The following is a 1,045,379-nucleotide window of genomic DNA, read 5'->3' on the forward strand; positions in this document are numbered from 1 at the left end:
GGGCACTCCGGATCCCCACCACCCACAAAAAGAAAGAGGAAGAGTGCTTGTCCAGTACAGGCTGATGACCCCGACACGGCTACACGGTCCGGCACGCCAAGGAAGCCTAGCTTCAATGATGCCGAACTGGATGCACTTGTGCAGTATGTGTCCGAACATGAGGCCGAAATGTTGGTCACTTCAGGGTGTAGGATCACACCTGCTCGACGTCAGACACACTGGCAGTCCATCGCGGACAGCATAAGTGCCCTTGGGTTTGTGAGGCCCACAGCTGTTGAGTGCTACAAGCGCTGGAACGACCTTAAGCGCAGGGCAAAGAAAAAGCTGGCCTCAAGTCATGCCGCAACTCTGGTGACTGGAGGTGGGTCTCCACAAGAGGACATTGAACTCACTCTACATGAGCATGTTGCTGGGACCTACGTCACAGAGGAGCAGATCCAAGGTGGGGGAGAACTGCCAGATTACGAGGCATTGTCCGGTGAGTGCACATGCATGCGTGTGTGATCCATGTGTATGTTGTTTGTGGGAGGGGTTCTGGTTGAGTGCCAGGTCAGGGTGTGTGTGCCTGAGTGTTTTGGGCCACCCATGTGCTTCATCCAATGCATTCGGCGCCCCGGGATTTGGGTATTACAGTATCCCTTCTGCCCACAGTAGGCATTTTGCACTACATCGCGCCAGTTGCCCTTGAAGTGGCATCTTGCAACAACATTGTTCCGTATTTAGCTGTGTTCATTCAGGCTGATTGTTGAAATTCACCCGGTTCTACTGCGCATCACTCTGCCCTATTGTCACATATATGACATGCCTATGGTACATGCCATCTGTGTGATGGCATGTGTCATATATGTGTATTTGACATGCCACTCCCAGGCCAATGTGTGATGGCACTGCTAGCCAGGATGCAGCTAATGTGTTGCTCTTCCATCTTGGTGTCATCAGTGTCTGACATTTTCCTCCCCTTCCAACTCATGGACAGTGCATACATGGGAGGGTTATAGTCATGTGGGACATGTGTAAATCAAGTACTGGTACTGTAGCTTGTCTGGCCTAATTGCGTGCCATGGTGCTAATGCCTGTTTCCATTTTTTGTCTTTCATGTTTTTGCAGAGGATGACGCACTTGATGCTGTTGAGGGTGAGGAGATGGTGCAGGCCCAGGAGGGATCTGAAGCATGACCAGGCACCAGTGGGGGATGTGGTTTGGTGGTGGGGGAGAACCCTCTCTTGCTGCAGGCCATACTGTCCAGGGGTGTCCCTGGCTGCACCTCCCCAGAACTCTTTTCAGGTGTTGATTCGGATGAGACCTATGTGGATTCGCAGGTATGTGTTCATGGAAGGGATACTGTTCTGTCCGACCCACCTGCACCAGGGGTAGAGCCCACTATGGGGATGTCAGTGTTGGTAGGTGCGCCTGTGGTGGTTACGGATGCAGGGCCACACTCGGCAACATCTGATCCTGTTCCTGGGCCAGCAGATCAGAGGGGAAATGCAGTCCTGCAGCCTCAGGCAGTGCTGACACAGCAAGGCGCAGTTCGCCTTGCCCCAGACAGGTGTGGTGCCCGCCAACGCGGTGGCCATCCGCCACCGGGCAATACCGCATGGGAGCAATCGATATACGGTATGGCCAACCAACAGGCAGCATCATCAGAAATGATTGCTCAAGCCATGGAGAGGATGGCCACTTCCATTGTCCCCCCAGAAAGGCAGATGGAGCTACTACAGCAGGCAACAGACTCCATTTGCCAATCAGTCAGGGAGGACATGTTGGCGTCCAACAGGGACAGACAGGCGGCCCTGGACAATCTGAGGGAATCAATTTCTCTAGATGCCCAGGGACAGAGGGAAGCCCTGAGGGGAGAGGTCCGGCACCCCAGGCAGACTCTTGTGGACCTTGAGGCTTCCACTGTCACCAGGACGGAACAGCTGCTGGAGCGCGTCACCCGTACGCTCTCAGCAGAGATGCAGGCAACTCGGGCGGAGGCCCGGGCAACTCGGGCGGAGGTCCGGGCAACACGTCGGGTGTTGCATGGGGATCTCCGCACCATATCCCTCCAGAACGAGGCCTTCCACACCCGCATGCTTGCTGCCATGGAGGACCAAACTAGGGTTTTGCGTGGGCTGCCTCCCATAGCACCACCACCTCCTGTGGCAGCAGCAGCAGAGGTTGAGGAGAGCGAATCCAGCAGTGAATCTCCCACGATTTAGTAGCCGTGCAGGCCATGAGCCCATGGAGGTGTTTTTTTTCCAACATTCACACAGGTGGCTGTTGGTGGGCACCCTGTCCTCGGACCTCCTGGGTGGCCTCCCCCACCCCCCGTGGCCCACACATAGCCATTTTTGATTTTTGATTTCTGATTTTTTGTTGCAGTGTGTTGCCTTGTGTGGCTCCCGTGGGCATCCACTGTATTCCGGCTGGGCACATGCAGGCTTGTCCTGAGTATGGGTTAGATGCTTGGGTTTGTGAGACACACACCCCTCCTGCTTCCCGTTTCCATGGGCTTGCAAAGGGTGTGCCCAAGTGACAGTGGGCCTCATTACGACCCAGGCGGTAAGTTACCGCCTGGGCCGTGACTTTACCACCATGGCGTAAACTACGTTTACGCCATGGTGGTTGGCGGACTTACCGCCCCATTCCGAGGTTGGCGGGGGCGGTAAGTCCCCAATCCCCATTTACCCTTCCCCATTCCCATTTTTGCCCCATAGGGCATAATGGGAGTGGGGAAGGCGTTAATTACGCCACCGTAAATTACGGTGGCGTAATTAACTCCATGGTCCCTTAGCGCCATGGATTTTAACACCTGCTAAAAGCAGGTGTTAAAAGCGCCATGGCGCTAAGGGACCTCGTAATTGGCGGTAAGGGGTCGGCGCAGCTAACGCTGGCGTAAACCCCTTACCGCCAGGGTCGTAATGAGGCCCAGTGACTTACACAGTGACGTTGGACTCCCACGACATGTGTGGGCAGTCTGTAGTGAATGCTGTGTATACATTCCTAGTGCATATTGTTGTTGTATTGTGCACTGCATGGTGTATTGATGTGTGCTTGTGCATCCATGTCTCCCTCCTAATTTGCAGGTTCATTCCTCATGTCTTCACAAGGCCGTCCACTTTGGAGATGGAGCTCATGTTTTGAGCAGTGGACTTCCAGATGTGCGTGGCAACAACACTGTACAGTTGGAGGTGGTGGATGTGCTGGAATTCTCATGTTGTAAGACTATGTATCCTTTACCTTAGTACTGTCATGTTTATGCTATGTCGATTGTATTGTGGTAAGTATTTGGTCATGTGTGTTGTTATTTCTAAATTTATGTGGGCATATTGTGTGTGGCCAGTTTCGATTAGGGACACTGTACTTTGTGACACATGTCATGTTTGGGGGATGACTTTGTTTGCTCTCACATGGCATGTCATGCCATGGTGTGTTGGGTGGCGGTGCTGGGGAGGGGTTGGGTGACATGGCACTGTTGTCATGTTGTATCTTGCAAGGGGGTAATGATTTTAGCAGCATAGAAGTGTGTCTTTTGAACACAGCATTGGTGGTGTTTGTGTAGGTAGGGAAGCACACAAGGGAACACTTCCAGATGTACAATCTCAGGCTGGTATGGTTGTGACAGTTGACTGTCCATTGACACATCATAATTGTCAGTTACAATCATCATTGATTGTCAGCTGGTATGTGCCAGGGCTGTGTGCACTCCACAGGGGTGTGATTTTATGTGAAGTAATTAGCCACGAGCTGCGTACGGGCTGCCTCACCCCGTGCCCTTTGCCCTCCCATGCGCAGCGGGCATGTATGTGGTTGGGGATGTGGGGGCACCACCATGTCCACGGCCAGGCTCCGGCGTGTTGCAACGTTGTGCAGGACACATGCTGCCACTATGATCCTGCACACTACTGGTGGAGCGTATAACAGCTGCCGGCCAGAACGGTCAAGGGAGCGGAAGCGTGAGTTGAGCACTCCGAATGTGCGCTCCACGATGCCCCGGGTTGCAATGTGGGCTGTGTTGTATCTTACCTGGGTGGCGTGGTGGGGTTCCGAGTTGGCGTCATCATGTGGGTGCTGAGAGGGTAGGCACTGTCCCTGGGGAGGTGGTGATGGGTATCATTAGTGGGGTCGTGACATTACTCAGTATCTGACATGCATGCATGCGCAGTGGCATTTATACTCACCGAGCAGCCATGTATCGCCATGCCGCCCAGCTTCTATGTCCCGGTTTAGGGTAGACATTCTGTAGATGAAACTGTCGTGGGTGGAGCCTGGATAGTTGGCATATACTGAGGTGATGATTCCCTTGGCATCACATACTACCTGTGTCAGGAACGGAGAATGGAAGGTTTGGAAGCGCTGGAAGCATTGACTTGCGAGCGCTCTAGTCCTCATTCAATATGGTGGCCGTGCCTTTAAATTCTGGCTCCTCCCCCAAACCAGTGCGTTGTATCTGTACACATCGCTCCGGTTCGTGTGGAACTTCGTTCTTGGAAATGTCCTCCTTGCCGATCTTCTTTGCAGCTACCTTTTGCCTTCCCTGTGCCTACCTTCTGTGCTCAACTTAATTTCCTCCCGGGTTACCTGTCTCCTGGTCGTGCTACTTCTGCTAGTGTTTCTTTGCCTCTCCTTGTCTGTTCTACGGCTCTGCCTCGCCTGAGCTTCTGCACCTAGGCCTCTTGTTTTTTCCGCCGAAGCATCTTAAGTTTATTTGTTCGGCGTTTTCTGCCTTTCGTCTTCTCTGCACTCTCATTTCTTGTTTGCAAACTTACTGCGCTCTGCAGGCATATTTCTACTTTCTGCTTATGGTTTACGTGCACACTGTTTCTATACTTACTCCTTTCGACAATCTTATCACTGTTATTTACGGGCATTTCTATCTGTTCTGTTTTTCCCTTAAGATTTATTTATTGGTTTATTTGGGTTCCTGTATCTTTCCTCTGTGTGCCTCTTCCTACTGTCACCGCAGAGCTTAACAGGCTCTCTCCACCGGAGTTGGAGGTCAACTTCCTTATCCATCAGCTGCAGCCAGACTTCTATTACTTGTGAAAGGAATTCACAACTCCTTATTAGAACCCATCTGGAAACAGGGTTTTTTCTGCCTTAGTGCTTTTTCCCTGAACTAGGTCTGGCCCCCTGGGTGTCCCAGCAGACAGGGTTCCATCTCTGCCACGGTGGCCTCCGGAGGGGCCCGACCCTATTTACACGAAAAGAAAGCCAAGACACCAAAGAACAAGACTCCTATAAGGAGGAAGGACCGTAAGAAAGCGGAGTCGACTCTAAAGGAATCCGCCACAAAATATTCAGGTGAGGAGGAAGGGGATAAGGCCTCCAATCTTGACAGTATACAACTATGGAGGTCCAGGCTTTGAGAACAGAGAACATAGCCCTCCGACAACAGGTTGTGTTGCATCGTGATGACAGGGGAGACCTGCCTACAATGCCACTCTCCTTTGGCAAATATGATGGTCACCCGGGAGGACTGAAGGACTTTCTTGACGCATCTAAGGTGTATTTCGCCTTTCGACCTCATGCTTATGAGACTGCTAGATCCAAGGTTGGGTTTATCATTGCCAACCTAATGGGTAATGCTCTCTCATGGGCTACACCGTTTGTCACCGGAAACGACCCGATTTTGGGTGACTATGATCGTTTTACGGAGGTGTTTAAAGAACGTTTCGACCGACCAGAAGTCTTCTATTCATCTCTAGAAGCTATCCTAGATGTCAGCCAGGGAAACACTGATGTACAAACCTATCTATCTCGTTTCCAGAGGCTGGCAGCCAAAGCAGATTGGCCTGATTCCGCTCAGCAAACCATCTACAGACGATGAAATCAAGGATGAGCTGGCCCGAGTGGCTAGACCTGCATCTTTTCAAGATCTGGTTACATTATCTCTTCAGATTGAGTTCCGTCTACAAGAGAGACGATTAGAAAGAAGACGAACCAGAGGCATGCCACAGCCAACCGGCCTCCCCTCTCCTGTTCCTCCCACCAGAACTACCCATCCTCCTGAAGAACCTATGCAGATAGGGGCGGCCTGAGGACCTCTAACTCAAGAAGAAAGAAGAAGAAGAAGAAAGGCTGGATTGTGTATGTATTGTGGCTCCTCGAAGCACTTATTGAGAGACTGTCCTGAGGTGCCACCTCGAAGACAGGGAAACTTCCACCCCGATCTACAGCAAGGGAGGTTTCCGGGGAAGTAACAAGCACCCTTGCAACTACACAAGATCAGTAAGCACTCCGGATGATAACAGTCTAATGGTGTTTCGAGTTGACTTGTGGCTGTCTGATTGTCATGAGCACTGTTTCCAAGGAGTCAGGACAAGCCCAACATCCCCGGAAGCAGGCTCACAACCCCCGCCCCTGGTCCCAACCGACCCCTATCGGGGCCCTCTGGACCATGTCCTGGCGCCGTTGGCGCCAGGCTCATAAGAATCACTGGTCCCGGCGCCAGAGGTGCCGGGCTCATACTTTGGGTAAAGGTGCTTGGGTGGACTTACCTGTAGCAGACCATGCTGCATACTCACCTTCACAAGTCCTGGCAAAATGAAGCTCCAGCCTTCTGCTGGGTGGGACTATTTTTCCAATCTGGAACTACTTTCTTACCTGGGTGGGGCTGGCATCACTCCTTGACTCTGGAACACAGGAACTCTTTTTCTCTTGGGCGAGGCTGAGGAGGAAGACACCTAATCACCTCAACACTATTTAAACCACACCCGATTGGAAGAATGTGCTTCGCGTTATTCTGCATCTGCAGCAGGACGCTGACCGAGTCAGCTCCTGTCTTCTGGTGATATCTTCGGTTGCAGCCTGTGAAAACAAGTCAGATCTTCACTTACCATCCAGGGACCCAGTCTCCGGCCGCACCTGTCAGCAAACGAACATCAGGTTAGCAAAGGGCAACGTTTTTGCAGCCGCGCTTACTTACCTGAATCCACGGCATCTCCCGAATCCTGCGGCCTCTACCTGCAAGACAAAGAACTCCGGTTAGTTCAAAAAAAGGGGAAATTGGACACAATTATATTTTCACTTACCGGAGCTGTGCGCTCCTCGCCATCTCCTCTTCTGCTGCATCTCCGCACCTGCAAATCAAGAAAAAGACATTAAGAGGTGCGAATAAACCTGTCAGCAAGCATATTACTTACGTGCTCCTCCACGTGCACGGACCTTCATACTTACGTGCATCCGTATGCTCAGCATATAGCATTTCGGCACCTAAGAAACAAAGGCAAAGACTTCATTAAAAGGTGCTCTCGAACTTTACAAACCGACCAGCATCCGCTCGTGCAGAAAACGACAGCATCGCTTCTTCAGCAGCTTTAAACCCTCTGAGGCTACAAGAGACTTAAAGCAATCCCAGTGAAGTAACTGGAACCCATCGCCCCTGCATCAGTCGCAGGATGGAGAGCCCAGCATTTACATATCTAAGGTGAGAGCTCATTCAGACTTTGGGCGGCCTCAGGGAAAAAACGAATAAGGAGGAGAAGCCCAACCAACAACCAGCCATTAATCCCTTTTTCTTCCGCCTGCAGACACCTTACTCTACAAGTCAGACATTCCATAAGAGGAGGTCCGGTCCAGAGAACCATCCGAGTCCTGCGCTTCTCAATTGAAGACACGGTAACTGTCCAGCCAGGATCTGCGCCTCCGTGGGAACCAGGTGAGCGTTACAGAACGCGAAGCCATCCAATAACTTCCTACCCAGGCGCAATGGAAACCTCAGACACTGACCAACTAGCCCAGCTATTAGGGGAATTAAGAGCAGAGGTACATGCAGCCCGCCAGGAAACGAATGCCCTGAGGAGAGAATTGATTGTATCAAAAGAACGAACTGATGATCTTGCCAGACAGTTGTTACAATCACAAGCGGGGCAAACCCCTTTGCCTACAGGAGGGAGCTACATTCCTGCAGCCTCGGCCAGTCCGGTACAAATCAATCTACCCGGAAACGTGCCTTTGGCTCCGCCCGAATGCTTCTCCGGTGATCCTAAAAGGTTTGCGGTTTTCATCAACCAGTGCCGATTGCACTTTCTGTGTAGACCAGCTGCTTTTCCGACGGACCAGACTAAGGTAGCCTTTGTGCTTTCGTATCTTAGCGGCAGTGCTGCTGATTGGTCGTTCCCTCTAGTAGCACAGGATGATCCGATTCTTCACGATTTCCAAGCCTTCCAGACCATCATGGAAAGACTGTTTGCAAGACATTCCCAGGGCCAGACCTTGGATAACGAACTCCTTTCCCTACGGCAAGGCAATCAGGATCTCCTGACTTATATTGCGTCATTTAATAGGCTAGTAGTTGAAACCAGATGGCCCGAGGACAAGAGGATCACGCTGTTCCACAGAGGTCTGCGGGGAGAACTCAAAGATGTTCTAGCCCAGGTAGTGAATCCTCCTCAGGATTGCTCTGAATACATCGATTTAGTGGTCCAATTGGATCACAGATTGCAAAACAGGAAGGCAGACCGCTCCAGGTTCGAAACTCGAGTGTTCTCCAAACCATAGATTTCCACCAAGGGAGCTGAAGCCGTAGAACCTATGCAAATAGGGGTCATGAAGGGCCCTTTAACCCAGAAAGAACGCGACAGGAGAAGACAGTTGCAGTTATGCCTCTATTGTGGAAATTCAGGACATTTCCTTCGAGAATGCCCAGTGAAACCTACAAAGAAGACAGTGGAAGCTTCTGATAAAAATACTGAAAGGCCCGAGCCGGGAAACGACCTCACCCGACAAGTGTAGAGGTCCGCTTGCCGAGCGTTAAAACCAGTTCTTTGACCTCGCATTTCATAGTCTCAATGGTCCTCATGAATCCAGAGCAACCTGATCGTTTGCATGCTATTAAAGCATACATTGATAGCGGAGCAATCGGTAATTATGTAGACCACGAAATGGCTTCCAGGATGAACCTACCCCTCTGTACTAAGGCAATTAAAGACGTTATTACCACAGTGGATGGTACGGAAATAGCTTCTGGACCAGTGACCCATACCACCACGGAAGTGACGTTATTAAGTCAAGATGGACATTGTGAGGTGATCATGTTCGATGTGATCAAGGCTCCTCAATTCCAAGTAATATTGGGGATTCCCTGGTTGGAAAAACACAATCCTCAAATTGATTGGCGAGCAAAGACAATACGGTTTCCAGAGTGTGCCCCCACTTGTTATCCTCGACCCAGTATTGGACTAGCAGCGACAACGCCCGGAAGTCCGCAACTGCCTATGGAGTATCAGGAATTCCAAGACGTCTTTCAGAAGGAGCAGGCCAATACTCTACCTCCCCACAGGTCGTACGACTGTCAGATAGACCTGATACCCGGATCCACTCCCCCCTGTAGTAGAATTTATGCCCTTACCGAGCCTGAGAATCTTCATTTGCGACAGTATCTGGACCAGTACCTAGCCAACGGATTCATCCGTCCTTCAAAGTCTCCAGTATCCTCAGCTCTGTTCTTCGTGCCGAAAAAAGAAGGTGACCTTAGGACCTGTATAGATTATCGTGCCCTGAACCAAATCACGGTAAAGAATAGGTATCCCTTACCTCTAATTCCGGAACTCCTTGACCAAGTTAAAAGCGCCTGTATATACACAAAGCTAGATCTCCGGGGAGCGTACCACTTGGTACGGATCAAAGAAGGCGACGAATGGAAGACGGCCTTTCGCACCAAGTATGGACTATTTGAATACCAAGTGATGCCCTTTGGTCTTTGCAATGCTCCGGCCGCCTTCCAGTACTTCATGAATGACGTTCTTAGAGAACTTATAGACGTTTGTGTAGTCGTCTACATTGATGACATCCTTGTGTACTCATCTTCTGAAGCAGATCATCAGAAACACGTCAGAGCTGTTCTTGAAAGGCTTCCCCAACATAAACTTTTTGCCAAGCTTGAAAAGTGTGTTTTTCATGTCACCGAGGTCGAATTTTTAGGTTTCATTTTGACACCCAACGGGGTCCACATGGACTCGAGGAAAGTTGACGCTATCATCAAGTGGCCATCACCAACTTCCGTGAAGGGAGTCCAAAGCATGTTAGGTTTCACCAACTTTTACCGCAGGTTTATCCCGGAATTTTCACGAATAGTTCAGCCCATTACGGCTCTTTTTAAAAAGAATAAACGTTTCGAGTGGACAGCAGAGGCAGAACAGGCCTTTCAGGAGTTAAAAGCCAAATTTATCTCAGCTCCTATATTAAAACACCCACGCCCGGACCTTCCTTATATCGTTGAGACCGACGCCTCCAGCTTGGCAATGGGGGCAGTTTTATCACAGAGGGATCCAGAAACTAACCAATTACACCCTGTGGCATTCTGGTCCCGCAAGTTCTCGGCGCCCAAAATCAACTACACATCACTGATAAAGAACTTCTAGCTATTAAGTGCGCCTTCAAGGCCTGGCGGCACAACCGACTTGGAGCCAAACACACAGTCACAGTAATCACCGATCATCGCAACTTACAGTATTTGAAGACCGCTAAAGCTCAATCCTCCAGACAACTTCGTTGGGCTCTGTTTTTTGCCGAATTTGACTTTGTAATCACTTATCGTCCAGGCAACAAGAATGGCAAAGCAGATGCCCTTTCCCGGATTGGAATGGAGGAACACATGGTCAATCCTGAACCCGTACCTATAATTCCGAAACAAAGAATCCTGGGCCTGGTCTCCTCGCAATCCATCGAAGATATCGAAGCAAAGGCCAAACAACTTGTGACTCCTTCAGATCTACAGAATTGGCAACAGAAAGGAAAGGACTTCACCGTGACTAGGGGTTTGCTTTATTTTCAAGGACGACTATACTTACCTGGTACTGATTTACCAAGACAGGTAATTTCTTGCTACCATGATTCTTTAATGGAGGGACATCCTGGCATTGCCAAACCCTCAGAGAAGATCAAGAGACACTTCTGGTGGCCGTCATGGAGAAAGGACATCAAGGACTTTGTAATGTCTTGTGGGGTGTGCGCCCAAAACAAAAGTCAGAAAGAAAAACCAGCAGGCCTCTTACACCCACTAGACATCCCGCCACACCCCTGGCATACCCTTTCCATGGACTTCATTACTGATTTACCCTCATGCTCCGGATACAACACCATTTTAGTAATCGTGGATTTGTTTTCTAAAATGGCCCACTTCATCCCACTGAAGGGCTTACCCTCAGCTTCAGTACTGGCCCGAGAATCCCTCAAAAACATTGTTCGGTTACATGGTTTCCCTTCAATTTTGATCTCAGATAGGGGAAGCCAGTTTATCTCGCACTTTTGGCGAAATTGCTGTCGTCTAGCTCAAATTGATGTGAGACTTTCAACCAGACATCACCCCCAGACCGACGGGCAAACCGAGAGGACAAATCAAACTCTGGAACAATATTTACGGTGCATGCTGCAACAGTCGGAAAGTAATTGGAAAGACATCCTTTGGATCGCCGAATATGCCTACAGCAATTCGATCCATTCAGGAACCGGAAAAAGTCCCTTTTACCTCTTATACGGGATTCACCCTCGAACCTCCAATCTTGATCCACCTCAGGATCTCGGAACACCTGCCGTAGATCATCTACACACTGCTATCACTCAAGCTTTCAAGGAAGCCACGACCCATCTTCAACTAGCCAAAGAACAGTATAAAAAGGGAGCAGACCGACATCGAAGGGAGGCCCCCCAATACCGGGTTGGAGATCTAGTTTGGTTATCCACTAAACATTTAACTCTTAAAGGACCTCGCACCTTCAATCCAAAATATCTGGGACCATATCCTGTCATCGCCATAATAAATCCAGTGGCTGTCAAGTTGGGCTTGCCGTCCCACATGAAAATACATCCAGTTTTCCACGTATCTCTACTAAAACCAATGCAGCCTGGAACCCGATTGACTAAAGCTCCAGAACCTATTCAAGTTAGTGGAGAACTCGAATTTGAGGTTAAAAACATCCTGGACTCCAAGATCATCAAGTCCAAGCTATACTATCTGATTGACTGGAAGGGCTACGGGCCCCAAGAACGATCATGGGAACCCTCTGAATACGTCCACGCACCTCGCCTAATCAAAAGATTCCACCGAACTTTTCCCGACAAACCAAAACCCCCGGGGGAGACAATTTTGTGAGGGGCCTTGAGGGGGGGTGCTGTCATGAGCACTGTTTCCAAGGAGTCAGGACAAGCCCAACATCCCCGGAAGCAGGCTCACAACCCCCGCCCCTGGTCCCAACCGACCCCTATCGGGGCCCTCTGGACCATGTCCTGGTGCCGTTGGCGCCAGGCTCATAAGAATCACTGGTCCCGGCGCCAGAGGTGCCGGGCTCATACTTTGGGTAAAGGTGCTTGGGTGGACTTACCTGTAGCAGACCATGCTGCATACTCACCTTCACAAGTCCTGGCAAAATGAAGCTCCAGCCTTCTGCTGGGTGGGACTATTTTTCCAATCTGGAACTACTTTCTTACCTGGGTGGGGCTGGCATCACTCCTTGACTCTGGAACACAGGAACTCTTTTTCTCTTGGGCGAGGCTGAGGAGGAAGACACCTAATCACCTCAACACTATTTAAACCGCACCCGATTGGAAGAATGTGCTTCGCGTTATTCTGCATCTGCAGCAGGACGCTCACCGAGTCAGCTCCAGTCTTCTGGTGATATCTTCGGCTCCAGCCTGTGAAAACAAGTCAGATCTTCACTTACCATCCAGGGATCCAGTCTCCGGCCGCACCTGTCAGCAAAGGAACATCAGGTTAGCAAAGGGCAACGTTTTAGCAGCCGCGCTTACTTACCTGAATCCACGGCATCTCCCGAATCCCGCGGCCTCTACCTGCAAGACAAAGAACTCCGGTTAGTTCAAAAAAAGGGGAAATTGGACACAATTATATTTTCACTTACCGGAGCTGTGCGCTCCTCGCCATCTCCTCTTCTGCTGCATCTCCGCACCTGCAAATCAAGAAAAAGACATTAAGAGGTGCGAATAAACCTGTCAGCAAGCATATTACTTACGTGCTCCTCCACGTGCACGGACCTTCATACTTACGTGCATCCGTATGCTCAGCATATAGCATTTCGGCACCTAAGAAACAAAGGCAAAGACTTCATTAAAAGGTGCTCTCGAACTTTACAAACCGACCAGCATCCGCTCGTGCAGAAAACGACAGCATCGCTTCTTCAGCAGCTTTAAACCCTCTGAGGCTACAAGAGACTTAAAGCAATCCCAGTGAAGTAACTGGAACCCATCGCCCCTGCATCAGTCGCAGGATGGAGAGCCCAGCATTTACATATCTAAGGTGAGAGCTCATTCAGACTTTGGGCGGCCTCAGGGAAAAAACGAATAAGGAGGAGAAGCCCAACCAACAACCAGCCATTAATCCCTTTTTCTTCCGCCTGCAGACACCTTACTCTACAAGTCAGACATTCCATAAGAGGAGGTCCGGTCCAGAGAACCATCCGAGTCCTGCGCTTCTCAATTGAAGACACGGTAACTGTCCAGCCAGGATCTGCGCCTCCGTGGGAACCAGGTGAGCGTTACAGAACGCGAAGCCATCCAATAACTTCCTACCCAGGCGCAATGGAAACCTCAGACACTGACCAACTAGCCCAGCTATTAGGGGAATTAAGAGCAGAGGTACATGCAGCCCGCCAGGAAACGAATGCCCTGAGGAGAGAATTGATTGTATCAAAAGAACGAACTGATGATCTTGCCAGACAGTTGTTACAATCACAAGCGGGGCAAACCCCTTTGCCTACAGGAGGGAGCTACATTCCTGCAGCCTCGGCCAGTCCGGTACAAATCAATCTACCCGGAAACGTGCCTTTGGCTCCGCCCGAATGCTTCTCCGGTGATCCTAAAAGGTTTGCGGTTTTCATCAACCAGTGCCGATTGCACTTTCTGTGTAGACCAGCTGCTTTTCCGACGGACCAGACTAAGGTAGCCTTTGTGCTTTCGTATCTTAGCGGCAGTGCTGCTGATTGGTCGTTCCCTCTAGTAGCACAGGATGATCCGATTCTTCACGATTTCCAAGCCTTCCAGACCATCATGGAAAGACTGTTTGCAAGACATTCCCAGGGCCAGACCTTGGATAACGAACTCCTTTCCCTACGGCAAGGCAATCAGGATCTCCTGACTTATATTGCGTCATTTAATAGGCTAGTAGTTGAAACCAGATGGCCCGAGGACAAGAGGATCACGCTGTTCCACAGAGGTCTGCGGGGAGAACTCAAAGATGTTCTAGCCCAGGTAGTGAATCCTCCTCAGGATTGCTCTGAATACATCGATTTAGTGGTCCAATTGGATCACAGATTGCAAAACAGGAAGGCAGACCGCTCCAGGTTCGAAACTCGAGTGTTCTCCAAACCATAGATTTCCACCAAGGGAGCTGAAGCCGTAGAACCTATGCAAATAGGGGTCATGAAGGGCCCTTTAACCCAGAAAGAACGCGACAGGAGAAGACAGTTGCAGTTATGCCTCTATTGTGGAAATTCAGGACATTTCCTTCGAGAATGCCCAGTGAAACCTACAAAGAAGACAGTGGAAGCTTCTGATAAAAATACTGAAAGGCCCGAGCCGGGAAACGACCTCACCCGACAAGTGTAGAGGTCCGCTTGCCGAGCGTTAAAACCAGTTCTTTGACCTCGCATTTCATAGTCTCAATGGTCCTCATGAATCCAGAGCAACCTGATCGTTTGCATGCTATTAAAGCATACATTGATAGCGGAGCAATCGGTAATTATGTAGACCACGAAATGGCTTCCAGGATGAACCTACCCCTCTGTACTAAGGCAATTAAAGACGTTATTACCACAGTGGATGGTACGGAAATAGCTTCTGGACCAGTGACCCATACCACCACGGAAGTGACGTTATTAAGTCAAGATGGACATTGTGAGGTGATCATGTTCGATGTGATCAAGGCTCCTCAATTCCAAGTAATATTGGGGATTCCCTGGTTGGAAAAACACAATCCTCAAATTGATTGGCGAGCAAAGACAATACGGTTTCCAGAGTGTGCCCCCACTTGTTATCCTCGACCCAGTATTGGACTAGCAGCGACAACGCCCGGAAGTCCGCAACTGCCTATGGAGTATCAGGAATTCCAAGACGTCTTTCAGAAGGAGCAGGCCAATACTCTACCTCCCCACAGGTCGTACGACTGTCAGATAGACCTGATACCCGGATCCACTCCCCCCTGTAGTAGAATTTATGCCCTTACCGAGCCTGAGAATCTTCATTTGCGACAGTATCTGGACCAGTACCTAGCCAACGGATTCATCCGTCCTTCAAAGTCTCCAGTATCCTCAGCTCTGTTCTTCGTGCCGAAAAAAGAAGGTGACCTTAGGACCTGTATAGATTATCGTGCCCTGAACCAAATCACGGTAAAGAATAGGTATCCCTTACCTCTAATTCCGGAACTCCTTGACCAAGTTAAAAGCGCCTGTATATACACAAAGCTAGATCTCCGGGGAGCGTACCACTTGGTACGGATCAAAGAAGGCGACGAATGGAAGACGGCCTTTCGCACCAAGTATGGACTATTTGAATACCAAGTGATGCCCTTTGGTCTTTGCAATGCTCCGGCCGCCTTCCAGTACTTCATGAATGACGTTCTTAGAGAACTTATAGACGTTTGTGTAGTCGTCTACATTGATGACATCCTTGTGTACTCATCTTCTGAAGCAGATCATCAGAAACACGTCAGAGCTGTTCTTGAAAGGCTTCCCCAACATAAACTTTTTGCCAAGCTTGAAAAGTGTGTTTTTCATGTCACCGAGGTCGAATTTTTAGGTTTCATTTTGACACCCAACGGGGTCCACATGGACTCGAGGAAAGTTGACGCTATCATCAAGTGGCCATCACCAACTTCCGTGAAGGGAGTCCAAAGCATGTTAGGTTTCACCAACTTTTACCGCAGGTTTATCCCGGAATTTTCACGAATAGTTCAGCCCATTACGGCTCTTTTTAAAAAGAATAAACGTTTCGAGTGGACAGCAGAGGCAGAACAGGCCTTTCAGGAGTTAAAAGCCAAATTTATCTCAGCTCCTATATTAAAACACCCACGCCCGGACCTTCCTTATATCGTTGAGACCGACGCCTCCAGCTTGGCAATGGGGGCAGTTTTATCACAGAGGGATCCAGAAACTAACCAATTACACCCTGTGGCATTCTGGTCCCGCAAGTTCTCGGCGCCCAAAATCAACTACACATCACTGATAAAGAACTTCTAGCTATTAAGTGCGCCTTCAAGGCCTGGCGGCACAACCGACTTGGAGCCAAACACACAGTCACAGTAATCACCGATCATCGCAACTTACAGTATTTGAAGACCGCTAAAGCTCAATCCTCCAGACAACTTCGTTGGGCTCTGTTTTTTGCCGAATTTGACTTTGTAATCACTTATCGTCCAGGCAACAAGAATGGCAAAGCAGATGCCCTTTCCCGGATTGGAATGGAGGAACACATGGTCAATCCTGAACCCGTACCTATAATTCCGAAACAAAGAATCCTGGGCCTGGTCTCCTCGCAATCCATCGAAGATATCGAAGCAAAGGCCAAACAACTTGTGACTCCTTCAGATCTACAGAATTGGCAACAGAAAGGAAAGGACTTCACCGTGACTAGGGGTTTGCTTTATTTTCAAGGACGACTATACTTACCTGGTACTGATTTACCAAGACAGGTAATTTCTTGCTACCATGATTCTTTAATGGAGGGACATCCTGGCATTGCCAAACCCTCAGAGAAGATCAAGAGACACTTCTGGTGGCCGTCATGGAGAAAGGACATCAAGGACTTTGTAATGTCTTGTGGGGTGTGCGCCCAAAACAAAAGTCAGAAAGAAAAACCAGCAGGCCTCTTACACCCACTAGACATCCCGCCACACCCCTGGCATACCCTTTCCATGGACTTCATTACTGATTTACCCTCATGCTCCGGATACAACACCATTTTAGTAATCGTGGATTTGTTTTCTAAAATGGCCCACTTCATCCCACTGAAGGGCTTACCCTCAGCTTCAGTACTGGCCCGAGAATCCCTCAAAAACATTGTTCGGTTACATGGTTTCCCTTCAATTTTGATCTCAGATAGGGGAAGCCAGTTTATCTCGCACTTTTGGCGAAATTGCTGTCGTCTAGCTCAAATTGATGTGAGACTTTCAACCAGACATCACCCCCAGACCGACGGGCAAACCGAGAGGACAAATCAAACTCTGGAACAATATTTACGGTGCATGCTGCAACAGTCGGAAAGTAATTGGAAAGACATCCTTTGGATCGCCGAATATGCCTACAGCAATTCGATCCATTCAGGAACCGGAAAAAGTCCCTTTTACCTCTTATACGGGATTCACCCTCGAACCTCCAATCTTGATCCACCTCAGGATCTCGGAACACCTGCCGTAGATCATCTACACACTGCTATCACTCAAGCTTTCAAGGAAGCCACGACCCATCTTCAACTAGCCAAAGAACAGTATAAAAAGGGAGCAGACCGACATCGAAGGGAGGCCCCCCAATACCGGGTTGGAGATCTAGTTTGGTTATCCACTAAACATTTAACTCTTAAAGGACCTCGCACCTTCAATCCAAAATATCTGGGACCATATCCTGTCATCGCCATAATAAATCCAGTGGCTGTCAAGTTGGGCTTGCCGTCCCACATGAAAATACATCCAGTTTTCCACGTATCTCTACTAAAACCAATGCAGCCTGGAACCCGATTGACTAAAGCTCCAGAACCTATTCAAGTTAGTGGAGAACTCGAATTTGAGGTTAAAAACATCCTGGACTCCAAGATCATCAAGTCCAAGCTATACTATCTGATTGACTGGAAGGGCTACGGGCCCCAAGAACGATCATGGGAACCCTCTGAATACGTCCACGCACCTCGCCTAATCAAAAGATTCCACCGAACTTTTCCCGACAAACCAAAACCCCCGGGGGAGACAATTTTGTGAGGGGCCTTGAGGGGGGGTGCTGTCATGAGCACTGTTTCCAAGGAGTCAGGACAAGCCCAACATCCCCGGAAGCAGGCTCACAACCCCCGCCCCTGGTCCCAACCGACCCCTATCGGGGCCCTCTGGACCATGTCCTGGTGCCGTTGGCGCCAGGCTCATAAGAATCACTGGTCCCGGCGCCAGAGGTGCCGGGCTCATACTTTGGGTAAAGGTGCTTGGGTGGACTTACCTGTAGCAGACCATGCTGCATACTCACCTTCACAAGTCCTGGCAAAATGAAGCTCCAGCCTTCTGCTGGGTGGGACTATTTTTCCAATCTGGAACTACTTTCTTACCTGGGTGGGGCTGGCATCACTCCTTGACTCTGGAACACAGGAACTCTTTTTCTCTTGGGCGAGGCTGAGGAGGAAGACACCTAATCACCTCAACACTATTTAAACCGCACCCGATTGGAAGAATGTGCTTCGCGTTATTCTGCATCTGCAGCAGGACGCTCACCGAGTCAGCTCCAGTCTTCTGGTGATATCTTCGGCTCCAGCCTGTGAAAACAAGTCAGATCTTCACTTACCATCCAGGGATCCAGTCTCCGGCCGCACCTGTCAGCAAAGGAACATCAGGTTAGCAAAGGGCAACGTTTTAGCAGCCGCGCTTACTTACCTGAATCCACGGCATCTCCCGAATCCCGCGGCCTCTACCTGCAAGACAAAGAACTCCGGTTAGTTCAAAAAAAGGGGAAATTGGACACAATTATATTTTCACTTACCGGAGCTGTGCGCTCCTCGCCATCTCCTCTTCTGCTGCATCTCCGCACCTGCAAATCAAGAAAAAGACATTAAGAGGTGCGAATAAACCTGTCAGCAAGCATATTACTTACGTGCTCCTCCACATGCACGGACCTTCATACTTACGTGCATCCGTATGCTCAGCATATAGCATTTCGGCACCTAAGAAACAAAGGCAAAGACTTCATTAAAAGGTGCTCTCGAACTTTACAAACCGACCAGCATCCGCTCGTGCAGAAAACGACGGCATCGCTTCTTCAGCAGCTTTAAACCCTCTGAGGCTACAACAGACTTAAAGCAATCCCAGTTAAGTAACTGGAACCCAGCGCCCCTGCATCAGTCGCAGGATGGAGAGCCCAGCATTTACATATCTAAGGTGAGAGCTCATTCAGACTTTGGGCGGCCTCAGGGAAAAAACGAATAAGGAGGAGAAGCCCAACCAACAACCAGCCATTAATCCCTTTTTCTTCCGCCTGCAGACACCTTACTCTACAAGTCAGACATTCCATAAGAGGAGGTCCGGTCCAGAGAACCATCCGAGTCCTGCGCTTCTCAATTGAAGACACGGTAACTGTCCAGCCAGGATCTGCACCTCCGTGGGAACCAGGTGAGCGTTACACTGATGCAGGTCCCACAGAGGTACTCGCAATGCTTGACTGTGGAGCAGCAGGGAATTTCATCGACTCCAAGTGGGCTGCGGAACATCTTGTTCCCACAATATCGAAGGCCACTCCCATTACAGTGGAAGGGGTGGACGGAAAGCCCTTATCTTCTGGGCCTATTACCAAGGAGACCACTCCGTTGAGAATGAGGTTAGGTCATCACGAGGAGTTCCTGGTATTTGACCAGATTAGAGCAGCACATTTTCTGTTGGTCATTGGCATTCCTTGGTTAAAGAGGCACAACCCTCAAATTGATTGGACGGCTAACAAGGTAGTCTTCAATTCTACATTATGTAAATCACACTGCATGAGCTTGTCCTCGACGTCCAACACCCTAGCATATGACCAAAACAGTACTATAGATCCAATCACAGTGGCATCAGTTCCCATCCATTATCAAGAATTCTCAGAGGTGTTCCTGGATGCCGTTCCCCGTCAACTCCCGCCTCATAGAACAGAGGATTGCGGTATAGACCTGATACCTGAGGCGGTGGTTCATTTTGGGAGGATGTACCCTTTGTCTCTACCAGAGAGGAAGGCTCTGAGAGAATACCTCGACGCAAATCTTCAAAACGGACTCATCCAAGAGTCCAGATCTGCTTGTGGGGCTTCCTTGTTCTTCATTCCCAAAAAGGACTCAGCAGAGCTGCGCCCTTGTATAGACTACAGGGGGCTCAACAAGGTTACCATTCGGGATAGGTACCCTATGCCTTTGATCCGGGACATCTTGGAGGCAGTACATGGGGCGGTGTTCTTTACTAAGCTTGACTTGAGAGGGGCTTATCACCTCTTGAGAATCAGGCAAGGGGACGAGTGGAAGACAGCGTTCCGTACCCCTTTTGGACTCTTTGAATACCGAGTGATGCCATTTGGTCTTGTGAATGCACCGGCTATTTTCCAGAGGTATATGGACAAGGTTTTCGCAGATATGTTGTTTGTGTCGGTGGTAGTGTACCTGGACGACATCCTAATTTTTTCCAAGACTCTATCGGAGCACAGGTCACTGGTCAGACTAGTCTTACAGCGTCTGCAATCCCATCAACTACTGGTAAAGCCGGAGAAATGCTCATTTGAAGCTACGTCCGTGTCCTACCTAGGTTATATCTTATCTAAGGAAGGTATTGAGATGGACTCTAGTAAGGTGAGAGCTATCAGAGAATGGAGAAATCCTGTCAATGTCAAAGAACTCCAAAGCTTCCTAGGATTGGCCAATCTTTATCGAAGGTTCATTCCCAACTTTTATAGCAAGGTACTTCCGCTGACTTCTCTATTGAAGAAAGGGGTCAAGTTTGTATTTGATGAAGGGCCCCAAAGAGCCTTCTGTTTTCTAAAAGAATGTTTTTCCACAGCCCCCATCCTGGTCCAACCGGATCAGAACCGACCCTACATTCTGGAAGCAGACGCCTCTACAGGGGCGGTTGGAGCAGTTCTGCTTCAAAGGTCAGAAGACGACTATGAACATCCTATAGCTTATTACTCCAAAACCCTTACCTGTAGTGAACGCAACTACTCGGTTATAGAAAAGGAGCTATTGGCTATCAAGCTGGCCTGCCAAGAGTGGAGACATCTTTTACAGGGAGCTACTCATCCGTTTACTATTAGAACAGACCATCGTAACCTTTGGGTTTTACAACAGTTGGAATGCTCCAATGCCAGGCACGCCAGATGGGCATATTTTTTTTTACAATATGATTTTGTAATTACATACTTACCTGGTACAGAGAACATGAAGGCTGACGCCTTGTCAAGAAGTCTTGGGAATACTTCTGGCTCCTACACGGGACACAATTTGGTTTTCCCTAATCTCACGGTGTTGGCTTCAACTGTTTAATTTCTTCAAGACCTAATTCCACAGTATCAGATGGGCACCGAGCTTCCGTCAACTGTCATTCAGGATAAGGACGGATTGTATTATCATGAAGGAGCTCTCTATGTTCCCACTAAGAAGCTACAGAATCAAATACCTTTTCTTGGTATCACGACACCCCTTTAACTGGACATCCCGGAATCAGGAAGACATTGGATCTGCTCCGGAGGGGTTTCTGGTGGCCGACCTTAAGAAGAGACGTAAGCCAGTACGTTTCCACTTGTTCGGTTTGTGCTTCTACCAAACACCGAACGGGAAGACCTCTGGGGCTACTCCAGCAGGACTCCTTTCCGGACCATCCTTGGGAACACATCTCTACCGATTCTATTGTAGACCTCCCTCCGTCATATGGCATGACAACGATTATGGTGACAGTTGACTCATTTAGCAAGCTCGCCCATTTTTCGGCCTTTAAACAGGTTCCTTCAGCCTCCGAAATGGCCGCTACCTTTCTTCAGGATCTAGTCCGTCTACATGGTTTGCCCAGGACCATAGTGTCGGACAGAGGACCCCAATTCACCTCCAAGTTCTGGGCTTCTCTCTGCCAAGTCCTAGGGATTCACAAGGCACTCTCCTCTGGATACCACCCACAGAGCAATGGCCAAACTGAAAGATTAAACGCCAGCCTAGAACAGTACCTCAGGTGTTTTTGCAGTCCACAACAAGAAGAATGGTACCGTTTCCTCCCACAGGCAGAATTTGCCTACAATAACTCTCTACATACCTCGATCCAGATGAGTCCTTTCTATTGTACATACGGATATCATCCTCAACATTTACCCTGGCTCAATCCTCCTTCTACCAAAATTCCGGCGTTGGATGGGGTTCTACAGGACCTACAGGAGGTACACAGACTCGCTAAGGAAGCACACCAAACGAGTCAACTTACACACAAGAAATGGGCAGACAAGGGTCGTACTGCCAATCCGAGCTGGAGGATAGGGCAGCTTGTCTGGTTGTCCACCAGATTTCTACCCAGATGGGTTCATAAGGGGAAGTTCTCCTCTCGTTTCCTTGGGCCATTTCCCATTCTTCAACAGATCAACCCTGTTGCATATAAGATCAAGCTACCAGAGTATCTCAGAAAGGTACATCCAGTCTTCCATGTCTCCCTTCTCAAAGAACATAAGGAGGACCCTTTTAAGAGACCTGTGTTCAGAACAAGTGCTCAGGTGAGCCCTACGCCTGAAGAATATGAGGTATCTTATCTTGTCGATTCCAGATACCACAAGGGGCGGTTGCACTATTTGGTTCATTGGAAGGGTTATCCAGTGGAAGAGAGGACATGGGAACCTGTGAGCCATATACATGCCAAACGCCTAGTGCAGAGGTTCCATCGGCTTCATCCGGGCAAACCGGGGAGTCCCCCGAGAAGATGGGGGTATACTGTCAGGAACGGAGAATGGAAGGTTTGGAAGCGCTGGAAGCATTGACTTGCGAGCGCTCTAGTCCTCACTCAATATGGTGGCCTTGCCTTTAAATTCTGGCTCCTCCCCCAAACCGGTGCGTTGTATCTGTACACATCGCTCCGGTTCGTGTGGAACTTCGTTCTTGGAAATTTCCTCCTTGCCGATCTTCTTTGCAGCTACCTTTTGCCTTCCCTGTGCCTACCTTCTGTGCTCAACTTAATTTCCTCCCGGGTTACCTGTCTCCTGGTCGTGCTACTTCTGCTAGTGTTTCTTTGCCTCTCCTTGTCTGTTCTACGGCTCTGCCTCACCTGAGCTTCTGCACCTACGCCTCTGGTTTTTTCCGCCGAAGCATCTTAAGTTTATTTGTTCGGCGTTTTCTGCCTTTCGTCTTCTCTGCACTCTCATTTCTTGTTTGCAAACTTACTGCGCTCTGCAGGCATATTTCTACTTTCTGCTTATGGTTCACCTGCACACTGTTTCTATACTTACTCCTTTCGACAATCTTATCACTGTTATTTACGGGCATTTCTATCTGTTCTGTTTTTCCCTTAAGATTTATTTATTGGTTTTTTTTGGGCTCCTGTATCTTTCCTCTGTGTGCCTCTTCCTACTGTCACCGCAGAGCTTAACTGGGTCTCTCCACCGGAGTTGGAGGTCAACTTCCTTATCCATCAGCTGCAGCCAGACTTCTATTACTTGTGAAAGGAATTCACAACTCCTTATTAGAACCCATCTGGAAACAGGGTTTTTTCTGCCTTCGTGCTTTTTCCCTGAACTAGGTCTGGCCCCCTGGGTGTCCCCGCGGACAGGGTTCCATCTCTGCCACGGTGGCCTCCGGAGGGGCCCGACCCTATTTACACGAAAAGAAAGCCAAGACACCAAAGGACAAGACTCCTATAAGGAGGAAGGACCGTAAGAAGACGGAGTCGACTCTAAAGGAATCCGCCACAGAAGATTCAGGTGAGGATGAAGGGGATAAGGCCTCCAATCTTGACAACCTGGACGTTGATGGAATGCCAGTGCTTGCGGTTTTGATAGATGTGCTCAGTTGCTCTGGGGGGACGTAGAGCCACATGGGTGCAATCAATGGCACCTAGCACTTTGGGGAATTGTCCCACCCTGTAGAAATCCTGGGCGACAGCCTGCCTTTCTGCAGGTGTTCTGGGCAGGTATATGTGCCTGCGGACTGATGGGTGTGCAGTGATGATGGCCAAGACCTGGTGTAGGCAGCGTTACTGCGTGGCCTGTGACATCCCCCCCCCACTATGGCACTTGTCCGCTGAAATGATCCAGTGGCCAAGAAGTGCAGTACATTGAGGACCTTCTCCAGGGGGCTGAGTGCTTGGGAGCACAGGGTGGTTGATGTGAGGTCATCCTCCCACTCACTGACCAGGTCGAGTATTATGTGAGGTGGAATCCTGTACCTCCCATACACATGGTCATCAGGCATCCCAAAAAGGCTGGTTCTAGGTGTAAAAATTCTGGCCCTGACTATCCTCCTCCTCCTCCTGCGGTATCCCACAGCCACTGCTGCTAGGAACGGTATGTTCATCCTGGCGTCTGAGCTTGTTTGTTGTTTGCGTGCACTTTTATGCTGCGCGGGTGGACGTACGCCTACTTCCTGCTGGCGTATGTGTTTCCGGATTGGCCACGTTCGATTTCATGAATGCGTGTTGTAGGCGAGTGTGTAAAACTTCCTGCGCACCCCTGGAATACACGTACCCAGCCCAATCGCGTGTGAAACTTCCCGCGCACCCCTGAAATACCCGCACCCAGCCCAATCGCGTGTTAAACTTCCCGCGCACCCCTGAAATACACGTACCCAGCCCAATCGCGTGTGAAACTTCTTGCGCACCCCTGAAATACACGTACCCAGCCCAATCGCGTGTAAAACTTCCCACGCACCCCTGAAATACACGTACCCAGCCCAATTGCATGTAAAACTTCTCGCGTACCCCTGAAATACACGTACCCAGCCCAATCGCGTGTGAAACTTCTCGCGCACCCCTGAAATACCCGCACCCAGCCCAATCGCGTGTGAAACTTCTCGCGCACCCCTGAAATACCCGCACCCAGCCCAATCGCGTGTGAAACTTCTCGCGCACCCCTGAAATACACGTACACAGCCCAATCACGTGTAAAACTTCCCACGCACCCCTGAAATACACGTACCCAGCCCAATCGCGTGTAAAACTTCTCGCGCACCCCTGAAATACACGTACCCAGCCCAATCGCGTGTGAAACTTCTCACGCACCCCTGAAATACATGCACCCAGCCCAATCACGTGTGAAACTTCTCGCGCACCCCTGAAATACCCGCACCCATCCCAATCGCGTGTGAAACTTCTCGCGCACCCCTGAAATACCCGCACCCAGCCCAATCGCGTGTGAAACTTCCCGCGCACCCCTGAAATACAGGTACCCAGCCCAATCGCGTGTGAAACTTCTCGTGCTCCCCTGAAATACACATACCCAGCCCAATCGCGTGTAAAACTTCCCGCGCACCCCTGAAATACACGTACCCAGCTCAATCGCGTGTGAAACTTCTCACGCACCCCTGTAATACACGTACCCTGCCCAATCGCGTGTAAAACTTCTTGCGCACCCCTGAAATACACGTACCCAGCCCAATCGCGTGTGAAACTTCTCACGCACCCCTGGAATACACGCACACGCTCCCCCAGGCCCGATCGCGTGTGACTTCTCGCGCACCCCTGAAATACACGTACCCAGCCCATTTGCGTGTGTAACTTCTCACGCACCCCTGAAATACACGCACCCAGCCCAATCGCGTGTAAAACTTCTCGCGTACCCCTGAAATACACGCAGCCAGGCCATTTGCGTGTGAAACTTCTTGCGCACCCCTGGAATACACGCACCCAGGCCCAATCGCGCGTGAAACTTCTCGCGCACCCGTTAAATACCCGCACCCAGCCCAATCGCGTGTAAAACTTCCCGCGAACCCCTGAAATACACGCACCCAGCCCAATCGCATGTAAAACTTCTCACGCACCCCTGAAATACACGCACACTCTCCCCCAGGCCCGATCGCGAGTGAAACTTCTCGGGCACGCGTGTTCCCGAAACCCGTAATACACGTTCCCCGCTTTGCGTTTGCTGTTTGCCAGTCCGGGAAACTGGTCCAGGGTTGGCGCAGCCCTTTGCGATGGTTTTGCGATCTTGATGGCTTTTCCTTGTGCGAGGGCGTTCTTGGGGGTGTAACTGGCGCTGCTGCAGGGTCGCTGCGCCACTCTGCACCACGTCTGCTTTTGGAGGCGAGAATCCATGAATACGCTGTGCGCGGAAATTGATTTTATCGCACGCGGCTGGCGCAGACATTCGCACGGGCACGCTGTGCGCCAGCCGCGTGCGACACTTTTGTGCGAATTTCCATGAATTACCCTGTTTATCTTTTGATCAATTGAATGTAAAGTTTTATATTGAAAAGTTGATTTATTTCAACAACATCAATTAAAAAAAAAATAACACGCCAATACACATGTGTTTCAAGGCGCGACGAGGCAAGGGAGGGGGAACAAAAGGAAGACAGAGACAACGATCTTACTAGGCCACGTGACATTTAGATCGCGCAAGTGCAGGGAGGGGGGAGAGGAAAGGTGCGAGGGGAAAGAGGAGGGGGCAGTGCAGTACATGGGATCAAACAGTAAAACAATTAAAAAAATAGCGGCCAACTGGTGGCAAGTGCAAACGGTAAGTGCAGACATCAAATGTCCAAGTGCTGGTAGGAGGACTGTAGGGATACAGAAAACAGACCCCAAGTGCAAAGGTTGCCAGGGGGCAGAGCAGGTGTGCAACTGGCAGGGGCCTGGGCCCGAGATCAGGCACTTCATTGTAATTATTCACAGCTGACTTCCCTTGACTCTCCCAGGCAGCATAAACGCGGAGCAGGAAAGCACACTTTGAGCGATTTGGGGATGCTGGAAGGTGCAGGAAGCCAGAGGAAGACTAAAAGAGCTGCAGAGATCCGGGGAGATCTGGAGGAGGAGAAAACCGCCCTGACACTGGCCCTGTGAGTTCAGAGGAGACTGCAGGGTGGAGAGGGAGCTGTAACTCCAGAAGGCAAGACCAGGGGCAGCTGGGATTGCCAGGTGGTACCAACAGCAAGACTCCTTCTCTGGGCCAGGCAGGCGAACCAAGGTCTCTGAGTATGAGGTGGAGAGACCTTGACCTCAGATCATCATCCCGTTAGCTCCTGCAGCTCCCAATGCCAGAAAATGCTGTTTTGGGAAGCTGTGAAGTGGGAATGAAATTAGACCAGTGCATTCTGGGTCTAGGAGTCCCAAGACCTTTTTTTGTGAATTGAGAATTTCAAAGGGAGGCTCGAACCCAACTGAGGTAAACTTTCGATGTGAACTGTGCTGCATGAGAGAAGGCTCAAGCCCGGCTGAGGGAAGCCTTCACTGTGAACCTTGCCCAACAAAGCAGAACTAGTAAAGACAGGATAGCTGGAGAGTCAGAGTGACTGAACTTTGGGAGGACCAGAAGGATATTGTAGACAGAGTGGTCCAGCACCGCGTGGGTGCCCATTCAAAAGTCTCTGCTAGGTATCCAACTTGTGCTTTTTGTTGAAAAGGAAATCTTGCAAACAAAGTGGTCCTGCAAATGGTCCAGCTAAACCCTGTGCACATTTTAAAGTATTTGATAGTTTAAAGTAAATCAAAATTGGTCCGAACCCAACTGAGAGGGACTAATTGAACTTTGTACGAAAAGGATCTGAGCCCGGCAGAGGGGGACCCAACGTTGAACTTTCTTTTTGTTTATGAGAAGGGTCTGAGCCCGGCAGAGAGGGATCCAACCTTGTACTTTTACTTTGCATAAGAAAGGGATCTGAGCTCGGTTGAGGGGGATCTGAGGTGTAATGTGAGTCACCCAAGTAATAATTCTCTGACATTGGTATGAAAGGGATCTGAGCCTGGAAGAGGGGGATCCAACGTTGAACTTTGTTTGAAGGGGATCTGAGCCTAGCTGAGGGGGATCCAGAGCGAATACCCAAATTGAATATTGATAAAAGGAAAATAACATTTACGTGTTGTTATGTGTACATTAGGCCTTCTCAGCCGAGAGACTTGCAAGAAGCAAAGAGATTTGGACAAAGCAGGCCCTGAAATGTAAAAATAGAACTGTATCCTCGTGCCGTGGTAGCCAGAGTGTGTGCTTGGCTTGAGTGAACCTCCTTGCCCTGTGTTGAAAACGTGGAGAAGGCCGTGCTGAAAACTTGGGGAAGGGAGGCCAATGGCCCAATCATCCTGACTTATCATTTTGCGAACATGTCTTTGTTTTTCATGAACTTGTTCAAAATCTAGTCTAAAATCACTTGGACAAAGCCCAAGCACAACTAAAGTCCACCTATGACAAAAAGGTAAACTTAAGATCATTTTCAATAGGAGAAAAGGTATTAGTCCTCTTATCTACCTCGGAAAACAAACTTGTCTCAAAGTGGCATGGGCCGTATGAAATACTAGAACAAACAGGAACCTGTACTTATAAGGTAGACCAACCTGACAGGAAACAAAAGACCCATCTCTACCACGTAAATCTCTTAACAGAGTGGAAGGAAAATGCTTCTGCCGCCAATGCCACAATATTATCTTGTTTGGTACCCAAAGAAATAGATAACTTTGAATGAATTCCCCTAGAGCTGTCTAGTCAACAACAAGAAGATTTAAAATATTTGGGTACAACATTCCCTGATGTATTCTCTGAAAAACTAGGAAGAGTGCAAGGCACGTATCACTATATTAGAACTCTCAAGGGAAAAGGGGTCCATCTGAAACCATATAGACTCCAGGAAGCCTGTAGACAGATAGTGGTTGAGTGTCAAGACTTGATGGTCGTGTAGGCGATGATACCTCTGCCCCCAAGTTCCACTCGAACAAACAGTAATTATACTGTCCGAGCAGCCCTTGAGACCACAGGTGTTGAATGTCGTCAACCAGAACCAGGAAATGCCGGAAGATGTTTCCCCTGACCACTGTAAGGCAAACACGTGGGTTAGATAACAATTACACCCTGTGCACAATCCTAAATGTTTAACTATAAGGAGCTTACCCTGAGTGGTTGTCTGGAATGTGATGTAGGTGTCTGTCTGAGGGGCCGACAGGGTTGACGACAAGGTTGAAGCCTGGCAAACGTTTGATGGATGGAATCAACACCTGATGCGAAACCTGGTACTGTGAGGCAAACAAAGCACTTGATGCAAAGAGTTCAAACCAAAGGATAATCCAATTGCAGTCCAGGAGAAAAGCCAAGGTCGGGTCCAGGGGGAGCAGTTCAAGACAAGGTACCAAACAAGGGAAATCCAAGAGGCAGTCCGTGGGAATAGCCGAGGTCAAAAACCAGGAAGAAGCAGATCCATACGAGATTCAAGAGCAGCGTCCGTAGTCCAACCAAGATCAGCTGTGAAGCGTGGAGGGAAGTTCGTGCGTCACTTTTGAATGTTCGCTCCAGTGATCACGTGACACACACACGTGATTGGCGTACACGCGATTGGACGCGTGGAGGAAGAACGTCCAAGCGTCGGCAGCGGAGACGCGGAATGCTTATGGCGCGTCTCCACGGCAACCGCCAATGCAGGAATGGAGAGCGATGCATACCCCAGCGTCGCAGAGTTCGGCCAGCCCCCTGTCGGCAAACCTGAAGGCGAGAATGTGCAATGGTGCGTGTGATGCCTTGTGGTGTACAATGATTCTGCCGGGATGCAATAGGGGGGCTTGTGGATGTGGATGGGGGCGTGACATTGAGCAAATGAACAAAATGATGAGGGTGAATATCATTGAACCCTCTTCAATCCCATGGTCGTCCCCTATAGTATTCATCACAAAACCTGACCAGTCCTGGAGGTTTTGCATAGGCTTCCGACAAGTCAGTGCCCTCTCTGACTTCTATGCCTATCCCATGCTGCGCATCGACGAATTGATCGATAAACTTGGAAATGCCACCTTCCTATCAACAATAGACTTAACCAGGGGTTACTGGTAGGTCCCAGTGCACGGACCTGATAAGGAAAAGACTGTTTTATCGGCACCCCTGGGACTATTCCAGTTCAAAGTCCTCCCTTTTGGCTTACACCAGGTCCTGCCACTTTCCAACAACTTATGGACAAAATATTACAGCCCTACTTTGATTTCTGTGGGGTTTATATTGACGATATAGGGCTTCATTATAACTCAGGCGGTCCGGAAATAACGGTGGCGTAAACCCGCCGCCACCGTTGTTTCCGGACTGCCTGATCCCGACTCCTGCAGGCGGGAGGTGATGTTCCCGCCAGGCCTGACCTGGCGGGTTTAACACCGCCCGCCTGCAGGCGGCCGAGGAAACACCGGAAGCATTACGAGATGCTGCCGGTGTTTCCATTATCCCCATTCCCATCGAGTCCCATAGGACTCGATGGGAATGGGGATTAACACCATTCCGCCTCCGTGATTCCCGGAAAACCGGGGTTGTAATGCCCCGGCAATTACGGGAATCACGGAGGTGGAATGGTAATACGGGTCCGGCGGTAACCAGGCGGTTTTACCGCCGCGGTTACCGCCGGACTCGTAATGAGGCCCATAGTCATTTATAGTAAAACCTAGGAAGACCATCTTTTCCATTTCTTTACTGTTATGAGAGCCCTCAGAAAAGCCGGCCTAATTGCCAATAAATTCAAATGCAAGCTGGCTCAATCAGTCGTAAAATACCTCAGCTTCTTTGTAGGGAATGGTAGTGTCCAACCGCAACGGCAAAAAAATTAAAGCTGTCCTAGATACCCCCACGCCTAAAACTAAGAGAGATCTCAGAGCATTCTTAGGGTTAATCGGTTATTACTGTAGGTTTACCCCTAACTTCTCGGATAGGACAGCTAGGCTGACAGACAAATTAAAAAACACTGAACCCCAGAAAATTCATTGGACTGACGAGGACGATGTATGTTACAACAATCTAAAGCAGCCCCTGTGCGGGAACCCAATCCTAAAGGTAGTACTTTTCATAAAGGAATTTTTGCTACAAGCAGACACCTCCCTTACAGGGCTAGGAGCAGTCTTGTCACAAATTTCCAATGGATTGGAACAGCCTATCTTATTCACTAGTCGTAAAATCTTCCCACATTAATACAATTACTGTGTGCTGCAATTAGAGGCCCTTGCGATCAAGTGGGCTATCACATACCTTAGATACTACCTCTTAGGAAGGAGGTTCACACTCATCACAGATCATTCTCCATTAGTATGGATTAGCCTACAAAGGTATTCTAATCCTTGAGTCATGCAATGGTTCTCAGACCTGCAACCCTCTCTGTTTCACTGTGGAGCACCGAAAAGACAAAGACCAAGGAAACGTAGATTTCCTTTCTCTGCTTCCTTGTGAAACAGATGCGGCTACATCACATAGGGGAAGGGCATGTGAGAAACCTGAAGGTGTGTCACCTAATCGTCCATGGGGATCTGTCATCCAGGTGGCCAGGAGACAGCCATTGCTTTTGGATCCAGTTTCTGGGGGTGGACCAGTACGGGAAGATCACCTGGGTGAGGGGTCTTCGGGGAGTTGAAGTGGGACACCAGATGGAGAGATGTGGTATCCTATTCCCTGTAACACCTTTATCCCATCCCACCAGGTAGGATAATTCCGAACTCAATGTCATGATGCCTACCCCCAGGCATCCGGATCAAGCCCATCAGCCCCGGGAGCAGGCATCTAGACATTTAGTAAAACCTCAGCAGCCCCGGCTAGGGGCTATCTGGGTTCAGTCCTGGCACCTTAGGCACCAGGCTCATAGTAGGAATCAGTCCTGGCGCCTAAGGCGCCAGGCTCATAGTCATTACTTACCTCAGGCAGAGCATGCTGCAAATGACTCCAATCCAACATGAAGCCTGAAAGGGACTATTTTTCTACAGGGACTATTCTTTACTCGGGTGTGGTTCTAGGGACTTCTTACCTGGGACTACTTTTGAGGCTATTTAAACCACACCCGACCAGCAACACACGCTTCGCGTTATTCTGCATCCAGCAGCGTAACACTCGCCGTGCCTGCAGCCTGCATCCAGTCTTCTGCCACGCCCGCCTCGAATCCGGAGCTCCTAAAACAAAGAGGAAAGAAAGGGACAAGGTTAGAAAACAAACTTATTTCCATTCCACACCTGATTCTGGATCCATCTTGTCTCCGGACCTGTAAAGAACATAATTTCTGCACGCGCCGCACCTCCAGCTGCAGCGCCGCGCCATACTCACCAGTCTTCACAGCATCCTTCGAGTCGGCGCTGCCTCCATCATTTCTTCGCCGAACTTCGGCACCTAGGAGACAAAAGAAAAACACAAGGTGAGTCGAGGGAACCAACAAATATAATTCTTACCACCATAGACTTACCTGATTTACCACCGGAGGCATCCTTTTGTGACTCTCCATATTTTCACGTGCCGCATCTGTAAAGAGAGACAAAACAACACGTTTTCCTCGTGCAACATTTACCGGACAGCGCCGGGTAATACAGACTCTTACCTGAGTGCCACCAGCTGCCACAAGAGCATATTTTCACGAGCCAGCTGCAAGACAAGAAAGGAAGGGGGAAACAATAGTGAACATCGGTCATATTGAACTCTATGAACTTAATACTTACTGGTCCTCACCAGGAACCTCTGAGTCAATACTCTCCGGAACTCTCCCGAGCCTTCAAAGCAGTGAAGTAACTGGAATAGACGCGCCCCTGCAAATCCACGCAGGATGGAGAGCTCATCTTTCAAGATTATAAGGTGAGATTGCTGTGAGGGCAGAGGTGATTAGTTGGGGAGGACTGTGGGGGTGCATTCACTTGAATCCACAAGTGGCTAAATCCATCTCTCCACTTGCAGGAGAATATTTCTATGGGTTAGGCAGACAAGATTAGGAGGGAAGATCCAGTCAGTCATCGCTGCACTACACATCACGTGGGTGGAGACCGCAGCTATCCGGGTCCGACCGACGCCCCTGTGGGAGAAAGGTGAACATAACACTCAAACTCCCGGCCCCCTTCACAACACAAACACTTTCTCAAGGACAGCTTGCTATGAGAGAAAACGGACTAACACCTGAGCCATATACCTGACATGTACCAATACCATAGTCACCAGGGTAAAGCAATTACTGACCATCACACCCATCTGACTTCTGTTATATTTCCCCACATGGATGAAAGGCAAAGTACACAAGGAAGCAGCAGTACCAAGATGGCAGTTTAAAACAAGGTGAAACACAGCAACACAGAAGGGCATTGCAAGGATGGAAGTGCTCTTGACCTTTTCAACGAGGAACCGTTACTTTCATTAAACCTTGAGAATAGAAAGCATAAGACCAGGAAACCAGGCTGAAGAATCCTGCATTGTGTGTGGGAGGTAAACGGGATTCTCCCGCGTCAATAATCAAGTCGGGAAGAATCACCTGCCGCTGTGGTACTGTCCTTGGCTCCTACAACAAAGCAGCACCAGTGAAATCAAAACAGCCACTGAGTTGGGGAGGCTGATACCAGACTGTGTTGAAGCCAAGGTGTCAAGCAGCAACATTGTATGGTGAACACTGAAGCAAGCAGTGTATGAAGCGCATGCGATAACCAATGTGAGTAAAATTGGACAACAGATGAGTGATTGAACTTTGAAATGAAGATACGATACCTTAGACAGAGTGGTCCGGCACCACGTGCATGCTCATTCGAAGGTCTCTGTAAGGTATCCAACTGAGAGCTGGCAAAAGAGAAAGAGTGAGAAAGGATTGTGAGTCAAAGTGGTCCTGCAATGGGTCAAGCAAAATCCTGTGCACAATCAAAAGTCTTTGATGTTAATAGAATAAAGAAAGCTGATGACAAAGTAGATAAAGTTGGCCTGAGCCTGAACGAGGGAGATCAGCTGAGAGATTTGGAAAGCACGTTTGTGTTAAAGTAAATTACATTTGGTAGGAGTCCCAAGGCATTATTTTGTGAATTGATAGTTTTGAAAGGAGTCTTGAGTTCGGCTGAGGGAAGCCTTCATAGTGAATTGTGAATCGTGAAGGGAGGCTCGAATCTGACTGAGGTAAGCTTTCGATGTGAACTGTGCTGCATGAGAGAAGGCTCAAGCCCAGCTGGAGAAAGCCTTCATTGTGAACCTTACGGAACAAAGCAGCAACAGTAAAGACAGCAGAGCTGGTGAGTCAGAGTGACAGAACTTCGGGAGGCCCAGAAAGATAACGCAGACAGAGTGATCCGGCGTCACGTGGGTGCCCATTTCTGTTAGGTATCCAACACGTCCAGCTAAACCCTCTGCACATTCGAAAGTCTTTGATAGTTTAAAGGAAATCCAAATTGGTTTGAGCTCGGCTGAGGGAGACTAATTGAACGTTGTATGAAAAGGATGTGTGCTCGGCAGAGGGGGATGCAGAGTTTGGATACATTAATTGAACACATGAAAATCCTACAAGCATTTTGTTAAAGGGGATCTGTTCCCGGCTGAGAGGGATCCGAGGTGAATAGTGAATTACCTAACAAACTGAGTGCGTGTAAAATCCTGAGAGGAAAATAATGTATTGATTGTTTGTCACATTAGGCCCTCTGGAAGAGAAGACTTTGAAAGGCAAAGAGACGTGGGAACGGAAGTGTCAGATATCCGTTACACAACCAATGGGAAGAAGTGACCATCTCGACAGTTGAACCCGTTGTGTAGAAGACAAGTTCTTCCTGTCAATGTAACCTTTAGGTTTTCAAACTTAAATGACCTAAAGGACCTATTGACCAAAAGATGTGTTGGACCTTGTGGGACACCGCTGGCTGTAAGGGGGAAAGACACAATGTCAAACCAGTACAATCTCTCTCTATAGCTCTATAGAAGCCAAAGTGTGCTTCTGAGAACTAACCTGTTTGGGGGTAGTTGGCACAGAAGAACACTTGAACAAGCCAGATCCCCTTAAGACACCAGATGGCAGAACCCTGTAAACATATAGGGACTTTAAACAAGGAATAACTAACTAGAGTATGGTACGTAATGATCCAAGAACATTGATTTTCTTACCAACTCCGATGATGCGATTGCTCTGAAGAGAGGGACGGAGGGAGTAGCAAACGCTTGCATATGATGGCAAAAAGGCTGGTCCAGATGGCAGAAATCCCTTCAACCCGCCGGCACGAGGACGCCTAAACCTGACAAGAGAAGTGCTAAGTGGAAGTCTCTAGTCAAGGCACTGTCTCTTGCACTGCCGGCAAGAGGACGCCTAATTTCAGCAAAGCGTCTCTAGTCCTTGCACTGCGAGTCCATGCAGTGGCGATACGTGGGCAGCGATGAAGACAAAGCAATACCGATACCAAACCTAGACAGGAGCGTGATGAGGTCCAAAGGTAGGGCGGATCAGTATGTATAGGCAAAAATGACAAGAGTACTTAAATTCCAAGGAGTCCGTAGCGCATTCCGAGCTGGCATGGTGCAAGCAAAGACCAAAACAATCAGTGAGGCAAGACAATACGAGATAAGCGTTCCATGTCAAAATACCAGGTATGAAGTTATCCGAAACAAGGGGTAGACAAGATGAATCCAGATAAACAGGCTGAGGTAAAAAAGCAAGAGTTCATGGACAAGAAAAGCAATAGCACTACTGATTGAAGACAATTCAGAAGCACCGCTCCTACTGGGGGAGGTGGTTATATCAGATAACCTAATCAGTCAAACGCGGAACGGCTGTGATGACGGACCACATCTCACATGAATTGGATACCACCGTCGCCATGGCAACCCCCAGCGTATCCGAAACAGCAAGCCGTGCCAGAGAATCGTTCTGGGTTGGACATGATGCTGCCGTTTGCCAGCAGGTGTTGTCTTCGCTTCCGCAAGACTATACCTTGATTTATCTGGTGGCAAACGGAATGCATAACGAGATAAACAGTCGTTATTCTTTAGCATCTTAACAGCTGAGACATTGGTTTGCATCAGCTTGTTACTGCTTGTTGATGGTTTCCTGACAGGAAGGCCCTGATGCTAATGTTTGAACTGCACCCTCATGCTAGAGAAGATAGAGACTGTGCTAAGCTGGAGTGTGCCGCCTTGTCCCGTGCTGAAAACATGGGGAAGGGAGACCAACGGCCTGTATATCCTAACTTATCATTTCTTGGACACTTCTTTCTTTGACATAACACTGTTTCCTACACTATTTGTATTTAGAGGTAAAGATTGGCAATAGGTTTATTAGTATAAGCCCTTTTATTTTGGCAAGACACCACTAAGACTGTGTTATTATTGTTTGATGGTCGTAGCTTGCTCCCATCTTTAGATTTAGGATGAGATGGCATTTTTCAAACCTTTTTTAAAGTTTAATAAATGCCCTTGAACTGTGGTCACTTGTGTCTGTCTTGCTGTTGATACCATGCCTTCCTTACAGTATCCAGCTGCAAAGTGAAAGAGTTGTAGAGAATTGTGAATCAAAGTGGTCCTGTGACTGGTCAAGTAAAACCCTACGCACAATTGAATATCTTCAATGTTGATACAGTAAAGAACATTTGTGGCAAAGTTGATAAAGTTTGTCCGAGCCTGACGGAGGGAGATAATTTGAAAGCTTTGTGTTAAAGTGAGTCTGAGCCCGACGTAGGGGGAGCCGGGTTAAAGCAAATATCACCCGAGAAGGTTTTGTGTTGAAGTGGATCTGAGCCTGGCGCATGGGTACTCGGGGTGAACAGAAAATCACCAGAGAATTTGTACATGTGAAACCTTAAGGAGAAAGAACGTTGTTGTTTATCATATTGCATCAGGCATTCTCAAAAAGAGACTTTGGGCCTCATTCCGAGTATGGCGGTAAGGGATAGCGGCCACCGGTAACGAGACCGGTGGCGGTAATCCCTTACCGCCATACTCCGAGTTCCCTCTGCGCCCTAGCCCTTAACGCCTGCTTTGAGCAGGTGTTAAAGTCGAGGGCGCAAAGGGGCCTCCAAGCCAATAACAGTGATCGTAATGAACGGTCACCATTATTTGCATCTTCCCCATTCCCATTGAGCCCTGTGGGGGCTCATTTGGGAATGGGGAAGAGCCTTGGCGAATGGGGAATTACCGCCCCGCCAACCTTGGAATGGGGCGGTAATTCCGCCATCCACCAAGGCGCTGCCGGTCCGGGTACGGCGTCAACCAAGGCGTTAATAGCGCCATTGGTTAACACCGTACTCGGAATGAGGCCCTTTGAATGGTAAAGAGACTTTAGCACAGAAGGCCATGATGTTAAAGTTTTGAACTGCCCCCTTGTGCCAGAGAAGCCAGAGACTGTGCTAAGCTCGAGTGTGTAGCCTTGTCCCGTGCTGAAAATGTGGGGAAGGGAAACCAACGGCTTTAATAGGGTGACATATCATTTCTTGAACACTTTTCTTTTGCATAACATTGTTTCCCACACTATTTGTATTCAGAAGTAAGGATTGGCAATAGGTTGATTAGTATAGGCCCTTTTATTTTGACAAGACACCACTAGGACTGCGTTATTATTATTTGATGGTGGTGGCTTGCTCCCATCTTAGATGTAGGTTTAAATAGGCGTTTAACAAACCCAATTGAAGTTCAATAAACATCCTTGAACTGTGATCACTTGTGTCTGTCTCACTGTTTGATACCATGCCTTCCTTACATCCTCCATCTTGGTTTTCAGCAGTCCATTTGTTGTATCAGATTCATTTTTCTCCTTTTTTGCATCCTTTTTAATATCTGCAAAACCTCCTTCATGGCGCATCTCTGAAACATATCTCTAACAGACCGACTTCAATATTTGTAGCACTGGAGCGCTGATCCCCAATTATGACCTTTGCTTCTTTTATTCTGTTTCATAGTTTTTGTCTCTATATTTTGAACTGGTTCTTGTTGATTCCGACATAGCGTCAGACTCTTCTTTGTCACTGGAAAGGGCGTCTGTCAAAAGATCTTTTGCGGATTTCTGGCTGGTGCTCTCAAAATTACAAGCCCTTTTTAAAAAATATTTAGAAAGCTATTGAATCCAACTATTGAGGTCTTTTCGTCTACGGCCCTCCAAGAACCTTATACTAGGATCAGACAAATTTGCCACTCCTCCATCCTGCACATACATTGAATTTCATTATAACCACCTTCCCTGCTTTTTGACTATGTTCCAATGAACATAACCCTGCTATTTTGGCATGCTTCCAATAAACATCAAAGACTTCAGAGCACTGTGCCAATATGAGCATTGTAGCCCCCTGTCACGCTCACCTGGTCTCCACGTGGGCGTAGCTCATAGCCGAAGGATGATGTCTGCACTGGCGTTGCGCTGCTTAAATGATGGTGCTAGCCCGCGTCTTCCCTTCGTTCTCACCTCAGGAGGCGTTTGCCTGCAATGTCGAAACAAGATATTAGCCAACTGAATGGAGCCAGATTGGCTTCACCACCTTCCGATTCCCTTCTCTTCCTCCGGCTCACCTTGGGTTTTTAAAAGGTGGGCTCTCCGTCCTGCAATCTCTAGCAGGGGCGCGGTATGTACAGTCTTTCCCAAGATCAAGATACTTCACTGATCCTACGGAGGTTGCTGATTTTGGAAGAACTGGAGTAAGCAGGTAAGTCTCTATACCAATGGCTGCTTGGAATAGATGGTTAAAGTCTTTGTCGCCCAAGTTTTAACTAGTGTTTGTCCTTTTCTTTCAGGCGCGGTGTTGAGCGGTTTTCGGATGAAGGATTGACTCTCCTTATGATGTTGAGCAGGTTTCTTGCAGGTGAGTATGGCGCTATGCGAGGCGAGCTGAATGTTTGAATAGCTTTTCTTTTCTGTGCTCGACTAACCTGCTGTGTCTTTTCTATTCTGCAGGTGCGGTGCGATTCCAGGAAGATGATGGAAGAACCGCTCAATGAAGTTCCTGGAGGATGCCGACCCCGGGTGAGTGTAAGATGCCCGTGCGGGTACCTTCTTCTCTCCTTCTTCTCTGCAGATGCGGCAGTCCGGGAATAAGCTGAAGGCGAGGCCGGAATGTTAGACTGCAGGTAAGGCCTTTGTTGCTTTAATAAACCCCTGTTCTCCTCTTTTCCATTTACAGGTGCCGATGGATTGAAAACTCTGGACGGGCGTGGCTGAAGAAGTTCAAGAGCTGAGCAGACACCGTGAGCGTTACGCTGCAGGAGTGCAGAATAACACGAAGCGTGTTCTGTTTGCAGGGTGCCGTTTAAATAGCCTTGCAAGTAGTTCCAGTCAAGTAGTCCCTTAGCCGTACCCTGCCACTTCAGGTAAAATAGTCCCACAGCCACACCCTGTACAGAAAGGCTCAGCCTCACTAAGCTGAGAATGGAGGCCCATGAAGTTCAACACATACTATGAGCCTGGTGCCAACGGTGCCAGTACTGAGTCCAGGAGATTCTAGGGTACTCATTTGGGGCTTGATAAGCCCTTAAGGGTGCCAGTGTCCAGGATAGGCTCACCGGTTTCAGGGGTTTGGGAGCATGCACCATAACACCCCCCGAGGCATTTTACAAAGACGCATTACATTTTATATCAAATAATCAGTAAATTTTACATCAAACAATTAACAAGACACTTTTTGCAAGAAAACACATTACTATACAGACCAATCAAACCCTTACATAGACCGCTTACAATCTTATATGGACAACCTCTATTATTATATGGACCACTGGCATATTTTATGTTGCCCCGTGTTTACATAACGGAATCATTCAACGTGTGACGTCATCAGTGATAGCGGACGAGATGACATCATTACGTCATGACGATAACGCATTATAAATAAACTGCCATTTTGGCTGACCGCAAAACGATTGTGGAGACAGCATATGTGATTACATCTAAAGGAATACCTTTACAAGTAAGAACCTTGGACATCGAGATTAATACTGACACAACAGACAACATTTAGGAGACACCAGTATTTTTTAACTGAATCATGTTATTCTGTTGTCTTAATAAATCTAATAGTGATGTACTCCTCGTTACTCCAATATTAAATCATCACTTGAGATCATGAAATAATCATATTAAGAGAACTCCATTGAATTGATACCCATCATTGAGGTCTACCAACTATAAATCAGACCACTGACAGTCTGGGTGAGTCCCTGACTATGAGAATTACCCTGAGTGGAATGCTAGCATCTAAATATGATCCATTCTGATTTGACCCCATAAGGTGGAGATTAAAACTAGAATCAAGATTTCACCAGTGCTTATACCATAACATAGAAACTGGTAAGCATATTTATTTAGCTGTTTGTTGGTAAGAACCCCAGAATAATATTAACATGGATTGTGACTTAGATTGGGTGGTCACACAATTAATGAGAAGTCTTGTCTCTTGTTATTTGGGTATACCAGTGATTTAGTGAACCAGTGTCCAGAGAAACTCCGACCACAACTAGTATGTAAAGCCAAGTCAAATAGAATAGAACACAAGCGACACGCATAAGGACAGAATCAGTTTCCCCAGCCAATCCCAGCCAACACCCTCACTCACCCCATAATTGCTACCAGATACCACACTGTTATAAAGTTGTCTGAATGTTAGCAATCACCACACTAGAACTAAGTTGTGGACATTAGCATGTACACTGTCCATATGAGTGGTGGAGGAAGGCAGGTAAGGTTATGAAGGAAGTTGATGGAAGTGTAGGCCAGCTGTGAAAGTGACTGTGAGTACCGGACAAGCCCAGATCAGGACAGAGGTGCAGAAATGCTCCCACACCCCATCTTGGAGATTACGCAAACCCAGCGCCTCACTTCGAGACAGAAATGCCAACTAACCAATCCACTAACAATTTCCCCCTCTGCATACACCCTCAAACTCTAAACCAAACACAACTACAAACCTACAGCACAACAAACCGTACAAACTTCACTACACTGCAAAAACAAAACACACATAGACTCACACAACAGTACACTACGACTACCGGCCACAAACACCCCAGGCCCAGCCAACGTACCCACCGGGCTGAGGCTGCCAGCAGCACATCACTGCTCTCTTGCACTTTTCCAGCTTCCTCCCACTAACTCACCCTCCCTTTTTCCCCTCTTTCAGAGAGCGCCAGGGGATCACTCCGGTGGTGATAGTGCGCTGCACAAATATCCTTTAACATTAACATTAACATTTATTACACACTTAGAGCAAACACGTGTTTCGACCCGACATTGGCTTTTCCAAGGTGTGCGTGTTGAGTGTGAGGATGAATGGCTGGGCCTTCAGAAGAACTATCCTTGGATTCTGTGATGGTCTTCTTCCGAGTCTTCCCAACGTCTAGTGTCAATCTTTCCTTGGCTGGTTTCTTCTTCTTATCGTGCAAATAGGGTCTAGCTCCCTCAGATGCCACCTTGGCAGGAAGTGAGACCTGCTATAGGGGAACCCCGAGGAGCTAGACCCCAAAGAACAGGGAAAAAAGCCTTGGCCACAAAAATCCCTGTGAGTCTTCAAGATGACTATGTAGAAATGTTCCGTACTGAGGCAAGAATGCACTTGGTGGCGAATGAGTAAACCTCAGATGAAGTAGTCCGGTTCACAGCAGAGCAGTAGAAACACACTAGTGCAGGATCCGGCTGGGAATATCCAGAAACGTGGATAAAGAACAGAGCAACGGTAATCCGGATCCAGAAAGCTGAATACAGCTAGCACAGTGGGCGAACAGCACAAAACAAAGGATTTAGGGACTCATTACACGTTGTCCGGTAAGGGAATACAGTTACCGTTAAAGAATTACTGGTACCGGTAATTTCCCAAGCCAATCACGACCCTGACCCACCGCTATTAGCGGACCCGGTAAGTACGGTGCCACTAATAGTGGCAAGGCCGTGGGCGCGCGACCCCCATACCGGAAATAGCGCCATGGCGCTAATATCACGCCATCACAAGCCATGCGGACATGGCATTAGAGGCATGGAAAAGACCCCAAACTCCCTTAGCGGCATGGCACAAATAACCGCATCTAAAAGCACCCGTTAAGAGACCTGAGCAGTGTTCCCATATGTCACAGATGGACACAATCAGCACAGGTGGAGGCAATGGAGACATGCAGCACAAAAGAGCACACCACACCCCTTCCCACACCAAGATGGTCCCAATACCACCAACATGACATGGGCTTCAGTACATGAATGCAGTGCAGCACCAACAACAACAGGCCACACCAGAGGTGACCCGTAACAGGTACCCATTCCTCACACCATACAGAAGATGCCAGCTATCCTCTGAAGAGGTGGCTCCTAACCCCTGTACAGAACCCACAGAACAGCAGGAAGAGGACTTCAATATTGCACATACCCGTACCCGTGTTGAGAAAGAGCCGTCATTCGGCCTTCCAATGACATTGCGCTGGTGCCTAAGCGGCCTGGGTGAGGCTCTCCTGTACGGCCGTGACAAAGTGGCAAAGACAACCATGGCATGTGTAGAGCATCACAAAATGTGCATCTGATGGAATGTGCCTATGCCCCTTGACATTGACATGCAACCACCAGATGAGGATGATGTTGATGGGGCTGAGTATGGGTGAAATGCTCCGGCAGGACATGCAAGAGGCGATGTCAAGGAGGCACACGATGTGCGTCAGCATCTGAATCAGGAATTCCATTAGGTACAAAGGAGAAATTACATGGATGGAGATGTGTATTGTTGCCCTGGTGCATGTTATGAGGCCCACAAAGGACCCTATCCACAATAAATGACACATACACAATGATGGAGATGACGCCTGGTTTTTAACCTCAGAACAGTGTATTGTGAACATAATGTGATAAAAATGTGCATGACCCCAACTTTCCCAACACCCCTTCCACCCTTCCCCCACAACACCCCCAAGAACACCCTCTCCCCCATCCCCCACAACACCCCCAAGAACACCCTCTCCCCTCTCCCCCACAACACCCCCAAGAAAACCCTCTCCCCCCTTCCCCCACAACACCCCCAAGAACACCCTCTCCCCCCTCCCCCCACAACACCCCCAAGAACACCCTCTCCCCCCTTCCCCCACAACACCCCCATGTGAGCCTTATAGTGTCTATGTGTGCTGCTCAACATGTGCCACCTAGTCCTTGCTGGACCTAAGCCACAGGGCCTCCTCCACCATTGGGTGGTTGTGACGTGGTGCGCCTCAGGTTGCGCAGAGAGAGGCGCAGGGGGCTTGTCTGCAGGGAACCCGAGGAGGAGGAGGTGCCCGGTTGATCCCGTTTTGGTGGTTGGTATTGCCTCTCCATGATGTCCCCAATACGGTTAATGGCCTGGCGGAGTTGGCCCATTTCCTGGCAGATCCTGTCAGTGCAGGCTTCAATGGCCTCCCTTGTTTGGCCTGCATATCTGCTGAGGTCATCCCTCAGACGGCCTGTCTCGGCCACATGCTGGGCGACCATCGCAGTAATGTCTGCCTGCCTCCGGCTGATGGTTGCAAGGTCAGGTTGGGTGGCATGTGATGTTGGTCTGGCTGCTGCATCCTGGTCCGTTCCCCCGACGTCAGGTGAGGACACCTGAGGGCTCCATGCCCCTTCAACGGTGTGGGTGTCATGTTCTCCATGGCTACCTGATCTGGACCTTGCCCTTGGACTTTCTGCAATGGGATGTGTCGGGCTGGGGGAATGGCATTGTTCTAGAATGTCAATTGCGTCCTCCTCGTCAGTGAGCAGTGCAGTGGCTGCTGCTTCGCCAGTAGAACTGGTGGCAGCGGAGTGCGTGCCCTCAGTGCGCATTCCACCTATGATGGGGCACACTGGCGTGGGTTCAGCAATGACAGTAGCCGTGCCCTCAGGCTGTGTGCAACTGGTGCTCCTGCTACCTTTGGGCCTCTGCTGATGGAGACTCCTCCCAGTTCCCCTAGAGCTGGTGGCGGTGTCACCTTTCTCACTCATCCTGGCCTTTTTGGCTGCTGGGGGGGTATGTGTGGCAGTGCATGTGCCTTCAATTTCTGACGGTGATCCTGTTGAGGACAAAAATAGGGTATATCAAAGTTAATGATTCTAGGTGCCTTATGCAGAATGTTCACGTCATGCTGCTCTATGCATTGGGGCCTCTTTATCATTGTTTCTAGTAATGGGGATGTCGGGTTGGCCATGCATGGATGGGTCTCTGTTGCACGTGCATATGGTGATGCATGCATGTATGTGTGTGGCTGGATCAATGGCCTGGTCATAGACACATATTTGGGGGACCCTTCACCCTTCAATGTGCATTGTTTGATGTATACACTCATCTCCATCGAATGAAATGGCCACACCATGCTCCATATCTCCGACTCCCTCTATGGATTCGAGTCCAATTGTGGAGGCACATGTCTCCTCCCACTCCTTCAGCTTCAACGGGGAATCTGCGCCACCTCCTGTGGCCATTACCAGGTTACGGTTGGCCGTTAGTATATTCCGCACAAGGACCCGGAGGTCGTCCCACCTCTTGCGGCAGTCCTTGATACTGCGGGTGGTAGTGCCCACCGCACTGACTTTGCGGGCAACTTCGGCCCAGATGGCCTTTTTCTTGTTGATGGCCTCCCGCCGCATATCATTGGCGAAAACAACTTCAGCATTAGCTGCAAGTGTCCCGGTCAACATGATCAGCTCCTCATTTGAAAATTTTTCTTTGCGCTGCTGATCTTATTTTTTTATTAGCGCCTTGGGCATCTTCAGGCTTTCCTCAATGCTTTCTGGTCGGAGTTCTCTGGAAAGAGGTCCTGGATGCAGAGGATGGCAATGGATTGTGTTTTTAAAGATGGCCGCCGTGCTCTTTCCCGTTCCTGTGCGATGACGCTATTTCCGGTTCCGCTTTTTTACGGTGACCGCTAATAGCGGGGACCGCTATTTGAATGTAGCGTGGGGGCGGAGGTGCTATCAGCACTTTGGTCGAAGCCGGTAAGGGGCTGTCAAGATCCGAGTCTACCTCCCCTTTCTCCTCACCTGAGTCCCCAGAGGTATATCCTTGAAGGTCAGTCTCGGTCTTCTGAGGTCTCCGCTTCGTCCTTGAACCCTTGACTCCAGGTGCTCGTACCTTCTTTTCGTGTAGGTAAGGTCTGGCCCCTCCGGAGGCCCCCTTGGCAGAGGTTAAGACCTGTCCTAGGGGAACACCAGGGGGCCAGCCTCAGTACTAGGGAAAAAGCCCGAAGGCAGAAAAAACCCTAGATCGTAGATGGGTTCAGATGATGAGTTCAAGAGATGGCACAAATCTTCAGGTAATATGTCTTGGATAATAGTAGTTGAGGAATACCCAATCCGAAGAGAGGATAATAATAACAATGGAAAAAAAAGAAGAAGAGAGAGCTTGGAAGAAAAAAACTACAAAAGTAAGGATGGAGGAGTAACAGAGAAAGAGGTGAAAAATAACAAGGAATAAAGAAAGAAGCGAAGAGCAGAAAACAAGGAGGAAGTAAGCAACAGTAATACACACAAAAGAAGAAACAAAAGGGAACACCTATTAGGCTCCGCTGAATGCGGAGCAGCAAGGCGACGCCGAGACTGCCAGCAAGAAGGAGGCAGAAGCGAGCGAACAGGGAGGTAAACAAGAAGTATGGAAGGGTTCCGTAAAAGCCGATCCCAGAGAGTGGTAGGCGATTAGGTACCGCTGAATGCGGCGAGGAGAGGCGATGCCGAAGCCGCCCGCAGGAAGGAGGCAGAAGTCGAGAGGATAAGGAGGTAAGTAAGGAGTACGGAAGGGTTCCGTGAGAGAGGAGCCGAAGCCGACTACACAGAGCGGTAGGCGAGCTAGGATGGCCCGGAGGAGAGGAGGAAAACCTACAGCTGAGCAATAAGGTAAGCGGAGAATATAGACGTATGAAACCAAGGAAGACAGGTAGACAGCGAAGGATATGAATGTAGTACAGGCTACTACAGGAGGGCTATAGAGGAATCAGCAGTGCGGGAAGGAAGAAAGAGTACACAAGTCTCGGAGCGTTGGATGAAAACAAAACACAGATACAACGCGCCGAGCAGTAGGCGGGACCTAGATTTATAGACGCCGGCGCCATGTTGGGTGAGGACTAGAAAGTTCATCGAAGTCTGAACTTCCAGCGACTCCAGCATTTCCAATCCTGGTTCCTGACAGGGGCATTTTGGGGACTTTTGCGGCATGGCGGTACAGACTTTTACGGCATGGCGCTATGCTCGTGTCCGCAAACTCGTAATGGGACGCTTTTAGCGGACTCTTACAAGGTCGGTTACGCTAATAGCGCCATGCCGTAAAATTCCGATTTTTACCGGACAACGTGTAATGAGGCCCAAAGAGCCTAAGACAGGACTAGGAGGTATTATCAGAAAGGTAAGTAGAGCAGGGTTGCTAAACAGCACCTGAGAAAGTGAGGAAAGTCGTGCTACCTTAGAAAGGTAGGATATAAAGATAGGAAATACCGAACACCAGTCAGAAAGGAAAGAAGAAGAACCGTACCTGAACGATCCGTGGAATTGCTGGTGATACAGGTCAGTGCCCAAAGGAGTGCCGCGGAGGTGGCGAAGTAGTCTCCGTTCCGAATGGGGCGAAACGAGGCAGACTAAGAAAGCAAATAGAATAGAACAGGAAGGAAATCAACCGCAAGCGGAAGGAGGTAAGGACAAGGAGGGAGAAACAGAATAGGGAAGTAAAGGGTAAACAAACAGCCACGAGTGACCGGAATTGAGGAAACAATTACAAAAGCAGAACAAGGGTTGCAGAAGAGTGGCTCCGTACGAGGTACGGAACCGAGGAGGCAGAATACCCAACAAGGCAGGAATACTTAGACAGAGAATTACTCGGCGAGTAAAAAAAGCACTGACGAGTAGAGAAACAGATAAACGCGCCAAGCCGGTGGCGTGGCTAGCATTTATACTCTAAGCCGCCATGTTGGATGAGGACTAGAGGATGTGTCAAGTTCTCTGGGAACCATTAGAATCGCCAGGTATTCCATAACTTCCATGGGCGAATCCTGACAATGGTATGGAATGGAGCTCTTGATTAAGGGCTCATAGTGGGTAATCTGGCAGGCCTGGGGGCCCTGAGCGCAAAAATGAGGGTCGCAGCGATCTATCAATGATCGCTGTGACCGCTTATCTTTGCGCTGAGGCCCATGTCAGGTCGAAACACGTGTCGGCTCTAAGTGTGTATTAAATCACTGGTATACCCAAAAAAACATTATTCCAGCACCAGGGTGAACAGGGTTCTTACCAACAAACCGCTTTTAACTCACTGAGGTGGAAGAGCACAGTCCCACAAGAATCCTCCATCGGCAGCAGTACGCACTCGCAAACACCATGATCAATGCAGTGATCTGTGTATTCTACCTCTACTACACCTGTCCTGTATTTATTTAGCTAGTATCATCTGTACCACTTATACAGTGCTCATTAGTACTTGTCCTCTCTTTTAGAAAGAAGCGCATGAAAAGATGCTGTGAGACATTTGTACAAATAATCCAGTTTGAAAATTGATAAGGAGACCGCCAGGGGGCGCGGAGCATGACAGACGAGTGACGCTCGCACTCCGCCAGCACCGCAGGGCCTAGTGTGCCATTTCAATCCCCGGACGGGATTATGAAATCGAGCAGAAGAAGGCCCATGCCCGCGTAGTCTGCCCCACGAACTGAGCAGGCCCAGGGGCCCACCCCTGCGTGGATTCGGAGAGAAGCGTCCTGAGAGGGCTATCGGGAAGACACCCGCAACACACGTACTCCCGAGCAAAGGGCGCCGTGACACAGATCCAGCCGGGACGAGGTGCCGCATGGGCCCTGGTGCGGAGAGGAGCCCAGCCTGGGGCCCCATTACGAACAGCACGCCAGAGCAGGGGAGTGGAGGCGTGTACCCCACAGGACCTCATGAACCCCCCCCGAACTGTGATTGGGGCCCCCCAAATGGCCTCTACAGCTGGAAAGCCCGAACGGCGACCCGAACACGGCAGTGTCCACAGAGTGTCGGCTCCGCGGGCACGAAATATGCACACCAGGTCCCAGCAGTCACCCAGCGGGGCCTGACACGGAGGCGGGAACCAAGAAGAGGTGAGGAGACTGCAGGGAGGAAGGGGGACAGAGAGGGTGCGGCAGCGAGGGCCTTCCTCCCCCTCCGCTCGACCCCCACAGGGCTATATCACGGCGAACCACCCACCCAAGAAGAGGGACGACGCAGCCTTATCCCCGCTAAAAATTCCACGCTTCCTCCGGCCCTGACAGCAGAGGCCTATCTGAAAAGCAGGCCCCGGATACAAGTCTTGGAACCGTCACAGAGCTCTGGGCTAACATTAAGGCCTACAGACGGGATCACTGTACCCTTGAAACGAAGAGGGGACGGGGCTGCCAAGTGGAACATTGGGACCCTGCCAAGAGAGTCCCGACGGCGGCACCGCACCAAGGTGCTCCCAAAGAGCAAGATCCTGGAGCAGGCCCCATCCACCAGAGCGATCCTCTCACTCCAACGCTTTTGCAGGTTGTGGCCCCGTGCGAGACTCACAGAGCCACCATGCCCGCAGGTAGAGACCCCCCCTCCGCAGCGCTCACTAAGGACGACCTTAAGGACATTCTCCAGGACATCAAAGCAATCCGCACTGATATACAGGCCTCAATAGTGGACCTCAGAGAGAGAGTGGACACCCTGGAAGAAAAAATGGAAGGTATGGAAAACAACCACCTCCAGGCAGACCTGCTGGACATGAAATACGAGGCGCGGCTAACAGACTTGGAAATAAGGGAGGAGGACATAATCCTGAAGATGGATGACCTTGAAAATAGGGGACGCCGTAATAACCTGCACATTATGGCCGTGACCCAGCAAAGAGGGGAGACAGCGGCCGATGTGGGGAGGAAAGTCTAAGGTCTGATAAATCAACATTTTTCATTGGAGGGGGCAAGGAAGTGCAGCTGGAAAGAGGACATAGAGGTGGAGGTGGTGGAGGGGGAGGCCCAAGGACCATTGTGGTGCGGTTCCTTCGCTATAGAGAGAAAATGGAGGTCCTGGAAAAGGCAAAAAGGCTGGGGAGCTTCATCTTTGAAGGAGATACAATCAGGATCTACCAAGACCTGTCCACCCTCACTCTTACCCGCAGAAGAGAGTGCCGCCCGCTCACTAAGTGGCTCACCAGCCAGGACATAAGATACAGATGGTCGTTCCCATTTGCCCTTTCCTACGAACGAGCCGGTGCATCAAGTGCTCAAGGGAGACGCCCCGGAGGAAGGAAACGAGGCGGGCATGCAGGCTTTACCAGAAACCAGGAGAGAACCGGAGGGCCCCTGGTCCACAAAGAAGAAGACAAAGGGCAGGAGAAAATTCAAGAAACCAAACACCCCAATGAGGAATGAAGGAGAGGACTAGGTGAACCAAGACACACCCTCAGGGCGTGCATGGGCAATAGTCAAGCAATCCCGGCCGGGGACACGGAGTTCACCAGGGGAGCTGCGGTGGACGGACGTACATCCACCCTGCTGGCTTGCTCGTTGGCAAGCGTCGTGAACAGGTGAGAGAGGGGGGTGGGGCGGAGGGGAGGGAGTTCGGGGTAGGGGTTCTCGAGCTCAATATGGACCCAGCTTCAAAAGGGAACAGAGCAGCTCCCACAGGACCGGGAGGACGACGAACACAAGGCAAAGACCCAATGGGAGACAATGAGAGGAAGGGCCGGGTCGAGACACTCAGGATGGGCTCTCTCAATGTTAAGGGGCTTAACTCCCCAGCTAAGCGCTCCCTTCTGGGGAGGGAAATGAAGAATGCGGGAGTAGATGTTCTCTTCGTGCAAGAAACCAGAAGAGTGAAGGGGGAGGAGAGGGCCATCCCAGGACCTCATGTGGGCCAGACCTTCTCGGCGTCCGGCCACACGAAGAGAGGCGGAGTCGGAATCATACTACACAGGAACCATAAGCTCACAGAGGTAACTTGGTGGGGAAGGGCAGATGGTCAGGCCATGGTGGTCTCGTGCAAATTGCACAACTCCAGAGTCACCCTGGCGGCCATATACAGCCCCAATGTGGGTCAGATGGAATTCATTCAAGAAGCCCCGGGAGAGGTGATGGCCAAAGCGGAAGGGCTCCTTCTTCTGGGTGGGGATTTCAACATGTGGGCTGACCGGGAGTTGGACCACAGTGGGAAGACCATCCCGCTAGGCAGTAGAGGGTGACGACCACATGGGGGGTTCCGGGACCTAATGTAGGAGTATGGGTTGGTCGACATATGGAGGGAGCTACACCCAATCAGAAAAGGTTACACCTTCTACTCAGCAGTCCATGGTACTAGGACAAGAATAGATTATGTCTTCACGGAGCACCAGTATATGAGTAGAATAGACGCTTACGAGGTCCGCCCGGTCAGCTGGTCGGATCCCGACCTTGTCTGGTCAGACATTAGCATATCAGGCCTGAAACCCAGGGAATCCCTATGGAAATGCAATGATTTCCTACTTAGAGATGTGGTTTTTAAGGAGGAGATGACAACGGCAATCATTGATTATTTTGAGCTGAATGATACTGGAGAAGTTAACCGGGAGATAGTATGGGAGGCGGCGAAGGCAACCTGGAGGGATAGGTTGATTAGTGAAGGGGTATCCAAAAAGAGGGTTAGGACCCTCCTGGCTCACATGTTGAGGTCAGAGATTCTCTCACTGGAGAGGTCGAAAGAGAAAAGGGAGGAAGAGAAGGAGAGGGACCTGGGCATGGCAAGAGGGAAGAGACAAGAACTGAGGGAATTCGAGATGGGCAAAATTGTAGCGGGTCTCCAACACCTGCATCAAAGATATTACGAAAAAGGCGACAAAGCCGATGAGAGCGGACAGATGGGTGGCAAGAATTGTGAGTGGGGGAGAGGGGGAAGGATTGGATCCGGAAGGCATAGCAGAGACATTCGCCAGTTTCTATGAGACCTTATATGGAAGGGAAGCAGAGAAGGAAACACTGGAGACATATCTCAATAGGGTCACCTTTCCCGTTCTTGGAATCCCAGAGGCATCTGCCCTGGATGCCCCGATAACAGAGGAGGAGGTGCTTAAGGCAATATCGGATCTGAAGCTGGGTAGGGCCCCAGGAGAGGATGGGTTCACTGCAGGTTTTTACAAGGCGTTCTCGGGTCAACTGGTGGGGTTCCTAGCAGGTCTATTTTCTAATATAATTACAACGGGAAGGGCTCCCCCTTAATTTGGCAAAGCACTAATCACTGTGATCCCGAAGGAAGGGAGGGACCCAGCAGATTGCCGGTCCTACAGACCAATCTCTCTGAATGTGGATGCAAAGCTATTCACCAGGGTCATTGCCACAAGGCTGGACGGCCATATGCCGGGGCTTATCCACTCTGACCAGGTGGGCTTTATACAGGGGAGGCAGGGGACAGACACCCTTCGTAAAACTCTGCACCTTATGAGGGAGGCAGCACTGAGGGGGGATAACCCAGTCCTGGTGTCCATCGATCGGGTGGACTGGGGGTTCCTACATGGAGTACTCGAGAAACTGGGTTTCGGAGAAGGGATCTGGCAAGCTATTAAGGCCCTATACACAGCCCCATCAGCTAGAGTCACGGAGAATGGGCACTTGTCAAGCATTTTTAGCCTTAAAAGAGGGACTAGGCAGGGCTGCCCTCTCTCCCCGCTCTTGTTTGCCATCACCATGGAGATACTCGCAGAATACCTCAGAGGATCCCCGATGGTAAGGGGCATTGACGTGGGAGACCGTACCTTCAAACTCGGCCTCTACGCAGATGATATTCTGTTACATCTGAGGGAGCCCTCTAGGTCGGTCCCAGCCGCCTTGCAAGTTATTGAACAGTTAGGATGTTTCTCAGGCTTCAGGGTAAAGATAGGCAAGTCAATGATCTTTCCCTTTGCACCAGATATGGATAGAAATCTGGCTGAACTGACTCCCTTGGGCCTTCAAATCTGCACTGAGGGGATAAAATACCTGGGGATCAACATTGTTAGACCCAATGAGGATCTGAGCCTTGAAAGCAATCCCCACTGTTTGATAAATTATTCAGGGACATGGAGGGCTGGGGGAAGGGGCAAATATAGTGGATGGGAAGGATAAACGCCATAAAGATGAATCTTCTCCCCAGGGTGCTATATGTATTTCAGATGCTCCCACTGGAGGCCCCAGAAACCTACCTTAGAGAAGCCAAAAAGCACATAATGAAATTCATATGGCAAGGCCAAAGACCCAGAATAGGATACGAGACCCTCACCATCCCCAAAGAAAGAGGGGGGGGTCGCCCTCCCAGATCTGCAGACCTATCATAGAGCGGCCCAACTAAGGGCTCTGGCCCCCCACCTCAGAGAGGACCCCAACAAACAATGGGTCTACCTTGAAAACTTTCACCTGCGCCCTGTCACAGTAGGCAAACGGTTGTGGGTTCCATTGAAAAAGCTTCCAAAAAGAATCAGGGACCACTCAATACTGGGAACAATGTGGAAAGCATTAGCAGGGAGGGGAAATAAAGAAAAGGTGACCACATGGCCCTCGCCACTGAGCCACATTTGGTCCACGCCAGTGATAGAAGAAATCCCAGGCTATGAACATTACCAGTCCTGGTTCAACGCTGGACTCAGTGGGGTCGGTCAGCTGGTGAGGGAGAACAAATTCATAAGCATCCAGGAGCTCGGGGAGGCATTGGGAATCGGCAGGCTCTCGCCACTCCTATACCTACGGCTTAAGGGAGTCCTAATGAAGTCAAAACTAAAGCCATGCATACAAAGAAAGCTCACCCCGGTCGAAGAAATCCTAGACACACATGTAGAAATGAAAGGACTCATCTCCCTCCTTTATGGAGCGCTCATGATCCCGAGGGAGGGAACAACCAAATGCCTTTGAAGAAAATGGGAAAGAGACTTGGGCTGTGGGATCGGGGATGACCTCTGGGGGCGACTCTGTAGCAGAACTTTCAAGACATCGATCTCTTGCCAATATAAGATGCATGCTATCAAACTCCTCCACAGGTGGCAGTACAACCCGATCACACTCTCCAGGATGTTCCCGGATGTCGTCCCTGCGTGTTGGCACGGTTGTGGGGAAAAAGCCAATTATTGGCACATGTGGTGGTCATGCAAAAAAGTCTAAGCTTACTGGTCAGAAGTGCTCAGCTGGCTCAAGGAGGCGGGAGAGGGGGTTTACCCACGAGATCCAATCTTGTTCATATTTGGGTTACAGGAAAGGGATGAACACTGGGAAAAACTCCCGGCTTTGACACACTCCTTACTTTTGGCTGCCAGAGCTGCACGGGCTAGAACATGGAAGAGGGCCGCCCTTCGTACGAGGAGAGAATGGGTGGCAGTGGCCAAGGACATCTACTTTATGGAAAAACTTACAGCAGCAATACAGGGCTCAAGTGTACAGATAGAGACTGATTGGCTACAATTCATGGAGGCGTTTGTGAACACGGAGGACTCGCCCTGAGGACCACATGGGCCCTCGACCCGGCCCGAAACCCGCCTTACTACAGAACACTTTGCCCTTGATTTAGGTGAATCGGTCAGCCACTGACGGTCTTGAGCCCGGTTGGAGCTGCCCAAAGAGGTTTACTATGGTCAAGCGAAACCTGTGCCCCGAGACAATGGGTATGGGGGCTGGGGGGAGGGTGGGTGAATACATCAGGGAATTATGGCTTCCTTTTGGAGTTATTGAGGGCATGTGCCCAAAGTTGTTGATTTGAATATGCTCTCTGTTGTCCTTAAAAACCAATAAAATTGAATAAAAAAAATAATAAAATTGATAAGAAGGCACACGGCATAAACTAGCCAGGTGATTGATATTTAAAACGCTGTATAAGAGTAGATATATGCTTACATTTAAAATCTTGTAAAAATGCTGACTATTGTTCTTGAATCCACCTCCTATGGAATGTTCAAACATTGAAGATTTATTTTGCTGAAGAAGGCAACCTCCCGAAACACGTAGAGCCATTTTTAGGATTTTATTGTTGTATTCATTATATTGTAAACAAATGCTTCAATTTGACTTACTAAATGTCTATCTGTTAAACTACTTGATATTAAGTACCTACGAATGGCAGCTTATTCAAAACATTACATTTTGACTGTCTATTATAGATAGTACTAAAGGTGTGCAGGGGACGGGAGTGTCCACTACCTTAGGACACTATAATTTCTTAGTATAGATAATGCTAGGCCTGAGATTCATTGGACTGTTGAAAGCCAAAGTGCGCAAAAGAGGGGAGCAGGAGCTGAAGCTACGCCAACTGGAGGCAAAACTTATATGCAAGCTACGCACCACCTTAAATGGACTTAATACAGACCATGAGACAGTCTTTTTATGATTATCCAAGATACACTATGGCTTTGATATAATGTGTATAAACCAAGGAGGGGCAACTGATACTGATTGCTCATAAGAAGAATGAACTGGACTGATTCTAGAGTTAAATGTATGATATAGAACCATACATGGTGCCCAGAACACATTGTGGAATGCAATGAGTGTTCAGAACTTAAGATAGTAATTTTGGTGTCGGCACAACATGTTGCATTTTTAAGCATTGATCATGAGTCTAACTGTGGGCGCAAATGATACAGACCTGAGTTTTGTCTAAAATAATGAGAATGTATTTTGCTATCAGCGAGTGATAGGGCTAATATGCCTATAATGTGAAGAGATCACAATTGATTGTTCTTGTTACTTCAGATGACCTAGGAAGGAGGTTGACACATATATATGGACTATCTATGGCAGTACGCTTAAGTAATGATCACTAAAATTACCTTAAATAACGTTTTGTCAGTTCAAATATGCATCTTTCAAAAATTGAGAATGAGTAACAAGCATTTGATTCACCCTTAAAAAGAGGGTAAATTTGCTATATATCTAGTTAAACGCTTATTATTTAGCATATGATAATTTGATCCAATGAACATTGTTCGTTACGGTCTATGGGACATTTAAATAGGGTTGTAGAACATATCTGGGGTTTTATCTAAAAAAGCTTCTACATTATTGGTTTCTTGAGAGTGACAAAATGTATTTAGGACATGTATAAACTAAGAATTATAACGTTTCCATGGGGCATGTTAATTTGTAAACAATTGACGCTTCTTAGCACGCATACTGCGTGATGTCACTTTTGGTGGCTTGAGAGACTAATGACGGTGCACACTATATGCAAATGCGTGACCTCATACCCCAGATATAAATAAAAATACAAAATGGCAGCCACGGTTAGAGCACACAGACCACAGCATTGGAGGAGTGCCTGGAATAATGTGGCCAAACCTACTTTACAGTAATGGGTGAGTTTATTTAAACATAGCAATCTCATGATTATTACAGACTCTTTGGAGTTTGGCCTTTGTCCTAACAGAGTATGATTCATTAATTTGCAGTGAGGATATATAAATATAGGAACTTGCACATACTCTTTCCACAATTACAAGATAACATTAAATAAGAATGGTGAGTTCTTACATTATCATATCCACTTGTAGGCCATAGAAGGGCATTATAAATTAAATAAATCAGGAAATTATCTTTCTTTCATAGGCTTACTTTTGTAACCGCAATAACCTGGATACTTACACTCAGAGAGAGCTTTAGCTACCCTTACCAGGTGAGAACTAGTAATCAAATAATTACCAACGAGTCTTGTCAACAGATAATAAGGCCTAACTAGCCACCACTGTATAATAATGAAACAGCTATATAAGCAGTTTGTTATTTCATATTATTTAGTGTCCAAACCATAAATAATGGATCACTAAACACAGCAAAATAAGAGGGTTAAAACATTTACCATAATCAGGTGAGTGGGTTAATACATACAAACATGAATTATTAAGTCATGATGGAATTATTATTGACTCCAAGTTAATTAAGTAATTATATTTAATTAAAAAAGATAACTTAGCACTTTATTCAGTGGATGTAATTTAAGATGGGTAGTTTGGCAGGTTTTGCAATATGCAGCAAAACCATTAAACTAGGGATGAGATGCGTGGTAATCACAAGGACTAACAGCATGAAGGAACAAGACAGATTACCTGCTAAAGGTGATGGATTTATACTTTGAATGGCATGGATCTAGACACTGGATCACATTCAGGGAGGCGATGAATTATACTTCAAAGTTTTTTCCCGAAGTGTTATTTGGAACAATGTTTTTAACACACATGAACACTTTTTGGGGTCCACCTTTTTTCAGTGTGGAGGCTGGTTCTTGATCTGGTGCCAATTAATGGATGACCTCAAAGAGCGATATTCACAGAAGATTCCTCATACTATATGGGGGCTTCTGTCCTTAGGCGTGGGGTGTATGGGGCTGCTGCCCATTTCTGGATTGGCTGTTTTGTTTCAGAAGAACCTGGGGCCACATTTCAGAGAGGAACTATGTTTTCTTCTTTTATTGACCTTCATAGGAAGTGTGTGGTCCCCGAGTTACAAGTCACTCGTTGATGGTTCAAAAAAACAAACAAAGTGTTCGTAAAAAATAATTAAAAACAAGGAACTTCATTTGTATGGTCTAGTTCATGGGTAATCCCTGGTTGATTTCTGGGATATCCTTGGTTAAAAGGTGGTCGACCGGTTTCGATGATGGCTATTTATCATCTTCAGGACCGTGATTTTAGCTTGTCTCAGGGAGATCAAGGGTAGGTGAGGGGCGCGGGGGCCATCATCCCATCTACCTAAGAGAAAGAGAAAACCAAAGTGGGTTTTGAGTCTTGAGGTCACTGTAATTTCTTATGCTTAATCTAATAAGGGAGCGCTTTTTTAATTATTTAGAATAAATTAATTAAAGAACATTAGGGTTAACTGAACAGTCATTCATAGTCTTTCTGGCTATTTTTGATTCTTTTGATGGCATTAATTGCTGGTGGTTACCTTATAACAGCTCTGGCGTGTGCAGGCTGTTAGCCGGGTTTTTAAACAGCTGTGGTAGTGCGTGTCTCAAATCCTGTAAGACAGCAAAAACGGGGCGTATGTCACCTTGAAATTAAATAATTAAAACTAAAAACTATTCAGTTTGCCCCCAGCACAGCATCACTGACGACGGAAGAAGGCAGATACATGTGTATGAGACACAATCACTGATAATGTTATGTAACATGATAAGGGGGCCCACGAGCCATATCAAAAAGAAACACCGATTTGTATCACTGCTGTATAAATGTAAGGGACGAAATGACGCTGCACCCTTAGCAATCCTTTGGTGTTTAACATGACTATCCCATTATTAGCCCATAGCCCCAAGCCACTTCAAAATGGCTGACAGAATCGAGGACCAACAACAGCAACAACGGACTATTTATAAATGTCCCTGTTGCTGGGCAACCGTTGCCAAAACTGAGCAAGAACCACGGCGTCCTGAGGCCAGACACAAGCGGCTGCTCGAAGGCATACGGAGAGTGGCGCTCCTGCAATCTCCCCATGCGTTCTCAAACATAAAAAAGACGCTCCCAATTCACCCTCCACGCACGAACGCAAGCAATGGTTTGCCATCTCGGCTTCCATGCACGCGATCGCGAACAATGAGATCCATGTGCTTCTCAATAGAAGCTTTTCAAGCGAGTGTGATCACAAAAATGATCCATGCACTTTCAAAAGAGAACGAAGCTTCCCAAGTGAACGAAGATCTCCAGCGCTCGATCATGAGCTGCGCCATGCCACTTGGGCAGCCGCGCACACGATCGGCATTCCCACAGGGCGCCCATTGATCCGCAGTTTATAGGCCACCTGTCACCTCAAAAGATTGCGCTTGACCAAACAGGATGACACGTGCACTGTCAGGGTTCAGGCTGGAGCAGGGGCAAGGAGGGTAGTGGGCAGGACAACCAGGGTAGTAGCTGCCCCAGCAGAGTGCAGACAGCCTTCAACCAGTCTATTACAATATGCCTGAAGCTACTTTAACTTGAGATAGAACAATTAGTGGAGTTCACTAACCTGGGCAGCGGGCAGACTCCGCAAACAGCAACACCGCAGAATGTGAAGGCTTCCCGGGACACCCTGCTCCCTCCCAGCTGTTAGTAGTCTCAGCCGCGGAGGAAACACAGTCCCCAGGGAAAACCCTCCGGGGAAGAAAAACCCTGTGTAACAGTGACGGTCAGCAGTCGGCTTCCGGGAGGAATCTGCCAGGCTTCCTTCAAGGAGTTAGGTGCGGGCGAGACTGGTCCTGGACGAGAGAAATAAGAGGTGAGTCTTCGACCACAGAAGGTAGTCTGAAGCTTAGATCGAAAAGTTATGACCCAACTTACTCCGGGTACGGAGTTGAGTGCATTCGGTATGCTGTGTGAAGTCTTCCAAAAGGGAGTGAGTCCTAAAGGGATAGAAAGACCGTTTCCGGAAACCAGAAGCAGAGATCAGTGTAACCGCCAAGATTAGGGGAGAGATTAGATAAGGTTATCGATAATCCCCGGGAACTCACTTTTCGGGTCGGCATAGGGACCTATCGGAGGGGTGACGGGCAGACTGATGAAAGGAAAGACTCTAAGGGGTGAAAGGACAGAAGGAACAGAAATTATTATAGGTTCAGAATGTAAAGAATAGTAGAATGGGGATATGAGCAATATTCCCTAGGAACGAACTTACGAAGCGCCGTTCAGGAGAGTAGCGATGCACTTGCTGAATTTCCTGGTCGAACTATATGGAGGCACATGATCGTTGCGGCACGAACATAAAGAACGTGCAACCTCTGCACCGTTGCCCGCACAGACGGATTCAGAGGCGTCAGCCATCTTGGATGAGGAAGGTTGCACCACATTATAAACACGATGTTGTCGCCAGAACGACCATCGGTGCAAGGGTGTAACACAGGCATTCCAGGCGTGTTCTCCATCCCTTTCACATGGCTGAAGCCCTGGGACGGAGAACAGCCTGGATACTACATTTCCCAGCAGGCCGTGTACAACACGAGCCTGCTGGAAGGAAGATAGCCACGCCCACAGCCGCACCCGCACCAACGCGCATGTGCGAGCCACGCCCGAGGAACGGGGCTCGCAATTCCGACCAGCGTGGAGGAAGGACGTGTGGCAACAGAGCTCCAGTGGCATGCCTTCGCGTGGCTCACGCCCGCTGCAGTAGAAACCCCGGCCCCGTGTACAGATCAAGATAAGTGCCGCTTGCAGTTGCAGTTACGCGCGCAGCCCGCTGACATTACTTGAAGGGCCGGTGCTAGAAACCGACCCCCGGAAGCCATCTGCATTCCGGACCCAGGGAAAGCCTGACAGGGGTAGGCTAGGCTCTCCCGAATTAACGCCGCATGTGTGTGGAACCTTGGCGCATACTCGCTAACCCGCATGGGAGTGGAACTGACATCCGCCGTGTGTGATCTTTGAACGTGCTTGTTGCATGAATCCACAGTTAAAAAAAAACTAACCTAAGTCAGAGCCACCCAAGTGAACGTGCTCTTTTATTGACATTATTGTTCCTCCTTTCAGCAGAGCTTGACACCAGAGGTGCCATCGAGGGGAGTCAGTACCACAGGGACCTGAAAGGACGTTGGCTGGAACAGAAAACAAAGCTAAGTGTTTTAAGGATTGTGCACCTTGGGTATTGCATGGGGTAATGTGATATTCGTAGTATTACTGCATGAAGGCAATGCAGAGTTGTTGAGCAGTAGGAAGGGTCACGTTTGGAAACCTTGCATGAAGCAATGTAAGGTAGTGCATAGTACATAGCAGCTGTAGCACAGGATGTACAGTGTCCTGGTTTAGGGGCTCCAGCACAAAGGCCCCCTACAGACCCTGGGGCATATTGTGTGAATGAGAAGAGTGCAAGGGCGGAGTACCGCTGAACCAGGAGCAGGAGCCAAGGAGCATGTGAACCTAAACTCCCCAAGCCCATCCACTACACCTCCCCAAACCTCTTTCCCGTGTACCTAACTTCCTCTACCTATCCACTCCTCGGACCCTAACCCTCTTTCCCCAAAGGGTCAAGGTGGCCTGCGTTATTGTTACGCTCACCTGGCTCCCATAGGAACGTCGATCTGAACTGGACAGCTGCGGTCTCCACCAATGTGACGCGTAGTGCCGAGATGACAGACTGGACTGGCCCACCTAGCTTCGTTTGCTTGGCCCGTAGGAGTATTCTTCTGCAAATGGAGAAAGGGAATTAACCACCCGTGGAGTTGAGTGTTAACCCCCACCCCCGCTGTTCTCCCCACTGATCACCTTTAATGTCCCCTCTTATAGTCTCACCTGATAGTTTGGAAAGATGAGCTCTCCATCCTCCATTGAGCGCAGGGGCGCATAGATAACCAGTTGCTTCACTGGTTCGAAGGAATTGGTGAGTTCCAGAACAATATTGACTCTGAGATTTCCCGTGAGACGCTGTAAGTATATAGTTCGTAAAAGTTAAAATGTCTGACTTTCACTCTTGTTCGATTCTTTGCAGGTTGCAGCTTGACCCTAGCGAAGAGTTCCTCGTGGCAACCGGTAACATTCAGGTAAGGATTTGTATTATCCAACACAGTTCGATAAAATAATGTCAGTATGTAACCTGTTGCTTTCTCCCTTATTCAGGTGCTGAGAGAAATTATGAAGTCTCAAGGAATAATGCCTCCGGCGGTAAAATTAGGTAAGTCTATTGTGGTGAGAAGGATTCCCCTTGTTTATCCGTTTGTTTCACCTTTCTGTCCTTTTGTTCCCCTTAGGGGCTGGGGTGCGGCGAAGATGCGGTGGAGGCTGCGCCGACCGGTGAAGAGGAATAGTACCCCGGCGGTAAACTCAGGTAAGTCTATGGGGGGTAACTAATATTGCCTCTGTTTATTCCCTTGGCTCACCTTGCTATTCTTGTGTTCCCCTTAGGTGCCGGAGTGCGGCGGGAACATGCAGAAGGATGCGGTGGATAACGAAGATGCTGCGAAGGCCGGTGAGTCCAGCGTGGCGCTGCAGCAGGCGAGGCGACACGCATAAAAGAACTTCTTTCTTCCAGCTCGAAGGCGCGGTGGATCAGGAATTCAGGTAAGGATTAAAGGTATTGCTCTTGTTCTAACCTTTTCACCTTCTTTCTCCCTCTTTCTAGGAGCTCCAGACTCGAGGCGGGCGTGGCAGAAGACTGGATGCAGACATGTAGGCACGGTGAGCGTTACGCTGCTGGATGCAGAATAACGCGAAGCGTGGGCTGCTCTTCGGGCGTGGTTTAAATAGCTCCCAAAGTAGTCCCAGGTAAGTATTCCTCCTCGACCCCAACCGAGTAAAAAAAATAGTCCCTAGGTAAAGTAGTCCCTTCCAAGCCTCCTTTGGCTTGGAGCTCTTGCAGCATGGTCTGCATCAGGTAAGTTTTGCAGCATGGTCTGCATCAGGTAAGTTTTAATCTATGAGCCTGGCGCCTATGGCACCAGGACTGAGTCTCCATAGGAGCTTGGCGCCATAGGCGCCAGGACTGCACCCAAATAGCCCCTAGCAGGGGTTGTTGGGCTTGCTTGGAATAACTTGATGCCTGCTTCCGGGGTTGCTGGACTTGATCTGGATCCCCGGGGGTAGGCATCATGAGAGCACTCCCCCCCAAGGCCCCTCCTAAAGTCGTTCTTCCCCGTGGTTTTGGTTTGTCTGGGAAATTTTCGGTGGAATTTTTTCACTAATCGGGGTGCATGAACCTGGTCACTAGGTTCCCATGACCTTTCCTGTGGTCGGTAACCCTTCCAGTCGATTAAATAAAAAAGCTTTGACTTCACCAGCTTGGAGTCCAGGATGTTCTTAACCTCAAATTCGGGTTTCCCGTCTATAAGGATGGGGTCTGGTGGCTTGGTTAGTCTTGTCCCTGGTTGCACTGGATTCAAAAGTGACACATGAAAGATGGGATGAATTTGCATATTAGCAGGTAAGTCCAACTTGATGGCCACTGGGTTGATAATGGCCTTAATAGAGTAAGGTCCCAAATATCTGGGGTTAAAGGTCCATGTTCCCTTTAGAGGTATGTGTTTTGTGGCCAACCATACTTGGCCAACTATATGGTATTGTGGAATATCACTTCTATGCCGATCAGCATTTTTCTTGTATTTTTCTTTCGCTTGTATTAAATGTGCAGTTGCTTCCTTAAAGGCTTGTATAATCGTACTGTGCAGATGGTCCACTGCAGGCATTTCTAAGTGTTGGGGTGAGTCAAGGTCTGAGGTTCGAGGATGGTGCCCATATAAGTTATAAAAGGTTCTTTGTCCAGTTCCAGAATGTACTGAATTATTGTATGCATGTTCGGCGATCCAAAGAATGTCTTTCCAATTACTCTCAGTCTGATGTAACATACAATGCAGGTATTGGTCAAGAGTCTGGTTGGTCCTCTCCGTTTGACCATCGGTTTGGGGGTGGTGACTGGTCGATAACCTCACATCGATTTGCGCCAATTGACAACATTTCTTCCAAAAATGTGAAATGAATTGACTGCCCCGGTCAGAGACCAATACGGACGGAAATCCGTGTATGCGAACAATGTTTTCGAGGAACTCCTTGGCCAGGATTGAAGCTGAAGGTAATCCCTTTAAAGGAATAAAGTGGGCCATCTTGGAAAAAAGATCCACAATAACTAGAATGGTGTTAAATCCATTGCATGGAGGTAGATCAGTAATAAAGTCTAATGATAAGGTGTGCCATGGAGTAGGCGGAATGTCTAAAGGTTGTAAGAGTCCAGCTGGTTTTCTCTTCTGACTTTTGTTTTGTGCGCAAATGCCACAAGACATTACAAATGATTTAATATCCTTTCGCCATGTGGGCCACCAGAATTGTCTCTTCATTTTAGCTTCAGTCTTTGTGATACCTGGGTGCCCCTCCATTAGGGTGTCATGATAATGGGAAATGACTAGCTCTTGTAGTTCCTTGTGTGGCAGAAATAGCCGCCCTTGGTAATAAGGCAGGTCATTGGTGACAGAGTAGTCCAGGCCTTTCTTTACCCAGTCCTGCAGGGCTGTAGGATCAAAGAGTTGCTGGATCTTTACCTGAATGTCCTCTAGTGTCTGTAGAGTAGTCATGCCAAGAATCCTTTGTTTGGAAATTATAGGTACTGGTTCTGGGTTCACTTCTGCCTATCCCATCCCTATTCGGGATAAGGCGTCTGCTTTACCCTCTTGCAACCTGGTCGATAGGTTATCACGAAATCGAACACGGCAAAGAACAATGCCCATCGGAGTTGGCATGACGATTGGGCCTTGGCTGTCTTTAATTACTGCAAGTTCCTGTGATCGGTGATCACAGTAATGGTATGCCTGGCACCGAGAAGATAGTGCCGCCAAGCCTTGAAGGTGGATTTAATGGCTAATAACTCCTTGTCGGTAACCGCATAGTTTAACTCGGGTGCTGAGAATTTTCTGGCCCAAAATGCTACTGGGTGAAGCTGGCCAGTTTCAAGGTCCTTTTGGGACAGGACAGCTCCCATGGCTAAACTGGATGCATCAGTTTCCACTATGTATGGAAGTTCAGGGCGTGGGTGCTTTAGTACAGGTGCAGACGTGAATTTCGCTTTCAGGTCTTGGAAGGCATTTTCAGCTTCTTCAGTCCACATAAAGCGTTTGTTTTTTCGCAAGAGTGCTGTGATGGGATGTACAACATGTGAGAAATCCAGGATGAATCTGCGGTAGAAATTGGCAAAGCCGAGCATGCTTTGTACTCCTTTAACTGAACTTGGTGATGGCCACTTAAGAATTGCGTCCACCTTTCGTGAGCCCATTCGGACTCCTTTTGGACTCAGGATAAACCCAAGGAATTCAACTTCTGTGGCATGAAAAACGCATTTTTCCAGTTTTGCATATAGTTTGTGCTGGCGCAATTTCTCAAGGACGGCTCGGACGTGCTTCACATGGTCAGATTCTGAAGAGGAGTACACTAGAATATCATCGATATATACGACAACACAAACGTCAATGAGTTCACGAAGGCCATCGTTCATAAAGTATTGGAAGGCTGCTGGTGCATTGCACAACCCGAAGGGCATCACCTGGTATTCGAATAACCCATACTTAGTGCGAAAAGCAGTCTTCCATTCGTCGCCCTCTTTCACACGTACAAGATGGTATGCCCCCCGGAGATCCAACTTAGTGTATATGCAAGCGTCCTTTACTTGGTCTAGTAGTTCGGGGATCAGAGGCAATGGGTATCGGTTCTTAACAGTGATCTGGTTCAATGCACGGTAGTCTATGCATGTCCTGAGGTCACCTTCCTTTTTGGGCACAAAGAACAAAGCTGAAGATGCAGGGGACTTGGATGGGCGTATGAAGCCATTAGCAAGGTACTGGTCTAGGTATTGCTGTAGGTGAAGGTTCTCAGGTTCCGTAAGGGCGTAGATCCTGCTACAAGGGGGTTGTGTACCGGGTATGAGATCGATTTGACAATCGTACAATCTGTGAGGTGGTAAGGTGTTTGCCTGTTCTTTTTGGAAGACATCCTAGAATTCTTGATATTCTGGAGGTAATTTCACAACTGATGTGGTGACTGTGGCCAGGCCTGCGTTCAAGTTTTTCTTTGGGGAACAGGTTTGTGCACAATCCGGGAAGGTTATTCTCTTCTCTCGCCAATCAATACAAGGATTATGTGTTTCCAACCAAGGTATCCCCAGTATTATTTGGAACTGTGGGGATTTGATTAGATCAAACACAATAGTCTCTCAATGCCCATCCTGACCCAATAGTGTCATCTTTGCGGTGGAATGAGTTACAGGCCCAGAGGCAATTTCAGTTCCATCGACTGTGGTGATGACATCTGAGGTGGTCTTTCGACAGAGAGGTAGATTCATCCTGGAAGCTAATTCGTAGTCCACATAGTTTCCTCTGGCCCCGCTATCAATGTATGCCCTTACTGCGTGCATACGTGATGGCTGCCTTGGATCTACAAGGACCATTGGTATGATGAAATGCAAGGTCTGAGTATCCTTCTTCAAGATCGGCAAGCGGACCTCTACGCTTGTCGGGCGTGGTCGTTTCCCGAGTCTGACTCCATATGGCTTTTATCAGTAGCTCCTACCACCTTCTTGGGTGGTTTTACAGGGCAATCCCGTAGAAAATGCCCAGAAGTTCCGCAATATAGACACAATTGCATTTGCCGTCTCCTTTCTCTTTCTCTTTCCTTCTGGGTTAAGGGTCCTTAACCCCTCCGATTTGCATGGGTTCTGAAGCATCTGCTCCTTTAGGGTTAGGGTGGGTTTTGACCAACACCCGATTCTCAAACTTGGCTCGATCAGCCTTTCTGTTCTGAAGTCTGTGATCTAACTGGACTACTAAGTCTATATATTCAGCGCAGTCTTGAGGTGGGTTCACAACTTGAGCCAAGACATCCTTGAGTTCTCCTCGAAGCCCTCGATGAAATAACGTGATTCGTTTTACCTCGGGCCATCCAGTTTCCACTATCAACCTATTAAAGGACGCGATGTAGGATAGAAGGTCCTGGTTACCCTGTTGTAGGGACAAAAGTTCGTTATCCAGGGCCTGTCCTTGGGAGTGCCGGGCAACTAGTCTTTCCATGCTCATTTGAAAGCCCTGAAAATCCCGAAGAATTGGGTCATCCTGAATAACTAGTGGAATTGACCAATCAGCTGCACTGCCGCTGAGATATGACAATACAAAGGCTACCTTGGCTTGATCGTTTGGGAAGGCTCAAGGTCTGCATAAAAAGTGCATGCGGTATTGGTTCATAAACACGGCAAACCTTTTGGGGTCCCCGGCAAAGCGTTCGGGCGGAGCTAATGGAATAGTTCCTGTTAGGTTTATTTGCACAGGGTCACTCGATGATACAGGAGCTGGATTTCCCCCGATTCCTGGTAGGGGTGTTTGTCCAGCCTGACTTTGCAGTAGTTGCCTAGCAGGGTCATCAGTTTGCTCCTTTGACAAAATCAGTTCTCTCCTAAGAGCATTGGTTTCTTGACGGGCGGAATGCACTTCAGCCCTCAGTTCCCCTAGTAATTGGGCCAATTGGTCAGTTTCGGAGGTATCCATAACGCCCGGGTGGGAATTTGTGGGTAGGCTTCGCGTTCTGTTACGCTCACCTGGCTCCCACAGGGACGTCGATCTGAACTGGACAGCTGCGGTCTCCACCAATGTGACGCGTAGTGCCGAGATGACAGACTGGACTGGCCCACCTAGCTTCGTTTGCTTGGCCCGTAGGAGTATTCTTCTGCAAATGGAGAAAGGGAATTAACCACCCGTGGAGTTGAGTGTTAACCCCCACCCCCTCTGTTCTCCCCACTGATCACCTTTAATGTCCCCTCTTATAGTCTCACCTGATAGTTTGGAAAGATGAGCTCTCCATCCTGCATTGAGCGCAGGGGCGCATAGATTACCAGTTGCTTCACTGGTTCGAAGGAATTGGTGAGTTCCAGAACAATATTGACTCTGAGATTTCCCGCGAGACGCCTTAAGTATATAGTTCGTAAGAGTTCAAATGTCTGACTTTCACTCTTGTCCGATTCCTTGCAGGTTGCAGCTTGACCCTAGCGAAGAGTTCCTCGTAGCAACTGGTAACATTCAGGTAAGGATTTGTATTATCCAACACAGTTCGATAAAATAATGTCAGTATGTAACCTGTTGCTTTCTCCCTTATTCAGGTGCTGAGAGAAATTATGAAGTCTCGGGGAATAATGCCTCCGGCGGTAAAATTAGGTAAGTCTATTGTGGTGAGAAGGATTCCCCTTGTTTGTCCCTTTGTTTCACCTTGCTGTCCTTTTGTTCCCCTTAGGGGCCGTGGTGCGGCGAAGATGCGGTGGAGGCTGCGCCGACCCGTGAAGAGGAATAGTACCCCCGGCGGTAAACTCAGGTAAGTCTATGGGGGGTAACTAATATTGCCTCTGTTTATTCCCTTCGCTCACCTTGCTGTTCTTGTGTTCCCCTTAGGTGCCGGAGTGCGGCGGGAACATGCAGAAGGATGCTGTGGATAGGGAAGATGCTGCGAAGGCCGGTGAGTCCAGCGTGGTGCTGCAGCAGTCGAGGCGATGCGCATAAAATAACTTCTTTCTTCCAGCTTGAAGGCACGGTGGATCAGGAATTCAGGTAAGGATTAAAGGTATTGCTCTTGTTCTAACCTTTTCACCTTCTTTCTCCCTCTTTCTAGGAGCTCCAGACTCGAGGCGGGCGTGGCAGAAGACTGGATGCAGACATGTAGGCACGGTGAGCGTTACGCTGCTGGATGCAGAATAACGCAAAGCGTGTGCTGCTCTTCGGGCGTGGTTTAAATAGCTTCCAAAGTAATCCCAGGTAAGTATTCCTCCTTGACCCCACCCGAGTAAAAAGAATAGTCCCTAGGTAAAGTAGTCCCTTCCAAGCCTCCTTTGGCTTGGAGCTCTTGCAGCATGGTCTGCATCAGGTAAGTTTTGCAGCATGATCTGCATCAGGTAAGTTTTAATCTATGAGCCTGGCACCTATGGTGCCAGGACTGACTCTCCATATGAGCCTGGCGCCATAGACGCCAGGACTGTACCCAAATAGCCCCTAGCAGGGGTTGTTGGGCTTGCTTGGAATAACTTGATGCCTGCTTCCGGGGTTGCTGGACTTGATCTGGATCCCCGGGGGTAGGCATCATGACAGTTATCCTCTCCCAGGTGCCGAGACCTAACGGGGAGGGAGGCGTTTGTGCTACCTCTGCGCCAGGAAGAACCAGGATCTGACAGAATTGTGAGTCCAAGTGTTTACTAGGCGCCCAGATAGCACAACCAGTGGTTACTCTCCTCCAAGAATTAAAGGCTCAATTGGCAGCGGCAAGGCAAGACTACAAACCTTGGCAGGCCAGGTCCACACCCTAACCATTCAAAATCAGGCCCAGGCAACCCCTTTACCCAGAGCACCCCCGCCAGTCCCAGTTCAGGTGCAAGTGGCCACAGAACCACCACTACCCTTGGCGGCACCAGAAAGGTACCATGGAGACCCCCATCACTTCAACCAGTTTATCATGCAATGCCAGCTGCATTTCCCCACAAAGCCAGTGGTGTTTCGGACAGCTAAGGCCCGTACGGCATTTGTGATCTCTTATCTCTCAGGAGATGCTGCATCCTGAGCCACCCCCTTAGTCCGCAAGGACGACGCCTTGCTCTATAGTTGGGACACGTTTTTAGAAGAATTCGGTAAGATATTCAATCGTAGGGCAGCAACATTGCTCAAGGGCAAGGAGTTGCTGACACTGAAACAGCGAAGCAGAGACTTGGTTTCCTATGTTATGGCGTTCAATCGGCTAGCCATGGAAACGGATTGGCCGCAAGAGAAAAGAATGGCCTTGTTCTATCAAGGATTAAGGGAAGATCTAAAAGACTTGATGGCTTAGGTAGATCCACAGCCGGAGGATTGTTCAACTATGATTGACCTTGTACTTAGGATGGATCAGAGACAGAGTGAGCGTCGTTAGGACCAGCAGCGCTGGGATAACAAACTGATTGTACGGCTGGATCAACAAAAGCCCCCAAGGGCTTCGGAGAAAGGGACAGACGAACTGATGCAGATAGGTACGGTTCGGGGGCCTTTAACCAAGGACGAGAAAGAGAAAAGGCGAAGAGACAAGTTATGTCTTTACTGTGGAAAAGCTGGACACTTTGTGCGGGAATGTCCCAACTAACCAGCAAAAGGAGGGCCTTCGGGAAACGAGAAAGCTCACCCGTGAGGGTGGCAGGAGCGAGGGGAGCAGGAAACACCCCACTGATGTTGGCAAACGTGCATTCTACTCAGGGTACACATGTGACCTTGTCTGGTTACGTACATTGGCAGAAACACCGTGTTCCAGTGACATTGATGGTAGATTCGGGCGCCACGGGTAATTTCGTGGACCTTCAAATGGCCCGGAAGCTGGGGCTCCCGCTGGATACTAAGCCACTTCCCGAAGAAGTAAAGTCTGTAGACGGATCGCCATTGGTCTCGAGACCTGTGACCCAGCAAACAATACCCCTATGTTTGGAATGTGGAACAGCACATCGAGAGATTATCAGTTTTGATGTAATCGCAGCCCCCCAGTTCGGGTTCATCTTGGGGTTAACTTGTTTAAGACTTCACAATCCAATGGTGGATTGGAACACTGGGTCCATTAAGTTCAACTCGAACCATTGCCAAACACATTGCCAAGGATCGGTGTCACACCCTGTTTCTCACCTCATAGGAGGGAATACGGGCTTGGAGTTGCCCGATGAGTACAAAGACTACCAGGACATTTTTAGTAAAGCGGCAGCCGAAACCTTGACCCCACACCGGCCGTTCGACAATCGGATTGACCTAGAAGCAGGTGCTGTGCTTCCCTGCAGACGAGTTCCTCGTAGCAACTGGTAACATTCAGGTAAGGATTTGTATTATCCAACACAGTTCGATAAAATAATGTCAGTATGTAACCTGTTGCTTTCTCCCTTATTCAGGTGCTGAGAGAAATTATGAAGTCTCGGGGAATAATGCCTCCGGCGGTAAAATTAGGTAAGTCTATTGTGGTGAGAAGGATTCCCCTTGTTTGTCCCTTTGTTTCACCTTGCTGTCCTTTTGTTCCCCTTAGGGGCCGTGGTGCGGCGAAGATGCGGTGGAGGCTGCGCCGACCCGTGAAGAGGAATAGTACCCCCGGCGGTAAACTCAGGTAAGTCTATGGGGGGTAACTAATATTGCCTCTGTTTATTCCCTTCGCTCACCTTGCTGTTCTTGTGTTCCCCTTAGGTGCCGGAGTGCGGCGGGAACATGCAGAAGGATGCTGTGGATAGGGAAGATGCTGCGAAGGCCGGTGAGTCCAGCGTGGTGCTGCAGCAGTCGAGGCGATGCGCATAAAATAACTTCTTTCTTCCAGCTCGAAGGCACGGTGGATCAGGAATTCAGGTAAGGATTAAAGGTATTGCTCTTGTTCTAACCTTTTCACCTTCTTTCTCCCTCTTTCTAGGAGCTCCAGACTCGAGGCGGGCGTGGCAGAAGACTGGATGCAGACATGTAGGCACGGTGAGCGTTACGCTGCTGGATGCAGAATAACGCAAAGCGTGTGCTGCTCTTCGGGCGTGGTTTAAATAGCTTCCAAAGTAATCCCAGGTAAGTATTCCTCCTCGACCCCACCCGAGTAAAAAGAATAGTCCCTAGGTAAAGTAGTCCCTTCCAAGCCTCCTTTGGCTTGGAGCTCTTGCAGCATGGTCTGCATCAGGTAAGTTTTGCAGCATGATCTGCATCAGGTAAGTTTTAATCTATGAGCCTGGCACCTATGGTGCCAGGACTGACTCTCCATATGAGCCTGGCGCCATAGACGCCAGGACTGTACCCAAATAGCCCCTAGCAGGGGTTGTTGGGCTTGCTTGGAATAACTTGATGCCTGCTTCCGGGGTTGCTGGACTTGATCTGGATCCCCGGGGGTAGGCATCATGACAGTTATCCTCTCCCAGGTGCCGAGACCTAACGGGGAGGGAGGCGTTTGTGCTACCTCTGCGCCAGGAAGAACCAGGATCTGACAGAATTGTGAGTCCAAGTGTTTACTAGGCGCCCAGATAGCACAACCAGTGGTTACTCTCCTCCAAGAATTAAAGGCTCAATTGGCAGCGGCAAGGCAAGACTACAAACCTTGGCAGGCCAGGTCCACACCCTAACCATTCAAAATCAGGCCCAGGCAACCCCTTTACCCAGAGCACCCCCGCCAGTCCCAGTTCAGGTGCAAGTGGCCACAGAACCACCACTACCCTTGGCGGCACCAGAAAGGTACCATGGAGACCCCCATCACTTCAACCAGTTTATCATGCAATGCCAGCTGCATTTCCCCACAAAGCCAGTGGTGTTTCGGACAGCTCAGGCCCGTACGGCATTTGTGATCTCTTATCTCTCAGGAGATGCTGCATCCTGAGCCACCCCCTTAGTCCGCAAGGACGACGCCTTGCTTTATAGTTGGGACACGTTTTTAGAAGAATTCGGTAAGATATTCAATCGTAGGGCAGCAACATTGCTCAAGGACAAGGAGTTGCTGACACTGAAACAGCGAAGCAGAGACTTGGTTTCCTATGTTATGGCGTTCAATCGGCTAGCCATGGAAACGGATTGGCCGCAAGAGAAAAGAATGGCCTTGTTCTATCAAGGATTAAGGGAAGATCTAAAAGACTTGATGGCTTAGGTAGATCCACAGCCGGAGGATTGTTCAACTATGATTGACCTTGTACTTAGGATGGATCAGAGACAGAGTGAGCGTCGTTAGGACCAGCAGCGCTGGGATAACAAACTGATTGTACGGCTGGATCAACAAAAGCCCCCAAGGGCTTCGGAGAAAGGGACAGACGAACTGATGCAGATAGGTACGGTTCGGGGGCCTTTAACCAAGGACGAGAAAGAGAAAAGGCGAAGAGACAAGTTATGTCTTTACTGTGGAAAAGCTGGACACTTTGTGCGGGAATGTCCCAACTAACCAGCAAAAGGAGGGCCTTCGGGAAATGAGAAAGCTCACCCGTGAGGGTGGCAGGAGCGAGCGGAGCAGGAAACACCCCACTGATGTTGGCAAACGTGCATTCTACTCAGGGTACACATGTGACCTTGTCCGGTTACGTACATTGGCAGAAACACCGTGTTCCAGTGACATTGATGGTAGATTCGGGCGCCACGGGTAATTTCGTGGACCTTCAAATGGCCCGGAAGCTGGGGCTCCCGCTGGATACTAAGCCACTTCCCGAAGAAGTAAAGTCTGTAGACGGATCGCCATTGGTCTCGAGACCTGTGACCCAGCAAACAATACCCCTATGTTTGGAATGTGGAACAGCACATGGAGAGATTATCAGTTTTGATGTAATCGCAGCCCCCCAGTTCGGGTTCATCTTGGGGTTAACTTGTTTAAGACTTCACAATCCAATGGTGGATTGGAACACTGGGTCCATTAAGTTCAACTCGAACCATTGCCAAACACATTGCCAAGGATCGGTGTCACACCCTGTTTCTCACCTCATAGGAGGGAATACGGGCTTGGAGTTGCCCAATGAGTACAAAGACTACCAGGACATTTTTAGTAAAGCGGCAGCCGAAACCTTGACCCCACACCGGCCGTTCGACAATCGGATTGACCTAGAAGCAGGTGCTGTGCTTCCCTGCAGACGCATATATGCTCTTACCGAGGCAGAAAACAGGTATCTCAAGGATTACATTGACACCAACCTGGCGAATGGCTTTATTCGCCATTCCACGTCTCCCGTCTCCTCTCCCCTGTTCTTCGTCCTGAAGAAAACCGGGGACCTTAGAACATGCATAGACTACAGGGCAATTAACAAAATAACTATCAAGAACCGTTATCCTCTGCCCTTGATCCTGGTACTGCTGGACCAGGTACGTGGGTCAACGATCTACACAAGCTGGACCTCCGAGGGGCCTATCACCTGGTAAGGGTACGCAACGGGGACGAGTGGAAGACAACCTTCCGGACCAAATTCGGCCTGTATGAATATCAGGTCATGCCGTTCGGGCTCTGTAATGCCCCAGCCGCATTCCAGCATTTCCTGGACGAAGTACTTCATGGGTACCTGGACGTATTTGCGGTTGCCTACATCAACGACATCCTGATTTATTCTCAGAGCCTAGAAGAACATCGAAAGCATGTCCGAGCCGTTCTACAGAGGCTACGGGAGCACCACTTGTACGCAAAACTAGAAAAATGTGCGTTCCACCAAACTACCGTTGAATTTCTTGGATTCATTTTGTCCCCCCAAGGAGTTACACTGGCGGATCTGCTTTTGCAACATGGAATTCGCCTGCATGGGTTACCTTACTGTATTATTTCAGACCGAGGACCGCAATTTACTTCCAGGTTCTGGCAGGCATTCCGCAAATCAGTGGGTATGGACATTCGACTCTCCACAAGCTACCAACCAGAAACCGATGGGCAAACTGAGAGACTGAATCAGACATTAGAACAGTATCTCAGATGCCTCACTCACGGCCAGGAAGGAGATTGAGCAGACGTCATTTGGTTAGCCGAACTGGCGTACAACAACACTGTGCATTAATCCACCAAGATGACACCCTTCTACAGAGTTTATGGGTACCACCCCTGTTTTCAACCAGTCCCACAAGGGAATATACCAGAAGTACCTGCGGCAGTAAAAAAAAAGGAACACCTAGAGGAAGTTTGGCGAGTTCTCCAGAACAACTTAGATACCGCTAAAAAGGCTTACAAATAGCAGGCAGACAAGAAGAGACGACCTAGTCGTCAGCATCATGTTGGGGATAAAGTGTGGCTTTCAACGCGGCATCTCCGCCTCCAGGGGTCGCGTAAATTAATTCCCCGCTTCATAGGACCATTTCCGATAGAAGCAATAATTGGTCCAGTTGCTGTAAGGTTGAGTTTACCCTCACACATGAAAGTGCGTCCAGTTTCCAGTTTCACATCGCCTTGCTAAAACCAGCCCCAGACTCTCTTCCCAGTAGGAAGCCTCCACCAATCCAGGTGGGCGAGCATCCTGAATTCGAGGTCCGGGCCATCTTAGACTCCCCTATTTGTTGTAAGAAATAATGTTACCCAATAGACTGGGAAGGGTATGGCCCCAGGATAGGTCCTGGGAACCCGCGGAATATATCCATGCTCCTCGGCTCCTCCGACAATTTCACTTGAAAAACCCCACCAAACCCGGGCCTGCTGGAGGGAGGGGAGGTACTGTCAGGGTTCAGGCTGGAGCAGGGGCAAGGAGGGTAGCGGGCAGGACAACCAGGGTAGTTGCTGCCCTAGCAGAGTGCAGACAGACTTCAACCAGGCATTCCAGGTGTGCTCTCCATCCCTTTCACAGGTCTGAAGCCCTGGGACGGAGAACAGCCTGGATACTACATTTCCCAGCAGGCTGTATGCAACACGAGCCTGCTGGAAGGAAAATAGCCACGCCCCCAGCCAAACCCGCACCAACATGCATGCGCGAGCCACGCCCAAGTAACGGGGCTTGCAATTCCGACCAGCGTGGAGGAAAGACGTGTGGCAACAGAGCTCCAGTGGCACGCCTTCGCGGGGCTCCCACCCGCCACAGTAGAAACCCCGGCTCCCTGTACAGATCAAGATAAGTGCCTCTTGCAGTTGCAGTGACGCGCGCAGCCCGCTGACATTACTTGAAGGGCCGGTGCTAGAAACTGACCCCCGGAAGCCATCTGCATTCCGGACCCACGGAAAGCATGACACGGGGAAGCTAGGCTCTCCCGAATTAACCCTGCATGTGTGTGGAACCTTGGCGCATACTCGTTAACCCACATGGGAATGGAACTGACATCCACCGCGTGTGATCTTTGAACGTGCTCGTTGCATGAATCCACAGTTCAGAAAAAACTAACCTAAGTCAGAGCCACCCAAGTGACCGTGCTCTTTTATTGACATTATTGTTCCTCCTTTCAGCGGAGCTTGACACCGGAGGTGCCATCGAGGGGAGTCAGTACCACAGGGACCTGAAAGGACGTTGGCTGGAACAGAAAACAAAGCTAAGTGTTTTAAGGATTGTGCACCTTGGGCATTGAATGGGGTAATGGGATATTCGTAGTTTTACTGCATGAAGGCAATGCAGAGTTGTTGAGCAGTAGGAAGGGTCACGTTTGGAAACCTTGCATGAAGCAATGTAAGGTAGTGCATAGTACATAGCAGCTGTAGCACAGGATGTACAGTGTCCTGGTTTAGGGGCTCCAGCAGAAAACCCCCCTACAGACCCTGTGGCATATTGTGTGAATGAGAAGAGTGCAAGGGCGGAGTACCGCTGAACCAGGAGCAGGAGCCAAGGAGCATGTGAACTTAAACTCCCCAAACCCATCCACTACACCTCCCTAAACCTCTTTCCGGTTGTAGTGATACACAAAATTGCAACTTTACCAATCAGGGCTTTAGATGACAGCATTAGCCGCTGAAAGCCAATAGTGTATTCAAAGTATGTGCCAAAAATGCTGACAGTAGTCTGTTGTAGCACTTCCATTATGCAGTAGTGAGCTACAAGGAATATGCAGGCCTAGTAGGAGTGATAGGTCACATTATGCAGGCAGGGCGAGGGCCCCGAGCTCTCTAGCTAATAGACAATATTGGAGTGTTTGGAACATTATGGCACCTGTATAGCGCTTAGATAGCCAGTCTTAAGCGCTATGAACACTAAACTATGAGTGCATGCCTTTTAGAGCTTGCTCTAATAGGGTTAATACATCTCGGCTTCCCTTAGAATATTCTGCCTCTCTAACGGTAACCCTGTAAACTAATCTCCCTTTCTCTGGGAAGGCCCTGATAAGACATTCCTGAGCTTTCGCGCAGATGGGCTCCAGGGAGGGGCTCAGAAGAAGGAGCACAGTGGAAATTTACAGAGCTGGGTTTTTCCATGAGCCAGCCTATATTTTGCACAGGGAAAGTTCTGGAACTGTGCGTCATGGACAGACAGCACGAGATTATAAAATATGCATGCTCACATGACTCAGGTGGGAGATCGTCCTGTGGACTTGGTTCGAGCAAGATCAAGTGCCCGGAATTGGAGCTCTGACGGCACCCAGCAGCGCTGTCCTCTGAGCAGGGCTTGTTACAGCTAGCTTATGAGGGCCAGGGTCTCCCAGTGCTGATTGAAGGGGCGTAAAACTGTGTTTCTCTATGTTTCTCTATGTTTCTCTATGTTTCTCTATGTTTATATTTTGCATTTCTCTAAGTTTTGTGCTTTGTAATCTTCTCTAACTTGAATCCCAAAATGTATATTCACTCACTGTTTAGAATAAATACTAAATCTTATTGAAGGTGTCATTTGTCACTAGCATGAGTTCACTGCTCAGCACAATAGAACCTGTATTTTGGGCTGAATTGGGTATTTTTTGCTCTCAAAGGGCTGGCCCCGAGGAAGATTTTGCCCATATCAAGACATTTGGTGGCAGCTTTGTGGGATTTGTGAAGAGCAGTGCCTTGCTGTGAAATGACACATTGTGTGAGAGAACACAGTGCAGAGTGAGGAGCAGGCTGTCGCATTTCCTTGGTGGTCTCACTGCAGCTCTGAGACTTCAAAAGACAGCAACGTTGTGTCGGCTTGCCGTGGCCGATAGCTTGTGTGGTTAAGACTCCCTTCAGTAAATCAGTCGTGACTGACTTATTGCTTGGGAATGGAGCCAGGGAGTACAAGGCGATAAACAAGCGGGAAATGGCTTTGTTTAAAGCGCTCCGATGAATGGTCAAGAAAGATGTATGTTCAATTAGGAAAGAATTTTATCATGCGGTTTCCCCAGTTTAAAGTTGTAATTTGAAATGCAAAGTGAGACGGAGTTCTCAACTCTATTCTGTCATGAGGGCAGGGAAAATAGTTGCAATGATTTGACATGCAAATTGTGAATAGTAATCTAACCATTGACTCAGCCCCAGTGTGCTAGCGAGTGGGGGGCTGTAATGTACGGAGGCGAAGGTTCGCTTTTTTAATGTATGCTTTTGAAGTGTTGACATTCCTGAAGATAACGTGGGGAATGAGCCGTGCTTAGGAGAAAGAGTAACATCTGTGCTGAGAGCCTAAAGGGTTTGTTTTTCTTTTGGCAACTGTAAATTCCATGTGCTGGTGGCGAATTCTGTTTAAAGGAAACACACTAAAATGGGTATATTGCATTTTAAGCTGTGCCATGCTTATAATGGGTGAGAGACTCACTTAAAAAAGAAAGTGAGTGAATGTTATTTGGATTTTCGATTTTTGTGTATTGATTTGAAATTGCAGAATCAGTTTACAATGGTTTGGGGGGAAAAAACAATTTATATTTTTCTAAATTGCCTCTAAATTGCCCCTGGAGTATTTTTGACTGTTCCCACGCTATGCCATGGATTTGTACTGTTGCCTTATAAGTGATGCATGTTTTGGAAATAGTGACCTGTTGACTGTGATACATGGTGAAAAATGTTGTTGACACATTTAACAGCCCACAAGCAATATAGAGTGTGGGTTGCTCTTGCAGAGAAAGAAGAAATACGTGCAGGGAGCTGCACTAAAGATGGCATTTTTTAAATGCACTGAAATAAGTGGTTATATTCTGGCAATGGTACAACAGAATGAAAAATCTGTGTGTGATAAGACAGCACAAAGATTTAGTGGGTTGTGGGTTCTTTTGAAAGATCGCACATTGCATTGGAGTGAGCTCGTGAAGCCAAACTACAAGGTTACGAGGAAGAAAAAACAAAACGTATGCTTTTAAATGGGACATTAATCAGTTCAAAACAGGCTAAAAGACGCTTTGACATTTTGCAAAATTACATGGAGTAGAATCTGATGACAAGAAAAAGTGCCTCTTTTGAAAATAAGAGTCTTGCTGTGTGTGCAGAGCTTGTGCCTTGAAGATAACTTGCACTGTCTTGGGCGAGGTGCGCGAAGAAAAAAAAAACTGTTGGAGGAAGGCAGACAAAAGCAGAATACTGCGCTCCTGTTTAGTGAAATGGTGTTTCAGATATGGGAGCTTTTCTGAGTTGCTGGAGAAGAGCAGTGCAAGAAAGAGTTAATCTGGATGAACTGTCTGAAACGAGTGCCTTCCATTGAAGCCGCCACAGTTTAAGAGTTATAGAGCAAAGAGATAAGCTTGCTGCGCGAAAGATAAACAATGACATTCCTGCATTCCATCCCCTGTGAGAGACACCGTCAGTGTGAGCAAAAAACTGAGGGGGGGGTGCAAAGACAGAAATGCTGAAACAGAACTGAAGGCAATAATTGCTGTGAGTGAGAAAATAAAAAGAGCACAATCTACCGTATACATGCTGATGTACGCATGCTTTCTAACAGCATGCAATAACAGAGCTTGCAGAAGTAAAGAATTTGCCCAGTATCAACACTGGAAGGAAAACAAACACTGCACGCAGAATGGCAGATGGGCACATCACATCTGAACATTTGGGGAACCTGTGCATCTGTGAATGGGCTAAGAAAAGACAGCTGCCCATTTCAAGAGACATTGCCGTGCAAGCTGCATTCCCATGCACCATGTGATGTGATGTGAAGTGAAGCGACATTGCTGTGCAAGCTGCATTCCAGTGCTCCATGTGATGTGAACTGAAGTAAAGCGCTGTGCACTGGAGAAGAAACCTCTAGGCGCTTTGAGAAGTGAAAATACACAGCTGTTTAAAAATGCAAGCTACATTGCCAGGGCTGGAGTAACTGACAAAGACATTATGGCATTCCAGATGGAAGCAAAACTGACAAAAGCGCTTAGCCGTTTTGCAAGAGACAACATGCAGAGCGGGGCTTTGGAGTACAACATGAACACTACACATTAGCCATGATCCAGAAGCCTCACGGCTTAGTGCAAGAATGAATGATTTGTTGAAGCAACAAAAGAAACTGACTTAGACTATCGCGCTCAAAGGGGTGGTCCAAGAAATCAGCAAACACCCTTTGAGAAAATGATAAGTGAAAAACCAGAGGCTTGAAAGACACTAGCTGTATGGAGAAAAATAAACAAAGCTGCGTGTACAACTGCAGGCGGTATTGGACTGAAAGACTTTACCTTTGAAATATGGAGTGATGCCAGCAGGGCAAACTAACTCAAGATCATGAGACACTGGAAGGAAGTTGGCGCCTGGCATTCGTGATCGCTCTGGTGACAAAGAAAAGCATTGTGCGACCTGGGTACTTATTATATGGCTTTTGTAAAAGCACAGATCAGTCTGAGGTACCATTGACCAACTATGATCGCATTGCACAAATGAGTTTGTGATTAGGTAGTTACACCCCGTATGGTTGAGTGTAAATAAGCCCCCAATAACATGCAGAAGAGTGACAAATAATTGTGGTAGCAATGATAAAGTGTGTAGTTACCTGATGAGACTTCTGAAGATGGGGGTGGTGTTAAGGGAAGGGGTGGATAACGCTGACATTGTACTTTTGATGAAATCCTAACATTTCTGTTTGTATTTTGCCTACGCAAAAAAAAGCAAGACAGTTGCGTGCCATTATTGAAGTAGATGTGTGCAATTTGCGGGTGACACTGATCAGTCAAGCAGACGCATTCTCAGAGAAAGCGAGTCACTGCGTGATGAAATATGCGAACATTGAACGTGTCCTGCACCGCACTCAATGCTGCTAACATGCATGACGTATGAGGACATTTGTTCTGCAACCTGCGAAAGGTGTCCAACAGAGTAGTAACTTTTGCTGAACTGGCACGGTGCAGACTTGGCTAGTTATCAAATATTTGATGCTGCACATTCAAATGATTCAGTTGCTGGAAATAACTTAATTGACATGTCTTGCCTTTCTTGTTTAAAGGACTGTGGACAATGAGTTGTGGACTGTAACATCATGCACCACAAACAGCTGTGTGACACAGCACTTGAATGCTAACACATTGAGAAAATGGTTTTTAAATGCACTTTTTGAGATGAATCTGAAAAAACGAAATGGTTTTGCTCTTCCAACTGAATTGCTTTAACAAGAGATGTTTTGCTTTTTGAAAAAAAAAAAAATTTCTACGTTGCACGTAGGCAGGAAAATGATTTATGAATTGTTGGGGCAGCAGGATTATGCAAGCAGGAGCGTAATTTATTTTGAGATGAAATGAGTGCGCACATCAAAATCAACTGTGCATAGGTTAAGATCCTTAATTTGAAGTAATGCTGCCAAGTGTGTGAGCTCCAATTTGAAATGGTAATCTTTGAAACACTGGATACTTTTACAGCCAGCTTAAGGCAGGTAAATGAAACCATGACTGACTTGATGTTTGATTTTATGACACAGTGTGTGACACGGTTTTTGTTAAACCAACCAGTTTCATGTTTTTGTGGGGACAGCTGTCTCCAGCACACTAATGCAAAGAGTCACCTTTTGATTGTAGACATTTGGAATAATTCTTTGGAAAAGCGCTACAAATGAGTATCCACATGGAATTGTTAGCGTACTGGCCTGGCACATTGTCAGACATCTTTTGTCACTGACTCATATGACTGGTGTCTATGAAGTCCTAGGCCCAAATGTTTCAGTGAATGGATACAACGATTTGTTTAATGTGATGTTTTTTCTGACCAAGAAATGCAGCGAGTGTTCTCGCCAAGATTTTATGGACTATAATTTGACTAAATGCATTTTACACAATGGTGTGATGAAACAGCCACTGCCGGATGGTAGTATGGTGTTTGTAGCTAAAACTAATATTGTATATGGTAGATATCCCACTTGAAGAAGGGTATTCTCCAAATCATATAAGGTTGATACTGTGAACATGTTAGATTTTCCAGTAGTAAGGCAACATTTAAATTGTAGGCTGGTAATGCACACCTCCATTATTACAATGATACACTTAGACATAGATTTATCACGAGGCAATGTTTCCTTAGTACTACCAAGCTGCTACAAATGGAGTCCATTTCTATGGCCCATCACTAAAGTGCGCCTAGCTAGGGAGCTAGATTCATTAATTGCAGGAGCAGCGGGGAGTAACAGGAGCTTTATATGCTTGTGACATAGAAACTGTGCACAATAAGATAGCCACTATGGGTTCTGATGCCAGCTCTGCTATAGAACTTCTGGCCTAGTGGGGCCCATTGATACGCCCAACACTGCTACAAGTATTGGCAACCACTGGAGATGGCAGAATTTTAGGTATGAAGACATTTTTTCTGCCATAGGACAGGTCAACAAGACTGCTAAATACACACAATGCATTTTATGGCAAACATTGTTTAATCAGCAGGTGTTGGCTTTTTACTGGGTGGGGGCGACCATCCTCAACACACTGGCACGCAGAGCTACAGTTACCAGCATACATATGGATCAAATTGCTTGATTTTGATTGCATGAATAACACATGCCATGCTTGATGTAAATTAGTAGAATTGTTTTTATTTAGATAACCTGGTGCCCATGGGTTCACCTTGTTCACGAAATTAGATGGTTTCTGGTTGGGTTCCACATATATGGGGAAGTGTCTAATCACACAGCCCATAGTCACGTTTGAATGCCCTGGGATCAGGGGGAGGGTAGGCCCTTAGAGTGAAAGGCTGCCAGGTTTTAGAATTGGTAACCATACATAAATGCAATAGTGCATTGTAGATTAGACTACACTGGATTGCCTTGACATTCTAACTGCATGCTGCTTTTTAACTGACAATCAGTTATACAATAATTATTTAGGTATTGTTGTGTAGGCCAGGTTTTGGCTAGAGTAAATGTCCATGTTCACTTTGTGCAGGTATTTTTGTGTAGGCCAGGTTTTGGCAAGGGTATATGTCACTGTTCACTTTGTGTACATTTTTGTTTAGGTAGTGTTTTACCTTGCATGCCACGCTGGCTAACCGCTAGAAGATAGTTTGCTTAAACCTCTTGCAAAGCCCCAAGGTCTTTATCACTGCACTAAATACTATATTGATGAGTATTAGTCAGCATTGTCGCACACACTTTGAATAGGGGTGGAATGTAGTGATACACAAAATTGCAACTTTGCCAATCAGGGCTTTAGATGACAGCATTAGCCGCTGAAAGCCAATAGTGTATTCAAAGTATGTGCCAAAATGCTGACAGTAGTCTGTTGTAGCACTTCCATTATGCAGTAGTGAGCTACAAGGAATATGCAGGCCTAGTAGGAGTGATAGGTCACATTATGCAGGCAGGGCGAGGGCCCCGAGCTCTGTAGCTAATAGACAATATTGGAGTGTTTGGAACATTATGGCACCTATATAGCGCTTAGATAGCCAGTCTTAAGCGCTATGAACACTAAACTATGAGTGCATGCCTTTTAGAGCTTGCTCTAATAGGGTTAATACATCTCGGCTTCCCTTAGAATATTCTGCCTCTCTAACGGTAGCCCTGTAAACTAATCTCCCTTTCTCTGGGAAGGCCCTGATAAGACATTCCTGAGCTTTCGCGCAGATGGGCTCCAGGGAGGGGCTCAGAAGAAGGAGCACAGTGGAAATTTACAGAGCTGGGTTTTTCCATGAGCCAGCCTATATTTTGCACAGGGAAAGTTCTGGAACTGTGCGTCATGGACAGACAGCACGAGATTATCAAATATGCATGCTCACATGACTCAGGTGGGAGATCGTCCTGTGGACTTGGTTCGAGCAAGATCAAGTGCCCGGAATTGGAGCTCTGACAGCACCCAGCAGCGCTGTCCTCTGAGCGGGGCTTGTTACAGCTAGCTTATGAGGGCCAGGGTCTCCCAGTGCTGATTGAAGGGGCGTAAGACTGTGTTTCTCTATGTTTCTCTATGTTTCTCTATGTTTCTCTATGTTTATATTTTGCATTTCTCTAAGTTTTGTGCTTTGTAATCTTCTCTAACTTGAATCCCAAAATGTATATTCACTCACTGTTTAGAATAAATACTAAAACTTATTGAAGGTGTCATTTGTCACTAGCATGAGTTCACTGCTCAGCACAATAGAACCTGTATTTTGGGCTGAATTGGGTATTTTTTGCTCTCAAAGGGCTGGCCCCGAGGAAGATTTTGCCCATATCAAGACACCAGTGTACCTAACTTCCTCTACATATCCACTCCTTGGACCCTAACCCTCTTTCCCCAAAGGGTCAAGGTGGCCTGCGTTATCCTCTCCCAGGTGTCGAGACCTAACGGGGAGGGAGGCATTTGTGCTGCCTCTGTGCCAGGAAGAACCAGGATCTAACACGCACAGAGTCCAATGAATCCACCCTTATGGTATTTTGAACACAGGACAGAGGGGCTTGTGGTATAAAACTCCTGACATACGCCCCATTTTTGCTGTCTTACAGGATTCGAGAGACGCACTACCACAGCTGATTAAAAACCCGGCTAACAGCCTGCACACGCCGGAGCTGTTATAAGGTAACCACCAGCAATTAATGCCATCAAAAGTATCAAAAATAGCCAGAATGACCATAAATGACTGTTCAGTTAATCCTAATGTTCTTTAATCAATGTATTCTAAATAATTAAAAAAGCACTCCCTTATTAGATTAAGGATAAGAAATTACAGTGACCTCAAGACTTAAAACCCACTTTGGTTTTCTCTTTCTCTTAGGTAGATGGGATGATTGCCCCCGCGCCCCTCACCTACCCTTGATCTCCCTGAGACAAGCTAAAATCACGGTCCTGAAGAAGATGATAAATAGCCATCATCGAAACCGGTCGACCACCTTTTAACCAAGGATATCCCAGAAATCAACCAGGGATACCCCGTGAACTAGACCATACAAACACTGTACTATGGATGAAGTTCCTTGTTTTTAATTATTTTTTACGAACACTTTGTTTGTTGTTTTGAACCATCAACGAGTGACTTGTAACTCGAGGTCCACACACTTCCTATGAAGGTCAATAAAAGAAGAAAAAATTGTTCCTCTCTGAAATGTGGCCCCAAGTTCTTCTGAAATAAAACAGCCAACCCAAAAATTGGCGGCAGTCCCATACACCCCACGCCTAAGGACAGAAGCCCCCATATAGCATGAGGAATCTTCTGTGAATCACTCTTTGAGGTCATCCATTAATTGGCACCAGAGCAGGAACCAGCCTCCACACTGAAAAAAGGTGGACCCCAAAAAGTGTTCATGTGTGTTAAAAACATGGATCTAGACACCCCAAACCACTATGGATGAGCACCAGCACTAACGAAACAAGTGGTGATGGAATAATTCTGGTTAATATTGACTCTGTTACCTTCCTAGTCTGAATCCATTATTTGACATTTAAAATGATATTTTCTTTCCTATCTGCAGGCAAATTTGTCCTCGACAATTGATATAGAACATACTAGCAAGATAATCTTGCTAGTATACAATTCATAAAGAAAAGCCCAGCCTTGAGAAAGACCTAAAGGAAGGTCGAAACACATGTTGGCGCAAGGGCAATGTTAGGATGATAGTGTGACATATCCTAAGCACATTTTGGTCCGTGAGGCGTTGTTGGTCGCACAGACATATTTCGTCCATATTGTCTTCCAAGATGGCGGCACGGGTCTGCTGCTACGGTGCAGTCTTTCCTTTCCCTGAAGACAGGAAGTCTCCTCCCCATCTGCTGTGCACAGAATATCAACCCTCCTTAGCAATGCGCGGGCGCGTTGCTACTCTGCTTTACCAACGCTTCACCATTCCAAACCCCGGACCAACCTCGCATGATCAGGCTCACTTTCCCTCCAACTCTGCTTCCTTCGATCTACAGCCACAAAACCGCGAGTTCCGCTCGCAAATAGACTTTCCTTTGCGACGGCAGCTAACTGATCGTACAGATAGGGATGAAGCGAACAGGCACTCTCAGGCTTTCATTAACACCGAACTCTTCACACAGAAAAGCTCTCATCGTCTTTCCTCCCAGCGCTGTTGCGCGAAACAACTTCCACCCGAATACCGACACCATTTCTAGATTACATTCCACTCCAAATGGTATATTACCTCAGTTCTCCTACTTCTTTTGTCACTTTCTACTCCACTTCATTAAGTAATTCTTATCCTTCTTTTCATTGTTGCCCAGCCAGAACATTCTCCGAAGACTTCTGAAGGAATTCTCATCAAGGACCACCACTTCTGAGTAGACGGCATTCTGGATTCAACAGGGTTTTATTCCCCGGAGGGTTTCCCTGAGTCTACTCTCCCCTTTTTGACTGTTTAGTCGTTGAAGGGGAAGAAGGGGTTCAGGGGGGTCCTCTATATCCTCCTCATTCACCGACCCATTCACTGACCCATTCACTGACCCAGATCCACACAGGATAGACCTACTATTGGTGAGTACTCTGTAATGGTATGCTAGAGAATCTTGCAGTTTAAATAATTGTTATAGCTAGGGTACAACAACTGTGATTATTAGGTATTAGGCTTTGTGTTTAGAACAAGGAGCAACAAAGAATGTATATTATTTATGATGGACAATATATTAGTTTGTGTGTATTACTGAGACTGTAAATAAATAATGGGAACCTTGTGACTCAAACAAAAGTCATCTTATAAAATGCTACAACATATGGCAGCCAGGTTGGCCTTGAATGCCCCTAGACTTGCTCACTCCCAAGACCTCCTGTGGCACTTTCATTGGCTCCCAGTCAAGTCTCAGGTAGAATTAAAAAAATGTTGTATTACTCATCGGGCCATTCATGCTACAGGGGCCTTGTTCCTTCAGTCAAGGCTGGCTCTCTATCAACCTAACAGAAACCTTTGCTCGGCTGATCAGATTCTGCTGTCTGTCCCTCGCTTTCGGCATTCCTGGCTGGGTGGTACATCCTTTACAGTGCTGGCACCTACGTTGTGGAATGCAGTCTCACTGTACGTTAGGAGTATTCAGGCGCTATCCACTTTTCATAGGCAGCTGAAAACATGTATGTTCTGAGCCTTTCTCTTTACCTCCCTCTCTGGCAGTCCACTGCTTCAGCGACTTTATGCCTTCGGGTCTTTGCTGCGCTTTATAAATTAATATACAATACAATACAATCTTAGAATTTTTTATCTGACTATGTGATGATTAAGAGGGAATCATTGAAACAGTGAATGTTTCATGAGTACCCTATAGTGTGATAATTCAGATTTTCAACACATTTGTTCCAGAAAGTCATAATTCTATTAAAGACACAGGGACTCGGATTATGCTTCTCTTTCCATTTTACTACTTCAGCAGCAAATGTACAAACCAATAAAACATGATAACAAAATTCGATAAAACTACAATAACCATTGTTTTAGAGTCTTTGGTAGTTCTGTTCTTATTGGTCCTGACCACGTGGTAATTTCAACAAATCAGCATAGTCCTTCTCCATAACTACACTGTCCCTCTTCTTCACTTCCTCTTTCTTTGCTCTGTCTAGAATGCGTCCAGTAAACTTTGCAATCCCGTCCAGTACATGAAAAACAAGTCCTCAATTTCCCGATTGTTTGGTATCCGCCACCAAACCTAATAGAAAACACAAATATAACCGGTGACGGTGGCCAAGCAGCCATGGAGTAGGCTGTGATTCCTTGGAGCTCCGTGATCCGAATTATTGATCCGAAGCAAGCGCATGTATTGACGGATGATTCCTGCAGGAAAAAGATACTGTATCTACGTGAATACCTCAGGCAGCAGATGAGCCTATCGACGGGAGAAGGTGGACACAGCAGCGGGAGTTAAGCTACTTTGTGTCCTGATCCGGGAGCGGCGTAATTGATACCAAGATGGCGGCGCGCCAACACAAAGAGACCCTCGGCGGCACTTGAAATCGGGTGCTAGGCGGGTAGTGAATGGGCTGCAGGCGTGCAGCAGCTGATGGAACAGTGTGCGGCCGACTACCTGAGAGAAGCTCAAGAATAGCCCGGGCTGACGAGGGGACATATGCAGTGTCGGGCCACCTGGCCATGAGATAGGCGGCACGTCCTCGGCGCTCCCACTGAACCGGGACGATGTACACACAGAACGGACGAGAGGAATGACAACGTACCCACAATAGGTTTTAAGCAACGGGCACGCAGAGATTACATCCCGAAGCCACACCGAGGAGTGGAAGAGCAACTACGGACAAAACAAGCAACACCGTCACCGTCCAAAACAAAATGGCGACCGATCCTGAACAAAGGATTACACTGATGGACCGTGAAGCGGCCTCGTAAGGATTGGGACGCACATGCTGCTTAGACCAACCATTGCGGCCTGCAGACGTAGCAAGTGGGTATACGCACCCTGCATGTACCACCAGCCTCGGATAGGCACAGAGCCCAGAAAGAAGCATCAGTGATGTAGAAGCCAGCACCCTGCTGATAATAGGCACGGACACTGAGAGGAAATTATGACGTGGGAAGTTGCAATCCACCCGAATAACAATTTCATGTGCCACAATAGGTGTAGGTTGGTATACAGAGACCCCAACGAATCAAATAACAACTAAACAGCACCGAGCCGGAGCCAGACACGTGGGCAAAGTGGCATTATGTCGTGAAAAGTCTGAGAGCCAAGACCAAACAACCCACAATGGAGGTCTTCGCGAAAACGCAGAGGACCCCTACAACATCGGAGCGGAGCACGGCTGCGACTACTGTGGAAGAAGCCCCAGAAGGAGATAAGCACCAGATCCTGGCGTCTATAGCGGAGCTGAGCACTAAATGGGACACAGCAATGGCAGACTTGCGGACAGCCCTGGAGAGCAAAATTGATGCGGTAGGAATTGAACTTACCCTGTTACGGCAAGATGTCAGGGGGCTGGCAGAGAGAACAAGTGAGCTGGAAAGTGCTGTAAAGACCAATACTGATGTCAGCACAAATAATGCAAAAGAAGTTCATGTGCTCAAACAGCAGGTTGCCAACCTTGAAAATCGGGTGGAAGAGCGGAAGGAAGAGCGAGAAGAAATAACATACGGGTGGTCGGCCTGCCGGAGGGGGAAGAGGGCCAAGACCCTACCAACTACGTGGAAAACATGATCCTACAAGAAATAGGAGCAGACAAGCTTTCGCAGGGATTCACGGTGGAGCGGGCGCACCGCGCCTTAATGAGGAAACCACGACCTGGGGCTCCGCCGAGACCCACCATCGCGAGAATCTTGAACTATAGAGACAGGGAGAAGATCCTGGAATATTTTCGTAAAGGTGGAACAATACAGAAAGCATCTGCCAACATTACAGCATACCCGGATTACACAATGCTGGTACAGAGACAGAGATACAGCTACGTGGCCGTCAAGAGGAGGCTGCGAGCAGCAGGCATCAAGTACATGCTTCTGTATCCGGCAAAGCTGAAGGTGCTACACAAGAGCAGGGCGCTTTTTTTTACACTCCTGAGGAGGTGGTAACGTGGCTGGATCTGCAAGCCTGCCCGGAGCAAGATGTGGACCGTGACCGGCAGGAACAGGACGACTGAAGAACTGGTGCCACGGACATTGAGGGTGTAAGTGGGAGGGGGTACTAGATTATACTGGGAAGCGAGACCGGTGAAACACTGGATAACATTCAGGCCTTGTGCTCGGCGTGGACTTGAATATAGTGGGCAAAATGTAATTGGAAACTGCATAGGGTTAACACAATGGGTACTAAATTTGGAAATAGGAGCGACAGGATGGAAGCAACCCACCCCCGAAATACTAATAGTTAAGTGGCCATTAGGGCGACTTCACCCTACTGAACCCTGAGCATAAGCTTGTGCTGGACAGGGCAAGATGTGGGGGTGCCTGAGATCCAGGGATGGAGCTGGGCAACAGTTGGGGGGGGGTGTTGTTAGGGAAGGGATGGGTGGGGGGAGGGAAGGTAGGTGGGAATTTTGGGTGTACATAGTTATGGGGAGTTTAAGTTCAAACATGAGCCTACATGGAAGAGCTGAAGGGTTGTATCTGCACAGCATGACCGGGAGGGTTCGGTTGGAAATGGGGGAGGAAGATATCAATGCGCTATGGGAGATCTCAAGATATTAACGTGGAATGTCAGGGGACTTAACAGTTATATGAAGAGGAATAAGGTCATGCTGTATTTGAAAAGACAAAAGATAGATATTGCACTGTTACAGGAGATGCATCTGACGCGGGAGAAGCTGGAGCTAGTTGGGAAAAAATGGAAAGGGGTTGTGGTGGGTTCGTCATACTCTGCTTACGCTAGGGGAGTGCTTGTCTGGGTGGCGCCGCACGTCCCGTTTCAGCTACTACAGGAAGTGGCGGAAACTGACGGAAGGACGGTTATATTGAGAGGGCTGGTGGAGAATAAAGAGGTATGGATCGTAAATACGTACGCCCCCAACCAAAACTCGGCGGCATACTTCAGAACTCTGTGCACCAACCTTAGTATGTGTGTGGGAAACGCGGTTATTTGGGGCGGGGATTTCAATTGTGTAATGAACCCCAGGGTGGACAGATCTGATAGCAGGATTGACAGGCCCAACCCAGCGGCCAAAGCATTACAGGTGTTACTAGATGATTTTGGCTTCGTAGATGTGTGGAGAACAAAACATCCTAATGGTAGGCAATATTCGCACTACTCAGCCCCGCAACAGCTACACACGAGATTGGATTATGTCTTTGCCACGCCGGATGTAATGGCAGAGAGCACTCAAATAGAATAGAAGGTGAGGGTCCTCTCAGATCACTCGCCCCTGGTCCTCGGGTGGCAATACTGCCCCCCGAGGGTGCAGATCCCGACATGGAGCCTCCGAGCGGAGGCACTCAAAGATCCAGTCTTTCGAGAGGACATAAGAGATGAGATCATTAACTATTTTGAAACGAATACTGGTAGTGTTGACTCGGCGGGTACACTATGGGAAGCTTTTAAGGTGGTGATGCGGGGGGTGGCCATAGCTAAGTCAAAGGGCCTGCAAGGTGGGGTTCTGGCTGACCTACAAAGAGTAGAAGATGAACTAGAAAGAACATTAGAAAACGGCAGTGTGGACACGGAGCTAGTACTCAAACTACAGCAGCAGTGTGCGGAACACTGGGAAAGGCTCTGTAACCTCAATTATAAAAAATATGTAGAAAGACAACACACGGGAGGGGATAAAACGGGTAGGCTTTTAGCGTGGCTGTACAAGAGCGAAACCCCTAGACCCCCGATTAGGACAATAACTAGAGAAGATGGCGAGGTAGTAGACACTCAAGAAGGAGTCAACAAGGAATTTGAAGATTATTATAAGGTGCTATACGGGGACAAGGAGGGGGGCAGTCGGTAGGAGATAACCGAAACACTAGAAGATATAGGACTGCCCAAGATAATTGATGAGGAAAGAGAAGAGCTTGATGCACCAATTACCTTGGAGGAGTTGGAGGAGGTTGTGAGGCAGTTGCCCACCAGTAAGACCCCAGGAGCAGATGGGTTCCCTAGCGAATTTTATAAAGTATATAGAGAAGAAGTGCTCCCCCCAATGCTAGAAATGCTTAATGAAGCGTTTGAGATGGGGAGGTTGCCTGAGTCATTCAGAGAAGCGATTATAATACTGCTCCCTAAACCCAACCAACCGGGGTATAGCTGTAACTCCTACAGGCCTTTGTCGATGCTGAACCAGGACAGCAAGATATTGACGGCTGTCCTGGCAAACAGATTGCAAAGAGTAATTAGCAAATTAATCCACCCAGACCAAACAGGCTATGTCCCGAATAGGAATATAACCCACAACCCTAGGCGACTCCACCGGGTGATCGAATGGGCGGGTAGGAATGAAGGCGAAATGGCGATTGTATCCCTAGACGCAGTAAAGGCTTTTGACTCTGTTAAGTGGCCATGGCTGCTGGCGGCCCTGGAAGGATACGGAGTAGGGTCATGTTATGTCAGGTGAGCGAAAATGCTATACAGCAAGCCGCTAGCCAGAGTTCGAACGGGATCAGTGATATCCGAGAGATGGTAGCTTAGTAGAGGCACCAGCCAGGGGTGCCCCTGGTCCCCGATGCTTTACATTCTAGCCCTGGAGCCCCTAGCGAAATACCTCAGGCAATAATATGATACGATAGGTATTGAGGTTGGGGGGAGAGGTACCTAATATCCTTATATGCGGATGATTTGTTACTATACTTGAAATACCCGTAAGAAAACCTTCAATATATCCTGGATGTGATGGAGAAGTATGCAGGGTTGCCCGGCATAGCGGTGAATCCTCAAAAATCTAGTATATTCCCGCTAGGTAGCTATAAGGGAACCCCCGAGGAAAGGTTGCTGGTATTACAGATACCATGAGTGACTAGTTCTTTCCATTACATTGGTATAGATGTGTATCACACGGCAGAAGAGGAACATAAGCACAACACTGAGGTTGCTGTTGAGAAGATCCGGAAATGCATGAGGTTTTGGGAGAAGTTGCCCCTAGCAATGATGGGACCCGGAATAGAGTAGCGCTATGGACGTTGCAGAACTTCTATGAAAGGGGGGGTATTAAACTGCCCAATTTTGAGGTCTACTATGTAGCGAGTCAACTACAATATGTGGCCAATTGGCTTTCCGACGAAGTGACCCCTGAATTTAGGTTGTTTGGGCAGGATTATACCCCATTTTACTTAAGGGAAATGATATGGTTGCCTGAAATATATGACATATCGGAAGGGGGCCATGAGATTTCTAGATTGTATGAGATGGTGATGACCAAGGTTGGGAAGGAATTGATACATTTGAGACTGGATTGGGAAGAGGAGGTGGGGCCCCAGTGGGAGATGGGATGTGGGAACGCGCCCTGGGATATCACAAGAAAGTGTCAAGAAACGCCAGACTTAAGCAAATACAGCTGTATATAACGCATAGAGCATACATGACCCCTCTGAGGATATCCAAGTTCGGAAACGCTGGGCGACAGGCATGCCCCAAGTGCGACATGGAAAACGCTGACATGACACACATGTTTTGGTCATGCCCAGTAATCGAATACTTCTGGGGTGAAGTGGCACAAAAATTAGCGACAAAGGGGGTCACGCTCGTCATAGATACGGTCTGGGCTTGCTTGCTGGGAGGGTTCCCCAGACCACGGAAACTTAAACATGTTGAGAAACTGAGAGACTTGGCATACGTGCTAGCAAAACGGAGGATTGCCATGGGATGGAAGAAGTGTCACAAGCCACGGGTGGAGGTATGGTGGAAGGAGTTACAGAAATGGGCGGAGGCTGAAACGATAGTATGGCAGGAGGCGAGCAACATGAGTGGGGAGGAAGAAGTGGGTACCCTGATGGCGTGGAAATTATTAATAGTGGAATTGTTCGGATCTATATCGGACCCGACGGAATCTGAGGTTAGTGAGACCTGGCCACATGTAGCAGACACTGAATGCGAAGTACAAATAGGCTCATAATGGAGGGTGGGACTATGGGAGCAGTGGCAAAAATGGAAATATAAATGGTGTTTAACGGAATTGTTGTAAACTGCACTGCATGTTGGGTTTGTTTGTATTGTTGTTTGGTTTGAATAAAATTAATAAAACATTTTCAAAAAAATATATATAACTGGTGACTGTAAGTCGAAATAGGGTGGGACAATCCTAAAATCAACCACAATTTCTGTCTATTATCATATTGTGCATATAACACTATAAGACATGTAACACTTTAATCTATTCATCATAAACAATTTAAATAATTGCAGAAAAACATCTAAAACAGTTAATTACGTTTTCATTCCATTTGTTGTTATTACGATTGATAGGGTGGGATAATCCTTCGCCTCTGTGTCTTAGAATTATGACTTTCTGGAACAAATGTGTTGAAAATATGAATTCTATGTCAAGACTGGAGGCTCGGATTATGCTTGTTCAAAGCTTATTCACCACTAACGATGCCACACTTTCCGTTGGTTTAAAAAAGAATGTTTATTTTTTTCAAATTTGATTTTAGTGATTTTATGCAAAAATAACAAATAAGATATTCTTGGTATCAGGTTACAACCATTATGCAAAAAAAACAGGATTGTGTCTGTTTCACAGGATACTACACCAGCAAACTTAACTTGTCATCCCCCTTTCCCTATCCCCTGCCCCCAAGACAGGTTATCGGCACAATTAAACCTTTTTGTCATATATGCATATTCACATCGCGTGGGGACACATTTCAGGTGTGTTGACGTTTATTACTGAGCTGAAGGTCTCAAATATTTTGACAGGATCTTCCTCAGATGTCCGGGCTAACCGATACAGTTCTGTTATACGGTGTTACTGGTTTTGTGGTCTACCATTATCAGTGTTAAGTATGATTCCTTTCCGGGTTAGGGGCGTACAGCTCTGAGAAGGCGCTCCAGAGTACTTCATGTTGGGAAGATCTCTCGTGGAGGGCAACAGTGATTCTCTCCATTGTACATATATTTATGGCCACTCCGGTCCATTCTTTTTTGAGGGGGGATGCTGTGCGTTCCACCTGATCACCAGGCAAGCAAGGGGGCCACAATTCCACCTACTCTGCACACTCAATCTTCATCCTCCTCCAGGCCAAACAGTACTAGAAGAGGAGCTGCCTCTCGGGAGATTCTGTCAACCTGCTAACCCCAATAGATACGCACCTTGGGACATTCCCACCACATGTGCCAATAATTGGCACTCATCCTGCATCCCCGCCAGCACATTGGGCTAGTAGCTTGGAACATTTTGGATAATCTGTGGGGATCGTATTTCCATCTATGTAATAACTTAATGGTGTGTAGCTTATATTGTGCATCAATTGATACCTGTGAGGGCATTTTACATATCGTGTCCCATGTGTGTTGATCAAATTCTCTATTGAAGTCTTGCTCCCATCTATGTTTGAGTTTCGAGATTTACTTTAGGCCTTTATCTAGTAGTGCTCGGTACATGTGAATGATTAGTCCCTTAGTTGTAGTCATTGTGTCGAGGAGTTTTTCGAACTGTATGAGTTGCCCACGTTTTTGCATGCCAGTCTTGCTTTGTTAGCACACCTTTGAGTTGCAGGTAAAGGAAGACCGGGATCAGGTTCAGCTGAAGGGCTTCCTCAAGTTCGGGATCGTCAGGAATGTTCCTCCCCTCCACAACTGTCCAACCCTCTCCAGTCCTGCTTCGAACCAGGATTGGTATCTCAAGTGTTATGGGATCTCTTCACGAATCCCCAGAGCTCATAAGTGGCTTAGGGGGATGGCCAGGTTGTAACGCCTACCATATCCTTCCTTTCCTTCCATATTTCCCATATCGTACCTAGTATGGGGTGCTCAGGAAGTCTTCGTATGAGTCTGGATCTCGGGACCCATAACCTTTCTGAGATGTGACCGGGGCTAGGTTATCGTTGTCTAGTTTAACCCATTGTAGATCCTTCCTATCTCTTAAGTGGGGGATTAGTACTCGCATTTGGACTGCTTGGTAATATAATTTGAGCTCCGGGAGGCCAACACTGCCCTTCTATTTAGGGAATATGAGGATATCATATGATATTCTCGATTTCTTTCCGTCCCATAGGAATTACAGTATGGCTCTTTTTACCTCTCTGAAGAATTCTTCTGGGATCTTCAAGGGGAGGACCTGGAATGGGTATAAAAAGCGAGGGAGGCTAACCATTTTGATGGCGTTTAACCACCCCATCCATGAAATCGTGAGGGGGCGCCATCTCGCTATGTCTGCGTGGAACCCGGAAATGAGCTGTGGGAAGTTTGCCTCATATGTATGCTCGATAATCCTTGTCCGGTTAATCCCCAAGTAGCGAAGCGTTGCACCCCCCATCATCAAGCCTAGCTGGGAGAGTTCCGTGAGTGATTCTGGGGTAGGTTTGTGTAGGGGGAAGAGATTGGACAGTTGATTTTGAACCTCGATAGTGAACCATATGCCTCAATGAGTTGTATGGCCCAGGGCACAGAGGTCAGGAGGTTCTGTATATGCAGTAAAATGTCATTGGCATATAGGTCCAGTTTGTATTCCCTTCCGTGTACCTGTAAACCTTCTACATGTATGTCTGCTCTGAGCATTTGGGTGAGGGGTTCTAAAGAAAGAGCAAACAATATTGCCGAGAGGGGGCATCCCTGTCTTGTGCCCTTCCCAAGGGAGAACCACCGTGAGTATTCTGAATTCACCATGAACGATACCCGGGGTGAAGCGTATACCGAGCCCTATCTTGTATAACATTGTGTCTAAGAAGCTCCATTCAACTCTATCAAATGCCTTCTCAGCGTCAATGGACAGTAATGAAGGGTGTTGGTCATTTTTGTGGCTTCATGTATAAGATGGAGAGTTCTACGGGTAGTGTCGGCACCCTGTCGACCTAGGATGAATCCAACCTGGTCGGGTGTATTAGAGAAGGCATATGGGTTTCAAGTCTGGCTGCCAACACTAGCATGTAAATTTTAGCATCAATGTTAAGGAGGGAGATGGGGCGGTAAAACACGCACTGTTAAGGGTCCTTACCTTCCTTGGGAATTACTGAGATTACTACCTCCGAGAATGATTCGGGATCCAATCCCGTCTGCAGAATATGGTTGAATAGTTCGACCATGAAGGGGTGATGGGGTCCCAGGAAGGTCTTATAAAACCCTGCGGTGTAACCATCATTTCCTGGCGCCTTTCCTTGTCAGTAGTCTTTTTATGGCGTCTTCCACTTCATCGGGGGTTATGGGAAATTCTAGTTTGTCTGCCTTGTCCCGGGAAAGCTTTGGCATGGTGATCTATTTTATCTACTGATTTATTTTCTCCTCTCCCTGTGTGGTTTCAGACATTTAGAGATTTTCATAAAAATCAGCAAAAGCCTCAGGGATAGTATTGGATTCCATTGTTTGGGAGTTATTTACACTTTTCATGGCCGAGACCCATCTCTCAGCCCATTGCCCTCATGATCTGGCAGCCAGTAGAGCATCAGCTTTATCTTCTTTTTCATAATGTTTTTGCTTCAGAAATTGGAGTTTGCAGACGACTAGCCCTTCCTCCAGCCGACAAAGTTTTCCCTTTTTTGGACTGCCTCGCTATCCTAACTCTTCTCTCATAATCGCTGGATTGCGCCAGGAAGTCTAACTGTGTAATCTAGTTCCTAAGTTTATTTTCTATTAGGGCCCTCTCTCTTTTCTTAGCTGACCCCTCCTTCATCAGTATTTCCCTCCATGTCGCCTTCCCCGCTTCCCGCACCATATTTTTGGACACTTCCTCTGTGTCATTTAGTTCAAAGTACTCCTTGATTTCTTTCGCTAGTTGTTCACAGAATACAGGGTCCTTCCAGAGTGATTCGTTGCAACGCCATTTCGAGTTTTTATGAGGTGGAGCTAAAAGACTAAGAGTGACAGTGACCATATTGTGGTCCGACCAAGGGATCAGGGAAATCACTGATGCGGACGTAGCGTCAGTTAAGCCTGGGGTTAGATATATGTAGTCTATTCTTGTATGTGTAGTGCAGGGCTGAATAGAATGTGTATCCAGCCTGGAAGGGGTGTAAGTGACACCCCACATCATGTAGGCTGTATACGCCCATCATTTTGATCACTTCAGTACAGCCGCCATCAGGCGGTTCATTCGCTTGTGGGTTGCCAGCTTGTCTATCCAGTGCGGGGTCCGCCCACATATTAACATCGCCTCCAAGAATAACTTCCCCCTCGGCCTCGAGCATCATCTTTGGAACCATGTGCTGAAGAAAGCGGGATTGTCCTGTGTTGGATGCTTAGAGGGATGCTAGAGTGAGGGTTATGTTGTGCAGTCTGCCTACCAGTACGATTGCTCTACCTCCCACATCTGACCAAGTCTTTCTAACTTTGAATTTGAGCCCCTTTCTAATCAGGATGCCCACTCCCGCCTTCTGTAGGGGGCCTGAGCCCAAGTATTCAAGCCTCAACTTGGCATAGAGAACCCTGTGTTCCTCCCCACATATGTATCTGGTCTCTTGAAGGAAGAGTATGTCAAGGTTGGCCCTTCTAAATTCTCGGGACACTAATGACCTTTTGGTGGGAGAATTAAGTTCCTTAACATTCAAAGTGCCAGCCCTGAGGAATCTGGACCTGTCAGCTATATTATCAGTTATCTGAGACATAGTTGCATTTTAGACGTCTGATCACTGGTCCCCACCAGTTGTTATTCAATATCAGCGTTCTGAGACTGCATCTACCAATATGTTCGCCTCTCGTGAACATTTCTTCTTCCCTTCTTTCCCCCTGAACGCTTTGTCCTTTTGCGGCATCCGATCCAACTGGGTTGTCTTCACCCGATCAGTTTCGGACCACCAGCAAAGATCTTACAAGATTTGGTCCTCAAACATAACACTTCTATTGTAAATGAGCCCCCATGGTTCCCCCCTTTCCATTTTGTTTCAAGAATATTAAACACTTCTAATGAAAATGAGTCCCTCGTGATATCCACCCCTCCCCCTCGCATTCGCAACACTTGTTTTCCCATTGAAATATTACTTTCTGTTGGCCTTGTCAATCTTGCCCATAAGTTAATTGTGCCTGACCCCAAGAGCGGAGTACTTTATCCGAAGAAAAACAGTGAATTTTCCTCTCGGGTCGATTTTCCATCAGCATCGTCAATTTGATACCAAGAGATCAGTGTTCCATGTCTGAGGACGCGTTCATCCTCCTGAACTTTCTGTCATGATCCATAGAACGTGTCCCTTTTGGACTTCCTGGTCTCTGTCACAACGGGGCTTGCACTCCTCGGTACTTCCAACATGGCCATCTAACGTGGTATGCACTCCACCAGCCTCCACATCAGAAGTAGCTCATTCTACAAAGAGACCACGCCCCAGCAGCCCTGCGCGTCTCAACGCTACCGCTTGCAGTGGCTAGATGTGTGCTCTGTAGTTCTCTGTAACTAATCTCTTGTTTCCTGGTTCCCGGACCCTTGATTTCTCCCTCTTCCCTTCCTCCCTCCTTACTCTGCCTTGATTCACGGATCTTGTGTACCACCTCCGAGTACACCACCCTCGTTTCCTGGACTTCCCGGAGACTCCGAGTACCCCTGGACACTGATCGCTGAACGCATGCTGGAACCAGAAGAGGCTCGCGCAGGCGTGTATAAAACCCGATCTGTACGCAAGAAGGCTCCTTCCAAGAATTCCTGCAAGGATCGAACTCAGGTGAGAAAGGGGGAAATCTGTGACGGATTGAGACGCCAATCAACCAAAGTTGAATCGGACATGGAGGCGGCCATTCAGGATCTCATGCGTCGCATGCAAGAATTAACGACCGAGGTGCAGAATCTGAAAGCGGAAAATGCCGCATTAAAACAATTAGTTTTGTCCCGTGATTCTGCTACAAAGGAAAGCGTACTACTGGGCAGCATTGTAGATAAATACGATGGGTCTGCAAAAACCCTTTGTGGATTCCTTGACTCCTGTTTAGTCCACTTTACCTTTAAGCCCTACTACTTTTCTACCCCCAAGGCTTAGGTGGGCTTTATAATTTCGCACCTCTCTGGAAATACACTAACCTGGGCCACACCGCTAGTCAATTCTGGAGATGCCCTCCTGGATGATTACAACGGATTTATACAGGCCTTTAAGACCATGCTTGACCGCCCAGAACAGGTCTTTAGCGCCCAGACACGTTAACTTGATTTCCAGCAAGGTTCCCAGGACATGCTTACGTATGTAACACGGTTTAAACAATTGGCTAAAGAAGCGATTGGTCCTCAGAAGCATGCTTTACTCTTTTTTCCGAAGAGGGCTAAATGAAGACATCAAAGATGAACTAGCGAGAGTGGCTCGCCCAAGTTCATTCCAGGCCCTTATGGATCTTGCTATGCAGACAGACTTTCGTATCCAGGAAAGGAAGGCAGAGAAGAAGAAAATCAAGATGCCCTTCCAGAAAGTTTCCATTGAGACTTCCTCGAAGTCTGAACCTACACCTGCCTCTGTTAACGATCCAGAATCCATGCAATTAGGGGCTTTTCGTGGACCCGTATCCCAGCAAGAAAGGATATGAAGGATCCACACGGGGTTATGTATGTATTGTGCCTCGGATAAACATCTAGTTAGAGAGTGTCCTCTAGCCCCTCCACGGCATTCGGGAAACGCCAGCTCCCGATCCTAGATGGAGCAAGGCTTCGAGAGAGAGATGTTTGCTCCACATCTATTCCAGCCTTGAACTCTCCTAGACAGAGGACCTAGTGATTCTACAGGCCTTTCTATCGCCATCCAAGAATGAGACCTACCCCATTTTGGCCTTGGTGGATTGTGGGGCCATGGGGATATTCATAGATCAAGATTGGATCTTTAGCCTCCACATTCCACATGAAACTCGAGGCATCATGCAACCTGTGGAGGCGATCGACGGAAGACCTCTTTCTTCAGGACCCATAACTTTACAGACCAAAGAGATCCAACTCTCGATAAACCATCATCAAGAGGTGATCAAATTTGACATCATAAAGTCAGCTCATTACCCAATGGTACTGGGTATGCCCTGGTTACAGAAGCACAACCCATATATCAACTGGGCAGCAGGATCCTTGTTTCTTGGTTCTGAGCATTGCATGTCTCACTGTCTATTCCTGGATTGCTCCTCAACATCTTCTGAATGCACGCCAAAAGACCAGCAAGGCCCATTCATGGTTTCAAATATCATACAGGTTCCTAAGGCCTATCAGGAATACGCTGACGTCTTTTCAACTGCTATAGTCCAGGACCTAGCCCCTCACAGACCTGAAGACTGCGCTATTGATACAGAACCTTCAGCAGTGATTCCCTTTGGAAGGATGTTCATTTTATCCAAACCAGTAAAAAGGGCCCTCAGAGAACACTTGGATGCCAACCTTGAAAATGGCACCATAACACCATCCAAATCTCCAGCTGGAGCTTCATTGTTTTTTGTTCCCAAGAAAGACTCTAAACCTTGTCTTGATTATCGTGGATTAAATCAATGCACCCTCAAGGACCACTACCCATTGCCCTTAATCTCAGATATCCTGGAAGCGATGAGAGGAGCTGTAGTATTCACGAAATTGGATCTCAGGGGTGCCTACCATCTGATCCGTATCAGGGAAGGAGACGAATGGAAAACAGTCTTTAGAACACCCTTTGTTCACTTTGAATACCTGGTCATGCCCTTCGGACTCGCTAATGCCCCAGTGGTCTTCCAACGTTTCATGGATCGGGTGTTTTCTGACATGCTGTTCCTCTTCGTCATAGTTTACCTGGACGATATCCTGATTTACTCCAAGGACCATCTAAAGCATGAAGAACATGTTAAGGCAGTCTTACAACGGCTACGTGAACACAAACTCCTAGCTAAACCCGAGAAATGCCTTTTTCATGTCTCTACTGTTCACTATCTAGGATTTGTCCTTAGTTCCGAAGGAATTGGAATGGACCACTCAACGGTAAAAGCCATACTATCTTGGCCTGTTCCCACTACCGTGAAACAGATTCAATCCTTCCTGGGGCTTGCCAACTTTTACCAGAAATTCATACCGTCCTTTTCTGAGATAGTTCAACCGATCATTGCATTATTGAAGAAAGATACTCCCTTTCTCTGGACATCAACTCAAGATAAGGCATTCCAACGATTAAAAGCAGAGTTTACTCAAGCCCCCATCCTAGCTCAACCTGATATTAATAGACCATTTCTAGTGGAGACGGATGCCTCTAACTATGCCATAGGAGCAGTGCTAAAACAGGAATTCGAGGACAAATTAGAACATCCCATTGCTTACATTTCACGACTCTGACTCCCAGCGAGACTCATTATTCAGTCTTGGAAAAGGAGCTGTTAGCCATCCGCCAAGGCTTCACAGAATGGCGTCATCTACTTCTGGGAGCTAAACATCCTGTTCAGGTCCGTACGGACCATCGAAATCTTCAAGTTCCACAATCTTTGGAATGTAGGAATAGTCGTCAAGCCCGTTGGGCCTTCTTCTTTGCCCAGTACCAGTTCCACATCCATCATGTCCCCGGATCACAGTACATAATTGCTGACGCCTTATCCCGACGTCCCGACTACGAAACTCATGAAGATCGGTCCTTCCCAAAGATGTTTCCCCATACAATTTTTGTAGCCCAAGCAATCAGTCTCCTTGAAGACATTCAGATGCAAACCCAGTCCTCTGAGATCTGGAAGGAATTTACAGGGAAGAATTGGTGGAATCTTAAAACAAGAGACGGGTACCTGTTTAAGGATAATGGCCTGGTCATTCCCACACAGAGACTACAACAGATTATTAACCTCTGTCACGATACCCTTCACTCAGGACATTGTGGTGTCACCAACACCCTCAGTCTCATACAAAGACAATTTTGGTGGCCTAAAATGAAAATTGACGTTCAACGGTACATTCAAGCCTGTGCAGTCTGCAATCAAAACAAGCATGATAACAAGAAACCGGCAGGTCTCCTACTTCAACCTACGCTACCGTCTAGGCCCTGGGAATTCATCGCTACAGACTTTATTGTGGAATTGCCACCATCCAGAGGTTACACGACTATCATGGTCACCATTGATTTATTCACCCAAACGGCTCATTTTACACCATTGTACAAATTGCCATCTTCCTCAGAACTAACTGGCATCTTCCTGGAACACATATTTTGACTTCATGGACTCCCTTCCAAGATCATATCAGACAGGGGACCTCAATACATCTCTCAATTCTGGAAACACTTATGCCGTATTCTAGGAATCACATGTGCCCTCTCTTCAGGTTATCATCCACAGACTAATGGAGCTACTGAACGTGTGAACCAGACCCTGGTGCAATACCTTTGTTGTTTTGCCACCAAGGTACAGGACGACTGGTCACTCTTAATACCTGTGGCTGAATTCGCCTACAACAATTCTGATCACTCGGCAGTCAAGACCAGCCCTTTTTTTTGCAGCCAAGGATTCCACCCTTCGGTTCTACCTTCCATTCTCCCACATCCCACACCAGTACCAACAGTCGACTCCTGGATTGAAACTCTCATCAACGTACACAAGGAAGCCAATGAACACTTAGAAAAGGCACAAACTCACACCAAGCGTTATGCGGAATCCAAAAGAACACCAGGACCTTCTTATGCAGTCTGTGATAAGGTCTGGCTGTCCTCGAAACTACTGCCTCGACATTTACGACCAAACAAACTGGCTCCCCGGCACTATGGCCCTTTTTTTTTATAAAGGGAATCATAAACCCAGTGACATTCCGGCTCAAATTGCCAGACTCCTGGAAGAAGATTCATCCAGTTTTTCACACTTCTTTATTAAAACCTTACGTCCAGTCCTCCCGGAAGTCCTTCAGACCCAACCCCGCTGGTTGTGGACAGCCAGCTGGAATATGAAGTATCCAGAATATGCGACTCCAGGTATAAACGGGGTCAACTTCAATACCTGGTTGAGTGGAAAGGATATCCTCCTAGTGAAAGGACATGGGAACCATTTTCAAATCTGAATACCCCTTGATTGCTCAGAAGATATCATCTCATACACCCGGGCAAACCTGGTGGGACAGGTTTTCGGAGGAGGCATGCTGTCATGATCCATAGAACGCATCTCTTTTGGACTTCCTGGTCTCTGTCACAACGGGGCTTGCACTCCTTGGTACTTCCAACATGGCCGTCTAACGTGGTACGCTCTCCACCAGCCTCCACGTCAGACGTAGCTCATTCTACAAAGAGGCCATGCCCCCGCAGCCCCGCGCATCTCAACGCTACCGTTTGCAGTGGCTAGACGTGTGCTCTGTAGTTCGCTGTAACTAATCTCTTGTTTCCTGGTTCCCGGACGCTCGATTTCCCCCTCTTCCCTTCCTCCCTCCTTACTCTGCCTTGATTCACGGATCTCGTGTACCGCCTCCGAGTACATTTCCCTCGTTTCCTGGACTTCCCGGAGACTCCGAGTACCCCTGGAGGCTGAACGCTGAACGCACTCTGGAACCAGAAGAGGCTTGCGCGGGCTTGTACAAAACCTGGTCCGTATGCAAGAAGGCTCCTTCCAAGAATTCCTGCAAGGATCGAACTCAGGTGAGAAAAGGGGAAATCCGTGACACTTTCGTGCACCCGGGATGTTTCTTCTCCTCGGTCCTTTGATTCTCGACTGTCTGTCTCTGTTTCTTCCATCGTCGGGGGCCGACCCTCCCTCCTTCCCTCCAACCAAATCTTCTATGCACATGCCAATGTCCTTTCGGTTTTCAGTTTTATCGTGTTCCCCTCCCATTCAAAAGTCAGTGAGAAGGGGTAACCCCAACGGTATCGTTCTGCCTTGTCTTTTAGGAATTTGGTGAGTGGGGGGCATTTTCTTCTCATGTTCAAGGTAAGAGAAGAGAGGTTTTGGTAGATGGATACACTTGCCCCTTCCATGAGGATCTGTGCACCATGCCTGACCTTTTCGAGAACTCGAGCTTTGTCTGCATAATTGTGGAATCTGGCCAGTATCGTTCTCGGGCCCCCAGCTGATCCGCCTGCGCGATGGATGCGATCGAGTTTTGACTCATCTACGGAGTCATCTTCGAAGAGTAGTTTAATCAGCGTGTGCAATGCTCTTTTTAAATCAAGCTCTGTTTCCCCCTCTCTTTCAGGAACACCAAAAACGCATATATTATTGCGTCACTCGCGGTTCTCGAGATCATCGACTTTCAGGCGAAACTCTTTCTCCCTCAGTTTGATTTCTGCAATCCTGACGTCCATTTGTGTTTCCAGTGCAGACAGGGAGGTCTGATTGTGTTCCACTTCCTCCAACCTCTCCTCCATTTTGTCAATCCTATGGGTTATTTTGTCTATCTTCCCACTGATATCAGCTCTCATGATCTTCATTCCAGATAATAGATCGGCAACGTCGGCCTTGGTGGCAGCAGCTTCTGGTCGAGAGAATGCCATCATCAGAATGATGGGAAGGGGGACGTTGTCTGTATGCTGTGGGGAGAATATATAGTGTACAAGCTTTTCTTTGATGTTCATGCGCACAGAGTTCAGAGTGCTTGGGAGGGTGGTATTATAAGAGACATGCAAAACCACTTCAGGACTTGATCAGTTGTCCTCCTTTTGCATGGGATGAGACGGGTTCACAACCCTACAGAGTGGGGGCCCTACTGTCAAGGATGGCACTCTGTCAAGAGTGGCACCGGGCACCCAGGTAGGTTTTGGGTGGCTTTGCTGATGTAAGGTGACAGATAAGCACACACAGCAGGAAGCTCAACAAGAAAGAAGAATAGGCTACAGTAGATGTGAACAAAAAGGGGCAGGGAATACAAAGATACAAACAAACTGGATTCCCTCTTGGGGTGTATGCAGAAATGGGAAAGAGTGTTCCACCGACCTTTGGAAACTCCAGCCTTCTGCACAGATTGCTATTACAGGGGCCCACTCTGTATGCTCATGGCTGGGAAAAACAGCAGTGGGTGTCTGTACCTGAACCCTAAGACACAAACAAGGTAACAGTAGTTCACAAGACTGAAGCCTGTACAGGTCCAGCAGGAACCAAACAATGACGCAAAGTACAACACTGAAAACGCGACAAGGGAAGGGGCAGAGGTTGCCTGCCGGAAACCAACAGTCAAGCTCTGTACAAAGGATTTACATAAGACACAAGTGAAGACAAGAACAGAAATATCCAGGGAAAAGGAAGTCAAAGAGAATAAGGTTAACAACAGAATACGGAAGAAAGGAAGGGCAGAAACCTAGTATCTAACTGTAGGGAATGGTGACTGGAAACTGTACACGGAATAGTGGAACAGTAACACAGGCCTGGAAAGACAAGAGAAAGCTAGCAGAAGGAAATGAATGAAACAGTATAACTGAAATGGATACCTAAGGGGAGGACAGAAGACTCAAGGAAGAGAAGGACAGAGATCAAGAACAGGGGGTTGCAAACAAGGAAGAGAGCAAGGGAACAGTAGCCAGGAAACAGGGGGGCTGCAAACAAGGAAGCAGGGCTGCAGTAACGGATGGCACAAGGTGCAGACAGACTGTTGTGGACTGCAGAGCACTGTAGTAGGCTGCAAGGCAGGGAGTCCAGAGGAGCAGGTCAGCAAGGAGCGAGCCCACAGGAGCAGGGCAGCGAGGCAGAGGACCAGGGCTGAAGGCAGAGGAGTGTAGCAGGCTGCAAGGCAGGGAGCCCAGAGGAGCAGGGCAGCAAGGAGCGCTGGAATCAGAAGCAGGATAATACGGCAACAGGAACAGCATACAAATTGTGGCTCAAGGCAAAAGGGGGCTGGGAGAACTCTTGATGCAAGAGACTGAGCTCCTGCAGGCAGCTGCTTAAATACAGCCCTGCCCTGTACTGAGGCAGGCTAATTGGCAGCACCTGGAGCAGCACACCTGAAGGTAATCTGCCTCCTCCCTCTATGGTCCTCAGAAGGTGGAAGCAGCACTGATCGCTAGGGCTTCTAGGGATTGTGGTTCCAATACTGATGAATGGGAATAGCCAGGAATTGATAACTGTAGCAAGGTGCATTATGGTACATGTAGTTAGCTGAATTAAATAAGAAAGTACCAAAGTCGTGCAAATGGAAATTAAGGACCAAAGTGTGAATAGGGGTTGTTCAAAGAGTATTATGAAGATAAATGAGTTCCAAATAGTCCATGATGGTTGCCAATGTGTGCGCCAGTGGCACAGGCATGACACCTACCATCTCTGGGATCGAGGGCGGTAAAGGAGATCAGTACTCTTCCTTTGGTCACTGCGGCTGAGGAGAGGGACAATAGGTCTTTGTGAGGATTTATTATGCCTCAGTGGGCGTATGCAAGTTCTGGGTAGTGGGTGAGATTGATTAGAGCCACTGAAGGCCTTCAGGAGCCATGAGAGGGATAGTCTGTGGTCTGTGTTGTCTTTGTGTGAGAGCGCCCGCACTCTGGGGTTGGGACGTAATCCTTCTCTTAGTGGTTCTGTGGAGCTGTATCTAGTGATGTCCCAATTGTCAGATAGCTATGTACATTCTCTGGGCGTTCCTGTGTTCTCTTTTTTCCTCGTTGTCTACCACGCAGGGTTCCTGAGGTGGTTTGGGGATGTCTCCATGACATGGTGTGGTGCTGGACTCCTGCGCACTGCCCTTATTTCTCGTTGCTTGTGGTGTGTGCAGGGTTGATCTCAGTACCTCACTTAAGAAGCTATGTCTACCCGTGGGACCTTGTCTCCAATGAGTTGAGGGTGGATGCTTTCAGACTGATTCCAGGATTGGGTTGCTGGGAAGATACATTTATCGAGCTTGTAATGTATTCGCCAAGACTGGGAGACTTCAGTACTTTGTCCGGGTTTCTCGTTAAGGTAAGTGCAGTTGGGAGGGAAGGGGGCGTCACCTCACGTTGTTTAGGAAGGGTCTCTCTTTCACCTGCGTACAAGGCTGTCTAGGGGGAGGGTCACAGTAGGTATGAGTCTTTGTTCCTCAGCCTGGACGGTGTGGTATCAGCTTCGGACGGAGAGCCGATGTGATGTCGTTAGACCACAATGATTGAGGTTCCTCGTTCTTTATTGCCTCTTTTCCCCTCTCTCGTGTGGCTGAGCGGAGGTCTGCGCGTACACGGGACAGTGTGTTCTGTGGGGGTATCAGACTTGCTCATTTCCAGCCAGCCAAAGTTTATATGATTTTATGGTGCGCCCAGGGGTGTGTTGCTGGCTCTGTCTTCCTTTGTCTTGCGCACATGTAGTGCATATTGTAGAGTGTTCTGTGCTGGGTTATACGTAGGAATAGCTAGGGGCTCCCCTTTATTGTTCCGGCTGGCCTTATGTATCCCCAAGGCATATGTGTCAGGCAGGTCTGTAGCCTTAACTATTTTAGTGGCTCCAGAGTGGCGCAGGGAGTTCTGTTAACTTGTGGGTGTGGGTGGTGATCACTCACCGTGCCTTCAGTTGCTGTGCAGCGGTGACCAAGGGGTTCCACGGAGCTCTCGGTCGCAGAGCCTAGGCTCTCATAATTCCCCCTTCTCTCCGCTCGCCAAAATCTCCTCTGTCGATTATCTCTTCATTCGAGGATTATGCAGGGTGGCTTGTGTGACTGACACTTATGCAGTGTTGTGAAATAGTTCCTCAGCTTGGCAGATGCCGTCACTTGCACACAGTGATTTCAACAGAAATTCTTCACTGATTTTCGCCGGGTTTTCTTCTGCTGTGGGGGCACTCATACAGCCGTGGCTCACTTTCCGTCCACAGCGGGAGTCCAGAAGTGGGGGCTCAGACCGCTTCACGGACCATGGAGGCAGAGCTCACACGGAGAGAGTGATCATCCGTGCGCTCCCTGGTGGCCAGAAAATATAATGTTTTAAAAGTCAATTCATTTGACCAATCTCACACCTCATAATGTCTTCCACTCTGACTCTTATGTTGAATGCCTTGGTAGCTATCGCTCCCCTTACTGAGCAAGCTCCATATTTTACGTCAAAGCCTGCCTGTTTCATCACCCATCTAAGCCACCTTACCTATGGTAGCCGGTGTTATGGCCTTAAAAGGTTTACAAATTGCTATTAGTAACTGTGATACTCCTGGAGGCCTCACTTCCCGTCATGTCCTCATATGCTGATAAGCACCTGACCAGACATAATTTTGGTTGTCCCGGAAAAGATTCATAAAATATGGATCTCAAACCTGTCTTAGTCCTTCTCGCTATGAGGAAGGTCACTCCGTTCGGTGACCCACTCTTCCTGTTGATCTCCAGTGCTCTAATGTCTGATGACCTTTTACAAGCCAATAGACATAGTAGCATGGCTAGCTTGCCTGAAATGGCCTTCCTGGATAGTTCCTGGTTGTCTGGCCGTGATAGAAATAATTTCAAAACTGCGTCCACATCCCACAATAGCGTATATTTTTCACTAGGGGGTCTAGTCATCTTTACTCCCCTTGCTAGTCTAAAAATAAGCCGGTGCTCCTCTATCGCGATGCCTTTGATCCTGTGATGCCCTGCCGATATCGCTGACCTGGTTGTATTGATTGTTCTATATGCCTTCCCTTGGGCTGCCATCTGTGCTAAGAAATTGGCTATATGTACTACATCTGTTCCATCAGGATGAATACCCCTCTCCAAACACCAGCTACTTAATCTAGCCCATGCAGACTTGTAAGCTCTGTGTGTTCCTGGGGACCAGGATTAGTTAAAGATGATTTCAGCATCATTCGATAGTCCTGGCCTAACCCAAGATATCCTGAAATCGCCCAAGCGATTGGATTGAGTCTACCTGACCTCCTTAGCAGATGGTTGAGGTCCCTGGGGCCTCGTACAATGAACTTGTACCTGGGTAGAGCTACCGAGTTGTGGTGTGATAATTCCAACAGACTGGGGAACCCAACCTGGCCCCTCCAGTCTGGCGTAACTACAACCAGAGATGCTTTCTGCCGCCTCACCTGGGCCAGCGTCCTCGCTATCATGGAGAAAGGAGGAAACGCGTAGTTTGTCAGTTGATATGGAGAGAAATCTCCTGGTCCGACCACATGACCCCTGTCGACAGGTTCCTGCATCAGGCTCCCCAGCCCCATCTGCTGGCGTCTGATTCGATGATCAGGTCCGGGGATGAACCAAATATGGCCCTCCTGTTGCATGCATCCATGTGGTGTAGTCACCATTCAAATTGTTCCCTCACTTCTTGGGAGATGATAATGTTTGTTTCGTATAATTCGCCCTTCCTGAGGCATCTGATCTTTAATCTCTGGAGTGCCCTGTAATGTAGGGGTCTTGGGAATATCGCTTGGATCAATGACGCTAGTCAACCAACTAACCTTGCAATGCCCCTTAGTGACATTTCCCTTCTTGCCAGGGTGTGTCTTAACTGTTTTTTGATATCGTTCACCTTGGTAATGGGTAGACTGAGGGATCCCTGAATAGAGTCCACTATGAACCCCAGAAATTCCATTGACTGTTCCGGCACTATCTTGGATTTCTCCCAATTTATTAGAAAACCCAGGTCCTCTAATCATTTTATCGTCATCTGCACCTGTGCTTGAAGTGTCTCTCTCTCCTGACACATCAGACATATATCGTCTACGTATATTATAAGTCTTATTCCCTGACTCCTGAGGTGCGTCACCACTGGCTTCATTATCTTGGTGAAGCACCATGGTGCGGATGCAAGGCATCGAAATTTCCATGTTGACTCGCCCCATATGAATCTTAGGAATCTGCAATGTTCCTTTGCTGTGGGTATAGTTAGATATGCGTCCTTAAGATCTATTCTGGCAAGCCAATCTCCTTGAATTAATGTATGTCTTAACAGGTGTATCCCTTCCATTTTGAAGTGTCTGTACACTACGAATTTGTTTAAACCCTTCAAATTTATAATTGGTTTTACCTTGTGTTTCCCTTTCACAAGGAACATGTTGCTTATGTAACCTCTTGAGGAATCTGTTACCTGTTTTATGGCATGTTTGCTTTCTAGCACTCTCAGTTCTTCCTATAGTAATAATGTGTCTTCTTTATTTAGTTCTAAACCCCTTGGAGGATTCCTCTGTTGAGGTAGAGGTAGCTCGAGAAAATCTATGTGAAAGCCTTGTACAGTTTCTATTATCCAAGTATCCTCCGACATAGTGTGCCAATTTTTTTATAAAATCTGCTATTCCCCCCAATACCGCTGGGGTAATTAATCGTGGGCTGTTCACTCTAACCTGAGGTGTCTTGTTGACGCTCTCCATGCCACCAGCTTCTTCTCCTTCCTCAGCCCCTTGATGGGAAGAAAGGAGTCTGCCTTCGATCCCCTTGGTCTCGCCACTGCGTTCTGTCATTGTAGGATCTATTAAAAGGGATCCGGCCAGCTGAGCAAAACCTGCCTCTGCTGGCCCTCTAGAAAATCTGCCTTCCGAACACTCTCTTGAGTGATGCCTGCGCTTTATCCAGCACTGCATAGGAGTTTGCGAACTTTGTTAGCTCCTTAAGAAAGGAATCTCTGAAGAGCTTCCCCTTCGCGGTCAATGCTGACTCCGATGATGCTAGTTCACTTAACTTCGGATCTATCTTCACTAGAAGAGATCTTCTCCTCTGTGTAGTAATCGCGTGGTTTACGTTTCCTAACATACATATTGCCCTCTGGGCCCACCCGATCAGAATCGTCGGTTCCACTGGTTTTCCCTTTTCTCTGGCTTCTTCGCCAATATGCAGTATCTTTGTGAGGGGCCCTGTCATGTCCAGCATCTTGTCCTGTCATGATCGCCAGGACCTATCTAGTCCTTTCTTCACATCCTTGGTATACTTGCTCATGAACGTGATCATTTTCTCATCGATCTCGGGTGTCTCCGCTGCACCCTCGGGGAGGTGAGGTCTCAGGCATTCTGCTCTCATCTTACTCCTAGCCTCTTTAGCTAGGGGCGCCCTCAGGCGCTTTCTCATGTAGGCCGCTATTTTCTTTGGCGACACCCATTCGGAAGAACGTGGGTGGATCAGTGCTTCTGGGTCAAAATCGCCCCTTGCACTGTCCTCCTCTGTCTCCTCCTCCTTTTTCTTTGGTGCTTTATGGCCTACTTCTTCTGAGGAAGATATTGTCATGCCCTCTCACACAACCCATCTCTCACTTCCCCCCTCACACCTGTCTCCCTCATCAGGCGCTTCTCGCCGTCGTATTCTCCATTCACATCAGCGGGGGAAGCATGGCAGGTGGAATACCATGTTGGGCGGACCCGCCTCTTTTCGCCCTTTTCCGTGTTGGCGGTTGCCATGGCGCCTCCTGCACAGCCGGCGACGCCAGGATACCAGGAGGTACCGGCAGCCCCAATCGCTGGCCGTGTGGCGCTCCACGTAACGTGCACGAGCGGTCACGTGATGCGTCACGTGAGACCGCTCGCCGCTTCAAAAGAAGCCGGCAAACAAGACTCTTTGCTTCACAGCTACTTCTACGGAGGACTGCCAGGCGTTACCTTTTGCTTCTTGTTTCTCTCCTTGCCTCGACCTTGGAACGCTTCACTTGGACCTGCTCTTGGATTACCCTTGGACTCTGGCGTGCTCTCTGATTTCCTGGACATCTGACACCTATTTGTACTCTGGACTTGCTTTTTGGATTGCCCTTCTGTTTTTGCAACCCTCGGATTGCTTCAAGTTTTGCCACGGATCCAATCTTGCTCCACCAGGTGCTTTCAGGAGTTCCAACTACATCATCTCAGCCTGCTGTGGGTTCCCCTGCTGTCTGCATAGGTTTCTTACCTATACTCCACCCCTTTTAGGTAAGCTGGTGTCACTGCATCTTGTTTGCTTCTTCTGCCAATTGCCAATTGCCTTTTGGGTGTTTCCTTGATTATAACCCTTTGCCTTACAGCACTCAGGGGTCCGTCCTTCCGGCGTTCCCGGTACCAGGCTGACGAAGACACTCCCACCTGTGGCCTCAAAGATTGCTAGGGCAGTATTTTACATTCTGCTCGAGCGGTACTTGGGGATGGAGGCATTACATAACTGCACGACCATCAAGTCGGACCCATCAAGTTAGAACAGACTGTGAAGCCTTATGGTCGTCCAGTTATGGATGTTTCAGCCGGGGACCCTGTGGCTGCCTTAATGCAAGCAGTGACATCGCTTAGGACAGATATGGCAGCTGCTACCACTGCCCTCTGCACTGACCTGGCCACTGCCACCACTGCTCCGGTGTTACAACACCCTGACCCTGAACTCCCGTTTGTCCTCGCGGCAGACGCATCCTCCTATGCACTAGGCGCTGTACTGTCCCAACCATGGTCCTGCCACTGGTCGTTTGCATCCGGTTGCATTTCACTCTCGTAAGTTCACGGCAAGCGAATTGCACTACACAGTCACAGAAAAAGAACTATTGGCCATTAAGGACGCTCTACAGACCTGGAGACACCACTTCCTGGGCGCAAAACACCAGACGGTGGTGTTCTCCGATCATAAGAATCTCCAAGACCTTGCCTCTCTGAAATGTACAAACAGCCGACAAGTACGTTGGCATCTCTTCTTTGCCGCGTTCGACTTTGTGGTCAAACATAGACCTGGTGTTGGGCATGGGAAAGCAGACTCTCTGTCTCGTTCCCCTGGGGGGAGGTTCTCCCATCCTTCCCTGAAACCTTGTTGAGTGAGACTCATGTAGTTTGTGTCTGCACATCGTCACCTTCGTTACAGTCCACCATACGGCAGTGGGTCTCCCGCTATCCACAATCACTAACAGAATGGGATCCGGTTATGCAGGATGGGCTGCCCTTTGTACACGGGAAACTCTTTCTTCCCACAAGTGAAACCAGGAACCTGGCGTTGGAGTGGTCTCATGATGCTGCCATTAATGGTCACCCCAGGCAGCATCGTACTCTGGAACTACTCAAACGCTGTTGTTGGTGGCCGACTATGAAACGCGACGTACAGAACTACGTCAATACCTGCTCAGTCTGTGCCCAGGGCAAGTCACGCAGGGGCCGACCTTTGGGTCTTCTTCTTCCTCTCCCGGTTCCTCCACGACCCTGGCACACGGTCTCAATGGACCTGATTACCGACCTGCCACGTACACAGGGTTTCGATACTATTTGGGTCGTTGTCGACTCCTATACCAAACTGGCCCGTTTCATACCATGCAAGGGGGTACTCTCAGCCCCGGTCTTAGCCAAGCATTTCTTTAGGTCTGTATTCTGTCTCTTTGGCCTGCCCCAGGTTTTGGTGTCCGATCGAGGCACACAGTTCACCTCCCGTTTCTGGCGGGCCCTCACCTCTCTGTTGGGTATTGATGCTCATTATTCCTCTGCTTACCATCCAGAGAGCGACGGGCAAACCGAGAGGGTCAATCAGACATTGGAGCAGTATCTACGCTGCCTAACGTTACAGTATCAGGACACTTGGCTTAACCTCTTGCATCTCGCCGAGTTTGCTTATAACAATACACTGCACTCTGCTACTGGGTTCTCACCTTTCTTTGCCCTCTATGGCCAACACCCTTGTACTCTTCCCATTCCGGACTTCTCCTCTTCTGATACCCCCGTCGCTTCGGCCTGCGCTCGGGATTTGGTCTCAGTCCATGCCCAAACATTGGACCACCTGCGTGAGGCCCAAACCTCCATGAAAACCGCTGCTGACAGGAGGAGGGCGGATGCGCCTGCATACAAGGTGGGGGACCGGGTTTGGCTCTCTACCTGCCATTTGCACATCCCTGGCTGTCGCAAACTTCTCCCTCGCTTTGTGGGCCCATATGAGGTGGTCAAAGTCCTGAACCCGGTGGCTATGCGCCTGGTGGAGGCCCCCGCCTGGCGGATCCACCCGGTATTTCACGTCTCCCTGCTTAAGCCATGCCCTGGCCCTACCCGGTTGGCTGCCCCTCCTGCCCCGGTCTCTGTCTCATCCCCCGATGTATTTGAGGTGCGGGCTATTCTGGGTTCCCGTATACACTGGGGCGGGTTGCAATATCTAGTAGACTGGCTGGGGTACGGCCCTGAGGACCGCTCCTGGATTGCTTCCCGGGATGTTCACGCTCCTCGCCTGGTGGCCCGGTTTCATCGGGAGCATCCATCCAGCCCACGCGGTCGTGGGCCTTTGAGGGGGGGCTCTGTCACGCCCTCTCACACAACTCATCTCTCACTTCCCTCCTCACACCTGTCTCCCTCATCAGGCGCTTCTCGCCGTCGTATTCTCCATTCACATCAGCGGGGGAAGCACGGCAGGCGGAATACCATGTTGGGCGGACCCGCCTCTTTTCGCCCTTTTCCGCGTTGGCGGTTGCCATGGCGCCTCCTGCACAGCCGGCGACGCCAGGATACCAGGAGGTACCGGCAGCCCCAATCGCTGGCCGCGTTGCGCTCCACGTAACGTGCGCGAGCGGTCACGTGATGCGTCACGTGAGACCGCCCGCTGCTTCAAAAGAAGCCGGCAAACAAGACTCTTTGCTTCGCAGCTACTTCTACGGAGGACTGCCAGGCGTTACCTTTTGCTTCTTGTTTCTCTCCTTGCCTCGACCTTGGAACGCTTCACTTGGACCTGCTCTTGGATTACCCTTGGACTCTGGCGTGCTCTCTGATTTCCCGGACATCTGACACCTATTTGTACTTTGGACTTGCTTTTTGGATTGCCCTTCTGTTTTTGCAACCCTCGGATTGCTTCAAGTTTTGCCACGGATCCGGTCTTGCTCCACCAGGTGCTTTCAGGAGTGCCAACTACATCATCTCAGCCGGCTGTGGGTTCCCCTGCTGTCTGCATAGGTTTCTTACCTATACTCCTCCCCTTTTAGGTAAGCTGGTGTCACTGCATCTTGTTTGCTTCTTCTGCCAATTTCCAATTGCCTTTTGGGTGTTTCCTTGATTATAACCCTTTGCCTTTCAGCACTCAGGGGTCCTTCCGGCGTTCCCGGTACCAGGCTGACGACGACACTCCCACCTGTGGCCTCAAAGATTGCTAGGGCAGTATTTTACATTCTGCTCGAGCGGTACAAGGGGACGGAGGCATTACATAACTGCACGACCATCAAGTCGGACCCATCAAGTTAGAACAGATATAGACTATACCTCCTCCTCTGAATACTCATCCTCCCAATCCTCATCTCCTTCATCAGAAGAGTCTGAGGATTTATCTTGCCACCTGCTAGGCCTCGCCTTGCATCTCACTCTTCTTCTCTTACCACCCTTCATCCTCTGTGGTGTGCCCGGGGGGGGTGGCCTTCTTCTGCCCTGCGGGTTGCCTTTCTGCCCCCTTTCATTTTCCCCTGTGCTTTTAGCCCTCTAATCTCCTCAAGGCTCTGTGAGAATGTGTTTTATGTCATATTTTGTAGATGTATTTTCATAATGATGAGATTTAGCTGATGAACAAAATAATAAAAAATTAACTTTAACAAACACACTGCCCTTTGTTTAGAATGCATATCCTTTAAATAGGGCTAAGTGGTCTCTTAGAGATTGAAATATAAATATATAATGTAATGATCACCTGGCTTGTTTAAGACAAACGCTCCCCCTTCCTTGACCGTAGTGCCCTCTGTGGTTCCCTTCTGAGGTTGGGGTCGCCAGAGCACCAGCCCCTTTGCAACCGCAACTTCAAAACACTCAGAAACAGATGCGGATATGCTCCACCAATTTCCTAAGTTGTGCGCGCGCGTACGTGCAAGTTTGCCTTTCTACACACAAATGTTACATCAACACACATTCAGAATAAGAATAAGGAAAGGGGCACTTTACTCTATGCCGAGCAGTAAAGAAAGTGGAAGTGAAGAAGAGGGACAGTGTAGTTATGGACAAGGACTATGCTGATTTCTTGAATTTATCACATGGTCAGTTTGAGGACCAATAAGAACAGAACTACCAAAGACTTTAAGACAATAGTTACTGTAGTTTTATCGAGTTTTGTTATCATGTTTTATTGGTTTGTACATTTGCTGCTGAAGTAGTAAAATGGAAAGAGAAGCATAATCTCAGCCTCCGGTCTTGACATAGAATAACTATAAATTATGAGCTTTGTGAAACAGAGGGCTTCATCACGAGTTGGGCGGTAATGCCGGCGCTAATAGCGCTGGGGTTATTAGCCCTACCGCCAAACCCACCGGCGCTATTATCGCCGGATCACAGGTTTGGCGGAACGGGTATTGCCCATTCCCCATTGAGCCCATTCGGGAATTCCCCATTCCCCATTGGGCTCAATAGGGAAATTTTGCGCTTTTACCGCCGGCGGATTTCCCGCCAGTGGTAAACGTGCCGAAAATCGGCAAAATCTCAGCGGATTTTCCCCCAGCTCAGAGCTGGGGGAAATCAGCCGAAGCCGTGATTTAGCGGACCCTTAAATCCAGCGGTAACAGTGCTACCGCCGGATTTAAGGGCTACCCCCAAACTCTTGATGAGGCCCAGAGTGTAATACAGTACCTCTATTCTTCTGGTCTTATTAGGCTAATCTAAATGTGACATTACCTAGACAGTGGGTGTTGTACAATTTTGAGGCTATTTGTATAATATAGACACGTTTCCGATTGCTACAGGCTGTAGGCTAGCCGCGGTGCACCATTCCAAGCAGCACCTACATTCAATACTGGTTAATCCATGCGCAGTATATGTTGAATTTAGCCTGAAACTTGGTCCCTTTTCGAAAGCTTAGTTTACAACTATATCTGTTAGTTTGATATGCAAAAAAGATAGTATCATTTTTATAGATATTCAAACTTTCTTAACACAATGCATAACAACAAACTGGAAGTTTGAGTTAAAGGATCTCCGATACAACTGTTTAGCAAAGGGTGTGCTGCTTGGCACATAATTTAATCTCACTGGGCATTGCCTGCAACCAACAGGGTGGCCTAAAAGGAACCTGTGCCCAAAGTGCTACTTCGTGTGTTTACTCCAATGCAATCGTTTGGACCGATAAGTAGCGTGGGCAAACAGTGGAGAGATACGGGCAGAAGAAGAGAACAGAAAAATGTAGAGGGAGAGACTTGTCTGGAGCGCCGTGTGCACAACATAAAAGAAGGACAACAAATACGAGGTCATCAGAGCCCATGGAAACGTATAAAGTAACTGACAAATCGTTAAGGGTGCTGCGAGTAAGAGGGATCGCCATTTTAGAAGGTGAATGTTGAGTATTATCATTTGCAAGAAACTCTGAAAGCAACGGGAGAGATTGCCCCTTAAAACTGTTAACTCACATGATTCATACAGCTATTTCAAAAAATGATGGCTGCTCAACAAATATAAATATTTTATTCGTATGCATGTTCTGTCCTTAAATAATAGCAAAGTAACACAGATTATTTGTAATTGATCCTTAATATTTTAATGTTTACGATTGTATTCATTTAACCAGTCGATTTTCTACGTAATTACAAATTGACATCTACTCTTCCGAACAACCCGTGCGGCTTTGCAGCCGGTCCGTTATTGGTGTCGATGGCGTTGACCTTTGGCCCCTCAGAGTCCAGCGTGCCGCCATATTGGCTGTTGTCTGTGCTGGTTCGAGAATTGGGATCGGTAGAGATACCACCATGACCCGGAGGAGGAGCAAGCAGGGGGGAGCCGCGGGTGGGCGCCGGGGTTCGGAGCGAAGCACTGAGGTTACGAGCAGGGTGGGCGTGATGGACGGAGAGCCCGGGAGCCGGCTGCAGGAGGCGGAGACTGGCGAAGAGCAGGTGAGGGGTGGAGGGGGGCGTGAGGAGGGCAGAAGTAGGTGTGAATGAGCAGGGTGCAGGACCAGGATAAGGTGCAGATAGCTGGAAGAGATCAGAGCTGCAGATGTGTCCTAGGATGAGGAGGGGAAGGCAAAACGGGTAGGTGTCTTGATGAAAGTGTCCAGGACATGGGCTTGGTATCGGTGAGAAGGGACTTTAGCAAGTTAGTCTTTGACAGGAATGAACAGTGCAGTGATGGTGAATGTGTAGGAGAACAGGTAGTAATGAGTTCGCACTACAAACGTTCCATTTAACTGTCCTCTGCGGCAGTCTCATAGGGGTCTGCTCTTTCGCCTTTCTGCTAGTTGTGTCTGTTAAGCAGCAGGGTTGATTTAAGCTGGAGGCCTGTGCTGTCTGCATGCTGTTTCACTACGATCGTGGGTTTATTTCAAAGAATCTATGACATTGCCTTCGGTTCCTTGTTAGTTACCTGGATGCTAGACTGGCTGATTAGAAATTACAAGAATTAACTTATGTTTTTCTATTAAGTGCATTTAGTTGAAGAAAATCAACCCTTTACACTAAGCATGTTTAAAATCCACATTATACAAACCGAGCATTTTATAGCGCATACAAATCATACAATTACAATATTATAACTCCTCTTAAAATAAATCAACCATCCAAATGAATTTCATCATTAGCCATTAGTAAAGGTGAGGAAGGAAAAATATGATCACGTTCTCTAATTATTTAAAGGGAAGGTGCGTCTAACATAACTTTTGCTCGCAGCATATATGGTAAGCAGCAGAGGTTACTACCAATGATTCCGCTCTGTATACCATACTCTACAACTGTTCAGATTGGTATGTATGAAATTGGGAGTAACCTCTCTCGTAGTTAAATCTGACGACCTTACATTGCGTAGGTACATGGTGGGATGTTTCCACTTGTAATTTACATAGATGCTCCTCCCAAGGACCTGTACTCTCTTAAACTGGTAAATATCAAAGTGTAAGTATAGTATAAAACGTATTAATGCAGGAGTGCGCAGTTTTGTTAGAGAGCAGGGATTTCTCTAAACCTACCCTGCTGTGTAGAAGATGTCATACTTTCTCATTTTTGTCAAGTGGGTAAGAGACTGTACACAATCATAATCCTTTGATTTTGCTCTTAAGTTATACAAAAAGAGAGCCGACTCCAACGAGCAAGGCAAGTCAAACAGAAGCTTTCAACCAAGTGCTAGGCGAGCACTGCATACCAAGTGCTAGGTGAGCACTGCATACTGTGACCAAGTGTCAAAGTCAAGAGCTAGTCACGGGCAACCCTAGCCGTATACATTTGAACCCACAGCTTAGATACTGATATTTTCCAAAGAGGCATTAATGACTGTAGCCCCAGTTCGAGTCTAATAACCTCCACTGGTACTGCCCCAAGGAGTCCAAATAATGAGCGCAAGATTTTGCCCGCTAGCTTGTGGAGCCACGTATGACTTCTCTGGGAGTACGTCGAGAGCATACAGAATGCCAGGGATAATATAGGTCTTGGAGGCGTTAACCTTGGCCCCGATGGAACGCCCACCTGTTATCAATGACTCTTTAAATGGCAAGCTATTTCAACCACTCTTTTGAAGGTATAACGTCAGTAAGGTAAGAAAAAGAAGGGGTAACCTTAATTAGTATGCCCAAATACTTCTATTCCGTTATTTGCTCCATATACCTCCCAGTTTCCTTTTGAGGCTCCACAATAAGCCCTTTTAAATGCTCATAATTTTGGTTGAGTTGACACACAGTCCATTTTTGTCAACATACGATTTTAACTAATTGAACGAATGCTGTAGTCCTATGACTGTGTCGTCTGCAAACGTTGGGCATAGAATGTTCACTCCCAAAATGAGGCGGTACATTGTGTGCAGTCGCTGGAGCAAGGTCTGGAGTCCAATATTTGTGGAGATGGACCTAGGCATTGTACCTTCCTGTGACAACCTTACCATAACCCTTTTTTTATGTATACATTTATAGGGTGACGAAAGCCCGCAGGCATTGGGGCACCAAAACAAAAACGCAAGACAATAAAAATATGGACAAGCCGAATTTAGAGCAGTGAATGGAAGATCGGAAATCTCAGTGTTAGTCAGGTTTTCAGTTGTCTGCGGAAAGACTGGTGTTCCTTCAATAGTATCCGCTCTAATGGAAGGGAGTTCCATATCTTTGTAGCCAGAACAGGGAATTATCTTTTTGGGCCATTGGCAAGCCTGAAATTTGTTTTTTTTTAACCAATGCTAATGCAGAAGACAGTAGCTTTCTTGGGGGCTTGTAGGGATGACCACGTTTATAATGTAGATTGTGGAGAGGTGCTGTATAAAGATATATGGACAAGTATTGCTGCCTTAAAATGTAGACCAACAGTAATAGGGGGCCAGTGTAAGCCCTGCTGATTATGGGTTATGTGCTCTCTCCTGGACTTCCCCTTAACAATGTGAAGTGTCATTCTGTATAGCTTGCAAAGTTGTAAGCTTTCTTTGCGAGCCCCAATCAGGAGGGCGTTACCATAGTCTAATCTAGACAGAATGAATTACATTCTGTTTTTTAAAAAAAAAAGCAGATTCCTCAGAAGGCTTAGATGGTAGCAGCAGCTTTTTACCATCTAGTTTACATGGGTTTCACAGCTGTGGAGGGAATCGAAAGCCTAAGGTTTTAGCTCTTGGAAACTGGGATACAACAGTCATGGATGGAGAAAGACTGGTATCTGGGGTTCAGTTTAATTCTGGCACAAGCGGAGCAGGCATGCAGGTTCTTTTTTCTTTTTACCTGAATGCTTCTGACTAAATGCCTTTTTGTTCACGAGGCCAATAGGTGTCCATCATCATCTTCAGGTCCCTTTTACTTGCCTTCATTAGTTTACCACAGGTCAACCCACTATGTGTACGTGTAATATTTAAATTATTTATGTTTGCTGTGGGCACACAGTAGACGATTTCCCTGAATGTTCACCATAGGATTACAACACAGTTTTTCTCGAACTTTCAGAGGGGTGGGGGGATGCCTGGGGGCTCCTGTGAGGTGTCTTGGGGAGGGGGTGGGGTGGTGGGGTTTATGTTGTTCTCATTTGCCATGGATAGTAGAGACTTTACACTGGTTTCCAGCTCACCCTGATAACTCGTAGAGTTTATTTTGTGATCATATTGCCTACCTGAGTTAGAATTTTCTTCAGTATTGTCTCTTTCTGCGCAATCGAGGAGCATAGTCCAAATACAGCATTGATTGTGGCAGCAATTGAACAGAGGCTGGGGTCGAAGGCAGAAGCCTCTTCAACTGAATAGAGGCCGATGACAAGCTTAGTAAATTGAGCTGGCTTCTGATCTTACAGACCAGTTAGAATGAAGCCCTTCAATACCGTCATTGGCAGAGAGATTAGTACAGTGAATAGAGTCCACTAAAAGTTCCTGTGACAGGCCAGCTACAGGGCTAATATGCTTGTCGTTGGGTATTTGCAAATTCATGCATACATTTAAATGGGAATGATTGGATCAAAACCCACAGGAATCATAGACAAACTGGCCATGCCTGATGTCTTCTCAGGCAGTTGGTCATTAGCCACAGAGGGCTGCACAGCCGGGCGGGGGCGTAATGGCCTGTGTTTTTTCCTTTCCCAGAAGTGCCTATGTCAGAGGTGCTATTTTACTTTTCGGCTTTTTTGAAATACCCCCCCAGTTTAGGTTGCCCCACTTTAGACACTATTCACGAGCAGGAGTGATTTCTTAAGACATAGCTACGTGGGAGTGGCGGCTTCACCACTTTCTAGTAGGGCGAACCATTTCGTTTGTCCTCGAGTTCAATAATACGAGGCAGGGCCTGCGCACTGCACCGCTCTCAAGCTGTGTGCAGGCAAAGGTGACCTGCGTCCCTCCTCAAGTGCCTCGTTCTTAACAAAAAAGTGGTTATAAAAAGAGCTGTGCTTCTTGTTTTGAGAGAAGGACGTTGTTAGTCAGCAGTCAAAATCTGTTAGCAGTAATCTTAAAATATATTGTTCACAGCAAGGTAAATGACAAACGTTGGCAGGCATGTTAATGTTAAAGGATATTTGTACCACGCACTATTGCCACAGGAGTGGTCCCCTGGCGCCTAGGGAAAAGGGGGGGGGGGGGGAAGTGAGTTGGTGGGAATGAGCTGTAGAAGTGCAAGATGGCAGTCATGTGCTGTTGGCAGCCTCAGCCCGGTGGGTCCGTTGACTGGGCTTGGGGTGTTTTACAGTCGGTAGTCATTGTGTGCTGTTGTGCAAGTCTATGTGCAGTTTGTTTTGTTGTTGCAGTATAGTGAAGTTTGTGCGGTTTCTCTGCGTTAAGGCTTGTGGCTGTTTGGTTTGAGTTTGAGAGGTGTATGCAGAGGAGTGGAGTTGTTAGTGGGTTGGTTATTGATTCATGATTGCACGCCAAGTACAGGCTAGGCAGGAGAGTAATAGATCAGTCATTGAATTGCCTCTGTGTGCACATGCTAACATTTACAATTCTATCCAGATGCAACGCAGGTTAGGTTGAGGATTTCAACTCAAAGGAAGTTGTCGTCCTTGAAGGGGCTTCTCTGTCAAGATGAACTTGGCAATTCGGACCTGCAGCAGGGTTTCACCGGGAATTGTAGTAGCCGTCCTCTTCCAGCTCTTCTTTGGTACTTTCGTTCCAGTGGTCGACTCTGCTTTCCAGTCCAAGAGACTCACCTTTTAAACAGTTCTCTCCCTTTCGTTCCAGCCTACCTGCCACTCACCCAGCAGGGTGGCTGTCCTTGCCGGACAGTCAGCCAGCCAGTCGCGCCATAGTGATTTGGGTCTCCTAGGAGACTAGGCACAGGGCGTTTGGGCACCTCACTTCCTGTCCACCCCAGACACTCAGACACCAGAGGCGGTCTTCAGTCCTGAAGCCCGCCAAGGGCATACGAACAAAGGGACCAAACCTGCTTTGGCGTGCAGACACACTAGAATGACCTTTCCAAAAAGAAACAGCGAAAAAAGAAGACTGGGGCCTGTTTAAACAAAGGGGCTGAAGGCGCCATCTTGAAAAACATGGCTCCCATGATTTTTAGCTACCAGTGTTCGTGGTCGGGAAAAATCATGGTAGTTTGTTGTAAAACCACTGCAACCAGCCTTTTCAATAGGAAAGGGTAGCATTTGATTGCTACATAAGTATTTAGACACCATTGTAAGATGGTGTGTGCTGGGTCTTGGAATTTGGAAAGACTAGTAAAGTCAATTTCACTTTACATTCTCTGGGAAACAGTCATTTATCCCAGAGAAGGTATTTAAACCTTTGGGAAGTCTAAAAGACATCACTGTGTCACTGCACTGAGGGTGCTGTGTAACATACATGAAAAGAGGATGCCTATGGAGTTATCTAAAACTCCATAATCAAAGAAAACAAGTGTAAAACGCATCAAAATACATGAGGGGGGAAAAAGGCTCACACTCTTTCCATGTAAGAAAAAAAAAATCAATTCTCAAAATCCAGCAAAGTTGCTGGGGGTCTCTAAGTTGAAGGGAATTAGCACATTTTTGACAATTCTCCCTAACAGAGGCAGCTTTGGAACATGATTTTGTAGTTGTCATCCAGCCATGTTTCTGTGATGAATAGGATGTCAATGTCGTTGTCATCGAGAAGGTGAAAGATCTGAGTGTTTTGACACGGATCTTGCGTTTATTAGATTGCAGTGGAGTTTAGAGGTGTGGCTTGGTTTGTGCTTTATTGTTGGGGTCGCCTTCTGATCGGTGTTGGGGTTTCCTTTCAGGTTGATCTCTAGTTGAGGTGTTGGTACAAGTGAGTCTGTGTCGTCGAAAAGTTCTTCTAGGTTCAGTCTTGGATTTTTGTTTTCATCAGGTTCTTCTTCCAAGGACTGTGGGTGTCGAGTGGAAGTTAGTCTTGATTTGGTGATGTAGGGTATTATTGCGTCGAGTGTGATTTGTTATTTCTAGCGTTGTCTGTTCTTCTGCGTGGTTGTGTTTGGTTGTCTGCTGTTGCTGATTCTCGCGTTGGATTGGTTCGTTCTGGTGACTGGTTGTTTGCGAGGTATGGGTTTAAGTAGATGGATTTGTCTATTCTCTCAGCGTTGGTTAGGTTGTCGTTCCCGTCTGTGGGAGTGTGTTCTGCAGTTGCAAGTCTTTGTTGATCCGGTGTGTTTTTTTTTTTTTCTTTCTGCTCTTTTTCTTTCCCTCTGTACATGCATTTTGAGGTTGCATGTTGTTTTGGTCTTTATTTGCATTGGTCCGGTTGTCTTGTGGTGTAGTACTTGGGTGTAGGGAATTGTCCGCTACAGGTTTGGGGTCAGCTGGTATTGCCGACTTGTTCAGTCACTGTTTGCGTAAGGTAGGGGAGGTTTGTTAGGATTATATTGTTGGGTTAATGTTGGCTGTCCTTAATGAGTCTCCCTGGACAAGGTTCACTGCGGTGAGCCAACTACGTGGGGTTAGGAAGTATAGCTAGTAACTACAGAGTTGTCCTAATGGGCATAACTAACAATCACTGGCATCTATATGAGGCGTGCACCCCTCATCACAGTATCCCTTTTTACAATAATCAGCCAATGATTGCTGTCTCACTCCACAGTGACACTCTAGGTGCGAGTTGGTCGTCGCATATGAGCGTCCTGTGGTGGGGGAGAGACCTGCAATCAACAATGCAATTTGAAATAGGGCACCACTAGATTTGGGCGTCCCGTATAGTGGCAGAGAGGCCTATGCACGACAGATCAAGCGGTTACAGCGCTAGATGCAGCTAGGTCTGAGACGCAAGTGAACCAATGAGTAAAAAGCCAAACCGTCAGATACAAGAGTCCTGCCCAGTGGGAGAGGGGCCCACGCCCACCAGGTTCAGTGGGTGGGTGTGTGTGGTAGACGCAGCTAAATTGGTGACCAAATGATCACATTCCCAGACGCAGCCAGATTTGGGAGTCCTGTATAGTGGGAGAGAGGCCTACGTCTAACTGGTCAATGGGTGTTGTAGTAAACTATGATTGATGGTGTGAGGTTGAGGAAGGGAGAAGAGATGTTATGTATTACTGAGAGGTTTTAGATAGATTTGATAAGTGGTTAGGTTTCCAGTGTAGAGTTATTGCTCTACTCCTCAGCTGGGCCACTCTTATTTTACTGGTCCTTTGGTCGTTGCTGTTTGACCCCTGGCTACCCCTGCTGACACCATCTGGAGCCGCCCTTTGCCTTGAGGCCCTTAGCCGAAGGGGCTGCCGGGCAGAGGGCTGCCCTGGAAGGGTCAGTTAAGATCAGCAGCCCCACCATCAGTGGAGGACGGTGGGTATACCAACCAGGAAATGGATGCGGGGAGGGAGAGCAGCAAACAGCGCTGCACTAAAATTAAATTCAGGTGGAAAAAGCACAATAGGCCCCAGGAGGGACGGGTATAGCGAGATAGCAATATTTCACTGTCCAAGCCTAATCCATCATAAGAAACCGAATCTTGTGCCGGGGGAAGACGAGGGAACACTGTATTGACAACTACAGCCTGCAGCAAATCCTTTTTGCTCCTCTGGAGCCAGCCTTCTGCTTGGGAATACTGAAAACGTGAATCTTTCTTATACAAGGTCTCTGCGCCGCTCCTGTACTGGTGTCATTGCAAGAGCCCATGGTTGTCACTGAACAGCAACCACTACTGGGCTGGTCTAAAAGCAATTGGCTATGCACCTCGCAGATCAAAAAAGTCTTGCGTTGTCATAGTATCCGTATACATTCACTGCAGGGGCATTCAGCAGATACAATGTAATGTCTGAAGTATCCAATTTGCAGCAAAGTAAGTGGCGACAAGTCATGCCGTCAGTTGCATATACTGAGTTAATGCACAGAGCATGGCTGCTCGTCAAATGCTGCTTGCCCTTCCTGCTCGATTGCAATCCGCTTCCAACGATGTTATAGTAATAAAGTGCACAAACAGTTGCTGATACTCACTCAATTACATCCACCTGGTCCCACCAAAGACCACTTCGCTCACAAATTTATGTTAAATGATTTTTGTGGACCCTCTGTCACGGCTCGCTCCCTTCGCTCCCGTTCCCGCCACTTGGGGGCATGTTTTGGGGTTTCTTCCCTACTGGATATTTCCTCCGAACCTTATGCTACAGTGTCCTGATGAATTGGGAGCGCTAAAACCTTATTTCCCAAATTACTTCCCTTCCGGATCCATTCCAGGTTTTTGGCAGCCAGCATGCTACTGCTACTTTAATCAAATGACTATGCTTCCCAGAATGCCTGGCTCACTGCCTCACCTCCTCCCTTGCAGGACAAGGCTGGGTGGAGGATAGGCAACACCTGTGGCTGCAGGTGCAGTAGGCGACAAGCCTGAGGGGTGTGCTCGTTAAGCAGCTTTAAAAGCCTCAGTTTGCTTCAGTCCAGCGCTGGTCATTGTTGCAGCGTTCCTGTCGTGACTGGTCCCTTGTTCCTAGTTTTTGTGCCCAGTTTCTAGTTAGTGTTTCTTGTAGCTTGTCCTGGAATTCGTATTTGTATGCCTAATTGATTTCTGCCTTTTGGAAATCCCTTTCTCCCTTTCTCTGTCTGCAGGCAGCCTTTCTCTGAGCTTTCCTTTTGCTGTAGCCCAATTGCCTGTGTTCACTGTTTCCTAGAAATTGTCCTTTGCTACTGAAAGACTTGTTGCATTAATCTTTCCTTTACAGGTTTAGTTTCCTGCCTTCTCACCTTGGATGGGTGGGAACGTTTCCCTTTTGATATCGTTTTCACTGCTCCTGATCCTTGCCTTCTATTGGGATCCATGCCATGTTTTCCTTTACACTTTTACATTTATTTCCTATTTTATTATTAGGTGTGGGAAGCTGTTGTAACTAGCTCCTGTGTGATTATCTTTTGTTTTCCACACTGTACTATTCCTTCTTGCGTCTTGACTTGGGTTTAGGTATTTAGTCATCCTCACTCTTTGCCTTTACTGCTTTCTGGGTTCTTGTTTGATTTACAGGGTTGTGGGTTAGTACTGACTTTTGAGTGGTCTTTCCGGGCCTCGTGAATACGGACATCCAAGTGGTCTTTCCGGTCTTCGTGAGTACTGGCATTCATGTGGTCATTCCGGTCCTTGTGAGTACTGTTTCCAAATTCTTTATTCAGTACCGTCTAGAGTGTCAGTTTACAGATTCTGTCCCTGCTTGCCCTCTACGTGGGCTTAGCGCTGTCAGTATCTTTAATAGCATAGTGGGTAAGGAGTTTGCCGACTTTCCTTTCAGTCATAAGGAGGTTCTAAGTGCTTACCCTACATTCCTTTTCATATAGTGGTATACACGAGTCTTGGGTATTGAATGCACATTTCCCCTGCCATATCCATCGCCTTCTTCCTTTCCTAACACCCTCTTGGGTCGGGATGGTGTGTTAAGCAGGTAGTTTGACAGGTGCACTATCTTGCTGTTTCTTTTCCAATGCCGCAGTACAAACGTGGATACTATGGCAGTTTCTGTTGTTTGGTCTATTAAAGAAGTGTCTGCTTCTTAATGTATTTATGCTCCAGATCAAGAATCGTTTATGCCTTTTTAAATGTCAGTTGATTCGATGACAGTAATTACCAATGCGGCCATCTCTCTTGTAGGAGGCACCAACTAGTAATGAAACATTAGATAGTGCCAATATGTATGTTTACTAATGTACTACAGTGAATTGTCTGTGATGTACACTTGGTATTCTACTAAATATTGGATTACACAATAATGGTGGGTCTGCTTGGAATAATATACAGCAGCATTTCCCATAATCTTGCTAGAAACAAATTGAATGTCTCGCTATTGAGCATTTGTAAACATGATCTTTTATAAAATTAACTGTGTAGACCTTGCTAAGAGTAAAGCTCATGTGAATTGTAATGAGTTTTTGATTGCACAAGACATTCCAATAATAAAACATTTCAATGTGCTCATGGTTTAAGCTATGGAAATGGGAGTAAAGCATCTTTTGCAAGTAATAATCAGGACTTGATATCCTGCTTTGTGTGTGCCTCCGTTTATGGCTCCTGTTTTATGCTGGTACATTGTTGACTGGCGAAATAGGAGAAACTCTGGGCGTGTAATTTTTGGGGCGTCTGAAATGTTTTTTTTTTTTTCCAGCTGGTTGTCTTCAATTTGCTTGGTACATGTATATTTTGGCATACATCTTGGTGTTTTTTTAAACTACTTAATGGTAGAATTAAAAACTTGTTTTGGGCCATTGTGTGTCAACTTTAGCTCATTAAAAATTGATTGTTGATGTTTGGGCAATTGATTTTGCCTCGGACTGACATTTTTTTTTAAATGTATGCAAGACCGTATACCGCATTGCTTTATTAATTCCTGGCCAAATTGTGATATACCTTGGGAGGTAATACAGATTTTCAATACATTCATTCTAGAAAGCCATTCTTCTATTAAAGACTCGGAGGCGAAGGATTATGCTAAACTCTTTACTTCTCGAGCAGCCAAACAATTACTCTCACTTAAAAACAAACTGACAAATGAACTACCGGTTCCATGAATATATGCAAAATTTGTAGATTGTGTTCCATTGGTTCAACAATCCACGTGATCACCAGTCCATAATAAATAAAAACAGCCCAGTCTTCCTTCATCCTCTTTCTGAAGCTGGTTGACAACTGACACTTGCGTCTCAACCGGTAAACACTTGAACTCTCCTATCACCATTGTTCGATCCTCACGACCCCACAGGCTTAGACTCTGCACCTGTCAACATATATAAAAGTAATGAAACCACCATTCCAGGGTGGGTGGGCAATCGCAAATATAACCGACAGCAGAATTAGCATAAAGCATTACATGGATAAATATCATGTTATCAGTCATATCACTACCAAGCGATTGAAAAGGTGGAATAATCCTTCGTTTCTTGAGTCTTTAATGGAATCATTACTTTCTAGAACTAATGTATTGAAAATCTCTATTCCATGTCAAGACTCGGAGGCTCAGATTATGCTTGTTTAAAGCTTACTTACCACCAGAATAGCCACCTGATTTACTGGTTTAAAATGTTTTTAAAAGTAGCTCCGTTGGACCAGTCTGCCGCCTTCGAAATGTCCTCCAGGCGTGCTCCCAATTTAAAGGCAGTTGATGCCATGGCTCTCCTCGTCGAGAGTGCCAAACTGACCCACACCAATGCCCGCTTGGCTCATGCACCATTTTAGCCATCTTGCTAATTTGGCCGACGCCACCATCTTAAATGGCTTCTTCACCGCTATCAACAGTTGGTGATCCTCCTATGAGTCTGAACTGTTCAGCCATGGTCTCGTAATCCTTGAGGCATCTGACTGGGCATACCCTGGGTCAGTGTGGAAAGGCAGCATAATCTACTGTCCTAATACCTGTTTTAGTTCTCTTTCTATGTAAAATTAACACCCGTAGGTGAAAGATGTTATGTCTACTTCCAATCGTTGACCTCCTGAAACCCTCTTACAGGAAAAAACAGCAATGTGGTTGGTTTCGCCCAAAGAGCTTTTCTGGATAGCTCCTTGTTGTATGGCCATGACTCGAACGTTCTCAAGACTTGCTCACATCCCAGAGCCGCAAATATTTCCGCGTCTGAGGTCTCATGCACCTAATCCCTTTCAGTAACTTGCAAATCAAGGGATGTTCTCCCCCCCCCCCCCCCCATGGGTCTACCCTCAACATATTCATGTGTGGCTAAGATTGCAGACCGGTAGGCCTTCGTTCTGTAAGCCTTGGCCTGTGCTGCTTGCCTGGCCAGAAAGTTCACCACATGAATTCCATCCGCTGGGACAGGATCTACCTCCCTCTCCATTCACCAATTACTCCACTCACCAATTACTCCACTTATGCCATGCGACTTCGTAAGCCTACGTGGTCCCCCGGGCCCAGGATTATATAAATTCCTGAGCTTCTCCTGAAAAGACTGGCTTGGTCCAGATTGCCCAGGCTATCAGGCTCAGACCACCTACTTGAACCAGAGGGTGACGCTCCCCTGTCGGGGCCCAGCACGATGTCTGTGTGGAAGCAAAATTGGAGTGCCGTAAGACCTTTCCAGCAGGTCTGGAAACCAAGCCTGACTTCTCCAATCGGGGATCACCAGGATCACTCTTGCTTCCTGATTTCTGACCTGTGCTAACGATCGGACTATCATGGTGAACGGCGGGAACGCGTATTCTGTCGCTGGTCCCCAGACCTGGAGAAAGGCGTCTGCCCCTAAAGCTTAAGGGTCTGGTCTCCAGCTGAAAAACCTGGACAGTTTCCTGTTAAGTCTCAAGGCGAAGTCAAAGTCTATCTGGCATGGACCTCTCCATCTCATGATCTGGAAAACTGTCTCCATCAGGATCGCTGGAGTCCCTCGGGTGTCTCGAATTCTAGTCCGCTACCTGGTACTGTACCCCTGGTAGATGATCTACCGTTATGCTGACTCTCTCTGAAGGCATACATGCCAAAAGTCCTTGGCTACATCTACCAGCATTCTGGACCTTGCCCCCCCCCCCCTCTGATTCCCCCCCCCCCTAGTCTGTTGATGTACCTGATTGCAGAGACCTTGTCCATTTTGAGAAAGATGCACACCTTTCTGAGTCCAGCAGCAAACTGCGAAGGATCCTGCTAGCAGCTCGAGGCAGTTGATGTAGGGGGGTAATTCCTCCTCTGACCACCTCCTGCCGGTTGACAATTCCCCAGCGGCTGCCGTCCGACTCTTATCACGAGGTCCAGGGAGGAGCCAACTATCGCCCTGCCATTCCAAGCTTTCATCTGGTGGTACCACCACTCTAGCTCCATCCTTGCTTCCTGAGAAATGGGGACTTTCTGCTTGTACGACAGAGCATGTCAGACGGGTTATTTTTAGTCTCTGTAATGCCCGGTAACAGAGGCCCCAGGAAAATGGACTGTATTTAAGATGACCGGTGTCCTACCAGTCTGGCTATCCCCCTCAAGGAAATAACCGCTTTTGTCATCCTGTTCTTTTATCTCTTTCTTGATGGAGTTCACCTTCTCTAACGGTAAGCAGAGGGTCCCCCAGCACTTTCTGTAGAATGAACCCTAGGAATTCCATTAACTGGGATGGGATCAACTCCGATTTTATCAGGAACCCCAGCTGTTGTAACAAGTCTGTTGTGGTCTTGACTTGTTTTGAGATCAGCTCCCTGTCCTGGCACATGATGCATTTATATTGTCCGGGTAAATAATCAATCTGACCCCCCCTGCTCTCGTAAGTGTCCCACCACCGGTTTCATTAGTTTGGTAAAGCACCAAGGGGCTGAGGCAAGTCCGAACGGGAGACTTGCCCATCTCTGACCTCTCCAGACAAATTGCAATAGCCGCCATTGACTCTGACTGGGTATCGTCAGGTAGGCATCCCTGAGGTCTATTCGAGCCAGCCAGTCTTCCTTCTGGAGTATGTCCCTCAGCAGATACGTTCCCTCCATCTTGAAGTGTCTGTACACTAGGAATGAATTCAGTGCTCTGAGGTTGATCACTGGCCTGACTTTGCGTCTGCTCCTCACAAAAAAACACATTGCTTAAGAAGCCTCCTTGACTTCAGACCGCCGGTCTGATGGCCTTTTTTAGCCGCAGTTTCTCTAACTGAGTCTAGCACCAATTCGTCTTCACTGCTTAACCTGATTAGCCTCGGAAGGTACTGGTTCCTGCCAGAATCCTAAGATGAAAACCTGCACTGTTTGTAAAACCCAGACATCTGGGGATAACTTCCATCTTTGCATATGCTGTGCCATTCTTCTCTCACCCCACCGGAGGGATGCCTGTCTAGCGCCGCTGCTAGCGCAGCGCCTTCGCTCACCTTTGTAGGTGCCTGCTGTTGCCTCTCCAGCCTCTGCCCCTTCCCCTGGATGGAAAGAATGGGTTGGCTTGCCGGTCTTCCTGTTCTCTCCACTCAGCTCTGTGACCTGGGGTCCTGTAGTAGGGGTACCGGCTGGCCGAGCGGCCCTTGCCTCTGCTAGCCCTCTGCCAAAGATCTTCTTTAGAGAGGCCTGTGCTTTGTCAAGTTTTGCCTATGTGCTAGCAAACTTTACCATATCCTTAATGAATGTCTGTTTGCCCTTTGCAGCTTCCGCTGCTTCTGAAGGCATTGGTTCTCTCAACTTGTCTATCTTCATGAGGATAGAGTGCCTCCTCTCGGTTGCAATGGCACTATTTGCGTTGCCCGAAAGACATATTGCCCTTTGAGCTCATCCTGAGAGGGCCTCTGGGTCGATGGCTTCCTTTCTCTGCTTAGCCGCCTCCTGCCAGTTGCCACTTTTGTAATTGGTCCAACTACATCGAGTAGTTTGTCCTGGCACGCGCTCCAGGAGCGATCAATGCCTTTTTTTTACGTCCGCATGCGGTCATCAATTTCGGGTTGTCTTGGCTACCCCTTCCGGCGCTCTGACCTTGGGTGCACTAGAGCATCTGGTTCGACTTTGTCACCACGAGGCTCTTCGGCCATAGGCCTGCTCCCTGCTCCCTGTGCCCTCTGGCGTCACTGGATGAAGAGTCCTCAGACTCTTGAGAGCTCCGATAGTCTGTTTCTTCGTTGCTTATGCAGTCCTCCACTGAGGTATCTTCCGAGCCATCTCGGCCGTATTTGGCCCCTGACCTTGCCTTACTCTTGCCACACCTTCTCTTATGTGGCAAACCTGGGGGGGTGGTGGTGGTGAACAGCTCTAGGCGCTACATACCCTGTATGTCCTCTTTCACCCCCCCCCCCCTTTTCTTCTGCAAGCTTATCTCCTCAACTCTGCTGTGCCCTGAGAGAAAGCTATGAGGTCCTCCATAATGCCCCTGCCTTAATGCATGGGGCCCCTGCCGGCACTTATGACTTTGTACGACCTGACTCATTCTGATGCCACTTGCGTGCGGGCTGTCTGAGTCTTCCTTGGAGTACTCTCCACTCATGATAATGACTTTTCCGGGTTAGACAAAAATTCAATTTACCTCGGCAGCCCCTGTCAATCATTGATTGTATTGTGTAGCTAGGCAGGTCAGGCCTTGAATCAGTATTCCCTTGGGACTGTGCCCATCAAAAGTAGGAGCTGCTGTCGTGCCTAGGGCCTCTTGGAGGTTTGTACAGTTTTCCCTGGGACTGTGCCTGTCCACGCACCTGTTTCTCCCCAGCAGGCTGCTTAATTGCCTGCGGTGTGCCCTCGCCACCAGCAGATGGCGTGTAGTGAATAAGGCTTCAGTGCATTGCACTCACCTGTTATAGCGCAGTCAACTGTTCTATTATTCCCATATCATTTTTTTTTTTCTTTTCTGGTCGACTCCCCTGACGGGGACTTGGCACTGCCACACTTGATCCGCCTCACGGAAGCTTCGCTAGGGCGCTGGAACTTCAATGTGGATACCGCCTCTTGCTGAGCTATGAATGCCAGAGCTGCAGCCCCATCACACTCCATCTGCGGATACACTCCGCTAAACCTCACGTTACGCACGCCAACATACACACCAATAAACAATACGATCACAATAAGTCATAAATCCCTTACCTCAGCTGCTCAAGCAGCAAAGAAAGAGGATGAAGGAAGGCGGGGTTTTTATTATGGTCTTTGGGTTGTGATTGGACTTCGGTGATCACGTGGATTGTTGAACCAATGGAACACTAATGTTGCATACGTTCATGGATATGGTAGTTCATTTGTCAGTTTGTTTTTAAGTGAGAGTAATTCTTTAGCTGCTCGAGAAGCGAGTTGAGTTTAGCATAATCCGAGCCTTGAGATAGAATTTGTCTATTTTCTGCAGTGTACAATAACCTGAAGCCCGAAATGCATTATTTTATTTATTTTTGCATCAATAGTTTCTGTAAGACTCTTGGTGTTGGGCGTGCATGTTTGAAATCTTTCAGCAGACCTCAAAATCGACACTAGCGATTGTCGAGGAAAAAAGTGGGCTGTGTGCATGTGCAGAACTGAAGGTGGGAGTGATTTCGTTGAATAGTAGTTGGTACCTTTTGAACTTTTTGCCATCTTTCAGTGGCTTAGCTGTTGATGAAATATATCCACCCTGCATTGGCTGCTTAGGACACAAGTTCTGAAATCCAGACAATTATTGTTATGATTCCTTTTTTTCTAGCTCGGCATGTATACCTCGCTCGGCATGTATACACAATCCATCCCTTCGCCATATAGCCCCTTCATTACTGACCATTCTTTTGTCGTTCTCTTCCGTGTTTTTCACTTGCATTTTAAAATCAAGGATTTAAACTTTTTTTTTTTTTTTAATGGCAGTCTTTCCATTAACATTTTTGCCCCAGGTTGATCCATCTCAAATTGCAGCCCCTTTGCTTAGGCTTAGAATCTACGTTTGAAGACTGCCATTTTGCAAAGATTTGTACAATTTTAGATCTATGGTATACGCTTAGATTTTTGAATACATTGATTTCTCAATGTCGCATGTGGGTCCTGGTAACATGTTTTTAGACTTTCATCTTGGGGGGCGCTAGAATGCCACACGGTTTGGGGTGAGATTTCAGTGCATTAGCTTTCCTTTGTGGGGCTGTAGTTGCTGCGAAAACTGGGCATACCCTTCTCTGGTTTGTTGGAATACTTTCTTTTGATTGCACTAATTAGATTCCTCCACCTCAGGAAATTCAGCATTTAAGAGCCTGTAATATTTTCACTTTTGACATTGCCCGAATCAAAAAATGGTGGTCTGGGGGAGCATTACATTTTTCCTATTATTGATATCTGCATGACATCCATCCATCATTAGTATGACCTTGTAGTGGGGCCCGTCTAGAAAGTGAATTGGCATACCTTTTTGGGTTTTGGTGCAGAGCAAAATCTGGTTTTGTGTGCTGTTAAATGCAATTTATAATGTTTGGCATGTAGTGAAGTAAGGCACATCTGCTGTGTGCTTTCGTGATCTGTATTTCTTTGCCACCACTTTGAAGTCTCAAAGTTCATTGAGTTGGGAGGGCCTCTTGCCGTCATGTTCATGTAGTGTAGAGATGCCCCTTTCCTTTCAAAAACTTGTATTGCTAACTCTCGTGTATCCGAGATGGGGCACTGTATGAAGCAAGGAGGTTGTGACATTAATTATTTTCGTTAGGGCTTGGTGTTTCCAACTTGTTGAAGCTGTTATTGGCATTATGATGGGATGGGAGTGGTCTTGGACAGATGTTCTTAACTGCCAGTTCTGCATTTCCCCCCCTGATTTCATAATGAAAGATTCCTCACAGGTGCAAATAGTCTGTACTATCATACTTCATACACATTCTGGTGACGAAGCCCTTCAAGACATTGCTCCAGGTATTGGACTGCTACACATTTTTTGTAAAGTATACTCTAATCGGTAAAACGCCTTCAGAAAATGCTAACGCCATCTAGAGAAACTCATTACAGCAATATGCAATCACCAACGTAACTCATCAATGCAAAACATGCAATTGTGGAACCCTCTTTTTTGTTTTGCATTCAGTTCCGATTTTTCTTAAGCGAATAGTCTCGCGTATTTTGTCTAAATTGGTAATCATAGACTCATTAACAATGTATTTGTGGGTAAATTAATGATTTAATTGGTTAAGGGCATCAGAAGGGGGGACCTGGCGCATCTCTGACATTTTTGTTTATATGAAATTAACAATGCTAAACATGTATGTTCACATTTGGAATATCGGAAGGAAATCTGGTGAGGGTGGAATTGATGCATGTATTCCTATATAGAAAAATCTTGTGTGGGTTTTTATTTTATATATTTTTTTTTGGGACTAATTTTGGGGACAAAACTGAGTTAAGTTTTATTTTGCTGTACTTGACCCGGTGATGGGGTGTATGTTACCAGAGTAGGGATGAGAAAATAATTTTAGATCGCAGTTTGTCAATATCTTTGATACATTGCATTGGTAAGGAGATGAAGAACCTGTCATCCCGAGGAGATACTCTGAGGAGGAAATGACTAGTCGTTTGGCTACTGAGAACCATATCTGCCAATATTGTTTGTTTATGACAAGGTGAAAATGGAAGAGAATTAACATGGGCTTGCCTGGAGAAATGAGTTCAATGAAAGGGTTGATGAGACAGGTCAGCATACTTTAAAACTTTGGTGTAATTTGTATCCGTAGTTGCTGGTCTATCATCACACCCTCCAACCCCCGCCCCCCCACCCCGCTCCCCCCGCCCTCCTTGGTAGCTTCTGAATGAGGTGGGGCTGTTAGGGTTGTGGGGAGAGGTGGGAGGTGTGTATGATGGCTTTTTTGTTGTGTACAGTTTGGAATTTCCTGGTAACTGTGTTCAGGCCTCTTTCTGGCATTTTGTGTCCAAAGAGAGCCCTGTAGTCTTGTGGTGCTAGGATGCCATGGCCAGGACTGTAAAATGCAAGTTGGTTGGAGAGTTGTAGCATTTTGACTTTTGTCTGAGAGGTGTTTAATTGCTCTGTGATATAGTTGGTATGTATATAGGGTCTATGATATGATAGGTTATTTATAACGAGCTTAATACCCAGAGGTTTCTAAGCGCGGCATCTATGAATGGAGCAGTTGAGCATGTTGGTGAAGATTGTGATCAGTGACTTGGCGCATCCATCTGGTGCCATGGTACTGTCTCGGTAGTGGTGCCAACTGGGTACGGTAATTGCGAGGCATTATCAGTGCTGTGATTGGGCCGGATCTAGAATCTGGAAAATGAAAGCCTCCTCAGATCCAGCTCCCTTATCCTGGGGAATACGCATGCACTTTACATTTATTTTCGAATGCTGCAAGTGAGTTTCGTGCATTTGTGGTGGGGGTCGGGGGGCGTGGGGAATTAGAACTTTGGTAGCTAGGTTGAGAGGCAAGACACTTACCCACAAGACCCCTTCAGGGTTTGAGCAGGAGTGCTCTGAAATCCAATGTCAATGTTACACTGTACAGGAAATATTGATTTGCTTTTTTGGGCGTTTAAAGGTTATACACGTTTGTACTTTGCTGACAACATCAGAAAAAAATGTGTATTTTTCCAGGTGTTCATGATTCATTTTGAGAGGCAAATGTTTATGGGGGTGACTAAATTAGCCCCCGCTCCATACTGGACCCCCCTCCTCCCCTCTAGGCTTCTGGTGGTGTGCTGGCCTCTGGAAATTGTTAGTTTCTCACCCATGTACTTTTGGTTATGATGGCTTTGTAGGTGCAGGCTGCCTTGAACATGTAGGGGACTGCCAGAGGCAAATCGGATAACGGCCTTCGTGGGGTCCCTTGCAGAAGCTAACAGTCGACAAGGTCACAGTATGAGTTGCAGGAGCGAGTCCCAGTTTGACACCCGAGAGACAAGTGTGGTCCTGAATCGCTCTGGGATACCGAGAGACATCTTGTTTTGAGTAGACTTACTATAGTACCCCTCTTGCACTTGGACCTATTGGTAACCCCTGCTCCTTTGCTTGTGAGGTTTTAGCACTAGGTTTGCTGTTGAAATATTGACACCTTGGTATACAAGGCAGCTAATGCTTGACTCCATAAAGTGAGAATGCGTGTGTGCAGTTATTGATGGCTTGGTGTTCATTCAAGCTCTGTCAAGTGCACAGCGATAATCGCGGCTAATGAGCAGTGCGGTCCAGTCACTTGTTGTGTCCAGCTTCTTTTTGTGACTCCAATATGGTGGCACCTTGAGCTGTAGTCCAGCAAATGTGTCTCCTTGGTATGCAGTCGAGAGTGTGTGGTAGTGCCAAAAGTGGAGGGTGTGGTCTGCTTTGAGGACCCGTAATGGTTAGTTAGGGCCAGCATCTTATTGTACTCTGGTAATGGCTGTGCCCTAGTGTGCAGGCCAGTTGGAACTTACTTTGCCTTTTGGTTAATGAGTTTAAAAAACAGTTCTCTAGTGTTTTCCTGAATATGAGTTAATCACCGATCTCAGCGAATAGTGTGAGGTAGTCTAGTGGCTACTTTCCAGATGCATCCTACTTTCTTTATAAGGGGATTCAGCATGCAAAGAGATTCTGGGAGGCATAATACATTCTTGATTCAAAAGAATCAAGCGGGTATCGCCCAGTATGCGGGAGCTAGTTAATAGTTTGCAACTCGTTTGGACATGAAATTACTGAATTACTGCAAGGTGCTCGTTTTTGTCCATTGGATGTGTGACTCATTATGCCTTCAATTTGATATAGTGGTGTCCTAAAGCTCCTTTTGTACACGTTCCCAAGTATCGTTATTGGCAGTAAACATTTCAAATTGGTGTAGCCATGCCGTAAGTCATTTGCCCCCTCGGTTCTACACGTGCACATTTTGAGGCCTGTAGTTATTGTGACATAAGTATATTGTAGGACACTGGTTGACCTGAAAGTGGAGTTGATGTGCTTTGTCCTTGTGGTACTCTTGTTACAAAGGTCCTCTGAAAATATTTAAACCATAACGGATTCATGTTACCCAGCCAGTACTATGCACTGCAGTAAGTAAATTCAGTGTGGTGTAGCTTTTGTGCAAGAAAACAATACTATATAATCTGATTAATGAAAGGAAGAATATTAGCAACAATTGGCTTGAAGAGAATGATCCATACTGGAAGGTGTGTTGGCTAGCCGTTAAATGCCTGTTAAATATTTAAACATATATTACCGATTGAATTTCCGATGGGTGGGGGAGGGGGGGCTGTGCTATGGTGGCATCCATGCGCTGGAAGAGTTTGTTGCACATTCATTGCGTATACATTTAACAAAAGTACTCTGCTTAATTGGCTCGGAGAGGATGTGCAATGGTAATCTTGAGGGGGGTGTTGGGGTGATCACATCTGGCAGTGAGGGCTCAATGGGTTGGTGCCAGCTTAACTCCATTTTAGGGAAGGAGAGAGGTCCTTAATCTTTTGGTTGCACCTGCCTGCAAATACCCCCTTGACCATTTTAAGTCCTTAAGCCAGCTCTTGCGCCTGTTGAATACATTTAATTCTGGTTGGTGCTGGACCACTTGCAGCCCGAGTTTTCCATCATGATGGTCCTGTTGCACAGCTAGCAGGCCGAGCTAGAGCCAAAATGATTGTGGGAGGAGAGTACTGTCGGTGGTCTTATGCTTCTGGTGTACATCGTGGGATCAGAAAGCCAGGTGCAAGCTGTGATATATTAACATTAGAAACCAGGCCGGCTATGCATGTCGTATTACCCAAAATGGGATGACCTGGAGAACGCACACCTCTACAGAAAGGGGAAGAACAATACTAGTGGTGCCCACCAAGAGAACAAACCAACTAATGTATTATTTGACTGCGCCAACAGCACATTCCTTGGAATGCCGATCTACCTCACCAAAGAAATACAATGTTTGGGGAATACAGCAGCAAGACTATTCTAGCATGCTAAGAGAGAACACCTCACACCAGCAACCAGTCAAAAAAAAAGGATTTACTTCAAAGGATTTTGCCATGAATTGCTCTGTGGGTTAGGCAAAGGGATGGAATTTCTGCAAGGAAAAAATCTACAGAATGAAACCCAGCGATTGACGTACCTTGAATCAAACTAACATTTGAAATTAAAATAGTGGTTCTGCCTTAATGTGTATCTCTACAAAACATTGGAACTCGTTCACCAAGGAGCTGCTCACAACAGAACATTGAACTTTTAGGAACCTACTAAAAACGTGACTCTTTAATTTGCCATCATAAAAATAGAGCGCAGTCTAAGAGAAACACTGAGACATCTCAAACTACAGGGCCACCATAACCAACTAAACAATACCTTTTGGCACAACAAAAGGAAATGCCCTATTGCTAATCCGCATATAAGGAATTTCAGCCTAAACCAAACAAATGTCAAACCAGAGCCTATGAACCTACTAAAACCCTCGCATCTTTCTACAAACACAATGTAAAACAACCAAATATAACACACACAAGTCTACCACAGCACCAACTTGAACTCACACAACACTACACACCACCTCCAACATCTCTCAACCTTGACACTCCCAACACTACGCTACAGACACAAAAAAAATCCTATATCGACTTGCACCAAACCCATGCCACCAAACTGTCAGTTTTCCTAACTGAAACTACAAACAGAACAGCAAAAGTTTGCATGTGCTCTTCCCACCAACCTAACCCTGTCCTACCCCCCCCTCCCCACCCCTGCTTTTCTTTCAGATCCGCCTGATCACCTGGAGAGCATGAAAATGGCATCAGTGCATGGTATAATTCTCATTAACATATAACATTTCAGGAGCCGGTCCTTGAAAATGTCTCGACCGAGGTTACAGTCGGCAAAGTATAACACAAGCTCCTGAATGGTGCTTTCCATTATGCAAACGTCTCCGGTGAAAAGGAGACTGGGCACATTTGACAGGGAAGCATGTATCCCTGCAAAAATGTTAGGGAAGATGATTGCGGGGGGAAAGAGTTGGAGGTCTGTATGGAGAACATAAACTGCTCAATGTTTCCTCCTTCCCCCTTTCTATTATGAAGAGCAAATAACCGTTGATTATGGTACCTTTTTTATTGGGCTAACCTAAAATATTATGCAGAGATGGAACAGTGCATTAGCTTTTGACCTCCTACAGATTTGATTAGATTGTGCGTATATTTTCATTGACATGGTAACGATATTTTTGTTTTGAGTTACTTTCAAGGAGTGTCTTGTTGCATACCAAATTAATGATGACAGTTATTTTTCCTCTTTCTAGAAGCTGGCTGTTTTGATGGTTGCAGTTAACACTGTTAAGGATTTCCTTTTTCATGAAATTTGGGTCATAGCATAGGTTAGCAGGGGGGTGTTTTTATATAACCCCAAAAGCCATATACTGGGAAATATTTATTTTGCAGCATCAAGAATTTGAAGCCAGATTTTAACGGATTCTTGAGGAACATGCACTCTTGTTGCTTGTGTAGGAATGTGCGTACTTAACTAGTGAATTTCAAGTTCTGTGGCATGCGCCTCGCCATTCTCAAACATTCAAAGGTTGAGCGAACTGTAATTGTTGAATGTGACGCCTCAAATGTTTGAGGCAGCATAAAGATGTGTAACTATTATTCCATAGTCTGTCAACTATGTCCATTGTTCTAGCCGTTCACCAGGATCTACTACATAGCAAGGTGCACATCTAAATTCCACATGAGATGCACACTGTAACGTTTGGTCCTTTTCCATAAGCAGTCTGAGGTTTTGAAAGGGGGGTTTAATGAGCTGGTTTGAAAATCTCCTTCTGGGTACCAGGCCTCAGCCACTAAGCAGACGTACCTCTATGGGGAAACGAGGAGCTAGTTCTTGCCCAGTTTCAGATGTACCTTTACATTAAATATTAAAAGCTGTTGTCCTATATATATATATATATATATATCACAATGCTAATGCTTTGAATGTATTTTGAAGTCTGATAATGCTTCTTATACCCGTACCCAAAGCTACAGAGTTAATGTCGGGTATGTTTATATGGCACCAGTTGGCCTTGGGAGTCCAAACAAGTAGTTGGTTTCCAGCTTATCAGGCTCTTCTATGTCAGAAGGAGGTGCTAAATGGTTCCCAGCTATTATTTTTTTCAAAACTTTTTTTTATTGGTTTTATACATGCACGCTTCCAAGCCACACACGGATAGAAAGGCATTACTTAAAGCTTGCGTTACAACCTTAAGAGAACAAGACAAGAAAACATAGTACACCGAGGGGGAACAGGGAAGAACAGTGTCCTTCACATTTAGCGCAGTTCGAGGGGATAGAGTACGTTGGTGTGCTTGGTTGCAGAGATGTCGCGGGATTGGATCCAGCGCGGGTAGTAAGCTTCAGAGTCTGGCCATTGATAACTTTGCTGCTGTTAAAGGTGCGAGCACAGGTAGGCCACACGGCCAGTCAGTGGGAATTGACCCTCCCCTGTCACGCCCAATAGGACAGTTCGCGGATCCCACAGGATCGTGAGGCCTGTTATCAGTTTGATTTGATCCAGGACGTACTTCCAGAATTGGGAGGCCTTGGGACAGGTCCAAAGGAGATTGAAAAACGTCCCTACGTCAGAGCATCCTCTCCAGCATTGTGGGGGGGGTGGCCGGGTTACATTTGTTCAGAATCTCAGGGGTTTGATGCCATCTGAAGCAAACTTTAAATGCTCTTTCTTTATTTGTTATACATTTGGAGCTTTTGTGCGCCCGAGCCCAGATGTGACCCCATTCCTCCGGGTCGATGGCTCTGCCGATGTCCTTTTCCCATTTCAGCATATAGAGCTCTTTTTTCGGTAGGATCAGTTCTGTCCAGCAGTTTATCTAGGGTGGAAATCTTCCTGTTAGTTCTCTGCCTCCTTGCTTCTTTGCCGATTCGCTCGATAGCCAGTGTAGGAGCAGTTTATACCGGAACCTCTCTATCTCTGGGACCTGGAACTTGACTTTGCAACCCTCAAAGTTCATCAGGCTTCCATTCTCAAAAATCTGCCATGACACTCGGCCCTCTATCCTTCCATTTGCCAAAGTTATTTGGTGTGACTCCTGGGGAGAAGTCTGGGTTATCCCAAATAGGTGAAAGTGTTCCCATCGTGCTCCTAGGCGTGCTGCCCTTCTCTAGCTCATCACTGTTTGTTGTTGCTGGCAGGGGTCCTATGTCCCCTGCACTGCTACATTCTTTGGTGTGGTAGTGCTTCTTTTGGGGTCCAGCACCAGTCCTCTTCCAGTTTTAGCCATCGGGGACGGTTGGAGATTAGCTTCCATGCGAAGGCTTGCGAGAGCTGTGCTGCGAGGCAGTACCCGGACACATCTGGGACCCCTAGGCCGCCCGTCGCTGAGCTACGGAGCATAATGTGCTTCGGAATTTGCAATTTCTTTCCTTCCCAGATGTATTTCAGGATATCTGCCTGCAGTTTTTTTGGAGCGATTTCTTCCGATGGTTATTGGGAGGGCCAGGCCAAAGTATAGCAGTCTTGGGGTTAAGTTCATCGTTGGCGCTGTGATTCTGCCGAACCATGATTTCTTGCTTCTGCCAACGTGCCAGGTCGCTTCTTAATTCTTTGAGCAACAGAGGGAAGTTCGCTTGACATATTCTTTGTCTTGTTGGGTATCTGGACCCCCAAGTAATTGGTCTGCGACTTTGCCCATGGGATCGGATACTTGGCTAGAAACTTCTTTGAGCTTGCCCAATACGTTAATGCTCATTGCTATTGACTTTGTGAGATTTACTGTGAACCCCTGAGGCTTCTCGGAATGCTTCCTATTCTCGCCATAGAGCTCTCATGGATTCTTTCGCTTGGGTTATTGTCAATAGCACGTTGTCGGCGTAAATGGCTGCTTTATAGGATTCTCCCTTGACTTCAAGGCAGTGTATTGTCTGATTATGACGAATCCTATTGGTGAATGGCTCCATAGAGAACACAAATATGAGAGGGGACACCCTTGCCTGGTGCCTCTGTTTTATGTTGATTTTTTTCCTGATCTTGCTCTGTTGAGTCTGTCTCGTGGAGGGGTGCTGATGGTTGACTAATGTCCATTTTACAAAATTTGGGCCAAATCCAAAGTGGTGCAGGTTTTCGCTTATGTAGCCACATGCGTCTAGCAAAAGGATGACCAGTTCCTGACCCGTCCTTTTTGCCGAATCAGTGAGGATTATGGTTCTTCGGATGTTGTCTTGGGTACAACGGCCTGGGATGAAACCTGTCTGATCAGAGTGGATTATGTCTGGAAGAATTGGGTCCAATCTGTTTGCCAGAGTTTTTGCGAAAATGTTGGTGTCCTTATATAGTATTGTAATGGGTCTATATGATGCACATTGTACGCAGTCTTTCCCTGGTTTTGGGATGAGGACCATCAATGACGCCTCCATAGACTGGGTGGTTGATCCCGTAGACAGAAAACAAATAAATAGGCTTGCTAGCTGAGGCGCCATGATGTAGGCAAAGTTCTTATAAAATTGGGTTGTAAACCCATCTGGCCCCGGGGAACGTATGGTGTCACCCACTGCCTGTGCAGTGATTGGGCGCTCCAGGGCTTCCAGGGGGGGGGGTGAGGTTGGATTTTTGGGACGGAAGACAGGCATTGCTGTTGGACCGACTAAGCTGTTGGGGACACATTCATGATTTCCTTGTGGTGTTGGGTCATCAGGCCGAGTTTATCCCCTTCTGTATGGCGCAGGATACCATCCCTGTCGGTTAGGCATTGGATGTTATTCCTTAGTTGTAGCTTCTTTTAATTTGTGCTTCAACAGGCGATTTGCTTTATTGCTGTTGAGATAGTATAATTTGTACGAGTCAGGGCTCCGGCTGCACAGTCCGCCAAGTGCATCTCCAGCGCTGCTTTAGCTTTTTTGAGATCTCGTCCTGTTTGGACAGGCACCTTTTGAAGCTGCTCTCCAATTCTATCGCCTTCTCCTGCAATCTGACTTGTTGCAGATGGTTTTGCCTTCTGAGTGAGCTTTGCTTCAGCGTCCATCGGCACCCCCCCCCCCCTCCCCCCAACCCGGATATCTGGTTTCATTGCGTCCCAGATAATTAATTGCAATTGAGGTATCTCCGGTAGTGTTCTCTTTAAAGCAATTTGTAAGCGATTCTGCTACTTCTGAGCCTGCCGCTATGTCTGTGAGGATCTGATCTTGTATTTTCCATTGTTACGGGATTAGCTTCGGGAAGCCCTGGGCCCTTACCCTCATGGTTACCGGGGCGTGGTCTTATATGGCGATGTGAAAATTTGTATATCCTCTACACAGGGGGCGAGCATGCTCGAGGCTAGCAGCAGGTCAATCCTGGAATGGCCTTTGTGGACGTGTGAGAAAAATGTAGTCTTTCGCCCCACTATTGAGTAGCCTCCATATGTCAATGGTTTGTTTCCCTTAGAAATTCGGCCATGGCCAGGGCTTTAATGAAGTCTTCCTCGACGGGGGAAGAGTTTTGTCTAGATTTGGATCTGGGGGAAGGTTGAAGACTCCGTAATCCCCCCCCCCCCCCCCACCCTTTAGCAGGTGACCCTTGGCAAACGCTGCCATTACTGGAAAGAGTGCGGAGGAAGTGGCCATGCTCACTGTTTGGGCTGTAGATTGCTATTGAGGTAATGGGAAGTTCGACCAGGTGGCCTTTCATTAGTAGATATCACCCCTCCGGATCTCTTTTGCCTGTAATCCGGTTTAGCGGAACGTCGTGGCTGAGTAGAATGGCCACCCCTCTTTTCTTCTGGCTTGCTGAGGCGAAGTAGCGTTTTCGGCAGTGTCGGAAATTGATCAGTTTTTCGTCGCTTGCTATCGAGTGAGTCTCTCGAAGGTAGACTGTCTGCCGCTAGTTGAGCAAGTCTGCCCTCCACTGATTTCCTCTTCTGTGGAGCATTGAGACCTTGCACATTCGAGGTCGTTATGGTTGGCACCTTATCCTGGGAGGCTATTTGGACAGAGTGTAGTTATTCGGCTTGCTGTATCCCCTGGAGTTAGTATAGCCTCACATTGTGGGTTCGCCTCTTAATTGTTCACTCCCTTCCTATGGTATATTCCCCCACACCCTCCGCCTACACCCCCCCCCCCCACCCCAACAAACTCCTGGTTTTCCGGGCCAGCCTTCAACCAATAGGGCAGACGGCCGGGCAAACACGCCAACTCGCCTGGAGGCAACCGCGCCTCTCAATCGACTAGTGTGGCTAAAAGGTTTTGCTACTTGTGATTCACGAGACTTGTGCCAGCTTAGTTTCCTAAGAGAACTCCGTCCCCAGGCTCTGGGGGGGTGGGAGAGGGCTTGTTTTGTTCGGTGCAGTTCACTCGTGGAACCTACCATTTCTGGTAGATTGTTGGATTGGTGGGCACTGGGGGCCTCCAAGAGACCATGGATCATTGGAGGAGGAACGTCCCTCTCGGTGGTTTTTGGATTTTTTGTTTGTTTTTGACAGGGGGTCCGCGTATTCTGTGGCGGCCCTCCATGCTGGTCCAAGATTTCAGGGGTTCCTGTTGTGCACCCTCCAAATTAGCTGAAGCTTTGGTGGGTTCATCTACATTGGCATCCGGGTTCATAAGGCCGCCTGTTTCTCTGAGGGAGAGGATGTGCAGAGTCTTGCCTTTCCATGTGAAGGAGAGGGCCGTGGGGAAGCTCCAGCGATATATGATCTTCCTTTCGCGAAGCCATTCAGTCAATGGGTTTAAGGGCCTTCCTCTTTGCTAGTGTGACTGCTGCCAAATCTTGATACAAGGATATTGCGGCATCTCTGAACTGTATGCGCTCCAAGCTCCCGGCCTCTTGCATAATCTCCTCTTGATTCTGTAGTGCACCGATACCAGGACATCGGGTGGGGAGGCCGAATTTTGCTTTGACCTTGTCTTGTGCACTCTGTCCAGTTAGAGCGGGGCTTAGTCCGGGAAGGTTAAGAGGAAGCGGAGCAGGTCATTGACATAAACGGCTAGTTCCTCGTCGGAGATGGTTATGGGGATTGCCCTCAGGTGGATGTTATTCCTAGATCGGTTTTCTGCATCCTCCTGTTTGGATTCAAGGGAGTGTCACCTGGCCTCCAGCGCTGCGAGCGTGTCCGCCCTCTCCCCAATTTCGAAATTTTGTTTGTAGGGCGTAGTTTCTATTTTCCCCCACTCGCCTGTCCAATGTTGAGATTTTGCTTTTCAATTGTTCAGTCCCCTTTTGGTATTCCTTAGTGATAGCAGAGAGGAGTTCTTGTAGATCCCCCACCCGCTCTTTTTGTAACTCTGTGTGATGACTGCTTGGGCCAGCTTCTAGGAGGGTGCCTGGGCATGTGCCTTCACCACGCTCCCCTTTCTCCGCCATGGGCATCGATGGTAGGGATGCAATATCTGTCTGCTTGGGGTTCCTAGACGTTTTGATAAGTGTGTCCTGATTCAGATGGGAAAAGCCCCCGTCTTGCTGGTGTTCAGTGCTCTGTTTCTTGCATACGGGACTCAGTGACTCTTATGGGTGTCGATTGCTCGCCACCGGGCTAAGAGTTCCTGGTAGCCGGCTGCACTCCTGCCACGCCCCACTCCCGCCACACCCCAGGCTATTTGTGAGGGGTACCTGAGGTTCAAAGTCTCACTAGAGTTCACAGGCAGTTTTAGAGTCCCAGGAGAGTCGGAGCGCCGGCAGTGCTGGAATACACTTTACGGAAGCTAGAGCGAGGAAGGAGGTTCATAGTAGGTGAAGCTGGGTGCCCTATTCAGCTTTGGAGGAGCATTCGAGGACTTAGCGTGCTGCTTGCAAGCTTTCTGTGCAGCCGCCCCTCAGGATCTGGTCCCAAGGAAGCCCCTGTGCTCCAAGGGCCCCCGAGTTCCGGCGGTAAATGTGGGGGTTTGGGGGTCGTGAGATGCCTCCTTGTTGCCCCTTCAGAAGTTAAATGGGTTGTAGCCCCTCTGTTTAGGCAGCTCTGCCCGGTCAGTGTTCACGCTCCTCCTCTCCTCCTGGGCTGCAGTGCTTGTGCTGTTCACTCACTCTGGGAGTTTCAGGGCCTACTGGCCCATCCGCTATGGCGAGGTGGGTTGATATGGTTCCCTGGCTATTGCGGCTTGTTGCATGCGCTGCAGTCTGATAGTCGATCTGCAGGGCCATGGGTGTGGGGGGAGAGGGGACCACCCCGTCGTAAGCTCATGCAGCAGCCGCTATGTGGTGCGGCATGTTCCGCCTTACCTTGCGCTGGAGCCCCGGGACTGTGCAAAAACTGGGCACCAGCCGACCCGCTCCCTCCAGAGATCGCTGCAGGGCAGGCTATCTTCACCGCTGTGCTCTTTCGGAGCCTCCAGGCTCAGTTGAGGTACGACGCTGTTATTTGGAGCGGTCAGTAGCCGCAGGTAGGAACCATGTGTGTGGGTACTGCGGCTCCAACCGCGGGCGGGCTCAGATCGTCACCCAGGAGGGTGTTGGTGGTGCTGCCCTACCCTTTGTGGCTACTCTGGGCATGCAGTCCATCTGGTAGGGCAGAGAAATGTTACCAGGTCCTGCAGAGTCGTTTTGAACTTTCGTGGGCCGTGGTAGAGAAAGGCAAGCGGGCTCATGGGTTGGGAGATGCTTTGGTTCACTGCTCACTGCAGTGGGGATTTGTTGGGGCTTTCGGATTGTCTTCGCCCCGGGCCATTGACTGTTCAGATTGCTAGGCTTCACCTTGGATTCATGCGGGCAGGCCTCTGGAAAGCTACATGGGAGATGGGGGGGTGGGGGGGGGCGAAGTACTTCAAAAGTTGTGGAACTCTCAGATTTCCTGTCTCGGCTGCCGCAGAAACTCAACGCCGCAGGACCGATGCAATTCCGTCCGAACTTAGGGTGGCACAGGTGTGGGCTTCACTGGCTCGGTGGGAGCCGCTGCCGGCAATGGACTGTCTAGCCAGCGGGGGAGAAGAGGCTTCAGAGGCTGGCCACAGGGGACCCAGTGGGCCCAGGTCCCCGAGGGCCCTGCTGGAGTGAACGCCTCCGATGTCGGGCTGCCTGAGGTTGATCACAGCACCACGCCCTCTCCCCTGATCACCGTCAATAATTCGCTTGGGCGCCACCATTATTGGCTCTTCCCACCGCCACACTTTCTGCCATTTTGGGAGCTCCTTGTTTGTTGCTGTCCGCTCCGATGTAGGCCTGAGGCAAACCCTGGGTTCCAAGCCACGCAGGCTGATGAGAGTTGGCAGTTGGGTGCTACAGCCTTTCCGCAGCTCAGATCACCGCAAATCTGTGCAAAAGATACGGTCTCACTAAGGCATTGTCGTTGGGCATGTGGTACTGGCCGGGAGATCTTGCAAAGCCAGACCGACTGCCATGGTGCCAAGCCACGCCCCCACCCCCCTCCCAGCAATTTTGAACCCTGCTGGAATCTTGATTCAGTGACGTGACGTTTTAAAATGCTGTCTGTGCAAAGGGTGGCAAACTTGAGAATGCTATGATGTAGTGGAAGAAGTCAGCCATTTGAACACTGTAAAAGTCCATCAGTGGAGGGGCTCTCACAACGTGCAAAAACCCAATCAGTATAGGTTGCTCACATTTTTGTCAAATGTGGGAATGCTTGGGGGTTTCAACTTAAGTTAGTAAGGGTAATAGATGTGGACCCCTTGCTTTCTGTGCCTCAAGAGACAGAGTACCATGTCACATGGCTGTGCCAAACAACCCAGAACTCATCACTGCTGGCACTCCTGTTTAGAGGTGAGTTGCCTAGCATTTGTGTGCTAGACTGTGGGTTGGATCCGATTGGTACACAAATTGATATTTCTTTATCTGTTATGGAATGGTAGGCTAAAATGTGATTGTAGACCCTCTTGACTGGGCACCTTCCCATAGAATAGGGCACTTTCCTATAGCATAGGCTATTTTGCATTGCTCTCGTTAGAGGGGCTGCTGTATTTCTGTCACTACAAAAAATAAAACATTGTTTTAGATAAACGTGGGTGCAATCTAATTACTCCAGATTACATCCAAACTATGGGTCCAGTGAAGACCACAATAGAGACCAACATATTGGATGTCATTGGATCTTTCAACTTTTAAAGTTCAAGAGACTTTTCTCGTACTGTGTACCAACGGCAACCCCTACCTCTTTGTTCCACTCGACCTCTCTACTACCTTCAACACAGTAGACCACCAGGCATTTAAGGACACCCTACATTGGCGCATGGGGATCAGCAACCTTGTCCTACGCTGGTTCAAGTCCTACTTGACCATCCGCCAGCAGTTTGTTCAAATTGACTCCTCTACTAGATTGCCAATGTTACCCATCACCCGTGGCGTCCCGCAGGGTTCCATCTTCTCCCCAGTGTTCTTTAATCTAAACATTGAGCAACTGGGAGCCCTCCTAGCCACACACCACATCCACCAATATGCTGACACAGTTGTACATCAAGATCGACTCCAAGAACATTAATGGGCTCAAAATCTGCCTCTCAGTGATCCCGTCTTGGATGTCCAATGCATACTTGAAGGCCCCCCACCCCCCAAGACCGAATTCCTACTCCTCACCAACCACACTGAACACCCAGACCTGTTTATCAACCTTGAACCTGGAGGTCTTCACATCCAAGCTCACCACCTGTGCCAAGTCCCGCGGGTTCCACATCGGCAAACGCCTCTCCTCAGACACACATACCTAAGAAAATAGGGATGGGCTCTCCCACCTGCGGAAAGTCTAGCCCTTCCTCCCTCCAGACCACTTTTAGATGCATTCACTATTCAAGCACTGGTCCTATCCCACCTGGATGGGATAATGCACTCTTCAATGGCTCTGGATCATCCTCCCTTGTGCCCCTGGGAAGTGTCCTACACGTGGCCGTACACCTCATCAAGGGTCTACGCAGATACGACTACATCACTTCAGCCCTCATCGACCTTTACTGGCTCCCACTACACGCACAAATCATCTTCAAGTCTTGCTGCATTATCTAGAAGGCAGTCATCCTCACGGTTACCCAGCTACCTCTCTGAGAAACTCAACATTTCCAGCAGACAGCACACCACCAGAAGCTAGGACATGTGCAACTTGAAATCTGCCTCTTCAAAAAGAGAACGACCAGAAAAACAGTCTTCTCTGCCTACGCCTCAAGACTATGCAACCTCCTCTCCGTCAGCATCAGAACAAATACTGTTAGTTTTACTGGCCTCAAATATTCTCCCCAGTTGGGAACTATTACCAGACATGACATCTGCCTGAAGGCTAGTAATAAGGCCATACCCAAACCACCCTCTGCAGTAATCCTCCGCTTTGAGCACATAGCAGTATATATTTTTGGACTACTAGATCCTCTAAAAGCTATTTGGCATCCAGATTTTTTTAGATGATGAAAGTAAGTTACGTTGACTTTTTAAAAATAACAATGTGTTCTCTGCAGTCCGCACACCTCTACTGCCTTTCCACCGTTCGAGCTAGTCCATGGACAAAATCTGTGGTATGTTTGGGGCATGGTTAGTTTGTAACTCCTGGAGAAGATCAGCTGTGAGAGTGGCCTCGATACTAGCATGTAAAGATGTACACTTAGTGAGACACTAACCAGGTGACTCACCGTAGTGACCACCTTACTCCTAGTCCATAGTCCCCTTTCCTCCATACTTATGGGACATCTCTCTGTCCTATGGGACGGAACCGGAGCACTTTGTAAAAAGCATCCAAACATTTTTTCAAAAATGTGTCCTTCCTATCTTTCTTGCGCTGGGCCGTAACCCTGCCCACCTTGGCTCCACCCCGCACATCGCCCATCAGTCCTTTGCTATCGCCAGGTCAGAGACCTATTAGCAATAACAGAGGAACCTTATTGGTGGGGACGGTGGGCGGGCGTATGGAGGAAAGGGGACTATGGACTAGGAGTAAGGTGGTCACTACGGTGAGTACCCTGGTTATACTCCTACGTCCTGTACCCTTTCCTCCATACTTATGGGAGATTCCCAAGCACTCCTAACAGGAACTACGGGTGGATGGAAATGCCCCTTACTGAAAAAGCTTCTTCAGCACAGCCTGACTTTGGTCAGGCTGTGCTGACGAACCTTCAGCACCAGCTCAAGAGCTGATGCTCTTGAGATCATGTCAAGACAATAATGCTTACAAAAAGCAGATGGGCAGGCCCAAGTGGCTGCCCTAGCGATGGACTCCCAGGGGACATATTTCTGAAAAGCAACCGCACATGCCTTAGCCCGCACCAGGTGTGCATGAATACCCCTAGAAGGCTTCCGCCCTTGGACGGTGAAAGACACCGTAATGCAGGCGGCGATCCACCGGGAAATCGTCGCATTAGATGCCTGCTTACCCTGAGGGATACCAAAAGTCACAAATAGTTGAGAAGAACTCCTAAGCTCGGATGTTCTGTCCAGATAGAACTTAAGAGCCCTCCTGACATCGAGACAATGCAGAACCCTTTCTGCCTCTGAGGCAGGGTTCGGAAAAAAGACCGGCAGAGAGATCAACTGATTCAGATGGAACTCTGATACTACCTTCGGCAGGAAAGCAGGATTTGTCCTTAGGACTACTTTATCCTTGTGACTGACCAAAAAGGGGTGCTCTACCGACAAGGCCTGGAGGTCACTCGCCCGCCTCGCTGACGTAACGGCGACCAAAAAGGACACTTCCCAGAATAGGTACTTGAGGTCCACTGTGGCCATTGGTTCAAAAGGCTTATGGCACAACGCAGTCAGGACTACATTTAGATCCCACGGCGGGTGCGGACTACAAATTGGAGGGTAGAGGCGTGTCAAGCCTGCACAATGCCTTTTAACCACTGGATTACACAGAGTAAGAGCAGTGGTCCGTAGAAAGGTAAGCAGAGACAGCTGAACAGTATTTTCTGCATGACAGAAAATGAACACCCGACTCTTAAGAAGGATATGAAGGACAGCACCGTGTCAATCGCAGACCCCCTTGGGTCCAACTGTTTTTCCAAACACCAATGACAGAACCTGAGCCATTTACTTCTGTATTGGGATCTAGTTGAGGGTTTCCTGGCTGCCTGGATAATACGCATGTTATCCGCAGACACGTTAAGGTGTTCTAAAGACTTGAACTCGGGCACCATGCCGCCAAGCTGAGCGATTGTGGCGAGGGGGTAACACAGCTGCTGTTCCCCCCTGGTGAAGATCTGGAGTCACTGGCAACCTGATCGGCGGAAACACAGACAGGTGTTGAAGTTCTGAGAACCAAAACCTGGTCGGCCACCACAGGGCTATGAGTAGAAGGGAACAGTTAAGAGTCCTTCAGCTTGCAAATTGCTCGGTGAACTAGAGGCAGAGGCGTGAAGGCGCGTAAGCTCTCATGTTGTGCCATGGGATCTCGAGATCATCCCCCCAGAGGAGGCTCGCAGCCCCCCTCTGGAGGAATACTGAGGAAGCTTCTTGTTTACCGCCGTAGCAAAGAGGTCCACCTCTGGTGTGCCCCAACGCAAGAAAATCCATGAGGCCCTCCGTCTTCAACTCCCACTCGTAGCTGACTACTGTTCGCCGGCTGAGGGCATCCACTGTGACATTCAGCTGGCCTAGGATGTGCACTGCAAGCAGCCAAACACCATGAAGCACAGCCCACTCCCAGATCTGGATGGACAGATCCACTAGAGGCGGAGACTTGGGTTCCCCCTTGCTTGTTGATGTAATACATCAACACCACATTGTCCGTGCGTATGTGGACCACCTTGTTGGCTATGATCGGTCTGAGCGCTAGGAAGATCGCCAGAAGCGCTAAATGATTTGTGTGGAGGAGCCTGTCCTGAGGTGACCAGAGATCTGAAGAGGATCTATCGTCGTACCCCACTCCAGGAGGGAGTCTGTCGTGATCGTCACAGTAGGGGCTGGGTCCTGAAACCCCACACCCACCGACAGGTTGCTGAGAGATGACCACCATTCCAGGTCCACTCTCATGGAAGCTGGAATCATTATTAGCTTGGAGTCTGGGTCCACAGCCTGACGCCAAGAGCTCCGAAGAGCCATCTGAGTCTTCCTCATCTTGAGGCAAGGAAGAACTAACACGTACGAGGCCTTGAGGCCCAGAAGCCTCTGGAACCACCAGAGCGACATGCTGTCAGACTGCACAAACATCTGACACGTGGATAACAGATCCGCCATTCTGTCACCAGTTAGGTACACTCTGCAGTTGATCGTGTTCCAGCAAAAGCCCAGGAAAATCAAGTCCTGCAAGATCATCATGGGCTGTCGGTGAACTGGCAGAAATCTTCCAAGATGGAACAGGAGTTGAAGGAGAGACTGAAGATTGCCCGCTGCTTTCAACAGGCACGGACTGCCTAAGAGCCAGTCGTCCAAATATGGATACACATGGATAGCCTGCAGATGAAGATAGGCCGCAATCACCGACATCATCTTCGTGAAGACACGAGGCGCAGTGCTGAGGCCAAAAGGAAGCACTCGAAACTGGAAGTGCTCCTCTCCCAAAGAGAAACGGAGATATCTCCTGTGTGGATTCCAAATCAGAATTTGCATGTACGCATCCTGAAGATCCACCACACTGAGCCAATCGCCCCTCTGTAAGGAGGACTGTATCTGGCTGGGCGTGATCATCTTGAATTTCTCTTGGGGTAGGAAAAATTGAACTGGGAAAGGCCTAGGATGGTGCGCAGGCCAGCCTGGTTGGGTTTGGGCACCGTAAGCAGCCGGGACTAGAAGCCTTCCCCGAGGGGTAACGGGTTCCACAGCTCTGAGGTCCAGAAGTTTCTGAACCTCAGCTTTGATGGAGGGCGAGCCCGACGGCTGAAAAGGAGGGTTGAAGGGTGGGGTAGGGGTAAGCGGAAGCCTGCCCGGGCGACTGACAAGACCCATCTGTCTTCGGTGATGGTCTGCCTCGCCTCCCAATGAGACGCAATGCGTCCTCCCACCGGGGTCTCGTGCGAGCAGGGAGAACCCTCATTTTGTAGGTTTTTCGGTGGTGTTGCCGCCTGAGGAGGAGACGGAGGGGGAGAAAAACAGAGTCTGTTGCCTACAGCGGTTATTCCCCCTAAGGGGTATCCACTCTGCAAGATTTCCGGTCCAGGAAGCCCCTAAAGCCAGAGGAGGGTCGGCTTTGCGACAAGTCTCTGGGTTTTGAAAGGGGTCTTAACAAGGACCTATAAGGACTTGGCTGTCTGAGTGCTATCCTTTGTCTTGGTGAGCTCTACATCTGTTGTAGAATGAAAGAGCTCCTTACCATTGAACGGAAGGTCCAACACCTTGTCCTGCACTTCTTTTGAGAATTTAATGGCATGCAGCCACGCCTGTCGTGAGGTATCAACCCCCAGCATAAGGACCCGAGCCGAGGTGTCTACGTGATGAGCTGCAGCCTCCAGGAGATCTTGGGGCCAAGACCCTGGTGTCGGATAATCCCGCTTTAAAGTCTTCCAGCTTCTCGCCTCAAACTCCGGCAGACCTTTCCACATCCGCATATTAGCCCCCGCTAACACCAGTTCGGCATTGGCCTGCCGGAGCTGCAAGGCCGAGTTGGTGAAAAATGTTCTGCTAAGGGAGTCTAGGAGCTTATCCTCCTTTCCCAGAACCCGAGTAGTCGTCTTGGAAGAGGATGCTGCAGGCCTGGACTGCAGTGGCCTCAGCCACCACTGTGGAGGAAGGGGGGCAGACAAGACAGGTCCACCTCTCCCGAAGAATGCAGCCTGTATTGCGCGTCAATTTTCTTATTGACAACGTCCGGGTTGTGGCTTTTCCCAGACCCTGCAGACCTCGGCCAGAATGTCCTTCTGCAAGAACAGGCCGGTACGCTCCAAAGGAGACAGGGTGAATCCCCCCCCCCCCTGAAAGCACGCCCTCCTGCGGAGCTGGAGCTTCGGGCACCGGAACATCTAAGAAGCACATCATGTCCAGTACCTGGTAATGAAAAGAGGGGCAGGTCCTCGTTGTCCTGATCACCTTGCGCGTCATCCGACGGGTCAGGATCCTGCTGAGCCGTGTTGGGCGCTGCCTTGTCCACGGGGGACAATGGGGCAAAGGCAGAAGAGTCGGGGAAGGCACCGTAGGCAAGGGAGGTGCTGGCGGAACCACCAGAGGAACGGGTGGAGCCGGAGGCGCCGGCAGATATACCTCCCTAAAAAGCCCTTTGAAATATTCCCTCATGGGGTCGGTACACATGAGCGTTTGAAATTTACTGAAAAAGGTGTCCTCCGGGGACTGTTTTGGAACTAGAGGAGGCCTCTCGTGAGGAGGATAATTCCAGGGGTGTAACGGAAGGGTGCCACACCGGCCTCTCCACCGACGTATCCACATAAATCAAAGGTGCTGACCCCGCAGGCAACGAAACATTGTGCGTAAGGGGCATCATAAACTGGCCGATAAGGATGCGCACAAGGAACTTTGTTAACCCACGGAACCAAGCCCTACACCTGAGGCCGATGGTGTAGTTGTAGGGGTAGCATCCAAAATGGCTGCTGCAGTCGTGGCGGGAATGGGCGCCATTTTGTCATCGCCTGAGGGGAACTGCGGCACGTGAGAAAGTGAGGCAGGGGACCCCATTGATGGATCAGGGGGGTCTTAACTTTAGCCTTGACATAAAGAACCTCGGCAGAGCCGGTACTATGAGGCCTGGAATGTTTCTGCGACATACCAACCGCCAATTTAGCCTTCCCAGGAAGGACCTCCGCACTGCTGGTAAAAGAACTTTCCTTCTTTGCCCCATCAACAGATCTGGTGTCGCTGCAAGAGCAGGAACGGTGATAAACAACCTTCACCGATGAGGCCTTGTCAGGCCTCTCAGAAATGTTGGCAGCTTTAGCCTCTGTACGAGGGACCTCGGACCCTGGTCCGGTAACAGCCTTATTCACGCGGGCCTCGAACATCCGTTCGGTGACACAAGGCCTTGGGGCGCACCCTGATCTTATTCTTGAGGGAAGCTGATAGAGAGGCCTCAGAGCGAGCTCCGGTACCCCACAACTTTGTAGAACTGGGTCTACAAACAGCCCCCACAGGAGGGGCCTCGGAGCGTGCTCTGGTATCCACAGGCCCCTTACGGAGACCTTCGGAGAAAACTCGGGTACAATTATTAGGCCCAACAGGCACCTCAGGGCAATGCCCGGTGACAGAGCGATCAACGCTCCTCCCGGCTTGGGAGGAACCGGGAAAGGTATCCCTCGACCGGAGTGCTGTGAGAAGTGAAGAACTTACTTGGCGTTTCTTCTTTTTGTCGAACGCCTGAAAACGCGGAGGAGTTCGGAACTCCTCCTCCCTCCGCTCCAACCGACTTTGAAGTGCCCGGACCCAAGGGAGTCGCAGTAAAAACAGAGTCCCAACGGTGATCCGGACCCAAACACTCTAAACAAAGAGGATGGGGATCCGCCCTCGCGAAGCGTCGGTGACACGATGAACAATCTGGAAAGTCTAGTTTGAACGACATACAGACTAGTACACGATCGCTAGCAAGAGCCAGAGAGGAAAAAGGGGAAGAAAATCTTCAGTGGATGCAAGTGCGCCCAGTCCCGAACGAGCAGAGAAAAGGACTGATGGGCCATGCGTGGGGCGGAGCCAAGGTGGGCGGGGATACGGCCGCGTGCCGGGCTTCGTGCAAGAAGGAGAGGAAGGACACATTTTTGAGAAAAATGTTCGGATGCTTTTTACAAAGTGCTGCGGTCCCGTCCCACAGGACGGAGAGATGTCCCATAAGTATGGAGGAAAGGAGACGGGACGTAGGAGTATTACAAACGGGGAAAAAATTAACTTCCTGACAGAGCTAATTAATCAACACAAAAGACTGGCGCCCTGTGTTTTTAATTCAACCAGTCATGATTGCACCAAATGGAGATTCATGAAACCTTTTTCCCTGTGACGCATCATGTGCTTCAAAGTGGTGTTGTCTGTTAAAGGCTCCTGTGCCTTACGCAGTTTTGTGCTAATGTAATCTCAACCACATTCTACCTAAAGGTCAGATGCCCTAATGGAGGTAAACTGGAGCAAACACTCCTTCCTGCTCATGACGTTTAATGCTGCATCCTCAAAACACCCCCACTCGTGACTTGTGAAGGCCCCAGAGCGCGCTTCTACGCATTTACTCAAGTGTCACCACACACATGTGGCGAACGCCACTCAAGCAGTGCATAACATACATTTTCTTCCTCCATAAAATGTGTTTCAGCAGTAATGAAAGCGGTTGACGCAGTAATCTTAACATTTTGTATTTTTATTTCATTGTACAAATAGATCGTAGATCATTAGACGCCTGCCAGCGCAATAAAATCACATTGATTTTTACTAATGCTTTTCTTTTGGAAGCCATGCTTGTATTCAAATTAGACATTTTTCTATGCATTTGCTCCAGAGTTTTCAATTTCATAGGACATTTTGAGATGACATCCAAATTCTGTAAATAACAAAGCGTACTGACTTTTTTGTCTTTGGATCTGCAAGATATAGATGGCCCCTGACAAAGAATCCTTAGCAAGAGAGACCCCTGGCCGGAGGGTTACAATAGTGTCTGCCATTGCCAGGACCTGGATTAAACAGGGAAAATTCTCATTCTACCCAGAGAGAGGTGAATGTGGAGTGGAAGAAGTAAAAGCATCCAACAATTAAATCCAAGGCAGGGCAATATGGAAGTAATATCTCCTGATGAGCACATTGTCAGGCTGTGGAGCAGCTTGAATTTTCCCTATAGGGCTTCCCACAGAGAAACCTCTTTTGTATTGGGTTCGGCGTTATTGTATGTTTTATGGAACTTTGTGTTGGCCAAGAATTGCTCCTTTTCTGGGTGGATGAAGGACTGGTCAGCAGTAGGTTTGGGTTTTTCTGTTGGACATCGCCTTTGCACTTTGTTTCTAGAATAGTCCGTTGCTGGAGGGACAAGAATCAAGATTAGGTTTACGACTCTTGCATTCAGCTGAACCAACACTCCAAAGTGCAGGAAGCAGCTGATAAAACTTTGTGGTCGTCTATTCTTGACACTTTTAGTCTTGGGTTATTGGCCTAGTTCCTGTAGGACTCTCATCCAACCTCTGCCTTAAAGCACAACTTTCTAATAAAGACTTTAGATCAAAACAATTATCACTTGTGTCATTGCTCATTGTCCTCGTAGGGAGGAAACCTTTCTTTTTGGAGCCCTGTGCCTATTTATGGGAGAGGAAATATATTCTGGAGGATAGCTGGGCATATCCAGGCCCTTTGTCTGAGGGTGAGAGCAAAGGGTGTACTGAGCATTTGTATTTTGATTGGGGATTCTTGACTGCCTCCTGCAGACTCTGAACCAGACTACTTCCCCTCTAAAGAGTTCCACTTTGACACGCTCAATCAGAGTCCCTTGTTTATTCTGGTCTCTGGATACAGCTAGTTCAGGGTACATTCATCCACTGGCTCCAATGTTTGCGTCCACTGATTAGATGCATAAAACTGTAGCCCCATCATTCAGCAGATACAATCTGCAAATTGCCTCTGAGTGGTCCTGCCTTTATCTCATAGTTCAGACCACAGTATGTACCTATTAGGGCTGTTCGGTTCTGAACACTGTTTATTTAAATTTTTTTTTTTTTTTTTTTTTTTTGGTAGTGTCGGATTCTGTGTCCGGCTAGAGGATAGTCTGGTGCCTAAGCATGTACAGCAGTATTTGAGGCTATGGGTATTTAGTTCCAAAAGGCCCCCCATCCGCTATTGCAAAACTGTTTTTAGAACCTTCTAAAAATTAAAAGCTCTGCAGAGGCATTGGTGACCCACTTAGTACATACACCAAGATGTACCTACAATTGCTGCAGCCATTTGTCTCTTTGTACTTTAGATCAGGGACTTTAATAAAACCAACCACTTGCTGGCAGATGTTATGTCTGGGGTCCAGACAGCTAGCACCTTGGTGGACCACCGTAGATTATGCTCGTAGAATGGTTGCAAAGTCCATTGCAATCCACAAGAGTTCACCATACTTTCCAAGCACTTCATGTGTCCTCACACTCTGTTCATTGTTGTCCTGGACGTTTGTTGTGACCGCTGGGATTTTAAAGCTTCTTGAAAGCACACATGGCTGGCCATTGTGAATCTAGTCGGTTGCAGTTATGTAGACCTATTTAAAGGATGGACCCAATTAAATTAAGCTTCACCATGCTATCATTTTTGCGCAGAGTAATCTTTCTAATTTATCACCACTAACATGTTTTGTGGTGAATACCAGCAATGTTCGGGTAGGTTTATGAAGGTTTTCTTTTTGGATATCAATCTTTACATCGGAAAATCAACCAATGATTCTAAACCACCAACTTGCATGTGTATTCTACAGGTGGCATAGCATCCCTTAAGATATCATTACAGCAGTTTGTCATTCAAATCATATTATACAATACATGAGACCTGTCCAATATTTTAGAAATTAGCATTACTGCTACTTTATTTTTCTCCTCTTCCCCTCTCCTCTTAAAACACTGCTAGGCTGCTAGTGCACATCCTATGACCTTGTACTGTGTTATGGGCTCATGTTTTCTTCACACCAGTTGAGTCTTACAAAATAGCAAAAATGATCAAATGGATATCTTCTTACTATGAGCAGCTCTTCTGACGCAATCACTCTTACGCAATCACTCTTAATTCATCTATTGTTTCTCAACCTACTGATTGATAGTTGTTACACACTTATACGTTGCATCGGTAGGGCAAAACCTAATGGTGCATGTCAGATATTTTCAGGAGAAAAATTAATGTCTGGCAGTAAATTATTAAATGTGGTATGGCAACGTGCCATCACCAGTGAAGACGTAATGTCTGCTGAAAACATTTGTATTTTGCAGTCTGGTGTCAATCACCTCTGCTCACGTATCGGCGCCAGGGTGCCTCTGGGCATTTGTGCTCTCAATACATTTGCATAACATAACATCTGTTGTCCCAGTCCTGATCAACTGATCAGGTCTTTGGATTGTAGAGTGGAGAAAAGTGGGTGGATCAGAAACTGAAATGTATCCTGGAGCTTGGACTAGCTGAGGGATGGTATTGAGGAGAATGTTCTGCCTGGAGGAGCTGAGCTTAGCATAGCACTCTTCAGTTGCTGAGTCAATGCCTCAGGCAACCAGCTGCTCTGTTAAAGTTGTGTCAAAGCTTAGTTTAAGGCAGGGTCAAAGCTGCCAGTCCCAGGAACTCTCGAATGTGGGACAAAAGCTGAAGGGGTGAACAAAAAGTGCCCATAGAAGGAAGATATGGATATGGTGGTGCTATTTGAGGCGGAAGAGGAGGCCCCATCAACGATGAGTACTTTGGAGACTGAAGGGTAGCCTAGAGGAATTGCATGCTACTAGTACGTACTATCACACTGCACTGGAGTTCGGAGACACTGAAAACAAGGCAAGAAGAATAGTATGTTGGGAGCTCCCTTTCTCCCCCACACCACCCTCCGTGGTGATGGAAAGGCATGGTGAGATGTGTATGTTTTTTAAGTATTTCATCGTACAGGGACACGCAGTCTAGACTAGTCATTCATGGCTAAGGGACTGAGTAATGCAGACATGAACTTGCAGGGATCGACATTGGGATTTGTTGACCAGGAACAAAAAGCAGCTCCTTGATATCCGGCATAACCAGTTAGACAGGAGCTATATCTGGGGAACCAGGAGCAAGTACAGACTGTGCAGCAAAGCTAACTTTGCTCAAGATACAAACTCTTCTCCATTTCATGTTGGCCAATATGCTTTAAACGTTACATCCCCAAACATGCATAGTTAATATCATATAGCTAGGTTTGTATGGCACCACATGCCCCAAGTGTCAAAATTAGCTTCTGGTAGCTGTTGGTTTCAAGCTAACCAAGCTCCCCTTGGCTACGATCAAGAGCTTAATGGCTCCCAGCAAGTTCGGACCCTGCCTTATGGTCTCTAGCACCCGAGGGTGCCTGCTGAGATGAAGAAGGTATACCATAGACAATACAATTTTGTTTGTAGCACAACAATCTTTTTTTCCCCCTCTCTATATTAAATTGTGTTGTATTTGCTCAAGGAATCCGCTACGGATTGGTTTTTATGATGGGTTTGTTCAAAAGGGAATGTGTTGCCCACCTGGTTTAAATTTGTTCTAGTCCTGTTATTTGTGCTATTTCCCACTGTTTAAATTCCTATAATGCCACGGAAGAGTAGTGTGGCTTACATATGTTAAAACCGATTTTAAAAGGCCATCGAATAACATTGTTGTGAAGTAAGTAGGAGGAGGGGCGAGTTTTGGGCTGTAATAATTTCTGTATATCATTGTTGTGTGCGGTCATATACATTAAATGCATTATGCAGTTTGATTTTGGGTGAACTTTTTTACTCTTTGATATTTAGGTATGCATTTTAGTAATGGATATTGTCAAAGAATGCTTACTTGAAACTACTCCGAAGAGATTGTGAGTCTTCAGGACTATCCTTCTGACAAGGTTTAGAAACATTGCTGCTGCCAACTGTCCTACCCATGATTTGTGCTTTTTGTGCACCGTTTCAAGACTCTAAACCAGGGGTCTGCAACATGTGGCTCTCGGTGTTTTGGAATAAAACTCCCATGGTCACTCCTAATTGACTAGGTCTGATGGGTGTTGTAGTGCAAAACATTGGGAGACCAAGGTTGCAGACCCCCTACCCTATAGTAAATCTATTCAAGTTATGTCAATGTCCTTTTTGGGAACTTTGTACACTTAAGCTGTTTCCCAGAGTTCTCCTGAGATCAGCCTTTGCAATTTCTTTGAACACTGCTTCCAGTAGCAGGGCACCTGCATACCCTTATTTGGCGTCTGAGAATTGTAAATTCTAGTTTTCTGTTTCAATTTTTGAGGACTAGGGGTGGCTCTCTGGCATTTTCTGAAATGCATCAGATGCACAAATTAAGAGAAATTGTCATTTTGTGCGATAACTTAAGTCGTCAGCAAGGGTTTCTGGGCAAATGACTGCTGTAGTGCTGGACTCAAAGAATGACTTTTAATTGACTATTGTAATTTCTGTCTTTGACGTTTTTTGGCTTTTTCCGCCCCACCTAGGGCCTTTGTTTGTGGAACTACTGGGTGAGTTGAAGTGTGTTATGAGGCCGAAGTATTTTACTTTGATGTGAAATGTAATTTGTACAGGCAAATTAATGTATAGGATGCTGAAATGATTTTACAAATGAACTTGCATATGACTGAGTTTGTAACCTGTTATTTGTAATGATTTGTTGGGTATTTTATCCACAATAGGTGATGCATGCTCTCTTGTCACTCTTATGGTATGAAATCGAGTCTTGCCATCTTTGAGCCATGCCTGACAGATCCTGCAGGTTGTAATGCTCACCTATGCCATCATGTTTTGTGAGAGGGAAGGTGCTGTATGCCCGCCCTGGTTCAGTTGGCCATAGCCATCCTATCCTGTTGAGCTTGCTGACAATTGCTCACGAGAATAAATCTATGGAAATACGCACACCTATCAATATATATCAACAAAGAGGTTTTATCTTTAGATGAAACAACTTTGGGGGCAGAGGAGGAATACAGGCCATGCACAAAGCCTTATCTATCAAACCGTGTGTACCACAAGACACTCCCGTCCCCCTACAACACCAATATAACTGAATATACAGTTAAAGATTCAAAAATAATTCATACATTTTCATAAATTTTAACAGTATCCAAATCAATCAACAGAGGTTACAATTTCAATGGTGATTAAGCATGTCTAGTGCTTATACGTTCATAAATGTTCATTAAAAAAAATGTATTAAAAAAAAATGTATCACAAACCCATACATTTCTCATTTGAAATACTTCATGTCCAACGCGTTCCGGGGTGTGAACCCCCTTTAGGGGCAACATTTCTGAAAACACATACACGATATACAACTCAAAATCTGCATATATGTCCATAAGGTCATGTCAACCATCCCAGAGATATTATCACCCCACTCGTGTAACACTGTTGCATTGATCATAGCTTTGACTATATTAAGGTACATGCACCCCTTTTGGAATTTTTTTGAATCTTAGTGTATATTCGATTACTCAAGATAGTTAGTATTTACAACCAGCACCGATGCATTGCTCAAACCTTAATCTCGCACAAGTGCTTTAATTTTGATTTAAGGATCTCATTGACACTTGGGTTTCAACCAATTAAGTCACAAAGAAAAGCTATGGCAAATAGTTTTTTAATTTTTGAATCCAGACTGAGGTTTCCTTGATGCGCCAAAATACTCAAGACCACCAGCACAACCTAGAAGGGCACATCAAAGAATACCTAGGACTCGACTCTGCCTTGTTGGTTGTATGTTGTTGGTCTATGTAGGATTTCAGATCATCCCCATTATATTATCTGGAAGCCTTAAATAAAGTAGTGGTGTCACATTGAGCATATCCACTTAAAAATGCTACTTTACATTTTTGCACATATAAACCTAATACTGCTTTCTTAATGTGAGCAAATTCCTTTGACTATACAAACCTTGGCTCTGATTTTAAACCATGAAGGTTGTGCTCTTAGGTGTCGAGACCCTGTTTCCAAAATTAGGCAACAGAGCCTTAAATCGTGCTTATCTGCAGCCCCACAGACCCACTCTGCCATACTGAAATTGCCAGTGAAGCGCTTCACCCCCCCACCCCCTCCACACCCTCTTCACCCTTATCTCGCCACCACCTTTACACAGCCTTTTGCGCATCGGTGCTGGACCGAACCAGGCATGGCCACTGCCACACAAGATGTTAATCAATCGGTGCTGCAGTTCAATTATTTTGGTTTGGTGCCATAGAGATAATCTCCCTTAGTCCAGAACCTACACCTGTCTGGTACAAAACACTGAGGGAGGGGATGGCTCAATGCTGCCTTCCACCTGGCACTCTCCTTCTGGTACTTAATGGTGTATAGCTGGCAACCGGGCAAGTCTAGCCTTGGTCTTGTTTTGGTGCTGGGGCTTTTAGTCTTCGCACTGCGACGCGCCTATAGCTAGGCCGAATGTTGGTTTTACAGATTTAGCTTTTTTTAAAATTATTTTTAAAATTGTTCTCCTGGTCTGTTTTTAGGATTTGATTGGTGTTGTCTCTGACCTTGGCTCTATCTTCCCCTGAGCTTTATTCTTACTCCTGTGTGGGTTTTTTTTTCTTCAGTGGTTGGGCCTAAATGTTTAGTCTTGGCTTTGGCCCACTTCTTTGCTCTTCGTGAGCTGTACTAGCCTTGACTCCTTGCCTTTTCTGTTCTCAGGGTTAATTGTTTTGGACATTTTATATTGCCTCTGCCTTTTTATATATTTTTTTTTTTTTTATTTTTTTTTTTAATACCTGCTCTTGTGTCCTCACTATTCCTTAAATTTTAGCCTTGGCTCTTGCCTGTCAGTGCGTCTGACGTTTAGTAGTCGTGGCACCAGATATTATTCTTCAGAATGTGTATAATTATATCCTGATTCAGTTCCTAGCATGTGGCATGCCACTTGGCACTGTGATTGGCTTTGAGATCTTCGTGCTCTTAGTCTTTCATATGATTTTGGCCTCCAGTTTTTGGGTCTTTGCCCCCCTGGTCTTTGTCTATGAACGGGTTGCTTGTTGATGTGTTAATTGTCCTCCTTTGAGCATTTCATGTACATTTAAATCTTGTATAATGCACTGCGAAGATCATATAATCCCCCTTTTCATATGGGCTTTTGCGTGTGCTGTATTGTTTGTTCCATAATGCTTTTTTACAAGATGTCAGTTATTCTAAGTGGATGTGAGACCAACTGGGAACAAAACAAATATGTACTGAGGGTTGTAAGCTTTGATCTGGGACCTACCTATGGTCAACTGACTGATTTGGCGTTAAGACTCCTTATGCTGTGAGCTATGGGTGAGTGAGCTGGAGAGGTTGGGGCTCTCTTGTGCGCCAAAGAAACACGTGCAGACCTTCACTTAGCTGGTGCTGGAAGGAAGGAACCTGAAGACAGACTTTCTGTGCACGCCACAAGATTCTGGAACCACCTCCCTGTCAACATCCAACATGCCCCATGCTTCTACAGTTTCGGAAGGAGCTTAAGACCCTCTTCAACGAATAGTGCCTCAACACCTAGGCCCAGACACCCTCCACTTCCCACCCCACCCGACCTGAGGCTGATGGATCTGCCCCCCTTTTTTTTCCCCCCCTGATTTCTTGTAGATCTTGCTACCCAACTGCCCACCATCCCCTGTTGGCTTCTTGGCCACTTCTTCTCTGCTTCCCTCAGTGTTCTCCCCCCCCCCCCCCCCCTTCCCCACTATGATTTGTTAAGCGCTCGGTTGCTTCCCGTCACTAGGTGCGCACTTAATGAATACCCTAATAAGTGTATATCTCTATACTTGTATTCTGTCCTCTCAGATAATCAGATTGGAATGATGTTCTCCAGTTTAAAATGTTTACTTTCCTGCAGGTGCTGCCCAATGCTCACCAGTCGATGCAGACCTGCTGCCTTCTGTGTCACCGGGAGCGCACAGACTGTGCTGGGGTGCCTCTCAGTGGGCTGGTTTCTCCTGGTGAGAATGTCCCTCCAGATTTTGTACCCTCGCTTGCCCAGAACCTGTTGGGGGAGATGCCACTGTGGATATGTCGGAGCTGTAGAAAGAGTGTGGAGGAGGAGGAAAGGCGGGCGATGCAGGAACAGGCGCTTGCAGTGAGTATATTTTTTTAAAAAATATTTTTTTATTTTTTTTGAGAGCATGGAGACCTGGAGAACATGGGGTTGTTTTGGAAGCTTTTATAAACTGAAATTGCCAGTAATCCCTTGGACTGCGACATTAAGTTGCATCCTGATGTCTGACATCTATCTGCATGGCAACACTGGTTGTTCACACACAGGATTTGCCTGTGTACACAGCAATATATATAATAGTTTCACCCATCGCCTAAAATACCAGAGTACTCGGACCCAAAGCGGTTTAGGTTTTGTTGTGGACAGTGCTACAGTAGTTGAACCCTGCAAGATGGCACCGTGAATTTAAGCGTTACCCTTTGACATCAAACCAGTTTTCAGGTTGCATGTTCAAATCTCGGTACCCCATCCCATTATACTTCTGATGGTGATGACTTGATTACCATTAATTTGGTTAGCACTACTGCCTACAGTTATTAGAAGTAGGGCAATTTAAACCTGTATCTGGGGGCCATTCTCTATTGGGTGACTGGTTGGAATTTACACACGACTTTCAATAACTTCACTTCAGATCCACACAGTGCCTGACTCACTGCAGGTGTACACCAGCCTCCTGAAAGGCTTGATTGGGGGGGGTGGGGGGAAAGAGAACATCCTCTACTTACAAAAACACCCACTAGCGCATTCAATGTCACTTCATCCCCAGCCAACGGCAGCAGATGGTCTCCTCATGAACTGCAACCCAAAGTTAAACCCATAGAAAGAAATGCTTTCAACTTTGATCATGCATACCTTACATGGCCATGTAGAATTAAGTCTTGTCATTGCCTTGGTACTTGTTTAAGCTACAGTTCAATGCTGGAAAAATTAGAAACGATCACCCTGGATCTCCGAAGACTTCTGTCAAATGCAGCAACCAATTCAAATCCCTCTGAATTTCCCACTTAGTTTCCAATGGTAGGGGCCCCAGAACCTTCCAAGTAGAAATTCATCCCCAGTTTGCCCGTCAAAGCTTTGATTAAGCAATGCAGACCTATAATCATTTATTTGTTTCTGGTAGAAATGCTGAGGAGCCTTGTTAAATTTCCTAGTCAGTCTTTTGAAAGACATGCCCAGGCACCTCATCAGCGGGAAAAAAAAAAGGTAAAATCCTAGATGTTTGCTAGACTACTGCAGACAAATGATGCTCAGGTGTGCACCTTACTGCACCATTCTGTTTCTTACTGAGCACTAGCCATCATGGACTGGTATTCAAGGACCCACCGGAGTGCTAAACTGGCAAACCAAGCCCTCCAGTTGAGAATAAATTGGTCAGTCAAACCCATGAGTGCACAAGGGTCAAATTAAGAATACTCTTTATGACAATGGAAAACACTAATTAAAACCATTTGTTGGGACTGTGAGGCAATGGTATGGCAGGCAAGTAGTATAGGTGTGGTGAGTCAGGAGGACACTGACTCGCTGAGGACATGGTGTCAAATTATTAAAGGATAACGTTTTTATTTCCCTGTCATTATGGGTGGTCCCTGCCTATGTTATTACCTAAGCTGCTTGTCAGTCATGAATGTTAAAATGGAATACTTCCGCTCTCCAAAACTACCTTTTTTCTGACCCTATTGATATGAAAACTAACTTGGGTCTGGAGAATGACTCCCTTCTCCTGAGTGTATGTACTTGCCAGTCTTTTTGGTACGTAATCTGCAAATGGTCTCGTGTGACTTTGTGGATCCAACTTTCAGTTCCTCAATTGGGTTATTGGACTTTCTCCTCTTTGGATATCCCTCTTGGGGTTCTTAGTTCTCCTTTCTTGTCTGTGGTTCTCAGTGTATCTTTGAAAGTTAACTGAGCTTTTAGTTTTATTTGGTATGTTGTTCAGTTGCCTACTTTAAGCTCTTTTCCATATCTTGCTTCCTCTTCAAGCTTATATTGCTTTTCTACAGGATCTAGTTAACTTTCCCATTTTGTTTGTACTCCATTCTTCTCACATTTAGCTGCTCAACGTTACTTTCTCTTAAGTTATAACACATTTACTTACTTTGTTTCAAATTTAACTCCATTTCAGACTTCTACTGGGACGAGTTAACTATATTGTATAACATGCCCTATAACATGCCCTATGCCTAGATTTGGTACCTTCTGATCCCATGGCTAAAGATGAACCCTCACTAACCCCTTTTGAAGCTGTGGACTCTACGAGTTTGGGACTGTCAGGCCTACAACCTTGGGGGGGTGGAAATGAGTGGAGAAAATAAGGACTTCACTTCTTATGCTCCTCAAGCTCATCCTTGATTCTCCAATCTGATACTGAATACCTGGAAGTCAAATACATATGGTTAATGCTCAGATCCTTATTTTTTATTTATAAAGCGGCAAAAGCTCACAAGCATCAGGGCGCTACAAATACATAGATAAGAAGAGACCAAACATAAAGGATATCCTAAACATAGGGGAAAAGCAACAGAGTGGAAGTCGGTCAAATAAATGCATTTTTAGATGCTTATGAAACGCCAGTTAGCAATTCTCCAGGCAGAGAGCAGCGGCAGGGTGTTCAGTTATGAGCTTTCAGGACAGGATAAGATTGCCTCTGGCTTTATTGTACTTGGGGGGGGGGGGGGGGGGGGGGGGACGGCCAGTAGGCCACCTGAAATGAAGCTAAGTAGTCTGGAGGGAACATAACTTAAAGGTGGGCCAATATACAAGTCCACCGAATAGTCAAGGGAACATACGTGGAGGCAACAGCTTGGGTGGTGCATGTTTTCAGAACTATTTAAGTACAGATTGTATGGTGGATGATAGGAACTCCAGATCTTTGCTGCCCTGTACGTTAAAGGAGGTTATTGGGGCCATCAACAAAAACGGGCTGTAACCGGGCCCCAGGCCCCTATGCTATTCCAGCAGATTTGTTCCAAGATCACCCCGAATTGTGGGCACCGCTGTTGACTTTAGCGTTTAACGCGTGCTTAGGGTCAAGACTTAATCCTCTGTCTTTGGAAATCTGCATCATTTTTCCAGTATTTAAAAGGGGAATCCTTCTAGCCCTTTGTCATGTATACCAATATCCCTGTTGGATACCACATTCAAAATTTTTGGGAAGGTGTTACTGGGATACATTTAAGTATGGTTACGAGATTGTTTGGTTCCGTCGGATATAGAGCGCGGTTTCCAATCCGGGGTGGGCACAATGGAGCAGGATCCTAACCTGTACCTATTGTCTAACTCGGTGTACTGTAGAGGGGAGGCATTCATGGACCTGAGCACATCCCTTGACAAGGTCAATAGGGCGAAGTTGTGGGACGGTTTTTGGGCTGCCCAGTTGAGATACTAGCGAGTGTCTGATGTGGACCAGGAGGACAATGCGCTACATGTGTTAACGTGGACTGGGCGTCCGTCAGGGCTGTGTTTTGGCCACAATTTTGTTTACATTGTGTATCTGTTAGCTCCAGGATGCCCTGGTGGAGACCAAGGTGGATTATCCATGTCTGTGTGGCAGGCAGGGCATTACCCATTCTAGCCAATGCTGATGACATGGTTTTGATTGCAAGAACCCCCATGGGCCTCCAGGGTTTGATTAAAATGTATGCAGCATTTATGAGTAACCTAAATGTATGCAGCATTTATGAATAACCTGGAGTTGAAGATCAATACCTCTAAAGCAACAGTGATGGGGTGTGCTTGGTGTAGGGAGTAAGCGGGTGAAAATGTGCCCAATGGTCTAGGATTTTGACTATCTAGGAGTATGCTTCTCTTGAGACAGTCACAGGCTGTGCACACCTGGGAAAGCAATTGTTGAAGATGATGCAACTTTTTTTACTTTTTATTTGTAATTTTTATCAGTTGCCAGGGGCAACTGCTGGATTTGACTTTAGAGGTGTATGTGAGACGAAAGCAGCAACGCTGTATGGAGCACCTCTATGGGGTTAAATGAAAGCGCCTGAGTTGCAGGTGTTGGGGAGGCAGCGGGGGGTGGGATTGGAAGTTTCTCAGATGTTTACTGTTACTTCCTAGATCTGCATCGAGTGTAGCAGTGAATAGGGAACTGGATGTGGGCTTCCTGGAGGATCAGTGGGAGCTGGCTCTTATTTTTTTTCTGGCTCCACCTTTGGTCCAATGAACATGCTAGTTTAAGTCACTTTATTAAGTCTTTGATAGGTCGGGCTAATTGGTATAACATTCCCTGGCTCAACTTTATCAAATACTGCTTAAGTAAGAGTAATGCTTTGGTCCTTTTTCTGCCTGGCAGCTTGTTGTCCTTGGGGCAAAAGCAGTATAAGTGTATTTTGACGTCAGCGGTTCTGGAAAAGAGGGAAAGCCGGGCACGTGTTACTAATGATGGAGCATGCGCGTTTATCGGTAGGGTAGATGGCATACCGCCTTACGAGCTCTAAAAAGGGAGCTTGTTGGCCGGTTAACCGTGCTAGAATGGATTGCCTACAGTTGAGGGGAAATGGATAACTGGAAGGGTTATCTGGATACTGTTAGCTGTCCGTGGCGTTCGGGGAGGATCTAAAGCATTTCATTATTTTCTGCCCCGCATACAGGGACATAAGTCCCCATTACCTGAAAATAATCACAAGTCTTCCACTTCTGCGCTCCAAAAATAAATTTTATATGTTGCACAAATTGTTCAATACATTATTTCATGTGGATTTTTTGAACGTACATGACAAAAAAAATATTAGAAAAGAATAAATCATAGTTTCCACTTTTGACAAAAGGAGTTTATGATTGTAATTGCAAATTCCTCTTTGCTGTTCAATTTTTAATGGCTCCTCTTTTCTATAAGTAAGTGGTTTGGTAGGATTGTATCGATCTTCTCGATTGTTATGAGGGTTATAAGGTTCACCCTCTTCCTTCTAAATAAGGTTCACCCTCTACACGGGTTTCACCCTGCTTGTGTTGGCAAGGATCTTCAGGAGGGATTTGTAACATACAATTGCGCTAGTTGAACATGTCTTGGGATTCCTTGTTTGAGCTGTCCTCTAGTGTTGGATAAAGTTTCCTATAGCCGTCCCGTTTTTTGGACAAGTTGGCTGCATGTGCCCAAAGTTTTGTTAACAGTCTGAATTCTTACCTGGTCTGGAGTCTTCTTCACGGTTGCTTTCGAGGGTGTGCATCGGATCCGATTGTCCGATCTTACTACCTGTCCTTAAACTGTTCAATTTGCTCTTATCGTCCTGCCTTGCTCTTTGTCTTATCTGCGGATTCAGTATATGTTGCTAGTGCCTTGTTAAAAAGCTATGTATAAAAGAAAGGGTGTTTTGGCAGTTATGAAGGTCTTTATTTTATTCTTGTTGAATGTGTATTGTTTTTATCATGTATTGTTGTGTTTTTGTGTGTTTTGGATGTTCACATCTTGCACTGATGAAAAATGGAAGGGGGCTTTAGCGTGATCGATTATAAATGTCCACATTTTTACAGGCTATTTGTGTCAGAATGGGACAGGTGCCCCTGGATGGGCATATTTGGATGCTTATTCTAAATATCTATTGGAATACAAAGGGAATCGACTCTCCTAAACTATTGCAGTCCGTTAAAGATCTTATTGATGAATTTCGGGACAAATTTTGGATTTACTTTGTCTGTGTGGGTGGTGATCTTAATGTGCTTCATCTGGTGCAAGGGGGAGGGAGGCTGGAGGAAATGGCAGGCAAACAGGGAACTGGAATTAAGAGGGCAGTGGATTGGTTGGAGCTAATGGAAGCATGTGACCTGCAAATGATCAAGGGCTTTGATGGAGTGACTACCCAGCAACAACTGGACAAATGGGGTTCACTCCTTCATGTTGGATTACGTGTTTGTCTGCTCCAACATGAATCAATGGGTAATCTCCTTAGGAGTCCACCCTAAAAAAACACAGCAACCACTTCCTCTGGGGCGTGGCTACTGAGCCATGGGATAGGACTAGTATCCCGCAGAGCTCCTGCTGATCCTGGAAAGGTCTGTGTAAAAGCTATATTAACTGAAGCCTACAATCATGGAAAATAAGCGCATTGACCCATGAAGCTGTACTGCTAGCCTGAGGCGCGAGCGGAGTGGACTGCCACTGGGAATCGAGCATAATTTGCCTCCAAAAGACTGAAGCCACTCTCGGATGAAGGAGTAAAGATGGCGGCCCGTGACAAACAAAGGGATTGAGCACAGAGATGAGCAGCCGCGGAGGGGCTGCTACATGCAAATCGTCTGAAAGCGCCCCAAGTGCAGGAAACAATTAAAAAGGAGGAGCACTGATCCCCTGATGCGGCGCAGCTCAGCTGTAGCATTAGCCTGAGCCTGGTGCCGGAGCCGGCGAAGTGACGGCCCACATACCAACAGGGAAACGCACACAGGGAGACATGTGTATGCAGTCCCTTGTATCGGGAGATCAGCTGGGAATGGGGAGAAACGCGGCGCGGGCCTCTTTCTCCCCCCCCCCCCCACCCCCCCAGGTTGAAGTGAACCAATACACACAAAGTGACGGGGGGGGGGGCTTGGCGGAAATATACTTGAGCCAGCCGCTGCAACAGGCATGAACTACGCTGAGAAGATGGCACTGATAGTGTGGCTATGCCGGCAATTCGACAGTGCAGCACGAGAGATGCTCTGCGGGAACGAAAAGCCTGCAACGCCTTCAGGACAATGGCAACGTGAGGACTGGCAGTGTGTAACATATACGCCGGCACCGAGGACCACAGGCAGGGTGGACGAACGTGGACTAGGGCAGCGCAAGGCAGCACAACGAATAGTCAGGGCACCTGCATTGCACCGGAGAACGACAAGGCACGCCCATTAATAAACCAGATAAGGAAAAAAGCTGAATCGGTGCAAGGAGAGTCCGCTCACAACGGGGGAGGGGGAGAAAATAATTAAACAGACGGAAATAACGCCATAAAGGCAAACGGTGGCTAAAACCTGTAGGAATCGCTGACCAGGGAGAAAGGTGAAGAGAAGCAGCAGACTGCTCTGCACCGCACTACAACAAGAAGCCCCTTCATGAAGACGTAGCTTAGCCACCTCAGGAACATTCAGTCAAGTGCAGGCTCGGCTTGCACAGTGGTTCGGACTGGGCAGGGGAATGCAAGCAGTGCGGTCTAAACCGAATGGAAGAGGGTCTGTCTGGCCACCCTGCAGACCGCCAGACGAAAATGTAGGGCATATAAAGGATCTTGAAACGTCACAGAGGGTCCTCTGCCCGCAAGACAGGGTAGTCTCTTGCATGAGAAAAGAAAATAGGTGTGGGAAGTAAAGGATAGATAAACCACCTTTTTATAATACAGCTTTCAATGCAGGCTGCTCAGGCGCAAGAGGCCAACGTGTGCTGAAAGACCTAGCATATGGGCCACGAAGATACAAGTGTAACCACAGAGTGCAGCCTGCGCCCCCACCGAGATCTGCCCCAATAAAACCACTCAGGTGAAGAAACTCAGCCCAGAGGATGCAGTAAGATTGGCAGAAGCCAGGAGACGTGGGAGAGCACAATCCACTCGCTGGACAGTATAAACAGCACATGCGAACCTAGATCAAAGCCTTCCTCATGTAACACTGCTAATATACAACAGAACTGGGGTACCGGAGGCAGCACCCTCGACCACCTGAACTAAGGCACACGACAGTGATGGCGAACAAGCAGACCAAGACGAGAGGGAAACCACCCACGTTGGAGGAATACGCAAGAACACCGCAGCAGACAGAAGAGGCAAGGAGTAAGGAGAAGACCCCACCCTACGGACATTACCCCAGCACGTAAGGATCAGCAGATCCTGGAAGATAGATAACAGAACACACAGGTGAACTGAAAAAAGTGACCTCAAACACAGCCGCAGGTGTGTCCCATACATCGAAGATCCACGTCCTGAAACAACACGTCAGCAAACTGGAAAATGGAGCGGAAGAAGGGCAGGACGCGCTTGGAGAAATATTATCGTGGGGACTACCGGAAGGTGAAGAGGGATCAAACCCAACAGACTACGTCGAGACGATGTTGCTGCAAGAAATAAGGGAGGGGCCCTCACCCAAGGATTTGCGGTGGAAAGAGCACATGGAGCCCCAACAAGGCCACTGCTGGGATATATGATGTACCCGGCGAAACAAAGTGTACCACAAAACGGGGCCCTGTTCTTTGATACCCCTGAGGATGCAACAGAGTGGTTAGATGCCCAGAACTGCCCGACGGAAGCAGACCACCCAAGAGCAGACGGACCGGATAAGTAAGACAGCGACTGCTGTAACCGAGGTGCGGTATAAACTGGGACATTGGGACTTGCATATAAGCTAGGGCGGTGCCAGCCGGGATAGACATGTGGTGGGTTGAATAAGTAGATCTGAAAGGGCATGGCGCAATGGTCCAAAAATGCGGGAGACTCTGTGGACTCGCTCTCAAACCCCTATAGTTAGTTAGGTTACCGATAGTTCGGTAACTCCCTGCTAGGTTCCTAATATCTGCACCACTGAGAAGGGGCCAAATGCGGGGTAGCCCGAGATCCAGGGATGGAGCTGGGCAACAGTTGGGAACGGGAAGGGTGGGGGCGAGATAGAGAAGGGAGTTCGGAGGTGTGAAGTGAATTTAGTTGGGGAGACAAGGGGGTAGGGAGCCAGTTGGGGGGGGGGGGGGTGTTTATGTTGAAATTGAACAAGAAACAAGCTCACATCCACGCAAAGTAGACTCGGAGGAAGACCAGGAGGGAGGGGAAATGGATAAGACAAGGAGGTAAATGGGAGATCTTAGAATAGTAACCTGGAATGTGAGGCCTCAATAGCTACCTGAAGAGAAATAAGGTAATGATGTACCTGAGAAGGCAAATGGTGGATATAGCTTTATTGCAAGAAACCCACCTCACCAAAAAGAAACTAGAGGTGGTAAAGAAAAAGTGGAGAGGGACTACCATAGGAGCAACGTACTCGGCATACGCCAGAGGGGTAATCATTTGGGTGGTGCCACGTGTGCCCTTCCAGATGCTGCCACAGTGGAGCCGGATGGGAGGATGGTAGTGATCTGGGGGATGTTAGAGGGCAGAGAACTGTGCATCATAAACACATACGCCCCTAACCAAGACACTGTGGCCTACTTTAAGACACACTATAGCAAAATCAGTCCCCACATAGGAGGCACGGTTGTATGGGGTGGGGACTTCAATTGCACGCTGAACCCCAAAATGGTCAGATTAGATACAAACTTAGATAAGCCCACCCCAGCAGCGAAAATGCTACAACCCCTGCTGAGTGACTTTGTCCTGGAAGACGCATGGAGGCAGCAACACCCGAATGATGGGCACTATTCACTTTGCCACCTCACACAACCTGTACACGAGATTGGACTACATGTTCGCCACTCCGGAACTTGTCGAGGAAGTGACGGGTTCAGAATATAAGGCTAGAATATTATCGGACCACTCCCCTCTGGTCCCGATGTGGCGACACCAGCCCCCTAGAACCAGGATCCTGACTTGGCGCTTAGCGCTGAGGCATTGAAGGATACTGCATTCCGTGAGGACTTAAGGGAGGAGATAATTGGGTATTTTGAAAATACAGGAAGGGTGGAGTCGGAGGGAACCCTATGTGATGCCTTTAAGGTGTTAGTGAGAGGGGTGGCCATATCTAAGTCTAGAGGGCTCCAAGGGGGAATAGAGCGAGAGTTGCAGGAGATGGAAAAGAAACTAGAAACAATTATGAAAGAAGGGGGCACCTCACAGGAAGATGCTGAACAGGTGAGCGAATTACAGCAGGCTTGTGGTGGGCTCTGGGAGAGGCTATGCAATCTGAATTACAAAAGGTATATCGAAAGGCAACATGCAGGGGGAGATAAACCGGGGAGGCTGCTCGCATGGGTATACAAGAATGAGACACCAAGATCAACAATCGGGGATATAACGGGAGAGGAGGGACAGGCCTGGAACACCCAGGAGAGTGTGAACGAAGGATTCCTTAGGTTCTATAAACGCCTCTATGAAGATGCAGGGGAACTTGCAGAGCAGGATACTCGAGACGCTAGAAGAAATAGGACTACCTAAATTGAATGAGGAAGACGGGGAGAACCTAGATGCCCCAATCGCAATAGAAGAATTGGAGACGGTGGTAATGCATTTGCCTACGAGCAAAGCTGCGGGGACAGACTGGCTCTCTAGTGAATTCTATTGGCAATGCTAAACGAGGCCTTTGAGAAAGGTAGACTGCTAGAATCTCTGAGGGAGGCGGTAATCCTTCCGCTTCTCAAACCTGACCAGCCAAGCACAGAATGTGGGTCGTATAGACCCCTATCTATGCTAAACCAAGACGGCAAAATTCTTGCGGCCGTGCTGGCGAACAGACTGAAGAAATTAATAAACTTATACACCCCAATCAAACCAGATGGGCCCCAGGCAGTAGCATATCCGATAACCACAGGAGGCTCCACCATATCATGGAACAGGCTGAGGATGACCAAAGTGAAATTGCTTTAGTTTCATTAGACACAGTGAAAGCCTTCGACCTCTGTAAGGTGGTCTTGGATGATGTCGGCCTTGAAAGAATACGGGATGGGACCTGGGTACGGTGGGTAAAAATGGTGTATAGCTCCCCAACTGCCGGGGTCAAAACGGGAGCGATATCAGACAAATGGCAACTTAGCAGAAGCACGAGACAGGGCTGTCCATGATCCCCGATGCTGTACATCCTGGCACTAGAACCACTAGCGATCTATTTGAGGCAGCAGTACGGAGAAATAGGAGTCTACACTAATGAGGACCGCACTTGATATCACTGTATGCGGATGATATGCTGCTATCCCTGCGGCACCCAGAGGAAAACTTGCAATATATCTTGGAGGTGATGGAGCGCTACGCGACTCTTTCAGACATGGCGGTGAACCCCAAAGAAAATCATGCATGTTTCCCCCTTCCCCCCCCCCCCGCCCCCCCCCACATACCCCTGGCAAGATAGAGGAGTCCCCCAGGATAACCTGCCTATCCTGCAGATAGCCAGGCAGACCAGAACATTCAGATACCTGGGGATTAACATATATCACACAATCGAAGACGAGCACAAACCCAACACTGAGGGGGCAGTGGAAGGTATCCAGAATAGCATGGGGTTCTGGGCAAAGCTCCCCCTAGCCATGGTGGGAAGGGCGGCCTTACTCAAGATGGTGGCCCTGCCTAGGCTATTACACTTCTTCGCCAATATACCATACATGGTACCTTACAACTCACCCCCTACGTACTGCTCACCATTTTGGCCATATCTGGGTCACAGCTCAACCCCACTATTGCCCAACACCACACACCGACCTCTCCTGCAATGGGTACAAATCCACCTCCTGCATCACCTCACTCATGCAACATGACAGCTCTCAATCCATATCTGAATGCGCCAGCCCTCTGATTACAACAGATCACCACCAAACCGACCCCCTAACCAACCATGCCCTACTCGCATCAGGAATGCTAGGCTTGGCTCTTGCCTGTACCACCCACCAGGCCTCCAAACTACATCACTCAACATCATAACTTCACCCTCCTGTCGCCACACTATGTATGACATAGGCACACTGAATCCTCCTGCGAATAAACCCCCACTGTCTCTCCGGACTAGATTGACATCTCCTAACCTACCCAGTCACCCATGTGTCACATCAGTCAGAAACCAAAGATTGGCATCCGGATGTCTCCACTGGTCCTATCACATGAACAAACCCAGTATGGAGAAAATCACCAACCCTAATAAGAAAAACACCATTGCCCCTGCGGTGCCGATTGACGAGGCCCCCACAGTTAATAACTCCAACATCATTACCAAACTCAAAGGTGCGCTTATTAATGCACGATCTGTCCCTGCACATGCTTTAGACATTGCAGATTTCATCGTTACAGAAAACCTTGACTTTCTTGCAATCACAGAAACTTGGCTACATGCGTCATCCGATGCAACAGGGACACTAATCAAAACAAGGGGTGGTGGATTACCCTTCATATTTAAGAGCTTGCTTAATCTTCGAGCTGCCAACACCCTACAGCTGCCATTAGCTGAATTACTTTCTATTAAACTGCCGATCTCACCCAATCCCACCGCCTCAGTGCATCTCATCTACGGGCCACCTGGCCCTACCTCCTCATTTGTGGAGGATATGTCATCCATCCTAGCCTCCAGCGCCAAGCGCAAATCTCAAATCGTACTTGGCGACCTCAACCTGGGATACCAGGACACAAATGATACCAAAGCTAGTGACTTAGCCAGTGTTCTGGCTGACTTCGGCCTCACCCAACACGTTAGAGAACCTACCCATATCAAGGGTCGTACCCTTGACTGGTCTCAGACATGAACTGTGGACTAAATGTAACCTCTGTGTCCCCATGTGCGTGGTCTGATCATCATAAAATAATATTCTCCATTAACTCTAGTCCACCCACAGACAAACCCAACCTTGCCCCGCCCACTTATACACGCAACAAGAAGTATGTTATAGCTGAGAAACTACTCCCACTTATCCTCCCTTTACTGAACACAGCCTCCCCCACTTGCTCGGACCTTACTGTCCTAGTTGATACTTGCAACCGTACCATGTTAAAAGCTCTCAACACCATTGCCCCGCTCAAACTGCGCAAACAAAAACCTTGCAACCACCTTAATTCTTGGTTCACCCCACACTTAACGTGAACTTCATAAAGGAAAAAGAAAAGCTGAGTCCCATTGGAAAAGCTCACTGACACTAGTCAACAGAAATAACCTTCTCTTACTTACAAAGAAGCTATCCTAGCAGCCAAAAAAGAAGTGTACAACAAAAGGATCACGCCAGCACAATCAAACACCAAGGAACTCTTTAAGATCCTTAAGGAACTAGAGTCTCCAGTCGCCCCACTTTATTCCTGCACCCCTGACGCTGAATGGTGTTCCAATATACAAAAATTGCCTTGCTCCAAGCCAAAATCAATATAAAAAAAAGTAATCTCTCGGACTCAGCAGGTAACCCCCCAGTCCTACAATACCCCCTCTCCTAAGCACTCCTTCAAACCTTTCCGCTTCTCACCCCTTACCATTAAGGAAGTTGAAAACATCATCATGAAGTTTAAGCCTTCCAATTGCCAAGGTGACGCCTGCCCAGCGCCGGTCATAAAGGAAGCGGCGCATGATCTCGCCCCATTCATTACCTCCTCTATCAATTTCTCATTCAAATCGGGCACAGTACCCAACAACCTTAAGGATGCGTGGGTCATCCCTCTAATTAAAAAACCTAATCTCGACCCCAGCAATCCCACTAACTACAGGCCCATCACCACGGTGCCTTACCTACTAAAAATTCTGAATCGTGCAGCTTATCTCCAAATCCAGGATTACCTTGATACTAACAACATATTCGCGCTCAGACAATCTGGCTTCCGCCCAAGACACAGCACGGAGACAGCCCGGATCGTTCTGAAACCCCAAAACGAGGACCTCAAAGATGAGTGCAAATGAGCGCTCCTGCTCCTCCTCGACCTTTTAGCTGCATTCGATTTGGTCGATCATCATCCTCTGCCATCACCTTTCAGATTGCTGCTCACTTCTCTGACGCAGCTACTTCCTGGATCAGCTGTTTCTTGGCAAATAGATCCATGATCCATCTCTCCCTTAGCCGCTGCTGACCCAGCTCATGTCCCCTGCGGAGTCCCACAAGGCTCCTGTGTATCGCCCACGCTATACAACGTGTTTACTAAACCGCTCTTTGATATTCTTGAATATCTAGGTGTCTCCTACACTAATTATGCAGACGACACCCAGCTACTCATCCCCATCACTGGCGACTATGTAACCGATGTCAAAGCTCCCAATGCAGTCTACACTGTCATCCAGGCCTGGATGGCACACCATGGGCTCTGCCTTAATGATGAGAAAACAGTTACTCATCCTAGGCTCTCAGTCCAAACTCACGAAACTTGACCCCAAATATTATTGATGAAAACATTATCAAAGTCACTAACGTCACCAAAACACTTGGAATTTACCTGGATTCCACTCTCTTCCCTCAATAGACAAACCAATTCAGTAGTTTTAGTTTCAGCATATACGTGTAAACTTAGTTTGCTGTCCCTTCTTGACATCGGACAGCTGCCTGATCCTTGCCAGAACCCTCATGTCCAAAATTGACTATTGCAACGCCCTTTACTTGGGGACTAGTCAAAGAAACCTTGATAAACTTCAGGTCTACCAGAACAATGCTATTAGGGCTGCTCTCAACGTTCCTCGGCGCTCCCACATCTCCTCTACCAGGTGCAACCTACATTGGCTACACATTAAACTTCACATCTCCCTCAAAGCACTTGTTCTAACCCACAAGTCACAGAACAATGCCGCACCTGGCTACTTGTCCACCCGCTTCATACAGCATCCAGACCCCTGAGATCTGCACAGGCGCACACACTAACCATTCCAAGCTTCAAGCTTCAGACAGCCAGAGGTTCGACCTTCCCAGTCCTCGCGGCTAAGCTCTGGAACTCCCTACCCAATGCTCTTATGAATGTTCCATCCAATCCTTCAAAAATAAAACCAAACGATGGCTTCACGATTAGGATGCCCTGGCCACTTCACTGTAATTCATGCAGCTGTTACACGCCAACAGGCTACTCATTGTATATACTGTATATGTAGGCCTCTAGGCCATTCCGTGTAATGTTCTTATCCTTGTTGTTGTTCATGCTGTAAATATGTATATATATGTATATATTATGTAACATGTACCTATCTATGTATCTGTAACTGCCTTTTCAAATATGCGCCCTGATGCCCCTGGGCAAGGTGCGCAATACAAATAAACAAAATACACACTTTTTTTAAATTCAACTCCAAAGTCTGTGTAGAGGTTTCCTGTGGCACAACTCCAGAAATAGAGTAGCCCTATGTAAATTACAAAATACGTTTGACACAGGGGGCATAAACCTGCCGAACTTTGAGATATACCACCTGGTAGGGCAGCTACAATATGCTGCTAGATGGCTGTCGGAAGACGAGACAGCAGAATCTAGATTGCTAGGGAGCGAATGTGACCCTTATTTCCTAAAAGAACTGATATGGCTACCCAAATCGGAGCTGCAAGGGCGATCAAGATTACTGCACCTGGGCTGGAAACATGGTGTAAAGCGTGCCAAGCTGTGGGAAACCCGACCCCATGCTCCCCGCAGGCGCCACTCGTGGCGGTATTCGGGGAGGAGGGGGGATGAGCAACTCAGCAAAGGGATCTGCAAATACTGGGAGCTGGTAGGCCTAGCAACCTTGGGAGATATATGGCAATCGGGAAAGGTACTGGACTTCCAAACGATAGCGGATGGAACTGGGGCACATACAGGGCATTACATCGCATATAATAGAATAATTAAAAGGGTGAAGGAAACGTGGTCCGAAGTAGCACTAGCAGAGCAACCTGACACTGCCATAGAAACGAGATCTCAGAGGGAGGGCACGAAATATTCCGGATCTATGAACTGGTGATGTCTAGAGTGGGTAAGGAGTTGCTCCAACTGAGACGGGATTTGGAGGAGGGAGCGGGAGAACCAATGCAAGATGACCAGTGGGAAAGAGCCCAGAGATATCATAAAAAGGTGTCTAGGAATGTGAGGCTGCAGCAGATTCAGATATGTCACCCATATGGCATACATGACCCCTCCCCCCCTGCCCCTCCTCCCCAAGGATTGCCAGATTTGGGAGAACAGAAGTACAAAAATGCCCCAGTGCGTGGAGGTGGACGCCGGGGTGATCCATATTTTCTGCCCATGCCTGGAGGTGGGCTAATTCTGGGAGGAAGTCAAGCTAAGACTATCTGAAAAGGAAGGGAATTAAGCTGGATGTGGAATCCGTATGGGCATGCATGGTGGGGAGGGGGGTGCGGGGGGGGGGGGTGGTTTCCAGACCATGCAAACGGAAGGACCTGGCCTACATTCTGGCCAAAAGGAGAATGGCCATGGGCTGAAAAGCAGCTCACAGACCCAGACTAGAGGTATGGTGGAACGATCTCCTGAAATGGGCAGATGCCGAGACAGTAGCATGGTACGAGGCAGCCAGCGGAGGGGAGGAGAGGAGAGGAGAGGAGAGGAGACCTCTGATAGCATGGAGACGAATGGTAGCCACATTGTTGTGACCCTCCCATGCCAACTCTGACACATCCGAGAATGGTGAAGGGGATGAAATCCAAGGAATTGAAGTGGAAGCTCGGGTTAAAGTGGGGGGGGGGGAAACAGTAATAAATATCTAAATTTATGGAAAGAAGCTTGTAAGGAGGTTCCCCTGGAGGTGTCCAATGGAGGCAACCGGTTTAGATTCGGGAGGGATGACGTTGGGGGCCTTGCATCCCAATTTTTAAAAATTGGAAATGGGCATTGAGGGAGTAATTATGTCCCCTTCTTGCACACATTTAGAGTAATAAGCAACTTCTCAAAGCCGGGGAACGGCACATGTACATATTTATGATGCACAAATGGCAAGGGAGTAGAGTAGGGTGAGAAGTGATATTCGAGCCTTAACACAAATGAAGGGGGCGGCACCAAATAATTTAAAGCTAGAAAGCAAAAACTCTGAAACTGGGCAGCAATCCCAAGTGCTAAATTATTAGAGGTGGTCTCGGAGGCCATATTCTCAGCGATATTGAAAAGGGATACGCAAGCGACCTGGGATTTGCTCAATCGCTTGGGAGCAGGAAAATTGATTCCAGCCTCTTAATGTGGTACCTAAGGACAAATGGTTGGCCAATTACTGAAAAACCTTTGGTAAAAAGGAGAGGGGAGTGGGGGGGCTCTGCGGCTAAATGCAAACTGAAGTGGGGAGGATGGTCCTTAAGGGTGACTTGCTTATACTTATTAACAAGGCAAGTAGATCTAGGGGCCCAGGCCAGATGGCATCACAAGCGTGATGCTAAGAGGCGCCTTCGTTTAAAAAAATAAATAAATAAAAAAATAATCATGAGGTTGGAGACTATTCATTCAACAATCATGGAAATCCGCAGACCTCGTCGCCATCTACAAGGGTGGCGAAAGGGCGGATCTGGAAAACTACTGCCCAATTGCACTTGACGTGGTGGGCAAGATTTTTGGGTGTATCCCGCTATCTCACTTGCAAAAATGTATAGCAATCGCTGGAAAAGCCGATCTTGGACAAACAGGGTTTGTCAAGGGTATGGGGACTGATCTAAATTTGTTCCTACTAAATATCTTGAAGGGCAAATTAATGGCTAAAGGAACCTTAATATATAGCCTTTGTGGACGTTAACAAGGCGGTTGACAGCATAGACAAGGAAAGGCTCTGGAAAAGAAATGGAGGAGTGGAGACGCCCTGAGGACCTGCTAGCAGCCATTAGATCGCTGTATTCAGACAACGTCCGCATCAAGTTAAACCTGCAAGGGCTTTTGTCTGATCCAATTCCTACGACAAGAGGGTTAAAACGGGGTTGCCCCTTGGCCTGACCCTTTTAACCTATTTTTATCTATCAATTTGGATGGGGTGTAGACTCTCCCCACGCTGAAATTAGGAACAAAGAAGATCTCCAGACTACTTCTTGCCGACTATCTGGTACTTCTGGACCAGTCTCAATTGGGCTCAAGGGATCCTTGAACATATTGCAGGAGTACATGAGGAGTAACAGTCTAGAAATTAACCCAGCGAAAACTAGGATCTTGACATTTGGGCGCCACAAAAAAAGGGATTTTCAGGTTATAAATGGCTCTTGGAGGGAGCTCCTCGCCTGGAAATTCAGTCATTGACCTATCTGGACACCTTGGTTAACAGGAAGGATGATGGTCCAAGGTGCTTGGCCCTAAAAAATAAAAATTCTATGTTGTCGCAAGCCATCTTGCTCCTAAGAGGTTTGGCAAATTCTCCTTGGAACCGGCTATCGCTTTTTTTGAAGCCAAGGTTTCTCCGGTGTAGACTTTTGGGGCAGAAGGGTTCCTTTTTTTATTTCTTTCTAAACTGTGGGCCTCTTTAAGGAACATTTTGGAGAAGGCTCCTAAAATTGGCAGCAACATCAGTGATGAGGTATGATTTCTTTATATGCCAAAACAGCCTGGAACGCTTGAGTCTACTTGAGCCTGTGACACTCCCATTTGAAATTCTTGCTCAGCAAGCATGTGGATGGAACCCGGCATACTGGCCCAATGGAGGACCATTGTAGAGTCCGACTTGAGTCAGAAGGCACCAATACCGAACGTGTAGACGTTCGACTAATCCAGGAAAAGTCCAGGGGAATTTATGGGCACAGGATTGGATAAAAACTCTCGGAGAGCAGTTGCCATAGGTGGCAACTGGCTCTGAGGTGAAGTACAAGGACCCGATACCCAAGTCCCATTGCTATAGAACGCATATACTGGGATTCAATCTGCTCCCTACCAATGAAATATTGAAGTGGTATGGTAAATCGGATGAAGGCAGATGCAGAATTTGCCAAGATAAAGGCCAGGTGGAAACACTGAGGCACATACTGGTGGACTGTCGGTTTCTGACTGAACTTGGGTGAGTGCTTTGGCAATGCCTGGAGGCAGATGTCTTTTGGACACAGCTTTTGGGTGGCGAAGACTTTGGTCAAATTTTTGCCTCTACAGTTTTTAAAAAGTGCTCCAAATTTAAAAAGGGGAGGATTCATTTAAATGGAGAACATGTGTGTGGATTTGGGTGGTTTTGTTTTAGGACGATACTGTTGTGATAATTTTAAAGGAATTGATAAGTTTGTAAAACTATGTAATTAAAACAGGTTTTAAAAAATAATATCCAATGACTGACACAAGGTTTTAATTGTTCCTTTAGATAGACTGGAGCCTTTCCATGAAAACATCTACAGGCCAACGAGAGAGTTTTGAAGTATATGCTAGCTGTAAGATTCAGCCAGTGACAATTCCTCCTAGCTTGAGACCTGCTCTTTCCTAGGAATTTCAAGGATGATATGCATTGCTTCATTCTGAAGTACCTGCAATCTCTTGATGCAATTACAGCTAGCACTGACCAATAGGGCATTACAGTAATCTATGCGAGGCATGATAATTGCTCTAACCAGAGTTAATTTTTGAAAGCCAGCAAAGCTTGTCTTGGTACTTTCAAATGATATTGTGAAGTGCCTACTACTCCGTCGACATGTAAATTGGTGTAGAGGGGCATTCATATAGATTCCCCCCACCCCCCAAGAGTTTTCACTTTCTGTGACTTTGATGTTATTCTGTTCAATATTCATATGGGAATATTCAATGTAAACTTAGATCTGGCGCAGATGGAGCCAAATATAATCAATTCTGTTTTAGTGGTATTTAAACACATCGCGGTTAGAGACATCCAGTTTCTCAAGGCTGTAGATGTAGTCTATTCTGGCAGAATCAATCGGTCTCCACTCCATGAGTATTTGCGTGTCGTCTGCATAGTTTGTTAAACAAATGTCCAAGGATGTCAGAAGATAGTAGACCTGGTCTAATGTATAGGTTGAACAATGTTGGGGCGACACACAACCTGCGCGACACCGCAGGTGAATGACACAATATTTGAATATTTCCCCAGCACACCCATGATTTCCTATTGTTCAAAAAGGAGCATATCCAGCTGGTGCATATCCGGTTGTCTTCATTTGAGTAGTCTCCAAAGGTCGATAGTGAATTTCGTAGGTGCTGGCCAGCCAATCTAAAGCCGCAGATAGATCCAAGAGAATTAGGAAACCAGTTTTACTTTGGTCAATGATATTGAGCATCTGTGTGAAGGTCCAACAAGGCACTTTCAGTTCTGTGCTGCACTCGGAAACCAGATTGTTTTGGATGGGGTTTACTAATACATGTTAGTCAGACTTTCAAAAATGGGACAACAATATCAGGGTGCCTTTAGAATACATTTGGGTGGAATAATCTCACTGTGACAGGGTGTCGGACGGATGAGTTTGTGGATTTTTAGCATTTTATCTCATGATACAACGGAAAAGGCAGAGTTGGAAGCCAGTTCAGTCGTGATAAGACAATGATTCACCTTGGGTAACGAGGTGGAGATGTTCATACTGGCAGCTATGACGGTCTACAAGGGCTTGCTGTACCTTGACACACTTGACACAATCCTCCTTTTATATGCTGAAACCATTGGGTTTGCATTTCTAAATTTCTGTAAATTTCAAATACTTTTTTTGAGTCCTTTTCTGCAGACTCACTTTCACTTTTAATGGAAGATTTTTTGGCCTCGAATTTGATTGGTAGGTTTTTGCTAGTGATTTCTATCACAGGTTTGTATTCATTTTTATTTTGTTCCCCCCCGCCCCCCATGCCCGTTCTGCCAGTCTTTTTTTGAATTTTACATTTTTTGAGTGCAGGAGAGAACCAAGAATGTTGACTGGTTCTCTCTCCAATCCACCTAGATGTATCCGGGTCAACTTTATCCCGGTAACACTTTAGTTGGGAATTGTAGATGGAGACTAATATTCTTTTGGGCACTGATTGGGCTTTTTGCTTTTTGAAGTTTGTTGGGCAAGTGGATGCAACATTCCACACGTGCAATTTTTTTTTTTCCTCCCAAAAAGCTTTAGCTTGGTGGAGGGGCTACATTAATTTGTGGTCCAGGATTCCTTCAGCTAGTTTTCTGTTACACCCATTATGCCCAAGTTGTCATGAACATAATTGTGTACATCTATAGTGTGCTGTTTAAGTGAGCGGGGGTGAAGTGATACTTTGATGGCAGCGCCATCTGAAGAGTTTGCAGTAAACCTATTTTGTTGCATGGCCTGTTTATTTATTTTGCCCATACAGGCATTGGCCTGTGGTAGAGATTAAAGATTTTTGGATCTTCTAAGACCTCGTAGGCCGTACTGTGAAGTGATGGGCTACATATAGACTAGCCGGATGAGCAACGATTTGTAAACTGTGAAATGAACAGTATTCACCGAGATAGTCTACGTACTTAGGCAGGGCGATGCAGTTACTGACGCATTTACTGTGGTTTTCGCTTTAGGGGGTTGCAAAGTCCTTGAACGTCTCGGCCAGGTATTTTTCCACAAACCTTTCACAACACAATTTCTTAGCTGCTAGAAGCAGTTCAAGCTCAGGGAGGTGTCCCATAATAACACAAGGGGAGAGAAGTATCTGGTGTTGCGTTGCAGTTTACAGCTGGCAGCAGCATTTCTGGTTTGTCCTGGTACGCCTGTTCACAAGACAAATTGGGTACTGGGGCTGATTGGGAACTGTAGTTGTCCCACCCTGAAGCCGCCTGGTGGTGCAGAAAGGCAGCAAACATGGAAGTAAGCAATGCCGAGCCTCAAACGGCGTGGTTCTAGCAAACTTCATATACATTATTTTGAATTGCACAAACTCGCAATCACTGTTTTTAGCAGACTAATAGAATACAAATCTAGGTGAGATTTCCTATCTACGATGCAATTCGAATATAGGTGACGGTACAATTTGCGTCTAGTTGAGCAGAACTCCTTACCTCTTTCTCTCCCTTCTCTTCCTGTTGAGCTACTTACCTCTGGTTACCGGGCTGCCTCATCTTCTGGCTCAAAGGCATGCCAGCGTCTTTATCTTCATTGGCTGCTCTGTGGTTCCGTTTTCTGGGACTTCTTCGCTTGAAGTAGTTGGGGAGACTCCCTGGATGTCTTATATTTTCCTATTGTCTTTTGGGTTAATACGATAAGCTCTACTGTGCTTCTTTTGATCTCCTAAATACTTTTAAAATGTTGCTTCTAGCTGAGTATTTATGGCTCTAGTTTCAGTTCTGGAAACAATTCTGAACCTCGGTTTGTTTCAGCTCATTTAGTGGACTAGAAAGCTGGATTCCTGAACTAACATTTTATTGCAGTTAAAGTCCTTCAGCACTGCTGCTCTTGCATGCTACTTCTGTTTTCATTGCACAGCTGCGCTCACTTGAAATTTTCCACTTCTGCTCGATTCGTCAATTCTATTATGCTGCGCTCCAATACTCTGCGTGCTCCCTTTTCTTGTATAACTTGCCCATTCTGCAGTGCCTCCTTTTTATTTTTTTTTTCACTAACGAGGCCTAGTTCCCTACAGTCCGGCCTTGTTACCTGGAAACTGGCAAAGCCTCTCAAAAGGGTCCTTTGCTAAAACTATGGGCCTCATTGCTTGCGTATTTTGGTACGCGATTGAAAAGCAGGTTTTGTCCAGGTTAGTAGAGATGCCAGCAGCACAGTCAACAGACGTGAAGCCCTGCAGCTGCGCTGACCCCGTTTTCATCTTGACATGGAAGCTTGGTCAAGGATGACTTCCTTTCTTGGACTGGTGGGACCAACTAGCCTCAATCAATTTGGGCCATCCTGTGACTTTCCTGGGCTGCAGAAGACCAATACCTAGGCTACCTGGACCATTCGCGAGTGCATCGTTTTGTGAACATCAAACCTCGCTGAAACTTTGCAGGCATCTGTGTGGACCTCCAGAGGCAGACTACCTTCACCACAAGTCCCCTCACCAGAGTTCAAGATAGAGTAATTGAAGAGAATCCAACCAACGATATTTGTTTCTTCTTGGCGCTGGAGTGGACTGAATCCTTTGCTGCTGACCCCTTCTCTGGAATGCTGCCGCAGAAGCCCACAAAAGGTTCCACCCCTCGTCACTACGACCAAGGAGCACGAATCGGGGTCTTCACTGTTGGACCCAGAAGGCGATCCGCTAAATCTTCAACTTCACTCTAGGTACTGTGCTCCTTTTGCTTTTTGGGAGTGCTGCTTCCTTCAATTGAGTTGACCTCCACTTCACTGTGTAGGTCTTGCAACCTGTGTGCTAATGGCTATCAAGAAGCTTGTGTTGTGCAAAGATCTTGTTGTGATATTCAAGTCAAGTGTTTTAAAAGCTGGAAGATTTGAAATTGGGGAAGGGGAGCTGATCAGAAGCCAAAGAGCTAGAAGACACTCTGAACTTTACTTTGACCACTGTTACTTTATGAGCTGACATTGTGTGATCTGTTATTTTGGACTGCCTGTCACAAACTATCCTTAGTTTTCTTTAGGTAGGAAAATACCACCTGTTGGGTAAGATTTTTTTATATTAATCATACATCTTCCTGACCTGTCAACCCCAGAGCATTTTGCTTTTACTGGCAGATTTTTCCTTATACCTCTGTGTGGGAGCCTTTTTCCACACTCGCAGAATCTTTTACTTTTTTAATGGGTGTTAGTTTTAAGACGCTCCATAGTATCTTTTCAAAGTTATCCTAGTTGACAACATTTTGGCTATGATATATTATTTATATCACGCTCATAAGTGTTTCAGAGCACGATCAGACAAAGGGAGAGAAACAAGGGAGAACAAAATCAACAATTTTACTAGGCCCAGTGACATTGTGAAGGGGAATGTGCATGGAAGGGGGGGGTGGGGGGAGTGGAAAGTGCGGTACAGAGGAGAGAACAGAATAAATAATAAGAAAAATAAATAAAGGCGATAAGCAGTGGTAGTGCAGCCAGAAAGTGGCAAGTGATTCATTAGTCAGGGTAGATCTAATAGTGCAGAATAAAAGTGGGAGGGGGACTGAATGGGTACAGATACAGACCCCAGTGCAAGGGGTGGCCCCAAGGCAGTGCAGGAGGGTGGCAGGGTGAGAAGGTACCTGCGCCCGAATGACAAAGGGTGGCCAGGTGCACAGTGACGAGAGAGAAAACGAATCAGCAGGGGAGAAGAGGGGCAAAGGCGGAAGTGAAGAGGAAGGTCTTGAGGTGCTTCTGGAACCAGAGATGGTTATCCTCAAGTTTCACAGTGGCTGACAGGCTGTTCCAAATGGAGGCCGCAGCCGAAGACTGAGATCTATCCCCCAGCTTGTTTCTTTGAAAAACAACTGACCCTGAGGGAGTTGGAAGTAGAGGAGCAAAGTGCTCGAGAGGGGAGGTATAGTTGAATGTATTTTGTACCCAGGCCTCAGAGCCTTGTGGACAAAGCACAGGGTTCTAAATGTAATCCTCGCATCCACTGGGAACCAGTGAAGGGATTTCAGGGCTGGAGAGATACGATCCCAGGGCTTGAGGCCAACGACAAATCTCGCTGTCCTGTTCTGGATTAGTTGTAAAGGGCAGAGGGTGGGGGTCAGGTAGATTTAGAAAGAGGCTGTTACAATAGTTCAACCTAGCGAGAACCAGAGCTGGGGGGTGGGGGGGTGAGAGGAAAGGCAGAGTACCTCTAAGGAGTTGCAGTAAAATACTTTTTTGAGATGTCAGATGTGTGAGGAGAAGGAAAGTGTGGAGTTGAAGATGACCCTGAGGTTCATAGCCCCGCAGGTATGGGCAGGAAGAGGGCCAAGGGAGTCTGGCCAGAGTGTGAGGGGAAAGCATGGTGAAGGTGTACCAATGAGGAGGATCTCAGTCTTGTTGGCATTTAGACCAAGATCGTTGGCGGCACACCAATTTTGAATGGCGATTGGGCAATCTGAGATGAGGGAAGGAGAGGAGGTGGCTTAAGGAAGCCTGAAAAGGAGTTTGGTGTCATCAGCATAGCACTGGAAGTTAGAGCAGAAAATGGAAATGCAGTAGGCAAGAGTTGCTAGGTATTGGTTGAAAAGCCAGGGTGAGAGGTTAGACCCCTCAGGAACACCACAGGTAGAGAGGGAGATGAAGATGGGGAAGGACTCGAGTTGTACCTGGGAGGATTGATCAGAAAGGAAAGGGGTTAGCCAGACCAGAGCCTGATTGGTGATATCCAGGTTGTCGAAGAGACGATGGTTGACTGTCAAAAGCAGAGGAGAGATCCAGTAGGATGAGGAGAGAGGGAATGTTGGAGCCAAGGTTGGAGAGGTCTTCAATACGTGCCTTTTGTTGCTGTAGGGGCTCCCCTTTTAATTTTCTCTCTGGCTAACCTTGTGAGAACTACAGCTCCCAAGGGTAGAAAGGATATTTGGATCCCTTTTACATTTTATTAAGTGAGACCAGCACCCCCCCTTTATTTGGAGTGCTGGGGAGATACTGAGTATCTCCTTTTTCATTTTAAATGTAACATTTGTTACAAGAACAAACTTACCTTTTAATGGCTGACGGCAGTGAACCTTTTAATTTGGTGCACATTTACCGCGGGCTGTTTGCACAACCCCATCAGTACCCATTTTGCCAAAAAGGCCCCTGTCTTCTTTTTTTGCTATTTGTGTTCTTCGTCCTTTCCCTGACCTCCAGGGCGGTAAATTCCTTTGTGTGATTTCTATCTTTGGCAGTAGTCCTGTGGACTCACTGCCCAGGCTCCAGAGTGTCTGTGAAGGCAGGAAGCGAGGGAGGTATCCAAAACTACGCAGTCCTTCAGTCCTTTGTTTTCCAGCCTGAGTGGGAGAGTGTTGGAGGCTGGCTATCCTGCATGAAAGTCAGAACCTGGAAGCTGAAGATGTAGTCGACCAATGGAACCAACACCGAAGAGGATAACATTGCTGAGATTTTCAGTGACCCTAGAGCCTGCTGTGTAACCAGAGCCTGCTGTTCTCGACCTGGGGACTCTGAAAACGACGGCGCTGACCTGGTGAGACCCACTAGACTCAAGAAGACCTGCATTCTGACCCATCCCACGTTGTTCAGGGATCTTGCTGGACCTCAAGCCATTGTGCAGTGCATGTTCTTCTGAATTCCGAATCTCGCTGAAATTTCATGGGCATCCTGCTGGACCTGCAGAGATGTGAATAGAGTCTGAAAAGTCCCCTCACAGGGTGCTTGACCTTGTAAACAATGAGAATCCGACTCTTCTGTGCTCCTGAAAAGGCACTAAATCCATGTTCTGCCTTGAGGAAACCCTTGCCTGAAGCATTCTATGTCGATCCCTGCTGAAAAAGCCCATCCAGGGTCCTGTCTTGTGTCCTCCTAGCAAGGACTGCAGTCCCTGGGGGTTTGGCTGCAGATCCTGAAGTCCTCCTGCTGCAAACTCTTCTGTGCTGGCTTGGGTATTTACTTACCTTAATTCTCTTGTGATTCCTGTCTAGTTTTGGGTTGTTTTCTGTGATTGGGCAGTCTCTCGTCCAGTTCACCCAGGACCACTGCTGGAATCCTGCTAGGGTGTCTTCTCTGAAGTGCCTGGACCCTCAACTAACTCTAAAGTAGAATATTTACTGGTATGGACCGTCTTCTTGTGGAACTCTGCCTGCTACTGAGCCCTTTCTCACCCTGCCTACAACTGGCTTCTAGACCATTTAAAGGTCCCTCTTCTGCATTTGAGAGAACTTGTGTACTAGAATTGGGTAGGGCTGGATACTTTAAGGGGTCTACCTTGAAAAGTAAACCAGTGTTAAATGAGTCAGTTGGTAACTTTAAACTGAGTGAATAGTTTAAAGTTAATAGTTTAAAGCCTGCCACTCGGAGAAGTGTGTATATATAGGATTTACTTACCTTGAATAAGCTGTGCGACTTCTTAACTAAGTATTCTGGATGTCTTACTTTCTTTAGAAACGGTCTCCCCATTATAACAGAACGTAGATGGGTTAACTTACTCACCTGCGAATTGGGTCTCCCCTTTCCCCAAATGTAATGCTGCTGGTTTCACTTTATTATTCCTGTTAGGCTAATTGTAAGTGTTCCCAATTGGGTCTTGCTGTTTAAGGCTGTCCACAATAAGTCTTCTTAGGTAATACTTCCCTTTTTAGGTTGCTGGTAACTCCTTACACAAATACATTGGTTTTACTTACCTGGAGTGTAACTGTTATCCTAAAATAAGTTAGTTATTGCAATTTTATAGTTTGATTTACAAACTTTTAAAAATATTTTTCATTACAAATTCTAGATTTTGATTTCTCAGGGAACAGTTTCAGTGTGGTCCTTCAGAATTTCGTCTAAATAGTCAATGATTCGACAAGTCAACATCACATTTTTCCCTCCGAGAATTCAAAACCACCAGTCTTCCATATTCGAGTTTTCTGGGGCATATTTCCCTATGTGCAATGTTCTTTGGTTCTTTAGTTCCACACATTAATTATAAGATACTTGCTAAATTCTACTTCGCCCTTGCAGAATCTGCATAAATTGTCGATCGTATCATTGGCATGTATCCTGAATAGCAGATCTTTTGTCCTCAAGGCATTTAGACGCAGTTTCATGAATGAGTCACGGTGGTGTCTCGACAGAAATTGTTTTAGGTACGTGGGGAGCAAGTCAAGGCAATTTGCAACTGGGCCCAAGTACAATGCAGAATCCAAGTTGTTGTATCGTTCTTAATTTAGGATCCATTGCCATTGTTTTATTTTCTTTTTTGCATTTTGCAGACAGTTTGTTAGCATGTCCATTGTAATGTCTGCATGAGACAATATCGCAATGAGTTTTGCTTTCCAGTCGTTTATCAGAGTTCGAGTGTTCTTTGTCACAATTTCCAAAAAATTGCATACGCCGGTTCCGGGGAACTTAAATTCATTTTCCTAAAGAGGGACATTGATTTCCATAGGACAGTTCCTTGGAGAGAGTCTAATGCGAGTTCATTTCGGTTCTTGATAACTGTGTTTGGATAGCCTTAGAACCTTTCTCCAAAATTGACCTTGTAGATACGGCCATATTCTATGGTGTAAGTTCCAGGCGGCTTCAACACCGTAGGTTAATGCTGGTGTAACCTTCAGTTGGTAGAATTCACGCAGAGGTTGCATCGTAAATTTGCCATAGAGACTATGCAGCTTTGCGGCCTGTAGGGCAAATATCATTGTCCGATGAATTAAGTCCTTGGACCACTTCCATTCTCTTATGGAAGTATTGAAAAGGATTCCCAGGTATCGTATTTCTTTTGTTTCTAACTTTCCGCTCCAATTGACCACAACGTTTTTGTTCTTTTTTCCTGGTGCCGACCCAATTGACATGACTTTGGTCTTTGCGACGTTGATAAACAGTTTGTTTTTGGTCATGTACTTATCTAGAGCTGTTAGAAGTCTTTGAAGGCCTATCTGGGTTTGGTCTTATTTGATAGCCGTTAACTTTCGGAGGAAAGCAGTTGACTTGATTTAGTGTAATTGGAATGTCTGCAATAAACGGCTTGAATAAGAGCGCGGCTAGAGGGAATCCTTGTTTCACGCCTGTGTTTGTCTCTATAGGAGTTGTTAAATCTCCTTGCTTGTTCAACCGTACTTTGATCGAGGTGTTTACGTGGAGGGGAATTATGGGCTGTAGGATTTCTTCCGGATAAGCCCAACTCCTTAATTTCTTCCATAATAGTTCTCGGTTGATGGAATCAAAAGCTTGACGCATATCTAGATGTAAGTTTCTTTTTTGTTTTAATGCTTCAAGCTTTAAGTTCAGGATTACAAGTTTACTTCTGTCCCCACACCTTTGGTGAATCCAGTTTGTCGCTGATCCAGACAGTTTGATTTTGCGGTCCAACTTGCTAGTTTCTGTTGCCGATCGTGTCTAGCAACGCAATTGGCTGATAGTTGTGGCCTTTTTTTATAAATGGGCACTATGATTGCCGTAGTCCATGATTGTAGCAATTTTCTTTCCTTTGATCTCCATGAAGCACCCCCATTCTTGTCTGTTCTTTTTTAGCATTATGTTACTAATGCCATCCGGGCCTGCTGCTCTGGAATTTTTTAGTTTTTAAATTTTTGTTTTTATGTCGTCGATTCAGTTGTATCCCACTCCGCTTGTACAACATGATTTCCAATTTGGATACTTTCGTCTTTGATGAAGAATAACTTGGCAAAATGTTTTAACCAAGTGGCCTCGGCTACCCCGTTTGATAGTATTGCGTTCTGAGATGGAGTTTTGTTGTTCAATATTGCCCAAGTTTCTCATGAATTTTGGGTCAAGATTAGTTTTAACATCAGAGCTCCTCGTTCTTGGTCTCTCATTGAGGCAAAGGTTTTTTCCAGTTTTGGTATTTTTGTTTCCTTTTTTTATCATTAAGGTTGTTGATGCATCAGGATTTTTGTTCAATTTCCTTATGTCTTTCCATAATAGCTTTTTTTCTGTGCTGATCATAGAACTCCACATGTGTTTATGTTGAGCATTGTTTCTTATTTGCCCACCTTGGGGAAATCGGAATTGCATCAACAAGGGAGTGTAATTTACATGCGGATCCATGTTGGCTTTGTTGGCTCGTATTGAGTTGGTCATGCTTATGATCTGTTTTCTGTTTATTCTCAGGCGGTTTCCAGCTTGGTTTGTTTCCAGGTTCCCTGCAGACATCCTTTCAGCATTATTTTGTTCGATTTGCCAGTGAAGCACTAAAGCATCATGGTCACTTCTTGTCATTGTGTTTATGCTTAAGTCCAGGTCTTGGTCCCAGAGATTCAAGGAAACCCAAATGTAGTCCAGTGTTTTGTGTGAGCCCGTGTTGTGCCATGTGGGATGAGGTGGAAAATCACCAATTACGTTACCATTCGTCATGGCACAATTGCGCATTTCCATTGCTCGAATCCAGCTTTTGCATCTAGTAGAGGCAGTTTGCCTCATAACAGAGCTTTCATTTGATTGAGATGGTGTATCAATTAGATCAGCGAGATTTAAGTCGCCACATATGAGCTTTAGGTCAGTATATTCTAACTGTCCTTGATCAATTAGAATTGTTATTGATTTAATGACATTTTTTGTAGAGATATTTGCTGGATTCCTGCATGTGGTGATGTCCAACAAGTATTTTGATTTTCCTGCTGCGTGGGACTTTAGTTGTAACAGTGTACCTTGTACAAAGGGGTTTGGATTTGTTGATTGGATCAACTCCCAGCCATTTCCTTGTTTGACCATGGTAATTAGCCCTGAATAGGGTCTCTCTAAGCTGTTTTTAACTGCATGGTTCGCAAGGATGAGGTAACATCTCTCGTGGGGGTCTCGCGCAGCCACGTTTCTTGTAGACATATAATCAAGTTTGTGGGCAGGTCAATGGAAAACTCGTTGAAAAGGTGTATAAAACCCCTTGTATTCCATGATATCACTGTTGAGAGGTCCTTAGTTTCAATTCATTGCTGAGCAGGGTTTCTTGCCGATCTATGAACAAAAATGCTCGCTTTTCTTGTAGAATCGGCTTTGCCACTAGGGTTGCTGGAATTCATAGTTTCATTGTTTCCCTGAGCTTCGATCTTGCAAGGTCTTTGGCCTTTTCATTCGATAAGGATGTATGAATGTCGTTTGTAGGACTTATTGATGCGGGCACCTCTGGTTTTACCTCAAAGCTGAAGAATAACAATTCCTCGGAAGCCGCAAATATAGCCTGGCGTACCGCATGGGATTTGATATGCAGCAGTACTATGTCAGTGTTGGTCTCAGACGCATATCATATTCGACTATCTTTGTCATCTGTGGTTATTGTCCGGAGAGCCGGTACACTCTGGAATAACTTCAAGATATTACTGTGGTTTAGGTTCATTGAGTCATTGTCTGCAAGCACATTCTCTACTCTGTTTGCCCAAGGAATCGTGTACCTCATTGATTGGGTTTATGATCCTGAGTTTGTTTGTTTTGGATTTTTGAGCTGCTGTGTATTTGGGATTTGGATTTGCGCCATTGTGTGCTAACGTAACGGCCTCTCCAGCCGTTGGTTTTTGATTCTTTCGCTGGCATATGACGTCGTTGCGGTTACATCTTAGAGAATTTGCAGGGTTGTTGTGCTTCTGACAGTCATGTACTGTTGAGCTGGGAGCCAGGTTCGAATTTGTGTGCTCATCTTGTTTTCTTTTCCGGTTCAGTTTTGAGTGTTGGTCAATTCGGTCAGGTGTGTCAGCGAATTTTCACACTTATTTTGATCATTACAAGACTACGTTTGGTTAAGATCATCAGCCGAACTGACCGAGTATGTTGACAGGTCTGCAAGGTCGATTGATGAGGCTACAGCGTGGGTTAAACTGCTTCCAGATTCTCGACAAGCACGTTTTTTAGGATTTCCTTTGTCAGGTACGGAAAACTCATTTATGTCTGTTTTTTGTTTTTTCTTTGCCTGCACCATGGAGTTACGGTGGTCTCGCTCAAACAAACCGTGCCTGGTGGGCGTAGTTAGGTTTCTTATACATTTTCTAGAACTGGTGGTTTGCTTTTTTGCATCAGCCTTTTTGTTATGTTTTCTTCTTTCCTATCTTTGCCTCTGTTTCTTTTGTTTCTTTGCTCGGCAAGAGTTGAATCGTCTTTGCCGGGCCTTTGAACATGTCAAATGTCAGGAGGGCGTTTTTGTTTTTGCCGGCCAGGTCGTTCGAGCCAGTGTGCGGGTCTGCTGAAGCCGCATTTGATGGAGTTTGTTGAGTCAATGTCGATGATTGGTGAGGTACTGAAGATGGGACATTGATCTCATACACTCGCTGCGGGACTTTCCCGTTTAACTCCTCTGCAGCTATTGTGGCACCTTATCACTAGCGCCTGTCACATCACAGCTCGAGTCGGGTGGCATTCTGTTTTCAGGTAATGTTTGGATGTATGCGTTTGCTGAGCTTTTTTTGTAAGTGCCTCGGATTTGGAACGGAGGCATAGTGCTGGTCGGCGGATCAGCTAGCTTTGTTCCTTTGGTGGCATGGTTGCCACTCTTCTCCCTGTGACGCAGCCATTTCATACATTCCATCACGGCCTCTATCAAAATTACCTTCTCATGATTGTCTCTTGTTGCGAGATCACATAGCCTTGATTGCCAATCAGTTTTGTTCCGCTTCCTTTTCAAAGCGTGTTAGTAGTTGTGTTTAGGGTTTCCATTTTGTTTAGTTTTTCATTTAAGTTGGTTTGGATGGAACCCTGTGTCGTGATGCCATCACTAAGCATTTCATATAGCTTGGTAAAGGGGATAAGAGCCAGGGAAGTGGCAGCTAGAACGTTGTTGTGTATTTGTATCGCTGCTGCCGTTGATATATTTGGTTTGTGGGCGTATTTTGTTTTTCCATCATGGGAGGCTGCGCCACATTGGTCATTCTTTTTTTCAGATGTCGGCGTCCAGTCTTCTCCAATGTGCTTGTGTTTAAATTTATTTTTGAAATGGAGTTTGTGACGTGCGGTGGCTCTCCCTTGTTTTTTGAGGAGAAAGACGATTAACTTTGTCGAGCTGAATGTATGAAAGCACTGTTATCCGAGTTTGCAGGAGTGTGTAGCTCCCAGTCATCGAGGCTAACAAATCTTTCCTTTTTTTTTTTTTTTACATTTAAGATGCGCTTCCGTTAGTTTATTCTTCATAAGTTCAAAGTCTTCTTTCAGCCTTTTCATTAGGCGCATATCACGCGCGGCTGCTTCATGAGGAGGTTCATACGCGCTTTCTTGTCTGGGGGCTTGACCTAGTTTTGATGCGCGAGAGCCCGAGACCTCCACTTGCAAGGGGCTCGGTTCTATTGAAAGCAGAACTATGGACTCGGGGTCTGTTTTATCGGTTGGAACAGAAGCGTTACTGAGTGTTGTTTGCCGGAGAGGCAAGCATGCTTTCATAATCGTGTTTCCATTTGGATTTTGCTAAGGACATCTTGGCTAGCCGTTCAATCGTGCTTGTGTTTGATGCCAATTTTGTCACTTGCTTTGTGATGTTCAATGGAGCAGTCGTTTCACCGTTTACTAAGTTCGGAGAGTCAAGTTGCTCCATGTGAGCTTTGTTATGGCCAGGGCAGTTTTGTCTTGAATTAAAGTCGCTCTCCAAAGCAACGAGATCAACTATTTTTCTGCGCCGTCGAGTAGCTTCCGTTTACAAGTCTCAAAGGAGACAAAGCAGCTGATGCTTCAAGCAAATCGCTGTCTGATTCATCTAGCGTAGGCTGCGGTGATGTACTTCGGTTGAGATCAGACTTTTCTTGGTTTGTTGACGGCACGCGGAGCACTGCAGTGAGCATCTTTGTTTTCCGTCGGTGCTGTTTGCCTAGATGAAGGCGGCGGCAGCTGCGTGGGCGGGCGGTTTCCGTCACAAGTTGTGTATGTGTGTGAGAACTTTGATCATTTGGGTCATTTTGTTTGGACGCCAGTTTGGCAAGCGCCCAATTGTTTATACATGCGATCACTAATGTCGAAAGGCACTGGATCTTGTCGTGGTTTTGTGGGCTGGCTCGCACACCCCTCCCCACTTGCGCCCCTAATGACTCAGCTAGTGACTCTGCTATCTGAGCAGCTGGTAGCTGTACTGCCTCACTGCTTGTAGATTGCACAACGAGAGCTTGGATAGGGGCTTGATTTAGAGTTTAAGTGGAGCACGGGTCAGGGGAACAATTGCTGTTTGATGTTTCAAAAGAGCCCAGTGTTTGGATTTTCATTTGCAAGGATTGGGAACCACTATAGTTGATTTGGGGGGGGGGTTAGGGGCACCACTGTCATAGAGAGGGATGTCACCAGGGTTTTACCCTGATTTGTTTTTGCTTTGAGACTGTCTGTGGACCAGAGTCTTGCATATCAACTCACCTCTTCGCGTCTCGTCTGCAGACTGAACTCTGCCGAATCTGCACGCGCTCTTCTGGAGTTTTTAAGGGTGCTTGGGCTTGTTTTTCTTAAAGCTGCACTAGCACCATTCTGATAACTGGAAACAAACACAGTAGCTGTAGCTCCTCTCTCTACCACAGCTTTCTGCAGAAGTTAGTTATTGCTTACCTTAGTCTGTGAACTTAAAAGCAACTGTAATGGAATATTACACCAAAGGTCCAACTCCCATAGAAAAACTTATCCTGAATCAGTTATAGGTTGTACTGTTCCTAGAATAAGTGTTCCACTATTTTGAAATGTATTGTCCTGTTGACTTGCTATGTGATTTCTTGCTGAGCATCATGGTACAACTGTTCTGCTACCCTTGCATTACTGTAAGTAATCCAAACGTTACTATTGGTTTTGACTTCCCTAGAACTACTGTTGGGTGTTACAAATAAAGTTATGCTTTGGTCTGTGCACATTTAAGCATAGTGTTGTCTTTATAATTGTGGTTATATATAATGTGATGGTACTTATGTCCTCCAAGATGTATCTGGGCCTACTTGTAAAAAATAAATGGTTCATTTAAATACAATACAAAGTGTTTCTTTGGACCATTTGTATTACTATTTCTTTGTACTGACTCCACAGCCCTCTCTCCCTCTAAGATCAGCCTGGCTGCTCTGTCTACGCTAACCTGAACTTAGTAAAACCATTCAACTGAGTGGGGTGTCGCGGTATTGGTTTTAACTAATCTTAACAAATATTTTCTTAAAGGTCATAAATTGTCAGCATTTTGAAACTTGTCTCTGCACATTTTTAGCTGATCCTCCAGGAATCTAAGGCGGCTGCAGATTTGCTCTTTAATGGCACTCACTCATTGATTACCTTGAATGAAAGAGTGACTAGTGGAAGTGTTAAAATGCACTTTTTGAGCAATGAGCTTGCTGCTCAACAAGTCATTGCTTTGAAAATCGGCCTTGACCTGCATTTATTATTTTTTTTGGAACCACATGGCATGGGCATCATGACCCCTCCCTGCGATCAGTCAAAAGTTTGTTTTGATAACGGTTTATCCCATTAAAGGGAGAACAGTCGCTCATGTGAGGTCTGAAAGCCCATGTCATTCATTCTTTTGTCAAAATGTCGTAGCCAACACTCACCGAAAGGTTGCATATTGATCAAATCACTATAGCATGTTTACCATCTGCATGGTGTATTATAAAGGTCTGATAGTCCCCACTGACTGTGTAATCCTAACAGGACAGCGTTCACTGGCCGCTGTTGATTTCTTTCTTGATTCTTGCAATACACGTTCATTTTACCTTCTTAAAGATAGTGACACAAACACTTTTTGAAAATGACAGTTCTAAAATGACGACATATCAAAAATAAAATGGTCTAGACCACCACCACCCACACCACCACAGCCCCATCATTACCATTTTCCCCAGGTCTGAGCGCATTCGGGCCCTTGTCATGTGTGTTGAGACGGAGGAATGCTTTCACTGGTGGTGTCACAAATCGTGGATAGACCTGAGAAATCTCACCCCCCCATTGCTCTGGATACTTCAAATTGAATGTAGAATCAGTCCTGCCTGCGTCCATCCAGTGCCATATGCAGAAGGCAGGTGAAGGATGAAGCGAAGCAACTACTCTAGTGCAAATCTACACTGAGGACCGGGGGCAGTTTATATACTAGCACAAAGCACTGATGGGCCCAGTGTTCATACAGTCTACAGCGCTAACTTGTTTTGTGGACATGCATCAGAAGGGCATCCAGTTCATTCCCCCCTTTGAATTCTGGGATGTGTAGTTCCCCATCGTTCAAATTGGTGGGAAAACTACAAATCGACTGATCTTTAACCGGACTGTACTGATCACAGAGAAAGAGTGGTGACCGCATCAAAGCTGCATTTACTAATGTGGCCTCACTTTCCTTCTGCTCTTCTCTGCCAAACAAGGCCCCCAGATGCCACATGTCACAGTGCAAGATCCAGACGGTGCAGCACTTGCTTACTGCAGCGTTTCCAAATCAGATTGAAAAGCTCTCTTAATAGCTGCGGGACCCTAATACCGTTCAATTAAGCTGTTCACGGTATCTCTAATGGTATACCGTTACACCCCTACAACTGAGGCAGTACAAGACTCCACTCTTAGTTTAAGCATGAACCACATAAGCGCATAGTTGTACTTACTTTGGAAAAACTGTCCTTACACCACTTAGCATAGGGCAAGTTGGGCTTTTATCCACCTACCTTTTTAAGTTAAAGTAGAACTTTGTTCAGAAACGTGAACCTGTTGTCTGTCTGATTTATGCCTTCACAGATAACTGCTTTTGATTAACTAACATTTCTGACAAAAACCGCATGGTGGCATCAAGCACTGACTTCACTGGTTCAAAAATATGTATTTGAAAATTCTTTAAAGAAAGGTTGGCCATTCGTGCCACTTGTATGGCCATTATGCACTCCCTAGCTATGCAAAAATAGGTCTTTTTAATCTGGGCAAATCTGGTAATGTGGTTTAATTTTGCCCACCAGGGTTTATTTGTCAAAAGTATCGGAAAATGGGAATTTATTCTCGAGGGCAATGCTAGGAGTATGGAACATTTCTAACCATTTGCATGCACATTTTGCATGTACAAAATCAATTTGAGCTTTTTAATCTTCAACAATTGGGCTTCAATATTATGGACTTTAACATATTTCAATTCAATGTTACTTATTTACCCCTAACTTACAGGCCGAATGTTTAGTGGACTTTAACATATTTTTAAAGAGAAGAATCTAGAAGACCAGAATAAAGTAACCCGGAATGTGGCATGCAGGAGGAGGATGTTGTGCTTTGAAAGGGAAAGGATTGGAGGATAAAGGAGGAGGCTGCAAGAGAGGGGGAAAGAACTGAGGCTGCTGTACGGAGTTACTTGCAAATAAAGAAACTTGTCATTTAACTTACCCGATCTGATTGCTTCTATACTAAGCGTCTGCGACTATACCCATTGCAACATACTTGAGAGCGACATGGGAGCACTTGGTTGGTAGCAACAGTTGCTGCACAAATGGTGCATGTTCCAACCAGCAGCTCGCTTCCTGAAATGAGGCTACTTCAGGTGGTGTAGCGACTGTAGAGTTGGTCTAGCCCAGTAAGAAGTGTATTCATTGGTAATGGTTCGTAATGCTGTCTACAGCTGCGGTTTATAATTAATATTTCAAATTCAATTATTTCAAATGCAATAATGTCAAACATTAAGTCAAAACCTTTTTCGAATGTTTCATTTTTTTATGGGGGGGTTCCCCCCAAACCCCTGTTTTCTTTGTACACTTTATTTTACTTACCAAACCTCCAAAAAACATATTAAATAAAAAAATTATACATTCTAAAAAAAAGTTCTCGACATGTTTTCGACATTTTTGCTTTCGAAAAAATGCGTTCGACATAATGACTGGACTCCTACAGCTGCAATAGCATGCAATAGCATGGTCTACACTGTTTTTTAATTTTTTTAAAGTTTTATTAAACAATAAAACCAAACAAACAGTGCATGTTCAACAGTTTCATTACACTTTTTAAATTCCCAAACCACTACTCCCACTACCCCACCCCCCTTGTGAGTCTATCACCTTGAGTCATCAGATTCCACACCCTGTGGTTCGGTCTCCTCCTCAACAGGTTCAGTCGGGTCTTCTAATGACCCAAACAATCTGGCTATCGGTGATTTCCAGGCCATCGGGGACTCATTCTCGTCTCCCCCCCCCCCCCCCCCCCTGTTGCTGCACACCTCTTGCCATGCTATGGTTTCGGCTTCTGTCCATTTCTGCAAGTCTTTCCACCACACCTCTATCCTCGGCACAAGGCAAGACTTCCATCCAATTGCAATACTTCTCTTTGCAAGCACATAAGCCAGGTCCCTTAGTTTGCTATTCAGTTTGGCAAAAAACCCTTTAGGAATCGGATACAGAATATTTCCGAAGTAATGTAGGAGCCTTGGCAGGACCACCATCTTTAGCATCGCTCCCCGCCCCATCATCGCCAAAGGCAGCTACGCCCAAAACCGCATGCATTTCTCAATTTTTTGGATTGCCACCTCAGTATTACACCTATGCTCCTCCCCCACGGTGTGATATATATCTATCCCCAGGTACCGAAAAGTGCTAACCGCCCACGGTACCTGTAAGACCGGTAACCTCTGCTGGAACCCCTGTATACCCCCCCAACGGGAACAGACTAGACTTCTGGGGGTTCACCGCTATGCCTGACAGCACAGCGTATCTCCCAAGCACTTACAAAATGTACTGGAGGTTCTCCTCCGGATACCGCACATACAGCAACATGTCGTCCGCATATAGGGAGACCAAATGCCGCTCCCCGTTCACCTCGATGCCTATGGTGTTATATTCCTGCCTCAAATAGATTGCGAGAGGCTCCAGGGCCAAAATGTAGCGCATAGGGGACCACGGGCATCCTTGTCTAGTACCCCTACTAAGCTGCCACCTCTCTGATATCACAGATCCCGTCTTTACTCTGGCCAGCGGTTCACTATACAAAATCTCCGCCCACCTTAGATAGCCAGGCCCTAACCCTTAGTGTTTCAGGGCCGCCAGCAGCCACGGCCACTTGACGGAGTCGAAGACCTTGATCGCATCCAGGGACACGATCGCCATTTCCTCCTCACTTCCGCTGCCAAACTCAATGATCCTCTGAAGTCGCCTATGATTGTTGGTGATGTTTCTATGGGGGACATAGCCCATTTGATCCGGATGTATTAACTTAGCAATGACCTTTTTCAGTCTGTTCGCCAAGACCGCAGTTAATATCTTGCCGTCCTGGTTCAACGTTGACACAGGTCTGAAGGAACCACAGCTGCGCCCTGGTTTATTTGGTTTAGGGAGAGGTACTATAACAGCCTCCCTCCGTGACTCCGGCAGGCGGCCCGTTTCGAACGCCTCATTTATCATCTGTAGCAGCGGGGGGAGGACCTCTTCTATATATACCTTTTTAAAATTTGCTTGGGAGCCCGTCTGTCCCCGGGGTCTTACTAGTAGGCAAACGGACTCACCACCTCCCCCAGTTCTTCCCGGGTAATCTGGGTCCAATTCCTCTTTCCTCCTCACTTATCTTGGGCAGCCCCATATCCTCAAGTGTTTCGTCTATCATTGCCCGGCTACTATCCCCGTCTTCCCCGTATAACTCTTTATAATGGTCCACAAACGCTTGATTAACCCCCTCCTGGGTCTACGCTACCATCTTCCCGCTCTATAGTTCTGATTGTGGCTCTGGGGGGGTCTCACTCTTCTACAACCACGCCAAGTCTCCCTGGTTTGTCACCTCCCGCATGCTGTCTCTCAATGTACCTTTTTATAGTTAAGGTTGCACAACCTCTCCCAGTAATCCGCACATTTTTGCTGCAGCTTAAGTATCAAATCTAGTTTTTCCGCTGTATCGTCGCCGGCTTTTAAGGCCTCTTCCAATTTTGCTTCCGTCTCCCTCAGTTCTGTTGAAACCCCACCCTGTAGGCCCTTGGATTTCGCCATGGCAGCCCCCTCATAACAACTTTAAAGGCCTCCCATAGTGTCCCCGCCGAGCCCACACTCATAGTATTGGTTTCAAAACTATCTCCTCCTGTAAATCTTCTCTAAAGAAGGGGTCTCAACGCCTCAGCTCGTAGGCGCCATGTCGGGATCCTCGCCCTCGCGGGGCAATATTGCCACGCAAGAATCGGGGGCGAGTGGTCCGAGAGGACCCTGGCCCTGTACTCTGTGCGCAATCTCCACTATCATTTCTGGTGATGCGAAGACCCAGTCCAGCCTTGTTGACTGCTGTGGGGCAGAATAATGCACATATTGCCTTTCCCCAGGGTGCCACACTCTCGATGCATCTTCCAACCCAAAGTCATCAAGCAGTGTCTGTAGCGCCCTGGCTGCAGGGGCCGGTCTATCCAATTTCCCGTCCAATCTATCCACCCTCGGGTTCAATACACAGTTGACTTCCCCCTCCCCAGATCACTGCGCTTCCCACACACACACACGCACACGCTCAGTGTCGCGCTCAGTGTCGTAATGTACGCCGCTGTGTTCTGGTTCGGGGCGTACTTGTTAACAATACTTACTCTCTATTCTCTACCAATCCCCTCAGCATAACCATCCTCCTGTCTGTCTCAGCCACCACTTGCAACCGCTGAAACGGGACATGTGGCACCACCCACATAAGTACTCCTCTTGTGTAGGCCGAGTACGAAGAGCCCACCAACACCCCCTTCCACTTTCCCGCAATCGTGTCCATCTTCTCGCGTGTAAGGTGGGTTTCCTGTAGCAATGCAATATCTATTTTCTGCCTGCGCAGATACAACCTAACCTTGTTCCTTTTTAAATAGGTATTAAGCCCCCGCACATTCCATGTGAGTATTTTAAGGTCCCCCATGGCCTGGTATGACCCCATTTCCCCCCCCCCCCCCGGTGCAGTGTAACCTTGAGTTCCAATCTATATAGGCTTGCATCCCCTTCTAAAACCCTGTTAACCAAAAACTAAAACCCTGTTAACCAAAAACACACCTAACTTCCCTCTCCCTCTCGCCCCCCCACCCCCGCCTCCCCACCCTTGATCCGGGCAGCCCTGCAGATCCAACCACGTTGTTGCATCTTCCGGAGTGTCAAAAAAGTGCATTTTGCCCTTATACACGACCTTCAATTTCGCAGGGTACAGCAGCATATATTTTATCCCAGCTGCCCGCAGCCTCCTTTTGATGGTTACATAGCTGTACCGCTGCCTCTGGACCAGCATAGTGTAATCCGGGTATGCCGTGATGGTGCTCGAGGCCCTCTCAATTGTTCCGCCTTTCCGAAAATACTCCAATATTTTTTCCTGGTCTTTATAGTTCAGTATCTTGGCAATTATCGCTCGTGGAGGGGCCACCGGTCTCGGCTTCCGCGTGAGGGCTCTATGTGCACGCTCAACCACAAATCCTTGAGTGTGTACCGGCCCCGATTCCTTGTAGGAGTAAGTTCTCGATACAATCAGTCGGGTCCTGGCCCTCCTCGCCTTCCGGTAGACCCACCACGCAAATGTTTCTCCTCGCTCTCCCTTCTGCTTCTTCTGCTCGAGACTCCAAGTTGGCCACCTGTTGCTTGAGGACATGGATCTCTTTTGTATTGTTGGCACCGGTTCAATTTTAGCCTCCAGGGAAGTGCATAGGTCCATCATCGCAACCCCCCCAAGATTCCTTCAGCTCCGTAATGGCTTCCAAAATCTGACGATTATCAGCTGTCGCGCCCTCAGCCTGTGCCATTGGGCCTTTGGTTGAGGTGGCCGCAGGAGACAGTTGTGCTTTTGCAAAAATGTCCGTCGTGGGTTGTTTGGGCTTATTCTTGCCCGCGGCCCCTCGCGCCACCATTGTCTGGTTACCGTTGGGTCTCCCTGTCAAGATTCAGCGACCAAGTGTCTCCCCAGCTGCAATTTCCGCTCTTTGCCGACTGTCGCGATGGTCTCCAGGCAGTCGCAACCTCCACCTCCTCTCGCCGCTGCTAGTTCAATGCCGAGCGAGCGCTTCTCGTGCTGGTCATGGTGCGGCCTGCATTTTCTCACCTCTGCTGTCCTGGGCCCCTGCATTTTCTCCTCTGCTGTCCTGGGCCCCTGCCGTCCGGACCAGCGCCCGAGCTTTCACGACTCAAGACCCACGGCCCCCAGGGGTTTTTGTATTCCGCCTTCACCTCGCCATTGTCGTTCTTTCCCCGTGGCCGCCGCCTCTATTCGTCCTGTTCGGGTACCCTGGATTAGTTTCTTTTGTTGTCCTCCATCTTGTGTGACAATGGACCTAGCCACCGCCGTCGTTCGTCGAGCAATTCCTCCAGACTCCCGCTTACGATTTTTCTCGATCTTTATACAATGAGCGAAGCATCCATTCCCATGCGTGTGATCGATTCTGGAACCAGTGGCGCACTTTTAAAGGTAGTTTGTACGGATCATCTGTCGGATCCTCCGGAGCTCCATGGGAAGCACGTCCTACTCCATGGCTGCTCAAGCCACGCCCCCGCATGGTCTTCACTGTTGTCGCAGAAAACTGACATGTAGCTTGAATCTCAGGTGCGGTTAGTTTGGTAAAGCTTCAATGGCAGCAGTGCATGATGACCACAGGAATGGACTGTCCAACCGGGAAATACCAGTGATTAAGACATCCAGTTCTTAATACTAGGAGATTAAGATCTAGATGGCCACAAACTGGTTATGTTTGAATGCAGCTAAAACCAAGGTAATGTTTTATGGCTCGAGATAAGCAAGGAAAAAGCTGTGCCAGGCCTATGAAAGATCCTTGATGGAAGAGAATTGGATAACCGTTGCGACTAAGGTCAAAACTCTGGGCGAGAGTTGCATTTAAGATACACTTGTAAGCAAGCGCGGTATTTTAGGGACTGCCCCCTTCTGTCTCAGAGAGGTTGGTATTATACCAACTTATGAGAAACCTACAGTCCACGAAAGCATCCCTTCTGAAAGTTGACCGTGTAAAAAGAGCCCAGGGAAGAGGTCACTCCTTTCCCGGTTTTAGCAGCCCAAGCATGAAATGAACTGCCAGAATCCATCCAAAAAGAAGATGGCCACTCTGTTTTTAGAAACCTAGGTTATTTTAGTAATTTTTTGGAAGGGCTCCCTATTCCTTTTGTAGTGATCAGCGCCTGGACGCCCTCGAGCTTTGGCGCCATATAAATGCTATAACAGCACAGAATTACCACCACCCTGTCGCCTTCTCAGCAGATTTTATACAATTCTTAACACTTCGTCTTCAGTGCAACAAATGGAAGATTCCATGACTTCACTTCCAATTAGTAGCTAGCTGATGTGACAAAACTTGCTTTGTAATGGCGTTGGCAGTAGGTTAACCAAGGTTGTAGTCTTAGATTGCTTGAGTTGGATATTTAGAAAAGTGACTCTTACCACATTGTACCCTTATTGAAGAAAATGAGTCAAGACCCATAGATCACAGGTATAGCAAAGTGTGCTAGTTTAGAGGTGAAACAAAAGCCAGCGTGTGTTTCGACTGCAGTCTTTATCAAGGCTGTGATGGGTGGTGTGGTGATAGCTGTGAAATGCATATCGACGCAGTAATTGATGGTCATGATTATTGTGGGTCACATATCCCATTGGGGTGGCGATGTGTGAATTATGGTGGTGGTGACAAGTTGATTGGCAATTTATATAGCGGCGCACGTGTGAATATCAGCAATTACATTTTCACATTGTGTCAAGGTACCAAGGAGAGAAGGGGAAGGTGGGGAAAAGCAAGCAGAGCGGGTTAGAATAAGGAGAAAATGTATGAGTTGGTTGATGTAGATAGAAGGGCTGGTGCTTACCAGTGGTTGGTCCTGTAGTAGGAGGGAAGCGCCTGAGGAAACTCCCAGTAGTAGTGGGCGATGGGCTGGTTAGCCAACCTGGGGGAAATAAATCACTGATGGAGCATGTGAGAAGCATGGGTTCCTATGTGTCTACCCCGTTAGGGTAGATATGCGGTGAGGAGCAAGGGTTCAAAGGAGTGTAAGTTAAGGTGACCCAGTTAGTGGGTTCCAAAGCAAGGAGGTAGCTGGCGAAGGACATTGATGAGAAGGTGGGGTGGGTGGCTGTGCACATGCGTGAAATCGGTGTGGTAGAGGGAGGACAATCACCCCACTTGTCGGATGTCAAGCATGCTGCGAGACCTTGTTGCGCGTTGTGGTATGACTTGGGTGTGGGGGCCAATAGCCGTCTGGATGGGGGGGTCGGGGAGAGTGCGGCTGCATGTGTCCGCGGGTTGATCCGTGCGACGAGGGTGAATTGTAAAATTGAGCCGGTTGAGAAAGAGGTACCGTGTCCTTGGTTGGGCCAGTGGCACGTGGCACTTGGTGTTCAACTGATCCCAGGCTAAGGTGAAAAGGCATGCTGGGCGGTGCTACGGGTTGCTGTTCCCCGAGTGAGGCTGGGTGGATGCGGGAGAAATTACTATTAATAGTATGTAATTGCAAAGCAAGTAACCAGTCGGGCTGTGAGGCGGCAGTATGTCACAGCTGGTTAGCTGGCGAGGGTGGTGAGGTAAACGTGCTGGTGTAGGTGGCTGGCCGAGCTAGGCACTGTGAGGCCGACTGTCATGAGCGTGGGGCGTTCTAATGCTGTTGCATGCGGTAGGGGGGGGGGGGGGGGAAATGTGCTGTGCCCGTGCTGGCAGCAAGCGAGTAGTGCTGGTTCCCAGTGGGAGCCAAGTGATTGGCGTGTACGCGGGATGCGAGCTGGGAGGTGCTGCCAACAGGGCACAATGTGCCAGCGTCTTACCTGAAGATGGAGAGGCTTTCCGTAGTTTGGGAGTCCGGGGACTAGCCGTGGAGTCTGGGTTAAATAACCTAAGCTTCCTGAATGCTGATACGGGTCTGGAATGCTGATACATTGCTATCAGCATGCTAGGAAGAGCTCAGCCAATGAGAGGGGTTGGTAGGTGCAGCGTTAAACCAATGGGGGCAAATGCTACCCAGCTAGGAAGGAACTGCGAGATATACCCATTGCATGAATAGAGAAGGGTAATGAGCAAGGGGTTGTATGTACGTAAGGGCTAGAGAATAAGGCCCATTCCAGCATAGAAGTATGTGTGAATGCAGACAGTCAGTGTAGGGGCGGATGCCTGAGAGCGGAGGTTGCCAAGCGTGGCATACCCAGTGCTGGTGTGGCAGGGAGAGTACCTGGCTGATGGGTGCCTGTGGTGTGGGGGAGATGAAAATGGCACGGCCTTGCCAGGGTGAGGGAGATGGCAGGTCGTGTGGGTGGGAGCCCACAGGGGGCAAGGTGGTCAGGTTCAAGGATGAGGGCGAAATTCAGGTTGATGCCTCGATGCAGCTGGGGGTATACGCTGGAACATGAGGGATTTGAGAAAACATGCCCCATGGGCATGAACCATGGGTGTCGGTGAGGAGGGTCTCCATGATATGGGACTCCGAGGTTTGCATGCATACTGGTGAGGCAGTAGGGAGCCCCTGAGGCAGTAGGAAGCCCCTGACTAGCATGGGGTGTGCTAGTGGTTGAGGGGATGGATAGCGGCATATAGGAGGCGCACATCTGCTTTAGTTGAGGCTTTGTGGTCTCCTCCTGGTATGAGTGCGATCTCCTGGGGTTGGGAGGTAGCCATGACGGTGCTTTATCTCTGGAATTTATGTAGCTTCAGGTCCCCTTCTCCTTGCATGAGCACTCGGCTGGCTTCAATCTTCGTTCCGGTTCCAAGTCAGCAGGCTGCCATCTCAATGCCCCGTGCGCTTTTCTCGGCCGGGGGGGGGGGGGGTTAGCGCTCTTCAGTCCTCTGCAGTGATCCTAGAGGGAAGAGGGGGGAGAAGGGGCGAGGCTGCCTTTAAAGGGGTCTCATTGATGAGCAGTTTAGCATTTTGGGGGAGGGCCTTCCTTCGGATGCTTGGGAAAGGTGACACCACTCTCCCAAGCACCTCTCTGATGTGGTTTCACAGTGCTGCTTGACCCTGTAATTATTGCTCACTTACGTCCTCTTGTGGTCACCCCTCTTTCTTCGGGAGTGGTGTGGTGGATCTCTGTCCTTGAGTGTGGTTGGTTGGCAGTGCCTTGCGATTTCGGCTGGGTTGCGGGAGGATTATGGGCTTCCCGGGCATCTATGGTGGAAGGAGTATTTGTCTGCCACTTCTGTTCTCGGGGGGGGGGGGGGGGCGGGGGGATTTGGGGAGGCAAAACCCTGGCTTCGCACCCTTGGGGATGTTGAGCAGGCTCTCTAGGGTCTGGCTGGATTAGTCTTTTAATGCTGCCGCCTGGCCCTCAATGCGTTATCAGGGGTATGTAGGCTGGGAGAATTATATGAGAGCACAGGTGAGTCGGCATGCAGTGCTCCGTTTCACTTGCCGTACAATCTGCGCCCTTTTGGAGCTGTTTGCCTTTGCTCCTCTTAGCCTGATCTGGACCGCTCGCTCTGATGGGGCTGTCTTCCCTCAGCGTCTGGAGTTGGGGGGGATTATGGGGGGCCAGGAGCACCCTGGGTTACGGAACCCTCCTTTGGTCCCACTCCTCCTTGGGTGGCTCACCGCTGGGGCTGATTGCTTACTTGATGTTGGGTTGCTGGGGCCCCACCTCAGAGCCTTTCTATGCTGCGATTTGCTTCTTTGGCCTGCGCCAGGCCTTTCTCCCAGCTTTTCGTGTCCCTGGGTCGCAGGGGCTATGCGGCTGACGACTTCTCTGTGATGCAGGTGGGAGGGGTGAGACTGGATGCCACTCTCGGCCAGGCCCAAGGGAGTTGCTGGAGTCTGGCAAGCAACAGCGGCACTCCGCTTTTCTGTTTGCCAGTGCCAGGTGGCCACAAGGAACCTGGGGGCTGATGCGCGGCTGGGATGTTGGATATTATTTTACTACATTTTTTGAAACTTTTTGCATTTACTGATAAAGCTCAGCCCTGACGAAGGAGCGATAGGCTGTGAAATGCATTGACATATGAGCCTATAATACAGAGGCCAATTTGAACCACCTCCTCTTCTACTACAAATTCATTTGTTTACTATAAATGACTCATTGTTTTCTTTGAAGGACAAATCCAGTCCCAACAGAACAAAGAAAACTGTCTAAATAGTTGTGACCCCCCTATGGGATACAGACAGTGAGCTACTGTCTGATTCTCCCCACTCAGTTTTTTCATTGTGACAACTGAGAGTAAACCTGCTTCATTTTTGCCAGGAATGGGGCGCATTTTTCCTTGTGTTCTCAACCCTCCCTAGAGCTTTTATAAGAGATGTTATAAGCTAAGTATCTCAGCCTCAACCCTCTCCCAGGGATTTTCTCCCACCTGCCAAATCATGGTCTTCAGCCGCCTCTTGTTGGAAAAGACTTTTGCCCGTTTTCCGTAAAGGTTGTTTTCAACAGTGTAGTTGTAGAAGAGGGTTAACTTCCTCTGCAACCCAGTTGGTGTCAAGTCAAACAGGACTCATCTGCAAAGGCGATCCAATCAAGGGTTACAGATCTCGGTTTGACTGAGTTTGTGGTACCTCCCTCCCAGACCTTTTTAAGGTCAGCCATATAGAGATTGAACAGGGTTGGTGCCACAAAGCAGCCCTGCTGGAAACCAACATAAGTAGCTATTGGGTCCGTCGTGGGCCCTTACCCCACTCAGCCTGACCCTTGGTGTGGTGTCGGTATTTAGTAATGCCAGGAGCTGTACTATCTGGTCAGCATATTCACCGCTAGAAGTTTCTTCCACAGCCTTGATCTACTTAGAGTATCAAATGCGTTTGACATACCTATCTATGCCCTATAGACTGTGCCAACGGTTCGCCTTTTTACAGCTGCTAGCAAGTGTCATGGTCAGGGCATTTAGGGAGGTCACCATACCTGCTCGAAACCCTATCTGGTATTGTAAAAGCAACTTTCGTTAAGTAATCTGTGCCTTGAGGTCCCTCAAAAGTGTTCCAAATATTTTACTAGAAGAGTCGAAGAGGGCTATGGGTCTGAAATGTTTAGGGTCCCTCGTCTCCCTGCTTAAAGATTGGAATGAGAGATTCTTCCTACGTTTGAGGGACTTCAAGTGATGTGTTTTAATAAGTCCCATAGGGGATTGACTCGGGCCTCTGGCTTGCTTTGAACACCAGCAGGATATGGTCCGAGCAGGGAACACTCGACGGTTGTACTTTACCAATGGCCCATAAGACGATTTCAATCTCCCAGCCAAGAGCAGTCTCTTCCCTCCCCCAGATTTGACTGGTCTGTCCTCTTTGGGGCAGAGTATTTTCTGGTAATATAGTTCACCAATTCTTGTGCCGTGATGTCGCACTCTATAAGATCCTGCAGCCCTTTGGTGACTCCACCCATCATTCTCCAGAAATTTGAATGAGTCCTAATAACGTCTTGGTTTTCTCTAATGTGTCTTTCACAGAGATTTTAGGGTATGTTTATATTCCAATAAGATCTGCCTCTTTGCCTGTTGATATGCAGGCGCACTGGATGTATTTTTAAGAGTGCCTTTAATTGCCTTTCTCTTGGCCTGCTTCGCCTCCCCGACCCTCGTGTCAAACATGATTGAGCTTTAGTTCCCAGCTTTTGATCTGATGGAGAGAAGTGTCATACATTCTAATAATCTTTGGTTATTATTAGCTTTTTATCGCCCACCATTTCCATCTTTATCTCATGTTCCCATATGGTCTTAAAGGTTCTTTAGCATTGCATTTTAGCGACAGTCCCCACCCACCGGTGTAATAAATGCTGCACCATATTCCAGATATGTGGAGTTTGGCAAACACATAGTCAGGATTAAAGGGAAGTAGTCCCTGCAAAGAGCATCCCCCCAACCAGGATGCCACATATGCAGCCCAAGTCAGTGGACACATACAGGTAATCAATCCAGGATCTCCTAGTTCCTCTACACCATATGTGGAACCCATTTTAAAGATTGCTCCCCTGGCAAGCAAACCCAAAGTTCCCATGTTGCTAGATATTGGTCCCATACAACCACCTGCTTTGTATGGTTTGAGTACTGATCTAATCAGTGGAGGGAGTCACTCCCTCAGGTCGTGATTGAACACAGTTTGCTTTTAGGTCCCCTGCCACAATGCCATACTAGTTTTTTTTTGCCCCTCCCTAGCCATTCTGTAAACAAGACCTAGAGTTCCAAATGTAAATCAGAGTTGGGTATATGCTTGATTCAGTATACACTCGCAATTAATAGGTTTGCTTTTAGACATGGTAGATAGATGTTTATGGCCATCAGATATTTCGACCTAACCTCTATCTCAAAGTGGGTACAGTCACAGTTCAGATTATTGGCAATTGAGAGGCCACCTGTAGGTCGACCCTTTGGGCCTGTGTCTGCTGGTTTGCAGCAAGTGTGGTAACCTTACAGTTCAAAGGTGGTTGGGGCCATGGTTTCTTGTAGTAGGATCACACTAGCCGCCTTCACATCCGTTCCAGAGTGGCCATTTAATTTTTGGAAGCTGCACATATTCCAGGATATTACTTTCAGGGGGTCTTCCTCAAAGACTAATCTACTTCGATTTTGTTTTCTTAAACCTCTCATCGTGGCTTCAAGGCAGGACCAACCTTCTAGATCCGTTCTTGCTGAAATCCCAGTTTGATGCGACAAATGCCAGATCTGGTACTGTTGGTGCCGGGGTCAGAAAAGCCTCAGCAGCCACGTGTTTGTAGTTGACCCAGCTGATGGCCAATGGTCTTGAGGGCTTCTCGGTTGTTCCACACAATTTGTGCCATCAGATAAGCAGCATAATAACATACTGACTTATCCACCTTTTTTCGGGAAGGCTACCCTTTGGATGTCCTCCGATCTCAGAGCTCGACGCTCAAGAATAGCCTGAAATCCTTTGAACATTTGACCCCTGTTGATATGCTGTCAGCCGCATAGTAATGGATCAATTTGCTAACTCGTTCCCTGAAGGTTTGCATGTTCTGGTTGTTGCAGGATGGAACCCAACTTCTGCAGCGGTTGGCATATTAATGCAGCAACCACCCGGTCAAGGTTGGGCTTGGCCGACTGGGTAGCAGCCAGACTCTTCGGCAAGGGTGGAGGATCAGGCTTGTTTTCTCTGCTCAATGTAGAGGTGTTCTGTGAGGACATGGAATCTGTGTACGTCGTGGTTCTCCAGTTATTTTGGATTACTTTCTGACAGTTGTCTTGGTAGCAACTCCCTTATTTCCTAAATTAGTCGCACAGAAGTTTTGAACTCAGTCACTTTTTTTCCTATCACCTCTTCCGATGGAGCATTAAAGAAATGTTTGGAGTTATGTTAATTGCCATGTTTGGCCTTTTTATTCTTTTGGAGTTTGCCTTTTCTTTTTTGTCTTTTCACTTATCCAACCCTCTCAACCACTTTCCTCTTCTACTGAGTCATTGATGGTGTGTACCTCCACTACTTCACAAAACTAGGAACATCCATCAGGGTTTCCTTTTCCTTGAGACACACTTCAACTAGCGTTGTAGGGCTGTCTGGATATCTTGTGGCTCCTTCTGACCATCCTATTTCCATCCATGCCACCTCTCGATGTTGGGCTTCCGCCCTGCTGGGGACCACTCCCTTACAGCACTCTGTGCGCTCTGAGACCTATGGGCATGCGGCGCTCTTTTAAAATAAGCACTTGTAGACAGTATCTCTCCCCAACTTGCAGTGGCATGGGGTTTCTGCCTTTGTGGTCAGCAGTTTGCCCATCCCCTGGTCCAAAGAATTTAACTTTAGGGAATTTTCTTGCACCACCTCTTTAACATTATCCTATAGCCTCAGCTGAGATTCCAGCTTTAGGTGGAGTGCCGAGATTAAGGCTGGGCCTAATGTGTCTATCTGCGGCATAATGTTAGAGTCCTCTGCAGCGTAATGTTCTTAGGGGTGAAATAGTGTCATTTAGTGGTAGATTCTGGGCTCATCTCATCCTCCGTGTGTTTGTGACCTTCATGTTTCTGGGTGTTAATGGAGAGTACCTTTTTGTTACAGGTTTGGTGAGCACACACCATAATATAATTGGTCCTGATTACAGAGGTACAGGAAACGGCAACACACAAAACCTCTACTTCAAATAACAAATTGAGTGTGCCGGACCAGTCCTTTGAGAGACTTTGTAATGACATGTCGGTGGGTGCCTGAACCCACCATTTTGCCCTTTTCAATGGGCATCGGCATCGGCATCGGCATGGGCATGGGATTGGGGTTTGCAAAAGTTAGATGAGCTTTTTACAAAGCTGCTACAGCTTTTTCTATCCCCTTATTCTGGGCCAGGACCTACACCCCACTCCAACCCCCCCACCCCCCAATTGAAGCATAGCTGTTCCTGAAGAGTACAGACTAGGAGTGCTGGTTGGTTCATAGACCGTGTCACTGTATGCTCCTCCTTTAGCTGCGTTGTCTGCTTCAAGTGCCATAGTGGATTTACTTGGGCCTCTGTTGACATTAGCTTCCACTTAAATTGGGGCAGCACTTAAGTCCAAGGAAGCTCTCCATTTTGGGGCTACAAACCTTTTTTCAGCCTTTGACTCCTCATGTTCTCCTAGCCCTGCGTGCCCTTAATTATCAATTTTCCATTTCGTAATTTAGACAAGTTTACAGGACCAGCTAGGTGGAGACGCCGCACGCATCCTAATGTCAAATGGACAGACGTTCTATGCCTGCTTTCTTTCAGCACTGTGAAATGGGCTCAAAGGAAAAATCAACCCTGCAGTCACCCAGTTCAGTTTTAATAAGCTGTCAGTTTGGTGGCGTGAAATTGTCCATAGACGGTCAGTTGAAGGGTCTCAGTTTGAAGAGCTAAAAAAGTTGAAGTCGGCATATCTTTAGCGAAGGGTTCCAGAGCAGGGCCTGCCTGTCTCCTACACTCGCCAAAGACCACAACTCTGCCATGACTCTGCGGACGCTCCGCGTTCTACCAGAGTCTTTGTTGTCGCTCCTAATCAGATTAAGGTGTAGACAGACTGCACTCTTCCACACAGACCGCCCCAGACCACGTCTCTGCCACGAGTCCCATGAAGTTACATTTCCTGGGAGAGACTGCTCTTGAAAGAAGCAAGTCACGATTGAACTATGCATCCACTCGTTTTGTTGCCTTTGTTTGCCATTGTAAGCCACAGTGCTCCGTGTCGCTCTTGAAACAGTAGTTAATTGGAATAATTCCAGGTCTATTGGTTTTAATATAAAGGATATGCTTCTTAAATGATCTGTGACGGAAGAGACCAGGTGTGATAAATGAGGATGTTTTCAGCATGAGCAAAGATGTTAAGATTTTATTTGATAAGTTTTCAAATTGGATACCTGTGTTTTTATTTTTTATTTATTTTTTTAAATTACTTAATGGTGAATAACCTGCTCAGTGGAGAGATGGAAAAGCAGCTTCGGTGGTTGCTCTCTTGTGAGCAGAGTAGATGGAGGCAGTGTTTATCCAGTTTGATGCAGTGGGATGATTGCATAGACTGGTTATTGTTGTGGGCTGAATCCAATCCATACCAACCAAGCATTTAAAATCAACCCAGAACCCTTTATCAGAGGCTTTCTCCGCATCTAGTGCTACAGCTGGAGCTCTGATATGGTTTGCAAGCTGAATCAAGTTTTCAAGAGTCGCCTCCCTTTCATGAACCCGTCTGGGATGGAGCTCTGAGAAACTCATGTTTGGGCCGGTCCATTATCAAGAGTCTTTGTAAATATTTAATAGCCTTGATCAAGTAATATGGGTCTGTAGTTTGCAGGCAATAACGAGACATATCGGGGGTTTGGGAAAACCATAGTGGTGAAACTTTAGTTCTTTCAGTTGTTGAATAGTGCATGATGTTTGGGAGTTAATGTTGACAGAATGGGGAATGAAACCCATGTGGTCCTAGGGATTTACCAAGTTCAGAATCATTTATGGGTTTGATAATTTCATTAATACTAATTGGTTGGTCTAATATCTGTCTAATTTTGGGCCCTGATAGTTGTGGAGAAAGTCTTTGTGGTTTAGACATGTGGGTTGGAGAAAAGTGTAGGTCTTTGTTTTTCATATCTGGGCAGAGGTCTTCTTTTACCATTCTTGATTTCTGCTTTGTGTTGATCATTTTTGTATTTAAGGCCAGGACTTTGGCACCATTTTCGGGATTCAAAAGTAAGATCAGATGAGCAGGAGCTAAAACCAGGTCCTGAGTGTTGGGCCTCACCCTGTAAGTAGGAGCTACCGCTGGGAAATCACAAGCAGGTACACTGCAAATCATCCACATGAGATGCAAAGTTCAACTTTTAGCCCATTCTGTGTGATCGATTCGATTTGGATGTCGTCTTAATTTGCATTCTAAAAAACTCAGTTAATGTTGCATATGTTTGTTTGTGTCATGATCCGACTATGGAGGGTCTGGGATCGATGGAGGATACACTGATCGTGCCACTACAGTATGACGATGGCGTTGGCGAGCGGTCTAGTTTATTTCAACATGGCCACCGCCAAACACTTTCCTCCAGTCGGGACTACGTATTGCAACCCTTCGTTTTGGGTAAGTGAACGCTAGTATGTTTCAGCTTGCTGTGCACGCCTTTCCTTCCGTGCTCCTGCGAGCACCTTTCGCTTCTCTTGTATTCCAGTTGCTCTTCTGCGTTCCATGCGGTTCCTCCCCCTCAGCTCTCTTCGGAGTTGGGTCTTGTCCCGGTGGTCTTTCACACTCCCTTGTATTTCTACTCTGTCTTCAGGTGCTTCCACTCTTGTGGTTTGCTGTTGCTTCCTTCCTCTCCTCTGTGTCTCTAGAGGATTGCAGAACGCTGTCCTCCAAGGTGCGTTCTGGGAGACGTAGTCCATGTTACTCAAGGAAACTCTAGAAGATGCCTTTCATTTGGATTGGAACTTTACTTCTGAGACACCTGGTCATCAACCCCTGCCGCCACAGATTCCTCTTGGTTTTTCTGCCTTAGCTTTTCCCTGAACTGGGGGCAGGCTCCCTGCTGCCTGGCAAGCTATTCCTTGAGGCAAAGTGGTCTTTGGGGGAGCCCGTCCCTACCTCTAACAAAAAGGGAGAAAGGGTAAGAAGGAAGCCGCCAGTCAAAGAAGGAAGAAAAAAGAACCTTCATCAGAAGAATCTTCTGAAAGTCGATCTGAAACCTCAGTTGAGGAGTGGGCAAACGAAACTGCTATTGCAATTGCAGACAGTCTGCCATTCATGAGTTAGCAATGCTGAGATACCATGACAAGCCTAGAGCAATATCAAGAACTAGTGAATGCCATTCAAGGCCTTACAGTTGATGTACAAACATTGAGAGCCGACAACAGCTACACCAAAGGGATGAACATGGAGGCGACTTGCCTCCTTTAACTTTACCGTGTGATAAGTATGACGGCAACCCACGGAAACTGAAGGAATTTGTGGACGCTTGTGTGATCGGTTATACCTTCCGCCCCAAAGCTTATGAATCTGGCCTGGCAAAGGTCGACTTCTCATTTTGAACCTGGTGGGAAATAACGTTGGCCTCGGCCACTCCGTTGGTCACTAACTCAGACCCTTCTCTCAATGACTATGGATCTTTCATCCAGCAGTTTCAGAACAGGTTTGAGAGGCCCGAAGTGCTGTATTCCACTTATGAAAACCTGCTTGATATACGCCAGGGAACGACCGACGTGTAGACTTGCGCGTCTTGCTTCCAGAAGGTAGCCTCTGAAGCAGGTTGGCCAAACTCGGCTCAAAGCACTATTCAGACGCGGTCTACAGGAAGAGATAAGGACGAACTCGCTACAGTAGTGAGACCTACATCCTTCCAGGAACTTGTATCCTTGTCAATACAAATCGATTTCAGAATATCAGAGAAAAGCCAAGCTACGGAGAGCTAAGTTCAGTCAATTTTTTACCCCTAGCCTGCCTTCAGCACCTGGGAAGTTGTCATCAGGAGAACCAATGCAAATCGGTTCAGCGAGAGGACGCTTTCTGCCACAGAACGTAAAAGGCGTAGAGATCTTGGTCTTTGCATGTACTGTGGGTCAGATAAACGCCTACTACGTGACTGTCCAGAGGTACCCCCAAGGAGAAAGGGAAACAACCCCTAACCCTGAACAGGGACAAGGGGTAGCTAACACCAGTCCTGTGATGTTACGCAGCCAAACGTTGCGGATCGCTCCTGCCATCTCATGGTCTGCAAGGTTTCGCTCGAATGGGAATGAGGTAACCCCCATAGACTGCTTGGCAATGCTGGATTGTGGAGCAGCAGGACAGTTTATTGACTATGTTTGGGCCAAGGACCCTCGCATCCCAAGACAAACTCAGACCTATTCCTGTCGAGGGGGTGGATGGTACACCATTGAAGTCAGGACCCATTACCCAAGAAACGGAAGACTTGAATGTATGCATGGCTTCCCGCCACGAGCGTCTATAGTTTGATTTGATATACGCAGCACACTTTCCGGTCTTACTTGGCATTCCATGGCTCAGAAGGCACAATCCAAATATCAACTGGGAGCTTCACTCTGTCCAATTCCAGTCTCAATATTGTTTCCAGCATTGCCTACCTTCAGAGGTACCAAGAGAAGAGAAAGGTTCTAAGATTGGTGTTAAAGTACCTGTACCCAGTCTCTTGGTCAACTCTATACCGACACAGTATCAGTCTTTCTCAGATGTCTTTGCAGATGTACAACCTAGGCAACTTCCTCCCCATCGCAAAGAAGATTGTACAATAAATCTCCTTCCCGATTCCCCCGTTCCTGGGGGAATGTTTCCTCTGTCGCTACCCAAGAAAGAAGCATTGAAGGCATACCTGGAGACTAACCTCCAAAATGGTCTAATACGGGAATCTACATTTTCTGCAGGAGTTTTGCCTATCTCCAATAAGAGGACCAGAGCTCAGGCCATGTATCGACTTTTGAGGACTAAACGGCCAAACTATTCAGGATAGGTATCCCATGCCCCTCATGAAAGACATAGAAGCTGTGCACGGGGCCTCCCTCTTTACCAAACTATCTCAGAGGTGCCTACCATCTCCTTTGGATTCGCAAAGGGGATGAATGGAAGACAGCCTTTAGAACTTCTCTAGGCCATTATTAATACAGGGTCATGCCATTCGGCTTGGTAAACGCCCCTGCACAGTTCCAGCGATTCATGGACAAGATCTTAGCTGACTTGCTGTACACGTCAGCAGTTGTCTATTTAGAGACATTTTGGTCTTTTCATCCACTCTTCAGAAACACTGAGACCATGTCCCAGAAGTACTCTGCAGACTTCTCTGATTTCACCAGTAGATGTTGGCTAAGTGTGTATTTGAAGCCTCCAAGGTACCCTACTTAGGCTTCATAGTCTCAGAGGATCAGATACAGATGGATCCAGGCAAGACCAAGGCCATCACACAATGGGCAGTACCCAGCTCGGTGAAGGAAGTACAATTTCTTGGACTTTCCAATTTGTACAGAAAATGTATCCCCAACTTCTCGGACATTGTGCTTCCAATCACCGCCCTACTCCAGAAAGGGGTGCAGTTTATTTGGGACCAAAAAGCAGAAGATTCCTTTACGTCTAAAAATGCTATTGTCTGCACCGATACTCTGGCAACCAGTCACTTCCTTTTGTGGTGGCGACGGACTCCTCCGGAGGAGCGATAGGAGCAGCTCATTTCAGAAGAAAGAAGTCTATCTTGAACACCCTATAGCCTAAAATTCCTGCACTCATTGACGGCAAAAGGAATGATTCAGTGTTGGAGAAGGAGCTCCTAGCGATCACACATGCATGTGAGAAATGGAGACATCTACTGCAAGGGGCCTCGTACCCATTTCAAGTTCGTACTGATCACCGGAGGTTTTACAACAAATGGAATGCAGGAATTCCAGACACACCAGGTGGGCCTACTTCTTTTCACAATTTGACTTTATTACAGATCAGCCAGGAAGAGACAACCAACTTGCGGACGCTTTATCCAGCAGTCTAGGAGAGGATACAGGAAGATATGTGGGAAGTGAGGTTACTGGCAGGGAAGAAATTAATCTGAGCGATCAATACCTTCCTCCAACAAGTACAAATGGCAAGTAAACCACTGCTTATGTAACGCTTACCTGACTCCGCGGGGACACCACTCTTAGAATGTAACTTTCTTCTCTGAGTGCGTTGTTCTAACCCTTAGTTTTATTTCTCAAAACCTTAAGCTCCAATAGACTAGAAATCTATGAGGAAACACAAGAACATAGATAAATGTAACCTTCCCAAAGGTAACTTGCACTAACTAATCTCCCAATCTATCTTCCTTTTTAATCTCTCTACTCTTACCTTTGATTAGTATATTGTGGGCTATCCATCCTGCTTCTGCGCAGGGGCGCTTGTCCTGAAGATGGAAGAGGTGGCTATTGGGATGGTACTGCAGAAGGGTGATTGGAGGAAAGGCAAAGGGCACGGGAAAGAACCAAATAGCCACAGTATAATACCACCTATCACACTGGAGTGACTCCCAAACCCTTGGACTGGATAGAAACAGGACCCTGAGGTAAATGAGCGCTAATGACAATAAAACCTGAGGAGCACTGTAAACAGGGTTTCAATATGGAATGCCACAGAATCCTAAATGACGTTGTCCAAATATAAACAATGACAAAATGAACGGAGAGAATTATTTTACTATTGCGAGTTCAATGAAGAGGCACAAGTTAAGGTACTTCACAGAGAAAACATAGCAACAGGAAAACCTGAGGCAAGCGTTTGCGTGTCACTAGTGACAGACTCCTCACACACGTTTCGAGTGCCGGAGCCCTGACCCTCGACACCTGACTGGAACTGTTCAAGCGCAATGCGTACTATCCACCATAATAAACATACCAGGAAAGATACTGGTGGAAGGCGCGAGCACAGCTGAGCGTTGCCGCTAACTTACTTCAATTAGAAAGATTAGCCCCCAAACGTGTAACGAACACCAAAGCCAAGGAGCGTAAGGGGGCAAGGGAAGAACGCTAGGAATGTCGGAAGCAGGGAACAGGAACTATGAAAGAACGGGGTTCTGAGGAGAATCTTGACAGGATCCGCGGTAAGCGTCCTCTGTAACAACAGACGCGAAGCGCGGAACGCTAAGGGGGAGGGGCTTAAATACTGAAGGCGTGACAACAACTAGACTGCACAGCCCCCATACCAGGAATTTCACCGGGGGCCATGTTTGCAGGATAAGGAAGTGTCAAAACTACGTAGCCAAAGTTCTACCTTCCCAGAGCCCAGGATCTATATGCAGTTCGCCAAGACATTTTAGTAGGTTTTGTGAGGGGAACCCCGGTGGTCATGACAGCTTACGCATACTAATCCATATCTGATCAACAAAGGGGTTCTCATCTTTAAAGAGAGGGTTATACCTACCCACCAAAGAACTAGAAGCGCAAACAATGGTGATATTGTCACAAGCTTCCCACAGCAGGGCATAAGGGCCAGTCTAATACTCTGGAATTGCTATTGCGTCACTTCTGGTGGCCCATGTCTAAGGACATCAAAGGATATGTATCCACCTGCCCTACATGTGCCCAGTGCAAATACTCCCTGCTTAACCACTAGGGCCGTTACAAAAACCACCCCCTGAGGGACCATTGTAACCCGTGTCAATGGACTTCATAGTGGACCTTCCCTTATCGCAGGGTCATTCTGCCATAATGGCATCTGTGGATTCCTTCAGTAAATTGGCACATTCCTCAACATTAAAGGGTCGACCTTGTGCATCTATTACTGCAGAAGTGTTTCTATGTGATGTGGTTTGGTTACATGGGTGTCCATATAATCATAGTTTCGGACAGGGGAACACAGTTCATCTCCATGTTCTGGACCATTCTTTGTAAATATCTAGACATCCAACGGGCGCTCTCCTCAGACTTTTATCCCGAAAGCAATGGACAAACTGAGTGCCTAAATGCTACTTTGGAGCAATACATCAGATGCTTCTGTAATCTCGAACAAAGCGATTGGTATGGTTTTATGCCCATGGCAGAATTCGCGTATAATAACACCAAACACTCTGCCATAGGAATGAGCCCTTTTTATTGTACCTATGGTTTCCACCCAAGACACATCCCGCTGTCCTTCCCACTCTCCACCAAGATGCCCACTGTGGATCTACTCCTGAACGGACAGAACTACAAGCATTGGGCAGATAAAGAGGAGACCAAACCCCAAGTGCGACACAGGAACTAAAGTATGGTTATCCACCAGGTTCCTACGCAGGTGGTTTCATCCCAGTAAATTCTCACCAAGATACCTTGTTCCTTTCATGATTGAGGAAAAGATCAATCCAGTTTTCGCCTACAGCTACCTTACCGTCTGAGAAGAATCCGTCCTGTTTTCCACACTTCCCTGCTCAAAACCTATCAACCAGAGCCACACTCTAGGCGAATCAGTGCACTCAGAATTCGTCAGACACTGCAGAGGAATATGAGGTATCTCGCCTGCTTGATTCCAGATACAAGAATGGCAGATTGCAGTATTTAGTGCTTTGGAAGAGGTATCCGTTTTGGGAAAGGTCCTGGGAACCGATTCTGAACATACAGACTCCTCGGTTGATCCATCAATTTCAGAGAACTCATCCCGGAAAGCCGGAGGAGGAGGGTGCCACTGAAAAGGGGTCATACTGTCACGATCCGACAATGGAGGGTCTGGGATCGATGGAGGATACTGATTGTGCGACCATGTTATCCCAATAGTGCAGGCGAGCGGTCTAGTTTATTTCAACATGGCCGCTGCCAAACGCAATTTCCTCCGGTCTGGACTACGCGTTGCAACCCTTTGTTTCAGGTAAGTGAATGCTAGTGTGTTTCAGCTTGCTGTGAACTCCTGTCTTTTCATGCTCCTGTGAGCACCTTTCGCTTCTTTTGTATTCCAGTTGCTTTTCCACGTTCCACACGGTTCCTTCCCATCAGCTATCTTCAGAGTCAGGTTTCATCCCATTCCCTTGTACTTCAAGTCTGTCTTCAGGTTCTTCCACTCTTGTGGATTGCTGTTGCTTCCTTCCTCTCCTAAGCATCTCTAGAGGATTCTGGAACGCTGTCATTCAAGGTGCATTCTGGGAGACGTCCATATTACTTAAGGAAACTAAGAAGATGCCTTTGGATTGGAACTTTACTTCAGAGACACCTGGTCCTCATCGCCTGCCGCCACAGACTCCTTTGGGTTTTTTGCCTCAGCTTTTCCCTGAACTGGGGGCGGGGTCCCCGCTGTCTGGCAAGCTGCTCATTGAGACAGTGGCCTCCGGGGGGGCCTGTCCCTACCTGTAACAAAAAGGGAGAAGGGTTAAGAAGGAAGCTGCCTGTCAAAGGAGGAAGAAAAAAAGAACCTTCATCAAAAATCTTCTGAAAGTATATCTGAAACCTCAGGTGAGGAGTGGGCAAACTAAACTGATATTGCAATTTCAGACAGTCCTGCTGCTCATGAGTTTGTAAACAATCAGTTGGACTGTGTAGCCAAAAGTAGCTCCTGGTAACAGTTTAATTTAGTCTAACCAAGCTCTCCTAGGTCCGAGCAGAAGCTAAATAGCTCCCAGCTACATTGAATCCAGATTGTTAAATCTTTGGCTTGTTTAGAACGATCCAATTGTTGGCTCTTTGACTAACCGTATTATCAAATTTGTGAAATTTTGAGTTTGGCTTGGTGCTGGCTGCACGAATGTGAAATGTCTCGATTGTGGTAATTTTTCTCTGAATGTATGACCTGGTCTCTCAAAGATGTGTTTGTCTGCGCCATAAACAGAATAAATCTTCTGGATCATTGCTTTTAAATGCTCTCATATATATATTCCAGATTTATCATTGTTTGAAATAAATTGATATACAGCGGGCTCCAGTTCACTTTTAGAGTCACTAAGAAGGGCATCATTAAATCTCCGGCCACTGTTCTGTGCAGTATCTTTGAAATGTAAAGGCTGCATGGTCGGAGATTGAAATTGTGCCAATTGTTAATGAAGCAACTGATGAGGGGCAGTTTTATGAGCACATCAAATAGTGCTGTTCTTTTTCACAGTTATGTATTTCTCTATGGGCATTGATGGTTTTGAGATGTGTTGATACATAGGGTCCATTTTTTAATTGGTGGTGGTTAGTAAAGAATAACTTAGCAGTGATCTGAAGAGGTCCAGTCATTGATTTGTATTGGAAAGTAGCTATAATCGATCTTCCTTGGCTATTTTGTCTAATGGAGAGAATGTTTCACTTGTATGTTCTTTGCTTTTAATATTCGCACCCCATTATTCTCATCTGGTCCCTCTCAGTGAACATTCAAGTCTCAATTGCAAGAAGGGCATGGGATTCCTGAAATGGAGCAAGGTCAGTGTTGAGTACCCAGATATTCCTAATTTTTGGTCTTGTAACTGATTGGTTAGACCGCTGATGTTCAGTGAGCAAATGTTTTGCCGACATTGCGAAAAGTGTTGTCTAGAATGGTAAGTGTATGGAATGTAATTTTGTACTTTCTGCAGTTGTGGAGTGTTGGGCTAAAGGAACTATGGGCGAAAAGTCATCTTTTCATGTGCATCTTTGAGGGCTGCTCACTACGCAAAGTATGTGCATACCAAGTAAGACATGGTCATGATCAGTATTCTGCCATTTAACGTATTTGTATTTTGTTTATTTGTAGTGCGCACCTTGCCCAAAGGCTTCTGGGCGCATAATTTGAAGGGATTGGTTACACAAGGTTACAGGCATTCAAAGCGACTTTCCAACTGGTGAAAGTGCAACATAAAGGTACAGAAACAGACAATAATACAAAGAGATGAGATGAAGGTTACTTTACTTTAATACATTTGTATAGCGCGGCCATGAACCCGAAGGCGTGAGGGCACTACAAAACACATAAAACAGAAAACAAGAGACCATGTCATGAAGCAGGGCCAGCAGGCAGGTTACAGAAGTACAATGGCAATGTGAGGAAAAATCGTTACAAAGGAGGATACTGAGAATTGGGTGTGCAGCATACAGTTGGTGTGGGGCTGGTTACATCATCCCCCGGGCAGCCCGAGTGGTTGGGGGCGGTGCGGCCGATGTATCAAGTTCATGCAACCAAAGTTTGGTTCTGTTTGTGAAGGAGTGAACCGAAGGCTCTATTCTGAGATGGTTAGGTAGGGAGTTCCATAGTTTAGTCGCAAGGACTGGGAAGCTGGATCCTCCGGCTGTCTGACGTTTGTAGTGAGGGATAGACAGTGTGTGACCCTGGGCAGACCTCGAGAGTCTGGTAGCAGTATGTCGCTGGAAGCAGGTGGAGAGGTAAGCAGGTGCCAGGTTGTTCTGGGCCTTGTGTGTTAGCACGAGTGTTTTGAGAGATATGCGAGATGCAACAGGTAGCCAGTGAAGGTTACGTCTTGTCAGAGATGTGTGATATCCTAGGTATGTTAAGTGCAGCCCCGATGGCATTGTTCTGAGTAACCTGAAGTTTGTTCAAGTTTCTTTGGCTCGTCCCTAAGTAGAGGGCATTACAGTAATCGATTTTGGATAAGATGAGAGTTCTGGCAAGAATCGTGCAGTTGTCGGTTGTCAGGAAGGGTCTGCAGGCGGTAATGAGTTTGCAGGTGTAGGATGAGACTGAGACCACAGCATTGGTTTGTCTGAAGGACAGTGTAGAGTCTAAGTAGATGCCAAGCGTTTTTGTGACGTTGCAAACTTTGATAATGTTCCCGTCAATAGTAAAGGATTTGTATTCAGGGTCAAGTTTGGTAAGTTTGATGGGGGAGCTTAGAATGAGTAGCTCTATTTTTTTCATCATTAAGGCAGAGCCCATGATGTGCCATCCAGGCCTGAATGACAGTGTAGACTGCATTGAGTGCTTTGGAATCGGTTACATAGTCGCCTGTGATGGGGATGAGTATCTGGGTGTCATCCGCATAGTTGGTGTAGGAGACGCCCAGATAGTCAAGTATAATCAAAGAGCGGTTTAGTGTAAACATTGTACAATGTGGGCGATACGCAGGATCCTTGGACTCCACAGGGGACATGTGCTGGTTCTGCTGCTGAAGTTGAAAAGACCCTCATGTATCTATTTGCCAAGAAGGAGCTGATCCTGGATTTAACTGCATCTGAAAAGTGGGCAGCTAACTTAAGGTGGTGGCAGAGGATTTGAATGACGAAATCGAAAGACGCTGAAAGATCGAGGAGAAGCAGAAGTGACTGCTTACCTTTTTATCTTTCAGATCCTCAATTTGTGTTTTTAAGTCTGTCCCATGTCTGGGTCGGAAACCAGATTATCTGAGACCTAGTAGGTTATTTTTTTTTTTTCGAGGCACTCCTGAATTTGAAGATAGGCCGCTCGGTCCAGGAAATTAGGTAAGGTACCGTAGTGATGGGCCTGTAATTGGATGTGTTGCTTGGGTCGAGAGTGGGTTTTTTGATAAGTGGTATGACCCACGCACCCTTGAGATTATTAGGGACAGTGCCAGATTTAAAAGAGGCATTTATGAAAGTGGTGATGAAGGGCGCAAGATCATGCGCAGCCTCCTTTATGATGTGGGTGGGGCAGGAGCCCCTTGGCAATTAGGCTTGAGCTTCTTAATAGTTTCAACCTCCTCGATGGAGAGGTACGAAGCTAAATGGCTTAAAGGAGTGTTTAGGCGTAGGAATGTTATACGACTGGGGGTTACCTGTCGCATCAGATAGGTGGTTTCTTTTGGCGTTGATTTTGGCTTGCAGTAAAGCAATAAAAAAACAAACTAATTTATTTAGCTTGGCAACACAAGAACATGTGAGTTACATACAATGCATATACAATCAGGGCAATGCAGGCAGTACAGATGTATAGAGCAAGTACAAAAACCAGTTCACACACATGAGGGGTACATCCGAGGTGGGTGCGGGGCTGGAATGGAGGCAATTCAGGAGGAAGAGGAATGGTGGGGGGAGAGAGCTGGAGATACAGGACCCAAAGCAGCGTCAGTAGGAGACATGAATGAATGAAACATTAACCAGATATCTCTAGGTCTTGAGTGGGCAGGCTGTTGTACAGCCCAGGATTCTTCGTTGTCCGACGCCCAAGTGACCGCCCTGAGCCACTGTGCATGGGTAGGTGTGGTAGCCCGGAGCCAGCAGAGTAAGATGGAGCGTACTAAGTAGCATGCAGATGTCAGCCAGTTTCTTGGAGTCTAAGCAGAGTTTGGGAAAGACATGGAAAAGACACCTCATTGGGGGTGGAGTGATAGGGTGTTCGAGGATTTCTGACATAGTAGAGCATACTGCACCCCAGAATTGGGGGAGGTGGGGGCAGGACCAGATCATGTGGATATAGCCAGCGTTATCACAGCCACACCTGGGGCACCTCAGGGAGAAGTCCTTTGAAATATGGTGAAGTCTGTTCGGAGTGTAGTGGTACCTGTGGAGTATCTCTTGAATTGGATCAGTTTGAAGCGGGAGTTGAAGGACACCCCATGAATGCGTGCACACATGTGGGCCCACCGTTCGTCAGTCATTTCCAGTCCAAGGTCGTCCTCCCAAGCGTGTCTTTGGAGAATACGGGGGCGATCTGGCCTGCACCAGTCTGGAGACTTTGCCCCTCATGGGAGTGGGAGAGGATAGTTCCGCAACTGCAGGCTCATCAGGCGGGAGCGCTGGGAAACTGAGGGATTTGTGTTTAAGGATTTTCCAGAGGGATGAGTATTGAAGCCAGACGGATGGTCTCCGCCGTCTCAGGGAGAGGGGGCGCCGGCAGTGAGCGGGAAAAGGGTGGATTTAGAACAGTTCACTTTGAGCCCAGAAATACGGCCAAAGAGTACAATATCTTCCAAAATCGGAGCCAAATTGGTGTCGGGGAGAATGGATGAAGAGAAGGGCATCATCGGCATATAGGGACAATATATCCGAGGAACCAGCGGTACGCAGGCCTCTGTGTGAATGACAATGGCGAAGCAGGTCTGCAAATGGCTCCATCGCTATAATGAAGACTAGGGGCGAGAAGGGGCAGCCCTGTCAAGTACCCCTAGCTATTTGGAAGAGGGGGGAAGCATCGGTCCTCTGTGGACCCTGGCTACAGGGTTGGAGTAGAGCAGCCTGACCCAGGAGAGGAAGCAAGGACCGAACTTGAATTTTTCGAGAACACGCCAGACACAAGACAGTTGAAAGCTTTTTGCATATCGAGTGTCGCTGCTTCCGCATGGACATTTGAGTTAACCCTGCTTTATAATGTTAAAGAGGCGCCTCAAGTTTAAGGAGGTAGAGCGTCCCGGGATAAATCCTGCTTGATCAGGGTGAATGTGTGGCATGTAGGGAGCAAGGCGCAGGGCTAGCAATTTGGCGTAGATCTGGACGACACCATTGATAAGTGAGAGTGGACGGTAAGAGCCACATTGAGTGGGGGGGGGGTTTACTGGGTTTTAGCAAGACGGTTATTGTGGCTTCTCGGAGCAAAGAAGTGAACTGACTTGTTTCCACTGATTCTTCCCAAAGGGCCATTAAAGGGATGGTCTAGTAAAAATTTGTATTTAAAAAATAGATAGGCCACATAAAAAAAAATACTAGCATCCTCCGTTTTAAAACTTCCTATGTAAAATTTTGAGCTATTCAAGCTCAAAATTCGAAAAAGCAAGCACAGGGGCGCAGCCATTTTGTGAAATGGAGGCCCTCCTGTGCTGGCTTTTGCGGCACTAATGAAGGAAAAGCCAGCCAGCTGTAGTAAACAGTCTACCGCTGGGTGGCTTTCCCTTCATTAGTGCCGGGACTCGGAGGATGCGGACCGGAGACCAGAGCAGGAAAGCTGCAGCTGAATCTCGGTAAGTGCTATTTATTTTTTTTTACAAAAAATAAGCACTAGCTGTGTTTTTTTTTCTAAGTTTTCCGGGCTGGAGGAGCCCGGAAAACTTAGAAATAAAACTGCAGCTTTAAAAACGTATTTGTTTGCGGTCGCTTTTGAAGCAACCGCAAACATAAATACAACATTATTGTGTTGGAAAACGCTGCGGTTTTTCGTTCTAAGTTTCTCAGGCTCCTCCGGCTCGGAGGAGCCTGAGAAACTTGGAAAGAAAAACCGCAGCGTTTTCCAACACAACCGCGTTGTCTGCCTGAATCTGCTTTACCATTTGGGGCTCTCGGGCTCCCCACGGGGAGCCCGAGAGCCCCAAATGGGAAATTGGTTGCAGGTAGAAACACTACGCGGCATGTAAACATAACCGCGTGTGTTTCTGCCTGCTGTGGCTTTCACTTTGGGTCTCCGGAGCTCCAGCACCGGAGACCCAAAGTGATAGCCACAGCAGGCAGAAACACACGCGGTTGTGTTGGAAAACGCTGCGGTTTTTCTTTCCAAGTTTCTCAGGCTTCTCCGAGTCGGAGGAACCTGAGAAACTTGGAACGAAAAACCGCAGCGTTTTCCAACACAATATCGTTGTATTTATGTTTGAGGTCGCTTCAAAAGACCGCCAACATAAATACGTTTTTAAAGCTGCAAGGCCCAGGCTGTCCAGAAACCTCAGTTCACGGTTTGCAAGGGAGTGTTCCATACCGATTGACGCTAGGATTTCACGGGGTTTGATGTAACGAGCATTGTGCTTCTAGTGCGGACAGCTTAGCCTCACTCTCGGAAATGTCTTTGCAAATTGTTTTAAGGATGCCATTTTCCTTGGACAGGGCGATACCTCTAATATAGGCTTTGAAGGACTCCCAGAGGGTGGCTTGTGAGGACAGTGTGTTTATTTCCGAAGAACTCCTCGACGAGCCGTCTCCAGCTCTGAGCTGATGACAGGGTCGAGGAGAGAGTGAGGTGTCCTTCTCCAGTGTCTGGTTCGGTTGCAGTCCAGGCCCCAACACAGGGTAATAGTCACTGGTGAATGATCAGAGTTCTGGGAAGGACGGTTAGGCGGGATATATTCCTTATGAGTATGTCAGACACTAGCCAGCTGTCAATTCGGGAATAGGAGTCGTGCACCGAAGAGTAGGAGCAGGAGTCTGGGTAGAGAAGCCTCCATGCATCCACCAGGGCGAGTCGGGGGAGAGCTGACAGTGTAGTGTAGGCAGCCTTGGAAAGTTGTCGGGGTCTGGAGCCGGATCTGTCCAGGTCCATGTCAAATATCGTGTCAAAATCACCTCCCCAGAGAATAGGTAACAACGGGAAAGTGTCAAGGAGGGACGTGAGGTGTAAATAGAACTCCGGATCGTCGATGTTGGGGCCATAGATACTTAACAGGGCCACCTCCTTATTTTGTAGGGTACCATGGAGTAGCACATATCTGCCCTGGGGGTCAATCTGTGTAGCTATGGGAATAAACTTAAGGCTCCTACTGATTAGGGTCATAACCCCACGGCTTTGGGTGGAGTAGTTAATATAGTACCTTTGAGGGCCCCACATTTTGGCACATGTTTCACAATACTCAGTGCAGGCGTGCATTTCTTGCAGAAACAGGATTTTGACCCTGTCCGACCTGAAGCTGTAGTTCTCATTTTCTTAGTTTCCTAGACATCGCATATTCCAGCTCATGAATGTCAAGGTGTCCTCAGTTAGCAGATCAGGGGTATTTATTAGAGGTTGCGGGTGAATAGAGTGGTAACCCCCATGGTCGGTTCATCGAATGACTAAACCTGCAACAACGTCGGAACAATATTGCCTTATGCACCACCTCTTCTGTGAATACCAAGCCTTTTTTAACATGAAACCCAACAGTGCCCACCCCTGCCCACGTCCCTCCCCCAAACAGAGGAATGATAACCCTGTACCCTAACGACCAAATCCAAACCAATTGCATCAACGCCGGGGGGGGGCGGGCCTGTGAACTGGCCTGGCGGCAATGCTCTGGACCTGAAGGCAATGCAAGGATGTTAGGCAGAATCCTGTGCAGTTCCCTTAGGGACCACTGCAAAAAGATTAAGACTACAGGAGTCAGCAGTAAACCCAATTCGTAGCAGTCTGCCCCACCCAGATTTACCTGGTAGCTGTGGCTGAGCAGTCAGACTTCTCTCAAGAAGGGTAGGGTAGTATAGAGAGCATACGCAATAGGGCTAACAATACAGTAGAACAAGCAAACACTGACCAGAGCTTTGGTATTAAAAGTATATCATTATTTATTTAAAACACACTTTATGAAAATACACTGGCACTAATATATCAAGCAAGTTTAAACAGTCACTATAAGTATATACACCTCCCTAATTAATTATTTGACAAGTCTAGGTTAAAACACCACTTATTAGCAAAACAGAGGAGCGTGTAACCTAGATGGCACTCCAATAATTCGTTAAAAAGGGAGAGAAAAGGCAGAGCATGGAAATAACACAGTACCAACACTTTTAAGAAACCACAGCAAGTCAGGAAAGGCAGGGTCTACTGTAGAGCCAAAGTTCATAGGCCAGGCCCACTCTTAGAGAGAGCAAGGCTGGATGTGCCCAAGATCACACAGTGTAATTGCACTCAAAGTCTTTGCAGAAAATGTCAGAGGTCGGACCAGTTCAGAAAGGCAAAGTTAGAAGGTCTGGGGCCAACCCAGTTGGAAAGTCCAGGATTTACGGGACACCTTGGACAGTCCGTTGCAAGGGGGCCAGGCGGGACACAGTACCTTAAATGGTGAGAAAGCTCCAGCGGTGGCAGTTGTTCCTGGCAGCGTGTGCAAGTCGTGGCTTCGACCAGAGGAAGAGATGATCTCGATGAGGAAGAAAGCTGGAAGTTGTTGCACTGCCAGGGATGAAACCAGTCGCGGAGTTCCCGATTAAAAGGTGCATCCCCTTTATTCGCGGTCAGTGGTGAAGCGTGGCTATCCGGCCGCCGGGGTGCTTGGCACGGGCGATTCGACCACGAGATGTCCTGCAAGGCGGAAAAGGCTCACTGGTTGGTCCCACCAGCTCAATGGGAAGAAGACTCCTAGAAGATCTCCTCTGTCGTTGGGGAAGTGGTGAGTTCGTTACAGCAGGGCTCCACCGGTGGTGTCGTCGTTGTAGATGGCTCAGCTTTTCCCCTCTACGGATTCTTTAGGTCCTGTGGCGACTTCTGAAGTTCCAGTCCCCAAAGCCCTGCTTTTATGCAGAAAACCCCCCATTCAACAGCCTAGCTGTCACTCAACCATGCTAAGTGGTGAGCCGGGCAGCTCACCACTGGGCCAGTCATACAAGAGTGCGCAACTCAGTCCAGGGTGCCTAATCCCCCTCCCACACATCCTGTAGACACCAGACAGAGTGGCACCATTTGGAGGGCTTCTGTGCAGAAGCCCGCCAAAAAGTGGAACAAAGGGCTTGACTTGTGTTAGACTTTCAGAGGCGAACACAAACGCCATTTTAAAACAGATTCCTGGCGAAAAGACCCAACCGGGGATTTAATATTAAATAAACTGGCGGTATCTTTAACATTGTACCAAAAAGTGGTGCATTTATAATGAATAGGAAAATCCCATAGGAAATATTCCGGTGGAATATTTCAAGTGATAACCACTGCCACCAGCCAGAAACTCGACAAGGGGGACTGGACAGTAGACGAGACCCGTTCTCATAATAGGAACAACAGTTTGGTCAAGATTGGGAGGAGTAGCCTCTCAACCAGATCGTGACAGTATCTGGGTTTAACAACACATATTAAAGGGGCATTGTAGAGGTGGATGAACGGTGGAGAGGGGAATTACGCTAGAGAAGCACCGAGAGGTCCACCCTCAGGTTGTGAGGCCACGCGTTAATTTGTTGATTGTGTTCTGCATGTGACACTCTCTGGCTCCAGAAACGTGCAATCAGCCAAGGGCCATTACAGCAGCAATAAGGACCCTGACGGAGGTGGCTGTTTTTAACAATGGTTTACAGAGCAATATACCAATGGTGAGTGAACGCTGCTGAGGGGGATCTAATTGGAGAAGCGTTCAACGATGAGTCCGAGGGGCTCCCTCGGGGCTTTGAGGCCAATCTAGGGACCAGAACGTGCATGTCGTGGGTGACCAGGACACATAGGCGGGGAGCGGCCCCTACCAACACTCATTCAACAACTAGGAATTACTGTAGTAAATCAAAGTCCCAGATCGTAAACCAACAGTTAAGGTACATAGCAGTAACTATGTTTCGAAGAGATTCAGCCAGGGAAGTGTTCATCGAGGAATCTGGAGGCCTCCTCTGGGATTGTAAAAAAGTACACCCGGTTAGAGTGTTCAATTCACAATTTAGCGGGGTATAGCATGGCGTATTTGACCTGCAGGTCTCGCAGCCTCCTCTTCACTGCCAAGAAGGTTTTGCGTTCCCGCTGGACCGCCACCGAGAAGTCTGGATATAGGTGGATCCTGGCTGCACCCAGAAGGAGTTCTCCCTTGGCTCTCGCCACTCTAAGGAGGGCGTCGGATCACATAAATTTAGGACTCTAGCTATAATGGGTCGTGGTGGTGTGCCCGGGCTGGGTTTTGCCATGAGGGCATGATGGGCTTGCTCGATTGCAAACTGAGGGGAGAGCTTTGGAGAATCCAGCAATTGTAATGGCATGCGCTTGACATAGTCCTCCATAGGTTCCTGTATGCCCTCTTCGGGTACTCCGATAATGCGGAGGTTGTTACGCCTTGAGCGAGATTTGTTGTTTTTCTCAACCTCGGTGACTCAGCCAGAGAGTGCAGAGACCTCTGCACTGAGGGAGCTCCAGTTATCCTCAGTGGTACTTGCGCGTGCCTCGATTTCAGCAACCCGGCCATCGGTCCTTTCCATATGGGCCTTGATCGAGGATATAGTGCCGTTCATGTCGTCGAGCTTGCTGTGGAGTGTGGTGAACCCCTCCTGAATGTATTCCATTATTTTTTGAGACTCAGCTGGGTCTGATGAGTTGGATGGTTCCTGTTTGGACGTCTCCCCCCCCCCCCACGGCCCCGCCAAGGTCTTTGTAAACATGTTGATCGAACATTGTTTCTTTCCAGTTCCCTTGGTCATGATGCCAGGAGAAGGGTAGGCCCAGGAGGGCAGTAGGGGAGTCGGGGCTGGTCACAAAGGAGTGTCAGATGGGCCATTCGAGGTGTTATGGGTGCACAGAAAGCCTCAGTGTCAGAGTGGAATGCAGGGCTGTAGCAGGTTGTGGGGTTCTGGTCACGTTGCTTGCTGGATCGAGGACCAGCGGGGCGGGGGGGGTCACAAAGTGGCCGGTGAGTGAATCCACCAGTGCAGGTCGCCTTAATAATCCTGGGCGAGGACCAAGGGCTGGGGATCAGTGTACCGTAGCCGAGGTGGAGGAAGTAGTGACAGTGGGCAATGTTGTAATTGAGTGAATTGGGGAGTCCACTCCTCTTGTCGGATGGTAGGGCGGCTAAGTCACCCTGCACAGTCAACGTGGGTCGCTGAGAGGCAAGCGGGGCGCCCGGTGCCTGACAGTGATAAAGCAGGCAGTGCGAGGGGTCCGCGAGTCCCAGGACACTCGGGTAACGGTGAGGAACGAGTCGGCGCACGCCACGGTAGAAGGGACCAACGTGGAGTACCTCCAACCACAGTTTGTTAGGGCCTGGGGGCCCGGGAGTCAGGTGGTGGATGTGGACGCAGGAAACGGCAGGCATAGCGCCACAGTGAAGTCCACGCGCTGGTGTTCATATGGAGGATAGCTGGGTCTGTGCCTGGAGGGGCCCCTGCCAGGAGCCATTAGTGGATGTTGGGGGGAGGGGGGCCTAGTGCCCGAGGAGACCGTGGTCCCCCCTCTCCCCCCCAGTAGTGTCCACCAGGCTGCATTGGGGGCTGCGGTCCATGTGTCTGGCAGGGTTTAGGGGCCGTGAATGCCGGTATAGAAGGGCCCAGATGCCATTCCTGCTCTCAGAAGGGGAGGCAGCGAGAGTCTGAGCCGGCCCCACTACAGGGCGGGTGGGCAGAGTGACCAGGGACTCCAATCGACTCACAGAAGCTGTGAAGAGAGGGGGCGTCCCTCGAGCAGGCCTCCGGACCTCCTGTCCCGGTCCTACAGGGGCACCAGGAGACAGCACGCCGCCCAGGGGGAGTGGCGGAGCAGACCGCTCTGAGTTCGGATGTGGCCCCCAGGTCCCAGTCAGGGGGCCGATGCCTCCAAACGGGCCGTTGCAGATCCACACGCGTGGGGTAAAGGGCAGCGCAGCAACCCCCCGCAAGCCCCCCTCTCTTCCCCCCACAGCAGACCACAGAGCCACAGGCACACAGCTCTGTAGCGAGGAGACCGGGCGGAGCAGCGCCAGATCCCGGCCCGATTTCAGAACGCAGGATCTCCGCAGCCGGGCTGATCTGGGAGGCAGCGTTCGGGTAGCACACGCCCGAGGTTTCCAGTAGTTGGATCAGGTAGCTGGGCCAGAGTTTAGAAGGGCACTGAGGTGAAATTTAATGCAGGAAGGTGCCTCACAGGACGGACCACACAATCAGGTGGCCATCTTCACTGAGCGCAACAGCACCCCCCCCCCCCCCCCCGTTAGCTACTGTTCTAGCATAGGTAAGGGTTGATAGACCAGAGTAAAGCAATTTTCCAGAGTAAAGCAATTTTGTCTAAGAGTGCTTTTTGGATGTTGGCACACCAGGCAGTGTCCGGGGTACATGTGTCAAGGGGGGCTACTGGAGACTTGTTCTTGAGGATCTTGAGGATTTCCTTTGTGTTTGATTGAGCTTGTATTATCGGTTTGTTGTACACGTCTCTTTTTTTTGCGGTTAATATGGCATCTTTGTAAGTGGAAGAGACAGTGGTTAGGTTGTTTATATTAACTATAGATGGTAAGTTTTTCCAATGTGCCTCAGCTTTTTACGCAGGTCACGTAGATGAGGGGTGAACAAGGTATTAAGGTGGAGGCAAGGTTTTTGTTTGCGTAGCTTGAGTGGCGCAATGGTGTTAAGGGCTTTCGCCATAGCATGATTATAGGTATCTACTCTGACTGTGGGGTCAGAGCAGGAGGTTGTAACCGTGTCCAGCAGAGGGAGGATAAGTGGGAGAAGTTTCTCTACCCCGATATCCTTCTTAAGTGTATGGATGGGTGGTGCAAGGTTAGGTTTGGCTGTGGGTGGGCTGGAGTTAATAGTGAAGATTATTTTATGATGATCCGACCAGGTGCAAGGGGTCAGATCATGTTGAGCGAGCAGTTCAAGTCTGCAACCCAGTCCAGGGTGCGACCTTTAGTGTGGGTAGGCACTCTGATGTGTTGGGTGAGGCCGAAATCAGTTAGTTTACTGGCTAAGTCAATGACTTTTGTGTCATTCACATCTTGGTAACCTAGATTGAGGTAGCCGAGTAGAAGGATTTGTGAGTTGGACTTGGTACTAGTGGCTAAGAGAGATGAGATGTCTTCATTGAATGAGGATATGGGACCTATAGATGAGATGCAGTGTGATTAGGTGAGATGGGTAATTTAATAGAGTAGTTCTCCAGCATGGGGTCTGGCATGGATTCACATGCTCATGAATATTCCCCGTCGTCAGGCTGGGAATCCTCGGTAAAGAAAAAACCAGTATCAGTTTCGTTTCTGATCTGTCTTTCGTAGTAATAACCAATCACTGGTCTCTGGGTCATACTGACCACAGCCAATGACTGCCCTCTACCTAAGCACCGCCTCTGGCAGCCATCTTCAGATTTTTACAGCACGTTCATGTGTTGGGATCCTTGTGCTATTGCTCTCGAGCGTTAGTGCTATTTTTTTCACGTTTTTTTCTCAAAAACTTCATTTTTTCGGTCAAAAGAGCCTCAAGCTCCACCGACTCTCCATCCGATCAACGGGGACCCGTGTCGGATTCGTCTGCGCCCCTCAAGGGTGAAGATTTCGTCGAGCTACGCTTTTGGAGGAATCCAGAAGTTTCTCAGGCCCGGTCATGGCCCAGGAGAAGGGAAGCTCGACGCCCGGAAAGCTGTTCAGGGTCTGCCCTGGATGCCAGCTGCAGAATGTCTTCAAGGAGGACGAACACTCTTTTTGTCTTTACTGCCTACATGAGGACAAGACGCACGTGGAGAAGGACTGTGCGTTTTGCGGCAACATGTCGGAGCGGACCATGAAGGACCGCCATCAACGTCTCGCCAACTGGCTGGAAGGGAAGAGCCCGTCCGGCGAGAAGAAGAGGAAGAAATCCGAGCGGTCTTCTAAGACCTTTGAGGACGCCCCGGTGACGGGGGTCCAACATAAGGCCAAGCACCGCGAGTCCGCTGGCACCGGGAGCGCCGAACGGTCGGGCTCTACGGGCGCCAGGCTGGGCGCACCCTCCCCGGCACCATCAACCACGAGCCAACGCTCTGGGTCGGGTAAGAGGAAGGCCGAGCACCCGGCGAGGCTCCTAGAGAGGCCCCGGTCGAGCTCGAAGGCGGAGGGGGAGCGAGGCACTGTTCCCCCACCTCAAGGATAAGGCGATGAGCGCACCTAAGGTGGTGAAGGCCTTAATCCATCCGGCCAAGCCCTCTATCGAGTGTCGCGGCGGCCCTGGCTCAGCCTGTGGAGGCTACGCCAGTGGTGGCGACCTCGGGGCTCAGAGTCTCCCTGCCCCCTCGGAGGGAGTCCTCTTTTGTGCCCATCGATAGGACCCCCGTGAAATCCCCCGTGGGGAAGAAAAAGGGGGGGGCAGGGCGTCGTAGATTCGGCCTCAACCTCGGAGGAGGAGCTGGTCGAAGTCTTAAGCCACGGCCTCGGCGTGGAAGAAGACCGGCCCGTCGGGATGGATCCTGACGCAGGTGACGACGACATCGTCGAGGGTACCGACGGGGCCCCCTGATCGCCCGTTGGATTCCCCTCTGCCAGCGCCGCGAGACAGCTCAGCGGCCATTTTGTTGGCTATACAGTCCTTATGCTCAGAGATAAGGACGAGACTACCGTTGCCGACGGAACCTCTCCCGTCGGGGGACCCAGAACCGGGACCTTCTGGGGTTCCCCCTACCAAGAAAAGAAGGATCCACCCTCCTCCTTTTCAGCCGTCGCGCCCCTTCCAGCCCTCCTCCCCGTCCACCCGAGGGGATGATACGGGGACTGACGCGGCAGCGACGGGTACGGACGACGAGGTATACGACGAGGATGTACCGTCGTCGCCTCCCACCAGGGCTTCTCCGCCCGAACAGATTAGATCGTTCCACTCCATGATCGCCAGGGCATCCGAGCTTTTCCAACTCTGCCCTGAGGAGAAGAAAGAAGGTTTCCTTTATCAGCGGCGCGAGGCCAAGAGGAAGACGGTCCTCGCAGTGCCTCTATTGGACGACATTTGGGATGAGGGCCTCACCCTCCTCAAGAACCCTTCCACGACGCCAGCTAGAAGAGACCGGTACGAGAAAAAGTACCGGGTCCCGGACACGGCCCCCCTGTGCCTCCGGGCGCAGCCTACCCCGGACTCGGTCGTCTCCGCGGCGGCCAGGAAAAAAGCGGGGGGGGGTGCGGCCTCCACATCGACTTCCCCACCGGACGGCGAGGGAAAGAAATTGGACGCTATGGGACGCAGAGTCATCTCGTCTGCAGCGACGACGATTAAAGCTGCCAACGCCTTGGCTATCGTGGCCCGATATGACAGGGAGCTCTGGTACAAACTGGCTCCCCTGCTGGACTTCTTGCCGGACGACAAGAGGGCAGAGGCCCTGGAGATCCTGCAGGAAGGTGAGGTGGCTTCGGACCACGCCATTACCGTTGCGACGGACATCGCCGACACTGGGTTCCGCCAGTTGGGCAACGGCGTTTGCCTTAGGCGGCGTGGATGGCTCAAGGCTACGGACTTCCGTCAAGACGTTCAGACCAGAGTCCTGGACATGCCCTTCGATGGGAACAACCTGTTTGGGAAAACAGTGGACGGTTCCCTTCAGGCCATTAAAGCAGACACCGAGACGGCCCGGGTCCTTGGAGTTCTGCAACAACGACGGATGCCCTTTCGGAGCAGCGGAGGCAAGGGCGCCTCCAAAGGTTCCGGCGGCGGTTTCTCCTCCTACCGTCAAGCGGCCCGCTCGTCGTCTCAGGAGGCCTACAGAGGACGAGGCAAGTCTGGCGGACCCCGCCGTCGCCGCCAAGGACAAGGCGGCAAAGCCTCGTCGAAGCAGGATTGAACCGGCCGGGGGGTCGGGCCCCCACCGAAGCACCCCGGTGGGAGGCCGGCTGGCGAGCTTCGTCAGCGTGTGGGAGTCCATCTCCACCGACCGTTGGGTGCTGGACGCCTTGGCCCGGGGCCACGCGCTCGAGTTTGAAAGAAAGTGTCCGCGCGTCCCCCCCCCGTGGCCAGGAAAGAACTTCACGTCCCTCAACGTCTCCTGGAGGTAAAGGCGATGCTCAGGAAGGGTGCCATCGAACTCGTCCCAAAGAGGCTTCGGGGCTCCGGAGTTTACTCGAGATACTTCCTCGTGAAGAAGACGACGGGGGGGATGGCGCCCCATCCTGGACCTGCGACGTCTGAACAAGTTCATCAAGGCGCAAAAGTTCCGGATGGTCACCCTCCAGCACGTCCTGGGTCAGCTGGAGGAAGGAGACTTCCTGTCGTCGTTGGATTTGGAGGATGCCTACTTCCATATTCCCATCCTGAAGGGGCACCGAAAATTCCTCAGGTTTGTGGTCCAAGGGCGTCATTACCAGTTCAAAGCCCTCCCCTTCGGACTACGGTCGGCACCCAGGGTGTTCACCAAGTGCCTCGCACCGGTGGCGGCGCAGCTGCGCCGCGAAGGGATCCACATCTACCCCTACCTGGACGACTGGCTCATCCGAGCCAAGACAAGGGAGCTCGCCGTGGTTCACACGGCAAGGACCGTCCAACTTCTCACGGACCTGGGATTCTCCGTGAACTACGCCAAATCCCACCTGGTACCCGCGCAAGACGCTCTGTTTCTGGGAGCGAGGCTCAACACAGTGTCCCTTCTGGCCTCCCGGTCGGAGGAGAGGACCCGGACCATCCTGGTCAAGGTGCAGCGGATGTTGGTGGCCGACGCGGCCAAGGTGAGGTCCATCAAGTCCCTCCTCGGAATGTCTTCCTGCATCTACCTCATTCCCATGTGCAGGCTCCGGATGCGCCCGTTGCAGGAGTTCCTGGACGCGCGCTGGATCCAAACGACGGGCAGCTTCGAGGAAAGGATCACACTCGACGAGAGTTTCCGACGAGCGATCCGGTGGTGGGGCACCCGCGCGCATCTGACGGCGGGCATGGACTTCCAGACCCCAGCCCACCAGGAGACAGTGACCACGGATGCCTCCCTGGAAGGGTGGGGAGCGCACACCGAAAATCTGCACGCAAGAGGCCTTTGGCTCCCGACGGAGAAATCCTTACATATCAACGTCCTGGAGCTCCGTGCAGTGCTTTGGGCCCTCAGGTCCTTACTTCCGTCCCTCAAGGGCAAGGTGGTGAGGATCTTCACCGACAACACCACCACCATGTTTTACATCAGGAAACAGGGCGGAACCAGGTCCCCAGCACTGTCCAAGGAGGCGCAGGACCTGTGGCATTGGGCAGTCGCCCAAGGGATGTTTCTGGTGCCGTTTCATCTGGCAGGGATAAAAAAACACCATCGCCGACTCACTCAGCAGGGAGCTGCGCTCGTGCCACGAGTGGGAACTACGGCAGGATCTAGTGGATCGCCTCTTCTGACGGTGGGGCACACCCCAGATCGACCTGTTCGCAACGGCGACGAACTCCAAGTGCCGGAGGTTCGCCAGCAGGTTTCCCCAGGCGAGGAGCATGGGCGATGCTTTCTCGTTCCCCTGGGAGGGCCTGTTCCTCTACGCGTTCCATCCTTTGCCACTGCTAATCCGGCTCGTCAACCAGCTCAAGAGGTCACGGTGCAGGATGATCCTCGTCGCACCTGCGTGGCCGAGGCAGATATGGTTCCCGGACCTTCTGGACTTGTCAGCGTCCCCGCCAATCAAGCTGCCGGTGGACGCGGATCTGCTCTCCAGGGAAGGAGGCGCCATCCTCCACCACAACCCGAAATCGCTGAACTTGCAGGCCTGGCTCCTGCAGCGCTAGAGTTTGGAGGATACGACATACCGGCTGACTGCAGAGAGGTTCTTGCAAAGGCCAGGGCGTCCTCGACTCTTAAATGCTACGGACACAAGTGGAAGAGGTTCTCTGTCTGGTGCCACGCACAGAAGATTAACCCTCTACGGATTACGGCTCCCCAAGTACTGCCGTACCTGCTGACGCTGGCCAAAGCTGGACTGGCACACGCGTCCATCAAGATTCATCTTGCTGCGATCTCCCGATACACCAGAACCACGGGGCGGACGTCCTTGTGGTCTCATCGTCTGGTGAAAGAGTTCATGAAGGGACTGTTCAGATCGTTCCCGCCGGTGAAGGCTCCGGCCCCGGCGTGGGAGCTCAACGTGGTGCTGACCAAGCTCATGGGACCTCTGTTCGAGCCTCTGCACTCGGCCCCGTTGAAGTTTCTGTCGTGGAAAACAGCGTTTCTTGTGGCCATCACCTCCGCACGACGGGTGGGAGAGATCCAGGCCCTTTCCTGCAAGGCCCCGTACTTGACTTTTCACGATTCATGCCCAAGGTACCGTCGGACTTCCACCTCAGCGAACCCTTGGTGTTGCCTGTATTCTTTCCGTCGCCTTCGTCGCCGGCTGAGAGGACTTTGCACTCGCTGGATATGGCTAGAGCGCTGAAGTTCTACGTGGACCGCACAAAGTGTTTTCGGAAGACGTCATAACTCTTTGTGAACTTTGGACCTGTCAATCAGGGGAAGGCTCTCTCGAAGGCTTCCATTTCCAGATGGCTCTCCGGCTGTATCATGTACTGTCATCGGTTGGCAAACCGACCGCTGCCTGGCCGTCCGAGAGCCCATTCCACCAGAGCGATCGCAGCTACCACGGCGTTCCTTTCTGGTGTGCCCCTGCTGGACATATGCAGGGCTGCTACGTGGAGGTCGACGCACACCTTCACGAAGTTCTACTGCGTCGATCGGGATTCCAGGGAGGAGTCCAGGGTCGGCCAAGCAGTGCTGCGCAACCTGTTCGCCTGAGGTGAGCCTGGTGGGGAGGTAAGATGCTTAATGTTGAGTTTGATGCAATGCTTAATGTTGAGCCTTTGCCACCTCCTGTGGTTGTGCATGTGTGTACTGCTATGTATTCTTTATTCATGAGCATGTGAATCCATGCCAGACCCCATGCTGGAGAAGGAACAAGTTACTTACCTGTAACTGTTGTTCTCCAGCATGGGTCTGGCATGGATTCACATGCGAACCCTCCCGCCTACCCCTCTGCGGCTCTTCACTTGGTCATACTGCCACTTCACGTGCTTCCAAATCTGAAGATGGCTGCCAGAGGCGGTGCTTAGGTAGAGGGCAGTCATTGGCTGTGGTCAGTATGACGCAGAGACCAGTGATCGGTTATTACTACGAAAGACAGATCAGAAACGAAACTGATACTGGTTTTTTCTTTACCGAGGATTCCCAGCCTGACGACGGGGAATATTCATGAGCATGTGAATCCATGCCAGACCCATGCTGGAGAACAGCAGTTACAGGTAAGTAACTTGTTCCTTCTGCTGAAGGGATCCGAGGGGAGGAGAAAGTTCGAAGTTCAAGTGAGCTCTTGAATTTGAAGGCTAAACCTCCACCCTTGGTTTGATTGGTGTCCCTATCGCACCTGATAATCGAGCAGTTGTCTGGGATAGCGAAGGTCAAAGCAGGGCCTGATGCTGCATGCAGCCAGGTTTCTTTGATGGCTAGAAAGTCTACGTTTTCAGTTAAGATGAAGTTGGCAATATCTAAGTCAGGGGCAGGCATGGAACGAGCATTGAGCGCTCCTTTGATCTTGGTTTATTTGACAATGCTGGGTACTGGTGGGGCTGTTGCAATTTTGTTAAAGGTTGGGGCAGTGGCTTTGTTATTGTTAGCCGCTGGTGGTGTTATGGGAGAAGTGGTTCTGGCTATGGGACACATGGTGACATCTAGAAGCTAATCTCTGGTTTCTGGCTAGGGTAGCGCAAGGCTGGCTGGTGAAAGTTAGTGTGGTCTGTTTTTGGCGGCAGATAGTGGTTAGGCAGTGTGAAGCAAGAAAGGACTGTTAGCGAAGGCGCTTGTTTGAGAGAGGGTAACAGTCTAGTCAATTGCTAATTAGGTAAGCGACAGAATGCTACCAGACCTGCATCAGATAGGTATAATTGACATGTGGTGGCTCGTAGAGCAGAGTGGGGGTGGGCTATCGTGTAGTCGATAGAGCAGGCTGGATAGGCCTAACCTGCAGTGGCAACAATAAGGCTTGACGAGCGTTTAGCCAGATCAACGAGCGCAGATGCATACAATACGAGCATGAATGCCACAATGAGGGATCAACAAAATGTACTATGCTAGCAGGCATTTAGAAAGCACATGTGCAGGCAATGAGTGGCAACGAGCAGGAGTGCCACAATGGGAGGGATCAACAGATAAGTACTATACTAGCAGGCATTTGCAAAAAACATATGCAAGCAGAATCATGGCATAAAGTGGTAACCAATATGAAAACAATGTGCAATGGACTTGACTCGGTGACACTAGGGAGGTATAACGTTATACAGGGCAGACAGTGGCGTTGAGGGTACACAGTTTAGAACACCATGGACAGAAAGGATCAACAGTGCAGTTAACATCGGGACACAGATGCGGTTACAGGCCGTAGTGGGGCGTAACGCAGGGAGTGTGCGCCATTGTCAATTTAGCATACGGCAATACTAACATGCAGGTAGTCGGCTACACACGGCTGGTTGTGCGTAACAGGGAAAAGACGCATGGAATATATTTAGGGTTTGCGTGTATTGCAAAGAGGAAAAGTATGCGACCGAAAATGTTATGAAGTACCTTGTGCGTGCCGCTGACAGAGGCGGAGGATGCCCCATGTCAAATGGGCAGGGGTCCTGGCTGACGGCTGGGAAGGCCTGGACAGGCTTAGGACAGGAAGCCTTGTTGGGTGGCCTTAGTGGGAGGGCCACTGTTCGCCTGCCTGCAATGGGATTGGCTAAAATAGGGACTGAGCACCAATCACAGCAGACGCAGCCAGAGGGAGGCAAAGGCTATAATTCAATCGGCCATGTTGGAATGGCGACTGCCTCGTGGAGCCTAATGGAGGCCATAGGATGAGATGCAAATATCTCAGCGTTGACTTGAATTTAAAAGACGCTGATTTATGGCTCCAGGAATCGCGATGACGGTTGTTCCGCAGATTTCTAATCTGTGTCGGGAAGCATCGTGGGTGGGTATGGTGGCCTGGTAAATGAGGGAGTATCCCTGGCCTCACCAGAGGTAGAGGGGGCACTGCTTCAGCTGTGGCAGGGGATACTGCTCCTCAAAGTATCCGGGTGCATGTAGCGTATGCTATACACTCCTTTATTTAGACTGTCTTACTTGCTCATCTAAAAGCTGTTAGTTGGAGCTATCTCCTTGATTATGGTACAAAGTTATTGTAATGAAGGGCTCATTGTTTTGTTACTATCCCTTATATCTTGCACCGCTGCAATCTTGAGTGGTTTCCAGGTGCTCTAGTCGATCTGACAGATGGGGGGGGGGGTGTGCCTTAGGTTAGCCGTAGAAGAGCTGGGAGAAAAGCAAGCTAGAGTTGCTGCTATTGATTCATGCAGGAGTGCTGTGCGAGTCAGTTTCCTGGTGGTGTTGAGGGCATAAAGGTCTGTGGCCAGATGGGTTCCTCGTGTGTTGTGGTGCTAGGGTGCATTGTCTGGGACTGTGAAATGCAAGTTAGTTGCAGAGGTTTCGAGATCTGTGTCTGCAGGGATGGATTTTTAAATTGCTGTGTGTGGCATAGTTGGATCTGTGTATAGTGTACTTGGTCATGATGATGATGATGATGTTGATGTTGGGGCAAACGGTTCATACCATGGTGGAACTATTGTGGCTTTGAAGGCACAACAATAAGTGTGCCAATACTTAATCTAGGGCAAACAGTTCATACATTAATAGTCTGCAGTGCTGTAGTTATTGCACCCCCCGCTCCACATAATTCCCCATCTGAATGCTGCTTGCCTGCTCCACTAAGGAGAACACACATCCGTGCTGCCCCATCACCAACGTACCCATACATTAAAATGAAGGCATATAGAACATGCTTCATAGGGATTACTTTAAATTTACAATCTTTGTTTCATGTATTGACCAGAAATTGTAAAGCGTTCAGCCCTTGTGAAGGAAAGCTTAGGAGCAGGCTCAACCATGCACGTCCCTTTACATTTGGTGGTAAATCTGTGATTTTCCTGGCCACCTTGTCTCTGACTGCTACAACATGAGAACATTGACCAAACTGAACAAAACAAACTCTAATTGAGCCTAGGCGCTACCTCAGTCCAATTCAGATGTGCTGTTTAATCCCTGTTCTGTGGGGTAGTTCACTGCTCTGATAATTGCTACTGCTCATCTATTCGACTGGGAAGCCCTGCGCATCCTGTCTAATTCCTTGCTTGGTCAGTGGCCCAACCGCAGATTTGACGTGTCCTACCAGGCATTCTAATTGTAATGAATTTTCTCCCACACTGTAATTTCTAGAGTAGAGCAATCCTCCTGGGGTTGTTAAAGGAGTCCTGCAGCATTGGATGAGCTATTGTGGTTCTAAGAAGAGTTCAGGGGCCTTTAGAATGAAGAGGCAATGAACGAAGTAAGTCTTAGCAATGGGTTGGGTCCGCTGGTAAAGGGTGGGGTGATGGAGTTGGGAATGATGGCAAAAGTGGTTGAGTCGTCACTGTTTGTCTGTACTGGTGTTGGAAGAAGAGGTGCTAGTTGTGGTTCAGTCAGATGTATGATCTCCTTTAAACAGGGTTAAAATGAATCAAGTTGCAACCTATTAGTTAGGCATAAAGTCACTTGACCCTCAGTTGTCTACATACATGCAGCACGCCATTTCCTACTTGCCAAGAGTCATTTATCACTAGCGAGTGGCAAGTGCCCATTTTGAGGAATGTCCCTTAAACTCCGCTTGCCTGCTGAAGTCAAGACAAATTGAAGTTGTTCAGTGAATTCTCTTCCTATTGGAGGATAGGATGGATACAACCTGTGGGAAAAAACTGCATATGGTAAACTTCTGGATAGGTTCCTCCTGTGCAATTTGAGCAGGACTGCTAAGGGCTTCTTCTTCCTAGCTAAGCGGGTATTTAAAATCCCAGACACAGGAGTGGCTCCTCATTTAGCCAATTTCAGCAAGTTAGCCATATCTCATATCTAGCCTAATCATGGTAGCTTTATTCTTCATTTAGTCCGACTGTTTAAAGTAACCATATTGGGCATCTAGCGATAGCCATATTCTGCTTTTAGACTGATTGGGTAATATAGCAATTTTTCTTCACTTGGCCCTTTTGAATTAGCCATTGTTTTTAGCTCAATTGTTTAAGATAGCCATTTCCTGGTTTAGCCCTCTTAGTTAGCCATATTTAGCATTTCGCCTGATTTTGTAAGGTAGCCGTTTTCTGCTTTTAGCCCACGTTGGCCTTTTTTGTGCTCCGAGCCCTTTTGTTAGCCATTTTCTTGCATTCAGCTTAATGGTGTTAGGTAGTCATAGCTTACCTTTTTAGCCTAAAGGTGTAGGACATCCCTAACTTACCTTTTTGGCCCAACTGCGTCATTCACCCGCATCTTGCATCTAGTCCGTTGGTGTAAGGTAGTCATATTCTGCTTTGAACCAAAGTGTGTTAACCAGCCATATTTGCTGCAGATTAATCTTGCAAGGTAGCCATGTTATCCTAAATGTTGTAGGGTAGCCTTTTCCTTTTAGGTGTTCTATTCACTCTACTCTCAATCTGCCTACACTCTTTAAGCCCTGCTCTCCTCTGTCTGAATCTAGGAAAGATCTTGGTCACATCTGCTCCTCCTCCCCCCTCCCACTTCCCACACCACCTTCTCTGTGCACTATCCCAACCCTGTCCAACCCCTCCCACCTGGTAACAACCCCTCCCTTCTTGCCCCGCACTTCTCCTGTCCAACACAACTTTAACTTCCCTCAGCACAGCCGCAAAGCCTTGGCCAAATCTTCCCCTTCAGTCGACCCTCACCCACAACCCCGCCCCCTTGCACCCGCCTGCTGGCCCAGGATCCTAAAACCTTCTGTCCGCTGTTGCGCCAACCCCGCTTTGTAATCTTCTGACATCCTACCCCCTCGACTCCACCTCCTACCTCTCCAGCACCCCATCTCCCACCCAACCCTGTCTCTATTCACTCCCTCTCCCCTGATAATCCCCTTTTCTCCCTTTTTACTCTCCACTGTCCCCCCTTTTTCTCCCTGTCCAGTCCCTTCCTAGGCAGTCAACCTTCGCTTCATTAAGCGCAGCCCGCAATCTGGACACTGCAGACCCTTTCACCCACTCACTTTTGGCATCCATGGTCCCCCAGCGGCCTCAAGCACAGAATCGCCACTCTGCTGCACTATGATCCCTCTGCCCCCATGCCCACCCATGCCTCCCCGTCCCAACCTGCAGCATCGCCCTCCATAATCCGCCCCTTTTCAGAACATTGCCCACTTACCCCTTCTCTTCCATCTTCAACTCCAGATCAGTCGACAGAAACCAACACACAATTTTTGACCTTATCTCAGATAATAACACAGATGATTTTCACCACTGATAACTTGTTCTGGCTTCCTCCCTCTGCACGTGCGGCCTTCCCCCCAGGCTGCTGCCTGTTAACCCTCAACAGAGCTAGGAGAGCAGGTGGAAAAGCCATCCTCCAAAAAACCTCACCTCGGGCACTTCTGAGACAACCCTGCAATGAAGACTGAATCGCTGCTAGTCAAAATTTATCTCCTTTCTCCCTCGGCTTCCTCGTCCTTTACAGAACCCCAGATTATAATAGAAACTTCAGACTGAGTGACTCTTTCAGCTGTCTTGATCGCTCATCTGATTGTTCTGGGTGACCTAAACCTCTGGTCGACTCCCCCCTCCAGCCCCAAGACCCTTTCTTTGTGACAACATGGAAGCCTTCAATTTGACCAAAATCATATCGGGGCTCCACACATTGCAGGTTGTACCTTAGATGTAGTGTTCAACTCGTCCAACCTGATCTCTTCCCCTTGTGGGAAATTATCCATTCATAATGCCCGCTTGTGGACACAAACACCAAGGATGAAATGCTGGCACAGCTCTAGTATAGTAGTCACAGGTTTATTCATTGAAAATGTACTTGGGCAGAGAGCAAACGACAGCAAAAGCTTTGTCCATACCTCCTGAGGTTATTCTGGAATCAAGCTAAACACAAACACAGCGTCAGGGTCTCGGGCTACTGTTGGTGCAGCTGCTCATCTGCTTTAGTTTTACTCATGGAGCCTATTTCAAGAATAAATGCATACGTGCAAAGCAAGAGGTGTTTTTACTGCAGAGCAAGCATACTATGGTCGTGTGCACACAATGACCCGATTAGAGAACTAATGTTCACTCATTTTGCTTTGTTCAGATTTTCCACAATCGGCCCTTTGAACTTAGATCTATGGCCACCATACATCTAATTGTATTCTGTTGCATAATAAAAGCATTTGTGGTGGATACTGAAGTTGTCTGCAGCCTGAGGCGAATATCTGGCACAAGGCAGGTATGCAGTTAATATTGGGGCATCTAATAATAAAAATGGTCAACAAAGATAATTGACAGTAGCTTTCACCTGAATGTTGTCATTGGGTACCATAAGGATCCACCAATATCTGTGCCCTTGGGGACATGAGCTTGGTCAGCGATGTTCTGACCAGTGTTCTCTGATACTTTCTCTGATACTGCTGGATCGGAGACAGGGTGGCATTGGAACACTTATTACTGTACCAAATGCAGATGACGCTGCATAATATTCCTGTAATAACCAACCACTTAAAACGCAATCCATCCGAACAGTACTGCATAAATGAACCACTTGGAACAATCCCATTTTCCATTTTTGTCTTTGATAGAAGAATTGGTGATGCACAGACCCTCTCTGGGGTGAAATGGCCATACACTCATGGTTTGGCATAGCTGGTGTAAGGAGCAAATCAAGACGGGGAAAAAGATTCCAACAAGACTGGTTTCACAGAGCTTAATTGCTCCTTGGAGTGTCTTTGTGCTAGTAGTCCATTAAAGTTGGTAGTCGTGACCACCTCGTATACAGTGGGTCAATCCCCCTTGTTTTTGTTGCTATGGGGGGAGGGGCCATAACTCTTGAGGGAGTCCAAAGTAACACAAGAAAAAGGAGCTCAGGCTACCCCACCCTTGAACGCATAGAAATGGACCAAGAACTTGGGTCAAAACACTGTAGGGCATTGCTCAAGAAGAAGTGTGGTCAGATCACGTTCAAATTATTTTATTCAAGGACATAAGTATCACATAAAACACAAATGGACATCTAGCAATCAAAGACTATAGAGACTGTTACAAAAAAAAAAAACTCCACGATGAATGGCAGAGCTGAAGTGCTTATGCAGTAACAGATGATGCAAGTATTAAAGTGATGTTAGTAACAATGTGAATGGCAATTCACAGTATTGAATGGCACACATATAGTGAAGTGCCATGCTTGCAGTTCAAAGCGCATTTGTCCGTAACAACCACTGGAGCCTTACAGGAAATGGTCGCAATTGTGACTAACATTTGGTTCTGATATTGGACTTTGAATAGGTTCGTTTGCAAATCCATTCCAGGAGAGGGGTATGGAAGACATTATTTTGTGGGATGTCTATGTGTTGGAGGCACCAGTGTGAAGCAGGAATTTAGCCTGCTGGCCGTGCAGCGTCAATTCAACGAGTGGTCGCTAGCTCTTCCCTTCCCCTTTCAGGTGCCCCACTATTTGTGCCGCTATCGGCCTTATAAATGCTCCAGTTGATGCCGCAACTCCATGTTTGGCCACTACCTCTTTTCCTTGGCTGACATTCTCGAATCCTAGTGGTGCACTTCCTCCTCTGTACATACCTCTTACTTTCTGCATGCATAAGTTTCCCCTACCTCTTTCGGGAAAAGCCTGAAGCATTAATGCTCTAGTCTTTAACTCTCATTTTCTTTTCCTTTTTCCACCTTGTCTTCAGCATGACTATTTGCATAATACCTAGCCATAGTCCACATTTGAGCAGCACTTTGGGTTGTCCAGGTGGACTCATGTCTGAAAGTTATTTTTTTAAGTGACTTTAACCCTTCAACAAAATGGGAACAGAACGCCTTTTGCCCCTCACGGGAAAACCTATCCATCCCACTAAACGAGGTAAAGGCTTCTTCCTTTCGTGCAAAATATTTTTCAACTGACTTCCCCTGCCTGCAAGCGGTCCGCTTTAACCCAATTAATTTGCTTCTCCAGCATGGGGCCTGGCATGGATTCACATGCTCATGAATATTCCCCGTCAGGCTGGGAATCCCCAGTAAAGAAAAAAAATCAGTTTCAGTTTTGTTTTTGAACTGTCTTTATACTAATCACCAATCACTGGTCTCTGGGTGATACTGCCCCCAGCCAATGGCTGGCCTCTAAGCCCCTACTCTGGCAGCTATCTACAGATTTTTAACTGCACGTTCAAGTGTTGGGAGTCCTCGTGGTTGGCTCTCAAGCTTTTACTGCGCGTTGCCTTTTTTTTCAGAGTTTACACTCATTTTTCGATCAATTAGAGCCTCAAGCTCCACCGATTCATCTTCCGATTAACAGGGACCTAAAGGGCGATTTTTTTTTTTTTTTTTTGTTGGTCAAATTTCACTTCTTGGAGGATTCCAAAGATCTTTGCGGCCTACCCTGTGTGGTCATGGCTCAAGACAAAGGTGACTTGACGCCCGTTGGATCCAAGCTGTTTAGCATCTGCCCAGGAAATGGACTACAGAACGTCTTCAAGGAAGATGAGCACTCCCAGTGTCTCTACTGCCTGCACTCCAAGTCACATGTGGAGGAGGACTGTGCGTTCTGCAAGAACATGTCCGTCTGGATCATGAAGGACCGCCGTAAACTACTCGCTGACTGGCTGCAGGCGAAGAGCCCGGCAGCAGGTGGGATGAAATCTGAGTGGTCTTCTAAGACCTTTGAGGGCGCTCTGGCGACGGGGGCCCAACAGAAGGCAAAGCACCGCGGGTACCGGGAGCGCCATTGGTTCAGGCTCCTTGGCTGCCAGGCCGGGCGCAATGTCACCAACGCAGTCAACCACGAGCCAATGGAGAAAAGGAAGTCGGATAACCCCAGTAAGCTTCGGGAGAAGCCCCGGCTGATCCCGACAGAAAGCCAAGGGGAGCGATGCGGTGACCCTCCCCCCACGGTCAAGGCCTCCAATGTGCCTAAGGTCATGAAGGCCCAGATGCACCCAGCTAAGGTCTCGCTTGAGGGAGTTGTGGCGTCCTTGGCGAAGCTTGCAGAGGTGACCCCAGTGGAGACGGCCTCCAGGCCTAGAGTTTCCCTGCCATCCCGGAGGGAATAGTCTTTCCAACGATCGAAAAGACCCCCAAGAAGCCATGGCCAAACCGTGCCCTCCCCCCCATGAGGGGGGGCGCGGTAGTCCTAGTGGACTCTGATCCCTCCTCCGAGGTTGAACTGTCTGTCATTAAGGCAGCCCTGGACAACAGGTTCGATGAGGTCAGGGCTTGTGGGAAGGATCCCGACGAGGCGGGCGTGGAGAGCAAAGGTGGAGCTGACGAACAGCAGGTTGACGAGGAACCGGAGGAGCCGCTGCCGACGCAACAGATGCCAACACCACCGCACAGTGATGAGGACAAGGTTGCACTTACCGCCGGCGGACGATCAGCAGCGCCTGGACCGTCGGGGAGCCCTCCAGCCAAGCGGAGGCTAGTCCATCCACCCCCACCTTTCCATTCTTCACCTCCATCCCCTCCGCCGAGGCATGAGATGGAGACTGAGACGGACAGCAGGGACGGCGGAACAGATCTCCCATCGCCCCCTCCCCGGGCTTCCCCTCTCGACGAAATTGGCTTGTTTCACACCATGATCGCCAGGGCCTCTGAGCTTTTCCAGCTAAACCCTGAAGAACAGAAGGACGAATTACTTTATCAACGACGAGAGGCCAAGAGGAAGACCGTACACTCAGTCCCGCTGTTGGACGACATCTGGGACAAGGGACTGTGAAGAACCCGTCCACGGCCCCTGCGAAGAGAGACCGGTACGAGTAGTATCGGGTCCCAGATTCCGCTCCTGGACTCGGTAGTCTCTGCGGCGGCCAAGAAGAAATTGGTAGGGCCGACGGCATCGACTTCCACTTCCCCGCCAGACAGCGAGGGGAAGAAGCTGGACGCCATGGGACGTCAGGTCATCTCTTCGGCAGCGACAACCATTAAGGCGGCCGACGCTCTTGCTATCGTGGCCCGCTACGTTGGGGAGCTGGGGTTTAAAATTGCCCCCTCCTGGACTTCCTCCCGGACGACAAGTGAGCAGAGGTCTTCGAAATCCTGCAGGAGGGCGAGGTGGCTTCTGACTACGCCATCACGGTAGCCACGGACATCGCCGACACTGGTTTTCGCCAAATGGGCAACAGAGTTTGCCTTTGCCGGCGCGGTTGGCTCAGGGCCACTGATTTACATCAGGACCTACAGACCAGGGTACTGGACATGCCCTTCGGGAACAACCAGTTCGGCAAGGCAGTGTACAAGTCACTGCAGGCCATCAAGGCGGACACTAAGACGGCCCGTGTCTTGGGCACACTCCATCAGCGACGGCCATCCTTTCGGACCTCCGGGGGCAAGTGTCAAGGTGCCTCCAAAGGCTTCAGCGGCAGCTCCTCATAGTACAGTCAGGCGGCCCGTTCTTCATCGCAGAAAGCCTACAGGGGCCGCAGTAAGGCCGGTGGACGTAGTCATCGCCAAGGGGTCCAAGGTGGCAAGGCCTCGGCGCAGGACTGAACCGGCCGGGTCCCCACCCGAGCACCCCGTGGGAGGCCAGCTGACAAACTTCATCGGCTTGTGGAAATCCATCTCCACCGACGGTTGGGTGCTAGATGCCCTAGCCCACGGACACATTCTGGACTTCCAACGGAAGTGTCCCCACTTTCCACTGGTGGCCAGGAAAGAAAACCACATTCCACAGCTACTTCTGGAGGAGCGAGCAATGCTGGAAAAGGGCGCTATAGAGCTCGTCCCGAAGAGACTCCAGGGCTCGAGTATACTCTCGGTACTTCCTCGTCCGAAAGAAGACCGGCGGCTGGCGGCCTATCCTGGACCTCCGCCTCAACAAATAAGATCCCAAAAATTCTGGATGGTCACCCTTCAGCACTTGCTGGGACAGCCTGAAGAAGGGGACCTGGAGGATGCATTCTTCCACATCCTCATACACAAAGGCCATCTCAAATTTCTGCGCTTCGTGGTCCAGGGGCAGCACTCTTAGTTCAAGGAACTGCCCGTCGGCACCAAGGGTATTCAAGTGCCTGGTGGCGGAGCGGCTGCGCCTGCAGGAGATCCACATCTACCCCTATCTGGACGATTGGCTCATCCGAGCAAAGTCAAAGGAACTCGCCGTCGACCACACAGCAAGGACCATCCGTCTGCTCACGGATCTGGGGTTCTCGATAAACTATGCAAAGTCCTGCTTGGTGCCATCACAGGATGCCCTGTTCCTGGGAGCCAGGCTCAACACGATGGCGCGGCTGTCTTCACCGTCGGAGGAGAGGCTAAAGGCCATCCTGGGCAAGGTACAAAGCCTGTTGACCATGGAAGTTGCCAGGGTGAGGTCCATCAAGTCCCTGCACGGCATGATGTCATGCATCTACCTTGTGCGACTGTGCAGGTTGTGGATGCAGCCACTGCAGGAGTTCCTCGACGCCCGGTGGATACAAGTGGCGTGAAGCTTCGAAGACAAGATCTCCCTCAACATGACTTTCTATCAAGCGATCCAGTGGTGGGGCACCCGTGCGCATCTCACGGCGGGCATCGACTTCCAGACCCCAGCGCATCAGGCGACCGTGATGACGGACGCCTCCCTGGAGTGATGGGGCACGCACACCGGAGATCTCCACGCAAGAGGCCTTTGGCTCCTGGAGGAGAGGTCCCTGCACATCAACGTCCTGGAGCTTCGGGCCGGGTTCTGGGCCCTCAGTTCCTTCCGTCCCTCAAGGGCAAAGTGGTAAGGGTCTTCACCGACACCACCACGATGTTCTACATCTGGAAGCAGGGGGGCACCAGATCCCCAGCTCTCCAAGGAAGCACAGGATCTATGGCACTGGGCTGTCGTCCAGGGGATGTTCCTGGTACCTTTTCACCTGGCAGGAGTAAAGAACACTGTTGCCGACTCACTCAGCAGGGAGCTGCGCTGCTGCCACATATGGGAGCTTTGGCAAGATCAAGTAGATCTCCTATTCTGATGGGGCAATCCCCAGATTGATCTGTTCGCAACAGCGACGAACCGCAAGTGCCGGAGGTTCGCCAGCAGGTTTCCCCAGCCGGGGAGCAGGGGGGATGCATTCTCCTTCCCCTGGGACGGCCTGTTCCTCTATGCGTTCCCGCCATTGCTCCTGCGACTCATTCCGTCAACTCGGACCGTCCCGGTGCAGGATGATCCTCGTTGCACCGGCATGGCCGAGGCAGATATGGTTCCCAGACCTTCTGGACATGTCGGCGTCCTCTCCAGTCAAGCTGCCGACGGAAGCGGTTCTTCTCGCCAGGGAAGGAGGTGCGATCCTGCATTACGGCCCAGGATCGCTAAACTTTCAGGCCTGGCTCCTGCAGCACTGGCTACGATATCCCGGCAGACTGCAAGGAGGTACTTGCCAAGGGCAGGGCTTCCTCGACTCTCAAGTGCTATGGAAGAAGCCATTTGAGCCTTTGCATTCGGCGTCGCTGAAATTTCTATCGTGGAAGACTGCATTTCTTGTGGCCATCGCCTCGGCACGACGAGTGGTAGAGATCCAGGCCCTCTCCTGTAAGCTGCCATACCTGACATTCCACGAGATAGGACGCACCCCTCCTTCATGCCCAAGGTGCCGTCGGACTTCCATCTCAACGAGCCCTTGGTGTTACTGGTTTTCTTCCCATTGCTGGCTGAGGGGACTTTGCACTTGCTGGATGTGGCTAGAGCGCTGAAGTTCTGCGTGGACCGCACAAGGAGTTTTTGGAAGACATCACAGCGGTTTGTGAACTTTGGCCCTGTGAACCAAGGGGGAAGCCTTGGAGAGGGTCCTCCCTTGGTTCACATCACCCATTGTCACCGGTTGGCAAACCGACCGTTGCCCGGCCGTCCGAGAGCCATTCGACCAGAGCTGTTGCTACAGCATTCCTGTCTGGTGTGCTGCTGCTGGACATCTGCAGGGCTGCTACGTGGAGGTCGACGCACACCTTCACGAAATTCTACTGCGTCGACCGGGATTCCAGGAGAGGAGTCCAGAGTCTGCCAAGCAGTGCTGCGCAACCTGTTCGCTTGAAGGGGAGCCTGGTGAGGAGGTAAGAGATGGCTAATGTTGAGTTGTTAAAATGCTTAATGTTGAGCCTTGCCACCTCCTGTGGTTGTGAATGTGTGTACTTTTATGTATTATTGTATTCGGGAGCATGTGAATCCATGCAAGACCCCATGCTGGAGAAGGAACAAGTTACTTACCTGTAACTGTTGTTCTCCAGCATCGGTTTGGCATGGATTCACATGCAAACACTTCCTCCAACCCCTCTGCTGCTCTTCCTTTGGTCCTACTGCCACTTTATGTGCTACCAAATCTGAAGATGGCTGCAAGAGGAGGGGTTTAGGTAGAGGGCAGTCATTGGCTGGGGGCAGTATTACCCAGAGACCAGTGATTGGTTATTAGTAGAAAGACAGTTCAGAAACGAAACTGAAAATGATTTTTTCTTTACCAAGGATTCCCAGCCTGACTGGGAATATTCATGAGCATGTGAATCCATGCCAGACCCATGCTGGAGAACATTTACAGGGAAGTAACTTGTTCCTTACGCTGAACCACTTGCTGTATATGCGTTATCAGCAGTGCTGGAAGCTATTATTTCTATGGACAATTGCCGAGTCTTCCCCTTTCGCTCGCTGCCAAGGTCAGCTCATCCCACTTTGACAGGATTTGAAATGTCTTGCATTCTTCATTGGCGCCATGTCTGCGGGAGTATACACGAGAACAGTATATTAATATCACCAAGCGTTAGGCAACCAGTCTATAAGATTCGGTCAGTATGGGTATACCACTGCTCAGGATTTTTCCTGATATCTAGGTAATCTTTAGTAAAGGACAATAACTCCATAGTGTGTGGAGCTGGTGTGTAGGATGATTAGTATGAAATCCAGGCATTTCTCTCATGGGAAACATTTGAGTTACCATCGACTTTGTTGGGGCATTTGTGATCCAAAGTAGGAATTTTCAACAACTTTTGGACATGAGTCTGAATCAAGCTTACATTCCTGGATTGCTTGCTCTGTCCTTATCGCTCGAGAGGGGGGGGTAGACATTTCGTCCTCATTCACTTTTTATGTAAAAGCCACATTCGCCTAGTTAGGCTTATACTCGCAATAGTGCTAGAACTATCTCATTGCTGGGGCATGTATACTTTGGCTTGACCTATTCCTGTTCCTGCTATCATTTTTTTGATCCATGACAACCTACCCTTTCTGCGGTTTCCGTGTCCTGGGCTGTAATCCTGTGGGCACAGGGTGGCGAGGAGAGCCCCTTATCACCCAAGTACCCGATAGAATGTTTAATGGTTAAAGGGCCTCCCTGACCGTCCTAACTGGTCTCTCATCCTCTAAGGTCACTCCTGATTCGGGTGTAGGGGCTGAAGGTCAAGCCATGGCTACATACACACCCTTAATTCTCATATCATGGTCTCCCTCTTCCCAATCCTTTTTCATCTCTTTATGACCATACGCGCGCGCTTTGTCTTTTTTGGATTGTGTTTTAAGTTTTTTAATCTATGCCAGACAAAAAAAATCTAGCAGAGAAGCACAATCTTCCTATATCTTAAGTTTCCCGCTGTAATGGCCTACTTTCTTTGTCACCTTTTGGAAGCTAATACTTTTCTCAACTATCCGACTTTGTTCAACTCAAAAGATCCATATACAGAAAACTGCAACTCTGGAGTTGGTGGTGTATTTATGACGTCTCGCAAAAAATATCACTACCCCAAGCCCCCCCCCCCTTTTTTTTTTCTTTTAAATTTTTTTTTTCACTTCTCACCTCGGTGTACTGTCCGGGGAGTTGTAACATGCTGCTCCAGAGCACTGGAACAAGCCTTAAAATATTTCATCCTACAACACATGGTTTCAACTCGTGTACACAAGGTGCATTTCTCTATGGCTCATTTAACACAATGCTCCCATAGAAAATATAACATTACATGTTCATTTCATGGTTCATCCATAATACATCATAGCATGCTCATCAAATCCTACACATACTGCACCCAGAAGGGTCTCACCCAATTCTGTTGTCTGTGCCGGCTTCCCTCTGTCCAACAAGTGGGGACCTCTGTCAGAGGATCAGCGTGTCGGTGAAAGAAGCTGGCGGGCGAAAGCCTTTCTGCAGGAAACCTCGGTACACCTTGTGCAGTGTCCACTGCTTGTTCCCCGACCATGGAACACTGTTCAACTGGATCCTATCCATCTGCGGTGCCATTTTGTGGGAAATCGGCTATCTGGGTTATTTTCACTCGTGGAGCCTGTTCCAAGAATAAATGTGCACGTGCGAAGCAAGGGGTGTTTGTATTGCAAGGCATGTGCACATAATAACTTGATTAGAGAATTAATGTTCACTCATTTCGCGGAGTACCTACAATTTCCCACACCCTCTAACCATCCTCTTGGACTGATCATTTTCGCAGTACTGACTCCTGCGCCTCTTCTAGGATCCGGCTCTGCAACAAGATAACAATCTGCCTGGATGTATCCTCCTCCCTTCCTAATCGCCCCATCCAAGGAGGAATCTCCCTTCCCCATAACTTTTCGACCAATGGCTCTCGGACACTCTGTCCCCCTTTAATCCCACTAACCCCTGTCCAGCCGCACAAGTCTTTCCCTTGGGTAGTTCAACCCTCACCTCAAACTCCTCAAAACCCTCAGCCTTTGCCTGGAATGACACTGGCGGACCAACCCTTCCACCCAAAACAAAGCCACATTGGCTAGACAGACGAGAGCCTAAGGATTCGAAATTATAAAAGCCAAAGATGCCTTCTACACCTCCCGCATCGCCAGTGCAAATGACCCATGTAAAGAACTCCGCAAGATTATCTGAGTTAAATACCCTACCTCCTTCTGCTCTTGTCCCCCATCTTCCAGGCTCTTTGACATCCTTTCTGACCATTACTTCAACATAGCCATTGAAACGAACCTTGACATGCACGCTAAACTACAACCATCTTCTGCCCCTCTACTGACAGCTCCCCCTTACGCTGCCCCTGACACGCAGCCTTTTCAGTTCCTTCTCTGCAAATCTCCCATCCTGTGTCCTCAAGGCTTCGCTCCAATAGCTGCCCCTCTGGTTCCCTGGGATACCCTTGTCCACCAGCCCTCCTCAAAAACATCCTCTCCTCCACCTGTGCAGGCAACCTCTCCAGATCTATAATCAACCACTCGCTAACAGCTGGGATCTTCCCACCAGCATACAAAACCTCTTGCGTCAAATTGCTACAAAAAAGCCCTCTTGACCCACCTCTCCGCAATTACTGATGCCTTTCTGACAATAGCTTCACAGTCAAATTACTAAATCACACAGCATACTCCCAGCTCAGTCTCTGGGACTTCCTGATTCCCTCCCCGTGACCAACCCACCACCCGCAAACAATTTTCATGCGGTCGTTTTCTGCCTCCCCTCCCCCCCCCTTGTCATGATCTCTGCTTCCAAAAGATCAGGACTTGCCCGACTCCCTTGGAATCAGACCCATAATCCCGGTTCCGAATGCCAGCCAGTCCCAATTGGGACCTTTTGGACCCTGTCCTGGCGCCAGTGGCACCAGGCTCATAAAGATGCCCAGTCCCAGCGCTGGAAGCGCCGGGCTCATAATGCTTGGGTGGACATACCTGCAGCAGACCATGCTGCTTACTTACCTGCCAGTTGAGCCCCTGATCCTCTTCTGTTTGGGACTACTTTTCCTGTTGGGTGGGGCAGGAGCCACTCCCTAGGTTCAGAACACTGGAACTCTTCTAGAAAGCAGGAACTCTTTTCTTACCTAGGCGTGGCTGTGGAAGGAGACACCTAAGCACTACAGGAGGCTATTTAAACCACACCCGATGGATGGATGGATCTTGCTTTGCGTTATTCTGCATCCTCTGCAGCAGAACGCTCATCGTGTCTTCTGCATCTGATCCTGGGCCTAAGGGAAAAAGGCTTACCATCCTGAATCCAGTCTTCAGCAACACCTATAAAGACAAGAAAGAACAGGTTAGCACTACGGTCTTCAGTGACAGCGCTTCTCTTACCTGGTCCATCGGCTGTCACCAACGCCTCGCGCTGCATTCCGGCATCTGAAAGACAAAGGCTTACCTACTCTTCGCGTGCTCCGGAGGTCTTCGCACTGCATTCCGGCATCTGAAAGACAAAAGCTTACCAGCTCTTCACACGCTCCGGAGGCCTTCGGCGCTGCATCCCCGCATCTGAAAGACAAAAGAAGGCGCGTTTAAAGACATTGGGTAACTTTATTACTCATGTGCCATTACTCCTTCCCACGCCGAACCCAGTGGGTATTCCGGCACCCTTCGGCAGCTCCGAACTTGTACCTGCAAGATAAAAGGGACAGTTAGTGCGCATCGTGAAGCAGGCAACAAGCGCTTACTTACGTGCTTCCAGGCGCTTCTATTCCTCACACGGGTTCCATCCTCAACTCACTTCAGCCCTTCATCCGCCATCGCCGGAACCTGCAAAACAAGAGACATCATTACAAACGACTTTTAAAGACATTTGAAATACTCGGAACTTACCGTTCGTGCAGTAAACGACGGACAGCAGTCCTCTGAGGTCAAGAGGCCTGCACCCTTATCCAGTGAAGAAACTGGTTACGGCACCCTGCCCCGAGGCAGATGGAGAGCTCGGCGTTCACTTACCTAAGGTGAGAGCGTTAACCTTTGGGGTTCTACAGGAGAAGAGAAAGGGAAGAAGAGAGAGACACTCAATAACCCCAGTTCATTAATCCCATATTTTCTATCTGCAGACATCTTACTCTTCGAGTCAGACATACAGTGCACAGAGGTCCAGCCCAAAGAGCCAACCGTGTGTTACACATCACCTTTGAAGATACGGTGTTCGCCCAGTCAAGACCGGCGCCTCTGCGGGAATCAGGTGAGCGTTACACCCCTGCCTGTCCCTCTATCAGCTTCTAGCCTTTCCTTCCATCCCCTTTGCTCTGCCACCTTCAACCCCACTTGGGTGCCACCAACCACAAATGGAGGACTCGCAAAGGTATTCCCGTAACTTGCGCTTGGAATTAATCCTGACAGTGGGCGGGGTATTGCACTGAAATGGGCTTGGAGGGTGGGCAATTGCATCGCACTAAAAAATGCAACTTCATAAAATCGGTGATCTGGGAGGACCACACTCTGGCACTTGGATCCCTTACGGTTGGCATGCAACTCTAAAGCACGGGGGGGGGGGGGGGGGGGATAAAGCATGCTGGCAAATGCAGACCTTGTTTTGCACTAGAAGGAACTAGGGATTTTCCACTCTTAAGATCCTCGGTCCAGGGTGCATTCATCTAGCACTTGGAAAGTCTATGAAATGTTGCAATGCTCCTTGTACATAGATGGAACCCAGGATGGAGACCATGTTTGTACTGCTAACACATTTCTCTCCTCACACAACGGACCTTCATAACTTGGCGGGAGGCACAGGCTAACTCCACACACTTTGCACTTGCACATTACACAAATCCAATTGCACAACACCTCTGCCTCTGAATGGAGCTACTTTTAACAACATTCGAACTGTAGCTTCCCACAACTCGATCTCCTTAAACATAATCTTCCCCCTTTAGTTCATAGTATACCTCTGCTGCGCCCATACATGCTTCATTTAGACATGGGTGACTAGCAGGATCTTGGCCACCCTCGCATAACTTTAATGGCTGAAATAAGCACACACATAATAGCACTTCGCAAAGTTTTGGACTCCCTCTGAGGTTGTTCAACTGTGTTGGGACCATAATTCTATGACAAGACTGGAGGCGAGCATTATGCTTCATCTTCATTTATTTCTACTCTTCAGCAGTTCAACAAAACACATAAAAACCATGAAAAAGTGTAAACGTCCCTTTTCTCTTTCTTTTTTTTTTTTTTTTTTTTTTTACTACAACATCCCTGAGTCTCGGTAGTCCATGCCCTTTCCACCAGTCACAACCCACTTCCTGTGCTCGGGCTCCTCCTCTTCTTTTACTGCTCTTCAAGCAGATAAGTACAATTTCTTCCCTCTCCGCATGTCAGTGAATGTATTGACCGGGTTTGAGTGGGAGACTAATAGTAAAGATAGTTAAGACACGGTATGTGTGGGAAAGAGAGGAGGCGCCGATATAGCGCATAATAAAAAAAAAAAAATAAATAAATAAATTTATATACAGAGTAACTGTATAGTACATAATGTATGCGCGTAATTTATAGAACGGGCGACGCGTTAACGTAGAAGCTTGGGGCGCTTATGACGGCGCGAGGATTACGCGGGAGTATTGCCGAAGGGTTTATCAGGCAGGAGTCTGTTCGTCAAGCGGACGGCCCCGTGTCGTAATTTCGGCACGCCGGGGGTTTAGTCAGCCTCGCGAACCACACAGCACAGGCCAAGCCGGCATCAGAGAGCAGGCCCCCACCCTCGCATAGGCGGAGCCAGCTCCCGCGAAGCACGTAGCGCGGCCAGAATGCTCTACAGGCAGCCCCCACCCGCGGGTGGGCGGAGCTACCACAGAGAGCACAACGATTTTGAGCGTTAGCCCCCACCCGTGGGTGGGAGGAGTTAGACGCGTAGGACACGAGTTTCAAAACGTCGCATTGAGGCGCCGTTCTCTGCAGAGCACAACCGGCATTAGTATGCTCGTGCGAGCAGGTCTTTATTAGTAACCGCAATTAGGAGACCTTTTGCATAATTAGCGGTCATAACGATCGCAAGCGCCGTGTTTCCTAAGGAGCACGTAGAGAGACAGCAGGCCTCTGGATAAGGAGCGCAGAGGTCAGGAGGCTGCTGGGCTCTTACACTGCTAATTAGCAGAAGATTGGCGCGACTGAGAAGAGGGCTTCACAGGAGCCACAAAGCGATTACGTCTAGGTGCAGCCACTGAGAAAAAAAGAGTGCTAAGAGTAAAACGACTTTACTGACTCCGAATCATCAAGAGGGACAGTGGGCGTGCTAAGACACCTGGCTCAGGTATTTTAAGCACAAGCACAAGAATGTCAGAATTTGAGTGGAGCGAGGAGGAGCAGTCCCATGACCTCGCGGCCAGCTTTAAGAAAGTGCTAGGAAGCTCCCTTGTTGATGCAGTGGCAGAGGGCGTCGGACCCCTACAGGAGATGCTGGAGACGCTGGAGGCTATGCTTTCACAGCCTAGTAGCAGCACCGGAGACTGGAAGCGCACGCCCGCGGAGCCCGTGAAAGAGGGACACAAGGGGAGTATACTAGCCCTCAAGAGGAAATCCTCTGACGACCCCCGGGGCTCTTTGGAAGGGGGAGAAGATAAGGCCCCAGAGGTGCTTGACGCGTTCGCGAAGCTGAAAGAAGCGTATCTGCAACGGCAGGCAGTGCCACACCTCATGACCCCCACTCCAGGGGATGAAAATATAGGAGATGACGCTGACTCGGAAGATGAGAAGGATGACTACCAGGCCTCGCAAGAAGACGAGGAGGTAGAGGACGAAGACTGGGCGAAACCCAGTGGGGGTAAGAGAGCTCGAAAGGAGAAGCACCTCCTGGAGCCGCAGGAGGACATGTTTGACCCAGATAGTATACGGAATCCGAGGTCCTCAGAGTGGCAACCGTCCCCCGAGTAGCACAATACATGGCAGCAAGATTACGCAAGCCTCTAGACAAGGAGGTGAGACAACGACTGCGAGCAGAGTGCCCGCGTCCGGATCTTCCGGGAAAAGTAGCGGAAGCTCCCAAGCTCGATCCGAAGATGCTGACATTCGTGTCGAAAACAAGTAAAGACCCACGCAAGGGTATCGACAGGTCCTGGAAAAGCTGCCAGGAAAAAGTACTCGACTTAGCAGGCCCTCTCGCAAAAATCATGGACCTAGCGGAGAGAGCAAGGGATATGGGGGAGGACGTTGACCCCGAGGCTCTCGCAGGATGGGCGCAGAGAGCAGTCTGCCTTCTGGGGAATGCGAATTGCGCCATTGCTTCGGAGAGAAGGAAGGGTCTCTTACTCAAAATTGATTCTAAGCTTGGCGATCTTTCATCATATGAAGCGGGAGAAGGAACCCAGGGCCTCCTGTTTGGGGAGACTTTCGGGAAGGAGATGGGCCGATTCGTAGGGACATATGCTTCTCTCGAAGGCCCAAGCATCGATCCGCAAAATATTCCCGAGTAGAGTTTTTGGAGGGACCGGCCGCTCCAGAGGCCGTGCAGCCGGTCGTACTCAAGGAAGAAGGCCTCAGAACCCCAGAGCTCAATACTGGGAAAACAGGAGCCAGGATACATTCTTCCCGTCCAGATGGAGAGGCCCGGGAGGCCGCAGGTCCAGAGGATCAGGACGAGGTCAAGGGTTTACACCAGGTGAGAGCGGTTCAGTATCCTCCTGTAGGGGGGAGGACGCGCATGTTTTTAGAGAATTGGCGCAAGCTTTCAAGCGATTCCTGGATATTGCAGACCGTCAGCGGTCTGAGACTAGATTTCATAGAGACCCCAGTGGAGCGGAGCAGGCCAGAGTCCGAGGCTAGCGCAAGCGGAACAAGCACTCCTAGACAGCGAGATAGCGCAATTAGTTCGCAAGCAGGCGATAGAGAGATGCGAGACCACACCCAAGTTCGTGAGCAATATGTTCCTGGTGCACAGGAAAGAGAAGGTACGCCCAGTTATAAACCTCAAAGAGCTGAACGGTTGGATCATATATCGCCACTTCAAGATGGAGGGCATACATCAGCTCAGAGACTCACTAAGAGAAGCAGACTGGCTGACGCGCCTAGATCTAAAGGACGCGTATTTCACAGTACCCGTACTCAAGGAGTACAGACCATATCTAGCTTTCCGCTGGCACGGACAGTTCTGGCAATTCAGGACAATGCCATTCGGACTTGCCTCGGCTCCCTGGGCTTTCACGAAGCTGATGAAACCAGTAGCGGCAGCGATCAGAGAGAAGGGCGTCAGGCTGATCATTTATCTGGACGACCTTTTACTCCTAGCAGAGGATCGAGAAGTGCTGGTATACCAAACGAGATGGGTACAAGACCTTCTAGTCGCTTTAGGATTTCTAGTGAATACAGAGAAATCGGACACCATACCAGCTCAGAGGTTAGACTTCCTGGGGTTTGTACTAGACACAAAGAAAGCAACCCTGGAGCTGCCAGCTCGAAAAATGAAAGACATAAAGAGGGAGATCAGATTATGCCTAGAGAAACAACGGATATCTCTCAGGGCATTGGCAAGGATAGTGGGGCTATTAGCAGCATCTATTCAGGCCATATTCCCAGGGCCACTGCACTACCGGGCGCTACAGAGGTTGAAGATAAAACATCTACAGCAGGGCCTGAAGTATCACCAACAAGTACCTCTAGATCAAGACTCCATTACAGAACTAGAATGGTGGTTGAAGAATATGGACGCCTGGAATGGGCGAGCCATATTCGGAGACAAGCCAGATCTGATAATAGAATCAGACGCCAGCCGGAAGGGCTGGGGGGCCAGATGTGGGACCCTACAGACTGGGGGCAAATGGAGCGAAGAGGAGCTCCGGCTACACATAAACTGCCTGGAGCTACTAGCAGGATCGTTCGCGATCAATGCCTTCACAAGAGGAAGAGTGAAATCTTGTGTGCTGCTGAAGATGGACAACATTTCTGCAGTAAGGTACATAAACCACCTAGGCGGTACGAGGTCCAAGTTACTAGCGGAGCTAGCGAAGGACTTCTGGCATTTCTGTCTACAGTCAGAGACGTCAGTGACAGCAGAGTACCTGCCAGGCTCACTGAATGTAGTAGCAGACTGGAACTCTCGTTACCTGATAGACTCCAGCGATTGTAGACTGGACCCAGCAGTGTTTCAGAGGCTGGACAGGAGATAGGGACCACTACGTATGGATCTTTTCGCCTCTCGGCTCAACGCACAGACGAGCCTCTATTACAGCTGGAGGCTGGATCCGGAAGCTCAAGGAACAGATGCGTTCCTGCAGGAGTGGACAGGAGGTCCACATTACGCTTTTCCCCCCTTCGCGATGTTGAACAGAGTTCTAGCGAAGTGTCGGAGGGAGAGAGCGGAACTGATGTTGGTTGCACCATTGTGGAAGTCACAAGTGTGGTTTCCAACGCTGATGGAGCTACTAGCGGACGTACCCAGAGTACTCCCCGAAGGAGAGCGATTGATCACGGACCCAGCTGGGTTGTGTCATCCTCTGAGAGCGAGAGGGACACTCCCGCTAGTCGCGTGCAGGATATCGGGAGACGCTGGGCCCTGCCAGGAATTTCGGCGCAGGCAGCTCAGCTTATCGCACAGTCCTGGGCTCCTTCCACTAGGAGGAGCTATGACGCAGCTTGGGCAAAATGGACAAGCTGGTGCAAGAACAGAGGTGTTCATCCCGTTTCAGCACCTGTAGTGGAAATTCAAAATTTCTTAGCGAACTTACTGCAGAACGGAAGAGCTTTCCGTACAATGGGAGTATACAGATCAGCCATATCGGCGGGACATATGCCAATAGGAGTGCCAGCAGGAGAGCACCCCGCAGTAGTTAGACTCGTTAGAGGGGCGAAATTCAGAGTGCCACCTATGTCCAGATATAACACAACATGGGACCTGTCGACAGTATTACGATTATTATCAGATTGGCCAACAGATAAATACCTTACCCTTAAACAACTATCTGGTGAACTAGCTATGCTATTATGTCTAATCTCATGCAAACGAGTGTCAGACGTTAGAGCTCTAGAGGTTAACAGGCGAGCTTTCGGACCGGAAGGAGTCACATTCTCTATAGCCAGGAGAACTAAGACAGGCACCTCCACAGTGCATTATCCGTATTTTCCGAAAAATTAGAAATGGTGCGTAGCACGATGTATTAAAGAATACGAGAGTAGAACAGCAGAGAATAGAGCAGCGAATATTACCCAGTTGTTAATAGCGCGCAGGAAACCCTATCACGCAGTAGCATCAGCTACCATAGCCAGATGGGTAAAGGAGATCATGCATGCAGCGGGGGTGAATGTGGACACGTATGGAGCTCATTCAGTGAGAGGTGCAATGGCATCATCAGCCGCGAGAGCGGGAGTGCCCTTGAGTGTAATAATGCTAGCAGCAGACTGGTCAAACGATCGTACATTTAAAGAGTTTTACTTTAAGCCAGCAGAGAGTCTGGCTAGTACAGTGTTGGGGAAGCTTTGAACAAGCATAATGCTCGCCTCCAGTCTTGTCATAGAATGTAGATTACCCCTGCTATCTGCGCAGGGAGTATGTATTCTATTAAAGACTAAGGAGGCGAGCATTAAATTCCCTCCCGAGTAATGTACTATACAAAATGTCGATGCATTATATGAGTGAGTACACTACAGGAGCGCCACCCTAAGATTTTCTATTTGTTTTCATAGGAGAAGATCAGAAGAATAGCTGAAGGCAGTGCCGTAGCTGGGAGTATTAGGAGACCGGGAGTGCACCGGCAGTGGAGTTTAAGAGTTCAGAAGAGCCTCCGCACCGTTGGCGAGGATTAGTTAATGGACTTGAGCGACTATCGGAGCGAGTAAAAGCAGAGGAGGAGCCCGAGCACAGGAAGTGGGTTGTGACTGGTGGAAAGGGCATGGACTACCGAGACTCAGGGATGTTGTAGTTCTTAAAAAAAAAAAAAAAAAAAAAAAATAAAAAGAGAAAAGGGACGTTTACACTTTCATGGTTTTTATGCGTTTTGTTGAACTGCTGAAGAGTAGAAATAAATGAAGATGAAGCATAATGCTCGCCTCCTTAGTCTTTAATAGAATTAATACTCCCTGCGCAGATAGCAGGGGTAATCTACATTATGGTGAAAGGCGCTCTACAAATGACGAAATTAATGATAATTACTGTTGTGATGTGCTTTCTATGTGCTCTGCCTTCCCTGCTGTATGCATGATGTTATGAGACTTATCTGTGGAATCGTGTTGAGTTTTTTGGATGACTGTTGCGAGAGGCTGGTTGACTGAGAAAGAGATGGGGTCTGTCTTGTGCTACTACTTACCTGTTGGGGCCTGTACCATTTTTCTGCAATCAGGAACTACAAGAATAAAGACCACAACAGATGGTGTCAGCAATATTTTCTAATTGTAAATAACTTGTGATGGAAAGAGCAAATGACTAAAAAGGAAAGACCAACACCTGCATGAGGTGAGGCACACTTCCTACTGAAACACTCAGGATAGACCTAGCTGCACCAAGATACTCGATCATATATTTGACGTTCAGGGTGATCATCAAGATTCCGCTCAAACGCTTGTGTACGAGCGCGTTACAAATAATATATTATATCCTAATCACCTGCATGTACAATCCCCACTCAAGACCAATATACACATGCAAATAAACACATGTTAATAAACACTCAGCAGGGACCCAAAGAAAAGAGATTGTATGGAAGAAAATCTGGAGAACTGACCCCTAGCACAATGCATACCTCTTGGGCATTCAGTCCAGCAGCAATTAAATGCCTCCATTAAAGCACCCAGAAATATGAACATGCAATGGTATTGTTTATTTGTAAAGCGCCGATAGACAAAGCAAGTGTCTTTAAAGGGCTCAAGGAGGGAGGGAATAAGGGGAATAAAACAGCCATTCAGTGCCCTTGAATTTCTGAACACAACAAGGCTGCTCAGGCAGAAGTGGATGCATGGAACAAGTGCATATAATACAATTAACGGTGTAGATAACGGCAAATGGGTCTGATAACGATTCTGCAGTTTCTCAAAGTACATTGAGGCACCACCATGCAAAGAGGGGAGATGATGGAAAAACAGAAGGTCTTCGAGGCATGGTGCATTCAGGTCATGCAATTGCGCAGACAGGTGCAGGAGAGGGAAGGGGGAAGGAAATAAATGTAAGCAGTCACCAAATGACCCACTGCTAGTGAGGGGACCATTTATATTTGTTGTAAGCATTGAGACCCCAACCACAGAGTTTGCTATTTGTAGAGGAAGAGTATTTCATATGGGCAAAAGAATGGAGACTTCAGTTGTGTCTCTGAATGGGTCTACCCTTATGGGCATGTATAGCTGATAACAGTGGAACGCCATGGAGGGGCTCCCCAAGACATGCTCAAAAGCATTTGGGCAAAGGTATAAATCATGATAAAGGAAGGGTGAACTTGCAACCTTTACAGTCATATAGCATGCTTTCGAGGGGGCAGAAACCTCTTGACACAAAGCTGTACTCTAGTATTTATGACTCTGGGTGATGTGTATTATGCTTGAAACACAGGCTCCTCATCAAACAGTAGAGAGACGGATGAATAAGTCATTCATGGCGACTGCCCCTCCCCCACCTCAATACCATAAAGATAAACTCTTTGCGGCCAAATCACTCTTATCCCAGGAATGATACAAGACGTAATGAACCCGATGTAAAAAAACATGACTAACGAGTGAAATCAATGCTAACTGACACATGTGAGTACAATATACATGAAGCAGATATGCATTCACCATGAAGAAACACGAACACTAGGTCAAACATGCATTTAGACACACAGAATATTGCTTTCACCCTATAGACACGAAGAATATAAGTGTTTCTGAGGCTTGTGGGTCTGTGTAGATCACATGCTCTGCATAGTCCAACATCTAGTGGTAGTCAGAGTATTACAAGATTTGTTTTCGTAACTTAACGGACGTCGACAGGGTGTGTTAGTAATGCTATCCATAGTGTGACGTGTACTGTACCCATGGTCCTTCACATGTCTAGGTCCCTCAGATTGTTTTTGTGCCATTGTGGTCCGTCACAGGTTGTGGAGTTCATTCCAGTCTGATGCCTTTGACTAGGTTATTCATAGACTTCTTTCTTTATTGTCCGCTTTTGCTGCAGCATCATCCAACTGCTCGACGGCCTTCGACTGACCACTCCTTCAACTTGACTGAAGTGACTGGACATGACCTTCACAGGCTGCTTCGGCCCTTACAGTAGGGGGAGGTCTGCCATACTGACGTCTTTCAGAGAATGCATATTCTGCCACTCATTTTCCTGTTTCCTCATTTAACTGCCCTTTCCACTTGTGGTCAAAACACCCTTTGAATTTTGTCCGAACTGCCATAGAAAATTCCTGTGTAAAGACATTCACTGAGTGTTCAATTACTGTCTCCTTAGGAATCACCCCGAAAGGCTTTGCAAGTCCTGCAAACCTTTTCACCCAAAAAATCTCAAAGATCGTTGCACAAAGTGCTTGGCCATTCAGGCCGAAGCCTTCATCGACGTGACTGAGGACTCAAGCGAGGTAAGTATCATGTCCTCAGTGATGCCGAAGGTGATTGGGGTTCGTCTGATTCCAATAAAAAGGCAGGCAGCTCTGTGACGGAGAAGACGCCCAGCAGCCATAGCGCACATGCACGTCCAACAAGATTAAGCACATATCCGACGGTCGACACTCGACGAAGGGTTGAGGCCCATACATTGTCCATGGAAAAAGCCTTGAAGTCTTCCCTATCCTATGGGTCATTGCTTATGCTTTCGTCTCACGACAGGCCTCTGCAACCGGTACTCATAGTCTGTTCGGACACTGCGCACAAAAAGGCCCCCCTTTTGTGTGCCGAAAAACAGGTGGCGAAAGGCTCATCAGCGTCCTTTAAATCAAACGCCAACAAAGCAGGAACTAATTAAACGCATCCCTGCTACACTCTTACAAACTAGGTCACTGAAAAAGTCAGTCCTCCGCGCCTTTGTCCACCAAAAGCACTGTGGTTACTGATTCTTCCTCCCCTGTAGACCAACTCTCAGGGGCTATGCATCTCAAGGACCAGGCACCCACCCAAGCCACCATTACCATGTCAGGATTCCCACCTTCAATTGACTATAGCCCTGAACAATTTAACAGAATAATTAACAGAATATCATGCTTTGACCTCATAGACCAGCATCCACAAGCACTAATCGCCCTTGGAGATGCCTCACAGCCAAGGGCTTCAGAACAGCAACACCCTGCCAGAAAACCTTGGCTAGACCCACAGCCTAGCACTTCTGCCCTAGGCCTCCTGGCCTACCAAGACCCCTCTCAGGACATGTATGGGGTGGATCTCTCGGGGTCTCAAGACCCCGGCTCTCAAGGGGATCTTAACAGTCAGGATCAATACTACATCTACTGGTCATCCAGTCGCCTGACCACCAAGTCAGCCGGTAGCAGATTCTCCCATAGACCAACTACAAAACAATGAACTACTGCTGAAGGCTGCCCAACACTTTAGTATTGACACCCAAGAGGCACAAGTAGTCAAGGACTTTGTGAACGACCTTCTGGGAGACAGTCCGCCACTCAGTTTATCACACTGTTACAGTATGTACAAAGATTTATACAGCCCTCCCTAGTTGTGCCTAACCTCACAAGGGCGGTTAACCCCAGAATCAAGAAATTATTGAGCCCATAGCCCACAGATTCCCTGTGTATTAGGGGTCAGCTAAAACCTGATTCACTAGTAGTCCCCACTACCAGAAAGAGGCCTGGCATTCCTCTGGCATCGGCTGAGGCCCTGCGAGACAAAGAGCAAGAAAACCTCTTTCTGAAGGAAAGTTGTCTCCTCAGCGGCATACCAAGCTGGAATCGCAAACACTACACTCCTGGCTAGTTATGGCTGCCATAAGTGGGCAGACTTGGAACATCAGGTTGAATCGGTTCCAGAAGCACTAAAATCACAACTGTAAGCACTATCGTCGAGGGAAAGCGGGTATCAAACTGCATCCTCAAATAATCTTGATGCAGCAGACAATGCAGGCTGCATCATCGCAGAAGGCATGCTCATCCTGCGTCACGCCTGGCTGTCTGGTTTTAAGCTAGAAACTCAGGCCAACATGCCAGGCCGGTGGAACCTAATGTACTTTTCGGTAAGGATGTCGATTTCACCTTCAAGCGCAAAGGAGTATGCTGCGCTTAAATCCCTTGGCCAGTTAACAAACGAGCCCTACGTACTAAAGGGCTCCTCAAACTCCAGAAGGCTTTGGGGTCAGGGTTCACACTTCCGGATACACTCAGGGCGGACAGTCTTCAACTTGGGGCCCATCGCAAGGTCTATCTTCCTCTTCTGGCTTTCAATGGAAATAAATGGAAGAGGCAGAACCTCACCTGGGGGAGGCTCCACCCCTCCCAAACAATGACTCACCGCTGCAGGTCCCCTCCCATGCCACTCCAGTAGGATGCCGAATTACACACTTCACTGGCGCATGGGAGGGGATAACGTCAGACAAGTGGGTGTTCTCCACCGTGGCAGGCAGATATTGCATCGAGCTGTTACAAAAGCTGCCTGCCAAGCCACAGGATAATTACGCCAGGACAACGATGCATACTGTTAGAAGAAGTGAAGGCACTTCTGTAAAATGACGCCGTGGAGCTCGTCCCAGCAAACCCAGGTAAACAGGGTGTTTTTTTTTTATTTTTTTTTTAAACATCTTTCCTTGTGCCAAAGAAAGACCTTTCAATGCGCCTGGTACTAGATCTGCGCCCGGCGAACAAATGTCAAGCCCCAAAGGTTTCGCATGACGACACTTCAAGAAGTAATTCCCCCCCCTCTTAAAACGGGGGACAACATGGCAACATTGGATATGAAAGATGCATACTTTCATATTTCAAGGTTCCCTGCACACACTGCCATTTCAAGGTACTCCTCTTCGGCATTGCCTCAGCGCCAAGAGTATTCTCAAAGGTGCTTGCGGTAGTAGCAGCACGCCTGCACAGTCATTCCCCAATAACCCTTATCTGGACCACTGGTTGATTACTGGGGAATCTCCTCAAATTTGCAAACAAAATAAACTAAAGACAATAGACCTTCTTTTCAATTTGGGCGTCTCAATCATCTAAAAGAAATATAGTCTAGTCCCCAACCAAATAAAACTATTTCTGGGAGCAATTCTAAAGCAAAGAGGATCTGGCTTTCCCATCAAACGAGAGTACGAAACATGCTGTTGCAAGTTCCTCACTAAAAGGCCGGACGCCAGATAACTCTACGCAAAGGAATGTGCTTGCTCGGTATGATGGCTTCATGCATTCACTTGGTTCCATAGTGCACCTGCGCCCAGTGCAGAAATGGTTAGTGAAACAAGAGTCTCGGGCAAGCAGTCAGTGGGACGGGATCTAGTGGTTGTTTTGCTAACCCTGGGACAGGCTCTTCGCTGGTGGTCCAGGGAAAACCTGCTGAAAGGCAGACCCTTCCGCACTCCACCATCACAAGCGATCCTAACTCCAGACTCCTCACTCGCCGGATTGGGGGCGGCGGCTCACTTCCTTCACTAAATAACCCACGGCCAGTGGACACATGTTACAGCCCAAAGACGCATCAACTTCCTGGAACTTTTGGCAGTCCTCAAGGCTCTTCAAGCCTTTCAGCAACATCCTTCAAGTCAAACAGGGCAAGTCCTTACAGACAGCACCACTGCCATGTTCTACATAAACCAGCAGGGAGGCACACACTGTCTGTCCAAGCTATCACAAAACATATGTGGAAGTGGGCACTCAAGCGGAACATGTTCCTAACCTCAACACATTCCAGAGGAACTCAATTCTCTGGCAGACCCTCTTAAGCAGATACCCTCTACCAGAAGAACACGAGTGGCCACTCAACAAGGATATCCTAGACGTAATATTCTCACAATGAGGTCACCTCCCATTAGACTAAACGTGCGATGCCCAGTGTTAGTGTCCAGGTTTCCTGAACCAGGGTCCAATAGGAACGCCCTGTGGATGAACTGGTCAGGGAAATTTGCTTGCGCTCGCCCGTCCCCTCCCCCCACCCCCCCAGAAGATATTTGTGAAATGGTGCATTTCACAAACCCTAACCCGAACAATGTCTCCCTCGCCCCCCCAGCTAACATTCTACTACATGCTTTACCTACTAGACTCCGGCCTAGTATTCAACTCCAAGGTACGCCTGGCGGCCGTGTTGGCTTACACCACATCACAAAACAAGGTGTCTTGGTGGAAAGTTCCTGTCATTAAAGCATTCATGGAAGGGGAAAAGAGGCTATAACCTCCCATATCTAAGCCTCCAGCGGGTTGGGATGTTAATGTTGTGCTTTCCAAGCTCATGGGTCCACCCCTTGGGCCTATCTACATAGCCAGCCTAAAACATCTGACTTACAAAACTGCAGTCCTAGTAGTCCTCACCTCTGACGAGTCGGTGAGCTACAAGCTTTATCCGTACAAGACCCTTTCTTCATAATCGACAAAGACCAGGTTGTCCCCAGAACACATCCTAGGTTTTCACCGAAGTTTCTTTCAAAGTTCCATGTTAATCCATAGAACTTCTACATGCTTTTTAAATCCATTCAACTCAGCTGAAAGAAGCTTCCTTACACTTGATGTACGGAGGGCAGTCTTATACTATGTGAACAAGACTAAACCCCTAAGGAAAACAGACCAGCTCTTTGTTTCCATAGCACCTGGAAGAGAGGGTGATCACATATCAAAGAACACCATCATCAAATGGATAGTCAAGTGCATATGGCTCTGCTACTCGCCATTCAAAAAGGTTTTTACTTTTCACTCCCAGGGCTACCTCTACCAGAGGTACCGGAGCTACCTTAGCCTTCATTGCAAATGTCTCTTTAGACACCATTTGCAAAGCTGCGTCTAGTTCCATTCATACTTTCACACAGCAGTTTTGCTTTGACACACACTCTAAAGCAGATTCACAGGTTGGACAAGTGGTTCTAAAACATTTATTTGTTGCTGTACATCCTTCACATACTGCTTGCTAATCCAATGCAGAGCATGCGATCTAAGCAGAGCCACAAGCCCCAGAACGGATACATTACTCACTGTAATCATGTTTCTGATGCTTGTATCTGCTTAGGTTCACATGCACCCATCCTTCCTTCCCTACTGGAGTGAAAGGCGCATAGATGTTATCTGGTTTATCGCTGTTTCTGCTTGATCACATCTGTAGTCGTGCTACACTTCATGCAACCTCATGTCAGAAACAAACTATCTGAGGGACCTTGACTTGTTAGTTAAGGACAATGGGTACAGTACACGTCATACTAGGGATAGTATTACTAACATACCCAGTTGATAGTCTGTTTTTCGAGTTTCGAAAACAAATCTTATAATACTCAGCGACTACCACTAGATGTTGGACTATGTCGAGTATATGAATCTAAGCAGATAAAAGCATCAGAAAAAAGATAACAGTGAGTAATGTATCCCATATACTGAAATGCAACATGAAAGATCTACACAACTCGCTAAACGTAGAATTACGACAGTAAAGAGTGGCCATCTTGTGTAAAATGGACGGCCAAGCCATATTAGAGTGAATAAGAAGCCTTGAGACTGCAGGGAAGTTAGACTTGCTGAAATCATTGAAATACAGAACCGTGCAGGACAGGCTGTGGCTGTGTGGCCCCTCTCCAAGGTTACTGCGAAATAAGGTACGTTTGGTTGTCTCCGAAGAGAGCATAAGATAATTCCCAAGTGTGAAACAATTTTTTAGATAAGTAAATAACAAATGGCCTTTGAATGTCGGGTGCTGATTAATTAGAAGCTCAATACTGAATAAGGAACGGATCGACTAACTCTGCAGTGGCCAGAGAGTGTAATAACACTTGGATTAATATTAGCTAAAATCACAGTAAAAGACAAGCAAACTAATTCAAAACTTGGTATTTTCACACATGACTTATACTTGGAAGACAGTCTATTCCTTAGCTCCAGGCACAGGTAGGAACCTGCATTCACTCCACTAATTCTCAGAACAGGTGCCCGGCAACGCCAAGTACAAAGCTAGATGCCCTGGCTCGTGGCCTCAAATAAGGGATGGTGTCTTATTTAATTGGAAAAAGCAGTTCCTGGGTTTCTTGCCCTCCTACTCCTGTTTTTGCTCATGCTGATGACCTTCCAAGTGCTCAAGGTTGGTAAGACTGATGCCAACAGATCAAAGCTCTCACTGTGATGCTGCTCAGTATATGTTGCAGTAGTAATTTTTTTTAAACCTTTTATCAACTTGGGGATGGTCTAAGGTGGAGCCATCAGATAGTTATATCCAATGAAAAGACTAATCCCTATACTTTTGTATATGTAGACCATTCCCGTAACCAATCATCTAACCACGTAGGTTTTTGCAACTAAGATTGTAGTAAGACGTCGGCATTGATGCGGTTTCCATTTATAAATAATATCTCCGTATTAAAGCCTTTGAGAGCTCTTGAGACGTGTGCTTACTGCTGTCCCTGCTTTATATGGATTTTTAATGAAGCGGGCTTTGCCGTTTACTTTGACTTTCCATTATTTGGGTGAGTCATTTCCCGGCATTTTTTGTTACATGTGCACTGTTGTTTTCTGGCACACCTGTATCAAATCACTTGATTGGGCGGGTTGGGGGTGGGGGGTGTTGGGCCATCTATTCAGTAAGGAAGGTAGATCAAACCTCAAATGTTAAAAAATGAGCAAGCCCTGCTAAAAGATTTTTGCCAATGGCCATCTGTAAGGAGGAGCAAGCCCCTCCAAAAGGGTCTACAGAACTCCAGTTGAGTTCTCAACAGCCCTACCAGGGTTTACAGTTTGCCCACAGCTCCTGTGGACAGTCCCGAAAGGTTGACTCAGCAGGAGACCCAATTACAGATCACTGTACTGGTATTCCTAACCGTACACAGAGCACTAGAAAGTGGTTAAGGACCATAGTATTCTAGTCCAGGCAAACATATAGAAGGGTTTTGGGGCTAGTGGATACCTTTTCCCCAACGCTAGCCCATGTGGTACAGCAAATGGGGCACTGTGGAATTTGCTAATGGCTTCAAACCAAACATGTCCCATGAGTGGGCAACTGTCTGGCAGACCACCTCAGCAGGTTTGTCCAGCAAGAACACCAGTTTGAACTGAATGCAGAAGTACAAAAGCAAAATGGACAATGCCAGGTACTCCGAAGTGGGGTTTGTAGGTAATGCACAATGAATGACCTGTTCAGGGATACTTTCATACCCCAACGCCCCGAACATGCTGATGCATGTTGTGTGGAAATTATTACAAGTAAAACTAATAACATCAACCTGGATGAAATTATAGAAATAGCAATTTAATGAACGGGTGCTAAAAGTAGCTGAGCATCACCTAGTAAACGAGCTACCTCTGGTGAATTAGATGGTACATAGCGAGCCGCAAATCTGCGCTATACACTTTTGTCATTTATGTAAGCTTTATTATGGTTTCAATGTCTTTTAGATGTTTTATGTTTCTTTAGACACATCCCTCAATACCCAGATTTAATGTCACATAGTTATGTCATCTTTTCTTTGTCCTGCAGCCAACCCTAGCTACTGGTAGTGGTTGGCATCAAGTTAACCACACTCTTCCAGGCTACAACCAGGAGCTCAATAGCTCTGCCCCTGTCAATTTATTTCCCTAGGCCTGTCTGGTTGTGGTACGGATGGCTGTGGAACACGCATTTAAAATCCAACCGCCTGCATTCTGCTCACACATCAGAGCATCACACACCCAAACCTCAAAACTACGAATTTGGACAGCTTGGCTCCGTAAGTCCTAGTTTGGCCATTTGAAACTTCCACAATGAAAATGCATTGGAGATGCCCAAGTCCAATGCAAAACTTCCCTAGTAGTGAAACCTAATAACTCCAGTGGATTATCCTGCAGATAATTGAGACCTAAATAGTCCTGCACAGGTGTAGTCCTGCTCAGTATATGCTTTCAACATTTGAAGCCATTCACAAATTCTGACCCCTAACATACACAATAGTCTTTCTAGCAGCCGTACATAACTACAAAGAGCGAATGAAATGGTGTTTATCTTTGATTAGTGACAGAAGTCTCGTCAACTGGCCCCCCACCCTCGCCCAACGGTCTCCTTAAATACATATACAAATTCCATGTAAATCATTCAATTGATCGCCCCGCGTTCTTCCAAGCACCCACACCTTGAGCTGAAAGATCACTATATACACTAAATCTAAGAAGGGATGTCATTTTCTAGATGGCAAGACATTTGATAATAAGTAAAGAGTCCAGATTTTAGTTTCCTTTGCCAACAGTATAAGGAGACTACTATATAACCAGGTCGAGCTTTGCAAGGTGGATCATGCACTGGATTCAAGAATACTACAACATGGTGCAAAACTCCAGGAGTATATTCTACTGGAGGGACAGGATCCCTGCTAGCATTTCTAGCTAATGTACCTATCCACCATCTGTGTTGCTGCTTCTTTGACATCCGTTTATCTGTTTACAAAATGTTATTGTATAGTTATTTTGGACGAGTGCAGATTCAAGTGATGCAGGCAATTCTAAGAAACCCTTTTTCTGTTATGTCACCTGTACATCCACCACCAGTAGCACACACTGCTCATTGATGCATAACCTGTGAAACTAAAGGACCCTAGGTCTGCCGGTGTGTAAAGTGACAAGGGAGCCTGTAGCCAAATGGCGCTTTGTGGACCTGGCTTGTTGCATCATTGCTTCCTTAGCTTCTGCTGAAGCTGCAGAGGGTTAACTTGTGAAATAGCCCTTCGAGGAGGTGCAAAGCAGCTTCCTTTTCTGGCTGCCTTGCACCAAATAGAAAGCAGACTGTTGAAAGAGCTTGGTGCCATTTTGGAGGGGATTGCTCAAGTCTTGGCAGTCTGTGTAGGCAACTGCCTCTTGTTTGGCTTATCGTCTGTGGAAGGATGGTATTGGTCCAGGCTGTCCAAGTAGAGTATTCTGTCTTAAAGGTCTTGCCAGAATCTGCTGGCATGCATTCAAGTCACAATCTGTATGTAGGTGCTGGTGTAGTGTACACTCCCCTTAAGGCAGTCTTGAGCAATGAGCTTGCCCTCCATGACAGATGTAAAGGTTTGCTGCTTGTCAGTTGGATTGAAAGCCTGCAAATCTCTATCTCACACCAAAGCTTCTGGTTTGCTGCAGCCATGCGTGCGCCTGCATTAACCTATCTAAAGTGTAGGGAGGCATTGGTGTATTCTTTGTGAAAAATAGGCCTTCAAAAGTGGCAACCTTAGCATAGAGTGAATTTACCACTGCATTGTGCGCTTGTGGGTGCATGGTAAGGCGCACACTTCTCTGAAGCAAGGCCCTGTAACACACCAAGATTCTCTGATGGGGCTCCCAGATGGAGGCATTTTGGGGGAGGTGGATGGTACTAGGATCACAAGTGGGGGTGGGGGTGGGGGTGGAAGTGGGGGTGGGGGTGGTGGAGGGGTCATGCTCAGTCTTGGAGACCAGATTACAGCAAGTGTCCCGCATGCAAGTGGGTCTTCATACAGAAACTGGGTTTCCTCTGATCACTCTTTCCAGTGTCCTGGAGAGCTTTTCCTCCAGCAAGGGTGCCACTCTCATTCTGATGGCCCCTCAGTGCCCGTTCTGGTTCTTTCCCCTGGTACAAGCCCAGGGGGTATGTCTGATTTCCCCGGCAACACCTGATCGCCTACATCGCAGCAGGGGAGATGCACTCCTGCCCTTGATTGCTTAGCAGGCTGGGCAGCTGACACTAGATCATCTTGAGTCATCTGCAGAGAATATAGAAATAAGCCATGCAGTCAGGAAGTAGTCTAACAGTGCCCAATACAAGAGTAATTGGACTAGATTCTTCTGCTGTGCTATTGATTAGAAACAACACAAAAAGGAGGTAGAAGGGGAAAGGAAAACCCATATTCAACCAACCCTCAGAAAGGTCAACAACCTTTAGTAAGCAACATTAGGGTCAGGCGGGCATCTCGATTCCATTGCTCAAAGGTAATAGGACCAAACAATGCTATTGGATGGTAGTCTGCCTCTTATGTCATTAAATTAACAGGCAGTGTCAACGGACTAAAAAAATAGTTTTTTATTAATGTACAAAAGTCAAACGCATGTAAAAACAGAGGAACACAATACACAATGTTGTACTGACAGGAAATAATTCTAGAAATAGATCTGGAAAAAAGCAGTGTGGTTTACTTCCACTGTACTCTGCCCCTCCTGTTCTTCAGCTCCAACAGTAAACAAAAAGCAGCGCAAAACATAGAGACAGTCCTGCAATTACATCCTTAAAAATGTAACTTGATACATAATGCATAATTACAGTACGGATACTGTAAAACACTGCATTGTCCCCACTCAGTGTTTTTCAGTAAAGTTTAGATTGTATATAATCTGTGTGAACTATATTTGATTTTGTTCTGGAAGATTAACCATATTGACGAGCAGACACTTTTCAAAATGTACATAATCACATGTCCAAATTAATGGTAAACCTAGTTCTAGGACTTGGTGGTTGCGTACCTCTGTGAAACTGGTGCTCCGTCCATGAGCTGATCCCCAAGCTGTGTGGCATTCTACCATATCACCCTGTTGCTTTATACCAGCTACCCTGAAAGTGATATGGGCGCAATCTACATACTCCTACGTCCTGTCCCCTTTCCTCCATACTTAAGGGACATTCCATCCTGTGGGACGGGACCGCAGCACTTTTGTGAAAAGCATTACATTTTTCAAAAATGTGTCGTCCTTCTCTATTTACACGGGGTCCCACACGTGGCCGTAACCCCACCCTCCTTAGCTCCGCCCAGCGCACCGCCCATCAGTCCTTTTCTCCGAGCGGTCGGGGCTGGACGCACTTGCATCTTCGGGAGATTTCTTTTCCTTCCAGTGTCCTCCTATCCTGCTCCGGTTTGGAGGTCACGTAGTAGTCCGTCCATGCCGGTGCATTTAGAATGTCCTTGTTCTTCCTGCGAGTGACGCTTTGCTAGGGCGGATCCCCATCCTCTTTGTTTAGAGTGTTTGGGTCCGGATCATCGGTGGGACTCGTGTTTTTACTGCGATTCCCTCTCGGCTAGGCACTTCAACATCTGGAGTGGTGGGAGGTGTTTCAGCGCGCTCCTCCTCCACATTTTCAGAGTTTCATAGACTAAAAGAAGAACCGCTTGGTAAGTTTTTAGTTTTTAGGGCCTGGTTGGGGTTTTCTCAGAGGGCTTCCGTAAGGGGCCTGCCAACACCGGATTACAATCTGAGGCCCCTCCTGTGGGTGCTAGTCGACGGCCCAGTTCTACTGAGGCGGTGGGTACCGGAGCTTGCTTCGAGGTCTCCTTGTCTGGAGCTTCTGTCATGGCCACAGGCCCCAGAACACAAAAACCACACCATCTAGTGATGGGGGGCAATGGGTCAGTTGACTCACTTATGTCCCTTTGGGACCCATAAACACAAGGGCCCTGGCTGGACTCACTCCAGACCGGCCTCCGCGTCTTCCACAGCGGCAGCCCAGGTTCTGGCCAAGGAGGGACAAGTTGCTTGACTCCTTGGGGAGGAAGATCTTCGCTAATTCGGCCCTGCAGTTGCGCCAGGTGAAAACAGAGCTCATTTTAGCAGCGGCAAATATGAAAATGTGGAAAGGCTTATCTGAATTTGAGGACTTCATTCCTGTGGACAAGCTGGATGATTTTAAGGGTGGCTTGTCGGATGCCAGAGTTCTGGCACAGGATATGCTCGAGGCCACGGCTCAGCATGTCAACACCTCGGCTTGGAGCATCATGCTTGGTGTTGACATCTCTCGTCAGGCTTGGCTTCATGCCACGAAGTTCTCCAAGGAGGTCCAGGATAAGGTTCTGGACCTGCCTTTTGACGGCAAAAGAACTCTTCCATTTTTTCAACGGATCTGGAGCGGAGTAAGATTAAGTGATTGCTCAACAAACCCCCTAGGGCAGCCCTCTGCCCATGGAGCCCAAGGACAAGGGCGGCTCCACCAGAAGCGGCTCCGGGAAGTGTCAGCCGGTGCCCCCTAGTGACCAGCAGTCAACCATCAACTACAAGGACCAGTAAGGTAGGAGTGGCCTGGTACCCAGAATCCTAGCCACTTAGCAAACCAACGTTACATAAGGTGATTAGGCCTTTCTCATTCTATACAGGTCTCTCGAGTTTAGCATGGGTTCGGTATCCTAATTGCATTGTGATGTTTGGATTGCATTGATAGGCCTCTCTCCCACTATACAGTTCTCTCAAATTCTATAGGGGCTCTGGGTTCATATTGCATTGTGATCTACAGATTGCATTAAGGGGCCTCCCTCCCACTTTGCAGGTTTCTCAAATTCAATGGTTCTGTCCCCAGATTTCAGAATGCATTAATAGGCCCCTCTCCCACTGATTGATTGATATTTTATTTCTATCGCGCTCGTACACAAGTGTTTCAGAGCGCGGCAAGGGAGGGGAACAGGGGAGAACAAAACAGCGATCTTACTAGGCCCAGTGACATTGATACCGCGCAAGTGCATGGGAGAGGGGGAGGGGAAAAGTGCATGGAAAGGGGGAGAGGTGGAAAGTGCAAAGCAGAGGAGAAACGGATAAATAACAATAAATAATAAAGGCAACAAACGGTGGTAATACAGCCAGCAATTTGCAAGTGCTAGGTTTAAGGCAGCAGACAGGGTAGGTCCGATAAGTGCAGGAAGAAAAGGGGGGGCTGTATGGGTACAGATACAGACCCCAGTGCAAGGGGTGGCCCGGAGGCAGTGCGGGAGGGTGACGGGATGAGCAGGTACCTGTACCCAAAAGACAGAGGGTGGCCAGGTGCACAGTGCCAAGAGAGAACAGATCAGCAGGGGAGAGGGGGGGGTGAAGGCAGAAGAAAAGGGGAAGGTCTTGAGGTGCTTCCGGAACTGGAGATGGTTCTCAAGTTTGAGTGGCAGGGAGGCTGTTCCAGAGGCCCCAGCCGAAGACGGAGATCTACCCCGAGCTTGTTTCTTAGAAAACCGACTGACCCGAAGTGAGTTGGAGGTAGAGGTGCGAAGAGCTCGTGAGGGGAGGTATTTGCGGAGGGATAGCTGAAGGTATTTTGGACCCAGGCCCCAGAAAGCCTTGTGAGGGTTTTGAATTTAATCCTTGCATCCACTGGGAGCCAGTGAAGAGATTCCAGAGATGGAGAGATACGATCCCAGGGCTTGAGGTCAAGGACAAGCCTCGCAGTCCTGTTATGGATTAGTTGCAGAGGGCGGAGAGTAGAGGCAGGTAGATTTAGAAAAGCTTTTACCATAGTCCAAGCTAGAGAGAACCAGAGCTTGAGATACCATGAGCTTCTGGGAGAAGGAGAGGAAAGGCAGAGTACCTCTGAGGAGGTGCAGTTGGAAATTTGACTTTTTAGAGACCTCAGAGATGTGGGTGGAGAAGGAAAGGGTGGAGTCAAAGATGACCCCGAGGTTCTTAGCCTCGCAGGTGGGGGTAGGAGGAGGGCCAAGTGAGGCCGGCCAGAGAGTGAGGGGAAAGGATGGTGAAGGTGTGCCGATGAGGAGGATCTCCGTCTTGCGGCATTCAGACAAAGATCATTGGCGGCACACCAATCTTGAATGGCAGTTAGGCAATCGAAGATGAGAGGGAGAGGAGGTGGCAGAGGGCAGCCTTAAAATGAGTTGTTGTCAGCGTAGCACTGGAAATTTCAGCAGAAAATGGCAATGCACTGGGCGAGAGTTGCCAGGTATTGGTTGAAAAGCCAGGGTGAGATGTTAGACCCTGGGGAACACCACAGGTAGAGAGGAAGATAGATGAAAGGAAGGACCCAAGTTGGACCTGGGAGGGTCGATCTGAGAGGAAAGAGGTCAGCCAGGCCAGAGCCTGATCAGTGATACCCAGGTTTTCACAGAGATGGTTGAGCAGGTCTCTCTAATTCTATAAGGGTTCTGGGTTCATATTGCATTGTGTGATATTGAGCCTGCTCTGATAGGCCTCTCTCCCACTACACAGGTCTCTAATCTTTATAGGGGTGCTAGGTTTGTGTTGCATTGTGTGATGTTATGATTGCATTGATCCCACTATACAGGTCTCTCAAATTAGGTAGGGGTTCTGTCCACATATTGCATCGTGTGAGATTTAAATCGCATTGATAGGCCTCTCTCCCACTATACAGGTCTCGAGTTTAGTAGGGGTTCTATTTCCGGGCTGCATAGTACGATATTCAGATCTCATAGATAGACCTCTAGACAGATCTCCCAAACCCTGCTAACCAACTCACTCCTGAAGTGAGACAGACCCCACCAGTGAATTACTGTGGAGTGACACCCCGATTAGGGACCCCCACCTCTTTAGGCTTAAGTTCTAGCTGCTCCCTCAAAATCACTCAACTAGTAGATATCCTTCTTAAATCCACACTACCTGTCCACTGCAGTGAATCGCGTATAGGGTGACTGACACCATATAGAGCCACCGATAAAACCCAACTATATAACTCCTAACCACTTCCCCTACCCTCTCAAGACAGCGACTGAGCGAGTCGGCTACATCAGCCAGAAATGCCACCCACAGACGGTACCCAACTGTTAGTGGACAGCCCTCCACTCCCTTACTACACCACAAGACAACCAGTCCAAAGCAGAACCAACTGGACATCAGTAGACCAATGACTAAACAACTCTATCTTATAATGCCGTGCAAACGACCCATTCCAAGGGAAAGAAAAACAGAAAGCACAAACACTCCAAAACAGCAACAAAGAACCACAACTACAGAACGCAACCCCGCAGTCGAGAACAAGAATCGACCAACACCGAGAGAAGAGACCCATCCCGCTACTTAACTCCTTAACTCGCTGCGTACTGGTCATCAGAACAAACCAACCCAACACTAGAAGCAGCAACATCAAACTACCCAACACAAACGCGCAGAAGGATGAACACAAACAACATACGACCGATGCGATAACACCTTACATCTTCAAAACAAGAAGAACTTCCAATTGTCAACCACAAGTCATGGAAGATGAACCTGATGAAAACCAGAACCCAACACAGAACCTAGAAGAACTCTCTGAAGACGCTGACGCCCCCCAAACCTACACCTCAATAAGGGATTCAACCTACTCGATGACAGCAGCATTGACATCATGTTCATCCCAGAAACATGGCTGGACGACAACTACAAAATCACACTCCAGGGCTGCCTTCCAAACGACTTCAAATGCTTTCAAATAAACAAGAAAAACAAAGGAGGAGGAATCGCAATAGCTTTCAAAGGACATCTGAAAATAAAAACAAACAAACCACTCAACATCCTCAACTGCGAAACCATGGTAATACACGTAACAGCAAGCCCAAAAACCAACGTCGCATTCATCCTAGTGTACAGACCACCGACATATGATGCAACCTTCGTCGACAACTTCATAGAAGCCATCACTGACATTGCCATCAACCACGAACACCTAATCATCCTGGGGGACTTCAACATCTGGTTTGAAGACGGTCACGCCAACTCCCAAAACTCACTGATTGAACAACTCAATACCATGAAACTACGACAACTAGTCAAAGGGGCAACACACTCGGCAGGACACACCCTTGATGCAATTTTCGAACCAAAAAAAACTCATCACCACGGCACCGCTGATGCAAAAACTGTGGAGCGACCTTCTCATCATCCCATTCGTGATCACTATGCCCACTCAAGTCTACATCCAACCTCCCAAACTCATAACCACCACAAAAAGAAACTGGAAACAAGTCAAAGAAAGCAACCTATTCGAACAAACCCTCAACTACAGAACTAGAGCAGGCGGTACTACTACACAAATGCATTGCAGACACAATTGACAAGATCGCCCCAAAAAAACCATTCTCCAGCATTGGATCTTTCATGGATTCACATGCTTAGAATATTCCCCGTTGTCAGGCTGGGAATCCTTGGTAAATTATATAGACCTTTTCCATAGGAAAAATTTCGGCACTTTTGTGTCCTATCTGTCGTTTTGGGCCGCGTACGCCTGCACCACTAGGATGTAGAGGTATAAGTAGCCACGCCCCCGCGGCTCCCTCAGATTTCAGCCGTCTTCCAAAGTAGTGGGATTACCTCGAGTATCTGCTATTTTTGCTAGGTTGTGCGTTCTTTTTCTTCAACTTCCTTTGAAAATGTCTGGAAAGGCCTTGTTTCGTCCGTGTGCTACATGCGGTCTTAAAGTGTATGAAGGTGATGGGCATATGGACTGTATTTACTGTCTTCACCCTCATCATTCGACCGACACGTGTGAGATCTGTCAAGGCTTCTCCCTGAAGGACCGAAAAAGACGCCTGGTGACTTGGCTCAGTGACGGGGCGGGTGCGTACCCTGCATCGGAGGTAGGCTCTACTGCCTCGAGATCTAAATCTCCGGTGCCCCCTCATCGCTCTGCGTCAGCAGAGCCCCCGACGAAGAAACCACGTTAATCGGAAAAACACCCCTCTGATAAACATCCTGCGAGGGACTCTTCGTCAAAGAAAACGTCCTTCTTCCTCCTCATCAAAAAAGAAGAAATTGAAATCCTTCTCGGGAGACTGCCATGTCTCTACCTCGAGTCGAGTGTCGTCGACCCACAAGCAGAGTTCAACACCGGCGAGTGCGCCACAAGGCTCTGCGCCAAAAACTTTGTTGACGACGGTCATATCGTCAATGTCGTTTTTGCCATCTGTGCCTGCTCTTCCCGCGATCACTTCGGCGTGTCAAACAGCGGTTATGGAGAAGATGTTGTCGAGGGTGGCACCTTCAGTGGGTTGGCTGCCGGAAGTTTTCGACCCGATCTTGCCTGAGGATTTGTTGCAGCCAGAAGCGGCCCTTTCCATCTCGTCGGCGGAGGATGACCGTGGTCCGATCGTACAGCCGACTGATCTGGGGTTGCGTGCATCAGTTCGGGGGAACTCCCGAGTGGGAGTGCCTTCCCAACCGCCTCTTCCTTGCTGAATCCCCATTCTCCATTGTCCCTGGAGGTGTTGAACACGTTACAGAAGCTGTTACAGCGTCTGGACACGCAGTTGCCTCACACTGGTGTCCCGATGGTACCGCAGGCTACGCCAGTCATCGCCGAACCAGGTCCGGCTCCGCGCTCGACGACCAGAATACCTACAACTTGCCCTGTGGAGGAGGATTGTTCTCGCCCACACTCGGGGGAGGGAGAACTGCCGGAGTCAGAGCGTGAAGGGTCCCTTTCAGACGTCTCATTATCCCCCCTCAAGGGACCCCACATCGGAGTCAGATGCGGAGATGGAAACTCAAGAGCCCGGCGCAACCATCACCGCCGGATGACATCGGTGCCCTCCATGCAATGATGGGAAAAGCGTGTGCGGAATTAGGCCTGGCGCCGGAAGAAGTGAAGAAAGATTGCTTTCTCTTCGATCATATGGACAAGAGAAGAAAATCGATGTTTGCTATCCCCATTTTGGAGCATATCTGGCAAGAGGGGTTGAGGACCATATGTCGACCTTTCTCAGAACCGGCGATAAAAGGACGGTTGGAAAAGAAATTCAAGGCTCCGGAGTCAACCCCCAAATGCTTGACGCCTCAACCTTTGCTAGATTCGGTGGTGTCCGCTGCTGCGGCCAGAAAAGCGAGGTCGCAACACAAATGCACGATCCCGCTGGACAACGATGCCAGGAGACCAGATGCGTTTGGGAAGTTGGTGCGACTACAGTGAAAGCAGCCAACTCCCTGGCCATTATGGCACGGTATGATGGAGAGATATGGCATCGTTTGGCTCCTATCTTAGAACATCTGCCAGAGGAACACAGGACGTCTGCTATGCTGCTAGTACGTGAAGGGGAAGAGGCTTCCAGTCACTCCATAAATATCGCTGTCAACCTGGCAGAGGCCGGTTTTAAACAAATCAATAACGGCGTAGTGTTAAGGAGGCAAGCCTGGCTTAAGTGCACAACTTTTAGACCAGAGGTGCAATACAAGGTGCAGGACATGCCGTGTGAAGGGGAACAACTGTTTGACGAGAAAGTGGATGAAGCCTTGAAGGGCATGAAAGAAGACTGACACTGCTCGGTCACTCGGAGCCCTCCAAAGTGGCAGAAATTTTCGTTCCTTTCGTCCTTTCAGAGGTGCTTCCTGAAACTCCCGGTTTGGATCACCTAGAGATCGTGGTTTCAGTCGGCCCTCCTACTCTTCCCAAGGCTACAGACGAGCAGCCCAAGCTACTCCTACTCGTAGAGGCAGAGATAACCAGTCATCAAGGAGGAGAGGCTTCTACTCATCGTCGGCGAAGGATCGACAGGCAATGACATGTTTCGAGCCGTCCTGGGGGGCAGTGTGTCTTGGCGTGTCTACGAGTGGGAACACATAACGGACCAATGGGTTTTGGACACAATACGTCTGGGTCACTCCCTACAGTTCAAGGACAAGCCACCACACATTCCGCCAGTGTTCTCGCCGCAATCCCATCTTCAGATACTGGTGCAGGAAGTGACGCTTATGCTGCAGAAAGGGGCTATAGAACTGGTCCCGGTGGCCGAAAGAGGAAAGGGAGTGTACTCCCGTTACTTCGTGGTCAAGAAACCCAATGGAAAATGGTGTCCCATTCTAGATCTACGGGCTCTCAAGCTGCTAAAGAATCTAAAGTTCAAAATGCTTACTCTGCAAGAGGTTATCCGATCGATACAACAGGGAGATTTTTTGTCGTCGCTAGACCTTCAAGACGCGTACTTTCATATCCCGATGCGAAAAGATTTCTGTGGTTCGTCGTCGGGTGAAACCACTATCAGTTCAAGGGCCTCCCATTCAGACTAAAATCATCTCCCAGGACGTTCACGAAATGTTTGGCACCAGTGGCAGCCTGGTTACGGAAGGGAGGTCATCATGTGTAACCATACCTGGACGATTGGTTAGTAAGGGGATTATCTCCGGAAAGGGCACGGGAAAGTCTGAATGCCATGTCCCCCCTACAGCGCTTGGGCTTCGCAATAAACTTCAAAAAGTCCTCCTTAACGCCATCAAGGACCTTGGTCTTTCTGGGGGCGGAGTTCCAGACGCAGTCAGGATTGGTAAAACCATCCGTCGAAAGAGTTCTGAAACTACGACACAAGGCATCGGAATGGAAAGTCAACACCAGAGTGTCGGTGAGAAGGTACATGTCCCTGCTGGGGACCATGGCATCCTGTATACCCTTGATCAACAATTGTCGTCTCTTCATGAGGCCCATTCAGGAATTCTTGACATATCGATGGGCAGAGTCGAGGTTGTTGGTCAGATAAATTGACCATCAACAGTAAGCTCGTGCAGGCACTTCAGTGGTGGAGAATCGGTTAGATTTTTGCAGGAGTGGTGCCCTTACTGGAACCTGTGTTCCAGATGACTGTGGTGACAGATGCTTCTCTGACTGGATGGGGGAGCTCATCTGGATTCCCTTCAGGTTCAAGGTCGGCGGTCATCGGAGGAGTCCAGCCTTCACATCAACGTACTGGAGTTAAGGGCAGTGCGTTGGGCCCTGAAGTCCTTTCTGCCACGCATAAAAGGATCCGTTGTACGGATAATGACAGACAACACGACAACAATGTTTTACCTGAGAAAACGGGGGTACTCGCTCCAGGACTCTGTCGACCGAAGCCTAGGTGATCTGGCATTGGGCCCTCCGCCACAGGATAGATCTATTGGCGTTCCACTTACCAGGAGTCAAAAATGTGCAAGCAGACTCTCTCAGCAGAGATGAATCGACTACACTAATGTGAATTGAACGACCAACAACTACAGTGTGTCTTTGAAAAGTGGGGTCGTCCGGCTCTAGATCTCTTCGACGAGAGAGAACGGAAGTGCTTACAATACTAGAGCAGGTGGCCACAGCAAGACTCACTGGGGGAAGCGTTCTCCTTCCCGTGGACGGACAAGTTTTTGTATGCGTTCCCCCCCCGTTTCCACTCATACGTCGGACGCTGCAATGGATTCAGATATCCATGTCGGGTGATCCTGGTGGCCCCGTACTGGGCGAGACAAGTGTGGTTCTCCGATCTACTCCATCTTTCAGCAGCTGAGCCCATTAGGTTCCAGAGGATCTGAACCTTCTGTCTCGGGACCAAGAGGTGGTTTGGCACCACGACCCGGACAGCCTCAGTCTGACAGCCTGGCTCCTGATTTCTCCGAGTTTGGTACGTTAGCAATTCCACCGGACTGTCGTCGCATTTTGCAAGCTGCAAGGGCACAGTCCTCTAACGCTTCGTATGCATACAAATGGAAGAGATTCTGTATTCGGTGCGGGGATCAGCCAGGTTTACGTCCACTTCACATCACACCGGAGCAGCTTGTACCATACTTGCTACTCCTGGCTCAAAAAGGTTTCTTTTTCATCGATAAAAGTGCATCTGGCGGCCATTTCGAGATTTACTCAGAAGAGACATTCAAATTATTTAGTGACCGGTTGATTAAACAAAAACTTTTCCTCCAACAAAGAAGTTTCCTCCGATCTGGAGTCTTAACCTGGTTCTAGCAGCACTAATGAAGGCTCCTTTTGAGCCGATGTCATTGAAATTCCTATCATGGAAACTGGGGTTTCTGGTGGCTATTGCTTCTGCTAGAAGTCTGTCAGAAATACAAGCGTTAGTGATCGATCCACCATATTTGAGTTTTTTCAAAAATAGTCGCGTTGGCTACTAATCCTCATTTCATTACTAAAGTCCCTACCATGTTCCATAAGCACTCTTCTATGGTGCTACCAATGTTTTTTTTCCAACTCCTTCGTCTGCTGCGGAGAGGACCCGCCATACGTTTGACGTGAGAAGGGCTCTGAAATTTTACCTCCATGGCACTCAAAATCTCAGGGGCACAAGACAGCTATTTGTGGCTTATGGCCCTTCGGCTAAAGGTAAAGCAATCTCAAAACAAGGACTGTCCCGCTGGGTGTCATCTACCATTTCTTTTTGCCACTCAAAAGCTGGGAAACCTCTGGAAAGACGTCCAAGAGCCCATTCGACGAGATCTGCGTCGTCGGCGGCATTGTGGTCTGGGATTCCGCTGGGAGATATGTCAGGCGGCTTCCTGGTCGGTACCACATACGTTTACCCGCCATTATTGCCTCGAACAACATGCTGAGGATACACAGATGGGTCGTGCAGTCCTACGGCACCTGTTTCAATAAGGTAGGCCCCAATAAAGGGGGTATATCCTTCGGCTAATGTACTTTAAAGTGTTGTTTTTTAGCTGTTCATGTACTATGATTTGAAGTTTAGCCATGGCGAATATGCATTCATGGTTATAGTGTTATTGGTTTGCATACACACCTCCAACTATTGGGGGATACTGCTGTACAATCTATTCTAAGCATGTGAATCCATGAAAGATCCAATGCTTTTTCTTACCTGTAACTCCATTTCACCAGCGTTAGTATCTTTCATGGATTCACATGCGCCCGCCGGCCTCCCCTGGTATGCAAACTAGATGTCCCCCCATACTACTTTGGGGGTCGAAATCTGAGGGAGCCGCGGGGGCGGGTGTTAGGTAGAAACCTGTGCAGTTCCCTCTGCGACCACTGCAAAAGATTTAAGACTACAGGTGTTTGGCAGTAAACCCACTTGGTAGCAGTCTGTACCACACAGATTCACTTGGTAGCTGTGGCTGAGCAGTCAGACCTCCCTCAAGAAGAGTTAGGCAGTATACAGAGTATTCACAATAGGTCAAAAGAACATAGTAGAACAAGTAAACACTGACCAGGGCTTGGTGTAAAAGAGATATAATTATTTAAAACCACATCTAGAAAAACACACAGGAACTAATAGTAAGCAATTCAAAAACACGGTCACTAAAAGATATACACTCCCTTAGAAGAATATTAGACAAGTCTTAAGTAAAGCCCCACTTATTTTCAGACAGCGGTGAGCGCTTAACGTAGATGGCACTCTAATAATTCGTTTTTAAAAGGGAGAGAAAAGCCGAGAATAAATTGAAACACATCCCAACACTTTTTTACAAGACCACAACAAGAGAGGAAGGCAAAGTAAAACTGTGAGTTTAGAGTTCAGTAGGCCGGATCCACTTTAAGGGGATCAAAACGAAATGTGTCCCAAGGTCACACGGTTGCAGTGCACAAAAGTCTTGTAACGGTTCAAAAAAAGGAGTTGGACCAAAGAAAGGGACCAGTTAGAAGGTCAAGGCGGCCAGCCCAGTCCAGAAGGTTAAGGGGTTATTATTACCTTGTAGCAATCTTTAGAAAGGGAGGCTTGGCGGACACAGTAACTTTAAAGTGGTGAGAATACTCCAGCGGGGGCAGTTGTTCCTGGCAGCGGATGCAAGGCTGTGCTTCGCCCGGGGGGAGAGGATCTCGTCGGGGAGGAAGACAGGAGTCCGTTGCACTGCCAGGGAATAAACCAGCCGCGGAGTTCTCAGTTAAAAGGAACAGTCCTTTAGTTTGCGGTCCAGTGGTAAGTGGCTATCGGTTGCCGGGGTGCTTGGCATGGGCAATTCGACCACAAGCCGGTCTGGGGTGCGAAGAGAAGGAGGTAACTGGTTGTGCTCACCAGTCAGGGGAAGAAGCCTCTCCATCCGGGAGATAGTCTGTCGTCGGGAAGTGGTGAGTCGGTTCCGGAGGGCTCCACCGGTGGTATCGTCGTCGTAGGTCGGCTCAGCTTCTCCCTCGTCGGATTCTCAGGTCCTGTGGCGACTTCTGAAGTTCCAGTCCCCAAAGCCCTGCTTTTATGCAGCACACCCCCATTCACTCAGCCTAGCTGTCAATCAAACATGCTAAGTGGTGAGCCAGCCGGCTCACCACTTGGGCCAATAACACAAGAGTGCGACTTGAGTTACCAAGGTAACTCAGTCCAGGGTGCCTAAACCCCCTCCCACACCACCTGTGGTACCCAGACAGAGTGGCACCACTTTTGGAGGCTTCTGTGGATAAGCCTGCCAAAAAGTGGAACAAAGGGCTCGACTTGGGTTGGAGTCACAGAATAGAACACAAACGCCATTTTAGAATTGAGTCCTGGCAAAAAATACCAACCGGCGAATTAATATTAAATAAATAAACTGGCGGTATGTTAGAGGCTATGAGAATTAAATAAAGTTGGTTGCCTCGAACAATGGGAAAATCCCATAGGAATATATTCGTGGTCGAATATAAAAAGTAGTATCCACTGCCACCAGCCAAAACTCGATCGGGGGGGGCGGAGACGTGCCCCCTCGACTAACAGACCCCGGGGCAATCGAATTGCCCCGACCAGTATGTCCACAATATGATGGTTTGTACTGGTTTCTGTTAATAATTTGGGACTAGTAAAGCCAATGGTGACTTTACATGCCCTGGGGGACAGTAGTCAGTCCCAGGGTATGGAGTCTATGGTGGGGTGTCACCATGACACCCCTGTGTTACTGCACGGAGGGTCCTGTGTAACACACATAGGAAAAAAACACATGAGACACTATGGAGTAAAGGACCCCATAGCCCATAAAATATTAGCAGTCAAAGGAACACCATAAATCATGTCCAAAAGTGGGAGAAAGTCTCACTCTTGGCAGGAGAAAAAAACAAACTGCAGAAATCCAGCAAAGCTGCCGGGGGACTCACCAGGTTAGGGAGAATTCTCTTCAGGCTGAATTTCCTAACAGCGGGCTACTTATACCTCTACGTCCTAGTGGCGCAGGCGTACGCGGCCCAAAACGACATAGATAGGACACAAAAGTGTCGATTTTTCCTATGGAAAAGGTCTATATAATTTACCGAGGATTCCCAGCCTGACGTGACGGGGAATATTCTAAGCATGTGAATCCATGAAAGATACCAATGCTGGAGAAATGGAGTTACAGGTAAGAAACTATTCCCTTCTGTGGGTAAGGCCCGCCATTCCTCTGCTTCTTCGAGGCACTCACGGAAGCGCCGTCACCGGTCACCTTCCTCGTCCGTCCGACTTGTCCCACCAAGCATTCCACTCCTGTGGAATGGGATTCATTCTGTAAGGAGATGATGGCGATTTTTCAGTCGCAGGGGTCTGGTCCGTCCGCGCCGTCGAAAGACAGCAGTGAACGTGCTAGACACACTGTTCGCATGCCTTCGGGCTCGAGCGGTCATCACGATCTCTGGAAACCTTAGAGGTCCCAGTCGGACAAGGTGGATAGCTCTAGCCATGCCCGCTCCAGGCCCTGGTCCTCGACACCTTTGAGACAGTCTAAGGACTCTCTCGAGGCTCTGCCTCTGAGTAAGCCATCGACGCCGAGGCTGTCTAAGGACACGCTCGGGGCTCCGCCCTCGAGGCCTGTGTCGAAGCCATCGGCGCCACGCTCGACGCGGATTCCGTCGACTCCTTTCGAGGAGGATTTCTCAGAGGTGCCCGGAGTCCAGTGGAAACAGAGGAAGGCGCTGGCCAAGTCCAAACACGTGCCCTCATCCAGGGGGTCTGATGATGATATGGTTCCTGAGGAGGTTCCTGATGACCTATTATCTGGTCATAGCCAGTCAGAAGACCTGCGTCAGTCTTTGCACGATGCCAGTGGTCTGGACACCTCCCGAGAGGTTGAGTTTGGCCAGCCTGAGCCGGGTACGCATGCTGAATCCTCGCACCAGCGCCTCATGTTGAGAGTCACAGAATACTTGGGGTGGTCTGTGCCACCAGGAGATTTTTTTTTTTTTAAATCAAATTTTTATTAGGTTTCATACATGTGTTACAACAATGCAGAGCATAATTAAACTTGAGTAAACAAGAGACCAGTTATAACCCACCACCCCTGTCCCCCCCCCCCCACCAGTTCAAGTTCTCAATAGTTGCATATTTGACGGGTTCCGAAAAAAGCAGAGCAATGTCTACACGATGTGCACTTAGCACGCCAAGGTCATGGGCCGAGCTTTGAGAGACTCAGTCGGGTTAGTGTGCACTGGTCTCTCGTCCCTGAGGGAGAGTTCTCTGGATCTGGTGTTTAACATTATGCTGGGTTGGCCGTATTTTTTGAAGAAAGGGAGCCATATTTCTTTGATATTGGATCTAGATTCGTCAAGTAGATGTGTGAGGAATTCCATGTCGTGAATGGCCCGCACCCTGGTTGCCCATGCTTTCCCCCCCTGGCATTCCGGGGTTCTTCCATTTTTGCGCCAGGCAGCACCTGGCCGCCACCAACATACCCTGGAGCATGTGGTCATGGGTATTTCCTTGATCATCTCCAGTGTCGATTCCGAAGAGAAGCCAGGGGCAGGAAGGCCGCTCCACCCCATCCACCCCCTTAATCCAGGCCAGTGCCGCCTCCCAGTATTTTTGAACCAGCTGGCGCCTCCACCACATGTGAATGTAATTCCCCCACTCGGTCTTGCACTTCCAACAATGTGTGTCGTACCCTGGACTCATTCTAGCAATCCTCTTTGGGGGGGTAATGCCAATGATGTAATACCTTGAGGGCCTGGTGGCGATACTGGTGTGAGGCTGTGGAGCGATTGGCCCGCCTGCACATTTCCGCCCACCTTTCGTCGTCAATTTCCTCGCCCAGGTCCCTTCCCCCATTGTATGCGTGCAGGCGGAGAGTCTCTTGGGACAGAAAGAAGGAAGAGCTTGTAGAGGCGAGATATTATTCCCTTAGCGCCCCTCACAGTGAGGAGTTTTTCAAAATCTGTGATCTCTCCTAAGGGTGTCCCCCCAGGATGTTTCGGTGAGGACTCCTTTAAGCTGGAGATAGTGGAAGGGGGACAGGGTACCTATTTCCAAGGACTCCAAGTCACTCAAGGGTAAGAACGAGACCCCCCCCCCACCCAAAGGTGACCAGTCCTGCTAAGGCCTGCCTCAAACCACTTTTGGTATGCCGTTGGCTCTGCTATCTTGGCACCAGCGGTAATAATCCCCTCCCTCCTTCCATAGGGACCACAACACTTTTAGGACTGGGTGATTCAGGACACTTCTGGGGATCTTTTTCCTTGGGACCCAGAGCTATTCCTCTATGGTGATTGGCGCAAGGGGCCAGTTGTCCATGGCCACCCATTGTTTTTTCTTACCAGGGGCGAAGTGATCGACCAGGACCCTCAGCTGGGAGGCCCTGTGGTATGTTTCTAAGTCAGGGTATCCCACCCCACCATCTTCTTTCGGCCTGGGTAACCCCTCGTAGGAGATTCTATGTTTTTTACCTGACCAGAGGAAGTTGAGAAAGACTCGCTTAGTTTCCTTGAAAAATGTTTTGGGGATCCGCATCGGGAGCATTTGAAAAAGGAATAGAAACTTGGGGAGGATTACCATTTTTATGAGATTGAGGCGTGCCATCCAGGAGAGCCCCGACCGTGTCCACCTCTCTATGTCCCTCCTAATTGCTGACCAAAGGGGGGGAAAATTGGCCGAGAATAAACCCTTGGGATCACGGGTGAACTGGACCCCGAGATACCGCAATCCGTCCTCACTTATCTTAAAGGGGAGCCCATCCACAAAGGCTGTCTCTGAATCTGATAAGTTTCCCCCCTATAAACTCCACAGATTTCTCAAGATTGATTTTGTGCCCCGATAGGTCCCCATAGCACGAAAGGCCCTGTAACATTTGAGGGACTGTCTGGGGTGGGTTGGTGATAGAGTAGTGCATCGTCTGCAAAGAGGCAGATTTTGCAAAGCATGTCTCCCACCTGTACTCACCTGATGGCTATGTCGTTGCGGACCGAGATTGCCCATGGTTCCATCACGAGTGCATAGATTAGTGGGGACAATGGGCATCCCTGCCGTGTACCACGCTCGAGGGGGAATGTTCTCGACTCGGTCCCATTTGCCACCACCTTAGCGGAGGGGGAGGAGTAGAGTGCAGACATCCAGCCTAGCCATCTTGGGCCCATCCCCAGAGTCGTAAAGACCTCCCTCATAAATGCCCAACTGACCCTGTCGAAGGCCTTCTCTGCGCCAAGGGCCAGTAGAAGCGCGCCTTCATGTACTTGCCTCGAAGGAGGTCCGTGACGAAGTGTCTTTCGCATGTTATCGGAGCCCTGCCAGTTAAAGACAAAACCCGCTTGGTTGGGGTGTATCGAGCGTGGAAGGCAGCCCTCTAGTCTGGAGGCCAGGATTCTAGCAAAAATCTTAGCATCCAGATTAAGGAGTGAGATAGGTCTGTAAGACCCACATTCCGTCTGGTCCTTACCGGGTTTGGGTATAACGGTGATGAGGGCCTGCAGAATTGTCAGTGGGATGGAGTCCCGATTCCTGATCGGATTAAACAGTTTGGCCAGGAGCTTCAGCAGGACAGATTGGGTCTGTTTGTAAAAATTGGCTGTGTAGCCGTCGTCTCACGGTGCCTTTCCCGCCTTTAGTCTCTTGATGGCGCCCTCCTCCTCCGATATCTCTCCCTGCAGGACCTCTAGCTCCATGTCGGACAGCCTGGGCAAGAGGGTGTTCTGCCAGGTATGTGCGGATGTCCTCCAGTGATTCGCCCGCCTGTCTAGAATAGTGTGCTGTAGTAATCTGCGAAACACTCCGCTATTTCCTTCCGGTCCCAGTGAATCCCGCCCTCTCTATCCCTGAGATGAGCGGCGACTCTCTCAACCCTACAACCCCGAGCCCTCTGTGCCAGTAGGGTCCCCACCTTGTCTCCCCATTCATAATACCTCTGCTTAGTGTATCGCATTTTCTTGATAACTTCCCCTATGAGGACCGTGTGGAGTTCTTGTCTTTTGCCCTGCATCTCCTCCAAGAGAGCCCCGCGATCAACCCCTGGGAGGCCCAATCTGGCTCGCAGAACGCCCAGTTCTGTACGGAGTTTACCCTCAATTAGGCCCCTTTCCCATTTACATCTCGAGCCCTCCGCTATGAGAAGGCCCCTGAAAGTGGCTTTTGCGGCCTCCCACACCATGGAGATGTCAGTCTCACCGTTGTCGTTTGTCTAAAAGTAGGCCAACATTTCCTGTCTCATGAAATCGCAAAATACCGGGTCCGTGAGAAGCGTATCATTAGAGCGCCATCGGGAAGATCTTGGGGATGGGCAGTGACCAGTTAGCTGTAAGTAATTCATCGTCCGACCATGTTATGGCTTCCACCTTCGGCTGTTGTGCCACCCCGTTCCCTTCTTCCGAGATTAACAAAAGGTCAATTCTGGTGTAGGTACAATGTGGGGGTGAAAAAAAGGTGTACCCACCCTGGCCTGGATGCGCTTTGCGCCAGATGTCTATCCATTAATGCTCTCTCAGGAGGGCCTGCAGGGCCAGATTATCCTTGGAAGTACCCTTGGGCGCCCCCCCCCCCCTCGCGGACCACCAGTCGAGCTGTGGGTCCATTATAAGGTTGAAGTACCCGCCCAGTATCATGGCTCCCTCTGCCCATTCATCCATGACCTGAAAGACCCGAGTGAGGAAATGTATTTGTTTTGAGTTGGGTGCATATAAAGTGGCCAGGGTAATGCGCTCTCCCTCAAAGGTTCCCTTGATAACCCAGGAATTGACCACCAAAACCCCTCTTGGTTTCCACATTCGTGAGACGGAACGCTCTGCTCAGGCGGATACCCACCCCTTCCTTCCTTCCTCCCTCCCTCCTTAGAACTCCAATGTGTGAGGCCCAGTAATTAAACCCAATGTCTTTCCTCTTGATTTTCAATTCCCTACCTTGCCTGTATTGCGTCTCCTGTAGGAAGAGAACTGTTAGGTGTTGCTTACAGAACATGTTGCTTGTGAGAGATCTCTTATTCTGGGAGTTAAGGCCCTTGACGTTCAACGTGCCCATCTTTCCTTCAATCATTATCCTCTTTCATTTTGTGCACTATAAACACCTCGAAGTGTCTGCTACTCGGATCCTGTTGCAAAAGAAGTGTCCATCGTTTGAGCTGGTTTTCCCACTCCCCTTGAACCCCGCTAAGAGCCCTCCCACTCCCCCTTCCCTCCCCTCCCTCCCTTACCCATGTTGTGGGGCGTTCGCCGCCGGATTCCCATGTGGGGATGTGACTGGCAACGAACCGCCAGAGTCGCTTCCCCAGCCCCGGGAACACTAATTCTTTGGTGTAGCGCTTTCCAACATGCCTTTCTCCATTAAATACTGGCACTTTCTGATCAGCGGAGGGGAGCTGGCTGCAGTGCCTCCTGGGTAAAGTGCCCCCCCCCCCACCCTTGGTACTCGATCGGTCCCCTTTGTCCCTCATGGGGCTTGCCTTGGCATGAGGCCCGGAGAGACACTGGGACTTTTCAGTGGGGAGTCGCCGTATAACTTTCTGTGAAACCATAAAACAGCCGCTGAATGGGCAAAACACTTCAACTCAGACCGAAGTCAATTGAACAAAGAATTCCCCACTAGTCGTGGGAACACACTATGAACGGATTCCTCCTGAGCAGGCGCTCTGATCTACCGTTGGAGCAGGGCATCGCAGAACTGTCCGGATGCAGAGCAGCCCCATTAAAGGTACGCTGCTGGCTGCCCTCACGCCAACGCCGTGTATTCCTTGGCTACTCTTAGCGCCTCACGTGCGGTAGCCGCCACATTCTACAAATTGTGTGCTCATATTTGTAAGGCAATAATGCTCCATCTGAGCTGTGCTGCCTTACCTCACGGCTTTACTATCAATTCGCCATTATATCACACAAGCCTCACAGGTAACTCCCATCTAGATGTTGCATATGCCATGCCTTGCCTCTGCTGCTCACTGTGACATATCCACCTTGGCATCCACATGGCTGCGCGCTGCACTGCCTAGCCTTCCCACTCGAACAACCTGACTACTGCCTGGTGCATGCTGCACTGTCCTACTCGATATGCCGGACACTCGAATCTTGCTACGCTGTATCTTGCACTGCATTCCCTGATGTGTCTGACATTTGAATCTAGCTGCACCGTATTTTGCACTGGATTTCCTGTAGGTGTATTGTAACCTATGTGCAATTTCGAATCTAGATGTGTTTTCAACTGTAGTTACTATAGTGCCTCAAGGCGTACTTTGACCAACTGTGCTGAATCTGGCTGATTTTTTAGCCAAATACATCATCTTGAAGCTAGAGGCTGCCCCCTCCGCTCTCTAGTTTAAACTATCACTCCCTGACCTCAACTCAAAACTACTGCACCTCAGCTCGAGGGCATCACTCTTAAACCAGCTACTGCCCCTCTAGACCACTCTACCCAGCACAAACTAGCCACGAACAATCGTAGTTTGGCCTGCTCCCCCACTAGTGCCACTAGCCTCCAGCATTACGCACCACTATTACCAGACCATGATCTTCTGGCTTGCCCTAATCATGTTCCCTTTCTGCATAATGCTGGACAACGTACCCTGTAGCAATAATAGCTACATAGCCTACCAGGACAGCCTGGCTAAACTAGGGTGCCCCAGACACCACCCCCTCCCCTGTCCCACACCGTTCCTACCCTCTGCATCCCCCCTTCCCACCCACTCAACACCACCTCACACCTCCCAGGTCAACCCAAGCCCCCCACCACTACACACAGCCACCCCAGTCCTATCGCTAAATCCAGCTAAACTGAATACTAAACTGCCTGCCTGCACCAAGCCTCCCGGCCTAACCCCCCTCCCCCACCCCTCCTCCTTTACTCCCAACCTCACAGCCCGAAACGACAGATTAGGCTCCAGGCTCCCCACTACAAATACTAGGCCCAATTCCAAACCTAACACCAAAATCATTACAAAGCACAATGCGCCAAATGAGCCCATACCTCCCCCACTAAAAGTTGCCCTACTCAATGTCATATCCTTGGCTGCCCACCCCACAGAAATTGCAGACATCATCCTTACCAATGACCTCGACTTCCTAGCCCTAACAGAAACCTCGCTTCATGAGGTGTCTGGACCTCATTTATCGCTAGCCATCCCAGACAAATACTCTGTCCTCAGAGCTGATAGACCTAACGCTAGAGGTGGAGGTGTTGCGATCTCCAAATCCTCCCTAGACCTCAGATCAGCCTCCAGTGTCACTCACATCCTGCGAGACACTAACAGCCAAACCGAAAACCTCCCCCACAACCACCCTCCACCTCATATAGACCCCCAGGTCCCCCCTGGGGTCTTTGAAGAAATCACATCCCTCATCGAATTCCAAACCATCAGCACAAATCATGATCCTTGGGGGACTTCAACCTCGGTTACCAGGATCCAAACGATGCACATGCTGCATCCCTAGCCAATGTCCTAACGGAACATGACTTCACTCAACTCATTGTACTCCCCACCCACCAAAAAGGCAGAACCCTTGACTGGGTAGCAACCTACAATTGCAATACAACCTGCAAAGACCCCCAACCTCTGGCATGGACTGATAATCACTTGATCCCTCTTGAGGTCAACACCAATCAGGTACTGCCCAATAAATACCCCCCAGCACCAGCCTGTCCCACCAGGAATAAACACAACATCACTGCTGAAGCCCTACTTCCATTGGTCCTACCCACCCTCAATCCTCTCCCAGCCAACGCTGACTTAAACCTGCTGATTGACCCCTTCAATGACTCCATGGCTAAGGCAATGGATACCGTTGCACCCCTGAAAATACACAAAGACAAACCTAAAGCTCATCTGAACTTGTGGTACAGCCCTGAGCTCAAATTACTCAGTAAAGAGAAAGCCAAGGCACAACACACTTGGAAAACTAACCCCTCCGCAGAAAACAAATCCAAACTCAAAAACTTATCCTCACTTTACAAAAGCAAGATAATTTGCACCAAAAAAGATGTATACAACACCAGGATTGTTCAGGCAGGCTCCTCCACCAAAGAATTATTTTAAATTCTGAAGGAACTAGGAAACCCTATTTCACCTCCAGACACCTGTCTGAAAGACAAATCCTGGTGCACCAGCATCCAAAACGCCCTCAATAAAATCTCAGGACTCCAAACCAAAATTGAGGACAAACGCCAACAACTCTCCAATAACAAGGTCACCAACCCTAGTCTACCCACGCCTAACAATACTAGTTCGGGCTTGTCGTTTAAGAAAGTCACCATTACGGAAGTCCAAAAAATCACCTCCTTGAAACCTTCAAACTGCAAAGGAGACGGCTGCCCCACCTAGATCATAAAAGATGCAGCTAGAGAGCTCTCCCCCTTCATCACCAAACTTATCAACCTATCCTTCACCAATAACTTGTTCGAGGGGATTGGGTCCTCCGACATATTCCATATCTATGACAGGTAATGTCCACAGCTGTGCTGCTTCGGAAAATCTTTGGCGTCTGCGCCGTCCCCGAGGACCTCCTCCGATGGCCGACGTCACCCGATGTGATAAGTAGGACGCACGACGCCCATAGCCTCAGTTCCATTTTTTCTGCGAACGTGTTCGCTTTGTGAATCTCATTATGCCTCGACTCGTTGGAGTTGCTGTTTTCTTTCTCGGTTCGTTGAACCTGGTCGGTTTGTTTGTGGCGATGTCTTTTTAATCTTCGACCCCGCGTCCGGGTTTCAAGAACTGCTGGGACTGTGGGTCCAAGATGTCTGTCACGGACTCGCACGACGCCTGCCTCTGGTGCCTCGGGGAGGCCCACGATACGGACGACTGTCGACTGCCAGTCGCTCACTGCGAAGGCCTTGCGAGAACGCAAGAAGAAACTGTCGGTAGGTTGGGTGTCTAAGCCCCGGAAGTCGAGGTCTGCGGGGCTTTCGACCGATGACTCAAGGGGTGACGCTCCGCGTCGTCGGAGTCCGATGGGTCTCCTTCCAGGAGTCGGTCTCGCCACTTCTCTGCCTCTTCTAGGCATTCCAGGAAGCACCGGCATAGGTCGCCTTCCCCGTCCTCTTCCGAGGACTCCGCCCGTCGGCGGGTCGCTTATCCCTCCATGCAAGTGACACCGGAGGAATGGGCTTCCTTCGGGAAGCAGATGCTAGCGATTCTGGAATCGCAGGGCACCGGTCCGTCTGTGCCTCCGAGTGGGTCGGTCGGCACCGGTCGAGAGACACCGCCCGTACGCCTTCGGGCTCGGGTGGTCGGCACGGCTCGCGGGAGAGGTCCGTGCGGACAGGGGTAGCCGTTCTCGCCATGCCCGTTCCAGGTCCCGGTCCTCGACGCGATCGAGACTTCGTGATCCTGTGCCGTCTTTGAAGAAGACATCGACGCCTGTGGCGCCAAGGTCGTCGACGATTACTCTCGAGGTTCCGTCTTCGAGGGGGTCGTCAGCACCCAGGCTATCGAGACACTCTCGGAGCTCCGGCTTCGAGGACTGTGTCGACGCCGACGATGCTGGAGGCGATGCAGCTGACGCCAACTCGCTCGGCGCCCTCGACGCCTTTTCTGTCGACGCCGACTCGCTCGGGGCCCTCGACGCCTTTCGGGGTGGTGTCGGAGGGGCCCCATGGCACGGGGTTTGCCCCTAAAAAGGCTATGGCTAAGGTCCGGCACTGCTTTGGTCCGCAGAGGTCTTCCTCTCCCCGCCTGGAGTACATTTCAGAGGGTGATGAAGGCTCTGATGGTGGTCTGGTTCCGGTTACGGTTCCGGATGAACTTCTCTCGGGCCATAGCCAGTTTGATGACCTGAGGCAGTCACTGCATGATGCCAGTGGATTGGACACCTCTCCGGAGGTGGAGTTTTGTTGGCCGGAGCCTGGCACTCATGCCGATTCGTCATATCGGCGCCTTATGTCTTGGGTTACCGAGTACTTAGGTTGGTCGGCTCCCCCAGGGGAGTTTGTTCAGGATGATCTCACGGACATCCTTGATCTCGGTCCACCCACTGACCCGGTTTTGCCGTTTCATATGGCTTTGCAGAGAAGAGTGGCGGCGGCTTGGACTGCTCCGGAGAGTCTCCCGGCAGTGGGCAAGTCTTTGTCGCGAAAAAAACGTCCAGCCAGTAGCGACCCCTGCTACTTGTCTAGGCACCCCACCCCGGAGAGTTTGGTGGTGCAGGCGGCTACGGCCCCGGCAAAGCTGGCGTCGTATCATACCATCTCACCGGATAGGGACGACCAACGTTTTGGCGGCTGCAGGTGGCTACGGCCCCGGCAAAGCAGGCGTCGTATCCTACCATCCCTCCGGATAGGGACGACAAACGTTTTGACGGCTGGGCGAAGAAAGTGTTTTCTTCTGTGGGTATGGTGCTTCAGGCGGCCAACTCCATATGTGCCTTGTCTCGTTTCACGCACACTGTGGAACTGTGTTGCATTAGCGGCTGATCATATTCCCGAAGGGGACGAACGGGATGGTTTCCTTACTATGGTTCAGGATGGCAAGGATGCCATGTGTGAGGCCGTTCAGTCGGGTTTGGCGGATTGTGTCAGCCGGTCCATGGCGGCAAGCACCGTAATGCGCAGGTTTGCGTAGTTGAGGAAGTCTGGGTTCTCTCCTGATGTGCAGTCCCGGCTCCTCAACATGCCTTTTGATGGTGAACACCTTTTTGGCAGCAAGGCTGACGAGAGCCTTGAGAGGTTGCAGCCCTCCAAAGCTGCAGCGAAGTCGTTGGGCGCTGCAGTTCGACAACCTCTGCCTTTTCGTCCTAGGGGACAGCAATGGAGGGGAGGTTCCTTTCGCTATTACTAGTCCTTCAGTAAAGCAAAAGGAGCTAGCAGTCAGAGGCCATCGTAAGAGTGCCAGAGGTGGAAACAAAGGTACTCGAGGTGCCAAGGCCGCTCGGGCAGTAGCCTCGTTGCCCTCGGGCAACGCTCCAGCCGCTACCACTCGGTCATGAGGCCAGGTACCATGGTTCGCCGGTTGGGGGAAGGCTGGCGCAGCATCTTGTAGAGTGGCAAGCCATTACTTCAGATGTGTGGGTTCTGGAGATCATAACCCACGGCTACTGTCTTCCTTTTCGGCAGAGGCCTCACAACAATCCACCAGGGAACCTCTTTGAAGAGTCCGGATCCGCTCCTTGCGCAGGAAATTCAAGCCCTGCTGGAGAAAGGCGCCATAGAACTGGTGCATGTAGCGGAGAGGAACAAGGCATGGTATTCCCCTTATTTTTTGATTTCAAAGAAAGACGGGGGATTGAGACCCATCATGGACTTGCGCGGTTTGAGCAAACTCCTCAGGAAAGACAGGTTCAAGATGGTGACTCTTTCTCAAGTCCTCCAGGCCCTTCAACTTCAGGACTGGTTGGTGTCTCTCGACCTCAAGGACGCTTACTTCCATGTGCCGATCCATCCCAAGCACAAGAAGTACCTGAGGTTCGCAGTTGGTGACTCGCACTTTCAGTTTCGGGTCCTGCCGTTCGGATTGACCTCCGCCTGAGGGTTTTCACCAAGCTCATGGTCGTGGTGGCAGCGCATCTCAGGAAAGGGGGGATTCACGTCTATCCCTACCTGGACGATTGGTTGTTCAGGGGGAGCTCACCCGAGCAAGTCCTGGATCATCTGTCCGTCACCTGCCACTCCCTTCACAGGCTGGGCTTCTCCCTCAACTTAAGTCCCATTTGATGCCAACGCAGCGGCTCCAGTACATCGAAGCAGTGCTCGACACGTCCCTGGGGCAGTGTTTTCCTCCTCAGGTGAGGGCTCTTCACATTCAGCAGATGGTGCACAAGTTCCAGTTTGCCCAGACTCTCCCAGCGTCCGAGTTCTTGAGACTGCTCTGCCTCATGGCGTCCTGCATTCTTCTGGTGCCAGAGGCTCGTCTGCGGATGAGATCTTTGCAGTGGGCGCTCAAGCTCCAGTGGTCTCAGTCCTCCGGCAGGCTGTCGGACCCTGTTCAGGTGCCGCCCTTGGTAGCCCGGGACCTTCTGTGGTGGGCCGTCGAAGGCAATCTGATGAAGGGTGCCCCATTTTGGCTCCCCTGGGGAGCTCATGCCAACGAGTTGACAGTCAGCGGTCGTTGGTCTCCGGAGACCAGAATCCATATCAATCTGTTGGAGCTGAGGGCCGTCAGGCTTGCCCTGAAGGCTTTTCTGCCAACTGTGCGAGGGAAGAATGTTCTGATTCTGACGGACAACAAAGTGGCCATGCACTAACAACACATGGGGGGGGGGGGGAGGGGAGCGGGCAGGTTCACTTCCTCTGTGCAGGGAGACGATGCAGCTCTGGTTCTGGGCCAGCCAGCAGGAAATTTGATCTCGGCAGTTTATCTGGCCGGAGACAAAAACGAAACGGTGGACGCTCTGAGCAGGCAGAGCGTGATCTCTCACGAGTGGGAGCTAGCTCAGGAAATTCCTCTGGAGATCTTCACCCTTTGGGGGACCCCACAAGTGGATCTCTTTACCTCCAATGTCAACTGGAAGTGCAAAACGTTTTGCTCGCGGGAATTTCCTCCAGGAGGAGCCTTTGGGGACGTGTTCGTGGTGGAGTGGTCCTTCTCACTGCTGTATGCGTTTCCTCCAGTCCCCGTCATCCTGCAAGTGCTGTGGAGATTAGGTTCCCGGATGATCCTCATTGCTCCGGCATGGGCCCGGAGAATGTGCTACCCGGACCTTCTCGACTTGTCCATCTGCCCTCCATGCCGTGTTCCCTACCGAGACGATCTGCTCTCATGGGAGGGAGTGGGGGGGTCTGGTTCTCCATCCAGAGGTCAGATAACTCGGCCTTCACACTTGGCTTCTGAAAGGTTGAGGTATAAGGATTGGGACCTCCCTGAAGACGTGATGGAGGTGTTGGTTTTGGCCAGTCGGCCTGCAACAAAGTCCCTGTACCGTTGCCGTTGGAGAAGGTTCTGCGACTGGTGCAGGGTTAAGAATGTGGATCCTTTTCCATGTGACATTCCTGTGGTTCTGTCTTTTTTGCTTTCGTTGGCCCACAAGGGCCTGCAAGTGGGTAACATTAAAGGTTACCTGGCGGCGCTGTCTATATTTAAGCGCTCGTCTGAGGAGTGTTCTTATTTCAAAATTCCATTTGATTTCTCAGTTTCTGAAAGGGCTCAAAATTCCATTTGATTTCTCAGTTTCTGAAAGGGCTCACTAATGTGTTTCCACGGTCACCTTTCCAGGTGCCCGTTTGGGATTTGAACCCTGTTCTAAAATTCCTAATGGGTGCTCCATTTGAGCCTTTACATTCTTGTCCTTTGAGACTGTTAACCCTTAAAACTGTATCTTTAGTTGCGGTTACTTCCGCTCGCAGAGTGAGTGAGTTACAGGCACTTACTGTTAATCCACCCTTCACGGTGTTTCATAAGGACAGGGTTGTCCTTAGGGTTCGTCAATCCTTTCTTCCGAAAGTGGTGTCGGAATTTCATTTAAGCCAGGTCATTCTTCCAGCATTTTATCCTCCTCCGCATCCTGGTAAGGAAGAGGAGAGGCTCCAGAGGTTGAATCATAGGAGAGCTTTAAGTTTCTACATTTCACGCATGTCTCGGGTCAGAGTGGACGATCAGCTCTTTGTTGGTTATGCTGGAAGGCGTTTGGGCCAAGCTGTTACTAAGCAGACTTTGTCTAGATGGATTATCTTGGCAATTTCTGAATGTTACCGCTTGACGGGGTAAGGACCCTCTGGTAGGGTTACGGGCCCATTCTACTAGGGGTATGGCTGCCTCTCCTGCCCTGCAGAGGGGTGTTACTATTCGTAACATCTGTGAAGCAGCCACATGTGCTTTGGTCCATACTTTTGTAAGACGCTACTCCATAGATTCTATCCATGGGCAAGATCTGGCCTTTGACAAGGCGGTCCTTTACTCTGCAATTTAATTGGGCATTCTAAATTTCTATATTCTAAATTCTTTTCCCTCCTCCATATGTTGGTACTGCTTTGGGAGTCTGTCATAGATATGGAATACGTCGGAGGACCCAATACGCTCGAAGAACAAGTTACTTTCTTACCTGGTAACGTTCTTTCGATGAGATGGTCCGTTGACTTATTCTATAATCTCTTGCGCCCTACCTGCCCCTCTAAAGAATTACTTATGAGATTGCAGCTTACGTTTCCGCAAGGCTTTCTGTGGTCATACTGGCAGAAGATTGGTGCCACGCGTTCTGAGACAAAACTGAGGCTACGGGCGTTGTGTCCTACTTATAACATCTGTTGACGTCGGCTCAACGAAGGCCCTCGAGGACAGCGTATCGACGTAGGACGCAGACGGCGAAAATTTTCCAAAGCATCACAGCTGTGCTGATTACCTGTCATAGATATGGAATAAGTAGTTGGACCATCCCATCGAAAGAACGTTACCAGGTAAGAAAGTAACTTGTTCTTTTCATTCATGGAACATCTCCTTACACAGCAAATGATGGGTCAGGCATACAGTTAACAGGTCACTTCCTTGTGCAACACCGACTGCACACAGCTGCAGACCATTGCACTGAAAAATGTTTTCATAGGATTATCACATGTATTTGCGTCCATGCATTTAACTTTTCCATTTTACTCATCTCATTAAGGTCTTCTTTCAACGTTAGAAAAAATGGCTGTATTGTTGCTCATTTTTTGTCTTGGATACAAATTTCTGGTGACATTACTCCTAGTAGTACAACATTGCTAATAAAATATGTTTGTTTGCTAACTAAGAACATGTTTGACAAACTCTGCTAATCAATTTTTGGAAACTAATGTATGCCTTGCACTATAAACAAGGGTTGCACTCATCTCCCATATTCCCCAGATACAGGGGACCAGGGGGGTGTTTGTGGAACTCTTGTGTTCCTTTGTACTCATTCTGCACACAGCCATTTCTTGCCTCTGACGCCTCAGAGGCTCTGCTATATCAGGGAGGAATCCAACACGTGGTTAGTAACCCACAAAACTCTATGTACTCTTGAGCATACCTCAAGGCATTGGTGCATTAATCTGGCTTAATGTAATACCACAAACTACATTTGTAATGGCCGCCATAAAAATACTTCCATACTAAATGCCCTTTTCATTGCATTTTCTTCTGGTCGAAACACTAAAACTATACATTCATACCAACTATCGGTGAAGCTCATTGTAAAAGTCTTGCCTGGAGTGTTAATCCCTTCCGAGAGTAATGCATTTAGTACCCTTTCGCATTGCTTTGAAGCAAGATGACCCCCTAATATGAAACACCACACTATAACCTGGTTTTAATGCATTGTTGTGCCCAGATCCCACTGCATGCACACATGGCTACCTCAAATTATCTGGCGTTTGAGGCGTTTGAATGTAAAATAGCTGTCTGGTCATTATCCAATATGACCTGATACTATGCATTAAATGCACCTGTTCAAAGGTGCATTTGATTACATTCACAGCACAAGCATGATTTAATAAATGGCAAAACATAACCTAACCCTCCACTATAGACCATATCTCTTGGGGAATGAGATTTATGCTAGCGCCCCTTCCACGGTTACCATTACGCTCCATAGGATATGGCCGAGTTCCACAAAATATTTGATCTGGCTGTCGCGCAGTCACTGACCTAGCATGTCACGCTTTCACACTCTTCAAAATATAAAAATAGTTTGTATTCTGCTCCTTCCTCCTCTCTGCCCTGGCTGTTTAGTTTTGACACATGCCGACTAGACCAAGCCTTCACTAGTCCTCTGGGATGGCAGTCCCAAAATTAAAGTTTCTGCAGTTTATCTCCCAGGAACATTACCGATTACATCCAGGGAAATTGTTCCTTCTTACTTTTACAGCATGCTTGATCACACTTTTGGATGCAGGCATGCACCGTTTCTCCTTAAATAGTTATACTCCTACGTCCCGGTCCTCCATACCTGTGGGACATTCCGTCCTTCATGACGGGACCAGAGCACTTTTGGTAAAACATTAAAAATGGAATTTTTGTCCTTTTATGTTTATGCAGTGCCACCGCCCGTGACCATAACCCCGCCTTCCTGAACTCCACCTGGCGCATCTCCCTCAGTCCTTTTTCTCCTCTGGGTCTGATGCACTTGCATCACTGGAAATATTTTCTTTTTGTTCCCTTGTCCTTCATTTCTGCTCTGGTTCCTGTGGGACGACCTCCCCCCCCCCCCCCCCCCCCCCCCCACTGCCTCCGCTTATCCCAGTAGAACAGACATTTGGTACTCTGCCAAACACTTTAGGACTTGAGGCGGCACCTGCAGCGGATTAGTCTTCTGCTCCCGCTTCACTGGACGAAGAACAGGCAGGACAGCAATGAACTGCCCGCTCTATCAGAGCCTTTTACGACCATTTGCTGAATATGATGGTTCTGCTAGACATCCAATTGCTGAGGCCCCAACTTTCACAGGAGGGGGTGCTTTTTGGAATCTTCACTCTGTTCACCCAGGAGTGCACCAGCCTTTTCCTTCAGAAGGAGTCTTGGTTGAGGCCCGTAAGGTCTGGGAAAAACCTCATTCCGGGCAGCAGCTCAACAAGAAGATTGCTCGCTAAAAGCTTCATGCTTCGCAGGACACATCTTTTTCCGGTTGCCTGCTCCCCTCTTCGACGGTGGTGCCAGCTGCTATGCTCCAGTCCAAGCCGGCCTCTACGTCCTCCACTGCAGCGTCCCAGATCCTTTCTAAAGAGGACAAGCTTCTTCACGCCATGGGGGGGGGAAAAGGTATTTTCCAATTCGGTTTCTCAGCTGCGTCAGGCTAACACTGAGCTTATCCTGGCGGCTGCCAACTGTGGAAGGAGCTAGCAGAGTTCCAGCAATGTATTCCTGCTGATAGGCTTGAGGACTTAAAGGGCGGCTTGTCCGATGCCAGAGTTCTGGGGCAGGATCTACTTGAGGTGTCGCCCCATCATGTAGACACTTCCGCTCAAGGCCTTATGGTTGGGGTTGACCTCTCCGCCAGGCATGGCTGCATGCTACGAAACTCTCGAAGGAAGTTCAGGCCAAGGTGCTTGATCTCCCCTTCGAGGGTAAAGAACGGTTTAGTTCCTCCACGGATGAGGAACTGACCAAGGCAAGCACTCAAACTGCCAAGTCATTGTCTTCTTGGCAAAGATTCCAGCAAAGGCATCTTGCACTACAGTTCGGGGTCCCAAACAAGGCCCATCTCTGGGTTCAGAGGCTTTCTGGGCCGCTTTGCGCGCCAAACAGATGCTCCAGCTAGTGGGCCCCGTGTGAATGGCAACAATTTTTCACTTGGCCAATAGCCTACTTGCCTGGAATTGGTGGTTTTCCCCACTGGTAAAACATCTAAATTGGATTTTCCATCGGTCGCATGAGACTCCAGTGGGAGGACGAAGTTTGTCTCATCTGGAGGCATGGCAGAGCATCACTGGATGTTTTTTTCTTTTTTTCAAGCCTCGGGTGAGCTTTCCCTTGCCCTCTACCCTGCCCTTCAATCCTCCCTTCTAGCAGTTTGGGCCGCACTCCCTCAGAGCCGTTGTACAGAACCTTCTAGACCTCAGAGCAGTGGAACCTGTTCCCCTCGAGGAGCAAGGGGAGGGCTACTACTCCCGTCTGTTTAGTGCCCAAACCCAACCAGGCTGCTCTGCGCACTGTTAGGCAGAAACCTGTGCAGTTCCCTTAGGGACCACTGCAAAAGGCTTAAGACTACAGGTGTTGGGAGTAAACCCAATTGGTAGCAGTCTGTACCACCCAGATTTACCTGGTAGCTGTGGCTGAGCAGCCAAACCTCTCTCAAGAAGAGTTAGACAGTATATAGAGTATACAAGATAGGTACCAAAATACAGTAGCACAAGCAAACGCTGACCAGAGCTTGGGTATAAAAGTATATAACTTATTTAAAAACACACTTTGAACTTGCTTTCCATATTAGTGTATTTTACAAACAGTCACTATTATATATACATCCCTGATCACTTATTGAACAAGTCTTAGTTAAAACACCACTTATTTTCAGACAGAGGTGAGCGCTTAACCTAAGAAGGCACTCCAATAAGTTAATAAAGAAAAGGGAGGGAAGAAGGCAGAATTTAGGAACATTCACAATGCCAACACTTTAGGAGAACCAGAGCAAGTCAGAAAAGGCAGAGTCTACTGAGGAGCAAGAAAGTCATAGGCCAGGCCCACTCTTGGAGAGAGCAAGGCGGAATGTGTCAAAGATCACACAGTTGAATAGTACTTTTAAAGAGTCTTTGCAGATAGTTCAAAAAGGGTTGGATCAAGTCAGGAAAAGTTAGTTGGTATGTCCCAAGTCACCCCAGGATAGAAAGTCAAGGATTTACGGGGACACCTTGAACAGTCTGTTGCAAGGGAGACCAGGCGGGACTCAGTACCTGAAATGGTGAGAAAGTTCCAGCGGGGGAAGTTGGTCCTGGCAGCGGGTGCAAGTCAGTGCTTCGTCCATGGGAAGAGATCACGACGTGGAGGAAAGCTGGAGGTCGTTGCGCTGCCAGGGAAGAAACCAGGCACAGAGTTTCCTGGTTAAAAGGTACTAACCTTTTATTCGCGGTAGTGGTGAAGCGTGGCTATCCGGCTGCCGGGGTGCTTGGCACGGGCGATTCGACCACGAGATGATCCAGGAAGGCGAAAAGAGGGCAAACTGGTTATCCCCACCAGTTCAGAGGAAGAAGACTCGCTGTGATGAAGATCTGTCGTTGGGAAGTGGTGAGACGGTTCAGCAGGGCTCCACTGGTGGTGTCGTTGCAGGTCGGCTCAGCTTCTCCCTCTTCAGATTCTTTGGTCCTGTGGCGACTTCTGAAGTTCCAGTCCCCAAAGCCCTGCTTTTATGCAGAAAACCCCCATTCATCAGTCCTAGCTGTCACTCAAACATGCTAAGTGGTGAGCCGGGCAGCTCACCACTTGGGCCAATCACACGAGTGCGACTTGAGTTGCCGAGGCAACTCAGTCCAGGGTGCCTAAACCCCCCCCCCCCTCCGCACATCCTGTAGACCCAGACAGAGTGGCACCACTTTTGGAGGTTTCTGTGGAGAAGCCCGCCAAAAAGTGGAACAAAGGGCTCGACTTGGGTTGGAGTTAGAGGCAAACGCAAACACTGTTTTAAAACCGAGTCCGGGCAAAAAGACCCAACCGGGGAATAAATATTAAATAACCCAGCGGTATCTTTAACATTGCACCAAAAAGTGGTGCGTTTAAAATGAATCGGAAAATCCCATAGGAAATATTCCGGTGGAATATTTTGCGTGGTAACCACTGCCACCAGCCAGAAACGACAAGGGGGGACTGCACTGTGGCCCCTCAAAAAACAGACCCAGGGGGCAATCTAATTACCCCTACCCGTACTTCTACAATATGATGGTTTTACTGGTTCTGTTCACAATTTTGGACTAGTGAAGTCAATGGTGACTTTACTTGCCGTGGGAGACAGTAGTCAGTCCCAGGGTATGGAGTCTATTTGGGGGTCACTATGACACCCCGGTGTTACTGCACTGAGGGTGCTGTGTAACACACTTACCAAAAACCACATGAAACCCTATGGAATAAAAGACCCCATAAAACAAATTACAAAGTCAAAGGATATCTTAAATCGTGTCTAAGAGTGGGAGAAAGAGTCTCACTTTTAGCAGGAGAGAAAAATAAACCCCCAAAAATCCAGCAAAGCTGCTGGGGGACTCACTAGGTTTGGGAAATTAGCCTTAACAGAGAATTCTCCCTAACACTATCCTCGACATTTCCAAGTTCAATCTTTTTCTCCTCCAAGAAAAATTCAAGATTACGCCTTGCCAGATAAGTCCTCTCTCCGGAAGGGCGATTGGCTCATCGTGGTAGAACTTCAGGACGCATACATGCACATTTTGATTTGGAGCCTGCATCGAAAATATATATACAGTTCTCCGTGGGAACGTAACACTTCCAGTATTGTGTGCTCCCGTTTGGTCTCAGATCGGCACTGCATGTCTTTATGAAGATGTTGGTCATCGCAGCATTCCTCAGACTGCATGGGGTCCATGTATATCCATACTTGGATGATTGGCTCCTGCGCTGTCCTTGCCCACAGACTACAACCAATCTCCAGTCACTACTTCTGCTCCTGTTTTATCTTGGGCTGTAAGTGAACTGGCGGAAATCATCCACGACTGTCTCTCGACCTGATCTTTCTGGGTTTCCGTTGGGATACCAGCAGTACGAGAGTTTTCCTGACGGAGCACAGGATTGCAGACCGGTCAACCACGTGCCAACTCTTCGTCCAATCCTCATCTGATGGCTTGGTGGTTCCAGAGACTCTTGGGCCTCATGGCTTCTTGCGTGTTGGCACTACCTCTTGCGCACCTGGAGATGAGACAGTCTCAGCTAGCTCTTTGGGGCAGCTGATCTCAGGCTACAGAACCGGATTCCAAGATGATTCCAGTCGCATCCTGCATGATGGCAGATCTTCAGTGGTGGTCGTCCGCCAGCGACCTTTCTGTGGGGACCGCCTTCCAGGAGCCCTGCCTAGAAGTAACTGTTACTAGACTCCTCCCTTCTGGGGTGGGGAGCGAGACTGCGTCCCCTCGAGGCGTACGATTTGTGGACGCCTCAAGACAGGCGGTTCCATGTCAATTACCTGGAGCTCCTGACAGTTTTTCTGGCGCTCAAGGCTTTTCAACCAACTATCACCAGCAGTGTGGTCTGTATTCGCACGGAAAATTCCATAGTGATGCTCTACATCCACAAACAGGGGGGCACCAAGTCTCTGCTCTTTGTGGACCTTGCTATACAAATTTGGAATTGTGCCATCCAGCACAATGTCTGGCTCCAAGTTGTACACATCCCGGGTGACATCAGTGTGGCTGCAGACTTCCTCAGACGCCAATCAGCAGCGATTTGCGAGTGGGAGATAAACTATTTCTTCAGACATTTTCAGCAGTGGGACACTCCAGAGGTGGACCTCTTTGCGACCTCATCAAATGGGAAACTTCCTCTTTATGCATCCAGGCACAGGCTCGGAGTGTCTTCCTGGGGGGACGCCCTCGAGATCCCGTGGGACAACATGAAAGCTCCAGTACCACTGTTTCATCGGTCACACTGCAAACTCGGGAGCACGTCAAACTGCACTTTCTCCAGCATGGGGTCTGGCATGGATTCACATGCTCATGAATATTCCCTGTCAGGCTGGGAATCCTCGGTAAAGAAAAATCAGTATCAGTTTCGTTTCTGATCTGTCTTTCGTAGTAGTAACCAATCACTGATCTCTGCGTCATACTGACCACAGCCAATGACTGCCATCTCCCTAAGCCCCGCCTCTGGCAGCCATCTTCAGATTTTTACCGCACGTTCAAGTGTTGGGATCCTCGTGCTATTGCGCTCGAACTTTAGTGCTTTTTTCGCGCTTTTTCTTAGGAAAATTTTCTTTTTTGGTCAAAAGAGACTCAAGCTCCACCGTTTCTTTATCCGATCAACGGGGACCCGTGTCGGATTCTTCTACGCCCCTCAAGGGTGAAGATTTCGTCGAGCCACGCTTTTGGAGGACTCCAGAAGTTTCTCAGGCCCATCCCGAGCATGGCCCAGGAGAAGGGAAGCTCGACGCCCGGAAAGCTGTTCAGGGTCTGCCCTGGATGCCAGCTTCAGAATGTCTTTAAGGAGGACGAACACTCCCTTTGCCTCTACTGCCTGCATGAGGACAAGACGCACGTTGAGAAGGACTGTGCGTTTTGTGGCAATATGTCGGAGCGGACCATGAAGGACCGCCATCTGCGTCTCGCCAACTGGCTGGAAGGGAAGAGCCCGTCAGGCGAGAAGAAGTCCGAGCGGTCTTCTAAGACCTTTGAGGGAGCCCCGGCGATGGGGGTCCAACAGAAGGCCAAGCACCGTGAGTCCGCTGGCACCCGGAGCGCCGAACGGTCGGGCTCTACGGGCGCCAGGCAGGGCGCATCCTCCCCGGCGCCATCAACCACGAGCCAACGCTCTGGCTCGGGTAAGAGGAAGGCCGGGCACCCGGCGAAGCTCCTGGAGAGACCCCAGTCGAGCTCGAAGGCCCCATCGGAGGGGGAGCGAGGCGGTGACCCTCCCCCCAAGGAGAAGGCGGTGAGCGCACCTAAGGTGGTGAAAGCCTTAATCCATCTGGCCAAGGCCTCTATCGAGACAGTCACAGCGGCCCTGGCTCAGCCTGTGGAGGCTACACCAGTGGTGGCGACCTCGGGTTCCAGAGTCTCCCTGCCTCCGCGGAGGGAGTCCTCTTTCATGCCCATCGACAGGACCCCCGTGAAACCTCCGACGGAGAAGAAAAAGGGGGGGCAGAAGGTCTTCGTGGATTCGGCCTCAACCTCTGAGGAAGAGCTGATCGAAGTCTTAAGCCACGGCATTGGCGTGGAAGAAGACCAGCCCGTCGGGAAGGACCCCGACGTAGGAGACGACGAGAACGTCGAGGGTGCTGACGGGGCTCCTGACCGCCCGTCGGACTCCCCTCAACCACTGCCGCAAGACAACTCGGCGGCCATTTTGTTGGCTATACAGTCCTTATGCTTGGCGATAAGGACGAGATTGCTGTTGCCACCAACGGAGGAACCTCTCCGGACGGGGGACCCGGAGCCAGGCCCTTCTGGGAGCCCTCCTCCTAAGAGAAGGATTCATCCTCCACCTCCTTTTCAACCATCGCACCCTGCTCAGCCCTCCTCCCCGTCCATGACCCAAGGGGATGATACGGGGACTGACACGGCCGCGACGGGCACAGACGACTAGGTTTACGGGGATCTCCCGTCGTCACCTCCTCCCCAGGCTTCCCCGCCCGACGAGATTGGAACGACAAGAGGGCGGAGACCCTAGAGATCTTGCAGGAAGAAGTGGCGTCGGACCACGCCATTACGATAGCGACGGACATCGCTGACACTGGATTTCGCCAGTTGGGCAACGGCGTTTGCCTTAGACGGCGTGGATGGCTCAAGGCAACTGACTTCCGTCAGGACGTGCAGACCAGAGTCTTGGACATGCTGTTCGACGGGAGCAACCTGTTTGGGGAAAACAGTGGACGATTCCCTACAAGCCATCAAGACGGACACGGAGACGGCCCGGGCTCTTGGTGTTCTCCAGCAATGACGGCCGCCCTTTCGGAGCGACGGAGGCAAGCAGGGTGCCTCCAAAGGTTCCGGCGGTGGATTTTCCACTTATCGTCAAGCGGCCCGTTCGTCATCACAGGAAGCCTACAGGGGACGAGGCAAGTCGGGCGGACCCCCGCTGTCGTCGCCAGGGAGGACAAGACTGCAAAGCCTCGTCGAAGCAGGACTGAACCGAAGCACCCCGGTGGGAGGCCGGCTGGCGAACTTTGTCAGCGTGTGGGAGTCCATCTCCACCGACCCTTGGGTGCTGGACGCCCTGGCCCAGGGTCACGCGCTAGAGTTTCTAAAGTGCCCGCGCGTCCCCCCCGTGGCAAGGAAGGAACATCACGTCCCTCAACTTCTCTTGGAGGTAAAGTCGATGCTCAAGAGCGCCATCGAGCTCGTCCCAAAGAGGCTTCGGGGCTCCGGAGTTTACTCAAGATACTTCCTTGTGAAGAAGACGGGAGGATGGCGTCCCATCCTGGACCTAGGATGACTGAACAAATTCATCAAGGCACAGAAGTTCCGGATGGTCACCCTCCAGCACGTCCTGGGTCAACTGGAGGAGGGCGATTTCCTGTCGTCGTTGGATTTGGAGGATGCCTACTTCCATATCCCCATCCTAAAGGGACACCGAAAGCTTCTCAGATTCGTGGTCCAAGGGCGTCACTACCAGTTCAGAGCCCTTCCCTTCGGATTGAGGTCGGCACCCAGGGTGTTCACCAAGTGCCTCGCAACGGTGGCGGCGCGGCTGCGCCTGGAGGGGATCCACGTCTACCCCTACTTGGACAACTGGCTCATCCGAGCAAAGACAAAGGAGCTCGCCGTGGAGCACACGGCGAGGACCATCCAACTACTCACGGACCTGGGATGCTCCATAAACTACGCCAAGTCCCACCTGGTGCCCGCGCAAGACGCGCTGTTTCTGGGAGCGAAACTCGACAGTGGCGCTTCTGGCCTCTCCGTCGGAGGAAAGGACGAGGGGCATCTTGGGCAAGGTGCAGCGGATGCTGGTTGCGGACGTGGCCAGGGTGAGGTCCATCGAATCCCTCCTCGGAATGATGTCTTCTTGCATTTATCTCATCCGCCTGTGCAGGCTTCGGATGCGCCCGTTGCAGGAGTTCCTGGACGCTCGCTGGATCCAGACGACTGGCAGCTTCGAGGACAGGATCACACTCGACCGCTTCCGACGAGCGATCCGGTGGTGGGGCACCCGTGCGCATCTGACGGCGGGCATGGACTTCCAGACCCCGGGCCACCAGAAGAGTGACCACGGATGCCTCCCTGGAAGGGTGGGGAGCGCACACCGAAAATCGGCACGCTAGGGGCCTTTGGCTGCCGACGAAGTCCCTCCATATCAACGTCCTGGAACTCGGTGCAGTGTTTTGGGCCCTCAGGTCCTTTCTTCCGTCCCTCAAGGGCAAGGTGGTGAGGATCTTCACAGACAACACCACCACCATGTTCTACATCAGGAAGCAGGGCGGTACCAGATCCCCAGCCCTGGCCAACGAGGCTCAGGATCTGTGGCATTGGGCCGTCGCCCAAGGGATGTTTCTGGTGCCGTTTCATCTGGCAGGGATAAAAACACCATCGCCCACTCGCTCAGCAGAGAGCTGCGCTCGTGCCACAAGTGGGAACTACGACAGGATCTAGTGGACCGCCTCTTCCGACGGTGGGGCACTCCCCAGATCGATCTGCTCGCAACGGCGAAGAAATCCAAATCCTGGAGGTTCGCCAGCCGGTTTCCCCAGCCGAGGAGCATGGGCGATGCTTTCTCGTTCCCCTGGAAGGGCCTGTTCCTATATGCGTTCCCTCCATTGCCGCTGCTGATCTGGCTCATCAACCAGCTCAAGAGGTCACGGTGCAGGATGATCCTCGTCGCACCTGCGTGGCCGAGGCAGATATGGTTCCCCGACCTTCTGGACTTGTCAGCGTCCCCGTCAATCAAGCTGCCAGTGGACGCGGATCTTCTCTCCAGGGAAGGAGGCGCCATCCTCCATCACGACCCGAAGTCGCTGAACTTGCAGGCCTGGCTCCGGCAGCGTTAGATTTGGAGGTTACGACATAGCGGCCGACTGCAGAGAGGTTCTTGCAAAGGCCAGGGCGTCCTCAACTCTTAAATGCTACGGACACAAATGGAAGAGGTTCTCTGTCTGGTGCCACGCACAGAAGATTAACCCTCTACGGATTACGGCTCCTCAAGTACTGCTGTACCTACTGACGCTGGCCAAGGCTGGACTGGCGCACGCTTCCATCAAGATTAATCTTGCTGCGATCTCCCGATACACCAGAACCACGGGACGGACGTCTTTGTGGTCTCATAGTCTGGTGAAAGAATTCATGAAGGGACTATTCAGATTGTTCCCGCCGGTGAAGGCACCGGCCCCGGCGCGGGTGCTCAACGCGGTGCTGACCAAGCTCATGGGACCTCCGCTCGAGCCTCTGCACTCAGCTCCGTTGAAGTTCTTGTCGTGGAAAACAGCGTTTCTTGTGGCCATCGCCTCCGCACGACGGGTGGGAGAGATCCAGGCCCTTTCCTGCAATCCCCCGTACTTGACTTTTCACTACACAAGGGTAGTGCTCAGGACGCACCCCTCCTTCATGCCCAAGGTGCCGTCGGACTTGCACCTCAACGAACCCTTGGTGTTTCCTGTTTTCTTCCCGTCGCCTTCGTCGCCGGCTGAAACGACTTTGCACTCGCTGGATGTGGCTAGAGCGCTGAAGTTCTACGTGTACCGCACAAAGAGTTTTCGGAAGACATCACAACTTTTTGTGAACTTTGGACCTGTCAATCAGGGGAAGGCTCTCTTCGAAGGCTTCCATTTCCAGATGGCTCTCCAGCTGTATCATGTACTGTCATCGGTTGGCAAACCGACCGCTGCCTGGCCGTCCAAGAGCCCATTCCACCAGAGCGATCGCAGCTACCACGGCGTTCCTATCTGGTGTGCCCTTGCTGGACATCTGCAGGGCTGCTACTTGGAGGTCGATGCACACCTTCACTAAATTCTACTGCGTCGATCGGGATTCCAGCGAGGAGTCCAGGGTCGGCCAAGCAGTGCTGCGCAACCTGTTCGCCTAAGGTGAGCCTGGTGAGGAGGTAAGAATTGTTTAATGTTGAGTTTTGGATGTAATGCTTAATGTTGAGCCTTTGCCTTCTCCCGTGGTTGTGCATGTGTGTACTGCTATGTATTCTTTTATTCATGAGCATATGAATCCATGCCAGACCCCATGCTGGAGAAGGAACGAGTTACTTACCTGTAACTGTTCTCCAGCATGGGTCTGGCATGGATTCACATGCGAACCCTCCCGCCTACTCCTCTGCGGCTCTTCACTTGGTCATACTGCCACTTCACGTGCTACCAAATCTGAAGATGGCTGCCAGAGGCAGGGCTTAGGGAGATGGCAGTCATTGGCTGTGGTCAGTATGACGCAGAGATCAGTGATTGGTTACTACTACGAAAGAGAGATCAGAAACGAAACTGATAATGATTTTTCTTTACCGAGGATTGCCAGCCTGACGACAGGGAATATTCATGAGTATGTGAATCCATGCCAGACCCATGCTGGAGAACAGTTACAGGTAAGTAACTTGTACCCTCCTCTTCATGGCTCCTTGGTGGCCATCCAGGTTCTGGTTTTCAGAACTGCAGCACCTGTTGGTCCCCCCCCCCCCCGTGTCCCCTCCCAATCAATCGTTCAGCTTGGCGGCCTGAGTTCTGTTCTTTAGCGCAGTTCAATCTGTTTGAGGACAGCATGCGCGTAATCCAAGCAGCCAGGAAGCCTTCCACAAGGGCTTAATATAGGAGCAAATTGCTCCATTTTTGCCATTGGTGTTTGGCCAAAGAGCTCGATCCGAGGCATGCTTCTATCGACACGGTTTACTTTATATCTGACCTGGAAGCCTCTGGCGCACATGTCCTATCATGCAGGATTTATTTGTCCGCCATTGCGGCCTACCTATCTACAGACAGCCGTTCCTTTTCATTGGCTAATCAAGTCATTAAAAGACACTTTGCTTATGGTCTGCATCTTTTTTCATCGGTTCTGGCCCCTCATCCCAAATGGGATCTGAATGTGGTCAACACTGCGTTATGTCATAAGCCTTTTCAACCCATGGCTACTACTGACCTTAAGTACCTATCCTGGAAGGTGTGTTTTTTTTTTTGATTGCGGTAACATCTGCAAGATGGATAAGTGAGTTTCAGGTTTTTCTGCGGAACATCCGTTCCTAACTTTCTATAATGATAAGGTGGTTCTTCGCACACACCCTTCTTTCCTTTCTAAAGTGGTTTCTAAATTCCACATAAAACAGTCTAGATCTCTGCTGATCTTCCCCAACTTGGTCTCTGATGCTGAGGGTTCTGCACAACCTAGACGTCGGAGGGGCTCTGAAGTTCTACCTCGATAGGACTAGCTAACTCAGAAGCTCTTCGCAACTGTTTGTGGCATTTGGTGATCCAAAAGGAAAACCTGCCTCAAAGGCATCCATCTTCTGCTGGGTTGATTCATGTGTTTCCGAGGCCTAAAAGGTTCAAGGCCTTCGACCACCTAAAGGCATTCATGCACAGCTGGTCTGGGGCAAAGCGGCTGCCGTTGCCTTCCAAAAGTATGTCCCTGGGTGTCAATTGCCAAGGCAGCTACGCCGGCCTCCCCATCAGCTTTTTGCAAGCATTATTGTCTAGACCGGAGCTCCCGGGCTGATGCCCAATTTGGCCTGGCAGTTCTCAAGAATGTTTTCCATTAAAGGGAAATTTCATCCACCGTTAATACCTATGGTCCGTGCTCCCGGCGTAAGAAAGACACATTTTTGTCATCCCGAAGGACGGGATGTCCCACAAGTATAGAGGGGACTATGGACTAGGAGTAAGGTAGTCACTACGGTGAGTAACTTTGTGAAAATCTGCATTCATGCTTGACCCTTAAAGCAGTTATTCTGCTCAAACATTTAAATAGGGTGTGCACGTAACAGAACCAACATGCTTTTTCAAACACAATACCCCCCCCCCCCCCCCAAAGCCCTCCCTCTAAATATCCTTTCTTTCATAGATCCGACCTGAAAACCCTGGCAGGGACACGATAAGCAAAGTCTAGGCTATCCGAGACCACAGTAGTGATTTGGACCAGTGTTAAAACTCTTAACATAATGTACTAATGAAACCGGAGTCCTGTGGTAAGGAACTTAGCTGTGCCACAGAGCTTCCTGGTCTTGGAGAGGGGCCTGGAGCACGCAGGTTCCAGCTGTATTAACCTTCCGATTAGTGTAGGATCTGCTCAAGTCTGCCAAGTCAGCTGCTTTGGGACAAGTCCACCCACTATTTATTTTAGTCTTTTGGAGCTGGCCGCACACCTAGTCTCCACTTGGACACACTGGTTCAATTGGCGACTGCCAAATTGGAGATGGACCGGAGATTCTAACCTGTCCCACTTCTTCCTGGGCAAACGCACAGGATGTCATGTAAGGAGGGAATCTGATACCTAGTAATGTTGGGGTCAGGTCTGGTCGTGGCTGCCAACCTAGAATCATAGGTTGCCCCTGCCCTTATAAGCCACACAGTTTACATGCTTATCAGATAAATGCACCCTCCTTGTGTTGTGAAGTCTCACTGGACTTCTAAATTCAAGTTACTGTTTAATGGGGACCTGCAAGGAACAAATCTATGCTCACTGTTGCTGTCATTTTGGGTTAAGGAAACAACTTAAAACATACCTCACTGGCTGATGACCACAGTGTGTATAGTTCACAATGTGCCTCACTGTGGGGAGTGGTCTGTGAATTAGGTCAAAATTGAATGGTACACCCTGTTTGTAAGGTAAGACCTTGATTCTAACACCTAGTCCAGGAGTGAACTAAGTGCGCACACCATGAATTGTGGCGAAGATTTCTGCATGTAATCCAGTGCAAAATGTCCTTTGCACAATACATCGAGACTGAAAGGGGGTTAAGGGCAATGGGAGCAGAGGGTGGGGGTACTTGGCAGGAGGAATGTGGTGTCGAAGTTTGGGGAGGGGCCAAGGTGAGCAATGGCGGTACTGGGGTGGCATGAATATGTTGACATGGGATGTAGGTGGGCTGAAAAAGGGTGGCGTTTCCCAGGGGTTCCCACAGAGGGGCAGGGATGTAAGTTGGGCTGGTGACATGGCATACATTTTGCAACTCCTTATGTGCAATAGTCCCGGTTCATTGAGAGTTGCTAAATTGATTCATTCTCCAGCATGGGGTCTGGCATGGACTCACATGCTCATGAATATTCCCCGTTGTCGGGCTGGGAATCCTCGGTAAAGAAAAAATCAGTATCAGTTTCGTTTCTGATCTGTCTTTCTTAGTAGTAACCAATCACTGGTCTCTGGGTCATACTGTCCCCAGCCAATGACTGCCCTCTCCCTAAGCCCCGCCCCTGGCAGCCACCCTCAAATTCTTACTGCACGTTCAAGTGCTGGGAGTCCTCGTGCTATACCTCTCGAGCTTTTACTGTGTTTTGTGCTTTTTCAAAGAGATTTATCTCCTTTTTCGGTTTAATCGAGCATCAAGCTCCACCGTTTCTTCTTCCGATCAACGGGGACCCGTTTTGGATTTATCTACGGCCCTCAAGGGTGAAGTTTGTCTAGTTACGCTTCTTGGTGGATTCCAGAAGTTTGAGGCCTACCTCGCGGACAAGAAGAACATGGTCCAGGAGGAGGGAATCTCGACTCCCGGCAAACTGTTCAGGATCTGCCCTGGATGCAACCTACAAAATGTGTTCAAGGAGGACGAGCATTCGAAATGCCTTTACTGCCTCCACGAGGACAAAACGCACGTGAAGGTCTGTGTGTTTTGCATGAACATGTCGGATCGGACTATGAGGGATCGTCAGACCCGTCTCTCTCTCACACATGGTTGTGCATGTGTGTACTGCTATGTATTCTTATATTCATGAGCATGTGAATCCATGCCAGACCCCATGCTGGAGAAGGAACAAGTTACTTACCTGTAACTGTTGTTCTCCAGCATGGGTCTGGCATGGATTCACATGCGAACCCTCCCTCCCTGCTTCCCCTCTGCGGCTCTTCACTTGCTCATACTGCCACTTTACATGCTACCAAATCTGAGGATGGCTGCCAGGGGCGGGGTTTTGGGGGAGGGCAGTCATTGGCTGAGGACCGTATGACCCAAAGACCAGTGATTGTTTACTACTAAGAAAGACAGATCAGAAACGAAACTGATTTTTTTTTTTTCTTTCTTTACCGAGGATTCCCAGCCTGACGGGGAATATTCATGAGCATGTGAATCCATGCCAGACACATGCTGGAGAACAACAGTTACAGGTAAGTAACTTGTTCCTTTTGCTAACTTAATTTAAATGTAGGACAAGCTAGTGGCAAGCAAGGATAGTGGTGTACCTCTCACTATATCTGAACCTGGAGTTTAACTTAACGTGCATATCATGCCTACCCCCGGGGACCCAGACAAAGTCCAGCAACCCCAGAAGCAGGCATCAAGTTACCCCAAGCAAGCCCAACAACCCCCGCTAGGGGCTATTTGGGTGCAGTCCTGGCGCCTATGGCACCAGGCTCATATGGAGTCAGTCCTGGCGCCATAGGCGCCAGGCTCATAGATTAAAACTTACCTGATGCAGACCATGCTGCAAGAGCTGCAAGCCAAACGAGGCTTGGAAGGGACTATTTTACCTAGGGACTATTTTTTTTTTTTTACTCGGGTGGGGCTGGGGAGGAATTCTTACCTGGGACTACTTTGGAGGCTATTTAAACCACGCCCGAAGAGCAGCACACGCTTTGCGTTATTCTGCATCCAGCAGCGTAACGCTCACCGTGCCTGCAAGTCTGCATCCAGTCTTCTGCCACGCCCGCCTCGAGTTTGGAGCTCCTAGAAAAAGGGAGAAAGAAGGAGAAAAGGTTAGAACAAGAGCAATACCTTTGATCCTTACCTGAATTCCCGATCCATCGCGCCTTTGAGCTGGAAGAAAGATATTTTGTGTGGCGCGTTGCCTCGCCTGCTGCGGCGTCGCGCTGAACTCACCGGCATTCGCAGCATCTTCACATTTCACCGCATCCTCCTGCATGTTACCGCCGCACTCTGGCACCTAAGGAGAAGACGAGAACAGCAAGGTGAGCCAAGGGAATACACAGATGAATACCCGCCAAAGACTTACCTGATTTTACCACCGGGGGTACTATTCTTCACGGGTCGGCGCAGCTTCCACTGCATCCTAGCCGAACCCCGGCCCCTAAGGGGAAACAAAAGGACAGCAAGGTGAAACAAGGGACTAACAAGGGGAACCCTCCTCACCACAAAAGACTTACCTGATTTTACCGCCGGAGGCATTATTCCCCGAGACTTCATACTTTCTCTCAGCGCCTGAATAAGGGAGAAAGCAACGGGTTACATATGGATATTATTTTATCGAACTGTGTTGGATAATACAAATCCTTACCAGAACATTACCGGTTACCACAAGGAACTCTTCAGTAGGGTCAAGCTGCAACCTGCAAGGAATCGGACAAGAGTGAAAGTCAGGCATTTGAACTCTTACGAACTACATACTTACGGCGTCTTGCCGGGAATATCGGAGTCAATATTGTCCTGGAACTCACCAATTCCTTCGAGCCAGTGAAGCAACTGGTTATCTACGCGCCCCTGCGCTCAATGCAGGATGGAGAGCTCATCTTTTCAAATCAGGTGAGACTATAAGAGGGAACATCCAAAGTGATCAGTGGGAAGAACAGCGGGGTGGGGGGGGATTTACACTCAACTCCATGGGTGGTCAATTCCCTTTCTCCACTTGCGGAAGAATATTCCTATGGGCCAAGCAAACAAAGCTAGGTGGGCCAGTCCAGTCTGTCATCTCGGCCCTATGCGTCATATTGGTGGAGACCGCAGCAGTTCAGTCCAGATCGCCTCTATGGGAGCCAGGTGAGCGTAACAGTGCATGGGTCATTTCAGAGGAAGATGCAGCTCTTTCAACCTAGTTCTGTGACAGTGAATGAGTGCCATTTTGTCAGGGAAAATCTCAATTGTTTCATCTAGATCTCAATTTCCTGAAAATTTCATACGATGCTCCTTTTTTCACGCAACCATGTAACTATTTCTGTATCAACCCTGTTTTCCATCACTTGTATCACCGTTAATGCTGAATCACCTTCAATGTACCAGATCCAAATATAGTTTTTCTTCATTGTTTTTTACTTTACTCTTGCAATTTTTCCGACATGGAAAAATCTTGGTCAGAGGAATGCTTGTGATTGGTTACTGCTATGCTATGTACACCACAATTCTCTGGCATGTTCTTCCTTGCTAGTCTGTTACCGCCAAAGTAACGTTAATGGGACATGGGCAATTGTACCAACACATGTGGTGGATTGAGTGTTGATTAGGTTAAACCTCATAATAAGACGGCAGAGTGAGTGTTCATGACTAATGAATGGCTCTGTGCTCTGTTTTTGTTGTGGTAGTTGGCATGACCAGTTTACAGGAAGCCAAGTGAAGCTTCACATTTTTAATGAAAAGGTCAGCTTGAAGATTCCTTGTGGGAAAGGTTAACACACAAATGGAACAAGTTTATCATATATTTCTCGTGTAATGCGCTGTTTGACTTTATAATATTCAGAGAGCGGTTTGCTGAACTGAGCACTTTAGGGGAATGACTGTTAATTGGTAATAACCTAGCCTCTGTTTATTTTTTACGATATAGTGCTAGTTTTCCTAGAGCTGTAATTGTGGTTGCTAATGGCTTAGATGGCAGAACTTATTTTACTTTTTTCAGCTACTTGTACTAAACAGGCGCAACCCTGCTTTTGACATTGTGTGAAGACTGCAACCACTAGCTGTTTTAGCAAGAATTTAGTCCCAATCCATGGGTTTGTGTCAATACACCAGTATGGTTTTCTCGGCTGTCCTTCCCAGCATGGGCCATTGACTTTCAAAAGTGCAGTGTTATCCTGGCATGTGTTCTTGGTCCCACCCATGTTGTGGTGTTTATCTTCAGCCTCTAACACATTGTGACCTGTTATCCCTTGTTCTCAGTGTTTTTCTTTTTAGGCTTCCTTACTTTACATTAGCACCTATGGTAGAATGGTGCCCCTAACCAGTGCCATTCTGTTTTTACTTTAAGATCAGTATTCTGTGTCCTGAGATGTGATGTTTCTTTTCGTTTAGGTCTCGCTTTCTCACACATCCTGCAAATCCCAAACCTGTGGTTCACACTCTTCTTCCTCATCATCCTCTTCGTCGTCCTCATCCTCTTGCCACGGGAACCCTGGGGACTGGGATCCCAGTTCTTTCCTTTCAGCCCACAAACTCTCTGGTCTCTGGAATTCTGAGCACCCCAACGGACACATGCATGACGGCTCATTTGAGGAGCTTCCAGACCCAATTGCAGGACATGGTGAGTGTTTAGTTTGTTAAAAATTGGATCCACAGGATCACTTTGATAACACCCTTGATTGTTTAGACTGTCCCTATGTTTCTGTATTAGAAACGCTGTATCAGCTGTCGTTGCAGGTTCGTGCATCCAATGACATTGCAATGAAAGTGTTGCTGCAGATTTAGACGCATGGTACAGAAAATACTTTTTTTTAAAGATGTGGGTTGATCTGAATACATTTTTTTATTGTATTCATTTATGAATGCTATTGAGGTTTAATTTAAATTGGTGTCCTTTTTGTGACCATTTCTATCGATGGAATTGTCACCTGAAATGCGGATTGCACAGATTAAAGTGCAGGCAACCTAAAGCTGTGCTGTGCCTTATGTTGTACCCATTTTATAGGCATTGTATGTAGATAAAAGCCTTGACTGCCATCCACAATAGGGAGAGATTTCAGGTTGCACTGGTTTTGGAGGCTTATTGCATTTCTTTACCTCTTGGGTGAATAACCTTAAACAGTAGCTATTGCTGATGGCCTGTTTAATTTCAGTACTAACATCACAGAGCAAATGTTCGGGTTGTACAGATGTTATGGATTGTGTTTTCCCAATTGTAGAGCTGTAGCTACATTTGTGCAACTTTGTGCTTTAGCAGTTTTCTTTGGATTTTTATTGGCTGAACTATTGCTGTTTGAGTATTCTGACTGTTTCTCTTCTGCGCCAGATGAGAAATGTCTGAACATGTCCCCAGAATGTAACAGCACAGACTTGGACACAGCCAGCCTGAAAATGTGTCCCTACAGCCCCCTGGCCTGCCAAGGGAGTGGTGTTTCCGTAGCAGGCTCCCCTGTGTCTACCTCACACGACTTCTGTAAAACCAGTACCAAACAGTTCAAAAGCATGTGCAGGAGGCCGACACCGCCAGGTGAGTCTGAAATTCAAGGGATGTCTTGACCTTGTGGAGGGGTGAGTGGGGTGTGGGTGGGATCAATGTATTGAAAGCTTTGCAGTGAGGGTTCATTGGGTTTTCTTAAGCAGTGTGACGGTCCCTTTTGGCAAGTAGAGCAGCTGGAAATTTTGAGTTAAGGCGCTTCACGAGCACGATTGAAGTGACTACAGTGGACAATGTGTAGTGTTTTTGTACAGACTGGAGAACTTGTGAGATGGATCAGAGTTTAGTTGGCTAGGCTGCACGGTCATGATGGCATTGGTGTCTCAGTGCACTGAGATGGCTATTTTGTTCAGGTGCACAAGGGAATCTGGGTGAAGAACTATTTTGGCTTTGAATGGTGGTTACACATCCTGCATCATGCCGGGAAGTGATTTGATGCGAACAGCACTAGTGGAGGGTGGGGGGAGGGGGGGGGGTCATTATGAGGTTGTGATTTCAAGGTGAAGGGTTAGGATGAGCAGTGTGGTCAGCAAAGGGCAGCAAGAGTACAGTGTGGCTGGTGTAGCACAGATGTACATTTCTAACACTGTTCCATGGCAGGCAATTCAGTTCTCCCTTTGCACTAATTTGACACCACGAACCCCTTGTCCGTGTACACTTTGCCCTATGTTTTCAACAACCCCTTCTAACAGTTTTGTTGCACCAGGAAACGAGTTGGGTAGATTCACTCGTAGCACAGCCTTGCCCCAACTAACTCAGCCAATGTTGCTTGATAGCTGGGTTTGTGATGTATAAATACCATATACTTTACTTACATAGGTTTGTGGAGACTGTTTAGTTTGACATTCCTACCAAACCTCCAACTTGAATCACAAATGGCAAACTTGGAACAATTTGCCCTCTGACAATTCGCAGAAGGTTCTCTGCAGACCACATACTAGATGACATTGACAGGACAGTTAACCTCATAAAAGGCATATCCCATTGCCCTCTGTTGAAGGTCTGGATCACCTAGCCATGCTATCCATAATCTCAAACCCACTGCACAGGGCAAACCCCTTGCCCCACCAGAATTGAGCAGATTAATTATTTACCCGAGAGAACCCTTTATAATTCTGTGTTATCTGTTTGATTTCTACGGTCCTTCGCTTATTCCCCCCTCCTTCATTGTCACTTTCAGCTGCCAATGTAGCGGACAGAACTGTCCAGATGTAGAACAGAAGCCACACTTAAATTCCCGGCCTTCTTAACGGCCATTTTAATCTTGTGTTCTGTATCCAATTTACTCTGCTTCCTTTTACATTTCTCATTCTTAGCTGGAACATCCTGATGAGTAAGGTTACAAATATCTTGGAGGTGTTCCTAGACCTTGAACTAGTTGGCTACAGTCCATTACTCTTCGTCTCGTATTATGAAAAAAATCTACTGTAGACCCTATGCAAATTGGCAGTGTCCTTGTTTCAGACACTTAATCAGCACTGTTCATTAACATTGACTGGTAAGGTGCCATGCTTCTTTCATGCGAGGTTGGGACCTGACCTTCACCTGAAATGCATCTTTTCTCACTAGTCACACGTTAACGCCATGTCAAACACCTGTTTTCTTTTTTAGCTGAAGATGCATTGCATGATCCTCCTTTTTTCTTCCCCCTCACATCAGATTACTGCAGTTACTGCCATCATTGCCTACCGGGGAACGTGCTCTACTGGGTTATTCCTCTTATCAACTGCCTTAACGTTGTAGAGAATGTGGCTGCTCCATTATCTACTGTACAGATCAGAGCATATTCCTCGTGTAGTGGAAACATTCGCCATCTTGCAAATGCAATGTAAAAGTAACAAACTGATGCCCACAGGACAGGAAACTGTGCAAAAGACTGCTATACTGCGACCAACGCCAAAAGGTACTCTTCCTTGAGCTCGCATAGCTTTTATGCATTTCCATACCAGGGTCGCCTATGTAAGGGAGCATACATTGCAACTTTCAATGGTCAAGGAATAAAATTTATCTGCACCTGTCCTCGCAATACAATGCATGGCCGTCAACTGTATTCTTATGCCTAAGCGGGTGAACTTTGCAACAGGCAGCAGACCTATTTGAATACAATGTTCAGGCAAGTCTGCTTTTCTCTAGTACAGCTACAGTCCTCACCGTACTCAGGCAGAGCCTGTTCTGCACATCGGTGCCAGGTCTACACACTACCACAGTCTGCCGATCAAGGCAGTGATCTTAAACCTGCTTCAAGCGAAACCGGAGACATCCAACAAGCGCACAGTCAAAGGATTTGGCTGCTTCTCTCCGCATATCTGGTGTATTTGGTCATGGCATGCGCATAACAGGTTTAGATGGGTTACAGGCAGTAAATCATAAATGAAGATGGCAAACCTGGATGAACCTTGGGTAAGCTAGCATGACAGAAGTAAATGGTAGCAAGTATGTGATTTCCACTACACTCCTATAAATCTGCCCTGTAATCAGTGCATACTTTGTGTTTCCCACTGTGCTTTATTGGTGACGGCCAAGCCACACAATTATAATCCCCTTCATTCTTTGTTCTTCTGTTGGATTGCTTTGGGTTTCCCTGTTGAAACCTAAGACTGGGTGAAAGTTTCTTTTCTGTTTTGGCCCCCGAGCTTTGGAACCCTCTAACGTCAGAATTTCACTTAATCAATTATCAGCTGGCCAGGCCTCATAATGTGGTTTTGCCACTCGCTGTTGGCTAGTAATGATTGACTTTTGACGAGTAAGAAATGGTCTGCTGCGTTTACATGCAGAACTGAAGAGGAAAGTTACTTTTTTGGACTGGCTATCTGCTTGCCACTGCTAATGTTTACCCTTGATCTAGTTATTTGGGAAGATAAAAAGGTGCCCTTTACTGCATAAATATCTTGCCACGCCAAAACTCCTTTCTGCATCTAAGCATACCTCACTAAACAAACTTGCTGCCAGGATGACCTGTTAGCACATAATTGACAGTGATGTGGGTATTCTCATCTACATTGAGCTGCTCGTATTCTATCCACAGCCCCACTTCGCTATGCCGCTTGAAAAACCTGGTAAATCTTGGGTGTGACACTTACCTTGGAACCTTCATTCCTCTGAGTAGCAAATCCTCCTCACCATCATCATCCGGAACATGGACTTAGCTTTCCATGAGATGCAGATAATATTTCAACTAAATTCCACCATTTCCACTTCAAAGTTCTTTGTGCAAACAATCTAGAACTAAGTCCGACCCAATATGCCATCACTTGAATTTAATACTGACACATTGATATACTCCTTTGCTGTAACCTTTTCTCTTTTGCCTTGCCTCTTACTGAATACAGGCAGCAATGGCCCTTCACTGTTAAAAACCTTGAAATAATCCTAGTGTGACTAGACACCTCCTCTCCACTCACATTTCAACCTCGTGTTGACATTGACTCCTTTACTATGTTAGATATATTTCTAGAATCTGGCCTGGTGGGCAGATTGTTAGTCCACTCCTAGTTATGAACGGGGAGCTCTGAGAGGTTAGCCAAAATCCAATCCATGTACATGGATGAGCAGTCAAGGATTGGTCTCATGAGTGTGAGTAGGGTTTTGGGCTCTCCACGAGTCCTCACATAATTGCGCACACAATAACAGTTGGTTATAAAATGTTTTTAAAACTGAAATTAGCAGGTAGTAATATCATAATAGTCTGTATATATTTGCATTCTGATCACCAATGTTTCACTTCCCGTACATTCTCAAATAGCACACCAAACAAATCGAGTAAGTAATGCAGTAATGTGATTGGAACCAGTCACAAGTGCAGTAACCTAACTTTTCAAAGTCCAAACACTTAAATGAGTGGACTCTTGTGTCACAGTTCAGAGTTCAACACAATGTTTCTCTTGGTTATGAGCTCTTTAATGACCACCACAAGCCAATTGCATCATTTTTAGTTTCAAACTAATAAGTTCTACAAAAATGTACCCAAGGATAGCTAAGTTCTCTCCTTTCTTTCAGATCAATTTTCCAGACAGATTTTCGTTTGTATGCTAGTCTCCTCACCTGTGAGACGCCTAGCACTTTTTTGCTGTACTTGTGGATTATTTTTCTATGTTCCTGAGTGAGTGGGTATGTGTACCCATTCACCTTTTCCTATATTACTCTTTTTAGGGGTGTGCCTTTTAGGACTCAATACTGTATTGGAATTATACTTTCCTATAACTTTGGACATCTGCATTTTCCTATCGCAGTACACGGCACTTTCTGTGCAGTGTTGCTGGGGTGTGCCTTGGTCTGCCCTTTATTTTCTCTTGGCTTCCTTGTGTGTACTTCTGTTTCTCAGGGTATTGCCATTTTATAATGGCACCTTTTTACCATTATTAGTCTCAATGCACTGGTGGTGTGAACACCCTCGAGGACAGAAGTCCAGAGTGTTGGATGTCCGAGAGTAAGATTAGAATGAGTTAGTGCATTTGGCCTGAATAAGGCTTAGCAGGGATGGCCTGGTGCTGGTAGAGAGCAACCCATGACGTCTGGCATTTGGATGGGTGCCGAGAGAAGTCGGGAGATGGTGAGAGTGCTAGAGACACGCTATGTGTTCAGCATGCCTGAATTAGTCAATGGTGTTTGCAGCATTCCTATGTCAGAAGTGTTGAGGCATGGTCTGGTGTAAGTAGGCAGAGAATTATGTGACCAGCACGACCAAATGTCAGGCCTTGCTGTATTCTGATGTGTGCGGGTGGTGTTATGTACCTAGCAGCATGTTCAATGGTGAATTGTTTTGTGTGCTGATTAGATATTGGCTTCTCTCAATTCCTGCGTTTGCAATGAAGCTGTTAGCGACGGTTTGTCAACTAATTGTAACTAAATGAGCACAGGCTATACTTGCAGGCTTTTTCTAGGTGGATAGCATGACCAATCTACCCAGATGTGCAGCCTATCTTGTAGTTCATTTATGTGCGATATTCCTCCATCCTTCCAGTGTGATTCCCGGGCTACTACTTTATTGCCTTCCCAGAGTAATGCACAGTGAAGCCTCTTCTGGCGCAAGACATAGCCATTGCACAGTTCCTCCCATTACAATTCTCGCAGTGCATCCCAGTCTCAGTGCCATGGTGGCGATTCCATCACAACTACTTTGAGTTTGATTTGCCTGTTTTTCCCTTACATGCCAGGTGCAGTGACTAATCAATCCTGTGAGATTTCATAGTGTGAAACAGTATGAAGGCTGTGTTTCGGCTGGTGGTGCTTGTGGGGGAACCAGGGTCCTGATTGGTGTTTTGATGGTGTGCATGCTTCGGGCTGCTGCCAGGTGAGGTCAGGGGTGGGGGTGCTGCAATTATAGCCAGTGCTGGTGTTGGATCTGCCGGTGCCACCTGGTAATGAGTGATCTTATGCTTCAATTGGGAATTAGGCTGGGGACGGGTTTCAGGATAATGTGCCAAATAGCCAGGCTTTGAACAGTTTCTTTTAAGGAAAGCTAGTTCTCTGTGAATGTGCAGAGGAAGAGTGTTCTAGATGGTGCTAGCTAGGATAAAGAAGACTGAGATGCCAACTCTGGTGCAGTGGTAAGGGGCAATAGCCAGGAGAGCTGAGCCTGTTCAGATGTTTCTGGGGTAGTGGATGATATTCTGTAGGAACTCTGGGCCTGTGTTATGGAGGGCTTGGTTTGGGTGCACATGGCTTTGAAGGTTGCACCTAAGCTAATGGGGAGCCAGTGTAGTACTGAGGGCGGGGTGATACGTTCACTGGACCAGAGGGCAAGGAGCAGTCTGCTGAGTTTTGGATTTTTTGGAGCTTCATGAGCTGGTCTGCGAGTTGGTGTATTCTAGGCGGGAGGTGATGGCCAGTATTGCAGAGACTCCAAGGATAGCGCTTTAGGATGCATAGATGAAGTGGCAGGTTCTGGGTGTGGAGTTGTGTTTGGAGAGGAATGTACCATGGACACAGACAAGATTTTGAACAGAGGTAGAGGTGGTAGGTGGGGGCTACCAGTGCTTGTGAACATGCTAATGGTTGGGGAATCGGAGCAGTTATGCCACATTAGGATTTCTGATTTGACCTGGTTGAGGATTAGGAGGTTTGTCGTCCGAAGTTCGATATCCAAGAGACGAGGTTGGGAAGTGAGGAGGCTGGAGTCTTAGGAATTTTAAAAATGACCTGGGTGTCTTTGTAATCGTAGCAACAGGCAAGTCTGTGAGAGGGGAGAAGAGCCTGCAGTGGGCTTGGGTAGATGTTGAAGAGGGGTGAAAGGGAGGCTCCTTGTGACAACCCTTTTGGGGCGGAGGAGAACAGTGGGAGAATAATTTGTGAGCTATTACAAATAAGATGATCCAATTAAGGGTGGTATCTTTGCCTAGGGTTAGGAGCCTGTTCCTGAGTACTGTGTGAGTGATGGTATCAAAGGCTGTAGATAAATCTGAGGATGAGTGCAACACATCTGAATCTTCATTTCTTTTAAAATCATCCCAATAGACCAGTGAGGGCTCCATTTCACAAGGGGGGGTCGGAACCCTGATTGGGCTGGGTGACAGTCTATAGGCTTCTGTGAAGAGGCCACGTTGCTTGTATTCCACACAGTGAAGTAGTTAAGAAGTGAAGCAGGTGTTGGTGATTGGGCAGTAGCTTGAAGGGTAGAGTGGGCAGTGGCTGTTTTTTTTAGTAGCGGTTTGCCATGAGGAGTTTTGAAAGCCTCTGGGAAGGTGCCAGCTGAGGATTTATTGATGTACCCTCTAGCACAGGTGGTGGTAAATAAATATATTTTTACCAGGGGTGGGGGAGAAGGGGCTGGTGGGTTGGGCAAGCATCTCCAGGTGAGCCAGAGGGTCGACTATGTGATAGTAGGCTGCAGAAATTGGCCTGGGAAAGTTTTGAGAATGAAGAGAACGTTGGTAGGGAGGGAAAGGATTGGGTTTGACTAAGGGCAAGATGTCTAGGGGCCTGGGAGGGTGGGGATCATAGCTATTTTTGTTGTGATGGTACAATGTCTTTCAAGCGCAACGTTATGAAAATGGTTGGAAAGTTAATCACAGAGAGCTTGTGAGTTTGGGAGCGGCGGGGGGGGTGTGCGCGTGTTAGGCAACTTGGGGAATGGAATTACCCCAAGGATTTTGTGAAGTTCTCTGCATGGATTGTGGAGTTGGAGATTCTGTTTCATTAATGGTCTTTTTGGCTTTCTTGATTTCGTGTAGATACGCCCTGTTCGATATTGCGAAGGCTGCTTTGTGTTGTGGTGCAGGTTTGGTTGTCCAAGTTCGCTATAGGTGATGCTTGAGAGTTTTGAGATCTTTGAGGGGAAGGGGTGTACCATGTTTGGTGTGGGCTTGATCGTTGAGAGGGGGCGACTGGGTGGTATGAGGGAGGATCATAGCTTTGGAGAGCCATTGGTCGAAGAGGTCATTGGAGGGGTGTCCTTCCTTGCGAGAGAGATCAGGGAGTGAGGGAAGTAGGGAATTGGCCAGGTCAGAGTTGATTTAATTCTAGAGCAGGAGGGTGGCCAGGGTGGTTGGTTGGTTGAGGAGATTGGAAGTGGTGTTGATGTAAGAAGGGTATAGCGTGATGATCAGCCCATATGAGTGGGTGAGATGGGAGTGTGGAGACTATTCCTTATGTGCGGAATAGTGTGTAGGGTTATGTCCTGCAATGTGGGTTGGGTGGGAAATTCGTTATTAGACTGAGAGCTCTCAGATTGTCAGTAAAGGAGCGGGTAATGACGTTGGCAGGAACATTAAAGCAGATGTTGAAATCTCCTAGCAAAGTGAGTGCAGGGTGCTGGTTCGTGTGGATGAAGGGAGCCAGCGAAATTTTGTTCGTAGCTGGGAGGCCTATATAGGAGAAGGCAATTGTGGGTGAGCGAAGGGCTGTGGTGATACTTGGCGAGAATAGATTAGCATTTAGTGCCTCAAGGTAGATTCACAGTTGATACCACTGAAAGGTGTTTGTGGAGGATGACTAGGACCCCCTCCTCCCCACCCCACTCCTGCACTACTTGGTCTGTTATGTACGAGCAGGGTGTAGCCGAAGGCCTTGTGTGCATTGGGGGTTGAAGTCATTGGTGAACCAGGTTTCAGTGATGAATAAGATGTCTGGGGTTTCAGTGGTTAGGAGGTCGAAGAGGTTTTTATTTTTGGTGACTGAACTGGTGTTGGTGAGTGCAAAGGATAGTTTGAGAGAATTCTGGTGTATTGACCGCTTTGGGAGTGGCAGGAAGTTGGGCGTGGGGTAGCAGGGATGTGGAGTGAAAGGTGGGGAAGTGCAGGAGGAGGGAGTTTTTTAGAGGGATGTTGTGTAGGGGAGGTGAAGGGGGCTAGGACGGGGTTGGGGATCGGTGGGTGGGGAAGCCTGGGGATGGGGAGAGAGCAGAGGGTTCCCTATGGAGGAAATGGGGAGAGCAATGTGTCTGTGGCAGTCTACGATGAGAACGGCCTGTGTGTTTTGTGGGGCATGTGTTGACTGGACTGAATGGGTCAGGTTAGCTTGTGCTGAGATGGGTAGGTGTCCAAGGGGGTCGGGTGAAGGGCAGAGAAGTGGAAACTGATGGGTGGTCAATGTCATGGATGTGGGTGGTTTATAGTGTGAGATATACACTGCAGTGCAAAGGAGGGGTTTGGGAGGGTTGCACGCCTTCAGGGCTTCCTTATTCCTGTGTGGAGTGGTCAGGAGGGGTTGGGGGTGAAAATGAACATGCAGGGTGAGTGGCTGGGGCTGGTGAGTACTGAAAGGGTTCTGGAGAGTGGTGCACCAGTGAGCTGGTAGTCTGCTTTTTAATGGTGAAGTGTTGGCTGCATGGGGGGCTGCTGAGAGAGGAGAGAATTGGGGATGGGCTCTCAAGGGGGTGTTGAGTGGGGGTAGAAGGAGGTACATCTGGGGCAAACATGGCAGAGCGAGGAGTGAAAACTAGAATCCCCTAGATTCAACTTTGGCACAGCAATGAAAAATCACCTAGAATCAACTTTGGTAGAGCAGTGAGAAACACTGAGATTTAACTTTGGCATAGAAATGGGGAACACACCTAGAATCCGTTGTGGCACAGCAATGGAAAGCCACCCAGATGCAACTTGGCATGGCAGCTGAAAACCACCTAGATGTAACTTGGGCACATCAATGGAATGGAAAACACCTTGGTTAACTTTGGCACATTTATGGAAAAAACACTTAGGAAAACGTTCAAGTTTGGCTGTATGATGAGTACCAGTTACATAATTATACTGTGTGCATATTGGTGTATGGTTTTAGCTACTAAGTGTGGTGGGGTTTTACTGGAGTATAGTAATGGCTGTACTCCCCGCTTAGACTACTCTTACCTTATCAGTCGCTGTAGGCTGGCTGCGTCCGGCGTCACTGGCAAGCACGGTGTGGAGCTGCTTAGCAGGAGCTGGCCTTTGTTGTATCCCTTTTTTCGAGGGCTGCCCGAGCAGAGCTGCACTAGCTTCACCAGTCAAAAAGCAATTCCTGATTGAAGAGACCAATCACCGGGAGGTTGGGAGTTGGGCTGAGCGGGAGGGCGGGAAAGGCTGCAGAGGGGCTCAGATTCCTAGACCAAGTGGTGAAAGTGCAAAATCTGGGTCACTGGCCTCACCTGATAAACCCCAGCTGTGCGTTCACACTCGACACAGCGAAAGGGTTGCTGGGGTGCTCCTTGGCCTCCCCTTTTTATTTTCTCTTGTGGTCCTTGTGTGAACTATTCTTCCCAAGGGTAGAAGGATAATTTCTATCCTTTCTACAATCCTGATGGTGAGATCAGCACAAACCCACTTTATGTGGAGTGATGAGGAGCTGCATAGTATCCTTTCTCACTGTTGCCTTAACTTTTGTTACCTTGCAGAACACATGTTCTCAAGGGTAGTGAGATATATTGTTATCCTCTACTTTTTAATATTAAGTCCAGCACACCCCACCTTATGTGGAGTTACTCTGCATCCCCTGTCTCACTGCTCCTATACTATTTCTGTTAGTGACAAGCTTACTATTATGGCTGGGTGCAGTGGATGTCGTGATTTTTACACTCACCTTGTCAAACCAGCCATGGTAATACACAGAAGGGTCAATGTTCATCTGGAATGGTGGCTTCTTGGCTTTTTTCGCCATTTTTAGCGTGCGTGTCCTGTCTGGGTCCTTCTGTCATCCTGAGGGGTGGGTGAGGGGGAGGGGAGGGGAGTGGAGGAGTCCTAGTTTGACTTTTGTCTTCAGTGGGAACCCTTTGTGTAGCCCGCTGAGGCTACAGAGTGTCTGTGAAGAAAGGAAATGAGGGAGAAGTCTGAACCTCTGCATTCCATTGTCTTTTGGCATGCTTGCCTGGAACCAGTCCTAACAGGGAGGCTGGTTGTCCTGAAAGGAAAGCCACTTCCCAAAGTTTGAGTGTAGCATGTGTGCTGTTAGTGTCATGATGCATACCCCCGGGCATCCAGACCACGTCCATCAGCCCCGGTAGCAGGCATCATGTCGCCTTGAGAAAACCCAGCAACCCCTGCTAGGGGCTGTCTGGGTTCAGTCCTGGCGCCTAAGGTGCCAGGCTCATATGGGACATCAGTCCCGGCGCCATAGGCGCCAGGCTCATAGGTGCACACTTACCTGATGCAGACCATGCTGCAAGAAGATCCAAGCCCATGTGAGGCCTAGAAGGGACTACTTTACCTTAGGGACTATTTTGTTACTTGGGTGTGGTCGGGGAGGAATAACTACTTTGGAGGCTATTTAAACAACGCCCGAAGAGCAGCACACGCTTCGCGTTATTCTGCATCCAGCAGCGTAACTCTCACCGTGCCAGCAGCAGCATCCAGCCTTCTGCCACGCCTGCCTCGAACCTGGAGCACCTAGAAAGAAGGAAAGAAGCAAAGGTTAGAACAAGAGTATTACCTAATTTCTTACCTGATTCCGGATTCATCGCATCTTCAAACCAGAGGAAAGACTTTGTTTTAAAAGCGTCGCTTCGCCAGCAGCAGCGCCGCGCCAAACTCGCCATTCCACGCAGCATCTCTTCGATCCGGCGCTGTCTCCATCTTTACATCGCCGAATCCCGGCACCTAAGGGGGACAAGAAACAACAAGGTGAGCAGAGAGAGCAATCTCTTTAGCCGCCATATGCTTACCTGATTTTACCACCAGAGGTATAATTCATCAGCACGCCACATCTTCTTATGCCGCACCTGTAAGATGAGGAGAAAGCAGCAAATTTAACCCTTGGCATTATTTACCGGACAGTGTTGGGTAACAGACTTTTACTGGAGCGCTTTCAGCTGTCAATCTTCTTATTGGGTCAAAGCTGCAAGATAAAAGAGGAATTGGACAGGAGTGGATTCCAGACATTTTGAACTCTTACGAACTATATACTTACGGCTCTTCGCCAGGATCTTTTGGAGTCAGGATTCGTCTAAAACACTTCCAATATCTTCAAGCCAGTGAAGTAACTGGTCATCAACGCGCCCCTGCGTGCTTCGCAGGATGGAGGGCTCATCCTTCAAGAATATAAGGTGAGATTGCTGAGAGGGCGCTTCAGAGGTGATTAGTGGGGAGGACAGTGGGGGTGCTATCACTTGAATCCACAAGCGGCTAAATCCATCTCTCCACTTGTAGGAGAATATTTCTACGGGCCAAGCAGACCAGATTAGGAGGGCAGATCCAGTCAGTCATCGCTGCACTACGCATCACATGGGTGGAGGTCGCAGCAGTCCGGGTCCGACCGACGCCCCTGTGGGAGCCAGGTGAGCTTAACAGTTAGGCTGGGTTCCTGGATAAACGCCCTGTATTTGGTAGCTGAAGATAAGTCGACCACTGTAGCTTAATCCGTTGAGTAAGAAGATGAGATGGCTGTAGCTGATTCCAGCTAGCTAGCAAGACACCTGCTGTGTAATGGCTGCCTGTGCTGACCCCTTCCATGCGACCTGGGAGTCCTGAAGGAGACTACTCTGACCCTTGGACTGGTGGGAGCAATGGGTCTCAAGAAAACCTGCATTTTGAGCGGTCCCACGACAAGCTGTGACCTTCCTGGGCTACAAACTGCCAGTACCTTGGGACCTCGAGACTGAGTGCTGTGCAAGGTCTTCCCAGGAACGAATTGTCATGATCACAGCAAAGGTTCCTACAATTGCGTCCAAAGAGAGTTGGTCTTCACTCTACCATTCGTGGAGTTTAAGAAAAAGCAACTCAGAGCAGTATTAGTCATGGGCGGTACTTCCCAACTCTCAACAGGGCTGCCTGGTTTATGCTGGTAGAATGCGCAGTGTAGGTCTAGTTGTTTTCTCTCTCAGCCTATTTAAGCCCCTCCCCTCGAGCATTCCCTGCTTCGCGTTCGGAAGAATCCAGTCAACGCTTGCCGCTGTCCCGCTTTAGGTCCTGTCACGTTTTAGCGCCACCTGTTACTCTTTCCCTTCAGTCATTCCGGTTCCCTTTTTGGCCCGTTCCAGTTTCCCTGAGCTCCCTGCAATTCCTACAATTTCCAGTCATAGTATTTTCCTCAGTCGGCGTTTTGGGAACTCCTGTCACTCCTTTCGCCCCGTCATTTTTTCCAGTCACGGAACGACTTCCATAATTTAAGAAGTTTCCTGTCAGAAAAGTTTTCGCAAGTATCTTTGCTCTATTCTGTGAAGCAGCATAAGTCTTTTCATGATTATAGTGAAAATTTACGTTGCATTGTAATTAGTTTCTGAACATTGTTGCGCGTAACTTATGGAGCTGAGTTGCGCTTCATAACTACTGAGTGTTCCTCAGTGAAGGATTTTAGCTTGGCTTGTGTTCTTTACATATGGTTGTGAGTGCGTTTCCTGAGGTAAATTCGTTTTTCTGGTTGAGGTGCCCATGAATGCGTGGGTGTAGAAATTCCTCACACACTCTAGGCACTCCTACATTTCCCAGTCCTAATTCCAGTCACTGTAGTCCGGTCCAGTTATCCTGGTTCCATCTCTTCAGAACTTGCGCCCCTGCACAGACGCAGGATGGAGAGCTAACAACATTAATTCCTAAGGTAATTAAAGAAGGGGCTGTGGTGTCATATGAGAGTGTAGAACTAGTCAAACTCCATAGAAGTGCTAATCAAAATCCTTCGAAATCTCTTGTGTTTGTCCTAGGAACTCACATTCGCATGGTTGAAGGGAGGGACTGGGAGCTACACCTATTGAGAAGAACAGAGTCACGTAGTTCCATCGTGAGTGTCCCCGCAGAGTCCAGGTAAGCGTTACACGAATCTTGCTGAAACTTCGATGGACTGCTGTTGGACCACCAGGAACAAGATTATACACCTTGAAGTCCTGGACCGAGATAGCGAGGCAAATCGATTAGATGACTGTTCCACATCTGGTACCTTGAAAAGGGCACCAAATCCACAAAGCTGCGAGAAGAAACAAAGAATCCTTTCAAAGTGTCCTTTCTGTCGTCACCACAATCAACAATTCAGAGACTAGGACCTGAACTGCTGCATTATTAAGGTGTCTGTCTGCAAGCTCTTCACTACTGTAGGGCAACTTCAGCGATCGGAGTAAGAAAATATAACCTGCGGTAAAAAGGCCTGGCGCACCCTTTTTCGAGAAAGACGAGAGCTTTATTTTGTATATAAAAGAAAAAGGCGACCAGGTATTTATGAATCCACTGCCAAAGGGCTCTACCGTCTTTTGTACTTTTTTTTTTTATTTGTATTTGGTTAAGTGAAAACCTTTTACAAAAAGTATACAAATTTCAATTTTAAAACAACCCAACAATAAAACAAAGACAATAACTTTTTTCCAAGAAACAGACGTCCTTTTGCAGGCACTAAGTGTAGCTATCCAGCGATATGCCTAAACAGCAAAATTAAGATAATAAACTCTTCATGGTTTATATTTTGTTCTGGAATCATATAAAAATAAAATCATAAAGAACAAGCTTGTTAAAGACAATGACTAATATGTATAGAAATGTATTAGTCCTTGATATTGTTCCACTGTCAGTGGTTTTCTTAGGGGTACCAATTTTCTTAGGAAGCCTTTAGGATCTTCTTTACCACAATGTCAAATTTCTCGAGGACTTTTACCACCACTGTTAGGGAGCTTGAATGTCCAGCAATTAGCCTGTTTTAGAACAGGTCTGCGATATGGTCCTCCCCACCGACTCCGAATCTTGCAAAGAATAGGAGTCTCGCGGGCCAGGTCCCTTCAGTCCAACAATAGGTGTTTCAATGACTGGTTGGGGGGTGTTTTGCAGATATTGCATAAAGCGATGGCCTCTTTCCCTTTACCCCGATTGAGAGAATCTCTCCTGTATGTGCTATATTAAGCCTTATTCTAAGGAAGTTCGTTCTGATCCTCCAATCTGGGAATTTTAGAAGATATTGAGCCAAAGTTCCCTGTTTTTTTTTTCTGCTTTTAGGAAAAGATTTTCTGGTGTGTGGGATCGCATTTTATCAATTGTCAGTATCCAGTCTGTTTCTTCTAAAAGCTTTTTTGCCTTTTAAAGGATTGGATATATGTGTCTCTAATCAGTTCCTGCTTTTTCCAAGCCATATAGGGTTCTTTCTTCCAGATTTGAGTTTTTTTTTTAAATTCAAGATGGGCTTTAATATCGAAATACAGGGTGTCCTTCTGAGCAGTAATTATTAGCCGTTAGAGGGAGATTAGCTTCCATTCAGCCTGGGCTTTGAGTGATCTTAAACCCAGTTCAAATCTAAGAGTGGACATTGGAAGGCTCGATGGAAGGCACAATACTCTTCCTGACTAGCCCCTCCAATCTTTGCCAATCTACGTTCCATAGAGATGTTTTTGCTTCTAACCCATAAAGGATTACTGGAACCGCTTTGGCAATGTTGAATTTGATTAGTGGCATGAGTGAGAACTTGAAGAATTTTAATCTTTTTCATTTGGGGAACAAGTTGTGAGATTTATAATTGCACATCCTGTTCAACCTTACCCTGTGATGGTGCAGCATAGACCTTGTAACCCAGATAGGTTAGCTTTTATACTCTTAGGATGCTCAGTCTCCCAAGTTTCCAGTCTGGAAAGTTTATCTTCTTGAGTGGATGTTTGAAGACTACAATCATAAATTTCTTTGGATTGTTTGCCAGATCATTGTCCTTTGCATAGGTATCCAATATATCCAAAAGGCGCTGCAGCCCTATCAGGGTTTTGTCTAGAAGTATTACGTCATCACTGTAGGCAAGCCAGTGGATCTTAAACCCAATAATTTTGGGGCTGGCTAGAGCTGATTCTTCAATGCTTCTCCCATGTCAGCAAGGTAGAAATTGAAGAATAAGGGGGCACCCAGACAGCCCTGACGTACTACTCTTTCTACCTTTTATTGGTTCTGACAAATGTCCTTCATTGTCTGGCAGGACTCTGGTGGTGCCCTTATGTAATTCTACCAGCATAGACAAAAGACCTTGCGGGACACCCCATTTCTTCAATTTTGCCCATAGGCGCGTTCCATTCACATGGTCGAACGCCTTTGAGAAGTCTACCCAGGCTCCATATAACTGTTGTTCACCTTTTGGCCATTGTCTTTTCACTTACGATGTTTAATATTAGACCATTTAATGCTGTCGCGTGTCCACCTCTGAAGCCTGTTTGATGTTTTCACAGAATTTATATTTTACCCAGTTTTGTAGCTCCTCCAATACAATCTTCATTGAGTTTATTCTCTATGTCCAGGAGGGAAATGTGCCAGTAGTTTGTAGGTTGCAACCGAACACCCCCTCCACCCCCTTGAATAGCGGGATGATAACCACCGATTTCCACGATCCGGGGAATTTTCGACTTTCCAAAATCACTCCAAATAGCCAAGATAATATTTTAGCCCAAAGTAGAGGTTGTTTTTTTCAGCACTTGGTAGGTTAGGCCATTTGGCCCTGCTGCTTTGGAGTAGGAGGATTTGGTAATCAGATCTACTATAGACTGTACCCCCAGCGGCACACTAATCTGGAGGAATTTATGATGCCACCAGTTTCTTAAAGCTTGCTGACAGATATACTATCCAGCTTCTTTCTGGCACCAGATTATAGTCCTGTGTCTGGGTACCCTTCTAGGCGATGCATCACTGACCAGAATTCACCGGTATCATTGCTTCCTGCTAGTTTTATCATTCGCTCACCTGAAGACGCCACATCCTCCTGTCTACCGACCACTGCTTGTACCTTTTGTGAGGCTCTCTTAGACTGCTTTTTTTAGCTGTCTCAATTTCTGGTTGAGTAGCTTTTTCTCCTGTCCGGTCACATCCTCATAGGAGTGTCGATGCACTAGTTTGCTTCCACTGCTCCTCCCCGTACTTGGTGGACAGATCTGCCAAATGTATGTCATAAATTCCTCAGGTTTACAAAATGCCTGTTGAATGTCATCTGGGATCTCTAGCAATCTTGCATTAAGAACATCCCTTTTTTTATATTTACACAGGCGCAACCTACCATTTCTCAGCGAGTAGGATTGGGCCTGCTTATCTTGGTGATCCAAAGTGATGTCTAAAAACACCAATTCCAATCTGGAGTGTCACTTCCACCCCCTTGCTCCATCTTCAGTGTGAAGTCTAGTGTAAAAAGATCCGCTGTCATAAATAGTCTATTATCGAGGCTGATCTCCCTCGTAACCAGGTTTGGGCTACTGAGATCTCCTGGCGAGCTTCCATTCACCATCTTGAGTCCCCATCCTACTAGAAATTCCACCCAAATGTTTCCGGTGCCTGTGGTCATTCGAGACCCATATTTACCAAGGTCTTTTTCCAATGCTACGCATTGGGCATTAAAATCTCCTGCTAATATTATTCGGGCACTCCCATTATTGATTTTAATTTTGTCCAGCGGTGAAGACAAAGTATCATGGAAGACCTGGAGGCTACAACAAGCGGGGTTCCAATAAATATTTACCAAGAACACCTAAGGTTTTGATGTATTCATGGATACTTTAATTGCTTGAATGCCAATTTTATTTTCAAAGATCAGTATTGAATCTTTTATTGAGGCATTTCTAAATGCCATCAGGAGACCTCCTGACAGTCTCCCCTTTTGCTTTTTGGAGAGCAGGTAGGCAGTAGAAAGTATATCCTTCAATTGCAATTGGATTTACCAACCATGTCTCGAAGGTCTATATTCTGAAAAATATGCTTTTTCATTTCCTGTGCGGGGAATGTGTTGGGGCCCCCTCGTGTTCCAACTCACCATTTATTAAAAAAAAAATATATATATTCAGGTTAAAAACGCACAAATAGTCACGCTTGAAGCATCTGATATACAGTGTTAATCCACCACCCTCATTGGCTGCCGCCTATATACATGCTAATAATTACATGTAGCCCATCTTCTAATTGACTCTGCTGCCATCTTGCTCCTCTTCACCACACATGAGTAACATCTTTGTCCATCATGGAATGGTGAAAAGCAATTGGTTAACATCAACTAGCACCACCCTACCTTCGATCTGAACCATGTGACATACTCCTGCTTATCGATGTGAACTCAGTGGGCAACTTTGAGATCAGCATGGTCCTTTTGAACATGGCAACCATTTTCTCATTCCAGACACGTTGGCGCTCCCATCATGTCTTCCCCACTGTATATCATTGTTGGCTCTCCTTGGCACAAACCTAGATCATGTCATTCTCTGCTTTCCCCTTTATCGGTTCTCCTCCCCAAGGGTGAACCTAGTGTCCCACTAATCAGTCCAGTTCACAAAGGATTTAGAACCCATTTCCCTGCACACCTGGTAGCTCAAATAGTGACCATCATTCTTGGGTGCGCTAGTGTCTTAAATGTTGGTTCATGTTTTAGCATCCCGAGGTCTCTTTCACGCCTAGGAATATGACCGTGGTAATAGGCTGCAGCCCTGCTTTCGATGCACACATTCCTACTTAATTAGTTTAAAGGCCTAACTGATGTGGGGGCATGTGTGTTCCTTTGCCTCAGCTGGGAATCGGGATGCAATGGTGAGGTGAGGGAAGGCCTTGCTCTTCGTTGCCGTGAATACATGGCCTGCGAGGATTCAGGCCTACTCGTTAGTTCAGGTTGTAACAGTTGTGTGTGTGTGTGTGTGTGTGTGTATATGTATACTACATTCTACGTAATTCAATTGAAACACTACTGAATAACTTTTCCCTGTATAATTTTCCACTCCTGCCAATTACCCCACTCATAACACAGACCCCTACACCTTCCTGTGCTCATGTCCATATGTTCTTTTCACAATCTAAATGGTCTAAGAGGGGCGGTGGTCTGGACGTGTATCCCAACATTCCCTCCTTTCGTTAATCCTTCATTAACTTATCATTGTCGGTCCACTTAATCCTTAAGGACCCATGCCCTACACGCGGGAAGCAAACTTACCCCATCTAGTGCATACTTTTCTGGGGTACATGTTGCATACATGCAATCCTAATCACCTGCTAAATCTGCTCGGTGAGCCCTCTGTTTTCTGGTGGGGGTGATTTGGGGTGGGGTGGCTGGCGATTGTAGGGTTGTAAAATTCTAACCATACATGGCTTATTCAAATTCTCAATTTGGGGCTGCTCCTCTTTAGTGCTCGGGAGAGCTGCCGTTGGCCCAATAATAACCATAATTTTTGGGCTTCTCTGGATAGTGTTGACACAGCACCGGAGCATCTGGCACCTACAAAGCACCACCAATAGGAGCACCATGATCAGAACCAGTATCTTCACCCGTGCCCCAAGCCAAGACGGCACCATGAGAACGTGTCAAACCAATCTTCAGATTGCACACCTGTTTTCCGTTCCGGTCTTCAGCTTATGCAAGGCCCCGATGATATGCGTCACGTACCAATTGTCATTTGGGGGTATGTACGTGCAACATGACAACCTACTCTTCTCGCACATGCCCCGCTCCATCGTCGTGCGGTCAAAAAAACAATATTTTTTGGAGTGTCAATAACCGGTTCAATCTCAGCTCACTTTTTATTGCATTGAGACCTTGTTCATTAACATTCGCCTGCTGAATCATCTCCCAACAATTTGCAACCACTTGGCATACACAGCAGCCTGAATTCCTAGGGTCCAAAGGGACGCGAAGAATACTTTAGGGTTGCTTTAAGCAACTTGGATGATTATTCTGACAAATAGTTGGACTGCTTCCTTCTCAACTTCAATGACCGCTTGTTCTCTTCACTTTGGGTGTGCGGGGAGTAGGATGGACTGTGAAACAGATTGTAACACCTCACATTCGGATGCAATTGTCAAATGTACTTCTGGCACCACCAGGATAGCGGAGTGCAGGTTTTTCCATGCACAGGTGCTTTGCAAAAAAGGTGGAAAAGGCATGTGCGATTGTTGACCGCATACCCAGTAAATGTCCATCAATGCCACTGTTCCTTTAGCAAGATCTCGAATGGAAAATGTCTTATTGCAATTAGTGCCTAATGGAACAGTTCCATGCCCTCAAACAAAACTGTATTCATCCCCTGATGGCACTTTTACCAGGGTTTCACATGCTTCCATCAGTGTTAGTTTAGATATGTGCGCAGACCATATTGCAAAACTGTTCTTATTAATGTTCCAGATGACTTCTTCTCCAAACCCTGCCTGCTCCACAGCTCACCACAGCCTTCTCCCATCTGTTTGATATGAACAATACTCCATTCAATTTCAACATAGGCTGGCGCTTGCATTGTGGGGCACTGTTGTCCTTTGCACACGTCTCTTCATCTTTGTCCATTAGTGCAACTCATACTTTGTGTCCCTGGAACATACTTTGAACCCAACATTGCGCTAAATGCACTAGACACTGAACCTCCAAGGACGATATCTTCTGGGGTACTAACATTTTAGGATCTCCCAATGCGTGGGGGATGAGGGAGCAGACCTTATTACCTGTTTTCTCACAGTTCATAGAACTATACCACATATTCAACTCTGGGTGGTGCACATTGGGCATTGTATCAAACGCTATTCCTTTTGTACTGGTCATACTCCTTTTCTTCCTCCAAATCCCTTCTCACTTGTATTTTCATATCCCATAATAAAGTATCCTGTACCTTCATTTGCTTAAAATTACCACTGCAGTTCAGTATTCATCATTTGATGCTGTAGCTTCATGATACTTGTAAAAAATAAAATAAAAAATCAAACATATGTACACTTCATTGTCACCCCTCCCTTATATGGCCTACCCATATAACTTGGGGGGGGGGGGGGGGGGGGGGGGGGGAGGAGATCTGTTTAGACCACATGCTCTGCATAGTCTGACATCTAGTGGTAGCCGCAGAGTATTACAAGAATTACAAGATTTGTTTTCGAAACTCAGACTTCGACAGGGCGTGTTAGTAATACTATCTCTAGTGTGACGTGTACTGTACCCACGGTCCTTCACGCGTCAAGGTCCCTCAGGTTTTTTCCATCTGCCATCGTAGTCCGCCACAAGATGCGGCGTTCCTTTCAGGCTGATGCCTTTTGATTAGTTATTTTATTTGCAGACTTCTCTATTCTTTCTTTACTTGCCGCATCATCTAACTGCTTGACGACACTCTGCAAACTGCTCCATCGTCGATGATGCCTGACACTCGACAACCTGACAAGGCCTTCACAGGCCTCGGCCCTTACAGTAGGAAGAGCCGGGGGGAGGTCTTGTATAGCTAATCAACTTAGAATGCGTATTCTCCAGCATGGGGTCTGGCATGGATTCACATGCTTATGAATATTCCCAGTCAGGCTGGGAATCCTCGGTAAAGAGAATCAGTTTGTTTCACTTAGGAACTGGCTTTCTCCTAACAGCCAATCACTGGTCTTTGGGGTCATACTGCCCCCAGCCAATGACTGCCCTCTACCTAAGCCCCTCATCTGGCAGCCATCTTCAGATTTTTACTGCACGGTCAAGTGTTGGGAGTCCTCATGCTACAGCTCTTAAGCTTTTATTCTGTTTGCGATTTTTTTTTGAAGAGTTTGCTCTTATTTTTTTTTTCGGTCAATCGAGCCTCAAGCTCTATCTATCCTTTATCCGACTAACTGGATCCGTTTTTTAACTTTATCCGCCCCTAAAGGGCTATTTCTTTTCTTCATGGAGGATTCCAGAAGATTCTTGGAGGCCTAGGACATGGCTGAATCTATTTTCCTGGATGATGGGCACTCCCTGTGCCGCTACTGCCTGCACACCGACCAGACGCACATGGATGAGTCCTGTGCGTTCTGCAAGGACATAGTTCCCTGCACCATGAAGGACCGTCGCGAACAGCTTACCAAGTGGCCCCAGAGAGATTGGCTTGTTTCAAGCCATGATATCACGGGCCTCGGAGTTGTTCCAGCTGACTCCAGAGGAAAAGGAGGGTTCCTGTACCAGCGCCGGGAGATTAAGAGGAAGACGTCGATCCCGCTGTTGGACGACATTTGGGACGAGGGACTGTCCATGACGAACCCGTCCTCGGCGAAGAGGGACCGGTACGAGAAAAAGTACAGGGTGCCGGACTCTGCACCCAAGTGCTTGAGATCACAGCCTTCCCAGGATTCGGTGGTCTTGGGGGCGGCTAGGAAGAAGTCTGCGGGTTCATCTGCGTTGACATCCTCCTCCCCCGGACAGCAAGGGAAAGAAGCTGGACGTCCTGGGAAGAGTCACCTCGTCGACTATAAAGGCTGCCAACGCCCTCACAGCTCGTTACGACAGGGAGCTCTGGTTCAAAATCACTCCCCTCTTGAACTTTCGGCCAGACGACAAGAGCAGAAGCGCTGGGGATTCTGCAGGAAGGCGAGGTGGCGTCGGACCATGCCATCACGGTAGCCACTGGCATCGCAGACTCTGGATTCCACCAGATGGGCAACAGCATTTGCCTTCGTCAGCGGGGCTGGTTGAAGGCCACCTACTTCCGCCAGGATGTCCAGTCCAAGGTGTTGAACATGTCCTTTGACGGAGATTACTTTTTGGCAAGACTGTGGATGAGTCTCTCCAGGGCATGCTTCAGCAGCGACTGCTGTCCTTTCGGACCTCCGGAGGAAAGTCCCAGTCTTCCAAAGGTTATGGTGGCTTCACGTTATCCAACCGTCCCGCTCTTCCACCCAGGAGGCCTACAGGGGCCGCAGCAAGCTCGGAGGAGGTCGCCGTTGTCGCCAAGGTTCCCAAGGCGGCGCCTCCACGGCGAAGCAGGACTGAACTGGCCGGGACGTCTGGACCCCATCTGCGCACCCCGGTGGGAGGCTGGCTGACTAACTTAGTCGGCGCGCGGAAGACCATCTCCACTGACTGTTGGGTGCTGGACGTGCTGGCGCACGGACACACTCTGGTATTCCTACGGAAGTATCTGTGTATACCACCCGTGGCTAGGCAGGAAAACCACATCCCCCAGCTTCGGCTGGAGGTGCGGGCCATGCTGAAAAAGGGCGCAATAGAACTTGTTCCAAAGAGGCTGCTGGGCTACCGAGTGTACTCTCGGTACTTCCTCGTCAAGAAGACGGGTGGGTGGCGGCCCATCCTGGACCTCCACCGCTTGAACAAGTACATCAGGTCCCAGAGGTTTTGGATGGTCACCCTTCAGCATCTGCTGGGACAGCTGGAAGAAGGGGACTTCTTGTCGACGCTGGACTTGGAGAACGCTTACTTTAACATCCCCATCCACAAGGGGCACCGCAAGTTCCTGCGCTTCGCGATCCAAGGGCAGCACTATCAGTTCAAGGCCTTTCCCTTCGGTTTAAAGTCAGCGCCAAGGGTGTTCAAGTGCCTGGCACCGGTGGCGACACGGCTGCGTCTCCAAGGGATCCACGTTTACCCCTAAATGGACGACTGGCTTATCCGAGTGAAATCGAGAGATCGCCGTCGCTCACATGGCGGAAACCGTCTGGCTGCTGACGGAATTGGGGTTCTCGGTGAACTATGCAAAGTCTTGCTTGGTGCCATCACAAGACTCGCTGTTCCCGGGGTCCCGACTCAACAGTGTTGTGCCTGGCATCTCCAGAGGAGAGGATAGCGGCCATCATGGGCAAGATGCAACGGCTGTTGACGCTGAAGATTGCAAGGGTGAGGTCCATCGAATCCTTTCTCGGCATGTCATGCATATACCTCATTCGGCTGTGCAGGCTGCAGATGCGGGCACTGCAACAGTACCCTAGGGACCACCCAGAAAAGCATTGCAAAGTGAACCTCTGTTGAGGTGGCAGCTTCAGTCCTGGCAGTGCTAGTCGACGACGGTTTGAAGACTTCCTGCAAGGAAGAGGCGTGCGGGGCACTTCGATGCCGCTAGTTCAGGACGGCAAAGAGCCTGTGAAGAACTGTGGCCCAGCATGGCCATTGAGTTGTCCAGCATCTCTACGATCTTTGGGTGGCAGGAAACCCACCGGCAGATGCGCCTTGGCGTGTCGATGGCCTGGCCTGCTCCGGCAGGATAAGGCAGTCGGCGGTCGAGCGCATCTGGGAATCAAATGTCTTAATCAATGGAGCGTGCGGCTCCGGTCGTCAATGGTATCAAGCAGTCCCCGTTTCTGGGCAACACTGCTTCGACTGGCCTCCAGCAGTAATAGCAAACCTGCTAACCCTGGTCAACGACAGTGGACGGAATGTCCAGTGCTTATCTTCGTTCTCTGCGGCGGTCCCAGTCTCCGGTCGGCAGCATGTTGAGGGTCTGACTACCAGGGAGCTTCGGCGAAGGTTGGTGGTGCTCCACCTAACCAGGTCCTCTCTTGGATCAGTCTTGACGGCTCGGCGGCTTTCTGATTTCGTCAAAGGGAGACAGCAGTCAACCTTCAGGCTCGCTTCGAGATTCAGCTTCAGTTTCAATGTCGGTTTCTAATTCAGCTTCTGAACGAATTGTAGCAGTGAGTGGCCCAAAGATCTACTAGTTGATCTCCCATTCATCCTGCTGGGTCACTCAGATAACCAATCACTCAGAAGGGCAGTCAGTCAGCCAATCGGGCATCCAGTGCATTCAGGCCATTCTCCTCCCTCTCAGACACTCACAACAAGGAATTTGTATGGGATAAGTAGCCAGCCATTCAGCACTACGCACTGCATTCATACCAGTTTCGGGCAGGGATGTCTCGGTCATTTGTATGTATTTCATACTAGAAACCAGACATCCAGAACAAGAAGTGCATATTGGTGTCACACTCCATTCACCCAGGTCCCACCCACTGGGTGTACCCACAACTTGGTCACTGGGAAGGCTCCAGCAAGTCTGGCCTGGACTTCACAACACCATATATGGAACTTCCACCCAACAGCCAGTCAGACGGAAGGGACAGATTTGGGGCTTCCCAGGTCTTTGGGAAAACAAGGTAACAGTCAATAGAAAGCACGAGGCCACAGGGGCCATCTTGTTTTCTATCAGGAATCCACTAATTCCAATGGCATGGATTGGGTATCCCAAAATGGAGGATACTCAGAGCACCTGTCAAATTCAGCATGGAGCTGCCACCAGCCCATACATACACTAGGGGAACAGGGTTGTACACCCACCCATGTGTACCATAAGGGTATCCCATGGGTCTGTACACCAAACCAAAAACAGTGTGAGTTGCACTGTCAGGAGTCCCACATGGACTCCTGGGCAGAAAACCATACAGGACACAAATGAAAAAGGACTACAGCACAAGGACAGGGTGGGCCTGTCCTTCCAATGCATTTCCAGCTTCACAACCACAATTTTCTACATCTGGAAGCAGGGGGGGCACCAGATCCCCAGCACTCTCCAGAGAGGCACAGGACCTACGGCACTGGGCCATGACCTAGGGGATTTTCCTTGTCCCGTTTCATCTGGCAGGCATGAAGAACATGATCGCCGACTCCCTCAGCAGGGAGCTGTGCTCATGCCATGAGTGGGAGCTTCGGCAGGATCAAGTGGGTCTTCTGTTCCGACGATGGGGCAATCTCTACATCGATCTGTTTGCGATGATGGCAAACACCAAGTGCCGCAGGTTCGTCAGCAGGTTTCCCCAGCCGGGGAGCATGGGGGATGCGTTCTTTCCCCTGGGAAGGCCTGTTTATGTATGCGTTCCCTCCGTTGCCATTGCTTCTGCGACTCATCAATCTACTTAGACGGTCCCGGGGCAGGATGATCCTAGTCGCACCGGCATGGCAGAGACAAATATGGTACCTGGACCTTCTGGACTTATCAGCGCCCCCTCCAGTCAAGCTTCTGACGGACGCAGATCTGCTCAACAGGGAAGGAGGTGCGATTGTGCACCATGACCCAGGGTCGCTGAACTTGCAGGCCTGGCTCCTGCAGCACTCAAGTTTCGAGGATACGAGATCCCGGTGGACTGCAAGGAGGTACTTGCCAAGGCCAGGGCTTCATCCACGCTGAAGTGCTACAGACATAAATGGAAGATGTTCACCGTCTAGTGCCGTGCACAGAAGATAAACCCTCTACAGATTACGGCCCCTCAGGTGCTGCTGTATTGCTGTTACTGGCCAAAGCAGGGCTGATGCATGCTTCCCTCAAGATTCATCTGGCGGCTATCTCCCGCTACACCAGAACTCCGGGGCGGTCGTCGCTGTGGTCGCACTGCCTGGTCAAGGGGTTCATGAAAGGACTTTTTCGCTTGTTCCCGCCAGTGAAAGCTCTGGCCCCGGCGTGGGAGCTCAATGTGGTGCAGACTAGGCTCATGGGCCCTCCGTTTGAGCCTATGCATTCGGCGCCGCTGAAATTCCTGTTGTGGAAGACAGTGTTTCTTGTGGCCATCATCTCCGCACGAGTGGGAGAGATCCAGGCCCTCTCCTGTAAACCTCCGTACTTAACTTTTCTCGAAACGAGGGTAGTACTCCGGACGCACCCCTCCTTCATGCCCCAACTGCCCTTTCCATTTATTATGGAAAACGCCCCCTTTTAAATGTTGCCCTTCCTGCCATAGGACATTCCTGTGGAAGGAAATGCACAGAGAGTGCAACTGTCTCCCTAGGGACCACCCAGAAAAGCATTGCAAGTGCTGCAAATTTTTCTGCCCAAACACTCTTAAAACCCGTCGGACCAAGTGCTGGGCTGTCCATGCAGGTCAGCGTGACGGGGGAATCCAGTGAGGGTATTATCGGTGCCCCTAGTGACTCCGAAGGCAACAGAGGTTTGTCGGTACCCCATGTGCGGGCCCCCGATGCCATTAAACAGGCCTGCGGTTCTGTGACGGAGACGACACCCGGCGGCCATAGCGCGCGCACACCTCCAAACGCACCAAGCACACAGCCCATGACTGACCTTCGATGAAATCGCTGACTGTCGAAGCCCATGTGGTGTCTGCGCAAAAAGCTAGATGTTCCCTGACCTCTGGGCCATCACTTCTTCGCCTAACGACAGGCCTCCGAAACTGGCCTCAAGTCTGGTCGGACACTGCGCATAAAAAGCCCTCCTTTTGCCTGTCCAAAAACAGACTGCGAAAGGCACACCAGTGTCTCCCAAACCTACGCCGAAAATGCAGGAACTTATTAAAAAAATGTCCCTGCTACCCTTTTAAAGGCAATCACCGAAAAAAGCAAAAACCTTGATGCCTTTGCCTCCTAAGACCTCTGGCTCCCAGGAATGGGTTCCTCCTCCCCTGCGGATAATAGGGGCTATGCAACACAAGGCACAGGCACCCTCCCACACCACCTTTACCCATTCAGGTTTTCCACCCTCCTATGAGTGGACACCTGAAGAATTTAACAAGTTTATAAAAAGGATGTCATGCTTTGTTGACCTCATGGACAGGCACCCAGAAGAACTTGCATCCCTTCGACTTCTCCCAGTCAGGTGCTGCAAAACAACCCCTGCCAAACAAACACATCTTGACACCACACAGCCCGGCACGTCTGCCCATGACACTCCACCCCTCTCTATCAACACCTCTCAAGACATGTATGCTATTGATCCCTCAGGATCTCAAGACCCCGGCTCTCGGAGAGACCATGGAGGTCAGGGCAAGATCGGCCAGTAGCAGACTCACCTGTAGATAATCAGCTTCAATACAACAAACTGTTGCTGAAGGTTGCCCAATATTTCAATATTGACACCCAAGAGCCACAAGGAGACAAAGACTTTATGGAGGACATTCTTGGCGACAGCACAGCGGTCCGGTCCGATAGCACAGCGAGTAGAACGCACTCTTTGACATCTGTGCAGAGCCTGCTGATGCAGGTTCGAATCCCGGCAGGGCCAAACTCAGCCTTTCATCCTTCCGAGGTAGATAAATGAGCACCACACACCGTGGGTAATAAGCAGCGCTCCGATACATGAGGGTTTGTAGCGCTATATGAAATGCTAAATTAAATCTGCCACTCAGTTTATTCCACAGTTACAATCTATACAAAGACGTATACAGACCTCACAAGGACGGTTAACCCTAGAATTATTAGTCAGGACATTGCCCAGACCCCCTGTACATTAGGGGTCAGCTCAAGCCTGACTCGCTTGTCCTCACCATTAGTAGGAAGAGGGCTGGCACTCCTGGCATCGGCTGAAGCCCCACCAGATGAAGAAAGTTAAAGAAATCTACTCTTTCGGAAGGATGGTTGCATCCTCAGCGACATACGAGGCTAGAATTGTGAAAATTCCCACCCTCTTAGCTTGTTGTTTTGGTCATAAGTGGGATGAGTTGGAACACAAGGTTGAGGCGGTTTCAGAACACCTAAAATCGCAACTAAGCACCGTCTCAGAAGGCAGGCCATTATCTAATTGCATCCTTAAGTACAACCTCGACACAGCAGACCATGCGGGTATTATTGCAGAGGGCCATTTATCAAGCGCCATGCCTGGCTTAGACAGTCTGGTTTTAAATTGGAGGCATAGGCCACCATGCCTAACATGTTGGTGGAACCTAATACCCTCTTCGGCAAGGCCATAGAAGATGCCTTCAAAAGTGCAAAGGAAGAGAATGATACTCGAAGTCCCTCGGGCAACTAACCAACAAACCTATGTCCAACGGGGTTCTTTTAACCCCAGCAGGTTTCGGGGACAGGGCACTCAACGCTCTTTTAGATACAATCGGGGCAGCCAGTCTTCGACGTGGGGCCCCTCAAGTACTATCTTCCTCTTCTAATTTTCAAAGAGGGCAAAAAAGATCCAGATGAAGAGGCAGAACCTCACCTGGCAGAGGCTCTACCCCTCCCAAGCAATGACTCACTGACATAGGGCCCCTCTCATGCCACTCCAGTATGAGGTTGCATCTCACACTTCACACGCATGGGAGAGGATAACGTCAGACAATTGGGTGTTGTCCACCGTAGCAGGTGGGTATTGCATTGAGCCTTTGCAAAAAAGACCCAACCGCCCACCAAGACACAGGAAGATGCCAGCAGAGCGGTGTATACTATTGGAGGAAGTAAAGACACTGCTGGGAAAAGATGCATACTTTCATATTTCAATGTTCTCTGCGCACAGAAAATACCTGGGGTTCAAAATAGCGAGAGTTCACTACCAGTTCAAGGTGCTCCCCTTCTGTATCACCTCAGCCCCAAGAGTATTCACAAAGGAGCTTGTAGTAGTAGCAGCACACTTCTGCAGAGAGTCTATCCCTGTGTTCCCTTATCTGGACTGGCTAATCACTGGGGAGTCTCCTCAAGTGTGCAGACGAAACACCCAAAGAAAATGAACCTTTTCCAATTTGGTTTCTCCCATCAATGAGAAGAAACTCTAGCTCCCAGCCAAAAAACAATTTCTGGGAGCCATTTTAAAGACAAAAGAGGAACTTGCTTGCTCATCAAACGAGAGAGTACAACACATGTTCCAAGTACCTCATTAGAAGGCCAGTCGCCAGATCACTACTCCAAGCAATGCGCTTGCTTGGGATGATAGCCTCATGCATTCTCTTGGTTCCACATGTTCGCCTGTGCCCAATGCAAGAGTGGTTAGTGAAACAATGGTCTCGGGCAAGAGGTCTGTGGGACGATCTAGTGGATATTTTGCTAACCCTAGTACAGGCTCTTCGCTGGTGGAGCAGGGACAACCTGCTAAAAGGAAAACCCTTTTGTGTTCCACCAGCACAGGCGATCCCAACTACAGACTCCACACTCGCTGGATAGTGGGGGTGGGGTCCCTCATTGCCTTCACCACGCAGCCCATGGCCAGTGGACTCGTGCTACTGCCCAAAGACTTAACAACATTCCTAGAACTCTTGGTAGTCCTCAAGGCTCTTCAGGCCTTTCAGCAACATCTCACAGGTCAAACAGTGCAAGTCCTCAGAGACGGCACCACTGCCATGTCCTACCTGAACAAGCAAGGAGGCACACACTGTCTGTCCAAGCTATCCCAAAAATATGGAAGTGGGCGCTTAATGTTAAGAGTGGTCCCATGGCGGATCTGAAAAGGAAAGTGGGTGGAGGGTGAGTTAGTGCGGGTGAGAGGGAAAAGTGCACGGGAGCAGTGATGTGATGTTGGCAGCTTCAGTTTGGTTAACACTGTACGCTGAGCTTGGGGGTGCTTTCCGGTCGTAGCCGTCATGTGCTGTTGTGTGGTTTGTATTGTTGCAGTGTAGTGAAGTTTGTGCAGTTTGTTGTACTTTAGGATTGTGGTTGTGTTTGGTTAGAGTTTGAGAGTTGTATGCAGAGGGGTGAAATAGTTAGTGGGTTGGTTAATGGCCTTGCTTATCTGGAAGTGATATGTGCTAAATGTCCACTTTCTTTCTAGATGTGGTGCGTGAATATCTTCATTTCTATCTAGATCCGGCAATGGCTAATAGTCATAATCCTGTCTATATATGACGCACACCAATATTCACAAATATATCCTAATGTGGCACTGGCCTAGCTTCAAATCCTGTCTAGATGCAAGGCAAGCTAGCATTCACAATTTTATCTTAATGTGGCGCTGGTAATATTCCCAATTCTATGTAGATGTGGCACTGGCCGACATTCACAATCCTGTCGATGTGAAGCATGCAAATGTTCACAATTGTAACTAAATGTGGCACTTGCTAACATTCACAATTCTATCCCAGTGTTGTAGTTACTAACGTTCGCAATTATATCCAAGAGTGGCACTTGCCAGCATTCATGATGCTATCTAGGTGTGTTATTTTCTAACATTTATAATCCTATCTAGATGCAACGCAGGCTAATGTTCACAATTCTAACTAAATGTGGTAATTGCTAGCATTCACAAGTGTGGCACGTGCTAACGTTCACTATCCTATCTAGAAGGTGCAATCTAATAATCGCAATGCTATTCTAGAGGGCACAAGATAGTAATCACAGTACTATCACAGTTGGAGTAGGTTTGTTATTTGGCAGGGCTTCTAGAGTAGTGATTGCTCGACTCTCCACCCTTGCCAGCCCTACCTTCTTTGTCGGTGCTAGTTGACAGCTGGCTTCACTGGCTTCCCCTGCTGACACCTGCAGACACAATTGTTGGGAGTTTGGAGGCTGCAAGGGACATGCTGGGGGTAGGGGTCCACATGATGGTGGAAAGTGGGGCAGGGGCACCCTTATTGCACACGCTTACCTGAGGCCAGGGTGGAAGCGGCTCAGGAAGCGAATATGCACTGGGTTAGGCCCTACATTGAATTAGCCAATAAGGGCCTGGGGGAGGTCGTGGGAGGCGGGACCGAGAAGGGGGAAACCACAACCGGAGTCGGGAGGCCTCGAGGGACATTCAATTATTACAGAACAAAGCCCTTTAGAGCGGCACTGGGTATAAAGAAATCCAAACACATATCCAGCATCAGAAGAGAAAATCACTGGCTGTCAATTGAAGCTAGAATCATTTTCATAACGCTCAGTATAGTCTATAAATGTATCATCAACAAAGCGCCTAGTTACCGCAACTCCATTAAGAAAAAAAATCTCCTGTAGGACACTGAGATCCAATAAACTTGCCCTCTTAGAAGTTCCTCAGTACAAATACAGCAGAGCAGGAGGTAGTAGCTTCAAAGTCCTAGCCCCATCGCATTGGAACGCACTACCCCTTAGCGTCAAAAATGAGGACACCCTACTAAAATTCAAAAAAGCACTGAAAACTTGGTTATTTAACAAATATTAACCTGAACTAGTCCCACTCCACCTCAGCTCTAGAAGGCACCTGGTTCACTTCCTGTCTTGGTCACTAACTGTATCTCCCATGACCAACATGTATCCCCAGGGGCCATTCCTTAAAACGGCATCTAGTGCTTAAACAAATTGTGTGTGGCTACCTGGACCAACTGTAACTTAGTAAAAGTATTTTGTTTACATGACTTTATTTTGGAACGTAGTAAAAAAATGCTTACATGACTGTATTTGCAACACTGTATAAAAATGTGATAACTCGCCTGTATTTTTGCCGTGATACCCTCGGGTCTGGGCGAGTAACAAATGTAATAAAATAAATAAAATGCTGGGGGTAGTGGTCCCCATGATGATGGAAACGGGGTTGGGGCGGTCCCCAAGATGATGGTAACTGGGCAGGGGCACCCTAATTGTGCACACTTTCCTGAGGCCGGGATGGAAGGTTAAAGCGGAACATGTTCCTAACGTATCAACATTTTCCAGGTGAACTCAATTCTCTGGCGCACTCTAAGCAGATACCCTGTACCAGAAGAACACGAGTGGCCACTCGACAGATCTTAGACAAAATATTCTCACAATGGGGCCACACCATTAGATTTGTTCGGCACAAGCCTGAACGCACAATACCAAGACTTTGTGTCCTGGTTTCCCCAACTAGGATCCAAGGGGTACGCCCTGTGGAGGAACTAGTCGGAGAAATTTGCTTACACTCGTCTCCGCCGCACTCCACCAACATCATTCCTGAGCAAAATAGTGCACAAGATGTACCAGGGACAGGTAATTCTAATCTTGGTTGCTCCTATGTGGGCGAGACAACCTTGGTTTCCACATCTGCTCAAACTGGCGATGTGCGACCCAATCAAGCTCCCTTGCCCGTACAACATGCTAACACAGCACAAGAGCATCTTTCAGTCCGCACCCTCAATCTATCAACTTGGCCGCTTGGCTCCTGAAGTCCTAGAATTTGGCAATCTGAATCTTCAAGAAAGGTGTATGGATATCCTAAAAGAGGCATGACAACCGAACACCAGACACTGCTATTTCAATAAGTGGAAGAGATTTGATATGGTGCACGTCACATACACTAAACCCAACAGAATGTTCCCCAGTTAACATTGTACATTAGATGCTTTACCTACTAGACTGCAGCCTAGTATTCAACTTCAAAGGGCATCTGGCGGCCCTGTCAGCTTACACCACTTAAGGGAACAAAGTGTTCTGGTGGACATTTCCTGTCATTAAGCCATTCAAGGAAGGGTAAAGAGGTTATACCCCATGCCCCCCAATTTCTAACCCTCATCCGGGTTGAGATCTTGATGTGGTGCTCTCCATGCACATGGGTGTCCTCCCTTTGAGCCTATGCACAAGGCCAGCCTAAAACATCTGAATTACAAGACTGCATTCCTAGTAGCTCTCACCTCGTATAAGACAAGTCAGTGAGCTACAGGCTTTGTCCGTATAAGACCCTTTCTTCATAATACACAAGGACAAGGTTGTCTTCAGAACACATCCTAAGTTCATTTCAAAGTGCCATGTTAATCAATCCATAGAATATCCTACCTTCTTTCAAAATACAGCATAAATAAGCCTCCATACACTCTTAAGGAAAACAGACCAACTCTGTTTCCATAGGACCTGGAAGAGAAGACAATTGTATTGAAGACCGCCATCTCCAGATGGATAGTCCAGTGCATACAGCTCTGCTATTCCTTATCCAAGAAAGTCTTACCTTTCACACCCAGGGCTCACTCTACCAGTGGTACAGGAGCCACCTTAGCATTATTGCAATGACGCACAGATTCAGAGTTGTGGGACAAGCTGTCCTAAAACCTCTTTGCCGCTGTACCTTCTCACTCCCCACCTCCTCAAGATACTGCTTGCTAATCTATGCAGAGCATGTGATCTAAGCAGATCCACAAGCTCCGGAAGGGATACATTACTCACCGTAATCCTATTTCTGGTGCTTGTATCAACTTAGATTCACATGCGCCCACCCTTCCTCCCCTTCAGGAGTAGAAGGTGCATAAATCTTTTCTGGGTTATCACGGTTTCTGCTTCATCACAGCTATACTCGCGCTACACTTCATGCAGCCTCATGTCAGAAACAATCTGAGGGCCCATGGGTTACAGGTCACACTAGGCATAGTATTACTAACACGTCCTGTCGATGTCCGTTTGTCAGTTCCGAAAACAAATCTTGGAATACTCCGCTATTACCACTAGATGTCGGACTATGCAAAGCATGTGCATCTAAGCCGATACAAGCACCAGAAATAAGATTACGTTGAGAAATGTATCCCATATATCCCACACACAATGGATACAGTATTGCACGTCAGTTACGCACACATCACATTTTTATATTGATCCATACTCATCATTTGAATAAACATGGTGCATCAAAAGCGTTTAAAATATTTAAATAAAACCCAGAAAATGTCTTCAAAAAGGATAGGGAAAAAGAACCGAAAAATAAAGGGGAAAACAAATACAACTGTGTATTAAAAAGAATTATCAAACAGTAATTTAGAAACTCTGTCAAAATGCTTATAGGTGGGGAATACGGTTTGTAGTGCTTTTCGAACAGAAAAATGTACCCAGTTATGCAATTTCTTTACTTTAACAAGGGGAGTAGCATATACTACAATTTAAGGACCACTGTAACAATGGTCACTCCACCTGCGTACACTTTTGTTTATATAACATTCTCATTGGGGAACAATTGCAATGGTGGGGAGCATGCAGATTCTGACATCTGACCGTCATGGAGCAATCTGTTGAGAAAAGTATTTAATAGACTGTAAACTGCATTAAATATGAATGGAATTCATCCCTAAGGAAAGCTGCAGCCCTGTGAGCATCTGAGGCACTCTGCACAGGAGTCAGTGGCGTGTGAATAAGTCTCCCCGCCACAATCTTATAAGGGGAGAGGTGATGGTCCCTACAGGGCTTCATCCTTAAACTGAACAAGGCCAAGGGGAGATAATGCACCCAGTTCCCTTTCAGTGTTGCACATAACTTGGACAGTTTTGTTTTAAGCAGACCAGTTATCCTCTTTACAACCCTTTTGGGTGATAAATGGGGCGCAGCTTGTGCTTCATCCGTGAAAGAGCTGCAATTTCTTTAAACCACTCATTAAAGAAGTGGGTATCATTGTCGTTCCTAAGGGTATCGCACTCTCCCCAATGGGCAAACCTTTATCTCACCAAGAACTTGGCATCAGCTTGTGCACACGGACCAGCCTCAATCCAACGCAAGATGCAACCACGATCAATTAACGAAAGGAATTGCACCGATCATGTCGGTGAAATGTCTAAATAACTGCACTAATTGGGCGTGTAAATTACTAAATGGACCAATTGGGAGCGCTAGAGTACCTTTTAATGTCTTCAAAGGTTTTCCCGTAATATAGGTCTGGCACACTACACAGTTGGACGGGAATTGGGATAATTACTGGATATTGGGCACATTCAAATCTTCCTGAATATCTGCGGCAATATGTTTAGATATATGGGTGGGGTAGTGGAGCTGGTGGAACGCCACCAAAGCCAATGCTTGAGGCATCACGACCTTCCCTGTACTCGTCTGTTCCTGTCGGGGACTGCGTACTGAAGGATATATTGACCCACTCAATGGCATTGACCTACATCACTAAGCTGCATTTGCGCAGAAACAACCACAAAAGGGTTGCACTGGCTCCTGTGAGTGCCATGGCTCAAAACTGTTGTGCAACAACAAAAATGGCTGCACCGTCCTGCCTAGTATACATCGGGCCAGATGGAACATAGGGGGGAACATTAAAGGAGATTGCCAGTGTGTGCCGACATAAACAAAAGGAAGAAAGTGGAAAAAGCAGCATTGCTTTGCTGCAAAAGCCAAAATCTCCATTGAAAAGAAACCTTTTTGCACCTTTAAAAAAATATGCTGCTGTGACGTTAATTCCCTCTGTTCCTTAAGACCACTGTGAGTAATAAGCCCTACCAAGCCCTGTGTCTCACTATGTCTCAGCAAAACCAGGCATGATTCTGAATTGACAAGCCCAGTCAAACCAACTCAGAAAACAGGAACCTTACTTTTACTCAAAAGGGAAACTCTTTATTTTCTTTGCGAAAGTATCCAAAACTCAGCTGTTCAGAGAGAGACTCTAACTAGCTGAGCTAAGCCTGCTTCAATGTATCTGTGCTTCAGACCAACTCCAGCATTTCAAGAGAATAACTATAGCTGCAGACAGTGTGTGAATGTGCTGGAGATGAAAAGTGGAATTTTAAAAGGCCAGCTGCACCACATGTGGAAAAAATGGACTTTGATAAGCTGTGAAGGACCGCTTGGATAGAGGAACGTTTGTTTTGCCTGCTATACACTTCTGCAGCACTGCGAGCCGTGCAGGCTCTTGCTGTATCTCGTACGCTTCCTGGAGGAGGCGGGCACTGTTGCGGTCACGTGACTGATCACGTGACCTTTCTCTGGATTTAACTCCCGGCACAACCACCCTTGCGGCGTTAAGCCCTGGAGGCGGTAAGGCCTGGAGTTTTCTGTTTCGCTGTTTGGCTGTGACCTGTCTGTGCCCGTGCAACGGCTCTTAAAGAAGTTCGGCACCAAGTTCCCAGTCTGCCCCAGTCTGATCCAGGTCGCATCCATGGCGGACAACATGAATAAGAAAACTTGCCCCCAGACCCGCCACAAAACACTGCAACAGCGCTGCATGCTGAATCCTTGGCCAGCCTTGAATAATGCTGCAACCACTGGCGGAAAGGTAAGCAAACAAATTGTTGCCTTGCCGGCGAACAATCCTGCAGGCCAGTTGCTGGCTACGGCAATTATGTCAAATGAGGCTGATGAGCCTGATGCAGCAACCAAGGCCGCGGTCAGACCAGCCTGTTACCCTTGCAGACCCGTCTGAAGCCACGACCAATGTTGACCCGCCTCCCTCTATTGAATACAGCCGCGGTCTCGCTGATCAGATGGAATTGACTGAGGCCGTGTACAACATTGACGTGCCTCCCTCTACTGTATGCAGCAGCGGCCTCGCTGATCTGACTGAAGCCGAGTAATAACTCACCACCTCACACAAAATGCAGCAATGATCACAGGTCCCTGATCGACCTTGAACAGCCAGTCTCACTATCTGCGTAAGCGCTACTACAAAAACCATTGCTATCGTTCAATAACTTAGTGCCTGTATCACAATCGATTTGTGAGTTACGAAAGAATATCCTCAGTCCTGTAACTCTGGAGGTGTTTTATTCTCCATTTGAGATTACGGATGCCGATCTGATGGCGGCTTCAAATGTTGCATCCACCTCTAACTAACCCGATCAAACCATATCGACAAGCTTGAAAAGTCCAAATGGTACACAGGCACTCATGCATGAGCATTCAGAACAGGACCAACCTCCAGCAAGCCGCCAAGTCGACTGTCCTTTAATGGAGTCAGAATTCACTCAGAAAATAGAGAGCCTGAGCGTCTCTCCAAGTAACGCTGAGATGACAACTAGTCAGTTGAGAAGTATGCCAGAGCCTCCAAGTGCTCTCACGAAAAAACTTCATCGGATTCAACTTCACGCTACTCATGAGGGTCCGGCACCTCAAGGGGATAAGGTCATACGTTACCATGCCACGTCCAGCAGAAACTGGCCTGATAAATCTGCAAGACAAACCTTTAATATGTCAGAGCTACCATCAGATGAAACAATTATGCATAGCAAACCTGCTGATACGCCACATGGAAAAAACAGCTGTGGCGGCATGCTGCCAGTTGCGAGCACCACATCGATGTAATCGGCAAATTCCATCTTGCATGCTGATGGTAATCCTCAAATCCGAGATTCTACATACAAACCTCGGATCAGACCAGTTAAGGAACAATATGGTAACTTTTCGCATCAACATATTTCCCCGAAAGTGCTGGGCTCATGTGCTTCACCATGGCTAGAAAAAGGCAATTCTAACTAGACGCATTCAGCATTAATGAATCCTTTAAAAACAACTCTGCCTCACCAAACTCGCGAGCTCGCCAACTCAAACACAAGTACGCCGCTGGCGCCCACGAGGAAAAGTAATAGTGCTAAAGGACTTGTGTCGGCATAGAAAATTAGCCATATAGTCGAAATCCACACACAAATCGATGACTCTTCGAGTCTCTCGGCAAGCGGTGCCGAAAACACTGGACATACACCATCTAAAGCCAGTCTTTCCTCAGCTGCCGCCATGCAAATCCATAACAATGTTTTGGCGGCTTCTTCCATGGCGATGATACCTTTTTGTGAAACTTTATGAAGCCCTAAGTGAACGGATTCAGGATCAAGGTGCAATGCTATTGAATCTAACCCAGAAAATGGATCAAACTGAAAGGTCCAATACGTTCCTAAAAGAGAAAATACTCGCAGAGGCCGAGCGCACTGCAGCATGGCAACAAAAGCAATGCGACGTGGCCACTCGAAACAGTTGCCAACATGAAAAATTGGTCGTCGGCTTGCTAGAAGCTTTTAAGCTTACGAGAAAGTGCCACTGCTCTGTCTCCAGTGGCTGCGACGGCATATGCACTCCGCAAATTGACACGACAGTTCATAATAAGAAGACTGCTCGGACCTCGTCGGATCAGATTCGCTCCTTGACGGATACTGCCAGTGGGACAAATGCGGATATGGTGGACCCACGACACAAAATAAAAAAAAACACCATAGTAGCAGGAGCAAATCCATCCCAAAACTCCCTGGAACACACCAACGAAAAGGCAAAATGCCCTGATGTCCCAGAAAAACCATTCTCATGATGATGGAATCACTGTGGTTAGTACTGAAAGCTCTCAGGATGACACCCAACCACAAATAGCTGTACCCGGAATCCAGTTTTCATCCTTCGGCATCTTTACTGGTACGGCAAAAACAACTTCAATCACCTTACACACGGATGCAACCAAAACTTCTGGAAATAATGCAAGTGGTAAATCATTAAAGAAACCCAAACTGGCTGGACCCTCAAAGACCAAGTCATTTATAAGAAATCTATCCACTCCGCCAAAACTAAGTTTATTTAAACGCAAGGACGGTCATAAAAAGAAACGGCCAGATCCTGTAGCAATCAAGACCACCCAGGTTCACTCTATTCAAGAGAATCAAAAACCAACCCAAAAACGAAGAAGAAGAATTTCTGATTCTGAGACAAGTACCAACACAACTGCATCCACTTCAATCAACCTTTGTGATCTATCCACATACTCGATCCAGGACGACCAAGATGCCTCTAGTGCCTCATCGCAATTTTTTGGATTCTATTCAAGCCCAGGCTCAGAAGCCAAACAATGGCTCAGCAAAAGCAATGAAACTCACGGCTGAGAATCACCAAACCACCAGTGCAGGCTTTGTAAAGGCAAACTTGGTGTCTGAGGCTGAAACACAGCTGAACCCGTAACTTACCTCAAACCAACGAAATCAGCACGTTCACTTCAAAGCGAGGGTGTATGAAAATAAACTCATTAAAGGAGCACATGGTCACCGTAAATTACGCTTACAAAACATCCAAAGTGACGACGCTGAAGTAAATTTCAACCGAGCGAACATGAAATTATGCAAATGTGTGCCATCACTACGAACAATTGAATCAGACATACGGATTGTCGAATATGCTACAGAAAAATCCTCGGATCAGGTGCTCTTGCATATTAATTCAGCTAGTGTACGTAGCACTCTCTTAAGGGCCTGCAATGAGCTGTTCTTTGGTTTTGAAATCTCGTCTGAACCTGAGCAGGATGAATCTTAAACAGAAAAACCAAAAGAAGGAAACAAGCGACATACGAAACCTGTCGATTATGCCGCATTAAGGCAGTCATTGAGTGTCACCAAGAAACCAAGACACGAACAAACTCTGCAGAAAAACATACCGGCCAAAAAATCTAATCAAAATCAATTTCGGAATCAGCATTAGCCATGACTGACCAATACTGAATATCCACTTCTATTCTTATCATGGAACACACGCGGTTTTAAACACTTATTCAATGCCTTTGAAATCCCTTTGAAAAGTGTTCATCATGTCTACAGGAAACATGGCTTTGCAAACTGCCTACATGTGATGGATTCACCATCTTTTTAAATCCTGCGGGGGAAAAAAATGCTATAGGTCGTCCAAGCTCAGGCCTAATAACAATGGTGAGAATAACACAAACATGGTCAATTCCTGTTAGTAAATCCTAGCCCTTATGTGCAAGGTACCCTCATGCACACAATGGAAAAAAGTCCATTAGCCAGGAAGCACTTATTGATCATAAACGGCTACTGGAACCCAGCAAGGATCAGCACAGATGTCTTCATAACTGCAATCACACAGCTAATAGACTATGCCATGCTAGCTCATAAAAACCTGTCAGTTATTTGCTGTGGAGACCTGAATTGCACCTGGTTCCAGTTTGACCATTTGTTGCAAACATATTAGCGACTGCCGAATGACATGATCGAAGAAAGAGGACAAAGATGGCAGACTGCCATGGGCTTGTGTGACTTATCCATGCTAAATGGTACAACAAAAGGAGATGTTCCCGCTAAGCCAACATGGCATCGTGATACAACACAAAGTATCCTTGATTACATATGGGTATCTAGCAACCTTGAAACAAAGATTGTTGATTTACAAATAAAGAAATATTGCGATCAAAATCTTTTACAACTTTGTTTCATGACGGACATGAACCCGCCTAATAGCCCTACTAAGGTCGCTTTGGAAACAAACTCTAGAGGAAATCCCCTTTGACTAAATGGGAACCAGATCCAAGGCATTGGGATGAAGCTAATGAACACGCCAGCCTCTTAAGGTACCAATTATATCCCACTGCTGACTGACTTCACCACGGTTGGAAATTCCTCAAGGCACCTTGGGCGATCCCACAGACACACATACAGCAATGTGTTAAATGAAGCTAAAAAGGCCCTGCGTAAAGATCTGAGAGAAATAAGAAAACGCCTCCCAAAAGAGTGGAAGTTCATGAAGCCGTAAAAGCAAGACGCACGACCTATCGAAACTGGGCAAGGTCTCATGCCATTATCGATCAAGATCGTGCTGCGCATATGCTACGCCTACTCATGACAAGGAATACATGTGATATTTGGAAGATCCTGAATATGGAACTCTTTAAATGTACTCTGAATATTATAAACACCATTCCAGGAGACGTATGGGACTCGCACTTTTCCTTGGTTTTTCAGAAATCTGAAACAACGGCTCTGTCAACGATCAGTGCCATTGACACTCAGTGGGACGTTCAGATGGCGCACAATGATATTATACAAGCTATTAACGCTTATAGATCTCGCGCGCAGCCGGTCCAGATCTGATTTCAAATGTAGATCTAAAAAAACATCCAAGTGAGTGGGCAGATTTCATCGAAAACTTGTTCATGAAAATTAGCATGTCTAAAAAAACTGCCTGAATCATGGAGGACCGCCATAGTAGTGCCAATTCACAAAAGGGGCAATTGGGACGATCCGAATAACTATCGCCCAATTGCCCTTTTGGACACGATTGGAAAAATCTTTGGGTCTAGTTTGCGTGTTAAACTTGCAAAGTGGGCAGCAACTTCTCAGATTATTGACATACGACAAACAGGCTTCACAAAGGGTGTTGGAGTCGATGTAAACCTGTTAATCTTGACAATCTTAAAACTAGAAACACTAAAGAAAAATGGAAAAATCCACTTTGCATTTGACATGAAACAGGCTTTCGATGGTGTGAACCGCAGCCTACTATGGGCTAAACTGTCAAAATGGTGTTGTCCGGCCTCCATCCTCCAACCGATCATTGCACTTCACGACCATACATCAATCAAAGTCCGATTAAACAGTGATCTGCTATCCAACACCATCTTGACACATAAAGGTGTCAAACAGATGCCCGCTTGCTGCAGAGCTATTCAAACTATTTCTGGCTGATCTCCCAAACCATCTCGATCAGGTTCCTTGCTTTTCACCCAAAATAAACCAAATCCCAATTAAATGTATCATCTATGCGGATGATTTGGTGCTGATGGACAGAACCCAAATCGGGCTTCAGCGCCTTCTAGTGGGTCTACAAAAATACATGGTCCTAAACGAATTGACAATAAACACTTCAAAAACAAAAATTGTGTCAATTGGAAATGTAAAATGCAAGAAAGACAAAGCGTTAGGTGGGAAATCGCTGATTCCAACATCTCTTCTGTTGCTTCCATAAGATATCTAGGGATCCAATTCAACAACTCCATCTGTGAACAGCAATGGGTTGACGAATTAACATCAAAATGATGAAGCTCGCTCTGCAAGGAGCAGAAATCAACAGGAACTATGGAATGTTTTCTCTGGAACCTGTCCTTAAATTCTATCTACAAAAAGTGGTACCAATAATAACCTTCGGGGCTGAGGCTGGGTGGAATATAAGTGAGCAAACATGGCATGTACTGGAAGGTCGCTTCTGGTGGAAAGTACTGAGGTTGCCACAATCAACATCGATGACCATCCTGAGACATGAACTAGCCATAAACTCACTGCACATCAGAGTGGTGTGGAATTCAATTGCCACAATGCGTAAAATGTCACTAAAATCACCGGCATACAAAATCTTTGCCAATGAATATTCTCCAAACAACCAAACCTTACTGAATACATGGTTCCGCAAGTTACTGGCATTCTTAACGGCTGCAGACATAAATAACCAAGATCTTCTAAATCGCCCGCAGCTTGCCAAAAAGAAATTTGAAAATTGGGCCTGGATTGTCAACAATGAATCACGACAAAAGCTGAAGTCAACAAAACTTGTGGGAGGTGATCACAGGAAACTAAATGAACCAGCACGCTACTTACTACATTGTCCATCTCGTCAGAGCAATTTCTTAGGTTTCGGACGAATATCCTAAAAACCAGAGAAATTCTTTGGCAAAGAAATGATAAATCTATAAAAGATGACCTTTGCCGCTTCTGTGGACTGGCTACTGAAACATCTAAACATCTGATAATCAAATGTAAACAGTCAGCCAACGCTCACTGCACCTTGGAAAGTTTGCCCCATTGGACGAAGATGTGGATGGGTGGTGGGCTAGGATCATCTCTGGACATAATATAAAACTTGTGTGCGCAATTGTGAACTATCTTGATGTGACTTTGAAAGCAGATACTTAATACCTCTGATTAGTCTTCGTGCTGGTCTTCTGGAGGGCTTGTGGAATTCTTTTCCTTTTTCTTTTTCTCTTGTTGTCTTTCTTTTTGAAACAAAAGTTTGAATCTTGTGTTCAAACTGTAGATTCTTTCAAATAAAAAATAGGCTTTTGCAAGCTAAAGAAAAACAAATGCCTGTGTTGGAACAGTACACTGGTGAATGAAAACCTGCCAGTCTTTAGAAATATGAAGGGGTTTGCTGCTGGTGAGATTATATAACGGGGGTTATTTTATGCAACCGGCTTGCTTTAATTCTGGATCTAAGATCAGAAATGAAAGGTTAAAACGATGGTGGCTGGTGTTGCAAGTTGAAAAACAGGTTTTCTGCTTGGAGGGGTGGCACCAAAAGGAGTGCGCACTCTCAGCAGATACTGACAGCCCCCTGATAATTACAGGGTTGAACAGACTTTCATCTTTGCTGGGACCCTGACAATGAAGCTCCCAGGGAAGGAAGCCTGAAGTGTGAAGGGGCAATATAACTTCAATCGAGGGAGAAACCCCCACCATGCTCTGAAGGAAATGGCAGTTGGCAACAGTTGAAGTTAAAGAAAAAAAATGACCCTGGGACAAAAGGAACTGCTATTTCTTCAGACTATTTCAGGAATACACTTTAAAGACTCCTATCTCTGCAGCAAGACTTTTAAACTGCCACATTTTTACAATTTTTCAAAGTGATATTTTTTTGTGTGCTTTCTTTTGAGACATGATAGAACTCACTGCCACCTTGGGGACAGAAAGGGCAAAGTATTGAGGAGAAATCAAAGTATCAATGTTGCAAACATAAAATTATGTACATACATTCCTTGGGATAATTCACATCTGTGTATAAAGTTGTGGATTTTTAGGCCGATCTTTCATGTTCAAAATCACCAATGTGTCGAAGGGTGACAAGGTCCCACAGACTAGAGGATTGGACGGATTTTTGCTGCACAAAATATGTAACCTGTGGGTATAATTTGCCTAGAGATTGCATTGGTGTAAATGTATGTTTTTGGCAAAATCGGATTTTAAGTAAAGTAATTGTGGGAGTTTTTAGACATTGTAAAACAACTCATAAATCTGACATTCCCTTGGAAATCTCAACCAGTTGAGAGCAAGGCAGAGATTAGCACCTCTGTCCAATCCAAGTAGTTTAGCGGCGTGCTTAGTTAACCCTGCCCAGCCTGTACTTTGATGTCGTCATGCACTATAAATAAGGGTCCCTGACAAGACTCCAGACACACACACTTCCTGATTTCTTGCGCTGCGTTCCTGTAGCCGTCATCTTCCAGATCCAAACTTCAAGGCCAAGCATTGCTGATCCTACTCTAGGGCCCACTGAAGCACCCAAGCAGTGCGGATCCCATTCCCAGCAAGGCCTACAATAAAAAAAACACTAAATTTCCCATTAATCAGGCGAAAACTGGTACTGCTGCCACTTGCTGCTGCAATCCTGCTACCCTGATGACCTATATTATCCAGTGACCAGAATTGCCAGTCCAGAAGTGCTACCCGGTAACCAGAACTGGCCAGCTGTTTGCCAGGCATCCTGCAGTGTTGTGACCAGAACGGTTGACTGTCGAAAATCCCAAAACTAAAGTGGACTATATCAATTGCCACCCCATCTTAACCCATAGCCTATCTTATCTTTGTCCTTATCCCACTCACTAAGTCCATCCCATCCTTATAACTTGTAAAACTGTCAATCATTCTTGCAACCCTGTGTTTGATTTCTAGTGCTAGCGCCATCCCTTTAGTAATTGTCTTGTGAAATCCTAAGCCATTAATCCTATTTCGAGTGATCAGACTGGTTCCGCCGGGGTGGGCGCATGGGCGAGGGGGTTGCGAATCAACCCTGGAGCTTACTGTGTCCCTCCTTGGTGGCCTAACCGGAATACTCTAGTGTAGAGTAAAACTCTTCTTCTCACAACCTGATTTCTTTTCCTTTTTTGCACCTTCATTTACTTAAAGTGCACCACCTTAGATCTTGCATAACTCATTCAATTTACCAGCTAGAGGCTTACTTTCACTTCTATAGTGTACCTGTGATCTATAGCTATTCCCCAACCAACAAAAAAAATTGCGATTTACAATATCTCACCGGTTTTTCAAAGAAACTGTTTTAGTAAATTTACACGGAAATATTTGTAAAGTTTCCAACGTGTCATTTTGATTGTAAACTGTTTTAAATCTTCCATTTATTTTTCGAACTGTATGCTCTTGCTAATCCATTGCTTGTGATTGTTAGTACCCTTACATTGTTTCTTTAGTGAAGAACTGTATTTGTTTCAAGGTTTTTGCACACATTTCTTATTTTATTCATCCATTTCCGAGCGTCCTTTTTAACATTGCAAGGGTTTCAGATCCGTTTTTCACTCTTCAGATCCGACCTTCCTTCCCCAAATAATTCAGTATTCAGCTTCTTATTCCTGATCACCTGCTGATTCCTTGTATCCATTTACAATTGATTTGTGGGTCGAGGGAACTTTGCAGGGGGAAATCCTAACTTGAGTGCTTTCTTTCTTAAAGTCAGTTTATTCTGCTGCGCTGTATATGCTCTACAAAAGTCAAACCCAGTGAATTGCGCACATTCTCCTTTGGAACTATCACTCCATTGGTGATTGCTGCCCTATATTAAAAGGGTGATTTCTTTTGAATTTTAACTAAATAAATAAATATTGCATTTGACCAACCAGCCTGGTTCATGGTGCATTGTGACCCGGTGTATTTGAAAAAGGGGGTGTGATATAAGTGGTGTATCATCCCAAAATTGAATCCACATAAATAAGGAGAAAAGCACCTCAGTTAGGCGCTACATACTAGGCCAAGACCACGGTGTGCGTGTCGTCTGATTGAAATCCTTAACAGTACACCCTTTCTTCTGTCACTCATTCTTTCACTTTGCAGGGCCTGACCTTGTATCCGTATTTCTATAAAAGGGAGGGCTGTGTATGGAACATGTAACTGCCTTTTCACAAACTGTGGATGCACTGGTGTAATCTGGTACTGGCAAATAAGCAGCCTGCTTTGCTGCAATTTCTGCTGCTTCATTCCTGAGGGAGACTGAAGGCTATGCCACTTGTGTGGGCAGTGCACTTTACTATTGTGGCAAGCGTAGGCTGCACCAGCGCACCAGTCTAACAAAGCTACATGCTGTATAGGGGATCCATCTGCTCTGCGAAACCCTCTTCTCCATCTCGTCGGCCCTGAATGAACAGTTGTTGTGATGTATGATGAGTCGGACTATATTGATACTCTGGATCCCCTGTCCTACCGCAAGTGCTTCCCTGAGGGCAATTAGTTCTGCTGCTTTTGCTGAATAATGTCCCGGAAGCCTCTGCTGCAAAACAACCTCATATTCGCCATCAACTAGACTCTCCACAGCCACCCCATGATGTCCGACCTGTTTCCTGGTCAATAATGGAAGACCTGTCAACTAAATTCACTTCTTCATCTAGAGCATAGTCACGTGCCTTGGGAATATCATCCCTTGGACCTTTTTTATGTTAGTCCTGCACCTCGTCATCAGTAATAGGTTGTCAAAAAGGTAGCTGGGTTCACGGTCTTAAAACAATCAATCTGAATAGACAGGCTTGAGAGTATTACTTCGTATGCAGAAGCCCTTTGCGTAGTCAGGGTGGATTTGGACTGCTCTAGTTTCGCGAAAACTACTTGCTCCGTACAGTTAATGAACATCCCATGACTGTAGTTGCAGACTTCTGAATAGCGATGGAAGCAGCAGCGAAAGCTTGTTCGCACAGAAACTTCCCTAGCATGACATAATCTAACATGCTACTGTAATAGGCCAAAGGTTTATGCCCCCTTGTGCTATGTTGTCAGCATGGCAGTCATCTGACCATCAGAATGTGAAACTCGATAAAACTCTTGCGTATAATCAGGAGTAGCCAATACTGGGGCAGTAGAAATTAGCTCTTTAAACTCCTGAAGCTTAGTAATCATTTCATCTGTCCAAATAAGATTTTTTGTCCTCTGAGCATGCCATGTAATCAAAAAGCCATGCTCTGTAGTAATTACATAACCAGAGACATTTCTGCACATACTTTCCTGTCACTGGCTGCGGTGTGACGCGCACTGCTGCTGCATGTTCTGAAGTTACTGTTACCATTCACTGAGAGCAACTGTCCTAAATACAACACCTCTTGTTGACAATATTGTAATTTTGTTCGATCCACCTTATACCCTTTGTCAGTCAATAATTGTAACAGTGCCATGGAGTCCTCTTTACATTGGTGTTCCATGCTTCTACATACCAGCAAGTCTCCGTTTTCTTGAGGAAGCCTAGTATGTTGAAATCTGCTCCCGGCAAACGGGATTCAAGGGTAATGTAAAGTGGGTGGTTTCAACAAGTATATTGCACATATTGTAGCAGGGTTCCGAACCACTGGGAATACAATGTCAATGGATCTTGAATCATCCTCCAACTAGCAACTTTCAATTTCTTCACTGGATAAATAGCCCTGTTACAGGATGACTTTGAGGGTTCTATGATGCCCTGATCTAAAAGGACCATAATAGTATTTTAATTGCCCTCCTCCGCTGCCTTCGACAAAGGATGTTTTACTCGCAGCATTACAGCACCGGGTTTCAGGGTGGTGCGTATTGGTGTGGCACTTGAGTTGAGTCCCACATCGTGTGGATTGCTCGTCCAAAATTTGTCAGGACTTTAGCCAAATCTGCAGATAAAAATGAAGCTGCAGTCCTTAGCAGCATGGGACAAACTACATGTCTATACTGTGTTTTCACCGGGGACACATTTCCAGTATTTCTTCCTCATTTTCTCTGTTCTCAAACAACTAGTCACCTGAGACATTTTCCATTGGTATCAATGCACAGAACCCTGCACCATTCCCCTTTGTTGGAATCAACTGCTATCAAATCTATCCAGTCTTCTGCCCCTAGAACTTCTTCAATATCTACAACTATAGTCTGAGGCTGGGCAGGCCTGAACATAAACTCAGAGGGTACTCTGCAGTACTGGTTTGCCACCGGTGGCACTGCACTGAATATTTGGTACTACCGTATAGAAATTTATCGGGGACCATTGGTATCCCTCTTGCCACGGACTCGACACCTTATACATGCAAGGCCAACATTACATTCACAGCACACATACTGGGTGTGGAACACACCACACCCCTTTCTGTGAACCAGATAGTCATGTTGAGCTTCCTCAAAATGTCCCTTCCCAACAGATTGGTGTCATGGTAGAGTATAACAAGGGGGCCCACACCGCACGGCTCCCTATTTTGATGGGTAATTTCTTTGTGAAAGGAACCAATTGAACTGCCCCAGAGAGGTCCTGCGTTTCCATAGCCTCGCCTGATAAAGGGAATCCTCCCTCATATGATTTGGTCACACCTGTATCTACCATAAAATAAATAGTTTGTTTGCCATCTCCACACCTTCCAAGGGTTCCTCTTCTGGGTCGGCAGTGACCCAAGGAACTGGACACACTAAGGCTCTCTGTGGGCTGTCCTAATCTGGGTATGTGTTCATCCTCGGGGGGGGGGGGGGGGAGGGACATGGGGGGTTTCCCCTCCAACCACAGTGACTCCCTGATAGTGTTATTGTTTGAGATGTGGGTGCCCTGTTACTGCCCCTGATGTACAGCATATGGTGGCACATTACTAGATTCTGGGTTGGATAACTGGGGGAAATGTTGGTGTGGGAGCAGGTGGGCCGTAGGCATTGATGCATCATAAGGGGCTATTGGGGCGGAGGGGGGGGGGGTTTCTGTCCATATGACTGAGGTTATGAAACCAGACTTCCCTGAGGATAAGGGTACATCCATTGGGGATATGCATATGCCTGTCTGCGCTTACATTCTCTTGAGAAAGTGGCCCATGCGTCCACATGCTTAACACAGGCCTGCTCCTCGTCGCAGTCCTATTTCTCCAAAACCCATTCACCCTCCCTGAGCACCTGTAAATCCCCCTCTTCCCCTTTTGGAGCCCCTTGGGAACCCTCCTTGATATTGGTACCAATCTGTCCACCTTTGTTCTCCTCCCCACGCAGGTGCTGCATGCACGTCCGCCTGGATTGCCCTCAAGTCTGTCGACCCTTCTGTCTGCACTGCTGTCGCAGCCCCCTCCAATGTAACTTTTGCTTACTACTTTAGAACCAATTTTGCTTCCTCTGCTTGCGCTCGCTGCACCTTTTTCTTCTCCTTTTCTATCAACCACTTACAGTGGTGAATAATAGACTGATTTTCCGCCCAGCCTTTTGCCTCAATCCTAACCATCTTATCGAGTGCCTTCTGCACCGCTTTCGGGAGACCTCTTTTCACCACAAAATAGAACAATTGAATCGCTCGATCCCATGAGACGCCTGTCTCTGCCTGCCACATCTCTTGTATGTGTAATATATATTGGGCAGGATCCTTCTCGCATTGTTGGTTGCATAATCGACTGAAGATCTGGTGTGTTTGAGTATGCATGCTGTAACACTGCCCATACTTGGGACCTAATGTCCTTAAAATGCGCTCAGTCGGGACCATCACCCAACTTAAAACCCGGATACCCTGCCTTAACCCATGCGTCAGCCTGATCTCCAAGTATTGTCGCAAACTTTTCAAACCCCCTACAACTAAAGTAGTCCCATGTTTGTGCTTCTCAAATGCGTATATCCACTTACCCTTCCCCTGCTGTGAGGGGCATGCCGACCACCCGCCAGGCCCTTTTGTAACAACGGGAACTGAGCTCTTCACAAATTCCTTCCCACTGTTGACCTCTTAGCTACTGCCATTCGTCCAAACCTATTGCGTAACCTATGTCCCCACAAACTTTTCTACTTGTGGCAATATTACAGGTGGCTGCTCTGCTCCTTCCAATTCATTTGCTGTATTGCACTCCTCTTCACCCTTGTGTATAATCCTATTCTTCCTCCCACCTGGCTGCTGTATAATTCACATCCACCCCAACGCCTCCTTTTTTTCTCTGTGCACATCTGATAGCTGTGCGATCTATACGGAATAACATGTCTCCCGCCCTCCATTCACCCCTATCTGTGTCTGCTGTCCTTCCCGTCATCCTAATTTCAGCTGCACCAACTCTCCCTCCAGCTTCTTTAATGCAGCCACCTGCTCTTTTGTGGTTTTTCGTCCTCCATCCTCAAGAGGATGGAAATGATGGGAGGATAGCTCTGGGGCAACACGTTTGCCCTGGAAGCAAGTCAACCTGGAGCATCATGGGTTCGAACCCCGGGTCTGCGCTTAGAAACCTCTGGGTATTAAGCGCGTTATAAATAACCAATTACAATCCGGGCCTTTACCCCTCCCAGCTAATGATGCTGTGGGGTTAGTAAGATTCTGGTAGTGTGCCGATGTGGGTGCTGTAGTGGGCAAAGGGGCATACATGGGATTAGTGTATCCTGACATGGCATGCATTGGGTTATAACCGACAATACCCATCGGTTTCCACTGGGGCCACAGAGCTGCTTGGGACGATAACCATAGTAGTAATACTGCATGCAGTGACCACATCAAATACTGCCTTGAGGAATCTGTGGAGCTATCGTCCAAATATTCCACCATTTTCCACAATTCCAATATTCATTTCTGTTTGTTTAGTTTTCTTCCCTTTTATTTAGCTGTTACAGTATACATGTGACTTATCTAACTATTTGTAACCTGGTCCGGCCATGGCTTAAACATCCCTCCCTTTGTTTCCGCACACCATTCCATATGGTATTTAAGAATCTTCTCCCAATCTTATTCCAATACAACGGAAGGGCCTTGCACATGTAATCCAACGGGGTTGTTGGCTCCATGATAGCTACCATTCCCCGTCAGTATTATTACAATATTACCAATACCCGTATCCCGCCCAAGCAACCCATATCCCTCCCTGTACCTTATTATAGCCCACACTCCCTGCTCTTTGCGCGTGCTCCCCGCTCCCCCTCACGGAGCATGCAGTCCCTTGCGCGCTCCCTCTCCCCTAAATTACACCTTAATCAATCCTAAATCACACGCTACTAACCACATCACAAAAATCACCAATAATAAAATTACAATAAATTCTACCTTTACATTCCAACACCCCCCACTATATCGGGTGAGGAGATCCCAGGCCACTAAGGACTTCTACGACAACTACCTTTTGCTTTTCACGCACACCTCACCCCCGCCCTCTCTGCTATACCAGATGGAGAGAACCCAGACTCACTAAATATACAGAGCCTCTTTTCTTCCATTATACAGCGCTGTCTTCTCACCTGTTACTCCACAAGCCATAATAAACATATATCCACCATCACGTGGTTCTTTGTTTTGTCAAACCAAACTCTCCTCGTCACATACTCTCTCCTTTTAACCTTCCCAACACTCGTACTTCCTCTCATACCTCACTTATTTTTCTCTGAAAGGGGGTTCACCCGAAGTCTGCTGTCGGGTGCTTCCGTCACCCCGCTCCAAAGAACAGAAAGGAATTCTGATCACACGTCTCCTGTAAACCTCTCAAAGGTTGTGCACAAGGGGGACTGGTCACTCTAGGTGGGCACGACCCCTCTGGATGTTTATTCATTTATATTGCGCGCCAGACCCGCAGGTATTAGGGCGCAGGAGCAGAATGGTTATTTTTAGCTTGGTTACAGTGCTGTAAAGTAATTTACAGTGTACATAGGTTGATAAAGTTGCGATGGATGCAGTAATATAGAGTTTGCAGGTATACATGGTTACACGATTAGTAAAGGCGAGGTCAGTTATTGGTCATTATTCTTTAACCACTGAATGTAGCTACGCCTAAAGTGGGGATAGGTTTGAGGTGTCCTAAGGAATCCTCTGTCTTCGCGGGAGTCTCTGGGATCATGTGAGGGGCCACCAAAAATGGGGTGACAACTCCCAGCGATCAGACCATGAAAATGCAATCCGCTAGGGGAAACGGCTCGGTGCACCCTTTTTCGAGACGAGAGCTTTCTTTTGTATACAAAAGAAAAAGGCGACCGGGTATTACAAATCCAGGGCTAGGATGACTTTCGTGCAAAATGTAGGTTCTAAACAGTCACTCATGACGCACTCTATACAGTGTTAATCTCCCACCCTCACTGGCTACCGCCTTTATACATGCTAATAATTACGTATAGCCCATCCTCCAATTGGCTCCGCTGTCTTCTCGCTCCTCTTCACCACACGTGAGTAACGTCCTTTCCATCATGGAATGCTAAAAAGCAATTGGTTAACATCAACTAGCACTGCCCTACCTTTGATCCTAACCACGTGACAGTTATCATTGTGAACTAGTGGTCCACTTCGAGGTAAGCCTGGTCCATGCGAACACAGTCTTTTTCTCAACCCAGACGCCTTGGTGCCCCATGATGCCCTCCCCAATGTATGGGCATCATTCTTGGCTCTCCTTGACGCAAAACCTAGATCATGTCATGCTCGGCTTTCCCCTTTATCAGTTCCCATCCTCAAGGGTGAACCTAGTGTCCCACTAACCAATCCCGTTCACAAAGGATTTAGAGTCCATTTTCCTGCACATTTGGTAGTTCAAATAGTGACATCGTTCTGGGGGGGAGGGGGATGGTTGCTAGCGTCTTTAATCTTGGTTCATGTTTTGGCATCCCGAGACTTCTGCCATCGCTCCTAGGAATTTGACCTTGGTACTAGGCCGCAGCCCTTCACTACTTCGGCTGTACACATTCCTACCTAATTAAAGGCCTAACTGATATGGGGGCATATGTGTTCCTTTGCCGCACCTGGGAATCTGGATGCAGTGGTGAGGCCAGGGATAAGGCCTCATTCTGAGTTGCTGTGAAAACACAACCTGCAAGGATTCAGGCCTACTCGTTTGTTCAGGTGATGACTGTTGTGTATAGATGTATACCTAATCCTATGTAATTCAATTGCAACACTACTGAATAACCCCCCCCCCTTCACCCCCACCCATAGGATTTCCCACTCCTGCTAATAATCCCCACCCATAACACACCCCTCTCCTCTACACTGTCCCATCCATTTGTGGGAGACTCAACAGTTAATTATTATGCCAGACTAGGACTTATGTGGGCTGAAAAGTGGAGGGGTTATGTTAGCAAGGTGATTGAGTGTGAGCAGTGCAGTATGTCAACCGAAGATTGAAAACCTGGAGTGAGGAGGAATTGGGCATTGTGAATAGAATAGAATGCTTAATCATGATAATGGTGCAACTCGAGCAATTAATTATGTCTTTGTATCTCATGGCAGGTGAAGTCTTTCACTCATCTAAACACCACCAGCATACTGACCTTACTGCCCCTCCAAACAGTCCTACAGACCTCTCGTCTCAGCCTGTGCCACTTAACCCAACACAACAAATGCCTGCCCATCCGGGACCACTTGGAAGTCCACCTGCTGCCCATCATCATCATCATCATACACCGCCTCCTTGCCAAACTCCACCTACTTTCTCCACTGTAGGACCCAACCCACACACTCCATTGCCCACAGCCCCATCTCCACCGCTTCAGCATAAGCCAGGTTCCTGTAAGAACCCACATCTTCCCGCAACTGCCCAAACTGCTGTGAAGATGACGCCGCCGCCACCGCCACCACCACCACCTCTTACCGGCTGCAACCATTCCTGCAACGGTCACTGCGGAGGCACAGGTGTGGCACAGACTGCTCCACATCCATCATCTGGCTCCAACAGGTGAGTAACATATCTTCGAATGGTGGTCTGAGGGAGGATTTGAAGTTATATGTTGCAACCAAACTCTTCGTGGTGATCTCTAGATATTGCTCTTTGGGCTAGCCAGAGGGAATGAAAAAGCTTTGTAATCTTACGTCCCACTCTCCCTCATTCCCATGTTATAGGTGCCGCAACACATCTTGAACCTGGGTATGCAAGAATTCCTTTGCTCTGTTGGTGATCCCACTTTCCTTTACAGATGTGTTGAATTGGGGATTTGTGGAAAAAGATAAATATTACTTTCAAGGAGCTGCTTATTCGAACAAAGAACTATCCTACTGCTCATATCTGTTAAATATATTTTATGTCCATTTTTAGGTTTTACCTTATAGGTGGAGCAAACACTATTGATGTGGATGTTTCTAAATGCCAAATATGTATGGCTACATGATGTGGCAGCGCATGAAAAAGGCTTTGATAACTAAGTGTGTTCAATTCTAAACTGCTGGTTAAAGAATGTTTTCGTAAGATTGATTTTAGATAGTAACGCCTTATGTCACAGTGAAGATAACAATGTTGTTGCAGTAAATAAGAAATGACTGGTGTTACCCTAGTAATAAATACCGGGCTACTGTTTTTAAAATTCCATAATATCTCAACCCGGCATAACTTGTTGAGCAAGTGTGCCGTGATGGTTTTCACCACAGCGCTCCATGAAAATAACTTGTATAATTTAAATTGAAACCATTTTTCAGCAAAATCAAACACACAAACAACCAACATCAAACTAAAGCGAAATAAAACAAACAAAAGGACACTAACCATACATACAACGATAACCAACACAGCACAGCATGAGGTAGTCCAATTCACATTTCACGCAAGTGGTCCATTATCGTAAGACGGAATTCCTGTTAACATTTCATTAGAAACTCAGAAAACATGTGAATATAGATGGCAATGGCTTATAGAGCCAGAACATCGCCAAACAAGGGTTCTAAGAAATGTCATTGCATACCCCCCAGACCTCCCTCTACCTGCCTTCTACCCCTTTCCCCCTCCATTATTCCCTCCTCTTCTACGATCTTCCTACTCACCTTCCTACTTAGTTCTCCCTCCTCTCAGCCTTCACCCTCCTAGCACTTACTCCTATCATCTGTTCCCTTGACTTTAGATAGCAGCTTGTCTGTCTCCCCTCCTTCCCCCTTGTTCTTCTCCCTCCTCCCCCCTCCTCCCCCCACCCCTGCTTTGCAAATTTGTCACTGACAAATTTGCTCAGTCGCGTGCCTTGTTCATCTCCTTCTCCCCACTCATATCCCCCGTCCCCCCTTCCACCCCTCCTCTTGTATACCTGCTGCACTACATCAATTGTCGTCAGACATAGTAATGTTACTGTTTGCTTTGTTCTCTTTCTTTTCCATTTCCTCTTTCCTTACTTGTTCTATGCACTTGCACTATCAGAAATGTCGACGGGCCTATTACGATAGTTATTTCTCACATTCTGTATTGTTTCAAGGCCTTTAACTGAATGTAACTGTATTTTCCTATGTTCCCTCCCTCCTTGAAGTGCTTTGAAACACATTGTGTATAGGCACTATTTAAATAAACAATCACATGGCTACTTTTTGTTCCCAGCAATCGATATTGACGAACATGCTTCCATGTCCTATTTTTGAAAGTCGTGAATAGATTATTAAAGATTCTCAGAGTTGATAACCCAGTGCTTCAGGGTCTGTATCTCAGCCTCATTCTTACAGAAATGACAGATGTTTGCACAAAGCCCGCGCGTAGCTTGTGCTTCATTCGTTGGCTGGAGATTGAGTCGGATACGCAGGAATTGTTCTTAGTCTTTTATCATTTTATTATTGTTTCAGATATTCGTAGATATCTATTCTGGGTGACTCCACTTATGTGTGCAACTGATTGATATCTTTCTGCTGACTTGATGGTGGTTATCCAGTCGAATTGCCTTAATTTGTTCTTGCATTGCTTAGGGTTGGTAATCGTGGAATGTTTCTGTTGTCCCAACATGTTCCAGGGGAACTCAATCTTCTGGCAGACTTGCTCAGCAGAGATTTCCCTCTGCCCATAGAATATGAATGGTGTCTGCTTCGTGGAATGGGGCTTCCCAGAGATTGACCTGTTCGTAACTCTGGAGAACGCCCAATGCCAAGTCTACGCCTCCAGGTACCCCCAGAACCACTCCAAGGGGATCGGTCTCTGGAATACCTGGTCAGGGAAATTTGTCTACACCCATCACCCCCACGCCCCCTCCACCCCGACTCCCCTTCTCAACGAGATAGTGCACATGATGCACCAGGAACCAGTTACCATGATACTGTTGGCCCCCATGAGGGCCCGCCAACCCTGGTTCGCTCATCTGATGGAAATGTCCCTCTTCCCCACCAGTAAAACTACCCTGCCCGTAAAACATGTGGTCTCAGGACCGGGGGGAGACCCTACACCCATGCCCACAAACTCTGAATTTAGCAGCCTGGCCCCTGAGGTCTTAAGTGTGGACATCTACAGCTCCCTCAGAGGTGCATGGACATACTCGGGGAAGCTCGTAACACCCGTTATTGCTATGCCAGCAAATGGAAACATTTTGTTATTTGGTGTAATACCAAGGGCGTCAATCCCATTGATTCCTCACCCACACACATTGTGCTATACCTAACCCATTTGTTAGACGCAGGGTTGGTCTTCAATTCCCTGAAGGTTCATCTGGCTGCTCTTTCAGCATACACCATGTCGCAATAAAAGGTGTTGTGGTGGAAGATATCAGTGATTAAGGCCTTTATGGAAGGGGTTAAAAGAATGTATCCTCCCCATTTCTCACCCAGCTCCTGGATGGGATCTAAATGTGGTTTTAACCAGGCTCATGGGGGGGTCTCCCTTTGAGCCAATGCATAAAGCAAGTCTAAAAGACCTTCCTTATAAAACGGCCTTCTTAGTGGCTATCACTTCTGTCAGAAGGGTTAGTGAATTACAGGCCCTTTCTGTTCTAGACCCCTTTGCTACAGTACACAGGGATAAGGAAGTTCTGCGCACGCATCCCAGATTTGTGCCTAAATTAATCTCAAAGTTCCATGTGAACCAATGGATTGAACTACCTACCTTTTTCCAGAATCCCACTAGCATGGCCGAAAAGAAGCCCACACACACAAGATGTGCGCAGGGCAATCATTTTCTACCTGGAAAGAACGAAACCACTGAGGAAAACAAACCATTTTTTCGTTTCAGTGGCAACTGGTAGAGAAGGGGATCCTGTCTCTAAATCGGCTATCTCAAGGTGGATTGTCAAATGCATCACACTGTTACGCTCTTGCTAAAAGAGAACTGCCCTTCAAGCCTAGAGCACTCTCTACTCGTGGCACTGGGGCTTCCATAGCATTCATTGCAAATGTTCCCCTTGAGTCCATTTGCAAAGCGGCAACCTGGCGGTCTGTACACACCTTTACAAAACACTATTGCCTAGACACTCATTCTAGGTCTGATTCTCAGGTGGGACAAGCAGTACTAAGACATCTTTTCTCTACTTTTCCTTCTCACAACCCACCTCCAACTCCGGGTACTCCTCGCTAGTTCATGCACAGCATGCGATTCTAAGCAGATTAACAAGAATCAGAAGACATGCATTACTTACCGTAATAGCATTTCTGATGATTGTATCTGCTTAGATTCACATGCGCCCTCCCTACCTCCCCGCTTGGGGTGGAAGGAACAGACGTCTTACTTTCTCTCCATGTACTCACTCACAAATAGCCTTGGGCTCTCTCATGGCAGAAGAAACACAATCGGAGGGGCCGCGGCGCGTGAGGGATTTTGGGTACACTACACGTCACGTTAGGGATAGTGTTACAGACAGGCCTATGCAGACGTCCCTTTTCGGTCCCCGAAAGACCAGATGCAGTACTCTGTGGTTACCACTGGATGTCAGACCATATGCACAGCATGTGAATCTAAGCAGATACAATTATCACAAATGCTATTACGGTAAGTAATGCATGCCATTTTTATACTTACTAAGTGTAATCATTGTTCATTTTGTGGACTCATAGTAGACCCCTTACCTCACTCAAGTCTCGTAAGACTAAGCTTTGACCACTCACCATGCTACCTTGATTGGTTTGGCTGAACTCCCAATTTCCCCCTGTTCACTATAACTAGTGTGGCCTCCTAAACTCTGTCCACCAGGCAACAGTGGAGAAATCCATCTAAACACTTCAGTTGTAAATTGTTTCCTTTTTAAGTAGACCTAGAGAAAAGGTTACATTTTGTGTATTCAATTGAATGGTGGCCATCTGTCGATTCAAACTGCATGGAGTGTGATGCAACTGGACATGTGGGGCTTGTATGTAATGGGGGATGTAGAGGTTTTGTGGCGCTGTGCAGCATTTTCTTCCTAAATTCACTAGGGTTAGTGAGGTGGTGAGCCGTGCACTGTATGGTTTGGTTAGGAGCCAAAGGAGTGTGCAGTGCCAGTGATTTGTTCCCCTCTTTCCAGTTTTAGGTGCAGTATTTCTGCAGGGCTTCGTATGCCTCATAAGACTGTGAAGGAGGCGTTCTGAAAATGTGTTGATGGATATTGTTGGAAGACATGTTTTCCAGTTCTGTGGAACTGAGGGATGGTCTGGGAATTTCGAGCTTCTCCTGGGATTGAGTTCCAGATAGTATGAGCATGGCAGGAGAAGGACTGCTTGATCTGTTCTTAGCAGGCTAGCTTGGATTCCAGCCTTTTGATCGTTTTGCTACGTGACCATGTGAGAGCCTCCAGAGTTTTGGAGTTCAGACACCAAGTTTGTTGGTGTTCTGTTTGACACTGCTTTGTAGGTAATGTATTCAATTTTGAGTTTAGTCCTGGCAGGGAAGGTGATCAAGTGAAACTTGCAGAGTTTCTTTTTTATAGGCATGTGCAGGCTGTTCAGAGTTTATATAGTCTGTAATCCTTATGAGTTTAGCATTTTAGCTATGGGAACTAGTGTACTCTCAATCAGATTTAGCCGCTCAGGTCCCGGACTTCTTTTGCTGCTCTACATTCGGGGAATGGGACTTGAAATATCTGGATCTCCCCCAAGCTCTGTCTCACTAGACACAAGCAAGGTTGCCCAGAGCAGGGTATCTTAGCCTTGATGTCTAAACATCTTGGAGCCAAAGAACAATCAATCTTCTGTTCCAATTGGAATTCTCTATCAATGAGAAATAATCAAGCCTCCTACACAGTCAGATAAAACAATTCCTGGGGGCAATCGTAAAAACAAGAGGAGCTAATCTTCCCCTCAAACGATTGGGAACTTGCTGTTGCAAGTACTTCACTATCTAGCCGGTCACCAGATAAACTGTACACAAGGCAATCCACCTGCTTGGGATGATGGCTTTGTGCATCTACCTGGTTCCACTTGTGCGGCTGCATATGCACCTAATGCAGTGGTCTTCACAATTCTTTGGCCTGGGCCCCCTGAGCAAAGTTTGGGCAGGCTTGGCCCCTCAAAAATGCCAAATGGACAATATAGGGAAATGGCTATGAACTATTGCGCGCCATCACCGCACTCTAGTCCCTGGGATCACCCACCCTGTTCCCAACACAGTTGGAGGGCCAGTGTCGAACCAATCAAGGGGAGTTCTGGGGGTAGAACCCTCCTTGCCCCCCTCCACCCCCACTCGCCAAAATCAGCTCAGACAAAAACACACACACTCACAGCAATCACTCTCATTCATGCAAGCATCCATCACCATACACTCATAACACAAGCATACATGCATCATACACATTTAAATAAAAAAATAAATGAACATAAATTTACCTTCTGCAGGGGCCTACGCGTGGATGCTGAAATGCCCCGTTCCAGGTTGCTCTGTCCATGTGTGCAAGGAGGCGCAGGAGCTCCTTCTCGCACATAGACATGCCCCAGCCAGCATGTCCAATGAGCTATGCAAGGCTGGCGAAGCAAAACGCCCCCAGCATTGCATGGCTCAGTGAGCATGTGCATTTGGGGAACTGAACTGTCAAAGGGAACAGTGTTTCCCTTTGACAGTTCAGCCAGCCCAGGAGCAATCCCTCAGATGGAAAAAGCAGCTGAGGGAGTGCTCAGTGTTTCACTGGGCTGGCTCCTCGGCTCCTCCATAATGGGTGAGGGGGCCACTGGGTGGATGCCCCTTCGCCTGTTATCGGTGAGCCGCCAGGCTATGCAGCTAGTAGTTTTGACCATTCTTGCTTAATGAATATTCTTTAAATATCACAATTTGCTTACATTTTAACCAAACACCCCCATGGGTACTTTTCAAACAGCCTGTGACTAAAGGGATGAATATCCATTTGCAACTGCAGGGCGCATTTTCATTGGTGCCTGAGGCAGTATTATGGTTCAGTCCAACCATGTGAGCCGCCACTGCCCATTTAATCTTTTTTTTACATTTCATGCTGGGCCCTAGGACAGTTTGAAGACCTCTGGCTTAATGTAAGAATGGTTAGCAAAACAATGGTCTGGACCAAGTAGTCAGTGGGACAATCTAGTTATTCTTTTGCTAACCCTGGTATAGGCTCTTCACTGGTGGTCCAAAGACCATCTATTCGAAGGAAAAACCTTTTGCAGTCCACCAATTCAAGCGATACTAACGCCAGACAATAACTCCAGACACCTCAAACTCTGGTTGGGGAGCCCACTACCTTCACCACACAGTTCATGGCCTGTGGCATCACACAACCTCCTAGAACTTCTTTTCAGCAGCAATTAGCAGGTTTCAAGCCCTAAATGCACAATGGCTGGGTTTCCCACACCAGAGAACTATCGCCCCATTACAAACATCCCTTTCCTTCTCAACATTCTGGATAGGGTGGCATATATTCAGATTCAGGGATTTCTGGAAACTCACAACCTTCTTGGTCATAAACAGTCAGGTTTCCAAAAATCTCATGGCACTGAGTCCACCCTATTGGATCTCAAATCTAATATCCTGCAGTACTTTGAGGAAGGCAGTACAGTTAAGCTCATGCTACTAGATCCGTCTTCCGCTTTTGATGTAGTGGACCATGACGTACTGATAGACTCGTTATACCGTGTTTTCGTCCTTTAACGCGGCTAAATGGGTCAAATCATTCCCCTTTGGCTATATGCCTAAAGTATTTTGTAACAAGGCCATGGCCGAAGGTTTCCTGGTGACATGCGGGGAGCCACTGGGGGCATGCATCTCCCTTACTGTTTAACATCTTTATTACTCCCCTCTTTAACATGCTGACTAGGGAGGGCACTCTGTATGCTAACTATGCTGACGACACTCGGTGTCTGATCCGCCTTACTGGGGACTACACCAAAGATGCCATTTCTGTTAACTATGTGTTGGTCTTATTGAATCCTGGATTAAGGATAATGTGTTAGCACAAAACGCCAAGAAGACGGAGCTGATAATTGCTGGCACTCCTGGCCAGACAAGGAAAGCTGGTGATGAATATCAAGCTTTTGACATCGCAGGCTATGAAATTAAGACTGTCAACAAAGTGAAGGCTCTGGGGGTGGTACTAGATTGGGAGCTTTCCATCCTTGCATCATCCTTTCCCTTCACTCTCTGGCCGGCCTCCCTTGGCTGCCCTCCTACCCCCACCTGTGAGGCTAATGACCTCAGGGTCATCTTTGACTTCACACTTTCCTTCTCCGCCCACATCTCTGTCTCTAAAAAAGTCAAACTTCCTACTGCACCTCCTCAGAGGTACTCTTCCTTTCCTCTCCTTCTCCCAGAAGCGCATGGTCTCCCAAGCTCTGGTTCTCTCTAGGTTGGACTTTTCGAACAGCCTCTTTCTAAATCTACCTGCCTCTGGTCTCCGCCCTCTGCAACTAATCCAGGACAGGACTGCAAGAATTGTCCTCGGCCTCAAGCCCTGGGATCGTACCCAGCTCTGAAATCTCTGTTGGCTCCTAGTGTATGCAAGGATTAAATTCAAAACCCTCTGCATTGTCCACAGTTTTCTGTGGCTTGGGTCCAAAATACCTTCAGCTAACATTCTGCAAATACCTCCCCTCTCGAGCTCTTCGCTCCTCTACCTCCATCTCCCTCAGGGTCAGTCGTTTTTCAAAGAAAGAAGCTGGGGGTAGATCTGTCTTCGGCTGGGGCCTCCTTCTGGAGTAGCCTCCCTGCCACTCTGAAATTTGAGGAGAACCATCTCCGGTTCCGGAAGCACCTCAAGTTCTTCCTTTTTGCTTCTGCCTTCGATACCCCTCACCCCTGCTGATCTGTTCTCTCTTGGCACCGTGCACCTTGACACCCTCTGTCCTCCGGGCCCAGGTACCTGCTCACCCTGCCACCCTCCCGCACTGCCTCCGTGCCACCCCTTGCACTGGGGTCTGTATCTGTACCCATACAGTCTCCCCGCTACCTCTTTTTCTTCCTGCACTTATCAGACCTACCCTGCCTGCTGCCTTAAGCCCAGCACTGGCCACTTGCTGGCTGCACTACCACTGTTTGTTGCCTTTATTTCTTTGTTTCTCCTTTACTCTGCACTTTCCACTTCTTCCCCTTCCATGTACTTTTCCCCACCCCTCTCCCATACACTTGCACGTTCTCAATGTCACTGGGCCCAGTAAGATCATTGTTTTGTTCTCCCCTGTTCCCCTCCCCTCCCTTGTTGCACTGTGAAACACTTGTGTACGAGCGCGATAGAAATAAAATATCTATCAGTAACCTGGTATCTAGTACAGGCTACTACTTGAAATTGTTGGGCCAAATTAGGACTTTCCTTAGTGGAATAAACCATGCGGCGTTCGCAAGAGCGATTATTGGGGCCCACATTGACTACTGCTCCAGCTGGAAAAGGGGAATTTCCAGGTCATTCAAAATAATGCAGTGAGAGTGGTGGAGGGTCTCAAATGATTGGACCATGTCTCCGCTGCCAGACAATTTCTCCACTGGCTCCCAGTGGAAAAGAGTGATTGTTCGGACACTCTGTATTACACACCAATGCCTCCACATAAATGTCCCTAGATATCTTGTTCAGAAATTGGTCTGGCTGCCAGAGAGAAGGGCCCCGAGATCAAACAACTCCAATCTTATATTTATTCCCAAAGCAAGACTGGCCATGATTGCACAGAACGGCTTTGCCCACACAGTCCCCAGGCTATGGAACGATCTTCACCTTGACCTGAGGAATTGTAGCAGCTTTCTGAAATTCAAACTGGTACTTAAGACGCTCCTTTTCTGCGACATACTTCTGCCCACACCTGCCCTGCCTTCTCCTCCTAATGTTTTGTCTTGTGTCCTTGCGCTATTATGCCTACGGGCCTTGTGGATGCGCACTACAAATAAAAAAAAAAAGAACCTGAATCCATGGGAACGCCATGTGGATGAGTTGGGCATGGGAATTTGCATATGCTTTTCCACCAACACCATTCCTCAGCAGGATAGTGCACAAGATGCACCAGGAACAAGTCACTCTAATCCTGGTCACTCCAATGTGGGCAAGACCACCATGGTTTTCACACCTACACAAACTAGCAACGTGCAAACCAATCAAACTTCTGTGCCCCTTCAACATGCTTTCCCAGCACCAGGCGACAACACTCCGTCCTCATTCTATGAACTTGGCTGCTTGGCTCCTGAAGTCATAGTTTGGGCACCTAAATATTCCTCAAAGGTGTATGTGCATCCTTAAGGAAGCGCGTAAATCCAACACCAGACACTAGAACTTAAACCAGTGGAAAAGGATTGTAATCTGTTGCAGAACACTATCCTTAAACCCAATTGAAAGCTCAGCTTCAAACATTCTATATTACATGCTTTATCTACTAGACTCTGGCTTAGTATTTACCTCTATTAAAGTACACCTTGCAGCACTGTCTTCATACACCACCTCACTAAAGTTATTTTGGTGGGAAGTCTGTTATCAAGGCTTTCATGGAAGGAGTAGATCGACTATACCCTTCCATCTCTAACCCTCCAGGCTGGGACCTTAATATTGTACTTTCAAAGCTCATGAGTCCTCCTTTGGAGCACATGCACAATTACAGCCTAAAACACTCAACCTACAACACTGCCTTTCTATTAGCTATCGCCTCCATAAGATGAGCAAGTGATCTACAAGCCTTCTCTGTACAGACCTATTCATTGTAATTCACAAGGACAATGTGGGCTTCGGGACACATCCTAGGCTTGCACCAAAATTCATATCCAAGTTCGATGTCAACCAGTCCATTGAACTTCCTACTTTTTTCCAACCTCCATCCAACGCCGCTGAAAAAAGCCTCCATGCCTTAGATATAAGGAGGGCAGTTTATATTACATAATGACAAAACCGCTAAAGAAAATACTCCAAATCTCTTTCCATAGCACCACGTAGGGACGGAGCCACATTTCTAAAAATCTGATCTCAATATGGATAGTCAAATCTATAAAACTCTAACTGTCTAAAAAGACTACCTTTTACACCTAGAGCTCACACTATAAGAAGTACAGGATATACTTTAGCATTTATTTCGAATGTTCCCCTAGACACAATTTGCAAAGCAGCTACTTGGATCTCAGTTCCTACCTTTACGCAGCATTCCTGCATCGATACTCTAATGCAGACTCGCAGGTGGGACAAGCAGTGCTGAAACATCTATTTGCTGCAGTACCTTCTCACAACCCGCCTTGTTCTTCAGATACTGCTCGCTAATGTATGCAAAGCATGTGATCCAAGCAGATCCACAAACCTCAGAAGGCATGCATTACTCACATAATCCTATTTCTGATGCTTGCTTGTATCTGCTTAGATTCACATGCACCCACCCTTCCTCTCTTGATAGATTTGAAGGTGCATCAATGTTTTTTGCTCCATGCATAGTCACTGCTTTATTACTTTTGTACTCGTGCTGCACTTCATGCAACCTCATGTCTGAAACAAAACATTCAAATGGATTGTGTCCTCCCACGTATTCCCCATCTTGTATATCTCCAGCTTCAGAATTCTTTTTGAACAGGGGGCTGGGCACTGTGTGCCGTCTCATCGATGTCCCTCGGACCGCAGTTCAACTGTCGACATACTCCGTATAAGTAGCATACACAGCGCCCGTGGCTTCAGTTCTGTTTTTGCAAGCTAACGCTTTGAGAGAATTACGGCGCACTTCGGTTCTTTTGTGAATTTCAATCGTATACTCGTCCAGAAATGTCGTCTTCGTCGGCTCCTCAGACTGGCTTCAAGAAGGGCCAAGACAGTGGATCAAAGATGTCGATCACGACCCACACTGCATATGTCTGTGGTGTCTTTGGTACCGGTAACTATCTCTTACTGTGGCTCTTGTCAGGTGATGACCGAATATTCTCTCAAAGAGTATAAAGGTAAATCGGTGTTGGAGAGGCTGCCTTCGAAGTCTGTAAGGAGTTCAAGAAAGACCATTGAGTCGAGGGATTTTTCGCGACATAAAAAATCTACACTCGATCGAGAAGTTGATCACAGGAAGAAGGGGGAGAAACTGCGTCATAGGTCACCTTCGGCCTTCAGTGATTCCTTGGCTGAGGTAATCAAGTGTCCAACTAGATCCAGACCCCACTCCCCAGAAAAGTGGGATGTGTTTCATAATGAGATGCTCAAGATCTTCAAGAATGTGGCCACGACCCCCTTGTGCAAAGAGCAGAAAGCCCATGCCTCTGTCGATCTGCAAAAAGACTACAAAGGGAAGTCTAAGACAAAATCTTCGAAACCGAGCCTTAAGCCGGTTCTACATTGAGAAAGATCTCGATCAGACCAGAAATGGTCAAAGCTTCGAGACAGGAGCCCACCCAGCCCATCGCGGGTTGCGTCGAAGAAACATAAGTCGACAACAGACACCTTCGCTGACAGTCGGAGCAGTCGACACCAATAACGAAGTAGACACAGACTAAGGTGATCTGACTTTGAAACAATTGTCGACAATTGCTTCTGCCTAAAAAGGATTTTTCAAGTCTATCAGCCATCTATGAAGACGAGCAACGTTCTGATGATAGCACTAGACCATTTGGGTTACAGTTTGTCACCACAAATTACAACTCGTATTGTATGGGACAAAAACAGAACCCTAAACTAGCCTGTCCTAAATGGGCAGGGAAACCTACCCTTTACTTGGAAAAGGTGTTTTTCAAGCTTTTCCTGAAAGTCATATAGTTGGATTACACTCTGAGGCATCATGTGCCAGAAGAAATGAGTCCTGTATGACAACCTTCAGTCAGCCAGTGGGTCAGATACCTTTGGCAAGCCAGATCCACCTGGACATGCGGACTCCTCGTATAGAAAACTGACATGACAGACCTCTTGGACCAGGGTCCCCAGAAAGATCTAATTTCACACTGCATTACAAAAAAGGGCCTCCACAAACTGTGAGGCACCAGAAACTGCAGCTGCAGTGAATACTCATTTTGCAAAAAAATACAGCCCATCCAGCAGTGACCCAAAGTATCTCCCTAAACATGGTACAGGCTGCTACATCTACCAAGCAGTCAGCATACCCATCCATCCATCCATCCCTCCTGATAAGGATAAGAGAATGGATGCCTGGGCGATAAAGATGTTGTACCTTGTCAAGGTTTGTTTACCCTGTGGGACTGCGTAGCTATGGCGGCTGACCACATCCCAGAAGGAGAGGAAAGATGGCTTCCTGGTGATCATCAAGGATGGTAAGGAGACAATTGGTGAATGTCTCCAGTCAGGTCTGGATACTGCGGACAGCATCAGCAGATCCATGGCAACTAGCAGTGTTACACAGATTTATGTGGTTGTGGAAGTCCGGGTTTGCACCAGATGTGCTAGCTAGACTACTCAACATGCCTTTTGATGGCTCAAGGTTGTTCGGCAGCAATGCGGATGAGAGTTTGGAAAAGCTGCAGACCTCAAAGGTGACGATCCCTTGGAGCCACCATTAGACGGCCTCAAGAGCCCTACTCTGGCTCATCTTCTGGAGGGGTAAGTCCTTTCGATTCTACTCAATTGGAAGAGGACAAGCCGGTCAAAGAGGTCAGAGAAGATTCCCTTGTGGTGGACGAGATGCTAAGCCAACCCAAGCAACTATGGTTTTGTCATCTGCCGCCGCTTCAGCCGCCTCAAAACCACTGAGGCCTTGACTTGCATGACCCCGGTGGGAGGCAGAATTACTCAGCATCTTAACTAATGGCTACTGCCTTCCTTTCCAAAAGAGACCTTGGTATCATCCACCGGGGAACAGCTCTTTCAAAATTCCAGATCTGCTACTTTTGCAGGAAATTTTGACCCTGCTAGCGAAAGGTGCAATAGAACATGTACCTGTAGCAGGAAAGGATTGGTATTCCCCATACTTTCTGATTCCCCAAAAAAGGACACGATTGAGACCCATCTTGGACTTGAGATACTTGAACAAGTTCCTCAGGAAGGACAATTTCAAGATGGTTACACTTTCCCAAATCCTTTAGGCTCTTCAACTCCAAGACTGGATGGTGTCATTGGACCTTCAGGATGCTTACTTTCATGTGCCTATCCAACCGAAGCACAGAGTACCTGAGGGTTCTGGTTGGCGGTTCTCATTATCCGTTTAGAGGTCTGCTATTTGGGCTGATTTCAGCCCCGAGAGTTTTCACCAACTTGATGGCAGTAGTGGGAGGGAGTCTATGGAGGGGGGGGAATTCACGTCTACCGCTACCTAGACGATTGGCTGATCAGGCCTCGTTCACCCAAACAAGCCCTGGAACATCTCAGCGTAACCTGCCTCTCGCTTCACAGACTGGGCTTCTCCCGCAATTACTGAAAGTCCCACATGATACCAGCTCAAAGACCCCAATTTATTGGAGTAGTCCTGGATGCTTCCTCGAGGAAAGCCTCGCTACCCGAATTGAGAGCTCAACACTTTCTGCATATGGTTTCCAGATTTCAGAGTGCCCAGCATCTTCTGGCCTTCATTTTTTTTTTTTTTGGTTGCTTGAAGATGAGCTGGTTGTTGAGCCTTGCCACCTCCTGTGGTTGTGCATGTGTACTGCTATGTATTCTTTATCCATGAGCATGTCAGTCCATGCCAGACCTCATGCTGGAGAAGGAACAAGTTACTTACCTGTAACTTGTTCTCCAGCATGGGTCTGGCATCGATTCAGATTACGTTCCCTCTCGCCTGCGGCTCTTCTGTTGGTCCTGCTGCCACTTTACATGCTGCCAAAGGGGCTTAGGTAGAGGGCAGTCATTGGCTGGGGGCAGTATGACCCAGATCTCAGTGATTGGTTATAGGAGAAAGACAGTTTGGAAACAAAGCTGAAAATGTTTTTTCTATTACTGAGGGTTCCCAGCCTGACCACGGCGAATATTCATGAGCATGTGAATCCATGCTGGAGAAAACAGTTACAGATAAGTAACCTGTTCCATATCCCATTTTGTACTGGATAGTCCTGCCACTACGATAGTCCTAGGGAAGGTTCCTTAATCCTGGTTCCCCCACCAAAGGTCTGGTGAGTGTGTTAGGGTCAGGACGTTGCACTCAGATAGGCTACGGCAGACAGCAAAAGTTATGTACACTTAACCCCCGGCTCAGAATGTACCAGATTCCACTTGTGTAGTGTGACAAATCAAGGGAATTAATCTCTTCTTCCTTAGGGGGAGCCCCTACCTGTGAGGCTAGGGAGGTGAGCCCGCTTTGCAACACCCTGCTTGGGGGTTGAGGCAAGTGGATCTCACTGGGAGAGACTCTCCCATAAGGTACAAGGACTCCCGTTACTGTCAGGAACTCGCCACAGTTGCATACACTGTGGCCTACATGACGAGCTCTATAGTACCAGAGGCCTTTGTATATCCTGACTGGGATGAAGAAACTCCTCGGAATCTGAGAAGGTCCGACCCCCTCATTAGGTCAGAATACTGTGTAGAGGAGAGGGACTGAGGCGCCTTCATCACCATGCTTCTTGCGATCATGCTCAGAAGCCTGAGAGGAGGTTGCCAAAGAACCAGCCTCCCAAGGACAGATCCCTTCATTATAGAAGGTAACTGGTAGTATGGAACCACAGAAGAGTGAAAAGAGCATTCAATCATTCCTACCTTTCGTCCCAGTAGAAGTTGACAGACTTATCCTGAAACCTATAAATCTACATTGTTATGATAGAAGAGAGAAATAACATTGTGAAAACAGAACCGGAAACCTATCACTGAACCAAGTAAATAAGCAAGAAGGACAAGGTCACCCGAGTTGTACTTTTCTCAGGAAGAAAGGCTGTCTGATTAATAGTATCTCCCTAGGATACCCTGCAATCGACAACCAAGACTTCAAAGCTTGGAAAAGACCCCATTAGGGAATCCTGGAGAGGGGAAAAGTACAGAGCAGTTGAAGAGTTGCAGAAATTAATCAAATCTGAAGACTATTGGCTAAATTCTACAGGTTGGTACTAAAGTACCCTCCAGGAGAAGGGAGTCATTCTCTGAATGTTAGTTTTTCTGGTGGTAGGGTCGCTTAGGATAGTGTTGGACTATTTATTTAGAAATCTAGTCTTGCACCACCCATAGAGAGAACGGATGGGGACATTAGGCTATATCCTTTACTTTAATAAAAGTTCATACATAATGTCCAAAAGGAATCCTTCTGACCTGCCACAGTAGGTTCCAGACTTCATTCTAGGCTGGTTATTCTGTTCTTGTTCCCACCGTCAAATTTGTCTAGACAGTAGATACTTTATTTCACAGGAATTTATTTTTGGTCTGCTGTGGTGCACAGGAACTATTTAAGGACAGCTTCCAGTTGAATAATAAAGGAGGACTCTGGTGGGACAGACTGCCATGGAACACTTTGGGGATACTAAGAAGACAATCTAAGCCCACTATGGCCAGGCTACGAACACTGGAGTAGCCCCAGCACAGCTTTCCTTGGAGTGAGATGGCTGGAAATACAGGAGCAAGCGACTTGTGGCACAAGCTGAATATCTGCAAATTTCCAAGGCTCTGCTCAGAACTGCTGCAGCGCCGTAGCCCAGGAGAAAGCTGGCCAGTCCACTAGTTGCTTCAGGGACACTTGGAAGGCTCGGCAGACACAGATCCTCAAGTGGGGGCCGGGGGGGGGGGGTCAAGACTGATAAGTCCAAGGGTCGAAGCACCAGCTGTCTTCTTGAAATACCCCACTCCACTAATAAGGTCTGTGCGGCTAGAAGTACAGGCCCCCACCAAAGCTGTGTGCGAAGTGGCCAAACTATAGCAGTCAGCAGACAGACTATCCCCAGTTTCAAATGTTAAGAAGTCGAGGTAGCAGACACCTGGGCAGCAAACCGCTGGCAGTTTTGAAATTTACAGCTGCATGCTCATCTGCAGGGATGTAGGCCCACACTCCGGTGCATACCATCCGCTTCTACGCTCCTGGGCCCTCGCTTAGAATTCGCTTCACCTCTATTCATGAAGCCCAGCCAGTCCACCAACAGTCGGCAGCACATCCCTGTGTGATAGGGGGAGGAGCGGACTCCCAACTCGGGGCCCTCGTTGCTTAGGTCCTCCGGTCCAGGGCTCACCCACATGGAAGTGGAGGGGGCTCCCGACTTTAAGCTGCTATTCTGGCTTTTGTCAGCTGCGTCCGGAGCTGCTGCTCCTCAAATGCTGCATGAAATGAGGGTTTCCAGAAAGGGACACCGCGTTTGTATTTGTGAGTCCTCCGGCATCAAAGGCGCCCCATCGCCTCCTTTCCTCCAGATAGCTCGACTTGTGCCTAAGGCACAGCAAGGCCAGGATGAAGCTCCGATTCTGACTTTGCTTATATTCCGAACACCTCCGGGCCCACAAAAAGCAGTCCTGCGGGCGGGTAGGGTGCGTGCACCTCGTTCCTTGATTCCAGAGCCTCACTATGGTTACAGCCTCTAACACGGCTCAGTGGCGTAGCGCTGCCTTTTTCGCTCCATGGCCGACTCCGCAGGGAAGAGGGTACGTCATCTATGGATTTAGCCAGCAAACGCCCCTCAATCTGCCTGAAACCTTCTCTCCGCACCAGGACATCCACCGCACCGGGGCAGTCAGCCTGCAAAGAATCGCGGCCTCGGAAACCCACAACTGCACGCACATCGGTTGGGCTGAGGAGCTTACAGAATTTATGACCAATCAGCCGCCTGCCAGGCCACACCCCTGTTTCCTGGCAATCTTAAGGTGTTAGCTGCTTTTGGTAGCCATCCATGTTAACAAGTACACTAGTAAAATAACACACAAGGTAAAAAAATCAGCTGCCACTAGGTTGTCTTGGGCACATTGTGAAGGTAACCCAAAAGCCATAAAGTATCCTAACTGCACTACACTCTCAGGATATGTGTGAAATTGTAAAAATGCAAGAATTTGTAGAGACCCCTCGTTTCCCTGTCTGACGTCTTAAGCATTAATCTGTTTTCCCATAAGAATGAGCAAAAAAGACCAGGAGTAAAGCCATGGCTTTACTTGCCCGCAAAACCGGTTCAAAACCAACAAAAAGAAAGTATTTCTCTATCTGTTGAGTGAGTTACAAGAAGAAAATCTTTCCTAATGGGACAGTTTCAATAGTCTAGTATGGCAGTTTTAAATCAGCCAGCAAAACATTTTCTTAAAATGTCTGTTGCTAGGGAATGTGTCCCAATACAAAATGGTCAACGTTGTCTAGAATGTCTAGACCACACTAAGTAGGAAAGATTTGTAGTTACTAAAAACGTTTTGGGGTGTAACGCCCAAGATGGCACTAAGCATTGTAGGCACAAAGCCCGCCTTTACATTAGGTGCAAATGTCTGTCGCTTTTCTGTAGTTTATAGTAACCACACCTGAAAGGTATAAGGGGAACACTTGTTAAGAATTGCATGCAAGCCTACAAATCTAAGGTGTGGGAGCCCACAAAATGCCTGAAAAGATGTTTTGCCAGCAACAAAGCCACATTTTGGTAGTGTTAAATAGCTAGAAGTGTTTTGAGACTTTCCTTTATGAAATTATATAGGTTTTGTTCCCATGATCTTTGAAAGTTTTTTTGCCTCTTCAGAGTTGGTATGCATTAAAATAGGGCAATGTAAAGTAGAAGATGCATGCATCATAAAGTAATAGCAGGTTAGATGTTGATCCTTTTGAAACAAAATTGCTTTTCTTCATTGGCTGTCAGATGTACATCTGGTCACCCTCCTCCCTTAACCTCCCTTCCCTTGCGCACATTTCTTTATTAAATAATAAGGCTGTGTATGAATGTTTATGGACCACTTTATGAATGTAAAGTTGCACATACAAAGGTTTTCAAGTAGACCTCTTTTGGCCTTTGAAAACCTCAATCTACTGGATGAGTTTCTAAAGAATGAGGGTTTCTTTGGCAAAGTCTAAATCTGTTTTAATGACTATGGACAATTTTACAACTGATAAGACTCCCATTACAAGGTGTTTCCTACAGTTCCTTTTTTTTCTTCTTTTTTTAAAGAACATTTATGTTCCACTTAAATCGCGCCCCACCCTAAAACCCAACATTTGAAACCCGAAACTGTAATACTGTTGACCAGAATGCAAGTTCTGCTTCCAAATTATCATTCCCTCAACCAATTTTTGATATGTAGGACTTGTTCTTGTTTCTCGTGTTTACACTTGGCCAATTTAGCCTCCTTGGTGAGTTAGTGTCTCTAAAGACATCCCTTTTCCACGAGTTTGTTTAAAAAGCATAGTAGTTTTTTTGATCTATTGCCTCTTTAAATTTTAAATGCCCCATCCTATGCAACCATAGGTGGCCCGATTCTTGAATGGGTGTAATTGCCGGTCACAAAATAACTAGCATTCTGTCTAGAACATCCCCACCTTCTCCACAGCATTACTGACATTTCGGTGGCAATTGCAACTCACTATTGCATCAGTTCAGGTAAACCGTCTTTTATGATTTGTGCGCGCACCATGCCTACTATGAAGCTCTAGTTTAATCCTATACTAGAGTAACTTTATTTTACATCTACCCACAGAGAATGGCATAAGAGCACATTGTCTTGTATATTACCAAGTAGTTTTTTTTTTTGGCTACCCACTCGCAATACATAACCTGGGGGCGTCCTTTAAGAATACCTTTCTCTTTTGGTGATTTTCAGATGGACTAGTTTGGATTCAAGAACCTAGTTGATCATCGTGAAATTTAATCCAGACATTCTCACTCATGCTTTTGTAGTTCTGGTGCATTGTGACTGCCAACTGGAACATATTTCTCAATGACCCATGGGTGAACATTTTTATTTAACATGTTGCTTGTTGATTTTCGCAATGGTGATCATGCTATGTTTAGATGGTAGTTATGCCAGCTGTAGGTAGCAATCTCTCAGATTATTCCTAGGGCATTTCCCTCCCCTGTTGGAGTAGTCCTCTCCTGGAAATGTCCATTTACTGTATTTCAAGAACACCTGTCAAATGCATAATTATAGAAAAAGGATGCTGTCAATGGCCTCAAATTGTGTTCATGGTTTCTGGTTTGTCATATTTTCTGTGGGTTTGGAGAGAAACATTCTATTCATATATCACAGGGACCCTTGAACGCCTATACTTTCAGGATTTGAAGTATCGAACACTTTTCTATTCTGTTAAGCTGGCATTCGAACTAATTGAGGGCATGATGGTTAAGTGATTCCTTTGCTGTCCACAAAGTACACTTTACTTCCACTAATTAGTCTATCAAATCTTTTGTTTTACCACCTGGGTGTCTAAGCACATAGTCCTAAATAGGATAAGGGAGTTGGTGGGTGTTTTGTGCAGCCAATCAAAGGCCAGCAACCAGATGGCAACCTTTTTCATTCTTTTATTTTGTATTAGCGTATGTTCTTAAGACTGTTTTCATTTCTGGGCATGCGTCTCTTTAACTATTTTGAATCTTTCAATTATTGTTTTGGATCTTGGCCCTGATTTTGTTGCAAGAGTAACTTTACTTGAGTCCTCCTGCCAATACAATGCAATCCTCTTTGACTTTCGGTGAATGTTGCATGTAAGTCCATAAGGCTCCTGGGACAGAGTTTTCTTAAAGCCCCCCCTATTTTGACCATGGGTGGGGAGGGGAAATTCTACACCACCCCACATAGGTTTTAGGGGATACTTTGGAGGCAGCTGTAATTTGGTTTTGGCCTCACTGGCCTGAAAGCCTATTGACCACATTGGTAGCCCAATGTACTGTTTTGTAAGCAATTGAGGTACTAATGTTTTTTCTATAGTCCTGCTCTTCCATTTTGTTTTAGTGTCTCCCTTTGTTCTTTGAAACCACGAGGTTGGCCTACATTGTCTGGTATGCACACATGTGCGCAGCCAAGCATCAATAGTGGTTTGGATTGGTCTAGAACAATTCCTGTCCAGGGTCTGGCTACTTCACCTTCTGCGGGGTGGTCTTGGGTGAATGGAACATTTAGGGACCAATCAAACTGGCTACCCAACTTTCCTTTTTTTTTTTTTTTGTCTTCATACCAGAGTGTGATTGGTTGGGGTAAGCCATTCTCTGTGAGAGGATAGATCTAGACCTTCAGCCTTCATTCAGTTAGGTTTTCTTGGAAGGCAGGTAGTTTACTTGGTGGAGGATTTCTGCCATTTTTGGGCCATTGCTAAATTTTAAGCACCAGATCTGGCCCTACTTATTAATTTAAATTTTTGTTGGCAGAAATTTACAACGTATATACATGTCAGAACCTAGTATACAATCAATACACTCATAGTTCACAAAACATCGACAAGAGGGAGGAGATATCCAGGATGAGGAAAAGAAATCAATAGCATAGTAATACAGCATCAGAAACTAATTCTGTGGTACCAGGGGAGAGTCATTTTCAGATGTATCGTAAGCCAAATTGATAAGTAACTGTTGAAGGCAGACCATATGTTCTTGGGACGAGAGCAGGTAGGGAGCATAGTAAGGTACTTCTTCACATGTCTGGGATTAGGTGAGTGAGCTGAGCATTTTCTGATAAGTTGGAGGGGAGGGACTCTTCCATGCTTGGAGCATACATTTCGAGTGGATTGTGTCCTACAACGTATTCCTCATCTTGGATGTATTCCATCCAGCTTTAGCTGCTTCGGAAAACAATTTCGGCTGAGGGCGCTGTGTGTCGATGTCGAGTCGATGGTCCCTCAAAGGCCTCTGTCGAGGGTGACGTTATCAGGTGTATAAGTAGCACATGCGGCGCCCGTTGGTCTCGGTTCCGTTTTTCTGCAGTATATGTTGCTTTGGAGATTTGGCATGTCTCCAGTTCTGTGAGAATAGTGAATATAACTAATATGTCCTCGTCATCGACACCGACTACGACCTCTATCGGGTTTCAAGAAGTTCAAATCGTGCGGTTCAAAAATGTCTATCACAGACCTGCACCCTGATTGTGTAGTGTCTCGGAAGGCCACGACATGGAGGCCTGTACGAAGTGTAAGGTGATGAAGGGGGAAGGCCTTTCAAGAGGGGTTAATTACAGGTAGGTCGCAAATCCGACCGTAAAGCTTCTAGTGTCGAGTCGAGGTCCTGTCCGAAGTCTCCTAGACGCGAAAGGCATTGGCCCAGGTCCCGAAGCGATTCCCATCGCTCGTCTTTGACAAAAAAATTGAAGAAACGATGCCACAGGTCCCCCTCCACCTCGGACGAATCCCAAAAAAGAATGAAATGTCCCACTAAACCTTCGTCATCAGAAGAATGGAAAGCATTCAGGGTCAAAATGATGGAGGTTTTCGAGAAAGCAAAGCCTTAGTCTTCTTCGGAAGCCGGCCGGGAGCGTCATCGCTCCAACACTCACGCGCCCTCAAGCCTGGGTGATCAAAAAGGGAAGGATCGAGAACCTTCTAGGACGCCGAGCGAGAAAAGCCACTCGAGTCGACCGCTCAAGGTCACCGACGCCATCCGAGACCGAACGCACCTCGAAGGGCAAGTCTTCGAAGAGCGCCTCGATGCCCTTTAAGCCGGCATCGACGACGGGTATTACGTCAACGCCTTTGTCGACCCCGAAGCCCTTGGTGCCAAAGGCTCCAATTGGCCCAATTCAGCCAGAAAAAAAGGAAAGATCAGGCTAGAAGATGCCCTCAGGACCCATTAATACTCCTCCTCCACCTCTCCCAGAAAAGGTTTTCAAACCTCTTCCTAGGAAGGAATTCTTCAAGTCCCTGACCTCAATCTTTGAGGAACAGGAGAAATCTGATGAGAATATACCCTTTGGACTGGAATATGGCACCCCAAATGTCCCATCTGATTTCAGAAGAAAGCAGGATGAGGGATCTGGTTGAATCTCTACCCAATGCAAGTGGCATTGATACATCTCCTGAAAATGACTTTGGTAGGCCAGAACCAGGAGAGCATGTAAGTCCTTCATACCGTCCGCTAATGACAAAGGTGGTAGATTACTTGGGATGGACCAGACCACCAGCCCAATTCATCCAAGATCTGACGGACATATTGGATCATGGTCCTACTGAAGACCCAATACTACACTTTCACGTAGCCTTGCAAAATAGGGTGGCCAAGAATTGGGGGACTCCGGATTCTATTCCGCCAGTGAATAAATCCCTCACTTCAAAATACCTCCCTGCCAGTAGCGACCCTGGCTATCTGTCTAAACATCCCACTCCCGAGAGTTTGGTCATACAGGCAGCCACAGCTTCTAACAAATTGGCGTACCCTTCTATCCCTCCGGACAGGGACGATAAGGGTGTGGATGGCTGGGCACGGAAGGTATTTTCAGCTGCAAGTATGGCGTTAAAATCAGCTAACTCCACATGTGCCTTAGAAAAGTTTTCGTACACTCTGTGGGAGTGCATTGCGATGGCGGCGGAGCACATACCAGAACGGGACAAAAGGGAAGGATTCCTAGCCATTGTTCGAGATGGGAAGGAGGCCATGCAGGAATCCCTTGAATCTGGATTGGACACTGTAGACAGTGTAAGCAGGTCCATGGGCACTAGCACGGTAATGCGCAGATTTGCGTGGTTACGAAGTCGGATTTCGCAACAGATGTACAGCACCGCCTTCTGAACATGTCCTTTGACGGGTCTCACCTTTTTGGCAGCAAGGCTGACGAGAGCCTTGAGAGTTTGCAGACCTCAAAAGCAGCTGCCAAGTCTTTGGGAGCTGCTATTAGGCAACCTCAGCCTTTTTGTGCGTCAGGTCAATCTTGGAGGGGACGATCCTATCGTTACTACTCCTCATATGGAAAGGGGAGAGGAATGGCCATGTCAAAGGGGCCAGGGAGAGGCCACTCGAGGTGGACGAGCAAAACGTGCAAAGCCAGCTACAGCCTCTCTGCCATCAGCGGCTGCAGCAACCGCCACAAAACCACTTTGAGGACTTGCATCACAAGACACCTGTAGGAGGCAGGCTGTCGCAGCATCTGCAAGAATGGCGAGCCATTACTTCAGATGTTTGGGCTCTTGAAATAATAGCCCACGGTTACTGCCTTCCTTTTCTAACACAACCTCAAAGCAAACCACCAGGGAGACAAATTTTGAAGTTTTCAGACCCGCTGCTACAGCAGGAAGTTCTAACCCTGCTGGAGAAAGGTGCTATAGAACCAGTTCCTGCAGCGGAGAGGAAAAAGGGATGGTACTCCCCGTATTTTTTGATCCCCAAAAAGGACGGAGGACTGAGACCCATCTTGGACTTAAGAAACTTGAACAAGTTCCACAGGAAGGACAAGTTCAAGATGGTTACCCTTTCTCAGATCCTTCAGGCCCTTGAACTTCAGGATTGGTTGGTGTCATTGGACCTCCAGGATGCTTATTTCCATGTGCTGGTTCATCTCGAGCACAGAAAATACCTGAGGTTCGTAGTTGGCGTCTCACACTATCAGTTTTGAGTCCTGCCATTCGGCTTGACCTCTGCCCCGAGGGTCTTCACCAAACTGATGGTAGTAGAGGTAGCGCACCTCAGGAGAGGGGGGATTCAAGTCTACCCTTATCTAGGCGATTGGTTGATCAGAGCACATTCTGCTGAACAAGCACTGGATCACCTGAAAGTCACCTGCCACTTCCTCCAGACTGGGCTTCTCCCTAAATTTCAAGAAGTCACAAATGACACCTCAACAGCTCCAATACATAGGAGCTGTATTAGACGCATCCCTGGGAAAGAGCTTGCCTCCCAGTTCGAGGGCTCAAGACATTCTTCAGATGGTTTCCAAATTCCAAAATGCCCAAAATCTCCAGGCCTACGACTTAAGGTTACTCGGCCTCATGGCATCCTGCATCTTCCTGGTGCCGGAGGCACGTCTGAGGATGAGATCCCTTCAATGGGCTCTAAAGACTCAATGGTCCTAGTTCTCAGGTCAAATGACGGATCTTCCCCAGATTCGGAACACGGTTCGACAAGATCTTCTATGGTGGACTTGTACAGAGAATATCCTGAAAGGAGAACTTTTTTGGCAACCATGGCCAGAGAGCAAAGTAGTGACGGACGCCTCACTTATGCCAACGATCTGACAATCAGCGTTCGTTGGTCTCCATCGGAGTCCAAACTACACCAACGTTTTAGAGCTGAGAGCAATCAGACTAGCGCTGAAAGCTTTCCTGCCATCTGTCAGGGGTAAACATTTTCTGATAATGACGGACAACACAGTGGCCATGCATTATCTAAACAAAAGGGGAGGTGTAGGGTCACTACCTATGCGCAGAGGCATCGCAGCTCTGGTATGGGGCGATTCAGGAAGGAATCTCTTTAACTGAACTTCATCTAGCCGGGGAGGAGACTGACGGCAGATGCTCTGAGCAGACAGAGCAGTGTCCCACAAATGGGAACTGGCTCGGGAAGTCATTCAAGAGATCTTCGCCCTTTGGGGAACCCCCTCAAGTAGACCTATTTGTGGCTGGAATTAACCGGAAGTGCGAAAGGTATTGCTCCAGGGAATTTACCCTGAGGAGCCCTGGGGGACGCGTTCGTGGTGGAGTGGAATTTCCCACTGTTGTATGCGTTCCCTCTGATTCCCGTCATTCCTCGGGTCATTAGGAGACTGAGACGGTTCGGGAACTGCATGATCCTAATTACCCCGGATTGGGCCAGGAGAACCTGCTAACCGGACCTTCTAGACATGTCCATCTGTCCCCATTACGTCTTCCTCACAGGGGGGACCTTGTCTCACAAATGGAGGGTCAGGTTCTCCATCCAGAGGTCAAAACTCTCAATCTTCATGCTTGGTATCTGACAGGCTGAGATACAAGGAATGATGATCCTTTTCTATGTTCTATTCCGGAGGTATTTCCTTCCTCCTGTCCCTAGCACATAGAGGTCTAAATGTTGTAAACATTAAAGGTTATCTTGCAGCGCTTTCCATCTTCAAGCGCTCGCCGGAAGAATGTACCTTTTTCAAAATTCATTTGATAGTGCAGTTCTTATAAGGACTCACTAATGTTTCCTCCTTACCCATTTCAAATGCCAATTTGGGATCTCAATCTGGTGCTAAAATTCTTAATGGGTGCTCCTTTTGAGCCTTTGCACACTTGTCCATTAAGATTACTGACATGGAAAAGTGCTTTCCTAGTTGCTTTAATATCTGCAAGAAGAGTGAGCGAATTGCAGGCACTGTCTTCTGGGCCACCCTATACTGTTCAATAAGGACGGAGTTGTTTTGAGGGTTAAACCCTCATTTTTACCTAAGTGGTGTCTTGATTTTCATTTAAGTCAATTGTTTTACCCGCATTCTATCCTCCACCTCATCCTAGTAAGGAGGAGGAATGATTTCCCAGGTTGGATCCAAGAAGAGCTTTAAGCTTTTACATCTCTAGGCTTTCCAAGGTTAGAGTGGACAATCAAGTGCTTATCGGCTACACAGGAAGGAAATTGGGTCAATCGGTGACAAAGCAAACAATTTCACGCTGGATTGTGCTTTGCATTTCATAATGCTACAGATTAGCACAAAAAGACCCACCAGAAGTTCTAAGGGCTCATTCCACCAGAGGCATTGCCTCTTCGATAGCCCTACAAAGAGGTGTTCCTATAACTTCCATTTGTGAAGCAGCAACTTGGTCTCACTGCATACCTTTTCAAAATGCTATAGTCTTGATGCTTCCCAGTCTAAGGAACTGAATTTTGGTAAAGCAGTACTATATTCAGCCATTTAACGGTATCAAAAAATCTAACCCCTCCTCCAGAGAAATTGTCCATACTGCTTTGGGAGTCTTATCTAAGATGAGGAATACGTTGAAGGACACAATCCACTCGAAGAACAAGTTACTTACCAACTGCTAACGTTCTTTCGATTGGATGTTCCTCCAACGTATTCCTCATCGCCCTCCCAACCTACCCCTATGTAGATTTTTCCGGGTTATTGCCACTTCAAATCTTGCAAGGCGAATACCTGTCTGCCGGCACAATCTACACAGTGCAAAATCTATAGTAAAGGGGGGGAAAACCGAACTGAGGCCAATGGGCCCTGCGTGTGCTACTTACACACCCGATGACGTCGCCCTCGACGGAGGCCTTCGAGGGACCATCGACGCACGGCACCCTCTGCCAAATTTTTTTTTTTCCGAAGCAGCTAAAGCTGGATGGAATACATCTAAGATGAGGAATACGTTGGAGGAACATCCAATCGAAAGAATGTTACCAGTTTGTAAGTAACTTGTTCTTGTTGGCATCATGCAGTTAATATTTAGAAATTTAGCAATCTGCCTAGTGTCGTCAGATTTCCACACCCCAAACAAGACTCTCAGCGGATCAGGGTCGATCACTGTGCCAGTGATATCAGTGAGGGCCCTCAAAATCCTGTGCCAGAACCCCCCCAGCATGTGGCACGCCCAGAACATGTGTAGGTGATCCACACCTTCAGCCTTGCAGCGAGCGCAGGCATGTGTGCCTGTGCGAGCAAACTTAGATATTTTAAGGGGGCTGTAGTATAACCTATTCAGTAATTTAAACTGCATGACTTGATGGTGGGAATTGAAGGATACCTTGTTGGTGTGTGAGCACGTTTTCCCCTCATAGGTGATCAGGGAGCTCGAGGCCCAGCTCATCCACCCATTCGGTACATGTTTTGGAAGGTGAGGAGGGGGGGGTCCTGCTAATAGCATTTTATATAGCGAGGAGACAACACAGCGGGAGCCACTCGAGTTAGCAAAGTAAGCGACTTCCGGGGTATCAGGGGTTCCTCAGGGAACGTGGGCAATCTGGCGCGTAAAGCAGCGCAAAGCATAGAATACTGCAGCATCTCAAGTGCAGACCCAGAGTGACCAGGCTTCCATGTCTGTGGATCAATGAACTTCCCATTGGGAAAGAAATCAGTCAATGCTCGCTAGCCCAGAGCGCCCCAGTGTCTGACCATGGCTATATCATGTGTAGGCTCCAGCCTGGGGAACTCCCAGATGGGGATCTATTTATAGTAGGGGCATGATTCCGTAGCTATGCGCAGAAGGTGGACCCAAGCAAGCAGGGTGGTCGCTACAGGATCAAAGGGAGAGTCTGGCACATACTGACGATGGAAAATCAAGGTCATAATGTTGACTGCCGTCGCCGCCAAGGTTTCCAGCTTGACACGAGGGCGATTGAGGGAACTCTGGTACCAATGAGTGGCGTATTGAGCCTGTGCAGACATCCAGTACAGTGTGAGGTCTGGAGCTGTGAACCCCCCCACACCCTCATATAGAAGCATCCTGTCTGACCATTTCTTGCGAACCGCCCCAGAATGCCATAAAAACTGTGCACATGCTTTTTGTAGTGTCACGAAGTATTGCTTCCCAGGCCAGATGGGCACATTACTAAAGACGTAGAGCCATTTGGGAACCAGAACCGTTTTGATGAGGGAGAGCTTCCCAGCGAGTGGTGATGGGAGAGAACTCCACCGCGCCATCTTTGACTCGACAAGTTGTGCTCCCGCCATGTAGTTATCGGCTAGCAGGGTGGACTTGGACAGGGACACACAGACTCCCAAGTATTGAATACCGCCAGAGGACCAGCGGAGCGGATACTCCGAGGTAGGTTGTGGGGTGGAATTGGTGAGTGGAAAAATCTCGGATTTGGAGTAGTTGATCGTAAACCCAGAGAAGGTGCCCACCCGCGTGATGTCCTGCAAGATAGGGTCGAGATGGGTGGCAGGGTCCCTGATGTATAATAGGAAATCATCGGCGTACAAGGATATCATCTCCGGGGTATCTTTCAAGCGTATCCCTCTATGGGTATGGCGTGCTCTGACGTAGTCAGCCATGGGCTCTGTCACCAGTGCAAACAGTATCGATGAGAACGGACAACCCTGTCGAGTACCTCTAAAGAGCGTAAATAGTGTAGATGTTAAGGAGTTGACCCGAACCCTTGCGACCGGGGCAGTGTATAGCAATTTATTGTACCCAATCATGTTTGGACCCATCCCATTGTCTCTAAAACCAGCCACATGTATTTCCATGAGACCATATCAAACGCCTTTTGAGCGTCCAGTGTGACTGCGACCGCGCTCACATCCTGGTCAATTCTGGCCATCACATTGAAAAGCTGCTGGATATTGTGAGAAGTGGATCTCCCGAGTACAAATCCCCCTTGGTCTTCATGAACAAGGTGTCATAAATGGGAGGAATCTGTCTGCGATCACCTTGGCAAAAATCTTGGTGTCAATATTCATGAGGGAGAGGGGCCTGTACGAGCCGCATTCATCGCCAGTTTTGTCGGGCTTAAGCAACACAGTGATGACAGCCTTGCGCAGGGAAGGAGGGAGGACAGAGCCACAGAGTGATTCATCCCAGAGCTCCAGTAGTTTGGGAGCAAGGATGGCGACATGCTCCTGGTAGAATTCAGGGGTGAGACTATCGGGGCCAGGTGCCCTACCCTTCGGAAGGTCCGATATGGCTCTGACCATTTCATCTAGGCGAATCGGGGAATCCAATTGGTCCCTAGTCAAGGAGGAGACACCTGTTGTGGGGATCTGATTTAAGAGGTCTCTCATATGATGTTCTGGGGGTGAAGCGTACAGATCCGTTTAAAACTCTGTAAAGATTTTCAATATTTGCTGGTCCGACCATTGTGGGACACCTTGTAGATCTTTGATGGACGTGATCTGGGCCTGGCCCCATTCTGCTCCGGTTAATTTTGCCAGTGTCTCTCCCCATATTTCTGCCTTCCCTATCAAGTCACTAGATGCCAGGAATAGATCAATTCTGGAGGAGCTATCGTGAACTGACGAGTAATAAGTATACTCTCAGAGCTGGGTATGGAGTCCTCCAAGCATCTCGAATTCCGAGTGCTGTGCAGTGCATGTGTAGTTTACGTTGCGCGCGTGACAGGGCCCTGGGGGCAGTCCTCGTTCTGTCCAAGCGGGTGTCTAGTATCAAATGCATATCCCCTCCCCAGATGATCCAGTAGTATAAAGGCAACAGCAGCAACAAAATCTGGGGCATCAACATTGGGGCCGTAAGTGTTCACAAGGAGGTATTCCCCTTTAACCATCGTGCAATGCAAGACGACATAGCTACCTTCGGGATCTATATGGCTTTTGTGGAGTGTAAAAGGGTGAGGTTTCTGCAGGTGAAATAATATGGGGATTAAAGGTCTGGGTTGTTGAATGTCCCTATCTCTCTCTCCTCCCAGCTTGTCTGTTGGACCCCCCTCCCAGGTCAACGTGCTCACCTTAGATAGGTGAATGCTGGGCTCTCCATCTGCGTCTAGTGCAGGGTGCCGTTGCCAGTTCCTTCACTGGTGAAACGTTGGCCTCTTGACTTCAGAGGCTGGGTACCGTCGTCTGCACGACCGGTAAGTTTCTGGACACCTTTAGTCTTTATAGTCTTTTTATGCGTGGCAGTGAAGCGCCTGGAATTGCGTAAGTATGGCAAGCGCTCTTACTGTCTCTTTCTTTGACTTTGCAGGCGACGATGCAGAATGAAGAAATCCGGAATTCGCCGCGTGCCGGTAAGTGTAACACTGCTGTTGTCTTTGCAGGTGAAGATGCAGCGTGAAGAATCCGGAATGCACAGCGTGCCGGTAAGTAGAATAATGCTGTTTATCTTCGCAGGTGAAGATGCAGCGTGAAGAATCCGGAAAGCACGGCGTGCCGGTAAGTAAAATAATGCTGTTTGTCTTTGCAGGCGAAGGTGCAGCGTGAGACACGGCCGCTGCCGAGGGATCAGGTAAGCAAACACTGCGTGTGAAAGTTCGTTCTGCTAACCTGTTGTTTCTGATCTTTTGCAGGTGCTGATGTTGCTTGGGTACAGGAATGGTGAGTATAATTCTTGCAGGTTCAGGATCCAAAGAAGAAAAGCTGGAGCAGACTCGGTGAGCGTTCTGCTGCAGATGCAGAATAACGCGAAGCACGTTTCATCAATCGGGTGTGGTTTAAATAGCCTTGGAGTGATGAGGCATCTCCTTCCACGGCCCCGCGTAGGCAAGAAAAGAGTTCCTGCTTCCAGAAGAGTTCCAGTGGAGTGGAGCTGCCCCACCCAGGTAAGAAAAGTAGTCCCAGTTCACCGAGGACTTTTAAGAGTCTGGCAAGTCAGCAGCATGGTCTGCCGCAGGTAAGTCCACCCAAGCATCTTCACACCTGGGTCATTTCACTGGTGCAGGCGATAATAGAGCGACCTTAATGTGTTAGAAACCGTGGCCCAACAATGACAGATGCCACCAATAACCCATGGTTAGCCACAAGTGGAATTAACAATTGGCGCGACAGCAAAACAGACACTCGCCAAGAGGCGATCGATCACAATTCAAGGTAGCAAAGTGCCCCACGACATGCCAGGCGAAGCAGACCTGAAGTGGGGGGGACTAGTGTGAAAGGCTTCTATTAACCGAAGGGCTGACAGATATCATTATTAAGACTTAGGCAATGAGGCCATGTATCATTGTCCATGAGGTCTTCAGCTGGGTTGTGGTGAGGTAATCTGCGACTCAATGAACTTCACTGCTTCATCAGGGACCGTAAAAAAGTACAGTTTCTGCCTGAAGGTGAACTTGAGTCTAGCTGGGAACAGTATGGCGTAGGGAATATTACGTGCTCTCAGCATTTTTTTCACTCCCAGAAATTGACGCCTCTTGCTGTACCCGAACGGAGAAGTCGGGAAAGATCCTGATGATGTGGGAGCCAAGGCGTAGCTCACCCTTTTCTCGTGACAGGCGAAGGATGAGATCCCTGTCTCTGTAGTTGAGGATCCTGGCGATGACGGGCCTGGGGGAAGTCTCCAGGTTTAGGACATGGTGAAAGGGCGCGATGGGCACGCTCAATGGTGAAAAGGGGGGACAGGTCTGGGCCATCCAGCAGCTCTTTAAGCAGATTTTCGACTGTCAATTCCATACGGCCTTTGAGGGCATTTTCTGGGACCTCTTTGATCCGAACGTTGTTTCTACGCGATCTGGACTCAAGTCATCACATTTTGCCCTGACGGTCTTCATGTAGCGAGTGAGTGATGCAACCGTGTCCTGAAGAGTGCGCAGGCCATCCTCCTTGGCGCCAATGCTGGACTCCACGTCAGTAATCTTGGTGCCAGCCTGGTCGATTTGAGACTTAAGTGACGCGACATTGGCCTAGATATCATCCAACTTTTCATGGAACGAGGCAAAGGTTTTAGCCATGGATTCCATCATTGCAGCAAGGTCTGGGGTCAGCGTGAATCAGGTTCTTGCTGGTTAGAGGATGTGTCCCGCCTCTGGACGAGATGCTACCTTGGCAAATTTGTCCATGGCCCCCACTTTGTTGGCACCACGAGATCTGTTCGACATCACTGTGGCCAGTGGGTCGTTATTGTCTGAATATATGGTGCCTGGTAGTTGGGGCCTAGGTCGACCGGCCGCCAGGTATCACAGCAGAGGATCAGGGGGGGCCAGGATAAAGACCCAGCTGGACAAGGGTCCCATGTCTTCTTGGGACAGTCAGTTGATGTGTCTGCAGGAGCTTTGATGTGGTAGTGTGGCCAAGACCGTGAGCAGATGTTAAGCCAGTGGAGATGGAAATGGTGCAGAACACCCGGTGCGAGTAGAACAGGTAGTGGTGGCACACACAGGGTGTGTGTTCGCGCTTTTAAGTTCAGAGAACTCACGGTGATCAGTCACTATGGCAGATGGGCCCCAGGCTGGGCCTTAATGAGGGCATGAAGGGTGATGTGCAGCGAGTCTGTAAGGCACAGGCAGTTCAGTACAATTGGTATGATGGGACAGAGATGTCGGCAAGGGGATAAATCCCACGCATGTGCCAAGCCACCTCGCAGGTATTTGTTGTGATAGGAGTGGTAGAGGCCGGCAATGGCACAGTGTGCAGCACCGGAGGGTGGGAGGGGGGGGTGTACGAGTAGGTAGGAAAGCGCTGGGGAAAGAAAGCAGGGGTCACCTCTGGCCCGGCACCACCTGATGTCTTTTGCCTGCATATGCAGGCTACCACCTGCTCCTCACCTGCGTCCGGAATCCAAGAGAACTTCAGCGGTCCACCGCAATCAGCTGGGGCCAGAAGGGTACGGTCGTGGCACCGCCGGTCGGGTAGTGCGGGCCACGGCAGTGTTCCGCACTGGGGGACATGGGCAGGGGCTCAGGGGGATCTTCGGGCCAATGCTGCAGAGCCTCCATTTGGAGGGCAGTAGTTGTACAGCACTGCACCGCCTCCTCACGGCGGTCGGGGCTCAGGCGGGCCTGGCACATCCCCGGCACCGGCCCGGGAGGAGCAGCCAGTGACGGCACCGGCGGCCGCCGCTGGTAGTAATAGCCGGGTGTTACGAGTGCTCACTATTGCAGGTGGTACATGGCTGCCTCAGACAGCGGTTCTGGTACAGACTCCACCCAGGAACAGACGACCAGCCGTCCTCTGCCACACGGCCTGCGGCCCGAATTGGCTGCCGACAAGGCGGCTGTATCTGAGCATCAGAGCTCCGATTTCCTTCACGGTTGAAGGCAAGTACACTTATATCAGCTGCAAGCGGCACCATGATTCGTAGCGGGATGTAGAAAGCAACCGATATCGGATTTCTTGTCGAGCATGCACGGAGCCCAAAAGCTAGGCAGCCATTTTCCAGGCTGCACAACAGCGCCCCCCCAGATCTGCCCATACTTGCTAGAACCCCACGCACCTGAAACCTGCTGTGTTGCATCTCACCTCCTTGGTTGCTGGTTCTCTGTCTGCCTTATGGGGCCAGTTCCAAGGCTCTCCTGTGCCATCCCCTGGGGTTGTTTACTGTTAAAACCGCATCTGTGGGGTACAATGGGGACTTAATTTATTTTCTTTATACAAGGGAATCTTTCTATTTATTTTTGTCCTAGTGATTCCTATGTGGAACATTTTAATCATTTGAAACTTTTAAAGTGACTTTGTGGGTAGTTAAAACAAGGTGCCCTCGCTCTTTCCTCGCTCATTGCCATAACTGGAAATCTTTCATTCATCCATCTTTGTTCCAATGAGCTTTAAGCCAAAGACTGGCACTGCTTATGTGATACTGATCAGAGTTTCATTATTTCTAGTCCTGCTATTTTTCCCAAGAAGTGCAATAACATGGTATTTTTGGACTAAATGTAACCTGCCTTTTGATGTCCAATGGCTGTTTTCATCCATCTAGGCCCTATGTAGATTGTGAAGTGTATGTGTACTTTCTTAATAGTGTCCTAGAGGTTTAGGGTTCAGGTAACTGTTCTGTGTGTATCTGGGGTACTGTAATAACTATTGAACATGTGGCTTAATGTCTGCGTCCCCTCTTGCCACCTTGTTTCTATCTGTAATGTGCTTATCACTAGATAAGTAGACCACCTACTCTATAGGAGTGGGGTTATATTTATGGGAGTTATTTGTATATAAAGTATCTGTCCCGTCTACTGAAGGTACTTTTGAACTTGGAGATCTCTAACTTAATAAAGGTGTTGATCGTTCAGTATACCAATTCTTTGGGTGACTGTTTGAACTAAATACCTGTTTCAGCCTCCCTCATTGCAGTGATAATTGGCTGCTCTGCCATTCTACCTACCAAGAGGTTTGGCTTTCCTTTTGTGGTTGGGTGCTGTGACGACATGGCGAACAGAAGGGGTCTCAGACGTTGGGTCTTTTCAAAGCAGTCTTTAAGCATGTGTAACACAACAGCATTTCAAGATACAGCGAAGTGTCCCAACAGAAATTACATAGAAGTCCACCCCTTTAAGAATAAGGCAAACTTGGTGAACTTCACCTTTGGAGTCAAAAACGTGCCCCAAAGTACTAAAAACCGTGACGTAAATACACCTGTCGTAATTAATCCTCAACTTAACATAGGTTTTCCTGAATCAAAATTTACTAAAATATGGAGTTGTCAGACTCGCTAAATGAAATAATGAAATGAGGAAAATAACGTAGTCCTTCCCGTAAGTGGAAATGTGTTTTGGGGAGTGTGGTGGTGGGGGGGCTTTGGGTTAACATCTGTAACTTAAAGTGCTTCCCTAAAGTAAACCACCTCCATCAATTCAGGGACGCCTTCTCTCTGGCCTCCTTGTGACACTAAACCGGGCCGCTTAAGCAAAAACTCAAACTGGGACCAGTAGCTGCCTTCCAGATGCAGTACCTCTTAAGTGAGGTGTTGGCGAGATTTATCATTTTTAGGCTTGCTCATTTATGCCCTCTCCTAGTGAGACCCCTAGCACTTCTTGCTGGGCTTCTTGACATGTTTCTGAAATCCTGAATGAGTGGAGCCTTTTTCCACTCATTCATTCCTATGGGTTTTTTTTTTTTTTGAAACTCTATTAATTTGCATTTTACCTGTACTATGGAGTATCCATAACTCTTAAAGGTATCTGTATTTTACTATTGCAGCATCTGCTCCTTAAGGGCAATGTTGCTGGGGACCTTTAGGGTCCTCCTTTGAGATTCTTTCTCCATAGGCATCCTGTACAGCAAGCACCTGGTAAGATGTTTCTAGCATGTTTGGGGTCTTTTGTGGAGGTTTTATCTTGTTTTAAGTGGAAATTGCAAATCATTTTTTTTCTGCCGGTGTGCCTGTCTATTGTCGGTAGTTTCCTTGGCTTGCCATTAGTAATCCATAGGCATCATGCACAGCAAGCACCTGGTCATGTTTCTAGCCTGTTTGGAGGGTTTTATCAGTAATTTGAGTGGATTTTACAAAGTTTTTTTCCTGCTGCTTCAACTTCTAGAGACGTATGCCTTGAGGGGGTGAGGGGTGTCTTTGTTTCTCCCTTTTTTCTGCTCCCCTCCCATGTTAGCAATTGGTTGAGGGAATCAGGGTTGCCTGTCCATGGTCTGTAGTGTCCCTTAGCTTGCAGTTAGTAATCCATAGGCATCCTGTACAGCAAGCACCTGGTAAGATATTTCCAGCTTGTTTGGGGTATTTTGGGGAGGTTATATCTCTTTTAAGTGGAAATTACAAATTGTTTTTTTCTGCTGGTGTGACCGTCTATTTTTGGTAGTTTCCCTGGCTTGCTGTTGGCAATCCATAGGCCGCAGCCTGCTTTCACTCCCTCAGATTGGCCCGTTTCCTCGGCCAAATGACCAGGAAACACCATACATCACCAGCCCTCCCAGGGCTGCCTTGACCGGACAACCCTCGGCTGAGGGCCAGAGGCAAAGGGCAGCTCCCGAAGAAGCAGCTCCACTCCGTGGTTGCCAGAATTCGACTGCGACACCTGACAACCTATCGTGACGGGTAAGCTAAGTGTGGCGTGGGAGAGGTGTACAGCCATTACTCTACTCCAGCAATCTCCAATTACTGGTTATCAAACCTAATAATGTAAGGTAGCCATTTTGGCACTCAGTCTATGTAAAATAGCTAGATGGAGTCTAACTGTTGGCATAGCTGTGTTATATGCCCCTGCTGCGCTCTGAGATATAACTGCCTTTCACCCCATAGTTAGCCATTATGTTCGGCACCATAGCTAATTTGTGTTGAATGTTGCCACACCCTGTAACTAGCCATCGTAAGGCAATATGCACGGGAAGTGCAACCATTACTTTACTCCAGAAACCCAGCCACTCTTACACTATTACTACTCTATAAACGGTGCTGACCTAGTTGCTCTCTTGAATTGTGCTGCCCTCCATAGTCTGCCATTGTGATATGCCACATAGTTGGCCATTGTGCCGAATTGTGGAAGGACATGTGTTGCACCTGCATGTATACGGAGGGGCAGACGTCATGGAGGATTTAAATGTATTTTGCAGGAAATTAAATGTGTTGCACCCCAAGGAGTATCAACTATGCTTGGGTAGGACTTGCTCTTTTTTTCTCTTGAAGATATGCATTATGCTCTCAATCAGATGAGCTCCCTAGCACTCTTAGCTCTTGGAAGGAACAATACGATATAGTTCAGCAATTCAAACCATAAGCTACGACTGAAATACCCATCCACCCACTATAAACAATTACCTGGGCCCCGAAAAATGGGCCCACTGGCACTTAAAACAGATCTTCAGCAATAGACTGACTCCGTTCCACCTCAGGGGAATACGCTCTGAATCAGGCGAGGAGTCTAGCAAGGCAAGCGCCTGCAAGTGACATTGAGGTGCTGTTGCCTGTCATCCATACTCTCAACGCACACCAGATCAGGAACACTCTTAACTCCTGCTGCATGTAACATTGCCAGTTCAGGCACACCACTTAGATTATGGTCTGATAAGTTATTTGACCTTCAGGCTCAGAGTACTGGTCTTCAAACCTAGGATGTACTTGTATGTCCGATAGAACAGAACTGGATGTAACTGTACAATGAGAAGCTATCTTCCAATAAACAATGGCAGACTCAACAAGACACTGGGACGTCCATAGACCTGCAATTCGCTTAACCCAATAAAGATTAGGAATAGGGCAACTCGCCACCGATGACACTGCCAAGCAGGGAAAGACAACTCCAACCTGGTGACCAGAACAAACTGTGCTAGACTGAGCAGCTCTCTCGGCAAATCAATGTGCCGAACATCTAGAATTGATATGGCCCGCTCAGTGGGCACTGAAAGGTAATATAAAATGGTGTTCTCCCACCAATCTGCACACACTCACACATACCGATATACTCAAACTCTCCTCCACCAACAAACAATAGAATGTAGCTATAACCCTCGATCAATTTGGCCTAGCTGCAGGTATACCTACACGCCCCCATGAACACCTCCAGTCTTTAGAATGCCGCTATCCCCCACATAAGAAATCAGCTTAGCTGCACGCATCTCACACACAGCTCCACCACTGCCAGAATTAAAACTCCAAGGTCAATGGCCTTGCTGCACACATTCTACTGACCTCGCACAACCACAGCACCACACCTAGCATTAGAATGCAGCTGCACACCACGTAAACCGCACTGGTGCATGCATACGGAGTCCACACAAGCCAAGCACTATTTACTACCCTACTCTCTCCACTGACATGGACTGTGATCCCCGAGGGCTTTCAACCCACAACGCTTTGAGATCATACCATTGGTATGAGACGCTATACAAATGCACAATAACATAACATTTATCCTAGAGTAACTACAGTTTTTAAGGATAGAGAGTTACTTCGCATCTCTCCTTAAACTGTATAGTCTAGGATTGCCATACATCACCTTATGTGGAGTGCCAAAGGGATACATGGTATCCCTTCTCTCTGCTCCTGTGACTTTTTAGTCACATACACAATCTCCTAGTAATGGCTGTTGGCACTGGACGTGATCTAACAACTGTTGTGTAATTATTCTGCTGCAAGCTATGTCATAGCCTCAGTAGTGCACAATAGGGGCACCCAAGTACCAACTTGCCTCCCTTCTTTTTACGCAATTATTAGCGTGGTTGTTCGTCAGCCCTTCTACAATTCTGGGAGGCCTGTGTGTTTTTTACCTGGCGGGAACCCTTGGGTGCCTGGGGAGGCAGTAAGTGGGGGACGAGTTTTCCACCCCCCCACACCCCTCCCCCTTTCCTTTGTCTGGAAGAGTACCTGAACGAGACCAGCTCACACTCACACTCATACTGTCCTGTTTGGATAGCCAAACACCACTTTCTGTAAACTGCTGCAGAAGATTGCCGCAGAGTGCATGCTGGAACTGTATAAAAGGTGAGGCTCCTGAAGTGAAATGCAAGTCGACCACTGGAAGCTCAAGTAACCGAAGGGGATGACCAGAGATGCCTGCAGACCCTTTGCAACACTGAGAAGCGACCACTGCTGTGGTGAACCTGTTTTCTATGCAACAGTGGAACTCTGAAGAGGACTCCTTCCCTTTGACTGGTGGGAACAACCAGTCCCAAGACAAACTTGCTTTTGAGTATCTCCCGCGGTTCTGAGTGTCCACAGTTGCGGAACCCCAGTACCACGAGACTTGCTGCCTATTTTGAGTGCATTGTCGTGGAAGGGTCGATTTTGTCCATGGCTTTGCTCAGCCTTCAATCCAATCCAACTCGTCCAGACCCCCTTATCAGTGTGAAGGACTGCAGAACCCGAAGATTGACTGGGCTGACCGCATCCTTTGATCCTGCAGAAAAGGATCCAAAACCGCAGTGTGACCAAAGAAGTTGATGAAAGCCATGCCAGAGGTCCTCCCTCAAGACTCCTGCTGAAAGATCCCATCCATTGCCTGCCTTCAGTCATCAGACCAAGGAATTCAGAGGTTGGTTTCAGAACGGCTAGATCGTGGAGCATCCACCACAAACGTTTTCTTCAAACCTAAGGTACTCTGGGGAGACGGGTATTGCTTAACTTATTCCAGAAAGTCACTCCAGAGCATTGGAGGTGCATGTAGAGGATTCCCCTCTTATCTCAGACTCAAGCCGCTGCTTGTGCCCATTTAGCAAGTCCTTTAACAGGGTCCCCAACATTGGTTAAGTCTTCTTTCCTAGAGACTTGAAAGTATCCACAGGAACACTTGACTTGTGCTGCTTTTCAAGACTTTAAGCATTCCTGAACTATCTTTTAGCTAGGGTAGCGTTTTGGACTTGAAAAGACTTGTTGTGCAGGCAAACTCTAGAACCTGACGCTCTGCTAGTATAACACTAAGCAACTGTTTTTCTTCCTAAAAATCACACTTTTATATGTATATGCTGACTTACTGCAATTGTCTCGGGAGGATAGCTCGGGGGCAACGTGCTCGCTTTGGAAGCAGGACGACATGGAGCAATACAGGTTCGATCCCGGGGTATGCGCTTAGAAACCTCTGGGTATTAAGGTCGTTATATATAACCTATCATATCATGTGGTCTTACTTTGTGGGTGCACGTTATTAATGATAGTACGGTAGACCTGTCAAACTCTTGTAACAATTGTACCCGTTCAGCAACTACCAACTAAGTGGCCTATTACAAAGTATACCGGTTCTTAGGTTTATTGTGTTAAGTATTTAACAGTGTCTCTTGTGTAAATACAATCTATATTTTAATATACATTCATGTGTAAGTGGTTTCTTTGATGTGCTGTACAGGCAAGTTTTAGTTTATTTGCGTACATCACACATCTTCCTCTTAAGATAAGCCTGACTGCTCTGCCACACTACCAAGGTTTCTGAGTAGTACAGACTGATACTAAGATTTGGGGGGGGGGGGAATCTACAAACCACTAGGATAGCTTACTAAAGTCTTACCTCCAAGTGGAACTTTAGGAAACCTCCCCTAACACAAGTGATCAGCGCGGTCCTGTGCTTTTTTTTCTTAATCCATTGGCTGATTCATCCCTCTCACAATCTTTCTGCTTTTTGGGTTGTATAATAGTTTCTGATGCTTGTTAATCTGCTTAGAATCACATGCTGTGCATATGGTCTGACGTCCAGTGGTAACCGCAGAGTATTGCATCTTGTCTTTCGGGGACTGAAATGGGACGTCGGCATAGGCGTGTCTGTAACACTATCACTATCGTGATGTGTAGTGTTCCCAAAATCCCTCACGCGCCAAGGTCTCATTGTTTTTTTCCACCCAGATAACTGGTCGCCCCATAGCTGACCTCTTAAGAGACATTTTTTATCGTTATCTTTGTCGGTTATTTCCCCATAAGTCACTTCAACAGCGATTCAAGCAACTTCGACGACTGCGGGAAGTTTCTACAGCAGTGGATTTCGCCACCTAAGATCTGGCGGCTGAGTCATCCACGTGGCCGGGCCCTCTGGCCGGCCTACACAGTAGGGAGAGTGGGGTCGGCGTGGCTATCTTTCTTTGTGTCTCCTCTTTGCCCTCTAGGTCTGGTTATCTTTGTCTATACCTTTTGCTATGGAAATGACACCATTTAGGTTCTGCCCTAAGTGTAGGGTCAGGTACCTGTGGAAAGACTAGCACAGGATGTGTAATTCTTGTTTACCCCTAGATCACGACGAAAAGAGATGTGCGGTTTGTTAGCTCCTTCAGCCTAAGACCCTTAAGGAGCGCTGTGTAAAGCGGTGGGCCATGTACGGTATGTTGCAGGCTGATCCCTCCCCCCCCCCCCCACCTCCACACCCGCAGAAAGTAACAGGGACACTGATGATGACCAGACATCCGTGTCGGATGTCATCGACCTTTAGGAGGACGCTTCTGGGTCTGCCACGCCTGTCCCGACCCCTCTAAGCCTGACGTCAGTCTCGCTTCGGGGACAACACCCAGCGACAAGGGCGTACAGAAACTACACACAAAGCACACAACACCACCACCGATTTCGACGGTTCCGTCGAAAAAGGTGAAAGCGCCAACAGGACCGCCGAATATTTTGACAGAATCCTCTGATGGGGTAGATCAGCAGTCTTCCCCGCAGCAGCATCTTGCGACTGGGCATTCCAAAACTAAGGGTGCTAACTCTAAATCAGGTTTGGATGCCGAAGCGCGATCATCCGGCGCCCCCTAAGGCCCCGGTAGGCCCATAACCGCCTCCTAGTCTTTCCGCAGGCAAAAAATCTACTGCTAGGCCCTCTGGCACTGCAGTAGGCAGTAGATCTACTGCTGATGCTGATTCGGCGGAGATTGAGGACAGTATTGCAAGGATTACTTCAGCGGTTGGCCTGACGCCTAAGACACTGTCAAAACGCATGGCGCGTGCCGCGGACAAGTCTAAAGACACACCATGGTGCCCCAGTACTCGCAAAACCTACGAGGAAGGTCGGGAGCCTCTGTCCAACACCCTTGGGGACAGATTTCAATGCCAAGGAGAAGGCGCAACGCTTTTCCACCTTTTTGCCCCTTCTGGTTCATCTAAGTGGACCAGGGAAAAGTTTGAATGATGCATGGACCGTCTAGAAAGGATTGTCTCGCGTTCAGAGCATCCTTACCCTAAGAGATCTCGTGACAACCCTCTTTTGGTGTCTGCTTCACTTTTCGTTGAAGATATTGACGCTCAAGACCATGAAGATGTGGTCCAAATGGACACTTACCAAGACATCTATGACGAGGAAGTATTTCCTTCCTGCAAGACTACACTGATGACCAGGCGGATGCCATGGGCAACTGGGAGGAGACCCTGCAAGTGGGGACGGAGCTATGGACTCGCCCTACGCAAGATCAGGATACTGATGTCCTATGCCTGGATTCCCCTCCCACCACTCCGGCCCGTCACGCCTCGCCTGTGGACGATCAAATGGCTTTCAATGCCATCTTAAGAGCAGCAGAGCACTTTAAGATCACCACACAGGAGGCGCTACCCGAAAAAGATTTCGTAGAGGACATTCTCAAAGAAACCCCCCCCCCTCATGCCAAGCCATTCCTCTCCCGAACTCTGTTAAAAGAAGGTTGGCCCCCTCCCTGGTCACGCCAGCACAGACCGGGCAGTGAATCAGTGGCAAAACTAGTTCAGCTATGTCCCACTGACACTCAATATATTAAAGGCCATGCCACCCCCGACTCATTGGTAGTCACTGCCACCTTTAAACTGGCAGGGGGTACCCCTTGCTATGGGGGAGGCACCTCCGGATAATGAATCTAAAAGGTTGTACGCCTTAGGTAATCGTGTTACCTCGGCTTCTGCATACATCACACGTATAGCGAATAACACTACGCTGCTTGCCAGTTATGCAGACACACAATGGAACCTTGTAAAAGGTTGTCTCCAGGAGGTTCCTGAACCCGCTAGGCCCAGACTACTCGCCATCGTGGCCGAGGGCAGGCAGGTAAATCAAAATATAATAAAAAATACTCTGGACACTGCTGAGAGGGCAGGCAGGTCCCTGGCCCAGGGAACACTACTCAAGTGGCACACTTGGCTCCGCAACTCGGAGTTCAAGCCTGAAGCACAGGCCGCTCTTATGAACAAACCCATAGAGACCTATCTCTTCGGTAAAGCGGTCAGCGATGCTCTGGAGACGGGCAAGAAAGAGCATGAGACTCTGAAGTTCTTACAAAAAAATAACTCTGAAGCCTTTGTCCCAGAGGGGAGGCGGTTCTTGTCTGTTCTATCAAGGCCAATCCCGTTCAAGTCAAAATAACTACAATACGGGAAACTGGAACTCTGGACAAGCATCCTGATGTCCCGCCAACTACACACTAGGGGTCAAGGACAAGGCAGACGCCCCAACCCCAGAGGAGCTAGAGCCTCTGGTCAGAAATGACTAACGGATCCAGGTCCCCTCCCATGTCACCCCTGTCAGGAGGGCGCTTAACATCTTTCCTTGCGGCATGGGAGGGGGCGAAGTTTAGACCAGTCAGTCATAAAGACGGTCGTCCATGGGCACTGCGTGGAATTCTCCCGACCACCACAGTTCCAACTACCACAATCACGACGCCTCACGCCGGACCATCTGCAGATCCTGATTCAAGAGGTGGAAGCGCTTCTGGGAAAGGACGCCATAGGAGCTGTCCCTATTCTTCAGGTAAATGAGGGTATTTATTAAGTGTACTTTCTTATACCCCAAAAAGGACCTCACCATGCGCCCTGTTTTAGACCTGCGCCCAGTGAACAAATTTATAAAACCTCGTTTTGTATGGTAACGCTACAGGAAGTGGTACCACTGTTGAAACAGGGGACCACATGGCAACACTGGACATGAAAGATGCATATTTTCATATTTCAATGTTGCTAGGGCACAGCAAATATCTAAGGTTCATGATGGAGGACAGGCACTACCAATTCAAGGTGATCCCCACGGTGTTTACAAAGGTCCTGGCAGTTGTGGCAGCACACCTGCGCAGACTATGCATCCCGGTTTCCCCTTACCTTGACGACTGGCTCATAACAGGGGACTCTTATGACTCATGCTTTTTGAACCACCAGAAGACCATAGACCTTCTGTTCAGTCTGGGATTCTCCATCAACGAGAAGAAGTGAAGTCTAGTCCCCAGTCAAGTAAAATTATTTCTGGGGGCTCTAATCCGGACGAAGGAAGGACTGCCTTGTCTTCCCCTCTGAGAGGGTTCTGAACATGCTTTTTCAGATCCCTCAATATGTAGCCACTCGGGAGGTGACTTCCCCACGTGCGCATGTGTCCCATGCAAGAGTGGTTAACAGCTAGTGGTCAGGCCAGCAGACAATGGGAAGATCTGGTAGTTGACTCCCCAGCCCTCGTTCTCTCTGCAGTGGTGGTTGAGGGAAAACCTCTTGAAGAGGAAGTCCTTCACCACCCCCGCAGTGGAAACCACTCTCACAACGGACTAATCTCTCGTGGGGGGGGCCTCACCTGCTTCAGCAGACGGCGCACGGAGAGTGGTCCCCACAAGTAACATCCAACCATATAAATCTGCTAGAGCTATTAGCAGTGTTCAAGGCACTAAAAGCCTTTCAGACTCCACTACAAGGGAAGACCGTTCTGGTTCGGACAGCCGGGCTTTAAAAATGTCGAGACTGCGGTTCGAAAATGTCCATCACGGACCCACAGTACATCTGCCTCTGGTGCCTCGGCGAAAGCCACGCCACAGACTACTGCGATGACTGCCAGTCCCCGACATCGAAGGCCTTGTGGGAACGGAAGAAATAATTAAAGGTAGGTAGGGTGTCTAAGCCCCATTAGTCGAAATCCGCTGGACTTTCGACTGACGACTCGAGGGGCGACTCTCTGCATCGGCGTAAGTCCACAGGGTCTCGGAGTGGTTCACGCCATTCCTCTGCCTCTTTGAGGCATTCCCGGAAGCGCCGTCACCCGTCGCCTTCCCTATCCTCGTCAGAGAACTCCGCCAGAAGGCGGGTCACTTGTTCCACCAAGTCTTCGTCGCCAGCCGAATGGGATGCATTCTGCCAGCAGATGGAGATTTTTGAATCGCAAGGCACTGTCTCGTCCGCGCCTTCGAGAGAAGCCAGCAAGGAACGGGCTCGGTCCACCACTCGCACGCCTTCGGGCTCGGGCGGTGGGCGCAATCATCGGGAGCCATAGAGGTCCCGATCGGACAAGGTTGATCGCCATCGCCATAGCCATGCCAGATCCAGGTCCTCGACACCATCGAGACAGTAGGAACCTATGAGGCCTTCCAAGAAGGTGTTGACGCCATCAGCGCTGTGTCCGTTGAGGGACTCACTTGAGGCTCCGGCTCCGAAGAAGTCGTCGGCGCCAAGGCAATTGGACACTCTTGGGGCACCCGCCTCGAAGCAGTTGTCGAAGTCATCAGCGCCTCTGACAGATTCCATCGGCGCCTTCTATGCCGTTTGTAGAGAATTTGCTGGAGATGCCCCAGAGGGCTGTGGAAACTCTGAGGAAGGCTCTCAGTAAGTCTGTGAGGCCTGTTTTTGAGCCCTTCTCTGCTCCTCCCCCTAGATTGGATTTATTCCAGCCTTTGGATTACATTTCGGAGGTGGAAGAAGGATCTGATGAGGAGGTGGTTGTGCCTCCTGATGTCCTGCTGTCTGGTCAGTCAGATGGAAGAACTCCGTCAGTCCTTGCTTGACGCCAGTGGGCTTGACACCTCTCGAGTTGGAGTTCGTCAGGCCTGAGCCTGGTACGCATGCCGAATCCTCATACAGGCGTCTCATGTCGAGGGTGACTGAATACTTGGGGTGGTCTGCTCCACCTGTTGATTTTCTGCAGGATGACCTGATTGATATCCTGGACCAAGGTCCATCCACTGACCCGGTGTTGCCATTTCATATGGCTTTGCAAAGAAGGGTGGCGGTGGCTTGGACTGCTCCGGAGAGTCTCCCGGCAGTGAAAAAGGTGCTTCCGAAAAAATACCGTCCAGCCATTGGTGACCCCTGCTACTTGTCGACGGACCCTATTCCGGAGAGCTTGGTGCAGGCGGCTACGGCCCCTGCAAAGCAGGCTCCGTACCCTACCATCCCTCCTGATAGGGACGATAAGCGCTTTGATGGTTGGGCGAAGAAGGTATTTTCATCTGGGGGTATGGCTTCGAAGGAAGCCAACTCCGTTTGTGCCTTGGCGAGATTCACTCACACTCTGTGGAATCGTGCATCTTTGGCGGCTGAGCATATTCCTGAAGTGGGAGGAGCGGGATGGTTTTCTAGCCCTCGTGCAAGACGGCAAGGATGCCATATGTGAAGCAGTTCAGTCGGGTTTGGATACGGCAGACTGTCAGTCGGTCCATGGCTGCGAGCACCGTGATACGCAGATTTGCGTGGTTGCGGAAGTCGGGGTTTGCTTGTGATGTGCAATCCCGGCTTCTCAACATGCCCTTTGATGGGGTCCATCTGTTTGGTAGCAAGCCTTGAGAGGTTGCAGACCTCCAAAGCTGCAGCGTAGGTTGTCTCAAAAGTTGCATCTAGAAGGAAGCGAGCTACAATGTCTTCACTTTCAAGGAACTGCAGAGCTCCGGTTGTAATTGCCTTGTGCCATTTTCAGCACTTGCTGGCTTGGGAAGTGCTCTTTTCTTCTTTTGAGTTGTCCTCCACTCCTCTGTGCAGGCCTTGCAGTCTGTGTACTTTCAGGTAGGCTCCCCTTGAGCTCATGTGTGTGTTCAAGAACCACTGACAGGTTAATTTTTTAGTTTTTAAAAAACATTTTATTGGGTTTTTAACAATACAACAATTCTCAATAATGCGCCGTTTAAGATATAGAGTGTCCCCCTTCCCTCCCAACTCTCCCAAGACCACAATTTGCTGTATTCAGTTCAGCCTTTGCCGGATGACTATCATGGGCTGCCTGTGTCGTCGGTGTAAGAAGCTTGTTCTCTTGGATGAAATAATGACACAATGAGCGCCACCCATTGATGTAGGTCTTCGCTAATGTCCAGTTTTTGTTCTCGTTGCGTGTTCTCCCATGCCCCAGTTTCTGCCGTAGACCTCTTTCGGAGGTTCTCCCACCACAGTGTTACGCTAGGGATTTTGGGGCTTTTCCACCCCATAGCAATGCTTCTCTTCGCTAGAATGTACATCAGGTCCATGAGCCTGTTCAGAGGTTTGTTCTTGTTTTTTTTTTTTTATATTTAGATCTGCCCAGGATGCACGCCCTCTGTGACGGTACATCCAAGGTGATGTCTGCTTCTGCCACCTTGACAGTGATTTGTGACCAAAAGGATTGTATCGTCTGGCATCCCCAAAACATGTGGGGCATCCCCACGCAGGGTTTGTTGCATTTTGGGCATTCTATGGTTCTCGCCCCCTTAAATTTGGAGAGAACCTCAGGTGTGAGGTATGCTTATAAAACTGCATAAGTTGCAGTCGGGCGTTTCTGGATACTTTTTTATGATGGTGTGTTATAGATTCCCATACCTTATCCTCTAATTGCAGGCCTAGCTCCTGTTCCCATTTCTCTTTGTTAGACAGCAGAACCAAGCAAGACCTTAAATGCAAAGTCTCGTAGAGCCTCGAGGTTGTGTCCTCCCTCAGCGGCGTTCAGCAGGTTCTATGGCTTCGTGCCCAGTTTCAAGGTTCTCTACCTCTGGCCATCGGTTTGTGAGCCTTCTTACCACCGCTACGTGGAGTAGGAACTGCCCTGTTGGTAGTCCCAAGGTCTCATGTAACTCCGCAAACGTTAGGATGCCCTGATAATCCACTAGGCCACCCAGGGTGGCGACTGCGCAGGGTTCCCATGTGTTTCTCATCTTTCAGGCCCCCGGGTCTGTTCGTCATGATAGCTATCGGGATCTGAGGGGAATATGGGTTGTTTGTCGTCTTGGCTTTGCAAGCTTGTTTCCAGATCTGGATCCCCAGTTTCATTAAGTATGGGTTGTGTTGAGTCACACTTGCTAGGGTCCAGAATAAGTCTCCGAGTAGCATGTGGGGTATAGCCGGCTGTAGGAGTTGGGTGTCCGTTGTGGTTTCGTCTGCCATCCATTGTATTACGTGTTTCAGTTGGCCTGCTAAAAAAATATAGTTCGAAGTTGGGGATTTTCAGGCCTCCCTTGTCGTAGGGTCTCTGAAGTATTTCTAGTGCTACTCTGCCTCCCTCCTTGCCATAAGAATATTCTGTAGAGTTTGTTTCAGTTCTTTGAAGAACTGCGGGGGGATGTTGAATATGACATTGGTGAATAAGTGTAGGAGTCGGGGCAACGCCGCCATCTTAAGAAGCCCTGCTCTTCCTGCCACTGAGAGCGGGAGTCTGCCCCAGAAGTCCATTGATTTTTCTAAACTCTCTTTAGCTCTCACCGTGTTCAAGGTATGTTCGATCTTGGGGTCCCGGTGAATAATTATGCCCAGATATTTGAAGGAGGTGGTCTCCCTCTTAAAGGCCATGGTTGGGAGACTTTCTTCTCTGGACTCGCTTAGAGCTGCTAGGGGAAAGAGGCATGACTTGTCATGATTACTTTGTATCGCTGTGTATCTGTGGAATAAGTCTAAAGTCTCAAGTATGTATGGCAATGTGTGTTCTGGGTTGTTTAGGTAAAGGAGAGTGTTGCCTGCATACATAGACCAGATGGGTCACTCCGCCGATCACTATGCCCCCGTCCCCATACCCCTGCCTTTGGTATGCTGCTACCGGTTATATCGCTATGATGTACAGCATGGGGGAAAGCAGACATCCCTGTCACGTGCCCCTGTAGAGGTGCCATTTATCCGAGTAAGTATTGTTTGAGCATACCCTTGCCGTTGGGTCAGTGTATGAGTTTGGTCCACTTTAAGAAGGCCGGCCCTATTCCCATCTTGGTCATGGTGGCGTGCATCCAGTTCCACCGGACTGAATCAAATGCCTTGCAGGCATCCAAGGATGCTACTCTGCATTTCCTGGCCTGCCATTGGTACTGTATATGACATGGTGTAATTTACATAGGTTCTCTGTAATGGTTCACCCTGGCACATAACCCGTCTGATCGTGGTGGATCAGTAGTGGGACCGCTTTCCGCAGCCTCCTCGCCAGTAGTGCTGTCAGGATCTTGTCTGCGTTTAGCTTGGATAGGGGCCTGTATGAGCTGCGCTCTTCTCCTTCCCGGTTTCAGTAGTGGAATAAATACGGCTTCTCTCATGGTGTCTGGGAGGGTGCCTTTCGTATGCTTCATTGAACACTTGGGTTAGCAGAGGTGGCAGTGCATCCTCATACATTTTATAAAACTCCCCTGGGAGCCCGTCAGTTCCCGGAGCCTTTCCGGACGGCAGGGATCTATTGGTGGACATAACCTTGTCTGGGGTGGTGGGCTCATCCAGAGCCTCGGCCATTTGCGCGTTTAGTTTGGGTAGCTTGATGTCTAAGACATCCTCTATTTCGGTATCTGTGGGCGACGGGGGATCGGTATAAAGGGCTTGGTAGAACCCAGTGAACGCCAAGTTTCTCGGCCTGCGTGTCTACTACTGTGCCGTCTGGTCTGCGAATTTGGCAGAAGGGCTTTCTGGGGGCTTCCCGTTTGTAGAGCCAGGCTACAAGCTTCCCTGGTATGTCCCCGAGGGCGTGACTCCTTTCAATGTGTTTTGTGTAGCTGAGTTTCCCTAGTTTTTCCCAGGCTTGTTTAAGCTCTACTGCTTTTTGTATGTGGACTGGGTCTGAGGAGACCTTGGCTTCTAATTCCTTCAGCCCTTCCTCGGTACGTGCTAGTGAGGTTACTATGGACTTCTGGGCACCGCCTATGGCTGCAATCATCTCCTCCCCATAACCACTTTGTACGCCTCCCATGCTGTGCCAATGCGTTGCACGCTATTTTCATTTATTTGCCAATAGTCTAGTGTGCTCTTCCTAATCTGTTCGCGCAAGGACTTGCCCAGCAGGGCTTTGCCTCTTAGCCTCCACGTGGGTGCATGGGGTTGGGGGGGGTCTGGGTGCGAGCACCGTCCAAGTGGTTGTTAATGGGGAGTGGTCTGACAACACTCTGACCAGGTATTGTGTCCCCAAACGAGGCCTGTTTCTCTTCGCTCACAAATGTATAGTCTATTCTAGTGTGTACAGCGTGTGGGGGTGAATAGCAGGAATGCTCTTGTTTCTCGGGGTGCTGCTCCCTCCATAAGTCTCTAAGCGCAATTTGTTGTGTTAGTGCTTTCAATAGTTTGGCAGGTGGGGGAGGACGGATGTTTTTACTATCTGATCTGTCTTTACGGGGGTCTATGGTGCAATTGTGGTCTCCACCCCCCTGCTATCCCTGTATGGGCCGAGCCAATTGTATAGTGAATGAAAGACTGTGGCATCGTGGTTGGGGGCGTAAGTGTTAATTAGGCAGACATTCTTTCCTTCTATAGTGCTGTGTACCAGGGCCATTCTGCCTTCGTCATCCGTTTTCGAGTGCATCAGTTTTATGGGGATGGTTGGGGCGATCAGAACTCCTTTCGTACGTGGAGTACGTAGAGCCTATCAATGTTCCTCTCCAAGATTTGGCTAGTGCTGCTAGCTTTTGTGTATGCAGGTGAGCCTCCTGCAGGAGGGCGATTCCGACCTTGCTTCGTTTTATGAATGTGTGGATTTGGCATTGCTTGACGTAGCTATTCATTCCTCTGAAATTCCATGTCATGATTCTGATTTTGTCAGCCATGGGTTTTGTGTGGCCAAAAGTTTGAGGGTGGAGTTCGTGGCGAATCCTTTCGCTTCCGGCAGCTTTAGGTGCTCTGTGTGGTTTTGGATTTTCTGTCTATAATTCCCCAATAGAGATGCCAATTACTGGGTTCCCTCCCCCCAAAACTTTAAACTCCCCTGTAACAAAACCTGTCCAGCGAGTTTACCCCCATTCTTACTACCCCTTTTCCGCTCCATTTGACCTCTTGGTGCCATACGGGTGCCTTAAATATACCCAACTACTTCTGGGGGCAGAAGTCTGCTTCGGCTGCTGTCGCGTTAAGAGCAGTCTGTCTTCAGTATGGCTCCTATTAGGATCTGTCTTGCTGCATCTGGGTGTGAGTGCTGCCTTTTTCTGTGCGACTTGCACAACTGCTGGCTTTACGATGATCTCTTAGGTTGTGGATTGCCGTGGTTTGCGCTCTTTCGCTTCGAGGTAAGGGAATTGCTCCCTGTCACCCACTCGCTGGCTTCCGCCGGCGTATCAAACAGGTGCGCTTTGTTATGCAGTATTTTCTGTCTTGCTGGATATAGGAGCATATAGCGCAGGCCTGCATTTTTCAATCTTGCTTTGGTGTAGATGAATTGGGCTCTTCATTTGGACTTAGAAAGTGTAGTGCGGATATATGGATATCTTCGCTGAGTCTTTGTATGCGGCTGCCTGATCTCGAGATGGCTAGGATTGTCTCCCTGTCTCTGTAGTTGAGCATCTTTGCAATTATTGTCCTGGGTGGGGTCCCCGGGGGCGGCCGTTTGGTGAGGGATCGATGGGCTCTCTCGATGGTGAAGCCTTGTGTTAGTTTCCTAGCCCGATTTGTTGCAGTAGGTCTTCTATATAGTTTGTGGGGTCGTTTCCTTCAATGCCCTCTGGCAGGCCTAGAATTCTAATGTTATTTCGGCGCAGCCACCCGTCGGCCTCATCAGCTCAGAGGACATGGAGGGCTTCTTGCTCATCCTCTGACAAACTGGCCTGTCGATAGCTGCAAAGGCAATACCGACTCTGTCCGCACTAAGAAGAGAGCCCTCATTCAAGCCTGTGTCTCTGCGGCATCTAACAACTCGGCCGAACTCTTTAAAATCTGCAAGGAGCTTGCCAACCCTGCAGCAGTCTCCACCCCTCCTCTTGCCTCCCAGGCTCTCTGCAATGCCCTTGCCTCACACTTTATCTAAAAAATCCCAGGACATCCTGTCCACCCTCTCCTCCCCTGCCCCTCCCATTCCCTCTGTCTGTACTTGCAGACCATCCCCATTAACCACCCCCCCACTGTCCTTCTCTTCCTTTCCTATTTTCTCCCCTGACGAGGTTGCTAGACAAGTCCGATCTATGAAAGCCTCGTCAAAACAGGTTCATCCCTGCTCCTCTTAAACCATCAAGGACCACATTGACGCCCTCGCCCCGGCCCTTGCTGTTTTTTGCAACCACTCGTTGCCTCAGGATCATTCCCCTCCCCTCTGAAGCACTCCCTTGTGCATTCTCTTCTCAAGAAACCCACAGCTGATCCTTCCTGTTCGACTAATTACGGCCCAATTTCCATTACCCCCTTTCTGGGCAAACTCCTGGAAAAGCTGGCCATCTCTCAGCGTAACCTTCACTCAGATTCTGTTGGCTGCCTTCATGACAACCAGTCTGGCTTCAGAGTGGCCAGAAGCACAGAAACTGCTCTCTTGAAAATCTGTGAAGATCTGCTCTCCAACCTGGACTCTAACATTCCCTCTGTCCTCATCTTTTTTGATCTCTCTGCCTTCGACACAGTGAACCACACCATCCTGCTCGACCGTCTCTGTGATAACCTGGGTATCACTGATCAGGCTCTGGCCTGGCTGACCGCTTTCCTCTCTGATCGGCCCTTCCAGGTCCAACTGGGGTCCTTCCTATCATCGATCTTCCTCTCCACCTGTTTGGTTCCCCAGGGGTCTAACCTCTCACCCTGACTCTTCAACCAATATCTGGCAACTCTAGCCCACTGCATTTCCTTTTTCTGCTCAAATTTCCAATGCTACACTGATGACACTCCACTCATTTTCCGACTGCCCTCGGCCACCTTCTCACCCTCTTATCTCTGACTGCCTAACTGCCATTCAAGATTGTTGTGCCGCAAATGACCTTTGTCTGAATGCCAGCAAGACTGAGATCCTCCTCATCGGCACACCATCTAAATCATTTTCCTTTACTCTCTGGCCGGCCCCCCTTGGCCCTCCTCCTACCCCTACCTGCGAGGCTAAGAACCTTGGGGTCATCTTCAACTCCACACTTTGCTTCGCTGCCCATATCTCTGAGGTCTCTAAAAAGTCAAACTGCCTACTGCACCTCCTCAGAGGTACTCTGCCTTTCCTCTCTTTCCCTCAGAAGCTCACTGTCTGCCAAGCCCTGGTTCTCTCTAAGCTGGACTATTGTAACAGCCTCTTTCTAAATTTACCGGCCTCTTCTCTCCACCCTCTACAACTTATCCAGAACAGGACTGCGAGACTTGTTCTTGGCCTCAAGCCCTCGGATCGTATCTCTCCAGCTCTGAAATCTCTCCATTGGCTCCCAGTGCATGCTAAGATTAAATTCAAAACCCTCTGCATCGTCCGCAAGGCTTTCTGGGGTCTGGGTCCAAAATACCTTCAGCGATCCCTCCGCAAATACCTTTCCTCTCAATCTCTTCTCTCCTCTACCTCCCTCCAGGACAATCGTTTTTCAAAGAAACTTGCGGGGGGTAGATCTCTATCTTCGGCTGGGGCCTCCCTCTGGAACAGCCTCCCTGCCACTCTAAAACTTGAGGAGAACCATCTCTGGTTCTGAAAGCACCTCAAGACCTTCCTCTTTGCTTCTGCCTTTGCTCCCCCTCTCCCCTGCTGATCTGCTCTTGGCACTGTGCACCACGCCACCCTCTGTCCCCTGGGCCCAGGTACCTGCTCACCCTGCCACCCTTCTGCACTGCCTCCCGGCCACCCCTTGCACTGGGGACTGTATCTGTACCCATACAGCCACCCCACATTTTCTTTCTTCTTTTTCTGCACTTATCAGACTACCCAGTCTGCTGCCTTAAACACAGCACTTGCCACTTGTTGGCTGCACTACCACTGTTTATTGCCTCAGTGTTCTATTTATTATATATTCTGCTCTCCTCTGCTACGCACTTTCCACTCTCCCCCTTCCATGCACTTTTTCCCTTTTTCCCTTTCCCATGCACTTGCGCGTTCTCAATGTCACTGGGCCTAGTAAGATCGTTTTTGTGTTCTCCCCTGTTCCCCTCCCTTGCCTAGTCTCGCTCTGAAACACTTGTGTACGAGCGCAATACAAATAAATTATCATATCTGGTCTCGTTGTTCTCTCGAACCTGGGTTTCGAGCGCTTCGGTTCTGCCCGCTCTGGAGCGGAATCTTGTCGTAGTAACTTCAGATCAATTGCCACTGCATCTATTTTGCTTTCCATTGTCGTCTGGAGCGTTTTGATGGCCTCCAGGAGCTGCGAGTTTGCTGGTTCTGCTGGCATTTCTGGAGGCTCAGTCCGCGTTGTCGTGGTGCTGGTGTCTGGTCTCGCTGATCCTCCAGCCGTGTAGGTCTCCATGGTGGTCTGTTTCTGTTTGCCTCACGCTCCTTTTGTGGACATTACACTGTGGGCAGGAGGGCCTGCCAGTTCCCTGAGCGGGCTGCACCGTTGCTGGAGGTGGTGTGCTGCCCAGGGGCGGTGCAGCTGCTGTGCACACACTGCGGGTCTCTCTCGGCACACTCCGTGGCTCCTGGGGGCTGTGCGTGTCACACGCGCTCCCCAGGATGTGGATTGGGTGGGTTCCTAGGCTGCTTGTGGCATTCAGTCGCCCGCACTTTATTGTTCAGTGTGTAGGGGGACCCCCACGGACGTATCCGGCTGATCGCCCATGTCTCTGTGATCCCGGCTATGTATGGAGCACCGGGGGGTCCTTGCTGCCGCCAAAGGCAGCCTGGTACCAATCAGGCATAGTGGGGCTGCCAGTAGTTATGAGGCTGCCTGTGCAATGTTGATTTCCGCGCCACCCGCCTGTACCCGTGGTGGTGGTGCACAGTGTGCAGTTCACGTCTATTGTGTGCAGTTCCAGGCCTTGCCCAGCCCGAGGCCCCGGCCTCTGTCTCCAGTGTGGGCGAGGGCCCGCGGGGGGAGGGTTAGCCGCTCGCCTCCCAGATGAAATGGACGTGGCTAACCTGACCGGGTCCCCCCTCCTGCTGGCTCCTCACCTTGGGTCCTCTGTTTGTTCTGCTGGGCGCTCCCTTGTGCCGGCTCCGGCCTCTTGTTTTGGTTCACCCCGCCGGTCTCCCACTGCCTGGGTCCTCCACGTCGGGTCTGTGTGCTCCTCATTTGCGCAGGAGGCCGTCTCCTTCAGGATGCTGCTGTTGCCTCTTCCAGGGTCCTTCACGTCGCTGCAGATGGTGCACGCAACGACTGGAATGCGGCGCTTCAGCAACCAGCCGGATTGCTCAAGGCCAGTCTTCATGTGGGGCTCGGGGGCGTCTTCAGGCGCAGACCTCTCCGCAGCTCGATCCCGGGTGCATGCGCCTCGTCCAGCTCCTGGATCGCCCTCAGGGTCTCCCCACTGCTCTCCGGACCCTCGGTGTACTCACGGTCCCAGCTTGATGGATCAGAGCCCTTTGCTCTACGCCGCTTCAGCCGTTCATGCAGCGGGAGCCATTTTCTTTCACGCAGTCTCTCCGCGACTCGGCACCCTGCCAAGGAGAAGGGTCGCAGCTGTGTCAAAATTTGGGCAAAGCTGCCCGTCGTGTCCAGCAGCGGTTGTGGCGGCTCTCCGTTGCTTGGGCTCCACAAAACCATGGTTTTTCAGCAATATTATGGGCACATCATGCGGAGCCTACTGGATAAGCGTCGTCCTTACATGGCGGTTAGCCACACCCTCCCACTGACTGGTTAATTAACTTTTCCTCTGAGGATCTTCATCAGAACTGGAACTGTCTATTTTGTCTTTGGCTTTCCTTGTTTACCAAAGGGTCATCTTCTTGTTCATATTGGCTTCGGCAATGCTGGTTCCTCCATAGGTTTTAATTGTGAGCATTTTTATTGCTAGGAAATGGACTGCCTATAATCCCTCTGGGAGAATCTAGTTTTCATTAACAGTTACTAGTTGTGTTCTGCCCAACTTTGAAACTTTGCCTCCCATCTCAATGTTGCAAAAAGGTGATTTTATATATGTATAAGGGTTGATACCAACCTTAATTGACATCACTCTGTGTGCTGGATATGTAAAGCACAGTTACTCGCCTGCATTATTGTTTCTTATATAAATTGATTCGATTTCACATTGCAGGAAGTGAGGGAGGGTCCCAATACCTCCCTGTCCTTTGTCTCTAGGTGTCGCTGAGTTAAACCAGTCCTGATTGGCCGGCTGGCTCTCCTGATAGGATGGCCACCATGCTGTGATTGACAGCATAGGCTGTGAATAAATGGGAAATCGCATGAAAGCGAGGTTTTTGGGACTATAGCCAGAGTTGACCACTGGGGACTAACATCCCTAGAAGACGTGACGCCAGCAGCACCCTCTTGTTCCGTGAAGTGCCTGGTGAAGCCCTGCAGCTGTGCTGACATTTTCATATCGATTGGGAAGAACTGTACGGGATGACTTCCTCCCTTGGGCTGGTGGGAAGCTTCCATTTGGCGCTGTTGGGCAACGTTTGTATGCAGTACCCTCTGGGAACACTACACACCAGTATGACTACAGGTGCAAGCAAACCAACCTTTGGTATAAGTCTGTACTACATTTTTACAAAAGAAATACATAAATACACAATCTAATGATTTAAAAATTCAATTTGTAATAAAACAATACAGTAGCTAATACATTAATATTGAATGGATAGTTGCACCGTTTCATTCTTGCGCCAACTTTGACAAAAGAGAAAAACTCCACTCAGTTGGAATATAGTTAGTTAAGACTTTGTATTAGTAAGAGCGGGTGCCCTTTGTGATGACGTGTTTCAACGGACTGTGCCGTCTTTCTAAAATCAGGGCTGATTTTTAATACAAATTCAAATCAAAATCAACAGTAAAATGCAAAGAAAGTGTGTCAAATGTAACACAGTAAGGGAGGGGGAAGGGGGAGGATTTGTTCGGTTAGACAGTGAACCATTAAGCATTAAAACAAATAGGAAAACATCTGCATCAATATCAAATGGAAATATGGTCAAAATAGGAGAAAAAGATGGGGGGAGGGGAAAAACAAAGAAAACCATCGTATACATATAAATTTGCAAACTGTGTAGCATTTGATGAGTAAACTAAAACATTAAACATCAGCTGATTTAATCTTACCTAGTGGTATTGATTTCAAATTTGGAAACGTGGCTTTTCAGCATAGCAAACCACATATCACGGGTTCAATCCCATCCTGCCTAACAAATTGAGTCTGATTTATTCTCTATTAATAGACCTGACTGCTCCTAAATGTATAGGTTGAAAGAATGTTTTTACGAATATGGTTTAACTGTGCACATATAAGTAGAACTAACAGGGTATAATATATTATATGTTCGATTATGTGTAATTAGTTAGTTCTATGTAAATCCACCAATTTTCAGAAAGGTGAGTGGGTTGGAATAAAATGTTTATGAATACAGTTTCTATGTGCCCATCAGATAAAAGGAAAGTTGAAGGTTTAAGGCATCTGATCTTTGTGCATGTGCCGTTAGGCTGATCAAAGAGCTGCGCGGAGCGTGCATCTCTTTATCTAATTCTCCCATAACATTACGTGGTAACTGTTAGACAAATGTATATAAATCAGTCTCTCCGCATGCCGTACGGGCTGCGGATGCAATCATCCTCATGTTGCTGTCTTACCTGTGCTATACAAAAACGAGCTCCGTACGATTCTGTCCGCGTTCGAGTCAAAAGCCAAAATGGTGGCTTTCATAGTTGTTACTCTGGTTGCCTAATCACCCGGGATGGTCCTTTTTCAGTTACTACTTTAAGCGCCATCTTTAGGGCTGCGAAAGCAAGAAGAGTGCTGCTTTTGGCTATTTGAGCCCATACATTAAAGTGAATACCAAGCATATGTAGTTAGTACTAGGTGTCATGATGTCTCAAGTGGAAAAAAGGAGATATAAAGCCTATTTAATTGTGTGTTTTATGTTGTTTCTTTGTGGTTGTGTCCTGTATCTTTTATAGCGTTCATATTGGTTATTTTGCAATTGATCTGGGGCTCCATGTTTGGCATTTGTTTATCTTCAGTTCTGCAGGTTTTTGAGTTTTACACGATTTGGACAATTTGTTATGATATGATGATTGTTGTGTTCAATCTTGTTTTTTCAAAATGTTAATAAGAGTTAAAGAAAAAAAAAGAAACGGAGTCGGGTTGAATGCACTCCTCAGTTCTAAATCGCTAATCACTGAGGCCCTGAGTAAAGAAACCAATTTGATATCTAGATGATATGCTCATTCTTTTTTCGAAAACATTCAGCACGTTGTGACAAATTATCTAATGTATCAATTGTACAATGAAACCTTAATTGCAATAAAGAAATGCAAAGTAAAGTATCTTCTCTCTAATGTACACATGACCGAAGGCCATGAGAGCCAATGGGATTTACCTAATCTTGAAAACAATATCTAGTCAGTACAAGGATGTAATCGAATTTGAATGGCAAATTGTCGCTTGTGCAATGATGAATAAAATAAAAAATGTATCTTTTCTCTAATATGCACGGGACCAAAGGCCATGATATTCGGTGAGATTAGTTATCCTTGAAGAAAATGTCTGGTCAATGTGTCTTAAATTTAAAATCTTGACATTTGGAGCTGTTAAGTGAACTGCAAGGTAAGTCAATTTTATGCTAAACTTGTAGTTGGTAACTAGCACATAATTCATAGCTTTACAAAAGTTAAGTGTTTCACAGAAAGGATGACATCTCATTGTTCGAGTTCAAGCCTCTTTCTACCGTCCGAAAGCGGCATATTAGTCTCGCCTCTTCTTGTCTCAATTTCTTCTCTTAATCTCCTCCTCTGTGTCCAAGGGTTTTTAAACGTAAATATTGGATGTATTTTTTATTGCTTAGTTGATGTTTTCTTTGCCACTGAGATGCCAGTGGTAAATTAGCGTTTTGACTTCCAATGCTGGACATATGTTCTCGGATTCCGATTCTCATTTCTCTAATAGTGCTTCCAATATACATCTTTTTACATTGACAGATTATTGCTTAAACCACAAATTTTGTTTTGCAGTTTATAAAATCAGTAATTTTGTACTTAGTGCCGAAAGAATCTTCAAAGACCTCTGTATTGCCCATTGCATATTGGCACATGGTGCATGAGCTGCATTTCCGAAAGCACACGGGTAGCTGTGGTAACCATAATGGCTTCTATACATTTTTCTTCCGGTAAAAGTGAGGGACTGAGGATATTTTTCAGCGTTCTTGCTCTTTTAAATGTCACTGAAGGACTGTCTTCAATGTAGTCGTGGATATGTGGATCCAATTTCAAGAGTTCCCAATTCTTTCTCAGGATCTTTCTTATTACAGAATTGTTGGCACAATATATCGTAATAAATCTAATTCGTTCTGGCTGTCTCTTGAGTTTGCTTCCCGGAAACCAATATATTCTGAGTTCCCTTGCTTGGGCACGTGCTTTAGCAATATTCTTCCTGGCATATCCCCTGGCTAGAAAGCGTGTTGAGAGCAGCTTACATTCTGCATCAAAGGCTGCTTTTGCCGAATAGTTCCTTCGAGCTCGTATAAACTCCCCTTTCGGGATATTTTTAATTACAGGATTGAAGTGACAACTTATCGCAAGCAAAGTTGAATTCGCCTCTGTTGGTTTCCTGTAGTTTTTAGTCATTAGTTTGTTGTTTTCTATATAAATTGTTAAATCTAAAGTTGACATCTGATGTGCTGGAGGTTCCAGTAAATTGTATTCCTAAATTGTTCCGATTTGCACGTTGTCTAAATACTTGCAGTTGGTCGTCATTCCCCTTCCAGATGAGAAAAACATAATCTATGTATCGATTCCATAGAACAACATTGTCTTCATAGTTAGTCTGAATAAATGTGTTGGTCTTCATACATGGCCATTACAAGGTTAGCCAGTGCTGGGGCATATTTAACTCCCATAGCTACGCCACAGGTCTGTCTATAGTACTCCTTATTGAACAGAAAGATGTTATTTTTCAAGGTCAGAAGCAGCATTTCCTTAAGCATCTGTATTGATTGGTAGCTTGACGCTGTGTCTTGAGAAAAAGCGTAATCTATAGCATCCAAAGCCATGTTGTGCTTGATCGATGTCTAAAGTGTTGTAACGTCCCATGTGGCTAGGATTTATCCAGGTTGCCAATCCACTCCTGTTAATTTGTTGATTAGTGTTGTGTCTTTAAGGAATTACTTTGTTGACTTTGGGTCTAAGAATGTTGTCGATGTATTCAGCGATGTTGATAGTAGCCCAACCTATTCCACCTAGGATAGGTCTCCCTTCTGGAATTCGCTCAAATGGTTTATGAACTTTGGGTAGAAACTAAATGGTCGGTAATGTTGGATATTTGATTTCTAGTGCTTGTTTTTCCTCATCCGTTAAGAGGCCTTGCCGGTGCCAGCATGTGATTGCGTCTGTAAGTTCCTTTATAATGTCCAATTTGGGATTTGATGCTAATTTGACATAACATGGTGGTGTTAAATTGTTGTAGGCCATTGTTATATAATCTTCATGGTTCATCACCACAATTTTTCCACCTTTGTCCGCTGGCTTGATCGTTAATGTGAAGTCTTGTTGTAATTCTAAAGTGCTTTCCTTTCCGTTCGTGACAGGTTGTCAAATTTAGGTGATCTATTAGATTTTGTTGTATCAAAGGCATCATTTAGATCCTTGGTCATTGTTTTATAAAACACATCTATTTGTCTGGCATGAGCTGAGGTGTAAACTTCGATTTATTTTTCATTTCTTTTGGTGCAAGGCTGCTTTGTTGTATCCGTAATTCATGTAGATTTCATGTATGGGCTGTTCTGTATTGTCTTCCAAAGATCTGAGTAGATGAATGTAATTAAGATCTTCTATTGTGAGTTCACTTTGGCTAATGGATACTTCTCTCTGTTGGTAAGTGTTGGTCACTTGAGTAGCAAACCATTTTTTAAGTTTAAGCTTTCTGACAAATTTGAACAAGTCTGTATGAAAATCCATGGTATTATAATCCATTGTCGGGGCAAAAGAAAAGCCTTTGTTCAGTAATGAAATTTCTTCTGTTTTAAGGGTCGATTTGGATAAGTTCAGAACAAGATTTACTTTGTCTTTTTCGCTGCCTCTCTCGCTGCAGCTCTTGTAAATCTTCTGAAATCTTCTAGTGCGTCGGGATTTCCTGAATCTACCACTCCGTTTCCCCCTGCATCTGTGACTGGTGGTTGTTGGTTTGTTTGTGGTGGTAGTAAAAAACGGACTTGTTTTTGGTACTTGGTACGGTTGCCTTATTTATATCTTCTAATTTGATTCAGAAAACCAAGTCCTGTGTTTGGTTGATTCCCTGTATCTATTGCCTTGTCAGTTTCCTTGTCTTGGTCGCCTTCTGAGTCTGCATCCTAGCTGCCTGGTGATGAGGTCGGAGTACTCTCGCTAGAAAGTGGTTTAGAAAGTTGTTTGTATTTATCTTGAAATGTATACACATTATCTTGGTAATCACGGTCGTCTCTGAAAAATGTCCTCATTTTCCTTCATTTAATTTCATCTTGATAATCCTTTAAGATTTCGAACATTTTTTGGTAATTTCTTTCCTTCATAACTTCTAAGGCTTTCACGTCATGGATCTCCTTTTTAATAGTATCCATTTGTTCAGTGATTAGTTTGTGTTCTACGGGAGCATGTTCTACCAACAGATCTGATATGTTCTTGGAACTAAGGTTCAAATTCTTTTCCCAAAGGTCTGACAAGTCTTTATCCTCATCTCGTGTAAAGTCAGGAAAAAATAAGAATTCGAAGTCCCCTTGGTATTTGCTCCTTACTAATGTAGTTCTTGAGGGAAATAATTTCCCAATATTTATCTATTTCACGTTGTGACGTGAATTTATAGCATATGTCTTCTCGTGGTTTAGGCAGATCCAATCTGCCCAAATCACAAGAAGACCTACGCTATAAATTTATCAAACTGGAGAGAGCGTTATGACGTGAAATAGATAAATATTGGGGAATTATTTCCCTCAAGAACTACATTAGAAAGGAGAAAATACCTGATAAGTGTCCATTGGGTAAAGGTTCCTCAACAGGATTTGCTTTTAGCTAATACATTACTATACATAAAATAACCATCCCTTAGAGGTTTAAGATTATCTAAATGGGACAAACGATGATCCAATACAAATCCAAAACAATGTGTATAAATACTCATATTTCCAATCCCTAGATTGTATTAAAGTTACATTTTTCCTATACTTAGTCTTTTTTAACATATTAACCAAATCAGTTCATACAGTTGGTCAAAATTGAACCTGCATTTTTTAATGTAACTTCATTTACGTTTATCCGTTGTTATAAGTACAATGCCAAATCACATTTAATGATGCTCAATAAGCGTCCTAGGGCAAAAGTTAATGGATTGTAATTATTACCAATCAGCCTCTCCCAAAGGAATTCTGTGCAATCCGCAAAGTGAGGGTCAACAAATGTAATCAGAAGATTAGTAAGAGCTATTTTAAAGTGAGGACATTCAAGTACCAAATGCTTGAGGGTTTCAGGTGGCTCTGTGCAAGAAGGAAATCTGCAGTTTGTAAGTTGCAGACTAAGTGGACAAGCAGCCCAATGTTTACAACGTTCCCTCGTTCGCAATTGAGTTTAAATCGCAATAAAACACATTTGGGTATACATGCAAGGAAAAATACGAATATACTGACAAGGCAGTCTTCTATGCGTAAATTTGGCATATTCTGAGTACGTATTATGTTTCAATTGGTCAAGTGTCGTAATCCAATCTCTCTTGAGCCATTTTTTTTCTTTATAAGGGCAGGACTGTAACAAAGATCATCGTTGGATACAAAGAGATCGTCAAGCACCCCTTGCATGCGTCTTTGGAATCGATTGAGTGATTCAAATTTGGACTAAAGTACTTCTTGCAAATCCTTATACAAGCAATTATTCGGAGGGTTTAACATTCTTGCATAATTAGAGCCCTGCATGACGGGGAAATTAAGCCTAATTCTTGGCGGATTACACAGTTGGGAACCGACAGTGCCAAATGCAATGCACCTTTGATCAGGCACCCCTGGAGGGAGTCCAAATGGGGACTTAAATCGAACAAGCACATGTCTAAGATGTAAATTAACACAGCCTGTACTTTTATTATTAGAAAGTCACGTAAGGGAATCAAGGAAAAGCGATAATATTTGGCAAAGATCAGCTTTAGTTGACTTAGAAGGCGAGCTTTCTGTGCCAACCTCACCTTCCACAGATTTACAGGAGTTACTGCTCAAATAATAACTTAAATAAGTTATTTCCGATAGTTTTGGGATAGGAATACCCCTCAGCTTCCATTTATACACCTTCAATTCCCGACTTGCATCAAGTACGATTATATTTGTTTTGGTGACATTAGGAGATAAATTCGGGGAATGAGCATATATCTTGAATACGTGAAGCTTCCCTTGAAGCCCCGCTGGGGTAGAATCAAGTATAATAAGATAATTGGCGAATGCAACCAGTGCATTCGCAGTTTGCCCATTCTCACAGGGTACATTCCCGTACAATTTCATATTCTCTCCATTTAACATAAATACATCCTTGCTTTAGTCCCATAAAAGTTCTAATGGAACCAGTGGTTGCTCCCTCCCTGGTGATTCAAACCTTATAATCATTAAAGTTATGGAGCATCGCAATCCAGAAAATTAAATGAGCAGGAAAACCTGCTTTTGGCATTTTAATCCATAATGGGTCTCTCGCAATAGTATCAAAAGCAGATGACCTATCAACACTCTCCAGATATACTGGATACGCTCCATTCTTTTTTGTACCTGCCAAAATGTGTGCCATTACGGTACCATTCAAGGGAGTCCCCATGTTTCTCCTGAATCCTATTTGGAATTTGGGCAGAATGTTATTTTGTGAAATTAATTTGTCCAAGTCATGAAAAATTGCAAATATTTTGGCAATAGTATCAATTAGCGAGATGGGTCAATAGTTGTTTGGATCATTTAAATTACCTTTTTTTGTATACAGGTACACTTATGGAGGTTCCCCAGAGTTCAGGGGTATTCCCTGACTGTAGGATGATGTCGCATTTATCTTTTTAAGAATGTAAGCCCTTACGATGGGTTCTGCTTTGTATACACGGGGAGGTATCCCATCCGGGCCAGGGGCTTTTGAATAAGAGTTTATGGCCCAAACAATATCCGGCTTGGACCACATAAAAATTCACAATTCGCTGTTGGGGCATGATGGTATTTAATGTCAAAGTGTGGTAGTAACATTTCTCCATGTATTTTTCCCAAACATGTGCACGTATAATGTTCTTATTTTTTTCAGGGTCAAGTATATGGATTAGGTATGACTGACCATATAGATAAAATATTGTGCTTGCAGATGTCTCTGATAAAATCAGTTAATTTTATTTAGCTTAGTAATTCAAAGGAATCGAAGTTTATTTTTGTAGGACTGAAGGAATGCGCTTTTTTAAATAGAGATACTGCTGATTATTCACTGTCGGTTTTAAGAGCGCGAAGATCCTTTTATTACGCTTTAGCAGTTTTGTCCATGTCACATTGTTTAGATTGTGAAGTACGTTTGAGGTGAGGGTTAACCTGAACAGTTCTTATAGCAAGTAAAACAATCTCACTGTTTTCCTTCCAATAACGGCAGAATCCCAGATGCAAAATCTTGTGAGGGGTGGTGTTGAGTCCACTCCTCACTCTTTCAGTTATTTTATGACAAATTGCGGGGCTCCATCTAAGGGAAATGTCAGGGCAATCAGTCTCTATATATGGGAGTGATTCATTCACATTAAGAGAAGAATAGGAAAATTGTATGGTCAATTGTATGGGAGCATGGTCTCCATAGGAAATCGAATGAACAATTACAGGGGCGACTCGATGGATCAGAGTATTGGATGTTGCAAAGAAATCAATCAGACTAAAAATCCACGACTCCAGGTGTAGTTTGGACATGACTCTGAACAAGTAACAAAGGAAATCTCCCAGTTGTCGAAATATGACACACATTTTGTGCCTCTGCACTTGGCTTTGTGCCTACCCTCGATTGTTCACCACACGATTCCTTATTGTTAACCAACCACATAGAATTAAAGTCACCCCCAATAATGATTTTATGCATGACCTTTTGAGTCAGTATCCGTTCAAAACATTGTTCCAGATCGTCAAACATAACATCCAAGGACACTTTCAATGGGTTCCAATATGTTAATAGCATAATGGGATCCTGTAACTTTGCACAACCATCTAGTTTAACAGCAAGGATTTTTGTAGAAGAATAAGTAATTCTTATTACATTTAATGTTTATTAATCGCTATTGCCAACCCACCGACCGAACAGCCCTCACTGCCCTTGATTGCAAAACAATAGGTACTGAAGCCTTCCAAAATTATTTCCCTGGTGCACATAGTTTCCTGCAGGAATAAAAGATTTACATTGTGTATGGTAGGGAAAGAAGCCATCCATTTCTGGAGGGACAGGTGTCCACATGAATTCCATGAGATAATATCCCATCCATGTTTTGTTGCTAGCTAGTTCGGTGGTTGGACAGTTTTGATGTTACAATTGACTGCAATAAATGTTCAACCCAAGCCACCTTGTTTTTACCTGCATCTATAGCGAGCAGCTGTATAATACATAGTTGTTCGGCAGAAGTGCCACCTGATCCTCCATGTAGGAGAGCGTCCTCCCTCTTGGACTGAGGACATCGTAAATCAAACTCTTTGGCTAATACTTCGTCATTGAAAGTGTGTAAACGAAAACCGATCTCCCAATAAATCAGATCTAAATCCCCAGGTGTATTTCAGAACATTAGCATTTGATGAATAGCAGATCATTTGGTGATAGTTTTCTTGTGCTAGAGCAATTCCGTCAAAGTCCATGCTAGTAAGAATACGGCTATGAGATCCATAAAGTACCTGCGATTAATTCTTGCTCCATGAAGAGTGTCACCCTCCAAACTAATAATGTTCTAGTCATGAGGAACTTTCTCAAAGATATTAGAGTTGCTCATTGGATTAACCGCTGAGTCAGGATTATCCTGATTAGTTGACAATACTAGGAGAAGCGGCCTTGGGTGGCAGGCAAACCCGAATAACTTCCCTTTTCTTTGGGCACAGTGTGCACCACCTGCAAACCATCCACATGTTCGACTAGAGGTAAATGCCCCATTGCCGCGCCATTTGTAACATTTGGACCATGGAGAACTCTAGGGTCGAAAGCCGTCCCTGACCCCGTCCCCCCCCGCCCTCCCAATTTAAATTGAGTTCCTTAACCAAAATTTCCAAGGAAAGTGCACCACATTCCACACCTGAATTCAATGATCGAATAATGGTTGCATAGGATAAAGGATTTGACGAGAAACAATGTGCATTCTCATTTAGATTTGAAGCAAAAGAAACCATCTCAGCACTACTAGAAGGTGGTAAATGATTATGCATGCTTACCATCGAGTTCAACATCTGTTCCTTTACATTAGGACTGATGCGTTATACCGCCGTCAGTGCTGTAGACTCTGTGAATTTAGGGAACCCATTATTCTCTGACGGGGTAATAGAAGGTATATCATGAGGGGATAAAGCTCTAAATTTTCACAGCCCACTAGTCAAGTAATCGTTTTGCATAAGTAAATGTTTTATTTCAGACATTTCGTGTAGCAGGCTGCATGCTTCCGCGTAAGTTAGTCCAGCATTTTCTCCCAGATGCTCTATATTCATATTAACCATTTTATTTACATTCAGCAGATTCCCATGATGGTAATCAAGACTGCCAGCTGGATTAACAGATGTATTCGAGCGTTTAATACCAACCTTGGGGAAATGGTTGATCATATTCTTCTGTATTTTAAGAGGGTCTAAAGAGAGCGGCTGAGGCACAGTAGGTACCCCAACAAGTGAAGCCTTACCCTTGCCATTTAACTGATTATCAGTGTTTAAGAGATGGATCTGCTTCTCCTTTTTAGATTTATTTTTAATATCCATACCAGACCGTGCATCACTAACTGGCCCCAATGTAACATGATTAGGTAGCAAGAGCGCCCGACTCTCTGCAGAGAGTTGGTCAACATCAATTATATAGTCTTCTACCATTGGTTGAGTAGGCTCATTCACTTCACCTTCCGAGCATGGATTCACATTCTGATCTGGTACTTTTTTGTTTGTTGCGATGGCTTGCTTATCGATCCCCTTTACAGAATTCACGGTTTCCCTTCTGCGTTTCTCCACTCGTTGAGATGCAGTTTTTTTAGAGCAGCGCGAAAGGAAACCTGTTTTTTCCTTTCAGTACTAAACCCACCACCTCATGTTCAATTATATTGGTGAGAGCAGAAGGACTATCCGAAGTTGCTTCGACATGCAACAGAGCGGAAGGCGTACAAGGGGCCTGGGATGCTACAATGTTCAGCTTGATTTCATTAAGATCATTTTTATTGAGGCTAATATTGAACAAGCATTCAAATTTAGTGCCAAGTGCAAAGGCGATTTAAAGCATGGGTGTCCAGATTCCCCTCTGCAACCTCATCTGATACAGCCAAGTCACAATCCTGTATGTGCTTAGCCACATGGTTTTTGATTGAATCTGGGGCAATTGTACGGGCATATCAAAAGACTGAGGGTTTCATGTGACAGTTCAAATCCCTACCCATCATAAATCCCTTTAAGATTTAGGTCATTAGCATATCGTTGGATGCTAGTTTTATTCACACATTACTAAATGCGTGAAATCATGTCCCTTATCAAGTAAGTCCAACATTCTAATGATGACTGGGAAGTAATATGGACTGGCAGAATAAGATTCAGGCGGTGTATTTTTGTTCACATCCTCTCGGTGCATTTCTATATCAAAACCTTTGTTTGAGGGAGACAGAATAACATCACGACTGGGCATAATGGGTTGATCAAATACCTCTTTTTTTTTTACAAATTTTTCCTTAAGCCTAAGATTGGCAGGTTGCAAAAGAAATAAAGGGTCGCTAGGAGATACTACATTGGGTTGTTCTAAGTGACCTTTATGGCCCTACGTTCACTGTAGCAGCGGGGTCAACACGCCTATGGAGTGACTAATATGTTTATTTAATACTTTAAAGGATAGTTCTGGGACTTTTTTTTTTATTGTCCCTACGGTTCGGCCATGTGTTTTTAAGCATAACTCGGTAGATCGTAGAAAACTTTCCTATGGACCTTACCTGACTTTTCGTCCATTAACGCACTCGAAATCAGCCGCCATTTTCTGATAATATCATTTCCCCCCATCGCCCTGGCTCACCTGCTTTTGCGGCACTAAATCAAATCCCCCGCCCCTGAGCCTGACATCAGCAGACGCGTACCGCCCATTTCCCAACGCCAAAGCACGTTTCGTGTCAACAATCGCTGCGCCTCAGCTAATGAAGTGTCGCCATGGAAATGGCAGGACGCCTCTTTCCTCAATAAGTATAAAGACACCGTTTCACAACACACAGCAGCAGATTTTCGATTCCATTACTCTCTCTGTGTTACTTTGAGTATTCTGTGACTCGTTTCTGTGCTCTGGTCAGCTACCTTCGCCGCTTCTAGGCCTTGTGAACACCCGTACCATCTCTGTAAATTATTTTACTTTCTTTACCACACAATGGCTACAATAATGCCGTATATGTACGAGCCCGAGTACACCGAGCAAGAACTACTGGAAAGGCAAGCACGCGAAAACGATGGGGATTCGGACAGCAGTTGGGAGGACCAGTCAACGGATGAAGAGCCTGGACCATGTCGCATGGACGGCGTCTCCACCTGGTGCACGTGCAATCGGTGCGAGCTTAATGCCAACTGAGGAGAACTGCTGCTGCCGTGAAAATTCCGGGTGCTTGGCCTACATTTCGGAAGGCGAGCCAAGTCCGCAATGCATCACCGAGCTGCCAGAGTTCAGGGAAGCCTGCCTCTCACGGACCGTGTTGAGGATGATGATGGTGCTTATGCACGAACTTCGCGGCACTGTTCGTCCGCGTAATCCGAGTAACGAGTAAGTATACTCTGGTTTTGATGTCAGTGATGCCACTACTATGTCATGGTCGTCTCCCACATATAAAATGACATCTACATATCATTCGAATGCATGTAAATTGGTTCCATATTGTGCATTTTCTAGATAGAATTTTTTTCAAAGCAGAATGACATTTTTTACCTGAATCGACAGTGATAAGAAAGTTTTGTCATTTTAATACAGTTTGCATCTTTCGTTTTCACAGGTGGTACAGGCTGGTGGCCTATCGTTGCTTCACTTGGTGGCTTCACGGGAGGCTCGGACACCGCGTTCGGAGAGTAATACCTGCCTGTGCGGTACTTGCCATTAGACATTTCCCCAGCGACAGTGGACAATACCGCGGATTTTCCCTGGATGTGCTGCAACCGGAACTTTACAATGTGTAATGTTTATTATTTATGTTCAATTGAAATTAAGATCTAAAATAAAACCCAACATATATTTTAACAATGGTTGTTTTGATTTTTTAAATGAATCTAGTGTGTCTCCATTGTATAGTCTTCCTGTGCCTAGTCTTGTCACACCACATGTCTCCGGCCAGCATCCTCCCTCACGCTGGCCGCCCACCTTCAATCCACATAACCGTTGAACCCATATGCAGCAGACATACATATGTTATTTTGCGGGTTGGCATCAAGCCTCCCGGCCTTGCCTCCTCCCCCAAAAATACTTACCACACCACTTTGTTCAAGCGTTGGCAATAAAAGGAAGGCCGTTGGATTTTATTGATACAAAACATGGTTATAGGTAAATAATCAATATGGTTGATCATAATAAATCATCCTTTTGGGCACCGGGTACAGAGATGACCCCCTCTGGCCCGTGCCGCCTTGACACCACAGGCCAGCCTGCTGCTGACTAACTGCCTAGGCATCCAGGGTCTCCAGGGTGAACTGCACCCATATATTCTCCTGGGAGGGTGAAGTATTTATAAACTCACCCCCCTGCCTTCCATGTACTAGATCCTGCAGCCTGCCTCTTACATGCAGTTAGATGGCCTCTCCTTGGTGAGGCCCTGCGGCAAACGAGTCTTGTCTGCACGACCACCGCCCTAATCCACACCCCCCCCCCGCCCTATCAAAGGCAGTTCGCACCGGGGTACTTGTGCTGCCAAGTGGAGCTGTCAGGGAGCGATAAAGGCCAAGAGGTGCCAAAGACCATGTACACTTCAAAGTGGTCTATAGAGCATGGGTTGTTGTTCCCATGTCTACCTCCAGACCCCGTGTCTCCTGCCAAGCATCCCCCCTCACGCTTGTCGGCCCCCTGCAATCCACATAAGTGTCTCCATTCACGAGTCTTCCTGTGTCTTGTCTGCACGACCACCGCCCCAATCCACCCCCCCCCCGCCCTATCAAAGGCAGTTCGCACCGGGGTACTTGTGCTGCCAAGTGGAGCTGTCAGGGAGCGATAAAGGCCAAGAGGTGCCAAAGACCATGTACACTTCAAAGTGGTCTATAGAGCATGGGTTGTTGTTCCCATGTCTACCTCCAGACCTCCTATGTGTCTTCTTTTTTCAATATTGTGTTCATTACTAATGAAAGTCCTATGTTTCAGGGAGTCGATGGAGCATTTAGTCCAAGAAGAAGGGGGAGCATGCAGTTACGGGTCGGCGCAACAGCTTGCAGAAGTGTGAACCGCAGTTACATCGTCCCTTGATGTTCTTATGCATTTCGAGGTATGGATACTGACAGTTCGATCAAGCGAAATCATATGACGTGATTACATCCGCTATACTTCCTTCTTTATTAACGCAAGTACTATGTTTCAGGGAGATGACGGAGCTTCTTCTACAAGAACATCACCCCTAGTAATTGATGCAGATCTCTGGGTGGTGACACTTCCAACGATCGAGCAAATCGAATCATATTTACATATCCATTATTTATTTTAGACAACTGATCATTTGTGCAGGTCTATTTAGATGAGCCGTTGACGCCTGCACAAAGTTTGTTCTTTTTAACAAAATAGAAAACCATACTAATGCAATTACTGTGTTTCAGGGAGTTACTGAAGCATCATCTTCAATAATATCATCAATGGAAGTCTGAGGAGCCCGAGGTATGGATCTTGACAGTTCCATCTAACTAGATCAACAATGCGTGAATAATTGTCGTTTGAATGTTCTACACAAAGCGTTCATTCGTGTTTTGCTATTGAGATGTAGTGGGTATTGGTTCCCAAGTACATTTTGTGTTTTCGATATTATTATGCATACTAATGAAAGTTCTATGTTTCAGGGAGTCGATGGAGCGTCAGTGCGTGATGGATGTGCTTATCATGAAAATATAGTCGTTCCAGCGCAAGAGGAAGTGGAGACATGCACACACGAGTCGGAGCAACAGCGTCCTGATGTTGAAGTTCGAGGCAAGAAAGTTTCAAAGAAAAGAAAGCAAAAGAAGGTTAGTGTCCTGGTCACTATATTATGTTGTTTTTCACTGTTAATAGTTCAATACTGTAAGTTGTGTTTAAACTGAACATCCCTTTTCCAATCTGTCCTCTAGTTGCGAGTGGGTGTACGAACTAGATCTACACAGACAGTGAAGCGAATGAGAGATGTTGCTTGTCAAACCTTTTGGCAGGGACTTGAGACTGGAGATGCATCGTGCCAATCGGAAGAATATGAAGTGATTGACAACGGAGCTATACCACATCCAGCCATTGATAGTGAATGTCCTCCTGGTAGTTCGGATGCAGTCGGAGATCAATTCACAGAATCCACACCCGCAAAAACTAAGACCGCGAGAAAGTTGAAGAAATTGTTTTATTCACTCATCGCCGGAGAAGGAACAGATGTTGCAATGGAAGAGAATGAAGTGGACAACAATGAAACGCCATCAATATCACTGAACATAGCGGAAGACGATATCAGAGATTCTACCTTTCATGTGAGTGACATGTCCTCAACGTTACAGGCCGAACCAGCTGGGATGCAGAGTGACAGTATAAGGAAAGAGGCCAAATTCATTGTATTCGATAGTTGTTTGATTGATATTATTATTCGGATGAAATGTGGGCATTCGGTTGGTGGGGAAGTATGTGGGGAGCCATTGATTAATGTGACTCGTGCAATTCGAGGCACTAACCTTAAAATACATGCCACCTGTACAAAATATCCTTTCTCATGGTCTGCACAACCCATGCTGGGGCAACTGCCAGCAGGCAATCTATTTTGTGCAGCGGCTGCACTTTTTAGTGGTTCAAGTTTTAAAAAGTTAGTCTTTCTTTCAGTTTATGGGAATCCATTTCATTGCGAAAACTCAGTTCTACAAATACCATACCGATTATCTATTTCCAGCCATTAGCGAAGCTTGGAGAATGGAAAAAATGTCTATTGATAGTACATTCGCGGGCAAACGGTTCAGGCTAGCCGGTGATGGACAGTGCGACAGCCCAGGATTTTCAGCCAAGTACTGCACCTACCACTTTCAGGACATGGAAAGTAAGAAAATTGTGAGTTCGGTGGTCATGCAGGTGTCACAAAGTGCATCCTCAGTGGCCATGGAGAAAGTTGGCTTTGTAGCATCATTGCAAGAACTACAATTGCGGGGAATGGTGATCGACCTGATAGCCACGGACAGACACGTTTCAATTGCCAAGACAATGAGAGAAGAGTACAAAAATATAAATCACCAATTTGACGTTTGGCATCTTGCAAAACAATCAATAAAAAAATGTCGGCTGCAGGTAAAAAAAGATATGCAAGGTATTTCACAGTGGTCCAAGTCAATCAGCAACCATCTTTGGTGGAGCTCAAAAACATGTGGAGGGTCGTTGGAAATTCTACTGGAAAAATGGCGGTCAGTAATGCTACACTGTAGCAACGTTCACCGCTGGAACACAAACCAACATTTCCACAATTGTGAACATGGCCATTTGTCCACAGAGGAGGCACGGAAGAAGAAGTGGTTGATTCCTTCACCCACTCATAAAGCCATTGAAAAGATTGTATTTGATAAAACTATAACAAGAGATTTGAGGGGACTCGCGGAATTCTGCCACACAGGAGATTTGGAGGTGTTCCCCAATATGTGCCTAAAGTACAGGCCAAAACGATTGCATTTTGGCATGGAGGGCATGATAAATCTAGACTCTTCTAGCGGTCTTGGCACATAACCGTAAAGTTGGCCTTCAACAAAGTAGGACGACCGGAACTTTAGGGACGCTTCGCTAGAATAAGGCCTTCACTAAAAGAAGTAAACAATGGGTGATCAAACCAGTGTTTCAGGATATGCAATATGAGTTTGAGAGACTTATTGTTGATGTCCTAGATAGGCACATACATGGAGTTGTGAACAAACCTGTGCAGGGGACAACTGCATTGCCACCCAACATTGCCTCTGTTCCATGTCCACCTAAAGAAGAGCTCATTGAGAAATACACATCACGGTTTAAATGATTGTAATTTGATTCTGTTCTCTCGAGTCTCCTCATGTCGCAGGCCCATTGAATATGTGTATCTATGTAATGTGTAAATAAAAGTGATTGCTCAGTGTACATGCAATGTGTCTCTCCACCGTTGCCCCTCCCTTCACCGTGCAGTTGTGCGAACCACCCGGGTGTCACCTGTGACTTTGCTCTGGAGTCTCCTCATGTTGCAGGCCCATTGAATATGTGTAACTATGTATTGTGTAAATAAAAGTGATTGCTCAATGTACATGCAATGTGTCTTTCCAACCTTGTTCATTTGCGCATTAAATTAAACCAAACAGTAATATAAATAATTTTTCAAAAAATATAGAATGTCTCCGTATTTATGGTTCTCTGGGGCTGCAAATGCACGCAGACAAAATGCAACGATGGAGTGTAAATTTCAAGTCCTGTGAGATGGCCTTACACTGAATGTAGCTAACTAGGAATGTGTGCTCGTTCAAAGTGAAGGTCAGCTGCTTTGATTTTTTGCTCGGGTGCCGGAATGGCCCACGACTCAGTATAAGGTTCTATTGTTATTTGACCTTGACAGGCCGGGACCATCCCGAAAGACTTCTTTTTGGGGGTGTGGTGCAATAACGTAAGAAACGATAATGAATATAATTTCAGAAACGAAAGCCATTTAATGTTCGTTCATTAGAAGAAATAACGTCGGCATAGGAGGAGTGGTATTTCGGGGCTGCCCTACGCACAGACACAATGGAAAATGCAAATATAATGTAAGTAACTCTTTAGATGAGTTTATACCGCAATTTAATTACTATACAGTAGCTTTAAAGACGGGTTAAGTTGTACTTGTTCGTTCTATGTGGCATATTGTTTTGTACCGCGCACTATCTTGAGGAGAACCATCTCCTTTTACGGTAGCACCTCAAAACCTTCCTCTTTGCTTCTGCTTTCTCTCTCCCTCTCCCCTGCTACAACTGGTCCACTGTCTGCGACCTCGGTCCTGGGCCCTTCCACTCTCCACCTGCACTGCCTCCCTGTCAACCCCTGCACTGGGGGACTGTCTCGGTATCCTACAGCCCCCCCTTGAAGTATAATACCCAGTTGCACTGTCCTAGCTATGAAATAATTTCCCGACCTAATATATAAAATGAATAATTTTAATAAAGATCTGATGGTGAGACTAATTTCATTTTTTATGTTTTTAAAACAGGTACATCCTTCATTATTGTATGTGTCACGAGTACCAGACACCGGCGGATGGCTTTTTCAACCGCCAGTTGCTTCTCCGCGTGAACGTTACCACCCTGACCATTTTATGGGACGATCGCCAAGTACAAGTATGCCCTTACGCGGTACTAACGGCTACATGCAACATACAGACCGTTGTGGTGGCCTAGTGCCTCGTTGTTGGAACAGCCATGCGATTATCAGTGCGACCGAAGAGCTTATTTTATCGTAAACCAACACCCTGTGTACTGCACACGAACATCGCTTGCCTCAAGACAAACTATTTTGGATCGAGAGCAAAGAAAAATGCAAATCGCTGAATATTCTCAAAACATTTGATGTCAAATAAATGTACTTTACCAAATTTACAATCTAGCGGTTTAATTTAAAAGTAGTTTCATATTCCCAATTGTGGCGCGCTGTGTTGTGTGAGCTCATCTGTGTTGATTTCCGGGTTCTGTGTGGAGTCGCGTAGAAGACGCCTGGGCGCGTTTGCCTACGCAGCTCAGTCACGTCACGGATAGAGGCGGGGAATATGAATGTTTTGATAGTCTGTTTCAGGGGCGGGGGATTTGATTTAGTGCCGCAAAAGCAGGTGAGCCAGGGCGATGGGGGGGAAAATGATAGGATTATCAGAAAATGGCGGCTGATTTTGAGTGCGTTAATGGACAAAAAGTCGGGTAAGGTCCATAGGAAAGTTTTCTACGATCTACCGAGTTATGCTTAAAAACACATGGCCGAACCGTAGGGACAATAAAAAAAAGTCCCGGAACTATCCTTTAATGACAGTAGAACCCATTCCGAGTATCATTGTCATTTCCACTGCCATCGAGGAAGAATTCTGTGAATTACAATCAGGGTGGGGGGCAGGGGGCAATCCCCACCTCCACAGGCTCGCCACAACCATAAGATTCTCTTTCTAAATTCCCATCCAATGTTACATCTTTGTAATTGTCAATATGCACCTGAACGCAATACATGCCACGATCGGACTTCAATGCAGTATTATCAGCCATGTCAGCTGGACTTAAAGCAGCCGGCGCTGGTAACTCACTTGCTTTGGTATTATTGATAAAATTATTTGGATTCGAATCAGTAACAGTGTCATTTGAGTCTGCATATGTTAAATTACCAGGGCACACTAGAGCATCAATATTCAGAGTGCTAGGAGTTCACAACTCAGTTAATCGACCACTATGAAGACCGTATGCCATTTTTCCAATAAAGAACTCGAAGGGAATGCCAGATAAAAAAATGTTAGCTCACCTGGTAGAGTTGGAAGTATTTGCACGTTAATGAGATTTTCAATGATCTTAATACAAAACACAAGCAAGAACCCCCACCCTAACAGCCAACACTTCCCAGCACTTCGGATGCGTATGCAGAGATGCGCGTGCACCGGAGCTAAGTAGTGGCTTGCTGGGAAGAGTGGGAGGGCTCTAACACAAGAGGAGGAGCTGCAAGCAACACAGTTTACGTTAGCGTGCTGAACTATTAAACACGCACAAGACCCGCGGTATGACCTGTGATCAGAATAAAGTTGCAAAGAAGGTACTTTGAACAAAAAGTCCAATTACTTATGTCTATTGTGTCCCAAACGTTGGAGACCGCAGCAGTTTCGGCAAGCTTCAGGCTTCCTCTTGAGGACGCGGAGCATACACAGCAGCAGTCCACGTTAAAGTCAGGGAAGCAGAGAAGAGTAACCAGCCCAACAGTCAACACTTCCCAGCACTTCTGGTGCACTCCAAGTATTTGCATCCAAAGAGTCAATTAAATTCAATAGGCTAGGCCAAAGTCAATGGGCTGAAGTCTTGGATAGGTTAAAGCGGTACTGGTACTTAAATGAAAAAGTCTCTGCACAAGTTCTTGGAAGTAGTTTGTAAAAAAGAGAATCATATGTTGGGTCACAAGCTGATTAGGCCTGCGAGATACAAAAGTTTCAAGCACTTTCACTATGAGAGGTAAGTTCTCTGTCTTGTTTTACAGTACCTTACAATGAAGAAAAAGAGGCAGCTGAAGACTTCTGTTTCTGGCAGATCCTGCAGATCTTGCTGTTCCCGGGCCTCAGTCATGGGAACAAGAGGGAGGACGTCGGGAGACTCGTGCACTCCACTGGGACGGTCAAAAGGTTGCATCTGGAAAACATCAATTTCAGTGGCTGTTTGGCGTTTCAGCTACCACACTGCTAACACTGGTCAAGGTGGACTGTCCTTGCTTCTGAGGTCCCACACTCGGCTGAGAGGGGCTAGAGGGGGGAAATCCGGCTTGGTCGGTCTGACGCTGTGGGAGTCCAGAGGATCTTCCAAACACTTTTGGCCAGCTTACAAGTAACGCACACAATCTGTTGTCCCTCTCCCTGCCTCTACGGTTTCCTGCAGAACTCTGAGGAAATGCAACCAGCTCTCAAATGGGTGTCCAGGTGGCTTACTTACCAACTCAAAGTGAGAAGTCGTCCTTTGCAGGGCTTCTCTGTTGATGCGAACTTGACGATTCAGACCTGCAGCAGGGCTTCACTGGGCAAACCAACAGTCCAGGAGTTGCAGCAGCCGTCCTCTTCAAGCTCTTATTCGGTTCCTTCGTCCAGTGGTCGACTCTGCCTTCCAAGCCGAAACTCTCCTTTTATTCAGTTCTCTCCCATTCATTCCAGCCTAGCTGCCACTCGCCCAGCAGGGTGGCTGTCCTTGTCGGACAGTCAGCCAGCCTATCATCACAGAGTGCATTTGGGTCTCCTAGGAGACTAAGCACAGGGAGGTTTGGGCACCTCCCACACTTCCTGCCTACTCCAGACACTCTGGAGCCAGAGGCAGGTTTCACTTCTGAAGCCCGCCAAAGGCGAATGAACAAAGGGACCAAACCTGGTTTGGCATGCAGAGAAAAACTCTAGAAGGACCTTTCCACAAAGACATGTCGAAAAAAGTCCAGGAACCATTTTAGCAACGAAGGCTGGGCATCTTGAAAAACATTGCTCCCGGCGATTTAACCTTACCGGAGCTAAAATAGTTTGCGGTCGGGAAAAATCATGGTAGATCGTTGTAAAACCACTGCCGCCAGCCATTCTGAGAGGAAAGGGTAACATTTGACCGTTACATGAATATCTAGACACAGGGGATACTAGGTAAGCCCTCAATCACTCTATAGGAAGATAGGTTGTGCAGGGTCTAGAAATGTACAGGACTAAGTGAAGTCAATTTCACTCCACTGTTCTTTGAAACAGTAGTTCATCCCAGATAAGGTAGTTAAACTTTGGGAAAGCCTGAAAGCCTTCCCTGTGTCACTGCACTGAGGGTGCTGTATGATACAAATGAAAAAGATGCCTATGGAGTTTGTTTGACTCCATATCACAAGGAGTGAGTTTGACTCCATATCACAAGGAAACACAAAGTACATGAGGGTGTGGGAAAAAGGTTCACTCTCTCCAGGTAAAACAATTAAGTCCTCAAAATCCAGCAAAGTTCCTGGGTGTCTATAAGGTAGAGGGATTAGCACATTTTTGAGAATTCTGTGCCTCAACAGAACTGCAGAATCCCAATGCCAGGGATCCTGTCCTGTGACAAGTGCGAAGTCCGAATCTGTACAAATCTTCGTGGGCACCCAGAGGACCCTGCAGAAGCAGGACATCTTGATACAGAGTCCAGGACAGAGGGAGCAATCTTCTTCCAACAGGAGGTTATGCTCATTTGCTGCTGAGGAAAAGACGCCAAAGCACTGAAGTGCTGCTGAAAGAAAGAAAATCCATTGCTGAGGAGTCCCTCTCCTGAGTACTGCCGCAGGAGCCCGCCAGACGTCCTCCCTTTCCTCACCACGACCAAGGTCCAGTAACAAGGGTTTGCCAATCTGTAGCAAGGAGGAATCCAGCTGGAACATTTTTCTTCGAATCCCAGGTTCTTTGTGGCTTGGGGTTTTCACCTTTTAGCCGTAAATTGTGCTTCCTGTCTTGCAAAGTAGTTTTTGGAGTTGATCTCCACTCACCTTCAGTGACCTAACAGCTTGTGCTCTCTACAAAGTAGCTCACTTGAGTTACTGTGATTTTCTTCTGAACTTACTAACTTTGTCAAGACTTTATCTAAGAAGTGCATCAGAACTATTGACTTTGTCCATTGACTTTGGCTGTCCTAGCCCCATAAAGGCACTCCTCTGAATCTGGTGACTTTAGCAGTCCTCTTTCCCACATAGGTTATAATTGTGGATACTATTATTGCTGGGATAAATTTACCTGCTTCACTTTAGGAGATTGTAATTATTTTACAAACTTTTGTATGTTTTAAGTCTTATTCTAACCTTTCTTTCCTTAATCGATTGAACTGGTAACTAAAATTAAGTGCAAAAATAACCTTTACTGAAGTCACTCAGTGTTCTGGAACATGTTGGCATAAGAAAAGTATTTACCAACTTTTATTGTCTTTAACAAACTGAATCCAAATTTTGATTGAATGTTACTGGTAGATACAGCTTTTTAAAGAGTGCCTATTTAAACCTTTTGTATATATGAAATATGTATACATCACTTTGTGTAACTGATTTCAATTGTACAGCTCTACTGCTCAAATTACCCCCTCTTAAGATAAGCCTGGCTGCTCAGTCACACTAACAACTTGTGTAGTATGGGCCTATATTAAAAGGTGGGTTACCTACTTAAGTCTTGTGTAGTCCTCACCAGTTGGACTGCACCATTTCTTAGCCAACACTTGTGGCAGGTGGTGGGATTGGTGCAGTCGTTATGTTGACGATTGGTTCTCCTTGTGCCCAAATAAACCAACTACAAGGCTACCTTCAACAAAGTATAAGAACTTGTAACAATGCCTAGTTTGGATAATTCTAATGAAGCAGCCCTTACTGCACTTAATTGATCAATTGAAAGATGTGTAGAAACGGGGCCGAGTTTAAAAGGAACAAAGAGTGAATTGATTACTAATTTGTTAAATCGCCAACAATTGGGAAGTAGGCCTGTAATCAGCTACTCCCCAAAATTTAGAGGATGTTAGTTTGGAGTTTAGCTCCAATCTGCCAGTCAGAATGTGAGGAGGCTTCTCAAAGGGTGAACAACCCTCCTCCCCTACTGCCTGCTGTACCTCTCGCGTCTTACAGTGACCCTACAAGGTCACAATCTAAGTCCTGAATATCTCTCTTGAAAAAATTAAATTAGAACGAGAATTTAAAAAACTGGCAGTACTCTAAAGACAGAGGTGAGACTAAGGGAAAAAGAAATGCATCATGAATATGAGATGTCCCTTGATTCTGCTACCTTTTCAGAGTGTTCTCGGTCTACTAGTTCCAAGAGATCTTGCTTACCAAATGAGGCTGCGACTATGTGATTCTAAACTTGTGTTGGATAAGCTGGGTACATTTTAATTCACCTATGGTGTGCAAAAGATAAGCGGGAATAATTTAGTTGCATGGTTGATGTCTAGGCTCCCCCAGAAAGGTTGTAATGCTATTATGGAGTTAGATGCCAGTTACAGGAAAGACTATGAGCTAGTCAAGCTGGCATTACTAGTCCAATTCTTGAAGACTCCTTCCCAGACTCTTAAAAGGTTTAGAAGCCTTACAAAGATTGATGTTACCCCTTGGGCTACCTCAGGGTGAGTGTTTGAAAAACGTAGATGGCTGGGTGAACACCTTTGAAGGAATGGGAAACCTGTTTTTTCTTGAATATTGTTGTCTGCTCTCCTGAGCTGAGACGGCACTTGACTGACTCTAAGGAACTTGATCCTAAAACTAGCACAAGCTGCTGACTTATGGGTAGCCAACAGGGCCACTTGTAATGATTCTGGGGCAAATCATAAAAAGGAAGACGGGAAGCAGCACAAGAAAAAGAAGTTTCAAATTCCAACCATCCAAAAGAGGGCCACAAACGCCATAAGGGTAAATCCTACGGGAAACCATACAGGACTAGTGAACCCTCTGGATCCCATCCAGAGGGAGGTCATCAGAAACCCGCATTCCAGAAAGCATTTGATAAATGTTTTGTGTGGATCTACTGACCATGTGAAAGGGGATCCTAGATGCAAGGGTGAACCTTTAGGGGTCCACACTGTCTCCTTAGCCTTCACCCCAGTAACTGAAGCACCAATGGCTTGTGCACACTTTCACTTACTGGCTGAAGACCTCATTGGAGTTCAGGCCAGTGTTTCTTTAGTGTCCGTGGGAACAGAATATAGAGGTCTATAAATACCATACCTTACAATACCAAAGAATATTACAAGGGCACTGTACTTGTAGATGGCCAGGTGACTCCTTCCATTAGACGCACTGGGGCCAGCATTACAGTGGTTAATGTAAGTTTCTTTAAATCTGAGGATGTAGCTAAGGCACCCAAAGGACCCAATAAATTTGCTGAAGGCCCTATGCAAATGGTTCTCATCTTACCAGCCTTCATTGCGTGCAACAATGACTGATGATCCCTGTCAGTGTACAAACTGAAGTACCTAGGAGAGTCCTGTTGGGTAATGACTTAAAAGCTCCTCGAGTGGTCTAGTACCCCAGGTCTCCCAGAAAAAATAAACGGTAACTGACCAGATTGGCCAGATAGGCAACCTTAAGAGACTCAGTTTGAAATCTGGGAGGAATCGAGCATCTCAAACCAGCAGACAGGCCAATTTTTCCACTTCTAAGAAGGACTCGAAGGAAAAATCTACAGTCTCTGGAAAGAAAAAGGGTCTCAAAAACAAACCTGTACTGAAAACCAGGACTTCCCCGATAGGAGTCCACAGTTGCATTTGTGACCCCCTCTGCAGCTGAGACTGAGTGGGAGGATCAACCAACTCCTGAAAACCCAGTGACTGGTGAGACAGAACTGGAGGAGGGCTTTCCCCGCATAGATCTGGATCCTAGAGACCATCCTGAGCTGCAAATTTACTTGCGGAAGGTGGATCCTCTAGGGCAGATTTCAGCAGAGGATGTGTGTCCCTCTCTAGAAGGTCTGGGACAACAGATTGCTTCCCAGCTGGAAGGGCAAGAGCCAGGAAAGCATAGACTCTACTGCGAAGATGGACTCCTCTACAGTGAGCCTACAGTCTCTACCCAGGGGGCCTTCAGGCGACTGGTAGAACCCCAGGGGTTTAGGCCAAAGTTCCTACAACTAGCACATGAGATTCGCTGGCTTGTCACTTGAGTTCCAAGAAGACCAACAGGAGGCTTTCTCTGTACTTTTAATGGGCCAAAATGGATGTTGACAAACATTGTAGGAGCTGCTAATGAAGGCTGTTCAAAGAATTCTTCCACAGCAATCCTGAATCGCAGATAATCTGGAATGAGTAAGGGAGGAGAGGATGCTGAGGTAAGCCTGAAAGAGAGCGGAGTGTCATCTGAATAACAAAGTTAGACATTGTGTGGGCCAAAGGGGGCAGATTGACATTGAAGAGCCAGGGTGAGAGGCTAGAGCCCTGTGGGACACTACACAGGTTGAGAGAGAGAGGTGGTGGAGAGAAAGGACCATACCTGCCTAACCTCCGGAATTTTTCCGAAGACTCCGGAATTTTAAGCATTTCTCCGGGTCTCCGGAAAAGTCCCGTGAATCTCAGGAATTTTGAGATTCTTTCCGGTCCCGTCATATTCTCCACCTGATTGGCTGCCACCGTTAGCCAATCGGGTGGAGAAGTGGCCGTGACCCGGAAACGGCTCTCAATGCGGCCCCTGAGCCCCGTAATAGTGCTTTCAATCCATATCATTGGATTCAAAGCAGTATTATTACGGCGGCGGTGCCACGTTCATTTTGCTTACCAAAATCATTAATTCAATGCAATAGTAAGCAAAATGAAGGGGGCGCCGCAGCAGAAATAATGCTGCTTTCAATCCAATTACATGGATTGAAAGCAGCATTATTTCGGCGCGGCGGCGTCTTCAGTTTGCTTACCATTGCATTGAATGAATGTTTTTCAGTGCTATAGTAAGAAAACTGAAGGCGCCGCCGCCGTAATTATAGTGCTTTCAATCCAATGGCATTGATTGAAAGTACTATTATGAAGGCTGCAGCGCCTTCAGCCTGCTTCAGTTTTGCTTACTATAGCATTGAATGAATTATTTTCAATGCTATAGTAAGGAAACTGAAGCCTACAACAACCGTGTTTACCTTTTGGGCGTGTGGGCGGAGCCTTGTGCAGATGGGCGGAGTCTTGTGTGGCTGTGGGTGGGGCATAAATCTCAGGAATTTTGATTTTTAAATGTAGGCAGGTATGGAAAGGACCCAAGTTGGACCTGGGAGGGTTGGTCCAGGAGGAAGGTGGTCTGCCACGCCAGGGCCTGATCTGTGATACCCAGGTGCTCCCAGGGACGATTGATCAGGGTGGCGTGATTGACTGTGTCAAAAGCAGAGGAAAGGTCAAGGAGAATGAGGACCGAGGGAGAGCTGGAGTCCAGATTACGTCTTCATGGGTGTTCAGGAGGGCAGTTTCCATGCCTCTGGCTGCTCTGAAGCCAGACCGATGATTATGTAGACAACCAACAGATTCAGCGTGGAAGAGCTGGGAGATTGCCAGCTTTTGGTTGCCCAGGAAAGGAGTGATAGAAATCTGGAAATAGTTAGCCCGACAGGTAGGCTGGTCAGGTTTTCTTAGGAGGGGGGTGCACAAGGGAGTGTTTGAGGAGAGGGGAAGATCCTGTGGCAAAAGAATCGTTGCAGAAAGTGGCCAACGCTGGAGCCAGGGTAGCAATGTTGTCCTTGATGGCTCCGGAAGAGCAGGGAGCACATGTTTGGATGACACTTTCATGGATCGGACTTATCTAGTCGGCTGATATCAGAGAGGAGGAGAGGGAGAAATGGCCAAAGGGGGGCCTGGGAGAGGGAGAGGGAGAGGGAGAGTAAGGGGAAAGGGGACAAGATGTTCTGAGCTTTAGTGGTGAAATGAGTGGCCTGAGCCGTACAGAGGGACTGGAGGGAACAGGAGAGGTGGAGACTGCAGTAGGATTGGCCAGCTTCTTGCAGAATTTAAGAGTTTGGCCATGTTAGAGGCCCCTCAGATGCGGGCTTGAATATGGACCCTCTTCCTGGAGAGGGCAGTCTGTATTGCCTTTGAAGCAGGCAGCAGGCCAGTTTGTCAGAGGATGCGCCCAAAGCCCCTAAACTTCCTCTGAGCCACCCTGCACTTGAGTTTAATTTTGCAGACCTTCAGATAGGTGGGCTGAGAATCACACCATCCAAGCATTATCTACATATTGGAAGGTTTAAAAACCATTCATTTAGCAAATCACTGAAACCTAAAACCAAAGCACCAAAAAGGATGCCAAGAATGCTGCTGCAACCACCATTGCCAAAGCCGCAACCAACATTGCCAAAGCGAACTCCTGTAAGACTAAACTCTGCCTCTTGACCAGAGAAAGCCTGGCCAGGTGGTGTCTTTCTCTTAGCGTGGGCAAATCTGCTCACCATCCAATATGGCCTTTGGCAATGTGACGCTTGGGGGACTGGCCTATTTTCTCCAACCTAGCAGGTCTGCAAATCCTGAGTTGGGGCTCCTCCTGTGACTGGACACAGTATGCATTCTGAGCCACTCCTTTACTAGCTATATTGTCATTGGACATCTTGGTTGTTTGCTTGGAACTAAAAGCATCAACAGCGAAGAGTGGACTTGCTGGTGAAGTCCCTTTATTCTCTAGTGCTGACTGCAGGTCCTTGCTGGGTCATCTCGGAGACTGCTCATCTCCAACTGCATCTTCTGCTTTCTTCAGCATTGTGGAAAAACAAAGCTAAAACAGCATACCTCTGCACTGCAACCCACTGGCCCTTCACTGTACCTTTTGAGGGAGGTAGACCACCAATTTTGACTTCCGTGAAGTAGCTAGCCTTCCACGGGTCATCCTTACATTGCATACATTTTGTGCATGCCTAACCCGGGACTGAGTCACACTTTAGAGGGCATGAAGTCTTTACTTGCAGCCACCATGTGCCTCAACTTTGGTGATGGGAGCTTTATGTAAGAAACTTGTACGGGACGCTTTGACTCTGCAGATATGTGGTGGTCATCTTTACAGGAGCAACCAAGTTCCAACTTTTAATAACTCCAAAGGCTAGTGGTTTCGCCCCACTTGAATCCCATGGAGAGTCCTACTTTTCCTAAAATCACTTAAGAAATTGACTATTTCACTCAGTGGGCAGGACTTGACTTCTTAAGCAATAACCATACCTCAAAGTTTGGGTGTTTTTTAAAAATATTTTTAGAACCTTTTAATATGTGAAACCACTTCTTTTATCTCCACTTTAAACTGCAACAGTATCTGTGGCAGGGACAAAAGTAACATTGTGTTTTGGTTTAAAATGTTCCTGGTGTCCACTTGGGCAATGGTCCTGACTTTTGTTTTGTACATCGCAAGCATTTCTTCCCAGAGTAATCGTTCTGTGTCTTGTATCTACTTAGACTCACTTGCTTTGCATAGGCATCCAGCTGGTGCTATTCCACTTAATTTTTCGAATTCAAAAAGTAGTAGACTGGGCAATTCCTGTCACTATCCCTGCCTGTTGTGTGCACTTACCCATGATCTCACACCTGTCCTCAAATTGTTTTCCTGTCAAAAAGATGCAAGCCACAGAGGGATTAATGGACAAGTAATGCTCGCTGTTTGAGGGTGGTGAATATGCTTATATTTGCATATTTTACAAGGACTAGCAAGTGCCCGCTGGCCTCGGTTCCTTTTTTTCCGCAAACTTGTTTGCTTCGGAGAATCGGCTTACCCCGTTAGTATTTACTTACTATGAAGTTCTTCAAAAATTTGTCGACATGTCTTCGCCATCGACCACCAACTACACCTGGTTCGGGTTTCAAAAAGTGCAGAGAATGCAATTGGAAAATGTCCATCAAGAATCCGCATTGCTCGTGCCTGTGGTGTTTGGGGGAAGCCCGTGGCACGGATTCCTGCTCGAAATGTCAGGCAATGAGTAAAACCCTGCGAGAAAGGAAGGGAAAATTGCAGGTAGGCTGCAAAACTAAAACTGATCGTTACTCGACCGTCGAGTCTGGAGATCAGGTTCTTGATCTTTTTGTCCTTTTCACCTCGAGGAGAATGTAGTGTCTCGAAGAGACTGCAACATCAGTCGCCATACTCTTCATCGTCTGACGAATCCCCCAGAAAGTGTAAGTGCCCCACAAAACTTTCTTCATCTGCAGAGTGGAAGGAATTTCGTATGAAAATGCTGAAACATTTTGAGAAGGGCAAGCATCCATCCGCGCCTTCTTCGGAAGCCGGACGAGCGTGGTCCCGTTCCGACACTCGCCCACCCTTGAGCCCGGGTGATCGAAGAAAGACCCGCCGAGAACCTTCAAGGTCTCCGATGAAAAAGTCACTTGAGTCGTGACGGGCGCTCGAGGTCATCGATTACATCGAAGACTCCACATACCTCGAAGAAGAGATGTTCGAGGACGACCGTTGAATCCTTGTCGGTGCCATTTCCATAGTTGCCATTGACGCTTTGTCGATGTCGACGTCAAGATCCGCGCCAAAAATTACTATGGCTTCAACTCAGCCTTCTGAGCATGTTAAAACAGGCATAGATGCTAAATCAAAGCCTCCACCTTTGGTGGTTCCTGAGAAAATTTATACTCCTTTGCCTAGAAAGGAGTACTTTAAATCCCCCCCCCCCCCCTCCACAACCCCCTGTTTAGATTTTTGAGGCAGAGGAGCGGTCCGAGGAAGAGGAGGTTCCCTTTGGCTTTGAGTTTGGAACTCCTAATGTCCCAGATTGTTTAATCTCAGAGGAGAGTCAGATGAGGGAACTTGTTGACACACTCCATAATGCTAGCGGTGTTGACGCATCACCTGAAACTGGGTTCGGTAGACCAGGGCTGGGGGAACACGCTGATTCCTCGTATCACCTGATGTCAAAGGTAGTCGAATACCTAGGTTGGGCTAAATCACCAGGTCAATTCATCCAGGATAACCTTACTGATATTTTGGACCAGGGTCCACCTACAGACCCAATCTTACCCTTTCATGTGGCCTTACAAAATAAGGTGGCCAAAAATGGGGGATCCCTGGATTCTATCCCAGCGGTGGATAAATCCCTCACAAGAAAATACCGCCCTTACAGTAGCGACCCCGGCTATCTGTCCAAACACCCTACTCCTGAAAGTCTGGTGCTCCAGGTACCCACAGCTACATCTAATAAAGCAGCCATCCCTCTGGATAGGGACGACAAGCGTGTGGATGGTTGGGCGTGCAAGTTATTTTCAGCTGGGAGTATGGTCCTTAAGTCGGCCAACTCTACATGTGCTTTAGCCAAATTTTCGTACACGCTGTGGGAGTGCATATCAATGGCGGTGGAGCATATTCCAGAACAGGAGGAAAGAGAAAGTTTCCCAACTATTGTTGGGGATGGCAAAGAAGCCATGCGGGAAACCCTTCAATCTGGATTAGACACTGCAGACAGCGACAGTAGGTCTATGGCTACAAGCAGTTATGCACAGATTTGTGTGGTTGCAGAAGTCTGGTTTTGCACCAGATGTGCAGGCCTGTCTTATAAACATGCTATTTGACGGGTCTCACCTTTTTGGTAACAAGGCTGACGAGAGCCTTGAGAGGTTGCATACCTGAAGGGCGGCTGCCAAATCTTTAGGGGCTGCTGTTAGGCAATCTCAGCCTTTTGGTTCTTCAGGACAACCATGGAGTCGACAATCCTATTGTTGCTGCTACTCATTTGGAAAGGTGAGGGGAATGGCCAGTCAGAGGCCAAAGAAACCACCCTTGTGGTGGATGAGGAACGTGCAAAGCCAGCTCCAGCTTCCTTGCCATCGGCAGCTGCAGCAACTGCTCCAAAACCATGTTGAGAGCTTGTGTCACGAATCACCGGTGGAGGGCAGACTGTCTCAGCATCTCAAAGAATGGCGACACATGACTTCAGATGATTGGGCTCTGGAGACCATAGCCCAACCTTACTGCCGTCCATTTATAACGCAGCCTCAACAACCCACCGGGGAAACACTCTGAGGATTCCAAATCCGTTCCTTATTCAGGCAATATTAACCCTGTTAGAGGTGCTATAGTACCTGTAGCGTAGAGGAAAAAGGGTTGGTATTCCCCATGTTTTTGATCCCCAAGAAAGACTGGCGACAGACATATCTTGGACTTGAGATACTTCAACAAGATCCTCCTGTCAGGACAAATTCAAGATGGTCACACTTCCTCAGGCCCTCCAGTTACAGGATTGGCTGGTGTCATTGGACCTTGGGATGCTTATTTTCATGTGCCAATCCATCTCAAGCACACAAAATACTGAAGTTAGCTGTTGGTGGATCGCACTATCAGTATCTAGTCCTGCCATTCGGGTTGACCTCTGCCCTGAGGGTCTTCACCAAACTGCTGATGATGGTGGCAGCGCATCTCAGGAGAGGGGGGGATTCATGTCTACCCCTACCTGGATGATTGGCTGATCAGGGCGTGTTCTCCCGTACAAGCCCTGGATCATCTGTCACCTGCCACTCGCTTCAGACTGGGCTTCTCCCTCAATTTCAAAAAGTCACATGACACCTTCTTAGCAGCTCCAGTACATCGGAGCTGTATTGGATACATTCTTGGGAAAGAGCTCACCACCCAAGGAGAGGGCTCAAGACCATCTTCAGATGGTTACCAGGAGATGGTTCATTTTCCTGAGGTTGCTCGGCCTCATGGCATCCTGCATTTTTCTGGTGCCAGAAGCCCGCCTGAGAATGAGATCCCTTCAATGGGCTCTAACAACTCAATGGTCACAGTTCTCTGGAAAGATGACAGACCGACTTCAGGTTCCAAGCAGGTATCGCACAGGATCTTCTGCGAGGGCAATGTTCTGAAGGAGAAAATTTTTGCCAGCAATGGCTGGAGATTACAGTAGTGACGGACGCCACACTTATGGGGTGGGGGCCCATGCCAACGATCTGTCAGTCGGTGGTCGTTGGTCTCCATCAGAGTCCAAACTACACATCAACTTTTTTGGAGCGGAGGGCAATCAGACTAGTGCTGAAGGCCTACCTACCCTTGGTCAGGGTTAAGAATGTCCTGATAATGACGGACAACACAGTGGCCATGCATTACCTCAACAAAAGATTTACGGACACTCGCACTGTGCAGAGAGGCAATGCAGCTGTGGTACTCAGTAATTTGAGAAATAATCTCCTTATCAGCAGTTCACCTATCCAGGGAGGAAAACACGACGGCGGTTGCTCTGAGCAGGCAGAGTGCAGTGTCCCACGAGTGGGAACTAGCTCATGAAGTCCTTCAAGAGATCTTCGCCCTTTGGGAAACACATCAAGTAGACATGTTTGCGACCGGGATCAACTGGAAGTAAGAAAGGTATTGGAGAATGTGGTACCCAGATATGTCCATCTCTCGTCTGATTCTTCTTGCGCAGAGAGGATCTCTCACAAAGGGAGGGACCAGTTCTCCATCCAGAGGTCAACACTTTCAACCTGCTTGGTTTCTGAAAGGCTGAGTCCCAAGGATTGGGACCTCCCGGATTACGACATGGAGGTGTTGCTTTCGGCAAGAAGGCCAGCAACAAAATCTCTGTACCGTTGCAACAAGTTTTGCGACTGGTGCAGGGAAAAGAATGTTGAACATAAAGGATCCAATCCAGAGGTGTCATTTTTCCTCTTTTCATTGGCGCACACATGTCTCAATGTTATGACCATTAAAGGTTGCCTGGCAGCGTTCTCCATTTTCAAGCATTCTTCTTCAGAAGAATGCTCCTGCTTTCAAATTCCCTTGGTGATTTAATTTGTAAAAGGGTTCACAAACGTGTTCCTACCTTCTTTTCAGGTCCCATTTTGGGATCTTAGTCTGGTTTTTAAGTTTTTAAAGTGTGCCCCATTTGATCCCTTGCACACCTGTCCATTGAGGTTGACCTTTAAAACCATATTGTTGATTACATTGAAATCCGCACGTAGAGCGAGCAAGTTGCAGGCTCTTTCCTCCAGGCCACCCTATACTGCATTCCTCAAAGACAGGGTTGTGTTAAGGGTTAAAACCCTCCTTCCTACCTAAGGTTGTATCCGATTTCCATTTAAATCAGATTGTTCTGCCGGCGTTCTAGCCTACCCCGCATCCCGGTAAAGAGGAAGAAAGGCTCCATAGGTTGGACCCTAGAAGAGCTTTAAGCTTTTATATTTCTAGGTTCTCCAAAGTCTGAGTGGATGACCAACTCTTAATTGGATACACCGGAAGGAAATTGGGTCAAGCTGTTTCAAAACCGACATCAAGGTGGATTATTCTTGGCATCTCAGAATGTTACAGATTGGCAGTCAAGGACCCTCCAGAAGGCTTGAGAGCTCATTCTACCAGAGGTATAGCCTCTTCTTCAAAGGGGTGTACCTATTAAATCGATCTGTGATGCAGCAACTTGGTCATCGATGCATACATTCACAAAGCATTACTGTTTAGATGCTTCCAGCTCTCAGGATCTTGCCTTTGGTAAGGCGGTACTGTGTTCGGCCTTATAAAAATGCTGACAATTTCATATTCTACTCCCTCCACCAAATTCTGCATGCTGCTTTGGGAGTCTATTAAAGGTGAGGAACACTATGGAGGACACAATCCATTCGAAGAACAAGTTACTTACTAACTGGTAACGTTCTTTCGACTGGATGTTCCTCCACCGTATTCCTCATTGCCTTCCCAGCCTAACCCTCTCTAGAATTTTCCATGCTGTTACAGCTTCCGCTCTCACAGGGCACACTACTGATTGCTTACACGACAGCCAACACAAACAGGCGGGGGTGGGGGAACCGAACTGAGGCAAGCGGGCACAGCGCGTGCTACTTGTACACCCAATGACACCCTCGACTGAGGCCTTTGAGGGACACCAACTCAGCGCCATCTGCCGAGAATTCTTTCCGAAAGCTGCCAAAGCTGGACGTGATATCAAAGATGAGGAATACATTGGAGGAAAATCCAGTCGAAAGAACGTTACAAGTTGGTAAGTAACTTGTTCTTCTGCTCTATCGTCTCTTTTTATTCTATGCCCTCCCTCTTTGTCCGGTTTCATCTACTGCTCATAATCTGGGACTTTACTTTGACACTGCTTTATCTTTTAAACCTCATTTCTAGATCTTCGCTCGCCTGTTGCTTTCACTTATATAACATTCGAAAAGTCTGTCTCCAGGCGTTCAATGCTGCTAAGCTACTGATCTCATCTTTTTTACTGTTCTACTGCACTCTTTGGTCTTCCCCCTAACTCTACCTGCTCCCCTGAAATCTGTTTTTAATGCCTCTATTTGTGTACCTTTCAGTTGGCACGGCGTGATTCCATTTCTTCTGCTCTTCTCATTCTTGGCTGGCTTTCTTTTCAAGCTCAACTCAAATTAAATTTTTCATGTCTTGCTTTCGAATCTCTACACGGTCTTGCTCCCGACTATCTCTCTTTAAGCAAGATTGTATGCAGTACCCTGTGGGAGACTGCACCAGCCTTGTCCCCTTGGCAATAGTTAACACAACTTTTGGTATAAGCATGTACTACACAAATTGGTAGAGTGACTGAGCCACCAGGTTTATCTCAAGAGGCGTCCCTGTGAGCTGTACGGTTGTAACATAGTTTCACAGTGACAATTATCCAAGTAAAGTCTTACACGCAAGGTTTCTTCATTTAACAATTATTTAAGTCCCTTGAATAAGCCTTCCTTAGAAGGTAGCTTATGTACCACAACAATATACTTCAATAAGTACACTGTTTCAGTAAATCAGTAGAGACCCATTTTGAAGGGGCCCCTAGGGGACCCTCGCGTAGTGTAAACAAGGCAAATCACCACACACGAACTGACACGTCAGACACGAGGTTGTATTCCCAAAAGCTAGGGTTTATTGCAAAGCAAAGAGTCTCAGTTGGCCAACTCGGTCTCGCGCCCTGCGGCGTGTGTCTCCAGACCTCGAGGGACGCTAGAGAGCAAATGGCGTACATGAACATCCTGAAATCAGTCATGACATGTTCATTATGCCCATTGTACAGTTTCTTTTAACTCGGTCTGATTGACAATTTCGACGAATATGACCCCTTCAAAAATTTATATTTTAGCAACAATATGCAACATTGCGAGTCTAGAGACATATTTCTTTGAACAGAACACAGTGCTTCTCTTCTTGCAGGCAAGCTGCGTACGGGGGGGGAAGAGTCGCATTCCAGGCCTTCCTATCTCCTATTTGCTATTCATCTCCTCGGAGTCAGCTCGCTCTGCTGGGCTTAGGAAAGGGGGGCCGTAAGAAAAGCATAATTCAAGCCTTTAGCTGTTTGTTTCTAGCATTTCTACCATATTAACGAGACTGGCTGGCATCAGTGAAATGATTAAATGCTGTGTTGCTCTCCTCCAAGGCTATATGCGGGAGGGGATTGGGCATTCCTCTCTGGGGCTGCCTACGTTATGTTTCAACGAATAACTCCCGGCCTCGCGGCCTTGCTCTTTTGCTTTGAACAACAAAGTAATCAGTGAAGCAGAATAAGCTTTCGGCTAAGCAGTTTTGAACAAAAAGCAATGAGCAAACGTTAGTGAAGAAAATGCTGATTCTAGCTACATCAAAATGACCGCACATTGGTCAAACTTATGAGTCTGTATTTCTGACGTTTAGTGCAGGAGACGGTTGGTCGTCGGCCAATATGATACATTGCCATTGGTCGTGAGAGGCATCTATTTTTCTAGACCAACAAAGTGGGCTGGTACAGAGACACTTCCTACACGCTGAGGTTACTTAAATATCTAGGACATTGATATTTCACTGGCACATTTAGAACAATACTCAGTTTGGTGTCAAAACGACAAGTTGAGGGAATAAAAAATGGTTAACAAATATTCTTAAGCAGGTAAGTACTTTTGAACCCACCCAATGCAATGTAGTTTAACACTTTCCCAGCTACACAAGTTATAGAATGTGCGACTCTTTGGAGGGATAGTTAAAGCACAAAGTAAGAGGTTGGAGGAAACCAGGACAGCCAATGTCAATTGAGCAAAAGTCTAGGGGAGCTGAAGCACTTCTTGAAAGTAAGTAAAAAGTCTTGCACAGTGTTTTAGAAATCTTGGTAGATAATGCAATCACTGTTGGGTCACAAGCTAGCTGGGAAGCTTGTCAGTGGTAAAGCTGCAAGGAACTCTGCAAAAGGCAACCAAGGCAAGTCTCAGCTGAGAGCTAGCACGGCTACACGACAAGAGATAAATACCCCTTCGTTTACAGTACCCTAAGTCTGAAGAAATAGGTTCCAGCTGGCTTCTGCAGATACTGTTGTTCCTGGGCCTCAGTCGTGGGGACAAGAGGGAGGACGTCTGGGGACTCATGCATGCACTACGAATGGAAGGTTGGCGGCAGCAATGCGCAAACCTCAGATCAGCGCCACTTAGCACTTTCAGCTTCTCACGAATAGCACCATTGTGGTTCTCGGATACCTTATGGGCTTTCCTCTCATCTGGCGTCAGCACTCTGAGGTGGCTCAGGTTTGGTCAGTCCTGCTTCATGGGAGTCGGGAGGATCTTCCTGGAGCTTGAGTCCTACTTAAAGACGACACACTCGATTTGGTGTTCCTCTCACTGACAATCTGTTCCTGCAGCAGCAGTGGAAGTACAGCCAGCTCCGAGAGGATTTCCAGATGAGTTTGTTTTGGGATCGATTGGTCCCACCAACCCAAGGGGAGTAGTTGTCCTTTGCAGGGCTTCTCTAGTCGAGGCGAATTTGGAGCTTCAGCAATGCAGCAGGGCTTCACCGGGTAAACCAAAGGTCCAGGAGTTGCAGCAAGTGTCTCTTCCAAGTAGTTCTTCGGATTCCTTTGTCCAGTGGTCGACCCTGCCTTCCAAGCAAAAGATCTCACCTTTTTATGCAGGATTCTCCCATTCATTCGCAGCCTAGCTGTCACTCACAACAAGGTTGCTGTCCTCCAAGTCGAGCCAGCCAATCACCTTTCGGTGCATTCCTGTAACCAAGGGGATTGAGCACAGTTTCGGGCACCTCCCTCGCTTCCTGTCCTGGCAGACATGCCGGAGCAAGAGGCGGGTCTCACCAGTGAATCCCGCCAAAGGCAGAACAAAGGGCCCACACCTGGTTTAGGGCGCAGAGAAAATGGCAAGATAGAATTTTCCAACAGGAAATGGTGAAAAAAGACGACCAGGGCCATTTTGAACAAATGGGCACCCATGGGTGTCCTACTGCAGCTGCAATTGTAGCCAGCCGTAAAAACACACAATGTTAGGAAAGAGTAAACCACTGCCACCAGCCATTAATTGTAGAAAGGGTAACATAAAAATGTTACATGAGAAACTAGACTAAGGGGATACTAAGTAACCCCTCCAGAACCCTATCTATTGTAAGATAGTGTGTGCTGGGTCTAAAAAGTTACAAATGTAAGTAAAGTCAATTTCACTTCACTGTTCTTGGAAACAGTAGTTTAACGCCTTAAGTGCAACGCTATGATGCAAGTCTATGCATAAAGGACGAGCATACTCGTCCTTGGCACTATTAACCAAGAGAAGGTATTTAAACATTGGGGGAAATCTGGAAGACTACCCTGTGTCACTGTACTGCAGGTGCTGTGTGTCGCCATGTAGAAAGAGGCCTATGGAGTTTGTCAGACTCCAAAGTCAATCGGTTTCAAATCAATGAAACCTGAGAGTGGGGAAAAAGGTCTTGCTCTCTCCAGGAAAAATATCAAGTCCTAAAGTCCAGCAAAAAGAGCTGGGGTTCTCTAAGGTAGAAGGGAATTGGCACATTTATGAGCATTCTCCCTAACATCTCTTCTCTGCTTTCGTTCTATACTCCCTGCGGTTCTCTCCTAGTTCTCAATTCCTCCTTGTAGTTTCTCGTTCTCCATGTGCGCAGTCACGCTTTCGTATAGTTTCTCTTCTTGCCCCTGTGCACTGGAATCCTCTTCCTCTTAAAATCTGTCTTGTGATTTTCGTAAATCGCTGAAGTCTCATAGACGTCAGCATGGTTGATGTAACAGATTGATTTTGCTAAAACTTCATATTATTGTACCATTCTGTTGCTATTTACAGCACTTTGGATTAAGGCACTATATACATTTCAATTGCTGCTTTGCAAATAGCTCAAAGAACGTTTGAAATTAACCTAGAGTTACTTCAGTCACTGTGTACAGAGGGTTTGCTTTGCGTTCTCCCCACTGCTCTGGATTCTGCAGGAAGACTGGCAATTCTATACACTGGTGAGGAGAGAATCGTGGATGTGTTCTAAAAACCACTGTGTGTGAATAGTGACAAATGGTTCATCTGGACGCCTGTAGCACCCTTACCCTCTAGATGGACAGCATGGAAAGACGACGGGCTACTTTGTATGGGAGCTCCTTGAGACCAGCTTTGTGCCTTGGCTCAAAAGAGGATACCATTAGTTTGTAAAGGACCATGTTTAGATCCCCAACCAAGTGGAAGGTACATAACTGGTAGTTGAGTCTGCTTTACACCTTCATAAAAGCCTCAACTGGCACTTTCCACCATGACACCATTTGTTGGGAGGTGGTGTATGCTGCTAATGAGGCCAAATGTACTTTAAGCGAGTTCTAAGCCTGAGTCGAGGAGTTTATTTATGAAACAAATGACAAACTGCTTCAACTTATTAAAGTAGCAGTGTCTTATATTGTGTTTTCATGCCTCGTGTAGTTTCGATACATTGTGTAAATGGCCAAACTTTGACCTCAGGGGCCAAGCTGCCAAGTGGATTTAGATTAGTTATCTGCCGATGTTGCGCAAGTAGGTTGTGAACTGGATGCAACTATCTCAGTGGGCACAGAAGGCACAGGAAATGGGGATACAAGGGCCGCCTTGCACACGGAGCAATGACAATCCTGGTTAAGATCTCCTGAAGTAACTTGTGAATTACACAAAGTAAAACAGTCAGGAGAAAAGCATATGCAAATATCCCTGACCAGTTGAACCATAGTCAACTTGATGCCATACCCTGTTGGTACCTTTAGGGGAAGCAGGGACATTTTGAGGTTGCTTTTGTTACAAGCAGGTATATTTGTGGATGACACCAAGCTGTGAAAATATGTTCTCTTTTGTGTCCTTGAACCAACACCTGGGTTAGGCTGTATGCAAGACAATCGTGCACTCCTAGCACGTGCTGCGCCTGAACAAAGATTTGTTTGCTTATGCACGAGCTCCAAAGAGCAAGAAGGGTGAGCAGGTGTGTTCGAAAATGTTTATGTATAACATTGCTATGGTGTTGTCTGTGGTGGGATTCTTTTCAATCCGCAACTTCAATGCATTTACCACCATTTGCAGCACCACCAATAGATCGTCCCATTTGCCCGATGCCTGCATCCCATGGCTTGCAAGCCACTATCCTAGGCGCATATTGAGGCATGCAAAGGGGATAATGAAGGCGCAGGACACAAATTCTAAGAATCTTATGGCCTTCCATACTGTTGTGGAGCACAAGGATTAATAAAGGAGTTGCTCCAACAGTACTTTCACACACTCTCATGGGGTTTGTTAGTGCCTCATTTGTATCGGCTGCTATAAGAAACTTTAGAATGCTTTGGGATGAGACTGTTGATTGACAAACCCAGCTGGTTTAGGAGATTATAGTTCTGAGCATTTTCTTTGCACAATTCCATCCTTTCCAAGTTAGCAACCAATTGTCTAGATAAGGGTAAACTGGGTTGTTTTGTCAGCGCAGATGAGGCCACCAATTTGCGAATCTCTGCACACATGGGTGTGCAGACAGTCCCAACAGGAAGCACTTTGAGGTGAATGTGATTACAACTATCCATGCTTCAAATTGGCAATGTCACAGGAACATTGAAATAAGAAGATATATATTTTTCATGTCCAGTGTAGCCATGTAATCTTTTTTTTTTTACATGGTCCTGGGGCTTACTTCTTGCAGTTTGTTTTTTAACTTTTGTGGTTTTCCAAACTCGTTTGCATGGTACAGATCTAGTAGTGGTGTTTTTTTGTTTTTGCCTTTCGAATACGAGAAAAATACAGTGAATAAATCCCTATGTTTACCTGGCATTTGAGGCTCTTTTTGTAGAACCGCCCATTATGAAAATCTTAAATATCAATGATGAATCTTCCTGACCTGAGTCAACCCCAGAACATTTTGCTTTGAGAGGTAAACTATTTTACCTTGGCCCTAGGTTAAGGTGAATCTTTTTCCCCCGCTCACCTAGTCTTTTGCTTTTTTTGGGTGACTTTTTAGGTTTCTCCATAGTGTATGATTGAAGTTAGTTTCCTGCAACTTTTGGGCTTAGGATGGGTTGCCCCTTTGGGCTCCCCTGTTAATTTCTTTCATGTACTTAAATGAGCTACAGTTAGAGATATTTTCATCTGCCTTTATATTTTATATAGTGAGCCAGCACACCCCACATTATGTGCAGTGCTGGGTGGGATGCAATGTATACCTTTTCTTACCTGGAAACATTTTGTTACAACTGAGTTTTACATGAATGGCTGGTGGCAGTGGTTTTACCTTTATGACTTAGAATGTATTACTTGCAGGCTGTTCAGCCTCAGTAATGCACACAAGGCCCACCATTGTTTTCACCATTTCTGTGCTTGCTGTTTCTGAGGTCTTCCCCTGCCATTCTAGGCAGGAGCAAACACGGTGGCTGTTTTCATAGGTGGGAATCCTTTAGATTCCCCTCCTAGGCTCCAATGTGTCTGGAAAGGCAGGAAGCGAGTAGAGAGTTCAGAACGCTGCAGCCCTTTGTCCTCCCCCCGCCCCCCTTTGCTGAAAGGAAGCAACTCCCAGTGGGAGGCTGGCTGTTCTGATTGTACAGCCAGGGTGCCATTTGCTGTAAAATGTGGTGAGAGAATGCAGAAGTTGTGCTGTAATTCCATATAACTCCGAGCCTGGAATCTGCTGACAAGTTGACCACTGGAGCTGAAACCGAAGAGGAAGAAACTACAGCCGTAGCGATTTCCAGCGACCGGAGAGCCTCCTGTAACCCTTCCTTCCAATTGACCCAGAGCCTGTTGAGATCCACTAGACTCAAGAAGACCTCCATTTTGAGCCATCCAACATCATGCTGCGACCTTGCAGGGCTGCAATAGCCTAATACCCTGGGACCTCCATCTAGTGTGCGGTGCACAGTTTTCCGAATTCAAAATCCAGCTGAAACTTTGACATCCTGCTGGACTTCTAGAGACTAGAATACAATCCGAAAAGTCCGCTCACCAGAGTGGTGGACCTTAGAAACGACAGGAATCAAATCGGCTATATTAGTTGTATTTGGGCTCCTGAAATGGGCGCCAAAACCAGAGCTCTTGCCTGAAGCCTCCTCCATTGATCCCTGATACAAAATCCCTTACAAAGTCTTCAGGCTCATGACAAAGGAATCCATCGACTGGGTTTTCGGCTGCAGATCCTGAAGTCTTCCTGCTGCAACTCTTCTGTCCTGAGGTACTCTGTTGACAGGGGCATTTACTTACCTTAAGCCTGTGTGATTTTTGTGGATCTTTTGGTGTTTTCTGTGATGCAGTCCTATCATCCAGTTCGACCAGGGCCACTGCTGGAAAGTGTTGGGGAGAATTCTCATTTCGAGGGGATTGGGTCCTCCAACGTATTCCATATCTGACATGTAATCACCACAGCTGTGCTGCTTCGGAAACTTTTTTCGGCGTCTGCGTCCTGCGTCGATGACGTTGATGCGCCGTCGTCGAGGACCTCCTCGGACGTCATCCGATGTGATAAGTAGGCCTCACGACGCCCGTAGCCTCAGTTCCGTTTTTTCCGCTAACGTGTTGCTTCGTGAATCTCGGTTAACGTCTCGACTCTTTGGAGTTCTGTTCTTCTCGGTTCTTCGAACTTGTTCGTTTTTGTGAAAATCCTTTGTGTGAAGATGTCTTCTACTTCGTCTTCGACTCCGCGCCCAGGTTTCAAGAAGTGCGGGGAGTGTGGGTCCAAGATGTCGGTGACGGACTTGCACGACGCCTGCCTCTGGTGCCTCAGGGAGGCCCACGACACGGATGACTGGATCGACTGCCAGTCGCTCACGTCCAAAGCCTTACGCGAACGTAAGAAGTTGCTGTCGGTAGGTTGGGTGTCCAAGCCCCGGAAGTCGAAGTCTGCGGGGCTTTCGACGGATGATTCGAGGGGTGACTCTCTGCGTCGTCATCGGAAGTCTCGTGGGTCTCCTTCTAGGAGTCGGTCTCGCCATTCCTCAGCCTCTTCGAGGCATTCTCGGAAGCGCCGACACCGGTCGTCTTCCAGGTCCTCTTTGGAGGACTCTGCTCGGCACGTCGCTTACCCCACCAGCCGTGCGACGCCGTAGGAATGGGCTTCCTTCGGGAAGAAAATGCTGGCGATTCATGAGTCGCAGGGTACTAAGCCGTCCGCGCCCCCGAGTGGGGTCGGTCGTGAGAGGTCAAGAGACGCCGCTCGCAAGAGTGGTCGGCACGAGTCACGGGAGAGGTCCCGTTCGGACAAGGAGACTCGTTCTCGACGTAACCGCTCCAGGTCCCGATCCTCGACGCTTTCGAGACTGTGTGCACCTGTGAGGTCGTCGAGGAAGACATCGATGTCTGAGGCGTCGACAGGCTTTCTCGAGGCTCCGGCTCCAAGGAAGTCGTCGAAGCCGTTGACGCTCAGGTCGTCTAAGGACACGCTCGGGGCTCCGGCTTCGAGGGCTGTGTCGCCGCCGATGCTGGCGGCGCTGCATCTGACATCGACTGCGATTTCCTCGACGCCGATCCCTGTTCTCTCAACGCCGGCTCCGATTCGCTTGATGCCTTTCATGTCAGAGGTACCCCGTGGCACGGGGGAACCCCCTAGGAAGGCTCTGGTTAAGAGCAAGCACTCTCGGGTGCCTTCTTTTCGCCACCTGGAATATATTTCAGAGGCGGATGAGGATTCTGATGGCCTGGTTCCTAGTCAGGTTCCAGATGAAATTGACTCGGACCATAGTCAGTTTGACGATTTGAGGCAGTCACTGCATGATGCCAGTGGACTGGACACCTCTCCGGAGGTGGAGTTTTGTAGGCCTGAGCCTGGCTCTCATGCCGATTCCTCGTACCGGCGCTTTATTGCTAGGGTTTCTGAGTACTTGGGATGGTCTGCTCCCCCAGGGAAGTTTGTGCAGGATGATCTAACGGACATCCTTGATGTTGGTCCCCCAACTGACCCGGTACTGCCGTTCCATATGGCTTTACAGAGAAGGGGGGCGGCGGCTTGGACTGCGCCGGAGAGTCTCCCGGCGGTGGGCAGATCTTTGTCGCGAAAATACCGTCCAGCCAGTAGCGACCCCTGCTACTTGACCAGGCACCCCACTCCAGAGAGTTTGGTGGTGCAGGCGGCCACGGCCCCGGCAAAGCAGGCGTCGTACCCTACCATCCCCCCTGATAGGGACGACAAACGTTTTGATGGCTGGGCGAAGAAAGTGTTTTCTTCTGGTGGTATGGCGCTTCAGGTGGCCTACTCCATTTGTGCCTTGTCTCGTTTCACACACACTCTGTGGAACTGTGTTGCGTTAGCGGCTGAACATATTCCCGAAGGGGACGGTTTCCTTGCTATGGTCCAGGATGGTAAGGATGCCATGTGTGAGTCCGTTCAGTCGGGTTTGGATTTAGCTGAATGTGTCAGTAGGTCCATGGCGGCAAGCACCGTGATACGCAGGTTTGCGTGGTTACGGAAGTCGGGGTTTGCTCCTGATGTGCAGTCCCGGCTCCTCAACATGCCCTTTGACGGTGAACACCTTTTTGGCAGCAAGGCTGACGAGAGCCTTGAGAGGTTGCAGACCTCAAAAGCTGCAGCAAAGTCGTTGGGCGCTGCAGTTCGCCAACCTCTGCCTTTTCGTCCTAGGGGAAAGCAGTGGAGGGGTGGTTCCTTTCGCTATTACTCGTCCTTCAGTAAAGCGAGAGGAGCTGGCAGTCAAAGAGGCCAACGCAGAGGTACCAGAGGTGGACGACAGGGTACCCGTGGTGCCAAGGCCGCTCGGGCAGTTGCCTCTTTGCCCTCAGGTAACGCCACAACCGCTCCCTCTGTCATGAGGCCATGTCCCGGTTGGGGGAAGGCTGGCGCAGCATCTTGTAGAGTGGCAAGCCATTACTTCAGATGTGTGGGTTCTGGAGATCATAACCCACGGCTACTGTCTTCCCTTTCGGCACAGGCCTCGCGACAATCCACCGGGGAACCTCTCTTTGCAGAGTCCGGATCCGCTCCTTGCGCAGGAAATTCAAGCCCTGCTGGAGAAAGGCGCCATAGAACTGGTGCCTGTAGCGGAGAGGAACAAGGGGATGGTATTCTCCTTATTTTTTGATTTCGAAGAAAGACTGGGGATTGAGACCCATCATGGACTTGCGCGGTTTGAACAAACTCCTCAGGAAGGACAAGTTCAAGATAGTACTCTCTCTCAAGTCCTTCAGGCCCTTCAGCTTCAGGACTGGTTGGTGTCACTCGACCTCAAGGATGCTTACTTCCATGTGCCGATCCATCCCAAGCACAAGAAGTACCTGAGGTTCGCGGTTGGCGACCTACTTATCACATCGGATGACGTCGGAGGAGGTCCTCGACGATGGTGCATCGACGCAGGACGCAGACGCCGAAAAAAGTTTCCGAAGCAGCACAGCTGTGGTGATTACATGTCATAGATATGGAATACGGCGTCGGACCATCCCATCGAAAGAACGTTACCAGGTAAGAAAGTAACTTGTTCTTCTCTAATTCCCTTCTACTTTCGAGTCCCCCAGCTCTTTTACTGGACTTTAGAACTTTACATTTTTATCCTGGAGTGAGACCTTTTTCTCACTCATGTATTTTTATCTGCTTTGGACTCCATTTCTTTTGGTTTTGGAGTCTGACAAACTCCATAGGCGGCATCTTTTTTATTGTGACACATAGCATCCTCAGTGCAGTGTCACAGAGAAGGCCTTTGGATTTCTCTTAAGGTTTAAATACCTTCTCTTGGGTAAACTACTGTTTCTAAGATAAGTAAAGTGACATTTACTTTACTTACCTTTTTCTCTTCGTAGACCCAGCACACATCTTATGTGGAGTGCTGGGGGGTTACTTAGTATCCCCTTTGTCTACCTTCTCAAGTAACAATTGTTGCCCTCACTACAATTAATGCCTGGTGGCAGTGTTCTAATTTTCCTACCATTGTGTATTTTTAGAGCAGGCTGAATCCTCGGCTGCAATATTGCACCCATGGGTGCCCATTTTGTCAAAATGGCCTGGTTGTTTTCACCATTTCTTGCTTGTTTTGTTTGTTTATTTTATTTATATAGCGCTCCAGACCTGGGAGTAAAAGGGCGCTTAAGGATAGGTTACAGGCACAATAATGGAGATTGCAGTAATACATTTGTCAGAATATGTACAATATATACAGTCGGAGGTGGTTAGATATACAGTTGTGGCATCTATGTAAGTACAATATATACAGTTTGTGGTGGGCTGAATCAAGCTATGGTAGGTGTTTTGTTTAGTAACCATCCAATGGCGAGTGTCCTGAATAGTTGTGAGGTCCTTAAGTTTTACCATGCGCGCCAAACCAGGCTTGGTCCCTTTGTTAGATTTGTCTGCGGGGATTCACTGGTGAAGCCCGACTTTGGCTACAGCGTGTCTGGCAGGGGAGGAAGCGAGGGTGGTTCCCAAAACTGTGCTTAGTCTCCTTGGTTACAGGAATGCACCCAAAGGTGATTGGCCGGCTGTCCTTGGAGGACAGCCACCCTGCAGTGCGAGTGACAGCTAGGCGGCAAATGAATGGGAGAAACCTGCATAAAAGGCGAGGTCTTTTGCAAGGAAGGAAGAGTCAACCACTGGACGAAGGAATCGAACAAGAAACTAAGAGAAGCTTGCTGCACCACCCTGGACTGTTGGTTTGCCCGTTGAAGCAGTGCTGAAGCTCCAATTTTCCTTTTGGCTAGAGAAGCCCAGAACGGACAACTTCTTCCCTTGTGTTAGTGGGACCAACTAACCCCAAGATGAACTTGACTGGAACCCCTCTCCCTGCTGGCTGCACTTTGCTGCTGGAAATGAATGCTAGGGGACAGGAATACCAGAAACGAGTGCATCGTCTATAAGCCATATCCAAGCTCCAGGAAGATCATATGAACTGGACGCCTGAAGCAGGGGGAGCCCACAAGGTGTCAAAGAACTGCAGTGGTGCTATTGACTGGTAGCTGAAACAGTGAAGTGCCGCTGATCTGGAGTGAGCCCATTGCTGCCGCTGACCTTCAAAATGTAGTGCAGAGGTCCCCGGACGCCCTCCCTCTTGTCCTCATGACTGAGGCCCAGGAACACAGGATCTGCAGGACTACACCAGGAACTGAAGCCCGCGGGACCCTTTTCTTCAGACTCAAGGTACTATGTCACTAGGGGTACTTAACCTCTTGTGTATAGCTTGCTCGCTCTCACTGGAGACTTTCATTTGCTGCCCTTTGCAGAGTTGCTTGAATCTTTGCTTTTCACAAGCCTCCCAGCTTGTGGCCCAACAGTGATTTTCTACGAACTCTCTATATAACATTGTGCAAGACGTTTGTGTTATGTTCAAGAAGTGCCTCAGCTCCCCTAGACCTGGCTACCCGCAGACTCTTCTTACCCTCTGACTTTGTGTGCATCTGTCCCTCTCAAAAGTCATACCTAAGTTAATTGTATAGCTGGGAAAGGGTTAACCTATACCTCATTGAGTGATTGTAAAGTACTTTCCTCTTCAGAGAACTTAACCTTTGTTTCCTTCCCTAAACTTTTCCTTTTTCCTTACACTCAGTATTGCATTAAGTGTTAAAATGATATATCAATGTCCAGTGAGCTAGCTATTGAAGTCACCTTCGGGTGTAGGAAGTGTGTGACATCCCAAAAGGGATCTACCTAAATGAAACTGAAGGAGTGTATTTAAGTGTATTTTATTGTTGCATATTGCCCTTTCTAAAGAAGGCTTATTTGAAAACACTGTTAAATAATTATTTTAATAAGAAACCGTGAGTAGAAGTGTTTTTTGAATACCTGGCACTGTGAATCTGTTGCACATCTACAGCTCACATTGACCCCTCTTGAGATAATTCTGTCTGTTCAGTCACTCTGCCAGCTTGTGTAGTACAGACCTATACCAAAGGTTGGGTTCCCTATTGCCAAGAGGACAAGGCTGGTGTAGTCGCCCACAGGGTTACTACATACAGTCTTGCCTAACAGAATCCTGCTAGGTTGTCTTGTCAGAAGTCTCTGGACCCCAACTAACTCTAAAGTGAACTACTTATTTGAACAGTCTTCCACAGGAACTCTGACGTTTGCTGCAACAGAACCTTATCTGCCCCTGCCTGCAGTTGCTCCGAGACCACTAGGGTCACTCTTCTGCCTCAGAGTGAACTCATGCAATAGACTAGGAAAGGACTGGATAAGTAAAGGATTCAATCTTAAAGTATTACGAGTGATAAAACATGCATACTTGTGAAAGTGTTAGTTGGTAACTGAGTGTGCAGTTACAAAGGTTCTTGAGTTGAATGTGTGTGGCGCCATGCTGAAAAGTACATTGGGTTGTTCAACACTCACCTGTGAATTGGTTGTGCCTCTTTACCAAAAGTAAGGATCTTGTCTTCACTAACTTTCTTTCAGAGAATAAATGCCTAAGTTCCCCACCTGGGTCTTGCTTCCCCTAAATTGCTGTATAAACCCTGTTTAGGGTAAATTGGCGTTAGGTTTACCTACCTAGAATAACATGGAGTTTTGCTTTCCCTGGTATGTTTTATACAGATGCTAAAACAGTCTTGGGTCTAGCTTTAAATTGCTGGTATCTCCTTTAAAAGGTAGGTAGGTCTTAACTTGAATAGCTGTGTGCCATCCTAAAATAAGTTATTGCTTACTTCAATCAGTGTTTCACTGATCCGAAAATTAACTTTAATAGTATATTACATTAGGTTTTATCCGATTAGCTGTGTGCCATTCTTAAAAAGTTAGTGTACCTGACCTTGGTGTGCCTGGTGCAATCCTAAATGAGTGTAAAGAGTTATTTCTCACCTTATTCTGTGTTCCACTGAGCTAGAAAACAACTAATTGAATATTGCATCAGTGGGTCTTACTCGCCTAATATAACGGTTATCATAAATGTAGTTATAGGTATAGACTGTTCCTTGAATTTTGTTCCATTATTCAGAAAATTATCCTAGTAACAGGGTTGGTTGCTTATGTGATTTCTTTGCCGAGTCTCACTGCGTAACTGACGGGGGTATACTACGCTTTTATTACTTAAAGGTATCCGAAAGTAACATCTGGTTTTACTCTGAATGAGTAGGTGTGGCCTATACTAAATGTGTATGATACGGTCTGACTTCCCCAGAATTACTGTTATGTTTTCTAAACACTGTATATGCTTTGGTCTGTGTACATTGAAGCATAGTGTTGTGTTTTTATAATTGTGATTAAATATAATGTGATGGTACTTATTTACCCAAGATTCAGCTTGGCCTACTTGTATGTAAATAAAAACTTGATTTTTACAATACATTGTTTCTTTGGACCATGTGAATGCTACAATTGTCTTTGTATCAAGCTACAGCCCCCTTGTACTGTCTCAGTTGAATGGTTTTACTAAGCCCTTAATTGGAATACAGAAAATCCATGTCCTAACGCCACCTGGACTACTGCTTGTAGAAGGATATGTTCCGGCAGCATTATTTTCGTGTGGCAGACCTATGGACTTCTTCTCTCTCCCCTTACTCTTCCATTAACGGTGACACCAATTGGAATGTCCTCTTGGCGGACTGCTTCTCATCTCACTGCTGCATTAATATCTACTTCACAGGCACCATCCTCATTCAAGGCCCTCAGGCCAACCTCTTTGACCGGATCATGCCGTCTCATCAACTTCCTTCTCTTGCCTCTCCCCCTACTCCGCCACCTCTGGTTAAAGTGCCACGCCCCTGTACTCCACCTAAAATAACTTTCAAAGGAAGTGATTGTCTCCACCTGGCGACCCTCAACACACACTTAGCCAACACACACTGCTGACATCTGCCTTCTCTTTAAAGACATTGACCTTGACATACTTGCACTCATTGAGACTTGCTTCATTGCCAGCTCAGTCACTTCCTTTGACTCTTAGCTGACAGTTTTAAGATCACCTCCAAGCCTCGACCTCACCGGGCTGGCCTTGGGGTTGCTTTAATCTTCCTTGAGTGGATTCCTTCTTCCATTTTAGCCACTCAGCTCTATTCGTCCTTTGAGAGCCTAGTATGCAAATTGGTAATCTCTCCCTCCTCCACCCTGACCGTTGCTACCATTTACCGGCATCCATGCGCTTCCTCTGTGTGGGCCGACTTCTGTTCTTCCTTATCAACCACCTCCAACCTGCTACTCTTGGGTGACTAACATCCAATTAGATGCCCTTGCACAGCATCCACCCTCTTCATTGACCTCCACCTCCCTAGCCCTCTCCATTCTTCCTTCTGGTCCAACCCTCTCTGCCAGACACACGCTGGACACCATCCTCCATTCCGACCTCCCTCGCTCCTCAGGTCACCCCTCTCTTGGTCTGACCACTCTTCTCTCCTCCCACCTGGGTCCCGATGGCCTTGTCACAACTCCTCCAAAGGCCCTGCCAACCTAGTTCACAAACATCCATCCGACGAAACGAGTGTCAGCTATTGCCTTCACTTACACCTTCATTCCCCCTTGCCCACCCAACTCACTCTACCTTTGCTCTCAGCAACCTCTATCTCCCCATCACCAACATTCTTGACATCTTTGCCCCAGTCATGAGGATACGCCTGAAACCGGCCTCCAAGCGTAACACCTGGTACGACTCTGAACTTGCGGACCCGAAAAGTAAGTGTAGGGCTGCAGGACTGAAGTGGCAAACCTCTGGTTCACCCTCTGCCAAAATGGCCTGCCGTCTGCTCCAAAGGCATTAGACTCGATCTGTGCCCAAAAAATGGCCCACATTCAGGCACGAGTATCTGGTGCGTCCAACAAAGCTGCTGAACTCTTCAAAAGGCATGAATTTGTTTTCAAAAATTGATTCGCATAGTTTGCTAATTAAAGTATTTTTGATTAGCAGATGGACCCACTTGAATAGCAGTTTTGTACTAATATTAATGTCACTAGAAGTTATTCATACCCAGGACATGAAATGGGCAACAATCCAACAGTTTTGCGTATCACTGAAATAAGAAATTAGTGAGAGGAGTCGGGCCTTGCACATTCGTTAAACTTAAACTAGACCTGCAGGTCAGGTAACTTAGTTTACCTATTCAACCTAAGAGAAATGCACTCGACACACAGCAATAGAGGACAGCACATTTCAAATGCCATTTCTGTAAAATGGTGCATGTCACTGCAAACCCACTTTATTTTGCACGCTGCTGCTACACAGAGGCCAGCCATGCACAGTGAAACTTTTATTTGACATTTACTGCAAACAATGTGTTAAATAAAAGTTTAAAACATCTCTTGTAAATGCTACTTGCCCTTCATAAAACATACTTGACTATGCAAGTCGGTTAAGGTACTTTTCGAGCCATAGGTGAATGTCTGTAAAACGGTACCTGTATGAAATGTAGACAAATTGATATGGTAAAAAGGCTCTCAGAACTGTTTGTCTAGTTATCTCCTGCAGGTGATATTGTAATACAATCCTAATCATAAATCAAAGGGTGCCCTGGAGGCTAACTACAGTGTTTAGTATTGCAGTAGATCTGTATATGTACAGACTGGATGGAATTATTGATCACTACTTCGCATAAACATCTAGTTTGCTTTGTGTATTCATTATGTAAGAGGAGAGAAATGGACTAAGCAGAGTGGATTGCAAAGCAGGCAGAGAACTGGGCAGACCTGGTGGAATATTGTAGTTTGTGGTCCTCTCACTTTCAGGGTGCCTTGTATAAAGCAACCAGATAATATAGAATGTCATGGAGTATGGGTTCGCTCATGGGTAGAGCACCAGTTGCAAGATGAATACAAGTTGCAGGTTACAGAACTAGGTTTGCCATCAAAAGCATTTGATCATGTACGTTTTCAAAAGTGTTAACTCGCCAATATGATGCATCTTACACAACAAAATGAAATAGTTGACGGTGTGAAATTTAGATGCACTAATCTAAACTTAACTGTAAAACATTCAGATAAGTGTTTTACAGCATCAATACTGTAATTATGCATTACGTAACTACTACATTTTAGGAATGGAATTGCATGACCATTTAAAAAAAAAATATATATAAAGTTGACACATACTGGTTTTTGCCAGACAGGATAATGAACACTTAAATTATCCTGATTACTTCTGGTTTGCAATTAATTGAAAAATAGTCTTGCCGTGCACTCCCACTCATGCCTTTGGCACTAAGAGTGGGGTAGATGATAACTGCTGCACTTTCTCACCATTAGCAGTTGAAGTGAACAGAGAAAAGAGGGTTAAGTGAGCATCAAGGGCAAGCTGTACTTGCATTGAAGAGGGCCACTTAAATAGCTGACTTTGCTACACAAGTGTCCATTTGATTATCAAATCTATAGAATTGCATAGCAAATTGCTATCTGACACTGCTTATTTTATTCCTTGCAGTGTACTCACCACTCCACCACCAAAACCCAGGACATACCGAATAGCTTTGTCACGCTCTTCCACACCCTTGCCCCCCTTGCTGCCCCCTAACCACTCTCCCTCTTTCTTGCTCCTTCACCTCTGTCTGGAAGAAGTCACTGTAGTTGTCAACTCCATGAAGGTCTCTTGCAGACAGGTTGCACCTTGCTCATCCAGAACCATAAAGGACATTTCCTCTCAACCCTGCTCTCGCTGATCTTTGTAACCACTCCTTTGCAGACCCTTTCTGCCCAGCAAACTATCGCCCCATCTCCATCACCCCTTTCCTGGGAAAGCTGGCCCCACCCCAACTTAACTCCCACACTGAACTTGTGGGCAGTCTCGACGACCATCCATCCGGATTCCGAATATCCAGAGGCACGGAAACTGCTTGTCTGAACACCCGTGAAGCCGGCCCACCTCACACAAGGCCCACTGAAACAAGGCCAGCATCTGTTCGATGCCTGGATCCATTCATCATCACAGCAAAGGAGCAGGAGCTCCCTGGACCAGGATCTGCCCCTGCAGGAGCAGCGGGCACCCTGCACCAAGCTCACCCCACCAATGCCAGAATTAAGGTAAGCGCTGAAATCGTAGCGCTTCTACCCAAAATTATCCCTCCTAAATATTGTATCCGCAATATTTGATGAATTGTTATTTCTGAAGGAAGTCTAGGCTATCGTGTAGCCTGAATACAGCTGAAACCGCACCAGAATCGCTATTAAGTACATACTTTAAAGCTCCAAAATGGCCGACCGCTATCCAATGCCTGCCTACAGAGCCTAACGAGGCCCCAGCAGAGTCTAATAGGCTGCCCTGCCTATTTGCCCTCCCATTGGTCGCCGGCAGGCAAAGCTGGCCCACCTCACACAAGGCACACTGAAACAAGGCCAGCACCTGTTTGTGTCTGCCGTCTGCCAGACCCCCTGCCTGCCACACGTTGGCTCCACGCAAGGTAACTTTCTCAAACTCACACAGCTCTACCACTGCCGCCAAACGTGCATTTGCACACTATTATTGTCTTTGTGTATGCTCATTCCACAGTAATGGAAAAGCTCTGCTTATATATAGAAAGCCAACCACCTTTATTAATTTTCAGTGCATCTTTGTCTGCATAATACATTTGACCTGCTAACCGCCAAACGCGCGCACAGCCCCCCATTACTTTGTTGTCATTTACCCAAGCGACCGCTTTACTTACAACAGGAACTAACCTACTGTAACCTGCATATGCGCTACTATAGCTATCAGAATACCTCAATGGGAAGGAAGCCTTTCTCCCGGAGCGCTGTATCTCTAGTCCTTCACCCCCACCTCTGCTCCTACACGCTATACCTGCTACTCACCCCCATTTTATACCTGCCCATAGTAGCACAGCTGTACTGAATACTGTTTGAGCACCTGCCTGACCTACAGTGACAAAGTTGTATCTAGACTGCCTAAGAACCCACCACACCCCAGCCTATATTAGCACAACTGCATGCATGTTGCCTGAAAACCGGCCTCACTTTGTCCACATCAGCAAAATTGTATCTAGATTGCCTGTTTTTCCTAGCAAATTGTATTTAGATTGCATGAAAACCTGCCTGATTACTGGCTACATTAGCAAAATCACATTGAGAGTTCCCAAGAACTTGCTACATTTTGGACTATTTTAGAAAATTATATCTAGATTGTCTGATTGTCTTAGCAAATTATATCTAGACTGCTTGGAAACTTGTTTGATTATTGGCTACCATAGCAAAACCGCACCTAGACTGTCTTAAGAACCTGCTATATTTCCATAGTGATAGCCTTGCATGATGGCACGACTACGCAGCATCTATTGTATAATAGCTATGTCTACATTCCTTGTCACTAGCAACCAGGACTGCCACATTGGAATCCCCCTATGTGAGTCAGCATTTATCCTACTATATATGTCAAATTTAAGTAACAACTCTGACCACGTCGGCTCAAAGCACCATGTTGTACCAGGAGCAGGAGCCTATGCCTCCCAGCCTAGCTCAACTAATGAGAGAAATAACAAATTATGTGCCAGACTCATCAAACTACACGAACTGCCCAGAAGACTTCTCCCTTTTACTAAACGTGAAATGAAATCCCAAAATAATAGGTAACGTAATGCTCCTATTCTCCCTCCTGCCCCCATTAGCCACATCGAATTCCCAAATCCTTAAATTTAAGCCTAAGCCTAGTACTAGAAGCTCACCAAACTCTGAACAAATCAAAGTGGAAACGGAAGCTCATTCCTACAAAGGAGCACTCCTCAATGCAAGATCACTAGTTGCCCATGACCTTGATATAGCTGACCTAATCACTGAAGCCAACTTGGACTTCATTGCTGTAACCGAGACCTGGCTACATAACGCGGCAGGGCCATCACTTATGCTGGCCATCCCCGACGGCTATACTATAACTAGGCAAGACCGAGAGGGCTCCTGTGGAGGTGTCATTGCCATCATATCCAAAACAAACTTATCGCTAAGGCTAGCCCTACCCAAACCTTGCAATCTTGCGAAGCCCTTAACGCTAAACTCCCTATGAACAACACCCAATCACTAACCATTCACTTAATTTACAGACCACCGGGCCCGCTTGGGACCTTTTGAGGAGGATCTGCACAGCTTATTATCCAATAATGTTAAATCTACCTCACAACTGCTGGTACTAGGACTTTAACCTAGGATTTAATGACCAAGCAGACGTGCACGCCTCGACCATTGCTAATACACTCAACTCACTAGGACTAACCCAAAAAGTTAACATTCCTACCCATTTGAAGGGCAGAATATTAGTTTGGGTCGCCGACTCCAACTGCACAGCTGCCATCTCTTCCATCTTGCCATTACCCTGGACTGACCACTTACTGGTGTCCTTTAATCTCCTAACCACCCGACCATCTACCCTAGCCTTACCCATGGCACCATCCTGCCCTACCAGAAATAAAAAACATGACAGTGGACAACCTCATTCCTGCTATCCTCCCAACTCTAAATGCACTGCCGGACAACTTAGACCCTAGTGCACTAGTTCATGAATACAATAAAATCATGCTTGACACTATGGACAAAATTGCCCCACTTAAAATGCGAACAAGCAAACCCAAGGCTCATTTAAATAAATGGTTCACGCCTGAACTTAAGGCACTACGCCTTACAAAGAGAAAGTGAATCGACCTGGAAACTATGCCCAACTGATGAGAATAAGGCTAACTTAACCTCTATCTCCCGCCACTATAAACATGAAGTCTGCCTGGCAAAGCGAAACTCCTACAATGATCGCAATGCCAACTCTAATTCAAGTTTGAAAGAACTTTTTTCCATACTGAAAGAACTTGAGTCACCTATTGCCACACCAGACACTTGTACCAAGGCTCGGACCTGGTGTGCAGATATCCAACACGCATTAGCAAATAAAATAAACGCTCTCCAAAATAAAATTAAACTAAAAAAAGACTTGCTAAACCTTCCCAATCAGCCTCAGTCACAGCCCAATGTTATCCTCAACGACCAAACTAACAAATTCTCCTTCACCAAAACCACCACAATAGAGACAGAGAAAATCATCTTATCCCTTAAACCCTCTAATTGTAAAGGTGATATCTGCCCAGCATAGATAATAGATGCTGCCAGAGATTCATCACCTTTAATTCCCAAACTCATTAATGCCTCATTCTCTACAGGTAATATCCCTGCCAACTTAAAACAATCCTGGGTGCTCCCGCTTCTCAAGAAGCAGACACTAGACCCTCTCATCCCTACCAATTACCACGGTACCATTTCTATTAAAGATACTGGACAAAGTGGCCTACACAAATTCAAAAACACCTTGAACTACATAAGTTACTGGGAGCTAGACAATCCGGCTTCCGTTCATTACATGGAACCGAAACAGCCCTCTTTGATTTAAAGACCCAAATAGATGAACTGAGAGATCAAGGAAAGATAGCACTCCTACTCTTACTTGAGCTCTCAGCTGCATTCGATCTTGTGGACCACAAGGTCCCCTGTAGACATTTGGACTCTGCTGCTCACTTCTCCACCCAGGCTATCAGATGGAGAGAATCCTTTCTGACCGAGCGGACTATGCAAGTTTTTTCCCCCTTCGGCAGCAGCAGACTCCTTACCGATCACACGTGGAGTCCCCCAGGGCTCTTGTGTCTCCCCAACCTTATACACTACATTCATCAAACCTTTTTTCGATGATTTGGACCATCTAGGTATCACCTAGACAAACTATGTAGATGATACAGATTTTCCTCCCGCTTTCTGGGGATCATGATATGGACAGGGAGTTGGTGAATAGTGTATCTCAACATTCAGGCGTGGATGGTATCTCATGGTCTATGCCTGAATGATAAGACAGAGCTGATCATTCTGGGCACAAAGGCCAATATCAACAAATTAGGCCCTGACTACTCCGCGTTCAGTATAGACGGCAATGTCATTAAGGTCTCTAGGGAAGTAAAAACTCTTGGTTTTTACCTTGATTCTACCATGTCTTTTACTAAACAGGTCCACTCCTTAGCATCAACCACAGCCTATACCTGTAAATTAATAAGAGCAGGTAAACCCTTCCTATCCAATGATAGTTGTATGATCCTAGGGAGAGCCTTAACTCTCCCGGCTCGACTACTGTAATGCCCTTTACAGTGGTGCCAACAAAGCCATTACCCAAAGGTTTCAAACTCTACAAAACAATGCCCTTAGAGCTGCACTTGGCATAAATAAAAGGGAGCATATCTCCTCTATCAGACGCCAACATAAATGGCTTTCTACTGTTGACAAAATCCATCTAAAAATGATCTCCCTGACCCACAAAGCTCTCAATGCGGCTCCTAGCTACTTGACGGATAAAATAAAGAGAAACATATCTAGCAGACCGACAAGAACTGTCAACTCCAACTGTCTGGCAGTACCAAGATTTAAACTTGCCAAAATTGGCGGCATCAGTTTCCCTGTGACAGCTGCCAAACTGTGGAATGCTTCGCGTATAACCTGAGTAGACCAACCATTCTCACATTTTAGATGGAACTTTATCAAACACATCAACACTAAAAAGGTGTAGTCGCCCCCTTAGATCCCTCTGTATCCTTAGCCTAACTGGACTGTATATATGTATTATTAGAAGTTGATCAATATTTGTATATAACCTAAACACAGATTGTAAACCTTTCTGCATCCTGTATAGTAATTGTTTTAACCATTTGCCTATACCGCATCAATGTAAATTGGACAATCACTGCACTATTGTAAAGTCTTTAACATTGTAAATTCCAGATTCTTGTAACATTGTAAGCTCTGCATATTCTCCTCCCCTACTTTTCCACCTGTGGTGTTCCCCAGGGCGCCATTCTTTTGCCTTGGCTCTTTAACATCTACCTTACTGTGCTGGTACACCCGATTACCTCCTTCCCCAATTTCCAGTGCTATGCTGACAAAACACAACTCTTCTTCAAACTTCCTACTGACGCCCTTGCACCCTCCATCATCCCTTCCTGCCTCTCAGCAATCCAGGCCTGGTCTACTTCTAATGATCTGCCTCAGTGCCAGCAAAACAGAGATCCTCCCTATTGGGACCCCGGCACCAGACTTCTTCCCTTCACTCTGTCCTCCTTCCATGGGCTCTTTCCCCTGCTCCCTCTTAGGAAGCCAGAAACCTCAGTCTTCTTGGACTCCTCTCACCTTCCTCCCTCATACTCAGGACATTGCCAAGAAGTCCCACTTTCAGCTTTTCCTTCTGAAAGGAATTCTACCTTTCTTCACCTTCCCCCAGAGACTGTTACCCAGGCTCTGCTGCTCTCTAGGCTTGACTATTGCAATAGACTCCTCCTTAATCTACCTACGTCCACTCTGCAACGCCTCCAGCTAATCCGGAATAGGACAGCAAGTCTTATCCTTGGCCTCAAGCCCAGGGACCACATCTCTCCTGCCCTGCAAAGTCTTCACTGGCTCCCGATCGCAGCACGGATTAAATTCAAATCTCTCTGCGTTATCCACAGGGCTCTGCTGGGGACCACTCTATCGGCAACTCATTCTGACTAAATACTCCCCTCTAGACACCTGCGTTCCTCTGGCAGCAACTCTTCAGGTGGTCGGTCGCTTTCCTCAGCGGGCCTCATTTGAAACTGCCTCACCTCCCTTTTCGTCTTGAGCAGGACCTCCTTAAGTTCCTCAAAAGCCTTAAGATCTTCCTCTTTACCTCTTTCTTCCTTCCCTCCGTTGCTAATCGCACAGCATCTTCATTGGTGTGCAGGGCCCTTATACATTCTCGGACCCTGACCTCCCACATCTCATCTTTTCCCTCCTACTGTCTATCCTCTGCACTTGCCTCGGCTCACCCTCCGCCACTGGAGGTTGCACTTACCTTTCTTCATAGCACTTACCTGCTGCTTGCCATGACCACCAGAGCACCTACCTGATACCCCTCTGCACTTGCACGTTCTGAACACTCGCAAGGCATAGTAGGTGTTGGGTAAGATTACCATAGTAATGATATGACCTGTGTCAACCCCAGAACGTTTTAATTTTACTGGTGGATTATTTTTCCTTATACCTCTGAGTGGGAACATTTTCCCACACTCACAGAAACTTTTACTCTTTATGGGTGTAATTTTTTAAGACTCTACATTTTGGCAATGTGTTTATTGTTGCTGGGTTGCTTTAGGTGCTCCCCTTTATTTTCGCTCTGGCTAACCTTCTGAGAACTACAGTTCGCAAGGGGTAGAAAGTATCTTTGGATCCCTTTTACATATTAGGTGAGACCAGCACCCCTCCCCCTCCTAATGTGGAGGGCTAGGGAGATGCTGATCTCATTTATAAATGCAACATTTATGTTAAAAGGACAAACTTAACTTTATGGCTAGAGTGTCTGTGAAGGCAGGAAGCAAGGGAAGAGTCCAAAACTCTGCAGCCCTTTGTCTTCCAGCCTGAGTGTGAGATTCCAGTTTACACTGAAAGGCTGGCTGTCCTGAAAGGATTGCCAACCCCCCTCCCGTCCCCAAGTTTGAATGTTGCAAGGCTGTTTGATTGGCTGGGTCGCTGCATGAAAGTCTGAACCTGGCAGCTGAATAGGTAGTCTACCACTGGAACCAAACCTGAAGAGGGTGATGAAAGAAAAGCGGCAGATACTATTTCCAGCGACCGGAGAGCCTGCTGTGTAACTGGAGCCTGCTCTATTCTTTCCTTTCAATCGACCTGGGAGGGACAAAACACAACCCTGACCAGTGCCTGGTCAGACCCACTAAACTCAAGAGAAACCTGCATTTTGAGCCATCCCGCGCCGTGCTGCGACCTTACAGGGCTGCAATACCCTGGGACCTAGAGCCATTGTGCAGTGCAGTCTTACGAATTCCAAATCTTGCTGAAACTTCGTGGGCATCCTGCTGGATCTCCAGAGACACGATTCAAGTCCGAAAAGTCCCCTCACCAGAGTGCTGGACCTTTGTAATGACGAGAATCCAACTGGCGATATGGTGTCCTCTGTGCTCCTAAAAAAGGTACCAAATCAACAGCGCAGTATCAGCCGCGAGGAAAACCTTTCTTAGAGCCTTCCCTGTTGATCCCTGCTGCAAAGTCCCTTCCAAGGTCCTGAAGTCTCCCCTGCTGCAACTCTTCTTCCCTGCTCAAGTACTTACCTATGCCTTTTGTGATTGCTGTGTAGCTTTGGGGTGTTTCTTGTGATTGGGGGGGTCCTATCCTCCAGTTCACCAAGGCCCACTGCTGGAATCCTCTTAGGGTGTCTTCTTAGAAGTCCCAGGACCATTTCACCCTCTCAAAGTGTAATACTTACCCTTTTGAACAGTCTTCCTTAGGAATTCTGACTTTTGCTTTGTCTGTGCCTTCCTGATCAGTCTGTTTGATACTAGAGACCTAGTGACCCCCCCTTCTGCCACTGAGAACACTCGTGCTCCAAGAATAAGACTTTCTAAGGATTGGGCCTGTGCCTAAAAAAGAGAACAAGTGTTTAAACATTTACTTACTTTTACATTGGATGGTTGGTAACTGTTACTGAGAGTGAGCAATTACAAAAGTTCTTACCTTGAATGTGTTTTGCAATTCTGAGAAGTATGTATGGTTATTATACTCGTATATGAATTGGTTGTGCCTCTTCCCAAAATTAATGCTGTGGCTTAACTAATCTATTTCTTCAAGAATATCCGTAACTTCTCCAACTGGGTCTTGCTTCCCCTGTAACTGTCTGCCTTGGGTTTTACCTACCTTGAATAACATTGATGATCCAAAGTGTAACATTGGGCTTTGCTTTCGCTAGTCTGTTTCATACAGATTCTAAAAGTCTTTGGTTCCTACCTACCTTTAAGTTGCCTATAGCTCCTTTAAAAAGTATATGGGCTTTACTTATCTTGGTCTGCCCTGGGCCATCCTAAAATAAGTTGGAAAGTTTTTGCTTACTTAAGTCTGTGTCCCATTGACCTGAAAAGCAACTGATAGAGCATATTACAGCCTTAGGTTTTACCTGCCTAGAATAGCTGTGTGCCATTCTTAGTGTCCAGTAGGTTTAGCTGACCTTGGTCTGCCTGGTGCAATCCTAAATTAGTGTAAAGAGTTGGTCTTGCTTACCTTAGTCTGTTTCACTGAGCTGAGAAGAGACTGTAATTGTATATTACTCCAAAAGGTCTTACTCGCCTAGTATAACTGTTATCCTGAAGATGTATTTTTTCTACTGTTCCTTGAATGAGAAGTGATTCCTTATGAGTGTCACTGCAATACTGCAGTGGTTTACTACCCTTGTATACTGAAAGTAATGAGAAAGTAACGTCCAATACGAAATGTGTTTGATATGGTCTCACTGGCCTAGAAATACTGTGTTTTCTGAACAAGGTTTATGCTTTGGTCAAAGTACCTTCAAGCAGTGTTGTGTTTTTATGTGCGTTTGATCCTATGATTAAGTACTTATTCCCCCACACAAGATTCATTTTGGCCTAACTTGGTTTTATAATAAACCTTTATTTTTTATATTCTCTCTGGTTGTCCGTGTTTCTGTTGAACCCTTGGTATACTACAGGTTTTTTGTACCTTCGTACAGTCCTCTTTCCCCCTCCTAAGATCATCCAGGCTGCTCTGTCTATGCTACTATATACTCTGGTGGTACAGCCTTATACTAAGAGTGTGTAGTCTTGTACTGCCTCAGATTAATGGTTTTAGTAAGCCCTTGGTTGGACTTTAGAAAATCTGTCCTAACAAGGTGTACAAGCTTGAGGAAGAAAATAGATTTTGATCTGCATAATCTGTTCTCTGTCGATCTAATATATTTTTTTTGCATGCTTCTCTACTCAGTGTCCAGCACAGCTGCTCCCTTTCTGTAATGCACTCACTTGATCATTCCAGGTTTGTGCTGCACTTTCCTTTTTGGCTCCAAACTTAACATACCATGTGCTGCACTCCCTGTATGATGGAACACGTTTTTGGTTTGCACATTTTGGTGAATCCACCTCCCGTTCTACTTTAGTACATGCGTACTTGTTAGGGTTGCATGTAATTGAACGATCACCCCTTGAGGCTTGTGTAACTTAAAAGTTTTATTTTTCTTCAGCTGCGCTTCAGACACCTAGATAGGGTTGCATCCTCTCAGTTTATACTTTTTTTTTCTCAGGGACCCTCCATGCAAGGCTCACAAGCTCAGCAACGGTACAAGCTGCCACCTTCCACAATCTGGAGAGGTGGATGAAGGCCTTGGAGAGGATGAAGACAGTAGCTCCGAGCGCAGTTCCTGCACCTCCTCTACAAATCAGAAAGATGGCAAATTCTGTGACTGCTGCTACTGCGAGTTTTTTGGTCACAATGCAGTGAGTGCTCTTTACTTTAACCTGTCCTTCCAATTACACATGTCTGAGCCTTAAAGGGATGGTCTAGTAAAATTTTTTATTTTTTTATTTAAAAAATAGATAGGCCACATAAAATAAATACTAGCATCCTCCGTTTTAAAACTTCCTATGTACAATTTTGAGCTATTCAAGCTCAATATTCGAAAAAGCAAGCACAGGGGCGCAGCCATTTTGTGAAATGGAGGCCCTCCTGTGCTGGCTTTTGCTTGTGCGGCACTAATGAAGGAAAAGCCAGCCAGCTGTAGTAAACAGTCTACCGCTGGGTGGCTTTCCCTTCATTAGTGCCGGGACTCAGAGGACGCGGACCGGAGACCAGAGCAGGAAAGCTGCAGCTGAATCTCGGTAAGCGCTATTTATTTTTTTTTACAAAAAATAAGCACTAGTTGCGTTTTTTTTCCTAAGTTTTCCGGGTTGGAGGAGCCCGGAAAACTTAGAAATAAAACTGCAGCTTTAAAAACGTTGTATTTATGTTTGCGGTCGCTTTTGAAGCGACCGCAAACATAAATAAGTTATTGTGAAAACGCTGCGGTTTTTCTTTCCAAGTTTCTCGGGCTCCTCTGGCTCGGAGGAGCCTGAGAAACTCGGAAAGAAAAACTGCAGCGTTTTCCAACACAACCGCGTTGTCTGCCTAAATCTGCTTTACCATTTGGGGCTCTCGGGAGCACCGGAGACCCAAAGTGATAGCCACAGCAGGCAGAAACACACGCGGTTGTGTTGGAAAACGCTGCGGTTTTCCAACACAATAACGTTGTATTTGTTTGTGGTCGCTTCAAAAGCGACCGCAAACATAAATACGTTTTTAAAGCTGCGGTTTTATTTCTAAGTTTTCCGGGCTCCACCAGCCCGGAAAACTTAGAAAAAAAAACGCAGCTAGTGCTTATTTTTTGTAAAAAAAATAAATAGCACTTACCGAGATTCAGCTGCAGCTTTCCTGCTCTGGTCTCCGGTCCGCGTCCTCCGAGTCCCGGCACTAATGAAGGGAAAGCCACCCAGCAGTAGACTTTGTTTACTACAGCTGGCTGGCTTTTCCTTCATTAGTGCCGCAAAAGCCAGCACAGGAGGGCCTCCATTTCACAAAATGGCTGCGCCCCTGTGCTTGCTTTTTCGAATTTTGAGCTTGAATAGCTCAAAGTTCTAAAACGGAGGATGCTAGTATTTTATTTTTTATGTGGCCTATCTATTTTTTAAATAAAAATCTTTACTAGACCATCCCTTTAAGGATGATTTTAGGCTTCCTTTAGGCTCTTCCTACTTAAGGATGGAAAGGGTGCCTCCCCAACTTGTACCTTGGAGGGCAGTCTTCTCCCACTATCTCACTTTCCTATGTGTAAGGCATGGTGTTCCGCTACCCTCTAACCGGCCTTCCTTTCCTCTCAACTTGGAAAAGTACTTGCTCTTCCAAGTAGCATTATCTCCCCATCCTTCCCTATGCAAGTTTGCATCCTTAATTGCCCCCACTTGAAAAAAGAATCCTCCCATGGGAGACAATGTTCCCCTGTAGAGAAGTCTCATCTTGATTTAACAATGGAAGGCACAATTGCTTTACACTTCCTACTAGTTTATTGATGGAATGCACACATTTATTTTCCCATTGTTGATCACACAATCTCGAAGAGCTCCCCATAGAAAGAGCCCTCTTACCCCATGAATGCAGTTATTTATACCATGCATTTATCCCATCCCTTTTCTACTCAGTATACTCTTATCTTAAAGCAAGTACTCCTTTTACTCTGCTCCTATTGCATTGCCCCTCCCCCCCGCTTATCTCCCTATGGAAAGCATGCACTCCCCTTCCCCTAACGCCCTCTTGTGTTGAATACCTGATATCTCTTCTTCCCACTGGAAGACTATGTTCCCTCTATGGGACCTCTCTCCAAAAGCCTTGCCCATTAAAAAGCTACCATCATACTCCTTGTGCAGCCATAGAAAATACCCAACTGTTCTGTACCTTTCCCCCTGCAGTACTCCTTCAGCTGCATACTAGAAGTACAGCTTGACCCATTGACAGTGTGAGGAGTGGGGTAGAAGATGTATCCTGTGTGTGTTGTCATTAAATCTGAGTTGTATCCACAGCCACCTGCAGCTCCTACTAGTCGTAATTATGCTGAAATCCGCGAAAAGCTACGCTCGCGGCTAACCAAGAGGAAAGAGGAGATTACTCCAAAGATGACGCGAGGCTCCTCAGGGGAACCCGCAGTCGACCATCGGGACGTGGACCAGCTGCTTGACTTCATCAACAGTGCAGAGCCTAAGCCCATCAACAGCGCCAAAGCTGCTAAAAGAGCCAGGCACAAGCAGAAGAGGAAGGTGAGAGGAGTGGAACTGATAAATGTATGTGCATGGCAGGGCTGTTTTTTTCATTTCAGGATGATTGCATATTAAGACTGGTGGTGAGAGCCATTTGTTGCTCGCTGAATTGTTTGAACTGTGCGCTAGACAAAATGGGGAATAGAGAAAAGTTGAGCTTACTTGGCCAAACGTTGTCCTGGAGAAAAAGGATGGTAGTGAGCTTTGGCTTCCGTTTCCTAAAGTCCCATTTGGAGGTAAGACTTCAACTATCCCAGTGGTTTGTAGATCCCCCAGCTCTTAGTGTCAGTCTGTACTATTGGGAGACAATGGTAGTGGCAGAGCAGTCAGGCTGATCTTGAGAGGAAGATGTGAGCTGTAGTTAAGTACACTGAACCCAATTAGTAATTCACATCAAAGCAACACTTGCACATACATTTATATTAAAATATAGATTCATTATATTTACATGAGTCACTGTTAAATACTTGGCACAATCAACAAACACACATGGGTATACTTTCCAATACTTTCAAAAGGCCACTTAGTAGTTGCTGAACACGCACAATTGTTATAGATGTTTTACAGGTCTACTGTACTATCGGTAGTAACGCGGACCCCCAAAGTAATACAGTAATTGCATTTAGTCAGTTTATACATAGAAGATAGTGATTTATGGGAAGGAAAACAGTTGGTTAGTGTTATCCTAGTAGAGCTTCAGGTTCTAGAGGCAGTTTATGCCAAAGTCTGTACTTTAAAGTCCAAAATGCAACCCTACCTAAAAGGCTGTTCTGAGAGGCTTAAAGTCTTGAAAAGCAGAAGTGAACATTTCCTGTGTATAGTTTCTAGTCTCTAGGAAGGAAGATAAAAGAAGGCTTAACCAATGTTGGAGAAACCTGTTAAAGGACTTGCTAAAGGGACACAAGCTGCAGCTTGAGTCGGAGGTAAGAGGGGGGGGGTTTCCCCTGGACACCTCTACGTCCACGCCAACGATCTGGAGCAGCTTTCTGGAATAAGGTAAGCAATTCCCTTTTCCCCACAGTACTTTGGATTTGAAGAAAACGTTTTGGTGGATGCTCCTATGTTGCAGCTCTGGACCCAGCCTCCGGATTCCTTTGTCTGATGACAAAAGGCACGGCAGTGGACGGGAGATCTCGGCAGCAGTTTTGAAGGAGGACCTCTGGCACGGCTTTCAGTTTCTTTGGTCACTGCGGTTTTGGCACCTTTTCTACAGCACCAACAAAGGATGCGATTTGCCTGGTCAATCATCTTCTGTTCCTGCAGTCCCACACTGAAGGGGTCTGATCGAGTTGGATGTGGTCTCTGGAATGTACTTGAGAGCTCAGCAAAGACTTGGATGGATTCAGCCTTTCCACGAAGGTGCACTCCATGGGCAGCAGGTATTGGGGTTCTGCAACTCTGGGACTAACAGGGCCTCGGGAGATGGCTCAGATCAAAGTTTGTCTTGGAACTGGTTGTTCCCACCAGCCAAATGGGAAGGAGTCTTCTTAGGAGTTCCTCTGTCACACAGAAAATTGGGTCAGGACAGCAGTGGTCGCTTCAATGTTGCAAAGGGTCTGCAGGCGTCTCTGGTCGTCTTTGGTTACTTCAGCCTCCAGTGGTCAACTTGCTTTTCACTCCCAGAGCCTTGACTTTTATCCAGTGTCAGCACTTTCCTCTTTAATCTTCTTAAAGGAAGGGCCGTAAGGCTTATGGCTGTCCAATCAGGACAGCCAGGCCCCCAGTGGGAACTGGTCCTATTCAGGCACTCTGGCAGACAAAGGACAGGGGGGGTGGATAACTCCCCCACTTCCTGCCTGCCCAGACACTCTGGAGCCTAGGCCGGGACACCCAAGGGGTCCCGCCAAAGGCAAAATACACACAGGCCTACCCTTACCAGAATGGTAGAAGGGCTGACAAAACGAGCACGCTAGTAATGGCGAAAAAGAAGGCAGGCCACAAGTTGGTACTTGGGTGCCCCAGTTGTGCACTATTGTGGCTATGGGCATAGCCTGCGGTAGAAAAATCACACAATAGTTGGTAGGACACGTACACTGCCACCAGCCATAAATAGGAGTTTGTCTGTGACTAAAAAGTCATAGGAGCAGAGGGAAAGCAGATACTAGCTATCACTTTTGCACTCAACATAAGGTGGTGTGTGCCAATGAATATAACCTTTTAGTAGAACTGTAGTTACTCTAGGCTAAAGAAAATAATCTCAAAGGAGGACCCTAAGGGTCCTCTGCAACAATGCCCATAAGGAGCTTTGTGCTGTAATAGTGAAATGCAGATGCCTTTAAGAGTTATGGAGCAAAGTAGACTGCATAGGGTTTGTAAAATATAAAGACAAAAGACGGAGCTCATAAGAATGAATTAATGTGTGCGTTAGGGAAAATTCTCAGAACTGTGCTAATTCCCTTCTACCTTATAGACCCCCAGCTCTTTTGCTGGAGTTTAGGACTTGACATTTTTATCCTGGAGAGAGCAAGACCTTTTCCCCACTCATGTATTTTTTGTTTGATTTGAACACTGTTCTTTTAACTTTGGAGTCTGACAAACTCCATAGACATCTTTTTACATTGTCACACAGCATCTTCAGTTCAGTGACACGGAAGTCTTCCAGATTTCCCAAAGTTTTAAATACCTTCTCTTGGTCCTGTTTCCAAGAGCAGTGAAGTGAAATTGACTTTCCTTACATTTTGTAACTTTCTAGACCCAGCACACACTAAGTTACAATAGGGTGCTGGAGGGGTTTCTTAGTATCCCCTTTGTCTAGTTGCTCATGTAACATTTTTGTTACCCTTTCTACAAATAATGGCTGGTGGCAGTGGTTGACTTTTTCCTACCATTGTGTGTTTCTACCGTGGGCTGCAATTGCAGCTGCAGTAAAACACCCATGGGTGCCTATTTTGCCATTTCTTGTTGGAAAGGTCCTTCTTGATACTGACTCTGCGCGCCAAACCATGTTTGGTCCCTTTGTTGGTTTTGTCTTTGGTGGGATTCACTGGTGAAGCCCGCCCCTGGCTCCAGCATGTCTGGCAGGGCAGGAAGTGAGGTGCCGAAACTCCCTGTGCTTAATACCATTGGTTACAGGAATGCACCCAAAGGAGATTGGCCGGCTGGCTGTCCTTGAAGGACAGCCACTCTGCTGTGTGATTAACGGCTAGACTGCGAATGAATGGTAGAAACGTGCATAAAAGGCACAAGGTATTTTGCTTGGAAGGCAAAGTTGACCACTGGACGAAGGAATCCGAAGAAGAACTTGGAAGATACGCTTGCTGCAACACCTGGACTGTTGGTTTGCCCGGTGAAGCCCTGCTGCATTGCTGAAGCTCCGAATTCTCCTCAACTAGAGAAGCCCTGCAAAGGATGACTTCTCACTTTGGGTTGGTGGGACCAATCCACCCTTAGGCAAACTCATCTGGAAATTCTCTCGGAGCTGGCTGTACTTCCATTGCTGCTACAGGAACCGATTGCCAGGGAGAGGAACACCAGAATAGAGTGTGTAGTCTTGCTAAATCTGACCTGAGCTCCAGGAAGATCGTCTGGACTCCCATGAAGCAGGACTGACCAAGTCTGAGCCACATCAACAGAGTGCTGGATTCCAGATGCAAGGAAAGTCCATAAGGTATCCGAGAACCGCAGTGGTGCTATTTGCGAGCAGCTGAAGCCGCAAAGTGCTGCTGATCTGAAGTTTGCCAATTGCTGCTGCTGGCCTTCAATCCACTTGAACAGAAGCCAGATGGAACCAATTTCTCCACACTTAAGGTACAGTGAAACTAAGGGTTTTCTTACCTCTTGTTGTGTAGCCTTGCAAGCTCTAAGTTGAGACTTGACTGGCTTGCTTTTGCAGAGTTGCTTGCAGCTTTGCCTCTCACAAGCCTCCCAGCTTGTGGCCCAACAGTGATATAATTTTCTACAAAGATTTCTAAAACATTGTGCGACTTTTTTTACTTTCAAGAAGTGCTTCAGCTCACCTAGACTTTTGCTCAATTGACATTGGCTTTCCTGGCTCTCTGAAAGACTTTTCTGTTCTCCAACTGTGTGCTTTAACTAGCCCTCAACAAAAGTCACAGATTCCATAACTTGTGTAGCTGGCAAAGGGTTAATTTACTTTGCTTTGGGGGTTTCAAAAATTACTTGCTTGCTTAAGACTATTTGTTAACCATTGTGTTATTCCCCTCATCTTTTCCTTTGGACCCTAACCTCAGAATTTCTCTAAATGTGCGAGTGATATATCAATGCCTACAGTGTCCTAGTAATTTAAGTCACCTCAGTGTAGGAAGTGGTGTGTGCGCGCCGTCCCAAATGGGTATCTACTGAAACTGTATTTTTGAAGTATAATATTGTTACATATATTTGCTCCCTTCTAAAGAAGGCTTATTCAACTGACTGTTTTACAATTGTTTAATCAAGAAACCTTGAGTGTGTTTATTTGGATACTTGTCACTGTGAATCTGTGTAATAACCCTACAGATCACATTGACCCCTCTTGAGATGAGGCTGGCTGCTCAGTCACTCTACCAACTTGTGTAGTACATACTTACACCAAAGGTTGGTTTAACTATTGCAAAGAGGACAAGGCTGGTGCAGTATCTCACAGGGTACTGCATACAATCTTGCTTAACACAGTCCAAATCGGATGAAAAAATACAAGTAAGAAAAAGGTGTCTCACTCCAGGATAGAAGTCCAGCAAAAGAGCTGGTGGGCTCGAAGGTTGAAGAAAATTTGCACAAATGAGAATTATCCCTACCAGGTTTTAATTGTGTTGCACTCTGTTAGGCAAGATTGGATGTTAACCCTGTGGGAGACTACACCAGCCTTGTCCTCTTGGCAATAGGTAACCCAACCTTTGGTATAGGCCTGTACTAGACACGTTGGTAGTGTGACTGAGTCCTCCTTTCCGGGCTTCTCTAGTCTGTCGAAATAGGAGCATCAGCACTGCAACAGGATTTCACCAGGGAAACCAACGGTCCAGGCGGTTAAGCAAGCTTCTCTTCCAGTTTCTATCTTCGGTTCCTTCGTCCAGTGGTAGACTCTGCCTTCTTTGCAAAAGACCTCGCCTTTTATGCAAGTCTATCCCATACCTTCGCAGCCTAGCTGCCACTCACCCAGCAGGGTGGCTGTCCTTCAAGGACAGCAGCCGGCCAATCACCTTTGGATGCATTCCTGTAACCAAGGAGACTAAGCACTGGGAGATCTCCCTTGATTCCTTCCATCCCAGACTCGCTAGAGCCAGAGGCGGGCTTCACCAGTGAATCCTGCCAAAGACCAAACAAAGGGACCAAACCTGGTTTGGCGTGCAGAGTAAGTCTCAAGAACGACCTTTCCAACAAGAAATGGCGACAAAAGACCAGGCCATTTTGACAAAATGGGCACCCATGCGTGCACTGCAGCTGCGAACGCAGCCCGCAGTAAAAACATACAAAGGTAGGAAAAGTAAACTGTCACCAGCTATTAATTGTTGAATGGGTAACCTAAAAATGTTACACGAGAAGTTGGCTAGAGGGGATACTAAGTAACGCCTCCAGCACTCTATTGCAAGATGGTGTGTGCTGGGTCTATAAAGAGAAAAATGTAAGTAAAGTCAATTTCACTTTATTACTTTTACTACTTTTGGAAACAGTAGTTATCCAAGAGAAGGTATCCAAAGGACTTCTCTGTGACACTGCACTGAGGGTGCTGTGTCACAATGTAAAAAGATGCCTATGGAGTTTTAGACTCCAAAACCAAAAGAAGCAGTGTTCAGATCAAATGTGAATGCATGAGTTAGTTTGAAAAGGGTCGCTCTTTGGGATAAAAATAAAGTCATTAAGTCCGGCAAAAGAGTTGGGTCTCTAAGGTAGAAGGGACTTGGCACATTTCGAGGGAAAAGACTTTGTACATCCGTAAGGGCGAACAGACTATTGTTAGATTGCTACAGTGTTCTAATTTAACACTTTTTCCCCTCCAAACGCAATATTGTATGGTGAACTTAAGTGCTACTACTGACCTTGATTTATGTCACTGAGTGTGCTGAAAATGTTTTAGTACAAAAATAATGTACTCGCCTGCATTATTTTTGATTGAATATCTAGATTATGAAATTCTACTTGATGTTACTAATAGTTGCTGCAAATCTAGTGTGATTATTTTGCTTGGTGTATACATAAATATATTTAATATTACTTTTAAGGGTGCAAGTGTTTACTTGAACACTTGTATTTACTGATTTCATTATACTGCTCTACAGCTCACAGTACCCCCTTTTAATATAAGCCTGGCTGCTCAGCCACTCTACGAATTATGTAGTACAGGCCTCTGTTAAAAGTTGGGGCACTACACAAAGCAGACAAGTCTTGTATAGTCCCACACCCGTTTGACTATATAAAATCTGATCTAACACATCTCCTACGGAGGCCCACAGGGATCCAGCCTCTCTCCCATGCTCTTTAACATCTACATGTGCCCCCTCAGGAAAATAATTTGAACCCACAGGCTAACTGCCTACAACTACCCAGATGTGACGCAATGGATTGTGAACTGCCTCAACAACTATCTCCGACCTCTACACCTGCATGACAATGTTGGGCAAGATTGTATGCAGTGCCCTTTGGGTGCACTACAACAACCCTGACCTCCTGGCAATAGGAACCCAACCTTTGGTATATAAGCGCTTGTACTACACAGGTTGGTAGCGTGTTGAGCAGCCAGGCTTTTTTCTAGAGGGGTCAATGGGAGCTGTAGGGGAGTTGCAAAGAGATTCACAGTGACCAGTATTCAATTAAACACACACGGTTTCTTGCATTAACAATTTGTACTTAATCAGTTAGGGTAAGCCTTCTTTAGAAGGGAGCATAATAACAGTAATAATGCAATATATTTCACAAAATACACTTAATATTTCTAAATCAGTAAGTACCCTTTTGGGATGGCCCCCAACAACCTACACCCTCGGGTGACTTCAATAGCTAGGGTGCTGGGGACATTATTATATCACTTTTGCATTTACAATCATTTAGAATTGCTGTGTGATTGACAGCTAGGCTGGAATGAATGGGAGACGCCTGCATAAAAGGCCAGGCTTTTTGGCTTGGAAGGCAGAGTCGACCACTGGATGAAGGAATTTGAAGAACTGCTGCAACTCCTGGACTGTTGGTTTGCCCGGTGATGCCCTGCTGCTGTGCTGAAGCTCAGAATTTGTTTCTACTACAGCAGCCCTGCAAGGACGACTTCTCCATTTAGGTTGGTGGGATCAATTGACCCCAAAATGAACTCTCCTGGGCATCCTCTTGAAGCTGGCTGTACTTCCACTGCTCCTGGAACCGAAGTGCCAGGGAGAGGAACACCAGACGGAGTGCATCACTTTTAAGGCGGACCCGAGCTTGTGGAAGATCCTCCGGACTCCCAGTAAGCAGGACTGACCAAGCCTGAGCCACTTCATCAGAGTGCTGGATACCAGATGCGAGGAGAGTCCAGAGTGGTATCCAAGCGTCTATGGTGGTGCGATTTGCTGAGACGAGAGGAGCTATAACCATGAAGTACTGCTGAATAGATGTTTCTCCAGCATGGGGTCTGGCACGGATTCACATGCTCATGAATATTCCCCGTCAGGCCGGGAATCCTCCGAAAGGAAAAAATTAGTATCAATTTTGTTTCTGATCTGTCTTAGTAGTAACCAATCACTGATCTCTGGGTCATACTGCCCCCAGCCAATGACTGCCCTCTCCCTAAGCCCCTCCCCTGTTAGCCCTCCTCAGATTTTTACTGCACGCTCAAGTGTTGGGAGTCCTCGTGTTTAGCTCTCAAGCTTTTTGTTGCGTTTTCATGCTTTTTCAAAGAGATTTTCTCATTTTTCGGTCAAATAGAGCCTCAAGCTCCACTGTGTCTACATCCGATCAACGGGGACCCGTTTCGGATTTTCTACACCCCCTCAAGGGTGAGGTTTTCGTCGAGTTACGCTTCTTGGAGGAGTCCAGAAGTTTCTGCGGCCTACCCGGACATGGCCCAGGAGAAAGGAAGCTCGATGCCCGGAAAGCTGTTCAGGGTTTGCCCTGGATGCCAGCCGCGGAATGTGTTCAAGGACAACCACTCAAAATGTCTCTACTGCCTTCATGAGGACAAAACGCACGTGGAGAAGGACTGTGCGTTTTGCGGGAACATGTCGGAATGAACCATCAGGGACCGACACCTTCGTCTCTCCAACTGGCTGGAAGGAAAGAGCCTGTCTGGTGAGAAGCAGTAGTCCGAGCGGTCTTCTAAGTCCTGTGAAGGCGCCCCGGCGACGGGGGCCCAACAGAAGGTAAAGCACCGCAAGTCTGCGGGCACCGGGAGTGCCGATTGGTCGGGCTCCTCGGCTGCCAGGCAGGGCGCATTCTCTGCAGCGCCATCAACCACGGAAGGCCAAGAACCCGGCGAAGCTTCTGGAGATGCCCCGGTCGATCTCAAAGGATCCAGCCGAGGGGAACCAAGGCGGTGACCCTCCCCCCAAGGTGAAGGCCACAGGCCCGCAGAAGGTGGTGAAGGCCTTGATTCACCCGGCCAAGGCCTCTATCGAGGAAGTCGCGGTGGCCCTGGCGCAGCCTGAGGAGGCTACACAGTGGAGGCGACCTCGGGGCCCAGAGTTTCCTTGCCACCGCGGAGGGAAGCCTCGTTCAGGCCCATCGAGAAGACCCCGGTGGAAAAAGAGGGGGGAGCCAGTGGCCATTGTGGACATGGACACAGCCTCCGAGGAGGAACTGGTTGAAGTCTTGGAGGGCCTCGACAAGGGCGTCGGAGGCCCAGTCTCACGGGAGGGATCCCGACGAAGGGGACGACGCGAGTGCCGGCGAGGTTCCTAGTCAACCGTTGCTTCCGGAGCCGCAGGACAACTCGGCGGCCATTTTGTTGGCAATACAATCCTTATGTTCGGAGATGAGGACGAGATTGCCCCTACCACAAATGGAGGAGTCAGAGCCAGGCCCGTCGGGAAGTCCCCCAAACAAGAGAAGACCGACCCATCCAGCCCCGCCTTTTTAGCCCTCGCGGCCTGCTCAGCCTTTGCCCACGTCCCCCATACCTGGGGATGACACGTGAACGGACACGGCCACGACGGGTACGGATGGCGGCGACGACGGGACGGAGCTCCCATCGCCTCCAGCCCGACGAGATTGGGTCTTGCCACGCTATGATCGCCAGGGCATCTGAGCTTTTTCAGCTCTGCCCCGAAGAGAAGGAAGGTTTCCTTTTCCTCTTGGCCTCATGCCGTTGGTAGACAGTCCTCGCCGTGCCTCTGCTGGATGACATCTGGGTCAAGGGTCTCACCCTTCTCAAGAACCCGTCTACGACACTTGCCAAGAGGGATCGGTACGAGAAGTAGTACCGGGGCCCCGACGCAGCACCTTTGTGCCTTAGAGCGCAACCGAACCCTGACTTGGTCGTCTCAGCGGCATCCAAGAAGAAAGCGGGGGGGGTGTGTATCGGCCGCAACGTCAACTTCCCCGCCGGACGGCGAAGGAAAGAAGCTGGATGCAATAGGACGACGAGTTTTCTCGTCGGCGGCTACAACGATTAAGATGGCCAACGCCCTCGCGATCGTGGCCCGCTACAACAGGGAGTTATGGTACAAGATCGCCCCCCTGTTGGATGTCCTACCGGACGACAAGAGGGCTGAGGCCCTAGAGATCTTGCAAGAAGGTGAGGTGGCGTCGGACCACGCCATAACGGTGGCAACGGACATTGCCGACACCGGTTTCTGCCAGCTAGGCAACACAGTTTGCCTCCGACAACAAGGGTGGCTCAAAGCGACGGATTTCCGCCAGGACGTACAAGCTAAGGTTTTGGACATGCTGTTCGACGGGAACAACCTGTTTGGGAAAACAGTGGATGAGTCCCTCCAAGCCATCAAGGCGGACACGGAGACAGCTAAGGCCCTGGGAGTTCTACAGCAACGAAGGCCGTTCTTTCGGAGCTCTGGAGGAAAGCAGGGTGCCTCCAAGGGATTCGGCGGTGGCTCCTCTACGTACCGCCAAGCGCCCCGCTCCACGTCGCTGGAAGCCTATAGAGGACGAGGCAAGTTGGGTGGATCCCGCCGTTGTCGCCAGGGAGGCCAAGGCGGCAAGGCGTCCTACAAGCAAGATTGAACTGACTGTGGCGTCGGGGCCCCCACTGAAGCACCCCGTTGGGAGGCCGGCTGGCGAAGTTCGTCAGCGTGTGGGAGTCCATCTCCACCGACAGTTGGGTGCTGGATGCCCTGGCCCAGGGGCACGCCCTCGAATTACTAAAGTGCCCCCGCATTCCTCCTGTGGCCAGGAAAGAAAACCACGTCCCTCAACTGCTGTTGGAGGTAAGGGCGATGCTCAAGAAAGGTGCCTTCGAGCTCGTCCCAAAGAAGCTCCGGGGCTCTGGAGTATACTCAAGGTACTTCCTCGTGAAAAAGAAGACAGGATGGTGGCGACCCATCCTAGACCTGCGACGACTGAACAAGTACATCAAGGCACAGAAGTTCCGGATGGTCACCCTCCAGCACGTGCTGGGACAGCTGGAGGAGGGCGATTTCCTGTCGTCGTTGGATTTTGAGGATGCATACTTTCACATTCCCATTCTAAAAGGGCACCAGAAGTTCCTCAGGTTCGTGGTCCAAGGGCGGCACTACCAGTTCAAGGCCCTCCCGTTCGGATTGAAGTCGGCACCCATGGTTTTCACCAAGTGCCTCGCTCGAGTGGCGGCGCGGCTGCGCCTGCAGGGGATCCACGTCTACCCCTACCTGGACGATTGGCTCATCCGCGCAAGGACAAGGGAGCTTGCCGTAGAACACACATCGAAGACCGTCCAGCTGCTCATGGACCTGGGGTTCTCCATCTTCCCCAAGTCCCACCTGGTCCCCTCTCAAGTCGCACTGTTTCTGGGAGCCAAGCTCGACACAGTGGCACGTCTGGCCTCGCCGTCGGAGGAAAGGAAAAAGGCCATCCTAGGCAAGGTGCAGCGTCTGCTGGCCACGGACGTGGCCAGAGTGAGGTCCATCAAGTCCCTCCTCGGGATGATGTCCTCTTGCACATGCTTCGGATGTGCCATCTACAGGAGTTCCTCGACGCCCGCTGGATTCAAGCGACTGGCAGCTTCGAGGACCGGATCCCTCTCAACGAGACCTTCCGACGAGCGATCCAGTGGTGGGCCCTCCACGCTCATCTACTGGCAGGGACAGACTTTCAGACCCCGTCCCACCAGGCGACGGTGACGGATGCCTCCCTGGAGGGGTGGGGAGCCCACACCGGAGATCTTCACACGAGAGGCCTTTGGCTCCCGAAGGAGAAGCCGCTCCACATCAACATCCTGGAGGTCCGGACAGTGTTCTGGGCCCTCCAGTCCTTTCTCCCGTCCCTCAAAGGCAAGGTGGTGAGGATCTTCACCGACAACACCACCACGATGTTCTACATCCGGGAGCAGGGTGGAACCAGATCCCCGGCTCTATCCAAGGAAGCCCAGGACCTGCGGCATTGGGCCGTTGCTCAAGGGATTTTTCTGGTGCCGTTTCATCTGGCAGGGATAAAAAACACCATCGCCAACTCACTCAGCAGAGAGCTGCGCTCGTGCCACGTGTGGGAACTACGCCAGGATCAAGTGGACCGACTTTCAGCGATGCTTTCTCGTTCCCTTGGACGGCCTGTTCGTATATGCGTTTCCTCTGTTGCTGCTCCATCTCATCAACCAGCTCAAGAGATCCCGGTGCAGAATGATCCTCGTTGCACCGGCGTGGCCGAGACCGATCTGGTTCCAGGACCTTCTGGACTTGTCAGCGTCCCCACCAGTCAAGCTGTCGACGGACGCAGATCTTCTCTCCAGAGTCGCTGAACTTGCAGGCCTGGCTCCTGCAGCACTAGTTTGGAGGGTATGATATCCCGGCTGACTGCAGAGAGGTTCTTGCAAAGGCCAGGGGGTCTTCAACTCTCAAGTGCTACGGACATAAGTGGAAGAGGTTCTCTGTCTGGTGCCGTGCACAGATTAACCCTCTGCGGATTACGGCCCCTCAAGTACTGCCGTACCTACTGTCGCTGGCCAAGGCTTCCATCAAGATACATCTGGCTGCGATCTACCGATACACCAGAACTACGGGAAGGATGTCCTTGTGGTCTCATCGCCTGGTGAAAGAATTTATGAAGGGACTGTTCCGATCGTTCCCGCCGGTGAAGGTTCCCGCCGGTGAAGGCTCCTGCCCTGGTTTGGGAACTCAATGTTGTGCTGTCTAGGCTCATGGGGGCGCCATTCGAGCCTCTGCATTCGGCGCTGTTGAAGTTCCTGTCGTGGAAGACAGCATTTCTTGTGGCCATCACCTCCGCACAACGAGTGGGAGAGATCTAGGCCCTATCCTGCAAGCCTCCATACTTGACTTTTCACGACACGTGGGTGGTGCTGAGGACGCACCCCTCCTTTATGCCCAAGGTGCTGTCTGACTTATACCTCAACGAGCCCTTGGTTGACTTGGTGTTACCAGTTTTCTTCCCGTTGCCTTCGTCGCCAGCCGAGAGGACTTTGCACTTGCTGGATGTGTCTAGAGCGCTGAAGTTCTACGTGGACCGCACGAAGAGTTTTCGGAAGATGTCGCAGCTATTTTTGAACTTTGGACCTGTGAACCAAGGGAAGGCTCTCTCGAAGGCTTCCATTTCCAGATGGCTCTACGGCTGCATCATGCACTGTCACCATTTGGCAAACCGACCCTTGCCCGGCCGTCGGAGCCCATTCGACCAGAGCGATCGCTGCTACCACGGCGTTCTTGTCTGGTGTGCCCCTGCTGGACATCTGCAGGGCTGCTACGTGGAGGTCGGCGCACACCTTCACGAGATTCTGAGTTGACCGGGATTCCAGGGAGGAGTCCAGGGGCGGCCAAGAAGACCTGCGCAACCTGTTCGCCTGAAGGTGGGCCTGGTGAGGAGGTAAGAGTGCTTAATGTTGAGTTTATGTAATGCTTAATGTTGAGCCTTTGCCACCTCCCGTGGTTATGTATGTGTGTACTGCTATGTATTATTCTATTCATGAGCATGTGAATCCATGCCAGACCCCATGCTGGAGAAGGAACAAGTTACTTACCTGTAACTGTTGTTCTCCAGCATGGGTCTGGCATGGATTCGCATGCGAACCCTCCCTCCTACCCCTCTGTGGCTCTTCACTTGGTCATACTGCCACTTTACGTGCTACCAAATCTGAGGATGGCTGCCAGGGGAGGGCTTTGGGAGAGGGCAGTCATTGGCTGGGGGGCGGTATGACCCAGAGGTCAGTGATTGGTTACTACTAAGAAAGACGGATCAGAAACAAAACTGATAAGATTTTTTTCTTTACTGAGGATTCCCGGCCTGACGGGAATATTCATGAGCATGTGAATCCATGCCAGACCCATGCTGGAGAACAGTTACAGGTAAGTAACTTGTTCCTTGTCCTTTTCTGCTGCTGACTGTCCCATTGCAGTGTAGGAGTCCCCAGAAGTCCTCCCTCTTGTCCCCATAACTGGTGCCCAGGAACAGGATCTACAGAGCTGCACGGGGACAGAAGCCAGCTGGAACCTTTTCTTCTAACCAAAGGTACTGTAAAGTTTGAGAGGACTTGGCACTTGTCGTTGTAGCCTTACTTGATCCAAGTTGAGACTTGTCTTGGTTGCTTCTGTAGAGTTGCTTGAATCTTCTACCTCTCACAAGCCTCCGAGTTCATGACCCTACTTTGATTCTACTTTTTCTACAAAGACGGGTAAAACATTGTGCAAGACTTTTAACTTGCCTGCAAGAAGTGCTTCAGCTCACCTAGACGTTTGCCCAATTGACATTGACTTACTTGGCTCCCTGAATGACTCTTCTCTCCTCTGCTTGTCTTGGCTTCCCTCCTTGAAAGGGTACATTTACTTTGGATTGGGGGGTTCAAAAGTACTTATCTGCTTCAGAATGTGTGATCTCTTGTTTTATTCTGTAATCTCTTTACTTTAACCTCATCTCAGTTTTGCTCTAAATGTACCGGTGATATATTAATGTCCAGTGTCCTAGTTATTTAAGTCTCCTGAGGGTGTAGGGAGTGTTGTGTGCCATCCCAAATGGGTATTTGCTGATTTAGAGAAAATGAGTGTATTTTGGAGTGCATTTGTGTGTTACTATTATATTGCTTATTTAAACTGACCGTTAACCCTTTAACTGCCATGGTACACAGGAGTTTTATGCTTACAGCCTGAACAGACCTACCTCGCATGTGTAAATCAGGAAAATCAATGTGGTGAGGAACTGCAAGCATATTTTTTTGAAAGAGCACAGGAAAACCTTTTCAAGGGTAGGTGACGTGTGCATGTTGCCTAAAGCAGCGACTAAATGTAGGGCACATTTGGGAAATTAAAGGGTTGTGTGACAAAGGGCAACAGCAAATGGTTCGAAACGTTATGCCAACCACGCGCACATGACAAATGTCATACCTTCCGATGTTCCCACAGGTGTCCTGATGAAAACGGTACCTCACGTGTGTGTAGCTACCCGGGTTCCAAGGGTAAAGCCGAAAACGCAGCTAACCCAAAGTCTTTTCGGACAGCAGACTTTGTGTAATTCTGTTCAAGTGCACATCATACATATATGGGCCTAGGGTGTCCAAGCAATCAAGAAAAACGGGGAACCCCATGCATTTCTGAAAAGAGGACACCCGTGGGAATCAGCAGAGGTCTGACTTGTGTAAATTGGCCCACAATGTATTACCCAGAACCCCTGGCAAAGTCCAAATTTGCGGGGGGGAAACACATTTCACTTGGCTCACCCACCGAAACACGCCGCCAACAACACATGGCCTACTGTCGCGCATTCCCACAGGTGTCCCGACAAACGATACGTCACATGTGTGGGTGCACCTACCTGGCGCAAAGACAAAAGCTGAAAACGCTGCTAACCCCAAGTCTTTTCAGGGGCAGAATGGCAAACTATTGTGCCAATCTGCGCCAAGGGGAGTCTGGTAAACAAAGGAAAACATTGAAAATGGCAGGCTGCACTTTAGGGGGGACGGAGGGGCACCCTAAACCGCCGTGGAATTTTGTAATGTAAAGGGGGGTGCACTTCTCCAACCCCCCACACCAAATGCAAGGTGGGGCATCACAATCAACCCTCCCTGCGGGCGGATAAGGAGGGGGCATCTAATGAAGCCCTCCCTGGGGTTAGATGCCCCTTCCAAGGAGCAAATAACTGACCCCAGGGAGGGCTGCATAACTTGACCCAGTCCATTTTGGGTGGGGGGGTTTTAAGGGACACCCCCTTTCCATAAAAACAATTCCCTGGTGGTCTAGTGGGGGGCACCCCCCCCCCGACCCTGGGCCCCCAACACATCCATGTGTTTCCCTTATTTTTTTCTTCTAAATCCCATTCCCTAGGGGCAGATGGGCACCTATCTGCCCCAGGGGGCCCTAAACTGCAGGCCCATCCTTTGGGGGGGCCTGCCCACACTTTTCTGGTGCCCCCTCCAATTGGATGGGGGGGCACCTTATGTACTCCTGCCTGGGGGCAGAAATCTACAAGGGGTGCCCCCCCCTTTTCCACTTGGGGTGGGAGGGAGAGTGCCACCACCCTTTCATATAAAAAAAGACCTGGTGGCTAGTGGGCCGCCCATCACCGTTTGTCTTATTTTTTTCCATTTGTTCCCTTCCTTGGGGGCAGATCACCCACTACCCCAGGGGCCTTCATACCCGTGGAGGGGGAGGGGGCCGCTTACCTAGTAAGAAGCGCCCCCCCCCCCCGCGCTTCTAAAAGGGATCCCTCAGGGTCTATTGGGCATTGCTGGCCACGGATTGAGCGCTCTGCACCCGATCTGTGACCAGCAATGCTGTCACACAAGGTGTCGTTGAAAAGGGGAGAATCACCCCTTTCCAATGACACCTGCCTTGATCTCCAGCTTGAAATACAGCCGGAGATCATGGCAGAGCAAGGTCGACACTCACCTTGTGTTTTTTGACCGCGAAAGCTGAAAATGGCTGTCGCTGTGAAAATACTTTTGTTTCATGGCGTGCATTACGCACGCCAACATGAAACTGGAGGTAATCTAGCCCCCGGGCAGTGAGGGCCCTCCCCCTCATACAGCCCAGTGGCTGTCTTAAAAAAACAATACCTTGTCCTTGGCACTTAAGGGGTTACATGCATTAATTGTTTAATCAAGAAACCTTGAGTGTGTTTATTTGGATACTTGTCACTGAATCTCTGTTTAACTCCCCTACTGCTCACATTGACCCCTCTTGAGATGAGCCTGGCTCCAGGTTGTTGTAGTGCACCCAAAGGGTACTGCTCCAAATTTTAACCACTGGAAGAAACATCTGAAGCAGAAATTGTGAAGAGAAGACTGCTGCAACATCCTGGACCTCCAAGAACCGGTGAAGCCCTGCTGCTGTGTTGACCTCCCTTGTTCAAATCGACAGAGAAGCTCCGGAAGGGGCAACTTCTTCCCTTGGGTTAGTGGGACCAACTAACCCCGAGACAAACTGCACTTTGGCAAAAATAAAAGGTTAAAATAGTGCTTAAAAAGGTTGAGGACAACTGAATCCTCCAATTAAGTCTAGGCAAGCCTTTCCCAGCAGTAACAGTATTTAACAAGCTACACTCATTGGAGGATTCAGTAGTCCTCGCCTTTTTAAAAAGCTGTTGTAAACATTTTATTTTCCTTAACACTTTCTTTCTGCAACCCAGAGTCTACAAATTATATTGGTGTGATATATAAATGAAAATACTATCATTGTAATTTAAGTCACTGCAGGTTGTAGAAGTGTATTGAGCATATCCAAAGAGTATTCAACAGCTTTATTGATTCCTTAATGTATTTTCCAAAGTTTACTATAAACTGTTAAAAAGAATTGCCTTTTTGAAGAATCCTCATTTAAAAATGTTAACTGAAACCTTGAGTGTAATTGTTACTTGGTCACTTGTATTGACTGACTTTATCTGTACAGCTCACATTTACTCCTCTTGAGATGGGCCTGGCTGCTCAGTAACACTACCAACTTGTGTAGTACAGACCTATACCAAAAGGTGGGTTACCGAATACCAAGCAGATGTCTTGTGTAGTCTGTGGGACTGCCCCAATTCTTACCTAATAATCCCTGCTAGAAACACACTAGGTAAAACCAACCTTCTGCCCTCAAATCTGTGGGGGGGGGGGGGGAAGGAGTCCTCCGCCTCCATGCTTGGAGAGGAGGCAGGGTTGGCCGACACACAGCAACCACGGACATTAGAAGGTACCATTTAGCGGCAACCGAAGACTCAAATCGGAGGCATTGCCAAACTAACCAATTACCAACCAATTCCCCCTTTCCTGCTCCTCCAACACCACTATACATTACTAGGGGCTAGCCACACTACACAGACACACCGGGAACTAATCTAATGCTTGCACCCAACCAACTCACTCTGGAAATAACCTTGGAGGGAACCTACCCTCGCACATATCCATAAATCCATCGACAATACACAAATGCACACAATACAATACTTAGTCACTTGTGACACTGGATCCCTATGGATACAAATAACCAGTGTGCAGACCGCAACCCTACCCTAACATCATACGACCCACACATCCAACACACACTAGCACAAATCCGAGGAACTAGAGTTCTACCCATACGTTGACAACAAGCGGGGCCTCTTGAACCAACTCCTGCATGCAAGACAACACTCAGACGCCAGTTCCTCCTGGTTCTGAACCTATCCTCACTAACACACTGTGCCCTCTTCTCTTGCAGAGCCACGTGAGCACCTGGGGACTGCCCTTGCTGCGTGGTATAAATAAATGTAAGATTTGTAACTGCAAAGGTAAAAGAGAAAATAAGATACAAAGTATTCTAACCACACATCACTGTAAGGTGATGTGTGCAGCTTTAGCAATGCAAGAAATCCCCTAAGAGACACTCTTAATACTGTTAGTCTTATGGACTGATTGGACAGTTTTTCTTAAGTCCACCTTAGGGCTTCATAAGGCTTCATAAGGCAGTTTATAAACTCCACCCTTAGTATAAGGCTGTACCACCTGAGAAGGAGGTACCATATGGTACAAAGAAACACAAACAATATGTAGTGTAAAAATAAATTGTTTATTTAAATACAGGTAGGCCAACATTAATTTTTGGGTAAGTAATCTTACATTATATATAAACGCAATAAAAAAACACTCCATACTAAAGGGCTACAACCCAAAGTATTACCTTATTAAGAATAGCAGTCAGCAGTTGAAGTTTAGTTAAAGGTTAATTAGACCTCTAATATTCAGAATGCAATCGGCTTTTCCTGGGAAGTAAAACCAAGTTACATATACTTTTTGTATACAGTCAGTATCACTGCACAGGGTCTACTACCCTTGAATTACTATGTTAAGAAATCACACAGTACACCAACCCTGTTACCAGGGTACTTTTCTGAATAGTGGAACACAAATTCATGGAACAATATAATCCTAGAACTACATTTAGGAAAACCCTTAGTTATGCTATGTGAGTAAAGCCTAATGGTGTATAAACGATTACAGTTGCTTTTGGGGTCAGTGTAACACAGAATAAGGTAACCAAGAACTATTTATACAATTTTAGGATTGCACCAGGTGGACCAAGGTCAGCTAAACCACAGTACACCTATTCAGAATGGAACACAGGGGAGTAACACCTATATTCTTTTTAAAGGTCACCCTTTGTGTCCGTTTCCACTGTTCGATAAGATTGTGTGCAGTACCCTTTGGGAGACTACAGCAACCTTGACCCCCTGGAAATAGGAACCCAACCTTCGAATGGATTGTCCTCCCCCGTATTCCTAATCTTTGATCTACGCTTCGCTGCTTCAGAAACATTTTGTTGGCAGAGGCCGCTGTGTACGATGTTGTGGCGTCTGTTCCTCGAGGGCCGCCATAGCGTTTCGACGACCCCAGTACTAGAAGTAGCTTGTGCCGTGCCCCTTGTCTTCAGTTCCGTTTTTCCGATAGCTTAGCTTTGAGTTAACGGCGCGCTTCGTTTTTTCTTCTGAAAACATGTCTTCTTCGACCCCCAAAGTCAGGGTTTTAAGAAATGTCATGACTGCGGGGCGAAAATGTCGATAACTGATCCTCACCGTAACTGCCTTTGGTGTTTGGGTTCCGTGTCTTGTCCGTCTGACTGAGAAAGCTCTGTGTGAACACAAAGGTAAATCAGCGGTGGGGAGGGAAGCTTTGAAGGTTTCTTCAAAGAAATATAAAAAGTCTGGGGAGTTCAAGGACTCTACATTCGAAGAGGTCCCGATTGAGGAGTCAATATCTTCTTCGAAGAAGGCTAAAAAGACACCACAAGTCTCCCTCTTCGTCATCGGGTACCTCCCCTGAGGTTCTACGATGTCCGACTAGGTCGGATTCTCCCAGTAAATGGAATGCCATTAGGCAAGGGATGATGCGTATCTTTGAGAATGTAGCCTTGACACCCTCAAAATAATCTCGCAAGAGCCAGACCCTGGGTGCTCCATTGGACGACGCAGGATGGTCAAACTAGTTCGAGCAAGAGTAAATTAGAGGCTTGACATGCTCGAACCGACAAAAAGGTGTCGAAGGCATCAACGCGTGAGTCGACACCACCTCAGATACCGGCGAAGAAACAAAAATAGTCAGCCTTTGACGATTTTGTCAACACCATTTGCGTCCGAAATCGAGAGATTTTTCAAAGACTGTCGACAGTGTCTTTTCAATTCCATCGAAGCATTTAACGGTACAAGAAAAAAATATTCAAACCTGTACCGAAGAAGGACTTTAAGTCAATGTCCTCCATTTATGAGGAGGATAGCGCTTAAAATGAGGATGTTTCTCCATTAGGCTAGAGACTAGGTTGAAAGATCTGTGACTCCCTCCACTCTGCCAGCTTTCTGGATACATTCCCAGAGTTGGAGTTTGGTAAAACTGACTCATCAGACCATGCTGATTCAAGTTATAGAAATCTGATGAACTGGGTCACTGAGTGCATGGGCTGGAGCAGGGCTTCACCAAATTTCGAACATGATGGCATGATGGACATTCTGGACCAAGGTCCCCAAAAGACCGTCTTGCCTTTTTACAAGGCCCTTCAAAGGAGTGTGGTAGCTAACTGGGAAGCCCCAGAGTCTGGTCCTGCCGTCAACAGGTGTTTCCCTAGGAAATATAAACATCATCCAGTGACCCGGACTATCTCAACAAACACCCCATGTCTGAGAGTCTGGTAGTCCAGGCTGCTACTTCCACCAGGCAGTCTGCCTACCCCTCTTTTCATACTCCCCCCCACCCCACCAGATAGAAATGATGAAAAAAGTGGACGCATGGGCGCGCAAAGTATTTACCTCAGGCATTATGGCCTTATAGTCCACTAATGTCACCTGTACCCTGGCCAGGTTTACTCATACCCTACGGGACTTTTAGTATGGCAGCTGAATATATTCCAGAAGGATTAAAGAGGGATGGCTTTCTGAATTTAGTTAAGGATGGAAAGGAGGCGATGGGAGTGTCTCCATCAGGACTGGATACTGCTGACCGGATTAGCAGATCCATTGCTGCAAGCACTGTGCTATGCAGATTTGCGTGGTTGAGAAAGTCTGGGCTTGCACCGGACGTGCAGGCCAGACTGCTCGACATGCCCTTTGACGGATAGAGGTTGTTCAGCAGCAAGGCAGATGAGTCTAGAGAAGCTGCAGAACTCCAAAGCGGTGGCTACGTCCCTTAGTGCCTCTATTCGGCAACCTCAACAACCTTATTCGGGCTCATCTTCCTGGAGAGGTTGTCCTTTTCGATAGTATTCCTCAGTTGGTAGAATAAGAGAATAGGCCGTGCAAAGAAGATTCCCTTGCGGTGGACAAGATAAGGGTGCAAAAGCAGCCTCAGCCGCATCTTTACCCTCAGCTCCCTCTAAGCCACTCTGAGGCCTTGACCCACAAGACCCCGGTGGAAGGCAGAATCTTCAGCATCTGAACGAATGGCGGGGCATTCCTGCCTCTGTACGAGGAAAATGTCCTGATAATGACAACTCAGTGGCCATGTACTATCATCAAGAGGAGGCGTAGGGTCACTACCACTGTGCCGAGAGGAAATGCAGCTCTGGTTCTGGCCAATTCAAGAAGTAATCTCTATTGGCAGTTCACCTAGCCGGAGAGCAGAACACAGCAGCGGATGTTCTGTGCAGGCAAAGCAGTCTCCCACGAGTGGGAGCTAGCTCAGGAAGTCGTTCAGATCATCTTCACCCTTTGGGGAACCCCTCAAGTGGCTCTGTTCGCGACTGCTACCAACCAGAAGTGCGATCAGTACTGCTGAAGGGAATTTCCCCCGAGAGGAGCTCTAGGAGACGTGTTCGTGGTGGACTGGAAATTTCCACTTCTGTACGAGTTTCCTCCAGTCCCTGTGATTCCTCATATAATCGGGAGGTTGTGAAGGTTCGGGAAGACCATGATCTTAATTGTTCCGGATTGGGCCTGGAGGACGTGGTACCCGGACCTTCTGGACATGTCCATCTGCCCTCCAATAAGTGTTCCATAAAGAGAGCATCTTCCCTCGCAGGAGGAAGGTCGGGTTCTCCATCCAGAGGTCGAGACACTCGGCCTTCACGCATGATTTCTGAGAGGCTGAGATATAAGGATTGGGACCTCCCAAATGACATGATGGACCTTTTGCTTTCAGCCAGGCGGCCAGCAACAAAATCCTTGTACCAGTGTCATTGGGATAAGAATGTGGATCCTTTCTTATGTGGCAAACTTATGGTGTTTTCTTTTTTACTACTTGTAGCCAATCTGGGGATCCAGATTGGTACAATTAAGGGATACCTGGTGGCGCTTTCCATCTTTAAGCGCTCCTCTGAGGAGAAAATACTGTTAATTGTCCTGTATCTGAATGGACTCACTAACGTTTACCCTCCAGTACCATTTCATGTCCCGGCTTGGGATTTAAACCTTGTGTTAAAGTTTCTAACATGTATACCCTTCGAGCCCTTACATACCTGCCCTTTCCAGCTATTAAGACTGAAAACTGCTCTTCTTGTGGCATTCACATCAGCCTGCAGGGTAAGTGAGATGCAGGCTCTTTCCTGCAAGCCTCCTCATACTGCGTTTCATAAGGATAAAGGTCCTTTATTCCTACCGAAAGTAGTCTGACTTCCATTTGTCGCAGAAGTTGACACTACTTCTGGGGGGGGGGGGGTGGGGGAGGAGGAGGAGGAGGAGGAGGAGGAGGAGGAGGAGGAGGAGGAGGAGGAGGAGGAGGAGGAGGAGGAGGAGGAGGAGGAGGAGGAGGAGGAGGAGGAGGAGGAGGAGGAGGAGGAGGAGGAGGAGGAGGAGGAGGAGGAGGAGGAGGAGGAGGAGGAGGAGGAGGAGGAGGAGGAGGAGGAGGAGGAGGAGGAGGAGGAGGAGGAGGAGGAGGAGGAGGAGGAGGAGGAGGAGGAGGAGGAGGAGGAGGAGGAGGAGGAGGAGGAGGAGGAGGAGGAGGAGGAGGAGGAGGAGGAGGAGGAGGAGGAGGAGGAGGAGGAGGAGGAGGAGGAGGAGGAGGAGGAGGAGGAGGAGGAGGAGGAGGAGGAGGAGGAGGAGGAGGAGGGCTCTAAGCTTTTATATTGCAAGAATGGCATAATTTCGCTATTAAGATTTGTACTATTTGTGGGATAAACCGGCCCTGAATTGGGCCTTGCAGTAACTAAACAAACCATATGCCAGTGGATTACACTGGCTATTGGCGGATGCTACAGATTAGCAGGCAAAGCCCCACCGCAAGGGCTTTGAGCTCATTCCACGAGGGGCATGGCAACTTCCGCGGCTCTCCAAAGGGGTGTCTCTATAGTTGACATCGGCTCTGCAGCGACACAATCCATTTGAAGAATAAGTTACTTATCCCTGGTAATGTTCTTTCGACAGGATGTTCCTCCCACGTATTCCTCATCGCCCCTCCCAGCCTACCCCATCGTACAATTTACGTGAATTACTCTGCGTTTCCTGAGAGTTTGCGGTCTGGTGTATGCCTGGTTAGTTCCTCGATCTGATGGAACGAAAAACAGAACTGAAGCCAACGGGCGCAGCACAAGCTATTTATACTGCTGGTGATGTTGACGCTCCACAGCGGCCCTCGAGGGACATCAATGCTACGACATCGTGCACTACACCCTCTGCCGAGAATTCTTTCCAAAGCAGCAATGGTGGTGAAATATAAATATCAGAGGAGGAATACGTCGGAGGAACATCCAGTCAAACGAACGTCGACAGGGATAAGTTCTTCTCCCCTCTTTCCACTTCGTCCAAGTCTTCCCTATCGTCCTACACCTTATACCATCAAACTGCAAGGCTGACCTCTGCCAATCCCATAATCAAGTATGCGCTGAGCTTGTGGCTCCCATCACTTCCAAATTCTTAAATGCCGTTTTTGACACCAGTTCTGTCCCCCTAGCCATTAAGAAAGCCTAGGTCACCCCCTTACTCAAACCTTCCCTTGGCCCACCCTCCCTTCCAACTAGCACCCACTCGCCACAGTACCTTACCTCCCCAAAATTCCGAACTGCACTGCATACACCCAATTTCAAGCACACCTAGAAAACGATTGCCTTCTTGGCTCTCGTCAATCTGGCTTCAGACTCAGTACGGAGGCTGCCCTCCTCGACATAGAGATCCTGCTTGATGTGATTCGTGACGTGGGAGAATTTGCCATCCTCCTCCTCCTCCTCCTTCTCGACCTCCCTGCTGCCTTTGGTTTTGCCCACCATGACGTTCTGTGCCAGCACCTCACTACTAAATTAAATTTCTCCAGTAGCCACTAGTTGGATAAAATCTTTTCTCAGAGTGTGCTCCTCTAGGAACTCCGCCGGCTCAGATGCTGCTGACCTCATTCTCCAGCCTTCGTGTTCCTCAAGGGTCCTGCATCTCGTCCATTCCGTACAACATGTACACTAAACCCCCTTATTGAACAGCTCAAACTTGGGATCCCTTACAGAAACTATGCAGATGACACTCAAATCTTGCTAAATCTCACTGGGTACCACGCCACTGACTCCACCAACATCATTTGCATCTACAGCATCCTTCAGGCCTGGATGGCTGAACACCATCTCTGCCTGAATGATGACAAAACAGAGCTCTTCATGGTAGGATCTCCACACCGACTCAAAACGCTTGGACCCAGCGTTTGTATCATTCTCCATTGACTAACTCTACCATCATTTTGAGCCATTTGAAAACCCTGGGCATCTACTTGGATGCAGAGCTAACTATGCGCAAACATGTTGAGGCCCTCTGCGTCCTCAGCAGCTCATACCTCCAAGCTCTTCAACCTCAGCAGAACACTTCTATCCACTGACCATTGCCAGGGCTATCATAGGCATCAAACTGGATTGTGACACCATTCTTTCAGGTCTCCTGGAGAGGGAGACCATGCCTCAACCAAAGTGGCAAACGCACTGGGCTGAACAGTGGCACCCGCGCCGAGGAAGAGGCAGACAAACCAAAAAGGACAGGTCCGACCCAGGAGCAACCTCCTCCCTCAACGCGTCCTTCAAGAACACAGGCTGCAGTAAGGAGAGGGAGGAGGCTGACTAAGATCCGTGAGATGTTAAGAGAACCTAAACGACTAAGCAAGCGGAATAAATGCAAAGGGGACTCGGTGGGCCTAAAAAACACACTGAAACCAAAAGAATAACCCAAAGGGAGGGGGAGAGAATGGAACGCCCAAGAGAGGGCTACTGGAAACCAAAGAGTAAGCAAACCGCCCTGAAGGGCTGGACTCAGTATATACCATAGGAAGAGTGACAAAAAACTAAAAGAACAAACAGGTGGTGTATCCAACAGATATATTCTGCCAGATGAGACTCCGGAGGGGGATATGGAACGATTGACCAGGTCTCAACACTTGTCCACGGGGTGAGCCTTTTCCTATGAGGTTAGTGTTAGGGGAGTTTTCCTAGAGTCCCAGCTGAAGGTAAGACTTTCGTAAACTATCCCAGTGGTTTGTAGATCCCACAGTTCTTAGAATGTCTACTATTGCTGCTTCGTAGAGTGGCAGAGCAGTCAGGCTTATCTTAAGAGGAAGATGGAAGCTCTGGTTAAGTACAGTTTCCCCAATTAGCAAAGTGCACCAAAGAAACACTTGCACTAAAATCTATATAAAAATAGACATTTATTATATTTACACCAAAATCACTTGATATACTTTCAAAGTTTACAATAGAACACTGAAATGCTTTCGGATACTTTTCTTAGGGCACTTCTTCGTTTGTGATTGTTCGCGGTTACCTTTGTTGCTACGTTAGAAAGTGTAAAGACAATGCTATTGTATGATCGGTAACCGCGTGCGGTGAGACATTTACTCTGCATAAACATAAAAAGAAAGTGACTTTGGGGAAGTAGAATGGTTGGTTAGTGTAATACTAGCAAGGTTCTAGGGAAGTTTTCTTTGCACAGCAAGTCCAAAAACACAACCCTTGCTTAAGGCAGTTCGGAGAGGGCTCAATCTTGACAAGCAGCCAAATACGAAGAGTTCCTGTGGATTTCTTAACGTCTCTACTCTTTTAAAGATGCAGCAAGTTAACTAACAATGGAGACCCTGTTATGGACTCAATAAGGGTCTGAGGTAAGAGGGGGGTTCCCTGGACACTTGAGTGCACTCCAATGCCCTGGAGTGGCTTCACAGATGAAGGTAAGCAATACTTTTTTTACCCACAGTACATTAGGTTTGAAGAAAAGGATCATGGCGGGATTCTCTTCGATGTGATGGTGCTGGACCTGGCATTCAGAGTCCTTGGTCTGATGAAAGGCAGGACAATAGAAGGGATCTCTCGGCAGCAGTCTCAAGGGAGGACCTCTAGCATGGCTTTCATCAACTTCTTTGCTCACACTGTGGATTTGGTGCCTTTTCTGCAGCACCAACAAAGGACGCAATTCACCAGGTCAATCTTCGCTTCTGAGTCCCATACTCTGCAGAGGGGGTCTGGGCGAGTTGGATCTGATCCATGGAGTGTCCTGGAGGGCTCAGCAAAGATTTGGACAAATTTGGCCTTTGCACGATGATGCACTCAATGGGCAGCAGGTCTCCTGGTATTGTTTTTTTCTCGGCTCTGGAAACTCACAGTACCTCGGGAGATGGCTCTAAACCAAGTTCATCTTGGGACTGGTTGTTCCCACCAGTCAAAGGGAAGGAGTCATCTGCTTAGTAGTTCCTCTGTCGCACAGAAAACTGGTTCAGGACAGCAGTGGTCGCTTCAGGGTGTTGCAAAGGGTCTGCAAGCGTGTCTGGTCATCTTCGGTTACTTCAGCTTCCAGTGGTCGACTAGCTTTGAAATCCAGAGGCCTCACCTTTTTATACAGTTCCAGCATTTGCTCCTCTGCAATCTTCCTCAGCAGTTTACAAAAAGGGGTGTTTGGCTGTCCACTCAGGACAGCCAGACCCCCGGTGACAGCAGACAGGGTGGTGGATAACACCTCCCCCACTTGCTGCCTGCCCAGACACACTGGGGCCTATGCGGGGGACACACAAGGGTTCCTGCCATAGGTAAAACACACACTGGCCTTGCTCTCCCAGAATAGTAGAAGGGCTAACCAAGAGTAACCATGCTAGAAATGGCAAAATAAAGGAGGCCCCCAAGTTGGTACTTGGGTGCCCCTATTGTGCACTACGGAGGCTTTGGACATAGCCTGTGGTACAAAGATGACACAATAGTTGGTAGAACATGTCCACTGCCACCAGCCATAAATAGATTGTCTGTGACTAAGCCTAAGGACCTCAAATGGAGGGACTCCCCTCCTGGGGAGAACCATGTCCACCTGGGGGAAAGCCTCCAATACACCACCACAGCACATAAACCCCTACCCTTGTCACCCTATTTATCCACTACTGATAATGAGACCTTGTTCTATTGTGAGACACTTTCAAATGTGAAGTATACTACTGGGACGAGGAAGTACACAAGAAGCACATGGAATGGATGTGTGGAAAATAACCAGCTCCTGTGATGAGGTGGCCCTCAGGAGGCATAAGGAACTCTTAATGATACGCAAGGGCGTAGTCAACATAACAAAACATTTTTGGAGCAGAAGCCGAGCAAGTCCTTGAGAAGGAAGAGGCGAGTCGAGGGTCACAAGTAATTGTTGAACGGAGCCGACACGCTGAGGTCAAAGAAGGAACTTAGTGGTGGAGTGACCTGTAGCGGGTGGACCTGATGGTCCTGGAATGACCCTGTGACTGTCAATAGTAATCTGCTGAGCTGTGCAAGAGAAAAGAAGCTAACAGCAGTAAGACCCACCTCCCCTTGAAAAACCAGTGAATTATTCCTGCAAAGCAGGTAACTGAGAAGACAGTCCATGTGGCAATCGGGTGAACGAAAAGCAATTCAGGAGTTATCTCCCTGGTTAGGTAACATTTTCATATAAATGATAAATCTTACTGACCTGTGACAACCCCACAACTTCTTGCTTTGACTGGGTAACTATTTTACCTTGTCCCTATCGAAGGGGAGTCTCTTTCCCCCGGTCACCTAGTCTATTTTTATGGGTGACCTTTTTATGTCTCTCCATAGTGTATGGTTGAAGCTAGTTTCCTACAACTTTTGGGCTTAGGCTGGGTTGCCTCTAGGGTCTCCCCCTGCTCATTTTCTTCATGTACTGACCTACTGTGAGACCCACAGTTCCCAAGTAGTAAAGAGGGTTCACCCCCTTTACTTTTTGTTTAAGTGAACCTGCACACCCCACCTTATGTGAAGTGCTGCTGGGGATACAATGTATGCATTTTCTTACCTGCTAAAATTTAGTTAGATTTGCGTGTTTTACACGAATGACTTGTGGCAGTGGTTTTACCTTTGACTTTTAGTCTTTATTACTCGCAGGCTGGTAATTCAGCCTCGGTAATACACAAAAGGGCCACCATTTTTCTAAAATGGTGGGCTCCTTTCTTCGCCATTTCTTGTGTGCCTGCTGTTTGAGGTCTTCCCCTGCCATTCTAGGCTGGAACGACCTTGGTGGCTGTTTTGTCTTCGATGGGAATCCTGTGGATTCCCCCACCCAGGCTCAGTGTGTCTGGAAAGACGGGCAACGAGGGAGGAGTTAAACTCTGCAGCCCTTTGTCTTCCACCTTTCCTGAAATGTAACAACTTCCAGTGGGAGGATGGCTGTCGTCATTGGACAGCCAGACCACCCCTTGCTGTAAAATTTGGGGGTTGAATGCAGAGGTGGTGCTGTAGTTCCTGATGATAAAAAAAATTACAACCTGGAAGCTGCTGACAGTCGACCACTGGAGCTGAAACTAAAGAAAAAGATTAAGAAAATATGGCCGTAGCGGTTCCCAGCGCCCGGACTGCCTGCTGTGTAACCAGAACCTGATGTAACCCTACCTTCCAGTCGACCTGGGGATTCCTAAATCTCTTCAAAGTCCTGACTTCAGACAGCTGCACTGGCTTTCGGTGGAGAAGCAAATTCTGTTTAAGTCTCTGTGCATCATCCAGTGGGCCTTCTATAAACAAGGAGCAGAATATCTTCAGGAACAGTTCACTGATATGTTCCTTCCCGTCCACTTCGTTCTCAGTCTACTCTCCTGCTACTAGTCCCTCGGGTCAGACTTTCCCCAGACAGGGGGACTTACTTTCTCTGTAGTGGTAGCGAGATCTTGGAACAAGCTACCAATCATTTTACGAGCTACTGCTGACCATCTCATTTTCCGTCGCTCGTTGAAAACATTGCTCTTTTAGGCTCCTTCTTTGGTGCTGACCCTCTGTTGCCTTCAGCGCCAAGATGCCCTCGGGCGATCGTGCGCTTTATAAATAAATGTAACATAACATGACAAAGGAATCCATCAACCAGTTTTTTGGCTGTAGATCCTGCAGTCTTCCTGCTGCAACTCTTCTGTGCTGAGGTACTGTGTTGGCTGGGGTCTTTACTTACCTTAGGCCTGTGTGATTTCTGTAAAGTTTTTGGGGTGTTTTCTGTGACAGTGCTCTCATCCAGTTCACCCAGGCACACTGCTGGAATCCTCCTACGGTGTTGGGCAGAATTCTCTTTTTGCCGGACTTGGGACTTTCTTTTGACTTTGGAGTCAAACTGCATAGGCATCATCTTTACATTGTGAAACAAAGAACATTCAGTGCAGTGGCACAGGGAAGTCTCTTGTAGTTCCCAAAAGTTTAAATACCTTCTCTTGGTGAAACTGTTTCTACGAGCAGTGAAGTGAAATTGACTTTACTTACATTTTGTAACGTTCTAGACCCAGCACACCCTATCTTCCAATAGGGTACCGAAGGGGTTACTAAGTATCCCCTTTGTCTAGTTTCTCATGTAACATTTTAGTTGGCCTTTCTACAATTAATGGCTGGTGGCAGTGGTTTACTTTCTACTACCATTGTGTGTTTTTACTGCAGGCTGTGTTCGCAGCTGCAGTAAGGCACCCATGTGGGCCCATTTTGTCAAAATGACCCTGGTTGTCTTTTTTTCCCCCGTTTCTTGTTGGAAAGGTCCTTCTTGAGATTTACTCTGCGTGCCAAACCAGGTTTGGTCCCTTTTGTTTTTGTCTTTGGCGGGGTTCACAAGTGAAGCCCGCCTCTGACACCAGCATGTCTGGCAGGGCACGAAGTGAGGGAGTTGCCTGAAACTCCCTGTGCTTAGTCTCCTTGGTTACAGGAATTAACCCAAAGGTGATTGGCTGGCTATCCTTGGAGGACAGCCACCTTGCTGTGTGAGTGACAGGCTGCAAATGAATGGGGTAAACCTGCATACGAGGTGAGGCTTTTTGGCTTGGAAGGCAGAGTCCACCACTGGACCAAGGAATCCGAAGAAGTACTTGGAAGAGATGCCTGCTGCAACTCCTGGACCGTTTGTTTGCCTGGTGAAGCATTGCTGCTCTGCTGAAGCTCCGAATTTGCCTCAACTAGAGAAGACCTGCAAAGGACTCCTCCTCCCCTTGGGTTGGTGGCACCAATCGACCCCAAGACTAGCTCATTTGGAAATACTCTCAGAGCTGGCTGTACCTCCATTGCTGCTGCAGGAACCGAAGTGCCAGGGAAAGGAACACCAGAATCGAGTGAGTGTCTTTAAGTCAGACCCAAGCTCCATGAAGATCCCCCGGACTCCCAGGAAGCAGGACTGACCAAGCCTGGGTCACCTCAACAGAGTGCTGGACCCCCAGATGTGAGGAAAGTCCATAGTGGTATCTGAGAACCGGAGTGTTGCTATTTGCGAGAGCCGCGAGGAGCTGAAGCCGCGAAGTGCAGCTGACCTTCAATTTGTAGTGTCGGAGTCCCCAACGTCCTCCCTCCTTTCCTCACGACTGAGGCCCAGGAACACAGGATCTGCAGACCTACACAGCAACAGAAGCCAGCGGGAACCAGTTTTTTCTAACCAAAGGTACTGTGAAACTGGGAGGATTTACCTCTTGTTGGGTAGCCTTGCCTGTTCTGAGTTGAGACTTGTCTTGATTGCTTTTGCAGAGTTGCTTGCAGCTTTGCCCCTCAAAAGCCTCCCAGCTTGTGGCCCTACAGTGATTCTATTTTTTCTATGAAGACTTCTAAAACATTGTGCAAGACTTTTACTCACAAGAAGTACCTCAGTTCACTTAAACTGGTGCTCAATTAACATTGGCTGGCTTGGCTCTCTGAAAGACTCTTCTTACCTCTGACTGTTTTACCTTTCCTCCAGGAAAGAGTTCATTTACTTTGCATTGGAGGGTTAAAAAAGTACTTGCCTGCTTCAGAGTATTTGTTTAACCTGTTTTATTCCCAAACCCCTTTCTTTGACACCAACTCTGTATTGCTCTAAATGTACCTGTGATATATTAATGTCTACAGTGTCCTATTTATTTGTCACCTCAGGGTGTAGGAACCATCTTTGTGCCATCCCAAATGGGTACCTGATGATTTAGAGAAAATAAGAGTGTGTATTTTGAAGTGTATTTGTGTTGCTTTTATATTGCCCCCTTTTGAAGGCTTATTGAACGGACTGTTACATTAATAATTGTTTAATCAAGGAACCTTGAGTGTAAGAGTTTATTTGGATGCTTGTGAATCTGTGTAAAAACCCTACTGCTCACATTGACCCCTCTTGAGATGAGCCTGGCTGCTCAGCCACACTACCAACCTGTGCATTACAGACCTATATCAAAGGTTGGATAGATGGCACCTAGATCACTAGGATCCCTCTTGGCTAAGTAAAGGATTCTGTCTTGAAAAGAATAAGTGTTTGAAAACTACTGAACTGTAACTCTGAGCAGTTAAAAAAGTTTGTACTTGCTGTCAGGTTTTCACATTTTGTACCTCACATTGGCAAGTGCTCTATGAGAATAGGCTGTTTCAAATATAATTTCAGTTAAGTTTGAAAAGGGGGTTAGTTAAGTATTGTAAAGCCCTGGGTAGAGAATTAAAAGATTTCATTTTCTTTTCGAAGATTACTCTATTTTCTTTAACTCACCTTCATTATAGAAAGATTAAAAGCTCCCAAGTCAAGGTGGTGGAACACCTTGCCAACAGTGATTGATTTAGTTCACAGCAGGCAGCAATGTGTTGTCATTTCGAATGTTCTAATTAGTTCTAAACTGCCTTTCCTTTAAGTATTCATTAGAGTAGATCATATTTCCCTTAGCTCTGAGAAAAATACAGTAAAGTTTTAATTAAGATTGTAGAATCTCTAGTTGTAAGTTTAGATCCAAGAACAAGGAAGCAGGAAATTACAGTGGAAGATTCCCAGCGTAAACCAGGATGCTGAGTTGCAGAGTTCCTTGCATATGTCTCAAGGACTGAGCTAAGTGAATCCTCTATTGTGAAATATTCTGTTGCCTGTTGAACTGGGCTCAATTGAAGTCCTAGGAAAAATCAGTTTGGAATGTATTATATTTAATTTTGAGTTTCGTATAATTATTTGAAGAGTAAACAAGTTCCTTAAGAAAATACACAAAATGACATTCAGCAATTAATTTTTGATGTAAATATTCTTATAATATTAACAAGGCGTGCGGATCGCTACCGTCGCGTTACTAATATGAATAACAATTCTAAACCAAAGAACTAACATTTAATAGTGGTTTTCCGTACGAATTTTCCCGGCGCGTATTGGATTTATCTACGTGCGAGCGCAGATATAGAAGGACCCTCTGACGGCGTGCCCATTTTGTTGACTTCTAACGTTCATCGTTCTCTTTTCAACGTTGCGCATTGTACGGATAAGAACTTATAAGCTGTACATTTTGTTTTTACTCAGCGTTTTGTGATATGAGCAGAATTAACTTCCCATAGTTATCGGCAGCTACAATATAAAAAAATAACTAGACATGCTTTAAGTTGCATACGCTGCGCGAACGAGAAGGTGTCCGTTTCAATTAGCTTTTCAGACGAGCGTTCGTTCACGCAGAAGGGCAAGTGATTGCCACTAGCCAGAATTTTACAAGAGACATTATTTGAAGAACACGCAGCAGTTTATTTGGAAAAAAAAAACTTCTAGCTGAATGTAAAAAGGGCTACAACGAAATTACAGCAGGTAATTTTGAATAAGTAGATTAAAAGTTATCATTTACACAAGAGTAAATGGGATGAGGTTGTCCTGTTCTTGGATGGCGTTGTGATAACTGCTCCCATGACACAATCAGAAGCATCTGCCTCTACAAAAAAAGGATGACTCACATCTGGATGTAACAGAATTGGCCCAGAAGTAAATTTTTCTTTGAGAAATTTAAAAGCTTTTTCCGCCTCTTCACTCCGTACAAACTTCTTTCCTTTTTTCAACAATTAATTGGAGAAACCACCTGAGAACATTTTTAAATAAATCGACGATAAAAATGTGCAAATCCAATAAAGCATTGAATATCTTTTACCGACCCTGCTTGTGGCCAATCCCTAACTGCTCTTATTGTACTTGAATCCATCTCAAGACCTTCCGGTGATAACACAAAGCCTAAAAACTCCACACTCTGTGTGAAACTGGCTTTTTTCCAGTTTTGCAAATAGATGATTTTCACGTAATTTCAGTAAAACCTTCTTTACATGTTCCAAATGTTGTTCTTCTTTAGAAAAAATCAATATGTCATCAATGTACACTACGACAAATATATCTAAATATTCATGAAGGACCTGATTTATAAAAAATTGAAAAGCCGCTGGAGCATTGCAAAGGCCAAATGGCATCACCTGGTACTCAAAAAGTCCATATCGTGTTCTAAATGTGGTTTTCACTCATCTCCTTCACCAACACGAACCAGGTGATAGGCCCCTCATAAATCCAATTTCGTGAAAATCTTAGCTCCCTGAATCCTATCTAACACTGGTATTAAGAGTAATGGATAACGTTTCTTGATTGTGATTTTATTCAGAGCTCGGTAATCTATACAAGTTCTCAGTTTTATCTTTCTTTGGGACAAAAAACAATGGAGAGGCTGCTGGTTATTGTGAATCTCTAATAAAGCCTTTAGCAAGATTTTCCTCTAAATATTCCTTTAAAAACTCACACTTTCTCTGTAAGAGCATATATTTTTCCACAAGGAATTGGTGCACCTACTTCAAGATCAACCTTGCAATCAAATTCTCTGAGGTGGTAATTCATTTGCTTCTTTCTTGTCAAATACATCTTGAAAATCTTTAACACTCTGGTAGGACTCTGACTGCTGCCCCCACTATATGTTCCCTAAGCAACCCAGTAGCTAAACATACACCAATAGATTGAGGAATTCCCTGCTGATCTTCCTCTGTAAACCTCACCAAACATTGTCTTTACAAAAATCCGATTTAAACTCTACAGTTCTTTTTCCCCAATCTATCAGTGGATTTTGTAATGCGAGCCAAGGCATGCCTAAAATAATCAATAACTGTGGTGCATCAATTTCCTCACTATGCTCATTCCCAATTTTCATCTCTAATTTAGCGGTCATTTGAGTTATCAATCCAGAGGTGAGTAGAGATCCATCTACAGCTCTTACTTGCTCAGGTATTCCCTTTTTAACCACTGGAATTCCCACTCTTCTCGCCAAACCAATATAAAAAAAAATCCTTTTGCCCCTGAATCAATTACACATGGTCCACCACACTTTGGCTTACCTTCCCAAGAAAAGGATACATTTAATGTGATGTAAGGAACAGCTGTCTGGACTGTATTTGCCACCTGTTAACCTTTTACGGAGAATGGTTGAATTTGTTTTGGGGTACAAGGACATCTCCCTACAAAATGAGTACTGTCACCACAATATAAACACAAATTTGCCTTCTGTCCTTTTCTTCCTTGGTCAAAGGAGGCCTAACTGAATTCACTACATCATTCCGCAAAGAACCCCTAACCTCTTTTACAACTTGTTCTGTTCTAGGACGTTCACTCCTGAACCAAACTCTATTTTCAGAAAAATGTCTTCGCTTTTCCAATCTCCGCTCACCCAATCTCATATCTAATTGCATTACCAGATTTATCACTTCTTCACATGAAATGGGTCTCTCCCTATATTTGATAAAGCACCCTTCAACTCATCGCGTAGGCCTCTATAAAAATTGAAGCTCTTTTTTCTTCGGGCCATCCACTTTCTAACAGTAGCCCCCTAAACTGAGTGATATAAGAAATTAACTCTCGATTTCCCTGACGTAACTCTAAAAGTTCCCCATCTACACTCTGGGAATGTGTTCTTCTATCAAACATTTTTCCGAATACCTTCTTAAACTCTAACCAACTATGTAACTCTTCAGCTCTCCGCTCTACATAAGGCACAGACCAAGCTGCCGCTTCTCCCATTAGATAAGAGATTCAAAAAGCTACTCTGGAAGTTTCTGTAGGGAATGCCTCTTGTCTGCACAAAATGTGTAGTTCACATTGCATTAAGAATGATTTGAATTTCCTAAAATCTCCTCCAAATCTTTCTGGGGGTGCCAAAGGGGTAGGTACTACTGCTCCTTCACAATGGGTATTTACTCCTCTTCCCTTTTCTGAAACTACTCTATCTACTTTTATGTCTCCTTCTGGATACAAAATGGGTGGTTCTTTATCAAAATCAAAACTTAAACCTGAGGATTTAGCTGCTGAGTCACCCTTTCTTAGTTGACTATTCAACTCCTTCATTTTAACTCCCAAGGACAATGTCTCCTTTCTAGTCTCCCTTAGTTCTGCCTTAACTTCTAATAAAAAAAATTCCAAGACTACCAAACTCAACCCTGACTCGGAGTCCATCTTCACTCATGCAGGATCAAATATGTGGGCCTTTCATTCTGTCAAGGAACTGAAGTAGTAGGATCCTGCAGGAGTGAAGCTGGCCCACCAAACCCCCTAAGCTTGCCTGCTCAACAATCCAACCTATATAAAACTATTGGCCAGGCAAACCCAAGGGGAATGGAGAAAACCACAAAAGAAAAGAACTCCCACTGCAGCTACTTCAGACTTTCCTCACTGGGAACATTCGACTCAGGGTTCCTAAAAGAAAAATACACTTTTGAACATAATGTTTTTCTATTCATCATCTGATGTTTTCTCACTAACTATTTTTTCTAATTACCTGTAGCCTAAGCTTGCATTGCCATTAGGCTGCTTCTAGGGATGCATGAAGATGGCTGTAGTACTCTCAATACTTTATCTTCAACTTGTCTATCTTCTCCCTTGATCTCATTACTTCTTGACTCCTTTAATTATTTTCCAAACAACATTGTGATTAATGGTGATAATTTACAGACTCTTGTGTAAATGATGACTTTTAATCTTCTTATTCAAAATTACCTGCTATAATTTCGTTGCAGCCCTTTTTACATTTAGCTAGGTTTTTTTTTTTCCAAATAAACTGCTGCGTGTTCTTCAAATAATGTCTCTTGTAAAATTCGGGCTAGTTGCACTCACTTGCCCTTCTGCGTGAACGAACGCTCGTCTGAAAAGCTAATTGAAACTGACACCACCTCGTTCGCGCAGCTTATGCAACTTAAAGCATGTCTCTAGTTATTTTTTTTTTTATATTGAAGCTGCCGATAACTATGGGAAGTTAAATCTGCTCATATCACAAATCGCTGAGTAAAAACATGTACAGTTTATAAGTTCTTATCCGTACAATGTGCAAAGTTGAGAACAGAACGATGAACGTTGGAAGTCCACAAAATGGCTGCGACGTCAGAGGGTCCTTTCTTCTGTATCCGCGCTCGCACGTAGATAAATACAATACGCGCCGGAAAAATTAGTACAGAGGACCACTATTAAGTGTTAGTTCTTTGGTTTACAATTGTTATTTACATTAGTAACGCGACAGTAGCGATCTGCACGCCTTGTTAATGTTATGAATATTTACATAAAAAATTAATTGCTGAATGTCTTTTCGTGTATTTTCTTAAGGAACTTGTTTACTCTTCAAATAATTATACGAAACTCAAAATTAAATATAATACATTCCAAACTGATTTTTCCTAAGACTTCAATTGAGCTCAGTTCAACAGTCCATACTTTGAATATTTCACAACAGAGGATTCACTTATCTCAGTCCTTGAGAGATATGCAAGGAACTCTGCAACTCAGCATCCTGGTTTACGCTGGGAATCCTCCACTGCAATTTCCTGCTTCCTTGTTCTTGGATCTAAACTTACAACTAGAGATTCTACAATCTTAATTAAAATTTTACTGTATTTTTCTCAGAGCTAAGGGCAAATATGACCTACTCTAATGAATACTTACATGAAAGGCAGTTTAGAACTAATTGGAACATTCCAAATGAAAACACAATGCTGCCTGCTGAGAACTAAACCAATCACTGTTGGCAAGGTGTTCCACCAACTTGACTTGGGAGCTTTTCATCTTTCTATAATGAAAGGGAGTTAAAGAAAATAGAGTAAACTTAGAAAAGAAAATGAAATCTTTTAATTCTCTACCTAGGGCTTGTACAATACTTAACCCCCTTTTCAAACTTACCTGAAATTATATTTGAAACAGCCTATTCTCATAGAGCCCTTGCCAATGTGAGGTACAACATGTGAAAACCTGACACTTACCTTGAATGTGTGTTGTGCCATTCTGAAAAGTATATGTAAGGTTGTACTCGCCTCTGAATTGGTTGTACCTCTTTCCCAAAAGTAATGCTGTTGGCTTCACCAGCTATTTTTTTCAGATAATAGGTGTACAAGTTTCCCAACTGGGTCGTGCTTACCCTAACTGTTACGGAGAATTCTCATTTCGAATGGATTGTGTCCTCCCACGTATTCCTCATTTTAAGATATTCGTATCCTGCCAGCTTCGCTGCTTCGGAAAAAATATTCTCGCCAGAAGGCGCTGTGCACGAGGTCGTGGCGTCAATGTCCCTTGACGGGCTCCGTACCGACATCAACAACAGTATAAATAGCTTGTGCTGCGCCCATTGGCTTCAGTTCAATTTTTCCGATTGCTTCGCTCTCGAATGGCACGCTTTGAAATTTTCTTCAGAAAATGTCTTCTTCCACCCCTTCTACTCCCAAGACGATGTTCAAAAAAATGTATCTACTGCGGATCGAAGACGTAGATTACAGATCCTCACTGCGTTTGTCTTTGGTGCCTACGTTCAGACCATCGAACCGGCGACTGGCTCCTGTCCGTCGATGACTGAGAAGGCCTTTTGTGAGAGGAAAGGTAAACTAGCGGTGGGGCGGGATGCTTCCAAGGCCTCCTCGAAGGCCTCATCAAAGACATAGGAAATCGAGTGATTCGAAAGAATCGGACCTTTGTTAACACTCTAAGAGAACGCGAACACGCAGTAGATCCAGATGCTCTTTATCTTCCTCTTCAATAAAGGTTAAGAGTAGACATTGATCTTCCTCTGATATATCTACCAAATTGGTACGATGCCCGACTAAGTCGGATTCCCTGTGTGTAATTTGCGATTCCGATCGAGCTGTTATCAACTACTCGAATAGCTCCTATATGCCAAACTGCGTTCACTTTACCGCTATTAAGTGTGCTCTGTGCAGTGCTCAATCTACCACTTGTCTGCATTATATCACCTATTTGATTTGCCATCCCGCCCGCCTAACTACTAGATTGTGCCTTTATCCCCACCATGCACTACCTTACTGTGCTGTGTGCATTTGTATGCATTTTGCCCCATGTACCTACGCCTTGTGCATTGTTTCCAGTTTGCTAACTAAATGAACATATATTACTTACATTGCACCGTGTTAACCTACCGGACTGTCTAATTTGCCTTGGTAATGTGTGCCTTGTACAATATTCTCTCTGGTCATATGATTGTGCATACAGCCTAGCTTAACTATCACCCTGTTTCCCCTGACATTCCCATTGAGCATCTCTCCACGGCACACTGAACGTGTGCACACTGCGTTTATGTACTTGTGCATTCATCATGTGCCTATTGCCTTCATGCACGAGTGCCTAACCTACTGCTCATGTTTATAATTTGCTTGCTCGTGCCCTAACCCCCCCATATCGCATTGGCCACACCTTCCTTTCTCTGTTCCCTGGAAATACGTATTTTTGTATTGCTTCCTATTCCACTACACCCACAGCCTAGCTGAATTCCCACATGAATCCTGAGTCTCATCCAACAATTGACAGTGTTTATTCTGTCTAGGTCATTTAATTGTGCTTACGGTATGCCTCTGACACCTCCTAGTACCGGCAGTTACCAGATAACACCGCCCGCTAAAGATGTTAAGCCAAATTATTACTTAATGTATAATGGCAGCCCCTATACTCCTTGCTATAAGTAGTCAGGAATATATCGGGCTCCCTCTACCTGAGATGGAACTAGTCTCACCTAGCCCACCAAACAAGGTAGTGAATAACTTTGGCTCCATCCACCCAAATACCTCTGTGCTACAGGTCCAGGAGCTTATGCTTCTCTCCCATGTACCACGATTGACAAACTCTAAATTCCGCTCCAGACTCAATAAATTGCATGAACCACTTACAAGATCCTTACCACCGGCAAACAAGAAAACAAACTGCCATCATAGTATGAAATTTAACCATGCTAACCGGCCTACCTCCCTATCAGCTTCCAACATTAATGCCCTCCAGACTATGATATACAATCCCTGTCCCGAACTCATCTACTCCCTTCCAGTTCAAAGCTAAAACGGAGGCACACTCCCTTAAAGGAGCACTCCTCAATGTGAGATCGCTCGTTGCCCATGCTCTAGACATCGCCAACCTAATTACAGAAGGCAATTTGGACTTAGTTGCTATGACAGGGACCTGGCTACATAATGCTGCAGGACCCTCGCTTATGGTAGCTATACCAGATGGATACACAATATCCAGGCAAGACAGATGGAGGAATCACCATTATATCCAGAGTGAGCCTATCGCTAAGACTAGCCCCCACCCAAATTTTGCAATCATGTGTAATACTCAGTGCCAAACTCCCGATAAATAACTCCCAATCACTTACCATTTATCTAATATACAGACCACCTGGTCCTCTTGGGACTTTTGAGGAGGACATGGACAGTATACTAACCAATAACTTCAAAACGACCACACAACTACTGCTACTAGGTGACTTTAATCTAGGCTTTAATGATCCAGCAGATAAGCATGCCTCGGATCTGGCTAGGACTGTCTCAAAAAGTTAACAATCCTACCCATATAAAGAGGAGAATATTGGACTGGGTAGCCGATTATAATTGCACAGCTACTATTACCTCCATTACGCCTAAACTTTGGACAGACCATTCACTTGTGTCTTTTAAACTATTAACCACCAGACCTCCTGCTATAGCCCCGCAAATGGCGCCACCATGCATAACCAGAAGTAAAAAGAATATTATAGTGGACAAAGTGATCCCTGCTATCCTCCCCACTCTAAATTCTCTGCCCGACAATCTAGACCCTAGCACACTGGTCCATGAAAACAACAAAATCCTGCTTGCCACAATGGACAACATTGCCCCACTTAAACTGAGAACAAGTAAACCTAAAGCCCATCTAAACAAGTGGTTTACTCCAAAATTAGAGGACCTATGCCTTATGAAAACAATATATGAAAGCGCCTGGAGACTATGCCCATTTAATGAGAATAAAGTAAAGTTAACTTCTATCTCTATGCATTACAAAAATGAAGTTTGCCTGGCGAAACGGAACTCCTATAACAAACGCGTTGCCAAATCCAATTCTAGCATGAAGGAACTTTTTTCCATACTGAAAGAACTAGTCTCCAATTCCCACACCTGATATATGCACTAAAAATACCTTGTGCGCAGATATCCAACACGCGTTAGCCAATAAAATAAACACACTCCAAAATAAAATGCAGCTAAAAAAAGACACTTTGAACTTGGCACCTGTCCAATATTCCGCCGCCAAGTGATGCACCTATTGTCCAGACTAACAAATTCTACTTTATTAAAACATCTATCTTCGAGGTAGAGAAAACTATCTTATCTCTTAAACCTTCTAATTGCAAAGGCGACATCTGCCCAGCACAGATTATAAAAGATGCTGCTAGAGACCTGTCACCATTCATTTCCAAATTGATCAATGCTTTTTTTTCCTCCTCGGGCACCATTCCTGCCAACTTAAAACGATCCTGGGTGCTCCCACTCCTCAAGAAGCATACATTAGATCCTTTTATCCCCACTAATTACCGTCCCATTACCACGTTACCATTCTTACTCAAAATACTTGACAAAGTCGCATATACCCAAATTCAAAGACACCTCGAATTGCATAAGTTCTTAGGAGCTAGACAATCTGGCTTCCGTCCACTACGTGGGACGGAAACTGCCTTGATTTAAAAACTCAAATTGATGAGCTGAGAGATAAAGGGAAGACAGCACTTCTCCTTTTACTTGATCTCTCGGCCGCATTTGACCTTGTGGATCATAAGGTCCAATGCAGACACTTGGACTCAGCAGCTCCTTTTTCCACTGAGGCTATCAGATGGATAGAATCTTTCCTGAGCAAGAGAACCATGAGTGTTTTCCCCTATGGCAGCGGCGAACCCTATCCTGTGCGGTGTACCTGAGGGATCCTGTGTCTCCTCGACCTTATACAACATTTTCACCAAACCTTTGTTCGATGATCTGGACCTTCTGGGTATCACCTACACTAATTATGCAGATGATACAGATTCTCCTCCAACTTTCTGGGGATCATGACAGGGACCTGGAGTTGGTGAATAGGGTTTATCTCCTCATCCAGGCATGGATGGCAGCCCATGGTCTATGCCTGAATGATGATAAAACAGTTGATAATCTTGGGTACACACTCTAACCTCAACAAACTAGGCCAGGAATATTCTTCATTCAGTATCGATGGAAACATCATTAAGGTATCTAAGGAGGTATGAACCTTTGGTTTTTACCACTCGATTCTACTATGTCCTTTGATAAACAAGTGAAATCTCTGGCCTCTACGACTGCCTACACTTGTAAGCTGATAAGATCTGGTAAGCCTTTCCTTTCAAATGACAGTTGCATGATTTTAGCTAGAGCTTTAATACTCTCCATGCTTGATTGCTGCAATGCCCTTTACAGCGGTGCTAACAAAGCCACCATCCAGAGGCTACATACCTTACAAAATAATGCCTTAATGCATAAATAAGAGTACACATCTCCATTAGATGCCAATACAAATGGCTCTCCACTGACCATAAAATCCAGCTAAAAATGATCTCCTTGACCCATAAAGCCTTAACTAATGCTGCCCCCTAGCTACCTTATGGATAGACTAAACCGAAGTACATTCATCAGACCGACGAGAGCTGGCAATGCTAACTGCCTTCTGATACCTAGATTCAGACTTACCAAGATTGGCGGTAACAGCTTTCATGTGAAGGCTGCCAAACTGTGGAGCTCCCTGCCCCATGAGTTGAGAGCAGACCAACCTTACCTACACCTTAGAAAGAACTACATTAACTACATCAACTCTACTGACCCCTAGTCACTCTGTTGCCCCTCCCTCATCAATGTTGCCTTAGCCCACCATTGCAATCTATTCTATTGTATATAACCCGCATACTTAGAATCTTATGTGAACAATGCTACATTGCCTTGTAATGTTATTTGTAATTCTGTGATTCTGTGTACTATTTTGTAACCTTGTAAGCCTTGCACCTTTGTACTGCTGCACCCTGTTACCTCCATGTTTGGTGTGCATTAGAAATAAATAAAGATGATGAAGGTCTTTGAGAATGCAGCCTCGGTCCCCTCAAAGAAGCCTCAAAAAAGCCAGACCCCAGTTGCTCTGACGGACGACACAGGGAAGTCGGGAACTACTGTGGAAAAATCCAGTAGTAAGGGTGAAACTCGATAGACTCGAGTCGATGTGAAATCGTCGAAGATTCCTCAAATAGAGTTTCCCCGACAGTCTAAAAAAGTCGTTGAAACCCTCGACGACTTCGTCAACGCTATCGGTGCTGACTGCTTCGACATCGAAGCAAAAAACGTTTTTGATGCCTTTGTCGAAGTCATCAGTGTCTTTGAAGACTCCTTCGATACCATTGAAGGTTCCTTCGATTCCTTTGACCCAAACTCATGTACAGGAAAGGAGATTTACTCTTTTACCTAAGTCAGACTTCTTTAAGTCTGTCTTCTATATTTGAAGACAGTGGCTCTGAAGTAGTAGTTTCTCCTTTTGGTGTTCAATATGGTACTAGAGAGGTCCCAGAAGAATTAATCGATCCAGAATCGAAAATGAGACCTGTGATACCCTTCACTCTGCTAGTGGCATTGATACGTCACCTGAGCTGGAGTTTGCAAAACCTGACCCTGCAGAACATGCAGATTCAGGCTATACGAGTCTAATGAATAGTGGTTGAATACTTGGGCTGTGCTAGAGCCTCACCCACTTTTGATCAGGATGATATGACTGATCTACTTGATCAGAGCCCCCAGAAGGATCCAGTTTTCACCTTCCAGAGGGCACTTCAAAGAATGGTAGAGAAAAAACTGGGAAGTTCCTGATACAATTGTTGCAGCCAAGTATAGAACTTCTAGTTCTGATCCTGATTATTTAAGTAGGCATCCCACTCCAGAAAGTCTGGTTATTCGGGCTGCAACTTCCTAAAGACAAACAGCATATCCATCTATCCCCCCTGGATAGAGAAGATAAGAAGGTGGATGCTTGGGCCCGTAAGGTCTTTACCACGGGTAGCATGGCTCTCAAGTCAACTAATGTCACCTGTACCCTGTCCACGTTCACCCATGCCCTGTGGGACTGCATTTCGGCGGCGGCTGAACAGATTCCGGAAGTCGAGGAAAGAAAGGGAAGGCTTCCTGAATATTGTCAAAGGAGGCAATGGGGGCATGTGTCCAGTCTGGACTGGTTACGGCTGATGGTATCAGCAGATCCATGGCTGCAAGCACAGTGCTACGCAGATTTGCGTGGTTAAGTAAGTCGGGGTTTGCACCAGATGTGGAGGCCAGACTTTTCAACATGCCTTTTGATGGCTTGAGGCTGTTTGGTAGTAAAGCTGATGAAAGCTTAGAAAAACTAGAGACCTCAAAAGCAGCTGCTAAATCTTAGCGCCTCCATGCGACAGCCTCAGAAACCTTATTTGTGCTCATCTTCCTGGAGAGGTCGTTCTTTTCGGTACTACTCTTTTGGTAGAGGAAGAGGACATGCCATTCAAAGAGGCAAGAGAAATGTCTCTCATGGTGGATGAGGAAAAAGTGCAAAACCAGTCACAGGAACAGCAACTTTGCCCTCAGCCGCCTCCAAATCACTCTGAGGCCTTCTCACACTCTGCCTCCCACCTGGGTTTAATCTCTCAGCATCTGAACGAATGGCGGGGCATTACTTCAGATGCTTTGGCACTGCAGACAGTAGCTCAAGGTTACTGCTTTCACTTCCTAAAAAGGCCTCGGGACCATTCACCGGGAACCAACTCTGTCAAAATTCCAGATCCGCTCATGTTAAAGGAAATTTTAACCCTGCTAGAGAAAGTTGCAATAGAACAGGTACCTGTAGCGTAGACGAACAAGGGTTGGTACGCCCCCTACTTTCTCATTCCAAGGAAGGACGGAGTAATGAGACCCATCTTGGATTTAAGAAACTTCCTCAGGAAGGACAAGTTCAAGATGGAAACCCTTTCTCAGATGCTTCAGGCTCTCCAACTCCAAGACTGGTGGTATCATTGGACCTTCAGGATACTTACTTTCATGTGCCAATCCATCCCAAGCACGGAAATTACCTGAGGTTCGCGGTTGGCGGCTCTCACTTTCAGTTTTGAGTTCTGCCATTCGGGCTGACCTCACCCTGAGGGTTTTCACCAAACGGATGGCGGTTGTGGCAGCAAGTCTCAGGAGAGGGGGATTTACCCCTACCTGGACGATTGGTTGATCAGAGCGCGTTCTCCCGAACAAGCTCAGGAACATCTGTCGATCACCTGTCACTTCCTTCACAAACTGGGCTTATCCCTCAATTTCAAGAAGTCTCACATGATACCATCCCAAAATCTCCAGTGAGAGAGCTCTCCACATCCAGCAGATGGTAACAAAATTCCAGAATGCCCAACATCTACCAGCCTTCGATTTTCTCAGGTTGCTCGGCCTCATGGCATCCTGCATTTTTCTAGTACCAGAGGCCAGATTGAGAATGAGATCCCTTCAATGGGCACTCAGAACTCAGTGGTCCCAGTTCTCAGGGAATATGTCGGATCTTCGGCAAGTCCCGAGCGCAGTTGCTCAGGATCTTCTATGGTGGGCTTGCAACGACAACATTCTCAAGGGAGAGTGTTTTTGGCAACCATGGCCGGAGATAACGGTAGTGACGGATGCCCCACTCACGGGGTGGGGAGCACACACCAACGATCTGACAATCAGCGGTCATTGGTCTCCATCGGAGTCCAAATTACACATCAACCTATTAGAGCTGAGGGCAATCGGACTAGCTCTGAAGGCCTTTCTGCCCTCTGTACAGGGAAAGAATGTTCTGATAATGACAGACAACACACTGGCCATGTACTATCTCAACAAGAGAGGTGGTGTAGGGTCACTGCCACTGTGCAGAGAGGCAATGCAGCTCTGGTTCTGGGCAATACGAGAAGGAATCTGTCGGCAATTCACCTAGCCGGAGAGAAGAACACGGAGGCAGGCGCTCTGAGCAGGCAGAGCACGGTCTCTCGAGTGGGAGCTGGCTCAGGAAGTCCTTCTGGAGATCTTCGCCCTTTGGGGAACCCCTCAAGTGGATCTGTTCGCCACCGCGATCAACCGGAAGTGCGATCAATACTGCTCAAGGGAATTTCCTCAAAGAGGAGCTCTGGGAGACGCATTCGTAGTGGAGTGGAAGTTTCCACTGCTGTACGCGTTTCCCCCCAGTCCCCGTGATTCCTCAAGTAATCAGGAGGTTGAGAAAGTTCAGGAAAACCATGATCCTAATTGCCCCGGATTGGGCCAGGAGGACGTGGTACCCGGACCTTCTAGACATGTCCATCTGCCCTCCAATACGTCTTCCGCAAAGAGAGGATCTTCTCTCCCAAGAGGAAGGTCGGGTTCTCCATCCAGAGGTCAAGACACTCAACCTTCACGCATGGTTTCTGAGAGGTTGAGATACAAGGATTGGGATCTTCCGGATGACGTAATGGAAATCTTGCTTTCGGCCAGAAGGCCAGCAACAAAATCTTTGTACCGATGTCGCTGGAATAGGTTTAGTAACTGGTGCAAATACAAGGATGTGGACCCTTTTCAGTGTGGCACCCCAATGGTGCTTTCCTTTCTGCTACATCTAGCTAATCTGGGGCTCCAGATAGGAACAATAAAAGGATACCTTGCTGCGCTGTCCATTTTCAAGCACTCCTCGGAAGAGGTTTCATATTTCAAAATACCGTTAATAATTCAATTCTTAAAGGGGCTCACTAATGTATAACCTCCAGTCCCTTTTCATGTACCAGCCTGGGACTTAAATTTAGTATTAAAATTCTTGACTTGCATACCTTTTGAGCCTCTGCACTCATGTCCATTGAGGCTTATAACTGTAAAAACGGTCCTCCTTGTGGCCCTATCAGCCCGCAGGGTTAGCGAACTTCAGGCTCTCTCATGCAAACCACCATATACTATTTTTTATAAAGATAAGGTAGTCCTTAAAGTTAAACTTTCATTTTTGCCAAAAGTAGTCTCGGACTTCCATTTGTCACAAAAAATACTTCCAACGTTTTATCCTCCTCCTCACCTGGGCAAAGCAGAGGAGAGATTACATAGATTAGATCCCAAGAGGGCTCTTAGTTTTTACATCTCTAGGATGGCTAAATTGAGACAAGATGACCAACTGTTTGTGGGTTACATTGGTCAAAAAGTAGGCTTATCTGTAACAAAACAGACCATTTCCCGCTGGATCATATTAGCCATAGTTGAATGCTACAGATTAGTGGGAAAAGAACCACCAGGTGGGCTTTGTGCCCATTCTACAAGGGGAATGGCTACTTCTGCGGCTCTAAAGAGGGGAGTCTCGGCAGCAGACATTTGTGCAGCTGCAACCTGGAAAACAATACATACCTTTGTTAAACATTATTGTTTGGACACTGCCTCGTCTAACGACGGTTTATTTGCAAAGGCAGTTCTGCATTCTGTCCACGAAAACTGAAATGGTACTCCCACCTCCAAAAATTGATACTGCTATGGGAGCCTATCACAAGATGAGGAATACGTGGGAGGACACAATCCATTCGAAGAACAAGTTACTTACCAACTAACGTTCTTTCGACTGGATGTTCCTCCCACATATTCCTCATCGACCCTCCCATCCAACCCCACAGTACAGTTTACGTGTTCTTACACTTTCCTCTCACGAAGAATGTATCGGTCATGGGACACGCCTGGGTGTTCCTCCTATATATATTTCATCGAAAAAACAGAACTGAAGCAACGGGCGTGGCTCGAGCTGCTTATACCATCGGTGAAGTCGACAGAGTACCGAGTACGTCGAGGGACAATCGACGCCACGACCTCGAGCACAGCGCCCTCTGCCGAGAATTTTTTTCCAAAGCAGCGAAGCTGGAGATAGCGATTTATCACAAGATGAGGAATACGTGGGAGGAACATCCAGTCGAAAGAACGTTACAGTTGGTAAGTAACTTGTTCTTCTTTCGCAAGAGGAAGGTCGGGTTCTCCATCCAGAGGTCAAGACACTCCACCTTCACGCATGGTTTCTGAGAGGTTCAGATACAAGGATTGGGATCTTCCGGATGATGTAATGGAGATTTTGCTTTCGGCCAAAAGGCCAGCAACAAAATCTTTGTACAGGTGTCGTTGGAACAAGTTCAGGAACTGGTGCAAAGATAAAGATGTGGACCCTTTTCAATGTGGCACCCCAATGGTGCTCTTTCCTATTGCATCTAGCCAATCTGGGGCTCCAGATCGGAACAATTAAAGGATACCTAGCTGCGCTGTCCATTTTCAAGCGCTCCTCGCAAGAGGTTTCTTGCTTCAAAATTCCATTCATTCAATTTCTGAAAGGGCTTACTAATGTATACCCTCCAGTCCCCTTTCATGTCCCAACTTGGGATTTCTTGTATACCTTTTTGAGCCTCTGAACTCCTGTCCCTTGAGGCTTCTGACATTAAAGACTGTCCTTCTTGTGGCCTTAACATCAGCCTGCAGGGTTGGTTAACTGCTCTCTCGTAAACCCCTCCATATACTACGTTTTACAAGGACAAAGTGATTCTTAAGGTTAAACCCTCTTTCTTACCAAAAGTAGTTTCCGACTTCCATTTGTCACAAAAATATATTACCACCATTCTAGCCTCCTCATTTGGGCAAAGAGGAGAGACTGCATAGACTGGACCCCAAAAGGGCTCTCCGTTTTTACATTTCAAGAATGTCAAATTACGTCAAGATGACCAACTTTTTGTAGGTTATACAGGTCATAAATTGGGATTAGCAGTGACAAAACAGACTATATCCCGTTGGATCATTCTGGCTATAATTGAGTGCTACAGATTGGTGGGAAAAGACCCACCGGATGGGCTTCGAGCCCATTCCACTAGGGGGGATGGCTACTTCTGCGGCTCTGAAGAGGGGAGTGCCGGCAGCAGATATTTGTTCAGCTGCAACATGGGCATCAATGCAGACCTTCATCAAGCATTATTGCTTAGATGTCTCTTCTTCCAATGAGGGTTTATTTGCCAAGGCGGTGCTTCATTCCGTCCATGAGAACAAAACTAGTACTCCCACCTCCAAAATTACCACTGCTATGGGAGTCTATCTTAAGATGAGGAATACGTGGGAGGACACAATCCATTCGAAAAACAAGTTACTTACCAACTGTAACGTTCTTTCGACTGGATGTTCCTCCCACGTATTCCTTATCGCCCCTCACATCCTACCCCGCAGTACAGTTTACGTTACTTAGACTCTTCGTGAGAGGAAAGTGTATCAATCATGAGGCACGCCTGGGTGTTCCTCGAATATTTCCTCTCAAAAACAGAACTGCAGCAAATGGGCGCGGCACAAGCTATTTATACTGATGGTGACGTTGACACGGTACGGAGCCTGTCGAGGGACATTGACGCCATGACCTTGTGCACAGCACACTCTGCCGAGAATTATTTCCGAAGCAGTGAAGCTGGCAGGATATTTCAAGATGAGGAATACATGGGAGGATAATTCAGTCGAAAGAACGTTACATTTGGTAAGTAACTTGTTCTTTTGTTTGAATTCCCTTCAACCTTGGAGACCCTGAGCTCTTTTGCTGGACTTTTAATTATCCTGGAGTCAATGAGACCTTTTTCTCACTCTCCTATTTTTGATCTGATTTAAATTCTCTATTCTTTGTATTTGGAGTGTGACAAACTCCGTAGGAATCTACTTGTGTATGCTGACACCCAACACCTTCAGTGGAGTGTCATAGAGAAGTCCTTTGGATTTCTCCTAGGGTTTAAGGACATCCTATCTTATGTGGAAGTACTGTGGGGTTACTTAGTAGCCCTGTTTCCTACTTACTCATGTAACATTCTTTGTTACCCTCACAACTTTTAATGGCTGGTGGCAGTGGTTACATTTGCCTACCATTGTTTTCTTTTTACCGCAGGCTGAATCCTCAGCTGCAGCAATGCACCCATGGGTGCACCTTTTGTCAAAATGGCCCAGTCTTTTTTTTTCCCATTTCCTGCTTGTGAGGTCTTTCTTGGGTTTACTCTGCACGCCAAACCAGGTTTAACTTTTGTTTTTTTGCCTTTGGCAGGCTTCAGTGCTGAAACCCACCTCTGTCTCCAGTGTCTCTGGCAGGGCAGGAAGCGGGGGAGATGCCCGAAACTCCATGTCCTTAGTCTCCTTGGTTACCTCAATGAACCCATTGGTGAGGCTGTGAGTGACAGCTAGCCTGTGCATGAATGGGAGACACATGCATAAAAGGCGATGTCTCTTGAACAGAAGGCAGTCGACCACTGGACAAAACATCAGACAGAACTGCAAGGGAAGCTTGCTGCACCCTCGTGGACTGTTGTACTGCCCGGTGAAGCCCTGCTGCAGTTCTAAAGCTCCAATTTCATAATGACTACAGAAGCCCAGAACAGACTTTCTTCCCTTGGGTTGGTGGGACAAACTAACCCCAAGACAAACTTTTGCTGGAAAACCTCTCCCTGCTGGCTGCGCTTCTTTGCTGCTGCTGGAATTGAGTGCCAGGGGTCAGGAAATCCAGAATAGAGTGCATTGTCTTTAAGCAGGACCTGAGCTCCAGGAAGATCCAGTGGACCCTCCCAAAACAGGACAACCCTAGCCTGACCAACCTCACCAAAGTACTGGACCCCCGGAGCCAGTGAAGCCCATCAAGTGTTAAAGAACCGCAGTGGTGCTATTGACGGGTAGCTGAAACCGCGAAGTGCTGCTGAATTGGAAAGCACCTGTAGCCGGCCTACAAACTGTAGTGCAGGAATCCTCCAGACGTCCTCTCTTGTCCCCATGATGGAGGCACAGGAACCCAGGATCTGCTAGACTCTAACCAGAAAAGAAGCCAGCTGGACCCTGTTCTTCCGACCTAAGGTACTGTCTTGACTAAGGGGTACTTGCCCATTGTGTCTGTTACTTGCTTGTTCTCACTGGTGACTTGCAGTAGCTGCTTTTTGCAGAGTTGTTTTCAGTTCTGCCCCTCACAAGCCTTGCAGTTTGTGGCCTAACAGTGATTCTTTTACTACAAATCCACACAAAACCTTGTGCAAGACTTGTGTTCTATCTAAAGAAGTGCCTCAGCTCCATAGACCTTGTTCAAATTGACTTTGGCTGTCCTGGCTCAGTCTACTCTCTTCTGACCCATTCAATTTGGTTCGAACTGTCCCTCATAGGTGGTACATAAGTTTAACTTGTATTGCTGGTAAATATGTAATCTAGACTTCATTGTAAGATTGTAAAGTATTCACATGCTCTGATAATCTGTAAACCTTTTCCTTCCCTAACCATTTCCTTTTCCACAACCTCAGTATTGCATGAAGTACAAAGTGATCTATCAATGCCAAACAATGTCCTAATAATTGAATTCAGCTCAGGGTGTAGGAAGTGTGTGTAAGGCATCCCAAAATGGTATCTACTTTATTTTAAATCTGAGGAAGTGTTATGAATTGTATTTTTTCTATTGCATATTGCCCTTTTTAAAGAAGGCTTACTTAAAACTGACTTAATTTTTACTCAAACCTTGAGTGTTGTTTGTATACTTGTAATTGTGAATCTGTTGCCTCTGTACAGCTCACATTTACCCCTCTTGAGATAAGTCTGACTGCTAAGACACTCTACTAACTTGTGTAGTACAGACCTATACCAATAGGTGAGTTACGCATTACCAAGAGGGCAAGGCATGTGTAGGTTCCCACAGGGTTACTGCCCCCCAACCTTGTCTAACACTAACTTTCTGTATAGCCTGTTTAGAATATGTTTGCCATAGGTTTTACCTACCTACAATGAATCATTCATGAAGTGTAACTTTGGGTTTTGGTTTCCCTAATATCTTTTATATAGATGCTAAAACAGCCTTGGGTTTATACCTACCTTTAAGTTGCTGATGGCTCCTTTTAAAATGTACAGAGGTTTTACATGCCTTGAAAAGCTGTGTGCCATCCTACAATACGTATTGCTTACCTCAGTGGCACACAGACTGATTTCAAAAGCAACTGTAAGAGTATATTACAATATTCCGTTTTACCTGCCTAGAATAGCTGTGCCATGCTGAGTGTTTTGTAGGTGTAGCTGACCTTGGACTGCCTTGTGCAATCCTAAATTAGTGTAAAGAGTTCTTGCTTACCTTAGTCTGTGCTACACAGAGCTAAAAAGCAACTTTAAATATTACACCAAAAGCATTAGTCACCTAGTATTACTGTTTTATCATAAATGTAGTTAGAGGTATACTGTTCCATGAAACTGGGTTCCACTATTGAGAAAAGTATCCTGGTTAACAGCGTTGGTTGATTGTGATTTCTTTGCTGAGTGTCACTGCATAACTGACAGGGTCTACTACCCTTTTATTATAGAAAGTAATCTAAAAGTAACATATGGTTTTACTCCCCATGAGTAGGTGTGGCCTATACTAAATGTGTAGGATAAGGTCTGAATTCCCTAGAATTACTGCTAGGTTTTCTGAACAAGTCCTATGCTTTGCTCTGTGTAGTATAAAGCACAGTGTTTTTAGAATTGTTCTTATATATATTGTGATGGTACTTATTTACCCAAAATTCATCTTGGCCTACTTGTATTTAAATAAACCCTTTTTCTCTAGCAATGGGTCTGGCATGGATTCACATGCTCATGAATATTCCCTGTCATACAGCCAGGAATCCTATGTAAAAGAAAAAACAGGTTCACTTTCACTTAGAAACGGTCTTTCTCCTATAAACCAATCACTGAGCTCTGGGTCATACTGCCCCCAGCCAATGACTGCCTTCTCCCTAAACCCCTCCTCTGACCCCCATCTTCATATTTTTACCGCCCATTCAAGTGTTGGAAGTACTTGGGTTTTGCTCCAAGCTTTTCTACGTTTTCATGCTTTTTCGTTAAAAAGTTCCTATTTTTGTCAAATAGAGCCGGTCTGCTCTTTCGTTCCTTTGACCGGCAAGCAGGTATCAGTTTGTCAGCGTCTCAACGCCTCTCAAGGGCAAGAATCATTGAGTTTCATCGAAGATTCCAGATGGCCATCGGGACTACACCGCACGCTGGGCCATGTCGGAGGAGAAGGAAGGAGGCTCCCTCTTCAAGCTCTGCTACAGCTGATGATTGAGGAACGTGTTTGTGGAGGACAAACGCTCACAGTGCCTGTCTCATCCGGACCACCGGGAAGCAGATTGTGAATCTGCTTTGGTTTCTCCACGCGCACCGTTAAGGATCGTCACAGTAGGTTGGCGGCATGGCTCAATGCCAACTCCGTCAGCTATACAGAGCGATTTGTCCTCTTTTTAGGGGCCGTGTGGTTGAGGACTCCAAAATTTGAATATGCAAAAGGGAAGTCCCACAAAGCGGCTTCCTACCTTTAAACTAGAAGGTTGGCATTAGTATCCACCTGGCACATGCACACAACCTATTCAACATAATTTAGGTGAGAACACATGGTTTTCAAAAATAACATTCATATTTTAATGTTCATACATTTATAAAACACAATTATAGTAAAAAAAGTTAAAAAAAAAAAAAAATTGACCTTGATGGTTCACAAATCTAAATCATTTCTCAAACACCATTTCATTATTGGTGTATATGCATCAAGACACAAATTGCAATATTATCAAATGGATCGAATATGCCAACAGTTATCCTTGTGACAACAAAAGAAACAGGTAATTAGATTACACTTTCATGCAGCTATTGCAGAAAATCTGCATCGCCTAAAAGAAACAAGAAAAAATGACAGAGGGTGGGAGACAAAGGTCTTAAAACAATCCGCTAGCTCATCCTTCACATGAGATGCGATACAATCCTTCTGACATAACCTACCCGCACTCACCTGTACTGGGCTTTGACCCAATACCATCGAAGCAAAGTCTAGAAAAACCCAAACAACCCAACTCATCATTACCGTTATTTCCACTGGAAGAGACCCTAGTGGATTTAAACCTTCAAGAACTACAGAATTTCCCGGTCTTGACAGAATCCTGAACTTGCTTGATAAGGGGCACGAATACACACATGGGGCTATTGGTGATCTGAGACTTGCAACGTCAGAGATCAACTCGAGACTGAGTAAAATAGAGGGTTTTTTGATGGCACAGGAAAAATGCCACACATTCTGGGCTGAGCAACATTTGAGTGATGAACGTAACCATGTCCAAATGCTGGCAGAAACAGCAACTGCAATAAATGCTGAAAAGATACATAAGGTAAACTCTAAAGCTTCTCAAACTGATAACGTAGAAAAAGTTGACCTTATGGAAATAAACACAATGAACGGCACTAAGGCCGAGAACTCAAATCGGATTCCACCATATGCGCAGATTGCTAAACTCCAACACGAAAGAATATTGGCCCTAGAAAAGATAATTTTCGTGGCAAACGTAATATCGGAAGAGAGGATGGTTGAGGTCTTCACCACAGACGAAGAGTCAAATCTCTTTCCATCAAAACTTACTCCTGATAGCCCATCTGCGCTTACAGATCTGATTGATCTAAATACAGATTTTCCCCAGAAGGGACATGCTTGTATTGACATCTTAGCTGAGGCAGGCAATGGAAATCAGAGTACCTTCATGTCTCGTAAAGCTAAAAAATGACATGCAAAAGCTTTGAAAAGGCAAAAAAAATGCTGTTTCGCAAAATTCTTCGACTCAATTAGTGTCTAACACAACACAAAGCAAAAAGGAAAAAAAATAAAAAGTCAATGTTGATGGTGAAACAGACAGAAAAAAAGCAACAACAAAAAAAATAACACATTAAAGGATGAAATTAACCTTGACATAACGCAACTTAACATTGAAAGTCAAGCTGTACTGGGAATAACTGAGGATACGCCAATAAATATTGTTCCATCAAGCGTAGAGAAGAATACAAAAAAAATTCTTGAAGATGGGGCTATGAAACAAAATGCGGAAACTGTAAAAGAGGATAATGTGTTATCGACCCCCCATTCTCATACAAACGCAGTTACAGCGCTTTTTTGAAAAAAATGGATAAAAAAATAACTTCTTTAGCCCAAAATCCACAAAATGTGGCGGACCCGCTCGCTAATCCATGTGTCCCGAACACATCCATGAATAGAAGTATTCCCAAACAAGCAAGCCAGGATGAGAACGATTTTGCATGTATTCAGGAGGCTGAGATTGTTAACTCGCAGGCTATGCAGGGGGTCTCAGAGGAACAGCAAAAATGGCAGTCTATGGCACCCACTTCGTCTTTGGATGGAGAGGGAGCTGATAGATGGACATATTACAATGCTTTGGGACCTGAAATGAAATTGGTAATGGGTTGGACTTTGGATCCAACGAAAGTAGACAAACCCAATCTAAATCGAGCATCGCTGATGAGTGTTCCATCAAATACCAGCATTGCGCAATTTAGTCTCTAACGACATTGACTGGATTCGCTTACCGTATGTGTCCAATGGTCGGATGCTATGTAAATATCAAAACACTATTATTGCTACTTTAATATGGCAACACGTAAAAGATTTTCAATTGCTCGGTTATGAATTATCTATGTAGAACTTGTTGGAAAATGCTACTCATTTTGTGGAATATCAGCCCTCAGTACCACAAAATAATAATGTCAGAAGATCGTGCTACTCAATTTGCATCTTTGCAAGAAAAAATCAGAATACAATCTGAAACAGTTGCGCAAATTGCCACAAGCCTGGCATGGCTTGAACCACTCATGAAAACACTAATTGGTGATACTCCAGCTAAAGAAAAACAATAAAATAATGTAGTGGTTATAAACTCTTGGAACTGCAGTGGATTTAACAACCTTGAGCAATGGTTTCAAAATACTTCACTTGCCCAATTACCAGCAATAATTATATTACAGGAAACCATGGCAACCCAAGATATTTATATAGAAGGCTATGTGGCCTTTTGTGCTTATGCGATAAGAAGTACACAAGGGCGTCCATCTGGTGGTCTTGCCATTTTTTGTGAGATTTTTATTTTGTTAAGGTGTGTCAAGTTTATTCTGCCTCAGATATATTAGTTGTAGAAGTGATAACAAAAGCTTGATTGCATTCTCACATGATATTAATTGCAATGTATTGGAATCCAATGATATCTGTAGAGATGATCATTGAAAAAGTGAACTCTGTATTCCTACATGTTGCAATAGACCCTCCAAATGCACAAATCATTATGGGTGGAGATTTTAATTCGAATCTGAACACAAAACTGGTGGGGACGGACACAGTGACCAACCTATACAAAATATCAGCCTTTGTAAGGTGGCAATTATGGATCACCATCTTTAATGAATGGGATATGCATGTAGTACTTTTCGTGCGAAAAGATCATACATACACTTGGTCTCGTGGGATGAAATTTTCAACGATTGACTATCTGGTGATCTCGGAGCCATTAGTTGCATCTACAACAAGCTGCAATATTATACAATCACACCTAAGTGATCACTGCATATTGGAGTGTCAGTTGTCTTGTACCTTACCGATGTATGAAGCCATGCCGGCATTGTCTTTGATGGAGATGGACCGAAAAGCACTTTCCATCAGGTGGAATACCAACTTATACAGGCAACTAAATTATTTGGTCAATAGATAAATGCAGAAATGATGTCTAGGGCCGCCCTTACTGCCTGGGAAAAGAAGAATGAGTGCATGATACGTGGTCATATTGATAACTTGGCAAAGCAACGTCTAATGGTTAAGCAGAATAACTATAAGACCAGTTATAATGTGGCAATTGCATTGAGGAAAAAACAAAAAAATAATGAAATTCGTAATCTGCTCAAATCATCTGAGACATGTGGTTATGCGATTCAGAAAAAAAAAATTCTTACAAGCTACAAAAATGATAAACAAATGAAGATTGGTAAATTTATCAAAACTAATCAAAAAATGATCCTGAATTTAATCCAAAAAAACTCCAGAGAAATTTGGTTAATACTGAAAGATCCTCTTTTAAAAGGAAAGCCGGCTTTATGCTCTGCAGTAAGCGCCGAAGCCTGGAGTGAATTTTATAAGAACAAGTATGCTTTGCCACAGAAATTCAGTGGATTACAAACCTTGGATATGGTTACTAGGCTTCCAGTGAAATGTCCCTGGGACTTGAGTGACATTCTCATAATAGCGAAATTAAAACCCTCTAAGGCTGCTGGGCCAGATGGCATTCCACTGTGTCATAAAAGATGACCCGTTGCTATGGGCAAAAATCATATTAAGGCGGTTGGAATGTGTATTCCATTCTAATTAAGTGCCCCAGTCGTGGGTAACCGCGATTGTAATACCATTACACAAAAAGGGTCCTCTGAACGACCACACCAACTTTAGACCCATAGCGTTAATTGATGTCTCAGCAAAGATTTTTGCTGGTTTAATATTAAAAGATCGAAATGCCTTCATCACAAAACACAATCATCTCACGGTATCAAACTGGCTTCCGTAAAGGAATGGGCACACAATTGAATGCAACCCTGTTGGCAAATCTATTAAAATCCACTAGGACGAAAGGACATGGACCTACATACATAGCTCTAGTGGACATATCTGGGGCATTTGATTCTGTAATCAGACAGTTACTATGGCAAAGGATGCAAGATCTTCTAATTCCACCGTATCTTATAGCAATGATTATAATGCTACATACCAACACAAATTATAGGATTAAGATCGACAAGGTAGGCTCTTTAACACCTCCTATTTCCACCTATGAGTAAAGCAAGGCTGTAATCTTGCAGCCACATTGTTTAACCTGTATTTATCTGAGATCGCTACACTTTAATCACAAAAGATTTACAAGTTGACCAAACTGGGCGATCTCCGACTGGACTGGGTGGCCTTCATGGATGATTTGATATTATTTGATCTTGCGCCTTTTGGGCTCCAAAATAAACTAGAACGCCTAGTAGAATTTTGTGAGAATCGCAATTTGCAGCTAAACCCAAAGAAATCACATATCTTGGTGTTCACAAATAAGAGAGAGGTTAGATATCAATGGATTGCCGATTCCACGTGCTTTGGGTATGATTTATTTGGGGTATAATTTGAATAACTCTGATTCGATCGATAAATGGCAGGTAGAAATCTCTACCATAGTTATGCCTCTGATTGCCCAAATGAAACTAATTACTCAAAAGTTTGCCATTTCTCTTTGATGCCTTTGACTTATACACTCAAAGTAGAAGCAATCATTATATATGGATTAGACCGGTGCTTCTTGGAAATAGGTCACATGCTTAATAAAATCCAAGGTAAAGTATGGAAGAAAGTACTACATTTACCTACATTGCTTCCTAATTCCGTCATCCTACATGAATTGGGACTTACATCCTTGGCCACTAAATATCTATGGCTTAAGCTCTCGTCCCATGCAAAAACGTCCGATCCAGTGCTAAATTCCATTTATGAAGATTTTGGAAACATGTTAAAGAAGGTGTTCCAACATCGGTGGTTGAGGCAGGAAAAAGTTGTGAAGAAAAGCTAGAATTGTTAGCAATAGACAGTGACAATCGTCCTCAAGTCGTCAAGTTGAAGTTAATGCAATATGACTGGGCAGTGAATTCGGAAAAAATTGGGTCATATACCTCATTAAAAGGGTATGCAAAATTTCGTCACAGATAGATACCCTTATTGCCATATATTACAGTGTCCCGGCTATAACATTTGCACCCTTTATGAGGTTTAAATTCAACCTCTTTCCAACACTAGAGCGCATCAAGAAATGGCCTAATAGTTTACCTTTAGCAGGAGATGGATGTAGATTCTGTAAAAATCTACAAAAAGAAACATTAAAACATCTTGTTATAGTGTGTTTTTTTCGCAAAAGAACGGCAAAGTAACTTGACGAAATACCTAAATGAAACAACTGTTATAAATGTGAATTGTTCTGGATACAATGTATGTGGGGGTTTAGAATTCCTTTGATCATTGATTTGGTCCATTTATTAGATGTCATTGAAACAAACCTAAGTTGTAAGAAAGTCTGCCTAGTGGGATCGGCGGATGAGATAATGTATTAAGCAAAAGAATGAAAGTATAAGAATTACTCCTTACCCAGATTGAGGAATTGAGTGTAATTCATTCATAGCATTCCATATCATATCGGAATAGGTGCTAATGTGCTGTGATGTGGCAAATCATGCTTCTGATAGTACTATGATTGCAAGGAGTGATGTGTAAATTATTACTGCTCTGGTAGTTTTCCTTTGCATGTATTAGTTTTTTATTTTAGTTGGTATGTTTTTAAAAGTAATTAATGTCACTGTATAAACATTTTTAAAGACTGTTGTAAAGATCTTTTGTATCGAAAAACAATAAAAAATTAAAGTGTCCGACCTGCCCCTGAAAGGCCAGGTGGTCTAGGTGAAGTCATCCTTGACGATCGAGCTGGTGGCGGCCGCCATCTTGAAGGCAAAAAGGGCTGCCCGGTCCAGGAAACCCAGACGGTGCTCAGAGTGGCCCTCCTAAGGTGGGAGGTCTCGGCCATGCTGGGGAGTAAACACCGGAGAAGAGGATGCCATCCCTAAGCCAGAGACTGACCCCCCGAAGGACGCTAAAAAGGGAGATTTGGGGAGGGGGGGCAGAGGACTGAACCATGCTCCAGGGCACGTATATTTCTTCCTCGGACGAGGAGGACCTGGTCTGTTCACACAGGCCCGGAGGACATGAGGAACGACTACTGGAACGCTGAGGACTACAGCGGAAAGGCAGGGGGTGGGGAGCGGGGGGGAGGGGCGAGAGGAAGACCATTCTAGCAGTTCCTTTCCTGGATGACGTTTGGCATGAGGGCCTGGTGTTGATGAGAAACATGGCCTCGGGCTGAAAAAGAAGTGCCGGAGTCTGCACCCAAGTGCAAACCGTCGCAGCCCTCCCCAGGCTTGGTGGTCTCGGCGACTGCAAGGAAGTCTTCTAATCCCTCATCTTCAACCTCCGTTCCCCTGGACAGCGTGGGTCAGAAAGTGTTCCGGGGCTCCGGAGTCTACTCCAGATACGTCTACGACTGGGGGCTGGTGGCCCATTCTAGCCCTGCAGTGCCTTAACAAATACCACAAGTCCCAAAAATTCAGGATAGTCACGTTGCAGCATGTGCTCGGCCAAGTGGAGGAATGAGACTTCTTGTCGTCGCTTTGTAAGTTCGCTGGTGAAGTTTGCTGTTGCCACTGCGAGGCAGTGCTTCATGCTGACCGTAGTGCGTTTGCTGACAATTGGACTGCAACTTTGCTAACAAGCCGTGCTGTGGCTAAGCCCTAAACTCCCAGGAACCTACTTACCAGCTATGCATGCGCTTTGTAAGTTCGCTGGTGAAGTTTGCTGTTACCGCTGCGAGACGCTCCTTCATGCTGACGGAGTGCATTTGCTGACGATTGGACTGCAACCTTGCTAACAAGTGAGAAACTTTGGAAAGCCTCTCTGATCTTAAGTGACTGGAAGGATTGTGCTTAAGCAACTACAGACTCGGCCATAGACTGTTTCTAATACGTGTTTTTGCCATTCTAAGCCCCACCCTAAACTCCCAGGAACCTACTTACCAGCTATACACGCACTTTGCGTGCCCGCTTTGTAAGTTCACTGGTGAAGTTTGCTGTTACCGCTGTTAGAGCGGTTACAGCGCTACAGTGTGAAAGGGCGCCTTTGCGTGTGTTACTCCCTTATTTGTAGAACATTGTGCGTAATGGAAGGCATAACTTACACGCTTAAATCCGGAATGCCGGCCAACATAGTTGTGACAAGAGCGTCTGTGCACCTTAAGGCCATAACACATAAATCCTCACCAAATAGCGCTCTAAAAAAAAAAAAACTAGGAGGGCAATCGATTCTGACACCTGAAAGACACAACTCCGCCGGGGACATACGAGGGTTTGGAATTCCAAGATGCGAACCGGACATGTTAACTTCTACATGTGTTGAAAACCATCCAGGGCTTTCTGACAACCTGAATTTGGAAAAGCCCAAACCATGTGTAATAGGTGAGGGTGTAAATATTTCTATTTCAGATACTATCATTGTTAATGAGATGTGTAACCCAACAGGGGACTGAAGGGGTTGACTTGGGCCCGCTAATCAATCTAACTATGCAAAATCCAACTCATGTGGGTACAATAGACCCAGAGCGGTTAATACACAAGGTGGGTGGCGGAATGGACAATAATAAGATGTTGGCGCCCTCAAACCTGAAAGATACGAATAAAGATAATTTCAATATCGGTGCCATTGCATTTGAAGATGGTTGGACAGTGATTTAATCACCAATCGCAAACGACAGAACCAAGGGTAATGATGGCAGTCTATATGGCTCACCAAGTTTGTTTGATCACCATACACAGGGTTCTAAAGACCTAACGTCTTTCTTTGCTTACCTGACACTGTGTGCACCTTACAAGAAAGTATCCATGAATTTAAAAAACTTGGATGGTAATGACATTGGTCATAGTATGCATGCATCTCTGGTAGAAATAACACTCGATGCCATAAATACATCGATTATGTATCCCTTTAAACTGTTTGAGTCCTTGGATGCAAAGATAACGCTCCAAGCCGAACAGTTGGTTAATTGCACAAAATCTGGACGAAATCACTAGATGTATAGGTAATCAGATGGGTGATAACGAAGCAACCAAACTCACGCGGGGGGTAAAATGCAGAGATCCACTTCAGGCGGCACTAGATGTAGGAGGGGAAGATGAGGTTGGAAATCCGATTCCTGTTTTGCCTGCGTTTGCCACTATTATATGTTCAGGCACATTTACAGACAAAGCTGACCATATTACTTCTAGTAACAGTTCAATAAAATACACTCCCATTCACGAAGGCTGATGAGGAAAAACCAGATACTAGTAAACGGGATACTGAGACTGTGGTTTACAATATGTTTGATGTACAGACTCGCACAAAAAAGTCTGTACCGATGACTTCCCGTATAACGCAGTCCCTGACTAAACCATTTGTAAAGCGCATCAAATTCCCTCAAAGTGGACCTAAGCTGGGGGCTGTCGATGAGCCAAATACAATAATCTAAGGTGGCACAGACAGCTAGTGAAACGGTGAATGCAGCACAACCTGAGGACCATTTCCTGTTAAATGATTTGGTTTCCCTGCTTGATAGAAAAGGGGCAGATGAACAATCACAAAGAGCGACAACTAATATTACAACCACAGAGATACGACTCACCCCAGTGTCCAGTATAGCTCCTTCTACCTGCACACCGAGTAATACATGGTTAGACATTGTTGACCCCAGTGGCGTTGCATCCAACGATCTCCCTCTAGACATGAGAAATCAGGGTGACAATACAGAGATCAGTAGATGAATATCTAAAATGGAAACGGGAGCAGGATTCCTTTACAAAAACACCTGCAGAGAAGAAAAAGGTGACATTTCATTGTAACACTACGACACATCAAGATAGGATTACACCAACGTATGAGTCGAGATCTGAACCAAACCAACGGTTGGGTGAATAACGGTCGAATGTTGGCTCACTGAAGAAACTAAAACATGCCCTAGATCCAAACTCCTTGTCGCTGGATCTGGATGACACATACTTCCATGTGACCATTCACAAGAAGCATCGGAAGTTATTGCGCTTTGTGGTACATGGAAGGCACTACCAGTTAAAGGCCCTTCCCTTCAGACTGAAGTCTGCACCCATGGTGTTCACGAAGTGCCTGGCGACAGTGGCGGCCCATCTGCATCTAAAAGGGATACTTGTGTACCCACCCGTACCTTGACGACTGGCTCATCCGCACCAAGTCTAGGGAAATAGCCTTCGAACACACAGAAAGGACCGTCCGGTTTCTGAAGGATCTGGGGTTCTCCTTCAACTATCCAAAATCCTGCTTGATACTGTCGCAGAATGCTCTATTCCTGGGGGCCAGGCTCAAGTCTCCTGCCTGGCGGCCCCCCTCTGAAGAGAGGATAGCAACCATGCTGGGCAAGGTTCAACTGTTGTTGGCACTGAAGGCGGTCATGGTGTTGACAAAGTTGCTGCTCTGCATGTCGTTGTGCATTTACATGAACCCACTCTGCAGGTTGTGGATGCGACCCCTTCAGGAATTCCTGGACGCTCGATGGATCCAAGTGTCGGAAGCTTCACAGACAAGATTGTTCTCAACAAGGAGTTCTGTTGAGCGATAAGGTGGCGGACGTGAGCTCCAACATTGCCGGGGGCATGCATTTCCAGAGCCCCTCCATACCAAGAGACGGTCACCATGGATGCTTCCGTGGGGGGCTGTGGAGCCCACACCGGACGTCTCCACGCCAGAGGCCTGTGGCTACCAGAGGAGAGGGATCTCCACATTAATGTCCTGGAGCTGCGGGCAGTGTTCTGGGCCCTCGGGTAGTTCCTTCTGTCCCTCAAGGGCAAGTTGGTGAGGGTCTTCACAGACAATACCACCACAATGCTCTACATCAGCAAGCAAGGGGGTACCAGATCCCCGGGGCTCTCCCGAGAGGTGCCCAAGAGATGTTCCTCATTCCTTTCACCTGGAGGGAGTCTAGAACACAATCGCCGACTCTCAGCAGGGAGCTGCGCTCTTGCCACAAGAGTGAATTCCGACAGGATCAAGTGGACAGCCCCTTCCTCAAATGGGGCAGACCCCATATCGATCTGTTTGCGACGGATTCCAAATGCCAGGAGCATGGGGGATGCATTTTCCTTCCTGTGGGAAGGCCTGTTTCTGTACACGTCCTTGCCCCCTCCCGGCAACGCTGCCTCTCCTGCTGCGAGTCGTCAGTCAACTGAAACAGTGCTGATGCAGGATGATCCCCAGTGTGGCCGAGGCAGATTTGGTACCTGGATCTTCTCAGCATGTTGCGTCACCCCATATCAAGCTGCCGGTGGTCTCGGATCTGCGCAATCCTACTAAATCACGCCCCAGGATCACTAAACCTGCAGGCTTGGCTCCTGCAGCCTTAGAGTTCGGAGGGTACGAGCTGCTGGAGCCAGAACGTCATCGACTCTACAAAGTGGAAGCATTTCGCAACGTGGTGCCAGATGGTAAATGTCAATTCTCAGAGGGTCTCTGCTCCACAGATTCTTCCGTACTTGTTGTCCTTGGCCAAGGCGGGGCTGGCGCACGCCTCTATCAGGGTGCATCTTGTAGCTATCTCCCGCTGCACCAACTCTCCAGGACGGTCTTCTCTTTGGTCTCACCGTCTAGTCAAGGAGTTTCTCAAAGAACTGTTTCGATAGTTCCTGCCGGTGAAGGCCTCTGTCCCAGCGTGGGAACTCAACGTGGTGCTGACGAAGCTCATGGGGGCTCCCTTCGAGCCTCTGCATCAGGCCTCTCAAGTTCCTTTTGTGGAAGACTGCTTTTCCTGTGGTCATCACTGCTGCCGGTGGCTCTCCGGATGCATCACACATGCCTTTTGGTTGGCGTACCGACCGCATCCTGAACGAGAGCCCATTCCACCAGAGTGATCGCTGCGACGACAGCGTTCTTGTCTGGTGTACCCCTGCTGGACATCCACACACACCTTTCACAAGATTCTACTGCATCAACGGGGATTCCATAGAGGAGTCCAGGGTCGGCCAAGCAGTGCTACACAACCTGTTCGCTTGAAGGGGAGCATGTTCAAGAGGTATTTGCTTCTATTGAGCCTTGCCACCTCCCACTGCTGTGTAATGTTCTACTGCTATGTATCCTTTATTCATGAGCATGTGAATCCATGCCAGACCGCACGCTGGAGAAGGAACAAGTTACTTGCCTGTAACTATTCTCCAGCATGGGTCTGGCATGGATTCACATGCAAGCCCGCCCTCCTGCACCTCTGCGGCTCTTCTTGGTCATACTGCAACTTTACATGCTACCAAATCTGAAGGTGGCTGCCAGAGGAGGGGCTTATGGAGAGGGCAGTCATTGGCCGGGGGCAGTCATTGGCCGGGGGCAGTATGACCCAGAGTGCAGTGATTGGATGAAAGGAGAAAGACAGTTTGTATGTGAAAGCGTTTTAAAAAAAAAAAAAAAATTTACCAAGGTTTCCTGGCCTGACGGGGAATATTCATGAGCATGTGAATCCCTGCCAGACCCATGCTGGGGAACAATAGTTACAGCTAAGTAACTTGTTCTTTGGTTGGGACTGTACAAGAAGGCTGAAACTTAATGGGCCAACAGGAGCATTCTTTTATTACGGATTTTGAAGGGAAACTACAAGAACACACTATTGTAGTTTCCACCGTTTCCCAAAGACGACAACTTTGAGTTCAGGTGAGACTTGGAGACACTTTTGGGGACGAAGGCACACACCAACCAGCAGAAGTCAATAAAGAAGGGGGAAACAACTTCAAGGCCAAGTTTGTCTTTCTGCTATTTAGTCATAGAGCCATTTAGATAAGGAGAGATTTGGACAAAAGGCTAGTTGTCTGTCTCAACCTGATGAGCACTATTTTAACTTTGTTTTGTAGAATGGGGACCTTCCACCATAGTGATGGGGCCAGGTGAGGATTTTTCTTTAAGTTTAATAAAACTGAGACTTAAACCTAATAGTCTAGTTTGCTTCCTATCTGACTTAACACACTACCCAGTCTCATTTCCAGTACTTCCTTGGGGAATTCTTTCACTATACCTTTCCCTGAGCGTGTTCCACGGTGCCTTGCTGCACCTTCATCTTTTTACCATTGCTAAGTGCTAGAGTGCTGGCATTTTAGTTGTTGGTTGTGTGAGGCAAGAGGATGTGTTTCCTGTAATCTTGCAATTTTCTGAGGCTAGCAGGAGAGCTCACAAAACTTTAACTATGTCACCAAAAATTATAGAAGCAGCATTTGAGTGTTTCCATAGAGGGGGGGGTCACTTATAATTGACCAATGTCTGTACTCCTGTCTGCATCTGTACTTCAAATATTGCCTTCTGCTTGCCCTGTACTCTGCATCCTTACACAGAGGTCCCTTCTGCTTTCTAATTTTCATTACAATGAATGGGTAGGGCTTTCACCGATTCTTTCATGTGTGGGGACGAAGATTTGATTTAATGGACCTCTAAAATACCCTTGAAGGAGTAGGAGAAAATGCCATCTCTGAATTATGTAGGGTCATTCAAGTACAGGTAAGATTAGTTTGGTGGCCCAATCTGTAGTCATCTGTATACTTAATTGTGCATTTAAAAGTCTGATTGGACATGCAAAGAAGAAAATGTGGTGTCCTCAAAAGCACTGACTGGGAAACTAGCTCTGCTCTTCATTTGTGCTGTAATGCGACTGTCCTCACATAAATATTTATGCAATGTGTTCATGGGCTTTTGTACAGAGGCGCTTAAGTAAAATCCCTTTCTCAGACGGAAGCTGGACTATGCATCTTGAAGTAGGTACTCAGTATTGGCTTGATATGAAGAGGTTCCTAATCAAATTATTGTTTCATGGACAATTTTGTCATGGTTCTGTGGGCCTTTAAGTTGTTGTGGAGGCTTAAGCAATTAACGTGTTGACTGTATTGCTCTTTAGGATGAGGTAATGATACCGTTTGATAGTCAGATTTTTATTTTATTTCCCCCCCCCCCCCCCCCCCCCCCTTCCGTACCTCCCTTGTGTAGGAGAAGGAGAAGGCTCAGCTGGAGGCAGATGCACAACGTCGGTCGGAGCGTAGCCCCCCAGTGGGACAGGACATGGAATCGCAGGATGAGGAGAAACTTCTTCAATGGCCCCAGCTGGAGCTGGACAGGGTTAACAGCTTCCTGACCAGCCGGCTTGAGGAGATCAAGAACACAATCAAGGATTCAATCAGGGCCAGCTTCAGTGTGTATGACCTGAACTTGGATGTGAATGACTTCCCCAAGAAGGCCGCTGTGCTGGAGCAGAAAAACATGTTGTCCCACATTAACGGCTGCTCCGACCTCTCTGAAATAGACCTAGACTTATCACCTCTAACACTTGGATCTTCTCAGAAGCATGTGGCACAAAAAGAGGAAGTGGTGCCAGAGCCTTGTGCAGAGCGCACTGGTGGCACATCCCTGCCAGAGACTGAGAACGGAATGGTTAAGAGACTGAGTGCAGTACCTAACCTTTCCAGGATGATCTGGGTGCAGTCCCAACAGGGTACAGACAGTGTCCAGTCACAGGAAGTCTCTTCTGTGCCAGCAGTGGTTCTAGATCCGCAAGAGCCTGCGCCACCAGTGCTGCGGCCCAAGAAGAACAAGAAGCAAAGCTGCTCATCTAGGAAGAATGAGACCAATAAACTACTTAATGAGGTGGCCCGAGCCGAGAATGCAATGCTTAGCAACAAGCAGTCCTCAAAGATTTTATCAGCCCAGTTGGTACACCTCGGACATGAACATGTAGAAAAAGTGGTAGAGACTAGGACCAGTGGGCGAGTGCAGACTTTGAGCGACTGCTCCAGGTGGGAAATGGAGAAGAGCATAGACTCTAAAACACCACACACTGAGCTTTCCAAGTCCGAGTCTCCCAATGAGAAGTTGTCTCAGAACACATGTGTAGCCCAAGCAGGATCCCCACAGCCCAGGGGCAAGAGTCGGAAGAGCAAGAACCGGGCTGGTAAAGGCCATGGCTCTGTCGGTGAGTGCAGAGGGATCTCCTAATGCTCTTTGGGGTTGAGTTGCTGTTTGCTATTATCAAATCAAGCTTTTTGATGTGATGGGAGCAGTGTGCTGTTATTGGCAGTGTGGGAGACACTTGAGTTTTGAACTAGTAGTTAAGTCATGTCACTAGATTACTGTTCTTTTTGTTTTTTGTGCACGTGGCTTATTTGTTTGCATAAATGTATTATGTAGTGCCTGGGGAAACTGATGCATTATGTCTTTATTCATTTGTATTCTTAATACAAGTGAAGTGCATCCCTTATTTAGTTCTTTGAGAGCAGCATTGGTACACCATTCAAGTTTTCAGCGTATTTGACAAACCTAGAATCCCATCCAGAGTTCTATTCTGTTTGTATTGCATTTACTCCTACGTCCCGTCCCCTTTCCTCCATACGTTTGGGACATTCTGTCCATCGGGACAGGACCGGAACACTTTTGAAGCATAACAAATAACTTTTGTCCTTTTATTTTTACGCTGTGCCACCGCATGTGACTGTAGCTACGTTTTCCTGAGCTACACCTTGCGCATCGCCCTTCAGTCCTTTTCTCCACACAGTCAGACACACTTGCATTGTAGTGAATTTTGTGGGGTTTCTTCCCCACTTGTCCATCTTCCTGCTCCGGTTCCATGGTTTTCTTTCCTCCTTCTATGCCAAAGAGTCTGGGATTTGTGTCCTGTTCTAAGTGCAAACAGCATTTTGCGAGGGCAGAACCCCATGCACTCTGTCTGGAATGCTTGGGGCCGGAACAGGAACATCGGTGGGTCGCTTGTTTCTACTGCGACTCACCCCGTCTGAGCACTCCAGCGTAGGCTCATCAGGTGGGAGGAGGTGTTCCACTGGCTACCACCTCCCCATTTAAAGCAGTTCATTGATGAAAAAAGGAAGCATCCCGGAAGTTTTTTTTAGGGCACCCCGGCCAGGGAACTCATTCCTGGGGTTTTATGGTTCCGGGAGGGTTCCAAGTGACTATGGTACCAGGGTTCTCCCTGAGGTGTCCCAAAAAATATTTAACCTGGATTCCAGAATTTTCTGAGTCCCCCTGTCAAGAGGCTGTCGAGATTAAATGCTCCTCTGAGGTTCCTCCTCTGGGGGCTAAGACTAAGCCCAACGTTTCTGGGGCTGTTTCGACTGGGTTTATTCCTGAGGTTTCCAAGTCTGGGACTAAACGTACCAAGCCTAGTCTCGAGGTTTCCTGTACAGTGACTAAAGATACCGTTGTTAATCCTGAGGATCCCCATACAGGGGCTATAATTCAAACCAGCAAGGTCGATGAGCCTCATTTAGGGGCTCTTGCTACAGCGTGTGACCCTAGGTTTTCCCACAAACAATCTTGTGGTTGTACTGACCCTGCTGAGGGGGCAAAGGAGGACAAAGATATGACAAGACACTTATAACACGCCTATAACCAAGTGTTTCAAGGCGCGACAATGCAAGGGAGGGGAACAGAGGGAAGACGGACGATGATCTTACTAGGCCAGGTGACATTGAGATCGTGCAGGGGGAGGGGAAACGTGTGAGGGGGAAGGAGGAGGGGAAGTGCAGTACTTAGGCTAAAGAGTAAATAAAAACAATAAGAAAAATAAAGTGCAGCCAGCTGGTGGCAGGTGCAAGGGTAAATGCAGACATCAAGTGTCAAGTGCTGGTAGGGGGCTGTAGGGATACAGAAAACAGCCCCAGAGTGCAAGGGTTGCCAGGGAGGCGGTGCAGGTGTGCAACTGGTGGGGAGGGGACCTGGGCAGGGTGACCAGTGCAGTTTCTGATACAGCCAGGAATTCTGCAGGGGAGAGGGGGCGAGAAAGCAGAAGCAAAGAGGAAGGCTTGAGCTGCTTCCGAAACATTAGAACAGTCGATGGTTCTCCTCAATTTACAGAGCGGCTGGGAGACTGTCAGCGGGAGCCCCCAGCCAAAGAAAGATATCTACCACCAACTGGTCGTTTGGAGAAACGATTGAACCCTGAGGGAGTTGGAGGCGGATGAGTGAAGAGCTCGAAGGAAGAAAGTTGAAGGTATTGAGGCACCAGGCCCCAGAAGGCATTGTGGACAATGCAGAGGGTTTTGAACTTAATCCTCACAGCCACTTGGAGCCAGTGAATAGATTTCAGTCCTGGAGAAATACGATCCCTGGGCTTGAGGCCAAGGACACGTCTCGCAGTCCTGTTCTGGATGGGTTGCAGAGGGCGGAGAGTAGAGGCAGGCAGATTTAGAAAGAGGATGTTGCTCTAGTCCAGCCTAGAGAGAACCAGAGTTCTGGAGACAGTGAGCTTCTGGGGGAAGGAGAGGATAGGAAGAATACCTCTGCGGAGGTGCAGCTGTTAGTGACTTCTTGGAGATGTTCAGAGATGTGAGGAGAGTGTGGGGTTGAAGATGACCCTGCGGTTTTTAGCTTCACAGGTGGTAGCAGGAAGAGGGCCAAGAGAGGCCGGCCAGAGAGTGACCGGAAAGGAGGGAGCGGGTGTGCCGATGAGGAGAATCTGTCTTACTGGCCTTAAGGCAGAGATTATTGTTGGCACACCACTCCTGGATAGCAGACAATCCGAGATGAGAGAACAGGTGACTGTCATCTGCATTTGAAAAAGAGGGTGGTGTCCCACCACATACAATTGGATTTTTACAAACATTTACTGTAAATACTTATTTTGTCATGCCTTTTATTTTTACAGGAACTACTCTGTACCAACAGTTCATAAATTGAGAGAGAGGAGCAAAAAACACTAATCTCAATTATCTTTGAATTATTTAGCTTGTGAAATGATGCAGTATTCATTCGAAGAATATATTTTTTTGAGGCTTTTTTCTCAATATATTTTTCTTATCTTTTTTTATATACAAAACCTCTTCAGTGCAGAAGTGTGCAAAACTAGTGAAAAGAACAAACGTATAAAAATGCATATAGAAAAGTGTAACCAATTTCAGTACACATGCTTATACCCAAAGCCGCATATACATTACATTCAATGTGACAATCATTACAATGGCAAGAAAATATTTTTAAAGCTTGCATTGATGTCTTTTTCTCTTTATGCCACTAAATGGTCAGGAAAGCCAGGCAACGGGGCGACCTGGTCAACGTCTCGATGTAAGTCAATTAAAGTTCCTTTTAACAGGGGACTGCTCAAACACCCAAGGTGTTCCGTCCTGTGACGTTTTGGCAAGTTGGTCTGTAAGCCTTTATCTTGAGCCAAGACCGGGTCTCCCTAGAGGAGGGAACATACCAAATGGACTCAATTAGTGTGCGGCTCTTCTAAAATGCTGCTAATTGTACATAAAAACATGTGAATATATACAAGTATAAAAATAGGAGATGCCTATTAAGCAGAGGCTGCCCAGCTGTGAACGGACCTGATCTAGTTCACTCTTAAACACGTCTTCTTGGAAAAGGGAAGCAGAGTGTCTTGTGTACTACGGTGCACCAGGCAGGGCTTCCTGGCCTAAGGTGCTGTGGATTAGGCGAAAAACAAACCGATAGAAGTCAAATGACTCTGAAAGGTATGTTGCCGTAAGCATAGGTATTGCTAAACTTGGTAAAAATATATATCATGGGTAGACACCTGCACCCACTGTAGTGTATTAATGTAGGCATTGTTCAACAAGGGAAAACAACTAAATGGCATTGTATTGCTTACTGGAGGTTACAGAATCACATAGAAGGGAGGGAAGGTACCTTGCATAGCTGGAGAGTTTCAAAGCCAGACAGGTCAGTGGAGCTGTGTTCACAGTTAAGTCAGCCTATTGTGGGCCCTTGTCGCTTTAAAAAAAATGTATTTGTAAATAACTGTTCAGGGAAACACTGTGCAGCTAGTTCGAGCAGATTGAAATCCCCCAGCAACGGATTGGGTGTTGGGGACTTAGCACCTACCTTGAAAGGTAGACAGGGCGTATGCGCTGCATGAATGCAGCGTGTTCTGCAGGTATGACGAAAAATGGATTTTTCTGTGGCATAGAAAGCACAGGCAGAATGGTGTGCTGTATAGTAGAACCGTGTTGCACATGCATGAGGCAACCGTGTCTCTTAATGGAGCGCGTGCGTACAATTCTCTGGACGGTTGCCAGTGGCAACTCGCGTGTCTGAAAATGATGCGTATGTTCGAAGGTAAAAATTTAACTCCGCAATGGGAGATGGCACCTAAAAGCTGGTTCGAATGGGGGGACAGGGGAGCCGAACCACGACTAGTCATACAGACAAAAGGAGAATGACTAAGCAGTAGCTCTACGTCTTTTGCGCTTAACTTGTGCTGGCATTGCCTGTGCTCGTGAAGCCAGGAGGCATTGGATAGTAGTACTTGAGGAGTTGAGCCCTGTATATGAGGACAATCCAAAAGAGGCCCCTGAAGTGAATGGCATGTACTGCCCAAAGATTGATAAGACAAGTGCTGCGTAACTGTAAGGCTGACAACGGCCACTATATGTCCTATTGGGGCACAGAGGTAAGGGTCATGGTAGTCGGAGGACTATTATAATTGGCGATCTATAAGCCCCTTCGTGGAATGGATAAGGCCAGTTGAAGTCGGCTATCGTCCTTATGTGTGCATGTCTAATCCATACATTAAAGTGATATGCTGATAACCTTAATCATCATGTTTTGCCAAAATGAAGAAGGCCGTTTTGAGCAAATGTGGAACATGGCAACATAAGTATATAATATACAATGTCAAACTATACAAACTAGGAAGAAGGAATTGCACAGAACTAGCGAACAATTAAAATAACATGCCAATGATTTACAAATTGAACTACAGACAATAGGGTATCCTAAAAAACTAGTCAAAAACACGAAAAAAATAGCACACTATACTCCGCGAGAATCCCTTCTTACACCCAAAACACAGAACATAGCAGAAAAACAACTATTGACCTGTGTGACTACATTTGGACCTACTATCACTAAACTGAAGGCCCTCATTAAAGAATTCTGGCCTCTTGGCCTACCGGAAGCGCCGATGCCAAGAAAGGAGTTGAAACGAGGAAAGAACTTTTTTTTTTACAACTTTATTTATATTTGCTCACAGGTTATGCACATACATTTGCAACTTTCGGTTATACAGACATACTACATATACAGTTCAATTGCCTTCTGTATTCAGGTTTTCTGGTTCGCTTAGATCAGCCAAGTATTGCTTGTATCGTGACCATTAGGGATGTAACGGTATGCCGTTAAAGATACCGTGAACCATTCGATTGAATAATAACCGTCACATTGTTTATACCGGTATACCGTTTATACCGTTAAGTGTGCTTTTCAATCTGATTTGGAAAGGCTGCAGTAAGCAAGTGCTGCATAGTCTTGGTCTTGCACTGGTGGATGTGCCATCTGCCAAGTAGTTTCAGTTGGAGCAGTTTTTAATGCCATTCCATAAACCACACGTGCCTGACACAAAATCAATATGTTAGCAATAGGAATAATAAATACAGTGCCAAGAAGGGAAAGGGTTTACTTTGGGTTGGCGGCTTTGGGGTTTATGTATTTATAATGGATAATGTTTGGTAAACATGACAATGGGGTATTTGCCTGGTTCTATCATTGAATTTACATATGTCACACTGCGAAATTCACTCATCTCTGTGGGTATTCCCTGCTGCCATACCAAAGGGTAACATGTCTGTGATTACATGAACACCTTTTGGCCTGCAAGTAAACTAAAGGCTGTAACGTAAAGAGTGTGTGTATGCGCAAAAGCTTATACGACCATCAGCCTCCATTGATCTGTGGAGTGCAGGTTATAAAGATGGGAACATGTTCATCTTCACCAGTAGCCAGTGGGGGAGCTAAAACCCAAAATGACCACTTAAGAAAAGCTATTCAGTTTGCTTTGCCAGTCGCAGCAGGGCTCCCCCCCCCTCCTCCTCTCCACACGTGTGTTTGTGTTTGGTGGAAGCAAGGGGTGGCATTTCAGTGGAAAGTATGTTGAAAAGCCCAGTTCTGACCCTGGGTGCCTGGTTTTGTTTGTGATGATAAATCTGACAATTTATGACCTTTTAGAAAATATTTGTTAAGATTGGTTAACTCCATCTGGTATGCCGCGATAACCATGATATACCATCATTTGGCAAGAAGGTTATCGTACCGTCATAAAACTAATACCGTGACACCCCTAGTGACCATATGTTTCTGGGTCTACTGTGTGGCGTGACCGAATCAATATATAGTTCTTCAGTGTCGTTAATCCACACCATATCTGTTCCATTCCTCGATTGTGGGGGGCTATACATTCTTCCATCTCATTAATATGACCCTTTTGGCTATGAACAGACTCGGGTTTAGTAGTTTCGCCACGTCGGATTCAGTTTCCCTTCTGCCCCAACATGCAAATCCGTGGTGTCCAAATACACCGGTTGGTCTGCCATCTTGTCAAGAGCCCCGCAAACTTCTAACCAATAGTGTCTCAATTTGATGCAGTCCCATAGCATATGAAATATATTAGCATTTTCAGAATTACATCTTGGACAGGCACCATTCGATGTGGGATATATTTGCTTAAGCCTTAATGGCGTGTAATGCGTCCTGTGCACTATTTTATAGTGTATCAATTTAAACCTCGAGTTGCAAGATCTCATTAGTCAGTGCACAGATCCGAGACCATTCTTGATCATCTATCATTTGCCCCAGGTCTTGTTCCCACCTCCCCTTAGCTGTGTGGGTTAACGCAGGGCGTGTTTGTATTAAAGTTTTGTACAGCGTAGAGGCAGTGGTGATCTGGGTTCCTCCTGTGAATATATAGCCTAGTGCCGGTTTTATTTCCGGTTCCTCTGGGTATGTTGGGTGGATTTGTTGTGTAAGGGCTGCAACCCTGTGATATTGCTGTTTATGCGTGTGCATATTACCCAACGTATCATTAATATCCTCCCATTGTATGACGTGTTGGTCCGGGAACAACTGACCCCACTGTGTAATACCTTTAGCACTCCAATGTCTTGCTATTTCACCTTCAATATTGAGTGACGTGTGGGGGTCTCCCCATATTAGCATACTCGGATGATATAGCTTACTGGCACCAAATATGTCAGTAATTCTGGACCATGCCATGATTGGTCGTATTGTATTTCGGGGTGGGTCTGGTCATCCTCTGTAGCACCCCTATTGCCTCTCTCTCTTGAGAAGACTGGGGTGTGTCGGTAGGGTTAAGAAAACATGTGGCCAACTGGCTGCTTGTTGTGCCTGTGCTGCCAAGTAATGGAGTTCTATGTCTGGCGAAATCAGTCCTCCCCTTGGATATGTCTGTCAAGACACTCCAGCTCAATCTAGGGTGTCCTCCCCAAACAAAAGCTATACAGGCGCTATTGATTTTGGAGAACAGGGCGCAGCCGGGCCACACTGGAACGGTACTAAAGAGGTAGAAAAGTTTTGGTAGCATCACCATTTTGATTAAGGCTATCCGCCCCACCATTGGTATTGCAAGTACATTCCATCGTTTCATTTTAGCGCAGAGTGTTTCCCCTAATGTCGTGTAGTTCAATGCTCTGGATAATTGGGCTGTTGAGGCTATGTGGGCACCTAGATACACTGTGTATTGGACTCCATAGAAGTCTGTGAAGGTTCCGGGGCTGTGGTGTGGCGTCCGTGAGCAGAAATATTTCCGATTTGTGGGGGTTGAGGCGCAATCCCGAGTATTCACTGAATTTCCCCACCTCCGCCAGGACTTTGCCGAGCGTACTGTCTGGGTTTTTTAGATATAGAAGTATATCATCCACATACAGCGTTATAATTTGCAGCTTGCCTTCGAGCCATATCCCAAAGGAGCTGTAACGAGATCTGAGAATGTCTGCTAATGGTTCTATAACTAAGGCAAAAAGCAAGGGGGAGAGCGGGCAGCCTTGTCTGGTACCTCCCAACAGTTCCAGTATGTCTGTGAGGGTTCCATTTACTCTGATCCTCGTGTGTGGTCGTGTATATAGTATCTGAATCCACGTTATGAATTTTGGACCAAACCCATAGTTTTGTAGCACTCCAAAAAGAAAGGACCATGAGACTGTCGAACGCTTTTCTCATGTCTAGGGAGACCGCTATCCCCTGAGTAGTAGCGGGTATAGAGTTCATTATCTGATGACATCGTCTAATATTTGTGGCTGTAGATCTACCCATTTTAAACCCGGCCTGATCTTCATGCACCATATATGGCATATATGGTGAGAGTCTTGTTGCTAGTATATTTGCCAGGATCTTGGCGTCAGTGTTTATTAATGATAACGGGCGATATGAACCACATTCTCCCGGGGGCTTACCTGGCTTAAGTAGAAGTGTGATTATTGGTTCCCTGGTGGTTTCGGGGAGTTCTATTTCCAGAGCTTCCCTCCAGACAGCATGTAGTCAGGGTGTTAGGATTTGACTAAACTCCTTATAGAATTCTGCTCCTAGCCCATCTGCCCCCGGAGCCTTTCCATTGGGAAGAGCTTTTATTGCTTCATATATTTCAGCCTCAGTAATGGGTGCCTCTAGTAATTCCCTAGTCGATTCTGCAATAAGCATTGTTGGTATCTTGGAGAGGTATTGTTCTATCTTGATGTCAGTGACTGTGCCCTGGGGGGGTAGGGGGAGGGAGTATAATTCCTTATAGAACTTGTAAAATGTGTCTTTCACTTCATTCTGGTTTGTGAACATTGTACTGTCTTCTATTTGTATACACATATACTAGTGGGTCCCCATTCTCCATGGCTCTGGCCAATAGTTTCCCAGGACGCTCCTCCCCGTATCTACGCACTGCTATGGGACTGTCAAAATAGGTTGTCTCTTGGTCTGCCGCTTCTCGATACTCCTCCAGTTTGGTCTTAATTTCAGTGGCCAATTGCGGGGTCTGGGTCGTGGCATACTGGGTTTGTAGTGATGGTAATTGCGTTTCAAGCCTCTCTAGTCTAGCCCTAATATCTTTGAGGATTCCCCCTTCGATGGATATCGATTGGCCCCTTATGCAAACTTTGAATGCTTGCCACAGTATAGTCTGGGTGGAGACCGAATGTTCATTGATCTCGAAGTAGTCGTGCGCATATTGCACCATTGAATTTGTATATACTATGTAACTTAGGGCTGCTGGTTTAAACCTCGATGGTGGCCTTGGACTGATCTTGTCTGGGGTTTGCAATGCTAAACGTATCGGGGAGTGGTAGGAGTATGTCCTGGGGTATATGCGAGATTCCGTCACCCAGGCCATGCTATCCGTGTCTATTAACCACAAATCAATCCTGGAATGCATATCATGGACTGTGGAGTAGTATGTGTATTCTCTCCCAACCGGGTTTAATGTTCTCCAGACATCCTTTTATTGTAGATCTGACATTTGTGCGAGTATTGTCTGTGCTGCTTTGGTTAGTGTCCTGGCTTGTGTCGATGTACGATCTAACTGCACATCCAGAATTGTTAAAATCCCGTCCACAACACCCGAGCAGTAGGATATCTTACTAGTTTTTCAAAAACTGTGGAATAGAACTCTGGTTGGTCAATATTTGGGCCATATAGGTTTAGAAAAACTATTTCTTTATTGTGGAGCATACCATGTACTATAGCATATCTCCCTTCAGGATCACATTTGGTCCCATTACAAACAAACGGAAGCGTTTTGTGTATTAGTGTCGCCGCCCCCTCGCTCTAGTGGAGTAAGTCGTGAAGTATTGATGAGTGCCCCAATTCGCAATCAATTGTTCACCCTGTCGGGGTCCTATGTGTCTCCTGGAGGAAAATTATCCTAGCTTTTGTCTATTGAGGTAGGCATGATCTTCCTTGTCTTGATCTTGGAGCCCAACCCCCTAACATTCCAGCTCAGTACATTGATAATTTATGTGTTAGATTTATCCATTATCTGAGGTATTTGCCATATTGTGTATCTCTGTGCGTCTGCATTGTTTGCCTAAAGGTTGCAGTGCCAGGAACCTGTGTGCGTTTTATGTTTACAACTCTGTTTTTAAAACAGTAACCAAACTCCCCCAAACGTGTGAAGCCCCCCTCCCTCAGTTCCGCAAACTTCAACCGTGCTTTGGTTTTCTCCCACCACCCCTCCCAACATCATCTCAAGCACCTGCTACCGGGGGGGGCTGCAGCCTTTCCTGTGCCCAAGCCTTCCTTAGTTATATGTATTGTCTCCAGTTCTGGCTTGTTACTCCTTTATTTTGGCATCTTCAAATCAGCATTTGCATTGTCTTTTTTCCCTTGAGCATGGTTTCTTGACAACTGTAGCATGTGGCTTCCAACTTGGAGCTAGTTTATTTGCCAGTCCTATTTTCTTCTTGAACATAATATCTGTGAAGCTATCTCAGGTTCCTCTTATTAGCTTTACTCTCATTTCAGGATTGTTCTTTATTCAGAGGTATGTGTGTCTATGAAGTTCGCGGCTTCTTCAGGGAATGTAAAAAAAGTAAGATTTATTTTGATGTTGGATCTTGAGTCTGGCAGCATAAAGCATTGCATATTGTACCGGTCGATCACGTAGCATCTTTTTGATTCCCGAGAAAAGCTTTCTCTCCTGCTGGACTGCTAGTGTGAAGTCTGGAAAGATGCGTATTGTGCTGGTTTCCCATTTTAGCTCTTGTTGCTCTCTCGCAGTCTTTAGGATCAGGTCTCTGTCCCTGTAATTAAGTATGCGAGCTATAATGGGCCTGGGGTATGCTTCGGGTTTCGGCTTCGGGGCCAATGATCTGTGCGCCCTTTCCACCATGAACACAGGCGTCCATCCTGGTTCTCCCAGCAGGGTTCGCAGAAGATCTTCCACTGCTTTTTCTATTGACCCTTTAATTGCCCCTTCCGGAACACCTATTATACGGACATTATTTCTCCGTGATCTCGCTTCTAAGTCTTCACACTTAGATTTCACTGTCCCTAGTTCAATGGCCATCGTGGATACTGTGTTCTTTAGTGTTTCCATATTGTCTTCCACTCCTGATATTCTGGTTTCTGCCTCCGTCATGCGAGCCGTTGTTTTGTCAAGCTTTGTTTTGATACTTGCAACACTTGCCGTGATTCCGTACAGCTTGTCTGTCAGTGCTGCAAATCCCTGTTGCATAGCCTGGAACACGGCTTGAGGGTCCATCATGGAAGCTGTGGGGGTCTGTTCAACCTGTTAGCATTGCCTCTTCTCCCTCAGGCTCGGAGCCTTTCTGCATTGCGGTTGTGTATTTCTCGATAGTTCCTTTGTTCCTTTTCGGGCCAAAGTTTTTGGGCATCGTTACTGGTCTGAGAAGTATGTTGGTGTCCTCTGCTGAAGGAGCGCTAATGCAATGAGAATGAGCCCGGGATATGTCTCCTTAATATGCCATGCTGTTATGTTACTTAGTGTGGGAATGGTCGGTATCTCGATACTTCATGTGTAGTTTTCTACTAGAGCCCGGGTGTTAAATGTCGACCGGGGGGATTTGTTTCATCACAGTTCAGTGTGGGTGTCCAGGCCCATCCCCCACAGTGGTTTGCACTAGCTTCACTCCGTGTTGTCCTTAGCCCTCCCGTTGGGTTGGCAAGGGTTGGGCTCTTTACAGTTCAGTGACCCCTCTGTGGTAGGGCAGGTAATGTTGTTGGTGCCTCAGATTAAATGTTTTTCCCTCGTCTGGCTACCTGTGCCCTTGCTTCCAGCAAGACTTTCTGCAGTCTGTGTTTACTGGTTCGGGCGGGGGGGTCCGCGAGCGAGCCGCTCTGCTCCGTTCCTCTATCACACTGATTTATTATATGGCCCAGGCCTGCGCCGCGGCTTCGTTATTGGCAGTTTCAAGTAAAAGACGGGGGGCGACCACCAGTCTCGCCCCGCACCGCCCCCCACTCAGCGATTTTCCCCAGGGCGAGCGCAGGCAGAGCGGTGATCACCCGCCCTCCCCGCCTTTCAGCTGTTCGGCGGCTCCGCCCGCGGGGATACGCGGCAACGGCTGTGCTGCCTACCTTCTCCGCCGAGGGCCAGGCGCTGCTCGGATGTTTCCTTCTTGCGGCAGGATGCCGCTGCTGTGTCGGTGGTGGGTGGTTGGGGGGGGGGGAATCGCGCTCTACGAGGATCGGTGCGCCTGCAACACTCCCAACCCCTCCCACCCCATCAAGGGAAATTTCAGTCTGATCGCCCGCCTCCGCTCCAGCAGCCCCAGTGCTGGGCTCCTCCTCTCACTCCCGGGTGAGCGCGCCTCGCCGTGCCCCGTTCAGCCACCCAGTCTAGATCTCGCAAACCGCTGCTCCTTTGCCCAAACTTCGTATGGGCAATCTCGGTTCAATGATGCATATGTTCCTCAAAAATCGTGCCGAACCGGAGTGGATAAATGTTATAAGCAGGCTTTGTGCCCCAGGACACAGCCGGAGCTTAAACGGAAGCCGCCATTTCGTCCGTGCGCAACAGCTCCCCCCGAAATGAGGAAAGAACTTGAAAGACGTACTTACCCATGCCAGAATAGGTAAGAAATCACAAAGGACCGAGCTATGGAGCATGAGAGGGATTGTAGGACACCATCCCTGCGGGACTTGGAATGTATGCAGACTAACCAAGAAAACCACTTCCTTTATGATTGAAGACAGAGAATGGAACATCAAACGCTTCTCGAACTGCAAACGAGCAATGTGGTCTACATAATCAAATGCCTGTGTGGGCTCAGATAGGTTGGTCAAACAAAAAGACAAGTAAATAAACGAATTGGGGAGCACAGATCGCGAATCAGATGCAGGGGACACACAGCCCCCATGGTGTCACACTACCTTGAACACCAACATAGCCTGGAGATATGCTATGGTGGTAGCAGACAAAGTCCTAAATGCCACGAATGCACTGAATTCCAAAGAATCTTGGTGGATTTTTAAATTAAAATCCACGACCAGAGGACTCAACAAAGCACTTCCCACCCCCTATTAACAAGCATGCTTCCGTTCATCTGCCGTCCAGTAGGGTAAAGGGGTCAACACACCTATTTGATCCTTAAAATAGGAGCCCCACATTAATGACCAGGCACCCTTTTCTATTAACATAGACAACAATATATCTACTAGCATTCCCCTTTCCAACTTCCGTGATGATTGGGGTCAACAGTGCATTTAAACCACAAGACAACTAGACTTGATGTATTAAAAAGTAGTTTGTATAGTTTGACATTGTGTTATATACTTGTTACCTTGTTCCACTGTTACTAAGAACTGCTCTATTCATTTTGGCAAAACATGATGATTAAGATTACCAGCATATTAATGTATGGATTAGACGTGTACACATCATAAGGACGATAGCCAACTTCAACTGGCCTTGTCCATTCCACAAAGGGGCTATAGATCGCCAATTATAATAGTCCTCTGACTACCACGACCAGTACCTCTGTGCCCCAATAGCACATATAGTGGCCCTTGTCAGCCTTACGGTTACCCGTACATTACATTGGACCACATACTAATATTTATTGGCCTCTGCAGCACTTGTCTCATCAATCTTTGGGCAGCACATGCCATTCACTTCAGGGACCTTTTTAAGATTGTCCTCATATATGTGGCTTAACTCCTCAAGTACTACTATCCAACGCCTCCTGGCTTCACGAGCACAGGTAATGCCGGCACAAGTGAAGCACAAAAGACTTGGAGCTACTACTTAGTCATTATCATTTTGTATGTATGACTATTCGTGTTTGGACTCCCCATTCGCACCAACTTTTAGGTGCCAACTCCCATTGCAGAGTTTAATATTTTACCTTAGCATGTACGCATCATTTTCAGACACATGAGTTGCCATTGGCAACCGTCCGCAAAGAATTGTACGCATGCGCTCCATTAAGGGACACGGTTGCCTCCATGCATGCGCAACACCGTTCTACTATACAGCACACCATTCTGCCTGTGCTTTCTATGCCGTGGAATCTGTTTTTCGCCATTCCTGCAGAACACGCTGCATTCATGCAGCACATACGCCCGGTCTTCCTTTCGAGGTAGGTGCTATGTCCCTAACGCCCAATCCGTTGCAGGGGGAATTCGATCTGCTCGAACTAGCTGCACAGTTTTTTGCTGGACAGTTATTCACAAATACATTGTTTTTTTTAGAGACCAGTGCCCACAAGAGGCTGACTTACCTGTGAATGCAGCTTCACTGACCTTTCTGGCTTTGAAATTCTCCAGCTATACAAGGTACCTTCCTTCCCTTCTATGTGATTCTGTAACCTCCAGTGAGCAATACAAAGCCATTTAGGCGTTTTCCCTTGTTGAACAATGCCTACATCTCTCCCTCTTTTTTTTCATAGGCTACCTCCAATTTTTCATAACTGCTGATCAGTACAGCTTGTGTTCCTGCGCCCATCAATAATACACTACAGTGAGAGCAGGTATCTACCCATGATATATATTTTTACCAAGTTTAGCAATACCTATGCTTACAGCAACATACCTTTCAGAGTCATTTGACTTCTATCTGTTTTTGTTTTTCGCCTAATCCACAGCGCCTTAGGACAGGAACCCCTGCCTGGTGCCCCGTAGTACACAAGACTCTCTGCTTCCCTTTTCCAGGAAGACGTGTTTAAGAGTGAACTAGATCAGGTCAGTTCACGGCTGGGTAGCCTCTGGCTAGTAGGAATCTCCTATTCTTCAGATTACGATTTTTATACTTGTATATAGTCACATGTTTTTATGTATAATTAACAGCATTTTCAAACAGCCGCACACTAATTGGGTCCATTTTGTTTGCTCCCTCCTCTAGGGAGACCCGGTCTTGGCCCAAGATGAAGGCTTACAGACCAACTTGCCAAAAGGTCACGGGGCAGAACACCTTGGGTGTTTGAGCAGTCCCCTGTTGGAACAAACTTTTTAGTTGATTTACATCGAGACGTTGACTAGGTCGCCCCTTAGCCTGGCTTTCCTGACCATTTAGTGGCATAAAGAGACACCTATCAATGCAAGCTTTCAAAATATTTTCTTGCCATGGTTGTAATTCTTGTCACATTGAATGTAATAATGTACATGCGGCTTTGGGTATAATCATACAAAGTGTACTGAAATTGGTTACATTTCTATGTGTTTTTGTATGTTCTTTCACTAGTTTTGCACTGAAGATGTTTTGTATATAAGAGTATAAGAAAAATACAGAATATATTGAGAGAAAAAGCCTAAAAAAAATATATTCTTCGAATGAATACTGCATCATTTCACAAGCTAAATAATTAAAAGCTACGTGAGATTAGTGTTTTTGCTCCTCTATCTCTCAATTTATGAACAGTTGGTACATAGTAGATCTTGTAAAAATAAAAAACGTGACAAAATAAGTATTTACATAAATGGTTGTAAATATCCAATTTATGTGGTAGGAAGACACCCCCTGTTTCATATGTAACTAGCTCATAAATCCTCCCACAAACTTGAGCTGTCCCTAAGGTTACCAAGTGTCATCCGCATAGCACTGAAAGTTGGGGCAGAGAGCAGTAATGTAGTGGGGAAGAAGTGCCAGGTATTGGTTGAACAGCCAGTGAGAGAGGTTAGACCCCTGGGAGTGTCGATCGGAGAGGCAAGAGGTCAGCCAAGCCAGGGCCTGATCGGTGCTACCCAGGTTATCACGGAGACAATTGAGCAGGATGGCATGGTTGACTGTGTCAAAGGCAGAAGAGAGATCAAGTAAGATGAGGACACGGGGGGGGGGGAGGGGGTATTGGATTCAAGGTTGGAGAGCAGGTCTTCAGAGGTGTTCAGGAGAGCAATTTCTGTGCTTCTTGCTGCTCTGAATCCAGACTGATGCTCATGGAGACCACCAACGGATTCAGTGTGAAGATTAATCTGGGAGATGGCTAGCTTTTCCAGCAGTATGCCCAGGAATGGAGTGATGGAGATTGGCCGATAGTTAGCCGGGCAGGACGGGTCGGCAGAGGGTTTCTTAAGAAGAGGGTGCACAAGGGAGTGCTTCAGGGGGGTAAGGGAAGACTCCAGTGGCGAAGGAGTGGTTGCAGGAGCCAGTGTGTCATTGTGGTCCTTGATGGTCGTTAGGCAAAGTTTGAAGTCTGTACTACACAGTTTTGGTAGAGGAGCTGAGTAGCCAGGCTTGGCTCAAGAGGGGAATCTGAGCAGTAATGTTACACAGAGGACTTCAATCACAGGTGTTCAAATAAACTTACACAAGGTTTCTTTGATACATACTTATTAATTTGTCAGTTATAAATCATTCATAAGGAGGCAATATAATCACACACAAATATACTACAATACCATTTCAGAATACTTTTCAAGAGGAGTAAAAAGGCAAAGATTATTAGAACATGAAAGGTTACAATTATTGTTACAGTGCAAATATGAGTTTAACAGAAGTAATTTCAATAGGCTTAGGCCAAAGTCAGTAGGCTAAAGTCTTGGATATGATAAAGCGGGTCTGGTAAGTAAACTGTAAAGTCTCTGCAAAAGGTCTCAGAAGTAGTTTGTAAAAAGAACCATATGTTGGGTCACAAGGTGATTAAACCTGCTAGTTGCAAAGGTTTCAAGCACTTTCACCGCGAGAGATAAGTACTCTGTCTTGTTTCACAGTACCTTACCATGAAGAAAAAGATGCAGCTGAAGACTTGTGTTCCTGGCAGTTCCTGCAGATCTTGCTGTTCCTGGACCTCAGTTGTGGAGACAAGAGGGAGGAAGTCGGGGAAGGGGGGACTGCCGCAAATAGCAACACTGTGGTTCCTGGCTGTTGAAATGGGCTTTCCTTGTTTCTGGCCCCCCCCCCCCCTCTGTCGGTCAGTCCTGCTTCCTGGGAGTCCAGAGGATTTTCCTGGAGCTCTACGCCAGCTTAAAAGCAAAGCACACAATCTGGTGTTCCTCTCCCTGGCTATACGGTTTCCAAAAGCAACTCTGTGAAAATTCAACTGGCTCTGAGATTGGTATCCAGGTGGCTTACTGTCGAGTTGATTGGTCCCATCAACTCAAAGGGAGAAATTGTCCTTGTAGGGGCTTCTCTGTCGAGGTGAACTTGGTGATTCAGATCTGCAGCAGGGCTTCACCGGGCAAACCAACAGTCCAGGAGTTGCAGCAGCCGTCCTCTTCAAGCTCGTCTTCGGTTCTTTTTGTTTCAGTGGTCGACTCTGCCTTCCAAGCCAAGAGACTTGCCTTTTATTCAGTTCTCTCCCATTCATTCCAGCCTAGCTGTCACTCACCCAGCAGGGTGACTGTTCTTGCCTGACAGCCAGCTAATCACCATAGAGTGCATTTGGGTCTCCTGGGAGACTAAGCACAGGGCGTTTTTGGCACCTCCCTCACTTCCTGCCCACCGCAGACACTCGGGCGCCAGAGGCGGTCTTCACTCCTGAAGCCCGCCAAAGGTGAATGAACAAAGGAACCAAACCTGGATTGGCATGCAGAGACAAACTCTAGAAGGACCTCTACACAAAGAAATTGCTAAAAAAATAAGACCGGGACCTGTTTTTTACAGAGGGGGCTCAGATGCCATCTTCAAAAACATGGCTCCTGCAAATTAACGCTACAGCACTCGTCCTCGGGGAAAAATCATGGTAGTTCGTTGTAAAACCATTGCCACCAGCCATTCTGAGAGGAAAGGGTAGCATTTGACTGCTTCATGAGTATCTAGACACCGGGGATACTAAGTAACCCCTCCAGCACTCTATTGTATGATGGGGTGTGCTGGGTCTCGGAATTTTAAAAGACCAGTAAAGTCAATGTCACTTTCCTTACTCTGGGAAACAGTAGTTTATCCTAGAGAAGGTATTTAAACCTTGGGAAAGCCTGAAAAGGTTTCCCTGTGCCACTGCACTGAGGCTGGTGTGTGACAAATGAAAAGATGATGCCTATGGAGTTTAGACTCCATAACAAAAAAGAAACAAACACAGAAAACACATTGATTTGAAAAGTTCAAAGTCCCAAGGTTTAGCAAAAGAGCTGGAGGGCTCCAAGGTGGGAGGAATTGGCACATTTTGAGAATTCTCATTAACAATGGTTTTGGAGGAACAGTTGTGAACCCGTTTTGTCAAAACTTTCACAGATCAGACTTGTCTAGAAACCTTGTCTGGGGAGAACGGGGAAAGGCAGAGAAGGAGGGTGGAGAGGTGGCCGAAGGAGGGCCAGAGGAAGAGCACAGAGTAGAGGGGGGGAGAGGGAGAAAGAGGACAGGATGTCCTGAGTTAAAGATGAAATGAGTTGCTAGAGCCGTGCAGAGTGCCTGGGAGGGGACAGGAGAGGTAGAGACTGCAGCTGGATTGGCCGGTTCCTTGCAGATTTTAGAGAGTTTGGCTCAGTTGTAAGATGCCGCAGGCTTGGATGTGAGCTCTCTTCTTGGTGCGGACATAGAAATGGTATTGCCTTTGAAGCAGGTGGCAGGCCAATTTGTCAGTATGTACTGGAAGCACGCCATTTCCTCTGTCACCGTCACTTGGGTTTGAGTGACGAGGTCTGAGTCATACCAGGAATTGCACTTGGCTTTTGGCTTCAAGCGAATCCTCATGACAGGGGCAAGAACATCAAGAGTATCAGATATAGCAGAGTGGAGCATGGAAAGGGCTGTCAGGGTGCGAGTCAGCCAAAGGGGGGAAGCGGGTGTGAGAAAGTGGCAGCGAAAGCCTCAACTGACACACTTCATTGGTCGGATAACCGAGAAGGTGGGTGGCAGTGCTGGAGGTGGCTTGGCCTGTGGGGAAGAGAGTTTGAGCTGGGAGGAAAGGAGAAAGTGATCACTCCAGGAGAGCGGAGTGGTGAAAGGAATAGAAAGGGTAAGGCCTGAAGAGATCGGAACATCCAGAGTGTGCCCTGCAGAGTGAGTCGGGCAAGAGTGGAGAATAGAGAGACGCAGAGGTCGCGTAAGGGTCCAGAGGAAGGACAGAAAGCATCCAGGTGGATGTTAAAGTCTCCAAGAAGGGGGAGTTGAGTGGTCGAGACCAGAAGAGGAGAGGTCTGCCCACTCAGACGAAGGAGGAGATCTGACCAGGTGGCCGATAGATGGTAGCCACAGTAAGGAAATGGCCAGGGGGGGGAAGAGAGAGCCTGCAGATGAGGCCTTTGAAATTGGAGTAGGCCTGCGTAGGAATGACGGAGGCAGGGATTCACTCAGGGAAGATCAGGGCTACACCCCCACCGGAGCGGTTGGATCTGGGCGCAGGCAGGATCTTGTAGCCATCCAGGAGGAGAGTGTCAAATCTCGTGGCAGATCTGGCCATGAACCATGTCTCAGTGAGACCAAGGACATCAAGGTCAAGTTCTACCAGGAGACCGATGTCAGAGGAGTGTTTGACAGCAGAGCGAGAGTTGCGAGTGGCAATATGGAGAATGTTGTCATCCTTGAAAGACTTCCGTGGAGGGGTACAAATCGGAGGTACGCCCCTCAGAGGTGTAGAAGAAGCCAGAGGGGGGGGGGTGGGGCAGAAGAGGGAGGAGAGGGCAAGGTAGCAAACTTCGTGGTCTGCGGCAGCCATTTTCACGAGTTCTTCCACACCAGCGTTCTCAACGGCAGTTACAGAGGGACCTCTTTGGTGCCGAGCAGCATTTTCCACAGAATGTCAATAATAGAAATCCTTTTCGCCCTCCAATGGACTGGCGTGCACGGTTTCCACTGCCAAACACAGTTGCACTTTCTCCTGCGTCCGCTCCCTTTAGTTTATGTGGATCCAGTTGGAGGAGGGCCATCTTGGCAACCAGCCTCCATTACAATTGTTGGGCAAGATTGTGTGCAGTACCCTTTGGGAGACTACAGCAACCTTGTTCTCCTGGCAATAGGTAACCTGACCTTTGGTATAAGGCTGTACTACACAGGTTGGTAGTGTGGCTGAGCAGCCAGGCTTATCTCAAGAGGGGTCAATGTGAACAGTATTTACAGAGATTCAGTCACAAGTATTCAAATACATTCTTACATTCAAGTTTTCTTGATTAAACATTTAATTTTAAGTCAGTTGAATAAGCCTTCAGAAGAGAGCAATGTATTAGGGATGGCACACAGATTCTTCCTACACCCTGAGTTGACTTAAATATCTAGGATACTGTGGACATTAATATATTACTGGTACATTTAGAGCAATACTGAGTTGGTGTCAAAGGAAAGGGTTTTAGATAAAAACAAAGGTTAAAAAATATTCTGAAGCACGCAAGTCCTTTTTTGCTTGGAAGGCAGTCGACCACTGGACGAAGGAATCTGAAGAACAACTTGGAAGAGACGCCTGCTGAAACTCCTGAACCGTTGGGTTTGCCCAGTGAAGCCCTGCGGTTGTGCTTTAGCTCCGAATTTGCCTCGACTAGAGAAGCCCTGCAAGGATTACTTCTCCCTTTGAGTTGGTGGGAGCAATCCACTCCAAAGTGAACTCGTTTGGACATCCTCTTGAAGCTGGTTGAATTTCCGCTGCTGCTGCTGGAAATGAAGTGCCAGGGAGAGGACACAGATTGTGTCGTTGCTTTGAAGTCTGACCCGAGCACTAGGAAGATCCTCCAGACTTCCTTGATGCTGGACTGACCAAGCCTGAGCCACCTCAACATAGTGCTGAGGAAAGTCTGAAGAGGTATACGAGAACTGCGGTGTTGTGATTTGCTTTCAGATGTGAGGGCTGAAACGCTGAAGAAACGCTGAATTGAAGTTTGCCCATTGCTGCCGCTGACCTTCCCATTGCAGAGCAGGAGTCCCCAGACATCCTCCCTCTTTTCCCCACAACTGAGGCTCAGGAACAGGATCTGCAGAGCTGCACAGGAACCTAAGCCAGCTGGAACCATTTCTTCTAACCAGAGGTACTGTAAATATTAAGAACTTACCTCTTGTTGTGTAGCCTTATTTGATCTCATTTGAGACCAGTCTTGGTTACCTTTGCAGAGTTGCTAAAGCTGTGCCCCTCAAGCCTCTCAGCTTGTGGCCCTTCAAGTGTTCTATTTTCTGCAAACATTTCCAAAAACATTGTGGAAGACTTTTTACCTACCTGCAAAAGGTATTCAGCTCCTGTTGATATTGTGCAATTAACATTGGCTGTCCTGACTCCCTGAGACTCGTCTTTACCTCTCACTTTGTGCTTTGGCCTTTCCCCAAGGAAAGGGTTAATTTACTCTGCTTTGAAAGGTGTTTAAATGTACTTAACTGTTTATGAATTGTTGAACCTTTCTTTTATTCCTCTATTCTATAGTGTTCACCAAACTCAGTATTGCTCTAAATGTACCAGTGATGAATCAATTTCCAGTGTCCTAGCTATTTGTCACCTGAGGGTTTAGGGAATGTCTGTGTGCCATCCTAATGGGTGTCATCCGATAGAGAAACTAAGTGTGTTTTGAAGTATATTTAAGTGTTGCATGTTTTGCTCCCTTTCTGACAAAGCCTTATAACTGACTGAAATAAATAATTGTTTTATCAAGAAAACTTGATTACACGTGTTTATTTGTATAACTGTATTGTGAAACTGTCACAACATTACTGCTCACATTGACCCCTCCCTTCAGAGGAGGGCTTGTTTAAAAGTGACTGTTGTAAATTGTTTTTACTAGAAAACCTTGCATGCGAGTGTTATTTGAATCCTTGTAACAAACTGTGGGCCTCTGTGTTGCACCTCTGCAGCTCACATTTACCCCCTTGTGATGTCTGGCTACTCGGTCACTCTGCCGGCTTGTGTGGTGCAGACCTGTACCCATAGTTGGGTTACTCTTGCTTGGGAGGGTGTGGGGGGGGGGGGTAATCGGGGCTGCTGTGGGCTCCCACGGGGTTTCTGCATACAATATTGCTTAACAATGTAGATGCTTGTGCGGGAGGGTGGAGGTGGATTAATTGTGAGTGTCTGAGTGCTGTCATGCGTTTTCCTCAACTAAAGATCTTCTGAGAACTAGGGGCAGTTGCAGCGGTGTTGCCCAGGAGAGTTGGTCAGTCCAGCAGGTGGTCCAGGGACTTATTTCCGAAGGCACAAATCCACAGGTGGGTTTTGGATCAAGTACTTCTTTTCCTACTAGTACAGTGGTCAGATGCCTTCTGGAGATCAAGAAAGGAGCAGAGCTTCCTTGGGAATTTGCTGGAGGCATTGCTGGCCAGCTGCAAAAGTCTTCCCCTGGACTTCAACAGGCTGCACTTCATATGGGTTTTGGCTCCAACAGTGATCTGTCAAATACCTGCAGGAGCCCTCCTTTTTATCTTTGATTTGGACTAGTGTCTCCACCGGGCCACCCCCAATGGTAGGGATCTGCACTATACAAGTTGGCAGGGGTTGCCCAATCATTAACCATCTCTGGCCAATATATCTACCCAGCAACACACTGGCTTCAATATGGTCTGGGTCCAGTGTGACTAATTGGATTCTGCTTCCCCAGACCCACCTTTGATCACTGTGTTCCTCTGCCCTTCCGCATCCACCTCCTGCCTCCCAGCCCGCCCCCTCCCCGATAGGCTGTTTCCACCTGGCCCTGCTGGCCTAATCGCAACACAGGCCCTGATTGCCTCGTTAGCTCAGGCATCATGAGGTGAGTGCATACCAGCTTTCCATACCCCTCCCTCCCCCCTTGGCCTGTGAATTAGCTTAAAAATATTTCTTTGAGCCCCGGTGTGCTTGTTGCAGCGAATAGCCCCTTGTGTGTTCCTCTCCCCTTCTGCGTCTGCCTCCCAGCCCACCTCCCTCCCCCGATAGGCTGTTTCCATCCGGCCCTGCTGGCCTAGTAGCAGCACATGCTCCTGATAGGTCAGTTTGCTGCTCTTAACCGACCTTCCCAGGGCAGCCCTCTGCCCGAGCAGCCTCTGCGGCTCCTACAATGGCGGCTCCTACAATGGCGGCGACAGGTGTCAGCAGTGGAAGCCAGCAACCAGCCATCAACCAGCACCAACCATCAAAGTAAGTGTGGCATGGTTGGGGAGTAGAGCAATTACTCTACTCCAGAAAACCCTCCCACTCTACATTACCCTACCTCGGAACTGTGATTACTAGCATGTGCCACATTTAGATAAGAATTGTGACTGTTGGCCCCTTATGTCGTACTATTGTGAACACTATCCTGCGTCGCATCGAGACAGGACCGTGAATGTTGGCAAGTCCCACACTTGAAACTGTGAGTATTGGTATGTGCCACACTTGGACGGAATTGTGACCTTTTGCCAGCATCGCATCCACTCTGCAGGACCCTCATATCTAGGTAGAGCCTCCCATCTCTTTCTACTGTGTGTTTAGCCTTGTACCCAAATTGCACTGTTAGGTGTAGGCTCTAGCTGTGTTTAGTCCTATACTCAAATTGCATTGTCAGGTGTAGGCCTTTCTCCCCCTATGCAGGACTCTCAAATGTAGCTGCTTTTAGTCTTGTACTCAAACTGCACTGTTAGGTGTAGGCTTCTCTCCCACTGTACAGGACTCTAGAGTCTAGGTGTAGCCTCCATCCCTGCTTAATATATGCAGATACCTCCTACATTATGAAAGCGAAGCCCATTGGTATAGGCCTCTCTATTCTAGACCTGGACATATATTGCCTCCGCCGAGCAAGCTCACAGACTGCGGTACGTATATCTCACACCACTAGCACGGACACAGGCCGCAGGCACGGCCAAGCATTCATGTACAATAGAATACGGCTACAGCTAAGTACATCCGTCCTAGTGCACACATAGCCGTCCAGACAAACACCTGACGTACCTAAACATCTCTGCCACTAGCATACTGCAACCAGCTGAAAGGAATTTGGTATAGATGGCCTCACATAAACTCTCTCAACAATAGCAATCTATCTCTAACCCCCAACAGCACCCACCCATGTGTCTGACCTATCTTGGGCTGCTTAAGTCGAGCCTTGCCAGCCACCCAAGTCATAGAACAGCAACATGCACACACACTAAGCTAAAACCCCTAGAATTTTATAACAATATTGACTACGATCACCAAGGGTGTTCAACCAAGGAAAAAGCGCATTGAGGCCACACAAGTGGGGAGAGAGACCGCTATATAAATAACCAAATACAATAAACCTGGCTGCTCAGTCACACTACCAACCTGCGTATTTCAGCCAGCTCCGAGAGGATTTCCAGATAAGCTAGTCTTAGGGTCGATTGGTACCACCAACCCAAGGGGAGAAGTCGTCGTTTGCAGGTCTTCTCTAGTTGAGGCGAATTCAAAGCATCAGCACTGCAGCAGGGCTTCACTGGGCAAACCAATGGTCCAGGATTTGCAGCAGGCATCTCTTCCAAGTTCTTCTTCGGATTCCTTTGTCTAGTGGTCGACTCTGCCTTCCAAGTAAAAGCCTCGCCTTTTAAGCAAGTTTCTCCCATTCATTCGCAACCTAGCTGTCAATCACACAGCAGGGTGGCCGTCCTCCGAGGACAGCCCTCCAGCCAATCACCCTTGAGTGCATTCCTGTAACCAAGGAGACTAAGCACAGGGAGTTTCGAGCGCTAGGCCCTGAAGACCCTTGCACATGGAAACGAGGCACAATCGCCATACGCAAACTGATACGGCAGACGCCAGGTTCAATTCCCAAAATCTAGGGTTTATTGCAAATAGTCTGTCGGCCGACTGGATCTCACGTCTCGCAACGTGTGTCACCCAGACCTTGTAAGACGCAAGAGAGCGAGCATTCTACAAGAGTGTCATACATACAAAAGGACAATCATACTATCAGTTTGTGACACATCAAAACCGCCCATAATGTATCTTCTTGAGCTAGGGTTCGATGATTGACAATTATTACGAATATGACCCCTTCTGGGACGTTTATATTACTCGATTTAGCAATAGTTGCAGTTTGCAAGACACAGACAGGATTCTTTGTTACAGAGAACATAATGCACTTTTTTAGTGAACAGACCGTGTTTGTAGGAGAGACAGTCCAACGCATGCTATCTTCTAGTTTCTATTTGTGAACTAGGTCAGTCTGATCTAAGAGGGCCCAAAAAAGGGGGGCCGTAAGGAGAGTATAATTCATGTCTTTAACGGCCTGTTTTTACAGCTTCAGCGAGACCAGCTGGCACCTGGCTTGGTGATTAAATGCCTCTAGGCTCGCCTTCAAGGACTTGAGGGAGGAAAACAATGTATTTCTGTACTGCTTGGGCATTTCTGCCTCGGCTGGTCTCTCAACATGTAACTTGTGGCCTTGCTTTGTGCAATAGCAGAACGAAATTAAATTCATTTTTTGCATAGCGTTTGAACAGAAAAGCAAGAGAAAGCAAATGGCGGACCCTGCGATGACAAAATGGACGCTCTATGGTTATGCTGACGATTCTGTAATTGGCGATGCTGGGCATATGATGCGATTGGTTTTCGGCCAACATAATATATATGGTAGGGTTTTTTCTAGACTCACACGGCACCCCCGCCCTCATTTCCTGCCAGACTCTGGAGCCAGAGGCAGGCTTCACGCGTGAATCCCGCCAAAGACCAAACTAACAAGGGGACCAAACCTGGTTTGTCGCGCATAGTAAATCTCAAGTAGGACCTTTCCAACAAGAAATGGCGAAAAAAGACAACCAGTGCCATTTTGACAAAATGGATCCCCATGGGTGTCTTACTGCAGCTGCAAATGCAACCCGTGGTAAAAACACACCATGATAGTAAAACTTAAACCACTGCCACCAGCCATTAATTGTAGAAAGGGCAACATAAAAATGTTACATGAGAAACTAGACAAAGGGGATACTAAGTAACCCCTCTAGCACCCTATTGTAAGATGGTGTGTGTCATGTCTAGAAAGTTACGAAATGGAATTAAAGTCAATGTCACTTTACTGCTCTTGGAAACAGTAGTTTCACCAAGAGAAGGTATTTAAACCTTTGGGAAATCTGAGACTTCCCTGTGCCACTGCACTGAAGGTGCTGTGTGTCGCAATGTAAAGATGATGCCTGTGGAATTTGTCAGACTCCAAAGTCAAAAGAAACAGAGTCCATATCACAGAAAAATACATGAGCGGGAAAACGTTTTCACTCTCTCCAGGTTAGAAATAAAGTCTTAAAGTCCAGCAAAAGGAGTTGGGGGTCTCTAAGGTATAAGGGAATTATCACATTTCTGAGAATTCTCCCCAACAATCCTGGGGATATACCCCTCCAGAGCAGCCTAGACCTTCATCTGAGGACGCATTATTTGGCAAATTCCAGGCCCTCATGCACTCTGACTGATTAAGTCTTACTTTAAGGATCAATTCAAAGAAATGTATCCTGAGCCTCAGCCTGCTCCTCCTCCTCAGCAGGTTTTGGTAGTGCCTTCTCTTCCAGTGGGACGCCCTCCTACACTGCCACCACAGCCTCCACTTTCACCAGTGCTTAAGGCGCCAGTTGCGCAATCAAATTTGCCCAGTGTCTGAAGCATCATGTGCTCCGGATCAGTTGCCAGTTCCTGCCACAACTGACAAGGACCAGGATAGCAAAGACCCGCCCCACCCCAGTCTGTCAGCTTTACATGACCGGGTCCTGGATATGATGGTGTTGCTGGATATTCCAATACCCGAGCTTCGGGCTCCACAAGGAGTACTTTCAGTAGTGTTAACTCTTAAAACACAAGTGCACAGGCCTCTTCCTTCAAAAGGTTGTTCTTGCTGAAGCCCGCAAGGTCTGAGAGAAACCTCATTCCTGGCAGCATGTACATAGGAAAATTGACGCTCGCTAGAAACTCTACACTCCTCCGAGAACATATCCTTGACTGCATATCAACTCCCTTGACGGTAGTGGCTGCAGCTACGCTCCAGTCTAAGCCGTCGTCAACATCCTCCACGGCTGGCTCTCTGGTCCTGTCCAAGGAAGACAAAATTCTTGACGCCATCAGGGAAAAAAGTGTTTATCAATTCAGGTCTTCAGCTGCAGTAAGCGAATACCGAAGTCCTCCTTCCAGCAGTGAATCTCAAGCTGTGGAAGGAGCTTCACGAATTTCAGGAATGTATCCCACAGGACAGGCTGGAAGGCTTTAAAGAGGGCCTATCCAATGCCAGAGGTGTGGCTCAGGAACTGCTAGAGGCCATGGCCCATCATGTAGATTCTGCTTGGGGCCGGCAGAAGGTTCCTCCGGTGCACCTCGATGCAAAGGCAAAGTGCCCAGTTTTTTCTCTCATCAGCCTCCTCATCAGCAAAAGGTGGTCTAGCCGCTGACCAACCATCCAAATGATGTTTTCCATCTGTCACACAAGACTTCAGTGGGAGGATGTCTGTCGTCTCATCTGGAGGCGTGGCAGGCCATCACAGAAAACCGATGGGTTTTGTCTATCGCCCGAGCAGGCTTCTGCTTGCCCCTTCCTCTCATTCTCCTCTTCAGCAGACTGGGTCTTCCTCCCTCAGAGCCGAGGTACAGAAACTTCTGTACCTCAGAGCGTTGGATGCCCTTGAGATTCCTCCCCTCCTTTTCCGTTGATTCATCGGTCGCTATGGAAGCTCAGGAGTGCCTCCAACCTAGCTCCTTGGTGGCCAGCCAGGTTCTGGTTTTCAGAAGTACAGCCCGGATCCATACGCAACACAATTGTTGCTGCAGATTCCCGACCTCCATCAGAGCAATGGCCAGATGTGGCACCCATGCCCACAATCCTTCAGCTTGGCGGCCTGGTACCAGAGTTCAAGTCCTTAGCGCAGTTTAACCTTTCAGAGAATAATATGTGCATAATCCAGGCGGCATGTAAGCCTTCTACAAGGACTCAGTACAAAAGTAAATGGCTTTGATTTTGTCATTGGTGTTTTGCTAAACAGCTTGATCCTCGACATGCTTCTGACTGTGTCTTGTCCTTTATATCAGACATTGTGGCCTCTGGCATCCACGTCTCATCGTGCAGAACATATCCGTCAGTCATTACAGCTTCTTCTGGTAAACACAGTAATCAAGAGGCATTTCGCATGTCTTCACTTTTTTCCGCCAGTCAGGCCTCCTCATCTGAAATGGTATCTGAACGTGGTCCTTACTGCTTTGTCACAAGCCATTTGAACCAATGGCCACTACTGAGCTCATGTTTCTCTCTTGGAAAGTGGCTTCATTACAGTAAAATTTGCGAGAAGTGAGCTTCAAGCTCTGTTGAAAACCTGTTCTTGACTTTCCACAAGGATAAGTTTGTGCTTCGCACTCATCCTTCTTTCCTTCCAAAAATGATCTGTTTCTCATAAATCAGTCCATATCCCTACCGGTTTCCTTTCCGAACATGGTCTCGTTTGCAGAAAAGGTTCTACATAACCTAGATGTCAGACGAGTTCTGAAGTTTTACCTTGACAGAACAAGCGAACTTAGAAGCTCCTCACAACTGTCCCTTTCAGGGACCCAAAAGGGAAACCAGCTTCAAAAGCCTCCATCTCTCGCTGGGTCGCTTCATGCATCTCAGAAGCTAATACGATTCAAGATGTTCAACCCCCAATGGGCTTTCATGCACATTTGGTCTGAGGCAAAGCGGCTGCTGTTGCCTTCCAGAAATGTCCCTTGGGAGTCCATAAACAGGGATGCTATGTGGGCTTCTCCCTTGGATTTTTGTAGACCGTGTCTTGACAGGAGCTCCAGGGGGTCAGTCAGTTCTTAAGAACTTGTTCCAGTAAGGGAAATGTCCATACTCCCGTTTCTTGGACAGTGCTTGTGACTCTCCCAAACGTATAGCGGAAAGGGCACAGGATGTAGGAGTATAACTAAATTACTCACTGTAGTGACTACTTTATTCCTAGTCCATATTACCCTTTCCGCCATACGCACGCCTGCTGTCCCCTCTAAAAAGTTTCCTCCATTTTCCTAATGGTCCTTGGACTTTACGATAGAAAAGGACTGAAGGACGATGCGCGGGGCAGAGCTCAGGAAGGCAGGGCTATGGTCGTGTGCAGTGACCCCGCATAAAAATAAAAGGACTGAAGTTATTTTTGATGCTGCAAAAATGCTCTGGTCCTGTCCCGATGGACGAAATGTCCCAAAGGTATGGCAGAAAGGGGACTGTGGACTTAGGAGTAAGGTAGTCACTACGGTGAGTAACTTTAATATAGTTCTGCAAAGTTCAATAATTTGGTTTTCTGTTGCAGAGAAAGACTAGAGCTATCGCCAGACTCTTGATGACTTTAGAGGGAGATAAAAGACGTATAATCTGATGAACATGGTACTTCTTGCTGATTCACGTTTTACTCTGATCATTGATCTGTTATGTTTGCCCTCTTTAATGCTGCAGCAATGGGCTACTTTCACAGCAGTCTCCTCATGCTAGCCACATGCCAACCTCTATCCACTTATCAAAATTAGATAATCTTGCTGTCTAAGCAATATTCCATTATTATTATTTATTAATATTGAAAGTGATTTCTGAGAATGTTCCACTGGTGTACATCCTGCTTCAATACCCTGGTGAATGGCCAGACGTTAGGACATGGACTCTAGGTTGCCACCAAAGCTCTGCAGCAGCAGGTTCGCCCCAAACGTGTTGCGATACATGGCTGCTGTTGCTCCCGAATAAAATTGCGAGAATCACCTTTGAGCCAGCAGGACACACTGCCCATAGTGCAATTACCCCACTGATTAAACTTGCATGTCATATTTGGTAGTACAGTCAGAGGGATGTTCCTAGACTTTTATCCTATTTCGCCTATCAAGTAAATTTTAAAAGATTTGGCATGAGGTTCATTTAGGTTGTGTTAAGGCATTTTTGGGTCGTTGTTGGAACAGTTTTTCTAATGTCCAAATAAGGGCTTCAAAAAACCACACGGCTGAGTCAGTCCATACGCTCCACTCTTAATATAAAGATGTACCACCTGAAAATGAGGTGGCATGGACAGAGCAGCCAGGCTCATTTTAGCGAGAGGAGGCTGTAGCTAGGTACAAAGAAATTTTAGCATACATGTGGTCCAAAGAAAAGCAGAAAAACTATGTATTGTACAAATCAAGGCGTTAGTACTTATTTACCCAAGATTCATCTATCACATAAACACAATTCTAAAACCAAATCAATACTTAAGAGATACAACCCAAAGTATTAACTTATTAAGAATAGTCAGCAATTCAAGGTTAGGTAAACCTATAACCCATTCAGAATGCAATCAGCTATTCTTCGAGAGTAAAACTGGGTTACATATACTTTTTGAATAGTCAGTAATTCAAGGGTAGTTGACCCTGTCAGTTATGCAGTGAGATTCAGTCAGGAAATCACTTAGTAAACCAACCCTGCTACCAGAATACTTTTCTAAATAGTGGAACCCAAATTCATGTAACAGTATGACCCTAGAACTACATTTATGATAACGTTTAGTTATACTAGGTGACTAAGTCCTAATGTTGTAATAACCTATTCGTTTCTTTTCAGATCACTAGAACACAGATTGAGTTTAGCAATACCTCTAATTTATTTTAGGATGGCAAAAGGCAGACCAAGGTTTTAAAACCCACAGCACACTTAAGAATTGCACACAGCTATTCAAGGTAAGTTGTTATGACCGTTTTTCTGAAGTCCAGCTCTAAGGGCTTAGTAAAACCATTTAACAGACGGTACAAGACTCCACTCTTAGTATACGGCTGTACCACCTGATTATATGGTTGCATAGACCAAGCAGCCAGGCGTTATCTTAAAAGGGAGACAGGGCTGTAGGGAAGTACACTGAACCTGTAGTATACCAAGGATTTAATAGAAACAATTACAACCAGAAGTATTATACAAATTAAAGGTTTAATATAAATAAAGGTTTAATATAAATACAAGTGGCCAAGTTAGGTCTTGGGTTAAGTACTGGTCATAGTCATAAACGCATTATAAAAATACACCATAGTGCTTGAAGGTACGCAGACCAAAGCAGTGGTCGAAGTGTACGAAAAGTAGTAGTGGAACTTTTCCCTGCTGACCTGCACCCACTCCACACAAACCCCATCACATCCCCTCCCACACACACACTACACACCCCAAACACTTGCACCTGCTATTTAAGGGAATGCTCAGTGCCGAGCACTGAAAGGGCAAGTTTCAACTTCTTCCTACACTTATATTTAAAAAAAATTAAATAAATTCCCGAACGGTCTCTTTTTAAAATAAAAGTATAGGATCTGTAAAAGGTAACTTAAAGTAGAGGAGCACCGCTCCCACTCACTTCCACTGGACCAAAGCATAGACCTTCAGTATACCCAACAGTAATTCTACGGATGTCGGACCTTATACACATTCTGTATAGGCCACACCTATTCATGGGGAGTAAAACCACAGGTTACTTTCTGATTAATTTCAGTAATAAAAGGGTAGTAGACTCTCTCCATTACTCAGTTAAGCAATCGCATAATCAACCAACCCTGTTACCAGGATACTTTTTTCAAGAATGGCACACAGCTATTCTAGGCAGTTAAAGCCTAATAATGCAATATACTATTAGAGTTGCTTTTCAGGTCAGTGGAACACAGACTGAGGTAACTTATTTTCGGATGGGGCACAGCTAACTCAAAGTAAGTAAAACCCATATACTTTTTAAAGGAGCTACCTACAACTTAAAGATGGGTATAAACCTAAAACTGTTTTAGCATCTGTCTAAAAAAAACATGTAAAGCAAAACCCAGTGTTACACTTTATGAATAACTCCATGTTCTAGTTCGGTAAAACCTAAGGCAGACTTATTTTAAACAGGCTATCAAAAAGTCAGGGTGAGCAAGACCCAATTGGGGAATTTATACACCTATTCTCTAAAAGAAATAGTGAAGCCAACATTATTTTGGGAAAGAGGCACAACCAATTCACAGGTGAGTAAAATAACCTTATTTCTGAGGCTTATAGATCTGCTTAGATCACATGCTATGCGTAGACGGACATCTAGTGGTAGCCGCTTACTATTATATTTTTTGTTTTAGAAACTCAAAGGGACGTCGACAGGGCGTGCCAGTAATACTATCCCTAGTGTGATGTCCACTGTACCCATGGTCTTTCACGCGTCAACGTCCCTCAGATTGTTTTTTCCAGCCATCATAGTCTGACGCATATTGCAGAGTTACTTCTTCTGGCTGACGCCATTTTCTTATAAAAAGTTTAAAGTTAGACTTTTTTTCCTTTTGATGACCGTACACTGCAAGATCTCCGGCGATGGCTTTCGAGGACAAGACCATCTGTTGACAATTACTCCTGTCTCGACAAACTTGGTCTGCGGCCTATTTAGGCCCCAACGGACCTCAGCCCTGTACAGTAGGGAGAGTCGGGAGGTCCTATTCCATCTCACTTAGAGAATGCATATTCCCCTATACTTCCTTGTATTCTGCCAGGCTCACATCTTTCCACACTATGGAAAATACTTTCAAATTCTGTCCTTCCTGTTGCAGGAAGTTTCTCTGGAAGGATTCACACTGATCTTGTAGCTTGTAACCTTTGCCTCCCTAGGGACCATGCCGGAAAACAGTGCAAGAGATGCAAACTGTTTAGGCCCAAAACTTTAGAGGACAAACTAAACGCTGGGCCCACCACGCCACGCAGGCCGAGGCCGCCATGGACATCGATGGCAGTGTTGGCGTCCTAAGCGAGGGTGATTGGTATCAATAACTTCCCGCACGCAAGCCACCGACTCCCAACAGGCAGGCCGTTGCTTCTGTTACAGAGACGACACGCGGCAGCTCAAGCAACTCCATGGCATGCCACACTAAGCACCTCCCTCATGGCAGACAGACTACGTCGTCGACCTATTAGCCACACGTGGTGTCGAAGGGAAGCTCCGAAAGTCCCTGTCCTCTGGACCGTCACGATCACCACATGACAGGCCCCGAAACAGATGCCAAAGTCGGTTTCTGACATTGCGACCAAATCGGGGACGCCGTCTGTTTTGCGGCAACCCGGTGTCGAATGGTGCATCAACAGCCCCTACAAACAATTTCAAAATGAGCAAATTATTGAACACCTCTGACACCCTGCTCATTGCAGACGTCAAAAAACTCGGTCCTCGTCGCCCCAAGCCTGAAAATCACAAGGTTCAAAGATTGGGGGTTATTCTACCCCTAAAGACACCCTGTCGCTAGCAATACACCACAAACAGCCCCCTGCCCCAGAGCCTCTGCCTACACCTGCTCCCTCCAGTATTGCCAAGCTCATCCCATTGGACCCCGGAACAGTTTCATAGGGTCATGAGGAGAATGTCTAGCTTTGTAAATTTCTTTGAGCAACACCTAGATCAACTTACCAGTCTACAGGAGTTCCCATTGGGGCAAAGCAGCTAACAAACAGCCTGATGCCAAAAGATCCCGCCTACAGGCAACACAAACTAATAGCGTCATATCAAGACGTGGGTCAGGACACATTGCTACAGTCACGGCTCCTAAAACCCTGGCTCCCAGAAGACCAAGGGGACATAGATCAATACTATAACGATGTATACATCATCTAATCCCCAGACCATAACGACCAACCAGTGGCTGATTCCCTGGTGGACAACCAGCTGCAGTACAGTGACCTGCTCTTAAAGGCTGCAGAACACTTTAAGATACCCAGGAAGCTCAAGTCTATAAAGATTTCGTAGAGGACATCCTTGGGGATCGGAGATCTGCAGCACAGTTCCCACTGCTTCAATCTGTCCAGAGGCGTATTCAGCCTTCTCTACTTACCCCCAACCTGTCGAGGGCAGTCAACCCACGCATTGAAACTTTTTTAGACCAGCCCCATCAGACCCTTTGTACATTAGGGGGCAGCTAAAGCCCGACTCTCTAGTGGTCGCCACCACAAGGATGAGAGCAGGAACACCTGTACCCTCTGCCAAATCTCCTCCTGACGAGGAGAGCAAGATGATCTACACCCTGGGCAGGAAAGTAAATTCCTCAGCTGCCTATCAAGTGAGGATAGCTAACACTATACTATTGTTCAGCCATAATTGCCACAAGTGGGACGAGATCCCACAGCAAATACTCAGTCCCAGAACCACTGAAGACGCAGCTCTTACAAACTATCGCTGAAGGGAGACAAGTGGCAAGCTGCATTCTTAAAAATAACTGACACAGCAGACAATGCAGGGCGTGTGGCAGAAGGTACCCTTATCAAAGACCATGCTTGGCTTCGTCAATCTGGTATCAAATTAGAGACACAGGCTATCCTTTTAATCATGCCCATCAAGCCCAATGCATGATTCGGCAAAGCGGTCAAGGAATCACTAAAACGTGCTAAGGCGGAATAGGATGCCCTCAAATCCCTGGGACAACTCAAGAACAAACCCTTTGTGCAGAGAGGAGGTTCAAATACATGCCTGTTTAGAGGACAAAACTCCCAGCAGTCCTCCAACTACAACCTGGCTGGGCAGAGTTTGTCCTGAGGTTCTTCTCAAGGGCAGTCCTCCCAACCCAACTTTCAAAGGGACCACAGAAGGTCCAGAAGTAGTCGGATCCTCCTCCTGAAGAGGGGGCTCCACCTCTCCTAAGCAGTGACTGCCCGCTACAGGACCCCTCCCATGCCTCTCCGGTAGGTCGTATTTCTCACTTTACCTGCCTATTCCAAAGACAATACCGACTCACTGTCCGCACCAAGAAGAGCGTCCACATTCAAGCTTGCGTCTCTGCGGCCTCTAACAACTCGGCTGAACTCTTTCAAATCTGCAAGGAGCTGGCCAACCCTCCTCTCACCTCCCCGGCTCTTTGCAATGCTCTTGCCTCTCAATATATTTCTAAAGCCCAGGACATCCTGTCCACCCTCTCCTCCGCTTCCCCCTCTCCTCCGCTCCCCCTCCTTCCTCTCCTTCTTGGCTTGCTGACCCTCCCTCAGCTACATCCCCTCCCACTTTCTCCCCCTTTCCACTTTTCTCCCCTGATGAGGTCGCTAGACAAGTCCGATCTATGAAAGCCTCATCAAAACGGGTCCATCCCTGTTCTTCTAAAATCATTAAGGACCACATTGATACCCTTGTTCCGGCTCTTGCTGATTTCTGCAACCTCTCCTTTGCCTCTGGATCTTCCCCTCCCCTCTGAAGTACTCCCTTGTGCATCCTCTCCTCAAGAAACCCACAGCTGATCCTCCTTGTCTGGCTAACTCTATAGCCCAATTTGCATTACTCCCTTTTTGGGTTAGCTCCTGGAAAAGCTTGCCATCTCTCAGCTTAGCCTTCATTCTGACTGTCTGCTCTCTCCATGACCACCAATCTGGTTTCAGAGCTGCCAGAAGCACTGAAACTGCTCTCCTGAACATCTGTGAAGACCTGCTCTCCAATCTTGACTCTAACATTCCCTCTGTCCTTATCCTACTTGATATCTCCTCTGCTTTTGACACGGTCAACCACACCACCCTGCTCAATCGTCTCCATGACAACCTGGGGATCACTGATCAGGCTCTGGCCTGGCTGACCTCTTTCCTTTCTGATCGACCTCCCAGGTACAACTTGGGTCCTTCCTCTCTTCTATCTCCCTCTCTACCTGTGGTGTACCCCAGGGGTCTAACCTCTTGCCCTGGCTTTTCAACCAATACCTGGCAACTCTTGCCTACTGCATTTCCATTACCTGCTCAAACTTCCAATGCTATGCAGATGACATCCAACTCATTTTCAGGCTTCCTCCAGCCACCTTCTCTCCTTCCCTCATCTCTGATTGCCTAACCGCCATTTAAAATTGGTGTGCTGCCAATGATCTTTGTCTAAATGCCAATAAGACTGAGATCCTCCTCATTGGTACACCTTCTCCACCTGTCATGATGCCTACCTCCAAGGGGCCAGACAGGGCCCGGCACCCTCGGAGGCAGGCAACATGTATACTAGGGAAGTCCCAGCCACCCCAGATAGGGGCTCTTTGAACTCAGTCCTGGCGCCGTTGACGTCAGGCTCATAAGGGATAACAGTCCTGGCACCATCGGCACCAGGCTCATACAAGATATGGAAGGAATAGTGTTTGGTGCAAACTTACATGGCAGACCATGCTGCAATTTCCTTACCTGGCAGATCATTCTACAACTTCCAGATGAAAAAGGAACTACTTAACCACACGGGAGTGGCTGGTGGCAGGATACATACCTTCAGTGGAAGGATACATACTTGGGACTACTTGAAAGGCTATTTTAGCCACGCCCAGACAGCAAACCACGCTTCGCGTTGTTCTGCTCATAGCAGCTGGACGCTCACCGTGCCTGCTCCTGCTCCAGTCCTCGACCACGCCTGCCAGCATCCTGGAAACACCTAAGGATAGAAAAGGGAAGAAGAAACAGGTGAAAACAAACCTTACCTGTTAAAGCTGCATTCCGGATTCAGCGCGCCAACGTTCCTGCAAAAAGACATCATTTTAAATACTCACTGCGTCGCATACATCTCGGCGCACTTCTCTTACCTGCACGTGGCGCCTTCGGCTCTGCGACGCCCATCCGGATCTCCTGCAGCATTCCAGCACCTACGGGGAGACGAAGAGAAGAAAGCAAGGTGAGAAGGGGAAAATAACTAAGAAGCACCCGCCAAGCTAATTCTTCTTACCTTCGGGTCGATGCCATTCCTTGGGCATTTCAGCACCCCGGCCCCTATGGGGAAAAAGCAAACATCACATTAGTGAATGCAAGAACCGTAGCAAACAAACTATTTTAAACTTGCCTGCTTACAGGTCGGACTCAGCTTCTGCTTCGTACCGGCTCCATTTCTTTGGCATTCTCGAACTCCGGCCCCTAAGGAAAAAGACAGGAAAAGACAGTATTGGGCCTACACCAAAACTCACCTGAAATCAGGTTTTCGACGGAAACCGCCCTCAGCCCGGAGTCTTCCATTACCTGCAAAAGAGACGAGGAACAGTTTAGACTCAAGCTTGCCATAAACATTTACGGTACTTACCGGAACAGACAAGCGAACTCGAACTTACTATCCAGTGACGTAACTGGATCCCAACGTGCCCCTGCATCAGAAGCAGGATGGAGAGCTCGCCTTTTCAATCCCTAAGGTGAGTCTTCACAGGGAATTACAGAAGGGTTGCAAGGAGGGTGAGAAGGGGAACGGGAGATCAACACAAAACCCGCACAGTATTAACCCTTCCTTTTCGCTCACAGAAGGGTATTCATCCGAGCCAGACAAGCCGGATTTGGGAACCCAGCCCACTCCATCTTCAGGGTGCTGAACATCTCCTTCAAAGAGGCCACTGCCGTCCAGACCACACCCGCGCCTCCGTGGGAACCAGGTGAGCGTTACACCACCCTTTTCCCCTCACTCTCTGGCCGGCCTCCCTTGGCCCTCTTCCTACCCCTACCTGTGAGGCTGAGAACCTCGGGGTCATCTGTGACTCCACACTTTCCTTCTCAGCACACATCTGATGTCTCTAAAAAGCCAAACTTCTTACTGCACCTCCTTAGAGGTACTCTGCCTTTCCTCTCCTTCCCTCAGAAGCTCACTGTCTCCAAGCTCTGGTTCTCTCTAGGTTGGACTACTGTAACAGCCTCTTTCGAAGGGATTGTCCTCTGGCGTATTCCTTATCTTGATAGATTACTTCCAGCTCGCTGGCCTCAATTTTTTTTCAGTAGAGGGTACTGCGCGTCGACGTCCCTCGAGTGTGTGTACCTGGAAAGCCTCCGTATCGGAGCCGACGTCGTCATGCGTATAAATAGACTCGCACAGCGTCCGTTGCTCAGTTCTGTTTTTCCACGCTTCGTGGGCCTCGGAATCGTGTTGCTCAGTTTGTTCAAGTAGATTCTACTTATTCCTCGAAGATATCTTAGTCTATTAGATGACTTCCTCATCTGAATCGTCGACCGCACGGTCCGGCTTCAAAAAGTGTTCATTGTGGAAAGAAAATGTTGACGGATCCTCACAGGATCTGTTTGTGGTGCCTGGGATCGGAGCACCATTGTTCAAAATGCGAGGACTGCATGTCCATGACAGCGAAAGCCTTGAAGGAGCATAAGGGGAAGCTCGAAAGAGGCAAGACTCTTAAAACTTCTACTCCTTCGAAAGTTTCCTCGGCAGAGTCGAGACATTCGTCTCCTCGCCGTCACAGGAAACATTCCCGTTCGATGTCTCGAAGCGGTTCCCGTCAGTCTTCGAGATCCAAACGCTCGTAAAAGAGGTGTCATAGATCACCCTCTTCTTCTGTTTCCCCGGAAAGGATCACCTGCCCCACGAAACGCAGCTCTCCAGCTAAGTGGGAGGAATTCCGTAAAAAGATGCTTAGTGTCTTCGAGAAGGCGGCCTCGACCCCCTCGGAGATGGCTAAAGCTGATACCCTAGGTGAAAGACCCGAAAAATCAAAACGCTGCGAGTCGTTGCATCCGGCGAAAGAAACTGCCAGAGAGCGTCATGGACCCTCGAGCAAAGGCAGTAAGACCGCGTCATCAACGCCATCGCCGAAAGTCTCTTCGACTCATAAATCTGCATCAACGCCATTATCGAAGGGCCCATCGACACACGGATCGGTCGAATCGACGCCGTCTTCGATGTTGACGCCGATAAAGGACAAGCCTACTGCTGTCACTACTTCGCAGTCAGTAGTCATACCGAGGGCTTCGACCATGACCTCGAGAATGTAGTCGATAACCTTGATGACTCCAAGTAGGATTCCGATCCTCTCGAGTTCTTCAAGGTCTCTTCGTGCCTTTTTTGGTTTCTTCGAACCCTTTGTCTTCCGCGTGGACAACTTCAACGTTTTCTCAACCTGTTACTACAAGCTTGGCCCCTTCTACTCTAGAAATGGGTTTTACGCCATTCCCAAGGTCAGATTATTTCAGAGCCTTGTCCTCCTATTGAGGAAGGGGAGGATTCTGATCATGAAAGACCTTTTGGGTTGCAGAGGACCAACACCTGTACCAGAGGAATTTATCTCTGAAGAGAATAGGTTGAAGGAACTTCAAGATTCCTTACATGATGCAAGTGGGTTAGTTACTTCCCCAGAAGTAGTATTTACTAAACCAGACCCAGGGGAACATGCTGAGACCCCTTACAGAACTTTAATGGCCAGAATAATAGAATTCATGGGTTGGTCTACACCTTCACCTTCTTTTCAACAAGATGATCTTACAGACATTTTAATTAAAGGCCCACAGGAAGATCCTGTGGTTCCATTTCATACTGCATTGCAGAGAAAAATATCGGCAAACTGGGAAACTCCTGAGGTTATCCCGGCAGTTAACAAAAAACTATCTGCCAAATATAGGGTATCTGCTTCTTACCCTGAATATTGGTCCAAACATCCAACTCCAGAGAGTCTGGTTGTTCAAGCAGCAACTTCATCGAACAGTAGATCTGCATACTCTACTGTTCCACAAGACAGGGATGATAAGAGATTTGATGCTATGTCAAAAAAGGTCATTTCTCCGTGTAGCATGGCGCTTAAATCTATTAATGCTACTTGTACGCTCGCAAGATTCAGCCATACACTTTGGGAGTGTGCTTCATCAGCGGCTGACTGCCTCCTGGAAGGAGAAGAAAGGGAAGCTTTTCTGAACATCATTAAAGATGGTAAAGACGCATTGTGCGAATCCCTTCAAACTGGCATTGATTCTGCTGACAGTATCAGCAGGGGCATGGCGGCAAGTACTACAATCTGCAGATTTGCGTGGTTGCGAAAGTCTGGTTTTGCTCCAGATGTACAGGCCAGACTTTTGAATATGCCCTTTGACGGCTCTTCTTTATTTGGTAAGAAGGCTGATGACAGCCTAGAGAAGTTACAAACATCCACGGCAGCAGCAAAATCCCTTGGAGCTGCAATCCGTCAAACTCCCTATCGTCCCTCAGGAACCTCCAGGAGAGGTAGGTCCTTGCGTTTTAATTCCGCATTCAGAAAAGGCAGAGGACGGCCGGCTCAAAGAGGCCAAAAACAATTCAACCGAGGTGGACGGGTTAATGGTACAAAAGCTACAGCAGCAGCAGGTGCCGCTTTACTCTCGGCATCTGCGTTAGCCGCCTCTAAACCACTCTGAGTACTCTAGTCACAAGACACCAGTAGGGGGCAGGTTAACTCAACATCTGACGGAATGGCAGGCTAGTATGTCAGATGCTTGGGCATTGGAGACAGTTGGCCAAGGTTACTGCCTGCCTTTTCTACGCCCCCCTCAGTCATCCACCGGGGAACAACTCTTTGAAGTTTCCTGATCCACTCCTTTTGCAGGAGATTCTAGACCTGCTAGAGAAAGGTGCCATAGAACCGGTACCTGTAGCGGAGAGGAACAAGGGTTGGTACTCCATTCCCCCCCCCCCCCTCCCTCCAAAATTTCTAATACCGAAGGACGGAGGACTGAGACCTATCTTGGACTTATGAGAATTGAACAAGTTCCTGAGGAAGGACAAGTTCAAGATGGTAACTCTCTCAGATCCTTCAGGCCCTCCAGCTTCAGGACTTGCTGGTATCTCGACCTTCAGGATGCTTAATTCCATGTGCCAATCCATCTCAAACACAGGAAATACCTGAGGTTCGCAATTGGCAACTCTCATTATCAATTTTGAGTTCTGCCATTTGGGCTGACCTCCGCCCGAGGGTCTTCAGCAAGCTAATGTCAGTAGTGGCTGCAAGTCTAAGGAGGGAAGGGATTCACGTCTACCCGTACCTAGACGATTGGTTGATCAGAGTTGTATCTTCGGAACAAGCGCCGATCCAACTAGATTGTCTGCCACTTCCTTCACAAACTGGGCTTCTCCCTCAATTTAAAGAAGTCACAGATGATACCATCACAGAGACTCCAGTTTATCGGAGCGGTCCTGGACACTTCCCTGGGGAAAGCCTCGCCACCAGAGGTGAGGGCTCAAGATATTCTGCAGATGGTCACCAAGATTCAAAATGCCCAACGTCTCCCAGCCTTCGACCTTTTGAGGTTGCTAGGCCTCATGGCATCCTGCATCTTCCTTGTGCCAGAGGCCCGCCTGAGAATGAGATCTCTCCAGTGGGCACTAAGAACTCAGTGGTCGCAATTCTCAGGAAGAATGACAGATCTCCTTCAGGTTCCGGGCAAAGTGGCTCAAGACCTTCAGTGGTGGGCGTGTCGGGAGAACATTTTGAAAGGAGAACTGTTTTGGCAACCATGGCCAGAGATAACAGTAGTCACGGATGCCTCACTCACGGGTTGAGGAGCCTATGCCAACGACTTGACCATCAGCGGTCGTTGGTTTCCATCGGAGTCCAGACTACATATCAACCTGTTAGAGCTGAGAGCTATCAGACTAGCGCTGAAGGCTTTTCTGCCATCTGTACAAGGGAAAAATGTCCTAATGACAGACAATACAGTGGCCAAGCACTAACTCAACAAAAGAGGAGGCGTAGGATCACTGCCACTGTGCAGAGAGGCAAGAAGGAATCTCTCTATCGGCAGTTCACTTAGCCGGAGAGAAGAACTCGACCGCGGATGCTCTGAGCAGGCAGAGCACAGTCTCTCAAGAGTGGGAGATAGCTCAGGAAGTCCTTCAAGAGATCTTCGCCCTTTGGGGAACCCCTCAAGTGGATCTGTTCGCCACCAGTATCAACAGGAAGTGCGATCAGTTTTGTTCAAGGGAATTTCCCCCGAGAGGAGCTCTAGGGGACGCGTTCGTGGTAGACTGGGAGTTTCCACTTCTGTACGTGTTTCCTCAGTCCCTGTCATTCCTCAGATGATCAGGTTGTTGAGAAGATCCCGGAAGACTATGATCCTAATTGCCCTAGACTGGGCCAGGAGAATGTGGTACCCGGACCTTCTGGACATGTCCATCTTCCCTCTGATTAGTCTTCCACACTGGGAGGATCTTCTCTCGCAGAAGGGCGGTCAGGTTCTCCATCCAGACATCAGAACCCTCAACCTTTGCGCTTGGTTTCTGAAAGGTTGAGATACAAGGATTGGGACCTCCCAGATGACGTCATGGAGGTGTTGCTTTCAGCCAGAAGGCCATCAACAAAGACTTTATACCGCTGCCGTTGGAACAAATTTTGCAGCTGGTGTAGAGAAAAGGATATTGAACCCTTTTCATGTGGTACACCAATGGTGTTATCTTTTCTACTCTATTTGGCGAATTCAGGTCTTCAAGTTGGTACGATCAAGGGCTACCTCGCAGCGCTATCGATCTTCAAGCGCACTGCGGAGGAGCCATCATATTTCATATTACCCCTAGTAATACAATTTCTGAAGGGGTTAACTAATGTCTATCCCCCGAGACCGTTCCAAGTTCCCTTATGGGACTTAAATTTAGTCTTAAATTTCCTGATGGGTACTCCTTTTGAACCACTCCACTCTTGTTCGTTAAGATTTCTCACCCTTAAAACTGTCTTATTAGTGGCTTTGACATCTGCCAGGAGGGTGAGCGAATTACAAGCTCTATCTTGTAAACCCCCTCATACAATTTTTCACAAAGACAAAGTTGTCCTACAAGTGAAGCCTAATTTCCTCCCAAAGGTAGTTTCTGAATTCCACATCACTCGGAAGATAACCTTACCTTCATTCTATCCTCCTCCCCATCCTGGGAAAGAGGAAGAGAGGCTACATAGGCTGGATCCAAGGCGAGCCTTGAGTTTTTATATCGGCAGACTTGCTAGGATTAGGCAAGCAGACCAACTGTTCATAGGTTACACAGGGCACAAATTAGGATTGCCAATCACAAAACAGACCATTTCCAGATGGATTATTTTTGCAATTCTAAAATGTTATAAATTGGCAGGGAAAGAGCCCCCTCAAAATCTTAGGGCTCATTCAACCAGGGGTATCGCAGCCTCTTCGGCCCTCCAAAGAGGGGTACTGATTCGAGACATGTGCGGCTGACACATGGTCGTCCGTTCATACCTTTACAAAATTCTACAATCTGGATTCCTCCTCTAGCCAAGAGACTAGATTTGGCAAAGCTGTGTTACTCTGTTCATTCTTAAAGGGGAATATGGCATTTTTACTCCCACCTCCATTTACACACCACTGCTATGGGAGTCTATCAAGATAAGGAATACGTCGGAGGACACAATCATTTCGAAGAACAAGTTACTTATTACCTTGTAACGTTCTTTCGATGGGATGTTCCTCTGACGTATTCCTTATCGCCCCTCCCATCCCATCAGTAAAACTTCACTTGTGGTTGCAGCTTATGCTCCTTCAAGGTCAAAAACCAATTCATGCACAACTACTCTTAAGCTTCAAAACGGAACTGAGCAACGGACGCTGCGCGAGTCTATTTATACGCATGATGACGTCGGCGCCGATACAGAGGCTGTCGAGGGACACCAACTCGAGGGATGTTGACGCGCAGCGCCCTCTACTGAAAAAAATATCCCAGGCCAGCAAGCCGGAAGTAAACTATCAAGATAAGGAATACGTCGGACATCCCATCGAAAGAACGTTACAAGGTAAGAAGTAACTTGTTCTTCTAAATCTACCTGCCTCCACTCTCCGCATTTTACAACTAATCCAGAACAGGACTGCGAGACTTGTCCTCGGCCTCACGCCCTGGGATCGTATCTCTCCAGCTCTGAAATACATTAATTGGCTACCTGTGGATGCAAGGATTAAATTTAAACCCCTCTGAATTGTCCACAAGGCTTTCTGAGGCCTGGGTCCAAAATACCTTTAAACTATCCCTCTGTAAATACCTCCCCTCTCGAGACCAGTGCTCCTCTACTTCTAACTCCCTCGGGGTCTAGCTGGGGCTAGATTTGTCTTCGGCTGGTACCTCCCTTTGGAACAGCCTCCCGGCCAATTTGAAACTTGAGAACCATCTTCAGTTCCGGAAGCACCATAAGACCTTACTATTCGCTTCCGTCTTTGCCCCTCATCTCCCCTGCTGATCTGTTCTCTCTCTGCACTGTGCACCTGGCCACCCTCTGCCCTTCGGGCCCAGGTACCTGCTCACCATTCCTCCTTCCTGCACTGCCTCCGGGCCACCCCTGCACTGGGGCCTGTATCTATACCCATACAGTCCCCCTCCCACTTTTCTTCTGCACTTATCAGATCTACCCTATCTAACTAATCTAGCACTTGCCACTTGCTGGCTGCACTTCCACTGTCCATCACCTTTATTTATTCTGTTTCTCGCCTCTGTTCCGCACTTTCCACTTCTCCCCCCCCCCCTTCATGCACTTCCCCCTTCTTCCCTTTTCCATGCACTTGCATGTTCTCAATGTCACTGGGCCTAGTAAGATTGTTGTTTTTGTTTCTCCCTTGTTCCCCTCCCTTTGCCTGGTCGTGCTCCGTAAAACCTGTGTTCGAGTGCGATACAAGTAAAATAGCATATATACCCACACATGGGAGGGGGATCATGTCGAACACGTGGGTACTTTTCACTGTGGCGGGTGGCTATTGCATAGAGCGAATATAAACACCGGCCAACCACCCGCCAAGACAAACTACACAGGAAGAACACATCCTGCTAGGAGAGAGGTCAAGGCACTGCTACTAAGGCACCATAGAAATCGTCCCGGCCAACCAGGTAAACAAGGGTATTTATTCAATGTACTTGTGCCAAAGAAAGACCTAACCATGCGCCCTGTCCTAGACCTGCGCCCTGCGAACACCTACGTCAAGTCACAAGTTCTGCATCACAACGCTACAGGAAGTAATCCCACTGATGAAACAGGGGGGACTACCTGGCAACCTTGGACATGAAAGATGCATACTTTCATATTTCAATGTTCCCAGCACACACTACATTTCTGCGCTTCAAAATAGCGAATCAACACTACGAGGAGTTCATGGTGCTACCGTTTGGCATAGTCTCCACTCCAAGGGTCTTCACCAAGGTACTAGTGGTAGAGGTAGTGGCAGCGCACTTGCGCAGAAAATCAATCCCGGTGTACCCATAGCTGGACAACTGTCTAATAACATGGCAATCCCCTAAAATTTGCAAGCAAAATACCCAAAGAGCAATAAATCTTCTGTTCCAATTGGGATGAGCTGTCATAAAAACAAGCGGGTCTAGTCTGCCCGTTAAACGAAAGAGTGCAAAACATACTCCTGCAAATACCTCGGTATCTGGTCGCCAAATAACCGTACGCAAAGCCAATGTGCTTGCTCGGGATGATGGCTTCATGTATTTACCTGGTTCCGCAAGCACGGTTGCACATGCGCCCAATACAAGACTGGTTAGCGAAACAGTGGTCTCAGGCAAGCAGTCAGTGGGATGATGTAGTGGTTGTTTCACTAACCCTAGTTCAAGCACTACGCTGGTGGACAAACGGAAACCTGTTCACAACCCTACCATGCAAGCGGTTATCACAACAGATGGATCTCTAACCGGGTGGGGGGGCCCATTACCTTCACCACACAGCGCAAGGCCCGTGGACCCATATCGCAACCCAAAATCACATAAACCTTTGCTAAAAGCCCTACAAGTGCATCTGTCAGTCCAAACAGTACACATCCTCACAGACGGCACCACTGCCATGTTTTACATCAACAAGCAGGGATGCACACTCTCCAAGTCTGTCCAGGTTAGCACAAAACATTTGGAAGTGGGAACTCGAGCATAACATGTTACTAGTGTCGCATCATGTTGCAGAGGAACTCAATTTCCTAGCAGATTCAAGCAGAGATGCTCTACCCGAGGAGCACGAGTGGCAGCTCAGCTGAAACATTGCCGACCATATTTTTTCCCCCCTCTGGGGCTATCCTCTGTTAGACTTGTTCGCCACAAGCCAAAACACAGTGCCCAGACTTCACATCCAGGTTTCTCCAACCTGGGTATGATACGATAGTTTATTTATATAGCGCCTTTACACAATGTTTTTCAAAGCACTTCAAGGCAAGGGAGGGAACAAGGGAAAATACAATGACATTCTTACAGGCCAAGAACAGTAAGAATGTGAAATTAACTAACATACTCGGCCTGACGACATTTCAGATAATGTCAGTGCTAAGACATAGATAAGTAAGGTAGGGGGAAGAGTGGGAAGGAAATGGAAACAGTAGACTACCGTACTAGGCCTGACAACACTTCTGGTAGAGGCGGAGAAAAACAAAGGTGAGGGAGAGGGGTGCAGAAAGGGAGGGGAGGAACAAAACAAGCGCCTATCTTACTTGGCCTAACGACATTTCAGATATTGCTGGGGGGGGGGCGGGGGCGGGAGGTGACAATTAAGGAGAGGAGGAGGAGACGGACTAGGTTGCCATCATACTAGCTCCAGGGACAAGTGCATAGAATAAAGTAAGGGGAGGAGAGAACAGGGAGAAAGCAGTCAAAAAGAGTGGAGAAGCAAAAGGGAGAGCGAATGCAATTGCAAGAGTCCGTAGCAACACATGTTGCAAGCCAGGATACAAGATGAAGATGGGAACAGCATGATTCAGGGCCACCATGAGTACAAGATGCAAAGTAAGTCTAGCATGAGAGTTGAGAAAGGGTGACGCACCATGAAACAATGAAGTCCGTAAAAGTCAAGTCCAGCATTGGCCACAAGACGGTGATGGTCAAACAAGAATGCATCAGGACAGACTCCTGCAGAAGTAGGCTGGAGGGGGCTTACGGAGGGGGGGGAACAGGGAGAAGAATCAAGCAAAATAGGCAACACTTGTGTGCGAGAAGGGTGGGGGGCACAAGGGAACATCACAGGGGACGAGGGAGTAAACACATGTTGGTGCATGCTTATCTGCAGTCTGAGCAGGGGTTTGGGCCCTGGGCCCAAGGGGAATGCCCGAAGGATGAGCTGGTCAGGGAAATGTGCTAACGCTTTTCTCCCAATACTGCTACTGAGCAGGATAGTGAACATGCACCAGGAGCAAGTGACTATAATCCTGGTTGTAGGCAAGACAACCTTAGTTTTTGCATCTGCACAAACTGGCAATGTGCAATCCAATCAAACTCCTGTGCCCCTCCAACATGCTCACCCAATACGGGGGGGAACAGTGTTACACCCACTTCCTCAATCTATGACCTTGGCAGCTTGGCTCCTGAAGTCCTAGTTTGGCCATTTAAAACTACCTCAAAGGTGTATGGAAATCCTCAAGGAGGCACGCAAACCAAACACCTGTCACTGTTACTTTCACAAATGGAAAAGATTTGTAAAATGGTGCCAGTCACAAAATGTAAACCTGATGGAATGTACTCCATCACGCATTCTTCATTACATGCTCCACTTACTAGATTCCGGTTTAGTGTTCAACTCCAAGGTTCACCTAGCGGCTCTATCCACGTGCACCACTTTTCAAAGCAAGGTGTCCTGGTGGAAAGTCCCTGTTATTGAGGAGTTCGTGGAAGGAGTAAAAAAAGCTTTACCCCCGATTTCAAACCTGCCTTCAGGGTAGGATCTAAATTGTGGTACTCTCAAAGCTCATTGCCCCCCCACCCCCTTTGAGTCTATGCACAAATCCAGCCTTAAACACCTAACACATAAAGCGGCTTTTCTGGTGGCCATCACCGCCATAAGAAGTCAGTGAACTACAAGCTTTTTCAGTGCAAGACCCTTTCTTTATCCACAAAGACAAGCTGGTACTAAAAACTTACCCTAATTTTTCACCTAAGTTCATATCCAAGTTCCATGTAAACCAGTTCATTGAACTACCCGCTTTCTTGCAAAACCCTTAAAGTTCAGCTGAGAAAAACCTCCATACACTGGACGTAAGGAAGGTGGTTCTTTACTATGCAAACAAAACCACTAGGAAAAAGACTTTCTCCATAGCGCCTGGCAGGGAAGGTGATAACGTTTCAAAGAACGGCATATCCCAGATGGTTCGTGAAATGCATACAGCTCTGCTACTCTATCAAACAAGATTCTGCCTTTCACACCAAGAGCTCACTCTACCAGGGGTACAGGAGCTACTTTGGCCTTTATTGAAAACGTCCCGTCCCGCTGGATGCCATTTCCAAAGCAGCTACATGATCATCTATACATACATTTGCTCAGTACTACTGCATTGACACACATTCCAAAGCAGATTCACAGGTGACGAGTGGTGCTAAAACATCTATTTGCCGCTGTACCTTCTCACAACCCACCACCTTCTCCAGACACCTCACTAATCTATGCATAGCATGTGATCCAAGCAGACCCACAAGCCTCAGAAGGGATACATTACTCACCGTAATAGTATTTCTGATGCTTGCATCTGTTTAGTTTCACAAGCGCCCACCCTTCCTCCCCTCTGGAGTAGGTGCTTAGATGTGTTCCGGTTTATGTACTCTATCTGCTTTATTACATATGTGCTCACGCTACACTTCATGCTACCTCATGTCAGAAACGAAACAATCGGAGGGACCTCGACACGTGAAAGACTATGGGTTCAGTGGACGTCACACTAGGGATATTATTACCGACACACCTTGTCGACGTCCCTCTTTGATTTTCCAAACAAAAAATGTAATACTCTGCAGCTACCACTAGATGTCGGCCTATGCATAGCATGTGAATCTAAGCCGATACAAGCATCGGAAATACGATTACAGTGAGTAATGTATCCCATATACTTTTCAGTATGGTGCAACACACGTTCAAGGTAAGAACTTTTGTAACTGTTCACCCTCAGTTAGTTAACTCTTTCACAGGTAAGTACTTTTCAAATACTTATTTTCTATTCACGACAGAATACTTTACTTTATCCAGTCCTTCCCTATTCTATTGCATGAGTTCTCTGAGGCTTTAGTGGTCTAGGAGCCAGCTGTAGGGCGGGTGAGATCGGCTTGTGTTGCAGGCAAAAGTCAGAGTTCCTGTGGAAGACTGTTCAAACACGCAAGTATTTCACTTTAAAGTTCTGAGAAGACACCCTAGGAGGATTCCAGCAGTGGGCCTGGGTGAAATGTCTGAGAGGACTCCCAATCACAGAAAACGCCCCAAAGCTACACAAAAATCGCAAAGGGCTAAGATGAGTAAATGCCCCAGCCAACACAGTAATTTAGCACGGAAGAAGAGTTGCAGCACAAAGACTTGAGGATCTGCAGCCAAAGACCTGGTTGTTGAATTCCTTTGTCATGAAGATTGAAGACCGGACACTGGAAGGGCTGTTGTAGCAAGGATCAACAGGGAGGAAGGCTCCAGGCAAGAGTTTGTTTGCAGCTGGATGCAGCTCTGGTTTTTGGGCTCCATTTCAGGAGATAGAAGAAGACTTAATATGGCTGTTGGGTAAGATGTTCATATCTACCTGATCTAGCCAACTCTTCTGCAGTCTCCTCTCCTCTTCCTTTCCCGGCCCTCTGCAATGTGCTGGCCACACTTCACCACTAAAACTCTGGACATCCTGAACACCCTTGATACCCACTCCCCTGCCTCCTTTGGCCACCCACCCTCCTTCCTCCTTCTCCCCTGTTAAACCTGATGAAGTCACCAGAGTTGTCCGCTCTATGAAATTCTCATCCAAACAAGTTTCCGCTTCTCCTCCAGGACCATCAAGGAAACCCCTTGCCCCTGCACTCGGTGATTTCTGCAACCACTCTTTTACTACTGGTTCTTTCCCCTCCTCTCTCAAACACTCACTTTTACGTCGTCCCTTCCTGCCCCTGACAACTGCTGGAGTAGCTGGCCCTTCCCCAACTCGCATCACACACTGAATTTGTCGGCGGTCTCCACGACAATCAATCTGGATTCCTAGCAGCCAGTGGCATGGAAACTGCTCTTCTGAACCACCTGTGAAGAACTGCTCCTATCACTAGACTATATCTCTCCATCTTCTACTTGATCGCTCCTCTGCCTTTGACATTCAACCACTCCATCCTCATGAAACAACTCCTTGATGCCCTGGAGATCCCTGGGGATCTCGGAGTGGGCACTGGACTGGCTCACCCCGTTCCTAACTGATGGTTCATCCCAGGTAATTCTGGGCACCTTCTTACCTACCTCCTTCTCCACCTGTGGTGTCCTCTAGGGCTCAAACCGATCGCCCTGACTCTTTAACACCTACCTTGCTCAGTTGGCACACCTCATTTCCTCCTTCTGCCCCAACTCCCAATGTTACACAGATGACACTCAACTTTTTCAAACTTCCTGCTGACCCGCTTGCATCTTCGATCATCATGGACTGTCTCTGCCATCCAGTCCTGCTGCACTTCGACTCCTCTTTCCTTCATCCCTCACACCCAGGCGGTTGCCAAGAAGTCCCACTTTAAACTCTTCCTTCTCAAAGGAATCCCGCCTTTTCTCACTCCCACCCTGCCCCTCCCCCCCCCAGAGGCCAATTTCACCTGATCCCTAGTTCTCTCTAGGCTTGTCTATTGCGATAGTCTTCTCCTGACTCTACCCTCTTCCAGTCTATGACCCCTCCAGCTAATCCAGAATAGGGCAGCAAGACTTATTCTTTCCTCAAGCCCAGGGACCACATCTCTCCTGCCCTAAATACTCATCATTGGCTCCTGGTTGCTGCACAGATATAATTCTAATCCCTCTGCATCATCGACTAGGCTTTCGGGGGTAGGGGTCGGGGGGGGGCTTAGACCACGCTATCTGCAACTTTGTTCACTAAATACACCCCCTCTGGACCTCTACGTTTCTCTGGCACCAACTCTGTGTAAGGCATTTTGCGAAACAGAGGGCCAGAGGCCAATATTTTTTCAGCTGGTTCCCTCTTTTGGAACAGCCTCCCCCTTCCTCTTCATCTTGACCAGGACCTCCTCAAATTCTGGGAGCTCCTCAAGACTCTTATTCATCTCCTCCTTCCCTTCCTCCCTCCTCTGCTAATCTTAGTCACTTTGATTGATGACAAGGCCCTTATATTGCCTCATGGTCCAGGCCTTCAACACCCAATCACCTTAGCGACAGCAACTCTTAACACTTGCCTCAGCACCCTCCTGTCTCGTCCTGTAGGCTTGCACTTGCCACCTAATGCGGCTCCAGGCCTCATAGCACTTACCCCACTAGGCACTTCATTCTGCTGCTCAACCATGAGTGTGGACACTTCAGCACCTACCCCTGCACTTGCATGTACTGAACACTCATAAGGCACAGTAGGTTTGTCTTTATCCTCCTCTGTATTTTTTGTTTCAATCCCAAATTTCCGCCCCCATTGTTGTAATCCCATGTTCCCTCCGTGTTGCACTGTGGGCTCTTTAAAACGGAATTGACGTACTGTATAACGCTTAACAAATGCACAATAAATAGTAAATCTTCTGACCTGTGTCAACCCCAGAACTTTTTGATTTTACTGGTGGATTATCTTTCCTTATCCATCTGAGTGGGAACCCTTTTCCACATTCAAATAATCTTTTACTCTTTTTATGGGTGTCTTTTAAAAGTTATCCTCTTTGACAACTTTTTATCAATAGGTGCCTATTGTTGCTGGGTTGTTGTGCCTGACCAGAGAAGGGAGCTGCAGCCTGTCCCGAGCCCGACCCTGTTATATACTTCACAGTTGTGGATAATTGGATTAAAATATTGATGCCGAGGATTAACCACTGCCCAGACTGGAGCTGACTAAGGCCTGGTCTTGATTGGACCCAGTGAAATTGAGCCCAGTGGATTGATAGAAATCAAGTGAACTAGCGAGCGAGTGTGCGGTTGTGCCACTGCGACGTGGGACTCAGGTGGCGTATGATGCCTCACGACAATGACCCGATCCAACTTATAAGGGGAGGGGTGAACGCTCTAAACAGTGATTGCCAGCGCACACAACACATCCATTGCGTAGCTCCAACCCACCATGCAAGCGAAGGGTGGAGGCAGGAGCACACCAGAGAGTGCAGCGCGAAGGGTTCGTTCTTTCGGGCCTATTGAACGCATGTGCCTGCACGGAAACGTTATGCGAAGCAGCAGAGCAGGTCCTGGGCACTGCGAACATCTCAGACGAAAGGACCTCTCTACGTTGAAAATGTGTGGCAGCCATCTTGGTTGCCATGACAACAAGATAAATAAAGGCCTCTCGCCAAATCGCTCACATAAGAGCGCAAGTAGTAAGGCACAATTGACACCAGCAACCTCAAGTGGCGCAGAGCTGCGGAATCCGAGCCATCTCTTGCAATTAGCACAGGCGCAAACTAAAAAAAGAGGAAAGGGAGAAGAGAATAAGACTAGGCTCAACCCCGTTTGACAGTCATCAACACTTTAACCAGCAATGGCAAACATACCAGGACAAGCAATATTTCTCCTTCAAGGTTGTGCTGAACCAAGGATCAAATGGAAAGAGTGGAAATATTTTTTTTAAATGTACTCTAGCATTGTATGGTCATAACTTTTCCATTGATGGGAAAGACACTTTGCTGTTTCACTGTCTAGGCCATGGTGGGCAAGTGCTAAAAAGGCTCCCTGAACTGCCAGTAGAGGAAGGAGGTGTTTCAAATATGTTTGACATCAGTAGGCTGAAACTTGACAACATTTCAAAATTAAAGAAAATAAAATATTGGCAAGGTATAGATTCGCCACAAGAGAACAGAGAAAAGGTGAAACCATAGGAGTTACTCAAACAGCATTGAGGGGTCTAGCTGTGAAATATCAATTCAAACCCTGCTGCAGAGAAGAGCATCTGAGAGACCAACTCATGATAAAATGCACAGAGGACAACATTCGAGAGGAGCTTTGGAAGGAGAAAGACCCAGACTTGGATAGAGCTGTTGAGATAGCAAAGAATATTGAACATACCACCATCTGCTTTAGCCAAAGAAGGGGAATTTACAGACTGTAAAAGGATGAGTCCAGGTAGGTCAGAGACTAGTGTTGTAAAAAGGGAGAAGTTGAACAATGTGATTCCAGGAGCATTTAACAAACTGGGACAATGAGTATAAAGCTCGAGGAGGAAGAGAAGACTTCAAGTACACAACAGTGGAGCATCTGGTGGCCGAATCCCTAGAGTAACCAGTGGATGCTACAGATGTGGCAATACCAACAAGAGACAGCGTACTGCCATATTTGTGAAATACAGGTAATGTGGAATGAGAGGCCTTATCTCTAGGTGTTGCAGATTTGGGAGTTTTGAAGTAGGAAGCATTGCGCTTGATTGTGAGGGTGACGTTGAAGTAGTTGAGGGATTCATCATTGTACAAGTAGTAGATGCAGTCAATGCGGTTGATGTGAAAGTTGAGAAACCCAAAATCAGTTATTAGAGAAAATGGACCTGACATTGAAATCATCAGTAAGGAGGCCATCAGATGGATTGAGTCATTCCTGAGTGAGAGAACCATGAGTCTTTTCTCCATCAGCAGCCACAGATCCTACCCCCCATCTCGTGCGGTGTTCCCCAAGGCTCCTGTGTCTCCGCAACTCTATATAACATCTTCACCAAGCCCCTGTATGATTTGGACCATCTGGGTATCACCTACACTATGCAGATGATACACAGATCCTCCTTCCGCTTTCTGGGGATCAAAGTAAGGACACGGTATTGGTGAATAGGGTATATCTTATCATCCAGGCATGGATGGCCACTCATGGCCTCTGCCTGAACGATGATGAGACTGAGTTGATAATTCTGGGCACCCACACTAACATTAACCTAGGCCAGGAATGTACCTCCTTTAACATTGATGGGACTATCATCCAAGTCTCTAAGGAAGTAAAAACCCTTGGTTTCTACCTTGATTCCACTTTCACTTGATAAACAGGTAAAAACCCTGGCCTCCACCACGGCCTACACTTGCAAGCTGATAAGAGCTGGTAAGCCATTCCTCTTCAATGACGGTTGCATGATCCTGACCAGAGCTTTAATACTCTCTAGAATTGACTACTGCAATGCACTTTACATTGGAGCTAATAAAACAACCATCCGGAGACTACAAACACTACAAGATAATGCCTTGAAAGCAGCACTTGGCATAAATAAAAGAACCCATATCTCTTCCATTAGATGCCAACATAATTGGCTGTCTACTGATAATAGATAATAAAATACAGCTAAAGATGCCATCTCTGACCCACAAAGCCCTCAACAACTCTGCCCTTAGTTACCTGATAGACAAACTAAACCGGAGAATTTCCCTCAGACCCACCAGAGCTGGCAACAATAACTGCCTGGCAATACCTAGATACAGGCTCACCACAATCTGGGGAAATAGCTTCCCAGTAAAGGCTGCCAAAATCTGGAACCTACTACCACAAGACCTGAGTAGACCAACCCTACCTAGACTTCAGAAAAAATGTAATTCAACATCTCATCGCCACCGACCCCTAGTCGCGCACCACCTGCTGTAATTACTTAGCGTAATACCTGGTAAATTGTACTTTGTATATTGTATATTCTGTATCTATGCGAGATCTATATATGTTCAGTGTATATTGGATACTGTGTTATGGAACTATGTAAGCCTTTTATCTTCTTACTGCTGCGCCCTGCTACCTACGGGTCTGGTGCGCATAAAAAGTGAATAAACAAGTGGTGGCAGGAATGCTTAAAATGTTCATTGAAGGAAGTGAAAGTTAAAGCAAATGCAAAGGATGACAATCCCATTGTTATAATAGGAGAACTCTATGCACAGATGACCTTTAAAGGGAAGACAGTAAATTCCAAAGCGTATGTATCAAATGTGGGCGGAAACTTAGTTTCATGGAGCTGTCAAGCCGGTCTGGGGATAAAATTGGGTCTCATTCGTGAGGAACAAGTTTACAATGAATGTGATGGATGAGGCCTTCAGACTGTACACGTGTTAATGGCAAAGAGTGTGATAAAAGTGAAATGGAGAAGTGGGCAGTGTGTTTGAGTGGGGTTGGATGCTTGGACCAATTTGTACATAACATGTGGTTAAAAAAGAATGCAGTACCATTTGCTGCAAAAGTCAGGCCACTACCCGTGGCATGTCGAAAAGAAGTTGAATCAGAAATTGAGAAAGTGTTGAAGGATGTTATAACTGAGAAGCAGAGTGGGTTAGCCCCATTGTCATTGTTAAGAAGGCCAATGGTACCATTCAATAGTGCATAGACCTCAGAAGTTAATACAAACGTGATCCGAGATTTCTCTTACTAAAGATAGGTGAGATGATACCGATCTCAATGGTTCCAAAATATACTCCTTGCTAGATTTACGCTATGCGTATCAAGTAAGAATGCATCTGATGATCGCCTCACGTTTATCTCTCACTTGTGTTTGTTTAGGTGTGTTAGAATATCTTTTGGTTTCATCTCAGCGGCCAGTGTGTTTCAGCGTGCCTTGCATAGTATTCTGGGAGGGATGAGTGGTGTAAAATTGGGTCAGGACGACATCTTGGTGTGAGGTGGAGATGTCCAAAAACATGATACTCAAGCAGGTGTTAAAGAAGTTAGAAGTTACAGGTTTGATTTTAGAGAAATGCAAGTTCAAAGAGGAACAAGTGGATTATCTAGATTGCAGTACTTGCGGTGATAGCACAGTGAAAGCAATCCTGGCTATGCCTGCTCCAACGAACAAGAATGAGGTCTTCCTTTCTTGGTTTGATAGAATATTATGGAACCTTTGTTGGAGGTTTAACAAACAAAGCCTTGAACATGAGAAAATTGACAAGAAAAGGTGACATTTGAGTGGAGTGAAGTGTAAGCGAGAGTTTCAGATGGTGGATATCACGAGCTCCAATTGTGCAAAGGTTTAGAGATGATACCAACACTATTGTTTACACAGATGCATCAAAGTTTGGTCTTGGTGGAGTTTTAATGCAAGACGTGGGGTTGGTGCAGCCACTCTTTCTCCTGAAGAGACTCTATTGTCAGTCGAGGTCTCTAAGAGATGTTGAAAACCGCTATTCAGTTATCCAACAAGAAGCCTTAGCCATTATGTGGGCGATCATGAAATTCAGAGCATATCCATATGGAAGGAAGTTTGTAGTGCGCATCGATCAGAAGCACCTAGTGGCAATATGTAACAAAGGCTTGGATGCTGTGTCTAGGCAGATTTTGAAATGGATCACAAGACTACAAGGTGTGGAGTTTTTTGTGGAACATGTGAATGGTAAAAAATGTGGAGGAGAAGCTAATGCAGGAAAACTTGACTGGCAACATAGTGCGCGCCTTGTCACTATTTCTTAAACATTGTTCCAGGAGTCCTGGGTGTTAGGCAGAAACCTGTGCAGTTCCCTTAGGGACCACTGCAAAAGATTTAGGACTACAGGTGGTTGGCAGTAAACCCAATTGGTAGCAGTCTGTACCACCCAGATTTACCTGGTAGCTGTGGCTGAGCAGTCAGACTTCTCTCAAGATGAGTTACAGTATATAGAGTATACACAATAGGTACAGAGACACAGTAGTACAAGCAAACACTGACCAGAGCTTTGGTGTAAAAGTATATAATTATTTAAGAACACACCTTACACTAGCACAAAAAGAGCTAAGTAAATTCAACACAGTCACTATTATATATAAATATATTACAACCCTAATTACTTATTAGACAAGTCTTAGTGAGAAACAGCACTTATTTTCAGACAGAGGTGAGCGCTTAACATAAGATGGCACTCTAATAAGTTATTAAAAAGGGAGGGAAAAGGCAGAGTTATGAAAGCACACAAATTTCAATACTTTTCAAAGAACCACATTGAGGCAGGTTAGGCAAAGTCTACTGGAGAGCAAGGAAGTTCAAATGCCAGGTCCACTCTTAGAGAGCAAGCGAAATGTGTCCAGGATATCACCTTGGGGTTATGCCCAAAGAGTCTTGGTAGATAGTTCACAAAAGATTGAGATCAAGTCAGGAAAAGTTGGTTAACAGGTCCCAGGCTAACCCAGGTTACAAAGTCGAGGATTTACTGTCACCCCGAACGATCTGTCGCAAGAGCAGCCAGGCGGGACACAGTACCTGAAAATGGGAAGAACACTCCAGCGGGGGCAGTTGTTCCTGGCAGCGGGTGCAAGTCGGTGTTTCGTCCAGAGGAAGAGGAGGTCTCGACGTGGAGGAAAGCTGGAGGTCGTTGCGCTGCCAGGGAAGAAACCAGCCGCGGAGTTTCCCGGTTACAAGGTACCACCCTTTTCTTTGCGGTAGTGGTACACCGTGGTATTCCGGTTGCCGGGGTGCTTGGCACGGGCAAGGCGGCCACGAGATGGTCCAGGAAGGTGAAAAGACGGGCAAACTGGTTATCCCCACCAGTCAAAGGAAGAAGACTCTCTGGGCTGGAGATCTCCTCTGTCGTCAGGAAAAGTGGTGAGACGGGTCAGCAGGGCTCCACCGGTGGTGTCGTCGTTGCAGGTCGGTTCGGCTTCTCCCTCCTCGGATTCTTTAAGTCCTGTGGCGACTTCTCAAGTTCCAGTCCCCAAAGCCCTGCTTTTATGCAGAAAACCCCCATTCATTCAGCCTAGCTGTCACTCAAACATGCTAAGTGGTGAGCCGGGCGGCTCACCACTTGGGCCAATCACACAAGAGTGTGACTTGAGTTGCCGAGGCAACTCAGTCCAGGGTGCCTAAACCCCCTCCCACACCCCCCTGTGGTACCCAGACAGAGTGGCACCACTTTTGGAGGCTTCTATGGAGAAGCCCGCCAAAAAGTGGAACAAAGGGCTCGACTTGGGTTGGAGTCACAGAAGCGAACACAAACGCCATTTTGGAACCAAGTTTCGGCAAAAAATACCAACCAGTGAATTTATATTAATTTAATAAACCGGCGCTATGTTCGAGGCCATTTTTTAAAAAGTGGTAGCCTCGAACAATGGGAAAATCCCATAGGGATATATTCGCGGTCGACTATAAAAAGTAGTATCCACTGCCACCAGCCAAAACTCGGTCGGGGGGGGGACTGGACAGTGCCCCCTCGAACAGACCCCGGGGCAATCGAATTGCCCAGACCAGTACTTCCACAATATGATGGTTTGTACTGGTTCTGTTCACAATTTGAAACTAGTAAAGCCAATGGTGACTTTACATGCCCTGGGAGACAGTAGTCAGTCCCAGGGTATGGAGTCTGTTTGGGGGTCGCTACAACACCCCTGGGTTACAGCACAGAGGGTGCTGTGTAATCCACATACCAAAAACACATGAAGCCCTATGGGGTAAAGGACCCCATAGCCCACAAAACACAAAGTCAAAGGAACACCTCAAATCATGTCTAAGAGTGAAAGGAAAAGAGTCTCACTCTTAGCAGGAGAAAAAATAAACCCCAAAAATCCAGCAAAGTTGCTGGGGGACTCACTAGGATTGGGAAATTAGCCTTTACAGAGAATTCTCCCCAACACCGTGTTCAAAAGGGTGCAACACGAGGGCCATCATGCCTTACAATGGAGAGCCGTAAACATGGCTTCCCCCTCCCCCCACCAAGGGAAAGGTCTGTGCTATGGAGGGAGTTGTTTCCAGCCACCTGTGCGAAAAATACAAGTACCAGAATCCTTAGACACTATAGTCAATTAACCTGCTACACCTGAAAAGGAAATGAAGACACGCCTGAAAAAGTAAAAACACAGCCTCCCTGAAGATTGGAGTCATGAAAACGTGCGTTTGGAGGAGATGCTAATGCAGGAAAACTTGACTGGCAACAGAGTGTGCGCCTTGTCACTAATTCTTGAACATGTGAATGGTAAAAACAATGTGGTAGTGGATGCCTTATCTAGGAGACCAGTGTTTGAGCGATGATGAAGAAAAAGATCAAAGATATTTTTGTTGAGTCTCTTCAGGAGAAAGTGGCTTGAGGCTTGTGAGGAGGATTTGGTGCATCAGGATGCAAAGGCAAATTCCCTCATGGGATGGAATTGTGGGGTTGATAGCAGCATAGAGAAGATTAGAGAGTTTAAGAGTCAAGGATCAACTGTTTGTAATGGATGGGATGTTGTGTAGGGGTCCACGCCTGGTAGTGCCAGAGGGCGTGTGTGAAAAAGTTGTGTATTTGGGGCACAAGTCCCAGGTGGGGATTAGTAGAACCAAAGCACTCGTTAGGATGGATTTCTTTTGGCCGGGAATGGACAAATCGATTGAGATGAAGATAAGACTGTAAACAATGTAAAGACAGTGACAAGGTTATGAGTACAACAGTGCCTCCCATGGTAATACCAGAGAGTCCAAGACGGTGTGGGATACAATAGCCATTGACTTTTTGGGACTGTTAAATTTTCGTGGCGCGCAAGATGCATATTTGATGGTGGGGATGGATTTACTCCCAAAGTGGCATAGTGAGACTTTACCTCAAAGAATGTTATTGTCTTTCTTGAAAACCTATTTTGGAGGGAGGGTTAGCCTGCTGTGGTTGTTGGATAATGGCCCTCAATTTGTCTCGTGCGAGTTTCAAAAGTGGATGGTCAGAAATGGTATCAAACACAAAAGGACAGCACTTTATCACCCGCAAATCAATGTTAGTGTAGAAGGGTTCAGTAGGACTCTTATGGATGGGATGCGCATGGCTGTACAATCTGGAGATGACTGTGGAAAAAGGTAATGAGCTGGAGAGTTTCAGTACAGGATTGCCCCTCTCCCAGTGAGTTGCGTCACTCCATTCGAGTTGATGCAGGTTCTTAAACCCAATACCATGCTAGTTTCTGGAAGGATGGGTCGAGCAAAAACTTTGTGAGTGAATCTCCAATTTGTGAAAGAAGTTGAGATTGAAGGGTGAGGAATGCAAAAGATGGTATGATAAGTAAACATGGATGTGGTCTTATGAGTGTCAAGAGGAGATGAGGTGAAGATAACATTTCTATGGTGGACTAGGAAGACTGATGAGAAATTATCTAGGGCCAGGAGAGTTGACATTGGTAAAGCCTTCAGGTTAGAGGGTGGAGAAATCTGGAACAAAGAGTGTTTGGTAAAGGTCTTAACTGCACAAACCCATCCTTCTATTGCCAAAGGGAAGAAGTTGTTATATTGTAAATAGTTCATCTTGTATAAAGTTAATGTTGGACCGAGGGGACTATGATGTAACACCATTCCAAATTGAACACTGCCATTGGATGCCGTACGAACCTGGAGGCCTGGGAATGTTTTAGAATGTGTTGTGAGTTATGTGCCTGACCAGAGAAGGGAGCTGCAGCCTATCCTGAGCTCTTAATAAAGACCCTGTTATGTACCCGACAGTTGAATCTTTGGATTATAATAGGTTGCCCTAGGGGCTCCACTTTAAACTTTCTCTGACCTTGAACTACAGTTTCCAAGGGTAGAAAGGATATTTGGATCCATTTTACATTTTATTAGGTGAGACCAGCACCCCCCACCTTATGTGGAGTGCTATGGGGATGGAGTATCCCCTTTCTCATTTTTTTTTAAAAATAAAACCTTTATTTCTTGCTTTATTGTTTGTTTATTCATTTGTTAAGCGCACCAGACTCGTAAGTAAAAGGGCGCAATGACAAGGAAATGCAAGGCTTACATGATTACGTATACACAGGTTACAGACAGGATATATACAATATGAACAATAGGACTGTGGCAAGTTTGCATGATTACGGGATATATACAATATGAACAATAGGACTGAAGCAATATTGCATGATTACAGGATATATACAATATGAACAATAGGGCTGGAGCAAGGGTGCACGCACTAGGATATAAAACTTATATGGCTACAAATGCATGGGCTGCATTTACATAAAGAAAGAGTATAGCAAGATATACTGTTTCTTGATTGCAGGATAGTGTCCTCAGGGAGAGGGTGATCGGGAGCTAAGGATTGGTGGCAGTGATATGCTTTATTAAGTTTTTCCTGAAAAGTGGATATGGTTGGTCAGCTCTCAACTCCTGGGGCAGTGAGTTCCAGCTTCTGGCTGCCTTAACAGTGAAGCTGTTGCCCCCGATGGTAGTAAGTTTGTATTTGGGGATATTTAGGCAGTTAGTGTTCCCCGTTCTAGTGGGTCTGAGAGAAGTTCTTCTCTGAAGTTTGTCTATAAGGTAACTGGGGGCCGCATTGTTCAAGGCTTTGTGTGTCAGAGAGAGTGTTTTTAGAAGTATTTTATTGGAAGTGGAGAGCCATTTGTGTTGATGTCTCAAGGCAGAGATGTGGGTTTTCTTATTTATGCCAAGGGCTACTCTTAAGGCATTATTCTGTAGCGTTTGGAGCTTATTAGTGGTGGATTTGTTAGCCCCAATGTAGAGGGCATTGCAATAGTCGATTCTAGAGAGTATAAGAGCTCTAGCCAGGATCAGACAGCTATAGTCAGAGAGGAACGGTTTACCAGCTCTAAGAAGTTTGCATGTGTAAGCCGTAGACGAGGTAAGGGATTTGACCTGTTTGTCAAAGGATAGTGTGGAGTCCAAGTAGAATCCCAAGGTTTTTACTTCCTTGGAGACTTTAATGGTGTTGCCGTCAATATTGAAAGATGAGTATTCTTGACCTAGTTTTTTAATATTGGCCTGCGAACCCAGTATTAGTTCAGTCTTATCGTTCAAGCATAGGCCGTGTGTGGCCATCCATGCTTGGATGATGAGGTAAACTTTGTTCACTAGGCCCGTGTCTGTACCGTAATCCCCAGAAAGTGGTAGGAGAATCGGAGTATCATCTGCATAGTTAGTGTAGGTGACACCCAGCTGGTCCAGATCGTCGAACAGTGGCTTAGTGAAGATGTTGGAGAGGGTGGGCGAGACGCAGGATCCTTGTGGAACGCCGCATAGGATGGGTGTAGGCTCGGCAGATGCTGAGGAGGAGAAGACTCTCATGGTCCTCTCACTCAAGAAGGACTCGATCCACTTGATAGCGTCCGTGGAGAAGTGAGCTGCAGAGTCAAGGTGCCGACATAGGACCTTGTGGTTGACCAGGTCAAATGCAACGGAGAGGTCGAGTAGGAGCAGGAGTACTGTCCTTCCTTTGTCTCTCAGCTCGTCTATCTGGGACTTAAGGTCAATTAAGGCAGTCTCAGTTCCGTGCAGTGGACGGAAGCCAGATTGTCTGTTGCCCAGGAGTTTGTGCAATTCTAAATGCTTCTGAATTTGAATGTAGGCGGCTTTATCCAGTATTTTTAGTAAAAATGGGACCGTGGTAATAGGTCGGTAGTTTGTAGGAATGAGGGGATCAAGTGTCTGTTTCTTGAGGAGTGGTAGCACCCAGGATTGCTTGAGGTTGGCAGGTATAGTACCTGTAGCAAAAGAGGCATTTATCAGTTTGGTTATAAATGGGGAGAGTTCTCTAGCAGCGTCTTTTATTAGCTGTGCAGGGCAGATATCCCCTTTACAGTTTGAGGGCTTTAACGATAGGATAATTTTTTCTACCTGTAGGATGGACATTTTAGAGAAGTGGAATGTGGAATTATGTGCCGGTGTTGGCTCATTGGGCAGGAGAGTATTAGGCGATTGCTGTAGGTTAGAGCCTTCTTTTTTAGTTGAAATTTATTCTGAAGTGTATCGATTTTATGCGCTAAGGCTTGTTGTAGGTCTGTGCACCAGGATTTGTCCTTGGTGCAGACGTCCGGGGTAGCAATAGGGGACTCTAGTTCTTTGAGTATGCAGAAGAGTTCTTTCATGCTTGAGTTTCAATGCGTTGGTCGTATGAGTCGCGTTTTGCTTGGCAGATTTCCTTTTTGTAAAGTGAGGAAAGTGCAGTTAATTTGGCTTTATTCTCGCTAGAGGGGCATAGTCTCCAGTTTGTTTCACTTTTGTTCTTTAAGGTGCGAAGGTCTTTGAGTTGTGAGGTGAACCACTTGTTTAGGTGGGCTATGGGTTTGCTCGGTCTGAGTTTGATAGGAGCAATTTTATCCAAAGTGGTAAGCATAATATTGTTAAATTCCTGAACTAGGCTGCTGGGGTCGAGATTATCAGACAGTGAGTTGAGAGTAGGCAGTATGGCGGGGATGATTTTTTTCTACCGTAATACTTTTATTACTTCTGGTTGGGCATGGTGGCGCTCGTGGTCGGGCCAGTGGAGTGGGTCTGACAGTGGATAAGAGAAAGGAGATCAGAGAATGGTCTGTCCATGATAAAGGCAGGATGGATGTGATAGTGGCAGAGCAGTTAAGGTCCGCTACCCAGTCCAATATTCTCCCTTTAAGGTGGGTGGGTGTAGAGACTTTTTGAGTAAGGCCTAGTGCTTTGATCGTATTAGCTATTTCTGTGGCATTTTTGTCTGTTTGGTCGTTGAATCCTAAGTTGAAATCACCTAATATAAGTAGTTGGGTGGAGGGTTTCAAGTTGTTCATAATTATATTATGCAAGTCTTCCTCGAAGGTACCAGGAGGGCCGGGTGGTCTGTATATAAGGTGTATGGTAATAGATTGTGACTCGTTTATCTGCATTTTGGCAGTGAGGGTTTCGCATGATTGTAGAGGCTGGGTGGGGGCTAGCCTGAGACCAAGAGCCGTTTTAGAGATGATAGCGATGCCGCCTCCTCGTGTATTATCAGTCTTGTCTGATAATGGTGTAGTCGTCAGGGACAGCTAACATGAGGGTAGGTCCTGCTGCATTATGGAGCCACGTTTCCGTGATTGCGAGAAAATCCAGGTTCCCTTCCGTGATTAAGTCGGCAATATCCGTAGCGTGAGCGATTAGTGATCTAGCATTAAGGCGCGCTCCCTTGAGAGGGGGGTCCTCGGGAGTTTTGTTAGCTCTGATGGGTTTGTCTATGGTGGTGCAAACTTTAGGATGGAGGTTATTAAGCTGGAGGGTGTTCACATTCAAGGTAGATGTTTGAGTAGGCCATTTGGACTGGCTAGGCATTCGTGAGCTAGGTTTGTCATTGGTTTTGAGGTTGGAGGCCGGAAGGGCTCTTCTCAATGGTTCATGTAATTTGGCTAGTCTTGCGCGGAGTCTGTTTCTATTGGACGTGGTACAAGGTAGGGAGGCATAAAGTATTGTTTCTTGGGCCTTGCAGAATGTGGAGAGCTTGGGTTGCATAGCGTTAGTAGTGAGTTGGCTTAAGTTTGAAGTAGGTATTGGTGACTGAATAATGTGGTTGTGACTGCTGAGGACCGATTGTGTGACTGTAGCCATAATACAGAAGGCTAATGCTAGGTGTGGCATCCTTCCAGTTCCAAAGGCAGGAGAGTGCTGTCTAATGGCGACCATAGGGCGCAACACAGGGCTCAGCATAGGTTAAATGTGGTCTAATGGCGACCATAGGGCACAACACAGGGCTCAGCGTAGGTTAAATGTGGTCTAATGGCAACCATAGGGCACAACACAGGGCTCAGCATGGGTCAGGTGAGGTCTAGTGGAGACCACAGGGCACAACGCGGGGCTCAGCGTAGGTTAAATGTGGTCTAATGGTGACCATAGGGCACAACACAGGGCTCAGCATAGGTTAAATGTGGTCTAATGGCGACCATAGGGCACAACACAGGGCTCAGCATGGGTCAGGTGAGGTCTAGTGGGGACCACAGGGCGCAATGCGGGGCTCAGCATAGGTTAAATGTGGTCTAATGGCGACCATAGGGCACAACACAGGGCTCCGCATAGGTTAAATGTTGTCTAGTGGGGACCAGAGGGCACAACGCGGGGCTCAGCATAGGTTAAATGTGGTCTAATGGCGACCATAGGGCACAACACAGGGCTCAGCATAGGTTAAATGTGGTCTAATGGCGACCATAGGGCACAACACAGGGCTCAGCATAGGTCACGTAGCAATTATAGGGCACAGCATAGGACAAATAGGTGTCTGAGCCAGACCATGGGGCACAGCACGTAATGCATTTGGATGAACAGTTCAATTTGAAGTGTCACGATAACAGAAATGCAGTTCGCATGCCCACGAGTGGTGGCGTACTAGAGAGATTGTGAGGTCAGTTTCAAACGGGGGTGCTTGGGCAAGTAGGCAGCTCATGCAAGGACACCATAGGAACTCGGATAAAAAGCTAAGTGAACTCAAATGCCACATATGGTGTCAGCTAGATTCGAAATCTGTCAGGGTAGCAGGAAAGGCACTGCTGCAACTTGCATAGCGTAGCAAATGAACAACCAGTGAATGTACTCACGTAGTTTACGGTCCAGTATACTGTCGATCACCCACGTACAGAGCATAAAAAAAAGTTCCCCTAGTGAGGCGATTGTGCAGCGCGACCTTTATGATGAAAATCAGGGGTCCATCAGTATGCTTCCGGAGCAAACAGGGCAAGCAGCCTTATGTTGGCCTTAGGTGGCCGCCGGCTTCCGCCTGCCGGCGGATGTTTAGGCTTAAATGCAGCCTACGCAACGTTGCTTAGCAACGTGGGATGCCCAGCCTCGCTTTCGGGCCGCATCGCGCCCGACATTTTGTTTTTGAAAAAGTCGGCGCGAGCGGACCTGGGGGTTGTAGAGGCTGCGAGGACTCCTTTGTTGAGGTGGGGTGCCCAGGGGTTGCAGATTGGCCAAATTCAGGGGCAGCTGGGATCTGCTTTAGATCCTGTGAGGGGATCAACGCCGCCGTGAGATCCGAGGGTTTCGGCCGAGTCGTCTTTGTTGAGGTCCAGGACGGTGGTGGGGGGCTCCTGCCCGCTCCACGACGATGGGGGTCTGTGGGGGCAAAAGCATTACCGGTGGTAGATTAGTTTCGGGGTTTCTGACATACAGCATTGTATCGTCTGCGTTAGAGTGAGATAATTGGGGAGGTCCTCTGACGCAAATACCTCTCCATGCATGTTCGTATCTAAGTTTGGCAGCCATGCCCTCTATGGTGAGAGCAAATATAAGGGGGGGGGATAGTCGGTAGCCTTGTCTAGAGCCTCTTTCGAGTACAAAGCTTGGGGATAATGATTTGTTTGTTCTGACCATTGCTCTGGGATCGGTGTATTAAACTTGAATATATTTGATGAATGCAGGGCCGAATCCCATCTTTAGTATAGAGTACATATAGTTCCAGGATACGGAGTCAAATGCTTTTTCAGCATCTAACGTGGCAGCTATTGTTTTGACTTTCGGGGTCAAGCTGGGAGGATATGGCGAAAAATCTACTGAGATTCAGTGCGGTGGATCTGGTAGGGATGAATCCCGATTGGGATGTACAAGTGCATTCATGCATTTTATGAGACGATTTACGATTGGTTTGGCAAATATCTTGGTGTCTGAATTGATAAGGGATAGTGGTCGGTAAGACATGGGATCTTGTGGCAGCTTGTGGGGTTTAAGGAGAACTGTTATGATGGCTTCATTCATGGTGTTTGGTAGTGCACCTTTACCTAGGGCCTCTTCCCAGACTTGCAGTAATATGGGGGCCAGTTCCTCTTTGAATGTTTTATACAGATCGACTGGGATTTCATCGGACCCGGGGGCTTTGCCCGCTCTTAAATCTGCTATGGCTAGTTCTAGCTCTTCGACAGTGGAAGGTCGAGGGTCGCTTTGTCATCTTCGTCCAATTGGGGCAGGGGGATTGAGTCTATATATTCTCGTAGTTTTATTTGGGAGACCTTGTCTCTGTTGGTATAGAGTTTGTTGTAGAACTTCTGGAACACCTCATTGATGTCAGCAGCTTTTGTTTGCACATTCCCATCCGCGTCCATTATGCTGGTGATGTGTCTCGTTCCTTGCTCGGCTTTGATGAGGTTAGCGAGTGTTCAGCCGGCTCTATTCCCTTTGCCTTAATTCCGGGCTCTTTTAGGTTGTGTCGTATAAGAGTTTTGCGTTCGGCATGTGATCTCAATTTTGCCAAATGTTCTGAGACGTTTTATAGGAGGGTGTCACTGTTGGTGGTAGCGTGTTTTCCAAGGCTCCCAGTTCTCGTTCGGTGTGGTCAAGTTCCCTCCTTGCGTCCCTCGGCACTCCGGGAGTCTGCGCCATTAATTGCCCACGCAGCCAGACCTTGAAGGTCTCCCAAATGATTGCCTTGGAATCGACTGAATTTGCATTTCGTTCGAAAAAGTCAGTTATTTCCGTTCTGAGGGGTTCTATCAGTGTTTGATCCCTCAGTAGTGAGGGGGGCATCCTCCATTTCCAGGCTTTGTATTCTGTGGTAGATGGTGTCAGTTCAAGAAGAACCGGGGAATGATCCGACATTGTACGTGGTTGTATCATACATGCAGTCACGTCTGGTATGAGGTCGGGTGTGCATAGCCAGTAGTCTATATGTGAATTGGATCCGTGTACGTAGGAGTAGAAGGTGTATTCCTTCTCCAGAGGATGTAGTTCTCTCCACGCATCTGCGAGGGGGAGTGTGTTCATGGCCTGAAGTATGGTCAAGGAGGATTTAGTGTGGTTCCTACACCCTCCAGAGGTTCGGTCCAGGTCTAGGATTGTATTTAGATCTCTACCCCAGAGCACTTTGGCGTGGCTTGTCGGGGTTACCAACGTGAGGATCTTTAAGTAGAAACTCGGGGAGTCGATGTTGGGTCCATACCTGTTGATTATAATAATTTCTTTGTTGCACAGTGTACCCCATATGATTACATAGCGGCCATTTTCGTCTATTTCAGACCTGGTGAGCTGAAAATTGGTTTGCTTGTGCACCACTGTGAACACGCCCCTGGCTTGTGTGGAGTAGTCTGTGGCTACTTTTGTGGGGCCCCATGTTCGGGCAAATGCATCGGTCACTTTCCTTGTTGGGTGGGGTCTCCTGTAGTAGGAGGATACTGCATTGCATCTACAAATGCCAAGCTACTTTGCCTTGCCACACAACCACGGATCGAAGCTGCTGCTCGCCGTCTGTGGAGCATACTAGTCTCTGCCCCCATTGCACACCACAAGGACCAACATAGCTCAAGATGGCGGCTCTATCCTCCTGAGAGACTCCCCTACATCTAGACACTCCTGCTGCCTGCACCCGGATGCCTGATTGGTCAATCTCGGCCATTTCAGAACCAACCAGACGCCGGCAGGCGGAGCCGGCCCCACGAACGAAGGCACTCAAACAAAGGTGCCTGTCCTCAAGCCTGTCTGCAGCCGGTACGCGCCTAGGACCAGACTCCCTGTCCCTTCCCTGCCCAGCTCATGGATCTTCGCATCGGTACTTGCAAGAGCACGGGGTAAGCTGTCCCCCGCCCCCCCTTTTTGTTATACCTGCCTGGTCCTCAACCGCTTCTATGCTCACGGCGCCTGCCGCGCTACCCCCCAACTAACCTTCCTGTGGCATCCCCTCTAGTGTTATGTACTTTGCTTGTCCTATGATCACACGCACCTCTGCCTCCAACGCTGAGGCGCATTTTCACTTGTTTGATGTACCCGACTCAATATCAGTCACCTATGACATGCCTCAACCGATATCCACAAGCTCAGATTCAATGTTAGATGCCTATCCAATGTACAAATCACTGCCCTACGTTCAGCCAAACTACCTGTTAACTATGTATTGATAACTGCCCTGAGATTTGCACTGCTAACTGCATTGATAACTGCCTTGAGATTTGCATTGCCAACTGCATGAGTAATTGCCCTGAGAGCTGTATTGATAACCCCCTATCTACCGTACTAGTATTGCTCTCCAGCTCGCCTAACTGCATGACTAACACTCATTTCCAGTAACTCAACCACGTATCCACAAGTGGCCTCTAAGCCCCAGTCTAAACATGGCCTCTCACAAACCTAGCAGCCTCCCCTGTTCGGATTCTGTCCCGCCCACCACGTTCCTGCCTGCCTTAAGCACACCTGAACGTCACACCTACCTCTCCCTAGCTCCACCACCCACTAAAGCCATCCTCGGGCCCAAACCCCGCCCCCCACCCCACCACCACCACCACCTCTTTCAAACATACACTGGGGACACCCCCCTCACCCACCACAATCACCCCCTCACAACAATCACCCCCGCCACAAAACCCCAATTGCTCATCACATCACAATAACACTACCAAATACAAACCTACACATGAGCCCTCCCATATCCAACTGGCCCTCATCAATGCCAGATCACTGCTTGCCCACGCCACAGACTTTCATGACCTCATTACCGACCTTCAGCTAGACGCACTAGCCATCACAGAAACCTGGCTACATGACGCTTCCGGCCCTGCCATATTCCAGTCTCTTCCTCCTGGGTACATCATCCTCCGACTAGGTAGACCAACACACAAAGGAGGAGGGGTAGCCCTGATAATAAAAGAAACTCTTAAAGCGAAGCAATTTAAAACCTCTTCCTCTGAGAGCTTTGACACCCTATCAGTAAAGATTGCCTTCACACCCAATGACACTATGACAATGCACCTCATCTACCGGCCCCCAGGCCCGCTTCTCGACTTCCAAGCTAACCTCCTACATCTCATAGATAACAACCTCAAACCAAACACTAAATCCATACTCCTAGGTGATTTTAACCTCGGATTCAATGACCCCAAAGACAAACACAGTAAAACTTTTGCCAAAGCCCTCCAGGACCTACAATTCATCCAGAAAGTTGACTCTGCCACTCATGAAAGGTTGTATACTAGACTGGCTAGCAGACCACAACTGTAGGGTAGACATGAGCTCTAACCCCACCCAACCGTGGACGGACTGCCACCTCATCCATTTCTACATCCCAACTAATACAGTAACTACACAAACCCTTCCCACGCCAGCGGCCCTAGCCAGACCCAAAAAACTACTCGCCAAAGAGAATTTGCCCACTCTTAGAAGATTCAGCACTATCATCACCCATGTCAAATAACCCTGAAGAACTGGTCGAACTCTATAACACAACCATCAAAGAAGTGATTAATACAATTGCTCCATTAGATAACAAAGCCAAAAAACTTTCACTCCAACTCATGGTTCAACCAAGAGCTACGCGACCTGAAAACTCTCAAAAGACACACTGTAAACAAATGGCAATCTTGCCCTTCCACTCCCTCACGTGACTCATACCAAGCTATCTCTAAATACAAAAATGCCATAACCATAGCTAAAGCTGCTGCCAACAACTAAAGAATTGACAATGCCCAATCACATTCTAAAGAACTATTCGCGATCTTCAATGAACTAGTCCTACCTCCCACATCCAAACGTTCAAAGACTAGAACTTGTGCAATGCCGTCCAGAAGGCCTTGCTAGACAAAATTGAGCTACTCCAAAAAAATTAAAACCACCTTTGACAACCAAACTAAGCCTTCCCACTTAAACCAAACCACGCCATCTTCCAAGACCGCCACCCAGTCTGACAGTAACCTAATATCGCCATAGTTCTACTCATTATGAAACAAACAAAACCTTCACTCTGTAAAGGTGACGTGTGTCCTGCAAATATAATCAAAGAATGTGCTGATTCCCTAGCGCCATTCATCGCAGCATTTATTAATGCATCATTTGCCACGGGTTCAGTACCCTCTTCTCTCAAGGAAGCATGGGTTCGGCCATTACTAAAAAAAAAAAAAACATACCCTTGACCCAGACTCACCCAACAACTATAGGCCTATAACAACTGTACCTTTCTTGCTGAAAATTCTGGATAAGGCCACGTATCTACAGATACAAGCCTACCTAGAATTACACCACATCCTGGGAAAAAGACAGTCCGGTTTTCGCGCAAGTCATGGCACAGAGTCTGCGCTGCTCGACCTAAAAAAACAACTCCTAAGAAATATGGACAAGGGCAAATGCGCCATACTCCTACTCCTCGACCTATCGGCCGCGTTCGATCTGGTCGACCATCAAATCCTAGAGACCCACCTCACCAACACGGCACATTTCTCCAGTGAGGCCACCACATGGATCTCATCTTTCCTGGAGGGCAGAGCCATGAAGGTACTCTCAGATCAAGCCTCAACCACCCCTTCCCAACTGCGGATTACCACAAGGTTCCTGCACCTCCCCCACACTATACAACCTATTTACTCCTCCCCTCTTTAACGACTTAGAACAATTTGGCATAACCTTCACCAATTATGCTGACAACACACACATTCTTCTCCCGTTATCCGGGGATTATGAGCAAGACCTCAAAACCCTACAAAGCACATATGCTATCATCCAGGCCTGGATGGCAGCTAATGGCCTTTGTCTCAATGGAGACAAGACTGGGATCCTTATAGTGGGCCCTAAAGAAACTCTTAACAAACTAGACAGTAAATATAGTAATTTAAAAATTAAAAGCTGTTATCCCAGTGTCATGATGCCTACCCCCGGAGTACCTGGCCAGGCCCAGCACCCCCGGGAGCAGGCATCACGCCCCCGGGTAAAAGCCCAGCGGCCCTTTATAGGGGCTCTTTGGACTCTGTCCTGGCGCCGTTGGCGCCAGGCTCATGTTGGACATCAGACCTGGCGCCAGGCTCATAAGGGGAAGTGTTTGGTGCACTTACCTGAAGCAGACCATGCTGCACACTCACCTGATGCAGACCATGCTGCACGAAGAACCAAGCCAAATGAGGCTTAGGAGGGACTATTTTTCTGAAGGAACTATTTTGTTACTTGGGTGGGGCTGTGGAAGAATACTCACCTGGAACTTCTTCCAAGGCTATTTAAGCCATGCCCGGACAGCCACACGTGCTTCGCGTTTTTCTGCATCCCAGCAGCTGAACGCTCACCGTGTCGGCTCCTGCACCTGGACTCCAGCCACGCCCGCCTCGAACCTGGAACACCTGTAAGGAAAGAAGAGAAGAGAAAAGTGAAAACCAAGAACTTATTCAACCTTCTTACCTGCATTCGGAATCTTCACGCCAGCATTCCTGAAGGAAGACTTCCATTTAAAAGCACCTCGTTGCCCGCTGCAGCGCCGCGCTTCACTCACCTGTTCCCGAGACGCCGCCCGGCACCATCGCGTCTCTCCGCACCAGTCGCCACATCTCTGCACCTAGGGGAGAGAAGAAGAGACAAAAGGTGAGCAAGGGAACACAAGAGGAAAGCCGAATTTTCAGCCATATTACTTACCGGCTTTTCTTGGTGAACCATTCCACATCTCGGGTCGGCACCGCATCTTTGGCAGGTACCGCACCCCGGCCCCTATGAGGAAAGGACAAGACACATTACTGGGGAATTATAAAGACATTTAGAGGGGTCGCCCTCATCACTAACTCACCTGATTTTACCACCGGCAATTTAACCCCTCAACGCATCGCCTTGGTTCTGCACCTGAAATAAAGGACAGATCACAGGTTAGGAGAAACCTAAAAGGAGGCTCACACTTGAACTTTTGCATCTTCATACTTACGGTGTATCGCTCAGAAAAGTCAAGTGGTTTTGCCAGCGCCATTCCGAAAACCAGTGAAGTAACTGGACGAACGCGCGCCCCTGCACCAGAAGCAGGATGGAGAGTTCATCCTTCCAAACCATAAGGTGAGCTTAAACCGGGGGGGTTTTTGGAGGACGTCTGAGGAGAACGAAAGGGGGCAGCAAGCACACTATTCAACAGACAGTTAATCCCCTTTCTCATCTGCAGAAGGATATTCCTAGGGGCCAGACAAGCAAGATTTGGGGGTCCTGTTCAATCGGTGGTCCGAATTCTGCGCATCACGCTTGAAGAGGCCACAGCAACCCAGACCAGCGCCTCTGTGGGAGCCAAGTGAGAGTTATACCCAGTCTCTGCAGCAGTAAAAACCTTGGGATTCTACTTACTCAACTCTGTCCATGGATAGACATGTCCGCTACATCTCCGCCTCAGCCGCACTGACAACCAAAATTATCAATGCAGTAAAACCTCACCTGTCCACCAAAACCTGCCTCAACATCGCCAGGGCTACCATAGGTGCCAAACTGGATTATTGTAACGTTCTCCTCCTAGGCACCTCTGCCAGAAACACAAAAAGACTGCAAACGACCCAAAACAACGCAGTGAGAGCTGCACTCAGCATACCCAGGAGGGAGCACATCTCCCTAGCTAGACAGAATGCCCACTGGCTCCCTGTCAAAGAGCGCATCCAGTTCAAGACCCTCACTATTACACATAGATGCATATCCCAGTCAGCCCCCAGCTATCTGTCTGAACGAATACTAAAAGTCCAGACACTCAGACCCAAAAGGGATCCGTACACTAACCAAACGCTCTGTCCCAAACTTCAACAGAGTCAGAGCTGGTGGCTCAAGTTTCGAAGTTCTAGCTCCTAAATCTTGGAACTCGCTTCCACCTAAACTGAGAGCGGAAACATCCATCACGTCCTTCAGAAAGGCACTGAAAACCATCCTATTCAAGTAAATCTGTACTAAAAAATGCTCATGGTAAACCTGACTGCTATGACTAACAACTATACCTATGCTTTTTGTTCCCATGTAACCCTGGAACATTAGCAATGACTGTAACCAAGCACCCACTGTTTTTCTATGCCAAGTAAGCTCGCTTGTAACAGCGCCACGATGCCCCAGGGCAGCTGTGCGCTTTATACATGCAAATAAATAAATGTCAATTTTGTGCCTATTTGCGTAGTTCAATAATTTCCTTGCCTTGATCGGGTGTGCCAAGACCCTTAATGTTCCACGTGAGTAATCTGACCCCCTGTGATTTTGCTGTTGCAGTCATTGGTATTGTGTTATCACTGTTTCTCTGTGTCTTTCAGAAGTTCTGGTGTCTCGTGATCCTTGCACTTGTTTTATTTTTTGTTCCCCCCTTTCCCTAACTGGGCAACGTGCCCTTATTCCCCCCCCCCCCCTCCCTCACTATCCCCACAACTGAACAATGTGTCCCCATTGGTAAAGTTCAACATTTGAAAAGGGTGGGCGGCTCTGTTGGGTTGCCGCTCCGTTATCTAACTTTATTGCCCCGAGGGCCCCAGCGCTGTTTCTTCACAGATCGGGGTAGTTGCGCAGTTTTCAGTGTTGTCTCTCCGTCACGCCTTTCATTTGGCCGTCGATTCTTTGTCTCGCGGGGATAGTGGAATGTTGTGTTTTATATAGGTCATAGCCTCTTCTGGGGACTCAAAGAAATGCTGCGTCCTGGCGTGCTGTATGCAGAGTTTCGCGGGAAACATTGCGTATGGCACTGCTTTTTGCCTAAGTGCTTTTTTCACCTGGTCAGAGGTACGGGGCACAGATTGCACCCCACTGGAAAAATCAGGATATACATGAATTCTGGGTGAATCGTACAACAAGGTCCCTTTTTCCCTTGACAGGCGAAGCATTTGGTCTCTGTCCCGGTAGTTTAACAAGCAGGCAAATACCGTATGTGGTGGTGCCCCTGGCTTTGGGGGAGGTGCTGACGTTCTGTGGGCCCTCTCGATTAGAAATTGCTGGGAGAACTGTGCCTCCGGTAGGGCTGTACGTATAACTTCCTCCAGGAGCACGTCCATAGGAACATTGATGGATTTCTCCCCCAGGCCCACCACGCGGATGTTATTTCGGCGAGATCGTGATTCTAAGTCCTCTCACACATTTTGTACCTGTCGTAGGCTCTTCTTGATGTCTCCTCTCTCTGCCATGTTTAATTGTGGCGTCTTCCACCTCGCCTATCCTATTTTTGGCTTCGGTAAACCGGGTGTGTTTGTAGCATGTCTGCTCTGATAGAGGCTATGGTGTTGCCAATATAATCTAATTTGGTGTCTTCCATTTATGGATCTGATGTGCTTCTGGTGGCTTGTGTTGCGGGGGGCGAGGGGGTAGCCTGCTCTTTGAGGGTCTGTCCCATCTGCCTCTGTGGTTGGACTGGTAAATGCATCCATGGGCTCTTTTTTGTTGGTCCTGTTGCCTCTGGGCATATTTGGGTGCACAATATTCAGTTGGTTGAGCCGCTTTATTGTTGAGACCCAGCTGTGGAACTGGTGGTGTTGACCGTGGCTCCGGAGGGGGTACCGGCGTGTTTACTTTAGCAGTCTTTGAGCCCATAAAGGTACTGGCTATCCCCCATCTACCTCAGCCGAGAGTTTTTTCTGGTGTTTACCATGGCTTGGGGGTCTGTTGCCACTGGGTTAGCAGTGGGTATTGACTTGGGCCCCCTGGGTCTAACTGTGTCTCGATGCGTTCGGGGCCGGGATGTTCAGCCGGATAGAAGTGTCAGGGCTATGCCGTGGGGGCCTCCCTCAACCCAGGCGTACCAGCCGCTCGCTCACAGCGCACACGTTGGTCTCCAGGGAGGGAGGTACTCTTTGTGCAGCCCGGATTGAGGCTGCGTAATGGGCAAGCATTCACTGAAGCTCCCTGCGGCCCCACACTTTGCTGTCAGGGTGGGCAGGCTGACGTACTTTGGGTTGCAGGTGATCTTCCTTCAGGGGTGATGGGGGCTCCCTCAACCCAGGCGTGCCAGTTGCTCACAGCGCACACAGTCGCCGGGGAGGGTGGTCCTCTTTATGTGGCCCGGATTGGGTCTTCGTTCACTGCAGCTCCTCGTGGCGCCTCACTTTGCCGTCTCAGCGGCGCTAGCACCCCAGAGGTGTCACTCAATGGCTCCTCGCGTTCCGAAGTCTGGCACGGAGCTTTCGTTGCCCCGCAGGGGATCTCGTGTGGCTGCGAGCCGGGTCCTCCACACTGGAGGGGGAGGGTAATCGTGGTCCGTATCCACGCCAGCCGTTGGCCTGTGTGTCTCAGGCCTGTCAATTCAGCGAGTCGTTGGCAGGTCCACACACACTCTAATGGTTCTGGAGTATGAATTCAAGCTTTTTTTTGCTTCTATTCCACCCCGATCTGCAGGATTTTGCAGCTTAACGCTCGCACAGCCATCTTGATCGGTGTCCAACAGCGCCCCCCCTTTCTCATTTTAAATGGGACATGTATGCTACAAGGACAAACTTGCATTTGATGGCTGATGGCTGGTGGCAGTGAACCTTTTTATTAATTTGGTGCACCTTTATCGCTTAGGCTGTTTGTACAGCCCCGGTAAAGACACCCATGGGTGCTCATTTTGCTAAAATGGCCCCTGTCTTTTTTCGCCATTTTAGTGTTGCTTCTCCTTCCTTGTTCCTTCCCCTGACATCCAGGGTGGGAAATTCCTTTGTGATTTTTATCTTCAGCGGGAGTCCTGCGGACACCCCACCCAGGCTTCAGAGTCAGTGAAGGCAGGAAGCGCGGGAGGAGTCCAAAACTCTGCAGTCCTTGGTCTTCCAGCCAGAGTGTGAATCCAGTTCAAACTGGGAGGCTGGCTGTCCTTAAAGGATTGCCAACCCCCGAAGTTTGAAAGTTGCAAGGCTGTTTGATTAGCTGGTTTCCTGCATAAGTCTGATCATCGAAGCTGAAGAGGTAGTCGACCACTGCAACCAAAACTGAAGAGGAAGATTAAGAATTTGCGGCTGAGACGATTTCCAGCGCCCGGAGAGCCTGCTGTGTAACTGGAGCCTGCTGTTAATCTTCCTTCCCATTCCCCTGGGGACTCCGAAAACGACGACCACGACCCAGTGCCTGGGGAGACCAATAGACTCAAGACCTGCATTTTGAGCCATCCCACATCGTGCTGCAATACCCTGGGACCTCGAACCATTGTGCAGGGCATAGTATCTTATTGAAACTGTGGGCATTCTGCTGGACCTCCAGAGACGTGAATAAGAGTCCGAAAAGTCCCCTCACCAAAGTGCTGAACCTTGCAAACGATGAGAATCCAACCAGCAATATTCTATTTTCTGTGCTCCTGAAAAAGGTGCTAAAACTAAAGCCGCACCCAGCCGCAAGGGAAACCTTGCCTAGAGCCTTACCCATGCTCCTTGCTGCAAAAGTCCTTCCAGTGTCCTCTCTTCTGTTTTCTTGATGAAGGAACTCCACTACTGGGTTTTTGGCTGCAGATCCCGAAGTAGTCCTGTTGCAAAATCTTTAAGTATTACTGTGCTGGCTTGGGTATTTACTTTAAGTCTCTTCCTATTTCCTGTGCAGTTTTGGGGTGTTTTCTGTGATTGGGAGTCCTCTCGTCCAGTGCACCCAGACTCACTGCTGGAATCTTTCTAGGGTGTCTTCTCTGAAGTCCCTGGACCCTCAACTAATTCTAAAGTAAAATACTTGGTTGAACAGTCTTCCTTTGGAACTCTGAACTTTTCCTGCAACTGATTCTCATCTCACTGTGCCTACTAGAGTCCCTCTTCTGCCTCTGAGTGAACCCATGCACTAGAATTGGGAAGGCTGGGTACTTTAAGGGATCTGCCCTGAAAAATAAAACAAGTGTTGAATAGTTTACTTGCATGTAAATTAGTCAGTTTGGAACTTTAAACTGAGTGAATCGTTACAAAGTTATTACTTAGAGATGTTTTGCCATTCTGATATGTATAGGATTTATGTACCTTGAATAAGCTGTGTGCCTTCTTAAATACTGTCTTACTTTCCTTAAACTGTTTCTCCATTCTAACAAAGTAGATAAAGGGTGTATTTACTCACCTGTGAATTGGGTTCCCCCACTTCGCAAAAGTAATGTTGGTTTCATTTGATTATTCTTGTTAGGATAAATGTACGAGTGTCCCCAATTGGGTCTTGCTTCCCCTGACTTGCTGTTAGCCTATCCAGAATAAGTCTGCCTAGGTCATACTTCCCTTTTAGGTTGCTGGTAGCTCATGACAGAAGTACATATGTTTTACTTAACTTAAGCATAACTGTTGTCCTAAACTAATTGCTTACTTTAGTCTTTTAGTTGAAAAGCAACTGTAATTGAATATTACACTCCATGGCCCAACTCCCCTAGAATAACTGTTCTCCTGAATCCGAGTTAAACGTGTTTTACTGTTCCTAGAATAAGTGTTCCACTATTCAGAAAAGTATATTGTCCAGTTAAATTACGAAGTGATTTCTTGCTCAGCGTCATGGTACAACTGATGGGGGGTGTACTACCTTGATATTACTGAAAGTAATCTCAAAGTAACTATTGGTTTTGACTTCCCTAGAACTACTGTTAGGTGTTCCAAATTAGATAGTATGTTTTGGTCTGTGCACCTTCAAACTGTGTTTTTCTATAATGGGTTTATATGATCCTTGATATGAGATGGTACTGATTTCCCCAAAATGTAACTGGGCCTTCTTGTATTTAAATAAACCATTTATTTTTTACAATACATAGTGTTTCAGTGTGTGTTTGGAACATAAGTATATTACAATTTCCTTGCATTGATTCTACAGCCCTCTACCTCCTAAGATGAGCCTGGCTGCTATGTTTTTGCTACCCTACACTCTGGTGGGTACAGCCCTGAACTAAGAGTGGAGTCTTGTACTGCCTCAGTTGAATGGTTTTACTAAGACCTTAGTTGGAATCAGAAAAAACGGTCCTAACACGCTGATTGGATTCTTGTTGTTTGTAAGGTCCAGCACTCAGGTGAGGGGAATTTTCAGGCTAGGTTCACATCTCAGGAGGTCAAGCAGGATGACACCAAAGTTTCATCTCAATTTGGAAGACCTTGCATGGCACAATGTCTCGAGGTCGCAGGGTTTTAGGGTATTGCAGCCCGCAAGGTCGCAGCATGACGTGGAATGGCTCAAACTGCACGTCTTTTAGTCTAATGGATTTCACCAGGCTCTGGGTCGTCGTTTTAGGAGTGCCCAGGTCGCTTGGAAGGAAGGGTAACCGCATGCTCCGGTTGCACAGCATGCTCTCCGGTCGCTGGAAATCGGTCTTAGCCGTGTTTTCTTCATCTTGGATTCAGGTCCAGTGGTGGACTTCTCAGAAGCTTACAGGTCCGGAGGATTTATCGGGAACTACAGCACAACTTCTGAATTCTCTCCCTGCATTTTACAGCAAGGGGTAGTCTGGCTGTCCAATCAGGACAGCCAGCCCCCCACTGGAAGTGTGTTCCTTTCAGACAAGGTGAAAGACAAAGGGGTGTAGAGTTTTGGACTCCTCCCTCACTTCCTGCATTTCCAGACACGCTGGAGCCTGGGTAGGGGATTGCAGGATTCCCGCCGAAGACAAAAGTCACTGATGTCGTTCCCACCTAGAATGGCAGGGGAAGACCTCAAACAGCAAGCACACAAGTAATGGCGAAAAAAGGAGACCACCATTTCAGCAAACCAGTGGCCCTTCTGTGCATTACAGAGGTTGAATTAGTATTTCACTTTTAAAGTTAGTTGGGGTCTAGGGACTTTAGAGAAGACAGCCTAGAGCAGAGGTCTTAAAAAAGTGGGGCTCCCCGCCCCCTGGAAGCACAGCCACATCCCAGGGGGGGGGGCGCAAAATCAGCATGAAACATTTTTTATTCAACTATTGGAGGAAATGGACAGGGGCAGCTCACATGGTCAGACTGGACCATAAAACTGTCTCGGGCACCAATAAAGTGGCCAGCAGTTGCAATTGGATATTCATTCCTTTAGTCACATACTGTTTGAATAGTACCCACTGGGGTGTTTTTGGTTAAAATGTAAGCAAATTGTGATATTTAAAGAATATTTATTCAGCAACCATGCTCAAAACGACTAGCTGCATAGTGAAGTAACTCATCAAACTGGCCTAAAGTGGCCCATTTTGATTGGCCTACACTAGCTTTTTGCATTTTTGGTATGGGCATTGCCCTATAGGCCAGTCCGAGCCTGGCAGCTCATCTAAAATGGGCGAGGGGGCATCCGCCCATTGGCCCCCTCACCCATTATGGAGGAGCCGAAGAGCCAGCTCAGTCAAACACTGAGCACTCCCTCAGCTGCTTTTTCCAGCTGAGGGAGTGCTCCTGGGCTGGCTGAACTGTCACAGGGAAACACTGTTTCCCTGCGGCAGTTTAGTTCCCCAGCCGCACATGCTCACTGAGCCATGCACAGCTGGAGGCATTTTGCTTCGCCAGCCTTGCATAGCTCATTTGAAATGCTGGCTGGGGCACTGCATGTCTATGTGCGAAGGGGAACTCCTGCGCCTCCTCACACAGACTGACAGAGCAACCTGGAGCATTTCTGCACCCACATGCAGGCACCTGCAGAAGGTAAGTCTGTAAATGTTTTATTTAAATGTGTATGGATGCGTCTATGCTTGTGTTATGAGTGTCAGTTGAACTAATTTTGGCGATTGGGGGTAGATGACGGAAGGAGGGTTGTACCATCACCCTACACACCTGCCAAAATCAGCTCTCATAAGGTGCTGTGGAGCACAGGGGACAGGGATGGTATTTGTTTTACTGGTTATCTATCATAAATGTACACCATGCTTTACCCCTTGGCCCCCAAGTGCCATGCAAACTGTTTGGCTTTTTAGCCATTTTTTTTTTTAAGTATGCTCTAAAATGGACCATTGTAACCCATTTTTTCGAATGGATTGTGTCCTCAAACATATTCCATATCTTTGACATGTAATGTCCACAACTGTGCACTTCGGAAACTTTTTCGGCAGAGGGCGTCCTCCGTCAATGACGTTGGGTTGATGTCCCTTGAAGACCTCCGTTGAGGGCGACGTCACCGGATGTTATGAGACGCACGGCGCCGGTAGCCTCGGTTCTGTTTTCTCCACAAACGTGTTTGCGTTGAGAACTCGGCGCGCTTCATGTGTTTCAATGTAGAGATGTCTTCGACTCCTCCGACTCCGCGGTCTGGCTACAAGACTTGCTGGGACTGCAAGTCTAAAATGTCGATCACCGACCCGCATCACATTTGTTTGTGGTGGTTGGGCGAGAGTCACGACACCAACGACTGTTCTAAATGCCAGCTGCTGTCTGCCAAGGCCTTGCAGGAGCGTAAGGGGAAGCTTCAGGTACGTAAGGGTTCTAAGCCCAGTAAGTCCTGGAAATCTAAATCCAAAGGGGTGTACACCGACGACTTGAGGAGCGACTGTGTCGGGTGGAGGCCTGCGGGTTCTGTCCCAGAGTGGGTTCCGACATTCTTCTTCCTCGTCGCGGCATTCTCTGAAGCGCCATCATTGGTCGCTTCCCCGTCCTCGGAGCAGGATGGAGCCACGAGGAAAGTGGCAAGCCAGACTCCGGAGGAATGAGCTGCCTCTAAGGAGCCGATGTTGGTTATTCAATCGCAGGGGACAGTTCCGGTTGCGCCTTCTGATGAAGCCGGCATGGAACGGTCTCGTACCGCAGCTCACACACCTTCAGGCTCATGTCCGCGACTCACATACGGAACTGCTGAGGTCCCGTTCGGATAGTTGCAAGAGACGTGCTTCCAGGTCTCGGTCCTCGTCCCCAGCAAGACCGCTGGAACTTCCGAAGGGCTCAAAGCCTGCGTCAACGCCTTCTGGGATTTTTGCCCGAAATTTACCATTGGAGTGCCCTGATCTGGTGGATCCTCCAAGGAAGGCTACTGCTAAGTCTGTGAAGCCAGTGGGGGACTCCAGGCCTTCTTCTGTCCCCAGGCCAGGTTTTCACCTCCCTCTGGATGACATATATATGAGGAGGAAGAAAGGTCTGATTTTGAGGACCCTATTGAGCAGGATATGGTTCATGTCTTTTCTGGAGAAAGTCAATTGGAGGAGTTAAGGCAAACTCTCCATGATGCCAGTGGGTTGGACACTTCTCCGGAAATGGAATTTGGCAGGCCTGGGGCTCATGCGTCGTCGTCATACAAGCGGCTCAGGGCTAGGGTCATAGAGTATCTGGGCTGGTCCAGTCCTCCTCCTAAAGATTTTGTACAAGATGATCTTAATGACATCTTGGACCAAGGTCCGTCCTCTGACCCGGTGTTACCTTTTCAACTCGTTTTACAGAAAAGGGTGGCGGCTGCTTGGCATTCACCGGAATCTTTCGATTGTTAATACATCTTTGACAAAAAAGTACTGCCCTTCCATTAGCAACCACAACTATTTGTCCACTCACCCCACTCCTGAGAGTTTGATGGTTGAGGTGGCTACGGCCCCTCTAGGCAGGCGGCATACCCTACCATCTTTCATGATGGGGACGACAAACTCTTCGGTTGGGCTTGCAAGGTATTTTCTGCTGGGAGTATGGCATTGAAATCGGCCAACTCCACTTGTGCCTTAGCAAGGTTTCCACACACTCTGTGGAACTGTTTAGCGGCTGAGCATATGCCCAAGGGGGAAGAAAGGGATGGGTTCCTTGCTCTTGTGCAAGCTGGCAAGGATGCCATGTGCGATTCCCTTCAGTCGGGTTTGGATACGGCCGACCTTGTTAGCCGGTCCATGGCTGTGAGCACAGTTATACACAGATTGGCGTGGTTGCGGAAGTCGGGTTTTGCCCTGGATGTGCAAGCCCGTCTTTTGAACATGCCCTTTGATGGCACACATTTGTTTGGCAACAAGGATGACTAGGGCCCTGAGAGGTTGCAGACTTCAAAAGCTGGGGCAAAATCTTTAAGCGCAGCAGTGCGTCAACCTCTGCCTTTTCGTGCTAGGGGACAGCAGTGGAATGGAGGTTCTTTTCATTACTACTCCTCCTTTTGTAGAAAAAGGGGGGCCGTCAGTCAAAGGGGGTCCGCGAAAAATTACCCGTCGTGGTTGGGGAAATGGAGGTGCCAAAGCCGCTCAGGCGGCTGCCTCTTTGCCTTCAGGCACTGCCGCAGCTGCTCAAAAAGTCATGAGGCCATGTCCCATGGTTCGCCGGTTGGGGGCAGGCTGTCTCGGCATCTAGAAGAGTGGCGACCCATTACTTTGGATGCGTGGGTTCTGGATACAATAGTCCACGGCTACTGCCTTCCCTTCCTAAAGCAGCCTCACGACAATCCACCGGGGAAACTCTTTGAAGCTGCCAGAACCGCTCCTTGTGCAGGAAATTTTGACCCTGCTGGAGAAAGGCGCTATAGAACTGGTGCCTGTAGCGGAGAGGAACAAGGGTTGGTATTCCCTTTATTTTTTTATCCCAAAGAAAGACGGGGAATTCATACCCATCCTGGACTTGTGTTGGTTACTTCTCAGGAAGGACAAGTTCAAGATGGTTACTCTTTCTCAAGTCCTCCAGGCCCTTCAACTTCCGGATTGGTTGGTGTCTCTGGACCTACAAGATACTTACTATCATGTGCAGATTCTTCCCAAGCACAGAGTACCTGAGGTTTGCGGCTGGTGACTCGCACTTTCTGTTTCGGGTCCTGCCATTCAGATTGACCTCTGCCCTCAGGCCATTCACCAAGCTAATGGTGGTGGTGGCAGCCTATCTGAGGTGAGGGGGATTCACGTCTACCCCTACCTGGACTGGCTGTTCCATGCACGCTCTCCTGAGCAAGCATTGGCTCACCTGCCGCTCCCTCCACAGGCTGGGCTTCTCCCTCAATTTCAAGAAGTCGCATCTGACACCTTCCCTACAGCTCCAGTACATAGGGGCTGTGTTGGACACTTCCTTGGGGGTTGGGGAAGGGGAGGTGGGGGGGGGGGGGGTGTTCTCCTCCAAAGTTGAGGGCTCATCACATTGTGCAACTGGTGGACAAGTTCCAACATGCCCAAAGTCTCCCGGCTTTTGAATTCTTTAGGTTGCTCAGCCTCATGGCATACATGCCAACGACTTGACTGCCAGCAGTCGTTGGTCTACGTCAGAGTCCAAACTCCACATCAATCAGTTAAAGGTGAGGGCCATAAGGCTAGCCCTGAACGCTTTTCTGCCGTCTGTGCGGGGGAAGAGTGTCCTGATCAAGACAGACTACACCGTGGCCATGCATTGCCTCAACAAAAAAGGGTGGGTAGGGTCACTCCCGTTGTGCAGAGAGGCAATGCAGCACTGGTTCTGGGCCATCCAGCAGGGAATTTCAATCTCGGCAGTTCATCTGGCTGGAGACGAAAATGCGGCGGACGCTTTGAGCAGGCAGAGCACGGTCTCTCACGAGTGGGAGTTGGCTCAGGAAGTCCTTCAGGAGATCTTCGCCCTTTGGGGAACCCCACAACTGGATCTCTTTGCCACCAGTGCCAACCGGAAGTGCGAGAGATCCTGCTCAAGGGAATTTCCTCCAAGAGGAGCCTTATGAGATGCGTTTGTGGTGGATTGGTCATACCCACTGCTGAATGCGTTTCCTCCAGTCCCCGTCACCCCCACATGATCCTCATTGCTCCATTGGGCCAGGAGAGCGTGGAACCTGGACCTTCTCAAAATGTCCATCTGCCCTGCATGCCGTCTTCCCTACCGAGAGGATCTGCTCTCATGAGAGGGGGGGGGGGGGTCAGGTTCTCCATGCAGAGGTCAAGACTCTCAACCTTCACGCTTGCTATCTGAAAGGTTGAGATATAAGGATTGGGACCTCGCGGAGGATGTGATGGAGGTGTTGCTTTCGGCCATAAGGCCAGCAACAAAACGCCTGTACCGTTGCCGTAAGTTTTGTGACTGGTGCAGATGACAAAATGTTGATCCTTTTCAGTGTTCCATTCCTATGGTTTTGTCTTTCTTGCTTTCTTTGGCCCACAGGGGCCTTCGTGTAGGTACCATTAAAGGTTACCTGGCTGCGCTGTCTATATTTAAGCAATCGTCTGACGAATGCTCTTACTTTAAGATTCCTTTGATTTCTCAAATGTATTCCCACCGTCCCCTTTCCAGGTGCCAGTTTGGGATTTGAACTTGGTTTTGAAATTTCTCATGGGTGTTCCGTTTCAACCTTTGCACCCCTGTCCTTTGAGATTTTTGTCCTTCAAGACAGTGTTATTGGTTGTGTTAAGTTCCGCTCGCAGAGTGAGTGAATTGCAGGCACTTTCATCTAAGCCGCCCTTTACTGTGTTCCACAAGGACAGGGTTGTACTATGGGTACGTCCTTCCTTTCTACCTAAGCTAGTGTCTGAATTTCATTTGAGTCAGAAAGTGGTTCTTCCTTCTTTCTATCCTCCTCATCCTGGTAAGGAAGAGGAGCGACTCCATAGGTTGGATCCTAGGAGAGCTCTGAGCTTTTATATTTCTAGGATGTCCAGGGTTAGAGTGGGCGGTAAACTCTTTGTGGGATATGCTGGACACGGTTTGGGCCAGGCTGTTGCCAAACAGACCTTGTCCAGGTGGATTATCCTCACCATTACTGAGAGTTACCGATTGGCGGGTAAGCACCCTCCTGAAGGGTTGCGAGCTCATGCCACTAGGGCTGTGGCTACTTCCACTGCCCTCCAACGGGGAGTTCCTGTTAGGAATATTTGTGAAGCAGCCACATGGGCTTCCAGCCACACTTTTGTTAAACATTACTCCCTGGATACGATCCATGGTAAAGATATGGTCTTTGGTAAGGCAGTTCTTTATTCCGCCATCTGATTGGGTACTCTACAAATGTTTCCCTCCTCCATCTTTATAGTACTGCTTTGAGAGTCTGTCAAAGATGTGGAATACATTCGAGGATACAATTCATTCGAAGAAAAAGTTACTTACCAACTGGTAACATTCTTTCAACTGGATGTTCCTCCAATGTATTCCACATCGTCCTCCCGACCTGCCCCTCTGGGGAATTTCCTATGCGATTGCAGCTTACGTTTCCGCAAGGCTATGTGCAGTCCAGCAGGCATTGGATTGGTGCCACACGTTCTGGGGGAAAAAACATAAACTGAGGCTACGGGCGCTGTGCATCCTATTAACATCCGGTGACGTCGACCTTGACAGAGGCCTTCGCAGGACATCGACCCAAAGTCATCGACACATGACGCCCTATGCCGAAAAAGTTTCCGAAGTGCACAGCTGTGGACATTACATGTCAAAGATGTGGAATACGTTGGAGGAACATCCAGTCGAAAGAACGTTACCAGTCGGTATGTAACTTGTTCTTCTCCTCCTCTGCCTTCTCCCTCTCCAAGCCCTCATTTACATTTTTCCATGCACTTACTCTATCAGAATTGTCCCTGGACCTAGTATGATAGCAACAAATGTTTGTCTCCTCTCCCCCCTCGCTTTACTTGTCCCCCCCAGACCCACCACCCTCCCGACCCCCAATCGAGCACTATCTGAAATTTCGTCAAGCCTAGTACGATAGTCACTTGTTTTGTTCCTCTCCCTCCTTTTTCCTCCCTCACTTCTTGTTAATCTCCGGCTCTACCAGAAATGTCGTCAGGCCGAGTACAATAGTTAATTTCACAATCCTGGTTTTGCATGGCCTGTAAGAATGTGTACTTTTCCTGTTCCCTCCCTTGCCGTGAGGCGCTTTGAAACACATTGTGTATAGGTGCTATATACACAAACTATCATTAAATAAATTCACATTGGTTCAGGCTCTCTCGCTGCGCTCAGTCGCTATGGCATTTTTGTGGGAAATATTTATGCCCCTCCACTTCAAGAATTCACCAGCTCTCACTGGTCCTCTGACTGTGTTGGGAGCAGGGTGGGGAGATCCCAGGGGACTGGGTTAGGAGTGGAATGTGGGAGCCCAGCGACTGTGATGGGAGCAGGTAGAGGAGACAGCGCGCAGTAGTTCATAGCCATTTGTACACACTACCCATTCGGTAGTTTTGGGGGGGCCTGGCCTGCCCACATTTTGCTCATGGTGTCTCAGGCCAAGAAAGCTTGAAGTCCACTTGCCTAGAGGGATTCCAGCATTGGGGCTGGGCGAACTGGATGAGGACTCCCAATCACGTGAATCGCCCCAAAGCTTTGCAGGCTTCACAAAAGGCATAAGGTGAGTAATGCCCCAGCCAACACAATACCTCAGCACATAATTAGTTTTGAGAACGTCTTTAGAATCTGCAGCCAATAAACCGGTCGATTAATTCCTTGTCATGTAGATTGAAGACTGGACACTGGAAAGGAATTTGGAGCAGGGTACAACAGGGAAGGCTCCAGGCAAGGGTTTCTTCATGGCTGGATGTGGCTCTGTGGTTTTGGCGCCCTTTTCAGCAGCCAGGTGAACGAATATCGCTGGTTGTGGCGTTCCTTCCTAGGGATGGGAGACGGAACCTTTTTCACCAGAAAAATCTTCTTCCCCTTTAAATTTAGAGTCGAGTGGGTGTGCGGCCCTGGGAGCATGCACTACCCTGACTGCGGCCTCAACTCAGCCCCCAGGGTATTCACCAGTCTGATGAATGCGGTGGCGGCTCTCCTCGGGGACTAGGGCCACCACATCTACCCATACCTCAAAGACCTCTCCGGATGCGGTTATTCACACCACCTCCGCACTTATGAGTACACTCCGCGACTTGGGGTTTACTATCAATCTCAAGAAGTCTCTGCTGCAACCCACGCAGAAACTAACCTTCCTGGGCCTCATTTGGGGCACATTCTCTGAGAGGGTGTTTCCCTCAGAGGACAAGATCACTGCCATCAAGAGCCACTACTCGCTTCCTCTCCAGGACTGTGACTTTGGCCTGGCGGTACCAACACCTACTGGGCATTATGGTGGCAGTCCTTCTGGCCGTCCCCCACACAAGACTCAAGATGAGGCTACAGCTGCACTTCGCAGCTTCCTCGAATCAGGAGAGGGGCACACAATCGGAGCCTGTGGACATTACCATGTCTCTCCACCCAGACCTCCTCTGGTGGTCCACAGACTTCAACCTATGGCGGGGCAAGCCCTTCCGGCAGCCTCTCTCTCAGGTCACTGTCACAACTGACTCTTCCCGTGAGAGTTGGGGAGTCACTCTGGACAACCACAGCGTCAATGGAGTCTGGACCCAGCTGGAACAGGAGTCCCACATCAAATGGCTACAATTGAAGGCCATATGGCTGGCCCTCAAAGCATTCCTACCTCACATAGAGGGCAAGACAGTACTTATCCTGATGGACAACTCCACCAGCATGTACTATGTGAACAAGCAGGGTGGTACCAGATCCCTCCACTTCGATCAGCATGTGGGAGTGGGCCCTGGAAAACATCTACCTCCCGGGGGAAGCCAACCTGGAGGCTGACAGACTTGGCAGGCTGGGGGCAGACAATTACGAGTGGCAATTCAACGACCTGGTTCTAGAGGAAGTGGATCTGTTTGCCTCCCACGTCAACAAGAAATGCCAGCAGTTCCCCTCCTGGCAGTGGCCGGGCCCCGGCTCCCTGGGTGATGCCTTCCAGCTACAGTGGAACTGCATGAGGGCTTGCGGCTTCCCGCCCACCCCCCTGGGTGGTCTTCAGGATAAAGCAATCGTGTCACCTCAGCATCGTTTTGATAGCTCCCTGGTGGCCGGCGAGACCATGGTTCTCCGAATTGCTCAGCCTATCAGACAGGCCTCCCATTCACCTACCGCTGGGCCCAGCTCTGCTACCGACACAGCAGGGGGCAGGGTCCTGCTCCTCACAAGCTAGCTCTCGCCACGTGGTTCCTGAACAGGTCACTCTGAAACACTTTCACCTATCGCAGGCTAACCTGGATATAGTACAGGGCGCCAGAAGCAAAGCTACCAGGAACCAATACAAGAGCAAATGGTCTAGCTTCTGTCATTGGGCCAGCTCGAAGGATATCGACCCTCTCAGGTGCTCTTTAGATGATGTCCTCTCCTTTTTGGCACACCTCGCACACTCTGGCGTGCATGACAACACATGCCGCACTTACCTGCCAGCCATAAGTGCCTACAGGAATTTAGAGGGTCTATGTTCCTCCTCTAACCCTGTGGTCAAGCGGCACCTGGCGGGCTTCCACAGACTCTACCCACCCATAAAAAGGCCTCACCCAGCCTGGGACCTCGACGTGGTATTGGGCGCTTTGGCCCACAAAACGTTTGAGCCAATGGCGTCCGCGGACATCAAGTGGGTAACCCTAAAGACTGCTCTGCTCATGGGCCTCCCCTCAGCTCAGCTCGCAGGGTCAGTGAGATCCAGGCCCTCATGGACTCAGAGCCCTACACCACTTTTCACAAGGACAAGGTGTTCCTCCGGACGCACCCTGCCTTCCTACCCAAGGTCTCATCCGCCTTCCACCTTAACAAGGAAATTTTTCTACCTACTTTCTTCTGCGATCCCGAGGATGAACCTCAGAGTGTTGCATCGCCTCTATCAGACGCGCTCTGAAGTATTACTTGGACAGGACCAAGGATTTCTGCAAGTCTGCCCTTTTTGTCACTTTTGGAGGTGCAAGGCCAAGGTATCAGGATTCCAAGGCCTTCATCTCTAGGTGGATTGTTGCAGCCATCAAGGAGGCCTATAAGGGGCCGCACAAGCAAGTTCCGGCTAATTTGCATGCTCATTCTATCAGGGCCAAGAGCACGGCTATTGCGTTCCAACGCCATGTTCCATGGCAGGTCATCAGTAGGGAGGCCACTTGACTTTTTGCAAGCACTACTGTCTGGATGTCGCCTCAAGTTCAGACACTGCTTTCGGTCAGGCACTTTTGAGAAACCTGTTTGCTTAAGGTGGGTCTCCTCTCCACCCTAGGGTTACACTCCGTTGTAATCGCCCATACAGTATGGAGAAAAGGGGACGGGACGTAAGAGTAATTAAGTTAGTCACCGTATTGACTAACGTACTTAGTCCATAGTCCCCTTTCCTCCAAACGTCCCACCATACACCTCTCTCCCCCCCCCCCCCCCCCCCCATAATCCTGGTGTCATTAGGCAATGTGTCATATTGTCAGTGGGTACTGAGTGGCACCAGTGGGCGGAGTCAGGCGAGTGCATGCTCCCAGGGCCACGCCCCTAAATTTAAAGGGAAGGATTTTTCTGGTGGAAAAGTTCTGTATCCTGTCCCGCGAGGGATGCCCATACAGTATGGAGGAAAGGGGACTATGGAAGAGTACATTAGTCACTACGGTGAGTAACTATTAATTTCCACCTGAAAGGCCTTCTGCAAATCTGGATGTTGTAAAATGGGTACCGTTGTGAATGCCCCTTTAAGTTTTTGGATATCGTCCTCATCCCATACAAAATGGGAATATTTGCATATCAACATTGTAATGGGAGCTATGATTTTGTGAGATTGCCAATTAATTTTTGATAAAAATTTGCAAATCCTAAAGATTGCACATCTTTGACCCGGTACAATGTCCTTTTGTTGCGGGATGTTTTTTTGTGGGTTTTTTTACCACATTTTTTTTTTAAGAAAATGGGGTGGTCGGGGGCGCAACCACCCCGAAAAATTAGATGGTTTATAAAAAAAAGAAAAATCACGGTAAAAAACCCAGCGAAAAAAACATCCCACGATGAAGTTACATGGAACCCTTTGACGCATTGAGGTGACAGCCATTTAGTGTCATCCATAACCACACCCGCAGGAGTCACGACAAATGCAAGGAATTCCGCTCTAGTTGTGTGAAGCACGCACTTCTCAAGTTTTGCAAACCATTTCTAATCCAGAGGCTGCTGCAAGACTGCCTTGACATGCTGCACGTGTTGCTCCTCTGTCTCATAGTATATAAGAATGTCATTGATGTATACACTGACAAACTGGTCTAAATATTCCCTCAGGGCCTCATGTATGAAATGCTGGAAGTCCGCTGGAGCATTACATTGGCAAAGTGGCATCATCAAATATTCGAATAACCCAAGCATAGTTCAGAATGCGGTCTTCCACTTGTCCCCCTCCTTAACTCTGATCAAGTGGTAAGCTTCCCTCAGGTCCAACTTGGTGTAGATCACAGCTGGCACGGGGGAACCCCCTAGGAAGGCTCTGGTTAAGAGCAAGCACTTTCGGGTGCCTTCTTTTCGCCACCTGGAATATATTTCAGAGGCGGATGAGGATTCTGATGGCCTGGTTCCTAGTCAGGTTCCAGATGAAATTGTCTCGGGCCATAGTCAGTTTGACGATTTGAGGCAGTCACTGCATGATTGCAGTGGACTGGACACCTCTCCGGAGGTGGAGTTTTGTAGGCCTGAGCCTGGCTCTCATGCCGATTCCTTATGGCTAGGGTTTCTAAGTACTTGGGATGGTCTGCTACCCCAGGGGAGTTTGTGCAGGATGATCTCAGACATCCTTGATGTTGGTCCCCCAACTGACCCAGTACTGCCGTTCCATATGGCTTTACAGAGAAGGGTGGCGGCAGGTTGGACTGCTCCGGAGAGTCTCCCGGTGGTGGGTAAGTCCTTGTCGCGAAAATACCGTCCAGCCAGTAGCGACCCCTGCTACTTGACCAGGCACCCCACTCCGGAGAGTTTGGTGGTGCAGGCGGCCACGGCCCCGGCAAAGCAGGCGTCGTACCCTACCATCCCTCCTGATAGCGACAACAAACCTTTTGATGGCTGGGCGAAGAAAGTGTTTTCTTCTGGTGGTATGGTGCTTCAGGCGGCCAACTCCACTTGTGCCTTGTCTCATTTCACACACTCTGTGGAACTGTGTAGCGTTAGCGGCTGAACATATTCCCGAATAGGACGAACGGGATGGTTTCCTTGCTATGGTCCAGGATGGTAAGGATGCCATGTGTGAGTCCGTTCAGTCGGGTTTGGACTTGGCTGAATGCGTCAGCAGGTCCATGGCGGCGAGCACCGTGATACGCAGGTTTGCGTGGTTGCGGAAGTCGGTGTTTGCTCCTGATGTGCAGTCAAGGCTCCTCAACATGCCCTTTGACGGTGAAAACCTTTTTGGCAGCAAGGATGACGTGAGCCTTGAGAGGTTGCAGACCTCAAAAGCTGCAGCGAAGTCGTTGGGCGCTGCAGTTCGCCAACCTCCACCTTTTCGTCCTAGGGGACAGCAATGGAGGGGTGGTTCCTTTCGCTATTACTCGTCCTTCAGTAAAGCGAGAGGAGCTGGCAGTCAAAGAGGCCAACGCAGGGGTACCAGAGGTGGACGACAGTGTACCAGTGGTGCCAAGGCCGCTCGGGCAGTGGCCTCTTTGCCCTCAGGTAACGCCGCAACCGCTACTACTCAGTCATGAGGTCATGCCCCATGGTTCGCCGGTTGGGGGAAGGCTGGCGCAGCATCTTGTAGAGTGGCGTGCCATTACTTCAGATGTGTGGGTTCTGGCGATCATAACCCACGGCTACTGTCTTCCCTTTCGGCACAGTCCTTGTGACAATCCACCGGGGAACCTCTTTGCAGAGTCCGGATCCGCTCCTTGCGCAGGAAATTCAAGCCCTGCTGGAGAAAGGCTATAGAACTGGTGCCTGTAGCGGAGAGGAACAAGGGATGGTATTCCCCTTATTTTTTGATTTCGAAGAAAGACGGGGGATTGAGACCCATCATGGACTTGCACGGTTTGAACAAACTCCTAAGGAAAGACAAGATCAAGATGGTTGCTCTCAAGTCCTCCAGGCCCTTCAGCTTCAGGACTGGTTGGTGTCTCTCGACTTTGTCTCGCTGGATTATTTTGGCCATCTCGGAGTGTTACCGCTTGGCGGGTAAGGACCCACCGGCTGGCTTGCGGGCCCATTCTACCAGGGATATGGCTGAATCTAATGCCCTGCAGAGGGGTGTTCCTATTGGCAACATCTGTGATGCAGCCACCTGGGCTTCAGTACATACATTTGTACGTCACTATTCCCTCGATTCCATCCGAGGACAGGATCTGGCCTTTGGCAAGGCGGTCCTTTGCTCTGCTATTTGATTGGCAATTCTAAATTTTGATTCTAAATTCTTTCCCTCCTCCTTGCTCTGGTACTGCTTTGGGAGTCTGTCATAGATATGGAATACGTCGGAGGAACCAATCCCCTCGAAGAACAAGTTACTTTCTTACCTGGTAACGTTCTTTCGATGGGATGGTCCGACGACGTATTCCATATCGCTCCCTCCTTGCCTTCCCCGCTGCAGAATTTCTTTTGCGATTGCAGCTTACGTTCCGCAAGGCTTTGTGTCTGACTGGCAGTTGACTAATGTCACACGTTCTGGGGGAAAAAACTACAACTGAGGCTACGGGCGTCGTGCGTCCTACTTATCACATCGGAGGACGTCGGAGGAGGTCCTCGACGATGGCGCATCAACGTCATCGACGCAGGACGCAGACGCCGAAAAAAAATTTCCGAAGCAGCACAGCTGTGGTGATTACATGTCATAGATATGGAATACGTCGTCGGACCATCCCATCGAAAGAACGTTACCAGGTAAGAAAGTAACTTGTTCTTTGCATTTTTCTTGTAATCTCATGTATTTTTTTCTTGTGAATTCTATTGTCGGAACTCATTGTGAAGTTTCTTGTAATGCAACATGGGTCACAGCTGTATGGTTCACGGTATATTGCACTTATACTGGGGTCCTCTATTCCTACAGCCCCTACTCACTGTACCCTACCATGTTGTCTCCTCTAAAAACTCAACCACCGCTGTACGCTATTTGGCGTACTCCACCGTTCAACTATCTTAATCGGGCTCACGGCGGCAGCTACACCCGCTGCAGTTGCAACGCTGAGTTTGGCTCGTTTAGTTCAATGGTTGCTCCCCTGTTTGGTTTGGGGGTTGGTCCAGCCCCGTTGGGCTTGGCACAAAAGCCATGAGACTTTGGGTGGGTTTTTGGGCACTGCCGAGTTGGAGGTGGCAATGAGGGAGGGGGGAGGTGTTATTGGGGGATGTTTTAACAACAAAAATGGTAAGACAGTGGTAGCTTTTGGTATGACACATCTGGTCACTGTACAAGTGGCCGGCACTTGTTCGACAAAATATGACACACATTACTCGGATCCCCCCTAAATTGCTACTGAATGGCTATTAGGCTAATGTCTTGGAATATCAGAGGGCTCAGCAACTTCACGAAGGCATGCAGGGTCACGGCCTACGTCCAGAGGCACGGGTCAAAATACTTTTCTTACAGGAAACTCATGCCCTCGCACAATTATCGTCCTCTCTTGCCCCGTCATGGAGCCCCAACAGATATTCCACTGTGCTCTCCTCACAATCCAGAGGTGTCCTCACCTTGATTCACAAGTCCTTGGAGTTCTCCCTTCGCACCAGCCATATAGATGTCCAGGGTAGATATGTGATCCTCCACCTTTTCCTCGCTAATGCGGAATGCCTCCTGGTCAACACATATGCCCCATGCATTGATGCTCCCGATTTTTTCAGCCACATCCCTGACATCCTCCTTGGCTATGTTGGGGTTCCCATCATATGGGGGGGGGGGGACATGAATCTCATCCTGGACTCCGACTTGGACAAATCGGGTGTTGCACCTAGAACACTGTCCAGGGCCGCTCGCCGCCTCCATGCACACATGCTCACTGCCGGTCTGGTGGATGCCTGGAGAGTACTCCACCCAATGTCGAAAGAATTTACATTTTACTCCTCCGCCCACAACAGTCATTCATGATTGATCTTTTCCTTCTCTCCGTGGGGCTCATGGGCAAAACACTCACCACACAGATTCTCCCTCGCACACTCTCCGATCACGTTGGACATTGCCTTGCACCTGGCCCTCCCTCAGCACTCTGACGGTTTAAGTCTGACACACTACATGATATAGTCTTCAAGGCTGACATCCTTGCAGATATCACCTTGTTTTTTGATAGCAACAAACCCCATGACACAACGGACGGGGTGAGATGGGAGGCCTTTAAGGTTTTCATCAGGGGCATGTGCATCTCCAGGGAGGCTGGGGTCCTGAAAGACATTAGAAACTCTCTGTGCCGTTTTGAGTCCAGACTTGGGGAGATAGAGCGCGAGTATGCGGCCACCCCCTCTCTGCCCAAACTGGCACAGATTAGAACTGAACTAGACACGTTCGAGTCCTTCGCTCACAGCAAGATAAGAAACCTTACCTGCCCTGTTGCGGCCCGAAAGTATGGTGAAGGAGAGAGGCCATACTCTTGCCCGCCTCGCCCGGGCCGCGTGAGGTCGAGCTCGAATTGATAGTATCATCAACAACGACAGAGTGCGACAGTGGTCCGACCGGCCCTTTCTTGAGACCTTTGCAGATTTCTATGCAACCCTTTATGCCCAGCAACCAGAGCACAGCCCACAGGATCTTGACGACCTCCTAGACCGCATTCCAATGTCCCTTATATCCCTAGCCACCAAAGAACAGTTAGATGCTCCATTCACCCTTGACGAGATCACCGCTGTCATTTCGGCCCCACCTAAGGGTAAAGCCCCCGGTCCAGATGGCCTGACCGCCGAGTTCTATCAGGAACATGTTGCCCTCCTTGCTCCGCGCCTTCACGAGGTTTGGGTGGAGTCGCTGCGCCTTACCACCCTCCCCCGGTCCCTGCGTGAGGCTGTCATTACCGTGCTCCCCAAATCGGGTAAGCCTCCGGATGAGTGTGGTTCTTATAGACCCCTATCCCTTATCAATACCGATACCAAAATCTTCGCCAAAATCATAGCTAACAGGTTCCTCACCATCATGAAATATCTGATTCACCCAGACCAGAGCGGTTTTGTCCCTGCCCATTCCACTGCCTTAAACATTCGGCGACTATTTAACGTCACCTCTAGAATTGACCCCCAAGCCAACGCGGTGGCCGTGACATTGGACGCCCAAAAAGCGTTAGACATGGTCTCGTGGCAATATCTGTGGGCGGTGTTGGAGAAGATGGGGATTGGCCCATACATGTCCTGCATTAAACTGCTATACACTAACGCTGTGGCCAAAGTCCTGGTTAACTCTCACCTGTCGGCTCCCTTCTCCCTCCACAGGGGGACACGACAGGGGTGCCCTTTCTCTCCCTTGTTGTTCGCGATGGCCATGGAGCCCATGGCTGATAGTGTACGAAATAACCATGTGCGCAAAGGGATTCGCAAAGGGATACTCCCGAAATTATATCACTGTACGCCGATGATGTGCTTTTATATATTAGAGACCCCTCAGTCCACCTCGACCCGATCATGCGTGAAATTATCAAAATTGGCACGTTCTCGGGCTTCACCATAAATTACTCTAAATCAGAAATCTTTCCCCTTACTCCTGCAACCTCCCAACCTGCATGCGAGTTCCCTCTCAAATGGGCACCTGAGGGCATCAAATACTTAGGGGTCCAGGTGTTCCTCTCAAAATCCTTTGTCTGATAATTATGGGGCTGCCGCACAATATGCTCATACCAAGATGGAAAGATGACGAAACCTCCCCCTTTCACTATCAGGGAGACTGTCCCCAATAAAAATGATAATCCTTCCAAAACTTCTGTACATATTCGCGAACATTCCACTTTGGCCCGGGAAACCATACTTTGCGGACTTGCACGTGGGGTGCGCCCGTTTTCTTTGGCATTCAGGGGCCGTGCGCAGAAAGTGGCAGCATATGACCCTACCTTACAAGAGGGGTGGCTTCAGTGCACCTGACCTCACCCTGTATTGGATAGCCGCCCAGACCCAGCATGCTACATACTGGTACCACCACCAGGAACCCTCCCCGCATGTTAAGCTTGAAATCCTGGCGACCTAGGAGGTGAATGTCATCTTGATCCTCTTTCACTCGTATCTATCGCAGGCCCCTGCTGACCCAGTGGCCTCCACTATAAGGGCGTGGCGGCAGATTCTGACACCTGGTTCCGGCTCCCCCCCGTACTACAAATGGCTTCCCCTCTGGTTTTTCCCTGGCCTCTCACCCACACAGGATAAGCTCCTCATACGCCACTGGTCGGACCTGGGATACAGATCATTCTCAGACCTGTTCCCTGATGGGAAATTCATCACCCCAGATACGTGGAGGCCGGGGCATTCCAGGTCCCCACTTGAGCTGCTGCAATACTTCCGACTCAGGGCGGCAGTCCAAGACATGTGGCCTTCGTACCCGGACAAACCCCCTGAGTCCCCCGAGGTCTGCTATATAGCCAATTCCGCTGGTGGTAGGGGCATCGTATCCTCCTTGTATAAAATGTTCATGGCGCGTGCTGTTGAACCCCCCCCCCCTCCCCCCCCCACACTGCTCGGGATGCCTGGAGCCGGGATCTGGGATTAGACATCGCAGATTATGTGGTCCAAAATGTGCATGCACACTCGCAAGGTTTCTCTTAATTCCAGAGTTAGATGTGTTCAATACAAGCTACTCAATCGCCTGTACTACGCCCCCTACGCAATTGGAAAATTTGCCCGAAATCAATCCCACCCCTGTCAAAGATGTAGTTCTAACGAAGCAGACCACGCACACATGTTCTGGTCTTGTAGGGCATTGACCCCGTTCTGGAATGCGGCGCTTTAAACCCTCTCTGAAATAGTGGGGTTCTGTGTAGATCCTGAACCTCTGTCTCTTCTGTTTGGGCTCTGGGAGGGGGCTGAAGCGAAACAGGAAGCTAAGTTTCTGAATGTGGCGGCGATTGTGGCCAAGAAATGCATTCTGCAATGCTGGAAGCGCAGATCCCCCCCCCCCTTCTCTGGAAATGTGGCTGAAGGCCCTCACCTGGACACAATCCTGCGAAGAAGACTATATTAACATGCTGCCTAGTAATGCTCGCCCTAAATACATATGGACAGAGTTTTGTAGTTACTTGAACCGCAAGGTGGACCTGGAGCTCTTATCCCCTCCTTCTCCTGATCGGGGGGCGGATCACTCTACATGATGCATGCCTCTATTGTAATTAACCTCTGTTGGATTGCAGATGACCTTCTGTAGAACTTGTACTTTATCATTCACGCTTCAACATGAAATGTGTCATTATTGTAAATTGTACTGTACCGGCTGCTACTTTTTGCCAATAAAGAAAACTTTAAAAAAAAAAATTCTGAGATCAGTGGAAGCGGGGACCAATTTTTGATCACATTGATTGCACAGCTCTAAATGATGTAGGTGTGCAATGTCCCTTCTTTTCAAGGCCCAGAAAACAAAGGAGAGGAAACCATTGACTGGTAATGTTCTTTCGATTGGATGTTCCTCCCACGTATTCCTCATCGCCCCTCTGATCCTGCCCCTCAAAGAATTTGTGTACTACACCTATTTCTTGTTTACAGTTTGGTCTTTTTGACCTTGCAATGCCTGTGCTTTTGAAGAGAGGGAAGAACTACAACTGAAGTAACGGGCGCAGTGCATGCTCTATACATAGTGGGTGACGTCCTGCTCGAGCGCAGACTGAGGCAGATATCAAAGATGAGGAATACGTGGGAGGAACATCCAATTGAAGAACATTACCAGCTGCGGTAATGCACAGAAGGGTCACCATTCATGTTTTGCCATTTTCTAGTGTGCTTGTTCTTTCTTGGTCAGTCTGCCATCCTGGGAGGGTAAGGTCCTGGCTTGATTAGTCTTCGGCCGGACCCCTTTTTGTAGCTCCTTGAGGGTCCTGAGTGTGAAAACAAGGAAATGAGGGAGGAGTCACAAACGCCTGTATAGAACCAGTCTTAACTGGGAGGCTGGCTGTCCTGAAATGAGAGCCCCCCAGTTTGAATTTAGCATGTGCAAATTGGCTGGATTGCTGGATAAGTGGCCTGGAAGCTGAAGACAAGTCTACCGCTGGAGCTGAATCCGATGAGGAAGTAGAGAAGACAGCTGTAGCTGATTCAAGCGACCAGAGATGCCGGCTGTGTAATTGCTGCCTGTGCTGACCCCTTCCATGCGACAGGAGTCCTGAAGAGGCTGGTGGGAGCAATCTGTCTAATGAAGACCTGCAATTCGAGCCATCCCACGATGAGCTGTGACTTTCCTGGGCGGAAAACCACCAATACACTGGGACCTTGAGGTGGAGTGCTGTGCAGCATCTTCCTGTGAACAAACCTCCCTGAAACTTCGGTGGACTCCTGTAGGACCTCCAGAAAAAGATTCCACTCCTTTTGTCGAATATTTTTTGCCCATAAAAAATCATCAAATTTGTTTTTTGGCTGGCGGGGGGGGGGGGGGTCTCCCAAACTCCCTCCCCTATTTCTTCCGTATACACCACCCTACTTCTTGTATGCCGCCCATATTTTTCGATGTTTTTTCGGGAAACTTTTTCAGCAAAAAGTGCAGAGAAAAATAAACGGGCAATGAATCAATGTCGTACCCCAGAATGCTCCTGCATGGTCTGTGACAGCAGGACTTGAATTGAGTGCCCAAGCCACGGCCCTGGCACACTGCAAACACTGAATTTCCGTCTGCAAGCCTGGTCGCACCGGTAACTCTGAGCCACAGCTCTTCCCGGATCCGTTCCTCTAATGGACCTCAGCATTTCCCTTGCCTTTTCCACTCCTCACATTACCACTGATCCAACTGCTCAGCAGTCCGTGACCTTTTGGAGGTTCCGTGGCACCTTCTGCCCAGTTCACCCACTCTGAATGTGGAACTTAACATTCTGTAGTGTGGTGAATCTGATGTCCCTTGTTTCCCTGGAATACCCTCTCCCCATGTGGCCAGGGAACGGCAGCTGCTACCTGATCCTGACCCAGGGGGTGGCTATATGAGGGAGGACCACCTAGGGAGAGGTGACCCTCGGGGGAGAGACATTACATCTTCGGGGAAAGGCACATATCCCCCATTACCCTTTAGGGATGTTACAGCCATTCCTCAGTCGTTAATGACTTATTGCATCACACATGAGGAATCATCCATCGACTACTGATGCGAGGAAGATATAAAGAACAGTAAAGATCACTTAGGCTGGGAACCTTATGCCACGGTCTAGTCTTCGAAAACTCTTCAATCAGGCCATGAAGTTTAAAACCTGCACAGCTGACCGCATTGAGAGAGAGCTGCAGACGCAGAGCGATTACCTGCACGAGCACCGGCCAGAATGTTGGTGGAGAAGACGCAGCGAGAAACGCTATCAAAGCTAATCCGCCCAGCTTGAGGGAATAGGAGTGCAGGGGATGTGCTGCCCGAGAGTGACAGGCAGCATAAACTGAGGATTGGCTTGGCAGAGGCGCTGCAGATAAGTGTCATGCTGACCCCACTATTGGTAGAGAACCGAAGCAAAGAGGCACGAGAATCACTTGGAGCACCCTAGCCCCAGGGAAGCGGAGAGGTTCACTGGGTTGCCTAAAAGTGAGCACTGCTTTGAAGTAACTATACATAAGCAATGTGAAGTATGGGTAGAAGCTAAAAGATCCCTAAGCTATTCCACACACAGGTCTTTGAACCCGTATCTTAAAGGGACAGAGAAAACAGAGTAAAGGTGAACGAATTTGAGAGCAGGGCTTAAGCCCAATATATGAAGGAGAACCATTCAAGAAATGATAATCCAACATTGCGCTGGTATTGTTTAATGGGTGAAAGAGAATTGTAATACATTTGACATGAAAGTCCTGGCAGGAGAGTACACTAGTTAAAGAGAAATATTGTATGGAAGTCCTGGTAGGAGAAAATACCAGGTGAAATATAAAATTGGTGAAAGGCTGTAAAGACGGCGTTAAGTTACAAGAGAATCTCTGGGAAGATTCATGCCCTTGATATTCTAAAGTAAAATGAGAGTGAAGAGGAGCCTGGCAGGGGAGTATACCAGGTGGGTTTGCGAGTCTGGGACCCACATCGAAATTGTAAAGTGAAAGGAAAACCCTTAGCAAGTCACATGCCCTAGGATCTTGAACTATTTGAAACGTGATTCTTTTTGTTTGGAAAATACCTGCAAAAGGGAACCTGGGGAAGAGAACTATTTCCCTGAGAACTGTCTGTGCGACAAGAGGGGAGAGACCATCGTCTTGGGCTACCAGAAACGTGCATATTGTTAACAGTAACCTGGGCAAGAGAGCCATTCTCTGGAACTGTGAACATTGTCCACTTGGAACATTTTGTTTGGAGTTAATCTTCGTTTTATTGGAACATTTGTGCACCTTGAGATCCATAGAGAATATACTTAGGCTCTTGGAGTTAATTTTTATAATGTTGGTTCCAGAATTGAATTTCGGACACAGGACACATTTTTATTTTGGACATCTTGGCCTCCTAGGATAGGGGATAGTAAGGCATTTCTCCAACCCTTTTTGATTTTGAACAAAAGTTTATAGTCCAAACTACGAGTCCTGTTCCCGCGTCTCATTCCTGGTTCCTCACAGTAGCCTCATATAAAACGGCAGGTTGCAGTAGCTCGATCTACTTGGCCATGACGTCCGGTCTCCTTTGTCACTTTTTGTTAACGATTTATTGAATCAGATGCCGCAGCAATTTCGTTACCAAAGCATTGGAACCAATACAGTTGAAAAGTTACAGAAAAGCTTATTCATCGATCAATTCACAGCCGACATCGGCTGTCAGGCAATATAGTGATGTACTGCACTTAACCGGTTCCAAACGAAATGCAAATAAAAGGGGCAGTAGACAAAACAAGAATGACAAATTATCAAATCAAAACCATTGTGTGGGCACTTTGCTTACTATTTGCGTATCCTCAGTACCAGAGCAGGGCAAGCAGTTTCACATTCTATAATAATTAAAAGGAGATCATCTCGTGAGGTTTGTGGTGATTGTCAGGTTTGTCTGATGCATTTACAAATGCGATAAGTGTGGCCCAGTCTGACAAAAACCTTGTCATTGTCCCCTGCATTGCTGCCTCATTTTTAGACATGGCCACATACCAAATGTTAGCCCACCATTCTTTTATTTCTGGCATGTTCTCGGATTTCCAGTGTTGTGCGATTATCAAACGCACTGCCACTAAAAAGGTGACTAATCTGGAGCTTCTAGCTGTCAGTTTATAGTGTCCCTGTGTATCCTTGTTTCCCAAGAGTAAAACGAGAGGGTCCATTGTCAGTTCGAACTCAGATTTCTTTAATCTTGTTGACTACAGTCCGCCAAAACAATTTTATTTGAGGACACTCCCACCACACAATAACCTTTGGGGGTGTTACACCGCCAGCAAGTGGGTGGGAGGATTGAGGTAATTCTATGTACATGTTCTGGGGCAAGATACCATTGGAATATTAATTTGAAGCTATTTTCTCTGATGTAGACTGCCTGCGAAGTCCGATTGGCCCTTGTCCAGATATTGTACCACATAAGATAGTCTATCGGCTTACATCCCTTTCCCATCTGACCAATATGTGTGTGGGGGGGCTTGAACCTGGTCCTATTGAGCACTTTGTAGAGGGTTGCTAAATTAGCCATAGGGGGATCCCCAGTGAACACATCCTCAAATATAGTAGTATCCCAGTGTTCCATTAAGCGCTATGCGTGGGCCGGTGATCCAATGATATATCTGCAAATACTCAAACCTATCTCTCTTCCACCATCTAGGCCTGCTTACTCTTCAAACGTGAGAGAGCGTTTATCCCTATATAACTGTCCCAGTGTGTGGAGGCCACCCTCTTTCCACCGGATAAGTCTTCCCCGATCTAGCCCGGGTGGAATTCCTTATCGTCCCGCAGCCCGGTTTTAGGCGATGGAAATGTTATCACCTTGTATTTATGTGCTGCTTTATAGCAGTATTGTAGAGTGGCTTTCAAGGTCTAGAGACTCTGTTCCCCTATCTTACGTACTTTAGGAGAGACCCAGCAAGCTTCATGAAGCAGTCCCCGCAACCTCCCATTCAATATTTACCCAGTGTTTGGTTCCCAGTGTTTGAGACACCAATTAACTCCAGTACCGGTGCCAGCTGCGCTACATATAAATAGCTTTCCACGTCCGGGACGCCCAGCCCCCCTGCCATTTTAGGTGGCATTAGCGTGTGTCTGGCAGCTCTCAGCCTTTTCTGGGCCCATAAAAAGCTAAATATCTGTGATTGCAGATCCTTTAGAAGTGTTTTCGGGGTCCAGATAGGTAATGCCTGAAAGACCTACAATAGTCGCGACAATAGTAATTTTAATTGCTGCCATCTTCCCAAACCAATACATTTCAGAACCCCCCCTAGCCCCCCAGCGTATTAAGTCTTGCTTGACTCTATTGAAAAGTGGGACGATATTAGCTGTGTAAAGATCAGTACATTTTGCAGTTGGGTGTATCCCTAAATACTTCAGGGTGTATGGGGCCCAAATGAGAGGGCGATCCCTTTTCAATTGTGTAATCATGTCCGGTATGAGTATGGTTGATTTTGTTGAATTAATTTTGGGTGTTTTGGGGTTTTTTGTATATTGTTTAAAAAAATAATATTTAATCCAAACAATGGCGATACAAAGTATGCATAACAATTATTTATTTCACCTCCTCAGAATTCAATTCCCACTCAATAAATCACAACAGTTTAGTATCAATTCCTAGAGCATTGCATAATCATGTACAAATTCATTTCTCAGTAATCAATTGGAGGGAAGAAAGCATTTGAACAGTACATTTCCAGAAACAGGGGGAAGAAGGAGAAAAGGAAAACAAAATTGAAATTGAGTCTGCAATAGGCCATGTCAGATATGTCAGGAGTTCATAAAGCGTCTCATTAAATTCGGTTGAAAGAAGATCTGCTCTCTGTCTGACACATACTTCAAAAAAGGGTTCCAAAGCCGTATGAATTTCGAGAGCTTCCCCTCAAGCATGGCAGTACGTTTCTCAAGACCCAGCAGTTCCCACACTTTCACCCACCAATACGCCACATGCGGTCCCTCCACAGATTTCCAGAAGCAAGCTCTTGTGATTTGTGCAGCAGTAAGCAGCTGAGCAATTAGGGCACCTCTGGAGCCCGACATTGGGAAGGACCCATTTTATGGCACGTCACCCAGAATTAATATACGTGGGTCCATGGGGAGCAGCGAGTCAGTGATGTCCTTGATCTTAGATCGCACTTCCAACCAGAACGTTTGGATAACCGAACAATGCCACCAAATGTGCCCTAAATCTCCCTGTTCACCACAACCGTGCCAGCATGTGTCTGGGTAGTCTGGATTCATTGCGTGCAACCTGCTAGGGGTTGAAGTAGCAACAAAAACATATCTTAATGGCATTCTCCTTTACCAACGTGCACCTAGAACTCTTATGGGCTCTATACCATATCCGTTGCCCGAACTCCTCTAGAACATCCAATCCCAATTCCCTTTCCCAGGCCAGCATGTAAGGAAGCTTCTTGCATTCCGGGACATTTTCCAGAAGTTCATAACAGGTAGCCAGCCTATGGGAGCGTTGCCCTTCGAGAATTTTGACTTCTATGCCCAGTGGGGTTCTCCCGGCAGCCTGGCGAGTGGCCCTATTAGTCAGCCAATGTCAGAGTTGTATGTACCTAAACCGCTCCATTTTCGACATCCCATATTTCTCCTTACACTCCTGAAATGTCAGTGGTTCCTGATCTACGTACAGGTCCCTAAGCCTTAAGGGCCTAACCGAATTCCAGCCCTCAAATGAGCTGGGATTCAGCCCCAGTGTGAACGCCGGGTTTTGGGCCAACGTTGGCTTCTCTCAGTAAAGCAGGTATGTTAGCTTTAAATAAGCCTGCAAAGGTCAGGGTCAATTTTATACCTAGATAAGAGATATTTGTGGAAGACCAGGGGATGGGGAAAGCCGCTTGTACCTCTGCCAAGCCCGCGGGAGATTCAGTTAGGTCCTTACCCACTGATTTAGTAGCATTTACTTCAAAGCCAGAAATTCTAGCAAATCGGTATAATAATTTCATTAGGGGCGGAATGGACTTGGGGGCATCATTCAAAAAACACAACAGGTCATCCACATATAAAGCTACTTTATGGCATAGTCCTGCAAATTCAAAGCCCAATATCTCTGGAGCCTTTAGCACAGCAAATTAGACTGAGCGCAATGCCAGGGTGAAAACTAAGGGTGACAGGTGGCAGCCCTGCCTGGTGCCCCTATATAGACGTATTAATGGGGTCCAATTTGCGTTCACTTTGACTTTAATCGAGGGGAACTGATAGTTTGAGAGGATCAATTTTGAAAAAGTGGGTCCAAAGACGAATTGCTCTAGTACCAGCTGCAAGTAGCTCCAGGACATACTATCAAAAGCCTGATGCACATCTAAAGATAACTATGACAAACTGCCTGGCAGCCTAGGGGGCCAGAGCTATCAGGTTTATCGCTCGACAGATGTGTGTCGAATGGTTGCGTATAAAACCAGTTTAGTCTTTCTCTACTAACGCTGGAAGAACCTCTCCCAAGCGCCCAGCTATTACCTTACTCAGTAGTTTCGCATCTGTGTTCAATAAAGTAATAGGTCGATATGACGCACAATCCACCGGATTCTTTCCAGGTTTCAAAATCAGAGTCGTGGTGGACTCTGCCATAGAATCCGAGACCGAGCCAGTTACCCAGATGGCATTAAAGGGTTTTGTTAAATAAGGGGAGAGCACAGATTTAAAGGTCTTAGAAAATGTACTTGTGAGCCCGTCTGGCCCTGGGGCCTTACCCAAGGGGAGGGATCGGATAGCATTCTCTACCTCTTCTGCTGTAATTGGCTCCTCTAAGAGCTCCCAAGCCTCTCAAGATAGTTGTGGCAAGTGTGCATCCCTTATAAACCTACCATCCATGTGCAAATCTGTATGATAGGGGGCGGGGGTGGGGGGAGGTGCCGAGTGGTCCCTAAAATACCCCTCAACTATGCAGAGTTTATCCGCCTCCAAAGTAACCGTTCTCCCTTCTCTATCTAGCAGCACTTCAATCCAATTACAACTAGCCTGCTTTTTTAGCTTGGCCGCCATAAGCTGATTGGCTTTATTTCCTTTAGAGTAATAGTATTGTTTAGTTCTCATCATACTATACACTGCTCTGCTCATATGATGAGCCTCGAGAGCCCTCTGAGCCACCCTAACATTGCGCCTCATCCTTTGAGAGGGGTCTGTGTCTATGGGACTCCTCCCTCTTCTGGAGTTCTAGCTCAAACTGGGACTGTATTTGTTTCCTAGCCTTCCCCCTTCTCTTCTGAGTAAGCTATAATCTGACCCCGAAGCACAGCCTTCGCAGCATCCCATATTGTGATATAGGCCAATTCACCCATATCATTCTCATTGAAGTAGTGGAATATAGCATCTGAAATACAGGATCAGAACTGGGGATCCTCCAGGAGGAGCTCATTCAACCTCCAAGCACGTATGGAATGTGGAGTGTCATTGAAAGAGGCCATCGTTAGCAGTACTGGGGCGTGATCTGATGAAGCTTTAGGGAGTATATCTACGCCAATTGTTTGGGCTATAAGCTTGTCAGAAACTAGGAACATATCCAACCTGGAGAATCCCCTATGTACCGCAGAATAAGTATATTCTCGCTCTTCTTGGTGGTAAAATCTCCACACCTCCTATAAGGGAGTGTTCTCGAAGAAGCGTAAGCGCTAAGTAGTTTTTTGTCAATGCTGGTTGGAGGAAGAGACTTGTCCATTAAAGGATTAATCAGTGTTGAAATCACCCCCTATCATGATTTCCCCTTCAGCATGTTCAAACAGAAGCTTAGAGAAAGATGCAAAGAACATGTCTTGTTGAGAGTCGGGCGCATATAAAGAAACCAAAGTTGCCTTCCTCCCTTGTAACCTTGCCACTGCAAGGACATATCTACATCCCGTGTCTCTCAGTCTTGCAAACCACCAACGGGGTCCCCCTGCGAATCAAAATGGCCACCCCGCCTCTCCTAGTCCCCGAAGAAGTGCAACATTTCATGGGATATCATTTATTATTAAGCCTGAATTCATCAGATGGGAGAAGATGAGTTTCCTGAAGGAATAGGAGCGAGGAGTCGAGGGTGGCCATTCGGTGCATCAAGGTCCTGCGTTTAATGGGGGAGTTTAAGCCTTGCACATTCAGGGAGAGGCAATGAAAATTCGGATTAGTCATAGTCATAATATTTCCTTCTCCAGGCAAGTATCTCCAACCATCTCTTCCTCAATATAGGCCAAAAACTAGAGTTACATTCCATCCACTTCACCCATCTGCATCGCCTGTTTCCCTGTTCATTGACCCCAAGCGAACCATGCATACAAAAGGACCGCTTCATTTCCACCGCCATCCCCGACATTAGCATTTCGTCACAGCACATTTCAGAGGGAAACATGAAAACCCTGGGCATAGCAGTCGAGAGTAAATCCTGCCATAAGCCTTGTAAAATAGACTCCTTAGAATAACATAAAAATACATAAAAAAACAGAAAATAGAAAAATGAAAAAACAAATTACTGATTGCTTGCAAAACTTTTAGTACAACTAATTTAAACAGCAACCCTTTCAGGGTAACAGTAACGGGCATATTCCATGGATCGGGCACCAAAATTACAAACACTTCATATTTGTCCCAACAATTCCCAAACTGTATTATCCACACGCAGGGGGGAAATGCGTGAAGAGAACCAACTAGGCATTATTACAACCCCATACACACTAGCAATCCAACCACAATACCTGGAGCAGGGCGTAAGGTAAACAGTTATTATACCCGTTTGGTAGTGTAGGTATCTTGACCGATCAACATGAGAATAAGTTCCGGCCAAGCTGCATCTGTCACCTTGTAGTCAAAAACCATTTTGCAAAGCGGAGGCCTGTCGCATAGGGGAGGTGGGAGGGGGGGGAACAAATCTCCATCAAATTAAATGAACTGCCGGCTTCCGCCCGGCAAGTTCCTTTCCAGTCTTATGCCAACTCATGTGAGCTGCTCAGGCCGATGGCAACCACCAGATCAAGGGGGAATAGTGTTTCCCAGCTCAGAAGCCTCCAATTCTTTGGACACTTTAAAGCCCAACCCCTGGGCTTTCGCCTCTTGTCTTTTGGCGTGGGGCTTGGAGCCGATCTCCTCATGACGGCAGCATTCATGTCATCACTCGCCCGCAGTGTCCCGTAGCCACTCATCTGCTTCTTCTTCGGAACCAATAGCATAAGGGCGGTTATGATATTCGAACAGTAGTTTACATGGGTAGCCCCAGCGATAGCGGACTTTTTTCGCCTGCAACCAAGTGGTGACCTTCTGGAGGCACCTGCGGTTTGCCAAGGTATATGGAGGAGCCACAGAATTCCACCTTCTCTACCCTTCTGGCTGCTGCCATTATTTCCTCTTTTTGTCGAAAGAAATGGACTCTGGACAGAACATCAGGGAGGAGATTATGCTTTTGCTGGACAGAGGAATAGACCCGGTGGGTCCTATCTAGGATCAGTTTGTCATAGTCTCCTAGGCTCAACAAGGATTTAAAGAGGGCCCGCACATATTCAGAAAGCTCCTGATCTTGAACCTGCCTTGGCACTCCTCATATCCTGATATTATTCCTTCTCGAGCGATTTTCCAAATCAGCTTGCTTAGCCGACATTTCCTCCAGCCTATCTTCCACATTCCGGATTCTCTTGGTGAGGTCATCATTGTCCTGTTCGCGCTCACATACTAGGTTCTCCAGTTCATTAACCCTGGTCTTGAGGCCTGTTTAATTGGAACTTATTGCAGCGATGGAACGGTTCCAAAGAGTCTTTTGAAGACTGAATCTCCAATTTTATTGCTTGTGTGATATGCTGCTTAAGAGACTTTAACATTCCCTCGAGATCCTGTCTAGATAAGGCCGGATCAGGGGTTACATCGGACCCCTGTGAAGCATGGATTTCCACCATAACAGATTGCATCTTCTGGGGTGCAGATGTCGCCGAGGTCAGGTAGGTTGTGATCTTACTCCCTTTATGCTTATGTCCTGTCTTGGGCATTGCCGGAGGAAGATTACTCACATCAATAGAGTACATGTAAGGGCTCCCTTAAGGGCTATGCCTGTAGGCCATGACATCTCGGAAGGCTGACATTTCGGTGAATTAGGGATTAGAAGTGCCAAAACAGCAGCCAGCACCTTGGCGCGTTTGCAGGCAAGGATGATACATAGCCCTCCAACTCAGGCTCCCATAGGCTGTTCACCCGGGGTCTCACCTCCCCAGCTAGGCGTCAATGAACCGCCTCCAGATCCAGCGACCCAATTATCTTCTTCTTTCCCCACTTCACTGAGGCGCTCACCGTCTCCAGCCCCCAGGTGCCCGCCAACACCGAGACGCGAAGGGCTCCAGACGGCGTGTTCTGCGCCGTCCTCGCGCTCACCTCCACTCGCGGGCAGCTCAAGGAAAGCAGGACACTCCCGAATCAGCCCGCACCCTGAGGAGCAGGCCCGCGGATCGCTGTGCGGCTCACCGTCTTCCCCTCCGAACATCCCCCAGGCTGCCCAATCCCCGTCTGTGTGGCGCTCTTTCTCGCCGCGTTTGCTTCAGGCAAAGCAGGGAAGCACCAGAGCTCTGTTGCCTCGCCAGTCGATCCGCTCTATGCCGGCAGGCTATGCTGCCCCCGGAGCCTCTTCCCTCCAGGTCAGCTCCTCTAAGCTCCGCAGCTGTCTCCCCGACTCTCAGCAGAGAATAAGAACAACATCGCCAGCGTGCCCGCCATCTTGCGCGCCTCAGGCTCTCTCTAGCAGGGCTCCGAAACTTCGCAAAAATCAGCTCCCAGATGTTCAGGACGTTACCAGCAGAGCCCCGCAATCTTCAAAGACGCTCCCCACGCCTTCCTTGTGTGAATTCGGGAAGTCAAGACAATTATTAACTTATAAATAAGTGCCCGTCCCACAGCCTACAGCAGGCACGTCCACATGGCGCCCTGCCTGGCCACTACCCCCCCCCCCCCCCCCTGTTGAATTAATTTTAAACCCTGAGACCTCCCGAAACGTTCGCGCAGTGTAATAATGGGTGGTAGTGGAATTATGCATATAAAAAAGGTAATCGTCAGCGTACAGGCACAGCTTATGATGGGAACCCGCTATCTCGAACACTTTATCAGCAGATGAGCGCACTAGGCAAGCCAGAGTTTCCATAGATAGGGCGAACAATAACGGAAATAAGGGACGTCCCTGGTGAGTAACTCTATGTAAGTGTACTGGGTTGGAGAGAAGCCATTTACTTTAATCCTAGTGAATGGTAGTACAAAGTTGGCTAGTATCCGCTTACAAAATCGCTGCCCCAGCCTGAATGCTTCTAGAACCCTAGATAGGTATGCCCAATCAACCCTCTGTCCTCATCCTTCTTGATCTCTCTTCTGCCTTCGACACGGTCAACCACACCATGCTGCTCAACTGTCTGTGATAACCTGGGTATCACTGATCAGGCTCTAGCCTGGCTGACGTCTTTCCTCTCGGATCAACCTTCCCAGGTCCAACTGGGGTCCTTCCTATCTATCTTCCTCTCTACCTGTGGGGTTTCCCAGGGGGTCTAACCTCTCACCCTGGCTCTTCAACCAATACCTGGCAACCCTCACCCACTGCACTGCCATTTTCTGCTCAAATTTCCAGTGCAACACTGATGGCACTACTCATTTTCCAGCTGCCCTCGGCCACCTCCTCTCCCTCTCTCATCTCTGAATGCCTAACTGCCATTCAAGATTGGTGTGCCGCCAATGATCCTTTACTCTCTGGCCGGCCTCCCTTGGCCCTCCTCCCACTCCTACCCGCGAGGCTAAGAACCTCGGGGTCATCTGACTCCACACTTACCTTCTCTGCCCATATCTCTGAGGTTTCTAAAAAATAAGTCTAACTTCCTACTGCACCTCCTCAGAGGTACTCTGCCTTTCCTCTCCTTCCCTCAGAAGTTCACTGTTTCCCAAGCTCTGCTTCTCTCTAGGTTGGACTATTGTAACAGCCTCTTTCTAAATCTACCTGCCTCTACTCTACGCCCTCTGCAACTAATCCAGAACTGCAAGACTTGTCCTTGGCCTCAAGCCCTGGGATTGTATCTCTCCATTGGCTCCTAGTGGGTGCACAGATTAAATTCATAACTCTCTGCATTGTCCACAAGTCTTTCTGGGGCCTGGGTCCAAAATACCTTCAGCTATCCCTCCGCAAATACCTCCCCTCACAAGCTCTTTGCTCCTCTACCTCGATCTACCTCCGGGTCAATCGTTTTTCAAAGAAACGAGCTGGGGGTAGACCTCTATCTTCGGCTGGGGCCTCCCTCTGGAACAGCCTCCCTGCCATGCTCAAACTTGAAGAGAACCATCTCCGGTTCCGGAATCTCCTCAAGACCTTCCTCTTTGCTTCTGCCTTTGCTCCCCCTATCCCCTTCTCCCCCGCTGATCTGTTTTCTCTCTCTGCACCGTGCACCTGGCCACCCTGTCATTCGGGCCCAGATACCTGCTCACCCTGCCACCCCCCTGCACTGCCTCCTGGCCACCCCTTGCACTGGGGACTATCTGTATCCATACATTCCCCCCCCCCACCCGTCCACCCCCCCGATTTTCTTCTTTTCTGCACTTATCAGACTTGCACAATCTGCTGCCTTAAACACAGCACTTGCCACTTGCTGGCTGCACTACCACTGTTTATTGCCTCCATTTTCTATTTATTTGTATTTATTATTTATCTGCTCTCCTCTGCTCCGCACTTTCCACTCCCCCCCCCCACCCACTCCATGCACTTTTTCTCTTTCCCATGCATTTGCGCTTTCTCAATGTCACTGGGCCTAGTAAGATCGCTGTTTGGTTGTGTTTTGCCCCATTCCCCCCCACCCCTTGCCTAGTCTCGCTCTGAAAGACTTGTGTACGAGCGCGATACAAATAAAATATCATATCTCAAATGCTTTCTCAGCGTCGATGGAGAGTAAAGCCATCTTCCGCTTATGTTTTTGTGCGCATGTCGAGATGTCTATTGTATGCCATATATTATCGTGCGATTGACGTATTAACCCTGTTTGGTCTCCTAACACCAATTCTGGTAGCACATCGGCCAATCTGGTGGCTAATATCTTTGCAGTACTTAATTAGGATTCTCAAAATTTATTCAATCGGCCAGTAGGATGAACGCATGGTGGGATCTTCATCCGGATTAGCTAACAGGGTCGGGTTCGATTTCGCCCCATAGTGGGTGTAATCACGCCCATTTCCGCAAAGGAGTTAGAGTACCATATGAGGGGCAAGGATTGTCGAGATTTATAAAAGGCATGCTTTATAGCTGTCTGGGCCAGGTGTTTTATTACCCGAAAGGGAGCGAATGGCTTGCGCTATTTCTTCCGCTGTTACTGGCGTATCTAAGACCTGCCTCTGATCATCAGTGATCCGGGTGAGCTAAGCCTCCTGGATAAAGGCTTCCTGTTGGGGTCCCGCGGATGGGTCAGCTGTGAACAACTCTGAATAATATTGTGACAGGATCTATATTTTCTCTTGTTCATGAGTCTAATTGCCCACTACTATCTTGTAAGGGCCTTATCATCCTGCTACCCCGCTGTGCTTGGAATTTATAAACTAGTATTCAGGACACTTTGTTAGAAGTGCTAAAGTAAAAATGCTTCGTACAGAGTAGTTTGTACGAAATGTCTCCCACCCACTGTGCTTTTAGTTCAGCCCTGGCCACTTGGAGCTGCTGATGGATTTTTCTAGCCCCATCACGCTTATATTGTGATTCCCATCTGGCCACCCTTTCTTCCACCTGATTTCTCTGAATTGGCAATAGTTTTTTACGGGCTATGCTGATCAATTCCTCTAATAATGTAGGTTTAAAGACCTCCCAAACCCCTGCGATGGGCACGTCCCCAGTGACATTTTCTTCAAAGTACTGTATCATCTGTTTCGAAATAGCAGAGCAAATGACTGGATCAGTGAGCAATGAATCATTCTTCCTCCAACCCATAAACTTCCCACCTCACATGCCATATCCGTCCAGATGTTTTGTGATAGGGGAGTGGTCTGATACCAGAGCCACCTCTATGGTGGCCACTGAGATCCTGGACATAAGTGAGACACCAGGAAATAATCAATTCTAGAATAGGTACGATAACACATGGGAGAAATCTCGATGTTGAGGATGAAGGTTCCGCCATGCATCTACCAGATTCAAGTCAGCCATTGCCTTTTTTTTGGCTATTTTTGTTGCGGACACTGGGCCAGACCTACCCACAGCCCCATCCAACACCAAGTTAAAATCACCGCCCAGTACTAGCTCCCCCTGCTGGAATTGTTATACGAGGAAATAAGTCTGCATAAAACTGGGTTGGGTGCTAATTAGAGCCATACGCTGGCATGATTGTAAGATCCTTTCCTGCTATGCGAAGAACAGCTCGCGCATCTGCCCATATTATCTTTTACCACTTTCATACGTTCAAAATGCAAAGATTTCACGATTAGGATAGCAACCCTGCCTTCTAAGTAGTTGAGGAGGCGAAGTATTGATGAGGGAACCAGCAGGATCTCATCCTAACCTCGCCACAGGCTAGCAAATGAGTTTCTTGGAGAAGAGCGATATCTGCCTTGAGCTCTATTAATTTTGAGAGCTCCTTTTCTCTTCCTCATGAGTTGAGCCCTTGGACAGCCATGGTCTATACCGGTATTGTGCGCATCAGCCATCTGTTCAAACATGTAGGAGCCCTTTTGTTAAACCAACCCAGATGCGCATTCAAGTCCCCACCCACTAGGGCAATGCCCTCCATTCCTGCTGAGGTAAGAAATATTTCCAGATACTTCTCTGGATGTATGGCCACACTTAAAAAAAAAAAAAAAAAAAAAAAAAAAAAAACTTAATAAAAAAAGGGGAAAAAATACTATATTGTAAAAAAAGTAAACAGTCCAAACACCCCCTTGCGGAGTCAACATAAAGTACTTTGCTTGATTAAGGGCATGTGTTCCTACTGCCCTTCCGAATATAATGCTTGCACAACAGTCAACTTGCTGCTGCTTTAGTGATTATGCTTCTCAGTAAGCGGCACTACATCAACTTGGATTCAGAGTTGTAGAACCCTTAAAGGACACTGTGCTGTTACCAGAATCGTTAAACTGCATTAGCTCTCGAAGCCCGCCTCTCATTCTAGTGCTGCTCAGTCTATGCTCCTTTCTCTTCTGTCCATTGATGGTCTCTGACAATCGCGGCACCTGCTTTTCCTCAACTTATTTTTTTGTTCATGGAGTTACCGAGGATGCTGATGCCTGTTCTTCCGGCACATTTATATCTACTTCCAGAATTTCCAGGTTATCCACTGCCGCTTTGAGTGATGAGAATTGATGGGTTCCATCCATAACACAATCCGGAATGGATAGCCCCATTTGAAGCGGATATCCTTTTCCGAGAGACATGTGGTCAATGGCTTCATTTGCCAGCGGCGTATCATTCCCCGAGAGATATCTTGAAACAGCTGTATAGTTGCTCCACAGAAATGTAGATCACCCATTGCTCTGGCTTGCTGAAAGAGAAGATCCTTTGTTTTGAAAATGAGATTGTCTCAACTGTAAGTTGGAAAACACTGTGGTACAGCGTAAGGTCTGCAGTTTCACTTCAGAGTATCTCTTTTAATCGATCCGGGACATATCCCTCTAGATCACGGTCAGGGATGTCCCTCGGCACGCCTCTCATTCGTACATTGTTCCTACGGGAAATATTTTCAGGATCTTCCAGTTTATCCTCAGCCGCCTGTCTAAGTTTCCAGTGCCGCCACCCTTTGCTCAAGTGGATCCTGGAGGTGTTTGCTCGCAGAAGGCCGTCTCCAGGTCATCCCGTTTAGATTCATTCTGTTGTACCGTGTGGGACAGCTCCTGGAAAGAGCTTTTGCTGTCGACGCCATTGCATTCTGTAGCGATTGAAAAAGGCACAGAATGTTCCCTTTAGTGGCGGGCTGGGCCTACTCATGTTGTGCTGAAGGTGGTCTGACACAGGCTTCCGGTGTTGGAGCATGTCCTTGATAGACGCTCCTGATTTTTCATTTGCCTTGCCTGACTTAATCTTGCTCATAAAAGACATAACTTAGGGCCTTGCTGCGACACCTGCTGACAAGACATATAAGGCAGGACAAGAGGTTTCCTTAATGCTAATGCCGTTGCTTTAGACGGGCTTCTAGCTTATTATCAGGGGGTCGGCAGGGGTTTGGGGGGGGGGAAGAGGCATGCAAGGCTAGCATTTAGCTCAGCTGGACATCTTCCTGGGGAGGCGAGGGATGGCATCCTCTATGCAGTGCAGTTTTGCAGGGAATGCTTTCCTGTTGCAATCACTATCGTTCCTGCACATGCATTCTGCCAACAGATGTTTAAAAGATTGAACCCCCAATGCTTCCTTAACGTGGCAATCCGTGAGCGGGAGAACGATGATCCCCCCCAAAACCTGACTACCCAATGCAATGTATGTCCAATCAGTCTCTGAAGTCGGGAGTAGCTACTGAACTAAAACCATGCATTGCTTTCCCCCCCTTGTATAAAGTTTTTATTTTGCTGAGCGCTTGTGTGCATTTGGCTAGCTCCTCCCCACTGGGCACTGAAACCTTGCTGGCAGTCCAGGATCAATCCATCCACCTCCAATCACCAAAACCTTCAAATACTTTAACTATGCTGCCTTCCCCCCTGCGCATGTAGATAGTGTCATATCTTCTGAAATGCACTCCTTGTTTCATCATTAAATTAGGTGCTGGGAACAACCTTGCTGTTAGTCGCACAACTAATTGTACCTGGTAATCCGGAGGGTTGCGGTGGGGGGGCGGTGTCCAGTTCAACACGGCTGCTGCTCATCCCTCAACCACGTAGTACGCTGTGTGAAAGGGAACGTGTCACCTGGAGCAGCAAGCATACAGGGTTTGGGCAGCACTGTCTCTTCAGAGTCCTCCGTCACGTTATCTAATGCATGGCGGGGGAGAAACAACCTCACTCCGAATGCACCATGCACTTGGCCAGGGTTCACCTCTGTCCCTCACGCTGGCGTCCCTCACTGCGGCTTCTCGCTTCAGTGCTGCGCTGAATCACAGCTGCCATTTTTCTTTCTTTGGTGCCGGCCCGCCTCCGACCAAGCAGTGCTGGCTGACATATTCCGCTGCGGGGATCTGCCAAAAGTGCAGCTCTGTCTGTGGTATTGCGGCGTGCAACAGTCTGAGTAGCTAGATGGGCTGCAGAGCCACAGAGATTGCAACGCCTTAAGGCTCCAGCCAGGCCACGCCCCCCCCTTATTTCACTTTTAAATAGTTTGGAAATGTTTGGAATCCCCACCACAAGCCCATTGCATCCTGTTAGAGTACTTTCCCTGGAGAAACCTGTATTCGAAGCTGAGACTTTTGGGCACTTGGCCTCCTATATTGAAGGGCTGGACTTAAGTGAAAGGAAGTTGTGATACTACGGTTTCTATTCTTTGTATCTGCATCTGATTACTTATCTGCTAAGTAATAGATTGATGCATTGTAAGCGATTCTACTAGTGAATGTATGTGATGTATGGTTTTGTGATACTACCTGGTAGTTTTATTAGTGTGTATTTAAAGGCCTAATAAATATTTTCATACGTACTGTTTAAGCTCAATTATTGTTATTCTGTGTGAATTCTGATGCCCTAGACCACTCTCACTCCTGAGACGAAGCCTTGACTCCTCTTCCATGTACCTTGATTGGGGTTTGGGTAAACTTTCTCCCTGTTCACCATAACTAGGGTGGCGTAAAATCTCCCCTCCTCAGGGTTGATTTAAGAAATCCATCTCAACACCATGTTATGAATTGCATCTTTCTACCGCATTTGGTTATTGCATTGAGCCATTCAATCATATGGGATTACTTTCATAACTTCATTACATTCTCTCTATGTACACATTTCATTATTGCCTGAAATCATTGAATGAGACTTATTCCTTCTTAAATCCATTTTCCAAGTGTTGGTGTGCATCAATTTTATACAGCTTTTTAAAACCTATTTTCCCCCACTTTAGCATATGTAACAGTATATTATGGGGATAACTGTTTTGACCCAAATTGTGGTAGGTGTCTGATTTGTGCGCCAATTAATGGTTTTAGTATTTATTACCTTGTAGTATCCTTAGCTTACTAAATCTGTGTGTGAATAACTAACTATATTTTTGTTTTCCCAGCATGGGATCTGGCATAGATTCACATGCTCATGAATCTTCCAGGTTGATAAACTTGGAATCCTTGGTAAAAAAGAAAGTCTTGTTTTAAAGCTTAAACTGCCTTTCTCCTACTAACCAATTACTGATGTCTGGGTCATACCGCACCCATCCATTGACTATCGTCTCCCTAAGCCCCACACCGAGTGGCCATCTTCAGATATTTACTGCACGCTTCAGTGCTGGGAGTCCTCTTTAGTTTCTCCACAAGCTAATTCTTTATTTTGGCTTTTTTTGGAGGGTGGGGGAGGGGGGACTATCCATTCAATTTTTGTACAAACGGTTCGTTTTTACCGACTGCTAATCCGTGCCGGTGACGTGGACCCATTTCCGGTGAAGATCGGTCCACTACACCGTTGGATCTTCGTGTCCAGTTGAAAGGGCCTAGTCGAGGCCTACTTTGCATCTACGCCATGTGAAGGCAAAAGGAGCCTGTTCAAGCTCTGCACCAGATCTGGTTTGAGGAATATCTACGTGGAAGACAGGTACACAAAGTACCTTTACTTTCGAGGGGATTGGGTCCTCCGACGTATTCCATATCTGACATGTAATCACCACAGCTGTGCTGCTTCGGAAACTTTTTTCTGCGTCGATGCGCCGTCGTCGAGGACCTCCTCCGACGTCATCCGATGTGATAAGTAGGACGCACGACGCCCGTAGCCTCAGTTCCGTTTTTTCCGCGAACGTGTTGCTTCGTGATTCTCGGTTCACGCCTCGACTCTTTGGAGTTCTGTTCTTCTCGGTTCTTCGAACCTGTTCGTTTTGTGACAATCCTTCGTGTGAAGATGTCTTCTACTTCGTCTTCGACCCCGCGTCCGGGTTTCAAGAAGTGCGGGGAGTGTGGGTCCAAGATGTCGGTGACGGACTCGCACGACGCCTGCCTCTGGTGCCTCGGGGAGGCCCACGACACAGATGACTATCGACTGCCAGTCGCTCACGTCCAAAGCCTTCCGTGAACGTAAGAAGTTGTCGGTAGGTCAGGTGTCCAAGTCCCGGAAGTCGAAATCTGCGGGGCTTTCGACGGATGATTCGAGGGTACGTCATCGTTGGAAGTCTCGTGGGTCTCCTTCTAGGAGTCGGTCTTGCCACTCCTCAGCCTCTTCGAGGCATTCTCGGAAGCGCCGACACCGGTCGTCTTCCAGGTCCTCTTCGGAGGACTCTGCCCAGCACGTCGCTTACCCCACCAGCCGTGCGACGTCGGAGGAATGGGCTTCCTTCGGGAAGAAAATGCTGGCGATTCTTGAGTCGCAGGGTACTTAGCCGTTCGCGCCCCCGAGTGAGATCGGTTGTGAGAGGTCGAGAGACACCGCTCGCAAGAGTGGTCGGCACGAGTCATGGGAGAGGTCCCGTTCGGACAAGGAGACTTGTTCTCGACGTACCCGTTCCAGGTCCCGGTCCTCGACGCGTTCGAGACCGTGTGCACCTGTGAGGTCTTCGAGGAAGACATCGACGTCTGAAGCGTTGAGGGCGTCGACAGGCTTTCTCGAGGCTCCGGCTCCAAGGAAGTCGTTGAAGCCGTCGACGCTCAGGTCGTCAAGGGACACGCTCAGGGCTCCGGCCTCGAGGGCTGTGTCGCCGCCGATGCTGGTGGCGCTGCATCTGATGTCGACGCCGATTTCCTCGACGCCGATCCTCTCAGCGCCGATGCCGGTTCTCTCGACGCTGGCGCCGATTCGCTCGACGCCTTTCGTGTCGGAGCTACCCTGTGGCACGGGTGAACCCCCTAGGAAGGCTCTGGTTAAGAGCAAGCACTCTCGGGTGCCTTCTTTTCGCCACCTGGACTATATTTCAGAGGCGGATGAGGATTCTGATGGCCTGGTTCCTAGTCAGGTTCCAGATGAAATTGTCTCGGGCCATAGTCAGTTTGACGATTTGAGATAGTCACTGCATGATGCCAGTGGACTGGACACCTCTCCGGAGGTGGAGTTTTGTAGGCCTGAGCCTGGCTCTCATGCCGATTCCTCGTATCGGCGCCTTATGGCTAGGGTTTCTGAGTACCTGGGATGGTCTGCTCCCCCAGGGGAGTTTGTGCAGGATGATCTGATGGACATCCTTGATGTTGGTCCCCCAACTGATCCGGTACTGCCGTTCCATATGGCTTTACAGAGAAGGGTGGCGGTGGCTTGGACTGCTCCGGAGAGTCTCCCGGCGGTGGGCAGATCCTTGTCGCGAAAATACCGTCCAGCCAGTAGCGACCCCTGCTACTTGACCAGGCACCCCACTCCGGAGAGTTTGGTGGTGCAGGCGGCCACGGCCCCGGCAAAGCAGGCGTCGTACCCTACCATCCCTCCTGATAGGGACAACAAACTTTTTGATGGCTGGGCGAAGAAAGTGTTTTCTTCTGGTGGTATGGCGCTTCAGGCGGCCAACTCCATTTGTGCCTTGTCTCGTTTCACACACACTCTGTGGAACTGTGTTGCGTTAGCGGCTGAACATATTCCCGAAGGGGACGAACAGGATGGTTTCCTTGGTATGGTCCAGGATGGTAAGGATGCCATGTGTGAGTCCGTTCAGTCGGGTTTGGACTTAGCTGAATGCGTCAGTAGGTCCATGGCGGCGAGCACCGTTAGACGCAGGTTTGCGTGGTTGCGGAAGTCGGGGTTTGCTCCTGATGTGCAGTGCCGGCTCCTCAACATGCCCTTTGACGGTGAACAGCTTTTTGGCAGCAAGGCTGACGAGAGCCTTGAGAGGTTGCAGACCTCGAAAGCTGCAGCGAAGTCGTTGGGCGCTGCAGTTCGCCAACCTCTGCCTTTTCGTCCTAGGGGACAGCAGTGGAGGGGTGGTTCTTTTCGCTATTACTCGTCCTTCAGTAAAGCGAGAGGAGCTGGCAGTCAAAGAGGCCAACGCAGGGGTACCAGAGGTGGACGACCGGGTACCCGTCGTGCCACGGCCGCTCGGGCAGTTGCCTCTTTGCCCTCAGGTAACGCCGCGGCCGCTCCCACTCAGTCATGAGGCCATGTCCCATGGTTCGCCGGTTGGGGGAAGGCTAGCGCAGCATCTTGTAGAGTGGCAAGCCATTACTTCAGATGTGTGGGTTATGGAGATCATAACCCACGGCTACTGTCTTCCCTTTCGGCACAGGCCTCGCGACAATCCACCGGGGAACCTCTCTTTGCAGAGTCCGGATCCGCTCCTTGCGCAGGAAATTCAAGCCCTGCTGGAGAAAGGCGCCATAGAACTGGTGCCTGTAGCGGAGAGGAACAAGGGATGGAATTCCCCTTATTTTTTTATTTCGAAGAAAGACGGGGGATTGAGACCCATCATGGACTTGAGCGGTTTGAACAAACTTCTCAGGAAGGACAAGTTCAAGATGGTTACTCTCTCTCTCTCAAGTCCTCCAGGCTATTCAGCTTCAGGACTGGTTGGTGTCACTCGACCTCAAGGATGCTTACTTCCATGTGCCGATCCATCCCAAGCACAAGAAGTACCTGAGGTTCGCGGTTGGCGACTCGCACTTTCAATTTCGGGTCCTGCCGTTCGGATTGACCTCCGCCCCGAGGGTTTTCACCAAGCTCATAGTGGTGGTGGCAGCGCATCTCAGGCAAGGGGGGATTCACTTCTACCCCTACCTGGACGATTGGGTGATCAGGGGGTGCTCTCCCGAGCAAGTCCTGGATCATCTGTCCGTCACCTGCCACTCCCTTCACAGGCTGAGCTTCTCCCTCAATTTAAAGAAGTCCCATTTGACGCCAACACAGCGGCTCCAGTACATCGGAGCAGTGCTCGACACGTCCCTGGGGCAGTGTTTTCCTCCCCAGGTGAGGGCTCTTCACATTCAGCAGATGGTGCACAAGTTTCACCATGCCCAGACGCTCCCAGCGTTCGAGTTCTTGAGGTTGCTCGGGCTCATGGCATCCTGCATTCTTCTGGTGCCAGAGGCTCGCCTGCGGATGAGATCTTTGCAGTGGGCACTCAAGACGCAATGGTCGCAGTCCTCCGGCAGGATGTCGGACCCGGTTCAGGTGCCGCCCTCTGTCGCCCGGGATCTTCTGTGGTGGGCCGTCGAAGGCACCTTGATGAAGGGGGCTCCATTTTTGGCTTCCCTGGCCGGAGTTGACGATCGTGACGGATGCATCCCTCACGGGATGGGGAGCTCATGCCAACGGGCTGACAGTCAGCGGTTGTTGGTCTCCGTCGGAGTCCAGACTCCATATCAATCTGTTGGAGCTGAGGGCCGTCAGGCTAGCCCTGAAGGCTTTTCTGCCGACTGCGAGGAAAGAGTGTCCTGATCCTGACGGACAACACAGTGGCCATGCACTACCTCAACAAAAAGGGGGGGGGGCAGGGTCACTTCCTCTGTGCAGGGAGGCGATGCAGCTCGAGTTCTGGGCCATCCAGCAGGAAGTTTCGATCTCGGCAGTTCATCTGGCCGGAGACGAAAACGTGACGGCGGACGCTCTGAGCAGGCAGAGCACAATCTCTCACGAGTGGGAGTTGGCTCAGGAGATTCTCCTGGAGATCTTCGCCCTTTGGGGGACCCCTCAAGTGGATCTCTTCACCTCCAGTGTCAACCGGAAGTGCGAAAGCTTTTGCTCGCGGGAATTTCCTCCAAAAGGAGCCTTAGGAGACGCGTTCATGGTGGAGTGGTCATTCCCGCTGCTGTACGCGTTTCCTCCAGTCCCTGTCATCCCGCAAGTGCTGCGGAGGTTACGGAAGTTCGGTTCCCGGATGATCCTCATTGCTCCGGCGTGGGCTCGGAGGACGTGGTACCTGGACCTTCTCGACTTATCCATCTGCCCTCCATGTCGTCTTCCCTACCGAGACGATCTGCTCTCACGGGAGGGGGGTCAGGTTCTCCATCCAGAGGTCAGATCCCTCAACCTTCACGCTTGGCTTCTGAAAGGTTGAGGTATAAGGATTGGGACCTCCCTGAAGACGTGATGGAGGTGTTGCTTTCGGCCCGAAGGCCAGCAACAAAGTCTCTGTACCTGTGCCGTTGGCGTAAGTTCTGCGACTGGTGCCGAGTTCAGAATGTGGATCCTTTTGCATGTGACATCCCCATGGTTCTGTCCTTTTTACTTTCTTTGGCCCACAGGGGCTTGCAAGTGGGTACCATTAAAGGTTTACCTGGCGGCCCTGTCCATCTTTAAGCACTCGTCTGAAGAGTGTTCTTACTTTAAAATCCCTTTAATTTCAGTTTCTGAAAGGGCTCACTAATGTGTTCCCTCCGTCACCTTTCCTGGTGCCCGGTTGGGATTTAAACCTTGTTCTTATGTTTCTTATGGGTGCTCCGTTTGAGCCTTTACATTCTTGCCCTTTGAGGCTGTTAACTCTGAAAACTGTGTTTTTAGTTGCGGTTACTTCCGCTCGCAGAGTGAGTGAGTTACAGGCACTTTCAGTTAAGCCACCCTTCGCTGTATTTCACAAGGACAGGGTTGTCCTTAGAGTTCGTCCTCCTTTTCTTCCGAAGGTAGTGACGGAATTCCATTTGGCCCAGAAGGTTGTTCTTCCGGCATTCTATCCTCCTCCGCATCCTGGTAAGGAAGAGGAGAGGCTCCATAGGCTTGATCCTAGGAGAGCTTTAAGCTTTTATGTTTCACACATGTCCCGGGTCAGAGTGGACGATCAACTCTTTATTGGTTACGCTGGAAAGCATTTAGGGCAAGCTGTGACGAAACAGACTGTCTCGCTGGATTATTTTGGCCATCTCGGAGTGCTACCGCTTGGCGGGTAAGGACCCACCGGCTGGCTTGCGGGCCCATTCTACCAGGGGTATGGCTGCATCTACTGCCCTGCAGAGGGGTGTTCCTATTCGCAACATCTGTGATGTAGCCACCGGGGCTTCAGTACATACATTTGTACGTCACTATTCCCTCGATTCCATCCGAGCACAGGATCTGGCCTTTGGCAAGGCGGTCCTTTGCTCTGCTATTTGATTGGCTATTCTAAATTTTGATTCTAAATTCTTTGCCTCCTCCTTGCTCTGGTACTGCTTTGGGAGTCTGTCATAGATATGGAATACGTCGGAGGACCCAATCCCCTCGAAGAACAAGTTACTTTCTTACCTGCTAACGTTCTTTCGATGGGATGGTCCGACGACTTATTCCATATCGCTCCCGCCCTGCCTTCCCCGCTGCAGAATTTCTTTGCGATTGCAGCTTACGTTCCGCAAGGCTGTGTCTGACTGGCAGTTGACTAGTGTCGCACGTTCTGGGGGAAAAAACTACAACTGAGGCTACGGGCGTCGTGCGTCCTACTTATCACATCGGATGACGTCGGACGTCGGAGGAGGTCCTCGACGTCGGAGGAGGTCCTCGACGACGGCGCATCGACGCAGGAAGCAGACGCCGAAAAAAGTTTCCGAAGCAGCACAGTTGTGGTGATTACATGTCATAGATATGGAATACGTTGTCGGACCATCCCATCGAAAGAACGTTACCAAGTAAAGTAACTTGTTCTTCTACATTCATAGCACGAGGACCAATGTGAAATCTGCCATGGTTTCCCTGCCAAGACAAACAAGACTGTTGCTGGAGCTTGGTGGCTTGGCTGAAGGAGGAAAGCCCCACAGGCATGACTCCCGGGGGTGCATAGGTTGCATTAAGGTTGGGACTACCCTTGGAACGTTCTCCCTCTTGGAAGAGGGCGAGATCTGCCAAGGATGCTCCCTCATACGAGATCCATAAAAAGGTAACGCACCACGCTGCCGATCTGACAAGGGCGCTGTGACAATGTGTCCCATTTCGGAGTACACACGCTCACCTTCACCGTCAGTCTGCCAGGGAGTGGTCTGTCGTTGGATAGGCTACCTTCCTCTTCAAAACATGGCGTTTCATCAAACATAGGCCAAGGAAGTAGACTTGCATGGAAGACTAATCGACCGATGATACCTGCATCCAGGCCTGTGTCATTGGCGGAGACGTCAACGAGTCAGACGAAGGTCCCAGTCTGCGAAACTGGCGTCTACCACTGCTTCCACGACAGTCCTCATCAATGCCTACTCTGTCCACGACTGCTCCATACAGCACCTCTGTCGATGGTCCAGTTTACAGTCTTTTCTGCATGTGGGGCCACCCCCGATCGACCTCTTTGCCACGGCAGCGAATTCAAAGTGCCAGACGTTTGCCAGCAGATTTTCCCAACCGGGTAGCCTGGGAGATGTGTTCTCATTCACATGGGGGAGGGCTTCTTCCTCTACATGTTTCTGCAGATACTGCTGCAGTTACATGTGATCAACACACTCAAACGTTGCCACAGCAAGATGATTTTCATCGTACTGGCGTGGCCTTGCCAGATCTGGTACCCTGAGATTCTCCGAATGGCGATCGCACCGGCCATCAGGATGCCTCTAACTCATTTCCTGATGAGGATGAACAATATTGCATCACGATCAAGCATCGCTGAACCTCATGACTTGGCTCCTGCACTCCTAGAATTTTGGACACCGACATTCCCCTGGAATGCAGAAAGGTCCTGGCCAAAGCTAGAGCATCCTCTACGCTTTCAAGTTACTGCCATATGTGTTAACCATTCACTGTGGTGCAGGAGTCAAGGGATCGCACCTCTACACGTCGCTGCCCCACAACTCCTGCCATACCTTTTGTCCTTGGCCAAGGCAAGCCTGGCCCACGCATCCATCAAAGTGCATCTTGTGCCATTTTCCTGTAACACAAGATCGTGCAGACCCTCTCTGAGGTCTGACGGTTCTGTCATTTCATCGTCTGCATTTTCATCCCCTGTCATTTTAACATGTACATTCTAACGAAAATGCTCATCGTTTTCTTTTTTTTTGTTGAGGGGGGAGGGACCCCAAACTCCCCACCCACAATTCTTTTTGGCTATTGCCTACCCCCCAAATCCTTTTCTGTCCTTTCCCACCCATCCCTAAATAATTCTATGAGCATATTCGTTTTAATGTAAACGTTAAAATACCAGGGGATGAAAATGCAGGCAATGAAAGGACGTCGTACCAGTCTGACTCGTCAAGGAATTGCTGAAAGGCCTCTTCAGGACTTTTCCGTCAGTCAAGGCTCCTGCTCCGTCTTCGTAGCTCAATGTTGTTCTTACCAAGCCGGAGCCTTGACTGGAGGAAAAGGCCTGAACTGGTGAAGCTCATGGAATCTCCATTCGAATATTTGCATCAGGCCTCTCTGAAGTTCCTGTCACAGAAGACTGCTTTCCTGGTGGCCATCACCTCGGCCAGACGTGTTGGGGAGATTCAGGCTCTATCCTGCAAGCGCCCATACTTTCTTTCCTTACATGCTACGAGGGTGGTATTATAGACTCACCCGTCCTTCATGCTGAAGGTTCCTTGGGAATTCCATCTCAACGAACCTTTGGTACTGCCAGTTTTTATTTCAGGCCCCTACTTCACCCACTGGAAGGTCATTGCATACGATGGACGTTACACGTGCCTTGAAGTTCTTGCGGCACACACAAAGGCTTTTTGGAAGATAGCTCAACTCCTTGAACATTTTGGCCCTTTGAACCATGGGAATTTTCTCTTGAAGGCTTCCATATCCTGGTGGCTCTCCAGCTGCATCATGCACTGTCATCAGCTGGCCAGCAGACCCCTTCCAGGCCAGCCAAGAGCCCATTGCACCAGAGCCATCGCTGCTACCATGGCTTACCTCTTTGGTGTTCGCCTGCTGGACATTTGCAGGGCTGCTACGTGGAGGTCGACACACACCTTCACTAAATTCTACTGTCGACAGGGACTCCAGGGAGTTGTTCAGTTGGCCAGGCAGTGCTGAACAACCTGTTTGAGGTGAGTGCGTTCCAGGGTTAAGTGTGTGTACTTTTGAGCCTTCTCACCGCCTGTGGTTTTCTGTACTGCTATGGATTTGTATTCATGAGCATGTGAACCATGCCAGACCCCATGCTGGAGAAGGAACAATTTACTTACCTGTAACTGTTGATCTCCAGCATGGGTCTGGCCTGGATTCACATGCAAACCCTCCCTCCTTATCCGCTGTGGCTCTTCTTTGTTCATACTGTCACTTCACGTGCTACCAAATCTGAAGATGGCCACCAGGGGTGGGGCTTAGGGAGACGATAGCAGTCTTTCTAAAGTGATCTGCCATGCCCCTGCCGCACACGAGTGCGCGCAGGGGCCTGCAGGCCTCTAACGTCTGCATGCGCGAGTTGCAGTCATTACACAGCTCCTCATCAGTATGTTTCACCGGACCAGAATGATTTAATACTTTTTTGAGCCCCCTGAAATCACCCAGTCACATAACTTTTTGCTTGATTAATCTCTCGCGTTGCACCCACCATTTTGACAGCTGGATTCAGGCTTGTGAATGGGTTGGATGAAATTGCACATGAAGGGGCACGGCCAGTCAAGACAAACTGGTATACACAATGCTTGTGAGCCATGCTTCATAAACGCAAGTTATGTATTTATTTAATTGTTAAACACATAGATTTAAGAAAACTTTATAACTTTGAAATAAATTTGAATTCATTGTTTATTTTGCAGGACAATGAAGAATGTTTTACTGGAGGGATGGGGAATATACAGTTTTTGAAAATGAGAATATGGTTTTCATATCTGAAGTGTAATGTTGTAAGCAACCCTTCTAAGGAATTCCACGCCATCTGTATCTGAATAGCTTCGCATTACGTCTCGCAGCCTTCTGGGCTCTTTGCATTCTGCCACACAATGTAAACGAACGCTGCCTTCAATTAGCCTCAGACACTGCTTTACAATGCTGGATGTGCTCCGTTTACATTTAACGAGCTAAAGAAATGCTGTCATTTTTAATATCAGTCTTTTTCTCTTGAGCTTTATGCTGAGGTCTTAACACATAGAATCATGCCAGACCCATGCTGGAGAACAACCGTTACAGGTAACTAACTTGTTCCTACTCTGTGTTGACCATCTGTTGCATGATAGTCTGTGGGACTGTTACCTGAACATAACGTCAATCTCCTGATCTCCTTGGTCTAAACCTTTGTGCTCAGTCATGTTACTAGCGAGAGCTTGGATTGACTTTGTAAATCTTTGCAGGTCCATTATGCTTGCTTTCTCAGAACCCTATTCCAGTGGAAGTTCTGAAGAACACTCCCAACAGAGGTTAACAGCTGGGCAGTGTTGATCTATAAGGAGAGTGCCCTTCACTTATTTCCTGCAAAAGGTCAACTCTGGAAGTGCCCATTTTATTTAGCCCCAGGTATCTTCCAGAGTTAGCGCAAAGATTAGTTATCACTAAGTGCTCCACCACTGCCCACCGGTAGGTGGCCCATCTTGACCTAGCTCATACTCGCTCTGGAATTTGTACAAATATTGTCAGTACTCCTCCATGTCCCAATCCTCTGCTCCGAGGTATTTCCCCCACTACAACTCCATAGTGATTCCCTTAATAGGGGTATCTCTGCATAATTTTCTACCTTTGTGTGGCTATTAATTTTGCTCCTTTTTGATTTGCCCCAGTGCTGGCTAATATAACATTTACCCACTTTTGTTTCACTGTTCCTTGATCCTCACATCTAACTGATCATAGATGTCTACCATTGTGATTTACAAAAAGATGCTGTACATAACTGATGCCTGCATGGCTACATCAAAAAAATGCGCCCGATGTCTATGCAATCTTCACTGGTTGTGCATTGTGCTGACATGATCAAATTCGGTTTCCACTGTATATTGCACATCCAAACTAAGTCACCAACCGCTGCAGTGGACCAACCTTTCCCAACTCACGTAATTTCAGAACTCTACATTTCTCCCGGCAACTTATAGAACAGTCCCAACTTGCACACCTCTGCAGTACGTGCACAGAAGTCGCTTTTCTGGATGGTCTGGATGGACATACCGTAGCTGCTCTTTACATAGACCACCTAGAATCTGACCTGCAAACCGTGCCACAGTCCTTTCTAACTACAAGCATCTGCAAAGCTCTAGTTTCCCTCTCCCCACTAACGAAACCCAGCACCTCCATTTAAAGTCTCCTTGCACCAAAAGTAATTTGCATTTTAGTAAACACCCTAAATCCCTTGCTCCCAGTTAAATGCCAAACTTTAATAATGATGTTCTATCCATATGCTGGGGAAGTTTATCATTTTTATGCTTCATCCCCTTTCCTATCGAGACCCCCAGCATTTTTTTCTGGACTTCTGGAGCTTTTTCTTGAAATCCTGAATGAGTGGAGCCTTTGTCCACTCATTCATTCTTGTGGGCTCTGTCTGTTGGAACACTTTGGTGTATTCTACCTATACTATGGAGTCAGTGTGCTCCATAGCTCTTAAAGGCATCTGTATTTTCATATTGCAGCACACAGCTGTTTATGGACAGTGTTGCTGTGAACCCATAGGGTCCTCCTTTGAGATTATTTTTCTGTATCCTTTGCTTAAGAATAGAGATACTGTATTTCTCCCCAGTCTTAAAGATTGGCACAACACCTTATGTCAAGTGCCAAAGGGATGCCTAGTATCGCCATTCTCTCTGCTGCTGTGACTTTTTTTTGACATCTCCTGGTTATGGCTAGTTGCAGCGGACAGGTTTCTACCAACTATTGTATAATTATTGTACTGCAGGCTATGTCCATAGCCTTGGTTATGCATAATAGGGGCACCCAAGTACCAACCATTACTAGCGTGGTTTTTCTTTGGTAGGCTTTATTCTATTTCGGGAGGGGGGGAGGTCAGTGTGTGTGTTTTGCCTTTGGTGGGAACCCTTGGGTATCCCCGCCTAGGCTCCAGGGTGTCTGGGCAGGTAAGAAGTGGGGAAGGAGATATCCACTCCCCTGTCCTTTGTCTGCCAGAGTGCCTGAATAGGACCAACTCCCACTGGTGGGCTGGCTGTCCTCATTGGAAAGCCAAACGCCCCTTTCTGTAAAATGCTGAGAGAGATTGCAGAGTAGTGTGCTGGAACTGTATGTATAAAAGGTGAGGCTTCTGGGGTGGAAGAACAAGTCGACCTCTGGAAGTTGAAGTAACCGAAGAAGACGACCAGAGATGCTGGCAGACCCTTTGCACCACTGTGAAACAGCCACTGCTGTCCTGACCCTTTTTTCTGTGAGACAGAGGAGCTCCAAAGAAGACTCCTCCTTCCCTTTGGCTGGTGGGAACAACCAGTTCCAATACGAACTTTGATTTAAGTCATCTCCCAAGGTCCTACGAGTTTCTAGAGCTGCGGAGCATCAATACCAGGAGGCCTACTGCCCATTTCAAGTGCATAGTTGTGGAAAGGCCAAATACGTCCAAATCTTTGCTGAGCCCTCAAGAACACTCCAGAGATCCGATCCAACTCACCCAGAATGCCTCATCAGAGTGCGGGACTGCAGGAAGCAAAGAAGATGGACCGGCTAAACGCGTCCTTTATTGGTGCTGCAGAAGTCGCCAAAACCCGCAGTGTGAACAAAGTTGTTGAAAGTCGTGCCACAAATCCTCCCTCGAGACTGCTGCTGAAAGATCTTGTCCATTGTCCTGCATCAGTCATCAGACCAAGGAATCTGGAGGTCGGGTCCAGAGCTGCAACATCACGGAGCATCCAGCACAAACATTTTCTTCTAACCTTGCTTCAAACTTGCTCAAAACATGCTCTCTCCCTCTGTTCCTTCTTTCATGCTGCGGCCGCCAGAGCGACTGTAGCTGCTTCTTATCCCTCCTCCACCTGATGCCCTCTTAGTGCACTGGGTGCACCTCCATTTTTTCATGGCATACCGCCCTTGGGCAGCAGCGAGCGACGCACGTTTGCACAAAACAACGCAATGAAGGTACATTATATTTCAAAAGGACGTGATAGTCATCCATGACTTTTGTACTTTATGGAGCTTACGATCCCTTCCGTTTCGCTGTCCTTGGTGTTGTGCGCTCATTATGATCCTTGCGAATATGCCATTCCAAGATGGTTGTGCCCTTTTGCTGTGCAGTGGAGTGCTGGGACTGGTGTGCACAGGGCCCAGGATTGGCCGTGGCCTGCTACATCTTGGCCAATCAGGAGGCCAACAGGTTTGGCAACCCCACCTCAAAAGGCCCGATCCTAAGGCCCCCTCTACCCCCGTCCACCTCGGTACGCCGTATTGTCACCCTGTGACTTTGTGCCCCCACCTTACCCCCGTGACTGTCTTTGTGCATGCCCCCTGTGACTGTCTTTGTGCCCCCGCCTACCCGATGCCCCCTGTGACTGTCATTGTGCCCCCATGCTTCGTTTGACTTTGTGCCCCCACCTACCCCAGTGACCATCTTTGTACCCCCCACCTACCCTCATGCCCCCGTGACTGTCCTCCCCCCGCTTGTATACTCATGCACTACATCAATTGTCATCGGGCATAGTAAAGTTACTGCTTGTTTTGTCTAATTTTTTCCCTTCTTTGTTCCTTGCACTATCTGAAATGGCGCCAGGCTGATTATGATGGTTATTCTTCACATTCTGTATTGTTTGAAGGACTTGTAAGAATGTAATTGTATTCTCCCATGTTCCCTCCTTCCTTGATGCGCTTTGAAACACATTGTGTATAAGCGCTATACAAATATTCAATGCAACCTAAGGTGGTACTCTGGGGGAGGGAAATGTATTGCTTACCTGATTCCAGGAACTTGCTCCAGAGCATTGGAATGCATGTAGAGGTGTCCAGGGCACCCCCTTCCCCTTACATCTGCCTCAAGCCGCCGCTTTGATCTGTTTTTACAGAGTCCTTTCTCAGGGTCTCCAACATTGGTTACGCCTTCTTGTATCTTCTTAGAGACTAGAAAGTATCCACAGGAACTTTTGATCTCATCTGCTTTGCAAGACTTTAAACCCGACACAAACTACCTAAATGACTTAATATGCTGAGAAACTGCCTCTGGAACATGAAGCTCTACTAGGATAATAGTTTTCCTCCCAAAAAATCACGGTTCTATGTCTATGCAGACTAAATACAATTAACGTATTTTGTGGGTGTGCGGTTTTTCCGATATATAACTGTCAAACTCCTACCCCTCATATTAACTCCGGTTTCTCATTAAAAAAAGTCACCATTCCTGAAGTCCACAAAATCATTGCATCTCTCAAACCATCTAATTGTAAGGGTGATAGTTGCCCAGCTCATAATATAAAAGATGCAGTGAGAGACCTTGCCCCATTCATTACCAAACTTGTTAACTCCTTCTCCATCAACTCCGTCCCTAGCAACCTCAAACAGTCTTGGGTTCTACCACTATTAAAAAAAAAAAGACCCTTGACCCGGCTATACCCACTAACTACAGACCTATTACGACAGTCCCCTTCCTATTGAAAATTTTGGACAGAATAGCCTACCTGTAAATACAAGATTATCCTGAAGCACACAAATTACTCGGTACCCGTCAATCTGGCTTCAGACCCCAGCACGGTAAAGAAACTGCACTTGTCGACCTCAAAAGTCAGATCGATGAATTAAAAGACAAAGGAAAGATGGCCATCCTACTTCTACTCGACCTCTCTGCGGCTTTTGATATGGTGGATCACTCCATACTATGTAACCACCTATCCTCAGCTGTCCACTTCTCCAGTTTCGCAGTTGCCTGGATCCAATCCTTCCTCGCTAACAGAATTATGTGCATGTTCTCATCCTCGGGAGCTGCCGACCCCATCACCTGTGGAGTCCCCCAAGGATCCTGCGTTTCGCCCACTTTGTACAACATCTTTACAAAGCCACTATTTGACAAACTGGACTGTCTGGGTGTCACCTACACAAATTATGCGGATGACACCCAGATACTCCTACCCCTCTCAGGAACCTATGATATAGACGTTGCGCAGATTAACAAAGTCTACATCATTCAGGCATGGATGGCCACACATGGCCTCTGCCTGAATGATAAGACAGAATTACTCCTAGTCGGATCATCTAATAACCTTCTCAAACTAAGTCCTCACTACACAAATATCCTCATCGATAGAAACAGGATACCCATCCCCAAACATGTAAAATCTTTAGGTTTCTACCTCGATGCCCAGTCCAACCTAATTAAGCAGATTAACGTGACCTCATCGGCCACAGCCTACACTGGCAAGTTGATCAGAGCCTGTAGACCTTTACTATCTCCCACTAGTTGCCTTACTCTAGCGAGAGCGCTCATAAAATCTAAATTGGATTATTGCAACACTCTTTACCTAAGAGCTAACAAAACCATCTTAAATAAACTCCAGGTCATGCAAAATAACGTGCTTAGAGCAGCGTTAAATATTCCCAAAAGAGAGCACATTTCAGAAACTAGAAAGCACTACAGATGGCTCTCTATACATGACAAAATTGACCTAAAACCGACCTGCCTCACGCACAAAGCACTTAACTACCAAGACCTCCCCCCCTATCTCACAGATAAGTTCACATGGAAGGTCTCCAACAGAATCACTAGATCATCCAACATACCATGTGTGGCGGTGCCTAGATATAATCTAGAACGAGCCAGAGGCTCTAGCTTCCCAGTATTACCCGCTAATCTCTGGAACACTCTCCCCTCAGAATATTCAGACTATTCAAGCATTCAACAAATTCAGAAGTCAGGTCATCACATGGATACTCAACAAAACATAATTAACTGCTCTTGATAACATTGACTGCCAGGTGGTCTACAGATAGTATGTACCATCCATCCTTTACTACTGTTACTACCTATGGATAATATGTAATTCTATCCTTGAATGTTCAAACTGTATTTAGGTAATCAAATTTTTATAATATGCCTGTAACCATTGTTATCCTTTAGCGCCCAATTATCTCTGGGTCAGGTGCGCGATATAAATAAACTCATGCAACATTTGTATGTATTCAGCAACTGCCAACCAAGTGCTTGTTAGGGAGAATTGTAATTTTAGTGCTAAATACTTCCCACATTAGAGACCCCCAGCTTTATGCTGGACTTAGTATATTTTAATTTTTAACTCCTGAATGAGTGGGACCTTTTTCTCACTCTCTCGTGTGTTTTTCCCTGATTTGGAGTTTTTCACTGTTTTTGGAGTCTGACAAACTCCATAGGCATCTGCTTTTTGTATGGTGACGGTTACCAAGAATAGTAAAGTGAAATTGACTTTACTTACCTTTTCTCTTTGTAGATCCAGCACACACCTTATGTGGAGTTCTGGGGGTGTTGCTTAGTAGTCCCATATCCTACTATCTCATGTAACATTTTTGTTAACCTCATTACTTTAAATGGCTGGTGGCAGTGGTTTAATTTTTCCTACCATTCTGCTTTTCTACCACAGGCTGAACCCTCTGCTGCAGTACAGCACCCATGGGTGACCATTTTGTTAAACTGGTCAGTCTTTTTTTTTGGCATTTTCTGTTTGTGAGGTCTTTCTTGGCATTTACTCTCTGGTTGAGGCAGTTTTGAGCCCTTTGTCTTGCCTTTGGCGTGCTTCAGTCCTGAAGGCCACCCCTGGCTCAAGTGTGTCTGGAAGGACAGGATGTGAAGGAGAGTCATGAAACTCCCCTGTTCTTAGTCTCCGGTTATGCCTGATCGAAACCAGTCCTGATTGACCGCTGGTGTCCTGAATGGACAGCCACCCTGCTGTGCATGAATGGGAATACTTGCTTAAAAGGTGAGTGTTTTGGGACTAGCCAAGTCGACCACTGGAAGAAACAACCGAAGAAGCCGTGAAGCGAAGCCAGCTGCAACCTCCTGGACCTTCAATTGCCCGGTGAAGCCCTGCTGCTGTGCTGATGGCCTTGTTCACCTCGACAGAGAAGCTCAGACGGAACGGCTTATTCCCTCGGGTTAGGGGGACCAACTAACCCGAGCCAAACTCCACTTTGGCGCAATCCCTGACTTGCTATGCCTCTGCGTTGCTGCAGTAGCGCAGTGCCACAGGTTGAGTGTCGATAACAGAGTGTAATGTCTGCCGCGGAATGAATCCGGCCAAAATCTCCAGGAGGCTCCTAAGGATACTCCAGAAGCAGGAAATCCCTCACCAGAGTACAGGACCGAGGGAGCAAGAAAAGTTCAACCGGTGTCCAGCATACTCTTATGTCCGTCCCCTTTCCTCCATACTGTATGGGCGTCCCTCACTAGGGACGAGAGCCGGAACCTTTTTCACCAGAAAAAACCTTCCCCTTTAAATTTAGAGTGGCGCGGCCCTGGGAGCATGGGCTCCCCTGACTCTGCCCACCTGCGCCACGTCTCGGTCCTCTTTTCCACATAGACGGGAACGGACCACTTTCACCAGCACTCTTGGGTTAGGCCTTGTAATTCCACACGCTCTTCCCCAGAGAAGTGTTTTCTTTGTCTTCTCGTCTTTAATCAGATAACTATGTCCACTGGCGCCGCGCTCCTCCAGGGGCACAGTTCAATGTCAGCAAGCTCCAGCAGGTGCTTAGCCTGCATGGGGCTCTTTCATATGTCTGACTGCCACGCTCTCCCCGTCTCTGCTGCCTTGGCCCTGACTACGGCTGGGAGTCCTGTGCAACGTGCTCACAACACACTCTGAAGAACAGGTTATCCCGGGGAGGGAGCTCTTCGGAAGTTTGCCTCCAGAGGACTCGAAAGAATTCGTCAGGACCAGTCCAGGCCCAAGGTAGGGGCACTATTTTCATCCGCACCTAGAGCGGGGAAGGACCTTTAAGGTTCTTGTACCAGTGCAGGTACTGAGGCTACTACAGCTACTGGCCGCCAGATCCTACCATTGGCTCCACTAAAGGGCCACAAGGCTCTATTACAGAGTCTACTCTCGAGGGGCGATGCCCTAGTACTCGACAGGGGCACAAGGGGGCGCCACTGTACAGCTTGGACAACCACACCCGGTCTCCCACCTCATACTTGGGTCCCTTCCGACGTTTTCTATCAGCAAATTTCTTATATATTAACTTACTCTTTTCCAGAGCCTGGACTGCCCTTTCCAAATTTTGACCCAAAGACTCTAATCTAGTCTCCACATCAGGGACTTCTACTTCATCCAAAACCACACCTCTCAAAAAACATGAATTAAACCCCTGATCAACAAAAAATGGAGACATTGAAGTAGATTCTTTAGTAGAGTTATTATAGCAGAACTCTGCCAACCAAAGTAATTCCAACCATCCCTGACCAGAACCAAGATAACATCTAATATACTTTTCTAATTCTTGATTGACCCTCTGTTTGGCCATTACCCTCGGGATGATAACTTGTTGTTAAATTAATATCTATCTTCAACTCTTTGCAAAAGGCTCGCCAAAATCTTGAGACAAATTGAGAACCTCGGTCTGAAATTACCTGACTAGACAATCCATGTAATTTCACTACATTTTGCAAAAATGTCTGAGCCAATAAAGTTGCTGTAGCTGCTCCTTTGATGAGAATAAAATGTGCTGCTTTAGAAAAAATAGCCACCACCACAAGGATAGTTGTACAACCTTTATCGGGTGGTAAATCCACAATATAGTCCACAGACACTGTATGCCAAGGGCGAGGTGGTGTTGGAAGTGGAATCAACAAACCTGCCGCCTTCTGATGATCAGACTTAAAACGAATACAAACATCACATGTTCTCACATACTTTTCAGAGTCTTCTCGCATTTCTTCCCACCAAAACTCTTTGTAGTAAATCAAATGTTTTCTTGATTCCAGGATGCCCAGCCAAAGGTGAATCATGACAATCTTTCAATGCTTTAATACTCAAATCCTCAGATGGAAAGTATAACTGTGTTCCTACAAAAGGTAATCCTTTAATTTGACGTTCCGGACCTTCCGATACCCGATCCAAAAGTTTTTTATCTGTCCAAAACCGTAAAATAGATTCACGAAAATCCTGAACCTTTTCAGATCCTGCAATAACAAAATTCTTCTCAGAAAGCAAAGACATTGGCGCACAAGAATCATTCTTCAAACTTCCAGGATTACAATCGGACAAAGCATCTGCTTTCCCATTTTGACATCCAGGCTTATATAAGATGACGAAATCATATTCCGCAAAAAACAATGACCAACGCAATTGTCTCGGCGTTGAAGTTCTTGCAGAACGAAGAAAGGTCAGATTCCTGTGATCCGTCAACACAGTGACTCGATGTCTGGCACCCAAAAGATAATTTCTCCACTCAATAAATGCTGCCTTGATCGCCAACAACTCCCGATCAAAAATTGTATAATTTCTTTCAGCAGGAGAAAAGCATTTAGAAAAGAATGCTACAGGATTAAGTTGTCCAGAGACCCAATGACGTTGTGAAAGAACAGTTCCCAGCGTACAGTCAGAAGCATCTGCTTCTAGAAAAAACGGTTGCTCCACATCAGGATGTAACAGGATTGGTCCCAAAATAAATTTAGCTTAGCCATTCAAATTTTACTCCTTTTTTTAACAACTTTGTTATGGGAGATACGATTTGCGAAACTTTTTGTATGAATCTACGATAAAAATTTGCAAATCCAATAAAGCTTTGTAAATCTTTCACTGTAGTTGGCTGAGGCCAATCTAACAGCTTTTACCTTGGTAAAGTCCATTTCCAACCCTTCTGGAGATGGAACAAATCCTAAAAATTCCACTCTTTCAGTGTGAAATTCACTTTTCTCTAACTTCGCAAACAAATGATTTTCCCTTAACTTCACCAACACTTTTCGAACATGTTCTTTGTGTTCCTTTAACTCCTTAGAAAATATCAAGATATCATCTATGTAGACTACAACAAATACATCTAAAAATTCTAGAAGAACTTGATTGATAAAGAATTGAAATGCAGCAGGAGCATTACACAGACCAAATGGCATGACCTGATACTCGAACAGCCCATATCTGGTTCGGAATGCTGTCTTCCATTCATCCCCTTCTCCAATTCGTACTAAATGATATGCCCCTCTCAAATCTAACTTAGTGAAAATTCTTGCTCCTTGAATTCTGTCCAACATCACGGAAATCAATGGTAAAGGGTATCTATTCTTAATGGTATTCTTATTTAATGCCCTATACTATAATCAATGCATGTTCTCAAGTTATCTTTTTTAGGCACAAAAAATAATGGTTAGGCTGCGGGAGACTGTGAATGTCTAATAAATCCTTTGGCTAAATTCTCATCTAAATACTCTTTTAAATACTCGTTTTCCTTTTCAGTCAATGAATTGGCGCACCATCTTCTAGATCTATTTTACAGTCAAATGAACGATTTGGTGGCAACTCCCTAGCAACTTCATCAAACACATCCTTGAATTCTTGATAACAATCAGGTAAAACACCAGACACAGCTCCTATAAAATGTTCCTTAACTACACCCGCAGCTAAACACACTCCTTGAATTTCTGATGTTTCTTCTTGAACCAGATCCTGAAATGCCAAGAAACATTGTTCTCTACAAAATTCAGACTTAAATTCAACTGTCCTTCTTCCCCAATCAATAGTGGGATTGTGTAATGTTAACCAGGGCATACCTAAAATGATTTCTAGTTGTGGTGCATCAATTAATTCAAACACTATCTCCTCATAATGTTCCTCACCAATTTTCATTCTTAAAATACTTGTCATTTGTGTAATTAATACAGATGTCAATTGAGTTGCATCCATCGCCCTCACATGTTCAGGAACCCCCTTAATAACAGGCACTCCCAATCTATGTGCTAAAGCCAAATCCGTGAAATTTCCAGTAGCTCCAGAATCAATCATACACGGACCTCCACACCTCAGCTTACCTTCCCAAAATAAGGATACATTAAGAGTGATATGTGGTACTGCTGTTTGAATGGTATTTGCCACAACTTGTCCTTTTCCAGGGATGGAAGGAAATCTTTTAGGAGCATGTGGACATGTTCCTACAAAATGTGTTCCATCCCCACAATACAAGCATAATTTTTCTCTACGCCTTCTCTCCTTCTCTTCTTTAGTTAAAGGACCTCTGTTCAGACTTTCCATAACCTGTCCTTTATTTTCTTTCCCAGACAACTGTTCTATCTTGGGACGCTCATTTCTACTCCAAACTCTACTCTCAGAAAAATGTCTCCTTTTTTCTGACCTTCTGTCCAACAACCTAGAGTCTAATTGTATCACTAAAGAAATTAAATCTTCACAAACTTTAGGTCTCTCTACTATTGTGGCCAACGCATCTTTTAATTCCTCCCGTAATCCTCTATTAAAAAATTGAAGCTCTCTTCTCTTCAGGCCATTCACTCTCTTGCAAAAGTGATCTAAATTGGCTTATATAAGACACCAATTCTGTTACCCTGCCGCAACTCCAGTAACTCACTATCAACACATACAGATGAAGTTCTTCTATCAAACATTTTACTGAATTCTTTTTTAAACTTTTTCCAGTCACCAAGTTCTCCTGCACCTCTTTGAACTAAAGGTACTGACCAAGCGGAAGCCTCCCCAGTTAAATAAGAAATTAAAAATGCCACTTTAGCTGTTTCTGTAGAAAAGGCTTCTGGTCTACACAAAAAATGTAACTCGCATTGCATCAGAAATGATTTAAACTTCCTATGATCTCCACCAAATCGTTCGTGGGGCGCTAAAGGAGTTGAAACCAAAGCTATTCATGGAGTTAAATGTATATTCTTTCTCTCTTCCAACTCAACTGTGTGCCGCTTTTTTTCACCTAACTCTAGATACAAGACAGGAGGTTCTTGATCTTCAACTTTACTACCCTTGGAAGTTCCTGGGGTTTCTGATCTATGTACAAAACTACTTAATTACTCCATTTTAACTCCCAAAGTTACGGTCTCACTCTTAGCTAACCTTAAATCTTCTTTAATTTCCATTAACATCTTTCCTAATGCTCCCAAACTAAACTCTGACTCTGGGTCCATCATCACTCAGGCAGGATTTAAATATGTGGGCCTTTCATTCTGTCAGGTCCAGTCTTGAATCTTCCTGCAGGAGTGATGCTGGCCCACCAGACCCCCTAAGTCTGCCTGCCTAAAAGTCCTTCAACAGATTAAACTACCAAGCTGGCAAACCCAAGGGGAAAGGGGAATGGAGGAGAAAATAACAAAAGACAGATCTTCACTGGCTGGCAATGATGTTCTCTGGAGCTGGATTATACGCCTCAGTGTCTGTGAAATCTAGGAGACAAATATATATATCATTCCACTCTTTTTTACTAAATTACTACCACTCTCCTAATTGTAGCTGTAGCCTATGCTCTGATGCTGATAGGCTTATTTAGTTTGTAGTTGAAGTATTGAATTTCTGTAATCATTGTTTTCTTTCTTCTTCTTTTACTGTGGTAATATAATATTTAGGAAATGTCTTGGTTTTTTATTTTTGCAGACTAAATATGAATTCTTGAAAATCTAACTCAGTTTAGTCTCTTGGGTCTTTCAAGAGTTTCACCTTCTTATTCACAAAAATATATATTACATATACATTTGCTTCTTACAAATACTCTTCCTGGTATAATTGTTTTAAAAGAAAGTCTGTTGCTTTAAATCGAGTTTGCACAACTTGCGCTATCATCCAATGCTTTTATATGTTAAACTCCTCAAAAAGATCAACTCTGATGCAACGAGTTCCGCGTGATGTTTTCTTCCTGTAAATACGTCGGACGTAACGACACTTCACGTACACCATTGTCGTGTAAACGATTGCTTCCTAAAAAGACGTTCCGACGCTTGACGTACGTAATTGTCCTGCAAACGATCGCTTCCTGAAAAGACGTCACGACGCTTGCACACGCGCACGTTCTTAGGGTTCCTTTTTCTAACTTCCTAGACGCGCGTATTTATTTTTAAAACAAACACGCAAGTCTCTATTGAAGGTTAACGCGCGTCTTGTTAGTATTACATGCGCAATAATTTACTGATTCAAAAATTGCGCGCGACGAGAAGTTCAAAATTAACACAGAACCTTTTTTCTTCAACCAAAAAATATTAACATTAGATTTCACTCAATTTTTTCTTAGGTTAAATTCAAACTGATATCCTTGACTTTTAAACTTTGAAGATTTAAATAAACTTGGCTTGTTTCATCTGTACGTATCTTCACAGCTTTCTGGATAACTTCACCTCAAATTCAAACCCATGGAAATTTTGAAATCATCTTGGATTACTAGAATTAAGTATACTAATAATTCACTAGAGCTAAAGAAACTGCAACCTGCCTCTAAGGCAACTAAAATGAAAGGCAGTTTAGAACTCTGATGAACATTCCAAACTACCTCATTATCTATTCCCTCCAATCACTGCTGTAGAAAGGACACTCCCTCTTGCTTTGGGGAAACAAATGATTCCTGTAAGTGTCATTAAGGAATATTTCAGTTAAAATTCTCAACTCTCACCAAACATAACCCAAACATCACTCTGTAAATATTAATCTACAAATACTGTGTTTACTAGTAAATGGGAGTTCTGGAAAGTAATTACAATATAAATTCGAAATTTAGTGTTCACTAAAGGTGTATGCCGAGGAAGGCTTAGAAACCCACCTTGGAATCCTAACACTTTTCCTTTTAAAATTATGTACCCTTGAAACTCTTGACATGTACCATGGAATCCTGACCGAGCGGGCTGGACCTTTCAGGTCCTGGTACCAGTGCAGGTACCAAGGCTGGGACAACTGCCGGCCGTCAGGCCGACGGTTTGCCAGATCCTACCGTACACTGCGCTGAGGGGCCGCAAGGATCTACTACCGGGTCTAACCGTGGGGCTATGTCCTAGTACCGGACAGATGTCCGAGCGGGTGCCTGTACGCACCTCGCAAAGGCGACTCCTTTCCCAGGAAGCACTGGAGTGGGAGGGACCTTGCAGGTACCAAGGCTGCTCCAGCTACCGGCCGTCAGGCCGAGGGGTTGCCAGATCCTACCGAACACTGCGCTGAGGGGCCGCAAGGTTCTATTATCGGGGCTATGCCCTAGTACCGGACAGATGTCTGAGGAGGTGCCTGTACCCACCACGTACCCTGCAAAAGCGACTCCTTCTCCAGGAAGTGAAGGAGCGGGAGGGACCTTTCAGGTCTTGATACCAGGGCATGTACTAATGCTGCTTCCTACCTGCCGTCAGGCCGATGGGTCACAAGATCCTACCAGGGGCCTGACTGCGCTGAGGAGCCGCAAGGTTCAATTACTGGGTCCACACCCGAGGGGCTATGCCCTTGTACCAAACAGAGAAGTCTGTGGAGGCGCCTGTATGCACCACGCACCCCACAGTTATCTTTGTCCAGGAGGCACAAGCGCTCGAGGGACCTTGCAGGTTCTTGTGCCAGTGCAGGTACCAAGGCTGCTACTACAGCTACCGGCCACCAGGCCGAGGGGGTCACCAGATCCTACCGGTGACTGAGAGGAGGGGCTGCAAGTTTCTATTACCGGGGTTAGGCCCAAAGGGCTACGCCCTAGTACCAGAGTTCTGAGGGGGCACCTGTACGCAGCACAACCAGCGGCATCGCCGAGGGCGATCCGCCTACCAAACCCCCTCCTGAGGTACAGGGTAGGCCTCAACCTCCACCGCCACGAGTCTTGGAAGAGACGGGGCCTAAAGAGGCAAGTATCGCGACACAGGCACACGGCATGCAGCCTGACAAAATGGATGCTGGGCCAGATAAAATGGCAGCTCGTCTGACACATCCCCCTTCGGGGAACAGTTAGGGGAACGAGTTTCCAGGTGGGACTGATCGTCACCAAGTACGTGGCCCACAGCATACCCTTCATCGTCGCAGGGCCGATACACCCTGCAGACAGTAAGGTAGAGTTGGTTCATGCTGCAGCATGCCTGCGCCTCCAAGTGCTCCACCGGCCTGTGAAGACTGGTTTTCTTGAAAAGCCATGACCCTCAGGGACATACTCCCTCCGGTTCTGTCACTAGCATCCACTGCCACTCCGCCCTTGGTTCCAGCGCCTCCCGCTCCTGTGCAGCCCCAGCTGCCCAAGCCAGTACCCACAACACTGGCTCCCACGCTGCCAACGGTCGTGGTAGCCCCACAACCTCCTTCCCAGCAGCTGGCTCGGGTCATCAGGTCACAGCTTCAACCCCATTCGGCACAGCCTACCAACAGAAGCCTCAATGCCAGGTTTAGACGGCTGAAGGGGACCCCTCCTGCAGTTGGCACTCACAGCCACACTCCTCAGCCACTTCCAGTGCAACGCCTAATACGCTTCAAGGTAGGCCTGGCGGAGGCCAAATATGGTTGCGCAAGACATAATGGAGTCCGCCGTGATGCACATAGACTTCTCAGGCGGTGCCATTTGCACCGCTGCTGGCAGGAGAAGGGACAACCCGGAGACCCAGGAACATGCGTTGCACTGGACCTTCCCTTTGGGGAACGGGGCGACCTGTTCTGTTCTACGACGGTTTAGGAGCTTAAGAGGAGGAACAGTCCCCAGACTGCTGAATCCTTATCCTTCTTTGCTAAGGCAATCCCTAAAGCATATAGCCAGAGGCACGCCCATGCTGGCGCACAGGGTTCGCGGACCCTTTGACCCTCCCTGCTGTGTCCTAGAGCTACCGCCTACCGAGCCTTCATTCACTTCTCTCCTCCGCTCCCACAGATTGGGACATTAACTCTGTGGGTGGAAATTGCCTTGCACGTAGAGAGGCAGCAGTGGAAGAATTCTCAACCTCCGAGCAGGGTCTGGGCTCCTATTCACGGTTTTTCGCCAGACAGTGGTTACCCCAGCCTATATTGCAGAGATATTGTGCACGGGAGACTGCATGTGCTCGTTGCATCTGAAGAAAGCTGACCTTCACTTACATATCTGCAGCTCCATCGGTCCTTTCCTAGGGTCAGCATCATGGGCTTCCATTTCCTATGCAAGTTTTTACCCTTTGGCCTTACTCCGGCCCCCAGGATCTGTACAGGATGGATGAACGCATGGTAGCCCTACTTGGGGCCCAGAGTCACCACACCTATCCATACCTAGACTGACTCATCAGGGAAAGGTCTCCAGAGGCAGTCCTCCACACCGCCTGCGCCCTTATGCTTCCACTACATGAGTTGGCATTTTTCATCAATCTCAAGAAGTCAACAGTTGAACCCAGGCAGACTCTAACGTACCTGGGCCTCATCGGGGATACAAGCTCCAGGAAAATGTTCCCCTCACATGGGGCATTTTCTCAGAACAGTGACTCAGCATGGTGGTGCTGATGCCTAAATTGCAGTTACACTGCGCAGCCGTCAGGAGAGGGGTTCCTGGGCAGAGCCGGGCAGCATTCTACTGCTCTACATCTCAACCTATTGTGGTGGAGCACGGACATCAACTTACGGATAGGCAGGCCCTTTCGTCAGCCAGCTCGCATGGTTACCATCCCCACGCAGGATGGGAAGCTACCTAGGACAGCCAGTGTCCACGGAGAGGGTTTTGTCGAGAGGCGGCCCTCATGAACTGGCTCAAGTTGATGGCCATCAGGCTCGCCCTAAAAGCCTATCTGGCGGCAATCCGAGCCTACCGGAACTCAGGGGAGGATGTTATTTCTCATCTGCCAATCCGGTGGTTAAAAAGACATTTGACAGGTCTCACCAGGCTTTACCTGCCCATCAAGAAGCCACACGTAGTGTGGGATCTCAACATAGTGTTGGACACCTTGCCGCATGAACCTTTTGGGCTAATGGCATCCGCGGACATCAGGCTAGTCACCATTAAGACAGCCCTTGTGATGGGTCTTATGCCTGCACGCTGTGTCAGCGAAATCTAAGCTCTGATGTCACCCGAGCCATGCACTATCTTTCACAGGGACAGGGTGGTCCTTGGAACGCATCCCGCGTACTTAGATGAGATAGTCTCTGCGTTTTGTCTAAATGAGATGGTACTCCCTACTTTCTTTGCTGAGCCCAAGGACCATGCTCAGAGGGTTCTGCACTGTCTCATGCTAGACGAGCCCCAAAGTTCTATCTGAACAGGACCAAGAGTATCCGCAAGTCTGAGGCTCTATTGCCCTGGATATCGGGCTTCCAAGGCCCCCATAGCAAGGTTGATGGTGGCCTTCTTAAGGAGGCCTAGGCTGGGCAACACAAACCACTTCCGGCAAACATGCATGGCCACCCATTCAGAGCCAAGGCCACGGCAGTCGTTTGCCAGAGACATGTACCGTGCCAGGTCATCAGCAGGGCGGCCTCTTATGCCACTCCCTTGGCTTTTTGCAAGCACTACTGTTGGGATTCCAGCTCCAGGTCAGACGTGGCATTCTGGCAGGCAGTATTAAGGAACTTGTTTTCTTAAGGAGAGGCACCTGTACACCCTGGGGCTACATTCAGTTGTAATCACCCATGCAGTATGGACGAATGGGGGTGGGACGTAAGAGTAATTACAAGTTACTCACTGTAGTGACTAAAATACTTAGTCCATAGTCCCCTTTCCTCCATATGTCCCACCATCCCCCCCAAATAAAACCGGTGTCACTCAGGCAATTGTAATATTGTCGACGCCTCAATGGGGACTGAGGAGTGGTGCTGGTGGGTGGAGTCAGGGGGGGGGCATGCTCCCAGGGCTGTGCCCCCCTCGAAATTTTAAGGGGAAGGTTTTTTCTGGTCCAAGGTTCCGTCTCCCGTCCCTAGTGAGGGATCCCTATGCAGTATGGAGGAAAGAGGACTATGGAAAAAGAGTACGGTAGTCACTATGGTGAGTAACGTGTAATTTCTGCATCAGTGCTGTTTGCGAAGCGCTGAAACCGCAAAATGCAGTTGAAACGAAGAATAACCGTAGCTGCCGACGACCTCCCTGAGTACCACCGCAGGAGCCCTCCAGACAGACATCCTCCTGTCCCCATGACTGAGGGTCAGGAACCAGGATCTGCTTGGCTGTAGCAAGTCTGAATCCTGATGGACCCTTTTCTAACCAAAGGTACTTTTTCTGGTGTGGGGTTACTTACCTTCTTGCCTTAAGTCGTGCTGTCTCACTTGAGACTTGCACCTGATCACTTTCAGAGTTGATTTCAACTCCCTTTGCACAGGCTTAACAGCTTGTATTCCTACAAGTGAGATTTCTAAACACTCTAACTTTGCAAGACTTTTATCCCAGAAGAGCATCAGAACTATAGACTGTTTCCAAATGACTTTGGCTGTCCTGGCTCCCAAAGGCACTCTTCTAAATCCATTGACTTTGGTATTGCTTATCCCCTGTTAGGCAGAGTTTGTATGCAGTACCCTTTGGGATGACTACACACAACTATGACTACAGGTGTAAGCAAAACAAGCCTTTGTTTTAAGTCTGTACTACACCGTTTTTGGTAGCAGAGCTGAGCAGCCAGGCTCATCTCAAGAGGGAATGTGAGCATTAATGGTGTTACACAGAGGTCGACAATCACAGGTGTTCAAATAAACTTGCACTCCAGGTTTCTTGGTTAAACACTTATTAATGTATTCAGTCAGTTATAAAACATTCATTAGAAGGAGGCAGTTAAATATCACACACAAATATACTTCAGTACTATACTCATTAAGTTTCTGAGGCATTCAGACTGCTTTGAAGGAGGAGCAAAATGGCTTTCAGAATACTCTGAAGGAGGAGCAAAAAGGAATAGGTTCAGAACATGAAAGGATTACAATTTCCTGGACAGTGCAGATACTTGGAGTTCACCAGAAGTCAATTCAATAGGCTAGGCCAAAGTCTTGGATAGGTAAAAACAGTTCTGGTAAATAAAAAGTAAAGTCTCTGTAGCAGTTCTCAGAAGTAGTTTGTAAAAATAATTATATGTTGGGTCACAAGCTGATTAGGCCTGCTAGTTACAAAAGTTTCAAGCACTTTAACTCCTAGAGGCAAGTACTGTCTTGTTTCACAGTACCTTACAAATGAAGAAAAAGATGCAGCTGAAGTCTTCTGTTCCTGGCAGTTCATGCAGATCTGTTATTTTGCCTCAGTCGTGGGGACAAGAGGGAGGACGTCAGCGGACTCCTGCACTGGGACTGGTCAAAAGGCTGGCAAATCTATTCCGGTAGCTGTAGTCCAGCACACAAACTGGTGTCCCTCTCTCTCTGGTTATTCGGTTTCCTGCAGCACTCTGAGGAAAATACAACCGGCTCTGAGAATGGTATCCAGGTGGCTTATTGTCGGATTGATTTGTCCCACCAACTCAAAGGTGAAGTCGTCCTTGCAGGGCTTCTCTGTTGAGATTAACATAGCGATTCGGACCTGCAGCAGGGCTTCACCGGGCAAACCAATGGTCCAGGAGTTGCAGCAGCCATCCTCTTCAAGCTTGTCTTCGGTACTTTCGCTCCAGTGGTCGACTCTGCCTTCCAAGCCAAGAGACTCCCCTTTTATCCAGTTTCCTCCCAGTCATTCCAGCCTAGCTGCCACTCACCCAGCAGGGTGGCTGTCCTTGCCGGGTAGTCAGCCAGCCAATCGCGCCAGAGTGCATTTGGGTCTCCTAGGAGACTAAGCACAGGGAGTTTCGGGCACCTCCCTCACTTCCTGCCCACCCCAGACACTCGGGCGCCAGGGGCGGTCTTCAGTCGAGAAGCCCGCCAGAGGCGTCGGACAAAGGGACCAAACCTGGCTTGGCGCGCAGAGCAAAACTCTAGAAGGACCTTTCCACAAAGAAATGGCTAAAAAAGACCGGGACCTGTTTAAACAAAGGGGTCTCAGACGCCATCTTGAAAGACATGGCTCCCGCGATTTAACACTACTGGTGTACATGGTAGTTTGTTGTAAAACCACTGCCACTAGCCATTTCGAGAGGAAAGGGTAGCATTTGACTGCTGCATGAGTTTCTAGACACAGATACTAGGTAACCCCTCCAGCACTCTATTGTAAGATAGGGTGTGCTGGGTCTAGGAATTTAAAGTGACTAGTAAAGTCAATTTCAAACAGTAGTTTATCCCAGAGAAGGTATTTAAACCTTGGGAAAGCCTGGAAAGGTTTCCTTCTGCCACTGCACTGAGGGTGCTGTGAGACACACATGAAAAGATGCCTATGGAGTTGTTCAGGCTCCATAATTCAAAAAGAAACAAACACAGAAAACACATTGATTTGAAAAGTTCAAAGTCACAAAGTTTAGCAAATGAGCTGGAGGGCTCTAAGTTGGGAGGAATTGGCACATTTTGAGAATTCTCCATAACATCCCCCCCATAGGGTTGTGGCTTGTTAAACACTGCTACTGCTGGGAAATGCTTATCTAGACTTCATTGGAGGATTCAGTTGTCCTCACATTTTCTGAAAAACAGTTTTAACCTTTTTACTTCCCTTAACCTTTCCTTCTGCAACTCAGAAATTACAAAGTACATTAGTGTGATATATAAATGCAAATGTATCCATGTCATTGAAGTCACCTCTGGGTGTAGGAGAATGTATTAAGCACATCCAAAGGTTTACTGGCTTTGATTCTGAAAAGTAATTTTCAATTGTTATTCGTATTGTTACAATCATTTGCCTTTCTAAAGAATGCCTATTTAAAACTGATGATAAATGACTATTAACTGAAAACGTGTAAGTGTTACTTGGCTACTTGTATTTACGAATTTCATTTGTACCGCTCATATTTACCAATCTTAACATATAGGCCTGGCTGCTCACACTACCAACTTGTGTAGTACAGACATATACCAAAAGGTGGGTTACCTTATAGCACGCAGACAAGTCTTGTGTAGTCTCATTGTGACTGCACCAATTCTTACCCAACAGTGCCGATTTGAAAGTACTGAAGTTTACCTAGGTGTGGTGATTTAATGTGCTAAGTATTTGACAGGGACTCTTGTGTAAATATAATATATATTTTAATTTACATTTAAGTGTTTTTGATGTACTGCATTTGCTGGGTTCAGTGTACTTGTCTATAGCTCACATCTTTCTCTTAAGGTAAGCCTGACTGCTTTGCCACTCTACCAAGGCCCTGAGTTAGTACAGACTGATACTAAGAGTTGGGGGATCTACAAACCACTGCAATAGTTTACTAATGTTTGCCTATCAGTTGGTTTTTAGGAAAACTCCCAAAACACCATATATAGCTGCACTTACACAATGACCTTCACTTCAACATTCTTTCCTATGTGAGGACCAGCTAGCCCTTTACGCCAGCCTGTTTCTTCTGTCTGTCTGCTTAATGTAATAGTGTGTTAAGATTTTAAAGAGGGTGGTCCACTGTAATCCGGACTGCCTTCTGCCCTATACTTTCTGTAGAGAGGCAGTGACTTTGCCAACTGGTTCAACATTGAGAGTTGCATAGATCCACCCAGTTGTGAAGAGGCAGTGATGGAAATTGACCCTTCCCATTCCCCACTTTCACTGTATAAAAGGATAGGTAAGCTCCCAGTTCTCTTCCTGACTGGCGGAAGGTCCATCCACCTGCATAAGTCACAAGCGGCATCCTGGCTAGAGTAGCAAGTGCCTGTAAAAGGTAACACCTCTGTAATGACACCACCATCGAAGTCCTCATCCTAGCGGGTTGAAACCATGCTTGTGCTTCTTGAACCTCCAACTCTGGAGAACCAGAATTCTGCATTCAATCCACACTAGCATAAAAAAGGCAGTCTGTGCACGCTCACAGCAGAACAGCCTTCAAATACAGGAGCGCCCCATCTGCCAAAAGGTTATTGACCCTGTTTTCTGTGTGGGATAGTTATTTGCTGTTTGATTGCTTCAAAGATTCAATGCATATTTCCTGAACTGTTCTCCTTGGGTTTTTGCTGCATGCTTTTTACAGGATTACAACCTTTACATTTTTGAAAGAATCATTAAATGTTATGTCATTAGATCAAACATTGAATTTATCCTATTGTATTTATTATACTGTTTCTTTGCACCGCTATCTACATAATTTCATCTGATCAAATCATAAATATTTTGGGTATGTGAGTTGACAAAGGGGGTGGGGCGCTTTGAGTGCCAACAACTGACTCATTTGACTATGACGATGGTCTCCAACCAAGTGAAGTAAAGGTAACTGTTAGGCAAGATTGTGTGCAGTACCCTTTGGGTGCACTACAATAACCTTGACCTCCTGGTAATGGGGACCCAACCTTTGGTATAAGTCTGAACTACACAGGTTGGTAGTGTGGCTGACCAGCCAGGCTCATCTTAAGAGGGGTCGATGTGGGCAGTAATGTTGTGACAGAGTTTCACAGTACAGTTAGTCAAACACTTACACTCAAGGTTTCTTGGTAAAACAATTTATTTCAGAAGGGAGCAATAGATATAACACTTATAGTACACTTGAAAACACACTCTGTTTCTCTAAATCAGATGATACCCATTGGGGATGGCACACAGACAATTCCTACATCCTCTGGTGACTTAAGTAGCTAGGACACTGTGGACATTGATTCATCACTGGTACATTTAGAGCAATAATGAGTTTGGTGCAAAAGATAGAATAGAGGAATAAAACAAAGGTTAACAAATAATTCATAAACGGCAAGTACTTTTGATACCTTCCAATGCAGAGTAAATGAACCCTTTCCTGGGGGAAAGGCCAAAGCGCAAAGTCTGAGGTAAAAAGGAGTCTCTCAGGGAGCCTTGACAGCCAATGTTTATTGCACAATGTCTGGGGGATCAGAAGATCTTCTTTGCAGGTAGGTAAAAAGTCTTGCAAAATGTTTGTAGAAAATAGAACACTTGAAGGGCCACCAGCTGGGGGGCTTGTGAGGGGCAAAGCTTTAGCAACTCTGCAAGGTAACCAAGACGGGTCTCAACAGTACCTCTAGTTAGAAGAAATGGTTCCAGCTGGCTTCTGTTCCTGTACAGCTCTGCAAATCCTGTTGTTCCTGAGCCTCAGTTGTGGCAACAAGAGGGAGGATGTCTGGGAACTCCTGCTCTGGAATGGGAAGGTCAGCAGCAGCAATGGGCAAACTTCAATTCAGCGGTCCATCAGTGTTTCAACTCCTCGTGTCTGACGGCAAATAGCAACACTGCGGTTCTCGGATACCACTTCATTCTTTCCTTGTTTCTGGGGTCCAGTACTCTGTTGAGGTGGCTCAGGCTTGGTCCGTCCTGCATCATGGAAGTCAAGAGGCTCTTCCTAGCGCTCATGTCGGACTTAAAAGCAACGCACACAATCTTGTGTTCCTCTCCCTGGCACTTCGATTCCAGCAGCAGTTGAAATACAGCCAGCTCCGAGAGGATGTCCAGGTGGGCTACACAATGGTAGTGAAAAAGTAAACAACTGCCGCCAGCCATTAATTGTAGAAAGGGTAACACAAAAATGTTACATGAGAAACTAGACAAAGGGGATACTAAGTAACCCCTCCAGCACCCTCGGGTAGTGTATGCTGGGTCTAGAAAGCTACAAAATGTAAGTAAAGTCCATTTCACTTTACTGCTCTTGGAAACAGTAGTTTCACCAAGAGAAGGTATTTAAACCTTTGGGAAATCTAAGACTTCCCTGTGTCACTGCATTGAAGGTACTGTGACACAATGTAAAGATGCCGCCTATGGAGTTAGTCAGACTCCAAAGTTAAAAAGAAACAGTCTAAATCACAATAAAAATACATGAGATAAAGTCCTAAAGTCCAGCGAAAGAGCCGACGGTCTCTAAGGTAGAATGGAATTAACACATTTCAAAGAATTCTCCCTAACAGTAACCAGAAGGGAATCTGAATTTTAGCCATAGCTGAAGAGATTTCAACTGCTTTAGGAATTGGAGCCAAGCTTCTGACTAATGCCAATGTAGAGGTTATGATATGGAAGCGCTCGTCCTCGATACCTTTTTTCTACTGCTACCACGTATTATCCCTAATGTTTGGCAAAACGTTCACTTTGAAAATGTGTAGGTTGTAACCTTGAAGGTGCAATTCACTGCTGGGTACCTGTCCTCTAGTGAAGGTGCAGAAGATGCTTGTTCAATCAGATTTCAATGTTGTCTTTCTAATGCTGTCTTGCATTGTTTCCTGCTGCACAGATGACGTGTTCCTTCCCAAGGATGTTAATGGTCTCGAGATGGATGAGACGGACCGAGAGGTGGAGTATTTCAAGAGGTGAGTGGCGTACACCTCTCCCCTACTGAGTCTGTTCCTTTGAGTGTTGAAGTAGACCAACAAGGCCTGATCTCCTCCTACCTTGTGTGTGTGTGTGTGTATATATTAACACCTTCGAGGGACAAAATGCATTTTCGTATTGGAGTTTTTCTCAGCCTGCCCTTGTTTAATTCAACTGTTTAACCCTCAATGATTTCCCTTTATGGGCATACTATGTAAACTAAATAAATCTACTGACACATGGTCGGTAGATGTACAGATGGGTGGTGCCAACAAACAAAAGCAAAGATATGCTTATGATGGTGGGAGACCATGCTTCATCAGCAATGGAGCTGCTTGCACACTACCAAGGGGAAGGGCAGGGAACAGTCATTGACAGGCCTCTTGCGACTGATCAGCATAATTCAAATTGCCTGAATGAATTCATTGAATTTTGTAGACCGTACACTCCCAGGTGCATTTACCATCCATGCCATTGCTGCACCATTTTCTGCTGGTGTGCTATTTGAATGTGTTGGTGATGAATAGAGTGGCTGATACTTTTCACTTACATTCCACTCCATTAGAAGTGCATGCACACTAGTAATTGATGGCAATCTTTGCAGCCTTCCATGCAGCATACTATAGGATCACCTGCAAATTATACGAGAGTTCCTTTTTTAAAACAAATGATGCACGTAAACAATGAAGAAAGAAATTAATGTCACACTGTGGCCTGTGCAGTATTTGCTATATTAAAGTATTATATAGAGTATAGGGTGGCCTTAATAAAGCCAAATCAACTAATTCATGCTAGCTTTGCTAAATCTGTGCAAATTTAGTGTAGCCCACAGCTATATTTTGACATTGATCATAATGTGATGGCCTATTGGGACTTACATTTTTCTAGAATTTGTTAATCTAAAAAAAAAATGTGGCAACATATTTTCTAGCGCCCCACCCAAAGTTGATGCCTATTGTGGAGGTTAATACTCTGCGTCCTGTCCCCGCCATACTTGAGGGATGTTTGCCTCAACAGGGATGAGACCAGTGATTTTTGCATGGCAAAAAGCTCAAGTGGAGAGGGCAAATGCACGATGCCCCCCACCCAGCAAACCCCAGCTTCATCTGTCAGTCCTTTTCTTCATGTAGACTGGACTCTCTTGCTTATCACGCAAACCTTGCTCACCTACCTTTATTTTTCTTGTTGTGGCACTCCTGTTTCTGCAGAGGAGCCCTCCATTTGCTGGTTGTAGAGGGTCCTATTTTGTTCACACATTCTGTCTAGAGTGCCTTTGACCAGGCATGGGGGGAGGTTAGGGGAATTCTCATTTCTGTGCTAATTGCCTTCTACCTTAGAGACCCCCAGCTCTTTTGCTGAACTTTAAATTTTCATCCTTGAGTGAGTGAGACCTTTTTCTCACTCTCAGGTGTTTTCATCTGATTTGGTCTGTTTCTTTTGGTTTTGGAGTCTGACAAACTGCATAGGAATCATCATTTTGTATTGTGACACACAGCACCTTCAGTGCAGTGACACAGAGAAGTCCTTTGTATTTCTGCTAAGGTTTAAATAACTTCTCTTGGATAAATTACTGTTTCCAATAGTAGTAAAGTGACATTTACTTTAGTATTTTCTTTGTAAACCCAGCACACACCATCTTATGTGGAGTCCTGGGGTTACTTAGTATCCCCTTTGTCTACCTCATGTAAGATTTTTTTTGTCACCCTTACTACATTTAATGGCTGGTGGCAGTGGTTGAATTTTCCTACCATTATGCGTTTTTATCGCAGGCTGAAACCTAGCTGCAGTATTGCACCCATGCGTGGGAATTTTGACAAAATGGCCCCGTCTTTTTTTTAATTTCTTTTTTTTCACCATTTCTTGATTGTAAGATCCTTCTTGAGATTTACTGTGCTCACCAAACCAGGTTTGGTCCCTTTGTTTTGTCTTTGGCAGGGTTCACGGGTGAAGTGGCCTCTGGCTCCAGCGTGTCTGGCAGGACAGGAAGCGAGGGAGGTTCGCAAATCTCCCTGTGCTTAGTCTCCTTACAGGAATGCGCCCTGTTATGCAAAGTTTGAATGCAGAACCCTCTGGGAAAACTACAAACAACTAGGAATACAGGTATAGGCAACCTAACCTTTCTTATAAGCTTGTACTACACAGTTTTGGTAGCGTGTTGAGCAGCCAGGCTTTTCTCAAGAGGGGAAATGTGAGCTGTAGTGGAGTTGCACAAAGATTCACAATTACAGGTATTCAAATAAACTCTTACACTGGTTTCTTGCCTAAACAATTAATAATTTCAGTCAGTTATAAAGCCTTCTTCAGAAGGGAGCAGTAGAATATTAACACACAAATATACTTCAGTACTGTACATTTTGAGTTTCTGAATCAGACAAGGCCCTTTTGGGATGGCCCACACACAACCTACACCCACAGGTGACTTCAGTAACAAGGGTGCTGGGGACATTAATACCTTACTTTTGGAATTCAGAATACTCTTTAAAAGTTGGTAAAAGGCAAAGGTTATTAGAACACAAGAGACCACAAATATTCCTAAGCAGTGCAGCTACTTTCAGAGTTCACTAGTAGTCCTTCAATTCAATAGACTAAGCCAAAGTCAATGGGCAAAAGTTTTGGATAGGATAAAGCACTTCTGGTAAGTAATGGAAAAGTCTTTGCACAAGTTCCTAGGAGTCTTTGATGAAAAGAAGAATCAAATGTAGGGCCACAAGCTGATTAGACTTGTGGAAGTGACGAGCACTTCTACAGTAAGAGGTAAATTCTCTTAGATTTCTTCTACAGTACCTTGGTAAAGAAGAAAAGATGCAGTGGAGGACTTCTGTTCCTGTGCAGCTCAGATCTCGCTGTTCCTAGGCTTCAGCCGTGGGAACAAGAGGGAGGACGTCGGGGGGAGGGGGGCACTCCTGCACTGCACTCGCACTGGCAACCGGCAAACTTTACTTTCAGTGGCTGTTTCAGCTCCTTATGGTACAGCAAATAGCAATAAGCACGGTTTCTGGCTGTCAAGGTGGACTGTCCTTGCTTCTGGGGTCCCACACTCAGCTGAGGGGGCTCAGGCTTGGTCAGTCCTGCTTCGTGTGAGTCCGGAGGATCTTTCAAAAGAGTTAGGCCAGCTTAAAAGTAACACACACAATCTGGTGTCCCTCTCCCATGCTATAAGGTTTCCTGCAGCAACTCTGAGGAAATTCGACCAGCTCCGAGATGGGTGTCCAGGTCACTTACTTGGGAGTTGATTGGTCCCACCAACTCAAAGGGAGAAGTAGTCCTTGAAGGGCTTGTCTGTCGATGCGAACTTGGCTATTCGGACCTGCAGCAGGGCTTCACCAGCAAACCAACTGTCCAGGAGTTGCAGCAGGCGTCCTCTTCAAGCTCTTCTTCTGTTCCTTCGTCCAGTGGTTGACTGTCTTCCAAGCCAAGAGACTCTCCTTTTATTCAGTTCTCTCCCATTCATTCCAGCGTAGCTGTCACTCACCCAGCAGGGTGGCTGTCCTTGCCGGACAGCCAGCCAGCCAATCACCACAGAGTGCATTTGGGTCTCATAGTAGCCTAGAAACAGGGAGTTTCGGGCACCTCCCTCACTTCCTGCCTACCCCAGACACTCTGGAGCCAGAGGCGGGTTTTACTCCAGAAACCCTGCCAAAGGCGAAATGAACAAAGAGACCAAAACAGGTTTGGTGCGCAGAGCAACTCTAGAAGGACCTTTCCACAAAGACCTGGCGAAAAAAGACTGGGCACCATTTTTGAAAAAGATGGCTCCCACGGTTACTTTACCAGAGCCGCGAACGGATGCATTAAATGCAAACCAAGGTAGTTCAAAACGAAACCACTGCCACCAGCCCGTCAATTGAGGAAAGGGTAACATAAAAAATGTTACATGAGCATTTAGACACAGGGGATACTAAGTAACCCCGGCAGCACTCTATTGTAAGATGGGGTGTGCTGGGTCTAGCAAGTACAATGCTAAGTAAAGTCAATTTCACTTTACTGCTCTGGGAAACCGTAATTGATCCCAGAGAAGATATTTAAACGTGGGGAAATCTGGAAGACTTCCCTGTGGCACTGCACTGAAGGTGCTATGTGACAAAATTGTAAAAGATGATGCCTATGGAGTTGGTTAGACTCCATAACCAAAAAGAAACTGTGTATAAAATCACATTAAAATACAGAGTGGGGAAAAAAGGGTCTCTCTCAGGTAAAAAAAGTCCTCAAAATCCAGCAAAGTTGCTGGGGGTCTCTAAGGTGGAGGGCATTAGCAAATTTTTTGAGAATTCTCCCTAACACACCCTGTGTGAGTGACTGGCTGCGAATGAATGGGAGAAACCTGCATAATAGCCGAGGTCTTTTGCAAGGAAGGCAGTCGACCACTAGACGAAGGAACTGAAGAGACGAAGGGAAGCTTGCTGCACCCTCCTGGACCGTTGGTTTGCCTCGTTGAAGCCCTGCTGCAGTGCTGATGCTCCAATTTTCGCATCGACTAGAGAAGCCCAGAACTGCCGTCTTCTCTTGGGTTGGTGGGACCAACTGACCCCCAAGAAGTTGACTGGAATCCCTCTCCCTGCTGGCTGTACTTCTTTGTTGCTGCTGGAATCAAGTGCCAGGGGACAGGAACACCAGAATCGAGTGCATCGTTTGCTTGGGAAGGCCCGTTTGAGAGGGGTGATATCTACATTATATAAGACTTGCATGGCAGCTAGGGTGGGGGAGGGGGGAGTGCTCATCTCAGGAAAAAATGGGAGAGCTCGCTAGGCAGCGAGATAGCTGATGAAATATGGAACTATGCTGCAGTGAGACGAGGAGAGTAGTTATAAACTCAAATGTTAACTGATTCACTTCAAATATTCACACCAATACTACAACACACCCGCCACACTACACAGGTTCTACCCAGACAAATCTGAGAGCTGCGTGAGATGCAGCAATGCCCCGACTGACTTTCACCTCCTAGCGTGGAACTGCCCAAGGGTTCTGATATTTTGGGAGAAGGTATTCAGTGTTAACTGAGGTGGTGGGAGAAGCTATAGACCCTGACCCACTGATGGCGTTGCTGGGATACACTGCCCGGGCCCCGAGAGGGACAAGGAGATTGGCTGGACTGATGCTGATACTAGCGAAGAGATGGGTGGTCTGGGGTGGGTCTCAATCACCAAAGATAAAACAATGGCGGCTGATAGTTTTTATTGCAATTAACTGGAGACAGAACTGGGTGCGGTGGCGTTCGCCCATTCAATACCCAGGAACATCTAGGGCCCGTATGTGCACTAATTTATGCCCTTCCCCCAGGTACGACAAGCGAACACCTGCCTCGCCACAGGGGAAAAATTAATAACTGACATTGATATGTTAATACAGGAGGGGAAGATGTTGGGTGTCGCAACCAGGGCCAATACCAAAATACAGATGCCTGACTCTCAAAAAACCGGGGGACACTGGGAACTTTCGGTGTGCTATAGCTGTGAAGTATGAAATGTCTGAGGAAGAGGAGATATGAAACCCACCAATGTAGTGAGCAGGTGTGTTATTAGTTATTGCACTGTGCTTAATTGTTGTTGTATGGCGCTGTTTGATGTGAAATGCTAATAAAAAGAATTCCCCAAAAAAGTATATTCCTTGCGACATTATACAGAGTTAGTAAGTCAACTCTTACACTTTCTGGAGGAGCCTTAAACTACTCAATGATTAAAATTCCATAACTATGTCTGAATATACTAAGGAATTCAAGGAAAGTAAAACCCAATTGCAATTTAAGAAAGACGCACGATATTTCAAGGTGAGTAATGGACCCTGACTATTCTGAAAAAGCTATAGGCAATTTCAGAGAGGCACAACTCGGGGTTACAAGTTTAGATGAGCAGCAGCTAATCAAGGGAATTAAGACCTATTTAACTTTTTTTTAAAGGAGCTACCAGCAATTTAAAGGTATGTATAAACCTAAGACTGTTTTAGAATCTGAATAAAGCAGACCAGGTAAAGCAAAACCCAATGTTACACTAATGGCACGATGTTGTTCAATGTAGGTAAAACCTAATGTAACAAACGATTGCAGCAGCAGTATTAACTTTATTTGCACTGAAGTAAAACATATACATAACACAAATAATTCCAGTAGCTCAATTTACCATTCAAACGTTTGTACTGTAGGGAAACAATAGCTACAATCACCTGGAATCAGTGGACCATACCTCAAGTGGGCTGCCACCCCACTTCCGTTCACTCCCCGCCCCCCAATCTTTTCCCTAATGGTACAACATTGGCTCTGGAGAGCAAAGGGTACTGGCAACTGGTTCCACTGGGGGAGTGGGTCTTTATTGGTTTGGGGGAAGGCACTGATTGCAATTGTGCTACGTGGTAATAATCGTCTCATAGCTATTCCCAATACTCCATTGGCCGCTTTTTGATCCCTCAATATAATGCAAATAGTCAGAGGAACACCCCCCATTGTGATGAGTTCTTATGCAGCTTATGATATTGTCACGGATTAGGGAACTGCATCCGCATACCATTCAAAGCAAGTAAATACATTTGCTAATTACCGAGTCCCTCAACTCCTACTGGCCACGGGGACTTTTAGGGACATTATACAAGATCTGCTCCCCCCCGTTTGCTGCCCCCCCCCCATTCCCCTTGCAAGTCCCTCATATTTTCACTCTCTTTGACTTGGCCTCGTCAATGTCTTAGGACTCTGCAGCTGATATTGTTAGGGGCCAATTTGGGCTCTATATAACCCTCCACCTTGATTGTCACCCCAGACGGTGATTCTCTGCCCCGGTTATCCTGCACAGCCTATGGTAGAGTTTGAGCAGCCTTATCCTGCCGTGGTAGGAATTTCAGCTTGAGTGCTGGGGTCAGTTTGCATCAAAGGTCCCTTCTCCGGCTGGGAAATGCTGGTGCTAGCAGTGACGGTCAAGATTGGGTCCGTTGTCTGGGTAGAATATGGCCTCTCGGGTGCTGGCTGGGGAACTCTTGGGTCCTCCAAGCGAAGTTGATGCGCTCCCCCATAGCGCCACTTCCCCTACTGTCTTCTAAGATCAACATAAGCAGCTTCTGTATTTCTGCCAATTCGTTTAGAATGAGGTTGCATTTGCATTCCGATGGAAGACCCTCGATTACTTGTTCTGAGGTGGAGCTGGCGAGCGTTCCAATGGTGGCAGATGTGCAGAAAAAAATGGTACTTGCCTGGTATCCTTTTCCAACACACAGGACCTGTGCCTGGTTTTGTGGCCCATTAGAATCTCTTGTAAGTGGGTTGGTCCTCGGTGACGGGACCATCCCCCTGCAGCATTTTTTAGGGGAGGCTGGGCACTTGGTTCTGGGTTGAAATATCCATGCCACCATCAGAACTAAATATAGAGTTTAGGACATTGCCTCCATCAGTGCTAGGGAATATATAGATGGATATCAGGCTGTAGTGATGGTGAAAGCTATGGATATAGTTGGCTTGTAATTCCCTAGGATGGCCTTTCGTGAATCCTATTTTTAGGATGGAGAGCGGTCTGTAGGAAGGTGCAGAGAACTTGTACTATACAAAAGGTTCAACAGAAACACTGACCAGCAGTATTCTAATAAAAATAAAAATGTATTATAAATATGAGTTAGGACTAGATGAGGGGTTGGGGGATAAGTACTTGGTCTGAGAACTGTAAAAACCCAACACAATGCTTGAAAGTACACAGACCAAAGCATAAACCTTGTTCGGAAAACGAATAGTATTTCTAGGCAAGTCAGACCTTATCAAGCACATTTACTATAGGACACACCTATTCATGGGCAGTAAAACCATAAGTTACTTTCTGATTACTTTCAGTAATACAAAGGTAGTAGACCCTAGCAGTTGTGCAGTGTCACTCCGTTAAGAAATCACTTAGTAAACCAACCTTGCAAGTATACATTTCTGAATAGTGGAACTCTCATTCAAGGAACAGTAGAAACATATAACCATCTTCAGCATAACAGTTATACTAGGTGAGTAAGCCTCTTGGTATACTATATAATTAGTTGCTTTTCGGCTCAGTGGAACAGACTAAGTTAAGCAAGAACTCTTAGCACTAATTTAGGATTGCACCTAAAACTTTTTAAGAATGGCACACAGCTATTCTAGGCAGGTAAAACATAATGTTGTAATATACTATTAGTTGCTTTTCAGGTCAATGGGACGCAGACTTAGGTAAGCAATAACTTTCTAACTTATTTTAGGATGGCCCAAGGCAGACCAAGTAAGTAAAACCAATTAATATTTAAAGGAGCCATCAGAAACTTAAATGTAGATATACACCTAAGACTGTTTTAGAATCTGTATAAAACAGACCAGGGAAAGCAAAACCCAATGTTACACTTTAAGGATGACTGTTATTCCAGGTAGGTAAAACCCAAGGCAGACTTGGTTTAGACAGGCTATACAGCAAGTCATGGGTAGCAAGACCTAGTTGGTGAACGTACACACTAATATTCTGGAAGAAATAGTGAAGTGAAGCCAACAGCATTACTTTTGGGAAGAGGCGCAACCAATTCACGGGTCAGTAAAATATCCTTACATACACTTTTCAGAATTGCACAACGCACATTCGAGGTAAGAACTTTTGTAACTGCTCTCTCTAAGTTACAGTTACCAACTAACTCATTTACAAGTTAGTACATTTCTCCAGCATGGGGTCTGGCATGGATTCACATGCTCATGAATATTCCCCGTTGTCAGGCTGGGAATCCTCGGTAAAGAAAATCAGTTTGTTTTGTTTCTGAACTGTCTTTCTCCTAATAACCAATCACTGGTCTCTGGGTCATACTGCCCCCAGCCAATGACTGCCCTCTACCTAACCCCCTTCTCTGGCAGCCATCTTCATATTTTTACCGCACGTTCAAGTGTTGTAAATCCTCGTGCTATAACTCTCGAGCTTTTACTGCTTTTTGCGAAATTTCAGTGTTTAGCCTCATTTGTTCGGTCAATCGAGTCTCAAGCTCCACCGTTTCTACTTCCATTCAAGGGGGACCCGTTTTGGAATTTTTCTACGCCCCTCAAGGGCGAAATTTTCATAGAGTTTCACTTCTTAGAGGATTCCGGAAGACCTTTTGAGGCCTACCCCGCGTGGACATGGCCCAGGACAAAGAAAACACGACACCCGGATCCAAGCTGTTCAGGAGCTGCCCTGGATGCGGATTACAGAAAGTTTTCAAGGAGGATGAGCATTCTCAATGCCTCTACTGCGTTCACGAACACAAAACGCACGTGGAAAAGGACTGTGCATTTTGCAAGAACATATCCGAACGGACTAAGAAGGATCATCGTATCCGCCTCACCAACTGGCTGGAAGGGAAGAGCCCAGCAGCAGTTGAGAAGAAGTCCGAGCGGTCTTCTAAGACCTTTGAGGCCGCCCCGGCGAAGGGGGCCCAACAGAAGGCAAAGCACTGCGGGCACCGGGAGTGCCGATCGGTCGGGCTCTGCAGCTGCCAGGCAGGGCGCATTATCACCAATGCCATCAACCATGAGCCAACGCTCTGGCTCAGGGAAGAGAAAGTCTGAGAACCCGGGAAAGCTTCGGGGGAAGTCCCGGTGGATCCCGGCGGAGACAACTGAGGGGGAGCGAGGCGGTGACCCCCCCCACACCCTCTGTGAAGGCCTTGGGCGCGCCCAAGGTCGTAAAGGCCCGGATTCATCCGGTTAATGCCTCAATCGAGGGAGTCGTGGTGGCCCTGGCGAAGCCTGCGGAGGCCACCCCAGTGACGGTGACCTCAGAGGCCTAGAGTTTCCCTGCCACCACAGAGGGAATCCTCTTTTCAGCCCATCGATGAGACCCCCGTGAAACCCCAGGCAGAAAAAGGGGGGTGGGGCCCGGTGGCCATTACGGACACAGATTCAGCCTCTGAAGAGGAGCTGGCAGGTGTTGCAAAGATCCCGAACAACAAGTTCAAGGAGGCCCGGTCATATGGGAGGGATCCGACAAGGCGGACAAAGAAAGCGACGGCGGTGCCGACGAGGAACCGAGAGCTGTGGAGGGGACTGAGCCTGCTCCCCAACCGTTGCTCCCATCGCAGCTGGTGCCTATGCCACAAGACAACTCGGGGGCGATCTTGATGGCGATTCAGGCCTTGTCTCTGGCGAGAAGGACACGGTTACCCTTACCCCCGACGGATGATCCAGCAGAGCCTGGACCATCGGAAAGTCCACCAAGCAAGCAGAGGAGAATACACCCCTCCCTCCCTCCCTTCCAGCCCTCGCGGCCTTCTCAGCCTTCATCTCCTTCCCCTGGTCTGAGGGAGACTGGAACGGAGACTGGAACGGAGACTAACTTCCTTCACCACCCCCTCGGGCCTCCCCACCCGACAAAATTGGCTCTTTCCACGCCATAATCGCCAGGGTATCCGAGCTTTTCCAGTTCTGCCCGAAGAGCAGAAGGAAGGGTTCCTCTACCAATGGCGTGAGACCAAGAGGAAGACGGTCCTTTCAGTTCCATTACTGGACGACATCTGGGACGAGGGGCTGACGCTCCTGAAGAACCTGTCCACGGCTCCTGCTAAGAGAGACAGGTATGAGAAGTAGTACCGGTCCCGGACTCCGCCCCCATGTGCCTTAGGGCTCAGCCGTCCCCGGATTCAGTTGTCTCTGCGGCGGCCAAGAAGAAAGCGGCGGGGACGACGGCTTCAACTTCGACTTCCCTGCCAGACGGCAAGGGGAAGAAACTGGATGCCATGGGATGGCGGGGCATGTCGGCGACGACGATTAAATCGGCCAACGCCCTTGTGATTGTGGTACGCTATGACAGGGAGCTGTGGTTTAAGATCGCTCCCCTGCTGGACTTCCACCCGGAAGACCAGAGGGTTGAGGCCCTGGAGATCCTACAGAAAGGCAAGGTGGTCTTGGACCACACCATCACGGTGGCCACGGACATTGCTACCGGTTTTCGCCAGATGGGCAACAGTGTTTGCCTTTGTTGGTGCGGCTGGTTCAAGGTGACCGATTTCTGCCCGGATGTCCAGACCAGGGTTCTGGACATGACCTTCGACGGGAACAACCTGTTCGGCAAGACAGTGGACGAGTCACTGCAGGCCATCAAGGCAGACACAGACGGCTCAGGCCTTGGGCGCTCTTCAACAGGGCCGGCCGTCCTTTCGGAACACCAGAGGCAAGCAAGGAGCCTCCAAAGGATTCGGCGGCGGCTCCTCGTACCGCCAGGCGGCCCGCTCCTCGTCGCAGGAGGCCTACAGAGGATGCGGCGAGACAGGAGGATCTCGTCGCCAAGGAGGCAAGACCGCGGCCAAGCAGGACTGAACCGGCTGTAGTGTTGGGTCCCCCCACCTTAGCACCCCGGTGGGAGGCCTGCTGGCAAAATTCATCAGCGTGTGGGAGTCCATCTCCACCGACCATTGGGTGCTGGATGCCCTGGCCCGCGGGCACACTCTGGAATTTCTAAGGAAGTGTCCCTGTATTCCACCTGTGGCCAGGTAGGAAAACCACGTCCCTCAATTTCTACTGGAGGTACGAGCGACAAAAAAAAAGGGAGCCATCGAACTCGCCCCAAAGAGGCTCCGGGGCTCCGAGTATACCCGTGATACTTCCTCGTAAGGAAGAAGACTGGTGGAGGGCGGCCCATTCTGGACCTTCGCCGTCTAAACAAGTACATCAAATCCCAGAAGTTCTGGATGGTCACCCTCCAGCACGTGCTGGGAAAGCTGGAGGAAGGCGACTTCCTATCGTCGCTGGACTTGGCGGATGCCCACTTTCACATCCCCATTCTAAAAGGGCATCGAAGGTTCCTGTGATTCGTGGTCCAAGGGCGACACTATCGGTCAAGGCCCTTCCCTTCGGATTGAAGTCAGCGCCCAGGGTGTTCACCAAGTGCCTAGCACCAGTGGCGGCGCGGCTGCGCCTGCAGGGGTTCCAAGTCTACCCCTACCTGGACGATTGGCTCATCTGAGCAAAGACAAGAGAACTCGCCGCCGTGCACACAGCGAAGACCATCCAACTGCTCGCGGATCTGGGTTTCTGGATAAATTTCACGAAATCTCACTTGGTATCTTTTATGAAGTGACTTCCGATCTTTCTTGTTACTTCTTAGGTTTATTACAGGAACTTAAGGACACAGTTACAGGAAGGATCAATACATGAGAGTATGGACTATATCAGCACTGGCCCCATCACCCAGGCAGGGGAGCTCTAACTGCCTCAGTATGGAACCTTCAGATAAACACTCCACCATCCACACAGTAACATTCCATGTGACATCACAGGCTCACAGCAATACAGCATTACACAGACAGCCACTACATAACACATCTCCTTTCCTTACCAGACACACACGCAGAAGGTCACTACACAACACATCTCCTTTCCTTACCAGACACACACACAGAAGGTCACTACACAACACATCTCCTTTCCTTACCAGACACACACACAGAAGGTCATTACACAACACATCTCCTTTCCTTACCAAACACACCCACACACAGAGGCAAAACAATAGAGTTCCAAATAGACGCAGCCTATCAGGTGTAACCAGATTAGTCAAAACGACCAAATACCACAGATCACCATGAGACACTGGCCAGACATCCCAAGTCCATCTGCGTACCAGGCATTTGACTACTGATGACCTAAAAAAACATTACCAGAGTACTATGCCAAACAGACTGTCTGGAGAAAACGCAGTCTTTGGCACAGCAAAATATAGGAATAATATCGCAAAAAAAAAAACCGAAGGCGCTACCTTCTTTAGATATCTGTGGAAACAATCCAACGCGACACTAATCTACTAAGTTTCTAGCCCTACTCCATACTGGCAGAGGCGCTACCTGTCGCACAACAGAATGTTCCACACGCTGGAGGCGCTACTTCCCTCGCGTACACTAGGGTCCATGCTCACCAGAGGCGCTACCTCTCTTCAATACAATTCTTCGCATACGCACCGGAGGCGCTACCTCCTTCAAACACCCTGGTGACACGCACATCAGAGGCGCTACCTCACTTCCGAACTTATTTTGCTACATTAACGGGAGGCGCTACCTCCCTCTAATACCAATTGAGCCACACTCACCAGAGGCGCTACCTCTCTCACTCGTGACCCACATACCAGAGGCGCTACCTCTAACTACTACTACCATGTCACTCAAGCCGGAGGCGCTACCTCATCTTCATACCAATCGTGACACACACATTAGAGGCGCTACCTCACTTCAGCACTTATTTCGCCACAATATCCGGAGGCGCTACCTCCCTGAAATACAAATTGAGCCACACTCACCAGAGGCGCTACCTCTCTCACTCGTGACCCAACATACCAGAGGCGCTACCTCTAGTTAATACCAATCGTGACACATTACACAAGAGAGGCACTACCTCATGATATAACTACAGCGTCACTCACACCATAGACGCTACCTCTGAGTGACAACCTGCCTCCTATTACCTTCATGCCTTTCTTTGTGCATCCATTACGCAGTCAATCTTAACTCAGGCACAAACCACTTTGCATTATCTAGCTATTAAATGCATTGTTGTGACTGTAGTATAATGTAAATGAAACTTATAACTGTAGAACAACATACATTTCAACAACTTTGTCCTAAAAGTCCATGGCCAGGTTATGACCCTAATCTGACTTGTGTAGTCCTACAAGTCCATGGCCATCTTATGACCCTAAGTAGGAACCCAACAAACCTATAAGTCCATATTGCTGTATAGCAAATAACATGCCTGAAAATCCTCAAAGAAAGGTTATACTAGCCCACTCTTCCACATGCAACTCCATTTGATACAACCCAAACTCAGACTTCACCTCTTCTTTAGGGCCTACTTCGATCTGCATGTTGACTTAATAAACATTATTAACTTTACTAAAAGTCTATGGGTGATCCACACCCTTAACCTGGAAATCCTCAAACACATTATAACTGGCTCACAATACCACTCACAACTTGACTTAACGGTAAAGGATACAGTGTATTTGCTTCTTCTTTTTGTACTGTGCGCTACACAACTTCAACTGTGCCGCTTCATATCTTCCTTGTGAATGGCCAATTTCAAAGTTCCGAATCTCCTTTCCTTACCGGAATTACAGAGGTCTGCGTCATCCTTTGATGCTCCTTCACAAGACCACTTGATTTCCATACAAATCTCTGTTCTTTGCTCTTTAACGGCATTGCGTGTCATACTTCCTGATTTTAGAACGGTCGCTTCTTATGACAAACGATCGCAGACGACGCCACCTCCCTCGCTCCACAACTTGTTCGTAACCCGATCGCACCAAAATGCCTGCATCCATTATCTGCCGCAAGCCTTGAGCCTTAAGCTGTGATCCTTGCAGCTACAGCCACCATCGCACTCCAGATTCCCCCGCAGTGAAGAGATACCACGTATGATTTGTCGCGCGTTATCAACTCCCACAGACCACAGCGGTGTATCAAGATACGTTTCCTCTTCACGCAGCGTCGTACGGCAGGTGCTTTCCTCAGAACGTCAGCTGACTGTGCTGGGATGTGCACCAACAGATGCTCCAATTCAATTTAGCAACGTTCTCTGTACGAACGCCAAAGTTACGTTCCAGCTGATCGCCAATACTCAAAGGCCCTCAATGACGTCATCATTGCTGAACAGAGGCCGGGGCTCGACAGAGCTCTCCGTTCCCAACGGCCGCTTATACACGGTGAGAGGCTGGTGGCCGTGTTCACGCACTCTTTCAACTTCTACACAATGTGCGCTGCGCGCAATATGCAGCAAAGCGTCCATAAACATGCCGGAGTGACAGGGCCTTTTCTGACTTATTCCCTATAATAAAACAGGACTTTGCAGAGTTGTGGGCTTCCGACTGCTTGTTCCCACTACCGGTATTAGGAGGCCCATTAAGACAGGCAGTGTCCACTTGCCCCCCCCCAGTTGCTTGACAGGACTGTCACTTTTACCACGACACTTTTGCTGAATGCTAGGAAGAGTGGGACCTCTTCACCTTAAGGGCTTAGCTCCACCTGAGCTTCCTTCAATGGCCCTTCTTCTTTCTTCAGCCCCTCTTGATCCACTTCTCCCTCTGGCTAGTGGACAGCTGATCCCTCAGGATATGGGGCTTTCTTCCTCCTCCACCCCCCCATTAGCCCTGGGTGATGGGTCTTACTTGTCATGTGGGGGCAATGCTGATCTCTGCTTTGTCCTCCTCTCTCCTGCACCCCCCGCAGCAGGCTCCTTCAAACTTCAGCTTCTTCTTGTGCGCAGATCCTCGTCGCCATTGTTATGAAGTGACTTCCGATCTTTCTTGTGTTACTTCTTAGGTTTATTACAGGAACTTAAGGACACAGTTACAGGAAGGATAAATACATGAGAGTATGGACTATATCAGCACTGGCCCCATCACCCAGGCAGGGGAGCTCTAACTGCCTCAGTATGGAACCTTCAGATAAACACTCCACCATCCACACAGTAACATTCCATGTGACATCACAGGCTCACAGCAATACAGCATTACACAGACAGCCACTACATAACAGTATCCTCGTAAGTCGCTCTGTTCCTGGGAGCCAGGCTCAACACAGTGGCGCGATTGGCTTCTCCGTCGGAGGAAAGGACGAAGGCCATCCTGGACAAGGTGCAACGGCTGTCAACCATGGACGCGGCCACGGTGAGGTCCATCAAGTCACTGCTCGGCATGATGTCCTCGTGCATCTACCTTGTGCGCCTGTGCAGGCTGCGGATGCGTCCACTGCAAGAGTTCCATGGCACCCGGTTGACGCAAGCGGCGGGCAGCTTCGAAGACAGGATCTCGCTCAACGAGACCTTCCGCCAAGCGATCTGGTGGTGGGGCTCCCAAGCGCATCTGGCGACGGGCATGGACTTCCAGACCCCGGCACATCAGGAGACGGTGACGACTGACGCCTCCCTGGAGGGATGGGGAGTGCACACTGGAGAACTCCACGCAAGAGGCCATTGGATCCCGGAGGAGAGGTCACTTCACATCAATGTCCTGGAGCTCCGAGCCGTATTCTGGGCCCTCGGGTCATTCCTTCCATCCCTCAAGGGCAAGGTGGTAAGGATCTTCACCGACAACACCACCATGATGTTCTGCATCCGGAAGCAGGGAGGCACCAGATCCCCAGCCCTATCCAAGGAAGCCCAGGGTCTGTGGCACTGGGCCGTCACCCAAGTGATGTTTCTGGTATCCTTCCATCTGGCAGGAATAAAGAACACCATTGCTGACTCACTCAGCAGGGAGCTGCGCTCGTGCCACGAGTGGCAACTGTGGCAGGATCAAGTGGATCTCCTATTCCGACCATGGGGCAATCCCCAGATCGACCTATTCGCGACGAGCGCCAAGTGCCGGAGGTTCGCCAGCAGGTTTCCCCAACCGGGGAGCATGGGCGATGCTTTTTCATTCCCCTGGGGCAGCCTGTTCCATTTATGCGTTCCCACCGTTGCGACTCATCAATCAACTCGGACGGTCCCCGTGCAGGATGATCCTCCTCGCACCGGCGTGGCCGGGACAGATCTGGTTCCCCGGACCTTGTGGACATGTCAGCGTCCCACACTCCCCAAACCCCCTGCCCCCCAGTCAAACTGCCGACGGATGCGGACCTTCTCGCCAGAGGAGGTGCCATCCTCCACCACGACCCAGGGTTGCTGAACCTGCAGGCCTGGCTCCTGCAGCACTAGAGTTTGGAGGCTACGCTATCCCGGCGGACTGCAAGGAGGTGCTTGCAAAGGCCAGGGTGTCCTCGACTCTCGTGCTATGGACACAAATGGAAGAGGTTCTCCGTCTGGTGCCGTGCACAGAAGATTAACCCTCTGCGGATTACGGCCCCTCAAGTGCCGTACCTATTGTTGCTGGCCAAGTCAGGGCTGGCACATGCCTCCATCAAGATCCATCTGGCGGCTATCTCCCGCTACACCAGAACTCCGGGACGCTCGTTGCTATGGTCCTCCTGGTGAAGAAGTTCATGAAAGGATTGTTCCTATCGTTCCCGCCGGTGAAGGCTCTGGCCCCGGCGTGGGAGCTCAACGTGGTGCTGACCATGCTCATGGGGCCACCATTCGAGCTGCTGCATTCTGCACCATTGAAGTTCCTGTCGTGGAAGACAGCCTTTCTTGTGGCCATCACCTCCACACGACGAGTGGGAGAGATCCAGGCCCTCTCCTGTAAACCTCCATACCTGACTTTCCATGAGACGTGGGTGGTGCTGAGGATGCACTCCTCCTTCATGCCCAAGGTGCCGTCGGACTTCCATCTCAACGAGGCCTTGGTGTTACCGGTTTTCTTCCCGTCACCTTCGTTGCCAGCTGAGCGAACTTTGCACTCGCTGGTTGTAGCTAGAGCGCTGAAGTTCTATGTGAACCGCACAAAGAGTCTTCGGAAGATATCACAAGTATTTGTGAACTTTGGACCTGTGAACCAAGGGAAGGCCCTCTCGAAGGCTTCCATTTCCAGATGGCTCTCCGGCTGCATCATGCACTGTCACCGGTTGGCAAACCGACCGTTGCCCGGCCGTCCGAGAGCCCATTCGACCAGAGCGATCGCTGCTACCACGGCGTTCTTGTCTGGTGTACCCCTGCTGGACATTTGCAGGGCTGCTACGTGGAGGTCGACGCACACCTTCACGAGATTCTACTGCATCGATCGGAATTCCAGGGTCGGCCAGGCAGTGCTGCGCAACCTGTTCGCCTGAAGGTGGACCTGGTGAGGAGGTAAGAGTTGCTTAATGTTGAGTTGATGAAATGCTTAAAGTTGAGCTTTGCCATATCCCGTGGTTGTGCATGTGTGTACTGCTATGTATTCTTATATTCATGAGCATGTGAATCCATGCCAGACCCATGCTGGAGTACAACAGTTACAGGTAAGTAACTTATTCCTTTTAAACACTTGTTCTCTTTTCTAGGCAACCGGCCCAATCCTTCGAACTCTTTCCCTTATTCTTGGAGCATGAGTATTCTCAGTGGCAGAAGAGGATTGGGGGGGGGTCACTAGGTCTCTGGTATCCTACAGGCAGTTTTAGAAGGCACAGAAGTAGCAAAAGTCAGAGTTCATAAGGAAGACTGTTCAAACAGGTAAGTATTACACTTGGAGGTTGAAAGGGTCCAGGGACTTTTGAGAAGACACCCTAGGAGGATTTCATCAGTGAGCCTGGGTGAACTGGATCAGAGGACTCCCAATAACAATAAACACCCCAAAGCTACACAGGAATCGCAAAGGCTTAAGGTAGGTAAATACCCCAGCCAACACAGTACTTACCGAAGAAGAGCTGCAGCAGGGGGGTATTCAGGATTTGCAGCCAAAAACCCAGTCAATGGATTCCTTTGTCATGAAGATGGAAGACTGGCCTTAAGAAGGGATGTTGCAGCAAGGATCAACAGGGAAGGCTCCAGGGAAGTTTGTACGCAGCTGGATGCGGCTCTGTTTTTGGGTGCCCTTTTCAGGAGCCAGAAGAAGACGACTGAATATCATTGATTGTATTCACGTCGCTAATCTGGTGAAGGTACTTGAAGGACCGGAATCTAGTCTCTGGAGGTCCAGCAGGATGCCACCAAAGTTTCAGCTTGATTCAGAGAACCATGCACTGCACAAAGGCTCGAGGTACCAGGGTATTGAAGCCCCGAGAAGGTTGCAGCATGTTGGGGAGAATTCTCAGAAATGTGTTAATTCTCGTCTACCTTTAAGACCGCAAGCTCTTTTGCTGGACTTTAGGAGTTTTAATCCTGGAGAGTGACATTTTTTCCACTCATGTATTTTTCTTTGATTTGAACACTTTCTTTTGGTTTTGGAGTCTGATGAACTCCATAGGCATACTCTTTTTACATTGTGACACACTGTTAGGCAAGATTCTATGCAGTACCTTTTGGGTGCACTACAATAACCTTGACCTCCTGGCAATAGGTACCCAACCTTTGGTAGAAGTCTGAACTGCACAGGTTGGTAGTGTGGTCGAGCAGCATGTCAGCAGGAATGTTGTGACCGAGTTTCACAATATGGTTTTCAAATAAACACTTATACTCGAGGCTTCTTGATAAAACAATTAATTTATTTCTGTTGTATAAGACTTCTTAAAGGGAGCAAAACATGTAACACTTATAATACACTTCAAAACACACTCTTAGGTTCTGTAAATCAGATGACACCCATTGTTGATGGCACACAGACATTTCCTAAACCCTCAGGTGACTTTAATAGCTAGTACACTGTGGACATTGATTTGTCACTGGTATATTTAGAGCAATACAGAGTTTGGTGAAAAGGATAGAACCGAGGGATAAAACAAAGTTTAACAAATAACTCCAACACAGGCAAGTACTTTTTTTAAATTTATTTTTTTTATTTACATTGCTTATAGCCAACTTGGGCTTTTACAAGAAATAAGGCGAAACTACTTGATTTTCGCACGTGTGAGAAAAAGAACAGTTCTCTTATCAATGTTCTCAGTATTACTTATACTTTACTAATCTGGTCCATTGCTACTTTTAAGATTTTTGCTGCGATTGTCCATAGTGTTGTCACCCGACATAAGACGCCCCCACCAGACGTCTTCCTCTCCCAGTACTTTTAAACACCTTCCAAAGCACAATGTCAGAGGTAAAGGGGAGTCTCTCGGGGAGCCAGGACAGCCAATGTTAATTGCACAATGTCAAGGGGGAACTGGAGGTCTTCTTTGCAGGTAGGTAAACAGTCTTGCACAAGGTTTGTAGAAATGTTTATAGAAAATAGAAACCTTGAAGGGCCACAAGCTAGGAGGCTTGTGAGGGGCAAAGCTGTAGCAACTTTGCAAGATAACCAAGAAGGTTATCAACTGAGAGCAAGTAAGGCTACGCAACAAGAGGTAAGTTCTTAGACTTTTCAGTACCTCTGGTTAGAAGAAATGATTCCAGGTGGATTATGTTCCTGTACAGCTCTGCAGATCCTGTTGTTCCTGAGCCTCCGTTGTGGGGGAAAGAGTGAGAACGTCTGGGGACTCCTGCTCTGCAATGGGACGGTCAGTGGCAGCAATGGGCAAACTTCAATTCAGTGGTCCTTCTGTGTTTCACCTCCTTGCGTCTACATCAAATCGCAACACTGCTGTTCTCGGGTACCACTTAAGACTTTCCTCGCTACTGGGGTCCAGCGCTCTGTTGAGGTGGCTCATGCTTTGTCAGTCTTACATCAGGGAAGTCCGGAGGATCTTCCTAGCGCTCGGGTCTGACTTAAAAGCAACACACACAATCTGGTGTTCCTCTCCCTGGCTCCTCAGTTCCAGCAGCAACTCCAATAGAAATGCAACCAGCTTTGAGAGGATGTCCAGAAGGGCTTACTTTGTGATTGGTCCCACCAACTCACTTGCAGGGCTTCTCTAGTCGAGGCGAATATGGAGCTTCAGCACAGCAGCAGGGCTTCACCGGGCAAACCAATGGTCCAGGAGCTGCAGCAGGCGTCTCTTCCAAGTTCTTCTTCGGATTCCTTCGTCCAGTGGTCGACTCTGCCTTCCAAGCCAAAAAGCCTCGCCTTTTATGCAGGTTTCTCCCATTCATTCCAGCCTAGCTGTCAGTCACCCAGCAGGGTGGCTGTCCTCCAAGGACAGCCAGCCGGTCAATCACCTTTTGGGTGCATCCCTGTAACCAAGGGGATTAAGTGCAGGGAGTTTCAGGCACCTCCCTCACTTCCTGCCCCTGCCAGACATACTGGTGCCAGAGGCAGGCTTCACTCATGAATCCCACCAAAGACAAAACGGTTTGTCGTGCAGAGTAAATCCCAAGAAGGACCTTTCCAACAGAAAATGGCAAAAAGACGACCGGGGCCATTTTGACAAAATGGGCACACATGGGCTCCTTACCGAGGCTGTGAATGCAGCCCGCGGTAAAAACACAATCGTAGTAAAAAGTAAACCACTGCCACCAGCCATTAATTGTAGAAAGGGTAACATAAAAATGTTACATGAGAAACTGGTCCAAGAGGATAGATACTAAGTAACCCCACCAGCACCCTTATTGTAAGATAAAGTATGGGTCTAGAAAGTTACAATTTGTAAGTAGTCAATTTCACGTCACTGCTCTTGGAAACAGTAGTTTAACCAAGAGAAGTTATTTAAACCTTGTGGAAATCTAAGACTTCCCTGTGCCACTGCACTGAAGGTGCTGTGTAACACAATGTAAAGATGATGCCTATGGAGTTTGTCAGACTCCAAAGTCAAAAAGAACACAATTTATATCACATTAAATTTACATGAGCTAAGTCCTAACGTCCAGCAAAAGAGTTGGGTCTCTAAGGTAGAACGGAATTAACACATTTTTGAGAATTCTCCGTAACACGCTTATTGCCCCCTTCTAAACAAGGCTTATTTTAAAACTGACAGTTAAACGAATAAATAATTTTATCAAACTTTGAGTATGTGTTATTTGAATACTTGTCACCTTGAAACTCTCTTGCATCCCTACAGCTCACATTGACCCCTCTTGAGTTGAGCCTGGCTGCTCAGTCACTCTACCAACTTGTGTAGTACAGGCCTATACCAAAGGCCACCAAAAAGAGCCAGGGGTCTCTATGGTAGAAGGGAATTAGCACATTTCCTAGAATTCGCCCTAACCCCCAAACATTTTGCTTATGTTTTTGACCCGGCCCTGACTTTTTACCAAGAAGTGAAGCTGAAGGCTTCACTTGCCTGGCCTTTTGCTAATTTGTTATGGGGAAATTGCCTAGTCCTTCAGACTTTTAGTACTGGGAAACCATGTTTTCCCTTTGTCTCGACTTTATCTTCTTTGGTAACTTTTTAACTTTGTACACCATCTTAAAATGAGTTCAAGGGGGATACTTTTGTGTCCCCCTAAACTCTTACCTATAGGGTTTTTGGTTACTTTGAAATGTTCCTAAAGACAAGCTGCTGGCAGCAGATACCTTTTTACTATTTTTGCTATATGTGTAGTATGCACCACATTCTCATTTGCCGCACTTGGCTACGAACAGTGGCTAGTGTCCAAGGATGGCCGTGAAACAAGTTCTTTGCTTAGTCTTTGGCCACTTTGTTTGGCCTTCTTCCTGCCTTCTCTGATTAGGAAATTCCTAATATGGTCATGCATTTGCCCGGTAAAGATTCTGCTTTCGCAGTTCATGTGATTTTTGTGTGGACCCAGGAAGTGGGTTGGGACTGTCTGGTCCCAGTGAGTCTGGTGTGCATGCATGTTAGGGAGAATTCTCAGAAATGTACTAATTCCCTCCACCTTAGAGACCCCCAGCAACTTTGCAGGATTTCGAGGACTTGATTTTCTTTAACCTGGAGAGAGTGAGACCCTTTTTCCCACTCTCTTATTGTAATGTGAATTCTGAGCTTTGTGTTTCTTTTGGTTATGCAGCCTGACAAACTCCATAGGCATCCTCTTTTACATTGTCACACTGCACCTTCAGTGCAGTGGCACAGGGAAGTCTTTCAGATTTCCCAAAGGTTTAAATACCTTCTCTTGGATAAACTACTGTTTCCCAGAGCAGTAAAGTGAAATTGACTTTACTTAAGGTTGTAATTTTCTAGACCCAGCCGCACACTATCTTACAATACTATCTTCTCATGTCCAGGAGGATAGCTCAACGGCAACGTGCTTGCCTTGGAAGCAAGACGCCACAAAGCAACACAGGTTCGATCCCCGGTTCCGTGCTTAGAACCCTCCTGGGTATTTAAGCTTGCTATAAATACGCAACGAAGACAAACAACTATGCAACTAAAGCAAACAATTCCTGATGCCCGCGGGCTGTGTGAGCGCTTTAAAAATGCAAAAAATAAAACCAATAACATTTTTGTTACCCTTTCCTCACTGAATGGCTGGTGCCAGTGGTTTCGGTTTACCTACCGTTGTGTGCATTTACCGCGGGCTGTGTTCGCAGCTGCAGTAAAGCACCCAAGGGTGCCATTTTTGTCAAAATGGCCCAGTCTTCTTTTTTTGCCATTTTCTTTGTGGAAAGGTCCTTCTTGAGATTTACTCTGCACGCCAAACCAGGTTTGGTCCCATTGTTCGCTTTGCCTTTGGCAGGATTCACGAGTGAAGCCTGCCTCTGGCTCCAGGGTGTCTGGGGTAGGCAGGAAGTGAGGGAGGTGCCTGTAAATCCCTGTGTTTAGTCTTCTAGGAGACACAAATGCTCTCTGTGGTGATTGGCCGGCTGACTGTCCGGCAAGGACAGCCACCCTGCTGGGTGACTGACAGCTAGGCGGGAATGAATGGGAGAAAACTGAATAAAAGGCGAGGCTTTTGGCTTGGAAGGCAGAGTCGACCACTGGACGAGGGAACCGAAGAACTGGCGCCTGCTGCAACCCCTGGACCGTTGGTTTGCCCAGTGAAGCCCTGCGGCTGTGCTGAAACTCCAAACTCGTATCATCTGAGAAGCCCCTGCAAGGGCGACTTCTCCTTTTGAGTTGGTGGGACCAATCAACTCCAAAGTAAGCCACCTGGACATCCTTCTCGGAGCTGGTTGAATTTCCAGAGTTGCTGCTGGAAACCGTATAGCAAGGTCGAGGAACACCAGATTTTTTGCATTGCTTTTAAGCTGGCCAAGAGCTGCAGAAGATCCTCCGGTCTCCCGGGAAGCAGGACTGACCGAGCCTGAGCCCCCTAAACAGAGTGTGGGACCCCAGAAGCAAGGAAAGCCCATTTCGACAGCCAGGAACCACAGTGTTGCTATTTGTGGTTGACGCAAGGAGCTGAAACTATGAACAGTCACTGATTTGAAGATTGCCGGTTGCTAGCTGTGACCGTCCCATTGCACTGCAGGAGTCCCCAGAAGTCCTCCCTCTTGTCCCCACGACTGAGGCCCAGGAACAATGAGTTCTGCAGAGATGCACAGGAACAGAAGTCATCTATTGAATTTTTTTCTTCAGTTCAAAGGTACTGTACAAAGTCTGAGAGAACTTGCCTCTTGCTGTAGAGTTGCTTGCATCTTCTACTACTCACAAGTCTAACGGCTTGTGGCCCTACATTTGATGCTTCGTTTCTTCAAAGACTTCTAAAACATTGTGCAAAAACTTTTCTACTTACCTACCAGAAGTACTTCATCCTATATAAGACTTTTGCCCATTGACTTTGGCCTAGCCTGTTATACTGAATGACTCTGTTCTGGGGATCCTGCTTAAGAGTATTTGTGGTCTCTTAGAATAATCTTTTCCTTTTACCAACTTATAACAGTACTCTAAATGCAAACAGTAAGATATTAATGTCCCCACACCCTAGTTATTGAAGTCACCTGAGGGTGTAGGTTGTGTCTGTGGGCCATCCCAAAAGGGTCTTTACTGATTTAGAAACTACGTGTGTACAGTATTAAAGTGTATTTGTTACTATTATATTGCTCCCTTCTAAAGAAGGCTTATTCTAACTGACAAACTCTTATCTCAAGGTTTCTTGATAAATAATTTATTTGAATTCTTGTCACTGTGAATCTCTATGTAACTCCCCTACAGCTCACATTGACCCCTCTTGAGTTAAGCCTGGCTGCTCAACGTGCTACCAAAACTGTGTAGTACAAGCTTATACCAAAGGTTGGGTTTCCTATACCTGTAGTCGGTTTGTAGTGTTCCCAGAGGGTACTGCTTACAAACTTTGCCCAACAATGCACGAAAGAAACCCACAGGGGTTTCTGATTGGACCACTGCTGGGAAAGTGAGTGGAGCGATCCTTGCTATTGGAGGGCTGAGTTTGATCACTCGCCTGATTTTACTATGGTCTCGGGAGGATAGCTCAGGGGCAACGTGCTAGTCTTGAATGCAAGATGAGGTGTAGCAACACAAGTTCGATCCCCGGGTCAGCGCTTACAAACCTGTGGGTATTAAGTGCGTTATAAATACCCCATTACAATGAGTTCTGAAGCCATTCCTGCAGATCAGAAATGGAGCAAAGTATCCTGTGTAGCTATGCAGCCGACTGAAGACCTGAGGAGGACTTCTGAAGAGGCCTGGCGACCTTTCCTGCAACTGTCCACATGAAGCCTTGCTGGAATACCTGATCTCATAAGTGCCTCGTCCCTTGGCCTGGTAGTGCCAACCAGTCAACGCCTTCTCCTGATCCTGCAACCTAGAGCCATTGGATTCCTACCTGGACCACCCGATGGACCGACGAATTCTGAATTGGGAATTACCCCACAATACTGAATACAAAAAAAACAAATGGACAAAAAAAGAATTTGTGCTGGACAAAAAATCCAAAATCCCAGAATGTCGAACAAGGGGAGCGTGAATTACGGGGGTGTCCCCCGCTCCCCTCCCCTTGTTCGACATAATGGTTTCAGGTGTTGCGGGGGAGGGGGAAAAAGAATGGGACCCTGCTGCGTCCTTTCCACCCATAATTGGAAGATGGAACTGATGTTGCAGGTAGAAGCTAGATGCGGGAAGGCGAAGGCAGGTAAGTGGTGGTATTTTGGGTTCATTTTAAGGGGTGGTAGGTAGAGGGGATAAGGGCATTCTAAATATTCTTAATACGGAAATTTCGGATTCGTTTTTTTACGCTACTGTAAAATCTGCCTCGATATTATAACGAATATCCTTGAATTGGGCTCTGTGCCAACGGCGTCGTTGCTCTATCGTCTGGCATTTTTGGTGGTTGCCAGCTCGTCCTAGAAGTCTTCTTCCTGACACGTTTCAGCTTTCCAGCGTCAAGGGATCGTGACTTGAGAAATGCCTGCTGTTGCCAGTATGTGGTGGCTGTTGCTCGAACCGGCCAACCCCCATCTGGTAGAGTGTTCTGAAGAGCCCTTCTTCTGAAAGTATCTCACTCTGCTCCTGGACCCGAATAGAATCTTCCTTGCTCCCACAGCTCCACGCCATCTTCTCTTGGGTCCCATGGTGGGAAAGTTTACCTCCAGCGACTCCCATTCATCTTGCTAGGTCACTTGAGAAAATCCGAGTAACGGAGGTGAGTAATTGCAAAATACTTACAGCTGCCCCATCTCCTGTGAAGGCATCATTAAGCAAGACAGACAACATTATCAACTTTAAGAATAAAGTCTTATTTATCTCAAAAGGCAGGATGGAGTAAAGCCTATCTTGCCCAATACTAAGGCGGGATTTCTCTACCTAAAGGGTAGTCTGTCAGGATGTTCAATTTAAGTCTGTCTGTGTCACGAAACTATACTAACCCAAACCCCCCCCCCCCCCCGTACCCCCCCAAGACAACTATGTAGGGATGTTGGGCTCAAAAGGTTAGTGTTGAAAAGGAAGTTCAGAGCTTATTTCAGCTCAGGATCAGCTTTCCCTTCCCCAAGTGTAAAAGTTCTCAAACGATTGGGGTTACCCTCCCCCCAAACCACCTTGCTTCCAAAATCTTTCGGACACCTCCCAAGTAGTGGTTCCTTCCGAAAGAGTTCAAAACTTTAAGATTTCAAAATTGACACAATTTCCTGGCACTATTCCCATTTCGGGACTTCTTTTCTCAAAGGTTCAAAGCACTCAAAGATGATGCATTTCTATTTCAGAACTTCAACTTCTACAACCAAGATGTAGCAGCACACATGTTTGACTTTAAATACGTTTTCATTGGCTTTTTTCCAAATTAGGGCACTTGGTCTAGGTGCAGTTGTCGGACCACACGATCCACCCATTACAGGTCACTGAACCAAAACCCTTTCTGACTGATTCTGTCAACAGTTAGCCACTGGTTCCATCTGTCATTGATGCTTAGTTGATTACTTATTGTCAAATTCTTCAGACACTCCCATGGCTGCTTTAGCCACCATGCACTTTATTATTCTTGTTTGTATTTCACTGGCTCTTGCCCACACAAGTCTGTTTGTCATGCCTTGGCCACTATGTAATTTTCCATCTTCGTACCTCCTTAGTACTCTCTTGACTTTGCCTTTACTTGTTTCACACACTGTACTCTTTAACTCTTGTTTCATGCATTACTTTGCTTTCGCTCCATTGATGAGGATTCAACTGGTGGTGTGGCCTTTCCAAGTGCTTTCAATACTTCTTATTCTGTAAGGTATTCCCAATTGCTTTCAATGCACTTTACTCTGTACGGAATTCTCAATTGCCTTAAATCCGTTATGGTTCCTTCGATCTCTCAATAATACTTATTTGGGTATTCAACAATACGTTCAATCTTGTTGCCTTTCACTCAGCAACTGCAAAGGACTTTGCTCAACATGAGCAGTGCGCCCCAGTCAGTGTGTGTATTGCTTCTACACTCACCGGTCGGACACAGCAGCGTTCTTCCTCCTGGCGTCCTTCGCAACGGGCTCCTCCAGTCTGCTGCTTCTCCTTCCTCCAGCATTATGCACCACACAGACCGCCTACTTTCCTGGCTTCCTCTGGCAGCGGCTGGGGTCACGGTGAACTCCACTGCTTCCACCCACTAGACCTGATTTGGCGGAGGGCAGAACCTCTGGACCCTCTGACAGCTGGCTACGGCTCCAACCTCCTGGGTCTCCAGCTTCCTTTCCTCAGCCTGTTTCCCTTTCCTCAGTCCTATGGGCATTTTTATATTGAGGTTTGTTAGGTGACCCCAGGTGTGGGTTGAGTTCTCGTACCAGACTATGGAGGACTCCATTAGGTAGACATGCCTGATTGTTCCTCTGTAATACCTCCAACTTTCTCGTCCTCATCTCAGTACTGTTAGGTGAGATTTTCATAGTAATGATAAATCTTCCTGACCTGTATTAACCCCAGAACATTTTGCTTTTACTAGTGGATTATTTTTCCTTATACTGCTGAGTTGGAACCTTACCCACACTTACAGAATCGTATGCCCTTTTTATGGGTGTCATTTGTAAGACTCTCCATAGTGTCTTTAAAATGTTATCCTCTTTAACAACTTTTGGGCAATAAGTGCCTATTGTTGCTGGGTTGACCTAGGGGCTCCCCTTTTAACTTTCTCTGGCTACCCTTGTGAGAACTACAGTTCCCAAGGATAGGGCATGACTTGAATGGTTGTAGGTGAAAGGATCTAAAACAAAATGATCAAATACCTTTTTTTCGACACCAAAAGTGCCGAAAAAAAAGTTTGAAATGCTTTTTTAAAAATGTATGGGTTTTTCTGCATACTAAACCAAAAAATATATAAATATAAAAATATTTGGGAAAAAAATTCGGCACTTTTGGTTTAGATAAAAAAGGGCATTTGATCCTTTGTTTTCGATCTTTGACTGGACACCGACTTGAACTACTAAAGGATAAGACCGGCCATACCTGAAGTATACGCATTGGCAACAATCCAACTCCTATTCAGGGCCCCTAACCAATGCACCACCATTGGTATCTAAGGTAAATTATTTGCCTACACCATAAAAGATTATGCAACCTCTTAGAGATACTCAATCACTGCATGGTGCTTCCTTCCTGCGCCCAAGCAGACTAGACTAACACCTCTCCTATCGTTGACTCCTCAGCACCACAGATGTTGTTTCACTCGGAAACAAGAATAAAGAGAATGTATCTTGTTAACCAAACTGCGAACAGAACATATGTATGTCATAACTATGAAATGTATGCATTTAAAACCTAATTGTGATTCAAATTGACACACAGAACTAAGTGAATAGTGCCTTGATAAATCTCAAGGAAGGGCCGAAACAATAGCATGTGCAAAGATATGTTGGCACAAAGGTTTTATTTTTTCTAAGAATAACGCATCTATCGCTGCATAAATGTACTTTGAAGAATGACCCATCACTCACCAAATAAGTCACCACAATGGTTAATAACGGAAGTGAATACATCAATTGAAATAACTGGGTTTATATGAGTGTGAGACAAATTGAGCAAACACTAACCTAAAAGCGCATAGGCTTGCATAGGAAACAAACTTGATCTTTGGGTCCCTTTTACATTTTGTTCGGTGAGACCCGCACCCCCCACCTTATGTGGAGTGCTGGGGGAGATACTGGTTGCACTTTTAAAATTAACATTTGTTACAAGGACAAACTTATCTTTTAATGGCTGGTGCACCTTTTCCTCAGGCTGTTTGCACCCGTGGGTACTCATTTTACCAAAATGCCCCAGGTCTTGTTTTTTCACCATTTCTGTTCCTTGTCCTTTCTTGTTCTTTCCCCTGACATCCAGGCCCGGAAATTCCTTTGTTTTATTTTTATCTTCAGCGGGAGTTCTGTGGACTCCACGCCCAGGCTCCGGAGTCTGTGAAGGCAGGAAGTGAGCCAAAACTCTGCAGTCTTTGTCGTCCAGCCTGAGTGTGAGGTTACATTTCAAACTAAGGCTGGCTATCCTGGAAGGATTGCCAACCGCCAAGTTTGAATGTTGCAGGCTGTTCGGCTGGATTGCTGCATAAAAGCCAGAACCTGGAAGCTGAAGAGCTAGTCGACCACTGGAACCAAAATCAAAGATTAAGAATTTGCGGCTTTCCAGCAACCAGAGAGCCTGCTGTATGACCAGAGCCTGCTGTAGCCCTTCCTTCCAATCGACCTAGGAACTCCGAAAACAATGACCCTGACCCTGACCCAGAGCCTGGTGAGACCCACTAGAGTCGAGAAGACCTGCATTTTGAGCCATCCCATGCTGTGCTGCTACCTTGCGGGGCTGCAATACTCTGAACCTCGAGCCATTGTGCGGTGCACGGTCTTCCGAATCTCGCTGAAACTTTGTGGCGATCCTGCTGGATCTGCAGAGGCAAGATTCCAGTCCGAAAAGTCCCCTCACCAGAATGCTGGACCTTGCAAACGACAAGAATCCAACTGCCGATCTTCTGTCTTCTGTTCTTCTGATAAAGGCGCCAAATACACAGAGCAGCATCCCGCCGCAAGCAAAACCTTGCCTAGAGCCTTCCCCATGATCCTTGCTACAAAGGTCCCTTCCGGTGTCCTGTCTATCTTCTTAATGAAGGAATTCACCGACGAGGTTTTTGATTGCAGATCCTGAAGTCTTCCTGCTGCAAAGTCTTCTGTGCTGGCTTGGGTATTTACTTTAATTCTCTTGTGATTCCTGTGTAGTTTGGGATGTTTTCTGTGACTGGGAGTCCTCTCGTCCAGTCCACCCAGGCCTTTGCTGGAATCCTCCGACTGTGTCTTCTGTGAGGCCTCTGGACCCTCAACTAACTCTAAAGTACCTACTTGTTCTAACAGTCTTCCTTAGGAAATCGGACGTTTGCTACTTAAGAACTTGTCCTGACCTGCCTGTTTGACACTAGTGCCTAGTGAGCACCTTCTGCCACTGAGAACACTCATGCTCCAAGAATGAGGGAGACTTCTAAGGATTGGGCCTTTTAAACACGCATTCTCTTTTCTAGTTACTTGCAAAAGCAGTTGGTTGGTAACTTTAACTCTGAGAGTGAACAGTTACAAAAGGTATTACTTACCTTACAAATGCTCTGCCATTCTGAAAAGTAGATATAAGGTTATTTTACTCGCCTGTGATTTGGTTGTGCCTCTTCCCAAAAGTAATGCTGTTTATTTCACTTCACTATTCCTGTTAGGATAAATGTATGACTTGCTTCCCCAGACTTCCTTTTAGCCCAGTGGTATTCAAACTGTGGGTCGCGACCCCCTAGGGGTCCGCGGGTGCATCCCAGGGGGGCCCTGAGAGCTCAGCATGAAAAAAGATTTTTTTTTTTTTTTAGATTGGAAGAAATGGGCAGGGGTGGCCCACATGGGCGGGCTGAAGCATGAAACTGTCTCAGGCAACAATGAAAAAGTGGCCCACAGTTGTAAATGGATATTCATTCCTTTAGTCACAGACTGGGCCTCATTACTACTATGGCGGACCAGTAACAACGGTGCTGGTAAGCTACCGGCACCGTTGCTACCGTTCCGCCATAGTAAGAGTTGTGCTCGTGGGTGCTTGACAGCCCCCGCCAGGTCTGACCTCAGCTCGTCGGATGCACCGGCACCGTTATCAACGGTGCCGGTGCATCTGAGCTCCCCATTCCCATTTGAGCCATATGGGGCTCAAATGGGAATGGGGATCTACCGGCACCTTCGAAAGGGCAATTATCATGTCCGCCTAACTAGGCATGACCTAGTAATTGCCCATTCGCGGGTGCCAGACCCGGATGCAACTCCAGTGGCAGCCGTGCCGGTTTTACCGGCACAGCTACCGCCAGAGTAGTTATGAAGCCCACTGTTTCAATAGTACCCAAAGGGGTGCTTTGTGTTAAAATGTAAGTAAATTGTGATATATTCAGCAACAATGGTCAACATTACTAACTGCATAGTTAAGTAACTCATCAAAATGGTCCACATTGGCCAAAATGGTGGCCCATTTTGATTGGCCCAAACTAGCATTTTACATTTTTGGTACAGGCATTGCCCTATAGGCCTGTCCGAGCCTGGCGGCTCATCCATAATGGCAAGAGGCGCCCACCCAGTGGCCCCTCACCCATTATGGAGGAGCTAAGGAGCCAGCCCAGTGAAACAGTGAGCACTCCCTCAGCTGCTTTATCCAGCTAATGGAGTGCTCCTGGGCTGGCTGAACTGTCAAAGGGAAACACTGTTTCCCTTTGACAGTTCAGTTTAGTTCCCCAGCCGCACATGCTCACTGAGCCATGCCAGTGCTGGGGCGTTTTGCTTCGCCAGCATTGCATAGCTCATTGGAAATGCTGGCTGGGGCACTGCATGTCTGTATGTCCGAGGGGGAGCTCCTGCGCCTCCTCGCACATACGGACAGAGCAGCTGGAGCAGGCCGTTTCAGCACCCACACACAGGCCAATGCAGAAGGTATGTTTATGTTCATTGTTTTAATTTAAACATGTGTATGGATGCGTTATGAGTGAGTGTATGGTGATGGATGCTCATGTGAATGATAGAGTGATTGCTGTATGAATGTGCAGCGCCTTGCATATACACATAATCATGTTCATTGTGTTAGGACCAGTGGGGCCCAGGGGACAGGGATGGTATCTTTTTACCGGACATCTATCATTCAAAACCCTCTGCCTTGTCCACAAGGCTTTCTGGGGCCTGGGTCCAAAATACCTTCAGCTATTCCTCCGCAAATACCTCCCCTCTCGAGCTCTTCACTCCTCTACCTCCAACTCCCTCAGGGTCAGTCGTTTATCAAAGAAACGAGCTGGGGGTAGATCTCCGTCTTCGGCTGGGGCCTCCCTCTGGAACAGCGCCCTGCCACTCTAAAACTTGAGGAGAACCATCTTTCTTCCTGCACTTATCAGACCTACCCTGTCTGCTGCCTTAAACGTAGCACTTGCAAATTGCTGGCTGCACTACCACTGTTTGTTGCCTTTATTATTTATTTATTGTTATTTATCTGTTTCTCCTCTGCTTCGCACTTTCCACTTCTCCCCCCTTCCATGCACTTTTCCCCTCACACTTGCGCGTTCTCAATGTCACTGGGCCTAATAAGATCGCTGTTTTATTCTCCTCTGTTCCCCTCCCTTGCCTTGTCACGCTCTGAAACACTTGTGTACGAGCGCGATAGAAATAAAATATCAATGCCTGCCCCCTGGACTCCCAGCAACAATTGCAAACTGTTTGGCTATTTACCCATTTTTTGTTAAAAGTATGCTCTACAATGCAACATTTTAACCTATTATTTAAAAAAAAATTCACAGGGGGAAACCCCCCCCCCCCGAACCTCCCCTTAATGCCCCTCCACTTAAAAAAGATTCACCAGCCGCCACTGGCCCTCAGACTGTGTTGGGAACGGGATGGGGGAACCGAGGGACTATGGTGGGAGCACAATGGGCGGGAACCATGGGATAGTGATGGGAGCAGAGTGGGGAGAGCCCTGGGTGTGTGATGGGGTGGGGAGAGACCAGCGACTGGGTAGGAGTGGGATGAGGGAGCCCAGCGACTTTGATGGGAGCAGGTGACGGCGCGCAATATATACTATCCATTTGGCATTTCTGGGGGGGTCCCGACCTGCCCAAATTTTGCTCAGGGGGGCCCTGGCCAAAAAAGTTTGAAGACCACTGTTTTAGCCTGTCCAGAATAAGTCTGCATTAGGTTTTACCTACCTAGAATAACTGTCATTCTTAAAGTGTAACACTGGGTTTTGCTTTGCTTGGTCTGTTGTAGGCAGACACAAAAACAGTCTTAGGTTTATACCTGCCTTTAAGTTGCTTATGGCTCCTGTAAAAAGTGTATAGTTTTTACTTAACTTGAGTATAAAATAGTTATTGCTTCCCTTAGTCTGTGAACTGAAAAGCAACTGTAATTGAATATTACTCCCCAAGATCCAACTCCCCTAGAATAACTGTTATCCTGCATTGGAGTTATAGGTTTATACTGTTCCTAGAATCTGTGTTTCACTATATCGGAAAAGTATATTGTCTACTTGATATTACTATGCGATGTCCTGTTAAGCATCACGGTACAATTGATGGGGTCTACTACCCTGTTATTACTGAAAGTAATCTAAAAGTAACTATTGGTTTTGACTGCCCTGCAACTTCTGTTGTTCAAAATAAGGTTGTATGCTTTGGTTTTTGTAACTTCAAGCATAGTATTGTGTTTTTTATAATTGTTATATATAATGTGATGGTGGTACTTATTTCCCCCCCAAGATTTGTCTAGGCCTACTTGTATTTAAATTAACAATTTGTTTTTTTACAATACATAGTGTTTCAGTGTTTCTTTGGACAATTTGTTTTACAATTTCATTTGTACTGATTCTACAGCCCTCTCTCCCTCCTAAAATAAGCCTGGCTGCTCTGTCTACGCTACCCTGGATTCAGGTGGTACAGCCTTGTACTGCCTCAGTTGAATGGACTTCAGAAAAACTGTCCTAACAAGTACCAGAGTAGTATTTGGAACCGTCTGGTTTAATAAAGTATTTTCAACTGTTTGGTCTCATATGTGTGTCAATGAAATGGCATGTCGTAGTTGGTCTCTTCCTTGTCCCAGTACTAAAACGTTTATGGTGAACAGATTGAAAGGAGAAGGGAAGGGGTTGGAAATATCCCACAAAGGCTTTAGGGATGGAGTGCTCATTCTGAAAGGGCAGGTACTGCGTTTCACCTAAGAACGTCTGTTAGGGAGCATTCTAATTCCTGTGTTAATTCCATTCTACATTAGAGACCCCCAGTTCTTTTGCCGGACTTTAGGAATTTAAATTTTTATCCTGAGTGAGACCGACCTTTTCATCACGCTCTCTCGTATTTTTATCTAATTTGGTTTCTTTTGGTTTTGGAGTCTGACAAACTCAATAGGCATCTTTTGTATAGTGAGACACAGCACCCTCAGTGCAGTGTGTCAGATAAGTCCTCTGGATTTCTCTTAAGGTTTAAATACCTTCTCTTGGATAAACTGTTTTCAAGAGTAGTAAAGTGAAATTGACTTTACTTTTTTCTATTTGTAGACCCAGCACACACCATTTTATGTGGTGTGCTGGGGGGTTACTTAGTATCCCCTGTGTCTACTTTCTCATGTACGGTTAATGGCTGGTGGCAGTGGTTTAATTTTCCTACCATTGTGCGATTTTTCCCGCAGGCTGAATCCTCCACTGCAATATTGCACCCATGGGTGCCCATTTTGTCAAAATGGGCCGGTCTTCTTTTTTCACCATTTCTTGTTTTTGAGGTCCTTATGTTTTACTCTGCGTGCCAAACCAGGTTTGGTCCCTTTGTTCGTTGTCTTTGGCGAGATTCACTGGTGAAGCCTGCCTCTGGCTCCAGTGTGTCTGGCATGGCAGGATATGAGGGAGGTTCCTGAAACTCACTGTGCTTAGTCTCCTTGGTTACAGGAATGCACCCAAAGGAGATTGGCTGGCTGTCCTTGCAGGACAGCCACCCTGCTGTATGAGTGACATCTGGGTTGCGAATGAATGGGAGAAACATGCATAAAAGTTGACTTCTTTTGTAAGGAAGGCAGAGTTGAACACTGGACGAAGGAACCGAAGATGAAACCTGAAATTAAGCTTGCTGCACCCTCCTAGTCTGTTGGTTTGCCAGGTGAAGCCCTGCTGCAGTGCTGAAGCTACAATTTTTGAATCGACTAGCTAAACCCAGAACGGACTACTTCTTCCTTTGAGTTGGTGAGATCAACTGACCCCACGACGAAATTGACTGGACCCCTCTCCCTGCTGGCTGTACTTCTTTGCTGATGCTGTAACCAAGTGCCACGGGACAGGAACACCAGGAATGAGCGCCTCGTCATTAAGAGGGACCCGAGCTCCAGGAAGATCCAAAGGACTCCTTCGAAGCAGGACGACCCAAGCCTGATCCCCCTTAGAGTGCTGGACCCCAGAAGCAAGGGGAGCTGATAAGGTGTCCAAGAACCGCAGTGGTGCTATTGACCAGCAGCTGAAACAGGGAAGTGCCGCTTATCTGGAGTAAGCCCATTGCTGCCGCCGACGTTTAAACCATAGTGCAGGAGTCCCCAGACGTCCTTCCTCTTGTACCCACGACTGAGGCCCAGGAACACAGGATCTGCAGGACTAAAACAGGAACAGAAGCCAACTGGAACCTTTTCTTCAGACCTTGGGTACTGTCTAACTAGTGGTACTTGCCTCTTGTTGTGTGTAGCTTGCTTGCTTGTTCACTGGAGACTTGCATTTGCTGCCCTTTGCAGAGTTGCTTGCATCTTTGCTTTTCACAAGCCTCCCTGCTTGTGGCCCAACAGTGATTCTATTTCAACAAACACTATTACATGGTGCAAAACCTCTGTGCTATCTTCAAGAAGTGCCTCAACTCCCCTAGACTTTGCTCAATTGACATTGGCTGTCCTTTGCTCCTTGCAGACTCTTCTTACCCTCTGACTATGTTTCTGTCCCTCCAAAAAGTCATACATAAGTTATTGTATCGCTGGGAAAGAGTTGACCTATATTTCATAGGGGGATTGTAAAGTACTTACCTGTTCAGAGAACTTTTTTTTATTTCCTTCCCTAACCTATCCCTTTTTCCACAATCGCCGTATTGCATTGTGTTCGTGATATATCCATGTCCACTGTGTCCCAACAATTGAAGTCACCTCAGGGTGTAGGAAGTGTGTGTGACATCCCAAAAGGGTATCTACTTAACTGAAACTAAAGGAGTGTAGTTTTGAAGTGTAATTTATTTACAGTTGCCCTTTCCAAAGAATGCTTGTTTTAAAACTGTTAAAATAATAAATTATCTTAATAAGAAACCTTGAGTATAAGTGTTTTCTGATGCTTGTTAATCTGCTTTGAATCACATGCTGTGCGTATGGTCCAACATCCAGTGGTAACCGCAGAGTATTGCATCTCGTCTTTCAGCGACCAAAGGGGGACATCACGCGCCAAGGTCCCTCAGATTGTTTTTATCGACACAGATAACTGGTCGCCCTATAGCGGAGCTCTTCATAAGAGACATTGTTTATCTTTATACCGACTTTGTCGGTTATTTCTCCATAAGTCACTTTGACAGCGATTCAAGCAACTTCGGCGAAGACTGCGGGAAGTTTCTACGGCAGTGAATATTGGCACCGAAGATCCAGCGGCTGAGCCATCCACGTGGCCAGGCCCCTGGCCGGCCTACACAGTAGGGAGAGTGGGGTCAGGGTGACCATATCTTTCGTTATGTCTCTCCTCCTTTCCCCCTCTTTGACCTCTAGGTCTGGTCATCTTTGTCTATACCTTTCACTATGTAAAGGACACCATTTAGGTTCTGACCTAAGCGTAGGGTTAGGTACCCGTGGAAAGACTTTCAGAATACGTGTAATTCTTGTCTACCCCTAGATCACGACTAGAAGCGGTGTAAAGCCCTGTGTAAAGCGGTGGGCCGCATACGGTATGTCGCGGGCTGAACCCTCTTCCCCCACTGCCAGACCTGCCGAAAGTGATGGGGGCACTGATGATGACCAGACATCCGTGTCGGATGTCATCGACGTTGAAGCGGACACTTCTAGGTTCGCCACGCCCGTCCCCGACCCCTCTAGGCCTGACGTAAGTCTTGCTTTGGGGACAACACCCGGCGACAAGGGCATACAGAATCTACACTAAGCACACAACCCCATCACCGTTTTCGACAGTTCGGTCGAAAAAGGTGAAAGCACCAACAGGACGACTGAATCCTCTGATCTGGTAGATCAGCCTTCCCCGCATCCGCGTCTTGCAACTGGGCACTCCAAAACTAAGGGCGCTACCTCTAAATCAGGTTTGGACGCCGAAGCGCCATCATCTGACGCTCCAGCGCCCCCTAAGGCCCTGGTATGCCCGAAACCTACTCCTAGGCCCCCTAGCCCTTCCCCAGGCAAATAATCTACCGCTAGGCCCTCTCGTGCCGCGGTAGGCAGTAAATCTACTGCTGACCTGCTGACTCACGCCTATTCGGCAGAGATTGAGGACAGTATCGCGAGAATTACTTAGGCGGTTGGGCTGACGCCTAAAACACTGCATGGAGCGTGCTGCAGACAGGTCTAAAGACACGCCATGGCGCCCCAGTACTTGCGCAAGCTACGAGGACAGTCGGGAGCCTCTGTCCAACACCCTTGGGTACAAACTTTGAGGCCAACGAGAAGGCTACGTTTTTTGCACCTTTTGTCCCTTCTGGTTCATCTAAGTGGACAGGAAAAGTTTGAAGGCTGAATGGACCATCTAGAAAGGATTGTCTTGCATTCAGAGCATCCTTACCCTAAGAGATCTCGTGAAGACCCTCTTTTGGTGTCGGCTTCACGTTTCCATGAAGATCTTGACTCCAGACCCTTCAGCTTCTGTCCACCATGAAGATGTGGTCGTGATGGACACTTACCAAGACATCTATGACGAGGAAGACCCTTCCTTCCTGCAAGACTATGCTGATGACCAGGAGGATGCCATGGGCAACTGGGAGACCCAGCAAGTGGAGACGGAGCCTAGGGCGCTCCCTATGCAAGATCAGGGCACTGATGTCCTATGCCTGGATTCCCCTCCCACGACTCCGGCCCGTCAGGCCTCGCCTGTGGGCGATCAAATGGCTTTCAATGTCATCTTAAGAAAGGCAGCAGAGCACTTAAAGATCACCACCCAGGAGGTGGTACCTGAACAAGATTTTGTGAAGGACATTCTCAAAGAAACCCCCCTCAAGCCAAGACTTTCTCTCCTAAACTCTTAAAAGAAGGTTGGCCCCCTTGCTGGTCACGCAAGCACAGACCCGGGCAGTGAATCCAAGAGTGGAGAATGGGCCATCTCCTACAGACCCTCAATATATTAAATGTCATGCCACCCCCGACTCTTTGGTAGTCACTACCACTTGGAAACGGGCAGGGGTACCCCTTGCTACGGGGGAGGCACCTCTGGATAAGGCATCTAAAAGGTTGTACGCCTTAGGTAAACGTGTTGCCTCGGCAGCTGCATACACCACACGCATAGCGAGTAACACAACGCTGCTTGCCAGTTATGCAGACGCACAATTGAACTTTGCACAAGGTCTCCAGGAGGTTCCTGAACCCGCTAGTTCCAGACTACTCGCCATCATGGCCAAGGGCAGGCAGGTGAATCAAAATATTAAAAACACTCTGGATACTGCTAAAACGGCAGGCAGGTCCCTGGCCCAGGGCACACTACTCAAGCGGCACGCTTGGCTCTGCAACTCTGGGTTCAAGCCTGAAACACAGGCCGCTTTTAACAAACCCATAGAGACCAATCACTACGGTAAAGCGGTCAACAATGCTCTGGAGACGGCCAAGAAAGATCATAAGACTGTTAAATCCTTACAACAAATAACTTGGAAGCCTTCCCCCCGGAGGGGAGGCGGTTCTCGTCGGTTCTTTCGAGGCCAATCCCGTTGAGGTCAAAATAACTACAATACGGAAAACGAACTCTGGACAAGCATCCAGAAGCCCTGCCAACTACCCACCTAGGGGTCAACGACATGGCAAAGGCAGAGACCCCAACCCCAAATGAGCTGCAGCCTCTGGTCAGAAATGACCAATGGATCCAGGTCCACTCCCATGTCACCCTGGTCGGGGGGCGCTTAACATCTTTTCTCACGGCATGGGAGGGGAAAACTTCAGACCAGGGGGTCATAAAGACGGTCGCCCACGGGTGCTGCATGGAATTCGCCCAACCACCACAGTTCAGACCGCCACGTTCACAACTCCTCACGCCGGACCATCCGCAGATCCTGATTGAAGAGTTGGAAGTGCTTCTGGCAAAGGATGCCATAGAAGCCATTCCTATTCTTCAGGTAAACTAGGGTGGGTATTCAGTGTACTTCCTTGTACCCAAAAATGACCTCACCATGCGCCCTGTTCTAGACCTGCGCCCAGCGAACAAATTAATAAAACCTCCAAAAGGTTTGTATTGTAACGCTACAGGAAGTGATGCCACTGTTGCAACATGGGGACCACATGGCAACATTGGACATGAAAGATGCATACTTTCATATTTCAATGTTGCCAGGGCACAGGAAGTATCTAAGGTTCATGATAGAGGACATGTACTAACAATTCAAGATGCTCCCATTCGGCATTGCCTCAGCGCCAAGGGTCTTTACAAAGGTCCTGACAGTAGTGGCAGCACAACTGCGCAGACGGTCTGTCCCGGTTTACCCTTACCTCGACGACTGGCTCATAACAGGGGACTGTTACGACACATGCTTTTTGAACACACAGAAGACCGTAGACGACCTGTTCAGTCTGGGATTCTCTATCAACGAGAAGAAGTCCAGTCTAGTCAACATTCAAGTAAAACAATTTCTGGGAGCTCTAATCCAGACGAAGGACGGCCTCGTCTTCCCCTCCAACGAGGGATTTCAGAAAATGCTTTTTCAGATCCCTCTATGTAGCCAGTCGGGAGGTGACGGTACGCAAGTCCATGCGGCTGCTAGGTATGATGGCGTCATGTATATACTTGGTGCCGCGCATGCGTCCCATGCAAGAGTGGCTCAACAGCCAGTGGTGTCAGGCCAGCGGACAATGGGAAGATCTGGTAGTTGTCTCGCCAGCCCTCATTCTCTCTCCGCAGTGGTGGTTGGGGGAAAACCATCTTGAAAGGGAAGTCCTTCACCACCCCCGCAGTGGAAGCCACTCTCACGACAGACACATCTCTCACAGGGTGTAGGGGTGTGGGGGGGGCGCTCACCTGCTTCAGCAGACGGCGCATGGAGTGTGGTCCCCACAAGTCGCATCCAACCATATAAATCTGCTAGAGCTGTTGGCAGAGTTCAGGACACTTAAAGCCTTTCAGACTCAACTACATTGAAGACAGTTCTGGTTCTGACAGAGCACCACAGCCATGTATTTCTCCAGCATGGGGTCTGGCATGGATTCACATGCTCATGAATATTCCCCATCGTCCGGCTGGGAATCCTCGGTAAAGAAAAATCAGTATCAGTTTCGTTTCTGATCTGTCTTTCGTAGTAGTAACCAATCACTGGTCTCTGCGTCATACTGACCACAGCCAATGACTGCCATCTCCCTAATCCCCGCCTCTGGCAGCCATCTTCAGATTTTTACCGCACGTTCAAGTTTTGGGATCCTCGTGCTATTGCTCTCGAACTTTAGTGCTTTTTTTTCGTGCTTTTTGTTAGGAAAATGTTCTTTCGGTCAAAAGAGCCTCAAGCTCCACCGTTTCTTTATCCAATCAACGGGGACCCGTGTCGGATTCTTCTGGAGAAGGGAAGCTTGACGCCCAGAAAGCTGTTCAGGGTCTGCCCTGGATGCCAGCTTCAGAATGTCTTTAAGGAGGAGGAACACTCCCTTTGCCTCTACTGCCTGCATGAGGACAAGACGCACGTGGAGAAGGACTGTGCGTTTTGCGGCAATATGTTGGAGCGGACCATGAAGGACCGCCATCTGCGTTTCGCCAACTGGCTGGAAGGGAAGAGCCCGTCAGGCGAGAAGAAATCTGAGCGGTCTTCTAAGACCTTTGAGGGCGCCCCGGCGACGGGGGTCCAACAGAAGGCCGAGCACCGCGAGTCCGCTGGCACCAGGAGCGCCGAACGGTTGGGCTCTATGGGCGCTAGGCAGGGCGCATCCTCTCCGGCGCCATCAACCACGAGCCAATGCTCTGGCTCGGGTAAGAGGAAGGCCGAGCACCCGGTGAAGCTCCTGGAGAGACCCTGGTCGAGCTCGAAGGCCCCATCGGAGGGGGAGCGAGGCGGTGACCCTCCCCCTAAGGAGAAGGCGGTGAGCGCACCTAAGGTGGTGAAAGCCTTAATCCATCCGGCCAAGGCCTCTATCGAGACAGTCGCGGCGGCCCTGGCTCAGCCTGTGGAGGCTACACCAGTGGTGGCGACCTCGGGGCCCAGAGTCTCCCTGCCACCGCGGCGGGAGTCCTCTTTCATGCCCATCGACAGGTCCCCCGTAAAACCTCCGACGGAGAAGAAAAAGGGGGGGGGGCAGGAGGTCGTCGTGGATTCGGCCTCAACCTCTGAGGAGCTGATCGAAGTCTTAAGCCACGCCGTTGGCGTGGAAGAAGACTAGCCCGTCGGGAGGGACCCCGACGTAGGAGACGACGAGAACGTCGAGGGTGCCGATGGAGCTCCTGACCGCCCGTCTGACTCCCCTCAACCAGTGCAGCAAGACAACTCGGCAGCCATTTTGTTGGCTATACAGTCCTTATGCTCGGAGATAAGGACGAGATTGCCGTTGCCACCAATGGAGGAACCTCTCCCGACAGGGGACCCGGAGCAAGGCCCTTCTGGGAGCCGCCCTCCTAAGAGAAGGATTCATCCTCCACCTCCTTTTCAAACATCGCGCCCTCCTCAGCCCTCCTCCCCGTCCACGACCAGTGGGGATGATACGGGGACTGACACGGCCGCGACGGGCACAGACGAGGTTTACGACGAGGATCTCCCGTCGTCACCTCCTCCCCAGGCTTCCCCGCCCGACGAGATTGGATCGTTTCATGCCTTGATCGCCAGGGCATCCAAGCTTTTCCAGCTCTGCCCGGAAGAGAAGGAAGGTTTCCTTTATCAACGGCGCGAGACCAAGAGGAAGACGGTCCTCGCTGTACCTCTACTGGACGATATCTGGGATGAGGGTCTCGCCCTCCTCAAGAACCCATCCACAACGCCTGCGAGAAGGGATCGGTACGAGAAGTACCGGGTCCCGGACGCGGCCCCCTTGTGCCTTCGGGCACAGCCGACCCCGGACTCGGTCGTCTCTGCGGCGGCCAGGAAGAAAGCGGGGGGGCCCTCGGCCTCTACATCAACCTCCCCGCCAGACGGCGAGGAAAAGAAGTTGGACACGATGGAACGCAGAGTCATCTCATCAGCAGCGACGACGATTAAGGCTGCTAACGGCTTGGCTATCGTAGCCCACTACGACAGGGAGTTGTGGTACAAAATCGCCCCCCCCTGCTGGATTTCCTACCAGACAAGAGGGTGGAGGCCCTAGAGATCTTGCAGGAAGGAGAAGTGGCGTCGGACCACGCCATTACGATAGTGACGGACATCGCTGACACTGGATTTCGCCAGTTGGGCAACGGCGCGTGCCTTAGACGGCGTGGATGGCTCAAGGCAACTGACTTCCATCCGGACGTGCAGACCAGAGTCTTGGACATGCCGTTTGACGGGAGCAACCTGTTTGGGAAAACAGTGGACGATTCCCTACAAGCCATCAAGATGGACACGGAAACGGCCTGGGCTCTTGGTGTTCCCCAGCAACGACAGCCGCCCTTTCGGAGCGGCGGAGGCAAGCAGGGTGCCTCCAAAGGTTCCGACGGCGGATTTTCCACCTATCGTCAAGCGGCCAGTTTGTCGTCACAGGAAGCCTACAGGGGACGAGGCAAGTCGGGCAGACCCTGCCGTCGTCGCCAAGGCGGCAAAGCCTCGTCGAGGCAGGACTGAACCGGCCGTGGGGTCAGGCCCCCACCGAAGCACCCCGGTGGGAGGCCGGCTGGCGAACTTCGTCAGTGTGTGGGAGTCCATCTCCACCGACCGTTGGGTGCTGGACGCCCTGGTCCAGGGTCACGCGCTCGAGTTTCTAAAGAAGTGCCCACGCGCCCCCCCCCCTGGGGCAAGGAAGGAACATCACGTCCCTCAACTTCTCTTGGAGGTAAAGGCGATGCTCAAGAAAGGCGCCATTGAGCTCGTCCCAAAGAGGCTTCGGGGCTCCGGAGTTTACTCAAGATACTTCCTCGTGAAGAAGACGGGAGGATGGCGTCCCATCCTGGACCTACGACGACTGAACAAATTCATCAAGGCACAGAAGTTCCGGATGGTCACCCTCCAGCATGTCCTGGGTCAACTGGAGGAGGGCGATTTCCTGTCGTCGTTGGATTTGGAGGATGCCTACTTCCATATCCCCATCCTAAAGGGACACCGAAAGTTTCTCAGATTCGTGGTCCAAGGGCATCACTACCAATTCAGAGCCCTTCCCTTCGGATTGAGGTCGGCACCCAGGGAATTCACCAAGTGCCTTGCACCGGTGGTGGCGCGGCTGCGCCTGGAGGGGATCCAAGTCTACCCCTACCTGGACGACTGGCTCATCCGAGCAAAGACAAAGGAGCTCGCCGCGGAGCACACGGCGAAGACCGTCCAACTACTCACGGACCTGGGATTCTCCATAAACTACGCCAAGTCCCACCTGGTGCCCGCGCAAGACGCGCTGTTTCTGGGAGCGAAACTCGACAGTGGCGCTTCTGGCCTCTCCGTCGGAGGAAAGAACGAGGGCCATTTTGGGCAAGGTGCAGCGGATGCTGGTTGCTGACGCGGCCAGGGTGAGGTCCATCAAATCCCTCCTCGGAATGTCTTCTTGCATTTATCTCATCCGCCTGTGCAGGCTTCGGATGCGCCCGTTGCAGGAGTTCCTGGACGCTCGCTGGATCCAGACGGGCAGCTTCGAGGACAGGATCACACTCGACGAGAGCTTCCGACGAGCAATCCGGTGGTGGGGCACCTGCGCGCATCTGACGGCGGGCATGGACTTCCAGACCCCGGGCCACCAGAAGACAGTGACCACGGATGCCTCCCTGGAAGGGTGGGGAGCGCACACCGAAAATCTGCACGCGAGAGGCCTTTGGCTGCCAACTGAGAAGTTCCTCCATATCAACGTCCTGGAACTCCTTGCAGTGTTTTGGGCCCTCAGATCCTTTCTTCCGTCCCTCAAGGGCAAGGTGGTGAGGATCTTCACCGACAACACCACCACCATGTTCTACATCAGGAAGCAGGGCGGTACCAGATCCCCAGCCCTGTCGAAGGAGGCTCAGGATCTGTGGCATTGGGCCGTCGCCCCAGGGATGGTTCTGGTGCCGTTTCATCTGGCAGGGATAAAAAACACCATCGCCGACTCGCTCAGCAGAGAGCTGCGCTCGTGCCACGAGTGGGAACTACGACAGGATCTAGTGGACCGCCTCTTCCGACGGTGGGGCAAACCCCAGATCGATCTGTTTGCGACGGCGACGAACTCCAAGTGCCGGAGGTTCGCCTGCAGGTTTCCCCAGCCGAGGAGCGTGGGCGATGCTTTCTCGTTCCCCTGGGAGGGCCTGTTCCTATATGCGTTCCTTCCATTGCCGCTGCTGATCCGGCTCATCAACCAGCTCAAGAGGTCACTGTGCAGGTTGATCCTCGTCGCACCTGCGTGGCCGAGGCAGATATGGTTCCCGGACCTTCTGGACTTGTCAGCGTCCCCGTCAATCAAGCTGCCAGTGGACGTGGATCTTCTCTCCAGGGAAGGAGGCGCCATCCTCCATCACGACCCGAAGTCGCTGAACTTGCAGGCCTGGCTCCTGCAGCGTTAGATTTGGAGGTTACGACATACAGGCCGACTGCAGAGAGGTTCTTGCAAAGGCCAGGGCGTCCTCAACTCTTAAACGCTACGGACACAAATGGAAGAGGGTCTCTGTCTGGTGCCACGTACAGAAGATTAACCCTCTACGGATTACGGCTCCTCAAGTACTGCCGTACCTGCTGACGCTGGCCAAGGCTGGACTGGCACACGCTTCCATCAAGATTCATCTTGCTGCGATCTCCCGATACACCAGAACCACGGGACGGACGTCTTTGTGGTCTCATCGTCTGGTGAAAGAATTCATGAAGGGACTATTCAGATCGTTCCCGCCGGTGAAGGCACCGGCCCCGGCATGGGAGCTCAACGTGGTGCTGACCAAGCTCATGGGACCTCCGTTCGAGCCTCTGCACTCAGCTCCGTTGAAGTTCTTGTCGTGTAAAACAGCGTTTCTTGTGGCCATCACCTCCGCACGACGGGTGGGAGAGATCCAGGCCCTTTCCTGCAAGCCCCCGTACTTGACTTTTCACGACACAAGGGTAGTGCTCAGGACGCACCCCTCCTTCATGCCCAAGGTGCCGTCGGACTTCCACCTCAATGAACCCTTGGTGTTGCCTGTTTTCTTCCCTTCGTCGCCGGCTGAAAGGACTTTGCACTCGCTGGATGTGGCAAGAACGCTGAAGTTCTACGTGGACCGCACAAAGAGTTTTCGGAAGACATCACAACTTTTTGTGAACTTTGGACCTGTCAATCAGGGGAAGGCTCTCTCGAAGGCTTCCATTTCCAGATGGCTTTCCGGCTGTATCATGTACTGTCATCGGTTGGCAAACCGACCGCTGCCAGGCCGTCCGAGAGCCCATTCCACCAGAGCGATCACAGCTACCACGGCGTTCCTATCTGGTGTGCCCTTGCTGGACATCTGCAGGGCTGCTACGTGGAGGTCGACGCACACCTTCACTAAATTCTACTGCGTCGTTCGGGATTCCAGGGAGGAGTCCAGGGTCGGCCAAGCAGTGCTGCGCAACCTGTTCGCCTAAGGTGAGCCTGGTGAGGAGGTAAGAATTGCTTAATGTTGAGTTTTTGATGTAATGCTTAATGTTGAGCCTTTGCCACCTCCCGTGGTTGTGCATGTGTGTACTTCTATGTATTCTTATCATAAGCATGTGAATCCATGCCAGACCCCATGGTGGAGAAGGAACAAGTTACTTACCTGTAACTGTTGTTCTCCAGCATGGGTCTGGCATGGATTCACATGCGAACCCTCCCACCTACCCCTCTGCGGCTCTTCACTTGGTCATACTGCCACTTCACATGCTACCAAATCTGAAGATGGCTGCCGGAGGCGGGGCTTAGGGAGATGGCAGTCATTGTCTGTGGTCAGTATGACGCAGAGATCAGGGATTGGTTACTACTACGAAAGACAGATCAGAAACTAAACGGATACTGATTTTTCTTTACCGAGGATTCCCAGCCTGACGGGGAATATTCATGAGCATGTGAATCCATGCCAGACCCATGCTGGAGAACAGTTACAGGTAAGTAACTTGTTCCTACCTAAACAAACAAGGGGCCACACACTCTCCAGGGCTATCCAAGCTGTGCCAAAACATTTGGATGTGGGCTCTCAAACACAAGATGTTTCTGTTGGCCCAACACATTCCAGGGGAACTCGGATTTTCTGGCAGATGTGCTCAGCAGAGATTTCCGATTGCCCGTAGAATACGAATGGCGTCTGCACGAAGACATAATCTCCAACGTCTTCGCAGAATGGGGCTTCCCAGAGATCGACCTGTTGGCAACTCAGGAGACCGCCCAATTCCAAGACTACACCTCCAAGTATCCCCAGAACCGCTCCAAGAGGAGCGGACTCTGCATAACATGGTCAGGGAAATTTGTCTACGCTCCCCCCCCCCCCCCCCCCCCCAGTCACCATGATATTGGTGGCCCCTATGTGGGCCCCCCAACCCCTTTTTCACTCATTTAATGGCAATGTCCCTCTCCCCACCAGTAAAACTACCCTGCCTGTACAACATGTCTCAGGACAGGGGGGGGGAGACCCTACACCCATGCCCACAAACTCTGAACTTAACAGCTTGGCTCCTGAGGTCATAGTTTGGACATCTACAGCTCCCTCATGCATGGACATGCTTTGGGAAGCTAGGAAACCTAAGAACCGATATTGCTATTCCAGTCAATGGAAACGCTTCGTCATTTGATGTAATACCAAGGGCGTCAATCCCATAGATTGCTCACCCACACACATTGTGCTGTGCCTAACCCATTTGTTAGACGCAGGACTGGTCTTCAATTCCCTAAAGGTTCATCTTGCTGCTCTCTCAGCCTATACCACGTCACAACAGAAAGTGTTAGGGTGGAAAATACTGGTTATGTCCTTTTGTGGAAGGGGTTAAGAGAATCCATCCCCCCTTTTCTCACCTAGCTCCTGGATGGGGATCTAAATGTGGTTTTAACCAGACTCATGGGATCTCCCTTTGAGCCAATGCATAAAGCAAGTCTAAAAGGCCTTACTTGCAAGACGGCCGCCTTAGTGGCTGTCACTTCTATTAGAAGGGTTAGCGAACTACAGGCCCTTTCGAAGGGATTGTGTCCTCCGACGTATTCCTTATCTTAGATATCTTTCCAGCTTTGCTGGCCTCGGAAACTTTTTCTCTAGAGGGCGCTGCGCGTCGATGTCCGCCGAGTCGATGTCCCTCGACAGCCGCCGTATCGACGTCATCCCGCCTATAAAGGCTGCGCGCAGCGTCCGTTGCTCAGTTCCGTTTTTCCGCGCTTACTCAGTCCTCGGAATATCGTTGATCAGTTTCGTAGAATATTCCATCCATACTCTATGGCTTCCTCGTCGGAACCGACGACCCCTCGGTCTGGCTTCAAAAAATGCAGAGACTGTGGGAAAAAGATGTCGCTGACTGACCCTCAGAGTTTGTCTGTGGTGTTTGGGAGCTGAACACCATTGTTCGGAGTGCGAGGACTGTATGTCCATGACAGCTAAGGCCCTGAAGGAGCGTAGGGGGAAGCTGGAAAAAAGCTAAGACTTCAAAAGCTTCTTCTTCCTCGACAAAGTCGAGACATTCGTCTCCTCATCACCATTCGCGCTCCATGTCTCAGAGTGGGTCCAATCACTCCTCGAGATCGAAGCACTCGAAGAGGAGACGTCGAAGATCCCCTTCTTCGTCCTCCTCTTTCTCTGTTTCTCCTAAGAGAATCCCTTGCCCCACGAAACATAGTTCCCGGGCTGAATGGGAGGAATTCCGCAAAAATATGAGCGTCTTCGAGAAAGCGGCCTCGACCCCCTCGAAGACTGCCGAGAGCGATGCTCTGGTCGAAAGCCCCGAAGGTCAAAAACGCCGCGAGTCGCAGTACCCGACGAAGGAAGCTTCTCGAGCGCGTCACGAACCTTCGAGTAAAGGTGTGACCTCGAAACCTTCTTCGAAGGTTCCGTCGACGAAGTTTCCGTCGACGCCGAGATCGGTGTCTTCGCCGTTGTCGAAGGGACCTTCGACACACGGGTCTGTCGACTCGACGCCATCTTCGACACCGGCGTCGACGCCAAGGAAAGTCACGGTTGCGGGGCACCCAGTGGCTATCCCCAGGTCCTCGATGGCGTTGAGATTGTCGACTTCCTCGAGCAGAATCCCAATTCTATCGAGAGTTCAGACCAATTGAGAACTATTTTCCTCAATTATGCAAGAAGGATCATTATCTGACCAAGAAGAGACATTTGATTTGCAGGGACCTGCAAACCCCAGTTCAAGAGGGGTTATCCTCAGAAGAACGCAGGTTAAAGCAACTCCATGATTCCTTACATGAGGCAAGTGAGTTAGACACTACCCCTGAGGTGGAGTTCTCTAGGCCAGACCCGGGAGAGCATGCTGAAACCCCCTATAGAGCTTTATTGGCCAGGATCACAGAATTTATGGGGTAGTCAACACCTTCACAGGCTTTCCAACAAGATGACCTCAGATATTCTTGATAAAGGCCCACTGGAGGATCCTGTAGTGCCTTTTCATAAAGCTCTTCAAAGGAAAATCATGACTAACTGGGAAACCCCAGATGTCGTCCCGGCAGTAAATAAAAAACTGTCTACTAAATACAGGGTATCTTCTGCAGACCCGGAGTTTTTGTCCAAACACCCATCCCCAGAAAGTCTGGTGGTACAGGCAGCATCTTCTACTGACATCAAGACTGCTTACCCTACCGTCCCACAGGACAGGGACGATAAGAAATATGATGCTATGGCAAAGAAAGTTTTTTTCGGCATGTAGCATGGTGTTAAAATCTATTAATGCTACTTGCACCCTTGCTAGGTTCAGCCATACACTTTGGGAGTGTGCTTCTACAGCGGCTGACTGCATCCCGGAGAGAGAAGAAAGGGAGGCGTTCCTAAATATCATACAAGACGGTAAAGACGCTATGTGTGAATCCCTCCAGACGGGCATTGATTCGGCTGACCGTATCAGCAGAGCAATGGCTGCAAGTACAACAACCAAGAGATTCGCTTGGTTGAGAGTCTGGTTTTGCCCCACATGTGCAAGCCAGGCTCTTGAACATGCCATTCGATGGCTCTTCTTTGTTTGGCAAAAAGGCGGATGACAGTTTAGAAAAACTGCAAACATCAAAGGCAGCAGCAAAATCCCTAGGCGCTGCAATCCGTCAGACACCTTTTCGTTCCACAGGATCCTCTGCGAGAGGCAAGTCCTTTCGCTTCTACTCCGCATTCGGAAGAGGTAGAGGACGACTGGCTCAAAGGGGACAAAGAAGAACTACCCGAGGTGGACGGGGTAGATATTCAAAAGCCGCAGCAACAGCAGGTGCCTCTTTACCATCGGCATCTGCATCAGCCGCCCCAAAACCACTCTGAAGACTTCCCTCACAAGACACCTGTAGGAGGCAGGTTAACTCAACATCTGGCGGAATGGCAGGCTATCACGTCAGATGCTTGGGCATTGGAAACAGTTGCCCAAGGTTACTGCCTGCCTCTCCTACGCATACCTCAGAGTCATCCACCGGAGATCAGCTCTCAAAAACCTCCTGATCCGCTCCTCTTGCAGGAAATTTTAGACCTGCTAGAGAAAGGTGCCATAGAACCGGTCCCTGTAGCGGAGAGGAACAAGGGCTGGTACTCCCCTTACTTTCTCGTTCCAAAGAAAGATGGAGGACTGAGACCCATCTTGGACTTGCGAGAATTGAACAAATTCCTCAGGAAAGACAAATTCAAGATGGTAACTCTTTCTCGGATCCTTCAGGCCCTTCAGTTCCAGGACTGGTTGGTATCTCTGGACCTTCAGGACGGCTATTTCCATGTGCCTATCCATCTCAAACACAGGAAATCGCAATTGGCAACGCTCATTATCAATTTCGAGTGCTGCCATTTGGGCTGACCTACGCCCTGAGGGTCTTCACCAAGTTAATGTCGGTAGTGGCTGCAAGTCTAAGGAGGGAAGGGATTCACGTCTACCCCTACCTGGACGATTGGTTGATCAGGGCTGTATCTTCGGAACAAGCTCAGATCCAGCTAAATCACGTTTGCCACTCCCTTCACAGACTGGGCTTCTCCCTCAATTCAAAGAAGTCACAAATGATACGATCGCAGAGACTCCAGTTCATCGGAGCGATCCTGGACACTTCTCTGGGAAAAGCCTCGCCTCCAGAGGTGAGGGCTCAAGATATTCTACAGATGGTTACCCAAGTTCCAAAATGCGCATCGTCTCCCAGCCTTTGACTTTTTGAGGTTGCTAGGCCTCATAGCATCCTGCATTTTCCTAGTGCCAGAGGCTCGCCTGAGAATGAGATCCCTCCAGTGGGCACTGAGAACTCAGTGGTCAAAATTCTCAGGAAGAATGACAGATCTTCTTCAGGTTCCCGACAGGGTGGCTCGAGACCTTCAGTGATGGGCCTGTCAGGAGAACATTCTGAAAGGAGAACAGTTTTGGCAACCATGGCCGGAGATAACAGTAGTCACGGATGCCTCACTCACGGGGTGGGGAGCCCACGCCAACGACTTCACCATCAGCGGTCGTTGGTCTCCATCGGAGTCCAGACTACATATCAACCTGTTAGAGCTGAGGGCCATCAGACTTGCGCTGAAGGCGTTCCTGCCATCTGTACAAGGGAAGAATGTCCTGATAATGACGGACAACACAGTGGCCATGCATTACCTCAACAAAGAGGAGGCGTAGGATCACTACCTCTGTGCAGAGAGGCGATGCAGCTCTGGTTTTGGGCAATCCAAGAAGGAATCTATCGGCAGTTCACCTAGCCGGAGAGAAGAACTTGACAGCGGACGCTCTGAGCAGGCAGAGCAGTGTCTCCCACGAGTGGGAACTAGCTCAGGAAGTCCTTCAAGAGATCTTCGCCCTTTGGGTAACCCCTCAGGTGGATCTGTTTGCCACCAGTGTCAACAGGAAGTGCGATCTGTTCTGTTCAAGGGAATTTCCCCCGAGAGGAGCTCTGCGAGACGCGATCATAGTGGACTGGGAGTTTACACTTCTGTACGTGTTCCCACCGGTCCCTGTCATTCCTCAAATGATCAGGAGGTTGAGAAGATTCCGGAAAACCATGATCCTAATTGCCCCGTATTGGGCCAGGAGAACGTGGTACCCGGACCTTTGAGACTTGTCCATCTGCCCTCCATTTCGACTTCCACTCAGAGAGAATCTACTTTCACAGAAGGGAGGTCAGGTTCTCCATCCAGACATCAAAACCGTCAACCTTCATGCTTGGCTTCTGAAAGGTTGAGGTACAAGGATTGGGACCTCCCTGATGATGTTATGGAGGTGTTGCTTTCGGCAAGGAGGTCTGCAACAAAGTCTTTATACCGCTGCCGTTGGAACAGATTTTGCAGCTGGTGTAGAGAAAAGAATATCCACCCCTTTTCATGTGGTACACCAATCATTTTGTCCTTCCTACACTATTTAGCGAATTCAGGCCTTCAAGTTGGCACCATTAAGGGCTGTCTCGCAGCGCTATCCATCTTTAAGCGCACTGCGGAAGAACCATCCTATTTCAAACTACCCTTGGTAATACAGTTTCTAAAGGGGTTAACTAACGTTTATCCCCCAAGACCATTCCAGGTTCCCCTATGGGATTTAAACTTAGTCCTAACTTTCCTGATGGGTACACCTTTCGAACCACTCCATTCTTGTTCGTTAAGATTTCTTACCCTTAAAACTGTTTTATTAATAGCACTTACATCTGCTAGAACGGTGAGCGAGTTACAAGCTCTTTCTTGTAAACCCCCTCATACAATCTTTCACAAAGACAAAGTTGTTCTGCAAGTGAAGCCTAATTTCCTCCCAAAGGTGGTTTCTGAATTCCATATCACTCAGAAGATTACCCTCCCATCTTTCTATCCTCCTCCTCATCCAGGGAAAGAGGAAGAGAGGTTACACAGGCTGGACCCAAGAAGGGGTTTAAGTTTTTACATCAGTAGACTGGCTAGGATAAGACAAGCAGACCAGCTGTTTGTAGGCTACGCAGGTCACAAGCTGGGGTTACCGATAACTAAGCAGACCATTTCCAGATGGATCATTCTAGCCATTTTGGAATGTTATAAACTGGCAGGAAAAGAGCCCCTTCAAAATCTTAGGGCTCATTCGACCAGACGTATCGCAGCTTCATCAGCCCTCAAAAGAGGAGTGCTGGTTAGAGACATATGTGCGGCTGCCACATGGTCGTCCGTCCATACCTTTACACGGTTTTACAACTTGGATTCCTCCTCCAGTCAAGAGACTAGGTTTGGAATGTCAGTATTGCACTCTATTCATCAATAAAAGGAAGCATGAAGTCAGTACTCCCACCTCCAATAACAGAATACTGCTATGGGAGCCTATCTCAGATAAGCAATACGTCGGAGGACACAATCCCTTCAAAGAACAAGTTACTTCTTACCTTGTAACGTTCTTTCGATGGGATGTTCCTCCGACGTATTCCTTATCGACCCTCGCATCCATCCCCGCAGTACTACTTCCCTTGTTGTTGCAGCTTACACTCCTTCAGGGTGATTAGTCTAGTCCAGAAAGAATCATTGTGGGCTACAAAACGGAACTGAGCAACGGACGCTGCGCGCGGCCTTTATAGGCGGGATGATGTCGACGTCGATACGGCGGCTGTTGAGGGACATCGACTCGGCGGACATCGACGCGCAGCGCCCTCTAGAGAAAAAATTTCCGAGGCCAGCAAAGCTGGAAAGAGATATCTAAGATAAGGAATACGTCGGAGGAACATCCCATCGAAAGAACGTTACAAGGTAAGAAGTAACTTGTTCTTCTGTCCTAGACCCTTTTGTTAGTCTACAGGGATAAGGTAGTTCTGCGCACTCATCCCAGATTTGCACCTAAATTCATCTCGAAGTTCCATGTGAACCAATCGATCGAACTACCCACTTTCTTCCAGAATCCAACGAGCATGGCTGAAAGAAGCCTGCACGCCCTAGGCGTGCACAAGGGCATTCATGTTCTACCTGGAAAGAACGAAACCACTGAGGAAAACAAACCAATTTTTCGTTTCGCTGACAGAGAAGGGATCCTGTCTCTAAATCGGCTATCTCAAGATGGATTGTCAAATGCATCACACTGTGTTTCACTCTTGCTAAGAGGGAACTGCCCTTCAAGCCTAGAGCACACTCTACTCGCCACTGCGGCTTCCATAGCAAATGTTCCCCTCGAGTCAATTTGCAAAACGGCAACCTGGAGTTCTCTACACACCTTTACAAAACACTCTTGCCTAGACACTCCTTCTAGATCTGACTCTCAGGTGGGACAAGCAGTAGTAAGACCTTTTTTCTCCAGCATGGGGTCTGGCATGGATTCACATGCTCATGAATATTCCCCGTCAGGCCGGGAATCCTCGGTATAGAAGAAAAATCAGTATTAGTTTCGTTTCTGTCTTTCTTAGTAGTAACCAATCACTGGTCTCTGGGTCATACTGCCCCCAGCCAATGACTGCCCTCTCCCTAAGCACCGCCACTAGCAGCCATCCTCAAATTTTTACTGCACGTTCAAGTGTTGGGAGTCCTCGTGCTGTAGCTCTCGAGCTTTTGCTGCGTTTTCACGCTTTTTCAGGAGATTTTTCTCATTTTTCGGTTAAATGGAGCCTCAAGCTCCACCGTTTCTACATCCGATCAACGGGGATCCGTTTCGGAGTTTTCTACGCCCCTCAAGGGTGAAGATTTCGTCGAGTTGTGCTTTTGGAGGATTCCAGAAGTTCCAAGGCCTACCCCGGACATGGCCCAGGAGAAAGGAAGCTCGACGCCCGGGAAGCTGTTCAGGACCTGCCCTGGATGCCAGCTTCAGAATGTTATGCCTCTACTGTCTCCATGAGGACAGGACGCACACGGAGAAGGACTGTGCGTTTTGTGGGAACATGTCGGAGCGGACCATGAAGGAACGCCACCTCCATCTCACCAACTGGCTGGAAGGGAAGAGCCGGTCGGGCGAGAAGAAAAAGTCAGAGCGGTCTTCTAAGTCCTGTGAGGGCACCCCGGCGATGGGGGCCAAAACAAAAGGCCAAGCACCGCGAGTCCGCGGGCACTGGGAGCGCCAAACGGTCGGGCTCCTTGGCTGCCAGGCAGGGCGCATCCCCCCCGGCGCCATCAACCACGAGCCAACGCTCTGGCTCGGGTAAGAGGAAGTCCGAGAACCCGGCGAAGCTTCTGGAGAGGCCCTGGTCGATCTCTAAGGTTCGGACCCTCCCCCCCAAGGTGAAGGCCCCAGGCGTACAAAAGGTGACGATGGCCTTAATTCACCATGCTAAGATCTCGATTGAGGATGTTGCAGCGGCCCTGGCTCAGCCTGTGGAGGCTACGCCAGTGGAGGCGACCTCAGGAGCCAGAGTCTTCCTGCCACCGCGGAGGGGGGAGTCTTTCAGGCCCATTGAGAAGACCCCCACGAAGTCCTCGTTGGAAAAGGTGGGGGAGGGGCAGGTGGCCATCGTGGATACGGACACGACCTCAGAAGAACTCGTCGAAGTCGTGGAGGAGGCCCAGCCCATCGGGAGGGATCCCGACGAGGGCGACGACGAGAGCGACGGTGTCGCTGACTAGGTTCCTCAAGAGCCCTCGCGCCCTTCGTTTCCGGCGCCGCAGGACACTAAGGCGGCCATTTTGTCAGCGATTCAGTCCTTATGCTCGGAGATAAGGACAAGGTTGCCCCTTCTCCCCCCCCCCCCTCCCGACGGAGGTACCTGAGCCAGACCCGACGGGGGAACCGGAGCCGGGACCTTCGGAAAGTCCACCGCATAAGAGGAGGACGACGCATCCTACGCCACCTCTGCGGCCTGCTCTGCCTTCCCCCCCGGTCCACTACCCATGGGGATGATACAGGCACGGACACGGCTACTACAGGTACAGATGACAACGGAGGCGACGACGGAGGCGATGACGGGACGTGTCCCCCGTCACTCCCTGCTCTGGCTTCCCCGCCCGACGAGATTGGATCCTTCGATGCCATGATTTCCAGGGCATCCATGCTCTTCCAGCTCTGCCCAGAAGAGAAGGAACGAAGGAAGGAAGGAAGGAAGGGTTCCTTTACCAACAGCGCAAAGCTAAGAGGAAGACAGTCCTCGCCGTACCACTTCTTGATGACATCTGGGATGAGGGGCTCGCCCTCCTCAAGAACCCTGCCACGGCGCCGGCAAAGAGGGACCGGTACGAGAAGAAGTACCGGGTCCCTGACGCTGCCCCCTTGTGCCTTCGGGCACAACCTACCCCGGATTCGGTCGTCTCGGCGGCAGCAAAGCAGAAAACTGGGGGGGCATCGGCCTCAACATCCACTTCCCCGCAGGACGGCGAAGGCAGGAAGCTGGACACGATGGGACGACGGGTCATCTCATCCGCAGCGACGACTATCAAGGCGGCCAATGCCCTGGCTATCATAGCCTGCTACGACGGAGTTGTAGTTCAAAATTGCCCCTCTGTTGGACTTCCTTCCGGACGTCAAAAGGGCTGAGGCCCTTGAAATCCTACAGGAAGGTGAGATTGCTTCAGACCACGCCATCACGGTGGCAATGGACATCGCCGACACCGGTTTCCGTCAGTTGGGCAACAGCGTTTGCCTGAGACGACGAGGATGGCTCAAGGCGACGGATTTCCGCCAAGACGTACAAACCAAGGTTTTGGACATGCCCTTTGACGGGAACAACCTGTTTGGGAAGGCGGTTGATGAGTCCCTTCAGGCCATCAAGACAGACGCAGAGACTGCCCGGGCACTGGGAGGGCCCCAACGATGACGGCCGTCCTTTCAGAGCTCCGGAGGCAGACGAGGTGCCTCCAAGGGATCCGGCAGTGGCTCCTCCACGTACCGCCAAGCGGCAAGATCTTCGTCCCAGGAAGCCTACACGGGACGCAGCAAGTCAGGTGGTGCCCGTCGTCAACAGGGAGGTCAAGGAGGCAAGGCGGCCTCCAAACACGATTGAACCGACCGTGGGGTCGGGCCCCCGCCGAAGCACCCCGGTGGGAGGCCGGCTGGCGAGGTTCGTCAGCGTGTGGGAGTCCATCTCCACCGACCGTTGGGTGCTGGACTCCCTGGCCCAAGGGCACGCCCTCGAGTTTCAGAAGAAGTGCCCTCGCGTTCCACCCGTGGCCAGGAAGGAAAATCACATCCCTCAACTACTGTTGGAAGTAAGGGCGATGCTCAAGAAGGGTGCCATCAAGCTCGTCCCAAAGAGGCTTCGGGGCTCCGGAGTTTACTCAAAGTACTTCCTCGTAAAGAAGACAGGAGGATGGCGCCCCATCCTGGACCTGCGACGACTGAACAAGTACATCAAGGCACAGAAGTTCTGGATGGTCACCCTCCAGCACGTGCTGGGACAGCTGGAGGAGGGCGATTTCCTGTCGTCGTTGGACTTGGAGGATGCATACTTCCACATCCCCATTCTAAAAAGACACCGAAAGTTCCTCAGGTTCGTGGTCCAAGGGCGGCACTACCAGTTCATGGCCCTCCCGTTCGGATTGAAGTCGGCACCCAGGGTGTTCACCAAGTGCCTCGCACCGGTGCGGCTGCGCCTACAGGGGATCCACGTCTACCCCTACCTGGACGACTGGCTCATCCGGGCAAGGACAAGGGAGCTTGCCGTGGAGCACACTGTGAAGACCGTCCAGCTGCTCACGGACCTGGGATTCTCCAACTTTCCAAAATCCCACCTGGTTCCATCGCAAGTCGCCCTGTTTCTGGAAGCCAAGCTCGACACAGTGGCGCGGCTGGCCTCGCCGTCGGAGGAAAGGACCAGGACCATTCTGGGCAAGGTCGTCTGCTGGCCACGGACATGGCCAGGGTAAGATCTATCAAGTCCCTCCTCGGGATGATGTCCTCCTGCATTTATCTGGTGCGCCTTTGCAGGCTTTGGATGCGCCCCTTACAAGAGTTCCTCGACGCCTGCTGGGTCAAGTCGATTGGCAGCTTCGAGGACAGGATCCCTCTCAACGAGGCGTTCCGTCAGGCTATCCGGTGGTGGGGTACCCGCTCTCATCTGTCGGCGGGCACGGACTTTCAGACCCCAGCTCACCAGGCGACGGTGACGACGGATGCCTGCCTGGAAGGTTGGGGAGCGCACTCCGGAGATCTTCACGCGAGAGGCCTTTGGCTCCCGGAGGAGAAGTCACTCCACATCAACATCTTGGCGCTCCGCGCAGTGTTCTGCGCCCTCCTGTCTTTTCTTCCGTCCCTCAAGGGCAAGGTGGTGAGGATCTTCACCGACAACACCACCACAGTGTTCTACATCCGGAAGCAGGACAGAACCAGATGCCCTGCCCTATCCAAGGAAGCCCAGGATCTGTGGCATTGGGCCGTCGGCCAAGGGATGTTTCTGGTGCCTTTTCATCTGGCAGGAATAAAAAACACGATCGCCGACTCACTCAGCAGAGAGCTGCGCTCGTGCCACGAGTGGGAACTACGCCAGGATCAAGTGGATCGACTCTTTTGACGATGGGGCGAACCCCAAATCGATCTCTTTGCGACAGCGACGAATTCCAAGTGCCGGAGGTTCGCCAGCAGCTTCCCCCAGCCGAGGAGCATGGGCGCTGCTTTCTCGTTCCCCTAGGGCGGCCTATTTCTTTATGCGTTCCCTCCGCTGCCGTTGCTGCTCCGGTTCATCAACCAGCTCAAGAGGTCCCGGTGCAGGATGATTCTCGTCGCACCAGCGTGGCCGAGACAGATCTGGTACCCGGACCTTCTGGACTTGTCAACGTCCACACCAGTCAAGCTGCCGACAGACACAGATCTTCTCTCCAGAGAAGGAAGCGCCATTCTTCACCACAACCCGGAGTCGCTGAACTTGCAGGCCTGGCTCCTGCAGCACTAGAGTTTGGAGGGTACGACATCCCGGCTGACTGCAGAGAGGTTCTTGCAAAGGCCAGGGCGTCCTTCACTCTCAAGTGCTACGGACATAAATGGAAGAGGTTCTCTGTCTGGTGCCGTGCACAGAAGATTAACCCTCTGCGAATTATGGCCCCTCAAGTATTGCCGTACCTACTGTCATTGGCCAAGGCTGGACTAGCTCATGCTTCCATCAAGATGCATCTGACCGCCATCTCACGATAGACCAGAACTACGGGACGGGCGTCCTTGTGGTCTCATCGACTGGTGAAGGAATTTATGAAAGGATTGTTCCGATCATTCCTGCCGGTGAAGGCCCCTGCCCCGGCGTGGGAGCTCAACGTGTTGCTGACCAGGCTCATGGGGTCCCCATTTGAGCCCATGCATTTGGCACGGTTGAAATTTCTGTCGTGGAAGACAGCGTGTCTCGTGGCCATCACCTCCGCACGACGAGTGGGAGAGATCCAGGCCCTATCTTGCAAGCCGCCATAGTTGACGTTTCACGACACGAGGGTGGTGCTGAGGACGCACCCCATCTTCATGCCCAAGGTGCCGTCGGACTTCCACCTCAACGAACCCTTGGTGTTGCCAGTTTTCTTCCCGACTCCTTCGTCGCCGGCTGAAAGGACTCTGCACTCGCTGGACGTAGCTAGAGCGCTGAAGTTCTACATGGACCACACAGAGTTTCCGGAAGACATCACAGCTGTTTGTGAACTTTGGGACTTTGAATCAAGTGAAGGCTCTCTCGAAGACTTCCATTTCCAGATGGCTCTCCGGCTGCATCATGCACTGTCACCGCTGCCCGGCCGTCCGAGAGCCCATTCGACCAGAGCGATCGCTGCTACCACGGCTTTCCTGTCTGGTGTGCCCCTGCTGGGTATTGCTCGCTCGTATATGCACAGCACGTGATTCTAAGCAGATTAACAAGCATCAGAAGACATGCATTACTCACCGTAATAGCATTTCTGATGATTGTATCTGCTTAGATACACATGCGCCGTCCCTGCCTCCCCGCTCGGGGTGGAAGGAACACAGTCGTCTTACTACTTTCTCTCTTTATGTACTCACTCACAATAGCCTCGGGCTCCCTCACAGCCGGAAAGATTCAATCGGAGGGACCTCTGCCCGTGAGGGATTTTGGGTAAACTACACGTCATGATGGGGATAGTGTTACAGACACGCTTATGCCGACGTCCCCTTTCGGTCCCCAAAAAAGACCAGATGCAATACTCTGCGGTTACCACTGGATGTCGGACCATATGCACAGCATGTGAATCTAGGCAGATGAATTACTCACTGTAATAGCATTTGTGATGATTGTATGTCATTTGAATACCTGTCACTGATGACCAGGCTGGTTAAGTCTCTCGTAGGGTTACTACATACAGTCTTGCCCAACAATGTCCTCTCCCCATTCCCCAAGTTCCCCCCACCCAGGTGATCCTCCCTCGCATATCCACCCCCAGGGTCAGGATCCAAGAGCGATGTCCTTTCCCTGGCAACCTGAGAGGAGTAGTCTGGCTGGGGAAAGAAGTGAGGACGCCTTCAGGTTCCTCGCTACTCCATTCTTAGTTTGTGAAGAACTTTGATTTATTCCAATCTTTTGGTATTGAATGGTTTGCTTTAAAAGCTGTTCTAAGCGGTAGAAAAACTATCCTGGCAGTAAAATGTTGTGAAATCTTTTGGAGCATTTCTTAGCACAACAAAAACTCTTCTAGACTTTGTCACCTCTCCTGAAGTAACTTTGTCTCTTTCGGGCACAGGGCCCCATTCAACATGGTGACTGCACTCATAAAGTAAGGGCTTCCATTCTTGTGAAAAGTTTTTTTGATTTCATTGCATAACTGCTTACCTTCCTTTCAGGAGTTTAGGTGAATTGTTTACATTTCTATAACCAAAGGTTACTAAATATAAAACCTATATACAGTGTTGTGAGATGATCTACTCGATTCATTTTTTAATAGTGTGTTTTTGGGCCTATAATATAGTATTTTTGTACTACCTGTCTAAGTAGAATCATTGTGTATTTCACTGTGGACTCATTGTGCACCTGACCACACTCGCCTCTCCTGAGACTAAGCCTTGGCACTCTTCACGCTTACTTTGAGTGGGTTTGGCTAACGTTTCAGAGTTCTCCTGTTTACTGTAACTAGACTGGCCTGAAATCTGTCAACCAGGCCAGATTTAGGAAATCCATCTGAACACTGGGCAAATGTTGAGACAAGTGACAAGCTATGGTTGGATAGCCATTGCCAGTTTGGATGGTGCTGATCCTTGCCATTGGGTGAGCTTCCAACCTAAATCTTGGAAGAAAAAAAGGAGGGCTCCTGCATCCAATCGACAGATCGTCATTGGAGCCAAGATCCCTATGAAGAAGTGCAGCATTCTGATGACCCAAGGATGACCCCAGCAGCTGAAAGACTCCTGTGAAGTCCACCATAAAGCCCTGCTGCTCTGTCCTGATCCCAAGGAATCCGTCCAAGGAATAGGTAAAAATAGGTGCAGGAGGGATGGATTGGGAGGGTGGGGGGTGTCCTGGGGGCAAAAAAATAATTTGATGAACTGTCAAACACGTTTAAAGTGCAGGCTTTGAAATGCCTGACGATGAAATGACACAGAACCGTACTACATTATTATAACAAATCAAATTACTTTGCGCCCCTCCCCAATGCGTCACTTCCCCGTTCACTTGTACCCCTACTACCTTATACCACCTTACCCTTAATTACATCTACACAATTACTTCCCCACAAAGTAATTTGGATTAATTACAATGAAGTAAAGCACCTCGAAATAATTTACTCCATTAAAACAATGGCATGCCCTTTTGGACACAGGGCACCAAACTATTTTAACGTTTCACTTTATCAGAGCTAGGGAGGCTGTTCTATGATTAACCCAAAGTCCCTTCTAATGCATCTTAGTACTTTCCTACAGTTTACTGGTTATTCAAATCAAATGTGTTATATCTCCGAAGGGTGTATGTATAGATCTGTTTTAGTGTTGGTGTGACAATATTTGACTAAAGTTTTGACTTGCTAAGTTTGTACTCTAATGACCTAACCATTGTATATTTTTGTACTTCTCCATCTAACTGGAATTATTGGTGGTGTGTGTACTCATTTTAGGCCTAGAGCACGCTCACAAGCCTCGAGTCCAAGCCTGGCCGCCCTGCTACCTTACCTTGACTGGGTTGGCTAAACATCAGTGTTTTCCAGTTAACCATAATAGGTCGGCCTTCCAAAAATCCACCCCCAGATTTTGGAAATCCATCTTAAAAAGTTACACATGGGTTAAAATGGTAGCCATTTTAAGGCGGCATGGAATTGCTGCCTCCTATCATGCTGCAGTTTTCAGCTATGTCGGGAGGATATGGAGAAACAAAAGTTGGTGTTTCTACAGTTTAGAAACGGCTTTTCTTTTTTTGCCTTTTTGTTTACCACAGCACCCCCTCTTGGCCCTACGGATGTCACGTTTTGACAAACGTGCCTCTTTTGGTAGCATGATGTCCCCCCAAAAATTACCCGTCTGTGTTCGATGCTTCCTTGACAGCCAAAGGTTCTCAATTTGTCAAAAAAATATACCAGAGGCACAGACTGGGAAGTGATCAGTCCCTGGGCACAGCTGGAAGACTCATGGCACAATAGAATTCTTGCACTGCAAGCACTCCTAAAATTAAAAGTTGCAATTTGGAGGGTTTCTGAGGCCTCTGATCAGTATTCCTCCACAAGGAACAAGCCGCATGAGGGCCCAGTTCTGGACTCTTATTCATAATGTTGCGCCTAATCGGCATCTCCAGACAGCGAAGGGTAGACTTCCCAGACAATCGTAGTGATGACCATCTTGTCTTCACTCTTTTGGCTCTCTTAAGCTCATATGACCAATCCCTATGGGATTCAGACAATGGTGGAATTCCTTCCAGCTGGCTGACATGCCATAAGGCCTATTGGAAATTAATGGCGACAGTGGCTGGCCAGGTGATTAGTGCATTGAAGGATGTTACCGAGATCTGTCCATGAACCATTCAGTACAAGATTGATTGAGTTAAAAATGTGTTCCGCAGTAAATTCTTAGCCTACCTTTTTCAGGACTTTCTGGAGTGCATGTGTAAAAAAGGTGATATGTGCAATGTGAAGGGTCAGAAGGACACGGACTAGATTTTTCCATTCTCAAGTGGGTTGTATTTAAATGTAAAAAAAACTACTTTCCCTAAACTATGGGTTTCTTTACCTGACAAGTGAAACTGGGATGTTGTGAAGTCCAAAAGGAATAGTCTGTCCTCTGTCCAAATCTTGGCTACTCTGACCCTAGCACTAAAACAACTTAAGTCCAGGAGAATGACTCATTTTGATTTTGAGTGATTTATTACGCGCACCAGACGGGGGATGGGGATGTTTTCTCGGCACGTTTCCATCAATATCGAATCTCCAGGTAGTTCTTGGCTCTCACTTGTATCAGTTTGTTGAATTCCTTTCGGAATTTCCAGTTCTCGTAGTCTCTTCCTTCGGGATTTCCAGTTCTCATGGTCTCTTCTCTTCAAACATTTCTTTAAAAGGCATTCTTTTTCCTTGAGGTTCTTTCACTCTGGCTTTATCACTTAAACTTGAAAGTCTCTTTGACATCCAACTTGTATCTTGATTATTATGAGCAATCGTATTCCTCTGAGTTCTTCTCATCACTTGGTTTTTCCCTGGGATGAATATGATTGACCCAGTGATACTTCTCAATCGTCTGGTTACTTTGTCTTACTGAGACGAGTATGGGTATAGTATTTGTTATGCTTGTTACCCTCCTGCTCTTAGTTACTTTTGTGGTATTGGAACAGCATCACTGTGTCGATAGTTCGCCTCTTGTAGTCTCTTCCATGGGTCAGGACAGCAACTTCAGCTTTGTCACCCTCCGCGGTGTCACTCTGTGTCTCTGTCTGGGAAGCATTTACCTGTACCCTCCCCAGGTCTGCAGGTCTCTTCCCAGAGACCTGCACACATTTGCTCGGCTCTCCAGAGCTTTGCTGTTTCCTGGTGCGTCTCAGGCACCTCACTGTCCAAGCTTCCTGCTCCAATGTTTATTTATTTATAATGCGCACCAAACCCAGAGGTAGCAGGGCGCAGCAGTAAGAATATGCAAAGCTTACAATGTTACAGAAATGTGCAGTTTACATAGTTACAGATTTATACAGGTAATAGAGATATACAATTAATGTACATGGGTGCAAAATAATTTACAAATAGCCTTAAATGGCATTTAACATTTGTTAGCAAGATTCTGAAAATACAGGTTATATACAATGCGGTTGGAAGGGGCTAAGGTGCACGGTATCTAGTGGGGGTCGACAGAGGGATTCAAAGAGAACTATATTCAGAGCTCAGCACAGGAGTGTTCATCAACTAGAACCCATCCTCTACTCTTTACCGCACTATAACAATACTTAAGACTCTGCGCTGGGACTTCCCCAGTGTAATGTTATAGTGCGGTAAAGAGTAGAGAATGTGTTCTAGTTGATGAACACTCATGTGCTGAGCTCTGAATATAGTTCTCTTTGAATTGTTCTGTTGGTTGCAAGGTCACAGGTTGGCAGAGGTAAACCAATACCTCTTACTGGGGAAATTTCAAAGAGAATGTCCTGGTTACCTTGCAGTATAAGTAGTCTGACCCTTATTAATGGAGGGATCTCAAGCATTAATGCTGTGGTTGTCGCATGAAAGTTTTTATTTGTATTGTCATAAGGTTTAGACAGGTTGTCTAGTTGGTGAAGGTCAGCTGACACGCGTTTCAGCCCCTGAGGGTCTTTATCAAGGCAGTTGGTAAAGTTAGTATGGCAAATCCATCTGGTTCGTAGAGCCAGTGGCTGCTGAACGTCTCATTAATAGGAAGTTGTGGGCTGATGCCTGCATTCTGCTCGCTCTGTTCGGTTTGCTGACACAGCAGCTTTGAACTTCCTGGGTTTCTCTCACTGGCATCTCTGCCACAAATACTTATGACTCTTTTCTGGGGCTTCCCCTGCGTAACGTTCTCGTCCATCTTTTGTTTTTGACTGTTCATTGTTGCATTGGTCTTCATCAAAATGCCAGACGGGTACTCTTTCTCAGGGGAAGTGTCCAATTAGTAAATGTATAGGGATTCATCCTGTTTTCTTCCAGCAGGTTTCACTGACTTTATTTTAGAGATTTGGACAGGAAGTTCCTCATCGGAACAGGAGTCCTTGTCCCCATGGGGGGTAGGGGAGTCTCTCCCGGTGAGGTCCCACTTGGCTCTACTCCTAGAGAGGGTATTGCATAGCTGGCTGGCCTCCCTAGCCTCACAGGAAAGGCTAGTGATTCATGACAACATATGCTGAGTCGGACTCTTAAATCTGTTGCATTAGAGCACAAAAAAGGATTTCAGATAAAAATAAATATTCCATTACCTTACTTAACCAAATGAATGGCTTGTGAAGTTGAATTCTCCCTTGAAATTCAGTCTAGATTTCCTGCCGACAACTGAAGTCTTAGCAAGTCTAAGTCTGCAGGGCAATATGAAAACTGACTCCCTTCCACTGAGCAGCATTGGATATGCAAATGCCAAGTGTTTTCTTCAGAAGCAAGCATGTTCTTTCAAATGTTCGACCCTGAGCAATGACGAGACACGCGTCTTGGCCACAGCACTCAAAGGGGCTATGGCAATGACTTCTTGCAATTTTATTTTTGCTCACATGACTATGTGAAACCTCAACGATGTGCAAAGGATCACTTTTGGAAGAAAACAAGTGATTAGGGTATTTTCACACTAAGTAATCTTTCTCATTATGGTGCAAGGGGGCGAGAAAGTTGGCTACCGATGCATCCCTGAAAGTTTGGGGGCTCATGTGGATCACTGAACTGCCCCAGTTATGTGGTCCTAGAAGGAAAGGACATACCAAGTAAGCATGTTGAAATTAGCAGTGCACATGGTTCTGAAAGTCATACTTCCATCAAATACACATTAATTTGTGATAGACCTAAATAATGCTGGTACAATATACAGGACCCTCTTGAGGAAACCTCAAACTATCTGAAACTGACTGCTGTTCAGGAATATGTCCATTACAGCAATACATCTGCCAGGGATCCTGAATGTAAAAGCAGATGCCTTGGCATTTCAGTTCAAGAGGACTAAACAATGAGCTCTTAGATTCAAGTCTTTCCTTTACTAGTTAAATCTGCAAAATGGCTAGAGTTGCCTTTTCGATATTCAAAGCCAGGGTCAGAGGGGGGAATCGATTGTTCAGATTTTATTTTTTTCTGTTTTCCTATCCCATTAGTCCACCACTGAAGTGAACAATTCAAGGAATCTGATCCTCATCCTTCTGGTGTGGCCTCAGCAACGATGGTGCTCAGACTTGAACCACCGGTCCATAGAATCATGGTGCACTCTGCTGTGCAGACAAGATCTTCTATGCAGGAAATGAACCTTTGCTTCTTCCAGCGCTGCCTTCTCAAAAGACATGGCTCTGGAGTTCCTACAGTCATTTGAATCTTCTAGAGCAAAGAATCTTTCAGCGAGGTGTGGGCCCTATATTCTGCTTAGATTTAATCTTTACCACCTTTATCTGGCTAAATCAGTTTTCCAATTTTCCTCCATTATTTCATTTCTGCCATCATGATTTACCAAAAAAAAACTTGACTCAATATTGTTGCTATTCCAGTGACATCCTACTTCTTCATGGGAGTTTAGCATTATTCTGACAAAATTGATGGTCTTCCTTTTGAACATTAAAATTGAGGCAGACATGCTGCATTTGACATGGAAAGTAGCATTCTTGGTAGCTATTAAATGTATAAAAGTTAGTAAGATACAGGCTTTATGCACAGGTGAATCATACATGGTCTTTCACAAACAAAGTTGGTTTAAAGACTTCCTCCCAATAGTGATTTCTGCTTTTTCTTTACAGCCCTTTGAGAAGTTAGCCAAAACCCAATCAAGGTAAATGTGGAGAGTAGACAAGGCTGTTCTCAGGCAAGTGTAAGTGGGGTTAGGGGTCTACAATGAGTCTACACAGTGAAGCACACACATTCACTTAGCATGTACAGAAATAGAAATATTTATTCTAGGCCTTAAACTCACACTAAAAAATGAAACAAGCAGGTGATAATATTGCAAAATATTCAATAATAAACATTCACTATAGGTTCTTAAAATGCATTCAATGACTTCAATCGGCTCGGGAGGTAAGTAAAGTAATGCAGTAAAGATGGAACCAAGTCACAAGTATTTTTTTCCTATCTTCAGCAGTCCACTCCCTAAGAAGAATGGGGTCTGGTGCCCAAAAGCCACAGGAGCCACAACGCTTCTCCCCAGAATGTATATGTAGCAGGCAAGTTACTTGTGTTGGTGATTGTTTAAAAGAAGAGATGCAGCAAAGTTACTAGGTAAGTAAAATGTGTTTCTCTTTCAGATGGTACTATCCAGGTATGACAACCAAAAGACAGTGGAATGTGAGAATGAAGAGACGTGTTCTCAATGTTATCCTGTGGAGGATAGGGGGAGACAAATCCTTGGCGTTTACTTACCGCCGTATTCTCCCGACTGAGATGTGCCCAGTAGCTGCGGGTTCAAGGATTCTTCTTCCTGGAGTAGACTGCTACCCTTGGTGATTCTGAAATACAGAATGCCCTGATGCGTCTTCTTCAGGACACTTAGCAGGACTGGGGAAGGCGGGTTCCAGTGACGGCCACTGTACATAGACAACGGCACATGTCCTTCAGGACAGGATCCGTAGAGGGTTGTGATGCTTAAATTCGACAGGAAGACAATGTATGCCACCCAAGTGCTGGGTGCAAACATGGGACAGCAACACATATGGCAAGGTAGCCCACGAGAGAGCTGGACAGTCCACTGGGTGCTCCATGGACACTTCTGAAGGCTCCGAACCACTGGATCCTTGAGGGCATCGAGACAAGTTAGTTCCACCACTACAAGTGTTGACGCACCACACAGGACCTTCGCAAATCAGGTAGTGCAACAGCACTTCACCAGGCCAGACGCAGGAAGGGAAGACTGGCCTCTTCAAGGGTTGTCTTCAGATCGTCAGTTAGCTGTTTGTCTAGAGGGGATTCTTGGCTCCAGCGCTGATCTGAAAAAATGACTGCAGGAGTCCTCTTAGCCAAATTCAAGCCTGGAAGCAAGTTCCAGTCCACCAATGGTAAGGCAGCAGTACCCCACGAAAGCAGCAGCCTTCCCGGACAAGTGCATGACCTTATGTCATTTCCTGAACTGGCAAGACAGGAAAAAGGCCAAAGCACAAGATGGCCAAAAACAAGCACAAGTCTCGTGGTGTGGCCGTTTTAGGGCACTAGACAAGTTTAGTACCCATATGCTTTAAACCCGAATTTGCACACAAATACAAAAAATTGAACAAATATATTTGCTGCCACCAGCTTGTCTTTCGGCACATATAAAAATAACCAGAAATCCCAAGTGAAGACAAGGGTGATACAAATTTATTCCCGTTGCACTGCATTGTAAGATGCTGTGTGCAATGTTAAAAAGTAAAACCAATCTAAATAATAAAATGGAAACGTAGTTTCCCAGTACTGATGGTCTGAATGAATGACCAGTTTCCCCATAACAAATGAGCAAAAGCAGGGTAAGTGAAGCTCAGGCTTTACTTGTCCTCCAAGTCAGAACAGGTTAAAAAAATAAACCAAAAGATTGGTGGTCCATAGAAACTACAGAGGGGAAGTTTCCAAAACATCTTTCCTAACGGCCTTAAAATGATAATCACTGCTTATGAATAACATGCTGGAGTAGGGATAGTTACTAGTTCTCTATCTTGGGAATCGTGAATTGAATTCATAGATACCAAACCGCCTTCCTTGTACAATCGGGAAGCATAAGTAACCTATTGAGTAGCAAAAATAACTGGCTTAAGCTGCCAGTGCAGTGCATGATCGGAGGCAGCAATTTTCTTTACCCGTAAAGTGATAATGTAGTTATTTTTCAGTGTCTGTTTCCTTGCTTTCTGTAGAACCTCAGTAGGAAACGGGACTGTCAATCTGCTTATTGAAAAGAAAGTTTTAAAAAAAGAAGCTGGATAAGCGGCATTGGCAGAAACTTTATTTGGAAATTATGTAATATTTAAGCGATTTCTTGCATATTTTCTTAAAGTATGTGTTGGGAAAGATTTGTCATAGACCATTTTTCCTCCCTATTCTATGGACCCCAAACGTTTTGCTATTGATTTTTGACCTGTCTTGACTTTTTACAGAGAAGTGCAACCTTCGGTTTCACTTCAGTGGCCTTTTTGCTAATTTGTTATGGGCAAACTAACTAGTCCTTCAGACTGTCAGTACTGGGAAACTGTTTCCCTTTATTCTTTTGGCATGTTACCTATTTGGGTAACGTTTTAACATTGTACACAGCATCTTCCAATGCAGTGCGCTGGGGATACTTTTGGTGACACCCTAGACCCATTTATGGACTTGAATTTGCGCAGGAAAGCAGTTGCTTTCGCAGGCTAGTGCCTGCCATTTGTATGTGGACCCAAGAAGTGAGCTGGGACTGCCTGGTATCAATCCACATACTGGTGCCAGTATGTCTAGTGTGCATGCATGAGTTGTGCCAGTGTTCCCTCATTGGACCACTGCTGGAGTGCATGAGTGGGGTAGATCCTTTCTATTGGAGGGCTGGGTTTGATCACTTACCTGAATTTAGGATCAGAAGAGGAGTCCTGCAGCCATTGCGGGCAGATCAGAAGAGGAGCAAAGTATCCTGTGTAGCTGTGCAGTAGACTGAAACCTGTATACGAATCCTGAAGAGGCCTGGCAACCTTTCCTGCTGCTAGACTACTGATCTCCGAAGACCCTTGTCGGTCTTTGACCCTTTGGACTGGTGCGACCAACCAGTTGCTTTGCCTTCTCACAATCCTGGAACCTTAGGAAGTCTCTCTGGACCACTTGGACTGACCAACTCCTTTTTGGGCGACTGTGCCTGAAGTGTTGCCATTTCGAGTTTTTGCCTGGAACTTCAATGATCGCGACTTGTAGGACGCTAGTCCTACAAGTCGCCTTCCTGCCAAGTTTGTGTATCAGCATCGACCGTTCCTATTCTGGAAGGCTTTCCTTATTTGGGACTGGTGAGACGCCTTTTGTCCGCTGTGTGTGGTGACTGTCACTGTAACCGGCTTCCTTCTGTCTGGTGTGTCCTCCAGAGCACTGCATCGGTGCCCACTGTATTTCTTCTTCGGAAAGGGTTGCACTCCGTTCCTGGACCCAACCAGAATCTTCCTTGTACCTGCAGCTCTTGTGCCTCCTTTACGGGACTCCAACGTTAGGGAAAACCTACCTACAGCGACACCTCCCCCACCCCCAAAACCTCCCTACGACCAGCCAAATCCTTTGGGAAAATAAAATACGGGTGGTGAGTAGTCATTATACTTAGTGGTGCCCCTATTTAGTCCATTATAAATTCTGTGGCGAACATTGATTTATATTCCATTCTATTGCTTTTTAATTGTTTACTTAAAAAGCTGTTCTAAAATGTTGTACATGGCTTTTACTGACCTGTAAAAGCCCTGACGTCTTCTGTAACCTTGTCCATCCCCTCTCCTAAAGGAACTTTGCCCTTTTGGGCACAAGGCCCCATTCAATTTAGAGCTGGGCAGCTTAAGTGAGAGTTTCTATTCCTGTGGACTGGTTATCTAAACTGATTATCAACTTAGCTTTCTTTTAGCTGTGTAACCAAACATTAATGTATATATGTTTTATATTGAGTGTTGCGATATATTGCTGGATGGGGTAGATCCATGGGATAGTGGCGGGAACAGGGTGGGGAGATCCCAGGGTCTTTGCTGAGGTGGAGAGAGCCCAGGGACTGGGGGGTAGAAGTGGGATGATGGAGCCCAGAGTCTCTGATGGGGGAGCCCAGGGACTTACTGGGAGTAGGGTGCAGTAAAAGCGCGTTATTGTTCACCTCCATTTGGACTTATGTCCATTGGAATTTTTCGGGTGGCCCAGTCTGCCCACATTTTGCTCAGGTGGGGGAAGGGGGAACCAGACCAACTAAGTTTTGAAGACCACTGGTCTAAAGTAATATTTGATGCCAAGGTTAAGCAGTTTACCAGTGTTCACTAAGAACTTAAAGCTGGCTAAGCCATTCTTGGATTTTAGCTTTATTTTTTGCATGAAACTTTTGTGAGCCAAAATACACTATCTTGGTAGCAGTTGGAGGCCAACTAACTAAACCCTTCTAGACTAACAGCAAGCGATAACTAACTCTGAGCAATGTCAATCCCGATCATACCCTACAACCTATAAATACAGATGTTGGTTGAGCTGTTGGATGGAAATCTGTACATTCCTCCTGTAAGCACCCTCATGTTGACTGACAAAAATGTCAACCTCTCAGGATCCAATCGCTAGCAGTACTATCTAAAACGCTAAGCTATGAATTATGAATCTGTGTGGCACTATCATTGTGTAAGTACCTTTCTTCTAGCGAACTGTTTACCCCATGTATTCGTCACCAAGGCTTGCTATTCTTGCATCGGGGTTGAAATCCTGAGGTCCAAATGTTCGAGGGAGAAAAGACTGAAGATTAGCTTTCCAAAATAACCTTTGGTCTTTACTCCGCTGAACATTTCCAACTTGGCCCCCTAATAAACACCCCCCAGACTTCCCCCACCCACACCACCACCCCCTACTTACCTTGTTTCCATGTCATTTCATTGCCCGCCTGTTCATCCCCAGGCTTTTTAACGTGCACATTTCATCGAAAGTGCTAATCATTTTTTTTTTTTTTTTTTTTTTTTTTTTTTTTTGGGGTGGGGGTACCCCACAAGCTCCCCTCCCACACTTGTTATTTGCTATTGCCCACCCCCCAAACCCTGATCTGCCCTTTCCCACTCCCCACCCGCTAAAAAAAATGTGATGAGCACATTCGATGGAATGTGCAAGTTAAAAAGAATGGGGATGAACAGGCAGGCGATGAAAGGACGTCGTACCCTTACCATGCGGCCGCTGACTCGCAGTGTCCCTGCGACGCCTATTCCCTTTCACTACCGTGATCGGGAACCAGCACTGCAGGGTCCTTTCCTTTTTTTTCAGGATGGCTGTGGGAGACACCCCTGCTCACAATACAGTGAGCAAGGGTGTGGGAGACACCCCCGCATCACCCAGCACGGAATGCCTGATCTGGTCGAACTTTTCAGCCATTCGAATTTTCAAAAAGCCAAAATTCGGCCAAATCATGCAAACCGGTCATTAGACGTTTCCCTATTCTTGGGCAGTGACCTGTCCCTTTCTGTAAATAAATCCAGTGTCTTATTGAGAAGAGGCATGTATTTCTACTGGAATATCCTAGTTGGTGAACTCTGTAGGCAGGACAGGTGACTCCAGCAGCCTAACTGGAGGACTCGCCTGGTTATGATCTTAACTGATTTAAGTTAGGTAAGAATTGATGTAGTAACACTATGTAAGAATACACAACACTGATCTGCTTGGTATTAGGTACCCACCTTTTGGTATAGGTCTGTACTACACAAGTTGGCGGTGTGACTGAGCAGCCAGGCTGATCCCAAGAGGTGTAAATGTGAGATGTAGCAATGAAATTCACATAAACAAGTAACACTTGCACTCAAGGTTTTAGTTATAAATATTTATTTAACATCAATTTTTAAATAATCGTTTTTTGAAAAGGGAAAGATATGTAACAATCAAATATACTATACCAACTTGTGCTGATTCTGGAGAAGTATTTTAGACTCTTTGGATGTGCTTTTTACACCTTCCTACACCTGGAGGGGACTTCATTCACAAGGACTTCTTTTATTTTTGTCTTATTTGTTCATGGTTTACAAAACATTGAATACATACAATTAGAAAAGACAATGCAAAAAGTTCAAACCTGGAGCATATATAGGTAAGAATTAACAATCAATATTGCGACTATGAAATTTCACACATTTCACACACAATTTTAGAATAAAGTAATTCGATTCAAAACAACTATGTGCAAGCGGACAGTGAAATTGCTCCTGACATTTTACATTTCATTTAAAACCCATTAGAACATTAAGCTAATTTAAAGACCAGAAATAACCCAACATAACCGCAACTGCTGTATAGCATTACAATACGAACTATGCAGATCACGCACAGCATGGCAAACTGCACAGATCTATCTGGTACACAATAAAGCGCAATTGCGCAAGAACAGGTGCAGTCTGATTAAATTTGTGAAAATTATACTTTACTTTGTGCAAATTACGCTAAAGTGCAATAAGCCACCAAAAACAGAAGCTAAAATGACTAAAATAAATTACATACCTTACAATAGACCTAAAACCTTAAGACATATAAAAGCATTTTAGACTTAAACAATTGAGAGAGATATAACTAAAGTGGAAGAGGATGTCGGAGAGACAGGCCCCAGAAAGTGCTTGTACCGTTACTGTAAATAACAGTATCCATCTTTCATACATAGTGCCACCTGACATTCATTGTACAGATAGTTCTACTTTGCGTGATAGTTCATTTCTGAATCAGCAGTTCAGCATCAATAACCTTCAATAGTTGTACCAATGCAAAAATAAGCGGTTTCTGATTCCCCGTCATCATCCTTATCCAGAGAAGGTCAAGGGAGTCTTCAAACTCAATATTAATACTTCGAGGGGATTGGGTCCTCCGATGTATTCCATATCTAACAGTAATCACCACAGCTGTGCTGCTTCGGAAAATCTTTCGGCGTCCTGCGTTGATATCGATACGCCGCCTTCGAGGACCTCCTCCGACGGCCGACGTCACTGGATGTTATAAGTAAGATGCACGACGCCTGTAGCCTCAGTTCAGTTTTTTCCGCGAACGTGTTCGCTTCGGAGATCTCGGCGCGCCTCAACTCTTTGGAGTTTTTTGTTCTTTCGGTTCTTCGAACCTGTTTGTTTGTGAAGTTTATCGGGATGTCTTCCTCTTCTTCCACCCCGCATCGGGCTTCAAGAAGTGTGGGGACTGCGGGTCCAAGATGTCGGTGACGGACTCGCACAACGCCTGCCTCTGGTGCCTCGGGGAGGCCCACGACATGGATGATTGTGTCGACTGCCAGTCGCTTACGTCCAAAGCCTTGCGGGAGCGTAAGAAGCTGTCGGTCGGTAAGGTGTCCAAGCCCTGGAAGTCGAGGTCCACTGGCCTTTCGACGGACGATTTGAGGGGGCAACTCTCTGCATCTTCGTCGTAGGTCTAAGGGGTCTCGACCCCAGCGTGGGTTCCGCCACTCCTCTGCCTCTTCGAGGCACTCCCGGAAGCGCCGTCATCGGTCGCCTTCCTCGTCCGAGGACTCCGCCCATCGGCGGGTTGCTTATCCCACCAAGCATGCAACTCCGGAGGAATGGGCTTCCTTCGGTAAGAAAATGTTGGCGATTCTTGAATCGCCGGGCACTGGTCCGTCCGGGCCTCCGAGTGGGGTTGGGCATGACCGTACTAGAGACGCCGCTCGTACGCCTTTGTGCTCGGGTGGTTAGCACGATTCGCGGGAAAGGTCCCTCTCGGACAAGGGGAATCGTTCTAGTCATGCCCGTCCCAGGTCCCGGTCCTCGACGCGCTCGAGCCGTGTGCGCCTGTGAAGTCTTCGAAGAAGACGTCGACGCCGGTGGCGCCGAGGTCGTCGACGGACTCTCTCGAGGCTCCACCTCCGAGGAAGTCGTCGACGCCATCGGCGCCCAGGTTGTCGAAGGGCACGCTCGGGTCTCCGCCCTTGAGGCCTGTGTTGAAGCCGTCGATGCCGGCGGCGCCGCGCTCGACGCAGTTTCGCTCGACGCCATTCGAGGCTGTTCGAAGGGGGTACCCCGGGGTATGGTGGAACCCCCTAGAAAGGCTCTGGCCATGGCCAAGTGTGGCTTTGTTCCCCATTCTGTGCCCACTTTCCACCATCTTGAGTAAATTTCGGAGGAGGATGAGGGCTCTGATGATGGCATGGTTCCTGATACGGTGCCAGATGAGATTCTTTCGGGACATAGTCAGATTGAGGACCTGTGTCAGTCACTGCACGACGCCAGTGGTCTGGACACCTCTCCGGAGGTGGAGTTTTGTAGGCCTGAGTCGGGCACCCATGCCGACTCCTCGTACCGGCGCCTTATGTCAAGGGTCACAGAGTACTTGGGGTGGTCTGCTCCCCCAAGGGATTTTCTTCAGGATGACCTCACGGATATTCTCGACCAAGGTCCACCAACTGACCCGGTACTGCCGTTCCATATGGCTCTACAGAGGAGGGTGGTGGTGGCTTGGACTGCTCCGGAGAGTCTCCCGGCAGTGGGCATGTCTTTGCAGCGAAAATACCGCTCAGCCAGTAGCGACCCCTGCTACTTGACCACGCACCCCACTCCGGAGAGTTTGGTGGTGCAGGCGGCTACTGCCCCAGCAAAGCAGGCGTTTTATACTAGCATCCCTCATGATGGGGACAAAAAGCGTTTTGATGGTTGGGCAAAGAAAGTTTTTTTCTTCAGCGGGTATGGCTCTTCAGGCTGCCAACTCCGTATGTGCCGTGTCACGTTTCACGCACACTCTGTGGAACTGTATTTGCTTAGCGGCTTAGCATATTCCCGAAGGGGACGAACGGGATGGTTTTCTTGCTATGGTCCAGGTTGGCAAGGATGCCATGTGTGAGGCCGTTCAGTCGGGTTTGGACATGGCAGATTGCGTCAGCCGGTCCATGGCGGCGAGCACCATAATATGCAGGTTTGGTGGTTGCGGAAGTCAGGGTTTGCTCCTGATGTGCAAGCCTAGCTCCTCAACATGCCCTTTGATGGTGTCCATCTTTTTGGCAGCAAGGCTGACGAGAGCCTTGAGAGGTTGCAGACCTCAAAAGTTGCAGCGAAGTCGTTGGCGTTGCAGTTCGCCAACCTCCACCTTTTCATTCTAGGGGACAGCAATGGAGGGGGGCGGTCCTTTTGTTACTCATCCTTTGGTAAAGCAAAATGAGCTGCTAGTCAAAGGGGCCACCGTAGGAGTGCCAGAGGTGAAAAACAAGGTGCAAGGCCACTCAGGCTGTTGCCTCTTTGCCCTAAGGCAATGCTGCAGCCGCTTCAGCTCAGTCATGAGGCCATGTCCCATGGTTCGCCGGTTGGGGGAAGGCTGGCGCAGCATCTTGTCGAATGGCGTGCCATTACTTCAGATGTGTGGGTTCTGGAGATCATAGCCCACTGCTACTGTCTTCCTTTCCGGCAGAGGCCTCACGACAATCCACCAGGGAACCTCTTTGAAGAGTCCGGATCCGCTCCTTGCGCATGAAATTCAATCCCTGCTGGAGAAAGGCGCCATAGAACTGGTGCCTGTAGCGGAGAGGAACAAGGGATGGTATTCCCCTTATTTTTTGATTTCAAAGAAAGACTGGGGATTGAGACCCATCATGGACTTGCGCGGTTTGAACAAACTCCTCAGGAAGGACAAGTTCAAGATGGTTACTCTTTCTCAATTCCTCCAGGCCCTTCAACTTCAGGACTGGTTGGTGGCTCTTGACCTCAAGGACGCTTATATTCATGTGTCGATCCATCCAAAGCACAAGGACCTGAGGTTCGCGGTTGGCGACTCACACTTTCAGTTTCAGGTCCTGCCGTTCGGATTGACCTACGCCCAAGGGTCTTCAAGCTCATGGTAGTGGTGGCAGTGCATCTCAGGAAAGGGGGATTCACGTCTACCCCTACCTGGACGATTGGTTGATCAGGGCGCGCTTTCCTGAGCAAGTTCTGGATCATCTGTCCGTCACCTGCCACTCCCTCCACAAGCTGGGCTTTTCCCTCAACTTGAAGTCCCACTTGACGCCAACTCAGAGGCTCCAGTACATCAGAGCAGTGCTCGACACTTCCCTGGGTCAGTATTTTCCTCCCCAGGTGAGGGCTCATCACATTCTGCAGATGGTGCAAAAGTTCCAACATGCCCAGTCTCCCTGCGTTCGGGTTCCTGAGATTGCTCGGCCTCATGGCCTCATGGCATCCTGCATTCTTCTGGTGCCAGAGGCCAGGTTGTGGATGAGATCTTTGCAATGGGCACTCAAGCTCCAGTGGTCTAAGTCCTCCGGCAGGATGTCGGACCCCATTCAGGTGCCGCCCTCGGTCGCCTGGGACCTTCTGTGGTGGGCCATTGAAGGCAATCTGATGAAGGGGGCTCCATTTTGGCTACCCTGGCCGGAGGTGACAATCGTGACTGACGTATCCCTCACGGGATGGGGAGCTCATGCCAACAAGTTGACAGTCAGCGGTCGTTGGTCTCCGTCGGGGTCCAGACTACATATCAATCTATTGGAGCAGAGGGCCGTCAGGCTTGCCCTGAAGGCTTTTCTGCCAACTGTGCAAGGAAAGAATGTCCTGACTCTGACGGACAACACAGTGACCACTCTGAGCAGGCAGAGCGCGATCTTTCACGAGTGGGAGTTGGCTCAGGAGATTCTCCTGGAGATCTTCGTCCTTTGGGGGACCCCTCAAGTGGATCTCTTCGCTCCAGTGTCAACCGGAAGTGCGAAAGGTTGTGCTCGCGGGAATTTCCTCCAAGAGGAGCCTTAGGAGACACGTTTGTGGTGGAGTTGTCATTCCCACTGCTGTATGCGTTTCCTCAAGTCCCCGTCATCCCGCAAGTGCTGCGGAGGTTACGGAGGTTCGGTTCCTGGATAGTCCTAATTGCTCCGGCATGGGCCAGGAGGCCCTGGTACCCGGACCTTCTCGACTTGTCCATCTGCCCTCCATGTCGTCTTCCCTACCGAGACGATCTGCTCTCACGGGAGGGGGGTCAGGTTCTCCATCCAGAAATCAGATCCCTCAACCTTCATGCTTGGCTGAAAGGTTAAGGTATAAGGATTGGGACCTCCCTGAAAATGTGATGGAGGTGTTGCTTTCGGCCAGACGGCCGGCAACAAAATCCCTGTAGCGTTGCCGTTGGAGAAAGTTCTGCGATTGGTGCAGGGTTAAGAATGTGGATCCTTTTTCATGTGACATTCCTGTGGTTCTGTCTTTTTTGCTTTCTTCAGCCCACAAGGGCCTGCAAGTGGGTACCGTTAAAGGTTACCTGGCGGCGCTGTCCATATTTAAACGCTCATCTGAATTGTTCTTATTTTAAAATCCATCCCATCGAAAGAACGTTACCAGGTAAGAGTAACTTGTTCATCTCATTAATAGATTAGTTCTCACTACTCGGAATTGTGGACATTCAAGTACTAATTGTTTAAGTGATTCCTTGGGTTCAGCACAATTCGAGAATCTACAATTCACCTTCTGGTCAAAGCATGCTTCACTTCTCCAATGACTAATCCTCTCTGGTGTGAAATTGATTAAATTTAAAATGCATATAATACATACAAGTAAAATTACAAGGGAAAATAGTTATGTAGGAACATCGCAATTCTCTTTTTAGAATGTTTTGCATACTCTTTATGGGTACCTTATTTGTTGAGTCCATCAATAGTAAGAATTCATGTAACTTATTTTTAACATAAACTGGACGAGGGCATAGCTCGCTATCCATAAGCCGAAGTACTGCCTGCATCCTCCTCTTGTATTGTTTAAAGGATCCGGGACTTCTACCTGATGGCGTTTCGTGAAAGTCTTGATAGAGTTCCTCGGAGGATCAAGAATTTTGCCATAATTGCACATGGCTCTCCATTCAAATCTGCACACCAATGATATTAGGCCAAACTCATGCTAGATAACACAATTAGGAATGGATAGAGCAAGATGCAGTGCAGTTGTGAGTAAGCGACCTTGCAGAGTATTAAGATGTGTGTTAAAATTGAACAGGCATATGTCAAGACTGTAAAGGAGGACAGATTCCACCTTCAAGGTGAAAAATTCCAACAGCGGAACCAAAGAGAATTTGCAATACTTGGAAAAGATCACCTTCATTTCACTCAACAAAGACTAAATTTCAGGTTAAGCCTGTCCGTCCATAATTTAACAGAAAAGGCATTACTCATGTAATAACCAAGATAAATGAGTTCTGACAGTTGGGCAATCAAGGCTCCCTCAATCACCCATCTATATTGCTTCAACATTTTACCTGCAGAAAAGACAATGAATTTGGCTTTTGTTAGGTCTAAGGTTGTGAAGATGGGCGAATTTTTCAAATATTTGCAACTTCCTTTGGAGACCAGAGGGTGTCGGGTCCAATAAAATGTAGTCTGCGAATGCTAGCCAGCGCAGATGCAGAGTACCCAATTTGACCGCAAAAATATTTGAGTCCTTCCACTGCTCGTCAAATCGCATAAGTACAAATTAAACAGCGTTGCCGCTAGGTTACACCACTGCTTTAAACCTAGGTAACTCCTAATGGATTCAGTAATCGCACCCTCCCGTGTAATTCTAATTTTATAAGCAGTGTTGGTGTGAAGCAATGAAAATTAACAACGGGGGTCCTGGGAGTCCCTCTGCCAGACATTAGTCCTAGTTACGAGAGACTTACCCAGAGTCTTTAGCTCGCTATCTTTCACAGAGAAGAAATATCCCAAACATATCAGTCTTTGTCCTGCCCTGGGGCAGTCCAGCACCGAAATGCTGGACTGCCAAGACTAATGTCTGGCAGAGAGACTCCCAGGACCCCCCCCTTGTTAATTTGCATATGCAAGTAACTTTGGGTCTCACCCTAAGTTACTAGGGGAATCCAGACGTGGACCCCTTGCTCACTATTCTTAGAGAGGCACAGCTCTTCCCTACTGATGAGGTCCAACCAGACCGAAACACGTGTCTGGGGATGCTGTTGGTACTCTTGTTCAGAGGAGAATTGCCTAGCATTTCGGTGCTGGACTGTCCCAGGGCAGGACAAAGACTGATATGTTTAGGATATTTCTTCTCTGTGAAAGATAGTGAGCTAAAGACTCTGGGTAAGTCTCTCGCAACCAGGACTAATGTCTGGCAGAGAGACTCCCAGGACCCCCCTTGTTAATTTGTGAAGCAATGACATCCAATACATCAATGCTACTGAAATACCTAAAGTGGCCATCTTGATCCATAAGATTCCTTACTACTGTGGCAAATGCGGAGGACATATCAATAAGAGCTATGTACACTGGGATAGAACCCTTCATTTTAGTGCCAGCCAAGATATGTGCCATTGTAGTTGCGTTTAGCACAGTGCGCGTGCCTTTGCGGAATCCTGTCTGATATTTGGAATATATGTTGTGTAGAGCAATGTGTTTTTCCAATTCATAGAAAATTAGAAAGCAAAATCATTTAGCAGCAGCATCCGTTAAAGAAATGGGACGATAATTATCTGGGGATGCAGGATCACCATTATATATCGGTACTATGATAGAGGTCACCCAAGTTTCCGGAAGAGAAAAGGTCGAAGATGTGATCAAATTTAGGCTTAAGAATAGAAGCCCACATTGATGGATCTGCCTTGTAAACACAAGGCGAAATACCGTCCGGACCAGCTGCTCTAGAATGGGTCAGCCTGCGTGTGGACCACTTGAGGGATTGCATCAGAGCCTCGAGGTAGCTGATAAGTGATGTCCTTGAAGCGTGTTGGGAGCTGGAACTTGCTTACAATGTGTGCTTTCCATGCCTCCACCAGAATCATATTAGTAGTTATCTCTACTTCGAGGGTCTGGCTGCTTAATTACCGACCAAACAAATCTAGTGTCATGTTGACAGACAAGCCTAATCATTTCACAGTTCACTTTATTATGACTCGGGATCCTCATACCTTTCACTTTGTTTTTATATGTTTGCAGTATACGTCTTCTGAGAAAATGATACTGGGACTTACATAAATGATCAGTCTTAAGAATTCTCAGCTCCCTGTTTTTTGATCATTTAAGCAGCTTTAGATTATGATTGTTAGGAAAGATTTCGTAATTGTAGGTAATTTTCCTTCCATGTGGCAACCCCTAAACTTTTTGCTGTTGTTTTTCACCTTGTTCTTGACTTTGCCAGAGAAGTGCAGCCTTCTGCCGCACTCCTCTGGGCTTTCGCTCCTTCTTACGGGGAAACTGACATGCCCTTAAGACAGTCAGTACCGGGGAACGCTGTTTCCCGTAGTTTCTTTTATCATGTTGCGGCTTTAGTGCAACATGACACAAGAGGGCACTGTAAGCTAAGTTACAGCTCTCTTGGGTCTCTAGCCTTCTACAGGCCCTAGATACTCGTTTAGGATTGTATTTGATCGGTGCAAGTGATTCAGGGACGGGAATGGTGGCAGCGATCGTTTCTTTGCATTTTGAGCTCCTTTTGGCGTTCTAAGCGCGTTTTCTGCGCTTCACCCAAAATGGTGGCCTGGCTCCCAAAATGGCCAGACCACGAGGCTCCTTTGTCCTGTCCGCTGACCGTCTTGCTCCCTTCACCTTCCCCAGGTCGAGCCTACCCGGGGCCTTCCTTATTTGGGCATGTACTTTCCCGCGAAACACGGATGCTTTTGCGGGCTTCTACATGTCTTTTGTGTGCCTCCAGGGTGTGGGCTGGGATGTCTGGTCCCAATACACATCCTGGGTGCCAGAGAGTCTAGGATGGTGTGAATGCCTGGGACCACCGTGGTCCGTGATTGGTCCACGAATGGTATGAGTGTTAATGAGCGGATCTCCCATTGGGTCCCCTCCGTTTTGGCGCGAAGGGAACCGTGGATAAGAGGGGGCTGGAAACACCACTACCATGTCGATCTCCTGAGTTCTCACGAACGAAGGACTACAGGAGCCAAGTATCCTGCAACCAAGAGGCTGGACCGAGGAATCGCTGGTGACCCGCTGAAGGACTCCTCCTCTGCACTGCTCTCGCCTTGTGAAACCCTTTTCACCTTTGATCGAACCAGAAGGCCTGTACTGGTACTTCGACCTTTGGAATAGCGGGAACAGCTATTCTCGGCATCTTCATCATCTCCTGCCAGTAAGCCTTCGGAAGCGTCTCTGGGCCATCCAGTTGACTGACCAGCTTACACGGGAGTCTTGCTCTGTAACCGCCGCCAGGTTGTGTTGTATTTCGAGTCCTGGTCACTCTCACACGCTTCGTACACTTGGCGTTCCCAGGTCAGAAGTGAGTAGTGTACATTTGGCTCAGATACACACGGCCTCTCCGTTGCCCTGCTGTGGTGACAAAACTGTGCAGGTTTCTTCGATTGGGACGTCTTTTTACTCAACACGACGAGGCGTTCCCTGCTCTTCTGAACCTGCCAGCTGCTGAAACTGGCGCGGAGAAGCCTGGGTCTGCTTGCATCGGGGACCGGTGAGTAGTTTAGCTAGGATCTGGTCGCCCTCCTGCAGGAGCCCATTGCTTTTCCCCGCTGTGTAAAACAGCACCCTTTTGCCGTACTCGCGCTCTGCTTCTGCCCACTGTGGAGGCTGCGCTTGAGTCGCGGAACTTGTTCTCCTTCATTTGTCCACTGAACTGAACTGCCTGATTTCCTTAGAAGAGACTCTCCTTTTGCCCGTTGGCACCAGCGTGTGCAGGTACTTTTGAGCACAAGGCTCCACTCTTCGCAGGGCTCGAACTTCCATCTAGTTAGGTGCCTCTGAAGGCGAACTGAGTCTAAAGCATTGTATCGCACTGCCGGTTTTCCTTCCCTTGCAGGTGGACTACACATTTCGTGCATATAACGCTTGCGACTGTCGTATTTGTATATATATTGTGTTGATATGGTATTTGGTGGCTTAATATTGTGATACTGTGATTTTCTCGCTACGGTCATTGTTTTAAAATAAATGTGTATATATTTTTGATATAACAACTGTATTGAGTAGTTTGTAAGTGATCTTGCTTTGTGTGCTCATTGCGGGCTTTCAGTCACCCTCACCCCTCTTGAGACCTAGTCTTGACCGCCGCGATCGCTACCTTGATTGATTGGTCTGGCTCGTCCAGAGGTTACCCTGTTCCAAGTAATTAGGTTGGCCTTCTGAACTTCTGCGCCACCAGGACAGAGTTCAGAAATCCGTCTTAACAATGATCAAATGGATGTTTGCCCAATTCATGGTGTGGTTTTTGCTTGGAGGTCAGGTAGGATAAAGTTTTTTGGAACAATATTAGAAACTATTATATCACAATGCTTGGGGGGAAAGGAACTGATAAAAATGCTCACTCATATTATTCAGATCGCAGAAAACCAAAGCTGTGAGTTGTTGGCATAAGCTTACGTTCCATCTAAGGGAGATAGGCAGGCGATCGATTTCCAGTAATTGTAATGCCTCAGCCACGGCATGTTTAGTGATAGGAATACCAATAGACAATGGTAAAGGCATGTGATCACTATGTTTGATGCCATGACCGATTACTGGATCCACTATGCTTCCAAGTGAATATGAAACACAGAAAAAAATCGATCATAGAGCACGCCAATCCGCGCCTCCTTGTGAAGTTGGGGCACAATCTTGCAGTTTTAACAAATTCCATGTCCCAGTCGTCAAAGTAAGCCGCCCATTTATTCCCCCTCAACCTAGACTTTGTTGGACCATCACTCTTAAAAGCCACTACCACCTCAAATTTTTCAAGACGAGAGTTAAAATCACCTCCAATGATCATTTCATAGTTGGGAGAGGCTCATCAATAGGTATGATTTCAAAGTCTTTTCTTTTAAAGTCATGTAAATGACTAATAAATGCTCAGATGTATAGATGAGCCTAGTATAACAGTCTGTTATTGATGGCTACAGCTAGTCCACAAGTAGGCCACCCCTCCTGGGCCTTCGTGGCAGGTGAGCAATAAGTTTTGAATTCTTGTAGAATCAGAGAATCAGTTTTCATTGTTTTCTGCAGAAACATTACATACGGAATTCGGGGGGGGAAGCACAGAAGCAAACCATTCAGAAAGGTTTTGGTAGCCACATGAATTCCATGAAAATATAACTAATTTATGATTGGGCTGGTGGTAGGTCAGAGTATTAGCTGTTTTAATCGTAAAGATGGATTTCATTAGGGGCTCTATCCATGACCAGTCCTTGATGTTGCCTCCAATGGACAAGAATTGGGAGAGATTACATATCTCATCTACTAGGCTACCTTCCCCTCCAGTAGTCTGATCCTCTACCATGCCCTGACTGATCGTCTGGAAATGCAAGAATTCTTGGACTACGTCTTCCTTGTTAAAGGAATGCAATGCAAATCCTAATTCCATACGTTCCGACCTGTGAGACCAAATACATTTTAGGATGGTTGCAGAAGGTAAGTAGCAAATCATTCTATAATTATTTTGGCGTGGTAATGCAATTCTTTCAAAGTCTTTTGTAGTTAATAATCTTCACAATGGAATACGAGAGATTAAATCAAGCCCGTAGGTGCGATTGATTCTTGCATTTCCCAGAATCTCAGCCTTTCCTTCCAGACCAATAATATTCAATGCGGGGAGAGGAGCCTCGCATGTGGTCAGGGCAGTGCCAGAGAGATCTGCTGCCGAGGCAGGACGCAAGGTATTCACAGGTAAGCATGATGGATACGTTACAGGGGGCACCACCTGAGCACTTTCAGTCATAATATCCCCCCCCCTTAAGGTTCCGATTCCCCTCAGCAGTGCCAGTTGAAGAACACGATACTCATCCATTTACCATCATTTGGATATCTGGGAATTGTACTGGGGACCCAGGTACGGTTAATGCTTTTATTAGAGACTGAGGTTAACACGCCATCTACCAGGGCTTTTTTCAGAGTATCTAAAATATGTGCATGGGATTCCAATTTGGGTTGGGTGGCTTCCAAGAGATCTGTTCACCTGTGAAGAAGTATGAGTGTGAAGCTGTGCTACTTCTCCAATCATCCCTTGCTCAATGATTGAAATTACAGGATTTGCTGCAGTGGGAAAAAATTGAAGAATTTCGAGACACCCCTGATATGGATGTATTCGAATGGTGGGGAACATTCCCCTGTGCAATATGATTCACAGACTGCGATGGCGATAGTCCCCTTGACTTTACAGAGCCTGTTATCACACGAGCACTAGCATCAAGCAGAGCAACCGCTGAGTTCCGCACCTTCGAAATACGGCAAACATCTGCATATGGAAGATGTGTTTTTGTCGTACTCACAACTGCTGCCACTAGAATGTGTATATCCAGCAGTACATTTTGCAGAGGAGCTACTATCCTCGTTGACCGGTATGGTTGTATGTGATTGCTTCCTACCTTCTGGTGGAAAATAGTGATTTTTGCATTTTTTACTTCTTTTCCATCTCCAACATTGGCTTAGAAGGAATGAATCCCTTCATTGCAATACTGCAAACAGTTTTTGGTAATTTGGCTGAGGGAATCCCCCCCTGTTTGAGAGAAGCCACCCATTTTCATCCCAGATCCCAAAGTACTATGTCCTTGATTCCTCAAGAGCTCATTTACCTCCTTTGGGAGGAGATGGGATTGACTTCAGTTAACTTTTTTAGATCTATTATTTTGTCGTCACTGTTAATGGGGCAAATACCTTTAATGTTGGAGTTATCCACATGAATTTTTGGTCTGCCCCTCAGCAATTTTTCTTCTAGTCAACCCTCGTTTAGATGCTCGAAGAGGCAGTCTTTTGGTACATCGAGACAGAAAAACGACTGAGCCATTAGAGTTCTCAGCAGAGCAATCGCCCTTGATGTCCTGTTCCATAATATTCGTAAGGGCAGAATGACTATCCAAAACCTCGACCACCTGGTGCGGTGGCGGAGGTATTGGATCAGCATAGATTTGAGGAGAATTGTGTTTTTGTTCGAGCATTGCAGATTTGAATTCCTTGAGATCATCTGCAATGCATGTGAATATGTGGGCAGAAACAGAGCTTTATAAGCTTGAATCTAGTTTAATCTCTGAGTCCTTTGCCCGTAGCAGATGTTCGACTGCAGAACTCTGAGAACCCCCTGTCATCTGACTTTATTCCTGCTGCGAGGAGCGCAAGGGCAACTTGCATCGGTAGTCCTGCATGGTTAATTTTCAGTCTTTCTACAGGACTCCCTTGCCATTGTAACACCTTACAAACGGTTAAGTTGGGTAAGAATATCGTTAATGGAGAATTTAATATCACGCGTCTCGAGGTGCGTGACCTCATGACCTAGATCCAGGAGGTCCAAGATATGAATAATAACAGGAAAGGTGTACAGACCCTGCAAATCAGTTGAGGAAGATAGATTAGGGGTAGGGCACTGGAAATTATCATATGGACATTGATCTCCTACTAGGGGAGAATTGCTCGAGTGTTCCATTTTCTGCCCTGAGTCGTAATTGTCATTCATGCTTTCATGATGAAGAGGAGCGACAGACTTTTTCTCTTGTTTGCCGCTGTTAGGGAGAATTTGCAAAAATGTTCCAATTCCCTCCAACTTAGAGACGCCCTTTGCAGAATTTTGAGGACTTGATTTTTTTTTTATTTTTTTTTTTTAATTCGTTTTTATTGGGTTTTCAACATTAACAATTCAAGGGGATTGGGTCCTCCGACGTATTCCATATCTGACATGTAATCACCACAGCTGTGCTGCTTCGGAAACTTTTTTCGGCTCCTGCGTCGATGACGTTGATGCGCCGTCGTCGAGGACCTCCTCCGACGTCTGACGTCATCCGATGTGAGAAGTAGGACGCACGACGCCCGTAGCCTCCGTTCTGTTTTTTCCGCGAACGTGTTGCTTCGTGATTCTCGGTTAACGCCTCGACTCTTTGGAGTTCTGTTCTTCGAACCTGTTCGTTTTGTGAAAATCCTTCGTGTGAAGATGTCTTCTACTTCGTCTTCGACCCCGCGTCCGGGTTTCAAGAAGTGCGGGGAGTGTGGGTCCAAGATGTTGGTGACGGACTCGCACAACGCCTGCCTCTGGTGCCTCGGGGAGGCCCACGACACGGATGACTATCGACTGCCAGTCGCTCACGTCAAAGCCTTACGCGAACGTAAGAAGAAGTTGTCGGTAGGTCGGGTGTCCAAGCCCCGGAAGTCGAAGTCTGCGGGGCTTTCGACGGATGATTCGAGGGGTGACTCTCCGCGTCATCGTCGGAAGTCTCCTGGGTCTCCTTCTAGGAGTCGGTCTCGCCACTCCTCAGCCTCTTCGAGGCATTCTCGGAAGCGCCGACACCGGTCGTCTTCCAGGTCCTCTTCGGAGGACTCTGCCCGGCACGTCGCTTACCCCACCAGCCGTGCGACGCCAGAGGAATGTGCTTCCTTCGGGAAGAAAATGCTGGCGATTCTTGAGTCGCAGGGTACTAAGCCGTCCGCGCCCCCGAGTGGGGTCGGTCATGAGAGGTCGAGAGACACCGCTCGCAAGAGTGGTCGGCACGAGTCACGGGAGAGGTCCCGTTCGGACAAAGTCTCGTTCTCGACGTACCCGTTCCAGGTCCCGGTCCTCGACGCGTTCGAGACTGTGCGCACCTGTGAGATCTTCGAGGAAGACATCGACGTCTGGGGCGTCGACAGGCTTTCTCAAGGCTCCGAGGAAGTCGTCGAAGCTGTCGACGCTCAGGTCGTCGAGGGACACGCTCGGGGCTCCGGCTTCGAGGGCTGTGTCGACGCCGCCGATGCTGGCGGCGCTGCATCTGACGTCGATGCCGATTTCCTTGATGCCGATCCTCTCGGCGCCGATGCCTGTTCTCTCGACGTCGGCGCCGATTCGCTCGAAGCCTTTCGTGTCGGAGGTACCCCGTGGCACGGGGGAACCCCCTAGGAAGGCTCTGGTTAAGAGCAAGCACTCTCGGGTGCCTTCTTTTCGCCACCTGGAATATATTTCAGAGGCGGATGAGGATTCTGATGGCCTGGTTCCTATTCAGGTTCCAGATGAAATTGTCTCGGGCCATAGTCATTTTGACGATTTGAGGCAGTCACTGCATGATGCCAGTGGACTGGACACCTCTCCGGAGGTGGAGTTTTGTAGGCCTGAGCCTGGCTCTCATGCCGATTCCTCGTACCGGCGCCTTATGGCTAGGGTTTCTGAGTACTTGGGATGGTCTGCTTCCCCAGGGGAGTTTGTGCAGGATGATCTGACGGACATCCTTGATGTTGGTCCCCCAACTGACCCGGTACTGCCGTTCCATATGGCTTTACAGAGAAGGGTGGCCGCGGCTTGGACTGCTCCAGAGAGTCTCCCGGCAGTGGGCAGATCCTTGTCGCGAAAATACCGTCCAGCCAGTAGCGACCCCTGCTACTTGACCAGGCACCCCACTCCGGAGAGTTTGGTGGTGCAGGCTGCCACGGCCCCGGCAAAGCAGGCGTCGTACCCTACCAACCCTCCTGATAGGGACGATAAACGTTTTGATGGCTGGGCGAAGAAAGTGTTTTCTTCTTGTGGTATGGCGCTTCAGGCGGCCAACTCCATTTGTGCCTTGTCTCGTTTCACACACACTCTGTGGAACTGTGTTGCGTTAGCGGCTGAACATATTCCCGAAGGGGACGAACGGGATGGTTTCCTTGCTATGGTCCAGGATGGTAAGGATGCCATGTGTGAGTCCGTTCAGTCGGGTTTGGACTTAGCTGAATGCGTCAGTAGGTCCATGGCGGCGAGCACCGTGATACGCAAGTTTGCGTGGTTGCGGAAGTCGGGGTTTTCTCCTGATGTGCAGTCCCGGCTCCTCAACATGCCCTTTGACGGTGAACATCTTTTTGGCAGCAAGGCTGACGAGAGCCTTGAGAGGTTGCAGACCTCAAAAGCTGCAGCAGAGTCGTTGGGCGCTGCAGTTCGCCAACCTCTGCCTTTTCGTCCTAGGGGACAGCAGTGGAGGGGTGGTTCCTTTCGCTATTACTCGTCCTTCAGTAAAGCGAGAGGAGCTGGCAGTCAAAGAGGCCAACGCAGGGGTACCAGAGGTGGACAACAGGGTACCCGTGGTGCCAAGGCCGCTCGGGCAGTTGCCTCTTTGCCCTCAGGTAACGCCGCAGCCGCTCCCACTCAGTCATGAGGCCATGTCCCATGGTTCGCCGGTTGGGGGAAGGCTGGCGCAGCATCTTGTAGAGTGGCAAGCCATTACTTCAGATGTGTGGGTTCTGGAGATCATAACCCACGGCTACTGTCTTCCCTTTCGGCACAGGCCTCGCGACAATCCACCGGGGAACCTCTTTGCAGAGTCCGGATCCGCTCCTTGCGCAGGAAATTCAAGCCCTGCTGGAGAAAGGCACCATAGAACTGGTGCCTGTAGCGGAGAGGAACAAGGGATGGTATTCCCCTTATTTTTTGATTTCGAAGAAAGACTGGGGATTGAGACCCATCATGGACTTGCGCGGTTTGAACAAACTCCTCAGGAAGGACAAGTTCAAGATGGTTACTCTCTCAAGTCCTCCAGGCCTTACAGCTTCAGGACTGGTTGGTGTCACTCGACCTCAAGGATGCTTTACTTCCATGTGCCGATCCATCCCAAGCACAAGAAGTACCTGAGGTTCGCGGTTGGCGACTCGCACTTTCAGTTTCGGGTCCTGCCGTTCGGATTGACCTCCGCCCTGAGGGTTTTCACCAAGCTCATGGTGGTGGTGGCAGCGCATCTCGGGCAAGGGGGGATTCACGTCTACCCCTACCTGGATGATTGGTTGATCAGGGGGAGCTCTCCCGAGCAAGTCCTGGATCATCTGTCCGTCACCTGCCACTCCCTTCACAGGCTGGGCTTCTCCCTCAACTTAAAGAAGTCCCATTTGACGCCAACACAGCGGCTCCAGTACATCGGAGCAGTGCTCGACGCTTCCCTGGGGCAGTGTTTTCCTCCCCAGGTGAGGGCTCTTCACATTCAGCAGATGGTGCACAAGTTTCACCATGCCCAGACGCTCCCAGCGTTCGAGTTCTTGAGGTTGCTCGGCCTCATGGCATCCTGCATTCTTCTGGTGCCAGAGGCTCGCCTGCGGATGAGGTCTTTGCAGTGGGCACTCAAGACGCAATGGTAGCAGTCCTCCGGCAAGATGTCTGACCTGGTTCAGGTGCCGCCCTCGGTCGCCCGGGACCTTCTGTGGTGGGCCGTCGAAGGCAACTTGATGAAGGGGGCTCCATTTTGGCTTCCCTGGCCGGAGGTGACGATCGTGACGGATGCATCCCTCACGAGATGGGGAGCTCATGCCAACGGGCTGACAGCGGTCGTTGGTCTCCGTCGGAGTCCAGACTCCATATCAATCTGTTGGAGCTGAGGGCCGTCAGGCTAGCCCTGAAGGCTTTTCTGCCGACTGTGCGAGGAAAGAGTGTCCTGATCCTGACGGACAACACAGTGGCCATGCACTACCTCAACAAAAAGGGGGGGCAGCGTCACTTCGTCTGTGCAGGGAGGTGATGCAGCTCGAGTTCTGGGCCATCCAGCAGGAAGTTTCGATCTCGGCAGTTCATCTGGCCGGAGACGAAAACGTGACGGCAGACGCTCTGAGCAGGCAGAGCGCGATCTCTCACGAGTGGGAGTTGGCTCGGAGATTCTCCTGTAGATCTTCGCCCTTTGGGGGACCCCTCAAGTGGATCTCTTCGCCTCCAGTGTCAACCGGAAGTGCGAAAGGTTTTGCTCGCGGGAATTTCCTCCAAAAGGAGCCTTAGGAGACGCGTTCGTGGTGGAGTGGTCATTCCCGCTGCTGTACGCGTTTCCTCCAGTCCCTGTCATCCCGCAAGTGCTGCAGAGGTTACGGAAGTTCGGTTCCCGGATGATCCTCATTGCTCCGGCGTGGGCTCGGAGGACGTGGTACCCGGACCTTCTCGAGTTGTCCATCTGCCCTCCACGTCGTCTTCCCTACCGAGACGATCTGCTCTCACGGGAGGGGCGTCGGGTTCTCCATCCAGAGGTCAGATCCCTCAACCTTCACGCTTGGCTTCTGAAAGGTTGAGGTATAAGGATTGGGACCTCCCTGAAGACGTGATGAAGGTGTTGCTTTCGGCCCGAAGGCCAGCAACAAAGTCTCTGTACCGTTGCCGTAAGTTCTGCGACTGGTGCCGAGTTCAGAATGTGGATCCTTTTGCATGTGACATCCCCATGGTTCTGTCCTTTTTACTTTCTTTGGCCCACAGGGGCTTGCAAGTGGGTACCATTAAAGGTTACCTGGCGGCGCTGTCCATCTTTAAGCGCTCGTCTGAAGTGTGTTCTTACTTTAAAATCCCTTTAATTTCACAGTTTCTGAAAGGGCTCACTAATGTGTTCCCTCCGTCACCTTTCCTGGTGCCCGGTTGGGATTTAAACCTTGTTCTTAAGTTTCTTATGGGTGCTCCGTTTGAGCCTTTACATTCTTGCCCTTTGAGGCTGTTAACTCTGAAAACTGTGTTTTTAGTTGTGGTTACTTCCGCTCGCTGAGTGAGTTACAGGCACTTTCAGTTAAGCCAGCCGTCACTGTATTTCACAAGGACATGGTTGTCCTTAGCGTTCGTCCTTCTTTTCTTCCGAAGGTAGTGACGGAATTTCATTTGGCCCAGAAGGTTGTTCTTCCGGCATTCTATCCTCCTCCGCATCCTGGTAATGAAGAGGAGAGGCTCCATAGGCTTGATCCTAGGAGAGCTTTAAGTTTTTATGTTTCACGCATGTCCCGGGTCAGAGTGGACGATCAACTCTTTATTGGTTACGCTGGAAAGCGTTTGGGGCAAGCTGTGACGAAACAGACTTTGTCTCGCTGGATTATTTTAGCCATCTCGGAGTGTTATCGCTTGGCGAGTAAGGACCCACCGGCTGGCTTGCGGGCCCATTCTACCAGGGGTGTGGCTGCATCTACTGCCCTGCAGAGGGGTGTTCCTATTCGCAACATCTGTGATGCAGCCACCTGGGCTTCAGTACATACATTTGTACGTCACTATTCCCTCGATTCCATCCGAGGACAGGATCTGGCCTTTGGCAAGGCGGTCCTTTGCTCTATTTGATTGGCTATTCTAAATTTTGATTCTAAATTCTTTCCCTCCTCCTTGCTCTAGTACTGCTTTGGGAGTCTGTCTTAGATATGGAATACGTCGGAGGACCCAATCCCCTCGAAGAACAAGTTACTTTCTTACCTGGTAACGTTCTTTCGATGGGATGGTCCGACAACGTATTCCATATCACTCCCACCCTGCCTTCCCCGCTGCAGAATTTCTTTTGCGATTGCAGCTTATGTTCCGCAAGGCTTTGTGTCTGACTGGCAGTTGACTAATGTCACACGTTCTGGGGGAAAAAACTACAACTGAGGCTACGGGCGTCGTGCGTCCTACTTATCACATCGGATGACGTCGGAGGAGGTCCTCGACGACGGCGCATCGACGCAGGACGCAGACGCCGAAAAAAGTTTCCGAAGCAGCACAGCTGTGGTGATTACATGTCATAGATATGGAATACGTCGTCGGACCATCCCATCGAAAGAACGTTACCAGGTAAGAAAGTAACTTGTTCTTCTCGCATCAAGGCAGAACAGAAAAAGGTTACATATGTGAGCACAAGAGATGCATATTAGCAACACGCTTTTTCACATCTCGTATTAACAGTAAATGGTGCTTACTACTAATAATGCTCTGACAGTAAGCGGAACCTTTCTCGTTCCTCACATATATAAACATCACTACCCCTTCCCCCACCCCCTCCCCGGGAATGAGTCATGTCGCGTAGGGATTGAGGGGTCATGGTAAAGCGTGTATCTTCAGGGGCTGAGATTTATGTAGAAGGATGCATTCAAGGGGTCGTCATGGGGGGGGACATATTTTGGTCCTGTGAGTGGCATCCCTGGCAAAGAAGCGGAAGAAGGTCTGAGCCAGGTGGAGGGAGACCATACACAGGAAACAGGGAGTCTGGTACGTCTCCATCAAGGTGGGGGCACTTCATCGTCCAGTGGTGTGTGTTTGTTAGATGTGTGTGTATTTAAGAATTCCGACCATAGGAGCTCACATTGTCGCCCTACCATGTAGGGATGCGGTGATTTTCTCCATGGTACATATGTTCAGTACCACATTAACCCACTGCTTCTTAGTCGGGGTCGTGGACGATTTCCAGTTAGTCGCAATTAGAGCTCGCGCTGCCAATAACAGATGGGGGGGGGGGGGGGGGGTTAGGCCCCGGACCCACATCCATTCATCGTCTATTCTGTCGGGGCTAAACAGGTCCTGATGTGGGTCAGCAGTTCTATGTATCCCGTCCATGTGTCTGATCCACCCCAGGACCTCGTCCCAGAAAATCTTAATCTTGGGGCATCCCCACCACATGTGCCAATAGTCAGCTACCTGCCCACAGTCACGCCAACAGGTAGGGGAGGAGGATTGGTACATCATGGATAATTTATACGGGTCATATTGCCAGCTGTGCAAAAGTTTAATGGAGTGGAGCTTATATTGACATGATATGGAGGTACGTGTAGCCATAACACACATTTTGTCCCACTCGTCATCCTCTATTTCTGTCCCCATATCGGTCTCCCATCGCTTTCTGAGTTTATGCGTGGACCCACTACCCCCCTCGAGAATGAGTTTATACATGAGGGAAATTAGGCCCTTCCTATCGGTCTTGGAGTCTAGCATTTTCTCAAAGGGGGTGAGCTCTCGACTCAATTTTTCAATCCATGCTACTTGTGTCAGTACCCCTTTGATTTGTAAGTAGTGGAAAGTGGACAGCACTCCGATGTTTAGAGCTTCAGTTAGTTCTGGGAGAGTAATGAGAGTCACTGCGGAGAAGCTGGCCCACCCTCTCCAGGCCCGCCTCATACCATGCCTGAAATCTGTCAACATTAGGGATGTGGTTGTTGATGCCCGGAGACCATAGGTGAATCAATGGGGACGGCCATGTTGTGATTCCCTTCATTCCTGGACCCTCCCTCCATATATCCCATATAGTGGCAAAGAGTGGGTGTTCCCTCGTTTTCCTTAACACCGTCTTCCTCGGAGCCCATATCCATTCCCCAAGTGTCGCTGGGTCTAAGTAGTGATTGTCCATTGCTATCCACTGTGGCTCTTTGTGGCTGCGTAGGTGAGGGACAAACACTTGCAGCTGGGCTGCGGCGTAGTATACTTTGATGTCAGGGAGGCCCACCCCACCTTTATCTTTGGGCAGAGTCAAGGTGGTATAGGCGATCCTGGCCTTTTTTCCTTGCCACAAGAATTTCAGGATCTCCCTCTTAACCTGTGTAAAGTATTGTTCGGGTATTTTGATAGGGAGCATCTGAAAGGGATAGAGAAACCTCGGGAGACAGGTCATTTTTATGGCATTCAGCCTGCCAAGTAATGAGATCGTTTATTCCATCTGGCCAGATCCGCACGAAGTTTGATAAGAAGCTGGGGGAAATTCGCTTCGTATAGGGAATCTAATCGTTTTGTGATATGTATCCCCAAATATTGCATTGTATTATGCTCGATCGTCAGTCCCAGAGAGGAGTATTTTGCAACATTTGCTTCTGCATCTCCCTGAAGGGGGAAGAGCGTGGATTTGGCGCGGTTGATCTTAAACCCCAATAGGCGACCGTAGTCTTCTAAGAGGGAGATGGCTCCGGGGACAGATCTCTCAGGGTTGACCACGTGTAAGAGTATGTTGTCGGCATACAAGGCCAGCTTGTATTCTGAGAGTCCTAGGTGGATCCCTTCTATGCCAATGTCCCTTCTGATATTGTGTGCCAATGGCTCAAGCGATAGGGCAAAGAGAATGGCTGACAGGGGGCATCCCTGTCTGGTGCCCCGCGCCAGTCGAAACCACCTTGAGTATTCCCTGTTCACAAATACTGAGGCTGTAGGTGACGAGTAAGTTGCCTGAATTCCTTTCCGAAGGTTTGGGCCCAATCCGAATTTCTGAAGAACCTCCAATAGGAAGTCTCACTCTACCCTGTCGAACGCTTTTTCTGTGTCGATGGAAAACAGTGCAGGGTCAGTGTTTAGGCTGTGAGAGGCATGCACTAAATGTAATGTCTTGCGCATGGTATCTGCGCCCTGACGGCCAAGTATAAAACCTACTTGGTCGGGGTGAATAAGGCGGGGCAAAAAGGATTCAATCCTAGCTGCTAGGACCCTAGAGTATATTTTGGCGTCTATGTTAATCAAAGAAATGGGACGGTACGATTCACATTTTTTAGGGTCTTTTCCCTCTTTCGGATAACCGCTATGAGTGCCTTGGCAAATGAGTCCGGGGGTTCCCCGTTTCTAGGATTTGATTGAATAGATCAACAAGAAAGGGCGTGAGTTGTGGGGCGAATGTCTTGTAGAAACCTGCTGTATACCCATCTTCTCCTGGGGATTTGCCTAACATGAGTCTCTTAATGGCTTCCTGAATCTCCTCCCCCGATATAGGGGCATCTATGGTTTCTGATTCAGTGCGTGTCAGTGTGGGCATGTCGATATCGTCGAGATAGGATTGAATACCAGATATTTCCGGGTCCTTCTCCGGAGTGTACAGAGCTTCATTATAGTCTGCAAAGACTTCCGGGATAGAGGATCGATTCATTTCCGAGCCGGGTCCTCCGTCGCATATTTCCTGCACCCTGCGTTCCACCTGTTGGGCACGTAATCTGGCCGCCAACAGCGCGTCCGCTTTGTCCCCCTTCTCGTAATATTTTTGCTTCAAGAGGAGGAGTTTATGGGCTACTTGTTCATGTTCTAAAAGGCGCAACTCTTCTCTCTTTTTCTTGGCTTCTACAACTTTTTCGGAGTCGATAACATCCCCCTCCCTCACGTCCCTCTCCAGTTGGGTAATTTCCTTGCAGAGTTTATCAAGGACCTCTTTTTTTTTTGTTGGCACCCTCTCTCATGAGAATTCCCCTCCACGTTGCCTTACCAGCTTCCCAGACTCCCTGTTTGGAAACCTCCCCAGTGTCATTTAATCGAAACTATTCCTCAATTTCAGTCTCCATCTCTAGCTTGAAAACGGGATCCTTCCATAACGTCTCATTACACCTCCATCGTCCGCATCTAATGGGCAGGGACCCCCAATCTAAGTCAACGATCACCATATTGTGGTCCGACCATGAGATCGTCATGATCTCAGAATGTGAGGCCGTGTCATATAGGTCTCTTGAGGAATAGAGGTAATCAATGCGAGTGAGCGTGTTGTGCGGCGCTGAGAAAAAGGTGTGCTCCCTCCCCATAGGGTGCATACATCGCCACACATCAACCAGGCCATACAATTCCATCAGTGTTTTGAATTGGGCGTGATCTCCACCAAATTTGTCCCGCGTTTCAGGGTTACCAGGATGCCAATCTACCTCAGGGTCAGCCCACAAGTTGAAATCTCAACCAAGGACGGCATGCCCTGTCGCCTCTAGCATGATTTTGGGGATCGTCTTGGAAAGGAACCTGAGCTCCCCCACATTGGTGGAGTAAATCGTGGCTATGGTGATAGACACCTTCCCAATGGTCCCTGCAACCAGGAGGGCTTGCCCCTCCGCATCTGACCAGACCTTCGTGGCCTTAGTCTATCCCCTTTTTGATGAGTATTCCCACCCCTCCCTTCTTCAGTGGCCCAGAGCCCCAGAACTCCAACCCGGATCGTCTTGCCAGGATTACTGTTTCCTCACCTCTCATGTACTTGGTCTCTTGTAAAAAAAAGTACATCCATTTTTGACCTTCGGAATTCTCTAAGGACAAGTGATCTTAGTGGGTGAATTAAGACCTTTAACATTCAGCGTTCCCACCCTCATGGCACCCCTGCAGCGTGAATCAGCGGTCATGACAAGAGCTGTCTGTGTGCCCGTATGAACTCATTGTCCATTTCAATCGCTCCCCTTGATATGCAAACAACCATGCAACCACTCTCCCTTGTAGGACTTTAAATTGTATCTTTAGTATGACACGTATCCCTATCTCTCCTCCCCGCCCACCCCGTCCCTCCCTGAGTTCGGTGGCGTCCGATTGGGTCCAGTTGGAAGCACTGGCCCGAAACGGAACCACCAGTGGAGACCGTTACCTCACGGTCCCCTTACACAATAAACATCAATGAATTACTAATGAGCCCCCTACAACCTCTCCCCCAGAGTGTGCATATTGATGCATTGTAAGCGGGAGAGATGAACACAATACCCCAACATTCTCCCTTAAATCCCTCATATTAGCGTTCAATTCAATTGGATTATACCATTTCCGTCCAGTGTCAACTGCCCCCTTCCGGGGAGCCATTTCCCCTACGATATTTTCTCGAGCCTTTCACCTTCCTTCTTTTCGGACCCTGTGTCTGCCATTCCCCCTCTTTCCTGGGGGGCTGGTCACGAGAACCCTCCTGGTCGTGCGGGCCTAGTAGATGTGCAATGCAAGCCTTTATGTCCTGTTCAGAGTTTAGTCTGATTCTCGTGCCCTCATGCTCAAAGGAAAGAGAGAAGGGGTATCCCCATCTGTAGCGCGTGTCGTGGGATTTGAGCCATGTGGTAAGTGGTTTGCACATCTTTCTCAAGGCCAAGGTCAGGGAGAAAATGTCCTGGTAAATGGTTATTTGAGCTCCACACAAAGTGATGGTGCCTCCGCTCCTCGCCTTTTCCAACACCCTCATCCTGTCCTGGTAACCGTGGAATCGCGCCAGGACAGATTGCGGGCCTCCAGGCGGCCCCCCCCCGCTCTGTGAATGCCTCTGTCTTGGGTTTGTCAATATTATCGTCGGCGACAAGGAGCTTGATAATGTCATGTAGGGTTGATTTCAGGTCATCTTCCGTTTCCCTCTTTCTCCGCAATCCCGAAAAAGCGCAAGTTATTCCTCCTTTCCTGATTTTCCAAATCGTCCATCTTGAGTTTACACTCCAGCTCTCTCCGTTCCAGCTCAGTTATTCTGAGATTCAGCTGCGTTTCGAGAACGTCCATGGAGGCCTGATTGTTCTCAACTCCCTCGACCCTGTCCTCTATACTATCGAGGGGCTGCGTGAGTTTGTCAATTTTCCCCCCAATGTTGGCCCCCATGTTCCTTATCTCTGCAAGCAATCCTGCAATGTCTCCTTTGGTAGCAGCTGTATCAGTGTCGGTGGCAGGAGTTGGTGGGGTCGCCATGTTGGGGTTATCGCCGGGTAGGGGTGGGGAACTGTAAGCGTAGACGGCCAGTTTCTGTTGGAGGTTCATCCACCTGTTACCTTCTGTACTAGGCCTTGGACGACGGAGATGTTAGGATATTCGTTGCCACAGAGGAGGCACACGCCCCTTCCCTTTATGATGCCTCTTATGTTTTCCAAGCGGGTGAAACCGCCTCAGGGGGCCTTTCCCTCTGTGGTGTAAGGCAATCTTTTAATGGAGCCTAGACGAGGTCGTCCAATCGTAATGGCAGCCTTTGCCCGTATCAGGGGCAGCTCCGGGCTATTACACGACCATCTCTTTGTGGTGGCTCGCAGTTTGTGCGGGGGAAGTCACTTTTAGTGTAGCCGGTGCCGTGAGATTGTCATAGGGGAGATCAGAGTCCCCGTGCACTCCGGGGGACCAGGGCAGGCTCTTCCAGATTGTTCGTGCAGCCCTCACGTGGAACCGCTGATACTAGCGGGGTAAATATCACTAAGCTTGTACGGTGGGGGGGGGGCGGCAGTCCCCACTTATCTGCCTTCCGCTGTTTGGGCCAGTAACGGGTGCAGCTGGGGTGGTGAGGGTCTTAGGACCACGTGAAACGGGGCTTGTGTTTTTCACGCGCTATACGCGACCAGTCCCGAGCGTGGTGCGATGGATCAGGCCATCGATCCCGTAGGGGCCCGGCTCAAGTCGCGGGCGAGGTCGCAGCCGAGGTCGCTGTAGTGTTCGGGGAAGACCGCCGTAAGAGTGCAGGTAGCGGGAAGAGGGTCAATGGGAGGCACTTACTTCTACTACTGTCTCTCGGGGGAGCGGCAGCGCCTCGCCCATCGGCCACCGGGCCGCGTCCCTCTCCAGAATCGAGCCGCCAAGTTCAAAAGGCGGGACTCTCCGAGGGCTCACACCGCTTCTTTCGTTGAAGGCTGCTGCCGTGTCACTCGGCGGACTCTCGCATCTCTCCTACGCAGGCAGTGGTGCGGGAACGTAGGGAAGGCAGCTTCCGGGCCACGCTCCACGGAGCACGGGCGCACTGCTGACTCCGTCGAAGTCTGGGCAGGGCCGAGGCCGGCTCAGAGTTTGCCGATGGATATCTAAGGGCAGCCGGGTCCGTTTTCCCTCGGGTTTTCTGCCGCAGGTGGGGCGACCTTCCCACGCCTCCTCCACAATTTCCAACTCCGGGGGGGGGGTCCGAAAGCGGGGGCTCATTTCGCCTTTGGGGACCTCGGGACGGGAGCTCACGCAGGAGAGGTCCTCATCTGCGCGCCCCCTGGTGGCCACCACCGACTTGATTTTTTTTTAACCTGAGTGTGAGCCTTTTTCCCCACTCATGTATTTTTGTGTGAAGTTTACCTCTGTGTATCTTTTTGGTTATGGAGTCAAACTCCATAGGCATCATCTTTTTCCATTGTGTCACACAGCACCTTCAATGCAGTGACACAGGGAAGTCTTTTAGATTTCCCAAGGTTTAAATACCTTCTCTGGGATCAACTACTGTTTCCCAGAGTGGTTGAGTGAAATTGATTCTAATTAGCATTGTACTTGCTAGACCCAGCACACCCTATCTTACAATAGACTGCTGGAGGGGTTACTTAGTATCCCCTGTGTCTAAATGCTCATGTAACATCTTTTATGTTAACCTTTCCTCAATTGACTGGCTGGTGGCAGTGGTTTCATTTACTGAAACCGTTCACCGACCCAGTAACGTTAACCGCGGGAGCCATCTTTTTCAAAATGGCGTCCAGCCATCCTTGTTAAAATGGTGCCCGGTCTTCTTTTTTCACCAGGTCTTTGTGGAAAGGTTTTTGTGTGTGCCAAACTAGGTGGGGTCTCTTTGTTCATTCGCCTTTGGCGGGTTTCAGGAGTAAAACCCGCCTCTGGCTCCAGGGTGTCTGGGGTAGGCAGGAAGTGAGGGAGGTGCCCGAAACTCCCTGTTCTTAGTCTCCTAGGAGACTCAAATGCACTCTGTGACGATTGGCTGGCTGGCTGGCTGGCTGACTGTCCGGCAAGGACAGCCACCCTGCTGGGTGAGTGGCAGCTAGGCTGGAATTAATGGGAGAGAACTGAATAAAAGGCATGTCTCTTGGCTTGGATGGCAGAGTCGACCAGTGGACGAAGGAACCGAAGAAGAGCTTGAAGAGGACGGCTGCTGCAACTCCCTCCTGGACAGTTGGTTTGCTGGTGAAGCCCTACTGCAGGTCCGAATAGCCAAGTTCGCATCGACAGACAAGCCCTGCAAGGACGACTTCTCCCTTTGAGTTGGTGGGACCAATTAACTCCCAAGTAAGTGACCTAGACACCCATCTCGGAGCTGGTCGAATTTCCTCAGAGTTGCTGCAGGAAACCGTAGAGCCAGGGAGAGGAACACCGAATGTGTACGTTGCTTGTAAGCTGGCCTAAAGCTTTTGGAAGATCCTCCGGGCTCCCATGAAGCAGGACTGACCAAGCTTGACACCCCTCAATTGAGTGCGGGACCTCCGATGTGAGGAAAGTCGACCTTGACAGCCAGGAACCGCGCTTATTGCTATTTGCTGTACCGCAAGGAGCTGAAACGCGAAACAGACACTGAAAGTAAAGTTTACCGGTTGCCAGCTTTGACGGTGCCAATACAGTGCAGGAGTCCCCCCGACGTGCTCCCTCTTGTCCCCACAACTGAGGCCCAGGAACAGTGAGATCTGCAGAGCTGTACAGGAACAGAAGTCTTCAGCTGCATCTTTTTCTTCTTTACTAAAGTACTGTAGCACTAGCCTAAGCGAACTTACCTCTTACTGTGGAAGTGCTTGTAACTTCTGCAACTCACAAGTCTAATCCGCTTGTGGCCCTACATTTGGTTCTTTTTACAAAGACTCCTAAGAACTTGTGCAAAGACTTGTCCATTCCTTACCTGAAGTGCTGCATCCTATACAAAGACTTTTGCCTATTGACTTTGGCTTAGCATATTGAGTTGAATGAATATTCTAAGTGCTATCTGAAAGGATTTGCCCTGCTTATGAATATTTGTAAATTCCTGTTCTAAATAACCTTTGCCTTTTACTTTTTAAAGAATACTCTGAATGCCACCAATAAGGTATTAATGTCTCCAGCATCCTTGTTAATGAAGTCACTTTGTCTGATTCAGAAAGGGCTTTGTCTGATTCAGAAACTCAAAGTGTACAGTATTGAAGTACATTTGTTACTATTCTACTGCTCCCTTCTGAAGAAGGCTTTATAACTGACTGAAATTATTAATTGTTTATGCAAGAAACCTTGAGTGTAAGAGTTTATTTGAATACCTGTAACTGTGAATCTTTGTAACTCCACTACAGCTCACACTTCCCCTCTTGAGATATGCCTGGCTGCTCAAGATGCTACCGAAACTGTTAGTACAAGCTTATAACAAAGGTTGGGTTGCCTATACCTATAGTCATAGTTGTTTGCCTAACACCCGCTTGTTAATATAGCTGTAGCAGCAGAGCTTCTAGAGGGAATGACAAATGGGATTTTCCCAGAAAATAGACTGATGTCCTCCATAGCTCAAGGGTGCGGGATCAGAGGGGTTAAAAGACCGATGGATAACCTTATTTGTTTATCCAATTCGGCCATCACACCTGGTCCTACCATTGATGTATCATTCAGACGTGTTATTCAAGCCCAATGTGTTTGGTGAACATGATTTTTGAAAGTGGGCAGGAGCATGTTCGTGAAATTCAAAACATTCAGATTTCTCTAGTTCTTGTATTTCCTGCAAGGAAAATGAAATTGCAACCGCATTGGATGACTCACCTGCATATAGATGAACCTGGGCAGTGTGAGAGGACTGAATATTTGAAATACTAGCTGACTGTTCCTCATCACTGTCATGGGTAGGGGTGGTGGGAGGGACATATTTCCCATTCTCGGTACCCGCACCCGGGAATGATTATCACCAACAATGCTTTTGCCCATCTTCAGAACGCATTTAGCTGGACTTGAATTAATGCCTAGATCCACTAAGGTATCAGTAATACTGCCATGGGTCAATGCCGGCTCAATACATCTCCCGCTTTGTAAGCCGCTTGCCATGGTTCTGAGTAAGGTAATTATTCCTCTGACCTAAAAGTCTAGCACCAATGCCCTTAATAATCAATATAAACACCGACAATGCAGTAGTAAAAAATAGATACAAAAATCGAATCAGATCACAATGCTACGTTGTAGGTTCAGAGACGAGAGTGAATTAGTTTTCCCACGACGGACTCGATGAGCCCAATGCAAAGTTGCGGCAAGAATAGAGGCTACAGCAATTGAGTCCCATGAAAAACATGTAATTAAATCAATCAATTAGGCATACCTCAATTCACAGCCTTCCCAGCCCAATAGCCACACTTGCAGCACACTTCCGATGCCAGGACATTTATGTATCACTAGTTACACTTTGCAGATTCTGAGGTTGCAGAAAGGAAAGGGTAAATTAGGGAAAAAGGTTAAACAGGTTCTTGGGGCATGTGAGTATACTTAAATCTTCAAATGACGTCTAGGCAAGCCTTTCCCAGCAATAAGTCTAAAACAAGTTACCACCTATGAGGGACGGAAATATAAGTCAATGGACTGGAAGAGTCTGCAGGGAGCCAGGACAGCCAAAGTCAATTGGAGCAGTCTATGGAGCTGAGGCACTTATTACATAATAAGTCTTGCACAAAGTTAGTTTTGTAGAAATCACTTGTAGGGTCTCAAGCTGTTAGGGCTTGGCTAGAGTTTAACTTACTAACACAAGGACTTGCAGTGGGGTTCTCTGTAGAGGGTCCCACAGGCTCAGAGGGGGTCTCTTAAGGTTGCCTCTCTAGCCAACTTGGTTTGTTCTGATTTCTTCCGACTGGGAGGCCTTGGGGTACTGGACACTACTCGTAGAATTTTTAAGTCATTCCCCCCACAGGACTCTCCCAGGAAACTCCTTCTGCACACTGATGGGGATCCTTACTATCATATGGTTGCACTGATGAAAGCTGGTAGTATTGGAACCATTTGGACAGGGACTGAAGCATATCTAGTGGGACCTTTTGGATGCCTTAGCCACATCATCAGGCTTGACAAAACGTTCAACTACTGTTCTGCTGGCCCCAGTGTCTCTCATGGCAGGAGTGCCCTGGCCATTCACAGGAACACTGTCCATGTAATACCCTTTGGTGTTATCTGGAATGGAGCTATAGACATCCATATTCCTGTTTTCACACAGATCCAGGGACACTACAGATACACTGGCTTGAACTCCAAGGGGTTTTCAGCCAGTAAGTGAAAGTGTGCAATAGCCATTTGAACATCTCCCTCTGGGATAAAGGCTAATGAGGCTGTGTTGACCCCTGTAAGTTTACCCTTACATCTGGGATCCCCTTTCACGTGGTCCAGACACATTTCCCAAATGCTCTATGGAATTGGGGTTTCTGGTGACCTCCCTCTAGTTGGGCACCAGAGGGTTCACTAGACCTACCAGGTTTCCCATGGGATCCACCCTTATGTTTTTGGACCTTTTCTGGGCAATTAGAATTGGACACTTTATCATCACTTCTGTGCTGCGTTCCCTCCTTTTTGTGAGTGGCCCCAGAATGAGTGACCTATTGGCTACCCATGAGTCAGCTGCTGTGCTAGCTTTATGGGATACATTTCCTTTGAGTCAGCCAAATTCTGTCTCGGCTCAGTAGCGCAGTCATCAAAAAGAAGTTCTCATTCCTTCAAAGGTGTGCACTCTATACCTCTTAACCCAACCATCTAAGTTCTTCAAACCGTCGCATACCTAGGTAGCCCAAGGGGTACCATCAGTCTTTTTGAGGGTCCTAAACCTCTTAAGGTACTGGGAAGTAGTTTTCCCAAATCTGGCTATTAATGCCAGCTTTACTGATTCATAATCATTTCTCTCACTGGTACCCAATTCCATCACAGCCATTCAGGGGGAGCCTAGACGTGAGTCATGGAATTAAATCATGCCCACTTATTCTTTGAAGGCCATAGGTCTATTCAAACGTACCCAGCCAATCCAACACATCAAGTTTAGGTTCATACATACTCACTGCTTCTTTAGGCAGGCAAGGCCTCCTGGACATAGCAGACCATGAAACGGAAGTAGAATCAAGGGACATCTTTCTCATATCCATTTCATGTTGCATCTCTTAGTTTCACCTCTTGATGTTTGGCTTCAGCTTGGACATTTAGTTTCTTGAATTCCAACTCCAACGTTAGTCTGAAGAGAAATATATTCTGGGCTTAGATTTGAAACTTGTGGGGTCCCAATGGGAAGTGGCTGAGGTACAAGGGCAGGCAGTGGCAGAGGAAATATCCCTTCTGGAGATGACTCAACCTCCTCTGGCTTCTCTTGCAGATTGGAGCTTGACTCTAAACTAGCATCCTCATCATCTTCCACATTACTTGGGTGAGTAGGAGTTACAGGCCTACTACCCACAATTTGGTGATTTAACAACCTTACAATCGGTTTACATTTTTTTACTTTTCAGAGTCCGATCCCTGGATTTACACATGTATTTTATTTGTACTATTAGGACAATCAGGGCTGCCTCATTAAAGTTATCCATATTTGGTATGTTACATTTGCTTAACTTTATTGTGGAGCTTCGCCTTGTGGCTTGTCTAGTTGGGCACAGGTACAGCAAATAGTCAATGTAACCACTCTACTCCAATCCCACTGCCTGCCACCAGTGCTAGGTAAGAATTGATGTAGTAACACTGTGAGATCGGGGGCGTGGCTTCGGCAGCCATGGAGTAGGACGTGCATCCTGAGCAGCTCCGTACGATCTGAGGAAAAACTACCTATAAAAACGTTCTACTGGGTCCAGGACTGCTAGCATATGCATGGGAACGTGTGCTCTGCACATCGTACAGAGATCAAGTGAATCGCGAGCTGAACTTGAAGAGGAAGCGCTCGGCGAAGGCGGCTGTTGCTGATACATTGATTCCCAAAATGGCCGACAAAGGAAACGAAACTGGAGTGCCTGGAGCAGCAGCATGAAGCTGGCAGCCGCTGAGAAGGAAGTAAGGAGGCATAGCGGGACCTCCGCGGCGGTAAGCCGTGTGCTTGCACTGTGCTACGTTGGCCCATGACACGGACCACAATAAAGGCGGGCCGACCCGGAGGACAAGTGCCCTGAAACAGCAGGGGGGTCAGAGGCGATGACGGGTGTGCAGGGCTGGGTAATCCCTGTCTGCACACGCCGGGAGCTCGAACAGCACACTGCGAGCGGTGCAATATCGGGTGGAATTAGACTGAGGGCACGAGACACGGCACTGGCGCGAGGTGCGCGCCCAAGCAGTACAAAGCAGAGCGTACTCTAAGCAGCGCCACTGGACCGAAGGGGCCGTGTTATGAAGCATCTAAGAAGTGCCCGCCCGGCACTGCTCAATGAGCACAGACCGCTGTGATGGAGACGGCAAAAGGTGCACGGCAGCCGCATACACAGCGCTCCAACAGCCCATGAGGGTGGAAAAGGACACACGGCAGCAATGCCCACTGGAACACACAGGGGACAAACTCTAAATCGGCTTTGTTGAAGGACTATTGGGCTCCTGACAAAAAGGTACAGCATGATACGAGGAGCTGCTGATATAATGGAGGGTCACAAGATGTAGCTGTCCCCTGAGATGCCAGTGGGTGAACGGGGGATGCCACCACATAGAAGCATGATATGGAAGGTGAGCTGAAGAGGATGAAGACACAGACAAAGATGCTCAGACTACCTAGGGCCTGTCAGTATGGTGGCCACAAAAATGGAAAGTGTGTTCTCTAAGACACGGTGAGACACTTTAAAACGTGGGAGGGCACAACCCACTCTGAATAAGGGCTCCTCCGGGGTAACCGCCCCACGGCTAGTAAGGCACAGTGGCGCAGAATCGATCCAGAGAAGCAAGACTGCCACACCTGAGTACCGGCAACCTTGGGTGCATGACGTAAGCCTTAGAATGGTGACACGAGGGGTTGTGAGCAAAAACAGGAATAAGTAAGCTACAATGGATATTTTCAGAAAACACAACAATCTCCTGCGGCCATAACGCCCAAAAGCTCGATAACAGCAGCGGAGAGCACCGCAGTAACTGAAAACCATCAGATATTAGCAGCCATCACGGAGCTGAAAGACTCATGGGGGATAGTAATGTCAGACCTACGTACTTCCCTGGAGGCTAAAATAGACGCAGTAGGCATAGAAGTCACCCTGCTGAGACAAGATGTCAGGGGACTGACAGAACGGACGAGCAGCCTGGAAATTGCAGTGAAAACCAACATGGACACCAGCGCCAGCAACGTAAAGGAGATCCACATACTCAAGCAGGTAGCCAATCTGGAGTCTCGGGCGGAGGAAGCGGAAGGGGGAGCGAGAAGGAACAATATCTGCGTGGTAGGCTTGCCGGAGGGAGAGGAAGGACGGGACCCGACAGACTACGTCGAGAACTTACTCTTATAAGGAATAGGGGCTGAAAAACTCTTGCAGCGATTCGCAGAGGAGCGTGCACATAGAGCCCTCATGAGAAAGCCGCGGCCAGGGCTCCCCCCCCCCCCCCGTGCGATAATCGCAATAATAATGAACTATAAAGATCGCGAGAAGATACTGGAGTACTTCCGAAAAGGTGGAACAATCGAAAGGGCTTCAGGCACAATCACGGCGTATCCGGATTACACAATGTTGGTCCAGAGGCAAGGGTACAGCTACGTGGCAATCAAAAGGAGGCTACGCGCTGCTGGGATAAAATATATGCTCCTGTACCCAGCGAAACTGAAGGTGGTGCACAAGAGCAAAATGTATTTTTTTGACACCCCGGAAGACGCAACGACATGGCTGCATCTGAAGGGTTGCCCAGAACGAGACACAGAGGAGGCCCAAGAGGAACACGATAAGTGACTGGGATATTGTATGCACAATGTCAAGGCGTAGGATGGACACCATAGGGGTGCCTAGATGAAAATTGAGATTAAAGGGTGTGGCTAAATGAGGCTGATATTTTGATAGGATGCTGCCGACTGTAACGAACTCGAAGGACTGGAATATAGTAGCACGTGTATATATACGCAAATTGTGTAGCAATGTGTAGTTAATCTGAAGCGAAATAGGAGCATCAGGGCGAAAGCACACTATTTCCCCCCCCTCCCCCCCGATTTATAGTTGTAGTATTAGTAGGTTAGCCACTAGGGCGACCTCGCCCTGCGGAGCTTCGAGTACAGGCGAGAGCCAGAAAGAGCTAGATGCGGGGGAGCCTGAGATCCAGGGATGGAGCTGGGCAACAGTTGAGGGGAGTGATGTTGGAAAAGGGATGGGAGGTGGGGGTGGGGGTGGCCGGGAAGTTTGGGGTGTTTTTGGTTATGGGGAGTTCAAAACGGGAAACAAGCCTATACAGATTGGATTGGAATCCAGAGCCAGACTGCACCTGTGGGAGGAGGAATGGAGCTTGCATAGGCCATGGGTGACCTTAAAATAGTTACATGGAACGTACGGGGGCTTAACAGTTATTTAAAGCGAAACAAAGTTATGTTGTACCTGCGCAGGCACAAAATAGATATTGCATTGCTGCAGGAAACCCACCTTACACGGGAGAAAATGGACAAAATTGCTGGGAAATGGAAGGGAGTGCTGGTGGGCTCAGCGTACTCTGCATATGCGAGGGGAGTGCTCATTTGGGTGGCGCCACACGTCCCTTTTCAGCGATTGCAAGTGGCGGCTGAGGCAGACGGGAGGATGGTTGTACTGAGGGGACTAGTGGAAAATAGGGAGATAAGCATAGTCAATACGTATGCCCCAAACCAGAACACAGCGGCGTACATTAAAACATTGTGTACTAATCTGAGCGCATGTGTAGGAAGCGCGGTGATCTGGGGAGGGGACTTCAATTGTGTACTGAACCCCAGGGTAGACAGGATGGAAAGATGGATAGACCGGCCCCTGCAGCCAAAGCGTTAGTTATTGCTGAGTGAGTTTGGCCTGGAAGACGTGTGGAGAATGAGACCCCCCCCCAGGAGAGGCAGTACTCGCATTATTCTGCCCCACAGCAGTTATCCACGAGGCTGGATTATATCTTCACATCACCAAAAATGGTAGCTGAGATTACACGAATAGAGTATAAAGCCAGGGTCCTTTCGGACCACTCGCCCCTGATTCTCGAATGGCAATACCATTATCCCCCCCCCACCCGAGAGCGAGGATCCCGACATGGCGCCTGCGAGCGGAAGCGTTGCGAGACCCCCTTTTTAGGGAGGGCCTGAGGGAGGCGATTGTAAATTATTTTGAAACGAACAACACTGGCAGTGTGGACTCGGCGGGAACATTATGGGAGGCTTTTAAAGTCGTGATGAGAGGGGGGTAGCTATAGCTAAATCTAAGGGGCTACAAGGTGGGATTTTGGCTGAACTGCAGAAGGCGGAGGAAGAACTTGAAGAGGTTTTAAGGGGTGGAGAAGATACAGCAGAAAACCTGGATTTGACACTCGGGCTACAGCAAAAATGTGCAGAATATTGGGATAGATTGTGCAACCTCAACTATAAAAAATACGTACAGACAGCATGCGGGAGGTGATAAACCAGGGAGGCTTTTGGCGTGGTTCTATAAAAGGGAGACCCCCATAGTCACAATCGGGACTATAGAGAGAAGACGGTAGCGTGGAAGACACCCAGGAGGGAGTTAACCAGGTGTTTGTGGATTATTATAAGGCATTATATGGCGACGATGGGGGAAGTAGCAGTGCTGAGATGGGTGAAACGCTGAAGGATATAGGGTTGCCCAAGATAAGTGAGGAAGAGAGAGAGAAGCTAGATGCCCCGATTACCTTAGAAGAATTAGGTGAGGTGGTGAGGCAGTTGCCTACTAGTAAAACCCCGCGGACAGATGGACTCCCAAGTGAGTTTTACAAGCCATACATGGAAGATGTCCCCCCCCCACCACTGTTGGAGATGTGTAACGAAGCGTTCGAGACGGGAAGCCTACCAGAGTCGCTAAGAGAGGCTATCATAATACCGTTCCCCAAACCTAATAAATCCGGGCACAGCTGCGGCTCCTATAGACCCTTATCGATGCTGAATCAAGGACAGTAAGATATTGACCGCTGTCTTAGCAAATAGACTGAAGAGGGTTATTGGTAAATTAATACACCCGGATCAAACGGGCTATGTTACAAACAGGAATATTACCAATAACCATAGACGACTCTATGTAATGGAATAAAGGATTATTGAGTGTGGCAGCGAGAAAGATGACGAAATGGCAATTGTGTCTTTGGACGCAATTATGGCCTTTGATTCACTCAAATGGCCATGGCTGCTTGCGGCCCTGAGAGCTATGGGCTGGAGCCTGGATACGTAAGGTGGGCGAAAATATTATATATCGAACCACTGGCTAGAGTGAAAACTGTATCTGTGATTTCGGGAAGGTGGCAGCTCAGCAGGGGTACCAGACAAGGATGTCCGTGGTCTCCAATGTTCTACATATTAGCCCTGGAACCCTTGGCAATATACCTTTGGCAACAATATGATACTATAGGCATTGAGGTGAAAGGGGAACAGCACCTGATTTCCCTATATGCAGATGACATGCTACTGTACTTGCGATTCCCAGAGGAAAATCTCCAGTACATTCTAAAAGTGATGGAGAGATACGCTGTGTTGTCAGGAATAGCAGTGAACCCCCGGAAGTCCAGCATGTTCCCACTAGGGGGGTATATGGGGATTCCATTGGAGCGATTACCTGTATTGCAGGGGCCAAGGGTAGTTAGCACATTTCGCTACCTGGGGATAAATATATACCACACCGTGGAAGATGAGCATAAGTGCAACACAGAAGTAGCCATTAAAAACATTGAGAAGTGCATGCAATTTTGGGCAAGACTACCCTTGCCAATGATGGGGAGGGGGGCAATGCTCAAGATGGTGGTCCTTCCAAGGCTCCTACACTTTTTTGGGAACATACTGTACCTGATTCCCCGGAAGTTCTTCACCAAATTGAATAGCATGTGTAGGGACTTTTTGTGGCATGGCACGCGAAACGGAAGCTACAGAACTTCCTTGACAAAGGAGGGATAAAACTGCCCAACTATGAGGTGTACCATGTGGCAAGCCAGCTACACTATGTCGCCAAATGGCTCTCTGACGAGGAGACCTCAGAACTTAGGCTGTTTGGGCGTAATTGTGCACCATTTTATTTGAAAGAGATGATGTGGGTACCCAGGGCGGAAATGATGGGGCGCCCTAAGATGTTACTGGGGTGGAAGATGTGGCGCAGGGCATGCCAGATGATGGAGAACCCAACCCCATGCTCTCCGCAGATACCATTGGTTGCATTAACGGGGACAGATGTGCAGCTACGTAGGATACTCAGGAAACACTGGGAACCGGCTGGGGTGGCAACAATGGGTGACATTTGGCGGGCGGGCTCTAGCATCACTTTCGAGGGGCTGCGAGAAGAAACTGGGTTGCATGAGGGCCAGTACATCACATATCGTAGAATGGTACAGTGCCTTAAGAGAACATGGCCTGAAACTGTGCTGGAAGAGGAAGCAGACACCATCATAGAGATGATATACAACATTGATGAGGGGGGCCATGTGATTTCTATACTTTATGAAATGCTGATGCATAAAGTGGGGAAGGAGGTCACGCAGTTGAGACTAGATTGGGAAACGGAAGTAGGAGCCCCGATGGAGGACGGAATGTGGGAACGGGTGCAGGGATATCATAAGAAGGTGTCTAGAAATGCGAGACTGAAACAGATTAAACTGTACATAACGCATAGGGCATATATGACGCCTTTGAGGATATTGCAGTTTGCAAATGCGGGACGGCAAGCATGCCCCAAGTACGATGAGAACGCGGGCATGGTGCACATGTTCTGGTCATGCCCGGCCATAGAACGCTTTTGGAGGGAAGTAAAAGGGAGACTGGAAAAAAGGGGGTCAAGATTGTAGTGGATACAGTGTGGGCCTATTTGCTGGGGGGGTTCCCAAGGTCACAGAAGCTCAAGCATGTGGGTAAATTGATGGACCTGGCTTATGTGCTTGCAAAAAGAATTGCCATGGGATGGAAGATGTGCCACATGCCAAATGTGGAGATGTGGTCGAGAGACTTGCAAAAATGGGCGGAAGCGGAAACCATGGTATGGCAAGATGCGAGTAGCACAGGGAGGGAGGAAGAGACTGAGTCCTGATGGCCTGGAAATTATTGATAGCCGAGCTGTTTGGGTCTATAGATGACCCGGTGGATCTTGTAAAAGAGGAGACCGTACCACAGGTTGCAGATACAGAATGTTTAAATCTATAAACTTGTACAGGGGCTGGGATGAGCGAAGCAGGGACTAGAAGTTGAGAAGTATAATGAAACTGTTGAAATGTGTGCTGCTTGATTGGTTTGTATTGTTTGGTTGTGTTTACAAATTAATAAAAATGTTTTTTTAAAAACACTGACTAAACCACACTTATCTGCTTATTGGGTAACCCACCTTTTGGTATAGGTCTGTACTACACAAGTTGGTAGTTTGACGGATCAGCCAGGCCCATCTCAAGAGGGGGGATGTGAGCTGTAGCAATGAAATTCGCAAATACAAGTAACCCTTACACTCAGGGTTTCAGTTATAGTTAGTTGTTTATTTAACATTACTTTTTAAATAAGCATTCTTTAAAAAGAGCAAGATATGTAACAATCAAATCTACTTTAAAATACTTTTCCAGAATCAGCACATGTTAGTAGATACTCTTAGGATATGCTTGTACACACAGCTAGAGGTGACTTCATTCACAAGGACAGTAATGGCATTTATAGGTTATGAGTTATACTTTGCAGATTCTGTGGTTGCAGAAAGGAAAGGTTAAAGGAAGGAAAAGGTTAAACAGGTTCTCGGGGCATGCGAGTATACTAAAATCTTCCAAAGAAGTCTAGACAAGCCTTTACCAGCAATAAGTCTAAAACTAGTTAACACCTATGAGGGACAGGAATATCAGTAAATGGACTAGAAGAGTCTGCAGGGAGCCAGGACAGCCAAAGTCAATTGGAGCAGTCTATGGAGCTGAGGCACTTCTTAGATAATAAAGGTCTTGCACAAAGTTAGAGTTTTGTAGAAATCATTTGTAGGGTCACAAGCTGATAGGCCTGTGAGAAGTAGAGTTGGTATCCACTCTAAGATAAGCCAATGCAAGCCTCAACCAAGAAGAGCACAGCTCAAAAGGACACTGAGGGAAGTACCCCAAGACTAAACAGTACCTTTGGTTTGCATAAGAGTGGTCCAGCTGGTTTCTGTCCTGTTGCAGCAATGTAGATCCTGGGTTCCTGAGCCTCAGTCGTGGGGACAAGGGGGAGGACCCCTGCAGCAGCAATTTGGTGGTCATTGGCAGCTACCGGCTCTTTTCGGATCCAGCAGCACTTTGCGGTTTCAGCACTTTTATAAACGGCACCACTGCGGATCTCGGATACTGGTTAGTCTTCCATCACTCCTTGAGTCTTGCGCTCGGGTGAAGGGACTCGAGCTCTGGTCGTCCGGCTTCTGGGGGGGGTCCTTGGACTCCTGGAGCTTCTGGCTGGATTGGAGCTGCTGCACTCGACTACAAGATTTTTCAAGCCCTGGCACTCAGTTCTTGCAGCAGCGAAGAAGTTCAGCCAATCAGGGAAGATTGTCCAGTGGAGTTTGTCTCTGGGTTAGTTGGTCCCACTTACCCAAGGGAAGAAGTCGTCCCTTCCAGAGTTTCTCTTGTCGATTACAAAAAGGAGTTTCAGCACAGCAGCAGGGCTTCACCAGGGAATTTCAAAGGTCCAGGAGGATGCAGCAAGCTTCCTTCACGGTTTCTTCGTCAGGTGTTTCTCCCATTGGTCGACTCTGCCTCTAGTCCCAAAAACTTTGGCTTTTTAAGTGGGTTTCTCACATCCATGCACAGCCTGGGCTGTCAATCACACAACTGGGTGCAGGACAGCCAGCCAGCCAGCCAATCGGGACTGGTTGCATTCAGGCATTCCTAGTGACAAAGGACAGTGGAGTTTCTGGAACCTCCCTCACATCCTGCCTTTCCAGACGCACTGGAGCCAGAGGTGGGTTTCAGGACTGAATCCCGCCAAAGGGAATATGAACAAAGGGATCAAACCTGGCTTGGTGCACAGAGTAAAACCCAAACAGAAAATGGCAAAAACACAACTAGGGCCGTTTTGACAAAATGGTCACCCCTGGGTGATATACCGCAGCTAAGGGTTCAGCCTGTAGTTGAAAAGCAAAGTGGTAGGAACATTAAAATGGCTGGTGGCAGTGGTTTAAAGTATGGAGGGTAACATAAAAATGTTACATGAGACTGTAGGATAAGGGGTGTGCACACATAAGATGTGCTGGATCTACAAAGAGAAAAGGTAAGTAAAGTCAATTTCACTTTACTATTCTTGGGAACAGTAGTTCATACAAGGTATTTAAACCTTAGGAGAAATCCAAAGGATTTCTCTGTGACACTGCACTGAAGGTGCTGTGTGTCACCATACAAAAAGTAAATGCCTATGGAGGTTTGTCAGACTGCAAAAACAGAGGAAACATATAATCCAAATCGGGTCAAAACACATGGGAGAGTGAGCAAAAGGTCTCACTCACTCCACTCACACAAGAGCTTGGGGTCTCCAAGGTGGGAGGAATTAAGCACTAAAATAAAAATTCTCCCAATCAAGTATCTAAACCAAGCTAGGCATTTCTCGAGAGGCTTAGACAAACTTTTTTAGTGTATGTGCAGGATTTTCAGCAATGTAGTCCAAACGTTCAGGGGTAAAAATGTCTGGAGCTTTCCCGTTAGGATGGGAGAGCATAGTATAAAGTACAGCTTGCACATACACCAGAACTCGAAGGATTGTCCACACAGTGTAATTACTCAAAATATGTGTATGGAAAGATTCCTCTTTTACTGCACCTTTCCTTCCATTTCTATGTACCCCCAAACGTGTTTTTGATTTTGTTCCTGACCTGGTCTTTTTACAGTGCATTGAAGCCTTAAGCTTCACTACCGTTTTTATTTTTTTTTTGTTGAAAATTTGGTTTTAAGTTTTTATAATCATGTCATGAATAAAACAGTGCTACATAATTTGAAATAAACAAAAGATTAATGTTCACAACTTTTCATCCCCCTCCCTCCCATCATTCCCATCCCCCTCCCTCCCATCATTCCCATCCCCCACCCTCTCCCACACCATGATGCATTAAATGGCGATATCAGCAGGGTTCAGCACCTCATTTCACGAAGATTAAACTCTCAAGTACAAGGTGGCCCCCCGTTAGGGGGGGGTAGCTCAAGCCGCCAGGGCCAGGCTGAAGGAGGAATGTCCCACATTTTAACAGGGCCCTATTGGGCATAGCGGAGGTGTCGAGAAGACAGTGTCCAGATCTAAAAGACTGTCCAGGGCTCCTTATAGTCTATCAGGCCGTTCTCCCAATGTCTGTCAAAGAATGGAAGCCACAGGCCTTCGATATTGGACTTGGATTTGTCTATTAAGTGGCTCAAGAATTCCATATCATAAATCGCCCGTACTTTAGAAATCCATTCCCCCTCCCCCGGAGCTCGAGGTGACTTCCATTTTTGGGCCCAACAACATCTGGCCGCCACTAGCATGACGTGTAGCATGTGGTCGTGTTTCACCTTTGGACCCCCCTCAACTTCAATGCCGAACAGTATTAGCCAGGGGGATAGGGTCCTATCCATTCCATCTACCTCTTTTATCCAAGAGAGGGCTTCTCTCCAATAGGTTTGTGCAGCTTGACATTTCCACCACATATGTACATAGTCCCCCATTTCTGTGTGGCATTTCCAACAATGAGGATCATAACCCGCTCTCATTCTGGCTATTCTTTGCGGGGGGTAATGCCATCTATGGATCCGCTTTAGAGCCTGGTGACGGTATTGGGGGGCGGCTGTGGAGCGCTTGGCCTGGCTACATATCTTGGTCCATCTTTTCTCCGTTATGGGAGTGCCTAGATCCTTCTCCCACTGTGTCTGGGAGGATGGGGGGGGTCTCGCGGGGTGGAGAACAGCAAAAAGCCGTAGAGCCGTGATATAACTCTCTTCGTCCCCTTGTGTGTAATAATACATTTCTCGAAGTCTGTTAGCTCCCTCCTTGGAGTGTCTCCCCATCTACCTTCGGTAAGGGCACCCTTTAGTTGTAGGTATCGAAAGGGGGAGAGATTGGGAAGGTCGAGGGCATCCTTCAGATCCCTCAAGGATATGAGCACCCTATCCGTCCAGAGCTGACCGGCTCTACAAAGACCTGCCTTGTACCACTGCTGGAAGGCCAGTGGCTCATTGATACCCTCCCAGAATGGGGGAGCCCAGATGCAACTCGGGGGCGAAGGCCATGTTGTGAGCCACCGAAGATGGCCCCCTTCCTTCCATATAGTCCATATCACCCGTAGGACTGGGTGTCTCAATACCCTTTTTGGAATCCTAACTTTCGGGACCCAGAGCCATTCGTATAGCGTGACCGGGGAAAAGAGCAGATTGTCCAGCTCTACCCACTGTTTCTTAGGGCCCGTTGTCAAGTGATCTACAAGGACTCGCAACTGGGAGGCCCTATAGTATGTGTCCAGGTCAGGGAAGTTAACTCTGCCCTCGTCTTTGGGCCTTATCAGAGTGTTGGATGCAATTCTGTGGGATTTTCCCACCCAAAGGTAGCAGAGGAGAGTACTCTTGATCTCTAGGAGGAACAGCTTCGGTATCTGAGTCGGCAGCATTTGGAATAAGTATAAAAATTTGGGGAGGATGACCATCTTGATGGAGTTAAGGCGCGCCATCCACGAGAGGCCAGATTTTGTCCAGCGTTCCAGATCTCGCTTGACCGCCAACCAGAGGGGAGGGTAGTGTGCATTAAAAAGGTCGGTCAGGTCCGAAGGTATTTGGATCCCCAGGTGGCAGAATCCCTCAGGTTGCCTACAGAACGGGAGGCCCTCAATATATTGTTTCTCTTCGTCGTTAAGTTGGCCCACTGGAAACGCCACTGATTTATCTAGGTTTATCTTGTAACCTGCGAGGGTCCCATATTGTTCTAAGCCATCTAGTACCTCGGGAACTGATTGGGATGGGTTGGAGAGATAGAGCAGGACATCGTCCGCGAAGAGGGTTATTTTACAGTTGGCTTTACCCATATTAACACCCTGGATTTTGTTGTTTCCCCTGATAGCTATGTCCCAAGGCTCCATTACTAGGGCGTATATAAGGGGGGAGAGTGGACACACCCGTCTTGTGCCCCTTTCCAATGGGATGGCTTCGGATTCACATCCGTTCACTGTGATTTTTGCTGAGGGGTGCGAGTAAAGGGCTCTCATCCATCCTAGCCATTTGGGTCCCATTCCCAGAGATGATGGGGCATTTTCCATGAAGGTCCAGCTTACCCTATCGAACGCCTTTTCTGCGTCTAGGGACAGAAGAAGTGCGCCCTTCACATTAACTTCCTTTGAACTTAATATGTGTAGGGTTTTGCGCATGCTATCGGCCCCCTGTCTATGCATCACAAAACCGACTTGATCTGGGTGGATCAATCGAGGAAGATATTTTTCTAAGCGGGTTGCCAGGATCCTAGTAAAGATCTTTGCGTCCGTATTTAGTAGCGAGATGGCCCTATACGAGCCGCACTCCGCTGGGTCCTTACCGGGCTTAGGGATCACCGTGATTATGGCCTTCAGGAATGTCGGCGGGATAGTGTCTGAAGATTTAATGTGGTTAAAGAGTTTGGTGAGCGGCTGTATCAAAACTGATTGGTACTGTTTGTAGAAATCAGCCGTGTAGCCATCACCCTCCCCCCCGGGGTTTTGCCTACCTTCAGTTTCTTAATGGCCTCTTCCACCTCTTCCCCGGTTATCTCTTTTTCCAGTGTTTCCCTCTCTAGATCCGTGAGTCTTGGGAGGGGGTGGTCCTTTAGGTAGCTTTTTATACTATCCAAAGATTCGCCTTCCTGTTTGGTGTAGAGTGCCTTATAGAAGTTCGCGAAGGCTTCGGCTATAGGACCTGTTTTTGTTTGGGTATAACCAGTATTGTCTCTGATCTTCTCTATTCTCCTACCAGCTCTGTTTCCCCTCAACCTGTGTGCCAAGAGGGTACCGACCCTATCCCCCTTTTCGTAGTACCTGTTTCATGTATCTCATTTTTTTGACCACCTCCCCAATTAGGATCGTATGCAGGGCTTGCCTCTTGTCCCTCATTTCACTCAGGAGGCTTTCGCGTTCTGTGTTGCCTTTCGTGAGCTGGGCCCTCAGGGCCCGCAGGTCATCACGGAGTTTGAACTCTTAGTGCTCTCGCTCGTTTTTTGGCCGAACTCTCAGCAATTAGGAGGCCCCTGAAGGTGGCCTTTGCCGCCTCTCAGACAGTGGCCATTGGGATTTCTCCGGTGTCATTTGTCGTGAAGTACTTTTCCATCTCTTTCCTTAGGAACTCTTTAAAGACCTGATACCTCCCCCCCCTCTCCTTCTTCTGAGATCAATATTAAGTAAATTCTGGTGTATGTTTGATGGGGAGGGGAGAAGAACGTGTAACCCCCCCAGGGCAGGATTACATTTCCGCCAAACATCAACCCAGTAATATTCCTGGAAGAGTTCCCTCAATGCTAGATTGTCCCTGGTGGGGGCTTTTGGCCCGACCCCTCTGACCGACCACCAATCAAGGTGTGGGTCTGAAATAAGGTTGAAGTCCCCACCCAAGATCATGGCTCCCTCCGCCCAATTATCCATGACTTTAAGGATTTTGTGGAGAAATTTGATTTGGCCAGTGTTTGGTGCATACAAGGTGGCTAACGTAACCCTCATGCCCTGGGACAGGCCCTTGATCCCCAGAATTCTACCCCCAAAGCCCCTTTTCGTCTCTAAATCGGTGAGATGGAATGATTTACCCAAGAGAATACCCACCCCCTCCTTCTTAGAATTGTGAGGCCCAGAAGTTCCTACCAATATCCTTCCCCTTTATCTCCGATTCAGCCCCCCTCCTATAGTGTGTTTCCTGCAGGAAGAGGACCAGCAGCTTCTGTTTACGAAACATGTTACTTGTAAGAGACCTCTTGTTTTGTGAGTTTAGTCCCTTGACGTTGAGCGTACCAATCCTTCCCTCAGCCATGATCGTCGCTGTCTTTGCCCTGTGTAGTTTCAGTGAGTTCCCCCTGCTTCATCAATTGGATTGAGTCCCCTTGCCATGGTGTCCCCGTATCCTATATCCCTCCCCCACCCCTTCCCTTCTACCCCATCTCCCTTACCCATTGTGGAAGGCGTTCGTCTCCCTTGCCCGACAAACATCAGGGTTGGTTAACGAACCACCAGGGCTGCTACCCAGACTCCGGGAGATTAGATGATACGGAACATGCCCTTCAACGTTTGTATTAAGAATATCCTTCCCGAACTTGGTCGGGATTATGATCCCCATATGGGGACCCACTCAGCTATCCACCCCCTTGCCCCCCCCCCGTGCCGCTCATGGGGTGTCACATGTGTCTCGCTTTGACTCAGAGCGGGTCCCGGGGAGCGGACACCAACATCAGAGGCCCCCGACCCGCCACCCCCACGAAAGGACGGTGAGCTGTCGACTCCCACATAGAGGTGCCTCCAATGTTCAAATACATCAGTTAAACATAAACCTTGCCAACAGTGGCATTAACCAAAAGACAACACTCGGCATTTGCCGGCACCGGAGGACCATCGAGAAGACCCTGCGTACTCGGATCCCCCACATCTCTTCTCACCCCCGGATTCCCCCCCAAACCGGGCCCAAACAGCAAGGTATGTCAATGAAGCAGACATTCCACCAACCCTGGCGACTTCAACAGATAGTGTGTGGTTCCCTCGGAACTGAGGAGACTCCCATCGACCGTGTTTGCCAATGCATTTATGCAGACAACCCTGTGACCCTCCTGGTGGGATCAAACGGGATCCCCGTGCTCGGCCGGCGGGGTGCCTCGTTTTCTGGAACTTCCTTGTGCCCTTCACCTTATGTTTCCCCTGCTTCGAGGGGGGACCCTGGGGAGCCCGGGCAGAGTCTCCGCCAGTCTCATTCCTGTCCCCAGAGGGGCCATGAGGGTCTCCCACCAGTTCATCTGCGGCTCTCTGGATATCCTCCTCGGTGATGAGGCGGTGTCAACCCCTTGCCATTCAAATTCCAGGTAGAACGGGTGGCCCCAGCGATATCGGACCCCCTTCTCCTGTAGCCACCTGGTGATTGCTGAGCATTTTCTCCTCATCTGCAACGTGAGGGCGCACAGGTCCTGGTAAATCACCACCCTGAAATTGTCGTATTGTAGGTCTCTCAAGGTCCTTGCCCTCGAGTATCCGCGCTTTGTCCCTGTAGTAGTAAAATTTGGCGAGGACAGGGTGTGGACCCCTTCCGCCTCCTCCAGCTCGGTGGACTCTGTCAATTAGGACGGACTCTCCCGAATCGGAACCCTTGATGATCCTAATGATGTCTTGAACCTTTGCCTCTAGGCCCGGCGGGGTCTCCCCCTTGGGCTCCGCTAGACCGAAAATCCTGAGATTATTCCTCCGTTCCCGATTTTCCATGTCATCCACCTTGCGACGGAGTTCCTCCTCTCGTTGCTGTAGTTCCTTAAATCTTACGTCCATTTGTGTTTCCAGGAGGGCGGTGGATACCTGATTGTTCTCAACCCCCTCTATTCTGTCCTCAAGGGTAGAGACTTTAGAAGTGAGGTCTGCCAGTTTAGCCCCCATGTCAGTTCTCATTCCTCTAATTTCCTCGAGGATTGTTTGGATGTTGTTTTGCATAACGTTCATGTCAGGGGCTTGGGCGGAGGGGGGTCTGGCCTCCATCGTTGGGCTCTCCGCTGAGAATTGATATTTCGCCAAGGTTTCCTTCCAGCTCATGGGTTGCTTCCCCCTTTAACGTCCCCGTGATCGTTCGGTGGCCTCAGTGGTCTTACTCCTGATCAAGAATTCACCTCCAGTCTTACTCCCGCCAGACTTGAAGTCTGATCCGGCCTGCAGGGACCTGAACTTGTTTGGACTTATTGGAGGATCAATCTGTCCCTTAGAGCGGGTTCCGCCACCCCTGCTATGGTTTACTCCTAGGTGCCCTAGGAGTAGGTTCCCAGGTGGTGTTCCAGTACTGGCAGTTGGGCTATTCAGGGGCTTGCCCACGGTCCACTGAACTCTCCCCCAGAATTGGAGCTCCGGGGCTCCCCCAGTCTCTATAGTATCCCAGCCGCAGTCCCCCGGCCAACCCCAAGAGGATCAGCTGCCCTATGGGGGGGGAATGCGTCTCGCCCGCTGTGAGTGGGGGGGGGGGTGTTTGTGTGTTGGTTTTACCTGGCCTTTAGGATAAGGCGACCCTTGCACCCACTTGGAGAGCTCCTAGAAGAAACCAAAGGAGCTAAGACTCCTGTCCCGCTACAAGACTTGGGAGGGGACTGTGGACCCGTCGGAAGAAGGCTTGGTGACCAGCCGCTGCCCTGGTAGAGCCCTATGCTGTGGAAGATTTACATCAGTCCTGTGAAGGAGCTTCAACCCTTGGAGTGTAGGGAACATCCATTCTCAATGTCAGCTCAGAGTCCTACGAAGAAGTGCCCCAGGACCGCCCTTTGGCTGACCAGCTTTGAGTTTTGGCTACCGCGCTGCAGAGCTCACCATTCCGAGTTGAGGCCTGGAACTTGGGGATCCTCAGCTTGTGCAGCTAGAATTACCCCAGTGACATTTCGTGATCCTACCTTCAAGGGAACCCGAGATAGGAGGGGGGAAGTGTAACCGCGGCAAGCGAGTACCTTTGCGTCTCCATGCTTCCGTGTCAATCGTTCGAAACTGGTACCTGCGTCCTTTCCTGTCCAGAGTTTTGCATTTCTTCACTGGAAGACATTGCACAAGCAATAGTCCACGACAGGAGAACTGCTCAAACCTGCAACTCCTGGGAATCCAAAGTTGCGGCTGGTGGCGGGAAAATTAACTTCGGACGTTCTTCAATCGACCTACCAAATCCTGTGAAGAATCGGATTATGGGGTTTGAGTTGCAGCAATACTTACCTGACCCTTAAACTATCTTTTTAAAAGTTTGATAACTTTTATAAAAATTTTCAGACACTTTGACTTTCCCATGATTGGTTCATACGAGCACACTGAAAGTTTGGAACACGTTAATTAGTTAGATTAGCTTGTCCCCTGACACTTGGAACTGTTCATTGGACCCCAGAGACCCTACCTTCATTTGTCCAACTTCATAAACTGTGTGGAACTTTGCTAAACGTTTTGGCACAAGGCCCCATACAATTTAGGGGTGGACTTCTGAAGTTAGGGATTATCATCTGTGGACTTGTAGTGCTAATATGTACCTTTCTTTTCAGGGGGTTCATAAATATTTTGCCCTACACCAGTTATTGTATTCATGTATCTAATGTTTAATATTGTCATATTACCTGTTAGTCATTTTTCCCTGTTATTTGGCCATAATTAAAAAGTATTTATATACCCGTTTGTCGAAGTGTGTTCCTTGACTGCTTCATTGTGTGTCCTCATTGTGGACCCCTTACAAGCTCACCATCTCTTGCATGCCTCACCCAGGACCGGCTGGTCTGAAGAGTGGGCTTCTAAGTTCTTTGAGGGTGCTCCATCCTTGAGGCCCAAGACAAGGCCGATTCCGCTTGTCGGGTTCCCCCCCCCCCCCCGACGGGCAGGGCGTGCTCATCTTCACCATCTGCCCCCATCTCCAGCCATCGCTTCAGCTTCTCAAAGAGGAAATCATCATCATCATCTTCTGGCTTTTCCAGCAGCATCGCTGGGTTAGTCGAAGGCGCAGGTAAAGGTAACCAACCTGCCCCTGAAGGCCCAGGCAAAATCCTCCTCGATGATCAAGCTAGTGGCAGCAGGCCTCTCGAAGTCCAAAGGGGCTGAGCCAGTTGAGGTAGCCCCGGCGGTGCTCAGACTATCCCTGCCCCCAAGGCGGGAAGCCTCGGCCAAGCCGTTGGAGAAGACACCACAGAAGAGGATGCCACCCCTAAGCCCAAAACCGACCCCTCAGGATGCAAAAAGGTGGGGAGAGGAGGCCTCAACTGTACTCCAGGGCACGGATATTTCTTCCACGGATGAGGACCAGGTGTCTGTTCACACGGTTCAGGATGACATGGGGAATGACGGAAACGGAAAGGGGGGCGACGACTTCGCTGGGAAACCTGAAGACTGCGCTGGGCCCAGTAGGCCTGACACCTCCGATGTCACTGGACATTCCTTCGACCCTGCACACCCTGGTATCAGAAATCCAGAAGTGGATGCCGCTGACCAGCCTCCTGCGAAAAAGGAGGCCGCTCCCTATGCTGCTGCATCAACCTCCATTGTGCCCCCTCCCTGCACTCACCCCATGGAGACTGGGATTGACGTAGCAACTACGGGCAGAGATGACATTATCACGGCGGGTGGTTTGCCGTTGCCAAGGGCTTCTCCCCCAGACAAAGTGGGGTTGATGGTCGCCAGGGCTTCCGAGCTCTTCCAACTGATGCCAGAACAAACCAAGAAGGAAGGTGTTTTATATCAATGGAGCAAAGCCAAAAGGAAGACCATTCTGGTGGTGCCCCTATTGGACGACGTTTGGGACGGAACAAGGGCCTGGCTTTGAGAAACTTAGCCACAGCCCCGGCCAAGACGGATAGGCTAGGGCCTGTGTTCGCAGCCTTCCCCGGTCTCTGTCTCGGTGGTGGCGAGAAAAGTCATCTTACCCCCTCGTCTTTATCCTCCGTTCTGCCGGATAGCGAAGGGAAGAAGTTAGATGCCATGGGAAGAAAGATGATCTACTCGGCGGTGTCAACTGTCCGGCTAATGCACTTGCAATCCTGGCCAAATACGGCAGGGAGCTGTGGTATAGGATGGCCCTGCTGCTGGATTTTCTATCCAACAAGCGGGTCGAGGTGATTTCCAACCTCCAGGAGGGGGAGGTGGCATCGAACCATGCCATCACGGTAACCATGGACGTCACGGACTCTGCGTTCCGGCAGATGGGGGAACAGTGTCTGCTTCCATGGTTGTTGCTGGCTCAAAGCCACCAACTTCTGTCAGGAGATCCAGACGAAGGTGCTGGACATGCCCTTCTCTGGGGGAAGACCTCTTTATAAGGCCGTCGACGAATCATTGCAAGCCATTATGACGGACACAGATGGTCCGTGCCCTCTTCAACACCAACCTTCCATTCATGCCTCTGGTGGGAAGATCGTCGAAAGGTTTTGGCAGAGGGTCCTCTTTGTACCGGCAACCCTCCCGGTCCACTATCCAGGAGGCCTACAAAGGCCATTCCAAGGCTTTCGGCGGAAGTGGCTGACATTGCTCGCAAGGTGGCAGTCAGGCAACAAAGCAAGATTGAACCGGCCAGGACGTCGGGCCCCCACCCATGGACCCCAATGGGAAGCCAGCTTGCACGCTTAATCAGCAAGTGGAAGATCTCCAGTGTCCAATGGGTGCTGGATGCTCTCGCCCATGGACACACTAGAGTTTCAGCAGTAGTGGATACCTCCGGTGGCTCTACAGCAGTAGTACATCCCTCAGCTCCTGCAGGAAGTACAGGCCATGATACGAAAGTGGGGGTGATACAACTGGTTCCAGAGCGACTCTGGGGCTCTTCAGTCTACTCCAAATACTTCTTGGCAAAGAAGACCGGGGGCTGGAGGCCCATTCTAGACTTGCAACATCTCAACAAATAGCTCAAGCCCCAAAAATTCAGGATGGTCCTATTACAGCATGTGCTTTGCCAACTGGAGGAAGGAGACTTGTTGTCATTGCTGGATCTGGATGACGCATACTGCCACGTCAACATTCGTAAAAAGCATCAGAAGGTTTTACGCTTCGTAGTACAAGGAACGCACTACCAATTCAGTGTTCTGGGCCTTCAAGTCGTTCCTTCTGTCCCTCAAGGGCAAAGTGGTGAGGGTCCTCACGGACAATACCACCATGATGTTCTACATCAGGATGCAGGGGGGCACCAGATCCACAGTACTCTCCAGAGATTCGCAGGACTTGTGGCACTGGGCCGTCGCCCAAGCGATGTTCCTCATCCAACTGTTTTCACCTGGCGGGAGTCGAGAACACCATTGCCGACTCCCTCAGCAGACAGCTGCACTCCTGCCGCGAGTGGGATCTCTGACAGGATCAAGTGGACTGTCTCTTCCTCAAATGGGGAAGACTCTTCCTGTACTTGTTGCCTCTCCTGCTGCGGGTCATCAGACGGTGCCGATGTAAGATGATCCTCATCGGCGTGGCCGAGGCAGATTTGGTACCCGGATCTTCTCGGCCTGTTAGCGTCACCTAACCCGCTCCCCCCCTTGGCCAAGCTGCCAGTGGTTGCAGATCTGCTCGCCAGGGAAGGAGGCGCAATCCTACATCACGACCTGGGGTCGCTGAACCTGAAGGCTTGGCTCCTGCAGCCTTTGTGTTTGGAGGCTGAGCTGCTGGCGGACTGCAGGGAGGGCCTTGCCAGGTCCAGAGCGTTGTTGGCTCTTCAGTGCTATGGGCACAAGTGGAAGTGTTTCACGACGTGGTGACGGACACAGAAGATCAATCTTGAGGGTCATGACCCCGCAGATTCTGCTGTACTTATTGTCCTTGGCCAAGGCGGGGCTGGCGCACACCTCTATCAAGGTGCATCTGGCGGCTCTTTCCCGCTGTTAGGCAAGATTTGGAGCAGTACCCTGTGTGTGCACTAAAACAACCTTGACTTCCTGGTAATAGGAAACCAACCTTTGATAGAGGTTTGTGCTACACAGGTTGGTAGTGTGGCTGAGCAGCCAGGCTTATCTCAAGAGGGGTCAATGTGAGCAGTAGGGGAGTTGCACAGAGATTCACAGTGACTAGTATCCAAATAAACACTTACACTCAAGGTTTCTTAAACAATTATTAATTTGTCAGTTTGAATAAGCCTTCTTCAGAAGGGGCAATATAATAGTAACGCACATACACTTCAAAATACACACTCTGAGGTTCTCTAAATCAGGAAGTACCCATTTGGGATGGCCCACAGACACTTCCTACACCCTTAGGTGACTTAAATAGCTAGGACACTCATTAATATATCACTAGTACATTTAGAGCAATACTGAGATGAGCGTTAAGTAAAGAGGTTTCACAATATAACAAGAGATCACAGAAATATTCAAAAGCAGGTAAGTACTTTTGAACCCCCAATGCAAAGTAAATTAACCCTTTCCTGGAGGGAAGGTAAAACACAAGCATAGGAGAGAAGTCATAAAGGGAGCCAGGCCAGCCAATGTCAATTGGGCAAGTCTAGGTGAGATGAAGCAGGTAAGTAAAAGTCTTGCACAATGATTTAGAAGTCTTTGTAGAAAAGTAGAATCACTGTAGGGTCACAAGCTGGGAGGCTTGTGGGAGATAGAAGATGTAAGCAACTCTACATAAGCAATAAAGACAGATCTCAACTGAGATCAAGGACGGTTACCACAACAAGAGTAAATTCTTAGACTGTACAGTACCTTTAGTTAGAAGAAATGGTTCCAACTGGCTTCTGTTCCTGTCCAGGAGTTGCAGCAAGCGTCTCTTCCAAGTTCTTCTTTGGAATCCTTCGTCCAGTGGTCGACTCTGCCCTCCTCCAAGCCAAAAATCCTCAACTTTTATGCAGGTTTCTCACATGAATGCCACCCTAACTGTCACTCAGCAGGGTGGCTGCCCTTGCCAGACAGCCAGCTGGACAATCACCTTTGGGTGCATTCCTCTAACCAAGGGGATTAAGCACAGGGAGTTTCGGGCACCTCCCTTACTTCCCTTCCTTACTGCCCCTGGCAGACATATTGGAGCTAGAGGCGGGCTTCACTCCTGAATCCCGCCAAAGACAAAACGAACAAAGGGACCAAACCTGGTTTGGCGTGCAGAGTATATCTCAAGAAGGACCTTTCCAGTAAGAAATGGCGAACAAAAGACCGGGGCAATTTTGACAAAATGGGTTTGATGGGTGCCTTACTGCAGCTGGGAACGCAGCCTGCAGTAAAAACGCACAATGGGTAGTAAAAAGTAAACCACTGCCACCACCCCTTAATTGTAGAAAGGGTAACATAAAAATGTTACATGAGCAACTAGACAAAGGGGATACTATAACCCCTTCAGCACCCTATGGTAAAATGCTGTGTGCTGGGTCTAGAAAGTTATACAATGTAAGTAAAGTCAGTTTCATTTCACTGCTCTTGGAAACAGTAGTTTCACCAAGAGATGGTATTTAAACCTTAGAGAACTGCACTGAAGGTGCTGTGTGTCGAAATGAAAAGATGATGCCGTTTGAGTTTGTTAGACTCCAAAAACCAAAAGAAAGTGTTAAATCACATAAAAATGCATGAGTGGAAAGTCTTGCTCTCTCCAGGTTAAAAATTGAAGTCCTAGAGTCCAGCAAAAGTGCTGGCAGTATCAAAGATGGAGAGAATTTGCATATTTCTGAGAATTCTCCCTAACACCTGTTACAACAGGTCTCCAGCATGGTCTTCTGTTTGGTCACCCCGTCTCAAGGAGTTCCTCAAAGGACTGTTTCGATTGTTCCCACTGATGAAAGCTCCTGCCCGGTGTGGGAACTCATCATGGTACTAACAAGGCTCATTGGGGGGGGGGGGGGGCTTTGAATCTATGCATCAGGCCACTCTCAGGTTCCTCTCGTGGAAAACTGCTTTCCTTGTAGCCATCACCACTGCCTTGAGGGTAGGTGAGATCCAGGCCCCATCTTGCAAACAGCCTTATCTGACTTTTCACGACACGAGGGTGGTGCTGCGGATGCACCCCTCCTTCATGCTGAAGGTTCTGTCAAGAGCCTTTCTCAAAACAAAACAGGGCTTGATAGGGTACACATCAAATTCCGTCTTAACAGTAATTACTGTTCGAGGCCGACGCAAGGAGATGGATTGTTACTAAGCAGAAGGGAATTACCCGGGACTTATGGAATAAGACGGAATTTGATGTGTACCCTATCAAGCCCTGTTTTGTTTTGAGAAAGGCTCTTGAGTAGCCGAAACACGTGTTCACAAGAATTAAAGGGCAAATAAGGAATAAAGGAGGTTTTTTTGAAATTTTTGAATTAACAATTGTGGCGCAATTCTTGAGTGGCAGATTATCTATTCATTCAAATTATTTTACCTCATGTTCTGTGTTGGGAGTCCTCAAACTCTCGTTCCATCTTTTGACGATTATATCTATGTGCTATTTATTCTTATCAATAATCAGTTGTTTTTTTGTTGTACCGGATTGTGTCATGGCATGCTTGTGTCGAATTACAGTCCATTATGTTGCCTTGGTGGTAGCTTTCCTGCTTCCTACCGTTGCAGACTTCAGAAGTCTGTCGACTATGGCAGATACATGGAAGAAAAGCCTATTCACCTCAAAAACGTAAGTAGATCTTCACAAGGAATGCCTGTATCCAGACCATGATCCGAATGGCTTTTCTATTTGCCAGATGTGTTCCTCAAAGTCTTGTAAAGATCGCAGAAAGTTAGTTGCATGGTTAGATGCCGGTGTCTGACTAACTCTGTCCGTAGTTATGCTTCTGTGAGACATAGGAGACCCCTTGAGCGTACTCCTTCAAAGAGGTTGAGGTCCCATGAGGTTTCTTCACACTGGAAGAGTACCAAGAAGGGACAGTCTACACTCTTGGGCTGCTCCTTCGTCAATGATTCAGTTGCTGGTCTTGTCTGTGACTCCGTCGGCTATGGCCACTGTTGGGTATGTTTTTCTAAAGTCCGACTGGGGTTGGACTTCATAAGACTTATCTCTTGTTATTAGAGACCCAACTCTTAAAATAGGCATGTACTACACAAGTCGGTAGAGTGGCTGAGCAGCCAGGCTTAGAGAAGAGACCTTGGCCGTGAGGCCAGCGGTGTGGGCTGCACACCCCGATTACCACGGTAAAGTGGTATAACTTTTTAGTTTTTTTGCTGGTGTAGTGGTATCTTGTTTCGTTCTGGAAAAGTCACTTCAAGAAACCTTATAATGTAATTCTTCCAATTCAATTTATTTTGAGTAATTTCTAAATTGGCAGATGTATCACATTGTTGGCCTATGCATTTCGGACAAAGATGTCCTTCCTCAGGGCCTGTGATAATATATATTCTTATACCGATCTTTGGCCACAAATCATAATAAATAATTGTATCCGTACGTCCATTCATATCATAACAAAGAAATAAATGCAATAATAATGTCCCATCATGGTTATGCAAATCAATGCCACATGTATCGTAGTATGGCAAAACAATACATATGGTCAATGTCACAATGCATCATTTTCATAAGCAAGCAATTTGAGATTCGCAATCAACATCCACAACAAGATTAATAAATATGCATGTAGGTACATGCAAATCATTCAATCACGTATTATGTAAATATACATTACCATCATACGTGTCCAGTTTGAGAAATGTAGTCGGATAACAAATTGCAAAAAAAGAACAGAACAAAGGAGAAAACATAGGAGAAAAAATGATAAAAATGGAAACCAAACCGAGTCTGTCAAACTCTTAAAAAGATTCCAAAGCATGCATTTTTACCTACCAATGTTTTTGTGTATTTCAACTCGTGTATCTCACTAACCTGTTATCAAAAATCACCACGATGGATTCTGCGAAAAAGGGTAGTGTATAGATTCATGAGAGGATTTTTCTCTACATCTATTTTGGGCATGTTTAACTAAAAGCCACAAAGATCTTACCTAGAACTTCCGATAATGTTTCCGCTTATTCAAATTTGTAAAGTCCCAGCTTCTGTTTACCCACGTGGTTGTCTAAAGAGATAAGCCGCGTATGAGAGTCCCTCAATGTACGATTAGAACAATATGGGTAAAAATAAACGCAGTGGATCGTGTCCCCTCATACCTGATCTGCAGCGTCAGGTTTGGCTGCTCAGAACGCCATCAAGCATATGCACGGCCGTTTCATTGCTTTTGTATATTTTGTTACTTTGGAAACCGCTACCGTTTTGCGGCTGCCATTTTGGAATGGTGAATGTAGATAGTAAGGAGTTCACTCCAATAGAAGCACTTTCTATTACTTGTAAAGGGAATCTCTCGTGTATCAAACCAAGAATGCTTGCCACATTCAGGGCGTATCGATCGCTAATTCCAGTACTCTAAATGTATTGCTTCTCACAGGTACATGGAACGGATGGAAGGTATATAGTGGTGTAGTGTTGTCCTGTCGGTGACGTGCCTCTTGACTCGACATTCAATTATCATCTTGTCATGATAGGGGATCAATAAGTAGAGCTAGAATATTAAGGATCCAACCAATATAAAAGATAAAACAAAACTATACTTCAAATTGAAAAATTAGATTGAAAAAACAAAAGCAAGATACGTGCCATAGAAGTAAAATAAAAATGATAGATTTATGAAAAATAAAAGGATGAAAAAGTATATATGTAACTGACATTCATCATGGATCGAGAATTAAAAATTAGAAAATAAAAATATGAAGAAAATAGCAGCCAGGCTCATCTTAGAAGGGAGTTATGTGAACTGTAGACCACTACAAAGAAATCAGTTCATACAGAGATCCAAGGAAACACGTAGTTATATTAAAAAATAATTCTTTATATGTACTCAAGGCACACCAGCAATTCTAAATTGTAGTAACTAGCAATAGCATTCAATAGGAAGTGGAATAAGATTAATAATGCAGGTGAGTAACTTTTCATATCCAGCACACAGTGACTTCAGTTAAGGTCAGTAAAAGCACATGTTCACCTTTGCAAAATTCAGTTTAAGGTGAAGGAATGGTTATACAGAATACAGCTAGCAACTGCTAAGTAACAATGTACCCTCTCCCAGAGGGGTTTGGGTAGTCTGTGGCTTTGCTGGTTTTCCCAAAGGTCCATCTTCTTGATCCTACTGGCTTTGGCAATGCTGGTTCCTCCATAAACTGATTGTGAACACTTGCTTAGTTAGGACACAGACAAATGGACAGCACCAGTTCTGATGAAAGTCTTAAGAGAAAAGTAGAGTTATAAACACAGGAGCTCAGTAGGAGCTTTCCTGTTACCACACAGGTTGCAAGACCTGCACAGTGGAGTTGAGGTCAACTTCCAGTTAAAGAAAATAGCACCCCCAAAGCAAAGGAGCCCCGGATTTGGCCTTGGGTAAGTGTAACCCAAGCCCCACAGTACCTGAAGAGTGAAGATGATGTCGCGGTTTGCCTTCTGGATGCAATGAAGACCCCGATTCCTGCTCCTTGGTTGTAGGGACGCAAGGGCGGACCTTTGGTGGGCTTCTACAGCAATACTCGAGAGAAGGGGTCGGCAGCAAAGTATTCAGCGCACTCCAGTGGCTCTTTGTGGTTTTGGTGCCTTTTTCTTAGCGCCAAGAAGAAACTAATATCGCTGGTTGGATTCTCTTTGATTACTCAGTCCTGAACTCTGGGACATTTGGTGAAGAATTCCTGGCTCTGGAGGTCCTAATGGGATGCCTGCAAAGTTTCAGCCTGAAAAGATCTTGGGAAGACAATGCACTCGATAATGGACCAGGTACCCCGGGTATTGGGAAATTGAAGGCCAGGAAGGTTGCAGCGGCACAGGGGTTGGCCCAGAAAGAAGCGGGTCTTGATGCTAGTTGGTCCCACCAACCTAAGGGAGGAAGTCGTCCTTGGCGGATCTTCCCTGTCTGTGAAAACTGGGTCAGGACATCTGCAAGGCTTGACCGGTGCTTCTGCTGTCCTTGTAGGTGCTGCTGGCTTCTCTTTGCTAGTCTTCTGCTTTGGGTTCCTTGATCCAGTGGTCAACTCTACCTGTGGTCCCAAGGTCCTCGACTTTTATGCTGGAACCCATTAATTCACACTAGTAGAGCTGTCAATCACCTGGGGGTTTGGCTCTCCTTCAGGACAGCCAGTTGCCCGGTTGGAACTGGGTTCAGCCAGGCACACCTACAGCCAAAGGACAGTGAAGCTCCTCCTTCAAGTCCTGCCTTCCTAGACACACTGGACCCTGGGTGCGCTACAGGGTTGAAGCCTGCCAAAGGCAAAAAATCACAAAGACAAAGCTCAAATCTACTCTAAAGGATAGAAGAAGAAAAGCCCAGAAGGAATTGACAAATGCAAAAAGGCAAAAAAAAGACTGGGGACAATTTTGGGACAAGTAACCTGCACAAAAGGTAGTAAAAGGTAACTGCTGCCACCAGCCATTTGTTAGTCAGTGTAACAACTAACTTACACGAGGTGTGGTTGAAGGATTTACACCACCTTATGTGGGGTGCTGAGGGTGGTTACATTGTGCGCTGGACCCACAAAAGAAACGGTAAGCAAGATAACTTATCATACTATTCTTATGAACTGTGGTGCTCACAAGAAAATGTATTCAAACATGAAGAGAAGTCCAAGGGACTTTTCAGTGAAGCTGCACGTAAGGTGCTGGGTGTCACAAAGCAAAAAGCAGATGCCTGTATTAAACAGTGTTTAGCAGACTCCATAAAACAGTACAAATAAAAATCCCAGGCAGAGAAAGAATGCAAAAGTGCTGGGGGTCTCTCCGGTTAAAGGGAATTGGCACATAAACTGAAATCTCCCTAACACTCTAGCATGGTACCTCCGGACAAGGAGGGAAAGCAGCTGGATACATTTGGAAAGTGTCATCTCCACTGCTGCTACCACTATCAAGGCGGCAAACTCTGACCATCCTCGCCTGTTATGACCAGAAGCTCTGGTATTAGTTGGGCCCGATCATTGACTTTCTGCCTGATACGTGAGTGGAAGCACTAACACTCTTGCATGAAGGTGGCTTCAGACCATGCTATTTCTGTTGCCGTGGATATCGTAGACACAAGGTTCATGCAGATAAGTAATGGAGCTTTATTGAGCATCGGGGCCCAAAGGTGCAGTTCAAGGTTATGGACATGCCGTTTGTCTGTATTGGCCAGTTGGTCCAGAAAATTGATGAATTTCTCCTGTTCATCAAGGCCGATGCAGACACTGCTTGTTCTCTGGGGACTTTCCAGCAGCGGCACAAGTCCTTTCGCTCCAACAAATCCTGCTTTCCCAGGCTTTCGCATTACTACAGGTACTCCCATTGATCCCGAACCAAGCACCACCCAGGAGGAATATAAAGGAAGATCCCAGGCCTATTGCGGGAAATCCGCATCGTTGAATATCTTCCCTCAGAAGCTAGTTTTCAAAATGGCCTGACCAGTCCCTGTTCTGCTTCCACACCCCAGTGGGAGGTTGACTTTCTAATTTCATCATGCAGTGGAACTCCATTGTCCCTCATACGGTATGGCCACAGTCTGGAGTTCATTTGCGCCTGCCCCCTTATGCGTGAGGTGCAGTCCTTCCCAAAAGAGCAATGTTAGGACTGATTTTCTATCCCCTGGCCTAGAGACAGATGTATAGAAGGCCAACCTATATTATGATGTGGACAACTCTGGGAGCTGTAGCCAAACCAATTCAAGGTAGCAGTGCCCACAGAGAATTCACCCTAGCTTTAAAAGTCCTTCCCTAAGTTGTCTGAGGCCTTATACCCAAATGTTCAGGAACAGTTTCTGCTGTAAAAACCGAAGGTAGGTACGATCCGAAGGGTTATAGGACAAGTTTTTCTACCAAGTGTCACCAACTTTTGGGAGGCTTGCACAAGCAAGCAATGGCAAAGCCAAAGTATTGTAAAAGGTTTAGAAAAGTTTGCATAACTTTTAAAGGGAGTTTAGGGGCAGGTAAGAACTGTAACTCAACCCCATCCCCTAATCCCTGGCCACCCCCCTCCCCCCGTACTCCGATTCTTCACAGGACTTGGCGGGAAAAGCAACCTCGAACAGTCTTCCATTGACCTGCCGTTAGACTTGGTCCTTGATTCGCAGGGGTTGCAGGTTAGAGCAGATCGCTAGTTGGTGTAAGGACTCTTGGTGGCAGAATGCAGCAAAACATGATGAAGCACCACTCTCAGGACTCGTGTCGGCTAAGCTGTTTTGGACGGTGGTGACTGCAGCACGGTAACGCAATGGGACTCACTGGCTGTAGTCAGACCTTTCACTCCTATCTCCGGTCCCCTTGATGTTAGGACTCAGAAATTTCGATGAGTATGTCTTGGACAAGCTGGGGATACCCCAAGTGCCAGGCCTCCATGCGGAACGGCGACATTGGCAGTGCGGTAGCCCGAACTCCGAGCTGGTCAGCCACAGGACAGTCCTGGGGTACTTCCACAGGGCACCGGGCAGACGTCCGGAATGGATGTTCCCTTGACTTTACGGGTCGCATTTCCCTTGCAGGACTGGTAAAGATCCGGCAGTAAGACATGGCTCTTCCAGGACAGCAGCAGAAGTTGGTTGCCAGGCCTCCTTCAGACGGGTCTACGGTCTCCTCATGGGTCTCGCAGCTGTACAGGAGTCTTGGCTCCTTCAGGATCTCTCATGAGTGGGTGCAGGGGTCCTCTTCCAATCCCAAAAGTGAGGTAAGCCCCAAAACTCCCAATAGCAGAACTAGCCCCACACACACTGCAGCAGTGGTCCATTCAGGACCACTACGGGAACACTCATGCATAACACTCTAGACACACTGAAACCAGTTTGGATTCGGACCAGACAGTCGCAGCCCCCATCCTGCCAGCAAAAGCACAGCCCTCCAGTAGCTCGCCAAAATCCTCTGATTTCCCTGGCACCTGGAGGTCCATATAAGGATTGTCCTGGCCTCACAGGCCAGGAAGAAGGCTAAAAGACAAGATGTCCAAAGGGCAAGTGAAAAACCAAGCACCAAAGCACCATAAAAATTGTAAAACATCACTGCCACCAGCTTGTCCATTTAGCACACCTAGAGTAACCAAAAATTCTCTGGGTGTTGGTCTAGGGCAAAAACAAAAATGTACCCCATTGTACTGCATTGGGAGATGCAGTCTACAATGATGACATTTACAACAAGTGATAAGGTACTAGAAGTAGCAACTAAGTAGCAAGACTAAGGGAAATAATGCTTCCCAATACTGACATCCTGAACAACATGTCATTTTCCCAATAACAGATGAGCAGAAGACAGTGTAGGTAAGCTTAAGGCTTCACTGCACTGTAAAAAGTACAGGTCAAGATCAAAAATAAAAGCAACAAGTTTGGGGGTCCATTAAAATGGAAGGAAAGGTGCCGTAAAGAGGAATCTTTCCCAATAACCAATAGAGCCCATTCCAACTGATCTGTAAGGCACTGGAGTATACGCCAGATACTTTCTGGTCAACCAAAAAAGAGGTTGGATGCCCATACTCGACCTTCAGATTCAACAAGTACCTCCGGTGCCAGAACCTTCCACATGGTAACGCTCCAGCACATCATGAGCCAGCTGCAAAAGGGACTTGCTTGCCTCACTGGATCTGGATGGCGCATACTTCCATATCCAATCCATCGGTGAGACAGGCGTTTCCTTCGCTTCCTAATAGCAGGAAAGCGCTACCAGTTCAAAGCATTGCCTCTTGGCCTAAAATCAGCACCTTGGTTATTCACCATGTCTCGCAGCAGATGTGTCCCACCTCTGTCGTTCAGGGATTCACATCTATCCTTTACAAGGGCTGCACCGCTTTCACTGGCGATTCGACATACAGAAGTGACACTCCTCTGCATAATTCAATGAGAATCCTAGCAACATCAAGCAAAGACTTGCTTGGCTCCATCTAGGAACACCCTGTTCTTAGGGTTGCATCTAAACATGCTGCCTTTTGTCTCGACAGCATCAGAGGACAGGATGAAGTCCATTCTAGCAAAGGTCTCCCTGTTGTTTGAGCGGTCTGTTGTTTGTCCACACTCGCAAATGATGTCCTCCTGCATCCCATTGATTCCGCAGTGCAGAATCCGACCGCTTCAGTAGTTCCTGGATGCCTGTTGGCAACGTCTATTTGGATCCTGGTAATGCCAGATTCATCTTGCGCATTGCTTTCCGGGCGCTGTCCATTAAGGGAGTCTTCATTTCCATCTTCAAGGAGCACCATTTTGCCTCACAATCCATCAAATCACAGTCAAGACGGATGCTTCGCTGGAGTGCTGTGAAGCTTGCACGGGTCATTTGAATGCCCCAGGTTGCCGATGAAAAGCTTCACATCCATGTCCTGGTGCTACGAGCGTTGTTCTGGGCCCTGACTTCCTTCAGGCCTCCACTGCAGAGCTGAGTGGTTCAGTTCTTCAGAAAACATGAACACATTTTTTTTTTATATTCACAAACAAGGTGGCACTTGCTCACCTGTTCCGTCAATGGAAGCCCTGGCGCTGTGGGCTTTGGCATACAATGTTCCTTATCCTGTTTTACCAACTGTTGGAGAGAAGTCTCAGAAATGTGCTAATTTCCTTCTACCTTAGACACCCCCAGCTCTTTTGCCGGACTTAAGAAATTGTTCATTTCTAACCAGGAGAGAGAGCGAGACCTTTTTCCCACTCATGTATTTTTCATTAATTTGGACTCTTTTTCTTTTGACTTTGGAGTCTGACAAACTTCATAGTCATCAGCTTTGCATTGTGACACACAGCACCTTCCACTGAAGGTGGCACAGGGAAGTCGCTCAGATTTCCCAAAGGTTTAAATATCTTCTCTTGGTGAAACTACGGTTTCCAAGAGCAGTGAAGTGAAATTGACTTTACTTACATTTTGTAACTTTCTAGACCCAGCACACCCTATTTTACCATAGGGTGCTGGAGGGCGGGGGGGTTACTTAGTAGGCCCTTTGTCTAGTTTCTCATGTAACATGTGTAGGATACCCTTTCTACAATTAATGGCTGGTGGCAATGGTTTACTTTACTACCATTGTGTGTTTTTACTGCGGGCTGTGTTCGCAGCTGCAGTAAGGCACCCATAAGTGCCTATTTTGTCAAAATGGCAAAGGTCGTCTTTTTTCGCCATTTCTTGTTGGAACTGGCCTGCTTGTGATTTACTGTGTGCCAAACCAGGTTTGGTCCCTTTGTTCGTTTTCTTTGGCAGGGTTCACGAGTAAAGCCTGTCTCTGGTTCCAGTATGGCTGGTAGGGGCAGGAAGTGAGAGAGGTGCCCACAACTCCCTGTGCTTAATCCCCTTGGTTACAGGAATGCACCCAAAGTTGATCGGCTGGCTGGCTGTCCTTGTAGGACAGCAACCCTGCTGTGTGATTGACAGCTAGGCTGGAATGAATGAGAGAAACCTGCATAAAAGGCAAGGCTTTTTGGCTTAGAAGGCAGAGTCGACAACTGGACGAAGGATTCTGAAGAAGAACTTGAAAGGGACGCCTGCTGCAAATCCTGGGCCGTTGGTTTGCCCGGTGAAGCCCTGCTGCTCTGCTGAAGCTCCAAATTTGTTTCCAAATGGAGAAGCCCTGCAACAACAACTTCTCCCCTTGGGTTGGTGGGACCATTCAACCCCAAAGTGAACTTGTTTGGACATCCTCTCGCAGCTGGCTGTACTTCTGCTGCTGCTGTTGGAACTGAAGTGCCAGGCAGAGGAACACTAAACTGAATGGATGACTTTTAAGTCGGACCCGAGCACCAGGAAGATCCTCCAGATTTCCCTGAAGCGGGACTGGCCAAGCCTGAGCCATCTCAACAGAGTGCTGGACCCCAGATGTGAGGAAAATCTGAAGTGGTATACAAGAACTGTTGTTGCTATTTGCTGTAGACGCGAGGAGCTGAAACCGCGAAGTGCTGCTGAATTGAAGTTTGCCCATTACTACCGCCCACCTTCCCATTGCAGTGCAGGAGTCCCCAGACTTCATCCCTCTTGTCCCCACGACTGGGGCCCAGTGACAGGATCTGCAGAGGTTTACAGGAACAGAAGTCAGCGGGAACAATTTCTTTTAACCAAAGGTACTGTAAACCTAAGAGGACTTACCTCTTGTTTTGTAGCCTTACTTGTTATCATTTGAGACCTGTCTTGGTTGCCCTTGAAGAGTTGCTTGCAGCTTTTCCCCTCACAAGCCTCCCAGCTTGTGACCCTTCAAGTGAATCTTATTTCTACAAACCTTTGTAAAAACATTGTGCAAGACTTTTACTTACCTGCAAAGAAGATCTTCAGCTCCCCTAGACTTTGCTCAGATAACATTGGCTGTCCTGGCTCCCCGAGAGACTCTTCTCCCTCTGACTCTGTGCCTTTACCTTTCCCCCAGGAAAGAGTTAAAATTAATTTGCATTTGAAAGTTTAAAAAGTACTTACCTGTTTATTAATTATTTGTTAACCTTTGTTTTATTCCCCAATCGAACCTTTGCACCAAACTCAGCGTTGCTCTCAATATACCAGTGATCTATTAATGTCCACAGTGTCGTAGCCATTTAAGTCACCTGAGGGTGTAGGAAGCTTCTGTGTGCCATCCCCAATGGGTATCATCGGATTAGAGAAACTAAGAGTATGTTTTGAAATATCTTATAATTGTTACATGTTTTGCTCCCTTCTAAGGAAGGCTTATATAATGGACTGTTAAATGTATAATTGTTTAATCAAACCTTGAGTGCAAGTGTTTATTTGAAGAACTGTCACTGTGAAACTGTTACAACCCTACTTGCTCACAATGACCCCTCTTGAGATAAGCCTGGCTGCTCAGCCACAATACCAGCCTGTGTAGTACAAACTTATACCAAGGGTTGGGGTCCTATTGCCAGGAGGTCAAGGTTGCTGTAGTCTTCCAAAGGATCCTGCATACAATCTTGCCTAACACCTACCAGTGATCCACAGTACAGTGGCAGATTCCCTCAGCAGGGAACTACGATCCTGCAACTGGATCTTCGGCTAGACCAGGGTTTCCACATCATCTCGAGGTGGGGGTTTCCAGACAACTAGCTCTTTGTGACTTCAACAAACAAGAAGTGCAACGCATTTGCAAGCAGATTTTATCAGAGTCTGGGAGATGTATTTCCATTCCCATGGGAGGTAATGCTCCTCTGTGCCTTTCCTCCAATCCCACTCATTCCTTGAGTGATTTGTATGTTCAAACGGAATCGGTGCAGAAACAGGCTGTGTGGAAATATGACCCAAAATGACTGTAATAGAGCCTTGAACTGACGAGCAGTTTAAAATGTAAAGGTAAACTGCTTTGTTACTGAGAATTCCCAGCCTTTCGACTGGGAATATTCAAACACCATGTGAATCTATTAAAGATACCAATGCAGGAGAACGGGCGTTACAGGTAAGCAACTTATTCCGTACTCACTGTCTAACCTGAATTATTGAGGTTGCTCTGTGTGGTCTTGTGGACCTAGACCACGCTTGCACCCTTCCCGAGACCAAGCCTTGACTGCTCTGCTACCTCATCTTGATTGGGTTTTGGATAGCCTCCTGAGCTTCCTTATTAATAGGGTGGCCTCCTAAAATCCTTCCTGCAGGGTTGGTCTAAGAAATCCATCTTAACAATGTGCTTTGGCTGGAATCGCAACGCAAGTGTTTCACGCTCTGAAACACTTGTGTACGAGCGCGATAGAAATAAAATATCAATATACTTCATTTCAGGTATGTTTGCACCATGTTTGACTAAGGCTTCTGCACTTTATTTTGGCATTGAACGTCCTTGTATATATTAATTGTACACCACTACTGTAGTACTGTTCTACTCGTACACTGCTTCTTTTAATGTGGCTGTTCAGTCATTCCTAAAGTGTCTGAGGGGATTTACATTTTTTTCACCCCCCCCCCTTCCCCTCCCACCCCAATAGGTTTTGCTTGGACTCCGCAAAGCAGACACGGCAGAAAGTGGCAGTGAACTGGACCAACTTCACCCTGAAGAGGCCTGCCTCCAGCCTGGCTCAATGACTCGTATTCAGGATGCTAGAGTGCAATGGGGGCAGAGGACTGACAGACTCCTTGTCTTCTCATTCCCAGACACCCCGGACTCTTGCACAGCCGTCATCTGCTTCACTGTAGACTGGAAAGCACCTACCCTGAACCTTTCTATACCTTTTCCCCTGCCCCTATATTTTATGTGGGGTTGCTTGCACAGAATTGCTTCCTGAAGGGTTAGCGTTAGTATGCAGCATCACTGAAAGCACTTGATTTGAGCTTCTCAGCTGCGCCCTAGAGGCACAGCTTCTCCCTTCCATCTCTTCCTGACAGAGCGGTAGGCACAGCAGTAAATATGGTCACACCCTCTGATCATATGGTCTGGCCACATGTTTTTAACGTTTTTCTTTTAAAGTGTTTGTTCTTGTTGTGGGTGATGTAAACAGATTTCCCTTTTCCACCAGTTTGAGTCTTTCTGTAAAATGCTCTTCTTCTTGGCCATCTATCGCTTGGTGTTGGGCCTTGCATTCATTGCTATGCATACAGTGCCTCTTGCACTGGGACTAGGGACTAAGCTTTATCTAGATGCTAATGAGTGCAGATGGTGGTGCTTTCTCCTGCACATTCATATTGAACATTACATCAGTTAATATGCCAAGTGAAATATGTGGGAGGAGTGGGTATTTGTTACCAACTATTAAGTAGTCCAGGAGTGGCCAACACATGGACTGTCTCTCATTGCCTAATTCCCTGCTGTCTTGTCCACCTGTCCTATCCTTGTGCCATATTTCCTCTCCCATTTCTTTCAGCCTGCTTTCCTGACAATCATTTGCCATGCCTCACACACAAACTGCCCTCTACCCTTCCTTGATGTCTATGTATTTTGTCCCATTCACTTTGCTTTTGAATCGTCCAGCCTCTGCCCCACTCACTGTTCTTGTCCCACCACCTCTTTGTTGCTTATTGCCCATCCCAGTTCTTACTGTTTCTTTTGCTGTTGCTGCCCTTTTGTCCTTCATGGCCTCTCTATTCCTTGTGCCCTTCCTGCTGAAATTTTCTTCTTTCTCCTTTATTTTTTTTATTTTTATTTTTTGGGAAGTCCTCACCCATTTTGACAGTTTTTAGCACTTGTTTGGTCAGTACACGGGCATTCAATGATATGCTTATGGCTGCCGCCGCCTCCTCAATGGAGTGAGTCTGATTGGAGCCTTTCCCTCAGATTTCAGGTGAGATTGGAACTCGCATCTGCTCTCTCCTACCACCACGTCTGCCTCCCCCATCTCCTGACATGCATAAATGTATTTACCATTTGCTATATCTTTTATGAACCAAAATAATGATTTGTATTGGGCTATGAAAACAGATGAAATAATGTTTTTTTTTAATATGATTGCTGGTGCTACCCAGGCTCTTAGGTCAGACATGGGCCTGACAAAGTTCTGCTGACCCTCTCGTACATGGAATGTAGGTTTTTATTGCCGTTCTGTGTTAGCCAAATGTATGTTGGCTTTGCTGTGTTTTTTATTTTTATTAATATTATTTACTTTTGATACTGTGAAAGTCTTTCCTTCTGAAAGATAAAATGACATTTGAAAACAGGTGATGAGGGTTTTATTCCACCTGCCCACTGTACTTTGACTTTCTCTGGCGGGTTAAATCAGAAAGCACAGACTTACACGACCAGCCCAGAAAACCATGGCAAGCAAGGCACCCAGGCAATGTGCGAATTGTACCGAAGTGCACTGGGTCAGGGATACCGCAAAGAACAGGGGTAAGGTAAGTGAAACGGTATGACGCAACATATTTAACCAGAGTTACAGACCACTCTTTGCAACCAAAAAAGTTTGGAGTTTAGTCCAGATTGTATTTGTACACTATGTCCCATTAGTCCTTTTGTGCACTTGTACACTTAGTGATGACAGTAGTAACAGCACTAGCGTAATCAATCATGTACTCCCTTTAAAACAAAGAAATTTCATATCTGCTTTTGGGATGCTGTGTATTTGGCATGAAATGTAGACATGACTAGATCAATTGTGTGGGGCAGGTAAACCTACTGATGTTATGTCTTTTAGTGGTTATTTGGTTGCATTCTTCCATGGGTTTGTTTGGTGCTTGTCCACCCCACCTCCCTTTTTACCCCTCCCTGTTGGGTAAGAATTGATGTAACACTGTGTGAGACTACACAACGTATCTGCTTGGTATTAGGTAACCCACCTTTTGTTATAGGTCTGTACTACATAAATTGGTAGTGTGAATGAGCAGGCGGGCCTATCCCAAAAGGGGTAAATGTGAGCTGTAGAGCCGTAGCAATGAAATTTGCAAATACAAGTAGCCAAGTAACACTTACACTCAAGGTTTCAGTTATAAATAGATTTTTTTAACATCATTTTTTTAATAAGCGTTCTTTAAAAAGGGCAAGATATGTATCAATCAAATATACTTTTCCAGAATCAGCACAAGTTCGTGGATACTCTTTGGATATGCTTTTTACACACTTCCTACACCCAGAGGTAACAACATTCACAAGGACAGTAATGGCATTTATATATCACTAGTTTATACTTTGCAGATTCTGAAGTTGCAGAAAGGAAAGGTTAGAGGAAGGAAAAGGTTAAACAGGTTCTCTGGGCATGCAAGTATACTTCATTCTTCGAATAAAGTCTAGATACGCCTTTTCCCGGCAATAATAGTCGTTACCACCTATGAGGGACAGAAATATCAGTCAATGGACTAGAAGGGTCTGCAGGGAGCCAGACAGCCAAAGTCAATTGGAGCATAGTCTATGGAGCTGAGGCACTTCTTAGATAATAAAGGTCTTGCACAAAGTTGAGTTTTGTAGAAAGCACTTTTTGGGTCACAAGCTGTTAAGCCTGTAAAAAGCAGAGTTGGAATCAACTCTAAAGTAAGCCGATGCAAGTCTCAACTGAGAAAAGCACAGCTCAAAAAGACTCTGAGATAAGTACCCCAAGTCTAAACCGTACCTCTGGTTTGAAGAAGAGTGGTCCAGCTGAATTCTGTACAGTTACAGCGGTACAGAAACTGGGTTCTTGAGCCTGTCGTGGGGACAAGAGGGAGGACGTCTTCAGGGCTCCTGCGGCAGCAATTTGAAGGTCGTCAGCAGCTACAGGCTCTTTTCGGATCAGCGGCACTTCGTGGTTTCAGCGCTTGATAAACAGCACCACTGTGGATCTTGGATACTGGTTGGGCTTCCTTCACTCGTTGGGTCTAATGAGAGGACTTGAGCTCTGGTCGCCCTGCTTCTGGAGGGTCCTTAGGGAGACTCCTGGAGCTTCTGGCTGGATTTCAGACGTTGCACTAGACTACGGCTTTCTCGACCCCTGGCACTCAGTTCTTGCAGCAGTGAAGAAGTACAGCCAAAGAGGTATCAGCCTGCAGATACATGTCACTAGGTAGTAAAAAGAAACCACTGCCACCAGCCATTCAAGTGAGTTAGTGTAACAATGTTACATGAGGAATGAGTTTAAGGAATTACTAGATAACCCCCCGTACCCCACAGCACTCCACCTACGCTGGTGTGTGATGGACCCATAAAGTAAAGGTAAGTAAGACCGGAGTCGTCTTACTATTCTTGGGAACAGTAGTTCGCCCAAGAAAATGTAGTTAAACGTTAAGAGAAGTCCAAGGGTCTTATTAGTGGCACTGCACAAAAGGTACTGTGTCACAATGCAAAAGCTCCGCTGCGAGGGGAACTCCAGCTGACTCCTGCAGAGCCCTAATATTGGTCCCTTGGCCCAGTCCGTCCCTCCCCTCCTGCCTTTTAATGGAGGGGAGGAGCACCGACAGGCAAAGCCACAGAGGAGCGAAGGCCATGAGAAAAGGCCAAACTCACTCTGCAGCTCTCCGCTGCTTGAATGCGCAGAAGGCCTCTAACCAATGGCCATTACTAGGTAAGCGCCACTCGAAAGCTCATGATGCTCGTATCCCCGACATAACCTTGAGACATGACTGACTGCGCGCACGCACGATCCGGTCCCCAGTTAGCACGTCCTGCCCGAGCAGTCTGCTAAGACTATCCCACCTCAGGGCAAGACTTGGTATGCATTCAGGCCCATGCCTGCCCCCCCAGTGCCTAATAAACACATGCCTGTACATTCCTGCATGTAGAGCACTCATTAAGGCCACCCACATTCACCCCTGGACTCCACCTCCCACCAAGCCATTCGAAGGCTACACCCCCACCCTCCCCCTCAGCTGTCCCCACCCCTCATGCACCATAACCTGCTCTGACCTACGGCTAAAGGCCGGAGCACAATGGGGTATGCCTCTGACCCGCTGCCGTCAATTCACTGATATGCAACAATGATGCTCCGCCCACTGGTGTAGATACAGCACTGCCGGAAAACCGGTTGCTTCAATATACGAACAATGACTTCCTGGAAAAGACAGAAGCACCCAATAGCCCCCAAGCAGAAATTAACGATTCTGCCAGTAATCATGTATCTCCCACTTGCAGCATGCCCACCCCAGTGGCTTGCGTTCCACACATCTTTGCGTCCTTTTACACTACCCTGACTACTTTTGTTAGGCCTTGTACCATTGCTGCCAACACTGCTTGCAATGTACCCCCACCTGTCTAATGCGCCCCACTGCTATGCAATGCTCATCACGCTACCCTGCCGAGGTGCCTGTACTGATCTGCCACCATGCACTGATTTGCCCTGTATTCACCTGATCTGCCAACATCTAGGGATGTGCCCTGTATTGATCTGCCACCATGTATTGATGTGCCCTGTATTGACCTGCCACCATGTACTAATGTGCCCTGTATTTATCTGCCACCATGTACTGCTGGGAAAACTGAATGCAATGTACCCACACCTGTTTCATACGCCACACCGTCATGCAACGGAAAGCTGGACCTCCTGCGTACTACTGCTCTGGCTTCTCCCAGCTCAACCTCCCCCTCCCCACACTCTGAAGCCAACCTTAAATGTGCCCTGATCAACTCTCTATACCTACCAGCTCATGCACTAGATATACATGACTTGGTCACCAGCAACAAGCTTGACCTCCTCTTCCTTAGCATAACTTGGCTAACAGAGACCTCCGGACCGGCCCTCACCCTGGCAGTACCCGAGGGGTACATTATTTACAGACAAGACCGCTCCTCCCATAGAGGGGGTGGTGTTGCCGTCATCGCCAAGGATTCCCTATCCATCAGGACCATTCAGAAGGACCTTGATCAGAATTCTGATTATCTCCTACTCAAGCTCTCAGAAAATTGCACCTATACCAACCACCTCATTTACTGTCCACCCGGCCCCTCCAATGACTTCCAATATGCTCTAACCCACTCCCTCTCAGACAACCTTAAACACATCCAAAAAATTTCTCTTTGGGGACTTACATTTAGGTCTTAATTACCCTAAAGACCCACAAGCCAAAAACCTCAACAAATCGCTGCGCACCTTGGGGTTCATGCAAGCCATCGCCAGCCCCACTCACATCAAAGGACGCACCCTAGACTGGGTTGTCCACCAGAACTGCTCGCTAAGCCATCCTGTGATCACCCCACAACCCTGGTCTGATCACCACTGTATTTTGTTCAACATCCTCACCTCCAGAGGTCCTCAAACCCCCACTATCCCTTATCCTGCATCCATCTCATAGTTCCAAACTGCTCACCCACGACAACCTATCTAAGCACCTCATATTACCTGCTCTGCTACCTCCCTTCACTGACTACCCTGATCGCCTTGCCAATGACTTAAAGAAAGTCATCACCCAGGCTGTCGACCTGGTGGCACCTCTCACCCTCAAAAAAGCTAAGAAATCCAAACACTCCAATGCCTGGTTCACACAGGATCTCCTAAAATTACGTGGCGAAAAAAGGACTGGTCTCACTACGTGGATCAACAACCCCACCAAGGACACCAGAATCTCCTTCAAATCCATCTCGAAACAATATAAAACTGCCATTACCAACGCTAAAACCTCATCATACAATACCAGGATAGCTAATGCTAAATCTGGAAGTAGAGTAGTATTTGCCATTTTCAGAGAACTTGAGACTCCCACCGCTCCCCCTTCACCGATTGTGAAGGACGAAACCTGGTGTAATGCCATTCAGTCTGCCATGCTAAACAAACTGGAAACCCTGCAAGCCAAAATCCTCACACACCATAAGAGCTCACCAAATTGATCTCCAGCACTCAAGGTGACCTCACGCCAGGAGATACGCCCACCCTCTTCCCCCATGTTCAACTTCAAGGATATGAGTTAGGAGGTCACCTCACTTCTCCAATCCATCAAACTCTCCAATTGCAAGGGTGATGCCTGCCCCGCACAAGTCATCAAGGACTGTGCCCCCTCCCTGGCACCTATAATCACAGCATTCATCAATGCCTCTTTCTGTTCTGGCTACGTCCCAGTGGGACTTAAGGAAGCATTGGTTTGTCCGCTCCTTAAGAAAAAAAAAGCCCTCCCTTGTCCCATCCAACCCAGGTAACTACAGGCCCATCACCACCGTCCCCTTCCTGTTGAAAATTCTGGACAAAGCAGCCTACCTGCAAATTCTGAAATTCCTAGAAGACAACCACCTCCTAGGACTCAGGCAGTCAGGATTCAGACCTCGTCATGGGACCGAAACAGCTCTCCTTGACCTGAAAAAGCAAATTGACTATCTCAGAGACGTAGGCAAACCTGCACTCCTCCTGCTGCTGGACCTTTCGGCAGCTTTCGATCTAGTCGACCACAAAACCCTTTGCCAGCACCTTTCGTCAGTAGCCAATTTCTCTGACAGGGCGTGCAAATGGATGGACTCATTTCTAAAGGACAGAGCAATGAAAGTCTTCTCTGACTCATCATGCGCTAACCCCAGCACCATCAAATGCGGGGTCCTGCAAGGCTTCTGCACGGCCCCCACCTTCTACAACCTCTTCATGAGGCCACTGTTCATAATCCTGGACTCCCTGGGCATCTCATACACAAACTATGCAGATGACACCCAGGTACTCATCCCCCTCTCAGGTGATTACCAGGCCGACCAGAACACCCTAAACTCCATCTACACAACAATCCAATCTTGGATGGCAGAAAACTGGCTACGTCTCAACAGTGAGAAAACCAAACACCTGATAGTTGGCTCCCCCTCCACCTTGAGCAAACTGGATAACCAATATTCCACCTCTCCATTGGCAACATCCCCATCACCGTGTCACCAACCATCAGAACACTAGGTGTCTACCTCGAACCCGACCTGACTATGGACAGGCAGGTCAACGCCATAGCCTCATCTGCCTATCATTCTAAACTCAACGCAGTCAGAGCCTTCCTGTCCCAGCAAAACTGCCTCACCATCGCCAGGGCCATAATTGGTTCCAGGCTTGACTACTGTAATGCACTACTCATCAGCACTTCTGCCAAAAATGTCGCCAAACGCCAAAAATAACGCCTTGAGCCGCCACCGGCCTCGCACATAGAGAACACATCTGGGAACTCGGAAGACGGGTCCACTTGCTCCCAGTCAAGGAGAGGATCACATTCAAAGCCCTCGCCTTCACTCAAAAGTACCTCCACGACCTGCCCCCCCGCCACTTGTCATGCAGAACCACCAAACCCGCCACCTTCTGACCTTCCAGATCCCCTTACTCCAACCTCCTTTCTGTTCCTAGAACCCATAAGGTCCGGGCAGGCAGTTCCAGCTTCCCCGCTGTGGCCCCTCTACTCTGGAACTCCCTACCGCCTTACATCAGGATCATTGAATCCCACTCAGCCTTTCGCAAAGCCATCAAAACTAACCTCTTTGTCTGATTGTTTCAACGTGTATTTTATGACAACACGCACTAGCATGTGTTCTGTGATACTATGTAAACACTCTCTGAACTGTAAACAAGCACTCCTGGGTGGATTCCTTTTAACCCCTAATGAAGCCTTCTTACACTCTCATATAGTGCCTCGATGCCTGTGGGCTGTAGTGCGCTCTATAAATTTAAATAAAAGCAGATGCCTATGGATTTTACCAGACTCCATAACACAGTAAGGAACATGGAAAATCATAGTTAGGAAAACATGAGTGAATGAAAAAAGGTCCCACTCTGGAGTAAAATTCGAAAAAGCCTGGAGTCCAGCAAAAGCGCTGTGGATCTCTAATGTTAAAGGAAATTGGCACAGAAATTAACCTTCTCCCTAATATAGACACACACTGTGCATAACAGTTATCTTCCATTGGACCACAGTGAAAGTATTTGTGAAGCCTGTACGATGTTTCCATGTAGGGAACAGAAGGAAAATGTGCAGGGCAGCCAACCTAATGCATGCTGGTAGGTGCAAAAGCCCATTGCAGCAAAAAACATCTGGGAGGTGGAAAGGGAGGCAGGAACACATTTCCTAGAATGTCTTTTATTCCTCTGAAAGCAGGGATGGATTTGAGACACCCATTCATTGATCATCAGGCACACACAAAATGCCTCCTGCAATGCTTCTCAAAGGAATATGCCACATGCCCGATTCACAAAATCTATGATGCATGGTATTAAACTGCAAAATAAGTGGGAGGAAAGTGAATGCACGATTGACTGAGGCTTGATCAAAGATGGTGACTTGGGCACCAAAACTGATCTTGGTACTACAGTGACTGAAATTAAACCTATTTATGAACATGTCCAAGTGGTCCGACTGAAATATCACCTCCAATCTCTAGCCCAAAGGTTCCACACAGAAAAAATATACAAGTGCTATGATGGTGCCAGAAAGCCTCATGGCATTGTAATGGAGGCCATCCATGAAAAGATCTACTTTTTCAAATGATGTGCTGGTGCCCGAAGTGCTTTAGTCGGAGGAGTAACTTCATAGGTCACCTACACATATGGACTCGGATTACAAGTAGTTTGTGGAGGTTAACGATGAGCAACAAACAACTTTGAAATGATAGGATCGACTTTTCAAAATGCTTTACATGTCCACAATACATAGAGTAGTGGGGGGGATTACGGGGCGGGGGGGTGGGGGGGAACACATACCGCATCTAAACTCTGCACAAGGCTACTTCTCAGAAGGGACGGACAATCAACAAGATGACTCACAAAATGGTGTGTGACGATTGTGGTGCACCCAATTGGTGGGAATGTACCTCCTGGGCCATTCCAATTAAATCATGAACAAATCAATTATCATATTATTTGGAGGCAAGCAAGTAGTTCAAAGGTCAATTGCAAGGAGAGCAAAACAGGCTAACTCTGCTTAGCCCCATCGGTCTCTTCCCCTTGCTGCGGTATCCAATTGAATGTTAAGGTACAGGGCATGGTATCCTTGCATTGAATAGAAGTAAAGGCATTTTGTTGTTCCCGGGGCCCTAATGAAAAGTTGGATTGTGCATAGCCCAGCAATAATTTGCAGGTTCCGGTTTGATTCCCAATCCAACCTCCTCCATCTTCCTTTGGTAAATTCTTCTTAATCTCCTTTGTGACGAGTCCCCGCGATTTGATACAGGTATGAAGTAGAAAGCACTGTTGTATGAGCTCTTGGGAGCTGGATTCAAATACAACATCCTATCTAGGATGGTCCCCACAGTCAAAGCTTCTAGAGTTTCTTCCTCCACCCCATAGCGCACCCCCTGCCCACATGTTCATGCACACTCAAATCAGTGCTTCCTAAAGCACTACTGCATTGGCGCACAGGTGATCATGTAGTTGTAAGACAGTACATCAATAACTCTGCCTCAAAGACTGTATTAAGATTCATTTTTTGGGAGGGTGTCAGGGGGGGCCTCATCCCTAACATCATCCTTGGGATGGCCTCCATAACCTAGGCGTCCGTAGCCTGTTCTATCTAATAGTAACCCCATACAGTCTAATGCCTACCGTCAGCTAGAGGTGTTGCCTTAAATGTTGGCTAGCTACACTCCTGCAGGGACTTTCTAATTCTCCAGCATGGGGTCTGGCATGGATTCACATGCTCATGAATATTCCCCGTCGTCCGGCTGGGAGTCCTCGGTAAAGAAAAAATCAGTATGTTTCGTTTTTGATCTGTCTTTCATAGTAGTAACCAATCACTGATCTCTGCGTCATACTGACCACAGCCTATGACTGCCATCTCGCTTATCCCCGCCTCTGGCAGCCATCTTCAGATTTTTACCGCACGTTCAAGTGTTGGGAGTCCTCGTGCTTGGCTCTCGAGCTTTTGCTGCGTGTTTCGCGCTTTTTCAGGTGAATTTTCACATTTTTTCAGTTAATCGAGCCTCAAGCTCCACCGTTTCTACTCCCGTTAACGGGTACCCGTTGCGGGATTTTTCTACGCCCCTCAAGGGTGAAGATTTCGTCGAATCAACCTCTTGGAGGATTCCAGAAGATTCGCAGCCTACTTCGAGATGGCCCAGGACGCGAGTTCATCACCCGGACCCAAGCTGTTTCGCAGCTGCCCTGTATGCGGGCTGCAGAATGTGTTTAAGGAGGACGAACATTCGCAATGCCTCTACTGTCTTCATGGGGACAAGACTCATGTAGAGAAGGACTGTCAGTTCTGCAAGAACTTGTCGGAGCGGACCATGAGGGACAGTTGATCCCGTCTCGCCAGCTGGTTGGAGAAGGGCTCAACGGGTGAGAAGAAGAAGAAAGGGTCCGAGTGGGCTTCTAAGTCCTGTGCGGGTGCCCTGGCGACGGGGGCCCAACACCAGGCCAAGTGCCGCGAGTCCGCTGGCTCCGGGAGCGCCGAAAGGTCGGGCTCTTCGGTCGCCAGGCAGGGCGCACCTTCCCCGGCACTGTCAACCACGAGCCAGCGCTCCGGTTTGGGGAAGAGGAAGTCCGAGACCCCGGGTAAGTTTCGGGAGAAGCCCCGTCTGATCTCGGGAGAGGGGAAGCGAGGCGTCGCCCCTCCCCCTAAGGAGAAGGCCCAGGACGCACCTAAGGTGGTGAAGGCCCCTACCCAGCAGGCAAAGGCCTCTATCGAGGCGATCGCGGCGACTCTGGCCAAGCCGGCAGAGACCCCGCCAGCGGAGACTGCCTCCGGGACTAGAGTTTCCCTGCCGCCAAAGAGGGAATCCTCTTTTCAGCCCATCGTCATGGCCCCCGTGATGGAAAGGGGGGGGGCACGGTAGCCTCCTCGAGCTCAGAGTCGGCCTCGGAGGGGGAACTGACCGAGGTCGCGAGGAATCTCGAAGTACAATTCGAGATGGTTCGGTCCCTCAAGGAAGATCCTCGGGAGATAACCGAGGAAGACGACGATGGCGAGGAAGAGCAGCCTTCCCTTCCGGCGCAGCCGGAACCTAGGCCTCAGGATAGCTCGGCGGCCATTTTGTTTGCGATCCAGTCCTTATGCTCTGAGATAAGGACGAGATTACCACGGCCCAGGCCAGAGGACTCGCAACCTGCCCGTCGGGAAGTCCTCAGAACAAACCCTCTCCTCCGCTCGCCCCCGTAAGGCCTGCAGTTCCCTCCTCATCCTCCCACAAGTCGGGAGATGACGGTGCGGTAGGCTCGACGACGGGTTCTGAGGGCGACAGCGATGACGACGGAACGGGTCTCCCGTCGCACGGGCATCTCCGCCCGACGAGATTGGCTCATTCCAAGCCATGATCGCCGGGGCGTCCGAAGTGTTCCAGCTCTGCCCGGAGGAGCAGAAAAAGGAAGGTTTCCTCTATCAGCGCCGGGAGGCCAAGAGGAAGACTGTCATTGCGGTGCCTCTAATCAATGACATCTGGGAGGAGGGCCTGTCGGTACTCAAGAACCCCTCCACGGCACCAGCCAAACGGGACCGGTACGAGAAGTCGTACTGGGTCCCCGAGACCGCTCCCCCGTGCCTCAGGGCCCAGCCAATGCCAGACTCGGTCATCTCGGCGGCGGCGAAGAAGAAGAAAGCGGCGGGGTCAGGAGCCTCAACGTCGAATTCCCCTCCGGACGGCGAGGGAAAGAAGTTGGACGCCATGGGGCGATGGGTCATTTCGTCGGTGGCGACGACGATCAAAGCGGCCAACACCCTGGCGATCGTGGCCCGTTACGACAGGGAGCTTTGGTTTAAGCTGGCCCCCATATCGGACTTCCTACCGGACGACAAGAGGTCAGAGGCCCTGGAAATACTTCAAGAAGGCGAGGTGGCGTCGGACCACGCCATAACGGTGGCAACCGATATTGCTGATACCGGGTTCCGCCAGCTGGGCAACGGAGTTTGCCTACGACGACGGGGTTTGCTCCGGGCGACCGACTTCCGTCAGGACGTTCAGACCAGGGTGTTGGACATGCCGTTCAACGGCAGCAACTTGTTCGGGAAGGCGGTGGACTAATCCCTCCAAGCCATAAAGACGGACACAGAGACGGCCCGCGCCCTAGGAGCCCTTAAGCAACGAAGCTGTTGGAAGTACGGGCGATGCTCAGGAAAGGCGCCATCGAGCCTGTCCCGAAGAGGCTCCGGGGTGTACTCGAGGTACTTCCTCATCAGGAAGAAGACAGGCGGCTGGCGCCCCATCCTGGACCTTCGTCGTTGAACAAATACATCAGGTCAAAAAAGTTCAGGATGGTCACCCTCCAGCATGTGCTGGGACAGCTGGAGGAAGGCGACTTTCTATCGTCGCTGGACCTGGAGGATGCATACTTCCACGTTCCCATCCTCAGAAGTCACCGAAAGTTCCTCAGGTTCGTCGTCCAGGGACGCCACTACCAATTCAGAGCACTGCCATTCGGATTGAAGTCGGCTCCCAGGGTCTTTACCAAGTGCCTAGCACCTGTGGCGGCGCGGCTGCGCCTGCGGGGGATTCACGTCTACCCCTACCTGGACGACTGGCTCATCCGCTCAAGGACGAGGGAACTCGCCGTCGAACACACTGCGAGGACCGTCCAGCTACTCACAGACCTGGGATTCCCCATAAATTACCCAAAGTCCCACCTGGTGCCGTCGCAGGTGGCCCTGTTTGTGGGAGCGAAGCTCGATGCAGTGAGGCGCCTGGCGGCACCGTCGGAAGAACGGACGAAGACCATTCTGGGCAAAGTGCAGCACCTGCTAGCCACGGACGTGGCCAGGGTGAGGTCCATCAAGTCCCTCCTGGGGATGATGTCCTCTTGCATCTACCTGGTGCGCCTATGCAGACTACGGATGCGCCCTCTTTAAGAATTTCTCGACGCCCGTTGGATGCAGGCGACGGGCACCTTCGAAGACAGGGTCCCCCTCAACGAGGTGTTCCGGCGGGCGATTGAGTGGTGGGGCGTTCGAGCGCACCTCACGGCGGGCAAGGACTTTCAGACGCCGGCGTACCAGGAGACGGTGACGACTGACGCTTCCCTGGAAGGTTGGGGCGCCCACACCGGAGATCTCCACGCAAGAGGCCTCTGGCTCCCAGAGGAGAAGCTCTGCACATCAACATCCTGGAACCTCCGAGCCATGTTCTGGGCTCTCAAATCGTTCCTCCCGTCGCTCAAGGGCAAGGTGGTGCGGATCTTCACAGACAACACCACGACAATGTTTTACATACGGAAGCAGGGAGGTACCAGATCCCAGCCCTATCCAAGGAGGCACAGGATCTGTGGCACTGGGCGATCGCCCAAGGGATGTTCCTGGTTCCCTTCCACCTGGCAGGAGAAAAAAACACCATCGCCGACTCGCTCAGCAGGGAGCTGCGCGCGAGTGGGAGCTGCGCCAGGATCAGGTGGATCAACTCTTCCGACGATGGGGCAAACCCCAAATTGACCTGTTCGCAACAGCGACAAACTCGAAGTGCCAGAGGTTCGCCAGCAGGTTTCCCCAGCCGAGAAGCATGGGCGATGCGGTCTCGTTCACCTGGGATGGCCTATACCTGTATGCGTTCCCTCCGTTGCCGCTTCGACTCATCAACCAGCTCAAGAGGTCCCGGTGCAGGATGATCCTCGTCTCTCCGGCGTGGCCGAGGCAGATCTGGTTCCCGAACCTTCTGGACTTGTCAACGTCCCCATCCATCAAGCTGTCGGCGGACGCGGATCTTCTCTCCAGAGAAGGAGGCGCCATCTTCCACCACGACCCGGTGTCGCTGAACCTGCAGGCTTGGCTCCTGCAGCGCTAGAGTTTGGAGGGTACGATATACCGGCCGACTGCAGAGAGGTTCTTGCAAAGGCCAGGGCGTCCTCGACTCTCAAATGCTGCAGTCACAAGTGGAAGAGGTTCTCTATCTGGTGCCGAGCACAGAAGATCAACCCCCTACGGATTACGGCCCCTCAAGTGCTGCCGTACCTGCTATCGCTGGCGAAGGCTGGGCTAGCCCATGCCTCCATTAAGATTCATCTGGCGGCGATCTCCAGATATACCAGAACCACAGGACGGACGTCCCTGTGGTCCCATCGACTGGTAAAAGAGTTTATGAAAGGCCTGTTCCGGTCGTTCCCGCCAGTGAAGGCCCCGGCCCCGGCTTGGGAACTTAACGTGGTGCTGACTAGGCTCATGGGGCCCCCATTCGAGCCGATGCACTCTGCACCGATGAAGTTTGTGTCGTGGAAGACTGCATTCCAGGTGGCCATTACCTCCGCACGACGAGTGGGAGAGATCCAGGCCCTATCCTGCAAAGCACCGTACTTGACCTTCCATGCCTCGAGGGTGGTGCTTAGGGCGCACCCCTCCTTTATGCCCAAGGTGCCGTCGGACTTCCATCTTAACGAGCCCCTGGTGTTACCTGTTTTCTTCCCGTCTCCTTCGTCGCTGGCCGAGAGGACTTTGCACTCGCTGGATGTGGCTAGAGCGCTGAAGTTCTACGTGGACCGCACGAAGAGTTTTCGGAGGACATCACAGCTGTTTGTGAACTTTTGACCTGTGAATCAAGGGAAGGCTCTCTCGAAGTCTTCTATTTCCAGATGGCTCTCCGGCTGCATCATGCACTGCCACCGGTTGGCTAACCGACCGCTGCCAGGCCGTCCGAGAGCCCATTCGACCAGAGCGATCGCTGCTACTACGGCGTTCCTATCTGGTGTGCCCCTGCTGGACATCTGCAGGGCTGCTACGTGGAGGTCGATGCACACCTTCACGAGATTCTACTGCGTCAATCGGGAGTCCAGGGTCGGCCAAGCAGTGCTGCGCAACCTGTTCGCTTAAGGTGAGCCTGGTGAGGAGGTAAGAGATGCTTAATGTTGAGTTGTTGTATTGCTTAATGTTGACCCTTTGCCTCCTCCCGTGATTGTGCATGTGTGTACTGCTATGTATTCTTATATTTATGAGCATGTGAATCCATGCCAGACCCCATTCTGGAGAAGGAACAAGTTACTTACCTTTAACTGTTGTTCTCCAGCATGGGTCTGGCATGGATTCACATGCGAACCCTCCCGCCTACCCCTCTGCGGCTCTTCACTTGGTCATACTGCCACTTCACGTGCTACCAAATCTGAAGATGGCTGCAAGAGGCGGGGCTTAGGGAGATGGCAGTCATTGGCTGTGGTCACTATGACGCAGAGATCAGTGATTGGTTACTACTACGAAAGACCGATCAGAAACGAAACTGATACTGATTTTTTCTTTACCGAGGATTCCCAGCCTGACGACGGGGAATATTCATGAGCATGTGAATCCATGCCAGACCCATGCTGGAGAACAGTTACAGGTAAGTAGCTTGTTCCCTATCACTGCTCTAACCAGTGATGAGTCTCCTATGCAAAGTTTGGGATAGTGCCTTGCGCGTACTCAGTTGGACTCGGGCGGGTTCACTCATGCCCACCTCTCCCCTTCTACTGTTTCACTCCTCGTAGCGATCAACACCCCTTTGATGCCCCTCCTGCTTCTCCCCACTACTATTTTTCCGTAACCCTTCTATCACCCTGTCCCAGTCTTGCATACCTTACGCTCTCTACATACCTGTCTCAGTGTATAACCATTATAACTCCTAAGTCAACACATCACCTGCTGCACAAATCTCCCTGACAAGTTGCCTCTCGTTCCTTCCTCCTGCTGGTCTCTTGGTCTGCCACCTTCACCTCCTGTGACCCGACCCAAACAACCCACACTTTGTACTTCCTTTGCTCCTCCCGCCCCTTCTTTGTTGGGAGTGGACAGCTCCCCCTGGCCAAGTCTTTTCCAACCCAGAAGGATCACTATTTACAAAAACTGAGCTGAGCGCCACTCACTTTTCACCGTCGGGCAGACTGTGAATCTGCAATGGCTACTTAGTCCGTTGACTGCCCCAATTCATTTCTGGTAGCCATGAAGTTTAATATCTTTGTCACATACCTCCACCTTTTTTCTTAAATTATCCTCCTCACACTGTGAACTATCTAACCTAGGATACTGTGATAAACAAACTCCACATTCGTTTTTGACCTGGTTTGATGTTTCTCTATAAAAGATAAAGGTTGGAAGGCCAAGAACCATGGGGGGTGAGGGGGTTGGGAGTGTGTGCACGTACGTGTTTATAGGTACACGTACGTGTCTGTAGGTACACACGCCAGTGTGCCAGCGCCAGATCTTTGATTGGCTAGTAGGAGTTTTGGCTCTTACCTGGCTTCTAGTTAAGAGGACTCCTGTTCCAGAGAGATCCTGGAAGAAACCTGAAGGAGCCAAGTATTTTGTCCAACTGTAAGACTGGACCCTTTGGAACAAGGCCTGGCGACCAACTTCTGCTGCTGCCCTGGAAGAGCCCTTGTATTGTATTTTATTTATATAGCGTGCCAAGCCCTGGGGCATCTGGGCACATTTCTTACAGGTACATGGAGAGAAAAACAGGTATTTAGTTACATAGTATATATTTGCAATTGCATATAACGATATTTACATATGACAGTATTTACATAGGATATTGGATGGATACAAATTACATAGGCATTGTGCAAAATGCGATTAGCAGTGCAGTCATTCTAGCAGGTATACAGTGGCTTTGCAAGATTTACAGCTTAAGGTAGCTAGTTGTTAGTCCACGTTCATAATGAGCCCATTTTTGAGATTATTTCTGATTTTGTGAAAGGAGGGTTCCGTTCTGAGGGTTGGGAGTAACATGTTCCAAGCTTTTGCTGCTAGGATGGGGAAACCTTTGCCTCCAGGCTTTTGGACTTAAATGTAGGGACGATAAGGCAGTTAGGTTGTGAAGATCTGGATGGTCGATCAGAGGCGTTTAGTTTGAAATTGTCGCATAGGTATAACTGAGCTAGGTTATTTAAGCATTTGAAGGTAAGTGATAATGTTTTAAGTCTAATTCTTTGATTGAGAGCCAGCCAGTGCTGCTTCTTGGCTCTGAGATGTGGGGTGATCTGGGAAAGTTAGTCGCTGCCCTAAGCGCGTTGTTCTGAAACGTTTGTAGTTTTGGTTGTATTGGCTAGTGCCTAGGTATAGGGCATTGCAGTAATCTAGTTTGGTTAAGATTAGTGCCCTAGCTAGGGTGATGCAGTTAATTGTGGTTAGGAATGGCCTGCAAGCTTGCAGGTGTAAGCTGTAGTAGCTGCAGCAGCGTTGATTTGTCTTGATAAGGACAGGGAAGAGTCAATGTATATACCCAATGTTCCTTCGATACCTTGATGTCATTACCATCAATAATAAATCTATTTGTCCAGTCTAAGTCTAGCTTGGGTTCCTACAAGGAGTAACTATCTTATCGTCATTAAGACAGAGTCCATGTTTAGCCATCCAAGCTTAAATGATTAGGTAGATGTCATTTAAGCGTTTGGAGTCTATATGGTAGTCACTTGTGATTGGAATCAGAATTTTAGTGTTGTCTGCATAACTCATGTATGAGAGACCCAAATGATCCAGGTCATCGAATAGAGGCTTTGTAAATATATTATAAAGCGTAGGGGAGATGAAGGAACCTCGGAGGACCCCACATGTGACAGGAGCAGGTATAGTGGATGACGTCGGGGCGAACACTCTAGTGGTTCTGTTACTGAGGAATGACTGAGTCCAGAAGATGGCATCGTTGGAGAAATGGGCCGCCAATGAGAGGTGGTTACAGAGTGTTTTGTGGTCTACCAAGTCAAAGGCAGCTGCTAGTTCAAGTAACAGATGGAAGGCAAGGTTTCCTTTGTCTTTTATAGTTTCTATTTGTGTTACTAGATCTCAGAGCAGTTTCCGTGCCATGCCATCGGAAACCTGATTGACGGAGCCCTAGCAGGTTTTTTCTTTCCGAGTGATGCTGAGTCTGTAGGTAGGCAGCTCTGTCCAGAATTTTTAGTAAGAACGGCACTGTGGTGATTGGTCTATAATTGGTTGGGGTATTTGGGTCAAGGGAGGATTTCTTTAAAAGTGGCAGGACCCAGGCGTCGTCCTGATTAGTGTGTACTATATTGGTTGAAAAGAGGCATTTATTAGCGAGTTGATAAAGGGTGCAAGATCCTTCGCTGTCTCTTTGACAATTGTTGCTGGGCAGACTTTGCCCAATCATCTGGATGGTTTTAAGCTTAGAATTATATCCTTGACTTGCTTAGTGCTAAGAGGGACGAATTTGAACAGGTCTTGTTGCTCAGGTAGCGGTATTGGAGTTGCGGGTTGGGGTAGGTTAGTGACAAGACTAGCTTTTTTGGTCTCAATTTTAGTTAGGAGCTCAATTCTGTTGGAAATAACTTTTTGAATATTATTGCAACATGTGAGGCCTTTGGTACAGGAGATGGGTGGTATGGTAGGAGATTCGAACTCTCTAAGTATGCTAAAGAGTTCTTTCATATTGGATTTGGCTTTAGTGATCCGGTCGTTGTAGGAATTGCATTTTGCTAGGAAGATGGCTGATTATTTGTAGGTGGAGGAGGCTACAGTAAAGTTATCTTTGTTGGATGTTGAAGGCAGGTTTTTCGAAGTGGTTTCGGCAGCTCTTTTGTTTTTACACATGATTCTTATGTGCAGGGTGAACCAAGTATTTAGGTGTGAACGAGGTTTAGCTTTTCACATTTTTTGTGGTGCAATCTTACTGATAGCATTGAGTATTGTGACATTGTAGGGATCCGCAAATGCAGTTGGGTCATCATTGAAGGTGGAGGAGTTAGTGAGGGGTTGAAGAAGTGGGAGTAGTTCATAAGCTGTTACGTTCTGAATGTTTCTGGCTAGTCTGTAAGGTGCCACCAGTTTGTCAGAGTTAAATTGAGTGCCATTTTGTATGGTAAAGAGAATAGCATGATGGTCAGTCCAGAGGCATGGCTGGTTGGAGAGAATGTTGATGTCATAGTTGATGTCTGTGATCCAGTCTAGTAGTCTGCCGTTATTGTGGGTGGGTTGGGAGACCCGCTGTGAAAAGCCTAGACCCGCAATGTTAACAATGGTTAATGCATTGGGGTCTTTTGGGTCATGAAGTCCTAATTTAGTCTCCCAGGAGCTTAATTTGTGAGCCTGGCTTGGAGTTAGCTGTTAGGAGTAGGGTTATGTCTTCCTCAAAGGAGGATAGAGTGCCAGGTGGTCTGTACATAAGGTGCACGGTTATGGTTTGCGTGGGTGACATGGGTAGCTTGATTGAAGAGTTCTCCGGAGGGGAATGTTTGGGTAGTGGTGGGTCTAATGCCTAAGGAGGTTTTTGCGATGAAGGCTACACCACTGCCTTTCGCCGATATTCTTTCCTGCCTGAAAATGGTGTACTTGTCTGGAATAGCCAATGAGAGCGTTGGTGCGAAGGTGGTATGGAGCCATGTTGCAGTAATCGCTAAGTCGTTGAGGCTGTTGGTAGTTATGAGGTTGATGTCTAGCGTATGGGCTATTAGAGATCTGGCATTGATGAGACCCCCTTTGATGGAGGGGGTTTTGTCTTCGGTAGCCACTTTGGTTGCTTGAAGGTATTTGTCTAAGTAGGTTGTTTTGTTAATTATACTGGCAGGTGTCTGTCCTGTTAGTATGAAAGTTTTGGTGCTGGTTTTATGAGAGTTTATAGTTCATGATTGGCAGTTTTTGGCGAATCTGTAACCTAGTCTATGGTTTCTAGTTACGGTCGGGCATGGTTGGTTGGGTGTAGGTTTAGAGGCATATAGTTTTATCCATTGGTCAGGAGTTGTAGTTTGGCAATGTTTGGCGTAGATGACGTCAGGTTCTTAGGTTTGGTAATAGTTTGGTCAAGTTGAGGTAGGAAAGTTGTAGGCTTGACACTATTTAATGGGGGCAGGTTAGTGGCCATTCAGAAGGCAAGGCTAATTCTTTTCTGTATAGTTTGATCATTCCAACGCGAGTCTTTGGAGTTTTTAGGTACAGTAGTGCCAAGGGCAAGAACTGCCATTTTGCAGAGGATTATATGTTGCTAAACTGATTAATGCACTCGTGGTAGCTAACCCCGATTGGTGCATGACTGGGTTATAGTTGTCCGAGAAGGTTAGGGTCTAGGCAGTTTTGCGGCAACCGCAGGTGGCATGGGCGCAACAATTCTAGGACTATGTCTATAGATGGTGCTATGCAGCATGCGGGCAAGCAGAAGCATACAGTCTACTGGTCAGAGGCGAACGGGGCTCGTGCTAGTCTAGTTGCAATTGGGCGTGCCGCCACATGCACATGTGAACAAGCAGATTTAACACTAACAGGATAATTGTGTCATTAACAGACGCACTATGAGATGCAGTGGGCTGCAAGGCACAACAGGCTAGGCACGTAGTAGGCTAGGGTACAGTACTATATTTGCTGCAATAGGCTGCAAGGCACAACAGGGAAGACATATAAGTACCCTATGAATAGCGCTATGGGGTATGTGTAGGGATGCTGATAGTGGTCAATACATCAGATTACTATATTAGTTGAGTATAGGTAACCAGGTGCTCGGGTATGAGTGCATTGGGACGGTTATAGTAACGTTATGTGGAGGCCGTGCACTATCAGAGAGTGGGTTGTAATATGTGCTCGGTAGGTTTACAAAGGTGATTGCATGCTAACGATTGCATTGTAACTACACCCCATCAGCAGTCTATTGGGTAGCAAGGTAACATGAGCAGGGAACGATACAAGAGGCACAGTACAGCGCAAGATGTAGAGTCACTTGTAGGTGGCGAGTGCTCCACCTGAAGGGATTAGGGAGCAGCGAGAAGAGATGAAAGAATGAGTCAGTGTGTCTTAGTACAACAGTGGACTCTAAGGCGGGTTTACAAGTAAATGGCGAACAGGTGCTTGGGGCAGACGGTTGTGTAAGACTTGTTTACCCCTTGTAGTTTAGGTGCACCAAGCCCCATCTTGTAGACAATCTGAAGTCCCGCAAAGGAGCATAGACCCTTGGAGTGGAGGGGACATCCATTCTTGACATCAGCTCGGAGTCCTGCAAACAAGATTCCTCGGAATTTCCCCTGGATCACCCAGTGGCTGCCCAGCTCAGAATTTGTCCTTACGTGCTGCAGACGTTGCTGTTCTGCTTTTAGGCCTGGAACTTTGGGTATTGACAGATTGTGCCACAGGACTCATGTCTGCCAAATTTTGTGAGTCCAGCATCCAGAGGATCCGAGATGGGAGGTGAAGTCTGACCTTGACAAGTGTCCCTGTGCATCGGTGGTAGTCCAAAACCGCTTTGCTGCATCCAGTCCTTTGCTGAGAGGGGCCCTGCATTGAGGAGTTCTTCTGCATTCTCCATCCTTAAGAGCTTGCACAAGCATTTATTGCCGGCTGGAGAAGTGCTCGAACCTGCATCTCCTGGGCATCAATGACTGGATCCGAAGGTGGCAAAAGTGACTTTGGACTCTGTTCAGAAGGCCTGCCAAGTCCTAAGAAGAATCGAAATACAAAGGGCTGGGGAAGAGAGTTGTAACAGTACTTACCTGTACCCCTAACTCCCTTTTAAAAGTTAACTTTTGAAAAGTTTTCTAACAGTTTGGTTTTGCCATTGCTTGCACGTGCAAACATTCCGAAAGTGGGTGGACGCTTTTATTGGCTAGGATTACTTGTCCTCTACCCTTTGGAATTCTTCATTGGACTCCAGAAACCCTACGCTAACCTTTTTCCATCTCATAAAACTGTGGAACTTTGGTGAACTTTTGGGCACAAGGCCCCATACATCTTCGGGATGGATTTCTAAAGTTAATGCATCTCTGTGGACCTGTAGTGCTGAATACTAATACTTGCTTTCCTTTGCAGGGGTTTGTGTTTTGCCCATCTCCAGGGATTGTCTATATATGTATCTTTTATTTAGTGTTGTGTGATATTACATTCTAGTAGTCCTCTTTCATAGTGTTATATGGCCATAAATAAGTATTTTTATAACTATTTGCTTAAGTGTGTGTGTTTGACTTTTCACTGTGTACTTATTGAGGACCCCTTGCCATGCTCGCTGCTCCTGAGACTCATCCTTGACCACTTGCTTTGCTACCTTGTACTGGGTTGGCTACAGCTCCCAGAGTTTTCCATGAACTAAGTTGGCCTTCTATACATCTGTCCACAGGCCAGAGTATAGAAAATCTGTTCTAACAATCTCTTGGGTTTGGCGGGCTCTGCTAATATAGATTGGCTTCTCTTCTCCTTTTTCCACTTGGAATAGAAATGACTCTAGGCCAACAGGGGTGGCATCGGTCTGCAGAATGAATACTTTTGTAAAGTGTAATGATATTGGGGCATTCCTTTTTTAGTTTATCAGTAAGAACTCCTGCAGTTTCAGAGAAGTTCGGGATGAACCGGTGGTAGTAGCGGACGAGGCCTAAAGCTTGAATTTTGTCCTTCATGACAGGTCTTGTCTGCTGGCTTCAACCATTGCTCTTGAGCTGCCCCTGCTCATTACTGACTTAAAAGCCCAGGTATTTGGCTGAAGCCTGGGCTAGATGGCATTTAGTGGAATTAGAAAGAAGTGAACCTTTCTCAGTTGGTTGCATAAGAGCTGTGTGCCACAATGTCCTCCAGATAAGCTATGAATCCAGCAAATTCACAATAGGGTGTAAATACCTGAACTGTTAGCTTCTGGAAGGTGGCTGGGGCTCCATTGTGATATCTCAATGACTCCTAGGTCGATCATTTTCTTTGGTTCCTCCCTTTTTGTTTTCTGGCAGCTTGTAGGATTTTAGACTAAGCACCCTACTGGGATGGTTAAAGATCTTGTGGATGAATTGTTGAAATCTTCTGGGTTTTGAGAATACATCCTTATAGCTTTTAATACACTGGGCCCACTCTTGGTGTTGAGAGATGGTTAGACGTGAGGAAATAGCTAATCTTCATGCCCCTGTCAGCAAAGGTTCCCTTTGGGTGGTGTTGGCATACAGAAGCGGTAACTGAGGATTGCCGTTTTCCCTCTAGGCTTTGTTTGTTAATTTGATAGAACTGCAAGGGATTTTGTTCTGCCTGTTGTACATTAATGAAGAGACCCTTTCAGTAACCAAAAGGATCTGTGCCACCTTGCCAACAGAATATTCTGAGTGGCTAATAGTAGGACCTTGACTCTGTCCTCCACTTGAAATTAATGTAGTCATGCCCCTTGGTTATAACATTTCTCCTGCTGGGTTTGAGCCTCTGCCAGCTGATTTCTTTTGCCAGTTCAAGTACATTGTCCATATATTCTCACATATTTTCGAATCATAGGATGGTTGTTGGCCGGTTGTTTGATGCTTCCCATTCTTTTTGTAAAATATCCAAGACTCCTGTGGTTTTGCCGTTATACTAGTTCTAATGGTCGGAATATGAGTGTTTTGCATTTTGCTTGAGTTATGAAATTTAGCATTTTTCCCCTCTCTCGGAAACTCAGATGTGGGTGTTTTGCTTTTGCTGTTGTATTTGAAGTTTAGGGTTTTTACCCTGGCGAGCTGCTAGACCGCCCGGTGTGTTTGTTGTGCATTTTGCAAGTTTCACCCACCCTTTCTCCCCCCCCCCCCGCTCGTCCCATCTCTCTCTCTCCCTCCATGGTGCTTTCTATCGCCTATCTCTCTTTTGAAGTCTGGAAGGAAAAAGTTCAAGAAACATCTCCTGATCTCCAATCCTGACCTGCCCATAGCTGACACCTGTCACTGCTTCTTCCAGGCAGACTGTGGCTGACATACTCTGTTGTTCCCTCTCCGGATCTTTGGATTCCCAATATGGTCTTGGGGCTCCCCCTTTTTTTTTTCTTTGCTCATTAATGGTGGAACCAGGTGGGAACATCTCTTGGCATGTTGCCCATCCTCTGGTAGACCTTTATTGTCTACCAAAATGGCACCGTCATGGTGCAGGGCTGTCAGCCCAACCTGCTTTTTGATAGGCGTCTTCTGTCTCTCATCAACCTCCTCCCTTTTCCTGCAACTTCCCCTTTGCCACCACCGATGGGTGTCCAACATTCGTGTGCCCCTCCTTGGAAGACCTTCAAAGGTGGCAACTAGCTCCACTTAACTACCCTCAACTCCTGCTCTGCCATTAAACACTCCTGACATTTTTCCACCTCCTTTAAGACTTCGACCTTGATGTCCTTGTTCTCTCAGAGACGTGGTTCACGGCCAGCTCCATTGCTACTTTTGGGCCACACGATCCTCTAAGCCCAGGCTTAACCGCTCTGGGAGCAGAGTGGCCCTCAACGTCCCTGAATGTGTCCCTGCTACTATCATACCCACTCAGTCCTACTCTTATTTCGAATGCCTCGTCTGCAGGCTTGGTGTCTCTCAATCCATCTACAGGAACCCCCTGGTCTGGTCTCCCTCTCAGGGTGGTGTAATCTCACCTCTCCTCTCCTGTCCTCCACCACCTCCAAGCTTCTCTTTCTCGGAAACGTCAATATTCACTTTGATTCCCCTGATGTGGCCTCTGGACGCTTCTGCAGCCTCTGACTCTTTCCCTCACTGTTCTTCCCTCTGGTCCAATGCACACAACTGTACACACCTTGGATGTTCTCTTCTCAGCAGACATTCCCATCTCCAACCCTCTCACTACACCTCTCTCCTGTCCTCCACCTTGATCTCTTTGGTTCCCTGGCTAAGCCTCCGCCCACACTGCCAGTCTCCTTTTCCGTCATTCGACTGAAGAAGCAAGTGTCAATTGCTGCTTTTGCCACCACTTTCATTGCCCTCCCCTCGACACTCCACCCCCAATCCGGCCACTGACTTACACTGAAACAGCCTTTGATAACCTTCACTTCTCCATCTCCAATACTCTGCACATACTTGCCCCTGTCATGAGGATCCATATGAAGCCTGCTCTAAGCGCAAAACCTGGTACAATTTTTACCTAGCCTTTCTGAAACGCAAGTGCAAAGCTGCTGAGCGGAAGTGTCAGGTTTCGAGCACATCCTCTGATAAACTGGCCTGCTGCCTGCTCCAGAGGCAATACAGACTCTCTGTTCGAAGAAGCCGGCTTATATCCAAACCCGCATATCTGGGGCCACTAACAGCATGGCTGAACTGTTCAAAATCTGCAAGGAATTTGCCAATCCTAAGGCAATCTCCACTTCTCCTCTTCCATACCTGACCCTCTGCACTGCAGTAGCCTCCCACTTCATAACCAAAACTCTGGACATCTTGTTGTCCCTCTCCTCTACACTCCTCCCTTCCACCTCATGTGATCTCGGGCCTCCCTTGGCTCCCCTTCCCTCCTACTCTTTCTTACCCAAATCACTGGATGACGTCTCTTGACAAGTTCTCTCTATGATAGTCTTGTCCAAACAGGTTGCCCCCTGCTCATCCAGAACTATCCAGGACAACCTTGCAGAAATCAGCCAAGGCTGGAACAAGGGAGGCAATCACTCCTTTTGCCTCTGGCTCCTTACCGTCACTCCTCAAGCACTCCCTTGTGCACCCACCCCTCCTGCCCAGCCGACTACTGCTCTATCTCCATTAGTACCTTCCTGGCTAACCTCTTTGAGAAGCTGGTCCTCTCCCAGCTGATCCATCACACTGAATCTGTTGGTTGTCTCCATGACGACCAGTCTGGCTTCAGAGCAGCCGGATGCAGGGAAACCTCACTTCTGAACATCTGTGAAGGCTTAGATTGCAACTCTCCCTCCGTTCTCATCCTTCTTGACCTTTCTTCTGACATGGTCAATCAAGCCATCCTTATAAAACTGGCTCTGTTATACTCTTGGCATCACAGACCTGGCACTGGACGTGTTGACCTCCTTCCACTCTGACCGACCATCCCAGGTTCAACTGGGCCCGTTTCTTGCCTCATCGCACTCTCCACCTGCATTGTCCATAAGGGCTGTATCCTCTCGCCGTTACTTTTCAGCATTTACCTTGCCCCTTTAGCCCATTTGATCTTCGCCTTCTCTCCTCACTTCCAGTGTTATGCAGATGACCTGCAGCTCTCCTTCAAGCTTCCCTCCACTGCCTCCTTTTCTCCCCCCTCATTCCCGACTGTCTGTCTGTTATTCAGGCATGATGTGCTGCTAATGATCTCTGCTTTAATGCCAGTAAGACACAGATCCTTCTCATTGGAACCCCATCCCCCTCCTATGTTCTGGCTGCCCTCCATGGGCCCACTCGCCTCACCCTCTTGTGATGCAAAAAACCTTGGTGTCATCTTTGACTCCTCTCTCGCATTTTCTCCTCGAATCACAGATCTTGACATGAAGGCCTACTTCCAGCTGCACCCCCTCAGAGGCATTCTCCTTTTCCTCACCTCCCGACACCCCCTCTCCCCCTCAGAAGCTCAATGTCTCCAAAGCTCTGGTCCTCTCTAAACTAGACTATTGCAACAGCCTTTTCCTCAATCTGCCTAAATCCTCACTTTGCCCGCTTCAACTAATCCAGAATAGGATATGTATTTCTAGTTACCTTTTAAATGTATTCATGTGCCAAAAAGACCGAAAAGAAAAACACAAGATTTCCGATTCTTAGTGGTCAATTATTTATTATTAAGTGGTCATTTGCCCTATGTGATGACAGGTGTATTGACGGTGCCTCCGTCTTTTTCAAATCAGGGCTAGTGTTTTACATCCATGATCCCAAAAGATATATATATTTTTTTTTAAATTGGATGGCAGAAGTAATGGTAATACAAACATAGATTACATAACATGAAAAAACATTAGACAATCAGCAGTTTGATTGAAAAAAGGTTAAGTTTGCAATTTTAACATTCATTGCGTTCCATAATCGAAGACAACGTATAAGTGTGCAACACCCAAAGGTTAAGTTGACATTTAGGGAGGGGTAAAGGGTAGGAAGGTTAAGGGTATAAGCAAAGAAAGACAAAAGGAAAAAAATGTTCATTAATACGTTTTTCAGCACCTTGTTATGTCTCCTTCAAATTTAGCAAATGCGTGTTATTTGAGTCTGATTTGATTGTAATCTTACCCAGTTGCTGTCACTTGTCCTTTAAATATTTTTACAGTTTGCATAACAAATCACGGGTTCAATCCCACCCTATAGTATAAGAAAAATTAATTTGTATCAGTTATCATCTGGCTTTCAATGCAGCCTGATTTCTCGCTTTGAAGTGCTGTTTGACCTACTCAGATTGACAATCGTTGGTGTATTCGGTTAATGCACAGATTGAGTAATCTTAAATTCCACTTTGCGCGGTATAATTGCAAATAAAGTGTTTCTTAATATAAATACATTGTTCTCCGGAGTAGGAGCGAGTAAAGATATTAATAAACTGGTGATCAATGCAACCTCTTGCGCACAAGTGCGCTAGTGTTTTCGATTGTAAATGCAGTTAATTTCCATTATTAGCAATGCATGTGCAATTTGAGAACAAAACGCGATTTGAAGGCATTTGCTCGCGTGTGAATGTGGAGACCCTCTAAGGGTTATCGCTGTGCACGTGATTACGCGTGCAGCTTCTGTCTTATGAGTTCTGTCTCAACATGACTAGGGTTTGGCTCAATAATCCTTACCTTCAGTTCAAAAGATCTGTATATTTTTCTGTCCGAGTTCAACTGAGTCATTGAGGCGGAGTCTATTTTGTTGTCCGTGTGGTTGCTGGGCAATGTAGTTCTACTGCCCTGTCTACTATAGCGGCCATCTTTTAGGCTGCAATATATACTTCCCAATCAATGGGACGTTCTTAAGAGTAGAAACCTAATTTTTGGTTCGTACCTAAGACAAAATTGTAATAAATACAATATTTTAACCTCCTAAACAAAACCGCATAATATGTATGACCTTCAATATTTACAAGGTTCTTAGCCTGAGAAATTACAACGCCTTGGTGCCAACTAGTAAGTGTTGAATTTTCCTCGTTATTAAACTGATTTCTATTACATAGTTCTCACCTTAGTAAAGAATTGTGAATATATCTTACTTAAAATGTCCTCAATGACAGATCGTATTATGTGTGTGCGGTGTTACTTATGACTAGGTCACGTGGTGTAGACAGATTTAGTGGTGAAACAGATACTGTTGCATTTATGCCACACTCTAATTCTCCACGGTAGTACAATTATGTGATTTGATTTAAACTTGGTTGTTGTGACTGGATATCCTTCATTGTGAACCGGAAGCTTAATTCAGAATAATCTAACAATGAATTATAAGAATGATGACATCTCATTATCCAAATTCAAACCTCTTTCTACTGAACTTGTCTTTAAATACTTCTGTATTATCTAGAGCATGTTCGCGCATTGAACACGAGCTGCATTTCCTGAAACCTTGTGATAGTTGTGGTAGCCATGTCCAGGAATTCGCGGTTTTGCGTTCTGGGAGCCAGGACAGGCTGTGGATGTTTTTAATTGTTCTTGCTTGCCTATACATGACGGATGGGCTTTCTTCAATGTACTCTTTTCACATGTGGATCCAAGTGTAAAAGACGCCGGTTCCTTTTCAGAATTTTTCTCAAATTGGCATTGTTGGCACAATATGTGGTAATGAAACATATTTTTTTCCGATTTTGTACCTCCTTTTCTTGGGGTCAAAGTGTTCGCTCCAGATTAGGACTGCAAGACTTATCCTTGGCCTCAAGCCCAGGGACCACATCTCTGCAGCCCTAAAATCTCTCCACTGACTCCCGGTTTCTGCAAGGATCAAGTTCAAGACCCCATGCATCGTCCACAAGTCTTTCTGGGGTCTAGGACCCTGCTACATCCAACTTGATCTCCCTAAATACTTGCCTGCTAGAGCCCTTCGGTCTTCTAGGTCCAACTCGCTGTAGATCTGACGCTTTTCCAAGCAGTGAGTGGGGGGGGGTTGATCTCTCTTCCGCATGTGATGCCCTCTGGCAAGGCCTCCCTGCCCAAGACCCTCCTTTTCTGTTCCTCCTTCCCTCGCCCCTGCAAATGTCCTCCATCTGCCTAATTTTGACTGGCTGCCAGGTTCCTTCTGATTGGCAGAGGAGGGCCTAGTGCCCTGCAGCAGTCTACCCCTGCACCTAGTCTCCTCTGACCTCCCCCTCCACCCTGCACTTGATGCACTAGCCTGGTAGAGCCAGCACCCCATTTGAGCCCATCCAACACTGTCCCTTACACTTAGCACGTGGCCCTTCATCCCCTGCACACTCTGCATTCCTATGGCACCTCCAGCTATTGTGCGCTCGTTACTCCGTCATGCCATTCCTTTCCCTTCTTAGCATAAGCGCATTCCACATTGACCAGCCCATCCCCCCCCTCTACATTTCATGTTACTGCACTTGCACGACTCAAATGACTCAACGCCTAGTTGGACAGTCTTTGTTTTTCTTCATCCCTGCCCCCTTGTGCCTTGTTGCGCTTTGAAACACCAATTCTGTATACTTGTAACTTTTTTTAAGCTTGGGGGTGTCACCGTAAGTAACCCAGGGTATTCCAAGAGTGGACCCCTTGCTCACTGTTTAGAGAGGCTCAGCGTCACCTCACTGATGAAGCGTGACTAGGCCGAAACACGTGTCTGGGGTTGCTCATGGTACTAGTGTACAGAGATTTGCTTAGCATTTGTAGGTGGCACAAAGACTGATATGCAAATTGATATTTTTCCAGCATTGGATCTTTCATAGATTCACATGCTGTGAATATTCCCAATCGTCATGCTGGGAAACCCCAGTAGCTTGAATGTAGTAGTTTTCCTATGGAAAAAAACGTTGACACCTTGAGTGTTCTATCAATGTTGTTGTTGGAGCTTTTGGCAGGACCAATGGGGCGTAGAGTTTATCGCTGTGCCCCTGCAGCTTCCCCTCATATTTCAACTGTCTTCCAAACCGTTGGGATTCCTTGCGCATCTCTCCGGAGAGCATTTCTACATCTACTTGATTAACACATTTTTTTTCAGTATTTGCTTTTTCCAGTCTTTTGACGCTGTAAAAGCTCAGTTCCAGCTCTAGTATGGAATCTTCGGGACCGAAAAGGTCCTTGTTCAGGCTATGTGACACCTGCGGCCTGAAGAATTTATATGTAGGGGACAGGCACTCTTGAGTGCCTCTATTGTCTGTACCCCAATCATTCGGCCAACTGATGTGACATCTCCTCAGGGTTCTCGCAAAAGACCCTTAGAGACTGAAATAGGTTGGCTCAATTAGGGAGCCTACCTGGCGTCGGAGGTTAGCTCATCCCGCAGTGGCAGGGCAGCCATTCCCTCGGACAAGAGACCGCCGTCACATTGGAGATCAAAATCTGAGGAACTGGTGATGAAAAAGCAGAGGACGGGTGATTCTAAATCATCTTCCAGGCCAAGATAAGGCCAAGAATTCATTGCCTCCTAGAAAACCTTGTTCAGGCAAAAAATCCCACACAGTCTCTAAGCACTCTTGTCAGGGTTCTATGTCAAAGTTGCTGTTGGGTGAGAGCCCCTTTTCTCTTGGCCCCTCCATCTTCGATATCTGCAGACTCGCCCCGAAGATCTCATCGACAGAGGAAAAAATTGAGGGCAACATCCTCCTCAGCCTCGTAGGCGAAAGTCTTTGACGAACACCAAGAAACACCACTTGTCATCGGGATCACACAGGTCTTCTTCCAGACATGAGTCTTCCTCAAAACACCACACAACGTCCAAATTGTTGGCCAAGCCGTCGTCTACTTCCCCATTGACGGCGTCAACCATGATGTCGACGACCGTCTTGACTCCTGTCGACTACTTCTTCGATGACAACTACCTCGTCGACTACATCGTTAACTACTACCTCGACGACAACCACTCCGTTGACGACCACGAACAAAAAATCAGAAAGCTCATAAGTGTGCCACTCCACCGGACAATGACCATCGCAAGTCGGATGCCTTTGGAAAGAAGGTACTTACCATAGGGGCCACAACGGTAAAAGCAGCAAACTCTTTAGCCAATGTTGCAAGATACAACTGGGAAATGTGGCATCGTTTAACCCCACTATTGACCACCTGCCAGAACAGCAAAGAAAGGAGGCTATGCTTTTGGTGCGAGAAGGGGGAGAGGCATCAAATCACAGCATAAATATAGCTGTAGACCTGGCCGAGACTTTGTTCAAACAGATTAATAATGGAGCTTGGCTTCACTGTACAGATTTCCACCAAGAGGTGCAGCACAAGGTTGTGGATATGCCTCGCAAGGGCGAAAATATTTTTTTGGTGAAAAGATTGATGAAGCCCATGAAAGCTGTTTCGGACACAGCTAGATCACTTACAACTCTGCAAAGCAAAAGATCCATTCGCCCCTTTCGTGGAGTATCCGGAAATGCAAGATTCTCGGGACAACAAAGTATACAATAGACTCACATATTATTCACAGGGTTACAAGCGAAACTTAATCTACCCAGCGCAGCAGAGAGTACCAGGGTCAAAGGAAGCGTGGCTCTTCCTCCTCCCAGGGAGGCTGTCAAAATAAAACGCAGCAATGACTGCCACAAGGACAGTCAAATAGGAGGAAATGTGGCGTTCCTCCTCAACTAATGGCATTCAATAACTATGGACAGATGGGTACTAGATGCTATCCAGTACAGCCACTTATTGGAGTTCAAACGTCCCCAATATCCCATTCCACCCACAAAGGCATCTCAAACTCACCTTCACATATTGTGGCGCGAGGTAAGTCTGATAACAAAAAGGGCCATTGAGAAAGTACTTCTGTCAGCAAGGGGAAAGGGCATGTATTCAAGATTCTTCATGGTCAAAAAACCAGATGGAAAATGGCGCACGATTTAAGACCTTCGGGTGCTAAACAAAAACATTCAAGATAATGTTGCGAGTGGTGATGAATTCGGTGCAGCCGCAAGAATTCTTGGTGTCCCTAGACCTCAAGGACGCATGTTTTCATATACCAACTCACATAAAGCACAGAAAACACCTCAGGTTTTTAGTGGGCAACAGCCATTTCCAATTTTGGGTTCTCCCCTTTTGCTTTAGATCAGCACCCAGGACATTCACCAAATGCCTGGCTCCAGTAGTAGCTTTCCTCCTGAGACAAGGCCATCCCGTTTACCCGTACGTCTGTTCGGGGAACAATTTACCAACAGTCGCTATCGTCTCTCAACAGGACAGAGATTCTACTCCAACAATTGGGCTTCGCCATCAACTACAGCAAATCCTGCTCAACTCTCAAAGAGCTTGGTCTTCCTGGGAGCACAATTCCTGACAAACCACAATCGGGTAAAATCCTTGGTGAAAAGGCTTCTATCTCTAGCGGGCTCATTCACACCGAACAATCCATCATGGCCCGCTCTTACATGGCTCTCCTGGGAACCATGTCATCTTGCATTCCTCAGATTCCCAACTGTCGCCTTGGCATGCGCACAGCACAGACATTCCTCTCAACCAGATGGTCGCAAATCCAGGGCTCCTGGTCGGACAGGGTAATCTCCTGGCCATTGGCCGACGTTCTGCAATGGTGGACTCCCCCCCCCCCCCCCCCCTTCAACATCACACAGGGCATGCCACTGGTGGAGCCAAACTTCCTATACACTGTTGTGACCAATGCCTCATAAATGGGATGTGGGTGGTCATTTAGACCAGCACCAGGGCAAGGGCCTCTGGTCACCCACGGAAACCTTACTGCATATCAATGTCCTAGAATTGCAGGTAGTACACTGGGCTCTCAAATACTTTCTTCACCTCACTGAGAGCTTGGTGGTGCTTGTTCCCACCGACAACACAACCACAGTGTTCTACCTGTGGAAGCAGGCGGTGGGGACACGCTCAGAAGTCTTAACCCAGGTGGCACAAACCATCTGGCACTGGGCCATCCAGCATAACATTCAGATCTTAGCCTTCCAGCTGCCAGGGATACAGAACAAACAGGCAGATACCCTCAGCAGGGATTCTTCCCAGACACACAAGTGGCAACTGAACAGCACCCAAGTGACAAAGATCTTTGCAAAATGGGGCCTTCCCTCTCTGGACCTTTTCGCCAGCGCCTAAAACAAGCAGTGCCAGCAGGATCCCACACTTCCGAACTCCTGTGGAGATGCATTCTCTTTCCCTTGGAACAGAATGTTTGCCTACGCGTTTCCCCCCCCCCCCCTTTCCTCTCATAAGGAAAACTATACAAATAATTGGCAAGCCTTGCTGCAAGATAATCCTGGTGGCCCCGTTCTGGCCCAGGCGGACCTGGTTTTCCGACACGATTCATCTGACAGTGGACGATCCGATTGACCTAGGATCCCTGCCGAATCTCCTGTCTCAGAACAAAGGGATGATATTCCATCACAACCCAGACTCCCTCAAATTGGCGGCATGGCTCCTGACCAATCTGAATTCGGAATTCTAAATATCCCTCAAGACTGTTGACGCATCTTGGTGGCTGCAAGAGCTCCATCCCCCAACATCTCATATAGCCACAAGTGGAAGAGATTGTGTGCTTGGTGTACACAACAACCTAATCTACTGCCATTAAACATAACCCCTCAACAATGCCTTCTTTAACTTTTGTCGTTAGCAAAAGGAGGTCTGGCGGTGGCAGCGATATCAAAATGTACACGTAAAAGAACATCTACCCCACTTTACAGTGACCGATTAATCAAGCATTTCTTGAAGGGCCTTTTTCGAATCTTTCCCTCAAGGAAAAGGATTCCTCCTGTTTGGAGTCCTAACCTAGTTCTAGCAGCCCTTCTGAAACCTCCTTTCGAGCCCATGTTAACAGCTGACATCAAGTTTCTCACTTGGAAGGTGTTTTTTCTGGTGGCCATTACATCTTTGAGACGAGTATCAGAACTCCAGGCTTTGGTCATTGATCCACCATATATGCGCTTCATGAGGGACCAGGTGGTTTGCTCAACGAACCCGCATTTCATTCCCAAGATTTCCATCAGAATTTCATAAAAATGCAACAATCACTCTTCTAACCTCTTTTTCCAAATGTGTCTACTCCGACTGAAAAGGCTCTGCATTATCTAGATGTTAAGATAGCATTGAAGTACTATTTGGACCGCACAAGATAGTTTAGATCCTCTAATCAACTCTTTGTGGCCTTTGGTCCTTCCAATAAAGGGAAGTCTATTTTGAAACAAGGTATCTCACGATGGGTGGCTTCTACTATGTCCTTCTGCCACACAAAGGCCAGCAGACCATTACACTCCGCTCCCTGAGCTCATTCCACGAGGTCCACGGCGGCCTCAGCGGCTCTATGGTCGGGGGTACCCATCAGAGACATTTGCCAGGCAGCAACATGGCAGTGCCCCACACTTTCACCAGGCACTACTGCCTACATCAACAACATGCTGAAGATGTTCCAGTAAGGTAAGCCCTGCAGCTGTTTTTTACGTTAAGGTTATATGCTTTTGCTTAATGTCATATTTTCTGAAGGTTTACTTACTGTTTGCTTGACATACACCTCCAAGCATTTCTACTGCTACAAAATCTATTCACAGTGCGTGAACCCATGAATGATCCAATGCCGGAGAAGGGAGTAGTTTCTTACCTGTAACTCAATTTCTCCAGCATTGCTATCTTTCATGGATTCACATGCGCCCTCCAGCCTCCCCCCTCAGGCAAACATCCTTTTAGGATATCCTCCTTTTGGAGAGGTTAAAATCTGAGGGGAAGCTGCAGGGGTGGAGCTATAAACTCGACTTCCCGTTGGTGCTGCCAAAAGCACCCATAATGACATTGGTCACACACTCGAAGTGTCTGTTTATTTCCATAGGAAAACTAATATATTAACGTTACCAAGGTTTCCCAGCCTGACGATGGGGAATATTCACAGCATGTGAATTCTTCAAAGATGCCAACGCTGGAGAAATGGAGTTACAGCTAAGAAACTACTCCCTTCTCCCTTGTGAAGGGTGCAGTGAACTAAAATTGGTTGTAGACCCTCCTGAGTGGAAGAAATTGCATAGACCAGGGTATTCGACCCATGTTTGTTCTCAGTAGAGTGGCTCCCACACTCCTTTGTAACCATTGCTGTAAAGGCGTGTTATAAATACCCAATAAAAATTAAATACTTTCTCATGGACTTACTAACTACTTGTTAGAATAGGGAAGGAATTTGGGATAGTGCCTTGCACTTACTCGGTTGAAATCAGGTTAGTTAACTCTTGCCCACGCTCGCATCTCCATTTCTACTTTAACACCCTCCTCCTTCACCACTCTGCTGTCCCTCTGATGTTTCACTCCCCCTACCTCTCGCTTCTACCCCTTTGATGTTACAGCTCCTCACACTGCATGTCACTTTCCTCCATGCTGCTACCCCCCTCTGCTCTTCCCTAGACTACTCTCCTCCAACACCAAACTAGTGCCTCTTTTCCCCCAGTGCCTGTCTTCTCTCACCATCCCCCTCTACACACCAGTCTCACATGCACACTGATGCTGCAGAACCACTATCTCTGCTAAGCCAACACTTCACCTGCTGCATACATCTCCACAACAAGCTGCCGCTCACTCCTTCCATCTGCTAGTCTCTTAGTCCCCAACCTTCATTTACTATGACCTCACCCGAACAACCCACACTTCCTGGCCCCTGCTCTTACCCTTCCTCCTATCTTGGGATTGGTCAGCTCTCCCTGGCTAATCTGGCATTGTCTTCCCAAACAAATAAGTAATTTAGAAAAATGCACTTGTCCCTGGCCACCTCTGCAGGTGGGCCTGCTGTGGATCTGCAACAGCAGAATAGGCTGCTGACTGCCCCAATTCATTTCAAGGGGCTATGGTTCTGACTCCCGCTGGTATGGTTCATTTCGAGGGGATTGGGTCCTCCGACGTATTCCTTATCTATGACAGGTAATCACCACAGCTGTGCTGCTTCTGAAAATTTCCTGCATCGATATGCTGTCCTCGAGGGCCTCCGTCGAGCCGACATCACCGGATGTTGGAACTGAGGCTACGGGTGTCGTGCATCCTACATATGTTTTTTTCGCGAACATGTTCGCTTCGGAGATCTCGGCGCGCCTCGGTTCTTCTGAGTTGTTCTATCGGTTCTTCGAACCAGTTTGCTTGTGAAGATTTCCATGATGTCTTCGTCTTCTACCCCGCGGCCGGGTTTCAAGAAGTGTCGGGACTGTGGTTCCATGATATCGCTGACGGACCCGCACAACGCCTGCCTCTGATGCCTCGGTGAGGACCACGCCACAGATGATTGTGACGATTGCCAGGTGTTAACTTCGAAGGCCTTGTGGGTGCGTAGGAAGAAGCTTTCTGTCGGTAAGGTGTCCAAGCCCCGCAAGTCGAAATCCACTGGGCTTTCGACTGACTATTCGAGGGGCGACTCTCCGGGAGCGGGTCCTGCCATTCCTCTGCCTCTTCGAGGTACTCACGGAAGCGCCGTCATCATTCGCCTTCCTCGTCCGAGGACTCCGCCCGTTGGCGGGTTGCTTGTCCCACCAAGCATTCCACTTCTGCGGAATGGGATTCATTCCGTAAGGAGATGATGGCGATTATTCAGTCGCAGGGCTCCGTTCCGTCTGCACTGTCAAAGGACGCCGGCAGGGAACGTGCTAGAGACACTGTTCGCACGCCTTCGGGCTTGAGCGGTCATTGCGATCACAGGGAACCTTCGAGGTCCCGGTCAGAAAAGGTGGATCGCTCTATCCATGCCCGATCCAGGTCCGGTCCTCGACGCCATTGAGACCGTCGGAGCCTGTGAGGTCTTCGAAGAAGATGTTGACGCCTTCGGCGTGGAGACCGTTGAAGGACAACACGCTCGGGGCTCTGCCCTCGAGACCTGTGTCGAAGCCATCTGCACCACTCTCAATGCCAATTCCGTCAATGCCTTTCGAGGAGGATTTCTTGGAGGTGCCCCGGGGACCGGTGGAAACCATGAGGAAGGTGCTGGCCAAGTCCAAACACGTGCCCTCATCCAGGGATTTATTCCAGCCTCTTGACTATATTTCTGAGGTGGATGAAGGGTCTGATGATGGTATGGTTCCTGAGGAGGTTCCTGATGACCCATTAAATGGTCATAGCCAGTTAGAAGACCTGTGTCAGTCTTTGCACGACGCCAGTGGTCTGGACACCTCCCCAGAGGTTGAGTTTGGCAGGCCTGAGCCGGGTACGCATGCTGAATCCTCGTACCGGCGCCTCATGTCGAGAGTCTCAGAATACTTGGGGTGGTCTGCGCCACCAGGAGATTTTCTGCAGGATGACCTGACGGACATCTTGGACCAAGGTCCACCACTGACCCCGTACTGCCATTCCATATGGCCTTGCAAAGAAGGGTGGCTGCGGCTTGGACTGCTCCGGAGAGTCTCCCGGCAGTGGGCAAGTCTTTGCTGAAAAAATACTGTCCTGCCAGTAGCGACCCCAGCTCCTTGACTACGGACCCCACTCCGGAGAGTTTGGTGGTGCAGGCAGCTGCGGCCCTGGCAAAACAGGCATCGTACCCTACCATCCCTCCTGATAGGGACAATGCACATTTTGATGGCTAGGCGAAGAAAGTGTTTTCTTCAGGGGGTATGGCTTTACAGGCTGCCAATTCTGTGTGTGCCTTAGCACGTTTCACTCATACTCTGTGAAGTTGTCTCTTTGGCGGCTGAACGTATTCCCGAAGGGGAGGAACGGAGTGGCTTTCTTGTTCAGGATAGCAAGGATGCCATGTGTGAATCCGTTCAGTCGGGTCTGGACGTGGCAGATTGTGTCAGCCGGTCCATGACGGCCAGCACCGTAATGCGCAGATTTGCGTGGTTGCAGAAGTCAGGTTTGCTCCTGATGTGCAAGCCCGGCTTCTCAACATGCCCTTTGATGGTGAACATCTTTTTGGCAGCAAGGCTGACGAGAGCCTTGAGAGGTTGCAGACCTCCAAAGCTGCAGCGAAGTCGTCGAGCGCTGCAGTTCGTCAACCTCTGCCTTTTCGTCCTAGGACACAGCAATGGAGGGGAGGTTCCTTTCGGTAGTACTCTTCCTTTGGTATATCGAGAGGGGCTGCAAGTCAAAGGGGCCACCGTAAGAGTGTCAGAGCTGGAAAACAAGGTACTAGAGGTGCCAGAGCCGCTCGGGCAGTTGCCTCTTTACCCTCAGGCACTGCCGTGGCCGCTTCAGCTCAGTGATGAGGCCATGCCCCATGGTTCGCCTGTTGTGGGAAGGCTGGCGCAGCATCTTGTAGAATGGCGTGCCATTACTTCAGATGTGTGGGTTCTGGAGATCATAGTCCACGGCTACTGTCTTCCTTTCCGGCAGAGGCCTCACGACAGTCCACCAGGGAATCTCTCTTTGAAGAGTCTGGATCTGCTCCTTGCGCAGGAAATCAAATCCCTGCTGGAGAAAGGCGTCATAGAACTGGTCCCTGTAGCGGAGAGGAACAAGGGATGGTATTCCCCTTATTTTTTGATTTCGAAGAAAGACTGGGGATTGAGACTCATCATGGACTTAACTGGTTTGGACAAGCTCCTCAGGAAGGACAAGTTCAAGATGGTTACTCTCAAGTCCACCAGGCCCTTCAACTTCAGGACTGGTTGGTGTCTCTCGACCTCAAGGACGCTTACTTTCATGTGCCGATCCATCCCAAGCACAAGAAGTACCTGAGGTTCGCGGTTGGCGACTCGCACTTTGTTTCGGCTCCTGCTGTTCGGATTGACCTCTGCCCCGAGGGTTTTTACCAAGCTCATGGTGGTGGCAGCGTATCTCACGAAAGGGGGGATTCACGTCTACCCCTACCTGGACGATCGGTTGATCAAGGTGCGCTCTCCTGAGCAAGTCCTGGATCATAGAGGCTGTCACTTGCCACTCCCTTCAAAAGCTGGGCTTCTCCTTCAACTTAAAGAAGTCCCACTTGACGCCAACCCAGCGGCTCCAGTACATCGGAGCAGTGCTCCACACGTCCCTGGGGCAGTATTTCCCTCCCCAGGTGAGGGCTCATCACATTCTCTAGATGGTGCACAAGTTTCAACATGCCCAGAGGGTCCCGGTGTTCGAGTTCTTGAGGTTGCTCGGCCTCATGGCATTCTGCATTCTTCTGGTGCCAGAGGCCAGGTTGCGTATGAGATCTCTGCTATGGGCCCTAAAGATGCAGTGGTCACAGTCCTGCAGCAGGATGTCGGACCCCTTTCAGGTGCCGCCTTCAGTCACCCAAGACCTTCTGTGGTGGGCCTTCGAAGGCAATCTGATGAAGGGGGTCTCCATTTTGGCTACCTTGGCTGGAGGTGGCGATCGTGACGGACGCATCTCTCACGGGATGGGGAGTTCATGCCAACAAGTTGACAGTCAGCGGTCGGTCTCCGTCGGAGTCCAGACTCCATATCAATCTGTTGGAGCTGAGGGCCGGCAGACTTGCCCTGAAGGCTTTTCTGCTGACTGTACGAGGGAAGAATGTCCTGATTCTGACGGACAACACAGTGGCCATGCACTACCTCAACAAAAAGGGTGGGTGGGGGACAGGATCACCTCCTCTGTGCAGGGATGCGATGCAGCTCTAATTCTGGGCCATCCAACAGGAAATTTCGATCTCGGCAGTTCATCTGGCCGGAGACGAAAACGAAACGGCGGACGCCCTGAGCAGGCAGAGCACGATCTCTCACGAGTGGGAGCTGGCTCAGGAGATTCTCCTTGAGATCTTCACCCTTTGGGGGACGCCACAAATTGATCTCTTTGCCTCCAGTGTCAACTGGAAGTGCGGAAGGTTTTGCTCGCGGGAATTTCCTCCAAGAGGAGCCTTGGGGGACGCGTTTGTGGTGGAGTGGTCCTTCCCACTGCTGTATGCGTTTCCTCCAGTCCCCGTCATCCTGCAAGTGCTGCAGAGGTTAAGGAGGTTCGGTTCCCGGATGATCCTCATTGCTCCGACATGGGCCCGGAGAATGTGGTACCCGGACCTTCTCGACTTGTCCATCTGCCCTCCACGCCGTCTTCCCTACCAAGACGATCTGCTTTCACGGGAGGGGGGGGATCTGGTTCTCCATCCAGAGGTCAGATCCCTCAACCTTCATAGTTGGCTTCTGAAAGGTTGAGGTATAAGGATTGGGACCTCCCTGAAGACATGATCAAGGTGTTGCTTTCGGCCAGACGGCCTGCAACAAAGTCCCTGTGCCGTTGGAGAAGGGTCTGCGACTGGTGCAGGTTTAAGAGTGTGGATCCTTTTTCATGTGGCATTCCTGTGGTTCTGTCTTTTTTGCTTTCTTTAGCCCACAAGGGCCTGCAAGTGGGTACCATTAAAGGTTACCTGGCAGTGCTCGTCTCAGGAGTGTTCTTATTTCAAAATTCCTTTTGATTTCTCAGTTTCTGAAAGGGCTCACTAATGTGTTTCCACCATCACCTTTCCAGGTGCCCGGTTGGGATTTGAACCTTGTTCTAAAATTCCTAATGGGTGTTCCGTTTGAGTCTTTACATTCTTGTCCTTTGAGACTGTTAACCCTCTAAAACTGTATTTTTAGTTGTGGTTACTTCTGCTTGCAGAGTGAGTTGCAGGCACTTTCTGTTAAGCCACCCTTCATGGTGTTTCATAAGGATAGGGTTGTCCTTGGGGTTCGTCCTTCCTTTCTTCCGAAAGTGGTGTCGGAATTTAATTTAAGCCAGGTCATTCTTCCGGCATTTTATCCTCCTCTGCCTCCTGGTAAGGAAGAGGAGAGGCTCCATAGATTGGATCCTAGGAGAGCTTTAAGTTTCTACATTTCACGCATGTCCCGGGTCAGAGTGGATGATCAGCTCTTTATAGGTTACGCTGGAAGGCGTTTGGGACAAGCTGTTACTAAGCAGACATTGTCTAGATGGATTATCTTGGCAATTTCTGAATGTTATGTTACCGCTTGGCGGGTAAGGACCCTCCGGTAGGATTACCGGCCCATTCTACTTGGGGGTATGGCTGCCTCCACTGCCCTGCAGAGGGGTGTTCCTATTCGTAACATCTGTGAAGCACCCACATGGGCTTCAGTCCATACTTTTGTAAGACACTACTCCCTAGATTCTATGCATGGGCAGGATCTGGCCTTTGGCAAGGCGGTCCTTTACTCTGCAATTTAATTGGGCATTCTAAATTTCTATATTCTTCTAAATTCTTTTCCCTCCTCCATACGTTGGTACTGCTTTGGGAGTCTGTCATAGATCTCGAATAACAAGTTACTTTCTTACCTGGTAACGTTCTTTCGATGGGATGGTCCGACGACCAGGGAAGACTGGGAGGTTAGCCGCAACCCAATCTATCACAGGTAAGAATTGACACACAAAACCTTATAAACATATTTCTGAGGCTTGTGGATCTGCTTAGAATCACATTCTTTGCATAGGGGACGACATCTAGCGGTTGGTACATGACTTTTTTTTAAAAAATCGAAGCGGGATGTCGACACAGCGCATGTAATACTATCCCTACTGCAATGTGTACTGTACCCCTGGTCCTTCACGCATTGAGATACTCTGATTTTCTTTTTGCTGCTGGAGGAATCGGAAGCCGAGCAAGACAGCACTGGTGCCATAAGTGATGCTGGAGAGATGTCTAAACCGGAGCAGAAAGACTCCCGGGTGCTCGTCCCCAGCTCCGGAAGCCAGGTATCCCGCGCTGCTATGGAGGGCTCCTCTGGTGACAAGAGCGCACACACTAAATGCACAGAGGGGTAGGTGTCCTACAAGGTGCTGAACACGCCTGCAACCCCTGTTCCCCTTAAATGGTATAATGGGGTACACCTTTACCGGCTCTAACCACAGCATTTTTGCCACGATTTTTTGTAAGGGTGACATTTTTGCCGTGATTTTATTACTACATACCCTCAAGACTCTAGGTCAAATTGTCAACCGGCCTTTTATGCAAAGAGGGACCTTTGCAACCGGTGTAGTTTTCATGCACAAGGATATACACAAGATCAACCCAGTCCAGCTATTCTCCAGGTGTGGGGCACCAGCACATGATATACCAGTCAAGGGAAAACGTCAACGTCACAATCCTCCTTTCAGAGGCATTTCATGCGAGGGTGTAGTAAGGGTAGAAATTGGTCCACTAGGGGTTTGGCTGCCACCTCTAAGCAATGACTCACGGAAGTCCCCACCCATGTTGCTCTGGGGGAGTGGGGGGAGGAGGGGGTCATATTTCTCTATTCACTCACACATCGGAGGGGACTCCCAACAGAGAAGTGGGTGCTAGTAACTGTTGGATGGATATAATATAGGGTATCTCAAAAGAACTGCAATCATCCTCCAAGACACAAGAACATGTCCCAGGAACACCAGCAGATCCTCCTGGCAGAAATAGAATATCTGCTACAAAAAGGAGTCCTAAAACTCACCCCTCCCAACCCCCCTCCCACAATCACAGGTTTGTTTAATTATTTGTATAGTGCTCCTGACCCAGGGGTATTTGGGCGCTTAAGCATCTGGTTACAGGCAAAGGTAAGGAACATTAGTATAGTTGTACATCGTATGTAAAATTGGCAAGAAAGCACTCCATACAGATATGGTGGCAAGCAGACATAGTAAAGGATACATTCATACATTCGGCATACATACATAGTTGGTTATTTACTGAGTAACCAAGTGATAACCTTAGTTCTGAATGGTTGGAAGGTGGGGGTGCATTTGATAGCCAGTGGAATGGAGTTCCACAGTTGAGAGGCTAGAACTGGGAAGCTGGATCCACCGGCTCTTTTGAGGGAATATTTGGGCACCGTCAGTTGTAACGTATTAGAGGATCTAGTGGTTCTAGTATTCTGTCTAAATGTGAATTTATTGGATAGATAAGGCGGTGCTAGGTGGTTGAGAGCTTTGTAGGTAAGGCAGATGGTTTTTAGGTCTATTGTTTGTTGGATGGCAAGCCATTTGCATGAAATTCCTGTGGCCGAGATATGTTCTCTTCTGGGAATATTTAGGGCGGCACGGAGTGCATTGTTTTGTAGAACTTGCAATTTATTGATTGCTGTTTTGTTGGCACCTACAGAAAGGCTGTTACAGTAATCCAGTTTGGATTGTATAAGTGCTCTCGCTAAGGTAAGGCCGTTGTTGGGGGAGATCAGAGGTCTGCAGGCCCCAATTAATTTGCCAGTGTAGGCAGTGGCTGAGGCGGTCATATTAATTTGTTTTGCGAGGTTGGTATTCATGTCTAGGTAGAAGCCAAGACACTTTTGGTGATGGGGGAATAGTATTCCCATCGATGATGAGGCTGGTGTAGTTGGGGCTGAGTTTCCGCATGGTATTAGGTGAACTGACATTGAGCAGTTCGGTCTGGTCATCATTCAGGCAGAGGCCGTGTGTGGCCATCCATGCCTGAATGATGGAGAAGACTTCATTGATCCTGTTGGTGTCCGAGTTGTAATTACCGGATAAGGTGAGGAGTATCTGGGGTGTCATCTGTGTAATTAGTGTAGGTGACACCCAGATGGTCCAGCCTGTCAAATAAAGGCTTTGTAAATATATTATACAAAGTAGGTGAGACACAAGATCCTTGTGGGACAGCTTAAGTAATGGGGATAGGGTCAGCCGCTGCTAAGGGTGAGAAGACCCGCATGGTCCTATTGTCCAGGAAAGATTGGATCCATGTGACCGCAGAGTGGGAGAAGTGTGCTGCTGATGACAAGTGGTTGCACAAGATTGTGTGGTCAACCAAGTCAAAGGCAGCAGATAGGTCGAGGAGGATAGCAGCCCTACCTTTGTCTTTTGAGTTCGTCTATCTGGCATTTGAGATCAACAAGGGCCGTTTCTGTCCCATGTTGCGGACGAAAGCCAGATTGGCGAGATCCTAGTAATTGGTTAGTCTCAAGGTAATCCTGAATTTGTAAATAAGCCACTCTGTCAAGTATTTTTAGTAAGAATGGGACAGTGGTAATGGGTCTATAATTCGTTGGTATATCTGGGTCAAGAGGTTTTTTTTTTTAAGCAGTGGTAGGACCCAGGAATGTTTCAAATTACTTGGGACCGTATTATTGGAGAATGACAGGTGTTAATAATTTGGTAATGAAGGGTGAAAGATCCCTGGCTGCATCCTTTATGATCTGTGCGGGGCAACTATCCCCCTTACAGTTTGAGGGTTTCAAAGATTCTATAATTTTTTGTACTTCAGGTATGGTTACTTTTTTGAAAGTGAAGCCTAAGCTAGTGGCGGTGGGTGAAGGAGGGGTGGAGCTGGAGCTAGGACCATGAGTGAGTTGTTGTTGTTTGTTTGGAGCCCTGAGATTTTATTAGCAAGGGCATTCTGGATCTCTGTGCACCATGGTTTATCCTTAGTTTGTTTGTTTATTTGTAGCGCGCCAGACCCAAGGGTATCCGGGCGCGTGTTCAAGAATACTTTAAGTTTACATGTTACAGTTACACATTTCAGGAGGGTTACAAGGTGCATTAGCAGTAAATTATGACAATGTATGTGTTACAGTTACACATTTCAGGAAGGTTACATGGTGTATCATTAGTAAGTGATGACAGTATGCGTGGGTACATGCGCAGGTGATTGTGCACAGGGATGTGTACACAGTAAGCATTGAGTGTCAGGAGCAAGGTGGGTTAAGCGGGTGATGAACGCGGTATGCGTTCGGCTGCGGATTAACAGGTGGGTCAGACGACAATAGTCCTAGTTTAGTAGGTTATAGGTCATTTTCTTTGAGCCATTTAATGCAATTGAGTCTGAAGTGTGGATAAGATTGGACAGATCTTAAGGATGATGGGAGGGAGTTCCATAGCTGGGCCGCTTTAACAGGGAAGCTGGTGCCTCCGGCTGTGCTCAGTTTAAATGGGGGCACGGCTAGTTGGTTGGTGTATGCTTCTCTGGTAGGTCTGCTAGAAGTTCTCCTTTTGAATCATTCTGTTAGGTACTTGGGGCTAGGTCATTAATACTTTTGAAAGTCAGTGATGCTGTTTTGAGTTTAATTTTGTCAGCTGTGGATAGCCAGTTAGATTGTCTTCTGACGTCTGAGATGTGCTCTCTTCTTGGGATTCCTAGGGCGGCTCGAAGGGTGTTGTTCTGCAGGGTTCGGATTTTTTGCAGTGTGTGTTTATTGGACCCTGTGTATAGTGCATTGCAGTAGTCCAATTTGAATAATGCCAGGGCTCTTGATAGGGTGAGGCAGCTGGCGGAGGATAGATATGGTTTAGCTGCTCTAATCAGCTTGCAGGTGTAAGCTGTGCTAGAGTCCATCGCATTCACCTGCTTTGTTAGGGAGAGGCAAGAGTCGAGGTAAAAACCTAGTGTGTTTACTTCTTTCGCTACTTTAATGGTGTTGCCATCTATGACAAATGATGAGTAGTTATCGTTCAGTTTTTTGATATTTTGTGTGTTCCCCAGTATGATGAGTTCCATTTTGTCATCATTCAGGCATAGACCATGACGAGCCATCCATGCCTGAATGATGAGGTATATTCTGTTCACCAAGGCCAAATCCTGTTCATAATCCCCCGAAAGTGGGATGAGAATCTGAGTGTCATCTGCATAGTTTGTGTAGGTGACACCAAGAAGGTCCAGATCATCGAACAGGGGCTTCGTGAAGATGTTATACATGGTTGGAGAGACACAGGATCCCTGGGAGACGCCACATGTGATGGGTACTGGGTCAGTCGCTGCGGAGGTGGAGAAAACCCTCATGGTTCTGCCGCTTAGGAACGACCTGATCCATGCAATGGCATGTGTGGAGAAGTGGGCCGCGGTTTCCAGATGGGTACAAAGCACATCATGATCCACCAGGTCAAATGCCGCTGAGAGGTCCAGCAAGAGGAGTAGGGCAGTTTTTCCAAGATCTCTCAGCTCATCGACCTGGGTTTTGAGATCGATAAGTGCAGTTTCGGTGCAATGTTGAGGCCTGAAGCTTGACTGTCTGGTACCTAATAGTTGGTGCATCTCCAGATATTTTTGGATTTGTAGGTAGGCCACTCTGTCTAGGATTTTTAGCAGAAATGGTACTGTGGTGATTGGCCTGTAGTTAGTCGGGATGGCGGGGTCCAGGGTTTGCTTTTTAAGGAGGGGGAGGACCCATGATTGCTTAAGATTGTCTGGTATAGTGCCTGATGCAAAAGAAGCATTAATAAGTTTGGTGATAAATGGGGAAAGGTCTCTGGCCGCGTCTTTTATCAGTTGGGCTGGGCATATGTCTCCTCGACAGTTAGTTGGTTTGAGCGAGAGTATTATTTTTTCAATCTCCAGGATTGTTACTTTGGTGAAGTTGAATTTGTGTTCTGGCTTGGTGGAGGTGGGTGGTTTACCGCTTGGATTGGTTGAGGTGGGTATAGTTTTTCTTTTTCTCAATTTTGGTTTGGAGTGTGGCAATTATATTGTTTAGAGCTTTTTGGATGTTGGAGCACCACGTTTTATTTTTATCGCAGTTGTCTGGAGCAGGGATAGGGTTTTCCAGTTCCTTTAGTATAAGAAATAGTTCTTTGGTTCCAGACTTAGCCTGTGATATTCTGTTGTTGAAGTTATCTTTTTTGGCCTTCCTTATTTCATTTTTGTAGATCTTAGTGGCACTGATGAGAGCTATTGTGTTAGTCTCTGATGGAGTTAGTCGCCAGGCGGATTCGCATTTGCTTTTTTCAATTCTTAGGGATTTGAGGTGAGGGGTGAACCAAGTATTTAAGTGTGCTCTGGGCTTGCTTTTTCTCATTTTCAACAGGGCGATAGTGTCCAAGGCTGTGGCCATGGTTGAGTTGAATGCGTTCATTAGGGCTGTTGGGTTTAGCGATTCAGATAAGGAATTTAGGGTTGGGAGGATAAGTGGTAGCAGTTTGTCTGTGGTTATGTTTTTTTTTATTTCTGGTCGCTAGGGAGGGGGGGGGGCCAGTACAATTTCCTTGGGTTGGGTGGTGTTTTCATTTATGAGGAAGGTTATTAGTGCATGGTCTGTCCAGATTTGTGGGCAGACATCGGTAATCGTTACATTACAGTTGTGGTTGGCTACCCAGTCGAGTGTTCGAAATTTTTCGTGGGTAGGTTGTGAGATTCTTTGGGTAAATCCCAGTCCTGTGATGACATTGGCGATGTTAGTCGCTTGCAAGTCTTTGTGGTCATTGAAACCTAAGTTCATGTCTCCCAGGAGGATGGCTTGCAATAAGTTTTTTAGATTGTTGGATCATAGAGATGTCCTCCTCAAAGGTTCCAATGGGACCTCGTGGCCTATAGATGAGGTGTATATTGATAGATTGGGAGGGTGATGTTGAGAGTTTGGCGGTTAAGGATTCACAAGATTTGGTGCTTGAAGGCATTTCTATTGTTATGGCGAGGTTGTTTTTAGCGATGATGGCTAGGCCGCCTCCTCGAGAGTTGGTTCTGTCCTCTCTGAGAATGTTGTAGTTAGGGGACAGGGCAAGCATCAAAGCAGGTCCTGCTGCTTGGTGAAGCCAGGTTTCCGTTATGGCTAGAAGGTCATAATTGCCTATTTTGATGAGATCGGCAATTTCGGTGGCATGTGCTATCAACGATCTAGCATTAATGAGGGCACCCTTCAGTTGTATGTTTGGTTTGGGTGTCGCAGGGGTGACATGGCTTTTCTTTTTGGTTGGTCTGTTGCTTGATTTGCGGTGGTTGTTAGTGGGACTGTCAGTCTGGGAATATTTTTTGGTGGGGGAAGTGTCTAGTTTGGGGGCATTGTGTTGGTGGTTTCTTGTATAGCTAGGTTTGGTGGCTAGTCTGGCTAGTGGTTCATAGATTTTGGGTAGTCTAGATTGTAATTTTACATTTCTACTTAAGGTATTGCATGGGATATTTGTTATGGGGTGGTGGGTGGTAGGTATCTTTATCTCTATAGTTTGTGGGTTAGTGTCTGGGGTGCTGGTCGGTCGGGGCTCGTCATCAGAGTTTGACGTTGCAGTAGGCATAGACTGTGGTGGGTGGTTTGCTGTTGTCATTGTAGGGCAAAGGGTGATCAGGAGGAAGAGGATGGGGATCATTCTATAGAGCGTACAATGGCTGTCAACACAGTGGCTAAGTATGGGCAGTGGTAACACAATGGCTCGGTAATGGCGGCTCATTGGCTAGGTGTGGGCAACACAGTGGCTGGATGTGGGCTGCACAATGGCTTGGTAAGGCAACACAACGGCTGCGCGAATGAGTCTAGGTACACAGGGTTCACTCAGATTCAGAAATCAGGAGTGAGGCTAAAATGCATGTGCAAGCAGGGTTCACTGAAATTCGGAGGGAGGGCCTGGGTGGCAGATACCTGTGCGGCACCTAGATTAGCAGTACAGTAGGCTAAAACACAAGGAGCAGGGCAACACCTAGATTTGAGACAGCACAGTAGGCTAAGGTGCAGTACCTAGATTAGCAGTACAGTAGGCTAAAAAACACAGAGCAGGGCATCACCTAGATTTGAGACAGCACAGTAGGCTAAAATGCAGTACCTATATTAGCAGTACAGTAGGCTAAAAGGACCAAGTGACTAGGCGTGGCAAGGCTAGGGTCAGAGTAGTTCTAAGGGTCTGACGTCCCGCCGGGCCGTGGGAGGTATTGACAATATCTTTCATGTGGGAGAAGTATGCAGTAGGGTTAAGCAGTACGTGGAAATGCTGGGCAGAGGATCGAGTCAGCAGGGTCAGGTGTGATAAGTTGTGGCCTCTACGGCGAATTTCACATGCATGATAAGAGTTATCTTGACAGGTTTGTGTTCGAGGTCCAGGGGGCCTTGCAGACGCAGAATCGGCAGTAAACAGGCAGAGAACAGGCATCAGCATAATGGCTTGGTAAGGCAACACAACGGCTGCGCGAATGAGTCTAGGTACACAGGGTTCATTCAGATCAGCATAGCCGGCCCGCCCCCATTGTTGGGGGCGGGCCGGCTATGCCTGCCGGCAGCCAATCCGGCTTAAGAGGGCAAGGCAGCCAATGGGCCGAGTGTATGGCCTGTAGTGGGCCTGGCTAGGCGAACTTCCAGGGTCGGGCGGCCATCTTGAAGTAGATGGGTACCTTGTGTACCTTAATGGCGCATATGGTGATCTGGCGAGTAAGGCTGGGATACCAAGGGCAGCGACATGGGGTATTCATCCGTGGCATCAAGGATGAATTATGGGATCTGTGTGGCGCTTCAGGGCGAAAGTGCGGATGCGGTCGCAACGCTTACCGCGCATCAGCGCAATCATCGGGGGTCAGCTGGGCTTTGTGTCGGCCGCCAGCTGCTCCTGCAGAGGCGGGATTCGATGAAGGAGCTCCTGCTCCTAGGCAGCTAATGCTGGGGGGAATCACAGTGCATGCGTCTGTGGGAGGAATAGGGTTTTCTAACTCCTTTAGGATGTTGAAGAGCTCCTTAGTGCTAGAGCCTACTTGAGAGATCCTGGAATTAAGAGATTCTTTCTTAGCGTGTATAATCTCATTTTTGTAGAGAGAGGAGATATTGGTGAGATTGGTTCTGTTAACTACTGAGGGCACTGATTTCCATAGCGATTCAAGTTTACTTTTTTGTTGTCGGAGAAGTTTGAGCTCTGGGGTGTACCATGTATTCAGGTGCGCTTTTGGTAAGCAAGGGTATTTATTCTCTGTTTTTCGTCTTTCCAGAGAAAGACCAGACCAAACACCCAGTGTTGGAGCAAAGAATTGCACATACATATGTCAAACCTCAGAAATTCTGAATAATGACTTTAACAGAGGTAATTCCTCTGCTAAAGAGGGGAGGGTACATGGCAACACTAGGTATGATTAGATCCCAAAGATAATTTTTAAGCATTCCATTCCACAAATGTGTTATTAGTTCCTTCACCTCGTGTCAAACCGTTCCAGGGGAACACAACTGCCTAGCAGACACACTAAGCAGAAATACAAACCTTGCCTCAGAACATGAGTCGGAGCTACACGCCGGCATTGTGAAAAGCATTTTTGTGCAATTGGGTCAGCCTGACATAGAGGTGTTTGCCACAGAAGAACACGCAAAATGCCACACCTACGCCTTCAGATTTCCCTTGAAGTTTAGAAGGAAACACACTGTGTATTAGCTGGTCAGGGATATTTTTCATGCGCTACACCACCTAACCCCCGCACCAACCCCCCCTCACCCCCGACCCCACTCCTCATCAACAGAGTAATCCACAAGATGCATTTTAAAAGAGGCACTTAAAACTAACACTAGACACTGCTAACAAATGGAAGAGATTTGTCATATGGTGTAGAAAGACTAATAATAATCTGATTGCTAGTGCACTATGTTAGAAAATGAACAATTTATTTCACTTGTTAGACTCTGGTCTAGTGTTCAGTTGTCTAAAAATCCATTTGCTGCTCTTTCTGCTTGCACTACATCACAAAGCAAAGTTTCATGGTGAAAGATTCCAGTTGTGAAATCCTTCATGGAAGAGGTGAAGAGGATGTATCCCCTGATTGCGTATCCACCCAATCTGGGGTTGCTGTTGGTACTTTGTCTTATTTTTATAATGCTATTTGTTTATTGGTTTTAACATTCAACAGCAACACTTGAGTGGCACAAGAGTAGGCAAGCAGTTAGGAAGCGTCATTAGCACAGTAACTAGTCATCATTGAGGCATCTCCCATCAGGGACCAGAGGGCCCTTCCCCGGTAACGACAGCAGATATTGCAAGTAATGATTTCATATATCCGGGGGTCCGGCATGCAGCAGCATAATGTGTACATTCGCAATGTCCATGTCATAACAGTATGCATGATCATCCAACCAGGTTGTCCCCATCGCTTTCTCGGTCCCTTCCACCACGCTATAGCTACCCTTCTGCGAGCTAAAACCAGAAAGAGCCCTGTTAACGTGTGCACACGGTTCGGGATACCATGGGTGAGCCCCAACAACACCAGTACCGGATCCATCTCCACCTGTTCCTTCACCATTAGAGACACAACCTCAAATGCTTCCTTCCAAAAATCTAATAACGGGGGACTGAACCATGCATACATTCATGTCGTGTCTCTGGAAAGTATTTATGTAGTTTGACTGGGGTGTAATACAGTTGGTGCATAAAGTTGAAATTAATCGGTTTATATCTCGCATTCAATGACACTTTACTGGTTTAACCCATTATATAAAACCAGTCTTCTTCAGGAATTACTACCTAAACTATCTTCCCACCGCCTTCTGGAGGATTTTTGTACATATGCTCCTCATAGATCCCCGAAACCAATCTTCGCTCTCCCTGAGCCATGAAGACTTGCTACAGTAATGTGAATGTGGGTGGTTGTGTTGGAAAGGAGGAAAAGCGAGCATTGAATTCATTCCTGACTTGGTGATACATGAACACATCCAACGTTTGTGTTACCTCCGTTCCCTTTAAAGGCCTCTAGTGTCAAAAAGGATCCTTCGAAGAAGAAATCCCCAAATGTTCCTAGAGGAAGTTTAGCCACAAGGCATATATGGACTTTTTTTTGTGTGCGTTATTCCCATCCCAGTCCCACATCTAGCTGGTATCAGGTGGGAATACAGAACATCACTCCTAATTTAGCTACTATCATGTACAAGGCATTGCACGTACAAGAAACTACATTAACCATTTTGCCCCTATGTTTAGTCACATTCAGTATCCCTGTCTGAAGGGCTGGTACTGCCATGCCCCTTTCTATCTGTACTTGTGGTCTAGATGGTCTCGTAGGGAACCAGAAGGATAAGAAATGAGCGTGGGCAGCCAGGTAATATCTTTTAAAATCTGGGAGTGCTAGGCCATCTTTAGCAGGAGTTTGTGACACTTTTTCCCCATTTAATTCTTGGTTGCCTACCTGCCCATAGAAATTTCCAAACCCCCTGAGTCGGTGAAAGAGTGTCGGGAGGAACAGGGGAATATAATGAGAAAAGGTACAAACATTGTGGCAAAATCACCATTTTAACTATTGAAATTTGCCTCCGCTATGATAGTGGAAGGTCTCTCCACTTATGTACCTGTCCCTTCAGTTTGTATACTGCCCTTCTGTAATTTTCCCGAAAAGGTATATCCGGGTCTCTTGATATTTCTGTTCCCAAATACCTTGTGTTGTCTTATTCCCATTTGAACCCATAGCCATCTTCATAAACTGTGCTGTTTGTACTCTTGTTCAGAGGTCAAATTGCATAGTATTTTGGTGCTGCTCTACGCAGGTGGGTGGGAACAGACTTGTATGCAAGTAGGAATTTCTCCTCTGAAAGGACCAGTGAGCTAAAACGTGGTTGTACACCCTCCTGAGTGGTCAGAAAAACAGTCCTCTCAGAAGGTGAAGTCCAAGTAAGGGCTTAGTAAAACCATTCAACTGAGACAGTACAAGACTCCACTCTTAGTGTATGGCTGTACCTCCTGAGTATATGGTAGCGTAGAGAGAGCAGCCAGGATTATCCTAGGAGGGAGAGAGGGCTGTAGGAAAGCACATAGAACTTGTGGTATACAAATGATTCAATAGAAACACTTACAACCAGAAGTATTATAAAAAATAAAGGTGTATTATAAATACAAGTAGGCCAAGTTAAGTCTTGGGGTAAGTACTGGTCATAGTCCTACAAACATTATAAAACACACCACTATGCTTGAAGGTACACAGACCAATGCATAAGCCTTGGTTAGAATATCTAACAGTTATTCTAGAGCAGTCAGACCTTACACACATTTAGTATAGGCCACACCTATTCATGAGGAGTAAAAACACAAGTTACTCTTAGATTACTTTGCAGTAAGTGAAGGGTAGTAGACCCTGTCAGTAGTGACACTCAGCAAAGAAATCCCATAATCAACCAACCCGGTTACCAGAATACCTTTCTGAATAGTGGAACACAGATTCAAGGAACAGTATATACATATAACTACATTTATGATAACACACAGTTATACTAGGTCAGTAAGACCTTTTGGTGTAATATTCAATTACAGTTGCTTTTCAGATCAGTGAAGTCCAGACTAAGGTCAGTTATAACTCTTTACACTAATTTAGGATTGCACCAAGCAGACCAAGGTCGGCTACACCTAAATAACACTTTTTAAAGAATGGCAGACAGCTATTCTAGGCAGGTAAAACCTAATATTTTAATATACTATTACAGTTGCGTTTCAGATCAGTGGAACAGTTTGAGGTAAGCAATAACTCTTTAACTTATTTTAGGATGGCACACAGCTAACGCAAGGTAAGTAAAATCCAAATACTCTTTAAAGGACCTACCAGCAATTTAAAGGTAAGTATAATCTTAGGCAGACTTATTCTAGACAGGTTAACAGCAAGTAAGGGGAAACCAGACCCAATTGGGCCACTCATACATGTATATCCTAGCAGGAATAGTAAAGTGAAACCAAACAGCATTACGTTTGGGGAAGAGGCACAACCAATTCACAGATGAGTAAATTAACCTTGTATATACTTTTCAGAATGGCACAACACACATTCAAGGTAAGTAAGAACATTTGTAACTGTTCACTCTGAGTTACAGTTACCAACCAACTCTTTCACAAGTAAGTACTTTTAAGCACTTGTTCTACTTTTCAAGACAGAATCCTTTACTGGTCCAGTCCTTCCCTATTCTATTGCATGAGTTCACTCGGGCAGAAGAGGGACCCTAGTGGTCTACGAGCCAGCTGTAGGCAGGGTGAGATGGGCATCTGTTGCCAGCAAACGTCAGCGTTCCTGGGAAAGACTGTTCAAGCAATTAGTATTAATAAGTTAATTAGGGTCCAGGGACTTCTGAGAAGATACCCTAGGAGGATTGGGTGAACTGGATGAGAGGACTCCCAATCACAACACCCCAAAGATTCACAGAAATCACACAGGCTTAAGGTAAGTAAATACCCCAGCCAACACAGTACCTTAGCATGGAAAAAGAGTTCCAGCAAGAAGACGTCAGGATCTGCAACCAAAAACCAAGTTGTTGAATTCCTTTAGCATGAAGATTGAAGACGGGACACTGGGAGGGTTTTTGCAGCAGGGATCACAAGAAAGTTCTAGGCAAGAGGCTATTTGCATGGTTTACTCGGCACAGAAGAAGAGGTTGCAACGTGTGAGACTTCGGGATCTGCAGTCAAAAACCTGGTCCCTGAATTCCTTGTCATGAAGACTGAAGAAAGGACACTGGAAGGGCTTCTGCAGCAGGGATTAACGGGGAAGACTCCAGGCAAGAGTTCCTTTATGGCTGGATGTGGCTCTGTTTTGTGTGGTTCTGTCGTTTTGGCACCCTTTTTAGGAGCCAGAAGGAAGATTTAATATCGCTGGTCGGATTCTACGAGGGCCGGCATTCTGGTGAGGGGACTTTTCAGACTCTTCATGTCCATGGAGGTCCAGCAGGATGCTACTAAAGTTTCATCTTGATTTTGAAGACCATGCACCACACAATGTCTCGAGTTCCCAGGTCATTGGGGTATTGCAGCCCTGCAAAATGCAGGCCTTCTTGTCTAGTGGATCTCACGAGGCTCTGGGTCGGGGGTGTCATTTTCAGAGTACCCAGGTCGCTTGGAAGGAAGGGTAACAGCAGGCTCCGCTTCCACAGCCGGCTCTCTGGAAATTGTCTTAGCCACGTTTTCTTCATCTTCCTCTTTGGATTCAGGTCCAGTGGTCAACTTGTCAGCAGCTTCCAGGAGTATTTATCAGGAACTACAGCACAACGTATGCATTCTCTCCCTGCATTTTACAGCAAGGGGTAGTCTGGCTGTCCAATCGGGACAACCGGCCCCCCACTGTGAGTTTGTTCCTTTCAGGCAAGGTGAAAGACAAAGGGGTGCAGTGTTTTGGACTCCTCCCACGCTTCCTGCCTTTCCAGACACTCTAGAGCCTGGGCGGGGAATACACAGGATTCCCACCAATGGCAAAACAGCCACTAAAGTTGTTCCCACCTAGAATGGCAGGGGAAGATGTCAGAAACAGGAAGCACACAAGAAATGGTGAAAAAAGGAGTCAACCATTTAACAAAATGGTGGCCCGTCTGCATTACTGAGGGGCAACATTTTTCCAGGTTAGTAGGAAAGGAGATATATTTTTCACCCCAGCACATATGGTGGGCTGTGCTGGCTCACTATAAAATGAAAAGGGGCAGAAAATCCCTCTTTACTACTTGGGAACTGTAGTACACCCAAGTACATGAAAGAGACATTAAGAGGTGAGCCCATAGGGGCAACCCAGCCTAAACCCAAAAGTTGTAGGAAATTATCACTTCAACCATACAGAGACATAAAAATGTCACCTATAAAAAGAGTGAAATACTATGTGAGAGGGGAAAAAGATTCCCCTTCACCTAGGGAAAAGGTAAAATAGTTAACCAGTCAAAGTGGGGTTCTGACCTAAAATATGAGCTAACAGCATTAATATATGCATTGATAATAAACCACACCAGGACTGCTTCTACTTTTGTGCTAAATAACGTCCTGAAAATAGAATGAAACCTTCAGGTCCACATGGGCAATTTTATGTAGAGCTATCCAGAGAAGGGGCCCATCCATTGACATAAGTAAGTTTAGAGGGAAATTTAATATACAGTTGGTATTTTTTTGGCACCCCTCTGTGGTAGCAATACGCCAAACAGTATGCCTTAGGACTTTTCCTTCCCTACCTGTTTGGAAGGTATTGACCAAAGGAATCCCCTCCCTGTAACATGGGACAGCAATTCCATGTTGCAGTCTAAGTGCTCCCCAGTAGGAGGAAGATTAACATCATATGCCCATGAATGAAAAGAAATCACTTTAGACAAGTGGGTGAGGCCTCTAATGTGTTTTATTTTCTTTCTTTAATTTCTGTTGTGTTAAAACTAGGCCTTTTTTCCCTCCTTTTAGGAAAGTCGAATCTGGGTGTTTTGCAGTGCCCCCCCCCCCAACTGTCCTCCTTCCACACTGCTCATCTGTTCCCCTGTGTTGTGTTGCCTTCTGTGTGAACCCTCCGCCTGTGGGGTAACTTCCTGGGGGCACGACTGTGGGCTGTGATTCTTTTCCTCCCTCACTCTTGCCTCCTTGCACCCCCTATGGTGCTCTCAATCTCCCATCTTCTCAAACTGCTATTCCATCTCCTATCCCATCTCTAAGTCTTCAAGGAAAAAGTTCAAGAGGGACATCCTGGTCTACAACCCAGGCCTCCCTATCGCTGATACCCACATCAGCGCTTCTGCCAGACAGGCTCTTCCCGGCCTCCTCTTTGTTGTTCCTTATACAGATCTATGTACCCCTCATATGGTATGTGTTCTCTTTTTCCCTCCTCTCCCATTAATGATGGCACTAGGTGGAAGGTCCTTGTGCCCCCTTCCAATCCTCCAAGACCGTCATCAATGTCTACCTAAATGGTACCATCATGGTCCAGGGCTCTCAGCCCAATCTCCTCCTTGATTTGGCGTCGCCCACGTCTCAACTTCCTCCCTTCTGACACCTAACTGGCTCCTCTGCCCCATACTTCCTTCCTCCACCACCACTCTGGCATATACCTCCTCCTCCACTCTGGCCCCTCTGTCTACTGCCTCTGTGCATTCTCAGCCTGTTCGACTGCCTTCACTGGGTGTACCTCACTCCTGCATCCCACCCCAAAAGTCTTTCAAATATGGCAACCTGCTCAACATAGCTAGCCTCAACTCTCGCTCTGCTGTCAAAAACTCCTCTGACATCTGCCACCTCCTCGAAGACCTCGACCTGGATGTCCTTGCTGTCACCGAGATATGGTTCACAGCCAGCTCTGTCACAAGTTTTGACACACTCCTCCCTGAGGGCTATAAGATCCTCTCTGAGCACAGACCCATCCAGCCCAGAGGTGGAGGGGCCCTGATTTTTCTGGAGTGGGTCCCTGCTTCTGTCATTCCTACGCATGCCTACTCCTCCTTTGTATGCCTAGTATGCAAGCTCTCTAGCTCTCCTGGCCTCTCACTGACTGTGGCCACCATTTACAGGCCACCTGGATAGGTCACCCTCTTCCGCTCAGAATGTGCCACCTGCTCTAGTGTTCGCCTTGCCTCAATCTCTCAACTTTTCCTGGGAGAGCTCAACCTGGATGCTTCTTATCCCTCCTCTGGACTCTTCCTCAACCTGATCGACTATCTCTCCCTTTCCATTCTACCCTCTGGTCTGACATACTCTGCTGGACACACATTGGATGTTCTCATCGCCTCAGACATCTTCTCTAACCCTCTCGCCACTCCTCTCTCTTGGACTGACCACTTTCTGCTTTCCTCTCACCTGAATCATCTTTCCCCTCAAGCAAAGCCTACCCCAGTAATGCCACCTTCCTTCTCTGTCATTCGGCCTATCAAACGAGTGTCAGTGGACGCCTTTGCCTCTACTTGCCCTTTCGAACCTGCATCTTTCTATCTCCAACACTCTGCACAGCCTTGCTCCTCTCATGAGAATCTGTCTGAAGTCTACCTCCAAGTGCAACTCTTGGTATGACTCCGGCCTTGCTGTCCTAAAACTAAAATGCAAGTGTGGGGTGCCTCTACCTCTCTCAAGCCCCCTTTGGCCACCTCCCCCCTCTTCCCTCCTTCACTCTGACACCTGACGATGTCTCTAGATTAGGCAGTTCTATTAAAGTGTCGTCCAAACAGATGCTCCCCTGCTCCTCCAAAACCATCAAGGACCACATTGCCACCCTCGGCTGATTTGTGCAATCACTCTTTTGCCACTGGATCTTTCCCCTCTCTCCCCAAGCACTCCCTTGCGCACCCCCTCCTAAAAAAGCCTTCTGCCGATCCTACATCTCTGGCAAAGTATCGCCCGATTTCTATCACTGCCCTTGGAAAATCTGCCCATCTACCAGCTGACCCTCCACACTGAATCTGTTGGTTGCCTCCATGACCATCAGTCTGGCTTCAGAGCAGCTAAAGGCATGGAAACTTCTCTCCTGAACACCCATGAAGAACTGAGCTCTAACCTTGACTCCAGCTCTTCCCTCTGTCCTCATCCTCCTTGAACTTTCCTCTGCTGTCAACACGTTCAATCACACCACCCTGATCAACCGACTCCGGGTGAACGTTGGCATCACGGATTTGGCCCTGGCATGGATGACATCCTTCCTCCTGGACGGTTCCAACATGGGTCCTTTCTCTCCACCACCTCTCTCCACATGTGGTGTTGCCCCAGGGCCCTATCCTCTCACCCTGGCTCTTTAATGTCTATCTACCCCCTTCGGGCCACCTTCTCTTCTAACTGTCAGTGTTATGTGTCAAGTTCAAGACCCTCTGCATCGTCCAAAAGGCTTTAATGAGGCTGGGGCCCGCACTACATCCAACTCTTTTCTGAAATACTTTCCTTCTAGAGCCCTGCGGTCAGCTAGCTTCAACTCTCTGGGGGTTAGTTGCTTGTCCAGGCAGAGGAGAGAGGGTGCAGGAGGGTGGGGGGTGGATCTCTCTTTTTCTCCTCTGCAGGTCCCTTCCTCTGGAGCGGCCTCCCTGTCCTTCAGATTTGAGGCAGACCACCTTAAGTTCTGGAAGCAGCTCAAGACCCTCCTTTTCTCCACTGTCTTCTCCCTCACTAACTTACCTGTCTGCCGCACTGATTGGTTGCTTGGTTCCCTCAGTTTCACTGGGTACCCGGCTCCTCCATGAGCAGTCTTGAATTGCACTGCCTCCTGCCCTACCACGCACCTAGGGGCTGTAACTGTTCACCCTACAGCCCCCCCCCCCGCCTCCTGCACCTACCCAGAGCTGCACTGCCCTGACTGCATTTACTCAGAGCCATTATGCCCTGATCGCACCCCCTTTCCTCCCTGCTCCTTCCCCTTGTACTCTATTGTCACACTTGCACAATCTGAATGACACAAGGCCTAGTAAGATATTTTGTCTTGTCCACCCTGTGTCTTCCCTCCCTTGTCTTGTGGCGCCTAGAAGCACTTGTGTACAGGTGCGTTATAAATGCCATATCATATCAAGGCCATTGAATGGAACTCTGCAAGAAACCTCACAACCTAACACAATAGTCTTACAGAACAAGCAAAGAACATCACCCTCTGTTGCAGAGCTGTCTTACAAAAGGTGCCATAAAGGAGGTGCCTTTTGGAGAAACATATAGCAAGCTGGGGAGGAAGAGACAGACAGACTCTCTCACTCTCACACTCACTCTCACACTTTAAAAGTCAAGATCAGCTGGGGGGAAAGTAAACACAAACCTATAGATGCAGAACATACCTGGTGTGGAATTGACAACTTAAACTGACCGATTCAGTATTGTCGCAGAAAAGTGATACACAGTTTACGGTGGGAGTTAGAAATGTAATACAGCTTTTAAAATCTAAATCACAAACATAAAAGTCATACTACTAGCTTATAAAGTCCAGTCCTAGTACCTCTTCAGATGTAAAAAGTTAGTAGTAACAGGTATCAAGTGCTTGGGGGAGCTTTAGCTGCAATACAAAAAGGTCCTCCTGTAGGATTTTATGTGGCAGTGTCAGTAGTTGGAAATTTAAGTGTTTGGGAGCTCAAGTATAGCTAAAGAGCAGCCACCTTTGTGGCAAGAAATAGGGAGCCCGTTTGAGGTTCCAATGTCCAGGTACCACAACCAAAGATGAGGAGGATGGTTGCATGCAGCGGTGCGAGTGGAGGAGTGAACTGGGCATGCAAACCTACCCAAGGGGAAGACGATGACTGCAGACAAGGTCAGGAACTGACACTGTTGTCTGCAGCTGATGTGGCCCTGGCGTACGTGATTCAAAGGTAGGTTTTCAGGTCGGTATTTGGTTTATCCCAGGCTGCTCTTGTAGACCCATAATACTGGAAGGTTAAAGGAGCTGAACCGCATGTTTCCCAATGATGAGAAACCTCTGTAATCCCAGGATGAAGAAAACAGCCAAATGATGCAGCAGACAGCGACCAGTCTTGGAGTGACCCAGCAAGGTTCTGAAGGCAACAATGGCGGGACAAAGTATTCAACGCCAATAGGCTAACTCTGCCCGCTGGCCAACATCGGCAGCTGTGCCACAAGCATTGTTGACCCCTGATTTAGTTGCACAACCAGACGAGCAACAATGAAAGCAGCTGGGTGCCCAAGCACATGAGGAGCCCCCTTTCTGGACACACATACCTTTGAGTGGAGGAGGCCTTGGAGTCCTATGAGAATAAGAGGGTGCCAAACAGGCATGCAGAGCGTTAAACCATTTGCTCTGGTTCAAAGGAGGGAATCCCCTGGACGTGCTTCGCCTAGTCTAGGGATGCAGAGCTTTGCCTTGTGTGTTAGCTTTAGCAACGAAGGTTTCAGCAGCAGAGCTCGCGGTGTCCCTCTTGGTGATTTGGATTCAGGTTCCTGTTGTCTACTAGAAAGTGGTTCCAAAACTTCGCCAAGTATACTAAATGCTGGGTTGCAGGTCACGCAAACCACTCTTTACAAGACTTAAATAATTAAACATTTTTGGTAGCCATCCAACCCTGAATGGCTGGCAAAACTCCACTCGTGATCTCTATCCTAGCCACAACCTGTTCCCGTCCATCCAGCTTCACCACTGTGGCCTCTGTACAGATCCTGCAAAAGGGGGTGACCATATATTGCCATTCCTAACATCAAATAGGTGGAAGAAAGCAAACAAAGCAAGTGCTTCATAAAAACTGGGATTCAAAATGCAAGGTAGCTATTTTGGCTACTACATACCCACTAATGGAAACCTGACAGTGGTGTATAGGTGCAAAGTGGTACCCAAAAAGTGGTAACACTGCCACCAGCCTGTCCTGCCAACTGGGTAAGAACCCACATAGGGAAAAGGTAATGTTTGAACTAGGGTTCACCATAAGTTTGTCGTTTTAGGGACTAGCCGTAGTACCCAAAACGGAGTATGGAGTACCCCGGCACTGACCGCTATAGAGATTGGTCTGTGTTTTCCAAAATAAATGAGTTTCAGTGTTGATTTAGGGTGCGTGAGGTACATCTTAATCTTCAAACAGCGTAGGAGCAGATAACAGCACATTTACTGTGGGTTTTATAGAATGAGGCCGAAAAGCAACAAAAGGATACTTTTCTAATATGTCTGCGTACAAGCAGTATATGTATACCTATAGCTAGACTGAATGGTGACAGGACCCCTAAGTGTAAACGGCACACACCAGAGTGCAATGAATGCAGCAATTAGGCTTAAGAATCAATATGGAGACGTACATGATTCCAATGCAGCCCCGAACCGGTCTGGCATTGGACTTTATCATAGGAGAATGCAGGCTTATCTGGTAATAGTTTGCATGTACTAGCTGTCAGTGTTTGACAGTAAGAACTGTCACATGCACAACTAAACCTGAGACCCATGCAAGAGTGGCTTGCTGGCCACACGTGCAGGGGAACTGGGAGTTGTAATGCACACGTTTGTTCTGTTGCTAAGATGGTGGAACAAGGTAAACCTATTAAAGGAAATATTTTTTTGCATGCCTCATGTTGCAAGTGATCATTGCTCCCTCAGAGCACAGGTTCACAAGGTAATTGTATGGAATGCTGCCAGTGCAAAATAAAGCTGCAGTGTTTTACATCAACGATGTGCAATGAGAGGGACACAGTCCCTAAAATGATCGGAGAGAAGATTGGGCATTGGTGCACAGAAAATGGTATCACACTATATAGCAATGTGCACAGGAGAACAGAATTTTCTAACAAATGTTCTCAACAGAGAAATGCTTGAAGATCATGAGTGGAAGATCAATGCATAGACAATATGGGGTTTCTTTTGCACGTGTGTCATGCCAGACATAGATCTGCTCAGCACACGAGATCATTCACAATGCCAAAGCCTTGCATCCAGATAACCAAAGACAGGGTTCAGTTGGTCAGGGCCACTTGCTTACACTTTTCCAGTACATCACTGATTGGGAATATGCAGGAATTGCAGATGTTGTGTGTGATGCTTATTGCACAATCGCGGGTGAACGGGAGATGGTATCCACGTCAGAATGTTGGTAGGCTATCCTGTCTTAAGATGGATTTCTGGTATACAGATTTCAGGAGGCCACTGTAGTTATAGATAGCAGGGAGCTCTGAGAGGTTAGCCAAAACCCAATCAAGGTGCGTGGATGAGGACTGAGGCTTGGCCTCAGGAGAGTGTGAGTGGGGAAAAGGGCATTCAATGAGTCCACATAGTATCAATGTTTCGAGAGGATTGGGTCCTCCGACGTATTCCATATCTATGACAAGTAATGTCCACACCTGTGCTGCTTCGGAAAATTTTCTGCGTCGATGCGCTGTCCCCGAGGACCTCCTCCGACGGCCACCGTCACCCGATGTGATAAGTAGGGCGCACGAGGCCCGTAGCCTCAGTTCTGTTTTTTCCGCGAACATTTTCGCTTCGTGAATCTCGGTACGTCTCAACTCTTTGGAGTTTGTTGTATTTTTCTCGGTTCCGTTGAACCTGTTCGGTTTTTTGTGAAAACCTGTTTGTGAAACGATGTCTACCTCGTCTTCCACCCCGCGTCCAGGCTTCAAGAAATGCAGGGACTGTGGGTCCAAGATGTTGGTCACGGACTTGCACGATGCCTGCCTCTGGTGCCTCAGGGAGGCCCACGATACAGACGACTGTGTCGACTACCAGTCGCTCACGGCAAAGGCCTTGCGGGAGCGCAAGAAGAAGTTGTCGCTAGGTCGGGTGTCTAAGCCCCAGAAGTCGAGGTCTACGGGGCTTTCGACGGATGACTCAAGAGGTGACTCTCCACGTCCTCGTCGGAGGTCCAGTGGGTCTCCTTCCAGGAGTCGGTCTCGCCACTCCTCTGCCTCTTTGAGGCATTCCCAGAAGCGCTGGCATCGGTCGCCTTCCCTGTCCTCCTGCTCTGACGACTCCGCCCGTCTGCGGGTCGCTTATCCCCCCATGCAAGCGACACCGGAGGAATGGGCTTCCTTCGGGAAGAAAATGTTGGCGATTCTCGAATTGCAGGGCACCGGTGCCTCCGAGTGGGGTTGGTCGGCACCGGTCGAGAGACACCGCCCGTACGCCTTCGGGCTCGGGTGGTCGGCACGGCTCGCGGGACAGGTCCCGCTCGGACAAGGGTAGCCGTTCTCGCCCTGCCCGTTCCAGGTCCCGGTCCTTGTCGCGCTCGAGACCGCGTGATCCTGTGCCGTCTTCGAGGAAGACGTCGACGTCTGTGGCGCTGAGGTCGTCGACGATCTCTCTCGAGGCTCCGCCTCCGAGCGGGTCGTCGACACTGTTGGCGCCTAGGTCGTCGAGAGACACGCTCGGAGCTCCGGCTTCGAGGCCTGTGTCAACGCCGTCGATGCTGGCGGCGCTGCAGCTGAGGTCGACACAGATTCTCTCGGCGCCGACTCGTTCGGCGCCCTCGATGCCTTTCGAGGCGGTGGTGTCGGAGGGGCCCCGTGGTACGGGGTTAGCGCCTAGAAAGGCTCTGGCTAAGGTCAGGCATAGCTTTGGTCCCCATGTGTCTTCCTCTCACTGCCTGGAGTATATTTCAGAGGGTGATGAAGGCTCTGATGAAGGCTTGGTTACGGTGCCAGATGAGCTTCTCTCGGGCCATAGCCAGTTTGATGACCTGAGGCAGTCACTGCATGATGCCAGTGGACTGGACACCTCTCCGGAGGTGGAGTTTTGTAGGCCGGAGCCTGGCACTCATGCCGATTCTTCGTACCAGCGCCTTATGTCTCGGGTCACCGAGTACTTGGGATGGTCGGCTCCCCCAGGGGAGTTTGTTCAGGATGATCTCACGGACATCCTTTATCTTGGTCCCCCCACTGACCCGGTACTGCCGTTTCATATTGCTCTGCAGAGAAGGGTGGCAGCGGCTTGGACTGCTCCGGAGAGTCTCCCGGCAGTGGCCAAGTCTTTGTCGCAAAAATACCATCCATTTTCTTCTGGGGGTATGGCGCGTCAGGCAGCCAACTATGTATGTGCCTTGTCTCTCTCTCTATATATATACATATATATATATACATATATATACATACATACATACATACATACACACACACACACATACACATACACATACACATACACACACACACTCACTCACTCACTCACTCACTCACTCTGTGTTGCATTAGCGGCTGAACATATTCCCGAACGGGATGGTTTCCTTGCTATGGTTCAGGATGGCAAGGATGCCATGTGTGAGGCCGTTCAGTCGGGTTTGGACATGGCAGATTATGTCAGCCGCTCCATGGCGGCGAGCACCGTAATACGCAGGTTTGCGTGCTTGCGGAAGTCTGGGTTCGCTCCTGATGTGCAGTCCCGGCTCCTCAACATATCCTTTGACGGTGAACATCTTTTTGGCAGGAAGGCTGACAAGAGCCTTGAGAGGTTGCAGACCTCCAAAGCTGCAGCAAAGTCGTTGGCGCTGCAGTTCAACAACCTCTGCATTTTCGTCCTAGGGGAGAACATTGGAGGGGAAGTTCCTTTCGCTGTTACTCGTCCTTCAGTAAAGCGAGAGGAGCTGTCAGTCAAAGAAGCCACCGTAAGAGTGCCAGAGGTGGAAAACAGGGTACCCGAGGTGCCAAGGCCACTCGGGCAGTTGCCTCTTTGCCCTCAGGCAAAGCCGCAGCCGCTACCACTCAGTCATGAGGCTAGGTCCCATGGATCGCCAGTTGGGGGAATGCTGGCGCAGCATCTTGTAGAGTGGCGTGCCATTACTTCAGATGTGTGGGTTCTGGAGATAATAACCCACGGTTACTGTCTTCCCTTTTGGCAGAGGCCTCACGACAATCCACCTGGGAACCTCTCTTTGAAGAGTCCGGATCTCCTCTTTGCGCAGGAAATTCAAGCCCTGCTGGAGAAAGGCGCCATAGAACTGGTGCCTGTAGCAGAGAGGAACAATAAGGGTATTCCCCTTATTTTTTGATTTTGAAGAAAGACGGGGGATTGAGACCCATCATGAACTTGCACGGTTTGAACAAACTCCTCAGGAAGGACAAGTTCAAGATGGTTACTCTCTCCCAAATCCTCCAGGCCCTTCAACTTCAGGACTGGTTGGTGTCTCTCGACCTCAAGGGCGCTTACTTCCATGTGCCGATCCATCCCAAGCACAGTACCTGAGGTTCGCGGTTGGCGACTCGCACTTTCAGTTTCGGGTCCTGCCGTTCGGATTGACCTCCGCCCCAAGGGTTTTCACCAAGCTCATGAAGGTGGTGGCAGCGCACCTCAGAAAAGGGGGGATTCACGTCTACCCCTACCTGGATGATTGGTTGATCAGGGGGAGCTCTCCCGAGCAAGTCCTGGATCATCGGTCCGTCACCTGCCACTCCCTTCACAGGCTGGGCCATCCAGCAGGAAGTTTCGATCTCGGCTGTTCATCTGGCCGGAGACGACGACGAGACGGCGAACGCTTTCAGCAGGCAGAGCACGATCTCTCACGAGTGGGAGCTGGCTCAGGAGATTCTCCTGGAGATCTTTGCCCTTTGGGGGACCCCTCAGTATCAACCGGAAGTGCGGAAGGTTTTGCTCGCGGGAATTTCCTCCAAGAGGAGCCTTGGGGGACGCGTTTGTGGTGGAGTGGTCCTTCCCACTGCTGTACGCGTTTCCTCCAGTCCCCGTCATCCCGCAAGTATTGCAGAGGTTCGGTTCCCGGATGATCCTCATTGCTCCGGCGTGGGCCCGGAGGACGTGGTACCCGGACCTTCTCAACTTGTCCATCTGCCCTCCACGTCGTCTTCCCTAACGAGACGATCTGCTCTCACGGGAGGGAGGGGGGGGGGGGGGTCAGGTTCTCCATCCAGAGGTCGGATCCCTCAACCTTCACGCTTGTCTTCTGAACGGTTGAGGTATAAGGATTGTGACCTCCCTGAAGACGTGATGGAGGTGTTGCTCTCGGCCAGGCGGCCGGCAACAAAGTCTCTGTACCGTTGCCGTTGGCGGAAGTTCTGCGACTGGTGCAGAGTTAAGAATGTGGATCCTTTTGAGTGTGACATTCCCATGGTTCTGGCTTTTTTGCTTTTCTTGGCCCACAGGGGCTTGCAAGTGGGGACCATTAAAGGTTACCTGGTTGCGCTGTCCATATTTAAGCGCTCGTCTGAAGAATGTTCCTATTTTAAGATTCCTTTAATTTCTCCATTTTTGAAAGGGCTCACTAATTTGTTCCCTCCATCACCTTTTCTGGTGCCCGGTTGGGATTTGAACCTTGTTCTTAAGTTTCTTATGGGTGCTCCATTTGAGCCCTTGCATTCTTGCCCTTTGAGACTGTTAACTCTGAAAACTGTGTTTTTGGTTGCGGTTACTTCCGCTCGCAGAGTGAGTTACAGGCACTTTCAGTTAAGCCACCCTTCACTGTGTTTTCATAAGGACAGGGTTGTCCGAGTTCGTCCTTCCTTTCTTCCGAAGGTGGTTTCGGAATTTCATTTGAGACAGAAGGTTGTTCTTCCGGCTTCTATCCTCCTCCACATCCTGGTAAGGAAGAGGAGAGGCTCCATAGGCTTGATCCTAGGAGACCGTTGAGCTTTTATATTTCACGCATGTCCTGGGTCAGAGTGGACAATCAACTTTTCATTGGTTACGCTGGAAAGCGTTTGGGACAAGCTGTGATGAAACGGACTTTGTCTCGTTGGATTATTTTAGCTATCTCTGAGTGTTACCGTTTGGCGGGTAAGGACCCTCCGGCTGGCTTGCGGGCCCATTCTACCAGGGGAGTGGCTGCGTCCACTGCCCTGCACAAGGGTGTTCCTATTCGTCACATCTGTGATGCAGCTCCCTGGGCTTCGGTACATACTTTTGTACATCACTACTCCCTCGATTCCAGTCGAGGGCAGGATCTGGCCTTTGGCAAGGCAGTCCTTTATTCCGCAATTTGATTGGGCATGCTAAATGTGTGTTCTAAATTCTTTTCCCACCTCCTTGCTTGGTATTGCTTTGGGAGTCTTTCATAGATATGGAATACGTCGGAGGACCCAATCCCCTCGAAGAACAAGTTACTCTCTTACCTGGTAACGATCTTTCGATGGGATGGTCCGACGACGTGTTCCATATTGCTCCCTCCCTACATTCCCCGCTGCAGAATTTCTTATGCGATTGCAGCTTGCTGTCTGCAAGGCCTTGTGTGTCTGACTGGCAGAAAACTGCTGTTACACGTTCTGGGGGAAAAAACTACAACTGAGGCTACGGGCGTTGTGCGCCCTACTCATCACATCGGGTGACGTTGGCCGTCGGAAGAGGTCCTCGGAGATGGCGCATCGACGTCATCAACGCAGAGGCCGAAAATTTTCTGAAGCAGCACAGCTGTGGTGATTACATGTCATAGATATGGAATACGTCGTCGGATCATCCCATCGAAAGAACGTTACCAGGTAAAAAAGTAACTTGTTCTTCTCACCAGTAAGAGTGTTCTTAGAAAGGATTCAATTGGCTGGCACAGCCATTTTAGGGCACTAGCCACGTTTATTAGCCATACGCAGTAAACGTAAATGTGCACAATAAAAATAATGTAAAAATGGGACTGCTGCCAAGAGCTTGTCTTTATACACATATAAAAGTATTCGCAAATAGTTTGTAAAAAGCTAGGGTGATACAAAAGCATCCCCATTGCACTGCATTGTAAGATTATGCGGGCAATGTTAAAATTCAAGAATTAATCTGTCTCAATATGCACAAACTTCAGACTGATTCAATTTAAGCTATTGAATCACTTACACATCACACTCAGCAAAATAACTAAGTGCCAGACCACGGCAGCAGACTCCTTTCACATGTACTGGGACTGCCCCCTGATAAAACGGTTCTGGACAGAGGTGGCCGAAATGGTGAGTGATATCAATGGCCTACAGATCCCAGCCACCCCTCTGCAATACCTATTGGGAGACCTAGGGAAAGTCCCAACAAAAACGCTGTGGCTCTATGCGGTGGCAATAATGGTTGCCAAGAGGAACATTTTCAGATCCTGGAAATCGAAAACACCCCCCACTCAAAGAGTGTGGCTGAAGGACCTTGTACATGTACAGGAGACATATGCCAGAAATGTTACGACCGCATGCCGACCAAAGGATATATGGGCCCCCCTGCAGAACTACCTGAGGCCAATCACAGACTCGTCCGACAATGAATCACTCAACTCAGAACCCGACCCGAAAATAACATCCCTGGGATAAACAATGCTACCAACCACGACAAGGAAAAAAACTGCCCACTTGCCCTCAAACACCCATCCAGTTACTCACCAAAAGAACTGTCCCCCCAGCCCCCAGTCTTAAAAATAAAGTACATCCTATGTCATGTGTAGTGTGTGTTTTTGTTATATGTCAGTAAAAAAAGAAAGATGTTAAAAAAAAAACAAATGCAAGAATTGAAAAGGGAAACCGCTCTGTTTCCCAAAACATGTGAGCAAAGGGCAAGAGAGGTGAAGGCTTTACCTCCCTTCAAAAAGTAAAAGACAGGATCAAAAACAGAGTAAAAAAGAATTGGGTTCCATAGGAAACTATGGAGGGAAGGTTGCAAAAAGGAAATCTTTCCTAACATTATGGGCCTCATTCCAAATATGGAGGTAATCATCATTACTACCTCCGATACCGGTACTGAGTCTGACCTGGTTCAATGGGGACTTAACGGTCGATTCCGACCTTGGAGGGACCAGTAAGTCCCCATTGAAAAAAACATTCCCCATTCCCATTTCAGCCCCCATTGGGCTCAATGGGAATGGGGAAGTAGCTAATAATGGTACCGCAATTTGCGGTACTGTTATTAGCTCTAAAGTCCCTTAACGGGTCCCGTCCTTAACACCTGGTCAGACCAGGTGTTAAGGAAGGGACCTGATAAGGGAACTCGGAATAGGGTGCAAAGGGATTACCAGCACCGGTGTCCTCACTGGTGCCGATAATCCCTTTGCGCCCAACTCGTAATGAGACCCTATGAGACTACATCCACATCAAAAATGAATTCCAATTAACACACTCTTCACTAAGCAGGTTGGGTCCTGAGTTCAAAGTTTAGTATCACATAAACGAAATGTAAGATTATTATTTTAACAAATGAAAGCAATACCTTTTTCGTGCACAAGTCAACAAATACACCATTGAAAATGTATACAAAATCCAGGGTGCAAAATTTGAACTCTCCATTAGCCATTGAATAGTGGTCTTTGGTGAGTAAGAAATTGTGAGCTGTCTGTGACTGTACCCTTGATCCCTCACGTGTTGACGTCCCTAAGATGATTTATTTCTGCCATCGTGGTTAGTCATGTTTCTCGCAGAGTCCTGTAGCTATTTTACTTTTGAGTTAGTATCTCTTTCATTACTACTTAAATGGTTACTGCTCGACACTACATCGTGACGGAAGACTGAAACAGACGATTGTTCCGGCAACAAGCTTCAGCCTACACCTGGTTTCGGCCTAGCAGTAGGAAGAGTGGGTACTGATATTTTCCATATAGAGAATGCCTACCTCCATTCCCTGTTTCTACTTCTCTTGATTTCTATTTCCACCATGGAGTGTACACCATTTAAATTCTGTCCAAAGTGTTAGAGAAAGTTTCTGTGGAAGGACACCCACGATGTGTGCAACAATTGCCTTGCCCGTGATTACCAGGAGACCCATTGCACATCCTGAACGCTGTTTAGTACCCAAACCCTTAAAGAGCGTCAAACAAAACGTGTGTGGCACATGCCATGATGGCAGTGTTGGAAACCACTGCCGGTCTCTTTGAGTCAAATCAGGAAGCCCAGGGCAGCGAAGGCTCCGGTTCGGAGCCCAAAGACACCAGGAGGGATCCATTAGGCTCCCACGTGTCAGTCCCTAGCCTTGAAAGGCGCTGCTATGGGGAACGCCTCTGGCAACGATGACACGCACTCCCACACCTAAACACATGCCCCAAGGTTGCTCCTCGACATAACCATTGAAGGAAGACTGCATGTATTGTGGCCTACCCAACCACAGCTAAAAATCCTGCTGTGGTTCTGCAACAGCCTTTACCACAAGATGATCAAGACAAACTACCAGCTCTAGGCGTGCATAAATCCCATTTGACAGATGAACCGGAGACGCCGAAACATCTATCGAAAAAACACAACACTCACTTTTTGACAGAAAAGCACCATAAAAAGGTTCATAGACATAAGACACACACTCTGTCTGCCTCTAAGGAGTATGAGGAGGCCCATTCTCATCCCTCACCATTGCCAGAGCTCTCATCGGGTCAAAACTCGATTATTGCAACGCGCTATTTGCAGCAACCTCGGCACACATCTGCAAGCTGCAGGTGATACAGAACAATGCCATCCACACTGCACAGAACATTCTGAAACAGTATCATATCTCAAGAGCCAGATGAGATGCTCACTTGTTGCCTGTCCGTGAAAGAATCGCGTTCAAAACATCCGTTACTTATAGATGCCTCTCCAACTCTGTGCCTCCATACCTGTCGTAGAAATTCACAAAAGCCCAGTCCTCCAGGCCTGTAAGACGGGTGTAAACCCACCTACTCACCCAACCAAGGTTCCACCGAGGGCAAGTGAGCGGCTCGAGCTTCCCAACGGTGGCATCCAGACAAATGAACACTTTACCACCCAGCTTAAGAGCTGAACAATCATACTGGGTCTTCAGTAAAGCACTAAAAACCTGGCTGTTCAACTAAACCTACCATTTGTATATCCTGACCTCTATGTGTGTGTAAGTGGATTGTAACAGCGCCTCGATGCCCAAGGGTTTTTGCGTGCTTTATAAATGTAAAAATAAATTACTCCCATCTCTTTCCTCTCCTTCGCTCACAAGAGCCATAGAGTTGAACAAATCTTCAAACCATCACCTTCCTATCGCTTATACATCAGGGGACATGTGAAACTTGACTCCCTTGTAGTCACCACAACCAGGAAGAGAGCGGGTGTTCCAATCTCTACCTCAGAAACACCCCCTAACAAGAAGTGCAAACGCCTTGTCACGATTCCCCGAAGCAAAGTCAACGCAAAGTGCATAAACCCTCGTTTTTGATTTTTTGCAAAGTTGGCAGTTGCCATGGTACCTACACAGATGCTGTGAAGAAACGCAAAATAGAGTCGTTTGTACATGTGCGTCGGGAAAAGACCAGGTCGCCTTGGTTACCCGACGTGAGACGCAGCGGAAACACAATGTCCACATCCCGTGATTCCCATAAAGCACTGTAACATCTGAACCCTGACGCTTCTAAACAAAAATCAGCGCTGCAGGTTTTTCTGCCTTCTTCCTTGCCGTTCTTCTGCTGATTCCTCTTGTGACCCCTAAAGTTGAATTGACAGCCTCTTGGATTTCGAATTCTGTACTTTTGACACTCTGCTCTTTTTGCTCTGGTCCTGGATTTGCCTTGTTTTCTCCCCTTTGCTGTGTCGATCCATATACTTCCTGGCTTCCGCTTGTTGTGGAACTTTGGTAACATGGGAGTTTAACTATACACAGTACTTTGGACACTATGCAGAAATTGTGCACAGACAAGAAATGTTGGCTGCGCCCTCATGCCAACCAGCATAGTACCCTACTAACCACACTCATTTTCCCTTCCTTTCCGCTCCTCGATTTTTCCTTGGATAATTTTTTTCTTGTTCTGAAATTTCCTTCATTTTTCCAGTGAGTGCCATAGATTTCTTTGCCATCAGACGACGATTCTTTAGAATAAAAAGCCTAGCGTCCACCTAATCAGGTTGATCTCTAACAAACGGAAGCATTTGAGACTATCTCCTCCTTCACCCTAAATCTGTCCCTTCTTATTTTACAGCCTGGTGCATACCTGGTGGTATTTTTTTGCATATTTTTTTTAATGTTATAACGGGCAGAGTGGTGCTTCAAGGGGCAGGTTGGCCTAAGATAGGACACCCCCATATCCTGATCTGGGGTTTCGTCTGTTCCAAAGAAGACTGACCTTCCGGCCTGTGATCCTGTGCGTGAATACCACTAACAGAATCAGAAGCCTACTAATTGAAGCCAAAGACACATTAGCAGCATTAACGCAGGTAGTGGTCGAACACCACAATGACATGATTGCAGCTCATGACGCCATTCATCATTGCATGAGTACCTTACAAGACATGGCACAAGCACCTCAGGGGACTGGTCAGGCAAGCGCCAAGGCCACCGGCCCACCTTCTTTAATCCTATACAAAACCCTGGGCATCATTACAACCATGCCGGTCCAGTAACAACGGTGCCGGTAAGCCTACCGTGACCATTGTTACTGACCCACATAGTACGACACTGTGGGCGGGTGCCGCTGTCCCGCCTGCCATAGTCAGACCTGGGGGGTGTAACGGCACCCGCCCACAGAGTTGCACGGAAGCACCGGCAGTTTTTAACGGTGCTGGTGCTTCCGTGTTCCCCACTCCCATAGATTCCTATCGGACTCTATGGGAACGGGGATTAACATTTTACCGGTGCCTGACTTCCCGGACCGCCAAAGCAGTAATACCCTGGTGTTTCCGGAAAGTCAGGCACCGGTCAAATTTGCAAGTCCGGCGGCAACCTACCGGTTTTACTGGTACGGTTACCGCCGGACTTGTAATGATCCCCCTGTGCCAGTGTTAACGTCTGCCCAGTTTCTGTCCTATAGAACCTTCATTAATCAGTGCAAATTGCATTTCTTGTGTCGCTCCTCATCATTTCCTGACTCTACTACAAAGGCAGCGTTCGTCTTTTTATATTTCGGGGAGTGGGGAGGGACTGCCGCTACATGAGCTAATCCATTACTTGAAAAGAACAGTGACATGTTGTATGATTCTGATGCCTTGATCTTGGCCATGAATGGTGTCTTTGACACTAGATGCAAGGCGTAAGCTACCGGCTTGGAATTCCTCAATAGCAAGCAAGGCGCTACTTCACTACTCTTATCTGGCCATTGTTAATCAGATGGCAGCCGAAAATGGATGGCCGGAAGACAAAAATGCTACTGTTTTCTATAAAGGCCTTTCTGAAGATGTAAAGGATACACTTGCTACGGTTCCACCGGTACCTGTAGGGTTTCCCGAATCATTGGACTTGGTGTTAAGACTACTGTGAGGGGGCATACGTTGTGCCACAAGCAGGCTCCCACCAGAACCCTGAGGGCCTTTGGCACCAGGCTCATATGTAGGAAAGAAGGGCTGTTCAAACTAGGTCCCATTTATGTACATGGGCCTTTAAATGCAACATGGAGGCACCCACACAGTCTAGTTCTAAGAACCAAGCCATGCAGGCTAGTGTTTTGGGTGTGGCAGGCCTGGAACTACTTTCCCTGGTACTACTTCACCTGGACTATATAAACCACACCCTGACTCCAGAACACGCTTCGTGTTATTCTGCAACCAGCAGTGTGATGCTCCCCGTGTCCAGCTCCTGGTCTTCAGCATCTTCCTGTAATCCTGCAAGAACAAGATTATTCTGTTTTACCTGAGAAAACACCATCCAGCACTCCACATCTCAAATGGTCTGCAGTCTGTGGAAACTGAGAGAAGAAGAAACATCACTCACCTGTGAGTACTAGCTTAAGGACTTCCGGCGAACCGCTACCACAGCTGCTGTTCGAACATTGCGACCTGCAATAACGAGAAAGGAAAAACAATATTAGAACGCGTGCTTCCAAAACATCGAATTCCATCAGTCTTACCTGAATTCCATTGCGCTACGCCACGCTTTCATCCGGAGCACCACAGCAACATCTGCAAAAGAAAAGGGACATTCAGGTTAGCTTTCAATATTAAACAACCGCACAGCGTTGTACTTACCTTAACGGATTTCATCACGCTCTCATCCACTTGCAGCACCACAGCGGCCTGTGAGGAGAAGAAGAAGAAAACAAAGGTTAGCTTTAAAAGACAATAAAGGCGCTACACTTCACGCTTTCTCCTACCTAGAAACGTGCCTCTCCATCGGGCACCCCAGCATCAAGATCTTCACACCTGAAAAGGAGATAAAGACATTGATGAATTCCCACCATAAACAGAACAAAGAATTACATTTAACAAACCTACCTGCCTACCAGCAGATTCGGGTTCACAGCAGGCCTGGGCCCAACGAAGGCGTACTGCACCAGTGAAGCAACACGGGCAGCTCACCAACAAACGTCAAGCGCCCCTGCACTAGAAACGCAAGACGGATAGCTCACACTACAAATAACTAACTTGAGAAAAGAACCCAGTGGGAAGGGAATCGGTCAGAGGGACGTGGGCGATTCACCCATTAGAGATAGTTATCACAAATCCTCCCTTCTGTAATTGCAGATTCATTATGCAGCACTGGGCAACTATGCATCCAGGGTTCCAGATCTTAGAGCCTTCCAGACGCCCCCGGGGATATCATGTGAGCATAACACTTGGTCCTCCAGATTGTTGCCAGACGAACCACAAGAAAGGGCGAACAAAGAACGCCACCAGCAGTAACCACAAGGACAGAACCATTGGTTGCAAACCTTACAGACACTGAGCCTATGCATATAGAGGCTGTTTGTCGTCCCCTCTCTAGCTCAGAACGAGGGAATAAACGCAAGGCAAATCTTTGTCTCTATTGCGGTTCTACAGACCATTTTTTACACAACTGTCCCAAAAGACCTGTTGGTAAGCAGGGAAACTACAAAACTCAGTCGTAGAAGGAGTCACTCAGCTTTACCTATCCTATCTCTGGAATATTTGACTATAGTGTTTCCTTACCCAATGTTCTTCCCTTTCATGACCATGCAGCCATAGATTCTGGGGCTACGTCGAACTACATGGATATACAACATACCCATCAGGCAAAGGTTCCATTCATCTCTAAGCAAAAACCTGAAGTATTCAGCACAATTGACAGAACAGCTCTTGTTTCAGGACTAGTGACGGAACAGACCAAACGTATACTGATGTCCTCTGAAACCAGATGATATAGCTGCACCCCAGTATGTAGTCATACTGGGATTGTCTTGTTTACAGGCACATAACCCACAAATTGACTGGGAAAAACCATGAAGTCTTGCCTTCAGACTATTGTGATGTTCATTGTTTCGATCTTGATACCTCTGTTCCTCAATCTCCCTGTGCAGCCTTATTCGAAAATACATCCACAGTACAGTCATCAGTAGGAGCTGTCACCAAACACTCTGACACCCTAATTCCCGAGGTGTATAGGTGTTATACCGATGTTTTTCACAAGAATGGAGCCGAACAACTACTGCCTCATGGCAGAGTGTATTCCCTCACTGTTAAAGAATACAAAGTCTTAAAAGATTATCTGGACACTTCACTAGCAAGCGGATTCATTTGTCCCTCCAAATCACTGGCTGCATCGCCATTGTTCTTTGTATCCAAAAAGGAAGGCGACTTAAGACCTTGTATATACTACAGGGCCTCAACGCCAACACCATAAGAAATCGATACCCTCGGATACTCATCTCCATTCTCTTGGATCAGTTGGGTTCTTCTGTAATGTTTACTAAACTTGAACTTAGGGGTGCCTACAACCTGGTCCGTATCCGAGAGAGGGATGAGTGGAAGATGGCGTTTAAGACCTGTTACGGATTGTATGAATATTTGGTGATGCCCTTTGGGCTTTGTAATGCCCCGGCTACTTTTCAGTTTTTTTTTATGAACAATGTTTTCCAGTACATGTTAGATCAATATGTCATCATCTACCTTGATGACATACTGATCTATTCAGATTCATTTGATCAACATCTACTGTATGTCTGCTCTGTTTTACAGAGAATGAGGAACAACATCCTGTTTGCGAAAGTCAAAATATTTGTTTTTAACACGACTGAAGTCGAGTTCCTGAGTTCGATCTCACCGACCGGGGAGTAAGAATGAACTAAGCTAAAGTAAAAACAGTTTTGGACTGGCCTGTTCCTATGTTAGTAAAGACATTGCAGTCCTTTGTTGGCTTTGCTAATTTTTATAGGAGAGTTGTGCACTCTTTTTCTTCTATTGCCTCACCTTTTAACTAATCTCAATAGTTCTAAAATACTGTTTAAATGGATCGTGGCTGCTCCGACTGCATTTAAGTCTCTTAAACATGCATTCACCTCTGCAGCGGTACTACAACACCTGGACCCCCAAAAACCTTTTATCGTAGAGGCTGATGCCTCTGGTATAGCGGTTGGGTCTGTTTTGTGCAAGAAATGCTCCGCCACGGGCAAGATCCAACCAGTAGCTTTCTACTCTCATAAATTGGCACCCTGTCAGAGAAATAACACTGTCATGGAATGCGAACTGTTGGCCATCAAGGATGCCTTCACTGAATGGAGACACTATCTGCTAAGGGCACACCGTATGGTCCCTGTGTATACCGACCATAGTATTCTCCTGGCACTTAAAACCGTTAAATGTGTTACTGCCCGGCAGGCGTATTGGCATTCCTTCTTTTCTCTGTTCAATTTCGTTATCAGTTACAGACTGGCCTTGCTGCACTCCAAAGCCAAATGCACTGTCCAGATTGGGAGATAATACCCATTTCCAGAATAAGGAGCCATATCTCCTGTTATCCAGACAAGTATCCTGGTTGTACTCTGCAAACAACCCTTCGAGAAAGAATTCAGGCATGTGTTCTAAAATCACCCGAAGACCTGCTCGAGTTAAATGCCACTGTTGTCAATGGTTTACCATACATCCAGGAGAAGATATGTATCCTCACCGAAGAAACACGTCTGAATGCCCTGCAGTGGTGTCATAATTCACTTATTGCAGTACATCCTGGGAGAAAGAAAACGTTAGTACTATTACAAAGATGGTGTTGGTGGCCGTTTATATCCCGAGATGTAGCGAAGTATATAACGACTTGCTTCGTTTGTGCTCAATGTAAAAACCGAAATTAAAAACCCTTGGGCCTGTTGATGCAACTGCCAATCCCTCATAAACCTTGGTATATGATCTCCATGGATTTTATTAGGGAGCTCCCTTTAATACAACAGTACGATACGATATGGGGTGTCATCAATTATTTCACGAAAATGGCAGTTTTTGTACCTAGTCATGGAATTCCGTCTGCACCAGCATTTGCGGATTTGTTTCTTAAACATGGTTTCAGCTTTTTTGGGTTGTCTTCAATCATAGTCTTCGATAGGGGATCTCAATTTACGTCCCATGTTTGGACCCCGCTGATCCCTTCATCCGATATCGAAGACTGGTATTCCAGTGCCTACCAACCACAGATGGAAGGGAAAAATGAAAGGTTGAATGCAACCCTAGAACAGTACCTATGTTGCCTATGTCTGCAACACCAAGACAATTGGCTGTCGGTATGATGTTCTGCCGAATTCACGTACAACAATTCAATACATTCATCAACCGGTTCTTCCCCTTTTTATGCACTGTATGGACAACATCCACAATCTATTCCTGTGGAGCCTTCTCTTCCAACCGAAAATCCGGCCACCCATAGCAGTTTGCAGAATCTAATGACAATACACACAGAGATAAAGGTACATCTGATCCGGACACAAAGTTGAACAAAGGAATTACACGCACAGGCATCGCTCCCCTGCTCCTAATTATCAGGTTGGAATGAAAGTATGGCTTTTGTCCAAAAACCTCGAAATACCTGGTAAGTTCAAAGTATTTTATATTTGTATTTTGTATTTATTATGTTTATATAGTGCTTTACTCCAAAACGCTGCACATTTTAACAAGATCCATATAACATTAACATTATAACAGTATAACAGTAGAAGCAATTTACAATTATGAATCAGTCCAACAAAACAGTAAGTAAAGCAATTAAACTGAAGGGAAGAGGGAAAGTAGTGCAGTAGAACTGGGAGGGAGGGTGGGGAGGAGAAGGAGGAGGGAAATGGATGGGGTAAAAGGGTGAGAATGGGATTGAGAGGGGAGGGAGATGATCATGGTGAAAGAAAAAGGGAGGGGAGGGGGAGCAAAAAGGGGGAAGGGTTTCAAGTCGGGGAATGGAGAAGGAGAGATTTAAGGCATGTGCGGAATGAGCAAAAGGTAGGAATAGAGTGGATTGAGAGAGGTAAGGAGTTCCAGTGCAGGGGGGGGGGGCTAGGAGCTGGAAGGAGCAGAAACGGGAGGTGGCACAAGTGGATGGAGGAACAGTGTGAAGGAAGTGGTCAGCAGACCGAAGGGAGTGGGAGGGAGTGTAGAAAGAGAGGAGAGATAAGGGGGAGCAAGACCATGGAGGGATTTAAAGACTAAGCAGAGAAAATGAAATTTAAGTTGGGAGTGAAAAGGAAGCCAGCCAAGGGAGGAAAGGGAAGCAGAGATGGAGTCACGGGAGGTGAGGAGACAGAGGGTACGGACGGCAGAGTGGTAGATAGAATTGAGGGGGGCGAGATGAGAAGTAGGTAGTCCAAAGAGTAAGGGGGAGCCGTAGAAGAGGCGAGAGAAGATAAGGGAGGAGATTAAATGTTTAGTAGCATGGAAAGTGAGAGAGGGGCGACTTTGCGAATATTAAAGAGGTGGTAGCGACAGGCACGAGAAGTGAGGGATATGATGGGGAAAAAGTGAGAGAGGAGTCAAAGTGAATGCCTAAGTTGTGAGCGTGGACAGAGATAGGGAGATTAGAAGGAGGAAAATGAATGAAAGGAGGAGAGGGAGGGGGAAGAGAGTTGGAGGGGAAGAAAACAACTTCAGTTTTATCAGTGTTGAGGGAAAGAAAGCAGGAAGACAGGAAGAGAGTTTAAGGTGGAGGTCGGTAGAGAAGGAAAGGAAGAGCTGAGTATCAGCAGCATAGAAATGGTGAGAAATGCCAAATGAGGAGATAACAGGGGCAAGGAGGGAGGCGTAGAGTGAGAAAAGGAAAGGGCCAAGCACCGAACCTTGGGGTACTCCATATTCCAGAGGCTGGGTAGGAGAGGAGCGCCCTCCCCAGGAAACAGTAAAAGAGCGGGAGGAGAGGTAAGAGGATAGCCAGTTAAGAACAGAGCCTTTGAATCCAAAGGAAGAAAGAGTGTTGAGAAGAAGGGGTGATCGACAGTGTCGAAGGCAGCAGAGAGGTCAAGAAGAATAAGGACAGAGGATTGCTTAGAGTGCCGAGCAGAGAGGAGGGAGTTGAGGATGTAGGTGAGGGCTGTTTCAGGAGAGTGTTTAGGACGGAAGCCAGATTGAGAGGGGGGTAGGAGAGCGAGATTAGTGACAAAGGTTGAGAGCTGCGAGTAGGCAAGGCACTCGAGAACCTTGGAGAGGAATGGGAGAAGTGAGATAGGACAGAAGTTAGAGGTGAGCAGGGGATCAGCAGAAGGTTTCTTCAGAATCGGAATGATAGTGGCATGCTTGAAAGCAGAGGGGAAGGTAGCTGAGGAAAGGCAGGTGTTGAAGAAGGAAGTTAAGTAGGGAATAAGAATAGGGTAGATTTTAGGGATAAGAAGGGAGGGGAGGGGGTCAGTTGGAGCAGACGAGGGGAGCTTTGGAGAGGAGGATGGAAACGTCATAAGGGGAGACGGGGAGAAGTCGTACATGCAGGTTGAGGGGGGAGAAGAGAGAAGGGGAAGGAGGGGAGTAAGAGGAGCAATTGATTTTTTGCTGAAGGGCAAGGATCTTGGAGGAGAAGTTTGCAAAGTCAGGGAGAAAGGGTGGAAGAGGTTGAGGGATCAGGGGTAGGAGGAGAGAGAAGACGAGAGAGAGAGTTTGGAAGATGCGGCGAGGGTGGGAGGCTTGGGATTGGAGAAGGTTAGAGTAGTAGGAGCGTTTTGCTGAGGAGAGGTAAGTCATAAAGAGAGTGGTAAGAGAAATATGAGGTTTGGTTGGAAAGCGAAGGACATTTAAGCCAGAGTATCTCAAGACGTCGGCGGAGACGCCGCATGGAGAGAAGTTGAGGAGAGGGCCACGGTTGAGAGGGTTTCCGGGTTGGACGGAAGAAGGAAAGGGGGTGAAGTAGATCAAGAGAGGAGGATATAGAAGAGGAGAGAGTAGAAAGTGCGTCATTGGCCGATAGTGAAGAGAAATCTTGGAGAGAGGGGAGAGAAGAAGAGCAAGTGTCAAGAAAGAGGGAGGGACCAAAGTTGCGAAGGTCACGTCGGGAAAAAGAAGGATGGGGAACGGGAGTAAGGGAGAAGGAGAGTAAAGCATGATTGGAGAGATAGATTGGTAGTGTGGAGACAGTAGAAGAGTTGAAGATAAGGTCAAGAGTGGAGCCAGAGGAGTGAGTAGGAGAGGAAGGATGAGGGGAAAGGAGGTAGGAGTCGAAGATGGAGAAAAGGGGAGAGGAATGAGGGGGAGAAGGCAGGTGAAGATTAAAGTCACTGAGTACAGTTAGAGGAGAGGGAGAGATGAGAGAAAGGAGGTGATCGAGGTCGTCGTAGAAGAAAGAAAGAGGGCCAGGGGGTCGATATATGATTAGAAAGGAGATGGGGTGAGGAGAGGAAATGGATTTGTAAAGAAATTCGAAGGAAGGGAAAGAAGGAAGAGATGGAGAGGAGGTAGAGGAAAGGTATTTGGGGTGGAAGAGGAGGCCAATACCTACTCCACGGCCAGTAGCACGAGAGATATGAGAGGAGGAGGAAGAAGAGGTGGTTAGAGAAGCGGAGACAGTAGTGTTGTGAGGGTGATCCAGGTTTCAGTTAGACAAAGGAAATGAAGGTTGAGATGAAAGAACATGTCGAAAACTGCTGTTGTCTTATTGCAGAGGGATCTTGTGCTCCAGCAAGCAATGTTCAGGAGGCTGGAGGGTTGAACAGCGGGGGGTCGAGAAGATTAGGACGGTGAGAGAGGGTAGGTGTAGAACGAGAAGAGTGGGGGATGGGATTAAAGAGGGCAATGGATATGAGGAGGAGGGAGTAGGAGAGGAAGGGGAAGGCAGGGAGAGGGAAGCAGGGGGGAAGGGTGAGGACGGTGAGAAAGTTTTGGCAGAACGCATAACAGAGGGAAAGAGAGTGGTATGGTGAGGGAGTAAAGTGGTGGGGAAGGGAAGGTGGGTGTAGAGGAAGGAGGAGAGGGAGAAGGTGTAATGGGGAGTCAAATAGGAAGGGGCGAAAGAAACTAGGAATAGCGCTGGAGGGAGTAGCAGAGCAAGAGGAGAAGTTAAAGGTAGTTGAGCGCTGAGAAGGGGTAGGTTGGCGAAGAGATCCTCAGAGAGAGCAATCGTGGAGGACCACTGCATTCGTGCAGTTGGAGAAGCTTGTGGTATCCAGGTCGACAGAGGCCGGGGAGGAGGCTGAAGATAGTCAGTGGAGGAGTCTGCCGTGGAGTTAAGCTGGGTAGCAAAGCAGGGGCAGGGAGCCAGCCAGGTCGTATCAGCAAAGTAGTTAGTAGTGACTTTATTGTCCGGGCCGTGTTCGATCAGGAGCAGTCAGCAGGTGGTAGGCAAGAAGCCAGGTAGGCACAATCAGGAGCCGTGAGCGTACTCCTGGCTGAAACCACGCTGATGAGGAAGCGGGAGGAGGCTCAGCAGCAGAGACTGTGCAGCAGGTGGTGAGTTTGGAGCCAGGCAGGGCACAATCAGGTGCCGTGAGCGTGTTCCTGGTTGATTCTGCGCTGGTGAGGAAGCGGGTGGAGGCCCAGCAGCAGACCCGACCCGGGACTGGGATGGTAGAACAGGTCGATGGACCCCAGCCCATGGTGTCAGCACTAGTTGGATTCGACCCTCCTTCCTGATCCAGCCCTTCCGCCCCCTCCTCACCTGGTATCTCAGTGTCCGTGGGTATTTGGAGTCTTTTCTTCCACAGGGCCTTTTTCTTCTGAGGCGGATAGGGTCTGCCTCGGTAGGAAACCACCCCGACTTAAATTAAAGAGGTCAAGGGGGGCCCCTCTACCGGAGCAAACTATCGGGTGGAAAAGCCTTCCGGTAAAAAAAAAAAACCCTCTGAGTGAAGTTCGTGGGAGCCTTGGAAATACAGCCTGGAGGTGAGCCTGGAGATGCCGCCTGGAGGGGAGCCTGGAGATGCCGCCTGGAGGAGAGCCTTGCGACGAGGTAAGTACAAGGGGGAAGCCACGGAAACAGAAAAGTAGCCCAGGGAAAGAGCAGGAGGCTCGTACGCTGAGGGGAGAAGAGCGAGCAAGAAAGGGAAGCAGAAAGAGGGAAGTGAAAAATAAAGGCCGGCAGGGCCAGGGTAACAAAAACTAGAACGAGAAAGCACGGAGGGAAACAGAACTGAGGAGCGTTTCACCCGGAAGCCTAGCGCGAAGGGTTGCAATGCGCAGGCTTCCGGGTGGAAGCGAAGAAAAAGGCGATTGGTGGTGGGAGCCGCCAAGACTAGAACGCTGCATAGAAGTGTGAGAAATAACGTGGCAGGGCGATTCAATGGCCGCTTAAGTGCCATTGAACCCACTTACGCCACAGACTTTGGAGTGTGACACATGGAGGCAGAGCATGGACAGGAGCCGCAAGTGTGATCCTGGCACGGCCCGCGCTGAAGGGAGTAGGTGGAGGCCCAACAGTAGTGCCCACCCGGGACCAGGATGGCAGACAGGTCGATGGCCGCCCCGGCCTGTGGAGGAGGGTGGGCAGTGTCACTGTGGTCCGGAGAGCCCACTGTAGAGGAGGGCTGGTAGGTACAGAGACCCAGGACCCGGATGGCGGAAAGATCGATGGACACCCCGGCCTGAGGAGGAGGGCGGGCAGCGTCACTGTGGTCTGGAGAGCCGGCTGTTGAGGAGGGTTGGTAGGCATAGAGGTCCAGAGTGCTCGCGCAGGAACAGCGGGACGAGGCTGCACTGGGGGGCCGAGCTGGGTTCAGCCAATGTGGGGCCCTTAGTGGTATGGACACCCCGGCACATGGAGGAGGGCGGCAGTGACACTGTGGTCTGGAGAGCCGGCCGTTGAGGAGGGCTGGTAGGCACAGAGGTCCGGAGTGCCCGCATTGGTAACTGAGCTGGAAGAGGCCGCACTGGGGGCTGAGCTGGGATCAGTCGATGTGGGGCCCTCTGTGGAATTGAAGCAGGCAGTGGCTCAGCTATAGAGCACAGACTGGGTTGGGGAGGAAAAAGCGACAACTCCCACCATAGGATACTGGAAGCCCTGAGCCGTGGTGGCGGGTGGGCTGACACAGAGAACTGAGACTGAAGAGGCCGCACTGGGGGGCCGAGCTGGGAACAGCCGATGTGGGCCCGCAATGGTATGGAAGCGGGCAGTGGCTCAGCCGTAGAGCCCAGACGGGTCAGGGAGCAAGAAGCAACGACTCCCGCCGAAGCACGCTGGAAGCCCCGGCCTGTGGTGGAGAGCGGGCTGACACAGAGGACCGGAGCACCTTCGCCGACAACAGAGCAGGAAGAGGCCGAACCGAGGAGCCGAGCCCGGACTGGATGAAGGAAAATCAGATACCGGGTGAAATCACTACCAGAGGAGCCCCCGGGCTCTAGGATCAGGAACGGAGACAAGTTTGATGAAAAATTGATGTAATTATTGAATTATTTAGTCTGATTCTACCTGAAGTGAGGAGGTGCCAGTGCAGGCGACCGAGCTTCTGCGCCCCCTGCTGGTATTGTACTGCTGGTATTTCCTTTATATGTTGGTCCATACAACTACTATAGCACGTGTCCTGAATCCGGCCACTGTTTGCTTGCAATTACCTTCACACTGGCATATCCACCCAGTGTTGCGCGTTTCTTTGTTGAAACAATACTCCCCTAATACCAGACCACTGGTACCTACGGTTTCTCTCATGGCTGAGGGTTCAGACTAATATGAGGTCAGTGCCATATTGGATACTAAACTATCGAATAGCAAGTGTCCATATTATATTGACTGGAAAGGCTACGGTCCTGATGACAGAATATGGAAACCAATTGAGTTTCATTGCTCCTTTGTTGATGGCTCAATTCCTTGCTTCACGTAGAGTGTCTCGTCCATTGGGGAAGGATACTGTCATGATTTGCAGGAAGCAAAGCCTACGCAAAGTACGTAAACCCTCGTTTTCGATATTGCAATGTTGGCGGTTCCCATTGCGCCTACACAGACGCAGTGAACAGATGCAATGTAGGGTTGTTTGTACATGCGTGCCAGATAAAGACCAGGTTGCCTTGGTTACCTGACACAAGACATAGCGGATACACATTGTCCGCATCCCATGATTCCCATAAAGCACTGTAACGTCTGAACGCTGGTGCTTCTGATCAAAAAAGTCAAGTTCTTCCTTGGCGTTCTTCTGCTGATTCCTGTTGTGACTTGGAGAGTTGAATTGACCACCTCTTGGATTTCAGATTCTGTACCTTTGACTTTTTTGGCTTCGGCCCTGGATTGGCCTTGTTTTCTCCCCTTTGCTGTGATGATTGATATACTTTCTGAATTCCGCTTGTTGTGGAAGTTGAGTACCATAGAGTTCTTTTCTGGGAGTTTAACTGTGCATGGTACTTTGGACGATATGCAGAAATTGTGCACAGGAAAGAAATGTTGGCTGTGCCCTTGTGCCGCCCGGGATAGTACTTTACTAACCACACTAATTTCCCCTTCCTTTCCGCTCCTAGATTTTTCCTTGGATTTTTTTTTCTTCTGAAATGTCCTTTCCAGTGAGTTCCCACAGAGTTCTTTTTGCCATCAGACGATTCTTTAGGATTAAAAGCGTAGCATCCACCTAATCAGGTTAGTTTAATATTCTTCTGTTTGTTAGCTATCTTCTCCTGGTCCTTGACATTAAATCTATCCCTTCTTATTTTACAGCCTGGCGCATACCTGGTGGTATTTGATTCGCAACTCTGCCCGTTAATGTTATAACGGACAGAGTGGTGGTTCAAGGGGAAGGTCACCCTGAGATAGGAGACCCCACATCTTGTTCCAGGGTTTCGTCTGTTCCAAAGAAGACTGACCTTCCGGCCTCCGATCCTGTTCGTGAGTACCACTAACACGCCTGTACACTTTAGGCAAGCGCATTACCACTTCAACTGACTACATGACCAGAATTGCAAACTACACTACACAATGCTGCTTGCTATATACCACCCAATGGGATGAAGTACTCAAGACTCTAGACTCTGTACCAGAACCTGCTAGGTCGCACCTGCTAAAGATCTCTACAGATGGCAAACAAGTTGCACAAAATATCCTTAAAAATGTCCTGGACTCAGCCGACACCTCAGGGAGACATCGCTGAAGGTACACTTCTCAAGAGACACTCGTGGCTCTGTGTCTCAGTGTTTAAACAGAAGACTCAGGTGGCATTACTCAATATGCCTATTGGAGACGCAGTCCTTTTCATGAAGGCTGTTGATGAACAGCTCAAAACAGCCAAGAAGGAGCATGAGATAATGAAAAAGCTGGTACAGATTACTAACAAGCCATATGTCCAGAAAGGAGTCTTTAACACACAGCATACTTTTCGTACCCAGGGCTTCAACAGATCCAATCAACCATGATCAGGAGCATCTGGATCCTCTTTTTATAGTCACCAGTCTCATTCTTCTGCCTATCAATCCTATCAGCACAGGGGGTTTCACTGTGGAAAAGGGTGAGGCTGGGTTGCAGCCTCTGCCAACAAATGACGGGCCGGTTCACATACTCTCCCATGTGTCCCCAGTCGGGGGTCACATAAGACTTTTCACCCAGCAGTGGGAGTTAATAACGTCAGATCGCTGGGTGCTCACAATAGTGTACTCCATAGAGTTCCTCGAAACAACACACCACCACCCGCTTTGTGCAAGAAAGATGTCTTCAGGGCCCAGACGGATTCACAACAAGATTTTATAAATTGTTTCACCCCCAACTAGTGGCCCTGTTGACAGCCCTCTTCAATTCATTTGGGGTTTCGGCATCCGTCACCAAGTCAATGCAGGTATCTATGACCATCCTCTTGCTTAAACCCGGCAAAGGCCCCAGAGACAATGGCTCGTATAGACCCATTTCTTTGCTAAACATCAATGCCAACAGCTACTCGAAAGCCCTAGCGAAGGTCCTATCCAAGCTGATAGGTCCACACCAAATGGGTTTCATAATGCATAGTTCAAATGGGGATAACATTCATAGGGCCCTGAATCTAGTGGTAATCGCAACCCAAGACTCGCATAAACTGGCGCTGCTGGCTTTGGACCCTTCCAAGGCCTTTGACAAAGTAGACTGGGCCTTTCTACAACTTACCGTGGAAGCCTTTTGCTTTGGCCCAACCTTTCGAAAATGTGTCCTGGCAAACTACCAGTCCCCTAAAACACTCCTCAGGGTCAACGGCAATCTATACGACCCAAACCCCTTAACCTGAGGGACTAGGCAGGGTTGTCCCTGTCCCCGCTCCTATTTGCACTAGTAATGGACCCCTTCGCCCATCGGATTCGACTGGACCCAGGCATCAAAGGCCTTATCACTGGCGCCTCCCAACATACGATTTCACTCTATGCAGATGATGTGCTGTTATCCATAACAGACATTCGCCCCTCACTAACATCAGCCCTTAAAGAGCTCCAGCGATTTGGGAGGTTGGCGGGCTTTGCCATCAATTTTGGTAAATCGTCTGCCTTAGGGATAGGACTGGGAAATGGGAGATCTTGGGACCCCTATGCCTGATCCAATTGAGTGAAAAATCTATTCCCTACCTGGGAGTCCAAATCCCTGCCTGCCCTAGAGACGTTGTATCTAGCAAACTTCCCCCCACTTTTTAAAAAGCTAGAGAGAGACTTTGAACGATGGACCTCGCAAGAGATCTCGCTCATCGGGCGTATCACCGCCTGCAAGATGAACCTCCTTCTAAGATTCCTATATGTCTGCTGCTCCCTGTCAAGGAGTTCCCCCCCTTCTCACCTGAGTTTGATCTTTGCTGGATTTCTTGATCGATGCCTTCTTGCGGACGGATCGAGTCTTGAATAAGGCTGCACGAGTCTCTTCCGACTCCAGCGTGCGTTCAAAGTTCCGGGACGCAAGGATCCAGGAATCCGGGAAATTTACAGAGTGCGCTGCTAGCACACGAGTCCAGGAATCAAGAAAGGAAGGAAAGGGACTAGGAATGGGGATGGCTGGAAGAAGCAAAGGAAACAATACTGCGAGCTACAGAGCACACGTCTGGTCGCTACTTCGCAATAGCATTGAGACGCGCGGAGCCGTGGGAGGCGTGGTCTATAAATAGAACACGCTACGTCCAAGGTGTAGAGCGAGGAAGGTGTTTCACAGTGGACGGCCATGTTGGAAGTACAAGGGAGTGTAAGCCCTGTTGAGACAAGGACCAGGAAGTCCAAAAGGGGCGTGTTCTGTAGTTCATGAAAGCATGCCTCCTCCGAAGACCCGTTCCTCCGGGTTTGCCCGGGTGTATAAGGTGAAATCTTCTGAGCAGTCGAGGGGCCTTGAGATTAGAAAGTGGTTCCCAGGTTCTTTCACTAGGAGGATATCCTTTCCATTCAACCAGGTATTGAAGCTGACCCCGTTTATACCTGGAGTCAAATATTCGGGATACTTCATATTCCAATTGGTTGTCGACCAGCAGAGGAGGAGGTCGGCAGGATTTCCGGGAGGATTGGGTGTAGGGTTTTAATAAGGATGTGTGAAATACTGGGTGAATTTTCTTCCAGGAGTCTGGTAGTCTGATCCGGTATGAAACTGGATTGCTAATTTCCTTGATGGGAAATGGACCATAGTACCGTGGGGCCAACTTGTTTGGCCGTAGATGTCGGGGCAATAATTTCGAGGACAACCAGACTTGATCACCAATTGCATAAGAAGGACCTGGTCTTCTTTTGGAATCTGCATACCTCTTAGTCTGTGTTTTGGCCCTCTCTAAGTTTTCTTTGGCCTCCTGGTGTACGTTGATGAGGGTTTCTATCCAGGAGTCGACAGTAGGTACTGGTGTAGGATGAGGGAGAACAGAGGGTAGAACCGATGGATGGAAACCTTGGCTACAATAAAAGGGACTGGTCTTAAGTGCTGAATGATCGGAATTGTTGTAGGCAAATTCAGCCACGGGTATCAGGAGCGACCAGTCATCCTGAACCTTGGTGGCGAAACATCGAAGATACTGCTCCAGGGTCTTATTGGCACGTTCTGTGGCCACGTTGGTTTGGGGATGATAACCAGATGAGAGGGCGCGTTGGATTCCCAAAATGCGACAGAGATGTTTCCAGAATTGAGAGACGTATTGAGGTCCTCGATCAGATATGATCTTGGAAGGAAGTCCTTGTAAACTGAATATGTGTTCCAGGAAGATTCCAGCAAGCTCGGACGAGGATGGTAGCTTAAACAGGCATGTAAAATGAGCCATATGACTGAACAAGTCTATGGTAACCATGATGGTCGTGTATCCTCGGGATGGTGGTAATTCCACAATGAAGTCTGTAGCAATGAATTCCCATGGCCTTGTTGGCAGTGTAGGTTGTAGTAGAAGACCCGCCGGTCTCTTGTTATCATGTTTATTTTGACTGCAGATAGTACAAGCTTTGATGTACTATTGTACGTTGGTCTTCATTCCAGGCCACCAAAACTGTCTTTGTATGAGACGGAGGGTGTTGGTTATGCCACGATGTCCGGAGTGAAGGGTATCATGACATAGGTTTATTATTCTTTGTTGTAATTTCTGTGTAGGAATGACCAGTGCATTATCCTTGAATAGATATCCTTCCTTAACTCTTAGGTTCCATGGATTCTTCCTTGAAATATCCTTCCAGAGGTCAGAGGATTGGGTTTGCACTCAAATTTCTTCCAGGAGGTTGACTGCTTGAGCTACAAAGATTGTGTGGGGAAACATCTTAGGATAGGCCCTGTCTTCAGTAGTTATATAGTCAGGACGTCGAGATAAGGCGTCAGCAATCATGTTTTGTAATCCGAGAATGAGTGATTTGGATTTTTTGGTACTGGGCAATGAAGTAGGCCCAACGTGCCAGACGACTGTTACTGCACTCCAACGACTGTAAAATTTGAAGATTCCGATGGTCCGTGCGGACCTGAACTGGATATCTAGCACCCAGAAGTAGATGTCGCCATTCAGTGAAGGCTTGGCAGATGGCTAACAGTTCCTTTTCCAGGACGGAGTAATGTGTCTCACTGGGAGTCAGGGTTTGTGAGAGGTAAGCAATGGGGTGTTCCAGTTTATCCTCAAGTTCCTGCTTCAAGACCGCTCCTATGGCGTAGTTAGAGGCATCCGTTTCGACTAGGAATGGCCGATTTATGTCGGGTTGGGCCAATATGGGTGCTTGCGTGAACTCTGTCTTTAAACGCTGGAATGCCTTATCTTGCGGTGTAGACCAGATAAAGGGGGTGTCTTTCTTCAGGGCAATGATCGGCTGAACGATCTCAAAAACGTAGAGATTAACTTCCAGTAGAAGTTGGCAAGCCCCAGGAAGGATTGAACTTGTTTCACGGACGTGGGAGCAGGCCATGCCAGTATGGCCTTTACCTTTGAAGGGTCCATACCAATTCCTTCTGGGCTAAGGATGAATCCTAGATAGTGAACAGAAGTAACGTGAAACGAGCATTTTTCGGGTTTGGCTAAAAGTTTGTGTTCACAGAGTCGTTGTAATACTGTCTTTACATGTTCTTCATGCTTTAGAGGATCCTTGGAAAAGATCAATATGTCATCCAGATAGACAATGACAAAGAGGAATAACATGTCAGAAAACACCCTATCCATAAAACGTTGAAAAACTGCGGGGGCATTAGCTAGTCCAAAGGGCATGACTAGATATTCATAGTGACCAAAGGGTGTTCTAAAGGCCGTTTTCCATTTGTCTCCTTCCCGGACATGGATCAAATGATAGGCACCCCGGAGATCCAACTTTGTGAATATTACGGCGCCTCTCACAGCTTCCAGGGTATCTGAGATCAGGGGCAGTGGGTACCGATCTTTGAGGGTGCATTGATTTAAGCCACAATAGTCGAGGCAAGGTCTAAGTTCCTTGGTGTCCTTCTTGGGAACAAAGAACAACGAAGCACACGCTGGAGATTTTGAGGGTCTTATGGTGCCGTTTTCAAGGTTGGTATACAGGTATTTTCTGAGAGCCTTTTTCTCTGGTTCGGAAAGGATGAACATTCTGCCGAAGGGAATCACTGCTGAGGGATCTGTATCTATGGCACAGTCTTCAGGTCTGTGAGGGGGTAAGGCCTGGACTATAGCAGTTCAAAATGCATCAGCATATCCCTGATATGCCTCTGGGACTTGTATGATATTGGAAACCATGAGTGGTGTTTGCTGGTCTCTTAGTGGTTCTTTTTTATCGGGTGTCGAGGAGGGATCCAGGAATAGACAATGGGACATACAAAACTCTGAGCCTAGGAATAGTGATCCTGCTGTCCAATTGATATACGGATTGTGCTTCTGTAATCAGGGCATACCCAATACCATGGGGTAATGAGCTGACTTAATAATGTTGAATGTAATCCTCTCTTGATGATGGTTTATGGAATGCTGGATCTCTTTTGTCTGCAGGCTTATGGGTCCTGAAGTGAGGGGGTCTTCCGTCGATTGCTTCCACCGGCTGCATGGTGCTTCGTGTCTCGTACGGAATATGATGACTAACAACCCAGCCTTGATCAATGAAAATTCCCATAGCTCCGCAGTCTACCAAGGCCAGAATGGGATAGGTCTTATCCTTGAAGGGCGACAGGAAGGCCTGTAGTATCACCAAATTGTTTTGTCCAGGAGATTTCAAGGATGGAATTGATGTGGAGCAAACATTTCTCTCCTGAAGCTCTGCTCCATCTAGGATCAGGAGCTGGCGTTTCCCGAACACCGAGGAGGGGCTAGAGGACACTCCCTAACCAAGTGTTTGTCTGAGGCACAATACATGCACAACCCCGTATGAATCCTTCTCATCCTTTCTTGCGGGATATAGGTCCACAGAAGGCTCTTATCTGCATGGGTTCTGGCTCAGAGACCGAGCCTGGGTTTGTGTCCGTCTTGGTGGTACTCTCAAAGGACAGCTTCAGAGGATTGCCTCTGGATTTCTTCTTTTCTGCCTTCCTTTCCTGGATACGGAAATCTATTTGCATGGCAAGGTCCATTAGTGCCTGGAATGAGTTTGGGCGAGCCACTCTGGCCAACTCATCCTTAATCTCCTCATTCAGTCCTCTCCTGAAAAGGGTAAAACTCGCCTCAGGGGACCAATCAGCTTCCTTGACTAATTGCTTGAATCGGGTAACATAGGTGAGCATATCCTGGGATCCTTGCTGAAGGTCTAACAGGCGTCCCTGGGCACTCTAGACCTGCTCTGGACAATCAAACATGGTCTTAAGGGCTTGTATGAAGCCATCATAGTCATCTCAGAGAGCATCGCCGGAATTAACGAGGGGCATAGCTGTAACGCTCACCTGATTCCCACGGGGGCATCGATCGGAACTGGACTGCTACGGTCTCCACCAGCGTTATTCGTAGTGCAGAGACGGCTGACTGGGCCGGCCTTCCTAGCTTTGTCTGCTTGATTCGTAAAAGTAGTTTCCTAAAAGCAGGAGGAGGGGAATTAGCCACCCAGTGGATGCAAGGAAACACTTGTTTAATTCGTTCCCTCTAAGCACCCCGATATTCCCCTTTTGTTGTCTCACCTTATTGTTTGTAATGGTGCGCTCTCCATCCTGCACCGAGCGCAGGGGCGCATAGAATCCCAGTTGCTTCACTGGTTTGAAGATTTTGGGCGAGTTCCAGACGTGTTGGACTCCGATGGTAAATGGCAAGGAGCCGTAAGTATAATGTCTATAGAGTTCAATTGTCTGTTATTCACTCGTTTTTATCCCTTTGTATTGCATCTTAAGAGTTCACCTGAAGTGCTGCAGGTTGCGCGTGGGTAAGAGTCTGTATTACCCAGCGTTGTCCGGTAAAAACGAAATAAATGTGTTTAACAAGTGTTCTTTCCTCCCACAGGTGCAGCGTTAAAGAGGTGGAACTCCGATGAAAGATGCCCAGGGGAGCGCTAACTCTGGTGAGTATAATATGGTTGCTTTGATTGGCTTTGTTAGCACCCGGCTCACCTTGTTCTCTTTGTCCCTTCCAGGTTCCACGGATGCAGTGATGAAATGATGTGCAGCGCTGAACCGTGGAGATGCAGACCGGTAAGTATGGCGCGGCGCGCCTGCTAGCGATGCAATGCTTTTATTTCCGACGTGTCTTTTCCAATTCTGAAGTGCGGCGAATTCGGGAACAGATGAAAATTAAAATGTAAGTTCTTGTTCTTATTTCTCTTTCTTCTAGGATGGTGTCCAGGTTCGAGGCGGGCGTGGCAGAGGACTGGATGCTGCAGGCACGGTGAGCGTCACACTGCTGAAGTGCAGAATAACGCGAAGCATGGGCTGCTGTTGGGGCGTGGTTTAAATAGCCTGCAAAGTAGTCCCAGGTAAGAAGTTCCCCAGAACCACACCCGAGTAAAAAATAGTCCCTGTAATAAAATAGTCCCATCCAGGCCTCACGTGGGCTTTGATTCATTTGCAGCATGGTCTGCAGGAGGTAAGTAATGTCTATGAGCCTGGCGCCTATGGCGCCAGGACTGATGTCTATTATGAGCCTGGTGCCTAAGGCGCCAGGACTGAACCCAGATAGCCCCGGGGCTGCTGGGGTCTCAATACATGTCTGGATGCCTGCTCCCGAGGCTGCTGGGCTGGGTCCGGATGCCCGGGGGTAGGCATCATGACAGTAGCCCAGGTTAAGGCGTTTCCTGAAAGGTGGGAAATTATGAACCCCACCTTAGCCCTGGGAGTTGAAAAGTAGTAGGGCTTAAAAGTAAAGTGGACCAAACATGAATTCAGGAATCCGCGAAGGGTTTTTGCCGACCCATCGTATTTGTCCACTATGCTGCCCAGCAACACACTTTCTTTTGTGGCAGAATCACGGGATAGAACTAATTGTTTGAGAGCGGCGTTTTCCGCCTTTAGATTCTGCACCTCGGTTGATAGCTCTTGCATGCCACGCATCAGGTCCTGGACGGCCGCTTCCATGTCCATATTGAGTTCGGTCGGGTGGCGTCTCAAACTGTCAAGGAGTTCCCCCCCTTCTCACCCGAGTTCGATCTTTGCTGGATTTCTTGATGGATGCCTTCTTGTGGACGGATCAAGTCTTGAATAAGGCTGCAGGAGTCTCTTCCGACTCCAGCGTGTGCTCAAAGTTCCGGGATGCAAGGATCCAGGAATCTGCGAAATGTACAGAGTGCGCTGCTAGCACACGAGTCCAGGAATCAAGAAAGGAAGGAAAGGGACTAGGAATGGGGATGGCTGGAAGAAGCAAGGGAAACAATACCGCAAGCTACGGAGCACACGTCTGGTCATTACTTCGCAATAGCATTGCGACACGCGGAGCCGTGGGAGGCGTGGTCTATAAATAGAACACGCTACGTCCAAGGTGTAGAGCGAGGAAGGTGTTTCACAGTGGACGGCCATGTTGGAAGTACAAGGGAATGTAAGCCCCGTTGAGACAAGGACCAGGAAGGCCAAAAGGGGCGTGTTCTGTAGTTCATGACACTCCCTCCCTTCAATGATCCCATTGCCCCCCCTCTGACGCTTGCAGAGAAAAATGCTTTGGATTATCTGGAAAGGTAGGAAGGCGAGGATCTTCCAAAAAGCATGATGGGCAGCTCTAGATTGGGAGGCCTGGGCGTCCCCGAACTGCATAAATACCAGGTGGCAGCACAATTAGCGCACACACAGGTTTGGGTCATGACCTCTGGACGACCAAAATGGGTGGAATTGGAGCAATCCCGTCTATCTCTCCCACCTTCCCTTTGTTTCACATATCCCGCCTCCACTACATCGAACTTGGGTTGGGACCTTATCCTCCACCAATCACACCCTTAGAACATGGGACTGGGCATTAAAGCATAAAGGCATCCCGTGGGGTCTGGGTCCTCCCTCCCCAATCTTCCATAATCCAGCCTTCTCTCCTGGGTGCCAACCACTGAACTTCAGAAACTGGACTGCGGGGGGGCTTGAATCCCTTGGACAACTTTTTGAGAATGACCAGCCTCGCTCCTTGGAACAATGCAAAGCAGCCTTCCAGCTAATGGAGACAGACAGGTTCTCTTATGCGCAACTTCAACACTGGTGCTCCGACCCCCAAACCAGTCAAGCAGCAATGCGTACCCCTAACCCACTTGAGCTTACCTTAAAGGAGCTGCCACTTCAGAGGAAAATCTCCACGCTTTATAAAGTGTTACAGGAGGATATGCTCACCACAAGTGCCCCCTACATGGCACAGTGGGAGGCAGACCTAGGCCATCCCCTAGAGGACCGAACATGGGTGGGCATTTGGTCTAGAACTCATTCCTCCTCCTTCTGCGTCACAAACCAGGAATGTGCCCATAAACTGCCTCTGCGATGGTACTACCCTCCACTACGCCTGCATCACTTCAACCGGTCCCTTGACCCCACACTGTTGGCGCTTGTGTGGTCAGCCAGGATCATACTTTCATATGTGGTGGTCGTGCCCAACCCTGAAAGCCTTCTGGGCACGATGCATTTCTAATACAGAAGATATTGCCCAGGTGTTGATCCCCAGGGAGCCAGAAAACATCCTACTAGGCATTCCAGCACCAGGGGATTACCCGAGATCGGGGAGAACAGCCAAACTCATCACACAACTCCTATTGGCTGGAAAAATCACAATAGCCGGACCTGGAAGACTGCCGAGGGCCCCTTGATGACTCTTTGGTGGATCAAACTCTGGGATATTTTGGTCGCAGAAAAAGTTACGGTAGCCAGGGCAGACTTTTTACACCGATTTGCAGACATTTGGGCCCCGCTCCTATGACTCACAAACCCCAATTGGCCAGATGGGCCCTACACTCGGGCAATGAGCGACTCACAGATGAGCCCGCGCTGGTGAGCCTGGAGGAGAATTGAACTGGGGAGGGATGGAGGGACAGATTGAGGGCGGGGGTTGCATCGGGGTCTCCGGACTATGATTACTCAGTTTCGCCTAACTGGAATTGGGGTCTTTCATACTTCTCAGATTTGCCTGTATTGTATTCATCTGTGCAACCGGTTTAAATTAAACATGTTAAAAAAAAAAAAGAAAGATGTCTTCAGAATGTTTTCTAATCCTACAAGAGGAGATTCAGACACGATTAGAAAAAGGAGCAATGGCACTGGTGCCATCTGTAGACGAAGATCAAAGTATTTATTCAGTGTACTTCCTCCGCCCTGCAAACACATATGTCAATCCTCAAAAATTCAGGATGACTATGTTACAGGAAGTAATCCCCCTGCTAAAACAAGGGGATTGATTACATGGCGACATTGGACATGAAAGATGCATACTTTCATATTTCAATGTTGCCAGTGCACAAAAAATACCTAAGATTCCAGGTGGGGGGGACAAGCACTACCAATTCAAAGTGCTACCATTTGGCTTAGCCTCAACCCCCAAGGTGTTTACAAAGGTCCTAGCAGAAGTGTCCACACACTTGCGAAGGGAGTCTATTACAATGTACCCTTACTTAGACGACTAGCTATTAATAGAAGACACCCCTCAGAGGTACCAACAAATCACCCAATGAACAGTCGACCCACTTTTCCAGTTAGGCCTCTCTATAAATGAGAAAAGGTCAGGTCTAGTGCCCAGCCAAGTAAAACAATTCCTAGGGGCACTAATCAAAACAAACAACGGACTAGTCTTCTCCTCCAACGAGAGGGTCCAAAACATGCTGTTCCAAACAGCAGTATGTAGCTAGTCGCCAAGTAACAATGCAAAAGGCAGTGCGCCTACTGGGAATGATGAGTTCCTGCATTTATCTAGTGCTGCATGCCCGACTGCCCATGCGTCCAATTAAGAGTGGTTAGCGAAACAGTGGTCGCAAGCAAGCGGGATGTTGAATGGTCTAGTGGTGGTTTTACAACCTCTAGTTCAATCGGTGCAATGGTGGTCCAATGACAACCTGTTAAAGGGCAAGCCTTTCAACACACCAACAAACAAAGCCATTCTTACAACAGGTGTATGCCTGACTGGGTGGGGAGCTAACTACCTCCATCATACTGCACTCGGCGTGTGGACACAGGCGTTCACCAACAAGCATATCCATCTTCTTAAACTGCTAGCAGTCCCCGAGGCAGTTCAGGCATTCAGGACTCTTTTAGTACAAAAGGCAGTTCTCATGCTAACGGACAGTACCACAGCCATGTTTTACATAAACAAACAGGGGGGACACAGTCTCCAGGGCTGACCAAACTAGACCAGAACATTTGGCTATGGGCATTGAAACACAATAGGTTTCTCCTAGCACAAAGTGTTTCAGGAGAATACAATTCACTGGCAGATGTGCAGTGCTGCCCTCAGAACACTAGTGGAAACCTTGTCTTCTCAAAGTGAGGATTCCCAGAAATGGACCTCTTCGCTACTCAAGAGAATGCACAATGCCTAGATTACACGTCCAGGTTTCCCCAGAAACGTTCCAAAGGGAACGCACCACTAATGAACTGGTCAGGGTGATTTGCATATACTTTTCCCACCGGACACCTCTTCTCAACAAGATAGTTCACAAGCTATACCGGGAACAAGTAACACTTATCATAATAGCTCCAATGTGGGCATGACAAACATGGTTCTCACACCTGCAGATGATGTCACTGTGTCATCTCATGAAACTACTTTGTCCAGCCAATATGTTGACACAGGATCAACGGATGACACTCCATCTGTGCCCTCACACATTGAATTTAGCAGCCTGGCTCCTGAGATCATAGAATTTAGTCACTTAAACCTGGACCAAAGATGCATAGAAATCCTTAAAGAAGCATGTAAACCAAACACACAAGATTGCTATTTTAATAAATTGAAGTGTTTTGTGTTATGGTGCAAGACATGTTCACTCAATCCAATTGATTGTTCACTGTCAAATATAGTGCACTATCTACTATACCTGTTGGACTCTGGCTTAATCTTTAACTCACTGAAAGTACACCTAGTTGCTCTCAGCATAGACCTCTTCACAGAGCAACGTTTTGTGGTGGAACATACCAGTAGTTAAAGCATTCATGGAAGGTGTTAAAAAAACGATACCCTCCAATTTCAAATCCTACTCCAGGCTGGGACCTGAATATTGTATTTACAAGGCTCATGCGTGCCACCTTCAAGCCTATGCACAAAGCCAGTCTTAAATACCTCAAATATAAGACCGCTTTTCTTATAGCTATTACTTCTATCAGCAGCATCAGTGAACTGGAGCACTATCAGTACAGGACCCCTTTGTTATTATCCACAAACACAAGGTAGTACTACTCACTCGCCCACGGTTTTCACCAAAATGAATATCTACATTTCATGTAAACCAGTACATGGAACTTTCTGCGTTTTTCCAACACCCCACAAATGCCGCAGAAATAAAGCCTTCATACACTAGATGTGCGAAGGATTGTCATGTATTACCAAGACTAAAACTATCAGAAAAAACAGACCGTTTCTGTGTCCATACCCACACAAAGAGAAGGTGATCCTATCTCTAAATCAGTAAATTTCAAAACGGATTGTCAACTGTGTACAACTTTGCTATTCTCTTGCTAAGAGAATGCTGCCATTCAAGCCGAGAGCACACTCAACTCGAGGCACAGGGGTAACTCTAGTTTTCATAGCAAGCGTGCCCTTAGATGCCATTTGCAAAACTGCCACTTGAGTTCAGTACACATTTTCACCAAACATTACTGTCTAGAAACACATTGCAAGGGTGATACACAGGTGGGACAAGCGATGTTAAAGCATCTGTTTGCAGCACTACCTTCAAACAACCCACCTCCTTCTACAAGTACTGTTCGCTAATCCATACAAAGCATGTGATTCTAAGCAGATCCATAAGCCCCGGAAGGCATACATTATTTAGCGTAATCGTGTTTCTGATGCTTGTATCTGCTTAGATACACATGCACCCACCCTTCCTCCCCTCTTGGAGTTGAAGGTTCTTGGGAAAACCTAGATTTTTAAACCCTTACACTGCCTCTTGTCAGAAACATATAATATGAGCGACCTTGACATGTGAGGGATCATGGGTAGTCAATATCACACTAGGGATAGAATTACAAACACACCCAGGCAACGTCCCTTTTGGAACTTCGAAAAACATCATCTGCAGCTACCACTAGATGTTGGCCTATGCAAAGCATGCAAATCCAAGCTGATACAAGCATCAGAAATACAATTACGGTAAGTAATGTATGCCATATGCAAGCCTAAACAGTTTGGTACATATGTTCACTAAGGATTTCTCTATAGTGTGTTGGAGACTAACCTAAGTCGTCACTAGTGCAACACTTATGCACAACAAGGTGGGTGGCATTAAAGCCTATGGGAATGAATCTAAAAGAATAATGGATACTAGTAATACATGTCACGATGTTAAGTCAATGTGATGCTAGGAATTATCTATGGGAGTGTAGTCCTGCCCTAGTACCTTCCAACTAGTAGGTCGTATTGGATGTAGCTACAGTACAAATCATAGCTCCCCCTTACACAGTCATGGGGGGGGGGTGGACATATAGCACCCTGTTTTCTACTTCATTTCACAGTTTCAGGATTACAGCCCACAGCTTGCTTCTTGAATTCACTTACTAGCAAGTACTTCTCTCTACCACCACCTTTCTTTAGGGTGTGTCTTTGGCAAGGATGTTAATGCCCTCTGATGTGAGTTGCTCTCCTGAGCTGACGGTGCTAACATTTGCACTTTTCTACCAACAAATAATTATTCCACCCATGCTTAAGGGTTTTTCGTCAGGCTATTGGTTTTGTAAAGCCCTCCAGCCATTGGTTGCCCTCCTGGGACAAGGTAGTCTTTTGATTACTCTTGGTGTCTTGTCTGCCAAGCCTCTAGGAAATGTCCTTCCACAGGCTTGTTGATGTCTCATCATCTTCTTGATTTCTGGTTGCTGTCAGTACTGCCTGAGGAGTAGCCCTCAGCTGGCTTTGGACTTTATCCCTTGCTCTGAGCTCTGGTAGCATTTCGCCTTTAGAAGGCTTTTGGCTCTTTCAGCTTTTCTTTCTTTCTTAATCTCTTTAAGACCGATATCTCTCCTATACCCACTTCCTCTATTCTTTTTTTCTTACAAGATGGTAGCCTGGTCTGGGATACACTTGTACCCTTTTTTAGAGTAGTTGATTACTCTGGTTATTCAATTTACTCTTAATGAGTTGTCACATCTCCAACCCCACCATTCCATGAGGCAAGCCATGGACCAACTTTCTCGAATACTGTTTTCTCCTGTTAGGAAGCTAGCTAGAGGAAGTAAATGTGTAATGTCTCATTTTGTGTTTGCAGTTTGCACTGCCTTTAAATCTCTAGCTCAAAGTATTTCATTGTGTATGGGCAGCTGATATGGGATTCTAGAGTGGTACCTTGCCTTTATATTCATAACCATATCTAATTGGGTATGCGGGTGAATATGGCAAACTTTTTTGGAGTGTTCTTGTTAGACCTTGTACGTGCAACCATTAAGGTGTCAGACTGGAATGGGGCGCTATTGTGATGGATTGTACATGCTTTGCTTCTGTATGTTAATGTTAAAGGATATTTATACCGCGCACTATCACCATCGGCGTGGTCCCCTGGCGCTCTGGTGGATCTGAAAGGGAAAGCGGGTTGGGTGGGTTACAAGGGCTGAGCGAGAGAATAGCAAGAGAGTTAATGTGCTGTTGGCAGCATCAGTTTGGTTAACACTGTTCGCTGAGCTTTAGTGTGCTTTTCGGTTGGTTGCCGTCATGTGCTGTTGTGCGAGACTGCATGATTTGTTTTGTTGTTGCGGTGTAGTGAAGTGTGTGCAGATTGTTGTGCTTGGATGAATGGATGCGTTTGGTTTGAGTATGAGGGGTCTATGCAGCGGGGTGAGATTTTTAGTAGGGTTGGTTAATGGCATGACTATCTAGATATGGTGCATAATAAACCTCTGAATTCTATCTGTGACACATGCTCATCTTCACAGTTCTATCTAGATGTGATGCATGCTAATCTTCACAGTTCACAGTTCTATCTAGATGAGATGGGTGAATAACTTTGCAATTCTGTGTCGATGTGGTGCATGTTAGTTCATTCATAATACTATCCCATTCCTACATGCTCTAACGCAAATTGTGGGTGGCCAACATCATTGACACGATGCAAAGTGTGGTTAACGTACACAATGAGGCTGGTTGCAGGATGGCTACCTTGTAGAAGTGTGGTAAATGAAGACTATGGCTAATAGACGTAGGGAGGTAGAGTGCCTGGGGGAGTAGGATAATTGGTGATGCTGCAGGTGGCTAGTCAGAGGGATATCCAGAATGGGTAGCTAACATAATGGTTTTAGTGCAGAATATGATCACCAACCCATTGCAGGCCCTGTGCATCCCGCTAAAGCCGCTAGGCACCAAGAGGGGAGCAGTAATAGTTGTTCTCCCTGGCTGGACCAGATGTGAGATATTGCTAACTGGCACAGTTAGGACACAGCTCATCTAGATGAGAGAGGTGGCTAAGCTACACGGTCTGCCTAGTTGTGGTGGGCTGACAGTGTGTCTGTATGCAAGCTTTAGGGTGAGGTAGGAGTAATAAGAGAGGTGGGGAAGTTTTGTGAGTGCAATGATTGCTGCACCCCCCGGCCACACCACACTAACCGTTTCAGTCACTGCTAGTTGACTGCTGTCGGCTGCTTACTTCCCTGGCTGTCACTGGCAGACAAGATCTGGAGCTGCTTCTGTAAGAGCTGCCCTTTGCCTTGTGGCCCTTTGCCAATAGGACCCATTTTCAGGGTAAGATCGGTGTGGACAACAGCGGGGTACGTTTGTGAAACATCCTCTGCCACATGGTGCCCAGGCACACATGAAGTGGCTCTGGAAATCCCAGTAGACCCCCTCCAGGTAGAGCTTCACAGAATGGGTGGATGTCCTTCAGAAGTGGGACTTGTAATATATAGATGTGTATTTAAACTCTACCCACCAATCACTTTCCACCAGAGGAAAATACTTGCTAATCTATGCATAGTCTGTGGCGTAACACAAAATGTGGGGGTGTAGTGCGTGTGCGAAAATTAGCAAATAACGTGGCACCGGTTCACACCCATTTTGGACATTCACTTCCATTACTGCAATGAGAGCCTACGTTTTCGGGGACTCGGTAAGCCAACGTGAATTCTGCAACGGTTGCAAGGTCACATAATGATGTCAGTTGAGCTAACTGTGGAGGATAGTTGTATTGTCCGCTGAAGGACAAGCCAAAAATGGAGTTGGAGCTTTGCAGGTGCAGTGATAAGGGGTGCTGGGAACAAAGGCGAGGGAGAGAAGCTCGATTGTTCCACTCTTTGCTCCCAATGCTTGCTATCTGCCCTTCGGCCGAGGCTAGTCTGGTAACCATGAAGGGGTGGGGAGCTCCCCATAATGAGAAGAGGTATTCCTCATGGAAAATCGAGAGAGCTGAGAGGGAGGACGCTCCGCTCCAGAACCCGTTAGCACAAGTGATCTCTCTGCCTACCTGCTCTGGGACTAAGCAGTGTTATGGTGGCCGAGATGAAGGTGTCTTCTGCAACCATACCAACAGTGATGCTCTTTTTCTATGTTTATGTATAATCAAGTATGTTATGTTTTAGGGGTGTGTATGTGTATATAGTGTGTGAATAAAGGGCCTGTAACAAGCCATTTCTTTATTTCCAACCATTGGTCTAAGTGCGATTCATTAATACATCTGAGTCCAAGAACTTTTCTGGGTCCGTGTAATAGGGTGCATGAGTATGAGGTCCCCACATGAGCCGGAAGAGCAAAACATTTGGCCCTGTGAGCACGGTCTTTGTGCTGAAATTGATGCCAAAGAGTCCTGCCAATTTAATGCATTTGAAGTGTTGGATTCCGAGAGGCAATTTTGGTTTTGTGGATATTTGAAGAGGAAAGTTGGTGTGTTGTGAAGTATTGGCGATAGGGACGTGAAATATTCATTTGATACCATGAGTTCCCTAATTAGGAAAAAAGGAAGCTCTGCAGGCAGAGACTGTCCTGAAGTGACCATCCCAAGGTGGACCAAATGTCTGTATGACAAAATGGCACAAACCTGGGCATGTGGTGCAGGTCGGAGTGAGACCTGGAATACTAGCATAGAAGAGGCGAGCCTGGCCAAAGTTATGGGCTGCCTTCAACAGGTGCCTATGGAAAAAGGGAAAGAGTTTTCGGCTTTAGGCAGAAGAAGCTGGATTATGTTGCATGCATTCTGAAAGGTGCATCAACAGACAGTGGAATTGCAGGCGAGTGTGTTGATAATGGAAAAGAAGCTGGCGGCTGAGAAACAGACTGCGGTAATGCAGCAGCTCCAAATGAAGTTATAGCATAATAAGGCAGACAAATATCAAGCGGTAGCCGAGCAAGCTGCTGTAAGGGTTGCTCGATATAAATATCGAAAGAGAAGAGGAAGGGTGAACTCCCGTTTGGTGGTCACCATGATTACCTCCGCAGGGGTTGATTGGGACCCCGACCAATGGGATGGGGATGTATTTGACAGTACCAGTACAGAGAGTGGTTCAGAGCAGGAGGTATCGTCCAGGGCAGAGTCTGGTTGGAAGGAGGTAACAGCTAAACCAGTGACGCGCAGGCGAGCTGGTCCCAATCCCAATAATTCCAGAGGGGCCTTGGTAGATTTCACCATGCTAGAGGATTATTCCCAGCAAGAGGTTGGGGAAATCCTTAGCCAATTGAAACAGAGGGCTGATGAGTCTTTGGTAACTTGGATGGTTAGATTATTTGACGGAGGGGCGGTGGGTCTCCGGGTAGATGCCATGGACGCCGCCAGGTTTCTGCCATTGTCACAGGAAACACATATTCAGGAGATGTTACGTGTAGGTCCTTCTCTTGAGGACGACGGGGAGAGGTTCAAATGTCTATTACAGCTAGTGGCCAAAGGGTGTAACCGCAAGTACCCGATCGCATCAGACTAGCCTAACGAGAAGAAAAGGTGGTACATTTTAAGAGAGGCTATACAAAGAGTAGGGGAACATGCCATGAAAGAACCGATTCATTTAGATACCCCCATCATATGGGAATGTAGTGGTATCGGTCTCAGCCAGACATGCCATCATTCAAACCTCTCCACCTGCATATGAGAATGTCATTATGAGCCTGTTGGTGGGAAAGACTGGTAGAATGTCAGATGAGGTGGTGGATGCAATCAGGCAATTGGCAGATTTAGGGGGATGGTAAAAGGCTGAGGAAAGACCCCGAGAACGAGAGAGAGTGGGGTGAAGTGAAAGACGGACTCCCGGGAGGAGGTTTGACAGCCGAGACGCTTGTGTATCCCAGAAGGATATGTTTTTGGTGCTACTAAAAGATGGGGTGCCACAGGAAGACATTGGGCCTCATTACAACTTTGGAGGTAGCCATGGCGCTTTTAGAGCCATGGCTGCCTCCAAAATCGTGTCCGGGTCTGGGTCCGGGTTCCCTGAATGGGGAATAACCGGACCATTCTGAGTATGGAGGGCCCGGTAATTCCTCCTTCAGGAAACCCGGGCCCAGTCCTTCCCCATTCCCATTTGAGCTCCCATAGGCTCAATGGGAATGGGGACAGAGCTAAAAACGGGCCCACTCATAATGGGTCCGTTGTTAGCTCCCTGGCGGGACCCGCTATGGAACCTCGTAATAGTGCGGAGTGGGTTTAACGGCGCTGGCACCATTACCGGCGCCGTTAAACCCACTCCGCACATCTTATAATGAGGCCCATTGATGGGATTGAGACATGGGACATGTATCAGTTATATGAGAAGCGAGGGCTGGAAGGTAAGGAGCGGTACAAGCAAGTGAAACAGCAGGAGGTAGATAAGCCCAGTAGGGACCAGGTCCCTTCCGCGCCACCCGCGGAGGAGGTGGACAAAGAGTCCCAGGGTACATCCCCACAATACCAGCCGACATGCGGATTTGAGGGAAAATAGGATTGTGTAAAATAGACTCCAGTGACAACTGCCCGAATTAAGGTAGACGGGTTTGTCTGATGTGAATTTGAAGTTATTTTGGCAATCAGGAAATATACAAGAGGCCCGCGCCTTAATTGATACTGGGGCGGAGGCCTCATTGATACATGGGAATCCTTCAAAGTTTAATGGACAGCATTTTACGATCACAGGCTTGGGGGGGAATGAGACCCCTGTGGTCCAGACAAAAAATTGATATAAAGTTTTAAAAGGGATACTTATCAAGTGTTAGTAGTTCCGATACCTGAATATATTATTGGGTTTGATATTCTGGAGGGTTTGACTCTCGGACTGGGAGGTAAACTCCATCAGTTTGGGGTGAGTGCTTTGACCTGTACCCCTGTTATCGTAATGAAATTGAAGATGCCCCAAGTTCAGGTTCCGTAAGCCACAAAACAAGTGTTTATGAAACCATATCGTATTGCTGGGGGGCCAGAAAGAGATTTCAGACACTACTAATAGGATATGTTGAAGCTGGTGTTTTGTGCCCCGTAACCACGGCTTGGAACAATCTGGTCTGGCCTGTTAAGAAGCCGGACGGAAGTTACAGGATGGCTGTAGATTACCTTGAGTTGAATAAGTACACTCCTCTGTTAATACCTGCAGTCCCTGATGCAGTTACTCTGATAGAGAAAGTGCAGATGTTTGAGGGAGCTTGATATGCAGTAATAGATTTGGCTAATGCCTTCTTCAACGTACCGATCGCCGACGAATGTCAGGAGCAGTTTGCATTTCCCTGGAATGGGAGGCAGTACACGTTCCAACATCTGCCAATGGGAAACGTGCACAGCCGACCATCTGTCACTGGCTGGTGGCAGAACATTAAGACAAAATTCTGTGCAAGCCAGATGTGCAAATCGTGCATTACATTGATGATATATTGATAAAGGGAAAAAATGAGCATAGCGTGCGAATGGTTTTTACGAAAAGGAAGGATGGTAAATTAATGAGGCCAAAACTCAGGGTCCGGCAGAGACTGTGATTTTCCTGGGAATTCAGTGGCATAATCAGCATCGCGAAACGGTGCCAAAAGCTAAGCAAAAGATCCTTGAGTTTTCCACTCCGATGAACAAGAAACAAGCCCAGCCGTTTATCGGGTTGTTCGGATTTTGGAGACAGCACATACCACATTTGGGGCAGATTCTAGCGCCCTTTACAGAGTGACACGCAAGAAATTCCATTTTGAATGGGGTGAAGAGCAAGAGATTGCGTTCCAGCTAGCGAAAGATACCATACAGAGAGTGCTTGATTTATGGCCCTTAAGGGAAGGAGAGGTGGAGTTGAATGTGTCCATACATGATAATTATGCCAACTGGAGTTTGTGGCAAAAACAGGACTGGAAGCGGGTGCCTTTAGGATTTTGGAGTTGTAAGCTGCCCGAGGCTGGTGACCGATGCACTGCCTTTGAAAAGCAGCTGTTAGCCTGCTATTGGGCACTCATGGATACCGAACAAATGACAGTGGACCGTGACATATTCATCCGACCGAAAATTCCAATCATGCAGTGGGTACTGAGCTCCCCTAAGACACATCGGATAGGGCATGCACAAGAGGCCAGTATCATCAAATGGAAATGGTACATTCAAGATTGTGCCAAGACAGGGAAGGGTGGAGTTGTGAAGTTACATGAGCAAGTGTCAGGGGTTCCGTTAGTAGATCTGGAACCCATGTAGAGAAATGTTTCCTGGGGATTTAGCTCCTTATCGAGCCACCCCTGAGTCTGCTGTGGTGGATTTGCATGCAAGAGAAGAAATTAGACTTGAGCCCAGAGGCATTCTTGTGATCGATAAAGGGATTGGTGTACAAATTCCATCTCACCATATGGGATTAATTGCCCCAAGATCTGGATTAGCACTAAAAGATATTCAGAAATTAGGAGGGATTATGGATGCAGACTATCAAGGAGAGATAAAAGTGATTCTTGTGAACAATGGAGAGAATGTGTTGCCCATCCATAAGGGGGATAGGGTGCTACAATTAGTTCTTGTACGCGTGAAATTGTCCATGGTGAAGAAAGGAGAGCCACCCACTGTACTAACAACTCATGGGGATAGGGGTTTTGTCTCGACAGATATAATGGTTCTGGGAGCTAAGGGGTGGGCAGAGAAAATTAATGGTCCGCCTGTCCTGACGGATGTAATTGCAGCAGGAGAGGATCAGGTGGTTCTTGTGATGGGACCCAGGAAGAGGAAATGGACTCATGTGCCTGCTGACAAATGTTATTTGCGTGAGTGATGTACTCCACTGATATCTTGTTTTTGAATTCTGATTCTCTGGATCCTGAGTGTGCTGGTTGCCTATGCTGAGAGGTGTGGAGTATCTTCAGGAGGGCATGCCAGAAGAGGTGGCAAATGTCTCCATTCTGCAGATGGAATCAGGGATCTGGATGATTACTAACGAGTTTGCTACAACCATTGCACCGGATGACGCATCAATTGCGGCATATCGTAGTGCATTGAGAAAATGACGCAGGAGTAACTGTGATGCCTTATTCCCTTCTGGAGTTTCCATGTACTTTGTGCAGCATGGCTATTCGGCCATTGTCGAGCAACCCGAGAATATATGTTTTTTTTCTGTCTCTGCGGGTGTTAAACATCTCACATTTCTGCGTAGCGGGTGTACACGACTCTGCAAATCTAATTTCCACATGCCTCCTGGCTATACCAACACCCGCCCCTGTGATACATCATTTTTCCATTTATGAGTATTGTACGTTCTGTGCGGACACAGAACGCAAGACGAGAAACAAGACACGTATCATCACTCACAATATTGCTCCTGCTGATGTTTGTTATCAAATGACTTGTGATCCGGACTATATTGGTAAATGCCAACAATTGGATTTGACCAATGAACAAGGAGGAACTGATTTTGAAAAGCGCTTATGTGTTCGACCAACAAGTGTGTGTATTGATGTATCCAATAACATGTTTTGCAATTTTACTGTTTTAACTGCCATTACCTGAATCATGTGAAACTTCCTACGGGTTGGTTATTCTCCTGTGGGAATTATACATGTTCATATATTCATGCTAACATTTTGGATGGCCCCTGTGCTTTAACACGCCTTAGCTTAATGATGTTTCCTTAGCAGCCTGCTGCTTGGCGGTCTACGTGGTCTAGTCATTGCACCGCCTTGTTACCTAATTGTGACTCTAATGTGCATCTGTGAAGGAGAAATATAGGCACTGTCTATTTCATTGATAGGAAGTTGGGGCTTAGCAGCCAGAGGATATAAAACTATGATTAAGCTAGCCTGTTTAGTAGTGAAATGGCTTAATGAGACTTCTCAAGCTTTGAAGGAGCTATTGTTAGATAGTACACATTTTAGAAAAGCTATTCTGCAAAATAGAGCTGCAATTGATTATTTGTTTTTGAAGCATAATTTGGGTTGCAGTGCTGTGGAAGGGATATGTTGCTTTAGCTTGTTAATGTTAATGTTAAAGGATATTTGTACTGTGCACTATCACCACTGGGGTGGTCCCCTGGCGCTCTGGTGGCTTTGAAAAGGGCAGGGGGTTGAGTTAGTGGGAATATCAGTGATGTGCCGTTGGCAGCCTCAACACGGTTAACACTGTTTGCTGGGTTTGGGGCATTTTCCGGTTGGTAGCCAGTGTGTGCTGTTGTGCGAGTCTATGGGTGGTTTGATTTGTTGTTGCGTTGTAGTGAAATGTGTGCGGTTTGGTGTGCTGTAGGGTTGTGATTGTGTTTGGTTAGAGTTTGAGAGGTGTATGCAGAGGGTGAAATTGTTAGTGGATTGGTTATTGGCATCGCTGTCTAGAAGTGGTGTGCTAAGTTTCCACATTTTTTCTAGGTGCTGCGTGCCGACAACTCTGCACCTCTATCCAGACCCGGCACCGGCCGATACTCACAATCCCTTCCATATATGACGCCCACCAATATTCACAACTGTGTCCAAATTTTAAGCCGTCTATATGTGAGGCGGGCAAGTGTTCACAATTTCATCCAAATCTGACCTCGATAGTAATCCCAATGCAGTCCAGACGCGGCATCGGTCAGCAACCGCTACTCTATCTAGATGTGGCAATGGTTGGCATTCACAATCGTATCCAGCTGCTCACGCAGGCTACCGCTCACAATCCCATCCAAGCGTGGCACATGCCAACACTCGCAACTACTTCCAAGCGTGGCACTGCCATCAATCACAACTCCGTCTGGGCCCGGTGCATGCCAGTGTCCACAATTCCGTCCAAATGTGGCAATTGCCAACATTCACATTTCTAAGTATGGCACTTGGTAGCGTTCATGGAGTGGGTGAGATTTGTTGGAAGGGGTTGGGCAGGGATGCTAATTTCCGTCCTTATGGGGTTGTTGCTTGTGTCTTATTCCATCTAGCGTTGTCTCTCGTTATTGTAGGGGTTTCCCTTAGTCGGTTCTGGGGGTTGTCTGTGACATTCTACATTTTGTCAACTAGTTCTTTGTGTTTCCTGTTAGATTATTTAGTTGTTTCAATTTGATTCTGCAGTGTTGAAGAGCCAGATTTTTAGGTGGTCTTTGGTGTTTCCTATTTCTTTTGGAATTTTCTTCCAGGTTTTTGCAGCCAGGTGGGTAAAGGAGGAACCCCCTCGTTTTTTCTTGATGTATGGTTTTGGTTCCAGGTGGATTTCATTGCTTGATCTGAGGATTCTGGTTGGCTTGTAAATTGTTATTCTCTTTTGTAGGAATTCAGCTCCCTGTCCGCTGATTGCCCTCTGTGTTGTGCACATTGTTTTGAAGGTGATGCAATGTTTGACTGGGAGCCAATGTAGTATTTTTAGCACTTGACTTTAAGTGCATACATCTGATACCAATTGGCTCTCCTCACACGGATAAAAGGCGGAACATAGAAATACACACTGAGCAAGGTGGAACACGAGTGAGATCAGAACCTCCGGGGCGAAGGCGAAACTACTGGAGCATACGGACAGACCAAGGGATGAGAGCAGCGGGTCGAGAACACCAGGAGTTCCCTACATGAGGTTGTTGCCTCCAAAAGGCAGTGAAAGACGCGTAGAGAAGGCCAAATCCCAAAGCAGACGGCTGCATTGTGTTTCAAGGATGCCAGCAACCCTCCCGGGTGAACGGCAGAGTTGGCGAGGCGAGGCCAAGCCGGTGGTACTAACCTTGACTCGTGAATTGGAAAACTGTAAAGACAAAAAAGAAACGCACACAGCCGGTGATTTGGCAAGCGACCTGAGAGACCGGTGTGTGTTAAGGAGAGATTGAAATTGCAACATTATATCACAAGTGAAGTTTGCATGCGTGTGGATGAGCCAAGGAGAAAGGCAGACCTGTGCTTGAACTTTGAAGTAAGGATAGCTGTGAAACCAGAGATACTGAGTAACGGAGTGGTCCAGCGAAATGAAGTAGCCCACTCGAAAGTCTCCATGAAAGGGGAATTGTTTGTAGCGATCAAGTGAATGAACTATAAAAGCAAAGTGATCAAAATTAACCCCAATAGAAAGGGAGAGTAAAAAGCTGAACGTTGAACTTTGAGTCGAAGTGGTCCTTCGGAGGTCTGTAGAGAAAGCCACGCACATATGAAAGTCTTTGTCATCCGTAAACGGTCTGAGCCTGACTGTAGGAGACCCGAAGTGTAATACGTTTCGGGAAAGGAGGCCCCTGTGAGTATTGTTGACCTTTGTTATGAAAGGTCTGAGCCCTTTGTTGTGAAAGGTCTGAGCCCGACAGAGGGCAACCAACTTAAAATTTTTGTTGAACGTTGTTTCGAAGACTGGAAAGAGAGACTTTAACGTGGAAGGCCAGGTGGGCCTCAGTCCATGTTTTTAACTGCTTGTGTTAAAAACCCGAGCTAGAATGTTCCATTCTGCCTACGGGGACCACCTTACTCCGTGCTGTCTGGCATGGGGAGGAGAGCTGATTCAGCCACATTTATACTTTATACGTGAACACTGATTTTCCTTTACATACATATCTGACATCATTGCGTATTTCTCAGCATGCATGAGTGCTCCTGGGACAAATAGTGTGGGGCCAGCAGTATCGCTGATGCCCACGCCATTGGCAACTGCCAGTCCGCCGTTGTACACTGCATCCGGGCCACATGAGGAGCAAGCGCATGGGTCCTGTCGCACTCGCAGGTGTCAATCGCATCTGTTCTTTCTATTTTGTTTGCTGAGCAAGGGGCAGCTAATTACAAGCGCAGGCTCAAGGGGCTATGATTGCTCTCAAATCTCGATCTGACATAGAGGCTCTACACTCTCTGCCTATCCTCCAGGTTTACCAGAATGTAGTCAAATTGAGGCTAGGGATTTCTTTGCCTGAAAGTTTCTTTTGCCAGCTTGTCACCCAATGATGTTTCATTGCATTCCCTTAAACTTAGTCTTACTAAGGCCTCCACAGTGGGTAATGCAAACTTGTGCTCTTTCATTCTTGAGCTTAGTCACCCCCAATTTCGGTTTATACCTACTGTAATCCTCTTCCAGAATTTCTGTAATAACAGGCTCGAATTTTAGATTGAAGTCTCTTGCCACTACTACCACACAGTTGGGTTTTGATTTTCCTTTCAAGCCACCACCATATCTTTCAAGATGATTCAACATTTGAAGGCTGTTATGACTGCAAGGTCTAGTGTAGATGTTGACTTATGACACAGATGTCGGAGGAATGATGGTAATAAGGAGTGCTTGTATGTCAGCTGACTCTGTTGTTAATTGGGCCCATGAATCATAAAACCCTACTCTCAACCACACTGTCAGCCCACCACTAGGGCGACCCTAATCTCCCTTTGTGGCTGCTACATGGCAATTTGCATAACCCTCTATAGATAATAGTTCAACGGTCCACATTTCTTGGAAGCAGGCAATGTCCCTCTCCCCTATACATGTTTGCCTGTTAATTTCATGGAGATTCTTTTTTAGTCCTGCAGTATTCCAGGCAGGATTGTTAAAAGGTAAGATATGTTATGCAGTTTAGCGTTGGACAGAGCTACACATGACGGGGTGGTTGGAGTAGCGTAGATTTCGCAATCTCTTCCACCATCCCCTGTGGAATGTTCGTCTTCCTTGGTAGTTTAAAGTTCTTCTATAATTGATGTAACAGAGCAAGTCATTCATTTGAGGGTGCTTTTAGAATGGATGTGTAACGGGCTCAAGTTGAACGGGGAAAAAAGGAGGTGCTGGTGGTGGGGCCTACTTCTGCTGCTGCTTTTTGGACTTCCGCTTTCTGGCCTCCAGGTTTGGATCCTCTTCCCTCCCCTGCTTCAAATGTGAAAGATCTTGGAGTAACACTATCTGCGTCTCTTTCTACCGAACTCCAGATAGCCATTTGCCAAAAAGGGCATTTCCTTCTTAACATTTTACAGAAGATCCTTTCCTGGCTTCCTTCTCAAATTAGTGCTCCGTTGGTATCCTCTCTGGTTTTGTCGACCATGGATTACTGTAATGCTTTATTTTTGGTGCAACCTGCGCCTATTGCAGCATCTCCAAGTCTTGCAGAATTCTGCAGGGAGAGTTGCCACCTCTATGGCTAGGGGCACCCATATTTGTCCGGTTCTGCGGCACCTTCATTGGCTCCCTGTTGCTAAGCAAGTCCAATTTGAAGCCCCTGGTTTGGTCCACTGTGCTTTTTATGACTCTGGAGCCGAATATCTGCAGGCAAAATGTTGACCATATATTCTGGCTCAGGCACTTCATTCAGCTAATGCATGCTTGGTTACTGTGCCTCGTTTTAAGGCCTCGGTGACTGTTCTTTTTCAGTGCCTGCAGCTCCGCTATGGAATTCTATTCGGTTTATAGTGATTTTTTCGAATACAAAAATGTCGAAAGTCATTTTTTCGAAAAAATTATATCAGAAAAAAAGTCACTTTTTTAATTACGTTTTTTATTCGAAATGGGGGGGGTTCCCCCCCAAACCCCTTTTTTTTTAAAAAAAAAAAAAATTAGTTTTACCCATTTTTTTTTTATTTCCGGACCCCAAAATAAATATATAATTTATAAAAAAAAAAGAATTTGACTTTTTTTTTCGATATTATTTTTTCGACATTTTTGTCTTTCGACATTTTTTTTCGAAATTATGACCGACCACCATTCTATTGCTTGTACTCTGAGAACTAATGAAGATCACTATTTTTTCTACGTCCTCTGAAAACGTAATGTTTTGCTTATTAGCCCCGTCCCACCTCATTCTTGTTTTTTAGCATCATGGTGCCTTGGTTGGCGACCTTGTGCTCTATAAATAAATATGTCATATCATACCACACCACACCTTACCTCTGCTCCCATTAGTTCGATGGACTTGTGGGATTTTTGTGAATGGTGCTTTACATAACACAGGGGGATTTACATACTTGCAAGAGTTTCTAGCATGATCTGTTGGTAGAGCTTTTATTTGTATGCCTGTCCATGGGGGTGGGAGAGTTTTTAGTTCACTTTCTAGTAGGCCTCTCAGCAATATAATCAAGTGATACAATTGTTCTGATGTAATCATTTTTGACATTATTGGTGTCCCTGTGTCTAGAACTGTCCTCTCTGTCGGTACACATGATTGAACAACTTCCCTTGTTGTGGTTTAGCCAATTAATTGCTTTATTTAAAAGGTACTCCCTATGTTATTTCCACAAGTGAACATTTGTTGACGTATGGTGCACTTAGAAGGATGTCAATTCTATGGACTGCACACCAACAGAAATTGTAATATGACTATTAGACCTGTTAGACTCGGGGTTGTTTTTCTAACTTCCTGAAGGTACAGCTAGCCTCATATACTATATCCCAACAGAACATATTATGGAAAGTTCCAGTGATAAAGGCTTCATTATTATATTATTATTATAAGATTTATAAAGTGCCAACTATGGCCCAAAGGCATCTAGGCGCTGGTAGGGAGAACAGCTCACAGAAAAACAAAGCCTCAGGTGAACTAAAAAACAGAAGAAGAGCTAAAAAGGTTAGGCTTAAGTGCTTTCCTGAAGGGAAAACATTCAGCCAAAGCTCTCAGATATGACAGAAGAGCATTCCACAGACTGGGGGCCAGCACTGGAAAGGAGAGGCCACCCAGGTGCTTTTGATGGAATTTAGGAATCTTAAGAAGAACATGAACGGAGACTTCTTCCTGGACAGTACCTTTCCAATTTCATTTTCAGATAACGAGGGCCAACATTGTTGAGGGCTCAATGGACAATACACAGAATCTTAAACTCAATCGAGATCCCTTCGGCACCCAGTGCAGCTGATGAAGAAGAGCGACAGAAGGACTCAGACGAAGAGCTTTAAGTGCCAGTCGCGCTGCTGAATTCTGTAGGACTTGCAGCTGCTGGTTCTGGTACTTCATTTGTCTCAAATAGATACCATTGCAGTAGTCTAAAGAGCCCTGTCGGGAATCTACGTTCCACTATTGTCTCTACATCACGCTTCTTTTATGTTCAACACATAGGCACAATGTGAGGAAAGTTCTGCATAAGTCCCTCTCACAACCGCACTTACTGTCTTAACCCAAGATTAGGCGTTTATTCCCTTCCATGCGGTATCCACATTACAAAACCCAGACACTTGTGCGAACCCGCAAGAAAGGACGCTATGGGCCGGATTGGAGGTTGCCGTGGAAACTGACAACAGGGTCATTGCGCTCCAGAAAGCATTCACTGTTCCTTGGTCACGTGTTGCCATCCCGTGACACTTAAGCACCTCCTTTCCAGTCCGCGGTGCTTCTGAATTTGCAAAAGTACGTTTGTCTTTGCCTTGCTGTGTGTTTTTGGATTACCTGGTTACTGAATTTAGCCTAGGTAGGCGAACTCCTCTTGTCTTCTCGTGCTCTGGTTTAGTCAGCTGATTCTTGCCATCATCCAAGTCGACCCAGAACGCTTTCTGGAACTGCCTTGTCTTGCCCTTGTCTGCAAGTTTGCTGTGTGCCTTCGGCTCTATCGTTTTGACCCAAAACATGCCATGGATTTCTGTACGGTTGTGTGGTTTCCACGCCTCTGGTTGTATTGTTTCTCCTACCTGGATCTATCATTTTGCTGGATTGGAGCACCCCACGGATTGCTACACAAGCACTGGTGACTTCTTTTGTGTGTTTGTGATTCCCCCCAGGCATCCTCGTTTCGTCGGGTTAGTACCCGGACTAGAGGCGTCCTCGTTTCATCGGGAATAGTCGTGAAGGGGTTGCTCCGATTCCTCATTTCCTGCTGCTGCTGCTGCTGCTACTGCAACGTATACGGACCGCTCCACAAGAAACCCACCGGATTCCATGGTAAGACATCTCCCCAAAGCCTGTATAGATTTACATACACATGCTGACAGACATATTGGTAGTGGTTAACTACAGGGAACTTGTTTTACAGATACTGTAGCAGTATTTAAAGAGGAACTTCACGGTAGTTGGTTCTTCAGCAGTTCGGTCCTTATTTATCTAAGGTTAGTCTTTGGGTCTGTAATATGTGTTTACATAGTTCTCTGAGAATACAGGATTCATTAGTGTCCCCCCTCTCTCAGGTCTTCTGCCGGTTCCTGCACCCTTCTTCAACCTGTGTTCGTGGGATCCATTCTTTCAAAGAATAGATCCTACTGTCTTGATTTCTGACATAGGCAGTAGGTTATATTGCTGGGAAGAATCCGTTGGCTACACTACGGGGGCAAGTAGAGGCGGATTCTGACAAGCCTTTTATACTGGATGTCACCTGTCTAATGCGGTTATCCGAGGGAAGCAAGGGAAGACTTTTTCTCTCAGCTTTCAATTTCCCAAAGCCAAATGGCAGAGATCTGAGATTCCTGAGATCCATTAGGGAGGTGTTTCATTTCAAGACTCTTGACCAGAGCACAAGGGGCAGGACATAGGCCGGGAGATTCAGGCCGGTATTGTGAATTCCAGAGGTGATCCCTTCCCTGGGGACCAACTACCAGTACCTCCATTTTGTTTCCATTCAAATGCAGCCAATTGGCCCCCATCTAGGAATCCACTTTCTCCAAGCAGTCACGCAACTTCTTGGCAGATGCAGCTTGAAAAGAGTCTAGCCAAAAAATCAGCCACGTATCATCGGCATAGGAATAAAAGAGTACTCCGCATTCTGTAATGAGGTCTGCCAACATTTGAACATATAAATTAAACAGCAGGGGAGATAGAGCCGACCCCAGCAGGGACTCCGCAAGACAATTCCACAAAAGAGAGACATGCTGGAAAGGATACTGTTTGAGAGCGGCCTTCCAAAATAGACAACAACCATGTCAAGAGAGAGCCGGTAACACCCGCTTGCTCCAGCCTAATTAATAAAATGTCTTGATCTACTGTATCGGTAAGGCCACGGAGAGATCCAGGAAAATAAGTAGTCCAGTCTCTCCGCTGTCCTGGAACAATGCAAGATCATCCAGCAACTATATCATTACGGACTCAGTCCCCATCTTGGGACAAAAGCCTGATTGAAAAGGATGAAGACAATCATTATTTTCCAGTAATCTCGAGATCTGAGATGTAATCACCACCTCCAACAACTTCATCATTGCTGGGAGCAAGGAAATAGGCCTATAGTTAGCAGGCACTCTGGGTCCAGGTTGGCTTTTTTCAGAAGCGGCAAGCGGCACAGAGCCTGTTGAGAAGGAATGCTGCAGTGTATCAGTCAACATACCCATGGTATACAAGTAATTTCCTCGTATATTGGGTCAAGTTTAAAGTTGTTTGCCAGGATTGAAGAGGCTGAGCCATTACTAAGACAGATTAGTGAGGCAACCCCCCTCCAATTTGACGATCTTTAATGCCCTTACGAATGTCAAGAATTTTTTCCGAGAAAAAGGTGCTGATTTCATTGCATCTAATTTGGACATAAGGAGGTTCAGCAGGGTTACCCAGAGGGCAGACTAAAAGCTCTTTAGCTACTCTGAATAACTCACGAGAAGCACAAGCTGCTTCGGTTATTCGAGTAGCATAGTATTTAGCTTTGCCAGATTGAATCATCCAGCTTCTCTCGACGCCTGCACAACTGTTTCTGAATTCTAGGTTAGGGAGTATACGAAGCCTCAGAAGGCTTCAGTCTGCCAAAATGGGAAAGGCTAGGGGCTACTTTGTCAGCTACTGACTCAAGGGAGCTCAGGAAAGAGCAAAAAGGATCATTACCTTTCTCCTTAGAAATCCTACATTCCTCAGAGAGTAACTCAGTCAAATCGACTTTGTGCCACCTTCTGCAAAGTTGAACGCCATGAGAAGCCTTCAAATGACAAAATGGAATGTGAACCAAAAACAATCAAGAAATTATCTGACCAGGGAGCGGGGTGCAACTAGAGATCATTCCTTCCTCGGCAAAAATGAGGTCCAGCGCGTTACCGCTCTCATGGGTAGCAAGACCAAAGAGAGATCTGATAAACATGTCGCCAGATTATTAGCATAACGATCCAGAGGATCATTTGGATGCAAATTAAAATCACCCAGCACCACCAAATTAGGGTGTGCTAGACTTGGATTAGCCACCAGTTGAGTAAGGTTGATTGCAAAATCAACATGGCTGGCTGAAGGCGGCCTATTTACCAATAGAAAGTGATTTGTCGTGTTAACATTAACATGTGCTCTAATCAACAATAGTTCACAAGGCAAAGAGTGAGTCTCTGGGATAGCGAGATACTGATAAGAGTCACAATCGATTATCACTAGGCCTCCACCTCTACTGGGGGTGGGGGGGAGGGCCTGTCGGCGTGCAGTACAGCATACAAGGTGGGTATAAATTGGCACAAATCTGGGTCAGAGCTCTCAGAGAACCAGGTCTCTAATACACAAAAAGATAGGAGCAATATCTTTCAGTATAGAGTATATGTCATATTTATGTGCTCCAGCAGATCTGGCATTTACCAGCAGACATGCCAAGGAGTTCGAAATATCATCTTCCTTCCCTCCACCCAGGGTTTCTCCCTCAGCAAGGCTAGTCCAGTACCTCATGTCTGCTCTGGCCATATCTGAGGCCTTTTTGTAAAGCAAGGTTCCCTCAGGAGCGAAGCCAATTAGCTCACATTATAGTGTTCAAAGGCACTGGAGAAGCATCAGGAATCGGGTAGGAGACTGGAGCCATATATAAATAAAAGTAGGAAGCTTTATTGCATGTTTCAGGGTAAGCTTGGTTAAATGAGGCAGGAGCTAAGTATAACACATCTTATCAGTAAGCTCTCCCATCCTGAAGATCGCAACTATAACCATTGGAACCTTGATGTCCCATCATGTTCTAAGTGACATCACTACAATCTACTGTCTGCACAGTGTGCACCCAGTGCAGACCAATACTCCAGATACTACACACATTCAGCAAAGTTATACCATGAGCTGCCCCGCATCCGCTCCAGGGCAAGGATTTAAATACTGCCTGGAAGCGAGACGCTGAAGCATGGAGGAAGTAAAACAAACCCACCCTCCAATTGTGCATGCCCCTCCCGGTTGGGACCTCAACACACTAGATGGGTGCAGAGCTGTAAAGTTTTACCTAAATCTATAAGGAAAACAAGTACATTCTTTGTCAGTGGGCCAGGAAGGGGACTCTGTAACCAAGTCCATAATAGTTGGATCAATTGTCATGTCCATTCAACACAACATTCCAGCTTACTTCAAGGGCAATGCTACATGCAGCAGAAGAGCAACATTAGTATTTTTTTTACCACTATACCATTGGAACACAATTTGCAATGCTGTACCTTGGAGGTCAGTTCATACACACAACACTATTGTGTCGACACACATGCAAGAGCGTATTCACAGGTGGGGCAGGCAGTACTTGGGCCTCTTTCTCTACTGCATTCGTTATTCGCCCAACACCTTCAACAGATACTTGTCACAATCCATGCCCTAACCCCCTCAGGTATAACAGCCCTCTGGCAACAGTGGGGACTACAACCCGTAACAGTGGCCCCAAGGGCCTTTAAACACCGTTATAAGAACACATGGAGTCAGTCCTGGCGCCAGGCTCATTATCAGGAATAGGGCAAGTACCAGTTCTGGACCTCAATCCATCATGGAGGCCTGTAACACAGCTCAGTTCTTAGAACTGAACTATGCAGACCAGTGTTTTGGGTGTGGTCTGGCCGTCAGGTGTGGCTGCATATATAAGCCACGCCCAAACTGGAATACACGCTTCGCATTATTCTGCACTCCTGCAGCGTAACGCTCACCGTGTCCAGCTTCTGCTTACCTGCTCATCTCCGGCCCGATCCTGAAGCCATCGATCCGGATGCCATCACCGACCTGGAAGAACAAGAACAGCATCAATAACCACACTTACCTGAGTAAGCAGCGGATCCCAAATCCACCCTGCGCTTCATTTGCCTCGCCTGTCTTGCCGGATCTCACCGCAACCTGGAAAGGTGAAGAAACAAGGACAGAATTATTAACAGCACTTACCTGGGTAAGCAGCGGATCCTGTAATCATTCTGCGCTTCGCTCGCTCATCACTCTGGAACATCACTGCAACCTGCACAAAGAAAGAGAATACAGGTTAGCAACTCTTGCAATAATTCCCAAAAAAACAGTGCCGCGCTCTGCGCAGCAACACTTGCCCGTAGTCTTCGCCGTCCGGCGCATAAAGCTCATTTTTATCCAGAGCATAGTCAAAGACTCTAACCGCAACCATCCCAGCGGAAACAAAAAGACATTATTAGAGGAATAGCATAGTGGAAAAAGGCAACATCGAAAAGAAGGACAAAACGAAGGGAGGAGAAAGATTCAGATTAGAAACTGAAAGACACTATAACTCACCTGAAGACAGCAAGAAGAGTCGGAGTCACAGCTGGTCTGGACACGACACAAGGGCCCACGGACCAGTGAAGAAACTAGGTCCAACGGAACGCTCGCACCCACAACGCGCCCCTGCACAGAGAAGCAGGACGGAGACTTCTACGCATAAAAACCTAAGGTGAGAAATAACCCCAAGGGAGGGGATTTGGGATCAGAGGGAGGTGGGAGTCCACCCACCACGGCCCCAAATCTGAACCCTCCATTCTCCTGTTATAGGTGCTACCCACCGACCGGCACATAAAGCAGAGAAGGTCCAGGATAGCGCACAATCACCCATCCAGCACCGTGTGGTGCCCCTCTGGATACCAGGTGAGCGTAACAGTACTGCTTCCAATCTATGCAGAGCATGTAAATATAAACAGATTCACAAGCCCCAGTAGACCCATTTTACTCACTCAAGTAATAGACTTTCTGTGGATTGTATTTACTTAGAATTACACGTCCCGCCCTGCTTCCCTACAAGGAGGGAGCCAGACAGTATACACGCTCAGTTACAGTCACAACAAATGACATGTCAGAAAAACAATCTGTGGATGTTGATGCATGAAGGGTCTTGGTTCCCTGCATATGTAAGGTAAGGATAGTGTGCCAAGTACACCCCTGTCTATGCTCTGTTTTTAAAATTTGAAAAATATGTAATACTCCACGCAAACCAGTAGATGGTGAACTATGCAAAGCATGTGATTCTATGAAGATTCACAAGCCACAGAAAGACGATTACTTAATAATTTCACTGATAGTCCACAAATCGATCTGAGACCCAAGGACTGTTCAAGGGTCTTTATTAGTATTTTGGGGGCCTTAGGGCCCTCCTTCTCATCTCCCATGGGATTCCTATGAACTTCTGGCATCCATAGTCCCTTGTTAGTGCTATTAATCAATAACCCCTACTGTCTAATTCCTATGTGGTTCTCTGAACTCCTTCATGGACTTCCTACCTATCCATATTGTAGTCGGTTGTTAATGTCCTAAAGGAGTTGGAAAGTGCCATGCACTTACTCAGTGAGATTCAGTGTCGTTCACTCATGCCCATGTCTTACCTCCTCTACCCTTTTTGTCTTATCCTCCACCCATCAGTCTTCTGTCCCCCTGGTTTGACTCCTGTCCATCCAATGCTTGGTTCCTCTTAGTTCTCGCCTCACCCTTCGATGTTACTTCTCCCACGCCATTACTCCTCCTCCCCTCCTCTCTGCTACTCCACCTCTACCCACTACTATTCTCCTCCTCCTCCACCCACTACTATTCTCCTACCACTACCTCTCACCTCCCTCCCCACTATCTAAACTCTTCTACCATTCTGTAACAACCACTTGACATTCACTGCCCACTGCAATTAACTCTACTCACTTGATACCAAAGCATGCACATTCACACTGATTAACCACGTTCACTCCTAAACCATTACCTCACCTTCTCAAACAATCTGTTCCACAAGCTGCCATTCCTTCCTCCTTATGGTCTCTTCCTGTTTCTTGTCCTATGTTTATGTATCCCTCCCCCTGTGCTGATCGATTATCTTTCCCTACACAACATGAACTGGCCTTCCCCTACAATGGCGTGCATGTGTATGGAAAAGTCTGAAAAATTAGGCTAAGCCCGCCCATTTTCTCCAGAGCAGGCCTGCTGCTCCTCCAACATGGCAGCAGAAAGAGTTCACTGATCTGGTCCGTGCTCTGGGTTTCTTTCTCTGTAGGTTCGGAGAGTGAGAGTTCCCCCCAGTTTGGTGGGTTAGCATGGTGGGTTTTGTGTTTGCAAGTCTTCTGTCACTTGTTGCTGGTCTCGCTTGATGTGAGTCTGTGCACTACTGCTGCACCTCTCTCACGCTGGTGCAATGCCCTCTTTCTGAGCTGAGAATGCCATATCAGTTTTCTCTCTTCTTCTATCGGGCATGCAGCATTGGGCTTCTAAATGGGGGCTGCATGTTGTATCACCACTCCTGCACATGCTCGTGCTTGGTGGTGGTCTAGCCTTTCTGGGGATGTAGCTCCTAGATGCTGTTTCTTGTTCTTGCAGACTGGCAGACCTCTCCGGTGTAGCGATGTGGCAGGAGGAGTGCCCGAGACCCGTGGAAAAGTTCAGAGTTTATGCGGCAGGAAGCGAAGGTACAGGATGCTGGAGGCCGCCGGGAACAAGGGAAGCGGCTCTGTGAGTCCTGCGTTGCAAAGGAAGCATTGCTGGGTGAACGCGAGCAATGGACAACTGCTGGTAGAAGACGAGAGGTACTGCGCAGGAAGGAAAGAAACTTGTGGCAGCAGAGGACCTCGCAAGCAGCAGTAAGACCAACCGGTGAGTGCAACCAGGAGGGGGGAACACCAGGTTGGCCAGCAGACATAGAAACAAAGTCATGGACATTGATTTGAACGGAACCCTACATTAATATTTAAAGGGAAGCAGGTATAAGGCTGTTTGAATACTGAACAAAATAAAATCAAGTTGTGAACACTCTTGAAACTTGAGAGGAGTGAAAGAAAGAGTGTGAATCTCATGTAAAGGAAGTCTGTGAACTTTAAATGAGAAACCAAGCATTGGGATTGGCCAAACATACAAGGAACTATATTAACTGAGTAACAAGTGCTAGCAAAGCCAAGAGAGCACCAAGAGTTATATGGTATGAGAAAACCATCATTGGCCAAAGCCAAGAGAGTTCAAGGAACGGTGTGTTATAAGGAAACTAGCATTGGGAAGGGCCAAGGGAAGATAGGTGTAACAAGGTAACAAGTTCATGGTGGCCAGCCAAGCCACGATACAGTGTCAGGAGAGTGTGACACTTGTGAATGAAGCATGCATCACTGCTAAGAATAAGCAGTGGGCTGATGTTAATAGAAAAGCAGTGAAGAAGGGGTACCGGCTGCATTACCTGTAAAGGGTGGACCGTGTGATCCGACAACTGTGCCTTGACCGGATGATCCCTGAATGAAAAAGCCACTGGAAACACCCATTAAGAAATGTGTGTTGTGCAATGACATTGTTGGTGATTTTAAAGTGTTGTTTTGGACGCTGGAAAATTTGAACTCTTGGGGAAGGAAATCCCAGTGTTGTTTTGTTGAAATGAAAATCTGGAAGAGTTGAACTGTTGGGGAAGGGAACCGGCCTGTGCTTTATGAACTATTCTGAACTTGGGGAAGGGGAAGCTGATTACAAGTCAAGAGCTAGAAGAAGCATTGCACTTTACTTTGAACAATATTTGTTTTGATGCCGACATCCCTATGCATTGTATGCAGTTAGTTGTGAGGGCAAGTATAGGTTTTGGACACAGACAGATGTTTTACTTTGTACTTCCTGGTGCAGACTATCCTTAGTTTTCTTTAGGTAGGGAAATCCCACCTTAGAATAGGGCAAGTACGGCATTACTCCACCCTGCCTTTTGAGTTAGTTAAACTGTGTTTAATGAACCTGTCGTCTGTGTCTGACTCATGATTCCCTCACACAAGAAACAGCTGGATATACAACTGGAGGGAGGAATTGGACAAAATAATACCAACTGAGTTTCAGGGGACTTCCATAAAATAATTCAGGAAGAAAAACAAATTGCTAATGCCATTATTAAAAAAGCACTAGTGACTGCTGCTGAAACAGGAAACCGCCAGTTGGTAGGAGCAGCTGTTATCAAGTGATGTGCCTGGCTAAAGGGGACAGGCTTCAAGACAGAAGTACAAGCTAATTTGCTAGACAAGCCAATAGAAGTCACAACTCTTTGTGAAGGCAGTAGGCGAGGAACTAGTGAGAGCAAAGAAATACCACGATATCTGTAAAACATTGGGTCAAATATCAGGCAGGAACTACCAACGGAGGGGTTCCCAGGCAAACTGGTGGTCCTTTTGAGCCCCACCATATTTACAATCATCTTCCCAACATACCCAGACAACGGGGACACGTTTTTATTCAGGCTCCCCGCCACACTAATGCTCCTTCTCTGCACCATCCTGTCATCCAAGGAGAGTGAAAAAGATGTTAATGGTAAAGGTCATTTGTACCGCGCACTATCACCACCGGAGTGGTCCCCTGGCGCTATGGCGGCTCTGAAAGAGGGAGGGAGGGTGGGTTAGTGGGTGGAGGCTGGAAAAGTGCAAGATTGCAGTGATGTGCTGTTGGCAGCCTCAGCCCGGTGATTCCGTCGGCTGGGCCTGGGGTGTATGCGGCCGGTAGTCGTGTGCTGATGTGCGAGTCTGTGTGTTTTTGTTTTGTTGTTGCAGTGTAGTGAAGTTTGTGCGGTTTGCTGCGCTAGAGGTTTGTGGTTGTGTTTGGTTTGGTGTTTGAGAGGTGTATGCAGAGAAGGAAATTGTTAGTGGTATTGGTTAGTTTGTATCTCTATCCTGGACTGAACCGGTTGGGCTCGTGTAATCTTCCACGACGGGATGCTTGTACACCCTGAGCCTCAGGAGGTACGTGCCCGTTTTTTCATTCGAGGCCGTTTGAGGATTTAGCTGTCCCCTCCGCCCGCTCCCTTAATAACCTTGCATGCTCCTCACCCCCTCCACATGACTAGCGCGGCTGCTAGTGTCCATACTTCCGATTGTGTGGTGATTGGTGGTATCTTGTCCGTTCCACAGCCCTGTGGTACCTAGTTGTGGCTGTACGGGCGGTGGGGGATGGTAAGGGTTGGTTGGAGTAGTTGCCTCCGTTTCTCCGTTTCTCTGGGTCTCGCGGGTGGACCTCTGTGTCCAGCGTCAGCCCTACTGGTGCTCAGGGTACTTCTGTCGGATTCTAGGGGTTTGTCAATGTCCCTTTTTTGATGAGTCGTTTGTCTTATTGTTGTTTCGGTTTTAGTCTCTGGTGTTGAAGAGGCAGGTTTTTAGTAATTTTCTGAATTTAAGGTGGTCTTTGGTGTTCCTTATTACTTTTGGGATGTTGTTCCAGGTTTTCGCGGCTAAGTGGTAGAAAGCAGTGCCTCCGAGTTTCTTCTTGATGTAAGGTTTTTGTTCCAGTCGGATTTCGTTGGTTGACCTGAGCGGTCTCGTTGGCTTGTAGATTATTTTTTTTTGTAGGAATTCTGCTCCGTGTCCGCTGATTGCCCTGTGCGTTATGCACATTGTTTTGAAGATGATACGCTGTTTTACTGGGAGCCAGTGTAGTGTTTACACTACAGAAGAATACAAAACTCACAAGGTGCTTAGTCTGCCTTAAAACAATTCATCAAAGATACTGGTCCTCTCCTATGCCTCTCCAGTAAGAGCACGTATAACACCATTCATCCACACATGGGAGGAAATAACACAAGATCACTGGGTGTAAGAGACAGTAGCCAAAGATTACTGGATATAAGAGTTGCAACAAATTGTACAACCTACTTCCGTGCAAAACAAACATGCAATGCGAACACCGGGAGCTTCTAGAGAAAGAAGTTAAGGCCCTGCTTCTAAAGAATGCCATTGAGCCAATCCTGCAGCACAAGCTAAGGTTGGGCATTTATTTACTTTCTTGTACCCAAGAAAACCAAAACCAATAGACCAGCAAACAAGTATGTCAAGCCACATAAATTAACACACTCATTAAGAATGGAGTCTATATGACCATGCTAGACATGAAATCTACATGCTTTCATATTTCAATGTTCCCAGGTCACAGAAGGTTTCTGGGGCTCAAGAGCAGTATACTTCGAATACAAGGTAATACCTTTTGGAATGGCATCATCCTAGTGTGTTCACCAAAGTGCTTGCTGTAGTGGCAGCTCCCCCCTTTCCACCAAACCATTCCAGTCCATCCTTATATGGGTGACTGACTCATGACAGGAGAAACACAAGAGAGTTGCTTGTACAATACACACAGGAGATACAATCTTTTATACCGGCTGGGTTTCACATTACCAAGTCAAGCCTTTTCAAGAGAAACCAAAACATAAACGCATTTCTAACAAGACTGCATTAATCAATACAGACAAAACCATGGCAATTTCTTACGTAAACAAGCAAATTCGGACACACTCAATAACATTTTATTTGTTTATTTTATTTATTGGATGTTTGTAAGGTGCCTATACAACAAATGGTGTTTCTGGGTGCAACAAAACAAAAAATGGGGGTGGAACAAGGGAGAAAGATAACAATAGCAGTCCGACTAGGCCTTGTGATATTCGCATCATGCACGTGCAGTAATAAGACGTGCGAAGGGATGGTGGGGGAGTGCCAGTCTGCACAAAATTTTGAAGTGCTAGGGTGGGAAGGGAAGTGCACTGTAAAGAGGAGAGAGTGCAAGTGAAAGGGGGATGTAGAGGATGGAAGAGAGCTACAGGGGTTAGGTGAATGCCAACGATTGCAGGGGGTGAGAGTCCACATGCTAAGTGTGAGTTTGGGGGTGGAATGGTGGGGGGGCCTGGTGCCCTGTAGAACTCAGAGGGAATCAGGCAGCCAGTGACTGCGGCAGATGGGGATGTTAGTAGGGGGGGTGGAGGGAAGGAAGAATAGAAAAGGGGGTATTGGGGAGCTTCTGGAACTTAAGGAGATCCTGCTCAAGCCTGAGAGGGCAGGGAGACCATTCCAGAGGGCGGGTCCTGCGGAGGAGAGATATCAAACCCCCAAATCTCTGCTTAGCCAAGCGTCTGATCTGCAGAGAGTTGGAGCTAAAAGACCGAAGGGCTCTAGCATGTAGGTACTTAAGGGGGAGAAAGTTGGAAGGAGCGCGGTCCCAAGCCCCAGAAAGACTTGTGGATGGTTCTAGCATCAACCGGGAGCCCGTGGAGGGATTGTAGGGCTGAAGAGATGCGTTCCCTGGGCTTGAGGCCAAGGATAAGTCTTGCAGTCCTGTCCTGGATTAGTTGAAGGGGCAAAGGGAGGGTAAAGGAAGAGTGAGGAAGAGGCTTTTGCAGTAGTCCAGCCTAGAGAGGACCAGAGCTCTGGAGACATTGAGTTTCTGGGGGAAGGTGAGGAAAGGGAGAATGCCTCTGAAGAGGTAAAGCTGATAGTGGGCCTTATTGACAAAGTCTGCGATGTGAGGAGAGAAGGAGAGAGAGGAGTTAAAGATGACACCAAGGCTTTTTGCCTCACAAGAGGGTCAGTGAAGGGGACCCATAGAGGGTGGTTAGGTGGTAGGAGGGAAGGAGGAAGCTGGGGTCCCAATGAGAAGCATATCAGTTTTACCTGCATTAAGGCAGAGATCATTGGCAGCACATCATGTCTGAATAGCAGTCACACAGTCAGGGATGAGAGAGGAGGCAGTAGAGGGAAGCTTGAAGGACAGCTACATATCATCTACATAACACTGGAAGTGAGGAGAGAAGGAGATCTGGTGGGCCAGCGGGGCATGGTAGAGGGTGAAGAGCCACTGTGAGAGCAAACAGCCTTGAGGGATCCTGCAGGTGGAGAGTGTGATAGGGGAGAGAAAAAGTCCCAGTTGAACCTGGGAAGGTCAGTCGGAGAGGAATGTGGTCAACTAGTGAAGTCAAGGTCAAAGTCTTCAAGAAGGAGACAGATATCACAGGAGTATTTAACAGCAGAGCGAGATTTGAGGGTAGCTAGGTGAAGCCGATTGCCACCTTTGAAGGTCTAACGAGGAGTGGTACAGGGATGTGGTACGCCCGTCGGTGGTGGAGAGAAGCCTGGTTTTGAACATTAAGAGAAGCTTGATTTTTAGGCAACCAAAAGCAGGATAAACTGTTGAACTGCTCCCACAAGCCAAAGTGTGCCTTACTATAAGACACAGTGCTACCTATCCCTATACTTAACATATATCATCCCAAGGCAAATCGCTGACATATATCCTTTCACAGAAGAGAAATGTCCACTACATATCGGTCTTTGTCGTGCCCAAGGGCAGTCCAGCACCAAAATGCCAGGAAATTCTCTTCTGAACAAGAGTACCAACAGCAACCCCAGACATGTGTTTCGGCCTGGTTGGGTCTTGTCAGTGAGGTGGAGCTGTGCCTTTCTAAGAACAGTGAGCAAGGGTTCCACGTCTGGATTACCCTAGTAACTTAGGGTGAAAACCCAAAACTACTTAATATGCACAAACAAGGGGGGGTGGCCTGGGAGTGTCTCTCTACTGGCCTATATCCCGGGTTAGCTAGCTCCCATTCTAGTGATAGGGCAAGTTAGGAAATCTCCAACCCTGTTTTGAATTAAGAAAGGTTTTCTAAACATGCTCTTTTGGTGTTGTGTTCATGTTTGTGATACCATGGGTCTCTTAAAGTACTGGACCTGACAGTTTGATATTAGCCCGCTTACAATACCAGTAAGGAGTGCCATGGGGTTGTACCAGATATGGGGGTACCCTGGCATTGCAAATAGAAGAAAGCACATGCAGGTTAACACATGTGGTACACTTAGAGCATTTACATCTATAATGTTTTGCCCACCCATGACGCTCAAAGACATTTGTTGGTAATCCTCCATTGCACTTATAACTGATTAAGTTAGACATTGTAACACAGAGGGGGTACATGCAGGTACCCTTTATATCACACGGCTTTGATTATTGTTTGCAGAACGTGAAGATATGTAGTAAGACTATAAAAGTAAACTGCCTTGTGCTCTGAGAATTCCATTAGCCTAATTACTATGGTAGCCTGTATCTCCCACCTAGAAAACGGTCTAGGACAGCCAGTCTATCGCACTTGGTAGATTTAAGGGTAGCCTATTCATGGTGCCTAGAGTAGGCTATGAAGGTAGCTGGCTTTTTCCTCCCCACAGAAGATCAGATGGCATAGTGATGCCAAAGATAAGATCCATCTGAGCTTAAGGTATGTATAAACGCACCATTTTGGTGGATATCTGCCTCAGGCACGGTAATCATTCCACGCTTTCTATAATGCAGCTGTGACTGACGAATTTGGTCTAGCTGGACACGTAACTGCTTCGCACTGAAACACCAGACGTGCCTCAACACCTCTGCCATTAGTATACAGCGACAACCTATGATTAATTTGCATTAGCTAGGTACATATTGAGTCTACTGCAGTAACGCACTCTTGCGACCTCACTCAGCACCCGCCCATGTGCCTGACCTCTTGTGTTGCTTACTGGAGCTTTGCCAACCCTCCTAAGTCCTAATCTTGGCCAAATGCACACACACATCTTAAGCCTCCTCTTAGAAATGTTTGCATACCTGGACTTCGGTCCCTGAGGATGTTCCTACAACAGAGTGCTTTTAGGCCATACAAATGGGAAAAGGCGCTATGTAAATGACTAATACAATACAATATACTACATCTCAACAGAAAATATCCTGGTGGAAAGTTCCGGTAGTCCAGGCTTTCATGAAGGGAGTGAAATAAATCCACCTCCTGTATGGGGCCTCCACACATTTCTACAAAGGCTCACGTGGGCACTGTTATAGTCAATCCTCAAGGAAACATTGATACCTTACATACAATGTTGTTTTTTTAATAGCAGTCAAATCGATCGGAAGAATAAGTCTGTTTCAGAACCTTTTGTCTTTGTTAACAAGCACAAGGTGGATCAAAGAACACACCCTCTGTTTTTGCTTAAATACATTTCCAGATTCCATGTTAAGAAATCGATTGAATGGCCATTTTTCTTTCCAAATGCACGCAGTATGGAAGACAGAGCTCTACATACAGTGGATGTAGATAGAACTGTATTGTTTTACCCTGAAACAAAAGCAATAAGAAAAACAAGCCAAATCTTGGTCTCTTTATCGGTGGGCTGGGAAGGTGATCCTGTAACCAAGATCACCATTGCTAGAAGGATTGTCTAATGCATTCACTCTGTTATTCACCAGCACATAACACATCATCACGCACTCCAAGAGCTCATTCTACACTTAGCACAGGAGCAACATAGGGGGTAATTCATGGAATAAATGTGTGCTGAAATTTGTGGTGAAAGCTGGTGCAAGCATGAAAAAGCTAGCGCACGCGTGCGGTTCTCATGCGTGCAATTCATGGAAGGCCCTGTGCATGTTTTTCCTGGTATGTGCGCCAAATCCGCACTTACCTTACACGTCACTGTGACTTTCCAAACGCATGTGCGACGGGGACGGGGAAAGCACACAACTTCTCACGCACACACCTAAAAAGGGGGCGGAACATGGGGAATGGGGAACAACGCATGAAAATGTAGGCGTAACTGTCATGATGCCTACCCCCAGGGATCCAGACCAGATCCAGCAACCCCGGAAGCAGGCATCAAGTTATTTTGGGCAAGCTCAGAAACCCCTGCTAGGGGCTGTTTGGGTGCGGTCCTATGGCGCCAGGCTCATATGGAGGCACCAGACAATTAAACCTGACATGGAATCTGAAGAAATGACTGACCAAAACCTCACACCCTGAAAACGGTGGCACAAATGCATGCCACCAGTGGTGCAAGCAACAAAAGTCAGAATACCTGTTGCCACGCACATTGGACAAGAGCAAATTGGCATTACAAACACTGTGTGCTGCGTGTGAGTCCCCTGCAACACACCGCTCACCGGACAGCACAGTAAGTGTGCATTGCATTGGGGAAACCCCTTGAGCATCATGAAAAATAAGTACAATCAACCAAATAGTACCCTGTCATGCATGTACAATATCAATGAATCGGAAGTGAACATGGAGTGTAGGGACACAGCATCTAGGTGCACGTGTGTGCATGGTGTCACCGTAGTTGGTGTGGGGGGGCTTTGTCTAAGTGTGTCAGTAGGGACATGCATCGAATACATGCATGTGAAATGAAGTGAGTCTCAGTGTCCTGTACACAACACATGTGAACATTGCACCCAAGGACCCCCTGTGTGTTGAACCACACCAATCCCCTGACACCTCAAAATAAAACCCATCATAGGATCAGCCATTGACCAGCAGAACATATCATGTAAAGAGTACCCCACATCGACAATGGCAGACAGTGAGCAATCATTGATTCATTGAAAATCCGTATAGGGCCTACACACAAAGTGCATCAGAATGCCTCAAGGAGGGAGGGAACAAGGGAGAATAACAGTACATTCCTACAAGTCCTTCAAATAGTCCAGAATATGAACATGAACTATCAAATCATAGTACAAGTGCTTGGAACAATAAGGGAGAGTCTAGGGAGGGAATATGGGAAAATAAAACTAGCATCATCATTGCTATGCAGTGCAGGAGCCACATAAGGAGGGGTTGAGGGAAGAGGAGGGAAGAGGTGAGGAGAGTAACAAAACAAGCAACAAACTATGGAAGGTCAATGAAGAATCAAGATAGTGCTGGGGGAGGGGGAGAAGAAACACAGAAGGGAAAGGGGGAACAGACGTCCTGTAATCAGTGGTGGAGGGACTGATGATAAACGTAAGTGTCAAAATAAAACTCAAAACGGTGAAGGTGGGGGGTGGATGGACGGAGGCAGAGGGGGAAGTGTCTGCAAAGAACAAGCGGCTACGTATCACCATGCCTGACGGCAATTGAGGTAGTGCCGGAAAAAGACAAGGAGGAGGGAAAGGGTGGTGGAGAGGGAGGAGAGAACGGAGGAGGGGGCCAAGGTGTAAAGGCAGGTAGGAGGAGAGGGGGAAAGAAAGCACACACAGGAGGCAGAGGGAAAGAAGACGGTGCAGAAGGGGAGGGGGTGTGATGGTGAAGGGGGGAGACAGAGGGAGACTGGCGGGGGGCAAGGGAGACAGGGGAAGACTGGCAGTGGGCAGGTGGAGACAGGTGGGGGGCAGAGGAGACAGGGGGACAATCAAGGGACCCAGAAGGGTGGTGGACAAGGGTGGACAGGGCTAGACAGGGCCTCCACTGTGGGCCTTTGGTAGTGGTGGTAGGCTCCAGCCTCCTGGTTGGCCAGATTGTCACAAGGGCCAAGAGCAACTAATGGGAGGGAGGGAGCGGGTCCAGGCCACAAACATGACAGTCAAGTCAAAAGCAATGCGGCCATATTTCCAATGGCACAACAAAACACCAGGCAGGGCTGCAAGATGGCCAAAGCAGGGGAAGCAAGGAAATGGGGGTAGTTGAAACGCGTGGTTACAAGGATAACTCAGTTTGCAGCGTTCATGTGGCATATCAAAATCACTGTAGGCCAAATGTCCCATTGCAACATTGTCAGCACACGGACCCCTCCCACCGTCAGTGTGTGTTACACAGCCAAAGGGTGTATGGTACCGCCTACAGCAGGAAGTCCATGAACATAGACAGTCAATTCATAAAAAAAATCATAAGCAACATAATGAAATGCACAGTCAACAGAATACTCACCAAAATGAAGTGCAGACATACATTGGAGAAGCCATCCGGAATACCGTCTAGGGGTGTGCACACAAGTAGGACTGTAGGCTGGCCACAGATATGGCGCAAGCTCAATGCCCCTGTGTGAGATGCTGTCACACCGAGCCATCCTTGTGAGCCCATGTAAAGGGGAAGCAGGAGTAGCATATGTGTCAGGACCCCAAGCAAAACACATACACGAGACAAGCCTGAATGAGCCCTTCTGGAACACACAGTGGATGCCTCCAAATGCCACAAAGCACCACACTGTCACACGAATGCACAATAGACAAAAACAAAGAAAAAATTACTTGCAGGAAAAAAAAGAACAAAAAAATCAAAAATGGCCACATATGACCCGGAGGTGGAGGAGTAAGATGGAGTTCAGCCTGCATGGCCTCACATGACATACGGAGTATTTCCTGGCTTGCATGGAGTTCAGCTGAGATGGTTCTTTCAAACCGCTCCTTCCTGTCTTCTGCCCACCTACTGTCGTCCATCATGAGAGCACCCAGAGTAGATTGGAGGGTTTGGTGTTTGACCCTCAGGGCCTCACGGTGTGCCTCTGCCTGAGCAGAAATAGCTTGACGCAGAGCCACTATATCAGCCCGGCGTGCCCTGTCAGAGGCCGCCATGTCCAGCCTGAGTGAGCGGCACGTGGACCACGTAGCCTGCTGCTGGAGCTGCACTTGCCTTTCAGGGGAGAGGATGGAACCTGCCACACTTTCCATACCTTGAGCCATCATCTCAACTGCTGCCCCCTGTTGCTGTGCTATGGCAATAATGGCATGCTCCCACTCAGTTGACCCCGGTAGCGCACGGCCACCGCGTTGCCAGAAACTACACCTGCCGGGCCCAAGGAGCCGTGGTCCTTGCTGGGTTGGTGCCGCCCACGGCTGCAGGACTGCATCCCTCCGTCGACCTGTTGCCCCAGGAACATGGCCAACTGGTGTTGAGTGTGACCGTGCACCCGTAACCACCACAGGCGGACATTCCAGCCCTGCCTGGCCCTCTACTGCAGGTGTTGCGGACAGAAGATAATCCAACACAGGATCACTTACTGGTGACGAGACGTCATGATGCAGATCCGGCTCAACATAGTGGTCAGAGGATACATCAGAGCCTGACTCAGAGTCCGCTCTGGACACAATGGCCTGGAGCACCAGTGGGTTCTCGTGGGCTGCCACCCCACGACCACCACTGGTGCCTGGATGGTCATGTGAACTGACCACCGTGTCTGGGATGACATCTTCATCCTCTGCCTCCAGTGCTTCCTCACCTGCAACATAAACAAAAGAAACAAGAACACGCGTGTCAGTAGCACATACCACACACATAGAGGTCACAACATTGACAGCCAACACATGAAGCAATGCAAGGGTATCCCGAAAGCAGAAAAGGATGTTTGCAAAATGTGAAGCCAACGCATGTTTTGCATGTTGCCCATCACCTGCATCACACACAACCTCTAGCAGACACATATCCAAGGCAGAAATGGGAGATGGCAACAAAGAGATGGCACGTAGCATAGGCATGTGGGAACGCATAAGTAGCCACAGCTGGCAATCACACCATGACACATGTAACATGCATGCTCACGTGCAGCACTCAACAACCATGGACTATGCAGAGTACATGTGTCACAGGAGGCACCTACGCTACTGCGTTTCGATACAGTGAAAGGAGGGACATGGGTAAATACATGGCAGGTCAGTATTACACGGCAGCATTGTGTTGGCATGTTGAAGGGCTGAACTTGGCACAGGAGTGAGTGTGTGCGGTGCAGTGCATGTGTGTACCCCCTCAACTTCCAACATCAACACGTATGTAGTGATTCAATCTCCAAATGTGACTGCAGTGTAAGGGCAATTGCAGCCATCATGTGCAAATGGAATGTAGCATGGATACGGTGAAACACCCACCCTATGGGCAATAGCAGGGAGGCACTGTATGGCAATGAAAGGTTCCCCACAGAACTGTGCATTGGCAGACAGTGTTGGCATGCGTCTATTGCATGTTGTCAGTCAAATGTCACTATAGCTGATGAGAAGTGGACATGATGCAGGACAGATGAGGGACCATCAATAGTACACCCATGCATGCAGAAGACACAACACCAGGTGAAAAGAGGCAATGGGCCTGTAACAGGGGGAGCCATGTGCTCGACACAGATGTGGACACCCTACAGTCACGCGTGATGACCCACAGTGAGCATGAAATGGTTGTCCAAATAACATGACACTTGGATCGTACTGGAGACATACTACAATGAGCAGGCGGTCAAGGACACGTAGGGGCATACATGGAATGCACATGGAACATGAATGTGCACACATGTGCACGGGGAGCCACTGCCACCAGCACAGTCAGAGTGAGACACACTGCACCAAGGACAAAGGATGTATATGACATGATATGACATCTCATCAAGATTGCCCTCGTACACAGTGGCTGAGAGTACAAGCAAAGGGAGGGGAACAAGGGAGAAAAGGAAATGAAAACAATGATCATACTGGGCACAGTGACATTGAGAACATGCAAGTGCATGGAGAAGGGATAAAGGGTTGAAGACCCTGGAAGGGGGAGAAGTGGAATGTGCCAAACAGAGGATACCAAAGAATGAAAATGAAGTCCAATGATAGAATAGACATTCAAAAGGTGGTAGTGCAGCCAGCGAGTGGAAAGTGCAAGATCATTTGGATAGGGCAAATCTGATGAGTGCAGAAGAAGAGTGGGGAACTATATGGGTACACGTATAGGACCCATTGCAATGGGAGGCCTGGAGGCAGTGCAGCAGGGTGGCAGGGTGAGCAGGTACCTGTGGCCGAAGGACAGAGGGTGTCCAGGTGCAGAGTGCCAAGAGAGGAAACTGTTCAGCTGAGGAGAAGAAGGGCTAATGCAGGAGCAAATAGGAAGGTCTTGAGGTGCTTCCGGAAGCAGAGATGTTTCTCCTCAAGTTTCAACGTGGCAGGTAGGCTGTTCCAAAGGGAGGTCCCAGCTGTAGACACAGATCTGCCCCCAGCTTCTTTCTTCAATAAACGACTGACCCGGAGGGAGTGCGAGGTAGAGGTGCAAAGGACTCGAGCGGGGAGGTATTGGCAGAGGGATAGTTGAAGGTATTTTGGACCTAGGCCCCAGAAATCCTTGTGCACAATGCAGAGGGTCGGAAGTTTTATCCTTGCATCCACTGGTAGCCAATGAAGAGATTTCAGAGCTGGAAAGATAGGATCCCAGGGCTTGAGGCCAAGGACAACTCTTGTAATCCTGTACTGGATTAGTGATAGAGGTCGGAGTGTGGAGGCTGGTAGAATTTTTAAAGACCCTGTCACAGTAGTCCAACCTTGAGACCACCAGAGATTGAGAGACTGTGAGCTTGTAGGTGAACGAGAGGAATGGCACAGTACCCATGAGGAGGTTAAGAAAGAAGTTAATATATCTCAAGAAACATCAGAAATGTGTGCGGAAAAGGAATGTGTGGAGTCAAAGGTGACCCTGAGGTTGTTGGCCTTGCAGATGGGGGTACGAGGAGGGCCAAGGGGAGCAAGTCAGAGAGTGAGGGGAAAGGATGGTGAAGGTGTACCGATGAGGAGGATATCAGTCTTGCTGGCATTTAGACAGAGATCGTTGGCAGTACACCAATTTCAAATGTCAATGAGGCAATCAGAAATGAGGGAGGGAGAAGAGGTGGCCAAGGGCAGCCTGGAAATGAGTTGATTGTCATCAGCATAGCACTGGCAGTTGTAGCAGAAAAAGAAAATGCAGTAGGCGAGAGCTGCCAGGTGCATTTGGAAAGCCAGGCCGAGAGGTCAGACCCCTGGTGAACACCACAGGTAGAGAGGGAGATTGATGAAAGGAAGGACCCAACTTGTAGCTGGGAGGGTCACACACGCCAAATACACATGTCATTGAGTAACACGCATCAATACTCACCGGACAATGCATCATAATCCATCCTCACTCCCACTCCATGGATTTGTTCTTCCAGGATGAACTCTGCAGCGACCTCCTCATGCTGAGTGAGTTCATGCTCCTCTGGTGGTGGCCCACCACCAGTCACCAGAGAATGGAATAATTGGAGGCACGCTTTTGTTTTGCACTGCATCGGAGGTCATTCCAACACTTGTAGCAGTCCTGAGCCATGCGCACCTGGAATCCCATGGATGTTACACCATCCGCAACATGCTGCCAGTGGACCCAATGCTGGTGATGTGTTGTATGGCACTGTGGGCCCAGAAGCATATTGTGTTGGTGTGCCGACACATAGTCCACAAGGAAGTCCAGTTCCTGCTTGCCGAAAGGCTTCTCCCTCGACATGCTGGTGGCCAGAGCCGTGTCTGTGTTCTCAGCCTCTTTTGCAGGAGCACGCTTCCTCCTTTTGGGCAGTGGTACTGACTCTGAGTGGGCAATGTGGCTCCCTCTTCTTTTGTACCCAACAACGGCATGGTTTCCCCAGCCATTGTGGCTTTTGAAAATAAAATCATTCAAGAGAGTAAAAAATTAATGTCCTCCCACAATCATCATAAAGACAATATGAGCCGAGAAGAAAGACAAGCTCTTCGGTCATTACAAAGCAATCAAACTTTTCATATAAAACCAGCTGATAAGGGCGGAGGGATTGTTTTATGGGATAAAGTGTTGTATGACAGCGAAATCAAAGTACATCTCGAGAATCCACTGTTCTATCGCAAACTCGATCGCGACCCCACCTCACGCCTAAAAGAGGAAATCAAAAGTTTGATGGACCATGCCCTTAACGAAGGCTGGATAGAAACAGATTAATTTTCATTCTTGGTAAAAGACAATCCTACAATTCCAGCCTTTTATCTTCTGCCAAAAGTGCATAAAAATGCAGTGACGCCACCTGGCAGACCGATCGTGTCGGCAATAAACTCGGTCCTCGAACCATTATCTATGTACTCCGACTGTTTTCTTAGACCGTTTGTTAAACAAATGAGGTCCTTTGTAAAAGACACGACGAGTATGGTCAATATTATCAATGACCTACTATGTCAAGAAGATAGCTTGCTAGTAACTCTGGACGTGACGGCCCTTTATACCAGCATTCCCCAAGGGAAATGCCTGAGAATTATTAAGCTTTTTTTGGACAAAAGAACAGTTACAATTGATCTTGTGCCTACGTCATTCATCCTAGAATGTATCCGTTTAGCGCTGACCGAAAATTTCTTTTTATGTGACGGATCATTTTATCGCCAGATCCACGGTACAAGCATGGGGGCTACTTTTGCCCCTAATCTGGCGAATCTATATATGGACCAGTACGAAGCCACATCTATATACCATACCGATAATCCATTTAAAGGAACTGGCACATTTTAAAGACACCCGATTTTGAACCAATTAGCCCCCGGTTTGCATTTAGGAGACAAAAAAATGTGAGGGACTTAGTTGTGCACTAATACCCGAAAAAAGAAACGTTGCCCACTCAGACTACACTGTGGCATTTGCCACCGGTAGTGGGACACTTCAAATGCAGGAATTGTGTCGCCTGTGCTTCCAGTAACAATCTAAAAGAAATTGAATTAAATGGTAAGTACTGGGAGTTTTGTACTTTTACTAATTGCGGGTCGTCTTGGGTGATCTATGGCATAAAATGCCCGTGTAATTTAATTTATATTGGGAAGACGAAGAGATGCATTAGACAACGCATCTCTGAACACAAGTCATGTCTTAAAAATAAAGTTCCTAACAAGCCTCTAGTTGCGCACTATGAGGCAGAGAAACACAAATGCACAGAGATGCTGTGGTTTGTTTTACAAACGATTCCAGCAAGTATAAGAGGAGGCAACAGAGACAATTTATTAAGTTTGAGCGAACAAAAATGGATATATTCCCTCAATATGGCTAGCTCAGGTTTAAATCTTGCAGTAGAGTGGAATTCCATTATCACTCTGAGGTAACTGTTAACTGTACCTTGTTCCCCTTTTTACAATCACTGCCTGCCTCCCCCTTTTTTTGATCATTTGGGAATTTTTTTCTGTGCGAATAATTAGCTAGTGCCTATCCTGTATTATAGGCCTTTACGGGTTATGTATAACATGCCTTGTTGTAGCAGCCATTGATGTTTTGCCCCCCATGTAATTTAGAAGAACAACACTACAAACAGACACTGCCCCCAAGGGGGTGTCCTCGAACAACAGGCATTTCTAAGTGCTGCCGTGTGCTTTTTAGCAGCTGCAATCTCCCTTTAAGAGGAGTAGCTGCAGTCCTCACGTGACATATAAATGCGTGTATTTAAAACCGCAGTTGCGTACCGATGCATTCAGACTCTCTTTGAAGCCTCGCGAGTGCACCGGCCGCGACAGTAGGAGATCATACGGAAATGAGGTAAGCACCAGTCCGTGCCTGACTCTCACTAGGTGACGGTTCTTGATTTACTTTGCTCACTCACCTGTCGCCGCTCCTTTCTAATAACATTTCCGGAGGGCCTTGGGGCTTGTAACTGGGGTTCAACTCCCCTTTTCTTTGGGTAGCGGTTTCGCCTGTCGTACATGACGGCTTGTGTCAGTGCCCTGCTAATGTGTTGTGTGCAGACGGGTACTGTTGTGGCACAACGTTGTAATCATACCACGCTGGATCGCTTTTGTTTTTTGTTTCATAGATCTGCTGTATGACTGCGCCAACCATTTTGGGACGTGACAATCACGTGACGGCTGGCGGAACTTAAAAGCGCCTGCCTGATAACACAGATTCACTAGGCTCGCCACAATATATTAAAGCTGTGGACATGAGACCAATTGTGCTCACGTAAGTGCAGTGTTGTTTTCTCTTACTGCAACCATGGTAATAAAAGTGACAGACCTCGTTTCTGACACATAATGGAGTATATTACTATAGCCAGATTAACGATACTAGTTTTAATATCCTCAAAATTTTAGCTGTAGAGGCCCGAATAACCTTAGGTGGTTTCTGAAGTAAATAAGAAGTCCTCCTCAATTAGGAAATAATAAGAAGGGAACTAATATGCAATTGATTTCGTAATGTGGAAATAGTATGTATTAAACATATGGTGGGGCACCCCCCCCTTTCTCCACAGAACTCTGCCAAGCCACGAATGGGTCAGGCTCAATGGTGTTTGTTGTGAACACTGGAAATCATAATCCGTCTTCATGAAGAGGGACTGTTGTTAAAAAGCTCTAGTGCCGCCAAATATGTAAGTAAAGGCTTTCGCAACTTACAGTTTGGTTACAGATTACAATTGAATTAATTGTGAAAATAATATGATGAAATATGAATGCATGAAATTTAAAGATCCACTATGGATCAAAACAAGTGGACAACATCCAGAGATGTTGATGTTTTAAGAACAGAACCATTCTTTTTTAATGTGTGATAAATGTTTTTGTTTGTTTTTAGATCGTATTTGTCTGGCAAACGGGGATTTGGGAAAGAAATTTCATCTTCTAAAAAGAAATTGGTCTGTCCTGAAGAAGGCCTTGATTTGATTCTGTATAGGGACACTAGGGATAGTGTCTCATATATGTAGATGGCCGAAACATGTCGACACATGACGCTAGACTAACCTAAATTGACAGTCTACTATCTGCAAAACCACTTTAAATAAGAGAGTGGTCATGATTAACTTGCTGAACCCCTTTTGAAATGAATTGTACTTGTTCTATTTTTTACAAGTGAGAAGAATCCCAAAATGTGCAATATTGATTGTAATATATGCGTACGATAGTGTGTTTTTATTATTAGATTTTGTCTTTGACTGTGAATAAATTAATATTAAATATGATAATGTGTGAACATTTTTTAGCTTTGACATAAGATGGTTTCCTGTTCTGGCACTCTGGTCCTTTATGCAATTCACATTATATACATGAATTGAAAAATGACTTAATTTGCATATTGATATGCTGTAAGTTGCTCAGCCTGTTTTTGGTAGCACCGAGAGAGGGGTAGCCAGTTCTTATTTTTCTTAGTATCTCTGATCAGTGGGGGCACTGGCGCTGATGGACTGGACCAAGGCAATGGGTGTTGGAATAAGGACGGAAGGTCTGGCTTGGGTCTGACTCACTGCCGGGGTGGTGTTGGCTGCATCTGCCCATGCAATTACCACCACCCGGCTGCTTGGGGCAGCAGATGTAATAACTGCCCCAGATACGTGTGCCCCATTCACAGGTACACTGGACACACGTGACCCGCACCTCTGGTCAAGATGGAAATCATCCTGGGAGTCCTCGTTACGCAAGGCAACATGCGCTGCCTGACCCCGAGCCCGGGTGGTGGTCCCCACAGCTGCACCTGCACCTACCACCACCGGTGGGCCCATGACAGCAGATGTAAGTTGCTGTTGGGTCATATGGGCGCCAGGTTGTGATGCAACAGCTGCATCTCCAGGAGCCACAGGGGTTGGTGGCATGTCTGCACCAGCACGTGGCTGGGCATCCTGCCCCAGTGGGGCACCCCTGCCTCTTCCCCCTCTGTAGCCGCCCTGGACTTCCTGTCCCCCCTGGTCTCCACGCCCACGTGCCCGACCACGCCCAGCCCTGGGAGGACGCCAAACTTTGCCACCCTTAGCCTTTGGTGGCCTCCCAACCATGGTACTGATGGTAAATAGTCGATGGGAGGTACACTCAACAATTGTCCTGGGCAATTGGGTTTAAGGGAGTAGGGCACTGGATGGAATAGGTACCCCTGTGCTCCTGCAAGGCTGTCTGTGACCTCTGGGGAAAAATTACGGATCACGCAACGCTCAGCCCCCCCCAAAAAAAAGTATTTTTTTTTTTTCAAACTAACGTGGATTTTACCTCCAGCAGTATGGTGTGGCACCCAGGGACACAAAACACATGTACGCGTGGAACACGCAGGCTACTATGACCTCGAAAACAGTACACGATGCACAGGGGGAACCACAGTGGGAAAAATAGTGTGCGTGACTCACCACCTGCCTTGCGTGGAAAAGAAAAAGAAAATCACATGCGCTTGTGTGCGTAGGCAACACCCCGCCAAAAGAAGAGGTACGAACTTCAAACGCTGTGAAGTAATCGCGTGTGAATCCAGAAGAGTAAACACATGCGTCGGTCTCCACGAACAGCACGTACATTGGACTGCTGGTCCGCGCTCACCTTTAACCCGTGCTGAAGGCAACGCCCGTGCACTTAACGTTGCTTACGCGCTGAGGCCCTTTCCTCGAATTACAAGCATTCACACGCGGATGTGCTGTTTTTGCACGTGTGGATTCACTATGCACCCTTATGAGGGAAATGCCCACGCATCACGTCATTTACGCGCTAAGGCCCTTTCCTCGAATTACATACTGACGTGCTGTTTTTTCACGTGCCAATTCACTCTGCATCAAGCTGGCCACGCGACAACACACGGAAGACTACGCTCCTGCCCAGAAGGCCATTTTCCTGCCCCCCGTAGCCCTGGGGAGCCTCCTACAAGCCATCTGCTCCTGCTTGCCTGCCTTCCTGCCTGCTGCCAACAGTGCCCTGCCATTTGGTGCCTGCACATCAACCATCTGCAGGGGTCCAGTTGCTGTGACCACCCCTGCTGGAACAGAAGACTCCCGACTGGTGTTCCATTGCTCCACAGCCCAGCCCCAGGACCCAGTTGCCCACCCACACCTGCCTCGGGGGGGTTGCCATGTCCGACGCAACACCATCTGGCACCATTGGCAATCCCCCAGCAGAGAGGCAGAGGGCTGGCAGCTTCAGTGCAAATGAAGTTGGCATCCTGATGGAGCAAGTCCTGGGGCATTATGATGCCCTCTTCACACCAGCACGCGCTGACAAGGAAGGACGGAAGAGGATCTGGACGGACATAGTGGGTGCCATCAACGCTGAGGGTGTGGCACCCCGTGACATCAAACACACCCAGAAGCGCTGGGAGGACTACAAGTCCAGGACCCTCAAGAAGGCCCGGCGCCTCTTGAACGCAGCGGATGCAGTGGGGCGCCGGGGCCACCATACCACCCAGCAGATGAGGGTCCTGGAGCGCATTCGCACAGTGTTTCACGACCAGATCCTCAGGATGCAGGCCCGTCTGGAGCCGAGCGGTAAGTGCCCATGAATTCCCCTATAAAACAGTGCATGTTGCAGTGTGGTGGTTGTTAGCTACTTGGCTGTATGTGTGACATGGGTCATGTAGGGATGTGTGTGTGCAGGGACATTATGGAGCTGCATGTGAGTCCAGTCAGGCGTGACCCACATGGATGGTGTATGTGTTGCAATGCATCATGCGGAGCAGCATGTGGAATGCACACATGGGGAGGGTGGATGGGCTGCCTGCGGGGGCATGGTCAGGGTGGATGGGCTGCCTGCGGGGCATGGTTAGGGTCGATGGGCTGCCTGCGGGGCATGGTTAGGGTCGATGGGCTGCCTGCGGGGCATTGGTCAGGGTGGATGGGCTGCCTGTGGGGCATTGGGAGGGTGGATGGGCTGCCTGCAGGGCATGGGGAGGGGTGATGGGCTGCCTGCGGGGCATGGGGAGGGGCGTAGGGTGGACCCCTGTGGTGTGGTCTGGCTGCAGGGGGTGCATGTGGCTTCTCACCACACTGCTGCGTGAATCTAGGGGTACAGGAGTGAGAATTACAAGCGATTGGGCTGGCGTGAGCGGGGTACACGTATTCCAGGGGTGCGTGGGGAGTTTTACATGCGATTTTGCTGGCGCAAGCGGGGTATGCGTAATCTGAGGGGAGCGCAGGGAGTTTACATGCGATTTTGCTGGCGCAAGTGGGGTACACATAATCCGAGGGGTGCGCGGGGAGTTTTACACGCGATTTCACTGGCGCGAGTGGGGTACGCGTATTCCATGGGTGTGCAGGGAGTTTTACACGCGAGTTTGCTGGTGCGAATGGGGTACACGTAATCCGAGGGGTGCACGGGGAGTTTTACATGCGATTTCGCTGGCGCGAGTGGGGTACGCGTGATCCGAGGGGTGCGTGGTGAGTTTTACACACGATTTTGCTGGCACGAGCGGGGTATGCATATTCCGAGGGGTGCGCAGGGAGTTTTACACGGTTTGGGGGGCTGTATGCTGGTCCACTGGCCTTTGCGCCATGTAGCAGATTTGTGCGATGTATTTGGCAAGCAGGGCGGGGTTGGGGGGCGTAACTGGCACTGCTGCACGGTCGCTGCACCGTTATGGATGTAAGTATCCATGAATACGCTGTGCGTGAAAATGGGTTGTGGCGCACGCGGCTGGCTAAATTCTATGAATTACCCCCATAGTCTTTTATATTCCTGACAGGTACTCCTCATGCTCCTCAGTGTCTCTATGCTCTTAGATTGTTTATTTCTGTCATTTGTTTTGTCTCAAGAATTCAAACAGCCTGCAGGGCCAAGAAAAGGTATTGACCATCAATGGTTTTGGCGCACCCTGAAGCCGTACTCAGACTTCAAAGTCTGGTGTTTTAGGGACATATTGTATTGGGAAATGCATAGTATTAATAACTTTGCATGCTTTTGGGCTCTAACCCCCCCTCCAAACCCCCGCAACACCCTCTGCAAATGGAGAAGAGGTCTCTTCTTACTGGTTCCCTTGGGTGGACAGCCACGGGGTGTGCAACTCGTGCCTGCGACAGGATCATTACACAGGTCTGCGTGCGCAAAAGCCCAAGACTCTGAAGAGCAGGAAGCAACCATACAAGGATACAAGGCATGGAGGTTGTCAAAGGGGAGTTCTGCATCAAGAAAATAATTCATTGAGGTGGGATTGCTAGGGGATGGGCTGGAATAGGACACTGAAAGGCTGGGTTTGCCCCAGACTCCCAGTCAAAAGAAACAAACCAAGGGGCTAAGATCACATTAATCACACGCTCCTAGAACCAAACATGATCTGAGTCCGAAAGATGGTGATCCACCCATTGAAAGGCTGAGTGCACTCATATTGATAAACTATTGATAAACTGATATCTAAACAAATATCCAAACATGTTTACAAAGGGTCGATGCAGAAGAAAGACGCACCTAGACATGGTGCCAAGCATTCAATGCCACAAAAGCCAGTGTTGAAACACGCTGCCGAAAAATCAAAGCCTAGAAACTGCCACTGAAGTCTACTTTGGGCAGCAGCATCAAAAGATTAGATGCACAAGGGAACACACAAGGGAAGCTCAGAGCCTCCAGTCACTAATCCGCAGTCTGTAACTTTGTGTGATGATGCCAAATTCTGCAACACAGCTCCAGCAAATTGTCCAGACACTGTTCCGGGACATTTTCTGGTAAAACACATTAACTTCAGGGGGCAGCCACAGACACTGTTCAGTGCCCTCTAGCGACCAATGGTCACAGCCAAAGATTGATTCTATGAAGAAGAAGATTGCGAAGAGGAAGAGGAACACAAGGGCATTTAAGACCTGTCTGTAGGGGCTGTACCTCATGACCAGAACAAGCTTTGGTCCAAACCCTTCCAAATGTGAAAAGATACATGGTTGTGAGGGATGCTAGAAAGAAGAGAAGGAAAGTGTGCCCCCAGGAAGGACTAGGTAAGCCTCCTGCTAAAACATTTAGGGTAGAAGTGGTTACAATTGAGCCTACAACAGAGGGGTCCCATTCCAATGTACAAAGCACAAACGTCTGTTCAGATATGACCCACAAAACTACACAGTAGAATCCATAGAAGAGACAAAGCCTCCAGTATCTGACTTGTCCACTGAGGACCAGTGCATACATGGAGCACTCCTCAAACGTGGGACCTGCCCATTTTAACATTACCATCCAACAGGACCCTCGAAGAAAGTTATTTTCTTTTAATAGAGGATACTGTGAAGAATCCTACTGATCCCTCATTGAAACCCTGCATAATGTCTCCTCCCACGTGGCCTGGGAAAGGCAGATGCTTCCTGATCACAACCCTGGGGGTGGTGTACTACAGGAGGATCACCTGGGAGGAGATTCTGTGGGATGAGACATGGTATTTTTCTTCTGGAAGGAAGAATCTTCCCAAGATACCTAAAGAGGCTTTATTGTCAATTTAATGTCCCTAAACCTCATATTAGATCGAGGGTTATGGACCCTAAGGTTGTAAAATCTAAGAAAGATCTTTTTGGGGATCCCAAACTAAACACCTTCCTCAACCCCAAGGGTGCAATGTAAAGGAATAGAGAAATATTGTCTTCATTGACCTACCTTCCTCTATAACAGCCAAATAGCAGGGAATTACATCTACACGTGAAAGTAATTTAAAAGTTGAAAAAACTAACTTTGTTGAAGGGAACTACAAGCACCAGAATTCCGAAAGGACTGAGACGAGGAAGAGGGCTGAAGAGGCATACAGTTGTAATAATCAAGCAATCAAGCCTAACAGCCATTGTAGTAGTCGGGCAATTCAGCCTAACAGCCCACACCTGAAGGAATCTGGGATGCATAGAAGGCCCCCTGAGGTGGAGGAAGGAGTAGAAGGAACTGGAACATTAACTGCAGTGCAGGCTGTAGCAGTGGAAGCAGAAGGAAGCCATGAGGCTGGCAAACCAAGCAGAAGTGGGAGAATAAGAGGGACTCCAGAACGTGGAGGCATCAGATTTCACCTGCGTGTTCTGAGAGAGTCCTGTCCTCCCAAACTCTGAAGTGCAGAGGCTGTGCAGCTGAAGACGTGCAGGAGCAATGGTTTTTCCTATGTGAACCTGATTGCCGTGGTGGCCGAGACTGAGGCAAGAAGCAATTGGCAAGACAATGGTCTCAGGAGTAAGAGGAACTCCCAAAACGTATGGCTGGACTGGAGACACCTGTCCAGGAGAAGGGTGTGGGTCCCCAGCGAGCCAGAAGCAGTAGTGGAATTCGGGAATGCAGTGCGACCCACAGAGCAAGTGTTTCAGAAGCCGTGAGTGAAGCACAGCATTCTAGAACATTGCGCAAGCCTTGCCAGTAACAGTAACCAGCTTCATAGCCACTCACGTAAGCCTTTCAGTGAGAAGAAGTTGATAGATGTATTGAAAATCCTTTGAACAATGGAATTGTAACACACGTATAGAGAGAAAGGTTTCTTACTCGCGTAAGAAGCTAACGCTATTAAAACCCATTGTTCCACTATTTGCTATTTTGCTATTCAAAGAGTCTTCGTGTGTCCCTAATTAAGGAGAGGGAACGCTGATACAACAATTTCTGAACATTTAACTCTGATGATACAATCTTTATCGTGGGAAAACTACATTAAAGAGTGGTCATGTGTGCATTATTGTGATTGCCACAAGGAGGCCTGAACTTTAACCTCTTTTTCTACAGGAATACAATTACATAACCACCTACATCAAAGAGTGGTCGTGTATGCCTTATTGAATTCTTTTCTGAAAGACTGAGCCTTATACTTTGTATAGAAGTGACATGCCTTGAATTAAACAATTGAAGAGAACAAGCATTGCCTAAGCCAAGAGGTATCCCTATATTAATTGTACAACTTGCCCTTTCTCAGAGTTTAGAGCAATCCAGCTGCATTGTGAAGTTAAAGATCCAAGGTACAAGTGTGAAAATATTACCTGAATAGCCAGTATTGTGGACAAACCCCCCTAGACTGGGCTCCTTGAAGTTGCATTACCTTTTATACACAGACGATCTTGTCCTTATGGATCATACCACAATGGGCCTCCGGAGATTGTTAAACACTGTGGCTGATTATTTCAGGTACTTGGGCTTGTACATAAATGTGCCCAAGTCAAAGATCCTCATAATGAATCGACGTAAGATTCTCTCAGGGAGGCCTGAGTGTGCGTAGTCCATAAATAAAACCAGAATGGAGGAGGTTTCTGAATTTAGTTATTTTGGTGTTCTGCTAAAAGTTAAAAGGTAATTGGGACTGGCAAACCAGGCTCTTAAGCTTGAAGCAATAGCTGCAGTGACTCAATTGCGGGTACTGGACAGGAAAATGGGTGTTTTTCCCTTCTCCCAGTTGTGAAACTGTACAAACAAATTTTGGTCCCAAAATTGATCTGTAGGGCAGAGGTACGAAAGGAGGGTCTGTCCTGGTCTAAGGTTGAGTCGTTCATCTGGAAGCGAGTGTTGGCACTCCAATTGCAGCCCTATGACATATTTTGGAACTTGTACCACTGAAAGTAATTGTTACTTGGCGCAGAGTTTTACTAGTGAGAAGTATCTTGTTCCCGCCAGCGTTTTCCCTATTCAAGCAACTGAATATTCTTTTTAAACAAGGTGATTGTGCTCCTTTCAATGCTTGGATGAAAAGTGTGTTATCTACCCTGGAGAAAAATGGTATATTGTTGGAAGATCTAGAGTATACCTCATGCAGGGTTAAGAAGAAATTATACAAAAACATTTGGATCGCAAAGAGTGGGTCTTGCATTCGAGCAACGCATCCTCAGCACAGTGGCCTAAAGGAAACCATTGAATACTTGAGAGGGGTCTGGGACACAAATCAAGAAGCAAGGCATCTTCCTTATGGCAGCCTTTCCATTGCTTTACCGGGCAGCCCCCTAAGGGCCACAAGGCAAAGGGCAGCTACCGTATAAGCAGCTCTACTCCGTGTTTGTCCATGTTTGTCTGGAATGTCTGATGCAGATAACCTACTGAGATAGATAAGATAAATGTGGTGTGGGTGGGGAGTACAGCCATTACTCTACTGCAGTCAAACCCCACCACTCTTATTACCTATTACCATCCAGCCTAATTGCGTAAGGTAGCCATTTTAGCACTCAGTCTAAGTGTGTAAGATATCTATCCTCTAGATGGAGCCTAAATTACATATGGTAGCCATACTTCACATCCCAAACTGTTGATATAGTCGTTTTATATTCCCCTGCTGCGCACTGAGATATAACTGTGCTGCACCCTATATTTAGACATTGTGTTCCACACCATAGCTAATTTGTGTTGAATGTTGCCACGCCCTTTAACTAGCCATCGTAAGGCGATACGGGCAGGAAGCACAACCATCACTGTGCTCCAGAAACCCAGCCACTCTTACACTACCAGTACTACTATGTAAACAATGCTAACATAGTTAGCCTCTGAGTTGACTTGTGCTACCTTGCATTGTCAGCCATTGTGATAACCTTCATAGTTACCCATTGTACTGAATTTTGGAAGGAAATGTGCTGCACCTACATGTATACTAGGGGGCAGATGTACAGGATTCAGATGTATTTTGCAGGAAACAAAATGTGTTGCGCCTAAATGTATTTTGGGGGTAGGAAATGTGTTACAATAGACATATTGGGAAGATTAGCAATGCGTCACATTTAGATAGAATTGTGAAGATTAGCCATGTGTCACATTAAGATAGATTTGTGAAGATTAGCCAATGCGTCACATTTAGATAGAATTGTGAAGATTAGCCATGTGTCTCAATTAGATAGAATCATGAAGATTAGCCACTGAGAAGAACTTTGAGAGTACCAAATGTAACAACCCTGCTCCCTTACTACACACATCCCTTGTACTATACATGCCCATGAGCTAGCCAAACTACACACAAACACAAACCAACATAACTAACACTCGCATACAACAACAACCCAGGCACTGGGCCTAACCATTACGGATACACAAGCCAGTGCGCACAACCACAACCTTAAATACCATCCAATTTACACATAAAACACACAAACACACACCCAACATAACAGGCATTTACATACAACAAACAACGTAGGCATTGGGCCTCACCCTTACGGATACAACAAGCCATTGAAAGCAATCAAGCCATCTGAAACCCAACACACACAGACGCCAGTTTCTCCTGGTTCTGGACCTATCCTATCCCTCTACCCTCACTAACCAACCCTGTCCTCTTTCTTACAGAGCCGCGTGAGTGCCTGGAGACTACCGCTGGGTGGTAGCGGTGCACGGTATAAGTCAATATAACATAATTCTCCACTACTCTACTCTCCCCTCTACTACTTGTCACTCTAGTACTCTCTACTCTCCCCACTCTTCTCTACTCCTTCCTCCCACTACTCCCCACTCACACCAAAGTACCACTTTCTCTCCTCAACCAATACCTCACCTTAAACAAACTTTACAAAATTCCTCCATGCTCCTCTCCACCATCCTTCCTCTGCCTTGTCTCTTGGTCCACCTCTTCCTCCTCCCTGGACCTCCCACGAACAACCCACACTGTCCAATGTCCTGTGTCCCCCTTCATGCTCCTCCGCCCCTCCCTTTGGTCCTTGTGCCCACCTGGCTCCGCAGGCCAATCACTAACTTGTTCTTTCCTGGTGTTTTTGTCATACTGGTGCAAAGATTTAAAGTGATCCAACGCGCGTCCGCTGGAGTTTTGCAATGGTGGCCCGCGACAAAAAGTAAATCTCAAAGTTCAAATGCTTGTGGTCTGGAGCTTCCCCATTGCCGGTCTGCAACGTGTACTACTCTGCAGCTCTGCTGTTTACTGTCAGCTCTCTTGCGGGTTGTGCGCTGCCTTTTCCACCACAAGGACATCTGGGCTCTGTAGCTCTGGAGGAGAGTGAAACGTACACTGGTCAGAACAGGGCACAGCAGGTATGGTGTGATAACAAGTAGTACTAGACAGTTTCAGCCATGCACAGGTAGAAGGGACAGAGACTGGGGTCCGCCCAACTCCCTCACCCTCCCTCTAGGGCAGAACTGGCTCGGGCAAACACCCTGTTAAGCCTCCTGCCTCATGATGATGAGAGGGGTCCCTATACTTCCTTGACAGTGTCAGGTCTCGGGCCATGTCACACTTCATTGGAAACCTTTGCCTAGCCATCCACATCCCATCTACATACAAATAATTCCAGATTCACTAGTAACTACCATGGCACACAAAAAGGTGTGGTATGCCAAGCTGTACAACAGACACATCAATGAACAAGGAGAGCAAAAGGCTGTTCAATTTGTGGAAGAATATGGCATGCAGAATGGCTTGTGCGCTGTATTCTGGAATGCTGTTCACTAGCACAAAATACTGTTAACTCCCAGAGCACATTCTAGAAGAGCAGGAGTCTGAAACCTTTGGCAACCCGTATGTTTTGGCCTACAACTGCCCAACTGCCCTGGCGAGCATAGTCAGGGGCAAAGGTCCATGCAAGTTCTAGCCAAAAACATCTGGAGAGCGGCAGGTTGCAGACTCTGTATTATAAAAACTGGCCCACTCTAGCATTCATAGCAAATATTTCTCTCAATACCATCTGCAAGGCCGCAACATGGGCATCTGTGCTCAGGTTTACAAAACACTACTGTATAGATACTCAAACAAGAACATACTATCAACTAAGTCAGGCAGTGCTACAAAATGTTTTCTACACCCACCACTATGTACACATTCAGCTTGCTAATCTGTACGCATCATGTGAATGTAAACAGATTCAAAAGCCTCAGTAGACAAACGTTATTTACACAGGAATAGTGTTTCTGGAGCATGCATATGTTCAGAGTTTCCATGCACCCACTAACCTCCCCAACGTTAGGTACATGAAAAACAGAACTAACCTACCTCCCAGGAAATAGGGACATTCTTGGAAAATATAGAACACTAAGTTTCTATGATCAATCCACGCTCCCACTTTTCTCAGAAACCAGCCTAATTGTGTAGGCACTGAGGGACACTGTGGGGCACCAGCGCACACAGTTTAGAAGTAACCAACTTGTAATACTACAGGTGGAATATGGATAGCATGTAAACATTAACAATAACCAACCATTGTACATGCAGATGGTGTTGACTGTACATTGTGGTGGAGGCCTGATTATTAGTTTAGATAGCAAGTTGTAATCGATGGTGGAGAATGCATTATGTGTGACTCTAAAATAGATGGTTTCTCTCAATATATCTTCTAATTAAAATACTCTTGGGCCAACAATATGAAGAATTATGTGTCATGCATGGACCCTGTTACTGATCTGCCCTTGCCAACCCCTAAATTAAAAACAATGTGTAATGCTCCAGACCAATCACTAGAGGACAAACTATGAAAACCATGTGAATTTACAACAGGTAAGAGCCACTATGCCCTCTTTTGGCGCCAGCAGTTGCAATGTAGCGCATTCGCTGCAGGCCCCTTTTAAGCACACCCTGTTGGCTATAGCCAGCAGAGCGCAGAGGCCTGTACACACCGCATGTTTTTGTTCCCTTAAATATACTGTCAGTCTAAACACTAATACATGCAGTGGTTTAGATGGCGATATATTTAAGGAAAACCCTACGCACTCAGTGAATGGAGCTATACTTTAAATGAATGCGCCATGGAACAGATAGTTTGCTGTGTCCCACGTGTCAGTCATGTGGGAGACAGCAACCTATTTGTGAATGGGGTGGAGAACGGAATGAAGGAAGCAAAAACATAATGAACATCTGAGAAGGGGAGGTTGTGAGGTGGAGTAGAGTGAGGTGGAAGAAAAGTAGGAGGTAGAGAAAGTGAGTGGAGAGAACCAAAATGTGTTAACAGTAAGTCGTACCACACGGGGAGGAGGTTGGCAAAGAAGTGCAAGAGTAAAGGTAGGAGAGAAGGGGAGAGTTGGAAGGCAAGAGGGGAGATGAAGGAAGATTTGATCGTTCCAAGGTGTTGAAAAGGCAGGAGGTGGAATTACAAGTCTAGGGTGGAGAGGAGAGGACAGGTGAGGTGAGGGAAGTTCAGGCAGGAGCCAGAGGAGACTCTCAGAGATTCCCCAGGGACAGCCCCAACCCCCACCCAACCATCTCTTACTGGCAGTCTGTCACCAGCATCCCAGGGTTTGCAGAACAATGTATACAGAGCCACTGATGTCTGGCATCTCCTTCCCCCAGTTTTGGAAGCAAGAGCAGTGGCCCAGGGAACCTTGACAGGCAGAAGGGACTTGCATCCTGATGAAATGATGAGAGAGCTACCACTCTATCAAGACAAAAAAGATGTACAGGGCACACTTGAGAACCCAGAGACTGAGTGACTTTCATGTGACTGCCGGGAGGAGGAGGCAGCCAAAGGGAGGTCTAATGCTCTATAGCACTCAACCAAGCTGGAATTGCTTATATTTGATTTAACTGCAGGTATACACCCAGTCCACCCGAGATCTTTAGTAGACTTTTGTTGCGAAAATAAATCCTTTTTACCAAACGTATTCAATTGCTTGAGTTGCCTGTTGAGGACTTGGCAGTGACGGAGTTAAGTCAGATTGATTTGAAAAATCGGAGGTCCCCAAATTCACAACAATAATGATGTGGTCAAAAAAAGGAAGGAAAATTCAGAAAGGAGTAAAAAGAAAGACCAAGGAAGGGAAATTAGCAAAAGAGGAGAAGGTGAGGAGCGAGACTATGGAGTATGGTGGTGAGCTACTCTTTTTCCAAAATGGGTAAAAGGAAATGTGTCTAGTTGTATAAGAGCTGAGGAAATGTCATCAGCATTCATCTTTAGGTCGTGCCATATGGAAAGGAATGCTGATTCTGTTCCTCTCATTGGTCTGAAACCTACCTGACATGGTTACATTAGTCCATTTGATTCCACATGGTCGTTTATTTTATTTTTAAATTCTTTTTATTGAATTTTAGCAAAACATGAACAACTCCAACATTTGCCCCCTCCCCCTCCCCCTCTCACCCCGTACTCCTTTTCCCCCTTCCCCCTCTTCCCCTCCCAACCCCGCCAAACAAGAAAAAAAAAGACACTTCCCAATGTTCCTCGGTACTTTATAGTGCGAACTAACCCTAACCATTCAATGTAGATCCAATAGCCTGAGGTGCTGCGATCTCCAACCGATCCTGAAGTCATCCCTGAGAAAGGACATCATTTCCCCCCATTCGCTAGCAAAGCTCTGCAGTGCATTGTTCATGGCATATGTCGCCCATTCCATCTTGACTATTTCCCATATTTTCCGCAGCCGGTCCTGAAATGTTGGAACAGTCGAGCATTTCCAGTTCTGAGCAATCAGTGTCATTCCTGCTATGATGAGCATCACCCTCGCTCTTTCTCTGGCTCTCGATTCCATGCCGTGTCGCTGTGCGTAATGCCCAACAAAGTCAGTTCCCGGGGTCTACTTTTCCCTTGTCCAAATTCCTGCTCTTGGGCTTGTCGGATTTCCTCCCAGAAGGGCTCTATTTTTGGGCATCTCCACCAGATATGTTCCGCTGATCCCACCGCCCCGCACCCTCTCCAGCAGTCACCCGATGTCCCTGGGTATCATCTGTTCAGGCGGGCTGGGGTATAGTGCCACCCGTATATTATTTTGTACCATGTCTCCTGGGTTTGAGACGCTCTTGCTAATTTTGAAATTTTCTTCCATAGTCTCTCCCATTCCCTCTTCTCCATTCCTCTTCCCAGAATTCTTTCCCAGCTTTGCCTCGGAGTGGCCTCATCCAGAACCTTATGTAGCTGTGAGATCAGCCCTTTTGAACCATCATTGGTCATCAAACATTTTAGAACGTCGTTGGTTCTCTGGTGGCCGCCTCTTTATTTTCTGGGTACACAAGCCAATGACGCAGTTGGTAGTATTGCATTCTCTCCTCCTCCCGCACTGCAAAGTCCCTTTTACACTCCGGAAAGGAGCTGATTTCTTTCCCAAAAAACATGTCCTGCATCTTCCTGCACCCCCGCCCTGCCATTTTTTAAAAGCTCCCTTTTCCAACACGGGTGTAAAGTCCCCGTTATTGAATATTGGTGTGAACGGGGATGGAAAAGTGGTAATGCCTCTCAACCGGACCAGCCTATCCCAATTATCCACCACCAGTCTAGTAATGGAGCTCAAGTACACGTGTTTCAGCCGATGTTGTTTATGGAGCCAAAGGACCTCTCCTAAGTCGTTCTTAGTTACTGCCCTGTCCATTTTTACCCAGTGCTTTTCTTCCCCTTGTTGAAGCCACTCTCTGATAACTCTCAACTGAGCTGCCTCGTAGTATTGAATGAAGGTAGGGAGGGCCAGCCTGCCTTCTTTCCTCAGGGCCATGAGTTGGTGCCTACTAACCCTTGCTTTCTTACCTTCCCAAATAAATTTGTTTGTCATGGTTCGAAGCCCCTTAAAGAAGATCTCCGGGACCACCTGGGGTATAGCTTGGAACAAATACAGAAGATGTGGCAATATGACCATTTTTGTAGCTGCTATTCTCCCGAACCAGGAGATGCAGAGATTTCGCCACCTTAGGAGGTCTTTATTAATGTTTCTCACAAGAGGAGGGTAGTTAGCCGCGTACCACCGTGGGAGTGCTGGTGTTATCTTAACTCCCAAGTAAACAATCCCCCCTGGGCGCCATGCAAACGGTGATGTCCTTTTGAGCTCTTCCCTCTCCTCTTTCCCCAAAGTTAGGTTTAATACTTCAGATTTGCCCATATTAATGCATAGCCCTGATGCCTCCCCACATTTTTCAAGCAGTATTCTACTGGCCTTGCTAGACTGAGATGGATTAGTGAGGGTAAGCAACATCTCGTCAGCAAAGGCTGCTACCTTGTGTTGGATCCCTCCAAATAGAATACCCAGTATTTCCCCTGACTCCCGTATAGCTTGAAGTAATGGCTCCAAGTATATTGCATACAATAAGGGCGACAAGGGACAGCCCTGCTTTGTACCCCTTTGTAACTGAAACAGTCTGGATGCCGCTCCGTTAACAACCACCCTTGCTTGTAGCCCGTCGTAATTAGCTTTGACCATTTGCAAATAGGCCCCTCCGAGCTCCATTCCCGCCATGACCCTAAAGAGGAACGACCACTCCATCCGGTTGAACGCTTTTTCAGCGTCTAGTGAGAAGGACTGCGGGAGTGTTTGTTTTCCTCACTTTTTCCAGCAAATGCGCCACCCTCCTAATATTGTCTGCCATTTGCCTGCCTTTAATAAATCCCGATTGGTCCTGATGAATCAGGTCTGGAAGAAGCCCCTCCAATCTATTAGCCAAAACTTTTGTATAGATTTTAGCGTCAACGTTGATAAGGGCTATCGGTCTATAAGAGGATCTTTCCAGAGGGTTTTTGCCTGGTTTCAAAATCAGGGATATTTTAGCTTCTTTCATGGAAGGGGCTATTCGGCCACTAACTTTAAAGGTGTTGTAGATGTGGGTTAAGTGCGGCACTAGTATCCCGGCAAACCCTTTGTAAAATGCGGCCGAGAAGCCGTCGGGGCCTGAGGCTTTGCCCGAAGGCAGCTTCCCTATGACACCCCTCACTCCATCCTCCGTTATCTCTTGATTTACAATATCCTGAGCCTCCCTGCTTATTACAGGTAGCTTAATCCTTTCCAGGAACTTCTCCTGGATTCGCTCTTGGGGGTTTTGCGACCTATATAATGATTCATAGTATTTAGTCATGGTTTCTTGCAAATCTTCAAGTCGAGTGACCCTGTCTCCCGCCTCCGTTTTCAGGGCAGTGATTGTGTTCCTCGACTTTGCTCCCCAAAGCATACATGCCAGCAGGGTGCCAGCCTTATTGGCCTTAGCATAGTATTTTTGTCTTATGGATAGTAGGGCCCATTCTGCTTTTTTGGTCCGTAGCAAACCCATTTGGCCCTCCGCGCTTCTATAGTCCCTATAGTTGCGTCTGTTGGGTGCTTCTTCTACTCTATTCCTGACCTCCTCCACCTCCGCCTCCAGCTGGGTCTCCAAGGCTAGCATCTGCTTATGTTTTTGTGCTTTGGCTGCCATCATTTCGCCGCTTACTGTAGCTTTGAATGCATCCCATCGTATGTGCTCCCCCGTTTCTCCCCTTTTATTGCTTTCAAAGTATTCTCTTATCCTACTCTCTATCTCTGCCATAATGACGGGGTTCCTCAACAAATACTCAGGGTATTTCCAGCCCCAGGACCCCCTCCTCTTGTATCCCCGTTCGAGTTGCATTATGATTATCTTGTGGTCTGCTATTCCAATAGGGCCCACCTCCACTTCTTTAACCCTCCCCACCAGGCTCGCTGAGACCCATAAGTAATCTATTCTTGACTGTGTCCCTTGGACTTCCGAGAAGAAAGTAAATCCCTCCTCGCTCCCTTTTACTTCCCTCCAGATGTCCCTTATGCCCATAGCGGACATTCTTTCCCGCAGGTCTATTGAGGCTACTGCACCCCCCCCCCTGTTTTTGTTGCCTGACCCATCCCTTCCTCTATCCCACGCAATGTTCAAGTCACCCATTAGGATTATTTGGCCTTTTGATCGTTCCCCAATTTTCCCCAGGATGTACCGAAGGAATGCTTCCTGTCATGAGTTGGGAGCATAAACCACGACTATCGTGTAGATTCCATCCCCAACTGAGCCTCTCACTATTAGGTATCTGCCCTCTTTGTCTCTTATCGTCTCTTCAACCCTGAAGTCAGTCGTATTGTCGATAGCCAGAGCCACCCCTCCTGACATCGCTGCCCCTGATGCATTAAATATTTGGTCATATCCCCTTAATTTAAGTCTTTGCTGATCCCATTGGAGTAAATGCGTCTCTTGCAGGCCCAAAAAGTCCAGTCTAAATATTTTTGTGAAGATCTCGAGCTTCTTCCTCTTTAATGGGGAATTGAGTCCACTTACATTATGCGTGACCCATTTGAATACCGAGGACTGGTGATCTTCCGCTCCGTGATCCCCCTGGTTCCTCCCCTCCTGCCTTTCTCTCGAGTTTTCACTCTGGTTTTCCCTTTCCTCTAACAGAATGATCACTATGTGGTTTAACCCTAATCCCCCTCCCACCTGCTCCTGAAACCCCTCCCCCCCTTCCCACTGAAGGCCTTTTCCCCACAACTTCCCCCCCACCCTCCTCTCTCAGGCTTCCACGCCTTTGTCGATCCCATGATGTTTGCTCCTCACCCCTCCTCCCCTCGCTGTCAACCTTTCTGTCCACCACCCCCTTTTGTATGTACTCACTCCGTATTAGTCCCCATCAGTCTCGACCCTTTGGTCAGCAGCCGGGTCCCACTCTCTTCCTCTACCGGCTGGGCCCCGCAAGGCTGACCTTCTTCTTTTCCGTTCCCCCGCAACTGACCATTTCCATGGTCTGGGCCTAGGTCCATTTCCTGGGTCAAGTGCTTTCTTTGGGCTAGCCATCCCCTGATCCTGCTCTAGATAAATTTGTAGAAGGTCCGCCCCTTCCTGCAGCGTGGAGATCCGTCTTTGAGTACAGCCCATTCAAATAGAAGCCCGAAAGGGAATGAAAGGGAATGTCCATTTATACTTGACCCCTTGCTCCTGGAGCTTCGCCAATATTGGGCCCATCTGTCTCCTTTTGAGTAGGGTGCTGCTGGCGAGGTCCTGGTAGAGCTCAATTCTCTGACCGTTATACGTTATCGGCTCCCTAGGTCTTACTGCTCTAAGCATTGCCTCTTTTTGTTCATACCTCGTAAAGGTCGATAGCACATCTCTTGGTCTTGCATTCCGGTTTTTGCTGAGGCGGCCCACTCTATGCACTCTATCCAGCTCTATCTTATCCAGTGTATCCTCCCCCAGCAGGTCTGCAAATATTTCCTGGGTTGTCTCTTTTAAGTCTCTATCCAGGACTGTGTCTGGCAGAAGCTTTAGCCTAATGTTGACCCGTCTGGACCTGTTTTCCAAATCTTCCATTCTGATCTCCAGATTCCGTGTTGCTGTGTCCAATCTGTCAATCGCTTTGCTGTTCTCTGTTGTCTCTTTACTCACTTCCTGCAGGCCTTTTTCCACCAAATCAGTTCTCTCTCCCAATTGGCCTATTTCCTGCTTTACGTCGGACAGCGCCTGATTTATATCCAACCTTATTAGTTGAAATTGATCCTTGCCAACGAAGTTTTTAGGGAGATCATTTCCCCATGGATGTCCTGATGGGAAATTTGAGAGGCCTGATGTGGCTCATCGATTTGGCCTTGTTCAGAGGCTCCTTCTTGTTGACCTCTTCTCTCCTCAGGAGTATCTTTATTTGCCCACAATGTTATGAAGGGGCCCGAGGCTTCAGCCTGTGAAAGCCCACTCTTGTTGGTCCTGTTCTTGTTTTTGGCAGCCATGTTCCTAAAGCCCTACTGTAGGCGCAAAGATTAACCGCTGTTGCAACTATGTCGAGGGCCCTGTCTACTTATCTCCTTCAACCTCTCTCCTCACTCTTCAATGGAGATCACCTTTTCTTGTCCGAGGATCTAGCGGCCTTGGCCCTATTCCGGTATGGCTGCTTGGTTCTGCTGCGGGCCTATCTTCTTTAAGCGTGCCCCCCTCCCGTCTACCAACCTTTACGGCAACTGAGAGTATCTGTGGCCCCTCCATTCAATTTACAGCACGGCCTCTTTTGAGCCGGTAGATTCTCAATAGCTGTTCATAGGGGCGGGAGTGGGAGTTAAGGGGGGCCCGTTCCGAGTCTCCCCCCTTTGAAGTATTAAAATTAGCTTCTGAAGATCGTGCCACGAGGATCCTGTTGCTGGAGAGTTAATAGATCACCCTTGCGCCCCAGCCCCTGAGGCAGGACACCCACTCACCCGGCCCCTTAGCCGCTTACTTAAGTCACCTTGTGTGTGCAGTCTGCTGTTGGGTCCCTACACAGGCAGAAAACCCCTCCGGATCTTCCCTATGCCTCCCATAAGGGCATGCCTGGATTGCGAGCGCGGAATCTCCTTTCCGGAATGATGCCTATCCAATCTGGATTGGGATCCGGAGGCCCACTCCTACTGAGGGGGCCCTCTCTTCACCTCCCCCCCACTCACTTCGGTGCAACGTGAGAGGGAAAGCCATTTCCTACACACCGTAAGTCTGATTCTGCCAGGCAGACCCCGTCTGCAGATTGTCAGTCTGTGGGCCTCCGCTCGCCACCTGCTGCACGGTATGCTCCTCCTCGTCCGGGTCTCCACGCCGGCGTCAGGAGACCTCTGGGGAGCCGGCCCCCTGCCACGCTCCCCTCCCCCGTGGGTCCTCCGCTGCCTGCCCGAGCTCTGCGCTCGTTCGCACTCCCGGGCTGATATCCCTCCAGGGCACCGCGATCCCCGTCTCGTTGCATTGGAGCCGGCCCTAACTCGGCTGGGCTCCCGATCTCCGCACCCACTCTGTTTCGCCTCCTGGGGGAAGTCCGGCTTCCCTGTTCTTCACTGGAGACCTCCTCCCGGACCTTCGCCCTTGCGCCGACCGCTCCTCACTCCCGGCGCTCGCTCGCCGACTCCCAAGATCCCGCTCGCTGCTTGCTCGTGAGCGACGGTCTGCGCTCCTCTCGCTGCTCTCAGCTCCCTGGCGTCCAGATACTGGGCTTCAGGATCGGGCATACAATTCCCTATTTCTTGCCACTCAGGAGCCTAGAAGGGGTGGTGGATACGCTTTACAGGCTTGAGGGGTTTTGGAGCGCCTTCGACACAAGTCTACCTGGTGTCGGCGGCCATCTTGGAATCCCCACATGGTTGATTTATTTGTATACGGAGCTCCTCAGGATTTTTTCTGGGCAGGGTATATTGGATATGGGGCTGTACTTAGTTGGATTGTCTGCTTTTCCCACCTCTTTCTTTGATAGCAGTTTGATGTAGGCAGCACTGTAAGCCTTTAGTGCGATTCCTGTTTTTAGTGATAGATTCATCCATTTTTGGAAGTACTGGGCTGGTGTTTCTCTGTCGATTAGGGTTTTGTACACGTCTGGTGGGCAAGGGTTATTGGGTCATTTAGCCGTATTACTCTCTTTTAGTAGTTTCTTGAACATGTCTTCTGAAATGTGTCTGTAAAGTTGAATTCTGTAGGTGTCATCAAGTTTCTTTCCTCTGGTAAGTTATTGGTTGCATTTGAGGTACAAATAAAACATCAGCATGGAAGCCAAGATTCCATTATGGCCTAAAAGTGTAGGATGCAAATAACAAGGAGGGTCCTAGGAGACTCTCTGCTGGACACTAGTCCTGGTTACAAGAGCCTTACCCAAAGTCTTTAGTTCACTATCTTTCACAGAGAAGAAATATCCCAAACATATCAGTCTTTGTCCTGCCCTGGGGCAGTCCAGCACCGAAATGCTTAGCAATTCTCCGCTGAACAAGAGTAGCAACAGTAACCCCAGACACGTGTTTCGGTCTGGTTATGATTAATTCAAAACCTTCTGGCCATCACCTTTCTGTTTTGCCAAAGTCACCCCGAGTGGGACGGGTATGCCTAGACGTGGGTCCCGATTCTGCCGGGCCCAGAGACCCAAGCTACTCCTCACTGATGATGCCCAACAAGGCTGAAACATGTCTAGGGATGCTTGTGGTCTCGTGCAGGAGGGATGTGACCTAGCAGTTCGGGCTGGACTGCCCCTTTAAGGGTAAGACCGAGCCTGATTTGCATATGGTTTTTCCCCTTCTGTAATGGCTTGGCAGGCTGCAAAACGATGGCCTGGAGGGTTGCCCAGAGCTTTGCCCGTGGTTATGATTAATTCAAAACCTTCCAGCCATCACCTTTCTGTTTTGCTAAAAGTGTAGGAGGCTCAGTGTCCAGAACTGTGGGACTCCTGTAAGCTGGTAGCTGTGTTAAAATGATGATCTGACACTGCAACCTTTACAAATGGGCAGCACCTACTGGCAGACTCCAGCTTTTGCATGCTGCCCTCCGCAAGTCGTTGTTAAAAAGGTGTGGCGGGGAGTCTCCGAGAACATCACACACACCTAGGCTTTGATCTTCCAGGACAGTTGAAGAGGCAGACTATTATGCTGCGAGTTCAAGGGCTGCAAAAGCTTCTTTGGTGCTGCAATGAGAGTAGGCAGATGGACCACACTCTACTTCAGGCCTCTGATGCGAATTTGGCCGCTTGAAATATGAAGGGCAGAGGGGACTCCAGATTCACTCTCCTGGGAAGACCCAGCACTTACCTTCTACCGTTTTGGTCAACACCATGCTTGGTGCCCTGTAGGCTCCTGAAACTCCAGGTTCCCCCATGAGGGCATCTGCTGCCATCATGCACACATTGCTCTACAGACCTATTCCTATGGTGCAACCTAGGATGCTCCCATTGCAGGCAGACCCGCGTTTCGAGAGACTACATGGCTTCATGAACTCTTATGCTACTGAGGAGCTATTCCCAGGATATTGTCACAGAGGTGCTCGCATCAACTTGAGCAGGTTCTCCTGTGCTTCCATTGCCTAGAGTGCCTTCTTTAACCACTATGTCTTCAGCAGAACTTCCTCAATATTCTTGACCATGATCTGGCTCAACCATCTGCGCCTATATCAGTACCCACCCCCTGAAACAGTTGTTCCCTTGCCTTCGGGTGAGGTTTCTTCCGGTTCCATTTTTCCCCTCCTGATTCAGAACTCTGAGGGGATGAAGAACTGTCATCAGCACACACTTTCCACAACCGAGTAAACGTGAGTACTAGACTTTCTGCATCTGTGGGCATCTGGACCTCGCCCACAGAGATTGAGTATTTGAGAATAGTAGAAGCCAGCATTCCCCTGTAGGTCGACATTTGAAAGAGACTAAAACATTGTGAGAGAAGATCCCTATGGTAACTGCTACGAATAAATGTCTGGAGCGTAAAAACAGGACAATACATTAAAAGAAATCTGTTTGACTTCTCAACCCATAGGTGCAGTTTGCTATTGTGGTTCAAGGTCATGCATGTGTGAGTGCTTCTGCCCTTCCCACAGGTCATGAAGAAAACATAATGGATACTTTTGGGGGAAAAACCATACCATTACAGCTTGTTACATTTAAGCATGGTCAATTCTGACACCATCAGCTATGGAGAGACAATACAGAATTCTCAACAGATTTGCGGCCTGAAACCTGTAAACGGGTACTGAGCCGAGTGATTTAGGAATGCTTGAATTCACCACCACCTACGTTGATGGGCCGTAGAGTCATGTGCCTTGTTAGAGATGTTAGGCGGAAAGCTTGGTTGCACAGTACAAGCTCAGCAGTGATGTTCAGGAAGAGGTTCTTGGCTTGCTCTTTAATGATGGAATGTTATTCCATTCTACCGCTGATGAGGCCCTTACAAAGGTTAGGAGTGACCCATTTCTGAAAGCTCAAGCCGATTCCCATTATTTTGTCCAAGGTCTTGTGCAAGAACTGCCATTCAAGCAGTTCTTTTGGGGATGCTAAGACCAGGGAAATGAATAGAGTCTGGACTTGCAAATGGATTTTGAATACAAAACGAGTATTATCGGACACAATGCCCTAATGAATCCTCTGAAATGGTGGTTCTGTAGGTCTGCACAGGTCTGCACAGGTGGCCAAGAAGCATACCCTGAAAGTTTTGAAATCTGATAAAGCGCTGCCGGTACACGATTGGTCACAAGAGCTGGTTAAGGTTGGCTTCTAGGCAACAGAAGAAATTCAGAATGTATGTGGACATATGGGGTTGAGTCTTAGAATGATTGTGTTTGTCTACAACGCAGAATTTGATGGAGGACCACTAAGAGCTACATCCCCCCTCCTGCCTTTATCACAGACCTCTAGCCAAAGATCTGACCACACAACCTATTCCACTCATCTTCAAGGGGCATAGTGTGTGAGGGTAATTAAGCATGTTTCTAGAGGAACGGGAAACCCTTGCATTGGACAATTGCTCACTTTAAGTGGTAACCAAGGTTACTTATAGCCTTCTCCTCCCTCCCCCATCATTGTACCTTAAAACGGTTTCCCTAGAACTGAAAAGGCAATGAATACCATAGCACCAGTTTCTCAATTGGAGAACATTGGGAGCGTATATGCACATGTTTGCTTTGAAGAACAAGATCAATGCAGGTCTGTATACCATTTTGGATCATTCCAGTTCCATCTCCATCTAACGATACATACATTCATGATGAGCATGCCAGAACAGTTCCTGTCAACCTCTTAGCCGGGAAAGTGGCTGGCCCTGGGATATAGAACTTCAAAAGGCAAATACACAATTTCCAGTTTGGCCTTCACATTGACAGCATCTGATTTCTAGCAAAACAATTGGGTGGTGGGGTGGGGGGTGCGGGATGTCATACTGCCAATATTGTCTTCTGCCCTTTGGTCGCACTTCAGTGACACAAGTCTTCATTAAACACCAAATGTCACTGGTCAGCTGATGTTGGAGGCCATGTGTATGTACCCGTACCTGATAATTGGCTCCTTTGAACGATCAGTAAGTTAACTCGTTGTCTTAGGCACTCTCCACTGCGATGTATGTGTTGTCTGAAGGCTGCAGGTTTGAATCCTGGCAATGCCAACTCAGCCTTTCAACCTTCCAAGGTCGATAAAGGAGTACCAACTTCAGTTGGTGGATAACTGTATGTAAATATGTTTATGTACAACGTTTTGGCGAAAGCACAATATAAATGGGAAATCATTATCTTCGTCTCTGGATGGGAATTCGTCCAGCTTTAAGGAACGCCTCAATCTAGCAACCAGTTTGGGTTTATCGGTCCTCCTCTCCAGCCAAGTTGTTTTCCTTGAACAAAGTCCTTTTCATTGGGTACATTTGGGCAATGGCCATTTTCAGAGCTGAGCTCGCCTTCCTTTGACGAGGCGCCATGCAATCTAGACTCTGCAGGTCCCTTTAGAGTCACTGAAAGGCAATGACACTAGTTTTTTTTTTAACTGAGGCTCATATGAATGGATGTACTGGAGGTCCCTTGTGCTTGTTTACACACTCAACAATTCTCGTGGCCTACTGATCAAGAGTCCTTGCCAAAATCCCCAAAGAACCTCATTTCTTTGGAGGCGAGGATACATTTGAAGTGCTGATTGAAATAAAAAAAAATAACTGAAGGGAGTCCCTTTTCGAACCACGGATCCTGTTCTGATGATGGCAGGCACCTCTTTTGAGTATGGGTGGGTGGGGAGACAGAGGTGGAGATGTCGAGATTCACCGTCTCTGTGACCCTAATTGTGGGAACACGCATATAAACGTATTAGAACTCAATGCTTTCATGGCAGGCATGCCCCAAAAGTGACTTTGGACACTGGGTTCTGTAATAGTAATGGGCAGGTTTTCAGGTGGCCGTCTGGGTTGGGTTGAGTTTGACAGCCTTTAGAACTGGCATGCACGCTAAGGCATTTGACCTCATACTTAATAGAGGACAACTCTTTTGGAAAGAAGTGGCAGGCATCTTGGCAGGAGTTAAGAATGATAGTTCCATATTCATGTTAAGTATCTGTGTGATTTTATCGATTTTTTGTTTTTGCGACTGATTCGATTGTTCGTTTATAAATTCATTTCACCACATGTATATGCAGGGGAGACCCATGTAGGTCCCCCCATGTTGCCTCCACATGTATTATTACCCTAAGCCCCCAACCTCCGCCCACACATAAATGCAGTAAAATGTGATGAAAACATTTAGATCAAAACTACCCATACTCATTTTAAATGGTGAACGGGGAGAGGGAGGTATTACAGAGACGGTTGCGCGGTGCTTCAGTGGACACACGAGACTCCGCCGTACCCGTAGCAACACCAGACACTCCAAAGAGGACAGTAGTCCACTCACAGTCCAAGGAGGAAGAGCTGCCAACAATGAGACTCCTCCCCGAGCTAGAACCACCAACTCAGGGGGCAGGCAAAACGGCGCCGCTATGCCGATGATTGGGAAAAGGTCACATGTGGGCACTTGGTGTAGCAGATTACACACGTAGGCTTCAAAAACACCCACATGCACGGATGCACACTACCACCTCACGTGTGCATTCTCAGAAACAGTCGACATGATGGTGTACAGCTGAGGTAGAGCATTTACACAGGAAACCTTCAGACCCACCTCTCATGCGCTAATTTTTTAACTACTCTGTTTATATTCAATGAGCACATAGATCCAACGCTGGAGAAATCAGTTACTTACCTGCAACTTGGTTCTTCGGCATTGGTGTTTTCTTATAGATTGACATCCTACCCGCCCGGCCTCCCTAAAGGTTCTGTTGACTTTATCTCATGTGCTTCGAATCTGAGGTGTGAGATTTTAGGGGTTATTTAAGAATGCAGCAGAGCTAGGGAAAGTTGGGGTAAAACAAGCCTTACTGGCATTAGGAGAGAAAGCCGCACTTTAGGGCACATACATGATAACCTATGTGTATTGAAATGTTTCGTTTATATTAAGGGGCGCTAATTTTGATGACTGGGAATAAGCAAAATCGATACCAAAGCTAGATAACGATCTACAGGCAAGTAACTTTGATTCACTCAGTTCACTGACCTCTATACTCCCAGCCCATACAGCCCTCCTTCCCTTCTAATAATGTTACCTTCCATTATTTAATATGGGGAGAAGGTATGGCAGTGGAGCCCGGGGTGTGTGTATGAAATGTGACTTGTGCGGGTATGGTTGTGCATGTAGCATAGCTGCTGTTCTTTCTTAAATGTCAAATCTGCTACATAGAGTATACTGTGCAAGAAGTCCCCAGTTCCATCCCCTTCCTGGCTTACACATCCCAGGGGACTTGGGAATACAGGGACAGCAAATATTACAGTGATTAATGTTTCCTGTAAGTAGAGAAGGAGTGAGACTGCCCCTCAACATGCAACCCCTCTTTTTCTTTCCTTGCCTTTGACTCCCCTCACCCCTTTCTTTTGTGCTTGCTTTGAGGTGCCCCTGTTAAACATACACTGATGTGAACTTAGAAAAGATGCACTGAAAGACCATGTGGCCACAGAAATAACTAGAGGACAACGGTCTTGGTTGAGAAGACAGATCAACTATCTTCCAGAAGGTTCTTTGTCGCATACCATTGTAATGTAAGGTGTCCAACGTGATGGAAGGCGCTAAGGACCATGGACCATCCAGAGGTACCATCGTCACAGACCTATCACTCATGGGGTTCGGAGACGACATGTGTCCCTTTTTGGAAAACTTGCACTATGTCACCCTAATGGACCACTGATCGTTTTCTGTCTTCAGTACATGACAAGGGTATCTTGGTGCAAACAGAACATACTCTGGCCATGTACTACTTGAAGAAGCATGGAGGGACAAAGTTGAGATCACTCTCCAGGGTGGCTCAACTAATTTCACTTGGGTCTGTGGTGGAGGGTCGGAGGGGCCGTTCACTGATAGTTGTTTGTTTACCAGCATGTAGAAAATGTATGTTTCTGGAATCTGTTTCAATAGGTGATGCTCCTATCATGCCTTGCCAGACTATTTTCGATGTCTTTTCCCTGCTCCCAGTGATCCCTCAGACAAGAGTCAAGCTGAAATTATCCCTCATGAGACCTGTCTTGACTGCGCCACTGGTGGTGCAGAGGTCTTTTCCTCAACATTAGCGGCTCACACATGGAGGGTGCTTTCCTATCAAGACCACCTGCCTTAAAAAACTGAGTTCCCAGCAGAGGTCTGTGGCATCTGAGCGGATAGGCTAGGCAGGGAGTTGGCAGTGTCTAGTGAATGCGGAATGCATTTGAGGTGTTGTATCTTCCACAAGTGGGGTCCTCCAGACATTGTTCGAGCCAAAACAATTTCCAAATGTCTTCTTTTTGTGAGCAATGTTGGACAGGGGCTGGTTGTGGGAAGCTTAAACTTTCTCGGGGACAGGACACTTTCTCTAAGCTTTCCCTGTGATGCCTCGGGTACTGGGCAGACTGTAGGCAACTTCATAGTGAAGGAACTACAGCCCTGTATTGCATTGGAGAACATTAAATTGGTGCGTGGACCATCTGTTCCTCTTTCCAGCCATCCCATTCATCCTCTCTGTGCATCATGAACTGTTGGCTAATGAAAGAGTCAAAAAACCTTCTCCGTGACCACATGTTTCTCGACTTGGCAGCGTGGTGCCCGAGTAACCTTGTTTTGGATAGTTAGTTCTCATGGAAGACTGCCTTGCGGTTCTCCCAGCAGCAAGAGTCGCACAACTAGAATGCTTTACTTGAGAAAGGGGAAGGAGGTCTGTGGGCAGTGCAGCTGTTACAGGCAATACCCTTGGTTGCAGTAAGGGCATCAGATTCTTTCTTGCAGCCATGCATTTGCTATTGTGCAGTTCCTTTAATGTCCACTTAGCAGCTATTATATACTAGACACCATCTGGAGAAGCAATCTGTTAAAAGTTTAGTCCAAGACATTTCCACTGCTTTCCAAGTGGCAGCTGTCTGAAAGTCAAAAACCTTTTATGACCCCATTCACAAGGTGGACATCAAATTCGATAACAGAAGACAGCATGCTTAGTAGTCACGTTGTAAAGGCATGTGCAAAGAGGAAAGTGATCTCTGTGAAGGAGTTATGAGCTACGGGCTACCATCAAATTTCTCAATTTTTGTAACTCTCCCAATATTTTATTTTCAAGCATCCTTACGCCGTGACGGTTACACACTGCTTGCCCTGGCTGCAAACAGGCTTTGCAATTCTATATCGACAGAACCAAGGAATCCAGGGCAACTGACCAATTGTTTATAGCGTTCTGATATTCTGCCAGGGGTCCTTCGACCCTCCATTAGACCACTGTAAAACAGCTGCGTGGAGGTTTATTAGTTGCACACCAAAACCATGATTAGTTACTGCTATTGCGTTTATTGATATCCAGGATTCCCAGCCTGATGATCCGGAAGTGCTCAAGCATGTGAATGGATGAAAGATGCCAGCGCTGGAGAACTACTGTTCGTAGTAAGTAACCTACATTATAGTACCTGAAGCCAGGAGATCTACTGAGAAATAGGTGTAGTGACCCCACTAGAAATATATGTGTTTTTGTTTTAGATTGGACAATTGACCCTGCCTTTCCCAAAGTGGTCTATGAATGATCTTAACCTGGCCATCGTTGATGCTGTGGAACAGTTCTCTTTGATACTTAAATGTAAATAAATTGCGAGTTTGGATCACCAGAACAAAGACGATTAGTAAGTTCAAAGAGTTATTTGTGAATTAGTCACCGCGCACCTCTGGTTTAGAGCATTAAAGCAGAACATTGCTTGGTTTTCTGTGTCCTGCGTTAGCCATTGCTAGCAAAAAGTGTGAAAAAGGGGTAGAGAATGAAATATTGGGGATGCATTCCTGCTTTATACATTGTTTCGATGCATCCCTCGCATGTTACTCTCCTTACCTTCATCAGGCATTCATCTTTCCATACAATTCCTCAGGTACAAGAGGCAGGTACACACAATACCAACATCGCCTCCCTTATGCTTCTATGAGTCTGGTCTTTATTTCTTCACCTGAGGTGTTTGGCCTCTAAAATAACTCACCGAAGTGATGTTTCTTAGCCTGGAACAAGGCTAACAAATGTCCTGTTTTTCTTGCTAATGTATCTACTTAACTCTGGCATGCATAACTGTGGACATACACGTAAGCCCATGTCCACTGTAGCCCCAACTATAGCAACCGCTTCATTCCAAAATGTGGTGGGCATTGCCAGGAGAAGCAGATGCAGTCCACCACCCTCATGCTCACATCTGGGGAGTTTTGATCTAGGTAGACTTTGCAAAGCGAGCACAGGGGATATTGTAAAACTGATGTGCATATTTTCATTTGATTAGTTTGTCTAGAATTCATTGACCCCACCTCCCCCCACGGTAGTGTGTGCTGAGATGTATTGCCATTGCTCATCGGTACTGTACACTGCCACATCTGAGCTCACCCCCCCCTTGCGGCCAAGGTATGAACCTTTAACTTATCTAATAACATGGCGTATAGGTTAGCAACAAGCTTCCCACTTGATGAAATCGTACTGAGAGGGGGCGGGGGAGAGCAGCTGCCATGCTGAAACTGGAAAGAAGCCACATTTCTTAAATGGTATCTCTATCTAACAGATAAAAGCATATGCATCAATGTTGTGGACTGGCAGGAATTACCCCTGGTTGAATAAGTTGTTGACTTTCTCAATTTGGGCAAAAATGTAAGAAATAATAGTTCACCCCAATCAATGGATTTAATGCAGAATACAGCCTACAGCCTTAGGCCAACCCCATCATTCTTAATATCCATCATTGTGGTATATATACTGTATTAATTTACCATCAAGGGAGTTACGATTACTGCACCTATAGTCGCAGAAGCAACCATTGCGTTTTTATTTTAATGTGTGGTTGTTCATCCAGGCCAGTTTACCAATATGATGCATATTGATCCAGTGCTTCCAGCTGTTATTCCTATAGATCCAGCACTGCAAGGCTTCTCTTGGCACACGTCACAGCCATAACCTCCCTTTTCACTCTTAGCTTTTTGTTCTGTTCTTATAGGACCTGGTCATAAGTATTCATATTTTATTAATAATTGTCTTAGGGAGGATGACTTTGACATAGCTCCCAGTAAAACATCGCATCACCTTCAAAACCATGTGCATAACGCACAGGGCAATCAGAAGACAAGGAGCAGAATTCCTTCACAAGAAAAATCACAGTCTACAAACCAAAGAGGCCCCTCTGATCCAGCAACGAAATCCCCCTGGAACTAACCCATACCTTAAGAAAAAACTTGGAGGCACCTCCATCTACCACTTAGCTGCAAAAACCTTGAACAACATCCCAAAAGAGATAAGAAACATGGAAGATCACCACAAATTCAGGAAATTACTAAAAAACCTGGCTCTTCAAGAACACAGACTTAAACTGAAAACCGAAACAACAGAGAAAAAGGATGACTAAACTGGAAAGGATACTGACAGCCCAGAACCAACAGGGTAGCTCCCGCTGTACCAGGACGGATTACACCAGATAGACTGAAACACATTGAGACTGAGCCAACTACCCCAGACAATCCCACCAACAACCTCACCTCCCTTAGTTGCCACCAGGTACCAAAGTGCCAATGGAATTGTCGAGACACGGACAATCACCACACTAGCTGAGTGGTGGATATTGGCAGGTGCACTGGCCTCAGAAGTAGGAAGGGAAGACAGGTGGGGTTGTGAGGGAGGCTGGTTGAGGTGGGGGACAGATGTGAAAGGGACATTGAATGCAAGATGCGCCCAGATCAGATCAGTGGTGCATCAGGAGAGTCTACACAAGCCCTGTGCCTCAATACAGGATAGAGATGCCAACTAACCAATTCCACTAACAATTTCCCTCCTCTGCACCCACCTCTCAAACTCCGAACAAACACAACCACAAACCTACAGCACAACAAACCGCACAAACTTCACTACATTGCAACAACACAACAAAAATCCACATAGACTTCCACAACAGTACACGACGACTACCGGCTGCAAACACCCTAGGCCCAGCCAACGGACCCACTGGGCTGAGACCGCCAACAGCACATCACTGCTCTCTTGCACTTTTCCTGCTTTCTCCCACTAACCCACCCTCCATCCCTCTTTCGAGCCGCCAGGGGACCACTTTGGTGGTAATAGTGCACGGTACAAATGTCCTTTAACATTAACATCGAGATATAGAAATGTACAGAGTGCTACCACCTTAATTAATGCAACCCTTCCTATCAGTGACAGATAGCAGCATCCGCCTTGCCACCTAATTTTTTTTAATGTTTATCAGGTTCATAACTCAACTTCATGGCTGGCTCCTGATTGCCTGCTGTGTTTATTCAAAGGTATTTGACTGGTGCCAGCCTCCAGACAAACCCCAGCTTGGCACAGAGTATAAGCATATTAGCTTACAGAGGGAAAAGATAAAATTTACTAAGATTTATGGACAGCCCAAACAAACAGCCAAACCTTTCAAAAACATAAGACTCAATCTACTCAAGGTGAGGTGAAATCGTGTGGCCAAGCAACCCCGTTCTTCTTCTTAGAAGAAACTGGTAAGCCACGAGGGCTCGCTGTCCGCGAATAAACAAGTCGTCAGAGAAACAGTCTGCGACAGCGATGACGACCAAAAAACGGGATCATCATAGTCGACGTTGGCTTCCCGCTCGTCAAGAGCAACCTCACAGGTGACTAACATAAGGACAAGTCATCCACGAAAACTCCTTAGACGAAGAAGAGGGACCTAGGCTTCACTCGTCGACAGTCCGCTCGTCGATGACTAAACTAAAATCGGCAAGCGAAGAGAAGACATTAGGCGAATACTCTTAAAACATTACACCCCTACCTGTCCACATCTCTTTCTGCGGTTTCCACCACGGAACCGCCTGACCAGCCTACCACACAGCTGCAGAGCGAAACCTAAAGGAATCCTTACAACCTCAAGAGGACCCTACAGAACCAAGGGAACTCCCTCTAGGAGTATCACCCATAAAATACACGGAAATCATGCCTGCCAAAAGTCTGTAACATGAGATCAAGTCAGATTTCGAGTCTCCTAGGGAGGATTGCCCAGGAGTTAGATTCAGACTCCAAAGAATGCTCGGTAAACCAGTCCCACTCACAGGACAGATCATCAGTTCACCCCCAGCCAAGAGGGGAAAACACCAGTAAGACAGCAAGCCACATCCTTTGGGGATCCTCCTGCAACACCCTCAGGATCAGTAGGGGTGACGCCAGCGTACCCACTTATAAACCTGCAGTATCCTTGCAAGTACTATCAACTTTGCAAGGTCTGTTGGGACAACTTCACGCAGGCTACCCACCGCCTCAACCGCCGGTGATTCCCGCAATAGAGGGGTGATTAAATGGCGCCAGTTCAACAAGCCAAACGGTTCAACGGAGAGATCAGGGGCACTTGTCCCGTGACCATGCCCACATTCAGCACACAGGACTCAATCCCCACCAGACCCATTCCTCCATGTAGGGGTAGTCCGCTGGTAGCCAAAAAAGAAGGGGAACTGGTGGACACTAATCAGGACATCAATCCAAAGGATATGAACTCTTCCACCACATCTTACTCCCCTCACCAGGATGATACCTGGGAAACAGATGATGCAGATAGTCCAGCACAGCCTTCCACACAAGACGACATTTGTGCTTTCCATGCCATGCTTTCAAAAGCATGCAAAGAATTTGGGTTAAAGCCAGTGGAGGAAAAGAAACTGTTTTTCTTTTTGATCCTATGGGAAAACGCCAGAAAGCAGTGTTTGCTAGACCCATTCTGGACCTGGACCATGTGTGGCAAGACGGGTTGCGAATCCTGACGCACCCTTTCACAGAGCCCACAGTCAAAGGTAGACAAGGCAAAAAGTTCAAAGCAAAGGAGACAGCCCCAAAACACGTTTGCAGCACAAATGCACCACACCCCTGCAAAACGATGGCAGGAAAATCGGTCCATTTGGCAAAAAGGCACTCCATCAGGGCAACAGTTAAAGCGGCTAACGCCGGAGCCATAGTAACCCTCTATGACCATGAAATGTGGCACTGTCTATCTCCCATCCCATAGCATTTACCAACACAGCAACGAAAGGAGGCAGAGACAAGTGTACGCATGGGTGAAGAAGCCTCTAACCATAGCATAAATATAGCAGTGGACCTGGCAGTGACAGGGTTTAAACAGATAGGTAATGGGGTGGTCCTGCAAAGCCAAAGCTGGCTACTCTGGACCGACTTCAGGCAGGAGGTGCAACATAAGGTTGTGGACATGCCATGCCAGGGCGAAAACGTTTTTGACAACAAAATCGACGAGGGCGGATTCCAATACTGCACGATCACTAACTGCTGCCTTACAAGGCAAAGTATTTTCGTTCTTTTCGGGGAGCATCAGGTCAAACCAGGTATTCTTCAACAAATGATTGCAGGGGTGTGCGAGATCCGGCATTACTCCCAGGGATCTGAAAAAACTATCAGTCTTTCCAACGTTCCAGAAACTACTGCCAACGGCAACGTAAACGCAACTTGGCCACCTGGCAGAGGGGTAGGCAGAATAAGTCCCAGCCATGACTGCCCCAAGGACGCACCGGTGGGAGGAAATGTGGCGCTTTACATCGACAGGTGGCGATCGATAACAAAGGACGGATGGCTGTTAGATGCCATCCAACACGTCCATCTGTTAGAATGCAAGTGCAAACAACAACCATACCTCCCTGTAACGTTTTCACATCCTCATCAACGGACCCTTGAACACGAGGTGCCTCAAATTTTAGCCAAAAAAGCGATGGAAAGGGTTCCCCACACTTGATGGGAAAAGGAGTTTACTCAAGGTACTTTGTAGTAAAAAAAGCCAGACAGAAAGTGGCGTCCCATCCTGGATTTACGGAAATTAAACCAACATCAAGAGACATCCATTTCCATCCAGCCCTCCAGGTAAGCGCTCATGTTTCTGGTGCCCCAGCCTCTCGATAGCAACATCATTGGGCTGCCTACTCCCAACAGGACCCTTGCTGCCTGGGAACACAGGCGGCAGTTTCCCCAGCTGTGTCCCGCCTCCCTCGCCCTCGCCTCTATTAGCTAACTCCACTAGTGTGGCAGCAAGCAGTGGTGGAAATGGAAGAAATATGGTGGGGGATCCCACAACACAAGGGCCTTGGTGGGGGAGAAGTTTGGGGGGGCGGTGCCCGAGGTGCGTGGTCTAGAGGGGGCGGGGCTCGTAGTGGACATCCAGCAATGCTGGAATACTTTAATAAATAAAAGGGCCCGCAACGGCAGCTTTGCCTTTTACCGCCGGCTTTGGCACTGGTGTGTAATGCACAATGCTCGCTACATGTACAACAGAAAGGAATCAGTTGTACATGTAGTGAGCATTGTCCATTACACAACATTGCCAAAGCCGGCGGTAAAAGGCAATTCTGCCGTTTCGGGTGCTTTTTTTTTTTTAAGTTTTCCAGCGCGGTTCATGGGCTTGGGCGGCTGACTCGGGCCAGATCCCGAGATCCGGCTCTGTATCTGGTGCCGGATCTCAGATCCGCCGAGAGCTGGCCCAATGACCAGCACTGCCTGCAAGGACCTAACCCCAGGCACACATGCTTCCTGTGCCATTTCCATCCAGGCCTCCAGGTAAGCGCTCGTGTTTCTGGTGCCCCAGCCTCTCGATAGCACCATCATTGGGCTGCCTACTCCCAACAGGACCCTTGCTGCCTCGGAACACAGGCGGCAGCTTTCCCAGCTGTGTCCCGCCTCCCTCGCCCTCGCCTCTATTAGCTAACTCCACTAGTGTGCCAGCAAGCAGTGGTGGAAATGGAAGAAATATGGTGGGGGATCCCACAACACAAGGGCCTTGGTGGGGGAGAAGTTTGGGGGGGCGGTGCCCGAGGTGCGTGGTCTAGAGGGGGCAGGGCTCGTAGTGGACATCCAGCAATGCTGGATGTTAGGTGGGACCCTCCCAAGTGTATTGCCCCTTTAAGGGGATGTGTCCCTCCCATGTGTATTTCCCCTTTAAGATGGGCCATGACGGTGTCATGGCCCAAGGAAATAAAAGGAGCTCTTGCAGGCACGTGAGACGGAGCGGCTGCAGACTCCCAAAGAGGAACGACTGAGTCCGTGTCTCATTATCCATGTAGGCCCCAGGCCTACACGTGGAGGCACAGGCCTGCACGCCCAGACACTGAGGGACCCGTATGCCAGGATGGCAGCCGAGGTCCACTCAGTCCGAGGCCTGGCAGGCTGTGACCCCACGCCAGGGTGCCGAGGCCCATGGCACCCGGGGCCATGCCGGATGTCCACGGCAGGCCCCCACACATAGTGGGACTGCCCGGCGCTAGCAGAGATAGCGCCCAGGGGCGCCCGCCGGATGACCATGGCCGGCGACCCCCAACAATGGCGACGAGGACCACGAGTCCGCGTGGCCCCCCTGCTGCCAGTAAGTGGTGGAGGGGGAAAGAGGAGCGTCCGACCCCACCGCGGGTCCAGCGTGGCCTGCGCCTCACCGCCACAGCCTCGGCGATGCAGGCCCGGGCTGCCCTGCGGTGGGGCACACACACCCCGCGGCGTTCCGCCGCAAAGAGAAGAACGAGAGCGGCGGCTGCCGCGAAGAAAAGGTGGTTCCTGCGGGGAGAGGGTGAGGCCCCCTCCCCCCAACGACACTCGCCGCGGAGCGCGGGTGCGCTGCCCTGGCCTTGCGAGGATGAAGAAGAGGAGGGGCGGTCTCTCTCACGTGAAAGCTGTGGAACACCCGTCCCCACCCCACCAGAGGCGGCGTTGCCTGTGCGGTTTTCTGCACCCGGGGTATGTGACACCCGACGCTAGAAGAGAGGGCGGGGAGTGCCCATCACCCCTGAGTGCCCGATTCCCTTTCCGCGACAGGGAAGAATATGGTGCAGCCGCAAGAACACATGGAGCGGCCGCAGCCGCGAGAACAAAGGGGAGACCGAACCCTGCTGGCCGACTCTCCCTGGCCGCGGTCCTCTGTGAAGAGATTACTCGGGCGGCCAGGGGAGGGTCGGCCTGAAGTTTTCCCCAGCGGGTTTTTAAAAAAAAAAAAAAAAAAAAAAAAAATGACGCCTCCTGCCGAAAACAGCGATCGGCAGGAGGCGTGTGTGTGCACTGGTCCCGCCCAGGAGAGAAAGAGGTGGGTGCTCGCCCCCTGCAAGCCCCAAGCCAGTAGCCTGCTAGAAAGTAAATGGGGGGAGAGGCCCACAAGAACTGACTGACCTCCCGATGGGGAAGAAGTCGTGCTGCCCCAGGGGAGAGAATTATGTCCTGGGCAGCCGCCAGTGAACAACAACAACAACAAAAAAAAAAAAAAAGAAAGAAAAAAAGGAAAACGGTGCTCCAAACCGGAGTGAAAACAGGGCGGTGGATTACCTTTGCATCGAAAGGGAGCCTGTCCAAGAAGAGAGAGGAATACCCAGCTGTGACACCCGGAGGCCGTATTGCCTGCACGGCCCTCTGTGCTCAGCTGTGCAAGGTCCCACCATGCGGGAGAGCTGCGCCGCAGGAAGGTGAGTGGCCGCCGCCCCACGGGCGGCGGCAGGATCCTCCAGCGTGCTGCCCTGCTGAAGTCCCTGTAAAGGTCCCAGGGCAGGCGTGGAAATGAACAGCTCTGTGTCAGAGCTAAATGAAACACCAACAAAGAGCCTGCTGCCCCCCCATGTCCCGGGACCATCAGCAGTAAAGTGCCTGGCGGCTCCATGTCAGAGGTTGGACACAGGTTTATGCCCGGTGGCGACAAGGTGCGGCGCTCCAGGTTGGCGCTATGCGAACAGAAGCACATGGCCCTCACAGTTATCCTGAGCCCCACCAGCGCAGAACAATGAAGTGCCATGGGTCACAACAGAGGCAAAGAAGGATCGAAAAGGGCAATCCACCAGCACCAACGCATGTCGCATTGCTAGTCAGATGAGTATTCGGATGGTCACTACTAAGAAGCAAAACTATCTGCAAGGTCAGTGTAACGCCAGCCCAACAGTGCCTTCGTCATTCGTCTCCTGCTGTGAACTTGGGAGCAAATCTCAAAAGAACAGAAAAACAACTGGCCCCAAGCGTGCACCCTGCGGTGCCGACACTCCCGGTCTACTGGCTGCCTGTGCAGTGAAGTCTTAAAGGACAGTAAGAGGTGTGTGCATCAAACAGAAGGAGCCCCGTCTGTAGCGTGGAAAAATAAATAAATAAATAAATGCTGCCAATAGCTGGTCCAGCTGGCACGCTCTGCCGCATCCTGGAGGCGCGCAGCTCTCTACAAACGTGTCAAGGCTCAGAGGGGCTGGAGGAGGCCTAAATGGGCAGTTGGTGCCAGACATCCCACCAAAGCACCCTCCCTTGTGGGCTGGATTGGCAACACTGAGTTCCTGCTGTGGTAGACCGTGGGCCACCCACGTCTGCCAACTGAGCTGAAGCGCTCTCCACTGGGGCACCCTCAAGCATATCCCATGGCATGAAAGCAGGTCGCTGCATGATGGGACACTCTTCGGTTTGCCACTTCAGGGTTCAGGGACAAGGACTGTGCTTTTGCCCCGGCATATCTATGCCGCAGCTAATAAGAGGTGGTCGTTGAAAGCCCTAGCACATCAGTAAGGGGACCGGTGTCACAAGGACATCTAGGGGGGGCTGGTTTAGTTGCTGCCAGATACTGTGGGTAGCTCCAGCAGCAAAGGAGAAACAACCTTCCGTTGCCAATGCACATGGGCACTCAGATGTTGGCTTCGGAGTGTGAAAACCTAAGTAGTCAGAAGCTATCACGCGCCAGTCGACTGTCGACTGCTTCACGTCTGTTGTGACTCCCTATCCCCACATCTACACCGAGGCATGCAGCTTTTCCCCCCCTATACTGCCCAAGCATGGGTGGCAGAGAAGGAGCACTGCCACTCCAACTGAAGAGTGGTCTATGTTAGCACAGGGACATTGAGGAGCCCTGGTCATCTGGACCAGGAAGCAAGACGCTGCCCGTTCCACCGGAACTGAAGGGGACATTGATGTGCCGGGCCTCCGGGTCGGAATAAGGGAAAGGACGGACTCTGCACACTGAAGGCAGAAATGGGTCACCATAAGAGATGCTGCATGCGCAGGACTGGTCAATTGGGAAGGCCCCAAGCACTGGACCACGGGTGCTCTGCACCATCTGGTAACCCGAGGACGCCCCCACTGCTGTGGAGAGACCTAAGCAGCAGGCAACCCCAATACTGGACCGCCACGGCCACCCTGCCTGTCCCACAGGTGGCTTTGGCACCAAGCCACAAAAGGGTCCTCAACTGCCTGCCACGGTTGTCGCCCCACATGCCATGTCGTCACAAGGCTAGTCCAGCGTGGCCTTGGGGGAAGTACTGCCAGCCCCGATCTCAGCCAACAAATGGTGTCCGACCAAACCACCACCCAGAAGTGGTGCAGCGGACAGGGTATGGGTTGTGGCTCATCCTGAGTGCTCGTGCGCCCTCCTGCGGCCCTGGAGGAAAAAGACACTCCTGACTGGGGGAGCATCACACAGAAGGGGTGAGTGATGTCCTGTCACCCGTGACCGACCCACAGCACAGGGAGTAGCCTGGACGCCCTGACACCTGCGTCTCGCTGCCCGGCTCTGAACATCAGGAGACGATGCCGATGTGGCCCCTGGTACCCGCCAGGTGTGGCCTTGCCGGCCGTGAACTGTACCATCCATGGGCCTGGACTCGGGGAGTGACCCCTAAACGGGTGCTGATGGAAGATGAACTGGTCTCCTGCTGCCCTGCAGTTGCTTAAAGAGGACTCAGTTATCCGGTGTGTTTTGATGCTGTGAACCTGCATAGTAACCACATGTGTTAAGTGGTCTTAGTAAAGAATAATAAGGTGATACTGTGATCCCGCAGTCATGAGGTGTTTGTGTAGTGGCTGTGCCGAACCCCAGGTTAATAAAGGGTTTTGCAAACTGTGGGAGAGCTGCCTATATTCCTCCGGCAGCTCACTGCCCATGACGGTCATCTATTGAGTGTGTTTAGAAATGGGTTAGTATATGTTATGTTTGTAACTGTTGGAGTTAGCTATCTATGGGTCCGTGGCATATCCCGTGGTTGGTTTATCCTGTAAGTTTGGAGTGATAAGTAGTTTGTTGTTCTGAAACGGGTGGGACGCATGTGTGGTATAGCAACGTTTGTTTGTTCGTTATGAAAAAGGAGGAGTGTTAGGTGGGACCCTCCCAAGTGTATTGCCCCTTTAAGGGGATGTGTCCCTCCCATGTGTATTTCCCCTTTAAGATGGGCCATGACGGTGTCATGGCCCAAGGAAATAAAAGGAGCTCTTGCAGGCACGTGAGACGGAGCGGCTGCAGACTCCCAAAGAGGAACGACTGAGTCCGTGTCTCATTATCCATGTAGGCCCCAGGCCTACACGTGGAGGCACAGGCCTGCACGCCCAGACACTGAGGGACCCGTATGCCAGGATGGCAGCCGAGGTCCACTCAGTCAGAGGCCTGGCAGGCTGTGACCCCACGCCAGGGTGCCGAGGCCCATGGCACCCGGGGCCATGCCGGATGTCCACGGCAGGCCCCCACCCCCACACATAGTGGGACTGCCCGGCGCTAGCAGAGATAGCGCCCAGGGGCGCCCGCCGGATGACCATGGCCGGCGACCCCCAACACTGGAATACTTTAATAAATAAAAGGGCCCGCAACGGCAGCTTTGCCTTTTACCGCCGGCTTTGGCACTGGTGTGTAATGCACAATGCTCGCTACATGTACAACAGAAAGGAATCAGTTGTACATGTAGTGAGCATTGTCCATTACACAACATTGCCAAAGCCGTGGTAAAAGGCAATTCTGCCGTTTCGGGTGCTTTTTTTTTTTTTTTTAAAGTTTTCCAGCGCGGTTCATGGGCTTGGGCGGCTGACTCTGGCCAGATCCCGAGAACCGGCTCTGTATCTGGTGACGGATCTCAGATCCGCCGAGAGCTGGCCCAATGACCAGCACTGCCTGCGAGGACCTAACCCCAGGCACACATGCTTCCTGTGCCATTTCCATCCAGGCCTCCAGGTAAGCGCTCGTGTTTCTGGTGCCCCAGCCCCTCCATAGCACCATCATGGGGCTGCCTACTCCCAACAGGACCCTTGCTGCCTCAGAACATCAGAACACCGGCTGCAGCTTCCCCTGCTTTGTCCCGCCTCCCGAGCCCTCCCTGTCAGAATTCTCCTTCCAAAATCTTGATCCCGTAGTGAAGAAGAAGAATTCTTCCCACTAATGTAACCCTCTCGATGTACAATAAAACATACAGAGGGGTCTATTCATTGAAAGACTGGATACCCTCGAGACTCTGGTAGCTGCAAAGAAAACACTATGGTTAGTGTTTGTATGCAAGAAAGGAATATCCAAAAACACTGACACTAACTCTACACTAACCTGTGCTCAAATAACAGCAATTCCCAAAAATAAGGTAACTAGCACAACGTGTACCAGGAATGGGCACTACTTCTGTATAGAATAGAAGAAAGGAAAAAGTCACTCGATACGATCAAAGAAGAAACAGAAATAAAGTATCACAAAAAAACAGGAAAGCTCTTACCAAGGGATCCGTGAGTCTTTAAGTGTTCAAAAGTTCCAAAATTGTGTGGCAGTTCAAGGATAAGTAGGCAATCCAATACAGACTATACCCGAAGGCACGAGGAGACCTAAATAAAGTCCAACCCTACCCTGACGGCACGAGGACGCCTAGAGGGCACACAAAAACTCTAACAGTCTCTAGTCCGTGTACGCCGTGAGTCCAGGTTCCATGTTTCCCAAGTTACTTCCTCAGAAGAAGAGTTCACCAGAGTAACGTTCGAGTGAAGGTTTTCGTTTGTAAATGTTCATGGGATAAGGAAACAAAATGAACCAAGGCACAGGATTGCGTAGTTCACCAATTAAGCAGTCCGAATCATAACATAGCTCTCAACAATGTGTGTAACAAAGGCGGGTGAAAACACCCGATTTTAGTTTTGGCGGGTGAGAGGCCTATTGAAACGAATGGGTGTGCAGGAGACTTGGCGGGTGAGTCACCTGTTCATAAGGCGGGTGACACCCGCCAAAAGCGTGTGAGTTGAGAGCTATGAGCAGATGGTGAGCAATGAATGGCGTGGAAGTCAATGAATCCGAGAATGGTTCGGGTTGTATTACCAGCTGATCAGAGGAGACACAAGGAGCCAGGCAAAAAACAAGTCGGGTAACAAAGCAAGGGTCTTAATATCAGGAAATCAGAGTGTCGACAAGACAGGTAAGGGCAATCTGTAGGCAGGTCAATATTGCAAAAAACAAGGTCAAGAAACGTAACAATAGGCAGTGGTTACTAACAACGCTAATCAGAAGCAACAAGAGGTTGTCGATCTGAAATAGAGGAAGTGACATGATGCCGACGTCGGAGTTTCCGACGCAAGTTACCTCCCCTTGGCAACGGAGCCCATAGCTTCCATGGCAACTTCCAGCTACCATGGAAAGACTTACGCCGGTAACAATGTACTCATTCATGATTTCTACCTTTGTTATGTTGTCTGTGTTGCACCACTTTCATGTTCTCCCCATTGGACTTCTGAAAACCTAATCTAGGCGCACAACACCCTGCACACGTATTCCTGACAGTACCCTCCCCTAAAGATGGACCCCCTCCCCTCGAAGCCAAAAACTTAGCAATAGAGCTGGGGGGCATGAATGTTATCCACAGGTTCCCACGTTCGGTCTTCAGGACCATATCCCATCCAGTCCACGTAGTACAAACTCTTGCCCTTGGACACCTTAGTGGCAAGAATACTACGGACCTAGTATTCCTCTTCACCCTGAACCTGAACAGGAGGAGGCCGTAAAGGAACCCGGTAGTAGGATGAAAGGGTTTTAAAAGGGACACGTGAAAAATGGGGTGTACCTTCCATTTATCAGGCAGAAGTAAATACACCGCCACTGGGTTTATCAAGGCAACCACTGTATATGGAGCAACAAAATGAGGTATCGGCGCCCTACGACCTGGAATGTGCAGATTCTTCGTGGACAACCAGACCTTACTTCCTACTGTGTAGACAGGAGCAGGAGAGCAATGTGCATCAGCATATTGTTTGGCACATACTTGCGCTGACAACAAGTGTTGTCTCACACGCTTCTTTATAGACACCAATTGTGAAACACAGGCGGCAGCCACTGGATTAGAAGCAATTAAAACAGGGGACAACGATAAAGACCTGGGATGACGGCCATACAGAGCATAGAATGGGGAAGACTGAGTGGAGGAATGAAGGGAATTGTTATATGCATTTCTGCCATATTAAGAACGGAAAGCCAAGACTCCTGGTAGTGATGGGTCAGGCACTGGAGATATTGTTCCATGGTGGAATTCAATCGTTCCATTTGACCGTCCGTCTGAGGATGATAAGAGCTAGCATACCTCTCATAAATACCAAATGAGGTTGTGAAAGATCTCCAGAAACGGGAGGTGAATTGCGAGCCTCTATTGGTGATAATTTCCGAAGGAAGACCAAAGAAGCAAAACACATTCTTTGCAAATAAATCCGCCAACACAAGTGCTGACGGTAGACCTTGACAGGGTACAAACAAAGCCATTTTAGTCAAATAGTCAATGATGACCCATATAGTAACGTAACCTGAAACAGAAGGCAATTCAACCACAAAATCCATGGATATCATATACCAAGGATGATTTGGTATTGGCATGGCTTGTAAGAGACCCATAGGTTTGTTGTTGGTATTTTTACATTGTGCACAAACATAACAAGCAGCCATGTAATCCCCCACATCCTTTCTCAGAGATGGCCAAAAACACCTGCAATTCAGAAGGTCAATGGTTTTCTTAATAACAGGATGTGCAGCCAGCTTTGAATCATGGCACCATTGTATCGCTTTTCTGCATGAATCAACATAAGGTAGATACAATAAACCATGACTGTATGTTAGGGAATGGATGACCTCTAAATGAAGTTGATCGGTCTCAACTGGGTGATCCTAACCCATTTTTCTAAATCAGTATGAAGAGTAGGTTTAAGAATTTAACTACAGACACCTTGATGGGGCAAGAGTATAGGACCATTGGTTTTATTGACAGAAGAAACCCCATGCATTCGAGATAAGGCGTCTGCTTTATTGTGAAGAGAACCTTGTCTATACGTGATAATGAAATGGGACATGGAAAAGAATTCATGCCACCTAGCATGACGTGCTGTAGAGCACTTCACAGACTGTAATGCCAACAAGTTCTTATGATTAGTAAATACCTGAATGGGAAGAATGGTACCTAATAAATGATGACGCCAAGTCATGAAAGCGTCCCGTACTGCCAAAAGTTCTCTTTCAGTGATGGTGTAATTTCTTTCATATGAGGTTATTTTACGTGAATGAAATGCCACCGGGTGTAAACTTTGAGTTTCGGGGCATTCCGGTGACAAAATGGCTCCTAAATCAACATCGGAGGTATCTGCTTCAACCACAAAAGGAAGAGAAGGATTGGGGTGCTGGAGAACAGTAGCTGTAGTAAAAGCTATCTTAATGGCAATGAAGGATCGGTCGGAATCTTCATCCCAAAGAAAAAAACTTTTACTACTGGTGAGAGCTGGTAATGGGGCAACCACAGCAGAAAAATTCTTGATAAATCTTGTGTAGAAATTTGCAAAACCCAAGAATGACTGTAGGGCTTTTAATGATGTAGGGACAGGCCATTCAAAACCACTTTGACTTTTGACTTACTCATTTGGACTCCCTTGTTTGTTATTTCATAGCCAAGAAATTATACTTCAGTGGCATGAAAAATCCATTTCTCTAATTTGGCAAACAGTCTGTTCTCTCTGAGTCTCTGAAGAACCTGGGTCACATGAATCACATGTTGATCATATGATGAAGAATAAATCAATATGTCGTCCAAATAGACAACAAGAACTGATCCAACATGTCGTGGAAGACATCATTGATAAAGTATTGAAAAGTTGCGGGTGCATTACAAAGCCCGAAGGGCATTAACCGATATTCAAATAAGCCATACTTAGTCTTGAAGGCTGTCTTCCATTCGTCACCACTCTGTATTCAAACCAAATTATTTGCTCCTCTGTGATCTAATTTGTGAATATAACGGAAGAACCCAACTGATCCAACAAGACTGAGATAAGAGGAAGAGGATATTGGTTCTGAATAGTAACAGCATTCAAGGCCCTGTAATCAATACAGGGATGAATATCCCCCTCTTTCTTAGGTACAAAAAACAATTGTGAGGCTGCAGGGGACTGGGAGGGACATATAAACCCAGATTTCAGAGCCTTATCGATATCATCTTTTAAGATTAAATCCTCCTTTTGTGTTAAGGAATAGATTCTTCCGGCTGGAGTTTTGGCACCAGGAACCAGATCTATGGGGCAATCATATGGCCTGTGAGGTGGCAAAACAGTGCTTCCCCCCTTGTCAAAAACATCTTGGTAATCATTATATTCAGGAAGTAAATCTTCTGTGACGACTGCTCCTATCGTGGAGGCCACATCCTGTAGGGGACGACAAGGATTATTCACCAGATGATCGGAACCCCAACAATTGTGCTCACAGTGTTTGGACAGGAAATCAATACTGCCAGTTTGCCTATCGATGATGGGATTATGTGTCCTATGCCAGGGTATACAGAGAATAAGCTTGAACTTTGGAGCAGTAATGATATCAAAAGAAATCCTCTCAGAGTGACCACACATAGTTTCCATGACTAACTCTGTTGCCTGTTTGGTTACCATTCCAGACAGCAGAGTGGTGCCATCCACTGCATTAACAACCACAGGATTTTCTTTATCCAGAATGGGCAACGCCAGTTCTTTGGGGTATAAAGCATCAATATAATTTCCTATGGTCCCTGAATCCAGAACTGCAGTGGCGGAATTGGCATTACCTGAAGAACCAATAAACACCACTGAAATGGAAAAAGGCATCATTAGTGATGAGTCCATGGAAGGAATATTGATCAGCAATCGGACTCCTCTTATTGCTGAGCTTTCGCATTTCCCGCCTTTTTAGTGGGTTTCTTATTACATGATTTCAATATATGTTCAGAAGACCCACAATAGAAACATAAGTGGTTAGTTTTTTGATATTCTCTTTCTTCAGGGGAAAGAGGACCTCTTGTGGCAGCCTCTATTTGCATAGGTTAAACTGTACTAGTTGATGGGGCTGTGGCCAGCAATGTGGTAGGTGGAACGCCCCTTTTCTCACCCTTCCTGGCTGCCTTTTGTGCGTCAATCTGTAGTACCAATTCCAACAACTCTGGAAATGTGGCCGGAACAACAGGTACCAAGGCGAGGGTGTCTTTTAAGGAATCTGACAATCGCTTGTAGAACAAAGAAGCTTTTTTGTCATCAGGCCACCCAGTTTCGGCAGCCAACTGATTAAATTTAGCTAAATAGGACAGTAACGTCAGGTCACCTTGTTGGAGACTTAGCAACTCTAATTCCATGGTTTGAGCTTTGTAACGGGTGTCAAACACCTTACTGATTGCCTCAATGAAGGCATCACAATCAAACAAGAGAGGGCTAGCCTCTTCCAACAAAGGATTGACCCGTGCTGCGGCAGTATCCCCCAAATGGGACAATAAAAATGCAGCCTTCATGGTAGAGTAAGGAAAAGAACTTGACCAACACAAGAAATGTAGAAAAGAACCTGACCAACACAAGAAATGTAAACGGCATTGATTCAAAAAGGTCCTAAAGTGTTTGGGATCCCCATGGAATCTTTCAGGGGGGAGCTAATGGGAACTGAGATGCCACGTAAACAGATCCAGCTTCTGTTCGTGAGAGTTCTGCTCCTGACCCAGATTGAGCCACGGGAACAGGAGCAAAAGCTGATGATGGTTGTATCGCAGCCTGCAGTGCTAGTATTTGTTGTTGGGTAGAGGCATGAGCCGTAGCCATATCAGAACGCAATTTCACCACCAACTGAAGGAGGCTAGTCAGAGTCTCATTGGGATCCATTTTATAAGGCTTCTGATTATGTCAGAATTCTCCTTACAAAATCTTGATCCCGTAGTGAAGAAGAAGAATTCTTCCCACTAATGTAACCCTCTAGATGTACAATAAAACATACAGAGGGGTCTATTAATTGAAAGACTGGATACCCTCGAGATTCTGGTAGCTGCAAAGAAAACATTATGGTTAGTGTTTGTATGCAAGAAAGGAATATCCAAAAACACTGACACTAACTGTACACTAACCTGTGCTCAAATAACAGCAATTCCAAAAAATAAGGTAACTAGCACAAGGTGTACCAGGAATGGGCACTACTTCTGTATAGAAGAGAAGAAAGAAAAAAGTCACTCGATACGATCAAAGAAGAAACAGAAATAAAGTATCACAAAAAACAGGAAAGATCTTACCAAGGGATCCGTGAGTCTTTAAGTGTTCAAAGGTTCCAAAATTGTGTGGCAGTTCAAGGATAAGTAGGCAATCCAAAACAGACTATACCGAAGGCACGCGGATGCCTAAATGAAGTCGAACCCTACCCCGACGGCAGGAGAACGCCTAGAGGGCACACAAAATCTCCAACAGTCTCTAGTCCGTGTGCGCAGTGAGTCCAGGTTCCACATTTCCCAAGTTACTTCCTCAGAAGAAGAGTTCACCAGAGTAACGTTCGATTGAGGTTTTCGTTTGTAAATGTTCACGGGATAAGGAAACAAAATGAACCAAGTCACAGGATCGCATAGTTCACCAATTAAGCAGTCGGAATCGTAGCAGACGGTGAGCAATGAATGGCGTGGAAGTCAATGAATTCGAGAACGGTCCGGGTCATATTACCAGCTGATCTGACGAGACACAAGGAGCAAGGCAAAAAACAAGTCAGCTAACAAAGCAAGGGTCGTAATACCAGGAAATCAGAGTGTCAACAAGGCAGGTAAGGGCAATCCGTAGGCAGGTCAATATTGCAAAAAACAAGGTCAAGAAATGTAACAATAGGCAGTGGTTACTAACAACGCTAATCAGAAGCAACAAGAGGTTCCCGTTGTCGAAGTAGAATTAGAATTAGAGGAAGTCACATGATGCCGACGTCAGAGTTTCCGACGCAAATTACCTCCCCTTGGCAACGGAGCCCATAGCTTCCATTGCAACTTCCAGCTACCATGGAAAACAGACTTCCTAAATCCTATACGCCGGTAACCACATACTAATTAATGATTTCTACCTTTGTTATGTTGTCTGTGTTGCACCACTTTCATGTTCTCCTCGTTGGACTTCAGAAAACCTAAACTAGACACACAGCGCCCTGCAGACATATTCCTGACACTCCCCCTGGCCTCTATTGGCCAACCCTTCCTTATCTTGGACTAGACCTGGGCAGCCCTCTGCCCGGGAGCACCTGCGGCTAAGGGCCCAAGGCAAAGGGCGGCTCCAGAAAATGTCAGCAAGTGTCCGCAGGGGATGCCGGTGGCCAGCCGTCAACCATCACCAACCACCAAAGTAAGTGTGGCATGGGTGGGGAGTAGAGCAATTACTCTACTCCAGAAAGCCCTGCCACTCAACATTAACCTACCTCTGAACTGTGAATGCTAGCATATACCACACTTAGACGGAATTGTGAATGTCAGCCTGCGCCACACTGAGATGTAATCGTGAACATTAGCCTGCGCCGCTTCTAGATAGAATTGTGCATTTTAGCAAATAACACATTTTGTTAGAATTGTGGAAATTAGCCTGCGCCGTACCCATGCAGATTTGTTAATGATAGCAAATACCACATTTAGGTAGAATTGTGAACATTAGCCTGTGTCGCATCTAGATAGAATTGTGGATGTTAGCTAGTACAGCATTTAGATAGAATTGTGCATGTTAGCAAGTACCACACTTAGATAGAAATGTGGAAATTAGCCTGCGCCGGACCCAGAGAGAATTGTGAATGATAGCAAATACCACATTTAGGTAGAATTGTGAACATTAGCCTGTGTCGCATCTAGATAGAATTGTGAATGTTAACCAGTACAACATTTAGATAGAATTGTGCATGTTAGCAAATGCCACACCTAGATGTAATCGTGAACATTAGCCTGCATCGTTCTAGATAGAATTGTGCATGTTAGTAAGTACCACATTTAGAAAGAATTGTGAACATTAGCCTGCGCCAGACCTAGACAGAATTGTGAATGATAGGAAGTGCCACACTTAAATAAAATAGTGAATGTTAGCCTGCGTCACATCTAGACAGGATTATGAACAGCGCCGGCCAATGCCACATCTAGATAGAATAGCAAATACTAGCCATTGCCACATATAGACTGCATTAGGAACATTACCAATCCCACATTTTGAATGTTAGCATCACTGCTCTCTTGCACTTTTCCAGCTTAATCCCACTAACTCACCCCCCGTTCCCCTTTTTCAGAGCTGCCAGAGCTCCCGGGGTCCACTCTGGTGGTGATAGTGCGCAGTACAAATATCCTTTAACTTTAACATGTCTTTGGTTGTTTGTTGCAGATAAAATAAATGCGTCTTTCACATTTCAGAGAGTAAAATGCCATCTACTATAACTACATCGTAATTCTGTGTGCGTGAAATTTAAACCCTCTAACTTTGCGGCTTGTTTGGACGATACACGCCAGTGGCTCTATCACCAGAGAAACTATCAGGAGAGACAATGGGCATCACTGATGTGTGACTCAAAGGGACTACCTCTCAGAATACCTTGTTGGCTTGGACTTTTGCTGCAGGGTGCGTCCATAAGGAGCGGATGAAGGGCAGGAAATTTGAACTCGTACCCATCCTGCAAAGTACCTCAATTATGTAGGTCCATTTCATTTAATCAAAAGCTTTTCAGCATTTTATGTAGTAACTGCTACCTGAACTTCTGGATCTATTGGACCCTTTAGCAACCTTTCTGGCACGTTCAGTTTGGCGCAGCCAATCAGAAGTGAGGATTCAGAGCGAATTCTGGAAACTTCTACCCACTATTTGCTCAGAATTCTCTTTCTTGCCCGGCTCAGCCAAGAAGAAGGTACTCTCTGCCGGTACTCGCCTTCTTCCCGTGATCTGTCCATCAGTGTTTCCAGTCTGGTGTAACAGGGGCCCCCACACCCCCTACTGTGCGGGGGGCCCCGCGACCACATGTTCTGGAAGGGGGCCCCACTTGGAGGTAAACCAAAAAAAAATATTTTTGTTTTTTACAGTTTCTTTTTGAATTCACTCTGCATTTCGAAAGAAATGATTTCTGTAACAGAAATAATTTCTTTATGAAGGCAGAGTGAATACAAAAAGTCTAGTGGCTACCCCCACCCCATGACATGAAGACCCTAGGCTGGAGGCCTCCATGTCATGGGTTGGGGGACGCCCTATGACTTCACTCTGCCTTCATAAAGAAATTATTTTCGGTATGGTTCAGTCCTCAACGGCAATAATTTCTTTATGAAGTCAGAGTGACTTCAAAAGAAACAACTGGCCTCATTACAAGCATGGCGGTAGCCGTGCCTGTATGGCAGGCACGACTACCGCCATGCTTGCTACCGGCGCTCCCACGATTTGGCAATAACAAGCCCATTACAAGATGAATGGGCCAGTAATTGCCCATTCGCGTGTGGCGGTATTGCCGGGCTCCCGATACCCATTCTGCCCAATAGGGCAAAATGGGAGTGGGGAGCATGGTTGCGCCGGCATCGTTGATAACGGTGCTGGAGCAATTACAAGTTATGCTCGCGGGTGTCACACAGCCCGCCAGGTAAGACCTGGAGGGCTGTCAAGAACCCGCGAGTAGAACTCGTAATGCGGCGGGATGGTATGAACGGTGCCAGTGCCTTACCGGCACCGTTCATACCGTCACCGCCAGGGTCCTAATGAAGACCAATGTATTTTTGAAGTATTATTGCTCCCTTCAACCCATGACGTGTGTGAGTGTATGGTGAAAGAGTGCACACAAATGTATGGGTGGCTGGGTATGCGTGTGAGCGTGTACGGTGAAAGGATGCACACTGAAATGTATGGGTGGCTGCCTGGGTGTGCCTGTATGATGAAAGTGTCCACACTTAAATGTATAGGTGACTGTCTGTGTGAGGGTATGGTGAAAGGATGCACACAAATGTATGGGTGGTTGGTGTGTGAAAGGATGCACAATTAAATGTGTGGGTGGCTGCCTGGGTGAGCCTGTATGGTGAAATGGTGCACACTTAAATGTATGGGTAGGTGCCTGGGTGTGTGTCTGTGTGGTGAAAGGTTGCACACTTAAATGTACGGGTGGCTGCCTGGGTGCCCCTGTATGGTGAAAGGGTGCATACATGGATGGCTGGGTGTGCGTGTGTATATATGGTTAATGGTGTGTGTGCTTGTGTTCAGTGGCACAACAAAACCTACATTTCAGGGGGGCTAACTTTTCAAATGTTGGGAGAGGTGCTAACTTCACGTGTGGTGGAGATGAGCAAACTTATTTGTGTGGGGGCATCTAACTTCTTTACGCATTTTAATGAGACTATTCTAGTGCAGCTTCAATGTTACAAGCAGTTAACACTATCATTTAGGTCTGAAAGCACCCACTTATGGGCTGCTGTGAGAATGACTGGTGTCCTGTTTCCGCTCTACCCTTCCAATCACTCCCCTGGCATGCAAGTACTAAACCCACATCACAATTTCAATGCTTAAAAAATGTGGCATTTGAATGCAGGTACTAGCATTGAAATGATGTACATTAGTAATGGCTGGGCTGGGCCCTTGTTAATGGCAAAACCCAGGTGCCGTTTAACATCTGTGTCCTTTTCTGTCTGGCAACTGCTCTGAAGTTCAGCCAGGTCAAGTCAACATAGCCCACAATTTCAGTGGGTGGAGGAGTGCTGCAGCCCAGTCAGCTCAATGGTGTTGCACCACTACTTGTGTTTAATGCCTTGATTAATTATTGGTAATCTTCTTTACACCTAGTCCTATTCTTCCTCATCCCAGTACTTGTGTATGAGGCAGTACTTGTGTATGAGGCAGTATGCCTCAGCCTCATACGTAAGCACTGGGACAAGGAAGAGGGACGTGGAGGTAATTCTGGCCCAATGAGCTGATTCTGGAGGTTGGGGTAGGGGATGGGAGGGAGAAGGGACGTGTGTGGTGGGGGGAGGGGGAGTTGTGCAATAAATCATAATGGTCGTCCATGTCCATGCTAAGCAGGCATGATATGTGGTATTAGTGGCTAGAGAGGCATTTCGATGCAGCCAGTCTAGCCATTCTTCAGTTTGGTATGATTTTTTTTAACTGGGCATTTCTGATAAAGCAGTCCTGCTAAGTGTAATTACCTGGCTAGACTGGCATTTGGGTTCTGCCAGTCTAGCCGTTTCTTACTGCGGCACTGTATATTTTTCTGGGCATCTGTGATAAAATGATATGTTATGATATGATAAGTCATATATAACACACCTGTACACAAGTGTTTTTTAGGCACGACAAGACAAGAGAAGGAAAACTGAGGAAGGACAAGACAAATTATCTTACTAAGCCTTGTGTCATTCAGATCGTGCAAGTGCGAGAACGAGAAGTGCAAGGGGAAAGGGAGGGGGAAGTGCAAGGGAGAGGGGAGGGGAAAACAGGGCAGCAATGCTCTGAGTAAGTGCCCCAGGGCAGTGTGGCTCTGGGTAGTGCAAGGAGAACATGGGACTGGAGGGTCACAGTTACAGCCCCTAACTGCGTGGTAGGCCTGGAGGCAGTGCAAGGGTGACTGATCAAGAAAGAGCCTGGACTCAGTGAGACAGAGGGTAATCAAGCATCCAGTTGGTACAGCGGACAGGTAGGTCAGCAGGGGAGGGAGGGAGCGAAAGCAGAGGAGAAGAGGAACGTTTTGAGCTGCTTCCGGAACTTCAGGTGGTCCGGCTCAAGTCTGGGAAGGTCAGTGAGGCCATTTCAGAGGGAGGCGCCTGCAGAGGAGAAGGGTCTACCCCCCACTCTCTGCCTGGAGAAGTATCTAACCCTTAGGGCTTGAGAAGGAAGGTATTTTGGAAGATAGCGTTGGATGTAGTGCAGGTACCAGCCCTAGAAAGCCTTGTGGACAATGAAAAGGGTCTTGTACTTGATCCTTGCAGCCACCGAGAGCCAGGGGAGAGATTTCGTGGCTGGAGAGATACAGTCCCTGGGCTTGAGGCCAAGGATAAATCTTGCAGTCCTGTTCTGGATTAGTTGCAGAGGGTGGAGAGTAGAGGGAGGCAGATTGAGAAAGTGGCTGTTGCAGTAGTCCAGCCTAGAGAGAACCAGAGCTCTGGAGACAATGAGCTTCTGGGGGAAAGTGAGAAATGGAAGAGTCCCTTCGAGGAGGTGCAGCTGGTAGTGGGATTTCTTGGCAACGTCCGAGATGTGAGGAGAGAAAGAGAGAGTGGAGTTGAAGATGACACCAGGAATGAGCGAGAGAGGAGAGTAGGCTGAGGGGAGCCTGAAGGAAAGGTGGGTGTCATCCACATAACACTAAGTTAGAGGAGAAGGTAGAGATCAGGTGGGTCAAAGGGGCCAAGAAGTAGAGGTTGAAAAACCATGGTGAGAGGATAGAGCCCTGGAGAACGCCACATGTAGAGAGAGGTGGGGGAGTGAAAGGGACAAAGTTACACCTGGGAGGGGCGGTCCAAGAGAAAGGAGGTCAGCCACTTCAGGGCCTGATCCATGATGCCCAGGCTCTCACGGAATCAATTGATCAGGATGGCGTGGTGACCGTGTCGAAAGCAGAGGAAAGTTCCAGGATGATGAGGACAGAAGGAATGCTGGAATCAAGGTTAGAGATCAGATCTTCACAGGTGTTCAGGAGAGCAGTTTCCGTGCCTCTGGCAGCTCTTAAGCCAGACTGATGGTCATGGAGACAACCAACAGATTCAGTGTGGAGTGTAAGCTGGCAGTTGGCCAGCTTTTCCAAGAATTTGGGAGAGGGGAAAGTTCCAGTGGCAAAAGAATGATTACAGAAAGCAGACAAGGCTGGATTGTGTCAATGTGGTCCTTGATGGTTCTGGAGGAGCAGGCGAGCACCTGTTTCGACAACACTTCCATAGATGGGACTTGTCTAGAAACCTTGTCAGGTGTTAGAGATAAAGAGGACAAAGGAGGAGGAGAGGGAGAGATGGCCAAATGGGGCAGAGAGAGGAAGAGGCAGAGGAAGAGGAGATAGTGGACAGGATGTCCTGAGTTTTAGCGGAGAAGCGAGAGGCCAAAGCCGTAGAGAGGGCCTGTTGAGGGAACAGGAGAGGTAGAAACCGCAACAGGATTGGCCAGTTCCTTGCCGATTTTAAAGAGTTTGGCTGTGTTGTCAGAGGCCGTAGAGACGCAGGCTTGAATGTATGCTCTCTTCTTGATGAGTCTTATTGCTTCGACTGGCATTTTGGTGCAACAAGTCTAGGGATGTCTTAATGTTACTCTATTGTTATTATGTGTCTACACTGGTCTACATTGTGCAGCCAGTTGGACATGTTTTCATTGTGGCATGGCATTTTTAATAGCAAAGCATTAATGTTCATGTGCACTGTTGGTGACTTGCATGTTTTGGATTGCTGTTACCCTACACAACAATAGCAAACACTGTGGCTTTTTAGTAAATTTTTATCAGAAAGTGTGCTGTATATTGCATTAAAACACATATTTATATCTTTCTCCTAGTGCAGTGTGTGGCATACCCCTTCAGCAACACGTTTGTGCGTATTGCGCAAGCGTGGTAATCTAGGGCGGCCCAGAGTGTGGTGAAACGTGATTTGTTGCTGAGTTGGGGGGGCCCTCTCAGTATGGCTTGCAGTGGGGCCCCCAGAGCTTGTGTTACGCCACTAGACACCTAATGCCCAAAATTCCTGCCTCCCTTGGCCATAAGGCTTAAATAATAAGATTATATGCATTTGATCTTTCCAGCACAAAGGTCACCTGATCTGGGAACACCAATCCAAAAACTGAGGTCATCAGTATGTAAGCGCTTAATTTCAATATCAATATTCGAGTGATAATGGCCTGAATGAAGGCCACAAGTCAGTGGTTTAATTAAGTTACAGCATAACAGTAATTACGAGTTCTCTACAAGTGTGTGGAAGCATGCTCTGATCTTGGAAAAACTCAGATATGGTGGAGGCTAAATGGTGGTCATGAAGCAGGCAGCCACTAGGTGTCAAATGTCCATGTTAGAGGGCGGTGCCTGGATGTACTGTAAAGAATTTAAATGGAACCCATCAAAGACCAGGGTAGTTCTCTGTAGTGCTCACAAGTAACATTGGAAAAAAGGAGCCCCCCTTAACTACTGATCTGGAACTGCAAGCGCTGCCCCCTCTCGTTGACCGAGTGTCTCATTCCAGTGAAGGGGATAGGGAATCTGGGATGGATTTTAAGGTTTAATATTCAAATAATGTTGGTCACCAGAAGCAGTTTTATTTGCAGAAGTGACAAATGAAATTAGTTCAGAATGCTGCTGCTCATTTGCTTTTCACCCTCAACAATAGGTCATAATACAAAAAAAATGACATTGGTTTCTAGTAGCCAAGAGGATTAGTTTAACAAGCCTTGTTTGGTTAACAGCACTATCAGAAAAAGGCCCTAGGTTTTATCAAGAACGTTCAGTCAGTTTTCGTAACACATAAGACTGCCAGATGAGCATTTGAAATTTAGTAAAGCATTAAAAATCATACTCTACACCAACCTTGATACTTCAGGAGTTGCCTCTGTATGTTTATGTTCATTAGTGCCACGTTTCTTCATGTAGTTTCCTCTTGTTTCTCCAAGGTCTTCAGTTTTACACACATTCAGACATTTTGTACACATTGCCATCAAGCCATCTTTTCCAAACAGGTCATGAAAGGTATTTTTAATCCCGAACTATGGCAGCAGTGCCTCTATGTAATGGTAGCAACTCAAGGATTATCAGTATTGTCCATCTATGACACAAAGGCCCTCATTACGAGTCTTCTGGTAACCCGCCGCTACCAGCAGACTCACCTTACCGTTTCTGCCACCCGATATCCCGGTAACACTGGGATATTATGGGGAGCGGCGAAACGGTAAGTTCCAATTCACGTGCTGTCCCATAGGACTTTACGGTAATGGGAACACTGAAGCACAGGCACCGTTCGTAACGGTGCTGGTACTTCAGTGAATTTTCTGCCAGTAGGGGCTTGAACAACCGGCAGGTCAGATCTGCCAGTAGTTCACTGTCCCTACGGCAGACATATGTTTGCGAGGTGGGAAAAAGGTGCCGGTAACGTTGATCAGGCTTAAACCCTTCAAGGATTGTTGTAAAGTCTCCCATTACCATGGAGCCAAAGGTCTTCCCATGCCCAGGCATAGGCTACATATCACTGAGACTGATTCCAGTCAACTCCTTGGCAGGTTCCCCACTTCTGAGTGCCTCCAGTCTTCATGGTTTGACAGCCACTTAGGTCACGGATGGGTGCTCATAGGACTTGCGATCTTCGCCTACTTACTGTCCCTTCACTGCACCTGATCACGAGTTGGGCGGTATCCCGGCTTTGATACTGGCCAACTTTATTAGTGTTACCACCCACCCGTCCGGCAGTATTACTGGATTGGGCGCTAACCGTTAGTCCCCATTCCCCACTGGACCCAATGGGGAATTTTCTGCGTAATTACCGCTGGCAGTATTTCTGCTGAAAAACTTCTGTGAAGTGTTTGCCTACCTACTGTGGCCGCTGTATCCGGCAGGGTCAGACCTGTCGGGCACAGCGACCACGGCAGGCAAACACGTAGTTTGTCGGTCCAGAAACAAGGGTGCCGGTGAGCTTACCGGCACCCTTGTTTCCAGACTGGCAAACTTAGAATGAGCCGCCTACTCCTGTTGGCTTTGCCTTTAAAAATGCCATACCACAATGAGAGAACATGTCCAAACTGGTTGTACAACGTAGGCCAGTCTAGAAACGCAATAACACTTACCATGCATGCTTTGTTGTAGATGCCCAGAGAAAAATGCCATGCCACAGTAAGAAATAGCTAGACTGGCTGCCCCAAAATAACATCATTTATTTTTTTAACCCCACGTCCCTGCACAAACACACGAACACACACATTCACTCGGTCATTCAGACACAGTATTAATGCACATGCCCATACATAATACCTTGACTCGTGCACACATTTACAAGGGTCCTCTTAATAAGTTTGGCGGTAGCCTTGCCGGTAAAACCGCCAGGCTGCCGCCAAACTTGCAATTTTTTCCAGCACCCGCGAATGGGCAATTACTGGGTCATTACCGCCCAGCCTGGCCCAGCAATTGCCCATCCGCGGGCGCCGGAATTAAATGTTCCCCGTTCCCATTGAGCCCAATAGGGCTCAATGGGAATGGGGAGGTTGCACGCACCGGCACCATGCAGAATGGTGCATCCGACATGCTCTGTTCGCGGATGCCGTTCCTCCCGCCAAGTCACACCTGGCGGGAGAAAAGGCACACGCGAGCAGAACTCAGTTTGCTGGTCCGGTAACTACAGTACCGGCAAGCTTATCGGTACCGTAGTTACCGGATCGGCAAACTTATAATGAGGCCCAATGTCTTTTTGACATTTCAAGTTAGCCCAAGAGCAGTTGGTCCCTCGACTGCAACGAGCAGTAGAGTGAGCGCTCCCGGGCTGGTGTGGCTCCTCCATGATGGGCGAAGGTACAGGCAGGTCGCTGCCCCCTTGCCCATTATGTACGAATCACACCAGCAAAGTGGGGTCATTCGTTTGGTAAATAAGTGCAAACCATAGGCAGCATCACTGCACTGCTTCGTAGAGTACTGCCTTTCCTTCCTACCCATCTCCATCCTGTAGTTGTTGCCTCTCTTGTAGTTAGTCATCTAGACTACTGCAATAGCTCAACTGAAAGGTCTTATTCATTGCCTTCAGCTTCTCCAGAATCTGGCTGCTCGGGTAGCCACGGTCACTCCATATGGTTCCAACATTAGTCCTGTTCTGCGATCACTCCATTGGCTCCCTGTGGAAAAGAAAATAGCTTTCAAATCACTTTGCCTGGTTCACCGGGCCTATTATAAGATCGGGGCTGCTTCTCTCCAGGATAAGTTTGTGCCATACGTTCCGGGCAGGGCTCTCCGCTCTGGGAATGATTGCCTGATTATGGTTCCCAAATTTCAAATGAGCAGGATCGGTGGCCGGGCCTTCTCTGTGGCGGCTGGTAAGCTTTGGAACGCCCTCCTAGTGAGTTTAAGATGGATTAATGACCCCCTACAATTATGTCGCTCTCTTAAAACTGTCTTATTCTAGTTTTAGAGGTTCTTACCGTGCTGTTGTTTCCTCGCGCCAGGAAGCCTCTCAGTGAACGTGCGAGCTATAAATACAATTAACATGACATAAGAGTTCAGCCGTGTTGGTTAGATGCACCAGAGACGGGAGTCTGGATGTGGGCCCCTTGCTTGGCACGCATGGAGAGTCTGTATTGCCTTTGGAGCAGGCGGCAGGATAGTTTGTCAGAGGGTGAGCAACTTCCGTTCAGCAGGGCTGCACTTGCGTTTCAGGTCTGCAATTTCTGAGTCGTACCAGGTGTTACGCTTGGAGGCCTGTTTCCTCATGACTGGGGCAAGAATGTCAAGGTTATTAGTAATGGCAAGATGAAGGTTGCTGAGAGCAGAATCAGAAGTAGAGTCTGTAGTGGGGAGAGAGGGTGGATGAAGGTAGATGTGAAGGCAGCAGCTGACACTCATTTCATCGGATGGATGTTCGTGAATGAGATTGGCAGGTAGGTGCGGTCAGAGAACTAAGAGGTCCCAGGTGAGACAAGAGGGGAGTGTGGTCTGACCAGAAGAGTGGGGTGATCAGTGGATGGGAGGGGGTGAAAGACCAGTGTGGATGAAGGCATTAAGAGTGTGTCCAGCCAAGTGGGTAGGACCAGAAGTGAGAATGGAAAGGGAGAGCAAGGTGCAGAGGTCACGGAAGAGAGCGGATATCGTGATTGAGGAGTCAAAGTGGATGTTGAAATCACCCACAAGAAGGAGAAGAGAAGTGGTTGTGAGGAGAGAGGAGAAATCAGCCCATTCAGAGAGGTACAGGGTGGTAGAGCCTGGTGGCCTGTATATAGTGGCATTGGTCAGAGAGGAGGTGGGAGAGATGACCAGCTTGCAAACCAGGCTCTGGAAGGAAGAGTAAGGCTGGGTGGGTATAAGGGAAGAAAGGACCCACTCAGGGAAGATCAGAGCAACCCCACCACCAGCACGATTAGAGCAAAACTTGAAGGTGATCTTATAGCCATCAGGCAGAAGAGTCAAAAGCAGTGACTGAGCTGGCATTGAACCAACCACATCTCGGTAAGAGCGAGGATATTGAGGTCAAGGTCTTCAAGGAGGAGGCAGATGTCAGCAGAGTGTTTGACGATGGCAGAACAAGCATTAAATGTGGCTAGATGCAAGAGGTCTCCAGCTTTGAAGGTTTTCCTAGGAGGGGTACAGGGGTGTGGTACACCAGTCAGGGGAGGGGGGGGCAGAGAGAATGGAAGGAATAGCAGCAGGTGTGGGAAGGAAGTTAATGAGGGACGGCAGGTGCCAGTCAAAGAGGAAGAGGTTGGGTTGAGGACCCTGAACTAAGATAGTGCCAGTGTGGTAGACATTAATTATACACGTGGATGATGCAAAGCCCGCCAAGAAGACTTCCCATTTCGTGGCACCATTAATGGGTGAGGATGTGAGAGGAGAGAGAGTAGAGATAAGATGTGGAGTCCATAGATCTGGAGAGGAGACAGAAAAGATGATATCAGTGAAGATCTGTCTGAAAGTTGAACGGGCATAGGTGTCTGCAATAGGTAGGCCAGGGTTAGTGGTAAGGATATCTTTTAAAAACTTTTTCTGCCAGACTTCGTGAGACTGGGAGGATAGGTGATAGTGTAGCAATTAGAGAATATAGGGGAGATGGTGAGTGCCATAGGGGGTGGTGGAGGATAGTTGGAAGAAAGAGAAGGGGATGCACACCACAGTCCGATCACAAACTCACCAGGTGGCCTAGTAGCCAAGGCAAACAAGAGAACAGATGAACCAGGAATACATTAGTACCGCAGATGGGTGCAGAGATGTTAACACACACACAGACCAGGCTTCGAATTTCACATCAGGCTTCGAATTTGCAAAAATAGACACAAAACGCAATGATAAAATGGGCTGCAAAGAAGTTAGATACACACACCAGGCTTCGAATTTGCAAATTTGAGGCACAAAATGCAATGCAAAATGGGGTGCAGGGAAATTAGAAACACACACCAGGCCTCGAATCTGCAAAAAAAAGACACAAAAAGTGATGATAGAAGGAATAAGTGAGATTAAGTAGGGCAAGGAAAGCGGAACGTTGTAGGCGCACCTTGGTACAACTGTTGTTAGTGTTAGTGGAGAGGCAATGGCAATGTCAGGCCATCACTCACGGGTATTCTGCAGGGGGTGTAGAGATTCAGAGGCCCAAGTTTGTGGAGTCGTAGGCTGTCCGCCTGGGTTCAGTTCCATAGTTTGCTGCATGGGCACATGGAGGAGGGGGCCTTCCAAACCCTCCTTGCCTCGGGCCGGCACCGCCTACCGGCTCCAGATTTGGTAGATGAAAGTGAAGATGCCCAATCAGAGGCCTAGGGTCATGCAGCATCGATGGTTGCCTCCGGTTGTACCCCTACCGCAAGCCCTACCCCATCCCTTTAACCTCTTAGCCCCTCCCCTTATATAATTTGATGGGTTTGTTGTCGAAGCAATATACTTCAAAGTAATTCCTGTTGTTAAAACAATAGGATACCCCCCTACAAGTTCTTTTTACATTTTCTCCCCAACTGCAAATGTTAACTATTCTATGCTACCCGAAACGGTTTGCTGGTAATAAATGCTATGCTACCACTTTTCCCAATGGTGACCATCAGAGGTATACCTGTAACCCCTACTGATGTACATTGCATCGTTGCTTCCTAAAGCCAGGTTGGCATTCAAATACTCAAAATAAAACAAAATAGGGTGTATCCTTACGTACAGCACCCCAGATTTTCACCAAAGCAATGATGGCAGTGGCTTCTTTTCTTAGTGTCAAGGGACACGTATACGGCCACAAATGGTTGATTTGTGCCATATCTTAAATGGCTGCTTCCCTCAGCTCTCTTTGAGGGCCCCTAAACCAGTCCTATGTGGTATTTCAGCTTTTTTATTGGTCACCTACCAAAAAGACAGATTTGTTCTGGTTGCTTTTTCGGCAGCCCGCAAAAAGCGAACAAATCACATCCCTTTGCCGGCCACTCCCACCTTCACTGAGGGGATGTCTTTGAAATCAGGGGGTTTCACCCGCGTAGCCTATGTGCAGCTCCCGCCAACTGCCTCCCCGCCCAAGCATACCTATAGCCCATAAACACACAAATACGCAACACATGTACAGACTCACACAAATATACACTTAGCTGTTCTCCAGCAACAGCTCTTCCTGGTCCTGACGGGCCTGTCAACCCCTGTGTGCACTCGTGTAGTTTGATCTAGAAAGACCACTCTGGGCGGACACGGAGCGGTCTTTCT

General features: G+C 47.7%; 1 protein-coding gene across 1 annotated transcript; it reads left to right on the forward strand.

Moving 5' to 3' along the window:
• Nucleotides 1-115,192: 115,192 nt before the first annotated feature.
• On the forward strand, nucleotides 115,193-849,851 carry FAM193B (family with sequence similarity 193 member B). Its single transcript, XM_069651510.1, has 10 exons — nucleotides 115,193-115,397; nucleotides 162,851-163,090; nucleotides 323,913-324,141; nucleotides 324,847-325,047; nucleotides 377,164-377,608; nucleotides 493,792-493,984; nucleotides 496,097-496,330; nucleotides 561,668-562,646; nucleotides 711,218-711,293; nucleotides 848,190-849,851. The coding sequence occupies exons 1-10, from the start codon at nucleotides 115,254-115,256 to the stop codon at nucleotides 848,284-848,286; spliced, it is 2,838 nt and encodes a 945-aa protein (XP_069507611.1). The 5' UTR covers nucleotides 115,193-115,253; the 3' UTR covers nucleotides 848,287-849,851.
• Nucleotides 849,852-1,045,379: the final 195,528 nt, after the last annotated feature.

Source organism: Ambystoma mexicanum, chromosome 3p (assembly GCF_040938575.1).
Source record: "Ambystoma mexicanum isolate Mex_15411 chromosome 3p, UKY_AmexF1_1, whole genome shotgun sequence".
NCBI classification, from domain to species: Eukaryota; Metazoa; Chordata; class Amphibia; order Caudata; family Ambystomatidae; genus Ambystoma; species Ambystoma mexicanum.

Coding starts and splice junctions, on each gene's coding strand:
- FAM193B (XM_069651510.1), top strand. CDS start 115,254: ATGACCCGGAGGAGGAGCAAGCAGGGGGGAGCCGCGGGTGGGCGCCGG. Junction 163,091..323,912: donor TGCAGGAACAGGCGCTTGCA/GTGAGTATATTT, acceptor CTTTTCGTTTAG/GTCTCGCTTTCTCACACATC. Junction 496,331..561,667: donor GGCACAAGCAGAAGAGGAAG/GTGAGAGGAGTG, acceptor TCCCTTGTGTAG/GAGAAGGAGAAGGCTCAGCT.